This window comes from Hyperoodon ampullatus (genome assembly GCF_949752795.1).
Source record: "Hyperoodon ampullatus genome assembly, chromosome: 4".
Classification (NCBI taxonomy): domain Eukaryota; kingdom Metazoa; phylum Chordata; class Mammalia; order Artiodactyla; family Ziphiidae; genus Hyperoodon; species Hyperoodon ampullatus.
In genome coordinates this window covers 54,891,097-56,044,529 of record NC_136917.1, presented here as the reverse complement: position 1 = coordinate 56,044,529, position 1,153,433 = coordinate 54,891,097, and the positions used below count along the sequence as shown (strand labels likewise).

Genomic DNA, 1,153,433 nt, shown 5'->3' with positions numbered 1-1,153,433 from the left:
ACCTTGAATGGAATAATGCACATAAAGCCCTTGGAACAGCGTCTAGGTGCTGAATACACGTTTCGATGATTATTCAGCATACCCAGCCATTTTGATGAATGGGAATAAGTTAGAATTTTAAGAGAAGCCTATTTATCTGTGTGCGTCAAAACTTCAGAAAGTGAAAACCACTCTCAAATGCAAACAAAGTTTTCTTTATCGAGAAATATTTCGAACAGTCATACTGTGCTGTCATTGATGCTTTAACTAGTACAGTTTTTGCAGGACAAAAGTTATATTTTTAACGGTGTGGCTGGGTATCTTAAATAGTTCACCAAAGAGTTGATTTTAGATGCTTGGATTTCAGTGGTAGCAGATAGTGTGATATAAAGCTGGGAATGATGATTCTCTTGTATCAGTATTGGGAGGGGCAGTTGTTAAACACTTGGTGACATAATTCTTAATCTCTTCAGATCTCTATTGTAAAAAGGGGGATAGTCATAGTATCTGCTTCAGGGGATTATCATGAGCCCTAAAGGGTAAGATATTTTTCAAGTAATCTAACTCAGAGCCAAGTGCACAGCTAGCTTTGATTTCCCTCTAATTGCTCTGTGTAATAGGGAAATTTTGAAGATTTTAGTTTGGTTACAATAATACAGGTCACTAGCTTCCTCTTCCCCATTCTTCCTCCAAGACGCTTGGTTTTTGCTCTTTGCTGAACAGGGCCGTGGATGGTTATGCAAAAGAAGCTTTCCTGGGCTTCTCTGGTGGCGCAGTGGTTGAGAGTGCGCCTGCCAATGCAGGGGACACGGGTTCGTGCCCTGGTCCGGGAAGATCCCACATGCCGCGGAGCAGCTGGGCCCGTGAGCCATGGCCGCTGAGCCTGTGCGTCTGGAGCCTGTGCTCCGCAACGGGAGAGGCCACGACAGTGAGAGGCCCGCATACCGCAAAAAAAAAAAAAAAAAAAAAAAAGAAGCTTTCCTGAAGACCTCACATAGTCCAGAGTGGTTTCCTCATGCGTGTGACTATAAAGTCAGATTTGCATTGTTTCAGTTTTGGCTACTGAATCAAGATTTTTATGAATGTCTTTAAATGGCACAGTTCAAATTTGCACTAGTTCACATAAAATGAAGCACACTGCTCCTTTCAGATGTGGGAGCTAAATCCAGAGCAACCACTGAGAGCAGTAGGAAGAGAAGACGGAGAAAAAAATAAAAGATCAAGAGGAGCTCTTTTGGTCCTTGCTTGCAAATCACAGAAATTCCCTGGTAATCTTGAAAACTCAGCTGATGCAGCGATTGGTGAGCTATGACTTTGGGAATGGACATATTTAGACTTTACCCAAAGACTGCCACTTAATTGTTGATGGATCTCAGGTGAGTTACTGATCCTTTAGATTCTCGATTTTACATATTTAATGGGCATGATAATTCTACTCCATAGGGTGGTTCAGTAAACACCTCATAAGTGTCTGTGTCCTTCATACAATAGAACGGGGACCCTGAGAGAAGCACAGGGATAAGGAAGGGATATGTGGACTCTGGAGGGGTCAGCAATTTTCCGGAGGCTGAACTTGGCTTTCACGTTCCATGAGAGGGATGGGGGTTGCGTGCTTCTTTCTGACTTGACTTGTGATTTGGGCCACCCTTTCTCCCCTGGCCTCCATTCATGCCATTTCATTTGGTCAGTCAGTCATTGGCTGATCAGCCAATATTTAAGCAGCTTCTAGGTACTAGGCACCATCCCAGGCCCTGAGGGTACAACAGTGAACAAGTTATAGGAATCTCCTGCTCTCATATACCTTAGTCCAATGAGGGAAGCAAATAATAAAAAGTAAACACCCAAATAATAACATAAACTCAGATGTTGGTCAAATCCATGAAGGGGATAATAAAGGGAGGTGACAGTGATTGGGGAATGATCTTTAGGGAGGTCAGGAAGAGCCTCTCTAGGAAGTCTGAAGGCTGAGGAACGGGAACCTTGCAAATGTCCATGAAGGAGGCCACAGTGAGTGCAAAGAGCAGGGCAGGTGTGACCTGGTGTGTTCCAGGACCACTGACACCTTGGGCCTGAGGCTGGAGAGGCTCATCTCTGCTCGAGGACATTCAGGCCTCCTCCAGCTGACTTGCACTACACCAGGGCTGGCTGGACTCCGGACTCCGGGGTACACGACCCACGTGCACCAACCTCAGGCCCTGGGGAAGAATTTACAACCATCCTGGGCCTGTTTACCACCTGCCAAAGAGCCCTTGGAAGGCACAGGCTCTTTCTCATAACTAGTTTTTTCAGAGCCACGTATAATACGAAGCAATTCAGCTGGGTAGGATTTATTTTTTTCTTAAGTAATCCTTTCATTGAAGTATAACATTTTAGTTTGGCCATGTGAAGTTGCTAATATGCAGTGACTTTTCATGGACAAAGTGGCATTTCACATGATTCAACATAAATATATTGTTTTACAACATAAAAGTGTACAAATTAGAAGTGTATAACTGAATGAATTTTCATGAACTGAACACAACTGTAGAACTAGTGTCCAGGTCAAGAAACCAAACATTACCCAATTCGGGAAGCCCCACTCATGCTCTTCCCATCCCAGACCACCACCATGCCCCACCTCCACCCACAAGGGTAGTCACTATTTTGACTTTTAGCAACATAGATTAACATAGTCTATTTTTAAAAATCTTTCTTTAAAGGGAATTATACAGTAGATACTTTTTCTTCGTGAGATTCAGCCATGTTGTTGCATGTAGTTGTACTTTCTTTTTTGTTGCTGTATAATATTCCATTTTATGACTATACTACAATGTGTTTATTTTTTAATTTTTTAAAATGTTTTGGCCGTGCCATCCAGCATGTGGGAATCTTAGTTCCCCAACCAGGGATCAAACCCACGCCCCCTGCATTGGAAGTGTGGAGTCTTGACCACTGGACCACCAGGGAAGTCCCTACAATGTGTTTATTCATTCTGCTCGATGGACATTTAGATTGTTCCAAGCATTTGGTTTTAAGAATGCTGCTTCTGGGCTTCCCTGGTGGCACAGTGGTTGAGAGTCCGCCTGCCAATGCAGGGGACATGGGTTCGTGCCCTGGTCCAGGAGGATCCCACATGCCGCAGAGCGGCTGGGCCCGTGAGCCATGGCCGCTGAGCCTGCGCGTCCGGAGCCTGTGCTCCGCAATGGGAGAGGCCACAACAGTGGGAGGCCCGCGTACCGCCAAAAAAAAAAAAAAGAATGCTGCTTCTGTGAACATTTTTGTACATGGCTTTTGGTTGAACACATATTAATATATCTGTGGATATAAACTGAGGACTGGGTCAGTGTTAGTATTTCGAAACGGTTATCCAAAGCGGTTGTACCAGTTCATACTCTCTGCACTGCTTTATTCAATGCCTCCCTGCTGCCTAGCTCTTGGGCCAGGTTCAATGTAAAGAATGAATATGGGGGGCTTCCCTGGTGGCACAGGGGTTAAGAGTCCACCTGCCAATGCAGAGGACACGGGTTCAAGCCCTGGTCCAGGAAGATCCCACACGCCGTGGAGCAACTAGGCCCGTGCGCCACAACTACTGAGCCTGCACTCTAGAACCCGCAAACCACAACTGCTGAGGCCAGCGTGCCACAACTACTGAAGCCCACGTGCCTAGAGCCCGTGTTCCGCAACAGGAGAGACCACTGCAATGAAAGGCCTGTGCACCGCAACGAAGAGTAGCCCCCGCTCGCCACAACTAGAGAAAGCCCGCGCGCAGCGTGGAAGGCCCAACACAGCCAAAAATAAATTAATTAAATAAAATTTCTTTTTTAAATTTAGCATTTCTTTGGAAAAAAATGAATGAATATGGGGGTAGTAGTGGGGAGGATACATGACAGGATTCATGGGATGAGTCTCAAGTTTGTGTAGTGATTAAGAGCACAAGTCCTGGAGCAGCTAGGCCTGGTTACGATTGTTACTCTTCTCCTCTATTTACCCTCTGCCTCTGTGACCTTGGGCATGTCACCCAATGTCACTAGACCTCAGGTCCTTCATCTACAAAATGGTGTAAGTATAGTAGCTCTTATTGCACAGGGTCTGTCACCCATTTTTTTTACTTGAGAAATGTTTGTGGAAAGCCTGAAGTGTACTGGGCTCTGTTCTGGGCACTGAGAATTCAAGAGTGAACAAGATAGATGGGACTTTGCTCTCATGGAATGTATGTTCTAGTTAGGGGAGACAGATAATAGTGGAGCTAACAAAAAATTAAGATAATTTCAGATAGCGATACATGCTATGGCAGCAGTAAAACAGGGTGCGGTGATGGAGCAATAGGGTGAAGGGGGATAGGGGAGTCAGGGAGGTAGTGACTGAGCTGAGACCCATGTGACCAGCAGGAGGCAGCCAGGCGTGGATCTGAGGGATGAGCACTTCAGGCAGAAGGCCTAGCTGGTACAAAGGCCATGAGGTAGGAACAAGCTTGGTGTCTGTGAGTTGCAGAAAGAAGGTTGATGCTGCTGGAGCTGACTGAGGGGAGAGGCCATTTTAGATAAGACAGCAGAAATCATATTCCTGTAGGGCCTTGACTGCGGAGGTAAGGAGTTTACATTTTATTTAAATATCAAGGGGAGTCATTGGAGAGTTTTAAGCAGGGGACCAACGTGAGCTAATTGACGTGAAGATTGAGATACTATATATATGTATGTGTATATGTATACAGAACTTAGCACAGAGTCGGGCATAGAGTGATGTTCAGTAAATGTTAGTTGCTGCTACTGCTATTATTATTTATTGATGCTCTTAAACAACCTAAAAACTTTCATCCTTATTGAGGATGAGGAAGCCAAGGCATAGACCCATTACCATCCACGTGTAAAGTCAATCAAATCAGGGAACAGGATGTAGATTTTAATGATCAAAGGAAATGCTTTTGGTCTCTTTCCCAAATGGGAATTTTGAGGCAGAGGATTTTTCGCTGTGGTTAGCAATTATCTGGAGCCAACCAAATGCAGCTCCTTCAGCTCCACTTTGCCAAAATGGCCAGAGTTCCATCACTTGGGTGCCATTGACTGTGGCCCTGGCCACCATTTAGGGCCCTGGGAAAGGCTCACGGTTGCTTGTTCAATCCATCTGCCTTTGCTCTGGGTCTGATGGGCCAAGAATGGGGAGGCATTCCCTGTTCTCCACCTGGAGTGCCCACCAGGTTTACTGAGATGCCATCCACTGCCCTGCCTTGGAGGCTCTCCCACCACGTTCTTGCCATATGTTCATAAAAGGCTTTTGAAGGAAGCTGCCCTTTGTTATCTCTGACACAGAGAAATGGCAAGTAAATAATCTGTGAATGAATGAATGCAAATTGTGTAACGAAACTGGGCAAAGCTTCTTAGGGTATATAATACTCGTTTCTGGGCAAAGTGTCCTTCTCTTAGTAAGGATGTATTCATTCCTTCATTCATCAGTATGTATTCAGCTTTTGCTAGATGCCAGGTGCCAGGCAGTGTACAGTAGTGAGCAAAAAGGATACCATTCTTGCCCTCATAGAGCTTCCAGTCTAGTGGGACACACCTTCATCAAATAATTGTACAAATATGAATAGAGAATGACAATAGTGATAAGCGCTCTGCAGGAGACGTATTAATGTCCTGAAGGTATATAATGAAGGGGGGGCTTTGGGAAAGTTCCTCCAGTAAGTGACACTTGAGCTCAGCCCACAAAGATGAGTGGGGATCAGAGGGTTTAGAGGGTAGAGTGAGACGTATTCTAGCCAGAGAACAGCATATGCCAAGGTCCTGAGGTGGGAAGGAACATGCATGGTGAATCCAAGAATACAAGAGAAGGCCACAGTGACTAAAAGGCTGAAAATGAGGTGAACTCTGGTCCCAGTAAAAGCTGGTGATAGGGCAGAGAAGACAGGTCACAAAAGTCTTTGGAGGCTATGTTAAGGCACTTTTAGCCATCTCAAGGACTATGGGATGCTCTTAAAAAACTTGAAGCTGTAGATGTGTATGAGTGAATGTGTGTGTTAGGGAGTGTGTCATTCTAGCCACAGTGTGGAAAATGGATTGGAAGGAGCCAGAATGGGTTCTCGTAACTGCCCGGCCCTCCTTGGCCTTTCAGTGCTAGAGGTGGTAACAGAGGCCCGTTTTTCCCAGTTCCAGGGTGTTGTGCTTTCCCTGTGGTTTCCTTACACTCTGCCCACATGTTTGCAAATAGTTCCTTTATCAAACTCTCGTCACATGACCAAATTTGTTCTGGTTGACTTTATGGAAGAGTCACATATGGACAAAGCAGGAGAAAACTTTAGCAGCTCCCTAACCTAGCTCTTTTACTTTACTTGTAATAAGCCCCTATTACTGGATTTTGTTTCCTAGCCATTCTGACAAGCTTTTTCTTTTCAATGCAGAGCAAAACATTTCAGTTAGAATGTATTTACATAAGAGCTAGAAATTACTGAATTAGCCAGATTTCTCTTTATCTAATTTGTGCTGTTTGTCCTGAGTGTGTTTTTTCGTTTGTTTGTTTTTAAGACGTAATTTTTTTAGAGCAGTTTTAGATTTATAACAAAATGGAAAGGAAGGTACAGAGAGTTCCCATGTACCCCCTGCACCTACACATAACTTCCCCTATGTCCTGGTTTATTTTTATTTTTTCCTTCCACTTTATCTTCTTATGGATTGAATTTTTTAATCACCCCATTTTTTCCCCATTGATTGCCTTGAAAGTTACAGTCTCTCTGTCTATTTATTCTTTTAATGGGTCCTCTAGATATTAAAAATTTAATCACAGGGACTTCCCTGGTGGTCCAGTAGCTAAGACTCTGCATTCCCAATGCAGGGGGCCCGGGTTCGATCCCTGATCAGGGAACTAGATCCCACGTGTTGCAACTAAAAAAGATCCCGCATGCCGCAAGGAAGATCCTGTGTGCTGCTACTAAGACCTGGCACAGCCAAATAAATAAATTAATATTTTTTTTAAAATAAGTAAAATTTAATCACAATTTTTACCCTCTTAAACAAAACAATAAGTGACCTTAAACTACTTTAACTTAAACTCCCCCCATCATTTATTTCCTGTTGTAGTCCAGTTTTTTCACTCTTTTTTTTTTTTCAGGACAGATGAGACATCATTGTTTCTTTACACAATCAAATGTTGTTCATTGGTGGCTTACAGAATTACCAATCTCTTTGTTCACGGTTCCTTTTTATAAGAATATCCATCTGAGATTGGCTTCCCTCTGCCTGAAATTCATCCTGTATTTCCTTCAGCGAGAGTCTGTTGGTAGTAAATTCTCTTGGTTTTTGTGAGTTTAAAAATGACTTTCTTTCACTATCATATTTAAATTCTTGGATGAAATTCTCGATTGCCAGTTATTTTATCTCAGGACATTGAAGATACCGTTCTGACTTCCACTGTGGCTACTGAGAAGTCTGTGGTCTGTCTAATTGTAGTTTCTTTGTTATAGATTTGTATTTGTCCCAGGCCCTCTGCAGTTTCACTTTGATGTAAGTACACATGAATATATTTTTCTTTATTCTTCTTGGGATTTCTGAATCCAGAGTTTGGTGTCTTACAACAATTTGGAAAAATTCTCATCAGGGCCAGCAGTAGTGTATAGCCAGTGAGGGTATCAGATTTAAAAAGATGCTCATTCTTGAGTTTGTGCAAATGCAGGATTGGCTCTGAGAGTGATTGTCTAAAATAAATTTTAGGCCCTAGGCCCCTCACTCACCTCACACTAGTCCTGGTGTTGACTCTACAAGTACCTCTTCTTCCTTATTCTTTCTTCTTCTTTTCTTCTGTAAAGACAATTAAATATATATTAGACCATCTTATTCTCTCCTCCAATGTCACATATGTAGTTCTTTTATTCTTTATCTTTTTGTATCCCTGGTCACTTTCTAGATTTCTTTAGGTCCATCTTCCAGTAAATGAATTCTGCTTTTAACAGTATCTAATCTGCTATGTAATCCATTCTAGTTCCTCCCTGCACACCCCCACACCCCCACCCAAATTGGCTTCATTACTTTTTATAGTCTTTTAGTCTTTTGTTCCTGGCTCATATATTTAAGGCTCACATTTATTGTACTCGATAATTTCTATATCTCAAATTTTAGTGAGTCTAATTAGTTGTTTTTTGTTTCTGCTGGTTTTCTTTATGGTACCTTGTATCCTTGTATGTTTTGTGAGTTTTAACTTTTGGCACAATTTATTAGAACTTCATGGGCATTCTTTGAGGCATGAGTTGAAATTGTAGTCCTTCAGAGAGGATTTGTATTTGCTCTTACCTGTTACTAGGATTCAGTTCCCACCTGAAAGCTCCTTAAATTAAATTTTATGCTTGACATTTTTCAGATTATATAGGGCAGCAGTCTTCAACCTTTTTGGCACCAGGGACCGGTTTCATGGAAGACAATTTTTCCACGGACCTGAAGGTGGGAATGGTTCAGGTGGTAATGCAAGCGATGGGGAGCGGCAGGCTGCATTCCAGGACCTTGGCCTTAAGCTCATTCTTTTTATTTGGCTGGGTCTTGTGGTCAAGCCAGGGAGAATAGGACATCTTTTCTCCTAGGAATAGAGGGAGAGAAAGAAGTGAGAATGGAGTGATGTGAGGTTGGAGAGACCTTGGGAGTCACTTGCAATTTTCTTATCTGCCCATCAGAAATGAAGAGGTTATTCATTCATTGATTGAAAAAAAAATGTCTTAATTAATCACCTGCTCTGGACTGGGCACTGTGCTAGGCAAGGGGGACAAGTATCAGTGAAGCAAGTATCAGAGATTGATTGACTGCTTATGTAATGCCAGGCCCTGTGTTAAGTGCTTGGTGCTCTCAAGGGCGGTATAAGACAGGGACTGTTGATGTTGCTTTGGCTTTTTTTACAGGTAGGGGAATGTCCTAACTGAAGCTTAGGATGGTTTGGTAACCCACTGTGGGTCACAGACATATAAGTAAGCAACTTAGACCCATCCCAGGGGCACTTTTTCCAGCCCTAACTTCTCCCAGGCCCCTGGGGCTTCTATCGGGGTACAGTAAGTGGCTGGCTTAGGGTCCTGCATGAATCAGGCCAAGCTGGGGATAAGCAGTCCCAGTTCCTGCCGTTCTATCCTGTCCTTGGCCTGAGAAAGGAGGTGGCGGAAAGGGACGGATGCGGGCTAGGATAATAATGCCGAGTCACTGATGATGAAAGCCCTGTGTATTCCCCTCCTCCCAGCCACCACCTAAAGCCCGGCTCAGCCACTGTCTTTGTTGTCACACTCACATCCCTCCCGGCCCCACTGACAACAGCTGGGATTGTGTCTCACGAACCAAAAACGTGTTTCCTTCCTTCTCTGGAACTTCCTCAGAGCTACCAGAGGACACAGCCAGATTCTGAAATCCTATTCCCCATTGCCAGGGATTTCCCCTATGGTCCCAGAGAGAGGGAGAAACGGGTTCTGTGACTCGTATTGCGTGAGATCCTGAGGAAACAGTCCAATGACCTCTTTCTTCTATTCTGAGGTGAGGAGGAAGGTGGTCCTGCTGCAGTGAGTCGGTGGGTCTCGGGATTGAATGCTAGGTGTGAGCGGAGAACTCAGGAGGTAGGACTAAAGGTGAAGAATCACCCCCAGTCTGCTCTAATCTGGCAATCAGAGGCCTTAAAGACTTAAGGAGTTCACAGATTTTATATATATATATATATATATGTATAAAATACATATACATATGTATGTGTAGATATATAATTTATATACTTATGTATTTATATATACACACACACACACACACACATATATATTCATCACAATGTTTTAGTAGTAGCAACCTACCGGCCCATCTGTAGAGGACTCATGAAATCAATGAAGGTTGCTCTCTACAAAATAAATCTAAGTTGCCATAAAATAGTGTGTGCTGTACCTATCAAGTGTGGCTATAGACTGTTAAGTGAGTAAAGCAAGCCACAGAATGGTGTATGTGTGTGTATATGTTTCAGTAGCCATGGATGATTTCTAGAAATACTCGTGAGAAACTGCCAATTGGTTAATTCCGAAGAGTAAGAATGGAGATTTGGATGGGAGGCAAGACATTTGCTCTTCACTTTACACTCTTATATACTTTAAAAAGATTTTTTTTATAATGAGCATGTATTGCTTTTATAATACAATGAAAATGAGAAAGAAAGAGTAGAATAAAGAAAGGCATAAGAAGGTTCACAAGCCAAAGACACCTAAAAAATTTCAGCGCTGAATCCAGGAGTGCTGAGGGCAGGAAGAAAAACAAAGTGGGGCCTGAGATGACCTTGCATGATGGAACTTGCCCCTAGCCACCGTTTGTAGAGATATGCTTTGACCAGCCAAGGGTGGATACAGAGGTAGGGACTGTCAGGAAATCCCTGTTTGCAAGGCTGACTCAGTGACAGAACGTCTAAAATAAAATCAAGGCCAAAGTTCAACTTCAAGAACAGGGATTGGAGTCTCTTATAACCCTGGCTAACATATATTGAGTATTTACCATGTTTCAAAGCAATGTACAAATTGCTTTACTTAGTATTATCTAATATATCTTCCTAACAACGCTATGAGTTAGCACTGTTATTATCCCAGTTTTACAGATGAGGATACTGAGGCTCAGAGGGTCCAAATTACTTGCCCAAATACACACAGTCAGTAATTGGTTAGGCTGGGATTAACCCAGGTCTGTCTGTTGCAGAGGGCACCTCTCTTATCACCTCCTGAATACTACTATGTGTTGAACTCTAAGGGGCCCTTGGGTACAAGAACAGGACATCCTTACATCTTTGCCATCAAGGAGCAGCTGGGCTAGGTGGAGAAGGCCGCACTAACCTATGTAGACTGTATAGTGGTTTATTTATTTATTTATATAAATTTATTTATTTATTCATTTTTATTTTTGGCTGCATTGGATCTTCGTTGCTGCATGTGGGCTTTGTCTAGTTGCGGTGAGCGGGGGCTACTCTTCATTGCGGTGTGGGGGCTTCTCATTGCGGTGGGTTCTCTTGTTGCAGAGCACGGGCTCTAGGTGCGCAGGCTTCAGCGGTTGTGGGACGCTGGCTCAGTAGTTGTGGCTTGCAGGCTCTAGAGCGCAGGCTCAGTAGTTGTGGCGCATGGGCTTAGTTGCTCTGCGGCATGTGGAATCTTCCCAGACCAGGGCTCGAACCCATGTCCCCTGCATTGGCAGGTGGATTCTTAACCACTGTTCCACCAGGGAAGCCCTGTGTAGTGATTTATATAAGGCATCCATCCAGATTTAATTGTGCTGCAAAGATAATAAGCACTATTTGGATTTTAAAGTTGGAGAGATTAGCGAGACCTGAAGTTGTCGATGAAGGCATCTTGGAGGAGGAAAGATGTACATCAGGTCTGGAAGGATGGATGGAATTAAGAGAGGGGCAAGGAGAACATTCCAGAGAAGAGAATGTGCAAATTGTGCAGAAGCCTGCTCTGTTGTTTCTGAGACAGTGAAGCACCTTGCCTAATCAGAGTGAAAGTTGTATACGTGTGATAAGCGAGCTGGTGTGTGTAGAGAGGGAAAACAGAGCATTAGAAGTCATTCTGAAGGTTGAAAACTGGGAGAGGAGTCATGACTTAATGTGGAAAGAAATTAAGAGCCTCCGAAGGCGTTTTAGACAGTGAAGAGACACTATGAAAAGTGATGCTTCAGAGAGGTTAATCCCATAGAGATGTCAAAGTGACAGAGTGAAAGAGGGGACCATGTGAAAACCTAGCTGTGGGGTGATGGGGACCTTGAGGGGGGTACCAGCAAGAGGAATGAAACAGGAGGGCTGGTGTGAAAGCTGCTTGTAAAGGGAGAGGAGGCAACAGGACTTGATGATTGAAAAGAAACAGACTATGAAGGAGCAAGTCTGAGCCTAAGAATTCCAGGGCTTCAAATACAGATGTCCAAGGAAGGGAACACCTATATCTGGAAAAAGGAATTGGGAGAGGGTTTTGGTTTGCTATTGGAGGTGTGATGGGAGGAGATGATGAATTGTGTTTTCATTCCAAACCTCTTTTTTTTCCCCAAGACTGTAAGACAGCTTAGGGACTTTTTTTCGCTTCATTTTCTTGGTGGTATAATGCATAGGACTTCCTTTGTCTGGACTAGTTCATTCATTCAACAGCTATTTATTAAGCTGTCTTATGATTTGGTTGTTGGGAACACAGCAGTGAGCAGGGCAGACCTGGTCCCTGTCCTCATGGAAGATAGATATTGAACAAGAAATAATAAGGGTTCTTTCTGTGCTCCTAATACCAAGGTGGCATTTCTTCCCCCAGACCTATTCTGTTCTATACCCACAAAATCTGGAGGATGCATCAACTGGTAAGGGCATTTGTTAAACACTTTATTATAGATTGTATCTCATAATAAAGAAGAAACATTGCAACCATTCGTTTATTCCTTTGCTCTACAAATATTGAGTGGCACTGTGGCTCTGTATTTTTAGCCTTTATGCTCACAAACTAGTGGAGGACATAAACAGGTAAACAGGTAATGATAATATGGTGTAATAAGTGTAGTGAGGGGGTAAACACCAGGTGTTGTGGGAGCACCTAGGAGAGGGATTTATCTGGCCTTGGGGTGGGGGCAGCTGGCTGGGCAGGGAATTTTCCCCGACAAGAATAATGAGATGTTAGCTACACAAGGGAATGGGGTGAGGTGAGGGTATGTGTTCCATGCAAAAGTAACGTCTAGTTCAAAGACCTGGACACTGGAGAGGCCTAGACTTGGTGGGGAATGATTTACAACCTAGAATTTTATACCTACCAAAACTACCAATCAAAATGTGAAGAAAAGATGAAAGGAAAGGCATGTTCGGATGTGTAAGGTGTCAAAAAATTTATCTCCCGTGTGTCTTTTCCCAGGAAGCTAGAGGAGGACCTGCACCAACAAAACCAAGGCGTAAATCAAGAGAGTAGACACCATGGAAATAACTGCATGGAGCTCAGGTAGGCAGAGACTGGATAAAAAGGGTTCTATAGGCATAGTGAGGAGTTTGGACTTCATTATAATGACAAAATTACTTAAAGTAAGAATAGAATGAGGGACTTCCCTGGCAGTCCAGTGGTTAAGACTCTGCACTTCCACTGCAGGGGGCGTGGGTTCAATCCCTGGTCAGGGAACTAAGATCCTGTTTGCCACGTGGTCTGGCCAAAAACTAAAAATTAAAAGAAAAAAAAAATAGAATGATATTCTAAAATAGTGCTTTTTTCCCCCCAAACTTTGAATTCTAGGGGCCATTTTAAGCAACATTGTGATTGACTTCAACCAGGAACCATAGTTTTAATCTGTTTTTCATATTTTGTGTTCCTTTGAAAAGAATGCTGCTGAGTTTTAAAGAATTTGGAAGTTATTGTACTAGGAAAACCTAAACATGTATGTAATTACTTCTTAAGCAGTCTTAGGCAATTTGGCGTGGCCCCCAGAAACTCCCAGGGTTAAGAGGTTGTAGAAATTTTATTTTATTTTATTTTTATTTATTTATTTTTTATAAATTTATTTATTTTTGGCTGCGTTGGGTCTTCATTGCTGCGCATGGGCTTTCTCTAGTTGCAGCGAGCAGGGGCTACTCTTCGTTGTGGTGCGCAGGCTTCTCATTGGGTGGCTTCTCTTGTTGCGGAGTGCGGGCTCATTAGTTGTGGCTTGCGGGCTCTAGAGGCAGGCTCAGTAGTTGTGGTGCATGGGCTTAGTTGCTCTGCAGCATGTGGGATGTGGGATCTTCCCGGACCAGGGCTCGAACCCGTGTCCCCTGCATTGGCAGGTGGACTCTTAACCGCTGTGCCACCAGGGAAGCCCCAAGAGGTTGTAGAAATTTTAAGGCCTATGTAGGTGGCCATAGGGCTATGAAAGTTCCTGGAGCAGTGCATTGTGGGAGAGGGGAGAGTGGTATAGGGAGGTGATAAGGGCCAGCTTCCAAATTCCAACAGGACTCTTCACTGGTCAGCCTTCCGCAGCAGAGGAGATCCCTAGAAGAACATTTCTACTAGAACAGATCTGCTTACAAATTCAGTGCTGAAACTGCCTTCCCTAGTGACTTTCAGACTGCCAAGAAATAAAATTAAAAAATGCAAACACGGGGTAGGGGAAACACTGTATGACCAAAGCTCCTTTCCTGCTGAACTTTGCCACAGCTGGATTAAGGCAGGGTATGGTTGAGAGACAGAGAGAGAGAGAGAATGCATGTGTGTCTGCCGGCTCAGAAGAAATTTATGGCTGTGTTATATTTTAGCAAATCATGGTCAAAGCCAGAGCAGGGATCCAGGTGTTCTCTAAATCTGAAGCCAAGGAGAACATTTTATTTATGGATTCAGCAGACAGACGTTTGTTTTCTTTCTCATATCCGCATTTCAAGTTTGGATGATAAAAGATTAGTGCAGAAACCAAGCAGCATGCTATGGTGTTTGCTGGTTTTACTGGCCATAACAAAGGGTGTTTCCCAGTTCCCCATCAGCTGGGAGAAATCCTTTCCCACCGTCTCCTGGTCAACCTCTCTCCCTCCCCCTAAGCAAGTGAATTTTAAACACCACTCTAAAGTTGTTGGCTGGTGACCAGGAAAATTCCTTTTGCTTTGTTCTGCTGTTAATGGCCCATCAGTTTAAACCTCCTACCCCCAGAAACTTCTTTCTCATAACTAGACTGAGGAAGGAGGAAGCAGAATTAAGAAGGATGGAAGGAATGAAAGGAGGAAAGGATGAAAGAAGGAAAAGAATCCCTACTTTTAAGGGCTTTGGGAGGATTCAGAGATGGCCTGGCCCAGATGAATGGAAGGAAGGAATTTCATTTGTCTTGACCTATCTGTACAGCAGCCAACACAAGGGCATACGTAAGTAGGGCCTTACTGAATGACTTTGGATGAAGGTGATAATTTTTTAATTCAGCAATAGCTCAATCATGTGGGATTTTAGTGGACACAGGTCTTCTGGAAGACTTCTAATTCTGGGGGCCAAGATTTGGACTTATATTTGAGCTGTGTAAGCTAGTAAATGTGTGAACATCATTGAGCCACTAAGGTCACTCACCTTCCTTATTCTCATTGTATCATATTTAAAGATACAGTTAATAACTGCCTTGGATCTTGTTACTGTTAGTTATAAAACCAATAATTATCATTGACTGTGTGTGCCAGGTATAGGGCTCAGGACACTTCCTGTATTATCTAATTTAATTCTCGCTGAATAACGCTATGAGGTAAGTACTATTATTATTTCCATTTTAAAGAAGAGGAGGGCTTCCCTGGTGGCGCAGTGGTTGAGAGTCCACCTGCTGATGCAGGGGACGTGGGTTCGTGCCCCGGTCTGGGAAGATCCCACATGCCGCGGAGCGGCTGGGCCCGTGAGCCATGGCCGCTGAGCCTGCGCGTCTGGGGCCTGTGCTCCGCAACGGGAGAGGCCACAACGGTGAGAGGCCCGCGTACCGCAAAAAAAAAAAAAAGAAAAAAGAAGAGGAAACTGAGGCTTAGTGAGAGTGGTAGAGCTGAGACTCCCACCTGGATTCTCTGTCTTTCTAGCTCATGCTCTTAACCTCGACATTTTTCTGTTTATAAAGTACAAAGGTCTAACAAAACATAAATAAGAAGAAGCATCGAGTGGCCATACAGTTCCTCCCTAGAGCATGACAGTTGGTCACCTAGGTCTTGAATTTGCTGAGTTATCACTGGAGGGGACAGTTCTGCATATAATGTTATAAGTGGATCCCTGTCCCTGGCCTTTCAGATTTCTGGAATAAGGTTCTGACCACAAATCTTTCTCAGGTCTTGGTCTGTCAGATTCCATTTCTCAGCTTCCAAAACAACACATAGACACACAGAGAAATCAGAGCCTTTGAACACCAGTGCCACTCCCTTCCCCTACCTCCACTGCCAAGTAGCACCTGTGGTAATTTTTCCCTCTCAAATGAGCTTTGTCATCTCTTATATCACTTGGAGCTGGCAGCTCTCAAATCCATCTTCTGTAACCCAGAAATGCTGTGGGACCCTCCCTGACTGGAGGGGAGGCAGCTGACCAGGTGAGAGACTGCTACTGACATGACACACTGAGGACAAAGCAACTGTGGAAGAGCAATGGGATCATTAACACCAGCTGGAAAGCTCTGCAAAGATGGCATTGCTGGGGGTGTACCCTGGATGGAATTCCCAAGGCCCAGGGTGGGCTTTTACTCTCCCCCTTTAATATTTGTCTTTATTATATGTAAACAGAAGTATCTTTATCTTTGAAAAATCAATACATGATTGTTGTCAACAATTTAAATAACGTGGAGATTAATACAGAGAAAGTACAAGTATACCATTAACAGGACACACTCCCCCACTGCCCTCCCCTGACCCCGCCCCCCACTCCGCCATGCATCTGCCCTGGTATCACTAATGACAGTTTGATGTCTGTTCTTCCAGAAGGTTCTGCTGGTTTCCTCTGTGTGGTGTTTACATAATTATCAGTGAGAAGATCCTATTCTGTACCTTGTACATCACAGGCGTATTTCTAGTCTATCCATACAGCTCTCTTCTCCTTTTTGACGGCAGCACAGTATTCCACTGTAAGAATGGATCAACTTCCTTTTTTTTTCTCATCTCTGCTCTAACAGCTCTTTGACTCTCCTGGGAACCTGTCTCAGCTCCCACCTACCATGCCCTCATCTGGCTTCTGCCTCAGGAAACTGCACCGATGGGAAGGTGGTCAAGAGGTGAAAGGGGCAGTGGTGGGCCCCATATGGGAGACTGTAGGATGAGTGTAGTCTATCCTCGCCCTGCTGGGGTACACAGGAAGTTCTTCTCTCTTCCTTGCCCTGCCAAATGGTTGTTCTGTCTGGCTAAGACAAAGCTGCACGTTTTATGGGAATCATCTTTGAAACGATCAAGAGGATCATTTCAGAGAAACATAAAAGACTGTCTTCTTAGACTGTCACACTCTATCATTTGGGACCCCCACTCTGGGCATGCACACCTTGGGGCTGTCAAGATGACCAGAGAGCATCCAGGCCAGTCTCCTGCCTCTGTCCAAGATGGATGAGCAGCCCCTTGATTAAAGCTTTCTCTTGGTAGCTACTTTGTGTGATTAACAACTCCATTAGTTAGAAATGCGCTGCTCCTTTTCCCTGTTAAGTCACTCTAGCTTAAACGATTCAGGTGAGACCACTTATTAGCTCCGTGCTCTTGATCAAATTTCATATTTTCCTGTATCTCAGTTTCCTCACCTGTGGAATGGGGATATCTAATTTGGTACAGCTTTTTTTTTTTGGTAACTTAAATTAAATATTGATATATACATAGCATATTTGGTGTGTTATATAATAGATGCTAAGCACTCAGTGATGGGAGTGATTATGCCCTGAGTCCGAATAGTTCTCACTGTGCTTTAAACCCAGACTTTAGAGATTATCTAGATCACTGGTTCCTAACCCTGGCTGCACACTAAATTTACCTGGGGAGCTTTAAAAAAAAAGCCAGTGCCCAGGCTGGTCTGAGGTGGGATCAGGGAGAGGGGTCAGTGTTTTTGAAAATCTCCCTGGGGAATTCTAATTTGTACCACGGTTGAGAACTACTGAGTCTAGTCCAGTGATCTCATTTTCCAGATGAGGAAACGGTGAGGCCTAGAGTGGGGAAGGACTTGCCCTGGTTATAGAGCCCCGACCAGAAGGACCCAGGTCTCTCTTATCCTGGATGCCAACCTCCAAGACTTGTCCTTATGCAGGAAACCTGTCCTCTGGGTGTCCTTCAGGTGCTGCGCCATCTTTCAGTCTCTTTCTTGAGAATACTGTATGGATCCCTCAACTAATTCTTCCCAGGAATGGTGCTTTTTCACCCTCTGGTCCCAGTCTGATGGTCACCTGTTCAAAGAGTTCTCTGGATTAAAAGCTGCTGTTCAAGAATATGACCCTTTAATCATAGCACTTAGAGCGTGTGAAATAATCCTGTTCAGTCATTTGTTCGTTCGTTCGTTCATTCATTCATTCAAAAATCTAAGCCCCCTGGGGGCAGGGGCTGATTCTGCCTTGTTCCTGCTGAACAGAGCCTAGAAAGGTGACCAGCGCTTAGTGAAAAATAGTCATTAAATGACTGAACGAAAGAAATCCCAGGAGGGCAGTTGAGTATTTTATTTTTCTAGTCCTAGCCATCTGATTCTCATTACTCCTACAGCTTGGGAAGCCTCTCTGTGCTTTGGCGTTTTATAAACCTCGTGTGTGTACGTCGAAATTTTAACCATAAATCCAGAGTGTAGGGGTGGAAAAATCTGAGACCAGGGGATTGGAGGAGGTGGGTAAAAACTACCCGGAGGTCTGAAGCAGGGGCGGCGCTGCCCCAGGGTTGGAGGGGAAGAGGGGAACCGTCGGGCGGGCGCCCCTCCGCCCCCTCTGTGTCGCCTCGGCGGGTGTCCCCGGGCTGCGACATCTATCAGAGGGGTGCGCAGCTGCAAACTTCTCCTACAGTCCCGGGATGGCGTGGGAAGGGGGAGAACGCCGCCGCCGCGGGGGAGGGTATGTGGCCCGGGGGCTGCTCGGGCAACAGCCCCCGCATTCCGGCCGAGCGCGCGCCCCGGGAGGTGGCGCCTTGGGGAGGCTGTAATTTTTTTTTTTTTGGAGCCGCAGGGGAGCGGTGGGTGGGAGGGAGGGGGGCCAGTGTGTGTCCCTTTAAGAGCCCGAGCGCTGCCCCCGCCTCGCAGGCGCCCGGAGCCTCACAAAAGAACAGGATGTTGTTGATTTGTCACCAAACCACAGAGAGGAAATGATTGTAAATTTCCTTTAAACATCCCCACCGCGCTCCGGCCGCCCCCGCTTCCGCCTCCGCCGCCCCCGCCCGGCCGCGCGCAGCGGGGCCTCGGCGCTCCAGCGGGGCACCCGCGCCCCAGCCTCCCGGCCTCCCAGGCCAGGCCACAGGCCCGGGCCGGCTCCGGGGCGCCTGCGGGAGGAGCCCCCGCCCCCCCGCGCCCCCCGCTCGCGTTCCAGTTGCTTTCTTCTGATTATTTTTTCACCAGCTGCCGCAGAGAAAGGGCCTCAGCTCGTGTGCAGCCGCGCGCGCCGCCCTTCCCTCCTCCGCATTTTCCTTCTTGAACGGAGGAGACCCGCGCTGTCGCCCCGGGCCCTGCCCAGGAAGGGCCTGAGCGCTCCCCCGCCCCGTTGAGCCTCACGACTCCTTGCACAGGCAGTGGTCATTAGCTCCCCAGGATCGGGAGGCGGGGTGGAACTAAGGCCCGGGGAAGTTAAGTGATAGCTGAAAGTCACCAGCTCCTGGAACCCCCTGGGGACTCTTGGGACACCCTACCTAGGTTTGGGACACCCCAAGCTTCTGTTTGTAACCCCGCAGCCACACAGCCACCGGAACATCCCAGAAGTCCCAAGCCATCAAAGGTAGCAGTTTCCAGTGGGAGGTCCAATATAACAGTTACATCAGACCAGGTTATTTCATGAGGCGCATCCCATCATTTACAGCCGGACACCGGTTGCAGGAGCTGCTTGGGCCTCAGTTACACCCGTGACTTTCTGCACCCTTACCTGTCCCGCTCCCCTCATTGCTTGGTAAGATTTCTAGAAGCCTCTGGTGGAGTTCAAGTTTGCTCCCAACCTGCGGGCCATGGTGGAGTGGTGGCGTCTGGTCTGTGGTCTAGGGAAGGGCTGCCTTTGCTGTACAGAGTGTTTTTCGGGAGCAATTAATGCTTGTGACTCCGGCACTGGCTGCACTGGGCTTCTTGGCTTGAATGTTCAAAGCACCAGCTAATGTGTGGTGGTTAGTGCGTTCTCTCATTCCATCCTTACAATAGTCTTATGAGGTTGGTATTGCTATTCTGTTTATACAGATGAGGAAATTGAGATTCAGAGAGGTGAGGAACCTGACCAGCTCACACAGTAAGTTGCCAGCGATGGGACTCATTCAGTCACCACTCTCTGGTTACTGGTGGTGTCCCTCTTTGGTACTTTAAATCTGATTATTTGCTTAGGGGGACTGGTAGTAGACTACCAGGGAATTTTCGTTGGGTGTTTTGTCACCCCACCCTCCAGGGAGCTCTGGGCCAGATCCCACTTTCTGGGAAAAAAGAACCTGAGCGGCTGTTACCCTCAGGCTGGAATCTTCCCTTTTGGGGCTGTATGAGGTCCTGAGTGGCTTGGAGGAAGAGGGGCACCTGGTGCAGAGTCTAAGTTCTTTCCACTCTACTTGAATGGGAAAATAGGATCCTTGAAAAAGATTGACCTGGTGCTGTATTCCTAAGGCCAAATAGCCCCCTTCATTTCAAGACCCTGGATTCTAAGCTCAGAGCTGGTGAGGTGGATGGGGGTGGGGAGGGGTTGTGTTTGCCTCTGGCTAGCATCAGCATCCTGTAGAACAGTCAGTGGCATCGCATGCCTGCTGTGTGCCCTGCACTGTGCCATGTGCTGTATCTGGGCTTTCTCATTTGATCCTAAGAAGGATCCTAAGAGATGAAAAGTTGGTTTCCAGGGAGGCTGTGCCCCTAGGAATGGTGGAGTGGGGGTTTCCATCCTTCCCTACAGGGTCCCCGTGTCTGTGTAAGAGGGAGCCATCCAGGCACCCCAGAAACAGCGCTGCAGTGCTTCCCTTCAGTCGGTGCGGAAAGCCAAGAGGGTCCTCGATGCTGGTGAATTTTGAGAGAGGAGTGCAGTGGCCTTTGGCTCCTTTGTGCTGCAGCTGTCTGCAGTTCCTCAGCACTGAGCACATTTGTTGATGGATTTCCAGAGCGGCTGCGGTATCTCCACCTGTCCTTTTTGCTTTTATAGATTGCGAGTCACTGAGGCATCCGGGTCCGGAGCACTTGGGAGGGAAAGCCATCTGCTTAATTGTTTCCAGTCCTCAGATGAGGAGCACTGGGTACCAATATGCTGAGTTGTTGGTCTGAGCCGGCTGCCTTGAGGCAGGGCAAGACACCAGGAGTCAGGGTCCCCAGCCTCCACGGCCATGCAGTTCTAGGCAAGCAGGAACCAGAGGCAGGTCATCTAATGTCTCTCGGCTTCAGTTTCCTAGCCTGTGAAGAACTCTGGCCTCTGTGGTCTCTGATGGCCCTTCTAGTCATCGTCATCAGAAAAATAGCTTCTGTTTATTCATTCAGCTAATATTTATTAAATACCCACTCTATGCCAGGCGCCTCTGTTGTAGGTGCTGGAGATACAGCAGTCAACAAAACAAAAGCTCTGCCTTCTTGGAGTTTATCTTTTAGGTGAAGGAAATAAAAAATACATATATGTTTATTTATATATGTAAATTTAAAAAATATATACGTTTGACCCTTTACCCAGGGGTTAGGATCTCCGACCCCCGTTCAGTTGAAAATCCACGTACCACTATCTCTGCCTCAAAAACAAAGGATTCGATAAATGACTCATCCAAGGGCAGGAAGCTGAAAGAGTTTGGATAGAATCGAGACTCACACGCTCAACATGTTCTTTGAATTCCATATATTGTGACCTCTAATAGAACACATACTTTTCCCCACAGTTAATTTAAAGATCTGTAAAACGAAAATACATGTGCTATATTTACTGAAAATATTCGCATATAAATGGATCTGCATAGTTCAAACCTATGTTGTTCAAACTGTATGTGTGTGTGTATGTGTGTTTGTGTAATATGTCAGGTAGTATTTTGTGCTGTGGACTAAATTGAAGGGGGGATGCAGGGTGTGTGTATGAGAGAGGGGAGTAGTTTTTTATTTTATTTAAGGTGGTAAGGGAAGGCTCCCTGATAAGGTGACATTTGAGGTTTGAGATGGAGGGGAAGGACTGAGCCATGCAGCTTTCTGGAAGTTTGCTTTAGCAGTTGGAATGGCAGCACTGAGGGCCATAGATGGGAGCAGTTTGCATAGCACTTAGAGTGTGTTAGGTACTGTGCTAAGTGCTTTATGTCATACATTTAATCCTGTTATCGATGTATTTTATTTGAAGAAGCCAGAGTTTCAGAGAGGTTGAGTGATTTGCCCAAGGCCACGCAGCTAGTAGGTAGTGGAGGTGAAATTCAAATGCTTATCTTAAACCATCATGTTGCTTCCCACTCAGGGACTCTCCTTATGGAGCTGGTGTTTAATTCATGACGTGTTTTTTGTTTTGTTTTGTTTTTGCCATGCTGCTCGGTTTGTGGAATCTTAATTCCTGGACAAGGGACTGAACCCGGGCCATGGCAGTGAAAGCGCAGAGTCCTACCCACTGGACCGCCAGGGAACTCCCCATGACCTGGTTCTTATGATTTCTTGGGGAGTAAGTGTCAACAGTGGCCAAGGTGACTCCTGGCCCCTGAGTTGCATGGTTTGCGGGGGAGAGCTCAGGGCCCGGAGTTCCTTTTTATGAGTGGAAGAAGGTAATCTGTTTGATGCTGGAAAACCCCGTATTGTGTTTATGGCCGAGAGAAAAACACCTTCAGATTAGTGTAAACAGGAGAAATGGGAGAACGAGGTAGCCTGAATCCCTCCGCCCTCCTCTTTGGTTTTAATTTCCCCATGATGGGCCCCACACAGCATGTTGTATGATACAGCGATAATGAAAACACTTGGATTAGTGAACTGAGATTTATAGGGCAAACAGGAGCCAGAGGAGAAGATGGCAGTCATCTCTCTTATTTGCAGGCAGATATCCAAATTGCCACTTGCTTGCTTTTTCTTCCTGACACTATCACCTACTCTGCTTAATTAGATCCTTCTTCCCCGTATCATTTCCAATGCCTGCTCAGCCGGCTGCTCGGCAGAGTTTGTGAAGCTGCACGCAGAACGCTTTCCCAGAGCCCAGGGAAGATGAGTCAGAAACACAGCACATGAAAGCCAGGGACGGGACCTGTGCATCACACTGTGAGCCCGCCTGTCCATTGACCTCGTGGAGCAGGACGAGGAGGGCTGGACCCAGGGCCACAGAGAGGAAGCTCCACGCGTTTCCCAGCTCTCCTCAGTTTCCCCCTGAGCACCCTCTTTGTTGTGGGCAGCAGAGACAGTGAATTCCCCAGACAGCAGACCACCGCCAGCGCACGTTCCAAAACCACATCGAAAGAGTTCAGTCCTGCCCCAGAGTATTTATGGAATATTTTACTGTGTTCAAAATATCGTTCTAGGGCTTCCCTGGTGGCGCAGTGGTTGAGAGTCCGCCTGCCGATGCAGGGGACGCGGGTTCGTGCCCCGGTCCGGGAAGATCCCACATGCCGCGGAGCGGCTGGGCCCGTGAGCCATGGCCGCTGAGCCTGCGCGTCCGGAGCCTGTGCTCCGCAGTGGGAGAGGCCACAACAGTGAGAGGCCCGCGTACCGCAAAAAAAATAAAAATAAAAAATATCGTTCTAGACTCCGAGAGGGATGAGAGGTAGCCGGGGACTGAGATGAACAAAACACTGCCAAAACCTACAGTAGAGTAGAAAGGACAGTCAAAAATAGCTCATGAGGATTTTTGGCCAAATTCATTTCTTTAATAAATGTTTATTGAGTACCTACTATGTATCAGGCATTGTTCCAGGCACTGAGGGGACCCAGCAGTGGCAAGACATGCAAAACAGTCCCTGCCCACATGGATTTACAGTCTACCCGAATGGGGGAGGGGCAGGGCAGTAAGTTCATTACTAAAGAGCCTAAGAACTATGGAGAAAAACCAAGTGGGGCGGGTGGTGAGAGAGCCCTCGGGCTTAGAATTTTAAAAGGAAGTAAGTGAAGGCAGGGTAGTGTGGTGGAGACTGACAGATCTGATCTGGGACCTGGGCTCTGACGTCTACTAGCTGTGTGATCAACTGGTCTGAACCTTATTTCTCATCTGTAAAGTGGGGCTAGTCATAGACACTCCTAAAGGGATTAAGTGAGGAAAAAAATATATAAAATACATACTTAATTAGGGGTCTGTGACTGTTAGTTCTCAGTATTGTGTGTGCTTATAATAGGGTGATGGGGAACTGAAGTAGTGGCTAATTACGTTTGGAAATAAAGGGATTATTACCCGTGTCACCTTTCCTTTCTTCTAGGAATCAGTTTGAACTCTGGAAGCTAGAATTCAGATTGGAGGGGATTTAGATAAGGGTTTGGTATGTGGGATGTAGTTGGAAGTTGGATGATTGTCGGTATTTTGCATTCTCTTTTTAAATTGATTTTCCGCATGCTTTGTGTTCACCCCAATATTCCAATAACAAGCCTGGCAGGGAGGCCGGGGCTGCCCATTAGACAAATGGGAAAACAGGCACAGGATGTGAGTGCCCGGCCAAGGTCACCTCCAGTCTCCAGAGGAGATCTCCTGCCGGCCTCGAGATGAGTCATCCTGGAGTGTTGCTCCGGGGTGAAATCACAAAGGAAGGAAGGCTTGGATTTATTGCAGGCAGTCCAGGAAGTTTCCTGTTCTTGAGAAATCTCAGAAACAGTGACCCTCCACCCGAGGGGCCTTATTCTTTGGAGGTCTGCCTCCTGCGTAGTCCCAAACCCCCAGAAGCTATGGGATCTGACTTGGGGTGAGGGAGATGGTCTTAGAAGCCTTTGGCATAAACAGAGGAGAAAGAAAGGAGGTGAAGAGAGGGAGAGGGTGCAGTGGTTGAGAGCTTGGGATCTGAGTTTGGTGGTTCTGCCACTTACCAGCTTGGACAAGTCCTAGAACCTTCTCCAAGCTTCATTTCCTCATTTGTAAGATGGGATAGTAACGGCCCCTAACTCCCAGGTTGTTGGTAAAGTGACATGCAATGGTGAGTGCCAAGGGTTTAGCACAGCGCCCGGCGGGAGGAGGCCCTTAGTAACGTGAGCTGTTATCACTGGAGAGGAAAATGGGGCCGCGCTGGGTAAAGGAGTGAGGGTGAGAGGGCCCCCAGGTTACTGCATCCCTCCTGATGCTGAGCCATTTAGATGAGGTCTTGATGAAGCTCTTTCCACCTGGGGCACTTAGAGTCAATCACACAGTAGATGCGATCTTGGCCCTCAAGGACTTTGTGCTGGGACCAGCAGAGCAGGAACAGACAAGCATCCCATGTCCTCTGGTCCTTGCTCACCCTCACTGGCATCGTGACTCAGAGGGCACGGCGGGCCTGCCTGGGAGGATTCCCCCTCAGTTACCTCTCTCCCCTTCACCTTAACCTTTGCTTCTCCGGCTCAGACCTATTATTCATCCTGTGTCTCTTGGCTCCATAGAATGAAAATAATGAGCCCGTCACTACTGATAACTGTCTACAAACAAATCACGTCCCACCCCAGTCATCTGCCTCTGGTTAAATACCCTCTGCCTGCTGCAAACCGTCCTGCTGGAGCCTGGTTCCCAAACCCAGGCAGTGGGAACCCACAGGCTAGATGCCCTTTCGAAGGTGGTGACACCCTACTGGGCAGCCTTGTGGTTTGCTGAGGGTGCCTAAGGGTTCTGCAACCAAAGTGGAAAGCTCGAAGAGTTTTTTTTTATGAATCTGCCTTTCATCCTCCAGCCTTACTTCCTCACCACTCCCTGTCCCCCTTGGATGTAGATTTCCTTAAGAAAGCTGATTCCAGCTGATTCCAGCCCATTCCAGTTGAGCTGAAGTGTTGCATGGGCTTGGAGTGGGAAAGCTCCAGAGGCTCCAGGTTTTTCTGTCTTTCATAGAAATTGTCCCAAGAGCAGACCTCTTGGGAATAGTACCCCCTAGCGTGAGTGAGAAGGGCAGGGGTTTTGGTCAGAAGAATCTTATTTAATTGTATTATTCTAGTCCAAAGGAGTCTAGTCCTATTGATGTTTGTGTATTTTGTTAAGATATAGCAATCTTAAGTGGGAAAAAGAACCCCAAAGCACCATGTGTCTTCTGCTCTTTAATGGACCCTGCCCTTTTGCCTGGGATCCGTTCTCATCTTTATTCTCCCACATATGCACATAATGTGAAGTCTCTCACCAGGAGCCTGGATTGTGCTAAACCTTTTACATATATTCCACCAAATCTCGCAATAACTCTAGAAGGAAGGAATTATCATCCCTATTCCTTTGATGAAAGGACCGAGGCTCTGAGAGGTCATGTCGTCACGGTTGGCAAAACTGGGATTCAAACCCAGGTCTGACTCCATCCAAAGCCTGAAAACTTAGCAATAGGTATGATTTCTGTGACTGTGTTTTTCATTCAGCATTATAGTATAGACCTTTCCCCCGTGTGCCTCTATAGCCTTCCTAATTACTGTTTAAAATGGGAACGTAAGAGTCCCTGAACCATCATTGTGTAACCAGTTTATCCTTTTGGGCGTTTGTGGGCAAGGTCATTGGCTAAGGGCTGCTGAGCAGTGGTGGCAGTACAGGGACACAGCATGGGAAGGGGGAAAGTTTGGGCTGTTGGAAGCAGGAGCACACTGCAGCTGAGAGGAACACACGGAAGGCACACCCCCTCGCTCGTTTTTACATTAGGAACTTGAGTTGGCAACTCTGCACTACCTGGTCATTATTTCAGCCATGTGAATTGGTGTGGGGCTGGGTCACGATGGCAGCAGTTCTCAGCTCTAGTGAGGGAGGTAGGGAAGGACCCATCCTCTTGAAGTAGACAGGAGAGGAGTTTTTAAGCTCCATTTTACTGATAAGGAATCTGATCTCGGGGATGGCAGGCGACTTGCCAAAGCATAGGTCTGAAGTGGCGAGCTGAAGAATAGAGCATTGGCGTTCGGACTCCTGGTGCCCTTCTCCTCCGTTGACCTAGCGTTTGTTTCTCCTCCTCTGGTCATCTCATCCAGGCCTCTTTTCTTCCTGATACATGGGGATGCTTCCCAGGTAAACCTTAGATGTACAAATGCAAATTAGATACAGATGTTACATGGTAATTCCCTGGCGGTCCAGTGGTTAGGACTTCATGCTCTCACTGCCAAGGGCCGGGGTTCAATCCCTGGCTTGGGAACTAAGATCCCACAAGCCACATGGCGTGGCCAAAAAAAAAAAAAAAAAAAAAAGATACAGATGTTACAGAAGGGCTAGCCCCATGTGGATAAGCTGTTTCTAGAGAAGGGCCCAGTGGTTAGCAGAGAAAATCAGAACTTGTTTCCTATAAACTTCCAGGTAGAGGCGGGTTTTTGTCTTGTTGGCCCAGGGTGGAGATGGTAGCTCAGTTTCCTCCTTTAAATCTTTAAGATTTAAAGAGGCCTCTCAGCCTCTGCCTGGAGCAGTACTATAAACATCTTTTTCGAGTCCAAGCAGTGGTCACTGAACATTTTTCTTTCACAGTAGAAAGACTGGAGTCCTTTATAGGGGCGTTTGCAAACAGCATCAAGTTTATAGAATGACAAGCCAGATTTAAATGAAAAAAAAAATGTTGTTTATGTCAGCTCTGCAGCTTATCAATATAAAATGAAGATTAAAATTCATTTATATGAATAGACTATTTTGGGGAGGGGTGTTAAAAATTCATATGCCTTTGCTAATGGAACCATTTCCACATTTACAATGGGGAAAGAAAAAAAACAAAACAAAAAAACCAAGGTTCATAAAAGCTTCCCTGGAACAACCAGAAAAAGGAGTGAGTTCCTGAAAATATAAATTGGTGGTATTATCTTTGCATATTAGCAAAATTCTTTAACCTTTCAAATAGTGTGTTGTGGACCTGGTCTGCTGTTTCGTGAATTTAGCATCTTCTTTTAATTCAGACTTTCTCTAGACTGTGTTTCTCTGCACTCACTCTGAGCCAGCCTGTGCTAGCCCATTTTGTACTCACCATGGCCTTGCATCCTTACAACTCACCTTTCAGACAGTCAGGAATCCTGTGTGCCTCGCTCCATGAACACAGTTTAAGAATAGCTCCCTCTAGAGTTTTACGACCTGGGACCCTGGAGGTGTAGTTATGAGTGATGATCAAATTCTGAAAGGTTTCTAATGGGAAGTGAGTGGCAGAGCGGAATTTGAATCCAGGTCTGAATAGCCCATAACACATACTGTTTGGCATTACCGAATTTTGCCTTGAAATGGGCAAGTCTGTGCTGAGCCTCTTCTTTGGAGTAAGACACCCTGTCAGGAAGGTACCTCAAAGGAAATGCCAAGGTGAGTTAGACTGTTCCCTCTCTTCAAGGTACCTTCAATCTAGCCTGTGTTGGAGGGTCATCCTTTATTGTAGAGAAACATTTATTACTTTGTAATCTTCCTTTTACGGATAAGGAAACAGTGAATCAAAGAGGGCAAGCGACTTGCTCAAGGTCACATAGCTACCATGAGAGAGCCGAGACTTTTATTAGGTAGGTGCCTGTTGCTGTTAAGTGCTCAGCGGTCCGAGACACTTGCGTGGACCACCTCATTCCTAGGTGCAGGGCCCGTGAAGCCCTTACAGGTCACACAGAGGCCGAGGTGCCAAGTGCTTGAGGGGTCCGTGCTCAGCGCTCCTGAATTGAGTGGAGAGTCTAAGACAGATTTATCCCCAAGGACGCCTCTAGGCTCCTGGGTCCATGGCTGTACGTGCAACAGAACTCAGGGCTCACCCACCTCTCTCTCCCTGTGGGGAAGTGTCCCTGCTTTGGCAAGCCGACTCAGGAGACCTCCCGTCCCCAGAGCTTCCCTAGCAGGACAGAGGCCACTGAGGCCTGCTGAGCTGAGCTGTGCAGTGTAGAAATATTTGCTTTGGGTTGTACACGCTGAGGAAAGCCTGGAGGGATGCCCTTTGCTGTCAGAGAGCTGCGAGCTCCGGGACCTAGGTTTTCCAGGCCCCACCACCTAGGAGCTTCGAGAACTCTCGCAGCCCACCTGCTCCGCTCAGAAGTGGGCATCAGGATAACACGGACTCCCTTGCAGAGTTGGGTGGACAGGTGAGAAATGGCTGACTCTGTCGGACACAGGAGTTGATACTTCACTCATGTTTCTTTCCCTCCTCTTTCCTTCTTGCCTCCCTTCCCTCTTAATCTCTAGCTGGTTAATAAGCCCTGTAGGGCTTTCTTGCTGCCTTCACATCTGCAGTGACAGCACTTTCCTGTTCTATACTCTAGGCCCCCCAGAAGCTGTCCTGCTGTATATGAAGCTTGTTGGAGCGGCACAGAAGAAGAATGAAAAAAATGCTGGGGTCCCCACGTAACATACCAGGAGGGGGTCCAGTGAGTCCATATTTTAGAGGCATCCAGCCTGCGTGTTCATCCTAGCCTCTGCCACGTTGGCTGTGTGATCTGGGGTATGTTATTTAACCTCTCTGTGCCTCTGTTTCCAAATTTGCAAAATGGGAATGAGAACAGTACTTAGAGATGCAGGGAGTATTAAATGCAATAGTGCATTAGAGCCGCTGGCACAGGTGAGTGCTAGGAACTGTTATGTAAAACAGACACCAAATCCAGCTGGAAGGGACTTTAGACAGCAGGGCCTACCTCTCTATTTTAAAAAATTAGTTTATGTATGTAATCAACAATAACAAGAACTAACAGCAAAAGCTAACGTTTACTGAGCACTTACCATGGGCCAGGCACTGTGCCAAGTACTTCTCATTAACTTGTTTAAAAATGTGAAGGTACGGGGCTTCCCTAGTGGCACGGTGGTTAAGAATCCACCTGCCAATGCAGGGGACACAGGTTCGATCCCTGGTCCGGGAAGATCCCATGTGCCGCGGAGCAGCTAAGCCCGTGCACCACAACTACTGAGCCTGCGCTCTAGAGCTCGCGAGCCACAACTACTGAGCCTCTGTGCTGCAATTACTGAAGCCCATGTGCCTAGAGCCTGTGCTCCGCCACAAGAGAAGCCACCGCAAAGAGAACCCGTGCACCGCAACGAAGAGTAGCCGCCCCCTGCTCGCCACAAGTAGAGAAAGCCCGCACGCAGAAATGAAGACCCAGCGCAGCCAAAAAAAAAAAAAAAAAAGTGAAGGTACAAGTGGGGTGTGTCTCCTTCCCACCCCCAGTTGCCCTCCACAGAGGCAGTCACTGTTACCAATACTCTGTGTATCTTTACTGATGTCCTCTGTGGACGTACAAAGATTTAAATCTCTTTTTACCCCTTCAACTTTAAATAGAGGAAACTTGGGCTCAGGGAGGAAACAGCAATTTGTTGTAATAGTTCCTATTCTGTGTAGGGCCGCTGCTCCCTGTGCTGTGTGATTTTGAATCCTTCCTGCAAACCTGCAGAAAAAGCTGTATTGTGTAGAATAAATGCTCCAAGCCTTAGTCTACCTCAGTGCATTGATCGAGGATTAAATTAGATAATCCGTGTAGAGGGATTTATCAGCGTTCCTGGCACATCAGAACTGCTCAGGAGATGGTGGCTGCAGAGGAGGATCAAGGTTTTATAGGGGACGGAAGCTTGTACAATTTGAGAGCTGTCTTTAAGAGAAATAATACAAAATTATGAATCCAATATTAAGAATATTTATTTAGAGTGAGAAAAGAGCTCCAACAGTTTACATATTTTAAAAGCCATCAGATACCTCCAGCACTATAAAATCCATAAGAATAAATAACAGAACATTTTTGTTAATTAACTGCCTGACATGCCTCTATTACACTTTTCATTCCTACATTTTCTGGCTTCATAGTCATTGTGATCACTTCTTCGTTTGATAACAATTTTCTAAAATAATTTTCTGAAGAGAGAATAAAAGATAATTCAGCCTTTTCTCTGGCCTGGTTGATCAAACTTTGCTTTTTGTTATTGACAATTTATTTTATTTTTAAAATTTTTATGGAAGTATAGCTGACTTACAATGTTGTATTAGTTTCAGGTGAACAGCAAAGTGATTCAGTTATACATATATCTATATATATCTATTCTTTTTTGGATTCTTTTCCATTATTGGTTATTATAAGATACTGAGTATAGTTCCCTGTGCTATACAGCAGGTCCTTGTTTATCTATTTTATATATAGTAGAGTGTATGTGTTAATTCCAAATTCCTAATTTATCCCTCCCTCCCCCCTTCCCACTTTGGTAACCATAAGTTTGTTTTCTATGTCTGTGAGCTTATTTGTTTTGTAAATAAGTTCATTTGTATAATTTTTTTTAGATTCCACATACGATTGATATCTTTCTCTGCCTGACTTACTTCACTTATTATAATAATCTCAAAGGTCCATCCCTGTTGCTGCGAATGGCAATATTTCATTCTTTCTTTGTGGCTGAGTAGTATTCCATTGTATATACGTATCACATCTTCTTTAGCCATTCCTCTGTTGATGGACACTTAGGTTGCTTCCATGTCTTAGCTATTGTGAATAGTGCTGCTGTGAACATAGGTGTTGTTGTTGACAGTTTAGATGTGGAAAATGAGTAAATTCATACAGATACACTCACTGTTTGTAGTATTACTACCCGTTTGTGTCTCATAAACAGAGGAATTTTGGTGAATTCTGTTTTGTACAATTCTTATCAAAAATGAAAAAGAAGCTCTGGTATGTTATAATTGAACGCATGGAGGATGTTTCTGACAGAAGAGAACTTCCCTTAAATGGGGGAACCGAATCCTCTACTTAGGATTTTACAGGTCTAGGAATTGTTAGCATTTCTCATAGGCTGGCGTCTGATGCTATACACTTTAAACCTTCCTCCTTCTTCCTTACCACACACGTCCATGTTGGGCTCTGTTGAACACGTTCATGTGGTGATTCCACCACTGATGTGGCATCAGGAAGTGGCTGGTAGGCCCTGGGTGCAGAGGCAGACTCCTGGGAGCTGGGCCTCCACTGGACGTTAGCAGTAATTCAGCACATGTGGAGGTGATGGCGCACCGCATAAACATAGCCCACTAAATTCAAACTCAGTGTCCGCCCCCCCGCCCCGCCCCCCGGCTTTGACTCCTGCGTTGGGAGTCCCTGAACGCCCAAGGCCGCTGGAACATTACACAGCACGAGGGCAGGAGTGACAGAGGGAAACTGGAGTGAGGAGAGACAGTGCTCTTTCCCGTCATGGTTAAGACTTGACTTTGGCAAAGCTTAGAGAAACCCAAGATCACGTGAACATGTTTCTTTCCAGGCCCCCTCCCAGGACCTTGGAAGGGGCTGTTATAAGCAAGGGCTCTGAAGCTTCAGGTCTTTGAGCTCCGCCAAGCACCTGGTTAGTTTTTATCGTGTTCTGGTTAAGAGCAGTGTCGTCTGAGAGAGAGCGGTGCAGCCCGCTTGGGAGCTGTGTGATCTTGGCTTACTGATTCCCTCCATGAACCTGCTTCCTCAGGAGTAAGCCTGACACTCTTCCTAGTATTTACCTCTCTGGGAATGTGAACTCCATGAGGGCAGGCACTGGTCTGTTTGTTGCCGTGTCCACAGTGTCCAGGACACATAGTCCACACCCAAACATCTGTTTTGTGGTGTTAATGAAGTGCAGGATGTTTGGGTGTTGAGCCCCAGGCTCTCAGAGAAAAGGAATCCAAGGCACAGTGAGCTTAATTCCCTTTCCTGTACTACACGCTGCCCTCTAGTCAGACCTAAGACAGACCCTGGGTCTCTGGGCCTCCTTTCCTTCCCGCTCACCCTCCCACATGAGCTGAATAGGAAGGGGAAGCTTAACTCACTTCCGAGAGCCTGAGATAATCATCTGAGTTATTCCCTCTGTTATGGACATGAGCCAGGGTCCCTGGGTCACATCCCTGGAATTTGCTCTGATCCATGGAATCTGCTGTTCCAGAGACTCGCCTGCCTTCTCCCCTTCCCTGACCTGCCCTGCCCTGAGTCCTGAGGGATGGTGGGAAGCAAGGGAGAGTTGGGAGAACCAAGGTGAATGGTTTTGAGCCATGAAATAGCCTGAAAATCAAGTCTGGAAGATGAATGGCTCTGGGACTTGCAGGGCTTAGCAGGGGCAACACTGGCAATTATTGACATTCCTGCCTGAGGACTCCGGGAGGCCCCTACTTCACAGCTCCCCTGGATTCTGAGAGGTCCTTGAGCACAGCTGGAAGTCACTCTGTGCGCCAGAACCTTGGAGATGAGGCCGGAAGGGCCACCTCAGTGAGTAGTCACCTTGTCACTGACGGGAGCTATGATCTAAAGAGCCAGGTGGCTGCAGGTGGGCACTCGGCCAGCCGTGCAGAGCAGGCAACAAAACTCCAGTCTGGGCCCTGCAGATGGAGCTCACCTGTTTGCCCTACTTCCCCTCTGCCTGGCATAGATTTCCAGCCAAGCCCTGTACCAGCTTCCACCTCTGTTTTACGATAAGCTGTTCTGATGGGGAGGGCCTGTGCTAGGATGCTTCCCTTTTGACGTGGAGCTCAGAGAAAGGATGGGGGTACTCACCAAACCCTGCCCAAACCCTGCCCCATGAGTAAGACAACTGGGATGTTGCAGCCTCTGCTTCCAGCCTGATTTGATTCTCTCTCCAGCCCTTGGATAATATTTATATACAAATGCTGGCTCTGATCTCCACCCAGGAAAACACCAGCTGCTATGGAACTCTTATTACACGTTATAGAGAGCAGAGCCTCACGTGGGCCCCCGTGAGCTTCTCTGGAGAATGTTCTATTTGTGTTTTACAAACTTGTCCCAGGGCTGTGTCCAGACAACTGAAGTTCTGTCAGAGCCGAGAAAACATCTGATTCCTTTTAGAAAAGACAAAGGGATTAGGTGTCCCTGGGACTTTGACAAATGCATTGCTAGTGGTTTTGATTGAGCTTTCGTTTAGGGAAGGTTGAGTGCAGAAGTGAGAACGCCAAAGACCCAGACTGTCAGTGCTGAGAAGATGAAGATGCCTGGAGATGGGCACAGATACACCATTCGTTGGTACGGATGTAAAGTAAAGCAGCCTTTTGGAGGGATATTTGGCACCATCTTTCAAATAAAATGAGAATGACCTTTGATGCAGTCATTCCATGCCTTGGAACCTACCCTAGAGTGTGCTTGCCCATGTACACAAAGACCTATGTTCACAAATGCTCACTGCAGCAAAAGTAGGAAATCACCTGTGTTTCTCAGCGGGGAGCTGGCTCAATGAATTTCAGTTCATCCTAATAATGGAATACAGTTGTCCATTAAAGAAGAAGAACAGGGTAAATCACAACAATGGCCAACACATAGAGGACTTACTCTATCCACTATTCTAAGTGCTTTATGTATTTTACAGTATTTACAATGTTAACTCATTTAATCTTCACAGCAATCCTTTGATTACTATTGTTAGAATATTTTTATAGATGAGAATAGAGGTGTTAATTAACTTGTCCAGGGTCACACAGCTAGTAAGTTGGGGAGCTGGGCTTCAAGCCTGCTGGCCCCAGGGTCTGTAACTACCTCACAAACCCCTGCATGTCCAAATATGGAAAGATGCCTCTGACTTATTAGTAAGTGAAAAATTCAAGTAGCAGAGATATAGAGTGTGATTTTATTTATGTAAAAAATGTGTGTGTGTGTGTATGTGCACATGTGAACACATCACATATATTTTTAAAGGTAAAGTAAAAGTAAAAGTTCTGGAAGTTTACATATCCAATCATCGGTTCCCTTCAGGGAGGGATATAATAAGTAAAAAGAATTTTTTTTTAAACTTTTAACTGAATATAGTTTAAAAAAGTTTTTTTAAATTGAGGTATAGTTGATGTACAATATTATATAAGTTTCAGGTGTACTGCATAGTGATTCACAATTTTTAAAGGTTATACTCCATTTATAGTTACTATAAAATATTGACTGTATTCCCTGTGCTGTACAATATGTCCTTGTAGCTTATTTATTTTATACATGGTTAACTAGATACAGTTTTATATTTTCTTGAACAAGTGCCTTTGGAATTTTAGAAAAAGTAAGCTTGAGCCCACCGTCAAGGTAATCATAATAAAATAATAATCATTTGGTTTCTACTTCTCAATAGCCCCTTAGAAAGGAGAGGCTTCCTATAAACATGGGCTCAGTGTAACCCTTAATGATTAACTCCAAAGTATAAGACGTAGAAGGAAGCCTAATAGACCTTGCCATAAATTAGATGAAGGTAGTCCAAGGAATTGTTCTTCTGATTGGCTGAAACGCATTTGAGATAATTACCCTCTTTTTTATTACCCTCAGAAATCTCACCTCCTCCTGGAAGCCTTGGGCCAGACAGTGGAAGAATAATGGTGATTTTCTTGGCATACAACCCCTCCCCACTCCATCTTCACTCCCCCGCCCCCTGCATTAAATGAGTTCACTTAGTGCATTATTGCATCTCAGGTAAACACTCCAAGTACTTCGGCTTTGTTTAATCACTGTCCCTTCAGGGTCATCCTGTAAAAATGGACTCATGATGCATTACATTTTTAGGTGCTTTACAGTTTGTAAATCTTGTCTTCATTCATGATGTCAGTGAACTGAGGCTGGTGCCTTGTCACTGTAAAGCCCTATGTACAATATCTCTTTCAGAGTTAAACCAAGCAGGGGCCTAGGAGAGGGGCTGATGAGGAAAATGCGGGCTATCAAAAATTTAATCCCCATTTTACACCAAGGGGGAAAGGGGTGGGGTGGGAGGAATTGGGAGACTGGGGTTGACACATATACATTATTGATACTATGTATAAAATAGACAACTGATGGGAACATACTGTATAGCACAGGGAACTCTACCTAATTAATGCACTGTGGTGACCTAAATGGGAGGGAAGTCTAAAAGGGAGAGGATATCTGTATGTGTATGGCTGATTCATTTTGTCGTGCAGTGGAGGCTAACACAACATTGTAAAGCAACCATACTCCAATAAAAATTAATTAAAAAAAATTTAATCCCCATTTTAAAGTCCCCAGTATTTAAATGTTGATTTGTGAAATGTGACCCAACAGAAAGAATATAGAAAAATAGCTCTACTTACTGTGTCAGGTCATAAAGTACCCCATGTTTCCATGTGCTTTCTTATTTTAATTCTCAAAGCAAGTTTAAGGGATAATTATTTCCATAAGGAAGCTGAGGCCCAGGGAGTTTACATAAAGTCCTCAGAGTTATACATGTGGACAGTGAGAGATGGATTTCTCACCCAGGCCTGTCTGTCTGCAAAATCCTAGTTGCTGATCCTCTCAACAGAGGAAATAATAGAGAAAAAAGTATCACTCAAATACCACCTCCCTAACATACTGTTAGCAATTTAGGTTTATTTCCTTTGTTTATCTATCTAAACAAAACTAAATTAAAAAAACACCACCTTGGTAATCAGAAGTAGTCATATCAACTGTTTATATCCTGTTTTCTTTTTTTCGCTATCTTTCTTATTGCTTCGTGACGTCATTTTAAAATGATTGCATACTTCTTCCAACTCAATAGTTAAAAAAACTAATAACCTGGGACTTCCCTGGCGGTCCAGTGGTTAAGACTCTGTACTTCCACTGCAGGCGGCACAGGTTCCATCACTGGTCAGGGAACTAAGATCCCACATGCTGCAGGGAGCAGCCAAAAAAAACCCCCCCAAACAAAAACTAATAGCCTGATTAAGAGATGGTTTAAGAACTTGAACAGACATTTCTCCAAAGAGGGCATAGAAATGACCAACTGGTATGTGAAAAAAAGGATCAACATTACCAATCATCAGGGAAATGCAAATCAAACCACAATGAGATATAACCTTATATCTGTCAGGATGTCTATTATCAAAAAACAAAACACCATTGAGCGCCTCAAAAAGTTGAGTGAAAATTATATTGGAAAACATTAAAGCCCTGTTTTGTGAGTGCTGTGAGTCTAAGCTACTCCAGTCGTTGACACCTGAGTCCTAAGGACAGTTGAAGTAAATCTTCTTTCCTTGTGGCCAATTTCTTCCATCAACTCTGGAGCATTTATTCTACTCGATAGAGGAAAGCCATGTACCAATTTGTGCTGTTTGTCAATCGCTTGCTTTTTCGTAAATGTAATTGCTACTCTGATGAAATGTTCAGGTTTCCTTGGAAAAGAATAAATAGCTGTAAACACTTTAAAACAAACAAAAGAAAAGCATTGGCAAGGATGTGGAGAAATTGGAACCTTTGGACACTGTTGGTGGGAATGCAAAATGGTGGAGCTGCTAATGGAAAACAGTATGGTGGTTCCTCAAAACATTCAAAATAGAATTACCATATGATCCAGCAATCTCACTTGTGGGAATTACCCAAAAGAATTGAAATCAGAGTCTTGGAGCCATATTAGTACTCCTATGTTCATAGCAGCATTATTCACAATAGCCAAGATGTGGAACCAACCTAAATATACATCGACAGATGACTGGATACAGAAACTGTGGTGTATGCACAAAATGGAATACTATTCACAAAATGAAATACTATTTCATTCCTTAAAAGGAATGAAATTCTGCAATGTGACAACATGGATGAACCTTGAGGAGATAATACTAAATGAAATAAGCCAACCACAGAAAGACAGATATTACATGATTCCACTTGACATGAGGTTTCTAAAGTAGTCAAATTCATAGAATCAAAGAGTGGGACAGTGGTTGACAGGGGCTGGGGGGAGGAGGAAGAGGGGAGTTACTAATCAGTGGGCATAAAATTTCAGTCAAACATGATGAACAAGCTCTAGAGACCTTCTGTACAACACTGTCTAGAGTCAGCTATGAAGTACTATATGTTTAAAAATTTGTTAACAGGGTAAATCTCATTTTGTGTTCTTACCACACACACACACACACAAAAAAAGATTACATACTATTCCAGGAGAGTGATGTTCTTTGGAGGGGTTCCTAGACATGGAATTGGTAGGTCCAAGAGTATGAATGTTTTTATGGGTTTAAAAAAATTTTTTTTAATGAAAAAAAATTGAGATATAATTGACATATAACATTGTATAAGCTTAAGGTATACAAAATATTTTTATGGTTTTGGATACACATTGCTAAATTGCTTTTCAAGAGGGCTGTATTAATTTGCACTTCAACTAACAACTTTGTCATTTTTATCACATTCTTGTAGGCATTAGTTATTGTTAAAAAATGAAAACACACAAACAAAAGTCTGACGTGTTTGCTTAATACATACCAAATTGTTCGCAGTGGCTAGTTTGGAGAGTGGGTTGGGGCTGGTGGTGGTCGTGGGAGCGGTGAAGGGGGTGTCCCTTTTCCACTTTATGTCATGTGGTGCTATTACAGACATTTTACTATAGGCATATGTTACTTGTGTAATATATTTTAAACTTTTGAAATAATTTGTCTTACAGACAAGTTGCAAAAAGAATACAATGAATTCCCTGTATTCCCTTTGTTTTTAAAAGATGAAATTATTAAGAAATGTGCCCTGAATATCAGATTTCAGACCTTCTACCACCAAGACTCTGTAAGTCAGTTTCTTTTATTTATTTATTTATTTATGGTTGCGTTGGGTCTTGGTTGCTGCACGCAGGCTTTCTCTAGTTGTGGTGAGCAGGGGCTACTCTTGGTTGCAGTGCGCGGGCTTCTCACTGCGTTGGCTTCTCTTGTTGCAGAGCACGGGTTCTAGGCGTGCGGGCTTCAGTAGCTGTGGCTCGCGGGCTCTAGAGCGCAGGCTCAGTAGTTGTGGCGCACGGGCTTAGTTGCTCTGCGGCATGTGGGATATTACCGGACCAGAGCTTGAACCTACGTCCCCTGCATTGGCAGGCGGATTCTCAACCACTATGCCATCAGGGAAGTCCCCAGAGTTTCTTATTAGGTAGAGTAGAGCCTAACAGCAACTTGGGGAAATGCTCATTAAAATGCAGACTACTAGGCTTTAGCAGGATGTATGAAATCAGAATGTTTGGGGGCGAGCCTGAAAATCTGCATTTTAAACAGGCCCCCCTCATCCATACTCCTCTGTGCTTCTGAGGCCCCTCAAGGACTGAGAACTACTGTTAAAAAGGTTCCTCCTTTTGATTTTATTTCCTCTAGTAATATTGTGGCTTCCTTACTTGGAAAGCCCTCCAACGAGCAGGGCTGAAGAGAAAAGTGAGTGAAATCTGAGCATCTTTTTTGCAACTTTTCACACTTTGTGCTGCTACTGCTTAGCTGCAGCCAAGCTGTCTGTAATTTGTTTCCTCAAAAGCCTGCTGTCTCCCTCAAACTAGAAAAGACCGTTCCAGGGGAGGCCCGGTCCAAAAAGCCATGTGTTGTGGATGGTGGTGATCCTTCTCCCCATCAGCCCTCTCATCCTGGATGTTCCAGGGAGTGGCAGCCAGAGGCTTCTGGTCTCTTGCCTTGCAAGTGCAGCCAGGAGGCCCTGAAATGGGGAGGAAGCCCAGATTACAGCCCCAGGTAATTCTGCTCTTTCGTTTGTCTGATGCTGATGCTGATGCTTTTCCGTGCACAGTTTGTCTCCCTTGGCCACCCTGCACATGGCCTTTCCCCATGTGTGTTACCTGTATGTTACATGTGTGTTACATTGCCAGGTCAGCTTCACAGGGGGGCCACCCTGCTCAGTTCCTCACCTGCCCCCACCTTCTGCACCCCCTGCCTCTACCATCCCACCTTCGTCTCCACCCCCAGAGCTGTTCTTTCCAGCTCATGGATCTGACCATGTCACCTAATAACTTATCTTGGGGACTGAACGACTAGTGACCAGAAGGATAGCAGAAAGCCAAACCGTGGAGAATTGAATTCAAGATGAAAGAGAATTGTTGTCGTTTGGTCATAAGTTTATTTTTTTCTACATTAAAAAAGTAATACGACCCACCAGGTGTTACATGCCTGTATGACCTTCGAAGTGGAAGGAGAAAGTTAAGAAAAAAATGTACTAATGGTTAATATAGACAATTTGGAAAACAAAAAAATAGAAAGTAGAGGGGCAACAAGTTGCCAGCCGTTCCACTAGCCAAATCCACTAGCCAAATCAAGCTACTGTCTGCTTTTGGGTGTGGTATAGCTTGGAGGATAAGGGCACAGGCTCTGAATCAGGCAAATCTTGAGTTCAGATCCCTTCTCTCCCTCGTCAGCTGTGGGCAACCATTGGGCAGCTTCATTATCCTCTTGTAGCTTCAGTTTTCTCCTTGGTTAAGTGAGGATAAAAATAGTTCCCATCTTGCCGTGAAGATTGAATGAGATAAGAAGGTAAAGCAGTTAGCAGGATGCTTGGTGTTAGTTCCTTTTCATCTTGTTCACTTCCTTTCAGTCCTTTCACTGTAAGTAGTGTTTTTGTTTTCACATAGTTGTGATCACACTGTCTGTATAATTTTATTTCCTGCAGGTATTTCTTAACATGACAGCCCAAGCGTTTTCCATGCTGTTTTCAACTCCTCATAAACATACATTTTAGTGGTTGTGTAATATCCAATTGAACGGATATATCAGATACATCATAGTTTCGTTAACCGTTTCTTTATTGTTAGTCATGGGCATTATTCCAGGTTCGTTGTTCGACATAACCTTATGTATGAACACCTTTACGTGTAAAATGTCACCCTCCTTCTTCCAATCACTACCAGTTACAACCATTTCCTTGAGGAAAATTCTTACAAGGGAGATTATAAGGTCAAGCAGCATGAACACTTAAGTTTTTTGACCTATCCTGCCAAATTGGTTCCTGTAAAGTTGGCCTCCACTTATATTTTCAAGGCAATGGATGAGACTCAGGCTGAGGGTCCTAGATTTTGTTATGCAGGGAAGCTGTTGGGGGTGTCAGGGTTGGACACAATCAGTTGGAGTTTTAATGGATGCATCTAGCAGCCATTGGGAGGGTGGACGGCGGTAGGGCCAACATTAGGGGTTACCTGGTGAGACTCTGCACCAGGGCAGTGGTGCCATAACTGTCTGTGAACCTGGCCCTCTCCTCATGGCAACTATTGGTCCCATCTATATGAGAACCTGTGGTCACAGTCTCATAATCCTGCTTTCTTTCTTTTTTGTAGGTTCCATACAATTTGTTTGTTTATTTTTTCCCTTAAAAAAAATTGAAGTATAGTTGATGTACAATATTATATGTTACAGGTGTATAATAAAGTGATTCACAATTTTTAAAGGTTGTAATCCATTTATAGTTATTATAAAATATTGGCTCTATTTCCCATGTTGTACAATATATCCTTATAGCTTATTTTATACATGACAGTTGTCTCTCCCAGTCCCCTACCCCTATATTGGCCCTCCCCCTCCCCCCTCCCCACTGGCAACCACTAGTTTATTCTCTATATCTATGAGTCTGCTTCTTTTCTATTATATTCACTAGTTTGTTGTATATTTTAGATTCCACGTATAAGTGATAGCATATAATTTTTGTCCTCTGTCTGACTTATTTTACTTAGGGTAATACCCTCCAAGTCCAACCATGTTGCTGCAAATGGCAAAATTTCATTCCTTTTTATGGCTGAGTAATATTCCACTGTGTGTAATATATATATGTGTGTGTATATATATATACACACATACACTATGTACATATAGTGTGTGATATATATATATCACATCTTTTTTATCCATTCATCTGTTGATGAACACAGGTTGTCTCCATATCTTGGCAATTGTAAATAATGCTGCTATGAACATTGGGGTGCATGTATCTTTTCTAATTTGTATTTTTGTTTTTTTCAGATACATATCCAGAATGGAATTGCTTGGTCATATGGTAGTTCTATTTTTAGTTTTTGAGACATCTCCATACTGTTTTCCACGGTGGCTGCACCAGTTTACATTCCCACCAACAGTGTATGAAGGTTCCCTTTTCTCTCACAATCCTGTTTTCTTCGTGTGTTGCTCCACATATGTGAATTTATGCCCTTTCAGTCTCGCATAAGTAGCTTCACGTTGTTTTCATCCTCTGTGATCAAAATGACAAGGATTCTTCATCTTTAGGGATCACAGATTAATATAGTGTATTAGTCTGTGAGCCCTGGTGTCACTGCCTGCATTGGAATGTCAATCCTACCACTTATTATCTGTGATCCTGAGCCTCAGTTTCCCAGTCTGGGAAATGGTACCAACCTCATAGGATTAATTGAACAAGGTATTGTATGTTCAGCAAAGTGCTGTGTGTCTGGTATTATTCTTATCTATTTTCCTTTTTCTAAGTTAAAAGACTCTGGTAGAAGGAAACTAATTCAACCTCTAGATTTACCACTTTCCTTTCCTCTAAACCCAGCAAGGGCATCAGGATTAGGGAGCAATACCAGGAAGCCCACCTTGCCAAAATATGTGCCCTTGTGAAACTGTGGGGATGGGAGGGGAGAAGGTTGGGGAGGCCACAGTGATAGGTGACCAACCATCCTGGGATGCAGTACTTTCAGTGCTAAAACCCGGACAGTCCCTGGCAACCTGGGTTGTTGGTCACCCTAGCATGATGGTAGTAGGTGACAGCATCTGGTAAAGTTGTCCAAGGGAGAGAGAACCAGATTCTGGAGTATTTGAGAAGGGTTTGCTATTCCTTTAATTGCTGTTGGGCAAACCCATTTGGAAACTCATTTCACCTGGAAGTGAACTGGCTGCCAGAAATGAGGCCCACCTGGGGTATGGGGTGGGGGAGGGGAGATAATTGCCCTGCCCCCAGGAAGCCGGGCCAGGGCAATTCAATATCGTCTAGATTTGAAGGGTGTGCGTGGAGTGAGCGTGCCTTGGCGTGAAGGCTGCGTGCAGTCCTTGCTTTCCAATCCCGGCCGGTTTTCTGCTCTCATGAAGACTTCTTTCTTGGCAGAAAGAGGGGTCAGTGGCCCTTAGTGGACGACTGAGTGGACGAGGGTTCGCTCCCGCTTCTGCCCAGGTACCTTCCGATTCTCTGGGTCTCTGTATGAACAGTACCCCCAAGACAGAGGCCGAGGGTGGGGAAAGTGGCCACGCTTAGGCTGCAGGCCAGTGCAGGGGGTGGTCAGTAGTTGGTATTTCCTCTTCCAGCCCTTTCAAAGCATTTTAAAATCGGATTAGCTTTTTGACAAACACTTGAAGGTTTGCTCTCCTCTGAGAGGCTCAAAGGCCTGAGGAAGAGCCTTCATCTGTTTACTTTTCCTTTATGTGGAAACTTACTTGGGCTGTTTCTATAACCAGCTTCCCCTCCCCCCAGACTCCCTCCCCGAAGCTTTGGAGCTGGTGGGAACTCACCAGCCACTAGGGCCCTGGCCCTCCCTCCGTGGTTTTCGGGCCTAATGAACTCTCATGCCTTCCAGGATTGCAGCTTTGAGCAGTAGGACTCGGGCGGCTCACTCTCCCCGGCATTGGCCTTGTAAGTTTGCTGGGAGTGGAGAAGTGAGCTGCGAAGGGCTGGCCTGTGGACTCTATTGCTCTCCTGCAGGGCAGCCAACAGAAGTGGCATCTTTCCTCCCGGGGGTGGAGAAAGCCAGGAAGACGGGGGTGGGTAGCGGCGGGGGGCGGGATGGGGGGAGCAAAGCTGGGCCTGGTTTCAGAGAGCAGAGAGCTGGCCCCATCAGGGCTCCTCTTCCTCTCCCTTTGTTTTTTGCGGTTCGCGGGCCTCTCACCGTTGTGGCCTCTCCCATTGCGGAGCACAGGCTCCGGACGTGCAGGCTCAGCGGCCATGGCTCACGGGCCCAGCCGCTCCGCAGCATGTGAGGTCTTCCCGGACTGGGGCACGAACCCGTGTCCCCTGCATCGGCAGGCGGACTCTCAACCACTGCGCCACCAGGGAAGCCCTCTCCCTTTTTAATTAGCCCCCTGCTAGGGGGTCAGGCAATGTGTGTGTTGGGAAGAGCAGGGAGAGGAGGCAGTGATCGGGTGTGTGCATGGATGTACATAACAGAGAATTCAGGCTGGAGGTGGGTGCTGGAGCTGTGGAAGGGAAGGAGGGCAGGTGGTCAAGATAGACTTCTGTGTTTCATTTTGTTAGTATGTTATATAACAAGTTAAAAGTGCATGTTAAGCCAGAGAAGTATCCCCTGTGACCAGTCTGATCACGGCTAGACGAAATATAGGGTCAGGAAGATTCAGGAATGGTTTCCCAGAGGAGGTGGCAGGTAAACTGAGACCAAGAGACAAGTGGGGGTCGCTAGATTTGTACATTGAGTGAAGATTTGGGGAGTGTCTGCTGCGTGTCACATATTGCTCTAGAAGCTAGAGAGCTGGAGGAGAGCAAAACACGTAGAGACCCTGCCCTCATGGAACTTATAGTTTATAGCCCAGTGGAGGGAGACAGATGAACAGAAAGACCCTATGATGTTGAGTGGTGTTAAAGAAACAGTCCTCTGACACCTGTTGAAGTGGTCGGGAAGCCTTGATTGAAGGCGAGTGCAATAGGGAAAAGATTGAGTTCAACTCTGAGCATGGCAAAGACAGATGGGGTTTAGAACCAATCAACAGACTGAGGAGGTCAGTGGATGAGGTAGACATCAAGGGGAGGCGATTCTCGCTAAACCAACTTAACAGGATTCTTGCAGAAGGCAGGCCAAGGACTTAGACATCAAAGATGGGTGATGAGGAACTTGATCGGATCTCAAGGGTAGGGGAAGACTTAGCAGGATTCTTTGCTGAAGGCAGGCCAAGGGCAGGACCTCATTGAGAAGAGGGCTCAGAGGAGCCTGATAAAGTGTGGTCAAGGAGAGAGCCTTTGTGGGGAAAGGTGCTGTGAATGAAAATAAAGCAGGTGTGGGATACAGTGAGGAGAGAGTGATGGGGGTGCTTTTTAGGAGGAAGGCCCCTCTAGGGAGGTAATTTTCAGGCAGAAATTTGTATCTCGTGAGGGAGCCAGAATTTCAAACACCCCAGGAGAAGGTGCTCTGGGTAGAGGAAACAGCAAGTGCAAAGGCCCTGAGGTATGTCTGAGGACTAGCAAGGAGGAGGTAGTTTGTAAGGTCAGAAGAGGGGGTGGGTGAGAGTAGAGAACAAGGGCCTTGGAGGCTGTGATGAGAAGGGGTGAGAGGGCAGGAAGGAAGGAGAATTTGGAGCCAGAGTAAGAGGAAGCCTGCAAGGGGCTCTGGGTTGCACCAGCATAAAAGAGGAGTATGTGCCAAGGAGCACGCTTGGGGGTGGGGGAGGGAAGGCAGCAAGGAGCGTTTCTGAAATCCTAGGTGTACAATGTGGGAAAAACAAAGGAGGTGGCGGGGTGTGGGGTCGGGGCGGGCCTGGTGCAGAGGAGAGGAAGGTGAGGCGCCAAACGGGGAGGGGCAGATCAGGGGGGTCATTTGCCATCTTCTCAGTCAGGGTTTCTCAGTCATTTAAATGAGAGCCTCTGTCCTTGCGTAAAAATCGGGCAATTCAGGGAGGAAGGCCTCTTTAATTTCAAGGAGAACTATAGAAGCCGGAAAGAAGGGTCGGTTGAACTAAAGTTGGAACTCGTCTAGTCCCTCCGGCTGCGCTTCTTGTAAATAGCGCCCTCCCAGTGTTGGAAAGGCATCAGTTAGGGACGTTGCAGCTGCTGGGTAACGTCCTTCCTGTTGAGATGCGCAGGACTTGGCTGCGCGTGTGCATCCGTGTGCCGTGCCTGGAAGCAGGGCGTGAGAGCGCAGGTCAAGGAGTTCAGGCCCCCGAGCCCACTCATTTTACCCTCGGGGGCGGCCCCACTTCCTCTGGGGGCCCTGGCTTCCCTCTGGCGGGTCTTCAGCTAAGAAGTCTGCAGAAGTCATTGGCCAGGCTTAGAACAGATCCTTTGTGCCAAAGGGGTTGGTGGTGTGGTGTGGAGGGGTGGGAGCTCCTTGGCTGAACCAGGATGCCCTTCACGAGCGGTGAGCCCTGCTGAGCACCGGGATTTTGGGGGGAGAGGGAGAAATGGGATTGGGCGGCCAGGGTAGTTTGGCCACATGTGAGTTAAAAAGCAGATGAAAACCCACAGCGTAACCAGACATTCTTCTCTTTGCATGCAAGATCCTGCCGAATGCTGGAAGAGGAAGGAGTATTTTTCTTGCTTTTTAGACATTACATCCTGTGAGGGGAAGATTTGGAACAGATGGGGGCCAGGGGGCCCCATTGTATTTGCTTATTTCCCCCTCCCCTCCTCCCACAACCAGAACTGTGTGTGTGTGTGTGTGTGTGTGTGTGTGTGTTTAAACCTTGAGAAGTTAACTCGGGAAAAAAAAGTCCTGTAGAGTGGGAAAGTAAGATTATCAGGGGTCAGGGAGAAAAATCCACAAGGTTCCAGAAAGAATTTACTTTACCTTGCAAAGCCTTCTTCTAAGTCCAAAGACAGATAATTAACTCAAAATTTCGTTTTAGGTTTAATGGCTCTTCCAGCGACATCTGCATTTATGAGGGGGGAAAGAAAAAGGATCCCTAACAGATGGAGAAAGAGGCCCTCTGGGTAGAGAAAGGTAAGGAGTGTTTCTGAAATCTTAGGCGCACAATGTGGGAAAAACAAAGTGGGTAATGTCTTGTGAGAGCTGCTCAAGTGTTGGCGTGAGTTCCACCCCCACTTGTGTTCTGCTGGATGGGCTGCCTTAGAGAAGAGGAGAGGTGATGTAAAGTGGTCTGTGATGTATTTGATTGGCTGCGTGGGGTCCCTGGTAGAGTGATGTCCCTGGCATGGCTGTGGGCAGCTGGATGGCTGGTAGGATGTTTTCCCCCAAACCACAGGTGGTCCTTTATGCTGATGAATGTCCAGAGCAGGATTCTCCTTGGGAAGCCGGAAGGGGGCTCTGCCCGTGGGGTCAGATGGCAGTAACTAGTCGGGGTGGACCAGCTGAACTGCCCACTGCTGTTTTATCTGACACCCCCCCACACACACCCGCTGCAGGGAATGTGGGCTGACTGCATGTGAAAAGAGAGAGGGCAGGACCCAGAGAGCAGCCTTTGTGTTTTCCTTCTAACTGTCCTTCCTTTCTGGCTCATTGGAGCCTGTGTTGGGCTGGTTTCTTCCTTCTAGGGAGGGGATTGTGTGCTCCAGGGTCTGGTCGAAGAGACAGATTACCAGCTCAGGTTCCCAGTTGCTATGGAGAGCCATGTCTGGGGGTGGAAGGGGCTAGGAAGTTGGGTTCCTCCTCATCCGGTGAGATACATGCAAGTTTCTGCAAGAAAGACACAGCCTAAAAATCACATGACAAGAGAGAAATAAGGCCTAGTGCCTAGGTAGGATGGGATCTCCTGTCTTGATTCTCAGTCTTAACTTCTAGCAGTAGACATTATAACTAGATACAGTGCAGCGGGAGCGCTAGGCTCTCCCTCTCTCTGTTGTTAAAATCCCCATAGGCGTTACCTGGTTCTTGGAAAAGATGCTAGAAGCACAGCAGACATTACTTGAGTACTGTTACCTACTGGGCACTGCATTTTGGACTTCAGGGGACATGTCAGTGAATGCAATAAAGGTCCCACTCCCACAGAGCCCAAATGCAAATGTAAGAGCATTTCACTCTGTAGTGACATCACCAGGGTCAGACAAGCATACACACGAGAGACCAAATGAGTTCATTTAGCTGCAGGAATTGAGCACCTGCTCTTTGGGAGACCCTGTGGATGCCCACAGTGGAGGACAGGACACATCCAGACCCCACCTCCTTGGAGCTGCGGTCTGGTTGGGTATATGGACTCGTAAGAGGTTCTTGAGCTACAGGCTGTGAGCAGTGCTGCAGCAGAGAACCTAAAGGGTGCTGTGGGCCCTTCATGCAGATTTGGGGAATTGGGAACACCTTCCTGGAGAAGTGAATTTCAAGTTAATGCACGAGTAAGAAGAGGTAACTATAGTGTTGACTCTTAGTTGGCCCGGAAGGTCTTCTGGTTCTGACATCATTTGGTTTTTTTAAAAAATAAATTTATTTTATTTTTATTTATTTTTGGCTGTGTTGGTTCTTTGTGGGCTGTGCGTGGGCTTTCTCTAGCTGCGGAGAGCGGGGGCTACTCTTGGTTGCAGTACGCGGGCTTCTCATTGCAGTGCCTTCTCTCACTGCGGAGCACCGGCTCTAGAGTGTAGGCCCAGTGGTTGTAGCCCATGGGCTTAGTTGCTCCGCGGCATGTGGGATCTTCCTAGACCTGGGCTCGCACCCATGTCCCCTGCATTGGCAGGTGGATTCTTAACCACTGCGCCACCAGGGAAGCCCCTGACATCATTTTTTATGTACCCTCTTTTTTAAAAAATTAATTTTATTTATTTATTTATTTATTTATTTTAGCTGCGTTGGGTCTCCGTTGTTGCACGCAGGCTTTCTCTAGTTGCGGTGAGTGGGGGCTCCTCTTCATTGTGGTGTGCAGGCTTCTCATCACGGTCCCTTCTCTTGTTGTGAAGCATGGGCTCTAGGTGCACAGGCTTCAGTAGTTGTGGCACGTGGGCTCAGTAGTTCTGGCTCGTGGGCTCTAGAGCGCAGGCTCAGTAGTTGTGGCGCATGGGCTTAGTTGCTCCGCAGCCTGTGGGATCTTCCCGGACCAGGGATCGAACCCGTGTCCCCTGCATTGGCAGGCAGATTCTTAACCACTGCGCCATCAGGGAAGTCCTAATGTACCCTCTTTTACTCTGAAAAGTGCTTAATTAAGGTGGTGAATTGCATGGCACCCTACTGTGTGCCGAGCAGTGCTGCAAGAGCTCCATGATTAGAATCGTGCTGGCTCATAGTTAAGTACTCAAAACTGAGCTTTTTGCTGGTCACTTACCTCAAGTTAAAGACTAACAGTGGCGAGGTGGTGGGTGTGGAGACTGAGTTTGCCGTGGCTCTAACTTGGGAGATAGTCTCCAGCAGGACCCAGCCCCCTGAATGTCAGTGTGGAGAAGGCAGATAGCGTGGGAGGTCTGGATTAGACTGTTTGCCATCTCACTTGGGTGAAACCCAAAGGCATCATAACCTTGGTCTGTTTGAGGCCCTGCCCTTCTCCCACCTCATCCCCAGCCTCTCCCACCCTTGCTGTGCTCCCTGCATCCTTGGGGCAGCTTGCTGTTCCTCAGACACTCCAAGCTTATTTAGATTTCCGGCCTCTCCTCCGGTAGTTCCTTCTGCCCGGAATGCTCCTCCTCAAGGTAATTGCAAGGTGTATGGGCCTTGCTTGCGGTGAGTCCCTCAGAGGCTTGCCCGGATCCCTTTTTCACAACGGCACCACCCCCTCTGCCTGCCAGGCTGCTCTGTTTTGATTCACGTCATTTCTCACCACCTGATATATTATGTATATTTATCCAATTTTTGTTTCTTCCCATTAAAATGAAAGCACCACCAGAATAAAGATATCTTGCTCTTGGACATAACCCCTGTTCCTAGGTATGTAGAGGAAACTTAAGTATTCGGTGAACTGTTAAATAAAATAATGAGAAATATAGGATACCTTATGAATATCTTAGATCTTACTTTTATAGGTGAATTTTAAAAATCCCTCTGTAAAAAAAAAATTCTGTGTGTGTGTGTGTGTGTGTGTGTATGTATGTATCAATGATCAGCAATAAAACGAGTGAACTACTTGGTACATGCACCAACATAGATGAATCTCGAGTGCATTCTAAGTGAAAGAAGCCAGACTCAAAAGGCTACGCACTGAAGAACTTCATGATATTCTGGAAATATAACTTCATGATACTCAGTTATAAGGCCATAAAGCAAATCAGTGGTTGCCAGGGGCTGGGAATGGGGGGCGGGGTTGGTACAGAGGAATTTTGAGGGGTATGGAAATGTTCTGTATCTTGATTATGGTGGTGATCGCACAGCTGCGTGCACTCACTAACATTGGTAGAACTCTACTAAAAAGGGTGAATCTTACTGTAGGTAAGTCATACCTCAGTAAATGTGAGTAAAAAAACCACTTTCTCACCTAGATTTTGATTGTAGTATTCGGGCATTTCTTGTGACTGTTGGCTAAAATTCATTTTGACTGGGTGGCAAAGTAACCCCAGCTCGATGGTGTCATCCATGCTTACCGCTGCCAGTGAATACCTGTGCCAAGAAACTAACTTGTTCTTAAAGTAGAAGAGATTTGTTAAGGTGGAACTCTGTTGGTTTCCTTTCCAGCATCTCCCACTTCCTTCTAGGAAGAGAACACCTTTTCCTGTGTGGCTAGAAGGGACTGACCTTTGCCCTGTGTCCCTAGGACTGGGCTATTGAATGTAGCCAGTTGAGTCCTTCCTGGCACTTCTCTGCCAGAGCTCTTGAGGAAGATGATGTACTTTTGCTGGAATTGGTAGGATGTAAATGTGAGCCTGTTGGTGAATCTTCTTTTTTTTTTTTAAAGATTTCTTCCACTGAAGGCAATTTATTGATTCTGTTGGTGAATATCTTGCTTGCTGAATGGAGAAAGAAAGACAAATAGAGCCCTGATGTTTGAGCACCTAGATCCCGCCGTGCCTGAAGCCGGATGTGCACTCCGGACAACCCAGTCACATGACCTAATGAATTCCACTCTTCTCCACTTAAGCCATGTCGACTTTGGTGGCTTCTATCAATCATAGCTGAGTTCTGACTCATACGTTGAAAATGAGAAGTTCTTGATCTATGAGGTGAGAGGATAGTAAAAGATTAGACAGTTAACTAAATTAATGAGTTGTGAGAGGAGGTTCTTCTAATTTCTCCGAGCCTTTTTGTTATGGAAGCAGGAGCAGGGACAGAGGCTTGAGATGGGGATGAATGAGGGAGATTGAAGGGTCAGCGGACAGGTATACCCCTGGCCAAATGGGGCTGGGGATGCCAGGGCCCCATGCCCTACCAGCTGGGGGTCCCTGGCTGGCTGAAGAGGGTCTGGAGTCAGTGGGATTGGAGAGAGCTGGACTTTAAGCCAGCTCTGGGCTCCTGCCCTCAATTCCTGAGCCTTGCTTTCCTTCTCATAAACCCGGAGTGCTGCCTGCCTGCCTGCCTGCCTGCTTGCCTTCCTGCTTGCCTTCCTCAGGCTTTGTGAGAGAGGCTCCAAGGAGTTGACAGTCTCTGAAACAATCATGAAAACCATTGACACTCTGTGGCTTCATTTGGTTAAAGGTAGGAGGCTGGATGAGACAAGGACTAGACAGACCCTTGGTGTCTGAGGGACTTGGGCTGTGATCTACCTTCTTTGCGTGAATTGTGGATGACAGATCTTTGGTGAAAGGAGGGCGAGAGGAAGCATGAAAGTAGGGCCCAGGGACTGAGATTTCCTTAGGGGTCAGCGATGTGCTTGAGGAAGGAGTTTTCTGAAGGGTATGCTGGGCAAGGGGCCTGTGGCAGTTTTCTGGCTGGAGTTGTTTAATGCCTTTTACGTATTAGAAAGAAGGAAAGACGTCTTTTATCCTTTCTGTCTTTTAAAAAATGATGTAGAGTTTTTCCAAATACAAAAGAATCGCTTATTTGTTTAAGGATTTTGAAAATATAGAAAAGTAAACATGAGGAAATAATACCTCCTATGATCATGCTACTTCCAGAGATAACACTGGTAATACTTTCTAAAAAAAAATAAATTTATTTATTTATTTTTGGCTGCATTGGGTCTTGCTGCCCACGGGCTTTTCTCTAGTTGCGGCAAGTGGGGGGCTACTCTTCATTGGGGAGCCGTGGCTTCTCTTTGTTGCGGAGCACGGGCTCTAGGTGTATGGGCTTCAGTAGTTGTGGCATGTGGGCTTAGTAGTTGTGGCTCGTGGGCTCTAGAGCGCAGGCTCAGTAGTTGTGGCGCATGGGCTTCAGTTGCTCCGTGGCTTGTGGGATCTTCCCGGACCAGGGCTTGAACCTGTATCCCCTGCATTGGCAGGTAGATTCTTATCCACTGCGCCACCAGGGAAGTCCCCAACCCTGGTAATACTTTTGTATTTCCTTCCAGTATTTATTTGTGTGCCTACGTGTATTAGCGATGGCTTATATGTAAATTTTGATTCTCCTGTCTATATAGCTTTAGAATTTGTTTTTCACTTAATAGGTAACATAAACATTTTCGTATATCTTTGTGTTTTTGTAGCCTGATTTTTTAGTTTAGTTGTATTTCACCATATAGATGTGTCTCTTTTATTGGACAGAAGGTCATTTCCCATTTTTTAGGATGATAAAATATTGTGGTTAAATCTTTAGATGTATTTTTTGGTACACATCCTTGAATAATTTTGTAAGACAGAGCTTTAGAAGTGGAATTATTAGGTCACATGGGCTGTCCACTTAAGAATTTTTGTCCCCATCTGGCCAGGTTTCCCCTGGTTAAGTCAGGCCACCTTGCCGTCTACTGATGCACCAGGTTTCAGATTTCTCTGATCCCTGGCCCTTGCTGGGTGTTACTGGGTTTTTAGGAACTTGCTAATTGATATGTGGGAAAAGCTTTCTTGTTTTTATTTTAATTATGCCCTTTTCTGGTTACCAGTAAGGCTGCACATTTTTTTTTCCCCATAGAATTAAGTTATTTGTATGTTTTTGTGAATTGCTCTTCACGCCCTTCATTCATTTTCCAGTTGCGGTGCTTGTATTTTTCTTACTGATTTATAATGACTCTGCTTACAGTGAGAATGTTAGCCCTTTGTGGGGATTGATACATTTTTAAGAGTGCAACGAAGTATCTTAATAATGGATCTTTTATCAAGGTCAAGGCAGAAGTCTTGATTCTGGCGGTGGTGATGGTGGAATCTGATGATGTCCACCCGCTTCCCTGCACACAAATCCAGAAACAGAGTATCTTATAATGTCTTAGAGTGCAGCCGGGCTGTTACCTTTATTTCACAGACTGTTAACCTTAGCCTGGAAAGGGGTAACTGGCCCAACCCCATAGAGCCGGCTACAGGCAGAGCCGGGGCTCTGCCCTTGTGCTCAGATGACCGCTTTGCATCGCCTGGGAGGTCTCCATCTCTTCTCCCAGGCTTCCAGACCCTCCTCCTTGGAGGCTTTGGGGCCTAGATGATGCGTATTTTTATACTAGCCACTCTACTAGAAAACAAAATCTGTTCAAAGCCGTGTTACAGGTTTTTCCAGAACTTCTAGCTTTTCAGAATCCACCTGCTTCCCTTGCCCCCAGCACTTACCATTTGAATTTCCCAATCTGCAGCTTCCTTTGTAACCACGCGTTCACTGGGTCCAAAGGGACCTTTCCCCCAGGGATTTGGTTTCCTGGGTCGGGGCTGGGCAGGTGGAGCCCTTCCGCTGACTTGGGGCAGCCCCTCCCAAGAGGGCTCCCCCTCCTCAGGCATTTCTGCAGGTCTGAGACGGATGTGGACTCTCTTTCCTTCTCTCTCAAAGGTTTTTTCATTTAAATATGTGCATACATTTTTCTCCTGCCGCTCCCCCCCACAAAGAATGAAGTTAGAGGCTTCGTTTGCTAAATTTAGCTCCTGCTGACGCACCATCCCTCATGCTAGCAGTCTCCTCCTGTCTCAGTGTTTCTCTCAGCCTCGCTTGGGGTAGATGAACACCATCACATCCTACATAATGTTTAGCTCTGAGGCATTTCCAGATGGGAAATAACGTTTCTGTATTTTCGTGTTCTCTGCGTGAATAGATGGTTGGGAAGTGGGGGGCTGGCAGCCAGCCTGTTAGAGGCAAAGATCCACAGGGCGGTGGCAGGAGAACCAGTGCAGTGGTTGTTAGAGGTTTGCTCGTGCTGGGCAGGGGAGAGAGGTGGCTCTCAGGAGATCTGGGATGGGATTTGACTGGGACGTGACTGGAGAATTTTCAGGGAGGGGAGGCCCTCCTACTTGAAGCAAGCCTTAGGGCGGTTAAAGAAAAAATTATTCTGACACTCGTTAAAATGATAAGGAAGATTCTATTCAGGGCTATTGCAATAGGAGTACTGCAGTAGTGGGGAGAGATGGGGTCAACTCTGAATACAAAGACAGGTGGGGATTTACCCCCAAGGAACAGGGTGAAGGCCTCAGTGGATGGAAAATTACTAAGACGTGACATCAAGGGTAGGGGATTCTTGCTAAACTGATCTAACAAGATTCTTGCTAAAGGCAGGCCAAGGACTTGAGACATCAAAGGTAGGGGATTCTCTCTAAACTGACTTAGCAGGATTCTTGCTAAGACTGGGCTATGCAGGCCTGGCAAGGAAGGCCAAGGTCAAGGCCTCACTGAGAAGAGGGCTTGGGGCTCAGAGAAGCCTAAGGACAGTTTGGTCAAGGAGAGAGTCTTTGTCAGTCTGTCCTCTTGTTCAAGGATAGAGGAGACATTCTCCTTTTGAACAATGTAAGTTCATTTCACATTCAGTCACCTTTTGTTCAATAAGGACCAGCTGAACCATCTGTTGGGCTTGGCAGTGGAGGATGTTTGCTGGATGGTGTGAACTATCAGGCATTTAAATGAGGGTGTTCATGATCTGTTGTGGTGATGAGTCTTTTGAAGTTTTTATCACATTGTAGTCTGGCTTCAGCTTGCAAGGTTTCTTTAGATCTTGGCTGGAAAGGTCAGTCATGACCAGCCTGTACTTCCAATAAGGAACTGGGCAGTCAGGTTGTAGTGCTCAGTGAATCCATGGCAGGAGGGTGGGAGAAAATGGGAAACTAGAAGAATGGAGAATTTGGTAAGGACAGAAAATGTGCAAGATGGCAGGATCCAATACAATTTACAGGGAGGTAACAAAGTAAAAGGTAAAATGTAATTTACCAAGAGGTGAAAAACAGCTCAAAGACAATGAACAGGTCCAGAATTGGATACCCATAAGGGTGTGCTCTGGTTTTTTACTGAAACATAACATTTCTCTCTCCAGTGTCCAATGTTGGTCACTGAGTGGGTGTGTTAATGTCCACATGGAAGTGGCCTGGGGTCAGGCAGGCTGGGGTCAGATCCCTGAACCAGCTGTGAGATGTCGAGCAAATTGGTTGCCTTCCTAGTGTCTGTTTCCTGGGTTAGGAAATAGGATACAATCATGAGCTAACATTTATTGAGTGTTTCTCATGGGTCAGGTGCTGCTATAAGCATTTGACATTCTTCACCTCTTTGAATAATTATTGGGTGCAGGTGAATGATCATCTCTTCTACAGAAAAGTAAACCAAGGCTTTAGTAAATCACGTTAACTTGTCCACAGATGATGCTGACGTGCAAGGAGAGATTGGTGCTCGTGTATGTAAAGTGAATTGGGCACTTACTAGGTGCTGGCAGAGCCCCTGTCTTCTGCCTTCTGGGGGCGGCTCTCCTGTGAAGGACAGAGAGGCTCCGACCCAGCCCTTGGTGGCCACCGGGCAGGACCCAGCTGGGGGAAGTGGCAGGGCAGCTGCAGCCACTAGAGGCTTGCCCAGAGCCGTTTCTCGCTGGCTGTGCGGGCCTGGCTGTGTACCTGCGGGCCTGTATCTCCATTGCTCTTCGTACCTCTGAGGTGGGCGTCTCCCACCCTACCGTGCAGATGAAATCAAGATTCTCAGAGGGTGACTACCTGCCCAAACACACAAGAAGTGGCAAGGCAGGGATTTGAGCCCAGGTCCGTCTGGCCCAGAGCCCTTGCTCTCTGCTCTGCTGTGCACCATCAGTGACCAAGGAGGCTGACCCAGGCTAGGGGAGAACCCGTATGGGCAGTGTGGAGGCACTGGGGAAATAGTGGGTAATGGCATGGCCTTTGAAATCAGACAGACTGGGGTTCAGAGTCCTAGCTCTGCGACTTCTTAGCTGTGTGAGCATGAAAAGTGAGTTAAGCTCTCTGACACTTGGTTCCCCTTCTAAAATGAGATGGTCATAACTACGCAGGAGAGTGTGGGGAGGACATGAGAGAAAGTCTGTACATAAGTATCCAATAAATGGTGGCTGCTGTGTTATGTGGGGCTTGCTGAGCCCTTTTTGATCCTTAGGGAGGGCAGACTCTGGAAGGCAAGCCTCTCAGATGTAGGAGAGGCCTTGGGCTTTACTTACTTGTCTTGGGATGTGTCCCTGGGAGCCATTTATCAGAAATATAGCCACTAAAGTTTGGAACGATAATGGGGGAGACTGGGGCTGGGTACGGTACCGCCAGATCTGTCCAACTCCACTCTTCCTGGCGATGGTCCAATAGGAGAGGCCTGTAGGATATGGTGAGGATTAAATGGTCACGTACATGACACTCTTAGCCTCGTGCTTCACATGTGGGGAGTCCCCCAACTTCTAAATGTGGCTCATTAATTTGTTGATTCCAGCAGTGTTTTAGATTCAGAGGTCACAGTGATGAACAAAACAAAGTCCCCACCCTCACGGAGGTCACATTCTAGCGGAGAAGATGGATAATAAACACGTAGGCAAATAGATTTGAATGCAGTATTGGGGAGTGCAGAACAATACAGCAGTGTAAGGGGACAGAAGTCTTTTGGGGTGACCAGGAAGGTGACATGTGAGCAGAGACCCTAATGAAGCGAGGGCACCAATCATGAGAATGCTGGGGGGCTCATCCCAGGCAGAGGCCCCGAGGTGGGGCTGAACCTGTTACAGAGCGAAGGCCCATAGGAGTGTGGGTGGGGGAGGGGTAGGTGGGAAATGAGGCCAGGGTGGAAGCTACCAGATGTCATCAGGCCTTAAATGATTTTAATATGTTTTAAACAATCATTATTTCCAGATTTCCCCAGGCAGGTTTAGCTCTCCTTCCCCGTCTGCATTGTGTGTGTGCACAGCCATTGCAGCAGTGGTCACACGGGGTTGGCTGTTTGACCCCCACCCTATGAGCCCTTGAGACCAGGGACCATTGTCTGTTTTTTTTTTTTTTTTTTTTTTTTTTTTTGTGGTACGCGGGCCTCTCACTGTTGTGGCCTCTCCCGTTGCGGAGCACAGGCTCCGGATGCGCAGGCTCAGCAGCCATGGCTCACAGGCCCAGCCGCTCCGCGGCATATGGGATCCTCCCAGACCGGGGCACGAACCCGTATCCCCTGCATCGGCAGGCGGACTCTCAACCACTGCGCCACCAGGGAGGCCCCCATTGTCTGTTTTGCTTATACCTAGCACGAAGTACGTGCTTCACACATTTAAAAATGAATTTGAGTGATAATGGGTCCTGTCTTTCAGGGGGTTTCTGTGTGCCAGTCATGATGGTAAGAACTTACATATTTCATCATCCCATTAAGTCTTTCCAGTAGCCTCTCCCCAGGGTGTTGTCCCCATTTTATTTTATTTTTTTAAATTTACTTTTTTTAATTGCCTTCTTTTTAAAAATTAATTCATTTATTTTTGGCTGCGCTGGGTCTTCGTTGCTGTGCGCCTGCTTTCTCTAGTTGCGGCGAGCAGGAGCCACTCTTCATTGCGGTGCGCGGGCTTCTTATTGCGGTGGCTTCTCTTGTTGCAGAGCACGAGCTCTAGGTGCGTGGGCTCAGTAATTGTGGCCTGCAGGCCCTAGAGCACGCAGGCGTCAGTAGTTGTGGCTCACGGGCTCAGTAGCTGTGGCTTGTGGGCTCAGTAGTTGTGGTGAACGGGCTTAGTTGCTCTGCGGCATGTGGGATCATCCTGGACTGGGGATCGAACCTGTGTCCCCTGCATTGGCAGGCGGATTCTTAACCCCTGGACCACCAGGGAAGTCCCATGTCCCCATTTTATAGGTAAGGAAATAAGCTCCAAGGCTGGCCTGTGTCCCAAGGAAACACACCTAGTAATCTGCGGAGCTGGGATTTGAAGCCAGGACTGTGTTGAAGCAGCCATGCTTTCAGCTATGACAAAGCCAGGAGCAGTTGTGGTTTCTGCCCTTACCAGGGTTGTGGTGTGCATCCCTCAGTGTTCTCGGTCCCTAAGGGGTGACTTTGCATCCCTGTGTGCCTGTGGCATCCTGTGGGGCCGTCCCTCAGCCCTTCTTGCTGCTTCATAATCCACAAATGGAAAAGTGGCACTTAGAGCAAATTTATTCAGGTGGGAGCTGTGTAAGATGTGAAAATAAGGCTTTTGAGCTGCTGCATGTAAACTGGAGTGTAAGTGAAAAGCTTTTTATTTGGTTTCGGAGCCAGACTTCGAGCAGCCAGTGGGGCCGTGCGGTCTGGAAGCGTGCATTACAGGCAGTGGGTCGGAACGAGGGCACTTTGATGGCGAGTAGGGCGAATGGCTCTGGTGCAGCTGGACCAGCCAAGAGGCCAGGATGTCAATAAACGGGACACAGAAAGTCTTTTCCGAAAAGATGGAAGGCGTGGAGGAGAGGAAAGACCGTGCCTCGCTCCTGGCGTATTTGAGAAGGAACATGCTTGAGGTAACACATGTTGGCAGCTTTTATAGCTTCCTCCCACTAATGTGCTGGGCAGGCCCAGAACAGGCCGGTGTTTTATTTTCATGTAACGAAACCCGGTGTATCAGAGGCAGCTCTCCAGCAGCGGCTCGCCTGGGGCCCTGCCCGTGGAGGGAGGCGGGGCGCCTGGGTCCAGGGCAGTGAGACGACCCCGCCCCCCCCACGCCCCACCACTGCCTGCTGCCCCGTGCGGGCCTCAGGCAGGTGGGGGCGGGATGCGGGGCGGGATGCCCGGCCGCCTCTGGATGCTGGCTTGGCTTGTCGTGGTCCTTCAGTGTGGTCCCCTATGGCCAGTACTGGTGAGGGAGGTGGTGGCGTTGTGAGAAGGTAGCCGTTCTGGAAGGCAGGCAAGCGCTGGTCGACGCTGAGTGTTGAGGGTTAGGACCTGCGTAGGAACCGAAGCGCCGGGAACCTACAGAATGTTCTTTGTGCCTCTGGTTGCTGCTTGCCAAGGCGATTTCCATGACTAGATGTAACTTGCATTTATGATCTCCTCTCTTTGGTAATATGTACATATGTGTGTGAGGTATATTTGGACATGGGATAACATGTGTGGGTAAAAATACATCTCCATTATGTTTTTGATCCACATGGGTGTGTTCTGCAACATTTTTGAGAGCCGTGGGCTCGGGGACACTCCCGACTAGCTACTTTGAGACACTAACAAAACTCAGACTTCCCTTGGATGAGGGTAGGATCTGCTGTTTTGTTTTTGTTACAGACTCTTTCTCCCAGTTTTTTGTAAAGCATTTTTTATCCTAAGAACTTTAGATTGATTGATTGATTGATTGATTTTTTTTGCGGTACGCGGGCCTCTCACTGTTGTGGCCTCTCCCGTTGCGGAGCACAGGCTCCGGACGTGCAGGCTCAGCGGCCATGGCTCACGGGCCCAGCCGCTCCGTGGCATGTGGGATCTTCCCGGACCAGGGCACGAACCCGCGTCCCCTGCATCGGCAGGCGGACTCTCAACCACTGCACCACCAGGGAAGCCCTAGATTTATTTTTAACCTGTATTAATTGTGGGAAAATGAGAATATCAGCAAAAATAAGCTAAAAGTCTTATCATTCAGTGTTATGTATAAAATAACTAAAGAACAAGGACCTACTGTATAGCACAGGGAAATATCAATATATTAAATATCTTGTAATAACCTATAATGGAAACGAATCTGAGAAAGAATAGATAGATATATGTATAACTGAATCACTTGGCTGTATACCTGAAACACTGTAAATCAACTATACTTCCATTTTTAAAAAAATCCTATTATTCAGGATGATGGCTGCTGCCACTTTTGGTGTTTGTATGTGCTTCCAGATGCTTTCCTAATGACTATAAATTAATGTGAAATAAAATCTAATTGATGATGGTTAACACTTGAACGTTATTATTTGCCAGCACTTTACATGTGTGCACTGATTTAATCACTCAACTATCCAATGGTTGGTTTTATGATTAAACCTATTGTACAGATGAAAAAGCTGCGGCCCAGAATGGTTAAATACCTTGCTTAAGATACTAAGCTGAGATTTGAACCCAAGCAACCTGGTTCCACAGCCTATGCTTTTAGCTACTCACTACACTATCTTTAAAAAGAACAGGGTAAAACTATCCATACTGACCTGTAACCTGCTTTTTTTCACTTAACATATTATGAACCCATTTTTGTGTCAGTAGTCTTACATCTAGAGCATTATTCAAAATGGCTGTGGTGTGATCTATACATGCTGCAAATGAAATTCTGATTTCCTCTGTGGCCATCTTGGGTAATAATTATTACTGCATTAAAAAATAGCAAACATTGAGGCTCTGAGCCTGGCGCTATGCTAAGAGCTGTATACATATTATCTAATTTAATCTTCATAGTAACTAGGGCTTCTGGCAGAAGAACAAGTTAGGGAGGATTGGGGTAGACTTTCCAGGGTATCTTATTTACATAAAACCTCAAATTTAGATTTTTGACTTTATTTGACTTTATTCAAATAACATTATAGATGCAGTAATATTTTTGTGTTTGTTAATTTTTAAAACAACTTGTTATCTTGAAATAGTTTGACTCAGAGGAGGTTGCAGAATAGTACAGAGAATTGCTGTGTACCCTTCTCCTTGCTTCCCCCAATAATACCTTCTGTAACCATAGTAGACTGTCAAAACCAGAAAATTGACTTTCCTATTAGGTCAGGTTCTATATTTGTTACTAATGTTAAATTTTTTTAAAAAAAATAAATACTTAAAATGCATCATACCTGATAACCTAGTTCAGTACTTTTTGTTAAATATAGAATCTCCAAGTGGAGAGGCTTGAGCTTCTCTCCTGCCTCAGAAAGGTGAACACTGTTACTAGCTCGACTCAACAGGTAAGGGGTGGAAGTCGAGAGGTTCAGCCAGCTTGCATGAGGTCACACAGCTATAGTGAGCTTCAGAGCTGGGACTTAAGCCCTCCGATTCTAAGATCTACACTGAGCCCCCATACTCCCCAGCATCTCTCCTGGTTTGTTGCTGTTCAGGGCGAGGCTCTGAGTATAAGTAGGTGTGTGTTTATATGCATCCATGCGCGTGTGTGCACACACACGGGTACACACCACGGACGTTGCCCCACACTCCAGAGCTGGAGCTGGAGAGGACCTGGAGTGGGGCGTTTAGCCTCACTCCTCACTTAACAGAGCAGTAAGGCTGGCATAGGGGCGCATCTGCTGTGTCCTGTGTTGGCCCATCCCCTAGGGTTACAGGCCGAATTCTCCCATAAACCCTCTCATTTTCTAGGTTACCTTTTGCAGCTCTCCTCGGTTTGCTGGTTTCCGCGTTTGCTGGCTTCCAGCCACCTGGCTCTCCGTGGGCTCCACTCCCTTCTGGAGGTGCCAGGGGAGCCTGGGCGGTCAGGGGCTGAGCCTCCTGGGTTTCTCCACCCTGCCGTTGGTTCTCCCATCCGCCCACCCCGTGCCTCTCAGCCAGCGGCTGGGACTGCAGCAAAGAGAAAAAGCCGTTTGTGTAGGGAAGATCTGGGAAATCACATTTTGCTAAAGTCCTGTCAGTAGGAAGAGATGGTCACCCACACCCCCGTCAGGCCCTCTCTTTTACTGCCTTCTCTTCCACCTGCATTCAGAGCTTTAGCTGCCTTTTAGGTGACTTTTGTCACACCCAGAACAGACAAAATCCACCCCCTTCCCCTGGCTTCCCAGCCACAGTCATGGCCTGTCAGCAAAAGCAAGGCTGACGTGTGGGATTGAACACCTGTGTTTCTTGGAGAAATCAGGGTGCCCTCTAGTTGACCTCTGAAACAGCTCTGCCCAGACTGTTAGTGGATTTTGCGCATGGAGCCGTGGGAGTGCAGAGCAGGGTTGTTCCAGACTCTCCCCCCACCCCACTTCAGGAATCCCAGATGTGCCTGCCACTCTCAGTTGGCCTGTCCATTGTGTGTGCGTGTAGGTGTGGAAGAGCGTCTGGTGGCCTGCGTGGACCTCCTGAGCGGCTGGGACCAAACCCTTGCTTGCCGAAGCTTCTGGCCACTCTTGGTGGAAGAGGAATCCCAGTCCAGGGGCTGCACCTGGCAGGGCCAGGGCGGAGGGTGGTAACTTAGAGGAGCGCCGTCTGAGACAGCGGTGAGAGCTGGTCTGCCAGTTAAGCGAGGGTTGCTAAAAGGCATCGCCACCCTAACCGCATTCTGTGCTGAGTCCCGTCCCTTGCCATCCTCTGAGGCACGCAGAGAGGTGGGATTTCCTCACCCGAAGCCTCTCCAGGCTGAGAGGACGGAAGGGAGAGGGGATTAACTTGCTCTCCCCTTGGACCTGCATTTCCTTAGCTCCACAGAGCCCAGTCTGCGGTTGAGACCTCTGGTATGCAGGGGTGAACAGCTGCCTTCCCTAAACCTAGGGGCGAGCTACCGGGAGAACATTCCAGGCCAACAGGTGACAGGTGCCTGCCAAAGAGGTTTCTTTCTGAAGAGCAGCTAAATGAGGGAAATAGCAGGAGTTCAGCTGCCCTAGTTTTTAAAGTAGTTTGCAGCATTTTAGTATTCACTCATTCTTCCAACCTTGGACCATGCAATATATAATACAAACATGAGTAAGACTCGGTCTCTGCCCTCAGGGATGGGCCATGGTCCAGTAGCATCAGCAGCCCCAGGGAACCTGATAGAAACAGGTTCATCCCAAGTCTCATCCCAACTTGACTGTATTAGTTTGCTTTATCACAAGCTTATATTGTCCCAGGAGCCCCCTGTGTGTCACATGCCCATTCGAGCCCACATGTTCTGCTCCTGCCTTATTCCTTCACCTGTGACAGACAGCAATCGTCTGTTGAAGAATTTTTTCACTACTTACATATTTGAGTTGGCACAGGTGGTAAAGTCTCTTTGTCATCCCTGTTGAAAAAGGAGAGAATTCACTAAAAAATAATTAGAATGCAGTGTGATAATTGCACTAAGTGAGGTACAGGCTGCGGGCAGCTAGAGGAAGGTCCAGCCCTTTCTGTGGGGAGTTAGGTATTACATTATGCCCCCCCCAAAAGATCAGGGAGTCTTAACTCCCAGTACCTCAGAATGTGACCTCACTTGGAAGTAGAGTCATCGCAAATGTAACTGGTTAAGGTGGGGTCATTCTATAAAGTAGACAGCTAATAAGGACCTACTGTAGAGCACAGGGAACTGTACTCCATACTCTGTAGTGGCCTATATGGGAAAAGAAGCTAAAAAAGAGTGGATATATGTATATATATAACTGATTCACCTTGCTGTACACCTGAAACTAACACAACATTGTAGATCAACTATACCCCCCAAAAAAACTAAAAAAGAGAAAAAAAAGATGAGGTCATATTGGAGTAGGGTGGGCCCCTAATCCCGTGTGACTAGTGTCCTTGGAAGAAGAGGAAATGGAGAGGCAGTAAGAAGGCCACGTGAAGATGGGGGCAGAGATAGCAGTTATCTAGCTGCAAGCTAAGACATGTCAAGGGTTGTTGGCAGACACCAGAAGCAGGGAGAAAGACATGGGACAGTTTCTTCCCTAGATCCTTCAGGGAGCATATGGCTCTATTGACACCTTGACTTGGACTTCTAGCCTCCAGAACTGTGGGAATATATTTGTTGTTTTAAGCCCCCCAGTTGGCAGTACTTGGTTATGGCAGCCCTAGGAAACTAACACAGGGGGCATGGAAGGCTCGACAAAGAAGGGCAGTTGAGTGGTTTAGCTGGGCACACCCAAGGGAAAGTCGTCTCTGTAGAAACAAGGGAGGCCGAGACAGGGAGGGGAGAGGGAGCAGGGGCTTGTACACATAGTCAGGGGGTGGGTGCTTGGATTTTAAATAGGGAAGGGACAGATTTTGCTGTTTGGAGAGAGGAGCTGGGGCTGAGACCAGCCTTGCTGCTAGTAGCAAAGCAGTGAGGTTGTGTAGAGCTGCTTCAGTATAAACATACAAATACCTTAAATCCTAAAGTCGAAAAAAAATTAAAGGGCAGGAATCCTCATCTGTAGGACAGACAGGTAGTAGCACTTCCACAAAGCTTTTTCATTCTCTGGATGAACATTGGTTGCGCATTGTGCCTGGTGCTGTGATAGCAGAGGGGTGTAGTCAGACAGGGTTCCTGCCTGGAGGAGCTTAAATTGCACGTGGAGGGCAGATGATAAGCAGGAAAGAAACATGCAAACAAGATAACTATGGATGGTGATAAAATTCTTTGAAGGGAATAACCAGGGTGATAGGAGAGAGTGATCTCACATAGGGCAGTCAGGGAGTTGAGGATTAAATGAGGTAACTCCCTACAGCACGTGATAGGCACTGGTTAAGGTTATTATCCTTGCTTCAAGGGTGAACATTTACTCTTTTCAGGTTTTTTTTTTTTTTAAAGAAGGATATTAATTTATTTATTTTTGCCGTGTTGGGTCTTCGTTTCTGTGCGAGGGCTTTCTCTAGTTGTGGCAAGCGGGGGCCACTCTTCATCGCGGTGCGCGGGCCTCTCATTGCAGTGGCTTCTCTTGTTGCAGAGCACAGGCTCCAGATGCGCAGGCTCAGTAGTTGGGGCTCACGGGCCTAGTTGCTCCACAGCACGTGGGATCCTCCCAGACTAGGGCTCGAACCCGTGTCCCCTGCATTAGTAGGCAGATTCTCAACCACTGCCCCTTTTCAGGGGTTTTTAATTTGCAGCAGTAGATGATGAATTTCCACCCCCAAACAAAACCTCTCTTTCCTTGATATGTTTGGGGCAGCCTAACATTTGTCTTACTGCCATGATGGCCAAATGGGCTTCCCAACCTCTGATCGCAGAATTCACCTATGCTGTCTTCTCTGTCAAAATCAAGAGTCTAAACTGTGTAGAGAGGATTTCAGAGCCTTCTGCTGTTTCCTCCAGTCATGGTAGTCAGCTCTCTTAGCGTGGTCTCTGATGCCTGACCCAGTCCAGCTCTGCATTTTGGAGGAAGGCTTTTTCTATTCTTACACTGCCTTCTCCTGTCTTCCCTTGGAAGCCAGATCCCATTCCCCCTTCTGAGTTGGATGCACGTCTCACCTCAGTGCTTTTACGGCTCTGCCTGATCACACTAGTGCCTGTTAAGTCTCCCCTTCCCTGGTCTCCTACTTGTTTGTTGAGTGCTTGTTCTGTGCCAGGCCCTGCGTAAGTTGTAGTCTGTTGAGTGAAGGGGCACAGTCCCTATCCCTGGAGTGCAGGCGTGTAGACTAAGACACTTCTCACACTGTCAAACACACCAAAGGAAAATCCCTCGGGACCCATGCTGGCAATTAGATGGGTGCCTGCTACCATGAGAGTCTACAGTGGGGCATCTAGCCTGGTTGGGAGAGCTTCCCTGGGGAACTGAGATCAAGGGCACAGCATGTGCAGAGACGAGGTGGTGAGAGAGAAGCCGGGGAGGGAAGGGTGGAAGCTTCCTGGGGGCAGCGAGAGAGCTCTGCCTACCTTGTCTGTGCCATACAGCTCCCCAAATAGCCTGGCTGCCCACCCTTCTAGCATCTGTTGTCCAATCCAACAGTCACTTCTCCAACATTGTCATTAGACCTGTGAGGACTTCCTTGGTGGCGCAGTGGTTAAGAATCCGCCTGCCAATGCGGGGGACACGGGTTCGAGCCCTGGTCTGGGAAGATCCCACATGCTGCGGAGCAACTAAGCCTGTGCACCACAACTCCTTAGCCTGAGCTCTAGAGCCTGTGAGCCACAACTACTGAGCCCGTGTACCTAGAGCCTGCACGCCTAGAGCCCGTGCTCTGCAACAAGAGAAGCCACTGCAATGAGAAGCCCGTGCACCGCAACGAAGAGTAGCCCCCGCTCGCTGCAACTAGAGAAAGCCTGCGTGCAGCAACGAAGACCCAACACAGCCAAAAATAAATGAATTAATATTTGACCTGTGAGCAGTGTTGGGCATGATTGATCATTTCCTTCTCTTTGAAACAGTTTTTCCACGTGGCTCCCAGGACACCACACACTGCCGGTGTTCTCTTGCCACCGAGCAACTCCTTCTCAGACTGCCTCCTTGATCCTCTTCTTCCTTCAGGCCTCACCTGTTGAGCTGTCCCAGGGTTTTGTCTTGGACCTCTTCTACCTACCCTCACTCTCTTGGTGACCTTCAACGCTGGCTTTAAATACCTTCTCTCAGTGGACCCTCTCCAGCTCTGACCTGACTCCTCAGTGTCAGACTCATATTATCCAACTACCCACTTAGCATCCTCACTCAGATACCAATAGGCATCTTGAAGTTAACAAGAAGCAGTTTTGTCTGCTCCTCCCTACAATTTTGTTCTTCCTACAGTCTTCCCCGGCCCTGGGAAGTAATTATTCCACAGTGTACTCAAGCCACAACCCTTAGAGTCAACCTTGACCCCTCTCCCCGCCTCCACTGACACTGAGTGCTTCAGCAGACCCTGTCCACTCTGCCTTCAGTTTATCTGGAGGCATTTCAGTGCTTTGCACCTCCATCACCACGCTGGCTCTAAGCCACCGCTGCCTCTTGCCTAGAATACTGTGATCAGCTCTTAACTGTGCTTCTGTACCCGACCCTACCATTCTCAACATGCAGCCAGAAGGATCCTTCTGAAGTATAATCAGGTCATGGTCATGCCACTCTGCTCAAAATCCTTCAATGGCTGCACATGTCACCCGGAATAAAAGCCAAAGTCTGTTAAAATGACAGTGGCCTACAAAGCCCTACCGGAACTGGCCATCTGCTCTTTCTCTGATCTCATCTACTATTACCCTCCCCCTGCTCTCTCTGCCCTCCTTGTTGTTCTCAGAACATTCTAGGCTTGTCCCCATCTTAAAGAATTTTTGTTATTTCCTCTGCCTAGAGTACTTTTCCCGCTAGGCATTGATAAGCCTCCCTTCCACACTTTTATCAGGTCTTTAAGATGGCTCCACCCCATCTGAGTTTTCAGTTCCTTTCTCCCGGGTCATTCCTTACCCCCTTCCCCTGCATTGTTTTCCTCCCTAGCACTTATCACCATATGAAGTACATATTTTGTTTATTTTGTCTTTCCTGATTAAAATGTAAGCCCTGTGGGGCAGGGATTTTTTTTATCTTCCTCACTGCTATGTCTTTGGCATTTAGAACAGTGTCTAGGACGTAGGCGATGTTAAAACATTCAAATGAATTAATAAATCCATACAGATGAATTATTTATAGATTCAGCTTAAAAATAGTGAGTCTTCAAATCTGTGAACATGATAGACCTCTCTGTTAAATTTGGTCTTTTTTTCTCCCTTTTTTCTCTCTCCTGTTGGAACAGTGGTTTGTAGTTTTCAGTGTACACGCCATGCCTGTCTTTTGTTACATTTATCTGTAAGCATTTTAAGTTTTTAAAATGCTGTTGTAAATGGCATTATTTTTCTGGCTTTATTGCCCTGGCTCGGATTCTAGGACAGTGTTGAATAGAAGTGCTGAGTGGACATTTTGGCCTTATTCCTGTATGTGGACAAGTTTCTTTCCTCTCTGCCTCTCTCCCTGCCCATATCTTTATCTCTTTAGCAGTTTACAGTCCCCTCTATACTGCCTCTGAGGACCCTCACACCAGAATCAGGTGTCATGTTAGTGGTTTGGGACCCTGCCCTTTGTGGTGACGCTGGAACGGTGCAGGAACAATGCTCGGCTCTCCTGTGCCGGCCATGAGGCCATCTGCATCTTTCATCTTCTTGGGTGTGTAACTATAAATCAGCCTTAGGGTAGGCAGGGGCCCTGGACAACTTAATATTTTAAAATGTTATTTTGTTTTTTGGCTGGTCCTCAGGGGCAGGACACTGAACGAAGTGTACCTCTCCGTGTATGGCACAGCCTTGTCATCGTCTGTGCAAGGCGCCTGCCTCTCCTTCGATGCTGTTGTTTCCCATTCCTCCTCCTGCCCTGCTTCCGTTTCCTGCTTTCCTTAGGCCACTGTGTGTATAAGGTGTAGCCTTTTCTATGCATTTTTGGAAAATTTGTATAGTTAATTTATGGGCAAGTTTCTAAAACCTTTAATTATCTAATTGTGATATTTTAACATCTAAGTGGTATTGCTGCAGCTGTCATTCTGATTCTTCACTCAGTTCGGTGTCTTTAATCTCTTTATGTTGCTAATGTATGATAACATTACCAGCTACACACACAAGATAAAAGAGTAATGCCATAATTGAATTAAAAAGGAGAAATGAAAGAAATTAGTTTATAATAAAATACATAATTTGATATACAAATGCACAGGCACAAATGTACTAGAAGACATGATGAAATGGCTGCTTTTAAGGAAAAACTTTAGATTTAAGAGAAGGAAAGATTTGACTATGATTTTTGAAACTTTCCTTAAAGTTTTTAGTACTTTGAAATAAGAGCTAAATAGATATCCATGTGACTATAAGCAGTTGGTCCACATGAATGTCTGGCAGGACATTTGAAAGTCCTGTGGGGCATGGTGTGTATGTTTCCTGTGCATTGTAAGACCTCGAGCATCCCTGCCCACCAATTGCTGGTTGAACCGCTCCCTCCAGTCACTATGACAAATAACAATACCCCCACAGGTGTTCAGATTGCCCCCCTGGAGATGGACCGTAAGCCTAAATCTAAAACCTAAACTATAGTACTTCTAGAAGAAAACATAGGAGAAAAATCTTTGTGATCTTTGCTTAGGCAAAAATTTCTTAGCTGTGACACTAAAAGCATGACCCATCAAACAAAAAATGGATAAATTGGACTACATCAAAACTGAAAACTTTTGTTCTTCAAAAGATACTGTTAAGGGCTTCCCTGGTGGTGCAGTGGTTGAGAGTCCACCTGCCGATGCAGGGGACGCGGGTTCGTGCCCTGGTCTGGGAAGATCCCACATGCCGCAGAGCGGCTGGGCCCGTGAGCAATGGCCGCTGAGCCTGCGCGTCCGGAGCCTGTGCTCCGCAACGGGAGAGGCCACAGCAGTGAGAGGCCCGCGTACTGCAAAAAAAAAAAAAAAAAAAAAAAAAAAGATACTGTTAAGAGAATGAAAAGATAAGCCACAGACTGGGAGAAAATATTTGCAAAGCATTTTTCTGATAAGGGGTTTATATCTAGGATTTATATAAAGAACTCTTAAAACTAAGTAATAAAACAACTCGATTAAAAAAAATGAGGAAACGATGTGAAAAGACACTTCATCAAAGAAGGTATATGGATAACAAACAGATGAAAAGATGTTCAGCATCATTAGTCATTAGGGAAATGCAAGTTAAAACCACAAAGAGATAGCATTAGTACCTATTAAAATGGCTAAAATTGGGAAGACTGACCATACTAAGTGTTGGCAAGGATGTGAGTACTGGAACTCTGCTACACTGCTGGTGGGAATGTAAAATAGTATGGCCACTTTGGAAAACAGTTTGGCTATTTCTTAAAAAGTTAAGCACACACCTCCTTTGTGATCTAGCCATTCCACTCCTAGCTATTTACCCAAGAGAAAAGAAGCAAGATGACTGATGTGTGAATATTCATAGCACCTTTATTTGTAATAGTCAAAACCCACAAACAACACAAGTCCATTTACAGATGAATGCGTAAACAAATTGTGGTAGATCCAGAATGCTCCTGGAGTGGTATTTCCCCTCTGACAACCTCAGATCCAAATTTCTAAACTTCATAGGCAAGGCCCTTCAACCTCAATTTCCATTTCTCTTTCCATCCTTCTCTCCTGGCATTTCCCTTCTAGAAGCTCTCTATGTTGAATGCTCTGAGTTCTCTGAACACACTGGGTGCTTTTACAAGATCTTGTAAAATAAGGTTGCCCTGTCCTTTATTCTGGCTTTCTTTTCCCAGCAAACTCCTGCTGAAGGCACTTCTTAGCTGTTTCTTCTCAGGCACCTCCATCTCCTCCAGAGTTAGATGCTCCTTTACTTTAACCTAGAAGAGCTCTTAAACTTGATGTAGAATGCACTGATGAGTATGTCTGTGCATTGAATTCTTAGTTCCTCAAGGGCAGGAAGTGAGGCTTGGTCTTTTGTTTAACCTTTTGGGCTTAACATAGAGCTTGGTAGACCACAAGTACTGAATGTATAATTGAATGAATGAATGATTTGGTGTTCAGTTATATGTTTTACTGTTGAAAAGCTAGTAATCTCAGCAGCTGGGATAGTTTTATTTATGAGTTGGATCTTTTATTCAACTGAAGGTATGCTCCATTTTAGGAACAATACCAAACATCGTAACCCTAATCAGCTGATGGGTCACTGGGACACATACTGTCAACTAAAGGTTCTTAAGATGTACATGACTTTTTTTTTTTTGCGGTACGCGGGCCCCTCACTGCTGTGGCCTCTCCCGCTGTGGAGTACAGGCTCTGGACGCGCAGGCCCAGCGGCCACGGCTCACGGGCCCAGCCGCTCCGCAACATGCGGGACCCTCCCGGACCGGAGCACGAACCCGCGTCCCCCTCATCGGCAGGCGGACTTTCAACCACTGCGCCACCAGGGAAGCCCCTACATGACTATTTTAACACCCAAAATAGTAATAACCCAAATGTTCTTCAAGTAACTGATTAAATTTCAGTTCTTGCACATAAGGCAGTTGTGTTGATTAAAAACACTGAGGTAAGGCAGCGAGCCGCACGTAGCAGCCTCTCACTCGTCTATGTCCTGCGCTGCCCATCATGTCCCTGAGGAGCAGCCTCTCGCTTCTTCTCTGTATGCAAGCACGCTCAGTGCCGAAGAAGTCCGTCCACTCCGTGGCTGTCATTGGAGCCCCATTTTCACGGGGACAGAAAAGAAAAGGAGTGGAATATGATCCCACTGCTGTAAGAGATGCTGGCTTGATGAAAAGGCTCTCCGATTTGGGCTGCCACCTTAAAGACTTCGGAGACTTGAGTTTTATCCCAGTTCCCAAAGATGATCTCTATAATAACTTGATAGTGAATCCTCGCTCAGTGGGCCTTGCCAACCAGGAACTAGCAGAGGTGGTTAGTAGAGCAGTGTCAGGTGGCTACAGCTGTGTCACCGTGGGAGGAGACCACAGCCTGGCAATTGGTACCATTAGTGGGCACTCCTGGCACTGCCCAGACCTTTGTGTGATCTGGGTTGATGCCCATGCTGACATCAATACACCCCTCACCACTTCATCTGGAATTCTCCACGGACAGCCAGTTTCATTTCTCCTCAGAGAACTATAGGACACGGTCCCACAACTCCCAGGATTTTCCTGAATCAAACCTTGTATCTCTTCCCCAAGTATTGTATACATTGGACTAAGAGATGTGGACCCTCCTGAACGTTTTATTTTAAAGAATTATGATATCCAGTACTTTTCCATGAGAGACATAGATCGACTTGGTATCCAGAAGGTCATGGAACAGACATTCGGTCTGCTGATTGGCAAAAGACAAAGGCCAATCCATCTGAGTTTCGATATTGATTAATTTGACCCTACGCTGGCTCCAGCCACAGGAACCCCTGTTGTAGGGGGACTGACCTATCGAGAAGGCATGTATATTACTGAGGAAGTACACAATACAGGGTTGCTCTCAGCACTGGATCTTGTGGAAGTCAGTCCTCGGTTGGCTGCGTAAGAGGAAGAGGCCAAGGTTACAGCCAGCCTGGCAGTGGATGTGATTGCTTCAAGTTTTGGGCAGACAAGGGAGGGAGGGCACATTGTCTATGACCAACTTCCTACTCCCAGTTCACCAGATGAATTGGAAAGTGAAGAACGTGTAAGAATTTAGGAAATACTGTGCACTGACACGTGTTTGTTGCAATGGGCATTCCAGAGTTGGGAGGCATTTGCGGTGACAGATACTAAATGATCGTCTGGGTCAATAACTGCCTTAATGAGAACATTTGTGTATTCTCACAATTGTAAAGTTTCCTTCCCCTTCATTTTGGCGACCGATAATACTACTGTAAATGTATTTGGTTTTTTGAAGCTCACAGGGTATTAATATGTTAGAGCACTATGTAAATTTAAAGAAGTCATAAACAGCATTTACTACCTTGGTAAAAACAAACAAACAAAACACAGGTATTTTGGTACAAACTGATATGGAGATATGTAAATAAATACAGTATTGAATAAAAACTTCAAAACTATAGAATATGATCCTGAGTTTGAAAAAGAAAACTGTATATGCACATAGATCTATATGTATACTATGTTAGTATGTTCTTGGAAAAATCTTGCAAGATACTCAAGAAGTTGGAACATGGTGGGGAAAAGTTCTTTTCTTTCTCACTTTGTCCCTTTATTAAAAAACTTTATGTGCTTCAGTATTATTTGAATTTGTTATGAGCATGTTTTTGCTTTAGTAATTAAAAAACCCAAACAGATTTAAAAACATATGCCTGACCAGTAAGACTTATTATTAAGAACTTATTTCAGGTACCTCCAAATAACATTAACATTTTAGGTTTATGTAGCATCTGCCTATAATGCAAGCCGCTTTTACCTTATGAACTGATTTTCTTTTTCTTTCTTTCTTCCTTCCTTCCTTCCTTCCTTCCTTCTTCCCTCCTTCCTTTCTTTCTTTTTGGCTGCGTTGGGTCTTTGTTGCTGTGCGCGGGCTTTCTTTAGCTGTGGTGAGCGGCGTTACTCCAGTTGTGGTGCCCGGGCTTCTCATTGTGGTGGCTTCTCTTGTTGCGGAGCACAGGCTCTAGGCACACAGGCTTCAGTAGTTGTGGCTCGCGGGCTCTAGAGCGCAGGCTCAGTAGTTGTGGTGCATGGGGCTTATTTGCTCCGCGGCATGTGGAATCTTCCCCGACCAGGGCTCGAACCCGTGTCCCCTGCATTGGCAGGTAGATTCTTAACGACTGCGCCACCAGGGAAGCCCTGAACTGATTTTCATCTTCAGATACCTTTTGGGAGAGGTGGAGTGGGGAGGTGAAGGCCTGGAAGGGTGGCTGCTATATCCAAGTTAGTGTCTGAGTGTAGAGTGTGTCTTTGTTCTCCTACTCCTAGGAAAGCTCAACTACCACGTGACTGAAACAGGATGATCTTCTTTCTTCTGGTGGGTAAGCGTATGGGCTTTGCAGTCGCAAACCTGTTTTTTGACCTCTTGCTTTACCACCTACTAGCTGCCTGACCTTGGCTAAGATTCTAATAGGCTGTGAGTTGGGTTTCCTCATCTGGAACATTAGGATCCTGGTGGTATCTGTGTCCTGGGGTTATTGTGATGCTTAGATGTGAGGGTCTGAAATGAGTGTGGTGCTTAGCAAATGTTAGCTTTTGTTGTTACTATTGTGAAGGAAAACCCAGCACGTGAAAGAGATGAGACTAGATTAAAGGAAATCAAAGGAAGAAAAGGACAATTTTTAATATGGGTTGAAGATACGACTTCAAATTACTATCTCCCCCCACTCCCCACCCCCCTCCTTTTTTTTTAAACTAAGCCTTCTGTTGTTAAGTGCTAGCAGACACATCACTGATAGCTCAGTAAGAATTGTAGGAAGGCCTGGAGAAAACACTTTTCAGTGTGAGGAGGAGTGAGAGAATTGCCTGGGCTGGTGAAAAACATTTATAGGCAAGGGGTTTGGAAAACCTCTTTGCAATACTGCAGTGATCCAGGAAGCCAGGACTGCAGATATGTGCCTGGTAGTCCCCAGGGTGATGATCCGTCATAAAAATATGGCGGAAGGACCAATGCACTAGCCTTGTGCTAAAAGCTCCATGAATTGCCAAGCAGGACCAAGCTTTCTAGTGGGCTTTGTGCCCAGAACGTCTCTGTGACTGAAGGTGCTGTCTGAGGAGGCATCCTCAGCTGTTCTGTCTGCCTAGCAGAGTGATCACCAGCCCCCTCTCACCCCTGGGGAGTGAGGGGACCAATACAGAGAGGTAACTGATGTGCATTAACGTGCAACGCCTAGCATCCTCCATGGGTCTAGCTGCATGGTGTCCCTGAGTCCCTGGGGATGGCTGGCAGGTGGAAGCAGAGAGCACCTTCTTACCAAACCTTCACATCTGTAGGAGGCTGAGGTCTGTGGCCCCATGAATGCATTAGGGGCTAATGTATCACAACTAAGGTCTCAAAGTGTTGGCCTATACAGGAACTTTTATTTATTTTTTTATTTATTTAGGCTGCGTTGGGTCTTCCTTGCTGCACGTGGGCTTTCTCTAGTTGCGGCGAGTGGGGGCTACTCTTTGTTGCGGTGCGTGGGCTTCTCACTGCGGTGGCTTCTCTTGTTGCAGAGCATGGGCTCTAGGCACGCGGGCTTCAGTAGTTGTGGCGCGCAGGCTCAGTACTTGCAGCTTGCAGGCTCAGTAGTTGTGGCTCACGGGCTTAGTTGCTCCAGGGCATATGGGATCCTCCCGGATCAGGGCTCGAACCCGTGTTTCCTGCATTGGCAGGTGGACTCTCAACCACTGTGCCACCAGGGAAGTCCCTACAGGAACTTCTTGAGAGAAGTTTCTTGTTTGTTCTACACGGTGTTTGCCAAAGTAATAGTGGTACTAGCTAAAACTTGTATGGTGTTTGCTATGGGCCAGGCTCTGTTCTAATCACATATATATTATATATTTATACATACATAAATTTATATATATAATCTACATATTTATATATCAAATTATGTATTAAAATTGATATAGAGCCTTTATTCCTCTCACTAGCCTTATGAAATAAGCACTGATACCTGTTTTTCAGGTGAGGAAAATGAGACACGAAGAGGTTAAGTAAGTTGTCCAAGGTCACATGCAGGTAAATGGCAGGACTGGGATTCAAAAACCCAGCTGATCTGGTTCTAGAGCCCAGGCTCCTAACAGTTGTATTACATTGTTTGCAGATTTGTTGAAGTCCGTTTTTTTTTAAAATTTAATTAATTAATTTTTTTATTGGAGTATAGTTGCTTTACACTGCTGTGTCAGTTTCTGCTGTACAGCAAAGTGAATCAGCCATATGTATACATATATCCCAGTTTTTGGATTTCCTTCCCATTTAGGTCACCACATGGAGTCAGTACTTTTTAATTAGGAGATTCCATATAAAAATCTAGAGCTGGCTTCTCTTGACAGATCAGAAGAACTAGGGACTCTGGGCTGCACCCCTTTGTGGGAACGGTTGCCTGGTGCCCAGTCAGGCCAGGCCCCTCAGTGGTCTCAGCTTCCCCCCCGACCCCCACTCATTCCTGACTCTGAGTCTCTGCTCACTTGACCCAGTTCCCATACCTATTTGTACCTGCAGACATTTCCATTTTCAACTCCTGGGTTAAAGTTAAATAATATTTGTGGATGGGAGCATTTATAAAAACGTCAGGCACTTTTCCTCCCGGTTGGGGAGTATCTTCAGCCCCGTTTTCCCTGTGAGGTTATCACGTAGAGTAACATAGACGTGAGCTTTGCCTTGGCTCTGTGCTTTGGTTACTGTATTATTCCTCCTCGTCTTGGGACCTGGGGGTTCTCCCGACCCTGTTAGAGATTCTATGGAAAGGCTGATATTAGAGCAGAAGAAATTGCGATATTGAAGGAACTGAGTGTGAAAAAGCCAACAGCCCATGTCTGTTTTTGTCTGTGCACAGAGTAGACAGTTACAGAGCATAGTCGGCTCTCTATATTGGTTGAGTGAAAAATAGACCAGAAAGAGTTATTCTTGAACAGAGGAGAGAAATCTGACAACATTTCAAAAAGTGAATCAGCACCTGGTATATAAGTTTTAAAATATTTTATTTACCGAACTTACCCCCCTTTATTACTAGATGAAACACCCTGCTTTTTCTAGCCAGTATCACCCAGGATCTTTGTTTCTTTGGAAGGCAAATACACTGTGGCCCATTTCTCAGGCAAGTTTATTTTAAAATCGCCAGAGTTCTCTTGAATCGGTTTGAGAGTTGGAGCACACGCTAACAAGAGCAGCTGAGAAAGGAGGTTTTGGCCTGGTTATTGTCTAACCAGGTGGGTTGGGGTCTTTGAACTTCAAGAAGCTTTTGTGTTTCCAGCTGTACCGGGGATTAGTGGCTTAGTCCTACCTCATGGGAGCAAGTTTTATTGTTACCTCTTTTAAAGCTGAAACCATAATGTTAGGGTTTTTTACACAACACCATGTGCTTCGGGAGCTCAATATGCTTAGTTAGTTTTCTCCCCGCTGTGACCCCCCTTCCAACTGTATCTGGAAGAGTGAATTCACTTTGAACGTAGCAACAGATGTGCTTGGTAATATGTAAAATTCAATCGGTTAGTTTTCCATCAGTTCCATGGTCGTTGACCATCTAACACAGGCAAGGCCGTGTGCCAGACTGCTGTGAAACAAAGCGGTTACCTTTGGAAACAAGGGTAACTAAGAGGCAGTCCCTGCCTTAAGGGACCCAGTTGGGGCATATATGGCAAAAGCATACAAGAGTATAGTAGCTATAGGAAATTAAAAATGTAATAAGTCAAAGGGAGAATGTGCAGCCCATGATGAATTTCCAAATGAAGGCTGCAGATGTTTAGTACTAGAGGAAGTCTGAGTTCTCTTTGATAAGGTTCCTCCTTGAGAAGCAGCAGAGTCCAAAGTGAATGTGCACAGCGCAATTAGAGGGACACTTTGAAGGGGAACAAAGCTGCTTGTGTGAGAGCGAGGGGGAATGCTAGTCTCTTCAGCATGGTCCGGAAATTCATTTTGTAACAAAGAACTGTAATTCCAAGTCAATGACACCTTCTAAATCCTCTCAGACTATGCCCAAAATTACAGAGAAGGAATGGCGAGTCAGTTCCTTTCAGCCAGAACTGGATAGTTGTGTACTTTGCTCAAATGCCTGGGATCTAATGGCGATGGGACAGCAGCCAGGAGATAAAGCAAGTCAATACAGGACTGGGAGGACTCTGATGCTGGAGCAGATAATGAGGAAGGGGCCAGGATTTGAAAGCGTGACCTCTAAGTCTTCCTGTGTAATGAACAGAATGTAATGGAGGGCTGAGATCTGAGACCTCGGTGCACCTGTGTCTGGAGCTGCCCAGCCAGCAGCCTGGCTACATCCCTGGATAACTTGCATGAGTTGTGTGGGAACTTGACAGCCTCTGGCTACCTTTACTGCTTATTGAAAAGAGCAGAAGATCAGAGATTTCCTCTAAAGGCGATAGGCATGTGGCTTCATGGTTCAGAACTCGAACTTAGGCATCAAGGCCCGGCTCTCCCGTTTACTGGCTGTGTGGCCTTGAGCAAGTCACTCACCCTTCCTGAGATTCAGATTCATTATCTGTAAAATGAAAGAAAAAAATGATAGTCACTACCTTACAGGGTTATTATGAAGACTAAGTAAGATAAGGGATTAAAAAACCAGGTAGCAGGGTTTATGGCCCATGTGAGTGCATGATAAATTTTATCTTTATTTTTAGTAAAGGAGATGATTATGAAGATAACTGTTTAAAATTGCTTTTTCATTCTTTAAGTTCTGGACCTGGATTAGAGACAAAGTGGGAATTATTCCATTCTTCCCCTTAGTTTTCCATCTGTAGCTTTTGAGATGATCAAGAAATAACTCAAGCAATGGGTTGAGGACGGGAAAAGGATTTAGGGAAGGGTCCCCACTTTATAGCCTCAAAACCCAAACTTACTTAAAATTAAAAGGGCGGATCTCTGGAGGCATAGGTGAATACTGATGCTGAGGGACCACAGTATTGTTATTTCTCTCTCCTTAGAGAATCTTAGATATCTTAGAGCAGTGCATCTTAAACACTGATGTGCCTAGAAGTCACCTGAGATTCTGCACTTCTAACAAGCTCCCAGGTGATGCTCCTGGTCCTCAGACCACGTTTTTCAGTAGCAAAGTCCTGAAAGGCCTTGACTCACTGAGTCCAGTGGCATGGTTGAACCTCTTTACTACCTCCCTGAAAATGCTCTTCTGGTTTTTGTTTGAATACCTCCAATGAAGATAAGCTCTCTACTTGCCAGACAGCCCTTTCTGTTTCCAGATGGCAGGCATGGTAGAAACCTGTCTTATTTCTCTGAACAGTAATTCTCAACGCAGACTGTGTGTATTTGCATGCTTGTATGTTTTTGTTTTTTATTGAAATACAGTTGATTTACAATGTTGCGTTAGTTTCTGGTATATAGCAAAGTGATTCAGTTATACATGTATACATATTCTTTTTCATACTCTTTTCCATTGTGGTTTAATACAGGATATTGAATATAGTTCCCTGTGCTATGTCGTAGGACCTTGTTGTTTGATCTGTTTCATATACAGTAGTGTGTATCTGCTCGTCCCAAACTTATTTGTCCCTCCTCTACCCCCTTTCCCCTTTGGTGACCATAAGTTTGTTTTCTGTGTCTGTGAGTCTGTTTCTGTTTTGTAAATAAGTTCATTTGTGTCATATTTTAGATTCCACATATGTGATATCATATGGTATTTGTCTTTTTCTGACTAACTTCACTTAGTATGATAATCTCAATGCCATCCGTAATGGCATGATTTCATTTTTTTATGGCTAAGTACTATTCCATTGTGTATATATGTACTACATCTTCTTTATCCATTCATCTGTTGATGGACATTTAGGTTGCTTCCACGTCTTGGCTATTGTAAGTAGTGCTGCAGTGAACATTGGGGTGCATGTATCTTTTTGAATTATGGTTTGCTCTGGATATATGGAGTGGGGTTGCTGGATCACGTGGCAACACGATTTCTAGTTTTTTAAGGAACCTCCATACTGTTTTCCGTAGCGGCTGCACCAGTTTACATTCCCACCAACAGTGTAGGAGGGGGAATGTGTGTCTTTTACTGAGCTGATGCTTGCCTCCTTATAATAGCATCCATTGCTTCTGGTTCATTACTGCGGCAGGGGTGGGTGTGGGGATATCACACAGGTATTGCCTAATCCTGATGAGGATTTAACCTGGTTTTGGTCTTCTATGGAGGAAGTCCATGGATGGGCTTCTATGGTAGTAATGGGGGTTGGGGGGGAAGCAATCCCCTGAAAATATTTGCAGAATTTTGTAGCATGTACATTTTCCTGGGGAGGGTTTCTGTAGCTTTCAACAGTTTTTCAAGAGTGTCTGTTCCCTCTAGAAGATTAAGGAGCATTGATTTCCTTTTTCATGGAATGCTGTGTCCCTCACAAATCTTCTATTTGGAAGGCTAGACCCTCCCAAGTCTCTGTATCTCTTGTCTGTCTGTCTCTCTTTTTAAAATTTCTTTTACGTAGTTCTTTGTGTAACATGGTTTTGAGGCACCCTGTTCATCCTGCTAAATTTTCCCAGTCTGTCTGTGTCCCTCTAAGGTTGGCCCCCCAGAACCATGCACAAGCTAAACTCCAAGAGTCATCTGACCAGCCGGAAGGGTGAGATCTCGCTCCTTGATTGGAGACTCTTCTTTCATTTCTTCTTCTTCTTTCTTCTTTCTTCCCTCCCCCCTCCCTCCCTCCCTTCCTTCCTTCCTTCCATTTTTGGCTGTGTTGGGTCTTCGTTGCTGCGCGCGGGCTTTCTCTAGCTGCGGCGAGTGGGGGCTACTGTTCGTTGCAGTGCACAGGCTTCTCTTTGCGGTGGGTTCTCGTTGCGGAGCATGGGCTCTAGGCATGCAGGCTTCAGTTGCTGTGGCACGCGGGCTCCGTAGTTGTGGCTCACGGGCTCTAGAGCGCAGGCTCAGTAGTTGTGGCGCATGGGCTTAGTTGCTCCGCGGCATGTGGGATCTTACTGGACCAGGGCTTGAACCCATGTCTCCTGCATTGGCAGGCGGATTCTTAACCACTGCACCACCAGGGAAGCCCCCATTTCTTCTTTAAAGTGTATCGCCTTTGGAAACCTTAGTTTACTTGACAGTATTATCCATTTGGAATGTTTATGTTGCAGATCAGAAAAAGAAAGAAAGAAAGAAAATTCAATATTTAAAGAGAATTTGTTGATAAATGTAACAGGGCCCTGGGCTGGGGGTTGGCCCTGCTTTCAGGTGAAGCTTGATCAAAAGGCTCAGACGGTTTCACCAAGGACCCAGCTTCTTGTCTTCCCTCTTCATAGTCAACAGAGTTCCCAGTCATTTATGCATGTACTACAGTGAGCCCCATCTTCCACCATCCTGAATGCTTTGTGTTGTTATTGGACCACGTATGCAGGACCTGATATTTATCCCTTTTAAGTGTCTTGTTAGCCCATAGTCCTGGTTTTACCATCTCTCCTATCAGCTTCCCTGTCCAGCTTAGGATCATCTTCCAATCTGATTGGCATGCCAACAAATTAATGATGTTGAACCAGACAGGGTCAAGAACAGAGCCATAGCTTACCCCCCAGACACTCCTGCCAGGGTTGATGTCATGTACCCTTTGGACATGAATGAACATTTCTCAGAGTGTATTCTGAAGGACACTAGATGGCAAGGTGGTTCTCAGAAATGGAACCCTATAATCAAATACATGGGGATAGGGCTATAGAGCATAATCCTTTCTTGAAGAGTCACGATGCTTATGAGTTTATTAAAAAATCGAATAACGGAAATTGTTAAACATAGTTTTCTAAAAATACTTGACTATTAAATTCTCCTCCCTTGCCTGTGGATGTCTCCCTCCTGGTTTTCTGCTCTAGCTGTTCTCACAAATCCCCTCCTTAGTCTCCATCTCTCGCTCGTCCCCTTGGCCTCTGCATGTCCCCAGGGGAAACCACTAACCTCGTGGCTCCTCGGTTCTCGGTCAGTGGCAAACTCCCAGCTGACATCCACAGCACTTGGAGGTGACCTAGTTTGAGTGAAGTGCTGGCTTTTCAGTTACATCTTCAATAGGCTGAATTGGCAGCTTGTCAGCAGGCTTATGTCACCTAAGGACTGTGTCAGTTCCCTCCTTGTCTGGCTTCCTGTTGGTAAGTATCCTCAGGATGCTCTTGGAACCCAGAAGGTGTGAGAGGCCTGGTAAGGGAGCCAAAAAGAAAGGGGGAGAAAAGCAGAGAAGGCCTGCCTTCCCTGCAAAAAAAAAAAAAAAAAAAAGAAAATTGTACACTAGGAGAAAAAAAAACACCTCAGAATGGAGGGAGGGAAGCTTGCTGAGAGCTGTCTCCCTGCAGAACAATTTTGCTCCCAGAAGGACATTTGGTTTTTTTTAATTTTTGTTTTTTAGACCCGCTCTGATCTCCTTTATCCCCCACCATGCCCTTCCTTCCTGTTTGGCACTTTTAAAAACGTATTACTTTTCTTCTACAATAGCGACCTGCTGGGAGTAATAGCAGAGACATTTCCTCTCCTGTGGCTCTCGCTGTCTTTTTAATAACGATCCTCTCCCCACCCACTTCCCCTCTGCTGCCCTTCATAAGCATGTTCCCAAGGGTGTGGGTGGAGAAGCTTCAGGTGTGTGCGTAGTGTACCCCTAAGCTTAGCTGAGTTTGAGGCTTGTTTTCCACCCTCTCCGGGGCTGCAGCGCCCCAAGCTTTGCACCCTGACCTCCCCTCTGCACGGGGAACTGCAGCCTTGCGTTTAGGTGGTATCGACTCAGAGGTTTGGCTCTCACATTTGAGGGTACTAGTAATTGCGTGAGCGCATTCCCAGAGGAGTTCCTCTAGGGATTCTAGGCCCTTCCAGCCGGTGTTCTTGGGGTAAAAGCTTCAGGCAGTGTTGAGGGTGCTTGCCTGTCCAGCCTTGCCCGGAGCCACACAGGGTCATCCTGGGCAGTTTCATGGTCCTCTCCAAGGGACTGCCCCTTTAGAGGGCAAAGTTCATGTTCGCACGAGTCAGAACAGATGAATGGGTTGGAGTTTTCTGTAGGTCACTTTCTCCGAAAGCATGTGTTCATAATCTTGAAGTCTAGTCTCAAATTTTTCACCGAAATACCATTACTCTTCGTGAACGCGTATCTCCCAGAGTTGAAAGCCTAAGGTAACCGTTCCTCCTTTCCTGCAGCTCTTCCTTCCTTTGATTAATGAGTTCATTAATTCATCCATCCGTTTGTTCGTTCATTTAGTAAACATTTGAGCGCTTCACTCCCTGGTGCCAGGTGAACAAAACAGAAAGGTTCCTGCCCTCGTGAGGTTTGCGGGGCAGTGGGGGAAACAGTGTCCAGATATAGAAGGTGACTGTGTGGCCACCTGCTGGGAACGATGCCATGCAGGGGATGGCAGGGGTGCTGGGCTGGAGAAGCGGGGGGAGACCTGGACAGGGTCATCAGGCAAGGCCTATCTGAGATGGTGACATCTGAGCCCAGACGTGAAGGACAAGGGGCCGGCTGGGTGGAGAACTGGCAGGGTCTGTGCAGCGTTCCCAGCAGAGGGTCACCACGTGTAAACATTCCTTGTCGGAAATGAACTTGGCACCTTCCAGAAACTGAGAAGAGGCCGGAGTGGAGAGAGGGAGGGGGGGAAAAGAGCTTGGAAGAGTTAGCAAGGCCTGGGTGTCGAAGTCCTGTATTTTATCTTAAAAACAAAAAAACCCACAAAGACCATGAGATGTGCAGCTAACTCCATAACATCACTCTCATTTTCTGTAAAGTGGTTTGAAGAAAGGCAGTGTAGTGTAATGGTTAACAGTGGACTCGAGCTACACGCCTGAGTCTGAACTCCACTGCTGCTGCTTGCTATCTGTATAACCTCAGACAGCTTATTTAACCTTCCTGGGCCTCGGTTTCTACATTGGAAAATGGGGGCAACTCATAGTACCCACCATGTGGGACCATTTTGAAGATTAAATGAACTGACACACATGCCTGGGACATAGCAAGTACCCAATAAATGTTACCTGTTGAAAAAATGCTTTAAAGTATTAGACTGACTGTCCAGGAGGGTGTCCTTTCTTTTTTTTTTTTTTTTTTTTTTTTTTTTTTTTTTTTGTGGTACGCGGGCCTCTCACTGTTGTGGCCTCTCCCGTTGCGGAGCACAGGCTCCGGATGCGCAGGCTCAGCAGCCATGGCTCACGGGCCCAGCCGCTCCGCGGCATATGGGATCCTCCCAGACCGGGGCACGAACCCGTATCCCCTGCATCGGCAGGCGGACTCTCAACCACTGCGCCACCAGGGAGGCCCAGGGTGTCCTTTCTTATCCTGTGGATTTGTGCATTCCTTAGCGTAAGCACATGCCCTCAGATGTGCAAATCCCACTTTGAGATGGGCAGTCCCAAGACTGGCGTGATTGGGACAGCTGCCCAGGCCTGAGGCAGCTTCTGAGTAATGCCAGTTCTCTCCTTAGGCAATACTTGGATGTCCTCCTGTTGCTCTGAACATCCAGGTCCCGGGTCTCCCAGGGCCGAGTGTGGGCTCCATCATTCTGGAAGCCGTCTGTTTCTTCCCTTCCTCAGACCTAGAGAGCTCTCCGTTGAACTGCCCATTGTGATTCTTTTTGGGAGTTGGAGGTTCATTTCAACTCAGCAAACATTTGTTTTGGTCATTGGCAGTGTTCAGGCACGGTGCTAGGTGCTGGGGAATGTATGGGATCCAGCCCACTCATTACCTGGAAGGAGGTAATACCTAGTTGGGGAGTCAGGCTCGTGGACCGGTAATTCCAGTTTAAACTAGTTAAACTGGAGACCGTGGGACCAGAGGAAGGGTCTTTGGCCCCAACTTTGGCTTTAGAGAGCAATCACATCCTAGAGGAAGTGCCCCAGTGAGTCATGAAGAGTGATAAGAGGTAGCCAAAGATGGGAAGGGCTTTCCGGGAGGTAGGAAGAGATAGCAAAGGCCCGGGGGTGGGTGGGATGGGGGGACAGCATGGAGGGGGAGGGGAAACTGAAAGCAGCTTGATAAGATGAAGGAGGCAAGGGCAGCGTGGAGGCTGAAGCTGCTGAATGAGGTGAGGCTTACATGCCTTCCCGGGGAATGTGGGCCCCTGGAGGATCCTAGGAAGGGGCTTCTGTGGTCTGAGCATTCTGATTGCAGAGTGGAGGGTGGATTGGGGGGGGCAGGGTGGGACAGCAGCATGTCGCAGCCAGGAAGACTGCGGGGAGGCTGTGGCTCTAGTCCAGGTGAGAGGTAATGAGGACAGAGGTGGGGCTGTGGTGGTTGGTGTGTGCGGGGTGGGTTAGAGGGAAAGGAGGAGAGACAGGCAGGCTTTGGTGGAGACACGGGGGACGGATCCACGGAAGGGGGCTTTCAGGGATGTTGGGACACAGGACAAAGATACTGCTCAGGGACCGACCTGGGCACTGATTCTGCTTCCTGCTCCCCACCCGCACCCCCCAGGGTGATGATGTGTCCTGAATGCTGAGTTCCGTTCAAGGACCAGAACATCCCCATGTGGGCGAACACTTCCCTAAACAGAAACACAATGAATTTTGGACTAAATTCTCAGTTGGTGATGTAATGCTTGTGTGTGTGTATAAAAGGTAAAAGACAGGGCTTCCCTGGTGGTGCAGTGGTTGAGTGTCCGCCTGCTGATGCAGGGGACAGAGGTTCGTGCCCTGGTCCGGGAAGATCCCACGTGCCGCGGAGCGGCTGGGCCCGTGAGCCATGGCCACTGAGCCTGCGCACCACAACGGGAGAAGCCACAACAGTGAGAGGCCCGCGTACCGCAAAAAAAAAAAAAAAAAGTAAAAGACAGTGATGTATAAAAATTGTCTTCTCAACCCTCATGGGACCCTTGGGGGAAGAGTGCACCATGTCAAGTATTTGGCTTGTGAAAATCTGGGGCCCAGGAGTAGGGCGTGGGGTAAGGAATGAGAAAAAGATATGCAGCATCTGTGCCTACTATGTGTATGGCCCCAGCAAGTTTTATAACCTTGACTGAGTACGTGCTGTCTCTTCTAATTGAGTCTGTAACCCCCTGGCAAGCCTGCTCTTTCATACTCTCCCAATTCCTGCAGATCATCTGTTCAAGGGAGCAGTTTTCCTGAATCCTGTCACAGTTGGAGAGTACTCTGTACAAGGTGTATCATTTACAACATGCTGGGTTATCTGATTATCTTCTTCATTTCTTCTCACAGTCCCACGAGGAAGGTGTTGACCACCATTCATGGCGATTGGAACTGTGTTTCCAAGAGGTTAAGTAACCCGCCCAGCTCACAGGCTATTGGAGGGAGGGAGCTGGGAATCAAATCTGCATTGTCGGACTGTTTTTCCACCACGTGGAGTTGCAGTTACCGTCATGGATACCAGGAGGGTAGAGTTTCTGTTTGGAGTCTTCCTTGGAAGGATTAGAACAAGTGAAAAACTGCCCCATAGTCAAATCCTCAGAATCCCCCAAATTTGCATCCTGCAAATCTGCCCCTCCTGCCACCCGTGAAGCCCATTCTGCTTGTCCCACCCTGGTGAGACTTTAAAGCTGATCCCTGAGCTGAAATGACCAGATGGAGTGAGCAGTATGTATTATTATTTAATAAAGCATGTGTTGTTCCCTACTTGGCAATGCAGCCAAGTCGCTGTTCTAGCAGGTGGTGGGTAACTGGACCCAAGCCCCCTGATCCTGGCTCAGGAACTCCCTGGTCCAGCCTTTGATAACAGAACAAGAGGAGAAAACAGTGACACAGGACACTTCCTGTCCCAAAGGGGATGTGATATAGGACACCTGAAACAACAGGCAGAAGAAAAGCTTCACTAGAGCTGCTTGGGGAGAGCTGGCCCCAGGCTGCCCTCCACGGGTCATCTAAGATCTCGTGAAGAGTGGGATTGGGCCAGCTCTTTCAGTGGAGTTCCGCTCAGTGGATTATCACTTGTGCTCTGTGGGCTAGGCACAGGCTCACCACTGACATCCCAGCTCCTGCCCTTGTGAAGGGTGTGTTCCAGTGATGGGGACCAACAAGCAACCAGGCAATAAAAATTAGAATGATGAGGTTTAATTTTTTTATACAGAAAGGAGGGGGCTTATGGGAGCCCAGATGAAGGGTTCCTAAATTATCCTGGAGAAATCAGGGAAGTCTTCCTGGAGGAAGGGGAATCTAGGTTGGGAGCCGAAGGGCAAGTAGGAGTTTGACCATGCACAGTTGCACAGGCTCCAAATGTCATAGGTGGAAAAGAAACAGGAAAGATTAAGCTGACTAATTTGAATAAAAATAGAAAATTAAAACTTCAGTGCTAGTTTTTCCCCTTCCACCAGTTCTGTAGCTCACTATCATTAGAGGTATAATCCACATACCATGTGGGGGCAGGCAGAACGGGCTTGGGCTTATGTTTGATTGATGGTCTCTGGCTAGATGTATGCAAATGAGAAGGCTTTTATTTTGTAAGGTAAAATGTCTGGAAGCAAGAGTCCCAGATTAAGATCACCCGACATCATTTTGATTTTTTTTAAGCTGGTGCATATCCAACCAGTAATTCAATTCAGGGCCCTAAAGTTACCTGTTTGAGACTGTCACGAGTCCAAGTGGGTTGTTTGATGCAGTGGAAATGGAAAAAGTCAGGGAATTTGGGTATTTCAGTCATAATCTCGACCCTGCCACAGGCTATTCATATAATCTTGGATAAATCACATCACTTCAACCAAAAATGAGAAGTAAAACTCTTATTTGTTTATTTATACATCTATTAGTTTATTCCCTCCCACCCCCCACAACTTTTTACTTTGAAAAATCTAAAACCTACAGAAAAATTGCAAGGATAGAACAAATGCAGTATGTGAGTGTGTGTAGACATAAAAAAATATATTTATTTTTGCTGAACTTTCAAAAGTAAGTTGCAGACATCATGGCACTTCCCTCCTAAGGTATTTCAGCCTGCATCGTGTATTTTTCTAGCTTAGAATGGTGGAATTATCAAACTCAGGAAATTTAACATTGATACAATACTCTTCTCTGATGTACAGTCTGTGTCACAAGTTCCCTTATGGTCTCAATCTTGTCTTTTATTATTGTAAATTTTATTTCTGATCCAGTCTGATCAAAGACAGATGGCATTCAGTTGTCATTCTCTGGTGCGCTCTGATCAAGAATGGTTCCCCAGCCTTGTTTCTTGGCTGAGTGGACATTTTGGAGGTGTCCGCAACAGTCGTTTTGCGGAGTCCACAGTGTATTCATTCGACAGTTGGCAGTGACTGGACAGCTCCTGTGTGCTGGGCACTGTGCTGGTGGTAGGAAAAGATCGCCATCAGGGCCAGTGAGGTCTTTTTCCTTTCGGAGCTCACAGTCTAGTGGGAGAGCGTAACGAGAAATACGCAAATTGTAGAAAAGTGAAAAATGCCGGGAGGGACTGGAGAGAATTCCTGGTTGGGGCACGCATCTGAAAAAGAAAGAAAATAGGCCTAAGATGAGGCTGAGTGGGAAGAATATTACTTCTGATGATGGGACTAAGGAAGGCCTCTGAGGCAGTGGTATTTAAGTTGAGATCCAAGAGATGAGAAAGTGCCAGCAGGAGGCAAGTGGTGATTTCATTCCTGGCTAGGGAACAGCACGTACAAAGGCCTGGAGGCTCGGGCATGTTTGGCCTGGTGGAGGAACTGAGCAAAAGGGCATTTTGACTGCAGAATGGTGAGCAGGGGGCAGGGGGGATGAGGTGAGCTTGATGCCTTGGGTAAGGACCAGATCATGGAGTGGCTTTTCGACTTCATGTTAGATGCAGTGGGAGCATCAACTTGGAGAGTTGATAACTGGGGCACCTCGTGAGCTGAGGCATGTTTTATAAAGATCACTGGCTGCTGTTTGAAGCGCGTCTGAGGGTGGTCGCCCGGTTGGAATGAAGTCTCTTACACAAATTGAAAATAGTTATACATTGAAGGTGTTGTTTGCAAGAACTTTGAGGTACCACAAAAGATGATTTTAAAAGTTGTCAGTTATTTTTGTATTTGAAATTAAGACCTGAGTAATATCTGATTTGGCCTTCCAGAGAGCTTGGTGGGGACATGTCTTATTTCCTCATCTTGTCTTTGCTTTGTCACTGATAGGAGCTGACATCCTCACAGCCTAGAAACAACCCAGTGGTCCTGTTGCCTCCCAGGCAGCTTTTAACTTGGTGGTGGGCTAGCGTCTCTGGGGAAACCTGCTTCCTCTGGCTGTGGGGCTCTTGCCTCCCACCTGCTCCTATGCCAACCCCTTCCCAGAGCCCACCCAGCTTGCTTCAGGTCCTTTAAGTGGACCACACGGGAATCAAACCAAAGCTTAAGAGGAAACAGGACAGCAGGCATGGTGAGGTACCAGCTTCCTTCTGGGCAACTGGCTGTTCCCTCTGCTGGAATGCTTTTCCTGCCCCACTCTCTTGCTACCCTGGGAAGCCTTCCTTCTCTGACCATACTCCTATGCCTGATCACCTTATTACATGCATGCACAGGGCTATCTCTTTCCTTCAGAGTACATGATTCTGGTTTTTTTTTAAATTATTTATTTGTTTATTTGGCTGTGCCGGGTCTTAGTTGTGGCAAGCGGGATCTTTAGTTGCGGCCTGTGAACTCTTAGTTGCGGCATGTGGGATCCAGTTTCCTTACCAGGGATCGAACTCTGGGCCCCCTGCATTGCGAGCACAGAGTCTTAGCCACTGGACCACCAGGCAAGTCCCCATGGTTCTGTTTTGAATAATGCATGCATGAATGTATGTGATCATTTGATTACCGTTTCTCTCTCCTACTTGGCTATAAACTCTGTGAGGGGCGGGAACATGTCTGCGGTTGCTCTTCATATCACCCTAGCGTACCCCGTGCTTAACACTTTGGCGGTCGGGTTCTGCAGAGAACTGCTAGGCACAGATCGAAGCATGGGAAGCCTGTGCGTGTGGGTGGCTCCTTAAGGCTGGAAGGCAAGGCTCTTTCTCCTGAGGGCCCGAGCTAGTCTGTTGTTGACAAATCCTCCGCAGACTTCAGAGAATCCAGTAAGATGGAAGTGAGAGAGGGCTGGAATGCTGAACATTAGAGGGTGTTTGGAGATACTGGGCAGTTCCTGTCCTTCTAAACAGCAGGAACCCAGGACACCTGAAGTAATAGCCACCCTTTTACCTTCAGGGCAGGCCACAGGGCACCTCCCTCTTCATTTCACTGATCTCACTCCCACCTCTCACCTTTTACATCTTGGCTCCTATTCCCCCTGTTGCGATTTTCTAGAGAGGAGCCGGGGTGTGTTTCGTTTTTCTGTTCTATGCCAAGTCTTGGTGAGGGAGAGGAAGCTCTGCAATCAGGAGTGTTTTCCCTCCTTGGCTCCTTTGTGAGGACACTGCTCTGAAAGAATGTCCCGTTTTATTGAAGACCTGAGCCAGCCTCAGCATGAGCCCTTATTTCACTTGGATTGTATTTATTCCCAAACGGTGCCGGGCAAACGCTTCTGTGTCCCCACTTCCCTGGGATGTCCTGCTGGACAGCCTTTTGAATGAAAGCTTAGAATCCACGTGGCAGTGGGTGAATAGCTCAGGAGCTGTGTGGAGATGGGGTGGTGACAGGATGGAGGGAGGGTCTCTTCTTGGGTGGTCCCAGACTGGGACGTGAGCATGAGTGCCCAAGTAGCCTCTCTCCTTGACCTCCCAATAAGAATAAAATAGCAACAGTCAGAGGTCAGAGTCTCAGATGTCTATGAAGACGAGGCAGGTGGAGCTCTCCTATAGTTGAAGGCTGTATTCTCTAGTTAGCCTCAGTCTCCACCACTCCCTTTTGCCCTGAAGATAAAAATGTTAGTTTTAGAGGAACAGCCTTCTTAGGTGGTCACACAGCTTAGTTTCTGTTTTGGTTGTTAGGTGTTTTGGGTGGGGACTATGGTGAACCAGAAAGCTTGTGGCTACTCAGGAGGGTAGCTGCCTCAACTCAAGACAGTTGTTGCCGAGTGAGAAGGTGGACCCAGTCTCACCAGATAAACTGGGTTCTCAAGAGAAGCTAGATATCTGGATTTGTATGTAAAATTTTCTAACTTTTAAATGTTGACAACAAACCCATGTTTTGGAAAATTCCGTGTGGGTCAAACAAAGCTTACCTGTGAGTTACCTTTGGACCAAGGGTTGGCAGTTCCCGGATCAACGCAGGGTGGGTCGTCAGGAAGTCTCCATTGCTTTGGATGGTAGAACCCGAGCAAATGGGTGTAGGTGAGAGAAGGATTTAAACCTAAAGAAGAGCTTCAGGGAAGCCACACAGGTAGTGGAGGGAGATGGGCTTTAGTCCAGGGAGGCCCCATCAGTCTACCTCACTGTGCCTCAGATTTCCAGTGTGTGAAATGGGACCAACAGCGTTTGTTTCTTAGAGCATTTCTGGGTTCTCTGTGCGGAGCTCAGTAGCTGTCACCCCAGCAGGCGTTCCTTCAATGTGCTCAAACCACACTTGGCATGGCCCCTGGGTCTTCCTGCTGGGTTTTTATTTTTATTTTTTTTTTGTGGTACGCAGGTCTCTCACTGCTGTGGCCTCTCCCGTTGCGGAGCACAGGCTCCGGACGCGCAGGCTCAGCGGCCATGGCTCACGGGCCCAGCCGCTCTGCGGCATGTGGGATCCTCCCGGACCGGGGCACGAACCCGTGTCCCCTGCATCGGCAGGCGGACTCTCAACCACTGTGCCACCAGGGAAGCCCGTTCCTGCTGGTTTTTAAACAGCCCCATGCTCCCAGTCCCCAGGTAGGGCTCGGCTTTCCCCCTTGATGCCTAGGCATCCTTACGGTCCTGTCCCTCCTCTCTCTGCTGACTCTTTGAATTCCTTCCCTCCTCTTTACTTCTCCTGACTCCATCTCCTCCAGGTACTTGCCACCTTTCCCCTGGTTTATGTTGTTTCTGTACCACCAGCCCTGCTTCCTCCCTCATCTCCTGACTCCTGTCTCCAGATGACTGACCTCGGAAGTGTAGCTCTGCTTGTGGCAATGTCTGCTTCCCCCAGACCTACTGATGGAGGGAGGTTCCTCAGCCTGGCCTGTGAGCTCCCTGCAACCTGGCCTCCCATCACTTTCTCCATCTTCTCTGCTGCTGAGCTCTCCAGACTCCTCTCCTGTTCCCTGCCTCCCTCACCTCACCCATGCACCCAAGTCTCTCCACTCTACATCATTTCCTCAAATTTGCCATGTTCCTTCCAGGGTCCTGATACTTGGCACGTTCACTCTTCACTCAGCTAACCCTTACAAGGGCCTGCCTCAGATTTCTCTAGTTGCCTCTCTTTGTCTACATGCATCACACCCTAAACTCCTCATCTCGTGTCCCAGCAGTCATGAATGTACACAGGTGATGTGCATAAACTTGTCCATCTCTGGCTTTCTTACTAGACTGAAGCTCCGGAAAGGTGGTACCAGGCCGGGCTGTTCTGTACATCTTCCATGTTCATTGAATGAATGTCGACGCCCCCTGTGTCTCTTTGTACACCTGCCGCTGCAGAGAAACGGAAGGACTTGCTGTTCCCCGCACACACTTCAGGTTCTTCTGTGCCTGGGCGCTGGCATCGTCTGCCTAGCTTTAAGTCCTCCTTCTACCCGCTATGGGCTGTACCACGTTGGACAGGTCACTTGACCTCTCCATGTCTTAATTTCTTCAACTGTGAAATGGAGCTGATGATAGTACCTACTTCGCAGCCTCCCTGCCCCACCTCCAGTTAGCTGTGTTCCCCTGGGCCGCTTTGCCTCCCTGAGCTTGGGTCTCCCCATGAGTGAGATGCAGATGGGGATGACAGTATCATCGTCCCCATGTTGGGAGGAGTAAACGAGGGAACACAAGGCAGTGCTGGCCTGCTGCCTGGCACGCGCCCCGCGCAATAAGTGATTTTTGCTGTTCTGATAGTCATTAATCTAGCGGTGGTTCTGGCACAGGTTAGAGAGACCTGTGTTTCTGCTAATGATTCAGGGCCATCTGTGGGAGGTGAATTCGATTCTCCTGGGTCCATCCTGCACTAACCTTTTCATGGTTTGGTGGTGGGGGAGGAGAGGATTAGATGGGAAAGACCCTCAGTCTAGTACTTCTCCTTTACCTTGTTCTCAAGCACTTATTCCTCGGACCTGTTCATTGCCTTGAAAATAAAGAATTAGCTAGATAGCCTTTATTTTGGTCACTTGGTGCAGTGTTGGGCCCCATATCCCCTTCCTCGGGGTGGCCTTCCCGGGCCACCCCACCTGAGGTCCTGTCCCTGGTCACTCTCCACCTCCTACATGGAAGGAAGTTTATTTCCTTCAGAGGACTTTTCCTGATTGATGACGTTATGGTCTATCATCTTCCTTCCTAGACTATAAGTTCCATGAGGTCAGACTGTATGGTTCACTGCGGGAAGGGAATTGCAAGGGACGGAAGAAAAGAAAACCCTATAGAGGTTCTTTTTTTTTTGCGGTACACGGGCCTCTCACTGTTGTGGCCTCTCCCGTTGCGGAGCACAGGCCCCAGACGCGCAGGCTCAGCGGCCATGGCTCACGGGCCCAGCCGCTCTGCGGCATGTGGGATCTTCCCGGACCGGGGCACGAACCTGTGTCCCCTGCATTGGCAGGTGGACTCTCAACCACTGCGCCACCAGGGAAGCCCCTTATAGAGGTTCTTAAATTTACTCTAAAGGTCTAGGATTTGGATCTGGTGTCAACTCTGGTCTGGGGGCTGGAAATGACAGGAAACAGGAAGGCAGCTCCCTCCGAGTCAGTGCACTGTGACCTGGCCACTGGTGGATTCTCTAAATTTCACACAGATCTTCCCTTCTATGTAGCCTGTCAATTTCCAAGGAGGACGCAAAGCCTCCTCACCCCGTTCCAGCCGAAGATGTTTTTCTCCTTTGTCAGTTCGTGCCTGTTTGGCGTCTGCTAGCCCAGCTGTCCCTGAGCCACCTCTGGATGACCTAGATCATGGTGCGAACAGAACAGGTAGTAGGAATAATAGCAACTAGCATTCACCTGTGGCACTTTTCCTTCATGCTCAGTAACTCAGTAAGGATTCTTACCGTCCCCATTTTATGGAGGAAGAAACTGAGGCTTAAAGAGCATAAGTTATTAGCCTAAAATCATAAAATTTATAAGTAACAGGACCAGCATTTAAACCATGTCATCTGTCTTAACAGCAACTGCTCAGCTGCTGTGCTGCCGAGCTGCGGCAGACTTCAAATCACTGAAGTTTGGCTGTGGGATATGTTGTGGGCAGGGAGAGACGGGGAGAAGGGGAATTCAATGTTGCAGATTTATCTTGCTAATGTTCCTTGGCTTCGGCTAATACTAAAATTGAGCACTCCACTGACAAAGGCGGAAGAGAGAACCCAGTTCGATATTAAATATTTGCAATGGAAAATTCACAAAGTCCTTTTGAGTGGAAGATATTTCCGAGTAATTCCCATGGGACCAATTCGGCCAGTTGTTGCTTCTGCTGCATGCTTCCTGTGGTTGCTTCACTGTTCTCAGAAATGAACATTCCTGACTTTGAAGTCCTGGGGTTACGCCGGGCTAGATGCTGAACTCTGCCTTGGTTTCCCCGGGCAATGCGTGAATAAAGGGGAGAGGGCTGTGTGGTGCACTTAGTTGCTGACCTTGTAATTCGGGGCCTTACAAAAACTACATTAAGCCAGGCACCTCCAGCCAGGGAAGTGGGATCTGTCACAGTCTTCATAGCCCCAGTAGCTGATGCTGAGCCCTGTGAAGGGTGCTCAGTGCTTTACATGCCCTAACTCTCCTAATTCTCACAACTACCCTGTGGTCAAGGTCCTAGTAACCCTTAACCCTCTTTTATAGACTAAGAAAGAGAGGCTCAGAGCGGGTAAAGCTCTGGGTCCAGTTGGCATGTGGCAGAGCTGGGATAAGAAGCCAGTTCTGTTTGACTCAAAAATCCCATGCCGCACAAATCTCTGTGCCAGAACCGTCTTCAGGACTTAGAACTGATTGATGGCAGGCCTGGAGATCATTCCAGACCCCTGGCCACAGTGGGCCAGAATTGCCAGCACAGGGGAATGGGTGCTCTCCTTGTCTGATTGGGTTGGCCTGTCCTCTGCTGCATTCCCACGGGTGATCTTGGTTTGGCGTCCATCCAAGCAGGGAAAAATGAGAGTAGCTGCTCACTTGAAGTCGGTGGCCCATGCTCTGAGCCCTTTGGATGAGAAAACCCTTGAGTGTATGAAGTAGCCCTGTCCGTTGCTTCATCACGGGCAGCCTGAATTACTGGTCACTCTGCTGGTGTCTGGTTTTCAACGAGGTAACATCTGGGAAGCAAACTGCAGGAGGACAGGGATTTTGTGAATTATGTTCACTGCCGTGTTCCTGGTACTGGGGTACAGCATCTGGCATGTCGTGAGGCTTTGTACACATTGGTTGAATCTTTACTCCTCGCAGGTCTTTTGCTAACTGTGGACCCCTCCAGTCTGTCTCCCCTTCGGCCAGACTTTCTCATATGCTGCTCGCTTTGCATAAAATGCTGTTCCCTCTTGCATAACGAACTGTTCCGTACTCTGTGCCTGCCTAACTCCCTCTCCCCTTCAGCTTCAATGACACCCCTTTAGATTGGGCCCTCCCAGATCTCCATGTAGCCTGGCCCCTGTGTCCAAATGGTGTCTCTCTGTTAAAATTCTCTCATAACACCCAATACTTGTTCTTCAAGGCACGTGCCCCAATTTATAATTATGCATATATGAGTGAGTGGAAGTGTTGAACGTCTGGCCTCTCAGTAAACCATTAGCTCCACGAGGGCAGAGATCTGTCTGTTTGGCTCACTCCTGTCCTGCCAGGGTTTGGTAGGCACTCACTAAACCCTCGAGAGTGAGTGGGGTCTTCTCCCTCCCCTCTGACACCACATGCTTGCCTGCAGAGTGATGGGTTCTAATGTATTGAATGTTTACAGCTGGATGAAGGCTTTTACCCCCCCCACCCCCACCCCAGCCACTTCATTAGCATGAATCAGACTCACTGCATCCTGGAAGGGAGTGGTTTCTTTTTCCTTTGGATCTGAGAACACTCAGGTTCGTGGAAGGCTCTCATCATGACACCCTCATCCTAGGTACCTATCCCTAGGCCAGGGGAGCCAGGGCTTCTGTTTTGAGGGCCACTGGCTATTTCCTGAGTATTTTAGCATTCTTTTTTTTTTTTTTTTTTTGCGGTACGCGGGCCTCTCACTGTTGTGGCCTCTCCCGTTGCGGAGCACAGGCTCCGGACGCGCAGGCTCAGCGGCCCAGCCGCTCCGCGGCATGTGGGATCTTCCTGGACCGGGGCACAAACCCTTGTCCCCTGCATCGGCAGGCGGACTCTCAACCACTGCGCCACCAGGGAAGCCCCTGTTTTAGCATTCTTAAGAGTCATGTGTAAAGAGTCTTAGTTCTCAGCCATTGAGTCAGTCGGCAAGGTGAAAGAAGGTGTGTATCTGCAGACCTGGCTGGCTACCCGCCACCCCTCTCTCTCTCTCCTTTCCCCACCTCATGGGGAAAGCTTTGAAATGAATGAAACTTGCACCAGAAGACAATGAAGAGGTTGGGAAAAGTCAAAGCCCATCATCCTTCTCATCAAGTGGGAGCTGGGTTCGTGCAGTGTGGGGTGAGCAGAGAGCTCTCCTGTGTGAGGCCAGAGCAGGAGGGAAGCATCGGAACAAAACCTTTAGCAGATGGGAGCTGTTGCTGGGCTCGGGTGTCCTTGACCTCTCTCAAAAGTGACCACTCTGAAGGGTAGGACCTGCAAGAGAGACCAGAAATCCTGCTCAGGCCTCTCCGACCTGGCTCTCTCCTGCCTTCCCCTGTCTTCTTCTTGACGAGCGCCACTCAGGCTCATCCTCGCTTGGCCGTTCCTCATCGGTATTGGCTTTCAGCCTGCCCGGCCGACATCCTGTGGACGCTGCAGTTCAGACAAACAGCAAGATCATCAAAGAGCGGAGCATGAATGAAAAACTGCTTTATGACATGCCTTCAAAGTGTCCTTTTAGGAGTTCAAAGGATGTGGAGAGGAGGCAGGGGAATCAAAGGAGACGGGAGAGCAATGAACTCTCCGAGGAATCATTGGGTTTTTCATTGTATATTTTCTATGACGCTTGTGATGTAAAAATCAAAAGTAATCCCAGCCCTCAAGGGTTCTCTGTGTGCAGATCTGACGCAAAGAAGGAAACGACTCACCTTGCTGGTTGGAGGGCTTTGACCCCTGCCTTCTAAGTCACCTGTTTGGCATCTGCGTTTCCTGTTTGGACCTCAGTTGAATATTTTGATCTGGGAAGACTGCGTCCACAGATGGAGATTGAATGCTGCTTATGTCGTTCGATGGAGGTGAATAATTTAGTCTGTGCAGAAATTCCCCATTACCTTTTGCATTTAAAGCCAGGCCAGAGTCCAGCTATAGCAATGGATATGCAGAGCTCAGAAAAGATCTGGCATAGATTGTAAGATTCCAGAGACTTCTGTTCTGACAGATAGAAGGAGAATTGAGACTACTTGAGGCCGGAGCTGGACCTAATTAATATACTTATGGGAACACCATTGATATTTTGAAGCTGAAATGCCTTATGCCCAGTCCACTTAGAATGTTTTGGCAACTAACATAGTGCCGTCCATGGAGGGTGCTTGAATGAAATGAATGAATGACCAAACAAATGGACAGCTCTGATTTGGTAACCCTAGAGTAAATTCTTTCATGGCAATGTTTTCTCTTCTTTTGGGGCCATTCAGGCTCAGAATACGAGGGTGCTCTTTCAGTCAAGTTGCCAAGGGATTTCACCTGCAAGGGACAGATACCCCAGCTCAAACTGGATTGAGGTAGAGGAGTTTTGTTGGTTAACATTATTAAAAACTCCAAAGAGAGATTTGATTTCTGGCTTGTCTGGTGCAATAGACTGAATGTTCGTGTCCCCGCAAAATTCGTGTGTTACAACACCTGTAACCCCCCAAGGTGATGGTATTAGGAGGTGAGGGCCTTTGGGAGGTGATTAGGTCATGAGGGTGGGGCCATCAGGAATGGGATTAGTACCCTTATAGAGAAACTCTGGAAAGCTCTTTCACTCCTTTCACCATGTGAGGACACAGTGAGATGACAGTCACCAGATACTGAGTCTGCCAGCGCCTTGATCTTGGACTTGCCAGCCTCTAGAGCTGTGAGAAGTTTATTGTTTATATGCTACCTAGTCTATGGCAGTCTTGTTATAGCAGCTGTATAGAGTAAGACAACTGGTTCAAGGCTCCCTGAGAATGTCCTCAGGACTCTGTTTTACCCTCTCCACTGCTCAGCTCTGTTTTTTGTGTGTTATCTCTCTGTTTTCTGCAGACCAAGGTGATGCCCTAGGGCACAGGAAGTACTGTTTCATGGTTAAGAACACAGTCTCGAGAATTCTGTGCTGGTCCAGTGGTAAGGACTCCAGGCTTCCATTGCATGGGGGCATGGGTTCAATCCCTGATTGGGGAACTAAGATCCCACAAGCCATGCAGCACGGCCAGAAGAACAAAACCAAACCAAAACCATGGTCTCTATAGCCAGAAGCAGTCTTGATTCAAATCCCCAGGCCATCACCTACTAGTTGCACAACCGTAGACATGTTTTTTAACATCTCTGTGCCTTAGTTTCCTTGTCTTTAAATGGGACATGATGATGATGGTGACAGTGATAGCTAGAATTTGTTGAGCACTTGCTGTTCTGCCTTGTGTTCTTTCAAGTACTCTATGTAAATAAATTCACTAATCTTCACAACCTATGAGGTAGGTGCTCTTAGTAGCCCCATATTATAGATGAGGAAACTGAGGCACAGAAAGTTTAAATAACTTGCCCGTTACACGACTAGTAAATGATGGAGCCAGAAGTTAAATCCAGGTAGTCTGTTTCCAGAGCCAGTACTATTGATCTCCAAACTATGCTGCCTTATATAATAGAACTTATAACTCATGGGGTTGATGTGGGAATTAAATGAGACAGTATACATAAAGACACTTAAGGCAGTTCTTGGCACATAAGGGTCATCTTAAAAAAGAAAAAAAGCTGCCAGTAACTTTTGGCCCATATTCTGTGCTCTCAGTAACCACAGCAGGGAATGATTTTCTCTTCTAAGAGTTCCACAAAACTCTCAGAACTGAGTCTTGTGGGCTCTTTTTTGAGTCATGTGTCCATTGTTGAACCAGTCGCTGTGGCCAGGAGATTGCAGTGTTCTGATGGGCCAGGCTGGTGCTAGGGGTGGAACTGACACCAGCTGAACTACATCAACTGAAAAGTGAAGGAGGGTTGTTTCATCAGAGTGAAGAAGCAGAGTTACTAGAGGTAGATAGGGAAATGAGAGAAGCCCTCTTATATCAAGTGTTCACACTGGCAGTAGAGGCTGTCTGGATTTCTCTGGGAAATCAGTTTGCAGCTGACAAACAAAAAGAGAAGGTGGTCAGAGGCCCTACCTCTAAGTCTACTGAATCCTCCAGTGGGGGGTAGTGAGGGAAGAGGGATGAGTAGGTTTGAAAAGAAGTACCATCTCTAAGGCTCAACTCACTGTACCACTCAGGGCAGCACGCAGAAGTTAAGTCAGGAGGTCAAGTGCTAGTTCATCTGGATCTGCAGGAAGGTAGGGAGGATGTAATTACTCAGATGGCGTGTGGGCAAGCCCCAAGGCCACCTTGTGAGAAGTGCTGGGCAAGCATTCGCAACCACTAATGATGCCCCTGACAGCCCTGGTGCTGCTCAGAGATGGCGCCACCGGCCCCAGAGTGCCCATTCCCATGGTCCGGGGTGAGTCAGGCCACACTGAAGCAGGGCCCCTGCCTGATTCACCAGTCCCACTTCCTCTGCTTCCTGGTGGTCCCCACCTACACAGCCACCGCGCCCAGCTTAGCATTGACCAGTGGGCCCAAAATTAGCATCTGAGGCCAAAGTGGGCATCGTGGCCCAAGGTCCTGTGGGTGGTGGATGAATTACAAAGGGGCCTAGAGGTACAGATATCAGTTTACCAGTTTCTACTTAAGTCCCTACCAACCTCCGCTTCCTGGGCACTTCCCATTGCTGGAGGAGGCGTGGAGGGACATTGCCTTCAGTGGCCAAGTCTAATAAGCAGCTGACTCCTGTCAACCATCTCAGGGTTACATCAGGAATGTGAGCGTGTGGTGGGTACCACTGCCGTAAAAAGCCTGATGATAGATCCTCAGCTGCTTTCTCACAACTGCTTATTTATATGTGGGTCCACATCTAGTCAGTTCTGCACATTATTGCCCATGCTGCTTGTTCTAAAGACTCCTCTCCTACCTTCTCTTCCCCTTTGCACTGAAGACCTTGCTTAATAATTCATTAAAGACAGCTTTCTCTCTCACAACGCTTTACTGAGGCCCCAGAACCATCTCCTTCTGCAGACCAGGTATTTCATCCGCAGCGTTTCCTTCTCTTCCCCCCGCCCCCCGACTTTATTAATGATCTGTCTTTTCTGACTCCTTCCTTTAAACCTACGTTAAAATGACCCATCCTACATGTAATCACCTTCCTTCAACTCTCCACTCTGCCTGTAGCTGTACCCTTTCTCTTCACCCAGTGTCTTGAAAGAGAAGTGTGCTTGTTGCCCTCACCTGTCAGTAGCTATAACAATCTGGTTTCCGCTTCTCTCACCCCAACCAATTTGGAGGTCTCCACGTGTTTTTCTTTTAATATCAACTTATTTATTTATTTATTGTTGCATTGGGTCTTCTTTGCCGCGCGCGGGCTTTCTCTAGCTGCGGCGAGCGGGGCTACTCTTCATTGCGGTGCGCGAGCTTCTCATTGTGGTGGCTTCTCTTGTTGTGGAGCACGGGCTCTAGGCACGCAGGTTTCAGTAGTTGTGGCTCGTGGGCTCTAGAGCGCAGGCTCAGTAGTTGTGGTGCATGGGCTTCGCTGCTCCGCGACGTGTGGGATCTTCCCGGACCAGGGCTCGAACCCGTGTCCCCTGTACTGGCAGACAGATTCTTAGCCCTGTGCCACCAGGGAAACCCTCTCCACATGTTTTAAATGGTTCATCCCTATCAGTGAAAAAATATGGAGGATGTGCCTCAATGAATGAATATTCATTTGTAAATTACAGTTGACCCTTGAACAACGTGGCTTTGAACTGTGCAGGTCTGCTTATACACAGATTTTTTTCAATAAGCATGAACCACAGTGCTACACGATCTACAATTGGTTGAATATATGGATACAGAGGGCCGACTGTAAAAGTATATGAGGATTTTCTACTGCATGGGAGTCAGCACCCCTAACCCCTGCCTTGTTCAAGGGTCAACTGTGTATACATATGCTAATGTACACATATATTGTCTATACTATAAAATAGAAACCAAAATCAGTATTTTAAAGGATGGTCTATAGAAGTTCGAATATTTTCCCTAGTGGATAGTCTCCTCCATGCTTGGGTCTAAATACTGGGTTCAGAGGTTTTTTTTTTTTCAGCTTTGAGATATAATTGAATACAATAAAACCAATTTTAAGTGTACAAGTTAATGAGTTTAGATAAGTATATAAAGTCTTGTAACCACTACTCTAATCATGGTATAAAACATTTCTATCACCCCAGAAAGATCTCTCATTCCTCTCTGCAGTTAATCCCTGACCTCTACCCCAGCCCCTGGAAACTACTGACTTGCTTTTAATTACTGTAATTTTGCCTTTTCTAGAATTTTATGTAAATTAAATCATATAGTGTGTAGTTTTTGTGTGTCTGGCTTCTTTCACTTACCACGATACTTTTCAGATTCATCCATGCTGCTGGTAGTTCATTCATTTTGATGAACTTGATACAGTCTTTTAAATTTTAGACATTCAAATGAGTGTGTAGTGGTAGCTATTGTGATTTGCCATCGATATCTGCTCTTTGAAATATCTCTTCTGCCCATTTTACTTTTATCAGGTTCTTTCTTCTTACTGTGTTGTAAGAGTTCTTCCTATATTCTGTATACATTTCTTTTATCAGATATATGTTTTGCAGGTATTTTTCCCAGTATGTAGCTTGCTTTTTTGTTTTCTTAAGTGTCCTTTGAAGAGCAAAAATGTTTAATTAAAAAAATTTTTTTAAATTAATTAATTAATTAATTTTGGGCTGTGTTGGGTCTTCATTGCTGCGCGCGGGCTTTCTCTAGTTGCAGCGAGCAGGGGCTACTCTTTGTTGTGGTGCGTGGGCTTCATTGCGGTGGCTTCTCTTGTTGCGGAGCACGGGCTCTAGGCACGCAGGCTTCAGTAGTTGCAGCACTTGGGCTCAGTAGTTGTGGCTCACGGGCTCTAGAGCACAGGCTCAGTAGTTGTGGCACACAGGCTTAGTTGCTCCGCGGCATGTGGGATCTTCCCAGACCAGGGCTCGAACCCATGTCCCCTGCATTGGCAGGCAGATTCTTAACCACTGCGCCACCAGGGAAGCCAAAAAATGTTTAATTTTGATGAAATACGATGTGTAAGTTTTTTTCCTTTATGGTTTATATCCTATTTTAAAAATCTTTGCCTAACCCAATTCACTTAGATTTTATCCTATGCTTTCCTCTAGAGGTTTAATAATTTTAGCTTTTACATTGAAGTCTTTGATTATTTTGAGTTAAACTTTTTGTGGTGTGAAGCAAGGTTTTTTATCTGTTTTTTGCTTGTTTATTTATTTATTATTTGCATAGGAGTATCCAGTGGCTTCAGTACCATTTGGTGAAGAGATGGTTTTTTTCCTCATTGAATTGCTTTGAGAAATTTAGTTGAAAATCAATTGACCATAAATACATGTATCTATGACTGGATTTTATTCTGTTTCATTTATTTGTATGGCTGTCTTTATGCCCGTCTTTATGCCCATAACAGACTGTCATGATTTCTGTAGCTTTATAATAATTCTTGAAATCAGGTAGAGTAATCCTTCAACTTTTTGCCAAAATTGTTTAGACCTCTCTACTTTTTAACGTGTTTTAAAATCTGTCATATTGCTATTTTGTTTTTTATTGGTCCCATCTGATTTTTGTTTTGTTTTTTCTTTCTGTGTTCTTTTGGATTAAGTGCTTTTAATTTTTCAGCAACTTTATTGAGGTATAATTTAAATACCATAAATTTACCCATTTTAGATATACAGCTCAGTGATTTTTAGTAAATTTACAGAGTTGTGCAACCATCACCACAGACTAGTTTTAGAATACTTCTAACACCCTAAAAAGATACCCTGTGCCAATTTGCAGTTGATATGATTCCATTTTATCTCCTTTATTGGTTTAATAATTTTTTAAAAAAATTAATTTGTTTATTTTTGGCTGTGTTTGGTCTTTGTTGTGGTGTGCGGGCTTCTCATCGGGGTGGCTTCTGTTTGTTGTGGATCGTGGGCTCTAGAGCTCAGGCTCAGTAGTTGTGGCACATGGGCTTAGTTGCTCTGCAGCATGTGGGATCTTCCCCGACCAGGGCTCGAACCTCTCTCCCCTACCTTGGCAGGTGGATTCTTAACTACTGTGCCACCAGGGAAGTTTTCCTTTATTGATTTAATTGACTGTACCTCTTTTTATTGTTTTTCAGAGGTTCCTATAGCTTTTACAGTGTACATCTTTAACTAACCACAGTCTTTTTTTTTTAACGTCTTTATTGGAGTATAATTGCTTTATAATGGTGTGTTAGTTTCTGCTTTTTAACAAAGTGAATCCACTATACATATACATCTATCCCCATATCTCCTCCCTCTTGCGTCTCCCTCCCACCCCGCTAGGTGGTCACAAAGCACCGAGCTGATCTCCCTGTGCTATGTGGCTGCTTCCCACTAGCTATCTATTTTACATTTGGTAGTGTATATAAGTCCATGCCACTCTCTCACTTCGTCCCAGCTTACCATTCCCCATCACCGTGTCCTCAAGTCCATTCTCTACGTCTGAGTCTTTATTCCTGTCCTGCCCCTAGGTTCTTCAGAACTTTTTTTTTTTTTTTTTTTTAGATTCCATATATATGTGTTAACATACGGTATTTGTTTTCCTCTTTCTGACTTACTTCACTCTGTATGACAGACTCTAGGTCCATCCACCTCACTACAAATAACTCAATTTCGTTTCTTTTTATGGCTGAGTAATATTCCATCGTATATATGTGCCACATCTTCTTTATCCATTCATCTGTCGATGGACACTTAGGTTGATTCCATGTCCTGGCTATTGTAAATAGTGCTGCAGTGAACATTGTGCTACATGACTCTTTTTGAATTATGGTTTTCTCAGGGTATATGCCCAGTAGTGGGATTGCTGGGTCGTATGGTAGTTCTATTTTTAGTTTTTTAAGGAACCTCCATACTGTTCTCCATAGTGGTTGTATCAATTTACATTCCCACCAACAGTGCAAGAGGGTTCCCTTTTCTCCACACCCTCTCCAGCATTTACTGTTTTAGACTTTTTGATGATGGCCATTCTGACTGGTGTGAGGTGATACCTCATTGTAGTTTTGATTTGCATTTCTCTAATGATTAGTGATGTTGGGCATCCTTTCGTGTATTTGTTGGCAATCTGTATATCTTCTTTGGAGAAATGTCTATTTAGGTCTTCTGCCTATTTTTGGATTGGGTTGTTTGTTTTTTTTTTGATATTGAGCTTGCATGAGCTGCTTGTAAATTTTGGAGATTAATCCTTTGTCAGTTGCTTCATTTGCAAATATTTTCTCCCATTCCTAGGGTTGTCTTTTCGTCTTGTTTATGGTTTCCTTTGCTGTGCAAAAGGTTTTAAGTTTCATTAGGTCCCCTTTGTTTATTTTTGTTTTTATTTCCATTTCTCTAGGAGGTGGGTCAAAAAGGATCTTGCTGTGATTTATGTCATAGAGTGTTCTGCCTATGTTTTCCTCTAAGAGTTCGATGGTGTCTGGACTTACACTTAGGTCTTTAATCCATTTTGGGTTTATTTTTGTGTATGGTGTTAGGGAGTGTTCTAATTTCATCCTTTTACATGTAGCTGTCCGGTTTTCCCAGCATCACTTATTGAAGAGGCTGTCTTTTCTCCATTGTATATTCTTGCCCCCTTTATCAAAAATAAGGTGACCGTATGTGTGCTAACCACAGTCTTTAACGGAACATCATACCACTTCAGGTTTAGTATAAGAATCTTAGAACAGTTCATTTCCACCTCTTCCCCCTTCCTCCTTTTGTGCCATTGTTATCATTCATTTTGTTTCTGCATGTGCTGTGAACCCCTCAAAGCATTGTTGTTGAATATATTTCCTTTAAACAGTTGCTTCTCTTGTAAGGAGATTTTTTAAAGTAAGAAAATAGTATTTTGTATTTCCCTACATATTTTTCATTTCTGGTGCTCGCCATTCCTTTGTGTAGACCCAAGTTTACATTCGCTGTCATTAACCCTCTGAAAGACTTTCTTTAACATTTCTTGTAGTGGTGGTCTGTTCATGATGAGTTCTTTCATTCTTTGTTCAAAAATGTCTTTATTTGACCTGTGTTTTTGAGAAGTAGTTTTGCTGGGTATAGAATTCTAGGTTAACCCTTGGTTTTCTTTCAGTACTTGAAAGATATTACTGTCTTCTGGACTGCGTTGTTTCTGAAGTGTGCTTTCGATCTTTAGTCCTCTTTGTCTTTTTTTTTTTTCCTTTTCTAGCCATTCAGAATTCTTTCTCGTTATTACTGGTTATAAACAATGTGATTATGATACATCTTGGTGTGGTCATCTTTATGTTTCTTATGTTTGAGATTTGTTGAGCTTACTGCATTTTATAGGTTTCATTAAGTTTGGAAATTTTCAAGCCATTATTTTTTCAAATACATTTTTATTCCCACACTCATGTCCTCTTTTCTTGGATTCCACTTATAATAGCCTACTTTATGTGTTCAGTAGCTCACTGATGACTCTCTTTTTTTTTTTTTCCTGTCATTGTTTCATTTTGGATGGTTTCTGTTGCTATGTCTTTAAATTCATTAATTTTGTGTTTTCCCCTGCAATATCTAATCTGCTGTTAACACCATCATGTTTATCTTACCTCTTGCATTGTATTTTTCATATATAGAAATCTGACTTAAAACTTTTTTTCTATCTTTCATGTCTCTCCTTAACATGCTCCTGCTTTCCTTTAACTTTTTTAAGCTTATACAGTATAGTTATAATACTGTCTTAATGTTTTTATGTACTATTTCTATCGTATGTGACATTTCTGGGTCTGTTTTTTTTTTTTTTTTAAATGTGTTTATTTATTTATTTATGGCTGTGTTGGGTCTTCGTCGCTGTGCGCGGGCTTTCTCTAGTTGTGGCAAGTGGGGGCCACTCTTCATCGCGGTGCGCGGGCCTCTCACTATCACGGCCTCTGTTGTTGCGGAGCACAGGCTGCAGATGCGCAGGCTCAGTAATTGTGGCTCACGGGCCTAGTCGCTCCGCGGCATGCGGGCTCCTCCCAGACCAGGGCTCGAACCCGTGTCCCCTGCATTGGCAGGCAGACTCTCAACCACGGCACCACCAGGGAAGCCCCGGTCTGTTGTTTTTCCTCCTTATTATGGGCTTTATTTTCGCTTCTTTGCATGAATTTTTGATTGGATTCCAGATATTGTAAATAATTTTGAGTGCTGGAATTTTTGGTACTCCTATAAATGTTGTTGGGCTTTGTTGTTCTGGGGTGCTATTAAGGTCTTTGGGGTTAGTGTGGTACTTTTGAGGCTTGCTTTTCAGCTTTGCTTGGGTGACTCCAGAACAAACTTTAGTGTAATCCAGAGGTTGGCAAACTGTGGCCCACAGGCCAGCTGCCTCTTTTGGGAAGTAAAATTGTTTTGGAACACAGCTACACCCATTTGATGACATATTATCTGTGGTATGTTTTATGTTGACATATTTTATGCTCCAACAGCAAAACTGGGTGATTGCAGCAGAGGCTGTATGGCCCACAGCCTAAAATACTTAGTATCTGATCCTTTAAGAAGTTTGCCAACATCTGGTTTAAGCTAATTGGGCCTCCGTATTGAAGCAACAACCTCCTGAGGACCTTCCTGATATTCCATGTATTAGGAATTCTTTCCATTCTTGTCAGTTGGAACGTGAACTACTCTTGGCCCCATATGAGCCTCTGGGGGTTGTTCTATCTGCTTCATTAGCCCTTCCTGCACTGCAGCTTGGAAATGCTCTTCAGGCAGTGAGCTGGGGCACCCTTAGGGTTTAATCTATTTGTTTCCCTTCTCTCAGGGGATCATTATCTTGTGCTTTCTGTCGTCCAGTGTTTTAAAACTGTTGTCTCATAAATCTTGTGTGTTTTTCTATTTGTTGAAGGTAGAGTCCGTCTCTGTTGCTCCATCATTGCTGGAAGTCAACACCCCTCAACTTTCTCATTTTAACTTTTTCTTGCCTGATTGGAAGAGTAGTGTGTTTATAACCTACTGATTTCTCTGCAACATTGGATCTGATTTGCCACTCCTGACTTCTGTAATTTTTCTACTTTCACAAACGTATCTCCCCCATCCGTGACCTGTTTCTCCTCTTCTTTGCTGGCTCTGCCTCTTCTTTCTGCCTTAAATATCAGGACAGCTGATGGTGCTAACCCTGGCCTGTCCCCCTTCCTTTATCCTCCTGTAACGTCAACCACCATCCGGATAGGGATGCAATAAATGCTTAGGGATTTAAAGTACAGCTTGGAGTTGTTCAGTCCTGGATTGAAATCTTGGTTCTACCGTTTGTTGTAATGTGGACCAACTCAAGTTCTCTGGGAGTTAATAAGAATAATGTCTATTTTTTTGTTTTTGGTGCCCTTACTATATACCTGGTGATGTACTAAGAATTTTGTTCATGTCATCTCTAACCCTTCACAACAGTTCTATGAGGGAGATACTTTTGTTATACCCATTTATAAATGGGAAAGCCAAAGTTCCAAGAAGTTAAGTCACTCTTCCCAGGTGCACAAGCCAGAATTTAGACCCATATCTGTCTGACCAGACTAGGTTGACCAGCTGCCCTGGTTTTGCTGAGATTTCCCTGGTGTTATAACTGAAAGTCCTCACTAGGAAACCCCTCAGTCAAGTGTGTTTGGCCACCCTAGTAAATTGCTCCGCTCTCCCTGGATCTCCTCTCTTCTCTATACCCACTTAATACTTTTCGTGTAGTTTAAACTCTGTCAATGCATGTGAACCACTTTATGTAGCGCCTGACATATAGTAAGGGCTTAAAAGTGGGAGCTGTTATTACTATTCGCATTTCTAACCTTTCTGAATCTCTTGCAGCAGGCATTTGTTATTCTGATTGGGTGCCCACTAGCTGAGCATCATTCTTCTGTACAGGGAATCTCCCGCCTTATGAGGCAGGACCCATTTCCAACTCCAGAGACTAACCCCCCCTCCCTGTCCCCAGCCTGGTAGCTAGAGCACAGGCAGGTGGCCCAGGCCGTACTTGTGAGATGCTTGTGACCCCAGTTCTGATCAGAAACAGGGCCCATGCAGAATCTGTCCTTTTGAGGATGGCAGTGGCGGCCACATTCAGAATTCAGCAGTGTCCTGGAAGCAGAGTCCTGAGTCAGAGCTGTGAGCTACAGTCTGTTTCCAGTGGTTTCAACAAGGGGTTCCTCACTGGACCAGATTAGGATGAATTTAATGCTTGCTCCTGGCTGCAGAGGTTCCAATCTCGGTTCCGTGGCCAGTCTGGAAATTCTGTAAATTGGCAGATCTCCTTTAGTAGTTTCCTTATCACTTGAATTAGCCACAGTTGCTTGCTTTTCTCTGCAGCTGAGAGCTCTGATTGATACCAGTACCGTCTGGATGTTGTGGGCGTTTCAAACTTAGTGGGTCCCAAACAGAACTCATTCCCTTCCCTCAGGGACCTACAGCATTTTACTCTGAATCTCGAGCACATTTCCTCAGTACATACTGGATTTATGGAATTAGAAACCATAGTCACCTTCAACGCCTCTTCCCTAACCCTAGCCCCCTCAGTGTTTACCAAGGGAGGGTCCACCTACCCTGGCTTTTCCTCAGTCTTCGCTGCCGCTGTCTTCACCCAGGCCTTGTGGCCTCTTGCCTTGATCATGGCACAGCCTCGGATCTGGTCTTCTTTCTCCCATTCTCAGGAAGCAGAGAACATCCAGCATGGCTTGCGAGGGTAGCAGATGAGGACAGAACGCCAAGAGAGAGCAAGGGGGATGAGGGTAGATTCAAACCCGAGAAATTCATGCCTGGAGTGGAAGAAAAAAAACCCTTTCTTTAAGGGTTTGAAAGGAGAAGGAGTAAAACAGTTGTTTCTTAATTATTCACAGATTCTGTAGTTGGAGTTTCACCTACTCACTAAAATTTGTGACCCCCCCAGTCAGTGCTGGTGATGCTTTTGTGGTCATTTGGGACGTGATCAGTGTGGAGAAAAATTTGAGTCCCCTGACGTGCACGTTCCCAGCGGAGGTGGAACAAGGTGACACTTTGCCTTCTTTTCAGCTCATGTACAGTAAATGTGTCCTTTTTACATTCTGTTCTGTGTCACATTTTTGGTGATTACACTGTGTAAAATAGACCCCCAGCAGAGAGTGGAAGTGCCGGCTAGTGTTGCTAAGCACAAGAAGGCTGTGATGTGCCTTATGGAGAAGATAGGTGTGTCAGATAAGCTTCCTTCAGGCGTGCGTTACGGTGCTGCTGACGCTGAGTTTAATGTTAATCAATCATACATATTAAACAAGGTCTTAAATGGAAGCACACATAAAAACAAAGAACGTATTGATCAGTTGATGAAATGTGACGAGACGCTCATAGGAACCTAACCATCTATTTCCCTTAGGAACCGTGGTTCACTTTCATTAATTCAGTGTTCACAGTGACTGTATGGCACAGAACTCCTGTGAATAAAAAGAACCAACTGCATTCTGGTGCTCACATTCAGCCCCTTGATCCTTAACAGTGCTCGATATGGAAAATGGGAAGTGGCTCATTGCATCCCCAAGTTTACTCTCTGGGAAATGATGGTATCAGTCAGGATTCAACCAGAGAAGCATAAACCAGTAGGAGATATCGATTCTAATAGATGTATTACAAGACTTCTGTAATTGTGCAGGTTGGTTAAGTGAGCCCCAAATCCATAGGGCAAGCCATCAGGAAGGGAAGATGACAAGCCAACTAGAACCCCATGGGCATGGCAGAAGCTGTTGTCCATAGCAGTCAGAAAGGGAAAATCCAGCAAAGCAGTTGCAGATCCAGTTGCTGTTGAAGTCTCTTTCTCTACGAAAAGCTCAGTCTCTTTTAAAGGCTCACCTGGTTAGGTTGGACCCATTGAGGATAATCATCCCTCCTTGTTGTCAACGGAATAGAGCCTTTGATCACATCTGTAAAATCTCTTCACAGAAGTACCCACATTAGTGTCTCAATCACTGGGAGAAGGCGTGTGCACACCACAAGCTGGCCTCTGCCCTCTTCTGTCCGTGTCACTGCGTCTAGCCAAGTTAACACCTCTAAAGATCCTCACCGTGATGCATCAAATATACGTTCTGATGCAGCTTATTTCTCAGAGTTGGGATGATGGGTTCTGTGTGGGTGAAGTCACGTGACTTCACTTGGCTATCTTCAAATCAGTCCGAGTTCTATTCAACCTCCACCTCTCTCCTAGGACCAGGCACTATTCTAAGTGTTTTCCATAGAGAAAGGTACTTGGACAACATCCTTGTTTTGTGCGTGGGGACACTTAGGCACAGAAGTTAGCTGACTCCGTTAAGTGACGGAGCCGGGACTCAATCCCAGGCAGTCCAGAGCCAGCGCCTGTGCGCTGCCCCTTTATGCTGTGCTGGATCTCAACATGGCTTTGCGACAAGTCATTTCCATTCTGGACTCCGACTTGTTTTGGGAGGGCAGGGTCTGTACAGGACCATAGGGGAACTTGTGGGCTTTGGTGGTCTGGTGGCAGAGGGGGAATGCTCTCTTGTTGGGGACATTAGTGTCCCTTGTAAGGGTTGGGCTGTTAGACTCTACTTGAAGAACTCTGGTCACTCTGGCTTTTCTCCTGGGGCATGTGCCACCCAGAGTCCCTTGAATCATCTCAACCTCTGTTTTACAGATTCTCCATTTACCCCACACTCAGGCCTTATTCCACAGACACTGTCCCACATGTTTCCTGAAGCTTCAACTGAATCTCCTGGCCAGGGTTAGACCCTCCCCGGAACTTCCCTATAGGGCTCTGGCCATTCATGCACTCAAGCAACCAGTGTGGAGGCATTTACTGTGTGCCAGGCACCTTGCTAGATTCTGGGGATACAGATGTTCATAGGACAGACAAGCCCTCGATGCCTTCAAAGCCATTACATCCCCAGGTCCCAGAGAAAAGGCCTGGGGAGTGGGAATGCCTGTCAAACAGCAAAGCTGGACCCACTAAGCCTTGCATACTGCCTTTCTTCCTCATTCAGCAGTTATTTGCAAGCTTGTGTGTTTCTCTTTTCATAGGTGAACACATTAAAACAATTTTACATCGTTAAGAGCTCTTCTTCTTCATCTTCCTTGCCCCTTTTCTCCCCTGCCACCCCAAAGGTGACCCTTATCCATTTAATGCCTATCTTTCCAGATCTTTCTTTCATGTGTTTATAAACAGATATGAATATATTGTATTTGAAAATGTTTATAATGGCACACAATAGTTATTCCATAAATGCTTATTGGTGAATGAATGGATGAGTTTCCACATGTGTTTCTCCCAATTTCCTTGCTGCCCTCCCTGATTTCTGTACCCTCTCCGGGCACAGTGGCCACACAGATGAGGAGAGTAAGAGCTCTGGATTCCTGGTTTTCCTTGTGAACCGTGTTGTCTGGATGTGGACAAAAGAGCTTGCTGTCAGTGTTAATTAGCTCAGGCTGCCATAACGAAATATCACAGACTGGGTGGCTTAAACAACAGAAGCTTATTTCCCACATCTCTGAATGCTAAGAAGTCCAAGATCAAGGTGCCAGCATGGTTGGTTTCCAGTGAGAACTCTTCTTGGCTTGTAGACGGCTGCCATCTGGTTGTGTCCTCACATTGTTGGGGGAGATAGAGAGATTGAGAGATCTCTCCCTCTTCTTAGAAGGCCACAGTCCTATTGGATTAGGGCCCTACGCTATGGTTTCATTTAACCTTCATTACCTCCTAAGGACCCTTTCTCCAGATACCGTCGCATTGGGGTTTAAGGTTTCAACATAAGGATTTTGGGGGGCCACAGTCAGTCCATAGCACTGTCTATGATGTCTGCATATGCCTCAGGGCCAGCACATACAGAGCTGGGCTGCTCCAGTGCCCTGGTTCAGACTCTGCTACCAGCGGGCATGCTCTAGGATGTTTGTTGATGCATGCATTTCTTAGAGTAGAACTACTTTACCAGGGACCTGGGGGAAGCTGAGGCCCTCCCAGTGGCCCCCATCCCTAGCATTCCTTGTGAATTAGTGGAAATTTCAGCCACCACTTTGTGAATGGTTCCAGATGGGCACGCTTGGGGAGAGTGAGATGGCTGGAAAGCCAAGCTTGAATTAAAAGTTCAATTAAGCTTAGGATGGTAGATAGCTACTATCTCCTAAGGATCCAAGAAGGGGGAACAGGAGTATCATGAGATACCTCAGGCCTTTTGAAAATGGGGGCTAGCTCTATGCCCTGATGAAACAAGTGGCATGCGAAAGCAGAATAATTAACTTTGTCCTTGGCTTAGATCTTGGTCGGTTTTAAAGGCTCAGAAGGACAGAGAGGCAAGAGAAGGAAATAGAGTCCACAGAGTTTCTGAGAAGGGAGAAGAGTTCACTGGGAGATTGAGGGCTAATTAGTTTTCGGAAGGTGGTTTCAAAGGAGAAACTGTCGGGTGTCCACGGAGATTCTGTCGTGGGGACTGTGAGTCACTGGGGGTGGCTCTGAGACACATTCATGTAGTGGTTTGTATGCTAGGGTGAAAGAGGGTGATGCAGGGTTTTAGGGGGATGGAGTGGATGACATTTGTGGAAGAATGTTGGGGGGAAAGGAGCTGCTGGCTCGATGTGGCAAGAATGCTTACAAGGCAAGCCAAACACGAAGACTGTGTGTTATCCAGAAATGAAATGTCTGCTTGATGTGGCCCAAACGTATGGCAAATGGGACTGAAAGTTAGATCAGGAAAAACCAAAGGGTTGATGGAGTAACAGGAGGACTGTGAAGCTGGTAACCTGCTGTCTGGGTGCGTCGACTTACAGCAGCTGTGAACTTGGACTTGGGGACAGTTGTTCAGTGTGGGACATCCACTCCAGGTACCTGCAGTGGGTACAGTCACCGTGTATCATCAGGTAGTGTAGAAAGAATGTACCGGGATGGTTAAGATCAGACAAACTCCAGCACTTTCTGTGGGCAAGTTATAATCTCTACAAGCCTCGGTTTCCTCACTGGTAAAGGTGGATAAAAATAGTACCTACCTATTAGGGCTGTTGAGAGGACTAAACTAGGAAACGCCTGGTAAATGCATGGTAAATGCTTAACAAATGTTAGCTGTAATTTCACAGTTAAGCAATACATTTTGTGTCCTTGTGATAAGGAAGGACATTTTTACTTCACTTTCTTTTTTTTTTTTTTTTTTTTTTTTTTTTTTGCGGTTAGGCGGGCCTCTCACTGTTGTGGCCTCTCCCCCTGCGGAGCACAGGCTCCGGAGCACAGGCTCAGTGGCCATGGCTCACGGGCCCAGCCGCTCCGCGGCATGTGGGATCCTCCCAGACCGGGGCACGAACCCGTGTCCCCCGCATCGGCAGGCGGACTCTCAACCACTGCGCCACCAGGGAAGCCCAACTTCACTTTCTTAACTCACAAAGAATAGGCACGTGGAGAAGGAAATAAACAGAACACAGGTGCAATCAAATGGATTTTAGCCAGAGTCGGGCCAAAGAGAGCAGAGGAGAGGGCTCAAGCTGTGGTAGAGTGTTTGTCAGTTAGAAGAGGGAATTGAGTAACACAGGAATGGGAGGATCGAAAGGGAGAGAAAGGAGAAAAAGGAGGGAATTTTATCATTCGGTTACTCTGGCTGTTAGCAGCTTGGGGAGAGCACCCACTCTGTACAGCGTGCCCCGTTAGATAGGGGGTTACATGGGGATAGATGGACCGGCCCTGTCACATGGTCCTCACGGCCCACCTTGTCATGATTGGCAGAGTGAGTATAGCAATGACGGAAGAATTAAATCCTGAACACGGGCAGGAGCACTAGCCCAGCAGAGGCCTGACACTGCCTGACTGAAAGCCCATGCCCTCAGGGACTCTCTGTGTATCCAGGACAGAATTGGAGTGCCCACTTCTGTACTGCAGTGTGCCAGGTGCTCTGTGAAGCATGCAGCCTGATCTCTGATTTTAGTCCAAGTTCAGAAGAAAGTATGTTCAGGAGGCTCTGATGAAATTCCAGGAGAAAGGAGATGAACCCCAAACAGGGGCCAGTGGGATTGAAAAAGAGAGGACAGATGCAGGAGCCAGGGACACAGTGTTGGCAGATATCAGCCGGACTCAGCGAGAATGTGGGAGAAAGGGCAAGAAGCCCAGTGGTCCTCATATTTGAGGGTGTTTGAGTCACCTGTAGGGCTTAATGCTACAGATTCCTAGCACCCCTCCCAGACCTACTGAGTCTGAATTTCTGCACTGGGCCCAGAATCAGCCTTTTTTAGCGGGTACCCCAGAGGCTTCTGATGTAGGTGGTCTGCAAGTCATGCCTTGAGAAATGCTGGATTAGAGAAGATAAACATCTCAGCCTGGCCCTGCTGAGAGCAGAGTCTGAGGCAAGGGCTAAGGCACTTAAGTTTTGTCAGGGAGGTGAAATCCCAGGAGTGGGAGGGGAAGCGGAGAAGATGCAGTAGGACACGTGGAATTTTTGTGCTGGCCACCATTTCAGAATAAGCCGTGAAGGATCAGGCGGCTGACTTGGCATGGGGGCTGCTGCAGGCAGTTTGCAGGAGGAATCGCGCCTCAGCGTAGTTGCGGGGTGATGGATATAGGGGAGTCTGGTTTTCTCCCCGTCCCGCCTGACCCCTGTTTCCCATGGGTGAAAGTCACTGCACCGGAGCTCACTCCCCTGCCTTTCAGAATTGTGTCAACTGTCCCCTTGGTGACTTCTCAGGAAGCCAGGTCCCATACCCCTGGCAGTAGAGGGGCAACCAGGGTGGGCAGGGTGCTGGCCTAGAGAGAAAGGAAGAAGGAAGCAGTGAGAAGGGGCCCAGCTTTGTCTCCCAGTAGAGGAGGGAAGTCAGGCTGGGAAAGGTGGATGGCCAGTTCCCGTAATGAATTAGAGTTTTGAAGCTGGAGAGTAAGAAGAAAGATTTCTAGGGAAATGATCTAAATGGAATTACATTAACAATGGCAATAAGAAAGGAAGAATTTATATCCATAGTAAATGTCTTTAAATTCTTCTTTGTTTGTATGTCTTGCCCCAGAAAAACTTCCATTAAAAGAGGACACCAGTGGTCAAATGACACGTGTGAGCGGTGGCGAGTTTTGGCAGAAAGGAGGCGGCAGAAATTCAAGGTATCACCTGTATATTTTTTATCCTGAATTCAGTTTCTCCCTCCCTTCTCAGCCCAAAGTTCTAGTAAACGGTTCCACTTGGATTAAAGAGCAAATGAGTTTGTGAATCTCATTCAAAATCCCACATTGTTTTTCCTCTGAAGACCTATAAGTTCCTAAGATGCTCTGAAAGGAATTTAAAACTAATAATTGTAATTCTCAAGGGCTACCAGTGGCCTATGGGATTCCAGAGAGTAATAACCTCATTTAACACTTACGTGAAGCTTTCTGTCTGTGTGTTACCAGAACTTGGTTAACATTACACACTGGCAAATGCATTAATCTGTCATAGAAGTAGGGGGAATTTAGTCACAGGAAGTTTAAATAACCGATCGTTTCGTGTAAGGAGCCAACAAAGAATAGATGCTTAGATTTATTTTCTGCTGTCATCATGAACAGAAGTATTTTATCATCCTGAATAAAAGTATTTCAGATGGCTATGAGATCAGATCCTAGGAAGAAGATCAGATCAGACCTCTTGACAGTCATAAAGATGTTGATAACTCAGTGGTGACAAGTTGACTTTAGTTTGTATGTGTGTGATGTCTGGGGGCAGGGGGTAAAAATTTGCAGCTGTTGTTTATTTATTTATCTATTCATTTATCTATCTAACTGAAGTATAGTTGATTTACAATGTTGGGTTAATTTCTGTGGTATAGCAAAGTGATTCCATGTATGTGTATATACTCTCTTTTTCATATTCTTTTCCATTACAGTCTGTTACAGGATATTGAATGTAATTCCCTGTGCTATACAGTAGGACCTTGTTGTTTATCTAGTCTCTATATAATAGTTTGCACCTGCTAATCCCAAACTCCCAATCCATCCCACCCCGCCGCCCCTCCTTCTTGACAACCACAAGTCTGTTCTCTGTCTGTAAGTCTTTTTTGTAGATAGGTTCGTTTGTGTCATATTCTAGGTTCCACATATAAGTGATATCATATGGTATTTGTCTTTCTCTTTCTGACTTCACTTAGTATGATAATTCTAGGTCCATCCATGTTGCTGCAAATGGCATTATTTCATTCTTTTTTATGGCTGGGTAATATTCCATTGTATATATGAACCACATCTTTATTCATTCATCTGTGGATGGACATTTAGGTTGTTTCCATGTCTTGGCAATTGTGAATAGTGCTTGCAGCTGTTTTTAATACAATCACGGTGCTTGTGAGTAGAGGTAAAGGATGGGTGAGGATGGGTAGAAAACTTAGGATTTGAGGTAGAAGTTAAAGGACAGACAAATGAATAAAGTGTGGATTATTAAGTGCCTGTAGTCAATGTCATTTGAATTAAGAAGTAAAGAAAAGGTTTTGAGCAACTGAAAGGGCAAAATGGGGAATAAGAAGAAATGCCACGCTAGCGTCATGTAAAGAAAAGGGCGAAGAGAGAGAGAGAGATTATTGTAGGAAGTAAACGTAGTCCATTAAGGAATTTATTGCAAGAGATATTGGCCATACAGAAAGAAGAGTCATGAACTGCATGTTTTAGAGAGAGTGATTATTGGGGACTGGATCTATAATGCTCATGTAACAAAGTTTTACTGAGCAACAGATACATACACGGCACACAGCACTGAGACAGCAATGAGAAGAGTTTGTGCCTTGCTTCCTTGGTCACGTCTTTCCTCTCTGGACCATCAGGTACTACATACCTGTTTAGAAAAAGAAAGACAGAAAATATCGTTAAAAAGGATGCTTTGTCCACAAGGTCTCTTCTAGCTCTAGAATTCTGTGATTCTGGGCCAAGATCCCTAGAGCTCCACAGAGGCTGTAGCAAGTATATTCTTTTCAGGCTGGATCCCTATAGGGTTGGATGGTGGTTGTTGTGATTGTTTTAACGTCCTGCCTCCCAATCTTATTTCCGCCAGATAGGTTCATGTATTTTTTTGCAAATTGATGGAAAGCCTAGCCGAAGCCAGCTTAAGCATGAAAGTAATTTATGGGCTCCCAGTACTGTAAAGTCATGAGTGGATTTATTCAGGAGTGGCTGGATCCAGGACCTTAAGTGCTCTCACAGTATTCTGAGTTCCCTCGTTCTCTCTCTTGGTTCTGCTTCCCTTGGGTTGTTTCCATTTTCAGATCTGCTCTTCCTTGTGGCAGCAAGATGACTGCCACAGCTTCAGACTCATCACCTATACACCTCCAGCTTGGATAGGGAACATATCTACCCAAGCAGGAGCTCCCACACACATCCTGTAAGTCATGCTGATTGTACTGGTTTGGGTCAGATGCCCGTCCTGGAATCAAGATGCTGTGGCCGGAGGGATGCAATTGTGCTGATGGGTCAGAACGGGGCCAGTGCTCCTCCCGGCCAGCGCCTTGTGGACCGGGAAGCTTGGGACAGCGTAACCAGGAGACGAGGAAATGGATTCTGGTGAGGCAAAAATTAATACTCTGCCACCCCCGCTCGGTGAAACCTAGGGAGAGACCTGAGGTTCTGATCCCCAAACCAAGAAGAGGTCAGAGGGGCAAGAAAGACTTCCAATCCAGAAATGGCTCCGGGATGGAATGATGTGTCCCGGGTGGCAGCCCACTGCCCACGCAGCATGCCGTTTGTTCCACGGGCTGACCAGGGATTCTGTGTAACCCTGGTACATAGCTCCTTTCAGGAGATCACGGGGTGGTGTGTGTGGAGGGGGAATCCTCCACTTCCTGTTTAGGATTACACTCTTCACCCTCCCCTCCCACGCAAGGCCATATGTTCATTCTAAGCCTCAGCATCCAGCCAGAAAAACCCTTTGTGTTTTCTTGGCAAAACTAGGGCCCAGTAATTGAAGTCCATATGCAAAGCTGCTTCCCCCAGCCCACACCGAGGGATTTTAATTAGTATGTAATTGGTCAGAGAGGTACTATCAAATAGCTCCCAGTCTGGCCGGCTGGAAATGCGGTATTTGAAAAGTCCCAGACCAGAGAGGGATAATAAATGCTTTCAGTTCCATCTGTTGGAATGATTTGTTTAAGGTAGACATTTCTGTTCTGTTACTATTTTTAACGATTCTGCTCATAGTGTTTCTTCAAATCATGTAACAGCTACCAGAGTATTCACAGGAGGTGGGACTGTAAGTGAACTAGAAGAAGGCTTAGCAAATCCATGTTTCTCCCTTCAAAGAAATTCATAAAATTCGGTGGGGATGGGGATGGAAGGAGGTGAGCTGGGCATTTGGTTTGAGTAGCTGGGCAGGAACTTCGGCTGATGTCCATTCATGACAACAGCCATCAGGGAAATCAGCCCGTTGGCAATTTGTGATCTTTGAAATGAAGAGTGCCTGTGTCCTTTAGCGTTGCCTCCAGAGCACCATGTGAGTGCGTCTGTCTCCATGGGAGGAAGGACTTGGAATTCACCTTGGTGGACAAGGGTCATCAACAGAGGAGAAGCAATGGGGGCAGGAAGCAGGGAGGCAGGGATCTCATTGCCCTGTGGAAGCATGCAGGCTAGAGGGAAACTGCAGTGATGAGGATGAGGATGATGATAAGTATTATTGTCATAGGAGTGATGCTCTCATCACCATCATCATCAGGGCAGCCAGCATGTTCTCTGTGTTCACTGCAGACCCGGCACCATGCTCAGCATCTTCTGTGAATCGTGATGTTCACACTGTCTGTGACGTGGCTCCAATCGCTGCCCTGCTGCATAGATGAGGAACTGAAGACTCCTGTGGCTTGGCTGGCTTGCTTGAGGTTACCAGCTAGTCAGTGGCCGAGCCAGGGTTTGAACCCCAGTGGTCTAACTCCAGAGTCTGGGCTCTCAACCACCAGGCTTGCTTCCTTCTCCCAGGCATCACCAAGTGCCTTGGTTTTGCTTGAAGAACATGTCCTGGAAAAAGGAAAGTAGAATGAGGTCTGTCTCAGCTCCTGTGCTTTCCTACCCAGCTCTCAAGTATGGAAGTGAGGTGTTGATACCTGCCAGGGCCACACCCAGAGGAGGGGTTGAGAACGTGTGTGGAAGGGATGGGGGCAGAGTATGGAGCGTCCAGGCCCCTAGAAGGCCCACCTAACCTTGCATGGGCCTGTCTGTCCCTTCATGTGGCCGGAACCCTGAGGGTCCAGGCAGTGTTCCCTGCAAGGGACTTTCTCTCCTGTCTTCTCACTCTGCTCCTTAGGGGCTACAAGATGGGCCCTGCTCCTGCCCTGTTTGCCCTTCTAGGTGGAAGTGGTCTTTGAAGAGGTGCTTGTGCTCAGTCATGTGGCTTGAGGCTTGTGGCCACTGGGAGAAGGCCTGGCTTGTCTTTTTCCATCCTCTTCTTGTTCTCATGTCTGTCTGTCTGTCCGTTCATCCGTTCATCCAACCCTGGTCCTTCTCTCCAGTGCACTCATTTTCTCTCCCTTGGCTGGAGAAGGTCTGGGAAGGTGGCCTGGGTTTACTCCGCTCTGGGCATGGAGTCCATCAGCCCATTTCCCCTGCTTGCTGTTCTCCCTCGTGTGTCACAGTGGTGGCTGGCTCTTTGTTGGAGGCTCAGAACTGGGCCTGGGAGTGAACGTTCTGGATCTTCCCTCATGGTCAGCTCGCTCTAGTAGGGAGTCCACAGCCCAGCCGGTCTCGCTGGAGTTTTGCTCAGAGCCCAAGGCCAACGCCCACCAATAATAGAGTGTCGTTTGGCCTTGCTTTGTTCTCTGTGTGCCCTTTTCCCCCAGGGGCCTTGTGGGGACAGGGGCTGGTTTGTGGCAGGACTTGGGGTTTTCTGTGTCCCGGCCAATCGCATCATGATGCCGTGTTGCTCTCACTGTGCACATACCCTGTACGTGCCCGCGTGCGCTAGGCAGACTGTTGCCAACCAAGATGGGTCCATCTGGGTGAATGGGGTATAGATTGAAGGAGGGGGAAGAATTTGTGCTTGTGTCATGGTGCCCTGAACAGAATTCAGGAGATGAAAGCGTTTGTGGAAAGCAGCACAGAACCAGGAAATGGGGAAAAGGAAGGAAGGAAGGAAGGAAGGAAGGGGGTAAAGGGGGAGGGGCAGTTGTTGGAAATGACAAGAAAGGAAAGTCAGGAAGTCTGGCTTCTAGGTGGAAGTCCTTTTGAAGAGAAAACTAGTGATTGTTTAAAATGCTGTATTTAACATAACTTAGAGGGGATGAAGGCTAGAATCTGGAGTAGAAGTTATTTGTCTCACACTTAAATCCTTGCTTCTAGAATGCTTTCTCTTTGCAAAATGACAGTATTCTGGGTTTGGGTCGTGATGCTGTATGAATAGATGTTGGTTTAGAAGAATAATTTTACTAGCTGCCCTATGAGAGCTACTTATAGTATCTTTCCTTTCTGTAACATCTAAAACAAAGGTTGGCTTAAAAAAAATCTTTGTAGCATTCCTGGTAAAACTAAAGGCCTTGCCTGACACTGCATATGGTTTGGTTTATAATCTAGGGATGGTTCCAGCATGCAGAGATTCAAAGTGGGTTTCTTTGTGGCTTGTCTGCACCTGCCAGAGATCTGGTGCAGCGATTAAAGTTACAAGGCAGCTATTAGCCACCAACTGACACCAAGATTATAGGTTAAAGTCTGAATTGGTTTAAACGGTGTCATGTGTCCAGCAAGGCAGAGAGTGAGGTGGGGGACATGTGTTTGGCAAATGCTAAGAAGCCACTCCAGTCTGGGGAAGGAAGTCTTCTTATTAACAGTTACACACCAAGAGAAGTGGGGTCGGGGTAGGTTTGTTGGAAAAGCGTTGAATCTGGAGTCAGGCAGACCTAAGTTCTGAGTCCTGATGGTATGACCCCGGTGAGCCTCAGTTTGTCATCTTAAAAATGGGAATGATAATCCCTGATTTATAAAAAGAATTCAGTGAATTGGAAATCCCATCATTCTTGCTGGCATTAATGCAACAAAGTTACATTGAGTTGCATTAATAGAAAATGAGCAGCGGGACTTCCCTGGTGGTCCAGTGGTTAAGACCCCACACTTCCAGCACTTCCACTGCAGGGGCGCGGGTTTGTTCCCTGGTCGGAGAACTAAGATCCTGCATGCCATGCGGCATGGCCAAAAAATTAATAAAAAAAAAAAAAGAAAAAGAAAAAGAAAATGAGCAGCGGCAGCATTGGAAGGAGGAGAATGTTGTAGAAGCATCGAGCCTGCTGGATTGGGGTACAGTGTGATGGAGAGAAAGGAGTCCCCCAGCCCTGGATTCAAGTCCTGGCTCCAGAACTTACTAGCTACTTGACCTTGGGCAACCTCTCTGAGCCACGGTGTCCTCATCCGGACACTAGGGACAACACTGACAGCGACCTCACAGGGCTGTTGTGAGGAGTAGGTGATTCGCTCCAGGTCAGTGCTGGGCTCACGGGCTCCGGAAATGCTCGCAAATATTAGTCACTTTCGCTGTTAGTCACCTTGCGCTGTCAAACAACACTTCTCCCTCCGGCATCACCACTATTTATTCTAAACTGGGATTTCTCTTTCTTCCTATAAGTATCCTCAGAGGCTTCCTACAAGCATTCCTCAGACTTCAGTAATTGGAGGCCCCCTGCCCACTTTTTGCCACCTATGCATGCCTCCTCTCTTGTTATTTATTATTGTTTTCTTCAAGTCAACTTTTTAATCCTTAAATGCATTTAAAGGAAACTTCACATCACAATGGTAAGTGAAAATCTGTGTGGCTCTTAAAATAGAATGTTTATGACTCACCTGAAATTTCTGTATGCACTGCCAGACACATACGTATTATACTTGTTGTAATATTGGTCTAATCCTTTGCTAGTCGAAGTGTGGTCCCTGGACCAGCAACATCAGTATCCCCTGAGAGCTTGTTAGAAATGCAGAATCTCAGGCCTCACCCCAGACCTCCTGACACAGAATCTGCAAGTTAAGAAGATCCTCAGTGATTGGTATACTTGGGGAGTGGGGGGAACACTTATTCATTTTCTTATTGAGGTGAAATTCACATATATACTTTTAAGGTTTGAGAAGCAGTGGTCTAGGGGATCTTCAAAGTTCCTTCCAACTCTGAGAACTAATGCCCAATATTGATATTTCTCCCTCTTTCTGAGATCCAAGTCCCTATTTCCAACCTAGGTATTCTACTCTCGGCCTAAACCCCACCTCTGGCCTCTCCCACGAGCTCCCATTCCCCCAGATGCACCTTGAAGCCATCTTTAACTCCTTCCTCCTCCACCCGCACTTCAGTTCCTGCCAAGCAGACCCAACTCGATCTCCATCAAGACGTTCTCCTTGGACTTGCCTGGCGGTCCGGTGGTTAAGACGCCGCACTTCCACTGTGGGGGGCACAGGTTCAGTCCCTGGTCAGGGAACTAGGATCCCGCGTGCCGTGCGGCATGGCCAAAAAAAAAAAAAAAAAAAAAGGATCTCCTCGATTCCTGTAGCTCCCCCTGCACTGCAGGCCCCTCATCTGAGGGCTGGCTGTTGCCCTCTCCCTGTATTCTTTTTCCTCCAGGGGATCCTTGCTAGCTCCGTGTTCTCGAGGCACAAGTGTGGTCATATCATCCACTCTTCAGTTACCTTGTGTGATTCCCTATTACCTACCATGGAGCGACCAGACTCCTCAGTCTGTCCTTTAAGGCTCTCCATTATTTTACTGATATCAGGCTCCCACCTACATATACCCTGAGCTGTAGACAAGTCGTACAAGGCATTGTTTTATACAAAGCTTTCCCTGCCTCCGCGTCTTTGCTTATGCTTTCCCATTTCTGAAATGCGTTTCTCCCCAGCCTCATGATTTCACGTCTGCATCTCTCAAAACTCTTCCAGTCTAAGACCTCTGCTCACGTTTCACCTCCTTCCTGAAGCCTTCCAAGGCTCCCCAGCTCCATAGCTCTCCTTAATTTCCACCGCCCATGGTGACCTCTGCCTTTTAGCGTGGTTGTATTAGCACTAATCTTAACTTTTTTTTTTTTTTTTTTTTTTTGAGGTATGCGGGCCTCTCACTGTTGTGGCCTCTCCCATTGAGGAGCACAGGCTACGGACGCGCAGGCTCAGCGGCCATGGCTCACGGGCCTAGTGGCTCCGCGGCATGTGGGATCTTCCCGGACCGGGGCGCGAACCCGTGTCCCCTGCATCGGCAGGCGGACTCTCAACCGCTGTGCCAGCAGGAAAGCCCTAATCTTTAACTCTTCAAGCCTGTACAGCAAGTATGACTCTTAGTGCCACCATGTCAATTTAACTCCCTTTAACTCAGTTTCTATTCTGAGCTCCCCATCTGCTTGCAAATATACCATCCCATTCTCCATTACACTCTCTTTGGCCCCAGGCCGCATTCTCAGCGCTAGAGGATTGGGGCCAAGGCACCTGCGAGGTGGTATATCGCGTCGTCAGATGCCATCTGTCCAGCTGGCATCTACTGGAATGTACATCATTCTGTTAAGCCTTCAGTCACTGGACATGTAGGTCGCTGCTGCCTTATCTCATGTTTTTCTTTGCAAGGCCTCTTTAGGTCCTACAGCTGTACTCTCTTTACTGCACTGGTGTCTCTCTTGGATGCACAGGGCCCTTTTCTGCCCTGTGCCATGCTGGAGCCATGCAACTCTGCACAGCTGCCTGACATTTTAGTGTATCACGTAGCTCTACCACCTAGCTGAGGTCTGGGTGCTTCCCCAGGCATGGGTCAGCTCTGTGCTCAGAGCTTCCAAACCTATCTGGAATTTTTGTTGTTTCCTTCTTCCTTAGAGGTCACCCAGTTGGAAAGGCTGGAGTCAGGAAGCCTTACATGATCATGTATTTTCCCTCAAAGTGTTAATTACCAGAATCTGCTCCATTCCCAACAGGGTGTAAACTTTGAAGCTTAAAAGGAATTTTTTCTCTCTGCTTTCTCATCCCCGGACTAGCCTGTCAGACTGCTTAGGGCAAGGGCCATGGATACAAAGAAACCTGGGGAAAATCCACCATTAATATTATCAGCTATTATCCTGCTACATGATTTGTAAACTGCTTGGGGACAGGGAACTCTGTTTAATTCATCCTAATATGTCCCTACAGTAACTGAAATAGTGCGTGCACAGAGAAGGCACTAAACACACGGTTATTAGGCAAGAATATAAATGATAGGTTACTTTTTTAAAAATATTATTTAATTTATTGATTTTTGGCTGTGTTGGGTCTTTGTTGCTGTGTGCGGGCCTTCTCTAGCTGTGGCGAGCGGGGGCTACTCTTCGCTGTGGTGCGCGGGTTTCTCATTGCAGTGACTTCTCTTGTTGTGGAACCCGGGCTCTAGGTGCGCGGGCTTCAGTAGTTGTAGCACGCAGGCTCAGTAATTGTGGCTCGTGGGCTCTAGAGCGCAGGCTCAGTAGTTGTGGCGCACGGGCTTAGTTGCTCCGCAGCATGTGGGATCTTCCCGGACCAGGGCTTGAACCCGTGTCCCCTGCTTTGGCAAGTGGATTTTTAACCACTGTGCCACCAGGGAAGCCCTAGGTTACTTTTTTTGATTCTGTATTATTAGTGTCATATTCATAGTTTTTCATCTCACTGATGCTAACAGATATCCATCTCTCTATATATGATGATAAAATAGGAAAAGAGAAAAAAAAACCTGGTGATTGGGCTGACTGGATGAAATCTACTAAATAAATGTGACTAATGATATCTGACAGTCATTTATTCATTCAGCCTATTGAATGAGGACTTTCTCTGCGCCGTACACTATTGTGGGGGGCATTGGGAGATATTTGTGGATGAGACATTCAAGGCCCCTGGTGCGTTTGTGAGGAAACAAATAATTATTTGACACATGCTTAAATAAACAGGGTAACTTCAGAAATAGACCAGTGCTGTGGAGATGATCACACACGTAAATGTACAATTAAGCAGAAGGTAAGTTAGGCACACAGAAAGACCTGGCAGGGATGCTTGTGCCAAGATCTGAAAAAGGGGTGGGAGTAACCAGCCAATGGAGACAGTGAAGGTGAGGGAGAGGAGGAGGGGCAGGGCATTTCAAGCAGAAGGAAGAGCATGTGCAATGGCCCTGTGGCAGGGAGAAGCATCATATATATACTTAGTATATAAAGAACGAGGGGTGTGTGAACATGAGGAAGGAGGTGAGCAGAGGCAAGTTCTTTCCTTTCATCTTCTCATCCAGTGGGCAGGTATTTGTTGAATGCCCACTATGTGCCAGGCACAAACTGAGGCACAGTGGTGGACAAATGGACATGGTCCTTGCCCTCGTGGCACTCATGGCCAATCAGTAGAGAGAATGCTCTTTACGCTATTATGGCAAGCTAATGGCTTGTTTAATTGCTGCCTTTTATTTATTTAGGCACTCTTATCTTGCTAAATGTAATTTCTTCCTCTTAAAGGAAATGACAGCATGTTCTTAGTGCATGCTGTTTTGGAATAGCATATTCCTGATGAAAACATCACTTTTCAGCTAGGTAAGTCATGAGGTTGAGACCGAAAAGGCCAACATGGGTGTTGATTGTAGTTAGTCTGCTGATTGACTTTACTTACAACCTTTGATAAGGTCTTATGAAAACTCAGCATTTGCAGATGCCAAAGTGAGGCTGTCTGGAGGAGATGGGTAAGATCTGAGCTGTGTATTAGTTCATGGAGCACCAGCTGCCGTGAACAGATACACACCAACATTTCAGTGGCTCATTATGTACAGGTTTATTTCTCACCAGATGTCTCTGGTCAGCAGATGGATCTCCTCTAGCTGTGCTTCAGGCTCCCAGGTTCCTTCCATCTCGTGGCTCCACCCTCTTCAACTTGTAGCTTCCAAGGTCACACAGAAGGGGAAAGAACATGGCAAATTACCCGTGGGAGGTTTTAATGGGCCAGGCCTGAAATGGCATCTGTCACTTCTGCCCGTGCCACTGGCCAGAACTCAGTGACATGGTCACGCTGACTGCAAGGGAGGTTGGGAAATGTAGTCTAGCTGCGGGCCCCAGAAGAAATGGAAACTGTTTTAATGAATAATGAACCGGTCTCTGTACCATCTGCAATTTAATTAATCCTGGTGCCTTTTGTACTTGGGTTCACATTATTCTGTGGCCTTTGTCTATTCCTTTAAAAAAGAAAAGGCCCAAGTTGGAAATATTTGAATTTTTCTTTGTTGATATATGGTTTAAATAATGACACTCCTAAAAGAGTTTCATTACTTTCACTTCCTTTTTTCTTCTTGCCCCCCTTCCCTTCCTTCCTTCTTTTCCTCCCTCCCTTCCTCCCTGTGTTGAGAGTTAGGAATTTCCATTAATTCTGATTTAGAATTCACAGGTGTGAATATAGCCAGCTTGCCTTTCATATATTTGTCCGTCTAAAAAATGTCAATGGACAATTAGTAAAAATTTAGAAACCACTTATCTCCATTTGGAGGGGGAGTTAGAGGGGTATAGTTAGCTTTGAGAGCAGAAGATCATTTGGTTTTTGGGGCCACCTTATCTGACCACAGGAAAGGAGGGGAAGGAATTCAGGCTCTTCATGACCTAAACCCTCAGTATCTGTTTCCATCCTTAATAACAAATGGGAAGGGGAGCAGTAACGGGGGCCTGTTTCTGAGAGCTGTTCGTTTTCTCCCTGATCATACAGGGCTATGAAATGTGAAAAGCATCAGGGACTCTGAGCACGGTTCCCCTAAATGCCCCGTTGCCCACAGGGAACCAGCCAAAGGCTCGGGTTGGCTTCAGATGGCTGGACAGGTGGCCTTGTAATTAAAACCTTTCCCTTCTAACTGCAGGCCTTGTTTTGCCAGGAATCTGAGGTGAAGAAAATGTTCTAGTTAGATTCCTATACCAGCTGCTTTGAAAGCTTCCTCACAGTTGTCCCCAGACCACAGCAGACAACCACATCTCTGCTTTCAGAATCTTGGGGACTTAGTGTTATTTGAGATGGGTCAAGCGGGCGTAGAGATGAGGGAAGATTTCTTCCTGATCTCAGAAGTTCGGAGCCTTTTGGAAGACTGGAACAGCACAAAAGAAAGTCTGGAATGTGTACGTTTCCTCTTTATATCGACTTTGTGAGATAGGGGCCATTATTAGTCCTTATGTTGTGGATGAGAACACTGAGGCACACAGGATTTAAGTAGCTTGATTGTGGTCAAGAGGTTATAAGCATCAGTCAGGATTCACATCCAAGTAGTGTTGACTCCAGGTTCAGGCATTGGTAACCTCTACTCTTAAGCAGGTCCAAAATTTAATTCCTGAGCATCCTCCCCATATAGTCTCCATCTTCACTCTTCTTCCATCCTAGTTCACGGGCCCTCCACCCTCCCAGTTCCTCAGGCCAAAAACCTGGGACTCATCCTTGACTTCTCCTAATCTCATCCCCCCAGTAGAATTTACCAGGAAATTCAGTTGCTTGTGTTTACAATCTACATCCAGAATCTGGGTACATCTCACCATTTCCAGTGCTGCCAATACCTTAGTCAAAGCTGTATCTATTCTGTCCTCTAGTCTACAATAGCCTTGACACTGATCTCTCTGTTTCTAGTCTTGCTGTCCTCTGGTCTCTTCCTGTGAAGAGCTCTCCACAAGATCGTCATGGACCTGAGCCGCCTCTTCTCTCATTTACCTTCCCTAGGTGGCTGTGTTCAACTTTGTGGTCAGAGCTGCCTCAGCTCCTTGTCTCCCAGAAAGGGAATTAGAGAGGAAATCCTGACAAACCAGTTTCCTTTTAAACAAATGATGCACAATTTGTACACATCATTTCCACTCACATTTCACTGGCGAGTAAAGAGTCACGCGGCCAACTTAGCTGCAGGGGCGTCTAGGAAATGTGGTCTTGGAATGGATTGTCATATTCCCAACTCCTCAGGAAGAGGAGACTGGATTTGGACATAACTAGCCGTGTGCCAGAGTCCAAGAGGGGAAGCAGGTAGACCTGTCAGGAGGCTGTTCAGGACCCTTAGGTAAGTGTTGACCGTAGCTTGACCTAGAGAAGAGGCAGTGGGGATGGAGAGAGAGGGACAGATTTGCAATGTATTTTGGAGGTAGAATTGGGGGGTGGGGGGTGTAGGGTTGAGGAAAAAGTGGGGATCAAGGATGACTCCCAGATATTTCTGTCTTGAGAGACACAGTGAGGCCATTTTCTGGGCCGTGGAAGCAGTCTGGAGTGGCCACCTGGGGATAGTGTGTGAGGCCTGTCGCTTAGAGGGCCCATCTTACGTCATAGCCGAAGCAGCCATACCAGGTTGGAATGGCTTCGGGGGAGAGTCTGAGGGGTGGTCTGCCCTGTGGATCAAATGCGTTTTACCTTAAAATGCTTCAAAGGAAGGAGGAGGACAGCCTATTTTTGGTGCATTGGTAGGCCAAGTTGCTGGCAAGGTAGAGGTTGATTCAAGAAGCCGGGTGCCATGGAGCCCAAATGGCATGTAAGGTTGCAGCCCTGGGTTAGGCCAGCAGAACTGCTTTCAGTTTGGGGGAAGGGAGGAGCTCGGTAGCAGCACTTATTTTCCAGCACCTGGGCCAGAAAAGGTCATGCTCCCAGCACCTTGATGCCCCTTGACATTGAGGGCTCCTAAGTGTTTTTCTGTCTCCTGTTTGCCTGAGTTGGAGCGTGGTGTAAGGACATGTGTTTGCAATTAGAGTAGTTAAGAGAGGAGGGTCTGGAAGGATGACTGACTCACCCAGCTGGGCGGTTATAAGGCCTGCTCTGGCCATTTTGAGAGGCAGTGTGGACGGGGGTGGGGGGTGGAAGGCTCGGGGGCCAGACCCAACTTGAGGCTGATCAATTCTGAAAGAACCTACTACTACAAAGCCAAGTTGCTCAGCCTGAGATGAGCCCAGCTGGTTCTGCCACCTCTGAGAGTGTGCCTGGGCCAGTGCTAGTTTTTATAAATGTTAGCTATTTAAAAACATTGTTTAGTATTAATTTCTAAATCACTCAGTATTGTGCCATGTGAGGTTCTTTTCACCTTTATTTTTGGCTGCGTTGGGTCTTCGTTCCTGCACGCGGGCTTTCTCTAGTTGCAGCGAGCGGGGGCTACTCTTCGTTGCAGTGCGTGGGCTTCTTATTGCGGTGGCTTCTTTTGTTGCAGAGCACAGGCTCTAGGCACACGGGCTTCAGTAGTTGTGGGTTCTGGGCTCTAGAGTGCAGGCTCAGTAGTTGTGGCTCGTGGGCTCTAGAGCACAGGCTCAGTAGTTGTGGCTCACGGGCTTAGTTGCTCCACAGCATGTGGGATCTTCCTGGACCAGGGATCGAACCCATGTCCCCTGCATTGGCAGGCGGATTCTTAACCACTGTGCCACCAGGGAAGTCCCTTTTTCACCTTTCTGTTTCACCACTGTGAGAGTTGAAGTTCAGTCTCTAGTACAGAGTACCATGGTAAGGGTTTGAAACATTGCTTGTGAATACACTGGTGTTCAGCTCACAAACTGGCTCTTTCGGCATCCACAGGGTTAAGTGTCATCAGGGCCAGGGTAGGTCATGGCCCCCATGGTCCTGCAGTTCAGGAAAAGGGCATGAGGTCACAGGCCTGGGTTTGAGGCCAGCTCCCCCTTCTCTAGCTCTGGGACCCTGGGCCTTGAGTAACTTGTGTGGCCTCCTGGGGTCTGTTGCCTTTTCTTTAAAATGGGGAGTAACCATTTCCCTGCCTACCTTGAGGGCATTGTTGGGAGGATGCCATGAGATGGCCCATGAAGGCACTTGGAAATCAGTAAATCGCAGCCCAGCACAAGGTGTCTCTGTGATCTCAAAGAAGTGATCAGAATACGGACATGAGGGCTACAGTGCTTTTAATTTCTGCCTGTAGTTACCATTGATGAGGAGGGAAAGGTGGTTTGATGTTGGGAAACCCAACTTGCGTTTATGGTAGAAGGAAAAAATACCTTTAGATCAATGTTAATAAGAGAAGTGGGGAAAAGCCTTCATTTCCCTGTGATGACTGATGTGTTATTTAGTGATAACTGAGATTCTTGGATCAGTGAATTTTTTGTTATAGCCATACTCTCACCCAAGGGTGAGAACCTGTGGGACAGAGGAGTGGTCATGATCCCATCCAATAGAGGTGGTGAAGGCAGACCTGGACCCACTGCTGCCATGCAGCATCTGAGCCCAGGGCTCACTCTGACCTACCACCTGGGGAACCCGTGTTAAATTCACCCGGGACTGAGCAGGCTTGGAGCTCCCGTACCAGCAGCAGAGCCTGACTCGTAAGCCCGAGTGCTAACTTAGCACTGTAGCTGGGAGGAGAAAACCTGCGATATGCTTCTGGGAATTGCATTCTCAGTATCAAGGAACTGGATTGGTCTTAGTAAGCATGAAATCAAAGCAAAGGAGTTAATGAGACTTGGTGGGCTATTTTATCTAACCTCTTCTGGATGAAGACCTTTTGAGCTTTATATTTGTCACTGACCTTTCAGCCGAGCAAAATTCTCCAGCCCACCATAGGCAGGACCTCCTGAGTAAACTCTGACCCTGCTCAGCCTTTCCTTGGAGTCACCAAAAACTTCCGGCATCACGGCTCTGCCTCCCCTAATCATACGACCGTTCCTGAGGGCTGACCTTCTCTGCCGCTTGCTGCATTGAAATCAGTGTCTTCCTTTTGAGTTACGCAGCCTAGGAGCCTTTAGAAGTCAGACACTTAGACGTCTCATTTCTTAGGTAGGTAAATTTCTGGGGGAAAAAGTGCACATTCAGCTAACCTCCTATCTTTGATGTTGGGTCTTTTTAGCTTCCGTACAAGAATGAGGCATCTTTTAACCTGCTCTCCATATTCTAGGTTACACCGTCTTTGACCTTGCCCCCTCCTCTGCCCTGAATATATTTGACTCCATCCGGTGACTGTTTGTCAGGGGCCTCCCATGTACGAGAATAATGCTTTAGTTAAAAGGCACAGGCTTTTGGATCAGACCTGGGTTCATATCCCAGCTCCACTGCTGCTGGCTGAGTCACCGTGAGCAAGCTTTTCTAACTTCAGTTTCACCCCCTGTAAAATGCAGTGAAGAGTACCCACCTGAATAAGGTTTTCATGAGGATTAAATGCCATAGTGTGTATAAAGTGCTTAGTTCAGTGGTTGTACATAAGTGCATAATAAAAATAAACAAAAATTTGAAAATGTGTATAATGCTCTATGCATTTATTCATATGTTTCTAAACAAATTTGTATGGAGTGCCCTGCATATGCCAGACCGGCTCTAGGCTCTAAGGAGCAGCAGTGGTGAAAGCAAAGTCCACGTCCTCATAGAGCTCATTTCTAGTTGAGGTGTAGGCAGTAAGCAGATAGACTCATAAATGTGATGACAAAGAGCAAAAAATGCCTTGAAGAAAAATAAAACAGGGAAAGGGGACAGAATGACAAGCGTGGGGTAGAGGTTTCGTCCCTCAGACTTGCCCCTTGATGTAGGACCTTTGCATTGGCTGTGCCCTCTGCTGGGACGTCCCCCATGCCATCCCCCATCCTCCAGGATTGTTCTTATTTCTTTCAGGTGTCTGCCTAAGCATCACCTCTTATCTAAAGAATGAGAGCCACCTCTTATCTAAAAAATGATACACACACAAAAAATACGTAAAGAGATGCCATTCCTTGCTTTGAAGTTTATAGTCCTATAAAACTGACAAGTAGACAAATGACTGTCCTTCTAGATGAGGGTAGTGTCCTTAACAGAAGTACAAATAACATTCAGTTAAGGGAGTCAGGAAAGGCTATATTCAAGAATAGTACTTGAGATGTTGCTTGGCATAAAAAGAACAGGGACTTTGGAATTGGAGTAAGCTACCCTGGTGACCTGGGGCATCGCTCAGAGCATGAAGATAAGGACACCTACCTCCGAGAGCTGTTGTGTTCATTGAGAAACAAGTGAAATCCCAAGCGCCCACGGTAGTACGGGAGGTCGGCTCTCAGTGGTGCCCTCTTCCCACGAATAGATAATTAATAGTGGTGTTTGGGGTATGTTCCGATCAGCATTCACCTCTCATAATGTGCTATTGTCTTGTGATTGCTTATCTGGGCACCCGGCTCTAACAGGAGGAGGCGAGCTTCTTACGGACCTGCACGGCTGTGTCCTTGGCTTGGGTGGCACCATGCGTGTCATGCGGGGGCAGTTGATCAAGGACAACGAGTGCATCATCTTGCAGAGGCAGAAGTGTTCTGCCCAGGCAGGGACCTCAAGGGATGGTCTGTTCTCTTCTTCATCTCTGTACCTCAGTACCCCCAAATTGTTTCTGACAGATGGGCGTTTAGCGTGTTCTTGAAAGAAGACTCCACTTCCTCTCTAGGGAAATGCATGCTGGGTTTAACCACGTAATTCAAAGCAAGTGAAATGATGCCAGCATGCCTCCCTCTTAGAGCCTTGATTCTATTTTAATGCCCCTGGTTTTTAGAAGGAATTAAAGAATATTGATTTCTCCAGTGCAAGGGCTGTAAACAGATTATCGTTATTTTTAAGATCAGAGATAGTCTTTAAGACGTGGAGGTTTTCAATATCAGTGAAATCTTAGTTATCCTGGAGATACTGAATATCAAGATAGTGGCCTTTCCAGGCTTATTTCTCTTCCTGTATTGTTTTTTTTTTTTTAAAAAGAGCTTTCTGTTTGTTTTTGTCTCATAGCAACTCCACCATAAAATAAACAAGACACAGAAGAGAAACAATCCGAATAATTAGGCTTAGGCCATTTCATTAAAATGTGGGAAAAAGGAGAGTGGATGCTGTAGTCTGCTGGCGGGCTTGGGGGTTCCTCATTGATGGTACTCGGTCACCTTTCACCTCTGTCCTCAACCAACATAGTTTAAGGTGAAAGTCACTGAGAATTTGCAAGTCACATCTGGAGCTGGACGTCCAGGGGCTCGTGTGTGTTGTTGTGGGAAACTCTCCTTGCTGCTCAGAGCTTCCACCGCGATTGTGGAATGTGGACCACAGAGGCTGGTCTGGAGCTGAGGGCCTCGGGCAGCCCTGTAAGTGCTGCAGCCCCAAACCAGGAGGGGATTCGTTTGTCACAATGAAAGCCTTGACCCTAACCGTGGGCTGCCAGGGGAACCATTGCCTTAGAATCTGCCTGATTCCCCAGGATAGAAAGTTGCCTCAGAAAAATGCCATGGGGTGCCTTCTTCCTTCCTGCCTGCCTCCCTCCCTTTCAAAAAATTTATTTATTTATTTGGTTGCACTGGCTCCTTAGTTGCGGCTTGCGGGCTCCTTAGCTGTGGCACGTGGGCTCGTTTTAGTTGCTGCAGGCGGGCTCCTTAGTTGTGGTGTGCATGTGGGATCTAGTTCCCTGGCCAGGGATCGAACTCAGGCTCCCTACGTTGGGAGCGTGGAGTTTTAACCACTGCGCCACCAGGGAAGTCCCATGAAGTGCTTTCTAATCATCAAAAATTGCTTTGGCCAACATCTCCTCTAAAGGAAGCCCAAAGGCCTTGGGTAAAAGTGGCACCAGCAGTTACTGGGCTTCAGAGTTGAGTGCAACATCAGGCCAACACACATTCGCTTTCTTCAGATAGATTGATGTACTCATGGGGGAGGGGTGAGTAGAGTTAGGTTTACTGTTGCCTTGGTTATGGCAGTTGCTTTTGAGGAGAGTTCAGCATAGGGGAGGGAGCAAGACATTCATCCGAACCAGGGTGCGCACCAGAGAGGACCCAGCGACTGTGTTGTGGCCAGCTCTCAAGCGGTGCGTGGTGCTGTGAGCCTTCCCCTCCACCCGCAGAGCTGCTGCATCCCCCTCCCACAGAGACTCATCATCCAGGTCATCCAGTGTGCGCTTCCTTCCCTCTGCCCCAGGGCTTGAAAGCCAGCTCTGCCCTCCACCACTGCTGCCTGTAGTTCAGGGCATGTGGTGCTCCGCGTCCCCAGGCTCCCCACCCTGGCCTTCGTACCTAATGGGAAAGGATGGACACCTGGGAGCATCCCTTTGAAAGGTTACTAAGCCCCCACCTTGTGAAGGTCCGTTACTAGCTCTCCCATTTCTGAGCATCCTCGTCTGCTGACAGGTTTATCTTCACCTCCAATCCCCCAGCCTCAGAGTCATTCTTGTGGTGAATCCGGGCATCTGTGCCTGACCATGGCGTCTCCCTGCTCCCACTCCCTCGTCTTGGACTCGGTTCTGTTGTTCATCCCTCTAGCTTAATTTCTGTAGCCTCCTCTCACCACTAGCTTCTTTCTTCCCTTTAGAATGTCCAAGTCTCTCTGATCCTACAGAGGGCCCATGTCTTGACCCCATAACCTCTCCAGCTTCTGTTCATCCTTTCTCCTCCCTTTCTCACCTGAGCCATTTATGTGCCCTGTGTCCACTTATCTCTCATCCTCCATCCAGCCCTTTGCCATCTGCCTTTTCCCTCGCCATGCCACCAAGGCGGCTCCCAGGGCACCCACGACTCATCTCCCCAGCGCCGTGTTTCCTTTGGACCCTCCTCTCCCTGGACCTCCTGTTGCATCTGGCACAGGTGAGCACTGCCTCCACCTCCAGACTCTTAGTTCCTGAGACTTCAGTCTCACTTGCTCCATTCCAGTTTCTCTCTCCTACATGAATTTCTCTTTCTCCATTTCTAAAAAAGTGATGGCTCCAGGGTGTCCTCCTTGACCCACTTCTCCTTCCACTTTGTCTTTGTGTGATGGCCTCCACAGCCAGGGCTTTGACCACCATCTAAATGCTAGTGACGACCAGATGTCTGTCTGCAGCTCTGACCTCTTCCCCCTCTCCTGCAGCCCGCCGTTCTGAGCAGGGCATCAGATGGAAATGCCTTCAGGGGCCGGGTGGAAAAAGTTAGTGAATGAAATGGATTGAGTGTGGCAGGCCAGAGAACCCCTTGTTCTAGCTGAAGGGAAAGGCTGCCCCTGGTTTCCACCCAACTGTTGATATGTAGGAATTCAGGACCCGTGTTGCCAGATTTTCCAGTTTTCCTTGAGAAGCCAGAAATACATAATCCTGTTTGGACTCTCTCAGTGATTAAATGTTGGTTCAAAAATGTCTGTATGGGGCCTCCCTGGTGGCGCAGTGGTTGAGAGTCCGCCTGCCGATGCAGGGGATACGGGTTCGTGCCCCGGTCTGGGAGGATCCCATATGCCGCGGAGCGGCTGGGCCCGTGGGCCATGGCTGCTGGGCCTGCGCGTCCGGAGCCTGTGCTCCGCAACGGGAGAGGCCACAACAGTGAGAGGCCCGCGTACCACAAAAAAAAAAAAAAAAAAAAAAAAAAAATGTCTGTATGGACCAAAGCCTATCTGAGAACCATGTCTGAGTATGGACCACCTGTCTGGGATCATGGTTTGACTCATATACTCCACTGACGGCCCAACACAATTATTTCAATGCCCACAGACCCTTCACATTGAACGTGCCCCAAACCAACTTTTCCCCAAACCCTCCCCTCCTTCTCTTGGATTCTTTTGCTCAGTTAGTGGCACTTGCTTCTACCCACTCACCCAAGCTGGAAATATGGAGGGGAGGGTGTCCTTTCTTCCTTCGTTTCCCTCCTCTTCCACATTCAATCCACAACCAAGTGCTACCGACATAACTTCCTAAAGAAATCTTGAAACCGTTATCATCTCCCCATCTTTTTACCACCGTTATCATAGTTTAGGCTTCTAGCATCCATTGCCTGGACCAGTAGCCTCCCAAGTGTTTCAGGTGATGATTCAGAGTAGTTGATTCCTCCTGTGTATAAATTATTATTCTAAGCCAAATATGTCATCTTATTTCCTTGATAGTGGTTGGTTTTGGAATGGGTTTGTGACCCAATCTGGGACAGTGGGATGGGGAGGGAAGGTTTGCTGGGAAGCTTCTGGAAAAGTTTTCCTTGCTAAGAAGGAGACCAAAGAAGAGATGGCTCCCTTCTGTCTGTGGTCTTTGCTGTGTCCATATGTCACTCGAGGAGCTGCTGCTGCCTCATCTTCTTCTGAAGATGAGGAAAGGTAGTCCGCCCGCAGAACCAACCACAGAAAATGCTAGAGTGGGGAGAGATGGCACCTGGGCCCATGGTGACGTTGCTGAGCCACTGAATCAACCACCTGTGCTGTCTGTCATCTCAAAGCTTGCAGCTGTGTTGGATAATGAGTCTCTTGATGAATTCAGCTGGTGAGAGCCAGGGCTTTGTGCAAAGGCAGCAAAGGCATCCTGACTGGTGCCCTTGTTTCCTGCCTCCAGGTCTGTGCTCCATCACTTCACATGCTACCTGACTGCCAGGGTGGTCCCTCTGGATGCTAATCTGACACATCACCTCCTGCTGTGGCTCCCATTTGCCCACAGGATAAAGTCTCAGGACTTCAGCAGAATATACAAAGGCTTCTGCCACAGGCGCCCTGCCTCCACGGCCCAGTCAGCTGGCACTCCTTAACACAGACTCTGTGCGTCCTTTAGTCTGATCTGCTTGCAGTTCCCTGCATAGTGGTGCTGTTTAACTCCTTCATTCATCTGACAGATTTATACAAGCGCCAATTCTGGGCCAGGAGCAGTTCGATACATACCAGCTACTACCCACAAATCCTCCGCTCCAGCCACCTCCTCTCCCTGGAGTGCCTCCCTTCTGTCTTTATCTGACTCCCACTTTCCTTTTCCCGGTCCAGTGTTCAGCCCTTGTAATATTTATTTACACACAAACACACACACACACACACACACACACATCCATGTGTATATGTATATTTTAAGCTGTTTATCCAGTGGTTTTTGAAAATTTTTAAACATAGAGTAAATTAAAAGAATAGTACAATGAACGTTCGTATACCTAGATTCACCAACACTTTGCAGTATTTGTTCTCTCTTCTCCCACCCCCTGTATGTGCATATGTTATACATACACAGATAGGTCCTTCTCTGAACCATGTGAACGTAATTTATAGATCTCATGATTCCTCGCTCGTAAATAGTTCAGCTTGTATCTCCTAAGAACAAGGAGATTCTCTTATGTAACTGCAAGGCTGTTAACACATCTAAGAAATGTAACATCAGTACAGTAACTTTATCTGATATGTAGTCCACATTCATATTTCCTCAATTGTCCCAAAAGTTTATGGCTTTATTTTTTCATCCAGAATCTTCTAGGCTAAATTCTCACCGTCTTCGGGAGCCTTCCTTGAACCCCTTCTGTTCCTCCATGCTCTCCAAAGCCTTGTGCAGATTGCCGTCAGGGGGTCGACCGCTCTGTTTCTCTGTGCTCCCTCCTCTTCACATGGCGTCCCATTTCATTCTCATCTTCATATTCTCCATGCCTAGTGCAGTGTGTGGCACATAGTAGGTGCTTGGCATTTGTTGGCTGAGTGGGTGATTAAGTGGCAGAATTGGAGATAAAGCTGTTTTTTTCTTCCTTCTGTATTTAACTGCTTTTTGCAGACAGTGGTGTTAATAACGTAAGAGCAGAAAGACCCACCTGCCAAACAGTGAGGAGAGAGTTAATCCAGATAGAAAATTGTGAACAATGGAAAGAGCCAGCAATTAATGATGGCCAAGGCCGCGCTCATATGGAAGCATGTCCCAGAGAACTGAGAGTATCAGTGGAGAAAAACACCAGCCTTCTAGCAGTTGTTGCAAAGCCCTCATTGTATTTGCAGGTCCATCTTATAAGCAGAAACCAGGACCCCTTCCAAGTGAGATTACTGCAAAACCCCACATGTACCCAGAGCTGTCCTTTCTCCCAGAATGCATTTGTCAGCCATCAGGATGGGTCTGATCACACCAGGCAAGGGAAGTGTCTCTTAGCTCTGATGGCAGTGTTTCTTTCCTCTCAGTTTGACATTTATTTTTGAAGTCAGGTCTGAAAAGTTATATAAGTTTATAACAGCTGATACCATAATGAATATTTGGATCCAGAGACTCTAAGTATGAACCCAAAGAACATTTCATTCTGCTGCTGCCACTTCTTCAGCCAAGAAGAATGTGGAGTCAGGATTGGGACCGGCGAGGTCGCTAAGAAAGCTTCTGGCCGTTTGCGAGGAAGTGACCACTTGCTGTCTTCCTTGGAAGGCTCATATTTCTTTCCTAACTAACCACAGTGTTTTTTTGCTTGGCCTCTTAAGACCCCCCTGCATTCCCTGGGAGGGTTCACTGATGAATTAAAAAATAAATTCTTCATAAGCCACTCAAATACATAGGGAGATGGTCTTCCCGGCTACCATAGGGACTGATCCAAAGACAGGGCTATCCAACTGCCTTGCTCTCCTGCTGGACGACAGCTCTGGGCATCTACAAAGGGCCAGGCATTGTGGGTACAAAGGTAAATAAGCAGCTGCCTTCAGGAGCGCATCGTCTACTGGGATGAGGAGACACACAGAGTCTACACGTTTATGGGGAGCGTAATGGGGGGCTGTGTAGGCCACCAACTCAGCTTGGGGATGGCGAGGCAAGAAAGGGCCGGTAGGTGGAGGCAGGTATAGGATAGGTAGGAATCAGGTAGGCAGGTTGGGGGCGTTCAAGGCCAAGGGCAGGGGGCAATTAGGAAGACTTTGATCACCATGGTGAACACAGGGACAAAGCAGGCATTGCCTCTGTGTGCAGGTGATGCCCGAAGTGTGCCATTTTTGATAATGTAAGTTGTCAGCACCAAATCTAAAGGCTGCCTCTGAGCCGACTCGCGAAGACTTTGCCTCCTTGGCTCTGGGTGACCCTTTAATGTTACTCCCACTAAGGGTTAAAGGTAGGAGACCCATCCCCCCCCCTCCAAAATAAAAAAAGTCAGTGAAGGTAATTACACCACCATCTATTTAGCTGCTGAAGAATTTACCATTCAAGGAGATAGGACCCTGCCTCACCAGAGGCGTTTAACAGTCCAACACTATCACATTACCCAGATTGTATAAAGAGTATGAATGATTTCCGCTCACAGACCTCTAATGGAGGTATCTCTTTACAAAGCCCCTACTTCAGCCCAGCTGAATGCCTCAGCAGTGCCTCCGAAATCCCGCAGCCCTAATCCCTTTAGCAACAAAGATCTGTTTCTTTGCTTAGCATGAAGTAGGCCTCAGAGGTCTGTGTGTGTCTTCGCCTGTAGACCAGAAGCCTCCTGTTTACAATTTCCCTATTCCTGTTTTTAATGTTGTTCTGAGAGCAGCCACAAAGGGCTAGTTTTGTCCAACAGGAACAAGGGAGCTATTAGAGAGAGACGGAGGAAGGAAGGAAGGGCGATCGCAGGGAGGACTCCTCGAGGGATTAGCAGACACAGCTGTTCCCGAAGGGAGAGGACCTTTAGGCTGTTTATAATTTCCGTCACATTTACATTTTTAAATATTTTATTTCCTTAAAATTTTTTTTTTTTTCTGATCAGTTTCCCATCCACCATTTAAAGCAAGCATCTTGCTGCCATATTGATCGACTTAGGGAAGTGTTTTAATATATCTAGTTGAGATTTGGCTCTTTACTTCAGTGCTGTGTGGCTCTGGTGTGGTGGTCTCTGCTTCCTGTGAGGTCACAGACCCCAGACCACCAGGTGCCTGAGGAAATTGCTGGAGGGGACCGGTTTCACTTCTTGTCCCATTTGTGCAAACTGTTGGAATTCTTCAGGCTGTATCTGATTCATTTGGATCCCGTATACCTCCCTGTCCTCACCCACTTTTCAAATGCACCTCATTTTTGTCCTAATGTTACATTTCTAGCTCGCGTGTTATAAAGCATGGTAAGTGCAGGTAGAGACTGTTTCATATTGCATATTGCTAAAATGCACTGACTTTAAGAAAAGTATTCATGGTTTCATCCCCAAAGCAAATAAGTTTCCATTTTTTGTCACCTTCTAGTTCTAGTCTTTGTGCATATTCAATTTTTGCACATTTGTATTAAAACCATAGAATTTTAGTTTTAATTTTCCATACTGTTAGACTGTGTATATTTTTTCTATCCAATGACAATCAGTCTGTCTTTCTCTTTTTTTTTTTTTTTTTTATAATAGTGTTTATTTTTACTTGTTGACAGTTTGCTTTATCTATTTATTTATTTTTGGCTGTGTTGGGTCTTCGTTTCTGTGCGAGGGCTTTCTCTAGTTGTGGAGAGCGGGGGCCACTCTTCATCGCGGTGCGCGGGCCTCTCACTATCGCGGCCTCTCTTGTTGCGGAGCACAGGCTCCAGACGCGCAGGCTCAGTAATTTTGGCTCACGGGCCCAGTTGCTCCGCGGCATGTGGGATCTTCCCAGACCGGGGCACGAACCCGTGTCCCCTGCATCGGCAGGCAGACTCTCAACCACTGCGCCACCAGGGAAGCCCTGTCTTTCTCTTTTTTAAAAAACTCTTTTTCCCTCCTTTCTCTTACTCTCTTCCCTGTTACGAAGACTGGCATCTTGTATATCTTTTCACACCTAGTTCGGTGCTCAAACAATCATATGGAAAGAAACATTTTTATCCTGGATTGGGAGGATTACTGTTGATTTTATTAAAATGGGGTTATGTATTTCCCTACATCTTGCCTTCCTCTCTAAACAGCATACAGAGGAAATCGCATTTAATATATTTTTAACCTAGCATGGTCTGTGCAGGATCATTTTGCCTAAGACGACTCTGGCTCAAGTGGAGATTCCCATTTATGTGGCAATTTAATTTTCACTCTGTTTTTGTTAATTTTGACTTTTTCTTGGTGAGCTTTAGTCAAGAAGCGAGTGATTTTCTCAAATGTCCACTCAGCCCACTGCTGACCCTTTGGGCACTTGCTGCCTCAGGGTACGTTTCCAGACTCGGGTGTCTTTTAGATCCGGCTGACTTGCTACTACTGTTACAGAAGTATTCCTGACGATTGTCTCAAAAGTTAAGTGTATGCGGTTTCCTTTTGCAGAGGCCAGGGATGTGAGCTAATCTTTAAGTCCAGGAGAGAAGGGACAGTGATTAACATTCTCCCAACTCACTCAGGGACAGCTGTTCCAAACCCTTCCTTCCTGCTCAAAGTAGTAACTAGTTTTTAAGAGGAACTTAAATTTTTTTTTTCTTTAAAGAAGAATATGGAGTTCTTCCAGGATTGCTCCATTTTTTTCTTTCTCTAAAGTAAAATAGTACAAACCATGTGCCAATCCAAATGCGCTGTCTGAATTCGGCTTCACTGGAAATGTGGACCATTAGGTAAGATGCATGGCCTCTGGGATATTGTTTTCCAGCACTGGCCAGGAAAAAGCCACAATTTCAGTTGCTTTGATTCCCCCCCCACGTCTTAGAGAGGAACGCTAAGGATATTTGAGGGAACACGAGCTTCCGCAGTCCCCTGTCATCTGCTGCTGCCCCTGTTGTACAGGCTCCTTTGGCAGGATTACAGATGTGAGATGGTGATTATTGTTTTGGTGATAATATGCATTTTGGGGGATCACGTTCTGATGAAAAAAGTTTTTAAGATGTCTTCCCATTCCAAGTATAAATGAAAGACCCTGTGATTTTTAATAAATGCTTTTATAGAATTACCTAATATACATATCCTGTAGGTTATGAGTGTTTTGATTTTAGTAGCCTGTGCCAAAGACATGCCCTGGGAAGATGGACCTGCCTTGAAGGAGGATCTGTCTTTCTTCTTCTGGGAATGTGGTTTCTTTTTTCTCTTAATTAATTTTTAAAAATTGGAGTATAGTTGATTTACAATGTTGTGTTAGTTTCTTCTGTACAGCAAAGCGAGTCAGTTATACATACACAATGTATCCACTCTTTTTTAGATTCTGTTCCCATATAGGTCATTACAGAGTATTCAGAGAGTTCCCTGTGCTATTCAGTAGGTCCTTATTAGTTACCTATCCTATATATAGTAGTATGTATATGTCAATCTGAATCTCCCAATTTATCCCTCCCTCTGGGAATGTGGTTTCTTTGATAAGAGGTAGTGGGAGATACATCCGTAGGATCCTGATGGTGGGGGAGGATTTCTTTCTAGCCATCTAAAGAAACAGAATCAACCCTGACCATCAGTGGGTGACAGACATCACAGTGCAAGCATCTTACATTCATAAAGACTATGTAAATGAAAATGTATAGGAGATAATGCACAGGACCCTTTTATAACTATATAGTGTACATCACCTTGAATAATTCCATAGACATGTGTAGTAGTTGGGTCACATTATAGGTGAAGGAAAAGGAAGAAGGACTTTATTGCTTTTTTTCATTTGCTGATATGCAAACAATTGAAAAGAAGTATTAACCAAAAGACAAAAAGGAAACTTGGTAAGATATTACTTTTCTTCAAGAGATATTTTCTAAAAGGTAAAAACTGCTTTGGGGGAGGTAAATAATAAAAAAGCAAATGGCACAGAATCCAGCAAAGTAAAAACAAAAATCCACGTGCCCAAATTACACTCCCCAGTAATTTCTATTGATGTGAGCTGTTAAAATTCATTGAGGAGACATCAGTTCATGCTCCTGTGGCCAAAATAAGGACTAGCTCTAAATGGTGCCAACTCACTTCATTGAAAAATGAAAAAACTGGGACTTTCCCGGTGGTTCAGTGGTTAAGGATCCACCTGCCAATGCCGGGGACACGGGTTTGAGCCCTGGTCTGGGAAGATCCCACATGCTGCGGAGCAGCTAAGCCCGTGTGCTACAACTACTGAGCCTGTGTCCTAGAGCCCACGAGCCACGACTGCTGAGCCTGCGCACCACAGCTACTGAAGCCCGCGTGCCTAGAGCCGGTGCTCCGCAACAAGAGAAGCCACCTCAATGAGAAGCCCGCGCACCGCAACAAAGAGTAGCCCCTGCTCGCCGCAACTAGAGAGAGCCCACACGCAGCAACGAAGGCCCAACGCAGCCAAAAATAAATAAATATATTTTTAAAAAATGAAAAAACTCATTCTGAAACTATTTTTTTCATGTATTTGTTTATCCAGACAGTCAGTAGCGGACAAAGAAGATTATTGGGTGGGGAGTAGGGGGAGAGGGCTGAGCTTCTAGAACCACTGCTTTACTAGAGCAATTTCTCTTTTATCCATTTTATATATTCATCTTCTGCCCAAGACACTGTGTGTGTTTTTATGGCGGCGGCGGCGGAGGGGGGCGGTGGCAGAAGGGGAGGTGGAAGGGGAAGCATTCTGTTGTTGTGAGAAATTACTTGAAAATGAGTTTTATCTAGAGGATAGCTCTTTTTGTTTTTCAGTTTTAAAAATTGTCGCACTGTTGCACTAGTTTTAATGCTGCATCGATTAATAGTATTTTATTTGGGTCTCATGGGGCAAAGTCACAGTTATGGCTACGAATGGAGTTTTGAAAAGGTGCATACTTTAGAATAGTTCAGATTTTGAATCTTTTAGGGGTTGGAGGTGATTGGGAAATATTTTTCCATGTTGAATATCAAGAGAAAAAACAAACTCCAAATGCCCTAACATCTATCTATATTGCAAACCTCCCAGACCTATGAGAATATTTTTCTGTAGGAAAAAATTCATGGTGGCCATCCACATAAAATGTTAACTTTGAGTTGTTGACAAACGCTGCTAGACCACAGTCATGGTCCAACAAATTAAGTTTGTGGAGTGAAGGAATCAGAGGTCTTCCTTCCTATTTTTGATGGTTCGCCTTTTCTCATTCTGATAAAATATTCTTTCCTTGGGACTTAACCAGTGACAGCATACAGAATTAGATCCACATGTGCCTGCTGATTTTTCCATTCTCTTTATTTCCAGTTATTTTTTCTTAAATAAGTCTGAAGGAAAGGGGACAGAACATCAACCCTGGATCGCATACATCAGCTCTGTTAGAGCGTCCTTTATGTAACAAATACTTTATTCTTCGGGAGTGCTGAAGTTATACTAAAATATCCATTATAATCCTCGTTTTCCTTTGCTTCTCACTTTCCAATAAGGTATCCTTTTGGGCTGAAACTTTCCATGCTTAGTTTCAGCTCAAAGGTGAATTTATTTTGGAAAGTTCACACTAATCTAATTCAGGGACTTGGAAGGGAATGTGAGAGTAAAAATATACCTTCTTCGATTCTACAAATAAATGTTAAGACTTCGGTCATAGATAACTCCAGAGCAGCCAAGTAGTGGAACAATAAACAGGTCTTGGAAAATCTCTGTTAAAGTAAAGCAGGTTGAAGTGATTAATCACAAATTTCCTGCATACACTGAACAGCCTGGGCTTCCTTGAGGCTCCATGGTCCCTTCTGAAGGATGATGGCCACAACGGGGAATTTGGGGGTCTATTTGGAAGAGATGAAAGATTTAGTTTGGATCAGAGCAAGCTATTTTATGGTCTGTGAAGTTTTTTGTTTTGTTTTGTTTTTAATTTTATTTATTTTTTGCTGCATTGGGTCTTTGTTACCGTGTGCGGGCTTTCTCTAGTTGCAGTGAGCAGGGGCTAATCTTCGTTGCTGTGTGCGGGCTTCTCATTGCGGTGGCTTCTCTTGTTGCAGAGCATTGGCCCTAGAGCGTGCGGGCCTCAGTAGTTGCGGTGTGTGGGCTCAGCAGTTGCAGCACACGGGCTCAGTAGTTGTGGCACGCAGGCTCTAGAGCACAGGCTCAGTAGTTGTGGCACACGGACTTAGTTGCTCCGTGGCATGTGGGATCTTCCTGGACCAGGGCTCAAACCCCTGTCCCCTGCATTGGCAGGTGGATTCTTAACCACTGCACCACCAGGGAACTCCCTACAAGTTTTAAAACACACTGATTATTGTGGAAGGCTCTTCTTTGGTCAAAGGGGCTAATTGAAATGCCGCAGGAACTAAATTACCCAAGCCTGTGACGTGATGTCTGTGAGTATAGGTCTAGGACCCCTAGATGTTGAAATGTAATGGTCTAGAACAGGGTTTCTCAACCTTGGCACTCTTGACACTTTGGGCCGGACGCTGCTTTGTTGGGGGAGGGGAGCTGTTCCGTGCATAGGATGTGTAGCTGTGTCCCTGGCCTCTACCTATTAAATGGCAGCGGTAACCTGTCCCCCACCCCCACTCCCCATCCCACTCCGCCTAAGATGTAGCTATCAAAAATGGCTCCGGATGTTGTCAGATGTCTTTGGGGATGGGAAAGTAGCCCCCAGTTGAGAACAACTGGTAAAACTTTGAGTTTAGATCCATTTGAGCAAGACATTTACAAGAGAGGAGAATCCATGCAGTGGGAAACCGGGCATTGCTAATGAAGGCTTCCTACAAAGTAGGGCTGGTGTTGCAAAGGAGTAGCCCTCCGGTCCAAAGCTCCCTTCCCTGATTTGTGCCTTTTATCCCCTCTCTTCTGCTACTTTTGGGAAATAGGTCTATTGCAGGAAAGGGGACCCCTTCCAGGGACCAAGAGTGGGCTCTTGTCTAACACTCGGAAATGAATTGTCCGAGGAGACACATGTGCTGACAAAGCAAGAGACTTCATTGGGAAGGGGCACCCGGGCAGAGAGTAGCAGGGTCAGGGAACCCAGGAGAACTGCTCTGTCACATGGCTTGCAGTCTCGCGTTTTATGGTAATGAGGGTAGTTTCCGGGTTGTCTCTGGCCAATCATTTCTGACTCAGGATTCTTCCTGCCGGTGCACGCATCGCTCAGCCAAGATGGATTCCGGCGAGAAGGATTCTGGGAGGTTGGTAGGACATATGGACTGGCGTCTCCTCTCTCCTTTTGACCTTTCCTGAATTCTTCCGGTTGGTGGTAGCTTGTAAGTTCCGTGTTCCTTACCAGGACCTCCTGTTGTAAGATAACTCATTCAAGTGGTCTCGGTCGGGCCTGGCCAGGGCGGGAGGGTTCTGTCAATGGTTCCCCTAACAGGCCCCTCAGTTGTACTTAAGTTTTTTTGCATCTTGAATTCTTCCTTCTCCAGTGAAGCCTTTCCCTCAACCCTCAACCATGTTTCAGAATCTCCATCTTAGAAAAAAATCAGCTGCTCTCATTATTAGAATTTTTAACGTAAAGAAGAGCATTGGGGCTTCCCTGGTGGCGCAGTGGTTGAGAGTCCACCTGCCGATGCAGGGGACACGGGTTCGTGCCCCGGTCTGGGAAGATCCCACATGCCGCGGAGCGGCTGGGCCCGTGAGCCATGGCCGCTGAGCCTGCGCATCCGGAGCCTGCGCTCCGCAACGGGAGAGGCCACAACAGTGAGAGGCCCGCGTACCGCAAAAAAAAAAAAAAAAAAAAAAAAAAAGAGCATTGACTCACCCTGTCAGCAAAAGGTAGCACTAACCACAGCTAGCATGTGTGCCTTTTCCACCTTGACAGTGTTACTCTGTGGTGGGTACTGTCCTATCCTCGTCTTCTAGGTAAGGAGCTAAGGCACAAGGAAGTGAATTAAGGGGTTCAAAATCACACAGATCCCCACATCTCTACAAGGCCTCCTTACTGTCATTTCAAGGCAAAGTTTTAAATATGCCTTTAAGAATCCAACAAATATTAAGTAAGACAAAGACTTCATCCTGTACATTGGGTAATGCAATGATGAACATAGTGTCATCCCTGCTCACGATGGCCAATAGTCAGAAGACTTAAACAGACGTGAACCTCAGAGAACATTGCAAAATGTGAACTGTTACTATAATAAAAGTACAGGCCAAGGACTATTGGAGTAGAGGCTGTAGAGGCTGTTTAACCTGGAATGGAAGAAAAGCAAGCATGCAGATCCCCTTGGGGTACAACACTGTAGTGCCTCCTATGAGACCCACCGTATGGCAAGGACCGTACTAGGTGTGAGGGATGGTGCTTACAATACATTGGGGTCTAGCAGATGTGAATCAGATGATCACATGCATTTAGGTGAGAGATTCTAGATTTGAAAGAGACATGGTACCATGAGAGTATCTGAGAGATTGGACGAACTTTAGATGGGGCAGGGGTCAGGGAAAGTTTTCCTGAGGAAATGGTGACTAACATGAGAGCTGAAGGATGAGGAGGCATTGGCCAGCTGAGAGGAGTGTGTATATGCGTGCGTGTGTGTGTGTGTGTGTCTGTGTGTGTACAGGTGTATGTATATATGCACGTTGTGGGGGTGGAGGATGAGCATTTTTTTAATTAGTTTCTGCTTTATAACAAAGTGAATCAGTTATACATATACATCTGTTCCCATATCCCTTTCCTCTTGCGTTTCCCTCCCTCCCACCCTCCCTATTCCTCCCCTCTGGGTGGTTACAAAGCACTGAGCTGATCTCCCTGTGCTATGTGGCTGCTTCCCACTAGCTATCTACCTTACCATGTTTGAGGCAAAGAACCAGCATGTGCAAAGGTCCTGGGGTTAAAGAGAACACAGGGAGCACAAGGCACTAGAGGAAGCCATTGAGACTGGAGGGCAGAGAGTGAGGGGGAGCAGGGGCCAGAGTCTGCAGAGGCTTGTGGGCCTTGATAAGGATTTTACTCTTTATTGGAAGAGCAGTGAACATCATTAAGGGATTTGAGGAAGATGGGTGACATTATCTGATGTGAGTTTTCGAAAGGTCCCTTGGGCTGCAGTGTAGAGAATGGATTGAAAGGAGCCAGGATAGATTTGGAGTCATTGTGGTAGTTCAGGTGGAAGACCACCACGGTGCACAAAGGCCCATAAGTATATTTGCTTTTGTTCTCTTTCGTTGAAAGATTTTGCTCATTTAAAAGACAAAAAAAAAAAAAAAAAAAAAAATCCAGTAGGGTTCCATTCCTAGTCAGCTGGTTCCATGCCTCTCTCCTAGATTTGGTGATTGCTGACAATTTTTGGCATTCCTTGACTTGTAGATACATCACTCCATTCTCTGCTTCTGTCTTCCCGTAGCATTCTTCTCTGTGTGTTTGTGTCTCTGTGTCTCTCCTCTGCAAGGAAACCGGGCATTGGATTTAGGGTCCACCCTAATCCAGTATGCCCTCATCTTTATTTAACTAATCACATCTGCAAAGACCCTATTTCTTAATGAAGTCACATTCTGAGGTTCCAGGTAGACATGAATTTAGGGGGACATGGTTCAGCCCGCGACACAGACTATCCTGACAGTGTGTCAGGATATTGTGTATGAACTTACTTTGAATCAGAAGAGATCTGCAAAAAACTCTTCCAGAAAAGCGTTCTGAAGTTACAGCTATTGAGGTGAGAGTAGCTTCTCTCTTTCTACAGGCAGGGTCCCTTCTGTTTGTCACTAGCCTGCTTTGGTCATTTATATTATCTGGCTGGCTCCCAGAGATGTGTGAGTCTGCAATCCCTGATTTAGAGTAAAAAGTGAACAAAATCGTGATGCAGAGAGCAAGGGAGGCTGCTGGGTAGTGTGTAACAAGGGGACCCAATACCATAAACATCACTGAATAAATGAACGGCTCTGTTGGAAGAATGCAGCGGGGCTGTTCTGGCGACTTCGTCTCTGAAAGACCACAGATGATGTCTGTTATGTCCCCACGCGGCAGCCATTACCTTGGAAACAGGCCGTTCTGACAGCGTGTCAAGGAAGTTGTTACAGGGAATTTTTTCAGCCAGAAGAGATCTCTGCAAAGCAATCTGTTCCAGCCTACTGTGTCATGGAGTGGTCCCCATGTCCCCGACTTTTTGCTGGAATTGCAGCAGCAACCAGCATGAAGCCTACACCTGTCATGAGCTAATGTGCGATTCCTGCCAAGGTTTGCACTTGGGCTCCATTAACGGGGGAGAAGAGACCTTCCAGGGAAGTGTGCTAATGTTTAACCCTTTACCCACAAATTCTCTCTCCCTGAGAAGGCTGCCACTTGCCAAACCACCCCCAGGCCTTTTGGGAGTTTGCTTTTTAACATTTTTTGGTTTGGGAGGTAGACTGGAGAAAGGCAAGTTAATAGAAACTGACCTTCAAGTGCAAGGTCCATAGGCCTTTTTAAAAAATCAAGGAAGGAAGAATGAAGCTGAGCCTTGGCCCGGAGAGTGTTCCTTGGCAGAAATGATTTAAAGCTGAGATGAGAACCAAATCTCATTAGTGTCGGATGTCTCCTTTCTCTCCAGCTGCAGCCAGAGCAGAACCTGGATGTCTGGGAAGGAGGTCAGCAGATCCCAAACTTCAAAATAACAATCTGCTGTTTCTGTGTGTAGCAGGGGGTGGGGGCAGTTTTCAGATGGGATCTGTGTTTCACTGTGGGTTTTTTTCTACCATGAGACTTGGGTGGGGAGAGATTGGTGGGGAATATCTCTCCCCATTCCTAACCTTTGTAGACTTGGGAACGCTCCCCATCAGGTCAAGGGTGGAGTAAATGTAGTTACGTGGTACAGAGGTTAATAATTACGTTAATATTTGTGGAGGAAGAGCTGAGTGCCTGGAAGTTCAGTTCCTGGGATGGCTGAGGCTCAGGGTCAGAGTTTGGAAACCAGAGCTCAGGAGTTTGGGGGCCCCCAGGGGAAAAGGGCTTGGCCTTAGGAGGTATGCTGTGGGGAGTATTAGGGAGTGAAGAAACTTGAGAGAGGGAGGCTCTGTGCTGAAGGAAGAGACTAGTTTACAGAACACGGCTCTGCACATAGTAGGCCCTCAGGAAACATTTGTTAAGAGGGAGAAATCAAACGGGTAGTCTCCTGGGGTGGAGGAGAGGTACTTAATTTTGTTTCTTTTAGGTGTCTTTAGGGGGAGGGGCCCCATTGCTAGAAAAGACCTATCTGATTTATTAAAACATTTTAATATAATTTCTAATTATGTAAGTAATGCACAAATACATTGTTCTTATAAACAAAGTCAGAAAATTTCAGGGTAAGACTGAAGTCTCCTTTAACCACTAGTCCAAATCCCAGGGCCCTTTCCCTATATTCTTTAGAGGACCTAAGGTTTTTCAAGTTGGTCTGTAGCCTTGCAGATCTTGATATGCCTATACGTGTGTGTGTGTGTGTGTGTGTGTGTGTGTGTGTGACTATATAAAACATGAATTTATGGTGACTAATGATGACATGTAAATCATATGGTAGGTATTATTCTGCCAGTTGCTTTTGTCACTCAACGAAATACCCTAGAGCTTCTCCATGTTAGTCTATGTAGATCTACCTCGTTCTTTCTACCTGCAGCGCTGTGTTCCTTGGATTGACTATATCATAGTTTATTGATCCACTCCCCCTAGGTAGTATCCAGCTTTATGCTGTGACCAACAGTGCTATGAATAAATATCCCCATACACGCCTCCTTGTCAAGTATGTGGATTTAACCTAATTAATTACCCATTTGGAGTATGGCTGGCATCCTGAGATGGTTGGCATCCCGTAGTAAAATAGTTTGTAAACTTTGACAATTGACTGTGTGCTCTACCATAAATGGATTTTATAGGGAAGGGACGAGACATGATAACTGATAAGAAAAAGATGGATACCCCTAAGCTAGAGCCTTTGGAGACAAATAATTTACCCCAGGCAGTGTCAGCAGAAAGTTCCTAGAGTCTGGGGGAACCATGTGTCATTGCAGGAACCCTTGAGGGGTCTGGAACATAGACTCACTGTGAACAAACCACAGAAGAAACTCTGTGGACTTGAGAGGCACAGTTCTCTATGCCTACTACTTTGGGGCAGGCTGCCTTCCAGCCCCAATCTGGCCCTTCATCCACCATGGAAAACCATTGTTCTCTGGATGACACATGCAATGTATGTTTGCTGGCATGTGCTTAAGGGTATCTATACTTGGTAGTGTGTATGTGTGAGTATGTATATGTCACCCTGCAAACCCAGATCTGCCTGTTTGTGGTCACTGCATACGTTTGGGGGTGTCCCGTCTGTAGGTGGGGAAAATCCCTGATGGCATTTGCGTCTGTCATGTGTTGTGGGGTTGGTTGTCCCTTCCATCTGAGCTGAGGCTGGAGCCTCCATCAATGAGATTTAACCCCCCTACTCTATTGAGCAACAAAGACTGTATATATTTTAGACACAGAAGGAGTCAGGTCTCTTTGGTGATCTCTTGTCAGACTGAAGCATTCTCTGTACTGTCCACCAGATTGCCTTAACCTCTTCGGTGCCTTATACTGCCCATTGTTCGGTCTGCAAATCATTTGTGGACCAAGTTAATAATCCCATCACTAACATCCTCATAATCTTCAGAGCAGTCTGAAACATATGTCATCTCTGTAGATAACAAATAGGGATATCATAATTTCTTACCATTTTTGTGTATGCCAGGCTGCATACTCCTGATCCAGGGGCTTGGTGCTAAAGAGACAGGGTAAAGAGGTTATTGGCAACGGGAATATTTTTCTTGCACTGGATCTTTCAAAAGACAAGGATAAATAAATGCAGGTTTGATTTTCTTTTCTTTCTTTTTTTTTTTTTTTGACTATTAATGAAAACTCTTCTCTGATCACTTCTAACAATACTACTTATAGATTCTTAAAAGTCCTCAAAGATGACACCAAAGGGCATGTTCTTATCAGTTTTCCTGTCGTCTTTAGTCACCTTTGACAGACTTCTCTTAGGCAACTCAGTTTACTGAAAGAGAACTTAGACTTCCAGGGAAATCCTTTAACATGCCTCTCATATTTTAATTTGCCTTTCATATTCCTGGCCAGACCCAGGAACCTTCAAAGGGAAAGCTTCCCAGAATTATGTCCCTAAAGGAATCAATGGTTTTCTACCCTTTTTTTTTGATTCAAGAAATCTATTTACTCATAAATTTCTCGCCTGGTATACTGAAATCTCCTCAAATTGTAATAATAATTTTTGTACCACTGCATCTGGTTTGGCTTAGCTATAAATGAAAGTCAAGTCTTCAAACTTTTCTCTATTTCTTTTTTTTTTCTGTCTTACTTCAGCCTGACCTTTACTGGGTGAATTGAGGTAACACCTGCTTTCTCTCTGTGCTGCTTCAGTGCACAGGTTTTGTAGTGACTTTGAATCCTGGCTCCATCATTTGCCAGCTGTGACCTAGGTTGTCATTTAAAAATTTTGTGCCGTGGATTTATCACCTGGAAATGCTGATAATGATGGTCTACATTGCAAGTGTATTGTGAGAGTTAATGAGGCAATGTGTATAAAACATAATGCCAGGCACACAGTAAAGGCTCAAAAATGAGGATTGATGATGATGAAGGTGCCATTATTGAGTATTTTGGAGAAATCACCAGTCCAGAAGCTGAAAGAGGAGATCGGGGGCTGGGGGCTGCAGGCAATATGGGTGGAAAACAATAGCTACTTTTCCCCTTCCCCAGTTTTGCATAACTATGCTCTCTTTACATGTGGACAAGTGATGAGCCACACAATCTTGTCCTTCTGATGCTTTTAGGTGGCTTTCTAGAAAGTTTCAAGGCCAAGACCTATAATAAACAAGATTTTCTAAAAACTGAGAATTCCCTTTTTTTTTTTTTTTTTTTGCAGTACGCGGGCCTCTCACTGTTGTGGCCTCTCCCGTTGCAGAGCACAGGCTCCGGACGCACAGGTTCAGCGGCCATGGCTCACGGGCCCAGCCGCTCCGCGGCATGTGGGATCTTCCCGGACCAGGGCACGAACCTATGTCCCCTGCATTGGCAGGCGGACTCTCAACCACTGCGCCACCAGGGAAGCCCGAGAATTCCCATTATTAATTGGAGAGAATACACGTCAAACCCCTAACCCTCCCCTTGTTCTTGCTGAGAAACTTCCTGTCCTGTTGTTGTTGTTTTTTAATTAATTTATTTTATTTTATTTACTTATTTATTATTTTTTGGCTGTGTTGGGTCTTCGTTGCTGCACGTGGGCTTTACTCTGGTTGCGGCAAGCAGGAGCCACTCTTCATTGCGGTGCTCGGGCTTCTCATTGCGGTGGCTTGTCTTGTTGTGGAGCATGGGCTCTAGGTGCGCGGGCTTCCGTAGTTGTGGTTTGCAGGCTCTAGAGCGCAGGCTCAGTAGCTGTGGTGCACGGGCTTAATTGCGCCGCGGCATGTGGGATCTTCCCGGACCAGGGCTCGAACCCGTGTCTCTTGCATTGGCAGGCGGATTCTTAACCATTGCGCCACCGGGGAAGCCCCGCCTGTCCTGTTTTTAAGGGAGCTTCCTGGATCTGCTCCGATAAGACAGATTCAAGAGTCCACCCACTGGCTGTTCACTGAAGGTTGATGTTGACAACAGGTCACAGAGACAGCCAGCTAAGGCAGTGAAAAGTGATGATAGAACTCAAGACCTTCGAAGTCTCTAATTCAGCCTGAGATGCTAAAAATGCAGAGTCTCAGTCTTCGGAGGGTTTTCTTATTAGGTGTATCAGCTGCTGAGAGTTTTCTGAGAAATCGCTTATTATAAATCAAGAAAAGAGAAAGAGGGTGAAAAATGTCTCCCTGAAAAAGTCATTTCTCTAGCCCACCCCATGCTGGTCCAAATACCTGGCGACTGCCAGAGTCAACATAATCTCTTGCTAGATTTCAGGCCACATCTCCGATGTGGTCGATAGCGGTATTGAGGTTGAGTGATTTCCTCTTTTTTTTCCATTTTTGTCTTGGCCCGAGCACCTGAAAACCCATGGAAACTATTGTGCTAGGCTAGTGGTTTTCAAGCTTTTTGAATTTTTTGTTTGTTTGTTATGTTTCTTGATCTGACACACTGATCTATACAGTCAGGCCCTGGAGGTGGTGGGACAGACACATGGGGAGCACAAGTGTAGAACAGAGTTTGAAAACCAGTGTGGTAGGTAGCCTTGTCCAAAATCCAAATGGGCAGAAATACAATAGCGTTTGACTGTATGACCAATGGATTCTTTCCCAAGGCAGATTTGCTCTACGCCTCAACTGATGGCATGCCCGGCATCCCACCTCACAGGAAATAAGTTGTTTCTTACCAAGCAATGGAATTTTTAATAGTTATCAGACAGGGTTTCCTTCTGGTCCATTTCTCTCTTGTTTAAGTTGGATCAGCAGAGCTGAAACCACATTGCTGCCATCTCCGGAACCTTCCATGGTATGCACTGTGTGCTGGTGTTTTCTTTGAGAGGAAACCAGTGTTCCTCACAAGCCTGTTTTATGGTTGACATGGAATTCTTGGAGAATTTTTCCCCTGTTTATTTGTAGAACTAAAATTCATGCAAAACTTGGGCAAGAAGTTTGTTCCATCCTCATTTGAATGCTTCTGGTGGTTGAAAAGATGCAGGGGAGGAGGGCGGTGAAGGGCACTGTTGTGGAAAAGAGAAATGGAGACCGTGAACCTGGAAAGGACAGTGACAGAATCTTGCGAACTCATGCAAAGTTAGAGGGAGACGGGGGAGGGCCACTGGAGGCCGATGGAGATGTCACAGAAAGATGGAAATCCACTGGGAATCTCAGGAATGAGTTCCTTTTCAGAGACGGAAATTGCTTCTCAGCTCACCAGGGCACTGATAAAGTGTATCAGCATCTGTTCCCAAAACAGCAGAATATCTAGTCGGTGTTCCCTGAAGCAAGGTATTGGGATCTCACTTTGGGCTAGAATGTAATTCACAGCTACTGTGTTTCCTTTCTCATGGACCATGTTGATATAATGAGAAGAGAGGATGCACAGAACGGTCTCATGACCATCTGCAAAGTCCATTCCCTGCAGCTATCTCTGCCACTCTCTTCTTGTCACCTTGGAGTGAAGAATGCAGGCTCAGAAAAACTCCTGCCCGTGTGTGAGAAATCCCTGGTCTCTGCAAGGGTCTCTCCAACCAGCAGTGGACTTACGGCCTTGGCACAGACCTAAGCGGATTGATTTCTTCCTCACATGGCGTGGAGGGGGCTATGCTCTGTGTGTCCCAATCAAAAAACTACATAAGGGCAATGTAGGGAGCTAAGAATTATTGGCAAATTTGATAAACGTGTTTTTGTTTATACATTTTTTCCCACAGTAGATTGCCCAGAAAAGTGACAGGGTCTTGCTTGTGATTGTTACTGTTTTCGTTTTCTCAAATATATTAATATTTTAGAAGCCCTGTGTTTCACACAAGGGAGCCAAACTCATCTTCTTCTGGACCTGTAGGAGCTTTTAGAGTCGAGTTATAGGACCATGTGTACACTGGTGAGTGTTTCCTTGCTGCAGCCGTTTTCAGTGGGAGCTCCAGGTTTTAGATCCCTTTAGCATTAAATGCAGCAACTCATGGGAAGGCTGTTATGGATGGAGACAGGGAGGAAAGATGGAAGGGTGGATGAGACAGAGGCAGGGCAAGCAGGAAGGCTTCCATAGACAGCATGTGACAGAAGAGTGGTTCTTCAAACATGGGAGTGGGAAAGAATCCCCAGCAGAGCTATTTTGTCAGTGCAGATTCTGGAGCCTGGTTCCCAAGAACTTCCAGTTCGGCCATCTATGTTCTCGACAAGCCCCCCTGGTGATCTTGCTGCAGGTAGGCCACTGGCCTCACGCTGAGTAAGGTTGTTATAGAAACTGCGAATGTGACTAATCAGTTTTACCTTGTAGAGCATGACAGTGGGTGGATCAGCCGCTAGAAATGTTTCCCAGAGCTGCAGTCCTGACAGTGGTTGGAGAAGGAGAGTTGTTTATAGAGTTTTGCAGCGTGCTGGTGAGGGGACAGGCTGATTTACCATTTCTACTTTCAGAGGGATGTAAGGATGTAGTAGTCACTGAAAGGTCAGCGTCTTTTAATCCCACAGGTAAACTTACCACTGCACACCTAGCAATTCCCTTTTCCTGGGACTCTTTGCTTTCCTTGAGATTCAAGCCAGCTGTGTCACGTGACTTTTATTCAGGGAATGAGAATGTGTAGTGTACCGTAAGTTTAAACTTTGTGGAAGTCCCCACAGCTGGAGTTGGTGTGGCTGCTTCCTCGAGATGGAGATGTTATATAACCGAGCCTCTGCTGTTTGCCCTGTGCCCCAGCTCTTCTCTGGAACTCGTATTTCTTGCAAAGTGGAACCTGCCACTGACTAACAGGATTCTTTTCCAGACGTTTTGATCCCTCGTCTGACCTCTCTCTGCCCTCACCTCCCCATGTCAAATTGTACGGGGACCGCTATTGTGTACCGATATCCTGCCAGCCTGTGTGCTAGATGAGGTGGTATTTACTTGGTGCTGCATCAACCTTTGGAAGGGTTTTCTGTGAAAATAAAGAATTCTCCATCAGTTAAGTCACTTGTGTGCTGAACTGCCTTCCAGGGACTGGCCTTTGGCAGACACAAAAGATCTTTCACCCCGCGCCATCCTCGGCTTCTGGACTGAAGCAGACGTCTGTTGCTTTTGGCTTTTACGTTTGTTGCTGGTAGAGAAGGCACAGAAGGTTCCACATAAGCCCTGTCATTGGTACAAATAGGAAACCAAAGCGACTCCTGGGCAGTTGCATTTGGAGGCCTCTTCTGCTTTTGTGACCCTGCGATCAGTGGCAGTGTCGTAGCGGTCTCTGATTTGGGAAGATTTCATTCAGGATGCCGGCTGTGGGATGTGGCCGGAGGAAGTCTGTGCTGCTTATCTTATTGGAAAGGCCAGATGGCAGCGAGCTCTAGAGTTCTCAGTCCCACTTTGCTCCAAGGTGCCTGAGGAATCGCAGCCCTCTGACAGCTTGAAGTATGGCGTGCTGGGTAATTGGCTTCCTCATTTAGTAATTTGTCTGCTTTCTTTCCTCTTCCTCTGCTTCCTCTCTTCTTGTAAACTGATAGCCTCCTGCCTCTTCAGTAGACTGAGAGAGAGTCCTCTGAGCAGCGGCGGAAGGGGTGGGGGTGGCCAGAGCCCCAGGTGGAGGGTCATTTGGAAACTGACACTGAAAATCACCATCTTTCTTCCTTACCTTTCCTCTGGCTACCCATCTTGATTCTGTCTCTCTTTCGTTTTCTCCTTATCTTCCTCTGTCACTGTCCCCTCTTGCCACTTCACCCTCATATTTTTCTTTCCCTTTTATGGAAGGATTTCCTGTTTTGTCCCCCTCTTCTTACTTTTTCTGTCCTTCCCTTTTTCTTCCTTTCTTTGATTCCCCTCATTCTTTGCCTTCTCTGCTTTTGCAGTTGATCTAGTTAAAGTCAATTCAAAAAAGGAAATTGCACCACATTTATACAGGCTAACCTACCTTTTTCTTTCATTTTTTTTTTTTCCTCCAAGGAAGAAAAAAAATTTGGAAACATATTTCCGGCCCTTTCTGGCACCTTCATCCTCTCCAGTGTGTTTGTCTTTAGGTGTCGGAAGTCCCAGAGCACAACATCTCTGCTTCATTGAAAGTACGGATGCACTGCTTTGAGCTTTTACCCCTGGACCTGGGGAATGATATCTGGTTTCACTTAATAAGTTGTTTTGTTCTCCAGGTGGAATTCAGATTATTTCGTTGCAAACTTAGGAGCAGACCTGACCCTGGTGCTGGGAGACTTAAGTCAAATGTCTTTGCCCCTCTTGATTGCAAGCAGGCTATGTTGAGGTTAACCACCTCTTCAAGGTGTTTTCCCCAGAGGTTGGGCCATCCTGCTGGCAGAGATAGAAAAGGGTTACCATCTCTGCCTCATGGTAGACCAGTTGGCTCCACCATCACAAGGCAGCCTGAGTCAACCCTATGGACAGGGACTCTGCTCAGAGGTAAAGGGGACAGCTACCGCAGTTTGCCACACTTCCCCATTTTTTGTCTTTATTTATAGTTTACAGACGGCCTAGGTCAGTGGCTCCCATTCTGTTTTATTTATTTAGTTTTAAAAAACTTATTTATTTTATTTATTTTATTTTTGGCTGTGTTGGGTCTTTGTTGTTGCGCGCGGGCTTTTTCTAGTTGCAGCAAGTGGGGACTACTCTTCGTTGCAGTGCCGTGGGCTTCTCATTGCTGTGGCTTCTCTTGTTGTGGAGCACGGGCTCTAGGCATGCAGGCTTCAGTAGTTGTGGCTCGCGGGCTCTAGAGCTCAAGCTCAGTAGTTGTGGCGCTCGGGCTTAGTTGCTCCGCGGCATGTGGGATTTTCCCGGACCAGGGCTCGAACCTGTGTCCCCTGCATTGGCAGGCGGATTCTTAAGCACTGTGCCACCCAGCCCCCTTTCTATTTTAGAGAGTAGAGGGCAGGCTCTGGAGTCAGGATGCTTGAGTTCGCATTTCAATTCCACCAGCTCTGTGACCTTAGGCAAATAATTTGTCCTCTCAGAATCTCAGTTCCCACATAAGCTTCATGGGGAACTTTGTCTCTCTCTTTTTTTAAGAGCTGTATCCCCAGCATCTAATACACACAACACATAGTAGATGTTCAGGAAATGAATTTCAGGCATGAATGTAATGCTTAAGAGCAAGGACTGTATGCCAGACTCTCTGGGTTCAAATTCCAGTTCTGCCACTTACTGACTTTGTAAAGAATAGGATTTATGTTAGTTTCCTAGGACTGCCATAACAGTCCTAGTTTACCATAGACTTGGTGGCTTCAAACAACAGGAATTTATTCTTTCACAGTTCTGGAGGCCAGAAGTCCAAAATCAAGGTGTCTAAGGGCTGCACTTCCTCCAAAGGCTCTAGGGGAGAATCCTTCCTTGCCTCTTCCAGCTTCTGGTGGCTCCAGCTGTTCTTAGCTTGTGGCTGCATCTCTTCAGTCTCTGCCTCTGTCTTCACTTGTCTTCCGCTCTTCCCTATGTCTTCTCTTCTGTCTTCTAAGGACACTTGGCATTGGATTTAGGACCCGCCTGGATAATCCAAGAGGATTTCATCTCGAGATTTTTAACTTAATCAAATCTGCAAAGACCCTTTTTCCAAAACGAGTTTATGTCCGTAGTTTCTGGGGGTTAGACCATCGACATACCTTTTTAGGGCCACTCTTCAACTCACTCCAGGGTGTCCTGAGGATCAGTTGAGTTGCCACATGTAAAGTGCTTAGGTTAGTGCCTTGCAGGTGGTGAGAGTGAAATAAGTGATTTTTTCGACTTCAGTCATCCTCCAACAAAAGCTGAGACAAGTGTGTATAAAGTAGTACAGTGTGTGGCACACAGTAAGAGGCCAGTGAATGGTATTAATTTAGTAAGTTGGTATCAGAGGCCTACTGTGTGCCAGGTGCCCTAAGTATCAGGAATGCAGTGATAATAAATCATATATAATAAGTAAATAATAATAAAGGGTAAAGAACACAGGAAAGGCTTTTCCCTTGACTGTGCTTATATTCCAGTAGTTTTCATCAGGACTGTCTCCATCACCACCACCATCATGGACGCAAGTCTTGTAATACCGAACCACTCTAACGAGATGCTGAAGAATCAGTTTCCTAGGTGGGAAGAGGTCAAAGCCCACAGCAGGAGCCAAATTTCAGCTTGTGATTCCAGAGGCATGAAAGATCAATTTTAGTTTTAGCAAAACTGAGTTCAAAGGTTTGGGGTTTGGTTTTCTAGGGAGGTTTTGTTTGTTTGTTTTTGCTTTTGTTTTAATTTGTTGGGATCTGGTAGATGAACAAAAGGCATCAATCTTGTCTGAAAACTACAGCCGGCTCTTGGTCTGGCAGTGGTGGCAGGCTGCTGGGGGGCAGGGCACTGCCGCATCCTGGCTCAGGGCAGGCAGGATTGTTGGAGAGGAGGCTGAGGCCTGCGGGCAGTGGGCCACAGGGTGCATTAACCTCAGAGAGCAGCCTTGCTGGTCCTCGTTGCCGTGACAACAGTGGGCTGTGCCAGCAGCCCCAAAGAATGAATTAAATGGAAGGAAATTGCTGGTGCCCTCAGAAGCAAAAAGAAATTAAAGCAGGCTTCTCAGGAATCCGTGGATGTCTCTTTGACCTCCATACTCATGTTAAACATGTCAGCAAGAGATGCTCTCGGGGGTGTGGGTTGGAGGGACCTGCCCTGTCCACAGCATGTCCTTCAGAGAAGAAAGGCAGATGGCACAGCTCACAGATGCTGGCCCCGGAACAAGAACCCCACTCAGCGGTGGCAGCCTGGGCTCAGCATTGGTGGTGATGGCCTGTTTTATCTCCCAGCTCATCCCACATCTGTTGAATTTGCCCTGATGGGATGCGGTGACCTGGAAACTCACACAGAGCTCTGTTTCGGAATAGACTATAGAAAATAAACATGTGGGATAAATAAAGCACAGGGCAGGAAGTAATGGTTTGAAAAAGTTACCAGGAAAACCACGGGTGAGGTCAGGTTCAGAAACCGAATGGCTTTCGGAGGCCCTTGGTCCTGACATCACTCGGATTGCTCAGTAGAGACCTCCAAGTGGAGCGGTTGCTTTTGGAGTTTGCCCAGCGCTCAGTGTGCTAGCAGGCAGAAGAGCCCTGACCTACTTTCTTTTCTTTCTTTCGTTCTTTATTTTTAAAGAAAGTTTCACTGCTTGTTGTGAGATCTCCAACAGGGCAGTGAACTTGAAGAAGTGGGGTTTTTTTTTGGGGGGCGGGACTATTTAATATGTCAGGTTCCACATCTCCTTCGTGAAGAGGAGCCAGCCTCCCAAGTGGGCTGTGTGGGGATCGGACCAAAATGAGAGCCTCGGCCTAGTGAAATCCCTCCCTCTGGCCGCCTCAGCTCAGGCTGCATCCCAGGGCACTGCGGTCCGTGTTTAGGGCTCTGCCTCGCTGAGAAAGAGATAAAATGGCCTTTTTGAGCAGTCAGACCAGAGGACAGGCTGCAGTGAAACCTAGTAATTGGATCATGGGTTGTCATGCCCTCCTGCACATGCACCAGTGGCTTCCCTCTGCACTTAGGATAACATCCAGGCTCCTTGCCGTGGTCTTCAAGGCCCTCCCTGACCTGGTTCCTGCAAACAGCTTCGACTTCAACCTCTGCCTCTCTCGCATGCCTCTCCAGCTACTCACATGTTCTTTCTGCTCCCGATGCACCCCATGCTCATTTCCTCCCCAGGTCTTTGCACGTGGTCCTCACCTCTGCTTGAGAAGTTGTCCCCAGATCCCCATGTGCTGGCTCCTTCGCTGATTGGCATGCAGATGTCACTTCCTCAGCAAGACCTGTGCCAGCACCTTGTCCAGAATGGTCCTGCGCCTCACCAGTCACTCGCCATCCCAGCACTATGCTGCCTTTCCTGCATGGCCCTGTTTCTCTCTGATGTCATCTGTTTACTTCTTTGTTGACTCATTTATCGTTGTTGCCCCTCACGCTCGAATGTCAGCTCCATGAAAACAGTGACTGCATCATTCTTAGTTGCCACTATAATTCCCCACTTCTAAAAGAGTACCTGGCTTACTGTTGGTACTCACACTTTTGCTGAGTGCCTGAAGGCTTTCCAAAATTGTGGGCTTTCTAAAATGCTACACAGGAGAAGAGAGATTGGAAATCCTCAAGTGGCAAATGTCTCGTGGCCCAACTGACCCCTATTTTAAAAGATGTGGACAGTCTTCACAGAGATGCTTTTGGCCAAGAGCTCACGTAAGGGAATCTGGAAATCACAGTTTGGGGTTGGAGGTAACTGTTGGGATAGTTGCTGCTACAAGAAACAGAAAACCCACTTAAAAGCAACTTAAATATTTAGGGCATTTTCTAGCTCATTTAACAAGCAGTCCTAGGGTAGGGTTGTTGCAGGGTTGGTTAGTGGTAGTGTCAGGTCCTTACCTTCCCTCTGTCTTCCATTCTGCCATTCTCCATGTATGGCTTTTCCGCTTAGATTTGTCCCCATGTCACAGGATGGCTGCAGTCACTAAGGGTATCATCTCATATAGTCAACTAGAAAAGTAGGAAAAGGGAATGGTCCTGTCTTGTGACCTTCTTAGGGGCAAAATGAGTAACTGAGCACACTTTCCTCCTATCTCTTGGCCAGAATGGCAATCATGCTCATTCCTAAAATAGTCACTGGCAAGAGGAATCCTACTATGTTTGGCTTTGACTAATAAAAATTCATCACCTGGTACAGGGGAGGGGCCAGCATCCCCTGGTGCACTTGGCTTTTATATCCCTGTGTCGGATAGGGGCTGCTGCTGGGTTGACATCAACAAGTTCCTTTACCAAGTGAAAGGCCTTTTTAAAGCATACATCGCTCCATCAGCAAGTGACAGTCCTGGAGACATCCTTAAAAACCGGAGTAAATAACTCTTGGGGCCAAGCTGACAAAAGCGTAAGTAGAGGAAAACAGGAAAGTGGAGCAAAAGGAGGTAAAAGCAGAAGTAAAAGGGGAAAGAGAAAAGTAGAAAGTTTACATGGTCCATGAGGATGGAATTTTACCGAGAGACGTATCCCTTACCTTTGTCTAGTTGCCTCCATTGTCCTCTATTTATGGAGGCAGTTCTACAAGTTGATCAAGTGCTCACCAGGCATCTGTGATACACTAGATTCTGATCTGGAATTCCTTTTTTCCCCAAGCAGTATGTCACTCAATCATGACCCTTGTGTCTTCTCAAAGATTTCCAGAAAAGGAGATGCTTAAACTAACCTACTAGCCCTTTGGCTGTGACTTCAAGGGAAACTTTTTGCCTAGGGTGCACCTAGGAGAAGAGCAAGCCCTCTGGGTCTTGGAATATGGTTTGTTTGGAGACCAACCTCTTCCAGTCTATGACCAAATGTATTTTTTCAGGATATCACAAAGGATACCTTCGTTTTCCGGATTTCACACTAACTAGGCCTCCTCATTTCTTTGGGTTCTTTGGTGCTATTTTTATGACAGATTTATTTAGTAAGAAAAAGTGTAACCACATTATCTCCTGTCTGCTAAAAACACTTGGTTTCAAGGCAGCATTTCACATGTGCAGTTATCAGCATCTCCTTTGCTCTGTCCATGAGTAAATACTACTTCTCCAATTTTGCTTTAACCAAATCCTGTAGGAGTTAGCCCTTGCAAAAATCTTTTCGTTTCTGCTTCCCACCAGGCTTCTTTGAAAAAACTGGTGACCTAGACTCCCACCCACCTGGCTCCTTCCATGTATTATGGGACTATAACGGACTGTATCAGTCTTACACAACCTGCTAACATCTTTGTGGTTGATTTTTGTTTTTATATTTAAATTTTTTTCTTGTCATTATGAAACATTTCAGCCTACACAAAATACAACAGGCATCCATTTACTCACCACTCAGATGAACATGTTAACATTTTGTCATATTTGCTTCAGATCAGTTTTTTAATACGTGAAACGTGATAGCTAGTCCTTCCCCAGAAGAAACCATTAACTGAACATTGATGTGCATCATTTGCATGCATGCTTCATACTGTTCATTATATCTAATGGTTCACCTAACAGTATATCCTATTTGTATGTTAAGGATTTATTTAAATGGTATTCTGTGCATAGCCTTTTGGAATATGCTTTTCTTTTGCCATTGTGTTCTGCAGATTTATCCCTGTTACTTCAGTAGACCTACTTCATCTTAATTGCTGGTGATCCACTATATGGATATAGCACAGTTTGTTTATTCACTGCCCTGTTGATGGGTATTTTGGCTTTTAAGGAAAACATTCCCCTGATTTTCCTTTTTTCTTAATGTATAATCGTAAACAGTGCCAAAATGAACATTCTTATACACATTTCCTTGTGCACATATAGGAAATTTTCTTCACTGTTTAGAAGTAGAATTGATGGGTCACAAAGTAATGTACATTTTACAATTAAGTAGAGATTAAGAAATTGCTCTCCAGACTGATTCAATGAATTTGTAATACCGTTAGCAATGTACAAGAGCTGTCATTTCTTAAGATTCTTGCAAACACTTAATATCTTCAGATTTAAAATATTTTTTCCAGTCTGATGGGTATGAAAATAGTATATAATTTTTTAAATGTTTGCATTTTCTGGAGTGTCAGTGAGATTAAGCATTGTTTTTCATTTGCTTGTTGGATATTTCATTTGTTTATTTGTATATTGTGAATTGTCTGTATCCTTTGTCCATTTCTATATTGGGTTTTCTATTTCCCACTGATTTGTAGAAATTCTTTATTAAGTATGACTAGTAGCCTTCTGTCAGCTCTGAGTGTTCCAAATATCTTCTCCTGGTTGGTTGCTTATCTTTTATATTTCAAATCTTATATATAAAGAATTTTTAAAATTTTATGTAGCCAAATTGATAAATCATTCCTTTATAATTTGTTCTTTTTGCAACTTGTTCAAAAAAATCTTTCCCTATCACAAAATGAAAAAAACAAATTCTCCTTTTGTTCCTTGTAAAGGGAAAGAATTGCTGATTTTTATTTTTGTAAATTTACCTAGAATTAATTTTGTGTATGGTGTGAGGCAGGAGTCACTTTTATTTTTTCACATGGGTGGCCAGTTGTCCTGACTCCGTATTTTGAACAGTCTGACCTTTATTATGTATGCAGTAACCTTGGCCTGTTTGAAAGTAGGGATGCAGGAAATCTGTTTTCTTCCACGAGGCTCAGCCCTCTAATAGTTCTTCCCATACCCTGTGCTAGTGATTCTCAAACTCTAGGGCACCTGAGAATCACTAGGGGTGTGCGTCGGGAATGCAGAGTCCTAGGACCCACCTCTGATCACTAAATGAGAATCTGTGAGGGCGGGAGCCCAGGAATCTGTATTTTAAACAGATGCCACAGGTGGGTTTGATGCGGGTGGCCTGTAGAGCACAGTGAAAAATCCTGCCCTTAATTTAATACCAGGAAGTACAGTTTTCCCTCTCCAAACTGTACATCTTCCAGGGGACACAGCTGAAAATATTATGCTTTCTCTTTTATGCACACATACTCTTAACACTCATCAATTAAAGGGCCCCAACCAACCCCTTTGATGAAAATGGAAAGGATTCCTATCTTCAATCTTCTGTGATTGCTGTAGTCATGTTAATTCTCCTAAGGAAGCCAGGTAATATTTGTTAGGCTGGTAAAAATGAAATGCTAGGAGTCCAGAGAGACTAGAGATCCACAGCACAGGCCGATTTCCTGTTCAGTTTGACCACCATGCATATTCTATACTATTAATTCCTCTCTCCATAATTTTGCTGTTTCCTGCAGAATCTGTGCTGTTCACTCTGGCTGGACCTGGAAGGAGTTTTACAATTTAAAATCATAATAATTCACCCACAAGCCTCCACCTTTGGTGGTGGTTTCCACTGCTGCTGTCATCAGGGCTTTCCCAGGGGAGGGACTGTGTAGCCTACGATCTAAGCCCTTTCTTGGGATACCTAGACTCCTCGGCACCATGGGGCCGAGGCAGCCTTTCATGCTTTAGAAGCAAGAAGATTGAGTTTCTCAGACTGGTGTGTATGTGTGTGGAAGGGGCAATGTGGATGAGTTGCTGGTGGTAACAGAGGCTTGTCTGCTCATTTCAAATGTTAAAGAGGCCAGGGAAGGAACATTTCTTAATGCAAGAGTACAGGAGCTCCATTTGCTGGGACAGTATGTAAAACTAGATGAACGCTCAAAAGCCTTCCCCAAAATATTTTTTTTTTTTTACTTGTAAACGAGTTGCTATTTTCTCTCTTTCATTCTTAAGTGTACTATTAGTTTGATACTATAATGGTTTTGGCCGTCAGGGTAGCATAGCAAGTATATGCAAATCATTAGGAAACATCTATTCTTCCTGTCGCTTCATTTTCAGGAAAATTCCAGACCCTAAAATGAGAACAATGGGAAATCTAATCTTTGAATAAATGACTCTCAATATAATTTCTAGTGGTAACCACACATTACCACTCTCAGATCTTTTCCTTTGACTTTAGATGGGAAATCTGATCCTTTCCATTGATGTGGAGAGTGCCCTGTCTTTTAATAGGTTTCATGGGGAAGTATTACTTTTGTCTTTGTTCTGAGTATTACTAATTCAGACAGAGGGGAAAAGAGTGACTTATGTGGACAAATATGACCAGTTGTTGGAAAACCAGTAGGAAATCCCAGGAAAAGCATAATCTTTGTAACAGGTGCAGTTCTCTCTGACTTATCTCTCTGGATCTCTCTTGGGAAATGCTTTGTTGTGTGTTCGCCTGGTGTTGACAACACTGAGTCCACCTCCCTAGCCACAGATAAAATAAGTTGTTCATGATTAACCTCTTGGACTTTGCACGGACACCTGCTTATGTAATTTAGTGATCCCTGGTGGCCGGAAGCTCTTGGGGGTGTGGACTATCTCACATCCGCAGTGCAAATACTGAGTGCAGGGATCAGGTCACCTACACTCACAGGTTCCCAGTGCTGAGGTAAATTTTAAAGTGGTTGCAGGACATATCAACTACAGTTATATGTACAGGGCAATCATTGAGTACAAGAATGGAAAGTCAGATATAGAAGTGAGGTCTAGGAGACACACAAATAGTTGGCTAGTGATCTGTGTTTATTGTTTTAAAAATAGCGCATTAGGAAGAGGCAGAACCAGAACTTGAACTTAAATCTGAGTGATACCAAAGTCTGTATTCTCATCACTAACCTGTATTGCTCCTCTAGGGATTGTAGGAAAGGCCCATGTAACTCATCATTAAGAGGATTGACTGACCACATCACCCAGAGAAAAATTCTCTTATTATACAAAGATTTTCATACATATGTAGTCAACATTTTACAAAGAGTGTTAAATGTAGAGCTGTTAGAATCATTGACCACAAGGTCCCTGTTGATAATTAGATGGCAGTGGGATTCTGTATCCATTGATACTGCATAGTGAAATGTACACTTTTTCCCCTCTTTGGGGACATGTGGAGTAGGAAAAGGGAAGCCAAGAACATACAGGCTGCATCTGAATCCAGCTATGGCACACAGTAAAGGCAAGTGGATTTTCCCTATCAGTATACAGACATGTTCTCGTAACTCCAGAATTAAACTGAAAAAAGCTTTCTTTGACCCACATCCCCATTCAGCCACTGGCCAATTTCTTTCCCATTCACAGTGTAACTTCTACAAATATTCTCCGTAATCACTGATATGACGTGCCCCTTCCCTCCAGTTTTCTCCTCAAGGATGACCCACATGGGCTTCAGACCCTCACTCACGGATGCCTTCCCACACAAAATCTAAATGTTGTTCCCTGTCTTCATTTTCCTCAAATTCAGAGCAGCGTTCAATTCATGATTCCTTCTTTTTTTAAAATAGAGTCCTAATTGACATAGCATTACACATTAGTTTCAAGTGTACAACATAATGATTTGATGTTTGTATATATTGTGAAATGATCACACAAGTCTAGTTGACATCCGTTACCTTACATAGTTACACAATTTATTTTTCTTGTGATGAGGACTTCGAAGATCTACTCTCTTGGCAACTTTCAGATATGCAATACCTTACTATTAGCTATAGTCACAATGCTGTACATTACATCCCTGTGATGGACTTATTTTATAACTGGAAGTTTATACCTTTTGACCCTCTTCACCCATTTTGCCCACCCCCACCCCCTGCTCTGGAAACCACTCATCTGTTCTCTGTGTCTGTGAGCTTGGCATGTAGGGTTTTTGTTCGTTTGTTTAGATTCCACATACAAGTGAGATCATACTGTATTTGTTTTTCTTGGTCTGACGGACTTTATTTAGCATAATGCCTTCAAGGTCCATCCATGTTGTCACAATAGGCAGGATTTCATTCTTTTTTATGCCTGAATAATATTACCTTATAAATATATACACCATATCTTCTCTATTCATTCATCCATTGATGGAGACTTAGGTTATTTCCATATCTTGGCTATTGTGAATAAAGCTGCAGTAAACATGGGGGTGTATATATATTTTTGAGCTAGTGTTTTCATTTTCTTTGGATAAATACCCAGAAGTGGAATTACTGGATCATGAAGTAGGTCTATTTAACAATTTTTGAGGAACCTCCATACTGTTTTCCATAGTGGCTGCACTAGTTTACGTTCCCATCAACAGTGCACAAGGGATGCCTTTTTTCCACATCCTCACCAATACTTGGTATTTCTTTTTGATAATAGTCATTATGTCTTTTTGATAATAGTCATTCTAACAGGTGTGTCAGCATCTCTTCTTAAAGCTTTTTTTTTTTTTCTCTCTAGGATTTTTCTCCTAGCTTACTAGATACCTCTTTGATTTCTCTTCTGCTGGCCTCCTCTCCTCTGCTGAACCTCTAAATTTCGATGAGTCTGAGGGCTTGTTTCTGCAACCACCTCTCTTCACCTCCTCTTTCCTCAATCCCATTGTGTTACATACCTTACATAAACTGAAGACGTCAAATCTATACCTTTAGCTCTCACCTCTGCTTTGAACTCCAGTGTCCTATATCCAGCCACCTACCTGACACTTCTTCTTACATATCTTATAAGCACCTCAGACTTGATATGTCTTAATATGCCCCACCCCACCTACTTCTTCCTGAGTCTTCTCTATCTCATGAAAAGACACCATTATCTACCCAAGAGCTCAGGCTGTAAACCCACCAATTATCCAAGTGTTTTCTCTGTCTCACCCACCACATCTAATCCTTTAGCAAATCCTGTTGACTTTACATTTGCACATAAATCTGTCTGCTTGTCTCCGTTTCTTCTGTTCCCACCGTGGTGTAAGCCACCCCAACTCTTTCCTGGACCATTAAAGTGGCCTCATAATAGGTTTCCTTGCTTCCACTATTGATTCCTGCTACAATTCATCCCCCCATGTAGCAGCCAAAATTATTTCTTTAAGAAGTAAATAAAAGCAGAAACTAGCACACCATTGTGAAGCAATTATACTCCAATAAAGATGTTAAAAAAAAAGTAAATAAGTTCTTGTCACTGTCTCATTTAAAAATTTACAATGGACTACTGCCAGTAATACCTAACTAACTCCTATCAGACCAGCTCTCACACAGATAACAACTATAAACTCAGGAAAGAATAGACAAACAACTATGTGGAGGGACTGATGAGCCATCAAAAGCAGATACAATTGGGAAAGAGTCTGTGCTTGAAAAGTGGGATAGAGCAAGGAAGAGTTGCCCAGAGGCCTGGCTGATCTTTGAATTATGCTTGCGTGGGGTAGACTCCCAACAGCCCAGAATAAGGCTTATAGAACTCAGCAGAGATATCAGCTGTCACCCATGGCAGGGGAAGCAGAACTTAGAGTTTCAAGTTAGTCAAGTCAATTGGCCTGCTAAAAGTGAACAAGATAATAATAATAACACTACTTGGAGAAATATAACAGAGTCCAGAGGTTCTATAGCATTTCATTCTCTCTGGTCAGGAAATAATACAAAATTACTAGACATGGAGAAACAGAATAACATGACTTACACTCAAGCAAAGACAATCTTTGGATACCCACCACTAGATGACCTATTTGTTGTATTTAGCAGACAAAGATTTTACAGCAGCTATTATAACTGTATTCAAGTACCTATAGGAAAATATTCTCACAGTGAATGAACAAACAGAAATCTCAGCAGAAAAAGAAACTACAAAAAGAACCAAATCAACATTCTGGAACTGAAAAATACAGTGTCTGGAAAAATTCACTGGATGAGATTAATGGAAGATTGGAGATAACAAAAAAGAGAGTTCATAAGCTTGGAAGTAGATCAGTAGAAATCGTCCAAGCTGAGGAATAGACAGGAAAAAGATTTTAGAACCTCATGACCTGTGAACAATATAAAAAGGTCTAACATGCATTTGATTGGAGTCCCAGAAGTAGAGGAAAGAGAATGGAACAGAAAAATATTTGAAGACATAATGGCTGAAAATGTCCTATATTTAAAGTCATACATTTTAATAGTTTATGAAACCAAATAAGCCCCAAGTGGAATAAGTAAAAAGAAAACTATACCTAAGACAAAACATCATACATCTGAAGAAAACTAAAGATGAAGAGTAAATCTTGAAAGCAACCAGAGAGATGGAATATGAATGACTGGGGGCTTTGTTCCACTGTTTTCAGGCATCTAGAGGTTACAATAATTTTAAAATGCTGAAAGAAACAAAAACCAACCTAGAATTCTATATGCAGCAAAAATACCCTGTAAGAAGGAAGGGGGCACAGAGGAGACATTTTCAGATAAATAAAGTTAAGAGAATTAATTGCCAGTTGACTGCACTACAAGACATGCTACAGGGAGTTCTCCAGGTTGAAGGGAAATGATACCAGCAGGAAATCTATAATATCAGGAAGGGATGAAGAGCACTGGATATGGTAAATATGGAGATAAATAGGAAAGGCCATTTTTTCTTCTAATTCCTTTAAAGTACATATGACTGTTTAAAAGAAAAATTATAACGTGTTTTGGGATTTATTAATGGCTCACATCTATAAAAACTACAGTATAAAGAATGGGAATGGAGAAAATGGGTATATACTGTTGTAAGGTCCTTAAACTCATGTGAAATGGTATCATATTAACTCTAAGTAGACTGTGAAATGTTAAGGATATATATTGTAACCTCTGGAGCAACTGCTGAGTTAAAATAAAACAAAAAGGCAAAGAGGGTACCTAAAACGCTAATAGATAAAGTGGAATTCTAAAAAAAAAATGTTTGATTAACTCAAAAGAAGGTAGACAAAGAAGAACAAAAACAGAGAGGACAGGCAGAAAACAAAATAGTAAAATGTTAGACCTAAATCCAACCATATAAATAATCATTAAATGTAAATAGAATAAGCACTCCATTTAAAAGCAGAGATTGACAAACTGCACGAAAATACAAGAACCAACTAATATATGCTGTCTCTAGCCATTTTAAGTATCAAGACACAAACAGATTGAAAGTAAATGGATAGATTAAGTTATAACATGCAAATAACATAAAATGGCTGGATTGGCTATATTAGTATCAGGTAAAGTAGACTTTAAGATAACAAGTTCAAGAGAGACATATCATAATGACAAAATGGTCAGTTCATAACTGATCAATCATAGGTATGCATGCTCCTAGTAACAGCTCCAAGATACATGAACAAAAGTTGACAGCATTAAAGGGAGAAATAGACATATCCACAGTCATTATTAGAAAATTAACACTACTCTCTCAGCATTAATAGAACTACTAGACAAAAAGATAAGTAAAATCATAGAAGATATGAGTAGGTCTATCAGCTGTTTTGATCTAATGGATATGTATGCAACAGTGTGTAACAACTGCAGAGTACACATTTTTTTCAAGTGCACATGGTACATTCATAAGATAGAACACATCCTGGGCCATAAAACATGTCTCAATAAATTTACAAGGATTAAAGTTATATGGACAATATTTTCTGACTACAGTAGAATTGCATTAGAAGTTTAAAACAGTGAACAGTCTAGGAAAACTCCCAATATTTGAAAGACAACACACTTCTGATCAGCTCCTTTTTCTCACTTGAGCCTCACCTTAAAATTTATCTCCTTTATGAGGCCTTCTCTGACTGCCAATTTAGGGTAATCTCCCCAGTGAAGTTTTACTATATGGCTCTGCTTTCCTTTCACCATAGCACTATTCGCGTTCCCAGATATTTTCTTCTTTGGCCGTTGGTTTAACTGTTTCCCCCCACTGGTATGTAAGTTCTAAGGAGGTAGGGATCTTTCTTTATTGCTCACTGCTAGAATGGTGATGAAACACAGTAAATGCTCAATAGGAATTGCTGAATGTATGAACAGTAAATACGGGTCCTCCACAATCCATCATAAGCCCATCTAGATGCTGATAATGAGAATCATGATAACATCACCACTGATAATAATAAATAGCATTCTACTGGTATTAGTATTGCTCAGGCACTTTAACTGCTGTAATCCTCACAGCTGCCTGTGCAGTAGTACTTCTGTTATCCCCATTTTACAGAGGGAGGGACTGAGCTACAAAGTATTGTAATCAGTGTCACTTGGATAGTGAAGAGGGAGCTAGAAAATGTGGGTTTTCTGATTCCATAGTGCTTGTTCTGAGCCATCAGTAGTTTGTGATGGGAGAGAGGAAGGCCAGTGGTTGTGCATGCACCTTGGTAAAGGAGGCAGCACAAGCTCTGTCAAGTCTTAGAAACAAGGCCTTGGTCCTCTGCCTCAAAGCCACAGTCTACTTTCAACTAAAGATGTAGAAGAGTCTTTTTAATATTAACGTCAGTTTCATGTTTCTGTGGACCAGTCCTGATAATGACAGTATTTTAAACCAGTGGAGAAAGGATAGGTTAGTCAGTAAATGGTGTTGAAACAACTGACTAATATTTGGAAACAAAATTAGATTACTGCTTTATGGAATAAATCTAAACAATTCTAAAAGAATTAAAAATTTAAAATTAAAATATGAAATCATACTCAAGGATGTTAGGGACAAAATGTAGGTGAATATTTAAGCTTGGATGAAGTGGCCTTTCTAAATGTGGTAGTATGCCCTAGTTGAGCCTGAACTGGGATTCAGATTTAGTGACTTTTAGTGATCCAGTGGGCCAGCACAGAAGGTGCAGCATATATCTGAGGATTGGGAAGGAATCCCTTCACCTGTCTTTTAACAGCTTTTAACAGCTGTTCCAGCCTTCCTCTGCCTCAGGAGATGACTCATCTCCCACTATGCAGAGGAAAAAGAGACTTAGGGGTTTTAAAGTATAAAGTGATAAACTCATTCATCCTTACCTTCTTGTCATGGGTTTCAGAGGAAGTGGTGTCCATCTTCTTGACCTAAGCCACTCCTTCTACAAATACTTTAAAATTTGTTACTTTACAACAAGAAATTGTCAAGCACATAGGTGCCATCCTAAAATGTGTGAGATGATATCTCATTGTGGTTTTGATTTGTGTTTCCCTAATGATTAGTGATGTTGAGTACCTACCTTTCCATGTACCTGTTGGCTATCTGTATGTCTTCTTTGGAAAAATGTCTCTTTAGATCCTCTGCCCTTTTAAAAATTGGATTGTTTGGGTTTTTGCTATTGAGTTGTATGAGTTCTTTATATATTTTGGATATTAATTCCTTATCAGATACATGATTTGTAAATATTTTCTCCTGTTCAATAGGTTGCCTTTTAATTTTGTTGATGATTTCGTTTCTTGTGTGGAAGCTTTTTAGTTTGGTGTAAACTAGTTTATTTTTGCTTTTGTTGCCTTTGCTTTTGGTGACAAATCCAAAAAAAAAAAAAAATCATGAAGAGTGTTGTCAGGGAGCTTACCACCTGTGTTTTCTTCTAGGAGTTGTATGACTTCAGGTCTTACATTTTGAGTCAATTTTTGTGTCTAGTGTAAGATAGTGATCCAGCTTCATTCTTTTGCATGTAGCTGCACCATTTGTTGGAGAGATGTCCTTTCCCCATTGTATACTCTTGACTCCTTTGTCATAAATTAATTGACTATATATGCGTATGTTTGTTTTGGGGTTGTCTCTTCTGTTCCACTGATCTATGTGATTTTATGCCAGTACCATACTTTTTTGATTACTATAGCTTTGTGATATAGTTTGAAGTCAGGGAGCATGATGCCTCCAGCTTTGTTCTGCTTTCTCAAGAATGCTTTAGCTATTTGGGGTCTTTCATGGTTTCATACAAATTTTAAGATTGTTTTTTCTGTTTCTGTGAAAAATACTGTTGGAATTTTGATAGGGATTGTATTGAATCTGTAGATTGCATTGGCAGTATGGTCATTTTAATAATATTAATTCTTTCAATCTATGAGCACCGCGTATTTTTCCATTTATTTATGTCTTCTTCAATTTCTTTCATCAGTGTCTGAAAACTTTCAGTTTTTGGTACAAATCTTTCCCCTCCTTGATAAAATTTATTCCTAGGTATTTATTATTATTTTTTTTCCTAGGTATTTATTATTTTTGATGCAAATGTAAATGGGATTTTCTTAATTTCTTTCCTGGTAGTTTGTTATTAGTATATAGGAATGGGCAGATTTTTGTATATTGATTTTGTATCCTGCAACTTTACTGAATTTGCTTATTACTTATAACAGTTCTTTGGTGGAGTCTTTAGGCTTTAAAGTATATATAGTTATCATGTTATCTGCAAGTAGTGACATTTATATTTCCTCCATTCTGATTTGGATGCCTTTTATTTCATTTTCCTGAATAATTGCTCTGGCTAGGACTTCCAATACTATGTTGAATAAAAATGGTGAGAGTGAGTATCCTTGTCTTGTTCCTGATCTTAGAGGAAATGCTTTTAGCTTTTCGCCATTGAGTATGAGGCTAGCTGTGGGCTTGTCAGATATGGCCTTTATTATGTTGAGGTATGTTCCCTCTATACCCCATTTTTTGAGAGTTTTTATCATCAGTGGATTTTGAATTTTGTCAAATGCTCTTTCTGCATCTATTGAGATGATCTTATGATTTTTATCCTTCATTTTGTTAATATGGTGTATCATATTGATTGATCTGCAAATGCTGAAACATCCTTGCATCCCTGGGAGAAATCCCACTTGATCATGGTGTGTGATCCATTTAATATAGTGTTGAATTTACTTTGCTAATATTTTGTTGAGGATTTTTACATCTATATTAGTCAGGAAATGTAAATGTAAATTTTAAATTTAAATGTAAATTTTCTTGTGGTATCCTTATTTTGTTTTGATATCAGGGTAATGCTAGCCTCATAAAATAAGTCTGGATGTATTCCTTTCTTTTCTGATTTTTTTGGAAGAGTTTGACAGGATTGGTATTAATTCTTCTTTAAATATTTGGTAGAATCACCAGTGAATCTGTCTGGTCCTGGACTTTTGTTTGTTGGGGGGTGAGAATGTCTTATTCATCTTTATATTCCCAACCTCTAGGACAGTGCCTGGCTCATAGTGGATTGTGGTAAATATTTAAGGGTAAGTTAATAATATCAGCTAACATTTATTTAATATTTACTATTTTTTGAGCACATGCGAAACACTATAGATGCACTATCTCATTTATTCTTCACAAGAACCCTGTAAGATGTGGTCTGTTATTTTCTTCATTTAGCAAATGAGGAGACCAAGAAAACTGGCTCAGAGACTACAAGGCTAGATTGAGATCACACAGTTGGGAAGTAGCAGAGCCAGGATCTGACTTCTGAGCTGGTGATCTTTACACTAGGTGGCAGTTACTGTGTGACCTTGGGCAAGTCACTTTCCTTCTCTAGTACTCCACTTCCTCATTGAAACTGATGGGGCAATCTAGACTGTCTCTAAAGCCCCTTCCAGTTTTGCTACTCTATTACTCCACTAGAAGTAGAAGACAAATTTATAACAAATTCCACGAAAATGAAAATCTCCTTAATAGAAAGACTTCCAAGTCCCAGTTAGTGCTCCATCTCTCTACAAACAGTAATCATTACATTGACCTTTCCATTGAATCAAAGAACTTCGATGGTTTCTCGGAATTCATTGCCTTCATATTTGGCCAACCCAGTGGGCAGGGACCTTGAGCAGGTTCTTTGTCACCAGCCCCAGAACCCTAGTTGAAGCAGAAATGGAAATTTATTGAAGGATATTACGTGGTTCACAGGTTCTTCAGAGGGCTAAGCAGTATCAAACTGTGGCCAGGGACGAGGGCCAAGCCACACGGACACACTGTCCTGGAAAAGCTCTGGGTTTGCCATAGCGAGGTGCAGAGTGCAGTGCACACCATGATACTGGACCCTGGGTGCCTAAGATTCCCCTGGGCTGCCCCCCAAGCACCAGATGCTTGGACCCCTGGCCTCCCTACAAAATGGATTCTGCATGTTACTCTTGAGAAGAGAAGGCTCTCTGGCTCTGATTAGAGAACACCAGTCCCACACCTGCACTCCATCTTTAAGGGAAGCCAGGAATGTGGGTAGGCACCTTCTACCTTCAGGAAGCAGGACTTAGGATGTGGGCCACTCCCTAAACTGGAAAACACCCAGGGGGTGCTGGATGATCACACACACTGGCACAGTTGACCACTCTATAGATTTATTACACTGCTCTAGGAAGGCAGCTGGACCTCATGATATAAGTATGTGTCTTAAAACTGAGAACCTCTTTGAATTCGGACATTGAAATAATAGCGGCTAATATGCACTCTTGGTCAGGCCTTGTGTTAAGCTATGTACACACATTTTCCACTTAGGCCTCGCAACGCTCCTGTGAGGAATACACTATTGTCCTCAGTATGGATTACCTTCCTCATCTGACAGTTGAGGATACTGAGGCCCAGAGAGGAAGTACTGCGTCCTCTATCACTCAGCTAGTAAGTGGTGGAGCATGGACTTGAACTGGGTGAGCCCCTGCATCGTTTTGCCTCAGGCAAAGAGATTTGTTGGGTTGACGAACAAACCCTGGTGCTGGGTCACATCTAGCTCTGGCCATCCTCAGGTCTGAATCTGGGGCGTGCCCAAACCAAAGAGAATTTCCCGAGAAAATTAGGTTGACCAGATTTGTAAGAATCGTTATGCATCTTCCTCTTAATGTTTTCTTAATGTCAGTGAGTTTCAGACGGTAAGATGCTCTTACTTCTAGTTAAAATTGAAGCTTTGAAAATGCTTGGGATCTTTGTCTTTCACCCTAATGTTCTGGGAACTGGGTCCTGATGGAAAACTATCGCATAAACTCAGTTTCCTGGGGTCCCCACTTAGTCCTATGCTGCTGCCTCAAGTTCACAGTTGCTGTAAAGTTCTGGAAACCTGGTCTAGGGGAGGAAAAGTATTTTTCTTGACCCTCTTAGTGTCCCTGGCTGGGTCCGAAAATTAACCTGACGAAGACAACTTAACGGGAGAAAAGAATACAAATTTAATATAAGTTTTACATGACACAGGAGCCTTCAAAAGGAAGTGAAGACCTGAAGAAACAGTTAAACCTGAGTGTTTTTTTTTTTGTTTTTTTTTTTTTGTTTTTTTTTTTTTGTGGTATGCGGGCCTCTCACTGTTGTGGCCTCTCCCGTTGCGGAGCACAGGCTCCGGACGCGCAGGCTCAGCAGCCATGGCTCACGGGCCCAGCCGCTCCGCGGCATATGGGATCCCCCCAGACCGGGGCACGAACCCGTATCCCCTGCATCGGCAGGCGGACTCTCAACCACTGCGCCACCAGGGAGGCCCTAAACCTGAGTGTTTTTATGCTGGGTTTGATGGAGAGCGGGCAGCCATGTAGAAATATGGTAGAACAAAGAGTATGAGGAAGTAAGTATAGTAAACTGGGGGAAACTTAGTCCTGTTTGTTTGGTTTCTTTTCCATGTTTCTCTGACTTGAAGATAAAGATGCTTCTTTCCTCCAGATATCGAGAAAGTATCTCTTACAAGAGGGTCTAGACCTGCTTCAGGGAAGAAGGGGAAGAGGAAGGTCAGAGAGACCTTCCTGCTTCTGCCATTTTTTCAAACTCCTTCAGCTTAAAATAGTCAGTATGCCAAGGTGCTGTGCGCTGCGGTAGTATGTCCTGAATGCCATCACTTGATAGAAGTGGTTCCTGTTCTTACCCCTTCACATGTATTCTTGCAGCTTTTCCAGACAGAGTCAGCAGCCACTTTGGAGAAACAAATATTTAAAACAAAATAACCCTGCCTTCCACCTTGCCATAAATATACGAGCATAAACTCTGGTTGTGAAATTCAATGCTTATTTGGCCTGAGGCAAAACCGTAAAGGAGTTTTACGGGCCCCATTCAGGATAGAGATAAATGCACCAGTGAAAATACACATAACTTGGGGAACACATGCAATTAATGATGACCCGAGGGAAGCACCCTCCCTCCCCAGGCAGACAGCTCTCCTGCATGGTACTGGTTAGAGAGACTTGGCAGGAGGCAGGAAGAGAGGATGCTGCTGCTTCAGCTCGAGATGACAAGTGAAGCCAGAAGGGGAAGGAAGTGGGAGGAGAGGCCAGAGCAGAGGGCCATAATTTCATTATGAATTCCTGCCTATTCAGAGCAGATTGTCCCCAAATTTGTCATTAAAAGTGCAATTTCCTCTATGAAAACTTTCCAAGGACCCCAGGAAAGATTCTGAGAACAGGAAGTGGGGCATCCAGTTATTCATGTGGGTAATGAACTTTATTCTGTATTAATTATTTATGAATTCTGTGTTCTATCCAACCTTTGTTTAGTAATAAAGTTAGTATTACTTTCTGTTCCGTCATTTGTGCGTTTGTCCAACAGACATTTATTGACTTTCCGCTGTGTTGGGACACTGGGCAATACTGAAGAGGTCCTGGTTACTTACTGTTCTCTGATGCTTACTCTCTATCAGGAGAGGCAGACATTAAGCATCTAATTACACACCGACGTTAAATAGTTATCAGGTTGTTATGTGCTATGACGAATCAAAGGATGTGATGAGAGCAGGTAACTGGAGAGGCTGACTGTGTCAAAGGGTCAGGAAAAGTGACATTTGAGCCTGAGGAAGAAAAAGCAGTCAGATGCAAGAAATGGGTGTGAAAAGATGTAAAAGTGGTTTTCTAAGCATGGGTTTATCATCTCTTTTTCTTATCGTCTTTAATTACATGAGAGTTTTTCTAAGTGTGATCTTCGAGCTACCTGCATCAGAATCACTTGGAAGCGTGTTAAAAATTCAGATTCCCGGGCCCCACATGTGGCCACTAAATCAGTATCTCTAGGAGCAGGGCCTGGCAAGCTGCACTTTAAATATAGCACACTCCCCACCCTGCCAACCTCCCTGAGATGATTCTTACCCTCACTGTTTGATTTGAAAGCCACTTCCTTATAGTAGAGGAAGCTTTATAATTCTTGCAAAGGTTTCTGCTTATGGCACTCTCTGATCCCCACTGCAACCTTATATAGTACACAAGCTAAGTATCATTATTCCACGTTTACAGGTGATGTATCTGAGACCTGGAAAAGAGAAGGGTTTACCCCCTCATCAGTGAGCCTTGTGCCCTTCTCCTTATACCACAGTGGATTACAGTGGCCATACCTGCTTTACAAATGTGATGTAATACACCCAGGAGTAGATTGCAAGCTTGAAGACATACTTATATTTCCTTCACAGTGATTGTTATTGGCATAGTATCACCTAGTAGTTCAGCAGGTCTAAAGTCAGACAGACCTGGAGTCTCGTCCCAGCTCTGCCACTTAATAGCTGTGTGACCTTCACTCTCTACTTCAGTTATCTCATTTGTTAAATAAGGATAAATAATAACACCTACATCATTGAGTTGTTTAAAAGATTAAGTGAAGTACTGTGTGTGAAACACCAAGTGTAAAGCTTTTGAGTACTTAGTAAGTACTACAAAGATGACAGCTGTTGTACCTATAATATTTAGGATCCACTGAATGTGCAATAGTGTTACCTACTAACTGAAACCCAGATAAAAATCACAAGAGATGTTACACATGGAAGGTTTAAGTAACTGTTATGAGTCATTCAGGCAAAAACATCTGAGACAACTCAGTAACAATGAGCACATCCAGCACCCAAATCTTGGTTTCTAAATACCATTATTCACTAAAGAAACCAGGTCTTCTTGAAGAAATGCTGCTTTAAGTTCTGGAGAAGGGAAAATATGAGGTGATCTGGAACATTTTATTGTGTCACAAAGTATTGAAGTGCTTAAAGACTGATGGGGACATGTCAAAAAGGGATGAGCTAGCCCAAATTGGCTCCCTCTTCTCAAATTTGGAACAGTTTGAACATCAGGAAAAAAATGACAGTGTTGTTGACTATAACACATTGAGAAAAAAAATTTGTGAGTTGACAATGGTGGTTAAAAAGGCAGAATAGAGCCAGGAAAGCTTTTTTTTTTTTTTTTAAACAAAATTCCAGCAACTGTATGTGGAAGGAATGAACAGAGTTAGAAAAGTCACAAAATTTCTGTTTTGTAACATGTATAATAATCGGATTCAGGCAAGGATCATCATTGGAGGCTAAAATCTTTTGTTAAAGGTTGTTGGGAAAACATATGCACAGTCTTAAAGATTACTTACAACAATATTATTTATTTTACTATTATACAAAGAGAAAAGTATATCTTTGCTATGGGGAGATCTGGTAAATACCAAATAATCAAATGATCAAATTTAGCATCACAAATTATGAGACAAACTGACATTATATTCCTTCTGATGTGATGCAACAGGAAATATACAACCTCACCTATGTGGCATTATTGCCAAAATTGTCTAACCCGAATCAAATTGTAGGAAACAATCAGACAAATCCACAAGGATATTCTACAAGACAACCAATCTCTACTCTTCAAAAAATATACTGTTGTAAAAGATAAAAAGAAAAAAAAAGGGAAGAATGTTCTAGAATCCAGACTCATGTTCTAGAATTAATGACGTAGAATGATAAGTGATTTAGATTAAAGGAAACTAAAGACCTGGCAATTAAATGCAGTGTGTAGTCCTTGATTGGATCCTGGCTTTTAAAAAGCTATAAAACAACCCAAATGTTCATCACCTAACAAAGGGATAAACAAAATTTGGTATTTCTGTACAATGTGATATTTTTCAACCAGGAAAGGAATGAAATAATACATGCTACAACATGAATGAACTTCAAAAACATTATGCTAAGGGAACGAAGCCAGATATAAAAGGCCACATATTTTATGATTTTATTTCCTTGAAATTTCCAGAATAGGCAAATCCATAGAGACAGAAAGTAGATTAGTGGTTGTCAAGGGCTGCGGGGGAGGGGAGAATGGGAAGTGACTGATAATTAGTTACTGGATTTCTGTCTGGGATGATGAAGATGTTCTGGAATTAGATACGGATGATGGTTACACAACCTTGTGAATATATTAAAACTCTGAATTGAATGCTTGGAAAGAGTGAATTTTGTGATACGTGGATTATATCTCGGTTAAAGTTATAAGGACATTGATTGGGACAGTTGGGGAGATTTGAATACAAGTTGTCAGATGATATTTTTTCAATTTTAAATTTCCGGGATGTGATAATGGTATTGTGGCTGTATAAGAGTATGTCCTACCTCATAGGAAATATTTAGGGATGTATTTAAATATGAAGTACTGAGGGATAAAATTGTCATGATATATATATATATTTTTTTTGCGGTACGCGGGCCCCTCACCGCTGCGGCCTCTCCCATTGCGGAGCACAGGCTCCGGACGCGCAGGCCCAGTGGCCATGGCTCACGGGCCCAGCCACTCCGCGGCATGTGGAATCCTCCCAGACCGGGGCACGAACCCATGCCCCCCGCATCAGCAGGTGGACTCCCCACCACTGTGCCACCAGGGAAGCCTGTCATGATATTTTTACTTTACTTTGAAAGGAATCAGAAAAAAAGTATTGGGAGAAAGCAAATCTGGTAATATTTGAACAATTGGTGATCTAGGTAAAAGATATACAGGAGTTCATTGAAGTATTCCTTTAACTTTTTTGTAGCTTGACGTTTTTCAAAATAAGACGATTTGAAGGGGGGGCCCACTTTTGGGTGTATATTACACCCCCAGACAGGCGATGAAGACCCCTGCGGATATTGACAAGGAAATTAGGAATGTGAAGGCACAGCCCTCCCTCCTTAGCGAATCCTCGAAGGAGAGTGAACTGTATGCCTCCCTTCAAAGCTTCTCTTGGTCCCACTGGCATCAGAGACAGATGGTCAGGCTGTGTTCCAGAAAGTCACTCTGTGCTTTGGGCTTCTTAGGTAGAATGGGCTCCCTGACCATGTTGTCTGACTCGATAGCACTGTCTAGGGGTGTTGAGATCTTCCAGTGATAAAGCGTTAACTGTATCAGTGAAATCGAAAGGGCGGTGAGATGCAAGTAGGTTGGGGGTGAAGGCCTAAGGACAGGACGGAAGAAGGAGGCGGCATGAGCGCCTGTTTAGAGGGAAGGCAAATGGTCCCGGCCAGCAACCAAGGCTTGGCCATTGTTTGAGTAACAAGCAGGAAGGGAGGTGAGCCAATGCCCCAGCCCCATTTGCAGACTCTGAGTAATAAAACTGATCCTCGGGTGCTTCTCTGTCCGGGTCCCAGCTGCTCCTGGCTGGTGGTTAGAAAAGTCCCTCATTGTCCCACCTACTCATGTTACCCCTTTTAACCAAGGAATCATTGTCATCTGGGGCCTCTTTTTTAAGCCTTTGTTCTATTATTTTTCCCTCAAGGATGCTAGGAGAGAGTCTGCTAGAGTTGAACTAACTGGTGTTTACTCTTGGACCAAGATGGTCTGGGAAGGGTCTCAACTTGGAAGAGGGGTCGGAGATGTGGAAATGGCTGGTCACCAGCAATGTAAGGAAAGTTTTGTGAGGCCTACCGGGGAGGGTAGGGAGGACTGGATTTCTGGTCCATCCCGGGCACTCAGGCCTTCTGTTTTTAAAACAGACGTGCTTCATCCTTCCCAAAGCTGGGGCCAACGATGGGAACTCAAAATGCAAAGTCGCAGCCAGGGAAAGATATTGACTGTTTCTTTTTTTAAGCTAATATTCCAAATTTCTTATGAAAGTCAACTTAGACATCCAGGACACAGGAAACAAGGCAAGAGGCCGCAGCCAGCTGCCTCAGAGGACCCGGGACACTTTCTTAATAACATCCAGATGGTTCCAGAGAAATTGTTAACATCTTGAAAAAAGAAAAAAAATCAACTGCAAGAGAAATGAGATTCAAGTGGTTTAGGAAGGACAGCCTGGAGGAGAGTCCCAAGGGATGAGAGTGGGTCTGAAACAGAAACCTCTGTGGTGGGATTACTGCTTCCTATGGCGAGGCTAGAGGGGAGTGGGTGTAAAAGTCCAGGGTTTTAGTAGAGCCTTTGGGTTGGAAGGGAGCCCCAACAGAACTGAACTGAACTTCTGGTCATGTTTATCCATTTGCTACCCTGGGTTTGCAATAACTTTTCACATTAATATTTTTTTGTTTGTTTTTGAGAGGATTATTTAACTCCAAAATATATCTGTTACGCTCGATAGGCCCAGGACTTAGAGCCCATGAGATTTTAAGGGCCTCAGGCAATATTTAACCCTGAAAAAATGCTATATAGAGAGAGTATTTTTGTAATATATATATATGTATGTATGTATATATATATATATGAGATAGCATAATATAAATGTATTTTTCAACATATGAAAAGAAACCCAGGGACTTCCCTGGTGGTCCAGTGGGTAAGATTCCGTGCTCCCAATGCAGGGGGCCCAGGTTCGATCCCTGGTTGGGGAACTAGATCATGTATGAGGCAACTAAGAAGGCTGCGTGCCACAACAAAGATCCCGTGTGCCACAACTAAGACCCAGAGCAGCCTAAATAAATAAATATTGAAAAGAAAAGAAGCCCTCAAAATTTAGATCAGTAAATGTGTAATTTTAATGCCTGCAATAGCTAGCATCATGGCAACTGAATCAGCTTAAATTGTGTCCATTAGATACTTTCATTGGAAAATAATTTGTATGTTACATTTTTGCATTTCCCACGCATTGTTCAGACATTAGTTCCCTAGACCCAAATAATTTTTTTTAAATTTATTTATTTTTGCTGTGTTGGGTCTTCGTTTCTGTGTGAGGGCCTTCTCCAGCTGTGGCAAGCGGGGGCCACTCCTCCTCGTGGTGCGCGGGCCTCTCACTGTTGTGGCCTCTCCTGTTGCGGAGCACAGGCTCCAGACGCGCAGGCTCAGCAGTTGTGGCTCACGGGCCCAGTCGTTCCGCGGCATGTGGGATCCTCCCAGACCAGGGCTCGAACCCGTGTCCCCTGCATTAGCAGGCAGACTCCCAACCACTGCGCCACCAGGGAAGCCCCCCCAAATAATTTTTAAAGTGAAATTTTAAAGTCCTTCCATAATTTTACCAGGGAAGAAACACACGTCTTTAAGAGGGGATATAAGTGTTGTGTAATGTGTTTACATCAAGTGGGGAGGAGAGTGGAGCGCTCAAATGAGGAGCCCAAGGGCGTAGGAAGGCCTTAACGCGATCCCCCTTTTTCTAAAGAGGTGTGTTTCTTCTGCCCTCTCCTCTCAGTTGCCTTCGCCCAAGGAAGAGGAAATGGCTTGTTCGTGGAGTGTAACCATTTGCACGCAAATCACTTACTTACTTGGAAACAGAAGTCTGGGAGAAGGAAGTGGGGACCACAGATTCAGTGCTCAGTCGGCATTCAGCAAGCTGCCCCACGTCAGACGCCTCTCACCCGGGCCACTCAAAGCCCATTAGAGGCACCTCCTGCCTCCCACCCTGTTTGAGTGTCCCCCGCTCCGTAATAGGATTGGCTTCTCTGTCTGACTGAGATAATAGGAGATAGAGCTGGAGCGACTGGTGAGGGCAGGTTGACTGGCCTTCCTTGCAATTCCCATATCCTAAATAGCATGTAGGAGTGGGGAATGAACAGTAAGAATATACACATCTTGGTACTGTTGGTCTGAAATGCCTAGGGTACTTAGTATGAAAAATCTGTGTATAATTGCAAAAACAACAAAACCAAACCAAACCCCAGAACACCTAGTACAGGAATCGGAATTTTCTACACCAAGCAACATTACCAAAGAAAGACCAGCAAAGAGAGCCCAGAACTGGATTATGGAGCACTAACCAGGTAAACTCATTAGATGGAGGCATCTCTTTCCTTTGGGAGAACATTGACATTGAAACTTTGGCTTCTTGGGATTCGGCTGGAGGACTCTTTGGTGGAATGCAGTGACTCCTTCCTTCCTCCCCAAACTGAAATCCGGGCTATTACAATTCCAAATGGACACAGAGTCCTGCCAAGTTTATAGGAAATTGGAATGACAGTGTAGGTTCCCACCGCTGGGGATACCAGAAGCTGAAGGCTCTGAGAATAAGTAACATTTCCCTTGTGATTCCCAAATGAGTCTATTTTTATTTTAAGGGGCTCTGTGTTTTCATTCAGTTTTGTGAACTGAGGAATCCATATGGAATTTTCACCAGCTCTACTAAAATAAAAGCATGCAGCTTCTCAGCAGTGTACTGAAATAGCTGCTATGATAGGTCAGAGAGAATTGCAGAATTCACTTCTCAAGATCTGTGAGAAATCATCAACTGATTTTCAATGGGTGCCTTCTAAGCACATGGCAGAGTACGTACAGTATCAACTGCTAAATTCATACACAAGAGATATTGTCTTTGACATGGTATAGTTCATCATTTAAAAGAAGTCATAAAGTAGCTGCTCTGAGATGGACAGCTTGTATTAATTTAATATGTATGAAATACAAGTATATATATACTTACATTTTAAGTGCGGGATTTTTTGTGGGGCGAAGGGGTCGAAAGAGACTCATAAGTAAGTCCCCATGTATAAAACAGATATATTTTTATTGGTAATTTTTAGAAAGATTTCTTAAAAATATGCATTATTAATAATTATTTAACAATCTTGTTTGCTTCTTGATGGTATTCTTTCCAGCTTCTTCAACTTGAACCTCTGCCTCCCTGTTCCCTCTGTAGCATAAACTCCACAAAACAAGGAGCTTTCCTATCTGGACTCTATACTCCAGAACCAGAATAGTGCCTGAGACATAATAGGTGCTCAGTAAATGGTTTTCCCCCTCATTCAGTCAACAAATAGAAACTTTCCTTCGCTTTTTAATGGGTTTGTTATGGAAGAAATGAAAAGGTTAGTGGTGAAAAAAGGCATTATGCATTTTCATATAGATGACTGGGTTTTCTGTTGTCCTTGGGGCCGTTTGTTTGGTCTTATGCCGCCTGTGAGCTGAGCAGTGTGCGACATCGTTTGTTTTTCAAGTATTCACTCTGTACCAAGCACTGTTCTAGGGAGAAAATATCCTGTATCCGTGGAACTTGTTTCAGTGGGGAGAGATGGACAGTAACCAATAAATACATATTCTGTCAAGTGGGGATAAATACTACGAAGAAAAGTAAAGTAGGGTAAAGGGGTAGTTGGGGAAGGTTTCTGATCAGGGGGGCATGCGAGAGCACCTTGCTGGGAGTGTAGGAGCAGACTTGGCTGACGGCTGGAGGGGGAGCAATGTGGGCAGTAGTGGGTGCTTGCCTGGCTTGTGGCGGGGGGAGGGGGCTGGAGCACAGCCAGGGAAAGGTGCGGCGGTGACGTGGGAGAGGAAGGCTTGGAGGCTGGTATGGATGTGGACTTTTACTCCTCATGAAATGTGGAGGCCACCAGAGGGTCTAGAACCAAGGGGTGCCCTGACTCGGCTTAGGATTTCCAAGGTGAAGAGAATGGGTGAAGGGGGTTGGTGAGAGGAGAGCGGCGAGTTAGGAGGCTTTATAGTAACTCAGGTGAGAGGGAGAGTCTCCTAGACTAGTGGGAGTGGTGAGAAGTGGTCAGGTTCCAGATAGGCTTTGAAGGCAGGGCCAACTGGATTGGCTGATGGTTTGGAGATGGGGTGTGAGAGAGGGAGCATTCAGACTGAGCACTTGGCAGAAAACCCTGGTCGTTTGGTGAGATGGAGAAGACTGGGAGATGCAGGTTTGGGAAGAACTCAGGAGTCGATTTGGGGTCGTGTCTTAGGTTTCAGCACCTAAATAGAACCTGTAGGGCACAGACCCAGTAGGCAGTGAGTGGAGTCCTAGCTCGACACATTTGCTGGCATGATGACCACTGAGTCCCAACTAGCCAAGGGCCTATAAGAACATGGGCCAAACGTGGGGCCAGTGTCCAGCTACACAGATGCTGAAACGGAGTGGTCTCAAATCTGCAAGTCTGGAGCAATGCTCCTCCATTGTTAGCAGAAAAAGGAGTCTCTGATTCCCACCTCTCTGAGTGATCCTCAGGGGGCTGGTTTAGTCTGTTGCCTTCATGTCACTGTTCTCTTCCTTTGTCTCTATACTCTTACGCCATTTCTTATTTATTTATTTATTTATTTATTTTTTTGGTACGCGAGCCTTTCACTGTTGTGGCCTCTCCCGTTGTGGAGCACAGGCTCTGGACGCGCAGGCTCAGCGGCCATGGCTCACGGGCCCAGCCGCTCCGCGGCATGTGGGATCTTCCCGGACCGGGGCACGAACCCGCGTCCCCTGTATCGGCAGGCGGACTCTCAACCACTGCACCATCAGGGAAGCCCCTCTTATGCTATTTCTTGATCAAGGAACCATAAAGTTACTTGTTTTTAACAAGACAGAAGGCCACAACATGGAGGTTCACTTTTGGGTCTAAACATTTGGCTTTTTACTGCTAACTGGTGGCCTGTAGGCTGGGACACACAAAAGCACCCTCATTGTAATTCCTAGTGAAGAGCTGTCCCGTGCGTGTCTGGGAACCTGCTGTAAGTGACAGGTACAACAGGGGCAGGGACGCTTCAGGTCCCTCATGGCAGAGACTCCCTGAACCACCAGTCTTTGGTGTCTCTGAAGATGGGTGTCCAATAGGAATGCCCGGAGAGCTGCCACTATCTTCTCTGCAAGAGGAATTAGTCCTTCTTAACCTTGGGCATCTCTGAAGTCCCAAGTCCTTTATGACTGTTAACACTACTATCTGTGGTCCCCAGGATCCTGATGAAGCAGCTGATGAATTCCTCTTTCCTTGATTCTAAATCTGATGCCCCACGGGCTTTTCCCATAGTATAAATAGTATTCTATTCCAGTGCGTATCATCTTATTCACAGGAAATAGTCTCTGAATTACATCACCAACCAGTTCTCCTATATTCTGTGGACGTTTATTGTGGAAGTTTTGTGGGAGTGACATCGTTTCTGTCCCCAAGAGTTAGTATATCCCATTCATGTTCAAGATTATAGAGCTGGGTTCAGAGATGGGAGAAACAGGTGAGTGAAACTCCAGCACATTTTGCTGTCCTTTCATTCTTAAAATATTAGCAAAACATTTTTTCTAAGCTTATAAAGGTAGGTATATGGCAAAGCACGGTACTTTTCCTTACCTATGCCATTCGGTGAGATGATATTTATCTTTGAAAAGTAGGTTAGGGGGCAAGGGAAAGTAGGTTAGATCGGTGTTGGAGAAACCACTAACCATCTCCCAGGATCTACTCTTCCCTTCTTCTGTGGTAATAACATAGACACCCCAGTTTTAAGATGTGTGTATAGCTACTTGGCATTAAGATGACATTTCCCAGCTTCCCTTGCAGCTAGGTAGGCCATAGGATTGAGTTCTGGCCAATGTGAGTAGGTAAAAGTGCCTGGTGGCAGCTTCCAGAAATCCCACTTAGGAGGCATTATGTGTACATACTTTGCCCCTTCTTGTTCACGTCTTCCTCCATCCTGCTCCCTGAAATGTAGAAGCTGCCATCTTGCCCCATGAGGTTGAAGCCATGCACGATAAAGCAGCAAGAGAAAAGGCGTAGCCCACTCTGCCCTGTCTTTGAGGCCTTTGTTTCCATTTTAAAATTTTAATTAATTAATTAAGCAAGCAAGCCCCTGCGTGGCTTGTGGGATCTCAGTTCCCCGATCAGGGATTGAACCTGGGCCACAGCAGTGAAAGCTCTGCAGTGAAAGCCCAGAATCCTAACCATTAGGCTGCCAGGAAACTCCCCTGAGGCCTTTTATATGAGGGAAAAGAAGGACTTTTATCATATTTAAGGTGCTGTTACTTGAGATTTTCTGGTCCTCACAGCTGAGCCTAATCCCAACTCATACAACCATATCTCATCTTTCCTTGAACTAGAGGGCTCAGGGCACAATGTCATTCTCAGCTGAGGAGAACAATGTACCCGTTCCTGCTAAGTCACCAATCTTCAGTCTCCCCAAGATACTGCATTATATCATTAAGATCATTCTTCATAAGAACCTCATGTAGTGTGCATCACTTACTACCCGAGAACCAAAAAGTGAAAATAATGGTGTCATACCTAATGCAGTTTGAACTCATGTCCCGTCAGCCACAGGAACTTGTCCATCCCACACCATTGTCCTCCACTTTTGTGTTTCTGTCACTTGGACTCTAGATATAGATGAATAAAGCCAACAGAGTTTCTAAAGGCAGGTGAGAGGGGTGCCCACCACTCCTGGAGACTTTTTTATGATCACAGAAGTAACACACCAAAAAAGTCAAGGGCTTCCCTGGTGGCGCAGTGGTTGAGAGTCCGCCTGCCGATGCAGGGGACACGGGTTTGTGCCCTGGTCCGGAAAGATCCCACATTGCCGTGGAGCGACTGGGCCCGTGAGCCATGGCCGCTGAGCCTGCACGTCTGGAGCCTGTGCTCCGCAACGGGAGAGGCCACAACAGTGAGAGGCCCGTGTACTGCAAAAACAAACAAACAAACAAAAAAAGTCAAAACCATCTATGAGAAAATGTGCCCCACACCCCCAGCCCCACTACCTCAAAGTCACAAAAGCTTTGGGGACACCCTTATAGAACTTTTCCATATGTGTAGAGCCCTTCTTTTTTTAAAAAAAAAAAAAGTGAATATATACGTAAATGTATATATGTATAACATAAGTGGGAACATATTACATACACCGTAGTATACTTTGTTTTTTAAATTAAATAATAATTATAAACATCCTTCCAAATCAGCATCTACACATTGACTTCTGTCTGATGCATAGTATCCCATTGTACAGTAGGTGTCCCACAATTAATTTAAGCAGTCTCCTGTTAATGGCCATTTCTTCCAGAGTTTTGTCATGATAAACATTGGTGAACAGTTTCACTTGTATGTATATCTTTGTGAATATGGACCAATATATCTGTAGGAGTAAATCATAGACTTGGAGTTGCTAGGTGAATTGGTATGTTAAATATGTAAGCAGTACCCTCTGCATTTATACTCCCACCAACAGGATCAAGCTTTTTAAACTCAGGTTCCCCACAGGAGCCACAACTTAACATTCAGTTTATTTCCTATTCACTCACTACTTTTTTAATTGGGGTTTCTGTTCGAGGCAGACATCTGCCTTGTCAAAAGACAGATGGGAAGCAGGTGAGTGGTCTGCTTCAGTTCAGTACTGTGTATTGTTTAAAGGGGATTATGAGCAAAAATCCCACCTTATTGCTGAGAATATGCTAGCAGTGTTTCCTTTTTAAGGTTTGGGCCTAGTGAGCTGAAGGGCTTTGGGGAGAAAGGGTCAGGGGTGCAACTAGGAATATAGAGGCCAGCCTTCTGGATCCCAGACCCCAGAGAAGTTATTCCACCACAAAGACAAAAGGGACTTTGAATATCGTTGGAAATAGAAAGATACCTTATATAAGGGCTGGGAGAAGGTCCAAATTTAGGGTTTATTCAATATCCCATGATCTCTAACCACCTACCCCTACATTTAACACTTCCCTTCTTTTCTCAGGACCTTTTATTTATTTTATTAAAAAATTTTTTTTTAATTAAATAAGTTTTTGGCTGCATTGGGTCTTCGTTGCTGTGTGCGGGCTTTCTCTAGTTGCGGCGAGCGGGGGCTACTCTTCGTTGCGGTGTGTGGGCTTCTCATTGCGGTGGCTTCTCTCATTGCTGAGCACAGGCTCTAGGCATGCGGGCTTCAGTAGTTGCAGCATGCAGGCCCTAGAGCACACGGGTTTCAGTAGTTGTGGCACACAGGCTCAGTAGTTATGATGCATGGGCTTAGTTGCTCCACGGCATGTGGGATCTTCCCAGATCAGGGCTTGAACCCGTGTCCCCTGCATTGGCAGGAGGATTCTTAACCACTGCGCCACCAGGAAAGTCCCTCTCAGGGCCTTTTAAAAAAACCCCTTAGAGTATGTATTGTATTGGTGGTAGAGTGGTGATGGGTTTTTTAAAAACGTTATCCAGAGCCCAGTAAGCTGCTTGGATAAATGCTTGGAACAAAAGGAGAAGCTTTGCGACTGTTTTGCTGATATGTTCATGCTCCCTAGACTCTTAGCTGTCGTCCAATTTAGAAGAAGAGGTCCTTGTATCAGAGGAGGACACGGGGAGTCAGAGCATCCCCCACCCCCCCGCCACCGGCCCCGCCGCCCTGGTAAAAGGGCTGCTCAGAAGCCCAAACCCCAGCCTCACTTCAGGGGACAGGCCCTGCCCAGCATTCTTGGCGAGATTGTCTTAGAAGTAGGTAGCACCCTCTCCTGGGCTAAATCCAAATGTTTTCCATTTGTCCTGAAGTCATCTAGGATAATAACCGGCATCTCCCTTTCTCTGGTAAGCTCTGCCCCATCACTGCCCCCTCCTGGCCCCTTCTGGTTTTTATTTGAGTGGTACTCTGGACTGTTTGCAAACCAGTCAACATTGGACATTAGAGATTCCAGGTAAGATTTGTCAGGGAGTAAGAACTTATTTGCATACTTATTATGGGCAGGACACCAGGGCAGGGGTGCGAATGAAAATAAATAAAAGCTTATAGTTACTATAGATAAGGAATATGAAGAATGAATAATTAAATGCACACAAAATACTATTTTAAACAATTATAAGACAACAAAAGCACTGAAGGGACTCTACTTATGGCAGAAATTTTGGAGTGGTGAGGGAATATTTGTTACCTAGCAGTCTCTTTATGAAATGGCAGATGCTAGGGAAGGAGCTGCCCAGAGAAAGGGGATAAATCCTCACCCCTAAGAAGTAGTCTCTGGAAATAGTTGCATTGGAAGTTCCTTTCACTGAACCAGTTATCATACAACTGCAAATTTTAAGCCTCTGGGAGCCCTTTACCACCTACCACCATTTTCTACCTTCTTTTTTCTTCACTAGACATTAGTATCTCAATGAAATTTACAGAAAACAAAGAGATTTTCATGGTGCCTTCTCAGTTCTGTGTTCTAGTTGCTACTTCATCCAGACATTTATTGTAACTGGCATGTAGGTTCTGCTTTCTCTAACTACGTCTATGTGCTAAAGACCATGAGCACTGTTCATTTTATCTCATAAGTCACGACTGTTTTGCATGTTCAGTTTTCAGTGTGGCAACACCAACAAACACGGCTGTCACTTAGTGGGTCCTTACCTGAAGCCAGGCACGAATGACGCTACATTCTTTCATTTGATGCTCACAGTTACCCGATGGGATAAGAATGATCTCTATTATCCCTGTTTTTACAGATGAGGGGTTTAAGGTTCAAAGACGTTCAGTAACTTGCCCAAGTGGCAGGGATGGGATCTGACCCTGGAAGTCTAGCTCTCGAGGCCTTGTTTATTTACCTACGGTGCATATTGTCCGCCTTAGCATTTGCAAGTAATGAATAAGTGTGCGACTGAGGAAATAATCATGTGACCAGGTATAGTTCATTTCATAAAGATGCGATTTGGGCATGGTGCAGTTGAGCTAGGGAGGGAGTAAAGCATTTCTGTTGGCCTTTTTGACTGTTTTATAATAGAGGAGGCTGTGGGAGCAGGACTAGCTGATTCCAGCACACCCAGCACACACCCTCAGGGTCATAGCCAAGACTCAGCGAACTCACGTCCTGGGAAGCACTCCCGCTCAAACCCAGCATGTTGTTTCATTTAATCCTCATGACAGTCTCACTTTACAGGACAGGCTCAGAAAGGTGAAGCACCTTGCCCAGGGTCACACAGCTAGTGATTGGTGGAGTCAGGACACTTGACCGCTGCTCCGCTGAACTCCTCTTAGGTGCCGTGAAGGAGCTTCTAAGAGCCGCACTTTCTCAGCCCATGAGGGAAAGGTCAGATTGTCCACCCCGCGCCCCTGGCCCCTGAACAAATGTCCTGCCACCTCCCAGAGCATCCCCTCTGAAATGGGGGTGGTGGGCAAGAGGCCGGAATCTGCCAGGACTCTGTCAAATGTGTGCGCTGGGAAAAGTTCCTGGTCCTGAGCCTTTGAAGGAATGTGTCTGCTCCAGGCAAACCCAGGATGGACCTAGAAGTATCATATTGAGGCCCAGGAGGAGACTGCAAATATATTTGGACTCTTAAGTCTGTAAAATGTGTCTTCTCATTGTCTTCAGAAGCAGGAGTGCGTCTTGTACCTAACTCTGCTGGTCGGTCATACCATTGGTACTTAAAAGATATAAGGAAGGAAGAAAGAAAGGAATGAATAGATGGATGGATGGATGAATGAATGAATGATGGACAAGGAGAAGGCAGCACCTGTGGGGTTTTTTTTTTTTTTTTTTTTTTGCGGTACGTGGGCCTTTCACTGTTGTGGCCTCTCCCGTTGCGGAGCACAGGCTCCAGACGCGCAGGCTCAGCGGCCATGGCTCACAGGCCCAGCCGCTCCGCGGCATGTGGGATCCTCCCGGACCGGGGCACGAACCTGTGTCCCCTGCATTGCCAGGCGGACCCCCAACCACTGCGCCACCAGGGAAGCCCAGCACCTGTGTTTGGGTAGATGTCTGCTTAGGAATCTCTTTCTACCAGTGGTTCCTGATGCTCTTATGAAAAATACCTGTAACATATGTTTTCAACTGGATTTTGAGTGTGAGTCTCTGGAGGCAGAATACTGGGGTTCAGATCCTTGCTCTGCCACCCCTAGCTAGTTATCTGTGGCAGGTCACGGAACCTCTCTGGGTCTCAGTATCCCCTGGAGGGTTGTCGTGTGAGTTAATATAGGTGATGCGCCTGGCTCCAGTGAGCATTTGGTAAGTGCCAGGAATGGTCATCGCAGTCCCAGCATGCCAGGCCAGCTGGAGTCAGTGTGGCCACCGTGCTTGACAAGGGCGTCAGGGACTTGCGTCCTTCAGCATGTGAGTGTAACTGCTCAGTGCCAGGTTGAACCTGAACGTAGAGCAACAAACACCTGGCCCCAAATATAATTTCCTCTTGCAGCTCACTGCAGCCGTGAGGGAATCGCAGGGGGAGGGCCGGGGAGTGTGGCGCGGTAACCCCATAATTTTCAGAGCCCTTCTCCTAGACTGACACATAATTGTCAGATTGTTTTATGAGAGCAGCTTCCTGCCCCCTTCCTGCCTCGCTTCCAAATGCGCTCATTCCCGAGGAAGCCTCACTTCTCCCTCTCGCCCTTAATCGCTCCTTTCCTGCCCGCCCCGGGGGCTGGGCCGATTTCCTAAATCACTCAGAATTGGCTTCCAGTGCTGGCGCCCAGGGTGGGCTGCAGGAGAGGGTGCGTTTGTTCTAAGTGGCTTGTGACCCGGAGGTCAGAGATGCTTCCATTCTGTTTGATGTCTTTCCCAGGGGGCCTTCCTTCACCCACCCCTTCTCCTTCCCTCCGGAGCTGACTTTAATTCTAAGGTCAGGAAGAGATTAAGGAACCAAGTCCTGCTGCTTTTCCTAACCAGTGTGGCACTGGAGACCCAAGTGGCTGAGGGGCCGGTGGGTTGGGGGGTAATCGGTGCTGGAGGGCAGGATCTCTGCCTCAGTTCCTCAGCCCTTTTGCCCCTTCCTCACCCACACTCAGGGGGTTTCATAATATTCCATTTCAAATTGAGCTCTGAAAGATTCATCCAAGAGATTCCTCTCCTTCTGGGCATTTCCCTCTCTCTCCAAATGCCCACACTTAGGAGGAAGTGAGAAGTCCTAATATTTTTAGCTTATTTTTTCCCATTTGAGGAATTTCAGAGGAAGCAACATGGGGCGTTTTGTATTTTCACTGTATTTTTTTTTATTGCTAAAGCAATACACAATCACGGTAGTAATTTCAAAAGAATCATTTCCAGACGTAACCACAGTTCACAGCATTTTGTATATCCTTCCAGAAACGTTCTCGGCACATACGAGCATACAAATCTATATGTATTTTTAACACAAATGAGAGCAAATTGGACATCTTGTTCTACAACTTGCTATTTTTCACTTAGCATGTTTTGGCTGTTTTTCATTTCAATAAATTCAGATTTACTCATTAAAAAAATGCTATAGAGCGTTCCATTGAGTGAATGTACTAACATATTTAACAGCTTCCTGTTAATGAATATTTAGGTTGTTTTGCTTTATTACAAACAATGCTACCTATATCCATATTCAAGTTAGAGTAACTTCCACTTAGAGGTGTATTTTTTGGATTAAAGGGTCTGGGAAGTTAACATTTTGACAGATGTCAAATTGTCCTTCAGAAGGTCATACCAGTTTAAAGTCCAGAATTAATGATTGAGAATGCCTGATTACCTACACCGTCACAAATACCTGTAAAATCAAACATTTTAACGCTGTCAACCTTAAAATAAGTGTATTTTATTATTACTTAAATTAATATTTCCTTCAGAGTAGGCATCCAGCCTTACTCCCAGATAAATGACCATTGTTTGGTGAACTTCCTGCTCATGTAAATTTGACCATTTTCCTATTATATTACTTATCTGCGTCTTAATGAGTTGAGAATCTCATTATATATAAAGGAAAATAAACCTTTTCTGTCCCAAGTATTTATCAGTAGTTCCCCTTTGTATCAATTGCCATTTGGTTTTGTTTGTTATTTTTTTCCAGCTAATATGTGAAAAATTATTTTAATGGCAAACTTGTCAATTCTCTCTCTCTCTCTCTCTTTTTTTCTTCTGGACATGCTCAGAGACTCTAACATAAACTATGATTTTTTAAAAAATCACTCATGTTTTCTATTTGTTACATTTAAATCTTTAATCCTGCTAAAATTTGGGGGGGGAGAATAAATGATACAATAGAGGGCAAATTTATTTCTCACTCACATAACCAGTTGTTTCATACTATTCATTAACTAAATGCATCTTTTCTTAGCACTTTAAAAAATGAAACTTCTTAACATAAGAACACTTACCATTCCGTAATGATGGCTTTCCCAATATGTGAAGCTCTTTCGAGAAGAAAATAATTTGATCCTTGACTAACTTTAAGGACACTGAGACCCATCTTCACAAAAGAAGCACAAATTAATTGCTAGTATTGGCTAGGTCTTTGTGAAACAAATGAATCCTAAGATGGATTTCCAGAGGCTGTGTTTTCCATTCATTGAGTCCAGGAGCCCTCTGTTGCCACTTTGTGTAGTGGCCTATGGGATCAGTATTTGCCCTCAGGAAGTTTATAATCTAATAGGGAAGTAGTGGGTCTTTCATTTTGTGGAGTGTGCCTGCATTCATATGTTTACAACTCATTGAGGGGCCTTCAGTTCCTGGGGCCTTGAAAATGTAAGAAAAGGAGATTTACATTTGTTGAATCCATTCTTCCAGGAAATGAGCTATTGAGTAAGTGAAAGTTGGAACAGAACAGAAAATATTGTAAGTTAGCTGCATTTTAGGAATAGGTACTCTGTGTGTTTTCATTTGCTGTAGAAACAAAGTCCTTTCTGAGGAGAGCCCCCTCAGATTTAGAATTTCAGAGTTGAGAGGTCAAAAGGAGAATAACTATAAATTATTATATCCATTTTACTGAACTGAAGCTCTGTTTCTTACTCATGGTCATTGCTCAGTAGCACAGGTTGTAATCCAGCTCTTTCTACTCGAGTTGTGATAAATAATATTGTTAGTTGCCTACCCAGTAGCTACCACCACAACCCTTTATGCCTTCATGTGCTGGGAACACTGGTTTTGTATGGGGTGAGAGTGCCAGCCTAAGACAGTCATGCTGTCCCATTTCCTTTCCTAAGTCTCCGTTTTAGAGACCTTTTGCAGCTAGGGGACTGTGTTAGTTCATTCGGGCTGCCATAAAAAACACCACAGACCGGGTGGCTTAAACAACAGAAATTTATTTCTTCCAGCCTGGAGACTAGAAGGCCATGCTCAAGGTGCTGGCAGGATCACTTCCTCCTGAGGCCACTCCCTGGGCTTGCAGATGGCTGCCTTCTTGCTGTGTCCTTCCTTGTCTTTCCTCTGCATGCAGCATCCTTGATACACCTCAGTGTACCAATTCCCCTTGTCTTATGAGAGCACCAGTCAGACTGGATCGGGGCCTACCCTAATGGCCTTATTTTAACTTAATCACCTCTTTAAAGGCCATGTCTGGAGTACAGCCCCATTCTGAGATACTGGGGTTAGGGCTTCAACATATGAATTGGGGGTGGGGGCTGGGGGGTGCTGTCTTCAGCCCATAAAAGGGACCAAACCTAGTTGGGCCATTGAGACCTAAAGAGAAATCTACTGGGTGCTACTAGGTTGGATTTTCTTCCCAGATCAGTGGACCCTTGTGAAGAGAAAGCATGGGATGGTGATGCCTGGAGCAGTGGCAGCTATCTTGACATCATGAATTGAAAGATGTAAACACAAAAAGCCTCTCTCCACGCTGGGTATGATTAAGCAGAAGGCTGGAAAGACCTGCAACCTTCCCAAAATTGTTGAGTTGCTGAATGAACCCTGAGATCATCAATTTCCAGACTTCTTGTAAGTGAAGAATAAATGTCCCAACAGGGGTAATGCCATTATTAGGTTTTCTGTTATTTGCAGCTGAAAAGATTCCTAACTAATATGTAACTTCATTATTTCTTCAGTGAACTTTACTGACTCCCAGGGGGAGCATGGCTCAGCTCTCTCATGATAATTTTGAAACATGGGGATGCTGCTTCTCTCAACAGCCTGCAAGGGCTCATCAGCCAAGAATTCATCTTAAACCCTCCGGAGAGCTTTTACCTTTTCTGTTCATGCCAACTCCCCAGAGGGAGAGTTTTAGGAGTTCACTTTATGCTAAATCTGGCTTTTGTTTATTTATAAAATTACTCCTATAAAGTTCTCAGGGCTACCAGGGTTCTGATATTCAAGGATTTGGTGAACAAATCTGTATTCTCTCTGTGCATGAACTCTTGTTTTTTTTTAATTTTTTTTTATTTTGCCGTACACGGGCCTCTCACTGTTGTGGCCTCTCCCGTTGCGGAGCACAGGCTCCAGACGCGCAGGCTCAGCAGCCATGGCTCATGGGCCCAGCCGCTCTGTGGCATATGGGATCTTCCCAGACCGGGGCACGAACCCGTGTCCCCTGCATCGGCAAGCGGACTCTCAACCACTGCGCCACCAGGGAAGCCCTGAACTCTTGTTTTGATGGACCTTAAACATACCCCTTCTTATGCTGATGATTAGAACTAGAGGTTGGGTGTTCAGGGAGGGTTTTGATTTCTATTTTAGATCCTTCTTTATAGCTTTACCGTGTTTAAATAATAACGTGTTCACCATGTTATTATTTAACGCATGAATATAAATTGTGGTAACTTGGAAGGGGGCAGGAAGGAAACAGAGCCCATCTCTTAATCTTCCTCTTTGTAATGAGAGCCCTAATATTTTTGTGCCTTTATTATATACTATTTTATCTCTTTGAGTTACCATTCAAGTGTTTCCCCATCTTGTGAAGGAAAGAGATGAAATGGGAGGTGCTGTGGCAATGGCAAGTAAGAAACAGTCTTTGGAGTTATCCTGTCTAGGTCTGAATTGTGCCTCTGCCCCCTACCAGTTTTGTGACCTTAGCTTCATTACCTGACCTCTCTAAGCTTCAGTTCCCTCATTTAGGAACAGGGGAGGAAGTTAGGGTTCATGTCATAGAGTTGTGGAGAGGGTTCAGTATGAACTCTCAGTCAAGGGCATGGCTCAGTGCCCAGCATATCATAAACACTTGTGAGGCGTCTGCTATTGCTCTTGCTACAAGGTTTCTATGCTGTGCCATCATCATGGATTTTACTTTCTCAGAATTTCATTTTTAAAACTTTTTATATTTTGCTATAATTTTAGGTTTAAAGAAAAGTTGCGAAGAGGTACAGAAGGTTTTCATATACCCCTCACCCAGTTTCCCCCATGTTTAACATCTTATATTGCCATGGTGCATTTGTCAAAACTGAGAAACTAGGAACATGGGTACATTACTATCAACTCAACTCCAGAATCCAATCCACATTGCATTCAGTTGTCCTGTCTCCCCAGGCTCCTCTGGTCTTCCAGTTGCTCAGTCTTTCCTTGCTTTTCATGACCTTAACAGTCTCGAGGAGTGAGTCCTGGACATTTGAGCAAAAGTAGGAAAACCCATGCTACTTCCCCCAGCCTGTACCTTTTCTGTTCCAGAGTCTTCTGAGCCCACAGACAAGAGTAGAGGGCACTGATCAAAGGAGGTGAACTGGGGCTTCCCTGGTGGCGCAGTGGTTGAGAGTCCGCCTGCTGATGCAGGGGACGCGGGTTCGTGCCCTGGTCCGGGAAGATCCCACATGCCGCGGAGCGGCTGGGCCCGTGAGCCATGGCCGCTGAGCCTGCGAGTCCGGAGCCTGTGCTCCGCGGCGGGAGAGGCCAGAGCAGTGAGAGGCCCGCGTACTGCAAAAAAAAAAAAAAAAAAAAAAAAAGGAGGTGAACTGCATCCTTCTGTTCTGAGGGTGTATGTACATCTGCTTTTGGAGGAGACCCTTTTGGAAGACTCCACCTGCAACAGGGTTCTGTATATTGATGGATGGCAGAGTACAGTGTCCCAGGGGAAAGCTTTGATATATTTGTGGTCAGCTTGGTAACTGGTAAGTCTTGCTTCTCATTTCTTTTTTTTTTTTTTTTTTTGGCTATGCCACACAGCCTGTGGGATCTTAGTTCCCTGACCAGGGATTGAACCTGGGCCCTCAGCAGTGAGAGTACAGAGTCCTAACCACTGGACCACCAGGGAACTCCCATGTGTTGCTTCCCATTTCTTTTGAGAACTGGGTGATATCAGAAGCTCTCTCTCTCTCCCCTCATCCTCATCCCTCTCCCTTGGCCCCATTGGATAGCCCTACAGCTACCCCTTCAAGCTTTAGGTGTCCAAGGGACAAAATTCATCTGTAAAGGAAAGAGAAAGTCTCCAGTTGAGCAGATCCACAGCGGTGCACACTAATACCTTCTGGGGCTTAGTAATTTTCCATTCATGGTCATGTCAGACAATCCCGAGGGTCATCTGAGGCTGATTAAGTCCAGATTTACGTTCTTCTCCAGCAAATGGCCGTGCTTCAGAAAGTTTGTTTGTTTAACATAAAATGCAATTGAAAAAAAGTTTTAGGCCCTAGAGTACAGGAGTTCATGTGACTTCATGCCCCTTTTTCTCAGCTAGAATAAACAAAACAGGAGAATGGCAAAGTCTATAGGGTTTTTCCTCTGTCCTCATGGATGGCTAGTTTTTTGTTTATAATACTGTGGGGCAAAACTCCTATTTTGGAAGAAAAAAGAAAGGTTGTTTTCTCTTGAATGGAGTTGTTTGTATTCATATTCCTAGAAGCTGATTACTTTTGGAAAACCTAACTGCTTATCATTTTTTAGTTAACTTTATTCTTTCTACTTCAACTTGGGAAATTAATCTCATTGCCCCTGTGTGTTCGATATCTTGGGAGGGAGGTTGGACTTGGTGGAATTGAATTATTTAAAACTGTTCCTTATGCAGATGTGTGTGTCTGTGTGCTTGCGTGTGGCTCAGCGGTCCTCCATAGGGGTGTGTCATAGCCTGTGGGCTTGATAGGTACCAGCAAAGCTTTTCAGCTAACCAAACCCAGAACCCAGAGTGAGGGGATATCCCTGGGATCAGGCAGTCCTTCCCAAAGTGAATTTCAGAGATCCTAAAATTAAAAAAGATTTTTTAACAGCTTTATTGAGGTATAATTTACATACTGTAAATTCAATTTTTAAAATATTGAGGTTTAATTGACATATTAGTTTCAGGTATATGACATAAATACTCGATATTTGTATACATCGAGTAATGGTCACCACAAGATGTCTAGTGAACATCCGCTACCCAGAGATCTTTTAAAGAGTCTTTGAGCCAAGAGATGCCACTTCGAGATGGAGCAGGTATCAAGATAGAGGGCACAGGGAAGGCAGGCTTGGGGAGATCAGAGTCAGAGGAACAGAGAGATAACATGTAAATGACAAATGGTCATAATGGTATTTGAGAGAGACGTAGGTCTTGATATGAAACATCTCAAAGCTCTATACAATTGTCAGTCATTGGGAATAATTTGTAGAAAAAGTTAATATTTGACTAAAGAGTTTTTCTCTTCAGCGTATTAATACATTCAACCTGAAAAAACTCCAAGGGATTATCAGACTCTTGGGTTGTCTTGGAGTTACATGGTATTAAATATTGCTAGAAATAAATGGGTCTTAGGGGGAGTTTGGAATTATTTTTTGTTGTAGTTATATTCACTGTAATGAGATTTGGTCTACCTGGAACCAAAAGTTCCTGCTAATACAGCTTTGTTAAAACTCCCACATCTATCACAGGTTTTAAGTGGCACTTAGAGTTGTTTTTTGGAATGCTATGAAAAATTGTCAGGTTCTCCTTTCAGAGGTGAGGGACACAGATTGAGAGGCTGGGCATGAAGTCATACAGCACATGGTTGATAGGCACGACTCCTGGCCGCAGGCCTTTTCATGGGCTCTGGGAATCTGTGTGCTGAGCTGCTTTCCTGTCCTGCAAGCTGCTGCCCTTCACAAATAGCACTAGGAGTGGGACTGAGGACTCCGGGGTCCTGGAGGATGAGCCAGTTTGCTCTTGGGATAAATAGTCCCTGGGGCAGGCGAGGTACGCAGAGGTGAGGCCAGGTCCTTGTGGAAAAGTGGTCATCCTGGAGGTGAGCCTGATGCTGACCATTGTTACCCCTCCCTGCACACGTGCTCCACCCCAAGGTGCCAGGCAAGCGTGTACAAGAGGCCCCACCCTTTAACTTCCTTCCCTTTGAGACTGTGTCTTATTTTCATGCTGTTTTCTCCAGTCTTTCATCATGATCCTAACGCCCATCCTGTCAACATGCTATCTTTGGGAGTCGCCAAAAAGGCTCCACTTTTGGGGAACGTGCCAAAGGAAAGCGAGGGTAGCTCTCCATCCTGCCCCTGTCCCCGTGGTTCCTTTCCCTCAATGAGCCTGCTTAATGAGTCAAGGATATTCCATTAACCAAATGGGTGCAGCTGCCAACAGGAGTGCTCCAAAGAAAATAAATGAAAACTTGTCTGCTTTGCACTGTTTTGATGGGCAGTCTCTTTTTTCAGTCATGGTGCCTGGGCTGTTTCTTCTCAGGTTGTAGCAGAGTAGAACAAACTCACACTGAAAGGCCTGGCAGTGTTTTCATGCGGTGATAATTCACAGCTCCAAATTTACAGGACTCTGCACTGCTCTCTCCTCACTACCTAAGGCACTGCCTGGTAAGAAACTAAACATTGAAGGAGGCACGTTAAGTCTTTGGAGCCATTGGCTTGCTGATCCAAACTCTGAATGCAGTTATAACAACAACAAAGCAATAACAACAGTTACTGTTATTTTATAACGTAATCTATGAGCAGTTCAACAACAACAAAGCAATAACAACAATTACTGTTATTTTAAAACATAATCTATGAGCAAACCTAATTATGAATGCCCTTATATCTCTTCAAATGATAAGTCATTGTCAACTGAGTTTGAAGGAGTGAAGAGAACTCCCATCAAATGACCAATGCCATCTTTCTCCACTTTGGAAAATATGGAGTTCTCTTGGTAGATACTGAAGACTCCAAAGCTGGATTTTTTTTTTTTTTTTTTTTTTTTTGTGGTACGCGGGCCTCTCACTGTTGTGGCTTCTCCCGTTGCGGAGCACAGGCTCCGGACGCGCAGGCTCAGCAGCCATGGCTCACGGGCCCAGCCGCTCTGCAGCATGTGGGACCCTCCCGGACCGGGGCACGAACCCGTGTCCCCTGCATCGGCAGGTGGACTCTCAACCACTGCGCCACCAGGGAAGCCCCAAAGCTGGAATTTTGAAAGAGCTAATAATGCACATCCTCAAGCTCCAAATTCTCCTGCTTGTTATTATCCCCACTTTTCAGATGAACCTGCTTGTCTTTAGTTAACTACTCAAGAGAAGCTACGTAGTAAAGTGGGTAAGAGTCTGACCTTGTCTCAGACAGGTTTGAGTTCAAGCCCCAGCTCTACCACTCATAGCCTGAGTGATCTTGGGTATGTTCCCTAAGCTCTCTCAGCCTGTACTTCACCTACTCCAAGTCCATCTATATTATTGCAAATGGCAAAATTTCATTCTCTTTTATGGCTGAGTAGTATTCCATTGTATGTATACTCCACATCTTCTTTTATCTGTCACCTGTTGATGGACACTTAGGTTGCTTCCATGGCTTGGCAATTGTAAATAATGCTGCTATGAACATTGGGATGCATGTCTCTTTTCAAATTAGTGTTTTTTTTTTTGGGGGGGGATATATATCCAGGAGTGGAATTGCTGGGTCATATGGTAGTTCTATTTTTAGTTTTTGAGAATCCTCCATACTGTTTTCCACAGTGGCTGCACCAATTTACATTCCCATCAACAGGGTACAAGGGTTCCCTTTTCCCCACATCCTTGCCAGTATTTGTTATGTGTGTTCTCTTTGTTGATAGCCATTCTGACCAGTGCAAGGTGATATTTCATTGTGGTTTTAATTTGCATTTTAAGCATAGTTATTTATTTATTTATTGGCCACGTGGTGTGGCATGTGGAATCTTAGTTCCCCGACCAGGGATCAAACCCATGCCCCCTACAGTGGTTACAGAGTCTTAACCTCCAGGGAGGTCCCCAAGCACAGTTATTTTAAAGTACTTATCAGCTAGCTCTGAAATTGGAATCATCTGTGAATCTGATTCTCTTGTCTGCCTATGATTTTTATCCTTCATTTTATTATTGTGGTGTATCACATTTATTGATTTGCATATGTTGAACCATACTTGCGTCCTGGGAATAAATCCCACTCTATCTTGGTGTATGATCATTTTAAGGTACTGTTGAATTCAATTTGCTAATATTTTGTTGAGAATTTTTGCATTAATGTCCATCAGGGTTGTTGGCCTGTAATTTTCTTTTCTTGTCATGTCCTGATATGGCTTTGGTATTTAGATAATACTGGCCTTGTAAAATGAATTTGAAAGTATTCCCTCCACTTCATTGTTTGGCAAGAGTTTGAGAAAGACTGGTATTAATTAATCTTTAAATGTTTTGTAGAATTCACCAGAGAAAGCCATCTGGTCCTGGACTTTTCTTTGTTGGGAGTTTTTTTTTTAAATTACTGATTCAGTCTCCTTACTGATAATTGTTCTGTTCATATTTTCTGTTTCTTCTTGATTCAGTCTTGGTAGGTTGTGTATTTCTAGGAACTTACCCATTTCTTCTAGGTTATCTAATTTGTTGGTATATAATTGTTCATAGTAGTTTTTTATGATCATTAGTATTTCTGTGTTATCAGTTATGATGTCTCCTTTTATTTCTGATTTTATTTATTTGAATCTTTTCTCTTTTTTTTTTTCTTAGTCTAGGTAAAGTTTTTTCAATTTTGTTTATCTTTTCAAAAAAACAGCTCTTAGTTTCATTGATCTTTTCTATTGTCTTTCTAGTCTCTATTTCATTTATTTCTGTTATGATCTTTGTTATTTCCTTCCTTTACTAACTTTGGGCTTCATTCATTCTTTTTCTACTGCCATGAGGGGTAAAGTTAGATTGTTAATTTGGGATCTTTTTGGTTTCTTAGTGTAGGTGTTTTTGCTGTAAACTTCCCTCTTAGAACTGCTTTTGCTGCAGCTCTTAAGTTTTGGTATGTCATGTTACCACTTTCATTTGTCTCAAGTTGTTTTTTAATTTCACTTTTCATTTCTTCTTTGACGCATTGGTTGTTCAGAAACATGTTGTTTAGTCATGTTTCTGTGAATTTTCCAGTTTTCCTCTTGTAATTGATTTGTAGTTATATAATATTGTGGTCAGAAAATGTGCTTGATATGATTTCAGTCTTCTTAAATTTGTCCAGACAAATGCCTAACAAATGATCTGTCCTGGAGAACGTTCCGTGCATACTTGAGAAGGATGTGTATTCTGCTGCTGTTGGATGGAATGTTCTATATATGTCTTTACTAGGTCCCTCTGGTCTAACATGTAAGTTCCCTCTGGTCTAACATGTAAGTTAAGTCCAATATTTCCTTATTGATACTCTGTCTGTCGTGATTTATTCATTGTTGAAAGCGGGGTATTGAAGTCCCCTGTTATTATTGTATTGCTGTCTATTTTTCCCTTCAGATATGTTGATATTTGTTTAATATATTTAGGTGCTCTGGTATTGGATACATAAATATTCACAATTATTGTATCCCCTTGATGAATTGACCCCTTTATCAATATAATGACCTTCTGTTACATTTTTTTGGCTTAAAGTCTATTTTTCCCAGTGTAGGTATGGTTACCCCTACATTCTTTTGGTTTCCATTTGCATTAAATATCTCTTTCCATCCCTTCACTTTCAGTCTATGTGTGTCCTTAAAGATAAAGTGAGTCTCTCATAGGTAGCATACAGTTGGGGTTGTTGTTTTATCCAGCCAGGTGCTCTATGTCTTTTTATTGGAGAATTTAATCAATTTACATTTAAAGTAATTATTGGTAGGCGTGGATTTACTATTACCATTTTGTTCATTATTTTCTGGCTGTTTTGTATTTCCTTTGTTTCTTTCCTCCTCTTTGGCTTTTTTCCTTTGTGATCTCATAATATTCTATGTTGGTATGCTTTTATTCCTTTCTTTTTATCTTCTGTGTATTTACTGTAGTTTTAAAAATTTTGTAGTCACCATGAGGCTTACATTAAAACATCCTGTAACAGTCTATTTTAAGCTGATAACATCCATCACATACAAAAGCTCTACATTTTTACACTCCCTACCACATTTTATGTTTCTGATGTCACAATTTATATCTTTTTATATTGTGCATCCATTAAAAAATTAATTTAGTTACAGTTATTTTAAGTACTTTAGTCTTTTAACCTTTATACTAGAGTTATAAGTTATTTATCTAGCACCATTACAATTTAGAGTATTCTGAATTTATATATTTACCTTTACCAGTTTGTTTTATACTTTCATATGTTTTCATGTTACTAATTACTGTCCTTTTCTTTCAGCTTGAAGACCTCTCTGTAACATTTCTTGTCCAGCCAGTCTAGTGGTGATGAACTCCTTCAGTTTTTGTTTGTCCAGGGAACTCTCTCTCCTTCAATTCTGAAGGACAGCTTTGCTGGGTAGAGTATTCTTTTTTTTTTTTTTTCTGGCTGTGCTGGGTCTTCGTTGCTCTGCACGGGCTTTCTTTAGTTGCAGTGAACGGGGTCTACTCTTTGTTGTGGTGCATGGGCTTCTCATTGCAGTGGCTTCTCTTGTTGTGGAGCATGGGCTCTAGGTGTGCGGGCTTCAGTAGTTGTGGCACACGGGCTCAGTAGTTGTGGCGTGCAGGCTCAGTAGTTGTGGTGCACGGGTTTAGTTTCTCTGCAGCATGTGGGATCTTCCCAGGCCAGGGATCGATCCCATGTCCCCTGCATTGGCAGGTGGATTCTTAACCACTGTGCCGCCAGGGAAGTCCCGGGTAGAGTATTCTTGATTGGCAGGTTTTTTTCTTTCATCAGTTTGAATACATCGTCCACTCCCTTCTGGCCTGAAATGTTTCTCTGCAAAATATGCTGAACAAGGGTTCCCTTGTACATAACAAGTAGCCTTTTTCAAGCTGCTTTTAAGATTCTCTGTCTTTAACATTTGACAATTTGATTATAACGTGTCCTATTGTGAATCTCTTTGGATTCTTTTTAAGTATGTTTTGGGCTGCCTGAATCTGGATGTCTGTTTCTTTCTCCAGGTTAAGGAAGTTTTCAGTCGTTATTTCTTTGGATAATCTTTCTGCTGCTCTCTCTCTCTTCTCTTTCTCAGACATCTGTATTATTTATATGCATTCACTTAATAGTACGTCATAAGTCTTTTGAGCTACCTTCACTCTTTTTATTCTTTCTTCTTTTTGTTCTTTTGATAGGGTAGTGGAAATCACCAAATCTTCAAGTTTACTAATCTTTTCTTTTGCTTTAGCTAGTCAGTTGTTGAACCCCTCTATTGAATTTTTCAGTTTAGATATTGTATTCTTTATCTCTGATTTCTCTTTGGCACTTTTTTATATTTTTAATTTTTTTTTGTTGAAATTCTCACTTTATGCATTGCTCTCCTGACCTTAGTGACCATTTTATGACAAGTAGGTGGAACTATCAGATAAATCACTTATCTCCATTTCATTAAGATTGTTTCTAGAGATTTATCTTATTCTTTTGTTTGGAACATATTCCCTTATTTCTTTATTTTCCTTGACTGTCTGTGTTGGTTTCTACACATTAGATAAAACAACCATCTCTCTCAGCCTTGACAGAGTGGACTTGTGTAGGAGATGAGCCTAGTCAAGTAGCCCACCTTGAGCTCCTAGTTGCCTCTCAGACCTTTGTGATTGTCCAAGCCATACGACTACATATATATATATTTTTCAGATTCTTTTCAATCATAGGTTATTACAAGATACAAATGCTATGCTGTATAGTAGGTCTCATTGTTTATCTATTTTATATATAATAATGTGTATTTGTTAATCCCAGATTCCTAATTTATCCCTTACTCCTCCTTTCCCCTTTGGTAACCGTAAGTTTGTTTTCTATGTGAGTCTGTTTCTGTTTTATAAACAAGTTCATTTGTATCTTTTTTTTAGATTCCACATATAAGTAATCTTTCTCTGTCTGACTGACTTCACTTAGGATGATAGTCTCTGGGTCCATCCATGTTGCTGCAAATGGCATTATTTCATTCTTTTTATAGCTGAGTAATATTCCATTATATATATATATATATATGTCACATCGTCTATATCCGTTCCTCTGTTGATGGAGACTTAGGTTGCTTCCGTGTCTTGGCTATTGTAAATAGTGCCTCTATGAGCATGGGGGTGCATGTATCTTTTTGAATTAGAGTTTTCATCTTTTTTGAATGTATGCCCAGGAGTGGGATTGCTGGATCATATGGTAGCTCTGTTTTTAGTTTTTTTTAAGGAACCTCCAAACTGTTCTCCATAGTCAAGCCACCATCTTTGTTCTTAGTGGTTCCCAGTAGATGAGGATGTGCCGAGATCTGTCAGTGTATGAAAGACATGGGAAATGCCACGTGCCTGTTCAGGTTCCCAGAGGACTGCTCATTGCTTCCCCTTTCAGCCCCCTATGCAGGCTAATTGGAAGCCTGACATTCAGGCAGCAGCTGGGAAAATCAGGACATTATATGTATAGTCTAGCACCTACCAGGAAGAAACTGGGATCTGGGTATTTTTGTTTACTCCCTCTGTGCTGAGCCAGAGAGAATATTTGGGCACACAAGCACTCCCACAGACCAGAACCACCTCTTTGTTTCATGTGGTCCTGGGGGGCTCATGAATGCTGAGCCCCATCAGTTCCCAGAGCTAGGTAATTTGGGAGCCTGTCCCTTGGGTAGTAGCCATAATAGTTGGGGTGCTAGAAGTATGGACAAGTCCTTCCAGGGAAAAGCTGGTGACTTGGTTTTAGTATTGGAGTGAGCTGTGGGGAGACAGTAGAGGATGTGCCCACCAGCTCTTTTGGGCTTCCAAGAGGATCCCTGTCAGCTCCCACATGCAGGCTGGTTAGAAGCCAGAACCTCAGAAAGCAGCTGGAGAAGTTTGCAGTCAGATCACTTCCAGGGAGAAACTGAGGGATGGACATTTTTGTCTGATCTCTCTGAGCAGAGTTGGGAGTTGGGGGACTGGTAATAGCCATGGAGAGTCCTCATGTACCCATTTAACAACTGCTTATTTATTTGCTATAGTTTTGTGGGATTTATGAATGCAAGCCCCATTGGCTCTCAGAGCTAGGTGATTTGGGGACCTGTACCTCAGGTGGCAGCCTTAAGAGTTGAGGCACTAGATTTGTGATCCAGATTCTTTGTTCCCCTGGGCAAAGCTTGGAGTTAAGGGTTCCCTCCGAATTGTAAAGTGCTATGCCAGGGGCTGAGTTTATGGGGAGAGTTTCTCAGCCTTTCCTTCCCATCTTGATGTGGTTTTTTTCTCAGTCACCAGTGTGTAGGAGTTACTCAACTAGTTTTTGGATTTCTCTGAGAGAAAATTGATTCACCTGTTCCTGTATACTCAGTGCATCCATGGGAGGGGGAGTCAGGAGCCTCTTATGTCACCGTTGTTTAATGGGTACAGAGTTTTAGTTTGTGCCCAACAATGTGAATGTACTTAATGCCCCTTCAAAAAATGGTTAAAAAGACAAATTTCATGTATATTTTACCATGACAAAATTTTTTAAAAACCACAATGAACAAAATTGCCCTTTCACATTACTAATAGTGTCTTTGGATGAACAAAGCAATTAATTTTGTATTAATAACAGAAGTGTTAATTTGTAGATCAATATAATCCAGTTGCTCAGTTTTTCCTGTCTGTGGTAGAATGCTTGTGTCCTATATAAGAAATCTTGGCCTTTCTCCAAATCATGAAGATTTTCCACTTAGTTTTCTACTAAAAGCTATATTGTCTTGTTTTTCACATTTAGATCTTCAGTCTGTCTAAAATTTACTGATGTGTGGTATGAAGTAGGGGGTCAAGGTTCTTTTTTTTCTATATGAATATCCAATCAACTCAGACCATTTTATTGAAAAGACTATCTTTTCTCATAATAGTACACACTCAGGTGTGGGTCTGTTTCATTAGTCAGTTTGTCCATTTTTGCATGAATTAGTATAGCCAATGAATGCCTTAATTAATGTAGCTTGATATTTGGTAGTTTTAAGTCCCTCAATTTTGTTCTCAGTTCAAGTTTGTCTATTTTATTCTAGCTCTTTGTTTTTCCATATGAACTTTAGAATCAGCTGGTCAATTTCCAGGAAAAAGAAGAAACAACTATGCTGAGATTTTGTTTGTACTTGCATAGCATCCGTAGTTAAGTGTGGGGAAACTTGAAATAATTGAATATTGAACTTTCCTGTCTATGAACATATTGTATCTCTTCCTTTTTTAGGTGTTATTTTTCTCAGTAGTGCTTTGTAGTTTTCAGTGCAGAGGTCTTACAAATCTTTAATTTATTTCCAGGTGTTTCATGCTTTTTGATCCTATTGTAAATGGCATCATTTTAATTTTCCTATTTGTTGCTTGCATATAGAAAAAAAGTTTTTAATGTCAACCTTAAACCAGTGACCTTGTTAAATTTGCTTATTTAAACCTAGTAGATTCTTCTATATTATTCACATATACATAATCATGTCATCTCCAAATAGTGACATTTTTATTTTTTCCTTTCCAATCCTAAGCCTTTTTATTTATAGCTGTTACCTCTACTTCTTCTTCTTCTTTTATTATTATTATTATTATTATTATTATTCTGAGAAGGGCCTCTGATAAAATGTCAAAGTCAGGTGTTTTGGTCTTACTCTGTCTCTCAAGCAGAAGGCTTTCAATATTTTACTAATATTTCAGTTAGCCTTTGCTGGGACAAGGCACTCCAAAACACAGTGGCCTAATATAATAATGATTTATTCTTTCTCACCATTCTGTGAACTGGTTGGGTAGTTCTTCTGCTGGTTTCAGGCAGGTTCACTCATGTGGCTGCGTGGCTGTTTGCATCTAGGCTGCAAGATCCAAGATGGCCTCACTCACATGTCTTGCAGTTGATGAGGGCTGCTGGCTTGGGCATCTCCTTTGTCCTCCAGGAGGCTTTTCATCCTCCAGTAGCTAAGACTGGCTTCCTTAAAGGTGTGCTAACGGCAGTGTTGTCTTTTTAACAAACCATGATTGACAATTGCAATTAGACATGGCAGCTAGAAAGAAGGAGAAAGCAAAACTAAAGACCTGGAACTTCTATAGATAATTAGCTTATAAATAATCTAGTGTAAGAATCCTTAAAAAAATTAAATGTCTTGGTGCTTTGGAAATAATCCTAGGTGTGAAGAAGTGGATGGAAATGTAGGAAATATGAAAAGGCACTTCACTTTTGTACAGTGGAATTATCATCTGGAATTAGGGAAGAATAGAAACTTCCCAGCCACTAACCTTTTGAAAATATTTCTCCTAGAGAAGACTAAAAATACATCCCTGCCCCAGGCAAGCCCCTGACACAGTAATCAGTGGGCCATCCTGGCACCATTTCCATTATTTCAGAAAGTTGGATATAAAATAAAAAAATTTTAAAGACCCTTTTAACTAATGCATTATAAAATCAAATAGTTTTAAAGGTAGCTTTTGGATTGGTATAAACCCAAGGAGCCACGTGTCAGTCTCACCTCTGCCTGGGTGTTACGCTACTCTAATGTCAGGTTTCTAAGCAAAATATTTTATTCAAAACTTTTTAAGGGGAGGGCTTCCCTGGTGGTGCAGTGGTTGAGAGTCCGCCCCCCGATGCAAGGGACACGGGTTCGTGTCCTGGTCTGGGAAGATCCCACGTGCCGCGGAGCGGCTGGGCCCGTGAGCCATGGCCGCTGAGCCTGCGCGTCCAGAGCCTGTGCTCCGCAACGGGAGAAGCCACAACAGTGAGAGGCCCGCGTACCGCAAAAAAAAAAAAAAAAAAAAAAAAAAAAAAAAAACTTTTTAAGGGGAAAAAAAGCGTATTTAGTAAGTTGCCACTGCTTAGTGAAGAATCAAGGGAGAGTATCTTACAGATTTCTAATAAACCATTTTGATTATACCTGGAAACTCCCATCTTTAAAAATGAAAGTCTTGCTTAACCTTGAGACTTTCTTGTGTACTTATAAGGTTGATGTACTGAAAGTTGTGTGTCTGGGTTTTAAGAATAGTTTTGAAATCACAGCTAATTCTGTATGTAGAGTAAAATGTTAGTATGTAGAGTAAAATGTTAAATATCCTTTTCTTCAGAAATCAAAGAAAGTCTCTTAGCAAAGTTCACCTCTGTACTGTAATGAAAACCTCAAGTCTTTTGATACAAACAGAAGGTCTACTGTAAAGATGTCATCTCTTTTATATGAAATTTCACTTCTTGGAATTATTCATGTAAACCAAAGGGGAAATTGAAAGTTTAATGTTAGGGATATAGACCAATAGATAGACATATTTTAAGTTACTTTTATCATGAAATGTGAACAAAAAGAAAGACATTAGAATTGTGAGATGGATTCTCTCTTCTCTTTGGTTTTTTAGTCTAATAAAATCTATAGTGGGACTTTCGTGGTGGTCCACTGGTTAAGACTTCGCCTTCCAATGCCGGGGGTGTGAATTGGATCCCTGGCTGGGGAGCTAAGATCCCATGTGCCTCTCAGCCAAAAACCAAAAGATAAAACAGAAGCAGTATTGTAACAAATTCAATAAAGACTTAAAAATAAAATCTATAGAATTCCTATATATGGTTATTATTGTTCTAACATGTGTTAAGTTTTCAATTGGTGCCATAACAAATTACCACAAACTTAGAGGTTTCAAATAGTACAAATTTATTATCTCACAGTTTTGTAGGTCAGAAATCTGAATGAGCTTGATCCTTTGTTCTTGGTCTCACAGACCGAAATCAAGGTGTGGACAGGGCTGAGTTCCTCTTAGGAGGTTTGGGGGGAAGAATCCACTTCCAAGCTCATACAGGTTGTTGGCAGAATTCAGTTGCTTGTGGTTTCAGGACTGAGGTTCCCATTTCTTGATGGCTGTCATCTGGCGCTGCCCTTAGCTCCTAAACGCCTCTCATGAGAAAGCCTTGCCAAAACAACAACAAAAAAGGCTTTTAGGACCTGAAGGAAGGGTCTTAACCCCTTGCGAGCCTTGCAGCCTGAGCTCTCAGGGACTGTCAAGGGACATCAAGCCCATGGCTTTTTAGATGCAATGTCTCTTCTAGTTAGTTATTGAGTATTCAAGGGATTTTAGGGTTGGGGTTGCCTATTTTATGTTGTTTCCATGGTCACCACCTTTCCCGAGACTACCGTGGTATCACTTCTAGGGAATCCTTGGTGCTGAAAGTCAGCGGTCCCCAACCTTTTTGGCACCAGGGACCGGTTTCGTGGAAGACAATTTTTCCACGGACAAGGGGTGGGAGATGGTTCAGGTGGTAACGCGAGCGATGGGGAGTGATGGGGAGCTATGGGGAGCGGTAGATGAAGCTTTGCTTGCTTGCCTGCTGCTCACCTCCTGCTGTGCGGCCTGGTTCCTAACAGGCAGCGGACTGATACCGGTCTGCAGCCCGGGGGTTGGGGACCCCTGCTGTAAGTGATTATAGTTCTTTTGGCCAACCCTTACCAAATGTTGTGGTCTTTCAAAAATTAGACCCTCTATTAGACAAGCTTGCTTTCTCGAATTTTTTTTTTTGTGGTATGCGGGCCTCTCACTGTTGTGGCCTCTCCCATTGCAGAGTACAGGCTCCGGACGCCCAGGCTCAGCAGCCATGGCTCACGGGCTCAGCCGCTCCGCGGCATGTGGGATCTTCCCGGACTGGGGCATGAACCCGTGTCCCCTGCATTGGCAGGCAGACTCTCAACCACTGCGCCACCAGGGAAGCCCTCAAATGTTTTAAAAGTGAAATTTATTGAACTGTATTTTACATAAAATAAAAAGCACCCATCTTAAGTGTATATCTTTTGTTTTGTTTTGTTTTGTTTTGTTTTCGGCAGTACGCGGGCCTTTCCCGTTGCGGAGCACAGGCTCCGGACGCGCAGGCTCAGTGGCCATGGCTCACGGGCCTAGCCGCTCCGCGGCATGTGGGATCTTCCCGGACTGGGGCATGAACCCGTGTCCCCTGTATCGGCAGGCGGACTCTCAACCACTGCGCCACCAGGGAAGCCCTTAAGCGTACATCTTGATAAAGGTTTGAGAGAGAGTTATACATCCATAACAGTTACCAGAGTCATGATATACAGCATTTCCTTCAACCCAAAAGATTTCCTTGTGCCCATTCCAGTAAATCCTCACCCCTCACCCCTCATCCTCCCTACCCTACCACACCCGAGGCAGCCACTGATCTGTTTTTTGTCACCATACAATTGATTCATCTTCTCTAGAGTTTTATACACACACACACACACACACACACACGATATATACATACACACTTTGGCTTCTTTTGCTTTGTGTAGTATTTTTGAGATTCATCCATGTTGTCGTGCATATCAGTAGTTTCTTCCTCTTTATTGTTGAGTAGTTTTCTGTTGTATAGATACACCCCAGTTATCCTTTTCTGTATCACTAGATTAAATCTGCTAATATTTTGTTAAGCATTTTTGTATTTATATTCATGAGGGATATTGGTCTGTCGTTCTCTCTTCTTATAATCTCTTTGTCTGGTTTTGGTATCAGAGTAATGTTGGCCTCATAAATTGATTTGGGAAGTATTGGAGACATCTACTGCTATTTCCAGGTGGCTTTTCCTGGCCGTCTGTTGGGCATTACTTCTCCAAGAGGCCCAGAGATATCCTTCAAAGAGCTCCTTTTACAGGCCCGGGGAAGACACAGAAGCCCCTGGCACTGCCCTCAGATTTTGTTGCTTAGCAGCAATCCCCATTCCTGTTCAGGGTGTGGTACCTCAGCAGAGTACAGATGTTCAAGTACTATATACAGCAGCTCCCAAACCCTGAACTTCCAAAGAATTTCAGCCACCCTCTTGAGTACGGCTGCTTTTGCTGCTTTGGTGCGAAGCAGAGGCCACACTCCTTCCCTCTGGGATGATCTAGTGTAATCCCCTAAATCAAAAATGCAGTTTTCTTCTAAGAGTAGAAGTGAGGGAGAGGGAAGAGGGGAAGAAGGGATGGTGAGACAGGTAGGGTGCTCAGGCCTTGCTTGAGCATGGAATGGGAAAAGGAGGCACTTTATTGTTCCCTTGTAAGTACCCAGAAACAAAAGTTCAAGAAAAAAGTTAGCATTCCCCCAACACACTCTCTAAAAGGCAAACCAAGGAATCTAACACATCATATAATGTCCATCCTCAACCATTTATCTTTTACAAATGTGGAGACTGTCTCTCATCTCTATCTGTCAGAGATAGCCAAATGTTTGAAAACTATTATCTTATAAGGTTTTGGGGACCTGAAGCAAATATGATTGCTGCTGACCTAGGCTGATTCCTCAGATATCCTGAGTTGGCATGCAGATCAGGCTCTTAGAGTTATGGCTAGCAAAATCAGGATACGGAACACATTATGATGACTCCCAGCTCAGGACTGAGTTTACTGCATCATGCTATATAAAATCTCATGTTCTTCAAGTGCCTTTTTGTTGATATTTTGGGCTAAATGTCACAGCAAGAATAATCGTCCTCTGGCTTCCCTGGTGGTGCAGTGGTTGAGAGTCCGCCTGCCGATGCAGGGGACACAGGTTCGTGCCTCGGTCCAGGAAGATCCCACATGCTGTGGAGCAGCTGGGCCCGTGAGCCATGGCCGCTGAGCCTGCGCGTCCGGAGCCTGTGCTCCGCAACGGGAGAGGCCACAACAGTGAGAGGCCCGTGTACCACAAAAAAAAAAATAATAATAATCATCCTCAATACATTTGTTATAATTCTTATTGTATGAGTGTGTGTGTATACACGTATATATACAAGTGCAGTTATTATAGTTATGATTAAGGCATTAATATATTGAAGATGTAATACATAACATTTGAGAGTCTGTTTCCCTGTGCTGTTTGGGAGACTCACTGTAGACTCCTAAATGGGCTGGAACAAGTTACCTGAACCACGGCCACTCACAGAGACTCAAGGATGTCAATCTCCATTCCCAGGTAACTACATTGTAAACCAGACTTGTTGCTTGGATGGGGAACCAGGACTGAGTGGAAGGTTTATAAGAAAAAAGGGTTGTTTTGTTGGAGTGGTTGGAGTTTGACCTTGACTATAGAAAGATACTTGGGTGAACCAGTTGTCATGAGTGAAGGAACCAAGATGGTTCGGGGAAGCCACGTAGTAGAGGCAAGGAGGAGCGAACCTCAAGGGGGAGGAGGGAATCAAGACCTGTTTTAAAGAGTAGTGTCGTAAGAGAATGAAAAGGACATAAGATGGAGAGGCAAGTCCCCAAATGCAGGTTCTGCCTCTACCCACTGTAGTTTTGTGGCCTTGGGCCCTTCACTTACTCTCTTTGGGCCTTAGTTTCTGCATTTATAAAAAGAAAGTTAAAGAGTTTGGTGATTAAATATGTCTAGATTTCAAATTCTAAAACTGTGAGGACATAAGGGTTCCTTATTTATGTTTTCTTGTTTGTTTTATAATACTGTTGGTAAAGTCATCAGCTGATCTGAGACATTATAAATGGAAACAAAGAAAGCTTATTTTGTCTCTGCTTCAACTAGAGGCAGTGGTCAGGCACAGTAGAAGAACCTCAAGGAGGGGGCAGGAATCAGAGACTGCTCAACATTCATTCCTTCTAGAAGATTTTTCTCTCATTCTTTCAACGATTTTATGTTACTTAAGCACATGGTGACTTTGCTAAAGGAAGCTATAAAAGTCCTGATATCCCAAGATGTAAGCAAACCCCACAGAAATCTTGTAATTTTCCTTACTTATGAACAACAAGGTAGGTCCTCTAAATGATTATACTGAGCCTAAATATGGAAAGCTCTTGGAGTTGGCAGTGGATTGTTTGACCAGCCTCTCCAACTTTCAAGGAACCACTTCTGTCTCCTGGGAACTGCTCCCCATGCATCCCCCCCATACCTCCCCACACCCATCCACCCATCCATCTAGCCTGCCCAGGGTGGACAGGTGTGTCTGTGTAACTTGGTCACCTCCTGGCTGCCTTCTCTTTGCTGGAACTCTGTTGATTTTGAGACTAAAAAAGCATCATGAGAATCACTTTGGAGTAATTTTTGCTTTGGAATTCTGAATTGTCATGGGTTAATGAGGAGGAATAGATTCGGGACTGAGCAGGGCAGAACTAAAGACTTTCAAGGATTTTGCTGATCACCCAGCTGGCAATGTCCGGTGGGTCGTTGAACATACAGACCCACAGCTCCCCAAAGAAGGGCAGACATGGGGTGGGGGGCGTTGGGGAAGAGGCTCTCTTTGAAGATGGAGGAACAGCTGTAGTCACCCAAGGAGAGTGGAAGAGGCCAAGAACAGACCCTTATGCAAAAAAAAAAGAGGAAAAAAAGGCAACCAAAAGAGATGGTGAAAGATGGTTAGGGCTGTGGGCCAGGCATGTGTCACTGTCCTTTGCTCTCAGAGCTCCGAGAGAGCCAGTGGCTCATTCATGTGTCCTCTGTTCTACAAATCACCAGTTTTCGATATTTTGTGCCTAGGATGTCAACATTTCCAGAATATATTAGTGTTCCAGCTTGTCTAGCAATCTGTCCCCATGCACCATTAATTCCTAAGTAGGAGAGATAAAATATCTGGCCTTGCTGTGTCTGCCACATTTCCCATCCCTTCCATTCTGTTCAGATTGACGAAGGTACCCATTAGATGTTTTGGAGGGGATCCAAGAGGCTGGACAGCAGTGTCACAGCCCTGGTGACTTGCTCTAGGCTAAAGAAGATAGGTAAGTGTTAGAATTCATCTTCTGGCCTCTTGATTTCTTCTTCTTCTTTTCTTTTTTTCTGGTGGTGGTGGGGGGAATGGGCTCTGTAACTTTCCTCTTATAGGGGACCAAGAAAGGAAGGGCTTCTGGATCTTGTGGGCAAGCGAGAATTCCCAAGATTCAGATAAGACTTAGAGTTTTAGATTCTTCCCTTGGGTTTCTCCCTAAGTCTCACCAAATTCTCACCAGTAATGAGATGGAGTTGGATGCTTTTGCTCCAGTAGAGCCTAGTAGCTTCCTCCCGTGTCCATGATACCGGACAGAGAAATATTTGTTTGGTTGAGTGATTTTATCTGTTTCAGAAAATAAATGGACATAGTTTCAGTTTGAACTACATTCCTAGACTTTATTTATGTATTTAAAACCTAAGTTTAGGGCTTCCCTGGTGGCACAGTGGTTAAGAATCTGCCTGCCAACGTAGGGGATACGGGTTCGAGCCCTGGTCTGGGAAGATCCCACATGCCATGGAGCAACTAAGCCCGTGTGCCACAACTACTGAGCCCATGTGCCACAGCTACTGAAGCCCGTGTGCCTACAGCCCGTGCTCTGCAACAAGAGAAGCCACCGCAGTGAGAAGCACACGCACCGCAACAAAGAGTAGCTCCTGATCGCCACAACTAGAGAAAGCCTGCGCGTAGACAAAATAAATAAATTAAACAGACAAACAAAAAAACCCCCTAAGTTTAGTTTTGCCATTGAGAGGAAAAAAAAAAAAAGAAATACTTGGGCTCAGTTCAAAATTCACAAAACATGCAGCTTTTTGGTACACGGTATGGTTCAAATCCCTGTCTATTTCTTCTCAGCTGTCTCCTTCAGAGAGAAGTGGGGTAACATCTTCCCCTTCACTAGGAAGGCCTATGAAAAATTGGTTATTATTTATTATTCCTCCTCTATTTCTCTCTGGATAAAGATGAATATTCCTAAATTTAGTGAAGTCTGGGTAGATCTTCTTCTCCTTGTCACGTCCTTCCTGTTTTATTTGTGATCTGGCACAACTCTTGTGGTCATATGGGGGGGTTCTTTTTCAGGCAAAGTGTTGCTGTTTCTTTTTCTGCTTGAGTGTTCAGGACGGAACCTCTGTAGTAATTCCCGAGGTTCTTGCCCTCGACAGAAGAACAGTGACGAGGTTAATGAGGTGTCGGAAGATGGCAAAACCAGCTCCAGAGTTACGCTTTCCAACTTTTAAATTAGGAACCTGATGAATGGCTTGCTTGTAAAGTATTCTTTCACTGGGTGACACCCCCGCCCAGCGGGGAGAGGTGAGGGAGAACATGATGAGATCAAGCAGGCCAGGCCCTCTCTGTCTGCTTTCTCCCATCTGCCCAGCTCCCACCCAGAGCCTGTAGCTGTCTGTAGCCTCCATAAATAATGCCCCAGGGGCTTCCAGAGGCTTCCGAAGACCAGGGCTTCCAGTGTAGCATGAATTGCCACAGAAACATGAGCTAGCTGGGAGCTTTCTCTTCCCGTTTTTCTCCTGCAGACCATTGGTTTGGATCCAGAGTTTCCCACAGCTTTTTGGTGTGTTTGTTAGATGGAGCATTAGATGTGGGTTCTTGTGGGACTGGATCCTTACAGGCACTCATAGTCCTGAAACCAGAAGGTTTGGGATGGGGGGACTGTCCTTGTTAAACAATCTAGGAAGCTCCACTGCGAGAACACAAATTTGCCAAGTTTGGACCTCAGAGGAAGCACTCTGAGCGTTCCCCTCATTGTGTCGTGGTAGATGTGTGCTCTGATACTCTGCAGGACTCTGTGGACGGTAGCACTTGGACACAGCCACACTTCTTTTACCAAGTGAATCAGGTTTTGTCCAGGAAAGGTATCAAGGCTAGGAAGACAAACAGTGTGATTATATGTGGATGCATGAGGTGCAGGGAAAATAACTCCTTCTAGGAATAGCAATGTGGACCCTTCATTATAATTTTACAAAGCATGTTTTCCAGACTGTGATCTTTGGGTATTTTAAGAGGTAGAGAAATCCATGGGAAATACAGGGAGGTGCAAGAGAGGAGGCGGTGGTCAGAGGTTACAAAGAGCAGTGATAGCAATGAGTGGCTATTTCTCCTTTTACCCCACTGTTTTTTTAAACTTCACTTTAAAAAACTTTTGATGAGTAGTTCTGAATTTTAACATATGCTTAGATTCATGTGACTACCACCACAATCAGGTACAGAACTGCTCCATCACCCCCCAAAAAACCCACTGTGCTATCTCTTTTTTTTTTTTTTTTTTTTTTTGCGGTATGCGGGCCTCTCACTGTTGTGGCCTCTCCCATTGCTGAGCACAGGCTCCGGACGTGCAGGCTTAGTGGCCATGGCTCACGGGCCCAGCCACTCCGTGGCATGTGGGATCTTCCTGGACTGGGGCACGAACCCGTGTCCCCTGCATCGGCAGGTGGACTCTCAACCACTGCGTCACCAGGGAAGCGCCTGTGCTATCTCTTTATGAGCACACACTTCCCTTCATCCCCAACCCTTGGCAACCACTGGTCTGTCCTCCATCGCGCGAATTTTTCTTTTTGAGAATGTAATTAAATGGAATCTTATAGTGTGTCACCTTTGGAAACTGGCTACTTTCACTCAGCATAATGCCCTTGGGATTAATCCCAGTTGTTGTGTGTATCGATAGTTTGTTCAATTTTATTACAATTTATGCATGTACCACAGTTTGTTGATCCAGGCACCTGCTGAAGGACATTAGGGTTGTTTTCAGTGACTTGATTCTCTCATTTTTAAAAATCGTGGTAGGGCTTCCCTGGTGGCGCAGTGGTTGAGAGTCCGCCTGCCGATGCAGGGGACGCGGGTTCGTGCCCCGGTCCGGGAATATCCCACGTGCCGTAGAGCGGCTGGGCCCGTGAGCCATGGCCGCTGGGCCTGCGCGTCCGTGAGCCTGTGCTCCGCAACAAGAGAGGCCACAACAGTGAGAGGCCCGCATACCGCAAAAAAAAAAAAACAAAACAAAAAAAAAAAAAATAAAAAAAAAAAATAAAAATCGTGGTAAAAAAATATACATATAACACAAAACTTGCCACTTTAACCATTTTTAAGTGCATAGTTTTATGGTATTAATTACATTCACAGTGTCGTGCAACCATCACTACTATTTGTTTCCAAAACGTTTTCATCACTCCACACAGAAACTCTGTAAGCATTAAGCAGTAACTCTCCATTCCCTCCAGCCCCTACTAACCTCTTGCCTACTTTCTGTCTCTGTAAATTTGCCTATTCTAGATATCACAAATAAGTAGAATCATACAATATTTTTCCTTTTGTGTCGGGCTTGTTTCATTTAGTACAATATTTTCAAGATTCATCTCTGTTGTGGCATGTATCAGCACTTTGTTCCTTTTTATAGCTGAATAGTATTTCCTTATATGTACCACATTTTGTTTATCCGTTCATCTGTTGATGGACACTTGGGTGGCTTCCACCTTTTGGCAATTGTGAATAGTGCAGTTGTGAACATGGGTGTACAAGTATCTGTTTGAGTCCTTGCTTTTAATTTTTTGGCCACTCCCATATTTTAGTTTAAATTGGCAACTGGCGCCATGGCGGGTATATGTGAGAATTCTGTTTTCTAAGAATCTGGTGTTTGATCTAAGTCTAGTCACTGTTCTTTGTACTTAGTGTTCTTAAAGGATTTGAGGAATTCCACCAATTTTTTGTTCCTTAGCTGCCTCAGGATTCTCGGAGGAGGAGGAAGGCAGTCACAGTTTGGATACAGGGAAAGTGGAATCCAGGTGATGGGCTGGAGCCCACCAGTGGAGCCAGCCTCTGTGTGCAACTTTCTCAGGTGTAATGGCTTGTTTGGGTCAAAGTGGTCTTTGTTAAGCATTTCATGTGATCTACTTTATGTGGTCTTTTCTACATTTCACCAGCGTTTGCCATGCCAGTAGGAGAGCACTTAAAGATAGAGGCAGAAAGTGCCAAGTGAGAAATAAGTTTCTCAGAAGAATCTGCTTTTATTTGTAAGATATGTCTGGACCTACCTAGACTCAGATAACTCAGCTAATTCCTTATCCGTTTAGAATAATTGGCAGTAGGGCCAACCTAAACTAAAAGTATGGGGAATAGATTTTGATTACCTTCAAGGATGTACCTTTGGGAGCAAGAGCTTGATAGACTTTCCTTAATTAAGAGATAGCTATAATTTAAGTCACTGCATTTGTATATGATAGGAGCTAAAGTCATTTTAAAAAAATGGTTGTATTTTTAAGTAGTGAAGAGTTTCTTCTCCAGTGTTGCTAGTTTGCTTATTAAATTTCCCTTGACAAACATTGTAGAGGTGGTTCAGCCCAGCCTTTCTTCTCATAAATTGCCATCCCATAAAGACTAAAATGATAAGATTTTGTTCTGTACGGTTGGACTTGCCCTCTTGGTAGACTGAGTTGGTTGTTGTTTGTATGTTTTTTGTTTGTTTGTTTTTTGTTTTTAACGTGTAAGCATTCTTTGCCCCTAAAGGATGACAAACCCTCCCTTTTCCGGCCTCCTGCTACAGCCTGTCACCGGGTCTAGGATTCTCACCCCTGGAGGGACTCCCTTGGCTTAAATCTCTTCATTTCCAGGAAGCTGTTAAATCTGAGAGTGGTGATGGTGGTAGTGTGTGTGTGTCTTTCTGTTTCTGGGAAGATATTTAAAAAGGACTGTAAACCTATTTTGGGTCACCTGGATGATTACCCTGTGACTCAGTCTGGCCATATTCTTTCAGTTCCCAGGTTTGCATGGGAGTTTAAGCTCACAGTGAGACCAAAGGAAGGCCATTGACATCCTGTCACAGGGTAGACTGAAGAGAAAATAGGGTGTGTGAACTGAGTACTCAGGTGGCTCCTACTAACAGAGGATTTCCAATCTCAAAAGCCTGGTATAGTTGGTACCTTTTTCATTACAGGCAAAGATGCAGCAAAGAGCCAACTTTGTAAGTCCTACGTTCATTAGGATTTTTGTCCTTGTTTTTTTTTTTTTGCGGGACGCGGGCCTCTCACTGCTGTGGCCTCTCCCGTTGCGGAGCACAGGCTCCGGACGTGCAAGCTCAGCAGCCATGGCTCACGGGCCCAGCCGCTCCGCGGCATGTGGGACCCTCCCGGACCGGGGCACGAACCCGCGTCCCCTGCATCGGCAGACGGACTCTCAACCACTGCGCCACCAGGGAAGCCCCAGGATTTTTGTCCTTGAATGGAATTTTTTTGGTTTTGTATTTTAGGGTACCACATTAAATTGATTACCCTTTCAAAATAATGGAATAGAAGATATAATGGGTTTATTATCAAAATGGAACAAATTACAACAACAACAATAATAATTTATAAACCCCTTTTTGTGGACTAAGTACTTTGCTTGTGTTGTTGCATTTAATCCTCACAGCATCCCTCTGAGTAGGTACTCATCATCTTCATTTTACAGGGGAGGGGGTGGGGCTTAAAGAGATTAAGTCACTTGCCCCGTATCACACGGTGGGAGTTCAGCCCAGGCAGCCTGACTCCAGACCCATCACACTGAACCTCCTCTGGTAAAAGAGAAGACACACAACTATATCTTTCTGCCATTAAACACAATTTCAGTTCTTTAATCTCAGCAAAATCGTATCTATCACATTTATGTCTGTATTTTGGATTTTATTGGCATTGCAATTTTAAAAAATTTCTTTAAAAATAAGTCACATATGCTTATTTATAATTTTGGTTTAATAGTCGTGTAAGAACTATAAGCATAAGAGTTTATACCCAGTTTTATATATTTGTGTGTATTTAAGTAATTTTATAATAAAAATGGCTTAAGTCAACACAGGCACGCCACAGTATTAAATCATTAACACCCTCAGTGCATTAACACTGTTTACTTTAAATAAAATCCCTTAATAGCCTAAGAGACTGGACATATTTTGATGGACTGGGAGTGAAGAGGTAACAAGAAAGCTCACAGCAGAAGGTGCTGTTCAGAAATGACTCTAGCTGGTTACGAGGTATCAGCAGGGAGTGGGTTATTTATTTTTTCACAGCATTTTGAAGACCAGATTCTACTCTTTCTTGGCCACTATTGCGCTGAAGAGTCTGCTGCCAGTATAAATGCCACTTTATAGGTAATCACTCTTTCCTCTAGCTGTTTTTGAGATATTCTCTATGGCATTCTCCATAATCACAGCTGTGGTTCTAGATGTGGATATAGTTTTATTTATACTGCATAGGACTTCTTAGGTGTCCTAAACCTTAGGATTCATGTCTTTCATCAAAACTGGAAAATTCTCAGTGAAAATCACTCCAAATACCATCAGTCCACATTTCCACTCATCTCTCATACCACAGCTCTTCCTTTCATTCTATTTTCCTTGTCTCTTGACCTCTCATTGATCTCATGGTGTTCTGGTTAATTTCTTCAGATTTATTTTTCTGTTTACCCATATTCTCTCTTTAGATGTGTCCATAGTATTTAACCCATCTGTAAGGATTTTTTTAGTGGACAGGAGAGGTATATTTCATCATTTACATTTTTGAACTTTATTGAGATACAGTGTATGTACAGTAAAGCACATCTGTTTAAATTGTACAATTAGATGAGTGCTGGTAAAGGTATGCACACATGGAACTACCACCACAGTCAAAACACAGAACATTTCCATCACCCCTAAGAGTTTCCTTGTGCCCATTTGGGAAGTTTTCAACAATTATTTCTTCATATATTTTTCTCTGGCTCTTTGTCTTCCTCCTCATCCTTTGGAATTCCAATTTCATATGTATTCAATGCACATTTGGACATTGTACCCTCAGATCTCTGGGATTCTCCTTAATTTTCTCCAGTCTTTATTCTTTCTGTTGTTTGGGCACTTCTATTTTTCTGTCTTCAAGTTCTCTGATTCTTTGTTCTGCCACCCCCAAATGTGGTTGAGCTCATCTAGTAAACTTTTAAAATTTCAATTTTTTACTTTTCACCTCTAGAATTTCCATTTGTTTTGTTTTGCTTTAGTTTCCATTTCTCTATTGAGAATTCCTAGCTGTTCATTTGATATTATACCCCAATTTCCTTTAATTCTTTGAACATATTTGTAATAACTGCTTGTCTGTGTTTACTAAACCCAACATCTGGAACCTTTCAGAGTCAGTTTCTATTGGCTGCCCTTTCCTCTGAGTATAGAGCATACTTTTTTTTTTTTTTTTTTTTTTGCGGTATGCGGCCCTCTCACTGTTGTGGCCTCTCCCGTTGTGGAGCACAGGCTCCGGATGCGCAGGCTCAGCGGCCATGGCTCATGGGCCTAGCCGCTCCGCAGCATGTGGGATCTTCCCGGACCGGGGCACGAACCCGTGTCCCCTGCATCAGCAGGCGGACTCTCAGCCACTGCGCCACCAGGGAAGCCCTAGAGCACACTTTAATGTTTCTTTGCATGTGTAGTAACTTCTGGTTGAAAATTGGGCCTTGTAGATAGTACATTATGGCAACTGTAGATTCTGTTGTATTCATCTTATATATATATCAGATATATATATATATAGATAGATAGATAGATAGATACAGATATATAATTGGTTCTAGTAGGCAATTAACTTGTCTGGACTCCAACTGCAAACTTTGTCACCCTTCTGATATGCAGCAGCTAATATCTGTATTCTTATGGCTTTCCATTGCTACTTTTTTTCCTGGTCCTTTGTGATTTTTCTTGTTTCTCTATGATTTGCTGGTTAGTCAAAGATTTCAACAGAGATGGAGGTCATTCTTTTTTGATTTTCTTCTAGTGGTTCGCTTCTGCCTAATTTCTAGCTATTTGGATGGTTTGGGGCTCTGTCCCTTATATTTCAAGACTTATAAGATCCAACTTTCTGGCACCTGACTTGTGCATGGTTGGAAAGTTTATACTCAGTTAAAAAAAAAAAAAAAAAGGCAGCAGACTCACAGATAGGGCTGCACATAGCTCTGTTATTCAGGAGCAGATTTGTCTCTGGCTCCTGCCCACTTTTTCACCAGGCCGCTTAGGGCCTCCTCCTACACATGCATAGTTTAGCTCTTGGCCAGGGATTTGGGCAGAGTTTATACTCAGAGTTGTATACTCCTTCTGTGGTTTTTTTTTGCTGCCAGTATTTTTCCTGTAGACTTCTAGCTACATTTTCAGCCTTGGACTCTGATCTCTGGCACCTTAGCTGGTAAGGCTGTGGTTTTCCACTGCTGTTTTTCTTTTTACAGCTATAGCTGTAAGAGTTGGGCATTACCTCAGGCCAGGAAGACATAAACTCTCAATTCTTACCCTTTACTGTGACAATTTTTTGAGAGTAAACTCTCATTCTTCTTCCTCTTTCAGACTCTCTCCAGGGTTGCGCTTTAAAAAAAACTTCTTTAAAATCATGTTTTTATCATTATTATCTGTGTGAGCATTTCACGATCACTTCAGTCACCTGGAAGTAGTCCACCCACTTGGTTGTTAATTTCAATATCTCTATTTTTCATTTGAACTTCTATTTTATTCCTTTCTGAATTAAATCTGCCTAGGGCCCATGATAGTCTTCTTTTTTTAAAAATTAATTAATTAATTAATATTTATTTTTGGCTGTGTTGGGTCTTCTTTGTTGCTCATGGGCTTTCTCTAGTTGTGGTGAGCAGAGGCTACTCTTTGTTGCGGTGCACGGACTTCTCATTGCAGTGCCGTCTCTTGTTGTGGAGCATGGGCTCTAGGTGCATGGGCTCAGTAGTTGTGGCATGCGGGCTTCAGTAGTTGCGGCATGTGGACTCAGTAGTTGTGGCTCGCAGGCTCTAGAGCACAGGCTCAGTAGTTGTGGCACACGGGCTTAGTTGCTCCACAGCATGTGGGATCTTCCCAGACCAGGGCTTGAACCCATGTCCCCTGCATTGGCAGGCAGATTCCTAACCACTGCGCTACCAGGGAAGTCCAATAGTCTTTTTGTTTCTCACATTATAAGTCCCTTTTGAAAAATGTTTTTAACTATGCTTATTTTATGGTCTATATCCAATTAATATCTAGTATTTCCAGCACCTGAAGTTCTTGGGTGTTCAGCAGTGCTGCTGAACAAGTTATTGTGTCTGCTGTCTCTGTCTCATTCAGCTTTTTTAAAAATTAATTTTTATTGGAGTATAGTTACTTTACAGTGTTGTGTTAGTTTCTGCTGTATAGCAAAGTGAATCAGTTACACGTATACCTATATTCCCTCTTTTTTAGATTTCCTTCCCATTTAGGTCACCATAGAGCATTGAGTAGAGTTCCCTGTGCTACAGTACACAGTAGGTTCTCATTAGTTATCTATTTTATACATAGTAGCATATATATGTCAATCCTAAATCTCCCAATTCAAAAAGTGTGGAACACTTCACGAATTTGTATATCATCCTTGCGCAGGGGCCATGCTAATCTTCTCTGTATCATTCCACTTTTAGTATATGTACTGCTGAAGTGAGCACTCTCTCATTCAGCTTTTTATAAGTAGTTTTTGGATTATGAACCAGTGATTGGGAGCGCATTAAACATGGAAAAATAGTACATCCTGATTTGGGGGTTTGAATCTGCAGAGAGGTTTTTGTTTGCTTTTCCTGGCATCCAGGGAATATCATGGACCATCGTCTTATTTTAATTTCTAAGGCCAGGGGCTCTTAGGCCAGGCATGTAGTATAAATTTGTAGCCCAAATCTACTTGAGCACAGGCTCATGATTATAAATTCTTAGAGGGAAACTCTTCTTTCTCATAGTACAGAGCTGAGGACACCCATATCTGTAGGCCAATGGATACACGTGTTTTTCTTGGTCTATCCCTTCACTGACAGTATAGCTCTCGAAACTCCTGGTGAGCAGTAGTCTTGATAGTAGTTCTTGCCTACCTCCTGCTCAAGAGTCTCCTGTGTACCCCACTTCTCTACAGAAGCTTTTAAAACTTCATCTACTTGATTACCAGAGGCATCAGATGAATCCCCAACAGTGCCAATTCCTACTTACTGCTCTGATTTTTCATTTTCTTATTTGATTTGACTTTCTATCCTGGGAAGTTTTGAACAGAAAAGTAAAAAGAATATAATAAAGACCCATACACTCATCACATGTATTTAGTAGTTAACATTTTGCCGTATTTGCTTTACCTGTGTGCATGTGTTTGCTGAACCATTGTAAAGTAAATTATACACATCATGACATTTTACCCCTAGATACTTCAGCATGCATCTCCAAAAATTAGGCTTTTCTTTACAAAATCGTATTACTATTTTCATGCTTAACAAATTGTATTAATTAGGGGTCTCCAGAGAGATAGAACTGCGAGAGGTGGGGGCGGGGTGGGGGGGAGAGTGTGTGTGTGTGTGTGTGTGTGTGTGTGTGTGTGTGAGAGAGAGAGAGAGAGAGAGAGAAAGAACTGAGTAAATGGGAAGAAGAAAATTAAGAAGTTTTACCAGAAAATTCCTTAGCTCAAAAGGTCATGCATTTCTAGATTAAAAGGGTCCAGTGCACACCCAACACAATGAATAAAAAGATCCGCACCAAGGTACATTATTATAACCTTTCAAACACTGCAGGTGTTTGAAAGAGGATATTGAAAACTTCCAGAGAGGAAAAGAGGTGATATTCAATTGATCAGGAATCAGAACAGCATCACACTTCTTCACATCAGCACTGTAAGCTTGGGGGACAGAAGAGCAAAGCCTTCATGTTTCTGAGTGAGAATAATTTCCAGTTAAGACTTTCATACTCAGCTAGACTGTCAGCCAAGTGTAAGGTTAGCATGAAGACATTTTCAGGCACAAAGTTCTTTTAACATAACTTTTCACGTGACCAGTTGTAAAAAAGCTTCTGGAGGCAATATTTGAAACTGGGGGACTAAATAAAAAAGAAGACTGTGTGAGATCCTGGAGCAGCAGAGCTAAAACAGGAGAGAGGCACAAGAAATCCCAGGAAAATAGTGGAGGAAATCACAGGGAGATTGTCCCACAGGAGGCCCTGAGGGCAGCCTCACAGATTGGAGGGCTCCAGGAGGGACATCTCAGTGGAAACTGAACTGATAAATAATGTGGTTGATTGTATTGAGAGGCTTATTAGAGCTTTTGTCAGAAATTTTGGGGCTGAATTAATGATGAGAAAGTTGAAAATGAAGGAAATGAAAAACATAGTTGTATAAGAAAAAACATGCAATCATCCTTGTGGCTTATCTGTAACAGATGGTTACATAGTTTTAGTAATGTAAACATTGAATCTTGTACTGACCAGTAATGTCATGTGAATATATAGGGAGGATGGGAAGGTCACTGGGATGGGATGGAGGCTATAATATAGCTAGCTGGGGGCTAGGGTAAAAAGCTAAATCCTTATCTTCCATAGAATGAAACCAATAGATACTATTTAATATTGAAGAAAAATCAAGAAATGAAATACCAACCTGTTGTTTAGAAAAACAAAGGTAAGTATCAGGAGAAATGTTTAGAAGGAATGAAAGTGGTTGCCTCTGGGGAGCAAGAACCAGGAGTACGATAGGAAGGGGGACAACTGTTTTTTGTTAAAAACCTGTAGTACCATATGACTTTTAAAACAATATACCTACGTTGGTTTGATTTTTTAAAATATTGTTTAAATACAAAAATAAAAAATTTATTAATTTCAGAATTTTAAATACTCTTTGTAACTAATTAACTGTGACACATTTCATGATGCATTGTAACATTGCCATGTTGGTAAAGGTCTAAGTTATCCTCACTTTCTTCAAGGGCAGGGTGTTCCAAATCTTTACTTCGCATTGTCCAATGGAGTGGCCAGTAGCCATGCATGGCTATTTAAATTAAAATGAGTTAAATAAAATGCAAGCTTCAATTCTTCAGTTGCACTGATCACATTTCCAAGTGCCCAGTAGCCACATATGGCTAGTGGCTACCGTATTGGACAGCACTGTCCTAAACCACTCTCAGATTCATCCCTTCGTCCAAGCTCATTGCCATTTCTCTCTGAGGCAGTATACAATGGTGATTGAAGGTGTGGGCTTTGGAGTCAGACTACATCAGCTCAAGCATGGGCCTCATCACTTACTAGCTGTGTGACTTTGAACATATCACATAACCTCTTGGTGCTTCAGTTTCCCCCATCTATAAGATGGGGATACTAATAGCATCATCATGTTCTAGGGATTGTAAGAAAGACTGTGATATAATGCCTTTAAATGAAGAGCTTAGCACCATGCCCAGCCCACAGTAAGCACTCACAAGGTTACCTGCTGTAGCTAGTACCATCATCATCATCATCATTATTATCACGCCCTGCTGCATATCTCTTCAGCCACTTCTGAGCTCGCATGCAGTCCTGGTGGACAGTCCCCATACAGACTGACAGCTTCTTATTTCAAGGGCCTGCCTCCCTCTTTTTCTCTGCCCGAGGACTTCCTTGGGTGTTACATGATTTTGCTCAGTTGGGAGGCAGAGAAGCCCAGAAATGCCGGGACTGCGCATCCAGTGGAAGCTCACAACCAGAGAAGGATGGCATCAATGGTTAGTACCCACTTTCCTTGTTGGGGCAATTCTGAGGTGTCTTCTCCACTATCTCTAAGAGGCTCCCAGGGGAACTGAGCCCGCCCCCCCCCACCAGTCCACAGCAGTGACCTGATCGGCGATGCACCTTCGTTGGTCCTTCTGCCATCCCTGTCTTACTTTCCCTGCCTCACTTGTGCTTCTTGGGGTCTGCTCCCAACCTGTACCCATGTCATGGTCTCAGGCTCTGTTTTGGTGGAACCCGCACTAAGACAATCATCACCACCACCGTCATCATCATCATCAGTTCAGGTTCTCATTATCTTAAGGCCATGCTCCTACAGTAGCTTCCTGGCTTGTTTTCCCATCTTCTCTTCCATACTACAACCAGACCTATCTCAGTTTAATATATAAATGTGGAGTTATGACTTACCTGCTTGAAGTCTCCATTGCTTCCTTCTTGCCCAGAGGCAGAGACTGAACTTAGTCCTGCAATAAAGAACTTTTACAAGTTCCCCAGAGCCTACCTTACTAGCCTCACCTCTTGCTATTTATGCTGCATACCATCCTTTAAACACACCATCCTCCTTTGCACTTCTAGGTCCTAACACACGCTGTCTCCTCTGATTGGAGTAATAATAATTGCAGTGAATGGTTATTGACTACCTACCCTGTACCAAGCAGAGTTCTATGCAGTCTGCACGGATTAGTTCATGTAATCATTAACTTTATGAAGAAGGTTTTAATATTCTCCCTGTATTAGAGATGGAGAAACCCAGGCTTAGGGAAGTCATATACTTAATAGCAGAGTTGGATAATTCCAAGCCGATGCCCTATATTTGGCAGGAAAGTGACATCACACACACGTAGGTAACTTAGAAGAAACCAACTTTACTCACCCAGGAGGGAGAGACGGGGGAATAAAGAGAGAAAGAGAGAGAGAAAAAAGGAGAAAGATAAATAGCGTGGATGATCTGCCTGCCAGTCTACTCCATGCATATGTGCTTGCAGGGGAGAGAGGGCAAGGCAGGACTCTGCTGTTACCCACGTTTTCTGGGCCCCTTGTACTGGGAGCGCTTTGCTGGCTCAGTGTGATTACAGTGCTTACTTATGTACAACGTTCATATGACATAGCTGCCCAAACACATGCCAGAGACTTCCTGGGAGATGGTGCATCCATCTCCCTGCAGGTTTTCAGGGGTGCCTTTGACTGTGTATAACTCACCTGTTACAATCTAACTCTCCAGTGCCTGATCCATGAACGAGGTGAGACTCCGTGGTCCTGCTTCCTTTTCCCACTTTCCCACCTGGCAGACACCTGCTCATCTTTTCCAACACAGGTCACACACCACCTCTGGGAAGCTTTCCCCACCTCCCTTGGAAAGAGCCTTTCCTCCCACCTGGGCTCCTGCTGCCCCCTGTACACGTTTGTTTCAGTGCTCTCCCCTGTTGCCTTCTAATGATCTGTTCATATATCGTGTTCCCCAGCTGGGGAGCGGATTCCTCATTAGAGCCCTTTTCTCCCTTCTTTCTCCAGTATCTGCTACAATCCCTTCTCTGTAGCAGCAGGAACTTTCTTCTTTGTTTGGTTGTCAGGAAGGCAGGTCTCTGTGCCTTCTAGAAAAAGGAGTGAGATAAATTCTGAATGGCTATTTTAATCAGTCATGTTCTTACAGAATCTGGAGACAGAAAATAATCTATTATGTCTATATTCTCTTTCTATCTCTTTCGTTTCTTTGTTCTTTTCTATGGGGTTGCTATTTGATCATAGGTCTTTTAGAAGCCAGTTACTGCAAGGGTAATGTGGTCCGTCGAGTTTTCCTCATTAGATCTGTGTAAACATTTTTAAAAAATCTATTTTCATACCCAGATTAAGACGTCTCCATAAGGCAGCCAAATCCCCCCCCACCAAAACCCTGAAACTGGCACCATGCCTGAAGAGTTTCCAAGTTATCCTTCTGTTTTTCTATCTTGTGAAGGATGTGGTTTTTGGTTGTGTGATTCTTTTTAAGCTGCTTCATTTGTTTTTGGACTGATTAATAGCATAGCTACCCAAACTTGGACATAAACGTTAAATTCAGAATCTCTGGAAGCAACAGCACGAAGACACTAATTAGTTTATGTTTTCCATATGAATGAAACTCAAACACACAATCACTGCTTTCTTGTTTTCTCTCTCACCCTTGACTATGCTGGCAAACCTTGCTTTCCTTTTGGATGTAAGGGGATTTGTTGGGAACAAAAAACCTTTTCCTGTACTTCACCTGCTGAATGGAATGAATAAAAGCCTCAGGGGAAGATCTAAATATTTAACAAATATAACCTCAACCCCCAAAGTTAAGTCTGGAATACATTTTACAGTCCACATTTGAACCCAGGCCAGAAACATGCATGCTGATACTGATTATTTGTGTTCTTTGGCAGAGTGTATAGAGAAGTGATATAAATTCAGTTGTGTGGGGAAGGAAAGGGGGAGAGAGAATGATCGTGTGGATATATTTAGCTTCCACTTGGTTATCTACACGTGCTGGCGAGTGGAGTCCACCTATCTTCCCTCTTCCATCGCTGGCCTCTACCTTGCTGGCTGGCTCAGTTCACCCCATGCTTTCCACTCTTGAGCCTCACTGGCATTGTGCTCCCTCCTGCCACAGGGCCTTAGCACATGCTGGTGCCTCTATCTGGAATGTTCTTCACAGCACACACTCCACCTCTTTACCTAGTCAACTCTTACTCTTCTTGCAGATATCATCTCACTTCCTCAGGGAAGGCCGCGAAGTTAAATTCCCCCATTATATATTCTGAGGGCACTGAATACTTCTCTTTTGTAAACACCTGTCACACTTGCAAGTTTACATTCCCCTGTATGATCCTTTGTGTGAATAGTTTCCTAGGGTGTGGCATATGTATATGGGAAAGATGATATGCAGGTGTTCATTTTTTTCTTTTAAAGTTCTATGTTTAATAAATACTAAAAAAAACAAATCTATGTAGTAGTAGCTTATCCCTTTGTGAATATTTCTGCTTACAGTAGGCCTAAAGTAGATAAAACTGTGAATCCACCTTTCATAAGCCATATGAATAAGAAGTACCGTGATCAGGCAATGGGCATATAGGCAAAAATTTTGGAAGCAGTATGCAAATGACTGAAATTTGGGAAATAGTATGTTCACATGTTTCCCGTCACTAGAACGTAAGCTCCAAAAGAGAGCCTCTTGGTGCACTGTTGTACCCACCAGGCCTGGTGCATATTTGGGCCGTCATAAATATTTGTTGAAAGGCTGGACAAGTGATTGAATGAACAATTTAATGACTCAACAGGTGCCCCTCCCAGTGACATCAGGCCAGCCACAGGTCAGATAATTAGAAAGAAGGCCGAGATTTCTCTTGAGGATCATCCATATGGATGCACGCAATAGAGACAGGTTGGAACTTTGTAGACTTAGAACATTCAGCTTTGGATACCCAAAGACTGTGTAGGGTCACGGGGCTGTGGGGGACCTTTGCAGTTACCCTGCTCAGAGCAGCGCCTCTAGCATCCTGGATAAGTGTTGTCACAGGCAAGCTTCTCTGATAGCAGACTCTGTGATGAAGGTTAGCATGCCAGAAGTTTATTAGGGATCTTAGGATCAACACCTGTAGGAAGCGGGGAAGGACAGGGCAGAAGGAGAAGTTGAGGCAGTCTCAATGTAGAGGCCTCAGCTGACTTGACGAGAAGGTCTGAAGCTGGAATGATCCTTCAGGGCTGCCCGAAGTTGGCCAGGCAGTTATGTACATATGCAGGCCACCTCAGAGGGGCGTGCTCTTGGGCAAGACAGCTCTCCTCACCAAGGCCATCCATTTGCAGGTAATACTGTCAGCAGCTGGGAGGGTCATTTCTGAAGGGAGACCTGGATGATGCCTCACAGAGTCAACCATAGGTGCCCATCTAGGCTTCGAGGCAGGAGTGTCAAATGTCAATCACTGTCTGTGGATGTGCTTCAACCATGGTTGGAATGGCTGCAGTTGTTAGGAATGTTTTTTGCTTTATACTGAACCAAAAATCACTTCCTCGTCAAGTTCCAAATACCTGTATTCATTTTGGCTATGAGCAAGGAAAACAAAATGACCCTTGAATGATCTGAAGAGAGCCATAATATCTCATTTTAAATCTTCCCTTGACTGAACTCACCTCATTTCTTCCACTGTTTTTTTGGCATATGCTTTTCTGGCCCCTTAACTCTTCGTCTTTTAGCCTCCACATAACATTTTTTTAAATTTGCGAAACTTAATATGCAGCATCTAAAATGAGATGCAGTAGCCCAGATGTGGCCTAACCAGCTCAAACTACAGTAGGACAATTACATAACATAATCTGCGCCTTACAGAAGTAAGCTTGGAGGCAATTAAGATTCTTGTGTCTTTTTCAAATGAATTGCTGTGAAGCAACCTCTCTTCAAATGTAAGTTCATGAAAACAATCACTGGGAACCTAAATGGAGACTCTAAAAGATCATTTTAAGCCCTATCATATTACATAGTGTGTATAATCATATTTTAGTAAAAATAATAGCAAATGGTTATTCAGTCCTTATCATATGCCAGATATCGTGTTAAAAATTCTTGCATGCCTCCATCTCATTGGAACCTCCCAACAAGCCTGTGAGGTTGGTGCTATGTGTATCCTCATTTTACAGAGGACAGAGGATTAAGTAACCTGCCCCAAGTTACCAAGTCAGTAGATGGAAGAGCCAGGACTCCAACTCAGCCAGTCTGACCCCAGAGTTACCTTCTTCTGTATGTGGGTAGTACATTGGTTTGGGTGATTTAAATTAGTGACTGACTTAGCAATAGCTAAAGGAAATACCTTGAACATACAGAGAAGCTTCGAGGGCTTTAGAAAGATGGCATTTTTTAAAGGGGACAAAGCTGAAAAAACTTGATGCTTTCATGTAGGGACTTTCTTCACTGCTGTCACAAGGTTTTTGAGGCCGAGGACCGCATTTGTTCATCTTCTCATTGTGTCCAGCACGGTATTTAAATCATGTTTTGATACTGGAGCTCTGGATCCTGTAATCATTTCTCCTTTGCCAGCAACCAACTTAAGGTTTGTCAGTAGAGGGCGCTGGAGGGCCACTGCGAGAGGAAGGGGCTTTTACCTGCGGTTCTTGTGCTTTTCTTCTTGCTCCTCTGGCCCAGTGGCCACTGTGCAGCTTCCTGCTGGAGACCTAAGGTACACGACCTCCAGTGAGTGTCACTGGCACCCCAGCAAGTTGCTTCCGGAGTTTCACCAGTGTTCCAGCGGGAAGCTCCCTGAAGCACCGTAGTGAGATACTCCATCCCCTGGGGGCCATAGCCCATGAAGTCTGAATCTCATTCTCCAGAGAAGGGCCCCTCGCAAATTTGTTCCTTCCTTGAATACTTTCCTCAGCCTTGGGGATAGTAACGGCTCCTTACATCTGCTCTTCCACTTATCTTCAGAGATCGCTTTACCCCTTTGTAGTCAATCCCTTTTTACTAGTTAAAAATTCTTTCCATTAACATTTTCCTGTTTAAATTATTGCCATGGTTTCTGCCTCCTGATCAGACCCCGACTAACCCAGTGCTAGACGCTCACTAAGCGGTGGGTGAATTAGTGAGGAACTGAGGAAAGATGCTTCCTTTTTAATTTATTGCTTCTGTTTATCTTGCGGACTGGACTGGATGGACTAGGCTTCTGCCGTATCGAACTCTCCCCGGATGTTTAAGCTGCTTGGGAGTTACATATTTTCAAGCAATCTGTAAAACCATCTCTCTTCTTCACTCCAATTAAATATTATGTGACATGTTCCAGTAACACCAGGGATAAAGAAACCAGTTTCTCTCTCATTTGTCCCCTCTGCACAACCACCCTGGATTGGGTTTTTATCCTGTATTTAATCAGAAATAATCTGGCCAGTTCTAAAACAAACACCATTTCCCAGGTCAGATTCAGGGATCCTAATGCAGGTGTTCCTATTTTGAGAATGCCACAGATTTTACCGTTCATTTCTATAGGAATTGACTGAACTCTGAATGCAGTTGACATTCCCAGGCTATGAGCAGTCCTGCTTCTACAATTTACACAAAACATGTTAATACAGAATAACATTCCTATAACTTATTGTGGAGAAAATGTTTGGGGCTAAGGCAAATCAGTAAAATAATCTGACATCTTGCTCTTATGTATCTCTAGGTCAGACAAAAAGATTTTCTTCTAAGGCAGGAAAACACGAAATATGAAAGTCACAATGACATGTGTTTTTGTGAGGATTTGCACAAATTGCCTGCCTACAGCTACATCCCAAAAGCTGCAGCCAAGTGCACCAAATCCTGAAACTGAACACAGTTCCAAAGAGGGAATGCCCAACCCTTCATTAAGGCTGATAGAAAAGCACATCAAGGACATGGTGAGGTTTTGCTTGTTTATATAATAAAATAGACACCAGTGTTTAGCTGCTGAAGTGTATAAATTTAGCCTGTGTGACAGTGGGAAGCCAAGAAGGAAGGAAGCAGTTTGGGAAGTACGCCCTCCCCACATCACAGACATTCTCAGACCCCTCAGAAGACCCCAAAACACCAAAACAAGGTCCTACAATATATGCGTTTTTTAAAGCAAATCCACTCTCTAGCTTCAGGCTGTGTGTGACCTGGTTTCTCTCTTTAATTTTATAGCTATTGGTGGAAAGCTAACAGTGTAGTATGTCATGGTCAATATGTCAGCCTCAAAGTGGGTACCATGTTACAGAAAGATCCCAAGAGTCACTTAGTATATTTCCCTTGTAACCTGAGAGGATATTAGATGAATCCTTGGGATCTGGAGCATCCGATATCAGATCCCCACGTCTCAGGTGCTAAGTTGTCTGCCTAGATTTTAGAGTAAATTTTATGTATGGTGGCAAAGAGAGTCTTTCTGGGGGAGAAGAGCAGGTTTAGGGAGCCAAGTAGGAAGGAGGGGCGGTGTGCCACTTTTTATGAGCTATCATTTCAACTTTTAACGCTTGTCAAACAAATCCTTAGTAATTTTGAAATGGAAAGCATACACGTCCCACTGCCTACCTGGGCTTCTTAACTTTGCACTACTGCTCCTGAAAAGCATTTTTTTAATTTGTGAAAGTCGAGTTAAGGGCGCATCTTTGTTTAGTGTGTCACTTTTACCATGCTTATTAATATGCTAACAACCCAAAAGCGATTAAGGGTTTGGGATTCCCCTCCCCCCTCTGCCACAGGGCAGACAGGACATCACTCAGAGAAATATGAAAGGTGACTTCATTTATATTTTTCTCTTTGCAGTCCAGTTCACCCATAAGAAGCCAATTCTCAGCCACCCTAACCCCCTCAAACATTTAGGGCATAGGGTTACACTTTTTGGTTGGTTCAGCAAAGATGGGAATTTTTGAATCTCTGAATAAGATATAGTCTGGTAGCAATGATGTTTATCTTGTGACTGAGTCATGAATGGTATACTCTTTTTTTTTTTAGGTAGATAAGAGCGTCATTTCCAAAAAGTGATGGGGGCTGGGGAGGATACTCAGAGGCCCTGGGTTTCTAGCCTTTTCCTGGCTCAGTCCACTTTTCATGTATTGTTTAGAAATGGTTATGAAATAGGAATTGTCGGGGCTAGAGAGAGGAATGAAGTGAAGACTGTGGGAGTTAAGGAGGGAATGACCTCAAGCCCCAAAGTGATGAGAATTCCGTAGCAGGGGAGAGGGTCAAAGTCTCCGGGGCTCTGAGAGCAGAAATCTGCTAAGACCAGCATTGGAGGCAGCAGTGGCTGCCCGTGGGGTCTGCATCATTGCATTCATATTGCATTAGTAGCAAACCAGCTAAAAGAATTCACGATGCCCTCAAAACAGATGGTTCGTGGGTAACAGGATGTCCCCTTGTATTGTTTATTCAAGAACAAACCGTGCCTTTGAAAACACTAAAGTCATAATACAGGATCCTGGTAGGGTCTGGTCATCTTTGGGAAGAAGAATGGTTGCATTAAGCCAGTGTTTCTCAAACTGTGGTTGTGACTCTGAATGTCATGACCCCATTTAATTGATCTTTGACCAGCCTCTTTTAGGGGAGTGTAATAGAAAAATCTCAGAGCATTTCATATATACAATTTTGTGACATTTTTTGGTTTCAGTTGTGTGTATGTTAAAGGTAATATATGTGCTGGGTTAGAAAATGGGATAGAAAAAATGCAGTTCTTACAGTTGCTCAAGCTCCAAAAAGTAGAAAAATACTGCCTTAGGCAACTTTAAAAAGAAAAGGAGAGGGCTTCCCTGGTGGCGCAGTGGTTGAGAGTCCGCCTGCCGATGCAGGGGACACGGGTTCGTGCCCCGGTCCGGGAAGATCCCACATGCCGCGGAGTGGCTGGGCCCGTGAGCCATGGCCACTGAGCCTGCGCGTCCGGAGCCTGTGCTCCGCAACGGGAGAGGCCACAACAGTGAGAGGCCCGCGTATCACAAAAAAAAAAAAAAAAGAAAAGGAGGGATTGATGGTGATATGTAATTTGTTGAGTGAGCAAGCACCGCCCAACTGTTTTTTATAGATGCATGTGCATATGTGAGCATGCATGCATATGTAAGTGTGTGCATACGTCTGCACGTGTGCGAGTGTGCATGTGTGTGATCTGATTTTGCCACAATGTCTAGGCAACAGTGTACTTCCTCCTAAGAATAAGAAGTCATAAGATTCAGGAGTTTATTTGAGGAGATGTTTTTTAATGTGATAATAATTTCAGAAAATCTGATGGGCAAACCTCTAGCCCCACATCAAGGTTCTGGAGATGCAAGAGATGCACCTCTTGCCATTGACTTAAAATTGTAAATAAGTCCTTAAAATTTTTTTCAGGTTACTGTGTTTTTGCTGAAGCGCAAGCTGGTCAGCTTTACAATAGTAGCATAATTTCATATGCTATGGATGAAGAAATAGTGTCAGCTAAGTTAGTTATGGTCCTTGGCTCTTCAGAGGGCAAACTTCCTGAATATATTTCCCTAGTGGGTCCCTAGAAAAGCACCATGATTGCCTTTAGGTTTCTAACCAAATGAAAAATATTCTCCCTATCAGCCTTCAAAGTTTCATATCTGGTAACAAGCTAAGTGTAGAGAACCAAGCAGCCACACCTCAGGGATGCTGGCTGAGTCCTTCGATAGGAAGATCAGACATGATGATGCTCAAAAAGTCAGAGAGACATTATCCCCTATAAGTGGAACATTTATTAATATTTTTAAGGTGCAAAAAAAAAAAAGAGAGAGTGATGTAAAATGACAGGCATCTTCTTCTTCAGAGGTCTGCTTTGTAGCCCAGGAACTTGGTTGATTTGAACAGCATGTTCTACAAGGCTGAGGGCCTGGGCTCTGTCTCTAACACAAAGCAAGGACCCTGATCTTCAGTAACATGTGATGCTCCAGTCAGTTTTTTGTAAGTCCACACTGTTGGCCATGGGAGGCTTTAATTATCACCCCTTCCAGGGAAACGGATCTCCACCACCTCCACCACCACATTGAAAACAATCCAAAAGCATATACATTCCTGATGCTTTGTACAGAATGTCAGGCAATTCATAACAGTTGGCCTGAAAATGAATCCACACGAGAGGCATCTGATGGGCAGATGGCTCCAGGACTTTCTCAAGGGAGAGAGAGAGCAACAGGAATGCTCCATGTTTGAGGAACGAGAACATGTTCAAAATGGAGCAGGCAACTGCCACTGACTCCCTTCTTACACGATCGGGCAGCCTTTTTTTCCTGATTTGAAAGTGGTCCCCCTGAACTGAAACAGTTCTGCAGTTGAAGTGTTAGGTTTACCTTGCCATGTCCTCTGACGCTTCCATAGAGGTTTATCTTACACTGGGGGTTGCTAATTCTTCCAAAACCTTGGTTTCTGGGACTTGTTGTTTAATTCAGCAGGAACCTACAAAGTCTCTGTTTTTACTTGACTGAAAGAAATGAATCCTCAGCATCTTGCATCATAAATATAATGCCCTGGGAGAGAATACAGCAGCAAACCAGACAGACAAGGTTCCCAGGAGCCCCAGGACCCAGTAAAACGCCTGGCACACCGTTGGCACTTACATATTCATTGAACAAATACACGAATAGCAACTGGGCTGAGGTTGTCAAGGTCACAGTAGTATTTCCTCTCAATGCCTTGGGTCTCTGCAACCACAGACTTCCATCTCATCTGTTAGCCACAGCTTTCATTTTTTTTGGCCAATGTTATACTTGAATTTGATTCATACACTAAAAATTATGGACCATTATAAATATCTTGGATTTCCTCTGTGGGTACCTTTTTCTGGCCAAATCTTCGTAGTCAAGAGATGTCAAGCCACACTGCACTATTCCCAACTTGCCTGCAAAGATTTACTAAAATAAAATCAAATTGTCTTATCCAAGTTACAAAAACAAAAAAAGTTATGAAACGTTTTGCTGTACAAATGCGGAATGATATAACTGTAGCGTTAACTTGTTTCAGTTCCTCAATTGTAGTATCACACTGAACTTCCACAAATTGTCATTTTTCTTCCATTCAAAATAGTTCAGTTACTAAGGAATTACCTTTCAATTAATAATTACTGCAATTCATTATAAAACATGAGCTAGCGTTCTCATCAGTTTTTATGCACAATTATATCATTGCTTAAGAATCCCCACTTGCAAAGGAAAATTTATAACAGCACAGTGGAAAACAAAGAAAAATCTCATTTTCTAAGGTAAATGTAGTCTAAGTAGTAGATAATTGAGGAGCTTATATATCATATCCTATTATTATCATTCTCAGTGGCTGAGTGCTAATCAGTTTAACTGCCTTTGAGCTATATATTTTTAAATGTGACTAAAAGGTATAGTCTCACAGTAAATTTAAATGGCTTATTAAAGGCCTTTACATGGCAACAATATCATGTCAGAGATGAATGGTGTTTCTAATTTGCTAGCCACTTGGGTCAAGTTTACTTTAAGCAGGAAGCGTATTTATATAAGTAACCGTCACACAAATGGCGTCTTGGGAAAAGCTGTTTGTGAGGGTTTAACATTTTTGAAGTATGCTTTTGTATATCTTCTAAATGGGCATTTTACAGGCATTGGGCCAAAGTGCCTTAAACCCCGACTCCTTCACTCAGGCATAACTGCTGATGCTGCCTGATTGCGGGAAGATCCATGGGACATGCGTTTTTAAGGGTGTGGCCGGGGAGGGTCGGGGTTTGAGCCCCCTTCATTTAAATAACGCTTTTAGGGACTTTGCTACTTAAAGTACGGGGTGTGGGGAGAGGCAGCAGCATCTACAGCACCTGGGAGCTTGTAAGAAATGGGAAAACTCTACCGCAGACCTACCGAACCAGAACCTGCAGTCCAACAAGATGCCCATATGATTTGTAAGCACTGCCCCAGGACCCCAAAGCCTCTGCTTTCTGGTGGCCGAGCACAGGTCATGGCGTCCCTTTCTCTTTCCTTCTCACTTCTAGAATCATCCTCTTTGGAGGATAATGTCCCCTCGGCCCATGTTTCCCTTTCTCATCACTCCCGCACCCACTCCCCAGACCCAAATGAATTTCCCAATACCCAGAGTCCTGGCTTTTATCAAGAACCTAGTTCTCTTCTCCACCTGACATCATCCAGGGGCTTCCTGCTGCGGAATAACCTTGGGGAAGTCAAGGCGTTGTAACAACTGCCAAGGCTGTGCCTTCATTCTGCTCTCCTGTGCCTGAGCCTCTCAGCCTTCATTCATTGCGCATTGAGATCCCATCCTTGTAAGCTGTCCACTAGAATCCAGTCAGTCTCCCCTTGCCATTTGAATCCCTCTGAGAGGGGATTTATTCATCCCTGCTTCCACTCATGGAAAGCTGCCTTCCTCTAACGTAGCCATAGATTCTCTACTAATAATCGTGGGGGATTGAAAGGATGAAAGGGAGTCATGCCAGATATTCAGGGGACTTGCGGGCAGGGTTTACTCTGTAGAGGGAATTGCATGCAGTTACAACCCACTTGGCAGCCCTCTGCTCACACTTCATTTGGCTCTACCCGTGCATTAAGAGGCTCAGCCTGCAGCAGATGCCCAGAGGCAACTGGACTTCCAAACCAGACCCAGACTGGCCAGCCAGTTGGCCCCTAAAAGCCATTTGGTCCCTCGGTTCCAAACTGTGCCAGGGTGAAGGGCTTTACAAAAAAAGTGAACTGGGCGTTTAGAAGCACGTTACAAGTTTAGGCTCTGTGGGCCAGGGGTTAGCGCGGCCAATGGTCAAGGGTACAATTTGGGGTCAACCGGGTGAGGACCCCTTCGGGCTCCTCTGGAGTGATCAGCACCCAGAACAGATTTTTTTAATCAGAGGAGACTGGCAGGGGAAGAAACAAGATTGCTTTCTGGCCGTAGTGAGTCCGAGGACCGCGTTTGCAGCTTCCGTTCTTCTTGAGACCAACGAACCAATTCTTTTCTGCATGCTTCTTGGATGCGTAGGTGTTGTAATGGTTTTCCTCCAGCCTTTCCAGGAACAAACATTCCTCATTGGGTGTCTGCTAAAAAAAATAAAACCAGGAAAGAGTAGAATAATTAGTGAGTGGTTTTAGATCGGGTTCCTCTGTTTACTGGCTGTGTGACCTTGGGCAAATTAGTGAGGCTCTCTGTGCTTCGGTTTCTTCTTCAGTGACATTGGGAAAATAACGGAACCTATCTCTGAGGATAGAAATGACGACTTGGAACAGGACCCAGTACATAATGAGCCTTCAATGTACATCTGCTATTATGTAAGCTCCCCTCACATCTGTTCTGCTCAGGACCCTAGAGTCTCCCACTTGGGAAATCCTGAATGACTTTAAGTACCTTAAGGGCAGAGCTGGGTCTTTTGTCTCTGCGGAGGCCTGGCACCTAGGTTTGACCATGAAAAGCATCCAAAATGGGTAAAACCAGACTGTGAAGCAGTGGGGCATTCTTAAGTTTGGTCTTGAAGAATATATGAAAACCTACCAATTATACTTTACAACCTGGTGATTTTCACCAACAGTATCAGGGTTTTACTTTAGTGTTGTTATGAACATAAATGCTTGCATAAAACATGTCCTGGAACTTAAAGGATTTTTTTTCCAGTGAGAATAGCTTTTTTTTTTTTTTTTCCTACTTATCAAAATAATGGTACTTATAAAAAAAAAATCACAACTTTACTTTAAAAAAAGAAAGAAAAAAGAAAAAATCACCCCAAAGTGCACCCACCCAGATATAGGCACCTGTTAACAGTTGATGAACATCCTTCTGTACCTCTTTATGTATGAGCACACAGAGAGACATAGATAGGGCCATATCGATAGAAACTTAGGGTATTATCAAAATGGCATACTATGTCTGCTGTTTTAAAAGTGGGTGATAAACCTATGAAAACATATTTAATCTCACTAGCAAGAAGATGCAAATTCAAAAATGATTTAACATGTTGGCTATAATATCTGCAAAGAGCAAAAAGATTTACAAGTCTTAGTATGGGAGAGAGTGTGGGAAATAGTCACTGTCAGACACTGTTGGTGAGATAAGTTGGTGGAAACTTTGTGAGGGGACTTTGGCAATATATATCAAAATTTAAAATATGCATTATCCTTGACTCAGGGATTTCACTCCTAGGAACTGACGCTTATGAGATAGTGGTATTTTCAAGGTTGTTCTTTGAAGTATTGGCTATAATGGTGACATATTGGAAACAACATAAATACCCATGGAAAGGTGATTGGTTAAGTGGATAGCGGTACATCCATACAGTGGGATCCAATGCAACTGTAAATTTATTAAGTTGGATAGATAGTTAAAACATATTAAATAGTTCAATTACATTGAAAATATCTACCAACAGTTACTTTTTTACTAAAATTCATCTGTTAGAGTGGGAGGAATCCCAGTTCTTTGCCCTTTCTGTTTGTCAAGATTTTAGAATACATTTATTATATTTGGATATAAACAGGAGTATTAAAATACATATGCTGTGTATGGACTTTGCTCCAATTCCAAGTCATGTGATCTCTATATTACCTCTTCACCCACAGTGGTTGGTGAGTCCCTTTCTGGTGGTTTCCAGTCCTATTGTTTATTCGCTATTTGTGGCATGTTTGTCTGTTAGACTGTCAGTCCTACTGAGGGAAGAGATGGAATCTTGTCAGCCTTGTGTCTCCCCCCAAGACAAAGAATTTTGCAAATAATAGGTACACACCAGCTAGGTGATGAATGTAATCTGATTCTTGAGTTCCTGTAAAGTATTCAAAATTACCTTTGTTTAGTAAGGAACTACGTAACAGGAAGTATTCTGCCCCTTTTTCATCTGTAGTCTAGTGCGGTGACAACTGGGTGAGACACTTCAGATCATTTTGGAACAAGATGGGACATAGATGTAATATTTAATTAGGTGACTCTGTTGCCTCTAGAGGAACTCATCCAGACATTATTGTTTGATGCATGTTGTCAAGGGTGGGAGGAGGTAGGCAGTTTTGGACCTGGGTGGGTTTCCCACTCTCCTGCAGGGAGGACTCACCCCATGACACCACTCAGTGGGCGTCAGGCCTGTGTTCTGTGACGAAGCTCGGGGTGGCCACGTCCCCCACCTGATGTGTCTGTTACACTAGAGCAGTTGACACACAGAATGGCTGAGTCACAGGCTGAGTCAGCAGGCCAAATTGGAGATGCTCTATCTGTGCCTCAACCAGGATTTGTCAGTGCTTACTGTGCACTTCGTGCAATGCCACGGGCCTGGGGATTAACCGTTGATTCATGCCTATTGTTTTAATTAATTTCTTTTTTATATTTAGCATGCTTTTTCCCAATTACATAGGTGACAGATACCAACTGTAAAAAATTTGGAAAATACAGAAAGGTATTCATGTATTATAAAGTCAGCCATTTACCACTCCCAAAGATAAATATATTAATGTTTTAGAGCCTTTAAAACTTATTTTTTTTTAATAAATATGTCCTTTCCACACACACGAATTTGTATCAGGATGGATGAATACCTAAAATCGGTTAAGAGCATGAGGCAGAGCCCTGAGACGTTTTAGAACTTATCTTTATCAATGGGGGAATATAAAAATCCTTAGGCATAAGATATTAATATCACCCTGTGAATATTTCAGGTGAATCAGTGATGTCCAGGATTATGGTGGGAGAAGGGGGTGTCTGGAGCCTAGATGTGTCTGGATTTAGGGGAGTCTTTATCAAATTTTTATACAAGTAAGAGAAGGTTATAATAAACATCGGAATTGATTTAAAGGAGGAAAAGCCATAAAATTGTAACACATAATGCAAGAAATAATGAGGGTGAGGGATTTGTAAACCAGCTGCCTCATAGCTGCCATTGCTACACCAGTGGGTGGGTTCTGTGCGTTGTCTCTCTGACTCTTCTTAAGTATGTAAGTATGCGGTAATTATCCATTACTGTCCTCGTTTCACATAAGGTTCAGCGTAGGTGAGTAACTTGCCAAAGTGGCAGAGGCATGAGATTCATTTATGAGTCTGAGATTGAATGATTGATGGGCCTGTTGATTTTATTGCTGATTGGAAGGCCTGCCTGAAAAAAACAAGTCTACTCCCTATGTACCAGTCACTGCCTAGCTCCAAGCCCTTTCAAGTTGTCCAAATCAATCCATATTTCAGCAAACAGCCTACAGGAACTACCTGTTCCTCTGATGGTCTCATTTCCTGAGCCCTAGTGGGCAGCATGAAAAAAAATGAACTTGTGTTCACATCCCAAACCCTGGCTGAGATTACAGCTTCAAGAGAGGGTTTCCTGTGCCCATTGCCACTTGGCAATTTGATGTAAGTTAAAGGGAGCCCCAAACAAAAATCCCACCTACTGGCTGCCTTTTGGTAGACATCTTCATAAAAGGGAAGAAGGGGGTTTGGTGAAGCCTTAATGTTCAGTTGTTAGGCTACAGAGAAAGGATCATTGAAATCCAGAAATAGTTTCAAAACCTGCAGCCATTGGCTTCAGCTCTCTTTCCATTCAAATCGTTTACCAGAGATACCAATAGGGACAAAATCAGATTGCCCCTATTCTCTTCTTTTCTCACAAAGATCAATATGTACCGAGTCAAACATATATAAAGCATTAACTAGGAGAGAGATGGAGCAGGAGATGCAGCATGATTTTAGCTACTGAATAAACTCTTGGACTTTGCTTCTCCAGGGCAAGGATGTGGCTTATTCATCTTTGCACCTGCTCAGTACCCAACTGTACTTGGACAACAGGAGGCGTTTGCTCAGTGTTTGTTGAATTAAGTTATTACACTTTTTTTTTTGTGGTACGCGGGCCTCTCACTGCTGTGGCCTCTCCCGTTGTGGAGCACAGGCCCCAGCCGCACAGGCTCAGCGGCCATGGCTCACGGGCCCAGCCGCTCTGCGGCATGTGGGATCCACCCGGACCGGGGCACGAACCCGTGTCCCCTGCATCGGCAGGCGGACTCCCAACCACTGCGCCACCAGGGAAGCCCATGTTATTAAACTTTTTATCCTTTTAAGTGACCCTTCCAGAATAAAAGGGCTATTTTCAAAGTTTTATGCATGAAATATCAACTGCTAGAGTCTGGGCTCTGCAATTTTTGTAAAAAGCCTTAAGAGACACACCTATATAGCCCATGGTAGATGCTCAAGAAACATTTTTGGAATGAAATAATGAAGTGGGATTGAGTATTCTGGAGTGAGTGATTGGATGAGTTACTAAAATTTCAATCAATGTTTTTTCTCTTTGTCTATGTGATAATACGTTGGAGTATTTTGAGAGAATCCCACAAGAAACTCTTTTATGTTTGTGCCTAAAATAAGGCAGGGTGGAGGGTGGGAATCCTGCTGGAAAAAATAACAAACAGAGACTAATTGACGCTTTATAGTTTGCATCACTCCATGTAACAAGATTTCTGGAAACCTCAAACCTTGGCCGAGTCTGGAAGCATGTCAGCCTCATACTTACTGAGCCGTACAAAAGCCCGTTGGTGTCCATGGCCAAGTACTGGCCAGTCTCCGTACTCTTTATATACACCTCCCCCACGCTTTCCGCACTGAGCTGCAGCTGAACTGAAATAAAAATAACACGAGCAAAAGTAAATAAACACTAAGCTTTTGCCGATAGGGCCTGGCGGCCAAGACAGTTAGCCATGGAAAATTTTGCTCATTCATCTCAAAGAGCCCTCAAGGATGAGCCTCAAATTAATCAAAACATAGAAATACAGTTCCTTTTTCTTTGCCCTCCAAAGAAAGCTGTCCATTGGGAATCATGTTCTCAAGGGAAGGAGAGATGATGGCGGGCTCGCCCACCCATCTGCCTTGTTCGTTACATCATGACCCTATGTGCACTTTACAGGGCATGGTCACAGGAGGAAACAGCATTCACTTCCCTGGTTCCATCATCCCAGTGATCTTGGGGGTATCATAGAGTCAGCAACCGGCCAGCCTGAGGGTGTTCAGCTTCAGTTACCTACCTGCTTTGGCAGTGGTACCTTTTTATGGCCTGGGCCTTCCTGGTGTGGGAGCTTCTCGTGGACAGATTGTTATCTTTCAAAATCTGATAGTGTTATTTTCCCAGATAGAAGAGGTTCCCAGGAAGTTAGATTGCTTGGCACATAAGAAACTCAGGGAACTCACCCACAATGAAGTTCAGTCAACCCCCAACCTCTGTGGCAACCCCACTGGGATACAGGCAGAGGGGAAACCCTGGCGTTTGAAAGGGAGAATGAAGCAGCCACCTGGGATGGGAATGGTCCTTCTTACCTGGGGATGATTTTGTTCTAGAGGGGACAGTTAGCCATGTCTGGAGACATTTTTGGTTTTCCCAGCTGGAGTGGGATGGTGCTACTGGCATCTAGTGAGTAGAAGCGAGGGATGGTGCTAAATAAACATCCTACAGCGCCCAGGCAAGCCCTTCACGTCAAGGAATTATTCAGCTCAAAAAGTCAATAATGCCGAGGTTGAGAAACATTGAAGTTGAGGGCGAGGACTGAGATACCCTGAGTTGCCCTCTTTCCATTTATACTGACTGATGCTCCCATGGTGCCTTGCTCACTGCTGGATACCTCACTGGAGTCCCACTTGATATTATTCATTTGTTAATCCTCTCCGGAGTGACTCTGGAGAGAGGTGCTTTGATGGTTCCCATTTGGGAATTGAAATTAATTCTGGATTCTTCTGGAAAATTTCTTTGGTCATAGCCATTGTTATGATAAGGAGTGAAATCTAGACTGGGGACCAGTGAGCACCCAGTAGTTCTCTTGGAGTCAGACCCCTCTAAGGGTTGACTTTGTCAAAGTTTGAGGCGCAAGGGGTGCTAGAAGGAATACAGGGCTTCGGTTGGCACCTCTAGACCCCTTATTGCTTTTCCTTGTTTTCATTTAATTTCTTAGAATCAGAAATATATTCCCATGTTTCAGACTTGGAAACATAGAAGAGGAGATGGTGAATGTCTTCTCCCAGTCCTTCCAGCCTCCCGCTCCCAACTGATGGGGATACAGGACAGACAGGATCCTTGCCCTTCCTCTGGGGCACGTTCTCCTGGGGAGACAGAGACAAACAAGTAAACTCCTCTGAGACATTTTTTTTTTTTTTTTTTTTTGCGGTATGCGGGCCTCTCACTGCTTTGGCCTCTCCCGCTGTGGAGCACAGGCTCCGGACACGCAGGCTCAGCGGCCATGGCTCACGGGCCCAGCCGCTCCATGGCATGTGGGATCTTCCCGGACCGGGGCACGAACCTGTGTCCCCTGCATTGGCAGGCGGACTCTCAACCACTGTGCCACCAGGGAAGCCCCCTGAGACATATTTTGAGTATATCCTTCTAGAGAGTTGTTATCCCTCCTGCCTTTTTTTTTTTTTTCTACGCAAATAGTGAGATACCATACAGTTCTACACTTTGTGTTTTTCACTTAACAACTGACTGGAAATCTTTCCACTTCAGTAGTGAAGGAGTTACCTTCTTTTTGCCAGTTGAATTGTGTTGTATTATGTGGCTGTACCATAATCATTTCACCACTTCCTTATTAATATGTCTGTATTTTCTCATTTCCCTCTGTTTTCCTTATCTTCTGATTCATCCTAAGGGTGACACATAGTTACATCACCCTTATTGAAGATGCAGTTCTCTTGTCCTTGGAAGTCTTAGCCACAGAAACTCAGGGCCTCCTCTGGCAAGTGGCGTTTATTTAATTCACGGGAAGGAAAGCGGAAGCCACAGTCTCCTTTCCCACCGGTCTTCCTAACTCCACTTAGCTCTGAGAGGTAGTCATGAGAGCGCAGACCAGAGGCCTCCCCTCTCCAGCCTCGCGTCACACCACTTGCTCCCTGAGTCATTGTCCCACCCTGAGCTCCCTCCTGCCTAAGGCTCTTGGCGCACGCTCTGCCCTCTGTCTGGTACCTCCTCTCCCCTAATATTCACAAAGATGGTCCTTTTCCTTCTGGCCTCAGCCTAAAACTCCCTCCTCAGAGAGGCCTTCCCCACCCAAGTGCCCCTCCACACTCTGCACAACAAGTCCTTTCAGCCAGGACCCCTGCCACCCTAGTCCCTGCATCATTGTCTTTCTCGGTCCCTGTTTGTTTCCTTCATGGCATTTTGTACAGTGTGCACTTATTTTTATAGTTTAGGGCTTTACTCATTAATTTCTACCTCCCCAGGGGACTGCACACTTGGGAGAAAGGGCAGGAATCTTATCTATTCTGTTCCTCCTTCAGTCTCCAGTGCCTCCCATAGCGCCCTGTGCTCTGGCTACAGACATTATGCATTTGCTGAATGAATGATGTTAGGCTAATTGTTGCAGAGATGATTCTGTTGGCCCATCATCAGTAAGCTGTGCATTTTGAATTGTGTTTCCAATAATGCTTTGTGGAGTGAAGTAAGATGGGGCCAAGTTGAGAGTTGTAAGGGTCAAGGCTGGGCTCTACCACTGACCAGCAGGGTGACCTTGGCTAGGCTGTTTAACCTTCAGGCTACAGTCTCCTTGTTAGTAAAATGGGAGTGGTTTGGATTCAGTCTCTAGAGTTTTTTCAGCTCTAACAGTCTAGGAATCATGTAAATACATTTAATAACAATGCTGTATACAATAGAGTATTATTTGGCCATGAAAAGCAACAAAGTACTGATGCATGCTGCAACATGTCTGAAACTTGAAAACATGCTAAGTGAAGAAGCCACTCACAAAAACATGGCTGACCCTTGAAAACATGCTAAGTGAAGAAGCCACTCACAAAGGACCACATATTGTATGATTCCATTTAAAAGAAATGTCCAGAATAGGCAAACCCATAGAGACAGGAAGCAGGTTAGTGGTAGCCAGGGGCTGAGGAGGGGCTTGGAGAGAGAAGGGGAAACTGTGGTTAAGAGGTATAGGGTTTCTTTTTGGGATGATGAAAGTTGATTATAGAGATGGTTGCACAAATCTCTGAATGTAAAAAAAAAACACTGAATTGCATACTTTAAATGGGTGAATTGTAAGGTATGTGAATTTATCTCAATAAATTGTTTTTTTAATGCTCTGTATTTTCATTGGACTTCATGGTTTTCAGAGAACTTTCAAATGTATTTTGTATCAGTTTCCCATCATAATCCTGTATATTTAAGAGACACCAAAGGAAGGGAATAATCGTTTACTGATTACCTACAATGCGCCAGGCATCATGCTAGTTTCTATCTTGGTATAAAGAGTAAACAAAAGAGTTTGGACTCCAGAAGCAAACTGCATGAATTCAGATTTTGGCTTGGCTATGTATTAGCTGTGTGATGATTGGGCATGGTATTTACCTCTATTTCCTTATCTATAATGATAGTATCTGCTTCATGGAATTGTGGGGTTGAATGATCTGATGCCTGGAAGTGTCCAGTACAATTATTGCCATTTTTACTGTGTTTAGGTGACCTCATCACTCTTCACAGCATCCCTGGAGGAAGGTGGCACTGGCTCTGTCCTACAGGTAAGGAAACTGAAGTTTGGTAAGAGCATGTTTTACCAAACATTATACTTATAATCAGGGGCAAAACCAGGACCAGAACCCAGGCTCACCTATTTCAGGTATCCTACTTTTTCCTCTCTTTCATACAATACCTTGAGCTCCAGTTATCCGGGAGATTGGTCCAAATCAAGCCATATTCACTTCCCTCCTTGGTCCCCCTTGTGTTCAAGGTCAGACATGTACCAGATGGCAGATGACCATCCAGGATCCCATTTCATAGCCGTAGAATTGAGTGATGTTAGTTGCCTGGGACTTTTTTTCCACCTACCATCCATATAAGTAGGTATTTAGTCAGACGCATTATAGGTGCAACAGCAGTCCCAAAGGGCAAGTCCTTTTGGATAATCCAGGAAAATCTTCTTTTTTTTTTTTTTTTTTGCTGTACGCGGGCCTCTCACCGTTGTGGCCTCTCCCGTTGCGGAGCACAGGCTCCGGACGCGCAGGCTCAGCGGCCATGGCTCACGGGCCCAGCCACTCTGCGCCATGTGGGATCTTCCCAGTCCGGGGCACAAACCCGTGTCCCCTGCATTGGCAGGCGGACTCTCAACCACTGCACCACCAGGGAAGCCCCAGGAAAATCTTCTTAAACGGACGTTATTTTGTAGAGCAGTTTTGGGTTCACAGCAAAAATAAGGGGCAGGTGTAGAAATGCACCATATGCCCTCTCCCCTGCATGGGCATAGCCTCCCCATTACCATCATCCCCGACCAGAGTGATACAGTTGTTATAACTGATGAACCTACACTGACACATCACTATCATCAAGGAAGAGTTCTTTTTTTAAAGCTTTTCATTCTCTAGTCCATTTCTGTCCTATGCCTTAAATAGTGCCCGTTTGTCTCTCTGTGGGGCTAAGTAGAGTTGACTTTGCTGTCTGAGGAGTCCCGTCTTGGCTGTGTAAACGCCCCACGGAGGTAAACATGAAGCAGAGCTGCCTGGCACACGACTCAGTCCTCGGCCCTGAGCCCCAACACCAGGGCTGTGGCACTGGTGAGAGTTCGTCTCAAGAGTTTCCTCTGTAAATATTATTTCTCCAGGATGTCCAAGTTTCCTAGCTCATTTTCACTGGATTTCTTTCTGGCTGAGTTTCTTAAGCATATATCCTTCTGCAAGCAGAGCTGGCAGGAAGGAGTAACACCCAGCGTGTTGCTCGTGTAACTGACTAGGCGTCCAACTCCCTAGTGTGACTTCATTCCAGTTTTCCAAACCTACATCCTCCCGCGGCTGCTGCTGGGGGGTGGGAAGGAGAGCGAGTGAGAGGGGGGCTAGAAAGAGAGGGAGGGCCTGGCCAACAGCCTGGGTGGAAGCAGCAGCTCCTCTCTCCTGGAGCAAGCAGGGGGCTCAGGGAAAGCCACCCAGTCACCACGTTTTCATGCACTGGCCATTGTGTGCTGGGCGCTGTGCTCAGTGCCGGCAAGGTCCCTGCCTTCAGGGGCTGACACCCAATTAGGGGTACAGACGACCCAGAGTGATCAAGCAGCACAGTAGCAAAAACCCCACTTGTTTTTTAGCTAAAAGCAAACAAAAGTGCAACTACAACAAAAACTCTCTTTTCTCTCTCTCTCTATAATTGTTTTCCCTTGCAAAGAAAAGCAGAAAATAACGTGCAGTGAAAGAAAGCAAATTGCAAAAGAATGTTAATGGTAAATCCTTGATGAAATTTTTGTAAAAAACATAAAACAATGCGCATAGCTCATGAATAGATAGGGAGTAAAAGATAAAAATGTGCACTCGATTCAGACCAAATACATAGCAGTGGCTACTCTGGGGAGGATGAGAAGGATTGAGGTTGGGGAGGGGAGTGGAAGGGACTTTCCCTTCATCCCAGCTCTTCATTTCTTTAAAAACACAGTTCTGAGGTAAGAACAGCCAGGTGATAACAGTGGTTAACTTTGGATGATGGGGCTGCTGATGTTTTCGTACTTTTGGGGGGTGGGGGGTGGGTAGTTGATGTGTAAAGCCTGGTTCTTGGTTGGTGGGCAGACACTCAGCTTCTTGCTGCCTCTGCCCCTGCGGTGCTCTATGACCCAGTGCAGGCTTGACCTCAGGTACCATCTAGACCTGAGCATAGGTATCTGCAAAAGGTGCGTCTTCTTAAGGGCAGACAAGGAACCAGGAAAGCTGGTGAAGGGCCACTAAAGCCACACCTGCTCTGTTCATTTTCTTCTTCCAGCACCTTCCACCAGGTTAGCACCCAGTGCACAGAGGGGGAGCACCTCTTCCCTCCCATACGGGGAATTTAGGACTTGCTGTCTATGAGCGGGAAGGTCAGTGGCTCTGTAGCATCCCAAGGATGAAGGAGCGAGTACTTTTTGAAAAACGAGACAGATCATTTAGCTCTATGGGAACTCAGTGTTCCCTAGTTCTGAAATGCGGACGGTGACTTTTGACTTAGCAGAAGAAATGGAAAGCAATTTTTAAAAAGGTACTCTAGTGATAGATACAAGTTTCTTAGAGAAATTCATATTTATAAAGCATTGCAGGAAGGCGGGAGGCGTTTGCCTGGTGGATTTGTAACCATAGTGTCCCCAGTGGAATCCAGTCCTGCTCCGTTTCTAGGAATGCATTAGGGTGTGCTGGTTTGGAAGTAGCTGATGTAGCAAAAGTAAATGTCAAATAACTGAAATGTACCAAATCGCCTTTGCAGACCCTGCTCCGGCTTCATCCTTTGGACCCTCATCCTTTGGATGCCTCCATGCGTCTTTACTTAGGGGAACCTATGTAAGGAGGAATCCAGGGCTTTGAGTGGATATGCTGGTCCCCGACTAGATGTTCTTCCTTTTTTTCCTGAGGAACTATAAGCCGGTATCCCTGGCTTTCTCTTCTGCTCCTCAGACCCTTCCATTAGCTATTAATAGTAGTTTATTCACAGTAAGACACATGATCGCTTACTTTCCAAGGATAGAAAGAAGGAACAGGAGTTAGGAGCCTGCCAGAGGCAAGAGACATGAGCCTTGGGCACCATCCTAGTATCTTCCTGTCCTGCGGTAGGAATTTTTAAAGATAAGATTACAGCTGGTGCATTCAGCAGGATGAACGCCTGCAGGCGGGGGTTCTGCTTCTGCAGCACGTTCCTCCGTGGCCTTTAAAAGAGGCCTGCTTTCCACCTCTGCTCTCCAAAGAGAGGCCAAGAGAGATTACGTGCCTGGTTTATTCTGGGTTGGAGACTTCCCGTCCTTTGCCGTGTTTACCCAAAATGAGGTCAGCTTCATTCAGAACTCCGTGAGGTTGTTTTATGTCAGTGGCATTTATAATTAAAATGTAGCCACAAGCCGGGCGCCGTAAAACATTAGAGAAAGACAGAGAAGAAATAAAATGGAGTTTGTGGAAAAAAAAAGTTCCAGTGGTTTGGAATAGGCACACACACACATATACACACACACACACACACACACACGAAAAAGACTTTTCTTAGAATGTGTGAAGGTGTCTGCTTCCCCTTTAGGGTCTGAAAAAGGTGCCTGGGAAATTTTGATATAGTCCATGGACTGTGTGATAGTTTAAAAAGTGTTTATCTGGAAAAACCCCTTCTGTATAAGCAGATAAGGGAGCAGTGGGGAGGAGAGGGAGGGAGGCCTTCGGCGTGGCATCCCCGCTGGGGAGAGCGTTCCTGCCTGAAGACCAGCCCCTCTTTCTGATGCCTGGCAGCCTGGCCCAGCTCTGCCCACCATGGTCCTCTGAAAAGCTGGTTTTAACTTTTGGCCTAAGCTGATGGGGAGCACAGTGCCTTCACCATGGGGTGCCGAGTGGTAGCAGAACGTGGGTCCGGACTGCCCCCAGAACTAGGGGCAGGAGGGATTCACTGAAGGGAAGGAGCCTGCCCTTTCTAAAGGGCCGCAGAGCAGGGTTCTTGGGGCCAGTGAACTCCTCTACTGCCTTTAGGATGTGGTTTGATTTATAAATATTTGATTGGCACACACTTTGCTCAGGAACATTTCCATTTGTGTGGTGAGCGGTGCCGGTAATCCCGCTCTCCGTGCAACCTCCTACGTGCCTGGCGAGGCGAGGGGGTGCACGCCGCAGGAGGGGCTGCAGGTTTGGGATGCTCGTGAGCATTTTCCTATCCTTCAGTTACTGTTCCAGTTATGAATCCCGTCCAGGAATAAGTCACGGCCCTCTTAGGCAGAGAGGGAACTCCAGCAGGAAGAGCAGAATCAGGCATGGAGCTCCTCCTTGCTTTGCCCAAGACAGCTTGCCGTGCGGAGAGGTCAGACAGGGCAGGGCTTGTGGGGCTGGTGCCTGGGCATGAGGTACCTACATGCCAGGCCTTCAGAGCTCCAAGCCTGGACAGTCTCGGAGACGCTGAGATGGAGGGAGCTAGTGTAGCGTTTGCTTAACTCAGCAGACTCCCAAGATCATATGGTTAGATAAGGAAGGCCGAGCAAGCCTCAGGATGATGATGAGAAGGAGGATGATAAATACCATGTTCCAAGCACTTATCATGTGCCTGGCAGGGTGTTAAACACTTTCACAAACTACCACAGTTAGAATTGCTACTTTTCTATGAGGGTGGGTACTGTGGCCATCCTTGTTTTTAGAATGAGGAAGCTGAGGCACGTGGAGGAAAAGTAACTTCCCCGAGGTGACAGGAAACCAGTAAACAGCAGTGATGGGCCCTGCACCTACACCCATCTGACCCACACAGTGGACTGTGTGAATTCAGCAGGTTTATTTGATCAGTGTGTGGGATGCACGGCTGTGCTGTTGGTGTCGGGGATGGTAGTGGGCTATGGAGAGAGTCCTGGAAGATGCAGCTGTGGGTCGGTGCCAGGTTTCCCAGTTGCTGGCTGGTGCCAGGCCCTGTGTTCACAGGGTTAGTTCACAGGGCAGTTAGTTTTGAATGATAATTAATAACCTCACAGGATCGTGGCTAAGAGGAAATGAAAGAGTCTAGTGCAGTGCTTGGCATATATCAGGTGCTCGATAGATATTTATGGAATATATGGTTGAATTTGAATTTACCTGCCACTAACACAGTTCATTAACTCATCAAATTAATATTTCTTGAGCATGATCCCAGCTGCCAGGCAATGTGCTAGACACACAAATTGTAGTGTTGAGCTGTAAGAGACAAAGTCCCCATTCTCAGGGAGCCCACTGAGGGAGAGAACCATTAAATAATTGCACAAGTAAATGTGAAGTGATAACCCCAAGGAGGGCTGCCTGGTCCACGAGGCGCTCCTCAAACGCCCTGTGTCTGAGATGGAACAGGTCCTCTTTCCCTGGCCCTGTTCCTCCTCCAGGAGCCTCCCTCTCCTGGTGACACGACCATTTACTAGCCTCCCCAAGTCAAGCCCTAGGAGTCAGCATGAAGCTTCTCACACCCTGCCCCCAATGCCCCTTCTCGCAGTCTGCAGCTCTCCTCTGTCATCCTGCCTGGCCTTCCTGGTATGGCGAAGTGACAAACGTCCACAGTCTGCATTGCTAATTTCCTACAGCAGTGATTTGAGCCATCGTAAAGGGATGAACCAAAAACATCTTCTCTGCAGGCCAGAAATTCCCACCAGTGGAGACCTTTGACTCAGATCTACATTACAGCAGCCTATACACAGTCATCCATCGTAGTTTATACCACTCCAAGCAAGGCCTTGTGTTAGGTTCTAGGAAACTGATTCTCTTGGAGGTAGGAAGAGGACACATTTTTGAAAACTTCCCTATCTTGCCCAGGGCAGATCAACTGGCTGGGGACAAAGAAAAGCTGTGGGTAGGACCTTCAAGATGGTGGAGGAATAAGATGTGGAGATCACCTTCCTCCCCACAAATACATCAAAAATACATCTACATGTGGAACAACTCCTACAGAACACCTACTAAACGCTGGCAGAAGAACACAGACTCGTAAAAGAAGAAGTAAAACTGGGACTTCCCCTGGTGGTGCAGTGGTTAAGAATCTGCCTGTCAATGCGGGGGACACGGGTTCGATCCCTGGTCTGGGAAGATCCCACATGCCGTGGAGCAACTAAGCCCGTGTGCCACAGCTACTGAGCCTGCGCTCTAGATCCCGTGTGCCACAACTACTGAAGCCCACGCGCCTAGAGCCCATGCTTCACAACAACAGAAGCCACCACACTGAGAAGCCCGTGCACCGCAATGAAGCGTAGCCCCTGCTTGCTGCAACTAGAGAAAGCCCACAGGCAGCAATGAAGACCCAACGTAGCCAAAAAAAAAAAAAAAAAAAAGTAAAACTGTCACTGTTTGCAGGTGACATGATACTATACATAGAGAATCCTAAACATGCTACCAGAAAACTACTAGAGCTAATCAATGAATTTGGTAGAGTAGCAGGATACAAAATTAATGCACAGCAATCTGTTGCATTCCTATACACTAACAATGAAAAATCTGAAAGAGAAATTAAGGAAACACTCCCATTTACCATTGCAACAAAAAAGAGTAAAATACCTAGGAATAAACCTATGTAAGGAGACCAAAGACCTGTATGCAGAAAATTATAAGACACTGATGAAAGAAATTAAAGGTGATACAGACAGGTATAGAGATATGCCATGTTCTTGAATTGGAAGAATCAACATTGTGAAAATGACTGTACTACCCAAAGCAATCCACAGATTCACTGCATTCCCTATCAAACTACCAGTGGCATTTTTCACAGAAGTAAAACAAAAAATTGCACAATTTGTATGGAAACACAAAAGATCCCGAATAGCCAAAGCAATCTTGGGAAAGAAAAACGGAGCTGAAGGAGTCAGGCTCCCGGACTTCAGACTATACTACAAAGCTACAGTAATCAAGACAGTATGGTACTGGCACAAAAACAGAAATATAGATCAATGGAACGCGATAGAAAGCCCAGAGATAAACCCATGCACATATGGTCACCTTATCTTTGACAAAGAAGGCAAAAGTATACAGTGGAGAAAAGACAGCCTCTTCAGTAAGTGGTACTGGGAAAACTGGACAGCTACATCTAAAAGAAGGAAATTAGAGTACTCCCTAACACCATACACAAAAATAAACTCAAAATGGATTAAAGACCTAAATGTAAGGCCAGACACTATAAAACTCTTAGAGGAAAACATAGGCAGAACACTCTATGACATAAATCACAGCAAGATCCTTTTTGACCCACCTCCTAGGGAAATGGAAATAACAAAAATAAATACATGGGACATAATGAAACTTCAAAGCTTTTGCACAGCAAAGGAAACCATAAGCAAGATGAAAAGACAACCCTCAGAATGGGAGAAAATATTTGCAAATGAAGCAACTGACAAAGGATTAATCTCCAAAATATACAAGCAGCTTATGCAGCTCAATATCAAAAGAACAACCCAATCCAAAAATGGGCAGAAGACCTAAATAGACATTTCTCCAAAGAAGATATACAGATTGCCAACAAACACATGAAAGGACGCTCAACATCACTAATCATTAGAGAAATGCAAATCAAAACTACAATGAGGTATCACCTCAAACCAGTCAGAATGGCCATCATCAAAAAATCTACAAACAATAAATGCTGGAGAGGGTGTGGAGAAAAGGGAAACCTCTTGCACTGTTGGTGGGAATGTAAATTGATACAGCTACTATGGAGAACAGTATGGAGGTTCCTTAAAAAACTAGAAATAGAACTACCATATGACCCAGCAATCCCACTACTGGGCATATACCCTAAGAAAACCATAATTTAAAAAGAGTCATGTACCACAATGTTCATTGCAGCTCTATTTACAATAGCCAGGACATGGAAGCAACCTAAGTGTCCATCAACAGATGAATGGATAAAGAAGATGTGGCACATATATACAATGGAATATTACTCAGCCCTTAAAAGAAATGAAGCTGAGTTATTTGTAGTGAGGTGGATGGACCTAGAGTCTGTCATACAGAGTGAAGTAAGTCAGAAAGAGAAAAACAAATACTGTATGCTAACACATATATATGGAATCTAAAAAAAAAAAAGGTTCTGAAGAACCTAGGGGCAGGACAGGAATAAAGATGCAGACATAGAGAATGGACTTGAGGACACAGTGAGGGGGAAGGGTAAGCTGGGACTAAGTGAGAGAGTGGCATGGACATATATACACTACCAAATGTAAAATAGATAGCTAGTGGGAAGCAGCCGCATAGCACAGGGAGATCAGCTCGGTGCTTTGTGACCACCTAGAGGGGTGGGATAGGGAGGGTGGGAGGGAGATGCAAGAGGGAGGAGATACGGGGATGTGTGTATACGTATAGCTGATTCACTTTGTTATAAAGCAGAAACTAACACACCATTGTAAAGCAGTTATACACCAATAAAGATGTTAAAAAAATAAAATTTAAAAAAAGGGCGCTTCCCTGGTGGCGCAGTGGTTGAGAGTCCGCCTGCCGATGCAGGGGACGCAGGTTCGTGCCCTGGTCCGGGAAGATCCCACATGCGGCGGAGCAGCTGGGCCCGTGAGCCATGGCCGCTGAGCCTGCACGTCTGGAGCCTGTGCTCCGCAACGGGAGAGGCCACAACAGTGAGAGGCCCGCGTACCGCAAAAAAAAAAAAAAAAGAAAACAAAGGAATACCTGTGAAAGTAGGTTTTTTGTTTTTTTTGTGTTTTTGCCTTGTAGAGCTGGAAGGTGTACAGTTCTACCTTGCATAATTATGTAGATTTACCTAAATATTTGATTGGCTTTTAGAAATATTCTTCCTGAAGGAAGTCTTAGAGTGTGGCTCTCTACTTGTCACCATGGCCTCCAGTCATGCTCAAACTAATGATCAAAGAATAGAAACCATTCCCTCGCCAGGCTGTGCCAACCACTCAGGGATCATCCACTCCATGCCTGCCTGGGTTGATTCTGTTTCTGAAGAAACTTGAAATTCAGAAGGATTGTGGCAGTACCATCACTGGGCAGAAGAGGGCAACAGAACCACATTTACAGGGCACATCCATGGTAGGAAGGGAGTCCTCTTGGCTGCAGGATCTCATAAGAGTTTTCAGCTTTGTCAGGCACACAAGGCAGTGCTGCTCTTCCTGTTGCACAGGTGAGGTAACTGAGCCTCAGTATTTTCCCCCAAGATGAGATAGCTGGGAACACTGGAGACTTTTACATTGCTAGACAAGAGAGAATGATCGGAAGGGTCTTGGGGATGGGGGATGGGAAGCTGCTTTGGCAGAGCACTTTATGCAAAATGGAGAGAATGGGAATTGTCTAGCGCTGCTCCAGTTAGAAAGTGGAAACATAGGAATATGAACTCAGGGTTTCTGTCTCTAAGTCTAGGGCCCCTGACTCTGCAGGGTCTATGTGGCTTATCCAGTTCTCCTGGCATTGACTGGTACGGGGGTGTATTTCTGCTCACTCACCCGACTTTGATTTCTGACCTCCTTGGCCCTTGTTCTTAGTTCTAGACTAAGTAAATAGGCCAACGCAACGACTCTGAATGTTGCCAGAGAGGCCTTGAATCAAAACCTGAATCTAGACCCTTGGCCTTCATGGAGGGCTGTGTTATTGAAGAGAAGAGACTAGGCAAGGTCCTTAAGTGTTGTGCTGTATCTCCATGTGCCGCGTTAACTACATGGAAGTCGTGGTGGTGGCGGTGGTGGTGGTGACAGTGGTGCCAAGAATAGCCACACGTGCTGAGTTGTTGCTCTGGGTCAGGGGACTGTGTCAAGAACTTTCACTGCGTTATCTCATGGAACCCTCCCAAGGAGCCTGTGAGGCAAGTAATATCATTCTTATTTTACACGTGAGAAAAGTGAGGCCAAAACAGTTAAGTAACTAGCCCAAGTTCACTTGGAAAGTAATTAATCCAGCATCACTTGTATGCAGACCTCCTCACACACACTCCTACGCTACCGTATGCTGCCCTCCAGGGCTCCTGACATCTGAGGTTGGGCAGCTGAATTCGCAGCGCTATGCAGAAGTTGTCCCAAAGTTCCATACCCAGAGTGCAGTCTATAATGTTAACAGTGAAGTCATCTACCATTTGTACAGAAATTCCAGTACTTGTAATTGTAGCTTCTTGTTACCCCAGAATTTAAGGTTTCCCAGAAGAGCCAGCTTAACGCCATGGAACACATCACCAAGGTTGTTTTTTCTCCTGGGACTCTAAGGACCAGAGAGCATTCCCGTTGGTTCAGAAAGCTAAGACTTATTAGAAATGTTGAAAACCTTTGAGAAATTACAGCTTGTTCCCTTTGTGTTGTATGAGGCAGATCACATGAATTGTGTAGCTTGTCTGACACAACACAACAGACTGCAGTCTGAGTCCATTTATTTGCAGTAAACATTGCTTCTGTATGTGTTTGACCTACTCAGCAGTCTTTTTTTTTGCTTCACTCTGGTACCTGTTTTGCATCGGGTATAAGGCATTCAACAGGCCCATCTGAAGACAAGCCATCAAAACCAAGCTGAAAAAATCTAACCCTGCAGCGTCCAGCCCCAACCTCAGTCTTCCTGCTTCTCATCTCAAGGGTCTGCTTGGTGGGTGGGAAGGACAGGACAGTGCCGCCTGGTTTGGTAAGCGCTGGCTTCCGTCCCCACCACCTGTGCATCTGAGGATGGAGAGTGAGTGCCACTGGGGTGGCCGTTTGTGCTTAGTGCCTGCAACCTTTGGTGCACATCTGTGAATAAGAAAGACTACCTGATATATAAACGATCACATCAAAGCCAGTGTTCTGCATTTCATTTTAAAGCCATCCTGCAGCAACCTTAATTTCCACCCGTGCTATTCTGTGTCTCCTGATTTCATCCATACGTTCCTTCTCTTGGTGTGTGACATGTCTGACCCTTCAGACCCTCTTATCAGGGACCAGATCTGACTTCTGGCTCCTCTCCAGCATCTAATGCCTTGGTGGTGCTCAGGGAATCCCTGAGCACATCACGGTAGGACCCAGACACCTAACATCAAACATAACACACCACCGCCAGAAGTACTAAAGCAGAACGAAGAAATTTTTTTTCTTAGATAGTCGAGGAGATTCTTTTCTCCAAGGTCATACCTCCATTTATCAACACCATCTGGGAGCTGGGCTGGCAGGAAAGCCCGGAAGAGATAGTCGGCCTTTGGCTGGAATCGCTCTTGCCCTTTGGTTTCTATAAGGTCTGGAGAATGACTTCACTCCTCCCGGTTACCCCCAAACACATCTGCACGATATGCAGAGTGAGAGCGGCACAATTTATGATGTGTGAGACTACGATTATGAACTAGGATTTCACAAATCAAGCCCAGTAGGAAGATAACCTGGAGAGTCAGTTAACTTGAAATTGAGCCCATGTCTTTGTGGGGGGTTTACCAGCCCTGCCCCATGTGGCCCTTCCTGTCATGGAGCGAGCAGGGCCCTGGGGACCAGACCTCTCGCTAGTTACAGAAATCTGGAACAACTGAACATTGGTAGCCAGTCTGATCTCACAGCAGTTGTGTTAGGTCAACAGAGAGTCCTCTTCAACACTTGAAATAGGACCTCTTTAGGCAGGCTGTAGCCTTACACAACTCTCCCTTTTCCACACCTAGACCCTTTACACCTTGTTCCCCCTGCCTCTGAGTGTGTCATGCCTGAATAGAGCCTTGGGGAAGAGGGTACAGCCCTTCTTTAGCTATCCTCCCTTCTTCCGTCCTTGACTAAGGGAAGGCACCAGAAAGGTGAGGTGGGTGCTTACTGTGCTGGTCACTCCTGTCCCTTGTCCCATCCACTGTGCCATCTGGAAGGATCCTCAGGAAGTGGCCCCCGTTGCTACAGTAGAGGAGTTTGGGCTGCTTGTAATTCCCTGGAGGCAGATTAAACTTCTCGGTCAGGGCTGTGAAGGTTGTGATTTCCCCTTCAGCCATGGCTGAGCAGCTCCTGGTTATGGCGCTTTCAAGGCTGTAAGAAATTAAACAACCCTGTAGAATGTTCTTCCAGCGAAGGTGCAGCATGCACTTTCAAGAAGGGAAGGAGAGCCTCAGGGCACAGGCTCCTGGGCGGGTGGTAACCACAGACTGCCCAGGTGCTGTCCACAGTAAACAGGCCTGTGCCATGGCCAGTGGTTAAGGAAGGATGGTCCCTGGTAGGGGAGGGATTTTCAGGCATGTCTCACTTCCCAATTGGACACAGCTCTGGACCAGGCTGTGTGTTTTTTAGAACATCAAATTTGATCATTTGGCGGAGAGGAAAAAAAATAATGTTTTGGTCCCTCCTTCTGATCCACACACATCCTCAAATTAAATGCCGAAGTTGCACTAAAATAACACTCAGGGTCTGGCTGAAACCCACAAATGCCTAGAGGCCAGCACTGAGGTTGTGCCCTCCACCCTCCCACTGTTTTGGCCAGGTGCTGAGGCCCTTGTATGGAGATAGCCCCGGGAGCTTGGGCATGGGAGACCCATGGGGAAGGCGGGGGCGGGGTAGGTGGCGGTGAGGGGCATTTCCGAGACAGCCAACAGTTAATTTGTAAAGGGCAGTTCTGGGTTTACTGGTGGGAACAGAACCAGAGCTGGAGCAGAAGGCATGTGGAGGTGTTCAGTGGGGTTATTAAAGGGCAGTCACTGCCAAAGGACATTTTATGGGGCGGAGCATTTTGAAGGTTCTGCTAGCAATTGCCTGCGTCCACAGCTTCCTGTATATCGTCAGATCACACAGGGAAGACGGTAGTCTGTTCCTAGGACTAAGGCCATCTTCCTCCTAATTATTTTCTAATGAGACATACTTACTGTTGACACAGAAACCACCATACTGCCTATTATAATCCTCTAATGTTGTATATACCCACTATATACAAATTTATATTTTTAGTGTAAAAATGCATCAGTGACACCGCTGAGGACTAAAAAGCAAAGCCAATAAACTTTAGTATTTTAAAATACCTACTTACCCCACCATTTAGGAGAATGAATTGGTGCTGACTACAAGGACTGTACAAGAAAGAGGTGAAGAAGAGACTGGAAAACCAACATGAGAACTTCATCTTACAAGAGTGAGTAGGTGCTAATTGTACATGTTGATTATCAAGTGACCTTATCATAATAATGATCATCATCATCATTAACATATTGTGGGCTGCAAGTTAACTCATGTCCTCCTCACCATAATTCTTTGAGGCAGATACTAATGTTATCCTCATTTTTTTTTATAAAGTGAAACCAAAGCTTACAGCTGCTCAGTGGCCTGTCCAAGGTCAACAGCTAGTAAGTGAGCCTCAAAAGGGGTCTGTTGAAAGAAAGCCCTAACTTGCCTTTAATCGCCATGACAAGGTTACGTGACTTCACTGGTACTGCAGTAGTATTTTTAGAAGTGGGGATTTTACCCATTGCCTGGCATGTACATCTGCCCCCATGACCTGATCATTCATTAAGTTACTCATTTGTGACCCAGGTATTGGCTGTCACCACCAACAGCCTCTCCTTTTGCCCCCATGCATCTCTTCATTTCCCAGAGAACCCAAGTCACCAGGTGTTAGGAGCCCTGTGAACTTGACGGAAGGCCAGCCAGCCTCCTGCATTTCTCACATTCCCCATCCACGCATCCTTGGAGCGGCCTCATGGAGCTGCTTGCATAGAAGGTAATTCCATCAGAAACCAAGGGAGCAATTTGGGTGATTTGTCCTGGTGACTTTGGAATTAGGGTTCATGTTGGAAGCCTCCATGTGTTTCCTCTGCTCTAGGCATTTTAATGTGTCTAGTACATCTCTCCCAGTCTACAGCCACAAGGGCTGTGGTTTGAAGTCCCTCCAAGGCCCCCCAAAGAGAGTTTTGCATACACCATATAAACTATCTTTAAAGTCAGACCACTCCAAATATCCCCTTCACATATGGTGAAACTCTGTCCGGCCCTTTTCACATAGTCCAATAACAGATGGAAAATTAATTTCATATACATCAGTTTCATAGGGCAGACTGCGGAGTTCACCTTGCACAGCGCTTTGCATTTCTTTCCCAAACACTCACTCTCTCTTCCAAAGCCCTCTCTTTATCCACAAGCCTCTGAGTCTCTGTGCCCACCTCTGTCTCTCTCACTCTCTGTCATTGTCTCTGTACTCAGTCCTTTTCCGTCCCAGCCTTTCAGTCTTCCTCTCCCTCCACTTCCTCCTCCGCTCCATTCTGGATCCCCTCAATGTAAAGCAATTTAGTGCTTCCAAACATGGGCATCTTCACCCATCACCTCTCATTAGCATACAACAATGATCCTTCTTCCTTAAATTACAGCTAAGAGATAATCCATATTTTTTGTGCCATCAGTTTTTTGTTTTTTCAAGCACTTATTGAGTACTTAATTTGGTATAGGAGAAAATAATCATATACTGGTGGTGACCATTTCACTGTACAAAGAGCCATTTGTGTTGTCCATCTTAGATGGGCAGAATTTTGTTTCTTGCTGTCCCTGGATTTTCTCAAATGGAGGTCCCCATTAGCCCTGGTTGTGCAGCAATTGCGTGGTGAGGACAGCCTCCCTTCTAGATCCAGCACCCGTGGGGAGTCTCCATTAAGTTGGTTTCTACGTGTTGTACATGGATTTGGCTCTGCCCATTTACATTCTTTCTTCCATCCCACTGGGATGAAGGGAACAGATGCACCAAAAGACTGGCCGAGGTTGGAGGCATGAATTCTGGCCAAGAATTATACTGATGCTCACATTCATGTGTGTGCAAACCATGAAGCTAAAGGCCTTCTGTCAGAGGCCGGCAGGCATCCCCTCCCCCTTGATTGCATTGCAACCTGGGGTTATACAAGCCCATGCCTCTGTTCTCTGCCTGCTCCCCCCAGTAAGAGGGACAGTGATGGTGTGGCTGCACTGACTTCAGATTTCTTCCGTCGCCCTTAAGTTCAGATCCATACCTGAAACCTGAAAGTGACTTGCTGATGCCTGAAAATAAGCCTTGTGTCAATGTGAATTCGATAGACTGTATCAGTGGGATTATGAATCAGCCAAAACATACAAAAAAAAGAAATCTCTTTTTGTTGGTGAAGGGAACTGCAGAGGCACAAAATTTCCCTCCCCCCGTTTAGCTTTATTTACAATTTACCTATATTTTTAGCAGTGGTTGGTCCAGAGTTCCTTGCCAATCTAGTATTGTTAAAGGATACGAATGAAGGAAGTATATGACATGATAACGTGATAAAACCATTAGGCAGCAGCCTTACCGGACCCTTGGGGATTTTCACAAATTGCTCTAACAAATGAATCCATTAACTATGTGAAATCAGGCATTGAGCATAATTTATAAGCCCTGCTTGTGGTTATTAGTATTATCTTTTTGTTGGCTGTCAGGGGAAGGGGTTATCTGTGTGTGTGTTGGGAGATGGAAAAGACCAAGCCCAATGGACTCCATGTCATCGTTGTGTGCTAAGCCCAGCCCTCTGAGATTTGGGGCCCTGGGGAGATTTTTCTGGACTTACCAGTGACACTAAAGTGAGGGGAACACCAAGCCTATTGGAACGTCCATGTTAAGCCTGATATTTTGTTAGCTGTAGCCTCTGGAAGAGATCCTGAACTCTGACACATGGACAGGATGTTAAGTATACGCTCTCATGCAGGAATACAAGAGTCACTTTTCAGTGTGGGAGAGTGAGCAACACTATACAGCCCCAGCTGCACACAAATTGGCTCTGGGAGCCTGGGCAAGTCATTTGTTCCTTCCGAGATGTTTCCTCTAATAATCCCCACCCTGCCTACCTCAGAATTCTCTGAAGGATTAACTGGGCACAGTATTCATAACACTACTTGGAAAGTTTACAACTGTGACCTGACCTCTAGGAGATACGAGTAAGTGGTTTTGTTGAACTAGTTGAATCCTGATGTGGTCTAGGTCAGCTGCGATTGAATGCTTAATTTAAAATAATTTTTTCAGTTGGTATGGAAATAGAGTTTTTCCTTCCCTCTCATATTTGGCAGAAATTAGCTAAGCCCCTCCTCCCTTGTCATTTAAGCCACAAACATAGTAGAGAAGATGGAGGAGGCAAAGGTAAGCCATCATTATGTAAGAGAGAATCCAGGTCACTGTTTCAGACTCAGTTCTCAGCTTATCGACAGTTATCGAAGGAATGTTTGTGAAGCTTGCTGTTTCTAGGACACGTTAGTGTTCAGTTTGGCCTTGGTGGCTAGGTCAGAAGGGAAGACGTGGTTCTAAGAATCAAAGGAAGGCAAACAGTGATGTTTATTTTTTTAATTTTGTTTTTAACTCCTGTCACTGCTTAAGCAATGCAGAATACCCATGAAGGAGGATATTTTGCAAAGTATATTAAGCCACTGAAGGTAGATGTGTAGGCATCCGTTAAGGTGATAATTGGGTATGTGTCCTCAAACCCAGCATATGTAAAACAGATCTCACCTTTGGTCTCAAATATGCCCTAAGTCCTTGATCCTGTATCTTTGAATGGAATCACCCAAAAGCCTTAACTCTGCCTTAGAGATATTAATTAAACTTAGAATTTGATAAGTCAAATATGCATGTTTAAACGTTAAGGGTAACTACTAAAAGAAAAGAAATAAAATGTATTAATTCCAGTTAGCAACTGGTAGGGATAAGGGAAAAGAGGTGAAATAAATAAAATTGTACTTATCCAAAGGAATCTAGAAAAAAGAGAAGAATAATAGAAATGTTTTTAAAAATTGCTCATAATTACGTGGCAGAAATAAATTCAAATACATTGATAATCACAATAAATGTAAATGGGCTAAATTTACTAGCTACTGGATTTTTTAAAAATCCATCTACACTCTGATTATAAGAGACACATTTAAAACATGAGGACACAGAAAGGTTAAAAGCAAAAGAATGAAAAACAGACACACACACACACACACAAATAGACACCAGATGTTAACAAAAAACTAAAAGTTGGTATGGCAATATTAATATATAAAGTAGGTCTAAGACAAAAAGAATGATCAGGAATAAAAGGGATCACTGCATAATGGTAAGTGGATCAGTTCAACAGAAAGATATAAAAATTCTAAACGTGTATACTTAATGACATAGCTTCAAAATATATAAAGTGAAAATTGACAAATACATAAAGAGAAGTTGTTGACCAATTCACAATGATGGTGGGGGGTTTTAACACATTTCTGTCATAAATGATAGAGCAAACAGGCAAGAAAATATTAAGGATGTGGAAGATCGAAATACGCAATTAACATGTTTAATGGAATGAACCATGTAAGAGAACCCTGCACCCCACAATTAGTCAACACCGTTCTTCCCAAAGACACATGGAGCATTTACAAAAATTGACCATGTACAAGGTCATAAGGCAAGACTCAGCACAAATAGAATTCATTTTGTTGAGACTATGCTTTGATTAGAGTAGAAATCACTCCCACCCATCTCACTGGTGACAAAGCCCTTTCATCTGTCCCTCTTTAATGTCTCCTAGCATCACCCTCCCTACTCCATTCTCACTGTGCTGCCTGAGTGCAGGTGCTACACCTTCTCTCACCTGGGCTGCTGAGGCAGGCAGCAGCGGCCTCTTCTCCAGCACTGCTCTCTTCCAGTCCACTTTCCACCCTGCTGCCAGGGACCCTTCTAACATGTGAAAATGAGTATCCCTCTCCTGCTGAAGATCTTTGACTGTGTCAGTGGGTTTCCTGCTGCCGTCAAGATAAAACCCAGACCCCACCATGACCTGTAAGGCTTTCCTCATCTGGTCTCCACCTAATCTTGTTGCCTTTTCTCTTATTGGCCTGCTCTTCTTGGAGTCCCCCCATACCCTCACACTCACCCAGCCACGTTCTCTCTCTCCCCCTTCCTCCACCCTTCCACCATTGCCTTTCTAAGTCATACTCATCCTTCAGAAATTCGTCTCAGATATTTCCTCCTCCAGAAAGCCTGCTTGGACACATCCCCAGCCCTGACATCCCTACTCTTCCTCCGTTCCACACGCACCAGTTCAGATTAGTTGATCCCCTAATGCTCCCATAGCAGCATTCCATTTACTCTGTCACAGCACTGGGTGTAATGGCTGTGCATATTCCCTACTTAAAGCCTTCATTGTTTTCCTGTTGCTCTGGGATAAAGACTAAGGCCAGAACAAGGCCTGCGGGGCTCTGGGAGGACCAGCCCTGGCCTCTTCTCTGCCTCATTACTCATCTCTCCAAACTAGCCTTCCACTTCCTTGAAACCATGCATTCCCGCCTACCTGCGGACCTTTACCTACACTGTTCCCTCTCTCTGGAGCACTGTTCCTCTCCTCCTCCTCTTTACCCCACTCACCTGGTTAACTCCTACTTTTTCTTCAAGTCTTAGTTCAGTTGTCAGTTCCTCAAGGAAGCCTTGCCTGACTTCCCTTAATTGGATCAGGTTCCTCTAGTTCTCACCGGACCATTTAACATTTCCTCAGAGCTCTTATTTCAGTTTCTAATTACACCTTCGTTCTTGTGATTATTTAATTCATGTCTCTCTTCATGACTGAGCTATCAGCTCCATGACAGTACAGACCAATCTGCCTTACTCACCATGGTCTCCTAGTATCTGGTAAAATGCCTGGCACTGAATGGGCATTTGATAGATATCTGTTGGAAGCGTGAATAAATATAGTTTAACTATATTTGCTTGACTGTCTCCTTCATTAGTCTCTGAGGCCCTGAACAGACACTGTGCCTTTTCTTTCTAGACCCAGCCCTTAGCAGGTGGCTGCACGTCATCAGTGTCTTGTGTACATTTGTTGATCGAATACCAGGCCAATCCCTTCTCGGGAGACTCTCCTGGAAACATATTATCAGGACACCTAATTAGAAGATGATGTCCTACAGGTATTAACAGAGTAGCTAAGCCAAGAGCACACATGTATTTTAATTGGGTTCAAATTAGGGCTGGAATATCCTACCCTGCTGGGTTAAAAGCAGGGCCAAACCTAGTTCCCATCTTGTAGAAGATACTTCCTTACTTCTTCAAAGGAAATATTAAGGAAATAAAGAATCTAAAGGAAGGGGTCAGACCCTTTGGTCTCAAGTCTGACCTCCTTATCTGACCAAGAGAAAGTTGGTAGGGTCTGGAAAAAAGTTCCAGGTGTTGTTATTTCTGCCAGGGAGTATCAGGTTGGCAGGGACCCACTTCATTCCTCTGGTGAGGAAAGGGAGTGTGTTCTTCGTTCTTTTCTTCCTGCTCCACCCTTGGTGATCTGCACCGGGTCTGAGGAAGGAATGGAGTCATGGCTGACTGGCTTGGGCTATCACTTCCGCATGCTCCTCCTAAGGCAGTTCTGTTCCATGAGCTGAAATCTCATCTTCCAAAGTTAGCAGTAAACTATGGACATGGCCGTGGGGTGGACTTGACAGTGGTGTGTAGGAGGTGGCTCCTACAAGTTTGTGAAAGCCAATTATTAAATATTCATGAATTTTGTGAGCCAGTTGTTGAACCATTAGTAGCTTGAAATTGGCCCCAGTGAGAGTATTTATACCACAGAGAGTGGCAAATGCTTTAAGTCAAGGCTTTTTGTTTTCTTTCTCTCTCTATTCTTCCTTTTCTCTGCCTCCCTCCTTCCCTCCCTCCCTTCCTTCCTTCTTTTGTTCCTCTGACTGCTAAACTCAGGTTGGAGTCCTGGCTGGACACTCACTAGCAAATTACTCAGAGCCTCAGTTTCCTCATCTCCAGAATGGGGCCCCATAACTGTAGCTATTGCACAGAGTTCTATAAGTCTTAAAAGATAATGCATGCAAAGTGCTGAGCCCAGCACTTGAAAACTTGTAAGCATTCAATAGACGTTAGCTTGATTATCAGCCTCTGTATATCTTATTGTTTAGTTTTGCCAGTCATCCGTGCTATTGACTTAGGACTGAACAAACTTGATTTTTAACATTTAGTGATATTTTAGCAATATTTGAAAATATCATTTTCTAAGTGATAGGGTAGAATTTTTCCTTATCACTGATGTACAGTGAAGCTCTCTTCTTATTTGCTTAGGTGCTATGATATACTAGTGACCAATTCTCAGTATATTTCTTGGGTTTGTGTGTGTTACTGTCCAGGATGACAGAGAACCTATGGGGTCAGTAGTCTTCGTTTCCTGTTCTTTAATTTAGGATCCTTCTAATCCTTAAGAATCCCAAAGTCACTGAGAATAAACTGTCCCCTGGCTTCCAGAATCAGGTATTATATCAGGGAGATCAAGATGTCATACTCGGGCTTCCCTGATGGCACAGTGGTTAAGAATCCGCCTGCCAATGCAGGGGACACGGGTTTGAGCCCTGGTCTGGGAAGATCCCACATGCTGAGGAGCAACTAAGCCTGTGCGCCACAACTACTGAGCCTGTGCTCTAGAGCCTATGAGCCACAACTGCTGAGCGTGTGTGCCACAGCTACTGAAACATGTGCGCCTAGAGCCCGTGCTCCGCAACAAGAGAAGCCACCGCAGTGAGAATCCTGTGCACTGCAATGAAGAGTAACCCCTGCTTGCCGCAACTAGAGAAAGCCCGTGCGCAGCAACGAAGACCCAAGGCAGCCAATAAATAAATAAATAAATTTATATAAAAAAAAAAAAGATGTTATACTCTGGTTGACAACTTCTACTTAGGGCCTGCCAGATGTCCTGGAAATTTACAAAAGAAAAGAAGGGGGAGGAAAGGAAAAGAAAAAGAAAGGCCCGAAATCCCTAATCTGTAATTCTGAAATGCAAAAGGCTCTGAATACCAGAAGTCCTTTCATAACTCACATGTGGCAAAACCTGACCCAGACTGTCCTGAGACTATTTAAAGTCTTTATTTATTCTACTTCGTGTTAATATTTATATAATCTGGTGCAGAGGTACTGACATGCTTGATTATAGGCTACTAGATCAGCGTCTACTGGAGTTGTTCTATAATATACAGTATACATACCATACTACCTTTCTAAAATCCCCCAAATTCTGGATTCTGAAACATAGCTAGCCCCAAGTCTTTTCAAATAAGGAATTCTGGACCTGTAATAGAAATCACAGTGTCTGCCTTTAAGGAGTTTATAGTTTGGCCCATACCAGACTCATCAAGCTGTGCTTCGGATAAGAGGGGCATAGATGCTTAGACAGAGTGTAGCTGACAGGAAGTAGGGCATGTTCATCTAATTGGGCTGTGTCACCCAACTGCTCAATCCCAGCCTTAGTTGTCATACTCCTCAATGAAGAGTAGAAAATATGAGCAGACATATACATTCTGAAGACTCTCCTCCAATATCCTTCATTCCTTCCCTTGATTATGGGTCTTTAATTCTCTGCAGTCTGGCTTATCCACCCCTAGAACACTTCCCCCATAGAGCCTCATTTAGTTGGAGGTCAGGAATTCTTTTAAGTGCTTAGAGAAAACAGCCTCCATTCCAGAGGAAAAACAGAGCGCTCCCTGGTGCAGCGGTGTGCTCTGCGGGCCCCAGTTCTGTTTGAACTTTAATGGTACACCCCGGGCCAGAGCATCCTGCAGGCACTTAGTCATCCTGAAGACCTGCACACATCTTCAACGGAAATACCCTTCCTGCAGACTGACGCTTTAAAGCCCTGGGGCTTCGAGCCAAATGCAAAGTGATTCTGCAGGGGCTCTGGCAGGCCTCGCCCCCTTAGTCTAGCCTTCTCTTACTGGTGTGTCTCCAAAAATCTTTTGAATCTGTTGTGCAAGTTACAGTCTCCAGAGCCAGCCCAGCAAGGACATTCCTTTCTTGAAATCAGCAGACCTTCCAGCTCATAGAAAGAGAGTCTGTTTGCTGAGTCTTTTTTTTTCTTCTCTCCTGACCTAGAAAATTTGACTTCTCCAAACTCAGTCTTTTGAAGCATGTGTTTGTTATCTCTTTGGAAATACTGAGGGCTTGCCCTACCATATGTTTCCCAATAGCCTCCTATGGACATACCCATAAATAATAAAATGTGTCCATAAATAATAAAATAGTGACCTTTTCTCGAGCATTTACTGTGTACCAGGTACTGTCTTAAGTGCTTTACATACATTATTTTTCTTTTTTTAATTTAATAACTTTACTGGAGTATAATTGCTTTACAATGTTGTGTTAGTTTCTGCTGTATGACGAAGTGAATCAGCTATATGTATACATATATCCCCATATCCCCTCCCTCTTGCGCCTCCCTCCCTCCCACCCTCCCTATCCCACTCCTCTAGGTGGTCACAAAGCATTGAGCTGATCTCTCTGTGTTACATACATTATTTTAATTAATCTCAAAGAAATTCTGTTAGGCAGGCACTGCTATTTTTCCTTCTTTGTTTTTATAGGCTGGGAGGTAAATGAATAGAGTAATATTTTCTTTTTTTTTTTTAGAGTAATATTTTCTATGCAGTGATCTACCCTAGCCAGTTTGATGTCCCAGAGTTTAATTAACAGAACAGGGGAGCTGCCCTGACCTGAACTCAAGGTATTGCTTTTGTATTCCGCATTTTGCAGTTGAGGACACCAAGGCTCAGAGAGCTGCAGATAATTTGTCTAAGGTCACACAGCTACATAAATGTGAAAGCTGAGAGCTGAAGGGAGGCTTTTCTGACTCCAGAGTCTGTGATTTGAATTGCCAAAGAAATGTGGGAAAGAGAATAAAATGCCCCTTGGACTGAGTGTTCCTTAGCTTTTGTACTCGTTTTACTCCACCAGCCTCCATAGGTCACAAAGCCCCATGGCCTGGGTTCTGCAGGAGGTACTTCTTTTCCTTGAATGAAGTCTTTGCAAGTTTCTGCCTTGACACATGACTGTCATCTTCCACAGCGGTACAGTGGCCCCCATCAGCACTTTCCTGATTGTCACTGTGATGCTTCCCCAAAATGACCCAGTGTTGGCCAAGACTGTCTTGGCTTTTGTCACGGCAGGGTCATTTGCCTTTGCTTTTAAAGGGGCTGGGGTGAGGCCAGAGGCCACTGGGTAAACTGAGTGAAAGATCTTCCTTCTTGACTGGGTTGGAAAGGCCATGAAAAAGGGAAGTTCTCATAGACACGGCTTTTGGTTTCTCCTGTGTCTTTAACTACTTGCATGACCAGGCAAGTCGTTTAATCTCTGTGATCCTCATCTGTAAAAGGAAGCCGTTACGAGGACCGATCCATCATGGGGCCATGAGGAAGGAATAGAGTGAGGCCTGGGAAGGGCCTTGCAATGTAGTGAGTGCTTTGGAAATAGAAGGTATCATGAATGTTATTAATAAGAGCCTATGTTTTAGCATGTTGATTATTTACATTTTTATAACACTTGGGGTTTCACAAAGCATTTTATATGAGTAAACATCTTGGGGTGTCTGTTGTATAGACTCTACGTTAGGTACTTGATAATCATTTCGTATTTGCTCTTTCTGCTGTTATACCGCATGGATGAACGGCTCTCCTTTTTCTTTAGCCAAGAGAACCGGGGCGCCCAGAGGCTGACGGCTTATCAAAGCAAATCTGTGACTTAGCCAAGAATAAAACCCTCAGTCCCAAGACATCAGTTTATCCTGCTGCCTCTCCATGGGGCAGCCTCGTTTCCAAGGGCCCCATGCTCACTCAAAACTTTCAAAAATAAAAAAGACAAAACTCCCATTTCTGCCAGAGAAAGATATCCAAGCATCTCTGGAAAAAGAGTTAGCAGTCCTGGCGTGCGGTTTTGTGTTGTAAGGTGCTTGGATACGAAAGAGGAACTGTAAACCCCATGGAACTCATTTCACATGTCAGAGTCTATTCTGGATCTTGAAAGCGGGCCACGGAGGCCCCAGCTGTGCCTCAAGAGCTACATTCCTGCAGAGGCGTCCAGCACCATGCAGGAAGTGGGCGGGGGAGGGGAGCCCAGGATTCCCAAAGGGACCCAGTGGGTGTCACAGCCGAAGGGCAGGAAGAAAAGAATCCCCCACGCCAGCCTTCCAGGGCCTAGTGTTTGCAGAGCCTGCATCAGGACATACAAAACTTGTTTCCTTCTGCATTATTTCTTTTTAAGGACTTTGGCTATTTTTAGAGGTTCCTTTCACTTGCCAATTCTCTTTGATCCCACATGAAAAGTCCAAAAGGGACCAGTCTTCAGTTTGCACTGTTTGCCCTGTTTCAGCACATCTGATAGCTCTCGGGTCCTGTGACCAGGTCACTGTCACTGGTATTCCACACACAGGTCCACACGCAGTTCGGCTATTGGCAGGAACCAGGTGGGCTTTATGGGAAGGAGATGGAGCAAGAGAGCATCACCACTGAAGGCCCCGGGAAACGACTGGTGTTTGATAAGGGGTGAAAGAGCTTGGAAGTGAGTTGAAATCTTCTATCCAAGAAGCTCAGCTAAGAGATCAATCTGCCCCTGGTATCTAGCATCTCCAGGGATGTGCACATTGCAGTCAAGATGCCATTTATCAGAAAAATCACAATGATAGCCCGGGACCAATAATGAGGACGGTACACTCATATGTCAAACATGGCCTCACGGGAGTTGTCTTTAATTTTGGCAGGTAGCTGGAAGCATGGTTTGCCCTTATCCCTTCTGCTCTTCATGGTTTCTCTCCTTGTTTATTTCTTTTCTTCTAACTGACCTTTCAAAGCCATTAATATCCTCCACCACCCACTGCTCCTCTCTCATGTTTTAGAGATCAAAGCACCATTAGGTTGGGTGGAGTGGTTTGAGAAATGGAGCACTTCTACATTATTGGCCTTTGAAAGCAGATTAGGCAACAAGGAGTAAGGAGAAATGTCAGAGACTTCTTACTTCCCTGGGCTGCCATCTTCTTGCACATAATTCCTCTTGGCTTTCAAGGAGCCTACCTTCCTTGGCTCCCTGACACTGTCATGTTCAAGGGGTTCCTCTGGAATTCCATAAATCTAGACATTGAGGTGGGCCCATGGGGTGGGGCGGTCAGAAGGCAGAACACTTCCTAATGTTTTCATGATACTGTATTCCTAAACCCTTGATGGTGTGAATAACTTTTCTATGGATTTGTTTGTACAGAAAATAGATAAATAAACGGGTGTTGCTTTTCAAAACTGTTCTGCATAGGAGCAGGTCATTAGGTTGTCAAGTCTCACATTCTGTAAGGAGCTTGGTTGATCTGATTTGCAAAAATTCTTAACAGCATATCTGGCAGCGTGACTGTTGGGAGCCTCCCTGAGTCTACTTAGGTTGAGCCCACCCTGTCTAGGGGAGATCCCATCCCTTCCCTATGTGTTTGACCCAAATGTGTTTATTGTGTAACATTTATGATAATTTATGATTTTATTTATGTGTTTGCTTACTTGTTACTGTCTGTCTCACACACATTGTCTCTCTGTATCTCTGTCTCTCTCTCTCTAATGGAAGCCTCAGGAGGGCCCAGATCAGGTTCCTTTGGCTCACTTGGTATTGTCAGCACCTAGATCTGTGCCTGATGCATAGTAATTGCTCAATAAATATATGGGAATGAATGAATTCAAGAAACATGTTCTGAGAAAAGCTGTTGGGAAAAGGTGTAAAAAAAACCCCAACTTATCAAAAATATTCCCGAAATATGTTCTGAGAAAAGCTGTTGGGAAAAGGTGTAAAAAACCCCCAACTTATCAAAAATATTCCCTGTGGAAGAAGATGATATTTAAGGTTAGCTTCTTGCTCTACCAATCCTTTTAAGCAAGATGAATAGCACTTTTTAGAGAATAGTGTTTGCCAGACTTGGAATCACTAGTTATTCCTATAGGACTTTGAAGAAATAGTGGAAGGCCCATCACTTTTTCTTTCTCTTATTTTCCTTTCTATCTATTCATCCTTCCTTTCTTCCTGTATTTATTAAATGCCTATCAAGTATATGCCAGGCATGGTAAAACAGGGGTAATAATATACTTACCTCAGAATTGTTGTGAGAATTAAATGAGATAATTGTACTTAACAGTTTTTGGCAAAGTATCTAACATGTTAAGAGCCTGATAAATTTTAGCCATTAACACTACCATCAGAAATATTTATGAAGTAACTATTTTGCACCTTCTGTCTGAATCTCCAGAGTAAGGAGAAAAGGGATACTGTCTAAACCATCGGGGAGCTTGTGATGATTTATGTCATTAGTTTTCTTTCCATAGTATCTACTTCAGAGCAGAGGGTTACATGGTGGCTTCTTGTGTTACAGGTGGGGACGGTCAGCTAGACAGGACAAGAATGAGGAAATGAACAAAATGTCAAACTTTTACATAAAGACAGGATCAGTTACTGATTTTTCCCTTTTGCCTCAGCTTCCTTATATGGCTTAGCACCGCACTGTTACTGATCCTTTTTTTTTTTTTTAAGAAATTTGATATTTTGTTCATCATGCACTTTTCTGCATTAAATTTGATTTTTTTAAAACCTTGCATTAAAATAGTATTTCTCTTGATTTCTGAGTAAATTTTGCTCCTGAAGCAAGTGCCTCCCTCTTCCCACCCTGGTCCCAGCCCTGTTAGCTAGTCAACCTCTCTAAGCTCTCATGATCAAGCCCTTTGACTCTAGTTAAGGGCTATTGAATTTATGTTCTTATCATCCGCTGTCAATACCCAGTCCAGTGCACCACCAGCTCCTGTCTTAACTTCTAAAGTAGTCCCCTCTTTTGTTCTTGGCCCCCTCCAGTCATTTCTATACATAGAATCAGATCTTTTAAAACCTATATCAGATGATCACTCCCTGGCTTAAAACCTTCTGTGGCTTTCTATTTCCATGAAGTAAAACCCAAACTCTTACCATGGCCTGAGACCCTATGACCTGGCCTCACCTCCCATTCCTCCCTCCCTTTGCCCGTTATGTTCCATCCACTCCTGTCTTCTCTTAGATCCTTGAGTCCATGATGGTCTTCTCCACATGGCTGCCTTTGTACACATGGTTCTCTCTCCAGCAATGCCCTTCCCACCTTGCAGATGGTGGCTGAAGTGCCACCTCCTCAGAGGTCTTCCCTGACCTCCTGGTCTAAGTTCTGTCCCCCTCTGCCTCTCTTATTCTCTTCTGTTGCCTCTTGTTCTTTCCCTTTTCAACACTTCCCATCATTTGTAACTTCATTGTATGTTCATCCATGTGTTTACTTGTTGGATGTCTTTCTCCCCCACTCGCCTGTAAGCTTCTGGAGGACAGAGTCATGCTTTTTCACCACCTTCTCCCCAGCCTCTAAACCATGCCTGGCACAGAGGAGTCGCTCAACCCTTTCTTGAGCAAATGAGGGAGGGAAGGGAATGAGTGAGTATATCAGTCTTCAGCTTGCAAAATCTTGACCTAAAGACTCTGCCACACACTAAGGAACAATGGGACACTTTTATGTCGCATTCTCTCAGTTGTCATGAACTTTGCTCTTCTAAAGCAAGTGTTTTTCCTCTGGATTATTTTTATAGAAAAAGAGAAGCAAATATAGAGATAATTATTGATTCTCACCCATCAAGTCCCTGTTCCCTATCACCAGCATCCTCCTGAGAGCCTGCTGCAGAATTCCTGGGAACCACAGGAAATAAGTCCACTAACCACTTGAAACGCTCTTATAAAAATAGACCGGACTTGACCTTCTTCCTGTGGAAGGGCCTCTTTCCTCAGGGCAAACATTACAGAGAAATTCTATCTGCTCTTAGGAGCCTCCTTCTTCCATCAGTCTTCCAGCAGGACTTATCTGGACAAGCTTGGAATCCTGTTCTGAAGTTGTCCCCCATCTGCCTGGGTCACCATCTGAGCAAATTCCTCGTTTATTATTTCCATGCTATTGTTCTTATATTGAAATGATAAGATAAACAGACAAAAATCAAAACCTGGGGGAGCTATTGAGATATTCTGCTGTGCACTGATATTCCATTGGGGTGGTTTTACCCTCACCAGAGGTTACCACCACTGTCCTTGGGCTTCAATACAGGGGTGCACCTACATCACTCTGATCATTATCCCCTTACCAAATTCCTTACTTTAAAATTTTATTACTGAAGTGCAGTTTTACTTAAATTCAGCTTCTTTATTTAAAGGAAGCTTTATCTCTCTAGTATAATTGCAAAAACATCCCATAAATAGAAGGCAGTCATAAAGACAAATACAGTCAAAGGACAGCAGTCACTGGCTTCTGCTTAGGTGCTGTTTCCTGCCTGCTCAGCTCTTTTGGTTACACAGAGAGAACAACAGTTCTTCTAGGGGGGTTGAAAGCAAAACTGTACCAAGCTAAAGCCTCCTCCTTGAATAGTGAGAATGATTGAAGGAGGCTTCAAAGGGGGCACCCTTTCTCTCAGCAGTGGTCCTGAAAGGTGTCTTAGTACCACTCAGAATTTCTGCTGTATCAGTAGGGGCACATGCCTCATACTTTGGGAAATGAAGGGTTAATACTTGGGCTTTACTGTTATATCAGTTCAACAAATAAGCAGAGGATGCCAGTCAGTCCCCTTAGAAATCCTGAAATAGGAAGAAGTGATAGAAAAATTAGAAAATACAGATAAACAGCAAGAAAAAGTTTTAAAAGATTGTCCATGATCCTATCAGCCAGAGATAATTTCTGTTAACATTTCCATTCATGGAGATGTAAGCATTTTACAAAGTGGAATTATATATGTGGTTAGATGTGGGTTTAGGCCAGATGTGGTGTCTGTTCTTCACAGCTGCCCGGCCAGTAGCCTTGGTTACACAGGCCCAGTAGCCTTCTCTGAGAAGGCTGGCAGCATCCAGCCAGCGCATGGTACCAGGAGATGAGCTAAAGTCGGATTGAAAAATCTTACCACCAGATATACCCGGAAATATAATTTCCACAGGAGAAGGTGCTGCTGGGAGAATGTGGGCTCATTGATATTCAGGACCAGATTGGGAAGCGAGGCACCTTGGTGTCTCAGTAGGTGACACAGAATGCAGGGGAGCCAGAGGGACCTTGCTACCTGACCTGCCGGCTGGGCATTGAGGACTCTTGTTCTTGCTCTTTTCCATCCTGCCCTGACTCACCAGATGACTGGACAGATCGTCTGTCCCTTGGCTGTATGTGTATGACTTCAAGAAATGAATTTCCGAGTCATGCTGCTACTAACTTTATAAAATCTACAAGATGGTGTCATCTCTGGCAGGTCTGAGGGCAGGTCAGACAGCCTGGAGGGGACAAAGTGGACCAGCTGGCTCTCTGGATGCCTCTTGGTCTTATGATTCTGTGGGGCTTGGTGACACCAGAGGAGATGGCTGAGGTCACCTTCAGGGCACTTCACTTGTTCACTCAGGAAATGGTTGTTAAGAGTCTACTATGTTGCTGGGCCCACCCTCAGACGGTGAATGAAGCGGCAGAGTCCTGCCTCTGTGGAGCTTACATTGCAGTCGTTTCCTGAGGTGTAACTGGTGACCCACACTGCCTCCAAGCTTTCCTGGTCTTGGTATTGAGTAAGAAAGCCCAAAAGTTCCTGGCCTCGAATCCCTCGGTGGCCTCTAACAAGGGTAAATGTCTTTAGTTCCAAGCTTGCTGTCACCTCTGGGCCTTTGAACTTGCTTCGCCTTGGCCTGCACCTCTCTTTGCCAGCATTCCCCACTGCCCACTCTCACCCAGGGTGTTCCTACTTCTCCCTTAGAATTCCACACAGGTGTTCCTCAGACAAGCCACCCCTGACCACTGGCCGCAGGTCCAGGCCCAGCCCCCCAGCGGGTGCCCTTGTCCCTCTGTATTTCACTGCAGCTGCTTACTGACAGTTCCTCCCCCTCGACTTTGCTCCATCAGGGCAGAGCCCTCGATTGTGTTGCTCAGCTTTTTATCTCTAGTATCTTGCACCGTCTGGCACATAATACATGCATAGTAGTGTTTGTTGAAAGAAAGGAGGGTGGAGGGCGGGGATGATGGTCCCGGTGTGCTGTGTATTGTATCAGTTTTCCTGAAAAGTCACGTGCTACGCTTAGAAGTCCCCTCGTGAACCAAAGCCTGAGAAACTATACTGATTTGCCAGTTGCCATGCTGAACCCAAATATGAGTACTTTCAATAGATGAAATCAATGTGAAATTCATCCTATATGTTTTCTAAAACCATTGATCCCACACCACAAAAACTAACAAACTAACCAGGGAGATGAAGAGACTGCAGGAGGAGATGAGGCTGAATCAGTCTATTATTATTCATTAATTCATTCAACTAAATGCTGTGATTTATCGGGCACTAAGGACACATAGGCAAACAAAACAAGCAAAGTCCCTGCATTCATTGTCTGTTTTTATTCCTATGGGGGAGATATTAAGTTTTTATCCATTGCACCACTGACCTCCCTGCAATATTAAGTTTTAAAAAAGTGAACAGGGACTTCCCTGGTAGTGCAATGGTTAATAAGAATCTGCCTGCCAATGCAGGGGACAAGGGTTCGAGCCCTGGTCTGGGAAGATCCCACATGCCGTGGAACAAATAAGCCCGTGTGCCACAACTACTGAGCCTGCACTCTAGAGCCCACGAGCCACAACTACTGAGCCCACGTGCTGCAACGACTGAAGCCCGCGCGCCTAGAGCCCATGCTCTGCAACAAGAGAAGACACCGCAGTGAGAATCCCTCGCACTGCAATGAAGAGTAGCCCCTGCTCGCCACAACTAGAGAAAGCCCGCGTGCAGCAACGAACACCTAACGCAGCCAAAAATAAATAGAAAAAAAAATGAAAAAAAAAGAAGTGAACAGCTGAATGAGAACATCTCATTACAGTGCCAGTGCGTGTATCTCCCTGTTGAAATGAGATAGCCGTGACTGGAGGCGGAGAGGGTACCAGTAGATAAAGAGTGGTCGGGATGTCTCCGAGGAAGTGACATTGAGCTGAGACCTTGGAGGGTGGGCAGGAGTTCAGTGGGTGGGCCCAGGCATGTATGCATGGCTGCATGTGTCCTAATCTGTTTCACCAACTGGAGGGGACTGCATAATCCTCCTGGGTAAGGAGCTGACACGTTTCAGGAAAGAAACGTTAGGATGCTAAACCTTCTTGTGGTAGTTAGCCCAGCATAGGCAAGGGACTCAAGATAACCCACCAATTGGGGGGCCACAGGAGTTCATATAATCTTTCAAAGGACAGATGCGTCTCCGGGGGGCCAGCGCTGCCTCGTGACTGAACCTGTCCTGAGCCTCACTAAGCCGAAATTCATTGTTTCCTCCTGCGGCATCCTGCAGCTTGTTGGCTGGAGCTGTTTGTGGCAGTTACTACATTCTACCCTGCAATTATAGTTATTTGCATCCTCCAGTTGGCCTCCCTAGTGAATTTTCACCTCCTCGAGGGCGGGGACTGGATCTCATGCACTCCATTCCCCCATAGGCACGCACTCTTGGCTTGTACCTAATAGATGCTCGGTGCATATTTGTTGGCATTTATTAAACGGAATAACTAAAATTTGTGGCTAATGCTTTGGAAACATACCTATTTTAAAGAGAGTTTGATTTGGGAGATGGGGATGATCATTTTGGAGCATGGAACTCTTGCGGGAGACACACCTGGATGGTTCTAGTGGAGACCATTGAATGCCTCAAGGCTTTGTGGGGGGAGGGGGGTGCCAGGATAAGAAAAGAAAGCTGTGGGGAGCACAAAAAAGGGCTGGGGGCCAATGAGGACTAACTGGCTGTTTTGGTCTTGATGGTGGTAAAAAGCCATTGAAAATCATCTTGCATTGCTTCGTCCAACACTATGCCACGCTTGTCTGTGTTTGCTGTGAGATTGTGCCGCCTGATTGGCTAGCTGGTTGATTTGGGGTTTGATTGGGGTTTCATGTCTTCTTGTGTTCTCTTTGTCATTTCTTTTTTTGAGGGGGTTTATTTTCTATATATACAGAATGTATGGTCCAGAGTAATCTAGATATACGCAGCTACAATTTTGTTTTTTGTGTTTTTGTTATAATTAGTATTTTTGAAGTTGAATCAGTGTTCAATCCAGAATTCATGTCAAATGGAAACTTAGTATCACTACTGAAAATGTAAAACCAGTATCACTTGCCACAGGAGGTAATTATAAGAGTAAATATGATCAAAATAATCCCCGTTAAGAAATTTTAAAGATCAAAAGTATGTAACTAAATCTAAGGTATTTTTACTGTCTTATTAAGTATTTCATAGATATCATCTCATGATTTCGTGTAGGAGCTGAAGTAGCATAAACATTGTTGTTCTTGTTTTCACAGAGGAAAAATATGAGATTTTGAGAAATTAAGTGGCTCCCAGAGTTAGGAGGTGTTTTAATCTGAATTAGTGTTTAGTTTTTTGTTTTGTTTGCAAATGAGATATTGCAGCTGAAAGGTAGAATAGAGGTGGGCCTGGAGGTGATTAATTTTTTAAATGGATACTGAAGTGTTGTTTAACTGTTTACTTTTGTAACTAAAAATAAAATCTAATGAAGCATGGGAAAACAAAGCAAAAAGCAAGAGTAGAAAAGAGCTCTGTACTAGGATGGGTGAGGTAGAGCATCTCATCCACTGTTGTCAGGGGAGCCAGCTGACCCTTGGCCTGCTGGGCCACCACGTGGATATCCTTGGCAGTGACATTGCCTCAGTTCAGGATGAGGAATGGTGGTACAGGAAGAAAAGGGAAGGAACCAGGTGCTTTGCTTCCCTCTTGGCTGTTACTTATTAACTAAAACTCCAGTCCATTTTCTTTGTCCTCTTGGACTGGTGGCAAAGTCTGATGGAGGCCTGAGGGGATAGTTCTGTGGGGCCTTTTCAGGGTCAGAAAACTCACATGCAGGCAGCTTTGTTTACATCAGCAAATCCAGCTGCATCGTGCAAGCACTTGACCGGCCAATGACTCCCAACACAAAACAGATGCCTGGGCTGCGCAGAGGGAGCGTGCAGGGCTCCTCAGCTGGTAGGACTTTGTCTTGATGAATTGGGAAAAAGACAGGAGACGGCTGGCACGGGGTGTGCCAGGAGTTGACAATAGCAGCGACAGAATAGACCTGGCTTTGTGCTGGCTTGAGCCACGTGGGCTCCGGAAGGAGATGCTCAGCAGGGGCTGTGAAGGCCAAACCGCATTCTTGCCTGAGAAGGCCACATCGCTGTGTGTGCTGGACTGTGGAGGTTTGAACTGCCTGTGACCAGGATGTGGGAAGGGATGGGGTCCCCTAGGCCAGAGGAGGGGAAGTGGGATCAGAACCAAGATTCCATTTGGTGCTCAGTTCTTCAGTTCTAAAAGCTACTCTTCTGATTTTTTATCCACATGGCATTGTTCAGTGTCATCCGCATGGTAGATTGTGCAATAAATCTCTCCTAATGAATAAGTGATTACCTGATTAGGTTAATCATTACGTTAAATGTTTTTCAGGTAATGCTTACCAACTAGAAATATTAATAAATAATGAAAAAGCAAATCCTCCTGAAAGAACCAGGCACACACACTAGATCCGGCGTACCCCAGGAGGCCCCCATGTCTTCTGCCCACTCATTTGAACAAAGGACCTTGCATTCCATATCACGCTCCACTCTGTCTACTGATACTCGTTTAGTAGGTTTGCCAGTTTGAATACTCCAATACAATTCTCCCTTGAGGAAAAAGGTGAAATTGAGGCAATAGCAATTATTTAAGATATTAAGAACTATGATTTTAAAACACAATACCTGTATATATGCATTGGAGAGAGAGGCTACAGATTACACACACACACATACATACATACATACATACACAGAGACCCCAAAGTGTGACCATAGCCATTATTAGGTGGCAAGGTTACAGGTGATTTTTGTTTTCTTTTCCATAGTTCCCCAATTTTTTTTTACAAGTAGCATGTATTGTTTGTATAGAGACATTTTTATTTTAACAATTCATTAAAAATACTATATATACCTCTTGCTGCAATCTACAGGTTAACACCCTGAGTTACTGCTAAAAGTACCTCACTAAAGTATAAAATTTGAAAATTTCTAAATAGGGAGCAATAACTGACCTTAAGATTCAAAATGGTACCCATGAGAGAGGTAATAGCTAAGGAATGAGGCTTCCAATCTCGTAGCATAGAAACAAAAAATGTTTTCTTCTATGACCACTTTTCTTCATCTGATGCTCACTTCTTTGTGTCTTCTGTCAACAGACTATCAGTTTAGTAAAGTAAATCTACATTTGCATCCCAGCTCCACAATTTGCTAACAGTGGGACCTCGGCCAAGCCATTTATAATCTTTGTGCCTCCGTCTGTTGGTCTGCAAACTAATAGGCTTATAATGAGGATTAGATGAAATAATGCACGTAAGCGCATGATAGCACAAGCAATAAAGGCCAGTTATTATCATTATCCCATTGGCTGGTCCAAACCATCTTTTCTAACTGTTTTGCAGAGAATATTTTTCAGATTTAGCTGGGCTCTGTAATCTCAAGCATGTACTCAGAACTGTGACCTTCCAGAATGGCCCCAGGAACACCAAAAAAGAAAAAAAAAAAAAAAAAAAAGGAACGCTCAAAACATAGTTCCTACTTACCTGCTGGCAATAGGCTTTTTTCCCCACAGAGCCTTGAAGTCTTTGGTTGAGCAGCAAACTTCACTCATTAAGGAAGTGCCTGAGAGCCTGGCTGCGGCCTCAGTGCCTGCTCACCTCAGTTAAGTCAGTGCTTCTTTAAGCTGTTCCTTTTGGCTTTTCTGACTCAGTATCTTAGGTCATTCTGAGACAGCCTTCTGCTCCCCATCTTCCCCACTTCTACCTGTTGTCCTGGACATTTGTCATCCTTTTTGACTGCCCAGCGTCTAAAGCCCCATCCTGTATTTGAGGGATACCCCCCCAGACACACACACAGGTCTTGGTCTGGCTGGACCCTTCTTGCAGTGTGATTCAGGCCTACCACAACTTCCCAGGAATTCTGTGGGCAACCCCAGCTTCTCCAAATTCTCTTTCTGTTTATTATCAGTCAAAGTCATGTTTGGTTGCTTACAATTAAGGAACTTAGCCAGCTCCTGCTTCTCCTACGTTGACATAAATTCTTCAGCTGTTAGTTCCCCAAACTCTCTGAGCTTCCCATGTCATATTATTTATTACATTCTCCTGGTTATGACATTTTATTGGAATCACCTGCTTATTCTCCCCTAGACTTAGCTCTCTGAAGACAAGAACTAAAGCCATGTAGATGACTGCAGTAGCTCTATCGTGGAACAGAGTGCCTGGCACATAGTAGGCCTTCCACAAATGCCAAATGCATAAACAAGCAGCCACCCAGGAGGGGACCAGAACCACCACAGTAGTTCCACTTGGAGAACCAGTTCACTTGCCAACTTTCTGATAACCTGGCACCATTCCTAGCCTGATTCCAGGAGAAACCAGATTTCCTTTAGGCTTTGGCAAGGAAGAGGATATTCCAGCAGCATCCTGAGTGGGAGGGTGAGATGTTGGCTGCATCCTACAGTGGGTGAGTAATCCCCCAGGCAGTGCTTAGCTTTCAACCCTGGCTTATAATACGGTCATCTCCTGAAGCTCCCAGCTTAAAGTGGAAAGTGGCGTTACTCATGGTGTAGAGCAGACAATAAAAAAACATTGAGGTGGGGCCTGACACAATGCAGTGAGTATTCCCTGATGACGATGAGAGCATCTCTGCTCCGACGGCTCACGCACCCGACAGACAGCTCAGTCATGGCAGGGCTTTTGAAGTACACCTCCCAATTAGCTCACCACCCAGCACCTCATTCTCTGGGATGTTGGAAGACATTGCGTTTCTTAGCCTACATACACTAAGCATGGTGAGAGGAAATGCCCCTGAATCAATATCAGAAGGTGATAGAGAGCAGCAGTTATGAACTGAGGCTTTGACATCCAACAGAGCTGGGCCTGAGTCCTAGCTCTTCTAGTTGCTAGCTCTGTGACCCCAAGTGAATTTCTTAACCTCTCTGATTTTTACGTTCCTCATCTGTAAAATGGGTTAAATGATAGTACCTACTACAAGGTCATGAGAAAAGTAAGTCAGACAATCTGTATATAACCCTTATCACAGTGCCTGGCTTGTAACCAACACTCAATAGGTGATGGCTGCTGGCGTTGAGAATGTTGTTCTTTTACCACCTTCCTCCAGCAGTTCCGTTACTTCCCCATCCTTTATGTTCTGTTTTTTTTTTTTGCGGTACGCGGGCCTCTCGCTGTCGCGGCCTCTCCCGTTGCGGAGCACAGGCTCCAGACGCTCAGGCTCAGCGGCCATGGCTCACGGGCCTAGCCGCTCTGCGGCATGTGGGATCTTCCTGGACCGGGGCACGAACCCGTGTCCCCTGCATCGGCAGGTGGACTCTCAACCACTGTGCCACCAGGGAAGCCCCCCATCCTTTATGTTTTTATTCTCTTTTCATCTCACTCGACCTCCATACCCTTGCTCCTTCAGGAGTCCTCCTTTACCTCTCACACCCTTCTGAGCTGAGGCCACTGCCCAGCCTCCCTCCATGGTCACTCCTCTCCATTTCTAGCTTGTCTTTCTCACTTTCTCAGTGTCTGTCAGCTTGTGTGCCAAGATCCAATGTCTGACCTGTTATGGTCTCTTCCCCACTTCAGAATCCATGACCTGGCACACGGTGAAGCAAAAGGCACTGGAATAAATCAATCTGATTTTAGTGACACCTCATGGACACACTGGGCCTAAGGTCATAAAATGGTCAGGGCTCAACACCCGTTTCCAGTGCCCAAGCATGATGAACATGTATCCACAGAAAGCAGAGTGGACCAAAGTCCAGTCTTATCACAGCTGGGCATGGAGCAGCAGTGCTGATGATTACAAATGCAGTATTTTTCTTAGGAAAGACCATACCACCAGCTTTTCTAATAATAGGCTTCTTTAGTGAGTTCATAAATTAGATTCAGATTTTTTTAAGGCGTACACTCTTGGCCTAAGCAGGTTACATGCATTACTGTTGAGAGATAAACAATGATGTACATGTGCCAAGACTCTTAGCATTGTACTAGGTAGTTCTATACCAATAATCTGGGGAGTCGGCAAACATCAATTCCTTCAGGGTTAAGAAAACCTCCCACCTTTGATCTCCAGTGACTAGATTAACCACAGGCTATCATCCCAGGGCATGTCCTAATCATTTATTTATCCAGCACATTTAATGAACAGCCTTTTATGTGCTGGGCACGGCAGATAGGGTAAAAGAGTAGGATGCAAGCCCCACCCTCCAGGAACTTACGCCCAGCATGGGAGGTAAATATACACAAATAGGGGGAGAAAGTGACGAATGCTACAAACGAGGTATCACGTTTTAATGAGAGTTCCCGGGAGACACAAATCACACGAATGACAGAGATATTAGGAAGGAGATATATATATATTCTTTTTCAGATTCTTTTCCATTACAGGTTATTACAGGATATTGTATATAGTTCCCTGTGCTATACAGTAGGACCTTGCTGTTTGTCTGTTTTCTGTATAGTAGTGTGTATCTGTTAATCCCGAACTCCTGATCTATCCTCCCCCCACCCTCGCCTTTCCCCCTTTGATAACCACAGGTTTGTTTTCTATGTCTGTGTCTGGGAAACAGTACACTTTGAATTAAGGATGGCTCATATATAATGAGTTCATGGGGAAGGGGTAAGGCTGGAAAGGTAATTTATAGCCAGATCTTATAATCCACTTCCTGCTCAGCATCTCTACTTGGATGTCCAATAATTATCTTAAACTTAAGATGGTCTAGACAGAACTGTTGGTTCTCCCCACCCAGTTCCCCAGCTTTTTTCCCTCAGGTATTTAAAAGTCTTCCTAAGTGTCCCTAAAAAGGAGCAGTCATTGTTTCTCTGTCCTTCGTCTAGCCCCATTCAGTTCATCAGCAAGCTCTATCTCCAAAATATATCCTCAGTCCAGCCTCTTCTGTCGTCTCCACTATGTTCCAATCCACCATCATTTCTTACCTGCTTCCTTGTTTCATTTCTTACCCTCATATAGCAGCTTGCTTAAGTCAGATCATATCCCCTTGCTTGCTGAAAACCTCCTAGCATCGGCTTCCCATTGCTTTATCCATGGGAAGACTGTGTCCTCCAGGCTCATGATGAGGCTCCAGCCTCTTCCCAGCCTCACCCTCTCCTCTCCTCCCTTGCTTGTCCTGCTCCATTCACACGACTGGCTTTTGTTGTCTTCCTTGAGCTCACCAAGCATGGACCTGCCATAGCGTCTTTGCATTTACTGATCCCTCTGTCTGAAACACTGTTCCCTCAGCCTGAAGTGCTCCTCTTTTCTTAGACCTTTGCTTGTCCACCTTCTCATGGCTCATATCTCAGCTCAGATGTCACCTCTGCAGGTCACCCCTGACCATCCTAACTAAAGTAGCTCCTTCTCAGTTTTCCTCTACCTCAGAACTCCATTTTTTCCTTTATGGCACTCACCCGAAATGCTCTCCAGTATTTGTTTTTCTCTTTTATCACCATCACTTCTACTAACTTGTAAGCTCCATAGGACTTTGTCTTATTTACCACTGTCTCTTTAGTCCTTAGCACAGTCCCAAGCACGTGCTCAGTAGTCATTTACAAATGCAGGTGCCTACGCCAGACACCCAGAACTTCTGATTCATTTGTCTGGGTTGGGGCCAGGCAAAAGAGGAGTTAAGTTGCTTGAGTTTTTTTTATCATATGCATAATTTTAACTGTGTTATACCTAGTACAATTCCCAGGTGGTTCTGATTTTTTTTTTTTTTTTTTTTGCGGTACGCAGGCCCCTCACTACTGTGGCCTCTCCCGTTGCGGAGCACAGGCTCCGGACGCACAGGCTCAGCGGCCATGGCTCACGGGCCCAGCCGCTCCGCGGCATGTGGGATCCTCCCAGACCGGGGCACGAACCCGTATCCCCTGCATCGGCAGGCGGACTCTCAACCACTGCGCCACCAGGGAAGCCCGGTTCTGATTTTTAGACAGAGTTAAGAACCCCTGACCTAGAGAACGGAAATCTCTGTAGCATCTTGCTACTCAAAATGGGGTCCTTGGATCAGTATCACCCAGGTACTTGTTAGAAATGCAGATTGTCAGGCTTTACCCCAGCCTTAGAGAATCAGAATCTGCAGTTTAACAAGATGCCCCAGCTGACTTGTATGCCTATTAAATTTGAGAAGCACCCACCTAGCAGAAATACAGAATTCCTGAGGAGTAAGTGCTTTGAATTTGGCAGGTCGAATTTGCTCTATCTGCAGGACAGTGAGATGGGTGTATCCTTCAGACAGTTGGAAATGTGGTTCTGAGGTCACAGAAAGCAAACCCAAAAGGAAGTAAGCATCCTCACTAAAATGCTTTTTGAGGGTCAGAGTGTGGGGTGTGGTGAGGTCATGAGTGGAAAGAAGAGAAGACGGAAGCATTGGTGGACCGTGGGGACAGCCCTGGTATGGGTGTGAGAGAAGGGGAGCCGAGATGAGGAAGTGGGGAAAGAAAGAGACGGATGGAGAATGATGGCACAGGTCAGGGCAGGAGGCGAGGTCAGGAGTGGGGTGACCCAAAGCATCAGATTCTGCAGAAAAGTCAAGAGACATAGAGACCAAGAAGTGGCCATGGAGTTCTCTTCCCACAGATGGATGGATGGAGGAACCAAGTGAGGGGAGGAGAGGCTTGAGTCAATGGTGAGTGGTTGGAAGCAGTGAGTCCACACCACCCGCCCAGGAAGGACTGTGGTCACACCAAGAGGAGAATTGTGCCTTGAAGGAGTAGGAATGGAGAGAAGCTTTCCTCAAATGAGAGACCTGGGAATGTTTGTCAAGAAGAGATGTTCAGGGAAAGGGATTGAATAGATTGGAGATTAAAAGAGAATTTAATTGATGAGACTGGGTCCTGGAGGGGGTAGGAGAGAATCACATTAGACTGGTATGCTTGTTAACACATAGACTGACCTAGACGGGTACAAAATAAACATGCGGCTGCCTTCAGGGAAGGACACTGGGTGACTAGGGAGGCAGGGTAGCTTTCTTTTTTATTTAAGAAAAACAAACAAACAAAAATAATTTTAAAAACACCTGTGTGTGCTCTACCCAGATTTAACAAGTGTTAACATTTTCTCAGATTTACTTTAGATTTTTTTTTGTATATGAAGGAAATAATTGCAGGAGAATGTAGTTACTAGTTCAAAAATAAAAGATAATTTTTGATACCCACTGGGAAAAAAAAGAAACCATTAGAGAGAAAGTTGAAGTTCCTCGTTTCCCTTTTTCTAAACATTTTTGTCCTCTGAGGCAGCCACTATTATGAATTGTGTGTGTGTGTGCGTGCGTGCGTGTGTGTGTGAGAGACAGAGAGAGAGTCTAATGCCTGTAAACGGTGCACTTCGTATAGTTCTACGATTTGCATTTGCATTTGCATTTGCATTTATTCACGCAACATTATATCTGAGCTCTCCCTTGCACATGGAGAGATGTACTTATAACCAGCTACTCTTTTAAGCTTTCTAAATTTTTTTAACCACATGCATTTTTAAGTAGTGTTGCAAATAAGAAAAATTGATTTTCTTAAAAAATTTCTCAGTATGATCCAGAGAGCACCCAAATCAGAATTACATGGCCCTTTTGTTATAAAATGAAAATTCCTGGGTCCCACATAAGACCTACTGGATCCACATTATAATGAAGAAATGTTCAAGTGATTCTTAGGCATCCTCTAGTTTGGGAAGCACCCAGTAGACAGCTGTTCCTCTGAGAGGAGATGGGGGTGGGGGAGGGCAGGGGCAGATAGATGGTGGAGGGGAGGGATGGAGAGTAACATCGATCCACAGCTCCCCTGTGCCAGGCTATGTGCTAGGGCTTGACATTTAAAATAGGAGGGAGATAAATCCATGGGGATTTATCAAGATGAAATGTCCAAAAGGTTCAAGAGGCCAGGAAATGTGAGTATTGCAGTTAAATAAATACAGTCCGTGGAGTCCACTACTTACTTAGTGGCTGTGTGCCCTTGGGAAGTCACTTGACCTCTCTGAGCTTCAGTTGCTCCATCTGCAAAATGACAGTAGTAGTACTACATGCCTAAAAGGAGAAGGTCAAATGACATAAGGCACATAACCTGCTTAGAACTTGACACTTCTTACATGGCTAATAAATGATGACAGTGGTGGCAAGAAGTATGCGTATGACTGTGCTTGTTCAATCCCCTTTATAGTCAATACGTATATTTTATAGTTTGTCTCGTAACCTCATTATTTGAAACTCTAACGGTGGTTGATAGTAGCTGGGTATTGCTTTAATATCTCATTATGGACAGAGATCTTAAATATATAGCCCTCCTCCACTCTGTTATTCTCATGGAAGAATATGATCAACACCTATAATCGGCTACAAGGTGCAGGTTCTAGAAATGTATTACCGTGGAGAATGGGGAGTTCTTGTGTTGTTGGAGGTGAGGGCCTGAGTCGGAGGGGAAACATCTCAAACTGTAAGTATAGATATGTCGCTTACACACACGCTCATTCCAGCATGCAGACACCCAAATATATCCCCCCAGGAGCTGAGTGTGTGTTAACAAGGGGAGGTGGTAACTCAGCCGCGTCCATGCCTCCATCCTGTGAACCTTTCGGGCAGGGCCACTGGCTCAGAGAGGCAAGCGTTGGGGATCCCCCCGTAGACCAAGGAACACATAGAGATAACACAGAGGTGCCCGCTGTCCTTCCTCCTGAGCCTCAGCCCGCTTCCTCCCTGTGCCCTGCTTCAGCCCAGCAGAGCTCGAATCTACCACCACAGCCAAGAAAAGCGGGCGAGACCCCCGGCTCTGAGCCTCAGCTCTGCCTCCCGAGAGCTCTGTCACTTAACCTTTTTTTCTTTTAATGAATAGACTTTTTTTTTTTAAGAGCAGTTTTAGGTTTATAGCAAAATTAAGAGGAAGGTGCAGAGATGTCCCATGTGTCCCCTCTAGCACACAAGCAAGCCTCCTCCACCGTCAGCATCCTCACCAGACAGGTACATCTGTTACAATTGATTGACGTACCCTGACGTATTAGAGTCACCCCAAACCCACAGTCTACATTAGAAGTCACTCTCGGGAGTGTACATTCTGTGAGTTGGGACAAATGTATAATGACACGCATCCACCATCATAGTATCAGAATAATTTCACGCTCCTAAAAATTCTCTGTGTTCCACCTGTTCATCCCTACCTTCCTCCCCCTGAAACCTTGGCAGCCACTGATCTTTTTACTGCCTCCGTAGTTTTGGCTTTTCCAGAATGTCGTGTAGTTGGGATCATACAGGATGTAGCCTTTTTTCACATTGGCTTCTTTCTCAGTAATATACATTAAGGTTCCTCCATGTCTTCTCATGGCTTGATGGCTCGTTTCTTTTTAGCTCTGATTAATACTTCATCGTGTGGACACACAACCCTTTTTCAGCCTCAGTTTCCTGGGCTGTCATAAGGGGTCATGGGTAGCATAGACCAAGGGAATTCATAATGATGATAAGCATGAAGGTTTAAGTGCTCAGTTCCAGGCTCGCTGCGCTACCTCATCAACTCCTTCCTGAACCCTATGACATAGGTATTATGAACACTCCTGTTTTACAGATGAAGAAACTAAAGCCCAGGGAGGTTAAGTCACTGCTCAAGGCCACAGATCCAGGAAAGCATTGGTCTATTATTCGAACCCAGACATTCTGATTTCAGGTGTTAGTATTGGTGCTGTGACCTCCCTGGAAAGCTCTTAACAGCGTTTGACATGTAGTGAAAACATGCTAATGTTACCTCTTATTATTGTAAATATTTCTGAAGCAGAGCCACTTAAATGGTCAGGTTGCAATTCTTTTTTTTTTTTTTAATAAATTTATTTATTTATTTGTTTTTGGCTGTGTTGGGTCTTTGTTGCTGCGCAGGGGCTTTCTCTAGTTGTGGTGAGCAGGGGCTACTCTTTGTTGCGGTGCGCAGGCTTCTCATTGCGGTGGCTTCTCTTGTTGTGGAGCACGGGCTCTAGGCACATGGGCTTCAGTAGTTGCAGCACATGGGCTCAGTAGTTGTGGCTCGCGGGCTCCAGAGCACAGGCTCATTAGTTGTGGTGCGTGGGTTTAGTTGCTCTGCGGTATGTGGGATCTTCCCGGACCAGGGCTCAAACCCTTGTCCCCTGCATCGGGAGGCGGATTCTTAACCACTGCGCCACCAGAGAAGTACCTGCAGTTCTTTTCTAATGAGACATACAAAGCACTGAGATGTTCGGAAATTCCCTAGTGCCATGCTGCCAAGGGGTTACAGAACTGGGATGAAAAGCCGTGGGTACTGGAGGCTCCAGGTTGCTCTGAAGAGAGTGCTAATTGGTTTGTTAGCGGATGTTTACTGAGAGCACTTACCGGATAGGTTATCCCATTCCACGCTACAACAGCCCATTTTAGGAAACAGAGGTGCCCAGGAGCCCAGCCCTGCTCTCCCTATGCCTCTGAAGCTCCTTCCATGTTTCCCATCGCGCCCTACATCGCTTCTCCCCATCTCAGCCCGGGGGCCAACATCTGCAGCCCGGGCACGTGTCAGAGCGCAGAAGCAGCCTGGGAGCGCTGGGGTCTGTCCCTAGGTGTGGGCGCCTTGGCAGCCAGCACAGCCCCTCGTCATCACTCTGGTCACAGTACATGCCGGTCCGCAGGCAGGCAGCCTCGGCCTGGGCACACCTGCTCACTCCCTGTCCCCTCCACTTCCTTCTGCCCTGCATTTCCAGACAGAGTCAAAAATGGGTTCACATCAAGTGCGATTTGTCTTCTTTCAGTGTAATTTTCTATTTATAGACAGCCTTCTCTCGGGAGGCACTGTCCTCCTTCCTCTGTCTCGGTTTTTTTCTGGGTAGTTGGGGATAAACTCTTGGTGGTTGTTTTTGAGCCCTGTGGTCAGCAGTCCAGCTGGCCATTCATTCAGAATGTTTCCAGAAAGCCAGCGGTTACCCTTATAGGAGTCTTTGCTGATTTCTGTGGCCTCTGAGACCTCTATGGAACTGTGCCCATGTAGCTAGTGTGAAGTGTTAAAAAGAAATATCTGACCTGGGCCAGCAGGGTCCTCATCCACAGGCTCATCCTGGTGAGATGATGAGGATGATAATTACAACATTATAACAGCAGCTGATACTCACAGTCATTCCTCGAAGTGCTAAAAGGGATTCCCTCATTCCTTCGAGGTATATGCTGCTCTGATCCCCTTTACACAGACGAGGAGATAAGCACACAGAAGTGAAGGCCATGGCTGACCAGGGGATGCTTGGGATCCAGCCCTGCAGGCCTCTCTGGCCCAGCCACCCTACCATCCCCCTCCAGCCCTGTGTTCTAGCCACACCAGCTTTGGTTTGGTCCCTTGGATACATTATGTGATCTCCTGCCACGGGTCCTTTGCACATGCTTTCCCACACAGGACCACCGTTCCCTCCACTCTACAGCTAATTTACCCTGAACCATCTTTCACATCTCAATTGCGACTTCTTCAAGGATGTCCGACTCAACTTTGCCTGACCACATGTCCCATTAAAGCTCCGATGGTGCCGCCTGCCTCTCCCCGATGGCGCTGGTCAAAGTTTAAACTCTACTTTTAATTGTGCAATTTTCCAATTAATGTCTGGCTCTCCCCCCAGACCATAACTCCATGAGAGGCTTAAAAGTGCCGCCTTGTACTGAATTCTATCATTGCACCTACCATGCTGGACTGAAATGATTTGTTTATTCATCTGTCTCATCCCTTGGTCTGTGACTTTCCTGAGGGCAGCGTTCAGGTCTTTTTCTAACACAGTGCTCGGCTCAATAAATATTTGGTGAGTTGAATTGAATGGACTGGGTTTAATTAAACAGTGTAACTTGGGAAAGGGCACCTGAAAGTTCAGAACTTTGGATGGAGCAAGCCCACAAAATACAGTCGTTCAGAATCACCCCTTGGAAATCTGGAGCAATTTTAGAGAGAAGGTTAGCTGTTTTAAAAAGCCAAGTTCACTTGTCATTTGGATAGCAGACTAGAAGGATCCATGACTTTCCTAAAGAAGCATCGTATTGCGGTTACAAATCTAAGAGAAGTGAGGACAAAAGGATGTCTCCCTCTCCGAGGTTCATCTGAAGTTTAGTAAAAGTCAGAGCATAAATAACTAGTGGAATCTCATTGGAAGTTGTTGTGGGATTTGGTGCCTTAAGCCCTCGGCCTTGCGTCATTGCCTTATCTCTCCTGGATGACCTTGCTGGCTCACTCCCCTGTGCTGTTACTGCTGTCTTTGACTCTGTAAACGTTGTGGTCTGGTGACAAGGGAGCATTCCCCTCTTTGGGGCTGGTCCTTTCCAGGACCTGATGCCGCTCAGTCTGGCAAATGGGCCCCAGGTCTTCCTTGAAGGAGAAAGAGAAAGGGGGCTTCTCTTCTGCCCAGAGGATGAGCGGGGCAGGGGGCAAGTCACTGGTTAGAGGCTGGTGCTGACCCAGCAGCGTTCATGAAGAAAGTGCCAGGTAACTGTGGGCTCCCACATCCAAACGGGGGCCGGCCTCAGCTCTGGCCACCCTGGCTCCAAGGAAAACAGGCAGTTAGTTTTTCAGAAGAGCTGTTTCCTTTCATCCTAGCCCCTCCTTCCTGTCATAACAGATTATGAGCGTGTTCTTTGGTGGATTGAATAGCCCCTTTAAAGAAGCTAGAAGCCATTTCTGAGTTGAGAGGATTAACCTAGTTAAATTTAATAGCTGCAGCACATGACAGATTAAAAGGTAATTTGAAAGAACTTTATTGAGGCTCCAGTAACCCATTATGATGCTCATAGATTTTTCAACTGTTTTGCAGTAAAAACATGTGAGGGATTAAAGTGACACTATCCTCCTCTTGTCCCCCATTGTGAACACCCATGGCACATAGTAGGTGCTTGGCAATATTTGTTAAAGGAATAGAGGAAATATGAGGCTGACCTAAGGTTCTGACCACTTTCTGGAATGAGACAAAAACCCACAGTCTTAAACAGACTTTGCTCAAATGCATTGGGTAATGACACATACAACTGTTTGACGTTCTCCGGGGGTTTCTAGACCTAGTTCCCACTTATCCAAAATTACGAATTTATTCCCGACAGTTAACAAATGTACGAGGAATCCCAGTGGCTTAACTCAGATCTAAGGAGGGTATTTTTTTAAAAAAAAAAAGAGTCACCAAGGAATCATTCTTAAGAGGAGGCAGAGTCCTGTGTAACCTGAAAATGTAGCACAAATATTGAAAAAGAACATCTCGGGGTTTCAGTGGCTAAGGCAGAAGAAACTCAAAGATGTGTTGAAGCTAGAATTGGAGCCGCTTTCCAAACTGAAAATCAGACTTGTCCTGCCTTTAGTGGGCTGGGCCCAGGCTGGTGCAGTGGAGCCCAGGTCCACAAGAGGGCGCTCTGAGCTACGTGTGCCGACCGCAGCCGGGAAATCAGGGTCCCTGAAAGAGGCTGTTTATGCTTCACCTTGTTTGTCCTGCCTGTTTTTGTGTTCTCTGTAGGAATGAGAGAGGTTTTTCCCTCCTGTGTGCCAAAGAATGATCTTCTGCAAATATAATTAAACTGATGATTTCACAGGTCAAATACCAAATCCTAGGCGTTTAATTTTGTTAAAAAATTTTTTTAATAGCCTTCAACCTTTGATCTCCCTGAAATAAGTGATCAAATTTCCCACATTGTGGCTCTTTTAACGTATTTCAGTGGGCCCTCGGGAATCAGTATCTTCTTCAAATATTGACTCTAGTCCTAGAAGATGGATGTTCAAACCAAGAAGAGTAGAGTGTTATTTTCTCTGAAAGTTATTTGTATTTGTCCCGTCTTTATCAGGTTAATGAAGGCGTTACCTGTGAATAAGTACCACCCTACTCACAGCATCCTGATTAAAAAGAAAGCTGTGGGCTTCCCTGGTGGCGCAGTGGTTGAGAGTCCGCCTGCCGACGCAGGGGACACGGGTTTGTGCCCCGGTCTGGGAAGATCCCACATGCCGCGGAGCGGTTGGGCCCGTGAGCCATGGCCGTTGAGCCTGCGCGTCCGGAGCCTGTGCTCCGCAATGGGAGAGGCCACAACAGTGAGAGGCCCACGTACAGCAAAAAAAAAAAAAAAAAAAAAAAAAAGAAAGCTGTATAGTCATCAGATTGGGATACATTAAAGCCTTGTTTTCAATTGTATAAGCTTCCTTGGAAACAAACCTTCTTCCCTGCATTTTTTTATACCCAGGCCCTGAGGAAGAAGCAGACAAATTGAACAAGTCCTCTGAGAAAGCCGTACACTGTGTGCGGACTCTGTGACCAGTGAGTCCAATATTAAGAGTTTGTCATATGGAGGGACTCACTCCAGGGCCCAGAGATCAATGTATGAGGTTCACAGCCGCACTGTTTGCCACAGAAAGAGCTTGGAAACCATGTTGCATGAGTAGTGAAATGATAAATTATACAGCCAAGCAAATCCCAGGCAGGTGGGAAAAAAAAAGAGAGAGCTGGACATACAATATATGAACCTAGATAAGTGGGGAAGAGAAAGCTCTAGAACAATATGTGTGGAATTATCCCATAACTGATTTTTAAAATTATATGTGTCTGTGTAGATACATAGATAGAAACCTGAAAAAATGATTACCTCTGGGGAGTGGGATGGAGTCGGTGAAAATACATCGCAGGTATTTTTCTAATATAAAGAGAAAACAATAACACTTGTAAAGCCCTCTGAAAAGAGGGCAAGAATGCTGTGCTCTCAGCCTCTCCTTTCAGCCCCAAACTTGCTAAATGTCTTCCACTAAAGGCTCCTTCCCCCCGTCCCTGGGGCCTTTCTGCTCCCTCCTCACTATCAGCTTTCCCCACGGCCGAGCTTCCCCCCAAAATGTCACTGCCTCCACCCCTTCTCAGTCATCCCCAGCCCTCTGGAGTCCTCCTTCCACCAAAACTGCCCTTGGAAAAGCTTGCCCATGAGGTCCTCCAAAACTGGGGTTGCAAACTGGTGACACATGAGCCAGAGGTGGCCTGAGGCTGTGTGGTTTGCTGGAGCCGCACTTTGGTTGTAGTTGCTCTTAATCGATTCAACATGTACCAGTTGGGAGATTTCACTTGGACCCAGCGCTGTCTGCCCTTGCTTTAACCATCAGGAGATCTGACCCATTGCACCCACCTTCAGGCTAAGGGGCAGCCTGACCCAGGGTCTCCACTGTTTCCTCTTATGCACTCTCCTACCCCCATGGGCAGTAGCGTTTTCAATCCCGTTCCAGACCATTCTCCTCTGTCTGGTTTTGACAGTTGCGCTGGCTTCCAGGTCCCCCTCTTTAACTGCACTTGCTCAGCATCTTGTCCTGGCTTCTTGTCCGTTAGCCCCCCTTTGACGTCCAGCATCCCTCAGGGGTCTGTCCCAGCTGTCCTCTCTCAGCCATGTGCGTGCTGTCCTCCTCTCCCTGCATGTCCTTGTCTGCCTCAGCTTCCACCTGTGTCTCCAAAATCCCACACCGCCTCTGCCTTAATGAATGACAGTACAGTGGTTACAGAGTAACCCGAACTCTACAGACCTTGGTCATATCCCCTTTCCCTCGCTACCCACAGGCATCTCCTAATGATTTGACCTAAATATTCCTTACATGTTCGTTCCTTTCCTTCACTACCATCAGTGTCTTGGGTCGGGCCAGCAAAATCTTAACTCCTATCCAAGGCAATTGCTTCTAATTTTTCTCTCCATAGCTTATTCCTCTTACCTCACCCAAAACACCTCCAGCCTTGTCCTCCCAAACCACAGATCTGATCATGCTTCATCCTCACTCAAATACCCTTTGCTCATTCTTCACTGCCTGCAGGCCAAAGCCCAAACTTCTTAGCTTGGCATTCAAGGCCTTTTATGATCTGGTTCCAACCTTTATTCATTCAGGCAACAAACCAAGCACCAAGCAACAAACCAAGTATGTCAGGCCTTGGAGATACTTGTGTGAAAAAGGGAAATCATTGTCCCTGTCCTTATGGGACCACATTGTACCAGGGACTTCACAGATAATACACATACCCACACATATGAATTAAAGGGCGAAGAAAGAAAAATTCAGTCTCAAGGAACCAAGACAGAGAGTAAAGGGTAAATCCAACTCTGGAATCGTCAGGCAAGACTCCTTGAGGAGGTAGCATTTAAGCTGAGACCTGAAGGAGGAGAAGGTGCAGAGATCTGGGGGTAGCTCACCAGGCAAAGCCCCTCCTTCTCATGCCTGCCTCTCTTCACTCCCCTTTTTTTTTTTTAAATCTGTCCTGTACTCCATGCCTGCTGAACCACCATCTGCACCTGTATACACGGTACTCTGGGGGTGCTTCTGCCCCAACTGTGAACTTCTCAAAGGAAGGAACTTCCTTGTTCATTCGGGTCCCTGGTGCTTTGTACATACTAGGCTCAATAATTGTGAGATGAAAAAGTGGATGGATCAGTGGATAGGTGGGTGGGTGGGTGGATGGATGGGTGGATGGACAGATGGGTGGAAACACACATGCTTTGAGATGAGCTGGGTGTAGTGTCTTTTGGGTATAGTTACATAACCAGCAAAGCTGAGGCCTTGAGTTTGCTGGAGTTGCCTTGTGCTGGGGGAAGAGTCGCTGAAAAGAATTCTCACTCAGTTTGGCTACTTGTCATTTTTCTATTTAACCATCCTTATTGTTGTGAAATGGGCAAGTATTTTTTTTTTTACAAACATGAAACAATAACATTAAATTTTTTTTTTTTAATAAACAGCTCTTGCTTCAATTCTAAGGGGAATTTTTAGATAGAAAAATAAGAGGCCGTATACCCGGTGCTCCAGTCCCCGGCCTCTGCAGCCAGATCACTGTGTTCAAATACTGATCCAAACACTTACACACAGAAGATCCTGGGAAACCTCGCCAAGCCCCCAGTTTCTTTACCTATAAAGCATAACTAATAATAGTCCCTACTTTGACAGTGTTGCTGGGAGGATTCAGTGACATGTGTAAGTGTTAGCACGGCACCTGAAACAAAGGAAGGGCTCAAAAAATGGGAGGAACCACAGTTAGAGGAGTGATGTTTTCTCAGCCTGGCCCATCCACATGCCTCCAAAAGCTTCTCAAAGAATCCTAGGTAAACATGTGAAAGGACATGCACTTGGAGCTGTTTTTCTGGTTCTGGTGGAGAGTTGCCCAGACGGTCCTTGACTCCAGAAGGGACCACTGGAAGTGGCCACAGACACAGCCACAAGCAGACTTAGGTTGGATTCCAACCACGTCCTGTGCCCACTGTCCATGTGGGCCTGGCTCACTGCTGAGTGAATCAGCTCACCAGTTTTGTCACCAGTTTTGTCACACAGCGTGACTGGAGCTGCTCTTCATTTGTCTGTAGCCTGGGCTTCCTCCCAAGACCTCACCTGTTAGGTAGCTGAAGAGCGACATCAGTCTCATCCAGTACAAGAATCTAAAAGGTCCTGTGGGTGATGCTCCACCCCTAGAGTGTCCCCCATCTTTGGCCACCCTCCCTGCTCTTCTCGGAAACATCGTCTAGCTGTAAGGGGAGCAGAGGTCACTCAGCCTCTCACTGGAAGAGTCGAGACCCTCACTCAGGGGCCTCTGGGGCCCAAGGTCTAGGTGTGGAGCCCTCTTCCTGCTCTGTTACTGCCCACCTGCGGCCTTCACGGCTCAAGTTGAGGCCCTGGTCTCTCTTGGCTTGGTCAGGGCCCAGGGCGGCTCCCTGGCTGACTAGCTCTTACCGGCCAATGGGCCCCTCTGGGTCTCTGCCTCCCAGCCCAGGAGGTCTGTCCCTAGCCCTGCTACAGGTCACCACACAATGGCCTCTGGCCCTCATCTGAGTATCTGTATCACACAGGAACAGCAGGACATCTGGAGTACAGACTACGCCCACTTGCCATGGGCCCAGGCCTGTCCACTCTCTCAGTTCTCCAGGCCTCCCCATGTTGCAGGGCCAGGGTTACCCCAAGCTCACTGCGATGTTGCCAAAGACACAGCCACCTCCACCCCCTACACACACACAGTCATATCATCTTCAAGGCTGACCCCCCTGTGGCAGATGGGCATCCCCTTACAGGGTGGTAGAAGCTCCACAGTCTGTCTGCCAGGCCCAGCCCTTGCTGTGTTAAAAGGGAGCTCGAGCAATTTCTCAAATCTTCTCTCTACAAATCTTGGCAGTTGAGCCGACTGCCCTGTTTATTTGGCGTTCCCATTTCCTTCCCTGGCTCCAGGTGACAGGGCTCCTGACCTAGCCTCCGGGAAGGGAGGCTCCAAATGGAACATGATTTAAAGGCAGCAGGATGGGGTGAAGGGGATCAAAATACATTGCTTCACTTTTGCAAAATATTCTCCCTCATCCAAGGCTTCTTCCAGGCCTGCTGTAGCTCATGGAGCCGGTGTCCTTCAAGGCACTTTTCTGTGCTCCATTCTTAGTTATGTTCATTCAGCAACGTTATTGAGCACCTGTGACATGCACACACTGTGCTGGGAATCAAATCAGTGGCTGCCTCGCAGACATAATACAGATATTCTCATCTCCATGTGAAAAGACGCGGACCAAAACCACAATGAGATACCGTTCACGTCTACTAGGGTGGCTATAATCAAAAGATGGATAATAACAAGTGTTGACAGGGATGTGGGGAAATTGGAGCCCCTGTACGTTGCTGGTGGGAATGTAAAACTGGTGAGCCGCTTTGGAAAACAGTTCGACAGTTCCTCAAATGATTATCCATAGGGTTACCATATGACCCAACAATCCCACTCCCAAGGATATACCCAAGATAAATGAAAACATATGTTTGTACAAAAACATATGTATTAATGTTCAGAGTAGCATTGTTTATAATAGCCAAAAAGTGGAAATAACCCAGATGTCCATCAAATCGTGAATGAATGGATAAACAAAATGTGGTATATCCAATACAGTGGAGTGTATTATTTGGCTATAAAAAGGAGTGAAGTACTGATAAAATGCTATAACATAGATGAACCTTGAAAACAATATGCTAGTGAAAGAAGCTGGTCACAAACACTGTATATTATATAATTCATTTATGTGAAATGCACAGAATCGGCAAATCTATAGAAACAGAAAGTGGATTTGTGGTTGCCAGGGGCTGGGAGAGGAGGGACTGGGGAGTGATGGCTTAATGGGTGCGCGGGTTTTAGCCAATGAAAATGCCCTGAAATTAGATAGTGGCAGTATTTACACAACTCTGTCAGTAAAATGCATTGAATTGTACACTTTAAATGGGTGAATTGTATGGTATCTAAAGCTGTTAAAAAATGTCCTCATCTCTTTCTCTAACTGACTCTCCCTTTCCCAGTTTCTTAGCTCTCCCAGGGCGAGCATGAAGTCAACTTGCGGTCGTTTCAAGACTTTCTCCAACACACTTATTAGAGTCCAGTATTTGGTGGCTTGGCTCCAATTGAATGATTTTTAAACCATCCTTTTCCATTAGAAGTGAAGCTTTAAGAGAGCAGGGACTCTTGTTCATGCTTAATACTGGGCCTGGCACGTGGTAGGGTACCACAGAGATGTGTCAAATGAACAGATGCTTCATGGCACTCACATCCTAAATGGATGTAGAAGCCCAGCAGTGGCTGTGAGTCATTCATTCCCTCAGCACATATTTACTGTGTCCTCCTGATGCATGGATGGAGTGAATGTATGAAGCAGACAGGTCTCTGCCCTGGGGGAACTCAGAGCAAAGGAAACCTGTACTGAGCAGGGTTAGCACTTTGATCAAACATGAAAACAAATAATACTGAACCTTCAGTAAAAGTTTACATAGATGGAAAGTGGAAATTTTGTTGAACTGGGGCTTTGTGGGACGTTAGGCTGAGTTGAGACAGTCCTGCAGAAAAGAAGAGAGATTCTGAAGGACAGAGGCTGAGTGAGAAGAAGCTTAATCAGGAAAAAAAAGAACATGGGCATTTCCCAATAGAATGATTTTGCCATTAGGAGACGTGTCCAAGTTGTGATTTTAATTTCTCGTTGGAGTGGGGAGCAATATTGAGAAAGGGGAAAGTGCCAAGTACCCTCCTTCATTTCCATTGTCGGGAAAGCTCTGAGAAGAGATGTGCAGGGAAAGAGTGACTCATTGGCCTGGAGGGGAGGGAAGAAGGGTGTTTCAAAGAGATGGAGAAGATTTCTTGAAAGCACAATTGCCTCCTTCACTATGGAAAATCATGGGAAGGACAGCCAAGAGGTCACAACAGTGGGCAAGCAGATATATGATGATACATAGCTGGGAAGAGGCCTGATGAAGAAGATGGCTACAAGAGGCCATCTTGTAGCTACACAGCCCACAGTGGGTGATGGAGGTCTTGGCATCAAAAATTAAAACAAGGACTACCTCCTCATTCCACATCTCTTTTCCCCATGTGTTCATTTTGACACGCAGGGATTCCAGAAAGCCTTAAATGAGAAGGAGGTATGAAACAGGGCTAGGAAGTGATTAAGATGTGAATAAGGCTCTTGAACAAGGCAGGGTCAGGCCAAAGAGTTAGGACACTTGGAGAGATGGGAGGAGACAAGGAAGATGTGGGAAGAATAAAGTTCAGGGTCAAGGATGATGTTGCAAAATCTGGCACAAATCACCAACTGGAGTTTGGGAAAAAGGAGAGATGGGTCAGAGAAAGACCCGGGACTGAAGAGGCTTATGAACTAGGCAAAGTAAGGGCTAGAGCTGCAAGATCTTCTTAAATGGGTCACCTGACCTGGCAACCAGAGGATGGCACATCCCCAGAGTTCAGGGGGAGCTTGAGACTTGAAGTAAATCCAGGCATAGATGAGCCTGTGAAGATGAACGAGACAAGGTTTTCTTTTCTCTAGAAGTCAGTGCCTCTGTTGTGTTTTTGGTTTGCTTAGCTGGCTGCCCACCAGAAGGAACAAATGACAAAGATGGCCCATCTCCTTCAGAGGCAGTGTCGCCTGATGGTTAGGGACAGGGATTGGGGGCACAGGAGGTTGCCAAGGACACATCCAGGCTCTCCAGCTCCATAGTGCCGTGTCACTGACCATGACACAGCCTCTGCTGTGTTCTCCTCTCTAGCAGCAGGGGTGAGAAGAAAGGGCTATTTGTTGGCTTGAAGTAAGATAGCAGAGGCAAGGCTTTTAGCACATCATGGCACTTAGAACATTTTCCCAAGCCTCAGATGCAGTTTTCTTTTGGTATTTTAACATCTCTAATATTAGGATATGCATTGATTTCTTAGTGGTACCTAAAATGATGGCGTATCTTACAATTTACGGTGCCTTAGGTTTGATACAGAAGGAGCCATCCAGTAAGTGACAGTGGAGGTGTTTTGTGGCTGTTCTACCCGGGCTAGATTTGTGGCTGTGTCCACATCCTGGGTTTCCTTCTCTCTGGGCTGATTGAGCCTTTTCCCTGGGGGACAGGAACCTGGGCCCTGGAGTTAGCCCTGCAGAAGGCAAGCCTTGTCTTGGCTACTGCTGGACGTGAGACCGAAGCTCGACAGTGTCACCTCTCTGAACCCCAGTTTCCTCTGCTCTACAAGGGGGATAACAATATCACCTACACTCAAAGGGATATTGTGAGGATAAGATGAGATAAGGGTATGTAAAGTGCTTTCTTAGCACAGTGCTGCACTGTATCAATGTTAGAGGATGATACAAATAAATAATGTTACCTTATATAACAAGATTACATCTTGTTAGAAGCATCGATATTGTTGTTATTTTTCCTGAGTTACCCCAGGAGCCCCACCACAAGCATCCATCTCAGACTCTCAGTGGGAAGAGATCTCAGAACCCAAGTCAGGCCTCATGCTCTGTCACTGTGGCTGGGACTGTAGCCTCCCACCGTCTCACCTTAAACCCCTCCCCCTGCCCTGTTCTCCCCCTTCCCTCTGCCTCCCTCAGGACTCTGAACACATGACTTCAGGAACCGTTTCTCTTGGGAAGAGGGCTGGCTCACTCCCCCTTGGAAGAGGCCACCCCAAACCCTGGCTGGGGTTTTCTCAAGCAATTCATGACCCAGGACCTCCCCCAACAAGGCTCTTCTCTGTCGCTTCATCTTCCCGTCTCCTCTTGTGCCCCTGCTCGCTTCACCGAGCTATCTGCCTCTGTCCTTGCTGGCATCCTGTGCCCGACATGTAAATGGCATGTTTTTCTCCAAGCTTCTTACCTCTACCTAATGAGTCTTATGTATCAGAATCAATCAGGCTTTACATTTTTAACATTAGTAACTCACACACCCAGAGCCTCCCCATGTCTTCAGATCCCCCCTTGGTCTCGCCCATCCAGAGCTCTCCGTGGTCCTGAGAGCATCACACAGCCTTCCTCTTCAGGTGCCACAAATGAGCGTTTCCTCAGGGGACGCTGCAGAGCCTCACGGGTAGACAGACTTGGCTAATCCCTTTCTTTAAAAAAAAAAAAATTTAACTAATTAGTTAATATTTGGCTGCCTTGGGTCTTTGTTGCTGCGCACGGGCTTTCTCTAGTTGCGGCAAGCAGGGGCTACTCTTCAGTGCAGTGTGCGGGTTTCTCATTGTGGTGGCTTCTCTTGTTGCGGAGCACAGGCTCTAGGCGCGTGGGCTGCAGTAGTTGTGGCTCGCGGGCTCTAGAGCGCAGGCTCAGTAGTTGTGGCGCACAGGCTTAGTTGCTCCGCGGCATGTGGGATCTTCCCGGACCAGGGCTTGAACCCGTGTCTCCTGCATTGGCAGGTGAATTCTTAACCACTGCTCCACCAGGGAAGCCTGACTAATCCCTTTCTTGAGCCCTAATCTTTCTCATCATTTCGTGAGCACAGAAGATGGAGCTAACGCCTTTTCCCCAGGTTGGCTCTCTGGCAAGCCTTTCTCTTTTGAGATGAGACACACTCCCCACCCCCCCACCACCCCACCCCGCCAACCCCTGCCCTGCAATCTGCCTTGTTCTGCCTTTTATAATTGGCCTGCCTTGCTGCACCTTGGCTGGGGGGATTCCGTGTAACACAAGCCGCTCTAGTGCGGCATGGCATCTGATAAAAGTCTCAGGCTTTGCCAGTGAAACAGCCACTGCCTCCCTGTCAAGGTCATTTTCAGGGGACTGAATCTGGAGCAGCATCGTGGGCCTGCCCCTCAGGGGAGCTTGGTATTAGGAGTCTTCACTGCATTTGTAACAGAATGACTCTCGTGGTCTAAAGAGTGTGTTCAAAAGGTCCCAGCTCCTCAAAGCTTGTTTCTGCTCACTTAAAAATCTTCAGGATGGGGGGGTAATGTGCTGGAGGGTGTGGGATGGAAGATTTCACAAAATGCAGCAGCAGCAACATGGCATGGTTGAGTCAGAAAGTAGAAAGCACGGCATGTTAGACAAGATTCCCCACATTTACTTATTTACTAGTCTGTCTGCCTGTCTGTACATGCTCTGACACGTTCAGAGAAGGACATGTGGCATTTAAGCCAAGATATGGAGCCCAAAGTGGTGTATTAAGATGTCTACAGGTTAGTAAGACGAGCAGACTTAAGGCTAGTGAAGATGTACAGCGAGAGAAGGCTCCCTGGAGCCCCTCCCAGGCCCTTGCGGGGAGAGGCAGTAGGAAGCCAGGAGTGATGCTTTCCCACTACTGAGTGTCCCACGCTGCAAATGTTTTCTTCTGGTGGGGGGGCCTCTGAAAGGTCAAAATGCCTGATGCTCTCAGGCTTTGGAGCCTGGGGCTCTATTCCTGCAGGCTCTCGGGGGCGAGCTCCTGCCTCATTTATCACAGAAACGAATGGAGGGGTCACCCGGACGGCCTGGTGGCGGCTGCGTGTTCAGCCCTCTGGGAAAGCAGCCCTATTCCTTTCCCAGCCTTCCTGTCCCAGCTCTCCCCTCTGGCCCCGCTCCCAGGACGTGGGATGCCAAGCAGTGCCTGCCTGCCTGCCTGCCTGCCTGCCCACCCTGCTCACAAAGGCAGGTCTGTCTGGAGCTGAGCAGGGCAGGCCCACGGAGAGGACTGGCGCTCCACACCATGCCCCGTCCTTAAGGAAATGGACAGATCTAGTCCAGTGTTGGGGAGAGGGTATTCCCCTCAGGAAATACCTCCTCTCAGACTCAGTAGAGAGGCCGCGGATATGTGAAAGGAAAGGGCTTTGGATGCCTGGTCCAACAAGGGCTGTGAATGCAGCCTGTGGCCACCCTAATCCAACCAGATTAAATCCTCCTGGATTCAGTAAGCCTCCTTCTAATCCTTTGCCCCTGAATCAGTCAAAAATGTTTAGCTTTGCTTTGAAAACTGGCTCCATTTCCTAGTTAACACATGTAAGAGGAGACGCGGCCACTAAACATCCTGCATTTCCCCAGAGATTGTGATTTGCCATATGACCTTGCGGAGACTGCTCTTGGCTTCAATGTCCCCATTCACTTAATTGAGCCATACCTACTAAGGGCCTATTAAGCACAGGGACCTGACAAGACACACAAGGGAATAAAGGTGGAGTTGAGGTCAAAGGCATGAGCTCTGAAGTCTGGCTTCCTGGGTTTAAATCCAGAGAGTCAGCTCACCTCTCTGAGCATCAGTTACTTGACCTGTAAAGTGAGTCCAGTGATAGCACCCACCCCACATGTTCATCATGAGGGTGCAAGGAGGTAATGCAGGTAAAAGCACTTAGCACAGCGCCCAGCACATCTAAAGCATCTCATAGTTTTAGCTATTATTTTGTTGTTCGATTGTTCAAGATGAATAAGACAAGTTCCCTGTCCTTGATGGAGGATGAGAAGCTGAATCGTAAGCAAGACAGACTGTGATAAATGCTGTGATGAAGGTGCCAAAGGCTGGAGGGAGAAGCGGTCCAGGAGGATTTAGTGGAACCTGTGGCAGAGGAACGGGATAGCTTGAACAAAGGCCTGGGCATGGGCAGGTAGAGGTGGTCTGGTCTCAGCCTGAGTGACTGGTGCTGAGTGGGGGCAGGGGGGTGCATGCAGGATGCGCAGGACCGTGCACCTAGTTTGGAGTCACACCACCGAGGACCCCCTAATGATGCCGTCCCAAAGAGTGTAGACTTTTATCTGCAAGCAGTGGGGAACCAGTGGAGATTTTTGAGAAGGGAATTGGGAAGATGCTTCTGGTAACATTTTATAGGAAAATCTTGGTGGGGGTGGGGGAGGGCTGGGCAGAGGCAGAGCAGAGGCTGAGGGGCACTTGCTGTGTGTTTCCATCTCGAAAAATTCATCAGTCTTCAAGTTCTTGCTTAATCTTCATCTTCTTTACTTGACTGCAAGCTTGCGTAGGACAGGGGCCTTGTGCTTCCTTCACACAGCTATACCCCTAGCAGAATCCCCAGTGCTTCATAAATAGTTGTTGAATTGAAATAGACAAAAGATGTGAAACTAGAGTTGTGAGAGTAGAAGGGAGGGAATGGGTCTAATGTCACATGGGGAGATTGGTTCAAGATGGAGGAGTAGAAGGACATGCGCTCACTCCCTCTTGCGAGAGCACTGGAATCACAACTAACTGCTGAACAATCATCAACGGGAAGACACTGGAACTCACCAAAAAAGATACTCCACATCCAAAGACAAAGGAGAAGCCGCTATGAGACCGTAGGAGGAGCGCAATCACAATAAAATTAAATCCCATAACTGCTGGGTGGGTGACTCACAAACTGGAGAACACTTAAACCACAGAAGTCCACCCACGGGAGTGAAGGTTCTGAGCCCCACGTCAGGCTTCCCAACCTGGGGGTCCGGCAGCGGGAGGAGGAATTCCTAGAGAATCAGACTTTGAAGGCTAGCGGGATTTGATTGCAGGACTTCGACAGGACTGAGGGAAACAGAGACTGCACTCATGGAGGGGACAGACAAAGTAGTGTGTACATCAGGACCCAGGGGAAGGAGCAGTGACCACATAGGAGACTGAACCAGACCTACCTGCTAGTGTTGGAGGGTCTCCTGCAGAGGTGGGGGGTGGCTGTGTCTCACTCTGAGGACAAAGATACTGGCAACAGAAGTTCTGGGAAGTACTCCTTGGCGTGAGCCCTCACAGAGTCTGCCATCAGCCCCACCAAAGAGCCGGGTAGGCTCCAGTGTTGTGTCACCTCAGGCCAAACAACCAACAGGGAGAGAACCCCACCCCACCCGTCAGCAGACAATCGGATTATAGTTTCACTGAGCTCTGCCTGCCAGAGCAACACCCAGCTCTACCCACCACCGGTCCCTCCCATGAGGAAATGTGCACAAGCCTCTTAGATAGCCTCATCCACCAGAGGGCAGACAGCAGAAGCAAGAAGAACTACAGTCCTGCAGCCTGTGGAACAAAAACCACATTCACAGAAAGGTAGACAAGATGAAAAGGCAGAGGGCTATGTATCAGATGAAGGAACAAGATAAAACCCCAGAAAAACAACTAAATGAAGTGGAGATAGGCAACTTTCCAGAAAAAGAATTTAGAATAATGCTAGTGAAGATGATCCAGGGGCAAGGAAAAAGAATGGAGGCAAAGATCGAGAAGATGCAAGAAATGTTTAAGAAAGACCTAGAAGAATTAAAGGACAAACAGCTAGATGAACTATACAATTAAATGAAAAATACACTGGAAGGAATCAATAGCAGAATAACTGAGGCAGAAGAATGGATAAGTGACCTGCAAGACAGAATGGTGGAATTCACTGCTGTGGAACAGAATAAAGAAAAAAGAATGAAAAGAAATGAAGACAGCCTAAGAGACCTCTGGGACAACATTAAATGCAACAACATTCACATTATAGGGGTCCCAGAAGGAGAAGAGAGAGGGAAAGGACCCGAGAAAATATTTGAAGAGATTATAGTTGAAAACTTCCCTAACATGTGAAAGGAAACAGCCACCCAAGTCCAGGAAGCGCAGAGAGTCCCAGGCAGGATAAACCCAAGGAGAAACATGCCAAGACTCATAGTAATCAAATTGATAAAAATTAAAGACAAAGAAAAATTATTGAAAGCAACAAGGGAAAAATGACAAATAACATACAAGGGAACGCCCATAAGGTTAACAGCTGATTTCTTAGCATAAACTCTACAAGCCAGAAGGGAGTGGTATGATATATTTAAAGTGATGAAAGGGAAGAACCTACAACCAAGATTACTCTACCCAGCAAGGATCTCATTCAGATTCAATGGAGAAATCAAAAGCTTTACAGACAAGCAAAAGATTAAAAAATTCAGCACCATCAAACCAGCTCCACAACAAATGCTAAAGGAACTTCTCTAAGTGGGAAACACAGGACAAAAAAAGGACCTACAAAAACAAACCCATAACAATTAAGAAAATGGTCACAGGAACATACATATCGATAATTACCTTAAACGTGAATGGATAAATGCTCCAACCAAAAAACACAGGCTCGCTGAATGGAGACAAAAACAAGACCCATATATATGCTGTCTACAAGAGACCCACTTCAGACCTAGGGACACATAGAGACTGAAAGCGAGGGGATGGAAAAAGATACTCCATGCAAATGGAAATCAAAAGAAAGCTGGAGTAGCAATACTCATATCAGATAAAGTAGACTTTAAATTAAGCATGTTATAAGAGGCAAGGAAGGACACTACGTAGTGATGAAGGGATCAATCCAAGAAGAAGATATAACAATTATAAATATATATGCACCCAACATAGGAGCACCTCAAAACATAAGGCAGGGCCTCCCTGGTGGCGCAGTGGTTGAGAGTCCGCCTGCCGATGCAGGGGATACGGGTTCGTGCCCCGGTCTGGGAGGATCCCATATGCCGCGGAGCGGCTGGGCCTGTGAGCCATGGCTGCTGAGCCTGCGCATCCGGAGCCTGTGCTCCGCAACGGGAGAGGCCACAACAGTGAGAGGCCCGCGTACCACAAAAAAAAAAAAAAAAAAAAAAAAAAAAAAAAAAAAACATAAGGCAACTGCTAACAGCTGTGAAAGAGGAAATCGACAGTAACACAATAATAGTGGGGGACTTTAACACCTCACATACACCAATGGACAGATGATCCAAATAGAAAATTAATAAGGAAACACAAGCTTTAAATGACATAATAGACCAGATAGATTTAATTGATATTTATAGGGCATTCCATCCAAAAACAGCAGATTACATTTTCTTCTCAAGTGCACATAGAACATTCTCCAGGTTAGATAACATCTTGGGTCACAAATCAAGCCTTGGTAAATTTAAGAAAATTGAAATCATATCAAGCATCTTTTCTGACCACAACACTATGAGATTAGAAATCAATTACAGGGAAAAAAACGTAAAAAACACAAACACGTGGAGGCTAAACAATACGTTATTAAATAACCAAGAGATTACTGAAGAAATCAAAGAGGAAATCAAAAAATACCTAGAGACAAATTACAATGAAAACACGACGATCCAAAACCTATGGAATGCAGCAAAAGCAGTTCTAAGAGAGAAGTTCATAGCAATACTAACCTACCTCAAGAAACAAGAAAAATCTCAAATAAAGAATCTAACCTTACACCTAAAGGAACTAGAGAAAGAAGAACAAACAAAACCAAAAGTTAGTGGAAGGAAAGAAATCATAAAGATCAGCAGAAATAAATGAAATAGAAACAAAGAAAACAATAGCAAAGATCAATAAAACTAAAAGCTGGTTCTTTGAGAAGATAAACAGAATAGATAAACCACTTGCCAGACTCATCAAGAAAAAGAGAGAGAGGACTCAAATCAATAAAATTAGAAATGAAAAAGGAGAAGTTACAACAGACACCACAGATAAACAGAGCATCCTAAGAGACTACTACAGGCAACTCTATGCCAATAAAATGGACAACCTGGAAGAAATGGACAAATTCTTAGAAGGTATCACCTTCCAAGACTGAACCAGGAAGAAATAGAAAATATGAACAGACCAATCACAAGCACTGAAATTGAAACTGTGATTTAAAATCTTCCAACAAACAAAAGTCCAGGACCAGATGGCTTCACAGGTGAATTCTATCAAACATTTAGCAAAGAGCTAACACCCATCCTTCTCAAACTCTTCCAAAAAATTGCAGAGGAAGGAACACTCCCAAACTCATTCTGTGAGGCCACCATCACCCTGATACCAAAACCAGACAAAGATACTACAAAAAGAGAAAATTATAGACCAATATTACTGATGAATAATGATGCAAAAATCCTCAGCAAAATACTAGCAGACAGAATCCAACAACATATTAAAAGGATCATGCACCATGATCAAGTGGGATTTATCCCAGAGATTCAAGGATTCTTCAATATACGCAAATCAATCAATGTGATACACCATATTAACAAATTGAAGAATAAAAACCATATGATCATCTCAGTAGATGCAGAAAAAGCTTTTGACAAAATTCAACACCCATTTATGATAAAAACTCTCCAGAAAGTGGGCATGGGAGGGAACCTACCTCAACATAATAAAGGCCGTATACGACAGACCCACAGCAAACATCATTCTCAATGGTGAAAAACTGAAAGTATTTTCTCTAAGATCAGGAACAAGACAAGGATGTCCACTCTTGCCATTATTACTCAACATAGTTTTGGAAGTCCTAGCCACGGCAATCAGAGAAGAAAAAGAAATAAAAGGAATACAAATTGGAAAAGAAGAAGTAAGTAAAACTGTCACTGTTTGCAGATGACATGACACTATACATGGAGAATCCTAAAGATGCCACCAGAAAACTACTAGAGCTAATCAATGAATTTGGTAAAGTAGCAGGATATAAAATTAATGCACAGAAATCTCTTGCATTCCTATACACTAATGATGAAAAATCTGAAAGAGGAATAAAGGAAACCCTCCCATTTACCATTGCAACAGAAAGAATAAAATACCTAGGAATAAACCTACCTAAGGAGACAAAAGACCTGTATGCAGAAAACTATAAGACACTGATGAAAGAAATTAAAAACGATACTAACAGATGGAGAGATATACCATGTTCTTGGATTGGAATAATCAATATTGTGAAAATGACTATACTACCCAAAACAATTTACAGATTCAGTGCAATCCCTATCAAATTACCAATGGCATTTTTTACAGAACTAGAACAAAAAGTCTTAAAATTTGTATGGAGACACAAAAGACCCCGAATAGCCAAAACAATCTTGAGAAAGAAAAACGGAGCTGGAGGAATCAGGCTCCTGGACTTCAGACTATACTACAAAGCTACAGTAATCAAGACAGTATGGTACTGGCACAAAAACAGAAATATAGATCAATGGAATAGGATAGAAAGCCCAGAGATAAACCCACACACATATGGTCAACTTATCTTTGATAAAGGAGGCAAGGATATGCAATGGAGAAAAGACAGCCTCTTCAATAAGTGGTGCTGGGAAAACTGGACAGCTACATGTAAAAGAATGAAATTAGAACACTCCCTAACACCATACACAAAAATAAACTCAATGGATTAAAGACCTAAATGTCAGGCCAGACACTATAAAACTTTTAGAGGAAAACATAAGAAGAGCACTCCATGTCATAAATCACAGCAAGATCTTTTTTGACCCACCTCCTAGAGAAATGGAAATACAAACAAAAATAAACAAATGGGACCTAATGAAACTTAAAAGCTTTTGCACAGCAAAGGAAACCATAAACAAGATGAAAAGACAACCTTCAGAATGGGAGAAAATATTTGCAAATGAGGCAACTGACAAAGGGTTAATCTCCAAAATTTACAAACAGCGCATGCAGCTCAATATCAAAAAAACAAACAACCCAATCAAAAAATGGGCAGAAGACCTAAATAGACATTTCTCCAAAGAAGACATACAGATGGCCAAGAAGCACATGAAAAGCTGCTCAGCATCACTAATTATTAGAGAAATGCAAATCAAAACTACAGTGAGGTATTGTATTCACACCAGTTAGAATGGGCATCATCAGAAAATCTACAAACAACAAATGCTGGAGAGGGTGTGGAGAAAAGGGAACCCTCTTGCACTGTTGGTGGGAATGTAAATTGATGTAGCCACTATGGAGAACAGGATGGTGGTTCCTTAAAAAACTAAAAATAGAATTACCATATGACCCAGCAATCCCACTACTGGGCATATACCCAGAGAAAACCATAATTCAAAAAGACACATGCACCCCAATATTCATTGCAGCACTGTTTACAATAGCCAGGTCATGGAAGCAACCTAAATGCCCATTGACAGATGAATGGATAAAGAAGATGTGGTACATATGTACAATGGAATGTTACTCAGCCGTAAAAAGGAACGAACTTGGGTCATTTGTAGAGACATGGATGGATCTAGAGACTGTCATACAGAGTGAAGTAATTCAGAAAGAGAAAAACAAATATCATATATTAATGCATATATGTGGAACCTAGAAAAATGGTACAGATGAACCGGTTTGCCTGGCAGAAATAAAGACACAGATGTGGACACCAAGGGGGTAAAGTGGCGGGGGGTGGTGGCGGTGTGATGAATTGGGAGATTGGGATTGACATGTATACACTGATGTGTATAAAATGGATAACTAATAAGAACCGGCTGTATAAAAAACTAAATAAAATAAAAATTTTAAAAACACCATACAAAATAACTTCAGCTATTTAAAAATGCATAGGAGAGATTATATTAAGAAAATATACAGGGCTTCCCTGGTGGCCCAGTGGTTAAGAATCTGCCTGCCAACGCAGGGGACATGGGTTCGAGCCCTCGTTTGGGAAGATTCCACATGCTGCCGAGCAGCTAAGCTTGTGTGCCACAACTACTGAGCCTGTGCTCTAGAACCCACGAGCCACAACTACTGAAGCCTGTGCACCTAGAGCCTGTGCTCTGCAACAAGAGAAGCCACTGCAATGAGAAGCCCACGCACTGCAGCAAAGAGTAGCCCCCACTCACCACAGCTAGAGAAAGCCTGCGCGCAACAACGAAGACCCAACACAGCTAAAAATTAAAAAAAAATAATAAATTAATTAAAAAAATATATAGGGACACGGGTTCGTGCCCCAGTCCGGGAAGATTCCACATGCCGTGGAGCGGCTAGGCCCGTTAGCCATGGCCCCTGAGCCTGCGCGTCCAGAGCCTGCGCTCTGCAGTGGGAGAGGCCACAACAGTGAGAGGCTCGCGTACCGCAAAAAAAAAAAATAAATAAAAATAAAAAAATATATATATATATACACACACACACCAATTGCTAATGATGATCTTCATTAGGATTCTGGATGAGTTCTTTTTCTTCATTTAAATTTTCTGTATATCACAATATTGCGGTAATAAGTATGCATTACCCTATAGTCAAATTATATTACTTAAAACTTAATTCATGCAGTTTTGTTCATGCAAGAAGTTGAAACTATATAAAACCAGCAGGAAGTCTGGAAGTACACCAAAATATTATCTATACTTTTTTGTATTTTTAGTTTTCTAGCAATATATGGAACATGTATTTCTTCTATAGTAGCTGCCACAGCAGTTTCAATAAATGTCTATGAATGACTAAAAAAATAAAAAAATAAATAAAGTCACTTGGGGAGGAGCATGAAGAGGATTTGGCAAATGCTAGGAACTCAACAAAGGAATAGTCAGAGATAGCTCAGGGCGCGGGTGGGGAGGATGGAGGAATGGATGGGAGAATGGACAGAACCAGAAGCCCGATCAGCAGGGCAGGTGCCGAGCGCACTGTGGAGTGGGCTGCATCCCAGGTGAGAGGCACCATCCGTACAGAGCAGAGTGTGAAGCGGGACCTGAAAATGGGACTCTGGAGAGAAGCCAGAGTTGGAAGCAGATGCGGGAGGGTCGGGGCCAAGGGGAGAGAGGGGATATTCAAGGGAGAACGACCTGAAGAGAGAGGCGGACAGAGGCAGCCGCCCTGGGGGACACCCCACATTCTTAGAGACCCCCATGCAGCCGGTGATCTCAAAGGAGAAGTCACAGGAGACTAGAGGCCCCAAGGTATAGGATCACAGAATTCAGAGGGGACGCTGGCTCTGGGCCATGCTGCCCAAAGCTGCTAAGAGGCTAACCAGAAAAGGAAAACGGAAGCCGTAGCCTTGAGATTGGTCTCGCAGCATTGCTGTTCTAATCACTTCTCCACACGGCCACCCAGTCCCTCTTCTAAAGGAAGACGTGCGCTCTTCCATTATCAGAAACCTTCCATTGCTTTCCACTTCCCAGACGTTAAGGCCCTAAGTCCTTGGCAGAGGATTTCCATGACCCCATATCTTGTCTGAAAACCTTACCTTCCACCCTGTCCTTCCCCATCTCAGCCACGTGGGACCCTCCCCTCCTTGTTGCTTGTCCAGGGCTTCATGAGTTGGTTCATGCTGTTCCCTCAGCCTGGAAGGCCCTTCCCTTCCAATCTCTATCAGCTAAAATTCTTCTTATCCTTCAAGGCCTACATCACATTTTACATCCACTGCAAAGCCTTCCCTCATCGCTCCAGTAAGAAAGGTCCTTCCTTCCTTCCTTCGAGGACCCACGGTACGGTGCTTTGCCTAGCAATACTTTGATTCCTTCTAAGATTCCATCCAGTTGTTGGTTTGTCTCTCCCCTCCACTGGCTTATGACATCATGAGAGCAGAAGACATATCTTGTCTTTGAATCTCCCCTAGCGTGATCTCCACCGACACCCTCAAAGCATAGGAAGAAACGAATACCTAAGGGCAGTAGATGCTGGTAGTTCTACCACTTCCAGTGATTTACTTGGAAATTACAGGGTCTCAGAGTTATTTGACTTTAGGGCTTCGACTGCAATTAAAATCTTGGCCCAACATTGGGTTACCTTACAATCAGACGTGTTATCTGTGATCTCCAGAGCCATTTTGGTATTGAGGATACACTATTACACATACACTAAGATTTTTCCGAACATTTCCCATATTTAGACAAAAATGGAAAAACTTGGCCTGGTCATCAGAAGTGCTTTATCACATGTGCTCCCCTGATGGAGGTGTAGGAAATCCCTACACAATTCCACCAGGATCATAAACATATTTCAAGAGCCATGAATTAGGAGGAGAAAGTTTCCCAACACTCAATTTACAAACTCAGAAAGCATCTGTTCGTTCAATCATCTATCATCTTCTTCAGCCCCTCCGAATAGGCTCTGACAGTATTTAGATGAAATGAATATACTGATTTATTTTGCGACAGCTTGCTGTTTGTAAGGAAAACATATATTCAATAAATATATTCAGCAGGGTTCAGTGAGCACCTACTATGTGCCAGTAGCGTGTCTTTGTTAAACAGTGTACGATAGATGAGTCAGGTTAATTCCTTCTGTGGTCTGTGTTTTAGGGGTTAGATATTCTCTGTTTTGTTATATAAAACTGAGAGCAATTTAGAACTGTTGTAGATAGTCCTGCTTCTTTTTGGTTTGCTTTGTTTTTATTTTAGGATAGACGGTTATAAAACACAGCTGGCAAAATGGAAAGAAAAGGTACATTCCTTATGCAGCTGTGAACAACAGAATTTAAATATATCTCTAATCTAACAGACCTGCTTCTTGGCAAGGAAGGGAAAATGAGTTCATTGTTTTTTTTTAACATTTTAGACTTCACACTCACACACATGTGTGCACGTGCATACACAAAGGGTAAAAGGGCAATATAGCCAGAGGGTATGTTGAGTGATTTTTAAATTCATTTTCCTCAGATCCTGCAGTGTAGGTTGGGAGGGAGTTTCCCAAAGCACTGAACTTGTGAGGAAACTCTTCCTCTGCCTTCATAATAATAGAAATCACCATCTCCTGAGCATTTGTTCCATGCTGGACAGATGCTAGAAGAGCTTTACCTGTTTTACCTCATTACATCCTCTGAGGTATGTGCCATTTACACACAGAAACTGAGGCTCAGAACAGTGAACCAGCTGAAGGTCACATAGCTGGTTAGGGATAGGACTGGAATTTAAATCTAGTTGTCTAACTTCAGGGCCCACATTTTAGCCACAACTGGGATTTTCCTTAACCCACCTCCATTGTGGCAGAATTGCAACAAAAACATACTTGAGAGGTGACAAGTGACCAGGCCTGGGAAAATGTGGAACATTCCAGATGACATCTCCACATCTTTAAGTGACTCTGAAGGACAGATGCGAGAAATGTGGTTGGCCTACCCAAATGAGCCCTAAAAATAGATGTCTTTCTCTCTTTTCTATTTCAATATATAATGTTCTTTCCTCTTTAATAGTAATAGAGCTATGTTTAAATGTTTTTTATGGCATTATTAATAATGGTGACAATGAACTGAATATCCAGTAATAGAGGACTCATTAGATTATAGAGGAATACACTGCCACCATTAAAAATTCTGTTTTAGAAGAATATTAATTGGAATGGAGAATGCCCATGATATGTTGCTAAATGAAAAAGTAAAAGTCTGTAAAGACAGTATGATCCCATTTTTGTTTCTTACGCACACAGGCAGGTAAGGAGACAGACACACAAATACAGATATACATAAACACAGGAAAAGAACTGGAGGGTACCAATATTATCAATATTTTAACTGTGATTATCTCTGGATGATGGGTAAATTTTAATTTTCTTAAATTGTATTTTCTAGTATGACTTAAATTTCCTATAATGAAATAAATTACTTATCTAAAAATAAATTTTTAAGTAATGCATACTCATTAGCTCAACAACTTCATGATACAAAGTTTTTGAGAATCCACTATGTACCAGACTCTGTGAATTCAAAACATTAAAAGAAAAACCAAAAAACAGAAAAAGAAAACAAAATTACTCATATCCCTGTTCTACTGGCATTTTGGATGATATCCTTGAGGTCGTTTTCTGTGCTGCTTTTAAACACAGTGGTGACCAAAGCAGACAGCCACCAAGCCCAGGGACCAAGTCAGGAGTCCTGCCAATGGAGGCTGACCAGCCTCTGGGCCGTGACTCGGCTGCTTCTCCCACCAAACATAATTTCCCTTCCCTCTAAGCCTCAGCTCCATCATCAGTAAAAAGGATTAAGAGTGTTACCTACCTCAACAGCCTTTTGGAGGATTAAATGAGTTACAAGTAAAGTGCCTTGAAGTACACAACAGATAGTAACTATTATTACTGTTATTCTATGTAGAATGGCTACATTGCTGTTCTGTTTTGTTTTCCATCTCCTTTCTTCCAAAGAGTATAACATAGCTGTATTTCTCTTGGAGAGCAGGGACCACTGTTTAGGTCATTCAGGCATATAAAGTCACCTTTGAGTTTTGCATGTAGATCAGATCACTCAGTCAAAGCCATTCGACCTCATATCCCAGGCAGAGTTGTAATGGATAGAGAGAGCTGACGTGGTTTAAAGAGAAACCAGAATATTTCTACACCTTTCAGAAACTCTCGGGAGCCAACGTTGGACAAAGATCTTACTTAATTCTGTTTGGAAACCTAACAAACGTGATTAAGTATAGGCATTAGGATAGGTAAACTCTGTTGCTCATTCTGACAAAGTCCATGACTTTGGGGCTTGGTGTTCTGTTTTGTCTTATTAGCTCTGTTCTTTGATCTCTTTGGAAGGAAGATGCTTAGCAGCCAGCTAATTCCTGGAAGAGACAGCCTGTTTCTAGTTGTGGCCCTGCCTCACTCTAGCCTCTGCCCCCATCATCTCCTTTCTGCATGACTCCCAGGCCTCCTAACTCAGACCCTTGCCTTCCCTCCACCCCTCTTAGAGTTAAATCTCCACTCAGGATCAAATGAGGGTCTTAAAATGTCCACTGCTGCATGCCGCCTCTAATTCTAATTCCCCAGTGGCTTTCAGTGCATTCACAATAAAGCCCCAACTCTCTGCATGACTCCAGGCTGTGCATGATCTTGTCCTTGCATGCCTCTCCAGCCTCATCTTTTTTTTTTTTCCCAGCCTCATCTTTCCTCCACTGTCTACTCTACTTGACGTACCCTGGCCTCTGCTGGAGTCTAGAACACACAAGCTCTTGCCCACCTCGGGGCCTTATCGCATGCTCTTCCTTCCACAAAGGATAGTCTTCACCTCTTCTCTTTGCATACCTGGAGCCCCTTAATACTTCTGGCCTTTGCTTCTATGTCACCTTCAAGAGGCTCTTCCTTTCTACCCAATTTGTAACAGCTTCTCTTGTTCCAGGACCTTGTTTGTTTCCTTTGTAGATCTTATCACAGTTTCTACTTATTTCATTTCTTTATTTGTTGGCTTACTTGGGGGGTGTGTGTGTGTGTGTGCGCGTGCGTGCGTGTGTGTGTGCATGTTTGTGTATACTCTGTCCCCCACTCCCCTGCCTCATTAGAACGTAAGCTCCTCAAGGGTGGAGACCATGTCTCTCTCTTCATTGTTGTATCCTTGGGGCAGGACCCCTCATGGAGAAGGTATCCAATACATATGGAAGGGAGGGAGGGAAGGAGTCTCCGAAAAGGGGGATGCTTTTCCAGTCAGCCCAGTTTCCCGTGAATGTGGGCAGTGTGTCCTGCTCAGCCCTAACATTAACCGTTCAAGGTTAAAAATAAAACCCCTGGGTGGAGTGAGAAGCCTTTAAAGAGGATGGGGGAGAGATAATGAGAAACAGGAGCTGGCCAGCACAGGCCCAGCAGGATGTGGGACTGGCCAGGAAGAAAAAGGGACCTTGACTTCAAGAAAATAACTGCAAGAGTCTGATGAAGGCAGGACTCCTCATTAGTCACCAGAGGTCTTCCTCTTGGTCTGCAGCAGATGAAAAGACTTTAAAGTCACCAATTCAGGATATGCTTCCATCCTAGAGCAAGACATGTTTAGAGTTTTTTTTTTTTTAAGAGCTATTCTTTATAGTTCCTAAAACAGAGGCCTCCACACCCCACATCTGACTGCCATGCTGTCAGCAGAAGAGGGAAAGGCGGGAGGTTACAGGGAGGCGATGAAGCCTGCTTTGGCTCACCCTCCCCCTGACCTTCCCCAGGGCCCATTCCAGCGTGGGATCCGAACCTCCCACCACAGTAGGGTCCCAGCCAGACATCCCAAGGTGTAGCCGCCCTCCACAATCTTGGCTCAGTTCTGGGGCAGTGCAAGGCGGGGAGGGTCAGGTCAGTGGGTTGCTAGAAACAACTTGGACATCGCCTTGGAAACGCTCTCCCCCAACTTGCGCTGTGTGCATTTGGACCCATCCTGAACCAGCTGTGTGTTAAATCCTCCGGCTGCAGTGGGAGGTAGGGAAGCATCTGCGGAAGGTCAGAGTGTGTCAGGAAGGGGTCCACCTCCATGATGGGAGACCATCGATCTTCAGGCCTTAGTGAAAGGTCTGATGACCCAGGAGAGCCACGGGCTGAAAATCCATACTCTGGGCCTGGTCTCCGTGGTGCAAGAATGGGCTGGACTGAGGGTTAGGGCTGCCAGCATCCCCTCCTCCAGGCTATGACCTGGACCCCTTCCCGTAATCCATCTCTCTGTGCCGCTCCAAAAGCCAAGTGATGTGCTCATGGTCACCTAGTGCAAGGGAATATTTGCAAACCTCTACAACATTGATCACCACTGGGTTTTTCCATATTCCCCACTATGTGATGGTCAGGAGACCCACAAAGGAATGGGAAGGAAATTAGCAAGTATGGAGAGAGACAGCTGGAGCTGTCCACGTCCCCTTAATAACCTCCACAACCCCCTCTCAAGAGGAACTCTTGCAGAGAAGGAAAACAAAGCACAGAGAGGATAAGTTCCTTACCCACAGTCACTCAGGAGGGCGAGGCAGCGCATCTGGCAGCCTGAATGTAGAATAACTGTGCAGTTCACAGCCTACAGCAGGCCATCAAGTTCACCCTGCAGTCAGGCTTCAAATAATTTAAACTCAAAGCCCAGGGTCAGGGGACAGGGAGCAAAAGTTTGAAGGAATCCATGCCCTGAGGAATCACATGCCCCCTGGAGGGGTGGGAATCCCAAAGCCTTTTAAGGAATTGTGCTAAAGGAGCCTTGCTGTAGTCAAGCCTTCTTTAATTGTTTGTTGCAAACGCCTGCAGCTTAAAACTGCTGAACAGGGAGGCTTGTCTGCTCTATGCTTGAACTCTTTAAGGGGGCTGTTGCTTTCTTGGCTAGTTCTAGGTTCCTGACATGTGGATTTTAAGCGCTGAAAGAGCGTAGGGTGATAATTGTCCCTTGGAACAAAAAAGACTGACGGGAACAGCAGGGCAGCAGGTGACCTTCATGTTCCAAGATCATTTTAAAAAAAAATTTTCTAATAGGAATTTTAATAATAATGATTTTTGTAAAAAACAAAGAACAAAGTGATAACACAGAGTGCACACATGAGCACCACAAAAGCCTAACACAAGATCATTTTTTCAGTTCAAATACATTCTTAGGAAAGCTTCCAAAAAACCTTAGCCAGACTGCGAAGATTGTCAGTAGCAATAATAATTAATTATTTATTTATTTAGGCTGTGTTGGGTCTTCATAGCTGTGTGCAGGCTTTCTCTGGTTGCGCCGAGCGGGGCGGGGCCGGGGGGGCTACTCTTTGTTGCGGAGCACGGGCTCTAGCCGCGCGGGCTTCAGTAGTTGTGGCACGAGGGCTCAGTAGTTGTGGCTTGCGGGCTCTAGAGCGCAGGCTCAGTAGTGAGCGCAGGCTCACTGGCTTAGTTGCTCCACTGCACGTGGGATCTTCCCAGACTAGGGCTTGAACCCATGTCACCTGCATTGGCAGGCGGATTCTTAACCACTGTGCCACCAGGGAAGCCCAATAATTAATATTTTATTGAGCAAATACTGTGTGCTATGCATTATGTAGTAAAACATTTCTGTCTCACTGAAGTCTTAAGTCAGCCCTATGAGGGAGTAACGGCTAATGCTGATAATACAACACTTACACTTTCTCAGACTTCACCTGTATGAATTCACATAGTACCGTCAACAACCTTAGGGTATGGGCGCCGTTATTATGTCTCTTTTACAGAAGTGGAGAGGTTACGGAACTTGGCCAGGGCTGTTCAGCTGTTGTGTGTCAGAGCCAGAATTCAAACCCAAGCCGTCCTGCCTCAACCATTATACTCCCTAGCATCACGCCCCGCAGACTGTCACTCTGAAATAAGAAAAGGATGCTGAGAGAGACAGGACAGAAGTGGAGCCATCAGGAGAATTCTTGGTCTCCCGTGTCAGCTGTCTTTCCAAGGAACTTAGAACACTGCCTCCTGAGCCCTCAGCAGAGATCCCAGGACTGACCTGGGAGAACAGCAGCAAGTTCTATGAGGCCAAGGGAATGGGGATTTTATCCTTGTGAAGAAACCATCCTGAAGCCGACCTGAATCTCTGCCCCTAGAAACATCCCCATTAGCATTTCAAACACGAAAAACCAGTGGAGGCTTAAGGAGGAACATTTTGCTCCTTTAACGTAAACACCACCCTAGCACTAAAGGCCAAGAAGCCGGGGGGCCGAGCCAGCCTGGGACCCTGAACCAGGGACACGCTCTCCCAGGGCTGCAGCTTGCCGTGTAGACTCCAAGGAGGGACGCCGAAGCGTTCATTCTCCGCTGTCCTCCAGGTGCCATTTCTAAATTCTGACGAAGATTCTGAGGAAGGACAAGCGCAGCCTGGTTTTGTAGCAGCTCTTTGTGTCCCGGAGGTACTGGGGCAGCACTGCGCATGCACTGATTTATCAGTGCAGATGCCGCTTCCGCTCCCATGGGACCTGGTGGCAAAGGCAAGGTTGAGCGGCTCCACCCACCTCCCTGGGTGTGAGGTTTGGAACGCGCTGGATCCATGTCTCCTTTCTGGGTGCCTGACGTCACTTGTTTGCCTTTGATGCCCATCAGCCAAAAGAAGGCATTCATCTTTGAGCATGAATAATACAACTAGGCTGGATCTTTCCAGGCTCCCAAAGCGAGTTCTCTGAAGAGCTGAGATTGAGCACACTAAGCCAGAGCAGCTGACGCAAAGTATGGGGTCCTGGGCACTGTCAGGGGCCTGCTCACTCGAGTCGGGGTCGGGGACCCCGGTGCGCACTTGTCGGTGCTGCTTTCAGACGTAACGTGCCCCTTTCTAGAGCTGTGAGGAGCAACAGAGGCTGGGGGGTCCCACTGCTGTCCTTGGTCTTGGCTTTCCCACTCCCAAGATTGAACCGGTCACTCATGCATTCATTCATTGGACCAACATTTACTGAGCACCTACTATGTGCCTAGGCTCTGTCCTAGGCCCTGGGGATAGAGCAGGGAACCAGACAGATGAGGTCCTGCCCTCCTGAGGCTTACGTTCTAGGGGGGAGAATGAATCACAGCAAACTTAAAAAATTGACAAGATGACTACAGACTGGCGTAAGTGCCATGAAGGAAACAGAGGTAGGATAGGGAATAACAGGAGAGAAAGCCTCTTCAAGGAGCTGACGAGAGGTCTGCTATGTGAAGAACTGTGGGGAAAGCACTCCAGGCAGATGGAACAGCAATTGCAAAGTCCCAGAGGCAGGAAAGGGCGTGGAACAGCAGAGGAACGGAAGAGAGGCTGGTGGGGCTAGAGCCAGTGGGGGATGTGAGAGAAGTGGGAGGATCTTGCTCCCCACGAGGCCCCCTGGCTGCTCTCACCTTCCTGAAAGTCCCTTCTCTTCTCCAAAATGTGTTCCACTTGCCCCAAGGACTCATCCTTGCCAAGCCAAGTCCAGTCCCTCTGCTGGAAGGAAAAGGAAGGGAATTCTTTTTGTGGCCGGCAGGGCATATGGCAAAGACGTGGCGTTCAGTTTGACGTCAGGACTCACTCGTGGATTATGCCAACAGCCGCTGGCGTCGATGAGGAGTTTCCCAGTGATGGGAATGGGGTGTGCATCTCTGGTGGCAGGGGCACAGGAGAGGGCTGCAAACCCCAAGCTGGAATTCCCACAGCTGCGGGCCCACCTTGCCGCTGCTTGTGTGAAATCATGAATAAGGCAAATTTTGGCGTCAAGTTCTTTGCCCTCCTCCTTTATACTCTCTGCCTCTTTTCAGACCTGTCTCTGCCCACGTTCACCCCTGGTGCCTCAGGGAGTCTGCCTGGGCTTCTTGCCCCTGCCTCGTTCCCCTTCACAACTTGAATCTCGACCCTTGTCCACGGGCATTGCTGAATAATTGGCCTGCTGACTGCTGGCCCTCTCCCATAGCTTCAGGCAAAGTTCAGCAGGCGAAGGAGAGGTTATATTCACAAGGCCTCTCTGTGTCCTTCAAATGATACCAAAGAAGGGGCCACCTGGTCGACCCCAGTCTGAACCTGGCCTGGCTGCCAAGCTCACAAATTAACCTCATCAGCAGGAGACAGCTGTCCCTCTTTAAACCCTTTCCAGTGGGGCCATGACCAACACCTAGAACATGCTCAGCTGAGGGGGACTGCGCTAGAACACTATTTGGGAAGTGGCCTGGAACTTTATTCCCAAATCATGATGCAGCCAACCCTAGATTTTTTTTTTGCGGTACGTGGGCCTCTCACTGTTGTGGCCTCTCCCGTTGTGGAGCACAGGCTCCAGACGCGCAGGCTCAGCGGCCATGGCTCACAGGCCCAGCCGCTCTGCGGCATGTGGGATCTTCCCGGACCGGGGCACGAACCCATGTCCCCTGCATCAGCAGGCGGACTCTCAACCACTGCGCCACCAGGGAAGCCCGCCAACCCTAGATTTGTGAGCTCAGGGAGCCTGCTGTCTTGCTTCAGGGCTGGCCCGCTGCTGAACCACACCAGCAACTTCTTTGTCCTTTGTTGAAATCAGAGTTTACCCTACAGAGGTTCTCCTCCTTCTCTGGCTTTCTGTGGCTCTCAGCAAAGGACCAAAATGCTCAGTGTGGCCACTGTGGTCCAGCCCACATCTGCCTCTTTGACGCCAACTTGCCCCCCTGCTTCCCTGCCTTCCAGCTGCACTGGCCTCCCCTCCGCTCCTTGGTGAAGCCACACTTTTCACACCATGTGACCTTCGCTCATGCTCTCCCTCCACCTGAAACATTCAGCCCTCGCCCATCCGACCCCTGCTCATCCTCCAGATCGCAGCCCAAGCATGACCTCCCCGCCGAAGCTTTTCCAGAGCCCCTGACTGGGTCCAGCACTCTGCCCTGTGCCTGCAGGGGGAGTTCCTGCACGATGGATGTTGGTGGACCCACCTAGCCTCTAACTCTCATGCAAGTAGGGACTGGTGGTCCCAGGCCCAGTGGCCTGCTCCTGGCACACAGGAGGGGCCCCATGAATGAGCTGCATGACCCGAACTGGTCAGGGATGGCCTCCAGTGTGCCCATCCTGGTCTCCACTGTCTCTTTCTCTTTCTGCTCCTGCCTCCTTTTTTCTTTGCTTTCCCTTCCCTCCTTCCTCTTCATCCTTTCTATTCATTCCTTCTTCCTTCCTGGGCCTTGGGCCTACCTGTGGCTCCCAAGAACACTATTTAAGCCAACAGAAAAGCACTCAGAATTAAAGAAAAAGTTGCCACAGCTTGGCAGAATGTGTTGGCCTTCACCTAGATCAGCCCAGATCCAGGCCTAGAGGGGAAATCTGATTCCTACTGTAGCTGTTTCCTAAGGCTGCTGTAACAAGTGCCACAGACTGGGTGGCTTACACGACAGAAATTTCTTGTCTCACAGTTCTGGAGGCCAGAAGTTCAAAATCACGGCATCTGCAGGGTTGGTTTCTCCTGAGGGCTTTGAGGGAAGGATCTGGCCCAGGTCTTTCTCCTTGACTTGTAGATGGCCGTCTTCTCCCTGTCTCTTGTCACATCATCTTCCCTCTGTATATGTCACTGTGTCTCAATTTCCCCTTTTTAAAAGGTCACCAGTCATACTGGATTAGGACCCACCCTAATGATCTCATTTAAACTTGATAACCAGGCGTCCCTGATGGCACAGTGGTTAAGAATTGGCCTGCCCCATCATCAAAAAATCTAGAAACAATTAATGCTGGAGAGGGTGTGGAGGAAAGGGAACACTCTTGCACTGCTGGTGGGAATGTGAATTGATACAGCCACTATGGAGAACAGTATGGAGGTTCCTTAAAGAGCTACAAATAGAACTACCATATGACCCAGCAATCCCACCACTGGGCATATACCCTGAGAAAACCATAATTCAAAAAGAGTCATGTACCAAAATGTTCATTGCAGCTCTGTTTACAGTATCCCAGAGATGGAAACAACCTAAGTGTCCACTGACATATGAATGGATAAAGAAGATGTGGCACATATATACCATGGAATATTACTCAGCCATAAAAAGAGATGAAATTGAGCTATTTGTAATGAGGTGGATGGACCTAGAGTCTGTCATACAGAGTGAAGTAAGTCAGAAAGAGAAAGACAAATAACCGTATGCTAACACATATATATGGAATTTAAGAAAAAAAATGTCATGAAGAACCTAGGGGTAAGACAGGAATAAAGACACAGACCTACTAGAGAATGGACTTGAGGATATAGGAAGGGTTGGAAGGGTAAGCTGTGACAAAGGGAGAGAGTGGCATGGACATATATACACTACCAAACGTAAAATAGATAGCTAGTGGGAAGCAGCCGCATAGCACAGGGAGATCAGCTTGATGCTTTGTGACCACCTAGAGGGGTGGGATAGGGAGGGTGGGAGGGAGGGAGATGCAAGAGGGAAGAGATATGGGAACATATGTATATGTATAACTGATTCACTTTGTTATAAAGCAGAAACTAACACACCATTGTAAAGCAATTATACACCAATAAAGAAGTTTAAAAAAAAAAAAATCGGCCTGCCAATGCAGGGGACACGGGTTCGATCCCTGGTCCAGGAAGATCCCACATGCTGTGGAGCAACTAAGCCTGTGCGCCACAACTACTGAAGCCCGCGTGCCTAGAGCCTGTGCTCCGCAGCAAGAGAAGCCACTGCAATGAGAAGCCCGCGCATCGCAACGAAGAGTAACCCCTACTCGCTGCAACTAGAGAAAGCCCGCAGGCAGCGACGAAGACCCAACGCAGCCAAAAATAAACAAATAAATAAATAAATTTATAAACAAAGCTTGATGACCTCTGTTAGGACACTATCTCCAAATAAGGTCACATTCTGAAATACTGGAGGTTAAGAGTTCCACATATGAATTTGAGGGGGGAACACAACTTAACCCATAACAACTACCTTCTACCCACCCTTTGACCACACCCTTTTTGACTTATTGAATGAGATAAAAATAGGGAACGACAGGGACACATCATCTTCTGAAGAAATTATATGGGAGTCTCGGGATGGGGGAGGACAAGATAGGACTGTGAAGGGGAGAAAGACACCCAAGAGTGAGAAAGGAGGGTTGAACTGACAGCGAAAACTATGTTTATAGCCTCGCCCGGGGGTTCCGTGGCTGTGCTCTGGGGATCTGCAGGGCCTGGGTTCATAGCTCAAACCTGCCACATACTGGCAGTGGGGCCTTTCCCCTCACTTGTCAAATGTGATAATAATGGCACCTAACTTACGGGATGGTTGTGAAGGGCTTAGTACTGTGCCCGGCATATGCAGTAGGCGGGCTGTCGCTGTTATTACCAGCAGCGGAGGTCTAGCCTAAGTAAAATGGTGGTCCAGGAAGAAGCTGTGACAGAGAAGAGGCTAATTGCCACTGATTCAGGCCCCATGACTGTGTTCTCATGAACAGCAATGAAGACAAGGGAACGAGAGCAAGGGTCAGCCCGAGGCTTCTTCAGCTGTAGCCTGTGGACCAAAGGCATCAGATCCAGCTGAGCCCCAGCCAGGAACTGCAGAATCCTGGGCTCCTCATGAACCCAGCTGCGTCAGGACTTGTGTGGGTAGGTCCCAGGAAACTGAAGTTTAAAAAATCTTTTTAATTAACTTATTTTTTGAAGTATAGTTGATTTATAATGTGTTAATTTCTGCTGTACAGCAAAGTGATTCAGTCATACATATACATACATTTTTAAAATATTCTTTTCCGTTATAGTTTATCACAGGGTATTGAATATAGTTTCCTGTGCTATATAGTAGGACCTTGTTGTTTATCCATTTTATATGTAATAGTTTGCATCTGCTAATGCCAAACTCCCACTCTGTCCCTCCCCTCGTCTTCCCCTTGGCAACCACAAGTCTGTTATCTATGAACCTGATGTTTTAAATAAGCTCCCATGTGATTCACATGCACATTAAAGTTTGAAAACACCTGGGCCAGACCACAGGTTCTGGAGTGGCAAAGATGAGTCTTGTTCATCAGTAACCCCCAGATCTACACAGCCCTGGTGTGAGGTAGGCACACTCTCACACCTGTTCCTATTGCCAGCATTTCCTTCCTTGGGTGAAGTCAGAGAGGTGGGCTTGAACAATTATGCATAAAACAAATCTCTGTGTGTCATGTTTTAAGCATTCAATTTAGAGAAATTGCATTGGCAAATCAAGCCTTTTACATCACTATAAACTTCACTGAGCCCAGATACTACTTTCTGGATTGCCCATTCCTCCTCTCTCCACGGCTGGAGTCACCTAGTCTTGACCTCGGGCTTAGCTCAAGATGACCTCTGACCTTAGGCTAGAGGGCTGTCAGGTTATCTGGCCCAGCACCCTTGCTGTGTCCGTCTCTGTACCATTTCCTCTCTTCTTGGGCACCATCCACTGCCTGCTGCAGGAAAGCCTGAGGCCCACCTTGTCCCCCAGTGCCTGCGTTCATGTCTTGTTCCCAAACACCGAACCCCAAAGGTCATGGGTCCTCAAGGCTGAGATTCTGTCCCCAGGCCAATTTAGGGTTCTGCCGTCTCTTGGCAAAGCTTCCAAATTCTGGTCTACTTTCTAGGGCCTTCAGATCTCATCTGTTGCTGAAGTCCATCTGTCACCAAACTCCACCTGCCTCTCAGGACACCTCCAGTGATCCCCCAAATCATAGATGGCATACTGGTTAGCAGCACAGCCTGGGTGTAAGCTTGGCTCTGCCACTTGGTAACTGTGTGACTGTAGGCAAATGGCCCAGCCCACCGAGCTCAATTCCTGCAGCCATGACAGCCCTACTTCACAGGGTTGTTACGAGAATCCGGCGAGATCACACACGTAGAGTTAGGCACGGTGCCTGGCTCATATAAGGGCTCAAGAAACGCTGGCCACCAGCACAGAAGTTCCTTTATTCTGAAAGCTTGGAAATGCAAGCAAAACTCCACACCAAGCAAAAGCACTTCCAGCTGCCCAGAAGGTGGCACTGATGGTCACTCAGAGAGTCACTTAGGACCTTGGGACAAATGGACTTGTGAGCAACCTTTTCAGAAGTCACCTTTCAATGATAATAGTAATAACAATAACAACAAGAAATACTTAGATTTTACTCATTATAAACCAGGCACTGAGCTAAGACTATTACTCATTTGATCCTTTCAGTAATAAGGCTGGTACTTTATTACCCCATTTTACAGATTAGGAGACTGAGGCACAAGGTCACAGGACTAGTAAGTGTCAGAGTCCGAACTGAACCCCAGCTTCTTCCTGGCTGCAGAATCTATGTACTTAACCACTGTTCTGCTGCCTCTCTCTCTCTTTTTTTTTATTTTTACTTTTTTTGCGGTATGCGGGCCTCTCACTGTTGTGGCCTCTCCCATTGCGGAGCACAGGCTCCAGACACGCAGGCTCAGCAGCCATGGCTCACGGGCCCAGCTGCTCCGTGGCATGTGGGATCCTCCCGGACCGGGGCACGAACCCGTGTCCCCTGCATCGGCAGGCGGACTCTCAACCACTGTGCCACCAGGGAAGCCCTCTGCTGCTTCTCTTAAGTAGTAACATTTAGGAATCAAAATAATTACTATTGGGCTTCCCTGGTGGCTCAGTGGCTAATCCGCCTGCCAACGCAGGGGACCCAGTTTGAGCCCTGGTCCGGGAAGATCCCACATGCTGCGGAGCAGCTAAGCCTGTGCGCCACAACTACTGAGCCTGCACTCTAGAGCCCACAAGCCACAACTACTGAAGCCAGTGCGCCTAGAGCCCGTGCTCCATAACAAGAGAAGCCATACCAACAATGAGAAGCCCGCACACCGCAACGAAGAGTAGCCTCCACTCACCGCAACTAGAGAAAGCCCGTGCACAGCAACAAAGACCCAACGCAGCAAAAAAAAAAAAAAGACTGTGCTCCCAATGCAGGGGGCCTGGGTTCGATCCCTGTTCAGGGAACTAGATCCCACATGCATGCCACAGCTAAGAGTTTGCATGCCACAACTAAAGAGCCCGGGAGCCACAACTAAGACCCCGGGGAACCAAAAAATATATATATAATAATAATAATAATAATAATTACTATTCCCTCCCTCCCTCTTCTCTTGCTATAGGCCACTGGCCTAGATGCTTGTCCTTGTTCCTCTACCTTGGACTCCTTTACCTCCCAGCTGAGTTGGACATCCTGTCAGCCCAGGTTCATTCTCTGTTACCTGCCCCCCCAGGTAAGTCCCCACCTTTCTCATGGCTGAATGGGCTGGATCCAGTCCCATCTTTAGGTGGGACACCTTGACAGTATTTGATGAACTTGACGAGTGAATCCTTTCTTAAGGAAAAACAGTCATTCACTTACAATTTATGTGTCCTGGATAGTTGTTAGATTGACCTAAAACAGGGTATGTCTGTAGCACGACTGATTGCAGATTATTTTTTCAGTAGCTTAAATCAAGGAGTATTGCATTAGCCAAGTAATGCCTATTTGATGAGGTGGAAGGGATGTGTCTTCCCCTCTGTATGGTCTCTGACTACTGGAAGCTGGCACAGTGGGGCCAGCGGCTCCATGACCTGTAATAGTTTATTCAGGGTCCACATAATGCACGTCAGCAGAGTGAGCGAGCACATCTCAGTCCTGGCATCAGACATCCCTTTGCTAGGTGTAGATAGAACGCATGGGTGTCTGTCCACTGTCACCGTGGAAATATCATCATCAGAGTTGGTGCTACCTACCTGTGTAATCAAACCATTTAATGAACTGGATACTGCTTCCTTAAATCCTTTTTGGAACCTGGCAAGTCATATATGTGTATGTGCACACCAGATTTGGGAGGAAGTTTACAAGTAACTCAATGTCTCGTCCCTTAATTTTTCGTGTATTAACTTTGCTTTTGATGAAGTACTGCATTTACAAATCCATTTCCTCATGCTAAAAAGGTAGAATCAACAGAAGACAGTCAGGTACATGATCTCAAAAGGGGAATTTCCTCGGAAGCCCTCAATGACCAACACAAAGAAAACAAAGGGAGTTTGCGACTGTGAATCACAGTCTCCACCAAAATCCACATTCATTCACCCAGACAGCCCTGGGAGGCAGCTGGCCAGCCCTTTGCTAGACACCACTTGGCAAAGCTGATTTCTCTCCAACCCTTTGCCACCATTGGGCTGGCTCGCCCTCACTCAGAGCCCAGTTCACCCTCTGCCCGGATGCTTGCATCCGCCCACTGGTGTTCATGGAGCTAAATCATAAACGATTGCATCCCTATAGCGAATGAAAGGGAAAGTGCCAGTCACCAAAGCAGGAAAGTGGGGGTGGATTTAAACAGGGGGAGAGAGCGCAGAGCATTTGTGTCTGCTGAGGCACAGAGTGAGCTCTTGCACCTGAGAGGCGAGATAAGTGGGTACCCTCTTGGGTCTCTGAAAAATGGGTCCGTGATTAAACGCCTGAAATTCCCACCCCAGCACCTGGAGATCTGAAGTTTTCGAGCGCTCCGTCTAGAAGCCTTACATACTTTGGGCATATAATAGTGACGTAGGTGTGGATAGCGTCAGTGCCAGAGAATGTGCCCAGTGGCTAGCCATTCCCATTCCCTCTCTGCTGGTGCCTATCTGGAGGGGCACTGAAATGAGGATGTGATTTTCAAAGAAGATCAGAAGGACAGTAAGAAGTAATCCAGGTGACCAGCAGGGCCATCAGAATCCCACCCTCTCAAACACACTCAGATAATCCTATGTTTTAGCCCAACTTTTATATCAAAAGGTTGACCAAATCTAAGGTGCCTACCCAGTGGACAGGATTTCTAGGTGCCTGAATTTCCAGGCTACCTAAGAGGGTAAGTGTGGCAAGCAGGATGATGCCAGGCAGGCTCACGAAGGCCACAGTGTCCTGCTGAACCACAAAGGCCTTAATGAATGAGAACCTTCCGCCCCCTCCAGTCCTCATGGCCCGGCAGTGCGGGGATGAACATCAGGGGGGCAGCGGGTGCATGATTATTCTCACAGTCTCTGCACTCCAGGTGCTATTTTTACATGTCTGTGCGATTAGCCAGCCCTTCTTTTTTTTCCAAGCAGCCTTATACTTGCACTCGGACACACACGCACACACGCGCGCACACACACACACACACACACATTCTCTCTCTCTCTCTCTCTCTCCCTCCCTCCCTCCCTCCCTCCACCTCAGCTCTGGATATACTATAACCTGCTCAGAACAGAAACCCTGATTCTTACCTGAACAGCTTGCAGGCTGAGGGCTGCTCCTCTCTCCGGTCGAAGGGAAAGGGGATCCACTTGGTCTGTCCGCTCTGTGGTGTCACTGTCACCGCGCTGCAGCTGCTTCTCCTGCAGCCCCAAGCCGACTCTCTGAACCTCCCGGTGGCTGCGGCTCTATGTGGGGAGAGGAGACGGGCCGTGGCACGTACATCAGGTTGCTGGTCCGCCTGCAGACACCGTGCCACGGAGCTGGCTCCCAGTCCCGCAGGGCTGTGTGGGAAGCAGGGAGGCAGGCGGGGGGCTGATAATGCAGCCTCTAGGTCTCTCTCTGGCCTCGTTGATCCGCAGAGGGGACCTGCCTTAGCGATCCCGCCCACAGGGATGCACACAGAGCTCTAAGGGCCCCCAACCCTGGGCAGCCAGCGGCAGGCCCAGGGGCACAGAGCTGGTGGCCAGCAGGGAAGGGAGGCAGAGACAGCAGACGGCAGTGGCAGCTCTCCTGGGTGTTATTTTAGCGTGGTTTGTCTTGGGGCAAATGGCTGAGCCGAATGGACTAGTAGCCTGTCTGAATCTGTCTGAGCAGATTCATGTTTATTTTGAGGCCTCAGTTGGCAGGGAAACAGCGGGTCACGGCTCAGAGACACTCCTCTGCAATCAGAAGGCTGCTGGATGAAAGGGAATCCTTTTCGGCTCTGGCATCTGGCATCCCTGCACAGGGTGTAGATGTCTGTGTGTGGCAGTGTGTGTGTGTCTGTCTGTGCTGTTCCCATTTTGCAAAGCTGCTCGAGGCAGTGGCCATGCAGTTTAGGGCTGGGGAGGGGCTGCAGAGAGAATATTTCTGCCCTTCCTCACCAGTGGTCAAGCGTGTCCATGCTGAACTAGGCGAATCATCAGGTGGGGATTTCTTCAATGGACCATGGGCGGCATCTTTGTGCCCCTGGCCAGGATGGGGTAACGAAGAGAGGAAGCTGCCTGTACAAATAACTCTTTGGCCACAAGGTGAGGAATGAAACTGGACTGAAAGGATACAGTTCAGGAGGTGTCTTTGAAGAGACCAAATGGAAACATGATTAATAGTTTCTTGTAATGGATGAAGAGTCCTACCTGCTTATGCAGGCATCTGAGCCTGGGAGGTGTCACAGAGTGTGTGTGCAAGCCTGCCCACCTGGTGATTCAGATAGGAGGTGCAGATTGACCTGTTGGAATTAGAAATATGCTCACTGGTCTCTCCCTCCTCTGGGAAGGTGGGGGTGGAAAACTGTTCTCCAGACTCATCAGGGAGCAGCCAGGGAGGCTTCATGTGCCTCTGAAGGGACGGGCTCAGAGAAGCTCACCTCCTGTGGCAGAACTAGAGGCACAGACATCACACAGCTCCGAAAATGGATGAGCCACAGCTCTCCTAAAAGGGACTTGAGAGGTACAGAAAGAGTTGATTTCTCCAAACTTTATTAACAGGAACCTCCATGAATTGCCACTTCCACATATTCAAAGGTCCTAATAATTTGCTTTTTTAAAAATAGTAATTTTCTCGAGCATCTGCACGATTCCAAAGGACCTCTGGATCACAGATGAAAACATTTCGGACAGTCATCTTCTCCATATTGGAGAATTGCTTTGCTGCATGCAGGGGGCAGATGAACTGTTTTTAACCACATGGAATGATAGATTGTAAAGTTAGGAAACACCCTAAAAACACCGAGGACAGAGATACAGCTCAGCGTCTCACCCAGGTTGCCCCCGTGGTTACTAAGTCCTCACCGGGTCTGAAAGCCGGTCTCTCACCTCAGGCTAGCACCCTTGAACCTGCCCACACAGGGCTGTTGACCATTTCTGGGCTGCTCAGCATCTCAGGGCTCTGACTCCCTCCTTCCTGAAGGGGAGTCATGAGGCTTTCCGAGCCACGTCTTTCCTGCAAGCCAACATGATTATGGTGACAATCAAATGTGCCCAAGCGTGTGACAGCACCTTGAACACCGGTAATGCAAATGTAAGTCATTATTTTAGTGTTACTTCTCCATTACATCTAGTTGTGAAATGCTGTTAAAAAAAAAAAAAAGCCAAAAAACCACACAGCTCTCAGGCAAATACAACCCCTAGCTACTAATATAAACCAATTTCTTTATTACATATCAGGTGTTGTTTGGCAATGTTCCTGTCCAAATACTGGGAACTGATTCCTCAGTCCCTTAAAGTACTTACTGTAATATAATTCTCCTCAATATTGAATTTTTTAATGTTTTGGTTTAACTTCCCTCAAGTTCCATATTTATTTCAAGTTCCATGTTGAAATGGAAGTGTCTAGATTTATCTTTTTTAAAAAATTTATTTTATTGAAATACAGGTGATTTACAATGTTGTGTTAATTTCTGCTGTACAGCAAGGTGATTCAGTTATACGTATATATATTCTTTTTCATATTCCTTTCCATTGTGGTTTATTACAGGATATTGAATATAGTTCCCTGTGCTGTACAGTGGGACCTTGTTGTTTACCCATTCTCTATATAATAGTTTGCATCTGCTAATCCCAAACTCCCACTCCATCCCTCTTCCACCTCCCCTCCCCCATAGCAACCACAAGTCCATTCTCTATGTCTGTGAGTTTGTTTCTGTTTCATAGATAGGTTCATTTGTGTCATATTTTAGATTCCACATATAAGTGATATCATGTAGTATTTGTCTTTCTCTTTCTGACTTATTTCACTTAGTATGATAATCTCTAGGTCCATCCATGTTGCTGCAAATGGCATTATTTCATTCTTTTTTATGGCTGAGTAGTACTCCTGTGTGTGTGTGTGTGTGTGTGTGTGTGTGTGTGTATACCACATCTAGATTTATCATTTAAATAATATATGTTCAGATGCTTGGAGTCATGAGACATGATACTGTTAATACTTCCTGGCCCCTCTGTTATTTAGCATGGGAAGGGACAGGACGTTTCCTAGTTTAAAAGTCTGGCCTCAGAATAGCCTTCCAGCTCTGGGCTAGGAAATAGTCCATGGAAATAATAGCTGTCGAAGCCACTTATTAAGCATTCACAAGATGCTAGGTCCTATAGAGAGTGTGTAACAGAAACCATATCTTCCCTCAAAACGTTTAGACCACTTTTTTTTTTTTTTTTTTGGCTCTACGCGGGCCTCTCACTGTCGTGGCCTCTCCCGTTGCGGAGCACAGGCTCCGGACGCGCAGGCTCAGCGGCCATGGCTCACGGGCCCAGCCGCTCCGCGGCATGTGGGATCCTCCCGGACCGGGGCACGAACCCGTGTCCCCCGCATCAGCAGGCAGACTCTCAACCACTGCGCCACCAGGGAAGCCCGAGACCACTTTTAAAGCCATTAAAACTATTTGAGGTGTTTAAGTGATTAAAACTTTATATGCGTGCTTACTAGCACTGCAGAGGGTGGATCTGAGAAAGGAAGAAAATGACAGATTTGGAGGACCAACAAAAATCCTAGTAGAAGCCGGATAGGTTTATCCACAGAGTTGTAGCCTTGGCCGGAGTCAGCCACGTCTAGAATGTTCTGGCCGGTGCTGGAGGTGAGATTTTCCCTTCCGTGTCCTAAGAGATTGACTCACTACCAAGCACTTCAGTGGCAGCTATTACAGAAAGTGGTTCTAAACCTCTTATAAGAGCTTTAGAAGGACGAGAAAGGTAGAATGGGGCGTTTCTTTGGTTTTTTCTTATTCTGTGCTCAGTGCCTCTGAAAATCAGACGTAAAACTGTCACTTTTTAACTGCACCAACATGAAAAAGGAATCAGAGCGTGATAGATTTAGCAGGATTCCAAATGTCTCAGAAAATAAATTTTCTTTCTCTCCCGGCATAACACATAAGCCCTGACTTCTTGTTCTTGAACCTTGAGGCTGACATTCAGTATTTGCTTTAAAATTTCCCCTTCGTACATCCTGTTTACATAAATGGTACAGTTATGTGAAATGCATACCAGACACACTGCATTTTCTTTCTAATCTCATTTGACCTTGTTCGGACTCAACAAATCCTAATCAGCTGACAAGAGAAATCAGATACTGCCTGCAGCTTTCTCCCCGCAGTAAAGTATTTCCTTCTGTTTATGCCCAATCATGCAATTAAATGAAGGGCATGCTGGCCTCCTGGCGAACCAGCTGCCAAGATGACGGAGGGGAGCAATTTGACAAATAGGGCACAGGGAAATACAGCAGACATTCACAGGAAATTGTATTCGTTGCCCAAGGAGACCCAACAGACACAAACATCACCAGAGCTACAGGACAGAAATAGGGTCTAGAGGTCCTCAGGTGAGAAGGTGCCTCACTCTGCTCCCACTGTAACCCAAGAACAGGAACTTGTCCCAGTTTGTCAGCCTGGCTCTCAGTGGCTTCAGGGGAGGATGCCTAATTAGAGAGGGTCACACCCATGAGAAGTAGGCTTCCTCTTTCTGATATTGGTCACCCATTGCCTATTGTATGTTTTCCTCGATCTCAGCTTTTCAATTTTTATTTTAAAATATTTTATCTTTAAATAAAAGTAATGCCTTGTGCACATGTTAAAAATGCACAATGGGGCTTCCCTGGTGGCGCAGTGGTTGAGAGTCTGCCTGCTGATGCAGGGGACGTGGGTTCGTGCCCCGGCCTGGGAAGATCCCACATGCCGCAGAGAGGCTGAGCCATGGCCGCTGAGCCTGCGCGTCCGGAGCCTGTGCTCCGCAGCAGGAGAGGCCACAGCAGTGAGAGGCCCGCGTACCGCAAAAAAAAAAAAAAAAAAAAAAAAAAAAAGCACAATGTACAGAGAGGTATAAAATGACCCTCACTAACCCCCTTCTTCCCAAGATAAGCACTATTCACTTTTTTTTCTGGATCCTTTGAGGGGCAGAAATATCTTTATGCACCTGAATGTGTGTATGCTTAAAAGCGATTTACTAGGCACAGTCCTGCATTGTTTGTTTTTCACTTAATAATAGATCTTTGCGCATTGGTCTGGCACATCCAAGTGCCAATCTTCCTTGCCTGCATTATTGCAAAACCTCCTCGCCGACTTGCCTGCTTCTACCCTTACCCCCTACAGTTCATTCCAGAGGGATCCTGCTAAAAGGTAAATCAGATCATGTTTCTATTTGGTCAAAACTGCCCAGTGCCTTTCTCTGGCACTAAGAGCAGAAGCTAAGCTTGCTGTCACCACCTGCCTCTCCACATCCATCCCCGAGGCATTCCTCCTTCTCACTGTGCTCCGGCCTCACTGTTCCTCGTACGGGCCAAGTGTGGTCCTGCCTCAGGACCTTTGTACTTACTGTTCCCCTTGCCTGAAGTGCATGCATTTCTTTTCTGCCCCTTGATTCTTTACATGGCTGGCCCTTCCTTCCCATTCTGGTCTCATTTCTGGTCTCTCAAGACGCTCCTCCCTGACCACCTGTTCTAAATCAGCCCCTCATAGATCTTGCTTTTTCTTCATAGATCTTTTTACTAGCTGAGAATTATCATGTTCAGTTATTTGTTTACTTGTATGTTGTCTGTCTTCTCCTACCACACACACTGGAATGTAAAGTCCATGAGGAGAGCAGGGATTTTATCTGTCTTTTCACCCTTATATTCCCAGCACTTGGACCAATGGTTCTCAAACTTGAATGTGCATCAGAATCGCAGATGACTGTAACCCAGCTCCAGAGTTTCTCATTCAGTAGGTCTGGAGCGGGCCTGGGAATTTGCATGTCTAACAAGTTCCCAGGTGATACTGATGCTGCTGGTCCACGGACCAGACTTTGAGAACCACCAGTCTAGACAGTGCCTGGCACACAGTGGGTGTTGCTTATACGTTTATTACGTGAACGCACGAGTCTGCATGGAAGGATCTGCTATTTTCTTTGGAATGGCAGTTTTATTTTCATTATATCATTTATTTATATTTATTGGACAGGAAACCTCCTCCAATTCTTTGTGACAGGAGGACCCCAAGTTCTGTCAGCTAAAATGATGTATCAGCTCCATTGGTTTGTCAGCAAATGATCAAAAACCTAAAGTGTTATAGGCCCAGGGGAGCCAGTGAGAGGCACCCCTCGTTCTCTGCCTCAGTAACACGTCAAAGCCAAAGGGGGTGGGATTCTCCCTTCATATATGACAGAGAACTTTCCCTATGGGTAATCACTCAGGCCTCCCCTGTAATTGTTTAACAGCTGTCCTGTTGACTTGGATTGGGCCTTGGTGCATTGGAATGTATACAACACACACACACACACACACACACACACTTTTTCATACTGAGTTTCAGGAAGTTACAAGATGCCCCAAGTCCATTTTAATCTCAAATTTTAAAACTCCTGATCTAATCATTGGCTATCTATTTGGTAAAACAAACAAAAACAACCTGGATCCCCAGTTTATTATTTAAATTCCCAATTAAATAAGAGGTTTAAATGTAATAAGACAAACCTTAGAGGACAACATTAGAGAAGAGCATTAGAGGAAAGCATTAGGTAGTGAGATTTACCATCTTAGGATGGGGAGTGCTTTTTTGAAGCATGATTTGAAACCCAGAAACAAAAATAGAATAGTGAGATTGATACCATAAAATTTGAAATGATCTGTACAAGAAAGAAGAAAAAAGATCCTCCAGTTTAGACTCTGGGGAGAAATCTATGGAGCCTATCTTTTCCGTCTATATTCTTTCCACTTGAATTGTCTGGGTGGCCTGGGGCCAAGCGTGGTGGGATGAGACATAAGCTTATCAGAGCAGACGGGCTAAGACCACATCCTTCAGCAAGGCCCTGTCACTGGGTTCATTATTTCATTAGCCATGGTTTGGGGGTTTTCTGAGCAATTTTATTGAGATGTAATTCACATACCATTGGAGTTCACCCATTTCAGTATACAATTAAGTGGTTTTAGTATGTTCACAAAGTTGTGCAACCATCACCACTGTCTAATTTAGAACTTTTTTTGTCATCCCCAGAAGAAACCCCATACCCATTAGCAATCATTCCTCATCCCTGCCCTCCCGCCAGGCCTACACAACCACCGGTCTACTTTCTGTCTCTGTAGATTCGCCTGTTCTGGCCATTTCATATAAGTGGGATCATACAGTGTGGGTTTCTTTTCCTTATAAAGCATAATATCGTTAAGGTTCATCCACATTGTAGGTTTTTTTTTTTTTCCCCGGTACGCGGGCCTCTCACCGCTGTGGCCTCTCCCACTGTGGAGCACAGGCTCCGGACGCGCAGGCTCAGCAGCCATGGCTCACGGGCCCAGCCGCTCCACGGCATGTGGGATACTCCCGGACCGGGGCATGAGCCCATGTCCCCTGCATCGGCAGGCAGACTCTGAACCACTGCGGCACCAGGGAAGCCCCCACATTGTAGTTCGATCCATATTTATCAGAACGTCATTCCTTTTAATTGCTGAATAATAGTTCACTGTATGGATATGCCATATTTTATTTGTTCATCAATTAATGGACATTTGGCTTATTTCCTCTGTTTAGATATCATGAGTAATGGTGCTGGAACATTTGTGTTGTATACAAGTTTTGTGTGAATATTTGATTTTATTTCTCTTGGATCTAGCGGTGGTTTTTCTCTTAAATATTTACCCAAAGCATATTACTTAGCCAATTTAATTCTTTTGGTTTTAGTTTTGTTCTATCATGACTGCCTGGGGAAGCAAGCAGGCTTGGATCCTAAAGACCTCAGAGGCCCGCTTCCCAGAGTCCGGGCCCCTCCCTGCTTCTGTGTAATTGGGGATGTGCTTTCATCTCACTGTGCCTCACTGGTGGGGATGCCAGCTCTCTGAGCCTCTCAGGGAAACTGCGGATTAATGGCATAAACCCAATAGGATCTGCTCTTGAGAAGGTGCTAACCCACAAGAGCAGGTTCCTGTGCATCAGAGAAACAAGATACCCTCAGACCAAGGGCTCCCAGCACCACAGGTGACGGCATCAACCAAGAGGCCAGTGCCTGGATGCAGAGGCACAGACGTTATAAAAAAAAAATACCGTTTACTCAAGATTTGGGTTTCCTTTGAGATCTGAATTTGCTGAATTTGGTTGCCTTCCAAATCCTACAAGCTGCCCTCTGAGGGAGGCCTCTGGCCTGGTCACCCTGTTTAGGGGGCAGGAGAAAGGACAAGGCCATGCCTAGTGATGGGCAGCCAGACGGGCAGACAAATTCTAAAGCCCACCCTCCAGCTAACGTTTCCCCAAAGACCATTCTAATCTAAGAACTCATTTAATCAAAAAGCACCTCGCTCTCTGCAGAGCCCCAGAGGTACCTCCTTTTGTGAAATTCCCCTGCCCCTGACCTTCTTGTTGGCTCTGAGGTAGGGATGTGACCCCTTATCCCTGGGCGAACCCCCTGTAGAGGCACTGGGAGCCCCAGAGGCAGAAGAGGGGCCTAAAATATCTGAACTTCCTCCTGCTCTCTGACCAATCACCTGTGCCCCTCGCTCTTTCAAATCAGGCAGCAGAAAGTACCACTGATAAACATGTAACTGAGGAATCTAATAGGAAAGGAGATGGTAGGCTTGCCTGGGTTCTAACTCCCAGGCTGCCACTTACTAGCTCTCTGATCTAGGATAAGTGACTCAGTTCTCTGAGGCTCAGTTTCCCCATCTGTTAAATGGGGATAATAGTGGTATTTACCTCGTAGGGTGACTGTGAGGATTACCTGAGATGATGCCTGTCAGGGGCTCCAGTATACATTCAGAGCTCCATCGGTGTTTGTCATAGTTATTATATTACTTATACAATCAGAATTAAGGATCTCAAGTAATCTAGCCATCCTCTCTAAGCTATTTAGGGAGGCTGTTTTTATTTTTATTGGTTGGAAGCACCTAATGTGTGTTAGACACCACAGGGAGGGCTGGGGATGAAACTTAGTTTTCCCCAGGAATGTAAAATTCAAGCGGGGAGAGAAACTAAGATACATGCAGTTCTTAAAGAACAGGTAAACAGTGGACTGCAGTGCCGAGGGGCAACGCTGTCCCAATTTGGAGAGGGAGAGAACAGAAAAGGCTGGGTGGGCCAGATGCGGCCTCGGAGGGGAGGCCGCACGGAGTCTGGCCCTTGAAAGGCAAGATGGGTTCACATCAGCAGAGCAGAGGGAGGAAGAAGCGGGCAAGGGTGGGTGAAGGGAAGGGGAGACCTGTGGGAGCACAGCAGGTTGGGGGCCCAGTGGGTCTGGGTATGGTGGGTAGTCTGGAGACTGAGCCAGAGACAAGCCTTCTGGTGTCTTTCCCACTCTCGGGTCTCTAGGGATGACATACCATGGGGTCTTTTAGTCACCTGTTCTACTAATAATTATCCTTTCTATGAGACTTTCTGTCATGCATACATTTTTGTGGACTATAAGAGGGAGGAAGGAGGAGGGGTTATGTTGGAGGAGCTTTGGCTCTTAATCTAGACGATCACAAAAAAAGCAGTACAAAGTGACAACCAATGACCTTGGCCATCCTGCATGCAGCCCCCTTGATGGTCTTTGGGGACCCAGCCTTTCATTGCTTTCAGGCCATGTGGTTTTGGGTGGGGATGACTACACCCCCATGGCAGGGATGGCACAATATCCACATTGGTTCAGTGAAATGTGACCCTGAGACTCTAGCTAGAAATGTTGGGAAAGGAAAACACCTATTCTTGTAGGATGGCTGGGCCAGTAGGACGTCAGCCCCCAGCTGCTGGCAGCCATCTTATCGCCAGGGTGAGTGAGTCTTCCTGGGAGTAGAATGACACAGGGATGCAAAGCAAGAAATGGAGAGAGACAGATTCACGATAACATCATCTGGGCACCTGGATCCCACCATATCAAAACCCTGGCTGTTTCAGTTACATGAGGAAAACATTTTTCCCTTTTTTTGTTTTTTTTTTGTTTAAGTCTCTTCAAACTGGATTTCAGTCCATTATCACTAGAAGAATCTTGACTTATTCAAGGAGTTTTCTTGTCCCCAGCAGTGTTCTGTTGGCTTACTCTTAGCATAGATATTTGTGGTCCTGAGCTGAGGGGTGGTGTGTGTCAAGGAATAATGGTATGCGTGTGCAAGTGATGGAGACACCTGTCCATACCCTCAATAGGCACAGGTACATGTCATGTGCTCAGGTGGCGGAGATGTTAGAAGGAGAACCCAAAACTCTGCAAAATGTCGCTCTTCTTTGCCCCTTGACTCTGCTTACAGAGCAGTTCTCCCCAGACCCTTGATGTTATTCCTCTTGTTCTCAACCAAAGAAGAGAGTTCTTGGATCTGTTAAGTATATTTTGCAGGGTTCTAAAGTTGTCAGGAAGAGATGGGGAAGGGGGGTGAGGGGAAAGGAAGCTCTGCAGATGCCATTTGTGTTTTCTCCCTTTTGCCCAATTATAGGGCATCAGCTGGCATCCTTTTATTTATTTCCTATTCGATGCAGAGCTTTTAAAAAACTAAGCATTAGCATTACTGCAATGGGATTTGTCTAATGATTTTCTGGGAAATGTCTTCTTGGATCTCAGCAAAGATAATTCACTTTGTAGAAACCCTTTCCTGCTTCCCTGCTAAGAATTTGACTCAGCCAGTTCTTTCTGGAAGCAAGCTGGCCTCCGAATGAGAGAAGGGAGTACAGGAATGCTTTAGTCTAGCATCCATCACACAGCCTCAAGCCTGCCACCAACTCAGATCAGGGAGAAGGGGTCGGGGCGGGGAGAGCATTCATGCAGAGCACAAGCCTGAAGCCAAGCGGAAAGTCCACAGCAATCGGAGCCCCTTGGAGAAGCGGATGCACTCACCTCTGTACTTTAGTTCTGGGGCACTTTCTTTCTGGGGTGATGGCAGCTGCGCAGCCTACGGCATCCACACTGTCCTACCAGGACCGCTGCAGGCAGGCCACCGCGGGAGGAAGGGCGTGGCCTTCACCAAAGGAGGCAATGCCCTTATTCCCCTGGAGTCCAGGCTGTTGGAGCTGCTTGTTCTCTCTCTCCTGCTCCCTCTCTGATGTGTATAGAGCTCAGGGAGCCCCCAGAGAAGGGCTGTGTGCACACTACACACCACACCCGCCCTGATCCAGATGGTCTCCCCAGCCTTGGGGAGCCTGGGGCGTGCGTTGTCAGGCCACCCTCATGGGTCCCTACCAGTGCGGCTGGTGTACCCACAGAAAGCCCAAGGACAAGCACTTGTGTATTTATTTCTCCCCCTCTCATGTGATCTTATTTTTGGACCAAACACAAAAGCTATTTGGGGGCTGGACAGCTGCCAGGTGAAAGGGCAGTTATCTCATCCAAGTTGCCTCTCTCTGAACTAGTCCGTGTTACCTTCCTGTGTATAAGGCAGAAGGGGAGAGGGAGGCTTGCTCTGAACCTTACTTTTAATATATCTGAGCTATTAGTCCAGATTACTAACTTTATTTTAACCAGTTCATCCCCACCCTTTGAGGTTTCACAGAAGATCAATCTAATGAACAAAGTCACTGCTTTTATATCTGAGGCTGGTGGGCATGTCCTACAGTCAACACGCATCTGGCCATCATCTACACACTGCTGTAGACACAGAGACCCTCTTACCAGCGCTGGGTGGGACCCCACGTGGGACCCCACCCCTGGGAGGCACTTGTAAGCAATGTGGAGGAGTGAGGCTCTTACACTGAATCACACTGATTCTGGCTGTTTCCCCTGGCTGTTTCTGCTTCTAATTCCTAGGCTTGTAAAACTTAAAATATTTAAAAAGATTGGGTTTTCGCCTCTGGTTCTTCCTCTTCAGACCTGAATGGGAAGCTTTGAAACCCTCATGCCTGACAAAATGCCAATTCTATATCATCATCTTCGCCATCACCACTGTTATTTCTTGAGCCCTTGCTAAATGCCGTTTTCAGGCTGAGCTCTTTTCTCGCGTTTGTCTCATTTATCCTCGCAACAGCTCTGTGGGGAAGGTAATCCTGTTCCAGTCTGACAGCCAGAGAGGCAGAGGCTGGGGAAGGTGAACTTGCCAAGGAGAGAGGTCCCAGCCCCCATCATCTGACTGAAGAGCAGGAACTTTCGGTCACTTTGCTCCCTGTCTCCTGAAGCTATAAATTATTGAGATTTCACTGTTGTTTTCATTTTATAAGAAGAATAACAAAACCTCACATTTGATTCAGATCCATGACTTCAATCCTCAGTTTCTTTCCCCAACCTCAGTTCTTGAATGGGAAAAAGAATAAGGTTTTCATCTGTTTACAGTCCCAGGCCCTGATTCTAGGTACAGAATGGAGAGTCTCAGGCCTCCATTCTCCGTGGAGCCAGTTTCCTGTGAATAATTCACTGTGCAAACACACACACACCAGAAAGGACTGTGTGGGGCCACCCAGGCTGTGGTCCCCACTGCATCGTGAATTGCCCTTTCTGTCGGCTACCTTGAGGGAGAGCCAGGGAGATGGAGCCCAATAGCTTGTCCAACACTGCCCTCTGCTGGCCACTAGCATGCATTACCCCTAGGATGGTGGTCTTCAAGACTTTCCAATGGGCACACCAGGGATTATTTTTAGAGAACCAATTTCCAGGTTCCCAGTTTCTTTAGGTACCTTTTCCTAAAACTGATTTGCCTGAGAACATGTCTGTGTGCATAATAATCCTACCTTTACTGGAAAGCATACCCCTCACTCTTCAAAAATCTTACTAAGGAGCCATATCCCAAAATGTAAAAATTTCCAGATCCAGGTTCTCAAACTGGAAGCTTCCTTTAAAAATTTAATTCAACTTCCCTTAATAACTAATTAAGGCAGTTTTAAATTTAACAACTTTGTCTCTTCCATCCCTTGAATTTGAGGGAGAGTACCGTGAAAGTTGTAGAGAATATTAGAAATAAAAACAGATTAAGAGGTACATTTAAAGAATGTTGTCACAGCTTAATTTTTTAATTCCAATATTTACAATATGCTGGAAGTTATTATCTTGAATCCATATGAACTTAGTGGTGAACCTTTAACGTCAATTTTTAAATGTGAGTATAAGTAACATTATTTTTCAAAATTGTTTTAGAAGGCATAAGGGCAAAAATGGGTGAATCAGTCAGCCCTTGTTGACTGATAATAGGCTCTTATCCATCCATCCATCCATCCATCCATCCATCCATCCATCTTCCCACCCATCCAGCCAACACCCATTGAGCATCTACTATCTGTCAGGCATTGTTTTGGGCACTAGATATAAAAATGGTGAGCAAAAACTGACCTGTGACATGCCAAATTCTTACTTATGAGTCGCTCTAGGGAATTGAGTGAGGGGAAACATTAATTTAGTACTTTCTCAAATAAATGTAAGAATTCACATTTGATAAGTACTTCCAAAGAGGGGTATTCAGTGATGAGAGAACGTATAAAGAGGATTGTATGTTACGAAGATTGACCTAACTCATGGTGGAGATGTTAGGAATAAGGTCTGAAGCCAGGAAAAGGTATTCAGCAATCTCTATGAAAGGACTGTGAAAAGCCAGGAAAATGTATTCAGCAATCTCTATGAAAGGACTGTGAAAACCCAGGAAGAAAGGCCATTTTAATGTGGAAGGATTGGTGAATAAGATCAACCTTTGCAGAGTCAGTTGTTTTTAGAAAGGGCCTTTGCCCTTACACAAATACAGTCCATATTTAAAAATCACTGGGACCAAATTTTCCCCAGGGAACATTTGGCAATTTCTGGAGACATTTTTGGTTGCTGCAACTGGGGTTGTGCTCACGGCATCTAGTGGGGTAGAGGCAAGGGATGCTGCTAAACATGCTGCAGTGTTCAGGATAGTGCCCTCCACAACGAAGTATCCAGGCTAGCCCTAAAGTCAATAGTGTTGGAGTTGAAAAAGCCTGTTATAGATGGGGGCAGGGCAGGCCTTGTCCAAGTGTCTACAGTGGATGTGGACCTATTCATCCATTCATTCATTGAACAGGTGCTTATTGAGTACCCACTATGTTCAAGACACCATTCTGGGCATAATCGAGGCATACCAGGCGCCCCCTAACCAAAACTGTCATCTCAAATGGCCTACCTGGGTGTGTTCCTGTTACCCAGCCTAAACTTTTCACCATTAAAATGGTGGCAAAACCGGTCTTGCTGTCTGTAGAAAAAGAGACAAAAATCTATGGATATGATTCACAATATGGCTGCTGCAACATTGCAAGAGTGAAAACAGCCTAAATGTCTGTCAACAGGGGAATAGCTACATCATTTGGTACATCCATACAATGGTATACTGAGCAGCCAATAAAAAAAGAAAGAGGCAAATTTCTTTGAGATGACACAGAAAATAACCATGAAGATATTAACTGGAAAAAAATTTCAGAACAGCAGGTTAAATGAGATTGATCTGAGTTGTGTGTTTTTTTTTTTTTTTTCCTGTGGTACACGGGCTTCTCACTGTTGTGGCTTCTCTCGTTGCGGAGCACAGGCTCCGGACGCGCAAGTTCAGCGGCCATGGCTCACGGGCCCAGCGGCTCCGCGGCATGTGGGATCTTCCCGAACCGGGGCACGAACCCGTGTTCCCTGCATCGGCAGGCGGACTCTCAACCACTGCGCCACCAGGGAAGCCCTGATTTGTGTTTTAAAAATTGGTTTTTTGTGTGTGTTTGCTTGTGCATGCAATTGCTGGGGAAAGTCTCACCAAATTCTTTAAAATGGCTACCTCTAGGAAGTGGGGAAAAATGTGTAACATGTTCATTGGGAAAAGTTCCCCACCTAATTCCCTCCTTTCACACCAGTTAGATTCTCCCCAGTTCATCCTCTCAGTTACTACCAATATTCAGCCAGTCACCAACTTCTGGAGAACATTCAAAAAACTTCCAGGATAGTATCCATTCCTTATTATTAACCCAGGGTCCTTCAAAACTTGCCTCCAGCCAGTCTTTATGGGCTCTTCTTGGGAGCCGCTCTTCCTGCAACAGCCCTGTTCCCACCCCACCTCCCCAGAGCTTAAGTCATAGTGAACTCACCAGGACTTGTCACACCATACTCTTTCAAGACAGGCTCACCTCTGTGCCTGAAAAGTAGTCCTTTTCTTTTTCTGCTTGTATTATTCAGGATAGACCAGGTTATACTACATTTATAAATAATCTCCAAATTTTAGTGACTTAAAGTCACAAAGGTCTGTTTCTCATACATCAACATTGACATGTCCATGTGTAGGTTGGATGGGCAGGTCTGCTCCGTGTCATCCTCAGTTGAGGGCCCAGACTGAGGGAGGTCCAGCCCTCTGCTTACAGGAAGGAAAGGGGAGAGATGTTTACTGTTACACTAGCACCTGGCAGTTACTCCTACTCACATTTCATTGGTCAAAATGAGTCTTATGGCCACACCTAACATAAAATGAGGTGGAGAATTTTAGTCCTATTATTTGCTTGGAAGGTGAGGAGGTGAGAGTCATAAATATTTGGGGAACCTGAATTCTATAATTGCTGGGGGGGCTTCCCTGGTGGCGCAGTGGTTGAGAGTCCACCTGCCGATGCAGGGGACACGGGTTCGTGCCCCGGTCCGGGAAGATCCCACATGCCGCGGAGCGGCTGGGCCCGTGAGCCATGGCCGCTGAGCCTGCGCGTCCGGAGCCTATGCTCCGCAACGGGAGAGGCCACAGCAGTGAGAGGCCCGCGTACCACACACACACACACACACACACACACACACACACAAAATATATATATATATAAAATATATATGTATATATCTCCACGAAGTCAAGTTTACTGATCATGTTCAATCAATCTATATCCTTACTTATTTATCTGGTCATTTCTTGTGATTTTTGTCCATCTTAGCTTCATATGTTTTGAAGCCACATCATAAAATGTATACAAATTTTATAATCATTCTATTTTCCTTGTGAATTGAAATTTTTATCATTATGATATATCCTTGTTTAGCTGTAGTAATGCTTTTGGCCTGAAAATATGTTTTGTCTGATATTAATATATACTATAAATATTAATATGATTTTGCTTAATATTTATGTTTTGTCTACCCTTAACTTTCAACATTTTAAAACTAATATTTTAGATGTGTTTCTTATAAACAGTATATAGATTTTTAAAATCCAGCTCAATACTCTGACTTCTAATTGACGTAGTTTGTTCATTTACATTTAATGAAATTACTGATATATCTGGATTCAAATCTACCATCTTATTAAATGTTTCCATTTGTCACATGCTCTATGTTCTTTTTATCCTCCTTTCTGTTTTTGCTTTTGGAGTGGCTAAATATTCTGTTTTACCCTCTCTTACGTTGCAAGTTATATACTTTTTTTACTATTCTTTTAGAAGTTACCCTAGAGATCACAATATGTATCTTTGATTTATCAAAGTCTAATGTTAACTAACATTTTTATCTTCTTCCATAGTAATACAAGGACCTTAGAACATCTTAGTTCCATTTACCCTTCCCTCCTTACTTACGTGTACTTGTTATATATTTTAACTTTTTAAATCCCCAGTGGACATTGCCATGTTATTTTGTACAGTCTACTTCATTTGGATTTCCACAAATTAATCTCTGCATTGTTCTTCATTTTTTCCTGCACCTGTAATCTATCATATTAAATCATTTTCTTTTCCCTTAAAGAACATGTTTTAGTATCTGCTGCTCGTAAAGAATCCTGAAAATGTCTTAAGTTAACCTTTGTTATTAGGGGCTCTTTTCACTGGGCGTGGAATTCTAGGTTGGCACTTCTTTTCTTTCAGCATTTGAAAGATATTTAAATTCTACTAATTTCTAGCTTCCATTGTTTCTGTCAAGAAGTAAGCTAACAGTCTGTTCCTTTTTTCAAGTAATGATAGCTGCTTTTAAGATTTTTTTCTTCTCTTTGTCTTTGGTTTTCATATATTTTACTATGACGTACCTAGGTGTAATTTTTATTTATCCTGCTTGGGGTTCTGGAATCTGTGGCTTGTTTTTAGTCAATTTTGGCAATTTCTCAAATATTTTCTCTTCAAATTATTGCTACTGCCCTATTCTCTCTCTTGTCTCCTTCTAGAACTTCAATCTTCACTTTATCTTCCATATCTCTTATTCCCTCCACTGTATTTTCCATCCTTGTGTCTCTCCATGTTTCATCCTGATGTTTTCTTCTAACCAACTTCCCAGTTCATCACTTCTCCCTTTGACTGTGTCTAATCCGCTTTAAACCCATCCACTCAGCTCTTTACTTTTGTTATTATATTTTCAACTCTAAATTACTATTTGATTATTTTTCAAATCATTATTGTCCCTTTTTAAAAAAAATTTCCAGTTCTCTGCCATATTTTTAAATCTCATCTTTTATCTCCTTTGCACAAAGTCTGTGTCCAGTAACTCCAAAAGTGGAATTCTCTGGAATTGTTTCCATTGTAGTTGTTTCTGTTGGATCTCATTCACGTTGTCTTGTTTCCTCATGTGTCTGGGTACCTTCAGACCGAATTGTACGTGAAAAATTGTTAGTAGAAGTAAAGTGAGACGTTATGGTGTTATCTTCCTCCAGAGAGTACGCTAAGTCCCCTACATACGAACAGGTTCCGTTCTGAGAGTGCGTTCATAAGTCCAGTTTGTTTGTTAGTGCAACAAAGTTAGCCTAGGTACCCAACTAACACAATCGGCTATATAGTACTGTATTGTAATAGGTTTATAATACTTTTCACACAAATAATACATAACAAACAAACAAAAAATAAACATTTTTAATCTTACCGTACAGTACCTTGAAAAGTACAGTAGTACAGTACAACAGCTGGCATACAGGGGCTGGCATCAACCGAATAGGCAAGAAGAGTTACTGACTGGAGGAGGGAGAGGAGGTGGGAGATGGCAGAGCTGAAGGATCATCAGCGATAGGAGATGGAGGGCAGCTGCAATTTCACTCACACCTGATGTTGATGGCACAGGTTCTGGTTCCTTGCTGGATTCAATTCTATCTACCCTCTTGAAAAAATCGATCCAGTGGTGTCTGGGTAGTAGCTCTTTTTTTTTTGTCACTGTAGATGACACAGTAGCACTGGATTGCATTCTGAACGACTGCTGCAACCCTTGTGTACCGTTCTATGTTCAGGTGTGCCTCCTCAAACAGAACTAACTTAGGTGATTGGACACTCGAACGCACGTTCGCATCTTTGAAAATTTGCAACTTGAAGGTTTGTGTGTAGAGGACTTACTGTACTTAACGTTTGCTTCTGCTAGGCACCCGGGGATACTAGCAATCTGGTCTGGCCAATCTGGCCTTAATCCAGTTTGAAGAATTAAGCTCATTGGAAGCTGGGTTGGGACTCTGCAAAATCTGGTTATTTTCAGTTCACCTAGTCTTAAGGAGCAATTTCAGGGTCTTTGTCTAAAGTGGGGTGTTACAGTACCCCAGCTCCTTTGGTGGGCACTGGATCCCACCTTGTGTCCCCTTAGACGTGCAGAGCTGCCTAGGTGCTGCTTAACTTCTCAGCTTCTTAGTTGTTTCTTCCTGAGGCAGCAAATATCCCAAGGGGGAAAGGGCCCCCAGTTGTTGGGCTTGTCTCCCTGAATGGCCATCTTTTCCCAGAACTTGGTTTGGCAATTCTTCATGATCTTATTAAGCTTTTGGTGCCTTCAGGCTGATTTTATTCTTATTTTGTCCAGCCTTTCTAATGGTCCCCAGCAGGAAAGCAGACCCCAATGATCTAGTCTGCCATTATCAGATGGTGAGAAATATAAATGTAGGAAGTTGTCCAGGTGTTTGTGCACATGCACACCTTATGTGAGTGGTGGGCACTGGGGTCAACCAGAGAGCATGTGCTTATTTTTGCCTTAGGGGGATGAAAGTCTCAAGTTGCCAGATTTTCCAATTTTTTCAAGAGAAGTAGGAAATGTGGGCTTTTTAAATGTGAAATCCCAATTTTCAGTGGTGGTTAAAAAAAATTAACTCTCAATGAGCCAAACAAGATCCATCTGGGGTCCAAACCGAGCCCACTGGAGACCAGTTTGAAATAGCTGGACTACAGTCTGTGTTGATGGGAGAAGTGGGGTGAAGGGTGGCTCTCCTTTACCAGGAAACGCTAGCCTCCAGCGGTCCAGGCTGCCTTGAATAAACACCAGGCCCTCATACAAAAAATAACTTTAAAACCACTTTATGTCTCTACGGAAATCTCTTAAAAATGCCAAGGGGGAGGATGGATTCCAATCATAACACCAAGAACATTTCTGAAAGCCTTCTCGCATCTCTCTCCCATATCCTCCTCATGGCAGTTCAGCAGCTACTCCAGTCCCCCAGAATTCATCTCTTTAATTCCCCCCAGTTCAGCCCATCCCTGGCTCTTATCTCTCTTGTCCCCCTTCTCACCTTCTGATCTGTTCTGCTTTTTCCATTAGGTGATTCTCCACCTTTGCTTCGGTGAACCCATCAAGGCATCTGAGTTACAGCACCACACAGTTCAGAATCCCTTCCCATAGTTTCCTACCTTCTGCACAAGAAAGGCTCCAAAACTTAGTGGGCCAAAGCTAAATCCTCCTTCACAGGAAGTGGGGGCAGGGAGAAACGATGCTGTAAATACTCTAAAATATGTGTGTTTTCCTGTCCCATCAGCTATGCCATCTGGGATGGGGTGAAGCCAGGACAAGACATCATTCTGCAAAGGAGGCAGAGCCCGTATCAGGATGCTTTGGCACCAGGGTGAGTTTTCAGATGGCTGCCATCTCCTTGTCACTTACCTTCTATTGAAAGGATAGGGTCCCACCCAAACCACCACCCCTCCCACAAATGGGGAGGGAGAAGCCAGAAGGAAGAGAAATCAAACGTGGACTTTTTCTGATGTGTCTAAAAACAGAAAGTTGGCAAAGCCTGTCATAGAATACAAAGTATTTGATAAATATAGCATCTGTTGAGCTTGGAACTCAAGCTAGAGATGCATGGAAATGAAATTTATTCCTTCCTTTAGTGTTTCCATATCAGTGTAACAATTCTGTCTCTCTCATTGATGAGGGTTCAGATGCTGCTTTCTGTGGCCAAGTGGCTTCCTTTCCCAGGGTCTGATGGTGGAGGAGGTGCTGGCCAAATTAAAGAAAGCACTAGACTGAGAGGATCATGGGTCATGGGTGTGGGTCCACCACTCTCACACCCACCCTTGACTTTGACTCGCAGTGTCAGGGCTCACTTACGCCAGCTGTGAGTTTTCTAAATAAGCCAGTGGTGCTGACTCACAGAAGCCTGGATAGTAATAATAACTGTGTAGTAGTATTACTCCCCCAGAGGGAGGCCACTTGCCATTTGGCAAGTGCACAGAGGCTGCTGTCTCCCTTCCCTGCCCCCCAAGCAGCTCCCCAAGGTGTGTGGGGCTCACATTCTCCTCCTGCTACTGAGGACCCCACAGGGCTGTCCCTCTCAGGTCAGGACGGGACTCAAGACCTGCCCTTTCTCAAAGCACATCCCATAGCCCAGGGAATTGCTAGCCACAGGGACTGTTGCCTCTCATCAGCTCTCCCAGATCCCAGCTCCTCAGATGTCCTGCTCTCTGCTGAGTTTCCTTTACTGAGAAGCAAAGCTGAGCCAGTCTAATAATAAATGAGAACAAGGGATCAAGTGGCCCCTTTTAAATGAGCTAGGTTTTTAAATTAGTTTTGTTTTTTGTTTTTTTTGCGGTACGCGGGCCTCTCACTGTTGTGGCCTCTCCCATTGCGGAGCACAGGCTCCGGACGCACAGGCTCAGCGGCCATGGCTCATGGGCCCAGCCGCTCCGTGGCATGTGGGATCTTCCCGGACCGGGGCACGAACCCGTGTCCCCTGCATCGGCAGGCAGACCCTCAACCACTGCGCCACCAGGGAAGCCCCTAAATTAGTTCTTTTAATTGTGGTAAGATACACATGACATAAAGCTACCATCTTAACAATTTTTAAGTATACAGTTCAGTGGCTCTAAGTACATTCACATTGTTGTGCAGCCATCACTGCCATCCATCTCCAGAACTCTTTTCATCTTCCCCAAATAAACTCCTTACCCAGCAGACAGCAACTCCACATTCCCCCCTCCCCCCAGCCCCTGGCAACCACCATTCTACTTTGTCTCTATGGATTTGACTACTCTAGATAGCGCATGTGGATGGAATCATACTGTATTTATTGTTTTGTGACTGGCTTATTTCACAGAGTATAACGTCCTCAAGGGGCTTCCCTGGTGGCGCAGTGGTTGAGAGTCTGCCTGCCGATGCAGGGGACACGGGTTCGTGCCCCAGTCCGGGAGGATCCCACATGCCGTGGAGCGGCTGGGCCCGTGAGCCATGGCCGCTGAGCCTGCGCGTCCGGAGCCTGTGCTCCGCAACGGGAGAGGCCACAGCAGTGAGAGGCCTGCGTACTGCAAAAAAAAAAAAAAAGAATAAAAATAATTTAATGTCCTCAAGGCTCATCCATTTTGTGGCATGTATCAGAATGTCCTTCCTTTTTAAAAAGGGCTGAATACTATTCCATTGTATGAACATACATACCACCTTTTGTTTATCCATTAATCCATTGATGGACACTTGGGTTGCTTCTACCTTTCGGCCATTGTGAATTATGCTGCAGTGAATGTGGGTGCTCTTTTCCTGCTTGTTTTGACCCATTTGTATTTTAACAGGATTTTTAAGGAAGGTAATCCAAATGGTGCAATATCTCAGGGATCTGAGGCTGACCCCTTGCGAGCTGTTTTAGGTGGAGACAGATTTGGTGCTCTTGTATCAAACTATGTCATGTGCACATGGGCCACCTGGGGATATGTGTTCTGGTATCGTGTGTTGTGTGCTTTCCTCACTGACAGGGATAGGAACTTATGTCCAGTGGAAGGAAAATGTTTCTGACTATAAACACTTAAGCTACTCGGCCATGGGAATCTTGACAGTGGTTGATTGGCAGACAGTGGTTGATTGGCGGTGGGAAGTGATGGGGTGATGCAGATGCAAGAAGGCTTTGGTATCAAACCGGCAAACATGTGTCCCCCACATGGGCTTCAAACACCTGCCTTGTCCTGATTCTTTAGGGTCCTTGCTGATTCACATCCACCCCCTCCCCAAGATCTCCTGTATCTTTTTTTTTTTTTTTTTTTTTTTTGCGGTACAACGGGCTTCTCACTGTTGTGGCCTCTCCCGTTGCGGAGCACAGGCTCTGGACGCGCAGGCTCAGCGGCCATGGCTCACGGGCCCAGCCGCTCCGCGGCATGTGGGATCTTCCCGGACCGGGGCACGAACCCGTGTCCCCTGCATCGGCAGGCGGACTCTCAACCACTGCGCCACCAGGGAAGCCCCTCCTGTATCTTTAACTCTTAATTTTCTCCCCATCAGCATTGCAACATGCTCAAGTGTAATGAAACAAAACTGCAAAGCAAATCATAACCTTCCTCCCCCCACCCCCCGAGCCCTATCACACTTCTTCTCCCACCCTCTCTCCCTCTCTTCCCCCTGGAGACCTGTCTTCCCTCCTCACTTCCACATCCCCACCCCCACTCACTCCTAAACCCGTCACACTCTGGCACCCATGCTCTCCTGGCTCTGGTTCCGATATGACCTTGCTGAGCCTCCTGATTTGACCTCCTGACGGACCCGAGTCTCAGCCCCCTGTTCAAGGCAAGAGCCCTGCATCCTGGGTGGTCCTGGCATCTGGCTTCAGAGGCAGTCCCTAGAACACCAAGAATTTTATATTTTATTAGTTTTTTAATTTTACACAGTTTTTAAAGGTTACACTTCATTTACAGTTATTACAAAATATTGGTTGTATTCCCTGTGTTGTACAATACATCCTTGAGCCTGTCTTACTTCTCCACCCCTACAGTGCCCCTCCCCACCCTTTCCACTGGTAGCCAGTAGTTCTCTGTATCTGTGAGTCTGCTTCTTTCTTGTTATACTCACTAGTTTGTCGTATTTTTTAGGTTCTACATATAAGTGGTATCATACAGTATTTGTCTTTTTCTGTCTGACTTATTTCACTTAGCATAATGCCCTCCAATTTTTTGTAGCTTAGTCGTATTAACTTGTATATATAAACCACATCTTCTTTATCTGTTCATCTGTTGATGGACACTTAGGTTGCTTCCATATCTTGGCCATTGTCAACATTGCTGATATTATTTATTTATTTATTTATTTATCTTCCCTATCAAGAGAAGGAGATGTAATCTAGACCCACACCCTTACAAACTCAGGAATAAAAGCAATATTTGCAAATCACTTTTCAGACAGTGGAGTGTAGAGATGAGGCAATCACCTCTATCATTAAACAGATTTTGATACAACTCCCGGTTCTGCTAGTTGCTAGCTGGGAGACCTTGGGCAAGTTGCTTAAACGCTGTGCCTCCTCTCCTCACCTTGACATGCAATTTTAGTTGCACCTACCTGGTAGGACTATTAGGAAAAATAAATAAGAAAATGTGTGTCGATGGAGCAACTAAGCCTGTGAGCCACAGCTATTGAGCCCGCATGCCACAACTACTGAAGCCTGCGTGGCTAGAGCCCATGCTCTGCAACAAGTGAAGCCACCACAATGAGAAGCCTGTGCACTGCAACGAAGAGTAGCCCCCGCTCACCGCAACTAGAGAAAGCCGGTGTGCAACAACAAAGACCCAATGCAGCCAAAAATAAATAAATTAATTAATTTTAAAAAGAAAATGTGCTGAGTGCTGAGCACAGCACATGGCTTATAGAAAGCATTTCATAAGGATGAGCTCTTCTTATTGCTCCTTTTTAATTGGTGTAAGTTGACCTTCGTACTTAAGTCTGTCTTGCTTTTCATACATGTAAAATTTGAATGAACAAATGTGCTAAGACTAAGGGGTTTATTGCAAAATTCTCTAGAGAATAAATGGTTTCCTAAGAGATGAGAAACGTTTACTAAAGACTGCATGAGAACTGCAGGGAGAAACATCGTCTAGAGGCTGCTGAAAGGCAGAGTCCCTGAATGAGGGTGAACATTCCTAGATGTTGGGAGATAAACCAAAAGACTCGGGAGTTAGATTAAACGTGTGCCTCGGTGATTAGCGTCAGATAAGATGAATGATCTCTATGATGCAAGTACAAACACAGACTGTGGGAAAACAGCCACTGGAAAAGCTATTGGAACTAAAATTAGATGATAGTCAACAGTCTGGCCACCAGATGAGGAATCTACTGTTTGATAAATTTCACAAAACTGTAGCCCTCATTTTAAAATAAGTAGAGATATTCCAAGAACAGATTGCAGGGTCCATGAATAGGTATAGGGATCTGATAAAATAGCTGAATTGTAGGCAGAAATTGAAGGACATTGAGGTGACATTGACACATGCTGCTCCACACATGGAGGCTGGAGGGTGGCTAGACTGAGGTGGAGAGTCTAGTCCTGGGTGATGCTGTGTGGCAGCTGGGAGCATGTGTGGCTCTCCAGTACCTGACCTGTGGCTGGTGGACACTGAGAGGTGCTGTGAGTGTAAAAGACACACAGCTTTCAAAGGCTGAGTAAAAAAAAAAAAAAAGTGAAATATATCAACAATGTAAAAAATATTAGTTGCATGTTAAAATAACAGTTTAGATGTAAATGTTGGGTGAAATAGAAGATATGAAAATCAATTTGACTGTTTATACTATTTTAATGTGGCTTCTAGAAAATGTAAAATTACACACGTGGCTTGTATTTGTGACTTGCTTTATATTTTTACTGGACTCTGCTGGTTGGTTCAGCTCCACACTCCCCTTGTACCACCCAGATCCAGCTGGTATTAACCATGACCGTGGACAAGTTATTTAACCCTTGGAAGCTTCAGTTTCCTAATCAGTAAAAGAGTGGTTGTAGGAATTACAGGGGGTAATTAAAAAGCATTAACAGTGTGCCTTGCCCAGAGTAGGTAGTCAACAAATGTAAGCTATTTTTTTTCTGTTAGTTAAACTCATAGAGCTGGAAGTTTCCTATAGGTCAGTAGCATTACGTATTTAAGGCAATACTAGAGGATGCCATCACAGTCTACCAAATGAGAGAGGAAAATCTGCCCACCTTTTAGAGCAGCGGTTCTCAACTGGGGATGTCACGTCTGGTGATGCCTGAGAGGGCTGCTACTGGCCGTCTAGTGGGTAGAGGCCAGGGATGCTGCTAAACATCCTACAATGTACAGAATAACCCCCACCCCAAAAAAACGCACACACACCAAATTATCACGTCAAAATATCAGTAGTGCCCAAGGTGAGAAACCCTGAATTAGAGGCTCTTGGTCATTTGCGACTAACACTGATTAATGGTCAAGGTCTAGAACATGTGTGACATAAAGAGAAACTACAAATGCCATCCAGGTGCATGCCCCCCAACCAGCAGCATCAGTATCACCCAGGGAGTTATTAGAAGTGCAAATTCTCAGGCTCCATCCCAGTCCCACCGAATCAGAATCTCTGGAGGTGGAGCCCAAAAATCTATGGTTTAACAAGCCCTCCAGCTGATTCTCATGTACTGTGAAGTCTGAGAAGCCTGCTCAGCTGACAGTTTCCTGGTTACACCCCAGTTTCCTGCACATCCAGGCCCGAGCAGCAGGTGGCAGCAAAGCCTATAAGGATGTTGTAACGCCTGCGAGAAGCTGCGTGCTTGCGATGAATCAGTTGGTAACCGAGCTGGGTGCCAGAGTGTTTTTACACTAGATCACAGTTAATAATGCCAGCTTTCTAATTTCAGGAAAGTCAGAGGGGAAATTGTTCATAATCATCCTAAGGTTCCTTCTTAGTCATATAATGTTCCCAGGGCTTTGAAATTGTTCAGTTCTAATGTCTGTTACAAAGGCGTTTTCTCCAACAGAGAATTTAGTGAGTAATCCGGTTTGGTCTATTCTCCTAAAATACTTCTCACCCAAAGCCATGAGAATAAATCATTTCTGCTGTCCCCAGGCAACTTTGGGCCAAGTATTCGACCCATCACCCGCCTTAATGGACCCTTGGCCCCTCCTCTACACATGGACCAGATCTAGTGAATGATGAACATCTCACGTTTCCCAGGATCTTTTGTCCAGCAGGTAAAACTAAATTTGTTCAGTAATCTTTATTAAGGGTAAGAGCGAGCAGGTTACAGTTCAGGTAATTTTCCATTTGTGCCACATGGGGGCGCCCTCCACACTGCCATGGGCATCCATGGTCCAGGTGAAGGCATTGAAGCAGAAGGTTGAGTGACCTTTTAGGCAGTGAAGGGCGGGGGAGGGAATGGTTACTTTTCTTCTATAAAGTAGCTGAGTGATGTGGCTTCACTTAGACCTCAGCCCTGCACTCTAGAGCTGGGTTTCTCAGAGGGTGATCCCCGGTCCAGCAGCATCAGCATCACCTGGGAAGTAGTTAGAAAAGCAAATTCTTGGCCCCATCCCAGACCAGCTGCATCAGACGCTCAGGAGGCGGGGCAGTGATCTCTTTTGATAAGTGGCTCCACCCCCTCCCTCCAGGTGATTGCGCTGCAGGCTCTAGCTTGAGCACCACTGTTCTCTAGTCTGGAGCATCTCCCTAGTTCTGGGACACAAAACCACGTTGCTATCTGATCTCATCAGACTTCTGCCAGGAGCTGAAATCTAGGAGCCCGCCTTCTTGATGTCCAACGTCTTCTTCAGGTCACTTACCTGAGAACACCTGAGGATACTGAGGTCAGTCACTCTGCATGAACCTGTGGAATCCCTGGGCTCTGAGGGATATAAAAGAGCGTTCAGTAGGGTTTCCGCCCTCACGGAGCTTCCACTCTCCTGTAGGAGATGGGATTGCCACTGGGAACCAAAGACCGAGAGGGGCCCTAAGGCTGTATTTCTGGCTACAGGGGGAGGCAGCGTGGAAGCACACACCTGCCAAGTTCCCTTCTCTGTCCTTGGCCTTCCATTCTCTCCCGCTGCTGCTGCAGCCCGCCCTCTCCTTCCTGCTCAACCGCCTGCCCTAGGGTTGCCCTGTTTTTCTCTTCCTTTTCCCCCAACCTCACACATCTCTTGTCCTATTTCTCCCACTCCATTCTGGTTTTGTTTTAAATCACAAAAGTCCAGGGATAGGTCCATCAGGGACGGGGACCCCAAGGGGCAGGGGGAAAGGAGAGAACCGAGTGGACAAGGGCAGATTTCCATGTGGGGTAAATCCCGAGAACCCCTGACTGCACTGGGATCGTGGTTGCTCTTGCCCCAAGCGCTGTGCAAGCCTGGGGGAGGGAGAGCACTCCAGGATGCAGAGTATGGGGGAAGCTTGGGGCGGCGTGTGGCTGGACCTGAGCTTAGCTTTGGCAGGGTCTTCGGGTGAGCAGAAGGGAGGGAGGGCCCGTGCCAGCCCAGTACTAGGAGGATCTGGGGTGTGATGGGGAGTCCTGGGAAGTGAGGCTGGATGAGTCCCCAGATTGGGGAGGTGACCGTTAAAGTTTGAGTTTGATGATGGAAGTACTAGGGAGATATACTAGATTCCTGAGCAAAGGAGAACCGTGCATAAGAATAAATTGTTATTGAGAAGGCATCAGCTGTGACAGGGGTCACAAACTCAAATGCCTATTTTGTGAAGCGGGCCAGGTAAGAAGCAGTAGGGCGTGGGCAGGGGGGGTGCTGGGGGAGCTAGAGAGCTGGTGTTTGCTCTTAATAAATGAGCAGTTATTACACACATCCGGACAGTTATCACCATGGGGAAGTAGAAGCCCAGAGCTGCCAACTCTTCCTGCTTCTCAAGAGAAGTCAGAACTCTGGATTTTTTGCTTAACGTGAAGTTTCCTAATTTTTAGATATGGCGGCTAATTACAAACTTGAAAGTCTGGGCCTCTGGTTGGCCAATTCTCACCTGTATTTTTTTTCTAACTTGGGGGTTTGTACCATAGTCTCAAAATACTATCTCATTTCTTCCTAGTTTCCGCCCTCACTCTTACTATCAAATCCATATATTATGAACAAAAAACAAATATAACATTCACCAAACATTAACAATGTGCTCCTTTAAATGCTTCACATGGATTATCTCATTTAATCCTCCCACAACCCTGTAAGATGTTAGTCCCATGTACAGATGGAACACAGTGTCAGAGAGGTGAAATCAGTGGTTCCAGGTCACATAGTTACCAAGTGGAGGAGCTGGGACTCAAACCCAGGTGCTCAGATTCCTGAGTCATGTATTTAACCTGTGTGCCTTTCCTGTGTAGTTCTGTTACCATATTTCTGTCCTGTTTTTCTCTCTTCTGAGCATGAGTGATATTCGTGAGGTTACGCCTACCTTCTTGTGTTAAAATATCAGGCCTGCTTTTTTTTTATTGCCTATACCCTGATGCATAAGGCACGTGAGTCAGTTCTGGTCAGTTTGACAGACATTTATTGGGAACCCATCATGTGCTGTGTACGGGGATGGGCACCAGTACAACATCACGAAGCCATTTTATTTTATTTATTTATTTATTTATTTTTATTAGTTTCTGCTTTATAACAAAGTGAATCAGTTATACCTATACATCTGTTCCCATATCCCTTCCCTCTTGCGTCTCCCTCCCTCCCACCCTCCCTATCCCACCCCTCCAGGCGGTCACAAAGCACCGAGCTGATCATGAAGCCATTTTAATAGGGGATTCTGACAAATAGAAATGCCACCTGTCATAATATGGGATATCACATTGGAATAAAGGCATCTTCAGGATGCAATGAGGTCACACTGTGGAGTCGTGAATGTGGGGAGGGGGGTGGGTCAGGGGTGTCTTCCTGGGAGAAAGGTTGTGGAGCTGAGTGTCAGAGAACTCTGAGCGGCACCAGGGCTCGAGAGGCCAACCAGTGGGCGAGCCACAGGTGGAGGGAAGATGAAGAGAGTGGTGACAAGGCGTCAGGAGGAGCCAGGAGAATCTACCTAGGAGGGCTGATAGATAGGAAGAAGGGCCAGTGCCAGAGGGGGCAGGGTGGATAGGCTGAGGGGCAGAATGCATAGCAAGAATAAAGGTTTGATTGTAGAGTGAAGAGATCAGTGAATCCACCGAAAGGCAGGAAGAGGACATTGCCTCAGCTCAGCCTGGCACACAGGAAGGGCTGACCGTCCGGCGGCCTGCTGTATCTCTTATTGGTTGTGGCACCTTAGGCAACCTGCTTCGCCTCTTTGATCCCCAGTGTCCTCATCTGTAAAGTGGAGTCCCTCGCTCATATAGTTTGGTGAGAATTGTTTAAGACGCCCATGCCAGCTCTAGCCCAGTGCCTGGTCCAGGGCAATCACCTAGACAATGTGAGTTAGATGATCATTGTAGGCACTTGGTAAATGTTTGTTGAATGAATGAGAGAGAGCAGTGGCTTAAGCATCCCCAGTGATACCCACTGGAGGTGGGAGATCAGGACAGGAGCTTAAGCTTAAGAAGGACCCGTGATTCCACTTGCCTTTGACTGGGAAATGAGGGTTACATTCATTTGAATGATACTTCAGCTTTTATCATAAACTCCAAATGAAGCCGTCTGGTCCCCTTGAGAAGCATCCCATCTAACAGGCAAGTCTGACCACAGATTCTGCAGTTGAATCAGCCGTAATTCAGTGCTGAGGCTGCTGACTTTCCCCAGTGGACTCGTCTGCATGCAGGCGAATCTGGCATTCCTGCAGGTTACATCGTTCCCACCAGGTGCAGTTAGCCCCTCTGACAGAGCACGCTCTCCAGGGCAGTTGCAGCAACCTGGCACCTGACGCCACAGAGCCAGCCCATCAGGTGCTGCTGTGCAGCTGTTCAGGACGAGCGCCAGCCTCGCTGACTCTGCGTGATGGACAGATACAGCTACCACCACTGCCTCCCTTGCTCCTGAATCATGGAGTGGCCGGTCTCCCAGCCAGGTGGGTGGCTCCAGGTGGCCACTTTCACTGTGGGAATTCCACAAGACCCAGGAAAAGAGAGAAAAGCTCTGTAAAATGATCACAATCATACTTTGCATTTCTGTAGTCATTTTTGTTAAGGATCTCAACTGCTGGGGCACATGGGACTTCTCCAGGGTTTCTGTGCCGACAGCTGTCATACCTTGATTTTCAGCGGGTGATGGGTGCCCCTGGACGAAGAGACCTCAAAAATGAAAGTCTGGCTGCTTTTTTTCTGAATGAAATGCTTTCTGTAGTAGTGGAGCCCCAGCTGTGTGCTGGGTTCCTCTGTGGAGAAGGACACACATAGAGCTGCAAGTTCTGAATCGGTAGGTGGGTGGCCGCACCCAGACACCGGGATCGTTAACGAGCTCCTTAGGAGGTATTTCTCACAGTGTGGTCCGCAGGCTGCCTGCATCCAGTTTCCTGGGCACTTGTTCAAAAATGCAGGGTCCTTGGTCCCACCCCAGACTCACTTAAATAGACAGGGTTCGGATGGCTTCATGTTTAACAGGTGACTTTAACCACAGGTCCTTCAGCAATTTGAACACACTTAGGTTTGAGAACTGCTGCATAAGTGATGCTGATGTACCAGGACACTTGGAAAGCCACTGCTCTACAACAATGAAGCTTGAATTTCTGTCCCACAGACCCTAGATTTTTTTTTCCTTATTCAACTAGACTTCCCTCAGCAGCTTAGGCAAGTGTTGGCCAACAGAACACAAAGAAGCAAAGAAAGTAGGAAAGTGATGTAATCTGAGGCCATGTTAAGTCTGAGGCCAAGAAATTGTGATGGAAAAATACCAGGGCTCCTCACCTGGCCTGTGACAGAGCCTTGGTGGGCGAAGCGGAGTGTGTGAGAACTTTCAGAAAATGGTCCACACCACCCTGTTCTTTTTTTTTTTCTGGAAGGAAGGAGTCTTGTATTTTATTTATTTATTTTTTAAAATTTTAATTTTATTGAAGTATAGTTGACCTACAGTGTTGTGTTAGTTTCAGGTGTACAGCAAAGTGATTCAGTTATACATATACATATATTCATTCTTTTTAAGATTCTTTTCTCATATAGGTTATCACAGAATATTGAGTAGAGTTCCCTGTGCTATACAGTAGGTCCTTGTTGATTATCTGTCCTATATATAGCAGTGTGTCTATGTTCATTCCAAGCTCCTGATTTATCCCTCCCCCACCCCCCGTTTCCCCTTTGGTAACCATAAGTTTGTTTTCGATATCTGTAAGTCTGTTTCTGTTTTGTAAATAAGTTCATTTGTATCACTTTTTAAAATCAGATGCCACATATGAGTGATGTCATATATTTGTCTTTGTCTGACCTACTTCACTTAGTATGATAATCTCTAAGTCCATCCATGTTGCTGCAAATGGCATTATTTCATTCTTTTTTATGGCTAAGTGATATTCCATTGTATATATGTACCACATCTTTGTTTTTAATTATCTTTATTATTTTTTACATCTTTATTGGATTATAATTGCTTTCCAACGTTATGTTAGTTTCTGCTATACAACAAAGTGAATCAGGTATATGTATACATATATCCCCTCCCTCTTGAGCCTCTCTCCCACCCTCCCCATCCCACCCCTTTAGGTCATCACAAAGCACCGAGCTGATCTCCCTGTGCTATGCAGCAGCTTCCCACTAGCTATCTGTTTTACACATGGTAGTGTATATATGTCAATGCTACTGTCTCACTTCTTCCCAGCCTCTCCTTCCCCACCATGTCCTCAAGTCCATTTTCTACGTCTGCATCTCTATTCCTGCCCTGCCACTAGGTTTATCAGTACCATTTTTCTAGATTCCATATATATGTGTTAACATATGGTATTTGTTTTTCTATTTCTGACTTACTTCACTCTGTATGACAGACTCTGGGTCCAGCCACCTCACTACAAATGACTCAATTTCATTCCTTTTTATGGGTGAGTAATATTCCATTGTATATATGTACCACATCTTCTTTATCCATTCATCTGTCGGTGGACATTTAGGTTGCTTCCATGTCTTGGCTCTCGTAAATAGTGCTGCTGTGAACACTGGGGTGTATGTATCTTTTCAGATTATGGTTTTCTTCAGATACATGCCCAGGAGTGGGATTGCTGGATGATATGGTACCTCTATTTTTAGTTTTTTAAGGACCCTCCATACTGTCCTCCATAGTGGTTGTACCAATTTACATTCCCACCAGCAGTGTAGGAGGGCTCCCTTTTCTTCACACCCTCTCCAGCATTTATCATTTTTGGCTTACTGACATATCATTATTCTTTCTCAGTTGTATGTTTTTTTTCTTTTTTATAACAGCTTTATTGAGAGCTAATTCATATACCATAAAATTCACCCTTCTAAAGTCAACAGTTTGGTAGATTTTAGTATATTCACATGATTGTGCAAACATCACCACTATCTAATTTCAGAACATTTTCATCATCCCAAAAGAAACCCCATACCCATTAGCAGTCACTGCCCAGTACTGTGTCCCCTCAAGCCCTTGGCAATCAGTAATCTACTTCCTCTCTATATAGATTTGCCTATTCTGGACATTTCATAAAAATGAAATCATCTAACTTATGGCCTTTTGTGTCTGGCTTCTTTCACTGAGCATGATGTTTTCAAGGTCCATCCATCAGTATCAGGATTTCATTATTATGACTGAATAACATTCCATTGTATGGATATGCCGTAATTTGTTTATCCCTTTATCAGTTGATGGATAATTGGGTTGTTTCCGCTTTTTAGCTATTATGAATAATGCTGCTGTGAACATTCATGTACATGTTTTTGTGTGAACATATGTTTTAGTTCTCTTGAGTATATACTTTGGAGTGGAATCCTAGGTCATAGGGTAACTCTATGTTTAATTTTTTGAGGAACTTTAAAGCTGTTTTCTAAAGCAGCTGTACCAATTTAAATTCTCACCAGCAATGTATGAGGATTCCAATTTCTCCAGATACTCAATAACACTTGTTGTTGTCTGTCTTTTTGATTATAGCCATCCTAGTGGGCATGAAGTGGTACCTCATTGAGTTTTGATTTGCAGTTCCCAGAAGACTAATGATGTTGAGCATATTTTCATGTGCTTATCGGTCACTTGTGTATCATTTTTAGAAAAATACCTATTCAAATTCTTTGCCCATTTTAAAAAGCTTTTTATCTTATATTGGAGTATAACTGATTAACAATGTTGTGATGGTTGCAGATGCACAGCAAAGCACCTTGGCCACACATGTACATGTATCCATTCTCCCCGAGACTCCCCTCCCATCCAGGCTGCCACATAACATTGAGCAGAGTTCCCTGTGCTATACAGTAGGCCCTTGTTGGTTATCCTTTTTAAATATAGCAGTGTGTACATGTCAATCCCAGACTCCCTAACTGTCCCTTCCCTCCACCCTTCCCCCCACCCCCCGCCCAGCCCCGGTAACCGTAAGTTCATTCTCTAAGTCTGTGAGTCTGTTTCTGTTTTGTAAATACGTTCATTTGTATCATTTCTTTTTAGATTCTACATATAAGCGATAACGTACAATATTTCTTTTTCTCTATTTGACTTATTTCACTCAGTATGACAATCTCTAGGTCCATCCATGTTGCTGCAAGTGGCATTATTTCATTTTTTTTTATTCTTTGCCCATTTTTAATTGGATTATTTGTCCTTTTATTTTTGGGTTCTAAGAGTTCCTTGTGTATTCTGGATACAAGTCTCTCTCTGAAATATGATTTACAAATTTTATTCTCTATTCTGTGGGTAGTCTTTTCCTTTCTTGATTATGATCTTTGAAGGACAAAGTTTTTAATTTTGATGAACTGACATATAAATTTGGGAGCCATCGGCATACAGGTGTACTTTAAGTCACAAGACTCCATGACATCCTCTAAGACGTTAGTTTAATAAGGAATTAAAGGAATGGAAGAATCCAAGCACTTGCCCATCATTCACAGGTCCAAGATGTGAGAAGACACCAGCAAGGGAGAGTAAGAAGGACCCCACTCCCACTTACTGTCTTCTGTCAGTTTTGGAGTGTTCATCTCTTTCCAAGGTGGCAACAGAAGATTCAGATTTCTTGTTCATTTGTTAGGCAGTGTCTCAATTCTCTCCTTTCAGGCCAGGGGCACTCCAGGAGCCTCTCCCATTCCAATAAGGAGCCCTTTTTCTTCCATGATGCTGATCAGATGACCTGATGGTTTCAGCCCATAAATCTCTATATATTCTCCCCTCAGATTACTTTTGCTTTCCCACAAAATGGGTGAGCACATGCATCACTTGCAGCTGTACCTACTGAGAAGATTTTCTCTCTTCTTCTCATCCATTCAAGACCACCCTTGAATATGGCTATATTGCAGCCACCATCCTTTTTTTTTTTTTTTTTTTTTTTTTTTTTTTTTGCAGTACGCGGGCCTCTCACTGTTGTGGCCTCTCCCGTTGCGGAGCACAGGCTCCGGACGCGCAGGCTCAACGGCCATGGCTCACGGGCCCAGCCGCTCTGCGGCATGTGGGATCTTCCTGGACCGGGGCACAAACCTGTGTCTCCTGCATCGGCAGGCAGACTCTCAACCACTGCGCCACCAGGGAAGCCCCCGCCATCCTTTTTTGCCTTGTAGCTGGCAACCAGGCCAACTCATCTATAAAGCCAGCTAGGCCTTCTTCCTCTGCCTGCAGCTGATCTTAAGGACACCCAATATAGCATAAGTGTAAGCTGGAGAAGGGATGCTTGTGCAGCTGTGATAGGTGACCTGGGAGTCTGGATCCATGCAACTTGGTCCCAAATACACTATTTCCAACTTACATTGTACTGCTGCTGGGCCCACCCAACTCTGTGACTTGGTGGATCTGTGACTTGGTGGATCTGACAGACCCCAGCTCATAATAGGCAGTTGTAGACTGTCCCAACTGGGACCCAGCAACACAGCACGAGTTGTTTCTCCAAAGGTGTATGCTTGTCTGCTGTGGATTGCTTGGCCCTGCCTTAGAATCCTGGAACAGCATCGTGATTCTCCCACTGGGTCTGTCAGCAGTTTGTCTTTTACTTTAGAGGGGATGTTCTGATACATCTCTGACCATTGGACCCCTAAAAACTTCACAGTGGCTGTGGCTGTGGCTGGTCCCTGGATCTTCACAGCGTTCGTATCCTGCTCTTTGTGACGCACTTGTCTTCCTAAGTCTTCCAGTGTCTTGCTCATCCTGTTCTTGCTCTTCCTGTCCTATCAGTCTGATGCCATCAATGTAATGAATCAGTGTAATATTAGTTGCGTGGGATGTCCAGGTGGTCCAGATCTCTTTGGACTGTATTATTACAGGAGGTGAGAGAGTTAAAAGAGCATGGAAGCAAAACTAAATAAGTGTCAGTTTTATGATAATGTGAACTGTTTCTGATCTTCTTTTCTAACAAAAATAGAAAATGCATTTACCAAATCAAGAGCTGCCTACCATGTACTTTAGGCCTTATTAATCTTCTAGAATAAAAATACCACTTCCAGCAGAGTAGCTGCAATCAGGGCTACTAATTGGTTGAGTTGCAATAATCTACAGTCATTTTCCAGATCCATCTCGTCTCTGCAGGGCTCTAACTGGCAAATTAAGTGAAGATACAAGAGGGACCACCATCCCTGTATCCTTTAAGTTTTTAATGGTGATATTAATCTTTTCCATCCATCCAGGATGTATTGATAGTATTTTTTATTTACATTCTTGGCCAGGAAGGAGGGGGCACCTTCAGAGGTTTCCAATTGACCTTCTTCACTATGATAGCTCCTATGCCAAAGGCCAAGGACCCAATATAGGTACCACACCAACTGCTGAACTTATCAATCCCAATTTTACACTCGGGGATGGGGGAAATAATCACTGGGTGGTTTCACAGACCCAGTGGACCTACCATGAGCCAGACGTTATACCATGATTCCATTTATAACCTGATCCCTACAAGCCACTACTCTATAGGGGGACCATGATAATGCTTTGTGTCTCTGGCTATCATTGTCACTTCAGATCTGCCCAAGGGTCTCTTAAATATCTGGATATTCCCATTTTCTTAGTGTATAATAACCTGAGTAAATGTTCTAGTGTATACTTGCCATGGTGTTGCTGGGTCCTTTCTGTTAAGGACCCGTCTACCTCTTCAATCAGCAGGTTCTGGATCTGAAAATTGACTTGATCCGGAAACTGAGTGAGGGACCAAGACTCTTTATTGGGCCAGTTGCCCCCCATCTCCTGCTCCTCCACTCTTGCTTTGTTGTTGTTTTTATAAATGGTGTCACTCTGAGATGCCCACCTATTCTGCATCTAGGAATGCCTTGCTCTGTCAGCAATCTCCACAACCCCCTGTAGGTCCATCTCCCTTGGCTGCCCTTCCAAACTTGCCAGTGGTTACGATGAAAGCCAGCAGAGCTAGCTTCTGATGATTGATATCTGGCTTCTGTCACTTGAGAATGAGGGGTCATCCCCATGGATATTAACAAGCCCAGCTCTGTGACTGCCCCTCTGGCCTGCAGAGGAAAGCCACCACTAAACTTCATAGTGACACTGAGTTAATAAGGTCCTGATGGTCTTAGTTAATGGTGTGTCATCTGGACCTTCCCATGGAACAGTATCCTGTGATCCGCTGGCCTCACATAATGGATCCACTCCAGCATTCAGCTTCTTTATTCCTCCCTCTCCTATCTTTTAGAGCAAATCAGGCATTTCCACTTTGTTCAGCGTGGCTCACTTACTCTCTCCAGCCTCCTAAGAGCTATTGGATTTGTTGTCTCTTGCTATGGAACAAATCCCCTAAAACTTGGTGGCTTCAAACGACAAATACACATTATTTCACAGTTGTTACGGGTCACGTCGGAAGTGGCTTAGCTTAATGGTTCTGGCTCAGGGACACTCATGAGGTTGCAGTCAAGGTGTCAGCCGGGGCTGCATCGTCTGAAGCCTTGGTTGGCGGTGGAGGGGCTGCTCCCAAGAAGGCTCACTCCCGTGGCTGGCAGTTGGTGCTGGCTGGGATGTCATGGTTCTCTTCCACATGACCTCTCATCCTCCAGGACCTCCCTTCTCCATGTGGCTTCTCCTGCAAGACAGTCTGGACATCTTTACATGGTGGCTGGACTCTGTGAGAGAAAGAAAAAGTGTGTGTTCAGGAAGAAAGAAAGAGCACCAAAAGGAGAAAGAGAGCCGGAAGGAGAGAGAGAGAAAGGCTAAGACTTAAGCCAACCTAATCATGGAAGTGCCATCCCATCACTTCTGCCATAGTCTACTTGGTAGAATGAGTCATAAGTCCAGCCTATAGTCCAGCCTATAGGGAAGGGATTACACAGGGGCATGAGTACCAGGAGGCAGGGGGCACGGGGGCCCTTTTGGAGGCTGCCTACTATAGCTACCCTAGCAGTAAGTTTGCCTTGACCCCTGGGGTACTGGACAGGAAGTATTAGCTCCCATGTACCAAGAAAGTACCTCCAAGTCAAAGTATTTAGAGTCCCATGTTCTTACCCTTTGGTCAGGAACCCTCCAATCGAATCCCTGAGGTCTCCAGCTCTTGCTGGCACATGCTAGCTAAGTCTTACAGCTCTCATTGTACAGCCTCTTTCCTCCCTTATCAGGCCCAGCACATCCTGGAATTTAATCCTTATTAGCAAAAGGTGAGCGCAGCTCCCGAGAGGCTTTGTGAGGAGAAGCCTCTGCAAGACCATCCAGCACAGGGAAGTGCGAACTCGTACTAGAAAGAGGTGAGCTACCTCTGCAGAGGCACCTCCTGGAGCATCTGTCCAGATGTCCCCATCGCACCATTTCAGGGGCCAGATTTTCCAGCCAGGGTTGAACCTTAGCACAACAGCTAGTCTAAGGCTGAACTTTTGAATGCCTCTGGAACTCTGAAACTCAGACAATCACGTCCTGCTTCAGTTCCTCGGCTCTGTTAGCTTTTCCACTGCAGGAAATAAGGGCCTCTTTGTAAACTACCAAATAAACCCTCTGGCTCTCACACTTAGCCTTTAACTGTTTGTTTAACTGTTTGTTAAGGACCCTGGGTTTCTCTTTGGTGGCTGCACTTCAAGACAACTTAGCAATAACCATCTAACTCTGCCCTTCTTGTAGATACTCACCCTCCCCCCAGTATCATTCAGATTCCTCTACCTGTCAGGCTGTTCCCTTCCACCAGGACACCTCCCCAGGCCACCACCAGTGAAACTCAGCCACTAGGCTGCCACCTTGTGCCAGTGATTCTGTGCCCCCTATTCTACTCAGGATGATGTCCTCAGCCTTCCTGGTGGTGAGTGAGGCAGGCCCCAAGCCCCATCTTTCTGCCTGCCTTCTCAACCATTCCTGTGCTAGTTTGGGTTCTCTGAGAAGCAGATGGCCAAGATGTGATGAAGTGCAAGAGATTATTTGTGGAAAAGGGAGGGGAGCAGGATTGGGCAGGGAGTGTCTTCAGCCTGTTCTGCAGGTCTGATAGCTGTTTAAGGAGACCTGGGGAAGGATGATTGTTAGGAATGAGACTCAGACCACAGTGTGGTTCTAAGAGCTTCAGCCAGGCCAGTGGAGGGTCCTTCAGCCAGAGTCAGAGTCGTGGGCTAGGACCCCACCATGCTCAGTCATTGCTGGGAGTGGCTCTGGAAAGTTTCTGGGCACCACCCCTGGGGAGGATTCAGAGGGGCTGTCAGTCAACTCCACACCCGACCCCTCCCCAGCTTCTGGAAGCAGCAACAGGACTGAGCAGCCTTTTTTTTTTTTGCAGTACGCGGGCCTCTCACTGCTGTGGCCTCTCCCGTTGCAGAGCACAGGCTCTGGACGCGCAGGCTCAGCGGCCATGGCTCACGAGCCCAGCCGCTCCGCGGCATGTGGGATCTTCCCGGACCGGGGCACGAACCCGTGTCCCCTCCATTGGCAGGCAGACTCTCAACCACTGTGCCACCAGGGAAGCCCCTGAGCAGCCTTTTTAAAAAAAAATTTTACTGGGGTATAGTTGATTTATAATGTGTTAATTTCAGGTGTACAGCAGGGAATCAGTTATACATATACATATATCCACTTTTTTTTTTGATTCGTTTCCCATATAGGCCATTACAGGGTATTGAGTAGAGTTCCCTGTGCTATACAGTAGGATACTGAGCAGCCTTTTGATGGCCCCCAGTCCACAAGTGCCCCGACTATCAAGAACTCCATTGACTAAGCCTGTTAACTGAGCCTGGTGAGAATATGTAATTACCCTGAACCGCCAAGTGTCTGACATTGAGGCCACTTCTGCCCTAGAAGCTCAGCCTGTCCTGGGCTGCCTCCACCCCTCCTCACTGGCCCTGGACGCAGGCCTAGTTTCACGAATAAAAACTGGTAGCACGTGGGATTGTGGAGAGGCGGCCAGAGACAGAGTGGGGGCACATATGGCATCCCTGGAGAGTCTTCTCTAGGATTTACTGGTCAGGCCCAAAAAAAGCTGGGATGGGGAAGCTCCCTCAACAGCCAAGCAGATTCCTCAGGCCCCAGCCAGAGACTTGCATTGTGATGGGGTCCCAGCTATTTCCTGCCCTGCCTTTGTGTCTGAACTTCCATCACTGGAGTCATTCCTTTGTCCAAAACATAATCTTCTCTAGGCTCCTCTTTTTAAATGCTATTCCTCACCCTCATCCCCAACCTGCCCTCACTTCCCAAGAAGGAAGTGATTAAATCTCAATTGCTCCCTTATGAGCTCATTTTCCTGGATCTTTCCTCCATCCACGAAAAACCCTGGGCAGTAGGGCTGCACTGGAGGTGCAGTGAGGAGTGTGGTTAGGGCAGCAGATGGGAAGCCCCAATGATTAAAAAAACAAAAAAAAAGATACACTGCATAATAGACTACTATTCCTTGCTAGAAAGGTGCAAGTGATCATATTTTTTTCTTTGTGGTATTTGCCCACTTCACCTGCCTCCAGGTATTCTAGGAAGAGATCTTTGTGTCTTTGAGGCAAGAAAACAACCTTTAATATCATGCAGTGGGTAGGGAGGAACTGCTAAGATCAGGCAGTGTTTCTGTCACCTTTGGTGCCTCCAGCAGGTGCTGGGGGAGGGGAGGACTCGGGCCAGCTCACTCCACCTCAGTGCTTTCGTGTTGTAACCTCTTCAGGGTGAAAATTATCCTAGCCCAAACCTCTAGAGGAAAGAAATCCCCCACCCCCTTCCCTTGCCCTGCAGCCGTGCAGGACTGAATACCTTGTTCCACTGGGAGAGCAGACTCGGGGATTGTTCTCATCCACAGACAGGCAGGCAGCCCGCTCTTGCTTGTTTCCAGAAGCAAGACAAAGAACTGATGCAGAAAGCCCTAGCCAGGGGATTGGCTTTTGATCAGGAGTTCACAAACCTCGCAGGCGGAGGGGGTAAGGGCAGGGGTGCAGGTCTCAAGGGGACTGACCTCAAAGTGGAGCCGCCTCTGGGTAATGAGGGGCAGGGAGCCCCATACTCTGCCACGTACCCCAGAGGGACCTGGAGCTGGCTGCCAAGCATCTCTGGACCTCGGCTTCTAAATCTGTTAGTAGATGGATGGATAGATAGATAGATAGATAGATAGATAGACAGATGATAGATTAAATAGATAATAGAAAATGATAGGTAGTAATGATAAATAATAATGATAGCTATTAATAGATAGTGACAACTAGATAATGATGGTAGATAGATAGATAATAGATAATAATAGCACCTCCCTCATAGCCTTGTTTTGTGGTTTAAGGGGAGTAAGGGGCAAAAAGTGCCCAGGCCAGGCCTGGCATTCTAAAGTCTTAGTAAATGAAGGTTGCTGTAAGTGTGGGTATTTCTTTAGTAGGTATTGGAGCAGCAAGTGGAGTGTTTCCAGAAATCACATGCATCTGAAATGTCCGATCGCTTCCTAATTTTTAAAAAACCAAATGAAATCCAACTCTAAGCCCCCATTCTGTCAGACTTTCAGGAGACTCAGTGTCAGTTATTATTCTGGGTTTCACAGGGTGCCCGGATGTGAGGGAGATGCCAATAGGGGACACAAGGACTGACGCATGCGTCTTGTCCAGGTTCAGGTGAGCATTTGACGTCTGCGGACCCTGCACTTCCATGCCTCTAGGGCACAGGGCCAGCCTTCACACCTGTCTCCGTGAGCCTACCATGAAGCTCTCCCCCCACCCCATCCTGCAACTCCCAGGTCTCCAGGTGACCCCAGGGAATGTCTCCAGGGCCTCATCACTCACCAACCTGCAGTCCTGCTCCTCCTCTCCCTATCAAAGCCAGGCCCCTCACCCTTCCAGCTCCCTGAGTCCCCTACCATCTGCTCTTCAACGTGGTAAGATCTTCATAAAAGAGAAGGACAGCCTGGCTTCAGGCAGCTTCTGCTTATAGCTCCACATCACAGATTCCCCCATGGTGGGCAGGTGGGGAGAGCGGAGGGTTTAAGAGACTGAAATGCACATTTATTTACTTATTTATTCAAGAAATCTTGTCTGTGTGCCAGGTGCCACTGTAGTCCCTGAGATTCATTCGGGAACAAGTTTCCTCTCTCCAGAAGCTCAATCCTGGTGCAGGGAGGATGAGTCAGATGATAAGTGTATAAACACACATAGATGGTGATTTTGCCCAGTGGTACCGTGCTAGAAAGTGATAGAATAGAGAATGGGACGGGAGGATGAACAGTTCGTTGGGTGGTTGAGGAAGGCCTCTCCAGGAAGGTGAGGTCTGAGTAGAACCTCACATGCTAGGAAGCCAGCCAGGCACAGATGCGGGCAGGGGCAGTCCAGGTGGACGGAACAGCCCTGCAGCAAGATGATGGTGCAAAAGGGGGCCGGAGAAGCAACAGGAGGCCAGATCGTGACCTTTCAGGCCATGGCTGGGAGAGTGGATTTGACTTGAATTCCAGCGGGAAGTGCTAAGAGAAGATATGAAGCAGAGCAGTAACATAATCTGATTTATAGTTTTAAAAGATAACTTTGGGGCTTCCCTGGTGGCACAATGGTTGAGAGTCTGCCTGCCAATGCAGGGGACACGGGTTCGTGCCCTGGGCCGGGAAGATCCCACATGCCGTGGAGCAGCTGGGCCCGTGAGCCATGGCCGCTGAGCCTGCACATCCGGAGCCTGTGCTCTGCAACGGGAGAGGCCACAACAGTGAGAGGCCCGCGTATCGCAAAAAAAAAAAAAAAAAAGATAACTTTGGCTGCTGGGTGGAGGACAGTTTGTATGGGGGCCTAAGTGGGAGCAGAAAATCATGAAGGAGCTGTCTCCGTGGTACCGGGGAGACCAGGGCTCCTGCAATAAAGCAGTGTTCTCTGGCCACATGGCTGCCTCAGTGCTTTGATACTACAGCAGCATGGCTTTCTGTCCCCCTTCCAGTAGACGTTTTATTTTATTTTATTTTTTTATTTTTATTTTTTTTGGTACGTGGGCCTCTCACTGTTGTGGCCTCTCCCGTTGCGGAGCACAGGCTCCGGACGCGCAGGCTCAGCGGCCATGGCTCACGGGCCTAGCAACTCCACGGCATGTGGGATCTTCCCGGACCGGGGCACTAACCCGCATCCCCCTGCATCGGCAGGCGGACTCTCAACCACTGCGCCACCAGGGAAGCCCTCCAGTAGACATTTTAATTCTCCTCTTTTTATTTAGGAATAAACACATGAAGTTTCCTGCCAAGTTATTTTAAATGTTATCCTCTGTCACAGTCAAATGAATTTGTGCTTATGGGTAGACGTGTATTCTTACGCTGGGCTGTCTCTCTCCTCCATCTTCCATTCCTGTTTGGTGTTTCAGAGCCTTACTCATTCATCCTCCTCTTCTCTCTTCCTTTATCTCCTTATGAGGTATGGATTTGGTCAAATCTTGCCCCATTTCTGTGTCAGTTCCTCTTTGTACTGCTAAAATATAAATAGAGCCATATTAAAATTTTTGAGAGTTTATTTGAGCAAAAATCATTTCATATCAGGCAGGGCCCATCCAGAAGTGGTTAGGAGCGCTCCTCCGACAGGGGCTGGGGAGAGACTTACGGAGAGAAAATGTGGAAGCAAAGAAAAGAAGTTCTTTGATTGGCTGTAGTTTAAAGCCTAGTTGGCTGTTTGTGATTGGTTGTCCTTAGGTGTTGATTTCGTAAGCTTGAGGTACTTCCAGGCTTAGATTTTGGTTTGCTTACATAGGCAGTCACATCATGGCATTAGAACCATCTCAGTCTAATGGCCTCCTTGTTTAATTAATTTAATAGTATCCTTTGATGTTCTGCAGTGGGGAAGGACATCAAAGGTAGAATGAAGATTGCTACAATAAAAATCAGTCATACTTAGTTGTGATCATGCATTTCTTAAGCATTTACTGTGAGTCAGGCACCGAGATAAAAATTTGCTTCATTTAATTTCTCATGGCAACCTATGAAGTAGGTATTAGTTTTGTCCCCGTTTTACAGAAGAAGAAAAGCTCTGGAAAAGTAAGCACATTTCCCCCAGGGCTCATACTAGAGTGAGTGACGGGGCCAGCATTCAGAGCCAGGCTATCTGATTCCAATGTGCCCTCTTGATTAAACTTCTCACTCCTTCCTGCCCAGTCGTGGGTTGTTTTAGGCTTGGCTAATGAACCCAGTTTGAAATTAGAAGGATGTGGGGCTATGTGAGCATAGACTGCAGTTCCCTTCTCTGAACCTAAGTAAAATAAACAACATGCAAATTCAAGTTTGAATGCAAATAAGCACCTATTTGTTTTCCGAGTCAACCATTCAAGCATTTTCTGTAGCAAGTCTGTGGCTTTCTGGGTCAGACTAGGACTTGATTGAATGTGATGTTGCTGTCAGTCCAGATTTGTGCCTACACATGTGTGATGGTCCCCGGAGGCTACACAACACTTAGATGTAGCCCAGCAAAGGCTCTTGCCCACTGTACCTTCCCCCCAAGAGTACAGAGCTGGTGCAGCTGCCTAGCCCGTCCTAGCCTAATGACTTTCTTCATTTTCCTGCCTTTTGTTAATGATATTTGGCCATCACACACACAAATACACACACTAAATAGAATTAGGATGTACTGGAAAATGTGACTTCTGTATAGGAAGTTAAAAATCCAAAAATTGCCATCTGGATTTTATGTCTTCTTACACAGTAAGGCTGCCTCTCAAGGCGGCACATTTTGGGGGCTGCTTGGCAGCGTCCTTGCAGCTAGCTTCCTCTCCATCCTTCCAGCTCCCAGCTGCTGAGTCCAGCTCTGTAGCTTGTGGGGTAGGAAATAGGTCAGTGGATACAGAATCCAAGGCTGTGCCTTCTTGTTCTCTGACTGCAACCGCTGATGGGCTAGGATGCTTCTTTCTGTCTTTGCTCAGGCTACCATGAAGGCTTCTTTTCTCTTCTTTGAAATCTTAATGAGGGACTTCCCTGGTGGGGACTTCCCTGGTGGTACAGTGGTTAAGGATCTGCCTGCCAATGCAGGGGCCATGGGTTTGAGCCCTGGTCCAGGAAGATCCCACATGGTGCGGAGCAACTAAGCCCGTGTGCCACAACTACTGAGCCTGCGTGCTGCAGCTACTGAAGCCTGCTTGCCTAGAGCCCATGCTGTGCAACAAGAGAAGCCACTGTAATGAGAAGCCTGCATACCGCAACTAAGAGTAGCCCCCGCTCGCCACAACTAGAGAAAGCCCGGGCGCAGCAGCAAAGACCCAGTGCAGCCAAAAAAAAAAACTTAATGAAACCATCCTCTAGCAAAACCTGGCCCTCATTCTCTGCATAGACAGCCCTTAATTGTTTCACGTATTTTATGAAAGCTGATACAGCTTCCCAGAGGAAGGCAAGCAAGGAGAGGGTAAGCATAAGCTCTCACTAAATGCTAATCATTACTACTACCACCGCTACCACTGGTAAACTCCTTGATGCAGGGTCTATGCCTTGTAAGTCTCTTATATTCTAGAAGAGTGCTGGGTACACAATAGACATTTATTAAACACTTAGTGGCCTAGCTGTATGCTTCTGTGTCACTACCTGTAAAATACTCATCGGTGTTTCCCAAACTTCAGTCATTTCCTCATTACCTTTGCGTATTGGTATACCATCTGTATAATTGTTTTTTTTTTCACTATTCTTCTTTAAATCCATGGATCACTTTGGTTTTCCTTGATTTCTTTTACAATTTATTTATTACATCACTTTCACAAATGGAAAAGCAACATCTTAAGCATTAAGTAAAAGGAAACTTTAAACCTAATTTGTAACTATTAAAAAAATGTTTGTCCATGTGCCATCCAAAGACTTCTCCTATATCACCTACGAAATAGGATATTGATGTCTGAGCTTTACTTGAAGGACGCTGTAGCAGAGGTTCATTGCCCTTTAGACCTTACTTCTTCCTTGTGCTCTAGACCTTTCTAACTGCCAGGATCTGCACCTGTGTGCTTGAGGGCTTTGTCCAGGACCATAGAAGGCCACCCATGCCTCTGCCCTGCTCTGTGGGCTGTCAGGGAATTCACATCCCTGAGAGTAGCCTCAACCAATGATGATGGAAATTGGTATAAAAGTACCGTAGCTCCCTCACCCCTCTGGTGGGCTACTTCTGAGGTATGGCTTTTATACTGTTTCTCAGAGCTTCTCTGTAGGGTTAAGTTGCAGTCACTTGCTGTAGTTGCTGACTAACCAGCACACCCCTTGTTGGCTGCTTTCCTTCCCTCTATCACCTTTACCTCCCACATCAACTAGTTGCTCTCAAATCCAGGTCTGCTTCTGGGGGAACCCAAACTCAGTCAGGGGTTGCTTGCAAACCAGGAGTTGATGGTCAAGTTTACACTCCCCAGCTGAGGTTTGCATGTGTGCTCTGCATGACTGTGCACTGTCTATGCAAATTTATTAAATCCTGAGTGGGAAGAAGTGCAACCACACTTTGACAAATATTTATCCAGGTAACATGTTTCTACCAAAGCAACACTTTGACAAATATTTATCCAGGTAACATGTTTCTACCAAAGCAACAATTTGAAAATATTTTCCAGGAAAAATGAAATTGAACGAAGTCTAAACAGTTTCTAGTAGTAATGGCTCTTTCCAACACACACAAGTAAACATGAGACAACAGTTTTATTTGGATAATGTCCTCCCATAGAGGAAAGTCAATATGCTAAAAGCCTGGGCATTATTAAGCAGAGAAATTGGTTATAAATGCAAATAATTACTTTGAGAGAATAGTTGAAGGAGATGTTCACCAAATAGTAGTATCATCACAATAGTGACCATTGTTAATAATTCCAAAATTCTCACAGCTTTATCGTTTGTGCTGTCATTTAACTGAACCCTCTGTATAAAAGCTGTGCCATTGTCTCCTGCAAAAACTTAGTCCAGGCGATGAAATAACAAGACAGCTTGGGTTAAAAGGGCAAGTTTATTCTGCTTTGTTGTTGATCTAGATGCTCGGCTTATTTTCTACTTTGTCTCTTCAGAGATTCCAACATTAGTGCAGTTCCTTTGAAGAACTTCTGTGTGCTTTCTTGACATTCAGACTGTTTTTTCAGTCATTGGTGGGGCCGATTAGCAATGGAATTCAGTGGTCACCCCCAAAATCTAGTCCAGATTTCTAGGTGCTGGGAATATAACAGCGAGCAAAGGAGAATGAGTCCCAGACTTCCTGGAGCTTACAGACTATTAATCAAACAAATAATTATAAAGCTGAAGTTCTGTGAAGGAAAAGGACAGTATGTTTGAGAGAGAAATCAAGAAAGTACTTATCTACCCGTGTGAGGATTATCAGTGGAGGTTTTATTCAGCTAGGAGTAACAGAAATCCAATGAACAGTAGCTTAAACAATTTAGGGGCCGCAGAGCAGCTGGGCCCGTGAGCCATAGCCGCTGAGCCTGCGCGTCCGGAGCCTGTGCTCCGCAACGGGCGAGGCCACAACAGTGAGAGGCCCGCATACCACAAAAAAAAAAAAAAAAAAAAAAAAAAAATTTAGGGTTTGTTTCTTCCCATAGCGGGGATGAGAAGTCTGAAAGTAAATAGACCAGGGTTGGTATGGCAGCTCTTCAGTGTCATCAGAGTGTTAGGTTCCTTCTAACTTTCTGCCATCATCAGAGTCCTTGACCTCATGCTGAGTAGAAGGCTGCTGGAGTGCTGTTCATCATGACAGAGGTCCAGGAGCAGCAAGGGTCAAATGCAAACAGGGCTAGCTTGCTTGCTGGTTGAATTGACCTCCCTTTTAGGGAAATTTTCCAGAAGTACAATCTTAACAGCTTCTCTTCACACCTCATTGGCTTAAAATGTGTCACATGGCTACCCCCTGTTGCAAGGGAGGCTGGGAAACATAGTGTTTTACTGGGAACTTCACCACCAACAAAATCAGAAGGATGCACCTAACAAGGAAGAAGGGAGAATGAATCCTGGAAAGGCAACTAGCAATCTCTGCTACAGAATAAAGGTTGGAGAAAGCTCCTTTGAGGAAGTAACATCTAAGCTAATATCTAAAAATGAAGAAGGGCTTCCCTGGTGGCGCAGTGGTTGAGAGTACGCCTGCCGATGCAGGGGACATGGGTTCGTGCCCTGGTCCGGGAGGATCCCACATGCCGCGGAGCGGCTGGGCCCGTGAGCCATGGCCGTTGAGCCTGCGCGTCCGGAGCCTGTGCTCTGCAACGGGAGAGGCCACAACAGTGAGAGGCCCGCGTACTGCAAAAAAAAAAAATAAAAATAATAGAAATGAAGAAGAGTATCCTGTAGTAACAGCAGTGGGAGAGGCATTGCAGGAAGAGAGACCAGCAATATAGGAGACAGAGAAAGAAGGAGAGTAGGAAAGAGCCTAGCTTTCCAGGTTGAGCATCCCATCATGAGCAAGGTGAGAGGATTCTAGCCCTTATCTGGCTTCCAATGAAAGGCACGGGGACTGTAGTCAAACAATAAAAGTATGCTGAGTAGGAATATTAAATGACTGTTCTCAGAAAGAGAATATTATGTATCATCACTCTTCCATGACTCATGCCTTCCCAAATATCTTCAATTTTGAGCACTTGTACTTTTTCCACCAGAAGTATGAAATGGTGGTCCCTGTTCCTGCCAAACTTCACGTCAGCTTTGTTCTGGGCGTAGGAAAAAAAGAAATCCTGTTTCCTGTCCTTTGTTTCCTGGCTGCAGCCTCTGGTTCCGCCCCCCTTCTTGGTCCCACAGTGTCTGTTTCCGCCTGAGGCTCTCAAACAAGCCCACAGATCCCTTTTCTCTTCCACAGTTACTAGTTAGTCACACAGAATTATCAAAGTGGAAAATAACTTCTCTCCCTTTGTGAGGTTTTTTTTTTCCCCTTGGATCTTTTTGTTCTGCTTTATTCTTAGGTTAGTTTCCCAGACTCTTCTTTGCAAAGCCAGGAAGAAACTAAGCAGGTGTGGAGAGCCTGCTTCTCCTAGGGAATATACTGGAGCAACGTTGGTTCAAGACCAGAAATGATATAATCAGGTCACTGGCAACAAAACGAAGACAAGGAAAAACTCCAGGGTTTTCTCTCTTGGGTGTGGGAATTGAGATCTAACACTATGGCCAGGACCGGGAGTAAAGGGTACCTTGTCTAAGAGAACAGCTTCTGGGTTTGTATAAGTTCTCCCATTTCTAGGCTGGCCGACTTTCGACAAGTTATTTGACTGTTCTAAAGTTTGTTGTTTGCATTTGTAGACGAGGAGATAATAGTTCCTACCTAATCGTGAGATTTAGATCAGGTGCTTTTTTTTTTTTTTTTTTTTTTTGTGGTACGCGGGCCTCTCACTGTTGTGGCCTCTCCCGTTGCGGAGCACAGGCTCCAGACGCGCAGGCTCAGCGGCCATGGCTCACGGGCCCAGCCGCTCCGCGGCATGTGGGATCTTCCCGGACCAGGGCACGAACCCGCGTCTCCTGCATCAGCAGGTGGACTCTCAACCACTGCACCACCAGGGAAGCCCTCGGGTGCATTTTTAATTAAAATAATAATGTTATTGATTCCAGCAATAAGAAGAAAATATATGGAAGATTACTGATTGCTTCATGGAGAGGCTGGCTTGGGAATCGAGGACATGTACGAGATTGGTATCACCCTGAGCCCTTTCTCTATTATAAACTCCTTAGAGTGAGGGTTACTTAGCCTGGATGATATTATCCAAATGTGTTCTCAGTTTGAGGTCAGTCCCAGCTATCCAACTCCCCTGGGCAGTGCCAGAGGATGAGGGAGAGACAGCCTGCTCTGGGTTCTCTCTAGGATGTCAGTGGACTAGTCTATAGATAAATGAGAATTCCAGATTTAGGAATTGTGTTTCTCACGATGGCAGAGAAATCTCTTTGATCTCTTTTGGAAAGGTCTCTTTGAATCTTTCCGCTGGTCTGTTAAAACTATTCGGACATTGACTGTGATTCAGAGCTTCATTTCTCCATCCCACCAAACCACTAGCTTCTGGAAATTAATTGTTGACCAAGATGAGAGGATTTAAGCATGGCACCATGAGTATGCCTGTTTTCCATGTCACATGCATTTAGATCTTTGCTGTGTCAGTTGGGATAAGCTAGGTTATGCTGTAGAATCCAGTGGTCGTAAAAGTTCTGTGGCTTCAAACAACAAAAGGTTATTTTGCTCACACTACACATCCAGATCAATCTCAACTGACCCTGGCAGGGAGAAGGGGGCCATATAAAATCATGTTCTGATTCTTTTTTTTTTTTTTTTTTTTTTTTTTGGCATTACGTGGGCTTCTCACTGCTGTGGCCTCTCCCGTTGTGGAGCACAGGCTCTGGACGCGCAGGCCCAGCAGCCATGGCTCACGGGCCTAGCCGCTCCGCGGCATGTGGGATCTTCCCGGACCGGGGCACGAACCCGTGTCCCCTGCATCGGCAGGCGGACTCTCAACCACTGCGCCACCAGGGAAGCCCCATGTTCTGATTCTTAAAGAATACTGCCCACATTTCAGCAGCTCAAGTAGGTCCTGGTAGCCACACCTAACTTTAGAAAAGAGTTCTCTCGTCCCTGTGTTAGGATTTTTCTCATTCAAATGGGCCTACCTGTAGCCAGTGTGATCTAGTGGGTTTTTTGAACCTTTGAACTCATCTGGCTTGAAATTGTCAAGGACTGACTAGTGATCTAATGAAAATGAGGGAGGATAGGGGTTTTGAAATGCCCGTTAAGAGTCCCTTTTGAGAAAGCAGTAATGTGTCGTCTTTGCACTGTGTTCAAAATCAAACCTGTTCCATGCCTCACATTTGAGCCTTGAAATAGAAAGTTTGGGCCATAAAACAGTCAAGGTTTGTGCAATACCAATGGTTATTTTCCTTGAGAAATGATCAAAGCAATCTTTGTAAGGGTAATAGATTTAGTTTATTGAAACTTTTCCAAGGGAGAGTTCAGGGCAGAAGTGTTAGGATAAATATGTCCATGTAGCTTCATTGCCTTATTCCCAATTAATTCTGCTCATAACTTAGAAGTTGAGAAAATAATCTACATGGTTGAAGGATGACTTCAGATCACACCTGCCACTTAAAACACCAAGAACACACTGGAGTTTTGGACTGTTTTGAATGAAATGTGTAAGTGGAGCCAGCAGAGATATCACTACTTCCTAAGTCACAGTTTATTGCCTGCCTATCACGTGCCTTGCACTGGGCGAATCGTTCTGTACACATTATCACATTATCATTCTCCCAACAACAGGCAAGACTGCTGAAGCTTTGGGAGCTTACAGTGTTCTGCCCAAGGTCACTCGGCTGGTACAGGGCCCAGCCAAAGGCCTGAATCCAAAGGCCAAACTCTGAATTAATAGCAGGGAATGAACAAGACTGTACTGAGGGAACCGTATACACTTGGTGGGAAATTTTGGTTGGTTGTTTATGTCCTTATTTGGCTGTTTTCCACATTTGAGGAACTGAGGCACAAAAGGATATAAATGGGTCTTGTATCTACCAAAGATTAGCTCTAGTTCTGAAAGTAATAAAATAACATTATGCTCCCAGTCCTCAACGGAGAGCATGATAGCTGGATTTGAGCATTTTGTGAGCTAACCAGCCCTGGAAAAAGTATGACTGATACTTCAGCCTTTAGCTTATACTTCCCCTTTCAGATTTTTAGAAACTTCCACTCCTCATAAACTCAAGCCAAAGCATGACTGTGCCTAAAAGATGGAAGAGAAAGAGCTTCCAAGGGTCCCAAGTTCAGAATCATCTGATGCTGTTTAAAGGCTTAACCAAACTTTTACATTGGCTGAATTTCCTAGGGGTACCTGAATTTTCTATTTCCTGGGAAGGGGCTTCTTGACACTAACCCTTCTTTCTCCAACCCTGTGCTGGTCCCTAGGTCTAAAGACCCTACAAAATAGTTGTTGGTTCCACAATAATTTGTTGAGCACTTCCTCCATGCTAGACATGTGTGGTGAAACCGTGATGGACAAAACATAGTTCCTATCTTCCAGTACTTTATAGTCAGGAAACAGAACATGACACGAACAGTGAGTTCAATTGCCATTGTATTTGAGATGCAGTGCCTCATTTAATACTCTTTCCAATGATGCTTTGGACTAAGCAGGCACCTTCCATTTAAGGCAATAGGGCACGGTGGAAGGAAGGCTTGGGGACAGATAGGGACACACAGATAATAAATGATTAAGTGATTCTACTGCCCACTACCCCTATTGTTTAACCTTACTGAATTCAGTTTTCCCCTCTGTAAAATGGGAATAATAATATGACTATGAAGGGCCGTTACAAGGATTAAATGAGGTAATGCATGTAAAACATCCAGCATCGTGCCTGGTTCACAGGAAGTGCTCAATAACTGTTAGCTAGAATCGTAATAATGAAGACATCAACAAAGGCAAGAGATAGTAATAACTGTAACAATGAGATGGGGTAGAAATAAAATAGAGGCTGCTGAGAGGAAAGGGTTCAACCACTAAACCACTGAAGCTGTTTCCTCTGTGGTAGTTATGCCTTAAAATGCATATTTGGATGCAATTTCCAACCTTCTTTTAAGTACTTAAAGTGTAGGCCTTTTCTTAAATTTGTGTGTAAAGGTTGAGATGCAGCTGAAGGAGAGATGGTTTAAATGGAAACCAAACTCTTTTCCTTTTTCTCTTTTCTTTTCTTTCCCTGGGGTTCAGAACAATGAACCTCGTTTAGATAAAGAATATTTACCCAAAGCCTGTTTCCATTTAAGATATTTCAGCAGGACAGTGAATAATCTCTTACCTATTGAGGAGGTTTCACTGTCATTACTGGAACAAAGACATCATTATTAAAATAAACTCGACTTCCCATAGAATGGTCACTTTAGTTAAAAGAGCATTATTCATAATGGCTTTATAAGAATGGAAGCTATGATATCATTATCATATAGAGCACTATCAAAGAACTCGATGCTAAGAAACAGGATTCCTTGGTGGCAAGCAACAGACCCAACTGTGGCTCATGTAACCAAAAAAAAAAAAAAGAATTTATTAGAAGGGTATGAGGTTGCTCATAGATGCCAAGGAAAAGCTGGCGAACCAGATTTCTGAAAGCACAGGAACCAGAATAGCTCAGGGAGCAGGGTCCCTGGTCACCCCTACCAGATGAATCAACTCCATTTATTTTCAGTCTCTGCTTCATTTGTCCCAAGATTTATTTTCCTGGGAGAGAAAGTCTGGTTGGCCAAACTTAGGTCTTGGGCCTACAGGTCAGCCAGGGGGCATAGGAGCACCTTGATTGATATTCCTGCCAAGCCTACCTGCAGTGGGAGAGGGGTTGTTAGTCCCAGGAGAAACAGGTGCTGCCACCACAAGGGGGACTAGATTTTGGGAAGGCAACAAGAGTTTTACGACACAGAGAGCCTCTGGGGAAGAGGTGTTATGGAGGGATCATCACCACATGACTTAATGGGGAAACTGAGGCCCTGAATGAAAGTAGTTTGCCTGAGGGGTCACAGGTAACAACAGAAATGAAACGTTCTGACTCCTGCCAGCCATATGGGAATTGCTTCCTTATTCTGTCCAGCTTGCTAAAGCAGTGGTTCAGAGACCTGGCAGTGTCTCAGGGTTACCTGTGGAACTTGTTAAAAATAGAGGAGCTGGGTTTGGCATGGGGCTGGTGCCTCTGTATTTTTAATAAGCTTCTCATCTGATTCTGTTTACAACCAACTTGGAGGCCCACTATGCCAAGTCCCCACAGGCTCCAATATAGAAGAGGAACATTGTAGAACTAAAAATGGAAGAAAGTGATTTTAGGGAAAAGATTCAGGTTTGTTGATAAAAATGTTTGAGGTCCAATTAGTGTTAGCTATCTTCATGGTTTGTGGTTTGGGGAATGTGAGGACAGGGAGGATTCTTCCTTGTTTATGACGAGCCTAGGCCAACTGGATCAGGAAGTTAGGCTGTTGTCCCAGGAAGCACTTGCAATCAAGCACCAGAGAGAGAGGGCTGGGGCCCCTCTGGGGCTGTCCTGACCATCTGTGGTGCTGCAGGAGAAGGGTCAGATTATGTGGGTAGATTACCCAAGTGCTAAGATCTGGAGCACAGAAAAGGGTTGGGAAAAAGGCCTGAGCTGGCACAGACAGGAAAGGGATCTGTTACCTTTATCTTTTTGTCTCATCACAACTGATGACAGGCCAGCCTAAGTCTCTTAACCAACTTAGAACATGGAGAAGGAGGAACGCTAGTCTTCTGCTGGGAATCTGCATTCCTCCACTTCTCACCTGGCTACTCATATCCATCCTCCAGATCCTTGCTTAAAGATCGTCCTCCTTCCTAGTCCCCCTAATCTAACTAGGCCCCCCGCTGTTCTCTCTTGTGGACACCTGTTCTTTTTCGGGGCCAGTTTCTTGGCCATGCAACCTGGGCAATCATACAGGGCCCTGTACTTAGAAGTACTCCGTGCTTAGTTTAATGCTCTGCTGTTGCCATCTTGAAATTCTTAATAATTTTTCAACAAGGGGCTCTCCATTTTCATTTTGACTGAGTTTTGCTGATTATGTAGCTGGCCCTGTTCTTTCCTTTCCTTAAACTTAGCACCATTTAATTGCAGTAGCTCTAACATCTAGCTCTATGCCTACCACTATAGTGTAGGTTTGCTAAATATAAACTTTAACCATTTGAAATTATTGTTATTTATGTTTGACTTATTAAAAAAACATTCATATGGTTCAACCTAAAATACTCTGGATGGATGAATAAATGAATGATAGGAAGAAGAAGGATACCTTGAACACAGTGGGTTGCTGACCCACTATCCACTTCCTTTCTTCCTACCTTTCTTCCACCAGTTTTGATCAAGTGTCCATCCTTTCCCTAGTGACTCAGAGGAGGAGACTCCTTCCCTAATTCCAGGGTAAATCCTGATCAGTCTGCATATTCTTTCTCCTAAGAACAATCTTTCTTCTTCCTCTAGACATTGTCAGGTTTGAAGGAGACTCCAGGAACTGCTGCAGCCATCTGCCAGTCTAACAAGGAGACCAACTCAAAGCAGAGAGCAGAGGCCAAGGAATTTCAGAAAAGCAGAACCAGGATATGTTGTGGATGGACCCTAATCTACCCCTGAACTTCTTATTACGTGAGGTAAAATTTCTGTATTGTTTGTTTTGGTCATCTGTTGCTGTGAAACAATTATCCCAAAATGGAGTGGCTTACAACAGCATCCATTTTATTACAGTTCACAATTTTGTGGGCCAGGAAGCCAAGCAGGTGATTCTTCTGTTCCATGTAGCATCAACTGAGGTCACTCAGTGGTATTCAGCTGGCCGACGGCCTATCTGAAGAGTCTAGGATGGCTTCCCTCATATTTGGCATCTTGGTGGTGATGGCTCGAAGTTTGGGTTCAACTGGAACCTTCAACCAGAGCACGTCCACGTGGACTTTCCTGCGTGGCCATCCAAGGTGGTCAGACTTCTTGCACGAGATGCAGGGCTCCAAAAGTGTTGTAAGAGGCAGAAAGTGGAAGATGCCAGGCTCTTCAGGCCCACGCCTGGACTGGCACAGGATCATTTCTATCATGTACTGTGGGTCAGAGCAGGCACAAAGCCCACCCAGCTTCAAAAAGAGATGGCATAGCTTCTACCTCTTGATGGGAAAAGTACCAAAGAGTTTATGGCTATCGCTAATCCTACATGTTACATAAGTCAACTGGAAACAGGTTTTCTCTTATTTACAGTCAAAAGGATCAGAAATCATTAAAGAAATTCAAGGTTCTCTCAAGCCTGGGAAGGTATTTCTTCCTGTTCCTCTAATATAACGGTCTGTAAACTTTTTCGCAAAGAGCCAGATAGTAAATGTTTTAAGTTTTACAGGGCATACCTCTGTTGCAACTACTTGGCTTTGCCAATGACGTATGAAACCAGCCATGGAAAATATATAAATGAATGAGATGTGTTCCAAAAAATTTTTAATTTTGATCACTGAAATTCAAATTTTGTATAATTTTCATGCGTCATGAAATATTTTTTTCCCAACCATTTAAAAATGTAAAAGCCATTCTTAGCTTTTGAGCTATACAAATAAAGAAGGCAGGCCGAATTTGGTCCCTGGACCATATTTTATCTCCCCCTACCGTAATGCAGCAAGCTTGCTGCAAGCTCAGGGCCTTCACGTGTGCTGACCTTCTGTCTGGAGTACTCCTCTCCGGGGTCTTCATGTGGTTTGTACCTTCTCTTCACTTGGGTTTTAACTCAGATATTACCTCCTCAGAACAGCCTTCTCTGATCACTCTATCTAAAATAGTTCCCTAACTCTGAAACGTATTATCCCCTTATATTTTCTTTTATTTTTAATGTCTTTTTATTGTGGTAAAAGTCACATAATATAAAACATACTATTTTAACCATATTTAACTGTACAGTTCAGCGGCTCGAAGTACATTCATTGTTGTGCAACTCTCATCATCATCCATCTCCCGAATTTTTCACCTTCCTAAACTGAAACTCTGTCCCCTTCAAACACTAACTCCCCATTCCCCTCCTCCACACCCCCCTTCACCCCCAGGCCCCTGGCATCTACCAGTGTACTTTCTGACTCTATGAATTTGACTATTCTAGGTACCTCGTATAAGTGGAATCAAACAGTATTTGTCTGTACTTAACGTATATTGGAATGCATTTTTAAAATTAATACATATCCTGCAAACAGATTGTACCTGTTTTTTTTCCCTCTGTGCAATACAGTAGGTACTCACCAGCCAACTACTTCATACATAGTAGCGTACATACATCAATCCCAATCTCCCAATCCATCCCACCCCTCCTTTCCCCTTGGTGTCCATACCCCTTACATTTTCTTGGTAGCACGTCTCACTGTCTGACGTTTTGTTCATTTATTTGTTACATTTATGTGCTATCTCTCTTTAACCTTCACTGGAGTAGGACCTAGAAGCGGGCCTCTTGCCTGTCCTATTCTCTTCTGTACACCCCTTACCTAGCACAGTGCCTGGCATGTAATAGATGCTCAATTAAATATTTGTTGAATTTGAGTTGAATGGTTACAACGCAGTGCTTGGGCTTGACAAGAACATGGAAGGCTACTGAATTTATACTTATTGAATGAGAGAAAGATAATTAAAGCAGAAGAAGGAGATCACCTTGTCATCTGCACTCAGAGAAGCATTGGTCCCTTTGTTATTTCCCTGTTATTTCAGGAAAAAGCCAAAGGAATAATTCTTATCCTCTTATATAATTCTGAAGAAAGTTACTTTCCATTCTTGGCAGATGTCTCCAAACAGGTACCTTGCCTGTTTGGAGGCAGGAAAAGGGAATACAACCTTATCTGAGGAGAGAGAGTGTCATCTTGGTAGTTGTGAAATAGTGTTTGGAAGCTAGATTCTTCTGGACCACTAAGGTATGATTTCCCAGAAATTCCCAAGATTCCTGAGGGAAAATGTCAAAGGTCCTGGGTGTCATGGCAACAGTAGAGATGACAGAGTTGGGAATCACATCAGGCTAAACTTGTCATCAGGAGAGAGGGAAAAAAAGCAGCAGGTATGACATTTGGGACAAGAAGACTTGAGCTCAAACAGAGTGTACCGAGTGGTGTTGGGTGGTGGCCAGAACCCAACCATTTGGCAATGGGCTTTCCAAGCCTGGGCACAGAAGTGGCTTCCATCCAATCCTGCCTCTACTTATTAAAACAAACAATTGGCAGGGTAGAAAGAGCCTGCTGTAGGTGAATACAATAAACAGGAAGAGTCTGTGGGAAGCAGTGAGGGCCACAGCAGTGGATCTTAGAACTTAGGGCTTTGTAAGTTCAGTGAGTTCAGGTGATGAATAGAGCTCCGGGACACAAAGTAGAAATGGAGAGGGAGGCTGATGCAGGAGGTGACGAGAGGCTGACCTGAAAATGCCAAGTGTAGTGTGGATTGCATTCATAGGATGGCTGGCCGAAGGAAGTGACTTTGACTTGAGACAGTTGATTCCCAGTTGGTGGCTGAAGCAGAAAGAAGAGAGGTGGTATTGTGTCTCTCATGTGGACATTTTGGTTGCAAGTGGTGGAAAAGCTAACAAAATGTTGCCAAAGTTTAAAAAGGGAATTTTTTAGTTCACGTAATTGAGAAGTGTAGCTTCAGGTGTGGCCAGATCTGGGCTTTCCAAGAATGCCTGTAGTACTTAGTCTCTCTCTCTTTCTTCATCTCTCAGCAGTTCTTTCCTCTGTATTAGCTTCATTCTCAGACAGGCTCTCCCCGTGGTGAAGTGGTTCCCATTAGCTCCTGGTGTATACCCATCCAGCTTTAAGTTCAGTAAAGAATATCTTTGGCCTGGTTTCTCTAGCAAGTCCAAGAATACTATCTCATTGCCTGATTGGTCATGTGCCCATTCTTTAGCCAGTCACTGAACCCAGGGGGTGGCAGTGTTTTATTGACCAACTCTGGGTCACATGCCCTCTCCTTGAAGCCCAGTGCAGTCAGCTCCACCCACATGACCTGGACTAGAAATGGGGAAGAAATGGTTCCCCAAGAAAAACTCAGGTGCTGTTACCATAAAAGTGGGTATGGATGCTGGGTAGGCAAAAAACAAAACAAAATAAAAAACCAGATGATCAGATGTCTACAACCAGTAATCACCACACTCACATAGAATTGACCAGAAGCCACCATCTCTATCACCAGCACATGAAAATAATACTAACTGAATGCTATCGTCAGGTCTTAGACATTCAGCTGTTCTCATACTGACAAAGTTATATCCTCTGGTTTAAATCAGCATTAGGGAGTTAATGCCAGGAACAGAAACTAATCATCATAAATGGAAAAAAAGCAGTTATCCAAAGTGATTTAAAGCAAAAGCACAGAATAGCACAAACTTGGTAATGAAATTTGGTAACTAGAAATTCAACTATTGCCCAGTAGCCCTTGGATTTCAAGGTTCCAAAACTCTCATTTTTATCTAGATTTTTCTAGAGACCTATTTCACCTTCAACTTAGAAATAACTCATGAAGCCTTTCTAATACCTGATAATGTGTGTGTACTTGGGTCCTATGTGTACCTCACTTTATTTCCATGACACCACACCCTTCCAGTCCTCCACATTTCGGACTACTCCATTTCTGTGTCCTTTGCCCAACCCTGAACCATTGATGTTTTCTAGAGCTTCATCGTTGATTCCCAGCTCTTCTCTTCCTACAAACTCTCACAGGGTAGCTCTTCATTCATTCTTTTCAACAGGTACCCAAGGAGAGCATCCTTTGTGCCAGGTACTGTGCCCACCATCCTTGAAGGTTAACTCCTGATCATCCCATGTGCTAATGACACCCAACTCTCTGAAGTCCAGACCCCTCTCCCTTCAGGTTCACACTTGGACATTCACAAGGTAGGCACTTTATAAATAGTTCTTGAATGAATGGATAAATGAATGAATGCTTTTCCCTTAATGTTTCAAGTTCAACATACCTAACAATGAAATCATCTTCCTGCCTGATCCTATTACTACTTGTACTTGGTAATACCCTCAAGGATAGAAACCTTGGTATTATCCTTAACCTCCTCCTCCTTGTCTGCTTCACATCAAGTTCCACTAATTTTAACTCAATATTTCTTAAGTCTGTCTCCTGCTCCCCCATCTCCCCAGCTCCTGCCCTAATTCAGACCTGCAGCACCTTCTATCTGGACGCTGCCATAGCCTCCCTGCTGGTCTGCCTGCCTCTAAGCGTGTTTGCGTAGCAGTCACACTCTCCTGCTTCAGTGGCTCTCTGTTGCCTATGAACAAAGATCATACTTCTTATTTATTTATTTATTTATTTATGTTTGTATGTACGTATGTATGTCTGTGTTGGGTCTTCGTTTCTGTGCGAGGGCTTTCTCTAGTTGCGGCAAGTGGGGGCCACTCCTCATCGCGGTGCGCGGGCCTCTCACTATCGCGGCCTCTCTTGTTGCAGAGCACAAGCTCCAGACGCGCAGGCTCAGTAATTGTGGCTCATGGGGCTAGTTGCTCCGCAGCATGTGGGATCTTCCCAGACCAGGGCTCGAACCCGTGTCCCCTGCATTGTCAGGCAGATTCTCAACCACTGCACCACCAGGGAAGCCCCAGATTATACTTCTTAAAATGCTAAATAAAGTTCCCTGTGTCCTGCTCTCTGTCTTCCTTTCCAGTCTCACCTTAAGAGCAGTTTTCCTCGAACGTTTGTGGTTTCCTACACACAGCACACAGATTCATGGCTTTGCTCATGCTGTACCTCCTGTTTGGAATATGACCTACCCTATACCCCCATTTCTGCACATAATTTAAGCTTCAGCTGAGGTGCCATATCCTCTAGGAGGCCTTGTCAGTCCTCTTCAGGCTGAGCTGGGTGTCCTCTGGTCAGCTTTCATAGCACACTGGGCATCCCTCTGTCATTGCACTATTAAGATCAGGTCCTCTTGCTGCCACTTGGATTCTCTTGTGGGTTCCTTGAAGACATGGGCATGTCTCATTCATCCTTGATTCCCCAATGCCTAGCCAGTACCTGAAACACAGTAGGATTTCAATAAATGTCTGTTGAAAGTCTATGTTTCCTCTTAAGTAGAGCAGGTGTTTTAGCCTTGGTACTTTTATAGTGTGAAAAAGGCACCCCCTAAAATACTGAAAGCTAAAGGGTATGTTATTCAAGACCAAGATCAAGATCATCAAGGGTTATCAGTAGAAACTTGGAGGTAATCTAATTTGCATTTTCTGGCCCAAAAGCTTAACTCCAGGCAAATGTTAAAGACCCTAAAATATTTATGCTGATCTGATACCATGGGATCAGAGAATGACTAATTTAAAAAATCAGGCATTTCTCCAGCGTAAACAGTTTATTTACTTATAGTCAGATCTTTTAAGCCTTTTCCCAAGTTTTCAGACTAATATTTTCTAAATTAATTTGAAATCATATGGATTGTCAACCAGTTGGAGCAGAGTGAGTTGGGGGTAAAGATGGAAATGAGATGAGAAGAGGTATCCTGGGTCAGATCATGTTTTTCCTTTACTTTGGAAAGATGGAAAACCATTGGAGGGTTTTGCTCAGAGGAGATTATTGATGCAATTTAATGTTCTGAAAGGATCACTCTGGCTGCTTGGAGGAGACCTAACTACAGGTAGCACGGGCAGAAGTAGAGAGACTAGTTTGGAGGCTGCCGTAATAATCTAGGCAAAGAGGATGGTGGCTTGGACCAGCATGGTAGCCAGGAGGTAGAAAAGTAGTCAGATTATAGGTGTATATTGAAGACTCAGTCAAGAGAATTTGCCAGTGATTAGATGTGGATTGTAGAGAGGGAAGAAGAGGACAGCTCTAAGGGCTTTGGCTTGAACAACTGCAAGGATGGATTTGCCATTGGGAAGAGCAGGTTTGGGGAGAAAATCAAGAGTTCAGTTCTGGTCTCTTTTTAAGTTTGAGATGTCTATTTAGATATATAATACAAGGAGAGTATTGAGCATTCAAGTTGTGTGTACCTGTCTGGAGTTCAGAGGAGAGGTCAAAGTGAGGATAGATATTTGGAGGTTGTTAGTGTGCAGATGGTATTTGCAGCCATGAGGCAGGTTGGGGTCATCTAGGGGATGTGTATGGAGTGGAGGTTTGAGGAACAACCTGGAATGATCCAGTGTTCAGAAGTTGGGAAAATGAGGAGGAATCAGCAAAGGAAACCAAGGAGGAGGGACCAGTGAGAAAGGAGACCCAAGAGGCAGTGAGTGGCTGGTGACCCAGAGGCCAAGTAAAGAAAGATTATTGTGCCTGAAATAAGAAACAACCTACCGAGTTCTAATTTACCCCAAGTCTCACTGGATAATGTATTTCTGTATGCATGCACACATGCGTGTGTGTGTGTATAATTTTTTTGGCCTGGGGTCGCCCAGCTACCATATATTTCCTTTGTTCCCTCCCCCTAGAAATTGTGAGTCCTTGTGGTCCCCGACTTCATTACTGGGTCTGGGTGGTCGTGAATTTTACTAGTTCTGTTTTCCTCTTGTGGCCACTACAAGATCAGTTCACCTTCGTTTCTACACTTCTAAGGAAAGCCTGAAGCACTGAGCACCTGCCAGGGCTGCCCATTCATAAAATCATTTATTTATTCATTCGTTCATTTTTTCACTAGATAGTTACTGGGAATTTACAATACACAGACACTGTCCTAGGCCCTGAGGTTACAGCCATGAACCACATTGTCCCAGCACCATCTTTGCCAACAGGGAGCTTACATTCTAGCAGAGTGGGGAGGAGTGGGAGAGAGGGAGACGATGTGTGTAGGGGGTCAACAAATAAACAAAATAACTTCAAATTGTTATGTCTACACTGAAGAAAACAATCAGGGGTCTAAGATTTAGAATAACAATGAAGACTAAGACGGGGGACTAGTTTCCAGTAGGAGGGCAGGGAAGCTTCTCTGAAGACTAAGATCCTGATGTCTCCAAAGTAGTCAGCAAATCTTCTTCTTTTAGGTCCTGAAATGAACCTGGGGCTCTTATAGAACAAGGGTGGAAACCTACCTCCGGTTCCACCTTTACGTGAGCACCTGCCCTCGACAACTTATGGGATTATGCTGAAAAATCAATCTTTTACAATTTCACCTAACATCTGCCGGAGGAAACAAAAGATTATTAAAAGGGGACTTATCAAAGTTCATCTTCCAACAAAGTGGTTAGTTACCATTTAATTTAGCTAAAATTTTTTGGGGAACACTTACTGCAGTGCAGACACTGGTCTAAGTAAGCTTTTTCTATTCATCCTATCATTCAATCTTCACAAAATTCCTGTGAGGTAGGTACTGTTATTATCCCCATCTTACACTTAAAAATCTCGAGGCTTAGATGGATTAACTCCAAGGTCACACGGCTAGCAAATGGCAGGGCTCTGGTTAAAACCCATGTCTGTCTGACGTTCAAGATTTTGCTTTTGGCATTCCTTAGAAAAAGATGATTTGAGGACATTCTTAACTAGGTTTTAAGTACTACATTCCTTATCTTCACAAAATTTTGTCAGGTAAGAAACAAAAATACAAATTTAGAGGTGCTAGAATTTCTCTGTAGTTGAATAATCTTTGGGGTATTTCAGTGACAAACTTGTTTTAAGTGGTGTCAAGCAAATCCCTTCCTAAAGTGAAAGTATGTTGGTGATTTCAAGTTTGAAAACAGCCTTACGTTGTCTTCCAGGAATGCTATAAACAGAAATTCAAGGAAGTATTTCAACTAATAAAGATAAAAATATTTTTGGTAGAGCATCAAATATTTAGGTCTTATTTCTTAGCTCAGTTTAAAAACCACAAATTTAATATTTTTTTAGCAGATATGGTAAATTATGAGATTTTAAAAGTTCATATAATAGAAATTCAAGTTATAATTTATTGAGCATTTATTGTGTGCCTGACAATGTACTGTGTATATTATTTTACTTGTTCTTAACTATAATTCTATGAGATATTAATTATCATTCCTGTTTTGAAGATGAAGACACTGAGACTCAGTTAAGTAAACTGAGATTCAAAACCATGTGTCAAATCCAGTGTTTAAATCTAGGAATGGAAACCCTATGTTCCTTTCATCATAAGAATGAAATTTCTGATTATTTATTTCTAATTCAGGCTTCAGAAGGTATCTTTTCTTTTTTTTTTTTTTTTTTTTTTTTTTTGCGGTACGGTACGCGGGCCTCTCACTGTTGCGGCCTCTCCCATTGCGGAGCACAGGCTCCGGAAGCGCAGGCCCAGCAGCCATGGCTCACGGGCCCAGCCACTCCGCGGCATGTGGGATCCTCCCGGACTGGGCACGAACCCGTGTCCCCTGCATCGGCAGGCAGACTCTCAACCACTGAGCCATCAGGGAAGCCCGGTATCTTTTCTTATTAGACTATTTTCATTCTCTAAATAAGTGACCTTGGGGAAGTATCTTCCCTAGTATTCAGTTTCCTTGCCTTTAAAACAATGTGATTGCACTGGATGTTTCCCATAATCTCTTTTTGTTCTTCTTTTTATTATTATTTATTTATTTATTTCTTTTTGGCTGTGCCAGGTCTTAGCTGCAGCATGCAGGATCTTTTTTTTTTTTTTAATTGCGACATATGGACTTCATGTGGACTCTTAGTTGCGGCATGCGGACTTCTTAGTTGTGGCATGCAGACTCGTAGTTGCAGCATGCGTGTGGGGTCTACTTCCTGAAACAGGTGTCGAACCCAGGCCCCCTGCATTGAAAGCACGAAGTCTTACCCACTCTACCACCAGGGAAGCCCCTCTTTTTATTCTGAAGCTCCACAGTTCTGTGATTCCATAAATAGTTCAGTTCAAAGATAATTCATAGGCGTTCAGTGGGACTCCTGCTTTTATCATTTTTTTAAATTGAAAACAGTAGGAAATTAAATCTTTTAAATCAATTTAGTAGATCTATCTACTGTCAATATTTTCTCTTTTATATTCACGGATATATTATTTGATGCTTCTTAGTTGCAAAATGTTTCCCCACTGTCATTTATAATACTTATCAGTAACAATAGCTCTAAGAAATAGATCTGAATTGCTTTTGCTAACTTAGAGCTGGGAAAACAGGTTATTCCAGTGCTTTAATTTGGTCATGGTTACTCAGTGCCAAGGAAGGATTGGGACCTACATCTCTGGAATTTCTAGCCTTGCTCTGTGTTTGGTCACTCATTCTTTTATTTGGTTAGCCCAGGGGTCAGTATCCTATGGTCTGTGGGCCAAATCTAGCCCACTGCTTGTTTCTATATGGTCTACAAACGAAGAATAGGTATTACATCTTTAAATGGGAAAAATAATAAAAAGAAGAATATTTTGTGACACATGCAAATCATGTGAAATTCAAATTTCACTGTCCATAAGTAAAGCTCTTTGGGACACCACCACCACACTCCTTCATTGGTGTAGTCTATGGCTGGTTTCCTGTCACAACGGCAGAGTCAGGTAGGTGCAGCAGACCCTGTGGGTCCCTTTATCGAAAAGTCTGCCAACCTCTGGTTAGTCTGTGTTAAAGAAGTTAAACAAGGAGGCCATCAAACTGAGGTGGCTCTAATGCCTTGGTGGCCTATGTAACCAAAACCTAAACCAAGCCAGTCAGTGCACTGGAATCTGAGAAAATGAAACTTAAGAACAACCAATCACAAACAGCCAACGAGGCTTTCCCAAATAAGGCAACCACTTAAGCTATAGCCAATCAAATAGTTTCTTTGCTTTGCTTCCGAGTCATCGCTCCTAGCTCCTGTGGGTGGAGTGCTCTTAACCACTCCCAGTTTCATGCTGCCCAATTCTAATTGATGTTTGCTCAAATAAACTCTTGAAGATTTTAATGTGCCTCAAACTTTTAACATCTGTCAAACTGTGTTGATAGTCTACTATTGCTAGGCTCTCTGCAGGTCACAGGGAACACAGCAGCCAACAAGACACACAGGTTCCCTTGGCCCAAGGCACTTTTTCTTAACCATCAAATAAAAGATAAAACAAACAATAAACAAAGTTGGAGGGACAGAGGACTTCCAAGTTTTAATTTGCCGAAGGATATTTAAAAAGACTACAGCTACTATCTTCACTCATCATCTTAAAAAAAAAAAAAGGAGTATGTTAATGCCAAAAAATGAGTACACCAGTACCAAATATGTAGGAAGGACATATCTCAAAAAGCACTCATTTAAGTGGAATACATGTAGCATCATAAAAAACTCATTATACAGTCACTGGTTGTTTTTGTTTGTTTGTTTTTGTTTTTTTTTTCATTTCATGACAGATCAGAGAAAACTTCTTTCTGGGCAGGCCCAGGTCATCAGACCAGTTTTGGGAAGCATAGGGGTGGTTCACACTGTTACTTTTTAGACAACGCAACCTTTAAAATATGTCTAGTTTTTTTTTTTTTTTTTTTTTTGTGGTACGCGGGCCTCTCACTGTCGCGGCCTCTCCCGTTGCGGAGCACAGGCTCCGGACGCGCAGGCCCAGCGGCCACGGCTCACGGGCCCAGCCGCTCCGCGGCACACGGGATCCTCCCAGACCGGGGCACGAACCCGCATCCCCCGCATCGGCAGGCGGACTCCCAACCACTGCGCCACCAGGGAGGCCCTGTCTAGTTTTTAAATTGGAAAATTTTAGTATTTTAGTTTGAAAGTATTACAGCCATGAGTTTTGTAATAAAATTTTTTTATAGATGAGTTTTGGGTAATAAAAATATAATGATGGGGAATTCTGGAAAAGAAATACAAAGGGAAGTAGGGAAGAAAATAAAAGAAATCTGGGACTTCCCTGGTGGTCCAGTGGTTAAGAATCCACCTTCCAATGCAAGGGATGCGGGTTCAATCCCTGGTTGGGGAACTAAGATCCCACATGCTGCAGGGCAACTAAGCCCACAGATTGCAACTACTGAGCCCACACTCTCTGGAACCTGTGCAACGCAACTAGAGAAGCCTGTGCGCTGCAATGAAGAGCCCGTGCAATGCAACAAAAGATCCCACGTGCCGCAATTAAGATCCAGTGTGCTGCAACTAAGACCCAACACAGCCAAATAAATAAATAATAAAATAAATTAAAAAAAAAAAAAACTGCCATCACCCACTGTTGTAGATACAGCAGATATTATATCCTCTTTGCCCAGTGTTTAGATGAAGGTAACCCATTTTAGTATTGATTTTTCATACTGGCTTCTCCCTAGAAGAAAGTGATGGAATAATTTCTCTTTTGAAATATTGCCCTCCTCTGCCCCCAACAGTGCCACCTTCAGTAGACCCAGGCACCCACTAAAAACCACAGCATCACCTCAAAACCAGAGCCATCTAACAGAATATGAATTCCCATGGAAGAAAAGTTCATCCATTAATAAGTATTTGAAGTTGGATATGATAGTTTTCTAGTTGCTTTAGAAAGTTTATTAATTCCCCATGACAAAATTTCTATTTTGCAACCACTGAAATGTCAACCAAAAGATTAACAATTAACCCTTTCTCCTTATGTCCCTATTCCTGTTGTCTGTGATATTGTTCATTTCCTGAATGTGTTTCCTAGAGCACTATGTGGAATGTAACACTGGAGGAAAAACAGGATTCTATGTTCCAAGAAATATGAGAAATACTGGGTTAAGCAAAATCTCACAGGATTATTTACTACAGGACTTCTCAGGACCTCTTATATGCTAATGTACATTTAAAGTATGCACATGTATGAGAAGATCCAGAGGCAAGAAAGAGAGCAAGGTGTACGGGCCTACTTTAGTTTAGGTTTTTTTGTGTAAGTAAGCTGATTCATTTGGTCATTTCAGCAGCAACAATGGTAAGAAATAGGCCAGTTACTTTTATTGATCCAAGTGACCCTGAGGCTGTATTGAAATTGTCTTTTGACAATTTTCTGGTTTCATCTCAGCTTTTGAATAAGTTTATGTTTATTAATGGTTTATTGTTTTTCTTAAATATCTTTCCTCATTTAATACACATTCCTGCCCTGTAATTCAGATATTGTCTTTACTTTAAATGTTTAAGAAAACTTTCTTATAAACTTGACCAAGGAGGTGAAAGACTTATATTCTGAGAACTATAAAACACTGATAAAGGATACTGAAGATGATTCAAAGAAATGGAAAGATATCCCATGCTCTTGGATTAGAAGAACTAACATTGTTAAAATGGTCATGGTCATATTACCCAAAGCAATCTACAGATTTAATGTGATCCCTATCAAATTACCCATGACATTTTTTCACAGAACTAGAACAAAGAATCTTAAAATTTATATGGAACCATAAAAGACCCAGAATGGCCAAAGCAATCCTGAGGAAAAAGAACAAAACTGGAGCATCACGCTCCCAGACTTCAGACAATACTACAAAGCTACAGTAATGAAAACAGTTTGGTATTGGCACAAAAACAGACATATGGATCAATGGAACAGAATAGAGAGCACAGAAATAAACCCACACACCTACGGTCAATTAACCTTCAACAAAGGAGGCAAGGATGTACAACGGGAAAAGCACAGTCTCTTCAGCAAGTGGTGTTGGGAAAGCTGGACAGCTGCATGTAAATCAGTGAAGTTAGAACATATCCTCATACCATACACAAAAATTAACTCAAAATGGCTTAAAGACTTAAATATGTGACACCATAAAACTCCTAGAAGAGAACATAGGCAAAACGTTCCCTCAAATTGTACCAGTGTTTTCTTAAGTCTCTCAAGGCAGTAGAAATAAAAGCAAAAATAAACAAGTGAAATCTAATCAAACTTATAAGCTTTTGCACAGCAAAGGAAACCATAAACAAAATGAAAAGACAACCTATGGACTGGGAGAAAATATTTGCAAACTGTGCAACCGACAAGGGCTTAATCCCCAAAATATACAAACAGCTCACACAACTCAATAACTGCCACCACCACCACAACAACAACTCAATCAAAAAATGGGCAGGAGACCTAAATAGGCATTTCTCCAAAGAAGACATACAGATGGCCAACAGGCACATGAAAAGATGCTCAACATTGCTAATTATTAGAGAAATGCAAACAAAACTACAATGAGGTACCACTTCACAGTGGTCAGAATGGCCATCATTAAAAAGTCTACAAATAAAAAATGCTGGGGGCTTCCCTGGTGGCGCAGTGGTTGAAAGTCCACCTGCCGATGCAGGGGACGCGGGTTCGTGCCCCGGGCCGGGAAGATCCCACATGCCGCGGAGCGGCTGGGCCCGTGAGCCATGGCCGCTGAGCCTGCGCGTCCGGAGCCTGTGCTCTGCAACGGGAGAGGCCACAATAGTGAGAGGCCCGCATACCGCAAAAAAAAAAAAAAAAAAAATGCTGGAGAGGGTATGGAGAAAAGGGAACCCTCCTACACTGTTGGTGGAAATATTTATAAATTGGTGCAGCCACTATGAAAAACAGTATGGAGCTTCCTTAAAAAACTAAAAATAGAGTTGCCAGATGATCCAGCAATCCCACTCCAGGGCATATATCCAGGGAAAACTCCAATTCGAAAAGATACATGGACCCCAGTGTTCATAGCAGCACTATTAACAATAGCCAAGACATGGAAGCAACCTAAATGTCTATTGACAGGTGAATGGATAAAGAAGATATTGCATATATACATAATGAAATACTACTCGGCCATAAAAAAGAATGAAATAATGCCATTTGCAGCAACATGGAGGGACCTAGAGTTTATCATACTAAGTGAAGTAAGTCAGAAAGAGAAAAACAAATACCATATGATATCACTTATATGTGGAATCATTTGTATGACACAAATGAACTTATTTACAAAACAGAAACAGACTCACAGACATAGAAAACAGAAACAGACTCACAGACATAGAAAACAAACTTACAGTTACCAAAGGGGAAAGGGGGTGTGGGGGCAATAAATGGGGAGTTTGGGGTTAGCAGATACAAACCACTTACATAAAATAGATAAACAATAAGGTCCTAATGTATAACAAAGGGAACTATATTCAATATTCTGTAATAAAGCATAATGGAAAAGAAAAAAAATCCTTAAAACTAATAATTTTCCATTTTGGAAGCTACCTAAGAACCACGTATTAATGCAGATGACCAAATTTCAGGAGGAGGTAAAACAGTAGGTTTTGTGATTAGTGCATTTTATCAGTTAAGGTTTGTTTGGCTTTGAGTAGCAGCAGACCCCATTAATGGAGCTTAAAGAGGTTATGTTTTTTCCCCTTTATGTGATGAGTAGTTGAGAGGTAGGCACTTTGGGGATAAGCTTTGTGGCTCACGGATGTCACTAAGGCATCTGGCTCCCATTGTCTTCCTCCATCAGTCCTTAGCATGTGGCATTCCTTCTCATGATTGCCAGATAGCTGCTGTTCCTCCATGCACTGTACCCACATTCTAGGCAAAAAGAAGAGGGAAGGAAGGCGGGCAAAAGGCATGTGTTAGTTGTCTCCTTATGAAAAAAAAAACCCTACCCAGTAGATTTCCAATCATATCTCAATGGCCAGTAAAGTGGCCCATGGCCACGAGCAGCTGTGTGAAATCCGGAGGAATTGAAATCTTTAACTGGGTACTTGAGGTTCTGCTAGTAACATAGACTAAGTCTGGAGCTACACTACCAGTTAGAATCTCAGCTCTGTTGCTCAGTGGTTATGTGACTATAGGTGATTCATTTTCATTTTCCTCCCCTATAAAATGGAGATAAGATAAGAAGAGTGTTGTTATGAGATTAAGTTTTATAAAGTGTTTAGAAGAGTATCTGGAACATAGTAAATGTTATATAAGTACTTCCTCAGTAAATGAGTAAAGAAGATGGGAGAATGGACATCGGGTAGAAAAGCAGCAGGCATAGAATAAATAAATTATTAAAAAATGGAGGGCTTCCCTGGTGGCGCAGTGGTTGAGAGTCCGCCTGCCGATGCAGGGGACACGGGTTTGTGCCCCGGTCCGGGAAGATCCCACATGCCGTGGAGCGGCTGGGCCCGTGAGCCATGGCCGCTGAGCCTGCGCGTCCGGAGCCTGTGCTCCGCAACGGGAGAGGCCACAACAGTGAGAGGCCCACATACCGGAAAAAAAAAAAAAAATTGCTAACATATAAAACAGATTTGTGTAGTGGAAGTAATATGTTTCATTGATATCTTGAGCCAAAGAATGTTAATTAAGGGCTGTTACCTCCCTTAAAGAATGCAAGCCAGTGGCTTTATAAGGATAGATTACTCTTTTCTTTGGAGGAAAATGAGAATATCATGTCTGCTTCAGTCAGTTGCTACTACACGAATTGTAGGGCCTGGGATTTAAAGCCAAAACAAATTAGAGGCTAGTATAATGATTGATGTACTGGGGACATACTAGCAAAAGGTCCTGGAAAAACACATACAATTCTCCTCCTCTCTCATTCATGTGTGATTTTATTCCATTTTTAGGTATTTGGCTATTATTAATTTTTTAACGTGTAAAATGTCTTTCTGATAGACACCTTGTATGGAGATAGTTATTGAAGGCAGATAGATTTGAGTAATAAGCCTAGTTCCACCACTAACTATGTGACCTTAGGCATCTTACGTCTCGAAGCCTTAGCTGCCTTATCTATTGGGTGGGCCAAAAATTTCTTTCGGTTTTTTCCGTAAGATGGCTCTGGTAGCACTTAGTTATCTTTAACTTCATTTGAAACAATTTTGTTAGATTGTATGTGACAGCTGTCATACCAGCGTGCATTTAAAAATAGACTTAACAAAATTGGTGAATTTTTGTCTAGCCATTTTAATATTGAAGATGGAAGAAAAAAACCAGCATTTCGGCATATTATGCTTTATTATTTCAAGAAAGGTAAAAATGCAAATGAAACGCACAAAAAGATTTGTGCAGCGTATGGAGAAGGTGCTGTGACTGATCGAACGTGTCAAAAGTGGTTTGCAAAGTCTCGTGCTGGAGATTTCTTGCTGGATGATGCTCCATCGTTGGGTTGACCAGTTGAAGTTGATAGTGATCAAATCGAAACAATAATTGAGAACAATCAACGTTGTACCGTACAAGAGATAGCCAACATACTCAAAATATCCAAATCAAGCTTTGAAAATCATCTGCACCAGCTTGGTTATGTGAATCGCTTTGATGTGTGGGTTCCACATAAGTTAAGTGGAAAAAACCTTCTTGACCATACTTCCACATGCGATTCTCTACTGAAACATAATGAAAACGTTCCGTATTTAAAATAAATTGTGATGGGCGATGAAAACTGGATACTGTACAACAGTGTGGAATGGAAGAGATCGTGGGGCAAGCGAAATGAACCACCACCAACCACACCAAAGGCCGGTCTTCATCCAGAGAAGGTGATGTTGTGTATATGGTGGGATTAGAAGGGAGTCCTCTATTATGAGCTCTTTCTGGAAAACCAAATGTTAGTTCCAACAAGTACTGCTCCCAGGTAGATCAACTGAAAGCAGCACTCGATGAAAAGCGTCCAGAATTAGTCAACAGAAAAACGCATAATCTTCCATCAGGATAATGCAAGACTGCATGTTTCTTTGATGACCAGGCAAAAACTGTTACAGCTTGGCTGGGAAGTTCTGATTCATCCGTCATATTCACTGGACATGCCACCTTCGGATTTCCAGTTATTTCGATCTTTACAAAATTCTCTTAATGGAAAAAATTTCAATTCCCTGGAAGACTGTAAAAGGTACCTGGAACAGTTCTTTGCTCAAAACGATAAAAAATTTTGGGAAGATGGAATTATGAAGTTGCCTGAAAAATGGCAGAAGGTAGTAGAACAAAACAGTGAATACGTTGTTCAATAAAGTTCTTGGTGAAAATGAAAAATGTGTCTTTTATTTTTACTTAAAAAACCAAAGGCACTTTATGGCCCACCCAATATGAAGGGTATCAGTACCTACTTCCCAGGATTCTACTAAAGGTTAAGTGAGGAAATACAATAAAGTGCTTAGCATGAATCCTACTACACAGCAAAAGCTTAATAAATATCGTTAACATCACCACCATCATCATTTTTTAAAACCAACTTTATTGAGGTGCAGTTTATATACAATAAAATGCAGCCATGAATTTTGACAAATGTTGATGCCTATGTACCACAATCGAGATATAGATTTTCCATTACCCCCAAATCAGTATTTTAAAATAGGAAAATTGATGTCTTATCCAGTAAAAACACAAAGGTGAAGTCATGTGTAGAGAGACATGGTATCAACTATACAAAAGAATGAATAAATGCTAACTAGAACTACAAAACCAGGAGAATGTAGCAGAAGGAACACTCATTTTGAGGGGGGTTGGGGGACCGGTCAGGTGTACTGCATATTATTGCTTCTGCCTGTTCAGCAGCAATTAATTCTCTCTTCTTCTGTTAACAGCACTTTGCTTGTCCTTTGTGGGAAAAACTCCTCCCAACGCTTTATGTGTTAGGAGTGGGGCTGTTTCACCTCTGGTTTCAGTCTTGTAATTTCTGCTAGACTTCTTGGAAAGAAAACTCTCTTACTGCAAATAGTGCTTGATGTAAGTTTGGAGAAGCAGAAAGAGCCACTGAAAATGAAGGCATCACAGAGGACGGTCAGCTGGAGTGATGGAGAGAGAGACCTTATACTGATGTCATCATCTAAACTGCCAGAAGCTGCCCTGAAGCTACACTATCCCTGGTCCTCAGTTACGTGAGGACTGATGAACTTTCATCATAGACCAGCTCCATTCTCTAGCTTGTGTTCAGGAATCATGAGCCAGTGACCCTTGCCCACCTCTGATTGTGTGGGCTTGGAGATAACATATGTGAGAGTGCTTTCCTGTTTTCTACAAATGGGAGGTAAATTGTATGGTAGATATAAAGTTAATTGGAGGGACTTCCCTGGTGGCGCAGTGGTTAAGAATCCACCTGCCAATGCAGGGGACACGGGTTCAAGCCCTGGTCTGGGAAGATCCCACATGCCGTGGAGCAACTAAGCCTATGCGCCACAACTACTGAGCCTGTGCTCTAGAGCCTGTGAGCCACAACTACTGAAGCCTGCGCCCCTAGAGCCCATGCTCCTCAACAAGAGAAGCGACCGCAATGAGAAGCCCGTGCATCACAACGAAGAGTAGCCCCTGCTCGTCACAACTAGAGAAAACCCGTGCACAGCAACGAAGACCCAATGCAGACAAAAAAAAAAAAAAAAAAGTTAATTGGACAATTGAAGGCAGAAATAATAATACATTGATATCAAAACTAGAAGTATTTGAACTAACTGGTTAATTTGAAGGAATTCAGATATTCATCCAAAGAAATTCAGCCAAATCATTTTGCCTAAATAATTTCTATATTTCATATGACAGTGATTTCTGGGCCTTAACTGTTCTGTTTGCATTCATGGCCACAACCTATGTTGTTACATAAGTCATTGTTTCTTCCTTATTAAACAGGTGCCCCTCCCGTTGGCATTGTGCATTTTTGAAGTGCCCTTTGCTGTCGTAGGTGCTGGGGCTGTATAGTGAACACAGAATCTCTATCTCATGGAGCTTATTTTCAAGGGAGAGAGAGACAGCTGCACCTTCCAGGGGCCAGTTTCTGTACTCAGTACTACTACATTCTGATTCTCTTCTGATAATATTGCAGAAAGTGTGGGAGGTCTTTGTGGAAATTCTGGATTAAATTCAGAAGTTACACACTTGTAAACAGGCATATTAAGGTATATGTTTGTGTATGTGTATGTGCCACACACTCTTCTTAGCTAGGTAACCTGGTTCAAGTTACAACTCTGGGCCTCAATTTCTCATCTGAAAAATGGGAATTATCCTAGTACCAGTCTTCCCTTGTAGGGACTAAATGCATGTACATAATATAGCATAGTGTCTGGCACAAACTAAGAGCTTAACAAATGATGGGTAATATTTATCATTATTATTCTTACTAATACATATATATTTATGCACATTTGCTCAATATTCCTCAGTAGAATAAAAATAAATAATTGTGGACCTCATTTTGTTACATTCATTTAACATTTATTGAATACTTTGCCTTGTGCTAGGCCCGCAGTGGCAGATTGGTTTTTTTCAGAGATGGCTGCATTAATATCTCCCTTTCTTGTTACTTCCCCATCTGGAGGTACAGTCTAATTACTCTCTCCTTAAATCTGGGCTTGTGACTTGCTTGTACCCAATGAAGGTGGAAGAAGTGTTTGTCTTCCAAGGCTAGGTCATAAAAGGTGATTCAGCTTTCCTCTTGTGAGCTGGAAAGTTCACACTGGGGCGCTGAGGCTGCCATGCAGTGAGGAAACTCAACTAGACCACATTGAGAGACCACACAGTGAAGTCCTGAGCCCACCGAAGAGAGGGAGATGCTCCTGTTACCATATGACTGTAAACATATGTGAGACCCCAAGCCAGAATCACCCAGCCAAGCTCTCTCCCAAATTCCTGACCCACAGAGATAATGAGAGAAAATAAAGAGATCATAGTTGTTTTAATCCATTAAGTTTTGGTGTGATTTGTTATGTATCACTTAAGAGCCAGAACACCTACTTTTAAGTGCTCAAGATACTGCATTAAACAGATTTAGTTTCATGGGATTTCCATTCCACATCTTTCTCATTCTTGGCAGGTGAGGAACAACTATTTTCAGTGTTTTAATTATCCATCTGATAGCTGTTTGGGCCTGCTATCAAGTCTGAATTTGTAGCTGCAACTGGCAAATAGATCACATTCATTCATTTATGCATTTAATAAATCAGTACCTCGACATCGATGCCTTCTCTGGCTCCCTGAGTTAGCAATCCCTTCTCCATGTTCTCGAGCACCCAGGCCTTCTATCCTAACTTACCATGCAGCATTGCTATTGCTTGTCGCTTGTCTCTCCCACTAACCAGTAGCAGTCAGGTTCATTCTGTGTTATTCATCTTTGCATCTCTAGCATCTAGCCTAGTGCCTGAACATAGCAGACCTATGTGAAAAACAACAGCAACAACCCCCCCCCCAACACACAAAACCACCTAACTGGAGGGCTGCTAGTTCCTAGACATACAAATGATTTATTCCAAGACAGTCCCTATCTTCTAGGAGTTCACAGTTCAGCACTAGACACTGTGGGGTCCAGCCTGGCAAGTGCAGTGCGTGAGCTGCTTGGATTGATTCTTGTGGTGGAACCAAAGGGCTACAGGGCAACGCATTGGGGGTGGGGTGGGGTAGGAGGTGGAGAGGGACACGGGAAAGGATCCATTCATTTATTCCACAAATATTTATCAATCGCCATAGCACACGTAGCACACGGTAAGCGCTCAGTATCTGTTAGTAGATGCCGGCCACTGTTCTAGGTGTTAGGGATGCCGCAGCGCACAAGAAAACTGCGGTGGCTCGTGTTCTTGAAGCTCACGGTGCAGCAAAGGACGACAGGCAGTGGACGTAATTATGTAAAATTGTGTTAGGTGCCCAGCAGTGAAACAACAGGCGGCTGAAATTTTCGTAAGGATGTTAGATCCTTCGGCTGAGAGCAGCCGTGGGCGGGTTTTGAGTAGGAGTGACCGTGAGGGGGCCGGACTGTAGGGGGCGGGAAGACTGCAGGCAAGAAGGGCTGGTAATTTTAAGATGAAAATATTTTCTCCTCGACTGGAAGGAGCTTGTTCCTAGGAGCGATGTGGTCGCTTGGTGCGCTCGGGGTTCGTCTGGGGCAGGGGGCTGCATTTTGAGTGCAAGCTCGATTGCCTGAAGTGTGAGGGGGACTGCAGCCCTAAATTCCCAGATTTTTCATCTTCGGCACATCTAGGCTCTTCCGCTCCCCAGACCTTCAGACGCACCATCTCGGATGCGGGCCGGCAAGGTACGGGGCATGCCGCAGCGCTCACCTTCGGGTCTCCGGATCTGCAACACCGCGCGGGCGGGTGCGGGCGGAGCTTGTGCTGCGGACCTAGGCAGTGGCGTGGGCCCCGCCCCCTGGCCCAGACCCCGCCTCCGGGCCCCGCTGATTGGGTCATGGCCGCGGAAGGGCCGGGCGTACCCGGGAGGCCCGGGGGTCTGATTGGCTCGGCTGGGATTAGGTCATTGCTAGCAGGTTAGTGCGGCCCGAACGCCGGCGGAGCGGCCCAGGCTGCTGTGAGAGGGCGCTTGAGGCTGCTGGAGAGCGAACTGGTGAAGGAGGCGGGGAGGAGGCGGCTGCACTCGCTCGACTTCTCGTTCCCTTCCCGGCGCCGCTGCGGGTCCGCCGCTGCGCTTCCTGCTCCCCGGCCGCTCGGTTGCACGCCGCCGGAGCAGCCACCCTTCGTTCGGGTCCCGGCTTGGTTTGGAAGTCGTGCGCGCCCGCGGACACCGCGCTCAGGGCTAACCGGCGCCACACCTGTGGAGCCGGCGGCCGTCGCGGGTGCCGGCCGTGGTCCCGCCGCGTGCGTGCTCGGGGCTGCGGGCCGCCGGAGCCCCGGGGGAGGCGTACCCCCCGGCTGGGCGCCGCAGACACCATGGGGCTGCCCGCGCTCGAATTCAGCGACTGCTGCCTCGACAGCCCGCACTTCCGAGAGACGCTCAAGTCACACGAAGCGGAGCTGGACAAGACCAACAAATTCATCAAGGAGCTCATCAAGGACGGGAAGTCACTCGTCAGCGCGCTCAAGAGTGAGTGCCCCTGAGCCTGGCGGGGACGGAGTTCCGGGGCGGGAGGGGCCGTCGGGAGGCGCTCAGCCCTGGGGGTCGCGTGTCCGTCTGGTTTTCTGCCCCCGGGCACTGAGGGACGGGTGTAGATGCTTGTAGTGGGGCGGGAAGGATACGTAATAATGGGCGAACTAGCAACAAGACGGTGAGGGAAAAGATCCGTCGCCCGGCAGTTTGCATTCCGGGGTGGCTGGGAGGAGACCGAGCGCGAGTGGCGCTCTGGGGCGCCGCGGCGGGTGTGCGCGGCACACAGGTGTCCTGGGAGTGGGACTGGGGTGCCTGGTGCGCCGCAGCTTGCTGGGAAACCCCTTCGCGTCCACGACTCCCGCTCCTTTGGGGAAGAGTTGCTCACCCCTGGGTGCCCAGCCTTGGGAATGGAGTGGGCCCCGCCAAGGGGGCGCTGCCTCCCCTCGGAAAAAGGCGGGTTGTGCCTGCTTCGCTCCCTGGGCGCAGCGCCAGCCTGCTCAGGGCCGCCGGGTTCTCCGAAAGGCACAGCTGCTGCCCAGAGAAGGGCTGGGTGGGATGGTCGGTCAGCTCGCGATTCTCTGGATTACTGGCAGCCTGTACCCCCCAGATCTAGAATCAGGGTCACGTACGTGTGCAGGTTCTGATTCTTGTGTTTAGCAGAAGGTAATAGGGGTGGGAGTACAGAATCAGAGTGTTCCTTTACTCTAAACTGTGGGCGAGGGTTTAAAAATAGAATGAACATATTCTCTCCCTCTCCCGCTCCCTCGCTCCCCTTTTACCTCTCCCAATATCCTTGAAAACTCAAAAGTCTGAGAAGGAATGTCCTCGGTCCTCACTCAGAAAGGAGAAGTTTAAACTCATCTTTATAGATCCTCAAACCTTTTGTAAAACAATTTTTGCAAATTTCCCTTTGGCAGGGGAGAAATGAGTTTTGCATTCTGTGTATGATTTGCCTTGTCTTCTGCAGAGCTAGGGAATGTCTCCTTCTGGCCAAACAGGAGCGCTCTAGGGAAGAGCGCCTTGGATTGTTGAGATCTTTTTTTGGGTGCCTTTTCAGTCTACCCATTTAAAAATAGTTTGGTCCATCTTTTAGTTTTGAGAATCAGGAAAAAAGGCAGACAGTGGAATTGTCTTTGACTTTTCCTTTCTCTGTGATGGATTTCTTAATAGGTGGTATTTTTCAGCTAAGAAAGCTTGCATTGGCAGAGTGGGGCCCTAGCTGTGAGAATTGTCCCCAAACCTCTGTAAAGGAGACGTGAAGTCAAGTGCCTGAGGTGTCATTTTGTGAGCCTGTTGCTTCTAAAAATGAAGAGGGAGACAGTGGAGCCCCAGGGCAGCAAGTGCCAGTGTTTTGGGGTGAAATAAACATGGAACTTTGATGTGTAATAAGGCTCCTCAGAGGCAGGGTCTCTGCTGGAGGCTGTGACCTGAAGCATATGAACAGACTCTTCTTTTGTGAATGACCAGGACCATCGTTGGTTCAGGGAATATGTGACCCTGGTTTGGAGTAAGTTAGGGGCCCACTTATAGGTTGGGCCCATGAATTTTTTTTTTTTTTTTTTTTTTTTTTTTTTTTTTTTTTTTTTTTTTGCGGTACGCGGGCCTCTCACTGTTGTGGCCTCTCCCGTTGTGGAGCACAGGCTCCGGACGCGCGGGCTCAGCGGCCATGGCTCACGGGCCCAGCCTCTCCGTGGCATGTGGGATCTTCCCGGACCAGGGCACGAACCCGTGTGCCCTGCATTGGCAGGCGGACTCTCAACCACTGCGCCACCAGGGAAGCCCTGGGCCCATGAATTTTGAGTGACTCTCAGACTGGCTTTAATTGGACCTCTTCTTTATTCAGCAAACATTTAGAGTGCTTGCTGTGTGTTAGATATTGCCCCAGGCACTGAAGTAGTCGTGACAGTTCTGCTGCCTCTGAGGTTGTAAAGACTTACTCCATGCCAGGCACTGCTTCACGCACAAATTATCTCATGTACTGTTACTGCTTTTACAAATGAGAAAACAGACTTGCAGAAATCACTAGCCCAGAGCCACACTGCTCTAACGGCAGGGTGGTTTTTGAGCCTCCACATGGTCTGAACCAGAGCTGGAGTTCCTGCTGATGCTGAGCTCTTAATTCCGCCCCATCCCTCTTGCCCAGAAGGGACCCCCTGGACCAAGCCTGTTGGAATTTGGACTTGCATTTTGTATCTCAGCCATGAGTCTGAGGAGGATGCATTTGTGTGACTGGCAGTTTATTTGCCTGCTACGATTTTTTGGGGGGTGGGGAGGGCATGTAAGAATTCTTTGGGTAGGAGGAAACAGTGCAGTGATAAAATTAAAGAGTTATTCAAATTGTCTAGTGGAATGGACCAGCTCTGTAACTTGGGGGAGAACTAGGTGTTCTAATCTCTTAATATCCAGCTCTATTTCTAACTATACTCTTCTATTCTTACTACTGCTTGAACAGGTCATGTGACCTCTTAAAAAGGGTAGAAGTGATTACTATTTACCAGACTTCGGGCATTGTGTTGTCATTAGGTGCTTCTTGCATTGTATACTACTATATTAGTATTTGTGTATTCATTTTCTTTGGATCATCTTTATCACTACTGTAAATGTAAAGCCAGTGTTTTAAAAAATACATACGTAAAAATAAATACATAATTGTGTAAGTAACACTGGTTTAGATGATTTATAGGCTTTTCCAGCTCTAAAATTTTATGGTTTTATTTTGTAATTAATTTTCACAGATCTTTGGGTTAAGGTTTTCATTGTGTGTTAATCTGAGACGATAAAACTGGGATTGCTGAAGTTCAGCTAGATCATTATTCTTGCTACTTCCACTTTATGAATGAGGAAACTGCAGCTCAGAGAGATTAGTAACCTGCCCAAGGCATCACAGCAATTAAGTTGTCTGATTCCAGAGCCTGTGCACTTAACTCTGAAGCAAAACTGTAGTATAGGTCTGTTGTCTCTTGATTCCCCTTGATAACCTGATAAACAAAGGAACTCCTTGAAGTCTTTCCCTGGAGTTCAAACCTCTGGGCTGGACACATGGAAGATAAGCAATAAAATAATTTGGGACCTACATTTCAAAAAATCTTGCTTTTGGAGAAAGTTCTTGTTTGATGTGATGACTCCGAGTCACTTTTTTCTGTGCTGATTTGTCCAGGCCTTTTCTGTGGGCACTCTTTCCTTGACCTGATTAATCTGTGTCTCAGTCAAGAGGATTCTGTGTGTTTTAGTCCTTTTTTCTTTCTGTAGAGATGATAGAGGCAGGCGATGAAGTTCAGACTTGTAGAATTCAGAGTTTTAGGATGTTCTGTGTTCCATTCTTGACACCATCACCTACTGATTGACTCTGGGTGAGTCACTAAGCCTGAGCTCCTCCTGTGTAAAATGGGAGTAGCCACTCTGACCTCCTAGGGTTGCTGTGAGTGCAAAATGAAACAGTGCATGTAAAGAAAGCACTTAGCTTGAAGCCTGGTGCATAGCATTGCTCAATTAATGGTAGCTGTTATTATCTTCCAGCATTCAGGGTTGTCAAGACTCGGAGCAAGAGTCACTAAGAGCAGAATTGTCCATCCAAATGAACAGTTTTTTGATTTGGGTGCAAGGAGTTAGGCCCATGCCTTCTTCATGCCAGTTGTTGGTAACTTACACAGTTGTGTATGTATTAACTACTGGTGGGAAGAAGCCTGGTAATCCTATTTGTATAAAGTCATGGTTATGACAAAAAAGCCCCACAAGTTAAAGAGAAAAAAAAAAAGTCTCTCAACATCTCTGTTGTTCCTAATAACATTCTGGTAGCTTAAATTTTCCATCTTCTTGCTAGATTAACCCTTCTACACCCTCCCACCCCCCATCCCCCATCCAGTGGCTGAGCTGGCTGCCTCTCTTTGCCTCGCAGGAAAAGCTTGCAGAATGCACTGGACTTCATGTCTGGCTGTCTCATGGACTCGATGGCAAACCAAATGTGGTTTCACAGAACTGAAAGTGAATTAGGCTGTTGGTTTTGAGAGGTGATGTGGGTTTTCAGGAACTGTGTTTCTTTCCACCTTCAGAGTTGGTTTATGGACTTGCTGCTGGGGATATACCCCTTTAAGTTAGACTTCTTTCTGAGATAGAGTGAGTTCTCTTATTTTGATAGTCTTAGGTGGGAGGAGTGGGGTAGAATATCTTTATTGAGATATAATTTGCTTTAGTATACTGTTCACTCACTTAAAGCATCCAGTTCAATGGTTTTTAGTACATTCGCAGAGCCGTACAGCTATCACCACAATCAGTCTTAGAACATTTTCATTGCCCCCCAAAGAAATCCTGTTCCCATAAGCAGTCAGTCCCCACCATTTGCTCCCAACTCCTCCCTCCCCATCCTCCCGCCCTCCAGCCCTAGTCGACCACTAATGTATTTTCTGTCTCTATGGATTTGCCTCTTCTGGATATCAGAAGTGTAATTTTAATAGTTTTCTCTTAGATGGTGGTGGGCATCTTGAGGCACAGTTTTCTTGATTGGAATTTCAGGTGGGAAACTTTGAACCCATAAGCTGCTCTCCTTCAGTGGGGTTTAAGTAGAGGTGGAGTCGCAAAGACTGAACCATGTCCTAGGGAAAACCCAGGTGTCTCATGATGGGGAACTGATGGATTCATTCTAGTTCACGGTACTTTGAAGGACGCAGGGGAGCCTACCAAAACAAGACCAAGGATCCAACCCCTTCTGTCAGTGAGCTTTTCAGTCAAGTTGGGGCGGGGTGTGTGATACTGAAAAAAACCTTACTCTGCTGTTGGTAGCCTGCCAGGAGACACTTTTTTTTTTTTACAAAAAGACTATGAGACCATAGTTTTCATGAGACTTTTTGGGGATGACATGCCTTTTTCATTGTATTCACAGAGGTTAGTAATTCTGACCTGCATCACATCTCCAAGGCAACCACAGAGAATTTTAACAGAAATAAGTAGTTTTATAAGAATGCCAGCAAAAACCACAACAATAAATTTTAGCTGCTATTTGTCTGTCAATAATCAAATCTTAAATTCAACGGACATTTATCTTTTAACAGAAATAGGGTTGTATAAATCTGTAGTCATAACTATATATACAAAGCAAAATTCTGTGTTTTGGAACTTGAACCCTAGGCGGAGAGACAGATAAAAAGTCTGATGTACTTAAGTGAGATCACACTTACAAGATTTTTTGCTAAGGCATGAAGAAAGAACATTTAGGTAGTATATTACTTAAGGGAAAAAAAAGAATGAGATCTAAATAGTTTTAATAATATCTGCTAGAGGGCATTCATGAGGCTCAATAGGGACCCTAAACTCACATTACAGGAAAAAAAAAGTAAAAATTATATCTACATTCTTCTATAGTACAAGCCGTCATTAATTGCCATAATCTAAATGCCCAGTCTGACAGATGTGTTCCAGAAAAAGCATGTCTGTCTTAAATGTTTCAGAAATCTCTGGTCCTGGGTTGATAACCACTCATCTCCATGGATAATGCCACATTTCAGAGTGGGTCTGGATTCTGGACATTAGTAATCCTAGTGGGCATTGATATAACATTCTCTTTATAGCAGTCCTTCCACAAGATGCCTTCCAGGAATGCATTTATATATGGCTCCAGCCCTTTTATGTAGATAGGGAACACATCAGTATTGAGTTCATTTAAGAAGTGGACTTGGAGGAGTTAACTTGGAGCCCGTAATATGCAACCTGAGGAGACCCAGGTCTGGGGAGCAGAGTGCAATGCAAGGAGCCAGGCCTCTGTTATCAGGCAGACCTGATGTCTAGTCCAAGCTCTACCACATATATGCTGTAAGACCTTGGGGGCACTGTCAGTTTCCTCAGCAAACAAACAAGCAAACAGAAAACCTGAAACCTTGCCAGCAGCTCTTGTTTATTGAACACTCACCAAGGGCCCGGCCCTATGCTAAGTGCACACATTGTCTCGTGAGTGTTTGTACCACTGTCCGGTGGGATGAATACTCTTATTTGTGTGCATGTTACAGTTTGGGTAACTTGTCTAAGGTCACACAGCTAGGAAGTTGTGCAACCAAGTTTTGAAGCTGACCACGGACTGCAGGGCCTTCTCTTGAACATGACCCTTCAGTGCTTCAGTAGGCACCCTGGCAGTGAAGATGCAAATTGTTCGGAGATCTAGACACTAGAAAGAAGAAACATGCAGCAGGTGCTAGATTAAGTGAGAATATTGTCCCTGTTGTTTTTCAGGCTCTGAGTCCTGAGTAGCAAAGAATAGTTAAGATTCTGTATTGTGCTCTGAAGTTTTGTGTTTCTCTCTTCATCATATGATTAAAGAGCCATTGTAAGCTAGTGAGACAAATGAGGGCGTCTGATTATCTGTTGGCTTTTTGAAGCAGTAGAGTTGCTCTTTGCGGGTAGCACTGATTACCAATGAGTCTCTCTCTTTTTTAATATTTTTTAGAAAATGCATACTTTCCTAGCATTCATTTATTTTTTTAATTAAAAAAATTTTAAATTGAGATATAATTGACACAGAACATTTTTTAGTGTTAGGTGTACAACATAATGATTCGCTATTTGTATATAGTATGAAATGATTGCTGCAGTATGTCTAGTTAACATGTCACCATACATAATTATGAATTCTTTTTCTTGTGATGAGAACTTTTAAGATCTACTCTCTTAGCAGCTTTCAAATATACAATTATAGTACTATTAACTATAGTCACCATGCTGTACATCACATCCCATGACTTATTTATTTTATAACTGAAAGTTATTCTCTTTTAACTGGGTACTAAAGCATTGAACATGGAGGCCAAAAACTTGTTCTTGAGTCTCATTTGTTAAGATAAATAGTTCCTCCTCTTTGCTCATTAAAACAAGAGTAAAAAAAAATCAACATCAAGAGTTGTGTGCTTAGAGCATGTCACCCTTTTATATTTCTTTAGGACTTGGTGTAGGCTTTTTACAGTAGTGAGGTGAGTCCTTCATTAATGGTATAAATTCCCAAAGGCTGTTCAGTGCCAACCTGCTTTGTTTAGGAGTAATTACATTATTCACAAAATCCTAATGGAACAAATGCTTATGGAGTTAGGTAGCAAAAAGTTTTTTCTCAGCTCCTTTGCTTTGCTTTAGCACCTTTAAAATAAAAGAAAAAAAAAGGCATTTCCTAATTATTTGTAAATGGTGGTAATTTGCAGTACTGACATTTGGAGTATTTCTCATACAAATATAAACAACAGCAAATTATATCCAAACAAGATTTTGTAGTTTTTATATAACACTGGCTTTAAAAAAAGTCCTTCCACTTTAATCCAATTATTCTGTTCTCAACTGGATTGAATAAATTGCATCTAATCTGTTGCGCTCAGCCCACTGATTGGGGCTTAAGTTCTCCCCTCCCTCCTTTTTAAAAAAATATAATTAATAGACTTTATTTATTTATTTTGTGGTATGCGGGCCTCTCACTGCCGTGGCCTCTCCCGTTGCGGAGCACAGGCTCCGGACGCGCAGGCTCAGCGGCCATGGCTCATGGGCCCAGCCGCTCCGCAGCATGTGGGATCTTCCCGGACCGGGGCACGAACCCGTGTCCCCTGCATCGGCAGGCGGACTCTCAACCACTGCGCCAGGGAAGCCCATTATGTTTCATTTTTTAAAAAACCTGCCGAAAGGTTTTCTGCAGCAGAGGCATCTTTTTAAATTCTCACCAGGATCGTCTGAGGGTTTCAGTTTTTCTACATCATCACCAGTACTTGTTACTGTCTGTCTTTTTGATTGTAGCCATCCTAGTGAGTGTGAAGTGATATCTCTTGGTTTTAATTTGCGTTTCCACGATGACTAACGATGATGAGCATCTTTTCATATGATTAAGGGCCATTGGTGCATTTTCTTTGCTGACATATCTATTCAGATCTTTTTGTTGGGCACTATTTTATACCTTGGATTTTTTTTTTTTTATCCTTTTACTTTGTCCCATACAACTTTTTTTTTTTTTTTTTTTGTCCCATAAAACTTTTGATGATTAAGTGAACACCACTCCCCTAGGTAGATTTTCTCTATTTGCCCTCATTTGAGGACTTTCTGCTTCCATTTGCTTCAACCTCAGATGCACTTGACTGATCAGTTTCACATTCCAGGGCTTGGAAGGTGATTCTGACACGGCTGTGGTTCAGATCTCTGTTCCAGCTAGGCCAGCCAGCATCCCTCTGGGCGGAGGCCTCAGGCTAAACTTCCTAGTGCTGGCCAGTGTAAGCTAATGATCACAAACCCCAGGAATTGACAACATGAGAATGGGTCAGGGAGGAACCATTATCACCACCAAGCTATTGGGGAAAGCAATTCATGAAGGTGATTTTGCTACCCTGTTTAGGCCATTGCCTTTTTAAAAGGTTGCCAAAGGAGGGATGCCGGTATGAAGCTAACAAAGTGGATTTTCTAGATTAAATTTCTGACTGACCCTAGTTTCAATGTTTAAAATTATAACCTATTATGTTCCAAATTATATATCTTAGGCCACCAGAGGAAGGCTTTCATTTCAGATATGGAGCTTTGCTCCACTCTTACTGTGTCTTCCAAGCCCTAGCCTAGAGTAAGGGCTTTTAAGGTGGTGGTAACAGGTGCAGAATTCGTGAGGCCGGAGAGATCATGGGGTGTCTGAGGACTAGCAGGGAGGCCAGCATAGCTGGAGCAGAGTGATGGCAAATGAACAGGGAGAGAGGTCTGGGGGCCAGGTCCTAGAGGTCTTGAGTCCCAGAAAGGACTTTGGGTTTCATTCTAAGTGTAAGGAGGAGGTTGTGACATCATCCTGCTTGTGTTTTTAAGAGATTATGGAGGCCACGTGTGGAGGATAATTTAGTGGGGCAAGAATGGAGGCAAGGAGAGCAGTTAGAAGGCTGTTATAATAGGTGAAGTAAGAGGCAATGGCACCTTGGGCTAGGGTGGCAGCACTGGAGATGGTGGTCAGATTCTGGGTGTTTTTGGAAGTAGATCCCACAGATTTGCTATTTGATTGGATTTGGGCTTTGAGAATAAAAGTCAAGAATGATTAGGGACTTCCCTGGCAGTCTAGTGGTTAATACTTCGCCTTCCAATGCAGGGGGTGTGGGTTCGATCCTTGGTTGGGGAGCTAAGATCTCACATGCCTCAGGGCCAAAACACCAAAACATAAAACAGCAGCAGTATTGTAACAAATTCAATAAAGACTTTAAAAATGGTCCACATCAAAAAATCTTAAAAAAAAAAAGAATGATTCAAATGTTTTTAACTGGAGCAATTATGTGAATGATGACACTATTTTCTGAAATAAAGATGACTTGGGAAGGATTAGTTTTGGGGGTCAAATTAACAGTATGAATGGATGACCTAATCTTACAGTGCAAAGACAAAAAAATTCATATACGCAGTTCACGAATACGTTCTCATAAAAGAATCACAGAGTGTGGAACTATACAGAGTAAAGCACCCGCTTGCCTGAGTTAACCACTGGTGTGCTTTTTTTCTTGTCCTTTTTCTGTGCATATTTTTTTTTCTTAGGTGGGGTTATAGAATATGAATTATTCTGTGTTTCGCTTTTCTGGTTGAGACTCTCTTTTAGAGATCTTCCATGTCAGTACACATACACAGTGTATTCTTTTTAATGCCTGCAGAGAGCTCTGCTATGTGGAGATACCATGGCTTATTTACCCCGTCTCCTGTTGAGGAATATTTGGATTGCCTCAGCATAGAAGGTGCTGCAGTGATTATTTGCACACCCACCTTTGTGTGTGGGTCCCAGGAGTTCCATGGGATAGATTCCTCAAGGTGAAGTTGTTGCCAGCCTCCATTTTTTAAAGCTCTTTCACATCGACTGTTTAGGTCCTTGCATCCCTGAACAAGCCCTTCTGTGAGGCACTGACACGGATTCTAAAGGAACGAGGGCAGGGTTGGGGGGGAGAGAGAGAGAGAGAGGGAGGGAGGGGGAGAGAGAGAGAGAGAGAGAGAGAGAGAGAGAGAGAGAGAGGGAGAGAGATTACAGTTAATTGGCTGTGTCCTAATTAGCCTCGGACCTGTCCGAAATCCTTTCTGAGCTGCAAGTTCTTACAGATAAAATGGGAGATGGGATGTGGCTTTGCCCATATATAATAGGCTATTCTGACCTCAAATTTCAGGGAAATTACATTTGGTAGGGTGAGGAAAACAGCCTTAGTGGCCAGAGGAATATTTACAAATTATAGTCACTGAGGTTTACACATTTTTGTAGAAACCTAGAGTGGAGAAAGAGAGGAAATAGTAAGGAAAACAGCTTGGCAGTGTGGGCCAGAAGCTGTCACGGTGTGTTTATATCTGGCTCATTTCACCTCTGTTGGAAGGCACAGAATGCTACAGAGGGTGAGCTTGGAGACTGGGCAGTGCTTACTATATTTAGAAAGAGGAGATTCCTGGGGCTGGGGGGTGTCTGTGTGTGTGTGTGTGTTTTCTTTGCCAGATGGACAAAGGGTTGAGGGGCTTGGGAATTCTGGATCAAACCTTGTTAACTGGCTGGCTTCTCTGGGCCAAGCCAGTAGCTAAGGTTTGACTCCTGCTGCTGCCACACAGGAAAAGCCAAAATAAACCCCATTTTACATGGTTTGTAAAAACACCACAGGTAGGTTTCAAAGCTCATCTGATCTTGCTATCAAATGTGCTTTTAAGTTTATTCCAGGCTGATTTGAACACTTTGAAAATATGAACTGGCTTCTCCCGTGAGACTTTAGATAGATTTCCAGGCAGATTGAGTTGAACTTGAGGCTGTTTCTGTGCCACAGAGACTGTCAAGCAGATAGGACCCAAACCGTAACAGATTCCTGACTGCCTATCTCACTATTACACTTGTGGGTCAGGTGTAGAAGATGATTATCAGTTGAGCAAATGAAATAAAATTAAAAAGCATTTTTATTTTAATTCATACCTATGTTTCTTTTTCGAAAGTTTATGTCAGTAAGTAATACCTGTAAATAGTACACAATTTAGAGGGGACAAGAAGGAATGTGAGCATCCTCAAATTCCTCCTGTCTCCAAATCCTTAGTTGTTCTACTGCAGGCAACATTTTACCCATTCTTGAATATTTTTCAGATATAATTTATGCATGTGCCAGCAAATACAGATTTATATATTTCTCCAGTAGCATACCATATGCACTGTTTTGCATATTTTTGCATTTTGCATGATTTTAATGTATTTTGAATATTATTCAATATTGGTACGTATAGAGCAAATTCATTTTTAGCATCGCATTGTATTGCACTATATGGACGTAACATAGTTTATTTAATCAGTCCCCAAATAATAGACATTTAGATGATTTCCACCCTTTTACCATTATAAGCAATGCCGCTGTGAACCTCCTGGTACCTGTCATGGGCGCATGAGTGAGTAGGTCTGTAGGATGCATTCTAGAAATGGAACTGCTGGGCCAGAGGGTATGTACATTTTTCATTTCAATGAATATCTCATAGGAGTGTTTCTGAAAAGCTCTGAGTGAACTGAATTTTATAAATCACATTTTAGAGTAGAAAGGAAACTCACTATTTGGTTTATTATAGGGTGGTGTCTGTAATGAAACAACACTTAGAATTTTCTCCATTTCCTACTCCCCAGTTTGTGTGTACTGTTCATTCTGGGATCAGAAGTCACCACAAAGTCATTCCCTAAAATGAGACAGAGCTGGACTGGGGATCACTTGCATGCGGGGCGCCAGAGAGCTTGTTTGTGGTTCTAGTGAGGGTGCTGTTGAGTTTTTATCTTTGTGCAGTGTGCGCATTATTTCGGAAGTTTGGCAGGTGTAAAGGAGGGCAGTCTCCCACCTTTGGTGACTGGAGACCGTGACTTTGGGCCAGTAGGCACACCTTGTCTGTCTGCGAAGCTTCTCTGGGGAGTGGTGAGGGAGCTGGGCGCTTTTGTCCTTCTCTCTTCTGGCTGCCTCTTCGGCAGAGCTTAGCACTTCCCCTGGTGGAAGGCACGTGTTGGCTGTGGTCTCTCTTCCAGTGCCTGGGACTGCTCATGTTGGGGTGGAAGGCTCCTGGTAGTGGAGTTCTGGGACAGGGCGGGCATAGTCCCTGCTCTTCAGGAGGCCAGGGAAGAACAGACAGTCCACAGTGCAATGATTCCTATCGGTTTAAAAGGGTTTCTGGGGGAGGGAGCAGAGAACTTGGGGAGAGGCAAGTGAAGACATCAAGTCCAAGGAAACAGTGTTCCTAACCATCAGTCTATTTTTTTTTTTTTTTTTTTGCGGTACATAGGCCTCTCACTGTTGTGGCCTCTCCCGTTGCGGAGCACAGGCTCCGGACGAGCAGGCTCAGCGGCCATGGCTCACGGGCCCAGCCGCTCCGCAGCATGTGGGATCTTCCCGGACCGGGGCATAAACCCGTGTCCCCTGCATCGGCAGGCGGACTCTCAATCACTGCGCCACCAGGGAAGCCCCCATCAGTCTTTTAAAACCCCCTAGGTTATTTCTGCCCCACCGTTACCACATGTATTTATTTTGAAAAAGTCTACTCATTAAAAATTATGTTTATTTCAAAAGGGAACTTTATAGCATTCTGAAATCATAGGTTTGATGTGGTTAGCAATATATTTTTTTCTAGAATATCTTTAAATAGTCATTGAATCATAATCATTAAATTGAACAATATTTGTCATTGTATCATCTAAAATAGTCCTATATTTCACCAGTGATTTGAGCTCCACTCTGCTTTGCACTGTCCTGAAGCAGAAGTGTGTGAGAGAATGGACATCATGTGGCCATCATGCCGTGAGGGGAGAGGAGGGAAGGGCAAAGATGTGCTTCTCAGACTAAGGTACAGGTGTCAGGGTAGGTGGCACTGTGCCAGGGAGTATGCAGAGCAAGTGGCAGGGACTACATTTGCTGAAAATCTGTTTTACTCAATGGAATCGTTATTTGAATATTCAAACAAACGCCCATAAATTATAGAGGAGAAATCAAGATTCCCTGGCACTTTTCATGGGAGACCTGCTGGTGTGGCTGAAGAGGAGAACGTAGTCAACAGTGGACAGAGGAGGGAGGAGCAGGGGTGTCCCCAGGGTTTCTGTCTTAGGGCTTGGGGCACTGGCTGAACTGTGCACCCCAGGAGAAGAACCTGGGGTGATGGGGGATACAGGGTTAAGTGTCCTTGCTGAGTTGTTTCCATGGGACCTACAGGCGGAGACACCTACCAGGTGGTGGGGAGCACAGGTCAGGTGCTCTAGAGAGAGATGGGGGTACTGCTGTAGGTTTGCGTTTCACCAGATGCTATTAGAGGTCCAGGCAGTGGTTCTCCACCTTAGCTGTCCATTGAATTCCCCTCCAGGTAGATGAGTCTGGGACTCATCCCCGGAGATTCTGATGTAATTTTGTCTGGGCTGCAGCCTGGGCCTGGGGAATTTTAAAGGTTCTCCAGGTACTGCTAATGTGCAGCATAGGTAGAGAACCACTGGCACGGAGTGAGAGGAGAGAGTGGGGGCTGAAATTGTGGGGAATATCCACATTCCGCAGAATAGGTGGGTAGAATAGGGAAGGAGAGATTTGTTCTGATTCAGTACGAGGTGTGTCCTTCTGGCAGTTTGGGTGAGGGCTTGCTCGAAGGTCTTTGGATTTGCCCTTTGGAGGTGAAACTAGAGAAAGCAGTTTAAGTGCGAGGGTGATAAATATTCACCTTCCAATATTATTCTGAGGAATAAATGAGATTCTTGTAGGTATTGTGAGTAGCAGGGTAAGCAGGCCCATGGTAAGTGCCCTGTAATCGAATGTCATTACTGTCATTTCTAGATTGTCCTTGTTATAAGGTAGTGGTTCTTAAATGTGAATGTGTGTAAGAATTTCCTTAATTTCAGATTCCTGGATTCCCCCCAAGGAGACTACGGTGCACAGGCTCTGGGGTGAGGTCCGGAAATCTGCATTCCTTGCAGGGACCTCCGCAGGTGGTTTGCATGGAGGGGTCCTCGGACCACACATTAAGTCGAATAGGCCTGAGGAGATTCTACGTAAGCCTGTCTCAGATCCTTTGTCCCCTTCTTGCAGTGCGCAGCTGTGCCAGCCAGCCTCAGGTATCTGGAAGGGGACGTTACGGCAGGTCAAGGAATGATGGGGGATTGGCTCCAAAGGGTGCGAGTTCTCCCGACTTCAGAATATCTCAGCATGGGGCTCCATGCCTGGGATGCAGTTGTCCCGTGAGTTTGGCCTGTGAGCCAGGACCCTTCTGTGGCGTTGGGGGTCGGAGAAGCTCCTGAAGGGAAACTTCATGCTCACGGGCAGTCACAGGGCATACATTTTCCCACAGTGAGTCCTGTCAGGGTTAAAGTCATTTGGGGTCAGAGCTTGTAATTACGTTGCACATTTTTTTCCTCTAAAAACCTTGAGGAAGCATAATGAGCTGTCTGAGCTGTTGCACAGCTAGGGGGGACTCTTGTCTTGGGGAGAGCAGTAGAGGGACTGGCGGATGGTCCTGGAGGGTGAGGTGCCCCAAACCCAGAGAAGGCTTACCTTTACCTGCTGCCTCAGAGCTGCCCTTGGGCAACTCATTTCTGGCAACAGCTCCTCCTTATCTCTGTTCTGATCTCAGCTGGTTTTCAGCCTCTGTGGGAGGGCTGGGTGACAAAGCTGACCACAGCCACTGCTGGTGGGACCTCAGGGTGTTGGGCCCTGCAGCTTTCCTGCCGCCTGTTGTATCTGACTAGTGCCTTGAGATGTTTGACACAAATCCTGCCCTGGGTCGGTACCCAGCAGAGCATCAGTCTCACAACTCTGGCTGTGGGAGGTATGGAGGCCAGGCAAGCCCTGGGGATGGATGCCTCACCCAGTCCTGGCTGCGCCCGAGGCATCTGGTCCTCTGATCAGGCCTTGGAGACTACAGATGGCTTTGCTTGCTGCCGTCTCCTGGCCCTCTGATCGAAGCCGCCCTGAGCTCAGTGTGCAAGGTCAGCAAGCTACCACTGTTGCCAGCTCTGTGTAGAGCTACAAGATGGTTCTGTCTCCGGAAAGAAATCCCATTTCCTCTTTCCAGAGCCAGCATGCTTGGAATCAGTTTCCCAGCAGGGAAGCTCTGCTCCATTGCATAGAAAATTGGAGTGGAACTGAGAGCTTTTGGCCCCCGTGTCTTTTGGGATCTGTCTTTGGCTTGCTTCCTTCTCCCCCACCTCTTCCGGCTGGCATGAGTTCACACCATACTGCAATGAAAAGACAACCCAACAGGGCTTGGGGTTTTTTTTTTGAGGCACAGAGTTCAAGCGTAAAGATGGTCATCAACTGACGAGAACCCCAAATTGGCTTGTTTTCACAAGTTTCAGTTCTGAATGTTGGGGTCTCATCTTCCCCCTCCCCTCAAATCTGGAGAACTGAGTCTCTTTAAGAAAGAAGATTGAAATGCTTTTGGTGGTTATCTTAAATGAAAGACTTGTGAAATGTTACAGAGGAGAAAGATGATGACTCATGTCTCTTACTGTGACACCTCAAGCAGCCAGATACTGAGCTCCTCAAATGTGCCAGCATGGGGTTAGGCAGTGGTGGGCAGAGACCTTGGAGGGCCTGCCTCAGGATTTTTCAAAGCAGCTTAATGAGGTATATAATTCGCATACCACACAGTTCACTCATTTACAGTGTACAGTTCATGGCTCTTAGTATGTTAACAGAATTTTTATTCCATCTCCACAAGTAGTTATAGAATATGTTTGGTCATCATCCCTAAAAGAAACCCTGCACTCCTTAGCCATCATCCCCATCCTTCCCATTCCCCCCAGCCCTAGGCAACCACTTCCTCAGGATTTTAACCCATGGTCCAAAGTGTGGTGCTCTCCTGTCTGCTTTGTCCTTAGATCGTGTTAAGCTACATATCCTTTTCCTTCAGTGCATTCAAACAATTTGCGCTTCTCCAGAATGCTGCAGTTTCAGTGCCAGGGTGTTTGGATCTGGAACTCACTTCTTCTCTATTCTGTTCACCCCCCTGACAAATGTGCTAGTGTGGCAGGACTAATTCACACTCATTCCTGAGTGCATGTAGGTCTCTGGTTAGGACTTCTTTTATCCTGTCTTTCTCTGGGTTTTGATCTTTGGAGAGAGTAATCTCCTGGTGTTAAGTGGGAAGGAACACCCAATATCCAGTAGGTAGATGCCTTTGTTTTGAGCGGAAGAGAGTAACATCATTTATTTCTACAGAGGAAAATATTTCAGTGATACATTGATTTGGATAGTCATATTTGGAGGGTTTTAGCTTTATTTTAGGAACTGTTGGTAAAGAAGTAAGTTTCATATGTGCTGAAATGGCAGTGGTTTGGGGCTGTCTAAGGTCTTAACATGAAAGCCCTTCTTCCCTACAAAAGAGCTTGTATTGTTCTAGGAAATGCCAGCCCAGATGTAGCTAACACATTCTCTGCCATCTGTTTATTTTCTCTTTCTCTCAGTTGCTTCTGTCCCTTCTTTTTCTTTCCCTTCTTTTTTCCTCTCATTCTTTCACTGTGCCCTCCCCCCACTCCATTTTGCCTTGCTAAAGGGCCAAAAAAGTGACTGATCTCTAACCTCTTGATTTTGGGAAAAACAAAGACTTTTGTGAAGGGAATGACCTGAAACCAATTTCCGGAGTTTTAGGGCTGTAGTTAAAAAGACTTCTAGATTTGAGGTAACTGTGAATCTGTAGAACCAGGAAGAAATGTGGGCTGTCAGTGGTCCCATCTTGTAGAAAACACTGTGTGGGGTCCCCTTTCCTGTTACACTTCCTGTGTTAGGTTCCAGAGGTGAAAGGATGCTCAGAACCAGAGAGGGTATAGAACGGCTGGCCAGCTGGTTAGCTGCTCTGATGGGGACCTTATATTTTTCTTCTCTAATGGGACCTGGTGGCAAGCCTCATTTTTTATCATTGAGGTGGGGGTGCTGTTAAGATTGTCTTCAACAAAAGTGGGTCAGTGATTTATATTTCACGAAGATAAATTTGGGGACACTGAATGAGAGCATGGTATTTGGGTTAGTTGAATAGGTTCAGATATAATTATGTATATTTATAATGCCAATTAGGGACCTAGAAACCTATTTAGGATAGGTCAGGAAAGTGGGTATGAAATCTGAGTCTTTACCAGTAGAATCTCTGGAAATAATTTATTTTGGATATATGTAAATGAGACCTGGATCAGATAGCTTACATCTCTCTCCCTCCAGCTGACAACCCTGTGGTTCACAAAGTCGCTAACATGAAAATAGCAGGATGCACCTTCTACCTTCTTCTGAGGTGTATATCCCTGGCCTTTTTCATCATGTAGGCTAATCATTAAAACAAAACAAAACAAAACAAGCATTCCAAAAACAAACTTGTAATTTTTTTTTCTGATTATGCCAGTAATGCATGTTGATTAGAGATAACTTAGAAATTACAGATGAATAAAAGAAGAAAATGCAAATCATACCAATAGTACTGATTAGAGATACTCACTTTGGTTTTATCATCTTTTCTACTCAGGTTATGATCATCTTTCCATATCATTACCCACTCTCTGAGATTGTTTTTAGTGGCTGTGTAATATTCCATGTGTGCTGTTTCAAGACTTACTAATGACCTACTTTTGGACAGTTAGGTTGTTTCTCTCTTTTTTCCATGATCATTGACCAATCTATAATGAACTTCCTTTTAGCTATGCCATCATTAGCTCCTTAAGCAAATTTATATAGGCTGTCCCATTTCTTTCCATATCTTTAAGATTCAGCTCCCATCTCTCTACTTGTTCCCTTTTTTTCCTGCTGGTTGAGCAGAACCTTGGAGACAAAGAGAAGATGTCTTTTTAGAGTTCCACAGAATGAAGAGTCCCATATATTGAATGCATGTGGTTACATTCATTTGAACCATAATAATAGTAGTAGCATGTTTACCACCATGTAACTGTTTATTATATGTCAGAACCTTTTGTTACATGTTTTACAAACTTTATTTCATTGCACCTTCACAACAGTATTATATGGTATGTACTGATACCCCAATTTATAGACTGGAAAACTTGAGACACAGAAAGCAAAAGTAACTCATCCAGGTAAAAAGTATTGGACTCAGGATTGGAACCTCTATCCACTGTGAACACTTGTGCTCTCAACCAGTGCTATGCTTCTGACTATAATCTTAGCCCATTCCCTTAAATCTTCTGTTTCTTCATTTATAAAGTGGGAATAATAGTGCTTGCTTGAGAACATTGTAAGGGTTTTTTGTTTTTTTTTTGTGGTACGTGGGCCTCTCACTGTTGTGGCCTCTCCCGTTGCGGAGCACAGGCTTGGGATGCGCAGGCTCAGCGGCCATGGCTCACGGACCCAGCCGCTCCGCGGCATGTGGGATCTTCCTGGACCGGGGCACGAACCCTCGTTCTCTGCATTGGCAGGCGGACTCTCAACCACTGCGCCACCAGGGAAGCCCCATTGTAAGGGTTAAATGAGCTAGCTGTGAACAGCATCTGGGCCCAAGTCACTGCAGCTACTCTAATGACTGATTATTTCACCTTTTGTAAGGTAGGAATAATATAGATATTTAAAAAATTGTCTTTGTGCAGTGTCTACATCTGAGTCTCTGGCTTTCTCACTGGAGATAAACCCATGTATTAGGGATTATCTCTAGAAATTAGACCAGGCTTCATACTCTGGCCATTATTATATTGATATCTTTGTTTTACACACATCCACTCACAAGATTCTGCAGCTTCTTCAGGACTGTTTGGGATGCTGACTTGTCAGAAGCCATTCTAAAAGTAACACATCCCATGGGTGCCTGTTCCACCCCACCCCTAGCCTCACTACCCAGAGGTGAACACCTTCACTTTCTTGAGCAGGCAGCTGACTTCTAACAGGGAGTTCTATCCTTAAGTCTAACCTAAGTATCTGTTGCAGGAATGGACAAAAAGTTGCCTTTTAGATAAGTGTTGGTGTTAAGTGGATGTTGGTGATCTCCATCCTCTGGTCATGAGTTATTCCTGTTTCGAACTCCAGTCCTTTTATTCACCCCCCGCCCACCACCTCCCCATCACTCTTGTCTCTCAGCAGACTTGAACACTCAGGCGGTTCTGAGGAAAACAACAGCACACGACATTCTGAGAACATATCTAGGCTGGCTTCTCCGGGGATTCAGGCCAGGGCACTTTCTAGCCATAGGACCTTTCCATTGCTTGGAACACCTTTGCTACAGCTCTTCATGGGGTCGGCTTCTTCTCGTCCTTCAGGTTTCAGCCAAAGGTCCCCTTAAAGAGTCCTCCCCTGACCACGTGACCCCCTCCTCTATGCTGTTACCCCATTTTATAGGTAATGTACCTGTTCCACCCTTTAAACTCCCCAGTGCATGTTGAATGAATGATATCAAGTGTCCCTTCAAAGAGCCCGACCACTTGACTGTGTGTTCTGAAAGCAACTCTAAGTGTTCATGGCCTCAAGCATCTCTTGGTTCTCTTTAGATTTTATTTTGTTTAAAGAGTCCTTCTTGGACAGATCAGGTGTGACTGCTCTGATTGGATGACAATCCAGTCTACCTTTGGGGTAGCACAGGAAATGATGATGAGTTAGAAAAAGCAAGAATCAGAACAAAGAGTTGATTGATGCTTCACCCGCCTCCTCCTTGCTGCCCATCCCTCTGTCTGTGCTGGCTCTATTTCTCTCTTAGATCTTTCTTTACCTCTTTATCTTTATGTTTATGAGGCAGAAGAAAGGAAAGAGAAATCTAACGTTTTAAAATCTGTGTCATAAGTAGCACCAAGCAAGAGGCCTAGGTCCCCTTGGCTGGGCCAGTTAACCTTCTGTGAGGTGATTCTTTTCATAATCTTCACACCTAGAAGAAAGGGACTTACAGCTGATCCTTAAATCAACAAGGCTGTTTGTTCATGTCTTTTTCTTTAAAAAGAGAGATTTTGAAAATTAGGGTAGTCTCTGTACCCTTTCATTTAAAGGTGTTAAGTTTTAATAATCATTTTAGTTAAAGTAGCACAAATGGGAAGGCATCCTTTATAAGCCTGATAATCAATTTTAAAAGACTTGTTTTTCATTTTCCTCTAAAAAGATTAAAAAAACATTTCTTTTGTTCATGTTGCAGGCTGTATGTTGTTTGCTGACAGCGTTTCCAGCTGGAACCACATTGTTCTCCCAGGGTATTACTCCCACCCAGGCATACTGTCTGTAGAAAATTTTCCTGAAACCTTGCAGTGACTTTTTTACAAGATTTAATATCACTTCATTTGGATAGTTTTATGTGGACAAATGGGTCTTAACAGGCATCAGCCAACAAAAGACAGTGCTTCCCGTACAGTCCTTTACTTTCTAGGACTGCTGTCTTGCTAAATAGAATTTAAGCACGAGCATCAGTTTCTTGTCCCTGTCTTTCTTGGGCTCTGTCTCTGTTTTGTGTGGAAAGCCACCGTTCTTAGATATTTAATTTAGGAGTGGGCAGGGAGAGAGAAGAAACAGCATCACGTCTCTCTGTGTGCACACATATGCCCTGCTTGGCGACATCTGAGCACTAGAGACTCACTGACCCACATTTTTTCCCTCCCTCCCTTGCAGTGTACTGACTGTGCAGGGCTCTGGTGCCACAGTTACTTCTAAAATATGTTGCCAAATGCAGAAATCTCTTCATGCAGAAGTCAGTCCCCACTGACTTCTCCGTTGTTGGAAATGAGCTCATGACCTAGAGTCACAGAGCATTGTGGCAGTGCTTTCAGCATCCAAATCCTTGGAGGTGGCCAGGGAATGCACAGGGTCATGGAGGATTCCAGAAAGTCCTGAACCTGAAACACCAGCTGGCCCGTGTTTTCCTGACTGTGCACCATGCCCTCCGCTCCCTGTTGATTTCTACTATCTTCATAAATAATAACAGAGTTCTTTCCGTGTCAGAACCTTTTCTCTGTTTTGCTAACAAGCTGTTTTTGAAAGTATTTTTAATCTGTTTTGGGGGCACATCCACATCCACAGCGTACGTTCATTGAAGGGGAAAGTTCGAGGCCAGTGTGAGAGAGCCCCTGAAGACAGCAGGTGCTCTGTGGGCTGGATTTGGCCAGTTTTGTAGAACAGCACGAACCCACCCCTGCCCTGGAGTCTCGGGGCATAAACAGGACATGCTGCGTGACCTGGAGGTCTGACATTCGTTCCTTTGCTCTTCCACAGGAATGACAAGGCTGAGGCCGGTTGCCGAGCAACCTTGGACATAATAGAAGCAAGAGAACTCACCCACTGACTGTTAAATTCCCTTTGCCTTTTTTCTCTGCCTTCCCTTGGAGGCTTGAGGGATACTAGTTTTCGGTGGGAGGAGATCAAGTGTACTAACTTGAAAGACTGACTGTGAGAGTCTTACTGTTTTAGCCTCACTGGTCTCAGCTCTAATCAGATAACTCAGCCTTAAATGAGAAGGACAGCTCTCAGGGAGCCCCACATTCCAGGAGCAGTTGGGAGAAGAGAGGCGAGCTTCCCCTGCTGTCAGCATGAAAGTGGAGTGTTGGTGACTGTGAAGGCAGCTTTTGTTATCACCATCCTTGCAGTCGGTTTTCATAAAGCACATTGTAGACATGACGATTCCATTGCACTCTGACCGTGCCAGACAGGCCACTTTCTATCTTGAGGGAGGGAGGACCCAGTCCAGGCTGCTTACGCAGGAAGAGAATTGATTGTAGTCTGGAGCTGGAAAGCCCAGGGATGTTCTGACTTCCGACCAGCCCGGGTCCCGTGGCTCACACAGTGTCTGCAAGCCCCAGTCTCTCTGCATCTCTCCATGCTGTTTTCCTATAGGTTGATGCCATTCTCAACCTCTTCCCTCATGTTGGCAAGAGGACCTGTGGCCAAGAGTTCGAACCGAAGCCCTGAGCGTGGTTCTCATTGGCTTTTTGTTGAATCACGTGCACATCTTTGAGATAATCCTTGAAGCTCCCCTGGCCTGAGCCCAGAGTGGAGTCAACAGCATATGAGATACATGTTCCAAGTGTCAGGAATGGATGGTTTCCCAGAGGAATATTAGGGTGCTGTAAATACAGAAGAAGAGGGGATAGCTGCTGGGCTGCCAGGGCAACAAAATTCCTCCACCCTGGCCTGCATAGATTGAACAGGGTCTTCCAGGGAAGAGAAAGGGCTCTGCTTCCCAAATATCTCATGGTTCTTGGCCATGTTTGGATAAGTTAATTTGGGCTATCAGGCTATTTTTAAGTAAAGTAACCCTGGAAATTCAGATTTGGAGGGCAAGAAATGAGACAGTTAGGAAGCCCTGGGGACCACCAGGATTGGGCAGACCATGGGCAGCCTGAGAATAGTGTTTGGGAGCCACCTGCCTAGGGAGCAGGGGATGGGGTGTCCGGTGGATAGGAGGGTGAGAGGGGACTGCCCCTGCTGGGACAAACTGTAAAAAACACAAAACTCTGTATGAGAACTATTAAGTAATGTAGCAGATCCATAATGTCCCAGGCAACAATTGATTATCTTACAGTCCAGCCAGTATGCGAAAATAGTTCTCCATTTTCCAGAGCCTGTTTCCCCTTGTGATACTTATGATTTGGGAAGCAGAATATATCCTGTAGCGCTTGTTTTGAATCTGCTGATGGCTAGTTTAGTGGATTAGACGACAAGGATCAGCGAACTTTAAAAAGCCAGATAGTAAACGTTTTAGGCTTTGTGGGCAACATACAGTCTCTGTCGCATAGTCTTCTTTTATGCCTTTTTTTTTTCTTTTACAACCATTTAATAAGGTAAAAACCATCGTGGCTTAAGGGCCACAGTTTGCTGAGCCCCAGTATGGATTGTGGAGTCAGACCTGGGTTCCATTCCTATCCATGTTGCTTGTGAACCGTGTGGGCATTTTAACCTCTCAGAGACTCAGTTGTCTGAGTTTTCTCATCTGTAGAGTAAGTCTGATAGAGGTGCCCACCCCATTGGGTTATTGTGAGGATGGCTCAGAAGGTACTGGCTCCTTGGAATCATGATGGTGACCCTTTGCCACTACACAGCATACTCTGGGGGGAAGATGGGGCTGAGCTCTAAGAGTTTTTGTAATTTCCATTGTTCTTCCTCTTTTGATGCCTGCTTTTTCTCTGTTCTGGACAACTCATCATCAGGTTTTGAGAACTTGGTGCCAATCTCAGTTTCATTTCTGGTCTGTTCAGGAAGCGACCCACATTTTAATCCATATTTGGCAGTAACCGAAATAAATTGTCTTGGTTCATTATCAAAATGCAGAATATATACTTGTTTTGCTTCCAGCCTGAAATTCCCTCCTTATCCACTTTTTCACTACATTCCAGTTCATCAGCCTGTCAAGGCCTCTTATTAAAGCTGGAAGGAGAATTCTTTTTTTTTCTGTATATCAGAGAGAATGTTAGTATTGTGGATTTTTGTTTGTTGAACTTGGTGGTTGGATGTCAACCTATTACCTGCACTTCGTACAGGCAAATTATGATGGAATGGATAGAAACCACATGATCTTTCAAATCCTCAGTATCCTGCAAGCTCCCACCTTCTTTAAGTCTTTTCTCAATTGATACTTTTTCGGTGAGGTCTAACCTGGCAGCCCCTCCCATCCTACTTCTCCATTCTACTTTTTCCTGTAGTATGTTTCTCATTCTAACATACTATATAATTTATTTATTATGGTTTCTTTTTTGTCTGTCTCTCCCTACTAGAATGAAAACTGTATAAGGTCAAGGATATTTATCTTTGTTCACTTCTGTATTCCCCGTGCTTTGAATAGCATCTGGTACATAAATAAATATTTGTTGAATGAATGAATGAATGCTTTGATTCCTATATCAGAATGTTTACTGCATCCTGTTCTCCCTTGCCTAGAAATCCATGAGACTTGGGTTTGAATATTGACTCTGCCACAAATTGCCTCTGTCTTTGAGCAAATCATTTAATCTCTGGGGACTGTAGTTTTCTTATCTTTAAAATAAGGATTTAGAGTAAATGATTGCTAAATTTCCTATTTGGTCTGTAGTTCTGTGATTATAACCTCTGGTTAAAAGAGACGATGTACTACTATTAAAATTGCCACAAATATTTCCTAAAAACAGTTTGAATTTCATTGGTGGGCACAGTGGGTTGAAAGAGATTCATAAGATGTTTTTAGAGGTACCTTCTGCCTTCCCTAAAACAGTTCTCAAGTATTATAGTCTGGTTGCTTTCAAGAACCTTTTCACTAGCCCTTTCAGGATAAGATGCAGATGTCTTGATAGTACTTTCTGAGCCCTGTGTCCTCTGGCCCCTGCCTGCTCCTCCAGCTTCACACTGTCTTCATGTCTGTGCTCTGTGTTCCAGTCCTCCTAAATTTATTTTGGTTTCTCCAATGGATGATGGGTTCAGCCCATTGAATATTTCTGTTCTTTCTGCCTGGTATCCCTGGTGCCTTCCCCATCCCCTTTGGCCAACGCCTACACATACCTTGGATCTCAATACACAGTGGGTATAGACTTAGGAAGGATTGGCAATAGGGTTCCTAGTAGTAGTGAGATTCTACTAGGAATCTCACTAGTTAAAGCAGAGACTGAAAAGGCCTGAGTTTGCTCAGGAACAATAACCAGTCTGGGTTGGCTGGAGCATCTATGCAATAAGCATGCCAGGGTTTTGGGGATTAGACTATAGAAGACTTGGGTGCCACAGTGAAGAGACTGTCTTCATTTAGTGGATACTGGGAAGCCAGTGTAAGTGTTTTGAGTAGCACAGTGACATAATCAAAGCTATATGAACTAAATAGCACAGATGTACATCTAAGAGCATTGAAAACATCATTTCCCTAATCCCTAAAGCATACTTGGGGGCATAAATGCTAGGGTTCCTGTTTTGCAGTTGGGGAAAAGCTGGGACACATAATGATTAAGGGACTTATTTTAGACGTCACAGAAAAGCAGTGATTGAGCCAACAAGTATCTTTATATAGATAGCATTGTAATCTGCAAGATTGATGAATGTTGCAAGTGGCTTCGTTCATTTTTCAAGTGGGTAGCAAGGTGAATAGTTGTGTGAGTGTCTCTCAAAGGTGACTGACTCATAGGTGTTTCTGGAAGCTTTGGCAGAGGCTTGGATTCTGTTCAGTTGATAACCGGATCCTCTGAGGGTGGATAAAGGATGCTTCATTGTGTCATAGCTGTTGTCGCCCTACGTGGTTGCTATATGTGTAGATTTAGCAAAGTCAAGGAGCAGATAGATGCCAATTTCCTCTCCTGGCTAGTTTAGGAAGAGTTCTTTCACAGCAAGCCTTGTCTGTGATTCCAGTTTACTTAAGCTTTAAGGGAGGTATTGGGTTTTGCAGCTTCGTTACAGACTGTGTTTAAAGCTGGGTTTAAAAATACAAGACATCAGTGGTATAATTGATGATCTCCAAAGACTAATTCCCAGCCTGTGTTGGAACAGTGCTTCTCAACCTTCAATGCTCATCCAAGTCGCCTGGGGACCTTGTTAAAATCAGGTTCTGATATAGGGCTTGGAACTCTATTTCTCACAAGCCCCCAGTTGATGCTGATGCTGTCAAGTTGCAAGGGAAAGACCTGGATCTCCCTTCACCTGAACTTTCTTCCTTTCCTCTCTTCCCCAGCCTTCCTCCTTCTTGGTGTCTCAGACACCTGTCTCCATTTTGTGGCTGCTAGTATTTGCCACCAAGACTCATTGTTTAGCTTGTGACTACCTCGGTAGCCAGAACGGTCTTTGCAAAGTAAAAATCTGATCATGTCACCTTACTGTTTAAATCCCTTTAGCGGCCCCCAGTGCACCCCCGTATCCTGGTCTGGCCCATTTGCCTTTCCAGTTTCATCTCGTACCATCTTTGCATTTTCCAGCTGCGAGGCGCCTTTTCTGACCCCTTTGATGCTCACGTGCCTCCCATCACAGGGCCTTCGCACACACAGTTCCCTCTGATGCTGCCCTCCTCTGCCTCCTTTCCCCTAACTACTACTCCTTCAAATCTCAGCTCAAGTGCTACTTCCTCTGGAAGCTGCCCCAGGCTTCCCTGTTCAGTGACCTTCTGCCTTGGCCTCTTAGGCCATTGCCAGGCCCGTTTGGTCTCTACCTGGGGTCAGCAGCCAGGAAGCTGGGGGTTTGGCTGGGGTCTAGCTGGATATTATGTTCCAATAGTCCACTCAGTTCAAGCATCGTGCATCATTTGAGGAAGTTGTAGATTGCCCAAGAGCTGCCTTTCAAAAACACTCTGCCTGGAAGGGTGGTGATGGCGAAAGTGTTCTTCGTAGTGTGAAGGAGGAAGAGGAAGAGCACAGAGTTTCCACTAGAAACCAAATCATGTCATCTTAAGCTGGCTTTCAGGGCTGTTGTTTGTGTGCATGCACTCAGTGAAATGGTCCTGTGTCCCCCTCTCTGCTCCCATGCTTCTCCCTTTCCTGTTGTTCTTGCAGTTTTATAATTGCAGAAACTATATCCCAAAGAAAGCAATTGCCTAGCCCAGGGCTGTAGGACATAAGGCTGAGCTGAGAGAAGAATCCAGATGGGATTGCTCCTGGGCCTCTTCACCTGCTGGGCTGTGCTGCTCTGCATGGCGGGGGGAGGGTCTCCTTAAAGCCCAGCAGCCCTTTGGCAGCTTCCTGGGCATGCACACAGCCCTGCTGAGGTGAGGCTCTTCCTTCCCAGCTGGAATGCCTTGAAGGGGTACCCAGAATGTGTTCTGCAGCAAACCTTCCAAACCTCAGGTAATGTCACCTTTCCTGCTGTGTCACAATTCTAACAAAAGTGAATACTATCATGAGTAACAACTGTGGGGTTTTTTTTTTGAGGTAAGATCTATCATTTATTATCCCATTAAAAATTTTTTTAATTTGTGTACAATTTTTAAAGGTTACTTTCCATTTACAGTTATGGTAAAAGTTTGGCTATATTCCCTGTGTTGTATGATACATCCTTGAGCCTATCTTACATCCAGTAGTTTGTAACTCCTACTCCCCCGCCCCCCCCATATTGCCACCCCTCACTGGTAGCCACTGGTTTGTTCTCTATATCTGTGAATCTGCTTCTTTTTTGTTATATGCACTAGTTGTATTTTTTAGATTCCACATGTAAGTGATATCATTCAGTATTTATCTTTCTCTGTCTGACTTATTTCACTTAGGCTAACGCCCTCCAACTTCTTCCATGTTGCTGCAAATGGCAAAATTTCGTTCTTTTTTATGGCTGAGTAGTATTTCATTGTATGTGTGTACCACATCTTCTTTATCCATTCATCTGTTGATGGACAGCAACTATGGGTTTTTTTTTAAAAATTAATTTTATTTATTTATTTATTTATTTATTTATTTATTTATTTAATTAATTTATGGCTGCGTTGGGTCTTCATTGCTGTGCACAGGCTTTCTCTAGTTGCGGCGAGTGGGGGCTGCTCTTCTTTGCAGTGCGCGGGCTTCATTGTGGTGGCTACTCTTGTTGGGGAGCACGGGCTCTAGGCGTGCAGGCTTCAGTAGTTGTGACACACAGGCTTCAGTAGTTGTGGCACACAGGCTCAGTGGTTGTGGCACATAGAGTTGTTGCTCCACAGCCTGTGGGATCTTCCCAGACCAGGGCTTGAGCCTGTGTCCCCTGCATTGGCAGGCAGATTCTTAACCACCGTGCCACCAGGGAAGCCCACTATGCGTTTTTTTAGAGGCATATTTTAATGTGTTCCCCCATCCCCTTTGGAGATTTGTCCTCTGTATTTTGGATCCTTCTCGTAACTTTTTATGACTTAGACTGAAGGGTGCACTTAGATTCTAAGCCCCATGAGGACAGGGTCTGGGGCTGTATCCTCAGTTGTCTGCACAGTGACTGGCACATAATAGCTGCTCCACAAAGGGTCATAAGGAGAAACTTATTAATTTGCAATATGGTGAGACTCCCAACCTCATCCGTCCCCCACTGACCTGATCTTTCAGCAGCCCTACCAGTGATGCTTTGAGGCTGAGAGTATTCATACCTGTGAATTCCTGCACAGGCTTTGTTGTGCCAGCTGTAGGGAATGACATGAGCCACAGGAGCATCGTTGTAATTGGCTTCACGGCTGCTTATTGTCCTGCTTGACTCACTGGCCTGGGACGCACAGTATTAAATGAAATGGCTGATCCATTGGGGCAAATCTACAGGTGGTACCTTGTTATCTTCCTCCTATCCTTGAATGCGAGCTCTGAGAGGAGCCGTGCTTATCTTGCCTTTGTCTGGCATGGTGAACCAGAGAGCACTGGCTGCAGAATAAATAACTATAAAAAACCCAGGCTAAGTGGATGAATGATGAATACATTTTTCCTAACTTAAATGTTGGGGTGCAGAGCTGGGGAGGACCATAGAGACACACAGCTTACTCATGTCTGTTCTTTATGACTCATCGGACTACCCCCGCTCCCCGGCCCTTTATTTTGGGCTTCTCTTCCACTGAACTACCTTCAGAAGGCCAAGCTCTTTTTCTCTTTTCTTGTCTAATCCCATTATTTGTGCTTCATTAATAGACCTGCTTGTGGTGGTAGTGCAGTGATTTCCTGACTTTCTGCAGTTCTTCTTGGGAACCCAGCAGCGTGTTTCCAGTGCTCACGTGTGCTTGGAACCTCCTAGTCGTGTGGTGTCTGTCTGCTGGAAGGTCTTGGCATCAGGGTGAGAGGAAAGCAAGGGGTCGAGATGATGAGCCAGGCTTATTTCTTGTTCCAGTCTAAGCAGGTGTCTAGGGAGTTCCCTGGTGGTCCAGTGGTTAGGATTTGGCACTTTCACTGTGGGGGCCTGGGTTCAATCCATGGTTGGGAAACTGAGATCCCACAAGCCGTGTGGCGTGGCCAAAATGAAATTAAAAAAAATAAAGTAAAAAAAAAAGCAAGTGTCCAAACCTCCCCATCCTATGAGGAACATCAGGGCACAGACAGGCTCCGGGTGGAATGTGTGTGTTTGTATGTATGATTCAGTCATCAGCTCACTGTAGGTGCTGTTTCCTGTGCTTGAGGCACCTTTAATTGTGTGGTTGTTGGTTGGGGCCCAGGGCTGATTGCTCTTTCTTTGTTTTTAAAATTGTTTTGACATGGCTTTAATTCACTTCTTTGGTCTTGAGCTGGGGAATTTCCGCAGGAACCTTTGAATCGTGTCTTACACACCATACAGTTCTACCTCCTGTCATCTCTAAGTTAACATCCATGCTCCTAGTGCTGTGCTGCGGAATAGTGACAGTCCTAACTAATATGTATCTATGATACCCTGCGTGGCAGACTTCTGTAAATCCTGTACACGCTCTCAGTGAATCCTCAAAACGACCTTAGAAGGTAGTGATGCTATCACCCTTGCCACCGTCTCCATTTCATAGGTGAGGAAAGCCATGAGATCCACATGGAAAGATATTAGATGCCCTTTTTTGATAAAAACAAACAAAACAAAACAAACTAAGCATCCTTTTGAGAAAAAGGAATGGGTATCTTGCCTGAATCACAGGCATATTTTCTAGGCTGCCTGCTAAGGTGTAAGATTTAGTAGAGGCTTTTTTTTTTTCCCCTTTTTCTTTTTTAGAATAGTTACCAAGGAGATATATTGCCTCCGAAAGGCAAATATGATGAAGAAATCCCCCCCGCTTTTGTCTACTCCCGTGTTTGAAGAATTTCACCATACCCAACTGTTTTCCTTATAGGGAATAAGGATGAAAAGGCCTTGTCCTGAACTCTGGTGGTTAGAGTATAGCCCACACGTCTCAGGGAAACACTGCATTCTTTAAAAATGATTTAAATCCATGCCATTCATGCTCATCTGTAATGCCAGCCATTGGTTAGAGTATCCATATAAGCAGTAGCCTTCAGTCTGGTGAGATTAGAGTGGGCGTGGGTCAGATTCAGTAACCTTGGAGAAAGTGGATAAAAACTGGACTGAAAAGAAGAACGTCAAAGAGGATCTGTTCCCTCTTAAACCCCTGGCAGCTCTAGAGACTGTGAGCCTTGGGATGAGAAAAACTGTTCTGTGGTACCTTCTGTAAGAATGAGGCATTTGTTTACAATGAATGTCCAGGGAATTTTCTTTTTCTTTTTAAAAAAATGTTATTTATTTATTTATTTATTTATGGCTGCTACTCTTCGTTGCAGTGCGTGGGCTTCTCATTGAGGTGGCTTCTGTTGTTGCGGAGCATGAGCTCTAGGCATGCGGGCTCAGTAGTTGTGGCTCGCGTGCTCAGTAGTTGTGGCTCGCGTGCTCAGTAGTTGTGGCACACGGGCTTAGTTGCTCCGTGGCATGTGGGATCTTCCCGGACCAGGGCTCGAACCCGTGTCCCCTGCATCGGCAGGCAGATTCTCAACTGCTGTGCCACCAGGGAAGTCCCCAGGGAATTTTCTTTTTTACAGTAATGGCTACAATTTTCTCAATTGTAGCCCAGCCCCATGATCACTGGTGATGATGGAGATAAATGGATGTGTTGAGTTGACATTTTTCAAATTTCATTTTGATTCTAGTCTTATTTTCAGAGCATCCTTTAACAGAGCTGTATCCAGTCAGAAGGATTTAACTCATTTAAGGTTTGGTCACCTTTTTGTTTTTTCTGTCCTTAATTTTAGCGGAAAGGCTCATTAGAAGTGAAATTGCTGAGATCTGGCGGTAGAATGGCAGAGAGGAAAAGCAATTATAATCATCAGCTGAAGTGGCTCTAGAGTGTTTTGTGGATTGAAGTTTCTCAGTTTTATTGATAGAGAAGTAGATATTGGATAAACATTTTTTAACAGCTTTTATTGAGATATAATTCACTTACCAGAGCATTGGAAATGTGGAATTAGCTCAGGGACACCTGATAGATTGTAGGCTGAGTCTGGGACTCTGGTGAGAGGCCTTGAGACTTAATAATTTTTAGGTTCAAATTGAGAGGCCCAAACTGGTTTTCTTTTTTTTTAAATCTTTATTGGAGTATAATTGCTTTACAGTGGTATGTTAGTTTCTGCTTTATAACAAAGTGAATCAGTTATACATATACATATGTTCCCATATCTCTTCCCTTTTGCGTCTCCCTCCGTCCCACCCTCCCTATCCCACCCCTCTAGGTGGTCACAAAGCACCGAGCTGATCTCCCTGTGCTATGCGCCTGTTTCCCACTAGCTATCTACCTTACGTTTGGTAGTGTATATATGTCCATGCCTCTCTCTCGCTTTGTCACAGCTTACCCTTCCCCCTCCCCATATCCTCAAGTCCATTCTCTAGTAGGTCTGTGTCTTTATTCCTGTCTTACCCCTAGGTTCTTCATGACATTTTTTTTTCTTAAATTCCATACATATGTGTTAGCATACGGCCAAACTGGGGTTTGATTCTATCTCCCCTAAGCCTCAGTTTCCTCACCTGTAAGATAGAGATAATAGTACATAGGGCTAATTTGAGGATTCAGTGAGCTAATAGTGCATATAAAGTGCTTAGCAAAGTGCTGGTTACAACCTCAGTAAATGGTGGCTTGTATAGACCCCTTAATCTAGCTTCATACAGACTCTCACTAAATTTGGGAACCTTATCTTTCTGGCCTGCATAGTTTTTCTGTGGTTAAAGAACAATTAATTGCATTGAAGATGCATTCTCCTGTGTCAGAGAAATAAAGTAGTTCTATGGTACCAATTTAATCTAGAGTTACCAGATGAAATACAGGATACCCAGTTAAACTGGAATTTCAGATAAACAATGAAAATTTTGTAATGTAATATTTGCTGTTTACCTTAAATTTAACTGGTTGGGGCTTCCCTGGTGGCGCAGTGGTTGAGAGTCCGCCTGCCGGTGCCGGGGGACACAGGTTCATGCCCCGGTCCGGGAGGATCCCACATGCCGCGGAGCGGCTGGGCCCGTGGGCCATGGCCGCTGGACCTGCGCGTCTGGAGCCTATGCTCCGCAGCGGGAGAGGCCACAACAGTGAGAGGCCTGCGTACTGCAAAAAAAAAAAAAAAAAATTTAACTGGTTGTCTTGTATTTTTATTTGCGAAATCTGGCAACCCTAATTTAATCCCACTGTTTCCCCTGTTTGGAATCATTGTCTAACTTTATGACTACTACAAATGAGTTGAGGAATTTTGAATAGGATGTAGGGATAGAATTTTATTTGCTTCTCCCCTGCAGCCACCATCCTTTGTTGTTGCCAGTAGAAACCCATCCTTTTCCGAATAGCCCCATCATCCACTAAAACGCTCGTTGCATAGCAGCCGGACGTCTTTATTGAGAAATAAGCCAGAAGGAAATCTCTCTGATGGCATTTCCTCTACTGCATGGTATTGCTGAGCTTGTGGTGAGGAGGATGTTGGGAATGGAATCGCAAGAGTCCTGCAGCGATGTTTGCGGTTCACCTTGGAGGAGTTGGGGGTCCACAGGCAGGGACTCTGGTGGCATCCAGGGAGCTGTGTTCTCAGGCTTCAGGAACCATTTGGAAGCTTTCCCTGGGCAGGATCCAGCAATGAGCATCCTTTGTCTGCAGGTTTAGGGAACACACGAATACAAAAAAATCCCAGTCCTTGATAACTGAGGGATATATAGTTTCATAGAGAGATAGGATCAGCACGTACCAATAATTGCTGTAATTTACTGAGCACTTCCTTGGTGACTTTGCCTCCACACTGGTAGGTACTTTCCATGCATTGGCCCAGTAATCCTCACAGCATCCCTAGGAGCAAGGTCCTATGATTATCCCCATTTCTCTGCCAGAGGAAATTGAAACTTCGAAAATGGGATGGAACCTGGAGCCACACAGAGGTTGGTCTGACTTAAATGCCTCTGTTCTCTCTTGTCTCCTACATCAAAAATTGCATGTATAGGTTGAATTACATGAAATTACCAATATTCTACCAACCATTTTTGACCTACAAAAAATGACAATTTCATATAGTTCAACCTAATCCAAAGATTTAGATGATATAGGTACACACATATACATACACACATACGCACACATATATGTAACACAATTCATTGTTATATAACTATTACACATAACTTGCTGAGGCTGACAGGAGTGAATGAAGTATGTGGACCTGGTTCAGGTTACTAGGGAGGGCTTCTGGGAAATTAGTTTTCATTTGTTCACTCATTCACTCACCCACTCACTCAGTGGCTCCTTCAGCAAATAGAAACTTACTGAATTCTGCCAAACATCATATTAAGCATAGAATTGAGCAGGGACTTTTTTTTTTATTATTATGAAAAATGTCACTCTTGCCCATTTGTAGTCAATCCCGCTGTCATTTGTAGGCAACCACTGATCTGTTTTCTTTATGCTGGTCTTTTCTGGACATTTCATAGAAATGGAGTCATATATATACAATATGCGGTCTTTGTGTCTGGTTTCTTTCACCTACCACACAGTTTTTAGGTTCATCCGTGTTGTAGCATGTATCACTAGTTCATTCCATTGTACAGATGGACACAGTTTGTTTTTCCATTCACCAGTTCATAGATATTTGGATCATTTCTGTTGTTTGGCTATTATGTATGTTGGTACTATGAACAGTCTCTACTTTGTGTGGCTTTGTTTTCACTTCTCTTAGGTAGGTAACTAGGAATGGAATTGCTGGGTCATATAGTACGTTTCTCCTTGAGCAGATTTTTGAGGAAGGAGAGTAAAAAATGGGTTTACACGAAGGCTCAAAAGTGGAAATGAGGTTTGGATTAGCCAGCAAGGCAATGATGACTTGGAGTAAAATGCCAGAACCCAGAAAGGTGAGCTGGACAGATTTTAAATTAGGACAGTTAGGAAGGACAGCTGGAGTTAGCCAGAAAGATCCTGATGTCCACGGAGGCTAATGCTGCTTCTCTTTTCATATTTGGCGGAGTGGGCAAAAGGCTTCTCTTTCCATTGCTGTTTTTGGACACAGGTATTGGAATACATTTTATAGTCTTCCCACAGTGATAGTCCTTTACAGGAAAGTAGCAATGTCTCCTTCTGGACTGTCAGTTCTCAAATGCCGAGTCCCACAGTTTTTGCTGAGAAAAATGCAGACAATATAACGGGTTTTTCACAAAGCTAAATTTATATAATGTGTCTTATTCTGAGAATGCATCTCTCCTATTATTTTGGAATAGTTAAGACTGTTCTTTTTATATTCAGTGATAGTGATAAAAATTTTTTTTTAATGGTTGTGCTTGGAATAGTAAAACTGGCACCCAAATGCACGCGTGTGTGTGCGTGCACGTGCACGTGCGCTTCGGTATTTAGTTTAAGTTGGTTGTTGAATCTGGGAACAACTTTTCCAAAGAAGGTTTTGGCAAAGAGGTTGTTGGCATCCATGGTGGCCCTTGTGTTTTGCCTCCTTCCTGATTTTCTTATATAATTGTGGATTGTGGGCATCTGGAGTGATGCCTGGGTGAGACCAAAATAGAAGATTAGTGAAACCAAGAAAGGACTCTCCCAAGCACGTCACCCCCTTCCTTCCTTAGCCGTCTGACTCTGTAAATATATGCAGTGGATGGGCTCATGCCGTCTTCAGTCTCTTTGGTAGTGTGAGGAAGCCAGGCTAAGCTCAGGATGGATTTCTCAGGCATGTTTGGGGCTACCCGACAGTTGATTCTCTTCAGGGTAGGCAGTTGTTTTCTTTGCATCTTCTGCTGAGGCTGGAGGCTCTGTAGAAGCAGAACTGTGGTGAGAGCTGTGGGACAGAATAGCAGCCCTGGGTCCCGAGGGGGAGGGGCACCCCCAGTCTTGCTCTCCAGTACCTACACTCTAGCCTGGGGTCAGGGAGTAGGATTTTTCTGTAACATGATCCTTAAGTACACATAGCCATTTTTTCCAATTAATCACAAAAGTGCCTGTTCGACGCATGAAATTAACAAGAATGCAATGCTCGGAGCCCAGCACAGTGCTAATAAGTGCGCTCAGGCATGGTGTAATTTGACCCTAGCAACAATTGTGTTAGAGAGGTTTTTTGTGTTATTCCTTTTTTGTGTGAAGCAACTTCCGGTCAGGAATGCTTAGTAACTTGTTCATTTAACTTGCCACCGCATGAGAGGTGAAGAGCCAGGATTCAAACCCAGCCTGTTCTCTTAAAAACCCAGGCCCCTCAGTTCAGCCATTTCTACCTCAAATCTCATTCCCAGAGGCCCAGCACTTTGGTCTCCCTTCACTGCGGAGGTCTCGTGTGTGAAAAGTTTGCTGAGGTTGGCTGCCGTGGGCCGTGCTTAGCAAGTTCTCCCTGCAGCAGCCCACACAGCTCCGGTGTGTCTGACATACTCTGTTTGCTGCCCCTCTGTCTACAGATGGCTCTATTGATTCAGTCTTGGGAAGTCTTTGCCCTGGCTGCCCTCCTCACCCCTTTTGTTGATACATCCCCAGAACGTTCAAGTTCACACCCGAGGTGCAACCCTGGCTCCTGGGGCTGAGGATAGGATGTGAGCGCCTGCCCTGGTGCTCATGGGTGTCTGCGGGACAGAGGGTTCTGCTGGGCCATGTGCAAGTGGCTCCCCCCTTGCCTGCCCTTGGGAAACGGGGGCTTCTTATCCGCTGTCTTCATGCAGTTCTTAGAGGCCACAGTTTAAATGCTTTGCCATTTCCTGTGGCTAGAAAATGAGAAATTGCAAAGTTCTATCCATTTCTCTTCTAGCTTTAAGTTTAAGAATTCTGGATTTTAGGTAAACACTGGACTGAACAACAGTGTTGAATCTCTTTTCTGCTTGTTACACTTCAGCCATAGTGAGGTGGTGGAATCCCATCTATCTAACTGGTATCAAATTTTGCTTAGTGGTTCTTAAATAATTTCTCCCTTCCCTTCCCTTTCTTCCCCCTCCCAATTTAACATTTGCCTTGGTTTTTATGCTCAACAGCCTGTGAGATATGGCTGATGTTACTAACTTTTGGTAAAACGGAGTGACCAAGGCATGCAGTCGTTGAGTTGTGCAGGGTCTGGCTAGAACTGGACCTCGAAATTAGGTCTTTTGATGACTAGACCAGCTGCTTTCCTTGTCACCACTTTGTGGAACAGACTGGCCATTGACAATGAGGTCCGAGGACGGCAGAAATGGAGGCCCTTCTTAGCCGGTGGTTACGAGCTGCTTAGAGCATGGTCCATCGGTTTGGGACCAGGGTTGGGCCCCAAAATGGACCAACCAGCCCCACGAAGAAAGGAAAGCTCTTCTATCGCTGCAGAGGGTACCCTGGCCCCTATTGGCTTCTGGAGGTTTCTGCCCCAGGAAAGGGTTGCTGCACAGCTTTTCTTACCATGGATGAATTAGAACATATGTTTTAACCATATATGGCACATTACTTATTAAGCTTGTGTCCTTGTACTTCTCTAATTCTCTGGCACTTTGCCCAGCAGTTAGTTGCCCCTTCTATAAGATAAGTGCCTGTATGACCGGGTGTTCTGATTTTAAGTCATGAGCTTTGACTTTTATCAGAAATTTACAATTTGCTTTTCAAGGGACTTAGTTGAGTGCGATTGCATGACATGGCAGTGTTAAATTTTGTAATGTAGAAATGTTCCAGTGAAACTCTATAAAATATGCACTTTCAGTGTCCTTTTTGAATGGTCTTATTTGTGTGTTTCATCAGTCTGTGTTAGACATTTTTATAACTCAAGTAATCTATGTTCATTGTAAAATGATTAGAAAATGCAGATAAGCAAAGAGAGAAAGAGGAAAAGGAAAGGAAAAAAATTATATTCTCTAAATAAAAGTCCCTTGAGAGAAGCCAGGATGTGAAGGACTTTGAACTTTTCAGAAGGAAGAGTCAAGTCTGTTGGTGCAAATCATTATCATTCTCAGAATTGCTCTTCTCTTCCTTGGTCCAGAGATCAAGACGCAAGTTGGGAGTGTCTGAGCATGTCCTGGAGAAAGTCAAAGTTGCATTCGGTTTGCTGCGTTCTGCTATAAGCCCAGTTGGTTCAGGGGTCAAAGGTCCTGCTGTTAATCCACCACCTGCTGGGGGTGGCTGTGAAAAGGGAAAAGTAGCCCTTTGGGGTCTCCTGTTTATACAGTTGCTAGTTCTCAAGCAGAAAGGGAGAAAATAATCTTACAGTCATACTTCTTCACTTACTCCTTCCAGCACTGCTGGGGCCATCCATCCATCCATCTGTTCACTCACTCATTCACTCCTTGACTGATTGATTCATAATACGTGTTTACCGTGCACCTCCTGAGCACCAGTCACTGATTACGTTTGACTTTGGAGTCAGACAAGCCCCTGCTCTTGTGGAGCTCATGTTGGATTAGAGCAGGTGGTGGTACCATTGCTTCCCTTTCAGCTTTTCCTTACATGGCCTTGAAGGCATTCTTCTCTCCCAGGAACTGGCCCGACTCCCAGGTTCCGTCCTGGAGCTCAGCTTGTCCTCCCACCCACAGCCGACCTGAAACTTGATTATCCCCAACAGGGAAGGTGAGGAGGAGAAGGCCGCATGTGGCTGGCAGAATTCTTCTCAAAATGGGACTTTACTTTTGTCTGGGAGGAGCAGGGGGGCAGATCACAGAGGGAGGGGCTCCTGGCTTTATCAGAGAGAGAAGGCCTCATTGTGTGTTGTTGTTGGAACAGGTCCCAGAGACCTCAGTACGAGTCTTTGGACAGGGCTGAGCTCAGCTACCATGCAATAAAATAATAGCCGAAAGAATCGGTGTGGAATTCAGGATAGTATCAAAAGGAGCTCTGTGTTACAGCTCTCCCCAAGCAGAGGGCAGGGCTTTAGCCCCGGGTCAAGCCCTGTTGTTAACTTCATAATATCTTAATGAACATGCCTTTTGTGTTTGTGTCTGTGCTCTCTCTCTCTCTCTTTTTCTGTCTTTGTCTCTCTCAATCTCTCTGTCGCTGTCTGTGTCTCTCATGTGTAGTCATTTATTAAGAAATTTTGAAGGAAATTCAAAAATTTAGTCTCTGGAAATTCTCTTCCTTTTGAGCTGTGGCATGTCTGGGTGGATGCGTGCGTGAGGTGCAGGGATGGGAACATTTGACACAGAGAACTTAGAAAGTTCCAGGAAACCGCAGTTCCCAAACTTCAGTCACTCACGTACTTCCATGATAATTTTCTGTCACATAACACAACACCTATTGTTTACCTCATGTGTTTACATAAATGGGAGTACTGTTCTTTTTGAAAGGCCTCTCTTTGTTTGAAAAGGGTATTTTATAATTTGGCCATAAATAAAGTACCAGTATACTTTGGTCAATATAGAAAGTAACCTCAGAGATCAATATATCAGCTCTAATGTGTATTTATGTGCCATGTAAGGTGATTTTTTTTTTTTTTTTTTTTTTTTTTGCGGTACGCGGGCCTCTCACTGTTGTGGCCTCTCCTGTTGCGGAGCACAGGCTCCAGACGCGCAGGCTCAGCGGCCATGGCTCATGGGCCCAGCCGCTCTGCGGCATGTGGGATCTTTCCGGACCGGGGCACGAACCCGTGTCCCCTGCATCGGCAGGCGGACTCTCAACCACTGCGCCACCAGGGAAGCCCCATGTAAGATGATATTGTACACCGCGAAGTTGGATGCTCACCGTACTTTAGGAAGTTCTGTCGTAGATTGTACCCGCTCTGTTGAACATATTCCTGGTGAGTCAGATGAATCAATCTCTCTCCTTCCAGTCACTTTCCCTCCAGCTCCCCGTTCCACACTCAGGTGAGTTACTGGATATGACGCAAGTTGGTATGTGAGGCCTCAGGGAGTGTCACAGGTTTGAGGGAAGGGCACGTTCTTGGCTGCCCCTTTTTCTGATCATCTATGGGCCCTGGCCCCTTGGTTGACTTTGCTGTGTACTCTGGGTGCAGAGTGCCATTGCCTGTGCTAAGGAGCAGAAGGTGTAGACGCTGAAAAGTGCAGTGGACCAAGCTGTCTTCACACCAGGTGATTTCCCCAGCTCTTTAGCGAGCTTTCTCCGTCCTGTGTGGCAGAGCAGAAGCTGAGAGCGTGGGATCTGGCACCGACAGCATGGGTTCAAATCCCGGGCCTGCTCCTTCTGTGACATTGACCTGTAACCTCTGTTTTCATTGATTCACCTAATAAATACTGTGTGCCTGCTATGACCCAGCCACTGTTCTAGGCGCTAGGAATATACTAGTGAACAAAATAGAGAAAAAACTCAGGCTTTCGCAGAGGTTATATTCTGGTCTTATTTTCATGGGTTGAATGGGGGGTAATGATAGTTCTCCCTCCTATGGTTGTTGTGAGGTTTCAGTGAGCCAGTGTGGGAAGTGTGCTTACACAGTGCCTGGCTCAGCGGTTGCCTTGTAAATGCCAGCTGTTTTGTTATGATACTTAAGTGCCCAGCATCGTACCAGGCTTTGAGCCCATTGAGCCCACTCCTGCCTGCCTTTGCTTCCGCAGCGCCCAACGGAAATACTCTCTCCTTATTTCTTGGCCTTTAAGTAATTCTCGAAGCCCCAGAGCCTCTGGGAAACTTGCATGGCTTGGAGCCTCCTAACCTAATCATAGGACTCTGAGAACTCCTGGCACCCCCTGAAATAAACTTACTCATCACCTCACTGCCGTGAAGAGTTGACGTTCTCGTTCCCTGGATGACGTCTTTTGCCCTTTTGTTAAGGCTCCCTCTCTCCTGCTTTTCCCCCAGAGCCGCCTCCTCTCTTCCTGTAGTAGGAGGGTTGTTTGGGCAGAAATCCTCCCCCTGCAATGTGCTGTAAGGAACTGTTTCACACAATTCTTTATTACTGCATATGGGAAAAACTCACCATAGCATGGTTGGGCTAAAACCGAGGTATTGGAGCTGGGCCTTGGCACCTGTCCGTGGAGGGGTATGACTGCATTTGAATTCCATTCATTTCCAGAAGGAAAAATTCTACTTATCACCTTTGTAATTAACTATGCAAACATAAATAGTTTTGTCCTGGGCTCCCAGTCCCAATGACAAAAGTCTCTATGGACTCAAGCACTCAGTACCTGTCTGATCATGACTTTTGTACCCAGATGCCCTGCTGTATGTGCCCAGTGTCTGACTACTTCAGAGGGGAAACCAGTCTGCCTGTGCCCTGCCAAGAGTGGGTGATGGGGAGTGACTTGGAGTTTGGAGCGACTCGAAGAGTGTGCATATATAGTTTGCTGGGGATGCCATAACCCAGTACCACAGACTGGGTGGTTTAAACCACAGAAATTAATTTTCTCACAGTTCCAGAGGTTCAGTGCCTGAGATCAAGGTCGGCAGGGTCGGTTTCTTCTGAGGCCTCTTTCCTTGGCTTGTAGATGGCCGTCTTTTCTCTGTGTCTTCACATGGTCTGCCCTCTGTCATTGTCTAAATCCTAGTATCTTCTTATAAGGAAACAGTCGTATTGGATTAGGGCCACCCATATGACCTCATTTTACCTGTATCACCTCTTTAAAGGCCCTCTCTCCAAATATAGTCACACCTTGAGATCCTCGGGGTTAGGACTTCAACATATGGATTTTGAGGGGGGTGGGGGACACACTTCAGCCCATAACAGTGTGGTTCAGGAATGCAGGTCTAAAATACACTCCTATCACCTAGGCCTTGACGTGCTCAGATGGGTCTTTGAGGGTGTTAGGGAGGATCGTAAAGCCAGCCAGCTTCAGGCTTGGACGTTGGCTCTTTGGGGGCCACCATTACTGATTTAATGAGATCTTGCTGGTGTCTTACTTAGGCCACCACCACCCTCCTCAGGAGGGTCAGCCAGGCCTCAAGTAGGTGGACAGTTTTACCCACAACAGGTAGGTAAACTTTGATCATTTACCCTGTGTCCTGGCTACTTCAGACAGGACTTGAGAGAGAGGAGTAGAAATAGATTGGGGAAGGATTTGTTGACAGGGAAAGCATGATATTGTCCTTCATAGACAAGACTCAGAACTTGTCAAGAGTTGGGAAAACCATGGCAAGAGCTTTCCAGTAATCTGAAACCCCGTCTCCTTCTGGTTAGATGTACTGTAAACAGCGACTGCCTACGAGAGGGGTTTGGAGTCTGTTGACTTTGGCTGAGATGTGGCCTGAGAAGATTCATCGGTTTCCAATTCCTGTTCTCTCAGGATATTAAGTATTGCAATGAACTGGAAAACTTTTCCTTATTAAAATTGGAGGAAGAGTTGGGGTGTTTTGAGGGAGACCTAGAACAGGAAGGGAGCTGACACTAGAAGTTTCATTGCATTCCTTCAGAAATTATTTCATCTTGTTTGCAATGTCCGTGTTTAGTAGCTTAAATATGGGGGGAGGTAAAAAAATAAATACAATTCCAGGGCTTCCCTGGTGGCGCAGTGGTTGAGAGTCCGCCTGCCAATGCAGGGGACACGGGTTCGTGCCCCAGTCTGGGAAGATCACACGTGCAGCGGAGCGGCTAGGCCCGTAAGCCATGGCCGTTGAGCCTGCGCGTCCGGAGCCTGTGCTCCGCAACGGGAGAGGCCACAACAGTGAGAGGCCTGCGTACCGCAAAAAAAATAAATAAATAAAATAAATACAATTCCAGAAGTGCTGACATTATAGCTGGCTTGTGAGGCAGTGTAGTATGATGGTTAAGGGTAAAGCTCTGGCATCCCACTGATCCTGGCTCTACCGTTCATCGCCTTTGTGACCTTGGACCAGTTATAAATCTCTCTGAACTTCAGTTTCCTTCTCTGTAAAATGGAAGTGACATTAGTACCTGCTTCATGGGATGTTGTGAAGTCAAATGAGAGAATGCAGGTAACACTCTTAGTTAATGCTCAACAGTTGTTAGCCAGTGGTTAGCCTCTGTTCTTATTATTGATGCAGGATGACTCACAGGCCGTTTATTTTCCCAGTCCGGTGGCCAGCTTCATTCTATTACTTACGGAGTTATATGATTTTTATCAGGTTTCAGTCTTGCTTGCTTTTCCATTCCTAGCTAGGAGAACTTTCTTTAATCTTTTTCTGGGAACAGCGCTCACGCTTAAGGAGGAAATTTTTTTAAAATGGGAAAGAAGCATATATATATATTTCTTTAGTGTTCTGCTATAGAGCTAAGGTTGGTTGGTTTTACTGACAAAAAAGGTATGCTGTAGTATGAGTGTGTTTCATATTTGGTAATTGCAATCATTGTTGCTTTTGTTGTGGTCTTCCATTTACAATGCTTGGTGTCAGTTTATTTATCTCTTGTAAAAATAAAATACAGTGTGTGTGTGTGGAAAAAAAGTATGCTAATTAGGTGTAGGTCATGTATTCATATTCACTCCACGCATTTACTGAGATGCCCCAGTCACAGTGCATCCTTCTCCTGTTTCCTTCACATTGTCCAATTGCAGTGGCCTGCCGTTCTTACCCACCACAGGACCTTTGCATACGCCACCACCGAAACCTGGAGCACTTTTGCCACTTCCCCTTCTCACCACTCCTCCTTCAGACTCATCCCAGCCTCACTCCCCTGGCTGGCCTTCCTGGCTCCCTGTGCTTCTGTAGGACCCTGGTTCTTGCCTACTGCAGCACAGAGCCATGCTGACTGCACACTCATCTGGGTAAGCACTGGTTAAAGTTTGTCTTTTCACTAATTGGGAAGCCTGTGAGGGTGGGAACCATGTCTTTTTTGGTTCACCATCATATACCGAGCAACCTGTAACAACTTGGGACATAGTAGATACTGGGTAGATACATGTTGAATGAATGAATGGATATTGTTTTGGTGAAAAGAGCTGTGTTAGGTATGGTGGGGACTGCAGAGATAATCCTGTTCAGTCCCTGCTCCTAAGGCACGTCCAGTCTCATAGAGGAGAAGGCAATTCAGTAGTGCCATCGGAGGAGTACACGAGGGACTCCCAAGTTCACAGGAGGACACGGTCATTCTCCACAGGGGAATAAGCAAATGCATCTTCCAGGAGGTGCCATGCCTGCACCAGGCCGAGGAGAAAGAGGAGGTGAGTCTGAAGAAGTGGGAGAAAAAGGCACACTGGATGGAGGGAACTGTGTGCCCAGGCTTGGAAAGCACAGCCTGGCTTCAGGGACAGTAGTCACATGGTTTGGCTGGAGCCCAGCAGGCTGGCGGGGAAGCAGTGAGCAGCAGTATGTTGGAAGGTATGTGAGAGCCAGTTTGTGGCAGGCCTCCAGGGCCAGGCAAGGCACTTGGGGTTGGCATGGAGGCAAAGGGGAGGTGCCGTAGAAGGTCCTGGTGACATGGGTGCTGTGCTTTAAGAAGATGGTGTCTAGTACGGTGTGCCTGCAGGCAAGACTGTGGTGGGGAGGCCGAGTGGGAGACACTCGGAGTGTCCTTTTTTTTTTTTTTCCCATGGGGATATGTAAGTGTTTTACTGTACCAGGATTTCCCAAATCTGTGGGCAGCACACACCAGTGAGGATTGCACGTCATTGGGGAGGGCAGGTGGGGTGGTGCTCAGGACCTGGACAGAGACAGGGACAGAGCCCTTGGACTCACTGTTCACACAGCTTCACATTGGGAAGGGTCAGGGGAGAAGGAACAGGCGGGGTCGGGTGTAGCCCAGCTGTGGGTTTTGGAGAAAGATTGCATAAACTGTGTCCTTTTTTTTTTTTCACTTTGCCTGGGGCAACCAGGGTGCCTGCCCAGCACTTGGACAGTGAGATGAGAGAGAATGCTGACGGGGCAGATCACTGATTAGCCACAGAGACAGAGGCCATGGTGGGAGGCTGTAATGATTCTTTTAGCTGTAGGAGCGTGGAGAACACCCAGCACGGTGCCTGGCAAGTGCTGGAAGTTCAGTAAATGCTAGTTCTCTTCCCTGTGCCAGAAATAAGGAACTCAGGCAGAGAAACAGGTATGAGGGGAGGGAGCAAGATGGAGGTGCCAGCACAGCGCTCAGGTGACGAAGCTCAGCAGGTGGCTGGAAAAGCAGGAGTGGAGTTGGCCAGGGAGAGAGGTGTGTGCCACCTTCGCAGAGTTATTGCTGCAGCCAAGGGAGGGAGAAGGGGTGTCTTAGTGCGTCTGGGCTTCTATGACAAAGCATCACAGACTGGGTGGCTCATAAACAACAGAGGTTGATCTCTCATAGTTTTGGAGGCTGGAAGTCCAAGATGAGAGTGCCGGCATGGTCTGGTTCTCGGGAGGGCCCTCTTCTGGGCTGCAGACTGTTGACTTCCCATTGTATCCTTACCTGGCAGAGAGCAGAGGGAGGGAGCAAGTGCTCTTGTGACTCTTTAGGGCACTAATCCCATCATGGGGCTCCACCCTCATGACCTCATCTAATCCTAATTACCTCCTGAAGGCCCCACCTCCTAAAACCATCACGTTGGGGAATAGGGTTTCAATGTGTGAATTTTGGCAAGGACGCAAACATTCAGTCTATAGTAAGGGGTTTGGGCAGCACTTGGGGGACCATCTCCCTCTGAGGGTAAGAGAAGGAAGCGGGGAGCCGAGTGAGGAAAACCCAGAGATACAACAGGTGGGACCCTGAGGGGATGGTGCCCTGGAAGCCTTGGTTTATAAGATGGGTTTTCCTGTTGTCTACATGAAGACTAAGAGAACCTTAGGCGGTCTATGGGTGGCATTGGATCTTGGGTCGGCCGCTATTTCAGCCAGCATCTTTGTTACTCAGGTTCCCTGACCATAGACTGCAACCCCAAATCCCTGCAGCCATCCAGTAAGTGCCCAGCTCTTGTAAGCTGGTGAGGACAGCTTGGTGGGACTTTAGTCTTTGGCTCAGTGCCTTGCCCAGAACAGTCATATCATCCAGCCTTGTCAAATTGCACTCTTCATTCCTCCCGCAAAGATGGTGAGAAGTGGATGTGTCAGCACTGTTTTCATAGGAAAACTTGCTGCACAAACATTGAAAAGTTCAGGTGCCTTATTTAAAATTCCTGACCACACTTGAGATCTACTTGGAGTTTGGGGAACCTGTCACCTGAACTGTGACAGGTTAGCTGTCCGCTCTGGGTTTCAGGTTTCAGGAATGCGATATGAATAACAGGGGTATCAGAGCAGGCTCTGGGGTCATGATTGAGGTTCTACTTTCCCTCCCTTAGCATGTCATCCAGTCCCAAGCCCGGGAATATGATTTCTGTCCCAGTATTTGTTAGGAGCTCTGATACCATGGCTCTTGGACAGGTTTGCTTAGATCTGCCTGACCTGGGAGTGTATCTTCCCTTCCACCCCATGTGGGACCACAGAGGAGATGCCAGGCACCAGTTACTGTTTTAAAAAAAAAAAAATCACTCTACTTTAACCCTGTGTCTGTGATCTGGACCCAAGCCAGGCTCTACTGGGCCTTGTTTGGGCCGGCCAAACCACACCCCAGCCAGGTGACACCCCTCTCCCGGCTTCTTACCTTTGCACACCCTTATGTTCTTGGTGCTGTGCCCACAGGTGTGGTACTGCTGGCTGGGGTCGGGGACTGGCACAGCCGGCAGGGCTGCTGGAGGAAAGACCCTTTGGTGGCTGCACCTTCTGCTGTCACTCAGACACGAGCTCTGCATGGGGTCTCTGTGCTGTCCTTTAATATTGTTTCATAAAGCAACGTAGCGTGATGGGTAAGAGCTCAGACTCTGGAGCTTTATCACCTTGGCAAGCACTCAACTTTTCTGAGTCTGTTTCCTCATGTATGAAGTTGGGAACATAACATTACCACCTTCCTTGGGCTCTCGGGAAGAATAAATGAGATCATAATTGTAAAGAGCCCAGCTCATATGCCAACACTCAGTAAATGTCAGCTGTGTTTGTCATCTTTCTTATGCTTTGCCCACCTTCAGCTTGTGAACCTCTCACTGGAATGATGTGGAGGGGACCCCCACAAGAATCCCCCTTCCGTGTCCCTATGATAGGGTTCCAGCCTCACCCTTTCTCTGGGTGTGTCTGGAAGGGTGCCCGCCCTGGCTCCAGCTCCTGGCTGTTGGCCCCTGGCCTTTCTTCCCCTCCACCTGGTCATCTGAGCCAGGGCTGTGCAGCACAAGCAGTCTTAGTGTAGTGGTAATTGGGTTGCAAGGAGCAGCTGCCTGCTCAAACCAACTGAAGCCAAGAGGAGAAATTTATTGCTGGCATGCCGGCATGTCCCATGGACCCTGAGGGCAGGAAGTGCAGCTGGCCGGGAACCAGGAATTGGGAAGTCTGGAGCCGGGTTGCGTGTACTTTCTCTCTGGGGCTGCTGCCGTCTCTTCTTACTTGCCTCCACAGACCAGCTTTCTCCTCTCAGTGTGTGCACGAGGGAGAAAGAGGCCGCCCCAGCCCAGTTCTGAAACACTCCCCAGTTTGAATGCTCAGCATCAATGAACAGGCTCCTCTGTGCCCTAATTACAGATTCCCCAAACAGAAGCAGGTTGGCCCTGCTAGCTCAGATGCCCACCTCTGTCCCTGCAGTGAGGAGGCAGGGCTGGGGATGGTATGGGCGTGTCTCACCTCATTGATAGGGGCAGGCCAGTCACAGAAAGGGCATGTGGACAGGTCAGTGTGTCCTATCTCCTGGCCTTCTGGCAGGAAGGAAAGCCCTCTCTCCCAGAGCCGGCTGTGCCGGGCATACGCAGACTGAGGCTGTGAGGTCGTCTGGGATTTGCCAGGATAGACAGCCCCTCACACCACAAGCCACGAGTGCCTCATAAAATCCCTCAGTGGGTCCGTATCTCTGGATGACACTAAAGTGTCTCCCAAAGAGGGGTCGAACTTATGTCACTTAGGTAACGTGGGAGATGGTTTTAGGATATGCAGTGACAATTTTTTTGGTATTGATAACTATATATTTTACTTGGAAAACTTACAGCTAAGGATCAAACCCACAATTTCACAGCTATTACACATAAAATTTCCTTTCAGAATACATATAAGTAAAAATGAGTTTATTTAAAAATTTTAAACAGTATGGATTTGGAAAAAGAAAGTGAAGGTAGTATGTGAATGACTATTGTTGGGAAACAGTGATTGGTGATGTACAGACAAGGAGTTTTTACCTGTGAGGCCAAGGGAAGACTTCAGAAGGTCTGTGAATCCCTTGAAGTTGTAGGCAAAATTTTGGGTGTATTTATTTGTCTGCCTTTTTTCCTGGAGGGTAGGTCTTAGCTTGGTTTAAAATTTTAGTGTGAGTTGGAACTTTCTGGGGGTGATTTATTAAAAATTGGAGTTTCCTTCCCCAGAAATTTTGATGTTGCAGTTGTAGTGGAACCCAGGAATGTGTATTTTCATAACCATTTAGGTGACTAAAGCTGGTGATTCTTGGACCTTGCACTGAGGAACACTGGAGCTTAAAGAGCTCCAGGAGACCCCAAAGTTGAGTACCCAATTCTTACCCACCCCAGTGTCCTTAGGATTGTTGTGCAAACTAGTAAAACTTTCTTGTTAAGAGTTTCTGAGGTCTGTGGACAAAAGGTTGCTGGATAAATTAACATCACAAATTATTAAGGTTTTCTTACCATTGTGGCTCTTTTTTTTTTTTTTTCTGAACAGCCATTTCGTGTTTGGGTTTGGCCTGGTTAGTTCAAGATGCTAATAAAAGCTAAGGCTCGTATTGAACGATGCCAGCCTGGAGCTGGAGGCTTTGGATATGATCTTGATTCCGGTGGTAGAGAGACACAATGCCTGGCCACAGTGGTTGTTAAAAGACAATCACAGTGTATTTTACCACAATAAAAAAAAGAAACAGAAAAGACAGCCACAGGGTTTGTGAGTGGCAGCAGCCACCACCAGCATGGTTCTCTGATGGCTGTGTGAATCTGTGCAGTGGCAGGACAGTGGGAGCTGGCCTTTGCCCCCCAAGGTGCAGCATAGCATTTAAGTTCTTCCATTTAGAAAAGAAAGAACTCTTTCCTTGGGAATGGGTCTTGATCTCTGCAAGTTCATAAAGGGCGTAATAATCAAAATATAATAATAAGGAAACATTTTTAAAGCACTTGCAGTGTGCCAGGCATATCCTGTATGCACTTTCTTATTTTTCCCCAGAATGCTATGAAATGGCATCTGTTCTTAACTGCATTTTACAGGTGAGGAAACTGAGACTTCAAGAGTAAGTAGGCTTTGTTATAAAGCAGAAACTAACACACCATTGTAGAGCAATTATACTCCAATAAAGACGTTAAAAAAAAAAAAAAGAAAGAGTAAGTAGGAGGAGAGTCTTCTACTCCTAGGTCTAGACTAGAAACCTAATCATCTGGGAAGGCAGTGCCACATAATGATGGGATTCAGACAGCCTCTGCTCTGCTTAGGACAGACAATGCCAGAAGGGAAGGCTCCTTGAGGTGGAACTCAGGCTCAAGGTGAGTCAGCCATATCTTGGAGACAGATTATGGAGCTTCCTGATATTCTTTCTTTATTTCTCATTTATTATGCATCATCTTTATGGCGTCTTAACTGTGATACCTTCGACCAAGGGAAGAGCGCGTGAATTGCTCACACATGGGCCAAAGTGGTCAAGGGGATGCATCCCTCTACCCCACACCCAGCTTATCTGGTGTTGGCAACAGTAACCGGCAGGTTCCAAAGGCAGAGGTTCTTATCTTGGGTTCCATGGACCACCTCACAGAGGTGGGGAGGCTCCTTCAGTGGCTCCTTCAGTTTTGCGTGTATGTGCCCATGGCTGCAAGTGCACACGTGCATTTTTCTAGGTAGTGGAGTCCTTGGCTTCCACTATACTCTCTGAGCCATCTATAACCCTGAACAGATGCCTCACTGCAAGGGGGATGTTCATTGCTGGATCATGGCTGGCTGGTCTGGGTCCTTGCCTCTCCAGGTATGGCTTGTGGGCCAGTAGCTTCTGTATCATCTGGGAATTTGTTTACAAATGCAGAATCTTGAGCCCCACCTGGTACCTACAGAATTGGAATTGACAGTTTAACAAGATACTCAGGTGATTTATATGAACATTAAAATTTGAGAAGCACTAGTCTGGGTAACTCTCTCCATATGGTGAGTGAATCAGTTTCCAATGTCAACTCTGTGCTAGGAGGAATGTTTGTTAAAAAGCCATATTTGCTTAAAATCTTTTTTTAGGAAATAGGGTTCCTTGATGTGTAATATTTCTCATCTTTGTCCTTTGCTCATTGGTGCTCAGCTGATTATAAATTGAGTTAGATCTAGATAAAGGGATCTTTTACCTGCTTTGGTTAATTCATGTGAACTTTTATGTTGGCCATAAAGTGGCATCTGACCCAACCCTTTGAGGCAAATAAATTGGAGGTGATGAACTATTGATCTGCTGAACAAACTCCATTCCCCATAAGGAATTTCTTCAAAGAGTTATCACCTTGGGCTTTGAAGAAATAATTGAATTGACTTCTCAGCTGGTCATCATTAGCTTGAGGTGGTCTTTGCTCGTTCATTTTCTTCTAGAGTTGGCTCACTCTTCACCTTTCTGTTGCACTAACTTTTGGATGACTTGTCCGTTTAGACTTACATTTGCCTAGAGAGTTGCCTGATGACTCATACTCACACTTAATAAATGCAGCCAGCTGGATGTCTATGAGTCTTTAGTCTCGTGATTGTGCGTTGTCTGGTGACATATACCCTGGACTCTGTTCATCTCTGAAGGGGGAGGCTATCTTCATTTTGGTGTATATTGATCTGGCAGCTCGTCCAGTTCGGGCTGAACTTTAGCCCACTGTTGAACATTAACTCTCTGTGGGTATGTTGGCAAAAGCAGTGCACGGTTGAATCTTAGTATAATTCCTGTGTAAGGAACAAATATCATATGGTACCTGATATGTATATTTTTGACCCATGACACAAATAAAATTCATTCTAAATTATGAAAAGGCATTTGTACTGTTTCATTGTGTGGGTGTTTTTTGTTTTAATCTGGAACCTTGGCCACCATATTGGTTATGTGCATATCTCCCCAGCAGACTGGAGTTGCTGAAGTTTGAGCCGCACGCTACTCACTGTTGTATCTCTGACCTCTAGCATGGTGCCTGGCACTTGCTGGAGCAGTCAGTAAATACTTGCTAAATGACTGAGTGGATTAACGACCTTTGCCCCTCTGATTCACAGGTGAGCCTCCGTTTATAGAAATACTGATGAAGTTGCCAAAAGCAGCTGTCATTTATGGAGTGTTCTTGCTGAGACAGGCCCTGTGCTAAGCACTTCCAGTACATTCTGTCATGTAATTCTCTCAACAATCTTACAAGGCAGGTGGTATCACTATGTCCCTTTTACAGCTGTGGAAACTTATAAAGTAACTTGGCTAGCATCACGTGGCTGGTAAAGATAGAGTGGGGATGGGACCCCGAGCCATCTGACTTTGAAGCTCGTGCTGAGTACACGAGCATTTAACTCTGTTCAGGTAAGGACACTGACCTGCAGAGAACGATGGGGTATGTGGGGCTGTGGCTTCTGCTTGGCTCCTTTGAAATGTAAACAGATACAGATAGAAAGTGTTGGCTACCTAGGTGCTTGGTGGAAGTCCCCACTCGGCACGCTACTCCCCTTCCTCTCTGCAGAAGTAAAGCCACAGACTGGTAAGTGCGGCCCCAGTTCCCCCAGTGTCCACCCTGAAGCCTGGTTGGAGGGCCTCTGTGACCTTAGACACTGCTGTCTTTGTTTTTGGAATACATCGTGTCACCCTGCCGTTATCTAGTGTTAGTGGCAAACGAATCTCAAAGCACTGGTCAGAAGCAAGTATCGTGATTTAAAAAAAAAAGAAGCCCGTTTTCTTTCTCAAGACATAGGATTAAGAGTCTGGTTTGGAACATTTTTTTAGATTAACCTAAAAATCTGTGCTCTGCTGTCTTTAATGTGAATGTCATAATGTGTGTGTTGGCAAGTATTTGACAGCTGTAATTGCTTGTGACAGCTTGCTAATGGTTATTTAAAGGCAGTCTCTCCTTAGGTTAACTTCCCCCTACCACTGCAGTGAGCAAAACAATTTGTCCTTTTGTAAGGTCTGTCGTGGCAGAATTGTCACTTTTTAAAAGTGGGCATCTTATTTGTCACCCTGAAAAGATCTTTTCTTTCAGTGGTTTATAGGTAAATGGCAAACACAATAAGTAGGTATTGTAAATAGTTTGAGAACCATTTCACTTATTTTCCTGTGGTCCTGGGCTGGGTGTGACTCATACATTTTGGAACAAGCTCTGCAATTAGTTTCACATCACACATTTTGGTTGTTTGGTTGTAGAACTCTATTTAGGTTTCAAAATGTTTGTGGTGGATGTCGCTGCAGTTTGCTTTCCTCTCACTGTGTCTTACAGGTGTGTGCTGGGATGTTCCTGCCATCCAGGTTTCTGGGAGTATGTGTTGTTACTTCTTGAGGAGAGCTCTGTCTGTTAGTCGTGCGTTTGGCTAAATAGGAGTATTTAAAAATCCCCAAGGAGCTAGGTATGGAGTAGGAGGTATAGACTCTGAGGGTCACCTCTTATCAAACACCTCACCTGGATGTTCTTTGGCAGGACAGAGCTGGAAAGTGTGTGGGCCCCGAGACCCTGGTACCTGCCATCCCGCAGGACTGCAACCCTAGCATCAGCAGCTGTATAAGCTCCAGGGTGGGTGTCCTGGCAGGAGAACCAGACAGGTGATTTGTTAAATTATTACCCATGTGCAGCTTCTGACCTCTGGTGCCAGGCAGCACGGAGCTTGGCAGGATTAAAAGCAGGCTGATGATGCATCCAGCAAAGGTGGGAGGTGAGACTGCCGGCTGCCACCATGCTTAACTGTCAAGACGCCCACAGAAAGTGGTCCCAGCAGCTGTGTCTCTGTGGGACTTCAGAGCATGTAAGAAATGAGGGATCCAAGCGCAAAGCATTGACTAGAAAAGGATTTCCCAGGAGGCCTTACTAATGGAACACGGCATCAAGAGTAGCACCGTAAGGTCTAGGCTTTCAGCAAAATGTCCAGCAACTGTTTTTTAGGAGTTAGGGGAGAATCTGGCTTATGTTAAACAAATACTTATTGAGGGTCTTCTGCCCTCTGCTACTCCAGGCAAAGAAGGGAAGAAGTGGGTTGATACCTTTTCCTGGGATAACTAGTATGAACACAGGCTAAGTACTCTTTTTATTCATTTATATTTATTCATTGCCTCCTGTATGTGAGATCTGTGTTCTGCCTTCCTTCCAACAAGAAAAAGAGGCTTCTTCCTGTCTCCTTCAAGCTTGGGAAGTGGGCTTGAGTGAAGAGTATGGTTCCCTAGTTGTGTGATCTTAGGTATAATAACATGGCCTCCTTCATAGGCTAGTTGTGAGAATTTAAATCAGCTAATATATTTAAAGTGCTTGCAACAATGTATTACACACAATGCTAACACACAGTGAATACTCTGTATTAGTAATAATAATTCTGTTATCAGAATTATTAATATTATAATATCTTCAGCATTTTTTTTTTTTGCGGTACGCGGGCCTCTCACTGTTGCGGCCTCTCCCGCTGTGGAGCACAGGCTCCGGACGCGCAGGCTCAGCGGCCATGGCTCACGGGCCCAGCCACTCTGCGGCATGTGGGATCCTCCCGGACCGGGGCACGAACCCGTGTCCCCTGCATCGGCAGGCGGACTCTCAACCACTGCGCCACCAGGGAAGCCCCATCAGCATTATTGAGCGAGGAGGAGTAATTCGGGAGGAAGAGGGTGGTTAGATGCTTCCACCCACTGCCAAACGGTCTGGGGTGGGGGTGGGGTGTCTCACTTCTTGTCCCGCCTGCTGGAAGTGGACATGAGGATGGGGATATGGAGTCTGAGAGGGAGGACCCCGAAGCCTGGTCCCTCCCCATCGCCCAGCCCAGGAGGGGGCCCAGGTCAGCAGCCTCTTCCTGGAGACACCCCCCCACACACACACACACACCACAGCCTGCAGCAGTGTCTTTGGCTCCTTTGATTTAATCTCTTCCCTGCCCCCAGGCCACCAAAAGTTCAAAGGGTTTTTATTTTTCTATTGTAATTCTTTAGAGGGATGATAAATTCCTCCTGGGACATTCAGGACATTTTTTTCTTTTTTTGAAAAGCAAAATTGGCAACACTGACTGAAGGATAAAGCAAGAAGCACTTAGGAGCCAATATTCTAAGAAGGCCTTTCTGTCTAGCAGAGATTCTAGATCAGAGAGGAGGAAACTTTTCTTGAGCCAGAAAGTATCATTTATAGGTGTCCTTGATGGAATCAGTGCTCAGAACACGTTTTAAAATCTGCTTGTGACTTTAAGTGTTGCTTTTCCTCCTGTAGTTGGTCAGTCCGGCCTGGGATTTGTAGAATTCTGCACAGGATGCCTGTGGGTATTCAGTTTCCAGTGGCTGAGCAGAGATGATGAGGAGGAAGCAGAGTCAGAAGGTCTAGATTTTGTTACCGACTTGCTAGTTAGCCCAGGGAAACTTACAGCTGTGCCCCGTGTCTTCATTTGTAAATTTTAGAACATCTTTCTAGCTCACAAGGGTATTAATGACCAGTGAGACAGTATTGAATTTGGGGATTATTTTTCGAGGAAGGGTGTAGATATTTACTCAAACTGCAGTTCATATATTTGACAGGCTGGGGCACTTGTGCTTCCTCTGTCCATTATCATAGGGGAATGGGGGCTGCTTCATAGTTCAGATTTCCAGGTAGCTGAAGATGAGCTGTACAGTACAGTACGGCTCCTATGCAAGCTTTTACAGAATTAACTCGTTTAATCCTTACAATTCCATAATGTAGGAATTGTCATATCTACTTTGCAGTGCAGGAAAATGAAGTTCAGAAACAGTGAAGGAATTTATTCAAGGTTGCATGGTTTCATTCAGTCATTGAATAATCATTTACTGGATTTCCTCTGTGTGCCAGGCGCCAGGGTCATCATCGTGAGCAAACCAGACACGAGTGGCCAGTGGGGTAGTTTAGGACTCATCCTAGGATTGCCTGGCTCCAAAGCACATGACTTGTCACTGTACCGTGTTCTTTCTCACAGAGTTCTAGCGGTGGAAGGGAGAGGGAGGCCCACCCCCTTGCTGAGGCCCCTGAGGTGCAGTGATTTCCCTGGGTCCCTGGCCACAGAGCTGGGCGTGCTGCAGCTCTCAGCACTGCAGCCCAGGGCAGTCCACTGCCCTCTATGCCTGTTTCCACCAAACCCCTCTGCCTCTTACTATTTCAAATGCCAAGACTTGAAAAATTTGAAATACTTGATCAAAACCTGGTTTAAATGTTAGGCATTTGCCTGCTTTTGAAAACAGGATGCTTAAGCAGAGGCCAATTTTTTCTTGGTGACTCAGGCCTGTTATTATGTGTTTCATTCATGTACCATGTAATTTTGTGTTTTCATTTTCAGTTTTTCATTTTCTTCCCCTTTCTCTGTCATTTGTCACCTCACCTGCAGTCACTGAGATTGTCACTAACTGCCTCTCACTCCCTTTGGGTTGATTGTGTCTAACCTGCTGTGAATGAGGACACTGAGCTTCTGGGCTTTTTATTCTATTTTGTGTGTGTGTGTAATAAAAAGCAGGAAGCTGCTGGGTGAGACTTGAAGAATACGAGCCAGTGACTGTGACAGCCAACTCTGGAGTTGGCCTCCTGGCCTCTGTGGTTGTTTGTATTCAGGTCCCCTGGCCTGTGGTCATGGTGTTGCTACAGCCCTGGTGTCTGCTGCAGGGATTGAGAGCTCAGCCTTTGGAGTCCAAGGGACCCAGCTCAAATCTGGGCTCCCGTACATATTTGAGATCTGAGTCACCTTAATGTCTCTAAGCCAAAGTTTTCTTATCCTGGCACGGCAAGCCTTCCATAAATGATGGCCTCTGTTATTATTGGTGATAGTGGAATTTGTCCTATTGGTGGAGAATGGGGCAGCATGACCAGTGATAGCATTCAGGTAACTGTGTAGAGTGTGGGTTAAGAGCATGGCCTTTAGGGCTAGGAAGACCTGGGGTCCAGTCCTTGCCTCCCCTTCTGCCAGCTGGGTGACCAATAGTAGGAGGGTATATATAATGTAGAGGTCAACAGTGTGGGTACTTGAGTTAACGTGGGGGCCCATTTCTAGCTCTGCTGACCGAAATCTAGAGGTTGCTTCTGGGTTTTCACCTCCAAAATGAGGATGGTAGAAGAACCTGCCTCTCAGGATTGTTGGGGGATGAGCTTAGTGCATATAAGTGCTTCACTTAGTGCCTGGCACATGTCAGAGCTCAATAAATGTCAGTTATTACCAGCTATGACTGCCCCTGGCATCCAGGAAGTGTTGATATGCTTTTTATTGCTTAAATGTTGTGGTTTATGTCCTCTTTTCCAGCGCTGTAATCAATTTCAAGATCACTCTTCCTGGTCTTTGTTCCCTTGACTTTGTTCGGTCTAGCAAGGATTGAAGTAGGACTAGTAGATGGTTTGTTCTGGGAACAGTTGCACACCCTCTTCTGCGGTAATAGACGTTTTGCTTTGGGAAGTTCCTTCACGGGTAGGAATTATCTCCGTATTGGGGTCCTCAGCCTGGAACTGCCTGGGAAGCTCTGGCAGGTTGTATGAAATGCTGGAGATACTCAGGAGATAAGTATCTGTTAAAAATGGAAAGTGTTGTCCTCTTTGACATCTCTGCTTGTTCTTACGGAAAAAAATTGGAGTGCATTTTAATGGAAGAATTATTCCTGCACCTTGTGCTATTCCACTTGTACCGATTTAATTTTTCTTGTCACAGACTTTTCTTGGGCTTACAGAGTATGCATCATAAAACAAGTCATTATGAATTAAGATTATTTTATTCCCTTTTTGTTTCTTTTAAGCCCAACACATAAACCAAGGTCCTTCCTGGACAATTCTAAAATGGTTGTGAAATTGAAAATTAAAAAAATATATTATTCTTTTACCCAAAGGCTTTTGTTTTGACACAAATTTGCTTTCCTTTTCCTGATAATTAGTAACTAAAATACTATGTCTTTGGGTTAGTTTAAGAAGAAAGGCTTTCCTCTCCTGTGCAGGGGACTGGTGATTGACAGCTGCTGTGAGGCTGGGGATGGTCTGATTTTACAAGGATTTGTCGTGTGGGTGATTCTCTGTATTTCAGGGGATTGGCAGCACTCCAGCACTCTCAGGGAGAGCTGCCACGTGGCTCTTATGTGGTGTTGCCCAAATCTGGTTTTTGCCTCCCCTACCAAGACTCGGACTGTTGTGCTAGTGATTGTGACAAACAGAAGGTGCTTCTCGTTCCTCCGTCAGCCTGACCTTGTCCTTAGCCCAAACCAGCTAGTCTGACTGCATTTCTGCTTGACCTGCCTAGGTGCTTCTGTGCTCAGGGTCCTCACTATTGCTGTTATTGGAAATTGGCCACTGTGTTCAAGGGAAAGGCACGGTTTGATGATGTAGGTTAGTAAGTGCTGGTTAGGCGTGTGCTTTTGTGGAGTCAGGGAAAGGCTGGTCCTGAAAGGGAGGAGAGGAGGCTTTGAGGTTACTGTAACTTTGTGACCTCTGGATTTCCTTGATTGAAACCTGGTAGAAGGGAGAGAGAAGGCTGTATACCCACTTCCTCCCTGCCGAGGACCCAGCCAGGATGGACTGTATGTCCTGGGTCACAGCTGCTATCTCAGAATGATTATTAATAGTGCCCCTTTTCTCAAAATTGCCCTGGTTTGGATATGGTCACCCAGTGTATGGATCACATCAGGTTCCTTTGAAACCTTGGTCAGTAGGAATGAGCATCAGCTTCCAGTGGGGTTTTTCCCCAGTAGATGATGATAAGAGTGAGGCTGCCTCCTTGGCCTCCAACCAAGTCAGCAAGAAAGAATGGTTCTGGGAATGGTTGTTACAAGTTCCACCCTTATTAACTTGAAAAAGCTACAGATCTGCAGAGCAGTGAGCACTTGAGATCCTCATTTTGGGAGAGAGGAAGGGACGACGTGATGGGATTGGGGTCTCTGGATTGAAAAAGCAAAACTTCAAGGCTAATTGGCTAAAATCAGATATGATAATTGGGAAGAGTATGAAACCTAAAGGAAATGAATGATGAGCTTACTCAGTATCACCCAGCCTAGTAGGTAAGGGTGAACCCAGAGTGGGTGCCCAGAGTGTCTGGCTTTCTCTGCTGCTCCTTTATGTCTGCCATATTGGCCTAGCGTCTTCAGTTCATGGCTCTGATATTCCCATCATGCAGGGGATGAAACTGATTCAGACCCTGAGCCACTGTTCCAGCTGGGAAGTGGCAGAGGCAACATTCAAACTCAGAGCTTTATACTGTTGTTGCCTTGGAGAGGTACAAATGATGGATGTTTTTGGCCTGATGAGAACAGTAGGAAGGGGTGATTAGTGTTAGGATATATTGGTCCATGGTACACCTTTTTTGAGCCTATCTGTGTGCGTTAAGTCTTTCCCTAGAATGCTGGGCAAGCCTCAGGAACACAGCATGTGGGGATGTTATTCATGTTCAATAAATGTCAAACAGCATCCACAGATTTTTGGGTTTCTAAATCCAAAGAAGCTGCTATTACTCGGGCTTCTTGCAAGCCCTGAATTGCTAGCATTTTTAAAAAAACAATTCTAACAGAACAGCTCATTACTTTCAAGTACAGTTTAAGTATCTGGCTGAGAAAAGCAAGGTGATTTTTGTATCTTTTAATTAGCGCAATTGAGGACAACTATGGTGATAATAAAAAATTATTTTCTGGTAATAATGAGTTATGGTAGAGGGTAGGAGGAAGAAGTGAAGGATTTCTAAAACCCCCAATTTTCCCATTTGTGTAAAATTTCCACAGGTTGGAAATATTTCTGAGAGTGTGTTATACTCTGTTTTTCTATAATTTTCTACTATATTTTTTCGTAGTTGTGATGACCTATGAGTCATCACATTGATTTTTTTCAATGAATGGTCTGCTGAACTCAGACTTTTTAATTAGTATAGCTGTGAAGGTGGATAAGAAAAATCAGCCTTCAAAAATTGTTACTAATAGTACAAGTTTGCACTGGGGCTAACTGACCACATCAGCATGGTTCTGTACGTTTTTCTCCCAAGCAGTTCCTGTGGGAGACAGAGAGACAGACAGACACACACACATGCACACACACACGGAAGCCACTGGGAGTTAAATCCATTTGCCATACAAACATTTTGACGGTTGTGCTTAGTCCAGCCAGACCACTCCGTACTCCGCCCCCTCTCAGTTTGTATCATTTTCTTTGATAATCTGTTTCCACCTACATGCCTGCTCTCAAGTCTCCATAGCTACATCAAAATATGTATGAGGTTTTTTTTTTCGGACAGGCAAATGTGACGTTGTAGATATGCTCCTTTTATTAAGTTTTACACAAAATGCTCTGAATCCAAATTATAATAGCGCCTACTTTTGAGGGATGTTTGTGAGGATTAAAGATGATAATCCATACACAATTCCTATCGCGATGCCTGGCACACCGATAGGTACTCAGCCTGTTAGCAGCTGCCTCTTTCTCGCTTTCTGGGGCTCCCTGCTCTGCTCTCCCCACCGTTTTTTTTTTTTTGTTTTTTTGCGGTACGCGGGCCTCTCACTGCTGTGGCCTCTCCCGTTGCAGAGCACAGGCTCCGGACGCGCAGGCTCAGCGGCCATGGCTCACGGGCCCAGCCGCTCCGCGGCATGTGGGATCCTCCTGGACCGGGGCACGAACCCGCGTCTCCTGCATCGGCAGGCGGACTCTCAACCACTGCGCCAGCAGGGAAGCCCCCCACCGTTTTGAAACAACTTGTCCAAGGGTCCCACTGATCACGTGGAAGCCAGATCCAAATGCTCCATCTCAGCCATTCGATGTCTCTGTGGTCTGGCTGGTTCTGAGCACTCCACCCAGCCTGGAGACATTGCTTTTCTGGTTCGTGGCACTGCGTCACGCTGATTCTCCTGCCTCTGACTTTTCCTTGTTTCCTTTCCGTGGTTCTTTGGCCTCTTTTTCTGTTGTTTGAAGATGATGGTCTCTGAGTTTCTGTGCTCAGTTCACTTAAGTTTCCTTAGCTATCTTACTCACTTCTGTGGATGATGTTCAGGTATCCACCTCTGGCCTGACGTCTCGGGTTCATTGCATCCATTTCCAGCTGACTGACTAGCATCTCTACCTGGATTTCGCCTGGCAGCTCAGATTCAGCATGCCTCACATGCAAACCACCCTCCCATTCCTTCTGCAAAGCATATCCTCCTCCTCCCATCCCTTGATGTTTGGATGGTCAGCTCTCCCCCCACCAGCCCTGACATCCTCCCTTCCCCTTATAACTATCGTTGCCGCTTTTCCTTCTCTGTGTCTCTCATCCAGTTGGTAACAATTTCCTGTGGATCTGACCTGGGTGATACCCCTTGCATCTACTCTCTCCCCTCTCTACCTGCTACTAGCACCATAGATATTCCTACTGTCAGCACCACAGCACTCAGTTGACTCCTGAAATGGCTTCTAACGGTAGTTCTCACCTCCTGTGTTTCACATCTGGATCCAGACTTGCTGCTCCCTCATTAATTGTTCTAAAGCACAGGCTTGGATATATCACATACAGGTTCAAATTCGTCCTTTCTTTAAAAATTAAAAAAAAAATTTTATACACTTTTTAAAAATATTTATTTATTTATTTATTTAGGTTGTGCCAGGTCTTAGTTGCGGCACACAGGATCTTTAGTTGTGGCACACAGGATCTTTAGTTGTGGCACGAGGACTTCTTAGTTGTGGCATGTGAACTCGTAGTTGCAGCATGCAGGTGGGATCTATTTCCTTGACCAGGGAACAACCCGGGCCCCCTGCATTGGGAGCGTGGAGTCTTGCCCACTGGACCACCAGGGAAGTCCCTTTCTTATATACTTTTTAAAGGTTACTTTACATTTACAGTTATTGCAAAATACTGGCTATATTCCCTGTGTTGTAAATACATCCTTGAGCCTATCTTACAACCAGTAGTTTGTATCTCCCACTCCTCCACCCTTGTACTGCCCCTCCCCCCAGCTCACTGGTAACCACTAGTTTGTTCTCTATATGTGTGTCTGCTTCTTTTTTCTTATGTTCACTAGTTTGTTGTATTTTTTAGATTCCACATACAAGTGGTATCATACAGTATTTGTCTTTCTATGTCTGACTTATTTCATTTAGCATAGTGCCCTCCAAGTCCATCCACATTGCTGCAAATGGCAAAATTTTGTTCTTTTTTATGGCTGAGTAGTATTCCACTGTATATATAAACCACATCTTCTATATCCATTCATCTGTTGATGGACACTTAGGCTGCTTTCATATATTGGCAACTGTAAATATTGCGGCTGTGAACACTGGAGTGCGTTTGTCTTTTTGAATTAGTGTTTTTGTTTTCTTTTGGATATATACCCAGGAGTGGGATTGCTGGGTCATATGGTAGTTCTATTTTTAGTTTTTGAGAAACCTCCATACTGTTTTCCACAGTGTCTGCACCAATTTACATTCCCAGCAACAGTGTACGAGGGTTCCCTTTTCTCTACATCCTCGCCAACATTTGTTATTTGTGTTCTTTTTGATGACAGCCATTCTGACTGGTGTGAGATGATATCTCATTGTGGTCTTGATTTGCATTTCCCTGATGATTAGTGATGTCGAGCGTCTTTTCATGTGCCTGTTGGCCATCTACATTTCCTCTTTGGAAAAATGTCTATTTGGTGGTTCTTCCCGTTTTTTAATCAGGTTGTTTGTTTTTCTGATGTTGAGTAGTATGAGCTGTTTACATATGTTGGATATTAATCCTTTATTGGTAATATCATTTGCAGATATTTTCTCCCATTTGATAGGTTGTGTTTATACTTTGTTGATGGTTTCCTTTGCTGTGCAAAAGCTTTTAAGTTTAATTCGGTCCCATTTGTGTGTTTTTTTTTAACATCTTTATTGGAGTATAATTACTTTACAGTGGTGTGTCAGTTGCTTTATAACAAAGTGAATCAGCTATACATATACATATATCTCCATATCTCTTCCCTCTTGCATCTCCCTCCCTCCCACCCTCCCTATTCCACTCCTCTATGTGGTCACAAAGCACCGAGCTGATCTCCCTGTGCTATGCGGCTGCTTCCCACTAGCTATCGGTTTTACATTTGGTAGTGTATATATGTCCATGCCACTCTCTCATTTTGTCCCAGCTTACCCTTCCCCTTCCCTGTGTCCTCAAGTCCATTCTCTAGTAGGTCTGCGTCTTTATTCCTGTTCTGCCTCTAGGTTCTTCATGACCTGTTTTTTCTTTTGTTTTTTTGTTTTTTTTAGATTCCATATGTATGTGTTAGCATAAGGTATTTGTATTTCTCTTTCTGACTTACTTCACTCTGTATGACAGACTCTAGGTCCATCCACCTCACTACAAATAACTCAATTTCGTTTCTTTTTATGGCTGAGTAATATTCCATTGTATATATGTGCCACATCTTCTTTATCCATTCATCTCTCAGTGGACACATAGGTTGCTTCCATGTCCTGGCTATTGTAAATAGAGCTGTAATGAACACTGTGGTACATGACTCTTTGAATTACGGTTTTCTCAGGATATATGCCTAGTAGTGGGATTGCTGAGTCGTATGGTAGTTCTGTTTTTAGTTTTTTAAGAAACCTCCATATTGTTCTCCGTAGTGGCTGTATCAATTTACATTCCCACCAACAGTGCAAGAGGGTTCCCTTTTCTCCACACCCTCTCCAGCATTTATTGTTTGTAGATCTTTTGATGATGGCCATTCTGACCAGTGTGAGGTGATACCTCATTGTAGTTTTGATTTGCATTTCTCTAATGATTAATGATGTTGGGCATTCTTTCATGTGTTTGTTGTCAATCTTTGTATCTTCTTTGGAGAAATGTCTGTTTAGGTCTTCTGCCCATTTTTGGATTGGGTTGTTTGATTTTTTGATATTAAGCTGCATGAGCTGCTTGTAAATTTTGGAGATCAATTCTTTGTCAGTTGCTTTGTGTGCAAATATTTTCTGCCATTCTGAGGGTTGTCTTTTTGTCTTGTTTATGATTTCCTTTGCTGTGGAAAAGCTTTTAAATTTCATTAGGTCCCATTTGTTTATTTTGTTTTTATTTCCATTTCTCTAGGAGGTGGGCAAAAAGGATCTTGTTGTGATTTATGTCATAGAGTGTTCCACCTATGTTTTCCTCTAGGAGTTTTATAGTATCCAGTCTTACATTTAGGTCTTTAATCCATTTTGAGTTTATTTTTGAATGTGGTGTTAGGGAGTGTTCTAATTTCTTTCTTTGACATGTTAGCTGTCCAGTTTCCCCAGCATCACTTGTTGAAGAATCTGTCTTTTCTCCATTGTATATTCTTGCCTCCTTTGTTGTAGATTAATTGACCATAAGTGCGTGGGTATATTCCTTCACTCTCTGTCCTGTTCCATTGATATATATTTCTGTTTTTGTGCCGGTACCATACCTTTTTTTTTTGGCTGCGTCAGGTGGAATATGGGATCTTAGTTTCCCAACCAGGGATTGAACCTGTGCCCCCTGCATTGGAAGTGTGGAGTCTTAACCACTGGATTGCCAGGGAAATCCAGTACCTACTCTTTGATCACTGTAGCTTTGTAGTATAATCTGAAGTCAGGGAGCATGATTCCTCCAGTGCTGTTCTTCTTTCTCAAGATTGTTTTGGCTATTTGGGGTCTTTTGTGTTTCCCCATATTCTTTCTTGACTTGCTGTTGTGCATGAAATTATGAAGACATACCAAATCTTATACCTGTCTTTGGTGCACCTTATCAGAAGACACATAGGATGAAGTTTTTCAGTCCTTGTTTTGGTCACAGGTAATAGTCTATTTTTGGTGTCACCTTAATGGTCCACCGGTGAGTTGATATGTCAGTTTTCATTTAATAATGATATAGACTGAATTGTGCCCCCCCTCACTTATATATTGAAGCTTTTATACCCAATGTGACTGTATTTGATAGGGTCTATAAGGAGGTAATTAAATTAAATGAGATCATAAGGGTGGGATTGGATAGGATTAGTGTCCTTATAAGAAGAGACATGCGTGTGCACGTGTGCTCGCTTCTCTCCTCTCTTTCTCTCTTCCTCCCTCTCTCCCCTTCCCTCCCTCCTTCCTTCCCTCCCTCCCTCTCTCTCTCTCTCCCTCTCCCTCCTCCTTCCCCCCGCCCCCTCCATGCATATGCATGCAGAAGAAGTTATGTGAGCCCACAGCAAGGAGGTGACTCCCTGCAAGGCAGGAAGAGAGTCCTCCCCAGAACCCAACCATGCTGGCAGCCTGATCTCAGACTTCCAGTCTTCAGAACTGTGAGAAATAAATATCCGTTGTTTAAGCCACCCAGTCTGTGGTATTTTGTTACGGCAGCTTAAGCTAAGACGAATAACAAATACTAATTTTGGATCTTTTGTGTGCCCGGCATGGGACATATAGGAAAACATGGCCACTGCTGCCATGAAGTTTAGGTAAATCTTGTTGTTACCCTGACATCCGGCAACTTTCAGTCAAAATATATTGAGTGCCCATTAAGAGCAAAACACTATGTTGAGCATTGGGTTTACAAAGAAAATGAAGAGCTCAGAGCCTAGAGGGAAAGAAAGATAGATAAATATATTATTGTGATTCAGTGGGAGTTGATTCTGGTAAAATGTTCAAGATTTGTAAACAGCTGAAGTGATGATTCCAGGCAAGGAATGTAAGTAATGGATGAATCATAAAGAGATACTAAAATCATAAAGAGATACTAAAAGAGAAATAGATTATAATGTTAATCACCTTTATTTCAACACATTTTTCTACATTTTTACTTTCTTTTATCTTTTAAGTGAAAAGTGAAGAATACTTGTACTTTGTAGAAAATTTGAGAACTACAGAAAGTTTTAAAGAAGTAGGAAGAAAGACACTCATAATCCTACCACAAAGAGAGAACCTGTTTTCTCTCACTCTTTTTTTTTTGGGTGGGGGGCCATGCCTTGTGGCTTGCGGGATCTTAGTTCTTAGATCTTAGAACAGGGATTTAACTGGGGCCGTGGCAGTGAAAGCACCAAGTCCTAACTACTGGACCACCAGGGAATTCCCTCTTTTCTCTTTTTAAATGTCATTTTTAAATGTCATTTTTAAATGTCATTTTAAATGTCTGTGCATTTCTACTTTATGGATATAATATAATATCCTTATCTAATCTCCTAACTTTAAACATTTAGAGTATTTCCATTCTTATTTTTTCGCTGTATTAAAGAACTTGATAGTTTCATACATAAATCTTTGTCCCCATTTAATAAAATCATTTCCTTTGAATAGAGTCCTTGAAGAGGAATTATACTTAGTCAAGGGATATAAACATTGTTAAGGGCTTTGGGGATGTCCTACCAACCACAGACGTTTGTTGAGTTCTTTCTGTGTGAACAAGTGACTCTGCTTGGCTTTGGCATGAGAGTGCTGGGACTGGGGGACAGAGAGATGAGAAAGAGATGTGGCCTTATGGAGTTTGTGTGATCTCTTGCAGAATGTTTGGTCCATGCCAAAAAGTCCTTGAAATTTGGTCCTGTCCAAAACTTTCATTGAGATATTTGGTCCATGATTCGTTAAATGATACAAACATTTACTTAGTTAAAATTTCATTTACATTATTTTTATTGTAATTCATGATGAATTTTGGGTTTCACATTTATTCTTATTCATCCTCATCATGCAGTTTGTGAGGGTTACTCTTAAGTCATTGAGCAATCTTTCAGGTAGATATTGACCTGATTACTGGTTATTATATATGTGTAAACAATTTCAGTAATACGAATTTGACTTTGTTGGTATTGTGTAGTTGGTGGCTGTATTTGAGTGTGACTACCAAGAGCCTGGGTGCTAACTTGTTGATTGCTTTGCTGTTCACCTTTTAGTATGTCAGTAAATCTCCAGATTGAGGTATGGTGCACTACCATCAGCTCTTGAAATTTGCTCTGTCAGCACAGCATTGTTCGTCCTGTGATCGCCATTCAGTACTGACATATATGTAGTCCGAATTTCTGGTGGAAATCTTGGAGCTTCTGGTCATCTTCTGCCATGCCTTCCATGGGCGTACACTTTCTCAACATAAACCATTAGGTCACCTAACTTTTCTTTTGCATCCCTCACAGTGCTTAAAAGTTTCATTTACATCTTCCAAAGGCACAAATGGAAGTCCAAACAACACGGATGACACTTATGGGTGTTACTTTCCATTGTTGTATGCTCGCGTGTTAGACCCAAAGAAGATATTTTTTTGTCACAGTGATTGTGAAAAGTGAAACAAGCATCCTCTCACTTGTGCATTGGTTAGGAGTAGTCTAATCCCATTTATATTTGCAATTCTGAAATCCATCATGCGCAGTGAAGGGTTAATGTTGAGATTTCTTTCCCTTGCAAATGCAAGTACCTTCTCATATGTAAACCTGTGTCTTCTCACCTTTTCATTGTTAGTGCATGAATCAATGGCATAGTCTAACCCAGTGCTACACTGTGCACAGTAAATAACTGAGTGAACTGTGTTGGTGCCCCCTTGAAGGTGCCATTATGGATAATGTGGGACTGGCACTTAAATATTGAATATTGTCATAAGTTTTGTAAATAGGAATTCTGTCGTCATCTTGAGCACAGGGATCATGCGTAAGAAATGGTTTTCTGTGTCTGGTCACTTTATTATATTCCTCTGGAGTTTGAATTCCATGCATTGGGTTTGGGTTTGAAGTTGGGTTTAAAGGTTAAAGTCTGCTTTCAATTCTATTTACTTGCCTCTTTAATGAGTTTCTTTCTCATAACATTAATAGGACCTCATCAACATGAATATCATGAAGAGTTCTTAGAAGTACCTGTGATAGTGTTGCATTTGGTTCCTCTTCTGTGTGTCCTTTTAACCTATTCAGGGTTTTCCTTCCTTCCCTTTAGCACCAATGTTGTGCTGCTGTTTTCCTGTCCCATCTTGACTGATTGTAATGTTATCCGAATCCTGACTAGTTAGTTGTACATCAAGCGTTGCAGGTTCTCCTCTCCAAAGTGCCAGTGCCTTTTAGTCTTATCTCTTTTAAGGAAATGGAAATGGTAACAAAAACCATTATAATGCAGCATGGGCTTTTCTATTGTGAGTATACTATTTCTGCCATATTCTGGTGGAATTTTCAAATAAAGATGTTGCATTGCCAAGCAGCAGAAGAAGGGTTATTATTATTATTATTTTTTCTTTTGCAGCTGTCTGACCAATGGTCAGTGGTTTACTGGTAGGGGAAACCTTACTAATGTCTTATGGATTCGACACCTGATTTGGTCAGGCTGAGTCAGCCAGTAGGTAGGCACAAGCTGAGGGTGTGGTGGTCCCCACCAATTGACTGATAAGTGTGGGAGTCACACCCACTAAAACCTCTCTAAATGGTGTCAGACATTTTTGTGGGTACTGTGATCGTACCTCCATAGGGCACTGATTCAAGGGAAGTATTGCCTCTTAACCCTGGGTGATGGGGTAGTTGTATGGAAGTTAATGAAATGCCTGTTATCCCCCTCATGGTGACTCTCACACCCAGACCTCTATGTGGTAGGAGACAAGCAAGGTACTTTGTAAAGTGTTTACATTACACTTGCCTCCCATTTTACATAGCAGCTTGACCAAGCTCCTCTTTTCAAACTCAGCTCTTATTGACTGACCCAGCCATATCCAGCCAAATGCCCAGTAACAACATATTAATGCACCATACATCACGAGATTCCATCCTCAACTTGTCAGTCATCCTCTGTTCATTTCTCTAACGGTAGGACTCTTCCTGGCTATGCATAGTTAATATAAATCCTGCTCTTTTGCAGGATTTGAACCCTGACCCATCTACCTAACCCCATGTGGCATTGCCAGCTAAACTACTGAGGCAAGAAGGGTTATCATTGGCAATACAGCCTCAATACAATTATTGGACCAATAAGACATGGTAGTATTTTTTTATGTATTAATCCTGTAAACCAAAAGTGTAAGTAAATGTTTCGGGCTGTTTGAACCCAGGGATATTTTCCAGGCATGGGTGTTTTTGGCCGGGCCAAACATCAAGGACCATGTAGCATGGACCAAATATACTCATGGATTCTGTTTTTTTTAAAAATAAAATTTGTTTATTTATTTATTTTTGGCTGTGTTGGGTCTTTGTTGCTGCGTGTGGGATTTCTCTAGTTGTGGTGAGCGGGGGCTACTCTCATTGCGGTGGCTTCTCTTGTTGAGGAGCACAGGCTCTAGGCGCAAGGGCTTCAGTAGTTATGGCACACGGGCTCAGTAGTTGTGGCTCGTGGGCTCTAGAGCGCAGGCTCAGTAGTTGTGGCTCATGGGCTTAGTTGCTCCGCAACATGTGGGATCTTCCTGGACCAGGGCTCGAATGCCCCCTGCATTGGCAGGTGGATTCTTAACCACTGTGCCACCAGGGAAGTCTAACTCATGGATATTTTTGATAGGACCAAATTTCAAGGAACTTTTGGTGTGGACCAAACATCTTAGTGGATATTTTGGACAGGAGCAAATGTCCACTAATCATGTGACCTACCGAGGGAGACATACCTGTGAGTGCAGAAGCTCTGAGGACCTTTTACTTTGGAAATGATTTATACAATCTTTCTGAAATGACATGAAAATTTCAGCAATTGAATATCTTGACCTAGGCATTACAGAGTTTCCTGGGGTTTCAGGGATGTCTTTAGATTCATAAATGGGTCATGTTTTTGGCAAGGAAGAAACATGCTCATATTTAACACGTGAGGTTCAGTTTTTAAAACTGGACTTGTGTGTGTTATATGCTTCTCTGAGGAAATTTTGATCAACAGATAAGAAATTGTGAGCATGATCATTTATTTCCTTTAGCTACATACCTTTGCTTCTCAAAGAGACTTTGCCAAGACAGGCTTATTTTAAACTTAAAAATGGAAGTTTAGTACATATCCAAAAAAGTCCACAGCTTCAGGATTGCACAGTTTGATTATCACAAAGTGAATGCACCCGTGTAATCACTGCTCAGGCCAAGAAATAAAATTATCAGCATCCCATAAAGCTCCCATCCCATCTCTGCTCTCTTAAGGTAACCACTATTGCTAAGTTCCAGCAACCTAGCTTTTGCCTGTTCTTGAGTTTGAGAAGTATGAGATAATTTTTGAAATGAGTTTCCAAAACAAAGTAAACTCCAGTTAGTGTATCTGTATCCCTTATCTCTTGCTGTACGACCAATCATCCCAAACCTTTGAGACTGAGGGTGACAATGATGTCTACTCTGGCAACTCAGTAGATTGGCTGGGTGCTTCTCTTAGCCTCTCCTGGGCTCACTCATGTAAGTGTGTTCGGCTGGGACACAAGGCCTCTCCCATGTGGTCTTTCTTCCTGGGCTTCTCCATGGAATGGCAGTCTCAGGACAGTGTTCCAAGAGGGCAAAGGTGGAAGCTTCAGGTCCTCTTGAAGCCTAGGCTCTGGAATTCACGCAGCATCAGTTCCGCCACGTTCTGCTGGCTAAAAGCAAGTCACAGGGCCAGCCCAGATTCAAGGGAGTGGAGAAATGGACTCCACTTCTTTTTTTTTTTTTTTTTTTTTGCGGTACGCGGGCCTCTCACTGTTGTGGCCTCTCCCGTTGCGGAGCACAGGCTCTGGACGTGCAGGCACAGCGGCCACGGCTCACGGGCCTAGCCGCTCCGCGGCATGTGGGATCTTCCCGGACCAGGGCACGAACCTGTGTCCCCTGCATCGGCAGGCAGACTCTCAACCACTGCGCCACCAGGGAAGCCCTGGACTCCACTTCTGTATAAGAGGAATGGCAAATTTTTTTTTTTTTTGCGGTACGCGGGCCTCTCACTGTTGTGGCCTCTCCCGCTGCGGAGCACAGGCTCCGGACGCGCAGGCCCAGCGGCCATGGCTCATGGGCCCAGCTGCTCCGCGGCACGCAGGATCCTCCCGGACCGGGGCACGAACCCATGTCCCCTGCATTGGCAGGCGGACCCCCAACCACTGCGCCACCAGGGAAGCCCATGGAATGGCAAATTCACATTGCAGAGAAGCTTGCGTTAAAGATCTGTGGCCATTTAACAATGTGCCATACTCCTGAAGAGTGCTATTCCTACTGTGTAGACCAAGATTATTGTTAGTAACAGAACTTTACTTACAGCATTGAGGCTCTGGTCCACCTGGTCCACAGGTGAACACTGTCACTTGTTAGAGCAAAGTAGCCTGGGGCAGGTGGGGCGTCAATTTTATCCTCCTCTGATAGAAAAGGATTGGATCAGAAGTAGAAAGAAGTGCTTTTAGGGATTGACTTTTTTTATTTTTTGAACCAAGTTTGAGCTTTATCGCATCTTTTCTTTATCTTTTCTTGGTAATTCTTTCATGGTTGAGGTGGTCTCTGCCTAGCTCATGAAGTGATATAAAGCTAATGCTTTACCACCACACAAGCTTTTCTGGAGTTTAAATAGGTGTTCTCAAAGCGCATGGCATTTTGAACCATCAGAGGTAAGATTTGTGGTATAGAGACCCCTTCTCTTCTCTTCTGGCCATAGACTCCCAGTGTAAGAGAGTATCAAGGAGGCCTTATTCATTTAACTCCTGGGTCCTGGAATCTGAATAAAAATGAAATATTCAAGGTAATATCAAGGCTTGATACAATGAGAGGCTCTGACTCATAAAAATACCCAATTTATATGTTACCCAATAGACGCTAATGGGTGATTTTCTTTGAATTGTTTTTACCCAGGTGTCTTTTTAGAACTGAGTGAAGGGGTGTTTTGGGCTTGATTGGGTGATGACAGTAGCAAGAGTGAGCTCCCTTTGTTGAGCCTTTTCTGTGTTCAGGCAGAGCATTGAGCTCAGTGCTTTACTTTCATTGACTCATGGAGCTTTGGGGGACTAAAGGAAGCAACCTATGGTTAGCACATGGTACAGAAGAAAAGCCCAATAAGGGCTGGCTAATAACACAGTGAGGTAGGCAGTAATAGCTTTCATTTAATTGAGCACTTGCTGTGATCAAGGCTCTTTATTTGTATTCACTCATACAGTCCTCACAAAACTCTTTAAGATAGATTCTCTTATTATACCCATTTTGCAGTTGAGGAAATCCAGGCACAGAGAGTTGAATCACAGAGCTAGTTAATGGCAGAGCCAGGATTTAAGCCCATGCTGAGTCCAGAGCCTTGGTAGCCATTCATGCTTCTCTGAGGAATGGAACCCTTGCATACCTTGACATGTTGTCTGAATTGTTAGAGAGCAAAGGCAGGATAGCTGACCCTGTTGCCAGACCCCAGCCTCCTCTGTTGTTGAATTCCAGGGCCAGGCACCCTAGGCGGTGGTTAAGTCACAAGGTCCTGAACTGACATGCCAAGTCACTGCCTGACTCGGTTAATGATCTCTCTGGGGTTTGGCTTCTCCCTGAATCTAGGGTTCATTCTTAGCCCCTGGAGAGAGGTGCTGGCTTCCTGAAAGCCCGACAGCCTTCTCCTCTGTGATGAATGAGTCCTATAGGTCATTTACAACGTTAAAGAAGTTTTCCTTCCTCCCAGTACTGGAATTCAATACAACACCTGTAAAGCAAGAGCTATATGCCCTTACCTGGGTGTGTTTATTAGGCCACCTTTTCTCTTTGCTCTGTTTTGGGCTTCAGATGATACTGAATCTCTTATGCACCCAGTCTGAAGTAATCACCATGGTTTTCATTGGCATCAATGGGTGTTTTGATACATCTCAAAGGCATTTGTTTTCACAGGAGTTGTCCCTGGGTTACTTCAGAAGAGTGAAGATGGGAAGAGAATTGCAGGGTGCCCCCATCTTTAGTCTCCCTGCAGAGTAGTTTGAAGATGTCTGCAACTGAACAAATATAAAGAAGACTTTATGGCTCATTTTTTGCTTACCTCTTTCCCAATTTAGAAAAACTTTGGGTCAGATACCATGTTAGGCATCTCACATACCTTAGTCCATCTGTTCTTTAAGACAGGTCTATGATGTTGGTGTTATTGTGCCCATTTTACAGATGTGGAATCTGAAGGAAGATGATGTAACTTGACCCAGGTCAGATAGGATGTATCCCATGTAGTGCTGGGATCCGAACTTGGGGTTTTCTGGTTTCAAGTCCTGTGCTTTTTCCTTGTGACTTACCCAAGGCTGCCTGTCCTTCAGATACCCCTTTAAATCTCTCACAGAACAAATTTGGAAACCCAGTGTTTGTATAAACCCATCCTCTGGAACTTGCCATAGTGAATACTCTTTCTCCTCCTCTGTACCAGTTTTCCGTTTTCCTTCTGAGTCCCCGGGATGAAGTTAATGAGGTTTGGAGGCGAGATGCCTGGGATTAGGTTCCCTTTAAGTTACTTGGCAAGAGAAAACAAAAGAGTGGACATAATGAGAAACTTTCCCATTGTATCTCTAAGCACGGTAGAGGATACTCTGTCGGAAAGTCCTGTTCTTCCCGTAAGAGGAATTAAGAAAGGGAGGGAAGATCTTGGTGAAACACTATTTGTTCACCCTCTCCCGCCGACCAACCTCAGTGCTTGTGTTCACTTCTTTGCTCTCCTCTTTTCCCACCTCCCTTGCAGTTCCTCCTACTAAAGACATCATTCTGACGTGGTATCTTGTTTTTTGAGCTTCATTTGAGCTCTTTTGGGATGATAAGAAGACCCACTTTTTCTGCTGTGGTTCCCTGCTGGCCCACTTTCTCTCCTCCTCTGTCCTGTTTTTGTCCTTTGGTTCTTTGCAGAGCTGAGGAGTATAGGCATTTACCTTTAATTCTCAATGGAATAAAACAAAACAAAACAAAAAGAAATGCAAAGAAATGAATTTTGCAGTGAGACGGCCAAAGGCATAATGGTGTAAGAACACAGGTGTTGGGTCAGGTAAACCTGGGATAGAATCAAGGCTCTGCCACTTACTGGCTGTGTCACCTCAGGCAGTTATTGAACCTTTGACAGTTGTGAACATTAAAAATAATTAAATGAATGAAGCATCCCAGGCAGTGGTCTTGCACACAGTGGGGCTTAATAAATTAGAGCTCTTAGTTCATTTGCTACAAATGCACAAAACAAGGGGGTATCTGAGGGACTTGGTTCTAGTGGTCGGCTTGTGGGATCAATTTTGAGAAGGAGGCACCTTTGGGATTACCTAGTCTGAAGCCTGCATTTTGTTGAGACCCGGAGAAGTTAAGGGACTGTGTCCCAGCTGTAGAACTAGTTAGAGGCAAAGCTGAGACTAGAAGCTGGAACTTCTGACTCTGAGCTTATGCTCTTTCTGTGGCATCATGACTGATTTACTCCAGAATTTACACCAGCATCTCTAGGGTAGGGTTTGTTGGAATCGCCTGTGGGGGTGTTAAGAAAGCAACTTCCAGGGGCTTCCCAGGTGGCCCAGTGGTAAAGAATCCGCCTTACAATGCAGGGGACTCGGGTTCGAGCCCTGGTCAGGGAACTAAGATCCCACATGCCACGGGGCAACTAAGCCTGCGTGCCATAACTGCTGACTGAGCTCTTGTGCCTCAACTAGAGCCCACGTGCCACAAACTACGGAGCCCATGCCCTTTGGAACACTCGTGCCACAACTACGGAGCCCGCACACCCTGGAGCCTGCACACCAGAGCTAGAGAAGAGGAAGCTCGCACGCCACAACTCGAGAGCCACAACTCGAGAGAAGCCTGAACACCACAACGAAGAGCCTGCACACCGCAATGAAAGATCCCACATGCCTCAACGAAGATCCTGCGTGCCTCAACTAAGACCCAATGCAGACAAAAATAAATTAAAAAGAAGAAATAATAATAATAATAATTAAAAAAAAGCAACTTCCTGGACTCCATCCCAGACTATTAAATCAAAATCTCAGGAGGTGTAGCTAGGGATCTTCGTTTTAACAGACACCTCTGATGATCCTTATACATCTTATGAGTTTACAGTTTTTTTTTTGTTTGTTTTTGTTTTTGCGGTATGTGGGCCTCTCACTGTTGCGGAGCACAGGCTCCGGACACGCAGGCTCAACGGCCATGGCTCATGGGCCAAGCCGCTCCGCGGCATGTGGGATCCTCCCAGACCGGGGCACGAACCCGTGTCCCCTGCATCGGCAGGCGGACTCTCAACCACTGCGCCACCGGACTCTCAACCACTGCGCCACCAGGGAAGCCCAAGTTTACAGTTTTATGAGTTGACTATAAATTTGAGCCTCATGGTTCTTGTGCTGTAATAAGAGTTGATACTTACAGAGTTATCCCAAAGCATTATGGCTTCAGTCATAGGAAAAAATCGTCATCTACTGATGTTAACGTTGGTAATAATGATGCTCATGGCAGCCACTGCTTATGGAGTACCCACCTGGGCCAGGTATGGTCTGAGTGCCTTTGGGCACTTAGAACAGTGTCTGGCATACGGTAAGCACTTTATAAGTGTTAGCTATACTAACTCACCCCTTTGAGGGTTATTATTATCTCCATCACAGGTACAAGAAACTGATGTACAGAGAAGTTAAATAACTTGCCCGAGGTCACACAGCTGCTAATTGGTCGAGCTGGTATTTGAACTCATGTATGTCTGATGCTGACACCCATGTGGGATCATAGACAGATGCATGTGAAATGTTCTTTCAATAAATAGTGAAATTTAAAGGATTTTCCTCATTAGAAGAATATCCTTCCAAGTTTGGTTGATTTAAGTCTGCCAAAACAGATCTAAGAGAGCTCTCACACAGGTAAATAATCCCTATTCTGGCTTATTCAAAACAAAAAAGTTCTGGAGCAAGGCTTTTCTGGGAGTGAACAAGCTGGTAAAAAGAGCTTGTTCAAAAGGGTAATGTTTTCACTTTCCATTCTGTTCATGCGAATGAAAATGAACAGTGAAGGGGGAAAATGGCAGCTGGCCGAAGAGCCAGACTCAGCTTCTTTGAGTCCAAAGAGCTCAGAGACCGGAGAACTTGGAAAAGCTTTGTGTGCTGTGCAGTTCTGTATTTTTTCTGCTTCTTGTTTTATGACTTTCCTTGACCCAGAGATTTTGGGATTGTATATTTGTATGTAAATATACACTGCATGTGGACTGAAGTGTTGGCGGTGAGAACTACAGATGAGGGACTGTTATTACTGATTTGGTATGTTGTTCCAGCTATGGTGGCTGAAAAACAAACTACCTCAAAACTTGATGGTTTTAAAGCAACAAGGTTTATTTTACTCATGGATCTGCAGTGTGGGCAGGGCTCTTTAGGGACACCTTGTTTCAGCTCTCCCCAGCGTCAGCCAGGGTGACCTGAGGGCTGGGGCTGGAATCACCTGACTCATTGGCCCACTCACGTGTCTGGCACCTGGGCTGGGAGGACCAGAACAGCTGGGGGTGGGAGCAACTGGTCATCCTTTTATGTGGTCTCTCTGTATGGTCTCTCCAGCTCCACAAGGTGGCTGTGGGCTCCCAAGTCATGTGTCAAGGCCAGGAGGGAGTGCACACCGGACAGATGCCATCTTGGCTCTTGATCTCGCCTCTGAAGTTGTGCAGTATCGCTTCCGCCATGTTCTTTTGGTTGAGGCTGTTGCAGTGGCCCATTTGGTTCAAGGGGAGGGGAATGTAGTCCCACTGCTTGATGGATGAGTGTTGTGTCTCACTCATCGTAAGAATAACATGTGGGTTGGGCTGTGTTGGTGTGGCCATCTTTGGAGAATATAATCTGCCACGTATATGTTGACTCTACTCTTGCTAAATAGACTCATTCAGGGCCTGGGTAGTTTATTGAGTCCCTGTATCATGATGGTTAGTGTGATTTATGAATTTGCAGTTGTTACAAAGGCTAAGCTTACACAGTTTTTGGGTGGAACCTGAACTGAGTTTACCCACAGCCATGTGAATATATGATGGGGAGGGGCTGGCAGAGCTTTACCTCATCATGGAGGAATAATCCATAGATTACTTTTTTCTTTCAGGAAGGAACAAGCCCATCATCTTTGTTCAGAAGCCTAGGCAACCTCAAAGCACGTAGTTACTGTTAAGTTCCTTTGACAATTGTTTAATGGGGCCAAAAATGTTCTACATGCTTGTGAACAAGGCAGACAAAGCTCTACTCTTATGAAACTCAGATTCACGTGGAAAAGACAGACGGTAAACAAGTAAATGGATAGAAATTTCAGATAGTTACAAGGTTCCTAGGTAAACAGATGGGAGAGCCTGGGGTAAGTGGTAGTTGCCATGATGTTATTTCAGCCTCGTTAGTTGGCCAACAGAGTCAGCAGAAAAGATATCTGTGGAGTTTCACATAGCCTTCTTCTTGGGCTCCCCGTATACATACTCCATTCATAAGCTGGGAGAAAATTTTCAAGGAATGGCTAGGGTAAGTGTGGGCTTGTTCACAAAATCCTAGAATAATAGTTGGATTAGCCACCCCTTTAACATCTATCCTGCAAGTTTTTTCCCTTCTGTTCCCCCTCTAAGAAAAGGTTCAACAGAGGTAATTTAGGAACATAAAAAGAAATGTTCCTTTCACACGGTAGATAGCAAACACATGTAATTCATTTATTTTCCCTGAGACTGAAAGTGTGAAAAGTCGTAAGAACAGATTTTATAAACGTATGAAAACTGGATCCGTAACAGGTTATTTCGGGAGGTTAGTAACATTAGGATGTATCTTTTACCGCATGAGGATCTGCAAGGGCTTCTGTGTGGTTTTCCTCTCACCATCTTATCCCACCCATACAGTAAATATTAGTTACGTGCCTTCTTTGTGCCAGTCTCTGGGGACTGAGGATAAAACAGTAAGCAGGGGCCTTGTGTTCATGGAGGCAAACAAAAAGGAGAGCAACCAGGCAAAATAACTGTAAGTCACACAAATTTCCAGGAAAGAAACAAATCATGGTTGATAGAGAGGGACCAACTTTAGGTGAGGCGTCAAGGAAGGGCTCTAAGGAGGTGGTGAGTGGTGTCAGTTGTGGTGCTAAGCCAGCTGCCTAGGCTGGAAGATGTATTGGGCCAAATCTGAGACCTCACTGGTGCTGTGCTTACACTGTAACTGAGGATGGATTGGATGAGCACTGTGGGTGCTGTGGTTCCTGCAGTGTATTGAGTCCTTGAAGTTTAATAAGAACCCTTTGCCCTGACCTGGGAGGTCCAGGGTGACTCTTCAGTGACACCGAGTGAGGCCACCTCTGCAGAGCTACTCTCACTCTGAGCCCAGGTCTGATGGAAACTATGGATTTCTTGGCTCTGCTTGAAGCTTGTCCCATGAGGGCACGGGAGCAAGAGCTGTCAAAAGTCTGACCTCATCTTGGCTTCCTAGTTTTGGTTTCCCAGTTTTCCTTAGTATTTTGTTGGAGAGTAGTTGCTAAGTGACAGATCCCTCTGGCTGGAGCAAAGGAGATGGCCAATTGAAGAGGGTGTGAGCCCTGTTGAAGGATGACCTAGGAACAGAAATCCAGAGAGAGAGAGTTTCATTTCCAGAGGGCGGTACTGTTGCAGAATTTCCCATGTTCATTGTGTCTACCTCTCCCCACTGCCCTTGTGATCTCTGCTCTCGGTTTTGGGGTTCATAGACTTTTGCTGGCTTGGTCAGAGCCAAGCAAACCTCAAGTCTGGTGGTAATTACTGGAGTGAGGTGGCCTGGTGTACGAGAGTGCATTTACCCTGGTAGAACATTGTAGAACTCTTCAAGGGGGAAAGGGCCTTTAAATGGAAACATTTGGTTCAGATTATTTTGATTTGTGTTAATGGGTGGGTTCCAAAGTCATGACTTGCTTTGGGAAATCTAATGGAGAACACTTGCGTGGTATTATGTGTGCGCTTTTTTTTCCAAGTGATATTTCCTCTCCATTCTTCTTTGGTCACCTTTCCTTATTCTAGAGACACTCTACTAACATTTTGGAGTTTTGTTCTCTTGGGAGAAGGCATCTTTTCTTGAAATTGGTCTTGAGAAGAGAGGAGTGTGGAATGTTCTGGGTATGTCGGTCTGTGCGACAGAAGGTTCATGGTCACATCCTTCTTTCCCTCATCTGTTAATATCCTCACCTCACATATACTGTGTATTATTTAAGCCCCTGTCTTGTGTGCTTCTGAGCATAACTGATGCTTGGCTTAGTGGAGTTTATCTTGGGTTCAGTACCTAGCATAAAAAGTATTTTGGATTAGGTTAGAGCGGAATAAGTAAGTTTCTCACTTTCTGGAAGGACTAGGAGAAGTAGATGTCTAGAGGCGCCATGGGTAGAACCCAATATTTTATCTGAAAACACATAGTAGTAAGAGCAATCTCTTTTGTCACCTACTAGCCCTATGACTTTGGACAGGCTACTTCAACTTTCCAAAGCTAATTTCCCATCTGTAAAACAGGGATGGGAATTCTCTCAAAATTCCATGCATTTTGAGGCTTAGATGAGATAATATATGTAAAGGACAGTGCAGAGTATAATTATTTAATAAATGCAGCTGTTATTGTTAATAGTTGTTTTATGTGTGGAGACATCATCGATGGTGCTAGAGTTGGTATATTCTGGCTGTGAAGAGTGGGTCCAACTCATGAAAATTATCTTCCTTGAAGAATCACATCAGTTAGATGTGTTTCTTGTAGGGATGAAGGGGCTGTGAGTCATAGGTCTCCCAAACCTTTGTTCTCCCAAGCCCTTGTCCACCAAAATCCTGGCTTTTTCACCTGTTGGCATATCTGGCTCAGAGGGGGACCTGCCCCACCTTGGAGAACTTCTTATACTGATTTTCTGTTTTTCTTTTCAGTATCTGGAGAAGCCTGCCATGAATATTCCCTGCCTCCTGTAATCACCCTGGAGGTTTCCAAGACCTCTCTGCACCTCAGATGATGTCGGAGAGTTGGCTCTGGGACCCAGGCTTGCTCCCAAGTCTTGCTGGCTGCCGCAGCTGGCTTCCCTAGCAGGCAGCTGGAGGGGAGAGTGTGATCAGTGCTGGGAGCCAAAGTGAGGACTCTCTTTCAGCAGCATTTGAGCAGAGTTCAGGGATACAGGGAGGTGGGCTCATTGAAGCAAACAGTGTGGGGTTCATTGACATAAAGATGGCACCTTCGATCACTAGGACATGCGATTTCAAAACCAGATTTTAATAATTGCAATGATGCCCTACCATTCATGAATGCTTACTGCATCCCAGATGTGCATGGAGTAGTCATTTAAAATCCCCATTTTTCCAGCAAGGAAATTGAGGCTTTTGGTACTGATGTAACACACCCAGCTTTCTGTATACTTCCTTACGACTTCTTGTTTCTTTCCTGACATCTAGAAAATTTCTCAGTGTCAGTGTGTGAAGACAGGAAGGATGGGTGTAGTGGAAAGACTGTTGAACTGTAAGTCAGGTTCTAACCCCCACCCACCCCTCCCTTCCCTTCTGCGCTTCCTTGCACCCTTCCTTCTAGTTTGTAAGATCTGGGGCTTGGCCTGGAGAAGGTGACACTATGATGTGGTGACGAGGATCCTGAGCCCTGGCCTCAGACACTCTCGGGGTTGCATCCTGGTTCTGCCATTTGCTCATCCAGGGGCCTTGGGAAGTGGTATCCTCTTCTAAGCCTCAGTTTCCTCATCTGGGGATGGTGACTGTCATCTTCCCCTGTCGTGGGGACTGAGTGACATGACACATGGTAAAGCACCTGGTAAGTATCGTTACACGTGAACTAAAAATTAGAGATCATTGTATGTTGTTCTCTTTTTCTCAGACATTCTTGTTTTCCCTTAATGAGTTGGTGGTTTTAAAGCCTTTTTTTGAGGGGAGTATCACAGACTTTGTTGAGAGTCTGATGGATGTTCTGGACTGTCTCCCAGGAAAGTACATGTTCACCCCAAATCTTATTCAATGTCAGAGGATTCAGGCAGGACCTTCTAAAGCTCCTTGTCTGTGAGCTCCAGAAGGAAACGCTCTCAGACGATTGTGGCCTCCTTTCCGGAGGGACCCTGCCTTATCTTCCCTCTGCCCCCTGGCCCTTAGCTGAGGCCGGGGTGCATGGAGCAGCCCTCTCTGAGGACTGGGGGATGGGCTTTCTTTTTCTCCTCCACTCCATCTGCTAACAAGCAGCCTCCTGCTTGCTTGGCCCTGGAGTTGCTGCCCCAGAACACACACCAGCAATGGCCTTCAGGAGTGAGCTGCCCAGGGAGCAGGGAAAATCAGTCTTTGTCTTCCTGGCTGGCTTATTTCAGGGATAAGAGAGGGATGAAGGGAGAGGCAGACCCTGGGATTCCAGGAATGACTAAGCTCCTGTGTATTGATGGCCTGCTGTATGCCAGGAACTGTCCTAGGTGCTTTGCAGCCTTTTTTTAAATAAATTTATTTATTTTATTTATTTTTGGCTGTGTTGGGTCTTCGTTGCTGCCTGCGGGCTTACTCTAGTTGCGGCGAGTGGGGGCTACTCTTCGTTGCAGTGCGCGGCCTTCTCATTGCGGTGGCATGTCTTGTTGTGGAGCATGGGCTCTAGGCGCGCGGGCTTCAGTAGTTGTGGCACGCGGGCTCAGTAGTTGTGGCTCGCGGGCTCTAGAGCGCAGGCTCAGTAGTTGTGGCGCACGGGCTTAGTTGCTCCGTGGCATGTGGGATCTTCCCGGACCAGGGCTCGAACCCATGCCCCCTGTGTTGGCAGGCAGATTCTTATCCACTGTGCCACCAGGGAAGTCCCTTTGCAGTCATTTCTGATCCTCACAAGAACCCTACCAGGTGTATGCGGCTCTCACTCTCACTTTACAGATGAGGAAACTGAGGCTGAGAGAAGTTAACTGAGCAGGACAGGTGGCAGAGGTGGGAGTTAGGTCCAGTCTGTCGCAGTCGCGGAGTACCTCTGGGCCATGCTGTTCCCCGAGACAGAGCCATCCTCCGGGGTGAAGGGTAACTTCACACCCTTTGCTGTTGATAAAGGAAATGCTTTTCCTCCTGGGGCCCGGACATCTGCAGATGCCGGCTTTGTTATGGGCTCTAGATGGCCTTCTCAGTGCTGAACTGCAGATGTGTATTTTTAGAAAAGGAAGAGACTTCTGTGTCTGCTGTTTATGTACAGAGGCATATCAGTTTCTGAAGACTAAAACCAGCTAAAGCAGCCAAGTTGTCTGCCCTGGTTGATGTCCAAATGCTGGTGGCCGATCTCCCAGTTGGCTGATATTGCTGTGATGGCTTGAGGGGCAGGACTGACACTCGGGTCTCTTTTCTTGATAGACTGAGTGCTGAGTCCCCGAAGGGATCTGTGTCTGCTTTCTCCTGAGTCTGGGCTTGCCACCAGCACAGCTCTTGGCATATCGGCAGCTGGTTAGGCGACATCCTTCTCTTCCCTTTCCCTGTTTGCATTTTCCCCTTTCTATCCCCACCCACTGGTCTTTACCCCTCTGTAAGACCAGCTGCATTTTAAGCTCTTGTTATTGTCAAAGAGGTATAGTTCATGTGCCACACTGAGATTGGCCACGTAATTCCTGTAAAGAACCATGCACTGGTTGCTTGGAGTGCAGGGGGCCAAGCTGCCATTCCTGGAAGCAAGGGCAGTGCAGGGCGATGTTGGGGTCCCTCTGTGTCCCCATTGTCTGCCTACGTTTATAGCTGACAGACACCAAGTGCTCCTTGTGTGCCAGGCAATGGCTCCATGGATTATCTGTTCACTCCTCCCATCAGCACTCTGAGGGTAGTTCTGGGATTATCTGGATTTTCCAGATGAGAAGAATGAGGCTTGGATAGGCCCATGACCTGCCCAAGGTCACATGCTGGGATAGTGCCTGCACTCAGGTGGGAGCTGAGGTGCATGCATGTGTGAGGCCAGGATGAGTCAGCTCAGAGAAGGAGGAGGGTGGGGTGTGCCACCCTGAGGCACGTTGTCTTGCTCCCGGGAGGCTGTCCTTTGGTGTGGCACAGGTGAACCAGAATTCCAGGTCCTCTGGAGGATTAGTCTTGTTGACCTTCTCTGCCCTGACAAAGAGGATTTGGATGGGATTTCCCTCCAGTGGGGGTTTTGTCTTAGGGAGGGCTGCAGAACTGGGCCTGCTGCTCCTGGGAGGTGCTGTGTCATTCCTGCTCGCCCCGCTGCTGTCACCTCTCACACCGTTCCCCCTTATAACAATGCATCGGAAAGACATTGTGAAGAAAGAGGCGGGCTTCCTTGGTGGCGCAGTGGTTGAGAGTCCGCCTGCCGATGCAGGGGACACGGGTTCGTGCCCCGGTCCGGGAAGATCCCACATGCTGTGGAGCGGCTGGGCCCGTGAGCCATGGCTGCTGAGCCTGTGCATCCGGAGCCTGTGCTCCGCAACGGCAGAGGCCACAACAGTGAGAGGCCCGCATACCGCAAAAAAAAAAAAAAAAAAAAGAAAGAGGCTACATTTTGTGCTGCCCTGTGAGGGTCTATATATAGAATGTTAAGTAACCACTTGTAAGACTCTTCCTTCTCTTATTTTGCTAGCTCAGCTGATGCCCTTCATTCTTTTCATTTCATGCATTCATTTATTCATTAAAGCACACACATATGCCAATAGCTCTCCCTTAAACGATGCTACCTTTCTGGGGACAGAAAGACCAGGAACCAGTCAGTGTCAAAAGGCCTTTTCCTGTATTATCTCAGAACAGCCCTGTGAGGTAGGTAGGAAACTGAAGAAAAGAAGGGCAGTAGAGCCTAGTGATTAAGAGAGGGCCCGGGTGGAGGGTTGCCAGAGTGGGAACCTCTGCTCTGCTGCTTGCTGTCTGTGGACTTGGGCAAATCACTCAGCGTTTCTGATCTTCTGTTTTCTCATCTGTGAAAGGAGGATGACAGTGCCTGCCTCATAGGATTTTGAGGATCAAATGAGACAATGTTTGTAAATTTCACAACATTTCTCTGGTACATGGTAAGAACTCCCTAAAAGGTGGCTATTTTTCCTTTTATTATTTTTAGGTATTCTTAGCTCCTTGTTTTTTTTTTGTTTTTTTTTGCGGTATGTGGGCCTCTCACTGCTGTGGCCTCTTCCGTTGCGGAGCACAGGCTCCAGACGCACAGGCCCAGCGGCCATGGCTCACGGGCCCAGCCGCTCCGCGGCATGCGGGATCCTCCCAGACCGGGGCACGAACCCGTCTCCCCTGCATCGGCAGGCGGACTCCCAACCACTGGGCCACCAGGGAAGCCCAGCTCCTTGTTTTAAAGATACAGAAACTGAGCCTTGGGGAGGCTGTCCCAGCCCAGCCCAAACCCAGGTCACAGTGAATACTGCAATGGACAGTAACATATTAATTGCCATTACATGCACAAGTAGAGTGCCATGAAGAAGTTCAAGGGAGGGGAGTGACACCTGCTTTGTGTGGGTGGAGGGAGAAGCTACAGTTGGGCTGGTGTGGCATTGGGGTGGACTTCATGGAGGAGATGGTATTGGATGGATTGGTCCATCTGGACGAGAGGAAACGGGGAAGTTAAACATTGTTGGTGGATGGAACAGCAAGGGCAAATGCTCAGCCAGGAGGGTTGGGTGGTGTGTGTGTTTGGGGACCCTTGGATCCCTCTGATTCAGAAGAGAGCAGGGCTGTGTAAGCCCCAGGAGGATGGGGCCTGGGCTGGGTTTGTTCTGACCTAAAATAGTGCCTGCACCTGGGAGGGGCTCCATATAGAGTTGTTCAGCCCAGCTGAATGGCTGTGTCTGGAGGGGGTGGAGTTTTAGTTGGTGAAGGGGAGTGACTTGGGAGAAAGGAATTTTGAACTTCAGTTGGAGAAGTTGATTTCTGCCCACAGTGTGACCTGGGACTGTTTATTTCTGCTGTAGAATGCCACCCCTCTCAGCCGCCTTACTTAAACTGTAAGTCACTCTAGACACTAGTTTTGATTTTGCCTGGACTGTGAACAGGTGGTACTCCCTGAGCTTTTGGTCAGCATTGTGATGGCGATAGAACATTACAGGACTAGGTGGCCACCTCTCTTCCTGGGGTCATTTAAATTTGAGACCATAAGACCTTGACCCAAGTAAAAACTTGTTTGAAGTAAATGTCGTGGGTGGCCCTGTGGATTTCCCAGTCATGTTTCCCTCCTTCACTCTCTTCCAGTTTTTCCTTATTTTTTATGGTCAAGTTCTCACCATAGGTAGTTCTCAAGCCTTAGCTCATCAGCCAAGGTGAATGCTCCTCGCTTCATGTAGCATGGGGTTAGAGAAAGGTCTGTTGTGTATGTGGTGTGGTTGCTGCCTAGGTGAGCACTTCGTGAAAGAATCTTGCCTACAGTGATTTCTTTGGGAGGCAAAGAATTACTTTAGGTTTTTTTTGTTTATTTGTTTTTTTAACATCTTCATTGATGTATAACTGCTTTACAATGGGGTGTTAGTTTCTGCTGTAAACAAAGTGAATCAGCTATACATATACATACATCCCCATATCTCCTCCCTCTTGCATCTCCCTCCCTCCCACCCTCCCTATCCCACCGCTCTAGGTGGTCACAAAGCACTGAGCTGATCTCCCTGTGCTATGCGGCTGCTTCCCACTAGCTATCTGTTTTACATTTGGTAGTGTATATAAGTCCATGCCACCCTCTCACTTCATCCCAGCTTACCCTTCCCCCTCCCTGTGTCCTCAAGTCCATTCTCTACATCTGTGTCTTTATTCCTGTCCTGCCCCTAGGTTCTTCATAACCATTTTTTTTTTTTAGATTCCATATATATGTGTTAGCATACGGTATTTGTTTTTCTCTTTCTGACTTTCTTCACTCTGTGTGACAGACTAGGTCCATCCACCTCACTACAAAAAACTCAATTTTGTTTCTTTTTTATGGCTGAGTAATATTCCATTGTATATATGTGCCACATCTTCTTTATCCATTCATCTGTCGATGGACACTTAGGTTGCTTCCATGTCCTGGCTATTGTAACTAGAGCTGCAAAGAACATTGTGGTACATGACTCTTTTTGAATTATGGTTTTTTCAGGGTATATGCCCAGTAATGGGATTGCTGGGTCGTATGGTAGTTCTATTTTTAGTTTTTTAAGGAACCTCCATACTGTTCTCCATAGTGACTGTATCAATTTACATTCCCACCAACGGTACAAGAGGGTTCCCTCTTCTCCACATCCCCTCCAGCATTTATTGTTTGTAGATTTTTTGATGATGGCCATTCTGACCCGTGTGAGGTGATACCTCATTGTAGTTTTGATTTGCATTTCTCTAATGATTAGTGATGTTGAGCATTCATTCATGTGTTTGTTGGCAATCTGTATATCTTCTTTGGAGAAATGTCTATTTAGGTCTTCTGCCCATTTTTGGATTGGGTTGTTTGTTTTTTTGATATTGAGCTTGCATGAGCTGCTTGTAAATTTTGGAGATTAATCCTTTGTCAGTTGCTTTGTTTGCAAATATTTTCTCCCATTCGGATGGTTGTCTTTTCGTCTTGTTTATAGTTTCCTTTGCTGTGCAAAAGCTTTTAAGTTTCATTAGGTCCCATTTGTTTATTTTTGTTTTTATTTCCCTTTCTCTAGGAGGTGGGTCAAAAAGGATCTTGTTGTGATTTATGTCATAGAGTGTTCTGCCTTTGTTTTCCTCTAAGAGTTTGATAGTGTCTGACCTTACATTTAGGTCTTTAATCCATTTTGAGTTTATTTTTGTGTATGGTGTTAGGGAGTGTTCTAATTTCCTTCTTTTACATGTAGCTGTCCAGTTTCCCAGCACCACTTGTTGAAGAGGCTGTCTTTTCTCCATTGTATATTCTCGCCTCCTTTATCAAAAATAAGGTGACCATATGTGCGTGGGTTTATCTCTGGGCTTTCTGTCCTGTCCCATTGATCTATATTTCTGTTTTTGTGCCAGTACCATACTGTCTTGATTACTGTAGCTTTGTAGTATAGTCTGAAGTCCGGGAGCCTGATTCCTCCAGCTCTGTTTTTCTTTCTCAAGATTGCTTTGGCTATTCTGGGTCTTTTGTGTTTCCATACAAATTGTGAAATATTTTGTTCTGGTTCTGTGAAAAATGCCATTGGTAGTTTGGTAGGGCTTGCACTGAATCTGTAGATTGCTTTGGATTGTATACATTTTCACAATGTTGATTCTTCCAATCCAAGAACATGGTATATCTCTCCATCTGTTTGTATCATCTTTAATTTCTTCCATCAGTGTCTTGTAGTTTTTTGCATACAGGTCTTTTGTCTCCTTAGGCAGGTTTATTCCTAGGTATTTTATTCTTTTTGTTGCAGTGGTAAATGGGAGTGTTTCCTTAATTTCTCTTTCAGATTTTTCATCATTAGTGTATAGGGATGCTAGAGATTTCTGTGCATTAATTTTGTATCCTGCTACTTTACCAAATTCATTGATTAGCTCTAGTAGTTTTCTGGTAGCATCTTTAGGATTCTCTATGTATAGTATCATGTCATCTGCAAACGGTGACAGCTTTACTTCTTCTTTTCCAATTTCGATTCCTTTTATTTCTTTTTCTTCTCTGATTGCTGTGGCTAAAACTTCCAAAACTATGTTGAATAGTAGTGGTGAGAGTGGGCAACCTTGTCTTGTTCCTGATCTTAGTGGAAATGGTTTCAGTTTTTCACCATTGAGAATGATGTTGGCTCTGGGTTTGTCATATGTGGCCTTTATTATGTTGAGATAAGTTCCCTCTGTGCCTACTTTCTGGAGGGTTATTACTTTAGTTTTGAACATCTGTGCCCTAACATATGATTCTTTGGGAAATTTTCATCATTGGGTTTTCCAAGAGCAAGATTGGAAGCTCTTTAAAACAGGGATCTGCTCCCTCACTGTATGTGGTCCAGCCATGGCTTGTGGGAATTAACCAGTGGATTTTTCATCTCTGGGCCAAGCAGTCCTTTCTTCCCTCCTGTTTGGTTTCTTGACCTTATTAAGAAGTGACTGTCAGAGGATAAATATTGGTGTGTTATAGATCCCAGGAGCAATTAGTTATCTTTGCACTAAATTGATTTTAAACTGGAGGTAATGCTCCAGATCATCTTTTACTGACTGTTTCTGCTGTGATATTTATCCCTTCCATACTGATTCCATTCCCAGCTCCAACTTGATTTAAAAAGAATGGTTTTATCGGGACTTCCCTGGTGGTGCAGTGGTTAGGACTCTGTGCTCCCAATGCAGGGGGCCTGGGTTCCATCCCTGGTCAAGGAGCTATATCCCACACACATGCCACAACTAAGGAGCCCGCCTTCTGCAACTAAGACCCCACGCAACCAAAGAAAGAAATAAATATTTTTTAAAAAAAGGTTCTATCACCATCTTCTCTGAACCACAAACAGCACTTTAAAGGGAGGCAAAGGATGGGAATGAAGAACTGCAGTTTTAAATAATGTTATGAAAGATTGAAACCATTAAGAAGACAGGATAACTTTCATCTTAGTGGAAGCAATTCAAGTAGGTTTTCATGGTGAGTAGGAGTGGACTCTCTCCACTCTGTAGTTTCCTCATCCTTGAGTGAGACAGGTTCTCATACAAAACAAGAACAAAACCAACAACAAACACAATAACCAGAAATCACAAGACTTCAGAGCAGGTGAAGCAACTGCAGCCACATCTTTTCTCTTCCGTCCCAAAGCACTCATGTTTGTGTTGGCTTGTCTTCCAGAAAGATGAATGGTGCTCAGGAAGGAACGTGTGTTCATTTTCAAATATTACTGCCATGTGGTTTCTGAATAGCATATGCTCTATGGTTGGAGACACAGTTAATCAATAGAGAAGATGGTCACCCTCCTCTCCAGGGAAAACCTACTGGTGCTCTTAAAGCTCTCCCTGTTTCTTGCAATCCTCCTCCCTCTCTGGACACTTGCTCTGTTCCTGTAGCACTCAGTGCATCCTCCTTCCCCCCACCGTGCATCATTAGACTCTCCTCCTTTTCCAGTGGCATATTTTCCTAAAGTTATGATAAGCACTTGTTCTAGAGGGTTCTGCAGGTTTTCTGTGCAGAGGCAGGTAATGCTGGGTTGAGAAATATTAATGAGGAACAAAGGGGTCTTGTGAGTGAGGTAAGCAGTAGGGCTAAGTTTTAGAGGACACTTTACCAGGTAGGGGCTCTGAGCAGCAGGAGGTAGTTTGGAAGGGGCACGTCTCAGATGGGAGGCACTTAGCCTTTGAGGCATTGTGGGATGTTCACAGGTGTTAGTGGGTATTGTCGAGGGGACCCCATTGTCCTTTGGAGACATGGGACCAGCCCTTTGCACACTCATTGCCGGACTCCTCTTGATCAATGTGTCTGCTGGCCAAGGTAAAAGGCCTTCTTAGAAAAGAAAGTGTGGCAGGATCTAGATTCTTAAACCCATCCTTGTATCTCTCATGACATTCAGAGAGTTTGGTTTCTTCATGGAGGCTGTCTTAGAGCAGATTTATTTTATTTTTCCCTGAATGACTCTAATGATAGGAGTTGTGCTATTAATACAGATGCCTATGACTTGTCGTCACAGGGGTTTTTATCGTTTCACACATGCATTCTCACACGTTGATGCATTTTTGGCTCCCTGCTGCATGTGTACTGCCAGCAGTGGATTGATTTTACATGATCTGGTTGAGCCCCTGGGTGAGGGCTGATGGAAAGTTTCTTTGATCCAGAGGAGGTCTGTGTTCTGTGTTCCTCTGGACTCTCTGTCATCGTTATAACTATGATCTCTCCCAGTAAGTTTGTGTCTTGCCTGTGCCTTTTTTTTTTTTTTTTTTTTTTTGCGGTACGCGGGCCTCTCACTGTTGTGGCCTTTCCCGTTGCGGAGCACAGGCTCCGGACGCACAGGCTCAGTGGCCATGGCGCACGGGCCCAGCCACTCCGCGGCATGTGGAATCCTCCCGGACCGGGGCACGAACCCATGTGCCCTGCATTGGCAAGCAGATTCTTAACCACTGCTCCACCAGGGAAGCCCTTTTTTTTTTTTTTGATACTTAACTTATTTATTTGGTTGCACCGGGTCTTAGTTGTGGCATGCATGTGGGATCTAGTTCCCTGACTAGGGATCGAACCCGGGCCCCCCTGCCTTGGGAGCGCGGAGTCTTATCCACTGTGCCACCAGGAAAGTCCCTTACTTCTGTCTTAAAAGACCAACAACAGAAAAGTTTACCAGCCAGAAGCCTTGGGTATCACTCTGCCTGTAGCCAGGGAATTGAACTGTTGTCTTTCCATGCAACATTGAGCCCTTCTTTTGGCACAGAGAGATGTGAGAGTCAATCTCTCTCTTGAAGACTCTTGCTGCTCTGAAACCTGTGACCTCCCTCACTTCTCAAAATTGCCTTTGTCAAGCTCCAGAGGTGGTGGAAGTACTAATGGGGGAGTGTCAGAGAATCTGCTCAGCAGAATTTGGACTGGAAGAATCGCTTAGACTATAAAGTGGCTTTCTGGGGCAGTTGATGGGCAACTTATCCTTTTGCTGCTATAGCTTAGATTTTAAAATTGTGGGATCTAGAGCCTGACTCGGTTTATATCTTGGTTCTGCCAATTAACTGGCAATTTTCCCATTTGTAAAATGGATTTAAACAATAATACTTATTTTAAAGGGATTGGGGGAGAACTAAATGACATAATACCTTTAAAGCACTTAGGGGCTGGGCACATAGTAAGCTTACAATAAGTTGTTGTCTTTCATGATGTTGAAAATTCTTCAGAGTAGCCTTAACTCCGTGTTCTGAGAATCTTGCAAGTCCTTCTCAGTATGTAGACAGCATTCTGCTTGGGTGTACATTTGTAGGAAGCTACGAGCTCCAGGAGAGCTGGGTTGTATATGCTTTTGTTCGTCATATAATGGAGAACACAGGGGACAGTATCTGACCTGTAGTAGGTGTTTAATAAATCCTTGTGGAATGAATGAATGAAGCTGTGAGCAGATCAAGAACAGGAATATGGCTGGGTGGGATGTTTGGGGTAGCTAAGTCATTTTTATTAGTTTGTAGCTACAGGAACCTTCATCATCCTGGAGATCATGAGAGGTAGGTAGCAAATTTGGGAGGAGGGGCGGAAATTCTTTTTTTTTTTTTTTCTTTTCTTTTAAACAACTTAATTGGCATACAGAAAACTGCACATGTTAAGTTGTACAATTTGATAAATTCTGACATCTGTATACACCTGTGAAGCCATCACCACATGTTAGGGGAATTCTTAATGCCTGTCTCAAAAGTCTTTTGTTTCTGGGTAGCTGATCAGCCACTTCCCCCTCTGCCTTGCATGTGGCTCTCTGCCTCATGGGGAGGGAGGGGGAGTCTCCTTTTCTCCTCTTTACATCATTCCTTCCCAGCTGCCATCTGCATTTTTACATTCTTGCCAGTGAACTTTTAGATGATTATAGTGTGTGTGTGTTTGTGTGTGTGTGTGTGTGTCTGTTGAGTGTCTATCCCCACCGGGTTGCAGCTTGGGGAGCACAAGGACTATTATCAGTTTTGTTCAGTGTTTTATTCTCATTGCCTCCCACGGTCCCTGGCACATGGGAGGCACTCAGTGGAGAGGTAAAGCATGAGTGAATGAACTGTTGCTCTGGAAGATACATGTTGCTGTTGGGCCTGAATTGGGAGCAAAGGAAACAGTTGTTCTGAGACTCAAAAGTTATTCTTACCTTCAGCAGAGGGAAATCAAAGGGAAGAAAGGCCTCCTTGGGTCTGAATGACTTTAACTTCATTACTGACGGAGACCAATGAGAGCCTGGAAATGCAGGGAATCTAACCTGATACAAGCCAGACCCAAAGATGAGGTGCGTGGGGATCTCCTCTGTTGTTCTGGGACTCAGCTGTTCGGTGCAAGGGTAAACATTTATGTTGGGGCTCTGTTAGTTGTGTTTTGTTTGTTTGTTTGTCTTACTGCAAACAGTTTCTCTACTACAGGCTGCCATAGAAGGGGGCTTTAACCTGACATGCTGTCAGAGGGACACCCCCCACCCTATCCTTTTTCTCTCCAGCTTGTGGTATTTCTACCTGCGTCCCACAGCCCCCCTCACCCAGGTGTAAATGGTAGTAAATTTTCAGAGCCAGCTCTGATTCCCTCAGAGAAAAGTCTCTCTTAGGTACTTAAAGGAAGAATCACAAAAATAATAATTAAGAATGACACAACCAGGTAAGTGGTCTGTGGTGTGCATTTTGGCAAGAATCAACATTTTAGAGCAGTAAATACTCACCGTGGTGGAGAATAATGAACAAAATAGGCTTTTAAAACCCCCATTACAGAAAGAAAGGGGAGGGGTGGGCAGCAAGAGAGAACATATTTGTGCTGGTGAAGCTGATTTTCTACTAAATATTTACAGAAGAGGTGGATACCAGATTCATTTAGAATTATTATTTCTTTCAGATGCTAGGAGGCAGCTGGTTGGTTTGGGATGAAATGAAGTGGTTCCACAGGTACCACTTAAGAAGGTTCTGGAACTTTTTTGCACGATGAGGTTGTATTTTGTACAGGTTTCATCCCAGGTGCTTTGTTCCCTAGATATCCATCCATCCATCCTTCCATCTGTCCATCATTATTGACTGCCTGTTATGTATGAGGCTTATCCATACACTAATCTGTCCATCCATCCATTTGTGTATCCATCTATCCTATTATTGACTGCCTGTTACATACCAGGCACCGTCCCCACCTGTCCTTCCATCCATCTATCCATTCTCAACCTATTCGTCCTCCAGCCATTCAGAATTATTGATTGCCTGTTATGTGCCAGGTACTGTTCTAGGCCTTAGGAACCCAGAGCAGGAAATAATTTAGCAGAGGAAACAGGCTCATGAACAAGATTGGTTTATTGTTTTTCAGCTTTGATGTGAGGTTATTAATGACTGCCTGACACCTCATCATCACCATTTGTAATGCTGTAAAGTCACAGGCTGTGTCTGCTTTTTGCTTACATTTGTCTCTCCAGACTAGTGTATCAGGCACACAGATGCTCACAACATAGGTTTTTGAATGAATAACAGGATAAATGAATGATCTATATAGTGTGGGACATGCTGTAGCAGGAGTATAATCACAGCTGTGAGAAGTCACACAGAAGGCAGAATTACTGACACCCATCCCATTTCTGGGCCTAGTAATGAAGAACGAAGGCTGGACCTGCATGCCATTGAGTTTGCTGTTTGTGCATTGGCTCATGCACTTGCTGACATTTTTGAGCCGCTCCTCTGTAGTGACCTGTGGTGGGCAGCGGGCTGTGATTGAGTACAGGACTAGCAAGGTCTCTGACTTCTTGGAGCTGCCACACTGAGCAAGTGTGAAAGGTGCTCAGAGGGAGAAATCTGGGTGCCCTGGGCACACACGGGGGCCAGCCTGGGCCGGTGCAGGATGGCGGGGCAAAGTGTGTGCAGCTGTCAGGGATGGCAGGTGCCGGTAGTGTCGGGCGGGGTGGAAGAGGGCCTGGGAGTGCGCTGATCTGGGAGGGAAGCCGGGACTACCTGAGTGTGGAGAGCTGCTCTCAGTGAGGCCAGGGCCAGGCCGGCTAGGGTATCTGAAGAGCAAGCATTCATTTTTGTGTTGTTGCAGAAGCCCTAGATTTTGACCACAATGTGACTTGAAGGCTTAGGCTTCCTAAGAAAGGAGATGTATTAGCGTCCTGGGGCTGCCATAACAAATTACCACAAACTGGGTGGCCCAGAACAACAGAATTTATTCTCTCATGGTTCTGGAGGCTAGAAGTCTGAAATCAGGGTGTTGACAGGACTGTGCTCCCTCTGAAGGCTCTGTGGAAGGATCTTTTCTTGCTTCTTCCTAGCTTCAGTGGCTCCTGGCAATCCTTGGTGCTGCTTGGCTTGTAACTGCATCCAGTCTCGGCCCCCTCGTTCCCAGTGGGTCTGTGTCCTCTGCTCTGTTTATGAGGACTCCAGTCCTTGGATTTAGGTCCCATTCTAGTCCAGTATGACCTTCTCTTAGCTAATTACATCTGCAAAGACGCTGTTTCCAGATAAAGTCACGTTCTGAGGTTCCAGGTGAACATGAACTTGGGGGACATTATTCAGCCCACTGCAGGAGGGGATTTTGAAGTTGGTGGAGGCGTGCTGAGAGGCTTCCTGTCTACCTTCTCATTCCTCAGGGCTTCTGGGTTGACAAGAGGCAGGAGACAGGTGGTGGGGAGGGTGGACCAGCAGTGGCTGGAATTCCAGTCTCTGGGGAGGGCTCCTGGCTATAGGACCCTCCTCAGCCTAAAGGAAGCTGTGAGACCGCAAGAGGTGGCCCTGCTGGTGCATTCCCTGGCTCACGTTCACCCTGTCCTTCCTGAAGCGAGGGAGACAGATGTCAGGGTTCCTTACTGGCTGTCCCCGGAGCACCTTGAAAGAGGAGGAAGTGTCCACAAGAATAAAATGGCCAGAATAATTAACAACCCTAGCCGACAATGACCTAGGGTTTTTCCAGGCTCCTTTTCTTCTCTGGGAACAGTTTCCTGCTTCTTTCTTGGAGGCTTGTTGCCAGGGACTTTCTGGGTCCAGGACGGGACATCGCTTTCCTTTTCTTTCTTGTGTCCCTGCTTTCTCAGGTTCAGTGTCAGTAGTTTCCTCCAGTCCCCTTGCATTTAAACAAATGACTCAACAATGTCTTCCTATAACAGCGGTTCTTAAAGTTACTATGATTTCCAAATTTGATTGCCAATCTGGAAATTTGATTTTCAGATCTGATTTCCAGATTTGATTCCCAGAATTTCTGATTCATAAAGTCTGGGGCGATCTGTTTCAGGTGACCTTCCAAAGCCAAATCAAGAAACATTGCCCCCTAAGGTATGTTTCTGTGTGTGTGTGTTTTCCCTCAAGTGGTACCTGGTGTATTAGAAAGGATGGCTTCTGCATTTGCAAGATGTAATTTGTCACCAGATTATGTATTTAAAGTTCTGATATACCTAGATATGCTGTCTAGGTATACAAATGCAAATTCTTTGCCTATCATTTGCCTATAGGCAAAGTGATTTTAAGATAGAAATAGTGGTACCTTGAAAACATTGTAGGCATTCTGTTGGATGAGGAAGAAAGTGAGTGGGGAAAGTGTGTCTTGTGGCTTCAAGGCTAAACCTAGGAAATGGGGTTCCCATTGTTTGATTTAGTGAGTGTAATGGAGTGAATAAAGGGATGGCTGGTCTTCATTTCAGTGATCCAGCTTTCCCTTTATGTAAAAAGAGGGTTGCAGGGTTTGTCACTCTCCTGACTCAACTCTTAAAAAGAGTCACTTGAATTAAGTTATTTATTTAAAAAAGTTATTGGGGGCTTACTTACTACATACTAGGATTGTGATAACTGTGCATTTATGAACAAAACACATTGGCTACTGCCTGCTTGGTGTTTCTTATGTCATTGGTGGTACACATTAAACAGCCACGAAAATCAAAGGAAATCACCTATCGTGTAAAGGGGTGGGAAGGGAAGTTCTAGGAGGCGGGAGAGCTTACCATTGAGAGTGGGTGGGGGATGAGAGGAGGCCACTTCCCCGAGGAAGTGACCCTCTGAGCGGAATCTGAAGGGTGACAGCAACAAGGTGGAGAAGGTTGGGGGAGTGCTGTGGGCAGAGGGAACATGCTGGGCTTTGTGGCTGGAGGGGTCCTGGCACATTAGAGGATCTGAGCTGGCCAGAGGGCCGAGGGAGGGCGAGGCCAGTGGCATGTGCCCTTGAGGCGAGTTTCCCCCACCCACAAACTCTACTCAGATTTGTAGTTATTTTGAGCTGAAAGGGAAGAGTTATAGTTGGGAAGCGTTTGGAAGGGGCCGTGACAAGATCAGATCTGCTTTTTGAAAAGGTCATCCTGGGCAGCTGAGTGACACATGGTCTGGAGGGGAGCGGGAGGGGGTGGGCAGACCAGTGAGGAGTGCAGGCCAGAGACGGTGCCGGCCTGGGCCCCGTGATGCAGCAGCAGTGGAGCTCTTCCTCATGGTGCCAGCTGGAGGAAAGGAGAAAGTTACTGCAGGTGGGAAAGCAGTCTCGGGCATGCTTGTGCCCAGGGCTGGCTACCTCATCTGTGGGGCCCCTTGTTCGTAAAGCCCGAATGAGTGCTGGTAAAGGTATTAAAATGTAAGGCCTTTTCTTTTATGGTCTCTCTCATAGTGTGTGTTTGTTTGTTTTCTAATTTGTTATTTAATGCTATTTTAAAGAAAGAACAATCGAAAATTTAAACTATTAGTATGAATTTTACTGTTCATCTTGATATTGTGCAATGCCAGTTTTAAATGTAAATGTGAGATCAGCTGACTTGTATGTAGAATCACTGAAATTATACAATTCGTATTGCATAGCTCATATGCATATTAATATTGCTCTGATCAGAACACTGCACAAAATGACTCAACTGGTTTTTTTTTGTAAATAGTTTTTCTATTGAGATATAATTGACATATGACATATTAGTTTCAAGTGTACATTGTAATGATTCAATAGTTGTATGTATTGCAAAATGATCATCACAATAAATCTAGTTAAAATCTGTCACCATATGTAGTTACAAACTTTCTTTTCCCTTGTGTTGAGAACTTTTAAGATGTACTCTCTTAAAAACGAAATTCAAGTATGCAATGCAGTATTTTTAAGTATAGTAACCATGCTGTACGTTACATCCCCATGACTTTATTTTATAATGGGACGTTTGTGCCTTTTGACCACCTTCACCCATTTTGCCTGTCTGCCACCCCCTGCCTCTGGTAACCACCAGTCTGTTCTCTGTATCTATGAGGTAGTGTTTTTTTTTTTTCCCCCTAAGATTCCACATACAAGTGAAATCCCACATCATTTGTCTTTCTGTGACTTATTTCACTTAGTATAATGTTCTCAGGGTCCATCCAGGTTGCCACAAATAGCAAGATTCCATTCTTTTTTATGGATGAATAATATTCCAGCACACGCGCGTGTGCGCACACACACCCACACACACCCACACACCCACATTACATTTTCTTTATTTATCCATTAATGGACACGTAGGTTGTTTCCATGTCTAGGGTATTGTTAATAATGCTGCACAGAACATGGGGTTCATATATCTTTTTGCATTGCAGATCTTCCTTGACTTATGATGGGGTTATGTCCTGATAAACCCATTGTAAGTTGAAAATGTAAGTAAAAAATGCATTTAATACATCTTACCTACTGAATATCATAGCTTAGCCTAGCCTACCTTAAGTATGCTCAGAACACTTACATTAGCCTACAGTTGGGCAAAATTATCTAATGCAAAGCCTATTTTGTAAGTGTTGAATATCTCATGTAATTTATTGAATATTGTACTGAAAGTGAAAAACAAAATTGTTGTCAGTGTATCAGTTGTTTACTCTTGTGATTGTGTGGCTGACTGGGAGCTGTGGCTTCCTGCCACTTCCCAGCATCATGAGAGAGGCTCATATTGCATACTGCTAGCCTGAAAAAAAATCAGAATTCAAAATTTGAAGTATGGTTCCCACTGAGAGTGTTTTGCTTTTGCACCATTGTAAGTTGAACCATTGTAAGTCAGAGATTATCTGTAGTGTTTTTGTTTTCTTAAGATACATATCCAGAAGGGGAATTGCTAGATCATTTGGTAGTTCTGTTTTTAATTTTTTGAGGACCCTTCATACTGTTTGCATAGCGGCTACGCCAGTTTACATTCCCACCAATAATGCACAAGTGCTCCTTTTTTTCCATATCCTTGCCAAAACTTGTTTATTGTTGTTTTGATAAACAGCTGTTTTAACAGATGTGAGATAACATCGTATTGTGGTTTTGATTTGCATTTCCCTGATGGTCAGTGATGTTGAGCTTCTTTTTATGTACCTGTTGGCTATCTGTTTGTCTTCTTTGGAAAATTGTCTATTCAGATCCTCTGCCCATTTTTAAATTCGATTGTTTGGATTTTTGCTGTTGAGTTGTATGCATTCTTTATATATTTTGGATATTAGCCCCTCATCGGATATATGATTTGCAGATATTTTCTCCCATTCAGTAGGTTGCCATTTCATTTTGTTGATGGTTTCCTTTGCTGTGCAGAAGCTTTTTAGTTTGATGTGGTCCCACTTGTTTATTTTTACTTTTATTGCCTTTACTTTTGGTGTCAAATTCAAAAAATCACCTCCAAGACTGATGTCATGGGATTTACCATGTATGATTTGTTCTAGGAGTTTTATGGTGTGGGGTCTTATAGTCAAGTCTTCAATCCATTTTGAGTTAATTTTTGTGTATGGTGTAAGACAGTGGTCCAGTTTCATTCTTTTGCATGTGGCTGTCCAGTTTTCCCAACACCATTTACTGAAGAAGCTGTCCTTTCCCCATTGTATATTCTTAGCTCATTTCTAGTAGATTTATTGACCGTATATTGTTGGTTTACTTCTAGGCTCTCTATTCTGTTTCAGTGATCTGAGTGTCTTTTTAAATTTCAATACCACATTGTTTTGATTACTAGAGCTTTGTAATATAGTTTGAAACCAGGGCACATGATACCTCCATCTTTGTTCTTTCTAAAGATTGCTTTGGCTATTTGGGGTCTTCTGTGTTCCATACAAATTTTAGGATTGTTCAATTTCTGTGAAAAGTGCCCTAACGGAACTGTTTTTATTTCACTTCCTGATACTTGCACATTCTACCAACACTTTCTCCCTTTGGCTTACTGATGAATAAACAAGGACTGAAAGGAAATGGGACTGTGTTGCTACATCCTTCTCTGCCCTATTATACTGACCATGACTGCCCTGTCATGGACAGTATAATAGTTCACTTATCCAGGGAAATACTGTGAGTAAGGCAGGCCATGGCAGGGTTCCTCAGTCATTCATGTTTCTTAGGATGCTCTTGCCACCTTTTTGCATTTCACGAGTTCTGGTTTGAAAGGAAAGCGTGGCTTCTCAGGGCTGTCAGTGTTCCTGCTTATTCAGTTGTAGACATCACACACTTACCTTGTGCTCGCTCTTAGTCTGGCTCAACTCCCACACATTGTGGGTCCACCAAAGTCCTTTATTCAAGGGGCATCACACCCTATGCACATGGAGCCAAAAGGAACCCTGGCAGACATGCATGACACTCATGTTGTAGCTCTTGCCTCAGCTCATATACATGCTCTACCATCACACCAGACTTCACTTAAAAAACTCAAGTTCAAAGATAAAAATTAAAGAATCTCAAGATGATGACAGGATAGCATTAAACCAAGCAGGCCCTTCCAAGTGTGGGTCCCTGAATGAGGTTGCACACCCCGGAAGCGACTCAGGTACTCCTATCTCTCAGGCCCTGTGGACCTGTATCCTGGATTCAGTGCAGTCTGTGTCAGGTTTACTATTAGCAGGCTCAGAGAAGATTAAACGGGCAGAACCTGTATTGGCAGCCCCAGCCCAGGCCTGGTCCAGGAGCACTTGGCTCCCCAGGCGCTGAAGGTAGCTGCCACTTCTTTGGGAAGCCTGATTTCTGGATAGGTTTCTAGCCAGTCAGGGCCATTCTTCAGCTCCAAGTGCCGTGAGCCTGGTCTGTACAAATCAAGTCCTAAATAGAGTGGCTTTCCTAGTTAGTTGTTTGGGCTTCACAGTAGGAGATGTGATTGAGAACATTCTTGGGAAAAGGCTCAGGGTTTGGAATCTGTGATTTTTAAATTGAAGTATGGTTTTCCCTCCTCCCACCTCTACTGTCACTTTGGGAACATTTGTAAGCCTTCTGCCAGGAGTCAGAAGTTCCGGCTTGCTCTTTGCAGAGGAGCTCCTTCATGATCTGGCGAGGTTCCATTATTGGTACGAGTACGAGATATTCTGAGGGTTCAGGTGGTAGCAGTTTTCAAACTTCAGCATGTATGAAAACTTCTGGGGAGTCCAGATTCCTGGGCCCTAGCCCCAGAAGTTGAATCCAGGTAGCTGGCCTGGGCTCCCTAGGAGAGGCTGTCACAAGTGATGCTTCACTATATTTTGAGAAACACTACTCTTTGGTCCCTCAAATTCTGTGATGGTGTGGGGTGAGGGGGTACTCTGAGAACTAGATGAAGCCTGATTTCTTATGTGGACTGGGGGACAGCGCTGGAGAGGGGACAGTTGGGGAAGGAGGCAGTACAGCGGGGAAATAGGGTTTCCTGTGGAACCTGCGAGGAGGGTGGAATGGTGCCCACCTGGACTTCCCTGCTTGGTCCGGGGGCACAGCCTCCCCTAAGGGGGCAAGCAGGGAAGTGGCTCATTAAACAGGGGATAAAAGAAAGTGAAACTAACTTTCGAGAACGTTATCAGGTGTGATTGTGTTCAGAATTGCTAGGTACTTTCTTTTTTCCCCTCAGGAAACATGAATTTAATCCAGGGGCAAAAGGCAGATTTTCCTTTTTTAATTGAACTTTTCTGGTGCTGAGGCGTGGTATTAGTGAGGAGGAGAGTCTGAGCTGTGCCCAGGGATTAGGTGGATTCTTTTTAGATCATAGGAATGGTGTGAGGTCAGCCTGGTGGTGGACGTAAAGGTGGGTGGAAGGAGGCCGAGTGGCTTGGCGGTCCTCTCATCTTTACCCAGAAATAAGTCAGCCTGACATTTGATTATGTTATTGCGTAAAACTCTATACTACAAATACCTATCATTTATTGCCTGCTGGCTTAGCCAGGCCTGGTGCTAAGCACTTCTGAGCATCATTTCTTTCTTCACAGAAATCCTCAGAGGCAGCTTTCCTTTCTTCTCCATTTCATACAGGTGTACAGAGACCATGTAGGGGGCTGAGGTGGGCTTTTGAACCTTGCGAGTTTGTTCCCAAAGCCACAGCCCATACCCACTATTCTAGGCTTATGTGGCTGGTGGAAAGCCTCGCTTTACTCACCGCGCCTTGTCTTGCCTTGACTACCCTTAAATTATCATAGCTGTTGATGAGAAACACCAGTGATATAGCTGATTTTGTGTTTCAGCTCCAGGTTTTGCTGCCCTGGACTTTCTGAGTTAATAACAGTTGAATGGAAGTTGAGCCCTGATTCTTTTGGTTTGTCTGTTGTTTTCTTTTTGTCCTTTGCTGGAAAGGGTTTGGGGGTTACAGGGAGGTGATGGACCTTGGCTTCCCTTTTCCTGCTTTTCAAGTGAGGTTCTTGCTTGCCTGAATTTGTTCAGAGTGAACGTGATTTCACAGACCCAGGAAGAGGCAGGCCTGAGGGTGTGTAAAGACGGTAAATTATGGAACTTACAGATGCTGCATTTTCTTTTCCCAATTCCAACTCCCATCTAAAGACCTTGGAGCAGGAAGATCTGCATCCCAGGATGAGTTGTACCATCCCTAATTTACTATTTTGCAATCGTCCTCTTTTTTATTTAAAAGCTTTACAGTTCTTTTGCTAAATCTCTTTGAAGCCTTTTCTGAGGGAGCAGTATTGGTGTCCTTTCATTATATGCATGAAGGAGGCATGGAGAGAGCACAGTTCCTTGCTAACTCCCTGGTACAAGTGATGGCACTGAGATCTGCAGCTGTTTAACCAAGTTCTGGATACACATCTGGGTGATGGGCTGTGTCTGTGTGAATCTAGGATAGGCAGGGCAGCCCTGCTCCAGTTCCTCATCAACTCAGGTTTTCTGGCTCCCCGTCCCGTCTTTGTTTTATTGGCAAGGCCTCTTTTTTACTTACAAACCTCTTCCAAGAAGGTCTGGCTTTCACTGTAAATTTACGACGATAAATTTTGAGATGGTACACGTCACCCTGTTAATCTAATTGAGCCAGCACATCATTGTGAAGACATCTTTTTATTTGGGGGGTATTAGTTGCTATGGTTATTTGCCGAGACCAACAGAATCTGTGTTCTCTCAATTGGATTTTTGGAAACTGCTGTCTGAGAATGACAGAGGTGTGCCTCGCTGGAGGAATATCTAGTATATATCCTCACCATTAAAATGGTTTTTAAAAAAAGACACAGAAAAAAATATTTTGGGTGGAGTTTTAGAGCTAGAAGGCCTTAAAGATCAAGTGGTTCATCCTTCTGGTTTTCAAATGACTTTCCTAAGGCCGAGCACGTTAAGTAACTCTCCCTAGGTTCACACGCATGGTTGGTGGATAAGCAAGGATGCAGCCCATTTCTGGTTCTTGTTTTAGATTCTATTCTGTCCTTTCTGCTACAGTTTAACTCCTCTCAAGGAATCCATTCTTCCCATATATATATTGAAGTCCTGTATGCCCTAAGCACTGTCCTGGAAGGATAAAGACACTGTGATCTTTGCTCTCAGGGTCTCGGGTGGGAATCCCAACCCTTGGAGAGTGTGGTGCTTGGACCAGCAGCACTGGCATCACCTGGAAACTTGTTAGAAATGCAGTCTCAGATTCCCAGGCATACTGAATCAGAATCAACATTTTGACAAGATCCCCGGGTGACTGGGTGCATCTTAAAGTTTGAGAAGCTCTGCTCTAAGAAGGGAGGACATTCTAGAAGCAAAAGCTGAGTCTTGAGGCCCAAGCTGGGCTTAGTTGTCCCTCCCCCAATCTGTTCCTCTGCTCAGTCTTGAGCATAATGCAGTGATGTTGACCTAGAGGACACTCACCCTTCTCAGCCTGCACTCTAGCTCCGCCCCCCTGGCCCCTCCTGGTCTTCCCAGTACTCGTCTGACTCACTCTCCCTGCCGGTTCCTTTGGTCTGACTTATGTGGTCTCTTCTTCATGTCCCCCTCCCACCGTTTTCTAAAACATGCCTGTTTTAGGGGCAAAGCACAAATTCCAGCTTCTCAGGAAGCTAGGCACTTCAGGCCTGTGAACCCTGAAAATCCCGTTTAGCTTGATGTCATGTGAGCGCTCACTCTTTTATCTGTTTCATCTGGGTCTGGCCTCCTTCCCCAGGCAATTGACATAAAGGGTTTGATGATACCACTCTTTCCCCAGTACATTTAAAAGGTACCACTTGAGTTTAATAAACTTCTCAAGAAGAAACACATACTGCTTTGAATTATAGGTCAGTTAAAAAACAGTGTTATTTAGTTCAGGATTTTTGCCTTTGCTTTCATCTGCAATGTGTGAAAGGAAAATTTTAATTTTTAGATGCATTAGGGTTTTCTAAGCATGTGAGGAAAACCCTTAAGGACTCAAATGTGTTTTTCATAGTTCACTAGAATGGGGTTCTTTGATTAGTTTGGTGAATCAGTGAGGCAAAAATTTCTTAACTCTTACTCTTAATTAAGATTCCTTTTGTCGATTCTGTTATCTCTGACCTGCAAGTAAACTTGAACTCAGCCTGTGCTGTGAGCATCTAAGCTACCAGCATCTAAGGGCTTCCCTGTGCTTTGCTCTTTCATAATATATTTTCTCTTTCTTTCTCTCTTTCTTTCTTCCTTTCTTCCTTCGCTCTCTCTCCCCTCTGTCTGTCTCTCCTTCCTCCCTTCCTCCCTCCCTTGCTTCCTTCCCACGACAACCCTGTGAGGTACATATTATCCTCATAGTTATCTGAACGTTTGGGAAGGTTGAGTAATTTGCCCAAAGTCAGACATCTAGTAATTGGCAGATCCAAGGTTTGAACCCCTGTTCATGGCGTCCATGCACTTCACACTCTTCTGAATTGCCCTTGACTTTGCTCTGTGTGTGTGTGTGCGTGCACGCGCACATGTGTACTTGAATGTCCTGGAAATACCCTTTTTTATTCCTTTCACTTGATTAGTCCCTCACAAAATGGATTTCTTTGTTTTAACTAAGCAAACCATCACTCTCTTCCTTCAGGGAGTTTTTCCTGTGCTGACCTGCTGTCTTATAAGGTCTCGGGGCATTATGTAAATGTAATTGTTCTGAATCCTGTACCTCAGTGTTCTGTGTTCTTGTTCTGCTTTGTGTCAGGGCTGAGCAATTCACATTTAAGGCTGGAGTCTTTAGAGGTTGAGTTTTCATCTGTTGACTTAAAACAAATAGACTGCCAGTTATTTTTCCAGCAAAAATGGGTTTATTCAGGATCAACAAAGAATTGCAATTTGGGTTCTGCAACCATGGTGAGCCACATGTGAGTCCCTGCCCAGCAAGGAGAGGTGAGCTCTTTTAAAGAGGGGAAAAGGAATTTGGAAGGGCTATAGTAAACAAAGAGTCCATTGGAGGAATTGAGTGTTTAAAATATAGTGCCTTTTCATCGGCTGAGTTTTGACAGTGTCTCATAGGATGAGCTCTCGCCAACAAGAAGAGGAAGTCTTTCTACTTCCTTTTGGGCTCTGCTATCACTGTTGGGTGTGAGAGCTCCCCTTTCTGGCCTCCCAACTCTATTTTAATTGAGGTTTTTGTTTATCAATTTTTTCATTTCCCCCTTTTGATCAAGATCCTTCTCTGAAAGCATCACTGGTCAAGAGTTTGATTTTCTGGTTTTAGCAGCTTTTTGTCCCTCAGTGTAAGGAAGGACCTTTTCTGAGTGTAGTGTTCCACAGCAGAGGGAAAGTGCACAGAAACCTACTGAGGTCACATCCAAGTAATAAGGAGGGGTAGGAGAGGGAACTCTCAGGCACTTTTATCTAAAGTCCATGTGTTATCAAGATCATAGTCATTGGAGACCATCTGAAATATTGTGTCATCATCAAAGGTTTGGCAGACAAACTTTCTGCAGGCCTGGTCCAGATATCTTGGAAAAGCTGTCTCATCAGATATTGTCTGCTTCAATTCTGGGGAATCTTTACATTCAGGTCACCAGATGATGTGCAGATCCAGTTTGGTTTGCTGCTTTCTTTAGGTGTGTTATGTAAATACAAGAGTCTGTTCCCTGGATTTTGGCTGCACAAAGGTTGGTTAGTAGTACCTGATAGGGTCCTTTCCAGTGAAATTGAAGAGAGTCTTTCTGGAGGTGTCTTTTCCAGTAAATGAAACATCCAGGTTGCAAGGTGTGATACTTAAGGTATTCACCTCCCGAGAGTGCACTGTGAAAAGATTGCTCTACCATAATTTTTTTTTAATTTTATTTATTTTTTTATACAGCAGGTTCTTATTAGTTATCCAAAAATGGTTATTTTTAATAGAAGCAATTAGGCCTTTGCAGTATTGGAGTAGCTCTCCTTTTACCATTTGTGAGTTAAAAGAAGCATGAGCCAAGTGCATTGGGCATCTTGCGACTGTCTCAAAGGGTGAAAGTTTGAGTTTCAGAAGGGGTGGATCCCAGATTTAGAAATGTCAACAGCAATGCTTTTTGCAAAGGTATTTGGAGGGCCGCTTCAAATTTTTCCAGTTGAGTCTTCATAACGCCATTAGTGCATTCGACTAAAACAGAGAATTGAGGGTGATAAGCTCAGTGAAAGTGTTATAACACCAGCCAAACAGTGCAGACTTGTTGAAGTACTTGATCAGTAAAGTGGGTTCCATGATCATTATGAAGGTTGAGAGGAGTTCCCCAGGTAGGCACAATCTTTTCCAAAAGAACTTTAGCCGCAGAAGAGGCAGTAAACTGTCTGTAGGGGGAGGCTTCATTCAGTCCAGTATGAAAACATACAATGACTAAAATATATTTATATCAACAGGAGGGAGGAAGCTGTATGAAATCTATTTGCCAGACTTGAATGATCTATTAGGCAGTTTAAAATGTCAGAGAGCAGGGCTTCCCTGGTGGTGCAGTGGTTGAGAGTCTGCCTGCCGTTGCAGGGGACACGGGTTCGTGCCCCGGTCCGGGAGGATCCCACATGCTGTGGAGCGGCTGGGCCCGTAAGCCATGGCTGCTGAGCCTGTGCGTCTGGAGCCTGTGCTCCGCAACGGGAGAGGCCACAACAGTGAGAGGCCTGTGTACTGCAAAAAAAAATAATAATAATAAAATGTTGGAGAGCAGTACCCAGGCTTCCCTAGGTTGTACTTTGGACAAGTGTGACAAGTGAGGTAGGCACTTTTTGCAGCCTTGTTAATGTTTCCCACCAATGTTGATTCACAAATGCCATCATTTTGTCAGTAGACCAATGGCTGAATGGATGTGCAGTGGTGAGGAGCGGGAATTTTAGAGTGTCCAGTAGGACTGGTTGTTATTTGGTATGAACCAGTGCTTTCTCTTTTTATCAAACCAACGACTGTTTAATTTTCAACCTTGTTTTTCCTTTTTAAAGGCCAATTGTTAGGCTTCTCTAGCCAGCTTTTCTAAGTTACCATTTGGGGAACTATTTATTTGGACTATGACAGAGGTTTGGCTACTCTTGGTTTCTTTAAGGGCAGCATTCCTTGCAGAAATGTCAGCAGGTGATTTCCCATAGCTTCCAGAGAATCAAGTTTAGAATGCCCTGGAATCTTAATAATAACTAAAGTGGTGGGTTAAAGTATCACAATTGATAATGCCTGAACATAGGGGCCATTTAAAATTTTATTTCTCCTGGAAGTAAGGAAGCCATGTTGCTTCCACAACATTCCAAAATCGTGAACTATTCTGAAAGCATATCTACTATCAGTATAAATACTGGCAGTTTTGCCCTTGCCGAACGTATCGGTCTGTGTAAGAGCGTATAATTCAGCCTGTTGGGCTGAGGTAGCCATAGGTAAAGACGTTGCCTCAACAATAACAAAAGGAGTTGAAATAGCACACCCAGCACAACGTTCGCATTGTCATCTTTTAAATAAGAAGCATCAGTGAACCATGAGAAGTTAACCTTACCCAAAGGAATTTACTACAGGTCATCACAAAGAGTCAGGAGGTGATCTATCAGCATTGAACAGTTGTGAGGGACTTTTTCGGTGACATAGGGGAGAAGAGTAGCTAGGTGAAGTGTATTATAATGTAATAAGTGAGGAGCAGTTAACACAAGGACTTCATAGGAGGTGAGGTGGCTGACAGAAATGTTGAGTGTGATGAAAATTCAGGAGGGCTTCTACTGCATGAGGTACAAAAATGGTTAAAGGGGATCCCACAATGAATTTCTTGTTGGCCTTAACCAAAAGGGCAATGACAGTAATGGGTCCAAGACAAAAGGGTTTTCTGTGTGCCGTAGCGCCCAGTTGCTGGCTGTAGTGCTATCTGGTCAATGGTGGTCCCCATGTTTTTGGGTGAGTACCCCAAGGATGTTCCCTTCCGTTCATTTCCCTATACAAAAAGGAAAAAGGGAATCTGATAAATGGGATGCCCAAGGGCAGTGGGTTCACTGAATTCTCCTTTAAGCCTTTAAAAGGCTGTGTTGTCTGGTTCTTCCCATAAAATTAGGTCAGGGTGGTGGTTCTTCAGTAAAACACACAGAAGTTTGGCCATAAGAGAGAAATTTGGAATCCAGTTTCAGTAATAACCAACTAGCCTGAGAAAACCTCACAGTTGGTTGTTTAGTTTTGGGTTTTGGGAAACTTAAGACACCATGAAGGCTATCTGGATCTAGGTATAGCCTTTGTTCTGATATCAGATACCTTAAATATTGAACCTGGGTTTTGGCAAACTGCAGTTTTTTCTTGATGACCTTATGTCCCTTTAAGGCTAAAAGCTTTAGCAAGTGTATGTTATCTTCCAGTGAGGAGGCTTGAGAAGAAGAACAAAGAAGTAAATCATCAACATATAGCAACAAAGTAGAACTTCCAGAGAACTTTTTATCATCCAAATCAGCCTTCAGGATTTGTGAGAAATAAATTTCTGAGGCATTACTGTTCAGGTGAATTGTTTTTTCTTCCCAAGTGAAGGCAAAGAGGTGCTGGCAAACTTCAACTGGAATACTAAAGAATGCCCTGCATTCATCAATTACAGTAAAGAATTTGCTTTCGTGGGAATGGATGTTAGTAATGTATGAGGGTTAAGAACAGCAGGGTGTCGAGGGATCATGTTGTTTCTTGCTCAGGGGTCCTGGACAAACCTCTACCCTTGGCCCTTAGATCTTCTTACCATAAAAATAAGAGTATTACAGGAAATAGTGCCTAGTGCAAGGGATAATGAGGCCTTGAGACTTGTAGTCTTTTATGGGCTTTGTACCTTGAAGGGCTTCTTATAGGGTATTGATTAATTCTGAGGAGAGGTTTTGAGGGATCTCTTTGAATCTTGATGCGAGGTGTGCTATGAATTTTGCCAATATCAGTTGGAGATTTTGCCCCTAAGAAGGTTGGTAGCTGATTCAATAGGGACAAATGATCAGTGTTTCCAGAATCAGCTCTAGTATCATCAGAAATGGACCAAATATAAGATGTCAAAGGGTCGTTTAATTCACTTGGTTGGCTGCTTTGATAACTACTGTCAACTTCTAGAGTTATTTTCCCCTTTTAGGAGAAAGACATTTCAGCGTGATACTTTTCTAAGAAGTCTAAGCCTAATAAATGGATGGGGCAGAGGAACTACAGAGGAAAGGGGGTTATCTCTCCAAGAGCCTACACAAAAGGGAGTAGGTTCAGAGCAGGAACCTTTTGAGGTTCATTAGAGATCCTCACTATTTGAACTCATTTAGTATCCTGAGGCTGGGGCTGTTTTGTCATAGTGGGGTTGAGCACGGAGAGTGTAGCTCCAATGTCAGGACTGGAAGAGATTCATCCATAATCTGGAGAAATATTTCTCCTTGCCGATTAAGAAGGAGGCTTGGGAAGAGCCTTTATAGTTCGTTGCAGCCCCACCATTGAGAATTGGGAGGACGTTGGAAAGGTTGGTTAGAGAGCAGAAGGTACCTGAAGTGCTTAAATTTGTAGTCATCTCTTTTCCAATGTCCTGGCTCTTTACAGTAATAGCAGAAACTAGGAGGGTTTTGGTTTCATTTTGGGGCCTTCATTTGCTGTAGTTGAAGATTAAGAATTATAGCAGTTTTCCTTTTAGGTGACTCGTCCACAGTGTGAGAGAGCTGGTTTGCCAGATTAACTAAATCTGGAGTGGACATAGTTTCCCATTCCATCCTGGTCCTTTTTACTAGAAGGGAAAGGCCCCAGTTTAGCCCATTAATAAACATAGAGTTAAGAGCTGTGTGAATGGAATCAATATCTGAAGGAAGACCAGAATTTCTTTTAAAAATAATCTGAAGTCAGTTGTAATACTTATGAACAGGTTCATCAGATTTTTGTTTGAATGCCTGAATTTTGTTTTGATCAATAGACTTTGGAAAAGCCCTAGGAATTGCCTGATGAAGTTGCCTAGTGATTGCCTGAGCCTGTTAATACAGTAAGTCAGTGAGTGGGCTGGTTTCCCAGTTGTAATTCTAGGGACCTTCAGGAGTTTCCCTATTAGCAGTTTTCATCCAATGCTGGGCCTGGCCTTCACCTACAAGCATATGACTAGCAGATATAAGTCAGAGCAATAAGGTTGATAAATTTGAATGGCTATATTAAATTCCCCAGCAAATCTGTGAGGATTTTTGGTTACTTTGGGAAAATCTTTGACTGTGGTTTGCAGTTCAACTTTGGGAATATAAGAAATTAAGTGTTTGGCCTCTGGATCCTCAGAAAACTTAATTAGAGGATCAGGTTCTGATAGGTTTAGAGGAAAAGGGGGTGGGAGGAGTTTCAGGAGTAAAGGGAAGTTCGACCAGAGACTTATTAATATGGGGGAATTGAGGGTATAGACGTGTAGGTGGCAGAGAAGGAAAGGAAGAAGATGGCACCAGAGGCAGAGCCTGGGACAAAGGAACCCGGGAAGAGGAGCTGGAGGCTTCAGAAGCCACTTTATCTTTCTTTAATCATTTGTTTGTCTCAGTTAATCTTAAGATCTTATTTTTCAGAAAGACAATTTTAGGCTTCTGATAATGTTTAGAAGCCTCAAAATACCAATCAAAATAGGCATTTCATTCAGTTTTGGAAATTTTTGAGCTGTGGTTGTCCAATTCAGTTTTAAGAAAAGTTTGGGGATTTCAAAAGTTCCCCATAATGGCTTTGATATTCTAAATTGCCTTTGGTTAGGTAGGTCCATTTAGTTAGAAATGCACCTGAGGAAGGATTGTGGTATTTAAACAAAATTGGCTGGAATCCCGATGTGGGGAGTGCCCTCAAAATAGTCACATAACTGGGCTCCCATCTCTCAGAGGTTTTTCTCTTAAGCAGAGAGTAATTTTCAAACAGCCTAAACAGCTCAAATAGACTGCAGGCTGATTACCAGCCAGTGCTAAGGGAACAATCTGGTCATGAAAGAGTTGGGCTGAAGGCTGCTCAGCACAGCTCTAATGACACAGCCTAATTCTGAAGGAGTCAGGCCAAAGATATAACAGCACAGTTCCACTAGAGCAGTTCAGTCCCCAAGGAGTTAGGCCAAAGGCTTAACAGCACAGTTCCAGTAGAACAGCCCCAGCCCCTACTTCAAAAGGAATCAGGCCCAAGGCTGAAGTGGCACAGTTCCAATGAAACAGCCCCTATTCCAAAAGGAATGGACTGAAGGCTAGCACAGTTTGAATTGGAACAGCCTGACTTCAAAAATCAGGCTGAAGTGCCAGGTGAGTGCTTGAATATAGAACAAGGCCTTAACCAGAAAGGACAAAGTCTTAAAAATATATACCAAATAAGATCTGCAGAGGTTCAAAACGCAGAGAGGGCAGAAGCTTGGATTTGGAGAGAGGGAGAATAACTTACCCTCAAACCCCAGGGTTGGTGAGAAAAGCAGTGAGCAATAATGGGCTTGAAGTGGGTGTCACACCTGTTTGCTCACCAGCCTTGGAGTCATTGGGGGTCTTCTCTGGATCCCCATTCAGGCCACCAAAATCTTGACCTCGAACAAATAGACAGCCAGTTATTTCTCTAGTACAAAGTGGGTTTATTTGGAATCAACAAAGATTTTCCCTTTGGGGTCTACAATCATGGTGAGCCACATGCGAGTCCCTGCCCAGCAGGGAGAGGAGAACCCTTTCAAAGAGGGGAGAAGGAAGCTGGGAGGGCTATAGTAAATCCATTGGAAGAATTGAGAGTTCAAAGTATAGTGGCTTTTCATTGGCTGACTTGTGACAGTCTCTCATTGGCTAAGTTCTTGCCAGGCAAGAAGAGGAAGTCTTTCTTTTTCCTCCTGAGCACTAACTTTGTAGGACATGAGAGCTTGCCCTTCTGGCCCCCTGACACTATTTTAATTAGAGTTTATTAATTTTTATTAATTTTTATACATTGTAGGTCTGATGCTGACTCACTTAACATAATGATCATTGATTAGCAAATGTTCATTAAGCACTTACTATGTGACATGCAGTGTCATTCAGCTAGTCCTTGATTTCCTTATCTATAGAAGATCAAATGTAATCACTTAAACTCTCAATATTCTTATGAGGAAAAGCTAATATAGCACTTGGGAAATACAAATGTCTTTGTATACATTATTTGTATATACAGTTGACCCTTAAACAACGTGGGTTTGAGCTGGGTGGGTCCACTTATATGTGGATATTTTTCCGTTGTAAATACTACAGTACTACGTGGTCTGTGGTTGGTTGAATCTGCAGATGTGGAAGAACTGTGAATACGGAGGGCCAACTATAAGTTATATGATTGACCCCTGTGTTGTTCAAGGGTCAGCTGTAATTATGTATATACAGTGATGATGCTAATGATCACTCGTAACTGGACCTGAACTTGGAGTTTTTAGTAGGGAGCAGAGTTTCTTTGAATCCCTCATGCTCTCCTTATCTCCAGGCTGAGTGGTGGGCACCATTGTCCAGGTTGAGAGGTGTCATCCCACAAGGAGAAAGCCCCTTGACTGTGGTTGTGTGTTCTTGGCTGAAGTGGGATGGAAAGTCAGAGTAGAAGTTCCCAAACTAAGTTCTGGGCTAGCTCCTTAGTGAAAGGCTTAATCAGTGTTTAAGTTGATCTAGTCTCTCTTCTGTATAAAAATCTGGTTTCCATTTCCTTGGGGATGAAGTTCAAATTCGCTAGCTTGGCATTCAATTCCTTTTAACTTCTCTTCCCAGTCTTATCTGCTATCCATCAAGCTGGGCTTCCTGCTATTTCTGGGTAGGTCCTCTCCTTTTGCATTTCTTTGCTTCCCATTCCTGCTTCTAGAATACCTTCCCATCCCTGCCTCCCTGCCCTGCACCTCCTCCCATTTCTAGATATCCAAATACTACTGAACTTTTAAGGTGCACTTCAAATGCCACTTCCTATTCTTTTTTTTTTTTTTTTTTCTTTTTCTGGGAAGCCTCCTTCAATGGCCCCAGCTGAAATAGTATCCCTCTTACACTTCTGTGGCTATTTTTTTTTTCTTTTAACTCTCAGATTGCCTTAGCATGCATTGCTTTAATTTATGTTTGTATACACAGATTGACCCTTCTAAATTGTATTCTCCTCCAGGGTATGGAATGTGTACATGTCATCTTTTTATTCCTTTAAGCACACTGATATTAGATTCTAAAATATTTGAGTAAATTAGACAATATGGTATAATAGTTAAGAGTTTGGCGATCGGTGAGACCAGGTTTCTTAAACTACCGGTTATTAACTGTGTGGCTGGGACAGGTTATTTAACCTCTCTGAGTCTGTTTACCGTCTGCAAAATGGGAGTAATAATACGTGCTCAGTACAATGGTTGTAGGGACAAAATGATTTAAATTGCTTAGTAGGTACATATTACACAGTAAGTATCCAATAAACTAATGCATAATATATTTAAAGTTATTTTGATATAGATTAAGGTGGGTTTGGTCTCCCATATTCTTGAAGGATGTTTTCATGCAAATAGAATCAGAAACCTCCTCTGGAAAAGGATGACACACCTTTCTTTGTTCTCTATTTGATTTCATTTTAAAAATCAACTCTGAAAATTTAATTACCCTTAGTGCTCTGGTTGAAAAAACAGATTCTCTGGAGTCAGTGCTGGCTATGGCCTCATTTAGGAAATGAAGTTCTAGGGGAAATGGCCTTAGGGAAAGCATGCAGATGTGTAATCAGAATGCACATTATGTGACATGCCGTGGCTGTTGTGGTTGGTGGGTATATCACCCTTTAGAGAGATGAGAGGTTTTCCGAGTCTTCTCCAGCCAGATTTGAAAGAATGCGAGAGACACCTCGGTGGTGACTTCATCCCTCCAGCCCTTCTCCTCCATGTCTCAGGCTTGAGTGGATAAGATCAACACAGCTTCTTGGAATGTATTAGGACACTTCTCCCCACCGTGGAGGCCAGGGCCCCTCCCTCCATTGCTGATTGACAAATGTCCCCTGGACATTTGCTTCGCTGGTGGGTGTCTTCATCAGTGGGACAGGTTGAAGGTTGGCCCTGTTGTTTCTCCTTGAGTCTTGGCACACCTTCTCTGATACAGCTGCTCGCCATCTAGAGGCCACAGGCAAGGCTGCACATCACAGAAACTAGACAAATGTTAGTATTGTAAGATTTGAACATGGTCTGTTTCTTTTTGCTTATATAATGTAGCGTTCAGGCGTTTAACAAGGGGACGTCGCTTGCTTTTCTTACAGTTACTCAGTTTAAAATGCCACATGCAGACCTGGGGAAATGCCTCTCTCCAAGCACAGGTTTTGGTAGGATGTGTTCTCAGCTTGCCCAGATACAGGGAAAGAGAGAAGAGTCAACTGGGAATGCTTCTTTCATCTGTTTTAGCTCCAGGCTTGGGGACGTGCTGGGGCTGAAAGGGGACACCTAGCTGTGACCAACAGTTGGCGTGTTCGTAGCTCATTTTCCCTGGTCACTTGGTGTAGAGAAGGTTTTACTTTACGTGCATGCTGCCAGCTCTTTCTTCAGCTCCGTGGGAATCTTCCTCAATGGACAGCATCAGGGCAGGTGGTTGTATGTTAACAGTAAGCACATTCTTACATGTGTAAGCTCCAACCAGACTTACATAAGTTGGAAAGTTTCACCTAATGCACCTAATCTGCTTTTTTTCCACTCATCAAGCATAAAATCGGGAATTTCACCTTTGAGTGTGATGAACTAGTGGAGTGCCTGACTTCCTTTCTCCCTTTGTTCTTTCTGTGACACCCGCTCTCAGTCAGGCACTGTGCTAGGTTCTGAGGATACATGATCTGAGGATACAGTGGTGAGCATGAAGGGACACAGTCCTCACCCTTACGGAACTTACAAGTCAGGGAGATACTAATCAAATAATTACCTGAGTGATATAAAATTGCTGTGAAGAAGAGGTACATAGGATTCTGGGAGGGAAATTGGGGCGGGGTTTGGTCTGATTAGATGAGTCAGGGAAGGCTTCCTGGAGGAAGGAATTGTTGAGCTGAGGGCTGCAGGCAGGAGTTGGGCCCGTTCCAGGAACTGGCAGAGGCCAGGGTTTCCAGAGCCCACTGGGAGGTGGTGGCCCAGACCCTGCAGGACCTCTCAGGCCTTGGAAGGGACTTTGGTCTTTGTTCTTAGAGCTCTGGGAAACCGTCGCAGGGTTCACTGCTGGAGCCGACACGATTGGGTGGAGAACTGCCGGAGGGACAATAGTGGATGTGGGGAGACCAGGGAGGGACAGCTGCAGTTATCCAGGCAATGGGGGTATTTGGTTTAGGGGTTGCTGGTAGTGATGGAGAGTGCAGAACCGAGATACTTAGGAGGCAAAATGGCCAGACTTGGGAAGGACACCGTTGCCGTCAAGGATGACACATGGGTGTCTGACTCTGACTTGTGTGGCAGGATGAATGATGGTGCCCTTTGCCCAATGAGGGACATAGGAAGGGGCCCTTGGTTGGCTCTCTGGGGAGCCGGTAGGAGGGGAGAGAGAATTTCATTTTGAGTGTGTTAAGTTTTACCTGGGAATGGGGCTTGTGGGGAAAAGCTGTAACCTCTCGGGCTCACGTCCACCTCTCAGCTCTCATCGTGGGTCCTCTCATCTGGGGAATCTCAGACACTCCAGACAAGCCAAGTTGTGTTGCTGTGGCCAATCAGATGGATGCAACAGGCTTTGAGGGCTACCTTGTTCAGCCCTGTCCTAGGCACTCATTGTGCATTGTGATACAAAACCACTCATGAATAGTTCCAGAGTCATTCTAAATGCAGGATGATGGGGCACAGAGTGTAAGTGTAATTGGCTTTCAGAGAAGGGAGAGATTAACAAGGCCTGGGGACTTTGGTGTTCTTGGGTTTTAAGCAGCCAGGGGGCCAATCCTGTTGCAAGTGCTTCTTTCGGCAGTTGGTCTTTATTAACTGTAATCAGTTTCTAAGTCCAGGAACATGTGACAGAGTAGCAAAACGTTTTAAGGGTAGTTATATCCAATCTTGGTAACTTTGGAGGTCAGATGCACTGAAAATAAATATAATTGTAAGGTTACCTTGAGTCCTTCATTATGTGTGTGTTCACGAGCCTGTGTATTTGTGCACATGTGTGTTAAGTTTTACCAAAGGAAAAAAAGGAAGTGGCTTGACTTGTGCTATTACTGGTAAAGCTTGTGTAAATCAAGGTATATTCTAACTTAAAAAATTAGGATAAACCAGCTGTTTTGGTGAAAGAAAGGTTTATGCTTGGCTTACTCTCTTAAACTCTGCAGAATTAGTGTCTGCTGTGGCAGAGCATGGCATCTCCAGGAAGAGAAGGGCAATTTTCTCTGGTCCCCGAGTGAGCAGGCAGCTTTAGGAGCAGCCCGTCAGGGCCCAGACTTCCAGCTGCTTCCATATCCCTACCCGCCTGGTCTCCTCACTCAGCGGCAGAGCCTACTTACTCTGTAAAACAGATCCTTGTCCTCCCCAGAGGCTGCCAGTCACGCCTTCTCTCCACTCTGGCCAGCATTCTGCCTTTCTAGCAACAGATGTTTCTGCAAAGTAAATATTATTGCCTCTGCTTGGCTGCTCGCTATGTCTTGCACTGCCTGAACATGAAACAGTGGGGTTATATGAGCAGGGGGCCACGGAGCTTGGCATGCACCCAGCGCCAGCCTCCCTGCCTTCTCCTCTCCTCTTACTGGAATGTGCATGTGAGATTCCTGTGAGCATCAGAGTGAAAGGCTCCAGAAAGAAGTCTCTGTGCAGCTGCATATCCCACATGATCACCTACATAAGATGCCAGCACTCTTACTGGGTGGCAGTAGCCAAGAGGCAGTGGCTTTTAGGTGTTCTTTTTTTTTTTTTTTTTTGCGGTACGCGGGCCTCTCACTGTTGTGGCCTCTCCCGTTGCGGAGCACTGGCTCTGGACGCGCAGGCTCAGCGGCCATGGCTCACGGGCCCAGCCGCTCCGCAGCATGTGGGATCTTCCCAGACCGGGGCATGAACCCGTGTTCCCTGAATCGGCAGGCGGACTCTCCACCACTGCGCCACCAGGGAAGCCTGGGTGTTCTCTTTTTGATGTCCTCTCTGTTGTCCCAAGTAATGGAGAGGAGTTGATCTGAAGGGGGTGAGGCAGCATGGTGTGCCCACAAGGACCTCAGTTCAGGGGACTCGCTCGAGTTGCAGATCCACTTCTTAGAGGCTGTGTGCTCTTATGTCAGTCCTTTAAGTTCTCTGAGCTCTCAGTACGGGTAATCATGCTTCCCTTCCCTGGGTCCTGTTACTGCAGGACTAATGTATTAAGGCAGAGTAGCCCAGCCTTGCCTAGAGCTGAAGCTGACAGCGTACAGTGCTTCCCCTGTGTGTCTCGCTGGCTCTCCCGACAGCCCCGCAGCTTCAGTAGGTCTCCTCACTCAGAGGATGACAACTTCTGTGAGGTGAGTTGACAGAGACTTTATGACTAACCCAGGATTAGCTACATAGCTGGTAAATGGTGGAGCTGCAACTCGAACCCAGGGGCCAGTGGAGGTTGGGGTGAGGGCAGGGAACTGGGGAAGGGGTTGACCAGTGTAGAAGCAGGACCCCATGTAACGCAGGTGGAGAAGGGAGGTTCTCCAAAGCAAGCTGGAGATGATATTCCTAAAGTTGGGGAGTAGATGCTGAACAAGGAAACAGCAGGCGTCCACTGTACCTTTACCCAGAGAGTGCTATGTCTGGCATGTGTCATTCAAGCCCATGGTGAGTTCCTTTTCAGATTCCAGTAACTGGGCTTCTCACTCTACCCAGCTGTCCTCCTGGGCCCACAGCCCAGTACTGACTCCATACCAGGACTCGTTACCTAATCTCCCATCCAGGGCACCGGCCTCCTTATCGGCTTTGTGGGGCCCACAGCGCTTCTCGGGTGTGCTGTGTGCCACCGCACAGGGAAATCAGGTTACCTCCTGGTTGTAAGCTAACAGGCCTGCTCCTGGTTCAGTGGGTCTCCTGTGGAAGGCCCCACAGAGGCCCCGTCGTGCATTATTAGCCACTCCTTGATCCTTCCTGGCAGCTGCCCCTGGCAGCATGGCCTTTCAGGTGTGTGCTGGGAGCTTTCCCAAGCCTGGCTGACTTTTCTCTCTTTTTCCACTTTGTTGAGAAGATGGTCCAGCTTGAGTCCTGCTTGCCCTATTGGGGAGGCACAGGGGGGTTGCTGAATGGATAGAGAAACAGTCCTGTTCTTACTCTTTGCTCAGGCCTTTCTCTGTGAGTTCTGATCAGGGAAACATTCCAGCAAAGCCAAGACTGAGGACCACCTGCCCACATTCCATGCACCCCACACGTGGGGCCTCTCGGAGGGCTTTGTCTTTGTCTGGGAAAGATTATTCTCCCTCCTTTTCTCCCTGCCTGCCTGTGGCCGCCCCTGTCCTTCCTCCCCACAACGTTCTGACTTTCAGATGCATCTGTTTCTTTTTTGACTTGCCAGGGACTGATGTGTGTTCTCAGGGATCTCCTCAGCCTGGGTTGGCAAGTCTTAAGAGATGCCTGATTTCCCTGTTGGCATCTTTGGACTTCTGGCCAAGAACCATTCCATTAAATTGACCGAACCAGGGAGAGACCAGAGACTGCTGGCCGTTGGCTCCTGTGTTCTCCTCCACTCCAAGTGCCTTCCCCTTCTGGTGTCGAGCGAGCGGAGGGCCTTGCACAAGCCACGGCTAGCTCGGGACCCACGTCATCCGAGCTCAGGTTGGGAGGGTGGTCCTGGAGCAGGAGCCCCTGGTATCCATACGGTGGTCGGAGCCTCAGACCTGAGTACAGCAGGACGGCCCTGCTTGGCTCTTCCACTGGCACCGTTGCTTGGGATGAACACTGGGATCGGTGAACTCAACACTGGCAGCTGGATTTGTGTACAGTCCCCCAGCCCCCTCCTCCATACACGCGCGTTATTCATCATGTACTGAGCCAGGGTGCAGTGCCAGGTACCTGGAGAGGAAACAAACAAACGAGTAGATGGAAAAAACGTGACCCCTAACCTCGAGGGACAAATCTAAGAGCTAAAGAGAAGGGCTGAGGCTCATGGATGCTTATATTCCAAGAGGCTCTGTTGATCTGTGAAGCCAGAATCCCCGCCCTCCACTCCCCCCAGTACCTTATTAAAGCCAGACCTCGTTGCCAGTTATGCCTCATATTTCTCTCCTCTGGGAATTTGAACATAATGCCATTTCCCCTTCAATGAGGGAAACATGTCCGAGGGTAATTTGAATGATTAGCCTAATCTGCAGGAAGGCTGCACGTGGAATTAAGTTAAGCATGTTTGTGCCGAGCAGCCTTGTCTGTCAGGCCACTTAAAGGTGCCTCGGTGGTTTATACCCTTAACAGAAGCTGAGGGTTCAGGAAGGATCATTGGCTTTTATTACTGTCTTAAATGAAAGCTTATTTTTTAAATTTGACAAGGGCCTCCAAGAGGTTTCTTTGTAGATACCATGTGTGGGGTGTGTTTTTACCCCAACTCAGAACATTGCCAGGGCTTTGTTCTCGGGGCAGCGGTGGAACGAGGTGACCCAGGTGACCCAGGAAACTGGTTCAGGTGGAGATTCGTCAGGTTGGCGGCTGCTCTGCTTTGAGTGGAGCCCAGAGGGTTCTGAGAACTCGGGCCTCCCGCATCCTTGAGTCGGAAGGGGAGGTCCGGGTGCGCCTGTGAAGTTCCAAGCCCTTTGTGCCAGCTCCCTTGTGCGTTGCACTGGGGTGGGGGGTATTGTTGAGTCTCATGTGAGGACAGCTTCAGTGACCCCCACTGGCGTCAGGTGGAGGTGGCAGGACTCGATGCGTAGCCTGAGGAATTAGAGAGTGAGGACCAGACTTGTGAAAGCAAATGTAGCAAAAATATTAACTTCTGAATTATTTCATGTTATAAACAAGTATTCACTCTTTTGAATTTACATTCTTTTGTGCTCTGAGATGGACTCAGGAACAGATCTGCTAGCTGCTGTATTAGTAAAAGGACTAAAAGGTGCAGGAAACATGAAAACAGGTTTATTTCAGTAATTCATATTTTTTACTCTCTCTCTTTTTTTTTTTTTGCTAGATTTGTCTTCAGCGAAGCGGAAATTTGCAGATTCCTTAAATGAATTTAAGTTTCAGTGCATAGGAGATGCAGAAACAGATGATGAAATGTGCATAGGTAAGTCATAACCACATGCAAGAGTTTAAAAAGTTCACTGTGTGCCACAGCTTTCAATGTCCTCCCTGAGTCTTTCCCCTGGAATAGGGAGTATGTAAGTGTTGTAAATTAAGAAGTCAGTATTAAGAGTGGAGCGGGCAGGGTTGAGTGAAGGTTAGGGCCCGGGGCTCTCCAGGGCTTCTCCTCAGAGCCCTGGGATTGCAGTGGCTCTCACCCTGCGGCCTGCAGGAGAAAGCGGGAAGGTTCGCTGTGGGGCTCCTATCTCCGCCCTCTGTTAGCGTTCTGCTTCTGGCTGGCTCTGCAACGTTCTTCCCCCAACCACAGTACTTTAGAATTAGAGCAAAAGCAGAACATGGGTAGATGGGAGAAGAGTTAGATCAGAGGTTGCAGGTGATGGCTCATGGGCTGAGGTCCTAATGCAGCCATGTTTTCTTGGGCACTCATTTTTTAAAATTGAATTACCATGTAAGTTGAATTTATGTAAAGTTCCAGTTTTCTAGCTTCTTTGAAAATTGGGGAGCCTGAGCAGCCGGCCCCTCATTCTGTCCTGGCAACAGTTGGCTAGAGCTATGTAGCTGTCGCTGCCTTCGGATGGGGAGAGGAGCTCCGTATCTGGGTCATGGCCCCACCTCTCCCATGCAATTTTCCTTAACAAGAGGCTGAGAGCGGAGGTTACCATTTGTTAGCTTGCTGCGCCGTGTCGCTCTTCACCATCCCCTGTCCATCTTCTGAGGGCAACACTGAGCACAGAGGATTTGCAATGTCAAGACACCTGTCTTTGTCAGGGCCTAGTCATTGCACCTTATTCTTCCATTGGGCATCTTGGTGGACTCCATTAAGTGAGCAAGAGTTGAGCAAGTTACATTGAATTAAGTCACCAAATGCTTATGGATTCCCTGTTAGCATGCAGAAAATCAGGATCTGGGGATGAGCAGAGGGAATTGGGAGACAGCTGAGAGCAGTGAAAATGTATCTTTGTTGTAACTCCTGAATATACAGATGTTTTCCCCAGCATTACATGAATGTCTGGAATATCCTTAGGGCTATTGTATGCAGTGCTTATTGCCTTTGGAATAATCCCTGCGAAAGAGACTGTCCACATCTGACTGCTGTGCTGCCAGCTGTGTTGCAATAATAAGGGGCTTGAGGACTCAGAGAGGAGGAACCCAAGGAAAAGCCAGAGATGTGGCTTCCAATGCCAGCAGTGTTGTTTGTTTAGCTCTGGTGCAAAGAAAAGGTTGGGTTCTGACGCAACCCCACAACAAAGGTTGAGGAGGTCAAATCCTGGGCAGGAAATCCTTGAACTCCAAAGAGGAACTCTGCCCGGTCCAGCCTGGAGCCTGGGAGCTGGCCAGCATCCCATCAGTCCTGGGTTCTCTCAGGAACAGGCAGGTCTTTTCCTTGAAGGAAACCCTTCCCTAGCTAGAGTGCCCAGTGGATTATCCTGCATTTCTGGGTCATCCTTAATGGTTACTGATGAAAAGACAAGGGGAGCCTTGGGAAGAGTTGTCTTTAGGTCTCTGCGTATGCCAAGGGATTTCAGTCCATAACACAATAGCTGTATCTGGAAGGGTTCCCAAAGGCCTGTCACTCTACTTCCACCTCATGGCCCCTTTCTCTTTTTCAGCAAGGTCTTTGCAGGAGTTTGCCACTGTCCTCAGGAATCTTGAAGATGAACGGATACGGATGGTGAGTATGGCTGGGCTGCCCTTGGTCCTGGACAGTGCGGTCACATCGAGGGAACACAGGATTTGTTGTCAGAAGAACAGGGTTTGAGTCCAGGCTCTGCCACTTGAGTGCTCTGGGCTCATGAGCAAGCCTCATCTTCTCATCCTTGCTGGGTTTGAAACCTTTTGTAAATATTTAAAGGATTACCCTGGATAACTTAGAACCACATTGTTGTCCTACTAAAGATTCACTATAAGGTGTATATATAAAGTATATGACTTAAGGTGGATCTTTTGAATTATTTAACTTTTGGGAGCTTGAGATTCCTTACTGGCAGAATGGGAATGAAGGTGCCCTACCCTGCTCCCCTCCTTCTCACCTTATTAAACCCATCCAAGAGCTCTCCTTCACTTTCAGTTCCAGGGTACCTAACACAGTGCCTGCCATGTTGGTAGGCATCCAATCAAGGGGTACTTAGTAAATGATGGGAACCATAAGAAGTTCTTCAAAGAGAGGCAGTGTGCAAATTCAAGAACCAAACACTGATCTCCAGGTTCTTAAGAGAGATCTTCTGTACAAGGCTTTATTCTGATGTGGTCCAGCATTCACAGATGAGGGATTTTGGCTCCACAGGAAGCTCTTTTCGGCTTCCCTCTTATTCCTAAGACATCAGGAATGAAGCTGCATGCTGATGTGTCGCCAGGTGGGCTTGTCTCTAGGCAGCAGTGCTCCAGAGGCCCAGGGAAGAGTCATCAATGAGGATTTTTTTTCTCTTCCCATACTAACAGCCAGTGGTTTCAGGACTAAGTCTACTGTGTTAGTCTGCTCGGGTTGCCGTAACAAAATTCCATAGACTGGGTGGCTTAAACAACAAACATTTATTTTTCACAGTTGTGGAGACTGAGTAGTCCAAAATCAAGTTGCTGGCTGATTTGGTTCCTGGTGAGGGCCCTCTTCCTGGCTTGCAGACAGCCACCTCTTTGCTGTTTTCTCCCAGGGCAGAGAAAGTGTTGAGGAAACTGTCCTGTCTCTTACAAGGTCACTAATCCCATCATGAGGATTCTCTCCTCATGACCTATAATTATCTCCAAAGGCTCCATCTCCAAATATCAATACTATCACATTGAGGGTGTTAAAAGATAAACTGAGGCATGTTTAATTTTTAAGTGTATTTAAACAAAAATTGATTCAACTTGGGCAGAACCAACCCGGAAGTGGTTAGGAGCACTCCATCAACAGGAGGTAGGGCAAAGACTTTTATATAGCAGATGTGGAAACAAAGCAAGGAAATTATTTGATTGGCTCTAGCTTAAGCGGTTGCCTTATTTGGGAAAGTCTAGTTGTTTGTGATTGGTTTCAGTTTCTTAGATTTCAGTTTCTTAACCTTGAGGTTTTGGTTTGCTTATGTAGGCTGCTAAGCCATTAGAGTCACCTCAATCTAATGGCCTCCTTCTTTAATTTAACAGGGGTTAGGGCTTCAATATTTGAATTTTGGAGGGGATGCAGTTCAGTTCACAGCCTCTACCAAGACATGTAGCCATGCATTTTCTACTTTAACCCTCATGATGACTCTGTGAAGTGGGACCTTTATCATCACCGTTGTCCAGATGAAGATACCAAGGTTTACAGCTGTTAAGTAACATGCCCAAGATCACACAGTTTAATAAGTACCACAGCCTGGATTCAAACCCAAGTGCGTGTGATACCAAAGAAGCTGGCATTTCTTTAAAACTCTAACGAGAGCAGAAGCCTCTCACTTTATGCTCTGCAGAGAGAGACACTATTTGCCTTGATTGCTCACTGCTGAGTGCTTGAACCAGAATTAGGAGGGCGGCGGCGGCAGCAGCAGCAGCAGGGATGGTAGTGGGTGGAGGCAGAGGAAGGCTTGTGTGTTTGTGCACGTGCTAGTGCCTTAGAAAGGGAAGTGATTCTTTTGAGTCTGATTCTTGGCAGAGTTATTATTTGGGGGTGGAGAGTATGGTGAGCAAATCACGATGAATACCCTGCACGTTGCTAAGGTCTGGGGTAAGGGAACAATGACTGGATTATACTTTCCAGCTTGCCTCTGCAATTTTATTATTAATGTCAGTGAATCTAGTTTCTGCTGTCTGCGTCTGAGTATCTGGCCATCGCAAGCCCCTTCCTTACCTCCTCACCCTGTGACAGCTTCATCATCAATTCAGCTTAGCCTAGCAAAGCTGTACCTTCTTTGGGAAGCCTTCCCTGACTCCCCAAATGGAATATTTGGCCATCCTTTGTGTTTTCTGAATGTCTAGTTCATGCCTCTGATTCTGCATGTACCACACTGTGTCCTGATAGTCACTGCACGTGTTTGTGTCCCATAGGAAATATGAGTTCTTGAAGGGCAGAGAATGGACTGCTGTGCCTTGAATATCAGCACAGTGCTTGGAACTGAGTGGAAATTACATAGTCATAGAATCTTAGACCCAGACAGACCTTATTCCTCACCGTGTGCAGTCCCTCATTTGACAGCTAAGAAAAGTGAGGTCTCCTGAAGGCTGATAGCGTGCTGTAGCAGGACTGGGACAAGGACTTGGGTGTCCTGATTCCCAGGTGGGAAGTTAGGGCTTTTGTATATTTAGCATCTAGTTAGGGCTGGATCCTCACCCATGGGTGTCCACTGGAACAACTTGGGGAGTTTAAAAAACACTGATGCCTGGATCGAAGTACAGAGATTCTGATTTATTGGTCTGGAGTGTGGCCTGGACATCGGGAATTTTAAAAGCTCCCCAGGTGAGCCTAACCTTCGGCTAATGTTGAGAACCAATGGGCCTCAACCTCAAAGTGGCCTCAAAGTGGCTCAGAGCTCCATTGTGAGTTTCAGAGACTTACACTTGATTTGTGGGAAAGACTGAAATAAGTGAGCCAATAAAGCAACATCAAATGACAATAAAAATCAAACAAGTTAAATAGCATTGCAACACTCTAGAGTTACAATGCTCTCTTTTAAAATAAGTGCTCTCAAAATGGAAGAAAAGGCAAGTGGCAATAAATTTGGAGACCTGCCACCTTCTACCCCTCACATTGTCTAGTTAGTTCTTTGCTGTTTCCATCTATGGCTTCTGGCATTTACTCTGTTGGTTTCATTGCAATGGACAGGCATGTGATTTAGAAAAATAATGCTTTGTTGCGATGAGATTCCTGAAATAATTAGTTGAGTGACGAGTGAGCAATGAATGACTTAAAAGGAAAGATTGTAAAATATTGTGCTGTCTTAGAAAAGACCATAGAATCTTAGAGCTGGAACAATCCACCCCACTCATTTTGCAGATGAGGAAATTAGAGCCCAGAGAGGTTAAATGTTTTGCCTGTGGTCACACAGTTGGCAGCCAATCAAGAAATCATTCTTTCATTTAGTCATTGAAAAATGTTTGAGTGCTCCTTTGTTTCAGCACTCTTCTGTGTTTTGGGGATGGTGGCGGACAAGTGAACATTTACAAGAGAGTGGCGTGTGTGTGTGTGCCTGTGTGTGCACGCATGTGCATGTCTTGTAATGCTGAACCAGAAAACTTCAGCTGGCTTACATCTTCTGAAGAAAACACTTGGTGGGGTAGTGGGAAGTTTCTCTGGATTGCATTGGTGGTCAGAGAAGGCCTCTCTAAAGAGGTGACCTTTAAGCTGAAACCTGAATTACAATAAGTAATGAGTTGTGCACACAACTATTTGGGGACAAAGCATCTGAGGGAACAGCCAAATGCAAAGGCTCAGAAGTGGGGCAGGTTTGGCCCATTTGAGGTGCGTTCGGGTGACCGTTTAGTTGAGGGCAGGACCTGAGGGGGTGAGCGCAGTGAGATGAAGTTGAAAAGCAGCCAGTGGCCAGGAGGCACAAGCGTCCTGATCCCCCTCCAGAACTGGTAGGGCTACAAAGAATCAGGCTTGGGTGGTTTTCATGCCACCAAAAGTGGAGGTTTTTTTGGGGGGAGGGTTAACCTAGACTCAGTGTTGACCTACTTTAAATATATCTACTTAAATATAACTTGGCTGAATGAGCATTTACAAGAAGATGTCACCTGAAGCTTGAAATTTAGACCCTACTCTGCCACCAGTTCCACTCTGCCGTCAGTGTGGTTGCTTACGTTTTTAGAGGTCCTCATTTTTATTTTTAAATAATCTATCTTACTCATGTACAGGAAGAATGTGTTTTGAACTGATGACTAGATTTTGATTTGGCATGCTGTTGGGTCAGGTGTAAGGAAGAGGTGACACGTGCACCATTGTGCTTACTGAGATCTTATACTGAAGCATGGGGAGGCCTTTTGTGCCAGGACTGCTGTGGTTCTTTACTGACCCTGCTTCTCTGTCCCCCTCCCCGACCCCTCTGCTTTTCCTCTCCAGATTGAGAATGCCAGTGAAGTGCTCATCACTCCCTTGGAGAAATTTCGGAAGGAGCAGATTGGGGCTGCCAAGGTGAGAATTTCGCAAGCCTTGTTCTTGGATTTTAGGGCAGGAGGTCTGGAAAACACACCACCTTCTTCAGAAGATCTAAGCCCACCATTTTCAGGGAATCCTGGGCGAATAAGCTTAAAGCCCAGCTCATCTGTTCTTCACAAGTGTCTGAAGTAAGACTGAGAGGTCAACCCCAGAGCTGTCATTCTAGTGTTTTGACATCTAATCGTGTTGTGCTAGTTCATAAATCATCCAAAGGAAGAAACCACACCTCCTTTGTGTGAGTAGATACCTGTGTGTTTGGACACCATGGAATTGTATTGTTTGTGGAGGTCCAGGACTGGAGCCTAGGACAGGGGTTGCAGATAGGCCCCTGTGGGCATGGGGACCCTCTTCTTAGCCCACTTTAGCTGTGTATGAAAAGGAGCCCTCTGTCATTAGACCTTTACATTTTTTTCAAGAGAAACTGAAAACTTAAAGGGTTTTATATGAAATTTCCTGGCTTTCAAAAAATGTTGGCAAATAACTTAAAAATATATATTACACATTGTGCAAATCAAAAAGCGGGACTGCTTCAACCCAGAGGTCACCATTTGTTATAGCTGACCTGGAGGGACTATAGCTGAAAGTTGGCTGACTCTAACCTGTTACTGAAAGATTGAGAAGGGAATTTTATTCTTTTTTTAAAGGTGGATTCTCTGGGGTCCCCTGCCCTGTGATAAATCACTAGGCAACCCTAGCGAGATTGACCTTCAGTAGAGTGTTAGAGACCACCTGCAGGCAAGATGTTTTCATTGGAATCAATGAAAGCAAAAAGATTTTCAAGATTTTCTTCCAGTTTTTTTTTTTTTTTTTTTTTTTTTCTGGAGCTGTGAGTCATTTGGCCGCAGTCCCTTGTGCCACCTGCAGGGGGTTTTGGGCAACATCACCCTCTTACTTGTGGAGAAGGTGTGGATTTTACTCAGTTGTGAAATGGCCTTGAGAGATACCATCCTGTAAGTGGGAAAAACATAGCTGAAGTGTAACAAAGTGGGCTCTCCCCTCAGCCCCCAACTAAGTGCATGTGCTTTCTAAAAATGAATATGATTAGGATGTGACAGAGATGTTCGGTTCAGTCAGGGTTATTCAGAGGGAGGAATGGCCCTAGTTTGAAGGAGGGACCATGGCCAAGATTCTTCTTCCACTGTTACAGCACTTCCCTACCAATTTTACAGTTTTCATTTATGAAGATATTGGAGCTCATTGGTCTTCTATCAGAGGTTAAGGGATGTATAATTTAAAGGAAGTCTTATTCCACTAAGATTTTGTCTGAGACTTGGAAACAAGCCCAGGGATGGATGGGAAAATGCCGAGTGCCCCTCCCTGAGTCCTCAGACCCAAGGAGCACCGTCTCTTTCGTGGCCTTGGGGCCTGTGCTTTCCCCTCCCGCAAACACACAGTGGCTCTGGAGGTTCCGAAGAGCTTGGAGGCAGAGGCAGAGCAGACCCATTCACTGAGTTATCTTTCCAGAAGTCACTTCTCCAGTAGGCGTCTCCTGACGCCTCTCACTCCAGCCTCTTCCTTGGGCGGCGTGGGGGTTACCATAGTTACCACGGAGGAAGAGCAGAAGGCTCAGTGGGTTCCTTTGGGGTTAGTATCAGTGATCCGAGTGACAGGAGCAGGTACTTTGCTGGGGGCTGTAGATGGTGAGAAACACGAGAATTAAAAAATTTATATGAAATAGTCACTCACCAAAACATGTTTCCCCTCACACACATTGTCTTCTCTCATTCCTGTTGAAGAATGAGGTGATGACGTTGGGGATGATTTCTCATCCCTCCCCCTTCGTTATTTTTTTTTTTTTTTTCAGTCTACCTGTTCCTCTTCCCCACCCCCCATCCTCGTACATGTATATCACAGTATTACGTGTGCTTAAGAGAACACAGAGAAACAACCCCTCTACTAGGCCATCTAGGGAGCAGACTCAGGAATACCTCAAAGACCTTACTTCTGAAGTCTGCCCGTGTGATGCTAAAATTACCCTTCCTCCTCCTCCCAGGTCTGGTGTGCTTCGGTTGCTATAACAACCTGTTGCTACTTGCAGGAAGCAGAAGTTAGAGTTCTGGGGGTGAAGGCTGCATGTGAGGAGCATTCTTGTGCTAACGTGGCTGCTCTGGGGTAGGGCGGACCCTGGGGCTTGGCTTAGCTGTGGCCCTGCTTTTAGATTTCTGAGTTTGGGGGAGTTTATTTTTCCTGCAGCTGAAGCTGGGCTCTCCAGTGAAAGTAGAATAGACATCAGAGAGAGTGGCTAAAAGTGGGACTGCTTGAGTCCAAATCCCACTTGTGCCGCTTGCATGTAAACATGGAGAGGTTACTGACCTTCTCCACACGTTTCCTGAGCTGAGAAATGGGGATACTGAGAGTGCTTACCTTACAGAGTTATTATGAGGAAGAAATGAGTGAACTCCTATAAAGTGCCGCTCAGAACACTGTCATAAAATCTATTAACTATTCTATTCGATACACACAGTTCATTCACAAAAAACAGGGGAGAGCCTGCTGTGTGCCCGGCACCATGCTCCACACTGCTGTTCGATGCAGGTAAATGCAGATGTGGTCACCATGCTCATGGTGTGCAGGGAGAAAGGCACTGGACAGAATGATATGAATAAGCGTGTGACTGCAAGTTGTGGTGGGTGCTGTGACGGGTTGCCTTCATGGACATGGAACTTGGAAAGCAAGTGGTGTCCTCATGAGGAGGTGGGGTTAGATGATGGACTACATCATTGCCGCCACCAGCATGACTGCCACTAGCATCATCAGCACTGAATTCTATCGAGCACTTTCCATGTGCCAGGCACTCTACCAAGCACTGGATATGGTTTATCTCATTTAGTCCTGACAGTCCTGCGATGGGATGAGTGTTCCTATGCTTTTTTTTTTTTTTTGCGGTATGCGGGCCTCTCACTGCTGTGGCCTCTCCCGTTGCGGAGCACAGGCTCCAGACGCGCAGGCTCAGTGGCCATGGCTCACGGGCCTAGCCGCTCCGTGGCATGTGGGATCCTCCCGGACCGGGGCACGAACCCATGTCCCCTGCATCGGCAGGCGGACTCTCAACCACTGCGCCACCCCAGGGAAGCCCCTTATGCTTTTTTTGTTAGACAGTCTCTGAGCTGAAAGGGGAGACTTGGACCATTATTTCATCTAGTCATCCTCAGTTTATAGATGAGGGAACTGAGTCCCAGAGGGGCAGTGGTTTGTATGGAGTTGGGAATAATTTCCAGGATCCTAACTCTGTGCTGGATCCATTTCACCATCCACCGTGGACTCCCTGGAAGGGGAACACCATCTCCGTACCTGAGTGACTGAGTCTTACCACCCTCCTGTCTTAAGAACATGATCTCAATCCTAGAGGAGTTATTCCCCCAAAGGTCGAGTTGCCAGAAAGTCACAGAATGCCAGTGACTCATGTTGCTGAGCCCTTTCTCACCTCTGGCCCTCTGGACTGTGCTGGCGCAGGGTTCTCTTTTGGGGGTTGTCGACGAGGCTGGTGGAGTGCCTGTGCGAGCATCAGTCAGAGTTGGAACCCCAGCTCAAAGTCGCTGACTTCCATGAAGGAAAAGCGTTGCTTGAGTCAAGTGTCTTGCCTGTACCTCTCCTTGTTTGTAGGAGTAATATCTCCTCCAGCTTTGTCTTCACATGCTACTGCATGTTGGTTTGTGTATGTAAAACTTTCAAGCAAAATTCAGATTTGTAGAAATGGATACATACCAGCTCAAATGGGTATATGATGATTCTGCCCACTCTGTGAGGCTTAGAGTCTTGCCGTTGACCAGATAAATGGTGCTGTTCAGAGCTTCCGGTGACGGCTTCTTGGTAATGCCTCCATGCTTAGGCCCAGTGTGTTCTTCCCAGAGCATCTGCACTTACCAGTCTGGAAGGCTCCACTCTGCCCCTCACGAGGTGAGCAGGTCTTGGATCATACCTCCCCTCTGCAGTGAGGCCTCTCTGGAGCACTTCTCTGCAAGAATCTCTGCGACTGAACCCTGTTTGTTTCCTTTGTGGCACCTGCAGCGGTCTGGAATCAGGCTGTTTGTTTACTGGTTAATTGTGTTTCTCCTTCTGCTGGAACAGTCCCACCACGAGGGTGGGGCCGTTTCTGCCTTGTCTTGTATTATATTTCCAGTGCCTGAAGGATCCTAACACAGAGTGCTTGCTTGTTATTATCGTCATTAAATGAAGAGGTGTATCTGAGCTTCCTTATCTGGCCGCAAATTTTTTTCTCCTCTTGTAAGCCTTGGAGTTGCAGAAAAATATCTGCTGTGGGCTCCACGTGAGTCAAAAGCCAGAATGATGCACCCAGTTAGTACATTTGATCCTGTTTACCAGGCCATGGTAGACCTTCTTTCAGGCCCCTTGCCCGCCATCCCCACTGAAATGTGGAGGGAAGAGAGACCGCCTATGACAGTGTTTCCAGGTGTGGCTGAGAATGTGGACTTGGAGGCAGCTTGTCCTGGGCTCTGACTCCAGCTCTGTCACTCTCTGTGACTTTTTACAGAAGTTAACATCCTGCATCTAAGTTTTCTTATCTGTAAATTAGGGAATAGAAATAGAACTTCAGTGACTTTGGGGGAGCAGGGATTATTCTGTGTAACACGATATATATATTACTTTGAAAGCAGTAATATAGGATAATAAACATTTCCCAAATGGAGGGAAAAAAAAATCACCCATTATCCCATTTTCTTAACTCAAGTATTTTCACTGAAGTATCTTCCCATCTAATGTTTGTCTGCAGGTAGACACATTCTCTGTAGGATGCACCGTGTTTGTATCATGCTAGCCTTCCTAGTTATGTTTATTGGATGCCCCATACTTTAATTATCTCAAATTCTATTCCTGGGCAGCAGTGTTGCTATTGCTTTTTTTTTTTCTTTTTGCTATTATAAATGGTGCCACAGTGAACATATTTGGGAAGATAATGTCTTCTTTGTTTTGAATTATTCCTCAGCTTAAAGACCCATATGTGATATTATTGCATCAAGGAATATTTAGGTCTACAAATTAAGACATACTTCGTGAACACAGTTAAAGCTGGATCTACTCTTAGTCTAGACTTGTCCCATTTAAGGTGTAAGTAGATCTTCCTGTTTGGGGATTAGCTTCACAGGTAACTTCCCTTCTTCCTTTGGCTTTGAACGTCCTTGTGAGTTAGAAACTAGAGATTTCTGTTTTACAACTGAAATTTCTAGAAGGTGGAATCCTGGCTCTGCCACTCTGAAATACTGGTATTTACCTCATTTCTGGCATAGTAGTGAGGGTCTGTGATAGACCCTCAAAACGGTTGGGCTGTTTGTTGATGGGTGGTTGCTTGCTTTCATGGCATTATTGGAAGAGTAGGAGCTGGGTGGTCTGCCACTGTTCTGGGTCTGAGGGAATGATGAAGCCATGAAGATGAGCAAGGAAGAGTTTGACCCAGGTTGCTTTCCTTCCTGCAACATTTTACTCTTTTTCTCCTTTCCTCTTTTTTTTTTTTTTTTTTGCCAGGAAGCCAAAAAGAAGTATGACAAGGAGACAGAGAAGTATTGTGGCATCTTAGAAAAACACTTGAATTTGTCTTCCAAAAAGAAAGAATCTCAGCTTCAGGAGGTAAGAAACTTTACTAGTGTCTGAATAAAGTGTTAAAATCTTTCCATGGTGCTGTGGATATGTTCTGGTTACTCTCTGCTGGAGCTTCATTCTGATCCCGCATTCCACGCTTGCTGCCCACATGCCTTTGTCCCTTCCTGATGCAGCCACGCTGTACGGCTGTCCCGCCTGTCCACAGCAAGAAACATGCAGCTGGTCAAGATCACCCTAATCACTAGACTGTGCTTCTTCCTTTCAAACTGAGATCTGTTTTCCTGTTTCTCTCACCCTTGACCTTGATTCTGTACTCTCTTACCCTGCCTTTTGACCTCCTCCTTAAATCACTGATTTGAAATGTTAGCATCTGAAACACTTTGGTCATCCTTCCTTAATGTGAAATGAAAAAAAAATTATTCCAACCAGTACTTGACATTAGTCTTTTTTTTTTTTTTTTTTAAGCAGTATTTTATTGTCTCATGTATTTTGTGCTTAGGTATCTTTGTTTCAAAAAAGTAAATTCTCTGGTCTGCCCCTGTTTTTTTTGGATTTGCATGGGGTCTTTTTTAAGAGTAGTTCTCTTTGAAAGAAAAGTCAGATTTGTGGTCTTGGAGCTGTGACCATTTTTATTTAGTTCATGGAGATTTGCGTGGCGAGGGGGTTTATGTTTTGGGGAGACAGGACAGTTTGCTAGTGGAACTCCAAACTTGGCTACATGAATATCATCTTATTTAGCTCTTAACAATTTGCTTGAACTGTCTCAGGTGTGTGCTAAAGCGAGGCTATGGCTTCCAAGCTAGCACTCATTCTTCAGTTTCCTTTCTTTTTGAGCAAATTCCTTGCCAGTACTTCTGTTCATATGAAGATGGTAGGGTCAAAGGTTGAAAGATGAGGATTACTCAGGAGATGGTGGAGTCTAGGATTTGTTACACACCCTCAGTTAGGAAGTGTTGTGCTCAGAACTCTTTCTTTGAAATGAGTGTTTGAATCAGTTGTTTGAGTGATGGATACAGACTTAGCAACAGGAAGTGTTTGTAGTGGGCTTTGCAGATCAGTTCTTGGCCAACCAACCAGCAGCAATTGTATTTGGGGTGAGCTGTAGGAAGTAAGAAACTGCTGACCTTTCCTTGAAGATCTTTTGCTTGAGTTAGGGAGAAAGAAGCCAACGCGGAGGAAGAGATTCTTGAAGTAGCAAAGCTGCTCGGGTAAATCTTGTCAAATGTGATTGAGAAGGTTAAGGAAATGCTGATTTTCATTGGATGATACATAAAAGGCTATTCCCAACTCTACATGGGTCTATGGGCACTACGAGATACCCAAGGATATGTGAATTGTCCGTGATAAATACGTAATTCTATTTAGGATCTGTCCTGATCGGTTATCATTCTTCTAACATCATTTGGCGTTTAGGGTTTGGAAACGATAGGGAAAGGCATTTTGGCTGGAGCTCACAATCACCAGATCTGGCTAACTCTGTAGTTCCTAAGCAGTTAGGTGACCATGCACCATGAGTGCAAGCATTCACAGCTGAGAGAATATGTGATTGTTCTAGCACCTACTGGTACTGGGAGGCCCGCAGTAGTTATCCTACCTGCATGGCTTCCCCAGAGTGAGGCTGCTTCTCCTCCCGGTCTGCTTTCTCCATGCCTGGCTCCTGGTGAGTTGATCTGGAATGAGTCCCACATTTTCTTTTAGGGTTGTGCCAATAGCATCTCCCCCTGAGATAGCAATATGGGGACCAGAACACTAGACTGGCAGAGATACCTTCTTTTCAAGGCTTGCTCTGCTATGTAGTTGACTGTGTGACCTGGGACAAGTACTTGGTCTCTCTGCGCTCTAGTTCCTTTGTCAAATACTCATAAAATACCTGTCCTGCCTACTTCATGTATGAGAAGGTAAATTACAGCTGCTACACAAATATAAAGTATTATCCCCATAACTGGCCTGTTCCTCACCCTCCCCTGCTCCCAAATTGGATGGCATTCTTACTGGCTGCCTTAGTCTGTTCAGGCTGCTATAAGAGAATACCCTAGACTGGGTGGCTTATAAACAACAGAAATTTGTTTCTGACAGTTCTGGATATTGGGAAGTCCAGGATCAAGGCACTGGCATATTTGGTATCTGGTGAGGCCTGCTTCCCAGTTCGTAGATGGCTGTCTTCTAGCTGTCTCCTCACATGGCAGAAAGGGTGAGGGAGCCCCCTTGGCCTCTTTTTTAAGGACTCTATCCTCATGACCTAATCACCTCCCAAGGGCCCCACCCAAATGCTGCTGTCACACTGGGGATTAGGTTTCATCATACGAATGTAAGGGTGAGGTGGGCAAACATTCTGTCTGCAGCACTGTCAGTATTTATCTTAGTGGAAACTTTTTCATTATGCTTTTTTGTTACAATCCTTGTCTTTTACCCATTCACACTTCCTAAATACTTTGAAGGCAAGGAGTGGGCTGCAGGTCTTTCTTGCAAGTCCTGGTCTGTTCTTAAGCATTGCTTTTTATACCTAAGCTGAATTAAATTGAATAAAAAATCTCATAATAATAACAATAATAATGATAATATTTTTACTAACAACAACAACAATAATAGCTGCCAGTGTTTATTGAATGCATATTTATGTACCAGGCACCATGTTAAGCACTTTATGTGGAATCTGCTCAAATCCTCCTAACCACCCTATGAAGTACAGATGGATTCCCTCTCTTTTACATAGGAGGAGACTGAGGCTCAAAGATGTTTAAATAGCCTGCCTATAGCTAGTCAGCAAGGATTTGAACCTTGGCTCCTGACTCTGGAGCCGTTTCCCTTAACCCAGTAAGCTCTTCTCTGGCCATCTTGTGGGGAAGGATGTTGCTGGGCTGCCTGCCAGCCATTGTTATTCAACGCCAGTGTCAAGCTAAGGGAATTGGAGAGAGGGAGGGAACTTGGTGTTTCTCTGGTTAAACCTCTTAGAATTTCATATGCAGGACCTGAGTTCCTTGCAGAGGTCACGTGATTTACTCAAGGTCTTTCAGCTATTTAGTGATGATTTTCCTTACATTTATTAAAAGATCAACTTTTAACAATATTATGAATCACCTACTACACATTTAACGAAAGCTACTTCCTTTGATGGTCCAGAATTATTCCCTGATTGCAGGCCTGAATGAATACTTGTAAATTCTAGCCCATCCTGGACCTCTGGCGGCTGAAATGACTGGGCAGCGATGTGGAGTGACACTGCCATCTAGTGGATGACTTTTTAAAAGTCAGTGTTTTCTTCAGTGGCTCAGAAGCTGGCTTCAAAGATAATAAGTCATTCCTTGGACAAATTATTTCTTGGACACTTCTGTGAAAGTCCGTTCAGGAGTTGGGTGTGTTGTGGGGAGTGAAATGAATGATCGGAACCTACAGTCTAGGAGAATTTTTCTTTTCCAAGAAGCACGGAATGGTTGGTGTGTCTTGGACAAGCTGGTAGATTGACAGCTTCTTAAGTAACAGGGCAGGGGAACTGCCTGCCCTGGGGTTGGAATCCGGCTTCTGATTCCATCACAAGAGGAGCTAGGATGTGGTGAATTCTATGGCCCAGATGAGAGGGGCATTGGCAGGAGCAACCTACCATTCCACTTGGGATTTCATCTTCCTTTTCCTTTGGAAATGCATTCTGTTATGCTTTTCTTCTCAGTGCTGGGCCACATAGAGATCAATTCATTTATTCCTCAAGCATCAGTTGCATGTTTGCTGTGGGCCAGGCCCTGTTCCGGGATCTGGAATGGAAAAGTGAGGCAAGGCCTTTACTGTTATCGACTTTATATTCTAATAGGCAATACATGAAAAGAGAGAGAAATAAGTAAGAATTTCATGTATTGATAAGGAAATAAATTGGGAGATGGGATAGAGACTCCCCGGGGTAACATACCTAAAATAATGTCATTGCAGGCTTCTCTAAAGAGGTGACATTTGAATTGAGACCAGAAGGAAGAGAAAGAGCAAGCTGGGTGAAAAGCTAGGACAATGTTCTTTAAATTGTGAGTGTGTCATAAGATCTGAGTTACTGGGTCATGACATAGAGTAGGCTAGAATAGAGTGAAAAATATGAAAGTGTGTTGCACCTAATTATAAGTGTTTGTTTATTGGGTCATAATGTAAAAGGTATTTCTTACTGTGCATTAAAGTTTAAAAAATTGAATATTTATCTAGGGGAAGAGGTTTTCAGGCAGAAGGAACAGCAAGTGCAAAGATTGCATGGCAAGAAAGAGTTTGGAGTGTCGGAGGATAGCTAGGAGCCCCAGCTGGAGCTCAGTGGGAGAGGCGGAGGGAAGGAGGGCTGGGCCGGTTCCTCAGGGTCTTCAGACCATGGGAGAGGCCAGGGGGAGGTGTTGAAGGAGTTGTGAGAACAGCTGATGGAGATTTTAGGAGAGGTATTCTGGCTGCTGGGTGGAGGCTGGATTGTGGGAGCAGAGAAAGAAAGCAGGGAGGCCAGTGAGGAGAGGGTTGGAACCGCCCAGAGAAGATGTGGCTGGCTTAGGGTAGGAGCAGGGATTACAGCCCATCTGCTCAGATGTCCCTGGTGATAACCCCCAGTGTGCACAGAACACTTCCTGGTTTTCAAATGTCCACATCTTTTAGCTCATTTTGTCTTTGAAACAGCTCTACTCAGAGCAAGGGCAGATCATAGCATCTCCAGCCTTCAGGTGTGGGGAAGAGACCCGGAGAGGATAAGTGACTGGAGCGGGTCCCACCGGCTAGAAAATGATAGAACTGCAACTCCCACCCAGGTTGTTGCTCTTCTGGCTCTCTCACTGATGCTGGGCTCTGCTCTTCTTCTCAGAGGACTTTGCTCCTGGCTCCTCCAGCCCTGCCTAACTTGCAGCTTTTCCGAATGACTTTTATTTCTGTTGTGTCTCACTTGGCAAGCCCAAGCAGGGAGGATGTATCAGGGGTGTGGGGGAGGTCTGGGAAATAGATGCGTCCCTAGGTGTAAGTGTGTTGGATTTGCACTATGAGAAATGAAGGACTACAGGGACTTACGGGCCTTAGCCGGCAGGAGCCCAGGTGGAAGGTGTGTCAGGCACTGGTCCACTGGCTGCACCTGGCAGGGGGCGTGGTGCAAGCACTTTCTGAAACCCGGTCTCCAAATAAAGCTCTGTCAGTGCTCAGACATCAGCTCTACTGCTTGGAGGCTTAGGTGATGCCCCCAGGCGTAGCCCTTCATTTTGGTTTTGTGCAGCTGTTACTTAGGGGACTGCCTTCTGCATATTAGTATGGACGTTGCCCCGCGAGGAAGTTGCTTGCAGGAGATTTGAATGGAGTCTTTTGGATTGTTTCATGGCACCTTGTGCTTTTCCAGAGTTTGTCATTTTCTTTTTATTTACATGATTATTTAATTATCTCTTTTCCTCATTATGCTGTAAACTCCATGAATGAATGAATGATTTGCCAACTCCTTAATATGTCAGGTTAACAATACCATATTTGGTATAATGAAGTAAAAGGTCTGTCCCAGGGCTTCCCTGGTGGCGCAGTGGTTGGGAGTCTGCCTGCCGATGCGGGGGGCGCGGGTTCGTGCCCCAGTCCGGGAGGATCCTGCGTGCCGTGGAGCGGCTGGGCCCGTGGGCCGTGGCTGCTGGGCCTGCGCATCCGGAGCCTGTGCTCCGCAACGGGAGAGGCCACAGCGGTGAGAGGCCCGCGTACCACAAAAAAAAAAAAAAAAAAAAAGGTCTGTCCCAGTTTTGTTCTGCAGGAATCTTGACAAAGGAACACCGAAAGAAATACTCCTTTGGGGGCTTTGTCTTTGTAAAGTATGTTATCGAATGACATACTTCATTTCTAAAGAAAATAGTGGAAAGGGTAAGAGCTTTATAGTGATAGTTGAGGTACTTCCTAGCATAGCATCTTGCTACTCCACACATGCTCATTTTTTCCCCTGGGTTCTGGATCCTAGATCAGCGGCTTAATTGTAGCCAGGTGTGGGCCTTTACAGCCCACACACCTGCACAGAGAAGGAGGTGAGGTTCCGAGGCAGCAATGTAATTACTCTTCTAGGGGTAAACTAATAGTTCATCCTTGTCCAAAGAAGGTATGTACGACGTGTGAAAATGTTCTTTTCTGAGGTCCCCTGCCCCCTGTCGGCTTGTTTTGTTCATTTAGAAGGATGGGAGGAGGATGGCCCTGCATGTTTTCTTTTTCTCTTTAAAAATCTGTCTTCCACGGAACCTAGGTCGGCCCTAGGGTGTGGAGAGGTGGTAGAGTCTAATGGTTTAGGAATGTGCAGGGGTGTTGGAGGCAGATCAGCCAGGACAGAAATCCCAGCTCTGCCTTGTACCAACTATGTCAGGTTCCTTAATGTTAGCAGATTTCATTTACTTCCTGTAAATTAGGGGTAAGGATATCTTTTTTTTTTTTTTTGATTTTTTTTTTTTTTTTTTTTTTGCGGTATGCGGGCCTCTCACTGTTGTGGCATCTCCCATTGCGGAGCACAGGCTCCAGACGCGCAGGCTCAGCGGCCATGGCTCACGGACCCAGCCGCTCTGTGGCATGTGGGATCCTCCTGGGGCACGAATCCGTGTCCCCTGCATCGGCAGGCGGACTCTCAACTACTGCGCCACCAGGGAAGCCCCAGTTAAGGTTTTTTTTTTGTTTTTTTTTTTTGCGGTACGCGGCCCTCTCACTGCCGTGACCTCTCCCATTGCGGAGCACAGACTCCGGAAGCGCAGGCTCAGCGGCCATGGCTCACGGGCCCAGCCGCTCCGCGGCATGTGGAATCTTCCCAGACCGGGGCACGAACCCGCGTCTCCTGCAGGAGGACTCTCAACTACTGTGCCACCAGGGAAGCCCCTAAAGATATTTTCTTTTTAGGAACTTAATGAGAGTTAAATAACTGAAAGTATAATGAGGATTGAATAAAATAATGATGTACAGCTTTATGGGCATGGTTCCTGGCACAAAATTAGCGCTAGGGTAACCATGATCATTGTTCTTAGTTCTGCTTCATGCTACTGGATTTGTTTTTAAAAACCATCTCCAGAGATTTTTTTGCCTGCTTGCTGAATCCTCTCCTCAGATAGTGACCTGATTTTTCTCTGAAATTCCATCTTGTTTGTAGGCAGACAGCCAAGTGGACCTGGTCCGGCAGCATTTCTATGAAGTATCCCTGGAGTATGTCTTCAAGGTGCAAGAAGTCCAAGAGAGAAAGATGTTTGAGTTCGTGGAGCCTGTAAGTAGATGCTCAAGGTTTCATTGTGTACCCAGACTTTCGCCCCCCCCCGCCATTCCAACTACCTAGATGATGAAATGCTCTAAGTTGTTAATGAAGAGATGGACCAGCCCTGATGCTGTGCCTTCTGCTAGTAACAGTGCTTGGTCAACTGGCTACCCTGGGTTCTTCCCAGTACAACCACAGACATGGGTGTAGAGCATTCAGCAATGGTTCCGTCCTCTAGCTACCTTGCATTGTGCTGGTTGGTTTCCAAGTCAAAGTAGGGGAGGGGAGGAGTTTCCATCTTGCCAAACAATAGTGATGACACCTTAACTTTCCTCCTTCCTCCTCCGCTTCTTCTCTCCCTCAAATAACGCAAATGTAGCAGTAACCCAAGGAAACCATTCTCTTTTTGCCTCCTAAGTTCAAAGCCCCTCCTTATCCCAGTCATGTATTAAAAGATGCGATATAAAGCAATTTCTCACTCTAAGTTTTTTATAACCAAGCAGCGTGGGGATTGTTGTGAGTGAATCGTGATGGGATTTGGACTTGGACAGAATGTTCCAGTGGGCAAGAAGGGTTGCAATGTGGGGACACGTCTGGCTGTAGCTTAGGCCACCCCAGTGTGGTTGTGGTTTTGTGCAGATGTGGTATTGCTCTACCCCTCTGTGGCACTAGTGTTCAGAATCCATGGAAACACCAAATGAGCATGTGGGCCTCAATTGAAAACTCTTGCAGATCTTGAATTTTTCACCTGAATGCAACCTTTGATCTAGACCCAAGCCTGAGGTCTCTATACAAATGAGATTACCTACCTAGATTTAAGAAAGTGATTTTCTTAAGCAAATAACAAAACTATAAGAAACTGAAAGAAAATGACCACTCTTTTTGGTCAAGAATGTCTGTGCTCTGTTTCTAATTTATAAACTTTGGGGATGCTTTTTAGGCACGTAGACTTGCTGGTAGTTTCAAGACTCCATTTGGCCTTGGAATTTGTTGTGTCCATCTTTTACTTTGCTGGAGCTATTTTGATCTTGAGAGTCTACTTCCAGCCATGTCATCTGGCAGATTCTTCAAAGCTATTAATTACCTCAGTCTTATCTGAATAATGGAAACTTTAGAGCCAGCTTCCTTTCCAGCAATGATCTCTGCCAAGATCTCAGGTCAAAATCCACATCTTTCTGCAGGGTCTGTGAGATGGGGAAAGCTATCTGTCAGAGAAAGCAAGCTTGTTGATTTCCCTGCTTGGGGCCGAGAGGTGTTAAAACCAGCCATTCAATCACAGGTTGACTAAAAAAAAGTCTCATCTCTCTCGTGGCTGGAGCAGGAATTCAAACACTGTCATGAAGAATTAGCCTTTGGCCTTTTTACTTTTACTAGAATTTCTAGAGGAAAAAAAAACAGTGTGATTCTCATAATCTTTACATATACTTTGGTCGATATTATTCTATAAATACCTGATTTTGATGAGTTGCATTTTAATTGACCCACCCTATTTTTGAGTTGTTTTTTTGTGTGTCCATTTTGATATCTCCATATAGTGAATCAGATATTGAATCTGTTAGCTTTTGCTGGCTAACAAATAACCATAAAACCTTATACAACAATAGACGTTTATTTCTTACGCATCTGTGGGGTTCATCCAGCCTAGGCTGGGCTCAGCTGTTGGACTCTGCTCATCTAGGTGGGCTTTCCTCTCCTCCTCCCCCACCGTCTCCTCCTCCTCCCTTTCTTCCTCCTCTTTTTTTTTTTTTTTTTTAAAGAAATCTCTAAGGATTTATCCTACTGTTTCCTGGCATGCTATTGTAGTATATCAGTGTCTTAGGTTTTTTGAGAGGCAGTGTAGCATCATCGTCAAGGGCTCTAGAACCAGACTGCCTGCATTTAAATCCCAGCTCAGCCATTTTCCAGCTACGCATTCTGGGGGAAGTTATTTTTTGAGCCTTAGTTTTCTCCTCTGTGAAATAGGTATAATAATACCACTTATCTTATAAAGATGTTAGGAGGATTACCTGAGTTTATCCAGGTAAGATGCTTAGAATAGAGCTAACCTAAGTAACACCCAGTTATTATATAATTGCTTATTAGGACCCAGTTAGCAATTATTTTTTATTCTGAAGTAGAGGAATATATCAATTTTGGCCACCCATGGTCTCCTCAAGTGAGCAAATGAGTCAAGTGCCAGTATTAACAGGGCCTACTTGGTTTAATATAGTCTTGGTAAATCTAAAAGCATTTATTTTCTGAATAACATAGGAAATGCTGATGACCCAGCTGCTCTGTCTGAGGAGCTCACAGTCTCCCTGGGGAAGCAGTGTCTATGGTAAAGAGCTAGCCAAGGTAGCAAGCAGTTCAGTGCCAGCATGCATAGGATGGATGTACCAGAGGGATTTAAAAAGTAGAGAACCATTGTGGTTTGCAGATGTTTTTGAAGTCATAAAGTGAGGCACCTAAAGAGCTAATGAAAAAAAAGGTCTGGTCTCATGTTAGAGTGAAGAGAAAGTGGTAGGGGCTTGTCCTGAGTTAAGTTAAATGAGTTGGCGGAGAGGTTGGATGTAGATATGTGACCTTCACTTTTCTATAGAAGTTCTTGTTTCTGAGCAAACCTGTCGATAGGCAGGTGAGTGGCTGGAGCTGTGGGTAGGGAGAAGAGAGTCACACAATGAAAAAGCTACTGACCAGATCACTGGTTCTCAAAGTCATAGAAATACAAATTCTCAGGCTCTACCCCACACCTGAAATTTGCAGGTAGGGCCCAGTCATCTATTTTTTTGTAAGCCTTCCAGGCGATTCTGCTGCACATTAAAGTTTAAGCTGCTGGCCTAGACTGTACAAAAGAAGAACGTGAAATAACAGTCGATGATATCAGCTGAAACTGTCATGTTCTGTGTGAGTAATAAGTGCTTTACCACATTATGTCATTCAATCCTTATATCATCTCTGAGGGTAGGTACTGTTTTTGTTTTCAGATAAAGAAATGGAAGCACATTTATTTACTTCTGCAAGGTCACACCTAGTAAATAGCAGAGCTGTAGTGGTCTGACTCTTAATCTCTATGAAACAGCATTTGACTACTTAAGGGCGGAAAGGAAACAAGCAAAAAAATCAATTGAACTAAATTGTTGGGGTGCCTGGTGTGGATATTCATGTGTTGAGTTGATTGCAGTCAAGGGAGTCTTCCAGCCATTCAAGGAACCTCCATGTACATCGACTATGTTCATCTGTTTCTTAGAAAGTAACTTCAAGTGCCAGAAGTTATTGACCTTCAGAAAAAGAAACAAAATTTTAGTATGCTAAGGAAGAAAAATCAGATTTCTGGGATCTAAACCGTATATTTTTGTGTGCCCTGGAAACCTTAATTTTCTTGTTGAGGTACTAAATGTTCTGGAGATGGGGATCGCAGATAATGACATAACTGACTTCTTGAAGGTGAAGCCATATTCCGTCTTTTCCCTGAGTTTTCATAATTGAAGGTTACCTACTGCCGCAGAGAGCTCACTCTCTACATTCGTCACGCTCCACAGCCTCTGAATTTCGCCTCCAGAGTATTTCTTGGTGCTATGCCTTCCTGTCCTTTCTCACGGCTTCCGCCCCATTGCAGGTTGTCATTCTTTCGCTTTGGTCAGTGGCATCGCCTGTCCTGACCCTGTCAGCACAGTGCCTCTTCTGACACATCGGTCTGATTCTGTCCTTCTTGCTGAGCAGCCCCTGCCAGCACGCCTGTGCTAATTAATAATTAAGCCCATCACATAGATGATCTCAATCTCTACCATAATCCACTGCAGTAATAGGTTAAAGACAAGTTAAAGGGAGTTACCTGGCTTACCCAGCCCAGCTTTTCATCCCTTTACTGGCTGACCTTCTCTTCATCAGTGTGAATGAATGGTTCTTGGTAGCTGTATTCTTCTGCTAGGGATGCTGTAACAAAGTACCACAAACTGGGTGCCTCAGAACAACAGAAATGTATTGTCTCATAGTTCTAGAGGCTAAAGGTCTGAGATCAAGGTCAGCATGGCCCTGCTGCCCCTGAAATCTGTAAGGAAAAATCCTTCCTTTCCTCTTCCTAGCTTCTGGTGGTTTCCTGGCAGTATCTGGCATTCCTTGTTTTATAGATGCATCACTTCAGTTCCTCATCTTCACAGGACTATCTTCTCTCTGTGTTTGTTACTGTGGCCAAATTTTCCCCCTTTCTAAGGACACCAGTCATTTTTGATTAGGGCCTAATGGATTCATTTTAACTTGATTATCTCTGTACAGACCCTATTTCCACATAAAATCACATTCTGAAATACCGGGGTTTAGGACTTCATATCTTTTGGGTTTGGGGGAAAAAATTCAACCCCAAACAGTAGCTCTATTCTATAAATGGAAAAAACTTAAATTTATCATGTAGTCCAGAATAATGTAACTATCACTAATAACACAGTTACATTTTTGTTTATTATTTTTTTAAAAATCCGTTATCAGCTAGGAAATAGGAATAAATTTTTCTTACAGTTATTCTCAGAGGAAAACAAGGAAGGGGAAGAAGGCAAAGGAGGCTTGGGAAGGTCTTCCTCTGGCACGTCCTTTGTCATGCTGTGATTGCGTGTCTGGCTGTCCAGGGAGGGGCCTGGGTGGACGTGCTGGCTTCTCTTACCTGATAACCAGGTGAGGCTACAGCAGGAGCTTCCTCTGTGTGTGTGAGTAGAACCATTTCTTTGAGGCAGACATATCCTTCCATCTCGGGGGTCCTTCTGTGGGCCTTGCCCAGCTCCCCGAGCAGTGGACTTTCATTTCCCTTGGGGTCATAGGTTCAAAGATTCATACAGTGTGTGGGAGGTAGGGGAGGGGACGAAAGATGCTGTGAGGGGAGAAGGAAGGAAGTGGCCCAAAGATAACAATACCTAAGGCATCATTTCCTTTAGAAAAAATGGACAATCAGCCATGATACCAGAGGAAGTGAAAACCAAAATAAACATTGGCAGCTCTCTGCCTTTGGAGTGTTTGTGTGTATACCCAGGTGGCATCTTAGCAAGCTGTTTGAGATAGTTAATTACCCTGAATAAGAGAGGCCCTGTTGACTTTAAGTGAAGCATAAATCAGCGTTAATAGAAGGAATGACTCGAGAATCAGCTGCTTATCTTCTGCGTTATTCTCCAATAGAGGGTGACTTAGTGGTCTGGAAAAGTGATGGGGCACAGCCTTCAAGGACAACAGGGAGGGAAGAGATGAGAAAGGACTGTTGTCCTTGTGAATACTGGCACTAGGTTTGGCATAAGAGCTCCTTCTCCATTACTGGAGCCATTTAGAAGGAAAAGTGTGGGCCACGCTCTCAAAAATGTATTTTACATAGAGGACTTTGCAAAGACTTTGGTCATCTTTGAAGAAAAGAGTTCATTGTTAGTCTTTGGTGATTCTCTGTGGCTTACCACCGATTCCTTAATTTAGGTGAAGGATGTATATATGGTGCCTCTAGATGTTTTTATAGCCAGAGGACCCAGCAGTGCCTGTTCCCTCTCCTCCTGTAAGGATCTAAGGGAACAGATGCTCCAGGGACAAAGGCAGCAGGAAATCAAGGGATCATATTGTTATAAGCTGGGGTTTTGCCTGACTTTCCAGTGCAGAGCTCTTTGATAAAGTGGGCTGGGCATGTGGCTTTGTCTGAAGACAGGTCAGTATCTACCTTGGTGCTTACCATTCCTGCCACAAGCAAAGTGTGAGAGTTTCCTTTACTCTCATTATTAGGGCTGCTTCTCAAAAAAGGAGAATAGGTGAAACAAAGTGAGATTGTGTCTAATAAGTAAAGGTATGTTCATTTAGGGACTAGAAGATTAAACACAACAATATAAAGTGATGCAGCTGTGTCTTGGTGTAACACGTATTTGAGGCAGGTCAGAGGGGACAACTCAGACGGTGTGAGTTGGCATTGAGAAGTTCAAGTTAGAATGGGGCTGGTCTCCAAATGTAGTCGAACTGAGCTTGTGATGGAGGTGAGGTTCTGGTTCTTCTGAACCTTGTTCAGGCTTTAACTATAATCCTGTCTTCAGGTTGAGATTTGGGACTGAGGCAGGATATGTAGAGCTTGGGAAGGGGCCAGGGAAGCATAACAGCAGTGAAGTTTACATATGGGCAGTGAGAGGAGAGAGGGCAGGAACGTTTATTTAGCTTGGAGAAGTGGAGGCTGGCAGGGGCTAGGGTAGGGACATGAATGGTTTTTAAGTATACGAAGGCATGTTGTGAGAATTGTCGTGAACAGATGTTTTCACTCTTCACTAAAGACAAGACTAAACAAGGAATGGGCTTACCTTTTAGGCTGTGACACTTTTTTTGTTGTTGTTGTTATGCGGGCCTCTCACTGTTGTGGCCTCTCCCATTGCGGAGCACAGGCTCTGGACGCACAGGCTCAGCGGCCATGGCTCACGGGCCCAGCCGCTCCGCGGCATGTGGGATCTTCCCGGACCGGGGCACGAACTCGTGTCCCCTGCATCAGCAGGTGGACTCTCAACCACTGCGCCACCAGGGAAGCCCTGTGACACTTTTAAGTGAGAATTTAGGGAAACCACCTAAATGAAAATGTGGGAACATGAGATTATTTTAATAAAGGAATCCAGAGCATTTACTTCTGGAGAGCTTCTGGAAAGTACAGAAACACACTTGAGTTGAAATCTGATCTGGATGATTTTCTTTGATTTGACTTTGCCTTTTAGACTGCAGACTCAGGACACACCGGCTTCCTTTTCTCCCTTCCTTGTTGGTTATCAATATAACCACACCCTTCTGCATGATAACCTGATATTATGAATATACTAGAAGGAGACTGAGTGGGAGCCCTGGTCTTCAGCTTCTGAAGAAGCGATTTTCTTAGGAGGTGATGAGGCTCCCAGGGGAAGAGCTTGGCTGTTGGTGCCAGGAGACCTGGTTTCAAATCCTGGCTGCCACTTACTGTGTGTTTTGGGGCAAGTTAGTTAACCTCTTTGAATCTGCTTCCTTACTAATAAGTTGGAGATGATAGCAGTATTCATTTCATAGGTTGTTATGAATATTTAGTGAGACAGGGCATATGAAGTTACAGTGCCTGGCATATAAGAAGTGCTCAGTAAACGATAGCCATTATTATTACCTTATTCTAGACTTTCAAACCGGGGCTGGGAACTCAGATACAGCTCCATAATACCTTTTGAACCTGCTTATGTGAAGTTTGCCCTTCTGCCTTCATTACAGCTACTGGCATTCCTACAAGGACTCTTTACTTTCTATCACCATGGTTATGAACTGGCCAAGGACTTCAACGACTTCAAGACGCAGTTGACTATCAGCATACAGAACGTGAGTAGGCGCGGGGACAGGCTTCCTTTCCCTTGCTAAGGGAAGGAAAAACAAAATATGGGTCTGGTTGCATACAGATCACTTAAATGGACTAAGATGCAGGTGGGGAGGATGGGTCTTGCTTGGGTTCAAAGGGCAGTGGGGGTCAGGCATTTCTAGGGTGCTTGATGGTCCCAGGTTAGAGCATCATCCTCTCCCCCATTATTTCAAAGCACTATTTATGTTCTCGGAAGTGCTGCTGCCGATTATGTTTTAAATCTGTAACGCCAGAATCAGGATTTCCTTTGGCAGTGGAAGTCCCAGCCCCACCCAGCCCAGCCTCCCTCTGTGCATCTAGCTGCCTGGTCCCATAAAACCACAGAGTGTGTGTGTTCAGGGGATGGGGATGGGGTACACATGCTGGCCTTGGGCTCAAAGGATGTGCTGTTGTTCAACTCTCAGTGAGGCTGCCAGGAAATCCAAGTAGGTGCGCCCTACTCCCAGTCTCCTTTCCCACATTGTAAGCAGCAGGACCTTTGGGTGCACAGAATCCTGCTTAGGACTCTGGTTAGCGGTCACTGGGGCTCAAACCCCCTTCTTCCCTGTGTGATGGGGCCACTTTAATCTGCATGTTGTCTTTGTCTCTGGATGATCCTGTGTCCAAATAAACCCAAGTATGTCCGTGCGGGTTGGACTGCACGCTTTCAGAAGCCTGAGCTTGCCCCCTCATGGTTCTCTGCAGTGCCTCAGAGAACAGGAATTTGCAGGGTCTTGGATGAGCTGTCACAAAGCATGGCTTCCCTTGGGCCGGGTCCCTCAGAAGGCAGACTCTGAAGTGGAGATTTATACAGAGCAGGTCCCCCGGAGGCAGTGTTGGCAGAAGCACCTGTGACAGAGTGAGGGCAGCAGGCCCTGCCGGAGGAGAAGCTGAGTGGTGAGGACTCAGCCGATGCCCTGGGCCCCCTGGAGCTGGGATGGTCCCTTGACCCTCCCCCTGTGGCCCCTGGCTTCGCCTAGTTGCTGGGTGCAGGGTGCCCTGGGGGAGGGGTAACCTTAAGTGAAGCAGCTCCATTTGAGGAGGGAGCCATCAGCAAACAGCTGGAGAAAGAGCATCTCTGTCCTGGAGGGAGGTGGAGGGCGTACCCTGCTGTGGACCATCTGAGTCAGAGTGGCCTGGGATGCTTGTTAAAAATGCGCATGTCTGGGTTGAGAGGCGCTAAACTTATCTTTCTGGGTGAGAACTGGTCATTTGCATTTCCTGCTGGTTCCCCAGGTGATTTTGATGGTCCCTAGAGTTTGAGAGTCATTCTGACATAGGGCTTTAAGGCCAAAGTATATTTCTTAAAAGGCAACTTTTTTGCCTGATTCCTAGATTGCTGAATGTTCCTTACCTGGTTTTAGATCTAAGAATTCTGTAGGTTGATGTTCTGAAGTGCTAGAGATGGGAACAGGGTTTCATTTCTTTGATTTGAATAAAATTCTTTTCACCCTAGACAAGAAATCGCTTTGAAGGCACCAGGTCAGAAGTGGAATCCCTGATGAAGAAGATGAAGGAGAATCCCCTCGACCACAAGACCATCAGTCCCTACACCATGGAAGGGTACCTCTACGTCCAGGAGAAACGTGAGTGCTGGGTCGGCCAGCAGTGTGGGTGTACTCATGCCTTTTTCCCAGGAGCTGGGGGGTGTATCCAGTAGTGCCTGGACTGGAGTACGTATTTCGATGAAGGAGAGTGATTTTATAGTTAGGTTTCCTAGGGGAGAGATGCTGTCCACAAGGTCTTGTCTACCTCCCAGTGATGTGTTATGTTTCCTTTGTAACTGGGAATTTCCTTGCAACATGGAATTCATTGAGGCTCTGCGGTGCCACTTCTCTCCCTGGTGTTACTCTACTCTTGAGGTCCCTGTACCTTCAATATAGCTTTATATACCATACCCTTGGTGTAGAGGCCTTGGAAAGGTCTGGCTGGCTGGGCCTTATTGTCATATCCTTCAGTAGACTTAATAGTTGGTGATGTTGTTTTCATTTGAGACTTGTTTCAGCAAGGCCCAAACAATCATGACTTAGGCCCTTTCTCTCTTCTCCTCAACCCCTGTCGTTCCAACACTTAAATTTTAGGAAAAGTAGAAACAAAAGCTCACTTCAAGAGCCAGGAAGAAGAGCCATTGACTTGCCCATATGACGTCAAGAAAAGAAATGCCAGGTGCTGCTAACCCAGTGTTTTCAACGATGACTCAGATTCGTGCACTGGGCTATTGCACTCCCAGACTTAATTCACGCGTGCGGTGCTAGAGATTAAAGAAAGTGCATTGTTTTTCTTTAATGGGTAGCTCTTCTTGTAGTCTCCCACCTGTGCTTTCTGGCTGGGCACTGTTGATTTAGGATTAGTTAAATATCTTCACTCCTATCTGCTTCCTAATGGAACAAAACACTCAGTTTCAGTGATTATTCTATTTAGTGATTACTCAAAAATTTCCTTGGACTTAAAATTGTTCCCTGGTGACAAAGGTGTAGTAATGGGGTTGGAGGTTGGAGCATCGGTTGTGATGAGAGTTTTGTGTCCCTTATTCTTGCAGGTATGAGCTTGCTAAGGCTTGTAAAAAACAGAAGCTACTTTAATTGTGTGTTATACCTGAATATATGGTTTTATCTTCTTTGGCCAATGAGAAGACCACCCCCAAAAGTTTTAAGTCAACTTGAAAATAAAAATTTTTAGGACTATAAAAATACAGTTCAGTGTCCACTTATAACACGTAATTTATTAATATTGGTCACTTACGTGTAAAGTCAGTATAAGCACTCACATGACATTGTACAATTTTATTCAAACACTTCATGTGTTTTTTCAACATTAATGTCTTGATTATCTTTAGAACCATATTTTGATTCTCCAACACAGTGGTCCAGAGCATATCATTAGAATACAGCTTTTTTTTTTAAATTTGGAAGTTTTTGTAACTTATTATTTTGAAGTAGTTTCAAACTTACAGAAAGTTGCAAGAATAGTATAAAGAACGACCATATGACCTTTACCCAGATTCACGAATTTTTACCATTTTTCCAGTCAGATCATTCTTTCTCTCTCTGTATGGGTGTGTGTGCATATCACAGTCACACACACACACACACACATTATAATTTTTTCTGAACCATTTGAGAACAGGTTGCATATACCATGCTTCTTGACTTCAGTGTGTATTTTCTCAAAACGTTCATTTATGTAACCACAGTTACATATCCAGGAAATTTAACATTGATAAGATATTTCATCTAAACAATATTTCATATTCCCATTTTGTCAGTTGTCCCAGTGATGCCCTTATAGAGCATTTTGTTTTCCTCCAGTACAGGAGCTTGTACAGCATTTAGTTGTCGTATGACGACTTTAGTCTCCTTTACCCTAGAACAGTTCCTCTGATGACATAGATGTTTTTGAAGAATATCGGCCAGTTCTTGTATAGAATTTTGTTCATTGAGGGTGTGTCTGATGTTTCCTCATGATGAGACTCAGGTCATGCATCCCTGGTCAAATCCTACATAAGTAATGCTGTGTTTTTCCTGGGTACCACATCCGGAGCAAAGGATGTTCCTCTGCCCTCCGTGGTCTTGTTGATTTTGATCACCCAGTCAAGGTACTTTCTGCTTTCCCCACTGTGCTGTCACTGTCTCCCTTGTAACTGATAAGCGGTCTGTGGGACGGACACCTTAAGACCGTGCCCTTCCCTCATCAGACTTCGCCTCCCATAGAGTTAGCATCCATTGACAATCCTGGCCTGGACTGACCTTTACTGTGATGGTTGCAAAATGGTGATTTTGCAGCTCTGCCACTCCCTCCACATTTATTAGTTGCCTTTCGGTGTGCTATAAGGAAGCGTCCTCCCCCTTTCTACCTCCCTCCTTCTCTCCTTTCCTTCCTTCCTTCTTCCTTACTCCCTCTCTCCCTTCCTTTCTTTCTTTCTCTCTTTCTTTCTCTCTCTCTCTCTCTTTCTTTCTTTCGTCTGTCTATCCATCCATCTTTCTACTGTCAGTATGGACTTCAGAGTTCCCATTTTGTTCATTAGGCTAAATCCATTACTGTCCTTCTTTATTATGATGCTCAAAGTGTCCAAGATACAGCACTTTTGAAATCTTTGTGTCGTGCTGTCACTGGAATTTATTGTCTAAGCCACAGAACCACAGTTGAATGGTTGGTGTCTTCATTTGTCCTTGATGCTCCAATGTAGACACTCTGTTGCTTTTTAAGTATACTAAGTGACATCCAACACTTGCAATGGGCGTTCATACCCTGAAAAATAATTGTTAAATGTCTGCTAAATCTGTTTTCATGTTGTCATTATTGTTTTTTAATCATATCTGCTATGTGATCTCTATAAGCATCCTGAACTCATATTGATTGAGGTCCTTGCAGGCTAATAATGCCAATCATACCTTCTTTCTCTAACAGTACTTTGTTGTTTGAAATAAGGTAATTGGCCAGGCACCTGATAAAATCAGATACTGTCAGGATTTGTCTGTAGGGCATCTACCTCTTTCCTGAGGGATAATTTTGAGGGACAAACTCCTTAGATTACATTTGAGCATTTACAGTTACTTCTGTTCCACATGTCTGGTGTCTCTGGGTTTTCCTTGTCTGCTTTTCAGATCTTCTTGAGTTCTGCTAAAGTAAAAATTAGGGGTTTGGAAGTAGGTCAGAACCCCTGTACGTGGGTGCACATGGTCGCAGAACAGCTGTGTGGGAAGCATGAAGCCATTACACCAGATGGGAACGGTGACAAGCACTTTGAGGGGCTTTTCTGTGTTCCTTCTCAGTCATCTTACTCCTGTCAGGGGAGAGAAAGGAAACTTCAGTTGGAGATTGATAATATGGGAAAGTGAATTAATTTCCCCAGGGAACCTCTACTTCCCTTATATTTTAAGACCCATCGGATGCAGCATTTAGTGGCAAACAGTCTTCCTTGGTCCTTGGGGAAAGCCCTGGGTCGGTTCCATTTCCACCTTGTGGAATCAGATTTCTGCCTGTTCACGTCTAGCTGGTGTGGAGAGTATATCGCTCCTAGAAACAGTTTAAGGATAGGTGAGCACTGTGAGTTACTGGTTGTGTGTTTTTCCAGCATGCAGTGGACGTGTAGAGATGTTTTATGGGGAATATTACCTTGCAGGTCATTTTGGAACTTCCTGGGTGAAGCACTACTGTACATATCAACGGGATTCCAAACAAATCACCATGGTACCATTTGACCAAAAGTCAGGAGGAAAGGGGGTGAGTTCACTTTTAAATTTCATGCTTGATGTGCTTGGTTAACATATGATGAGTATAATGCATGTTTGAAGTAACACCTCCAATTTTCACTGTAATTTTCTTAATTTTTATACAGTAGTTCCAGGAGGCATGGCACCTGAAAAAGTAAATAAAACAAGATGATTATTTTGAGCACTAAGTTACATTGGCAGCTGCAATTAAGAAAGCTTTTTGTATTTCACATATATACAGTGTTAAGTGTGTATAATGTGTTTAGATGCTAGAAATTCTTGGATGACCTCATCCTGTGAAACTGATTCTTGTCACTCTCACCCAATACCCAGAGGGCTGCCAGTTGGCAGCTTAGATGTCCCAATTATCTGTTGCTGTGTAACAGGTCACCCAAAAATGTAGCAACTTTGAAAACAACACCAGTCATTTTAGTATTTCCTACAGTTTCTGTGGGTAAGGTCTTTGCGGAGCATTTGGATAGATGGTTTGGGCTAAGGGTTTCTTATGCTGTTTCAATCAGATAATGACTGGAGCTGGATCATAAGGGTCTGAAGCAGCTCTGGGCTGGTCAGATATAGCTCTCTTCCTTTCTCCTGACCTCCTCTCCCATTCTCTTCCTTCTTTCCCTCTTGCTCTGCATAGTCTCAGGGCCTGTCCTCTGGCCTCTCTACGTGGGCTATTCTGGGTTTCCTCACAGCATGGCAGCCTCAGGGCAGCTAAAGGATTCAAGAGTGAATATTCCAGCAACAAAAGCAGACCCTGCAAAACCTTTTAATGACCGAGGCTTAGAAGTCATATTGCCTTAGGTTGGCCCCATGTGTTGGTTGAAACAGTCATAAAAAAGCCCACCCAGTTTCAGTGTGAGAGGACATAGGCCCTGCCTCTTGATGAAGGGAGTATCAAAGTCACATTGCATTGAAGAGCATGTGGGATGGAAGATATTCTCGTGGCCGTCCTTGGAGGAGATAGTCAGGCTGCATCTGTGGGGTCCCCACTGCTGGGAGCTCCTTGCTGTACCCCAGTGGTTCTCCTTTCCTCTGGGAGCACTCTGTCTGTCTGTGTTTTCTTTTTAGGTGATCTGTCTTTTCTCTCTGGCTCCTCATAATATCTTCTTTTTTTTTCTTTTGGTATTCTACATTTCATTATGATAATCCTTTCTGTGAATTTTTTTCTTTTTTTCCCCAATCTGTTGTGCTTAGGCATTTTGGCCTTTCTGGATTTGAGGATTGGTGTCTTTCAGTAACTTTGGAAAATTCTCACCAATTATCATTTTGAATTTTGCCCCCCTCCCCATTCTTTCTGTTATTTAGTATCTCCTTCTGGAGATATTTAAATATTTTTTAACAAAAGTATTTATATGTTGCATTTCTTTGAATCTCTGGACTCCGTTCTGGATAATTTCTTTTGTTCTATCTTTAGTTTAAATAATATTTCGGCTGTGTCTAATCTGTTGATAAAGTAGTCCTCTGTAAGTATTCCAACCCTGGCCCTTTTCTCTGTGGCAAATTTTTGTGCATCCTGTTGGGTTTGCATATGTGCGGGCATTACAGTGTAGAGGCTAAGAGCACTGGCCCTGAGATTGGACTGCCCGGGTCAGTGATGTGACGCTGTTGTCATTACTGTTAGCTACTCCCCCATGCTGTCCCCTTGCTCTCTGCCACTTCCAGTTTTTCTTCCTGGCTTTCTTTCTCTTAGACCACAACGCAGGAGTTGATCAGCATCTCTGTCCTTCCCTGTATCAAGGCAAAAAAAGCCAAGGCTCTTTTTTTTTTTTTTTTTTTTTGCGGTACGCGGGCCTCTCACTGTTGTGGCCTCTCCCGTTGCGGAGCACAGGCTCCGGATGCACAGGCTCAGTGGCCATGGCTCATGGGCCCAGCCGCTCTGCGGCATGTGGGATCTTCCCAGACCAGGGCACGAACCCGCATCTCCTGCATCGGCAGGCAGACTCTCAACCACTGTGCCACCAGGGAAGCCCTAGCCAAGGCTCTTTTTATGTGTCTTGTTAGTGGTAGAGTTGACTTATAAATAATCTCAGGGAAGCAGATATGTGAAAATATCAAAACATAGAGAAATTACAGAGTTAGAAGGAGTATTAAAAATCTCCGTTAATAGGAGTTCCTTATTATTCATGAAATGGAAATAGAGTTAGGTCTGCCTTTCTTGGGTCAAGTCATAGTCCTTTTCTAACTCCTAGTCCTTCTGGAAATCAGATTCACTGAGTTATTCTCTCACACAGTCTTTATTTTGGGACCATTTATCTTGTGCTTTCCTAAACCTGGAGTGAAGAACTCTGTTGTATTTTCTCTACTCCTTTCTTACCACGCTGAAAGTGAAGGGCAGACGAATTATGGTGTGTGTTTGGGACTCCTTAGACTTTAGTGGGATAATAGGAAATGCCTCACTGAGTTGTTAAGAGGCTTATATGCATTGGTGTATGTAAACTTCTTGGGACTGAGCCTGACACATAATAGAGGCTGCCATATTAGGAGCTTGATATTATATGAAATAATTTTTCTAGTAATAATTACTTATATTTAGATTTTGTTTTATATTTTTCTAAAATATTGTCCTTTATCATCCTGTTTTATCCATTTTTCTTACTTTACAAAAGAGGAGATTGTGGGTCGGAGAGAGAGAATGATTTCTAAGGATGTATGTTGAAAGAGTTACTTTGAACCAGTGCTCAAACCCTGATTCTGGAGCCTACATCTCCTGATTCTGAGGTTCATCATCATAATAAAAGAATAATACTGTATATGTGTAAAATAATAGTTTTCCATGACGCCATTCTGTTTCCTCATCCTCAGGGTGAGGAAATGTGAAGACTGGCTGTCCAGAGGTGATGTCTTCTCTATTTATACAGGAGAATCATGTGATGTCATTGTATGTGTGCTTGTACAAAGCTCTCCTAGGAGCTGGTGGCAGATTTAATGTAGAATATAGGGTGTTTTCTTTTCCTAACACGCTCTTTGTCCACCCTGTCTCTCCTTCCCTGTCCCTTTCATTTGGATTATTTTCCTTTGAAAGTACCTGCTTTTCTCTTAGCTTCAGTCCAGGAGATGTGAGCGGATTTTCTGCATCCTCTTGGAGACAAGGCCTGTGTGTGGTGAAAGACAGTTCCCCGCGTTCTATCCTGTGAGATGAGGGTGCTCTCTGTGGGAGCCCTGGAGCAGCCCAGAGCTGACCCCGTCCCTTTCCTGGCTTGAAACCCTTCATATGTTCCCACTGCTCACAGTATACAGACCACAGTCTGCATGATCTGGTCCCTGCTTCCCTCAAGCCCTTTCTCAGCCCAGTTTCCCTCTTGCACAGGGATTCCAGACACACTGGCTTCCCTTCAGTTCCTCCAGGGCTCCATAGACCCCCACTACAGGGCCTTTCCACCTGCTGTTCTCCACCCCTGATCTGTGCTCCTGGTTTTATCTCCTGTGGATCTTCGGGTCTCAGCCCAAGAAAGCCTTTGCCGACCTTCCTGCCGAGGTCACATCCCCTTAATGTAGGCATTTGTAGCACAGCTTGCCTCTTTTATTGTAGTGTTTGTTATGGTTGTAACTCTTCATTTATTTGTTTAAGTGATTGTTATCTCCATCCCTTGTTTTTTTAACCACGAGTACTTGAACAGATCTTTATAGATTTTTTCTTGATATGGAATGGTCTTCTTGGGAACAGCGTCTTATCTTCTTCTTATTTCTGCTTATATTTGACAATCTTTTATAGTTCCCCTGTTTTCTCCTATTTCTCAGGGATACCTCCCCCTAAGCTTTCAGAGTGAGAGGTAGTCCAACGCCATTAAATCAGAAATAGAGTTAGACATTAACATGGTCAGAAGTCCATATGTTTGGGCATTTCCAGTCATACATTTACGTGTTGCAGAAGGAGCAATTCTCAATCTGAGAAATTAATCTTAGCCATTCAGTAAAAGACAATAGATGTAAGACTTGTGAATATAAACTGTCTCTTCCTAGGTCTGCTGTGTTTTGTGTGCTATTCTGATATTAGTGGGTGGTTAAGTTTTACCATACGTAGTCACATTTCCTATTATTCAACAAACTAGGCAAGTTTGCTAATTTCCCCCCTAGTTTAGGAAGAAAGATTGGCAGATATAGGAGAAAAAGGAACCCTAAAAAATTCCTACGTGACAGGAAGAGAAGAAATCAGGGGCAGAAACCTCTGTGTTTTTAGACAATAAATTAGTGTTGTGTGATAAAACTGTTGCATTCCATTTGTACAATGGAATACTACCCAGCAATAAAAAGAAATAAGCTCTTTTTTTTTGTACCATGGATTTTAAAAATTGCCTTTTTTGTTTTAATGTTTAATTTTTATTTTTTTTATTGACGTATAGTTGATTTACAATATTACCTAAGTTTCAGGTGTAAAACATAGTGATTCACAATTTTAAAAAATTATACTCCATTTATAGTTATTATAAAATATTGGCTATGTTCCCTGTGCTGTACAATATATCCTTGTAGTTTATTTTATACATAGTAGTTTGTACCTCTTAATCCCTATCCCTATCTTGCCCCTCCCTCCTTCTCTATCCCCACTGATAACCACTAGTTTGTTTTCTGTGTCCATGAGTCTATTTCTTTTTTGTTCTATTCACATTTGTTTTATTTTTTAGATTCTACAGATAAGTGATATTATACAGTATTTGTTTTTCTCTTTCTGACTTATTTCACTGAGCACAATACCCTCCAAGTCCATCCATGTTGTTGCAAATGGCAAAGTTTCTTTTTTAATGGCTGGGTAGCATTCCAGTGTGTGTGTGTGTGTGTGTGTGTGTGTGTGTGTGTGTGTGTGTGTGTGTGTGTGTGTACACCACTACTTTTTTTTTTTTAACATCTTTATTGGAGTATAATTGCTTTACAATGGTGTGTTAGTTTGTGCTGTATAACAAAGTGAATCAGCTATACATATACATATATCCCCATATCCCCTCCCTCTTGTGTCTTCCTCCCACCCTCCCTATCCCACCCCTCTAGGTGGTCACAAAGCACTGAGCTGATCTCCCTGTGCTATGTGGCTGCTTCCCTCTAGCTATCTGTTTTACATTTGGTAGTGTATACATGTCCATGCCCCTCTCTCACTTTGTCCCAGCTTACCCTTCCCCCTCCCCGTGTCCTCAAGTCCATTCTCTACATGTGTCTTTATTCCTATCCTGCCCCTAGGTTCTTCAGAACCTTTTTTTTTTTAGATTCCATATATATGTGTTAGCATACGGTATTTGTTTTTCTCTTTCTGACTTACTTCACTCTGTATGACAGACTCTAGGTCCATCCACCTCACTACAAATAACTCAATTTCGTTTCTTTTTATGGCTGAGTAATATTCCATTGTATATATGTGCCAAATCTTCTTTATCCATTCATCTGTCAGTGGACACTTAGGTTGCTTCCATGTCCTGGCTCTTGTAAACAGAGCTGCAGTGAACATTGTACACCACTACTTCTTTATCCATTCATCTGTTGATGGACACTTAGCTTGCTTTCATATCTTGGCAATTGTAAATAATGCTATGAACATTGGGGTTCATATATCTTTTTGAATTAATGTTTCATTTTCTTTGGATATATACTTAGGGGTGTAATTGCTGGATCATATGATAGTTCTATTTTTAGTTTTTTGAGGAACCTCCTTACAGTTTTATGCAGTGGCTGCACCAATTTACATTCCCACCAACAGTGTACAAGGGTTCCCTTTTCTCTACATCCTCACTAACATTTGTTATTTGTGGTCTTTTTGATCATAGCCTTTCTGACAGGAGTGGGGTGATATCTCACTGTGGTTTTGATTTGTGTTTCTCTGATGTTGAGTGATGTTGAGCGTCTTTTCATGTGCCTGTTGGCCATCTGCGTTTCCTCTTTGGAAAAATGTCTATTCAGGTCATCTGTCCATTTTTTAATTGGGGTGTTTGCTTTTTTGTTGTTGAGTGCATGAGCTGTTTTTATATTTTGAATATTAACCCCTTATTGGTCATATCATTTGCAAAAAGAAATAAACTTGATTTGTACAACATGGGTGAATCGCAAATGAATTATGCTGAGTGAAAAAAGTCAGACGTAAAAGAGCATTCCATTTGTATAAAGTTACAGAATATGCAAACTAATTTGTGATGACAGAGAACAGATTCAGTGTTTGCCTGGGAATGGACTGGGTGGAGGGATGATGGATTACAAAGGGACTTACCAGGAAACTTTGGGGCTGATGGAAATGTTCACTACCTTGATTGTGGTGATGATTTCACAGATGTATACAGATGTCAAGACTCATAAGTTGTATGCTTGAATATGTGCAATATATTATACATTTAAAAATTATACTTCAATAAAGCTGTTAAAACATATTTATTGCACACCTACTCTGTTCCAGGGCCTGTTTGGTCTCTGGGGACACAAGGGTAAGCAAAAACAGACACAGTACAGTATGCCCTCAAGGAGCTTAGAGCCTAATGAGGAGAGAGACATTATTTGAATCATCACTTACAGCAACAGCAAATCTTACCTGTGATCAGTGCTGTGAGGGAAGGAGGGGTACATGGTGCTATGTGAACATGTCTGGGGGTGTTTGACCCAGTCCAGAAATGTTTCCCTGAGAAGTGACCATTGAACCAAGGTCATAGAAGTCCAGAGTTGGAAGGAGACCTCAAGGTAATCTTGTTTCAACTCTTATCAAATCTATAAATTCAACCTATTTAAGCCAATATCAACAAGAATTTAACCTAGCATGGGTTGATGCTGTACCATCATGATCTATTAGTACTCAAGACATTGGGCTCTAAGTATTAAACATGGCTTACAGATTTTATTTGCATGAGGCTGTGGTCTGAGAAGGTTTATGACCAACCTTCCACCTCCTGTGGTCTTGAACACTCAGGTTTGAGAAGATGAAATGTTCGCTTCTGTTTATGTGGCACGTTTGTCCTGGAGAGGAGCATGGCCCGAGTTCTGGCCTCATCTTGATAGTCTGTGTGTTCCCAACAGGGAGAAGATGAATCAGTCACCCTCAAATCCTGCACACGGCGGAAAACAGACTCTATTGAGAAGCGGTTTTGCTTTGACGTGGAAGCAGTAGACAGGTGAGTAGTTGTCACACTTTTTCTCAGGAACAAACATTGCCGAATTTGGGTTTCTTTTCCATTCATTCAAAACTTTCTGTTTTTTCCCCCCTCTTTCCCTTCTCCATATAGACCTCAGGCCAGTTACTGATTTGCAAGAATCAGTATAGCCTCCCCATCCTATAGATTCAGCCCTGAGCCCCTGATTGGTTGGTTTAATTTTAATGTCAGGGCTTCCCTTCTTGAGAATGTGTGTTATGTCTCAGGAGGATGAATATATGTTTAAAGAAAACTGTTTAGCATGATTGTTTCAGCTCTTTAAGATTTTTTTTTTTTTTTTTGCGGTACACGGGCCTCTCACTGTTGTGGCCTCTCCCGTTGCGGAGCACAGGCTCCGGACGCGCAGGCTTAGCGGCCATGGCTCACAGGCCCAGCCGCTCCGCGGCATGTGGGATCTTCCTGGACCGGGGCACGAACCTGTGTCCCCTGCATTGGCAGGCGGACTCCCAACCACTGCGCCACCAGGGAAGCCCTCTTTAAGATTTTTTACTTAAAAATTTTTATGTAATGATTCAAAAGGAGTTAGATAAAGGGAAAAGTGGAAGAAGTTCTATCAATTAAAGAAAAAGCTTTTATGAGAGAGTAGCACTGACATCTATATACTACCAAATGTAAAATACATAGCTAGTGGGAAGCAGCCGCATAGCACAGGGAGATCAGCTCGGTGCTTTGTGACCACCTAGAGTGGTGGGATGGGGAGGGTGGGAGGGAGGGAGGGAGGGAGATGCAAGAGGGAGGGGTTATGGGGATATATGTATACATATAGCTGATTCACTTTGTTATACAGCAAAAACTAACACAGCATTGTAAAGCAATTATACTCCAATAAAGATGTTCAAAAACAAAATTTTTTTTTAGTTACAGTATTTCGCCTACCACTGTGTGTGTGCATCCAGGAAAGAAAGCAAACCGCTTTCGACATCAGTTTTAGGAGAGGGAGCTCTGTGTTGTGTTCCTCAAGATTTACAGTCTCATTAAGTTGTACCATTTCATGGTGTTAAGCTAGTTTGACAGCATTCCAGTTCTTTGAGACACTTTACTTGGCAACAGGTTAATTCTTTGAATGAAAGCCATGAGTTAAGCTTATTTGAGCTGTCTATTCAAGATCAGCAATGCTAGCACAAAGATCCTTAAATCTCAGCATGATTGTCCTATAATGCTGTTCATTTATCCCCTTTATTTTATTTTATTTATTTTTTAAAAAGCTACACCACTTTGTCAAGCCAGTATCTACCCTCTCTGGGATGTTTACCTGTGGCCACTTTACAGCAGCTCTAGAGGATCTGGAGCGCGAGTACCACCTGGCCTGTGCTGCTCCATGTGCTGCCAGTTTGAAATGCCTTCTTGTGGCATGGTGTGTCCCTGTGTTGTGGCCCCTGAGGCTGCTAGAGCACCCGTGGAGAGAGCATGCCTGTTTAGCCTAAATCAGACGTTTATGGAAGCTAACCATGTCTCATTAGTAGTCTAGTTATTACAGCTTTGGCTCTCAAGTCAGGCAACCCAGATCTAAATTTTGGCTTTGGTGCTTAGTGGCTGTGTGACTTTGGGCAAGTCACTTAATCTTGCAGGGCCTTGATTTCATTCTCTGGAAAATGAAGATGGTTATAGTACCTGGTTCCTAGCATTGTCAGGATTCAAGAAGAGAAGGCATATAAAACACTTGGCAGACTGGCAAATAATAAAAGCTCAACAGTTAGCCTTTATTATTTGTTAATTAGCATGTCCTGCATGTTTACCTGACTTGATATTTCAAAAGCTAGACTCTAAATGCAGAATTTAGTCAATATCATTTGTAAAGAAAAGAGAGTACCCCAGTCGTTCACCATGTGTGGGTTGTGAGAGGGGAAGGGAGTGGAGAAGGGCTGTATGGTGGGGTAGGTTGGATTGGGGTAGCAAAGGAGGATTGCAAAAAGTGTGCCTCAAACTAAGATGATGCTTGACTTTAAACCAATCCTGAGTCAGGATGCTTTAAGCCCTTGTAGGCATCTCTTCTATTCTAAGCATGGAATTTACTGGAGTTCATATTGTTGGAATCCATGAAAGATGGATTAGCAGATGTACTTGTGTGGAAATGGAGCCAGTTGTTTGATGCTGGTCAGCTGAATAGTTCCCAGAGATGATCGTCTGTTTGCAGGACTGCCTGGGTGAGGGCAGTGCCCTGCGTTGCAGCTCTTGTTAGATTTGGAAATGAGGTCAATGATTCTTTCTGAAGCTGAATTGTTTTCTTCTTCAGAAGTTTCCCAGAAGTTGCCGAGAGTTGCTTTTTAGGCAATTAAAACTCACCATGGTTCCTCCATCTCATTTCCACCCTTACCAACACTTCCTACCACCTTCCCCCTGTATTATGCCCGGAAAAGCTTTGCACATCCCAATTATAAGCTGAGAGCAAATGTGTCACATTCAGCATACTGAGTGGGTTTGGGAAGTCGATTGCTTCTAGGTCATCATCTCTGGTTCCCTTGGCATGACGTGGAGGGGCTGCAGTTGTGGTGCAGAATGAGGCTGCTAAATCTCCTCTTAATAAGCAGGAGGGGAGTAGATAGTACTGTTGTATTATTTGTAGTTTTTTTGTTTGTTTGTTTGTTTTTTGCCATACGCGGGCCTCTCACTGTTGTGGCCTCTCCCATTGCGGAGCACAGGCTCCGGATGCACAGGCTCAGCGACCATGGCTCATGGGCCCAGCCGCTCCGCGGCACGTGGGATCCTCCTGGACCGGGGCACGAACCTGTGTCCCCTGCATCAGCAGGCGGACTCTCAACCACTGCGCCACCAGGGAAGCCCTTATTTGTAGTTTTGATGTTCTGCGTATTGTGATGCTTTCTGCCTGGGGAGAACCTGCCCCTTTCGGGGCCGACCAGTTCTTAGAGTCAGCCAAGGGCTCAGCGTGGTGAGCGCCATTGATGTGTGGACTTCTGGTCCAGAGCCACAGCACCTCTACTGGCTCCAACAGCCCAGGAGGCAATATTCCTCTACCAGACACATAGGGACCACTCCCACAGCCTATTAGCACCTGTGAAATTATTCAAACCAACCACTCCTAAACGATTTACCTATCCCTCCCTTGCCTTTGCTGCAGAAACTCTTAACAAAGGTCGTGGTCTAGGCTCTCCCCTCTGACCACTTCTGCCTCCTGGATGATGCTGGTGCTTTCCCATGTGGCCCTGTGTGGTGTGCCAAGTGTCCTGTTTCTAACACCTGTGAATATAAGAAACTTGGTTTGCCTGAGCCCCTTCTTTGTCTCCTTTTGTGGTCACACCTGACTGGCCATCACCCGAAATAACACAGAACATCAATGAAACCCCTTCTCTCCATTTTCTGTATAGGTTGTCGTCTTTGGTCTCAAAGATTAGGTTACTGTTGGCAGTATTTTCTTTAGTGTTTTTCTGCATTTTCCCCCCACATCCAGGAAGGGACTGAGGTGAGAGGGAAAAGGCATTTCCACACACTCAGGGGAGGCATTCCTGGGAACTCTGCCCGGAGTCCCGTTCTCTGGAAGACTCCTACACCTTGCTTTTTCACTAGCGTACTTTAGCAAGGAGGGGATGTGCTGCTAGCTGTTCTGCTGTCTTTTCAACCTTCCACAGACTTCTCAGCTTCTACCTGCTGAGCTGGATAGGCAGAGGGGCAAAATGCAAAGTTTAGCACCTAGGATATGTGAAAGTAAAAGAGGGAATGGTTATATTTAACAGCATGAGGTTTTAGAATGTCCCCAGATTATGTTAACTGTAGCATGGATAAGCATTATGTAGTATCTGTTAATGTTTTGTTCTATCAAAATATTAATACATGCTAAAGCGTGGATTATTTGACTTAGAATATGTGATGATGTGTGGTTTTAAGGTTGAATACTTTTATCCTTCAGGCTCAGTGATGATGTTTCACGTTGCTCTGTAGCAGAAGCTGTAGCCTTTAGGAAGTGATGTTCTAGGAGGTCAGTGTTGCAAGCTGATGACATCAGTGTCTCTTACTGTGTGGTGAGAACCACTCACTCTCAGCATCCACAGCGGTGCTTGTTAGAACTACAGCTATAGGCCCCAGACGTATATAATCTGACTTTCTGCAAGAGAGACCTTGAAATCCACTTTTTGAATAAGCTCTTCTGTTATCCTCTATTCTTAGTCAGAATTGGTACATTAAACAGCAGGCATATTGCAGTACAGTTTTCTCAGAGCACATGAAAGCATTTTCCTTATTAGAAACATAACAAGCAACAGTAAAACAAAACAAAAATAAAAAACCCTCAGGCTTCTTTACTAAGGAGCTTAATTCTTAGCCTTGTGGAGGAGAATATAGCTAGTAGTAAAGGTGATCACCAGCCTCTGTTACAGGTTACCAGGAAAAAAAGCAACAACGATAACCGCAATAAAACCCACTTTTTTAGTTAACTATGGAGGTGGGGTGAGGGGACCAGCAGTAAGGGAGCACTTTCTGGAAGCTGAACACTGTTCATGTATTTCATGTAATTCACATGTAATCCTCACTACAGCCCAGGGTAGCTTGTGCTCCAAGTATCTCATGGTATTGAGGAGGAATCTACAGTTTAGAGGGTGAGTCTTACCCAAGTTTCAGGTGGGATTTGAACTGAGGGTCGTAGGACCTCATTGTAGGGCACTTTGCTGCCTCAAAACTCAGGATTTTTAGAAACATTTCGAGTGATAAGCCCAGTGCTATCTGTACTTGAATTTCAGGGCCACCACTGACAGTCACCTTGCTGACTGTGAAATCTGAGGAGGGCTTTCTCACTCTAATCATTGGCATTTGGTGCGTAAACTAATGGTGGGTGAACTAAAGCAGCACACTTGCTTCTGTTCCCATATTTCCTGCCCTGTACCCTTCAGAGAGCCCTTGCGTGACTAACAGTTTAAAGAGGCACTGCAGAGAGAGCACAGACCAAGCACAGGGCACATAGTTTCATAAATGCTATGTATTTTTTTTTTTTTTGCGGGCCTCTCACTGCTGTGGCCTCTCCCGTTGCGGAGTACAGGCTCCGGACGCGCAGGCTCAGTGGCCATGGCTCACGGGCCCAGCCGCTCCGCGGCATGTGGGATCTTCCCGGACCAGGGCACGAACCCGTGTCCTCTGCATCGGCAGGCGGACTCTGAACCACTGCGCCACCAGGGAAGCCCAAATGCTATGTATTTTTTGTACACCTCTTCTTTTACCTTTTACCTTTTATTCTTAAGATGACCCTCATTTCTGCTTATCTCAGGAGACTAGCATAAGTAAGAAATCAAAGCAATAGTGCCATTTATCAGGTGATTGTTTTCATTGTATCCCAACGCATTGCCGTCAATTTGTTAATCCTCAAATCCTGCTGGAAAGTGGTTAATCCCTGACATTTCCGTCCTCTAGGAAGAACTGATGTGACTCTGACCCATGAATGAGCTAGAAATCAAATTAAGGGTTAATCCAGAGCTTAGGGATTTAGATTTATAGTTCTTGAACTTCTTGTGTCAAAGATCCTCTTTAATACCGTGAATACATTTCAGAACGTTACTTTTAATTCTTACATCTAAGTTCTCTTACAACTTTGACATCACAAAACTAGACCTGTACTCCCTTCTCTGTATCCTCCATCCTTCTATATTGACTTCCACATAATTGTATAACTCTACGTAATTACATCTCGTCTATCCCTTTTCTCTAGTGTCTGCCTGTTTTTTTGCCTTTTTCACAGTACTAGTTTTGGGGGGAGGTTCAGACCTAAGAAGATGCTGAAGACCCCTGGACTTCTCTGAGCAAATGTTGCACAAGCTCATTTTAGCTCTTCATGCCTTTGGCTTTCTTTGAAGAGAATTTTGTTGTTTGCAACATTGAAAAGTGAAACTTAGTAGAAATTCTTGTGACTTCAGTTCCAAACTGAAAAATTGCTTAGACCGAGGTATCATGTCCATCAAATCAATGTGATGCTTCTTTGAATTTCCCTTCTGGTTTTGTTTTTCAATTCATTTTCAGGACTCTAGCATTTAGAATATTACATAGCTTTAAATGAACATGTGTGGGTTGTAGTAGTTGTGGGTGTTGCTACAGCATTCTCCAAAGAAGAATATTTTCTTATTTTCCTAGAAGATACTTGTTATGGGTTGAGTCGTGTACCTCCCAAATTCGTATGTGGAAATTCTAATCTTCACTATCTGACAATGAAAATGATTTGGAGATAGGGTCTTTGCAGAGGTAGTTAAGTTAGAATGAGGTGATTAGGGTGGGCCCTAATCTGGTATGACTAGTGTCCTTATAAAATGGGGTAATTCAGACCCAGTGCCAGACAGGTACACAGGGAGAATGCCATGTGACCATGAAGGCAGAGATCAGGGTGATGTGTCTTCAAGCCAAAGAATGCCAGAGATTGCTGGCTGACCACCAGAAGCTAGGAGAAAGGGATGGAAAAGATTCTCCTTTCCATACTTCAAAAGGAACCCATCTGCTGACACCTTGAGCAGGAACTTCTAGCCTCTAGACCTGTGAGATGATACACTTCTGTTGTTTATGCCGCTCAGTTTGTGGGTCTTTTTACAGCAGCCCTAGCAAACCAATACAGTATTGAATAAGAGGGCCTTTCTCACTGAAACAGCCATAAAAGGGGCCCCCGACAGCCTTTTAGATGGATGGCCCAACACACTCCTTAAACAATCCAATTGACAAGGAGCCCCACTTCACAAAGCAGCCCTCTCACGTAAATTATCTTCCGTATTCTGGATACTCTTTACTGCAGCCTAAGCTTTCATTAGCTTTTTAAAAAGTCATCCTTTCTTATCCCTTAATAAAGAAGCATTCTTTGGTGCCTTTGTATTACCTTACCATAGAACCAAACATTTGAAAGTTTATATGTTATATTGGTTAAGGGACTAAAGAATAGATTTATCATTTTTTCTTTAAAGTGTGTTAACTCTTTTTGAGGGAGCTTAGTGTAAAATTCCTGGGTAAAAATGGGACTTCATCTAAAAGCAGCCATTAGGGGTAGTGGCGTGTGATGCTTGCCAATGTCTGTCTTCAGTCACTTTGAACAATTAACTCCACCGTGCAGTAACTTATGGAAATGAATGAGCAAATGTAGGGGAAATATTTGTTTAAGCTAAAGAATCATGGTGGTAGTCATCTCCCAGCATCTCTGCATTTGTTTATCTTTAAGAGATGTCTCACAGATGTATGTGCACATGTGTATTTTCTCCCAAATGTCTTCCAGGAGGGACCACTAAACCATATGGAAAATAATAGAAACAAAAGGCTTCTTTTTGATGCACTGAATCAATGTAGTCTCTTGAGGGGTGGTGCTTATACTTGGGGAAAGGAAATAATTAGAATGCTTTATGTTTTCCAGGACTAGCTGACCCCAACAGAAGTCCATACATTTGAAGACGTTATGTAGAGTGTTGAGTGCCCCATTCCCACCCTTGGTACTCTCCAGAGGTGGGCAGCAAAGGACAACTTATTAGGATGACAGGGGTACTGGGTGCTAGTGGTGTCACAGGGACCAAGACAAGCATAGTCCTTGCCTTCATGGATCTTACCCTTGACTGTAGAATGGGCAGACACATACACATACATTCCTGCAACTGAAGGTATAAATACTAGTATGTTGAGTGTTCCAGCAAACTTGGAGGACCAGAATGCTGTAGGGAAGATGTAACACACAGAAGGACTTCACCCTTCTACTCTTACAGAGAATGACGGCATGACTAGAATGCCCTGAATTTTCATTCCCTCTCCCCTCCCCTCCCTTCCTCATTTATTAACCATAACTACATACTGGAGACTCTGCTGACCGTGGAGGTATAAAGTTTAATGAAGCATTATGAATCTAATGGACTTTCCTTCTTAAAAGTGATCTGATTTTTCTTGCAAACCAAATCCAAAGTCCTCCTTCTGTGAGCTTTCCACGAATAGGTAAAGAGAGACAGCTTTCTTCTGAACCAGTCCCAGCCCGGCATGTCATACCCACTGTCAACTCTATCCTCGCGTCCCACCGTGTACTGTGTATTTGCACAGTGTACGAGCTTTTCTTTGTATTGGTTGGCTGGTTGTTTAATTAGGTATGTTTTATATAACTGTTCCATTCTAAATATCTGTCTCAGGTAATTGGCTCCCAGAGGCAGAATAACGTCATTTTATCCAGCTTTTAATCCAGTACTGTGTGCATGTGGTTGTTCAATTTTGTTTTTTATGGTAATGCAATTTTTGAGTTAGATTATTTTGTTCTTTCCTTCGGGACTTTGGTGAAGTACTGTGTAAGAGACTACAGGAGCTGAATCATGTTAGTTGATATTTAAACTAAAATTTGAGCAAGTACACACACAATCTGCATTTCTGTATAGGTAGGACAAAAAAACAAACAAACAGGAAAATGGGAGATTGGTAAGAATAGTGGCGGCTAGAAAGATTAATGGAAAATCTGAATAATCTACCGCAACCCTCCAATGAGTCACCACTCTTATTTCAAGTCCATTTTTATAGAAGGCTGCATGATGCTGGTAAAAGATCGAGGCAGCCCTAAGTTTGAATTTGAGATCTGCTTCTTTACTAGCTGTGTGAGTCTGGGCTGGTGGTTTAACCACATCTGTAAGGTGGGGCTAATCATACCTAACCTTGCAGGATTACTTTGAAGGTGGAATGCTGTAATATTCTTCCCTGATGGTAGTTCTCTGTCGGAAGAGGTTGTTCCTTTGAAGTTTTTCACTCTACCCTAAAACCCGGGACTTCCTTGTTCTTAATGGTGAACCATAGCTTTGGAGGGTATTTCTTTGAGCCCGTTTGTTTCATTTTGATGGCATGCCTTTTTCCTATAGTGCCATGACTCTTCAAGTCATCTATAAGCTGAGGGTGAATACAGGTGCTTTAAGTGTATATCTGCAAAGGGGCTGCCAGGGGAAGAATCTGTTTTCAAACTATATATGCGATAACCCATTATTTATCTACATTTCCTATACAAGATAAAAGGTTTAAGCCCCTCCTTCCAATTTATGGTCTCAAAAGGAAACCGTACTAATTTTAAGTTAAAATAATACTCTTAGTTTGGTATGTGGTGTGTGTGCATGTACTTGTTGGTGTGTCTTCGTGAGATTGTGTGAGTGTTAAGACTGTGTGTTTTCCAAAAAGAATCATCTTATGTAACAGACTTTGTTTCAGTGCTCAGCCTCTAGATGGCAGTTTTGTATATGTATTAGTAACTATTAGCTGGTCCCGTTGAAAATTAGCTGTCCTTTATACATTGACATTTAGTAGTCAGTGGTGCGTGTGTGTGTGTGTGTGTGTGTGTGTTTCTGTGGAAGAAATCATCATGTGAATATTACCTCTTAAAGGAAGGATATTCTAAGTGACTCATTCTTTCTCTAGAAATTCCTTCCTCCCACCCTTTTGTGATAGATCATTTCATACCCAGTTTCCTGCAGAAGTAAGCATGGTCAGTTAATGTAACTTCTGTTTAAACATTACATATAACCTTGCTTTCCGAGCTCAAGTGTCGGGCTCTTTGCTTCAGGGACAGCTTATTTGAGGATGATGAAAACAGATGAGTGATTGGGACGTTCCAGTGTGTGTGCTGAGAACCAGCCAGTCCTGCTTTTCCCTCTTGGTGTGGCCTGTCTTTATCTTTTGCAACAGATGAATCCATTTTTCCTGGTTTCAAACTTCCCCTCCCCTCCCCTTCTCACCCCTTGTTTGAAATAATATTTGATTTTGCCTTCCTGCTGGTTGGTTAGAGTGCTGGTCTCAGTGCCATTGACATTTTGGAGAGGAAATGGCTTTTTCCTTCCTCAGAGGGTGTTCTCCTGCTCTGACTTCCATGATTTGGGTGGGTGGGGGGGAATATTGTACTTTCTGAATTGCTCCTTGGCTGTTCTGTAAAATGAGCTAGCTAAGAAGTTCTTAGAATCTTTAGAATTCATGTATTTTTTTAATTACTGGGTTTTTTCCCTTTTAAAAAATTAAATGAGAAAGTATTCGCTGTTTGATTCTGGTTTAAGTAAGAGCGGGATGTGTTCATTAATGGACTGTGGTGTGAAGTAAGGCAACCTTATTTATATTACTTCTGTTACTTATTTCTATTCTTATTACTGTTTCTATTCTTTAGCCTGCATAGTGAAATTTGGAGTTTTATTGATTGAGTATACCAGTTTGTTTGCCAATTTCTAAATATAAAATGAGTTTATTTTTAAAAAATCGAAACCAAAATTTTGCTGTTACATAAGTCCAAAGAAAGGAGATGGTTCAACCAGCAAACTCCACTTACCTGCATGTCTGATCATCATGAGATAGAATACTAACAAAGAAAAATTGATAAATGACCTAGAAGATTTCTTGAATTAGAGTATTTTTCATAGTTTGTTATCAAAATAACAAGTGTTTGCATTCCCCCTGAGTGTTACCCATCTGGCAATTAATAATCTTTCTCCTGGTGCTGGGCGTTGAAATCTGCTTACTCCTGTGTCCTCGGTGCCCATGGCATGCGCATCACTGGCACTGAATATGTTTCATTTAAGACCGTGTAACTTAATGTGCCAAAGATGTTTCTGTCTGGGCTTCCTGATGTTTCATGACTTCAGTCTCCTTTAAAATAAAAGTATAGGAAATTATCTGATGTGATTGACCATATTACTCTTCAGACTATTATCATTGCTATGGTCCTAATTATTTTAGGACCTTTCCTCCCAGGACGTCACTGCTTTAGGTTATAATAGGTTATGGTTCATTCATTCATTAGGATCAGATCCTTTCTAAATAATTGATTAGAAGCCTGCTTCTGAAAACTTCTTAAGGGGTGTGTGTGTGTGTGTGTGTGAGAGTGTGTGTGTGTATGTATGTGTGTTTGGGGTGGGGGGCGGGGGAGAGGAAGTCCCTTCCTCCCTCTCCCCTTTCCTTCCTCCAGAGAGAGAGAGAATGAAAGAGAGAAGTGCCTTCTTCCCCCTCCCTCCCTCCCTCCTTCCTCCCCCTCCCTCCCTCCCTCCTTCCTCCTAAGGAACTGGTCACCCTGGATCCCCAGGGCACAGACTCTGCCTGCACAAGGGGGCAGTACAGTGTTGTGCTTAAAGTTGGGCCTTGCTTTAGAGTCAGGCAGACTGGGTTCAAGTTGAGGCTTTCCTGCTACCTAGCAGTGCAAGATTGTGCAAGTCATTTCTGAGTCTCAATTTTTAAAAGAAGTATAATGATAGTACTACTTCATTGCAAGGAACAAATGATAATGCAAGCAAAGTCCTTAGCCTGGTGCTTGGCCCATAATAAACACTCAGTAAACCTTAGTTGCAGTTGGTGGGCCACTGGTTTGCAACGTCTGGTTTCCCCGTCACGTTCTTTTTCTCTCACCTGTACCCCACCCAGGTTACCATGCCATATGTATTATTCTCATGTGCAAGGATATGTAATGCACAAGGATCATCAATGGTTGATTATCTCAGAGCATGCAGAGTTCTGCAGATTCATAAGTTTTTGTCTCCAGATAGTAGATGAATATTGCCCTCCTGTGATGACACTGGGTCCGCAGTATTGGAAAAAATGGGGAAGTATCCCAGGTTCCCCCTTCATTGATGAACTGGAAAGGCTTCTGCTGAGTTGGACTGTGAGGTGCATCAAGAATACAGACATGCATCATTGTTGGTCCCGGTGCATGAGATGACATTATAACATGTGGTGTTGGCCTGGGGTGGAGCTCAGGTGGGAGAGGCAGAGAAGGACAAACACAGACCCCAGAAATCGCAGGCTGATGGTCCACAGACATGTTTGGTCTGGCTTGAGTTGTTTAAGGCAACATTTTAAAATGGGAAAAATCTGTAAATGTTGGTCGTGACTTCCCATGTGCCAGCTATTTATACGGCTGAATGGCGGATGCCTCCTTTGGGTGGGGTGTGTGCTCTTCACTTTGCTGCAGTCTCCACCATGCCCTGTGGTCCCCCATCATGATGACAGGGGACAGCTGCTACTTTGCCTTGCATTTGCACTGTTGTTTTTCTCATAGAGGGGGAACCCCTTTGTTCCTATGACTCTATCAGAAAGCAAAAGTGTAGAAGAATAACAGGCTGCATGTTTTAAGGAAAATGAGACCAAGCCTATTTTCCTTGGGGCAGGGAAGAATCTTATCCAGTTTCACTCATTTTGCTTACTTGCCTGGTCACTATAGATGTTTGACTCTGTAATTTCATACACGCACGGAAGAGATGTCATTCTCCAGGATTATTCTGCATTGGCCATACCTTTGTGTAAATGAAGATCTACTGAAACCTTGAACACTTAAAATTGCCAAGGAACGGCTAGGGACCCGTTTTCCAAGTAGCACTTTAAAAGCAAAGGACCACTTCCTTTGGCGCTTGCGTATCTCTTTTCACCTGTGGATGGCAGTCCATTCTCCAGACCTTCATTGTTTCCCTCTGACTTCCTATCTAAACGTAGTAAGGTAGGTTTCATGTACAGGCTGTTAGTACATGTGTTTCTATGGATGCCACAGTCCTTCTTTTACTCTGAACTTGACCCTTAAATGTGCCATAGTGTGGATAGAAGCTGGGGAATGAACTCTTGCCAGCAGAAGATTTATAGTCTTATGAATGAGTAAACGCAAGATCTTTGGAGGTCGATTTAGAAAGAATGGTACTGTTAGATTCTGAGTGTGTTTGTTTCGGTGGGGTGGAGTGAGTTAGTAATAGCATTTCCTGGTCCAATAGGAAGTGGGTGAATTGCGAAGCCACTGAGATCACCCCTGTTGACTCAGATTCAGGAATAAGATTAGAGTAGGGAGGTTGTCGAGTAAGCCTGGAATCAGGGCTGGTTGTGATTCTGCTTGCTCCTGGCTGATGAGAAGGCTGTGAGCTGACATCAGTAGTCCCAGGTTCCTGGATGTGCGGATAAACTATGTACTGCTTTATGAGGGCCCTTTGTGGAGGCCAGAGTTGGAAGGAGATAGGGCGGTGGGTAGCAGTTTGCCCTGTGATAGGTGAATAACTGTTTTCTGCATTGCCTATGTAGTGTGAGAGGTGAGGTGCTTAGAGAAAGTTACAGATCCTTGTTCATGCTTCTCAAGCTGATCCGGATATAGCACTAACCAAGGACATATTCAGAGTGAACAGGAGGTACTGTATTTGATGTAGAATTTTAGGATTGAGCCACAGAAAGGATTGTAAGTCATTTGTTCCTTCTCTCATCTGGTGGGTAGTGGGAACACCCTGGCAGATTTTCTAGAATTTGCTGAAGGCCCCTTCTTTGTCCTTATCAATTATTGGACATTAATTCCAAAAGGGGAAAGTAGGCCACTGTGATGCTTTATTCAGGAGGAAAAAGGAAATGGCTGTGATGTCAGAACCTGTATGTCAGTCTTTGGCCTGGCTTGCTTTCTGGTAGAGGTGTGATTTTTCAGTGCTGTGTGACAGTGTTTTGGAGGTGGGGTCATGTGTATCAGAAGCATCGTGGCTCATTTCTTTTCCTTTTTAACCTGCTCTTCTCCCTCCATAATTTTTTTTTTTTTTTTTTGCGGTACGCGGGCCTCTCACTGTTGTGGCCTCTCCCGTTGCGGAGCACAGGCTCTGGACGCGCAGGCTCAACGGCCATGGCTCACGGGCCCAGCTGCTCTGCGGCATGTGGGATCTTCCCGGACCGGGGCACGAACCCGTGTCCCCTGCATCAGCAGGCGGACTCTCAACCACTGCGCCACCAGGGAAGCCCGTCCATCCGTAATTTTGACTGTAGTGACATTTGCCGTCCATTCCTTCCACTGACCTGCCGCTCATTTGCCCCTGTGATAACAACTAATTTTTGGAGCATTTACTGTGTGTCTGACACTTTGAAATGCCTTATACATATTTCACTTAACCTTCACAACAACCCCATGAGGTAGGCACTCATTATCTGCCTTTTAAAGAATAGCATAGAGTAGTTCAATTACTTGTCTGCTAGGAGGCACTGGAGTCAGGATAACTACTGAGCTTAGATGAGAAGTAGTATATCTTAGGTTTTTTAAAACTTTTATTTTTTAATTGAGGTGTAATCAGAGTGAAATGCATAAATCTTAAGTCTATGTCTTAATGTCATTACACACACAGACACACACACAGACACACACACACCTGTGTGACCACCCAGGTCAAGTTATAGAACATTTCTGTTATCCTAGAAGGTCTCCTTGGGCTGCTTCCCACTCACTGCCCCTACTCCTTCCCCAAGACAAAATCACTGTTCTGACTTCAGTCACCACAGATGACTTTTGTGAGTATTTGAACATCATATAAATGGAATCACATCGTTGGTAGTCTTTTGTGTCTGGCTTCTTTCCCTCATTATTAAGTCTATGAGATTCATTTATGATGTTGCAGTAGTTGGTTCTTTTTGTTGTTGTCTGTTGTTCCATTGTTTAAATATACAACAGTTTATTCTCTTATGAATGGGTATTTGGCTTTTTGTTGTTGCAAAATTTGGCCATTATGAATAAAACTGAGTATTCTCGAATGTGTCTTTTGGTGGACGTATGTGCTCATTTCTCTAGGGGATACATCTAGAGGTAGAATTGCTAGATCAGAAGGCAGGTGTCCATTTAGTTTTAGTAGATATTTCCAACGTGGTTTTATCACTGTATTCTCTCACTAGCAATGTATGAGAGTTCCAACAACTCTGCATTCTTGCCAGTACTTGTTATTGGTGGTCTTTTGAATGCTCTCCATTCAGAAGGGTGTTGGTTTTATTTCATCGTGGTTTTAATTGTATTTTCCTGATGAGTCATCATCTTCACCCTGTTTCTTATGCTTGTGACCACTGGTGTGTCCTCTTTTATGAAATGCCTATACAAGTCTTTTATCCATTTTATTAATTGGGTTGTTCATTTTTTTTCCTATTTATTTGTTGGCATTCTTTGCATATTCTGGATATTCATCTCATTGGAGATAAAAATCACAAATATCTTCTCTTACTCTCTTAATAGTACCTTTTTTTTTTTTTTTTTTTTTTTTGTGGTACGTGGGCCTCTCACTGTTGTGGCCTCTCCCGTTGCGGAGCACAGGCTCCGGACGCGCAGGCTCAGCAGCCATGGCTCACGGGCCCAGCCGCTCTGCGGCATGTGGGATCTTCCTGGACCGGGGCACAAACCCATGTCCCCTGCATCGGCAGGCGGACTCTCAACCACTGCACCACCAGGGAAGCCCAATAGTACCTTTTGATGACTGGAAGTTCTTTATTTTGGTGAAGTCCAATTTATCCTTATTTTTTGTGATTAGAGCTTTTTGTGTTCTTTTACAAAACTCATTGCCTTTCCATCTCTTGGGTATTTAGAGGCAGAAAAAAATGTGGAGAACCACTGCTGTAGAAAGTAAGCCACAGTCACACTGGCCATTATTGTATTCCTGTTTTTGGATTGGCTGTTTGCCTACAGTGGTGTTCTGAGCCCTCATATTTATGAAGCACTTTAGGTTTCACAGAGCTCTTTATCATTCACCCTCATTTGATCCCAGGCAGGAGCTCACTAAAGGCCTTGCAGGAGCGTCTAGTCCCTTTTGATGGCAAGGGACATGGGTGGTCAACACGAGCTCTCTGGGGGCCGCAGTATCTCCACGTTTCCCGTGGCTTTGTGCTTGAGGGCAAAGCATTAGACTGCTTGGTTCAGATCCTGGCTCTGTAACTGTGGACAAGGTACTTAACCTGTTTGAGCCTTGATCTTCTCATCTGCTAAATGGGATAATGAGAGTATACCTCCCTCATGATGTAGTTGTGAAGATGAAATGAATTAATTAATAGATAATGCTTAGCATACTATCTGGCACACAGTGCTGGGTTATTATTATTGTAGTTGTTCTTTTATTATATATTTGATAGGGTCACAATTGTTTTTTTTTAAATTGAAGTATAGTTGATTTAAAATATTAGTTTCAGGTGTACAACATAGTGATTTGATGTTTTTATAGACTACACACCATACAAAGTTATTATAAAATATTGACTGTATTCCCTGTGCTGTACGTTACATCCCTATGACTTATTTCGTGGTTTGTACCTCTTAATCCCCTTCACCTATTTTGTCCCCCCCTCACTCTTCTCGCCTCTGGTACCCACTAGTTTGTTCTCTGTATCTGAGGGTCACAATTCTTTGCAGAGCTGGAAAGAGCTCTGATCATTTACTCCATTTCTCTTTTATTGTGTCATATTTTCCTTTTCTCATTCCACACTCCCACCTCGTGAGTTCTGTCTCTTTCCCTCTCTTTTTCTTTCCACTTAAGTTATGAAAAGCCAGGTGCATTTCAGAAATGAACTAAATTGATACCTGAATGAAAGCATACTGTCTTACAGGGACTGACATGGAACGTGTAGGGCCATTGAGAGTTTTGCTTGTCTTCTTTTGTTTTGAGGGATGGTGGTTAGTAAGGGCATAGGGATGGTAAATATGGAAAGGAAGTTAACTGCTTGATTCCAAAATAAAGTTGACCCATTTACCTTGGTTCTAGGAATTACACACATAAGAGATTTATGTAATAGTGTTTTAAGTTGTAACAAAGGAAAAGAAATTTGAAGCTGAGTGAGTGTTTTCTAGATGCCTAGAAAGGATAGTACATACAGATCCAGATGTACATACACCTGGCTAAGAGAAAGTTTTCTGAACCTGGGGTGATAAGATTAGAATCAGGTGTGTTAGATCTACTTTATTCAGCTCTCTACCACCCCCTCACACAATAAAAAAGGAGAACAAAACCACATGTGGAAAAGAATGTATATTTTGATATTTCTTCTTGAAATGAAAACAAATCCTGTTGACTTTCCTGGTTACTAAGGCCAAGTGGCCCACCCTTCACAGCCTCTGAGTTTGTCTGAACTTCCTCTTTATGGCTCTGGGTAGAAATTTCACACTGTGTGCCATGAAGTTGATGTGACATCTGCGAGGTCCCTGAGACCTTGGTCTGCTAGGCGGCTATTGTGGTCTCACTGTTTGCTGGTGAACACCTAGCAGGAAATGAACTGGAGACACGTTGGCATGTAGAGAGTAGTTCTACCCCAGCGGGGAGAGGAAGGTGTCTTTGCTCTCCAGTGTGGGGGAAACAGGAAGGAAAAAGGGGGCCGTCTGGGTGGGCAGAGGGGCCTCAGACCTAACTGTGCCTCAGGATCACCTGGGGAGATGGTTAAAATGCAAGTTCGCAGGCCCAGCCCCAAAGTTCAGGTTCAGTGAGGCGGGGCTGGGCTGGGCACCTCTATGCTAAGGGCATGCATGATTCTGAAGCCAGGGGTCCAGGCACAGCAACGTTTAGAGCAACACACAGAGGTCCAGGCCCAGGGACTAGAGAGTTCCACAGTGGACTGCAGCTTTGTAGACTTTTAATCTCAAAGCCGTTAAAGCTTTGTGTGTGGCTTTAAGGTGGAAATGTAGAATCAGTCCACCCAGCCCCCGGCCATAGGTCTGTGGCTGCAAGCAGTCTGCATATACCCAGCGGGTCAGGCACACTGGATGTGCCGATAGTGGTGGGAAATGGGCACTTGGGTCTGAGGATGAGAATTTCTGAGAAGAAGAGGGAGTGTCCTGGCCGGTGCAGGGAGTCACTGTGTCTTCTGAGTCACTCTGTCTGGGTGCCAGCACCCAGTGTGGCCTTTACGGGAGTGAATGCCCTCTCGGGAGTCAGCGTCCATCCCATCACCTGCCTCTCATCCACCCTCTTACCCACCCTCCCACCCCCCACTGCTCCTCCCTCTCTGTCTTTCTGTCCCCCGACCCCCACCCCCCGCCTTGTTCACCACCTCACGCACTCACACCCGCACCCCAGTGCCCCTCATCCCCGGCCCGTCTCTACTTACATGTTCACATCTTTGAAAACTTTTTTTCTTCAGGGATGTTGAGGGATGATGACTGAAAAGAAACAAATGTGATATTTAAAATACATTCAACGTAAGTATTAATAGATCTATAGCCTATTCATTGGAACTATGGAAATAAGCCAGGAACAGTGACTGTAGCTGGGTTGAATGAACAGGCTTTGGCGCTTGTGGGCCCAGGCTTGTGCTGCGCAGGGCATCGCGGAGCTCGTTTCTGTGTGTGTGTGTGTGTGTGTGCGTGCGTGTGCGTGTGTGTGCACACTCTTCTGTGATCCTGAGCAGTGCTGCAGTCTTAATTCTTGCTCAGTGGAATTCAGCCTTCCTTTTAGGCTTTCTCAAACTTTAAAGATGAGGATTTGAGTCACTAATTCTTAACTATTTGTGGGTTGCAGTTTGAATTGTTTGTCCAGAAAAATACATACACATTTGGTGGGGGAGGGTGGCTTGTAGACTCTCTGGGACCCATCTGTGGACCCTAAGTCAAGAACTCCTGCATTAATGAGCATAGAGGGCTTGTAGCCCCTTCTCCCAAGTTCATGTTTGTGGCACACACCTCTTCTTGTGTGACATCTGTAAGGGGTATGCAACAAACACCATTTGATATGGTGTGCATGCTTTCTGAAGGGTTTGTGCTCAGTTTGAAAGAACAAGCAGATTTCAAGGAGAGAGTGAAAAGTGCTAATGCATGTAAAGACCTTAGCATCTGCCATGGTAAAGATTCACTTAAAAATGCTGTGTAGGGCTTCCCTGGTGGCACAGTGGTTGAGAGTCCGCCTGCCGATGCAGGGGACACGGGTTCGTGCCCCGGTCCGGGAAGATCCCACATGCCGCGGAGCGGCTGGGCCCGTGAGCCATGTCTGCTGAGCCTGCATGTCCGCAGCCTGTGCTCCGCAACGGGAGAGGCCACAACAGTGAGAGGCCTGCATACCGCAAAAAAAAAAAAAAAGTGCTGTATACATTTAGTATAATCATATTTATAACACCCATTACCCCCATAAGACTTTTTCATGTCAAAAGCAGTTTAGAATCATTGGACTAGATATTAGACCAGGATCCCTCCAGCGTGGATGTTCCCCCCTCTTTTTATTGAGTCCAGTAATTCTCTTCACTTAAGAACGTGTTTATTGTACTCCTACTGGGAGTAAAGTACCCTAGTAAGCATTTTGGAGAAGAGGAATGAATATGATCTCAAACGCCGAAGGGAATCACTTGACTCCTCTGTGTCCCTTACCTGTACGTAAAGTCCCGTCTTCTGTGTTTCCTCCCACCTCCCTGAGGGAGGTGGGCTTATTGAGAGGGATTTGGGGGTGATAGCTTTGCTTTCTGAGGCTGGAAGATGGCTCTGAAGAGCTGAGGGGTGCTCTCTCTCTCTGTGCCGTTAACCCCAGCAGGCTCTCACTTGGTCGCTTAGATGTTTCTTTAAGGCTCACCTTCATCAGGATCTCTCTACCTGTGGCGCTGGGTTCACATCCGTGTCCTCATTTCTCCGCAGGCCCGGAGTTATCACCATGCAGGCATTGTCTGAAGAGGACCGGAGGCTCTGGATGGAAGCCATGGATGGAAGGGAACCTGTAAGTAACAATTCAGGGAAGTAGAGCAAGAATAAAGGTCCCGAGTTGTTTGTTGTTTCCTTAGTGCAGTGATTTTTGCCGTTGCTCTAAATAAAGCCTTGGGCTCTTGAGACCAATGTACCAGCAGGACTTTTTTTTATTCCTGGACTGATGTTTGTGGATATTGACACTGCTTCTGTGTAGATGCAACTCCTGAGCTTTGACCTCTCAGTCTAAGGCATGGGTCCTGCACGATGCCACACCAGAGACCCCTCCTTCACCGAGGCAATTATAGTGCTCTGAGGACTCTTAGAGGAAGCACAGTCCAGTCTGGCTTACTGAATACCTATCGATGCCTCCACAAAGTGCAGCGCAAAGCGTTACCTCAGATCCATTTTAACAGGTTAGATGATGGTAAAAGTGTATACAGATGGTGTAGAACCTTTACTCATTGCCCTCTGGTTCAGCCTCCCATTGCCGTAGTTGGCTCACATCCCATTATAAGCAGTGGGATTACCCAGGCCCACGAAAGGAGTTAAGTCTAGTAATGTGATCCATGCTCCCATTTCAGAGATGCTGGTCTTTGCTGGGTGATGTAATCTTGTGGTTTTTCTCCATCTTGTGACATGAGAAACCCATGGAGAAACCTTGGGGGAAGTCCCTAGAGTCACAGTAGTCATCTTACTTTGCGGCCAAGGCTCTCAACCCCAGTATTCAGCAAATCTCAAGGTTACAGAAGTCGTAAGAGTACGGTCTAACCATGTCGTACCAGTAAAAGATAAAAAGAATCCACATTGTCAGAGGGCCAATAATTGGACCAATAATGATCACTTATGAAGGCACTGTCAAAAGGGGGAAATATGTGCAAGGGACATGAGGCATGCATAGCCTCCATTGACTGTAGAACTCTGTGCATCAAGTGAGGTGTCTAGTATAGATGATTCCAGTTCATTTGTGTGTCTCTTTCTTAGCCTACCCTGGTTAGGTGGTCTGTATCGATTCATGTTATTTTCTACTCAGGTATTTTGTATCCAAACATGGAACTCAATACAGGCAACTAAGCATAAGCAAATAACTAGTGTTTGTATAACATTTAATAATACAGAGCAAGATTTAAAGAACTATTTAAAGATTTAGGTGCAGTTTGCTAAACAGTAGTTAATTAAACATTATTTAATCTTCTTCTGCTGGGCTATAATACAGGATACCCCTGATTTTCCCTGAATACTTTGTTACTGATAACTTTTTTTTTTTGCGGTACACGGGCCTCTCACTGTTGTGGCCTCTCCCGTTGCGGAGCACAGGCTCCGGACACGCAGGCTCAGCGGCCATGGCTCACAGGCCCAGCCGCTCCGCGGCATGTGGGATCTTCCCGGACCGGGGCACGAACCCATGTCCCCTGCGTTGGCAGGCGGACTCTCAACCACTGCACCACCAGGGAAGCCCCTGATAACTTTTGATAGCTCTCTCAAAAGCAGATATACATTTCTACCTTCGGGGCTTTGTGGGCACAATAGCTGCTTGATGTCATAGGCCTTTGGAAGCAGTTTCCTAAGTAGTCCTTCACATCTTTGCTGTTGTCACCTACCGTTAGTTGTGTGTAAGGCACAGATTTGGCACATGATGTCTCTTAACCCATTTATTCCTCTTAGTGCCTTACAAAGTAAATGTTATGATTCCATTTCACGGATGAGGAAACCGAAACTTCGAAGAGGTTAAATAACTTGCCCCAAGTTACACAGATTGTAAGTGGCTATATTACTAGGGTACAGGCTAGGTCGCTGTAACAGAGAGACTTCAAAGTGCAGTGGCTTAAATAAGATAGAGGTTTATTTCTGTCTCAGAGTTCAGAAGTGAGCAGTCTGTGCCTAACAGGGTCATTGTTCTGAGACAGGCTGGGACCTGGGGCCCTTTGCTGCAGTGCTTGCACCTGGACACACCTCTTCTCGAGCAACAAAATACAAAGAAACTATAAGGGACTGAAAATAACTGGGTGCATGCGCAGTTGGGGCAAATTCTGGACAAAAGATAAAAAGAGGCCAGAAACCTCACAGCCACTTTTGAAGAACCCAGAGCAAAAGCAGGGGGTCGGGAGCAAAAACCCGGTACTGTGCATACCCCCTGCACACAACACCACCTAAGGGGTGGGCAGACCACCTAAGCTACCCCTCCAGCCTGACCCCTGGACACACCCCTACCCTCACCCCATATAAGGAGCAATCTTGACCCCCCTCAGGGACCTGTTACTTGTTCTTGCTCCCTCTCACCTGCTGCAGCAGTGGACCCAATAAAGCCTTGCCTGAATTTCTTGTCTGGCCTCTAGTCAATTTCTGTTGATTGGGGAAGGCCAAGAACCCTGGTCGGTATCAGTGCCATCCTCAACCCATGGCTTTCCATGTTCCATTCATTTCCATTTTCCAGGCAGATAATGGAGATGAGAGCATCTGGGAGCCAGAAGATGCACATCTCACTTCTGTTGGCCCCCAAATAATTACGTGGCCACATATATCTACCAAGGAGGATGAGAAAAGTAGGCTGAACATAGGCAGCCATGGGCCCAGCTGGTGCCCAGGGGATCTTATCACTTCAAGGAGGAAGAACAGAAACTGGGGTGGCTCACAGTTTCCACCACAGTGGCAAAGCTAGAATTAGAACCCATATCTAGCCCTAAATGTCTTTGGTTTTCATCTTTAATAGAGGTAAAATGTCAAATTGCCTTCCAAGAGTCCTCACTCAGTACATTTTGTTGTTGTTGTTGTTTTTGTTTTTGTGGTACGCGGGCCTCTCACCGTTGTGGCCTCTCCCGTTGTGGAGCACAGGCTCCGGACGCACAGGCTCAGCGGCCATGGCTCACAGGCCCAGCCACTCCGTGGCATGTGGGATCTTCCCAGACCAGGGCACGAACCTGTGTCCCCTGCACCGGCAGGCAGACTCTCAACCACTGCGCCACCAGGGAAGCCCACTCAGTACATTTTTACAGTACTTTCTCTGACTCTCCTGAATGTTTCTTCAACTCATAGGGGAGGAAATACCCAGGAAGAAAAATCCTGTCAGGGCATACTATTCTTCGTATGAGTGAAAAACCCACGTGTGTGTGTGTGTGTGTGTGTGTGTGTGTGTGTGTGTGTGTGTGTGTGTGTGTGTGTGTGTGTGTGTGTGTGTGTGTGTGTGTGTGTGTGTGTGTGTGTGTGTGTGTGTGTGTGTGTGTGTGTGTGTGTGTGTGTGTGTGCGCGCGCGTGCCCTCCGATAAGCTGGAGTTCTAAAATTGCTCCACTCACTGCATTTTAAGCCTCCCCACCTCCCTCTCCCACCGCTTGATATTTGCTCTCTGTCTGCATATGCTTGGTTTTCTTACTAACCACCTTAGTTTTCCCGTAGATTAACATCTGGCCTCTGCAGATGGAAAGTGTGCTGTTGAGAGAGACATCTCCTTGCTCCAGGATGTGCACATTAAAACAAGTTTAAGCACAAATAATTGTTTTCTAAACATAATATAAATTTACTTCCTCTCAGCAACATAGAGTTTGCATTGAAAACCACACCTCCGAGTGCTTTTAAGTTTCCTAAAGAGAGAGAGAAATACAGAGATGTGATGACAGTATAATTGGCAGGAATATTAGGCCTAATTTTGTCTCCCATTGCTGAGAGCCTCTAGGGAGCATTACCGGAGATATATACCCAGTAGACAATTAGCAGCTCCGGCTTTAATCACCATCTCCCTAATTAGTTAAAGCTGTCCCCTTGGGAGTTTTGGCTTTGGTAAGGGGGCAGAAACCTCTTTCTCTAGCTGATCTTAGAGTATTTCCCTTACTTCAGGGAGATGTTAATGGCAGCACCTATCTTTTGTTTTTATACTTACAGCTCGGTTGTTCTGTGATTGATTATTCAGTGTTGGATATTTTATTTTATTTATTTTTTTTGGAGCCGTTGGTAATCGTGGTTTCCACCCTTTTTGTTCTTGCATTGTTCAATAACACCTCAGGATGGTTGGTTGGAAAAAAAACTGTAAATGAACCCCGAATCAGTTGATTTTACAATGTTTTAGTTAATTGTTAAATAAATTACAGTTTTTAGCACCCAGTGACATTCTAGTCTAAAGAAAAGTCAAATGTCTTTATGTTATTGATGGATATATAATGGAGGAAGAAATTAGAGTTGTGTTTCTATAATGAGCATTATGGTTTTGATCCATGTGATGAATTCGAATTCAAATGAAGGAAACCCAATTCAAATTTGTCTGAGAAAAAGCTGGAATTATTGGCTTACATAACTGAAAAATATTGGGGTATAGTAGTTCTGGCCCATCTGAATCCAGGGGCTTCCATAATATTTGGAGTTGGTTTCTTCTTTTGTATTGACTTCATTTCCAAGAGGTTCTTTCTGTGTAGTGGTGATATGCTTCCTAACTGTTCCAGGCTTACATCTTATTATCAAGAACAGGAGCCAGGAAACTTTTTCTGTAACGGGCCAGAGAGTAAGTAGTTTAAGATTTGGGGGCTGCATAGTCACTATGGCAGCTATTCAGCTTTGCTCTTGTAGCTTAAAAGCAACCATAGGGCTTCCCTGGTGGCACAGTGGTTGAGAGTCCACTTGCCGATGCAGGGGACACGGGTTTGTGCCCCGGTACGGGAAGATCCCACATGCCGCGGAGTGGCTGGGCCCGTGAGCCATGGCTGCTGAGCCTGCGTGTCCGGAGCCTGTGCTCCGCAACGGGAGAGGCCACAACAGTGAGAGGCCCGCGTACCGCAAAAAAAAAAAAAGCAACCATAGACAATATGTAAATGAATGAGTGTGGCTGCATTTCAATAAAACTTTATTTATAAAAACCTGTAGAAGGCCAAATTTCAGTCATGGCCTGATATCCCTGGTCTCTAAGTATAGTAGAAAGAGAGCTTTGCCTAATAATTCCAAAGAAGTCCCATATTTGAATTTTAGTGGACTAAATACTTGGACTAGAGGATGGGATAGGTGAACTGACCAGATGTGACTCACCTGCCCACTGCACTAGAACTGTATAAACCGTGGAGGAAGGTTGGCTTCCCCTGAGGAGAAATCAAAGCATTGTTATTATGTGAGGAAGGGCAGTAGACATGAGGTAGACAAAAATGACACAGTTTCTCCCAACTCTGATATCTGTACTCCATTAAATTTTCAGTTCAGAGAGGGTGTTCTTTGATACTTGTCCAGGAGTGAAAACCTCAAGTTTACCCTGAACATCATACTTCATGGTGAAAGACTAGATGCTTTCTCCCTAAGAATGGGAACCAGGCAAAGATGTCCACTCTTACCACTCTTATTCAGCCTGGTACTTGAAGTCCTAGCTAGTGCAGTAGGGTAAGAAAAGAAAAAAGGCCTACAGATATTGAAATGATTCTGCTTGATTTTCTTCACTTTCTACTAAATCTGGGTTGACAAGCTATAGAGTCACCATTCCAGCCACATAAGCTTTCATTTTAATATTCTGTGGCCACTGTCTCAGGCTTGAGAATAGACTTTCCATATTAAATGGGACACAGAACCTTAGTTCAAGCTGCATAAATACTGCAACCAGGAGAAATTTTAGAGACAGCAAATTTCCTTTCTCTTGGCTCCTTATAACTGAAGTTCTCTCCTTTTCTCTTTGTATATTGCTCATAAGCATGTTCACTAAATTAAACAAGCAGATTAGAATCAGTACCAGTCTACCGTCATTACCAACACATATATACACCCAACCTGATGTATTTATTATTCTCTCTCCCCTATATGGAAAGATGACTCAGCATGTCAGTGGGACTAATAGGGTAACCTGGAGTCTCAGAACCTGGACCACTCTAATCTTTAAACTGTGTTCCCATATATTCCCGCAGCTGTGATTAGTGGTGTGTGTCTGGAACTGCTTCTCTTACCTCCTTATTTTAGAGGTATTAGTCTTCCTTCATACCCAAAGATTCTTTAGTAAAATTAAATATTTCTCCACTTTGAGCCAGTTCTTGAATCTCTCTTTTTTTTTTTTTTTTGCGGTATGCGGACCTCTCACTGTTGTGGCCTCTCCCGCTGCGGAGCACAGGCTCCGGACGCGCAGGTTCAGTGGCCATGGCTCACGGGCCCAGCCGCTCCGCGGCATGTGGGATCTTCCCGGACCGGGGCACGAACCCATGTCCCCTGCATCGGCAGGCGGACTCTCTACCACTGTGCCACCAGGGAAGCCCCTTGAATCTCTTTTGACATCCAGAAAGTTAGAAAGGTGGCAGATGCCAGAATTATGTGGAATTAAATTAAGCGGGAAGAAACAGGTGGTGTAGCATCACATATATTCGTTTGAAGCTATGAAGTTGCCACTTTTGTAAGTCAAAAATGGCCAGATATTTGCGAATTCATATGGCTCAACCTCCTAACTGTGCAGCAGAATGAAGCCCACAGCCAGGCCAGTATCACGCCCTTATTTATATAAGCGGGAACACTACCTAAAAAGACCAGTCAGTGGTTGATCTTGGGTCAGTTATCCAGGTCTCCTAGCTTCCAGCTCTGTGCTCTTTTTACTACAACCCATGCACTGCTGAATTATTAGGAAGTCATAGTTGAATGGCATCTACCCATCCTTTTTAAGTGGAGCTCCTCTGTTGTGGCTGCTGCTATGGAAGAAGGGAAAAACGGGGAGACTAAGGAAAAACCACTCCTCTAGCAAGTGGATAAGACAGCATGGCTTCCTTCTGCTCACCTCCATTTTAAAGAAATCTTCCATTTTAGTCCTTGTGGACTTTGAGACTGAACAAAGTGTGCTCTTCTCTCAACCTTTCTCTGCTAAGCCCAAGTTCCAGTCCGTCAGTTCTTAAAGAACTCATAGGATAAATGGTCAGTTGCATTGCATCTTACAGTCTGCACCTGATATCCAAAAGAGTGAGCTGTTTTTTAAAGGAAGAAATAAGATTGATGACTGTTCAGGTGAGATCCCATGGTCAGAGGCAGAATGTCATGGTGGTTAAGAATGTGGGCTCAGAGGCAGCCTGGCTTTAAATCCGTATTCACCACTCATAGCTCTCTAACACTGGAAAATGACCTAGTCCCTCTGAGCATGTTTCTTTGCCTACAAAATGGTGATAATAATAGTATCTTTCTATAAGATTGTTTTGTAAGGACCAACATATAGGTAAAGTGCTTAGCACAAGGCCTCTACATGATGAAGTGCTCTTTAAAAGTTAGTTCTTACTATTATCTTTTTGGAGAACAGGGGCAGGGATACCTGGATTCTCCTTCTAGCTTCGTTTCTAAATTACTTGGCTCATTTAAGCACAGAGTTTACTTACTCACCTTGCCCAGGCTCGCCAAAGTGCAGGGCAGGAACTGCTTTCACTAGTACGGAAAATGTGATTTCATTTAGCAGTCAGTCTGAACTTTCAGGCTATGAGTTGGACAAGCATGAAATAATCTTTAGCCTCATTTGCTACGATGCGGCCCAGGCCTGGTAATTTGTAATCCCAGTTGTATGCCAGGCTCAGCTCATCTCTCTACCGCTGATGCTTACATTTTCCTTTCTTAGTAAAATAAGCAATCAAAGGAGTATGGATGGTTAGGAAGGTGTGGGTGGAATTGCTAAGCTCCTGTGTGATGATGCAGGTCTCACTTCTTTCTGAGTAGAAGGGTGGTTTGGAAGGATACTTCCGCCCATTTTGTGAAAGCTCTCTTTGTAATGTCACATAGAGTGAACTGATGAAGCGTGTGAAAGCAAGGTTCCTAATTTACTTTCCATTTTCCCACCTCCCACCCCCACTCAGCCCCAGGCTGCTGGGAAATTGGATTATACCTCCATGTTACTTGTTTGTGTTTCTTTTTCTCTTACTGAGTTAAGAAGCTGGTCACAAGCTTCATCTTTGAATCATGTGAGTCTTTTTATATAGGTAGAATTCATAACAGTACATATACTATCACACCAGTGTGCTCAAGTCTTAAAAGAAATTTAGTAATATTCACATCTTTCCTTGTTCCCTTTGGTTAGATGTCCTTTAGAAGAACAGTTTCTCATGAAAATCATAGAATAGTTAATTGAGGAGCCCGAGCTACAAGTTGGGAGAAAAGAGGAGGAGGTTAGGTGAAATTGTTTTGTGATGGAGAGTTGATGAAACTCTTCTAAGAAATGGAAATGTTGATGGCCAGAAGATTTTGGCTTGAACCTTACAGTTTAATAACACACTGGTGGTGCTTACTCAGGTCCTAAGCATTCTTCGTTTAGCATTTAGCAAACATTTATAGATTGTCCACCAATTACCTTGGTGAACAATGAGGATACCAAGATGAGGAAGGGCCACATTAATAGAAATTTCATTTGTTTGCTGCAGTTTCCCCATTGCCGAGCACAGCAGCTGGCCCAGCGTAAGCACTCAGCAAATACTTGTTGAAAAACTAGAGTCAAAACTAAGGGGAGGGGTTGAGGATGACTGAGGTTATTTTTCTTCGTGAACCATGTTGCTTCCATTACTTGAGACTGTTTGGGTAGATTTGAAGTTATTTGAATTCCTTGATTGTATAGTTCATTTAGATACATATCTACTTACTTGTACCAGAATTTAGCTGAGTGACCATTAATCTTTTTTTTGTGCCATGGATGCATATGGAAATTAGGTAAAGCCTCTAGATCCTTTCTCAGAGTAATTTTTTAAATGTATAAAATATATGGCTTACAAAGGAAAAAATATAGAAATATAGTTATCAAAATATTAAAACCATTTGTGATAAAATAAATATATACCTCTTTATTACCACAGTAAATAATAAGATATGAGGGCAGTCTGACAACTTCTATAAATGATATTTCAAGTTACCTGCAGCAACAGTAACAGTATGAGATATCTGTGATTTCTACTGGTGACAAAGTTGCAGATACTGCTGACACTAATGTGGTTGTTGCCCACGTTCATATTTGAAGGAAATGCTAAATTTCAGTTAGAGGCTAATGTAAATAAAGGTTTATTTTCTTCCCCCTGCCATTGAAGTTCATGGACCCTTGTATGCTGTCTATGGACCCCATTTCTCCATTTCTTTGCAAAGATGTTTTGAGAGACTTTCTTCCTGACTTCCAAGCCCTTGTCCCAGCTTATAATTGTACATCGATTAGTGTGATTATTTGATTAATATCGGTCCTCTTGCTTGGATAGCCATCTTCCAGAGGACAAGACCATTGTCACTTTTTTTTAAAGGTTTTTGTATCTTTTATATATAGTGTCTGTCACAGAGTAAGAGTTTAGTATCCACTTGTCAGATAATCAGATGAATGAACCTAAGGCAAATGAAAGTATTGGTTTGGTGTGATGTGTTCTAAACTGAAGCTGTTTCTTGGTGATTCCCCACCTACCTTTATAGACCTGCACAGATCCACTGTTTAATATTCTCACTTCTTTGCTCATTTTTTGGGTCTACATAGAACATAAAGGCCCTTTTGCTTGTCTTCAGCATTTTCTGCAAGCCTCAGGTCACTGTCGGCTTCATCTCCACACTGCTGCCTTTCTAGGCTTGAGCCCCTGTTATAACGTGTCCTCCTTTACTCTCCTGTCATTATTTTTGTCTTTGTTATTTTAGTTTAACCTTAGAGGGTGTAGGATTCATTGTGAGAAGGACTTCTGAATTGTTTGAATTTTTCACAGTCAGCATGTGCTAATTTTGTTATTAAACAAAAGTAATAATGGAGAAGGTCCCTGTGAGTCACGTTTATTCTTTCAGTCATCTCTCATTCTTCCTTTGTCACTGGCATTAGTTACTTGGGTTGTGGAACCTTTCATTCCTAGCCACATTTAACTCTAGAAAAGTCCCTCTCTAGAGTTAAACGTGTAGTGTGTGTCCCTCTAGAATTTTCTCTGAGTATTTATTCCTGTACTTGTACATCTAGAAATAAATTCTTCTATTTTGTAGAATTTTTGGGTTAGTATAGATTTAATATGGATTAGTAGACAGTCTTTGACATTTAGGTTGTTTTCAGCTTTTCATTACAAACAATGGTGTAATGAAATCCTCGTTATGTACTTTACTGTCTACCTATTGGAGCATTTTTCTAGGATACTTACCAAATGGAATTGCTGGTTGAATGGTATATGCACATTTAATGTTTTAATAGTTATTGACAAATTACTCTCTCCACAGAAAAGTCCTAAATTATGCTCCATCTTATGAGGGTACCCATTTTTTCCACACCTTTGCCAGTACTGTATTATTGTGGGTCTCTGTGTGTATGTACATGTATGTCAATCTGATGGTGGAGAATTGTCTCATTTGCATTTCTCAAAATTACTAATGGGATTGAAAATCTTTTCTCATGTTTCCCAGCCGTACATATTTCTCCTTTCTTATACAGTAATGTATGTAAAGTACATAGAACAGTGGCACATGATTCATGCTATATATAGTAGTAGTAGTATTTCTTTTTCAAATTTCTGGCCTTGGGATCACACCCATCATTTCTCTTAGTTCTGTTTTCTAAAGCCCATGGTAGAAACCTAACTTTTTCAGGTGTCCCTCCTTGGTTGATAGGACTTTTTCACTTCATTCTTGTTGGCAACCAACCCCTGCTGCTCAGGTTCAGAGTGGTGAATATAAAGGGCACTTCTTAGGCCCACCTGAGCTGCTGCTCTCCAGGTCCACGAGGCTGCATGATCTGAATGGGGACCTCAGGATGCCTGCACCTCTGTACTCCAGCAGCGGTCAGCAACCTGTCAGACGCCCCCAGGTGCTAACAAGGCCCGTCTAACTCCCAGGTTGAAAATCTTCCTTGCCTTCTCAAGGAGCCATGGGAGCTGCAGTCTCTAACAGCTACAAGGGCTCTTAGCCAAGAGCCCAGAGATAGTGTGCCCCTCCACCTGGCTAGTGTGTGAGTCCCTTTCAGCCCTTTTGCCTGTGGGTCCATCTCTGAGAAGAGATAGAAGATGCGTGCCACTCTGTATTCTAGAGGGCAGTCACTATTCTGCCTTCTCCCTATTTTGTTAATGCTACACATAATTTCATATTTTCTGGAAGTTCTTTCCTCCATTTTTTTTTTTTTGCGGTACGCGGGCCTCTCACTGTTGTGACCTCTCCAGTTGCGGAGCACAGGCTCCGGACACGCAGGCTCAGCGGCCATGGCTCATGGGCCTAGCTGCTCCATGGCATGTGGGATCTTCCCGGACCCGGGCACGAACGCATGTCCCCTGCATCGGCAGGCGGACTCTCAACCACTGCACCACCAGGGAAGCCCCTTTCCTCCATTTTTGTGGCCTAGGTTAACTACTGCTTGACCTTCTCTGAAGAGGTTGGCATAGGCGAGGCTGTAACTCTGAAGGTTTCTGTCACCAGTTAGATTTTCATTTGTGTCAGAATTAAGGCCAAATTAAAAGTTCCCTATTTTGTTTCCTCCATCTGCAAGGTGATGTTTTTGCAAGTCAGGAATTTATCAGAGGCTGTACGTGTGTGTGTGTGTGTGTGTGTGTGTGTGTGTGTGTGTGTGTGTGTGTGTGTGTGTGTATTAGCTTGTTTTTTTTAACTTTTCATTTTAACATTGTTTCAGACTTATAAAAATGTCACAGAAATAGTACAAAGAATTCCAGAGTACCCTTTACACAGGTATCCCAAATGTTACATCTTTCATAACCACAGTATCAAACCAGGAAATTAACATTGATGCAATATTATTATCTGTTTTACAGATCTCAAATTTTGCCAGTTGTCCCACTAAAATATTTTTTTCTAATCCAGGTTTCCACCATGTCACATCTCCTTAGTTTCGTTTAAACTGGAACAGTTTAGAGGTTTGGCTTTTTAAAGGAACATTACCATCAGCAGACGTCCAGAGGTATGGTCTTAATAGACATTCCGTAGCGGGACCCCCTGCATCTCACAGCAGCACCAATTACTGTTGGCCTTCTTTCAGATATCATGGCAGGGATTCATGGGAGTGGACATTATGGCTGGAGTAGTTTCAGTTTTTTTTTTCTTCTGCAGGAAAGGCAGTCGATAAAAGAGAGGTCTTTTCTGAATGACTTTGTTCATTTGAAGAATGATTGAACTGTTCTTAGGTCTATTTCTGCAGCCTTCTCTTATACCCTAAAAGCCAGAAAGTGGTCATATTTCCTAGTGATTTAAGTCAAGGGTGGTATTTTTTAGAAATGTATGGACAGAAGAAGGATTTGGAGGCATTTTGAATATTAGGAGGTCTGTGAGTTAGGTTGTGGTGAGGTGTGGAACAAGATAAGCATTTTTTGTGAGATTATCTTTGGGTTTGCTGAATCGGGCTCCAGTATGGTCAAGTGAGGAAGGCTCATGATACCATTGTGACTGCATTCTTTTTAGGTGTGTTCCCCAAAATCCTGGCCCACCATCCTGGAAGAAAACACCAGAACAAGTAAACAAATCCAAAAAGCAAAGCCATTTTTCTAATATGCTTTTAAAAATCTTTCCTTTTGGTCATTGGGAAAATAGCACAGACGTGTGGTCTAGTGGTTACAGCCAAAGGCCGAGCAGAAGGAGAGTGGCCCCGGCCAGGCCCCAGCCAGCTGCCATGGCTCCCGCGTGCTGTGTGGTCTTGACCCAAAGCCCAGAAAAGCAAGCTTCCCCCCATCTTTACCTCTGTTTTTAAAGGCAAGAAGAGAAGGGGGTGAGGGGAACCAGAAGCTGAGCTAAGATTCCTCAGATTAGAAACATGCCCTCTTATAATTAATCATTGCTAATTAGTTTTGCTTTTACCATAAATCTTAAGGGAGCTTTACTTCCGCCAGACTAAGGAAGTCATCAACATTCTTGGGGTAAACGGACGTGGATTTTTTGGTTTTGTCTTTTTATTTGTGGGGAGGGAATGCATAGTGTTGAAATATGTTGGAGTACTTTTTAACTTTCCCTCTTGGAACTACTTTGCAGAAATGAATGCCATATTTCTCCTAGTGGTTGTTGGCTCTGCCAGACATCTGGATGGATTATGATACCTGGCTTTGGCAGTTTCTCCACCTAGTTCACACCTCTGTGTGTTGTCATCTCAGGAGGATGTTGACTTACTTATGGCAGAGAGCGATTATATTCTTTCTGTCTTTAATATTATTTACCTATAGTGCTTAGTGGTTGGAGTGCATCATAAGCACTCATGACTCATTGAATTAACTCGGGGGCAGTGAGTTGAGTTGGGTTCTGTTATGTACTCTACAGTTGAATTCATTTGTTGAATGTCTTGCGTTCTGGTCACTATTGGGCCACTCTAAATAGAAATCCGTGAAGGCAAGGATCTTGGTGTTCTTGTTCTTCCCTGTATCTCTAGTACTAGAATAGCCCCAGGCCAAATATCACTGAGCATATTGATTGAGAACCATGTTAAATAAATACTTTTTGAATGAATGAATGAATGAAGAAAAGAATACCCAGGAGTGTGTTCCTCTTTTTAGCCACAGGCTTTGAATTTAACTACATTTACTTCCATGCTGCTCAGGAGTTCTTCTCCATTTCTTAGTGATTTTTGGTATGTGGCAGAAGTCAGTGTCCTGAATCAGAGAAAGTCTCAGGTTAGAAGGCTTATTAGAGACCAAAGATCTAGAATTGGTTGAGAAGTTTGTAATATTCTAACTGTTGTATACTGTCTGTAGCACTAACAATAAAGTTAGGATTCATATGTGTATCTATCTATCTATCTATAGATAGATAGATACACACACATATGTATATATAATATTAGTATATCCATGTACTTGTGTATGTATTTGTGTGTGTGTGTGTGTGTATCTTCTTGCTGCTGGCTTTCCTTTAATTTATGCAAAATGCATAATTAGGCTCAGAGCTATGTTTTTTAGTGGTCAGGTTGCCATGCTGTAGGAGAACCTGTGACCACTAGCATCCTTGTGACCATGCTGAAGAAGCTAAGAGTGATAGGTTAGGGCTGACCTTAGCCTTCCATTTCCTGAGATGATTTCTTTACTTTGGCCCTTTATTTATAACGTAAAAAATATATACCCTAGGGCTTCCCTGGTGGCGCAGTGGTTGAGAGTCCGCCTGCCGATGCAGGGGACACGGGTTTGTGCCCCGGTCCGGGAAGATCCCACATGCTGTGGAACGGCTGGGCCCATGAGCCATGGCCACTGACCCTGCGTGTCTGAAGCCAGTGCTCCACAACGGGAGAGGCCACAACAGTGAGAGGCCCGAGTACAGGGAAAAAAAAAAAAAAAATATATATATATATATATATATATACCCTAAGAAAAAGTGTGTGCATGTGTGTGTATATACACATGCACATGCGTGCATGCACACACATACCTGCAATGATAAGGTACAATAGAGAAGTTGACAATAGTCATTTATTGTAATTCCACAAATGGGTTTCACTATGTATGCAAGTGGATTCCTATTGTCCTTGTTCACTTTACTGGTAGGAGGAAAAGTGTTAAATGCATGGGTTTTGGAGTCAGCCAATCTGAATTTGAATCCTGAGTCTACCATGGACCCTTGAACAACTTACCTAACATCTCTGAACCTTAGTTTACCCAGCTGTAAACTGGGGAGAGTAATAGTACTTATGAGACTCGAGGAGATAACACACTGTTTCACATCAATTCTATAAAAATTAGCTGTCCACTTAAAAGTGAATTCTAGAGACTTTTAGATTTTATGTATGCCTGCACATAGATTACGTCATTGTCTAGAGACTTGCAAGGTCTATCCCGACTCTAGACTGACTGCCTTTTGGGTTAGTTATAGTCAGTGGAACTATAATGATTTATAAAATCCTAAGTATGATGTGCTTATTTTTATTTATTTTTTGGAGCAGAGTTTGGAATAGGATAGAAAGCAAGAAAGCAAAAATAGTAATACTAAAAAGCAAACAAACAAACAAAAAACCTTGGGGCTAAAAATTGGAGGAAAATGTGATTCTCAAACTGTCAGGCCAGTTTTGTTCATTTATGTCAACATGGCAACAATACATTAAGCAAGCACGGAAATGTCCTGAGGTTTAATTTCCAGATACCATTAAAGTATCTTGGCAGACAGAATGATGGGGCTACTTAGAGTGTACTACTGTCCAGTCTTTTTTGCAAAGGGCTCAGAGGCCTAGTGATTAATACTTTCCTCCGTGTGAGCAGGCTCAGGACCAGAGCCGTTATCACTCTCACCATAAATGGAATGTGTGCTATTTCTTTGGGTAGGTGTATTAGTCAGTATTCTTACTGGGTTGAAGACTGTTCAGTAGATTGTTCTAAACTCCATCCACCATGTAGTTGACTTGGTCTGTGTACTCATCACAATCCACAGAGGATTGGTACAAGCAGAGGAATTAGACACAGAAGGCAAGTTTGAAGTGTGAGGAGGTAGCTAGAACTTGAGTCACTTCCACTGATGCGGTGAACAGTGATGCTAACTCTGGGATCTGAGGATGGACTAGAGGAGGGGTGTAACAGTAATGTCTGTGAAACCTCTGAAGTGGCATGCAAGATGCCTGTATGTGGGGTGCTGAGGAAAAACGCTCATAGCGTTTCTTAGTTTGTCAGGGGGCACTGTGGTCCACTGCCACCTGGTCATTTCATGTGGACCTGGTTGTTTCATGAGGATAAATATTTGGGGGAGGGCTCTCTCTCTCTCTTTTTAACTTTTTTCTTTTTGTTGCTGTTTTTTTGGCTGCACCACACGGCTTGTGGGATCTTAGTTCCTTGACCAGGGATTGAACCTGGGCCCATGGCAGTGCAAGTGCTGAGTGTTAACCACTGGACCGCCAGGGAAGTCCCAGCTCTCTCTTCTTAATACCCAGTGAAGGAATGGCATATTGTTTGGTCTGGGTCCATGAAGGAGACTTTGGAAGGCTACTGCTAAGTGCATTTGTCTACTGTCTGCTTGCGTTTTGAGCTTGCCCAGAGATAAAATATAACCACATTTCTATTATAGATGAGTTATACAAAGGGCAAACTTTGAAGAGTGAGTGAGTGTGTGTTTGTGTGTGAGAGAAACAAAGGGGGAGAGAGGGTGACAGGCAGAGAACCGGAGGCAGAGGGAGAGAGGGTACACACATGCATTGGGGGGTGGTTTTCAGTCACTCCATTGGGCTTCTGTGTTAGGTTGATACTGATATTTACCTCAGTTTGGTTAGTGCTTGTATTTTCCTTTTTGTGGCTGCCACAATTCACAATTATACTCAGGCTAGTGGTGTGGTTTTTTTTTTTTTTTTTAATTTTTGAATAGCTTTAAAAAGCTTTGCTTGCAAGAAAAGTAGAATCACCATTGCATTTTCTTTTTCCTGAACAACTCTATTCCTTTCAGTTTCTATTCCCAGTTCAAACAAGAAATGCTTAAGGTGATTCTTTCTTTTCTCCATGTTATTTCTTGTTTGGTTGCATTGTTCTTATCAAAGTGTTGTGTTTCTGGCATTGACAGCCAGTCTGAGTTATTGACCAAGGAAGTCAACTTCATGATTGTAAGGTCTGCGAATCTGCCCTTGTTTTAGTTCAACTTATCCTAGGCCTAGTTATGATAGAGATCCCATTCATTGGCACTTGGCAGTTACTGTACTTGCTTGTGTGTTTTTATTAAGATGGTAGCAGCCAGATGGCACAGAGAGGAGGATGTAGCTTTTAACACCTTGCCCCAGCCAGTGCACTGAAGTTGTGCTGTGGTGTAACTTGATAAACTGAGCACCCCGTACCACCCAGGATGTCCCTTCCCACTGTCACTCTCCTTCATTGACACATGAGAGGATATAAACTGCTCTTCAACATTTTGAGCTTCTGGAGTTCACGTCAGTGAACATGTATTGGGTATAAAGTATGTACAGCCACTATGTAGGCATTGAGAGAATTAATTAACAAGCCAATAGATGAGACACCTGCCCTCGTAGACACCTGCCATAAATAGTTCCCTTTTCCATCTCTTGTCATACCTTTTTCCAGTCCTGTGCATTACAGTGGCTAATTGTTTTCAACTTAACAACTTTTTTTGTTTTTAAAACCTCCACGCAGGAGAGTCTCTGTGCACCAAATGTTTATGGATGTGGTGTTTCATAGCTTCAGAGCCTCATTTCCCATAAGTTGGGAGCTTTTGCCAGCCTATTTCAAGCACCTGCTGGTTTCACCACCTCCATCCTCTTTAACTGGCTGGCCCTTCAAGTCCTGACCCTGGGGGACACTGTCTGTGTCCTGCTAGTTCAGTATTTCAGGACTTGCCAAAATTGAGGCAGCCTGTCTTATATGAACAAGACTGTCCTTTAATTCTTTTTATTTTTTGTGAGGTAGGACTTACGATGGAGTACCAGTTGACAAGAGACCAGCCAAAAGAGTTTTGCTGTAAGATGCTGTGACTAGGTATTCCCTCTGCCTGAAGGTGAGCTTCAACTGTCCACCTGGGATGGGGCTGCAGAGCTGTCTCAGTTTGGTACAAGAGATTCCTGCAGAACCTTTGGACCACTGAGGGGCATGTTTCCACCTATCCTTTTACAGATGGTACAAGGCCAGCAAGTGTCCAAACAAAGGGGCTTTTTACAAGGGATTTGCGAACACTACATGTTCTAGTTCTGCAGCCCATCTCTGGGAAAGGCCATCTAGGCTTTGGGGTGGTTATTACAGACTACCAGACAGTAGTCAAGATCTGTTAATTGCACTCTTCCTAGGAAGTAGAAGAATGTTACGCCCCATAAATGGGATTTTTTTCTGAGGACTTATTATAACGTTCACCAATTTAGAGCTCAGATCAGGCTATGCTTTTTTTCCTCTGCTCCTGATGTCAGAGTCCCTACATCCACCTTCTTGGCTTCTGGTAGAGTCTCTTTGTTCTTATAATTGAAAATTCACAAGGATACCTCTCCTCTGTGTTATAATATGGTTTCTAACAAGTTGATGAATTACCCTCTATGCAACCTCAGCCCTTCTGGAGTCATTCATTTGGGCCTGTTTTCTCTCCAGGTCTCTTTTCTTTCTGTCCCCAAAACACTCAGCTTCCTTGTTAGCTCCGCCTGCCAGCTTCCCTTTGGGATCTCTGTATCCTCCCTCTTAGGAACTTGTCAGGTCTTCCTGCCTAGATCAGTAACTTTTTCCAATAGTACAGTATCTGGGACGTAGTCCACTCAGGATACATTGAGAAAGTGCTTGAAACTTGACTAGTATCCAGTGGTGATAGGACATCAGCTCAGTTGTGTTTCAGGTGTTTTGATGCCCACCCTGTGTCCTCATGGGGACACTGAAGTATCCGTCTTAGGCTTTTTGGTTTTTTATTGTTTGTTTAGGAACATGCAGTTTGTTTATTTACTGATATATTTGATACAGGGCAATATTCCTATATAGCTTAAATGACATCAATTCAGAGGCACACTATCAGTTTAATAATCACTTTCGGCGAGCAAGGAGGAAGCATTTTATTAAATATAAACAAGGATTATGAGATGCATTCCAATTTCAGGAAAAAAGTGTCTAGAATTGAGGAAATATGGTCTATATATAAACTCCTAGTGATGTACTGGGATTGGCCTGGAGGAAAATTATGTAGACAGGAGGTATTGGAACAGGGGAGGGAGATGAGAGACTGTTTTTTTTTTTTTTTTGCGGTACGCGGGCCTCTCACTGTTGTGGCCTCTCCCGTTGCGGAGCACAGGCTCCGGACGCGCAGGCTCAGCAGCCATGGCTCACGGGCCCAGCCGCTCCGCAGCATGTGGGATCTTCCTGGACCGGGGCACGAACCCGTGTCCCCTGCATCGGCAGGCGGACTCTCAACCACTGCGCCACCAGGGAAGCCTGAGAGACCGTTTTAAAAATCCAATGGATACTGTGGACTATGTGAAAAACGAAAATATCCAAATAAGAAGTTTTGGCATAATATTAACGGGCTTTTATGGGTCCTCTGCAAACGCCCAGCTTCAAATCTCCAGCATCACACACTGTAGAGTAGCATGTCCTCGTTTGACCCCGTTGGGGAAGCTGTCCAAGGAATGACTGAAGAGGACATCTTGCAATGTTTTGTGTCAGGAACCTTGTTTAGGTTAGTAATGCTAAACACTCTGTAGGCCTCTAAAAGGGAGAGTGGAAGTAGACGATGACCGGGTCCAGATGTTAGTGTCCTCGAAGCCTGTCTCTCTGGCCAGGACATGGCTCAGGCTGTCCCCGTGCACCATGTAGCATACTCAGAGTGAATCCTTGTAAAGCTTGCTGTGTCCTTGGCTTGGCTCACTCGGAATGCCCGAATCCTGGCTTTGGCAAGGAGTGGAATCCAGCCAGCCCAGTTATTTCTTTAGAACAGTCTCTGGAGGGCTTCTTGTACTTATTACTTTAGAAGACAACTGAGGATTAGTTGGGAATGCTTAAATCCACACTACGTAATGAAGCTAGTCATGGCTTTAGGCATAATTATGCGGGTAGGAGTATTTGTCTATGTTTTCATTATGTGAGTCCCTGAAGTTAGGAGCTCACCTATGGAAGCAGAGGTTACGATTCATTGAAAACATTAACTGATGACAGACCAGTAATAAAATTAGTCACAGCTTAACCCATTGTCCTCCTCCCTTCATACTTTTGTTTGTTGTGAGACATCTTGTCTGTGTCCTGGTCTCACTCTGAATGGCAGATAGATATTCAAAAGCAGGGCACAGGGAAATTGTAAATCTCACAAAAGCTGCAGGATTTTATGAAGTCCACGGAAGTGGTATTGAGTCACATTGAGTGGTATTGAGACCTTTTTGAGCCTTGTGCCTGGTCATAGACAAAGGAGGACCTGGGGATGTTAGGCCAGTTAGCAGCTGATGAGGAGAAAACACCTGAGGATGGCAACTTGACAGACACTTGAAATGAGAATGATTTGAATCAAAGGATTAAGAATGGAACTTGGGAAAATTGATGAGGCTCTTAAATGCAATGATGACCATCTTTTTGATTGTGCAGTTAAAGTTGAACTTAAAGACTATCTTACGGCATTATCATAGCATCTTGTCCGAAAAATTTTACTTCTCATCAACAGTTACTTAAGATTTCGTGCACAGGTGAAATAAGTTAAATCTTGGCGCTTCCCTGGTGGTGCAGTGATTAAGAATCCGCCTGCTAATGCAGGGGACATGGGTTCAAACCCTGGTCTGGGAAGATCCCACATGCCGCGGAGCAACTAAGCCCGTGAGCCACAACTACTGAGCCTGTGTGCCACAACTACTGAGGCCCATGTGTCTAGAGCCTGTGCTCCGCGACAAGAGAAGCCACTGCAATGAGAGGCCCACGCACCATAGCGAAGAGTAGCCCCTGCTTGTCGCAACTAGAGAAAGCCCACGCACAGCAACGAAGACCCAATGCAGCCAAAAATAAAATAAATAAAAAGTAAAAAAATAAAATACAACTTTGTCATGAATGTAAAAGCTAATAAGTCTGGGATTTTCTAAAAACTTCTTTTAAAAAAAGTTAAATCTTATACAAAGGAAGCTTTTTTTTTTTTTTTTTTTTTTTTTGGCGGTACGCGGGCCTCTCACTGTTGTGGCCTCTCCCATTGCGGAGCACAGGCTCCGGATGCGCAGGCCCAGTGGCCATGGCTCACGGGCCCAGCCGCTCCGCGGCACGTGGGATCCTCCCAGAACAGGGCACGAACCCGTGTCCCCTGCATCGGCAGGCGGACTCTCAACCACTGCGCCACCAGGGAAGCCCTAAAGGAAGCTTAGTTTGATTATTTGTTATTTCATTTTTCTAGATAAAGTCCTGATCAACCCCCTCACCCCCACCTAAGACCCCCATTTGATCATAAAATGTTGGTCCCCATGTTAGAGATATTCACCTTGTGGCTTTGATTTTGTACCAATTATCCTGTGAAAACGAGGCCCTCCTTCTGATACATGCACACAATGCATGCAGACAGGCAGGTCCTCCTCACTAAGAAGGGTCTCTTTTCTGGTTTGATCTAGATTTCTGTGCTGCCCTGTTCTTATTCCCTGATGCCCTGTATTGGGAAGTATCTTCTTTTATTGCAGCGCACCCTGCTTTTTATAGGAAGTCCTCCAGCACTCTTACGTGACAACTCAGAGTTCAGCTTGAAGTGCAGAGAATTTAGCAATTGAACTGCTTAGGAGACTTGTGCTTATCTAAACACAGCAAAACCCTCTCTCTCTCTCTCTCTTCTCCCCACAATAATTCCTCCCACTTTCACACATTATCTTTTCATTCGCACATGCTCAGGTTTCCAATGTGGAAAAGTACTTGAACTGCGACATAAGCTCCACACAGCTTTTCTAGAGAGATTTTTATTTCATAGTGTTTCAGTTCAGAATGACTTGCAACTTTAACATGGCATGAGCACATTTGAAATAAGAGGGGAATATATGTAAGGGCCCTTCTCTCTCTGTTTGTTTTAAAATATGAATCAGTAGTGATAAATTCAAAGGATAGATACGAGAATTTGAACAGAGGCCCCCAAACATGTACGGTCATTTTTCATTCAGGGAACATTTTTTAGGCTTTAAGTTGTGTATTTAGATATCTATCTTCCCTCCCCCCAACCCCTAATCTGACATCCAGATTGTGTTTTAAATAAGTTTTAGGATTGTGTTGACTCAGCTTTTACACAAAGATGAGCTGTGTAGACTGCCTAAATATATAGTTAACTATGAGATTGAAAAGCCTCTGAGGTGCTCTTACAACCAGTGCTAAAAATAAATGCAGCAATCATATGTTGAATATATTTACAACAAGAAGTATTGAAGATTTTTGTTCTGCAACCGTCTTTAAATATTGTGACCCGAAACACAGGTACACTAGTATGCAGGAAAAGATGAGTATCATTTGAAAGTAAAATATATAGAGAAAAATGTGCACGTTTGTTTTTAGTTCACTTTTCACTTTTCTCGTGTAATAAGGAATGATTCATCTCACAGAATGTCAGAGCTGGAGGAGACCCTAACAGTCAGCGTGAACATTTCCCTTGTTTGTAGAAGAAAGGCCAAGAAGGAGAATGAATTCCATGCTGAATCCTGCAAGTACTTAGTGGCAGAGCCAGGACTAGACCCCAGGGCTGCTGGCTCCTAATTTTATGTGCTTTTCATTATGCTGTGCTCTTACATGGACATTTGTAGGAATGGTATAGTGAGAGCTCATCTATTTATTCATTTTATCATTATTTGGCAGACTGGATACCTGCTTCACCCAGTATATTAATTTTCTGTTGCTTTGTAACAAATCACCACAAACTGGGCTTAAAACAACTCCCATTTATCGGCTCATAGTTCTGAAGCCCAGAAATCCAGCATGGTGTGTCTGGGTTCTCTGCTCCAGCTGAAATCAAAGTGACGGCTGGCTGTGTTCTCCTCTGGATTCAGGGTCCTCTTCCAAACTCAACCCTGGGATGGGCGGAATTCAGTTTCTTGTGTTTGTAGGACTTGAGTCCACAATCGCCACATTGCCATCAGCCGGGGCCCACTCTAGCATCCAGAGGCAGCCCCCCACTCCTCATCACGTGGCCTCTTCCATTTTAAAGACATCAGCAGCATGTGGAATCCTTCCTATACTTTGACTCTCTCTTTTTCTTTTGCTACCAGCCTGAGAATACTCTCTGGTTTTAAGGGACTCGTGATTAGATTAAGCCCATCCAGATCATCTCTGTGTCTTAAGTTCAGCTGACTTGGGACTTTAATTGTGAAAACTCTGTCACAGTTGTATCTAGACTAGTGTTTGAAGAACCACAGGACCAGTCTTAGGGGAGCCGTCTTTAGAATTCTGCCTACCATATCCGCTTGATCTGGTGGCCCCACTTTGGACAAGCCCTGGCATCTGTGACACTTTTATGAACCTTGAAATAGAGGCAACTATATGGGGTTGATCTATCTTTGTATTCCAAGGGCCTAGTGATGGAAATAGCCTTTAGGCAGCAATAACTGTCACAAAATCTGTGCATTTGATTGCATAGAAGAGGCAGTGTAATGCATGGCCCAACGGTCATAGCTGAAGTTGTTTCCAGTAAGGCAGCTGGGACAACCTGATGGAGTGAGAGTGACTTTTGGTAGCAGAGGAAGAAGAAAGAAGTTGGATTATAAAAGCCCAGTGATCTTGGGTCAAACGCCTCTGTTCTCCCTGTGGATGACAGCACTGAAGAGTAATGGATACTGAGCCCAAGTCAACAAGAAAAAGTTAAGCTCCGCATCCTCAGTTTCAGAAAAGAAAATCTGTGATCTAATGTGAAAGAAATTCCTGTCAAAAAATGGTTTAACATTTTGGTACCTAAAAAGGCTAAGCTTAATGAGAAAAGTAGTCCACTTTTCGTGGCACCCCGGTAGCTTCCTGCTCACTTAAAATAAAACCCAAACTCCTGGTATGGCCAGAAAGGCCAGCTTCATTGGTCATCTTTCTGTTCCCAAGCACACCAGTCTCTTTCCCTCCTCAGGACCTTTACGCAAACCATTCTGCCAATCAGCTTTCACGTTTTTGTTTTTGTTTTTTTACATAGCTCACTCTTTCATCATATCTCAGCCTAAATTGCACGTTCGTAGTTTCCTAATTGCCCTATTTGTAGCATTACCATCTTGCCTCTTCCTAACCTCTGGTACTACACCCTGTGTATCTTTGGTACACTCTACTCCATTTGCTTGTTTATGATTTGTTTCCCACCTTTAGGATGACACTCCTTGAATTAGACCTTCTCTCACTCACCTTTGTCTCCCCAGTGTCTAGATCACAGCCCAGCACGTGGTTGACACTCAGTCACTATTTGTTGAATGTTAAAGACGTCCCGAGACATTAAATGTTCCTTTGTCATAAAGGGAAATCATGGCGTAACAGGAGTAGCACTGTTAATTTTAGGCAATTTCAGCCTGTCACTGGACCTATTGGTATTCCTGATGAGCAGATTGGCAATAGGGGTAAGAATGGCTTGATGACTAGCCTGAGGTCATACAGTTAATCAGAGGAAGCGCTAAGATTAACCTCCCCAATGCTTGATATTTTCCATCCTCCCACAAGGAACTGGTCTGTGTTGAAAATATTCAACTTTTAGAGGTCTTGCCCTTCTTGAAATTCCATTACTGATAGTCTTCTAATGTCCGGTTTGAACTGTTTCAGTTCACCCTCCTTACTCTGTTCATAGTTTTTCTGCTTGTAGGTTCTCTTCCAGATTTGTTGTTTTCATTTTCAATGTCTATTAAACAAAAATGATGACAGATTCACCTCCCAGTGGAAATTACACATCTTTTGAGCTCTGGCCAATGTTCCTAACTCTCAGCACTCCTGACTTTGTTAAAAAAATCATTTACCCTTTAAGATACCTTTGTGGCTGGTATCGAGACTGACTTAATGAGTAACTTCAAATGTTCAAGCAAAGCAGGAGAGATGCGGGTGGCGGAAGAGTACGTGGAAATTATTTCCCAAATAAAACTTTCCTTTGCTTATCTTCTACAGATGATGCCAGATATTTCTTTCTCTACTGAGGCTTCTTTCATTTAGGCACCTCCACATGAAGTTTACCCTGACAAACCTGAAACTGCTTTCAGTTTTTTGTTTGTTTTGCTTTTTTGCATTCTTTAACCCCCCCTCACCTCTCCCCTCCGGAGTTTTCTTGAGTAAACAGGAATGTACTATTTGGGTGGGGTTGCTTTTGGCTCTTGCCTATGTAGAAGAATAGGGGGGGAAAATAATAGGAAAAGCCAAGACCCTTTTTGCCAAGTTTCCAGATCATCTGCATTGTTGGGCAGTGATATGATGGCTTATATTTGGTATCTTTATAGTCTTAATATATTCCCAGTTTAGGGGCTGCCAGCCAGAAGATCTGCAAGAATTTTCCTTTTTTGACTAACAAGACTGAATGGTGACAGTCTTGCTTCCTCTTTCTTTTCTTTTTTTTAAATCTCCGGTTGATAAATATCGCTATTTATGTGTGAAGCATTGCTTCTACTTGAGTGGTAAGAGAAGCTGCATGAACCCTAAAACAAGCAAGCCAGATGACCTGAGGGTAGAATAGAGTGGGCACAACCTTTTACATAACTACAGAGAATGCTTAATTAACCTTTAATGTCTGAATATCTTGGAAATATAAATTAGGGGCAAAATAACTTAAATGTCAAAAGGATTCCACATAGTCATACATTATAAAGGGATCACCTGTCTATTTTACTAGAATGTCTACAATATCCATTACAGATGATCAAATAATTAACAAGGGGGAAACCTGAAAGCTGAAGGGTTCCAAGCCCTTAATGAGCAAAAAGCAATCAGAAGTCAAGATAAACAAAGTTAAATTATAATGATTTTTTAAATGGACAAAAAGATCAATGAGAAATCAAGATAAAACAAATCTGAAGTTACAGTGTTTTCACTGGACTCACTATGTCTAGTTTTAATTTTTTGTTTTAACTGACAGAAATTAGAAATGCTAGATGATTTGCTTCTATATAGGTTTCCTAGCAGTTGAAGTAAGACATGATATTAAAATATAACCCTTTCCACTTAAGGATATAACAGTTATGCTGAAGAGATGAAGACATACAAAAGGTGACAAGTATAAAATGTAAATAGGCCTAATGAAGTTTTCCAAACTTCAGTTTTTCTCTACATCCTTCTTCATTTTTGTCACATTCCCATAACCCTTGTCCTATTGTCTTTGATTCGTTTCACCTTCTTTACATAACAAAACTTCCTTTTAAAAAAGAAACAGGACTTCCTTGGTGGTGCAGTGGTTAAGAATCCGCCTGCCAATGCAGGAGACACGGGTTCGAGCCCTGGTCCGGGAAGATCCCACATGCCGCGGAGCAACTAAGCCCGTGTGCCACAACTACTGAGCCTGTGCTCTAGAGCCCGAGAGCCACAACTACTGAGCCTGCATGCCACAACTACTGAAGCCCGCGTGCCTAGAGCCCGGGCTCCACAACAAGAGAAGCTACCACAAGGAGAAGCCCGTGCACCGCAATAAAGTGTAGCCCCAGCTCGCCACAACTAGAGAAAGCACAGCAACGAAGACCCAACGCAGCCAAAAATAAATAAATTTATTTTAAAAATATATATATATATATTTCTCACTAGGTGAACTAGTATCACTTCCTGTATAAGGGAACCCTAAAAATAAATAAAATGGAGACAAACCTATATTGTTAAATTTTAACTAGATACATTTACTTGCTAAAACCTCTTAGTTTATGCCCAGCTTTTCTCTCTGTTTAAAAAAAAAAAAAAGAGTGTTAGCAACTGTTAAATGTTAAAGACATGCCAGTACCAGGTGGAGACTTCTTTTAGATGTACACAAAGCTTAAGAAAGAATAACAAGGGAATATCTTTCTTACGTTGTAACACAAGTGTTTTTCAAGGATGCACCCCGGGCCAAATGAAATCATGTCTTGCACAGGAGCATAGGTGCCACATGTGGGGATGCAGGCTGAGTGTAGGGTACTGCTGAGATCCAGCCATGGTGATTTCGTCGGTTTTATGTGTACTTTGGAGTAGAGGCGAGCTTTTGAAAAGCATCCAATGTAAATAGGAGGAGCATGGTGATTTAAAGGGCTTGTAAAAATTTGTAGTTTAGTTTAATCTTTAGTAGACAGTTTTAATATAAGACTTTTATTTTATTTTATCTTATTTTCTCTCCCAGTCCTTTTCCCCTTACATTTTAGACAGTTTGGTTTCTGTTTTTAGTGATTTGCTTTGCAGCATACAGAATGGCAATGATTCTGTATGGCTGGGCTGGTGTAGAAAAAAATCCAGAAGGGAGTCAAATATTGACACACACTTGCCTTTTACTCTTGGAGGACTCAGAACCAAGTGGAGTCACAAATAGGAAAGCTATTCCAATGGCATTCACAGCATACCATAGCAGAGGGCGTGCGTACATACGTACAGAGGCAGCTCTCAGGTATCTGTGTGTAGATGACTTCTGGCCTTCTTAGAATTCTGGGACTGATGTCCCCTTGCTCCCCAGCAGCATTCAAATTTGTATTGGTCTTTTAATATTTCAGAGTACTTTTGACATACCTGATCTCTTTTTATCTGCATGCCTTCTGTTGGCATGTGAAGTGTAATTAAGAAGATAAATAATCTGTAAAAGTATGGGTAAATATTTGACCTCCCAATTGTAAATAGAAATAACTTGGATTATCTTCAACTCTGCTTCCTTCTATTAGTGTAGATAATAGTGTTGATTGTAGGCACGTTTACTTGTTAAAACTCTTTAGTTTAATAGCCATATGGCTATTAAAAGCCTTAATTTTATTTTTTTTTCATAGCCTCGATCTGATAATCCCAGGGCTGGAAATATTTATTCCAAGTCCATAATTGAAAAGAACAAAAAGCATATACACAGGAAGTTAACCCGTCAATGAGTTGTCTTTTAAAATGGAAGTCATCTATGCTTTCATCAGTAGGGCAATAAATATGTAAACTGTGGTATGACAACTCTTTGAATGTTTATACTGCTTTTAAAACCATAAATAATGAATGCAGAAAAGTGTTTACTCAATAAGTAGAAAACTAATATGAGAGTTTGTGTGTTATGATTACAACTGTGTAAATTGACACACACACACACACACACGTACAAAAACACAGAGAAGATATGAGAAAATAAAACAGCTGCTGTCAGGGTGGTGGCTTTTTAAAAAAATTATTCTTCTTGGGACTTCCCTGGTGGCACAGTGGTTAAGAATCCACTTGCCAATGAAGGGAACACAGTTCGAGCCCTGGTCCGGGAAGATCCCACGTGCCATGGAGCAACTAAGCCCGTGCACCACAGCTACTGAGCCTGTGCTCTAGAGCCTGCGAGCCACAACTACTGAGCCCGTGTGTCACAACTACTGAAGTCTGCACACCTAGAGCCCATGCTCCGCAACAAGAGAAGCCACCGCAATGAGAAGCACGCGCACCACAACAAAGAGTAGCCCCCGCTCGCTGCAACTAGAGAAGGCCTACACACAGCAACGAAGACCCAACGCAGCCAAAAATAAACTAAAAAAATTAAAACAAAAACAAACAAACAAAAATTCTTCTTCTTCTTTTTTTTTTTTGTTAAGATGTTGGGGGTAGGAGTTTATTAATTAATTTATTTATTTTTGCTGTGTTGGGTCTTCGTTTCTGTGCGAGGGCTTTCTCTAGTTGTGGTAAGCGGGGGCCACTCTTCATCATGGTGCGCGGGCCTCTCACTATCGTGGCCTTCTTGTTGTGGAGCGCAGGCTCAGTAGTTGTGGCTCACGGGTCTAGTTGCTCCGTGGCATGTGGGGTCCTCCCAGACCAGGGCTCAAACCCGTGTCCCCTGCATTAGCAGGCAGATTCTCAACCACTGCACCACCAGGGAAGCCCCAAAATTTATTCTTCTTAATGTTCTTTTAGTGCTATAATATTTTGTCTGGAATAAAATTCAGGAGAAGAAAAAAAGATACAACTTGACCACATATGTATTAAAACAAGTGACACTAAGACAAAGTCTAAGACAAAGTCAACTCCAGTTGTATAGGGTAGTCAAGTAATTGGACTCTTAATAGAGCCATTAAACTACATGGTTGTGAGAAGTTGTGTGCAGTATCAATTTAACTTTTGATTGTGTGGTGGTACTTCCCAGTCTCAGTTGCCCACCCTGGCTTAGCACCCAGCACAATGCTTGTCTTACTATTGTTAATCACTAAAGGGTGGGTAGGTGAATGGCTGGATGGCTGGATGGATGGGAAGATTGGAGTTTAAGGTTGAAGTGGAGGTGAAGAAGAATAATATGCCTCAAACATCAATATATTTAAAGACCCATCTAGGCACTAAAATATGTAGAGTGGGAAGGGATGGAAAGGAAAGGAAAGGGAAGGAAAATAAAACAGTAATTAGAACTAAGAGGACCTACTTGGGTAAGGCATAATGCACACCACAAAGACAAGGGAAGAGCCCAGTTTGTTGGAGAACAGAGGAATTTCAAGGCTGGAGAAGTAACATACTTGTAGCTATGGAGGTAGGAGAAGGTAGTGCATGGATGTGGATTATACTGGCTGGTAGGGAGGTAAACTGATGGGGCTAATGATGAGCAGGAGTTTTCTAGAAGCTCCTGATACCCTTGGAGATGTGGACCTTGCTGCTACGAGAGGAATGAATCAAAGAAAGGCCGGAAGGGCTTGAGTCAGGCTTGTACTTAGAAATGTTTCAAACAGGGCTCCTTGTTCATGTCTGAGGCAGCTTGACCTCCTTCTTCTCCAACAGCATCATCATCACCTCTTCCCCCTTTGTTATTAATTCATCTAATCCTCATAGCAACTCTATGAGGTAGGTCTTCTTACTAGCCTCAGTTTACAGTTTGGGGATCTGAGGCACAGCGAGATTAATTTACCTAAAATCACATAGCTCATAAGTGACAAAGGTAAAATTTGAGCCCAGATCATCTGGTATGACAGCCCGTTCTCTTATATATTGTTATATGGGACCATAGCCCCTGGGGTGAGCAATTATTATTCAGTTATTAAAAATAAAGACCTACAACTTCTCCTTGGCTTCTCTTTTCTCAAAAAAAAATCACATTAGATCTCCAGCTTGGGTTTTTTGTGATACGTTTCAAAAAATTTTTTAACATGCAAATATTATACGCTCACTCTTAAAAATCCCGATAATATGGTGGAAGTAATATGAAGAAGATAATAGTTACCGAAATTTCCACCTTCTAGAGATGACCGCAAGTAACATTTTAGTGACTATCATTTCAGTCCTCTCTAAATACAGTTATACTTACTAATGGAATTGCACTTATCCACTATTTTGTACATGTATCTTTACATGCATGTGATTGTGTGTGTGTTTGTGTGTATTAATTAATGGGATTGTGTTTTGTGTGCTCTTTTGGTTTGTGTGCTCTTTAAATGGCTGTCACAGAGATTTTACCATGTTAATGAATTTAGATGTAGAGCTTTTAGATTGCAGTTGTGTCTCTACTTCCCAGCAGAGTGCTGGCACATAATAGATGTTCAGTAAATCTTTGTTTAATGAATCATGTTGATTGCACTGTCTTACGCTATAATGTTTAAATGACCTTCTTTCTTATGAACATTTAGTTTGTTTCCTATTTTCCACTATAATAAATGACACCATTCCCTCATTTCATGTAGGCTGGCCATTTTGTGAAGAAACCTTTATAAGTTAGCAGGCTGGGCAGGGTGAGGATGAAGCTTTTTTCCAATTCCATCCAGCTGGACATTTGCAGGCTGCCACTGATCATTCCATTAGAGACAATTACTCTTGAGAAATTATTCCCTCTTCCACCAGAGGCCAGATTTAAACAAACACATAAGTAAAGCTTGATTTTATGTTGCCTCTTCTGTGGAGACTCTTTATCTTTTGTGGGTAAAAGAGCTCCAGTTGAATTATTTCTTGTCTTTATTTCCTGTCTTTTTCCCTGAGTTACGGTCATTTTCACCTAACTGAATTAGCAAGGGAATATAAACAAAATGCCATAAATGCCATTTGTATCCTTTAGAGCAGTGGTTCTCCACCTTTGTGGCATCTCAGACCCCAGTAAAAATGTAACCCAGTTGTGGATCATCTCCACAGAAGATTGCAGACGTGTTCAGAGCGGCGCTCCCCTGAGGGTGAGGCTTACAGGTTGAGAAGTGGGGCACCCAACCAAGGTGTTCCCTCTGCTTTCATTGCCTTCCTGCTGTGGTCGCTCTGCTCTTCTCATGTGATGGTGTTTCAGTGACACTGCTTTGGAAACTTTGTGGCTTTTGTTGTTGTTGTTGATAGTTTGAGGTTGGGATGTATATAGAGAGTTAATAAATGATGGCTCTTTTGTAGCAAAAGGGAAGAATGCAGCATTTTGTTTTCCATCAGTGTGTATAAACAGCCCCTAATCAGATCCCTTTTGTGCATTCTGTTAGTCACATTAAGCTAATGAACCCGGTGCATATGAAGCTTTTCTTGAATAGAATAGTTGGTTGTTGGAAAATCCCCTCTGAGCACAGTGCTGCCACACATATTGAGCCAGGCCTTCTGCTAATTATGGGCAGAGAAAGGCAGTAAAACATAGTTTCTGCCCTTCATGGGCTCGCGATCTTGTGGAGGGAGATGGGCATGTGAAGAAATCAGTGGAGCCAAGCTGTATTTGTGAGCATGTTTGCTTCCAAATACCAGCAACTGGCCCAAGGCAGAAAAGAGAAGTTTTGGGCATATGTACTGAAAATTCCAGGGGTAGACTTTGTCTATTTCCATTTTCCTCTCTATTGGTTTCATCTATAGGTTGCACCTCTGCATGTGTGAACTAACAGCCATCCACTCCTGGTGGCTCCAGTCTTGCCTCATCATCATCACCAGCAACCCTAGTGAGAAGACCTTATTTCCCCCATCTCCCCTGGAGTTCCAACAGAAGTCTTGAATTTGCATTCCATGCTCAGCCCTGTCTGTGACCACAGACAGGAAGGACAGAATATGTTGATTGGCCAGATCTGGGTCATGTGGGTAGGAAGGTCGGGAACCATCTACATGACAGTTGAGGACATTGAGGTGCCATTACGAGAAGGGGGAGTGATGTGGGGCAAGTCAGAACAAGGACCACAACAGTAATCTACTGTGAATGTTACTGTAAGTTATGGGTGGGCAAGGGAGGAAAGGCTTTCTGGGGAAGGTGGTGCCTAACTAAGTCTGGAATGAATGAATGAGTCAAAGACTAAATTAGCCAATTTTCAGGATAAGAATACTCTTATCTGAAACTTTGTGTGATTCTCTTTGTTTAAATTCAGATTTCAGTCCCACGTTGGTGAAATCCAAGATTCTATAAGTTCTTTAGGTGACATTGGAGATTTGAGTTTGAATGAATTTGAGGACTGAAGTATAGACTTAAAAGTCATTTTTGTCAGAGATGTGCATTATAATGACACTTGGTATGGTGTTATGTGTGTTTGATACATGTTCTAGGTAGAAGAAAGAAAGTTATAGGTGTTTCTCTTTAGCACCTCACATTTGCAAGGGACTGTGTTAGAAACTTTACTGTAAGCTCTTGATTACTTAGCAGGGCAGAATTACCAGGGTTAAATAAAATAAAATAAAAATAACATTTTTGTGAAGAAACCGAAATGGCAGAGGAAGGAAAGCATCTAAAAGGTTCCAATTGCCTGGAACTTGGCCGTAGTCAGTAAGTGTCACCCACTATCTTTTGCACCATGGAGACACCCCGCCACACACCCCTTTTCTAGTCAGCTGTGTCCTTGCCTCATTGCAGCCCTGGATTAGCTGCTATCTCCTGGGCTGAGGAGGCCCCAGCATATAACTAATTAGCCGTACTGCAGGAAGCTTGAGCAGGTTTAATCATATCTCTAAGCAAAAATCTATTTCTTCTGGTAGTCAGAGCCAGTGCACTCTTTTCTGTGCCTGCTCGTTTTTCAAAACTGAGACTGATGATGTCAAAAGTTGCCGACACCTTTTGAGCCCTTATTGTGTACCATTCTTTCCACCCAGAGTGTCACATGTGTTATCTCATGGTCCTGTGGGGTCAGTACGGTTATTGTCCCCGTGTCGCATTTGAGAAATTGAAGCCTAGAGAAGCCATATCCTGAAATGTTTCAGTTCAGCACCAGGCTGATCTGGGGGAAGTTGCGGGGGGGGGGCCTCTCTGATGAGTGACATCTGAGACAAACAGATGTCTGTGTCATGTCTGGGAGAAAGACATTTGAGGGAACTGGCATTAAGCAGGTTAACTTAATTTCCTATAACTATGTGATACCTGAGGTTTAGGATACTAAGCAGCGATACATGGTGCTGAGGTCACTTGATGGAGAAGAAGAGCAAGTGAGAAGCAGTGAGGGGCACTGGCTGGCTCACCTTCAGTCACTGGAAGGCCTGCTCCCTCTCAGCCTCTGATGCCAGATTGTTTCAAGAGAGTGGTTTGCTCAGAGACCAGCTGCAGCCCCTAGACTCCCTTCTAACACTGGAGGAAAAGAAAACTCATCTGAATAGGGGACTTAGAGACAACAGGGACTGCCTTAAAAGATTGTTACCGCCTTGGATCTTTTTTTAAAAAGACAAAAGCTTGTTCCCAAATCTTTATATTGTATTGTTTTTATTTTTTTCTATGATGTTTTAAAAGTGGTAAATATTTCTATATATTGGATATCAGATTATCCAAGTAAGTTTTCATTTATTCCATTTTACACCATAGTTCAGTAAGTTTTCACTGGTGTTAAGGATTGATTTTTGGGTTGTTTTAGAGAAGTATTTCCCGACCTTTTTAGTGCAGTTAGTTAACTGAGAGTTAACTGCAGGATGAAAACAGAACCTTACAGCTCAGAGTGGCTTAGAGTGAATGCTAGGGATGCAGATAAGGATGTTCATTGCAGCTTGTTTGAAAAAGCTAATAAATATAGTAGGTGGATGGATGGATGGATGGATAGATACATAGATAGGCAGACAGATACATAGACAGATAGACAGATGGACAAAAAAGGAATTGCTCACATGCCTTATTAGCATGGGACTGGTTTATTCTGTTACAGTGCGTCGATACAGCGGATTACTGTGCAGTGCTTTTGACCTGATGCTGGCCTGCCTGTACTGATGGGAAAAGCAGTGTGACAATGGTGACATCCAAAACTTTTTGAGTAATATGATCTCCTTTGAGTAAATAAAACGATGTTTATGAGTATGCGCACGTGCCCTTCCTAGTATATAAATAATTCCTTTTCCAGGGATGATACTAAAAAATTTAAAGGTTACATCTTTTGTGAGAGAGTCTAGAGGACTTTAACTTTTCATTTTTTATTTTTCTGTATAGTTTGATTTTAACCCATGTATCAGTATTACTTTTATGGAAAAAAATAACAGTATTGAAAATAATACCCGTTGGTTATGGCTGAGTAAAAGGGAGGTTTAAATAATAAAATAAGCCCCTTTGAACTCCTTAATGAAAACCATGAGTGTGTTTTGAAGGAGTGAGTTCTGTCACTTACCCTAAGACACAGGACATTTCTCTTCTTTTCTCTCCCTCCTCCCAGGCTTTATGAAACTATGCTTATTTATACCATGGATATTCAAAAGTGGGTCAGCAACAAAACCAAAAAAGACTCTCCTTTGGCTTTTGGGTGGTGGTGGGGAGAGTGCTGGCAGAGGATGTGAAATTTGCTTCCTTGACCTTCCTTGGCTTTTTGTGTTTATTGCTGGCTTCTAATCCCTTCCCTCTCCTTTTCCACCTACATTTTGAAGAGATTATTGTAGAGAAGGCAATTCCCTAACACTTTTAACTTTTCCCTTCTGTATCCTTATGGCATGTTTAGAGTCCATTTGTTGTCTTATTTCCTATTTGATTAATTACATTATTTTATATATAGTGTTTTATTCTTACCCTGATTGCTTCTGGTATATTTAGGGGGCGGGTCTGATTTTGGTACTCCCCTGGCTATCTTCTTTGTCTGTACTTCAGTGGTTGCTTTTTGAATATCTGGGTAGTTCAGTGTCTCTGACCCAAATAACCAGTGGAGCTTTTCTTGGCTTGCCTCGTTGCAATATCTGAAACGGTGTAACCAAGAACCCTCGGGCGGGCGGCCGGGCGGGCCTCTGGTTCTCTGTGTCTCGTTCTCCTGACTTCGGAATCTTGGCAGGCTGATGCCTACAAACGCCTTGTTAATGTTGGAGAATTGGAGGCAAGAGCCCTTTTGACATTGGCTTTTCATTGGAATGGATTAATTCACATGCAATGATTGCTTACTGTTCTGTTCTTAAATGCAGTAACTTTGTATACTGGTTTAACATTTGCAAAGTATTTTTCTAAACATTAGCTCATTTAATTTGTTGGTAGTTATAATCACACTCATCCTCTGTGGATGAGTTAGCAGAGCCTCCTCCTGCATCCAGGCCTTGTGATGCAGGCCCCAGGCCTGTGCTTTTCCCTCCAGACACACACTGTCTCCCCGTGAGGACTATTGAATGTGTTCGGCAGGCGTGTCTTCAGGGAACCTGGTACGTCTTTTTGGAGATAGGTTTTCCTGAGCTATTTAGCATCCCTAACGTGTTCTCCTTCCGCTCCTTTCTCCTTCTCTCCCCTCCTGCTTTAGGTTCTGTCCCTTTCCAAGACCTTCCATTCAGTTCACTTGCCACCCTTCTCCCAGACACACATCTCCACTCTCACACTCTGCGTTTCACCTGAATGGCTTTTTCCATTAGTTCAGTTCTGACTTACTTTATAAGATCTAGCACCAAACAAAGTCTTGCCTCACCTGGTACAGCTGACCTTAGTCTTTCCAAATCTCCATTAGCCTTTTGCACACAGTTTTGAAATATCACATCTTATGGATGGGGTGGGGGGTAGTGGAGGGGGCCGATTTGTCATGGATATGGTGGCACACTGAGTCAGGAAAGTCAGTGTCTTGCCCAGTGATGCATTAACTGCATGGCCTTGGAAAAGTTGCTTACCCTCCCTAGGCCTGCAATAATGAAAGGTGGGGAGAATAATCTCTAGATCGGTAGTTTTGTTTTTTTTTTTTTTTTTTTTTTTTTTTTTGCGGTACACGGGTCTCTCACTGTTGTGGCCTCTCCCGTTGCGGAGCACAGGCTCCGGACGCGCATGCTCAGCGGCCATGGCTCACGGGCCCAGCGGCTCCGCAGCATGTGGGATCTTCCCGGACCGGGGCACGAACCCGTGTCCCCTGCATCGGCAGGCGGACTCTCAACCACTGCGCCACCAGGGAAGCCCTAGATTGGTAGTTTTTCAAAGTATGTTTCAGGAATCTCTGGGATTCTATGGTTGTTGAGGTGAAAAGAAGGTTTTCTCCCAGCTTCTGCCAGAGCTGCCTCGCTTTCATCTTTTTAGTGTATGGAAGTTTCACATTCGATTGAGCCAATGTATTGGTAGATTTTTGATAAAAAGAATTCTGTACTAATAGGTTGAAAACCACCAGATTAGATGGTCCTGATATGACCCCTGTCTCTTACACACAATTAATTACTGGTCACAAAGTATTTTTAATTTGCCTTGGCTTTGTTCCTTAGTTGTTTCCCATGTACACAGCCCCCCGCCCCTCTACAGTGTATAACTTCATTATCCCGGGTACCTAAGATTGCTTAATAAAGGACTATATAGGGTGAAGGCAACTCCAGTCTTTGTGTTGTGGGTGACGTGGATAGTGTTAAGTGAAAGCATAATGAAATTAGTTGAGGTACATGCATTTATCTTAAGTGAATTCAACTGTAAGCATCCTGCAAGCAACACCACTTCATTGTGGCCTCTGAACACAAGCAACTGCTTTGACAGGTGCTCAGCGGAGGGAGCCACCAAGTGGGGGAAAGCCTCTGTGGGACTGACTGATGGGCAGTACAGTACAGTTTAAACAAAGCAGAGTGCATCACGCTATGTGCGCAGCTTAAGGGCTTTGCAAGAGAAATTCTCACTCTATCTGGGTTTTGCCTTAAACATTAGCTTTCGAACCTTATACCCAAGTTAAGATTTGATATCACCATATTCTATTTCACTTCACTGACAGTCCTTTCCCATGAAGGATTCTGCAGATTTTTATTGCATGGTGATAATTCCATAATACTGCTTTACTCCTTACAAGCATTTTTGAAAATCTGCCTGAAATACGAATGTGAAACATTTAAAAAGCACCTCCTTTAAGGAAATCATAAGTTTATAAAGGAAATAAGTGAACTGATGTCATACTAGCAGTCTGTGCAGAGCAGCTCCTGTTTCTTAGGGGCAGGGGCTTTTGACTGAGGAAAGGACAGATCCTCTTGGTTTGTGCTTTTGCTGACCCTGAAAGTAACCCAAGGATATGGTGTCTGTCACGCCAGGACAGTCATCATTACTGTATTTTTGTATTGTCTCCATGAAGTCTTTAACATCCATATGTAATAAATATATCCATTCAACATAAATTCAGCCAAGGAATAAAAAGCACACCCAATAAGACTGTGTATTGAAAAATGCAGGGTTCATAAGATATCCTGACAGGGAAAGATATTTTTGACATGCCAAAAATATAAATTGAGAACTTACTCAACTAGATTGGAAAGACAGTTCTGTACAGACATCTGGTTCCCTGTAGGTGGAATTTCAGCTCTTAAAAACAAGCTTATCAACTTAAGTAGTGTGTGAACTACAGAGGATTTAGAGTCTGAACCTGTCAGCTCCTGCTTTTCTTGGCTTGGCGTTGTGCTCAGGTAGGTGCTTCTCACTGTGTCACACACACAGAGGCCCCTGTACACCAGCAGCTCCTGGTTTACACTCTACCCACGTAGCACGCTCAGCACAGAAGAGATGGAGTTCCAGCAGAAGTCCCGGGGCTGACCATTTCATTGGCTTGGACCAGGTCTGTTCCCTGAAGTGGTCACTGTGACTGTTGGGCCAGACCTGAGTCCTGTGCCAGCCCAAGGGTTGGCTCCACCCGACCACATAGAGATGAGCGAAGGGATGGTTCCCCAAAGGGAAACTGAGGAGTGTTAACAGTAGAAAGGGGACTAGATCCTGGGCAGGCTGAGGGACAGATAGATGGGCCCTTCAATGAGCAACTGAAAAGGGTCATATAGATGTGCTTCATAGGGGGCTATGGGTGGTGATGGGTTAAGAAAGCTGTATAAAAGTTACACATAAGCCCTGGGTTCGTCCTTGAGACTCTGGCTTTGCTTGGTTCATGATCTGTGCCATTTGTTTTGTGGCATCGCTCAGCCAATAAAGGGAACTTAAAACAGATGCACAACACTTCGTTACTGGTGCACAGTCATCAATTAACCTGATGCTGCAAAGACAGGAGGCAAAGGAAGAATCCTCTTTACATTTCTTGGTTTGTTTCAAAGGCACATAGAAGGTTGGCAAATTGTTTGTTGAATTGACTGTACTGGAGGTCACAGGGCTGCCACAGGTCAGCCCAGGTGCGTTTTTTTCCCCCTGTATGATGCTGATCTTTGGATATTAGCCTCAGGTCTTTGTGCTGAATTCTGCGGTTTCCTGGGTTAGGAACTGACATTTGTGAGCTTGACTTTCTCCACTTGGCAGGGTCCATTGCAGCTGCCTCCAGAAGCCCTAGCCATCTCCTGGCTGGGGAAGAAGATGGAAGGTGGTAGGGAAAAGAAGCAGAAACAGTTCACACTTGGTCCCCTCAGAGACAGATCTGCTCTCCTCCCCTGACCACAGAAATTCACTGAGGAAGTCAGTGAGTCAGAGATGCCCCAGGCTGGACATCGTTAGCACAGTTCAGTGAGCCTCTGGTATCTTGTGTTTTTCTGTTTTTACCGTTACTGCTTTCCTTCCAGGGTAAATTCACCAGCACGAAAACACATGAGTGTTACCTTGAAAGGTTTCCTCAGGCGCTTGGCCAAGTGGTTGATGGATCACCTGCAGAGGCATGGGAAGGTGATCCGGTTCCTCTTGACCACTCTGACTTTATTTTCAATGACTCTGACATTTTGACAACATTTTCCATTTCATCCCTAGGCTCTTGCAGACCTTCCCATGAATGAGCACATTTGAGTCTTAAAATTTTCCTTTCTGCGTTAATTGCAGTGGGGTCAGGTTTTTGTCTCATCAGGTCTTAGCTGTATTCAGAGGGGCTATATGGCATGCCTGAGGTTCAAGGTCATCAGTGGGTGTACCTCAGTGGATGCGGTTTCCCTCAATAGCAGTACTGCCCCAAATGTGTTTTCCCATTTCTTTGCCTCTCTTTCTCTCCAGTGATGAGGAGGTATGAGATAATGTCTGAGAAATCCTTGGTTCCCTTTGGAGAAAGGCATGCTCTCCATTTACTTGTATCCCTGTCTACTGTCCAGGGTTAGCCAGTAGCCCCTGCCAACCTTGATCTAGGCTATTCAAACTCAAAATTGAAACACCAGTAGAGAATGATGATGAAGTGTGTGGTCTGGTTTTAGACAACCTGAAGTTGAATTCGGGCCTCATCACGTATTATTTGAATTATCTTGTGTCCCAGTCTCTTAACCTGTTAAGTGGGGATAATTATAACACTAACCTCATAGAGTTCTTTGTACAGTTAGATGAGATAATCCATCAAAATTCCCTGGCACAGTACTTGCCACTAGTGCACACCCTATAAACGTTATGATCTTATTGTTGGAGCTTTATGTCAAGAAGAGAGTATTGCCCTTCTTGTAAGGGTTGAAATTGGGAAGAAAATACAAAGAGGCATAATGGGTGGTATGATAGCTAACCTGTCTGACCAGTCGGCTTTCTCAAATCAAAACCTTTACCAATGGAGTTCCCTGGTGGCCTACTGGTTACGATTCCGGGCTTTCACTACTGTGGCCAGGATTCGGTACCTGGTTGGGGAACTGAGTTTCGGCAAGCCACGTGGTATAGCAAAAACAAACAAACAAAAAACACTGAAAAAACAAAAGTTTACCAAATTTCTTTTGGATTTTTTTTTAAAGAATTAAAACATTTTAGATTAAAGTCCTCCAGTGCAGCAACACTATAGTAAAGGAAAAGGGAGGGGAGACTGTTGAAAACAAAAATGACTTTTGTCACCTAACCAAATGCAATGTGTGGACCAGGGTTGGACCCTGGTTTGAACAAAACAGTTACAAAAAGAGTTTTTGGAGGCAGTTGTGGAAACTTCAGTGTGGACTATCAGATGATATTAAGGAATTATCATTAATCTTGTTAAGTATCATAATAGATGGTTGTTATTTGTAAAAAAATAAAATTATTGTAAGTTGGGGGGCATTTATAAGAAGTTTTTCTTAATATTTCCTCTATTTTTCTCTCCTTAATAACATGTCACCTTGGCAGTTTCCACTAGAAACTCTTTATCTCTTCTCTCCCTCTCGTCTCTTTTTTTTAAAAACATATTTATTGGAGTACTATTGCTTTACAATGGTGTGTTAGTCTCTGCCGTATAACACAGTGAATCAGCTATATGTATACATATATCCCCATATCCCCTCCCTCTTGCATCTCCCTCCCACCCTTCCTATCCCACCCCTCGAGGTCGTCACAAAGCACGGAGCTAATCTCCCTGTGCGATGCATCCCACTAGCTATCTATTTTATTTTATTTATTATTATTTTTTTGAAATCATGGTAATCTCTTTATTTGAAACTTAAGACTCACAAAGAAATTGAACATTAACTGACAAAAACAATTTTTTAAAGGAATATAGGCCTATGTGAAGAGAGATACTTTTTTTTTAATTTCTTTTTTCTTTTTTTAACATCTTTATTGTAGTATAATTGCTTTACAATGGTGTGTTAGTTTCTGCTTCATAACAAAGTTAATCAGCTATACATATACATATATCCCCATATCTCCTCCCTCTTGTGTCTCCCTCCCACCCTCCCTGTCCCACCCCTCTAGGTGGTCACAGAGCACCTAGCTGATCTCCCTGTGCTATGCAGCTGCTTCCCACTAGCTAGCTATTTTATGTTTGGTAGTGTATATATGTCCATGCCACTCTCTCTCTTCGTCCCAGCTTACCCCTCCCCCTCCCCATGTCCTCAGGTCCATTCTCTACGTCAGCGTCTTTATTCCTATCCTGCCCCTAGGTTCCTCAGAACCTTTTTTTTTTTTAGATTCCCTACATATGTGTTAGAATATGGTATTTGTTTTTCTCTTTCTGACTTACTTCACTCTGTATGACAGACTCTAGGTCCATCCACCTCACTACACATAACTCAATTTCGTTTCTTTTTATGGCTGAGTAATATTCCCTTGTATATATGTGCCACATCTTCTTTATCCATTCATCTGTTGATGGGCATTTAGGGGGCTTCCATGTCCTGGCTATTGTAAAGAGTGCTGCAATGAACATTGTGGTACATGACTCTTTTTGAATTATGATTTTCACAGGGTATATGCCCAGTAGTGGGATTGCTGGGTCATATGGTAATTCTATTTTTAGTTTTTTAAAGAACCACCATACCATTCTCCATAGTGGCTGTATCAATTTACATTCCCACCAACAGTGCAAGAGGGTTCCCTCTTCTTCACACCCTCTCCAGCATTTATTGTTTGTAGATTTTTTTTTTTTTTTTTGCAGTATGCGGGCCTCTCACTGTTGTGGCCTCTCCCACTGTGGAGCACAGGCTCCGGACGCGCAGGTCCAGCGGCCATGGCCCACGGGCCCAGCCGCTCCGCGGCATGTGGGATCCTCCCGGACCGGGGCGCGAACCCGTGTCCCCTGCATCGGCAGGCGGACTCTCAACCACTGCGCCACCAGGGAAGCCCTGTTTGTAGATTTTTTGACGATGGCCATTCTGACCGGTGTGAGGTGATACCTCATTGTAGTTTTGATTTGCATTTCTCTAGTGATTAGTGATGTTGAGCATCCTTTCATATGTTTGTTGGCAATCTGTATATCTTCTTTGGAGAAATGTCTATTTAGGTCTTCTGTCCATTTTTGGATTGGGTTGCTTGTTTTTTTGATATTGAGCTGCATGAGCTTTTTCTATATTTTGGAGATTAATCCTTTGTCAGTTGCTTCGTTTGCAAATATTTTCTCCCATTCGGAGGGTTGTCTTTTCGTCTTGTTTATAGTTTCCTTTACTGTGCAAAAGCTTTGAAGTTTCATTAGGTCCCATTTGTTTATTTTGTTTTTATTTCCATTTCTCTAGGAGGTGGGTCAAAAAGGATCTTGCTGTGATTTATGTCATAGAGTGTTCTGCCTATGTTTTCCTCTAAGAGTTTTATAGTGTCTGACCTTACATTTAGGTCTTTAATCCATTTTGAGTTTATTTTTGTGTATGGTGTTAGGGAGTGTTCTAATCTTATTCTTTTACATGTAGCTGTCCAGTTTTCCCAGCACCACTTATTGAAGAGGCTGTCTTTTCTCCATTGTATATTCTTGCCTCCTTTATCAAAAATAAGGTGACCAGGGGCTTCCCTGCTGGCGCAGTGGTTGAGAGTCCGCCTGTCGATGCAGGGGACACGGGTTCGTGCCCCGGTCCGGGAGGATCCCACATGCCACGGAGCGGCTGGGCCTATGAGCCATGGCCGCTGGGCCTGCATGTCCGGAGCCTGTGCTCCGCAACGGGAGAGGCCACAACAGTGAGAGGCCCATGTACCGCAAAAAGAAAAAAAAAAAAAAGGTGACCATATATGTGTGGGTTTATCTCTGGGCTTTCTATCCTGTTTCATTGATCTATATTTCTGGTTTTGTGCCAGTACCACACTGTGTTGATTACTGTACCTTTTTAGTATACACAGAAGTCAGGGAGCCTGATTCCTCCAGCTCTGTTTTTCTTTCTCAAGATTGCTTTGACTGTTCGGCGTCTTTTGTGTTCCCATACAAATTGTGAAATTTTTGTTCTCGTTCTATGAAAAGTGCCATTGGTAGTTTGATAGGGATTGCAATGAATCTGTAGTTTGCTTTGGGTAGTATAGTCATTTTCACAATGTTGATTCTTCCGATCCAAGAACATGGTATATCCCTCCATCTGTTGGTATCATCTTTAATTTCTTTCATCAGTATCTTATAGTTTTCTGCATACAGGTCTTTTGTCTGCTTAGGTAGGTTTATTCCTAGGTATTTTATTCATTTTGTTGCAATGGTAGATGGGAGTGTTTCCTTAATTTCTCTTTCAGATTTTTCATCATTAGTGTATAGGAATGCAAGAGATTTCTGTGCTAATTTTGTATCCTGCTACTTTACCAAATTCACTGATTAGCTCTAGTAGGTTTCTGGTAGCATCTTTAGGATTCTCTATGTATAGTATCATGTCATCTGTGAACAGTGACAGCATTACTTCTTCTTTTCCAATTTCGATTCCTTTTATTTCTTTTTCTTCTCTGATTGCTGTGGCTAGAACTTCCAAAACTACGTTGAGTAATAGTGGTGAGAGTGGGCATCCTTGTCTTGTTCCTGATCTTAGAGGAAATGGTTTCAGTTTTTCACCATTGAGAACGATGTTGGCTGTGGGTTTGTCGTATATGGCCTTTATTATGTTGAGGTAGGTTCCCTCTGTGCCTACTTTCTGGAGAGTTTTTATCATAAATGGGTGTTGCATTTTGTTGAAAGCTTTTTCTGCATCTATTGCATTTATCATATGGTTTTTATCCTTCAATTTGTTAATATGGTGTATCACATTGATTGATTTGCATATATTGAAGAATCCTTGCATTCCTGGAATAAACCCCACTTGATCATGGTGTATGATCCTTTTAATGTGCTGTTGGATTCTGTTTGCTAGTATTTTGCTGAGGATTTTTGCATCCATGTTCATCAGTGATATTGGCCTGTAGTTTTCTTTTTTTGTGACATCTTTGTCTGGTTTTGGTATCAGGGTGGTGGTGGCCTCGTAGAATGACTTTGGGAGTGTTCCTCCCTCTGCTATATTTTGGAAGAGTTTGAGAAGGATAGGTGTTATCTGTTCTGTAAATGTTTGATAAAATTCACCTGTGAAGCCATCTGGTCCTGGGCTTTTGTTTGTTGGAGGATTTTTAATCACAGTTTCAATTTCAGTGCTTGTGATTGGTCTGTTTATATTTTCTATTTCTTCCTGGTTCAGTCTTGGATGGTTTTGCTTTTCTAAGAATTTGTCCATTTCTTCCAGGTTGTCCATTTTACTGGCATATAGCTGCTTGTAGTAATCCCTCATGATTCTTTGTATTTCTGCAGGGTCAGTTGTTACTTCTCCTTTTTCAGTTCTAATTCTGTTGATTTGAGTCTTCTCCCTTTTTTTCTTGATGAGTCTGGCTAGTGGTTTATCAATTTCGTTTATCTTCTCCAAGAACCAGCTTTTAGTTTATTGATCTTTGCTATTATTTCCTTCATTTCTTTTTCATTTATTTCTGATCTGATGTTTATGATTTCTTTCCTTCTGCTAACTTTGGGGGTTTTTTTCTTCTTCTTTCTCTAATTGCTTTAGATGTAAGGTTAGGTTGTTTATTTGAGATTTTTCTTGTTTCTTGAGGTAGGATTGTATTGCTATAAACTTCCCTCTTAGAACTCCTTTTGCTGCATCCTTGCGTCATAGTGTTTTCCTTGTCATTTGTTTCTAGGTATTTTTTGATTTCCTCTTTGATTTCTTCAGTGATCTCTTGGTTATTTAGTAGCATATTGTTTAGCCTCTGTGTGTTTGTATCTTTTATAGGTTTTTTCCCATAATTGATATCTAGTCTCATAGTGTTGTGGTCAGAAAAGATACTTGATACGATTTCAATTTTCTTAAATTTACCAAGGCTTGATATGTGGCCCACGATATGATCTATCCTGGAGAACGTTCCATGAGCACTTGAGAAGAAAGTGTATTCTGTTGTTTTTGGATGGAATGTCCTATAAATATCAATTAAGTCCATCATGTTTAATGTGTCATTTAAAGCTGTGTTTCCTTATTTATTTTCATTTTGGATGATCTGTCCATTGGTGAAAGTGGGTTTTAAAGTCCCCTACTATTATTGTGTTACTATCAATTTCCCCTTTTACAGCTGTTAGCATTTGCCTTATGTATTGTGGTGCTCCTATGTTGGGTGCATAAATATTTGCAATTGTTATAACTTCTTCTTGGACTGATCCCTTGATCATTATGTAGTGTCCTTCTTTGTCTCTTGTAATAGTCTTTATTTTAAAGTCTATTTTATCTGATCTGAGTATCACTACTCCAGCTTTCTTTTGATTTCCATTTGCGTGGAATATCTTTTTCCATCCCCTCACTTTCAGTCTGTATGTGTCCCTAGGTCTGAAGTTGGTCTCTCATAGACAGTATATATATATGGGTCTTGTTTTTGTATCCATTCAGCCAGTCTGTGTCTTTTGGTGGGAGCATTTAATCCATTTACATTTAAGGTAATATTGATATGTATGTTCCTATTACCATTTTCCTAATTGTTTTGTGCCTGTTTTTGTAGGTCTTTTCCTTCTCATGTGTTTCCTGCTTAGAGAAGTTCCTTTAGCATTTGTTGTAAAGCTGGTTTGATGGTGCTGAATTCTCTTAACTTTTGCTTGTCTGTAAAGGTTTTCGTTTCTCCACTGAATCTGAATGAGATCCTTGCTTGGTAGAGTAATCTTGGTTGTAGGTTTTTCCCTTTCATTACTTTAAATATGTCCTGCCACTCCCTTCTGGCTTGCAGAGTTCTTGCTGAAAGATCAGCTGTTAACCTTATGGGAATTCCCTTGTATGTTATTTGTTGCTTTTCCCTGCTGCTTTTAATATTTTTTCTTTGTATTTAATTTTTGATAGTTTGATTAATATGTGTCTTGGTGTGTTTCTCCTTGGATTTATCCTGTATGGGACTCTCTGCGCTTTCTGGACTTGATTGACCATTTCCTTTTCCATGTTAGGGAAGTTTTCAACTATAATCTCTTCAAATATTTTCTCAGACCACTTTCTTTTTCTCTTCTTCTTCTGGGAACCCTATAATTTGAATGTTGGTGCGTTTAATGTTGTCCCAGAGGTCTCTGAGACTCCTCAATTCTTTCATCCTTTTTTCTTTATTCTGCCCTGTGGTAGTTATTTCCACTGTTTTATCTTCCAGGTATTTATCTGTTGTTCTGCCTCAGTTATTCTGCTATTGATTCCTTCTAGAGAATTTTTAATTTCATTTATTGTGTTGTTCATCATTGTTTCTTTGCTCTTTAGCTCTTCTAGGTCCTTGTTAAACGCTTCTTGTACTTTCTCCATTCTATTTCCAAGATTTTGGACCATCTTTACTATCATTATTCTGAATTCTTTTTCACGTAGACTGCCTATTTCCTCTTCATTTGTTTGGTGCGGTGGGTTTTCACCTTGCTCCTTCATCTGCTGTGTATTTCTCTGTCTTCCCATTTTGTTTAACTTACTGTGTTTGGGGTTTCCTTTTCACAGGCTGCAGGTTCGTAGTTCCCATTGTTACTGGTGTCTGCCCCCAGTGAGGGTGAGGTTGGTTCAGTGGCTTGTGTAGGCTTCCTGGTGGAGGGGACTGGTGCCTGTGTTCTGGTGGGTGGGCCTGGACCTTGTCTTTCTGGTGGGCAGGGCCATGTCCGGTGATGTGTTTTGGGGTGTCTGCGAACTTAGTATGATTTTAGGCAGCCTCTCTGCTAATGGGTGGGGTTGTGTTCCTGTCTTGCTAGTTGTTTGGCATGGGGTGTCCAGCACTGGAGCTTGCTGGCTGTTGGGTAGGCTGGGTCTTAGTGTTGAGATGGAGATCTCTGGGAGAGCTCTCACCGATTGATATTATGTGGGGCCGGGAGGTCTCTGGTGATCCAGTATCCTGGACTCAGTCCTCCCACCTTGGAGGCTCAGGCCTGATACCAGGCCAGAGCACCAAGACCCTGTCAGTTATATGGCTCAGAAGAAAAGGGAGAAAAAAAGAAAGAAAAAATAAATTTAAAAAAATTATTAAAATAAAAAAAATTTAAAATAATAATAGTAAAAAAAAAAAAAGAGAGAGAGAGAGATAGCGAGCAAGCAAACCAATAAACTCCCCCTCCTCTCTTAAGTCTAGTAAATCCTGAGGTCCCAGCTGGTGTCTGGGTTTTGTTCCACTCCAGTTTTATCTGTGTCTCCAGCTGGAGTGAGTCTGCCCAGAAAGCAAATTCTTTCCTGCAGGGAACTGAGGTGCATCCAGCAGGTACTGCAGTCTTCCTTTTGACTCAGTGTTTTCACTTAGGATTTAACCCACACAGATGTGCCTCTTGAGGACTAAGAATGCCACTGATGGACTGCCCTGTCAAGCCCCGGAGAAGAAAATGGCAGGAGCAGACTTACAGCTTTTCAAAGATATAAACATTTCTTCCATACACCATCAAAAGGAAAAGAAAAATTCAGGGACAAAGTACCCAGATTTGATTCTGGCTACATTATTTATATGGGGGGCAAAGAGGGTATTTGTGTAAGAATTAAGGGAAACTGCCCCACTGTGAGCCCACTCCCAGGTGCTAATCCTGCAGTCCCTGTGTTAGACATGTAGGAGGGGAGGGAAGAGAAGGGAGTGGGAGGTTGGCAGAGTCCTGTTTGCCTGACCAGTATCTAGAAACTCCAGAATAAGGTCTTCTGGAGAGAAATATCAACTCAAGGGGTCATGCTTTACTGTCACTTTCAAGCCAAACTTATAAATATATATTCACCACCCAGATCAAGATATGAAATATGTCCACCAGCCCAGAAGGCTCCCTAGTGCACCCAGTCAGTACCTCCCTTCATCCCCTGCCCTCTAGGGAACCACTGTTTTACATTGATTAGTTTCCCTATTGAGCTTCCTGTAAGCGGAATCATGTGGCATATACTCTCTTTTGTGGCCTCTTTCCCTCAATGTATGTCTGTGAAGTTCACCCATGCTTGCATGTAGTACTAGTTTGTTCTTTTTGTTGATATAAAGCATTTCATCATGGGCAATATATCACAAGTTTTTAATTCTTTTGTTGATGACCATTGGGTTGTTTCTAAATTTGAGCTTTTACGAGTAAAGCTTCTAGGAGTATTCTTGTACATGTCTTTTGTTGGCCATAAGCACTCATTTTTCTTAAGTATATCCCTAGGAATGGGATTGCTGGATCACAGGATAGACCTATGTTTACCTTGGTAGATATTGCCAAATAGTCTTGCAAAGGATTGAACCCATTTCCCTGTCCACCATCAGTGCATGAAGGTTCTAATTGTTCCACATCCTCACCTACACTTGGAACTGACCATCTTTCTAATTGTAGCCAATCTGGTGTGTATATAGTAGTATCTCATTAGCTGTGTACTTGCATTTCCTTGATGAGTAATGATGTAGAGACCATTTGGATATCTTCTTTTGTGAAATGCCCATACAGTCTTTTGGCCATTTTTTTCCCAGTGCAAACTTGTCTTTTCTGTAAAGGCAAGCAGTCACCAGGAGGAGAAAAATTCAGATAGAGAGGCTGCATGTGGAGGCAGTGTCACCTGGTTAGTTATAAAAGACGTGGATGTTGGTGTTTGACACCACCAATTCCAGTCCCAGCCTCACTGACCTGCGAGTTGGGTGGTTAAGTAACTTTCTAAGCCTATTTCCTCACTTTAGAATGCGGATAATAACAGTACCTGTCTAAGCAGTGTGTTGGGGGGATTAAATGAGATATGTGTCACTTAAGGTGTGATGCCTGGCACATAGTAAGTGATCAATAAATATTATACGTGAGTAGCCATGCCAGTGGTGATGAGGGGGAGGCAGGGGAGGCTCCTTTGGGAGCTCAGGGTATTATAAGTGTGTGAGCATTCAATCATTTTTAGCCCCAGTGGTCAAGCAACTCCTTTCTCCCACTCTATCTGTCTGGTCGAGATCGAATTGTCCTGCTGTCCATTCTTACCCTGGCCTGTCCCAGCCATTTATCGGCAGGGCTTTGGGCCATCACCCTGATTCTGTGGACAGTTCAGCTCCTGAACTTCTCATTCTAGCTCTGGCCCAACCATTTTATTTTTCTTCCATTTTGAGTAAGGTGGATAATGCATTTATTAAGTACCTACTTCTTAGACACTGTGCTAGAGTATTTCTAGGGAATCATAACCATAAAGTCCTGATTCCAGCTCTTAGGAAACTTACCCTCCAGTGAAGTAGTAATAATAAGTAGTTACTCCATCGTTTCAGCGTTTATCATATGCCAGACACATCTAGATGTGTTCATGTATTACCACATTTAATTGTAACAGTATTCTGCAGAGGTATGTACTATCTCTGTTATCAATATTGGGGAATATTACCCAAGGTCACATAGATAGTAAGTGTCAGAACTAACAGCTGAACTTAGATGCAAACCCATTCCCTTATTGCTATACTGACTCTCTTAAAACATCTCTTCCTGGGACTTCCCTGGTGGCGCAGTGGTTGAGAGTCCGCCTGCCGATGCAGGGGATACGGGTTCGTGCCCCGGTCTGGGAAGATCCCACATGCCGCAGAGCAGCTGGGCCTGTGAGCCATGGCTGCTGAGCCTGCGCGTCCGGAGCCTGTGCTCCACAACAGGAGAGGCCACAACAGTGAGAGGCCCGTGTACCGCAAAAAACAACAACAACAACAAAAAAATCTCTCCCTGTAGCAGCAACTTGGGCCAAATTGACAAAGCATTAACAACCCCAAACCACAAATACAGTCTAAATGTTCTACTGGTCTTTCTCTACTGGTGCATGCATATCCCAGAAGTGGAGAAGCCATGGGCTCCCCTCAGGATGAGATTTCCTAAAGTCTGTTTTATTATGTAGGGTACACGTTAATGTTTGGCAAGTTCTTTGAAGGGCTGAGTGTGCTCCTGGTAATCATTATAAGCAGCGGGTTGGCTACTCTTCTCCAGGGCAGAATTATCTTCAATCACGTGATCTTTCTATATACTTTCTATTTAAAAGGACTAATTGCTTCTTCCTCCTCCAGAGCTGCGGGCCAGAATCAAACTGGAGTTGCCTTTGTCCCTGGTTGGGGAGAAGGTACTTGAGTCACATATGGTGTCAGCACACCCCAACCTGGCTTAGAGCTAATTCAGCACTTCCCCCTCCCTTTTTTTTTTTTTTTTTTTTTTGCAGTACGCTGGCCTCTCACTGTTGTGGCCTCTCCCGTTGCAGAGCACAGGCTCTGGACGCACAGGCTCAGCGGCCATGGCTCACGGGCCCAGCAGCTCCGCGGCATGTGGGATCTTCCCAGACCGGGGCACGAACCCGTGTCCCCTGCATCAGCAGGCGGACTCCCAACCACTGCGCCACCAGGGAAGCCCACTTCCCCCTCCTTTTTAAACTTCACAAGTTATTGACTAAGGGAAAGATTCCCATTTTCCTATCGTCTGTTACAGTTATGCACCTGCCTGTATTTTACTCTGTAGCCTGTTGACATAGAAAAGGGACTCTTGGAGGCTCTCATTGTATTAGCCCACTCAGAAGCCTTTTCTCCAGTCCATTTGACCTGAGACTCCTTTTTTTTGCTGTTGCTGCATGTAAGCTAGTTCGATCCAGTTCACTTTATGTTGCTTTCAAAGGCTAAAAATGCCCTGTGACCAAATGTTTAGCAGGCTGTTCAGACATGATGGACTGACAGCTCCATCTAAGTCCGTTTCCTGCCTTTCACACTCCTCCTCATCCCCCAAGCCAAAGGTGGAAACCCAGCAAGTTACATAAGCTGTTGGAGCAGTGCAGATGGCTGGCTGCTGGCCCAGGCAAACTCAGCTTTGGAGCACTTGGGAATGCTTGCACTGGCAATAAGACATGGGCTCGTTTTTAATGAGAACAGTCATTTCATTTAGCTGTGTAAATTAGAGTAGTAGAGCAGAATCAGGGCAGTGATCCCCTAAACATGGCTGCCGGCTACCCTCTGGGGCAGGAGAGGGGATGTCTCTTGGTGGGATGGGTTTGTCACTACTTTTCAGACTTTACAGGGAAACTCTGCTGTTTAAACAGGGAAGAGTGGGAAGGACAGCAGGACAGGAGTAATGAGGTTATACAGCCTGGCAGACCCGTGGAGTCTCTTGGGGAATAGAAGGAAGGAATCTGAATTCATCTGAAAGGGAGATAATTGTGTTTGTCCTTGATGTCTGAGGCTGATCCTCCATGCTACTCCATGGTGAATCAGGCTCAAAGATGCTAATCCTTTGTTTCTGTTGTTTTAAAAATGGTCAAATGTGTAAAATGACCAAAAGCATAAGGAGGAAAATGAGTATCACTCATCTCACTCACAGGGAATAGGGGCTACTTTTTGACGTTTGTGTTTTCAACGTTTTTTTCTATCGGAAACAAAATGGATCACTTTACACATATTGTACTGTAAGTAGGATTTTCATTTAATTTACTATATTTTTCTCATATGTACTAGTTTAGCCATGAGTTTTGCTGTCAACAACTGAAAATCCACCAATGAAATGGGGGATATTTAGGCTTTAAGACATAAGATAGGCAGTCTGGGACAGATGGGTGGCTCTGTGAAGCCTTCAGGGACCCAGATTCTTTCCATCTTTCTGCTTCTCCATCCTTAGGCTGTAAGCTTTTGTCTTCCTTGTCACCTCATGATTGCAAGATGGTTGCTGCACCTCCTTGCCTTGTGTCTGGGGTTCAAGCAGGGAGAAGGATGGAAGAAAGAAGAGTTGATGTGTGTGTCAGAGGAACAGAAGTTTTCCAGAAATCCGTAGCTTGCATCTGCTTGTGTCTCGTTGGCTGGACCTGACTCACATTCTTACCTAAGAGAATTGTAGTGTTTTCAGCTGAGTGACGTTTTGCGTCTACATAATCAGGGGTCCATTCTTAAGGAAGAAGGGAAGAATGGACATTTTATAGACAGCTAGCAGTGTCCATCACACCTTGTTTCTAAAGATTATTCCACAACCAGAAGTTCTCGGGTGACTTACAAACTCCTTTGATGATATTAAGAAAATTGTGTGCACTCTCCTCAGAAAAATGTATAAACACATAACACTTTACATATAATATCAGGGAGGTTTCTGTACTCACTAAAATTCCTTTGTGGGCTTCTGTCTATGATTCTCTCCTTAGCATAAATTCATAGAAGTGTCGTACTTGGTGAACACATGGATCCATTTTTGAAGCTTGTTCTTCAGTGAAGACTGTCAATTTATACTTCTGTAAGTCACACACGGGAATGTCTGTTTCCCTGAGCCCACATCTATACTGTTACCATTTTTTAAAAATCTTTTAATTTTTTCAAAAACTAAAAAATAATATCATTGTTATAATTTCAGTTTGTTTTCTGTCTAATTTGAATATTCTCCATGTTTATTGAATACTTGTCCCCCTTTTGCAAATAGTTTATCCTTTGTTCCATTTGTTTTTCTATTTACCTTTCTCTTACTGATTATAAGAGCTCTTTATATATTAAGGCTATGAGCCACTTTAAGTATTTTATCTTTGCTTGAATGCATCTCCATTCTAAGGTAAATATTCACCTGAGATTTGTTTTGGCATCAAAACAGTGTAAGGTGGAGACCTACCTTGATTTTTTTCTCTCCAGATGATTATTATTATCACAAAGCCTTTATTTCTGAACTGATTTGAAGTGCTCCAAGATGATTTAAGAAGGGTAGCAGTGATTTTAAAAAAATATTTATTTATTTGGCTGTGCCAGGTCTTAGTTGCGGCACAGGATCTTCGTTGCTGCATGCAGAATCTTTCAGTTGCAGCATGTGGGATCTTTAGTTGCCGCATGCAGACTCTTAGTTGTGGCATGTGGGATCTAGTTCCCTGATCAGGGATCAAACCCAGGCCCCCTGCATTGGGAGTGTGGAGTCTTAGCCACTGAACCACCAGGGAAATCCCGGTAGCAGTGATTTTTAAGCACATGGAGTATATAAAGTTTAGCTGCCATAGAAGAAACCGCGTGAGCTGCCACACGACTTTAAGCGACCCTGTTTTTTTCCGTGGCTGACACACTTCTGGGAGTGAGGAAATTAGGTTCTGTGCCTTGCCCTGATGCTGACTGCTTAACTTTCTTGGTGTGAGCAAAACTATAAGTGAGCAATTTGATACTTAAAATGCTGATACAGACGCAATTTGCTCTTCCCAGATTTGAAGGGTTCTCTAAGTCCTAGATTCATTTTTAATATCGTAACTTGTTTGGGTGATTGGATTGGCACTTTTTAACTTAATGTAAACTGAGTCTAGGATGGGCATTGACAGAACTTTAAATGACTTTGGTTCATCATGTCATTCATCAGATGTTTATTGAATGCCAGCTGTGCACAAGGGCCTCTGGGATCTACAGGGATAAATCTGTCGCCTTGCCTTTATTTCAGAGTGGAAGTGATGCATGTGAGGTGTGAACACAGTGTTTTGAAAAAGAAGAGATGATTTTAGACAAGGGAGTTGAGTTGAGGACAGCTTAGGAGAAGAGGCACATATAAGTAGGGCTTTGAAGGCCCTGCATAGGCAGGGATGAATAGAAGGGCTTTCTTGGCCAGAAATACAGGAACAAGGATTCTTAGACAGAGCAGCCTGGGGCAGATGTAGGAAATAGCCAGTTGTTGTGTGTAGCTGGGGCATGAGGTTGGGGAAGAGAAAGTAGGAAGTAAGATAGAAATGTTGGGGCCAGCCTGCCAGAGGCCTCACATAGAAATTTGGACATTATACTGTCAGGGGTGATCTGACCATAAAGGTTTTGGAGCAGAAGTGATTTCAGAGCTTTGGCTACATGAAGGATGTGTTGGCAGGGGGAGGGCAAAAGTCAAACCAGTTTGAAGACATTCCAAGGGGTACTAACTCCCCAAAAGTAGTCTTGGGACTAAAAAGGAAGGAATGGATATGGTCATCACTTTGAAAACAAAATATAGTTGTCACTTGATTAGATGTGGGACTAAAAAGACAGAATTTTCAGCTTTTAGGTCCAAGTTACTGAGATTAAAGTGATGCCATTAACCAAGACAATGATTATTAACTACTGAGCATTTTACTAAACATGTACTCTGTGCTGGGCACTATGCCAGCAGCTTTTCTGCTGATGTCTTATCCTTCGGTTTGGGTGGAATAATCCCTATTTAATAGGTGGGGCAGTGAGGCACAGAGAGGTGTCACAACTAGAAAGGAGCAGAGTTGCTGTGTGAAAATAGGTTTGTGTATTCTTCTTCCTGTTAAATGGCCTTGTATCAGCCAACTGAAAATGAGTGCTAATTTAGCTGCTTGTTCACAAGTTTTAAGGTGTACTCCTCCCATTGTCTCAAGAAACCCTTCTTGGCGGTGAGAGGAGGAACAGATGCTGGGTTTGAGGTTCAGGGAAATTCCGAGATGGAGATGACCAGCAAGTAGTGAGAAATGGAGGTGTGCTCCTCAGAAAGCCAGGGCGAGGTTGGGGTTACATGTTTAGAGATGGGGAGCCATCTGCATAGAGGCATTTGTTAAAGCTGTGGAAATGGATGAAATTTCCAGGTGTTGTGTATGGAAAGAGATTGGAATAAGTAAAGAGAGCCAAGGAAGGAGCTTTGGGAATTTTTAGAGTAAGCCAAGGTACTCTCAAAGTATGCTGCTGGTGGAGTATAAATTGGAAAATCCATCCAAAACTTAGTAAGGTTGAACATGCACATACCCTACGATGATCTGTGTTGGAACGACTCGGCCCTGCTGTCGTAGCACAAAAGCAGCCACAGACAATCTGTGATTGAGCATAGCTGTTTTCAAAAAATCTTTACTTACAAAACACAGGGCTGACTGGATGTGACCCTCGGACTGTAGTTTGCTGACTCTTGCCAAGAAACTCACACATGAGTACAAAAGGAGACATGGAAAAAGGTTGTTTACTGCAGCATGGTTTGTAATAGTGAAAAACTGAGAATAACCTATATTGTTATGGATAAATATACGATGCCTTATTAATGGCACACTTTACAGTGGATAAAATGAACAAACTTGATCTGCATGTATCAATGTGGATAAATCTTAAGAACATAATAGTAAGTGAAAAAGCAAGTTGCAAGATCAGATACATGTATGGTATAAGCTATTTATGTACATTTTAAAAACATAAAAATAATGTCTGTGGACATGTGCACATGTAGTAGAAGTATTGAAACACTTGTAGGAATGGTACATACCATCTTTGGGGTAGGGGAAGAAAGGGACAGAGACAGGTTAAAGGGGTATGATACTCAGTTTCTTTAAGGTCTCAATTAGAAACAAATTTAGAAAACTGCTAATATCTGTTAAATCTGTATCATGAGTCTCTGGGTGACTTTAGTCATTTTGTAGTTTCATCATGTATGCTCAAGATATTTCATGTATATGTGTGTGTATGTACATAACAGTTAATCCCTGTTATTCACAGATTCCGTATTTGTGAATTCACCTACTTTCTAAAACTTCCTTGTACCCCAAAGTCAATGCTTGTGGTGCTTTCACAGTCATTTGCAGATATGTGCAGAGCAAAGAAAAACTTCAGTTGCTTAACCCACATGTTCCCAGCTGAGGGTGGACAAGGTGACCCTCTGGCTTCTTGTTTTGGCCCTCATACTGTAAATACGTGTTCTTTTCGCTATTTAGTACAACATATTTTGTGTTTTTGTGCTTTTTTGCTGGTGATTTCACTGTTTAAAATGGCCCCCTGCACAGTGCGAAAGGTGCCAACTACTGTTCCTAAGCAGAAGAAGACAGTGATATGCCTTACGGAGCAAACACGTGTTAGATGAGCTTCGTTCAGGCCTCAGTTACAGTGCTGTAGCCATGAGTGCAATGGTGATGAATCAATGGTATATATTAGATAAGGTGTCTTGAAACAGAAACACACATAAAACAGGGTTCTGTATTGATCAGTTGATGAAAATATTGTGACCAGAGGCTCATAGGAACCTAACTCATGTCCCCTAGGAGCAGTGGTTCAGGTTTGCTAATTGTAGTGACTTTAAAGAACATAATTACTGTGAATAATGAGAATGAACTGTGTGTGTAAATATATATGTATATTTTATATTTATAATTATTTTATGTTTATGATGACTGCATTTGTGATGATTTTATATTCATATATAATATTTGTGTACAAATCCCTTTTTATCCAAGTTAAGAAAGATTAGCTCAGGACAGAGGAACCCACAGAGTTGCCTGGGGAGCTGGGCCCGAAAGGTTCAGGCGAAGTGAACATTTAAAGGACACAGGCTATCGAGTGTATATCAACCATATCAAGAGCTGCAGGAAAGGGCCCAGAAGCGGCTTTTGATTTGCGTGTTCACCTGCCATGCTCTCAAATTCAGGTCAGAAGTAAGGCATGTCCTAATCTCTTACGTCCGCCACCCTAGGGAGGGGATCCCAGCGGGCTTACCCTCCCAGTTGACTTTGGTGGCTGGCTGAGCTTGTAACTGAGCTTGGTGGCCCTGTGTATGGCATGCTTTGGCTCTCTCTGCAGAAGAAGCAAGAGAGGCTTGGGTTGGGCACTTTGTGCTTTTGATGTGAACACTGATAACAACCCCTTTCTTCCTGGTCAGCTTTAAACCATATTGTTCAGTAAGCTGAGCTGGCCTTTGATCAGCAGCCTTCCAACCCTGCCTCCTTTTCCTTTTCAGTCCTTACTCCCTGTTCCTCTAAACTTACAGGACCTCATTCTTAATGGTCAGCAAATTCCAATTTAACAGTTTGCTGATAAGATATAAGGTGCTACACTTCCATTGTGATGGGAAACGCTTAAAGTGAATGGTGTCTTGACATGAGCCCTTCAGGCCCAGAGAAGTTTATTTTTGATGGTGGGATAGTAAAAAGGTTAGGAAGTAAGGGAGTCTGGAATTTTTAAGCAGATCTATTTCCAGCCTCTCTTTTGGTGGATTAGGAAAATAAGATTCAGGAAGAGGGAGAGGCTTGATCAGGGTCACACAAGAAGTCAGTGGCTGGTCGAGTCCACTCTACTTGTTGGCTCCCAGGTTCCCTGCCTATTCAGATCATAGTTTACAGGTAGCCATGTAGTTAGCCGTGTCCCTGAATATTAGCCTTGAGCTTATATATAGGTCTTTACAAAGTTCAGCATATACTTGTCCTGAGCTGAGTGGGTAGGGAGCACATATCAGTTAATAGTGTGCAGACCCCCGGAGGTGATATGGATCAATTCCATGTGACAACTTTCCAGGGGGTGGGAGAAGGGGAGCAAGGCTGGTTAGGGCTACTTGGTCCTAAATTTGTATTTTAAGCCAGTGAGTTCCAAATCCGGGCTGTGACTCAGAAGCAGCTGTAAATTATGTTTACAAACTAGGGGAACTAGGGAAATTAATTCAAGATGAATCATAAACTTAAACATAAAAGCTAAAACTATAAAGCTTCCAGGAGAAAACACAGGACAAAATCTTTGCAATCTGGGGTTAACATTGGTTTCTTAATAGGGATACAGAAAGGAATAGGCCTACCAAAAAATGAAAAATTTGACTTTATTAAAATTACAAACGTGCTTATCAAAAGGCACCATTGAGAATGTCAATTGGCAAGACACAGAAGGGGAGAAAATATTGCAAAACATACATCTGACAAAGGACTTATGTCCAGAATATAGAGAGAGCTCATAGAACTCAGTAATAAAAGGAACAACTCAATTAAAAGATGGGCAGGGCCTCCCTGGTGGCGCAGTGGTTGAGAGTCCGCCTGCCGATGCAGGGGATACGGGTTCGTGCCCCGGTCTGGGAGGATCCCATATGCCGCGGAGCGGCTGGGCCCGTGAGCCATGGCTGCTGAGCCTGCGCATCCGGAGCCTGTGCTCCGCAACGGGAGAGGCCACAACAGTGAGAGGCCCGCATACCACAAAAAAAAAAAAAAAAAAAAAAAAAAAGATGGGCAAAAGGCTTAAAGAGACACCTCATGAAAGAAGATTAAGAATGTCCAGTAAGCACAAGAAAAAGTACTCAACACCACTGGTCATCAGGAAAATGCATCTTAAAACCATAATGAGATACTACTACACACCCACCAGAATGGCTAAAATTAAAACACTGATAATACCACGTGTTGGTGAGTATGTGGAGTGCTCAGAACTCTCATACATTATTGGTGATGGTGTAAAACGAGCATTTGGGAAGAGCTTGGCAGCTTCTTATTTAATAAGAAATTTTAAAAGCCTGCCCCATAATACAGCAATTCCAGTCCTAGATATTTACATGAGAGAAAATAAAAACATAGGGGTCCTCAAAAAGATTTACACAAAGACATTCAGAGCAGCTTTATTTATGATAGCCAAAGAGGGGGAACAGCCTAGGTGTCCATGAACAGGAGAATCAATAAACAGTGATATATTCAAATAATAAAATATTACTCAGCAATTAAAAAGCCCAAAAGTATTAATTTAGGGCACAACATGGATGAATCTCAAAAATTTTATGTTGAGTGAAATAAAGCAGCCATAGAGAGTACATTCAGTATTATGCCATTTGTACAATGTTCTAGAACAGGCAAAACTAATGGTGGGAGCAAATGAAAATGCAACAGAACAATGGTTGTGCATGCATGTGTGTGTTTGTGTGTGTGTATGGGGGTAAGATGAAAAGAGGCCTGAGAGAACTGGCCGAAGTGATGGAAAAGTCTCTACTTTTATAGGGGTTCAGGGCACGTGCACATATGGCTTTGTCACCACTCCCTTAAGAATTGTGCATTTCGTTGTAGGTAACTTTTGCCTTACAAAGACTGATAAATGTTGAACCTTAGTAAATGATAAGCTTACTGAAGTGTTTAGATGAGAAGTCCTGATGTCTGCAACTTACTTTAAAATTTGTCGAAAAATAAGATGGATCGGTGGATGAGAGAGAGATGGCCAGATATGTGATAAGGCAAATCTAACAGTATGTTAACACCTGTAGAATGGAGGTCATTTTCCAAGGTCCCAACATGACCGTTTACCCCCATCACTGTGTGGGAAGCCCTGTGGAATCTTGATAAACCTCCTCCCTTTCACACTGTGTGGAGATGAGGAAGGGCTCAGCCTAGTAACTTCTAACCTAGTAACTTCCTCCCTTTCACACTGTGTGGAGATGAGGAAGGGCTCAGCCTAGTAACTTCTAACCTCTGTAAAACCAGAAAGAATTCTAGAATCTGCTCTTCTACTTTGCAAACCCCACTCTGTTCCTTGGAGATGGTAGGAAAATACAGAGATTCCTCATGTCGTAGAGCTAGGGATCCCCTTTCTACGAGCTTCAGAGCAAGGAAATCAGAGTGACTATTCCCAGAAACCTTGCTGCGTATGCATGGGTTGGCATCAGGATTATTCCTAGATTTAGGATAGGACCTGCATCTGAGGGAGCTCAGCTTTGAGTCATCTATCTAGAAATGCAGTACTCTGACCTTGCAGTTGTCTGAGGCAAGGAAAGTAGTCACCTGTGTCTGTGTCGAATAAATTCACCACCTGCTTCACAAAGGGACATTGTGAGGATTAATGAGATCAGTGTAAAAGACACTTGCCTTAAGTCCTCTGGAGGACAGAGGGACTGGAAGTCGAAAGGAGTGGATTTTGTGCAGTGACTCACCCTCTGGCTGTCCTTCCTCCTGGGCAGGTCCCTGCTCCGGCAGCAGGACCTCACATGCTCCTACTTTGGGATCATGTATACTGGACCAAGGAGTTTCTCATCTGCAGTTTTCCAAAGCACAAAAGAACAAGGTTCCTTCTTCTGTTGATGGCGCTGTGTCACTATTTCCACAGACACACAGAGAGAGACAGAGAGAGAGGGAGGAGCTGGGGGAGAGAGGAACACAGAAAGACATCCTCTGTTTAAGATTGCAGTCTTTGTCTGGGGGATGGGGAGGTGATCCCTCCTCTCCGCATGGAGACACCATGCTGATGGGCTAGTGGGTTCACACCCTTTTTAATGTTACATGAGCATGAAGCCAGGAAATGTTAAAGCCAGAAGACGCCCCCCATTATGAGCCAGCTACATTCCACATACATGTCAGCTCACACGCTGTCTATTTAACTGTCATGCATTTGATATCGAGTGAGCTTGTGTCCTTTCTGTTGCCTTTAAAATTTGCCTGCAATATTTTTCTGTACATTACTTTTTTCCTCTTTTGTGTCCAGTTTTTGTTTACACTGGCTGTGTCTCCGATTTGGGGTTGAAAGTTAGGCAAGTTGCTTATAGGGGTTTTCAGGATTTCTGAATATGAAATGCAAGGAAATTGCATAATGTTGCAGAGTTTCCTCTTCTTGTTGCTTGCTTGTTACCCAAAATACAGTAGTTCCTTCTAGAATCTTGAAGGAATTTGGCAGGTCTCACCCGCTGATGATCTGTTGTGGTCTCAAGAGTCAGTGTTATCCTGATTTGAGGTTGATTTTTTTCTTGAGGTCAAACAGTAAAGCTTCCTGAATTATAACTATGGCAACAGTGTTTGTATAGCTTGCAAATTGAAGTCCTGTGGGGGAGGAGGAGCACTCACCCACAACATTCGGTGTTAGTAACCCCAGAAACGTTTTGCTCGTGCTTAATTTACCAGGCCTGGAAATAGGTTAAAATAATTAGCCTACCCCTTCACTGGATATCTGGGTGGACCCTACCACCTGCATGCTCCAGGAGGAGCTGTTTCACCTTTTCCCTTGGAATTCTATCAGCTTCATTCGAGATTTCTCATAGTAAGTGCCAGCAACACTCAAAGTAGAAAGCTATAAGGATAATTTGCTTATCAAGGTCATAATGACTGGCTTCTGACCCACTGAGGAAGACTCAGACAAAAGAACATGCATCCTGGGTCTTAAGCTCCTGTCCCTGCCCTCAGTCAGGAGCGATTTCTTGGACTGAATATATGCCCAGCCCTGTCTGTGTTAGATGCTGGGTGGACCCCCATAGAAGTGTAAGACAGAACTGGCCACTGGGGATTTATTTGGAGATGAAAAATAATGGGAAATGAAAAGCTGTGTTCTGAAGCATTAAATTCTATAGAATTTAATGGCCTGTTAGAGCAGTGAGAGGTCAGAGAGAGGAGATGGCAGGGAGGTCTGCAGCCAGTAGGAACCCTTTGTGGAGGCAGAGGAAAGGGAGATGCCATTTTTGAGCACTTTCAGGCACTGTGAAACTATTTTTAATTCTCCCAATACTCCCACAAAGTATTATTACTTAGCTCTCCTTCACCATAAGAAAACAGACTCAGAAATGTTAAATAACCATCAAAAGGCACACAGCTAAAAAGGCCCATGGAACCAGGCCTGCATGCCAAGTCTCCAGGGCCCTCAGCACACTCTGTCTACCTACTTTGCCTCAACCAACTCCATTTCCCCTTGTTCTGGAATCCATCCAAGTCTTGTACAGGTGAAAGGACAGGCTAACAATAATGAAACCTCAAATGAAGCTGAATGTGTCAGCCCAGGAATGCCTAGGGCTGCCTTCTGGAGGAAATGGGGCTTAGCCCTTTGTGTGGGAATGACATTCAGTCAGTCTGCTTGCTTTAGTAGACCAGGAAGAGCTCTTAACTGTCGGTTATTTTCATCCAGCTGAAATCTGCCTTCCTGGGACTCCACCCTGACTTTCATCTCCATTCAGAGCAGTAAGTCTTCCCCTTCTTGGACATGACAGCCCTTCAAGTATTTGAAGACCAGTATTGTGATGTCTTGAAGGCTTCTCTTCTCCAGCCGGAGCTGTAGTTTAGGGCAGCACATCTCATGGGAGCTATGTGTCTGATAGATTAGAGCAGAGACAAGAGAGAGGGACCAGCGAGAACCGGGAGAAGGCCAATGTCGAGATCCAGATGAGAAGACAAAACCTGACCTCAGGCAGTAGGAAAAGAAATGGGGATGAGGGATAGATTCAGGATACATGACAGTGAGAAATCTTGTTACTGGACAGATATGTGAGGTAGGAGGAAGGGGGGAACTCAACGATGAATGAATTTACTTTCTTTCCTCCTCTACTTTGTTGCTTATTTTTCTTTGTTCTTCATTCTAGAGTTCCCTGTGAAGCTTAACTAGGCTTTTCTCTCGTGAGCTTTTTTGGTATTTGCCACGGCTCTTGGCTGCAAGCAGTAGAAACACAACTTAAAGAAAAAAAAGATGTTTTGGTTCACTCATGGAAAGAGCAGGGATGACACTGAGCTGCATTCTGAGGCTCAGACAATGCCGTCAGAATCTGGTCTCCCTTCCTATCACAGCTCCACTTTCCTTTGGCCTGTTTTACTCAGGCTTTGCCTCTGGTGGCAAGGGTTGGCCACAAAAGCTCCAGGCATGTATCCTATTCTCCTAGCAACATGACAAGACCTCGTTCCCTACAGTTGTGATAAAAAGCATTAAAAACAAGTCCTGTTCACTGCATTTGGCCTGGGGCGAATCACATGCACACTAGGATGCCAGGTCTGGATCCCCTGGCCAAACCTGAAGATGAAGTTGGACTCGGCCCCAGCCCCCGCCAATAGTGTGGTGGGGTGGCTCCCAAGGAAAATGAGGGTGGAATCCCTGGAAATAGAGGAACATGGTTGCTGAGCAGAGGGAGCTGGGAGCACGTATTCTGAGCACTTTGCTTCCCCGCACTGTTACTGAGGAATTGTACAGGAGGTAAGCCCTTTATAGTCCTAGGTGCAAAGCAGCAGGCAATGCTTGAACTAATAGAACAGAAAGTGTGTTTTTCTATGCATCGTCATTGTCATAATCGTGAACAGCAAGTGGTCATTTTTACTCACTGGCTTGCTGGTGTGTTGGTGAGCAAGTCTTCAGGGGCCATCAAGAGACTATCCAGCTGGCTTTGGGGGCACAGCCACTTGTGCTGGGCCATTTTCCAAGAGACTGCCTTTGTCCTAAGGCGCCTCTGTTGCATGGGTGAGGGATCCTCGGTACCTTGAGCTACAGTGACCCCTTCCTGGTGACCCCATGGACTATTAGTAGCATTTGCTGTCAGTTGTTGGGTGTAGAGCTAGCATTCAGCGGTGTCCCATAGAAAATAAATGGCTGTATGAGGGATTCTGACAGCCTTGAGTCGAGCCAAATAAGATAAATGTACTTTATCTTGTCTCGTAATAAGACCTGAATTGTGTATTTCCCTTTCTCTCTAAGGTAGAGATTCCTAGAGAATTTGCAAGGTGTTTAGAAGAATGAGATATACCCACCTGGAAATGATAGATCTGGCTTACTTTTTCTGTCTGGTTGATGCATCAATACATTGTCCTCCTCGCTTCAACATGAGGATTTTTTTTTTTTTAATTTCCATCTCTCTTTTATTCCCCTACCCACAAACTGTTCATCCAATCAGTACTTACTGAGTGGTCTGCTATATTCCAGTTACTAAACCTCTTTGCATGTAATTCTGCAGGGCAAGAGCAAGGTCTTCAGGTTTGTTCAGGGACAGGTCATTGGGAAGAGCCATCAGATATATTTTTATTGGTTTCTCTTTCAAAAGAGCCTCCCTAAGACAGCAAATGCAATACCGGTAGCCGTGGAAAAGGCAAGCCAGAGGAAGCGTTGCCAGGTGAGAATTAGCAAAGCAGCAGCAGCCATTTTACTTCCTTCTCTGGAGCACTTTCTGTCACTCGGGCTATGGTGACAAGAGGCCTCTTTCTAATGGGAGAAGGAGAAACCAATACCCAGCTCCCCAGCTCTGGACCTTCGAGTTGAGACATATCCTCATTTACTCTGAGCTCTTCAAACTGGTTTTATCCCCACAGGCTGAAGATTCAAACAATTAAATTTTTTTCCATTATGGTTTATTACAGGATATTGAATATAGCTCCCTGTGCTACACAGTAGGACCTTGTTGTTTATCTGTTTTATATACAATAGTTTGTATCTGCTCATCACAAACTCCCAACTTATCCCCCACACCCCCTTTCCCCTTTGGTAACTATAACTTTGTTCTCTATGTCTGTGAGTCTATTTCTGTTTCATCAGTAACTTCATTTGTTTCATATGTTAGGTTCCACATGTATGTGATAGCACATGGTATTTGTTTCTGACTTACTTAACTTAGAATGATAACCTCTGGGTCCATCCGTGTTGCTACAAATGGCATTATTTCATTCTTTTTTATGACTGAGTAATATACCATTGTATATATGTACCACATCTTCTTATCCATTCATCTGTCGATGGACATTAGGTTGCTTCCATGTCTTGGCTATTGTAAATAATGCTGCTATGAACCTTGGGGTGCAAGTATCTTTTCAAATTATAGTTTTGTCTGGATATATGCCCGGGAGTGGGAATGCTGTATTATATGACAATTCTATTCTTAGTTTTTGAAGGAACTTGCATACTGTTTTCCATAGTGGCTACACCAATTTACATTCCCACCAACATGTCAGGAGGATTCCCCTTTCTCCACACCTTCCCCAGCATTTGTTATTTGTGGGTTTTTTAATGATGGCCATTCTGATTGGTGTGAGTTGGTACCTCATTGTAGTTTTGATTTACATTTCTCTAATAATTAGTTATGTTAAGCACCTTTTCATGTGCCTATTGGCCATCTGTATGTCTTCTTTGGAGAAATGTCTGTTTAGGTCTTCTGCCTATTTTTTGATTGGGTTGTTTGTTTTTTGTTATTGAGTTTGTATGAGCTGTTTGTATATTTTGGAAATTAAGCCCTTGTTGGTCACAAATATTTTCTTTCAGTCCGTAGGTTGTCTTTTTGTTTTGTTGATGGTTTCCTTTGATGTGCAAAAGCTTATAAGTTTGAGTAGATCCCATTTGTTTATTTTTGCTTTTATTTCTATTGCCTTGGGAGACGACCTAAGAAAACATTGGTACAATTTATGTCGGAGAATGTTTTCCCTATGTTCTCTTCTAGTAGTTTTATGGTGTCATGTCTTGTATTTGAAACAGTTCATTCTTGAAAGCTTTTCTAACTGTGGCCTGTGGACCACCATGAGAAGAGAGGGCCTCCTTGATCCAAAAATTCATGTCCGTTATTGGTTGGTGTTACACAGGCCAAGGGTGTCTTACTGGTAACTTCTGGTGGGTGTTACTAAAAGTTCCTACATTAATCCTGTTTAATAGAGTTTGCTTAGTATTCGAATGTGGTGCTCTACTCAGAACTCTGCCTACCACACAGTCCTGAGCAAAGCTGTCAGTTCTCTCTGTCTGTGCTCTTAGCTTTTTTTTTTTTTAAATTTTATTTATTTTTTTATACAGCAGGTTCTTATTAGCTATCCAGTCTCTACATATTAGTATATATATGTCAATCCCAATCTCCCAGTTCATCACACCACCAACACCCCTGCCACTTTCCCACCTTGGTGTCCATATGTTTGTTCTTTACATCTGTGTCTCAATTTCTGCCCTGCAAACTGGTTCATCTGTACCATTTTTCTAGGTTCCACATATATGTGTTACTATACGATATCTGTTTTTCTCTTTCTGATTTACTTCACTCTGTATGACAATCTCTAGATCCATCTACGTCTCTACAAATGACCCAATTTCGTTACTTTTTATGGCTGAGTAATATTCCATTGTATATATGCACCACTTCTTCTTTATCCATTCATCTGTTGATGAGCATTTAGGTTGCTTCCATGACCTGGCTAGTGCAAATAGTGCTGCAATGAACATTGGGGTGCATGTGTCTTTTTGAATTATGGTTTTCTTTGGGTATATCCCCAGTAGTGGGATTGCTGGGTCACATGGTAATTCTATTTTTAGTTTTTTTTTGTTTTGTTTTTTTCTTTTTTTTTTTTTTACTGAGTCATTTTTTTAATTAGTTTCTGCTTTATAACAAAGTGAATCAGTCATACATATACATCTGTTCCCATATCCCTTCCCTCTTGCATCTCCCTCCCTCCCACCCTCCCTATCCCACCCCTCCAGGCAGTCACAAAGCACCGAGCTGATCTCCCTGTGCTATGCGGCTGCTTCCCACTATCTATCTACCTTACGTTTGGTAGTGTATATGTGTCCATGCCTCTCTCTCGCTTTGTCACAGCTTACCCTTCCCCCTCCCTATATCCTCAAGTCCATTCTCAAGTAGGTCTGTGTCTTTATTCCTGTTTTACCCCCAGGTTCCTCATGACATTTTTTTCCCCTAAATTCCATATACATGTGTTAGCATACGGTATTTGTCTTTCTCTTTCTGACTTACTTCACTCTGTATGACAGACTCTAGGTCCATCCACCTCATTACAAATAGCTCAATTTCATTTCTTTTTATGGCTGAGTAATATTCCATTGTATATATGTGCCACATCTTCTTTTTTTTTTTTTTTTTTTAATTTTTTTTATTTTTTTTATTTTTTGCTTTATCACAAATTTAATCAGTTATATGTATACATATGTTCCCATATCCCCTCCCTTTTGCGTCTCCCTCCCACCCTCCCTATCCCACCCCTCCAGGCGGTCACAAAGCACCGAGCTGATCTCCCTGTGCTATGCGGCTGCTTCCCACTAGCTATCTACCTTACGTTTGGTAGTGTATATATGTCCATGCCGCTCTTTCACTTTGTCACAGCTTACCCTTCCCCCTCCCCATATCCTCAAGTCCATTCTCTAGTAGGTCTGTGTCTTTATTCCTGTCTTACCCCTATGTTCTTCATGACCTTTTTTTTTCTTAAATTCCATATATATGTGTCAGCATACAGTATTTGTCTTTCTCTTTCTGACTTACTTCACTCTGTATGACAGACTCTAGGTCCATCCACCTCATTACAAATAGTTCAATTTCATTTCTTTTTATGGCTGAGTAATATTCCATTGTATGTATGTGCCACATCTTCTTTATCCATTCATCCGATGATGGACACTTAGGTTGTTTCCATCTCTGGGCTATTGTGAATAGAGCTGCAATGAACGTTTTGGTACATGTCTCTTTTTGAATTATGGTTTTCTCAGGGTATATGCCTAGTAGTGGGATTGCTGGGTCATATGGTAGTTCTATTTGTAGTTTTTTAAGGAACCTCCATACTGTTCTCCATAGTGGCTGTACCAATTCACATTCCCACCAGCAGTGCAAGAGTGTTCCCTTTTCTCCACACCCTCTCCAGCATTTATTGTTTCTAGATTTTTTGATGATGGCCATTCTTACTGGTGTGAGATGATATCTCGTAGTTCTGATTTGCATTTCTCTAATGATTAATGATGTTGAGCATTCTTTCATGTGTTTGTTGGCAGTCTGTATATCTTCTGTGGAGAAATGTCTATTTAGGTCTTCTGCCCATTTTTGGATTGGGTTGTTTGTTTTTTTGCTATTGAGCTGCATGAGCTGCTTATAAATTTTGGAGATTAATCCTTTGTCAGTTGTTTCATTTGCAAATATTTTCTCCCATCTGAGGGTTGTCTTTTGGTCTTGTTTATGGTTTCCTTTGCTGTGCAAAAGCTTTGAAGTTTCATTAGGTCCCATTTGTTTATTTTTGTTTTTATTTCCATTTCTCTAGGATCCAAAAGGATCTTGCTGTGATTTATGTCATAGAGTGTTCTGCCTATGTTTTCCTCTAAGAGTTTGATAGTGTCTGGCCTTACATTTAGGTCTTTAATCCATTTTTAGCTTATTTTTGTGTATGGTGTTAGGGAGTGTTCTAATTTCATTCTTTTACATGTACCTGTCCAGTTTTCCCAGCACCACTTATTGAAGAGACTGTCTTTTCTCCATTGTATATTCTTGCCTCCTTTGGCATAGATTAGTTGACTGTAGGTGTGTGGGTTTATCTCTGGGCTTTCAATCCTGTTTCATTGATCTGTATTTCTGTTTTTGTGCCAGTACCATATTGTCTTGATTACTGTAGCTTTGTAGTATAGTCTGAAGTCAGGGAGTCTGATTCCTCCAGCTCTGTTTTTTTCCCTCAAGATTGCTTTGGCTGTTCAGGGTCTTTTGTGTCCCCATACACATTTTAAGATTTTTTCTTCTAGTTCTGTAAAAAATGCCACTGGTAATTTGATAGGGATTGCATTGAATCTGTAGATTGCTTTGGGTAGTAGAGTCATTTTCACAGTATTGATTGTTCCAATCAATTGTTCCAATTCTTCTTGGATTGATCCCTTGATCATTATGTAGTGTCCTTCCTTGTCTCTTGTAACATTCTTTATTTTAAAGTCTTTTTTATCTGGTATGAGTATTGCTACTCCAGCTTTCTTTTGATTTCCATTTGCATGGAATATCTTTTTCCGTCCCCTCACTTTCAGTCTCTGTGTGTCCCTAGGTCTGAAGTGGTTCTGTTGTAGACAGCATATATATGGGTCTTATTTTTGTCTCCATTCAGTGAGCCTGTGTCTTTTGGTTGGAGCATTTAATCCATTCACGTTTAAGGTAATTATCAATATGTCTTTTCCTATTACCATTTTCTTAATTGTTATGGGTTTGTTTTTGTAGGTTCTTTTCTTCTCTTGTGTTTCCCACTTAGAGAAGTTCCTTTAGCATTTGTTGTAGAGCTGGTTTGGTGGTGCTGAATTCTCTTAGCTTTTGCTTGTCTGTAAAGCTTTTGATTTCTCCATCATATTTGAATGAGATCCTTGCTGGGTAGAGTAATTATGGTTGTAGGTTCTTCCCCTTCATCACGTTAAATATGTCTTGCCACTCCCTTCTGGCTTGTAGAGTTTCTGTTGAGAAATCAGCTGTTAACCTTATGGGCGTTCCCTTGTATGTTATTTGTCATTTTTCACTTGTTGCTTTCAGTAATTTTTCTTTGTCTTTATTTTTTGTCAATTTGATTACTGTGTGTCTCAGTGTGTTTCTCCTTAGGTTTATCCTCTTGGGACTCTCTGCACTTCCTGGACTTGGGTGGCTCTTTCCTTTCCCATGTTAGGGAAGTTTTCGACTATAATCTCTTCACATATTTTCTCGGGTCCTTTCTCTCTCTCTTCTCCTTCTGGGACCCCTATAATGCAAATGTTGTTGCATTTAATGTTGTCCCAGAGGTCTCTTAGGCTGTCTTCATTTCTTTTCATTCTGTTTTCTTTATTCTGTTCTGCGTCAGTGGATTCCACCATTCTGTCTTCCAGGTCACTTATCCATTTTTCTGCCTCAGTTATTCTATTGATCTGTTCTAGTTTATTTTTCATTTCAGTTATTGTATAGTTCACTCTGTTTGTTCTTTAATTCTTCTAGGTGTTTGTTCTTTAATTTTTCTAGGTCTTTGTTAAGCATTTCTTGCATCTTCTCAATCTTTGCCTCCATTCTTTTTCCGAGGTCCTGGATCATCTTTACTACCATTATTCTGAAGTCTTTTTCTGGAAGGTTGCCTGTCTCCACTTCATTTAGTTGTTTTTCCTGGGTTTTATCTTGTTCCTTCATCTGGTAGATAGTCCTCTGCCTTTTCATTTTATCTGTTTTTCTGTGAATGTGGTTTCTGTTCCACAGGCTGCAGGATTGTAGTTCTTGCTTCTGCTGTCTGCCCTCTGTGTGCTCTTAGCTTTTTGAGAGATGTTTTTTGGGTATCCCAAAGTGTCTCAAGCTGGTTGTGGTTTTCAGTTACTGCTCTACTTGTATTAATGGAAGTTTGTAGAATTACTGTTAAGTTTAAATTGGGTGGAAATTCTGTTCTTACATAATGGTTGTGTTGTTGCGATTTTAATTACTGCTTAGCTGCTTTTTTTTTTTTTTTTGCGGTACGTGGGCCTCTCACTGTTGTGGCCTCTCCCATTGCGGAGCACAGGCTCTGGACGCGCAGGCTCAGTGGCCATGGCTCATGGGCCCAGCCGCTCCACGGCATGTGGGATCTTCCCGGACCGGGGCACGAGCCCGTGTCCCCTGCATCGGCAGGTGGACTGTCAACCACTGCACCACCAGGGAAGCCCTGCTTAGCTTCTTTTGAGTTCTTTGTTGGTCACCAAGCTTTTTTTTCCTTTGGAAAGTGGGACTGGGTGGGGAAGTCGTGTGAAGTTGTGGTTGAATACAGATCTAGTCTAGAAGACTCCGCCACTTGTTGCCTTTGTAACCTTTGGAAAGTTATTTAGCCTACAAGATTGTGTGAAGTGGAAGCAGTGGTAGTACCCCATCAGCTCGAGTATGATATAAAATAATTCATGTAAATGCTGAGTATGATGCCTGGCACATAATCGGTGGTGGAAAAGTGATTGTGGTGAGTAGTTACTTTTATATTTATCTGCCATTTAAGAAAACATTGACAACTCTTGCTAAAGTTGACTTTAGATTTTATGCTTTCTGTTAATCCTTTAATTATTTTTATTTGGTTAAATTTCAATGCTAATGAGGCCAATGTCACTGTATCCCTCAAACCACATACCCATCCTTAGCCATTTGTCCCGTAGGGGATAAGTATTGATATGAAGAGAAGGAAAGAGGAGGATTTAGTGATGTCACGTATGGCACTCGGTAAGTGCTGGGTAAACAAAGCCATTCCCACTTAGTGCTATTCCTATGCCAACATCTGGCCTGGTGATGGTGATGAAGGGTCATCTTTACAGAATGCTCTGTGGGCCACAGAATTTGTATTCTACTCTCTGTGTTAAATGTTTTCTATTTATTGTCTTATTTAATTTTCACAGTGACCCTAAGAGATAGGGAACATTAATGTCCCTATTTTACACTAGCAAAGACTGAGGTTTAGAATTATGAAATGATTGGACTGTGTAGCCAGTAACTGGTAGATCTGGACTTTGAACCTAAGCAGCAGATAAGCACAAACCTGTTACCCCTGACAAACAGTTTAAAAGAGCAAGTCCTAGTGATGGTGGATCCATTGTGTCACACAGAGAGGAGGGACAAAAATTATATCTGATGGTGTAGAACCAGCTTGAGCAGTGTTTTGGGGTGTGGGCACGTAGCTCTGTTTTGTGTGTCCCCACACGTGCGCATCCAAGGAACAAGCCGATGGGAGGGGTTTAGATGTTCCAGGCTACTTGGAAGAGACCTCTGGGAATGACAAAGCTTAGGTGTGAATTCAAGTGCAGTTGAAAAATGAGCAACAGATTTTAGTGAATTTGCCCATGAATCTGTTTCTCCAACACTTTCATTTTGTGCTGATTTTGATCCAAAGTGTGATGTAGCCAAGTGCTAATGCAGCTGTGTGTCAGAGGGAAAAGTGAGATTGCTTTGTCTAATTATTGCTCTATTTATGCCTTTAATTTATAAGTTTAAAAAAATTTCCTTTCTGTGCTTTCTTGGTAAGGCCTGGATAATGGTAATAAAGGACACCCGTGGAAAAATTCTGGGAACCCAAATGACTCTGTATTCTCTCTTAATTCTCTAGGGACACGTAAATTGAATTGGCTCAGCAGTGAACACAATTGATTGCAAAATCACGCCTTAGTGCAGAGGGAGCATATGAAAGCTTTCTTCACCCTCCTTTGATTTAATTAAATTGTACTCCCATCATAGCTTCTGGGTGAGGACTCATAGAATTGCAGTGCCCTGTGATTTGTATCAAAGACCTACTTTCCTGCCCTGGTGTTTATCTTCAGAATCGAGCCCTGTGGTTCAAAGAATATGAAGTGTTACTTCTGTGTTAGGTGCCAGCTGGTCACGTGGGTTAATGGTGAATGCTTCAGGCTGGAATCAAAGGCCATCCCCAGTTTCATTTTCTCTCCGACTCGTGGCAAATTCTTTCTTCCAGTGACTCACCTTCCCTAGCTGTGCACGACATCTCATCACCTTTAGTGTCGTCGTCGTCATCATCATCATCATCATCATCATCATCATCATCGTCCTGTCTTATGTATCACGTGGTTAGTGGTTAAGAGCTTGGGCTTTGGAGACAGACTCTAGGAGTTTCTGTCTGGATTCTGCCCAATTCCAGCTGCCTGACCTTGGGCAAGTGACCTAACCTCTCTAATGCCTCAGTTTTCTCATCTATATGTCAGGAATAATTAGGTTGGTGTGAGGACTAAACAAGATAAATGCATATAGAGTGCTCAGAGTGGTGTCTGACACATAATAAGGCTTTTGTCACCATCGTTTGTATTAATCTGTTATTGCTGTTGTAATTATTTTGTAATGAATCTCAGACGGACCCTGATAACACAAAGTAAACATATGTAATTTGTATTCTCTGGAAACATGCACTTGAAAACAAGTGTTCATTGGTGTGGATATTTAAATTCTCATGCACAGTGTTCAGCAGAAACGAGTGCATCCCTGAATGAAAGTACTACAGAAAGCCAGAGGGCTCAGAGACTTGGATGTGGCCAGGTCTTAGAGTACTCTGGCTAAGCAGGATGGTTAGACTTTAGCTTAAGTTGGGTTGTTGAAACTGTGTATTAACTGATTGAGTCTTCCTAGGAGCCATAATTGAGGAATTGTTGAGTGGCTCATGTCCCCTTGAATTGATCCTGGAGATTTGAGTTCTATCCTTTTTAGACAAAGGCTCTTGAGAGGTTTACTTGAAGGCATACAAACCTAAGATAACTCTACTAATCAATCCTAAGACAGAAGCCACTGCCAAAGAGACCTTTTATTTTAGGAAATTGCCCTTGTCTCTGAACCTCAGTCTGACATTAGCGGGCAACTATGAGATCTAAAGAAGGTTTCCCCAGAACAGACTGAGCATTTCTAAAGGGCACATCGCATGCCCTCTGCTTCTGCCAGAATGGAAGGTATTTACAAACCATAGACTACTGGTATGGCTTGGTAGTTGTGTGCATTTGCCACTGCCTGGAAAAGTAAATGACAGTTGGAACATCCGTACAACGGCAAGATAGACTAGTACACCACCTTCCAGCTTTGTGTCCTTGGACAAATTATGTAACCTCTCTGGGCCTCAGGTTCCACACCTGTAAAATGGGAATAACACTAGTACCTAACCCAGGTTGTTAAAAAGATTTGATGATGTCACGTATGGCACTTGGTAAGTGCTGGGTAAACAAAGCCATTGCCCCTTAGTGCTGTTTCCATGCCAGCATCTGGCCTGTGTGATGGTGAGGCTGCTCCCCCACCCCGGGCCTTCCTTGTTGGGCCATGTAGTCACGCAGTCCTGGCGGGCATGGTTTGTTAGCTTCATTTCAAACTCATCCTCCTTGGCTCATTTACCCAAACCAGAGAGAGATGAATGGCCTGGCCTCGGAGGATCGGGCGGCAGGCACATGTTCCTGATGCCTTTGGCTCATTGATATCGCCTCTCTGATTTGGGGAATGCCTGGGTGTTCCAGGACTGGGCCTCCTGAGCCCCAGGAAACATTAAAAGAAAGTAATTTGCTGCAAATTCACCTCCTAGTTAAGGAGGGCTGAAAGCCCTGTATTTTGTTGTTCCTTCTGGATTTTGCCATTTAGAAACAGGAGCAGGTTTCTCTGGGACAGGATGTTTGAACTTAATGGGAGACATGAAGTGAGCAGGAATGGCTGGAAAAAATACTTGCCCAGATATTGTCTCTTCCCCTGTGTTTCCCTCACCTACCTGTCCAATTTTAGTGCATGCCATTGACCGTGAATGGCTGGTCCTCACTATTACGAGGTTACTCACTTTGCTCTGCAGGATTGTGCCACATCCTCATCTCCTGCCCTTCTCTGTTGTGCACTAGTTGCCAAGCGCACTGGCCTTCCTCCCTCCAAAAGGCCATACCAGGGCTTCCCTGGTGGCGCAGTGGTTGAGAGTCCGCCTGCCAATGCAGGGGACACGGGTTCGTGCCCCGGTCCGGGAGGATCCCACATGCCGCAGAGCGGCTGGGCCCGTGAGCCATGGCCGCTGAGCCTGCGCGTCCGGAGCCTGTGCTCCGCAATGGGAGAGGCCACAACAGTGACAGGCCCGCGTACCGAAAAAAAAATTTAAAAAGGCCATACCAGGCTCACAGTCTTTTGACTCCTTTTATGCATATAAACTGATGCCTTTTCATTCATCAGACAATAATGCTTGAAGTACAGAAACCCCTTTATTCTCATCTTTCTGACCTTCAGTAAGTGCCTGTGTGTCTTTGTAGTCTTCTTCAGGAAATGAATAATGATCATAAAATGGAGTGGTTTGTTAAATTATCTGTTTGATAATTCAAAAACCTTCTTGGCTGACTCCTTCAGTTTATAGACGGGGCAGTAGAGACCCACAGAGGGTGAGAGACTTACCCAGTGACACAAGGCAATCGGGGGGCCGTGTTGGAACTATTGCTCAGCTCTTGACCAGCATCTCACCCATATTTCCTAGCAGGTAAAAAGTCCCCTTAGGGTGTCATGGCTCTTTTTTCAGAGATGCTTGGCTCTGTTCCTCAAAGGGTTAAATATGTGGCTCTCAACCAACAGTGGCCATCACAATCATTTGGAATATCCTTTTTTTTTTTTTTAAAGTTATGACCAGTTTCATACTATGCCTTTTCATACCTATAGAATCATAAGCACCAAAGAAAGATTTGGGCACTATGATTTTTTTTCTAAAGCAGAGGCTTTATTATCTTATTTAATAATGTCAGCATATCAAGGATTCGCAAACTATGGCCCACAGGCCAAATCCAGCTCACCACCTATTTTTGTGTGGCCCATGAGCTCAACATGGTATTTACAGATGAACATTTGCAATTGACTTGATGATGAGAAACATTTTGAACTCTATTTAAGCTAAATGTTATCCTTCCTTTATAAAAAATTCTGTTCTTCTGATTAGTCAATCTGTATTTCAAAAAATTGTACTCCTTGGAAAAGATACTCCAAGTGGTTGTACTGACCACTCTTGCCTCAGAACCAGTTCTTTAACCCCTGGATGAACCAAGCCAAGCATCTCTGAAAAGAGCCATGAAGCCCTAAGATTGATTTTCACCTGCTAGGAAAATTATACCTGTATCTCGAAAACTCACTATATTTTGAATTTTCTCAAGAAAAAATTGTGGAAATTTGTCTTCTCTCTTGTTTTACAAGTACCTGTATAATATCATTGATTTGACTTTTGCCTCCTGGCCTGCAAAACCTAAAATATTTACCAACCTGTCCTTTAGAAGAAAAAGCTTGCTGACTCTTTCAGTGTGTCATTGTTTTTTATTGGGGTACATTCCCTTTTATGAATTCTATAAATCATTAAAGGGTTTTCTATTGTAAAAGTAATATATTCTCCTTATAACATTCAAATTCATGGAAGTATATGAAATAAAAAATGATTGGTCTCATTCCCCAGTGTTAGCACTTAAGAGTTTGTAATGTATCTCTGTCCAGACTTTGCCACGTACTAGCCATGAGACCTTAGTTAACCTCTCTAAGCCTCTCACATTCTCCATCTGTAAAACAGTGATAATAACCGTTCCTACCCAACAGAATTGTTGCATAGATAATTTGAGATAATTCATGTGAATTGCTTAGCACGTTGCCTGGTGTGCAGTTAATGCTTAATGATTTGTAACTAATTACATTTTTTTCTTCCTTTTTAGTTTATATACAAACATAAGTTTGGGTTTTTTTTAAAGAAGGAATATGATTTTTTTTTTTTTTTTTTACAATAAAGGTCCAGAGGTGATTCTGATGTGTACACACTTAAGAGCTGAAGTAAATACTGGGAAGTAGGTAATTATAGAAGGGATTTCTATTTGGGGGCCAGAATTGCCTTCCATTGTCTAGCACAAACCAGGGAAAAGGAGAAGGTAATGGTTTTCTTCAGCAAACCTGTAGGGTAGTATAAAATTCACACAGGTAAATGTTATTTCTGTTTTCCAGGTCTACAACTCGAACAAAGACAGCCAGAGCGAAGGGAGTAAGTATGTTGCTTGGATACTTTTCTACAGGTAGGGGTGGGCCTGGGCCTGGAGCAGTTGCTCTTCTGGGGAAGAACCACCAGGAGGTGCTGTGGGCATGTTGGGTCGCCCCATTCCCCCAGTGCAGTCGAGCTACTTCTGCTCCAGCTTACGGCGGCGTCAGTGACTCCAGGACAGTCAAGTGAGCCTGACTGGCAAGGCCGTGATGACATCTTGCACTGTATAGTCCTTCACACTGTACAAAGAATTTTTATGTACATTATCTCAGTTAATCCTTTGTTGTCTTAAGAATGTAGCTCCAGTCACCACTTAAAAGTCACTTAATCCAATAACACCCAGCTCCCCCAGCGCCCTGTCCTGTGGGAAGCCAGAATTGACTTTGCCTCCCTCACAGTCTCGCTCCAAGGACTGGAGAGCTAGAACCATCTTAGTGATCGCTTAGTAACTAACTCTGTGTTCCTTGTTGCCACTTTAGGGAGTTAAGAGTGGAGACGAAGAACCCTGTAATAATATTCCTCTTTCCTGGGAGTGACCCTGGGCGGCCTCTGTAGAATATACAGCACATTTCCCCTGCTACTGGCTCTGAGCACTCTGGTTAATCATGATTTCCAAGGGCACCTGTAACCTTGTCAAGATGATGGGATTAAAATGAAACCGCTATTGCTAGAGTGTTTGGGCTGATTATCTCCTTGGTGCACAGGGGAAAAACAAATTCCTGCCACGTTGCTACCAGAGTACAAAGGAAATTCTGTCCCCTTGCCTCAGATTTGCTTTGTAAACTGCACTTGGAGAAAAAATTCCAAGATAGCCCTACCGTGAATTCCAGTAGTGTCAGTAAAACAGTACCTCTTCATGTGGACAAAAGGATGAGCTGTTTTTAGTGTGTGTGAAATCCATTATAGGACAGAGATTGTCTTTCTTTCATTCCTTCCAAAATACAGATTCTACCAGAAGTTTTAAATAAAATATTAAGTAATTTGGAATGGATGCTATTGGTAGGTTAAGAGGCCTTTAGGAGAGGAAAAAAAATGTTTCTTTTTTTTCCTTCAGGAATTGAACAAGGGGAAATTTTTTTCAAGTAAATATTCAAGGAAACAAGTCATCCCCCCCACCCCCACCCCGTGTCAGGTGGGATTGTTTTAGAGTATCTGAAATCAACTCTGGTTAACTTGGCCTAAAGTAACAGTACAAAGAAAAATAATAATAATAAAGGAATACAGAAGGCTTCAGTGTAACTCACAGTAAGGTAGGAAGACCTGAAGAACCAAGGCTTGAAAACAGACCAGTTCTGGAGACCCAGGGACCAATGAGAAAGGGTCTTCTGGATAATATTTGCAGGATGATAAAGCCCATAAACTGTTTTTTAGTCCTTGCCTCACTCTTCTGAAGGTCCAGATTCCCAGGAAAGATAGCATCAAGGTGGTCTAGCTGTGGCCTACCCAGGGGAAGACAACACACCTTGATTGATGGTTTCAACAGTATTCATAAAATGGGAGCAGGGTAGTTTACCAAAGGGAGATAGGGGAAGCCACCGGGACAAGAGAGGATAGATGCCAAGCAGGCTGAAATAACAGATGCCCACACCATGCCCTAACCTGGGAGACACTTCTATCATGAAGGACCCAGGAACTGTGGGGGACTAGATGCATATGAATGGAGAACCAGCGCCCCCGTCACCCCACACCAGAAGTTTGCCTGTAACTTTTGACCTTACCAACCTACTTCTCTCTCCTTGAGCTAAGTGCCACTAGATTTGAAAGACGACCATGACTCTGCTGGTGGGCGTGGCAGCTGGTTGTACTGTTTTGTAAGGCCTTTGGGGCATATGTATCGGAAGCCTTTAAAATGCAAATATCCTTTGACCCAGCGATTTGTCCTAAAGAATAGGCTGGAGTGCAAAGATGTTTCTGCAAAAAAGTTCACTGGAGCATCGGTAATAATAGTGAAGAATTGGAGACCATCTAAATGTTCAATAGGAAGTCCATTAAAAATATCATAAAGTACTATGTAGCCTTCAGAACAAGAGAGATCTTGGTATATTTGCAGAAATGGTATCCACAGTATACTCACTGAGTTTTTTAAAATTCAGGTTGTAGAACCATGCATTTATTAAAATAAATTAGTTGACTCGTCTAGATACATTGATAGAAAAAATGTCTGGAAATACATTTATCATTAAACTCTTACTCAGGATAGAGGGCAGATTATTACGAGACACTGACCTGGGCAGATTATTACGAGACACTGACCTTCTACTTTAAATATTCTGTGTACTTTGCATTGTCGACAAAGAGTATGTATTTTACAATAATGGCGATTAATAGGTAGCATTTATTGACTGCTTACTGTGTTTCAGTGTGTTTTATCCACATTAGCTCATTTAAAGCTCACAGCACTGACTGAGGTAGGTGCTTTTGACCTACTTTGTATATTAGGAAATTGAGGTCGGTGAACTCAGGAGATACGATTTAATCTGAGTTCTGTCTGATTGTAACGTCTTTGCTGTTAACCATGAGAATATGCTACCTCCCTAGGAAAAGAACAATACAGAAAGTTCTATCTTGGGAAACACAGACACTTGCAACATTTTGCTTTTGGCATCCCGTTATCCACAGGGTGCCGAGAGTTGGCTGCCTTGAGTCTCTGATGATTCTTCAATGGCTTATTACCCTTTCATTTAGGAAGTGGGAAAGAAAAATATGTGTTAAACATATTGCCCACTTTTCCAGGAGTACTTTTGATAGAAACAGTTTTTCTAGGGTATTGCTATTCTTTTTTTTTTTTTTTAATTTATTTATCTTTGGCTGTGTTGGGTCTTTGTTGCTGCGTGTGGGCTTTCTTTAGTTTCGGCAAGCTGGGGCTACTCTTCATTGCAGTGCATGGGCTTCTCATTGCGGTGGCTTCTCTGTTGCGGAGCATGGGCTCTAGCTGCATGAGCTTCAGTAGTTGTGGCACACGGGCTTAGTTGCTCTGCGGCATGTGGGATCTTCCCAGACCAGGGCTCGAACCCATGTCCCCTGCATTGGCAGGTGGATTCTTAACCACTGTGCCACCAGGGAAGTCCCGGGTATTGCAATTCTAAAAGATGTTCTGTTAACTGATTTCCAAGCTCGCAAAACCAGAGGACTGTTCTGGGTTGGTGCTTCCTCCCGTCCTTTGGCAGTAGGAACCCCTCTTCACATCACACAAGCCTTAGCTTTGCTTCCCCTCCCCTCCAGAGCGCTTGTCCCTTTCATATTCCTCATGGCAGTGATTTGCAGTTTCACTGTGCTCATCGCCACAGGTGGCGCTATTGCCCAGGGTCTGATTGTTCTGCAACTCTGTTTATATGACAGTCAAAACTTTTTTAAAAGTAAGAAGTCAATCTGATAGGAATTTAAGAGCGAGACATCGCACTTTTCACCTTTAATAGCCATTTCCAAATGTCTAGCATTTTCCTTTCTAGAAAATATTTTGGTGGGAATTTGAATGCCAACATTTTATCACAGAACCAGAATGTTTTCAAGAGACAGGTAGCAAAAGGGGATTCCTTTGGGGACACTTCTGAATTTGTTGCTTTTCTCTTGAAGTTTCTCTCAGGCCGTACAGTGCCTGTGGGGTATAAGACAGGGCTGTAAATAATGTCTGGCACCTGTTGGTATTTTCCAAATGGCCCCGTTGCCAGGAGAGGATGGCAGCAGATAAATACATGCACATTTCTTTGCAGAGACTTTTTCCCCTCCTTTTTCTTCTCTGTTTGGATCTCAGGTACAGTGAGTGAATTAATCATAATCCCCGGTTTGTGGCACATGATCATCACAGGCCCCTCCCTTTCGCCCTTCATTCATTCATTTATTCATTCACTCACTCCCTCCCTTTTAGTTCTTTTCCCACCTCCTATTCCTGTCTTCCCCTTCACCGTTCTAATGTGTACCTTTAAAGTGTATTCTTGGACAATGAGTATCTTTTATATCCCTGTGTTTTTTTTTTGTTTTTTGGTTTTTTTTTTTTGCGGTACGCAGGCCTCTCCCGCTGCGGAGCACAGGCACCGGATGCGCAGGCTCAGCGGCCATGGCTCACAGGCCCAGCCGCTCCGCGGCATGTGGGATCTTCCTGGACCGGGGCGCAAACCCGCGTCCCCTGCATCGGCAGGCGGACTCTCAACCACTGCGCCACCAGGGAAGCCCTCCCTGTGTTTTTAAGTTACATAAATGTTTGTCTTGTTCTGTTTCCTACTGTGCCCCCTCAGCATTGTGTTAGGAACCGTCCATATTCCCCTGTCTACCTCCAGACTGTGGCTTCCATCTGCTGCACACTCCATGGTGTGTAACACTGTGCAGAGATGCACTCCACTCCGCGTGCCTCCCAGTCCTCATCACCACTAACAATACCACGAGGAACGTCTTTGTACATGTCCACCTGTGTGAGAATCTCTTTGGGGTTTACCCTCAAGGAGAGTTGCTGGTTAGCCAGAGGGTGTGTGTGTACTTTGTTTGAGGGAAGGCTGTCACCTTGTGATCTAGACTGGCCTTTCCCCAGTCCTCCCAGCCCGACAAGAGTATTTCCCCATTCCTGCCAACTCTTCTCATTATATTCAGCTTTCTAATTTTTTGCCAGTCTAATAGATATAAAATGGTAGCTCATTGTTGTCTTAATTTGTATTTCTCTAATAATTAGTGTGTTTGAGTATCTCTTCATATGCCTGCTTACTGGGTGTCCTCTTCTGCTTTTTGCCTGTTTGTGTCCTTTGCCCATTTTTCTATTGCAGTTACCATTTTTTTTTACTGCTGATTTGTAAAGTTCCTTCTGTATTCTAGATATTAGTTCCTTGTTAATTGTAGATTTTATTTATTTATTTATTTATTTATTTATGGCTGTGTTGGGTCTTTGTTGCTGCGCGTGGGCTTTCTCTAGTTGCGGCAAGCAAGGGCTACTCTTCCTTGTGGTGTGCGGGCTTCTCACTGCAGTGGCTTCTCTTGTTGTAGAGCACAGGCTCTAGATGCACAGGCTTCAGTAGTTGTGGCACTTGGGCTCAGTAGTTGTGGCTCACGAGCTCTAGAGCGCAGGCTCAGTAGTTGTGGTGCATGGGCTTAGTTGCTCTGCAGCATGTGGGATCTTCCCAGACCAGGGCTAGAACCCATGTTCCCTGCATTGGCAGGCAGACTCTCAACCACTGAGCCACCAGGGAAGCCCAATTGTAGGTATTTTAAATATATCTTCCCATTTTGCTATCTGACAATTAATATTATGTGTGATATCCTTCCTTGAGTATAAAGTCTTTTTATATATTCAAAAAATTTTTTGCCTTCTGGTTTACGATTTTCAAGTTGTGTTTTGAAAAAGGCCTTTCTGACCCATGTCACTAAGATATGCACCTACATTTTCTTTTATTGGCTTCATGATTTTGTCTTTCACACTTTGGTTTCTAATCCAACTGATATCTACCACTGTATATGGTGTTTCATGAAGATTCAGTTTTGTTTTTATCCACATGAAAAGCCAGTTTTCCCAACAACATCTACCAAGCTATCCATTCTCACCCTCTTTGACTTGTGATACCAGCTTTATTGTGTATTAAGTTTGCACATCTGAGCTCTGTCTCTGAGCTCTTTATTTCCTTGGTCTGTCTGTTCTTGTGCTCATACCTCTCCAGTTTTAATATGATGACTTTGAGGCAGGTCTTAATATCTAGTAGTTTAAGTCTCCTCTCTTTACTCTCCTTTTTAAGGGTTGACATAGCTGACTGTGGACCTTTATCCTTCTATATAAATTCTAGCTTAAGTTTGATAAGTTCCTCAAAAATTTAAAATTTTCATTTTGGATTGCATTGAAATGTACAGGTTAATTTGTGGAAAAATGACACTTTAAAAATATCAGTAATGGTTTAATCATTGAATGTTGTTTCTCACAGTATGCTTTACAAGTAACATTTTTTAAAATGAAAAAAATTTTATTGAAGTATAGTTGATTTACAGTATTGTGTTAGTTTCAGGTGTACAGCAAATTGATTCAGTTATATATATATATTCTTTTTCAGATTCTTTTCCATTATAGGTTATTACTACGTACTGGATATAGTTCCCTGTGCTATATAGTAAATCCTTGTTGCTTATCTATTTTATATATAGAAGTATCTGTTAATCACATACTCCTAATTTATCCCTCCCCCACCTTTGCCCTTTGGTGACCATAATTTTGTTTTCTGTGTCTGTGAGTCTGTTTCTGTTTTGTAAATAAGTTCATTTGTATTACTTTTTAGATTCCACATATAAGTGATATAATATTTGTCTTTCTCTGTCTGATTTACTTCACTTAGTATGAGTCTGATAGTCTCTAGGTCCTTTCATGTTGCTGCAAATGGCAATATTTTTTATGGCTGAGTAATATTCTATAGTGTATATATACTCCTTCTTTATCCATTCATCTGTCTGTTGACATTCAGGTTGCTTCCATGTCTTGGCTATTGTAAATAGTGCTGCTGTGAACATTGGGGTGCATGTATCTTTTCAAATTAGAGTTTTTGTCTTTTCCAGATATATGCCCAGGAGCGAGATTCCTGGATCATACGATAACTCTATTTTTAGTTTTTTAAGGAGGCTCCATATTGTTCTCCATAGTGGCTACACCGATTTAAATTCCCACCAGTAGTGTAGGAGGGTTCCCTTTTCTCCACACTCTCTCCAGCATTTATTTTTTGTAGACTTTTCGATGATGGTCATTCTGACTGGTGTGAGGTGATGCGTCATTGTAGTTTTATTTGTATTTTCTCTAATAGTTAATGATGTGGAGCATCTTTTCATATGCCTGTTGGCTGTCTGTATGTCTTTTTTTAATTTTTTATTATTTATTTATTTTTATTTTTGGTTGCGTTGAGCCTTCGTTGCTGCACTCTTTGTTGCGATGTGCAGGCTTCTCATTGCGGTGGCTTCTCTTGTTGCGGAGCACGGGCTCTAGGCGCACAGGCTTCAGTAGTTGCGGCTTGCGGGCTCTAGAGTATAGGCTCAGTAGCTGTGGCGCATGGGCTTAGTTGCTCCGTGGCATGTGGGATCTTCCCGGACCAGGGATCAAACCTGTGTCCCCTGCATTGGCAGGCAGATTCTTAACCGCTGCGCCACCAGAGAAGTCCCTATCTGTATGTCTTGTCTGGAGAAATGTCTATTTAGAAATGTTCTAACTTCATTGGTTTACATACAGCTGGGAAAATTGACGCTTTTATAATACTAAGTCACCTCTTCCAAGAGCTTTGAATGTCTTTCCATTTATTCAGACCTTTACTTTTCTGCCTAGAAGTCTTCTGTTTTCTTGGTAGGTTAATGCTTACATACTAAATTCAAAAACCAATCTGCTAATTTTGGCAGTCGTATGAGACACTCAACCGTGGATCCGACTGCCATCAGGAACCTTCCCTGGGTTTGTTCCTGGAATGTCAGGAATATACATCAGTGACACTGAGTTTTCTCTAGTTGGTCAAATTCTTACCCAGTAGTGGAGGGAAGGGAAAAGGTGGGAGTAAGAATAGATAGAGAAGAAGGAAATCTGGTTTGTTGCTTCCTAAGCTTCTTTACTGAGAAGGTGATCACACCAGTGTCAATCATTCTAAACGGCAAAAGACTGTCATTGATTTTCCCCTTTATTATTACAAAGAACAGGACTCTGCCCTGGGTAGGGACCCCTCCTCTTCCCATCTTACCCTTTGCCACCTTAATGTGTATGTCCTGAGTCTACATGTCCTGTTTCTTGCTTTACGTTGGCTGCAGTTGTGAGATTTACTCCCCAAAGGCTTTATGAGAATTGGTTCATTCTCCTTTGAAATGAGCCCAGGTCAGAAGCAGAAGGGGGACCTAGGAAGGGACCTATTCTCGGCCCCGCTGCTGTTGTCCTGTAGTCCCACCTGAGAGACAGCTGGGAAGCCGAGAACTTGTCAGAAAGGGTAGACAGTCTGGTGCATGAGAGCAAGGGAAAGGCAGGCTTTTCTAGTGTGAGTTCGTCTTTACCAAGTTTGAAGTTTTAAATAATAAGTGTCACCTCCAACTTAGCTCTGAAAAGATTAGCTTGTTTACAGAAATGCTGCTCTTCTGCTGCTTTGCCAGCTGTTTGGAGACTGACAGACTGAGACAGAGAGGGATGTCTCCTAATCTTGGCTTCTAGTGCCACTTCCCTTACTGTGAGTATGAACTCGAATTCCATGGGTCAGTTGGGTCATTTAAAAGGAATATGCCCGAGTTGCCCTAGGTGTGCCTTGTCACACACTGTTGGCCCCAGCGGGCTTTTCAGAAGAATATTGCAGCCATTTTCTCTCCTTCCCACTCTTGTCGAACATGTTCTTTGCATCGACCTGAACCTCTCACTAGACTTAACTGTAGGGGTCCAGGCTTCATTCAACTAATACCTCTTGGAATTCTTAAGGGCCGTGGCCCTGGGTGACATGAGTACTGAGGGGTGAGGACACCAACCAGCCGTACAGTTGCCTCTACCTTTAAGGAGTATATGGTCTGATGATGAAGTTAAGACCCCTGGGAGATGATAGACTGATGGCCCATCACACATTTATGGGTGTGTAGTACCCGTGCTCTCTGCAGATGCACTCATGTGCAGACAGGTGCACACAGCCAATTGGAATGGGCTTCCATCTAGGCTAGAGAGGCTTAAAAAGTGCCCTCCCTTCTCTCCAGAAGAAGGAAATATAATTCTTCCTCTTTGCTTCCCAGTCTTAATTCCTTCATTCCTTCCAGTTTGTTTTTTATTTATTTTTTTATACAGCAGGTTCTTATTAGTTATCCATTTTGTACATATTTATTTTATTTTTAGCTGTGTTGGGTCTTTGTTGCTGTGCTTGGGCTTTCTCTAGCTGCGGTGAGTGGGGGCCACTCTTCGTTGGGGTGCATGGGCTTCTCATTGCGGTGGCTTCTCTTGTTGCGAAGCACAGGCTCTAGGTGCACAGGCTTCAGTAGTCGTGGCTCGCAGGCTCTAGAGCACAGGCTCAGTAGTTGTGGCACACGAGCTTAGTTGCTCCGCGGCATGTGGGATATTCCCGAACCAGGGCTCGAACACATGTCCCCTGCATTGGCAGGCGGATTCTTAACCACTGTGCCACCAGGGAAGCCCAGTATATTTTCTTAATATAATCTCCCCTATGCATTTTAAAATAGCTGAGATTATTTTGTATGGTTTTCTTTTTAATTTTTTAATTTAATTTAATTTATCTTTTATGCAGCATGTTCTCATTAGTCATCCATTTTATACACATCAGTGTACACCGGTCAATCCCAATCTCCCAATTCATCACACCACCACTACCACCCACCACTTTCTTCCTGTGGTGTCGGTACATTTGTTCTCTACATCTGTGTCTCAATTTCTGCCCTGCATACCGGTTCATCTGTACCATTTTTCTAGGTTCCACATATATGTGTTAATATACGATATTTGTTTTTCTCTTTCTGACTTACTTCACACTGTATGATAGTCTCTAGATCCATCCACGTCTCTACAAATGACCCAATTTCGTTACTCTTTATGGCTGAGTAATATTCCATTGTATATATGTACCACATCTTCTTTATCCATTCATCTGTCTGTGGGCATTTAGGTGGCTTCCATGACCTGGCTGTTGTAAATAGTGCTGCGATGAACATTGGGGTGCATGTGTCTTTTTGAATTATGGTTTTCTCTGGGTATATGCCCAGTAGTGGAATTGCTGGGTCATATGGTAACTCTATTTTTAGTTTTTTAAGGAACCTCCATACTGTTCTCCATAGTGGCTGTATCAATTTACATTCCCACCAACAGTGCAAGAGGGTTCCCTTTTCTCCACACCCTCTCCAGTATTTGTTGTTTGTAGATTTTCTGATGATGCCCATTCTAACTGGTGTGAGGTGGTACCTCATTGTAGTTTTGATTTGCATTTCTCTAATAATTAATGATGTTGACCAGCTTTTCATGTGCTTCTTGGCCATCTGTTTGTCTTCTTTGGAGAAATGTCTATTTAAGTCTTCTGGCCATTTTTTGATTGGGTTGTTTGCTTTTTTAATATTGAGCTGCATGAGCTGTGTATATATTTTGGAGATTAATCCTTTGTCCGTTGATTTGTCTGCAGATATTTTCTGCCATTCTGAGGGTTGTCTTTTCATCTTGTTTGTAGTTTCCTTTGCTTTGAAAAAGGTTTTAAGATTCACTAGGTCCCCTTTGTTTATTTTTGTTTTTATTTCCATTTCTCTAGGAAGTGGATCAAAAAAGATCTTGCTGTGATTTATGTCAAAGATTCTTCTTCCTATGTTTTCCTCTAAGAGTTTTATAGTGTCCAGTCTTACATTTAGGTCTCTAATCCATTATGAGTTTATTTTTGTGTATGGTGTTAGGGAGTGTTCTAATTTCATTCTTTTACATGTAGCTGTCCAGTTTTCCCAGCACCACTTATTGAAGAGACTGTCTTTTCTCCATTGTATATCCTTGCCTCCTTTGTCATAGATTAGTTGACCATAGGTGCGTGGGTTTATCTCTGGGCTTTCTATCCTGTTCCATTGATCTATATTTCTGTTTTTGTGCCAGTACTATATTGTCTTGATTACTGTAGCTTTGTAGTATAGTCTGAAGTCAGGGAGTCTGATTCCTCCAGCTCTGTTTCTTTCCCTCAAGACTGTTTTGGATATTCGGGGTCTTTTGTGTCTCCATACACATTTTAAGATTTTTTATTCTAGTTCTGTAAAAAATGCCATTAGTATTTGATAGGGATTGCATTGAATCTGTAGATTGCTTTGGGTAGTAGAGTCATTTTCACAATATTGATTCTTCCAATCCAAGAACATGGTATATCTCTCCATCTGTTGGTTACATCTTTAATTTCTTTCAGCAGTGCCTTATAGTTTTCTGCATACAGGTCTTTTGTCTCCCTAGGTAGCTTTATTCCTAGGTATTTTATTCTTTTTGTTGCAATGGTAAATGGGAGTGTTTCCTTAATTTCTCTTTCAGATTTTTCATCATTAGTGTATAGGAATGCAAGAGATTTCTGTGCATTAATTTTGTATCCTGCAACTTTACCAAATTCATTGATTAGCTCTAGTAGTTTTCTGGTGGCATATTTAGGATTCTCTATGTATAGTATCATGTCATCTGCAAACAGTGATGGTTTTACTTCTTCTTTTCCGATTTGTATTCCTTTTATTTCTCTTTCTTCTGTGATTGCTGTGGCTAAGACTTCCAAAACTATGTTGAATAATAGTGGCAAGAGTGGACGTCCTTGTCTTCTTCCTGATCTTAGAGGAAATGCCTTCAGTTTTTCACCATTGAGAATGATATTTGCTGTGGGTTTCTCGTATATGGCCTTTATTATTATATCGAGGTAGGTTCCCTCTATGCCCAGTGTCTGGAGGGTTTTTATCATAAATGGGTGTTGAATCTTGTCAAAAGCTTTTTCTGCATCTATTGAGACGATCATATGGTTTTTATTCTTCAGTTTGTTAATATGGTGTATCACGTTGATTGATTTGCATATATTGAAGAATCCTTGCATCTTTGGGATAAATCCCACTTGATCATGGTGTATGATCCTTTTAATGTGTTGTTGGAATCTGTTTGCTAGTATTTTGTTGAGGATTTTTGCATCTATATTCATCAGTGATATTGGTCTATAATTTTCTTTTTTTGTGATACCTTTGTCTGGTTTTGGTATCAGGGTCATGGTGGCCTCATAGAATGAGTTTGAGAGTGTTCCTTCCTCCATAATTTTTTGGAAGAGTTTGAGAGGGATGGGTGTTAGCTCTTCTCTAAATGTTTGATAGAATTCACCTGTGAAGCCATCTGATCCTGGACTTTTGTTCGTTGGAAGATTTTTAATCACAGTTTCAATTTCATTACTTGTGATTGGTCTGTTCATATTTTCTATTTCTTCCTGGTTCAGCCTTGGAAGCTTATACCTTTCTAAGAATTTGTCCATTTCTTCCAGGTTGTCCATTTTATTGGCATAGAGTTGCTTGTAGTCGTCTCTTAGGATGCTTTGTATTTCTGCTGTGTCTGTTGTAACTTCTTTTTCATTTCTAATTTTATTGATTTGAGTTCTCTCCCTCTTTTTCTTGATGGGTCTGGCTAATGGTTTATCAATTTTGTTTATCTTCTCAAAGAATGAGCTTTTAGTTTTATTGATCCTTGCTATTGTTTTCTTTGTTTCTATTTCATTTATTTCTGCTCTGATCTTTATGATTTCTTTCCTTCTGCTAACTTTGGATTTTGTTCATTCTTCTTCCTCTAGTTCCTTTAGGTGTAAGTTTAGATTGTTTATTTGAGATTTTTCTTGTTTCTTGAGATAGGCTTGTATTGCTACAAACTTCTCTCTTGGAACTGCTTTTGCTGCATCCCACAGGTTTTGGATCATCGTGTTTTCATTGTCATTTGTCTCTAGGTAATTTTTGATTTCCTCTTTGATTTCTTCAGTGATCTCTTGGTTATTTAGTAACATATTGTTTAGCCTCCATGTGTTTCTATTTTTTACAGGTTTTTTCCTGTAATTGATATCTGCGCTTACAATGTGGTCTGAAAAGATACTTGATATGATTTGAATTTTCTTATATTTACCAAGGCTTGATTTGTGACCCAAGCTATGATCTCTCCTGGAGAATGTTCCATGAGCACTTGAGAAGAAGGTGTATTCTGTTGTTTTGGGATGGAATGTCCTATAAATATCAATTAAGTCCGTCTTTTTCAATGTATCAGTTAAACCTTGTGTTTCCTTATTTTCATTTTGGCTGATCTGTCTACTGGTGTAAGTGAGATGTTAAAGTCCCCCACTATTATTGTGTTACTGTCGATTTCCTTTTTTATAGCTGTTAGCAGTTGCCTTATGTATTGAGGTGCTCTTATGTTGGGTGCATATATGTTTATAATTGTTATATCTTCCTCTTGGATTGATCCCTTGATCATTATGTAGTGTCCTTCCTTGTCTCTTGTAACTCTTTATTTTAAAGTCTATTTTATCTGATATGAGTATTGCTACTCCAGCTTTCTTGTTGATTTCCATTTGCATGGAATATCTTTTTCCGTCCCCTCACTTTCAGTCTGTATGTGTCTCTAGGTCTGAAGTGCTTCTGTTGTAGACAGCATATATATGGGTCTTGATTTTGTCTCCATTCAGTGAGCCTGTGTCTTTTGGTTGGAGCACTTAATCCATTCACGTTTAAGGTAATTATCAATATGTCTTTTCCTAGTACCATTTTCTTAATTGTTATGGGTTTGTTTTTGTAGGTTCTTTTCTTCTCTTGTGTTTCCCACTTAAAGAAGTTCCTTTAGCATTTGTTGTAGAGCTGGTTTGGTGGTGCTGAATTTTCTTAGCTTTTGCTTGTCTGTAAAGCTTTTGATTTCTCCATCAAGTTTGAATGAGATCCTTGCTGGGTAGAGTAATTATGGTTGTAGGTTCTTCCCCTTCATCACTTTAAATATGTCTTGCCACTCCCTTCTGGCTTGTAGAGTTTCTGCTGAGAAATCAGCTGTTAACCTTATGGGAGTTCCCTTGTATTTTATTTGTCATTTTTCCCTTGTTGCTTTCAATAATTTTTCTTTGTCTTTAATTTTTGTCAGTTTGATTACAGTGTGTCTCGGTATGTTTCTCCTTAGGTTTATCCTCCTGGGACTCTCTGCACTTCCTGGACTTGGGTGGCTCTTTCCTTTCCCATGTTAGGGAAGTTTTCGACTATAATCTCTTCAAATATTTTCTTGGGTCCTTTCTCTCTCTCTCCTCTTTCTGGGACCCCTATAATGCCAATGTTGTTGTGTTTAATGTTATCCCAGAGGTCTCTTAGGCTGTCTTCATTTCTTTTCATTCTGTTTTCTTTATTCTGTTCTGCAGCAGTGAATTCCACCATTCTGTCTTCCAGGTCACTTATCCATTCTTCTGCCTCAGTTATTCTGCTGTTGATTTCTTCTAGTTTATTTTTCATTTCAGTTATTGTATTGTTCATGTCTGTTTGTTTGTTCTTTAATTCTTCTAGATCTTTCTTAAACATTTCTTGCACCTTCTCCATCTTTGCCTCCATTCTTTTTCTGAGGTCCTGGATCATCTTCACTATCATTCTGAATTCTTTTTGTGGAAAGTTGCCTATCTCCACTTCATTTAGTTGTTTTTCTGGGGTTTTATCTTGTTCCTTCATCTGGTATATAGCCCTCTGCCTTTTCATCTTGTCTATCTTTCTGTGAATGTGGTTTTTGTTCCACAGGCTGCAGGATTGTAGTTTTTCTTGCTTCTGCTGTCTGCCCTCTGGTGGATGAGGCTATCTAAGAGTCTTGCCCCTTCCAGTTTGTTTTTAACCTAGTACTTTGGCAGAAATCCTTTGTATTTGCATAATGCTCAAGAACCCACTGCAGTTTGCCAACTTGTCATTCACAGTGGCAGTGAGGGGAAGAGCAGTGATAGGTGAAAGTTTGCAAAGTTGGAAGAAGGATCTAGTTATCTGTAGGGTGCAGACATTGAATCTCTGAACCTCATTCCTAAGGGGGTTGACAATGTTGTATTTTTGCTTCTTATAAAAATATTATGAACTCAATGTGGAATATTAAGGAAATTGTAAGGATTTTCAAAACTTCAATAAAACTCATCTATAATATCATCCCCAGAGATACTTCTTTTCCTCCTTGCCTTTTTTTTTCATGTCTTATATTTATTTTGTGAATGTCAATATGTATTTTGACTTAATTGGCATTATACTGAATATGCTGTTGTGATTCTGCTTTTAAAAATTCTCAAGCATTTTCCCAGTTGATGAAAGCTGTTTATAAGTATTATTTGTAATGGTTGTTGAATGCTCTGTCATAATTTTACATCCTAATTTTTTGAACCATTTCCTGTCAGTGGTCTTCAATGTCCTTTGCAGAGTTTTTCTTTTACAAATGACATCAGGGTGAGCATCCTTGTGCATCAGGCTTTGTACATATTTCAGGTTATTTCCTGTGGGAATGTCCTGCTGGGTGGACTGGGAAAGCTTTTGTTTCCGTGAAGGGTACTGTTTGAATGGTGCAGATTATCGTGCAGGCCCACTGGCCATGGAACTGCAGGTCAGTGCTGGGCCTCTCTAAGCTTCTGTTTCATCGTCTGTGAATGGGGATAAATCACAACCCCTACCTCCTAGCCTTGCTGTGAGGATAACAGCTCAGCACATTATCTGGCATATTAGCGAATAAGTGCCTAATTACTGTCGTTGTTATCCTTATTGTTATCTGGTCATGCCTCTCCCATATGAGGAGGAAAGAGCACACTGGATTGGCTGAACTGCTTCTGAGGGGAGCAGGGGAGGAGAACAAAGGGCAGCAGCCAACACCCGTGCTGATTCGGGCTCGATGCCTTATGTTAATTCACTGAATCCTCACGACTGCATTTTTCAAAGTGGGGTATGTGCACTGCTGGTGATACCCAAGATCATTTTGGACAGGACAGGACAAACATTTTCAGTTGCCATTTAAATTTATATATTTATTTAATGTGTATTGGTGGCGAGGGACACAAGTAAACATACCCCCGCCCTCCGCCCCAGTTTTCTAAATGTTACTGCTTAGCACAGGGGTCGGCTTTTTCAGGAAAGGGCCAGATTTTCAGATTTGCGGTACGGTTTAACTCTGCTATGGTGGTGTGAATGCAGTCGTAGACAATACGGAAACGAAGGGGGTGGCTCTATTTACAAAACAGGCAGTGGTGAAGTTGGCCCATGGGCTATAAGTCTGTTAACCCTTAGTGTAATACAAAAATAGGTTTTTAAATATTAGTCTATTCAAGACAGCATGAGGTTATGGCAGGGAGCGTGAGTGTGGTACATGGATGGGTACCGTTTGCAGAAATGCTTTTCACAAGTGAGTTGCAAGTGAGCAAACAAGCTTAAAGAAGTCAAGGTACCAGAGTTGAGAAGTAGTGGAGCTGGTGTTCAAACCAGAGTCTGCCTGATTGCCAACATCATTTCCCCCACTATTCTTGATGTGCATGAGATCTTTGTTCTGCCATGCCATCTGTCATTGTGTGGCCAACCCCTTGGGGCTGGAAGGAGTTTCATCATCAGCCTCCAATATCTAACCCACCTGGCTCTTTGCCACTGAGGGGCCATCCCATGTTCCTTCTTAGTGAGCCTCCTCTTGAGAGCCATCTGTTGCTCCTCACATGTCACGCATGATGCTGGGAGAGCCAGAGTCACATGTTTCAGTGACTCGAGCTTCCCAGGTACAGAACTGTAACATGACCCACTACTCTCCCATGGGCCTTTGGCAGCACAACCAAAGCTGCTTTATATGTTGTTTCCGTTACACATGCTCGTTCTTTCGGCCGTTATTCAGGTCAGACTCTCTGATGGTGCTGGGTCAAGGCTTTTCTTGTTTCGTGAGGACAAGATTGAGCCCTGGGGGAAGAGATGGGGAGGGCCTCATTACCTTTGCTCTGCTTGCCCATTGCCCTGCCTGTGGTCTCTGCATTCCCTTCATCTCTCTGCCTCAGCTTCCCTTGATCTGTAAAACAGAAAAAGAGATTGAGTCTTGAAGCTCACATGGGAAGGCTTGACGGGATCACATGGGTCACTCTTTTTAAAATGTTCTAAAGCCTTCAGCCATCACTAAAAGTCCAGCAGTCTCATGAAAGCAACGAAGGGCAGGAAAGAGGCTTTTCTTTTGCCTTTTGCTTCCAGTTGCCTTCAGCCTTTTGCTGTGAGAACACCCACAGTTGAGAGGCCGGGGAAGGCAGCCTCGGGTAACCAGGATCCCTATGGGATCAGAGCCATCCAGCGGCTGCCAGGTCTCCACTGCTCGGTGCCTTATAAATAGAACATTTCCCCTCTTAAACCTGGGAAGGATAGACGGCATTAGTGGGCATGGCAGCCTGACCTCCTGTGCGCTGGCCCACGGGGCAGTCAGCTGAGGGCACCTTCCCCTCCAGGTTTTTTTCCGCGCCTGCCAGGCCAGGCCAATAGAAGACAGGTGCTCACTCCTTCCCTGGCCTGTGTTCCCTTCCCACTGCCCCCAGCCCCTCTTGGTCCTTCTTTCTCCTTTCCCCTCCATGGCAGGTTTCCGTCACCACCACTTTCGTCTCCTGAGCCACAGTCAGGGGAGATGGCTTTATTCTATCTCCCCAAGTGCTGACCCCCTGCACCCTGCTTTCCTTATGAGTTGTGTGCACGGCACAGCTGGTTGCTGTGGCTCTTGTGGTGTGGCAACACCCCAGCTTGAGTGTGCTGGGGTCTAGCAAGAGAGGAAGGAGAAGGAATGGGTTGTTGTCTCAGAGATACTATTCTTTGGGTTCCCGGCCCTTTTGTTGGGTGACACCCCATCCCCCAAGGACATGGCTGGCTGTGCTGCTCCTCAGACTTACCTGGACAGTCAGGAGCCTTTTTGCTTGTCCTAGAGGACACCTCACAAATCCATCCTCTCCTCAGCCAACTTTAGACTGACAGATGCAGCCAGTGTGTGACTTTGCTGTGGCCTAACATCCCCTTCCGCTCAGTGGTGTGGGCTCTGGACAGATAGCAGGCTGCCGCCTGGCAGGTGCCAGCTGCCCCTTGGCATCCCAGTTTGGGCTTCAGCCAAGCAACAGTGAGCAGGTCCCTGGTGGCATCTTTAACTCTTAAAGCCCAGTGTAAGGGCTGTTGAGACAGAGACTGAAAGATTTTCCCCACTGCCACCAAGTGCAGGCTCTTGATTAATGATATAATTAATGGTAAACATTATCATTAGCACATACTATGTAGGCGGCAATGTGCTCAGTGTCTGACCTACATTATATTATTTGATCTTTGTAAGAACCCTATGAGACAGATGGTAGTATTGACCCCATTTTCAGATGAGAAAACTGAGGCTTCATCCTAAGTGCAAACTTATGGTTACTCAAGATCATTCCTTCCGACCCTAATCAGTGTTCAGAGTGTGAAACTCCCATTCAACATGTAGGATTTAGCGGAGGCTATCATGTACTGTTGCCCAGCCCACAACAGAGGGGTGGGGGGCAACAGTGAGTAATGGTTGGGAACCTTGGCTCTAGAATATTATTACACGCATGGGTTGGAATCCCAGCCTCGTGGCCTGTTGAGTGTGTGGCCTTGGGAAATTAATTTCTCCAGGCCTCGGTTTCTTTATCTGTAAAATGAGGATCATTTTACCGCCTACATCATTGGTTTGTTGAGAGGATCCAATGGGATTAGAATGGAAATTCTTAAATCAGTGGTGCCTGGTATTCTAAGCAGTCATTAAATGTTGCCCTCTGCTGTTATTATCAATAACATCATCATTATCCGAAACCAGAGGCTATTTTTACAAAAGCCTGACACTGGACAGTTTCTTTTAGAGTTCCTCAGAGTGCCTTCACAGACATCGCTTTATTTGATTTCTACCACGCCTGATCTTCGAGATGAGGAAAAGGGTCAGAGAGGTGATGTATGCCCACATCATACAACTTCATGGTGACTCCAGGTGCAATTCTTAGGCCTCAGATTCTGAATGGCATCTCTTTTCCTGCCTTTTATTGCCTCAGAGTTTGTTGTGATCAAAAAAATAGCTAGACTGTTCCTAGGGCAGATAAGATGGGAGGACGGTTAGGTAGAGGCCGGAAAGGGGTCTAGCTGGACAGAGGCAATTGGTTTTCCACTTGAAACACTTCCACCTTCAGAAAGCTGGCGGTGATCTCTATTGGTTGAGAAATCAGTGCACAGCCACCCAGGCCTCAAGGCAGAAAGGAATTGAGGCCACTGAACTGTAATTCATTCTCAGGATGTCCAGAGTCCCAGGTAGGCGACAAATGGTCCTGATTAAGATGGTTCTCATTACCCAGGCTTGTGTGAAGCTGTGCTCCTTCGCTGCTATCCTGATTAGGAATTTTAAGGGGGACTAGGAGATTGCAGATGTAAAAGCCCACAAGGAAACAGCCCTCCCTACCCCACCCCTCCAAGCTGATCTGCAGGCCTCAGCCTGTACTGTGCAAGAGCCCAGACGCAGCCACTTTGGCTGCCTGTGTCTGGCTGAGAACTAGAACAATTTGCAGCTGTCTTCGAGCCTCCGTTGACTCAGACTGAGAGCTGGCAGGTTTATTCCAGGCCAGGCAGGGATTTCATCTCTTCTCCTGCTACCTATTTTACTTGCTTTACTCTCAGTCCCTCTCAGCTTATTTTTTCTTTATGTGTGTCCCCAGAAACCATGAAAAAGAAGATAGGTTCCTGTGTATGTGGTTAGCTAGGGAAGAAAATTCTGATTGGTGGCATTCATGCATAGAGGCCGGGGGATGAATGAGATCCCTGTCAGTCCTGTTGGTCTTGTGCTTCCCCCTGCAGAGCCCCTGAACTGTAGAAGGTACCAGTGTTCAACCAGCGGCTCCCCATTGATGTTCCTAGAGTGCGAGGACTTCTTTACCTATTGATTTCTGGTGTCTCTGCTGGTGAAAATGTGGGTTGTATTTGTTGCTTCATTCAGGAAATGTGTACCGAAGCTACAGTAAAGCTGTCAGGCAGGGACTTTATCTGCCTTGTTGAGAGAAGCAGACAGCAAACAGTAAGCAAGCAAACAAAGGGAGTCTTCCTGGTGGAGAGAAGGGCCATGAAGAAGTAAGAGCAAAGGGATAGAGAGTAACAAGGGAAGGTGGCTATTTTATTTTATTTTTAATTTATTTTTAATTGAAGTATACTTGATTTACAGTGTTGTGTTAATTTCTGCTGTACAGCAAAGTGGCTCAGTTATACATATATATATACATTATTTTTTTAATCTTTTCCACTATGGTTTATCCCAGGATATTGAGCATCGTTCCCTGTGCTATACAGTAGGACCTTGTTGTTTATCCATTCCATATGTAATAGTTTGTATCTACTCATCCCAAACTCCCAGTCCATCCCTCCCCTGAAGGGTGGCTATTTTAGATACCAGGAGCAGAGGAGGCCTCCCCCAAGAGGTGACATTTGAGGAGAAGCCTGAACAAACAGAGGGAGGGTGGCCTGTCAGGAGCTGGCAGAGGAACCAGCATGTACAAAGGCCCCTGCGGCAGAGGGGATGAACTAGCGGTGTTCAAGGAGTATCAGGAAGGACCCTTGTGATGGGATTGGCAAAGGCCAGAGGGAGAGTGGTCAGGTAGGCTGGACCATGTGAGGCTGTGGTCAGGAGATGGGATTGTGTTGTAAGTGTCATGAGAAGTCCCTGGAGAGTTTTGATCAGGCGAGTGACATGAGCCAATGTATATTTTTAAAAGATGATTCTGGCTGCCAGCAGAGAATCAACTGTAGGGGGCAAAAGGAGAAACAGTTGAGAGGCCATTGGAGCAGTCCAGGCAAAAGATGATGTGGCTTGGACCAAGGTATTAGCAATGGAGATGGTGAGAAGTAGTTGGATGCTAGGTGTAAGTTATTACTGATGGGACTGGCTAACAGATTGGATATGGGGTGTGAAAGACAGCAAGGAATCAAGGATGACTATTGAAATAGGACAGCTTGCTGGTAGAATGTGGTACCCTCCCGTCTTGTCCTTTCAGCTAAGTTGAAGGTGGTGTGTGGTACAAGTTAGGACAGTAGTTCCCAAATGTGTTGTTTGTCACCTTCATTATTTTTTTTAACATATACATATGCCACCTGTAGTATTATTTACTTAACTGTTTTTTAAAATCAATTCACTCTTTTTAGACTACATTTATTTATTTATTTATTTATTCATTATTTTTAGACTACATTTATTTAAAAAACATATCGTGCTTTGTGTGATAAACCATACATTTATAATGCTTATTAAAATAAGTGTATAACTATCGCAAATATTTATTTATGAACTACTTAGAATCATTTCATATACCCCAATGGCACAAGCCAGCATTACATTTTGAGGTACATAGCACTGGTGAATCATTATTATCAGATGGGGACTGTGGAATAGATATTACCCATTAATTAATAGTCAGTAATCATTTGTATCTGTCTTTAGTGATAATAGTTTTAATTGCTTGGTGTACAGTACAGTGTTATCCCGTGTGATTCTCACACCTACTGAAGCATAGCCTCTGGGAGGGCACCCAGAATCTGCATTGCAGCAAGCATGCCCCTGGGTCTGTGGTCCACTAGATTTGGGAACTGCTACTGGAGTAGAAAGGGCAGAATCCAGAAAATGTGACCCCAGCCTCAGTCCTTTTCTGACTAATTATGTGAACTTCAGCAGAAGAGCAGGGAATAGAAGAGGATGAGCCCTGGAGTCAGCCCGAGTTAGAATCCTGGTTCCACCACTCACTAACGCCATAATCACATAGAAGCTCCTTAGCCTTGTTTGAACCAAGGTTTCCTGCCTGCAAAATAGGGATGGTGATGATGATGATATGATGCAATTAAGTGCTCAGTCCAGAGCAACGCTGTGTGCTCAGTAAGTGTTACTACTGCCATCACCATTGTTGGTACCACTTAACATCATGAGCCTGGCTTTTCTCATCATAAAAACTTAACAGATAGGGCCTCCCTGGTGGCGCAGTGGTTGGGGGTCCGCCTGCCGATGCAGGGGATACGGGTTCGTGCCCCGGTCTGGGAGGATCCCATATGCCGCGGAGCGGCTGGGCCCGTGAGCCATGGCTGCTGAGCCTGCGCATCCGGAGCCTGTGCTCCGCGGCGGGAGAGGCCACAGCAGTGAGAGGCCCGCGTACCGCAAAAAAAAAAAAAAAAAAAAAAAAAACTTAACAGATATACTGGAAAAATCAAGTAAGCTATAATTTATTAACTTATTCCATAAATGGTAATGTATTGTCCTTCATCATACTTACTTGTGTGGAAACACAGCAAGAAGTTATCAGTAAGAATAGTAATAATAAGTACCCCATGGGATTATTGTAAGGTTAACATGAACTTGGGTATGAAGAGTTTTTCATCAGGGGTTTCCCTGGTGGCGCAGTGGTTGAGAGTCCGCCTGCCGATGCAGGGGACATGGGCTTGTGCCCCGGTCCGGGAGGATCCCACATGCCACGGAGCGGCTGGGCCCGTGAGCCATGGCCGCTGGGCCTGCGCGTCTGGAGCCTGTGCTCCGCAACGGGAGAGGCCACAACAGTGAGAAGCCCGCGTACCGCAAAAAAAATAAATTAAAAAAAAAAAAAAAGTTTTTCATCAACTGGAAAGTTTGATTCAAATATTATGATGTACTGTAGTTACTACATCCTAATATTGTAGTACTGGTAATGACCATTTTTGAATATCAAGTAAGTCTCAGTTGCTGTGCATTTCATTTGACCTTTGCAACACCTAGGTGAGTTATCCCGACCACACAGGTGAGGAAGGTGAAGCTTCTCACCTAAGGTGGCAGAGACCGGATTCTAAGCCAGGTTTGTCTGGCTTTAAAGCTCATTGTTCTTTTTCCAGTACATACCACTTCTGTCTGTATGACTTCAATCAATATTAAAGTTCATTCGTATTCCCTGAGTACCTAGCTGGGGAACAGAGTATAGGGCAGTTGGCAGTGGAGTGGGATGGCACACAGGATTGGGGAGCTGATCTGGGATTAAAAACTGGCTCTGGCACAGTGTTTGAGAGTCCGCCTGCCGATGCTGGGGACGCGGGTTCGTGCCCTGGTCCGGGAAGATCCCACATGCCGCGGAGAGGCTGGGCCCGTGAGCCATGGCCACTGAGCCTGTGCGTCCGGAGCCTGTGCTCCTCAACGGGAGAGGCCACAACAGTGAGAGGCCTGCGTACCGCAAAAAAAAAAAAAAAAGAACTTGCTCTGGGTAATTGCCAAAGTAAAGAACTCACACCTTTTTTGGGCCCACTGGAAGCTTCATGAGGATGGTTTTCCAGGGGCCACAGCCAGGGAGCCCTGGCAACTATGGGGCTTCACATGCTGAGGAGAAAGGGTGTGAGCTCCTCTGAGTGTGTGAGCCAATTGGAAATCTCTTTTCCAGATGGGATTTTGTATTCAATTCAATGTGGGTGTTTTTCTTCATGGCTTTTAATGATGCTGAAATGGATTAAATTCAGAATGAGCGAGGCAGGCCGAGCTTTAAAGAGCAAATCACAGAGCAAATTACATAGGGAAATTGAGTAAATTTCTGTGGTGAGAACATGCCCTGGGAACTGTCCATAAAATGGTGGGCCGCTCTCAGAAACTCCAGACAACCTCCTGTATCCATCCACATTAAAAGCGCAGCAGTGACTTCCTTTATGTCTCAGTTCTCTTGTTTTTATTTCTAGAAAATTCCATTTCTCCCATAAAAAACACTTGAAAGGTGGTTTTTTGATCAAAGGAAAGTTGAATAAATTTCCTAGGGAAGTTTTTCAGACTAGGAAAAACTTGTCGAATACCAGCTTTAGCAAAGTGGTAATTCCATCTAATTCATGCTGAGCCTAATTCAGGTAGGTCAGCTCCTCTCCTTTTGAGAAGGAGAGGTTTGAGGTCTGTTAGAATTCCTGGGATGCACATATGGGGTAACTTTGGGCATATCCCAAAGCATCGTTTTTTTCAGACTATATGTCCGTCAGTCAACCTATGATATGGAAAGGTCCCTTCTATTCAGAATTGGTGATTTGGCCACTTGTTGCCTAGTTTCTGGGTGTTGTGAATACTGATGATTTGGAGATAGGCAACAGCAGGTCAGTAATTTTTAGCAGAGGGGCTCCTGGACCTGAAGAGTGAGTAGCACAAAATTCTAGGGGGGAATGCTCTTGTCTTCTAGAGCTTTCTCAATGCTCAGGCCTGTCTGACTGTTTAGATGGCTCAGTTAGTATGACGTGAAAAGAAGTAGGCAGCCTAGTTTCATACCACATGCAGCACAGTGATAGTGATGCCTCAGTGGGCAAGCAAAAGATTTCTAAAAGTGTCCAGGAAACCTAAACTTGGTTTTGTCTCTTCTGTTCCATGTCTTGGCTTGCACAGGTTTCATTTTTCCCTTTTCTAGGACTGATTCTTGGGGCTGTACTGTTTGGTGGTAATACCTCTTTGTACTGATACAGGAAGGAAGGAAGTGGTTAGATTAAGCCATTCATTTCTTTATTTAACCTCTATATCCTCTCAAAAGATGGAATAGCTGAGGACCAGAAGCTTACTTAACTCATCTACTTTCATAGGGTTTACATCAGTTGAAGTTTGAAGGGTAATTTTGACTCTAAGACACTGCCCCTCAGCAACTCTTCCTGCCATTCAGTCACCAATTTACCTATCCTTGCATCCAAAGTGAAAAATTACACCAAATGAAAAGTTACAGGCTTCCACTTCATTTCTAGCACTATAGGGGACAGTGAAAGACAGATATAGTAGTGAATAAAATAAATAAGTAAAGTTATACATGGACCATTGCCTTTATGAACGTGCATATCTAGTTTGATAGACAGACATTTTTTGCAGGATCATATCATTTATTCATTCATTCGTTCGTTCATTCATGCCATACCATGCAGCTTGTGGGATCTTAGTTCCCCAACCAGGGATTGAACCTGGGCCCTTGGCAGTGAAAGCGCGGAGTTCTAACCACTGGACTGCCAGGGAATTCCCTGCATTATACTAATAAAGGTAAACCTGTAATTGTGCTGCATACTCTGAAGGAGAGGTTGATGGCATTATATCCAAGTGCATGATGGAGGCATTAATCTAGGTGGAGGGGTCAGAGAGGCTTTTTTGAGGAGATGATACTTGATGGGGGAGACCTGAGAATTCTGAGTTATTTGGGCCAAGGGGCTCCCAGGTGAAATCCACAGCTTGTGCAAAGGCTGAGGAGAAAGCGTGGTCAGTTGGATACTCGGAGAGGAAGCCAGTGTGGTTGGGATGCTGAGACATAGGGGAGGGACTGAGATGAGGCTGGGGCCAGACCATGCAGGGCTGTGTGGGCCATGTTAAGGGCTGGGGTTATCATCCCAAGAGCAGTGGGGTGTCACTGAGTGTTTAAGCAGAGGGGTAATGTGGTCTGGTTTTGTCAAGGTCATGGGTGCTGCGGGGTGGAGGGCAGCTTGGAGGGAGCCAGAGGAGGTGTGAAGAGACCAGGTAGGAGGGGCTTGGAACCATCCTGGTAGCAGATGACCAGGACCTGGTCCAGGACCAGGGTGGGTGTGGTGAAGGCAGAGAGAACTAGATAAAATTGAGACTCAATAGGAGGTAAAATTGAGGTGATAATTTGCATATGGGGGGTAAGAAAGAAGGGGAGTGCTGAGGGTTAGGCTCATGATTTTTTTTTGTTTTTTTTTTTGTTTGTTTTTTGCGATATGCGGGCCTCTCACTGCCGTGGTCTCTCCCGTTGCGGAGCACAGGCTCTGGACGCACAGGCCCAGCGGCCACGGCCCACGGGCCCAGCCGCTCCGCGGCACGTGGGATCCTCCCAGACCAGGGCACGAACCCGCGTCCCCTGCATCGGCAGGCGGACTCCCAACCACTGCGCCACCAGGGAAGACCCCTAGGCTCATGATTTTATTGGAGTTCTCACCCTCTACCATCACCTACATGCCTCTTTTGGGGTTTTTTGCTTGTTTTGTTTTGTTTTTAAAGGCCAGGCAGTGTCAGATGAGGTAGTGTGAGGTACTAGAAGCTACAGAACAGGGCATTGAAGGTTATGCTAAAATCCTGCCTGTACCTGGCCCACCAGCCTCCTTCTTTTAAACAATTTGACTGAACCTTACAGTATGTTGTTGTTTTAAGCCCTTTGCAGTAAAACAGTCAGTTCCTGAATTTAACCTGCCTCCTTACTCTCAGAGTTCGTACCCTGGGCATGATAAGCATAAGCCCCAAAGGTCTGCCAGGCATCCTCCTCCCACTTCAGCCCTAATATTCTCCAGGTTGGCTGAGAGTCAAACCACCTGTCTCATGTCCTCCTGTTCTCCAGAGAGCTTTGAGAAAATAGGTTTGTGTGACCCTGGCCCTTTCCTTTCTCTAAAAGCAGACAAATAATGCTTCAAAAGTTGACATGACAGTTAAGGGGATGACCCTTTTCTAACTTGGTGCGTCAACCTGGGTGTTCGATGCGAGCTCTGTGAACATTCATTATATGACAACTGTTTGGCCTGCCCTGTGCGTAAACCTGGGCAGAGGTGAACTCGAGGTTGAGTCAGGAAGGTAAGCTGGTCCAAGCCTTAACTGCCAGACGGTGGGTGTCAGGCCTGGAAGCCACTGGCCCTGCAGCAATTCATCACCAGTCAAATTAAGGGAATAATGCAAGTAGATATTTAATGAGAGATTATTTCTGGAGATTATAAGGATACAGCAATTGCAAATAAATCCCTGACCTTTTCTGAGCCTGGGCTCAGTAAAAGAGCTGAATCACCTGCTTGAAGGGATTAAGGACAGCCGCTTCCATCTGGCGGGCTGCTCAGACTTTTTCTGTCATTAGCAAACTCTGCTCGGTGGTGATGGTGTTCTAAACCTTTTAGTGGAAACTGGATTTTTCAAGTAGGAGAGCTCAATTAACTTAGATTATGTACCTGCTGGGCAGAGATCAGGACTAATGATCTGGTTATGGATGCACCATGGTCCGTATCACATCGGTGGTACTCGGTACATGTTAAATAAGAAAGCAGTTGTTCATCATTAGTAACCTAATCATAACATCAGCAGGAAGCTCAGGTTGATGAGAGTAGCAGTCAAACCTGTGTATGTGCGTGTGCGTGCGTGTGTATGTGTGTGTGTGTGGTGGGGGTGGTACCAGAGACAGAGAGATACAGGGAAGTGCCAGTGCAGGGAGCAGTGTAATAATTTATACCAGTTCCAGTTCAGAGATTTGGAATAACAATAGGTAAACTATATTTCATGAGTTCCTTATTGGGAACTGTTGTTTGATATGAATTCTATTTCTGAACCCAGGTTTGTTTATAAAACTGCAATAATTATCAGTACGCGACTTGAACACATTAGAGGCTAATAGAGAGTTACCTTGCGCTCTTAGCATTTGACTTTGCAGTATGTGAATTTGTTATATGTATTTGGACTTAGACAACTAATATATACTAATAAATACTGTTACACGTGTAATGTGGAAGGCCTTTATGTGTAGCATCTGTGTAAGATTTATTTCAAGAAAAGGGGTTTGCTGGTATAAAACAAAATGGAGAACTTCTAATGTTGGGAAAACCAAAGAAGGAACATTTATTCAGAGATTTGTGGGGGGGGGCGCGGGGGGTTGCTTTGCCATTTTCCAAAATAAATAATTGTAGTTAATGTAGGTTAGTGGAATTTAGTTTTTTTCTGGATATACTTGGGAGGTTCCATTGTGTTCTCTTCCATTAACCATTACTTACCTAGAAAAGGATCCAGCTTCCCACAGTTCCATGAGAAAAGGTCAAGGACTGATTTGTCTCTACAGGGTTATATCTAGCTTTGTCCGTATTTCTTCTGCTAGTTGGGCTGGTGGCTTTATGAGCACATATCTTCTGGCCACTGGGGTCATCACTGTCAGCTGCCAGGTTATTTCCAGTTTTTCAAAACTTTTATCCATGTTCACAGGTTAAGGAAGCAAAATACTCTTTGTCCAGAACAGAACTTCATCAATGCCTAAAACAAGACCATGTTCACAAACCTACTCTTAAAATTTCCAAATTTGCAATCTGTCTCAGCAGCTCCCCAGAGCACTGTCCACAACTGCAGTTCTTAATCTCCCAAACTTCTTTGACTATCATTCGTATGCAAGGATCCTCTTAAGCACATCTCAAAAGAAGAACCAAAAGGCTTCAACTGACTATTGAATCACATTATGGACATTTGGGAAACCTCCTTAAGTATAGAAAGTAATTTCCCCTCTAACAAATACTTGCCAGTAGGCTCTGTTCTGACTATTGTATAAAGGAATGAAAATTCTCCCCTACACATGAAAAGGTGCCCAACATCATTAGTCATTAGGGAAATGCAAGTCAGAACCACAATGAGCTACCATTTCACATGCACCAGAACGGCAGTAATAAAAAAGACAATAACAGATGTTGGCAGGGATGTGGAGAAATTGGAACCTTCATATGTTGCTGGTGGGAATGTAAAATGGTCCAGTGCTTTAGAAAGTGGTTTGGCATTTCCTCAAAAAGTTAAGCATAGAGTTACCATATAACCTAGCACTTCCACTCCTGGGTACATACTGAAGAGAAATGAAAATATACGTCCACACAAAGATTTGTACGCGGGTGTTCCTAGTAGCATTATTCATAATAGGCAAAAAGTAGAAACCAACAGCTGATGAATGGGTAAATGGAATGGGGTATATCCAGACAATGGAATATTATTTAGTCATAAAAAGGAATGAAGTGTATTAATGCTACAACATAGAGGAACCTGGAAAACATTATACTAAGTGAAAGAAACTAGATACAAAAGACAGTGTATCATATGGTTGCAGTTATATGAAATGTCCAGAATAGGCGAGTCTATAGAGACAGAAGGTAGATTTGTGGTTTCTAGGAGCTGAGGGAGTGGGGGAAATAGGGAGTTACTGCTAATATGTATGAGGTTTTTCATGGGGGATGATGAAAATGTTATGTAGAGGGTGATGATCTATATATTTGTAAATATACTAGAAATTAATGAACTGTAAGCTTTAAATATGTGAATTATATCTCAGTAAGGTCGTTATTTAAAAAAAATCTTGCCTAGATTCCAACAGATATTTAGGCTGTGTATTACAGTTTGTTATAAAATTTGGGAAAAGTCTGTGGTATGAGTTGAGTTTCATTTGGAAGAGTGATCTCGATCTGAATCAGAAAGCTTGATACAACACAATTTGCAGAGTAAATACTTGGTTCATACTAGAAGAAGCAAGGGATTGAGTTAGTAGGCTCCTTATAGTTTTAAGGGTATAAGAACAATGGTTTGTATAGCAGGTGGTCTCCAGGAAGAAGAACATTGTTTTCCTCCTTTTCTGGTACTTTACTTACTATCCTAGAGGCCAAGTATATTTATTAATAAGTACCACCAAGTGATAAGTACACATGTAAGAGCAAGAGCTGATTCTTTTTGGGGAGAGAAGTTTGGGGAAATTAGAATTCCTTTTTAATTTGATTTGGGGAATTTTCAGTTATTTTTTTAAAGGATTTTTTTCTTCATTGGACCTACATTCACCCATATATATTAAGAATTGGAGAGATTCCATTTGGGTTAGATCCAAGCTGAGTTCAAGTTCAGTTCAGTTCTCATATTTTACAAGTTTATTTCTTGCCCTGGGATGATGACAAGTGTTTATAAATACGCACCTTCCTCCTTTCTGCCATTCCCTTTTCCACTCGGAACACTGGTTTGTAGAATGTCTTGTCCTGATGTCCTAAGGAGGTCAAAGATGAACCCATTCTTTTTTTTTTTTTTTAATTATTTATTTATTTATTATTTTTGGCTGTGTTGGGTCTTCATTTCTGCGCGAGGGCTCTCTCCAGTTGCGGCGAGCGGGGGCCACTCCTCATCGTGGTGCGCGGGCCTCTCACTGTTGTGGCCTCTCTTGTTGCGGAGCACAGGCTCCAGACGCGCAGGCTCAGTAGTTGTGGCTCTCGGGCCCAGTTGCTCCGCGGCATGTGGGATCCTCCCGGACCGGGGCACGAACCCGTGTCCCCTGCATTGGCAGGCAGATTCTCAACCACTGCACCACCAGGGAAGCCCTGAACCCATTCTTATAGATTGCCACCCACGTCTAATCATTGGGTAACCAAAGCATGGGGATGAATTTTGGTGGGTTTCCAGCCCTGTTGCCAGGTTGGCAGTTGGTTCTATGCTGTGGAAGAAGTTGCTGCTATTTGCCATTTATTTTCTGAGTGACATTAGGGGGTTTTGGAGCAGATGGAGAACCTGTCACCACCTGCTGATTTACCACACAGAGGAGGGCTCTTCTGCCTTATTGCTTTTTCCTTAGATAGCTTCTTTGTCCTTGGCTATTTTAATTGTCCTCCTGGTCACTTTTCCTTTTTTCTAGTCATCTGAGCAGAATTTTATTCCCCTCTTTAACTCAGAGTCACTTTTTTTTTTAATGTTTACTTTTATTTTATTTTTCAGTCACTTTTAAGGCATTTAAAGTTGTACAGGCTCTGGAGCGAGTCTCCCACATATTAACTCTGCAACTTTGGTCAAGATATTTAGCTTTGCCAAATCTCAGTTTCTTCATGTGTAATTTGGGACTCATGATAGTACCAACCTAGAGGACTTGCTAGGATTAAACAAGGTGAGCTCTGTGGAGCACTTACCTGACATTTATCGAGCATTTACTTTATGCTTTTTGAAGGAGACCAACAAGCAGTTAGTCCTACAGCTCCTGATACTAACAAAACAATTTAAAGTTTGCTTAGTTACTCCTTCAGTAAAGTGCTCATCACTCTGTGCTGCAGTTTCATCAGCTGTAAATAGAGGATAACCTTGCAGAGAGTTACCATGAAAATTAAATGAGATAGTATGTGCAAAATGGTACTTAGCACTGTACCTGGCATATGGTAAGCTCCTCATGAATGCCAGCAATTTTACATTTTGAATCATTCCTGTACTTTCAGTGGAAAAAATAAAAAGGCTACATGGCCGCGCCATGGGACTGAGTCATTCTGGGTTGGTCAAGCACTGTTCCGAGGTTGGTGTGCACGGCTAGCAACTTGACTGCCCCTTTCTTCCTCTTTCAGCTGCACAGTTGGACAGCATTGGCTTCAGCATCATCAGGAAATGCATCCACGCTGTGGAAACCAGAGGTAAAGTAGTTCAACAGATGGCATTGTTCTCAGTGAAGGTTACGCATCTGGTGAGGTGGCAGACCTGCTACCTGCTGATTCCCAATTTCAAGTGACTCTTTAACTCTCCAAATGCCATTGGCGGTGTGTTCCCACAAGGCCTGTTGCTCTGAAGTGGAGGGGCTCTCAACTGATTTAGTCGTCAACCTCTTTGGCTGATCAGAAGATTGTTTTAAATGCATGCATATCAAATACATGGGATTATAAGGAATCCAGTTACTGAAATTCAGTTAAAATACTAAAACCATGGTTGTGGTATAATAATATATATGTTTCTTTGTTAACACTTTCAGTTACAGTGGTGGGTCTGATAACTAGCATAATTCAGAAATAGTGATAGTTCAGGGTGTCTGTAACAGCTGTAATATGTTCGGAAAATATCTGTGGTTTCTGACCAAGTTGCAGGTACTGCTAATGCTGTGATTTGTTGCTTATATTGCAGTGGAAGGAAATGTTTAATTTCATTTATAGGTTAGTGGAAATAAAGGTGTGGTTGTTTTCCTATGGAAGTTGATAGACACTCTGAATTCTCTAGTGGGCCTCTTGGGCTCTGTAGACCCCAGATTAGGAACCCTGCCCTGGGCACTATCTGGGTAGGGAGAAGGGGTCAGTCCCCTGTTTTCCTGCCGTGGTGCTGCGGTCAGGCCCTGCCTGTCAAACACTGACCTTTCCTGGGTCCGTAGGAACAGCGCTTTGAGGTCAGGGAAGCTGGTTCATTCCCGTGATCTCCGTCCCCTCTGCAAAGATCGCCGCAGAGGGGATTCCTCAATTCCGGCAGTTTCGAGCTTTGAATGCACTGTCTGTTGTACGCAGAGAAAAGCTGATCACTGTCTTTCCACTGGATTTGATTTGAACCATTGTCAAAGATGGGAATCTTATTTATTCTACAGCCTCTCAACCCTCCAGCCCTTTTTATTTGTTTGAGGAAGTTCTGTCTTTTAAAACAGAAATATGCCAGTTCAGAAATATAAGCATGTTTATAAAGGCTATGAAGCACTGAGTAGAGGGGAAGAAAAAAAAATACCCTTATAAGTTCTATTCCTAGGTGCCTAGTCAAAAAGTATTCTTTCCAAGGTAATTATTTTAATGTGTGCTAACATTCTTATAGATGTTTCCTTATTTCTGCTGTACCTTCCTTCAATGAAGAGTTAAGGTAGCTTGCAAAGATATGTAAAATATAGGCAGAGAATGTAAAGTAGTAGACGAGATTTCTGGGGACTGATCTTGAGGAAATAAGGTCATGGGCCAACTTGAGCCACAGAGATGTTTATACTATGCTGTTAAGGCAAAAAAATCAGAAACTGGCCAAACGTCTCAAAAATTGGTTAAATCAGCAGTGTGCTACATGCATGCAGTGAAACAGTGAATCACTAAAAATGCAGTGGAAATATATTTATTGAAATCCAAGATTTTCATTATTATATATTAAGTGAAAAATGCAAGTTACGAACCAGCCTGCCCACTCTGAACTGGTTCTGGGGATAGTGGGGAGGGGAGAGATCATACCTGCACAGGTTGTCAGTGGGTGTCTCTGCTGTTTTTCACTATCTTCCATGGATTTGTCTATTTTCCATAACTGCAGTTTCTACTTTTTTAAAAGTGTGTATTACTAAGGTAATTTTTCACCAGCCATTTGATTTTTGCTCATCATTTTAAAAGGAAAGAATGAGAAATCAGAGGTACAGGGTTAACAAAGGTTAAGGTGTAAAAATGGAGCCCAAAATGAGTTCAAAACAGAAGTCCCCTCCCCTCTACGATGAAGTTCATGTACATGCCGGAGGTGGGCCGACCACTTTGTCTCTCAGTTTTCAGCCGCCAAAACCAAGAGGGCCACCTAATCATTTAAAATCCTTCACAGAATCTGTGTGATAAATGCAAACCCATAGCTCAGGAGGATGACTTTTTCTGATATAAAACCAGAAAATATGTGCAATAAGCAGTAGAGGAAGAAGAGGGTCACCAGTTGGTCTGGTCTCTTAGCCTCTGCCTCCTCGTCCCCTCCCCCTCTAAACTGAGGATGAACATGATGTATTTTAACAGCTTGAGAAGTTTTCATTTAGCACAAAGAGGAGTCAAGGACGGTGTGTGTTAAATGCCATTTTTGCATAAATGCTTGGAAGGGAGTGGGTTGTCTCCCTACTGCAGTACGTGTATGTACACACATATTGGTGGTGACCAAAGGTGAACAGACTTCCCGTACTCTCTGAGGTCCATTAATCATCCAGCAGGAGCTGGGAGTGTGTCAAGCTCCAGGAAAGCACAAGGACAAAAGAAGTAGAGATGTTTCAGAAAGGATAAGCCCTTCAAGCCACCACATGACTGAATAATGGTTCTGCTACTTAGTAACTTGGGGCCCGTCCCTTAGGAGACCCGGGGTCTCCTAGCCGGTGAAGCAGGCAGGATGATGTACATGCTTTTTTTTTAGCTGCGTCGGGTCTTGGTTGCAGCACGCAGGCTTCTCTCTAGTTGCAGCGCGTGGGCTTCTCTCTAGTTGTGCCGCGTGGGCTTCTCTCTAGTTGTGGTGCCCAGTCTCCAGGGTGCATGGGCTCTGTAGTTTGTGGCACGTGGGCTCTCTTGTTGAGGTGCACGAGCTCAGTAGTTGTGGCGCGAGGGCTTAGTTGCCCCGCCACATGCGGGATCGAACCCACGTCCCCTGCATTGGAAGGCAGATTCTTTACCACTGGACCACCAGGGAAGTCCTGATGTACGTGCTTTTACAATCCATTTGAGCTGTAAAATCCTCTCATTCCAGACCACTTCCTTTTGTTTATCAGTTCCACTTTTGTAGAAGTCTTGTTGAAGACACTGCAGAGTCAGGCTTTTCCCAAGTTTATTCCAGGAAATTTTGTTTTGGGCCCAAACTGATGAATGTTTTATTCATTCTGTCCTATATTGTAGACTGATCTAGGTGCTGGGGATATAATGGTAAAGAAGACAGAATCACTGTACTTAAAGTTTACTTGGTAGTTGTGGGGGAAGACAAACAAGAAACCAAATAGGAAAGATGATTTCAGATACCGTTAACTACTATAAAGAAAAGAAAACTGGGTAAGGCAGTGGCCAATAGTGTTGGTCATTGGGATACTTTCTATTGAAGAGGTTGCATGTAAGCTGAGACCTGAATGATGAAAAGATCTGGGAGAAGAGTGTTACAGGTAGAGGGAATCTTGTTCAGAGGCTGAGGTTTGGAGGCATGAGCTTTGTATATTGGAGTAACAGGAAGGCCATTGGTGCTGGAGCATCATGAAGGTGGTTGATAAAGCAATCAGAGGTGGGCCTGTGCTCAACCATGTAGGGCCTTACAGTTTTAATTGTGATCCAGATGCAATGGGAAGCCATTGGAAGGTTTTTAAGAAAAGAGATGGTTTGAGCTGATTGACACTTTGAGCAGCTCATTTTGGGTACTGGGTGGAGAATGGACATCAGGGGAATGAGAGGCAGCAAGAGACCAGTTAGTTGAGAGGTGTCAGATATGATGGGCTTAGGACCAGCAGGAGAAAAGTCATTTCATATCACTTGGTCTGAATGTAAATGATACAGTGATAATCTAATCCTTGCAGTTAAATGAACAAAGTACTGAGGCGGGTTAGTTTTGTTTCTTTGTTTGGGTGTTTGAAGGTAAACCCCTTTTAGTCTATTTGAATGTTTTCTTGGGTTCAAGAAAGGTGACCCTCTTTTTTCTTTTTTTTCTTTCTTTTGGCGGTACGCGGGCCTCTCACTGTTGTGGCCTCTCCCGTTGCGGAGCACAGGCTCTGGACGCACAGGCTCAGCGGCCATGGCTCACGGGCCCAGCCGCTCCGCGGCATGTGGGATCTTCCCGGACCGGGGCACGAACCCGCGTCCCCTGCATTGGCAGGCTGACTCTCAACCACTGCGCCACCAGGGAAGCCCCTCTTTTTTCTTTATGAAGAATATTTGTACCACAAATAAATGGATTTTCTAATTTCTCAGTTTTGGCTAATAATATTATCAAAAATTAAAAATGCCCCAACACCTCAATATTCGCCTTCTCTATGTGAAAGTAATTTGTAAAGTGTTCATCCTTTTCTGTAGTATGAAATTTTTTTTATCATTTCATTTTTGTCTTTTTAAATTAAAAAACTGGTTAAATATGACATGTTTAAAATTATATATTTCACATCTTTCAAAACTCTTCAGATGCTGCCTTGGCAAGAGAAGAGGAGGTTTCCTGCCCCTCTGATGACTGAACTAATACGAGGGCTGAAGTGTGCAGCACATCCATGAAATCCTAGACAGTTGTACCAAATCCCACTCCTTTGCTAAGAGCAGAGCTGAGTGACAGGGGACTTTAATTAGAGCAGCTTTTAGAAGGCCCGAGAAAATAAAAAAAAGTGCATTTGGCTGGGTTGGCCTGACTTGTGTTCTGATGTGCCTCTAATTAAATCATCACTGTTTCTCTTCTCAGGGATCAATGAGCAAGGGCTCTACCGAATCGTGGGGGTCAATTCCAGAGTGCAGAAGCTGCTGAGTATCCTGATGGGTGAGTGCAGTGGCTCTGCCAGGCAGTTCCCAATGGTTGAAGGGGGAGCCTCTTGAGAAGGAATCTGGGTGTCCAAGAGGTAAATCCCAGAAATCAACTGACCCACTCACCAGTGGTCATGGCCACAGGCATTACTGGAAGAGACATTAAATGGAATTGGACAAAACAAAAAATGGCCAGTCCAAGGCTCCACACCGTCTCTGTGGACTTGGTTACCACCAGTCCAAGTAGCGCTCCACCACTCATGTGACCGCCACACCCTACTCTGTCTTTAATAGCTCATGACTCCCTCTGTCCTCTTTGGAGACCGGCATTTCATGGGGCACACCCATTGCCCAAGGAAGCTCAATCCTTGTAGCCTGCAGAAGACCTCAGATCTCATGTTCCACGTGACTGAGGAGGTGTCATCCCATGACTCCCAGATAAAATGTGTAGAAGCAGTTAAGTCTTCTGATCCTCTTTGCTTCTAGATTTCCACCTAGTCTCTGTCATTTGAGCAGCAGAAGCTCCTTTGCAGCTGGCTGGTATAAATATAAAACCACTATCTCTAAATGTGCAGCATTTGAATCAAAAACCCATGAGCCAATGAGCCAAATTTGCCTTGGCTGCAGATTTCCTGTATTTTTAGATATGAATGCAGGCAGCCTCGGTGAGTCACGTGGATCTAAATGGCAAACAGATCAGATTTCACAGATCCGTGGCTGTTACTCATCCCCATGGAAGCCTAGCCATGCACTGTTAGAGATAGACTGTCGCTCAGGGTCCCCGCTCAGTGTTTTGGGCAGGGACACTTCTCTTTGTTAGTATTTGTCATTTTTTTTTTTTTTGCCATCCCAGTTTCTGAAAATAATTTTCATATGTATAGAAATCTCGTCTCTCATGTTGATCAGAAAAACTCTCTTTTCGAGAGAGCTACTCGCCTCTTGTAAGCAAAGTCTCATGTATGGTAGTTGCAGTGAGATCAGTTTGTTTAGCCATTCACCCTATGAAGGACAGCTGGGCTATTTCTAGTCTGGGGGTGAATAATGCTGCTGTAAACACTGTGTACAGCTTTTTGTATGAAGATTAATTTGTTTCTGTGGGATAAATGCCCAAGAGTGCAGTTGCTGCGTTGTACGGTGATATGGTTAATTTTTGAAAAGTTCTAATGTAAGAAAGAATGAAGAGTCTAACAGGTATCAATCCTCAGTCTTTCATTTCCAATCAGAGCTGCAAACATTTGTGGAGTGTCTGCTCTCAGACGCAGATTGTCAGGTGCTAGAGATGAAACTTTAGAAAGAGTCATTCTTTGTCTGCAGAGTATCCAGGTAGGGGGAGTTATGCATGTATGTGAAAACTGTAATGTAAAATATGATGCTGGCACCCAGTGGGAGCTGGATCTAGAAGATGGAGTAGTGAAGGAGAGAACAGAAGAATAATTCAGATTCAGGACATGTTATAAACCAAGAGTATTGATTTCACTAGTAGTAGTATTATTATTTTAATATTTGAAAGTACTTGAGGCTGGAACAGGAGAGTGAAAGCTGAAAAGCTGAAATGACCCCTTTGGTTGAGGAACTTGAATATTGTGCTAAGGAGTTTGGGGTTTTTTTTTCTCTGTAGGAAGTAAGATGCTATTAAAATTTCAGAGTAGTGGAGTTACATGTGTTAGTACTCTTTTTATACAAAAGTGTCAAGAAGACAATTCAGAATAGCCATTTATTTGTTCACATTACTGGTGAGTCCAAGATGGCAGAAGCAGGGCAGGGTCTGGTGACTCCACATCTGTTGGAGGCTTTCCCACTCCTTTCTTCTGGCTTCTCATTATTTGTAAGCTCTACTTGTCTTCGTATTGACTATATTCTCTGTGGGAAGGTCCCAGATAATCCAGCCTCAGTGGTCCTTGAAGCTTGTATCACTGAAAGGAGAGTGTCTTTCTTGACGGTTTTAACAGAAGGTCCCAGGGTGGACTTTGATTGGTCCATATGGGGGCCATTCACATGATTCATTTCACAGTCTCAGGCCAGTCACATGACATACAGAAGATTGATCCCCATGGCCTGGATCCTGTGCCTGTCTCTGGTGATCCCATGCCACCTCTAGGAGGTTGGTGGTGGTGGGGCAAGTAGGGTGTGTGAGGGGTTAGTCCATAGAACCCTGGGAACTGAGCAGGATTATTAATAGAATGATGGAGGAGTGCTTTTCTGAAATAATGCTACTGGGTGATTTTTTTAAAAAAAGTATGTCCAACATAGGTGTAACTCTATCAGATGCTAGTTTTAGGAGGATAATGCTAGCAGCAATGTGGAGCACACATCTGATTATGGAATCACATGGAGGAAGAAGACAGTTGGGGTAGATTAGGCAGAGGATACCTGATCAATGGCTGAACGAGATAGCTGCTCTGAGGTCAGGAAAAAAGGACAGGCTCAAAATGACTGGAGAAAGAGAATCAGCGGGACTTTGTAACCAACTAGATACAGGGGAGTCGAAGGGGCAGAGAGATTTCAGAGGCAGCAGATGATTATGTAAGGTGACACTAATGAAAAGAAATACAACATTTTAGACGGGTTTGCTAATTTAAAAAAGGACCATCTTAGCTCATTTGTGCTAAGCAAAGAGTGGTATGAGAAGATCTTGTTTTTATCACTTCCCTTAGTGACCTTTGAACAAGATATTTGTCCTGTTCTCTTCCTCAGTTTTCCTAGGGACAGACAAAATAATCATGAACATCTCAAAAATGTCATGAGAAATAAAAACCAGCAGCTGAAAAGTCACAAGGCCAGCTGTCTCTGCCAGGAGGCATTACAGATAGACTGGATCCCAAACTGAGGTTCAACCAGAGTTGAGAGATGGCCACAGTGCAAGATCTAATCAAAAGTGTTGAAAATGGTATCTGGGATTCTTACTATCAATTAAGTTAAGCATGAGATAGTTAAACATGAGATCTTGGAATTGAGGGATCAATTAAGTTAAACGTGAGATCTTGGAATTGAGGGGTCACCCATTAGGCCAGAGAAACTCCAGACCTGAAGGCAGAGCCCTGTCTCCCTTCCCCTTTGTGAACATGCTCTCATCTTCATCAGTTCTTGGTACTTGTACTATACTGGGTTAGCCAAGAGTGTAAAAAAATATGGCTCCTATACTCCAAAGCCTCTCCCTGACATGGCTGGGTTGAGTGTGAACCATTCATTCCCTATTCTGGGATCTGTATTCACTGGATGCCCTATTATGTACCAGGTACTAAGATTTGGATTATTGGTCAGTCTCTCAGAAATGGAATAGTGCATTTTTATTACTGAAAATATGAGTTAGAATTAAGTAAAACCAGAGGCTTCCTTTGATCACTTGGAGTTGGCTTTGTGTACTCTTGATACATTGGGGGACTTTAGGTAGGAGGAAGAATAGAAGAACCAGACTATGAGAACATCGTATTTTGCTGATTAGGATTCCTTAAGAAAGCTTGCCAGAATTTCTCATAGCATATGCGGTGTGGCCTCCTGCTAGTGTCATACCAAGTGCTGCCCCTCATCCCTTCCTCCTGGCAACAGAGGTCATTAGTCTTTGAAGAGTGAAGAGGAGGAAGACTTGTAGATTCCTAGAAATAGAGTGGCTTCCATGTGTGTACTGTTTGTTTACTTTTTCTCCCCCCTTATGTTAAGTAAAGATAAATCTTTCTAAAGTTTAGCTCAACATTTAAAAAATATAGACAGCTCTGTCTATGCATGTTCAGTACATGTCTGTCTCTCCCTGTATAGTTTTTTATGAGATTTTTTTTTTAAATCAATTTATTTATTTTTGGCTACATTGGGTCTTCGTTGCTGTGCGGGCTTTCTCTAGTTACGGCAAGTGGGAGCCTCTCTTCTTTGCGGTGGCTTTTCTTGTTGGGGAGCACAGGCTCTAGGCACGCGGACTTCAGTAGTTGTGGCACATGGGCTCAGTAGTTGTGGCTCGTGGGCTCTAGAGCGCAGGCTCAGTAGTTGTGGTGCATGGGCTTAGTTGCTCCGCGGCATGTGGGATCTTCCTGGACCAGGGCTCGAATCCATGTCCCCTGCATTGGCAGGCGGATTCTTAACCACTGTGCCACCAGGGAAGTCCCCTGTATAGATTTTAAATACCTTTTTCTGATTAAAAGTTATTAGTGGTCATAGTAGCAAATTTGGAGAAATAGAAAAAGTAGAAAGAAGAAAAATAAAAGTCGGGCAGACCAGAGACAATCTTTACTGACCATTTCATCATATGACTGTCACCTTTTAAATATAATATTCTATCATATAACATAAAAAATACAAATTGGAATCACACTGTGCATATATAATGCTTTTAGCAGTCTTCTTTCACATAACAATACAGTGTCTATTTTATGTTACTCAAGTTCCTCTAAAGTGTGACTTTTTTGGGTCACGTATTTTGTAGGTCAGCCCCCTATTCCCAGATCCATAGACTGCATGTATTGTGTAGGTCAGCCCCCTATTCCCAGATCCATAGACAGATTTCAGTTCTTCATCATTCTAGAAAGCACTCAGGTGAACATCCCTATGGGACAGGTTAGCAGAGGTTTAGAGTGTACATTTTGGAGTTAAGCAAGTTATAATTAAACTGCTTGTCCATTTGACTTTACACAAATTATTTAAGCCCATCTAGTCTTCTATCTCATTATCTGTAATAGTAGCCTCTGCCTCTGTAATAATGGGAGGATTAAATGAAAAGATGCATGTGGGTTGCTGAGTCCAGAGCCTCCACACGTTAGTCACTAAATATTAGCTGTTGTTATTTTTAATTTTTTAAATTTATTTATTTATTTATTTATTTATTTTTTTGGCTGCATTGTGTCTTCGTTGCCGTGCAGGGGCTACTCTTTGTTGCAGTGCGCAGGCTCCTCTTTGAGGTGGCTTCTCTTGTTGCGGAGCACGGGCTGTAGGCGCATGGGCTTCAGCAGTTGTGGCGTGTGGGCTCAGTAGTTGTGGCGCATGGCTTAGTTGCTCCGCGGCATGTGGGATCTTCCCAGACCAGGGCTTGAACCCATGTCCCCTGCATTGGCAGGTGGATTCTTAACCACTGTGCCACTAGGGAAGTCCCTATTTTTAATTTTTATATACATATTTAATTATTTCCTTAGGGTTTATTTATTTATTTATTTTTGCAGTACGCGGGCCTCTCACTGTTGTGGCCTCTCCCGTTGCGGAGCACAGGCTCTGGACATGCAGGCCCAGTGGCCATGGCTCACGAGCCCAGCCACTCCGCGGCATGTGGGATCTTCCCGGACCAGGGCACGAACCTGTGTCCCCTGCATCGGCAGGCGGACTCTCAACCACTGTGCCACCAGGAAAGCCCTAGGGTTTATTTTAAGATGTTGAATTGCTGGGTCAAGGAATGTACATGTTTTCAAGGCCTTTAATTGATATTCCCAAATTTGCTGTCAGCAAAGTCTGAGGTGAGTGTCCTTTACCACACACATCCTTGCCATACTCTATTACTTTTTTGCACTTAAATTATAAGTATTTTTTAAAAATAATTCTGGTGGAAGCTGGCCATTTTTCCTATGTTTCTTGCCTATTTTTATTCTTTCATGAATTGCCTGTTTGTGTTCTTTCCCTATTTTTCTATTAATGTATTCATCTTTTGAATTTAAGACCTTTTTAGGTATGGAGGCTATGTTACCAATATTTTTTTTCAGATTATTATCTTGAACTTTATTTATGGTACTTTTGTTTTTGTTTTGTCTTATGAATATTTAAAATTTTAATGAAGTCAAATCTTTTATGAAGTCAGTCTTTTTCGTATATGGATTATGCCCTAAAAGACCTTACCCATTTCAGGACTACAAAAACTTTTTATTTTCCTTAAAATCCATCTGGAATATATTCATGCAAAAAGGAAACTAACTCTCCTTTTCCTCAAATACTTATCTGATTGACAAATAACCATGTAAGGAGAAAATTTCTCCTTTTCCACTACTTTAAATATCACCATATAGTCATTCTTTTATACATGTTGGGGTCCAGTGAAGGAGTTTTCACACGTATTTTTCTAAAGGAAAACAAATTCTTTTTCTGTTTGTTATCTGTAATTCTCAGTCTTTAAAAAAATAAATCGTCTCCTTTTTTCATCTTTTAATGTTTGTTTTTCTCTTGATTCTTTGCATTATAGCAAAATTCTAAAACTTGCACCCTATATCCATGCCATTTATTTAAATTTCTTTTGGGCTGATTTTTTTTTGCTGCTTATAATGCAAATTTTAATTTCGTAATTGAATTTTCAGTGTTTTTACTAACTTATTTAGCTCTTTTCATTTCTGCCTTTCAGCTATCACCTTTATTATTTCAGTCTGTTTCTTTTTTTGCTTTGATTTCTTATTTCACAACATCCATATTTTTCTGAATTTATTTATAATACAGAACAGATGCTTTCTGAAGTGTTTTTAGAGTGCTTTGGTTTCTGTGTTTCATGAAAACAAGTATTTTATCAGCTTTTTAATCTTCTTTTTCATTAAACCTAAACACAGAGACGTTTATAAATCTTTGCAGTTAACTTCACTGTGGGTAGATTCTCCTTGCTCTGCTGCAGTTTTCCTGAGTCCTGTTAGAACCATCCTCTCACATGATATTAGAGCACTGTTGTGCATGGTTCCATCCAACTTTCTGGTGCTCTTAAATCTTGCATTTAGTGTGGACCTACCTGTACTCATGAAAAGATTTCTTCTGGTTCTGCTATTTGGTCATGGTTCTGGGAGAAATGGAGTTACTTCCTGGTTAATCTGAAGTGTGCTGTGGTTCTTCACTTGTCACTCTCATATTTCTTCTAGGACTTTCCCCTTCTGAATTCACTTCCCTTTATATAAGCAGACACCCCTCCACTTCTGTCCCAGTTTCATTTCACTGCCCGGATTGTAATCTCAGGATACTGAGCTGTGCTCTGGCTGGGTAGGAGCAGTGCAGCATGGCACCCCTCCCTTGGGGTGGCTTCGGCTATACTTTAGGGTGGGCGGAAGGCCGTCGTCTATCACATTGTTCCCCCAGGTGGGTCTTCCTCCGGGCTTCACCTGAGCTTTGCCTGGTGGATATTCCTCTGGGGACAGGCAGAACGTTCACTGTGAGCCTCATTTTCTGTGCTGTTGAAACTTTCTGTCCCTTTGTGTGTGTGTGTGTGTGTGTGTGTGTGTGTCTTTATTAGTTTCTCACAGTGGTGGTGAAGGAATGCAAGTTTAGTGTTGCTATTTTTTCTCTTCTTATCCTGTAACGTTTTCCGGTTTTGTTTTGATTTTGTTTTTTGTTTGTTTGTTTGTTTGTTTTACTAATGTTTAAAGTAAGGTTGGTGCTATAGAGAACACATGGAAGGTATTAAATTGTGATGCTTTAAAGCACCAAGTTACAGTAGCATGCCTTACCCACTGATATCTGATCCAGCCATGAACCATCCTTCTGACTCCTCTGGGACCTTCATTTCTCACACCCTTTCACAGCGCAGCATAAATAAAAGCAAGCAAGAGCTTCTTCCCTAAGAAACCCTAAAGTAATAGATATTTTTCATGACAACTTCTAAGACCTAAAGGCTTGCAGAAACAGCCCCAAGGTTTGAAGACTAGCCTCATGCAAGCAGCAGAGTCATGCACGTTGTATACTTCCAATTTTAGCCACCAGTAAAGGGGAGCAGACAAATGATGACCAGGACTGGGAGAGAGTAGACTGCTTGGATGAAGGATTGATCCTTCTGGGAACTAGTAAGGTCACTATTAACCACAATCTGGACTTGCCAGAGAATGGAGACCACAGATGGATGCTCATCTTCTGTCTGCTCTTCCCACTGTCATCTTTGCTTATAGGGATGCTTCAGGCAGGTTCTCCTAAGACAGGGACTTGAGACAGCAGTAGCTTTTGGATCTCAGAACAGAAGTGGCTGTAAGTACTCTGGATTCTTAGGCACTAGATATGGAAGGTGTTTAAAGTTTTTAAGAGGTACAACTTTTGTAATCAGAAAAAATTTGATAAGCAGATTGGCTTATCAAATTGCCAAGTATTAAATCTAGCCTTGCAAGAATTGCCTGTAGGATAAATAAAAAGAAGTCTTAATTTACACAGAGGATAGTATACTTACATGAACAACTTCCTCAAAGATGTAATGGAGATGGAGGATGTGAAAGGCTCAAGAAGATTTTAGAAAAAGACAAACAAAATACAACTAATGTTTAAGTGCAGGAAAGCAAGACGATATTTTCTTTGGAATGACATATAGATCAGTGGAACAGACAGGAGAATCTAGAAATAGGACCCTCTCAAATATGGTCAATTGATCTGTGATAAAGGTGTCAGAGTAATTCAATAGGGAAAGGACATTTGTTTCAACAAATGGTACTAGTACAACTGGACATCCATATGAGAAAAAAATAAATTCAACCCTTGTCTTAAACTATATACAAAAACTAACTCAAAATAGATTATAGGGCTTCCCTGGTGGCTCAGTGGTTGCGAGTCCGCCTGCCGATGCAGGGGACACGGGTTCGTGCCCCGGTCTGGGAAGATCCCACATGCCGCAGAGCGGCTGGGCCCGTGAGCCATGGCCACTGAGCCTGCGCATCCGGAGCCTGTGCTCCGCAATGGGAGAGGCCACAACAGTGAGAGGCCCGCGTACCGCAAAAAAAAAAAATAATAATAAATAAAATAGATTATAGTCCTAAACCTAAGAGATAAAACTATTAAACTTCAAGAAGAAAACACACAAAGCAGGAACCATAAAAGAAAAATCTGATAAACTGAACTGTACCCAAATAAAAAAAAGCTTCTGCTCCTAAAAATATATTAAGAAAGAGGAAAGACAAGCTACAAGAGAAAATATTTGCAAAATATGTATCTGATAAATGATTTGTATCCAGAATGTATTAAAAATAACTCTTGCAATTCAGTAGTCAGAATGTAACCACCCCAGTTTTTAAAATGGACACAAGATTTGAACAAACAGTTCACCAGAGAAAATACACAGATGGCCAAAAAGTGCATGAAAAGATGACCAACATCAGTAGTCATTAAGGAAAAGCAAATTTTAACAATGAGTTATTTCTACACACCTACTAGAATAGCTAAAATTTCAAAATTAAACACATGACCATATCATGTGTTGATGAAGATGTGAAGCAACTAGAGTTCTCCTATTGGCTGGTGGGAATGCAAAATGGCCCAACTGTTTTGGAAAACCATTTGGAAGTTTTGATAAAGTTAAACATATTTATCATATGACCCACTTCTACATATTTATACCCAGTTCCACTCCTAGGTATTTACCCAAGAGATGAAAATGTAGTCCATAAGACCTGAATGCAAATATTTACAGCTGCTTTATTTGTACCAGCCAGAAACTGGAAACAACCCAAAGTCTACCAACTAGCCAATGGATATGTCCATAAAATTGAATAGTACTCAGTAATAAAAGTATCAAACTACTGGCCTATGCAACAACAGGGATGGATTTCACAAGTATTATGCTATGGAAAGTGGTTGCCAGGGGCTAGAGATGGAGGGAGAGGGGATTGACTATGGAGAAAGAAGCACAGGAGAATTTTTGCGGGGGGGTGTTGACAATGACCTACATCTTGATTCTGGTGGTGGTTACCCTATGACTATATATATATTTGTCAAAAATCATGGAAGTGTATACTTTAAAAGGTTGAGTATATCTCAGTAAGCTTGACTTTAAAACACACACATAGGACAGGATTCTAAATTTTCCTCCTCAGTAAAAAATGCAAATTAAAGCAGATGACTTTTTTTTTTTTAACCTATCAGATTGAATAAGATCAAAGTGTTTGATTACACATTGTTGTCAAGGATTTGAGGAAGGAGTCACACTCATGCTTAAATGTAATGGTACAAACTTTGAGAGGTTAGTTGAGCAGTATCTTTCCAAATTAAAAATGCACATACTTTTTGACTCAGAAATTCCACTTATAGGAATTTTTTCTCTAGGTAAGACATATACAAGGGAACAGTGGTTTATATCGTTGTTTACCATAGCAACAACCAGTGAACAACCTTCATCTCCATGAATGGGGGCATTAACCATGGTACAGTGAAGTACTGTAAGGTGGTGTACTTATATGGAACAGTTTCTTAAGATACTGTTAAATGAAAATAGCAGTGCACAGAACGACATCTATAATGTGCTTCCATTTGTGTTTTTAGAAAGCTGTACATATTCATAAAACTGCTTGTTTATGTACATACTGTTAGAGATTGCATACATGCACAAAACCAGTATTGAGTCATCTCTAGCACAGGAAAGCGTTACCTTTTGATGTTTATCTATTTGTTTTGCTTGAATTTTTTTTGTTTTGGCCCGGTTCATATATTACCTTCTCAGTTGAAGAGAAAAAAATTTTTTTTAAATTTTTGAATTATATTTTATTTTATTATACAGCACATTCTTACTAGTCATCAGTTTTATACACATCAGTGTATACATGTCAATCCCAATCACCCAATTCAGCACACCACCACCACCACCACCCCGCCGCTTTCCACCCTTGGTGTCCATACCTTTGTTCTCTACATCTGTGTCTCAATTTCTGCCCTGCAAACCAGTTCATCTGTACCATTTCTCTAGGTTCCACATATATGTGTTAATATACGATATTTGTTTTTCTCTTTCTTAGTTCACTCTGTAGGACAGTCTACAGATCCATCCGCGTCTCAACACATGACCCAATTTCGTTCCTTTTTATCGCTGAGTAATATTCCATTGTATATATTTACCACATCTTCTTTATCCATTCATCTGTCGATGGGCATTAAGGTGGCTTCCATGACCTGGCTGTTGTAAATAGTGCTGCGATGAATATTGGGGTGCATGTGTCATTTTGAATTATGGTTTTCTCTGGGTATATGCCCAGTAGTGGGATTGCCGTGTCATATGGTAATTTTATTTTTAGCTTTTTAAGGAACCTCCATACTGTTCTCCATAGTGGCTGTATTAATTTACATTTCCATAACAGTGCAAGAGGGTTCCCTTTTCTCCACAACCTCTCCAGCATTTGTTGTTTGTAGATTTTCTGATGAAGCCCATTCTAACTGGTGTGAGGTGATACCTCATTGTAGTTTTGATTTGCATTTCTCTAATAATTAGTGATGTTGAGCATCTTTTCATGTGCTTCTTGGCCATCTGTTTGTCTTCTTTGGAGAAATGTCTATTTAGGTCTTCTGCCATTTTTGGATTGGGTTGTTTGTCTTTTTAATATTGAGCTGCATGAGCTGTGTATATATTTTGGAGATTAATCCTTTGTCTGTTGATTCGTTTGCAAATATTTTCTCCCATTCTCAGGGTTGTCTTTTTGTCTTGTTTATGGTTTCCTTTGCTGTGCAAAAGCTTTGAAGTTTCATTACATCCCATTTGTTTATTTTTGGTTTTATTTCCATTACTATAGGAGGTGGATCAAAAAAGATCTTGCTGTAATTTATGTCAAAGATTGTTCTTCCTGTGTTTTCCTCTAAGAGTTTTATACTGTCCAGTCTTACATTTAGGTCTCTAATCTATTTTGAGTGTATTTTTGTGTATGGTGTTAGGGAGTGTTCTAATTTCATTCTTTTACATGTAGCAGTCCAGTTTTCCCAGCACCACTTATTAAAGAGACTGTCTTTTCTCAATTGCATATCGTTGCCTCTTTTGTCATAGATTAGTTGACCATATGTGCGTGGGTTTATCTCTGGGCTTTCTATCTTGTTCCATTGATCTATGTTTCTGTTTTTGTGCCAGTACCATATTGTCTTGATTATTGTAGCTTTGTAGTATAGTCTGAAGTCAGGGAGTCTGATTCCTCCAGCTCTGTTTCTTTCCCTCAAGACTGCTTTGGTTATTCGGGGTCTTTTGTGTCTCCATACACATTTTAAGATATTTTATTCTAGTTCTGTAAAAAATGCCATTGGTAGTTTGATAGGGATTGCATTGAATCTGTAGATTGCTTTGGGTAGTATATTCATTTACACATTATTGATTGTTCCAATCTGAGAACATGGTATATCTCTCCATCTGTTGGTGTCATCTTTAATTTCTTTCATCAGTATCTTATAGTTTTCTGCATACAGGTCTTTTGTCTCCCTAGGTAGGTTTATTCCTAGGTATTTTATTCTTTTTGTTGCAATGGTAAATGGGAGTGTTTCCTTAATTTCTCTTTCAGGTTTTTGATCATTAGTGTATAAAATGCAAGAGATTTCTGTGCATTAATTTTGCATCCTGCAACTTTACCAAATTCATTGATTAGCTCTAGTAGTTTTCTGGTGGCATCTTTAGGATTCTCTATGTATAGTACCATGTCATCTGCAAACAGTGACAGTTTTACTTCTTTTCCAATTTGTATTCCTTTTATTTCTTTTTCTTCTCTGACTGCCGTGGCTAGGGCTTCCAAAACTATGTTGAATAATAGTGGTGAGAGTGGACATCCTTGTGTTGTTCCTGATCTTAGAGGAAATGCTTTCAGTTTTTCACCATTGAGAATGATGTTTGCTGTGGGTTTGTCGTATATGGCCTTTATTATGTTGAGGTAGGTTCCCTCTATGCCCACTTTCTGGAGAGTTTTTATCATAAATGGGTGTTGAATTTTGTAAAAAGCTTTTTCTGTATCTATTGAGGTAATTGAATGGTTTTTATTCTTCATTTTCTTAATATGGTGTATCACATTGATTAATTTGCATATATTGAAGAATCCTTGAATCCCTGGGATAAATCCCACTAGATCATAGTGTATGATCCTTTTAATGTGCTGTTGGATTCTGTTTGCTAGTATTTTGTTGAGGATTTTTGCACCTATATTCATCAGTGATATTGGTCTGTAATTTTCTTTTTTTGTAGTATCTTTGTCTGGTTTTGGTATCAGGGTGATGGTGGCCTCATAGAATGAGTTTGGGAGTGTTCCTTCCTCTGCAATTTTTTGGAAGAGTTTGAGAAGGACGGGTGTTAGCTCTTCTCTAAATGTTTGATAGAATTCACCTGTGAAGCCATCTGCTCCTAGAGTTTTGTTTGTTGGAAGAATTTTAATCACAGTTTCAATTTCATTACTTGTGATTGGTCTGTTCATATTTTCTATTTCTTCCTGGTTCAGTCTTGGAAGGTTATACCTTTCCAAGAATTTGTCCATCTCTTCCAGGTTGTCCATTTTATTGGCATAGAGTTGCTTGTAGTAGTCTCTTAGGATGCTTTGTATTTCTGCGGTGTCTGTTGTAACTTCTCCTTTTTCATTTCTAATTTTATTGATTTGAGTCCTCTCCCTCTTTTTCTTGATGAGTCTGGCTAGTGGTTTATCAATTCTGTTTATCTTCTCCAAGAACCAGCTTTTAGTTTTATTGATCTTTGCTATTGTTTTCTTTGTTTCTATTTCATTTATTTCTGCTCTGATCTTTATGATTTCTTTCCTTCTACTAACTTTGGGATTTGTTTGTTCTTCTTTCTCAAATCCTTTAGGTGTAAGGTTAGATTGTTTATTTGAGATTTTTCTTGTTTCTTGAGGTAGGCTGGTATAGCTATAAACTTCCCTCTTAGAACTGCTTTTGTTGCATCCCATAGCTTTTGGATCGTTGTGTTTTCACTGTAATTTGTCTCTAGGTATTTTTTGATTTCTTCAGTGATCTCTTGGTTATTTAGTAACATATTGTTTAGCCTGTATGTGTTTCTGTTTTTTACAGGTTTTTTCCTGTAATTGATATCTACTGTTATAGTGTTGTGGTCAGAAAAGATGCTTGATATGATTTCAATTTTCTTAAATTTACTGGGGCTTGATTTGTGACCCAAGATGTCATCTATCCTGGATAATGTTCCATGCACACTTGAGAAGAAAGTGTAATCTGCTGTTTTTGGATGGATTGTCCTATAAATATCATTTAAATCTATCTCGTCTATTGTGTCATTTAAAGCAGCTGTTTCCTTATTTATTTTCATTTTGGATGATCTGTCCATTGGTGTAAGTGAGGTGTTAAAGTCTCCCACTATTATTGTGTTACTGTCGGTTTCCTCTTTTATAGCTGTTAGCAGTTGCCTTATGTATTGAGGTGCTCCTATTTTGCGTGCATATATATTTATAATTGTTATATCTTCTTCTTGCATTGATCCCTTGATCATTATGTAGTGTCCTTCCTTGTCTCTTGTAACATTCTTTGTTTTAAAGTCTATTTTATCTGATATGAGTATTGCTACTCCAGCTTTCTTTTGATTTTCATTTGCATGGAATATCTTTTTCCATCCCCTCACTTTCAGTCTCTATGTGTTCCTAGGTCTGAAGTCGTTCTGTTGTAGATAGCATATATGGGGGTCTTGTTTTTGTCTCCATTCAGCAAGCCTGTGTCTTTTGGTTGGAGCATTTAATCCATTCACGTTTAAGGTAATTATCGATATGTATGTTCCTATGACCGTTTTCTTAATTGTCTTGGGTTTGTTTTTGTAGGTCCTTTTCTTCTCTTGTGTTTCTCACTTAGAGAAGTTCCTTTAGCATTTGTTGTAGAGCTGGTTTGGTGGTGCTGAATTCTCTTAGCTTTTGCTTTTCTGTAAAGCTTTTGATTTCTCCATCGAGTCTGAATGAGATCCTTGCTGGGTAGAGTAATCTTGGTTTTAGTTTCTTCCCTTTCATCACTTTAAGTATATCATGCCACTCCCTTCTGGCTTGTAGAGTTTCTGCTGAGAAATCAGCTGTTAACTTTATGGGAGGAGTTCCCTTGTATGTTATTTGTCATTTTTCCCTGGCTGCTTTCAATAACTTTTCTTTGTGTTTAATTTTTCCAGTTTGATTACTATGTGTCTCGATGTGTTTCTCCTTAGGTTTATCCTGTATGGGACTCACTGCACTTCCTGGACTAGGGTGGTATTTCCTTCCCCATGTTAGGGAAGTTTTCGACTATCATCTCTTCAAATATTTTCTCAGGTCCTTTCTCTCTCTCTTCTCCTTCTGGGTCCCCTATAATGCGAATGTTGTTGTGTTTAATGTTGTCCCAGAGGTCTCTTAAGCTGTCTTCATTTCTTTTCATTCTTTTTTCTTTATTCTGTTCTGCAGCAGTGAATTCCACCATTCTGTCTTCCAGGTCACTTCTCCGTTTTTCTGCCTCAGTTATTCTGCTATTGATTCCTTCTAGTGTAGTTTTCATTTCAGTTATTGTATTGTTCATGTCTGTTTGTTTCTTCTTTAATTCTTCTAGGTCTTTCTTAAACATTTGCATCTTCTCAATCTTTGCCTCCATTCTTTTTCTGAGGTCCTGGATCATTTTCACTATCATTATTCTGAATTCTTTTTCTGGAAAGTTGCCTATCTCCACTTCATTTAGTTGTTTTTCCTGGGTTTTGTTTTTTGTTTTGGGGTTTTTTTTTTGCAGTACACGGGCCTCTCACTGTTGTGGCCTCTCCCGTTGCGGAGCACAGGCTCTGGACACGCAGGCTCAGTGGCCATGGCTCACGGGCCTAGCCGCTCCGCAGCATGTGGGATCTTCCTGGACCTGGGCGCGAACCCGTGTCCCCTGCATCGGCAGGTGGACTCTCAACCACTGCACCATGAGGGAAGACCTTTCCTGGGTTTTATCTTGTTCCTTCATCTGGTAGATAGCCCTGTGCCTTTTCATCTTGTCTGTCTTTCTGTGACTGTGGTTTTCGTTCCACAGGGTGCAGGATTGTAGTTCTTCTTGCTTCTGCTGTCTGCCTTCTGGTGGATGTGGCTACCTAAGAGGCTTGTGCAAGTTTCCTGATGGTAGCGATTGGTAGTGGGTAGAGCTGGGTGTTGCTCTGGTGGGCAGAGCTCAGTTAAACTTCAATCCGCTTGACTTCCGATGTGTGGGGCTGGGTTCCCTCCCTGTTGGTTGTTTGGCGCAAGGCAACCCAACACTGGAGCCTACCTGCGCTCTTCGGTGGGGCTAATGGCGGACTCTGGGAGGGCTCACACCAAGGAGTACTTCCCAGAAATTCTGCTGCCAGTGTCCTAGTCCCTATGGTGAGCTGCAGCCACCCACTGCCTCTGCAGGAGACCCTCTAGCACTAGCAGATAGGTCTGGTTCAGTCTCCCTTGGGGTCACTGCTCATTCCTCTGTGTCCCAATGCACACACTACTTTGTGTGTGCCCTCCAAGAGTTGAGTCTCTGTTTCCCCCAGTCCTGTCAAAGTCCTGCAATCAAATCCCACTAGCCTTCAAAGTCTGATTCTCTAGGAATTCCTCCTCCCATTGCCAGACCCGCAGGTTGGGAATCCTGAAGTGGGGCTCAGAACCTTCACTCCAGTGGGTGGCCTTTTGTGGCATAAGTGTTCTCCAGTCTGTTGGTCACCCACCCAGCAGTTATGGGATTTGATTTTACTGTGATTGCGCCCCTCCTACCATCCTTTGTCTTTGGATGTGGGGTTTCTTTTTTGGTGAGTTCCAGTGTCCTCCTGTCAGTGATTGTCCAGCAGCTAGTTGTGATTCTGGTGTTCTCACAAGAGGGAGTGAGAGCACGTCCTTCTACTCTGCCATCTTGGTTCAGGGCACATCAACTTTAATTTTGATACGTTATAGTGTGTCATTAGGAGAGTAGGAGTACACAGGCAACTTTCCTAATCCCTTCCTCCAGAAGGTCCTTAGTGTCTCTGTCAGGAGTACAACAGTGGACCTGGGTCTTGTCTGATCCAGTGTGACATTTCTAAGACTACTTTCCCTTGTAACCACCACTTCCAGTCCACATCTCCTGTTTTTCTGAATTCACGTGGGAATAGCTCACAGAGGAAATGCACTCATTTCACTGTATCCGCATGATACCTTTGTGTACATTGGACTGCTCCTCTAGCTCTGGTCAGTGTTACTAAGTCCACAATGGTCAAGTGACCTGGTTAGGAGATATGTGCTGTGTTCTGAAGAAAATTGTCAAATATGTCTCTGCATCATATGCCAGGAAGCTTCTGTAAGTGAAGGGAGCATCGATAGGGAGGGATGGCAATTGGCAACAGTTTCTGAAAAAGGGGTAGCTTGGGAGGCTGTATTCAATTTAGTTTGGACATTAAATTAATTAAAATGGACGTGTTTAAGTTATGAACCTTGCCTCATCAGTGCTATAAAAACCCCTTTAGCCGGGCTGTAATTTGACTCTCCTCTCTGTAATGTTGTACAGTATTTCTATGGTTACAGAGCCTGAATAAGTGGAAGCTAAGCATTAGTTTGCTAAATGTGGTTCATGGAACAGTTCACAACTCCCAAACCTGCCAACTCCTGCTTGTTTAGTGTCCTGTTCACTCTTCTTGGGTAGCAGTTGGTTTGTTCCACAGAAAAATGTACAGTAACATTTGTCTCGTGTCCAGGAACCACAAACTATGGCAGCTCTCCATGCTTCTTGGAGATGCAGAGGGGAAAAGGTCACACTAAGCAAAGTTTTTTGGTACATACACTTCCACAGGAAGAAACCATTAAAGGAGTGGGAGATGGCAAAGCAAGAAAAGAATTAAAGCTGGAGAGGTTTTGGATATTTGGAAAACCATACTTTGTTACTTTTCAGAAATTTGCTGTGATTGAACTCTGGAGTTTACAATTCTATGGCCCTAGAAATAAAATCATGCTCTTTAGGTTCTTTATTGTTTGTTTCATATGACAAGACAGGCTTCATTATTGCCCAGGATCACCTGCAAACAAACAGCCATGCTGCCATTAGGAGCCAAACACTTATTGAACCAGGGCCCTATCCTCTCATCTTGCATTGTGTGTTAGGGGAACACACTGAGAGCAGTAGGTACCAGCTGGATTTGTGTCCTTACTTGGGGATTAGGGCCTAAACCCTTAAGCCATTCATGATTATTTGGCCTCTTCCTACTAGGATGAAAGTGGGTTCTTTCCCAGTTAATAGAAAATGTATTGTGCCCACCTGTGACTCACTCCCCTTCCCAGCTGAAAGGCTGTGGGCCCTGCAGAAGGAACCTCTTTCTTCTCAGAGACTCTCCAGAAAGAGACAGTCTGGTGGCTGTCTCTACTATATCATTTAGACCTCTGAATTATAAAAAACAGAAAACCTGACCTCAACTAGCTTAAGGAAAAAGGGAATTTATTGGCTTACGTGACTAAAAAGGCATGGCAAGACGCAAGGGCTCAAACCATGTCACCCAGACCTGCTCTCTCTGCCTCTCTCACCTTGGCTGTGTCTGTCAGGCTCTCCTCTCACGCTTCACGCTGTGGCACCTAGAGCAGCAGTATAACCTCCCAGTGTAAGCACAGCAGGAGACAGTAGGTGTCTTTTCCCCTGTCCTGGAAAAGTCCTGGATTTCATGCTGCCCAGTCTTGGACCACCCTGAACCAGTCCCGGGGTCCAGAGACATCTCATTCCCCACCCCTGGAAGGGTGGGGCCTCCTCTGAGTAGGTGTGAGAAAAGGGTAGCAGCCCAGCTGAAAAGAGGAACGGGAGCTGGGAGGCACATCGCCAGAAGCTGGATTCCCCCTTCAATGCCCTGGGAGACTCTACTTCCAACCACCTGGCCAGCCAGAAGACGGAGGCCTGCTGGTTTGTGAAACAGTTTCAGCCTCTGCCTCGTACTCTTGCCTGCCTGTGTGCCGCTCAGAAAGACTGCAAGGATTATTTCTTCCTTTACATTACACATTTATCTGAAATACACACATTTGTTTGGAAGTCCCCACAAGAGGAAACAAAGGAAGAAATGATCAGGAGTTGATATCATTATGGTGGTTTTGTTGCACGTCTTGGTTTAGGGAAATTTAAAATAGTAAGTAATGGAATCAAGTCATAGTTTAGAAAATATAAAAACCACAATTCTACCACTCTAACCTCACCACTCTTTTCATTGTAGAGTATTTCCTTTCAGCCTTTGTTCAATTGCGTTTCTCACAAACTTTTAAATCTTTTTTAAATTTTTTTTGCTTGACATTACATGATAATTCAGGCATTTTCCATTTTGCTATATAGTTATCATTATCATGTAAATGCAACATGATATTCCATCAGGAATATACCATGATGAACTTAATCATTCTATCATGGGCTGTTTAGGTTGTTCTTTTAAAATTTGTTCTGCTCAAAAAAACACAAAAAATGGTTCTGCTGTTATCAAGAGCAGTGTATGTTGAACATTTGGGGTGTGTGTAACTTTCTCATGCCTTATCTTATTTCCTGAGGATGGGTTGTGAGAAGTGGGATTACTGCTTCAAAGTGTATAAACCTTTTTAGGACTTGATACATATTGCCAAATTGCTTTTCAAATCTGTTGCATTTATCTCATCTGCCTCCAGCAGTTTCTTAGAGGATCAGTTTCATTGCATTTTTGCCAGCAGTAGATATTTGGATTTTTAAACATTTTTCTAATTTAATGAGGAAAAAATAGGTGTCCTTTTTTTACTTTGGATTTCTTTGTTTAGTAGGGAGGTTGAATGGTTTTATGTATGCTTGTTTTTTAGCTGTATTTTCTGCTCTGTTTTACCCATTGTCTTTTCTTCATTTTAGACCCCAAAACAGCTTCTGAAACAGAAACGGATATCTGTGCCGAGTGGGAGATAAAGACCATCACTAGTGCTTTGAAAACCTACCTAAGGTAGGGACTTTGCATTTGCGGGGCATGGTGCCAGCTTGTTATCATGCAATCAGGAAGAAAGTTTTATTTTCAGCCTCCAGAGAGCTGTTGGGTGGGTGTTTGAGATGTGGAAACAGCTTATGTGTGGCTGCAATTAGCTCAGCTGGTCAAACCGATTATAAATCATCCCTAGTTGATGGGTTGCCATTGTGCAGTGGTGCCATGAGTGATTTAGGAAGCTTTGCTCTTTCTGAGAAGCCACTATGACGATTAGCCTTTAACAGAACCTCAAATGTGGAATTCCTTGCAGTCCCTGAATAATCTGCTAAAAAAACAAGGAATTGCATATCCTATTCTGTTGAGAATGCGTGATGACATACCCTACGTATTTGGGGAGCTCTGCGCCTTGCACAGATAGAGTATACTGCTGACATTCCTCCTCAAAAATGAGAACTTAATGGTGCTCCATTTTGACTCCTTCTGCTTAGATTGGAGAATATGACTTCATTGGAGAGGAGACTGCTTTCCTTGTAATAATACGTGTAATATTCCTGCTACCTCCCACCCCTCCCTTGGTTATTAAGGGAGTGGGTGATTGACCAGCTGCTCACATCTCAGTTTCCCGAGTAGACTGAAAGCCATGCTGGACGTGAAGTATAGGAGTATGATAGTTCTCCACTGTAGTTCTTCTCACGCAGGAGAGTGGGGGTCTAGTCTTAAACAAAGAGGAGAACTATAATCAAGAATTGCATAAGCATTTGTACAGGTCTGTCAAGATTTAGTTGGCTTGAAAGCCACAGAAAAGGAATTGGTGATGCAGGTTTTATTGGCTGTTGGGGAATTGCTGGAAGGCTCTTGGAGTCAAGAGTGAGATGTCATGCAAGTGATGACTAAGAGTTGAATCAGGGGATCCGATGAGAATAAAATAAAATCTGAACCAAGAATCATGGATCGTCTGTTGAGAAGCTTATCATTTAGACTATCAGTAAAAAAACCCCTCAAGTTTACAGTTAAACATATTCATAAAACATATTCATATCCCAAATACTACCATTGTAGTTTACACAAAACCAAATGGTAGAGGTTTGTATTTGGTACTTATTTGTGCATGTTGATATTGATTAGCTAATGGACAATAAGTATAAAATATAAATATATTTTAAATAGCAGATAAAATTTGATTGTATCATGCCTAATATTAAGGGTTCTAGCCCTTTGGCATTCTGGAGCAACACTCCATAGTGAATTTGCCACAAAAACACCTACAAAAGTCTTGCATAGTGTATCCAGATGAAGTGACTAAGATGCCAGGAAGAGAAGAGTATGAGAGCAGGCGATAGCAAATGCTGGGTTAGTTGCCTGTTTCTCAGACACATCTTAAAATGCTCTTGTGGAGGGCGAGTCACTGACTGAAAAGGAAATCTCTCAGTTTATGCTAGACTTTTGCATTAGCACTTTTCTGGTTGTGACTCTATGAGACATAAGTTGTATCCATTCCCTTAAAAAGTAGAAAGAATGAACATTTCAGGTGAAATCTCAGGACCCTTTCAGAAGGGAAACTAAGTTGGCTAAACTGAGTTGCTGTTGTTTGCCTGTGATCTTTGTCTTTGAGAAATGTAATACAGTCTGGCCGCCTCTAGGCTGCTAGGTAGCGAGAATAGGATTGTTTTCATTAAGCTGACTAGTGTGTATCCTTTTATTTCAGAATGCTTCCAGGACCACTCATGATGTACCAGTTTCAAAGAAGTTTCATCAAAGCAGCAAGTAAGTTTTCTTTTCACCACAGTTTTAAGGGGAAAGGAATAGATTTTTCTATTTCAGAGAACAGTCAGTGTCCCAAAATAAGTATTACCTAATCCCTCGTATTCTGCGTGTAAACTACCCACATAAACACTCATGAGACTGTCACAGAATAAAAGCGAAACCAAGTCAGATTGCTGAGGGCCTTGTTAGCACGTTGAATTTACAGTTGAGGGGAGAAACTTCAGAAGTGAGTTTGGGGGTGACGGAGAGTTGAGAAAAGCAAGCTTGCCTTTCTAATTTTGATTATTGGAGTTCTAACTCCTTGGATTTTTTCCAGCCCTGGAGTAGCATTTTTCGGAATGAATCAGACTCTGCCCATTACCTAAATTGAGCATTGGACGTATTTCCCTGAATCTGGCACCATTTATATAATTTCCCAGTCCTCTTTCCATCATGGCTTGCATTTATAGCTTCTGATCATTCTTCAGCTATATCATCTAAGCCCTGAGCATCATATTACTGGTATTAAAATACATAGGGTTTAGGTGCAAGCCACCCTAAGTATACTGGACTCTGTCTATGTGGGGCAGGCCACCTGTAAGGGGCAGTAAGATTCTCTATCAGATTTAAGTCTGGCATGAATCCCCACCGTGCTATTATGTCCATAGCCTGTGCCTCTCCCTGTTTCCTTTAAGCCGTCAGAGTTTGTTTACCCTGGTAGCTACTACTGGCCTAATTTAGGAGTACCTCTGTTCTGGTGGCCTTATCCACACATAGCTGTCCCCGTAAAGCAGGAGAAAGACCTGGGAGAAAGCTGGAAGTGAAGATGCTGTTTATGTGACTTCTTTCTCTGAGAAATTCCAAACCCATAGCAACCATTCTCTAATTAAACCTCACCTCAGTCCTATAAATAGGTGTGATGAGTGCCATCAATGTATTTCCCAGAGAAACGGAGCCACGTACCCAAGTTCAACCAAGAGAACGTGACAGTCCATGATTTTGGTTATAGGTTGGCAGAAACATTTCCTCATTTTATCTGCCATTCCTTTCTTCTCCCAGGCTGGTTGTCACACATGACTTGAGAATAACTGGATATTTCCCTTTAAGTCTTTGATGCTGTCTCGAGGTGTTATTTTGATATTTGAGACCCTTGCAAGGCTGTTCATGTACAATTTGTTTATCCCTTGACGAGTGCATAAAGTTCCTTCCTTCCTTGAAACGAAGCTGCCACTCTGTATAGCCAGCTGCTCCCGAGTTTGTTCCTGCTCCAAGTGTGCAGTTGACTGGCTCCATTTCATCACATTATCATTTTGGCATGAACTTTTTTTTTTTTTTTTTTTTTTTTTTTTTGCGGTACGCGGGCCTCTCACTGTTGTGGCCTCTCCCGTTGCGGAGCACAGGCTCCAGATGCGCAGGCTCAGCGGCCATGGCTCACGGGCCCAGCCACTCCGCGGCATGTGGGATCCTCCTGGACTGGGGCACGAACCCGTGTCCCCTGCATCGGCAGGCAGACTCTCAACCACTGCGCCACCAGAGAAGCCCGGCATGAACTTTTTGACGGTCATTTTTTTTTCATAGCTGCTCGTTCACATGTTTATTTAACAAACATTTATTGGGCACCAGCCACATACCTATCACCGTGTTAAGCACTGGCTAGAAGGGAAAATGGAGGCCCAGAAGTGTTAACTGACTTGCTAGAAGTCCCTTGCTGAGAACCTCAACTTTTTGATGCCTGTTGGTCTCAGAAGGTAATTTCTGATTTTTTAAAGTGAGATCAGTCATGTTTCTTAATGAACTCTGTTACGGAAAGCAGCATTAAAAGCACTTTTAGATCTAGTCAGCCTAGTCACAGGTACACAGAACAGGATCTTATACCTCTGAGAAATCCTCAGTCTCTTGTTCCCAACATTTGGTTTCCTCTTATTTTTGTCTTATAAACTGATTTAACTGTGGCCCTGATCCAGTATCGCCTCCCTCCTTCCTTCACAGAGCTGGAGAACCAGGAGTCACGGGTCTCTGAAATCCACAGCCTTGTTCATCGGCTCCCAGAGAAAAACAGGCAGATGTTACAGCTGCTCATGAACCACTTGGCAAAGTAGGTTTAAGACTGATTGCTGGCCTTTCTCTCAGCCCTAGAAAGTTCTTATCTTAGCACTAAAGCTGGTCTCAGTTCTGCTTATGTTTCCTTCTCCCACTGTTGCATCAGGTATGCTGGAGGCTCAGGAAAGAAATGTGGGAAATATTAACTGCAGTGGGTAACAGCAGCACATGGCAGATGGGCTTTGCAGCGGAGGCTGGGGAGGTGCCCATGCCACCAGGCCACCAGGCCGAGTTTGCAGGGGGGTTTGTGTTCTTGTGATGATCAAGGCCAGTAGGAGTGTGTCCTCCATGATACCAGATCACCAAACAGATTTTTCAGGAGTTACATGTTCTTGTGATGATTAAGAGCAAACAGGAATATGTTACAAGTTTACAGACCTTGGATTTGGAATAAAGAGGCCTGGCTTCTGGAGTTGATTCTGTTCTTAACAAGCCACTTAACTAGCCCTGGACAAGCCACTGACCCCTCGATTCCTTAGTTTCTTCATCTGTCAGATATGGGTAGTAGGCTCCCCCTTCTCTATAATGTCATTGATTTTAAATGTTACGTGTATTAAAGCCTTTGAAGAAGTATAAAGAATAGAGGAGAATCAAAGAAAGTCAGTGGGGGCCTGATTTTCCTGCTAGGGATATTTATACTCTTGGAATGGTTTGGATTTTTTGTGTATTTACTGTTGCCTGAGCTGCTTTGGATTGGCCTTGCTGATACCCCTTGCTGTATCAGGCACTACATGTGTGTATGTTCTAACTTTCTCTTAACTTTGATGGATGTTCTTTATTGGAGACTAGCGCATAAGAAAAGACAGACTATAACAGTTAACCTAAATTGTTAAACTCTACATGCTGTGGAACTGGCGTGTTATAATTTCAGCTCTTACCCACACTTTGTTCTGGCATTAAGTCATGTCTTTGGGATTATTTGATACTCTGCCGAGGGAGATTATGATTTGTTTTCATGTTTCTGCCAATCACTTGATATTTTGGATAGAGAGTATAGATGTTACCATAAAGATTTCCATAGGTCTTAATGATGAAGGAACAAGAGTTTTGCATGCTGGTGAGAAGCAGTTAGGCTGAGTAAAGGGTTGCTGCATTCCAGGTCACATATTTTTTCTTGCCATGCCATCTCTGAACTGCATGTTTAGAAACAATTAAGTGTAGCTGAGAACATGCAAATTTTCAAGGAGTATATGCACCTCCCCCCCAAATGTCAAAGAATCCTGATGAGTGTGTTTAAAATAATGGGAACTGGGCTTTAAAAAGTAACTCCAGATGCTCTGACATGACGGTGTGGTGCCTATTCCACACAAACCCAGTCAGGCATTTGTGAAACAGGAAAGCTGGCTTAGATCTTAGTTGCACTCTTGAAGGGCCTGCACCAAAACAGAGGAAGTTCCAGGTACATCTTCCAGCCAAGCATGTGTGGCGATACTCCTGACTGTTTAATGGCCACTGGGTCTTAGTGAGGCCTCCATGGCTTCTGGGAGCAGCTAGAGAAGGAATAGGAAGCAGCTGAGGGCAGTCGGGCTGTTCAGGCTGTGCAGTGTGATGAGAGCTTAATTGGACTGAGAGAGAACAAGAGTCATTGGTGATCCAGTAAAGCCTGAACTGAATCTTCCCATTTTAAAAATGCCCTGAGGATTGTTAGGAATCCTAAAGAAAAAGAAATAGAAATAAAAAATCCAAAACCCTTAAGGTGGGTATTGGACCAATGAACCTGTTCATCTCCTGGTGGATGCTTCACTTTCTCCCTCTGGTTCCACCCTCTTCTCTCCCAACCCCATGAAGTTCAGTCTTTGTCCCTAAGCCAAGGAGAAGTACAGCTGGAATGTGCATGTTAAAGCTGTGGCCTTGACTTTTTGCCTTCTAAAGAATTTAAACCAATTTTGTTGCTGGAGTATTTATTTTATAGCATTTCTGGAGCATTGTGTGTTATCTTTGATACTTACCAGTGATTTTCTTTGGTTCTGTGAGGTTAAGTGACATTTCTTTGTTCATGTGATCATTAAGAAGTCTACATATAGACAAGCTCTCATGGCTGTAATGTGACTTGGTTGTGATGGTAGAACACACAGACTCCTGTTATCAGCGTGCTGTGTTCTTGGTCTCTGGAGCCTCTAGATTTAAAATGTCCTGGAGGAGATGAGTATAAATGAGCACTGCTGAATCCAGTAAGGAGTATTTACTTCAGTTTGAAAAAATGTTTTGGCACCCAGAGGAGTTCTGAGATTCTACGTAAACTCTCTATTCTCATTTACGGCACTGTCCTATTTTAAAATCGAACAGGAAGGGAAAGTTAACTTGGGACAAGGAGTTTGTCTGTTTCATTCCTGTTTTCTCAGGTTCAGACTTACCCAAGGATATGCCTGAGCTATTGTTCCTCTGGTCTACTTACTTAATGGTCAGCTTCCTTCCTAAGTTTTGGTTTCAGGGTTGGTTCTGCTGGAAAACCTGGTGTTTACTTCTCTCATTACTTACTGTGTTTGCCCTGTACATCCCAGGCATCTGGTTCAAAGGGAAGATATTTTGTGTATTTTTTAAAGTACTCTTTTGAAACACTTTACAAAATTGATTTCCTTTAGCTGTGGAGGAAGAGTTAAGACATTTTATATCTAATCCCAAGTAGAAATGCATTCAGAGGGGAAAGAATAAAAACTCCAGACCTCCACGCAAATGATTACCAGGGTACATCCAAATCACAGAGCTCTTGGATTTGTTTCAGACCTCAGAGGGAACATAAAAATTATAGGCAACTCTGCACATATTTTTGTTGTCCCAGCTTAAATCTACTATGAAAATTAGTTGTTTTCTATTTGGAACCTGGAATCTAGTATACAGTCTGGAGTCATGTGCCTCAAAGGATGGTTACACTCACCTGGGGTGCTTGTTTGCATTGACATTTACATTGCTGGGCCCCCGCCTTGATCTGCTGAATTGGACTCTGCCTGGGACTCTGCATTTTTAATTTACTTCCCAGGCAAACAGTCTTTTGAGAACCACTGGCCTAGAGAATGGGCCATATGCAGGGATTCTCTAGGAGGGAGAAATGGTATTGAGAGGAATGGATTGGAATTTAGGAGGTTATTAGAAATAGGGAAGAAGAAACTCAAAGCAGTGAGTTCAAAAAAGGAGATTTTATTTGCAAAATTTAATTACTTTAAAAAATCTCTTGTGATTTCCCATGTCTCTACAATTATTCGCCTTTCATTAAATTGAGTGTTCAGCAAATGACTTTGTTTTAAAATCACACACAAAGCATTTTTAATAATAAAGAAAATTGCCCCCAGCTGGCTTTGGGACCTTGTGGGAATCATTCAACATCTCTGAACCTGGTTTTGTGGCTTCCCTTCCAATCACGTGAGTCTGTGTTATCATCAGATAGAAAGGGGGCAAAAAAAGCAAAAAATTCCCAATCTTATAATTGTAGAAGGAAATAAGAGTAGATGAGTAATAAAGACTAATTTCGTGGTAGCTCCCCAATGTTTGCATACTATTATGACTCCAAGTACGTTGTATATCCCCACACATACCATTCACAGTGGCTCATTGGAACTTTATTACAGTGTTTATGCTGCATGGGAGGATTTCAAAGAGCTCTTCACACATCCGGAATGGCTATTAACAATACCTTTTCACAGCTGGTTTTCCCGAAACACTTACTGAGAAATAAATCTTAGTCTCTTTTCTTTTTTGAAGCAACTACTCCTTTGTTGCCTGGTGTTGTCAGGAAGCCAGAGCCCTTTTCTTGCTTCTCCAAAGAAGAATTGTATCATTTTAGAAGCTCTGGGCTGCAAGAAACAGAAAATCCAATTCATAGTGGCTTAAACAATAAGGGAATCTGTTGTGTCATTACACAAAATCAGTCTTGAGGGTTGGTTAATTTCTTGGCTCATGAAGTACTTGTGTTATTTCCACGGTCCTGCTCACAGCCAGCTTCACTGTGTTGCCTAACTCCTTTCAGGATCATAAGATGTTGTGTTGCATATCTGCACATGAGCGGTTGTCCAGGGCAGAAAGGTATTACAGTTGATCCCTAAGCAGCATGGGTTTGCACTGTGGGTGTCCACTTATACATGGTGGTTTTGTTTCACTAAATATGCACTGTTTATGTGCATAATGCAATATGGTTGAATCCATGGATGCAGAACCACGGATATGAAGGGCCAACTGTAAAGTTATATTAGGATTTGCAACTGTGTAGAAGTATGGTTCAGGTGTAACTGTATTTCTTCTCTGAGTCTCTTTTTAAGAGATGTGATGATACTTTTCCCAGAAGTTCTCCAATAGACTTCCTATCACATCTCATTGGTTTGAAGCATTCACTAGCAAAGGGAATGGGACCACTGTGATTTTTTACCCCAAACAGGATTTACCTGGGTCATTTGTGGGAGGCATGGATACCCATATAAAGCAGGGCTCTGAGTAGGCAACCCATAGTGCCTACTGCAAGTAATCCAGGTAAAATAACATTTAACAAAGAGTATTAAGTCTCTTGAATGATCTTTGCATGGTGTGCTAACTCGATCAGGACATGTGGGACAAGAAGGCCAATTTGGGAGGGGAGATGAATACACCTGCCATGTGGGCACATATACCCTGAAATACCAAGACTTGTGGGGATGGAGGGTGAGAGAAATGAAGAGGGCAAAATCAACTTTAGTCCCATTGCCACTTGCTGATTCTCTATTGTTCTTTTCATTACCCAATTGCTTAATGTTTATTTGGATCATCTGTTACGTGTGACTTTCCCAAAAGGACAAAATTCTATAGATTGCAAGGATCAGGAAGAAATATTGTGGGGCAAATGCTTGGCATACAAGTGAGACCTTATCAAAATAATATGTAGACTCCATTGCTGTAAGTTATCCATGGTTGAACATCCAATGGCTTGGCTGTTTTCTCCTTCCTGTGACTGGAGTTTGAGTACTTCCAGGCATCCCTGCAAGTCAGGAAGGACGTATTCACATTTCCTTAATGATCTAGATGCAGAGTGAATTGGGTTCATGTAAAGATGCCTGTGGTTATTAAAAAAAAAAAAATCATTGCTAGGCTTTGGCACCAAGGGGGATGGGCCCTGGTAGTTAACCAGCATCCCTTAAAGTTCTCAAGAAAGGGTCAAAATAAAAGGAAGTGACTACTTGGCATTAGCATATATCTTATAGATACTCTACTATTCCTTCTTCCTCCATCCCAAGTCTAGACGATAAGATTTAGCTTACTGGAGAGCTGTTGAACATACGAGAAGCGCTCCTTATTTCCTTGCCATCAAGAGTAGTCCAAACAAAATAGCCATGGAATTTTACAAAGCACATTTAAAAGAAAACAGTACTTTTGAGATGATGTCTTTCTAAGATGGAAAGCTCCGGTGAACTTCTCTGGCAGCTCTCCCTCGGCCATACACCCTGGCTTCGGAACCTTTCTTTTCTCTTGTAACCACTAGACACCCACGGCTGCCGGCACAGAATTGCTTGGCTGCCAGGCCATGGGTGTTGTGGCCTGATAGCCCCCCAGAGCCACGTTGACCACATTCTCCAGGTCCATTTGGCTTCTACCTCACTGACTCCTACCCTGGACCGATAGTTCTGGTGATTTTAACCCCTCACTATCTTTTGAATCTGTCCACTTTCCTCCATGTCCATCACTACGTCCCTAGTCTGAGCTGTCATCATTTCTTCCCCAGACTGTTTGCAAAGGCCTCTTGCTGGCTTGCTCTAGCTGGTGGAGCTCTGGCTCCCTGCCAGGCCGCAGAATGCATGCTCTGTAGTTGGGGAACTTGGAACACTGCGGATCCCAACTTGTGATTCCCCTGCTTAAAAAAACGTCGAAGGCAGCTTTCCCCTTGCTCTTAAGACAGAACTCTGGATATGGCCTCCAGGACCTTCTCCGGACTGGACCCTTTCAGACTTTGCAGCCTCGTCTGTGTCCCTCAAGATCACACTGCATCCCTACTGCATGGTGCACAGTGGACGCGCATGAGTATTTGTTGGGTAGAAGCATGAAGCATCTCTTAACCATCTCTCAACTATCCTCTTCCCCGCTCCCTCTCTCTTTTTTTCCCCTCTGTTTGGAATGGCCCCTCCCCACCTTCTGCCTGCCAAAGTCTACTTCATTCTTCAGCCTCAGCTCCAATGCCACTGCCTACAAGAATCCTTTCTGCCTCAGGTGCCCTCTTGCTTTCCTCAACTCCCATAGCCTTTGCCTATTCCTGTCTTTCAACGTGTGTCATATTCCACCTGTGGGACAGTTTACAAGGTATGTATCTTCTCACTCCTACTAGATCATAAGCTCCCAGAGGACAGGCAGTCTGTCTTCCTTTATCTTTGTGTCTTACCTAAAGGTTGCAAACAAGGGCCTCTAGCCAGAGCAGCCCACACACGTACTCGATTTGGTATTGTTGTCCCCCACATTGCTGTTTCAAAAATTTGGACAGGTTTCCAACATTTTTAACAGGGGTCATTTTACTTGGAAAAATTCAGATCTCCTTGCTAGCAATTGGCTGGAAGTAAGTGAGGGCTACACCGTATCCCCCTGGGCATGCCTTCTTCAGTTTGCCTAGTTCCTAGTAGTCCCTGTTGTGCCTGGCCATGGGGTAGACATTAGGGTGTTCAGCCCTTGACCTATCTGTCTGCTGATCCCAAAAAAGGGACTTGATATTTGGTGATTACATAATGAACAAACAGAAATGGGCTGGGAGAATTATTTCCCTGACCAGCTCTGTTTTCTTCCTGAAAGATTTATTATTTTTGATAGATTGGAGATCCCTGGAAGAAGTGAGAGGTACTGCTTCCAGGCCTGTTTATGTGTATGGGGCAGGGAGAAGAGTGTATTTTTTTAAGACTAAGAATGGGATTCTCAAAGGACCTTCTCTAGCTATTGTTGGCAGAGTCAAAGGAAAATCTATTTAAAGGGACACTGCAAAGAGGACAAGCACATATTTTAAAGCAAACAGGCAACTTAGCACTTTAAATTAATGGAAATGCAGAAGAAATCAGAGCTCAACCCTTATTCAGCCTACTTGCCAGACTTTCACTTACTTTCAACCCAGGAATTTCTCTCTTTTGTGGCCTTCAGGGTTAGGAGAAGGAAAGACACAAGTTCAGTTGAAATTTTTGCTTTAAAAAAAATCAACAAAATTCCTGAATTCAAGGAACTAAATCTTTCACATCATAAGAAATGCCCATCGTGAAAGGGGAAATGCTCGGCTTCAAGCTGTGAACACTCAGCAGTCTTAGAGCCCCTTTGATTTGGGTCTCTTGTTTGTTTTCATTTGTTCTGCTTCTGTTTGGGTGAATTTTTTCAGTGACTTTCCTGGTTTTTGATACACCTTTGATACTTCCTTTTCTGAACCCATGGAGTCACCTATAGAGTTCCCTTTCAAATTCAGGGAGGAGCAAAGGAGAGGATGCTATGTTTTCCTCTCTTAGTGGCTGCCCCCTTTTACTTCAGGGTCTTATATACGTGCGAGTACTAACAAGCATGGACACAACTTTGTTTCTTCTTTGCCAACCCTTATCAGAGCCAGATTTCTTTCCGTCCCTCCTTCCCTCCCCTGCTCCTTCCCTCCCCCCTTCCCTCCCTCCTTCCCTCCCTCTCTTCCCTTTCTGATTTTGAGTCCTCTCTCTTTTTTTCTTGGTGAGTCTAGCTAAAGGTTTGTCTGTTCTGTTTATCTTTTTAAAAACCAGTTCTTAGTTTCATTGATCTTTTCTCTGTCTTTTTTAGTCTCTCTTTCATTTATTTCCACTCTTATGAGCCAGATTTCTTATGTGTTGGCCATGGGGGTGGTTTCATTAAATGTCTCTCTTTGGTGGAGCGTCAGTGACTAACTGATTCACTTGCACTGTTTTGAGCACTGAAGCCCTCTCTTGCCGTATCCTCTTTGCATTTTCATGGTGAGCATTACTTATGATATTTATTTCCTTACACTGACTGGTTTTCCAACCAACTCACAACTATTGTAGCTCAAGTGTGGCAGCTGCAGCGAGGCAGCTGGCAGACTTCAGGGTAATTGCAGTTCATCTGTAGGTGCTTGAGAGCTCAGTGATAGAACATTCTGGAGCCAGACTGCCTAGTTTTGCTCGTCTCTTCTGAAACCTGTGTGAAGTACTTCAGTTCTTCATGCCTGAGTTTCCTCATCTGAATAAGGAGATATAATAATTGTATTAGAAACATTTAAATTAGCACATGAGATTCTCTTGGCTTCTCCTGTGCGTATTTCAGCCACCACTGTGGTGACCAGTTGTGTAGCCTCCAATTCATTTCACGCAGGTGCAGCCTGATAGCTGGTAGCCTCATGCCCTTACCATGTGCCTCCTGCCTCTTACCTCCCACCCAAGGGAGACATGACACAAAGTGCCGTCCACACGTGTACAGCCTGGAAGCAAAGGAGTATTAAAAAAAGCAAAGGAGTATTAAAAAAATAAAACTTTGACTAATGGGAGGTGAGAGCTGGGCCTACTGAATAGCAGTCATTAGGTAGCCTCTCGGAAGATGGTCCCAAGAGATGGAGCAGGTATTGGTGCTTGAAGCAGGTAGGGGTTAGCTTCTCTGCCTCATTCCTCCTGAGAACCCCCTAGTAGAATAGAATAGTGTCATATAAGCCTTCACCTCAGACTCTTCTTTCTGGGAAACCTAAAGACAACAATAGCACCTACCCTCTTAGAGTCATTGTGAGGATTAAGCTAATTCATCCACCTAAATCTCTTAGGAGAGCATCTGGCAAGTAGTATAATGTAGGCTTTCAGAGAAATCAGGGGATGGAGGAAGGAGGGTCATGGAGCTGTACCTGAAGGTGAGGGAAGATGGAGAAATTGTTCTAATGATAAACCAAAACAAGTCATTCTTACTGAAGGGATGGGCTTTCTTCACAGTTCTGTTCTTGGCAAGCAAAACCCTTAGGGCTGAATGCCGAAAACATAGCACACATGGCTCTTACCCACTTGGGAGATTTGCATGTGTGCATATGTTTACTTTTGCTTTGCTTTTGTTTTCTTGGCAGTTTGTGTGTGTTTGGGCCAAAGGGCTGAGCATCTATCTCAGTCTTTTTAGCAAAGGGTGAGCCAGCATTGGGTCAGCTGGGAGAAAGCCATTGATATCTGCTTTCAGGTCACACCTTACACCAAGCCTTACAGTTCCCTGTGAGTATTCGGAGCTTTTCCTGAGTCACATGCCCTGTGGAGTGGTGCACCTGTTTGAAACAAGCTGTGTGGCGCTGATTTCCACGGGAGGTCAGCAGCTTCTCACCCTCACCCTCCTGCTTCTTGGTGTCACAAGGCTGATTTCATCTCAAAAGCAGCTGTCTTTGCTGCAACTTAATAACTCTTAATTTCCTGGAGAGGGACTGACACGTTTTTATCATGAAGAGTCATCTTAGTCTGCACGGTCTGGAAATTTCCACTCATCTTTGTGATCTTTGAAATGTTTCTCTTTGTGGAAGAGTCTGACTTATCTTCTTTCTTACTCAGTGTGACTGCCTTTCAGATGCCATTCCCAGATTAAAGAGTCTCATCCAGTGTGAGAACAGTTCTCTTTGCCTCCGGTTTACCCCTTAGTGTAGTCTTCACATGGGTCTCCGTCCCTGAGTCACTGAAATCTGTAATGAAGGATTAATCTACGCTCTAAGAACAGTTGTACATGTATTTGTCTTCATTCTGTCTTGGTGGACACTTCGGCAGGAGGTTTGAAGAAATGTTAAGGCGATTTGAATTTTGGTGTCTATCTTTTCTGCTTTCTCACATGTATTGAAATGCTTTTCTTTAAGCAGATTAGCATGCTGATTTAGTGTTTCCACTTTGGTATTGTAAGTATAAATCATTATTTCTTGGTTCTGTGCAAGGTGGTAGAGGAACCCAACACGTCTGGCTTGTTGGTCTACTGCAGGACTCTTCCTGTTCACTTCGAGGTGCATAGGATTTGATAGAACAGAATCACTGTTTCATTAAAGTCAGGATTTCAGTGAGAAAATGGAGTAATCCTAAGGCCCCAAGGAAGAATTGGTGTATTAGGTTTTTGGTTGTAAGAAACAGACGTCAACTGTGGCTAATTTTCATAAAAAGGGAATTTACTGACAGTCTTCTTGGAGTAATTGAAAGCAGAGTTGAACCATCAGACATTGGAACACAACCTCAAGGGCCCTTACATGCCTCACATCCTACTCCATGTCCCTACACCATTCACTCTTCTCTTCTAGATGATTGTCTCAGATCTTGCTTCCTGTTTCACTGAGAAAATAGATGCAACAGGAGAACGTCCACAAGCCACCACCCCTGCGCCCATGTTCCTGTCTTCTCTCCATGGGTGACAGAAGAACACTCAGTGCTTCTACCTAAAGGCGGTCCCATCACTGGGGCACTAGAGCTGATCCCCGATTGCATCCGGAAGGATTTGGCTCCAGTAGTTTTCCCCTCTATCTCCTTACATCATTGACTTTGTAGTTTCTGCTGAATCTTTCTCATCAGCACTTATAATTTCTGTGATCCTTTACAAATGGAGAACAAAAAAAACAAAACAAAAAACCTTTCTAGATCTTGCATCCCTTTCTAGATACCATTCCTTTCCTCTGTGCTCTCCTCAGCAGAATGTCTTAAATAGTTGTCTGTGTCACCATGTCCAAATCCTCTCTTGAACCTACACCATTTGGGCTATTTTTTTATTTATTTTTTTATTTTTGTCTGCGCTGGGTCTTTGTTGCTGCGCGTGGGCTTTCTCTAGTTGCGGCAAGCGGGGGCCGCTCTTTGCTGCGGTACATGGGCCTCTCATTGTGGTGGATTCTCTTGTTACGAAGCACAGGCTCCAGGCACATGGGCTTAGTAGTTGTGGCTCATGGGGTCTAGAGCGCAGGCTCAGCAGTTGTGGCGCATGGGCCCAGTTGCTTCGTGGCATGTGGGATCTTCCCAGACCAGGGATCGAACCCATGTCCCCTGCATTGGCAGGTGGATCCTTAACCACTGCGCCACCAGGGAAGTCCCACCACTCGGGCTTTTACACCTACTGCTCCACTGAAATGCCTCCTATTGGTGTTGCTAAGTCAGTTTCAACTTACCTTCCCTGATGGTTCTGAAGGATTTAACACAGTTTCGCACTCTGTCCTCCTTGAAATGCGTTCTTCACTTGGTTTCCAGGTCATCATACTCTCCTGTTTTTTTCCCCTACCTCTTTGGCTGCTCCTTTTCAGTCTCATTTTCTGTGCCCCAGGATTTATTCGGTCCTTTGATCCTTAGACCCGCTCTGCCCACTTTCCCTCCTCTCTCTCCCCAGTGAGGTCTTATTCTAGGATTACAACCTCCAGCCCCAGTGCTCCCTACCCACAAGCACTGTTTAATATTTTTCCATAACATGTGTCACTATCTAATATACTGTATATTTGACTTACATATTTATTGTTTTCTTCTCACTGAAATGCAAGCTCTGTGAGGATGAAAATTTGTCTGTCTGTACACTGCCTGCAACAAAGCTTTGCACGTAGCAGGAGGTGCTCTCCATAAATATTTGTTGAATAATGAATGAAATAAAGGGTGGAAAATATCCGGGGAACTAATCGGTGGCCCTGGAGCACTATTTTTTTTTTTTATGGTACACGGGCCTCTCACTGCCGTGGCCTCTCCCGCCGCGGAGCACAGGCTCTGGACGCACAGGCTCAACGGCTATGGCTCACGGGCCCAGCCGCTTCGCGGCATGTGGGATCTTCCTGGACCAGGGCACGTACCCATGTCCCCTGCATCGGCAGGCGGACTCTCAACCACTGCGCCACCAGGGAAGCCCAGAAGTGTAATAGAAAGTCTTTTTTTTTTTTTTTTTGCGGTACGCGGGCCTCTCACTGCCGTGGCCTCTCCCACCGCGGAGCACAGGCTCCGGACGCACAGGCTCAGCGGCCATGGCTCATGGGCCCAACAGCTCCGCGGCATGTGGGATCTTCCCGGACCAGGGCACGAACCCGTGTCCCCTGCATCGGCAGGCAGACTCTCAACAACTGCGCCACCGGGGAAACCCTAGCACTACCTTTTGAATGTCTCAACTCTGAACACCTCTGTCTTCTTATGATTCCACTACAGGTTAATGTTACTAGTGAAGAGAGCATAATGGCCTCCCTTGGGTAATGCACTCACTTCTGTGGCGAGGCGGTAGTGGGGTACTCAGCTGACATTCTTGGTAGGAACACATCTAATGGGAGAGGGGCAATCCAAGGAAAAATTGGAGTATTTGTCTTTCTCTGTCTGACTTATTTCACTTAGCGTAATACCCTCTAGGTCCATCCATATTGTCACAAATGGGAAAGATTTCATTATTTTGTATGGTTGAGTAAAAATTCCAGTGTGTGTGTATGTATCATATCTTCTTTATCCATTCATCCATCACTGAGCACTTAGTTTACTTCCATATCTTGTCTATTGTAAATAACGCTGCAATGAACATTGAGATGCATGTATCTTTTCAAATTAGTGTTTTTGTTGTCTTCGGCTAAATACCCAGAAGTAGAATTACTGGATCATATGGTAGTTCTGTTATCTGAGGAACGTTCATACTATTTTCTGTAGCGGTTGTACCAATTTACATTCCCTACAACAGTTCACAAGGATTCCCTTTTCACTCCATCATCACCAACACTTGTTTCTTATCTTTTTTTCTTTTTGTCTGTGCTGGGTCTTCGTTTCTCTGTGAGGGCTTTCTCTCGTTGTGGCAAGCGGGGGCCACTCTTCATTGCAGTGTGCGGGCCTCTCACTATCCTGGCCTCTCCTGTTGCGGAGCACAGGCTCCAGACATGTAGGCTCAGTAGTTGTGGCTCACGGGCCTAGTTGCTCTGCGGCATGTGGAATCCTCCCAGACCAGGGCACGAACCCGTGTCCCCTGCATTGGCAGGCAGATTCTCAACCACTGCACCACCAGGTAAGCCCCCTGGCAGGAGTTCTTTAGACCCAACCAAGTTGTCAATTACTTGCCATGCAGTCTTAATTTGGATGTTTGGTGGTCGTCTGGGTGGATCTTTTCAAGTCCAAAGAGATAGAGCAATAGGAGAAGGAGAACGACTGAGGGGGAAAAGCCTTGGCCTCAGTTCGCTTCTTCACGGCCAGAGAACTGGTCTCTGCCAGATCCTGCAGGCGATGTCAGCTGCCACTTAACGGGCTACTTGAATCTACATGGCTCAGGATAAGTCCCAGCCACCCTTCAGAGGGGAGCCATAGCCCAATAGGTGGATCGAGATTATGGCCTTTGAGGCCCCGCATTGGGTGCCAGAAAAGATGTTGCAGGAAAGAGAGTGGGGTGCGAGAGGATGGTCACATCCCAAGTCATGTCTGAGTCCCTGGAATGGCCGCCAAGTGTGGGTTCTTGGCTTTGTGCAGGAAAGGATTCAAGAGCAAGACATAGTAAAGTGAAAGAAGGTTTATTCAGGGAGATACACACTCCATAGACAGAGTGTGGGCCATCTTGGAAGGCCTTGTTTCTTATCTTTTTGATAATAGCCATTCTCATAGGTGTGAGGTGATATATCATTGTGGTTTTGATTTGCATTTCCCTGGTGATTAGTGATGTTGAGCATCTTTTCATGTGCCTGTTGGCTATCTGTATGTCTTCTTTGGAAATGTCTGTTCAGGTCCTCTGCCCATATTTTAATCAGATTTTTTGGTTTTTGATATTGAGTTGTATGAATTCTTTATATATTTTAGATATTAATCCCTTATCAGACATATCGTTTGCAAATATCTTCTGCTGTTTAGTAGGTTGCCTTTTCATTTTGTTGAAGGTTTTCTTTGCTGTGCAAAAGCTTTTTAGTTTTTCTTTGCTGTGCAAAAACATTTGTTTAGTTTTGTTTTTGTTACCCTTACCCGAAGATACATACCTGAAAAAGTATTGCTAAGACCAATGTCAGAGAACTTATTGCCTATGTTTTCTTCTAGGAGTTTTATGGTTTCAGGTCTTGCATTTAAGTCTTTAATCCGTTTTGAGGTTTTTTTGTTTTTGTTTTTTGTTTTGTTTTTGTATATGGTCTAAGAAAGTGGACTAGTTTTATTCTTTCGCATGTAGCTGTCCAGTTTTCCTAGCAACATTCAGTGAAGAGACTGTCTTTCCCCCATTGTGTATTCTTGCCTCTTTTGTTGTAAATTAATTGGCCATGTAAGCATGGGTTTATTTCTGGGCTTTCTATTCTGTTCCATTGAGCTATGTGTCTGCTTTTGTTCCAGTACCATACTGTTTTGATTACTATAGCTTTGTAGTATAGTTTGGAATCAGGGAGTGTAATACCTCCAGCTTTCTTCTTTCTCAAGATTGCTTTGGCTATTTGGGGTCTTTTGTGGTTCCATACAAATTTTAGGATTATATGTTCTAGTTCTGTGAAAAATGCCATGAGTATTTTGATAGGGATTGAATAGGTAAGTTTTTTGGGTATGGACACTTTAACAGTTTTAATTCTTCCAATCCATGAGCGTGGAATATCTTTCCATTTATTTGCATCATCTTCAATTTCTTTCATCAGTGTCTTACACTTTACAGAGTACAGGTCTTTCACCTCCTTGGTTAAATTTCTTCCTCAGTATTTTATTCTTTTCGATGCAGTTGTAAATGGAATTTCTCTTTCTGATAGATCATTATTAGTATATAGCAACACTGTAGATTTCTGTAATATTGTATCCTGCAACTTTACTAAATTCATTTACTAATTCTAAAAGTTTTTGGTGGAGTCTAGGGTTTTTTATATATAGTATCTTGTCATCTGCAAACAGTGACTATTTTACTTCTTCCTTTCTAATTTGGGTGTCTTCTTTTTTTTTCTAATTTGGGTGTCTTCTTCTTTTTTTTTTTTTTCTTGTCTGATTGCTGTGGCTAGGACTTCCAATACTACATTGACTAAAAGTGAGAAGAGTGGGCATCCTTGTCTTATTCCTGATCTTAGAGGAAAAGCTTTCAGCTTTTCACTGTTGAGTATGATGTTAGCTGTGGGTTTGTCATATATGACCTTTATTATGTTGAGGTACATTCCATCTATACCCACTTTGTTGAGAGTTTTTATCAAAAATGCATGTTGGATTTTGTCAGATACCTTTTCTGAATCTACTGAGATGATCATATGATTTTTGTCCTTCATCTTGTTAATGTCATGTATCACGTTGATTGATTTGTGGTTGTTAAATCATCCTTGCGTGCTTGGGTTAAATCCAACTTGGTCATGATGTATGATGTTTTTAATGTATTGTTGAATTCAGTTTGCTAGTATTTTGTTGAGGATTTTTGCATCTATGTGCATCAGGGATATTGGCTTGTAATTCTTCGTTTTTGTAGTATCTTTGTCTGGTTTTAGTATCATGGTAATGCTGACCTTGTAGAATGTGTTCAGAAGCATTCCTTTCTCATCAATTGTTTGGAATAGTTTGAGAAGAATAGATATTAACTCTTCTAAATGTCTGGTAGAGTTTACCTGTGAAGCTGTCTGGTCCTGGACTTTTGTTTCATGAGTATTTTTTGATGACTGATTGCTAGTGATTGGTCTGTTCAGATTTTCTGTTTCTTCCTGATTCAATCTTGGGAGATAGAATGTTTCTAGGAATTTATCCATTTCTTCTAGTTGTCTGATTTGTTGGCATATAGTTGTTTTAGTAAGGTTATTATTCTTTGGTATCAGTTTTAAGTTCTCTTTGATTTCTGATTTTATTTATTTGGTTCTCCCCCTTACCCCCCCACCCCATGAGTCTGGCTAACAGTTTGTCATTTTTAAAAAATCTATTAAAAAACCAGCTCTTACTTTTATTGACCTTTTCTATTGGTTTCTTAGTTTTTATTTCATTTATTTCTGCTTTCATCTTTATTATTTCCTTCCTTCTGATAACTTTGGGTTTTGTTTGTTCTTTTATAGTTCTTTTAGGTGTAAAGTTAGGTTATTTGAGATTTTTCTTGTTTCTTGAGGTAGGCCTGGATCACTATGAACTTCTCTCTTAGAACTGCTTTTGTTGTCCCATAGATTTTTTTTTAATTAGTTTCTGCTTTATAACAAAGTGAATCAGTCATACATATACATCTGTTCCCACATCCCTTCCCTCATGCATCTCCCTCCCTCCCACCCTCCCCATCCCACCCCTCCAGGCGGTCACAAAGCACCAAGCTGATCTCCCTGTGCTATGCGGCTGCTTCCCACTATCTATCTACCTTACGTTTGGTAGTGTATATGTGTCCATGCCTCTCTCTCGCTTTGTCACAGCTTACCCTTCCCCCTCCCCATATCCTCAGGTCCATTCTCAAGTAGGTCTGTGTCTTTATTCCCGTTTTACGCCTAGGTTCTTCATGACATTTTTTTTTTAATTCCATATATATGTGTTAGCATACGGTATTAGTCTTTCTCTTTCTGACTTACTTCACTGTGTATGACAGACTCTAGGTCTATCCACCTCATTACAAATAGCTCAGTTTCGTTTCTTTTTATGGCTGAGTAATATTCCATTGTATATATGTGCCACATCTTCTTTATCCATTCATCCGATGATGGACACTTAGGTTGTTTCCAGCTCCGGGCTATTGTGATTAGAGCTGCAATGAACATTTTGGTACATGTCTCTTTTTGAATTATGGTTTTCTCAGGGTATATGCCTAGTAGTGGGATTGCTGGATCATATGGTAGTTCTATTTTTAGTTTTTTAAGGAACCTCCATACTGTTCTCCATAGTGGCTGTACCAATTCACATTCCCACCAGCAGTGCAAGAGTGTTCCCTTTTCTCCACACCCTCTCCAGCATTTATTGTTTCTAGATTTCTTGATGATGGCCATTCTGACTGGTGTGAGATGATATCTCATTGTAGTTTTGATTTGCATTTCTCTAATGATTAATGATGTTGAGTATTCTTTCATGTGTTTGTTGGCAGTCTGTATATCTTCTTTGGAGAAATGCCTGTTTAAGTCTTCTGCCCATTTTTGGATTGGGTTGTTTGTTTTTTTGCTATTGAGCTGCATGAGCTGTTTATAAATTTTGGAGATTAATCCTTTGTCAGTTGCTTCATTTGCAAATATTTTTTCCCATTCTGAGGGTTGTCTTTTGGTCTTCTTTATGGTTTCCTTTGCTGTGCAAAAGCTTTGAAGTTTCATTAGGTCCCTTTTGTTTATCTTTGTTTTTATTTCCATTTCTCTAGGAGGTGGGTCCAAAAGGATCTTGCTGTGATTTATGTCATAGAGTGTTCTGCCTATGTTTTCCTCTAAGAGTTTGATAGTGTCTGGCCTTACATTTAGGTCTTTAATCCATTTTGAGCTTATTTTTGTGTATGGTGTTAGGGAATGATCTAATCTCATACTTTTACATGTCCCTGTCCAGTTTTCCCAGCACCACTTATTGAAGAGGCTGTCCTTTCTCCACTGTACATTCCTGCCTCCTTTATCAAAGATAAGGTGACCATATGTGCGTGGGTTTATCTCTGGGCTTTCTATCCTGTTCCATTGATCTATCTTTCTGTTTTTGTGCCAGTACCACACTGTCTTGATTACTGTAGCTTTGTAGTATAGTCTGAAGTCAGGGAGCCTGATTCCTCCAGCTCCGTTTTTCATTCTCAAGATTGCTTTGGCTATTCGGGGTCTTTTGTTTCTCCAAACAAATTTTGAAATTTTTTGTTCTAGTTCTGTGAAAAATGCCAGTGGTAGTTTGATAGGGATTGCATTGAATCTGTAGATTGCTTTGGGTAGTAGAGTCATTTTCACAATATTGATTCTTCCAATCCAGAAGCATGGTATATCTCTCCATCTATTTGTATCATCTTTAATTTCTTTCATCAGTGTCTTATAATTTTCTGCATACAGGTCTTTTGTCTCCTTAGATAGGTTTATTCCTAGATATTTTATTCTTTTTGTTGCAATGGTAAATGGGAGTGTTTTCTTGATTTCATTTTCAGATTTTTCATCATTAGTGTACAGGAATGCCAGAGATTTCTGTGCATTAATTTTGTATCCTGCTACTTTACCAAATTGATTGATTAGCTCTAGTATTTTTCTGGTAGCATCTTTAGGATTCTCTATGTATAGTATCATGTCATCTGCAAACAGTGACAGCTTTACTTCTTCTTTTCCGATTTGGATTCCTTTTATTTCCTTTTCTTCTCTGATTGCTGTGGCTAAAACTTCCAAAACTAAGTTGAATAAGAGTGGTGAGAGTGGGCAACCTTGTCTTGTTCCTGATCTTAGTGGAAATGGTTTCAGTTTTTCACCATTGAGGACAATGTTGGCTGTGGGTTTGTCATATATGGCCTTTATTATGTTGAGGAAAGTTCCCTCTATGCCTACTTTCTGCAGGGTTTTTATCATAAATGGGTGTTGAATTTTGTCGAAAGCTTTCTCTGCATCTATTGAGATGATCATATGGTTTTTCTCCTTCAACTTGTTAATATGGTGTATCACATTGATTGATTTGCATATATTGAAGAATCCTTGCATTCCTGGAATAAACCCCACTTGATCATGGTGTATGATCCTTTTAATGTGCTGTTGGATTCTGTTTGCTAGTATTTTGTTGAGGATTTTTGCATCTATGTTCATCAGTGATATTGGCCTGTAGTTTTCTTTCTTTGTGACATCCTTGCCTGGTTTTGGTATCAAGGTGATGGTGGCCTCGTAGAATGAGTTTGGGAGTGTTCCTTCCTCTGAAATTGTTTGGAAGAGTTTGAGAAGGATGGGTGTTAGCTCTTCTCTAAATGTTTGATAGAATTCCCCTGTGAAGCCATCTGGTCCTGGGCTTTTGTTTGTTGGAAGATTTTTAATCACAGTTTCAATTTCAGTGCTTGTGATTGGTCTATTCATATTTTCTATTTCTTCCTGATTCAGTCTTGGCAGGTTGTGCATTTCTAAGAATTTGTCCATTTCTTCCAGGTTGTCCATTTTATTGGCATAGAGTTGCTTGTAGTAATCTCTCATGATCTTTTGTATTTCTGCAGTGTCAGTTGTTACTTCTCCTTTTTCATTTCTAATTCTATTGATTTGAGTCTTCTCCCTTCTTTTCTTGATGAGTCTGGCTAATGGTTTGTCTATTTTGTTTATCTTCTCAAAGAACCAGCTTTTAGTTTTATTGATCTTGGCTATCATTTCCTTCATTTCTTTTTCATTTATTTCTGATCTGATCTTTATGATTTCTTTCCTTCTGCTAGCTTTAGGGGTTTTTTGTTCTTCTTTCTCTAATTGCTTTAGGTGCAGGGTCAGGTTGTTTGCTCGAGATGTTTCCTGTTTCTTAAGGTGGGATTGTATTGCTATAAACTTCCCCCTTAGAACTGCTTTTGCTGCGTCCCATAGGTTTTGGGTCGTCGTGTCTCCATTGTCATTTGTTTCTAGGTATTTTTAAATTTCCTCTTTGATTTCTTCAGTGATCACTTCGTTATTGAGTAGTGTATTGTTTAGCCTCCATGTGTTTGTATTTTTTACAGATCTTTTCCTGTAATTGATGTCTAGTCTCATAGCATTGTGGTCTGAAAAGATACTTGATACAATTTGAATTTTCTTAAATTTACCAAGGCTTGATTTGTGACCCAAGATATGATCTATCCTGGAGAATGTTCCATGAGCACTTGAGAAAAATGTGTATTCTGTTGTTTTTGGATGGAATGTCCTATAAATATCAATTAAGTCCATCTTGTTTAATGTATCATTTAAAGCTTGTGTTTCCTTATTTATTTTCATTTTGGATGATCTGTCCATTGGTGAAAGTGGGGTGTTAAAGTCCCCTACTATGATTGTGTTACTGTTGATTTCCCCTTTTATGGCTGTTAGTATTTGCCTTATGTATTGAGGTGCTCCTATGTTGGGTGCATAAATATTTACAATTGTTATATCTTCTTCTTGGATCGATCCCTTTATCATTATGTAGTGTCCTTCTTTGTCTCTTCTAATAGTCTTTATTTTAAAGTCTATTTTGTCTGATATAAGAATTGCTACTCCAGCTTTCTTTTGATTTCCATTTGCATGGAATATCTTTTTCCATCCCCTTACTTTCAATCTGTATATGTCTCTAGGTCTGAAGTGGGTCTCTTGTAGACAGCATATATATGGGTCTTGTTTTTGTATCCATTCAGCCACTCTGTCTTTTGGGGGAAGCATTTAGTCCATTTACATTTAAGGTGATTATTGATATGTATGTTCCTATTCCCATTTCCTTAATTGCTTTGGGTTCGTTATTGTAGGTATATTCCTTCTGTTGTGTTTCTTGCCTAGAGAAGTTCCTTTAGCATTTGTTGTAAAGCTGGTTTGGTGGTGCTGAACTCTTTCAGCTTTTGCTTGTCTGTAAAGGTTTTAATTTCTCCATCAAATCTGAATGAGATCCTTGCTGGGTAGAGTAATCTTGGTCGCAGGTTTCTCTCCTTCATCACTTTAATTATGTCCTGCCACTCCCTTCTGGCTTGTAGAGTTTCTGCTGAGAGATCAGCTGTTAACCTGATGGGGATTCCCTTGTGTGTTGTTTTTTTTTCCCTTGCTGCTTTTAATATGATTTCTTTGTGTTTAATTTTTGACAGTTTGATTAATATGTGTCTTGGCGTATTTCTCCTTGGATTTATTCTGTATGGGACTCTCTGTGCCTTCTGGACTTGATTAACTATTTCCTTTCCCATATTAGGGAAGTTTTCAACTATAATCTCTTCAAATATTTTCTCAGTCCCTTTCTTTTTCTCTTCTTCTTCTGGGATCCCTATAATTCGAATGTTGGTGCGTTTAATGTTGTCCCAGAGGTCTCTGAGACTGTCCTCTGTTCTTTTCATTCTCTTTTCTTTATTTTGCTCTGCATCAGTTATTTCCACTATTTTATCTTCCACCTCACTTATCCGTTCTTCTGCCTCAGTTATTCTGCTATTGATCCCATCTAGAGTATTTTTCATTTCATTTATTGTGTTTTTAATCGATGCTTGATTCATCTTTAGTTCTTCTAGGTCCTTGTTAACTGTTTCTTGCATTTTGTCTATTCTATTTCCAAGATTTTGGATCTTGGAAATAGAATCTTGGATCATCTTTACTATCATTATTCTGAATTCTTTTTCAGGCAGACTGCCTATTACCTCTTCATTTGTTAGGTCTGGAAGGTTTTTATCTTGCTCCTTCACCTGCTGTGTGTTTTTCTGTCTTCTCATTTTGCTTATGTTACTGTGTTTGGGGTCTCCTTTTTGCAGGCTGCAGATTCGTAGTTCCTGTTGTTTTTGGTGTCTTTCCCCAGTGGCCAAGGTTGTTTCAGTAGGTTGTGTAGGCTTCCTGGTGGGGGGGACTAGAGCCTGTGTTCTGGTGGTTGAGGCTCGATCTTGTCTTTCTGGTGGACAGGTCCACGTCTGGTGGTGTGTTTTGGGGTGCCTGTGGCCTTATTATGTTTTTAGGCAGCCTCTCTGTTAATGGGTGGGGTTGTGTTCCTGCCTTTCTAGTTGCTTGGCATAGGGTGACCAGCACTGTAGTTTGCTGGTCGTTGACTGAAGCTGGGTGCTGGTGTTGAGATGGAGATCTCTGGGAGATTTTCGCTGCTTGATATTATGTGGAGCTGGGAGGTCTCTTGTGGACCCGTGTCCTGAAGTTGGCTCTCCCACTTCAGAGGCACAGCACTGACTCCTGGCTACAGCACCAAGAGCCTTTCATCTACCCGGCTCAGAATAAAAGGGAGAAAAAGTAGAAAGAAAGAATTAGTAGAAGAAAGAAAGAGAGAGAGAAAGAAAGGAAGAAGGAAAGAAAGGAAGGAAGGAAGAAAGGAGGGAGGGAGGGAGGAAGGATGGAAAGAAAGAAAGGAAGGAAGGAGAGAGGGAGGAATGAAAGAAAAAGGAAGAGTGAATGGAAGAAGTGAGGGAGGGAGGAAGGAAAGAAAGAAAGACAGGAGGGAGGGAGGGAGGAAGGAAAGAAAAAGAAAGTGAAAGGAAGAGGTATGGGAGGGAGGGAGGAAGGATGGAAAGAAAGAAAGAAAGGAAGGAGAGAGGGAGGAATGAAAGAAAAAGGAAGAGTGAATGGAAGAAGCGAGGGAGGGAGGAAGGAAAGAAAGAAAGACAGGAGGGAGGGAGGGAGGAAGGAAAGAAAAAGAAAGTGAAAGGAAGAGGTATGGGAGGGAGGGAGGAAGGAAAGAAAGACAGGAGGGAGGGAGGGAGGAAGGAAAGAGAAAGAGTGAAAGGAAGCAGGGGGGAGGGAGGGAGGAAGGAAGGAAAAAGAAAGTGAAAGGAAGAGGGGTGGGAGGGAGGGAGGAAGGAAAGAAAAAGAAAGTGAAAGGAAGAGGGGTGGGAGGGAGGGAGGAAGGAAAGAAAGGAGGGAGGGAGGGAGGAAGGAAAGAAAGAGAGAAAGAAGGAAAGGAGGGGCGGAGGGAGGAAGGGAAGGTAGGAAAAAAAGAAAGAGCAGGTAAAGTAAAATAGAATAAAGTATGAAATATAGTAGCGTTATTAAAATTTAAAAGTAATTATTGAAAAAAAAAAACGGACCGATAGAACCCTGGGACATATGGTGGAAGCAAAGCTATACAGAGAGAATCTTACACAGAAGAATACACATACACATTCACAAAAAGAGAGCAGGGGGAAAAATCAAAAATCTTGCTCTCCAAGTCCACCTCCTCAATTTGGGTTACTTCGTTGTAAAAAGAGGAAAAGAGCGAGAAGTCTGAAATCTTGCTAAGTCCGCCTCCTTAATTTGGGATAATTCGTTGTAAAAAGAGGAAAAGGGGGGAAAGTCTTAAATCTTGTCCTCAAAGTCCACCTCCTCAATTTGGGATGATTCGCTGTCCATTCATGCACTCCACAGACGCAGGGCACATCAAGTGGACCGTGGAGCTTTAATCTGCTGCCTCCGAGGCTGCACAGAGAGATTTCCCTGTCTCTTCTCTGCTCTCACAGCTCCCGGGTCTCAGCCTTGGACCAGCCCCGCCTCTGCGCGTAGGTCGCCGGAGGGCGTCCGTTCTTCGCTCAGACAGGACGGGTTTAAAGGAGCCGCTGATGTGGGGGCTCTGGCTCACTCAGGCAGAGGGGAGGGAGGGGCGCGCAGAGTGGGGCGGGCCTGCGGCGGCAGAGGCTGGCGTGACGTTGCACCAGACCGAGGCGCTCCGTGTGCTTTCCCGGGAAAGCCGTCCCCGGGTTCCGGGACCCCGGCAGTGGCAGGGTGCACAGGCCCCCCCGGAAGGCGGGGCGGACAGTGACTCGCGCTCGCACACAGGCCCCGCGGCGGCGGTGGCAGCAGCAGCAGCAGCAGCAGCAGCAGCCCCAGCGTCCCACGCCCGTCTCCGGGGTCCGCGCCTTTAGCCGCGGCTCGCGCCCGTCTCCAGCGCTTCCCAAAGCAGCCCTCTTAATGCCCTCTCCTCGCGCACCAGGAAACAAAAGGGAAGAAAAAGCCTCTTGCCTCTTCGGCAGCTCCAGACCCTTTCCCCGGACTCCCTCCGGGCTAGCCGTGGTGCACTAACCCCCTCAGGCTCTCTTCCTGCCGCCAGCCCCAGTCCTCTCCCTGCGCTCCGACTGAAAGCCGATACCCGAGCCTCAGCTCCCAGCCCCGCCCGCCCCGGCCGAGCAGACAAGCCTCTTGGGCTGGTGTGTGCCTGAGGGCACCGATCCTCTGTGCCCGAATCTCTCCGCTTTGCCCTCCACACCCCTGTTGCTGTGCTCTCCTCCGCTACTCCGAAGCTTTCCCCCTCCGCCACCTGCAGTCTCCGCCCGCGAAGGGGCTTGTAGTGTGTGGAAACCTTTCCTCCTTCACGGCTCCCTCCCACTGGTGCAGGTCCCGTCCCTATCCTTTTGTCTCTGTTTATTCTTTTTTTCTTTTGCCCTACCCAGGTATGTGGGGAGTTTCTTGCCTTTTGGGGGGTCTGAGGTCTTCTGTCAGCGTTCAGTAGGTGTTCTGTAGGAGTTGTTCCACGTGTAGATGAATTTCTGATGTATCTGTGGGGAGGAAGGTGATCTCCGCGTCTTACTCTTCCGCCATCTTCCCAGGGTCCTCGTCCCATAGATTTTGAAAGTTGTTTCCATTTTCATTTGTCTCCAGGGATTTTTAAATTTTCTCTTCGATTTCTTTGTTGACCTATTGGTTGTCTAGCACCATGTTGTTTAGTCTCCATGTGTTAGTTTTCTTCTTGTAATGGATTTCTTGTTTCATACCACTGTGGTTGAGAAGATGCTTGATATGATTTCAGTTTTCTTAAATTTACTGAGATTTGTTCTGTGGCCTAACATGTGATCTATCCTGGAGAATGTTCCATGTGCACTTGAAAAAAATGTGTATTCTGCTCTTTTGGAGTGGAATATTCTGTATATATCTGTGAAGTCAATTTGGATTAATGTGTCATTCAAAGCCAATGTTTCCTTATCAATTTTCTGTCTAAATGATCTATCCACTGATGTAAATGGAGTATTAAAGCCTCCTACTATTATTGTGTTACTGTCAGTTTCTTCCTCTGTTTCTGTTAATATTTGCTTTATGTATTTAGGTGCTCTTATGTTGAGTGCATAAATATTTATGAATGTTATATCATCTTCTTGGGTTGACCCCTTTATCATTATGTAATGCCCTTATCTTTTGTTGTATACTGTCTTTTAAAGTCTGTTTTATCTGATATGAGTGTTGCTACCTTAGTCTTTTCTGTTTGTTTCCATTTGCATGGAATATGTTTTTCCATCCCTTAACTTTCAGTCTGTCTTTAGATCTGAAGTGAGTCTCTTGTAGGCAGCATATAGATGGGTCTTCATTCAGCCACCCTATGTCTTTTGATTGGAGCATTTAGTCTTTTGATTTTTAAAGTGATTATTGATAAGTATATACTTATTGCCAGTTTGTTAATTGTTTTCTGGTTGTTTCTGTAGTTCTTCTGTGTTCATTTCTTTTCTTAGTCTCTTCCCCTGTGGTTTGATCATTTTCTTTTGCATTATATTTAGGATCTGTTCTCTTTATTTTTTGTGTAGCTCTTGTAGGTTTTTGGTCTGTAGTCACAATGAAGTTCATATATATCGACCTATATAGATGTAACAGTTTATTTGAAGCTAAGAGTTGCTTAAGTTTGAACACATTCTAAAAGCAGTAAATATTTCCTCCCCTCTCCATGTTTTGTTTTTTATGTCATATTTTAATTTTGTGTATTCCTCAACTACTTATCGTATTTACAGTTGACTTTACTGCTTTTGTCTTTTAACATTCATACTTGCTTTTTAAGTGCCTGATCCACTGCATTTACTATATATTTGCCTTTACCAGTGAGATTCTTTTTCTTTCATTTTTTAAAAATTTCTAGTTATGACCTTTTCTTTGCCACTTAGAGAAGACCCTTCAACATTTCTTGTGAAACCAGTTTAGTAGTGGTAAACTCCTTTAGTTTTTATTTGTCTAGGAAACTCTTTATCTCTCCTCAATTCTGAATGATATCCTTGCTGTGTAGAGTATTCTTGGTTGTAAATTTTCTCCTTTTAGCACTCCCTTCTGGCTTGTAAATTTTCTGCTGAGAAATCAGCTGATAGCCTTATTGGGGGGGGTTCCCTTGTATGTGACTAATTGTTTTTCTTTTGCTGCTTTTAAAAATTCAGTTTTTAACTTTTACCATTTAAATTATGATATGTCTTGGTGTGGATCTTTTTTGGTTTATCTTGTTTGGGACTCTCTGGACCTGGACCTGGATACCTATTTCTTTCCCCCAGGTTAAGGAAGTTTTTAGCCATTATTTCTTGAAATACGTTTTCTGATTCTTTCTCTCTCTTTTCTCTTTCTGGGACCCCTATAACGTAAATGTTAATACACTTGATGTTCTCACTGATGTCCCTTAAACAATCCTCATTTTTCAAAATTCTTTTTTCTTTTTGTCATTCTGATTGGGTGATTTCCACTATTCTGTCTTCCAGATTGCTGATCTGTTCTTCTGTATCATCTAATCTGCTGATTCATTTCAGTTATTGTATTCTTCAGCTGTGATTTGTTCTATCTTATATTTTCTAATTCTTTCTTGAAGTTCTGTCTTCTTCCATTCTTCTCCTGCATTCAGTGAGCATTTTAATAACCATTACTTTGAACTCTTTATCTGGTAAATTACTTATCTCCATTTAATTAAGTTTTTTTTTCCTCCTGGGGTTTTATCTTGTTCTTTCATTTGGAACATATCCTTCTGCTTCTAGTTTCTTTCTTTTTTCTTTCTTTCTGTGTTTGTTTCTAAGAGTTAGGCAAAACAGCTACCTCTCCCAGTCTTAAAGGCATGGCCTTGTGTAGGAGTGTTTCCTTTGCAGACTGCATGTGCTGGGTGGGTTTGGCAGGCTGGTTGGCACTGGAGTGGGCATGGACTGGGATGGGATCCCAGGGCACATGGGCCACCCTGGCAGAACATCTAGACCTGGAGTATGTAAGGTGTTATGATTCTTGACATGAATAGACCTATCAGAAATTGTTTTATTCATAGTTAAGTCTGATCTTACTCAGTTGAAATGTAAGGCAAACCTAATGCAAATGTCATGAGGCTTTCTGTTCTTTGTAATGTCCCCCTTATGACATGTGGAGAATCCAGAAATGAATGCTGGATAAACTAACCTACAAAAGACCCAGAATTGTGCCTCATTTTAAAGTAAAACCAAAAGAATATTCCAAAGTGAAGCACTTTCAGTAGCAAAGATTCTAAGCTCTATGTCAGTTCCTATTAAAGGAGGCTGTCCTTGTATCCCTGTGCTCTTTGGGATTTGGCAGCGTGTTAAAAACTGTGTTCTCTGGTGTTACTGATCATTAGCAGCTTCTTTGATGAAGCCGGCTTGGACAGAGCTTAGCCGAGATAAACAGGACAGCCCAGTTGGCATCATTCATGCCACCATGTATTAATTTATTGAGCACCTGTGCTAACAAGGCACTAACTTATCCAAGATGCTGATGATTTATTTCTATTAGGAGGTGGTATGAGAAAGCATTGGCCCAACAGGTAAAAGGTACAGATCTTGAGTTTTTACAAACTCATTTTATTCATGATCTTGAGCAAGTATACCAGGGCTCAGGTTTCTCCATCTACAAAATAAAGAGGATTATTTTTGCATTAAAAAAAAAAAAGCACGCACACACACACACACACATACATACACACAGTGCAGTTAAGGAAAACAGAGTCTAGAAGGATAGCCAGCAATATCTTAACTGTTGTTATCTGTAAGTGCTTATGTTTTCTTCTCTCGCCTTCTTTATTTTTGAATTTTTATAAAATGACTGTGTGCTATTTACAAAGTTATAATTATTTTATTTTATTTTTTTTGATAAACAATTTTTTTGTTTTTTTGCGGTATGTGGGCCTCTCACTGTTGTGGCCTCTCCGGCTGTGGAGCACAGGCTTCGGACGTGCAGGCTCAGCGGCCAAGGCTTATGGGCCCAGCCACTCTGCGGCATGTGGGATCTTCCCGGACTGGGGCACGAACCCACGTCCCCTGCATCGGCAGGCGGACTCTCAACCACTGCGCCACCAGGGAAGCCAAAGTTATAAATATTTTTAATGAATGGAACAGATTCTTTGATTCTGAGCCTCTTTTAACTTTGAAGACATCTATGATTTTATGCACAAGACTTGGTAAAACAGGACAGGACAGTCAATGCTTGGGCGTTCTGAGACAGAATCCCTTTTGTCTGCTTTTGCTCCCCATCTTTTGTCCACTTCCCTGCTCATTTGCATTTCTACCTGAAAGTGGGCATCAGAGAGAAAGGAGAATATATCTTAGTAATGCTTGAGATAGGGGTAAAAAGCTTTTGTTTTTTTCCCAGCTAGTCTTACTAGTGACTTTTAACTATACCAATTTTTTTTCTGACTTTCTTAGCCATTAGTTCATTGAATGTGAGCTTTACTGTTATGGTAGAACTGGTTTAAAATAAAAGAACAGCAGCAAAAAACTGCATTTTTTTTGTTTCTGTATTGTATCTTTTTGTCCCATTTTTAGGTACTGTGAGGGTCCACTGGCTTTTCATTCAACATAGACCCCTTTCTTCTCTTCTTAGACTCAGTCTATTCCAGCCTATCTGGTATCTTGAGCTTCTTCCTCCTACCTATATGCCCCGATCTGCTAGACCTGGGGTTGGAAAACCCTGCTGCTGGTTTTTGTACGTCCCACAAGCTCAGAATGGTTGTGTACAGTTTTCAGTAGTTGGAAATAATCAAAAAAAGAAAAACAGTTCAGGACACATGAAAATTATATGAGATTCAAATTTCAGTGTTCACAAAGTTGTATTGGAACAGGGGCACATTTCTTTATTTATGTATTATCTCTGGCATCCTCCGAGTTACACTGGCTGGTTGAGAAGTTGCAAGAGAAACCATATGGCCCTCAAAGCCCGGAATATTTACTGTCTGTCTGGTTCTTTAGAGAACAGGTCTTCCAACTCTGTCCTGGAGCCTCCTTTTTCATTGGATGTCTTCAAGTCTAAGACCTGTTCAGACGTGCTAACTCATTCAAGAGCTATTTGTTGAGTGCCTACAGCTTGCCAGGCACTATGCTAGACACTGTAGCAAAGAGAGCATGATGCCTTCCCTGTTAGGAGGAACTTACAACCTAGAGAGGAGCATGGATATGACCACAGGTAAACTACAGCATAGTTCTGTGTGGTAGTGCTAGGTGTGAGATAAGGGCTATGGGAACCCTGAGGGAGTGCCCTAACTCTGCTTGGGAAAGCAGGAAGAGAGGAGATAATGGATAACAGAGTCTTGATAGCTTAAAGCTGTGTTGTTCTACATTGGTGACTTTTATTTAGTTTTTTTATTTTATTTTTATTTTATATTGGAGGATATTGATTAACAATGTTATGTTAGTTTCAGGTGTACACAGTGATTCAGTTATACACATACATGTATCTTACTGGGGGGGGGCTGCTCCAGGTCTTAGTTGCAGCACGTGGGATTTTTTTTTTTTTTTAGTTGTGGCATGTGGGATCTTTAGTTTCAGCATGTGGGATCTTTTAGTTTTGGCATGTAGGATCTAGTTCCCTGACCAGGGATCAAACCTGGGCCCCCTGCATTGGGAGTGAGGAATCTTAGCCACTGGACCACCAGGGAAGGCCCACATGTATGTATTCTTTTTCAAATTCTTTAATGAAAACACTGGAATTGTTCCACTAAAGTTAATTGTTACCTAGAACAAGAGTTTTCATAATTTTAACGAGTGTGCCTTTAACATTTCAATTGTACATTGTACAATGTAATTATTTTCCTGTTACAGGATCAACATTTTATAGAGCTATGTAAATAAACATTGTATAGAATGACTTTAGGTTATCGTCATCAAAATATAAAATTTTCTTTTAAGAGCCACTATTAGCTCTCTACTTATGGGCAAAGGGGAATAGGCTTTTACATTAAAATTGCAGTTTTCATTTACTTTAAGCTTATTTTTAAATGTTTCTCAGTACTAAAAGGCTTTACAGTACTAAGGATATATATTTTTTTCTTAATGAAAAGGAGATTACTGGGCTCCATTCATGATTTCCTGATTCATAATGTTGGGGGCTGGGGTAGGGAGGTTATGGACTTCTATTTTTAATAATCTCCCAAGTGATTTCCATCTACACTAAAGTCTGGGAACTACTACTAAGGATAGTATTGATTAAAGATGCATTTATAAAAGTTATTTTTAACTTCATTTTTTAAAACTCTTTTCTCTTTCCGATCACCTTCTATCAGCCTTTGACATACACAGAGCTTTTTCAAGTTCCCTAAGACAAGTGAAGGAATCCTTCTGATTTCCTAAAGCATGCCCTCTGTCCCTCTTCTCTTCCTTTTTTTTTTTTGAAAAAAAGTAGAGCAAAATGTATATATTTGGAATATATATTTGGTATGTTTTGCTGTAATTTTTCATGTGTATATTTAGACATGTATATGTATTGATGTGACAGTTAACATTTTTCTTATTTGTTCTCTCTCATGTTAACACTGAAATCCTCTTTAGGGTCCTCCCCAGTTTCATTCCCTTTGCCCTCCAGTGGAAAGTTAACATGAATTTTAATGTGTATCCTTTTGAACTCTGTTTTCATACTTAAAATTGATTTTTTGTGTACACCTATAACCATCTGGTATGTGTGTGTTTGTGTGTATGTATCATACTGTCCGTAAATGGTATCAGACTGTACTCTAATTTTTCATGTGTTTTTCACTCAGTTTTATCTTTTTGAGATAAATGCTAGTTCAGTCCTATAAATGCTGTGTAAAAATGACACATTTATTTATCTCTTTCCCCTATTGATAGACACTTAGAATTGTTTCTCATTTTTTACCGTTGTAAGCAGTGCTGCAGTGAACATCTTTGCAGAAATCCTTTTGCACATGTGTGATATATACCTAGCACTGGAAGTGAAGGCATATATGCAGCTTTGCTTTTTTTAGATATTGCCAAATCATTCTCCACAGTGACTGAATCGGTTTATCTGCCTGACATAGTTTTCATTTGGAGCAGTAGGTTCGTATAGATACAGAATACTGCACGTGGCATGTCTTGTGTCCCAGGCAGCGCTCTCAGTTCTTTGAATGCATTCAGTGTGTGGGAGCCAGTATGTTACCATCTAACCTGAACTGTTAAAGATTTAAGCAGAAGTTAGTAGGCTATGGAGGTTGGAGTGGAGGTGGTGAAATGGAGGCCTAGAGTATCAGGGAAGAGAAAAGAACCAAAGGGGTGAATCTCTTCACAGGCTTATGGACCAGCTGATGTTGAACCACCCAGAGATCTGACATAGAGATACCCCAGCACCTGCCCTTCTCATTGTCCTCACTGCAGCCTTGGCAGGTCCTGTTTATTCTACAATAATGAACTACAGAAATGATCCCTGGAAGTATAGTCTTAGGTCCTGTTTATTCTAAAATGTGAAGGCTTTTAACCTGTGCCACAGCCTCCATAAAATAGCCCTAGCACCCCTGAGACCAAGAAGCTACAAGTCATAAAGGCCTCACTGCAGGTGAGTGGGCTCCAGGGGTTCCTGGCTTAAACTGGTCTCCATGGCTGTGGGGAGCCATCTTTTCTGCTTGCAAAGATGATAAGGCCCTGCCAACTTCTTTGTGGAAGTCGCTTTTGAGGATGAGTCCAAAATTTCTAACTGGTATGAGGAATTTGTAACAGCAAACTGTGTAGATTTTGGGTCTGCTTAGCCATCTGGACCGCCCAGAGGGGTCTAAGGCCAGGCCCACCCTGCATGCCTGTAAGCACCTCCACTTGCCGCCCTTCACTTTAGCCTTTGTTTTTCGGCCTTTGCACTTAGCCTGAGAGTAAGGCATATGGGGAGATCACCCAGGAAGCTCTGTTTGCCATTTCAGAGTTAACTGTGCTGTGCAGCTAATTTGATTATCACATTTAACTGAAAACACCTGCAGGGGCTGTCAGAGTACAGCCAGCCTGGTAGTGTGGGCCCCATACAAACCCTTCTCACTGTCAGACTGAATTAAATGAACGTGTTTTTAAGCGTATGTGCCTTGGTTGGGCCTTGGAGCAAGTCCTTGCATCGTTTTGGTGGCTCCTTGGGGTAGAGCTAGGATGCCCAGAGAGCCTGTCTTACTTTTGGACTCATGTCCTTATAGCCTTATCAAGGTAGTGTTTGTGGGAACTGACCCAATGGTGCAACCTGTCTGGGGAAAATAAGCTTGTTCGATGCAGGCTTTGCAGGGCCTGGGCAGGATCTAGAGATACGGGGTAAGATGCAGAATTCTCTTGGTGCCCAAAACCTGGGCTCTTATTGCTGTCTTCTCCCCTTTTGAATAACCAAGCTAGCTGTCACTCAGCTTCAGGACATCTGGATGGGGAAGTTCTAATGTGAAGCCCCAGGATTGGGACCTAGCTGTAGAGAACAGGGCATTTTGAACTACTCCATCATGAGTTCAGATGGCCATTCCAGTAAGGGAGTGCCTGTTAGGTGCACCTACTCACTATTATGTCCTGTGAACACAGCAGTGAGGTTTTTTTTTTAAATATGGTATAAAAATACAGACTAAATCTATTATAAAGATAATTTTAGAAAGTGTTAAGTGCTCTCAGGGAAGGGAATGCAGTTAGAATGATGGGAGTGGGCAAGGAACTGTTAGATCAGATGGTCAGAGTGTGACATTTAAGTCACTACCTGAATGAAGTGGGAGAGCAAAGTCATGTGAAGAATTAGAGGGAGATTCTTCAAGGCAGAGGGAACGGTAAGTGCAAATTCCCTGAGAAAGGAACCTGCTTGACCTGGAAACATATGTGGCTTGTTGAAGGAATAATGTCAGTGTGTCACAAGCTGAATTTGGACAGCTAAGCAGGGGCCAGACCAGGTAGGGTTTGGGGAGCCATGGGAAGAAGTTTGAATTCCATTCCATTAGGAAGCCACTGGACGGTTCTCAGGAGTGAGTGACGTGATCTGTTTTTGTTGTTGTTGTTTTCTCCAGTGTTGGTCTGTTGATCTCTAGAGAATGAGCTGAATTGGGGCAAGAGCGGAGTCAGGGAGACCAATTGGGAGGCTGTTGCAGTAGTCCAGGCAGAAGATGCTGGAGGCCTGAACTGCGATGTTGTTGGTGGAAGTGGTGAGAAGTAGTCAAATTGGGATCTACTTGGAAGATAGAGCCAATAGGATTGACTTAAGGGCTGGATGTGACATGTGAGAGGAATCAGGGATGACTCCTGGAGTTTTGGCCTTCTACAGGAAGGAAAGGGGGGTCTAGTTTTGCTGTATGGGTGCGGTGGGGCAGGCAGAGATCAGGGATGAACATAGCCAAGGTTCTGTTGAGAGCTGTCAGCATTCAGATGCTTTTTCTTACATATATATCAACGTGGAACTGATGACATCACTGAGGACATCTGTAGAGGTAGAGGACAGGTCCCAGGACAGAGTCCCAGGCACTGTAGCATTTAGAAGTGGGGAGAGAAAGATCTAGCAACAAAAACTGGAAGGAGCAGCCTACGATCAGAACAGAAGCTCCTGGATGTGTCCTAGTTAGGACTCACACCTTATAGAATGAACCAAAATTGAACTCACAAAGACTAAGCCTGTCTTTTGGGGAGTCGATTACTTGGTTTATTTAAGGTAATGACCGTGTAATTGGTTTACCACTGATGTATTTGGAAATGGCATGTCGTTTAAGAGTGAAGCCCTGGAGTCAGACAGACCTGAGTTCAAATTCCACTTACATCACTTACAGCTGGGGGCCTCCTACAATTATCTGACATCTGGGCCTCTGTGTCCTCATTTATAAAATGGGGGGGACAATAGGACCTACCTCAGAGTCATGCTGTGAAGATTGAGTTGATGCATGGAAAGTGCATCATGAAAGTTGATGCTTGCAAAGTGCCTGTCTGGCATGGAGTCAGCGCTCAAAAATGGCAAATTTTACCTCATTAACTGTTGTCAGGGTCTTTTGCTGGGAATGTTTTAATACTTTATGGAATACTGTATTTTCTACTTTGCATTTTTGGGTCTTCATGTGCCGTTTATAATGGCTGTTTGGTATCTGTTGCTGGTTCTCAGCTTGTGTTAATGCCCCAGTTGCTTCAGCCTGGACACTTGCCCTGACCCCCGAGAGACAATAATGACATCACCCTGGAAGGGTTTGGAGAAATTCCTTCAGGGTGACTGAGCTGAGTGTTCTCTCTGGGCTGTCATAGGAATATGGAGCTGTGTTTGTTGACTCTTCCCATCTAGGGAGAAAAGCTCCTATCACTATTTGTTCCCACTTAAAAGTCAAGAGGGATCAGAATTCATGCTTAAGAATTTATGAACGTAAAGAGTTGAATAGTAGAATTGCTTTGCATTTGTTGAAGATCTGCCATGTGTCAGCTGCTTTTACTATTCAGTATCTGCTATCATTGCAAAAGTCCTAAAAAGCAGATACTGGGATTTTTAGTTTACAGAAGAGAACATTGAAATTCAAAGAGTCACACATCTTGCCCGAAGCTACACTGCTACCAAGTTTCAAAGTCAGGATTTGTATCCATGATCCTATCTGAGTTCCAAGCCGTGTTTTATTCCTCACTACGTTCCACCTCCACATAAGTGTTAATTACAGATCTGAAACCGAGATGATGGGAATTGATATATAGCTCACTTTAAGCAGACCTTTCCTTCTAATGTATTTTATTTCCTTTTGAATTTCACAAAACAAGATTATTCCTTTTCAAACCAAAGAAGTCTTAGGTGATTTAGTTTTCCCCATGGTGGCTATTTAAATGATCTTTTTCTACAGAACTTCACGAGTTTTGATGGGTGTGAGAAATGGAGGGAAAAGGTTGATGTTGCTTATCTTTATTTGGGTATTCATAGCTAAATATTTTATTGCATTCCTTAAGATAAAAGGTCATCACTGTTGAGCATATATTTTTCTGGACCACACCAATAGGTTATAGTCATGAAGAATCTCAGCAGAGTATGTTTACCAGTTGAGGGCAATCATTAATGCACCTTGAGTTTTTTTCTTTTTCCCCTAGTCCCAGGCTGCATTGTTTCCTAGATGTGGTCTAGTTTACATTATTAATGATCTAAGCCATGGGCAGTACTCACCTTCCTGAGGAAGCTGGTCTACCATTTAGAAATACATCTAAAATTCTGGCTTCGTTTTCACCCCAAGTGTACACTGTAATAGCTGGTCCAATGGTCAGTTTTACTGTAGCCAAATTTACCTTTGTCTCCCTTTCTCCCCTTCGTTCCACTTGGATGTTTCTTCTGGGTTGGGAGATCAAGTCTTATTTGCCTGACTATCCCCAGCATCTAGTCTGTTGGCCACATTGTAGGTGCTCAGTAAAAATTTTTTGAATTGAGAAGAATCTCACCTTATGTCCTCTTCTTAACTTCTTACTTCGTTACTTCTTAACTCAGATTCAGTATGTCTTTATCCCATCTTGTATCTTGGGGCTTATCTCTCTCATGAGAAGTCCTTGAGATACTTCATTTGCAGAGGACCAATTTTAAGTCATTACACATGATAAAAATTATAGCATGATTTTAGAGCAAATAAAGTTCTCCAAGATAAGACACTGTAGCTCTGTCCACGTTCAATTTATTGAAGGTATCTCGGCAGGATCCATCCATCCATGTTGTTGACATTTGTATCATGCCACCAGCCCAGTCCATCCAGATGCATTCAAAGTATCGTGAAAACTATAATTCAGAGGGAATTTATCAGTCTGAAGAAGATTTTACTTTTAATGATATGAGTGTAGGGGATTGATTAATTTCCAAGGAGATTTGGGATTACAACCATGGTCACAGTATTCCTGTTGCTTAATCCCATGTTAAAAAATTTTAAAAAGTTTCTTTATCGTAAGTTTAAAATAGAAAAAGAAAAGAAAATGAAATTGAAGCAGATTGGGCTGTCTGTGCCCCGCCGTGGGCTCTGGATTCTCAGCTCCCTGCGCTGATTGATTTGTGATGGCTCACACAAGTGAATTTGGATTGCAGGGAAAGGCTGCTCACTCCTTTTTGCTCCCTTGAGCGAAGTGCATGGAGTGCTGCTGGGAAACCTGGCAGGAGAGCAGGGGAAGGAATACGGCCTGAGTTTCCACAGATTTGGAGGGAGACATGTCTGTAAGCAAAAGGGAACCCTGCCCTTTTCACTGCCCTACTTAAAGCCACAGTCTGCACTCTCCAGCGTGGCATATGAAGGCAGGCTTCATCTGGAAACCGTTTCCCCTTTAGCTTCACTCCTGTCCGCTCCATGCCAAAGGCCTGACGCTCTGGGAACCATCAGCCGCTTGCAGTGCCTGCAGACTTGTGCACCTCTCTACCTTTGCTTATGCCTTTATCTCCATCAAACCCTTTCTGCGCAGGTAAAATTTGCTGTCCCCCACCTCGACCCTGTGCATTGTGCACGCTGTGGTCACAGCCTCTGAAACACTTAATTCACCAGTTTTTCTTCCTGTCTGTTATAGGACAAGCTCCTTGATGACAGACCCAGTGTCTACCTCATCATTGGTCCCACTCTGCCTGGCCTGCTCTAGATGCTTCACAGAGCATCCTCTGGTGGGAGGGAGTGGGGGAGGCCTTCACCAGCTAGTCCCATATACACACGTAATGACAAACTGCGGCATAGTTCACTCCCTTAGTGATAGGGAGTTGGGTGGCTTTGGGGTTGAGCTAAGAGCCAAAGGATTAGTAGAAGTTAGTTGGGTAAAGAAAAAGGACATGAGGGAAGAGGCTCCCAGATAATGGCATGTGAGCTGTGTAGTTGGAGCACAGAAGGGAAGAGCCAAGGTGGATATTAGCTTAGGAGAAGTAGGCAGGGGCAATAAGTGTGTATAACGAATAATTTCTAAATGAAGTCATTAGTTTTGAGCTTTATAACTAGACAGGCAGCACTGAAAGCCAGATCCTGTTCAGGCAGTCCTAGACTTCGAGGTAGGTGATGGCATATGCAGAGTGCTCCAAAGCATTTGTTCAGCTAAACCAAGTGTTGATCCCTTCCAGGTGGATTTGAGTGAGCGCCAAAAGTTAGCTGAGGAGCCCCAGCCCTGAGTCGCTGGTGAGGACAAGGAAGGAAGCAGACCTTTTAACCAAAAGAACGCCCTGAAATTCAAGTCCGGTGGAAATTGTCTTGGTTGTTGAGACTGTCTCTTAACTTTTTTTTATTATAATGTTTGTAATATTTAAATAATTTTGGCTGCATTGATCCCTTTTATGCAAGGGAACTTTCAGCCTCTTAGGGCTGATAGATTGTTCATCAGTGATTTTCACAAAGAAGCAAGAGAAAACTCTTGTTTTCATCCCAGTCTTTGATTGTCAGAGCTGGCTATTTGAGGTTCCAGACAGTGGCTGCTAATGCAGCTTCCACTGACTGTACGTCAGGAAGTTGATCTTTGTTGGAAGAATCCTTTTCTCTCCAGAGTATCTGGAAAAAGAATTGTAAAGCTGGAGATAGCCATTCAATGAACTAGAAAACTTCCAGCCCCCTCTGGCATTGCTAAAGTGACACAGACCCGTTGTCTGTCATTTATTTAGAATTTCAACTATGGAGGAAATGAACCTGGGCCTCCATCTTTCTTTTTTATCATACAGGCAACTTTTGCCAATACACCTAAATCCCCAACGTGATGAGAAAGTAAGAAGTTACCTCAAAGAGCCGTAAATTCTAACCTTGGGTTCTTTTCACCTTGGACTTTGCTTTAGGGTTTATTAGCTGGAGATTGAGCCAATCTTCCTTGTTTAAATCAAGATATTTCCTGCCCTTCCTAGCTCTTCAGGGTGCTGCTGAGATGCTTCCAGTGTAAATTCTCTCCTGCAGCCTAACTCCACATCGTGATGCTTCCCTCTCCCAGGGGTATCTTTATACCCAGGGATTGACTTTGTTTTAGTCAATACAGAGGGTACTGCTGGGCATAATTGGTTTCTTCCATGCTCAGACATCCATGAACACCTGGAGCTACAAAGCTGTGGATCCCGTTCTCTCTCTCTCTCTGTCTGTCTCTCTCTGTCTCTGTCTCTCTCTCTCTCAAATATTTATTGATCTCATCTCTTTGGTGCAGCTCCTGCAGAGCAGTCTCTGGAGTTTGGCAGGCTTGCTGGGTCATGTTCCGTTCAGTTTCCCAAGCACTAGATACAGTGTTCACCATGGTCAGTGGCATTGTGACCCACATTTATTATCAGGGGGCTCAAATACACCGAGCCTAAAGATGTATGCAGAATCCAGAGTACAGTCACTCCCTCTTGAGAGTTCAGACCTTCCTGGTAATGAGGGCCCTCCAGGGCATCAAGAAGTTAATAAGATCTCTTACACACATTCAAATTAAGGCTTTGTAAAGCTGCCCTGTTGTTTCACTGTGGGGAACCAGAGCTGTTGCCACTTGTGCTATGAGAACTTGGTTCTTTCATTGGAATTAAAGGAATTTGCCCTTCAGCAACTATAAAAGGATGAGTATCTAACTGTTGGGTTTGTTGTTTTGAAAGCAGTTTAGTGCCAGGAAGGCCTGCCTGATACAGTTCAGGAGACTACAGTCCCTTCTAACACCTCTGTTTACTCATGCCCAGATTTAGTGTCTGCCAGCCCCTGAGAGCCCCTGTACCGTCCCCCCAGGCTCTTGCTGTTCTGGCTACTATAGCTTTCTTCAGACATGCCCTCCTCTCTCTCTGTCTGACCATAGGGCCTGGGTCTGTTACCTCTGCCAGAATACTCCTTCATTGAATGAACCCCTATCCATTCTTTAGAACAGTGAGTGCTTCTTAAAGGGGAATCACCTGGGAAGCTTGTTAAAATGCAGATTCTCCTTCAGTAGCTCTTGGAAGGGTCTGGGATCTGGCTTTTCTGACAAGCTCCTGGGTGAAGCTGGGGCAACTGGTCCTCTGGGACTCCTCCTTCCTTCTGCAGTTTAGTCAAGTCTTCTATTTTACATGCTTCTGACGTTGTATGCCTTTCCTTCATAGAGGACTCTTGACTACTGTATCGTTTCTCTAATGTGGGCCGTTGTCTGATGAATGTTTTTCATCTACTAAAGTATGAGCCCTACAAGAGTGCAGAGTGCAGGGACCACCTGTGGTTTTTGCTCACCCCTTTGTTCCCAGCATCTATCACAATATGGCGTACAGGGTGCATTGTGTCCTTAGGATGGGCAGATAAATAGTTGACTATCTTACTGGCTTTTGACAGAATGGTTAAATTTATTGGTCTGAGATGCATGGGATTATAAAACCCAGGAGTTTGGGCCAAGTTGTAAAAACTCAGTCATGGTCTTCATTATTTTCAAGGAAAAGACCCCCTGGAATATTTAAATTTCATGTCAAGCAGAAAGAGCCTAAGGTGATTTCAGACTGAGGTAATCTCATGGTGGATAGTAAATGGCCCTTAGTATTCATTCTGTGAAAGGGGTTGTGCCAGACCAGCTGGACTCTTGTGGTTCCAAAGTACTATATTCTTTATTTTTTAACATTCTTTTTTATTGAGGTAAAATTCATATAATATAAATATAACCATTTTAAAACATAGAATTGGGCCTCCCTGGTGGCGCAGTGGTTGAGAGTCCGCCTGCCGATGCAGGGGATATGGGTTCGTGCCCCGGTCCGGGAGGATCCCATATGCCGCGGGGCGGCTGGGCCCGTGGGCCATGGCTGCTGAGCCTGCGCGTCCGGAGCCTGTGCTCCGCAACGGGAGAGGCCACAACAGTGAGAGGCCCACATACTGCAAAAAATAAATAAATAAATAAAAATTTAAAACATAGAATTCAGTGGCATTTAGTACATTGACCGTGTTATATAACCATCAACTTTATTTCCAAAGCATTTTCATCACCCCAAAGGAATACCCGACCCAAGGTATTATCTTCTTAGCTCAGCATTTCTAAAATTTTGTGGTCTCAGCACCCCTTTACACTCGTAAAAATTACTAAGGGCTCCAGCAGCCTTAGTTTTATATGGATTATATCTATCTGTATTTACAGTATTTGAAGTTAAAACTGAAAAAAAATTAAAGATTTATTTATAAATTCATTAAATGACATCTTACATTTTTGTAAATCTTGTTAATGTCTGACTTAGTAGAAGTTAACTAGATGATAACATCTTCTTTATCCAACCTATTGCTGTACATTTTGTCGTTAAAGGATTTGGGGGGAAAATCACACCACACACATATACATAGTTTGAAAAGGAAGAAATATTTTTAAAAACCTTTTCGGGTGATACTGGATATTGTTTTTTGTTACTACACCAAAACTCAGCAAGTGGTAATTAAAGGTTTGTTGAAGTGTGGAAAATGAAATCCATCAGTGAGCTTTTTACTCACAATTGCACTAAAACCTAGTGGCCTGCCTTGCACTTTGAATAGATCTTTTACCCATGCATGATTTTTTTTTTAACATCTTTATTGGAGTACAATTACCCCACAATGGTGTGCCAGCATCCGCCCCACAACAAAGTGAATCAGCCACACATACACATACGTTCCCATATCTCCCCCCTCCCCCCCAGCGTCTCCCTCCCTCCCACCCTCCCCGTCCCACCCCCCTAGGCTGTCACAAAGCACCGAGCTGATCTCCCTATGCTATGCTGCTGTTCCCACTAGCTATCTTTTTTACATTTGGTAGTGTATATATGTCCATGCCACTCTCTCACTTTGTCACAGCTTACCCTTCCCCCTCCCCATATCCTCAAGTCCATTCTGTAGTAGGTCTGTGTCTTTATTCCCGTCTTACCCCTAGGTTCTTCATGACATTTTTTTCTTAGATTCCATATATACGTGTTAGCATATGGTATTTGTCTTTCTCTTTCTGACTTACTTCACTCTGACAGACTCTAACTCCATCCACCTCACCACAAATAACTCAATTTCGTTTCCTTTTATGGCTGAGTAATATTCCATTGTATATATGTGCCACATCTTCTTTATCCATTCATCCGATGATGGACACTTAGGTTGCTTCCATCTCCTGGCTATTGTAAATAGAGCTTCAATGAACATTTTGATACATGACTCTTTTTGAATTATGGTTCTCTCAGGGTATATGCGCAGTAGTGGGATTGCTGGGTCATATGGTAGTTCTATTTGTAGTTTTTTAAGGAACCTCCATCGTGTTCTCCATAGTGGCTGTACCAATTCACATTCCCACCAGCAGTGCAAGAGGGTTCCCTTTTCTCCACACCCTCTCCAGCATTTATTGTTTGTAGATTTTTTGATGATGGCCATTCTGACTGGTGTGAGATGATATCTCATTGTAGTTTTGATTTGCATTTCTCTAATGATTAATGATGTTGAGCATTCTTTCATGTGTTTGTTGGCAATCTGTATATCTTCTTTGGCGAAATGTCTCTTAAGGTCTTCTGCCCATTTTTGGATTGGGGTGTTTGTTTTTTTGTTATTTAGCTGTATGAGCTGCTTGTAAATCTTGGAGATTAATCCTTTCTCAGTTGCTTCACTTCCAAATATTTTCTCCCATTCTGAGGGTTGTCTTTTGGTCCTGTTTATGGTTTCCTTTGCTGTGCAAAAGCTTTGAAGTTTCATTAGGTCCCATTTGTTTATTTTTGTTTTTATTTCCATTTCTCTAGGAGGTGGGTCCAAAAGGATCTTGCTGTGATTTATGTCATAGAGTGCTCTGCCTATGTTTTCCTCTAAGAGTTGGATAGTTTCTGGCCTTACATTTAGGTCTTTAATCTATTTTGAGCTTATTTTTGTGTATGGTGTTAGGGAGTGTTCTAATCTCATACTTTTACATGTACCTGTCCAGTTTTCCCAGCCCCACTTATTGAAGAGGCTGTCCTTTCTCCACTATACATTCCTGCCTCCTTTATCAAAGATAAGGTGACCATATGTGCGTGGGTTTATCTCTGGGCATTCTATCCTGTTCCATTGATCTATCTTTCTGTTTTTGTGCCAGTACCATACTGTCTTGATTACTGTAGCTTTGTAGTATAGTTGAAGCCAGGGAGCCTGATTCCTCCAGCTCCGTTTTTCATTCTCAAGATTGCTTTGGCTATTAGGGTCTTTTGTGTTTCCATACAAATTGTGAAATTTTTTGTTCTAGTTCTGTGAAAAATGCCAGTGGTAGTTTGGTAGAGATTGCATTGAATCTGTAGATTGCTTTGGGTAGTAGAGTCATTTTCACAATATTGATTCTTCCAATCCAAGAGCATGGTATATCTCTCCATCTATTTGTATCATCCTTAATTTCTTTCATTAGTGTCTTATAATTTTCTGCATACAGGTCTTTTGTCTCCTTAGGTAGGTTTATTCCTAGATATTTTATTCTTTTTGTTGCAATGGTAAATGGGAGTGTTTTCTTAATTTCACTTTCAGATTTTTCATCCTTAGTGTATAGGAATGCAAGAGATTTCTGTGCATTAATTTTGTGTCCTGCTACTTTACCAAATTGATTGATTAGCTCTAGTATTTTTCTGGTAGCATCTTTAGGATTCTCTATGTATAGTATCATGTCATCTGCAGACAGTGACAGCTTTACTTCTTCTTTTCCGATTTGGATTCGTTTTATTTCCTTTTCTTCTCTGATTGCTGTGGCTAAAACTTCCAAAACTATGTTGAATAAGAGTGGTGAGAGTGGGCAGCCTTGTCTTGTTCCTGATCTTAGTGGAAATGGTTTCAGTTTTTTACCATTGAGGACTATGTTGGTTGTGGTTTTGTCATATATGGCCTTTATTATGTTGAGGAAAGTTCCCTCTATGCCTACTTTCTGCAGGGTTTTTATCATAAATGGGTGTTGAATTTTGTCAAAAGCTTTCTCTGCATCTATTGAGATGATCATATGGTTTTCTCCTTCGGTTTGTTAATATGGTGTATCACGTTGATATATTTGCATATATTGAAGAATCCTTGCATGCTTGGAATAAACCCCACTTGATTATGGTGTATGATCCTTTTAATGTGCTGTTGGATTCTGTTTGCTAGTATTTTGTTGAGGATTTTTGCATCTATGTTCATCAGTGATATTGGCCTGTAGTTTTCTTTCTTTGTGGCATCTTTGTCTGGTTTTGGTATCAGGGTGATGGTGGCCTCGTAGAATGAGTTTGGGAGTGTTCCTCCCTCTGCTCTATTTTGGAAGAGTTTGAGAAGGATAGGTGTTAGCTCTTCTCTAAATGCTTGACAGAATTCGCCTGTGAAGCCATCTGGTCCTGGGCTTTTGTTTGTTGGAAGATTTTTAATCACAGTTTCAATATCAGTGCTTGTGATTGGTCTGTTTGTATTTTCTATTTCTTCCTGATTCAGTCTTGACAGGTTGTGCATTTCTAAGAATTTGTTCATTTCTTCCTGGTTGTCCATTTTATTGGCATAGAGTTGCTTATAGTAATCTCTCATGATCTTTTGTATTTCTGCAGTGTCAATTGTTACTTCTTTTTCATTTCTAATTCTATTGATTTGAGTCTTCTCCCTCTTTTTCTTGATGAGTCTGGCTAATGGTTTATCAATTTTGTTTATATTCTCAAAGAACCAGATTTTAGTTTTATTGATCTTTGCTATTGTTTCCTTCATTTCTTTTTCATTTATTTCTGATCTGATCTTTATGATTTGTTTCCTTCTACTAAGTTTGGTTTTTTTTTTCTTCTTTCTCTTATTGCTTTATGTGCAAGGTTAGGTTGTTTATTCAAGATGTTTCCTGTTTCTTAAGGTAGGATTGTATTGCTGTAAACTTCCCTCTTAGAACTACTTTTGCTGCAACCCATATGTTTTGGGTTGTCGTGTCTCCATTGTCATTTGTTTCTAGGTATTTTTTGATATCCTCTTTGTTTTCTTCAGTGATCACTTCGTTTTAAGTAGTGTACTGTTTAACCTCCGTGTGTTTGTATTTTTTACAGATCTTTTCCTGTAATTGATATCTAGTCTCATAGCGTTGTGGTTGGAAAAGATACTTGATACAATTTCAATTTTCTTAAATTTACCAAGGCTTGATTTGTGACCCAAGATATGATCTATCCTGGAGAACGTTCCATGAGCACTTGAGAAGAAAGTGTATTCTGTTGTTTTTGGATGGAATGTCTTATAAATATCAATTAATTCCATCTTGTTTAATGTATCATTTAAAGCTTGTGTTTCCTTATTTATTTTCATTTTGGATGATCTGTCCATTGGTGAAAGTGGGGTGTTAAAGTCCCCTACTATGAATGTGTTACTGTCGATTTCCCCTTTTATGGCTGTTAGTACTTGCCTTATGTATTGAGGTGCTCCTATGTTGGGTGCATAAATATTTACAATTGTTGTATCTTCTTCTTGGATCGATCCCTTTATCATTATGTAGTGTCCTTCTTTGTCTCTTATAATAGTCTTTATTTTAAAGTCTGTGTTGTCTGATATGAGAATTGCTACTCCAGATTTCTTTTGATTTCCATTTGCATGGAATATCTTTTTCCATCCCCTCACTTTCAGTCTGTATGTGTCCCTAGGTCTGAAGTGGCTCTCCTGTAGACAGCATATATATGGGTCTTGTTTTTGTATCCATTCAGCCAGTCTGTGTCTTTTGGTGGGAGCATTTAATCCATGTACATTTAAGGTAATTATTGATATGTATGTTCCTATTCCCATTTTCTTAATTGTTTTGGGTTTGTTATTGTAGGTCTTTTCCTTCTCTTGTGTTTCTTGCCTAGAGAAGTTCCTTTAGCATTTGTTGTAAAGCTGGTTTGGTGGTGCTGAACTCTCTCAGCTTTTCCGTGTTCTGTAAAGGTTTTAATTTCTCCATCAAATCTGAATGAGATCCTTGCTGGGTAGAGTATTCTTGGTTGTAGGTTTTTCTGCTTCATCAGTTTAAATATGTCCTGCCACTCCCTTCTGGTTTGCAGAGTTTCTGCTGAAAGATCAGCTGTTAACCTTATGGGGATTCCCTTGTGTGTTTTTTGTTGTTTTTCCCTTGCTGCTTTTAATATGTTTTCTTTGTATTTAATTTTTTTTTTTTTTTTTTTTTGCGGTATGCGGGCCTCTCACTGTTGTGGCCTCTCCTGTTGCGGAGCACAGGTTCTGGATGGGCAGGCCCAGCGGCCATGGCTCACGGGCCCAGCGGCTCCATGGCATGTCGGATCCTCCCGGACCGGGGCGCGAACCCGCGTCCCCGCATCGGCAGGCGGACTCTCAACCACTGCGCCACCAGGGAAGCCCCTGTATTTAATTTTTGATAGTTTGATTAATATGTGTCTTGGTGTGTTTCTCCTTGGATTTATCCTGTATGGAACTCTCTGTGCTTCCTGGACTTGATTAACTATTTCCTTTCCCATATTAGGGAAGTTTTCAACTATAATCTCTTCAAATGTTTTCTCAGTCCCTTTCTTTTTCTCTTCTTTTTCTGGGATCCCTATAATCCGAATGTTGGTGCGTTTAATGTTGTCCCAGAGGTCTCTGAGACTGTCCTCTGTTCTTTTCATTCTCTTTTCTTTATTTTGCTCTGCAGCAGTTATTTCCACTATTTTATCTTCCACCTCACTTATCCGTTCTTCTGGCTCAGTTATTCTGCTATTGATCCCATCTAGAGTATTTTTTATTTCATTTATTGTGTTTTTAATCGATGCTTGATTCATCTTTAGTTCTTCTAGGTCCTTGTTAACTGTTTCTTGCATTGTGTCTATTCTATTTCCAAGATTTTGGATCTGGGAAATAGAATCTTGGATCATCTTTACCATCATTATTCTGAATTCTTTTTCAGGTAGACTGCCTATTACCTCTTCATTTGTTAGGTCTGGTGGGTTTTTATCTTGCTCCTTCTCCTGCTGTGTGTTTTTCTGTCTTCTCATTTTGCTTATGTTACTGTGTTTGGGGTCTCCTTTTTGCAGGCTGCAGGTTCGTAGTTCCCGTTGTTTTTGGTGTCTGTCCCCAGTGGCTAAGGTTGGTTTAGTGGGTTGTGTAGGCTTCCTGGTGGAGGGGACTAGTGCCTGTGTTCTGGTGGATGAGGCTGGATCTTGTCTTTCTGGTGGGCAGGTCCACGTCTGGTGGTGTGTTTTGGGGTGTCTGCGGACTTTTTATGATTTTAGGCCACCTCTCTGCTAATGGGTGGCGTTGTGTTCCTGTCTTGCTAGTTGTTTGGCATAGGGTGTCCAGCACTGTAGCTTGCTGGTCATTGAGTGAAGCTGGGTGCTGGTGTTGAGATGGAGATCTCTGGAAGATTTTCGCCGTTTGATATGATGTGGAGCTGGGAGGTCTCTTGTGGACCAGTGTCCTGAAGTTGGCTCTCCCACCTCAGAGGCACAGCACTGACTCCTGGCTCCTCAATGTGGGATGATTTGTTGTCTATTCATGTATTCCACAGATGCAGGGTACATCAAGTTGATTGTGGAGCTTTAATCCGCTGCTTCTGAGGCTGCTGGGAGAGGTTTCCCTTTCTCTTCTGAGCTCCCGGGTCTCAGCTTTGGATTTGGCCCCGCCTCTGCGTGTAGGTCGCCGGAGGGTGTCTGTTCTTCGCTCAGACAGGACGGGGTTAAAGGAGCCGCTGATTCAGGGTCTCTGGCTCACTCAGGCCAGGGGGAGGGAGGCGCACGGAGTGCGGGGTGAGCCTGCGGCTGCAGAGTCCAGCATGACGTTGCACCAGCCTGAGGCGCGCAGTTCGTGCGTTCTCCCAGGGAAGTTGTCCCTGGATGACGGGACCCTGGCAGTGGCGGGCTGCACAGGCTCCCGGGTGGGGAGGTGTGGATGGTGAGCTGTGGTCGCACACAGGCTTCTTGGTGGCGGCAGCAGCGGCCTTAGCGTCTCATGCCCGTCTCTGGGGTCCGTGCTGATAACCGCTGCTTGCGCCCGTCTCTGGAGCTCCTTTAAGCAGCGCTCTTAATTCCCTCTCCTCGTGCACCAGGAAACAAAGAGGGAAGAAAAAGTCTCTTGCCTCTTTGGCAGGTCCAGACTTTTTCCTGGACTCCCTCCCGGCTAGCCGTGGTACACTAACCCCTTCAGGCTGGCTGCCGGTCCTCTCCCTGCGCTCCAATGGAAGCCGGAGCCTCAGCTCCCAGCCCCGCCCGCCCCGGCGGGTGAGCACACAAGCCTCTCAGGCTGGTGAGTGCTGGTGGGCACCCATCCACTGTGCAGGAATCTCTCCGCTTTGCCCTCCGCACGTAGTTGCTGCGCTCTCCTCCGCGGCTCCGAAGCTTCCCCCCTCCGCCACCCGGAGTCTCTGCCCGCGAAGGGGCTTCCTAGTGTATGGAAACCTTTCCTCCTTCACCCATGCATGATTTTTTAAATGCACATTGGTCGTTTGGAAAATATTGATTCACATCTTCCAATGTGGACATATTTCATCATATAATATTTTTTAAAAATCATATTATTAGTATCACCACTAATCTCATTTTTTAAAGGTCATTAAGTATTGGGAAGCCGTCAAACTCATGGTGGCAAATCCAAGTTTTCTAAAATTATACTTACTGCTTGAAAGAATGAATTTTATCATTACACCAAATACTGTTAGTTGTTTTCCTTGAAGTAACAAGACTCACTTGGTTCGTTTTTGAGAAAATGTCTGTCAGATACCAAAGTCTGAATAACCACAGTTTCTCAGTTGTTGTTTGAAGCTAAAATGGTGTTTTATAAAAAAAAAAAAAAGGTTTGGTTGCAGCTCAAATAATTGCACAACTGCTTTTCCTCAAGTCAGTTTTGGTATGCAGCAGAAGTGCTTTGTGCCGATTTCCTATTTCATTACAATATAAAAAAAGGTGTGTGCTAAAAGGTCAAGATTTAATCAGATTAGTAATTTTTACTACTTCAGGGTATTTTAAAGTAAAATTGTGTTTTTGTTTTTGTTTTTTTTTAACACGTGGGTTTGTGAAGAATACAGTGACTGTTGGTGCAGCTTGGTGCCGCTGCTAGATTAGTGCTTGAGGCATCAGGAGTTTTACCTGTACTGTTTTTGCATCTCATAGAACCCTTGAAGAGGTCTTGGAGATCTCTCAGGAGTCCATGGACCACACTTTGAGAACCACTGTCCTAGCTAAAATAAAAATCACAAAATAGCCTTCCATTAAATCTGATTATTTCAGCCACTTCTTTACAGGAGTACAAGGTAAGAATTAGAAGAAATTTCCCTGTATGTTAAAGCAAATTTACTTAATTCTATAAAAAGTAGTACCCTGAGAATTTGACAAATTCTATCATTGCAGAACTAACCTGAAAATTCCCCTATGTTGCCTATTAATATCTAATATTTTTGATTCAGATATATTCAGTATATTTTGTTTGATGACAGTTTCAGTGGGACATATTTTTTATAGAGTACAGAAATCTGGAGATTCTCGAAAATTGATTTTTGTAGAATTTCAATTTTTAAAAAGTAGCTCAAACTTGGATTCCTAACTTCTCAGAATTCTATACATTTTTTTTACTGTTGAGAAGAGCTAGTCCTTTACAGCTCTTTCTTGTTTTTTTGTTTTTTGTTTTTTTAATGTAAGAACCTGTCTAATTAAATAACTTAGACTTCAAAGTTTAGAATTCTCATTTTAAGTTTCCTTTAAACTCTTCTTGTTATAGAAATGTGCTTGGTATATTTGACTGTGAGGTATAATGTTAGAGTACCAACCATGTAGTCTTCCTTCATCTTTGCGTTAGATAGCATACCTGTTGTGACTTTTTTAAACTGTCAGTTTCTTCCAAGCATAAAATTTCCAGTCTGATTTTAACAATATCGTAAGATATGCTTTTATATTTTAATTTTGTTACTGTTTTAATAATTATGTTACTTTTAGTGTGAGTTCAAGTTTAACATAAAATCAGTTCATGGGAATAATCAATAGGAGGTTTAGTTGAGTATAAGGTAAATGTGAAACAAGAGATTGAATTATCTACCTTCAAAGGCTAGTGTGGGGCTTCCCTGGTCGTGCAGCGGTTGAGAGTCCGCCTGCCGATGCAGGGGACGCGGGTTCGTACCCCAGTCCGGGAGGATCCCACATGCCGCGGAGCGGCTGGGCCCATGGGCCGTGGCCGCTGGGCCTGCGCGTTGGAGCCTGTGCTCCGCAACGGGAGAGGCCACAGCGCTGAGAGGCCTGCGTACCGCAAAAAAAAAAAAAAAAAAGGCTAGTGTGATTTTACCACTGTAAGCAATTATACTCCAATAAAGATGTTAAAAAAAAAAAAAGGTACAAGGCTAAAGGCCATAAGGAAAGCAATTTGGCAAAATTTAGTAAGAAAGTAGAGAAAAGAGGCTTAAGTATATGGTAATCATTGTAAATAACCGAATATTTAATATCAAAAGAAATAAATGGGGGCTTCCCTGGTGGCGCAGTGGTTGAGAGTCTGCCTGCCAATGCAGGGGACACGGGTTCGTGCCCCGGTCCGGGAAGATCCCACATGCCACGGAGCGGCTGGGCCCGTGAGCCATGGTCCCTGAGCCTACGCATCCAGAGCCTGTGCTCCGCAACGGGAGAGGCCACAACAGTGAGAGGCCCGCATACCGCAAAAAAACAAAAAAACAAACAAAAAAAGAAATAAATGTATGTAAGTTGTGGGCTTTTGTAGACACACATGTCAAGAGCTGATATGTTAGACAGTCTTATTACCTTAGTGACTTGATAAATGTCCTCTATTTAAAATTTGAATAAACTTGTAATTGCTTAATTAATAAATAAATAAATAAATAAAAGGCTAGCGTGATTTTAATCTACATTAGCTGGAACATTTTGTCTTTAAGAGGGAAGGAACAACTCGCAGTATTAACAACAATGGGTAGGAAAATAATATTCAGTTCATTATATTATGAAGAGAAAAGAACATGAGCATTGGATTTGAATGTTCCTTCTTGGCTCAGTTCCTTCTTGGCTAGGTAACCTTGAACAGGTTACTCAGTTTCTCTGGGCCTCAGTTTCCTCATCTGTCAAAGTGGAATAATCACCCCTCCCTCTCGGGAATTGAATTTAATAATATAGCATATATAAAAAAGTTAACACATTGCCTTATACTTGATAGATTTTCAATAGAATTAATGTATAACTTTCAAAAAAACTTTAAATATGACTTTTTAAAAAGTGTAGAATGAACACATACCAAAAATCTATGAGGCTACCAGTAGAAATATAAAGCTGACTCAAAAGAGGATAGGAGAAACTTATTTACATAGTTGATGAAAGAAAGAACACTGAAAATAAAATGTAAGTTAGATTCAAAACTGGTAACTGGTTAATGTTCAGTAGGGCAATAAAACCTTAACTGTTGAGATTATCCTGTCTCCTGGACAGAAATTATTTACATCTCTATCAGACAAAAATATTTACAAACGTCAATTTTAACTCACGTTGAAATCTATCTTTCCAGAGACTGAGTCTTCATCAGTAGTAAACAGTAAGTCAAGCAAAAGTTATATTTCCCTAGAAAATTAATTAATAAGGGCCTGCTGACATTGCAGCTGTCCTAGGAAGGTAGAGGTAGGGGTTGGGAGGTAGAGAAATGTCAGGTAATCAGTGTCAGTTACGTTGGGTTTTAAAATCATCTGGGGATGGAGGTGAGACCTGGGGGCCACTTGAGGGTGGAAGGAGTTAGAAATGAGACCTCAGCATTAATCAGGGATTCTGGACAGGCTTCACCCTCTTTGAAAATGTGGACTTTACTTTTCTGTCTCAACCCTGGGATCTGTAAGGAAACTTGTGACCACATTCAAATTTATTCTACTAATAGCACTCAGTGATACTCCTTGAGTACTGGCTAAAGAGTGCCTGCTCGACCTGAAGTACCTAGGATTTCCATAACTAAAACTCCTCTGCAGATAAGTTCAGAATCATAAAGACACAAGGAAATAATCCGTTATCAGCTAGAGTCAGTGGGAGTAATGTATCGAAGTGCGAGTATCGAAATTCACGAACTTCAAATAATGAAACAATAATAGAAAAATCCCACAGAGACCATAAAATAAAGGTGTTTAATTAAAAACAAAGAAGGGATTAAACCCAATAGAACAGGCAGCATTGGAAGAACCAAAAAGAACTTATAGAAATAAATTTTAAAAATCATTAAAATTAAAACCTCCAAATAAATACCAGATTAAACAAAGCTCATGAGAGACTTAATGAACAGGAATATAGACCTTAGAAGATTGCCAGAATGCAATCCAGAGAGAGAATGAAATAGAAAATATTTGAAGAGCCCTGGAAGATAGAATGAGAATGTCTATAGGATGTGCTAGAAGGTGGGATATTTGAAGAGATTACGGCTGAGAATTTTCTTAACTTGCGAGACCTGAAACATCAGATTCAGTAATCACACCAACTTCCAAAAGGAGGAATAAAACTTAAGTCTACACAAATATGCATCCCAGTGAAGCTGCAGAACACTCTAGACAAAGAGAAAATCTGTAAAGAATTCTTGAACAATAAAGAAGGGCCAAACAGCCATGGCACACATGGCATTAGGAAGTAGTGAATGAACTTCCTGTCACTAACCTTGCCTTTGGCACCTTAAGTCCTGGTACAACTAAGTTCAGTGATGCTGGCTTTCTTCTCTTTGAACTTTCTGTTGTGAAAATGGTTTTTGACTGCTATCCATTAGGCATGCCATTTTATAGCTGAACATTGTTTGTTCTGTACTTACTGTCACCTCTAATTTTAGGCTTAATCACCTCCAGTGGTCTAAGTTTGGGGGGTTAACCTTCTTTCTTTCAGCTTTAGGTATTCTGGGCATCAAACCAGAATAGTTGCTGCTTGTCAGTTGCCTTGGGGACTCCCCTGGCTTTGTGAAGAGGAAAGGAAATCTCTATGTCTTTGGTGTGGGCTTGACTTTCCTAAGCTTCTCCTTTGCTTCCTATTTCTGCATGTGAATCAATATACCTATCTCCATTTTCTGGACTTAATAGAGGTCTGAAGCTTTCCCTCACTTGGGAAGCATCCTCGGGAGGGAGTCACATGCCAGGACGGCTCACTCATGGACAATAACAACAGAGTTAGGAGAGAATGAGAATGAGAATGAATACTAGTTGGAGGGATGCCTTTTTAGAGATAAGGACAATATAGAAAGTTGCTTCAATCATGGTATAACAGTCCTTATTTCTTTCTCATTATTTTTCATTTTGCATTCCATGCTGGGTACCAACAAGTCCCATAATATAGGGTTGTGACTGCTACATCACCCTTGATTTCTCTCCAGGGGACTAGTCCTTAAATGTGTCTTTGGCTGGGCTTCCAGACAGCTCTTACTCTTTCCTTTGGCTTCTGTTAACAAAAGGAGATTGTTTTCTCAGCCCTCTGGGGGACTCTTTCTCATCAGCCATTACCATTACTGGCTTTTCTCCCTCTCTTTTCCTCAACATCCGACCAGACAGTGGTTTGGTGTCTCTCAGGTCTAATATTCTTCAGAGAATGTCTTTCTTTAATTACTTTTCATTCTGTTTCTTTTTTTTTTTTTCCTCTTCCTAACCCAAACACACACACACACACTGTTGCTTTGAACAGTTATTTCGTACAGTCCCTCTTTGTGGAGATGGGATTATTAATTTTTCTGTCACTGCTGTAATTGAAATGCCCACATTTCAATTTCTGTTATGAGCACTACTCAGAATTTAACTGGACAAGACAGAGAGAGAAGCTGGAGGGGAGGTGAAACATACAAGCTTTTTATTTTCATAATGGCTTGGAGTGTGCCCTTCCTGAGAGTGGGGAAAGCAGCTGCCATGGCAACAGGTTCTAGTTTCCAGGAGGGCTCTAGTGGCTCTGGTAGTACAGGAGTCTGGAGGGTGTGGAACAGAAATCAGTAGCAGCGGTAGCCTTTCTAACAGGAGCTTGAAGTAGCAGGCTTCCTTCTAGTGATTACTGCCACGTTTCATAATTGAGTCTGTATGTTATATATACACGGCCAGGTTGTTAGTGGTTCTGCTTCTGAGCTGCATAGGGAGCTGGGAACAGCAGAACCAGGAATCAAGGGCACGGGCCTTTAAGCCCCTCTCTGTCCCCATCTTGTAGGTGCCTGGGTGGAGAGACTGCTGTGCTCTTGGAGCAGGCCTGATCCCTTCCAGCCCATGCAAACCACCACCGCCTCTTCCTGCATCTCAGGCGTGGGGCTCCTGCCTGGTAAACTCCAATCTGCTTGATCAGGAATTACCAGAGTGTGGATCTTTCCTGTCAGCTCTTCCTAGAAATGCCACCTCAGTTGTTTTCAGAGGTTCACCTTCACCAAAGCCTGCTATGCTGGCCCCCGAACATGCAGAAACTGTGTGCTTTTTTTTCTTTCTTCCTTTTTTTTCTTTTTTTTTTTGACTCTTTCCTAGAGTAAGTTCTTATCATAGGGAATTTTTTTCTCTCCCAAGTCAGAATGCTGATCCTCATAAAACTTGCACGACAATGCTTAGTTCTGCTAATTGCTAACTTCCTGCTGGACCTTAAATTGAAAGATCTGAAACATCAGATTCACTAGTCACAGCAAATTCCAAAAGGAGAAACAAAGCTAAATCCACACACATACACATCCTAGAGAAGCTGCAGAGCATTCTAGACGGAAAGAAAACTCTATGAAGAAGAACCCTTGAATAATCAGTAAGAGCCCACCAGCCATGGCCCACAATTAAAAGTTGGTTTTCAGGACTTGGTGGCCTGGTTACCCTCCCTGCCTCTTGTATCAATCACCCTCCCAGGCTTCAGGGAGACAGGCTATGTCCGTGCACAGCTTACAGAATACCAGAGAAGAAAGCCTCGTTTCGTACCAAGGCCTGCTTCACTATAACAGTGTCTGCGTGTGCTCATCAGTCCTGTCTTTGAGTCTTCGTTTAAACTTGTTCTCTGCCTTCTCCCCGCCCCTCCTCCTCATCCCACTTTGCACAGCACCAAATAGTTTTCAGAACCCTTTTCACCTCTCTTGCTTTGTCCTTACAACCTCACTGTGAAGTAGATCAGAGAGGTATGATGATCCTTTTCTGGCCTCTTTGGCATCCACAAACGTTTATATGCTGCCTTCCAAGTGCCTTGGTACACATTGGCATGGGTGGGATATGTTGAAATCAGCGGGGCTGATATTCTGAACCTCAGGCCATCAGCCTGCGGGTAGCCCACAAATATCTATTAAGCACATGTCCTGCCAGGTACTGGGCATACATTGATGAGCAAGGCAGATCACTACCCTCCTGTAGATACAGTTGTTCTCCTGCGCCAAATGCTGAGGCAGGGAAATTCACTCTTGCCTGGCTTCATAGAGAAGAATTTGATCTCAGGTTTTTTTTTTTTCTTTTTTTCTTGCCCATTAAATTTCATGAAAAATAGATGAATTATAATTACAAGAATACTTTAATAGATGTAGAACTGTGTTTAGTTTTAAAAACAGAGAAATAAGGTTCCATCCTTGCCAGATACTTTTGGTCTTCTTTGTAGGAGACTAGTTGTTATGTCTGGACCCTCAATAAAGTCATTGGGTCTATAAACATTTGGAAAAAATTTCATATCCTAATTGATCAAAGAAATGCAACTTAATGAGGTGGATGGACCTAGAGACTGTCATACAGAGTGACGTAAGTCAGAAAGAGAAAAACAAATACCATATGCTAACACATATATATGGAATCTAAAAAAAAAAAGGTTCTGAAGAAACTAGGGGTAGGACAGGAATAAAGACGCAGATGTAGAGAATGGACTTGAGGACACGGGGAGGGGGAAGGGTAAGCTGGGACGAAGTGAGAGAGTGCCATGGACATATATACACTACCAAATGTAAAACAGATAGCTAGTGGGACACCGCCGCATCACACAGGGAGATCAGCTCAGTGCTTTGTGACCACCTGGAGGAATGGGATATGGAGGATGGGGGGGAGACGCAAGAGGGAGAAGATATGGGGATATATGTATACATGTAGGTGATTCACTTTGTTATACAGCAGAAACTAACACACCATTGTAAAGCAATTATACTCCAATAAAGATGTTAAAAATATATATATAAAGTAAAATTCATAGAAAAAAATGGGATAGGTACAATATTGTTTACTACTTATTAAAAATTTCAAAATGGTATTGCCTTAGGGCTCAGAGAAATAGGCATGCTAAAGCTTTCTAGGTGAGAGTGTAAATTGATAGAAGTCTCCTAGGTGACAGTTTGGTAATGTGTATTAAAAGTGTTTATGCCCTTTCATCTAGAAATTCCGTATCTGTGAATTTACTCTAGAGAAAGAAAGATGTGCCAGTACTGAAAACAATTGGATTGTCCAATAAAAGGGGATTTCTTAAATAAATTATGGAATATCCATACAGTAGAATACTGTAAACCTTAAGTATGTAGAACAGCAGAATGAATGATACGTTAAAAATTAATAGTAGAGCAGTAAAAACAGGTTATAAAACTGTGTACATACAGTATGATTCCAGGTTGTTTTAAGATATGTGTGTCCATGTATGTGTGTGTGCCTAGGAAAAGCATAGGACATAACATGTAAACCTTAAAAACTAACTGGATAACATTTAGTTATTTCTGATTGGTAGAATTATGAGTGAGTTTTATTTTCTTTGTGTTTTTCTGTCTTTTTCGATTGTACCACAATGGATGCTTTTCACTTACAATACAAAAAAGCAGGGGGAGGGGCATAAGTCTTAGTTTTTTTTCCCTGATGATAACACCAAGAGAAAGAATAAAGGATAGCTATTTTTAAATGGCTACTACACCTTAAAGACCAAACTGACATCTAATGACATTTACTGATTCTGTCTTAAGGGAGATAGAAGCATTTTATTTCATAAATAACACACTCTGTGTCTGTACTGAGAGTGGGGGAGTCATACATGGGGGTGTATATGTTTAAGGGAGTATGCATCCAAGTAGGGGTGTGTATGTGTGTGTGTGTAGCCAGGTGTCAGACCCTCACAAGGCCGTGGTCCTTATGGGAGTCGCAGAGATCTGCATATCCAAAGATACTGCCTGTGCTGAGCTGATATTGTGGTTCACGCCCCTGACTCATGGCCATGTGCTCTCTCGTTTGATGCCCAAGGTGCACCTGCAGGCATCCTGACTTCAGTGGGTCAGGAGTCTAAAAAACTGTCAGCTGCACTGAGGCTTCGTGAGACAGTCAAGTCTAGAACTGATGCACTCATTTCTTGAAGCCATTTGCTGTTTGTTTTTTTAAGCACCAATACCAATGCCAATTCATAGAGAAGACTTGTTTTTGTAAGTTCAAGTGATTTTTTTGACATTTATATAGTGAACTCTCTGAATCCTACCTTCCATAGAGTACCAGGGCTTCCTGAACCCTGCTACTTTCTCCCCTCAAATTTTCCAGACACACTTCATCTTTCTAAAGGGTTCCTCTTTTGTTTGTTTCCCACTCTTGTTTAATGATTATTTAGCTTTTCACATAGCCCAACCACATGCTGGCATCTATCACCAAGATTGCACTGTGGTTCTCTCCTTCATGTAAATTCCTGGAAGGTGGCCTTCTGTTTGCAAGACTGAGCAGTAGGTCTACTAGTGACACGTTTTCAGGAAGAGCTGCTTCCGAACTGGGTTGGGGCCGCAGAGGTGGATGGGGTGGGGTGAGCTGCTGAAAGCCGCGGGACGTTCTCATCATTGTGTGGGAAACCATAGGGGTGGCAAGGATCCCAGGGCTTCAACTTGTGCTAAAGAGCTGTTGACACAGACTTTGGAATTCCTGTGGAAAAGGAAGCAAACTCCTCTAGCATATAACTTTTAAAGAGGTTTCAGGCAGGCTCTGGTGTTTGTGGTTGAAGATAGGACTTCTTACTTGACTGTGTGTTTGCATGTGCACTTTGTATTCTCCTCATCTGTAGACTTCCAGACTGCACTCTGATGAATGGGCTCAGCTCACACATCTCCCCCTTAGAGGCCTTCCCCAGCCTGCCTAAGTTGGTTCTCCTCACTGCTTTTTTTTTTTTAAACTTTTGTTTTATTTATTTATTTTTTTAACATCTTTATTGGGGTATAATTGCTTTACAATGGTGTGTTAGTTTCTGTTTTATAACAAAGTGAATCAACTATACATATACATATATCCCCATATCTCTTCCCTCTTGCATCTCCCTCCCTCCCACCCTGCCTATCCCACCCCTCTAGGTGGTCACAAAGCACCAAGCTAATCTCCCTGTGCTATGCGACTACTTCCCACTAGCTATCTATTTTACATTTGGTAGTGTATATATACACTATACACAGAGTCCATGCCACTCTCTCACTTTGTCCCAGCTTACCCTTCCCCCTCCCCGTGTCCTCAAGTCCATTCTCTAGTAGGTCTGTGATTTATTTCTGTCCTGCCCCTAGGTTCTTCATGACCATTTTTTTTTTAGATTCCATATATATGTGTTAGCATACCGTATTTGCTTTTCTCTTTCTGACTTACTTTGCTCTGTATGACAGACTCTAGGTCCATCCACCTCACTACAAATAACTCAGTTTCATTTCTTTTTATGGCTGAGTAATATTCCATTGTATATATGTGCCACATCTTCTTTATCCATTCATCTGTCGATGGACACTTACGTTGCTTCCATGTCCTGGCTATTGTAAATAGAGCTGCAATGAACATTGTGGTACATGACTCTTTTTGAATTATGGTTTTCTCAGGGTATATGCCCAGTAGTGGGATTGCTGGGTCATATGGTAGTTCTATTTGTAGTTTTTTAAGGAACCTCCATACTGTTCTCCATAGTAGCTGTATCAATTTACATTCCCACCAAGAGTGCAAGAGTGTTCCCTCTTCTCCACACCCTCTCTAGCATTTATTGTTTGTAGATTTTTTGATGATGGCCATTCTGACCGGTTTGAGATGATATCTCATTGTAGTTTTGATTTGCATTTCTCTAATGATGAATGATGTTGAGCATTCTTGCATGTGTTTGTTGGCAATCTGTATATCTTCCTTGGAGAAATGTCTCTTAAGGTCTTCTGCCCATTTTTGGATTGGGTTGTTTGGTTTTTTTTGTTGTTGGTTTTTTTTTTTTTTTTTTTTTGCGGTACAAGGGCCTCTCACTGCTGTGGCCTCTCCTGTTGCGGAGCACAGGCTCCGGACATGCAGGCTCAGCGGCCATGGCTCACGGGCCCAGCTGCTCCATGGCACATGGGATCTTCCCGGACCGGGGCACGAACCCGTGTCCCCTGCATCGGCAGGCAGACTCTCAACCACTGCGCCACCAGGGAAGCCCTGTTTGTTTTTTTGATATTGACCTTGCATGAGCTGCTTGTAAATTTTGGATATTAATCCTTTGTCATTTGCTTCATTTGAAAATATTTTCTCCCATTCTGAGGGTTGTCTTTTGGTCTTGTTTATGGTTTCCTTTGCTGTGCAAAAGCTTTTAAGTTCATTAGGTCCCATTTGTTTATTTTTGTTTTTATTTCCATTTCTCTAGGATGTGGGTCCAAAAGGATCTTGCTGTGATTTATGTCATAGAGTGTTCTGCCTATGTTTTCCTCTAAGAGTTTGATAGTTTCTGGCCTTACATTTAGGTCTTTGTAATCCATTTTGAGTTTATTTTTGTGTATGGTGTTAGGGAGTGTTCTAATTTCATTCTTTTACATGTAGTTGTCCAGTTTTCCCAGCACCACTTATTGAAGAGGCTGTCTTTTCTCCATTGTATATTCTTGCCTCCTTTATCAAAAATACGGTGACCATATGTGCGTGGGTTTATCTCTGGGCTTTCAATCTTGTTCCATTGATCTATATTTCTGTTTTTGTGCCAGTACCATACTGTCTTGATTACCGTAGCATTGTAGTATAGTCTGAAGTCTGGGAGCCCGATTCCTCCAGCTCCGTTTGTCTTTCTCAAGAATGCTTTGGCTATTTGGGGTCTTTTGTGTTTCCATACAAATTGTGAAATTTTTTGTTCCAGTTCTGTGGAAAATGCCATTGGTAGATTGATAGGGATTGCACTGAATCTGTAGATTGCTTTGGGTAGTATAGTCATTTTCACAATGTTGATTCTTCGAATCCAAGATCATGGTAAATCTCTCCATCTATTTGTATCATCTTTAATTTCTTTCATCAGTGTCTTATAATTCTCTGCATACAGGTCTTTTGTCTCCTTAGATAGGTTTATTCCTAGGTATTTTATTCTTTTTGTTGCAATGGTAAATGGGAGTGTTTTCTTAATTTCACTTTCAGATTTTTCATCATTAGTGTATAGGAATGCAAAAGATTTCTGTGCATTAATTTTGTATCCTGCAACTTTACCAAATTGATTGATTAGCTCTAGTATTTTTCTGGTAGCATCTTTAGGATTCTCTATGTATAGTATCATGTCATCTGCAAACAGTGACAACTTTACTTCTTCTTTTCCGATTTGGATTCCTTTTATTTCTTCTTCTTCTCTGATTTCTGTGGCTAAAACTTCCAAAGCTATGTTGAATAATAGCACTCCTCACTGCTTTTTATCACATGCTCCTGTTCATTTCTTCCGGCCACTTTCACAGTCAGATATTCTTACTGATGTATTTGTGTACTGTCTTCCCAATTGGAGTATAATGCAAACATATTGAAAGCAGGGATCTTGCCTTTCTGTTTCCCTGCTGCAATGCCTAGAAGGGGGTGTGGGATCTCATGGGTGTTCTGTCATAGTTGGATATGAGCAGACGTGGTATGTGTAGGGGCCTGAAGAAGGCCAGGGAAGTTGGACCTTGAGAGTGAGGGCAGAACAACATGACAAGAGATTGGAGAGATAGGCAGGGTCTAATCACATGGGCCACAGTGAGGGGTTTGGAGTTACCTGAGAACCTGATGTTCATTAAGTTATTTCGTCTCTGTGGGTTGACACATACCCAGATTGGTCTGCTAAAGTCACTCCTTGATGGCATTTCTCCTGGGCTTTGTGCACCACTGGGTCCTCAAAGTGTTTCTTCAGCCCGTGCTGCATTCTCTCCCCCGTCTCCACTGCCAGCAGCTTAGTATTCTTCACCCACCTTTCTGAAGAGCCCAGCAGAGCAAGATGACAAGAGCTAAGGTGTCGGGGTTTGATCTCTGCACAATTGGAAGCATTCCGGAAGCTGGTCATTAAAAACCTTGACTCCCCCATTGAAAAGTATTGGGTTTGAGCTTTGCAGATGATACTCACCAAGAGCCTGAATGACGGGAGATCGGGGCCCAGATCTCAACTGCACTGTTTGAATCATTTGTGTCTCTGTTTCTAGACATTATATGCTGTTTTCTGCCTAATGATATGTTGGTTTTCACACATTGGATCTGTAATTCCTATTTGTCGACACTGTACTTTGTTTTATAATTTGCTCCCAAAGTAGCAGAATTCAGTGAGTTTCCAGTTTTGTGCGCCTATGAGGAGGATAAATCAGATTTTGCCTGGCACGCATTGAAAAAAGAACTCTCTTGGCATAATTCCCTGATGAATCTATTTTTGTGATTAAGGCAATAAATGTAACAGAAGGGTTTGTTTCTTCACTCTTATTCTAACATGTACCACTATATATAAACACAATTATTTTATATGTATAGATAAATAAGATGAGCTGCTGTTTCACTTAGGCTTGGACTACATTAAAATTTGGGGAGATAACAATTTAGGTGCAGCAAGGAGCTAGGAGATGTTGTATAGAACTTCAGGAATGGGGAGACGTAGTAAGATGTCATTCACTCAGATTTTTATTCTAATATTTATGGGTTGTGAAATATATGTTGTTGGGTTTTTTTTAAAGAATTCTATTCTTTAGCATCAGACATGTAAACCTATATAAAAATGTTGATGTTCTACCCACATAATTCTTCATGGATGTTAGAGATCTGGGGTGTCGTCTTTCATGGTTAGTACTAATTGATCTCCGGAACTTTTCGAAGGAGTATCAGCTCTTGTACATGAACACCCATGAACTTTTCAGGACACCTTGAAATAATTGTTTTCTCTATTAATTGCCTATCCACATGTAATTCAGAAGTTCACTGATAGTACATATAGATTTATAAATTAGAGTCATTTTGGTACATTGGCCCTTGATATAAAGCCAGCTTTTTCAACCTAAGCCTCTTGATTTGTTTCAGACTCATGGCAAGGAATGTAATTTTCTGTCTCTGTTTCCTTTTTGAGGTGAAGGTACACTCCTTTTCAAAACTATGCCAGTCAGATAGGTTATTTCCCTTATTTGAGATCTTCATGAAAGGGAATAGATTACCCAGGGCATATGTGTGTGTCCGTGCTTGCATGTATGGATGCGTGTTTTTCTCTCTCTCTCTCTCTCTCTCAAACTGTCAATTTCTCCCTCAGTAACATTTCCCATAATCCCATCAGTGGATTTGGAATCTTGATTCTACCTCCTGAAAGGATTATCATCATTTCATAGAAGCAGCAAGGAGGTTAGCATTTCATGGAAAGTGAGAACCCCTGACTGCTCAGTCTTAGAGCCATTATTCTTACTGGAGCTAAGTCACATGATAAGGGGCCAATCCCTTAAACTTTGATGTAGCTCCTTTTGTCCCTGACCTTTCATCTGTAAAATGGGTCTAGTAATATGGATCTGTTCTTGTAATTAATTAAACGTTGTTAAGATGGTTCAGTTCGATGGGCTTTATAAATGTTTACATAACACGTTTAATATTGGTGTTCTTTGTGGGTGACTATTAGCTAGGTAGCAGGTAACTAGCACCTAGAGGCTGTTACTTAGACTCTAGGCCTCCAGTTCATTGGCTAAACATTCTGTTTTTTTACAACCTCCCGGTGGGGAAGTCAGGGGAAGACTTAGCACAATGACAAGGGGAAAAATGTGGAACAACTTCAGAGACCTACCACGTTAACACAGACATAGATGCAAAGGCACGGTGCCTTACACATTTCAGTTACTCAAATAAATATGAAAAGTAGCATATTCTGGGTTTCGAGTGTCTTGAATTCTCTCACGGGGCCTTATGCTAGTTTGTGAAGTTCTTATATCTCTTGTGCCCGTGGAATTGGGGCATTTAAGTCTTAGTAGGTGAGACCTTTCTGAGTCTGCAGAGAGGCATAGCTAATTATGTTATCCCTCTGATCAGAATTTTCTCATGGCTTTTCATCTTGTTGAGTGGAGAGGGAAGCTCCTACAGTGACCTTCAAGGATTTCCCGCCTCTGAGTCTGTGACCTGACTGCTCCTGATACCTTCCCCTTTGATGGCTCTGCGGCAGGTACGCTGGCTTTCACTGGTGCTGCCAGCGTGCCCCACAGGTTGCTCCCTGAGGCATCTGCATCTGCTCTTTGCTCCCCTGGAGCTCTCTTCACAGAGATCCACGTGGCTTGCTTCCTTCCCTCCTTCAGGTTGCTAGTACATACCTCCCTCTCAGTGACCCCTTCCCTCACCACTGTGCCTAGAACTGCAGACAGTCCCCCAGTGCTTCCTTTCCACCCTAGATTTTATTTGTTTATTGTCTGTCCAAACCCAAAAGAACGTAAGCTTTTAAAGCAGGGAATTTGGGGGGGGGGTGTGTGTGTGTGACTGTTTTGCTCATGGCTGTATCCTCAGCACTTAAAGAAGTCCCTGGCACATAATAGGCAGTAGAAAGTCCTAAGGCAATTTCTCCATGGCCTGCCTTTTTGGACAGTGCTCGCCTAAAGGTGAGAGGCTGAGCCATTGAAGGAAGTGTCACCACCAGCAGGAACTGTTATATTTGCAGTGCTCCGTGACATCAGGTTGGCATGCACCGGTGCAAGTACTATGCCTCCTCTGTGCTCCAGCATCTCTCTATAGACTGGAGAACATAAGTCTCAAAATCAATCAGTCAATGATCACGTGAAAGGACTTTAAGAACTGTAAAATGCTTTGGAAATGACATTTACACTGGACTTTATAATGGGTTGTTATGTAATTTGAAATAGTTAAGTAATTTTCCAGGAAGCAGGGTTCCCTGGACCAGTGCTGTGCTTCCCCATCTGGGCCTGTGGACTGGGTCCAAGAATACAGCTACAGGCCAGAGCCTGAACCAGCCAGGACCAGAGCGGGGAAGTCCATCCAGAAACCCCTAGACTGAAGGGATGTGTCTTCCATGTGCACAAAACTATTCAAATACCGAGTAGCTGAGACCATATAGGGCAAATAGAATTCAGGTTGGCCTGTTGTTAGTCTCTAAACAACTGTGACTAATTTAGAAAAATTAGGCAGCTTAGCAGCAAAAGTATAATTCTTATTATTAATGAAACCTGGCCTATTCCGGAGGAGGCCAGTAATTCCCATGACCCAGATTAGTTTTCTCCCAGTAGAAAAGCTTAGGGGTTTTATACTGTTGATGGGCAGAGATGAACCTAATATCCTTGTTTGCTTTCAAATCATTCTTTAAAAAAATAATCCGGTTCTCCTTTTACCCATGTTCTCTTTAAGGCTAGGCTATGTAGAAAAGAAGAGAGGCAAGTGAGATAAAAATGGCAGATGATATACTGTATATATTATATCTCACACATGTTTACACACACACACACACACACATATGCACTGCATTGTACCAGAGAGCATCTAGGAGCAGTAAGTAGGTCTGGACTGCAGACTGCCTGGCATCAAATTCCAGCCCTATCACTTGTTCAGTATGTGACCTGGGACAAATTTCTGGGTTTTCTGAGCCTTAGCTTCTTCATGTGGGATAGTATTGGAACTTAACCTCATAGAGTTATTGTAAAGATCAAATGGGGTAATCACTGCAGTGCTTAATGCTTGTCTCACGGGAAGTGCTCGCTCGGTCAGTATCAGTTGCTGTTATTGTTGGTGACGATGTTAATAATCTAAGGCAGGCAGAAAATAAAGGGATTTCAGAAAGGGATAAGAAAAGGAAAAGCGAGATGCAGGAGACACTATCCTAGAAGGTTTAAGTATATTGGAAAGAGACTGGTATAATATGGTAAGCTTATGCTGTATTTTATAATGCTTATTAGATCACTCATGTGATAATGATAATTATACCCTATGAGTATTTTATGGCCTTCGTACCTTCCAGATTAGCACTGTGGCCAATGAGAGCTGCCTGGTTTATTCCACGCTGTCGGTGTCAGGGTGAACTGCTCTGGCCACTCCCCTGACCACTGTCCCACTTAGCAAAGGTGCTGAGACACCAGTAGATTACGTGGAAGTTTAAACCAGGCATTCAGTGCAGCTGAGCCTTGGGAACCTCAGAGGAAGGTGGCCTCCCAAAGCGTGCACGTGTTCTCTTTTTTCCCCAACACCTGATAAGGGCAAACTCTGTGCTAGGCCCTGGCGATGGGACAGTAAGGGAGGATAATGCCATCCCAGTTTTCTTGGAACTTCTAGTAAGTGGAGGAGACAGACAATGACAATTCCGTGAATAATGACATAATTACCAAGTGCTAGGAAGGAGAATTGAGGAATTAGTTTTGTAATGAGGTATCTGACCTGGTATGGGGCATCCAGAAAGACCTCTTTGGGAAGTGAGAGTGATAAGTTAGGAGAGAGCCAGATCAAGAGGGACTGCAGGGCTTCCCCGTCAGGGAGCATCAGCATTAGGAAGGAAGGCACCCAGGCCTAACGAGAGTTTTAGCCCAGTTTTAGCCAAGGGGGGCATGGTGGAGAAGGGTCTAGATCATGTGGGATCTTGCAGGCCAAGGATTTTTAACCTGTGATTAAAAACAATCAGAAGCCTTTGGTGGGTTTTAAACAGGTAGTGGTATTGGATTGGAGGAGACCAGAGGGGAAATAGAGCTGGCTGCACGCTCAGATTTTAGAACAATCTCCACTTTAGACTGCAAGCTATATGCCAAGAGGTACCTTGACGTTGCTGCATTTACCCAAATCCTTTTTCCTTTTCTCTGAAGAATTTTCAGTACCAAGTGGGCTTCTGTAAGCGGGCGTGAAAGTCGATGTATATGATACTTGTCAGTACTTAACATCTTAGCGGTGATGTTTATCCGTCTGAAATATAGTTTACACATTTCACCAGAAACAGAGAAGACATTGGTAGTTGCTCACAGAGTTTTGAGACCCTTGGATGAAAGCAGAGCGGCCTGCAGGGATGCACATATGGCCATAAGTGTCCTTTTGAGGGGGCCTCTCAAAGTCATCCATTTGGCCCGTCCTCCTTTCTTCCTTTTAATCCATTCTTCTCTCTCAGTCTTAAAGTGTTCACTCTTTCATTATTGCAGCTCTCTGACTCTGCCAGCCAACTACAAATGGAATGCTGTCATATTTGAGGGATATTTCATCATTTTCATGTTTTTGTCAAGCATGAAGCCACTTCAGGAAGGGAGTAGAAATGATATTTAGTCCCATATCACTCTCATAGGCATACATGCTTTTTCTTCCTCTCTCTTGCTTTTTCTTTCCTTCTTCCAGTTTAGTAATTTGGGTGGTGAATGAGGGAGCAGCTCTTTTTTTTTTTTCTCTTATAACCACTACTTGTTCTCCCACGTGCCCAAGCATATAACTACTCCATATATTCATTTGTGGTTAGATTTTCTGAGGAAACAAAATGCCTCTTTTAGCCTAGCTGAACTGACCCTTAGTTGTGTGGGAGCGGCAGAGCGCTAAGGTGAAGATTATGGGCTCTGCAGCCACCCTGAGTTCCTTTCCTGGCTCTGCCCTTCATTAGCTGTGTGACCTCAGGCAAATTACTTAACTTCTCAGTGCTTCAGTTTTCTCATCTGTAAAATGGCAGTGATAGTCTTACCTACTTGTCTCAAGGAGCTCTCTTGAAGATTATACTGGGTAAAAGTATCCATCATAAGCAGCACTCAGTTATTCAAAGCTTCAAATCTGGCTGCTCACTGGATAACCATTCCCAGAAAGATGTTAAATATGGTTGGTGAGCATGACCCCAGTAAGTACACGGAAAAGTTTATTTTAAACTCTCATTCTGGTGCCAACCATCAGGACAGCCCAGCAAAGCTGTATTTATGGCTCTGATGGATTTCCTTGGCAGAAGCCTCCTCAGCACCATCCAGGCTGGTCCCGTCTCACCGAGTTCAGGTGGTATCCAGGCAACACACACACACAGTCTGACTCAGTAGATAACTCGTAGCCAGTGGTGGTGAGGATTCCCCCCACCATTTCCCCACTCTACACTAAGGATGAAGTTGAAGTTGGTGGAAGGAGCCACACTGACAACGCTTGAAACTAAACTTGCCTTGGGTAGCCACAAAAAAAGTATAGTTCCAGCAGCTTCATTTCCAGCTAATCCTTCTTGGCCCCGGAGCTCGGAGCTTCTCTATCCCTGAGAGGGTAGTAGAGAGATAAGTGATATTTACTGCAGCTTAGGTGCCCACCCACTCAACTACTTTCCAAATTGGTAACCTGGGGCCTACCCAGTGCCTGCCTGTGTGCTGCAGGGGATGCACTCCAAGATCTGGATCCAGCCCCCAGTCCTGAGACACTCATGAGAAGGGAAGCAGTCAGGGTAGAAATGCCCCACGGGATTGATTGTGAAAATAATCACTTAGAGCTCTGTGTGGCCTCCCGTCAGGGAGGTATCTAGAACTGGGCTTTGCAGGCAGGTGGGCGGTTAGGGGAGGACTTGCCAGGCAGGCCAGGGGCAAGTTGGTGCCCTTGAAGGCAAAGTGAGTGTGGTGGGTTTGCTGTAGCTTCCTATGAGGCTCTCAGCCTGTCATGTGAGGTGCTTATAGGGTAATGATAGAAAATAAGTAATAATATATTTTGAATTTTTCTATGGATTTGAAGTATTTCATAATTTTTAAAAAAGAAGAAATGGAAAAAAAAGGATAACCAGAAGAGAAAGACAGCCCTTGAAATACAGGTGGAAGAGACAGGGTTCCTTGCGCCAGGCAGAAGCAGGACACCAGGTGACACCACCAATTTACAGTGTGACTTAAATTGGCACTTGCTTCTACTTTCACCACTGTCATCACCACTACCTTGACCACCACCATGAACAATACTAGCTGTCATTTAGTGAGCCATTATTTCAGGCCAAGAGATTGACTCACCTAGTCTTATTAGTCATCCTTAAATTTTATGAGGTAGGTACTGTTGCTTGTGTTTTATAGGTGAAGAAAGGGGTTTAGAGAAGCCAAGTGACCTGCCTCCTGTCATCCAGCTGGGAATCTCTGTATGATTCCACTCCCTGTGCTATCCTGTCTCCCTTAGCCTTTTTTTCCCCATATTTATAAATTGGAAATAATATTTGTACTCCATACCTATAGAATGGCGTTTTTCAAATTTTAAGTCATGACGCATTAGTGGATTGTAAAATTGATTTAGTAGCAGAAAAATGACCAGAATAGAATAAAAAATAACAGAATTTATCACACTTACTGTTTCTGAAACTTGTGCTTCTAGTAACTCATGTTTCTGATATGCAAGGATGTATGTGTGTGTACCTCTCTCTAGGTGTGTATATATGTATGTATGTACTAGTGAAGTGTTATATGGGAAAATATGTTTCCTACCATGGGTTATTGTCAGAAAGTTAGAGAGCTACCATTCTAGACTTATATGAAGTTCAAACAAACATTAAAAAGTGTTGCGGAGCTCCTGTAAACTCTAAAACACCTTACAAGTCTAAGTTATCATTACTTAACACTGGAAGCTGAAACAAACAAATAAAGGATGGCAGATAAAAGTGTTGCTGTGCTGTCACCTCCACCCATCTGGTTCATCGCAGATAGTGCTAATTTGTCACCACATTGTGTCCAGTGGAGCCAGGATGCAACTTTGACACTCCTCGACATAGCACTGCAGGCCTCAAGATGAAACCTATTTGCAGACCTAGCAACAGGCTTAGGTACTGTTGTTACATCAGGACCAGTCTGTGGTTATAAAGTACTGCTCAGCCCTTCCAGAGCTCTGACTCTCATTTAAATGCTAGGAAGACAGATGTGATCCCCAGAACAGCATGGGCACCTCTGCATTACAGGCCCCAAAAGAGTTGCCTCCACTCTCCTCCCCTCATAGTACTCCCCCACCACCATCTTCATCTGGAAGTAATTTACCTCCTTCTGCTTCTCAAAGGGTATCAGGCCAATCCAGAGTCCCCATTCATTTTCCCTTGAAGCAAAGGTGGCAAGAGGCCCTTCTGCCATGGCCATTTTCCATGGAACATGCTCTTTCCTCATTAACCATAATTCATGAGGAAACCACAGGGAACATGGGGTGCCGATTCCCCACCAACTCTCCTGAAGGCATGCCCCTCAGGAGATGCCCTGCTTCTCAGCTGATGTGGCAAACTCTTAACAGTCACAGAAGGAACCGGGCTTTCCCTTAAAATCGCATGTGGAGTTCTCTGCCGCCTGCAAAGGAAGCCTGTAGAATTGGCAGTTGTCTTAGAATTCTCCACAGAAGAGTCCACGTGGACCTAGGGAAGGCCTGTCAAAGACTCCCTCAGTGGAATATGCAATAATGCATAAGAGACTCTTGTGTGTGGATTTTAAGTCAAGACTCAACATGACATTCTGGGCTGTGTGGGGAAGAGCTCAAGCAGCTCAGTTACCAACCCGGAAAGCAAGTTCTCTGTGTTTTATAGACCTCACTAATGAATGAGCCCCGTGGCCTTGGCTAGACCAGGCTTCCCAGTGCTCTGCCAGCCCTCCTCCCACACATGGGTAAATGCATCAAGTTATAATGGATGGCTGGTGCCAGCAGAGACTGAGGTCTGTGCCTTTCTCTCTGGGATACATAGCAATCTCCAGCCATTAATAATTCATTCTGGAGTAATGAACATAGCTGTACCAAGTTATGAGCAGTAATAATCAAGTGATAGATCAATTTGTTACCTCAGCGTGTCAAAAGATAATGGTAGCTAGTCATGAAAGGTGTAGCCTTTTTCCCCAAAAGTTTCATAAGACTTAGATCAGTGTGTTTTTTTAAGTTCTAACGTAAAATGGATCATTAAAAAGGAAATGAGTTATGTTGGGTAGCCTCAAGCGTATTTATATTCAGAGATGCTTATCCACAATTACCATAGCTTTTTCCCAAATGCCTTTGGTCATTTGGGCCAGTAAATCGGAGTAATTATTGCTCATTAATTAAATCGAAGAAATGGAACACAGTTCCAGACTTTGAAAAGAGAGGTTGGGAGAGTTGAGATACATTCTCAAAAAATCATCAATAATAATTTGAGGTTTTCTGAGTAAGTAGCTGGGTTGAGAATTGTTTAATGTCTACTCAGAAACCCCCGTCGTCTTTTAACACCTCACTGAACATGTGTTGTGTTTCTCCTGGGCCGGGCACTGCTCTCACCGCTGGTGCTACCAACTAAAATAAGCACAGTCTCTATCCTAAGGCAGTAGTCGAGACCTTAATAACATGTAGTAAATCCAGGGGGCCAACACTCCTGCCTTCATTGAGGGGTGGAGGGCTGGGGAGAGACTAGACAGAGACTTCAGAAGGGAAGGGAGCCATTGGCACGGTGCTTTGAAGACCAACAGTTTGCCAAGCAAAGAAAGAAGGGTAAGAGAACGTTCTAGGGAGAGGATTGACAAAGGCAGATAGATGTGAAAGTGGAAAGAGGATGGGTCATGAATGATTATAATAATCACTGCATTTCCCACACGGTAACACATTTAACTGATACAACAACCTCATGAAGTAGATGTATTATTCACCTCACCCCCTTTTTTAAAAGATGAGGAACCCAAAGCTTAAACGTTGAGTCCCTTACTCAGGGACCCAGAGCTGGGAGGTTACAGAGGGCTTAGAGGTGAGTTGGAAAAGCTGTGCTAGGTCATAGGAGTTTGACATTAAAAACAATGGAGCCCACCAATGGTTTATGGTCACCATTATCAGAACATTCCAGCTGTGCAAGCGTTGCTGAACACTGCACATACACTGTGTCACTGTGTTCTCTCTTAGTGACCCAGTGAGGTGTGAGGCCATTGTAGTTTTCAACAGAGGACTGCCTTGAGTGGAGCTAAGTTGTAGACAGGAGCTGGTGGTGGCAGGCAGGGTGCAGCCAAACCCAGAGAGTCTAGTCAGAGAGCCTCATTAAGAGGCTGTTGCTTTAGTCAGATTGTGTTGAGAAGCGTGATGGTGAAATTGATCATCATCCAAACCCTATATTTTTATATTGGTCTACAATTTAAAAGTGCTTTCCTACATAAACAGCTTGTTGATTCATTTACACAGGGACTTTTGTGACAAGAGGGTAAGTCTACTGACTTGGCTCATTAGGGAGGGGAAGTATAAAGCCATGGAATTCACTTCCTGCACAAAGGAACTGATGTTGAAAGTAGTGGTGTTACAAGCAGCTTGTAAATATGCAGACTTGCTGATTGACTGAGGCCCAGAACCAAAGCCTTTCCCCTTCGCCAGCCTTTCCCCTTGCTTTAACGCTTTCAGGCTAGAAACCTGATACAGTTTTGGGTAGAATGGAAAACTATAAGTAACATCAGGAGATTCAGCTAGAACTCAGAAAATGTTTGTAAAATATTATTACATGGACCAGAAACAGGCCAAGGAATCAGTGGCAACATCTCCTTGCTGCAGGTATTGTTTAGCAGTCAGAAAGCAAGTTCCCTTCCTGACTGGGCTATTCCACAGTTCACGTTTCATAGACTTAACCATCCCTTTCAGAGGAGGAGCTTTTTATGAAATTAGACTTTTAGCCCTAGAAAATGAAAGAAAAATACACATCTGCTGATAAAATTGGTTAATGTAGTGTTCAGTAAAGGCTCAGTTTCAAAACCAGCACTTAAAGCAGTAGAACCTCTTTTTCCTCCTACAAAATAGAAGTATCTAAGAGAAACAGTGCAAACATTTATAGAATTGTGTGAAAAACAAATACTCAGTATAAATAACACTAAATGCTAGGGAGGTATGTCTGTGAAAACTGCCATCTCTGCCCAATTTCTCTCTAGTTTCTAGTAATGAATAGTTTCCTTCTTCTAACAGGTGGAAATATTAGGTGGAAGCCCCTAATATATATATTTTTTAATTAATTTATTTATTTATGGCTGTGTTGGGTCTTCGTTTCTGTGCGAGGGCTCTCTCCAGTTGTGGCAAGCGGGGGCCACTCCCCATCGAGGCCTCTCCTGTTGCGGAACACAGGCTCCAGACGCGCAGGCTCAGTAACTGTGGCTCACGGTCCCAGCCACTCCGCGGCATGTGCGATCCTCCCAGACCAGGGCCCAAACCCGTGTCCCCTGCATTGGCAGGCAGAGTCTCAACCACTGTGCCACCAGGGAAGCCCGCCCCTAATATTTTCTTAACAATACTAAATGGCCTTAACTTTTAACTTATTTGTTGTCAATAGATAATTTGTATATTTTTGTACATGGGGCCAGCGAATGAGCAATGAAATTTTATGGCTAGGTCATGGTGCCCTGGGTGTGGAGTTCAGATATATGTTTTGAGTATTTGTTTATCCAGAAATTTGCATATGTGTTTAGCAGTTTACTCAGCCCAATACTCCTGACCCTGTGTGTTCCTTGGACTTTGAGAGTAAGTGACAATATAAACACAGCCATATACATGGATGTACAGTAGTGCATTTTTATTTCTGTTTATGCAGAAATGTTTGGCTTAATGTAAGCCACGTGTCTAATATGATGGGGCTTTAATACTTTGAGCCTAAAGTGCTGTCCTGACTGAGATCTACCCATTTAAAAAAATTAGGTCTCTTTTGGGCCTATATTTGCAAATGTATTAAAGCCCTCAGGAGTTTTTAATATTTGCGCTAGAGAAAATGCTAATGATCACAGCGGTTTAAGCAGCAGCCAAGTATAAAAGTTGTAACTAAGAGGGATTAGCAGTTACCTGGATTTGCAGAATAGGGATTCAAATGTGCAAAGGTTCACATTTTGGAAGGCAAGCTGCTTTGGTTGGTTGGTTGGTTGGTTGTTTTAGGCAAAATGGAAATTGTAAGGAGTGTCGTATCCTGAAATAGCAAAACAGCCCAAACGCTGGAGATTTCTGAACCTTTGGTAGACGAAAATAGGAGTAGAAAAGTCTCTCTTTGGACTCCAGAGGCATCCAAACATGTCCCCAGATCTGGCTCCTACCAGATGAGGCGTCTGAAGATGAGAAGGGTACAGGAGGTCAGCTGTCCATTCATACACTATTTCTCTCATTTGTGCCATTTCTTTTCCTTCCTACCAGCGTTGCTAACAACCACAAGCAGAATTTGATGACGGTGGCAAACCTTGGCGTGGTGTTCGGACCCACCCTGCTGCGTCCTCAGGAAGAAACGGTAGCAGCCATCATGGATATCAAGTTTCAGAACATTGTCATTGAGATCCTAATAGAAAATCATGAAAAGGTAATATATCATTGGTCACCACAAGTGGAGAATTTACTTGGGGGGGAGCTGAGTTAAAACTGGCCTACAGGGCTTCCCTGGTGGCGCAGTGGTTGGGAGTCCGCCTGCCGATGCAGGGGACACGGGTTCGTGCCCCGGTCCAGGAGGATCCCACATGCCGCGGAGCGGCTGGGCCCGTGAGCCATGGCCGCTGAGCCTGCGCATCCGGAGCCTGTGCTCCGCAACGGGAGAGGCCACAACAGGGAGAGGCCCTCATACCGCAAATTAAAAAAAAAAAAAAAAAAAAAAAACTGGCCTACAGGGTTGACTCAGGTTCACATCGGTGGTGGCTTTTACACTGTGGTGATGATGACTGAGTTGCTGGTGGTGATGATGGTGGTGGTGGTGGTGGCGGTGATGGTCATCTTGGGATTGCAGCAGTGGCAACAGTGGCGGTTGTGGTGACGGTAGTGGTGGACAACATATTAGGCACTTCTTTTGTAACAGGAACTGTGTGCTAAGCACTTTATATATGCTGTCCTTTTAACCTCATAACAATGCAGTGAAGGAGGTGCTACTAGGAGGCTCATTTTGAAAATGTCCTTTACCCATTTTTTTTTTAACTTGGTTGTCTTCTGATGAATTTTTGAGTTTTTTTAAAACATTAGAATAGTAAAATATTTTCATGTGTGTTTCAAATATTTTTCCTAACCTATTGTTTCCTTATAGTTTTATAAATGGTGTATTGTTTCATACCGTGCGTGTATGGGGGGCGTGTTTGTCTTTTCTTTTAGGGCATTGGAGTTTCTGGTCTGTCTTAAGAAGGTTGCCCTCACCCCACATAATGAAGTATGTCAACACAGCTGCCCTTAAAAACTGGGGTAGGGGGACATGAAACTCCACCCATCTGTCCTACCTCAGTTCCTGGTAGCACATCCCTCTGAAGCTTCTCAGAACCTGCAGGGCACCATTTGACAGCCCAAGGTGCTGGGATATAATAAAAATGCTGTTCCTCCTAAATAAAACGTTTACCTAGAAAGGTGAATGAATTGCACTAGGTCACCTGCCAAATAAATCTAGCATCTGACCACTAACCACCTGCACTGATGACACACCAAAATAAGCCATCATCAGCTCTTGTCTGGATTTTTACAGGAGCCTCCTGATTTGTTTCCCTGTTCCCACCCTTGGGCTGTCTATTCCGATGTCAGCCACCAGAATGAGATTTTTTTTAGTGTTAGATCGAAGAGTATCAGTTGTCTGCTAAGAACCGTCCAGTGGCTTCGCATTTCACAGAGTGAAAGTCAGAGCTCTCCCAGGAGCCTGAAATGCCCTACAGGGTCTCTGCTTTCCCCTCTGTTACTTGCCTCGTCTCACCTCCTACAGCCCTCTCCTTGAATTCCCTCCTACGGCCACCTCGACTGCCTTGCTGGTCCTTGCACACGGCACACACTCCCACCTCAAGGGCTTTGCAGTTGCCGTTTGCAGTGCCTGGAACACTCTTCCTCCTGGCATACTTCTTCACCTCCTTCAAGCCTAAGTGAGGCCCACCGACATCTCTCTATTTTAAATTGCGAACAGTCTCAACCCCAGCATTCCCCCTCCCCTTGATCATGCTGTCTCTCTCCGTAGCACTTACCACTTTCTGGCATACTATATAATTTGCTTATTGATTATACCTGTTGCCTTTCTGGCCTCTTGTAGAATGTGTGTATCATGAAAGCAGGGACTTTAGTCTGTTTTTTTCTGTGCTTTGTCCCCAGTTCCTCAGTATGCGCTCAGTGCATATGTGTTGGATGAATGGGTGGGTTCCTGTGGTAGCTAACCTCCAAAGTGGCTCCCGGTAACCCCTGTCTCCTAGTAGTCACTCCCTTGTGTATCCTCTTCCAACTGTGAATAAGCAACCGGCACTGATCCCAATGTGATCAGTAGGAATTAATCAATAGGAAATTGCAAAAATAATGGTCTGTGAGCAGTCCTAAGACCTCGTCGCATTTGCCTTGGTTTCTGGACTTGCTCACTCTGGGGCAAGCAAGCCACCATGTTGTGATGGTGGTCACACAGCCCAGTGGAGAGAAAGTGAGGCTGCCTACCAACAACCAGACCAAGTTGCCAGCCATGTGTGAGTCATCCACTTTGGAAGTGAATGGTCATGCCTTCAGATGATATAGCCCCAACCGACACCTTGAGTGCAACCACATAAGAGACCACTGAGCTAAGCTTCTCCTGAATACCTGAGTCACAGAAAGTGGGAGGGATATTAAATGTTTTAAACCACTAAGTTTGAGGGATAAGTTGTTATAGAGCATTAGTAATTACTAAAGAATCTCTGAATATAAACTTTCACAGAGTAACAGAGGTCTCCTGCAAAATTGTGTAAACAACATAGCCTTTTTCTTACATGGTTAATAAAGAGATATGAAATCAGATAATTTATTTGAAGAAATTATCTTCTCTTTCTCTCAAACTTTGGACTCTGTCCAGCCACTTCCCACAAATATAGTAAATCAGGTATAAAAGAAGATTATGTTATGTATGATGAAAATTAACTTGGAAAAAAGAAATATAATCAAATAGCAGTTAATAACATTTTTTCTACAAACAAACCACTCGGATTTAAATCTGTTACCTCTTAATAGCTGTGTGACCATGAGCAGATTACTCAGCCTCTCTATGCTCATAAAAGTACTTTCAGTACAGTGTAACTGCTGTGACAAATAACCCCAAAATATCAGTGACTCAGGACAATAGAAGTTTATCTCTTGCTCACATACCAGTTTACTGTGGGTATTCTGGGAGTGGGATACTGCACCGTGATTCAGCAACCCAGGTTCCTTCCATCTTGTAGCTCTACCTTCTGCTCTGCAGAGCTCTACAATCGACTAGTTGGTGGGGGAAATGAGAGAGCAAGGAGGATTGAGTAAGATTATATGGGCCAAGCCTAGAAGATGCTTTCCTTATTTTCTCCACCGTTCCATTGGCAGAACTCAGTCATGTGACCCCATCCAACTGCAAGGGAGGCTGGGAAAGCACCCAACTGTGCAGAGCAAAGGGAAGCAAGTTTGATGACCAGCTAGCCAGTGAGCCACCTCCCTTCATCTGCTTTGTTGTGAGGATTAGATAAGGTGATTTACGTAAAAGACTTAGCCAAGAATCCAGCAAGGAGTAAGTGTCAATAACTGTAAATCATTGTTTTTAGCAATCTCGACAGAATTCTCTGAAAATAGAACATAATTCTATCTCTGAGTGTCACATATGCCCCTTTCTCAAAATGATAATTTTTAAACTTAGTCTTTTGTTAAATAAAATAATCTTAAATGTTGAGACAGATTTCTAAGGAGTTTGATTATGCTTCATGTCCCTAAGGGGCATGTACGAGCTTATAGCAGGCAACATCTAATGATTTTTGAACCTTAACTGTTTTTTGGTGTCCTTGGGCCTTTAAAGCCAGAAAACATTCAAAAGTAGTGTGATAGAAAAAAGACCGGATACTGCTAATAACAATATTGAAACTTGTGTAAACAAGCAGCCATCCCGCCTTGAGCACAAAATATAGAAATAGAAATGAAATATGAAATGCATGGCCAGGCCTGCAAGTATATGGGCAGGAACTGGTGAAAATACTCATCTGATTTGGTGGATTATAAATTATGTTCCTCTATGCTGTGTATCTGGTGAGGTACATATTAAAAGAGTACTACAGTGCTTCATTATATGTTCTTCTTCATTAGTCTCTGTGAGAGAGTGGGATGATTCACAGCGAGATTTATGTTCCTGTGGAAGCCAGTGCAGGAGTGTCAGTGGAAACATTCCTCGGATGAAGGCTGCAGCAGAGTGTATGTCTCCAGTCCTGAGGGAGCTAGTGTACTAGCATGATAGAGGTTTTTAACCTGGGATCCATGATGGGCCAAAGTTATATGCAAGACCTGCGTATGTACATGATTCTGGGAAGAAAGTCATTAATATTCATCAGGTTTGCCTTTCTGGTAAAAACAACTTAGAATAAGGCAGTTTGACTCCTTTTCAAATGTCGTTTCAGGCCTGATCTGGTATAAAGTCAGCAGATGCTGCCTTAGCCTCCTTTGGAAACCTGTGATGTTCACCTCACAGGAACCCAAAGCATACATGGCCACGCCCTGAGAGCCCCTGGCTTTCTGGAGATAGTGCTTTGGAGGAATTTCCTGCCAAGGGAATTTAACATTATCCATCAAAAGAGCATGTTTTTGTCCTCAGGTGAATATTGTCATCTTCCTTTAAAATCCACAGTATGAAGATGTTAGTTAACAGTATTTAATGAGCATTCCCTTAGGCTTGGCTGTAATTTTCTAGAGACATAATGCACACAAAAATGTCATAAGTGACTACTTCTCTAACTTTACTGTCGGAAGTTGGACAAAATCCTGAAACCTCACTTGAAGAAATGCTTTCCAACAGCATCATTTCATCCTGGCCCCCAACAAGCATTTGATAGCAAATGCCCGCCCCTTGCTTGAACAAGCCCTAATACAGGTCTTAACTGTATGTCTCCCACAGTTAGTGGTATAATACTCTCTCTCGTGTTGTTAAGAATATTTTACATAAGATGTGTACTTTGTGCCTTGGAATAAAATTGGGAGGGACCCAGGAATAAGTAGAAGACAGCACAGAAGGAGGGTATAGAAACCCAGGCATGTAGCCTTTGGAGCCACTCAGAGAGAGAGAAAGAGAGAGAGACAGAGAGAGAGAGAGAGAGAGAGAGAGAACCATAAGGTGTCTGTTCCAGTTGTCTGTTTCAGTTATCTGTTGCTTCATAACAGATCATCTGCAAACCTAGTGACGTAAAACAGCAATGACTTTTTTTGCTCACAAATCTGTGGACCAGAAATCTGGGGAGGGCTCATGTGTGTTCCAAGCTGCAGTGGTTTTACTGCAACTGGTAGATCCAAGATGACCTTACTCCACATGTCTGGGACCTTGGTACTAGCTGTTGGCTGGGTCACCTTGGTCCTCCTCCACATGCCTTATCTCTCCATGGGATCTCTCATCATTTAGTAGTCTAGGCCAAACTCATGAGGGCAAACATAGAAGCTGCAAGACCTCTGAAATCCTAGGCCTAGAATAGACAAAGTGTCACTTCAGCTACATTCTGTTGGTCAAAGCAAGTCACAAGTCCAGCCAGTTTGAAGGGGCAGGAAATAGACCCCACCTCTGGATGGGAGGAGCAGTGTGCATGCACAGGCGTGGGAGGAATTGTGGGCTGCCGGTTTTGCAGATGATCGCCAAGAATGCCTCACTCCCCATCACTGGCAGGTTTGCATGTAGTTCCCACTGGAGAGGCTTCCCTTTCTTATTAGTGGCTGCAACTGCTCAGCGTTTCTTTTTTTTTTTTTTTTTTTTAACATGTGAACATACTCCCTCCCCTCCCTTTTCTTATTGGAGTATAATTGCTTTACAATGTTGTGTTAGTTTCTGCTGTACAAGCGAAGTGAATCAGCTATATGTATACATATATCCCCTCCCTCTTGGACCTCCCTCCCAGCCCCCACCATCCCACCCATCTAGGTCATCACAGAGCGTAGAGCTGAGCTCCCTGCGCTATACAGCAGGTTCCCACTACCTATCTATTTTACACATGGTAGTATATTTATGTCAAACCTAATCTCCCAATTCATCCCACCCTCCCCTTCCCCGCTGTATCCACACGTCCATTCTCTACGTCTGTGTTTCTGTTCCTGCCCTGCAAATAGGTTCATCTGTACCATTGTTCTAGATTCCACATATATGCGTTAATATATGATATTTGCTTTTCTCTTTCTGACTTACTTCACTTTGTATGACAGACTCTAGGTCCATCCACATCTCCACAAATGATCCAATTTCATTGCTTTTGATGGCTGAATAATATTACATTGTATGTATGTACCACATCTTCTTTATCCATTCATCTGTTGATAGATATTTAGGTTGCTTCCATGCCCTAGCTATTGTAAATAGTGCTACAGTGAATATTGGAGTGCATGTGTCTTTTTGAATTACAGTTTTCTCAGGGTAAAGGCCCAGTAGTAGGATTGCTGAGTCATATGGTAGTTCTGTGGTTAGTTTTTTAAGGAACCTCCATACTGTTCTCCATACTGTCTGTATCAATTTACATTCCCAACAACAGTGCAAGAGGGTTCCCTTTTATCCACACCCTCTCCAGCATTTATTGTTTGTAGATTTTTTGATGATGACCATTCTGACCAGTGTGAGATGATATGTCATTGTAGTTTTGATTTGCATTTCTCTAGTAGTGATGTTGAGCATCTTTTCATGTGCCTCTTGGCCATCTGTGTGTCTTCTTTGGAGAAATGTCTATTTAGGTCTTCTGCCCATTTTTTGATTGGGGTGTTTGACTTTTTTGATATTGAGCTTGCATGAGCTGCTTGTAAATTTTGGAGATTAATCCTTTGTCAGTTGCTTTGTTTGCAAATATTTTCTCCCATTCTGAGGGTTGTCTTTTTGCCTTGTTTATGGTTTCCTTTGCTGTGCAAAAGCTTTTAAATTTAATTAGGTCCCATTTGTTTATTTTTATTTCTATTTCTTTAAGAGGTGGATCCAAAAAGATATTGCTGTGATTTATGTCAAAGAATGTTTTTCCTATGTTTTCCTCTAAGAGTTTTATAGTGTCTGGTCTTACATTTAGGTCTTTAATCCATTTTGAGTTGATTTTCGTGTATGGTGTTAGGTAATGTTCTAATTTCATTCTTTTACATGTAGCTGTCCAGTTTTTCCAGCACCACTTATTGAAGAGATTGTCTTTTCTCCATTATATATTCTTGCCTGCTTCATCATAGATTACTTGACCATAGGTGATTGGGTTTATCCCTGGGCTTTCTATCCTGTTCCATTGATCTATTTTTCTGTTTTTGTGCCAGTACCATATTGTCTTGATTACTGTAGCATTGTAGTATAGTCTGAAGTCAGGGAGTCTGATTCCTCCAGCTCCATTTTTTTTTCCTCAAGATAGCTTTCGCTATTTGGGGTCTCTTGTGTCTCCATACACATTTTAAGATTTTTTTGTTCTAGTTCTGTGAAAAATGCCACTGGTAATTTGATAGGGATTGCATTGAATCTGTAGATTGCTTTGGGTAATATAGTCATTTTCACAATATTGATTCTTCCAATCCATGAACATGGTATATCTCTCCATCTGTTTGTGTCTTCTTCGACACAGACAGGTCTTTTACCTCCTTAGGTAGGTTTATTCCTAGGTATTTTATTCTTTTTGTTGCAGTCGTAAATGGGATTGTTTCCTTAATTTTCTCTTTCTGATCTTTCGTTTTCACTGTATCGGAATGCAAGAGATATCTGTGCATTAATTTTGTATCCTGAAACTTTACCAAATTCATTGATTAGCTCTAGTAGTTTTCTGGTGGCATCTTTAGGATTTTCTATGTATAGCATCATGTCATCTGCAAACAGTGACCGTTTTACTTCTTCTTTTCCAATTTGTATTTCTTTTATTTCTTTTTCTTCTCTGACTGCCGTTGCTAGGACTTCCAAAACTATGTTGAATAATAGTGGTGAGAGTGGATATCCTTGTCTTGTTCCTCATCTTAGAGGAAATGCTTCCAGTTTTTCACCATTGAGAATGATGTTTGCTGTGGATTTGTCGTATATGGCCTTTATGATGTTGAGGTAGGTTCCCTCTTTGCCCACTTTCTGGAGAGTTTTTATCATAAATTGGTATTGACTTTTGTCAAAAGCTTTTTCTGCATCTATTGAGATGATCATATGGTTTTTCTCCTTCAACTTCTTAATATGGTGTATCACATTGATTGATTTGCATATATTGAAGAATCCTTGCATCCCTGGGAGAAATCCCACTTGATCATGGTGTATGATCCTTTTAATGTGTTGTTGGATTCTGTTTGCTAGTATTTTGTTGAGGATTTTTGCATCTAGGTTCATCAGTGATATTGGTCTATAATTTTCTTTTTTTGTGATATCTTTATCTGGTTTTGGTATCAGGGTGATGGTGGCCTTATAGAACGAGTTTGGGAGTGTTCCTCCCTCTGCAATTTTTTGGAAGAGTTTGAGAAGGATGGGTGTTAGCTCTTCTCTAAATGTTTGATAGAATTCGCCTATGAAGCCATTTGGTCCTGGACTTCTGTTTGTTGGAAGATTTTTAATTACAGTTTCAATTTCATTACTTGTGATTGGTCTGTTTATGTTTTCTAAATCTTCTTGGTTCTGTCAATGGTCTTCTGTTTCTCCTCAGAGCTGCCATTTTTTACATAACCAGGGGGCATGCAACATTTGGTGATAGTGACAAGTTCAGTCCTCACATACCCTTTGTAAGCCTCAGTATGGAGAGCTAACTCATCAGTGTCTAAAACAGGGAAAACATCTTTGTTTTTAAAATTGACATTTAGAAGAGAGTGAGTTTCTTCCTGGTGAGAAAATTCAGTTTCTCTTTCCTCATAAAACATCTTTTTTGAAGAGAAGGAAAAAGGTTTCTGTGTTTTAACTGGCTAAAACATATGGCCTTTCCTCTCCACCCCTCCCCTTTCTCCTCCTCCCCCTCCTCCCTCTCCCTCATTGTTTACTGGGGATTAACACTAGACATTCAGACAAAGGGTTAAAAATGAAGATAACTCCTGAACTGCTTTATGTTGTCCCTGGCACATCCACACACCCTCAAGACAGCACCTGTTTAGAAGCGAGAAGAGCCTGAACCAAGATGGCAGAGTAGAAGGACATGCTCTCACTCCCTCTTGTGAGAACACCAGAGTCACAACTAACTGCTGAACAATCATCGACAGGAAGACACTAGAACTCACCAAAAAAGAAATCCCACATCCAAAGACAAAGGAGACGCAACAAAGAGATGGTAGGAGGGGTGCAATCACAATAAAATCAAATCCCATAACTGTTGGGTGGGTGACTCTCAAACTGGAGAACACTTATACCACAGAAGGCCACCCACCGGAGTGAAGGTTCTGAGCCCCACGTCAGGATTCCCAACCTAGGGGTCTGGCAACAGGAAGAGGAATTCCTAGAGAATTAGACTTTGAAGGCTAGCGGGATTTGATTACAGGACTCTGACAGGACTGAGGGAAACAGTGACTCTACTCTTGGAGGGCACACACAGAGTAGAGTGTGCATTGGGACCCAGGGGAAGGAGCAGTGACCCCAGGGGAGACTGAACCAGACCTACATGCTAGTGTTGGAGGGTCTCCTGCAGAGGCAGTGGGTGGCTGTGGCTCACTCTGAGGACAAGGATACTGGCAACAGAAGTTCTGGGAAGGACTCCTTGGCATGAGTCCTCCCAGAGTCCGCCATTAGCCCCACCAAAGAGCCTGCACGCTCCAGTGTTGGGTCACCTCAGGCCAAACAACCGACAGGGAGGGAACCCAGCCCCACCCATCAGCAGTCAAGTGGATTAAAGTTTTACTGAGCTCTGCCTACCAGAGCAACAGCCAGCTCTACCCACCACCAGTCCCTCCCATCAGGAAACTTGCACAAGCCTCTTAGAAAGCCTCATCCACCAGAGGGCAGACAGCAGAAGTAAGAAGAACTACAGTGCTGCAGCCTGTGGAACAAAAACCACATTCACAAAAAGACAGACAAGATGAAAAGGCAGAGGGCTATGTACCAGATGAAGGAACAAGATAAAACCCCAGAAAAACAACTAGATGAAGTGGAGATAGGCAAACTTCCAGAAAAAGAATTCAGAATAATGATAGTGAAAATGATCCAGGACCTCGGAAAAAGAATGGAGGCAAAGATCGAGAAGATGCAAATGTTTAAGAAAGACCTAGAAGAATTAAAGAACAAACAAACAGATGAAGAATACAGTAATTGAAATGAAAACTACACTAGAAGGAATCAATAGCAGAATAACTGAGGCAGAAGAACGGATAAGTGACCTGGAAGACAGAATGGTGGAATTTACTGCTGCAGAACAGAATAAAGAAAAAAGAATGAAAAGGAATGAAGACAGCCAAAGAGACCTCTGGGACAACATTAAACACAGCCACATTCGCATTACAGGGGTCCCAGAAGGAGAAGAGAGAGAGAAATGATCCGAGAAAATATTTGAAGAGATTATAGTCGAAAACTTCCCTAACATGGGAAAGGAAATAGCCACCCTAGTCCAGGAAGCGCAGAGAAGAAGATATAACAATTATAAATATATATGCACCCAACATAGGAGCACCTCAATACATAAGGCAACTCCTAACAGCTATAAAAGAGGAAACCAACAGTAACACAATAATAGTGGGGGACTTTAACACCTCACTTACACCAATGGACAGATCATCCAAAATGAAAATAAATAAGGAAACACAAGCTCTAAATGACACAACAGACCAGATAGATTTAATTGATATTTATAGGACATTCCATCCAAAAACAGCAGATTACACTTTCTTCTCAAGTGTGCACGGAACATTATCCAGGATAGATGACATCTTGGGTCACAAATCAAGCCCCAGTAAATTTAAGAAAATTGAAATCATATCAAGCATCTTTTCTGACCACATGCTATAAGAGTAGATATCAATTACAGGAAAAAAAAACCTGTAAAAAATAGAAACACATAGAGGCTAAACAATACGTTACTAAATAACCAAGACATCACTGAAGAAATCAAAGAGGAAATCAAAAAATACCTAGAGACAAATGACAATGGAAACACGATGATCCAAAACCTATGGGATGCAGCAAAAGCAGTTCTAAGAGGGAAGTTTATAGCTATACAACCCTACCTCAAGAAACAAGAAAAATCTCAAATAAACAATCTAACCTTACACCTAAAGGAACTAGAGGAAGAAGAATGAACAAAACTCAAAGTTAGCAGAAGGAAAGAAATCATAAAGATCAGAGCAGAAATAAATGAAATAAAAACAAAGAAAACAATAGAAAGGATCAGTAAAACTAAAAGCTTGTACTTTGAGAAAATAAACAAAATTGATAAACCATTAGCCAGACTCATCAAGAAAAAGAGGGAGAGAACTCAAATCAATAAAATTAGAAATGGAAAAGAAGTTACAACAGACACAGCAGAAATACAAAGCATCCTAAGAGACGACTACAAGCAACTCTATGCCAATAAAATGGACAACTTGGAAGAAATGGACAAATTCTTAGAAAGGTATAACCTTCCAAGACGGAACCAGGAAGAAATAGAACATATGAACAGCCCAATCACAAGTAATGAAATTGAAACTGTGGTTAAAAATTTCCAACAAACAAAAGTCCAGGATCAGATGGCTTCACAGGTGAATTCTTTCAAACATTTAGAGAAGAGCTAACACCCTTCCTTCTCAAACTCTTCTGAAAAGTTGCAGAGGAAGGAACACTCCCAAGCTCATTCTGTGAGGCCACCATCACCCTGATACCAAAACCAGACAAAGATACTACAAAAAAAAAAATTACAGACCAATATCACTGATGAATATAGATGCAAAAATCCTCAACAAAATACTAGCAAACAGAATCCAACAACACATTAAAAGGATCATACACCATGATCAAGTGGGATTTCTCCCAGGGATTCAAGGATTCTTCAATATACGCAAATTAATCAATGTGATACACCATATTAACAAATGGAAGAATAAAAACCATATGATCATCTGAATAAATGCAGAAAATGCTTTTGACAAAATTCAACACCCATTTATGTTAAAAACTCTCCAGAAAGTGGGCATAGAGGACACCTACTTCAACACAATAAAGGCCATATATGACAAACCCACAGCAAACATCATTCTCAATGGTGAAAAACTGAAACCATTTCCTCTGAGATTAGGAACAAGACAAGGATATCCACTCTCACCACTATTATTCAACATAGTCTTGGAAGTCCTAGCCATGGCAATCAGAGAAGAAAAAGAAATAAAAGGAATACAGATTGGAAAAGAAGAAGTAAAACTGTCACTGTTTGCAGGTGACATGGTACTATGCATAGAGAATCCTAAAGATGCCACCAGAAAACTACTAGAGCTAATCAATGAATTTGGTTAAGTTTCAGGATACAAAATTGATGCACAGAAATCTCTTGCATTCCTATATACTAATGATGAAAAATCTGAAAGAGAAATTAAGGAAATTAAGGAAACGCTCCCATTTACCATTGCAACAAAAAGAATAAAATACCTAGGAATAAACCTACCTAGGGAGATAAAAGACCTGTATGCAGAAAACTACAAGACACTGATGAAAGAAATTAAATATGATACCAGCAGATGGAGAGACATACCATGTTCTTGGATTGGAAGAATCAGTAATGTGAAAATGACTATACTGCCCATAGCAATCTACAGATTCAATGCAATCCCTTTCAAATTACCAATGACATTTTTTACAGAGCTAGAACAAAAAATCTTAAAATGTGTATGGAGACACAAAAGACCCTGAATAGCCAAAGCAATCTTGAGGGAAAAAAGCAGAGCTGGAGGAATCAGACTCCCTGACTTCAGACTATACTACAAAGCTACAGTAATCAAGACAATATGGTACTGGCACAAAAACAGAAATATAGATCAATGGAACAAGATTGAAAGCCCAGAGATAAACCCACGTACCTATGGTCAGCTAATCTATGACCAAGGAGGCAAGGATATACAATGGAGAAAAGACAGTTTCTTCAATAAGTGGTGCTGGGAAAACTGGACAGCTACATGTAAAATGAAATTACAATGAATGAAATTAGAACACTCCCTAACACCATACACAAAAAATTAACTCAAAATGGATTAGACCTAAATGTAAGACTGGACACTATATAGTGGAAAACATAGGAAGAACACTCTTTGATATAAATCACAGAAAGATATTTTTTGATTCACCTCCTAGAGTAATGGAAATAAAAGCAAAAATAAAAAAATGGGACCTAATGAAACTTCAAAGCTTTTGCACAGCAAAGGAAACCATAAACAAGACAAAAAGACAACCTTCAGAATGGGAGAAAATATTTGCAAACGAATCAATGGACAAAGGATTAATCTCCACAATATATAAACAGCTCATGCAGCTCACTATTAAAAAAACAAACAACCCAATCCAAAAATGGGCAGAAGACCTAAATAGGTCTTCTCCACAGAAGACATAAGGATGGCCAAGAAGCACATGAAAAGCTGCTCAACATCACTAATTATTAGAGAAATGCAAATCAAAACTACAATGAGGTATCACCTCACACCAGTTAGAATGGGCGTTATCAGAAAATCTACAAACAAAAAATGCTGGAGAGGTTGTGGAGAAAAGGGAACCCTCTTGCACTGTTGGTGGGAATGTAAATTGATGTAGCCGCTATGGAGAACAGTATGGAGGATCCTTAAAGAACTAAAAATAGAATTACCATACGACCCAGCAATCCCACTACTGGGCATATACCCAGAGAAAACCATAATTCAAAAAGACACATGCACCCCAGTGTTCATTGCAGCACTATTTACAATAGCCAGGTCATGGAAGCAACCTAAATGCCCATCGACAGATGAATGGATAAAGAAGATGTGGTACATATATACTATGGAATATTAGCCATAAAAATGAACGAACTTGGGTCATTTGTAGAGACGTGGATGCATCTAGAGACTGTTATACAGAGTGAAGTAATTCAGAAAGAGAAAAACAAATATCGTATATTAATGCATATATGTGGAACCTAGAAAAATGGTACAGCTGCAGCGGTTTGCAGGGCAGAAATTGAGACAGATGTAGAGAACAAACGTATGGACACCAAGGGGGGAAAGCGGCCGGGGGGTGGTGGTGGTGGTGTGATGAATTGGGTGATTGGGATTGACATGTATACACTGATGTGTATAAAATTGATGACTAATGAGAACCTGCTGTATAAGAAAATAAATAAAAGAAAATTCAAAAAAAGGAGACAGAAGCTTTGTTTAGAAAAAGAAGAAAAAAGACAGCACCTGTTTGTGTAGAAACATCCCCTGCTGATCTTCTCTTGTCACAGAGAACCCACCTGTTTCTCATTCGTGGGAGCCTTAGTGATGTGTTTCTCAAAGACATTCAGTTTGGTCAAATTAAGTACGCTAACCACATACTTAACCTGTTGTGATGCTTCAGAAACTTGGTCCTTCACCTCCTGCACAGCCCTGCGGAGGGGAGCAATGTTTGGACCAATTTGTACAAAATATATATCCCAAAGTAAGTGAAGGCAGAGAGGAAAAAGCCAGAAGATATGGATTATTCATGTTTTATAATTTTTTATAAATTGTTCGTTTTCCATGTTGGTAATACATACTGATTTATTTACTCAGTTGAAGGTAATGTGTCTTTTTAATGTACATAGTCTAGCAGTAGTAATAATAATGATAGTAATAGTTAACTTTTACTTACAGCTTATTGTCCGCAAGGCATTGTGCTAAGCAGCCTTATATTCATCATATCATTTATTTTTCACAGCAACACTATAAGGTCAGTATTTTTAGCTCTATTTTACAAATTTTGAACCTAGAGTCCAGAGAGTTGAAAAAACAGCTTGTTAGGAGAGGAACAAGGGTTGAACTTAGGACTCCTTTCAATAACCCAAGCTATTAAATCTATTCTTGTTAATCTCTAGTGACTGCATTTATTGAGCACCTACTCTTGACCTAAGATAAATGAGGCAGGACCTTTTTTTCCAAGGCCCTCCTGTTTTCTCAGGGTATAACTAACCATAATATAGTATACTAAGTGACATCCAGTAAGATGAATAAAGTGTGTGGTACCACTGAGGAGAAATAATTTAATTCTGCTTGTGCCTGGCTCTGACAGATAAATAGACAATTTCTAGGCAGAGCAAGAGTAGAGATGGGGGGACAGCCTTCCAGAGGAACATTAATCAGTTAATCAACATGAATCAACCCGTGTGTATTAAAACGAAATGGTTGTGAAAGAACTTTGGGTTATGTTAGCAAGTGGTCAGAGATGATGCCAGAGGTTGGGTTGAGCCTATCTATCAAGGGTCTTGAAAGCTATGGGAAAAGGTTGGCACTTACTTCTGAAAAATGGGAGCTCTCAGGGGATTCCAAGTAGAGAGGTAAAATGATTGTATCAGCACTTGAGAAGGACATCCCTGGAAGGTGAACCAGATTGTACTCTGGTTGCTGATATCAGAATCACTCATTAAATAAAAACAAAACCATAGAGTTTACCACACTGTAGTAAACTTGTGGCTATATATTTTAAAAGTCTTGCTCAGTGTAACCTTTGACATACAGCCTTTACTTATTATAGGGTAGAGTAGGATCCTAATGGCTTTTATCTGGGTCTTTTTGCCAGACTTCCTAAAGGGAAATAGTAGCTCATGGCATCATTTCCCATCAACAGCTCCATACCCTGGACTCGACTTGGATTATCTGAAAGCTAAAGAACAGATTTGAGAGTCTGGCTCTTTTTATCTGTAGTCAAATTTCAGAGTTAAAAGTTCAGAGGGCAAAGACTTTGGCTCTTTCTCTGTTTGTTTTAAGGTAATAATTATTTTAAGTAACCATTTCTATATGCACAGAATCTTTACCCAGCTCACACCTTGTCACCCTGAGCCTTAAAACATCAATTAGCCCAATACTTGGGGTTATAGTGGAAGTTATCAATATTTATATGCATCTAGTTAAGATTTCAAGATACTGAACGCTGTCATTGTTCAATATACCAAAAAGCCCAGAAATTCTGCAATTTCTTACAAGGTTTTCCTTTTATTTCTCTTTTTAAAGGTTAGCTTGCCAATGACTTTGAAAAATTTAAATGTGTAGGAAAAACAATCCTGTCAAGAATCAAACTGCCACCTTTTCATAGATTTGGTTAAACATGAAATCTCAGATTATGTGTATGTCTTAACATCTTCCTGTTAAGTTCCAACATGTAATAGTAGGATTGTTTTGAACAGTCCACGATGTTTCTTTTGGCTGTGGCATTCAGAAGGGTTTCTGCACATGAAGCAGGACGTGGGTGTGCACATGTGCCCATGCACCATGTGCTTTTATCAGTATTGTTCCTTTTAGTGGCTGTTGATGTTTTACAAAATAAGTTATTATGATTCTTTTTCCAGTCCATCAGTAGGCTTTGGAAGAGGTAGGAGTGGTGATCTTTGAGTTGTTAATTCTTAGAAATACCCAAAGATCAGTGCCCCCCCTTTTTTTTTGCCCCTTTTTAATACATGTTAACTTTTAATCTTATATGTCAAGGAGAAGAGCGAGCAACCATGGATGTCCTTGCTTAACAGCTAGTGTAAGCAGCAAGTCCTAAGCAAACTTGCGTTCCTGTTAAAATGGTAGTGTCTTTCAAGGTTGTCTTGATTTGAGTTGATTTGGGCCCACCAAAGTGCCTTGATCTGCTTTTACCAAGATGTTGGTGGCTTTGGAATCCATTGTATCAGTGTTGGGGTTTGTACACAAAATGTGCATCAATTAATAGAATGCAATTGATTTGAACAGTTTCTGGCAACTGACAAAGTGTTGGGCAGTTGTATTTCATTTCCTTGTTATTTCAAGCGGCTGTTGATATGCAAAATTGATGATGATGCTGATGGTGATGATAATGATGATGATGATGACGAAGAAGAAGAATGCCTGCACACTTTACTCCTGTTACTGTGGCCTGCTTGGGAAGCTAATCTTGTGCCTCATGACCATGGCTTTTTTCATCTGTTCATTGATTTATTGTTGTTGTTGTTACCTTTCCTTACATTGGTTTCTGAGTATATTCTTTCTGGTCCTGTCCATTTAGGTTTAGAAATAAGCTAGATTTACTTGTATGCTCAGCTGGAACGCTTCTGTCACAGGCTTTTCTTCTATTTGCTGTGTCAAGTGCCGTGCAAACAGTTCTTTGTTAGTGTCATAAGGTTGTGGATCTGAACATCTATATTCTGCAGCCCCCCCACCCCCAGCCAATAAAGCCCCAGATAAACTAATCATTGTTTGAGCTCCTTTAATGGTTCTCAAATAAGGGTGGAGTTTTGTTTTAATCCATTCCTCTCTGTCAGCAAAGATAACAGGAAATAGAATCTTTCTGGAGATAAGGAAAATCACAGCATCCCATGGATTACCCAGGTTGACTATATATACTGCCAGTTACTAAATGGAATTGTTTCCTTTTGAGGGACTTTTAATAAAACTACTCAAACTACTTTCCAAATTGCTGTTCCCTGGGCCAAAATCTGATACCAACAGGACATCGGACTTTCAACTCTCCTTAAAAAAAACCTCTCTGTGGCTGTAGCCTCTGAATTTGGCTTCTTAACTGGTATATTAAATGAGCCCTGCTAAGACTTGCCAGGCTTTCCAGCAGAAAGGTGCTGGGTTTATGGCTTCTCGTGCCCTGAGCAGCTCTATTCTACAGCCTGTGGATAGAAAGAGTGGGCAGTGTGTGAGCCATGCTCCATAGGCCTAGTCCTCCACCTCCAAAGCAGATACTCCTCAGACTAACCAAGCCCATAACTCATTATTTTTTGCTACTTGAAACCCTGATACATTTATGTTTTAGGAAAATGCTTAGTCTCTTCTCTTATAGAAGCCTTTCTCTTTTGCCTTGTAATCCTAGGCCTCTGTCATTGATTTATTGTGTCAGAGCTACTTGGCAGTTACAGACCAGGAACTCTTCATCACGACCTAATTTTCCTCCCATAAAAATCACAGCACGTAATAAAGAGTACACCACACACGTTACTGGAAGGCTTCTAATCCTTGTAAATTGCAGGAGCATGTTACAGATGGGATTGGAAAAGGTATAAAAATGTGTATGTGACATGGCTAAGAATAAATTCCACAAGTGTCAATGGTCTCCAATGTCAAGATGGGCCCGAGGGGGGCCAGTGAAATTTGAATTTTGTAGACAATGCAAGGGGAAAAGAACAGCAAATTCTAATGTTGTAAAGCAGTTGAGATCGATGTTATACAAAGAGCAGTAATTAAATTTGCACTTATAAATTAAATCTTCATGTCCTGACTGCAGATAATTCATTGTTGAGTCTCCAATTATTTCCCTTCTTATACTTTTTTATTGAATGCTATCATGTCTTTTGAACACTGAGTGTCAAACAGTGTTAGGTGCTTCAGTCCTCGCCTCAGTCCCGGGAGTTTTTACAGATGTGGCAGCTAAAGGTCAGAGTTATATAACTTGCTCAAAGTCACAGAAGCTAGTGAGTGACTAAAATCAGATCCATCAGCCTCCAGAACTTATGATCTTTGCATTTTGTCCTCTGTCTCTCAAATTACTGACACGTATAAAGGCCACAGGTGGTTAAGACCCAGACAGTCCAGCTAAGCTGTCTTAAGTCCCAGTCCAGCTGTACTCATTTATGTGACCTTGAACAAATCAGTTAGTCTCAGTGAGTCTCAGTTTCCTCACCTACAAGATGACAAGAATAATAGTAGAGTAAAATCCTGAGATAATCCATGTAAATAACAGCATGATAAACACTCAATAAACTTTGGATATTTTTACTGTCACTTATACCACTACTACCTCCTGCCCACTCTGTCAGGTTCTGTGCTCAGCATTTAATATGCATTAGCTTTTCAGTATCCCTGCAAGACAGGTGTTAGATCCCCATTTACACAAGGGAAACAGTCTCAGAGGGGTTAAGGCTCTTGCCCCAGTTGAACCCAAGTCTGTATAGCTCCAACACCTATTTGCTTTCTACCCATATAATGACTGTAAATTCCTTTCCTATATATATATATATTTTTTTTTTTTTTGGATGGTGTTTAGGTTTATTTTTTAATTAATTTTTATTGGAGTATAGTTGATTTACAATGTTGTGTTAGTTTCTGCTGTACAGCAAAATGAATCAGTTATACATATATTAGATTCTTTTCCCATATAGTTTATTACAAAGTATTGAGCAGAGTTCCCTGTGCTATAAGGTAGGTTCTTATTAGTTATCTATTTTTTTTTTTTTTTTTTTTTTGCATTACGTGGGCTTCTCACTGCTGTGGCCTCTCCCGTTGCGGAGCACAGGCTCTGGACGCGCAGGCCCAGTAGCCATGGCTCACGGGCCCAGCCGCTCCGCGGCATGTGGGATCCTCCCAGACCGGGGCACGAACCCGCGTCCCCTGCATCGGCAGGCGGACCCTCAACCACTGCGCCACCAGAGAAGCCCTTAGTTATCTATTTTATATATAGTAGTGCATCTATGTCAATCCCAATCTCCCAATTTATCCCTCCTCCCTTTCCCCCTTGGTAACCATAGGTTTGTTTTCTACATCTGTGACTCTATTTCTGTTTTATAAATAAGTTCATTTGTACCTTTTTTTTAGATTCCACATATAGGTGACATCCGTGACATGGCAATGATGCCAATGTCTCTGACGGTGAAGTCAGTGTAGCTGTAGGTCCTGCCCACTGAGCAGCTGGATCAGGACTCAGCCCAGTTCTATGTGACGGCAGAGGCCAAGCCACCCCTGACCACTCTGCCACACAGCTTAAGGAGAAACAGCAGCTTGGTATTTACAGGTCTACTAATTCCACTTATAGGAAGCTTGAAATTGGGATACTTGGGAGCGTTATCCAGAATCTTTTTTTTTTTTTTTTTTTTTTGCGGTACGCGGGCCTCTCACTGCTGTGGCCTCTCCCGTTGCGTAGCACAGGCTCCAGACGCGCAGGCTCAGCGGCCATGGCTCACGGGCCCAGCCGCTCCGCGGCATGTGGGATCTTCCTGGACCGGGGCACGAACCTGTGTCCCCTGCATCGGCAGGCGGACTCTCAACCACTGTGCCACCAGGGAAGCCCCAGAATCATATTTTTATTTTACAGTCTTACTCCCCAGTAGCTTCCAGAAGGCTTACAGCCTTCCTTGTAACTTTTATTTCTAAGGCATTCCTGACTAAGTCAGAATTCGTTTGTAAGTTTGAACAGAATTAATGGGGCACTTGGGGCACAGAATAAATCCCCCCCTTTTGTGTTAAGTTGGAAAGTGTCTGTGAAATGAGATTATTCCAGCCACATGGTAGAGCTCCATAAATCCATTGCTCAGAGATTACATGAGCTCATGCTTCCATCGTTCAGCAGAGGCATTTGTACAGTGATTCTTCTTAACAGAATGAAGGAAACTTCATGAGATTCTCTTGAAGTCATCCCTTCCAAACAAAATAGGATTGGAACAACCAGCAAAACTGTGAATCATTCGGATTCTCATCAGAATTCAACTCAAGCTTTTTTCACAGACACATCTTTTGGCCTGGCTGAGAAGGTGGCCAGGCAGTGAGCAGCCTTTTAACAACTTGCATGTATTCAAGTTTCAGAGTTAAAGGAACAAAAGTAATTTGGGGAATGATTGCTCAGACTCCTTAGTGAAAGTCTGTGTCTTCTGTTCTGACTTGGTCTGATTTGTAGAGGTGCCCTTGTGCCTGGGAAAACCATGTATAATAATAGTGGTGATAGTCCCTTGTCTGGCACTCCACATTTCACAGCAGGCCCCACTTGCACATTAGTGCATTTGATCTCAAGAATAGCCCTTCAGGGTTCTTCAAAAGCCTGGGCCTGGCTCACACTGAGACCCAGAGAGCTGGCCTTCAGGACTATAGCTCTGGCCCATGGTGAAAATCTCCATCTCCTAGAACTGATTCTAGTATGCTCCAGTAGCTTTCCTTTTAGAGAAAACAGCCAATGAGCAGAATGTACTTCTCATGTGTTCCCGTGTCTCCTCCTGTTTTGCCTGTGTATAAACACTGTTTTGGAAGCAGTTTTCCACGCATCTGTCTAAATCCATGGTCCTTCCTCACGACTCACTCTTCTTTGTTTCTCCAGCATCTACTACAGTTTTTAGGAAAGAAGAAATGCTCACATTTCTGGTGACAGTTGAAATGAAAATGCATATGCATTATCTTTCTTCACATTGTGGTTGAGTGAGGATCTCATTCTCAGTAGCTCTTTAGGAAAGGAGACAAACTAACACAACATTGTAAAGAAACTATATTCCAATAAAAAGTATTAAAAAATAAGAGAAAAGAAATGAAAAAGAAAAAAAAAAGGAAAAGAGAGACAAAATTTGGAGGCCAGACATAAGGAGGTGGGGACCTATGTGTGTCTGAATTCATTTTTAGATGTTTTTTAGCTCGGATTGCTGAACATGCTGTACTTAAGGCCAGAGGCAGAAGGATGCTAAGGGATATCATTATTTGTTGAAATCTGTACTTGTGGGTTTGGGCACCAGCTTCTGTAGTGTAGATTAGCCAGAGAAGATGAGCTGAATGCTGAGGACTGCTGCAGAGGTGGGGAGTGGAGATGTTAGAAACTGCAGCCCTAGGGTCCCATCCCAGCCCCTCTCTTGTTAAGCCGTGTGGCATTAGGAAATCTCTTCCTGTGGAATGGTCATCCTGCTTAGTACCTTTGACTTAGAGATAAGTCATGTAAAGTACCTTGCACAGTGGCTGGCAGGGGCAAACACTCCTATATAAGAGCAAGTGCCAGTGGTAATGGTGCATGGGGTGTCACTTAGGAGCAGCCCTGGCTCAGCATTGCTGGAGGACAGAACAAAGGGGGAGAGGGCTTCTGAGAAGCTTAGTGGTCCTTGAGCTCAACAACAACCATAATTTCTCTTTTCTTCCCTTGAAGATGCTCAGAAGGAGCCTGGCGACATGTGTAACACTGGTACTGATTTTTAGGGGTTCCAACTCCTCTGGAAGCCAGAAGGATTTTTTTTTTTTTTTTGCGGTATGCGGGCCTCTCACTGTTGTGGCCTCTCCCATTGCGGAGCACAGGCTCCGGACGTGCAGGCTCAGCGGCCATGGCTCACGGGCCCAGCCGCTCCGCGGCATGTGGGATCTTCCCGGACTGGGGCACGAACCCGTATCCCCTGCATCGGCAGGCGGACTCTCAACCACTACGCCATCTGGGAAGCCCAGCCAGAAGGTTTTTGTTGTTTTTGTTTTAGGTCCCCTTCTCTCCTTACCTCCTCTCCCCAGTTGAACTCAGCTATGTAGTGATTCAATTTATTTTGTTGAAAGTTCAGTCCCCTAGGGAAAGTATGATAATGCTGTTTTCAGACAGCTGTGTTTGGGAGCAAGACTGACTGAACCAGCTGGCTGGCATCATTGGAGCCCAAGGACCTGCCAACTCATGGAGAGCAGCTGTTTTGGCTGAAATTCTTATCATTCTTATGACTTTGCTTCCTATATCTCAGTTTCTGAGTTCTGCTTTTAAATGCGTGCACAAAGGAGGGAAAGCTATGAGAAAGACTCTGATGTGTCTAGGGCCACCCATAGGTGAGGGGAGTGGAGGTGCCACCACTGTGCTCTCATTACTCGTGATTGTTGGGAAAGAGAAAATCCAGAAGGAGGCCAGCTCCAGAGAGTAAGAGATGATAATGAGTGGATCAATAAATATTGATATCTTAATACAGTGGGTGTGTTATGCAACCAGGAAGAATCAGGTGTGAAGATTTTCTTCATGAAGGGAGAAATGTTACAATATAATGTTAGAGAAAACGTATAGGATACAAAACTGTATAAAGAATAGAATTCCAATTATGGAGAAGTGTGTTTTAACATTAAATGAGATAACTCATACAAAGCACTTGACGTGGTAGATACTCAGTAAATCACAGCTACTAGATGCAAATTCTCTAACCACAGGAGACGTGTTGGCCTCAAGCACTGTTGTACCCAGTGTGCCTGGTATAAAGGAGATGCTGAAAAGATCCTTGTAGATTGAATGAATTAGTGTTGTTGTTATTATATGCATTTTAAAAGGAATTGAGAAAATCTAGGGACATAGGTTTCTATGTTATCATCTGTAAGTGTATCTATAATTGTGGCAGCTTAACCTCTCTGCCTCAGTCCTTCATTATAAATGGTGAGGACAGTACTTGAAGTTCAAGGTCACTCAGAACTGAGTGAGCTACATGAAAATACATGCAGCGACTGGTCCCTAGGGAGCCGACCTTGCATGGCAGTGACTGTAATCATGGTAAGCGCCATGTAAGTGGTAGCTATTATAATAATTCTGTTGTACTTGGATCTGTAGGAAAAAAAAGATGAGCATTGTCATGATTTTTATCTGTCATTTGCTTCTCAGTTTTTACCATGGACTTTTTTTTTTTTTTTTTTTGCAATGAAAGCTTAGAAGAAAAAACCTCATATGAAAATAAAACTCAAATGCTAACAGTGGTTACCTCTAAATAGTGGAATTGGGATAATTTTTCTATTTCCTTCTTGATGCTTTTCTACATTTTCCAAACTGTTTGTAGTATGTATGTTACTTCTATCATCAAGATTTGGGGGAAACAACCTTCTTTCCCTTTTTTAAATAAGAAAAAGAATGCTCAGCATCAAAGATAACACAAAGCTGCTGAACTAGGTGCTCCATCTGGGGATGATTGAGGACTAGAAGATGCTGCCCTGTTCTGGGCTTCTTTTGGGGGATGTTATTTAAATGCATGTTTCACAGCCTCAGAAAGTTGTGAAGCAGTTGTTAAGAACTGGGAAACAGAACCAATGAGGAAAAGTAAAGTAGTTTTAGTTCATCCGTTCTGGACAAAGGTGGTCAAAAAACTTTAAGCCCTCTTCGCAGACAATGGCTTATATTTAGCACAGCAGCTTTCCATTGGCTTCGGAGAGAGAACAAGCAAAAAGCAGATCTTTGGAAATGATAGCAGAAGGGGTGAGAAGTGGAAGTGAATGGTTCCCAAACCTTGGGATGCGCTTCCAAAGGAGGATGTTTCGTGCCAATTCCTAGAGATGTTTAAAATAGAGTCCTGAGCAAATCCTGGTGGTCTTTTTCAGTCTTTTTCTTGCTGATTCTTAGACTCCATCAAGCTTTTCCGTCATACTTGTCTGGACCTGAGCTATCTCCCCAGTTCACAGTAGCGTGTAACCTTTTTATGAAACTATTTTGCAGATATTTAACACGGTGCCTGACACACCCCTCACCAATGCCCAGCTGCACCTGTCTCGGAAGAAGAGCAGTGACTCCAAGCCCCCATCCTGCAGCGAGAGGCCCCTGACGCTCTTCCACACCATGCAGTCAACAGAGAAACGTGAGTGCCACTACTCAGGGCCAACATGGTCCCCAGGGGATATCCAGGCCTCCTCCCAGCTGCCCGGGGTGCTCACCTCCAGCCTCTGTGTGCGTTGCTGCCTTTTGTGTCCTTGAGGACACTGTATCGGCCATTGTACCCTGCCGGGTTCCGTGGCTGAGTAACCTCAACAGGACAGGAAGCAGGGGTGCTGAGGATGAAAGGGAGGGCCACGCTGCCCAGGATCCTCTTTCTGTCCCCTGTGGGCAGACAGCTGAGCCCCTTTTCCTCCAGCTGCACGATCAGATCTAAGCTCAGGCGTCACTTCTTCGGCCTGTCTTTTGTTAGCGGCTCCCCTAGAACCAGTTTCCCTTCCTTTTCTCGGGTTGTAACTCAGTGCTTATTCGTGCGAGTCACACGCCCCACTGGAATGGGGCTCTCTCTGCACAGGGACCTTGTTTGGCTTGCTCGTCCTTCCCCTCCACCTCTCCTGGGCCTGACACACAGTGGATGCTTAGTAAATGTGTGGGATTAATTCACGGATTAATAGGAGAGCATTGCCCTCTTTGTTCCAGGTAGCAGAGTGTTCTCACCACAACTGTATTGAATCTTGTTTTCACCTCTGGATTTCTGAGTTCTTTGCAGCAATTGGGTTACTAGGCCCTCAAATCTCCAGTCTGGTTTCAGCCTTTGTAATGAGGGAGTCCAGTGGTGGAGGGTGGGAGTCGAGGGTCCCAGCTGTGCCCAAAGGCAGGCAGCCCTGGGTCCCTGTGCCAGCGACAGCATTCAGGCAAGTCTCCTGCCTTCTCTCAGCCTCAGTTTACTTGTCTGTAAAGTAGGGATAATAGGGCCTACCTCATAGGGAAGTGGTGTGGATTCAATGAACTTATGCAGCTAGGCAGCTGGCACAGGCCTAGACATGGCAAGGCCATCGACTGAGAGCTGCTGCTACTATTATTAATTCCTGTTTAATCACACACAGACACCAAGGAGTATAAAAACGTGACCTCGTCTGTAAGGAGCTCACATTTGAATAAAGGAAGTAGACAAGTGAATAGGTAATGGTAAGTCGGCAGGATAACTGCTCTCAGATGTGTGCATTCAGGGAGCCAGGAGAACACGGTGGTTGAAAGCACTCATGGGCACCAGGCACCTGGGTGAGAGTCCTCCTCGGCTGCTCTCTGGCTGTGTGACGTGGGCCAGTTATCTGCCATTGCATGGCCTCAGTCTCCTCTTCTGGAAAACAGGGATAACAGCTTCCTTATAGGCTTGTTGTGAGGAATAAAGCACTTCAAATGGTTCTCAGTAAATGCTGGGAGGTGTGACGGTGGTATTATTATTATATACTTATTATATTTTTTATGTATTTATATGTTTATATAAATATGATATTTATTGTATATATTATATATATATATATATAATATTCTCTATGAGTTACAGTAAAGGCGCAATTCAGAAAAATGACCCACATTGCTTTGAAGAGGAAAGAGACCCCATATCTGGATTGGCATCTCTCTCTTTGTTACAGAAAATGTTTTTTATCCCTTTGTCATTCAGAAGTAATGGCCTTCCTTATCATTACTCCTGAACACAAATCTTCCCCACCCCCGGAGGATCACTGTTTTTAAAGAGGTCGTCATATCCCATAATATGGCTGCACATTGGTGCAACCACTGAGGTTGTTTCAGATATGTTGCTTTTATGAGTAAAGCCACTATAATCATCCTCATAGCTAAATCTGTTCATATTCATGATTATTTCCTTATGATCAATTCCTGGAAGAATTTCTGGGACAGCAGATATGCACAGTTTTAGGGCTTTGACCCGTACTGGGATTGGCTTCCCATCGAACAATAGCCTGTGTTCCCCTTAAGTATCTGGCTGGGGTCGTTCTTGCTGTGGTCTGTAACAGAGAACACTTGGAACAGGCCTGGCCTCACCCACATCTGCCACAAACACAGCATCGAGCTGTGGGGTGAGATGCTTCTCATGTTTCCACGACAGCCATGGTCACCTAAGGTTTTGTACTAAGCAATGTACAGTGCAGATCAGGACAGATCAGACGATATTGGTAAATTCCTCTAAGCTTGAAATAGTGCCGAGTTTATGGTTAGATGGAAACAGAGGCAGCTCTGGATCAGGTCTTAAAGCATATTCTGGGAGCATGTAAGAAAGAAGATGGTGATTAGGAGAAAATCAATTAGATCCTTGCCCAAGGTTAATTTTATCACACGAGGCAGCAGGTGAAAGTTAAGGATGTGTGAAAGCAGACGTGCCTAAGCTGCAGATCAAGCCGTCCCTGTCTGCACACAGGGGACAGGAGGATGGGAGACGGGAAGACAGTGAAGCACTACATCTTCTCTCTGAACACGAGGAGACGCTCCCTGGAAACGGGGCTGGAATCTCCATATGCGCAGATATTTGTGGGGTGCTCAACTTTCCTCCCTTTCTCTGGAGAAACATTTTCATTGAAAAGCACATAGGGGTGCGTGTATACATATACTTTTTAGAGTTGATTTTAGAAACCCTTATTTTCCTGGGAAATTAGAGTAATGTCCAGGCTGGCCTGGAAAGGCACCATAGGAGCAGGAGCTGGAAGGTTCTGCCAGCTCTCGCCCCTCCTAGGTTGCAGTGCAGCCACTCACCACTGTTAGATGAGCAGGTCACAGTGTACTGTTTTCACACACGAACCCTCCCCTTTGTCTGGTCTATGGACAAAAATAGAGGACTATCAAAGCACTTCACTGAGTTTACTCTTTGGAGTTAAAATGCTGGGGAAGACTCTGCAGGTAATTTGTGGGGGAAAAAAAATGCTGTATTTCCATACAGTGATGTTTTTCAGATTAAGGCCTCTTTCCATACCTAGCTCTGTACTTCCCAAACTTGAATCATTTACATAGGCCTTCATTCACTCTTTGGGCTACAACCACATAACTTTTGCACTGTTGTTTGTTTAATATATTTATATAAATCAATTTGAAAGCAGCTCACTTCTTTACACGGCCTCGTCCTACTCAGTAAAATTTCTACAACGTGAATTTTATTATCTTACTGTATTACTCTCTAATATACATGAAAATAAATATGAAACTGTTCAACTAAAAAATGTTCATGCACATTTGACCTTAGAATTGTTGTGTGTCCACCTGTGGAATACGTACTACAGTTTGGAGTCCACAGAGCTTGCTCTAAATTTCTGACTGGCTCAGATCCTCCTTCTTAACCTAAACACACAAACTCAAGATTCCTTTGTCTGCTCAACTGGAACTGGGTTCAGATGTTGTCCGTTAGCTGTTTATATCACTGTGAACACTCGCCATTCATCTGTCGATTTCACGTTGTGCACTCTGGGTTCGTTGTGACCCCCTCCAGGTTTCACATGACCTTACCTTTCTTCAGGTTTTTGCCACAGAGTAGATACGTTGTTACAGGGATCGCACCTATGAGAACACACACACACACACACACAAACACGTACACCTACACAATATCTCCATGTACCTCTCTTCTACCTTCAGACTTCATATGATACTGTCAGAACCTCATTTCCTATTATGTCTCTGTACCTACTCTCTTTTGAGTTCACTTATGTTTTTCCTCATTGGCATACTTGCAGTTTAATATTTGTTCTGTGATCCATGGGTCAGCCCTCTCTTCAGCCCCTAGTTGACATGCTTGATGAGCCCAGAACTCCCAGAGTAGTTCCCTTGGGTGCTTCCCACTAGCACACGTTTGCCCTTCACCTCGCTGCAGTGCCCCTGCCCTGTGCAGAAGTTGGAGCCCATTCTTATTTCTTAGAAGTGAATCTGTGCCAACACTCTGGCCTCAGATTGTCATGGAAGTATCTGGCATGTTAGTTGATGCTCACTGATACGTGTTTTATTTTCCAGAAGGAGTTTTTCATTCTGTGTGGGTAGACCAGTTGTGTGCCCAGGCACCTCTGTACGACTCGTCCACTTTAATCTGAGAGTGGTAGTGGAGTCGTCTCCAGGTGGCTTTTTCCTTTTCCCAGTGTTATCTCATCTCATCCTTATAATTGGTAATCACCCCATGAGGTAGGTTCTCATCATCCACATTTTACAAACAAGTAAACCAGGGCTCGAAGGGTTAAGCAGTCACACGGCTAGCGAACGGCAGAGAAGGGATTTGTACCCAAGTCATGCCCCTTCCCCATGCCATGTTGTCAGTTCTTGAGCTGCTGAAGTGAAAACCTTGCTAGACTGAGTTAAGGAAGCAATAAAAACCACCTGTCCCAGAGTCCAGCGTTGCCACGGAGGCAGCTGAACCATATTGAATGGGTTCCTCAATACGTGTGGTGGCAAGCAGCAGCCACACGACGACCCCCCCCACCACGTCACCCCAGCTCTGTGGCGAGCAGTGTGCATTCAACAGTCACTTAATATGCTGGGCCAAGGCAGTCATCTCGTTTGTGATCACTTTAGAACAGATGGAAGGAGGTTTTTTAACTGTGCTGCCAGATGAATGGTAGCAAAGGAGATTACTGTTTAATCTCCAAGTTAACACGCAGATACATCATGCAGCAGAGATTGGACTGGTATGTCTAGGTGAAAGCTATACTTCTTCCAGGCAACTGCAGAAGGTAGAGCCAGAGGATTAGAGGGAACCAAGCACCCAGGTCTTGTACTTCTTAAGATTTCTTCCAAAAGGTTGCAAGGTGACACTTATCACTTATTTTGTCCTGAATTTTTAATACTTAACACAGGCATACCTCTTTTTATTGCACTTTGCTTTATTGCACTTCGCAGATACTGCGCTTTCCTCAAATTGAAGGTTTGTGGCAACACTGCGATGTCAGGTGATTGGTTAGCTTTTTTTGTCAATAAAGTTTTTTGTAATTAAAGTGTGTATATTGTTGTTTTAGACATAGTGCTATCACATACTTTAAATAGACAACAGTGTAGGGTGAACTTTTATACGCACTGGGAAACCCAAAAATTCATGTGACTTGCCTTGTTGCAATATTTGCTTTATTGCAGTGGTCTGGAACCAAACCCAAAATATCTCCAAAGTATACCTGTCCCAAGGTGTTAAAATATGTTTCTTGGAAGTGTGGTTCTTAGACTTGGGTGTGCATTAGAATCATGTAAGGAGCTTGTTGAAAGATACAGATGCCTGGTCTCCTCCCCAGTACATTCTGAATCAGGTCATGCCTGGAGCTCAGGCCTCTGTAATTTTTTTTTTTTTTTTTGCGGTACGCGGGTCTCTCACTGTTGTGGCCTCTCCCGTTGCAGAGCACAGGCTCCGGACGCGCAGGCTCAGCGGCCATGGCTCACAGGCCTAGCCGCTCTGCGGCATGTGGGATCTTCCCGGACCGGGCACGAACCCGCGTCTCCTGCATCGGCAGGCGGACTCTCAACCACTGCGCCACCAGGGAAGCCCCAGACCTCTGTAATTTTAAAAGCAGCCTGGTGATGCTGATGCTAGCTAAAGTTAGAGAAACACTGGCTTGGGGGAGGGAGGGATGGTCAAGGTTGCTTGTCTTCTGTCATTAGCGGAGTGTCTCTTAGACTCTCTGTTGGGGTTTGGGGCAGCCTGATGGTGGTTGGAAGCAGAGGCTCTGTAGTTCCAATGCTTTTTTTCAATGCCATCTCTATCACCTACCAGCTCTGAGACCTAGAGTCCATTACTTTTCATTTCTGAACCTCCATTTGTTCATCTGTAAAATCAATCACTAATACTAGCTTCCTTGGAGGGAAATTACCGTGATTAAGTGAGCCAGTGCATGTAAAGTACTTGACAGTGGGCCTAGAACATACTCAGCACCTAATAAATGTTAGCTCAGATTACGATGATTATCATCAGGCTATAGTCTTACTTTATGTTTGACTAAGAAAATATTCCCCCTCTGGAGCCTGCAGAGTCCAAAGGAGAGGCCCATATGTGAGGGTAATGCAGTCTCCCTGGCCCCAGAGGGAGTCCATTTGATGCTGGAGTGCCAGTACTTCAGCAGCCTGGGATGAGTTGTACAGCCTTGGTGGGGTGGGAATGGATTCTTGGGCTTTATTTTACATGGATCTTGTTAACTGGCAGCTGGGATTATCGCTCTGATTAATTCTTTTAGTTCAGTTAATTCATCCTGGACCCTCTCCCAGACAGGCCCAGGGAGAGGTTGAGAATTCAGCTCATGTACTTAACATGTGTGTCTTCCTTGCTGAAAAATAACTGGGAATCCATACTGTTCAGAGCTTTATATAATACCTCTCTCGGAGCCATCAAAGCTGCAGCATGTGTCTTTTCTCAGGTTGCCTCTGCAGATCCTGGGCGCTCTGGACACACCTGTTTGTTTTGGCAGATGACATGTTTATCCACAGGGATTCCTGTTGTCACACAGACTGTAAGGTGTAATGTGGTTCTTATCTTAATTATGTATGGTTGCCATGTGTGAGTGAGAACCGCATAGTTGATGTGGCCCTGAAAAAATGATGCCGTGGAAAGCTCATGGCAGGAAAAAAGTTCAAGGTAGATGATTAAATAAAAAAGAGCATATTCCAGCCTCTCATCTCTGGCATTATCACTATGTGAAACACGTATTATAGCATTAGGCATTATGTAATCCCACCTTGTTAAAAGAAAAAATATGTGTCTGTTTCTACATATAGAAAAACAACTGGCCTTCTACACACCAGAATATATCTAGGATATTTGTATGCTATTCTGTACTTTTCAGTTGGAGAGGAACGCATAGTTATTATGTATTGCCTAATTTTTACATGATAAAAACAAAACTCTCCAACCATACACTTCATTTACTATCTCAAACCCATTTTGCAATGAGTCATGGCATAAAAATAAGTAAATATATCATTTTCTTCTTCCTCATGAGCAGTGGTGTAAGCAGTCTGTATGTGGGCTTCCTCAGATACCGGGGAACCATAGACTAAAGGGAGAGTGTCCCTCCTGAAAAGTAAGTTCTCAGGGAAGAAAGAGGGCTATGTTGTGAGTAGCAGAGTGTCTGCTTAACTGTGACCATTCAGTTCCCTGTCCAGCCGTTAATTAGAGGTGCGTTCCTATGCCGTGGTTTTTGAAATGCTGTTTCAGGAGAGGCTCCCCACTATACCTCCATGTCTCATCCCTGTGAATCCCTTCCGTCCTGGGCCAGCCACAATGACTTCCCCATTCTCTCTTGCACTCCATTTTCATTGGCATTCTTTCCCTTTGCAAAGCAGAGGGTTATTATGGGCACCATGGGGAGAGAATGTCAGTCAATCCACAGGGGACCAAAATCAGTGGTGGTTTTGCTGAAGACAACCTGCCAGAAGTTGTGATATCATGTCCTGCATCTAGGGTCCAAACAACATTGACCACATTTTTCACTTATCACCTCCCTGTTTAGTCCATCATTGCCCCGACTACATTTTAAGATTATTTTTTAAAACATTGCCCAACCTATTTTCAAATATGCTGCCCAAACTACTTGTTAAGATTATTTTTATCGTAGGGACTGAGGCTGGGTCAGCATGAAATCAGACCAGCTCAGATTTTAGTGGGGCTTGGCACGCCACTCTTATCAGGAGCAAAAGCTACAGAGGAGAAAAATTGCTTTAGAAAGTCTGATTCCAAGCTTCCTGTGTACTTGGGTGTTTCCCAGAGATGGTAAACTCAGAAATTGCTGTGCACTCATTTTTTATTGCAAAATTCATTAAGCTGCTATGCTATTATCATTGTCTTGTCAAGATGATACATTACAGGCTTCATTGCAAAACTTTAAACAAGCAGGAGAAAGTACACCTCTCGCTCCACCATAGCCCGGGAAAGCCTCTGGGCGTTTTGCTTTTGCAAAACGTTTTGCTTTTAATATTTTTGGTGTAACGCCCTGAGTCTCTGCAGAATCTCCATCTGTCTTGCGATTCCCTTTTCTTCCTGTTTGATCATGTGGAGAGTGAGTTCCATCCTTTGGGCTCTGTGAGGCGTCAGGAGCTGCTGTTAAAGATCAGTCGCCTTCCCTCTTTCTGACAGCTAGTCTGAGACCTCATGGAAAGCTGAGATATCAGCCTCTATGATGACAGACTTCTGTGCGTGGTGAGAAACCTCCCTCAAAGTGGCGACGAAGGTCTGTGTTTCCTATTTACCCTCCAGCTCTGAGTATTCAGTGGGCCAGACGTGTTCAGGCCTGCTGAGCCAGGCGGATTTGGCTGGGCTCTGCATGTGCATTCCTGGCCTCGCCTCTGAATTCTGTGATCAAGAGACCCTGCGTCTTGTATGTGGCACGCTTGTCATCAGAGCGAGCGGGAATCACTTGGTAAATATGGAAAATGAAGGAGCTTAGCTCCCAGATTTCCATGGCAACCCTCAGAACAAGTACAATATCACCAAAATTATTCTGTGGTTGCTTTTTTTAGTTGCAGTGATTTGGTTGCATACTCATGTTTTTCCGCTCCTGATTTGTACAAAAAACACAAACTCTGCCCACTGTAACTAGTACTTTGGTTTCAAGGACATTAGTGGTCCCTGCCTGAAGCACCTGAAAAATTCAATCACACAAAACTGCCTCCTGTGTGCTAACGGAATACATTCTGATGGTTTGTGTTGCCTTATTTATGCTTATTATGTATGCCATGACTGTTGTGGACCTTTAATCTCTACTGTGCATGGCCTGGGCACCAGGAATGTATGAGCTGACACTAACTCACCAGTCATCGTCATGGATGCTTGATGTAGTCTGTGAGGGCACACGTGGCCCTGCCCTTCAGTAGTGTGCGTTTTTAAGGACCAAGTCCACATCCAGTTTGTCACTCCTTGGAGAGCACATGTTCATGAAAACATCCAACATGTTACCCATGCATGTTTACAATTGTTTGGGCTTTTATTTTATCATTTCTTTGTTTCTGGGCTCTTGTTTTCTGTGACTAATATGAAGAGAGATTCTTGTGGACAAACATGCCTGAGGAAAGCAAGCATTCTCACTGCCTTCAACCAGTTCCAGAAGACTCTTGCATTGGGGGCATTCTTTCTGTTTTGGCCATTTGATCTTGTCGATTTGACTCATAGCTGGTTGTTGTTTTCCTTTTTCAGCCCACTAGCTCGTAATTTTTTTTTCCTCAGCAATGTAATTGCCATCGGTCCTTCTTATACCTTCTGATGCAGATGCCAGAGCTGGTTTGAATCATCAGTGACTCAGAGAAGTCCAGCTCTGTATTTGAATGATTTGGTTCATTAAAAAAAAAAGAATCTTTTAGGCTGCCTGTTCTCATTCTATTTTTCTGTCAGGAGCAAGTATTCATTTGCCCACCTGACAGAAGTCCTCCTGTTTTGAGTGACATTACTGAATCATTTTCTCTTTATTTCTTAATTGATTGCAGATGCTTTAGAATTTGTTGTAGTATAGTTTGCCTTAACCACTAAACATTTGATTTGCTATTGATTTTACTCCCCACTCCTTCTCTGGAATAATCACCTTCCTGCTCACCATCAGGAAGGATCGTCAGCATTTCAGCTTAGACATCTGTCTGCTTAGAAGCTCTCAGTCTCATTATGTGAGGTCTCCTGTCAAAGAAAACTGTAGTGATCTTGTAGTCAGAGAGTGCCAGGTTTCCAGATTTCCTTATCATATGGCCCATTGAGGGAGATCAGTAAAGAGTGTGCATCTTAGGATGCATATTTGGCTATCTTGTCTGCAAAACTATGAAATATTATGATTAATTTTTTGGCATTTTCTCTTTGGACAAAAAACTCCTTTCCCTGATATTTTGTTTTTGTTGTTGTTTTGTTGTAGGTTACACTATATGTGACAGGTCCTAGATATCTAAATATAAGTCAAAATATAATCTCAAAAAGAATTTATTTTTTTAAAAAAGAATTCTGTGTCCTCCAGTAAATGAATACCAGAAATCCTCAGGCTCAGTTTGGGTGTAGCCATCTGTTTTATTCTATTGACTTTGCCAGTCCAGGGAGAGTCGAGTCCTCATTATCCACCCATATCCTCGTTCTGTTGTGGGTTTACGGGAGTTTGGGATTAACACACACTACTATACATAAAATAGATAATCGACAGGGGCCCACTGTATAGCACAGGGAACTCTACTTAATATTCTGTAATAACCTACATGGGAAAAGAATCTGAAAAAGAATAGATATAGGTATATGTATAACTGACTCACTTTGCTGTGCACCCGAAACTAACACAACATTGTAAATCAACTATACCCCAATATAAAATTTTTAAAAAGTAAACAAGAAAAGAAAAGAAACAAACAAATATCATGTTCCACATGCTACAGCCTTCCTCATTAGCTCATGGAGAGACCCAGTCTATAATACTGTAACGGGAGATATGTTCTTAAAACTTTTACCTAAGTCCATTTTTTAGAATCAGATCTTTTTATGAGCATTAGGATTCTGATAAAATATTTTATAAAGCAAAGCATCTTTATATAACGTTTTTTTAATTGTGATTTCAAAGTGTTGTCTGTCACATGCCCAATCTTAGGTTGCTTATAGTCTACTGAGAAAGGTAGACATATGAACAAGTGAATATGTGCAAGTTAATCAATACTCTAGTATACATCTGATTAAAATACCAACGAATTAGTGTCAGAGTCTGCTGTCTGGGGGCAGGGTTTGGTACCCAGGAGGAGCTCAATAAATATTTATTGAAAAAATGAAAATCGAAGAAGGTTTCATTTCAGATACTCTGTTTTTCTAATGCATAGTAAGGCAGAAAAAAAAAAAGTCCTGATAATATTTTAGAAAAGCTAATATTCTTTTAGTATGACATTATTTTTAATTCATAGAATTATAACCCTCTTATGGACAAGTAAATGTAATCACAGAGAAATATGAGCTTTAGTTATACTCTTCTATTTCCTATGAATTCAGATTATTATGTCCTGCAAACTTGGCCTCAAACCAGAGTTAATAAAACTCTTCTTCATCTCTCCTCCCATATGAAGCAGAATACGTCTCCACTGAGCCCAAAAGAAGTGTCATCTTTACTCCCCTTGGAATGAAGGTAGTCTTGGGCTCCTCACACTTTTTCAGGAGTCTTGATAATGAGTATTTTGTGCAAAGGAAAATTTTACTTATACTGATTCATACTGATAAATGGCATGTCCATTCCCTCAGTGATCCTCTAATTATGTAATTTAGAGATTTTTTTTTCCTGGTAGCAAGTACCCATTTGCAGGCCCTGTTAGTCCTTCTACATCTTGGCTCAATGTAACTCTTTTGATTTCTCTTTCTTTGTTGTTTCTCTTTGGAACTCAAGCTTTTGAAATATGAATAGTTCTAAACCTCAGGAATCAATAATCTACTTTTTTCAAAATCTAATTAGAGTTCAGGAATCTCCCATAAGCCTCACGGGGTTTTTAAGTGTTCTGTAGGGCTTCAAACATGGCATTGAGAATTTGCCAAGATACTAGGTGGTATTGGTGTATACATGTGTGTTTGTGTGTTTCTGTATGTGTGTACCTAATGTGAAGATTACTCTAACATCATTTCATAAGCATATTTTTACATACATGAGTAGTGCAAGGGAAGAGTATTTTTTATCATGACCTCACCCCTTTTATTGCCTTAAGAGAGCTGAGTTCACTTGTTGACCTCTAAACTACCATATCAGCGAGCCTAGTCTTCTTCTTAGAGATATGGTATACCTCTGGCTCATTTCAGAAAGGTCCAGTGAGGATTAACCCAGACATGACATTTCTTGATACAGAAACTTATTGCCCAAAACATCAGTTGATTCCAACATGGTGTATCTGTAAGGAATGTGGAACAAGAATGACATTGTATGTCTCTAATGTTTCGCTGCAGCAGCGGTACCCATGCCATTTGGCTAAATCATCCCCAAAGTGTTTTCTTCAGTGCATGGTTCCAAGTTTTTAAAGATGTGAAGAAACAGAAAGTTCTTTTCTTTGAGCAAGGTTCTGAAGTTTACAAAACGCATTCTTGCATGTGATCCCACTTGATCCTCATGACAGCTCCCCGAGCTGTGTAAGGCCTTTCTCATGCTCCCCATTTTATAGCTGCATTAACCAAGAGACAGAGAGTCAAGGAATATTCCCTGACTCCATACAGCCAGTCAGGGGTAGGAACTCAGGTTTTCTCCCTTCTGACTTGGTAATATTCTCCAAGCACTAATGTGACGGCTTGGAACATGGACTCAGTTTTGTATATGCAGACTACTCTGTAGTCCTTACAGATCTATTGATCAAAGAACTAACTGGAAGCTCCACATCAAATACTTGGAGCTAGAAGCAACCCAGAAGAGTCTGTCTGGGGAGTGGTCAGGGGTTTAGACTGCAGAGCCATAAGGAAGTGGATGTCCAAAGAGTAGATATTTTATGGCATGGTACTATAGGGTCAAAGGTAGGACATGGCTTAGGCAAGTGAGACCATGCTGGGGGCAGGAGTTTTAGAATAAAGAGTGAATGTAACCAAACCAAGAGGATATGATTGATTTCAAGGGGGCTTTGAAGGCTCTCTCTGTTCTGACCATCTGCCAGTCCAAAGAAGACACAATTCATGGTGCAGTGGTGGGGCCACTCTTAGGAAAAGACTGGTCGTATGAAAGGGGAGATGTGTCCTGTCTGTCAAGGGAGATGTGTCCTGTCAAGCAGAGGACGGAGTTTTGCCCTAAAGTTTCAAGTCACCTGTTACTCTTGGGCTCTTCCTTTCCCACTTGTAATTCTTATCCTTTCCTATGTCCTTTTCGTAGCTTCATTGGCACCAGAGAGCTCCATCTAATCTCTTTATTTGTAAACTTTTGTATAGGTAGGAGCAGACTCTCCCTATGGAATAATATTAATATGGAGTTTGTGGCTTTTCCTTCCCCCAGAGGAACAGAGAAACAGCCTCATCGACTCCAGTTTGGAATCTGTCGTCTCATCAAACGCAAACAGCATCCTTAATTCTAGCAGCAGCTTACAGCCCAACATGAACTCCAGTGACCCAGACCTGGATGTGCTCAAACCCACCCGGCCCAACTCACTGTAAGTATGACGTCTGGCTGCTGGCCACAGGGCGCCCTTGGTCAGCCATTCTGCCCAGAATGTGCTGTCTGGCCCCATCTGACTTTGAGTATTGTCCCATGAACCTGATTTAAACCTTCTCCCTTGACTTGGAAGCTTGGCTAAGTTTGTTTTGGATTTTTTAAGCATCATCATCTCAAAGGGGAATCATTATTCTTAACATACTGCTTCTTGGCCTTGGTGATGTTTGATTTACCATCCTGCTGAGATGGCTTTGGTGATGACTCATTGCCTGTGCTGGCTGCTGGGCATGAAAAGCAATTTCTTTTAGTTTTACAAACATCCGGGCACTGTAGTAGCTCAGTAGATTTGTAGCTAAGTCTGCTTCACTCATTTGTGTTGTCACAGTTTCCCTTCTCCCTGACTATGTTGAGTATGTTCCGTGCTATCTCTGTGTCCACTTCCAGAGAAAATAGCTCCCAGGTGCTCTTTGAGTCTTCAACTCCTCAAACCTTAGCATGACCGTGATCACAGAGCAAATTCTCTAAAGGAGAAGAACCTCTGTTGCTTCATTCTTGGGTGTTGAGCACCCTACAGCTGAGACAGGCAGTTTTGAGGCTGGTTGTCCAACCCTCCATGGAAACTAGATCTACTCTGCTTGGGCCAGAAAGTTCTCTTTTGTGGTTACATCCCACATTACTTAGCCTGCTTCTTCAGACCACCCCATAAATCTTCTCCACTAGAGCCTTTGCATAAAGAATATGAGGGCATGACAAAACAGCTGGACTCTCCAGCCACAGTTGTATAAGACTCAGGAAGAACAGAGTTGACTTTGCCTTTCTCTGGTGAAAATAGTTTGAGGTTCAGCCACAAATTGCCTTCAGGACAGTTGTTTCTCTTGGTGAGGCCCCAGGATGTCCGAACCTTTTCCTGCCCCTCTCCTTGCTGTGGTTGCATGATCGCGCTCCGCCATTCTATCTTGCTAACATAGTTACAGATCTGCAAAATGGGTCTAACAATTTTTGCCTTAGAAGGGACTAAGGGATATTAAGGTTTGGAAGGAAAAATGACTCTAAAATGGATATGAGGCACTTAGAAAATGCAGCAACAGTGTAAGATGGAATTGTACATTGAGAAAATCAGGTCTCTTTTTAATTGTTGGCAGCTTTAAGTCCTACCTTGATATTCAAAAAATGTAATTACCTGTTATCAGGTAGATGATGTATTTTTTTTTTTTTTTTACCAAGAACTAGCCTCAAATGCTCAAAATAATTTAACTTGTTCAGCTTGTGGGCAGTGAGTCCTTTCTGGTTCTCCACGGCCAGACTTGCCTGTGGAGCCTCCCTTCCTTGATGGATGGCTCTCTCGGGTACTCCTAGAGCCGTTTTCCTTGCAGTTGCTGAAGTTATTTGTTGCTCAGAATGAGCAAGGTTGAATTTCTAGCCCAGGTTGCTTAACACTCCCTGATTTTAGCCGGCGGCATGAACTAGTGGTCTTTAATCTTTGTTTTCAGCTGCTGGGGGCTGGGAGCCCCCCAAGTCACCACTGAGTACGGTGTGTCCAAAGAGGCTGCTTTGGCAGCTATGTGGAAATGGGGGGTTAGGTCTTTTAAACAGGTCATGGAGGAGGGGGCTTGGGATTTTTTTTTTTTTCAGTTATCTAGATGTGATTTGTTTTACATGAAACACTGGGGGTCACTTTGCCTGCTTCACGCCATCCATCAGACACATCCCTACCTCGTGTATGTTGTGGGGGGGCTTTCCCAAGGAAGGGAGGATGAGGCCAGGAACAGTCCACTTGTTTGCCTCTGGTGGAGGATGGGAGGTAGGAATGTGGGTGTGTTTCTCGCAAGACTGTTGTCTTCCAAGCCGAGTGAATAGCTAACTGATACCTGGAAGTCTTGAGCTCCAGGAGGGCTGCTCTTGAGGTGGAAGCAGTGCTGACACCAGCGTTTGCCACGGACCTGATGAGGGCCGTGCCAGCAGCCCTACACACTCTGCAGCTGGTTCTCCACCCATTTCTGAAACCCAGGGCCAGGAGATGTTGTTGCCCAGTTTGTGCCTGCCAGATTTTTTCTGCCTGGTATTGGCCTGGCCTGGGATTGGACCACCGACAGATGGATGAGAGGTCATCCCGGCAAATGGAAGCCACAATACTTCCCTGAGTCAGTGAATTCTGAGGCACCCTCTGCCATGGTGCTTGGACTCAGTTGCAACCAGCCGAGACCACTTGGGTCTCAGCCTCGGTCCTGGACCCTTTCATTCCTTCCGTCACTGTTCACTTGGAGGTGCACAGAGCTCCTTGAATGGGGACACTTAATGACGCAGATGAAAACACAAGACCGAGTCGAGGGGTGGGGGATTACCGTTACCTTGACTGTAAATTAGGCACAACGTGGGGAAACCAGTCACCAGAAAACTGTCCGTTCTTTTTATTTCATTCATTTGTTTTTCATTGTTTTCATAATGACTGGAATGATCCTTCTGACCACATAACAATCATAATGAAAGAAACTTGTTTGTGACTCAGCATCCCTTGGTCCTTTGGAGGCCACATTTTGCTGTCTCCTTTGTAAATCATTTCTAATTCTCCAAGGAGATGAGGATCCTCTTGTTTATGTGGACATAATGCTAAATCAGGCATCAGAATCAGAGATGCCACCATTTCAGGCTTGCCAGGGCAAGGCTGCAGGGATCCTATTTTTGGCAGGTCCTCAGCTGGACCTCTTGAGGTAGCTGTCTCTCCTAAAGATCAAAGGACACTTGGTGAGCCGAGACCAAAGTTTAGCTCATCTAAAATGATCAGCAAATATTGCTGACCTGGTTTATGCTCAGACCTCTGCTGAGCTACCTGGGGTAAAGGAGAAAAAGAGGATTCCTGGCCTCCCCGGGAGTTTACACTCTGGCTGAGGAGGAAAGATGGTGGTAAATGGCAGTGCTAAATGGGGCTTAGAGCTCATAAGTGCATTTAGAGTTCAACAACTCTTAACTGGGTATCTGTTAGGTACACAAACCAGTCGGTGTCGGGAAAAGTGGTGTAGATGAAATGTGAGGTGGGCACCAGGTAAGATGATATGGGTGGATGAAGAGCATTTCAGGTAAGGGGATGAGAGAGGCAGAGATAATCCAGGATGGAGAAAAACAGTCTACAGACGTGTGTGTTGGGGGAGGGGGAACTTAATTCTTCCCCCACCACAACCACCAAACAAACAAACAAAAAAAGATTGAACCAACCATTAAGATCAGGTCACTTCACACAAAAGTCCAGATTTCATGCTGGAAGCACTAGACATACACACACAGACACACACACACACACACACACAATAATGAATTTAGACACGACCTTACAGCATTCACAAAAATTAACTCAAGATGGACCATAGACCTAAATGTAAAATGCAAAACTATAAAATTTCTAGAAGACAACATAGGAGAAAATCTAGGTGTCTTTGGGTTTGGCAATGACTGTTTAAGGACAACACCAAAAGCACAATCCATGAAATAAAAAATTGGTAAGTTGGACTTCATTTAGGCTAAAAGCTTCTGCTCTGGGAACGACATTATTAAGAGAATGAAAAGCCAAGCCACAGACTAGGAGAAAGTATTTGCAAAACACGTATCTGACAAAGGACCAGTATACTAAATATATAAAGAACTCTTAAAATTCAACAGTAAGTAAACAACCACCCGGTTAAAAGCTGAGCAAAGGGGCTTCCCTGGTGGCGCAGTGGTTGGGAGTCAGCCTGCCAATGCAGGGGACACGGGTTCGTGCCCCGGTCTGGGTGGATCCCACATGCCGCGGAGCGGCTGGGCCCGTGAGCCATGGCCGCTGAGCCTGCGCGTCCGGAGCCTGTGCTCCGCAACGGGAGAGGCCACAACAGTGAGAGGCCTGCGTACCGCAAAAACAAACAAACAAACAAAAAAACAATCAAGTGATCACACTCTTAGGTGTTTATCCAAATGAGTTGAAAGCTTAGGCCCACAAAATCCTGCCCACAAATGTACATAGCAGCTTTATTCATAATTGCCAAAAGTTGGAAGCAACCAAGTTGTTCTTCAGCAAGTGAATGGATAATCAAACTGTGGCACGTCCAGACGATGGAATATTATTTGGTGATATAAGGAAATGAGCTATCAAGTCATGAAAAGACATGGATGAACCATAAATGCATACTGCTAAGAGAAAAAAGCCACTCTGAAAAGACTACAGTATGGTATGATACCAACTATATGACATTCTGGAAAAGGCAAAACTATAGAATCAGTAGAAAGATTACTGGGCAGGAAGGACACAGAGCATTTTTAGGACAGTGATACTCTTCTGTATGATATCCTAATATAGATATTACTAAATGCATAATACAAGACATTATGCATTTGTCAAAACCCATAAAACTCATAGAAAAGAAAGAGTGAATCCTAATGTAAACTGTGGACTTTAGTTAATAATAATAGCAATAATAATAATGTATCAGTATCATCAGTGGCAATAAACGTACCACACTAATGAAAGGTGTTAATAATAGGGGAAACTTAGGGAAAGGGGAGAGTTATATGAAAACTCTAAGTTATTTTGAGCCATTTTTCTGTAAACCTAAAACTGCTCTAAAAAGTAGTCTACTAGTAATTTTTTTTAAAATCTAGATTTCCAGCTTCTTCTGAAAAGTTAAAAGATTTGGCCACACTAAATTCATATGTTGCTTGGTAACAGATGATACTCTTTAGTCACTCTCTTCTTACGAGCCCACTTCACTCTTTTCTGTCTCCAAGGCCTGTGATAAATTAAATACGGCCAAAGAATCTTTGCAGCCCCTCCCATTAAGAGGTGGAGTCCTTGAATCTAGGCCGGCCTTTACCCTCTGACTTGATTTGATCATTATATGACTTCTAAGCCCAGGCCGCAAGGCCTTGCAGCCTCCCATCTCCTCTTGGAACCCAGCCACCACGTAAAAAGTACAGCCTAGCCTCCTTGAGGATGAAGCACTGTTAGAGAGAGGAAGCCCGCTGTCCCAGCCAAGCCCAGTGCCCAGGCCACCAGTCAGCTAATGCAGCCACATGAGTGAGTCCAGGAAAGACCAACAGAAAAGCTGCCCAATTACCCCCACAGATTCATGAAAAATAATACATTGTGGTTGTTTTAAGCCACTGAATTTAGGCCAGTTTTTTCAGCAATAGTTAACACAAGTCAGAGTCATGGGCAACTTCCTTGGGATGGCACTGGGCTGCCTGGGTCAGGTATGGAAGACTCTCACTGTAGCATAGTGGCACGTGGAGATTAGCCTTTCCATTTTCAGAATCTTCTTTGAAAGAAAATGACTCATAAATGAGATTCTAAGAAGTTCAGAAACAAAACAAAACCCATAGCTGATGGCTGAGGCATGGAAAGCAGGAAGCCCTAGGTTTTAATCCTGGCACCAACATCGACTGGCTGGTGCTCTTCCTTGGCCCTGAACATGCCCCTGAACGTGCCCAGTGCCCGCTCCCGGTGGTGGAAGGAGTGGGGCTGACCTGTCTCTAAGAACAGAGGTCATTCACTGGGTGCTTACAAAGGACTGCAGAAATAAGTCACTCTCTCCTCTCCCAGTGACCAACAGAGATGGCCTCCTGCCACCGCTTTTCTGGGAGATAGTGATTTTTAAGGAGGAAGTAAACAAATGCTGAGAACGAAGTCAGGGAACATCCCACTAGGGACTTAAGATACTGCAGTAATTCTCCCAAATTAAAACCGACTAGGGGAATGCTTTTTTCAAACCGCTGGGGTAGGGATGGAGGGGCTTGTTAGGATTGAAAGAAGGCCAGGAGAGCAGGGGATGATTCCAGCAATGGAGGAACCCAGCCTTGGAGTTCTCTCTGCCTAAGTGGTCCCCACCCCTAAAAAATAACTCACTGCCCAGTAGCCCCATCAATAAAGCTAATTTTCCTCATCCTTTCCACTTAACACACACACACATGCATTTCCAAGTTATTTCTGGTTACCTAAAAGATGTGTGCATGCCAGACGCCTTCAAATTCTGCCAGAGTCAACCATCCTCTCTGGTTTTAGTGGCCAGTGAGAGGCGGCAAGAGAACAGTGCCTGGAATTCAGAGGATAAACAAGGCCTGCTTCCAGGCAGAGTTGTTTCTCTGAAGCCCTGTTGGCTCCTGCTGCATTTGATTCAGCGGCTCTCATCTGAAACCTGGGGAAAGCTTGCCTGGAGAGAGATCTCTAAAATTTTACTTCTGTTTTGCTTATTCAGTCAAAATTCACTCAACAAATATTGTTGAACACTGACTGTGGGCCAGGTGTTATTCTGAGTGCTGAAGATAGAGTGATAGAAAGATTAGAGTTTCTGTTCTCATTGATTTTATATTCTAGGAAGGTAACATCAGTATCTCAAATATCAAATGTTGAGAAGTTCTGTGGAGAAAACCAACATAGAATGAAGGAGGTACAGATTTGGAGGCGAAGGAGGCAAGTTACTTTAGGACTTTGTGCCTCTGTTTCTTCATCTGTAAAATGGGTCATCATACCCTCCACAAAAATGTGTTGTGACAGTTAAATGAGATCACCTTTTGTCATATCATTTACATGTACAGCACTGTGAATGGCAGTTACCGGTAATGACTCAGAGGCCCTCTTCCACACCATCTTTTCTCTCCCTCTATTCCGTCAACCCTGGTGTGTATTTTTTGGGTGCAGAGAGATGTCCCAGGCTGTTCTGCTCATCTCTCTGCACAGGCTTCCTATCTTGGTAGCCTGGAGCTCTCTGTCAGGTCAGTCTTTGAGTATCAGTGAAAAGGAGGGGACTTCTACTGTAGAGTCAGGTGCTGCCCCACCTTAAACCTAGACTAGCTGGGGTAGGCAAGCCTGTTCCTGAGACATGTGAGAACCTCCACATCCCATGGGGTACCTGATAAGCTGCATGCCTAGCTGTTATTTATTGGGACCAAATGAATCACAAAAGGAATAAGAGGCATTAGACAGCTGATAACTAATGGCATATTTTTTTAAGTAATTTTACCATCTAAGTGCTATTTTATGCCAAAAGAGTTACACCCAAACAGGCAGCTATGATTTTGCTCCAGTGATCTTTATTTTGTCATTCTTTGGGATGCAGGGATTTGAAAGAGGACATTTTCCTCTGTGGTTGAGTCAGTTTGCTGTGGGAAGAGGATCTTTCCTGTTAGATTGAGGATACTGTTTCTCACCTACCTCCAAGCAGAAAAGGTCTCTTCAGACAGTTTTGCCTGAAAATTCGGTGGCATTCCCCACCTTGAAAAATAGCTCAAAAGCATAATGATTTTCACAAGGAGTCATTTGCCTTTTCTTATTACTCCTCACCACCCCCACGGTGGCTCCAGCCTGCTTGGTCGTGGTTGTCTCTTGGACAAGCCCAGAACCTTCCCTCTTACGTCTCAGGCTCCTGGGGCCACCATGGCCACAGCTCTTCCAAGTACCAGGCCAGCTTCCCTTGACATTTTCAGAGATTCGTCACTGACATGACCCACATTCTTGTTTCCTGAGAGGCCTCCTGTCAGCTTTTCCCATTCCCCAGCCAAGATATTCTGGGCCAGTCAGGAGCCCAGCTGGCTTCCCTTGGTTGAGGGTGGAGATTCCTGCCTGGTGACCCATCCGATTTTTATTGGATAAATGTGTTTGGTTATTAGCGGTTCTTCTTTTTTCCACAGAAAAATCGATCGAGGCAGGCCTCACACTTCATGACCCAGCAGGATTTCTTTCCCAAGCACCAGGGCTGTCCGTGGGCTTGGATCTCTCCAGCCTGTCAGCAGAGGGGGTATGGGAGGAGGCGGGGACTGGACATCATTCCAGTGCTCAGCCAGCATCCCCGTTTTCCAGCAGAGTGGAAGTCACAAATGGAACAATGTTTTCCTTCACACAGATTGTTTTCTTCTCTCCTTTATGAGCTAAAATCATATAAAGGGTCTGCATTTTCTTCTGTAAACTAATTAATCTTACCAAATAATCTTCAACAGTTCCCCCCATTTGCCATGACATGGAATAGATGCTGAAGCCTTGGGGTTTAATTAAACATATGAACGAACGAATTTCATTCTGGATTTAGCTGCATTTTATATGTGTAAGTAGGTGTTAGGCATTTTAAATGTCCAGTTTTTGGTAGTGTCTTTAGGGAAGGAAATAGGCTTAAGATTTTGCATGGTTTTCAGCACTATTATGCCTGTAAGTGGACTTGGAAGGAACTCTGAAAGGCCGTTTTTCTCCCTTTGGGTTAGATCTGGGATTGTTTGTCTCCCTCCCTCCCTGTGTATATAATTTGGAGGAATCTTATTGGTTGATCCAGATCCTAAATTGGGTAAATTAAAATCATATTAGAGTTCAAGTACTACTTTTTAAACCTTTTTAGTCAGTCTGGAAAGCAGATGCTTCCTTAGCTAGGAACACAATTCTAGTTGGAAACAGCCTTGGGGTCTTATTTTTAATGCCTTCTCTGCATTAAGAATATAGAAAACCATGTACTGTAGTCTGTTTTGGTCTCTGCATGCTGCTCTTTCAGGGCAGAGTGTTAGCTCAGCACAGTGTTTGCCAGAGTGTGGCCCTGTGACCAGCATCATTGGTGTCACCTGGGAGCTTGTTAGAAATGCATGTTCTCAGGCCCCACCCAGACTTATTGGGTAAACAACTCTGGAGGAGGAGCCCAGCAATCTGTGTTTTAACACGCCCTGCAGGTCATTCTGACACATGATCAAGTCTGAGAACCGTGGTGTGTCATCGCTGGCACTTTGATTGTCCCTGCAGTGATAACAGTACTGGAGCTTAAGAGCACCCTGCCCTTGGCCCTCAGGGGAACCCAATTAGCTCACCAGTGCTATACTTGTACAGCTCACCAAGGAAGCCAACCAGCTGCTTTACAAATGCTTGCCTTTTGGTCATAAATCAAGAGAGGGTGAGTACATCAATTAATCAAGCCAATAGATATTTTTATTGAGCACGTACTATGTGTGTAACATGAGAAAGTCAAGACCCTTGCATTGACAGAAGAAGAGATCTCAGGGTATGTGATACTGAAAGTGGTGGGTCAGCATCAGCATATACAAAAGACGTGAGACTTCTGGGTCAGCATTCCCCAAACTGAGGCAGGAATGGGAGACAGGTGGAAAGAATGGAGTTGGACAAAGTTCAACCGATTCTTGACAAGAGGACTTCTGTGCCTTTAATATGTCCGTTGTGAATCTCCCAAGGGGCATGTCTTATGCTGCATTTCCTAAATGTATTTGACCACAGAAGATGGTTTTACAGTGCTTCTCTTCAGCCTCTTAACACAGGATCCCACAGTTTAGGAACTGCTATTCTAAAATACTCTATTTTTGAGGGGGAAAATGCATTTCTTATAATGGATGGTATTATTATGGCAGAGATCCTTCAAAAGAATAGCGATTTCGTTCATAATAGATATATGGCCACAAATAGCTATCTGAAGACTGGAATGGGCTATGTCATAACATAATGGGTTATATCACGTACAAAGCATCAGTGAGCCTTGGGGTCCGGTGTAGGGAAAAACCCATGTGGCCTGGGCAGTGAAACCTTAGCTCTGCTATATCCTGTGTAAACTTGGGCAAGTTATTTGCCCTCTCTGAGTTAAACCTCTTCTTTGAAATGGTAATAATAATAATACCTACCTTCAAGGTTTTTGTGAGGATCAGGTGAACTATCCCTGCATAACACTTAGTAAATGGCTTAGTACATAGTAAGTGGTCAATAAAAATTGGTTGCTACTATAATTCTTTTTATTACCTTATCATCATTGGCTCTTAGACTGCCCCCACCATGACCAGTGAACAAGCCCCTAGTGTTGATTCCTTTCAGTTGTAGCAGTAGATAGACAGTCAGTGTTTATTTTTGTTTATTTATTTGGTCCTGGTGTGACACAAAGCAACCAGATTAAAAACATTGAGGTAATAATTTTAAAATAAAAGAACTAATACTAAATCAATGACAAATAATCAAATACACGGAAATCAGTAGAAGCACTCCTTTTACAAGTCAGGCTTCAAGCTCTTTGCTCAGAGTCATCAGGTTTAGGTGTTTACTCTCGAGAGTCTTGTCAAGCATCTACCCTATTGTTTCTCCATTGGGTGGAGCCAGTTGGAACTATACTAATTAGACTGTAACGTAATTACAATCCTGAGTTCTCACTGAGGGATAATTTAGCCTCAGGAATTGCTTTCCAGCCTGCGACTCTATATAAATGTGACTGGCATTATGGCAAAAAGTCATTTCTGGAAAAAAAATCATCCTGAAATGCTGCATCTTAGTCATCCACTGCCTTTGTTCTAGCTGGTTCTCTTCCAGTGCCTATCAGCTTCCTTCTGAAGGAAGCGGTGAGGTTCTCCCTAAGCCATTGCTTCAGTATTTCTTCCAGTACTCCTAACACACTGAAGAGGTGATGGGGCTGTTCCTTGGCTGTTGTCAAAAATGCTCAGAAAAAGGGATAAAATAGCTGCTTTAAGGTAACCTTATTACCGCTTGTTGCCCTTTTTGAAGAAGCCATGTTCTCAGAGGGAACCAAGACAGTATTGTCCACAAAGAAATAAAGGCAAAATACCCATCCAAGGTTGACATATTAGAATCCTAAGAGGAAACATCAGTACAATGAAAATAGCATAACTCAAGGAGAATTTATTTACAAAGAGGTGGGAGCAAGAGAATCACAAGACTTAGAACACTACCAGGGCTAGTAGCTGCCAACTAATTATGATCCTTAGGCCAAAGGGACGTGAGTAGAAAGTGGTTACCAGAACCCAGAAGGGGAGAGAGTTCTATCAAGTGGGCACCTGGAAAGGACCTTTGGTCAAGGGACTCAGCCAAGTGGAGGTGACCTCTCAGAAAGGGAGACAAGGGAATAAATACCTTGGCTCTCTCCTTCCTCCTGCTCATCTCCTGCCAGAGCTCCCCATTGGTGAACCCAACAGGAAACCCTGTTGATGAAATCCATGCTGGTTAGCTCCCAGAGAGGAGGGTGGATGGAGAGTGGATGCTGTCCAGCACAGAGGTATAGTGTGGTGCCATGTATAAAAGCCAAAGAGTGGGGCCAGAATGGATAACCATCAGTAAAGGGCTGCCTAAATAAATCGTAATGTAGACTGCTACCCAGTACAGCAGAGGAATGAGGTCATTCTGTATGTGCAGGTATGGAGCGTGAAGGGAAAGAGCACGGTGTAGGGTAGTGTGCAGCTGTGGTTCTCAGCCCAAGCTGCACATTAGCAGCACCCAGGGAGCCTAAAATGAGAAATTCCAACGTGCAGGCCCCTTCCCTGGAGCCTCAGAGTTCATCGATCTGGGGTGGGATCTGAGGTTTGGTATGTTTCTTAAACTTCCTAGGTAATTTGATATGCAGCTACTTTTCAAAACCGTTAGTGTGCATTGTGTGATCCTACTTACATATAAGAATCCAGGAGTATATACACAGACAGATGTGTGTACCTGTTTGTAATATTTCTGGAAAGATACAGGAGAATGAATCAGTGTGGCTTTCTCTAATGAAGGCAGATCAGACACTGGCTTGTGCTGGAAGGGATACTGATTTTTCAATACTACCCTTTTATTGTTTTGCAATTTTTTTTTACAAGCACATGCATGGATTTTTCCGTTTTGAAAACTCAGTTAAAATAAATTTACTCATTTTTGAAATTGCCGTTCTTTTATTTATTCTCTTAAATGTGTGGAGTACATCTTTGTGAGAAACAATTCTCTTTTTTAACCTTTAACATTTGTTGTATCCTCAGTAACTAATGATCTGAGTGAGATGCCTGCTATTTGATTGAAGAATAAGGGTCCTACAGAAAGGTGATGCTTTTGGTATGTTTTAAATGAAATTAATGCTATTTGAATCATCCATTCAGTGGCCAGGTGACTCCTCCACTCCAAGCTGGTCTGTCCAGGACTCCAGGTCAGTTTAGCAAATGGTAACTCTTGTAGGACAGCAGAGGAAATTTGTCTCAGGGAGCTAAGTAGAGTGGATCCAGTTAGACCTCTACGTCTGGACTGATTTCAGATTTCTTATTAAATTAGGAAGCCCTAACTTAGGAAACAAGAAAGTCAGCTAGCTACTCATGAACTCCTCTCCCATCCTCTCAGCCAACATTGTGAAATTTAAGTAGTTCAATTTTCTTGAGCTATATATAGTTCTTTCACCTGATCTTCATCTGTCATTCTCCATCTGCCATCTACCCAATTTCCTTTAAAAGCCCCATTTTAAAGCAGAATATATAATGGAAAAACCTTAACTCCTGACCTTTATGGAGGTATGCTAGAGTTACTCCATAATAATTAGCAGTTGCTCTGGTAACCTCAGACACATGGCCTAAATCACCTGTGTTTGTCACTGTCCATTCCCTACTTTCTGGATAGTAAGATCACATGCTTCCTGCTAATGAAAAAGGAACAATGTAGTAATTTTATCATTCTTTTAAGCTTCTATTATAAGAGTAGAGGAAGCGATACTGTTTGTGATTAGACACACCAAAAATAGGTGTTTTGTTTGGTTTTTTGGTGACTAAAGCAGTGACATAGGAGAGAAATCATCTTGGGTTTTGACCAAGTTGGAAAGCCCTGTTCAGTCTATTTTGTTCACCACTGTACTCAAAGCCTTAGACGATTTAAACAGGTAAAATAGGCAGATGAGAATTTAAGGATAGCGGCACCCAGGAAGGAATGGGAGAAGGAAATTGCCAAGGCTGTCATCGTATCAAGTCAGACAGCACTGAGAGGGATGATTAAAGCCCACTAACTTCAGCATTTAGACTTGAAGAATACTGCTTGCAAGTTGGGAAATCCAAAGCTGAAGCACAGGAGAGACTTCTGATCTTCCAATAAGTGTGTTGGCTTCAACTCTGTCTTGGAAGAAGCCTACACCCTCACCTCCCCTAGTTTCCATACACCGTACCTTACAGCACAGACGTGGTAGTAGGAGCGCCATGTAGCTCCCTGCTTCCTCTGGGGGAGAAACAGCCCCCCACCCCCTCACACACACACATCCTCTTTCCCATTCTTCTCTTGACCCTTTGTGTGAAAGTGGAATTAGAGGAAATATGCCCTGAGTCATCCTGTGGGGGTACTTATGATGTGCAATTGTCACAGTGAAAATAAACTGGCAGAAGATCAAGAATTAAGAAGTGGAATCATAGGACTCCCGGACACACTAATCCAGTAGAGACAAGGTCCACGTGTTAGTGACCGACAGAGCCAAGGTGATCATCACAGACAGCAGTTAGACCCAGCACTGTCCCAAGTGAAGGCTGCAATTTAAATAATTATTAGCAGAGGAACACCACTGACTGCTTTTGCTCGAGCTTCTACCCTTTCTTAAATCTCAGGGACAGAGACTTCACTCTGCTTTATGTGTCCTCTTGGAGTATGGCACCATCAGTTGAATATTTGCCAGTGTAGCCTACCTGCGCCTGGAGACCCCACCAACATCAGCCTCCAGAATCAGCCAGATCTGATGGACAGTCCCTTCCTAGGCAGCCAGCAAACACATAATAAATACCTTCTGTTTAAGGCACCGTTCCAGGCACTAGGAAAGAGACTGAACAATACTTTCCCCTCAAATCTCTGATAGTCCACATGGGGGAAATCAGATCTATGGACATGAGGGGAACATTGCTGCCAATGAGAGACAGATTTTAAGTTGTGAGTGGTCTGGTCATTCATTCAAAAATATTTATGGTTGAATGAAGTGCCTTTGCAATTTACGTTGTATAGGCAGGGTTTCCAATAATCTCTTCTAGATCTGCTTTAAGTTTGTAACTTCCTTGTCTGCCTTGGTCCAGTTTACTGAGAGCAGGGGAGGAGGAGTTCTGGTTTTGTGACCCAACCTTTTTATTCTGTTACCTGGGAGACTTTCTACCTCTCAGACTCTGCCTATTTTCAAGCATTGGGCTTATGAAAGAAAATGGTATCGTTCCCAATTGTTTTGTTTTGTTTTTTTCCACTATGGATCTAACATTTTAGATGCCTCAGAATTTAAAATTTGGAGCATAAGAATGATGTAGAGAGAAAAAAAATATTGAAAGAAATGAAAAGTCGGAATTTGATCATTTGAATCTGTTACACTTTAAAATTTTTTTCCACACCTAACAAGAGGATTTCTCATTACGACAATTGTACTTTTCTTCTTTCCCCAAAACTAACAGTTTACTAATACTTGTTCAAAAACCTGTAACAATTTCTTGTGTAAAGCCCTACACCAAATATACTGTTAAATTGAAATTTAATTCATACTTTGAAGGATTGTTTTCTGATCTTATATGGAAAAGGAAAGTTCTTGAGAATTAGTAGTTCTTTAAACTCTGAATCAGAGTAGCCAGGAAAAATAAGTAAAAAGAGACTATGCCTTGCTGTGGGTCAAGAGAAGTTTTGCTAGTAAAGTTTCATGCAACACCTAAATCTCTATAGAGGGGTGAGGGCTCTTTTTTCTGGTTCTTTGTCTAAAAGGAAATTCTACGTTAAATTCCCTCTGCCTCACAAGCCAGTTATTAATTCTGCCTTTAATTTCAGCGTGAGTCAATTAGGTGATATGTCCACAAGCAAGCACCCTGGTTCATCATTGCAAAGAAAGAAACTCTTCTTGCAGTATTTTCCTTTGCAGAGTCAGCTGATTTTTCCAGGCTTTTCTTCCACTTCCACAAATGTCAACTCCTGGAGTTTATCCTTTTCAAGGTGTGGTTCAGTAACCAATTCCAGTGGTGATACAAAGGGAGGCTTAACAGAACCTGAGCTGAGTTGATACTTTGAATACAGCTTGCTCTGAATCAGGCCATCGAGAGCTCTGTCAGCAGTGACCTGAATGCTCCTGGCAAAACACAGTCCGAGCCGGCTTCCCTCCTTATTCCTCACTTTTGGTGCACCTAGTACAAGCAAGTTCACCGTGTAACCCACTGAACTTGGCACCGCTTGGGAAGAATTGGGTCTCTGTGTTCAAAATGTTCAGCAGAAACCCAAGACCCTCCTCTAGAATATGAATATGTAATCAGTATGCAGGGCCCCCAAAACAGCAGAGCATTGCGATTTCCAGCAGAACCCTGGATGTGTCCTGCTGCAGCCTCAGGCTTAGCTTTACTCCAGGTTCATCGAGAAATACAAGAATTTGTAGTAAAGGGGACTTCCCTGGTGGTCCAGTGGTAAAGAATCCGCCATGCAATACAGGGGACGCTAGTTCGATCCCCGGTCGGGGAACTAAGGTCCCACATGCCACGGGGCAACTAAACCCGCACTCCACAACTACTGAGCTCGTGCGCCTCAACTAGAGAGCCCACGTGCCCTGGAGCCTGTGTGCCACAACTAGAGAAGAGAAAAACCGCACGCCACAACTAAAGAGAAGTCCATGTGCCGCAACAAAGAGCCCACATGCCTCAACAAAGATCCCGCGTGCCGCAGCTAAGACCCGACGCAGCCTAATAAAGAAATAATAAATAAATCTTTTTTAAAAAAAGGATTTGTAGTAAAGAAGAGAAAGAAGATGTTGTCTCTGCTCAGATGAGTTGCCCTGTGTTTCACCACCTCTAAAGACATTCCCTTTTCTATGGAGAGAATGTGGTCCTTTCCGGACTGCATTCCCGTGCTTCACCTCGGGGCTCCCTTTGCTCCATGTGGTAGCTGAGAGACTGGAGTGTGAGTCTTTGCAAATCTGGAAGTGGGGTCAGGACTCCTCAGGGCAGGCTTTGGCTTTGTTGAGCAGGGCGTCCAGGTTGAGAGTTTTGGAGGCTGGGGAGAGACGAGAGAAGAGAGATGAGGGCGTTGTCAGTTGGGTGGGGAGCTTTGGGGGAACAGAACTATCTCAAAGGAAATGTTGGGAGTTTCTCGTAAGTGGTGTGTGATGTGACCCCTCTTCCATGTCATCTCACTAAGTGCTCGGTACAAGTCAGGTTTTCATTATTCAGGCTGTCACAGTGTTAAGAGCATAGGCTCTGGGACAGGCTTGAGTTCATGTCCTGACTTTACTGCCTATGAGCTGTGTTGCCATGAAGAAGTTACTTGACATCTGTAAGCCTCGTCTGTTTGATAGGAATAATAATAGTGTCTACCTCATACGGTTGTTCTGAGAATTAAATGAAATATTTCACATAAAGCACTAAGTGTGGCTTTTAGCACGTAATAAGTGCTCAGTAAAAGTTACCTGCCCTAATGAATGTCATAGTTGTCATTTTAACAATAGTTGAGGACATGAAGTGTCTTTGGGTGGTTGTACTGAGGTGCTGCGTCTTGCTTCCTGGTGGGCACGGGGTGAGAAGGGATCCAGCATATCTGAGTTACAGAGTATCACAACCCCTCCCCCTCTAGACCAGTCCCAGTGCACACCTGGCAGCAAGCACCAGAGCACTCTGAATAGCTGGAAGAGCCCACACCTTCACCTGGTTTCTAGCCTGATTGGATACCCTTGGGTCACTTGAGGGGACTAAGGGAGTATGATGGGCAGAAACACAGGTCAGGAACCCAGGCAAAGCTGGAAAGAGCTGGGGCTACAGGGAGGTAGAGCCACTTGGAGGAAGGCCGGGACCAAAACGAAGTTGGGTGGCTGTTTTTGCTCCACATCACCACCCTTCAGCTACCAGGTGTGTTGGCCCTTGTGGCGTCCAACTGCTTCTGCTTGATGCTCACACCTGGCTTATTCTGTGTGTGCATCTTTTTCCCCCTCATGGCTTCTGCGTCCATAGCTTTGGATTTCTGTGGCTCCGGTGGTACCCCATAGCTTCACTCTTCACAGAATTTCACCTTCTGCTTCTACCTAATGCTCTGATTCCCAGCCCGATTTCCTGAGAGTGAGACTGGCTGACTGAGTCCAGCTTTCTGCCGGTCCCTGTCCTTGGCTGGTGACCAGCCTCTGGAGCGGAGACCCTGAGGCAGCTAGCTGCTTCTACAGTTTAGTCATCTGTGGCCACAGGGGCTGGGTTACAGAACTTTTCAGCAGGAACAGAGGGGAGAGCAGGGTCTAAGGTTGCCCTGTCCAACATATATACCTTATTTTGCACACAGTTGTAACAAACTTGGCTCCAATATTTCCCATTCTCCAGTATTTTGGAATATAACACTTCACTCTCTTCATTCACAGAACAAAAATTAATAATTACTGATGAGGCAAGGTACAGAGAACTTAGGAGAAAAAAAATACCTAAAGATGGTAATAATACAGAGGTCTGGATAAAGAGCAGGTCACCCTTCATACCCAACAGTCCCTTGGGTCACAGCTATATGACAGCACAAGACAGTAGTTGACATTTATAATCCTGATTCCTCAATAAAGTAAACTCCACTTGATATATTCTGGTTTTGAAAGAAGAAAATATGTGTGCTATATCTTAGAAAGATGTCCACTGGTTATAATAAAAACATGGGTGCTTAAATAATTAAATTTGATCTCTTGGTAGAGTTACTTGGTGGGAAACCTCGTTCCTCACTGATAGAGATTTTGCACCACAATTCTGGTAATAGTGTGGGGAAATGGGGGGTAGGGGTACATGACCAAGCCAGGCTAACCCTAATATTTTCATGGGGATTATTTTAACTGGAACTGGGTTAAGAATCTATTTTACCCCCTAGAATGGTGAGCAGCCGTGTTCCCCCACAAGGAGAAAGTCCAGTTGCTGTCATTCCAATGTGCATAGAGAAACAAAAGATAGAGAGGTGGCTTCCTGTGCCCCTTTTTCCTTCCTCTAGTTCACGGTGTTTCAGTCTTCTGCAACCAGAGTATTCCTCAGTCATTCAATGGTATTTACTGAATGTCCTCAATATGTAAGCACATTATGTTAAAGATGAGCTAGATGGGGATAGTGCCCTTAAAATGAGAGATCCCAGAAATATATAACATATATAAATATATATTAATTTATTTTATATATATATATAAAATGGGTGAATGGGGTCAAAAGGTACAAACTTCCACTTATAAATTAAATCCTAGGGATATAAAGGACAGCTTGGTGACTTCAAAGATGTTAAAAGAAAAAAAAGAATATATAGTCATTCTATATAATCATATATATTATTGATATATAAAATATACAATTACATAAAACAAGACTCAAATGGTCTAGATGCTACAGGATGAAGTGCCGCTGGAATTCCCCAACAGGAGAGCTGACTTTGAGCTAGGACGATCAAGGAAGCATTTGTGATCAGATTGGCACTTGAACCTGGGTCTTGAAAGATGGGTTGGATTTAGACAGAAGGGACCAGGGGTGTTCTGGGCAAGGGGAACAGTAGGGAAAGGCTCAGAGGCAGGAACATACCAGGCATGTGTGGGGAGCTGCTTGTGATTGACTCTGTCTGAACATACGCTTTTCATCTATAATATTACAGTTGTTTTGTTTCTTAACGTCAATATGGTTCTTTACTTCTTTAGGTGCTACAGCTGGGAAAGCCTAGTAGTGTTGTCTTCCCATTCCAGAACTCTATGCTAGCTGGATCCCAGTGGAACATCTTCTATCGATTTATCTTGTGTAATTGACTTGCCTGAGATGTTCCCTGCTTTCATCCCACTTTTGCTTCACAGTCAAATAGACCTCACCATCTGGAACTCTTCTTTATTTTTTTTAGGCCAAATTTTTTTCCACAAAAGGCTTGTTTTCATTTCTAAATGTCACACAAGACCCTACAGCATTCTGCTGCTGCTTTTTTGCTTTGAGTTTTCTGTTGTAAAAAGTGAACAAAACACGTCTGAAAATAAGCTGTATTTTTCTTGTCTGTGTTATAGTCCAGCACCAAACACATCAGACAAATTCTGACACCTTTAGCTTTCAGCAAGGGCTGCTTACCTTGGAGTTAGGCGATAGCTCAAAGAGAGTAGCTCTGAGCTCAGAATGTGGAAGGCAGCTCGGAGAGAATTGGGGCAGGCCAGAGTCTTAGTGGGCTTAATAAGGAGAGAATATAAATAGGGATCACATAGCCTTACAGAAAATTCCTGCTTATTTTTACTCCTTAGACAGAGTTGCTATGTTTAGCCTTCAGTTACTGTGCTAAACCTACTAAAGTGAGCCTGGTATTTATTTTCATTCGGATCAGTAACATCCATTCTCTTTCTCAAATTATAAGTGAATGATGGAAACTGCATCCCCGCTGTTCAACTCTAGCTGACACACTGTCACAAAGCACCATGCACTGTAGAAGTTACTGTCTGGCCTTTGCTTTTGGAGTGTTTGCATTTCTCGCAATCCAGTGCCTTTCTGAGCTCTCCTAAGAGCTGACTATTCCTCCTCACATGTTTCTGGAAATTGAGCACTAGTATAAACTTCCCTAGTAGGACATCTTTTCAGTGAATAGGCAGTCATTATATTCAAGACCGTATGTATGTGTCAGCTTGAGCAAATTTACCAATCAGGATTCTTGATACAAGTAACAGAAAACTCAGCCCAGCTACCTTAGGCTGAAATGCAACTTATTGGTTCACCTACATAATTGATAAGCACAGGAAAATCTGCTTCAGGAATGCATGGATCCAGGCACTCAGGTCTTGCCATCTCTCAGCTCAGTTTTCCTCTATGTTGACTCTTCTCTTAGGTAAGCACTTTCCTTTTGATTGTAAGATGATTGCCACCAGCTGGACTGACTTCCTTAAAACTCCAGCTCCAGGAGAAAAGAACAGTTTGAACAGTCTTCCCTAAAAGTTTGAACAGTCCTTTGGGCCTGATTCTTCCCTAAAAGTTTGAACAGTCCTTTGCACCTGATTCTTCCCTAAAAGTTTGAGCAGTCCTTTGGGCCTGATTCTTCTCGGTCCAAACTGAATCACCTCTCTAATCCCTTACCCAGTGTCTGTGGCCAGAGGGTGTGATGCTCTGCTGGGCTAGGCCTGCGTTGCCTGTTCCTCCTTGTCTGGGTGGAAGGAGGTGGATGGACACTCAGAGCACATGGACTGTGAGAATGGAGAAGGGGTGGTGCCCAGAGGAGAGGCAGCCCAGACCACAAATGTCTACTCTGCAGGTCTTTCTGACATGGATTTAGTGAAGGATCTGGTGCCTTTACATGCCAGGAGGCAAATCTGTACTGCTTTTTATTGTTCCCAATAGCTCCTCATATGTTCTCTGAAAATGTCCCTTTTTTGAGTCCAAATGGTTGTTGCAGAATTTCTTATTTTAGTCCTAGTTAACTGGCTCCTTCCAGAATAGCATAGTTTATGGTTTGAAAAAATGAAGAAAATGTCATCTTTATTACTTAGCTCTGGACAAAGTTGATTCACTTAAAAAACAAATTTCTGGGAAAAGGTTTCATTATCAGTGCCCATTACAGATCATTAGAGGACGCGTGGCAGACACTGGTGTGCCAGGGCCCGGCCTCCATTAGTGTTAATGACAGTGTGCGGAGGAGTGCATCTAGCATGTGATTAACCGGAGGAAAGGGAACCTCAAAGCACTGGCCCCTGCTCTTCTGTGAGAGCCGTGAACACACGGGGACAGTGTATCCCCGGGCTCAGCGGCTCTGGGAGCTCCTCAGGCCACTGGGTGGTGGCATCTTCTGGTGGCCTGCCAGAAACGGCAGGGCAGCCAACAGCCGACTCACTGAGCTATGCGCCAGTCTCCAACTTGTGGTGATGTTGTCCAAAGCCTACGAGAGTGGATAAGAGCCGACTCTTCTGCCAGGATCACATAGAGCTGCTGGAAAATTCCACCTTAGTTTGATCCTCCAGGGCCTGATTCGTATTCCTGAGCACAAATTTTGCTCTCAAGGGTTGAAAATGTTATGAGGGGAGGTGAAGTCTCCATAAAATATAGGATGATGGTGGTGACAATGATGGTAGCTAACATTCAGTAAGCACGGGTGTACCAGGTACTTGACATGTGTTTATTTATAGCATCATCATAATGCATGAGGGATTATCACCCCAATTTACATGTGAGGAAAGAGGACAGAAAGGTTACCTAACTTACCTGAGGGTATAAGTGGGATTTGAACCCGGGTAGTCGGATTCCGGTGTTCCCCACCCCCAACTAACCTCTATGCTTGATTGCTGTATTAGAGGTGGTTGGATGAAGACAGACTTCTAAGGCTGGGCTAGAAAAGAGATAGACTGCAGCAGCCCCATCACTGGTTCTCCCTTTCTCACCCTCCGTTCCCTATATCACTGAAGTTCAGGTGCTGGGCAAGTTAGGGGAGCTAAGAAGTATGTAGGAGAATAAGTAGCAGTGGATGAGTGCCTGAAAAAAGAGGTCAGGCCAAAGTTTAAGAGAAGGAGGGAGGGAGAGGAGAACGGGAAGGAGGTGGGATAAGCTATAACAAAGGACAGAGAATATAAAGGATGAAAATGGGGGATTCCAGGGAGGAAAAAGGGTGAATGTTTAATGGCGGTCTACTGTTGCCAGACACTAGTCTCAGGATTTTACATGCATTATCTAATCTTCCTTACAACCCAGCGAGGTAAACAAACACCACCAACATCCCCGTTTTACAGATGGGGAAACTGGGTTTCAGGTAAATGAAGTGACTTCCCGAAGATCACAGAGCTGGGAGGAAGCAGAACCAGAATGTGAACAGAGGCCTGTATAAGCCCCCAGGCCAACAAGTCTTCCATTGTCTTGAGGACCAGTCCTTCATTCCTGCCCCTGGTTTGTAGCCTGGACATGAGCCACACTTGAGATCTGGAGCTTTGACAGATACTCAGAGATAAGACTGATACAGCCCATCCTTAGCTGGAAGGCAGTGGCCGTTTTCTCCCATCACAAGGAAGGAAGGGGAAGGGAATGCAGTTTTAGAGCACGCATCCTTCTAAAGTTTCCAACTTTCTACAGCCAACTCTTTAGACTGCAAGTATGTTGGCAGAGGTGCTAATCTCTCCTTAAGCATTCCATAACCCTCTAATGTCAGGTAAGCAGTGTTTTTTCATACTCACGAGATTTCCTTTCATTTGTTCGTTTTCTGCCATTAAAAACAAAACTAAAAACTTTCCCTCAAAAGCTGACCATCTGTTTGTCACCTACACTGCCCTCCAAAATGAAGAGGGGGCAGCAGGATGTTTGCAAGCCCAGCCTTCATCTCTGGTGTCGGCACAATCCCGGAACATACTGCCTGCAGTTCCAGTTTGCTCTTAGGTTTGCGATTTGGGGATTGAACTTCCTCTTCGTTTTTTCCCTTTCCTTCCTTTTATTGCTTGGAAGGTACAACTGTGCCCCTAAGGGCTGGAGTGATTTCAGTACACTTATCAAAGGAGGGCTTTACAGCTTGGGCATCGTATCCATTTCAAAAATCTGTGCAGCAACCGTTACATACACAGTTGGTTCCTGTTGCCAGCTAAAACTAGGACAGCTTTTCACGACTCGTAAGCCTTTACCAAGTGCAGGCATTTGTTTTTTACTTCAAGTCTTTGTGTGCCAACAAGTTCTGTATGGTGTTTGTGCGTTTAGAGCACAGTTGGGTGACAGTGCAGGCAAATGTGTTCCATGTGCCAGGTATCTGGTGACACCTGCCCTCCAAGCATTGTTGATAACCAAACAAAAACGTAAGGCTCATTACTCTTTCTCAAAATACAGACGCAGTAGAGTAAACTGAGAATAAAGAATAGCAGCTTAACAAAGGCTCAGAGAAGAAGGGGGTTATTCACCATCAAAGGGCCCTGAGCTACCTAGCAGCTATGATGAAGAAGGGAAAAATATGACGGAATGTATAATTCAGTTTTCTCTTCAAGCAGAACATGACCGTTCAGCAAGAGTTGCAAGTTCTGATATTAATTTGTCATATGAGTCTCTGCATTAATGACTTTGAATAGGGCAATAGATCACATCTTTCCTAGCAGTTTTATGCAAAAAATAACTCAGGCTCTCTAGATACAGCTGTTTCGCCTATTGGTTCTGACTAGTTGTAGAGTAAAATGCTAAACTGAAGTATTGAAAGGTCGTTTTTACCATGCTGCAGGGAGGAGAACAATCTCAACAAAATGTTTGGTTTTCTGGTCACTTGCCTGGTTACGGGGATGGCAGGTAGAAGGCAGGAGCTCTCTTAGAGGAAGGCTGTCCTCTGTCACCTCAGCCCTGCTTTTGACAGGTGACTCTAAATTGAGGTTTTTAAGAGTATAGACACCTGAAGTGCAGATACCTGTGTTGTTGATTGAAAGAATATACCGAAAGCATAGATTATGTTTTATTGAGGAAATGAAGCAGGCTGACGGGAATCCTTGTCACCATGGGGTTCGTTTGAATTCAGCAAGCAGTTACCAGGTAGCTATGGCGTGCTAACATTGAGCTGGGTGCCGGGAATTTAGGGTTCAGTTCCTACAAAGACCTGCTCCCAGGTCCCTTCTAGACGGCTTGACAGTGCTGTGAGGGAGGTGGGCTCAGGACGCAGTGGGATCCAGAGGAGGGACACTTAGCCTCACGCTGTGGGCTGTGTCTTGGGAAGTGAGTAAAAGCTACCCGTGTGAAGATGGGAGACTTTGTAGGCAATTGGAAATGCTTGAACACAAACAAGGAGGCAAAGATACTGTGTGCTCAAGGAATGGCAAGCCATTCTGCAGGGTGTGTAAGAAACATGGGGCCTGGAGAGAGAGGAGTCAGGAGACCAGAGCATCACCCCAAGGCCAAAATTCACCACAGATCTATTTTTAAGGCGGGGTCAAAATGTTTCTCAGAAAAAAAAGAAGTGGCTTTGGATTGTTTTATTAATAGTAGTTAACATTTTCTTGAGCCCTTATGAAGTTCAGGCACTTTGCTTAGCAATTTACCTATGCATTATTTTATTTAATCCTCGCAATTACCCTCTGAGGTAGGTATTACTTTCCCATTTTACAGAGAGTAAACTGAGCCTTGGAAAAGTTAAGTAACTTGCCCAAAGTCCAGGCAGTCCAGCTCCAGAGACTTTTTCACCACCTTGCTGTTTAGGGATTTTTTTTGTCCAAGGCCTGTGTAAGTACTAAATTAGAGCCCCACCAGGATGAGAGTCCTGCATGATGCTATGTGGAAAGGAGGGGCGACTGTGACCTAGATTCCACACTAGGCTCCCTAACCTAAGAGGTTTACCTTACAGAGAATTTTTGTTTGATGGAGGCTGCCTGGGTGCCCAGGCTGGTCTGCCCAACAGGATGAACTGGGTTCTGGCAAAGCCAGTAGCTCCTCTTACCAGGATTCAGCTGCTGCTCAAGGGCAACACCAAAACTTCCTCAGCTTTGGAAACCAGTTGTTAGCTCTAGAAGAGAGGAGAGGGTTTATATTTCTGTGTGTAGCAGCAGGAAGGCTGACATCCATTTCTTCCAAATAGTCTCTCCATGTTGTTTAGATATCAGTGTGTTTTAAAAGAAGGAGGGTAGTAAGTAGGGCAAAACGTCAGTATTTATACAGTGCCCCTTCTGTCCCATTCCAGCTCAGAGATTCTGTCTGATTAGAAGGCAAAAGATAGGAAACAACCTGCGTGTTCATTGGTAAAGATCTAGTTGAATAAGATCCACCTCTGCAATGGTATATGATGTAGCCATTAAAAAGAACAAGGGGGCAACTCGTCATGGGCTGATGGAGCGAGTAGTCTGCAGGATATATTGTTAAGGAAAACAAGCAGTGTTCAGAACAATGTAAAAACTTGCTACTATTTGTTCTTAAAAAGAAGGGGGACTGGGAATTCATCACCTTTCCCAGGTGGTGCATCCTTTTGTAGCTAGATGAGAATTATGGGGTCCTGATTCCTCTATACATATTCCCTGGGAAATTTCCCATCCCTGGGAAATGTTCCCTGAAAACCTTCAAGTCCCCTAAGGAGACCACTGACATTGCCAAGTTGAAAAATCCCATAGGCTGTTATTCTGCAACCTTGCTGGACTCTCAGTCTCTGAGCAGTGATGGGTTCAGTGTTAAATGTGATAAATACTGTATCTTGTATCGTTTAAATTGCATCTCCCACACACATAATGTGAAAATGGTCCAGAAGGAGGCAGCTTTCTATATGCAGTGTGCTTTTTTTTTTTTTTTTAACAAGTAACAACTCCTTTTGAGAAACAACAATTTCTACTTTGAAGTCATATCAATGAAAAGATGTATATGCACTTATAATTTTCCTAATAAAGACAGGTACTCAAATATATTAAAAAAAAAAAAAAGAAGGGGGAATCGCACACAGGTGCCCATACAGGCACATCCACACACATACATACACACATAAGCTAGTATGTTCATGTAATATCTCCAGAAGGAAGTACAAGAAACTCATAATGATGGTTACTTCTGAAGGGGGCTTAGTGGGAAGGGACACTTATTTTTCCCTGTCTACCTTTGATACTGATACCCTTTTATAATGTTTGGAAATGTTATCAACTGAGGTAATATCCATTCAAAGCCATCGATTAATGTAAAAATTAAAGAGAGAAACCTCCCCATTCTCCAAACCAGTTGAAGGGTATTCATATATTTTATTTATAGATATAGAGATAGACCTCTAGCCCATGGCTGTGAATTATCCATCATAAGAGTATTTTAAAGCTGTAGTTTATAACCAGGCAACCCTGGAGCAATATAGGATTACCTAGGATCATAGGTAATTGGAGCCCTTATCCAAATACTGGCTGATACACTACATCTGAGCTTCTAAACAAGTGAGCAATGAAGTACTATGTTGAACTCCTAAGCCTCATGCCTGTCAGGGACTGATAAGTGCCCATGGGCAAGTTCTTTGATATGTGTCCAAGTCCATTACCAGAGATAAGCAAGCTTAAGTGTAAACCTGTGATTTAACGACATTTCAAATTTGATATGGAGCTACAGGAAGAATGCCAGAGAACCCACGTGCTCAGAATACATCTGCTACTCCAGCTCTTTAAAAAGATTTTCCTTTCCTTTGTAAAAGGAGCCACAAAGTCTCTCTCCTGTTTATGGCTGTTTAGGTAACATAAGGGCTAACTCTTACTAGTGCTTCACAAGTGACCTCAGTGGTTGTATTATTTTAACCAGGAAAAGTTCAGGCATCTAGGGTTGTGCTTGCAGCTGGCAGAATTTATAAACAACGGGATTGATAAACATCATGAAAGGCAACTCATGGGACACATTAAGCAAAATGCCTAGGGACTGTGGTACTCTGGTGACACTAACGGAAAATCTGTTTGATATCATCTTGTCATGAAGAAAGGAAGTCTTCCATTCCGCAGCTTGGCATGATGTTTTTCTTTTGCAAGTATGTGGTTTCAGAAACGTTTTAGAATAGCTTTTGTTTTTTTAACCAAATTTTTAGTGTTTATTAGAAAAGGCTGAAAAAAATTATACACTTCCTGTTATGAAGGATTATGGATACCAAAATGTAGAAGATTCCTAATATATACCTGGTCCAGAAATTTTATACTGTCTAGTATACTTGATGGGGGGAAGGAGTGAGGGTTTTTTTGTAAAAACAGGCTTGTGTTTCTTTCTGATTCTTTTTTTAGGTTTGGGAGAGAACTGACATAAGGAATTTTTAACCAACTTTGACTTTTTTTCCTCTTCACTTTTTGAGTTTCTCATCTGAAATATGACATGTGAAATGAGATAGAATCATCTTTATGAGATATATGTCTTCTCTGAGCCAAAGATTGGCCAAGCATTTGTCCCTTAAGAAAGATGGAAAGTCATGTCACCTGTGTAGTGAGACGTCTGCTGCTTTGTAGACTGCAGATAATCTGATATCAGCATATCAGGCCACCAAGTCTAGTTGCATGTTTATGAACAGAAGCTCACTTCTTAGATAGTGGGCTTTAATCCAAAGGGACTTTTCTTTGAAAGTGAATTTCACGTGGGAAATTACCTGCAGGCCTGGCAGGGGAGCCCTTTAGGCAGGAGAGTGACTTCTAAACCCCATAACATATGGATGTCTCCAGCATATGTTTAGTCCTTCCTCTAGTTCATCTTTCTGGGAGTATCACCTCCACGCTCACATGCATTAAAGTAGAAGCCCTTTTACCACTGGATATAGAAAACGAGTCTAAAATGAGAAATTAACTTGGCTTAGCCCTAGGGTAGCTTGGAGAAAGCTTTAACATGTTAATATTAAAAAGCACTTAGAAAGTTCATTTTGGAGCCTGAGGAGGAAATACCTTGAGATGGGGGTTTAACATAAACGTAAGTGGCAAGTCATCAGGCAAAAGGATAGAAATGGCATGGAAACTTAAATTTCAATACTATAATGTAAATTTCTGCCATTAAAAAAAAGGCTCAAGTATCTGATTATCATCCTTATGCAATTTTCAGCTCATAATCTTGAAATCCAAATGCCTTTAGGGTCCAATATGAAAAAAATATATATAGATATATATTGCAAGGAAGCATGAAAAGAGGTAACTAGTTTCCTGGAAAGCAAAAACGTGAGTTACATCGAATCAGGCTACAGTATTAATATACTTTGGTTCTGGGACTTCCCTGGTGGTCCAGTGGTTAAGACTCCGTGCTTCCACTGCAGGGGGCACAGGTTCGATACCTGGTCGGGGAACTAGGACCCCGCATGCCAGGTGGTGTGGCCAAAAAATATATATATATTGATTCTGACATTTATCTGCCATTACTTTGAGTGAAAAATTGGACCCCTATATTCTATCTAGGGACCATATAGCTCAATTTATGGTTACAGCCCAGGTATAAATTTAGCAGTGTCCCCCCTCTTTCACGGTCCTGGTTTGAGTGATAGATGATATCCCTCGAGTTGGATACAGCATAGCATTAATTATAACACCTCTTCACCTTAGTGTCCAGTGTCTTTTTAACTAAACTGATCCTCTTTGAACCAGGAGCCATCTTGTTTGTCTTTGTACCCTCCGCCTCTCAGGACCTCTCTTAGCTGATGTACCACAAAGTGCATGTTGAATAAAGGGATCGGCATATCAGACTGCATCACAAGCCTTTAGGGTTTGGATCCATGAAATGTATGTGATATCACCAACCATAATGCTACCCAGGGTGGGCAGGCCTTATCGAATGCCAAGGTGCTCTGTCACAGTTGATTACCAGACCACAGAGAACCTGGCAGCATATATAGAGCGGACATATACACGTATTTGATGTACACATTGACCCGTAGCTGCCTTGGAAACAAGATGCCATCAGCAGACTGCAAGTTTGGAAAACTTCCTGGGAGATTTAGAATCTGGCTAGCAGTATTAGAATAATACTACAGAATATACTGATAAGGCTTCCTGCTTTTCAGAGCCACTTCATATAGAGTATTTCATTTGATGTTTGCACTTAACGCCAATCACAGCACTTTGCACACTGTATTCTAGTTGCCCGTTTACTCCTCTGGCTCGTGCACTAAGCTGTACCATACCTCATAGGCATGCCTGTCCCTGGTGCATGATTGTGTCCCCTGCACTCGACAGTGTTGTTTGTAGGTGTTCGATAAATAGGGACTGGCTGACGGAGGAGTGAGGGCAGCTAGCGCCTACCTTTTGTGAATGAGAGGAACTGAGGCTGAGAGGGCTTGGGTGGTGTGTTCTCGTGGGTGTGGCAATCTTAAGCTGGGAGGCTGCCCTCCAAACCTGGACCTTCTGATGCCAAGTCCTGTGCTCTTGCTGTGGAATCAGCACCAGAAAAAAAACAGCATCGTATTCCTTGTGTGGGGTTAACAACTTTGCAAGAGACGTAGAAAGACAGGAGATTGCACTTCCCCATGCCTGGTGTCCCCCACCCCACCCGCACTTGCTGACGTCTGCCAGCCCTCCCAAGACCCACTGTGAGCACCGCTGGGGAACCTTCCCTGACCCCCTTGTCCTTGACTGCACGGGGGCTTTTCCAAGTTGTCACAATAGCCAGGGCCGATTTTTGTCATTAGTACAACAGCTGCCGCCATCTGTCCAGGGCTCCCGTGGTGCCAGACAGTGTGAGCTGAGATCTTCACGTTTACTCACCATCACCCAGGAGGCAGCCTGCTATGACCTCATTTTTCGGATGGGAAACCGACACTCAGAAAGATCATTTCCCTTGCATAAGGTCACACAGCTTGCACAGGGCAGACAGAGAAATCCATCCTATGACTCCAGGCCACTGAGCCCACCACGCTCCCCTTAACTAACTGCAGAACATTCTTCTGTGTAGATACCGGGTTCCCCCACTGGACTGGATCTCACTGCTCTTCGGTGTCCAGTACTTCTCCCGGCATCAAGGTGGTGTTTAGAAAATAGTTGTTGGATAGACAAGCAGGAGAGGCAGCGAGGAGAGAGCTTTGGGACCCCAAGTATAATCAGTAACCGTGTCAGCTTTTTGGACCAGCCCATGACCACCTGTGGTGCCTTTCATGACCATGACTTTCTCTTCTGCTGGCGGTGCTCTCCTCCCCTGCATGCTGCCCTTGCTGCTCAGAACAGACAGTAAGCTGCAGTTGAAGTCTGGTTCCCTGGCATCACCTCCCCTATACCTGGGGCAAAGCTCATCGGGAGGGACGCAGCGTCCTTAGCTCCAGGCTGTTGGGTGGCCACCCCACAAGGCATTTGAAGGGAGACATCTTGAGAGGGTTTCTTCAGCTTTTCTTGCCTCAGGCAGTTTCCTCTGAAATGACCCTTTTATTTCCCTTTTTTTATATCTGGAGTTATTTCCAATGTTTGGAAAATCCACATTTGATTTGTTAATGTGGGGAAAGTTCTGTGCTGAATTTGTTTCATCCCTATTTTTGAGACTAAATATAGGCATCCCCCCTGTCTCCACTTCCTCCCCCCACTCCACCCTCCCCGCTCAGCCTGGGCTTTGTCCCTAGCTACCCTGCTGACTCAGCTCGAGTCACCAGTGTCTTTCCTGTCACACCTCACGGACCCTTCTCAGCCCCCATCTTGCTGCTTTTCTCGCAGTATTGGACATGGTCAACGGCCCCCTCTGTTTAAAGCCCTCTCTTGGCTTGTCTTGGGTGGCACCACACACTCTGGTTTTCTTGTTCTCTCTCTCCTTGTCTCCTCTGAAGGCTCTTAAAAGTTGTTATTTCTTCTTCTTAACTCCTCAACGGATCGCACCACTTTCTGTGGTTCTGGTTGCCAGCAACATGCCAAAGACTGTCCGTATCCCGGATCTTCTGCCTGTTCTTTAGACCCGTGTGTCCAACTGTCTGCCGAGCCCCCATGCCAGCTGACTTCATGCACGAAGGCTTTCTCTCACAACCCTGCGCCCATCCCTCTTCTTCACCCTGTGCTTCCTGTTTCCATGCATTTTCCCAGTCTCCATCTGGTGCCTGGAAACCTGGCCAGCTTTCTTTACGGTCCTTTTTATTGATCACTGACTTCTCATCAGTTATCTGGACATGTCAATTCGACCCCTCTCACACCAGCCCACTTGTCTCCATCCCTGCTGCCTCCACCCCTGCCCAAGCCTTGCCCTTCTGGTCTTCTTGACCCTTGACTGGTCTCTCCAGCTCATTCTCTCTACCGTAACCCTTGGGATGTGCAAACCTGAACTCCCCTGCTTTAAAGTCTTGATGCTCCTCCCCCACCATTGATACCATAAGCTCCAGAATCCTTATTAACTGAGAGGCCTTGGGTGATACACCCTTGCTTGACTCTGTGTAAACGCTCCGCTTGGACCCTACCGAACTTGTTTCACTTCCTCAACCTTGCCCTGTGTTTTCTTACCTCCAGGGAAGCTGTGTTATTCAACATCACTTCTTTCAGAAAGCCTTTCCTAATTCTCACCACTCGCCCCTACCCTCCCTCCTAGACTGGGTAGGGGAACCCCTGCATATTAGGGAAGCACGTATCCCCTGATAGTGTGTTATCACAGCAAGTTGTCATCGCCTGGTTATTTATCTCACAGTCTCCGTGGGCCAATGATGTCTTCTCCATTGTATCTCCTTAGCAACCCAGCACAGTGCCTGGAACTTAGTAATACAAATTTGTTTTTTACAGGAATAAGTAGACAGATAAAATACATTGAAAAAGATTTCTGGACAATCAGTTTTGCAAAAAGTAGAATTTGGGCTCCCCACTTAGGAAATGGTACTCACCTTTGAGATTTTCGGGGGCGGGTGGTTTTGTTTTGTTTTGTTTTTTAATTCTATAAATACATCAAATGTTTATTAACGCTTCAGATTCAGGAAATTGTTTAGAACTCTCCAGTGTCTTCTAGTTGCACACAGAATAAAATCTCAACTCTGTATCCTGGCCTACGTGACCTGGCCCTTGCTGATTACCTTACCTGACCTCTCCGGTCTCACTTCACATGGCTGTCTCCTTGCTTGCCATGCTCCTGTGCTTACTCCGTTCCTTGTAAAAGTCCAGTTCATTTGTGCCACATGACCTTAGCAACAGCTGTTCCTGCTGCCTTAGAAGGTTCTTCCATGATCCTCATATGCCCTGGCCTGCCCTGACCCTTCTGACCCCCACCCATCACTGTCTACCCCATCTCCCTGTTTTATTTTCTTTATAGCGCTTTCCCTCTGAAATCTTATCTTGCCTCATAACTCACTCACTTACTTGTCCATCTCTCCTCAAGATGCTCTAAACCCCATGAGAGTAGGGAGGCATCGTACTGTCTTATATATCATAGGATCCCCAGCACCCAGGATAAGGCCTGGCTCAGAGTAGATGCTTCATAACTGTTTGTTAAATAAATCCATTTTCGTTTTGAAAAAAATAAAACTTGTTTGTTCATGAGCTAAGAATTCCTTTATCCAGAGCTTGTCGTTAACACAGAAGATGTACAAGATACTTTCTCACCTGCCTGAAGTACTTGGCCTAGAAATTAGCCACATAGCAACTGAGTTTTATATACTTGTCACCTGATGTGTCAGGCCAGAATGTCCTGAAGTTTCCTAGAAATAGAGACAAATCTTTTGCTCTCACTGGATGGTGGCCTGGCCATGCCAGTTCTTAAGTAAATAGTCTCTCTATCTTTAGCCACTCCATTCTCAAATTCAAATCCTTTGTAAGTAGTTGTTTCCATAAATCATGTCAAGGAAACTATTTTTGCATGGTATGGCCCTCGGTTAATCACAGTGCACCTGATCCTTTAGAACACAGGTCCTTTGGAAAGCTGATGCTGCCACATGCTGAGAGCCCAGACGGGCATGCTCATCTAGTTGTGTTGACTCCATCTGAACCCAACACATCGGCATCAGGATGACTAGTTTGGTTTTAGAGTTATTCTCCTATACCCCGTGCAATTTAAAAGTGGCACATGAGCCTGTTTCTTTTCCTGGATAGGGCCTATAGGGGAATTTGGGCTGTTTCTTGTGGCAATGTAACCTCTCAAAATATGTAAACACAACACTTGGCCGAGTACTTCCGGAGATGAGGGCAGGAGGTGGGTTGGGGTAGACCCAGAGCAAAAAAAACGTCCTGGAAGATTTTCTGTGATTTTCCAGAACACCAAATTCATATATCCAGGCTCCTCATCTGCTGGGTTTGTGGCAGGGAATTGAGGAGATAATGAGAACAGAGCCCTCTGTGATCTACCTTGAAATGAGCCCTGTGTAAATATTAACTATTACTACTCTTCACTCATCTCAGCTAGTATTCTGGAAGGACACAAGGCCCTGGGCTTTGGCACTAACCCACTGGGAGTTTGCCCCCCACCCTGAGCAGTTGCAAAACACACCGACAGTCCGTCATCTGTTGGGGAGCAGCTTACAGAATGAGTTGGCTCCAGGCAACTCATTTCTTTTTTGCGGTACGCAGGCCTCTCACTGTTGTGGCCTCTCCCGTTGCGGAGCACAGGCTCCGAATGCGCAGGCTCAGCGGCCATGGCTCACAGGCCCAGCCGCTCCGCGGCATGTGGTATCTTCCAGGACCGGGGCGCGAACCCGTGTCCCGTGCATCGGCAGGTGGACTCTCAACCACTGTGCCACCAGAGAAGCCCAGGCAACTCATTTCTTGAGCTCTTCCCTGCCTACACATACCGTGCTTTACCCAGAAAGCAGCAGCTGCCCCCCCAGTGAAAATTCCCCCGGACCACTCACTGCCTCTGGTTATGGGCAAAGGCGCACCAGGGGAATGGCTTCCCTCACCCGAGCCTAGGTGTCCAGCACGGGCCCCCAGATACCAGTGCAAGCCCTGAGGCTCCACGGCAGTGACCCGGCTCCTCGCAGACATCAAAACAAGCCTCGCTCTGTGGTCCTTGTAAGCAGGCAGAGATTCTGATGGGGGAGATGGTAGAAGGCACTTGCGGAAGGACTCCGTTTTCTTAGTTTCAGTAGAATTTTGGATAACCTGTAGTTCTTGAACACTGTTTGTTCTGTCTCTTCCTCTTCCCTGGTAGCCACATCATTTGAAGTTCCCTTTGCCCCTGGTCAGAAACTCTGACTGTCCACTAAGTGGGTAAAGCATTCAGACTCTGAAAGTTTCACGGAGGCAAAGGGGTTAAGGGAAAACAGCATATGTGTGCGCACGCTGATGGTCTGAATATTACATTATCTATGTCAACAAATAAACCTTAGACCAGATCAGTCTATGAGATACAGAGACAACATTGATCTTTCAGGAGGAATTTGCCAACTCCAAAATGCCAGCTGTCCCTTCTTGACCATCGGGAGTTGGAGAAATGCCTCTTTTTAACTAGCTGAAATACTCATTATGAATATTTGAGTCTTCAGCCCAGATTAATTTTTTATCACATATCCTTTTGTCTCCCCTTTAAAAAAAAATGCATGAGGAACATTCCCCCTTGAGTCCATGAGGGTTATGAAAGGACATTTTACCTGCCGGAGTGTCTCCAGGGTCACGTGTTTGTGCTCAGCATGTGTGTACCTACTATATATAAGCTCATTCATTCCCTTGCTGTAGTTCAGTGTTCAGACACGGCTTGCTGATTGATGGACTGGAGGAAGCCAGTAATTCTCAATTCAGGAGAAGAGGCTGAGGCAGAACAAACCTCCCCTCCCTTCTCTCACCACCCCCTTGTTCTGAAACACTGCAGTGGTTCAGAGCAGTCTCCTCTTAGAGCTCACATTTATTTTGGAGGAATAATTTGAACCTAGATTAGATCAGCCCCATTTTTGTCTCAGTGGTTTGTTGGGCTCGTTTGACAGAAGCAACAAAATCCATATACCCAAGAGACCGAAGAAGGGGAGGTCCATTTGTGAGACCAAATTGACCCGCTGTGGGTGGGATTCTGAAACAGCATGACCTTTCTTGAAAATAGTATGGAAACGGGTCAGATGGCTTCAGGTGGGCTAACCCGTTGACTCAGTAAGTATTTATCGTAAGGAAATAATCACATGTATTTGCAAAGGTGGATGGACTTTCATCGCAGTATTATTTATAATAACAACAAAAAAAAGAATTTCAGTGTCCAACAATGGCGATGACTTGGTAATTATCACACAGCCATGGACTACAGTGCAACCATTAAAAATTATGTTGCTGATCAGTTTTATTGGCATGGAAATACTTTTATAATAAACGACTTCGTTGAAAAAAGCAGAATAAAAGAGTATGTAAGCTATGGTGCCATTTTAATGGGCAAAACAAATACGCATGAATGCATATGTATACATGTAAAGGTTCTAAAACAGTCAGCATGTGGTACATGTGGGCGGAAATGTTGATAGTTGGTTTTGTTTAGTTTTTTGTTTTATTGCGGTCTAATTGATCTGTAACATTATATTAATTTCAAGTGTACAACATAATGATTTGATATTTGTATATATTACAAAATGATCACCACAGTAAATCTAGTTAACATCCATCACCATACATAGTTACATAATTTTTTTTCTTGTGTTGAGAACTTTGAAGATCTACTCTCTTAGTAATTTTCAAATATGCAAAAAGTATTATTAACTGTAGTTACCATGCTGTATATTACATCCCATGACTTATTTATTGTATAGCTGGAAATTTGTACCTTTTGACCCCCTTCCTCCATTTCCCTCACCCCTCACCTCTTTGCCTCTGGCAACCACCAATCTGTTCTCTTTATCTATGAGCTCACTTGATTTTTTTGGTTTTGGTTTTGTTTTTAGATTTTGTATATAAATGAGATTATATGGTATTTGTCTTTCTCTGTCTGACTTATTTCACTTAACATAATGCCCTCAGCTTCCATCCACGTTGTCACAAATGGCACCATTTCTTTCTCTTTTATGGCCAAATAATATTCTATTGTATATATGTACCACAACTTCTTTACCCATTCATTCATTGACGGGCACTTAACGTTGTTGCCATATCTTGGCTATTATAAATAATGGTGCAATAAACATGGGGGTGCAGATATCTTTTCAAGTTAGTGTTTTCGTTTTCTTCAAAGTGGAATTGCTGGATCATTTGGTAGTTTTATTTTTAATTTGGGGGGTTTTATTTAGTTTTATTTTGCCTTTCATTGTTTCTTTGATTTCTACATTGAGCACAAATTGCTTTTATAGCCAGAAACAGGAACAATAGGTTTTCTTTCTGTATTTAAAAAAATAAATATTTATGTATTAAAAAATATATATATTGGGACTTGCCCCCTTTTTGTTTTTGTTTTTGTTTTTTACCAAAAACTATGGGGTGAGAAGGAGGAGAGAAAGTAAGCTGGCCTTGGATATGTGAATTAAGCAAAGCCCTGGCATCCTTCTTCCTGGTTAGTTTTACTTTGGAAAGGCAGATATAACTGCCCAGAACCTAAGGTTATTTATCCCTTTCCTTAATTCTGCTAGTTTGTAAGCTCAGGAAGTTATCAATGCTTGCTATTATGTCGGGGGCACTTTCTAGTGCCGGATGTGGCACCCGGCCCTTTATGGATATAGATTCATGCAGTCTTCACTGAGGCCCTTTGGGGTAACATTTTCCCTGGTTTTCAAAGGAGAGCGAGATGAAGTCGGAAGGATTCCCGCCCTCGCTCCACCTGCTCCTAGAGCCCTTAACTCTTCCCACTCAACCTTGCATTCCCTGTGGGAAGTTTCTCAGTGAGTCTTCCCTACGCCTTTCTTCCTATTTAAAGAACCAGTATTTAGCCTGTTGGCAGAGGGGTGAGGACAGGGATGGGGAAGTTAGATGTTGAGAAACCTGTGGCTTAGAAGGCAAAGAAGGAAGGGAAGCTGCTGCAGTGGCCTGCCCACCACCCCAAGAAACTAAGCCATTCATTGAGCCCTAATGTCCGAGGGTCTGGCTCAGCCTACCTTGTCCACTTAATGATGGCGACCCTGGCTGCTCACCTTGCAGAATATTATAAGAATGAGCAGCACCATCTCCAGCAGCTTTTGTGTGAAACCTGTGCAGTGCTGCTTTTAAGAGTATGTAATCATCCTTGGGGGAAGGCCCACGCCAAGAAGGAAGTGTTATCCTATTACTCTGTCTCTTCACCCACCCTCTCCACGTGGGCTTCTCAGGCGGCTGTCACAAGTGCACCCGGGAATTCAGATCCTCTCCCTAGACACGCCCAGAATGAGAGTAGGCTGGTGGGCAACGCCTGTCCGCCCACCTTCCCAGGCCACTTTCTGTAACACCACCAGCTTTTCTGTGAGAGCTGATGGAAAAACAGACACCTCCCGTCGGCCTGCCCTGAAAAAGAGGCTGGGGCTTAATTAAGGTCCCTAGATGAGCCACAGCTCAGTATTGACACCTCCAATTGAACATGAACTTCTGGGCTTTGGGCGTAGGTTATTTGATCCCGGTGGACTGATCTGCCCTGGTAACACAACCCGAGCGCCTCTGAACTTGCCTCTGTGTGTTTTCCACTGGGGGCTTTGCTGTGCAGACACAAGTGACAGGGCTATGCTAAGAGGGGAAATGATCCTGGGATGAAAGCCCTAGAACTGGAGGCAAATTACTTTTTCTCTCCTTTTGGTGCAGGTACTGGTGCAGTTTCATCTTCATTTTCACTTCTGTTTGAATCAGTGCCTTCGGATTTATAGATGGTACAAGTACTGCGTCCTTAAGTCCACGTTTCATTTTAAAATAAAATAATCACTTTTTCAGGACAAGTCAAGCATATCCTAATCATCATAGCTACCATTTAGTGAATGCTTACGGCGCACCAAGCTTCAGTATGCTAAGTGTATTATGTGTATGATCCCCTTTAATTCTCACCAATCCTCTGAGGTAGAGTTATTATTGATTATCCCCATTTTAAGCAGGGGAGGAAAATGAGGGGCACAGTTGCCCATGGTCACACTGCTAATAAGTGGCAGAACCAGGATTCAAAGCAGTATTGGAGCTCTGTCTGACCCCAGACTCTTGCACTTAACTGTTAATTCACTATTGTGAAGAATAGTGTTTTCATCTAGAAGTCTGTTTATCAAATACGGCAGGTATTCTCTGAAGACAGACAACCAGTGAAAGTGTTCAGAGGCCCCCAAACCGTTTTTCTTTTATTTTCTATGTAATGTTATTTGTAACATTTGATCTTGGAACTGGGATTTACCTGCTTTAACAGATTCTAGGGCGCTTCAAGCAAATTCCCTTTAAGTGGGCTCACTGTGTTTGCATCAGCCATCTCCAGGTACTTCTGTGTGCCCAGCCTGTGGAGTATGCATGCCCAGGACTCTGTGAGGGACCAGGGGGAGGCTGGAGGGGCGCGGCAGGCACAGGCGTCCAGAAGAGGCTGTACTGGAGTCAGGCTGCCTCACTTCAGTCTCAGCACCACCGCTTTCTGGCTCTTAGAAAACGACTCAACCTCTCCAAACTTCCTCTTACCCCTCTGCAAAGTCAGGGCAGCCCTCTTGGGTTATTGGGACGAGGCAGAGACCAAAAGTGCTCGGCCCAGAGCCTGGAGGGTTGTAAGCAGTCTACACCAGTGGAAGTTGTTATTTTCAAAGCAAGCCTGTGTATATGCTGTTGCCACGTCTTGTTTCAGCAGAGAGCGGGGGGCTCATTTTGCCCTTGACACTGATTCTCCTTTCCCAGCTGCAAGGCTGACCACAGCCCCCTTAATCTGAAACCCCAAAATGGAAAATGGGAACATTCCAACTCAAGGGAAACTTTCCCAAACTCCTCCAGCTTAAACTGATCCGTCTCCTCAGAACTCCTTCAGTTCTTTTGACCAAATCACAGATAAACACTGACACTTTATTAATACACTGGCGAAGAAGTTTACACATACTTGCTGTGTCAAAAATAATAACAAGATCCATGTGAATAAATCAAAAATTTTATAGGAACAAAATAATCACCAAGGTGCATGCTACTAAGTCCCTGGTGTGTTCCCATTTCCCAGTAATCTCCAAAGCTGACTTGGAACTCTGTAGAAGCCAAGGATCAGTGGTTCCCATCTCTGCTTGCATATCAGAACCACAGGGCTGGGGTTGGAGTTGTGGGCAGTGAGGAGAACATTTTTTAAATACAGATTTTTAGGCTCCAACCCAGCTGGACTCATTCAACTACTCGATGGTGCAAGAACTTCTTATTTTGGAAAATACATTTTATTTGCTTTCATTTTTATATTTTCCTAAATTGTATGATTTGCAATATTCTTCCCTCGGGGAGATTCTCCTTTCCTTTCCATAGTTTCCTGGGAGGATGAGAGAAAGGTTAAGTATATGCAGGGTACCATTTTGTCCCTATAAGCCTGGGTGATGATGAGGAGAGGAGCTGGCAGAGACATGGTGTGGGCCTTGGAGGATGACATTGTAGAAGGCTTACCACAAATACCCTTCTAGGCGAATTAACATGCATATAGTGACAAAAAGTGAGTAGAACTTCAGAAATGTTACATACCTCAGGTAGTGAAAGAGTGATCCAGAAAACCGAGGTGTAATATCTAGGGTGTCTAACCTCATGCTTGGTTCTGTAGGGACCCGGAGATGTGGCAGTTCACACAAGGGAAGAGGCGTCTGCAGGCTGTTTATCAGTTGGTTTGGGATTTATGTAATTCCTTTCTTCCGAAAAGAAGCAAGCAACATACTTATTTTAGGGCACATAGAGACTTCATTTAAAAGGCACACACTTATTTCCCCCAAAGGAATGACTTTTTAGCTTTACCAGGAAACAGTTTCTTGCAGAAAAACTATGTTTGGCTGTTACCAGCCACTACTGGGAATTCTGCTACAGCCAGGCCAGCCTTTACTACTGATCTTCTTTCAATAGTTCTTCCCTTCAAAATGGGACCCTTTCCATTAAGTTCGCACAGTGTTCCGGGAAAAGGCTCTATGATTAAGCAAAGAGACTGTGAGGGTGCTTAGAAGGAAATGGGGCTTGGTTTTTGTTTTAATCCGAAGTGGTTAAAATTAAAAGATGCCCTGGTGTTTAAGAGAAGGAGTCTTGAGCACTCTCCTGCGTGGACCTCTCAGCTGAGATGTTACTCCTGAAAGAAGCAGCCCCATCCATGGAATCCAAATCACCCCACCCACCCTTTCCCACTTGGCAGTCTCTTCACACTGCTTTTTAAATTTTCTTCGTAGCTTTTAGTAGCATCTAAAGTGATGTGCTGTTTACTTGTTTGTCTCTTAACACACACACACAAGAATAGTGTTTCCTAAACAATTTTAATCACTAAAATGATCAAAATACTATCAGAAAAAAATATTTGGGGCAGGTACCTCTAATACGTGTCTGTTGTTTTTATATACCTATTTATAAAGTATTTACCTATCCTACTCATCGTTTTTTACACATCAGAAAGCATCTATAAAATACAGATCTTGTAAGGATCAGATGAGGAATGCAAATAGACGTTTTGATATTTTTCCTCCACCCAGCCTGTGCTCATACCCTGCCTTGAAGTTCACTGTAAGTGAACATAAGCTGCTTGAGAGCAGAAGCCTCTCTCCACCTGTTTTCTGCTGTGTTCCCAGTGCCTGCAAAGCACCTGCCATGTAGTTAAGTGTGCAGGAAATATTTGTTTAGTAAATATTTATCATTGAGTAACAAACAAGATTAAGGCACAATTTACTCTGCCAGGCTTTGAAGAGCTGAGGTTTTATTGCATCTGTGCAGGGCAAGAGGATAAAAACCCTGGGTTTTAGGGTCAGAATGCCTTCCTAATACAATATGTGCTGAATAAGGGATTTACTGTAATGATTCAAATCCTTCACCAAAGAGGTAATTACAACTTCCTTGATAAGAGCAGAGCTCAGGCAGACAGACAGGTGGTTTCTAGTTTCCCTTGTAACAGATGGCACAAATGGACCAGCTTGAGGCTTTTGGAGGAAATTTGCTCATAAACAGCCTTAAATATATTACTTTTTATGTCTTCCAATGCATGCTTTCTAAATAAAGTGAAAAGGCTGCAGTAGACGGAGGGCAAGAGCATATACAATGAAGGGTACTGCGAGGAACAGGCCGCTTCCGGTTCGCCTGAGTGGCTGGAGCAGCGAGCCTGGAAGGTGCGGGGGAGGGGTGGGAGGGGGGTAGCTGTCTGTGCCCCGTGGAGGCTCGCTGTGCTGAGCAGGTGCTGGAGTGCCCGCTGTGGTGAACCTTCCCTTCCAGGCACCCTTAAAGGCTTTTTCCCTAGCACCGTGAACTGTATATTGCTTTCTCCTGTGAGTTGAAAAGTTTTTGTTAGTTTGGGTTTTTTTTTTTTTTTTTTTTTTTTGCGTTACGCGGGCCTCTCACTGCTGTGGCCTCTCCCCTTGCGGAGCGCAGGCTCCGGACGCACAGGCTCAGCGGCCATGGCTCACGGGCCTAGCAGCTCCGCGGCATGTGGGATCCTCCCGGACCGGGGCACGAACCCGTGTCCCCTGCATCGGCAGGCGGACTCTCAACCACTGCGCCACCAGGGAAGCCCCTGGGTTATTTTTGTTGTTTTTTTTTTTTAAAGGAAAATCTCAGTTGGTTTCATCTTGAGACTTTTTTTTTTAAACACCAGGCAGATAGCATAGTGGCTAAGAGTTAGGGCTAGTTTCAAATCCCAGCTCATCCACTAATTAGACAATTGACTTTAAGCAAAGATCCTTAAACTTTATGAGCTTCTGTTTTGTCATCTGAAAAATGAGAATAATAGTACCTATTCCTGAGGTTGTTTGGAAAAATTAAATAAGGTAATGCCTCCCAAAGCTTGCCTGCCTTTTGAAAGCTGTTGGCCCACTATAAACATCTGCAGGTGAAATAAGCCAGACAAAAAAGATCACACATTGTATGACTCCATTATGGTGAAATGTTGGAAAAGGCAAATCTCTAGAGATAGAAAGTAGATCAGTTGTTGCCTGTGGCTGGTTACAGGAGCAGGGCTTGGCTGCAAATGGCAGAAGGGACCTTTTGGGGCTGATAGAAGCATTATAAAACTGGATTATGGGTGATGATTACACAACTCTCTCAATGTTGTACACTTAAAATAGGGAGTCAACTTCATAGTATTATCCCTCAATAAAACTACCTTTAAAAATTCTGCTCTCCCAGGAATGCAAAACACAGTAAATAAATGTTGACATGATGATGATGATAGTATAGACAAATGATATCAAAGTTAAGAGGGGAAAAATATTAAATGACTGTCAGCACCTTGCCTGAAATGGACATACACATTTTTTATTAACTAATTTCACTCTTTGGGGTAACTAAATAGATCTTGGGAAAATAGATGCTATGTTTCTGCAAGAGGAAATAAAAAGATTGGTAACTGAGAACAGAAATGTCCACAATGTGAGCCTTGTGGCACTGAGGTACTTGAAAGTTGTTTTTTGTTGTTGTTGTTGTTGTTGTTGTTGTTTTTGCGGTACGTGGGCCTCTCACTGTTGTGGCCTCTTCCGTTGCGGAGCACAGGCTCCGGACGCGCAGGCTCAGCGGCCATGGCTCACGGGCCCAGCCGCTCCGTGGCATGTGGGATCTTCCCGGACCGGGGCATGAACCCGTGTCCCCTGCATTGGCAGGCAGACTCTCAACCACTGCGCCACAAGGGAAGCCCTGTACTTGAAAGTTTTAAATGGTGCCTGGGCGAATTTTTCTTCTTCATTTTAATAATAGTGAGGTTTTATTGTTTAGAATGGACTAACGTAGATGCTTCTGTTTTATTAAGAAGATCAATTTAGGGCTTCCCTGGTGGCGCAGTGGTTGAGAGTCTGCCTGCCGATGCAGGGGACACGGGTTCGTGCCCTGGTCCAGGAGGATCCCACATGCCGTGGAGCGGCTGGGCCCGTGAGCCATGGCCGCTGAGCCTGCGCGTCCGGAGCCTGTGCTCCGCAATGGGAGAGGCCACAACAGTGAGAGGCCCGCGTACCGCAAAAAAAAAAAAAAAAAAAAAAGATCAATTTAGAGAAAAATATTAAAATGTTATATATTAATATTATATACTATATGTTACAGTATCTGTTGTTATATTAAAACACATACAATGGTTAGAAGATTGGAGGCTGAGGCCCAGATTACTGAGTTTGAGCAACACTATGCAGTAGTCAGAAGGGACCGCTGACTGCTCACACGAGTGAGCAGACTGAGTCACAGGAGTCCATCAGAGCCTAGACCAACGTGCCTGTCTGCCGCCCCACCAGGAACAAAATGTCCGAAATGCCCCTTCTGTCGTACTTGTTGGGCATAACCACCCTAGACAAGCAAACAAGTGGCTGTACTACAGCTGTCATGGCAACGCCGGAGTGAGAGCTGTTCTGTTTTATGATGTCAGATAATTCTGATTCAGAAATGTCTGGGTTCTTTTGTTTCTTGGGTTTTTTTTTTGTTTGTTTTTTCAGTGTAGCCTTTAGATATTGTCAATTCCAGAGAAACTGACTAAGCATTCACAGTGTGCAAGAGCTGCAATAGGATTAGGATAATTACAATGCAAGGTAGGGTCAAGACCAGAATTCAGGAGGATTCAGGGCAGAAAGACCTCACTTTGTTGTGGTATCAGAGAAGCCTCAGGTGGGAGTTCACATTTAGATGGGCTTTGAGTGGTGGATGGGTAGTAGTTAGTGGCAAGGGAAGAGACATTCCAGGGGAGAAAAACATCACCAGCAAGAACATTGCAGTGAAAGGCTTACAGCATGCTCATGGCTCGTGTAAACCAGTTTGACTACAAGAGGGGTTGGAAAACAATGGCCCATGGTCCAAATCCAGCCTGTCACCTTGGTTTTGTTTGTTTGTTTGTTTTTATTTTTACTTTACAGCTCATAAAATAAGAATGGCTTTTACATTGTCAAACTGTTACATTTTAAATGTTTATGTAAGTAGCTATGTAATACCCTTAATTTTTGCGTCTTGTTCCACAGTCTAAAATATTTACTAAATGGCCCTTAAGAAAGTTTGCTGACTTGGAGGCAAGTAATGACTGCAAAGAAGAACATTGAGGGCGTCTTGTGAAAGACTTTCAAATGACAGAAACCCAAGTAGCTTAGGGAAAAAGTGGAAGTTATAAGCTTACAATTTTGGGAAATCTCAGGGTGAATCTAACCTCGAGCACAATTGAATCCAGGAGCCCAAATTATTATTTTGCTTGGCTCTTCTTCCCTCTTTTAAAAAACAAAACAAAACAAAACTTCATTTGCAGACAGATGTTTGCCATGTTATAGGAAAAAAGGATCTCTGGTTACCCTCAGCCAATACATTTAGATTTTGCATCCATGAAGAAGAGCATTCATATATTAGACCCCATGGATGAACTGTGATGAGTTACCTGTCCATCACTGACCCACTGTGGCCAGGAGGAAGGGGGTCCTCTCACTGGCCAGCCTGGATCACATGCCTGCCAATGTGGTGACATCGGTGGGACACTGGACCCCCCTGTATTGCTTGGGGTCTAGAAGAACTTCTCCAAATGAACCAGAAGAACGGGAGTTGGAAAACTGGTGGGCACGAGTAAATTGTAACTACATATCCCACTCTACTAGGGCAAGCAATTTATTCTACATGCAATAGGTATTGGTGAGCTTATGAGTGGGAAAATGCTGTTTGTTGAACAACATTCAACAAGTAGTTATTAAGCTATATGCTTAGGAGGTTCATGTAGTTATGATGTGCAGTAGGATGGATTCAAGTGGTAAAAGGTAAAGAAACCAGGCTAGCGATTCTTAGAGTAGTCAAGATTGGAAGGCCTTGGTCTTCACCCTAGAAACAATGGGGAATCATTGAGTGAGTATTTTATGCAAAGACATGACATGATCAGATTTGCATTTTGAAATCATCACCACGAATGGTTCTTTTAGGTTAAGCAATCTGTATTGAAAAATCTTGTTGAGATTGTAAATTGGCTTAGTCACTCATAGATTGTTCATAGTAAATTTGGATCTACCTCAGATCTGAAAAAAATAGAAAATTTAATTTTGTGAGATTAGAATTAATGGTACTTTGCTGTGTCTGTTTTCATTGAATTCTTAGTGGGTGTTTGGCTTTGGAGTACAAGAACTAGAGAATATATAAATCATTTGCCTTCAGTTTGTTTTTGTTCACAGATGTTAAAACTCTTTTTTTCCACTGGAAAGGGTGACTTTGCTGGAAAATCATTTAAAGTTTTTTCCAGTCCAGTCAATAAGCTCCCCAGAACCAAATGAACAAGGGGTGAAAATCACTGTGAAGCCCAGTGCGATTGCATTTCTTCGCTGCAGCCTGAGCCAGCCATTGTGGAGGGCGTGCATGGTAGTAGGGAGAAAGTGGGGTTTGGGTATGGTCACACCAAAGGAGCAAGGCCAGGGATAGATGATACAAATGGAGTGGGGAAGACATTTGAGGAGGTTAAAATCAAATCAGAAACAATTTTCCACATGTTTAGACTAAAGAATAAACAGTAGAATTTGAGAGAAGCCAGCTATTTGCTTGCAGGGAGAAAAGTCCAATGGCCTTAGCATCAAAGTTCATGTCTCCTTATCTCTTTGCCTCATACGCCTTTCATGGTATCCGGACCAAGCTTTGTGTGTTGTAGGAGTTTAATTTAATTGTCCTGGATATTACCTTTAGCAGAAGTGCTTTTTCTATTGCTGAGAGTAGTGAACATAGTGAAATATTTTAGGTTCCTTTTTCAAGGAATCCTCTTTGCCTAGGGTTACTATTAGGCCACCCAAGTATCTTGGGCCACCACTTCTAATTTTAGATACTCCTTTGTTTTCATCAGTGGACATTTAGATTCTTATTAAATCCTTTTCCCTCCTTTTCCTCTCCCTAGTCCAAACAGGAAATACTCCCTGAAAGCAGACCATATAGAAAGGGATGCCAGATGGCCAAGGACTTTCAGCCAGTGTTGTTAACTTGTCAGCAGACTCAGAATGTGACATCAGAGATGTCCTCCTCGACTTCCCCATGTGCGGGGGAAAGGAAAACACCATTGATTTACTATAATAACTTTACCAATAAAAAAGCCTCTAGAGGAGTCAACATAATTCCTCAGTGAGGACAGAAGGATGGGAAATTTAGTTCTTGCATATGAAAGGCACTCAGTAAATATTTGTTGATTGTATTTGACTAAAAAAGAAGAAAAACAGTAAAAACAGTTGGGAACTGCCAACTGTGTCGTGCAACCTAAACCACAGATTGGTGCAACAAAGACGGAATTGTCATTTTGCCCCTATTAAAACATCCTTCCTTTAGAGAATAAAAGTAGCCATTTGTATGATTAGGGAGAGTATTTCTTCTATTAACATGTATTAATTTTTTTGGTTTTAAATGTAACATATTAATTGTAGAAAATATGGAAAATATTTTAAAAGCACAAAGAATAAAGATTACATTTACTCTCATCACCCAGAGAATGCTGTTAATACACTGATATACTTACTGTCCCTAAGTGTTTTAAGGTGGGTTTGCACGTATTTTTTATTATATAGAAAACTACATGAGATGTATTATACAACTTCACAAATTACTGTTTAGCAACTGCCCCCCAGGTCAAAAATACAACCTTGCCAGGACCCCAGAAGCACCCACATCTGTCACTTTCTCTTCCCCTATCACAGTCCTCTCCTTCCCCACAGGGGTAACCACTAATCTGATGTTTACAGTAATCAATTCCTTGTTTTTATTTATATTTTTAGCTCTTCGATACAGGTTCTTGTTATTTGCAATAGTAACAGTCCATGAAGTAACCACAGACACTGAATTAGTGAATATCATACCATTGCTCCTGTAGGAAATACAGGGTTAGGTTCCTACAAGCCTCTGGTTACAACTTTTTTGTCAACCCATCAGTACATAACCTTGTTTTACATGGGTTTCTATTTAAAGACACCTTACTTAATATTACTATTGATTCATTAACATTAAACTCAGGACAAACAGGGCTATAAGTCATGCCTGAATGAAACTTACTAAGCACATGTTTTCTTTGTAAGGCATGTCACAGCCTTCTTGCACATAGGGACACTACAGAGCTGGAACAGAAGGCAGAGCATCCCTTTGCTTGACCTCAGCTGGGAATGTGCATGTTGGGTGACTCAGGGTGACTTAAGTTTTTCATCACTCTGTGTGTGTCCGCAAATGACTATGAAAGCACCTTGAGTATTGATTCTGGACTTACAAATAAATTTAACAAATAGGTGAATTCACGACTGCAGAATCTGCAAATAATGATTGACTTGGTGCACCCCTAAAATGTAATATTTTGCCTTATTATTTTGAGTCTGGCTTCTTTTGCTCAACAGTTTTAAAAGTCATTCGTGTAGCTGTAGTTCATTTATTTATTTTCATTGTAGCAGAATGCATAATTGCATTAATATACTAAAATTATTTCTCCATTCTACTTTTGCTCAACTTCTAGCTTGTTTCCAGTTTTTGTTTTTACAGATAAATTGCTCTACACATTCTCATATATGTCTTCTCATATATACACACTGTGCTCTAGGACAGTGGTCCCCAACCTTTTTGGCAGCAGGGACCAGTTTTATGGAAGACAGTTTTTCCATGGACTGGGGGGTGGGGGCAGGGGGACGGTTCAGGTGGTAATGTGAGCAATGGGGAGCAATGGGGAGCAGCAGATGAAGCTTCACTCTCACTCCTCCGCCACTCACCCCCTGCTGTGCGGCCCGGTTCCTAACAGGCCGCATGCAGTCCCAGGTTGGGCACCCCTGCTTTAGGGTATACATCTGGGAATGAACTGCGGGGTCATGGAGAATGATAACTTCATTTTCGCTAGATAATGCCAAAGTGTTTTCCAGAGTGGGTGGAGGAGTTTACACTCCTCCTCCAGCAAAGTATAAGAATTCCAGTTGTTCCATGTTTTGTAAACACTTGGTATTTTCAGCATTTTTATATTAGCTATTTTAGTCGTTCTGGTAGGTGAGCAGGATCATCTCACTGTGGTTTTAATCTACACTTTCTGCAGTACAGAAAGGGTGAGCCCCCTTCTTCTGCATTTTCTCTTCTAAGTCCCTGCTCAAATTTCTTGCCCATTTCCCACTTGGTTGTCTACCTTTTTCTTACTGATCTGTAGGAGTTCTGTGTATAGTCTTGTATGTGCCCTTATGTATTTATATGTTGTAGGCTGTCTTTTTACTCTCTTTTAAGGTTGTCTTTTGGTACATAAAATTTCTTTTTTTTTTTTTTTTTTTTTTGCGGTATGCGGGCCTCTCACTGTTGTGGCCTCTCCCTGTTGTGGCCTCTCCCATTGCGGAGCACAGGCTCCGGACGCACAGGCTCAGCGGCCATGGCTTACGGGCCCAGCCGCTCCGCGGCATGTGGGATCTTCCCAGACCGGGGCACGAACCCGTGTCTCCTGCATCGGCAGGCGGACTCTCAACCACTGCGCCACCAGGGAAGCCCCAAAATTTCTTATTTTAATGTAGTTGCGTATATCAGTATTTTCCTTTATGCTTAGTGCTTTTTATGCCCTGTTGGATAAATCCCAACCCCAAGTTCTCAGAGGCATTCCCTCATTTATTGTTTGCCTTTGGCAATTAGATCTGTAATCCACCAGGAAATCATTTGTTAGGTATATGAGGTAGAGGTTGTGTCACTTTTTCCATATAGATATCCAGTTATCCTAGCGCCGATTATAGAAGAGTGCTTTCCACTATTATTATAAAATAATATAGGCTTATGATTTAAAAACTCAAACAGTATAAACAAATGTAAAATATAAAGTGAATGTCCAGTCTGTGCCTGTGTACCCAGTCCCCATTCTCAATCCCCTGAGGCAGTTACAGTTTCTTGCTTGTAGATTTTAAGAATAGTTTAAACACACCCAGCATTAGAATGGTGGCTTTAGAGCAAACCTAAGTTTTGCCTCAGGATAGGAGAGGATGGAATCTAGTGCCACTATTGCTTCTCTGTTTCTGTTACAGTGAATACATTTGTTTTTGCAATATCTTCATTATATAGAGAATGACAGTTGTACTGCACTCAGTATAGTAAGGAGATGCTGGGATTTCTCGGCAACCATTCCAATCTTTTGAAATAGCAAACGTCACCTTATAGACCCTTCGAAGTGCTCCCAAAACGCTTCCGCGTTTCCTTAAAAATAACTTCATAAATTGTGAGGTTATTTAGTTGAAAGAAAGTAAATACATTTTATTTTAAGAACCAGTTCTGATGTAGCTGAAATGTGATTTTGAAAAAGATTGAGGGGCTATCCTCAGGTTTAATTAAGAGGAAAGAATACTCCCCTCCATTAGTATTGTGCAGCGCAGAGCACAATAGAGGCATCTGTTCCATTTACCCTGCTGGTCCTTTCTTTCCCTTGAGGGTTTTTCCCCTGCAGTGAGCAGTTGAACTGAGACCACTGTCCAGGCATCTCTACTTCCAATCCAGAGTTGTTCCCTCTACTTTGTATTTCTTTGTTATTCTGCATGAGAGGGTTCGATTTATTGACTTGGAGGAACCTTAAGGATAACAGATTCTCTATTCTAAGATTTTGGATTTTATTTAGTCGCAGAATTGTATGCCTTTTCCAACATACTCCATCTGAGTTTGAAACTTATTTGGAACTTAAACTTCAGAAAATTTTTTAAAAGCTGGAAAAACAGAACCACTGCCCTGTAGACTTGTCAAGCTATTTTAAAAGCAAATTATTTAAAAACTATTTTAAAAGCAATTGCATATAATTGCTAAGGCCTTAAGGGGATTTCACCAGCTAGTCTCATTAAAATAAGAATCAGGACTCTGTTATTATCTGAATAAAAATGTGTATTAAATTATATTAGATGTAGGGAAAGAATCTGTAAATACTGTGCATACTTGTAAGAGTCAGAAAAGAATACAGAGCAGTGCAACTTGGGGGCATGTGGACTTTTCCTCTTGTGAAGTCGTGAAGCACATACTGAAAATTCAGGACATAGATAGGATTTCTGTGTTGTAAAAGCTTCAGCAGACACGTAAAGAATATGTTCAAATTTTCAACAAGTAGAAATTGGTTTTTGTATCATTTACTCTGATTCACCACTATCCAGCTTACTAGTACTCCTTTTGACCCTGTTTTCCCAACTGGAGTTTGATTTTCCCTCTCTTTTTATGGCACTTTAACGCAAGACATAAAGGGATATTTTCCAAGGAAGAAGAAGTCACTAATTCAGGACTAGATAAGATGGGACTTTACAGGTTTTCATGGAATTTTCTATCCTCTCTCATTATAGGGAGAAAGAAAAAAATACAGGCAGTCCCCCTTGAACTTAATAGCACCATCCCCGTTCTAGGCCTGATGGGGAAAGGGGACTGAGGGAGTGAGCATTCAGGTCAAGCCTGAGATCCATGACCGGGAACCCAGCCTGTAGGTTTCAGACCACTGCCTGGCAGAGAGATGTCAATGCCAGTTTTGTGACCTCTCCACAGTACGCAGCTGGCGAGACACTCTTTGGCTCCCCATGTGTACCTCATCCCCGCTACCTAGCCCTGTCTTTGAGAGTCCTAGACTAAGCCAACCACCCACCAGTCCCCGTTTCTGTTGGATCAGCCACGCCACATGGCCAGGGGTTCAGCACCCCACAGGCTGCGGTTGTCTGTCTCTCTATCCATCTGCCTGTCTCCTTCCCCACACTACCTTCTTGGCAGAATGCCCTTTAGAAAATTAAACATTGCTTGCAGATGGAAACAACACGGGAGAAAAGTTGTATTTGTTTTTACCATGGAAATGCTAGGAAAGAGAAGAGTCCAAGGTAACCTTTGTGGGCTGGGGGAAAAAAAGTCCATCTGATTTTTTTAATTGCTCATTTTCTGTGCTGGTGGGGCCGTGGTGAGCGGGAAGGGGCAGCCCCCATATGCTGTTGGTGGGAATACAATTCAGTCAAACCTTTCTGCAAGGCTATTTGCTAGGATGTATCAGGACCCTTAAAAAAGGCTCCCAGGCTTTGACCCACTAATTTGATTTCCAGGAATTTATGCTAAGGAAACAATTGGAGACACAGGCAGTGATCCTCTACAAGAATGTGAGTTGCAGTACTATGGCCGAAGAGGGATAATCTGAATGTACACAATAAGAGAAGGTGTACATAAATCAGGGTTTACCATACAGTAGAATATCCTGTAGGTCTGAGAATACTCTGGGGTTTGTAGAGAGGTCTTCAGGGGGTCATCTGCCAAGATTGTACTTTAAAAATTATTTTCTCTGAACTAATGTCAGATGTTTGTTATTTTTAGCCTCATTAGTGGGAAAAGAGTTTTATGATTTTTAAAATATATCAAAGGCTACTTAATGACATCAGAAAATACTTAAGTGAAAAAAATACGCTACTATGTATGTAGTATTATCTGCAACACCACCCCACCCAAGACAAGTGAAGAAATTTGGCAAGCTGTTAACAGTGATTATCAGCAGTATAAATTATGTGTGATTTTACTGCTTTTCTTGTGATATTTTCCAGTTTCCTACATAGCCATCTGTAATTTTGCATATCAGAATTAAAGAAGATCAGCTTTCTGATTAATGGCCTGCCGACTGCTTATCTTATACCAGCTCAGGTTTTTCACTCCCATGGTGTGGAGCCATGAGAGGGTCTCCCACATCCATGGTCAGATTGGGAGCCTGCTGGGACAGCCCTGTCCACGGCCTGGTAGTCATGCCCTGGCTGGTACTCCAGATGCCCCATCAGTCAAGTGAGTCACCACAGAAGGGTGTCAAGCTGACGATATTGCCACACACTGTACTTGCACGCTCAGCCACATCCCAGCATGCTGCCAGGCCTTTGAGCCTTATCTTCCCAAACCATTATTTCTTCCCTGTCCAGTGAATGTCAAAGGGACTGACTGGGGCTGTGTGACTCCTTTTGAGGACACCGTGGACTAGCAAACTAAACCCGATGCAAGCCTTCCACCTGAACCCAAACCAGACCAGCAAATGTTCCTTAAAGTTTAAGCTGCTGTTGCTATAGTTGGGCCCTGATGTGGGGGGCCTGGCAGGACCCCAAGAATATTTAGGGTGAAAAATGTGCTAGGGCATTCAGCTGGACTCTGAGGTTGTAGAGAAGCCTTCGGGGACCATCTGCTAAGATTGTAGTTATAAAATTATTTTCTCCTATCCTAACACCAATCATTTGTTATCCTTGTCCTCATTAATGGGAAGAGAGTTTGAGAATTCGATATGGGAGGTTTCAGAGTCAATACCAAAGCTGGCCATTTTTAGTTTGTTTTGTCTTGGATTTTTTTAGGAGTGCTGTTGTCACTTTAAGTAACCTATAGCCAGACACTTCTGTGGTCAGAGTATAAGATTATACAAATAGCCTTGGGCCATTATCATCACCCCTGTGCATCTTATTTTCCACCTGTGTGTTCTCTAAGTTGCATCAAAACTGATACCTAATGTGCTCTCTGTTTCTTTGAGGAACATTTATATGTTTACAGTCATTCTGTTGCTACAGGCATCAGTCATTGTGGTGTATAACAGTGTTCAGTAGTATTGTTGACGTTGAGTTTTGTTGATGTGCCTCTGGAGTACAAATTAACAAAGAGTATAATTCCAATCAGTAGTTTAAAAAATCATAGAAGTACTGTGGAGTATGCATTTTACTGTTACACTGAAACATAGTGGCAATAAGTTTTAGATTGTGGTTATTTTATAGCAAATAAATGTTATTGCTATGACCAAGACACAAGCAAACAAATGAAATTATATTAGTTCTTAAAAATCACAGTTAATACTGTGGCAATGGACATGGAGATTGAAGAGTAACTTCTTATAATCATTATGAATGTCCTGCATTCCAACCGCACCCCCAGATAATTTCAGCCATGTACTAAGTGGCCAAGAACCACTTAGATATCCAGGGATGTGAAAAAACATTCAGAACCCACATTGTGTTCATAGAATATGTTTCCAACTATGCCTTTAGCCAAAGGCATGATTCTTGGTACACTTGAGGTAGGAAGCTGGAGGTGTTTCCTACTTATAAAAGCCACTAAAAAGAAAACTCAAAAAAAAAAAAAAAAAGGTCTTGAGGACTTTTTGATTGTCCTGTGTTGGCCACTGACCAAAGGAACAGATTAGTTCAGGCCTCTGGGCCCGGGCTGCTCTCATAAACCTCCAGATTGTCCCTGGTCAGAATTTGGGTTCCCAGGCTGGGCTTCAGTTGGAATAGCCAGGCCTTGCCCACTGGGTCACTATCTAGGGGGGCAGTTGTGGGGAGGGGACTGAGAAAGCGAGGCCCTTCTCACCAGCTGCAGTTATGGATTAACCGAGGACTGACTGCCCAGTAGAAATAAGGCAGCACTTCCTTCTGGGACCCAAGACAGAATCAAGTGTGGGGGCAGGTATTAAGCTAATCATAGGGTAACTGATCCCTTAGCTGATGAAGCTTACTTACTGTCTTATATTACAGTTGTTTTTTAATCTGTCCCATCTTGTCAAATACACTGTAAGCTCATCAAGTCAGGGACCTTGGTAAATGCTAAGTTGTATTGCACTTACTGTCTTGATCTCACAATGTTTTCAATAAGTAGTTATTGCTGGAATAATTGAGAAGAAGAGAAAAAAGCCATACTCTTTGAATTCTGTCTCTTCTGTTATATGAATTCCATCTGCTATATGAATCTACCACACACAAGACTGGAGGCAGAATTGGGGATTTTGTTGGAATTTACAATGTGTTGAGTCTTGCTGGGATTGTCTGTTGCTGCATTCCCGTTTTCCCTTGCAAATGTGGTAGGCATCTAAAGGAAACTCATAAATCAGTGGTTAAGGTTTCTAGTGCTCTGGCTGGGTCTGTAAAGAAGCTTGGTACGGCCTAGAGGATCAGAGCAAGTCCTGCTACCCCAGAGGTGGTACACTGCGGCGGCAACAGCCCTGGGCTTGGAGCCAGGGGATTGGGGTCTGAACCTCGGCCCTGACAATTACAGCCTGGATATCTTCAAGCAAGCCTCAAATTGGCCCAAGTTCCCATATCTATGAAATGGGAATTATAATAGTGCCTCTTGGCTAGATGGCTGGGTTAAATGAGATTCATTAATTTATTCAATATTTATTGAAATCCTACTGGGCACTATTTTAGGCATTGGAGATACAACAGTAAACAAAAAAACAAAAATCCCTGCTTATGAAATTTATATTCTAGAAATATAATGCATATAGTGACATTTAATAAATGTTTCTTTCAATTAGTTCAAGGTTATCTGATGAACTCACACAATGGGTTTTTACTGTATATTTCCGTAGGAATTTATGTTATAGCTGTAGATAATTAAGGCCATTATTGATTGAGTCTCTCATCTGAATTGAAGATGTCTCATTCAGTAGGACATTTATGTGTTCTTGCTAAATCCCAGTATGTTTAGAAAGTCTGTTCCCCTGGAATTGGATTGCTGTCATTTTCACCTCTGTACAGTGCTTGGGCCACATAATCCAGCCACTGTCTGGGGCTCAGGGCTGCAGGTGGTGTTGTGGCTGGGTGGTTTCCGGGTTGTTTTCTCAGTCATTGGTGTTTGTTTGCACTATCTGGAACTTAATGCAATTTTACAGAGTTACTAAGATGTTTATTTGTGTAATTTGTGGAAATAAGTCAAAGGGCTAGCGTGACTAGTTAAGATCCACAAACCATATTTTAGTGAGTAGTTTCAACCTGTCCTCTCCAAACTTTTGATCAGCCACCCATCAAAGAACAAAACGACAAATTTCAGCTTTCAGTTCCTCATTTTTTCATTGCCTTCCATCTGAGACTTTTTCTTTGAGCGTCAAAATGCCCAAAATCCATGAAAAAAGAAAGAATAAGCCTGGAAAGCAAACCTCAGAGGGACAACTATGCCCTGCCCATAGCTGTATGCCCTCTCCTGAGAGGTGCGTGTCCAGCCCTGTCCTCCATCCGTTATCACTTTTCTAATGCAGTCCTTCTCAGGGTCTCCAATGGCACACGGCCCATTTCGTTAAAAAATGTAAACAGGAAGTTGTTTTCTGGCAGAATGGCCTGTGTGGCCCAGAAGAATGGTCATTTTTGCTGAGACACGACTTTAAAAACACTCACACGGTGGAAGCTGAAGGCTGGTTGTGAGCTAGCCCTGCCCCAGATGGAGGTCGGTGATAGGATGTGGGTGTGGGAACCCATGGACATGGGTTCAGGGCCTTTTTCACCCATGGCCAAAGGCACAATGGACACAATTGAGGAAGCTCCTACCACCTAGAAAGCAGTTGTTCTTCAGGGCAAAGAGACATGTTAACACTCCGAGGAGTTCCAGAGCAGGCATTACTTGGAAGACACGGAGTTTGGCCTGGAGAGATGTGACTTGGCACTGAGAACAGTTTCAGTGCTCCTCCAGTCTCCAGCTCCCTGTCATTTGGCCTCCCCTGAACCTCCTGTGCTCCCGTTGTGGTTTCCCTGTGTGCTGACGAGTTTTCTGGTGGTTATGTCTTGCAGCCCCCCGAATCCAAGCCCAACTTCACCCCTCTCGCCATCTTGGCCCATGTTTTCGGCGCCATCCAGCCCTATGCCCACCTCATCCACGTCCAGCGACTCATCCCCCATCAGGTCTGTTGCAGGGTTTGTTTGCTTTTCTGTTGCTGCTGTTGTTCTCTCATTGGCTTGGTCCTCTCTTCATGCAGTGTTCAGCCTCCTCGTCAACTTTGTTCCCTGCCATCCAAACCTGCACTTGCTTTTTGACAGGCCAGAAGAAGCAGTTCATGAAGACTCCAGGTAAAATCACGGATGATGACCAATCCGTTCCTGCTTATCCAAAGCTGATCAGGGATTCCAGCCTCAGAGACCAAAGCTGGGAGGGACTATTTGCATGAACCAGCATGGCATTTTCCACACCCTTCTGAGCCCTTCCTCTGGTTACTGAATTTATCCGTGATGCCTAGAGTTTGGGGAGAGAGTGCCTCTTGAATGGGCTCCTGTTTGCATCACTCTCTGGATCATGGGGCTCTCTGTGCTTTAGCATAAGATAATATCAAAGGGAGCAGTGCTGAGACACGTACCAGCCTTTTCTTCCCTCATTTTTATCAGATAGTATCAGGCAACATTTATTTGTGGGGTTGGGCTTTCAGCCTTGTGTACTGACACCTAGTTGATGAGACCCAGACCAGTTGGGAGAGAGATGAATATAACACAGAATAAAGGCTTGGGATATGAAGCAGTTTCTCTTTAAATTGTTCGTGGCTGCCTCCTCACCTCCCATGTAGTCCCAAGAATGCTCGGTGCTCCCAGCCTGCATCTGTCTCCACGTGTCGTGAACCCTTAGCTCTCACGGGAACAGGCAACACCTCATTCTGAGGGTTGACCTAGTTCCTCCCCCCAGGGGCCAAGCTATAGTTTTTCCCTGCTTTGATGACACTTAATTCTTCACATTTGAGTTTTTTGGAGAAAAGAAGCTGTTTAAATCCAGGAAAAAGAATCCCTCTGCTATGTAGGTCCTGAGCATGGGTGTCTCTCGAATTTAATCTCTGCTTTCAGACAACCAAAACGCAGAGCCCAGTTGAAGCATCATAAGTATTTTGGGCCTTGGCAGTACTTTTTCATCCATCTTTTCTCATAGCTGGTTTTTTCCTAAGGGGTGGGCCCAGCATAGGGGCTTAAATAATTTATAAAGCTGAGTCTCACTTTTAAAAAAAGAAACCCCATGCTATTTATACATACATGTATATATATATATATATATATATATATATATATATATATATACACACACACACACACACACACACATATGTAGATATGTGTGTGTGTACATAAGTGTGTGTGTGTGTGTGTGTGTATAAACTTAATTCTCCTCCAGGCACTTCCATATCTATCATTTCATTCTATCTTCATGTGAGAATGAGAAGAAATGGCCTGAACCCTATTACAGAGAAGGAAAACTAAGGCACAGAGAAGTGACTTGTGCATGGTCACATGACTCATGAGATCCAATCCAGAATTCAGGACTTCTTGCCCTCAACCAGCATTCTTTCCTCCAAACACATGGGTGGCCCCAAATTTAAGTTTCCATGTTTCCCGGCCCCAGAGCCTGGCCTGCTCCTCTAGGTTTTCTGTTTAGCTTTTCCCTTGAAGATGGAAAACATAGCTTTTCACTATATTCTTTTATCTTCGCCCTGGGAATAAGGTAAAAGTTCAGATTATACTTTTTCTGACACTCAAGTTATTTCCTAATTATTTCTTAGGTATATTCTGGGCACTTTGGGAGATGTTAACTTTCTAGGACACCAGATATGGTTTGGGTTGTTCTGGTTAGATCATTGATTGCCCCATGAGACCTGAACCAGAGCCAAAATGTGGCCCCTTCAATTTGTTCAAAAGGAAATAAAATCTTCAGAATATTGGCCCTTGGACAGAATGGGTTGGGGGACTCAGGACAGTAGAATCATTCAGCTAAAAAAGTGAAGTGTACTCTGCTTGGACGGTATTCACGTTTTTTATATCTCTAAGCTTTGGGGCCCTATTGCCTCTCCAGTATCTCCACCTCACCACTCCCATCTTCCAGGATATTTCCAGGTTTTACTTCTTTAGCTACACTTTTCCCAGAGTATTGATATTTCCAGATTGGCAGTGGACAGTGGCAATAGAATCTGCTCACCCCATGTGTTTGGGTTCATGGTTACACAGTACTGTTCACTCTGGCCATCATCATAATGGCACCATTTGGATAATGCTGTTCCACAGCCCTGTAGGAAGCTGCCTTTTTGAAATAGGCAAGGCAGAGTAGGGCTTGCAGTTGGCTATCACTGAGCTGACCATGTGTGCCAAGCTGAGCACGGATGGGGACACAGCTGGGGAGCTAGCCAACAGAGAGGGCAAAAGTCCCCTGATTGCTGTTGCAGTATGCAGCCAAGAGGTGGGGGCATACACCCATTATTCAGGTCCAACAAAACATTCCCCCAAATCCACTTCCAGAACATGAAGCTTCAGATTTCCTTCCCTGGGCAGAGCTTTTAAAAATAAAAACTTAATTAGACCTAATTAATGGGCCCATGAACTTCTATATAACATCTCCTCTGGAAGTGGCTTGGTCTCCCCTCCCCAAAGCATTGTTAGTGCTTGTTAGTTCCAGCTCAGGAATGGAGATGCCTTTCACAGCACAGCAGAGAAAGGGGACTCTGGAGGAGCAGTTCCCCTTCCTTTCACTTGTACCCCTAGAAAAGCTCCCAGCCCCGAACTCATAACTGGGATTCACACAGGGGCTCCTGGAAATTATGCCTAAATGATCAAGCTGTTGCATCCTGCCAGTCTAGCTGAGCCCAACTCCCTGTACAGTGCAGAGTGGGTTGTCATTTTGCAGGGTTTGCAAGGGCAATTGAGGGAAACTCCTCTGAGTGCTTTTCCTGGCCCTGTGCCATGCTCAGAGGCGAAAATTAACAATGAACAAGCAGAAGGTTCCAAGCTTGTTCATGCCCTTGAAGGCCCTGCTGAGGTCTGAAGGGCGCTGTCACAGAAGAGTCACAGGCACCTCAGGCTCTCTGTGTGCAATGTGGAGATGCTTTGCAGAGAACAGGGAGCTAGGGAGCCCAAGAACTAAAGATGCTTAGGGGGGAATTTTTTTTTTCTTTAATCAGAGCCAAAGCCTACAAACGAAACCTCTGTGCCAGCAGGATCTGTTTTGGTAGAAACCCTACCTAACACAAACCACTCAGGGCTTTTGACAGGGAGAGAGTATGGCATGGGACACAGGACTCGGGCTGAGAAACTTTTACAAAGAGAAGTCTTTCCCCTGAGTAGGGCTGCCAGATTTAGCAAATAAAATGAAAATACAGAATACCCAGTTACATTTGAATTGTAAACAAATGATTTTTTAAGTATAAGTATATCCCATGCAATATTTGGGACATACTCATACTAAAATAGTATTCCTCATGGATCTGAAGTTCAAATTTAACTAGATGCCTTGTATCTTATTTGGCAACCCTAGTCCTGGGGAACAGGAATAGCTCCTTTTAAAAGCACCCCTCTATCATCCCTCCCATTCCTGTGCACATCCCAAGGGGGCAGGAGGACGTCTTGGAGGAAAAGACCTCCTTGTAGACTGTCTGTCACCTCTCAATTTGAGAGAAAGGCAAGAAAAAAAAAAGAAAACAAAAGCTCTTTCCTGACCTTTGTTTTCATTTTTAATGTACTGTTTTATTGAATGTTATCATTATTAAATTCCTAAAACCGGATATTAGTGGAAAATTACTTCTCTTGAATGATAATCTTGGGCACTTGAGCCATTCCATCTGCTTACTTCCTGCCAGATACCCCAGTTGGTTTCCCTGGCTTGTCCCTGTTTTGTCCCATTCCCTTTATTTGAGGAGGTTAATAAGTAACCTCTGTGAAAATCCAGCCAGAGGAGCCTTGCCTCAGATGATTTTCACCTCACCTTTTATCTCCCTGTCCCTGGTCCCTGCGCTCTCTCCCCATCCTCAAGGGACAATGACCCTGGCTCATGGCTACTGGATTCTCCTTCCACCTTCCATGTCATCGCAGGCTCCACTTGCCTGTCCGTATGGAGTTCTGGCTGTTTTAACACGTTTCACAGCCAGATGACTCCTCCTCTCTGTTCCCTACTCTCTCCAAAAACAAAAACAAAATTTTAGCAGCGCATTGGCTGTTTGGCCCTTGCTGGCCAACACACAGACTTGGTTTAGTTAGATCACAGAATGTGCCCCTTGTCCTGAACTTGATTGTGACATTAATGATAATTACACAGGAGGAGCTGGTTTCTAGTTGGAGCTGTTACATCCTAAAGGCTCTTTTTCCCTTCACTACCAGCGAACCTACTTCGTGTTCTCCCACTTTCCCAGTTTTCTCCCACCCAGTTATCATTTCCTGGCTACTAGAAGACCAGAGAGAACAGCAGTAAACTGTACCCTGGCAACAAATTCTGGATAACCATTTATCTGTACAACAGACCCTTTAAGTCATCTTTCCTTCAATTTTCATGGAACCAAGACTAAAAGTTTTAGATTTCTGGCCCTGGTGTAGGTTTCCAAACATCCATGGCTCCTCTTTCCCAGAGGGAAGCTGGACTTGGTGACTCCAAGAGCAACAGTTCCATAAGGATCCAAAGTGCCCTGCCTCTTCTGATCCTCTCTGGATTTACCTGAGACCAACCATGCCTCAGCTAAAACTCATTCAGCCACTAGAAATAAATGCGCCATGAAGGTTTAGCGTCCCTGAGTCGTTGAGGCTCTCCATTAGCCAAATAAAGAGAAAGCAAATAATATATATCCCTTGAATAATTGTCTAACCCAGAGGACCTCCTTGCTCTTTTGTTACTCTGCCCTAGAGCCCCTAAATATGCTGGCTTTGAGGGAGAGAGAGATTGCTTTCAGTAAATAAAGAGCCAACTTTTGACTGCTAAATGTCATTTTTCTTGTGACCCTTGAGAAGTCCATAGCTCATTTGGGACTGGTTGGATATCAAAGCAAAAGTTGATTTACCAGTACTTGCGACTTGCACTCTAGAATGTGGGTTAGCAATCTGCAGCCATTAGGTCAAATCCAGCCTGCCCCCTGTGTTTTGTAAGTAAAGTTTTGGTGGAATGCAGCCACACTCCTTCATTTACATGTTGCCTGTGGCTGCTTTCGTGCTACAATGCAGAGTTGAGTAAATGCAACAGAGACCATACGGCCCATGAAGCCTAAAATATTTACTGTCTGGCCCTTTACAGAAGGAGTTTGCCAACCCCTGCTCTGGAAGGATGGTTCTCAGCCCTGGTTGCTCATGAGAGTCACTTGGAGAGCTTTATAAAAATACTGATATCTTTGGGCTTCCCTGGTGGCGCAGTGGTTGAGAGTCCACCTGCCGATGCAGGGGACATGGGTTCGTGCCCCGGTCTGGGAAGATCCCACATGCCACAGAGCGGCTGGGCCCGTGAGCCATGGCCGCTGAGCCTGCGCATCCGGAGCCTGTGCTCTGCAACGGGAGAGGCCACAACAGTGAGGGGCCCGCGTACCACAAAAAAAAAAAAAAAAAAAAAAAATACTGATATCTGCAAGTCAGGGTAGAACCCAGACATCTGCGTTTTTTAAAGTGATTCTGATTCGCAGTGAGCGTGGCTGTCAGCACTCCTGGGATGAGAAAGACACAAAAAAATTGCATCATGCCCCCTCTCCCTTCTTCCTCCCCACACGAGTGCACACATATGCTCATACGCACACGTGTATAACTGCTCACACCCACACCTTGTCTGCTCCCTGCCCTACCCTGGGGTTCCAGGAGTTGCAGCTCTGGAATCCTGCCCCACCAGCCCAATGAGAAATAAGGAACATGTGGGAGAGCCAACGTCAGCCCGGGGCCTGGAGCTGAAACCTGGCTTTGCTAGAATTTCTCCTTTTGACTCACTGAGCATTGGCCACTTTCAGCAGGGTCTGCTGTGAGTGTTCTCCAGAGCAAGTTAGGGGTTCTTTCCTGCCTCCACTGTGCCCCCCCCCAGCTAGTCCTGCTCCAGAAATGGGGTCCAGCCTGCCCTCCCACTGTTCAGCTCTTAAAAGTCAAGTTTAAATTTGGCACGAGGTGAGCCCACGAGAAGTGTGGTTTTTCCAGGCTTATGGCTGTTCTCTGCATATTTCTCGTTTCTGCTCTGGTGACCTTTGCAACTTTTCCACCTCGTGTTTTGCCATCTGACTGCCTTGTCAGGCTCTTCCTGTGAGAGAAGGCTCGGTGGCTTGCAGGGAAGGGGGAGGAAGAGAGATTAAATATCTTTCAGAGGGTTTTTAAAAAATACTAAATAAACTGCTTTCCCCCAGCACACCGTTCCGGAAGGCAAAAGCCTTATATGCCTGCAAAGCGGAACACGACTCAGAGCTCTCGTTCACAGCAGGGACGGTCTTCGATAATGGTGAGTTTCTCAAATAAATCACTGGAGTTGTCAAAGTTCCTTTCTACCTAAGGAAAATCTCAACAGAACAGGTAAGACTAAAAAGGAGCATGGGGTGGGATGGGGTGTCTTTTCCCAAAATAACAGAGCAGCGGCAGAGTTTAGGAACCACTATCAAAAGAGGACGGGTGGAATCACCTCCTCACTGTGACAGAGCCAGTGTCATCGAGGTGTCGTGGGCATTAAATGGGATGGTACCTGCACAGGCTTTGAGCGTCTGGGGCTGGACGGACGGAGGAGACGAAGGAGTGGAGAACGGGGATCCTGTAAGTGGTCAGAAGCTCAGGGAGGGGGCTAAAGCCGCAGGGTCTATGCCCATCCTTGGGTTCAGTGGGATTCACTGTCCATGGCAGGAGAGGCCTGTTTCTGAGATGGTGGGGCGTTGGGTGAGCTCCGGGCAGATAAGCTGCGCTGCATTCCTGCTCGTCCTCCCCCAGCTGCCAGGAGCGGGTAGATGACCCCACAGTGAAACCAGCCCTGCCAAGCACCAGCTGGCCTGCACAGGCATCCTGGTGGGAAAATGGATTCGGAGCACTTGCCCCATGGGCCTGGACTTGCTTGATGCACCATTTCCTTGTTTCATTTGTTTGTTTTCCTTCCTTAAAAAAAAAAAAGAGAATATTTTTCAAAATGCAAATTGATGGAATTGTTGTTATAATTTGTCATAACTTATTATCTGCCTACAAGAAAAATCAGGATTCTGGGGAAAGGCCCAAGTTTCTGTTACAGTTGAGATTTCCTCCAGATGTAGTTCTCCTTTGGGGTTAATCCTTCTGGATCCCTGGGTGAAAGGGTCTGTTTGTTTTGCTCAAAGGAGGAAGCAAAAACCAGCTGTCTGGTTTCAGGAACTGGACATTTTCTGGGCCTCCCTTCTTGACCTCAGGTGGGGTGGGGCAGGGTTCCCTGGCAGGGGTGAGTGCTCACTACCCAGTGTTCCTTTCCCATCATGGCTGCGCGGTCCCACCCAGGTCGGGACCATGGCCTCCTACCACCCGCCTGAGACCCAGAAATGCAGGGCAGCCAAGGCTCCCATGTAGCACCGGAGAGCCTGAACTCTAGATTCAGGCCACTGTAGCGCAGGCCCTGGCTTGACCACTTGATTCTGTGTGACCTCAAGCAGTGACTTAACCTCTCTGTGCCTCAGTCCTCTCCTCTGTCATAGAAAGATACCAGATAGTTTTGAGAGAAAATTGAGATAGTGTGCATCACACGTTTAAAATAGTACTCAACACATATTAAGCTTTCAGTATGTTGTGATTGTTACGACGATGATCATCATTTCGTTACGTCCATCTCAGAAAAAGACCCTGATGCTCTGATCATTCACAATGACAGTTTTTCCTTTTTAGCTGCTACAGCCCAGCTGGGCAGTAGGTACTGCACCTAGACACCCTGGGTCCTGATTATTTGTAAGGGCCCTGAGGTCCCAGCCGGAGCAGAGATGGGCTCCTGGGGGACAGCCTTGACTGCATCCATATGCAAAAGGACTGCCCCGCTGTGTGGCCAGCCCCTGCATCAGCATGGCAGAGACAGTAATCAGGTATGGGTAGACAGAATGGGAAAGAGGTCACAGAGCACCTGGGGGATTCCCAGGTCACACTCGGCAGACCTCGATCTTCTGAGCCAGCAGGGCTGGGGATGAGCCTACAACTGCATGTGGCCTTCTGGGACTGCATCCTCACTTAGGGTTCTCAAAGCCTCTAAAGCACTGTCCTTAAACCTTTGTTCCACTAACTTTCATCTGGGTCCTTTAAAAATCAAAGCATACAAACGGCCAGCTCTACTGCTTCTCCTGTCAGCAGCTAGAGCTTTTAGATCCTGGCACACCTGTAGGAGTGGGTCCCCTGAAGGCTTTCCAAGGCCATGTCCTTGGAGAGTGTCCCCTGAACAGGCCCATGTGGGGGAGTCACAGCCCAGCCATAACATGACACAGTTTGCACGGCAGACGAATCAGAGTGGGTGCATGCACAGGCTCTGTGTCCTATGCTGTCGACAGGGGAGGGCCTTCTGCCTACCAGTGAGCAAGATTTGAGAGATGCCTACATCTACAGGTGAGTCCAGAGCTTAAAGGTCTGTCCTCTAAACCACAGTCCACTACTCCCATGGGCAAGGGACTGCCGTGTTCCTATCAGCTCTTCACTCTGACAACACAAAGGACCCCTGATCCCGGGGGAAGAGTTGGTTTAAGCTCTCAAAAGGTCTGTATGTGTGTGTGTGTGTGTGTGCCTTGTTTGGGACTCCTCTTCCTGAGCGCAGCCTTCTTCCATTTTTTAAAGAGCTTTATTGAGGTAGCCACATACCATACAAGTTACCCATTTAAAATGTACAGTTCAGTGGGTTTTAGTATATTTAAAGTTGTGCAACCATCATCACTATCTAATTCCACAATATCTTCATCACCGCCAAAGAAACCCTATTCCCTTTAGCAGTCATGCCCCATTTACCCCAACCCTACTCCATGTGCCACCTAGGCAACCACTAGTCTACTTTCTGTCACTGTAAATTTGCCCGCTCTGGGTGTTTCATGTGAGTGGAATTATACAGTACATGGTCTTTGTAACGGACTTATTTTGCTTTGCACTATATTCAATGTCATCCATGCTGTCGTAGGCCTCAGAACCTCATTCCTTTTTATTGATGAGTAATATTCCATTGCATGGATATACCACGTTTTGTCTATCCATTCATCGATTGATGGACATATTGATTCCACTTTTTGGCTGTTATAAGTAATGCTGCTATAGACACATGCATACAAGTTTTTGTGGGGACATAGGTTTTCCGTTCTCTTAGTGATACACCAAGGCATGGGCTTGCTGGGTCATATGGTAACTCTAGGTTTAACTGTTGGAGGAACTGCCCAACTGATTTCTAGAGGGGGTTGCACCATTTGGCATTCCCACCTGCTTCAGTTTTTAAGTCTCCTTTTTGAAGTAGTTTAACTAGCTAACCAAAAAAAGAAATTAAAAGACACTTGATTTTTAACTGCCACGTCCTTTCCTTCCCAGCAGGTTCTGTTACTACTCCCGCCCCTCCACTCAGTAATTGTCATAAATCCCACAAGGACAGATGAGAGCAGGAGAGAGTCAGAGGCCTTGCCCCGCCTTCCCGTGGTCTCCAGGGGCAGCGATCATTGACACTAGTTTCTTTTTAACTAGCAATGCCAGTGACCTTTCCAATTCCCTGAAGAGCAAAAGGCCAAATTAAGCCCCAAAGACAACACCTCACGGTGTTGACTGAGCTGCAGTCGAAGAAGGATCTGACAAAATGTTGATCCAGATTTTAGACTGGTTGGATGGTAATATTTTATGATGTCCAATTTTTAGAAAATGCTACCTCGACCCTACTTTCCCCATCCCTTCGTCTCTTTAGGAGTAATCGGGCATTAAAGGGGGAAAGCACTATTCACGTGTTAGATCTTTTTCCTTGTTCTGTGTCTTGGTAATTTGTTGCTGAAGATCCCAGGTAAGGACAATGTAAGTTGGATGCTCTGTAGCTGTCAGATTAAATCATCAGACCAATCAGAAGAAAGTTTCCTAATGACAGAGTTAGAGTGAGTGAGTGTGTGTGTGTGTGTGTGTCTGTGTCTGTGTCTGTGTCTGTCTGTCTGTCTGTCTTTTTTCAGGATCAAGAAGAAGAAAGGAGGAGGAGGAAGAGGGAGGGGCACCTTGAGGGGAAAGTCTGTTGTTTGTAATGATTAATCTCCAAGCCTCTGGATTCCAGGGGCCCACTGTGAATCTGGAGAGGCTGCTCTGTCAGCTCTTGGACTTTGTGCAGTGGGCAGTGGCTGTGCAATACTCAGAAATAACTCCAGTGTCAGCCCTTGCCAATATACTAGGAAACTGGCCATTTCACCAAGAGCACCTCATACAGTAATTGGAAAGAAAAATAACTCACGTTCTCAGGAACATTAGTCATCTAGAAGCAACATGATTAGTGATACCTGGAATATTCACATGGCGTTCACTAAAATTGGGTTCTTAGGATACTTTCATCAAGGTCTGGCATGGGCTGGATCCTTCATTGCTGGGGTACCGGGTGCAGTGTGAGTGCACAGCAGGGCTGCCCTGGGTTTCCTTTGCTGATAAAGGATATCTCAGGCAGTGGGGTTCCCAGAGAGTTCCTCGGTGGAATCTTTCAGCCTCCCCAGCCTCTCCATGTCTCCCCCAGGCGTTTCCACCAGCTGCTTCACTGGTCTTGCTGCGTCCACTCTTACCCCATTATCCAGGCTCTACACAGCAGCCAGATTGATCTTTGAAAAATGGAAGTCACATCATGTTATTTTGCCTCCTGTTGTTCTTAGAATTATTGACAAGGACCTGCAGGTCCCGCCCCTGCTGTCTGGCCCCCTCTCACCCTCCCTTGATACAAAGCAGCCTCCCAGGCCTTCTTTATGTTCTCGAATAAGGCTGGCAAACTATGACCAGCCAGTGAAATCCAGCCCGCTGCCTGCTTTTGTAGATAGAGCTTCATTGGACCACAGCCACTCATGCCTTTGTGTTTACATATTATCTATAGCAAGACAGTGGCAGAGTTGAGTAGTTACACATTGACGAGCTGGCTTTTTAAGAAAAACTTACACACCAGTGTTCTGAAATCACAACAAGCTTCTCCCCATCTTGGGGCCTTTACACTTGCATTACCCACTGCCTGGCTGGCTCCTGTGGATGATTTGGGTTTTAGCTTTTCGAACTCTTGGCCACCCACCCATTTCCCTATCCCAGTCTCTTTCCCTCCCCTCATCACTACCTACAATTACGTGCTTACTTACTATAGATGGTCCCTCCCCAAGAGCAGAATCTCATCTGCTTGTTCTATCCTACGTGCAGGGACCTAGCACAGTGTGTGGCTTGTGGTAGGTGCCGAATGAACGTTTGTTAAATGAGTCCATGCATTCAACTACACAGGGGTCTGCACCTGTTCCAGCCAGTGCTGCTTCCCTGTGGGGCAGCCAGCCGTTAGAGATCTTAGTCACACACTTGCTCCTTGTCTACCATGGGCGAAGGAGCGGGGAGAGCATGAGTTGCCTGTGCAGGGGTGTATGGAGTGTATATGGATTGAGCTGAGAGAGAGTAGTTGGCAGGAAGCACGCCCATGTCAGCAGCAGCTTATATTTATTATATGCCTGCTGGGCTGGAGAGCTGCCCAGGCAGCTCACTGCAACACCTTGTGTGTTTATATAGCACATGGGACACTGGTGCAATTCAGAAGGTGGGACATTGGTGCAATTCAACCCAACCAGTACTTATGATGAGCATCCTCGATGTCCAGAGCATTAGGCTAGGCCAAAGTGGTACTGCTTAAGACCACAGACCCTAGGGTCTGATGTCCTGAGTTCAGATCCACCTCCATCATCTACCAGCTGTGTAATTTGGGGCAAGATGCTTAACTTCTCTGAGCCTCAGTTTCTCATCAGTAAGATGAGGATAATAGAACCAACTCCATAGTCCTTCTGAAGATGGAAAGAGGTGATGCAGAGGAAGCACTTAGCAAAGGGCCCACTGCTTGGTGTGTGCTCACCATGAGCATCACCTTTCTTATCCTCAAGGATCACATTCTCTGGCTGGATAGAGGCATAAAGTAGTGGAAAAGGGCTCAGTCTCTGGTATCAAACAAGCTGGATTCAAATTCTGGTTCTACTGTTGGGAGCCTGAATAAATTAATTTACCTCTCTGAGCCTTAATTTTCTCATCTGTAAAATAGGGATAATAATAATACAAGCTAGGATCCTTAGGTCCAAATGAGTCAATAAATATTTAACTCTCTGAGTCCACGGCTGTTTCCCAGTCATCATTTGTAGCGTGTTCGCTTCTATTGTTATAATTCACCAGAGGGGAGTCAGTGAAGAATGTTGAGTGATAGAATACAAAATTAAATGCACTAAAAAACTCGTTAGGTGGCGCAGTGGTTGAGAGTCCGCCTGCCGATGCAGGGGACACGGGTTCGTGCCCCGGTCCGGGAAGATCCCACATGCCGCGGAGCAGCTAGGCCCGTGAGCCACAACTACTGAGCCTGCGCGTCTGGAGCCTGTGCTCCAAGAGAGCCTGTGCGACAAGAGAGGCCGCCATAGTGAGAGGCCCATGCACCGCCATGAAGAGTGGGCCCCGCTTGCCACAACTAGAGAAAGCCCTTGCACAGAAACGAAGACGCAACACAGCAAAAATAAATAAATTAATTAATAAACTCCTACCCCCAACATCTTCTTTTAAAAAAAAAAGGACCTATGAATAATATGTGGAATGTACTATGAGCATTCCAGGAGCCAGGGGAAGGGAGGGAGCAGGTAGATGGCGTTCCATGATGATATTTATGGAGGAGGTAGGGCTTCAGCTAAGCCTTCAAGTGTGAGGAAGGGAAACAAAAGAAAACAGAAAGCCAGAGGCATCTGGGGCTGCCTCTGTCCTCCATCAGTTAATTCTTATTATCACCCTCATTACAGAGGCATTTTGGCACAGAAGAGTTATAACTTAACTTTCTGTGAATGAGTTAAAATGCAGATCCCTGAGCCCCACTCCTAGAGATTCTACTGTAACTGATGTGTGCTGGGGCCTAGGGATCTGCAGTTTTAATAAGCATTCAGGTGGTTCTGTTGCGCCTGGTCTGGTACCATCCCTTACTAAAGCCTGACTTGCTGACTCCTCTGAGTCAGCAATCTGACCCAAAGGCTGCACTGTCCTCTGCCGTCTCCCATGACATATCTCTTGTTCTCTAGTTCGGAGGGCCTCCTTTGTCCCCTCTGATTCTCCCCTTATTCTGCAAATTCCATTTCTAATGTTTGCAGAGATTACCACCTCTGCACCTGAGCTGTGTTTGAACAGCTGGCCAGGAAGGGAGAAAGTCTGAAAGAGATGGACTCGGTGCATCCGGTAGAACAACTCAACTAGGAGCTTTGCTGTCAAATGGGGAAGGAGGGTTTGTCTTTTTTTGTTGTTTTTCATTTTGTGTGTTTGGTTGGTTTCTTCTTTCTAGGTCTTTTGTTTTGGGGAGTGAGTTTGATTTGTTTGGTTTTGGTTCTGAACATCTGAGATTTCCCCAAGTTTAGGTGGTTGTTGAGACCAGGTCCTTACTTGGTTTTTACCAGGAGGGTCCTGCTGACCATTCTGAATGACTGATCAAATGACACAGGGTCTCCTACTGACTCATCTGTACTGAGCATTTACTGTGCTTTCTCCATATTGGTTCCTGAACTCTCACAAGAACCCACTGAGGGGGAGAGAGTTTTATTATCACTTGATAGGTTGAAGAAACTGAAGTGATCTTGGCAGTATCAGCTGGATGGATGGGCAGAAGGCAGGGGTGTTTGGGTGCTAGCATTTTAGCAGTAGGCTGGGAGATCTTGGTCATTGGAGAGACCAGGTTGCTTTTAAGTTGTGTTGTGTTCTTTCTTCCATGGCACTTCTCCCCCAGACTCCTCCTTGTGTGGTGTCATGAATCCAAAGTACCCTCGCTACTTGGGTTTATTCCTGAGGCCTAGAGATATGAAATCAGGCAAACATGTTGGGGGCCACCTCATAGATGTTTGACCTTGTCTTTTCCTGAAGAAGCCTTCAAGATCTAGCCAAGGTTGACATTGATCTTCTATGAGCCTCAGTGTGGGTCCTTCTGTTGCTTCTCCATTTACTTTCTTTGGTTTCTGTTCTTTCTTATTTCCCTACAAACCGAAACTAGAGTTTTATAGTAGTGTTGGGGGCGGAAATGCTTTTCTAAAACAAGCTCAGGAAGTCATTTAATTGGCCTAGGAAGGGAATAGAGGAAAATTCATTCTCTCCAAACAATCTCGGAGAATTGGAGTTTTCCTAAAACAGTAAGAACAAATGTCCTGCCTCGCCCAAGAGTGATTTGTATATTCCCAGTTCGAAAAACATGAACACCCCTCCTCTCCAAGTCCAGGATTCCTTCTCTCTTCCTTCCTGCTGTTGGCTGCTTTGCAGACTAAGCTGGATGGTATATAATTTTTACAGTATCACAGTAGTTTCCATGGAGATGGCTTGTGACATCACAGAACATTGGGTATATATTCTTTGGATATGGAAAAATCAAAAGGGTAGAAATTTTTAAAATTGCAATAGAGAGAGGGGGAAGACAGCTTTCAGACTTGTGTATAGGAAGGAGGAAAACTCCAGAGAACAGGAAAGAAAACTAAAGAAGGGTATGGTTGGAACCACGAGAGGGCTGTTTGAAGACTATAAAGTACAAAAAAAAAAAAAAAATGCAGAGGGAATTTGCAAGGAAATTAGAAGCAGAGGGTATGGATTCGGAGGGAAGTAAAATGCATGATTAGGAGCTACATATCTTTAGGGACTAGTTCTTAACAGTCCTCCATAGGTACTTTATCTGGTACATAGTCAACACTGGGTAGGTAAATGAGTGCAGGGATGGATGGATGGATACCTAGGTAAATATATAGGTGGAATATCATAACTGTGACCTCTAACCTAAAATGCAGAAATCTGTTACTTCTTTATAGTTTAAACCAGGAACTTCAGAAAGTCCATGAAACTCCTAAAATTGTATGCAGAATTTTGAATGCCTGTGTCTCTTCCCCTTTTAATTATGGAGAAAGTTCAGAATGACCTTTACCAGGTCCCCCAGTGGGTTGAGAAACTCTGGTTTAAACAAATTTGAGAATTATGTAACTTAACGAGCGACTGCACCCAATCTCTAAACTTCCTTCACACATGCACAGTACGCATCCACCTCCTACCCTATCTGTAACGTCATTTCTTGTCGCTCTCTCCCCGCTTCCTATACAGTGCATCCATCTCAGGAGCCTGGCTGGTTGGAGGGGACTCTGAATGGAAAGACGGGCCTCATCCCCGAGAACTACGTGGAGTTCCTCTAACCATGGGCCCTGGCAGAACTGCTGAGCTTTTCACGGTGTCCATGACAACTGCTGATTCCATTGTTGTGGGCCATTGCTCTTCGCCGCTGAGAAGTGCAGGGTGACTGACTCTGCTGCTACCTGTCAACACGAATGTTTCTGTGAACTCTGGTGTCACCCATCCCCATGATCATCTCAGCTGACGTGCGGTGATACTGCAAGAAACAGAAGTAAATCAGCGGAGGAGGCCGTTTGATTTTGATAACAAGAAAGGCTTACAAAGCCATTTCTCTCATTTAGCACCCTACGTGGGGTGCTCATTTTGTTTCAGTAGTCATCCAAACCCCAACCTTCTGAAAAGGAAGTAAGTGAGATATAAGCAGTCCCCAGGAGCTTGTAGTATAGCTGGCTCTGACAGGGCTGGGCAGTGGCCTGAGATCCAGTCTGGATCCACAGCTGTTGTTTACAGTAGACACTCTCTCGACCCCACCTCTAAATACTTGAGACCTGCCGTGCTATAGGCGGCTGGGTCTGTTTGTTTGCATGCAGGATGGAGAAGGGTTATGGCGCTGTTTACATAAGATCCAGTCTCTCACCATCTCTCAAGCAGCCACTGGCCCAGCACCAGCAGAATTCTGTCCAGTCCTCTCATGCAGGGGAGTACACACCCCCCAAGGCCCCCCTCCCAAGCTAGGAACATAATATCCCAAGCTAGGAACTTCTCTGCCACCGAGGGCTGCCATTGCCTCGTAACCACGGCAACCCAACCTACTCTAAAACCAAACCAAAAAATAACACACTCTTTGCATGACGTATTTTTTTCTCCCTGCTTTTTGGCCGTTTTTTGAATGGTTTCCCAACAACCTGAGCCGAAGATCAAGGTCTACTTGGGGGCAGATAGAATAGCAGCTGGGAACTGCTCCCTTTCTGATGAATTTCAGCAGCACCAGGATATATTTGGAACAAACTCTAGTAACCTCTTGAGATTAAATTACATACAGGCTTAATATTTCTGTTCTTCCATGCAACTAGTGTCTGCTTTCTAGAGGGCAACATGCTGCCTCCCAAAGGGGAATACCCTCCCTCTGACTCATTCCCTCCCGTTCACCTGTCCCTTCCCCTGTCCTTGCCTGCCTGTAGCCCTTCACTGACTAGCCCCTGGCAGTGCCCTGGGCTGCTAAGCACTGGTGCCCTGGCAGTTTTCAGGCATGATTCCTGGACTAACCCCATGGCTTCTAGTTTAAAAGGACATACATGTTCACTGCCACTCAGAAAAAGGGAATTGTTTCTCAGGCTTTTGAGGCATGAGACTAATATAAGCCATTGTGATTTAGGAGGATGCCAGAAGGTTGGGGCGTGGAAGGTGGGACGGGTACCTTCTGAGAAAGAGAATTTCCTGGTCCAGAAGGGGCTGTGTCATGTGGAAGACTGCCTTGGGTGGGGAAGTTTGGCCTGGACATTTCAAATTCAGTTGGCTTTCCAAAGAAGAGAGTCCCAGTATTTCCACACTTGAATGTCCTTGCAAGAGTGATTCTGGGCAGACAAACTCCGAAGTGAGGGACTGTCAGGCTCTCCAGGACAGGAGCCCCTCGGGATGGTGGCGTTGTTCCAGAGTGTGTCCTGCTTCTGGAATTCCTCTTGAGGGAACTTTAAAGAGGAAAAGAAAAACTTGAATTGTGTTGAATTACTGTATCTTTTACATTTTTTTTTGAAAAGATAAACATGTAAATAGAGTGATTTGAAATACTATATGGCAAAGTTTTATATTTTATATTCTATAAGCTAGTTGCTTCACACATTTAAGCTTTGATTGCTGAACAGGTGTGTATACGAGGGAGAGAGGGGATACAAGGTCGAAGAGAGTGAAGGTCATCCCTTCTCTGGCCTTGAGGAAGGAGGAGATATTTCCACACACTCTGCTGGCTCTTGTTGGTGGGCATGACACGTTAATGGTGTTCAGTCTTCTTTATCCAGATGTGGTTTTTTGAGCATTTCTTGGGCTTTGGATTTGGAGATGGAAGGAGCATCTTCAGGCAATGAACTTTTCCAAGAACTCCTACCCAGTAGTAAGATGAAGCTCAGGATTTAAACAGGTGAGGCCAGGGGTTAGATTTTTTTTTTTTTCATTTTTCTTCTCAGGTGTATTTCTTGGTACCCCAAGGTACCAGGACAGAAGATGGGATAATTGCATGCTCCTTGTATCTTACTCTTCTGCGCATCTTCTAAGGCTTTATAAACGAGTCCAAGCTAGTTTGCAAATGTGTGTGTCTAAGTTCCAAGAAAAACTGGCTTCTTAGGCTCTTTAATTCTTGACATGCTGCTTCTTCCCCTTTCCCTATACATGTTTATTCATCTCAGTTTCCCTAAAGCTCCAAAATAAGACAAAGAAAAACCTCCAAAGAGGGCTTCCCTGGTGGCGCAGTGGTTGGGAGTCCGCCTGCCGATGCAGGGGACATGGGTTCGTGCCCCGGTCCGGGAGGATCCCACATGCCGCGGAGCCTGTGCGTCCGGAGCCTGTGCTCCGCAGCGAGAGAGGCCACAGCAGGGAGAGGCCCGCGTGCCACAAAAAAAAAAATAAAAACAAAAAACAAAAAAAAAAAAAAACCTCCAAAGAGGGGTGGAGATTGTGCTGTTATAGCTTTCTAGATGACTTTAAAGTTAATAGGAGTTTGTCATTGTGATTCATTCCATCAGCTCAAGGATGACACAGCTATTACCCAGGAGCTCACCCGGCAGTGAGCCAGACACCACCACTGAATCAGGGAACAAGAATTAAGACTGGAGAAGACCGAGATAGGACTCAGGAAAGCTATCATTGAAAACCTAAGAAGAAAGGGCACATATGAGCAGGCTATATGAGCAGGCTTTACCTACTCCCTGCGGACTTTGAACAGCTTGGGGACCTGTTCAGAGGGGCTAGAGGGACAAGCACACTCTATACCACTATGCTTTCCAAATAGAAAGAGTGCAACATAATGCTTTTAACACATTGGATGTTTGAAATCGCCACCTGCCCCATTGGAACCTTAACTAGAGCTAATGTGGGGACGGCCAGAAGTCCCAGGCCCCGGCTTTGGGAGTTTCTCTGAAGCTTACCTGCCAACACTTGGCCCCAGCTTGACCACTTGGAAGCATGTGCCTCCCTCCTCATTTGGCTCTGATCCAAAGCCGAGGGAAATGGAGCTACTGCCAAGGGGAATTTTAGGTAGACCCCTTCCCAGCTTCTCTGGCCGTGCTGGGCCCTGACAGATGGCTGCTCTGCTTCCTTTCCCTGGCCAGGCTCCCCTCCTCCCCATCATCTACAGAACTGTAGACACTGTTCAGAATATGAGCTGACAAATAAGAAGGAACTTGAAGGCTGAAAATGGGTTTTACCCTCCACTATCTTTGCTCCCCACCTCTAACTCTGTCTTCTGGAATAGGGAATCTTGGGGCACATTAGGAGAGTGAACTGGGTATCAGAGTGGAACACTATTGACCAAAATCCCTGAGCTTTCCCAGGAGCCTCGTGTTGCTTTTGGAAGGCCCTGGGATCAGGTAGGCAGACATAGCCTGAGTCTTTTGGGGGCATCAAGATCAGTCTCTCACGCCTCCTCCAGGTACTCAGCAGAGTTCTGTAGTTACAGAATGCCATGCCTTGAGAAGACAACTCGTTTCACATTCTTCCCCCGCCCCCCAGGCAAGTAAAGTCCTGACTTGCTCAAGACTGATGATATTCTCTTCTGTTTTCAAATCTGAACATAGAGGGATGGACCCTGTATAGCACTGCTGGCCTTTGTATCCTAGGATTGGAGCCAGTTTTTAGCTTAGTGTTTTAGTATTTCTACAGCCAATGTGTGTTTTCTTCTGTCACACCAAACTGGGGTTTGTTTGTTTTTTCAACGTAATTCCAGTTCATGTCCTCTTGCTGAGTGCTCTTTGGATAGAAAGGCAAAGAGAAAGAGAATAAATGAACAATCAGGTATTGGCCAACCGGCATTAGCAGCACAGAGTCATGCTAGTGACAAGGTGATTTCACTGTTTGCCAGGACTCTGCAGTTATGTGTGCCATACCTGTAGCTCAAAGGGAAGTCCTTCTACCATCAGAGTTTGTCTCTCTTGAAAACAGCAACCCCTGTCACACCAAAAGCTCTGTCTTAACTGTATAGACTCTAAAAACATCCATGATTCTGGAGTAGGGAGACAGAAATAATCGACTGAACATAACATGATCAACCACTCATGACTGTCTATTGGCACCTTTCATCCTCTGGCTTCTGTTTTCAAAAGAAGCAAGTCTGGACCACCCAGTTTTATAGACCCAGGACTCCCAGGTACAACAGTGGCCATCATGGCACTCACAGTTCGCCCTAGCATCGAATGTTTTATGAGCAACCGTGTTACCCAAGTAGGTAGCCAGCCCTGAAGAAACTAAACAGCCACTTAGCTACCTGACTTTAAAAGGAATGTCCTGGGTATACTGTCTAGGGAGTTAATCTGTCATAACTGGCAAACTTGACAGTAATCATTTACCTAGACAGCCCTGCCCCACATCACTTTTAAGTCAACTGGGTGTCCTCTCACACACCCTGTGCCGGCGTTTAAAAAATGTATCTTATCATGCTCAAATGTGTTTGGCAGCCAGGCTGGTGTGCTGGGTGCTGAACCACTTTTCTTTAAATGTAGCCTCCAAATGACAACAGCCATAGAATAATGGACCTTGCACAAACCTACAGCATGCCTGAGACCAGACTCCACCAGGTCATAATTAGCTTGTTTCCTTTCACTGTCTACAGTACTTGTCTAACTAAAGAGCTTCCCAAAGCACAGGGAGAGGCCATATAGAGAATTCAGACGTCATTCAGAGCCAGCCCTGGCTAAAATGTGACCTCCTAATGGAAGCACTTGTATTCTTAGGAGAAAAAGGATTGGGTATAAAGTAATGCTAAGAGCAGAAAGAGAAAGGCAAACCATACTGAAGAACTTTGGATTTTTTTAAAGAGGGATAAATATAGTTCTTAATAGGGGGGAAAATCTATCACATAAAAAGTTCACAGCTAATTTTTTTTACAGAAGTTTTACAGGACACTACAAGATGAAAACATGTTTCAAGGCAGAATGCCTCAGAGGGCAAAGGCTTAGCACAGTCCTGGACCCATGTAAGTATAGGAATTACTATTACATCAAAATTCTATTTAGTGTAGTCAGTGGGAACCAAGAGTACTGATAAAGTGTCAGAATTACCTGGAGAGGCCAAGACATTTGACGTCAATCATTTCTACATCAACCATTTCTACAGAATTGTCCAAACAGACCCTACACGCAGCTTCCTTGGGTATCCAGATGCCAGGGTCAACCTTGAACCTGTGAAAAGAGGTTCATCTGATGATTCTTAAGTGTATACGTATTAGTATGTGTTTGTGTATGTATGTGTACAGCTCACATTTACATATGTAAAGATACAGACTGTCTTCTAGAAACCCACATAAGCTGGCAGTTGCTGAGCCTTGACAGCCTTTAAGATTTGAAGTTTGAGAATCAGAGAAACAAGAGAGGCTATTGATTGACTATCAGAATGATCAAAGATGTAACTTAAGTGCCATTTGAAAACTTTGTTCATATTTATCATATGATTACTATCTATAGCTATATTCCTTATTAACTTATTAAGAGTCATGTTGAAAAAAAGATCAAACTCATAAACAATTAGTGGTTCATAGTAGGCTAATGTGCACAAGCACTCTAAAAGACATTTTGTCCATATTTTGGAGAAGAAAATTTGCATGTTTAATTCACAACTTAGGCTACCTTTGAGTATATTATAAAGTGCTGTGTGATATAATATCAATAAACTACTTAAAAATGGCACTTTAATGTTTTTTTTGAAAAACATAAATGCACTGTTTTAAACTTCGATTCAGTATTGAATATCGACTGGTGTTTAGAATCCTATTTCGTAATTAAAAAGTAACTTGTGGGCTTCCCTGGTGGCGCAGTGGTTGAGACTCTGCCTGCCGATGCAGGGGACACGGGTTCGTGCCCCGGTCCGGGAGGATCCCGCGTGCCGCGGAGCGGCTGGGCCCGTGAGCCATGGCTGCTGGGCCTGCATGTCCGGAGCCTGTGCTCCGCAGCGGGAGAGGCCACAGCAGTGAGAGGCCCGCGTACCACAAAAATAAATAAATAAATAAAAAAAAAAAAAAAAAAAAAAAAAAAAAAAAAAAAAAAGTAACTTGTGACTAGAATAGAACTTTTTCCCTGTTATTCATAAAACAGTGTTGCCATGTTCAGGCTTGAAAAGAAAAATAATGTGCTTTTGTGTCACTAAGCATATCTGTAAAGAAAATACAGTTTCTGTTGTTGGGTGGCCTCTGAAACTTGGCTTTCTTACTTTTGGTTGGTTTATGTGACAATCCCTGTGAAAATAGTGGAAGTATGATTTTTGAATTAAATGACTTTTCCATTTGGTGGTATGTTTGTTTCTTGAGTTTCTGATAAACTTTTGACATGATGCATATTTTAATATTTTTTTCAAATAAGCAAAGACCATGATCAAAGATCACTAGTCTGGGCTCCTGAGGTCACTGGTGACAACCACAGTGCTGATTTCTGATGTGCTCTCGGGAGCTCTGGTTTCCTTTAGGGAGAGGTCAACTGCTCGTGAACTTGAGGAGAAGCTGTCATACATGTTAGACAGTTAAGCCCCAAAGAGTCACATTCCAATGAATGTTTCTGACTTTATCTCCTACAATACACATTTTATTCTCCCTAAATTTGATTGTCAAATCAACCATTTTGTGGAACTTCATTAACACAGGATGGAATAATCAAAGAGCCAAAATACAGACAGTCCTACCACACAGCTGGGCGTGTCCCCCAGGGTTGTAAATCAGTCACTTGTAACATGCTGTCCCAGGCCAGCTCATGTTATTGAGTTGTCTCATTCATCATATCCCCTCCAGGTACATCCTGAGTTGCAGCCTGGGACCCAGGTTTACAATTCACTCCCAGCTTCTGCTGTGAGAACAGAGGAGCCAGAAGGAGAGGGCAGGGGAGCCTGGACTCTGGGGATGGAGGGCAAGGCTTCTGGCTCCAGAAGCTTGCCCTGGGCAAGCAGAAGGCGAGTGAGTATCCCCTGGTGTCTCGTTCTGAGGGATGACTATTTGAATATGTGGGTCACATGTGAACTGTTTATACTGTCCTCGTTTGCCACTTAATAAGGGCTGTTTACCCCTATGAACAGCACGGATTCACAGCACCTCTGCCTTCACCGAGCTTACACCCTGTGCTGGAAGATTGTCCCAGCATCTGAAGCATTATAGATGTGTGGGGTCATACGGTACCTAGGTGAGACCTCCTGAGTGGCACACGTGTATAACTGGTGCCCATCGTGTGGAGAATGAAATATATGTACGGATTTGTATCTTATCTATGTCCTTGCCCTTTCCACCAGACTCCCCATCACTCCCCCATCACTTCTACTCTTACGGTTTTTCTAATGGGAAAGGTTTTCATTTTCTTGTTGCTTTTAGCAGCCAGAGGAGAGCTCAAATTGTGTCACATCATGTGGTTGGTTTGGTGTTTTTCGCTTATTAGCTCCGGCCGCATGATTGGTCCTAAGAGCACCTTGGTTAGACATGGACTTGATTCACACTTGAAATCACGTAAATGAAAGATTTTCTCAGACCTCAAACACATTTGCTCTTTTGGGAATTAAATCAGGGTTTTCATTCTTCTCTTAATTCTTTCTCAACCTCTGCTCGGATACCACATGTCTCTCTTACCCAGATGTGACAGTGTCTTTGGCTCGCCCTGCTTTTAATAGCACTATGCTAAGCTGCAGCTAATTAACTGTGCTGGGCTAGTCAGGATTGCCTGAGTTCAGCCTGCACAGCAGCCAAGGGAGCCTCTAACCAACGTGGTTCCTGCTCGGGGTGGGTGAGGCTCAGCGCATGGGAGAGTCTGCAGCGGTACCCAGCCAGGCTGCATCCTTCACAACCACCACCCTGCGTTACCTAGCCGGTGTCAGCCAGTGGGGACCAAAGCAGGATGGTTTTTGTCTGAAATGATCAAAGCCTTGACTCATGTATCCCACAGCACTTGGCAACTCCTGTCACACTGTGTATTGTGACATTGACCCCAGGAGGCCTGCCCCAGGCTCTGTTTGCTAAAACCCAGGTAGCCGATATGCCTTCCCAAGACCAACCAGCAAATTTAGTCAAGACTTGAATTCATAGGTCCTTTCTCTAGGCACCAAATCACATTTGGTGACCTCTTGGTCTTGTGTGTACCCTAAAACTAAAAGGTTCCTCTTGACACAGTGGCCGTATGTCCTTTTTGCATTTGGGGGTGTGGATTATTGGAAAGACTTTTTTTTTAATTATTAAATGATTTTCTGCCTTTTCTGAACCTTTATCTGTGAAAGAGATGTGGGAGAGTAATGCTTGCCTTGCCTGTGTTAGATGGAGGAATGACAGTGAAGCGGAACCATCTTTCTTTTTCCACTTTTTCTCCTGATCACGCCACTCTGCCCTTTCATAGTGCTTTCTACCTATAATTAACTCATTATTTGTCATCAAATGTTTGACATTTTATGTTGCCCTCTTAATACCTCCATCAGGACAGGGCCTGGCATGTGGCAGGGGCCAGATGGCCCCTGGGGGGCTGACCATGTGACAGGAGGTGGGAGAGCACTGCTCTGGACTCCAGTTCTTCCTTCCTGTCTTCCTCTACACTTCCGGTTGAAAGAAAGAAATGGGATCATTAGACGTGGGTGCTTGAACACACAGTGACGACGTTGTGGTCCTTGGCAAGCTACTCTATTCACTCGCGTCCCGGGATTCAGGCTTGTGGGAGAGACTTCCCAGCCTCTGTTCAGGCACACACAGCCACGTTCTTGCCCAGCCTCCTTGCTAGCACTTGGTGCAAGAAACCATCTGGATGGCCAGCTGACCAAGAGCCCAGACCCTTCTCTGTCATCTAAATTACTTACAGGTGGTTTTATGAACTTCAAACCAGGCTGGAGACCTGCCTTCAAGCAAACCCACATCAGAATCACCCACAAAATAAGAAGTATTCCTTTTTCAAGACCCTTAAAGGAAATTCCACACTGTCCCATGGGAACTTGGTCTGGTATCTAACACTCTCACCAAGGGAATTCTTTGTGTCTAACTGAAGTTTCCCAGGATGCAGCTTCTGTGCATTTCCTTTCTGTTTTTTCTTAGAGTGGAGCCATCATCTTTTTAGAGCAGTCACCCTCTATTTTCATGCTTCCATTCAGCAAACACTTCGTGATGACCTCTTGTGTGCCAGGAGCTGTTTAAACCAGGAAGTATAAGACATGATCTCCGTCCCCACGGAACTCACAGTTGGCCTCAGTGATGGCAGGTCTACAAGAACCAGAGTTTACTATGTGCGATTTGCTACACTTTCTGTGTGTGGTGGGTAGTCCCGGGCTCCAGGGAAGAATGATCCTTTCTCTTTGGGAGGCAGGTACCAGAGAAAGCTTCACAAAGAAGTGACATTGGAGGTCTTGAAAGATGGAGAGAAAGCACCAGGACAGCAAGGCCTGAGGCATGAAGGGGAAAGAGAGAAAAAGAAAGAAAGAGAGGTGAGTTCACTATGATTGGAACATGAGGAGATAAGGTCTTTCTGAGAATTGTACCCCTACTCCCTTAGCCTTTAGCCTTCTGTCTTCTCTCAATAAATGACAATATCAGCTAACATTTATCACTATCTTACTAGGTACCAGACACTACTATACATGTCTTAACTCACTGAATCCTCAAAACATGTGAAGGAAATACTATAATTTCATAGATGAGGAAACTGAGGATCAGGGAGGTCACACAAGCTAAGAAGTGGTGAAACTGAAATTCCAACATAGGTCTGTCTGATTCTAGAGCCCATATGCTCTTACTTTTTTTTTTTAATTTTTCTTTATAGATATACACACGTGATTTTACATAAATGCGTAAACTTTTTTAATTGGGTGGAAGTTTTTCCTTCCATTTTTGACTTGGTTCTTCAATCCCCCACATCAGCCTCCTCCCTCCTTGGAACTATATCAACCACCTCCTTACAGCCTTTGCAGTAGTGAGCCCTTCAGAAACTACAATTTCTGACAAACAGCTTGGTTTTACAGTGGCTGGAGTAAGAACAGGCAGGTTTTTTTTTTGTTTTTTTTTGTTTTTTTGCGCGGTACGCGAGCCTCTCACTGTTGTGGCCTCTCCCGTTGCGGAGCACAGGCTCCGGACGCGCAGGCTCAGCGGCCATGGCTCACGGGCCCAGCTGCTCCGCGGCATGTGGGATCTTCCCAGACCGGGGCACGAACCCGTGTCCCCTGCATCAGCAGGCGGACCCTCAAGAACAGGCAGTTTTTGATTAAAAACTTTCTTTTCTCCAAGGAGCCCTTTGCTCCCTCATCTTGGGAGGAAAGCTCCCCACTTCTGGAGCTCTGTGCAGACACTGCTGGTTCTCTGGGCAGCCCCAGGGACTCCAGCTGCAATCTTTGGCCAGTCCCAGTATCCTTGAGGACACAGCAAGGAGGCAGTCCCTGCAGAGGGCTCAGCCATGTTTTTCTGGCTGGCAATATATAATGTGCAAATTTTTAAAAATTTAACAATTTGAAAATGGTCCCTTTCCCCACCCCAATCCAGCTGCCGACGACAGACCTTCAGGCTGTTATGAGACTGCCAGAGAAATCCCACAAGCATGTGTCTTCTTGTGGGAGAGCCAGGGTTTCTAGTGTGATCTATTAATGCTCCAAAATAGAGAATTTTGGCATTTTAACCCACCTCTTGAGCTTCATGAGATCTTAAAAATTCAGAGCTTGAGGAAAGAGCATGAGAACTCAAAGCAGACGGTGGGTGGGTGCTTTTAGGACACAGAAAACAACTGACTTCCACTAGGGTCTGCTTATAGAGTGAGGTTCTCACCCAGGTCTCCCCCAGGGAGTGGGGTTGAACTGTTGCATGTCAAGATGACAGTGACCTAGTCAGTTTCATTTATGGAGCACTTCCATTATACTAATTGCCTTACGTGCATCATCTCATTTAATCCTCAGATCAATCCTATGAAATAGGTACTGTTGGTACCCTATCCTGCAGAGGAGGAAGCCAAATATTAGGTTGGGTAACCTGTTCAAAGTCCCTGAGCTAATGAGTAACAGAGCAGAAATTCAACCCCAGTGGGCAGATGCTCTTAACTCCTACACTGTCCCAACTCTGGGTAAGGTTTCAGGAGCTCCAGCCCTCAAATGTCCTTCACTTCCCTCACCCTTTGGTGGGAGGAGGGAATCCTTGTTGTTTTTACCTGTTTGGCAGCCAGTACCCCTTCTTCTGCTAACAGCACCTCATTTTTTCTTTGGGGAGCCCCACCCTCAGGTTCCATGGGGTTGGGTGGGCTGGCATCCATCCTTGATTCAGTGGTGAACCTGTGACCCTGGTTGGGGCTGTGAGATCATCACATCCACCCAACAAAAGTGATTGGTTGGTTCATGAACAGGCCCGGGACCTAGTGAAATCCACAGTGCCAGGGCTTCATCCTGGGACAAGGTATCCAGGTCACAGCAGGTGAATTTGTCATATCAGGGAAGCATGGTAAGTGCCGTCCCCTCCCCCCCATCCTCAAATGACTTCTTAGCATGAACTCTGTCTGCTCCTTCTCTTTATTTGAGAGACCTCGTACTTTATGTTGAGTATTTATTTGTTGAGATTTTTAGTAGTGCACCTCTTAGAAAAGTTGCTTCAGAAAGCAAGCAGAAGATCTGAAATATTCATTGCAATATAAAATGGGCAAGCACTACTCTAGTGTGATCACTCCTGGAATGAGTTCAGCAAAAGAGGAGCCTTGATGCCTGAACTCAGCAAGCACAGCTTTTTTTTTTTTTTTTTTTTTTTAATAATTCTGACATTTGTTCTCCATTCTGGACCAGAAGAAGCCATGACTGCTCATAAGAATAGGGAGGAATCGTGTCGTTCAGAGCCCTCTACCCATACGCTTCCAACCCCAGTTGATACAAGTCGTCTCTTGACGACTTAGCTCATCCCGGGGATACATTAGTGTTGAGACATTTCATCCTGGAATTCTCGTCAAGGACCCCCAGTCAGTTGTGATAGAGAATGCCCATAAATCACGCCTAATCATGACATGGAATTGCATGGCACCAAGTGCTCCTTGGTTAAGAAAGATGTTCACACACCCTGAGGGCCACACCCAGACCTGTTCAACCATCCCACGAATGTGAGTCTGAGAAACTCCATTGTCTTGGAGTTCAGACCTTCACCTTCATCTGGGTGGGACTACATACTTGGAGGCCCTGAAAGGGTGCGGGTGTACCTAATCAGACTCGGATAGCCTGCTGCTACTCTTCCCCATGACGTGCTCACAGTTTCCTTGTATCAAGGACTTTCAGATAAAGGGATTCCAGATCTTACAGGAAAAGCTTCACAGGCAAGCAGGGCACTCCTGGCCCACAGAAGATAATGCTCTCACTTAGTATAGCACTTTAAAATTTTCAAGGTTTTTTTCCTCCTCCAAATTTTGACCATGGCACACCCCTGATCAAAAAACCTTCAGAAGCTCTCATGGCCTGAAAAAAAGCATGGCACACAGGGTGCTTCTCAGTATGGCTCCAGCATCTTTTCTCCAATGTTCCTTTATGTATCCTATGCCCCAGAGGCCCCCACTCTTCATTATTCTACAACAGTCTGAACCAACATTCATTCATTCATTTATCAATATTTATGGGGCACCTACTCTGTCCACACCCAAGTGCAAGGTGCTGTCTCCCACTTGTGCCCCCCAGGGTTCTCTCAGGCTCAAATGCTCTTCACCTTTTCCACCCCAAGGGGAATAGCTGTTGTTTTTTGCCTGTTTGGCAGCCATTACCCCTTCTTCTGCTAACAGCACCTCAGTTTTCCTCTGGGGAGGCACCCCTCCCTTACTCTCAGGTCACAGGATTTTGGGTAGACTGACACCAACCTACCCTGGATCCAGTGGTGAACCTGTGACCCTAGCCAGGCCTATGAGATCATCAAATCCACCCAGCCAAAGTAATGAGTTGATCCAGGAATGGGCCCAGGACCTAATGAAGTCTGAGAACCAACTTCTGAATTTCTTAGACTGTCGTGATGAGAGACTTTCTCTTTCTGGATTTGAAGCTGTGAGGACTGCTGGCGACCCTCTTGTCTCCTTGTTGGGGAAGTCTGCCTACAAATTGGAAAGCCTCGAAGTGGTGCCAAGAGAGACGATACCAGCACTCCCTGTTCACAGTAGCCAAGGCATGGAGACAACCTAAAGGTCCATGACAGATGAATGGATAAAGATGTGGTACATGTATACAGTGGAATACTACTCAGCCATAAAAAAGAATGAAATAATGCCATTTGCAGCAACATGGACGCAACTAGAGATTATCATACTAAGTGGAGTCAGAAAGAGAAAGACAAATACCATATGATATCACTTACATGTGAGATCTGAAATATGACACAAATGAACCTATCTATGAAACAGAAACAGACTCACAGGCATAGGGAACAGACTTGTGGTTGCCAAAGGGGAGGGGGGTTGGGAGAGGGATGGAGTGGGAGTTTGGGGTTAGCAGATGTAAGCTATTATATATAGAATGGGTAAACAACAAGGTCCTACTGCATAGCACAGGGAAATATATTCAATAGCCTATGATTAACCATGATGGAAAAGAATATTAAAAACAGAAAGAATGTGTATATATATATGTATAACAATCACTTTGCTGTACAGCAGAAATTAGCACAACACTGTAAATCAACTATACTTCAATCAAAAAATAAAAATAAAATAAAATAAAAAAGAACACCAGCACTCCGCGTCAAGTCCAGACGTACCTGAGCTCTTCTGTTACATAAGCCAATAAACTCTCATTTTGCTCCAAAGTTGGAATTGAATTCTTTCACTTACAGCTGAAGTCCTGAGCTCTAGACAAAGCTTCAGAGTGGTTTCTGTGCAGTCCTTTCTCCCCCTTGATTGTCTGATCCTTTCCCAGGAGGAAAGAGCACTGGATTTGGAGTCAGAAAACCTGACATGAAGTCTGGTACTGCCATTTCCAAACAGCTGGACCTTGAGGTAATCACTTATGTTCTCTGAGTATCAGTGTCCTCATCTGTAAAATGGACCTAAGAATGCTTCTAAGGTTGTTTCCATTAAATGAAATGACACTTACTAATGTACTTTATAAAATTTGCCATCCTCAAAAATCAATAATATAGTATTACAATATGGATTTCTTCTATACCTTGGAAAAAGTTGGTAGTTTCTAGATGTTTGTTGCATTGTTTCATATTCATTAGTGTGTCCAGTCTACCAGACTTGGGAAGCACCTAGGGCTGTGTGGGCTCTGCCCATTGCCCCCGTAAAGGACAGCCCTGCATATCATGTGTTTCTCCCCACTTTCGTCTCCAGTCATGGCCAAAATGAACACACCTGGGCAGACACCAAAGCCATAACTTGTCAGAATGCAGTGTCCTGTGACTCACATGGCTTGGCTTAAACACATGATGTAGGTCAATTCGATTTTCACTCCTGTAAATTTGACCTCCAAGGGAAGTTGCCCTTAGAAGATGAGAACTCTTGATGTTGATCAGAGTACTTGAGGGATGATGCATTCCCTCTGCTGCCTGCTTCCTGCAGGAGGGAGGAGATGGGAGCCCACCCCAGACTCATTCCCCAAGGGCAGTGAAACTGGCGAATTACCCTTCCCTTGATAACTGCTGTGGGCAAGAGGCAAGGCAGAGGTCAAGTAGCCTAAAGGCTGACTTTGCTGATATAAAGCCAGCATCATTGTGAGTACGCAGGAACAACGCTGCGTCAGGGGTCTCTGGGAAGCTTGCTAAAGCTGAAGAATTTTGATTCAATGGGTCTGGGACAAGGCTCCAGACTCTGTGTTTGTGTTGTTGTTGTTGTTGTTTTTATAATTTTATTGGAGTATAGCTGGTTTACAATGTTGTGTTAGTTTCAGTATACGGCAACGTGATTCAGTTACACATATATTCATTCTTTTTCAGATTCTTTTCCCATATAGGTTATTACAGAATATTGGGTAGAGTTTCCTGTGCTATACAGTAGTCCTTGTTGGTTATCTATCTTACATATAGCACTGTGTGTATGTCAATCCCAAGCTCCTAATTTATCCCTTCCCCCCATGTTTCCCCTTTGGTAACTGTAAGTTTGTTTTCAAAATCTGTAAGTCTGTTTCTGTTTTGTAAATAAGTTCAGTTATATCATTTTTAATTAGATTCCACATATGAGTGATATCATATGATATTTGTCTTTCTCTGTCTGACTTACTTCTCTTAGCATGGTAATCTCTAGGTCCATCCATGTTGCTGCAAATGGCACTATTTCATTCTTTTTTATGACTGATTAATATTCCATTGTATATATGTACCATATCTTCTTTATCCATTCCTCTGTCGATGGACATTTAGGTTCCTTCCATGTCTTGGCTATTGTAAATAATGCTGCAATGAACATTGGGGTGCATGTATCTTTTCGGATTATGGTTTCCTCCAGATATATGCCCAGGAGTGGGATTGCTGGATCATATATGGTAGTTCTATTTTTAGTTTTTAAAGGAACCTCCATACTGTTCTCCACAGAGGCTGTACCAATTTACATTTCTATGAACAGTGTAGGAGGGTTCCCTTTTCTCCACACCCTCTTGAGCATTTATTGTTTGTAGACATTTTGATGATGGCCATTGTGACTGGTGTGAGGTGATACCTCATGGTAGTTTTGATTTGCATTTCTCTGATAATTAGTGATGTGGAGCATCTTTTCATGTGCTTTTTGGCCATCTGTTTGTCATCTTTGGAGAAACATCTATTTAGATCTCCTGCCCATTTTTTGATTGGGGTGTTTGTTTTTTTGACATAGAGCTACATGAGCTGTTTATATATTTTGGAGATTAATCCCTTATCAGTCGCTTTGTTTGCAAGTAATTTTTCCTATTCTGTGGGCTTTATGGTTTCCTTTGCTGTGCAAAAGCTTTTAAGTTTAATTAGGTCCCATTTGAAAACAGAGCTGGAAGAATCAGGCTCCCTGACTTCAGACTACACTACAAAGCTACAGTAATCAAAACCCTTTAGTACTGGCACAAAAACAGAAATATAGATCAATGGAGCAGAATAGAATGCCCAGAAATAAACCCACGTACCTATGGTCAATTAATCTATGACAAGGGAGGTAAGAATATACAATGAAGAAAAGACAGTCTCTTCAACAAATGGCACTGGGAAAACTGGACAGCTACATGTAAAAGAATGAAATTAGAATATCCTCTAACACCATACACAGAAATAAACTCAAAATGGATCAAAGACCTAAGTGTAAAGCTGGACACTATAAAACTCTTAGAGGGGAACATAGGCAGAACACTCTTTGACATAAATTGCAGCAAGATCTTTTTCGATCCACCTCCTAGAGTAACAGACTCTGTGTTTGTAATGGGCATCTGGGGTGATTGTAAGTCTGGTGGTCCTCAAACCTCATTTTGAGGTCACCTGGGGTCAAAGCTGGACATGATTGATGCTTTAATACACGCATTTCCTTTTCAATTAAATATCAAAAATGTCTGGGTTCTCCTTAGGTAGCTATTAGCAACTCTCCTTGGCCTACAGATTCATGAATGAGAAGTTGCTTCACTGTGCTGTGATTAACACAAGCGTAGTAATGGAAAAATCCATATTTACATAGACAGTAAATCCAAGGGTGACCATATGATGAACGACCTTACCAAAGTCTTCCTTAAAAACTGGAATGAACACATTCACCTTGAGAGATTAAATTTTTTAGTAACTCAATTGCCATGAACTTCCAAGAACACCATGGATTCTGGCAAGATCTAAAACACCACAACTTCCTAGCTTTGGTGCTGATTAGAATCAGGGTAGCTTTTAGCCAAAGCAAAAATAGTTACAAATGCAGGCTATGAGTAAAAAAGCCACAGTTTTACCTCCTCTGTCCTGAGTAGAATTAAATAAGACTAGATGCTTACGGATCCTATCTGCAAAAGGAAAAACAGCTTAAAGGGGCAACGTGGTCTGCTGAAAAACAACATAGGATTTCAAACAGGCCTCCGAATTCTCATCACAGCTTTTGTGACTGATTACTTAACCTCTCTGAGCTTATTTTCCCATCTTAAAATAGGAGGGGAGGGGATAATTCCTGTATGGCAGGGACATCAGGAGGATTGGGGGGGAAATTCATATACCTGTATATGTACATATATATCAAGCATTTGGCATCAAAATTTGGAAACTCCACCAATTAAACATTACAGAAGTTAATCTCTCTGAGTTTCAACTTCTTTGTCTGCAAAATAGGGATAATCATAATCCCCACTACATAGAGTTGCTTTGAGAATTATATGAAATATCTTACATAAAGTACCTGGCGGACATCTGGGACAATTTGAGTGTCAAAATAAAAGATGGTAGTAAAGAATTATAACAAACTGAATAAAGTAAGAATTCACGAGTCCATGCCAATATAAATAAATAAGGCGAACAAGAAATCTCCTCCTTATACTTGAGAGCCAACTCATGATGGTAGAAGGAATGACTGAATTAAAATGCCACCATTTGGCAACCATAACAGTATTTGAGTCAGTCAAGAATCATCAATGGATGATTCATCACAGGATATTTGCCTAGTCTCAGAGTATCTCCTCACAAGAGACCCATTGATCACAAGGATAAAAGAGTGACTTTACAGGGCTTCCCTGGTGGCGCAGTGGTTGACAGTCCACCTGCCGATGCAGGGGACACGGGTACGTGCCCTGGTCCGGGAAGATACCACATGCCGCGGAGCGGCTGGGCCCGTGAGCCATGGCCGCTGAGCCTGCACGTCCGGAGCCTGTGCTCCGCAACGGGAGAGGCCACAACAGTGAGAGCAGCCCCCACACACACAAAAAAGAGTGACTTTACAGTGGAGAAAACCAGCGCAGAAAACCAGCAGACACTACCTTTTACTAGGACTAATTGACAGCATGTCTCTTCTGTGTGGCATTGAGAAGAACTCATCATGTCTTCAGTGGAATTCCTTAAAAAAGTACATAACCTGAATCTCACCATGAGGACAAACCAAATGGAGGTGTGTTCCTTTCAAAAATGTCAATGTCATGAAATAGAAGGATTCAGGAATTGTTCCAGCTGTCAAGACACGTGACAATGGGAATGCAACACCTAATCGTGGATTTTCTTGGGCTAAAAAGAACATTACAGGGACACTTGGCGACATCTGAGTGAGGTTCATTGGTTAGATAACTAACGTATTGCATCAGTGTTAATATGATTTAGATAATTGCATTGTGGTTTTGAGAGGCAGGATTTGTAGGCAGACTTTTTGGAAATGTACACAAGTACTGAGGGATAAAGGGCATCGGATCTACAACATCTTAAATGTTAAAAGAAAAATTTGATTGATAGATAAAGTAAATAGAGCAAATGCTAACATTTGAGGTGTGGGGGGGAAAGAGTGTCCAGGAATTCTTCACTATTTTAGCAACATTTTGTAAGTCTGAAATTATGTGGGTTGTTTTTTTTTTTTAAATATCCAGTGCACAAAGTAACTGACAGCTGTTTCTGTTGTTAATCAATTAACAACAATAATGAAACTCTGGGTGTAGTCTAAAGAGTTTAGAAGCCAAGAGGAAAATGAGTACAAAACCAACACGAGGATTTGCTAGAGAGTGCGTTTTGGGTTTGCAGTACAAAATGTGACTCTCCGTCTGCCTTCTGTGACTCACTTTGTTTCAGTTCCTCTTGGAAGCTGTGGTCCAAGGATTGGGGTCCCTGTGTGGTCTTATAGGAAATGCAGGTTTTATGAAGTGCATCCTGTATAAGGTGGAGGCCAGTGGGGTTGACTGATGCTATGTCTCAGGTTCGTATGCCTGGAAGGGACAGCAGTGTACCAAATCCTGGGTCTCCCTTCCAGCCCCAGTGAACTCCATAGAAAGCTGTTTCAGGTTAAAAGTTTAGTCCTGGCCCTGTCGCTGTCAGTTTGGAGGACATAAATATGTGGCAGTACTTTTAACAGCACAAAGTGCCATAAAATACATCAATTACACACATATGCTGGGGAGCCTGTGGCTTTGTGGTTAAGAGGGCACCTCTGGAGTCAGACAGACTGCTTCCAAAACTCAGATACACCACTTATCAGATAGACAATTTGGGGTAGGTCATTAAACCTCTATGCCTCCAATTTTCCTCATCCACAAAATGGGGGTAATAACTTTAATACAGAGCCAAACTCGCAGGGATGGTGTTTAGTAAGTGAGATAATGCAAATGACATAGCTTTTATGCTCATGCATCCTGACGTATCTTCAGGTATAAACTAATGTTATTATGATGTTATTCTGAAATTATCTAGAATCAGAGCCATTCCATTAAAATATGCTGGAACTTCTTTCCTTCTCCTTTACCTGCCCTGGCCAGCCCATCTTCTGATAACACCAATCACCAACTGCTTTTAGTGTTGATTTTCTTCTGACTTCAGTTCCTACTGGACTCCTGGGAATGGCGGGGGGCAGGTGGGGTGGGGGAGAGAACTTCTTCCTGCCTCTTCCTCTCCCATCTCAAGGTTCCAGTTTGCTAGCTGAGCCCTGGGGTTCTGGAGACTTCTGTGATTCTGCAAGAAATTCATCTTGTGTGAGAAGTTTACCTGGAAAACATGTGGCTGAAGATGGAGCTTCAGTGCTAGGCCCCTGGAACAGTGGAATATGTTTTCACTTCCACTCTCTGCCAGGCACACAAGCCTGTGCAAATTCTGGTCACCACACAGAGGTAGAGGAAGAAACCTGTCTCGCTCTTAGGACTGGGAGACTCTACAGTCAGGATCTCAGAATAGCACTCCCCCGACCAATCTGTCCACAGTGACCTTAGCCGAACCCCAGGAATGGAGGCTTAACAGGAATGTGTCATAAGAAAGATATTCCTCCGGACTCCTCTCTCCCGGGCTCCACACCCATATTTCTGCCTGCTTGCTGGACATCGCTAGATGACCCGCAGGCACCTCAGCCTCGGCATGTCCAAAATGACACCTCGCCCCCTTTCTCCTATGCCCTCTCTTTTGGGCGATGTCACAAGCCAAGTTGGAAATCTCAAAATCATCCTCCCCTGAGCTGTTCCTTTAGGAAGGTCCTGTCCATTCCAAATCCCAAACGGCCCAGACCTGACTCTCCCTCTTCATGTCACATGTTGACTTTCAGGTCTTTATGATCTCTCTCTCCCTTGGACTATTTCAGCAGCCTCCTACCTAGTTTCCCTTCTACCACGTCCCACAAGTCTGGTCCACTCTTCACATTAAGGGCAAAGTTACCTCTGGAGTAGGAAATGTGATGATTCTCCCACCATGGTGAAGCATGTGCTGGCTCCCCCAGCGACTCAAGGATGGAGTGTGGACTCTCGAGTGGGCATGCAAGGCTCAGCCCATCTCTCCAGCTTCATCTTTCCCCAAATCCCCACCCTCCAGCATACCAGGCTGCTTGCTGGTTCCCTGAGTCCTCCTTATTCATTCACTAGTGAGCCTTTGAACGAGGTCTTCCTTCTGTTTGGACTCTCCTTTCTCCTCCATTTTTTAACCCAGAAGATCCCTACTTACCTTTCAAACTCAGTTCAAAGTCACCTTCTCTGGAAAGGAAGTCTCCTTGTCTCTCCCTCTTCTCTGCTCCCAGAGCATGTTTTCCGTGCCTTTGTTAGTATAACCCGCGAGTCTGCCTTGTCGTTGGTTATTTCTATGTTTATACTGCATCCTCTTCATGATCAGGGATTCTGTGCTGTTGACTTCTGTACTCCCAGCGCTGAACTTGCCTGTCTTGGGGAAAAGCCATGTATAACATGCCTAGAGTACCACAGAGCACCACTGTGCCCTAGAAGCATCGCCCTTTTGCTGTAGCTTTATAATCTTGCCTAAGTACTAGAATGTTGGTTCTTATGCAAGGTAGAGTTCAAGGCTCCAAATTCACCTTTATCTCAACCTTCTTCCAGGTGAACTTGTATTCTTTCTTTACCTGTCTCCCTGATCTCCTGCCTTCTCAGCAGATCTCTGAGGGGATGTCTCTGGCCATTAAAAAAAAAAAATGTATCCTGGATTTGCTGGCTGGGGTAATTTACTTTCTATGGGATCAGAGAAAGAGCTGATCTTGTTAAAAGGCTTTAGCTATTATCCCTCAGAGATAGAATAATATGTAAACAGCATAAAATGCTGACATGTGAGGTGTCCATTTGCACACATGGTCATGTTTTCCTATGATATTTAGAAGCAGGGTTAGACTGACCCTGGCATTCACTTAACAGCCTCTGTTCTAATTTCTTCCACATTGAGTTTTGTTCCAACTTTCTGGTCATTTCTACTTTGGGAGGTGGCCAAGGTCCAGGCAGTACTTGCAGTCACGCCAAGGCTCTGCGCCCCTCCACGCCGGGGGCTTGGTCTGCCTCTTGGAGTGCATGCATTCTGGCAGATGCAGTACATGCAGGGGGCAGACCCCATAGTCTGAGGAGATGGGCGCCTCCTGCACGGGATCTCATTTTTCTCCATCTGTACAACCATTTGGGGCCTTGGGCTTTGTGATTCACACAATGACTATCCATCTGCCCATCTACTCCAGAAAGGAAGAAGGATTTCTTCACACACAGTTGGCCCAGATTCAGACATGAGCTGAGTCATCCTGTCACATATTCTGGAGCCACCTGTCTGACCCATACACTGTAGTAGATCTCCATAATAATAAGCCTTCCCATTACATGAAGATGAGTATTACTTGTGTACTACCCTCTACACTCCCAAACCAACCTGAAATTCCCAGCCTGGGCCAGTAATGGGATAGATCAGGGCTGGCCGATGTTGTAGCTCCCGCCCCTCAGTCCCTCCCTGCACCTGGCAGACATGCTAATTGATTGATGAATTCTCCTCCTCTGAGCCCAGCAGGGGCTTCGGCATCATTGTCAAGACAGCACTCCTAGAAACAAACCCTCACAATCGGTCGGACTTGGCACCAGAGATTAAAGCATATTGATACCTGAAGGTTAGATTGGGAAGATTTGGTTATTTTCTGGGTGAGGAGTGTAGTCTCCTGAAGGCTACTTTTATTTGCTTGTATATATAATGATTTATTGGGGGTTGGGGTGGGGAGCTTGGAGGAACTCGGAAGGTAATACATACACACACTGAGTCCAAAATTCAAAAGGTATAAAAGAAAAGTGAAAATTTTCTTTCCCACCTCTATTTCCCTCCATGGAGGCAATCCATATCATTGGGCTTTTTGTGTGTGTTTTTGTACACACACACACACACACACACACACACAGAGGCTGTATTAGCTTACCAAAGCTGCTGCAGGCTAGAAGTCTAAGAACAAGGTGTTTGTAGGGTTGGTTTCTTCTGAAGTCTGTGAAAGAGAGTATGTCCCATGCCTCTCTACTAGTTTCTGGTGTCTTGCTGGCAATCTTTGACATTCCTTGGCTTGTAGATGCATCACCCCAATCTCTGCCTTTGTGTTCACAAGGCGTTCTCACTCTGCACATGTGTGTCCAAATATCACCTTTTTATAGGGATACCAGTCATATTTAATTAGGGTCCAATCTCATGACCTTATTTTAATTAATTACCTCTGTAAAGACCTTATCTTCCAAGTAAGATCATATATGGAGGTACTGGGGGTTAGGTCCTCAACGTAAGAATTTGGGGATGACATAATTCAACACATGTAACACGCATTTAGGTATATGCTGATTTTTAAGTAAATGATAGCATGCTCTAAACACTCTTCTGCATCTTGCTTTCTTTAATATTCTTGGGAATATTTCTGTATCAATACATAGAGACCTTCCTTTTTAATGGCTACGTAGGGCTGCATCACATGGGGATGTAGTTATTTATTTATTCAACATCTCTTAGTGATGCACATTAAGCTCCTTTCAACCTTTTGCTATTACAACAAGTTTTTCCTGAATGTCCTTGAACATGTCCTTTCACACTTTGAATGCAAATGTAGCTGTAATAGAGATTCTTACACAGTTCAAAGGGTAGGTGCACTTTGATTTCAATATGCGTGTAAACTGCTCTTAATTGCCAAGAGAAAAGGCAGAGAAGAGGGGTTTATCTGATTAGCTAATTGCCACAGTGGATCCCTTTCGGGTTAAAATACAGGACTAGAAAGAGCCCACAGAAGGAGGGAGGAGGACCTTTCTAAAACTGGCACCTGTGAACCCCCAACTGGAAATGACATCCTTAGTCTGTGCCATGGACAGGCACTTCTCTGAGTCTGCAGTAAGACTATCTCCTCCCTCTGAGCCCAGAGACTGGAGCTGGGTCCAGGGACTCCTGTCTGCCTGAGCTTTCAGTCCAGGGCTCTGGGGGGAGGGGTGAGAGGCTTGGGGGACTGGAGGGTGGAGGGTAGAGCCCCAAACACAGAAGAAGATGCTTCAGCTGAAGACCAGGCCTAGTGTGGTCCAATCGCCTTTATTCTTTCTCCCTGGTACCCTTCCTGTTCAGCTGCTGTGGCATGCTAAACCTCTAGTTGCATTTTGGCCAGGAATCCCCATTCCGATGAGGTCTCTAACCTTGCTGAGGGTGTGAGGGCATCTGCAGTCAGTCATCCGACAACGGCATGGCACAGCTTTTGAACATAACTGCCAGCTGGAAACTTGTAAGCCCTCCCTCAGTTTTTGCTTATATGTGGGAGCCTGACTCATGGAGGTGAACTTGTCCGGGCTCTTTGTAGCCCTCTCCTCACAGAATCACAGGGTTTTTAATATTGTCAGGTAATCCAGAAGCTTGTCCTTTGTTGTTGGAGAAGCTGAAGCCCAAAGAAGTGACATGGGTAAGACCCACTCAACACCCACCCACTGGGGCCCAGGCACAATGCTAAATCCTGGAGTTGCAGGTATGATTAAGACAGACTTGACCCCTCCTCTCCTCACAGCCCTGTAGAGAAGACAGCCACGAACAAATGATTTGCATTAGTCAAATGTGCACAAATAAAGAAATGAACAAAAATGAAAGATGTGAGAGTTGTGAAGGAGACATTCCTGGTACCAGAAGGGTGTATGGGGTCAGGGACAGCTCCAAGCAGGAGGTAACATTTAAGCTGTGACTCAAAAAAGGCTCCATCTGTGAAGAACAGAGCTGCTGAAAGGGCCTTGTCCCATGGTCATCCTGTCGGGACCAGCAAAGTAGGACAGAAACCATTCCTCTCACGGGCCACTGCAGACTTCAACCATAAAGGAGAAAATTCCCTCTGAAGACAGTTGGCTGCTTCCACTGCAGAAGCCTTCTATAGGGAATTAGCTGGCCTAGGAAGAGTTTGGAAGATTCTTTCAGGATGGATAATGGATCGTTTGCTGCAGGATAGAGCACTCATGCCTCCCTTCTGGGAAGGGACTTAGAATACCTTGCCTCCACCTTATTGTTAAAAAAGAAAGCAACCAGGTTTGTGTGGAGGTGGGAGGCCACAGCCAGGCAAAACAGCTGCTAACTCTTCAGGCCCAGCTGATGCTTCCCACTTGACAGATGAGGGCCTGCTGGCCTCCGCCCCGGGGCAGGGTGGGAACAGCACTGGAGGGGAGTTTTTCTCTGCGCTCGTCAGCCTGACCTTCCTTGGGCCCTGTTTTGTTTTGTGCCAGCCATAATTACCTAATTTATGTATTTCTGGTAAATATGAGTGTAGCTCGGAGCCATTAAAGACATTAGTACAGGTCTGAGACCCAGGATGTCTGGAGTTGAGCTCGAGCAGGACCGCTGATGAGGTCAATGACCCAGCAAGTGCCCCACGGGCCTCTGTTGCTGGATTGTATGAGTGTGGAGATGTGGGAAAGGAACTTGGCAGGCAGTAATCTGACCTGGTAACTGTCATCCATGAACACTAAAGAGAGAACTTACTTGACTCCCTTTCACTTTAGCACCCTGTGAAGCTGGTACGATGGGCTCCGTTTTACAGATGAGAAGACTGAGGCACAGAATGATTCATCCAAGTTCACAAAGCCTGTAACTGCTGGAGCTGGTGTTTGAACCCAGATCTTCAGACACTGGACCTTGCTTATAAACAGTCGTCTAGGGCCAAATGCCCAACAGAAAATCAATCTAATAACAGTACTTTTGTCCTTCGCTACCCCTTCTTTCTCGTCAGGGTACTTGTTTCACTGCCCAGTAGGACCAAATTAAGGGTGTAGGCAGAAATGGAGAGAGCAGCCTTTCTGTTTTGTTTTACAACTAACCCAGGGTAAGAGTGACTAAAGGGAAAGATGTTTGGGGTGGGGGTGGGGGGATGGGAAATGCAGTGGGGATTTTGTTGTTTCCAGAACAGTCATCTAACTTTGATCAGGGAGGGGCGGGTCTAGGGTCTCAATCTTATCCCTCATCAACATATGTGAAACTATAACTGCTGGTGGACCCCTAATCCAGAGATGTCCATAAACTGTTTTAGGGACAGTTTCCTAGCTTTTCATCCACAAAAGCCCCTCCGAGAACTCCTGATCTTAAGATGGTGTGTGCCAGTGTGAGGAGGTACAAGGCATTTGGTGGGATCTCTGCTCTACCAACCCAGCTCTTCAGCTGTGTTTGAAACAAAGACGTGATCCAAGTGCCAGAATCTCTGCCTGGATAAAAATAGACTAGTCTTTTGAGCTGATGGCTGTGGCTGAATCCTTGAGCATGAAAGCAGTAGACTGAAAAAAACTCCCCACTCATACCCACACCCGGTGGATAGCAGAGGGCACGGGAACAGAAACGCCCCAAGCCCACGGAGGATTTTTATTTTATGTTGCTCATCTGTTTCATGGGTTACTCGGGCACTCTGCTGCCCCTTCTTAACGCTTCTCTGAACCAACGCAAGTCAGACCTTATTCGCTCTCCAAGTCTTAGTTCCTTATTGATAAATGGAGTGATTGAATTAGAGCCTTTCTGAGATCATACGCATTTCAAAATCTATGATTCCTCTTCATTGACTGTATGGGACCAGGGCAGAGATGGGGAGTGAGGATGGGGTGGGAGGGGACAGTGGGAGCAGTGTGCCTGGGGCCACCAATAAGGAGACACATTGTCTATAGAGAATTCAAACAGCTAAGAGCTGGTGTGCTTTTTTACTGAGCTGGCGATTCTAAACCAGGTCATGATAAAATATTCCTCCCTGCAAGGTGTTCTGTTCATACCACCCTCCTCTTGGTATGCCACTGAATGAGACTTTTTTTTTTAAGATGAACCGGTTTTCAAGGCAGAAATAGAGACACAGATGTAGAGAACAAACGTATGGACACCAAGGGGGGAAGTGGGGGGCGGGGGTGGTGGTGGTGTGGTGAATTGGGAGATTGGGATTGACATGTGTACACTGATGTGTATAAAATAGATAACTAATTTAAAAAACGATTTTTTTATGTGAACCATTTTTAAAGTCTTTATTGAATTTGTTACAATATTGCTTCTGTTTTATGTTTTTGGTTTTTTTTTTTTTGGCCAAGAGTCATGTGGGATCTTAGCTTCCTGACTAGGGATCAAACCCTCACCCCCTGAATTGGAAGGTGAACTCTTAACCACTGGACTGCCAGGGAAGTCCCTGAATGAGGCTCTTTTGGTTGGTAGTGATAGAAACCAAACTCAGAATGGCTTAAATAAGAAAGGATTTTGTTGGCCCACATAAGTGAAGAGACCAGGAGATGCAGTTGTATTCAGAAATGGTTGTATCCAGATGCTCAATGATGTCATCAGAGAGTTGCCCCCTCCGTCTCTTCCCTCAGCTTTATTTCATTTTCAGGCAGGCTTTCTCACAGTACCAACATAGCCACCAGGTGGGCATAGCTCCGGGTGGGCATTCTATCTGCTAAAGTACCTCGGAGAGTCCCTCTGTCCCCAAAATTTCAGCAAAACTTCTAGGTTTTACCCTGGACCACTTGGGTCCCATGACCACCTCTAATCTACTGGGATGGAATATGCTGACTTATCATACCTAGTAAGTGGTAGAGACAGGATTTGAACACAGGCCTGTCTCCAAATCCTGTGCTCTTAAGCCCAAGTTACACTCCACATATTGCCTGACTCGTACTACTTGATTGGTAATACTAATGGTGGTCTGCCTAATTGCTGATAGCTTTCCAATGAAGTCATTTCGGGTATACTCAGGTGACTGTAATTATATGGAACTCAAATCAAAAGCAGCACCGCCCCCCCCCCCCCACGTCCTTCCCTGGAAAAAAAATCCTTCAAAAAGAGCACATATTCCATTATATTATAGATTCAGCCATTCATTACTCCATCCATTCCTTCACCAAATATTCATTTACTGGGTGCTTTGTAAATAGACAGTGCGATTGACTCTGAAGCGTCCCTTCCACCCATTGATTAGGCTTTAAGTCAGTCATGATTAGTCAGCTCTCTCTTGCTACTGATTGGTTGAAGGGTAGGCAGGCCCAAGCCAGTTTGGGCCAATGAGAAGTGAGTACGGGCTCTTAAGGCCGTCTGGAAGGAAGCCCTGCCTCTCTGCCGCAGGCAAACCGGTGGTCGGCGCCATGTTGCAGCCCGAGGGAGAAACCCATCTCGGCCTGAGGCGGACGCGTGCAGAGGTGAGTGCTGCCAGAAGCCGATTTTGAGCTTCAACATCGTACTTTCTGAGGTACGGCTTTTTTTTCTGTAGTATTGCTTAAGCTGGTTTGAGTCGAGTTTCTAGCACTTGCGGCCCAGCTTTTGAAGTACCTGCCCAGGTGTGTAGGGTGTCTGCCTCACACTGGCTAGGCAGGCGTTCAGCCGCAGCCGGGCCTGCCCAGTGATAGGTCTGTATAGCCACTCAAGCTGCTCGTCTCCTGAGCCTGACTGTACGTTCCCCGAGGGCAAGGACACCCTAATTCTTTTTGGCATCCTGGATGCACGTGCTGGAAAACTGCCGTGGAAAACCTTTGTGGAGTGTGTGTGTGTGCCTGTGTTTACCTCTGATAGCAGTGACAAGTTCAGGGAGGGGATTTACGTTTTTGGGTATCTGCTCTCTGTGCCAGCTGTTTTACATATACAGAAGCTAATTTCTTCCTTGAGCAAATCCCAAGAGCCAGCTGCGGTGATGACTACGTGTTTTATCGATGAAGAGCCTAAAGCCTAGACGAGTTTTAAGCTCACGTAACTCGTAGGCGGTGGAGGTTAGAGCCTGCTGTCTGTTCACGCTACACAGTTATCACAGGATACTGTAGTGCTGCCTATAGAGCCTTCATTATCGGAAAGTGGGTGGTGGCCCCAAACCAGAGGAAACCCTTTTCACTACAGGTGTAATCTATTAACGAAACACCTAGGATTTGTCCTCTGCTCTCTCTCTTTTTGTGTTTGTACGGGAGGTCCATTGTAAACACGTGTGGCTAGCTTGTGCCTAGAACCTGAGAACAAATGACATCATTTTAATCCTTTATCATGGAGTCAAAAGAGAATAATCAGTCCCTTCCTGTGGGCAGCCTGGCTAATAAAGTATTTAACTTATCCGAGCTCATCCTTTGCCCCAGATGCAAAAATGATGGTAGACTTCTATTGTACAGTATTTCTTTGTACTTATTTAATTTGCTCTTGGAAGAGTGACTATAGTCAGTATGTGCTTTAAAAGGGAACTTGAAAAATCCCTCTAAAAGTTCTCTTCCTCTACTGCTTTCGTAAGTAGAGATATAAGAGGGATATGTTATATTTTTTTGAATTCCCATTTTACAGTGGCTTAAGGTCATTATTTTAGATTAGATTTCATCAAACATTAGTTTAAGAAATATTACTAATAAAATGCTAATCACTGTGCTAGGCTCTGGGGGTAGGTGATCAACACAAACGTAGGCCTTTGCTCTGAAGCACATGTAATCTGTGGTACTACAAGCTTGGTTTGAGTGTCTGTGTTGACTATAAGAGCCCCTGATAACATCCTACAATTTTGGCATAATCCTTTTTCTTTAAAAATGGAGTGCTAAAAGCTGTTGTCAGTGAATTCTAATGTTCTGGGTAATTGGCCCTTTATTGACCCTCATTATAATTGAAGGTCAACCTCTGCTGTAGTCAGCAGCTCTTTTCCAGGTTATTGAATATCATTGGTGATATTAATTACTTTACTTGGGACAAATTTCTTCCCATCTACCCATAACTGCTAGGGGAAATGGGTCCTTTTAGGATCATATTTATTACAGTGCCTTATTCCCATGTTGTAGACACAGAACACAGTTTCTTATAAAACACTTTACTCAGTCAGGAATTTAGTATATTCTGGAAACATTCGTATTCAAGGTAAAAATAATGCTGAGACTTTCTTCCTGTGGTTCTGAAGACCAAAAGACGGATCTGGCTAGAGCAAGAAGTGCTTGGGAAAAATATTTTCTCAGCTGTGTACTTAAATGTGTATTTATTGATGAATTCTTGGAACACATCAACCATAAAAGAGGTTTCAGCAAATCCAGTCTTTCAGCTGAATCTCTGGCAGCTTTGTACATGAGAGGTGGTGTCATATCAGCTTTTGGTTCATGTTTGTGATTTGACAGTGTCTGTCTTTGATTCTTGGCCACAAGAAGGTATGTAATTTGTGATATATTTAAGTGGGAAACAGCTAAACTGTTCATGGCCCCCAGGTCACAGAGATTATGCCTTGTTTAATCAGATGTATCACCCTGCTCTGATGCACTGTATCTTTCAAAGTGTACAATTCAGTGATTTTTAGTATATTCACAAAGTTCTGCAATCATTAGCACTAATTCCAGAACATTGTTATCACCTGAAAAAGAAACTTTATGCCCATTAGCAGTTATTTCCTCTCTCCCTGGTTCCCTTGCTCTGGTAACCGCTAATCTACTCTCTATCTCTATGGATTTGCCTACTCTGGATATCTCTTATAAATGGAATCATACAATATGTGGTCTTATGTGACTGGTTTCTTTTACTTAACATGTATTTAAGGTTTGTCCATGTTGTAGCATGTAACAGTACTTCGTTCTTTTTTTATGGCTGAATAATGCTACATTGTATGCATATACTACATTTTATTTATCCACTCGTCAGTTGATGGACGTTTGGGTGTTTACACCTTTTGGCTATTGTGAATAATGCTGCTGTGAACATTCGTGTACAAGTTTTTGTGTAAGAAAAACTATTTTTTTTTTTTTTTTTTTTTTGCGGTATGTGGGCCTCTCACTGTTGTGGCCTTTCCCGTTGCGGAGCACAGGCTCTGGACGCACAGGCCCAGCGGCCATGGCTCACGGGCCCAGCCGTTCCGCGGCATGTGGGATCTTCCCAGACTGGGGCACGAACCCGTTTCCCCTGCATCGGCAGGCGGACTCTCAACCACTGCGCCACCAGGGAAGCCCAGAAAAACTATTTTTTAAGAAAAAATATTCTCTTGAATATATACCTAGGAGTGGAATATCGGGGACTTATGGTAATTCTAGGTTTAACTATGTGAGGAAGTACCAAACTGTTTTACACAGTGGGTGCACCATTTTACATTCCCAACAGCAATGTATAGGGATACCAATTTCTCCACATCCTTGCCAACACTTTTTATTGTCTGTCTTTTTAATTGTAACAATCCTGGAAGATGCTGACACACTGTATTTTGATGGTAGAAAGTATATTTTCACATTTTTAGGATTAGAGGTCTATTCACTACAAAATCAACATTTTTATCTAAATCTTTGTTTTATTTTTGACCTCCTGAAGGCTGCAATTTGAATAATTCTGTTATTGTGTTATTTGCTTTCATGTACAGATTAATCTTTGAAAATTCTGAATTATAGCTTGAGATTTGCCAGCTCTCTTGTGGACTTTATTGAAAGTACCAGCTATATTTGAAAAAGCTCATAATTTAGATAAAAATTAAAAATTATTTTTAGTCTTTTGACTACATTCCTCTGCCCCAGTCTGTTTTTAATGCTTCAGACTGTTAAATAATCTTATTGAGACAACTGCTAAACACAGATTTTCAAAGGCATTACTAAACACATGCAGTAACAAAACTTTCTTCTTTGCTTTATAAGTCACCCTCACCATTGACTTTGAAGGTATTTCCAAATTATTTATTGACATTGTACATTAAGCTCTTTCTTCAAGGAGGGCTCTATGAGCCAGAAAAATAGTAAATTTTTCCTACCCTCATAACAAATTTTTAAGTGTACAATACAATATGGTTAACTAGGCACGGTGTTGTTCAGCAGATCTTCATCTTGCATAACTGAAATTTTATGCCTATTGACTAGCAACTTCCTGACCTTAACCTCCTCCCCCCAGCCCCTGGCAACCAACATTCCACTCTGTGATTCTATGAGTTTGACTATTTTAGATTCTCATGTAAGTGGTATCATGCATTATTTATTGTTCTATGACTAGCTTATTTCCCTTAGCATAATGTCCTCTGGGTTCATCTATGTTGTTGCACATTGCAGAATTTTCTTCTTTTTAATGCCTAAATAACTTTCCATTGTATATGTATACCACATTTTCTTTACCTCTTCATCCCCTGATGGACATTTACATTGTTTCCACATCTTGGCTGTTGTGAATAGTGGCTGCTGTGAACTTGGGGGTGCAGATATCTCTTCAAGATATCCATTCTTTTGGATATATACCCAGAAGTGAGATTGCTGGATCATATGGTACTTAAATTTTTAATTTTTTTGAGGAGGCTCCATGCTGTTTTCCATAGCAACTCCACCGTTTTGCATTCCTACCAACAGTATACAAGGGTTCCTGTTTACCCACATCCTCACCAACACTTGTTGTATTTTGACTTTTTGGTAATAGCCATCCTAACAGGTAGAAGCTTTGTGGTCTTAATTTGTGTTTCCCTAATGATGAGTGAAGCTGAGCCATCTTTTCATATTCATGTGGGCCATTTGTGTATCTTCTTTGGAGAAATGCCTATTTAAGTCTTCAGCCCATTTTTTTTTTAATTGGGGTATAGTTGTTTTACAATGTTGTGTGAGTTTCTACTGCACAGCAAAGTGGAGTTTCCTGTGCTATAGAGCAGATTCTCATTAGTTATCTAGTTTATACATATTAGTGTATATATTAATCCCAATCTCCCATTTCATCCCACCACCCCTTTACCTGCTTGGTGTCCATACGTTTGTTCTCTACATCTTTGTCTCTATTTCTGCTTTGAAAACCAGTTCATCTCTACCATTTTTTTAGATTCCACAAATATGCATTAATATACGATATTTGTTTTTCTCTTTCTGACTTAACTTCACTCTGTATGACAGTCTCTAGGTCCATCCACGTCTCTGCAAATGACCCAATTTCGTTCCTTTTTATGGCTGAGTAATATTGCATTGTATATATGTACCACATCTTCTTTATCCATTCGTCTGTCAGTGGACATTTAGGTTGCTCCCGTGACCCGGCTATTGTAAATAGTGCTGCAGTGAACATTGGGGTGCATGTGTCTTTTTGAATTACGGTTTTCTCTGGGTATATGCCCAGTCGTCGGATTGCTGGGTCATATGGTAATTCTATTTTTAGTTTTTTAACCATACTGTTCTCCATAGTGGCTGTATAAATTAACATTCCTACCAACAGTGCAAGAGGGTTCCCTTCTCTCCACACCCTCTGCAGCATTTATTGTTTGTAGATTGTCTAATGATGACCATTCTAACCAGTGTGAGGTCATACCTCATTGTAGTTCTGATTTGCATTTCTTTAATAATTAGTGATGTTGAGCATCTTTTCATGTGTTTGTTGGCCATCTGCATATCTTCTTTGGAGAAATGTTTATTAACTCTTCTGGCCATTTTTGGATTTGGTTGTTTGTTTTTTTAATATTGAGCTGCATGAGATGTTTATATGTTCTGGAAATTAATCCTTTGTCCGTTGATTCATTTGCAAATATTTTCTCCCATTCTGAGGGTTGTCTTTTCGTCTTGTTTATGGTTTCCTTTGCTGTGCAAAAGCTTTTAAGTTTCATTAGGTCCCATTTGTTTATTGTTGTTTTTATTTCCATTACTCTAGGAGGTGAGTCAAAAAAGATCTTGCTGTGACTTATGTTAGAGGGTGTTCTTCCTATGTTTTCCTCTGAGAGTTTTATAGTGTCCGGTCTTACATTTAGGTCTTTAAAACATTTTGAGTTTTTTTGTGTGTGTATGGTGTTAAGAAATCGTCTAATTTCATTTTTCTACATGTAGCTGTCCAGTTTCCCCAGCATTGTTTGTTGAAGAGACTGTCTTTCCACCAACTGTGTAGTGTTGCCTCCTTTGTCGTAGATTAATTGACCATAGGTGCGTGGGTTTATTGCTGGGCTTTCTATCCTGTTCCATTGATCTATATTTATTTTTGTGCCAGTACCATACTGTTTTGATGACTATGGCTTTGTAGTATAGTCTGAAGTCAGGGAGCCTGATTCCTCCAGCTCCATTTTTCTTTCTCAAGATTGCTTTTGCTATTGGGGGGTCTTTTGTGTCTCCATACAAATTTTAAGATTTTGAAAAATTCATTTTTCTGTGAAAAATGTCATTGGTAATTTCATAGGGATTGCATTTGAATTTGTAGAATGCCTTGGGTAGTATAATCATTTTGACAATATTGATTCTTCCAATCCACAAACATGGTATATCTTTCCATCTGTTTGTGTCTTCTTTGATTTCTTTCACTAGTGTCTTACAGTTTTCTGAGTACAGGTCTTTTACCTGCTTAGGTAAGATTACTCCTAGGTATTTTATTCTTTTTGTTACGGTGATGAATGGGATTGTTTCCTTAATTTCTCTTCCTGATCTTTTGTTGTTAGTGTATAGGGAATGCAAGAGATTTCTGTGCGTTCTTATTTCTGCAACCTTACCAAATCCATTGATTAATTCTAGTAGTTTTCTGGTGGCATGTTTAGGATTTTCTATGTATAGTATCATGTCACCTGCAAACATTGCCAGTTTTACTTCTTTTCCAATTTGTTTTCTTTTATTTCTTTTTCTTCTCTGATTTGGAAGCTAGGACTTCCAAAAACTATGTTGAATGAAAGTGGTGAGAGTGGACATCCTTGCCTTGTTCCTGATCTTAGAGGAAATGCTTTCAGCTTTTCACCATTGAGTATGATGTTACCTGTAGGTTTGTTGTACATGGACTTTATTGTGTTGAGGTATATTCCTTCTGTGCCCACTATCTGGAGAGTTTTGTATCATAAATGGGTGTTGAATTTTGTCAAAAGCTTTTTCTGCATCTATTGAGATGATCATATGGTTTTTATTCTTCAGTTTGTTGATGTGTATCACACTGATTGATTTGTGGATATTGAAACATCCTTGCATCCCTGGGATAAATGTCACTTGATTGTGGTGTATGATCCTTTTAATGTATCGTTGGATTCAGATTGCTAGTATTTTGTTGAGGATTTTTGCGTCTATGTTCATCAGTGATATTGACTTATAAATTTTTTTTGTGGTATTTTTGTCTGGTTTTGGTATCAGGGTGATGGTGGCCTCGTAGAATGAGTTTGGGATTTTTCCTTCCTCTGTGATTTTTTGAAACAGTTTCCGAAGGATAGGGGTAGCTCTTCTCTAAATGTTTGATAGAATTCACCTGTGAAGCCATCAGGTTCTGGACTTTTGTTTGTTGGGAGTTTTTAAACCAGTTTCAGTTTCAGTGCTTGTGATTAGTCTGTTCATATTTTCTATTTTTTCCTGATTCAGTCTTGGGAGTCTGCAACTTTCTAAGAATTTGTCCATTTCTTTCAGGTTGTCCATTTTATTGGCATACAGTTGCTTGTAGTAGTTGCTTATGATGCTTTGTATTTCTGTGATGTCAGTTGTAACTTCTCCTTTTTCATTTCTAATTTGATGGATTTGAGTCCTCTCCCTTTTTTTCTTGTTGAGTCTGGCTAAAGGTTTATCAATTTTGTTTATCAAGGAACCAGCTTTTAGTTTCATTGATCTTTGCTATTGTTTCCTTTGTTTCTATTTCCTTTATTTCTGCTCTGATGTTTACCATTTCTTTCCTTCTATTAACTTCAGGTTTTGTTTGTTCTTCTTCCTCTAGTTGCTTTAGATGTAAGGTTAGGTTATTTATTTGAGATTTTTCTTGTTTTCTGAGATAAGATTGTATTGCTATAAAGTTCCCTTTTAGAACTGCTTTTGCTGCATCCCATACGTTTTAGGTCATTGTGCTTTCATTTTCATTTGTTTCTAGGTATTTTTTGATTTCCTCTTTGCTTTCTTCTGTGATCCATTGGCTGTTTAGTAGCATATTGTTTAGTCTCCACGTGTTTGTGTTTTTTATAGTTTTTTTCTTGTAGTTTATTTCTAATCTCGTAGAGTTGTGATCAGAAAAGATGCTTGATATGATTTCCATTTTCTTAAATTTACCAAGGCTTGCCTTGTTGCCCAGCATGGAGTCAATCCTGGAGAATGTTCTGTGTGCACTTGAGAAGAATATGTATTCTGCTGCTTTTGGATGGAATGCTCTATAAATATCAATTAAGTCCTGTTTGATCTGTCCATTGATGAAAGTGGGGTATTAAAGTTCCCCACTATTATTGTGTTACTATCGATTTCTTCCTTTATGGTTGTTAGTATTTGCCTTATGTATTGAGGTGCTCCTCTGTTGGGTGCATATATATTTACAATTGTTATATCTTCTTGGAATGATCCCTTGATCGTTATGTAGTGTCCTTTGTCTCTTGTAACAGTCTTTATTTTAATGTCTCTTTTGTGTGTTATGAGTACTGCTGCTCCAGCTTGCTTTTGATTTCCATTTTCGTGGAATACCTTCTTCCATCCCCCACAATTTCTAATCTGAGAACCTTTATTTGAACTCTTTTTCAGTGCCTAATATTCTTTAAGAAATAAGGACATTTAAATCTATGTCTTATTTTTTTAAGAGCAGTTATATTAAGGGTTTTGCTTTTTGAACTTCAAATTTTTTGAGGCATAGTTTACATACAGTAACGTTCACCCTATTTAGTGTACAGTTCAGAGTTTTGATAGACATGTATGGTCATGTAAATATGTAACCACCACCACAATCAAGGTACTACTCCATAAAGTTCCCTCCTTTACCTTTGTGGTCATTTCCCTCCTCTTATCCCCATCCCCTGGCCACCATGATCTGATTTCTGTTCCTATGGATTTGCAGTTACAGAATGACATAAAAATGGAACCATGCTGTATGAATACTTTTGTTTGTGACTTTTTTCACTTAGTGCAATGGTTTTGAGATTCATCCATGTTAATGTACGTGTTAATTATTCATTCATTTTTATTTAGCATTCTCATAGGTGTGTAGTGTTATCTTACTGTGGTTTTATTTTGTATATTCCTAATGACTAATGATCATTTTTTATGTGTTTATTTTCTGTTCATATTTCTTCTTTGGTGAAGCATCTACTCAGATATTTTGCCCCCTACTTTTGTTTTTTATTGTTGAGCTCTGAGTGTTCTTTATATATTCTGGGTAACAGTTCTTTATCAGATTTATGCTTTGCAAAAATTTTTCTCTCAATTTGTGCTTCGTCTTTTCATATTCTTAAAAGTGTGTTTTGACGAGCAGACGTTTTAAAGTTTGGTGAAATCCAGTTTATCAATTTGTTTTTTAATAGAGTGTGCTTCTGGTGCACATCTAAGAAATCTTTGACTAACCCAAGGTCACATAGGTTTTCTCCTATGTTTATTTCACAAATTTTACAGTTTTAGATTATTTATGTCTGTGTTTCATTTTGAGTTAATTTTTGCATATGGTACAAGGTATGGATCCAAGTTATTTTTATTTTATTTTATTTATTTATTTTTTGTGGTACACGGGCCTCTCACTGTTGTGGCCTCTCCCATTGCGGAGCACAGGCTCCGGACGCACAGGCTCAGTGGCCATCGCTCACGGGCCCAGCTGCTCCACGGCATGTGGGATCTTCCCGGACCGGGGCACGAACCCGTGTCCCCTGCATCGGCCGGCGGACTCTCAACCACTGCACCACCAGGGAAGCCCCCAAGTTATTTTTAAAACATGCGTGGCCAATTATTCCAGCACATTTGTTGAAAAGCTTCTTTCTCTATTGCATTGCCTTTGCACCTTTGTTAAAAAAAAATCAGTGTCTATATAAATGTGAGTTTATATCTGGACTCTGTAGTCTGTTCCATTGATCTGTTTGTCTGTTTGTATGCCTATACCATGATGTTTTGATTACTATTGTTTTATAATATTCTTTGAAATCAGGTAGTTAGCTCTCCAACTTTGTTGTTTTATTTCAGATATTTGGTTATTCTAGGTCCTTTCATTTCCATATGAATTTTAGAAAGTGCTTGTAAATTTCTACAGAAATTCAAATTATAATTGGATTACATTGAAACTATGGATCAGTTTGAGAAATGACATCTTAATGATAATGTCCTTAATCACGTGAACAGATATATTACTCCATGTATATAGATCTGACTTTTCTCAGTGGTATTTTATAGCTTTCAGTGTATAGGTTTGTCACATATTTTTGTCAGGTTTGTCTCTAAGGTTTTCACAGTTTTTGAAGCTATTGTAAACAGTATTTTAAAAAGTCAATTTCTAGTTGTTTGTTGCTAGTGCATAGAAATACAGTTAATTTTTGTATGTTGATCTGGTATCCCAGGTGTCAGCAAACTTTTTTTGTAAAGGGCCAGATAGTAAATATTGTAGGCTTTGCAGGCCATATGTCTCTTACAGAATTACTCAGCTCTGCCTTTGCCATACGAAAGCAACATAGACAACCCATAAAATGCATGTCTCTGTTTCAGAAACTTTTTTTTTTTTTTTTAACAAAAATAGACAGTGGGCTGAGTTTGGCTATATGACATAGTTTGCTGACCCCTGTTGTATCCTGCAACCTTGCTAAACTCACTTATTAGTTCTAGTAGCTTTTTTTAAACTAGTAATTTATTGAGATGAAATTAATAAAACATAAAATTAACCATTTAATTCAGTGGCATTTAGTATATTCTCAGTGTTGTGCAACCACCATCTCTGTCTAGTTCCAAAATATTTTAATAACCCCAAGTAAAACCCTTACTCATAATTTCTCCCCATTATTCTCTTCCCCCAGAGCCTGCCAACCAACAGCCTTCTTTCTATATCAGTAGATTTGTCTATCCTAGGTATTTCATGTGAATGAAATTATACAGTGTGTCACCCTTTGTGTCTGGCTTTTTTCACTTAAAGTAATGTTTTGGAGGTTAATCCACATGGTAGCATGAATTTGTACTTCATTTCTTTTTATGGCCGAATACTATTCCATTGTTTATACATACTACAATTTATTTAACCATTCACCCATTGATGGTCATGTGTGCTATTTCCCTCTTTTGGCTGTGGTGGATAGTGCTGCTATTATGAACATGTGTAAATGTATTTGCTTGAGTACCTGTTTTCCATTCTTTTGGGTTTATACCTAGGAGTGGAATTACAGGGTCATGTGGTTAATTCTGTGTTTAACTTTTTTTTTTTTTTTTTTGCGGTACGCGGACCTCTCACTGCTCTCCCATTGTGGAGCACAGGCTCCGGACGCGCAGGCCCAGTGGCCATGGCTCACGGGCCCAGCCGCTCCACGGCATGTGGGATCTTCCTGGACCGGGGCACAAACCTGTGTCCCCTGCATCGGCAGGCGGACTGTCAACCACTGCGCCACCAGGGAAGCCACTGTGTTTAACTTTTTGAAGTCTAGTAGCTTTTTTGTAGATTTCCTAGATAGATGATCATATTGTCTATGAGTAAAGATAGTTTTACTTGTTCCTGCTAATCTCATTGCATCTTATTTCTTTCTTGCCTAATTGTATTTGCTAAAGCCTCCAGTACAGTGGTAAATGGAAGTTGTAAGAGTATATACATCCCTGTTTTTATTGTTTTTGTTTTTTTACTGAAATTAGGAGGAAAATATTCAGTATTTTCCCATTAAGTATGATACTAGCAGAAGGTGTTTTTTAAATACCCTTTATAAAGTTGAGGAAGTTTCCTTCTATTCCTAGTTTGCTAAGAGTTTGTTTTAAATTAAGAGTGTATGTTGGATTTTGTCAAATGCTTTGTCTGTATCTATTTGGATAATCATATGGATTTTTCATTTTCAGTTTTTCACTGTTGTGAATTGCATTGGTTGATTTTGAAATGTGAATCCAATCTTGTACTCCTGGTGTAACCCTTTGATCATGATGTGTCATCCTTGTAATTGATGGTTAAATACGATTTGGTAAAGTTTTGTGTAGAATTTTTCCATTTATGTTCACAGGGGATATTAGTCTGTAGTTTTCTTTTCTTGTAATTTTTGTCTTATTTTCGTATCAGCATAATGGATTAGAATGGATTGAGAAGTATTCCCTCCTGTGCAGTTTTGTTTTTGGAGGAGTTTCTGTAGAATTGGTATTATTTCTCCTTAAGTGTTTGGTAGAAATCACCAGTGAAACCATGTGGGCCTAGAGTTTTCTTTATGGAAAGGTTTTTAACTGTAAATGCAATTTACTAGATAAAGGGCTAACTAGGTTATCTATTTCTTTCCTTTTTTATTTTTTTATAAATTTATTTATTTATTTTTGGCTGCATTGGGTCTTCGTTGCTGTGTGTGGGCTTTCTCTAGCTGCAGTGAGCAGGGGCTGAGTGGGGACTACTCTTTGTTGTGGTGCATGGGCTTCTCATTGCAGTGGCTTCTCTTGTTCCGGAGCACAGGCTCTAGGCTCACGGGCTCAGTAGTTGTGGTGCACGGGCTTAGTTGCTCTGGGGCATGTGGGATCTTCCCGGACCAGGGCTCGAACCTGTGTCCGCTGCATTGGCAGGCGGATTCTTAACCACTGTGCCACCAGGGAAGTCCCTCTTTCCTCTTTTTTAAACATCTTTTTTGAGCTACAATTCAGATACCAAAAAACGTACCCGGTTAAAATGTACAATTCAAAGGCTTTTTGTATGCTCAGAGCTGTGCTATCATCAATACAAGTTTCTTTTAGAACATTTTCATTACCTTAAAGAGAAGGTTGGTACCCATTAAGCAGTCACTCTTTAATATCCCCTCCTCCTCCCCCAGCCCCTGGGAATCTCAAATCTACTTTCTGTCCATAATCCATTTACATTAAATGTCCAGATTTGTTTATTCTGGACATTTAATGTAAATGGGTTTATAAAATATGTGATCTTTTGTGACTGGCTTCTTTTACTTAGCATAGTATTTGCAAAGTTCATCCAAAAAATGTATGTATCAGTATTTCATTTCTTTTCATTGCTAAATAATATTTCATTGTATGAATATACCATGTTATTTGTCCATTTATCAGTTGATGGACATTTAGATTGTTTCCACTTTTTGGGCATTATGAATAATGGTGCTGTGAATATTTGTGTAGAAGTTTTTTGTGCAGATATGTTTTCTGTTCCCTGGGCTATGTAAAATTTACAATCTTGATTTTTAGCTCAGATTGTTCTCCCTCTCATTAGTAACAGTTAATGAAATTTAGTTCATATTTATATGTATCAGTTACAGTGATAGCTTTGGGAAACTCTCCATGTGGGGTAAACAGGCTGGTTCCCTTTCTTTGCCAGGCTTCTCATTGACCAAGAAAAATTCTGCACAGAAGACTTAGATCAAGTCTATAACTTCCCACTTCTCCTTTGATCTTATTGCCTTGGCACTGCTCTTCTCATGCTTTCAGATATGGGTTGGAAATGGAAGACCCTCTCTGAAGGAATGTTGAGTGCCTCTGGATGATACCTGCCAAGTTCTGGTAGTTGGGAATGTACAGGATAATGAAAATGCAGGCCAGTAACAGAACAGTGTGACTTTTATTAATTAGGATATGTGAGGTTGGAAATTTGTATGCAGTTCCAGTGTTCACATCACTCTTCATCTGATTCACCTTGACCCTTTATATATGTTTTTTGGGAGAGCATTAAAAACAAAATTCCCCTTTTCTTTTAGATTTCCTTAGATGTCTTAGATTTTTCTCTTATATTTCCTTGAAATCTAACATGTCTTGAGCACTTGCTATGTGGTAATAACTGAACTAAAGCAGCTTAAATATGTCGTATCTCATTTAATTCTCATTCCTTTAAGATGTTGGCATTAGTTCCATTTTTCAGATGTGGAAGTAGGCTTAAAGTGACTGTAGAACTTTCCAAGATCACAGATTTAGTGAAGGACAAAAGTAAGGCTTGAACCCACATTAGTCTCATTATGAAGTTGTAACTGCTAAGCTCTTAAATTATTAACAGTATTTGTGCCACATATTCTTTTGTATTTAAAATGAGCAGTCATGTGTATGCTATGAGTTTTTTATCTGTCACACTGGCAATCTATTTGTGCATGGTTGCTATCTCAGGGTGAGTACAACATATAAAAGACTGGGAGAGAAATCTATTAATATTAAATGAGTAAGTCCTTGTCTGTGCTGAACTTCAACTCTTCCTTTAGCACCCAGCACAACGAAAACACCTTTTCATAGGCTTTCCTCAAAAACAGCTGCACTATGTATTCAAAGTATTTTGTACCAGCCTCTGATACAGTGAATGGCAATTATACTTTGCTTGTCCACTCTTAGATATTTTATATATATCTATATCTATATATCTATATATAATTTACATACCATAAAATTTACTCACTTTAAATGTACATGTTAATGATTTTTATTAAATTTACTGAGTTGCAAAATCATCATTATAATGCAATTTTAGAACATTTCCATCTTCCCATACAGTTCCCTCATACCTATTTTCACTTAGGCCCTGATGCCATCCCCAGCCATAGGAAGCCATTGATCTGCTTTCTGACTCTATAGCTTTGCCTTCTCTGGACATCTCATATAAGTGAAATCAAGCAATATGTGGTCTTTTTTGTATGACTTCCTTTACTTAGCATAATGTTTTTGAGGTTCATCCATATTATAGCATTCATCATTATCTTTTTTTTATTGCTGTGTAGTATTTTATTGTACAGCTCTGCTACATTTTGTGTATGTGTTCATTCATTAATGTTGTGTTTATGTTAATGGACATTTGAGTTCTTTCCCCCTCTTGGCTATTATGAATAATGGTGCTCTGAATATCTGCATGCAAGTCATCGTGTGCCCGTGTTTTTTTCCTTTCGAATAGACACAGAACAATGGAATTGATGAGCCACGTGTCTCATCTTTGATTCCTTGAGGGCAGGAATATCACGCTGAAGTTTTAGTATTGGCTTAGTGGTCTTTTAATTGACTCCTCTAGGACGCCTGCCACATAGTTGGTAGGGAAACTGATCAAGAGGTATTTATGATATAGTTTCATGTTCTGTGAATCTTTGTTTGGTTTTTATGCACACTATCACCTATGACCGCCACTTGGAAAGTTTTATTTATTTATTTTATTTTTATTTTTATTTTTTTGCATCTTTATTGGAGTGTAATTGCTTTACAATGGTGTGTTAGTTTCTGCTTTATAACAAAGTGAATCAGTTATACATATACATATGTTCCCATATCTCCTCCTTCTTGCATCTCCCTCCCTCCCACCCTCCCTATCCCACCCATCCAGGTGGTCACAAAGCACTGAGCTGATCTCCCTGTGCTATGCGGCTGCTTCCCACTAGCTATCCATTTTACATTTGGTAGTGTATATATGTCCATGCCACTCTCTCGCTTCGTCCCAGCTTACCCTTCCCCCTCCCCACGTCCTCAAGTCCATTCTGTAGTAGGTCTGTGTCTTTATTCCTGTCTTACCCCTAGGTTCTTCATGACATCCATTTTTTTTCCTCTTAGATTCCATATATATGTGTTAGCACACGGTATTTGTCTTTCTCTTTCTGACTTACTTCACTCTGTATGACAGACTCTAGATCCATCCACCTCACTAAAAATAACTCAATTTCGTTTCTTTTTATGGCTGAGTAATATTCCATTGTATATATTTGCCACATCTTCTTTATCCATTCATCTGATGATGGACACTTAGGTTGTTTCCATCTCCAGGCTATTGTAAATAGAGCTGAAGTGAACATTTTGGTACATGACTCTTTTTGAATTATGGTTTTCTCAGGGTATATGCCCAGAAGTGGGATTGCTGGGTCATATGGTAGTTCTATTTGTAGTTTTTTAAGGAACCTCCATACCGTTCTCCATAGTAGCTGTAGCAATTCACATTCCCACCAGCAGTGCAAGAGTGTTCCCTTTTCTCCACACCCTCTCCAGCATTTATTCTTTCTAGATTTTTTGATGATGGCCATTCTGACCGGTGTGAGATGATATCTCATTGTAGTTTTGCATTTCTCTAATGATTAATGATGTTGAGCATTCTTTCATGTGTTTGTTGGCAGTCTGTGTATCTTCCTTGGAGAAATGTCTATTTAGGTCTTCTGCCCATTTTTGGATTGGGTTGTTTGTTTTTTTGTTATTGAGCTGCATGAGCTGCTTGTAAATTTTGGAGATTAACCCCTTGTCAGTTGCTTCATTTGCAAATATTTTCTCCCATTCTAAGGGTTGTCTTTTGGTCTTGTTTATGGTTTCCTTTGCTGTGCAAAAGTTTTGAAGTTTCATTAGGTCCCATTTGTTTATTTTTGTTTTTATTTCCATTTCTCTAGGAGGTGGGTCCAAAAGGATCTTGCTGTGATTTATGTCATAGAGTGTTCTGCCTATATTTTCCCCTAAGAGTTTGATAGTTCCTGGCCTTACATTTAGGTCTTTAATCCATTTTGAGCTTATTTTTGTGTATGGTGTTAGGGAGTGTTCTAATCTCATACTTTTACATGTCCCTGTCCAGTTTCCCAGCACCACTTATTGAAGAGGCTGTCCTTTCTCCACTGTACATTCCTGCCTCCTTTATCAAAGATAAGGTGGCTATATGTGCGTGGGTTTATCTCTGGGCTTTCTATCCTGTTCCATTGATCTATCTTTCTGTTTTTGTGCCAGTACCATACTGTCTTGATTACTGTAGCTTTCTAGTATAATCTGAAGTCAGGGAGCCTGATTCCTCCAGCTCCATTTTTCGTTCTCAAGATTGCTTTGGCTATTCGGGGTCTTTTGTGTTTCCATACAAATTGTGAAATTTTTTGTTCTAGTTCTGTGAAGAATGCCATTGGTAGTTTGATAGGGATTGCATTGAATCTGTAGATTGCTTTGGGTAGTAGAGTCGTTTTCACAATGTTGATTCTTCCAACCCAAGAACATGTTATATCTCTCCATCTATTTGTATCATCTTCAATTTCTTTCATCAGTGTCTTATAATTTTCTGCATACAGGTCTTTTGTCTCCTTAGGTAGGTTTATTCCTAGATATTTTATTCTTTTTGTTGCAATGGTAAATGGGGGTGTTTTCTTGATTTCACTTTCAGATTTTTCATCATTCGTGTATGGGAATACCAGAGATTTCTGTGCATTAATTTTGTATCCTGCTACGTTACCAAATTGATTGATTAGATCTAGTAGTTTTCTGGTAGCATCTTTAGGATTCTCTATGTATAGTATCATGTCATCTGCAAACAGTGACAGCTTTACTTCTTCTTTTCCAATTTGGATTCCTTTTATTTCCTTTTCTTCTGATTGCTGTGGCTAAAACTTCCAAAACTATGTTGAATAAGAGTGGTGAGAGTGGGCAACCTTGTCTTGTTCCTGATCTTGGTGGAAATGGTTTCAGTTTTTCACCATTGAGGACGATGCTGGCTGTGGGTTTGTCATATATGGCCTTTATTATGTTGAGGAAAGTTCCCTCTTTGCCTACTTTCTGCAGGGTTTTTATCATGAATGGGTGTTGAATTTTGTCGAAAGCTTTCTCTGTATCTGTTGAGATGATCATATGGTTTTTCTCCTTCAATTTGTTAATATGGTGTATCACATTGATTGATTTGCATATATTGAAGAATCCTTGCATTCCTGGAATAAACCGCACTAGATCATGGTGTGTGATCCTTTTAATGTGCTGTTGGATTCTGTTTGCTAGTATTTTGGTGAGGATTTTTGCATCTATGTTCATCAGTGATGTTGGCCTGTAGTTTTCTTTCTTTGTGACATCTTTGTCTGGTTTTGGTATCAGGGTGATGGTGGCCTCGTAGAATGAGTTTGGGAGTGTTCCTCCCTCTGCTCTATTTTGGAAGAGTTTGAGAAGGATAGGTGTTAGCTTTTCTCTAAATGTTTGATAGAATTCGCCTGTGAAGCCATCTAGTCCTGAGCTTTTGTTTGTTGGAAGATTTTTAATCACAGTTTCAATTTCAGTGCTTGTGATTGGTCTGTTCATATTTTCTATTTCTTCCTGATTCAGTCTTGGAAGGTTGTGCATTTCTAAGAATTTGTCCATTTCTTCCAGGTTGTCCATTTTATTGGCATAGAGTTGCTTGTAGTAATCTCTCATGATCTTTTGTATTTCTGCAGTGTCAGTTGTTGCTTCTCCTTTTTCATTTCTATTTCTATTGATTTGAGTCTTCTCCCTTTTTTTCTTGATGAGTCTGGCTAATGGTTTATCAATTTTGTTTATCTTCTCAAAGAACCAGCTTTTAGTTTTATTGACCTTTGCTATCGTTTCCTTCATTTCTTTTTCATTTATTTCTGATCTGATCTTTATGATTTCTTTCCTTCTGCTAACTTTGGGGTTTTTTTGTTCTTTCTCTAATTGCTTTAGGTGCACGGTTAGGTTGTTTATTCGAGATGTTTCCTGTTTCTTAAGGTAGGATTGTATTGCTGTAAACTTCCCTCTTAGAACTGCTTTTGTTGCATCCCATAGGTTTTGGGTCGTCGTGTCTCCATTGTCATTTGTTTCTAGGTATTTTTTAATTTCCTCTTTGATTTTTTCAGTGATCACTTTGTTATTAAGTAGTGTATTGTTTAGCCTCCATGTGTTTGTATTTTTTACAGATATTTTCCTGTAATTGATATCTAGTCTCATAGTGTTGTGGTCGGAAAAGATACTTGATACAATTTCAATTTTCTTAAATTTACCAAGGCTTGATTTGTGACCCAAGATATCATCTATTCTGGAGAATGTTCCATGAGCACTTGAGAAAAATGTGTATTCTGTTGTTTTTGGATGGAATGTCCTATAAATATCAATTAAGTCCATCTTGTTTAATGTATCATTTAAAGCTTGTGTTTCCTTATTTATTTTCATTTTGGATGATCTGTCCATTGGTGAAAGTGGGGTGTTAAAGTCCCCTACTATGATTGTGTTACTGTCGATTTCCCCTTTTATGGCTGTTAGTATTTGCCTTACGTATTGAGGTGCTCCTATGTTGGGTGCATAAATATTTACAATTGTTATATCTTCTTCTTGGATTGATCCCTTGATCATTATGTAGTGTCCTTCTTTGTCTCTTCTAATAGTCTTTATTTTAAAGTCTATGTTGTCTGATATGAGAATTGCTACTCCAGCCTTCTTTTGGTTTCCATTTGCATGGAATATCTTTTTCCATCCCCTTACTGTCAGTCTGTATGTGTCTCTAGGTCTGAAGTGGGTCTCTTGTAGACAGCATGTATATGGGTCTTGTTTTTGTATCCATTCAGCCATTCTGTGTCTTTTCGTGGGAGCATTTAATCCATTTACATTTAAGGTAATTATTGATATGTATGTTCCTATTTCCATTTTCTTAATTGTTTTGGGTTTGTTATTGTAGGTCTTTTCCTTCTCTTGTGTTTCTTGCTTAGATAAGTTCCTTTAGCATTTGTTGTAAAGCTAGTTTGGTGGTGCTGAACTCTCTCAGCTTTTGCTTGTCTGTAAAGGTTTTAATTTCTCCATCAAATCTGAATGAGATCTTTGCTGGGTAGAGTAATCTTGGTTGTAAGTTTGTTTTTTGTGTTTTTTTTGGTATGCGGGCCTCTCACTGTTGTGGCCTCTCCCGTTGCGGAGCACAGGCTCCAGACGCGCAGGCCCAACGGCCATGGCTTACGGGTCCAGCCGCTCCACGGCATGTGGGATCTTCCTGGACCGGGGCACGAACCCGCGTCCACTGCATTGGCAGGCGGACTCTCAACCACTGCACCACCAGGGAAGCCCGGTTGTAGGTTTTTTTCCTTCATCACTTTAAATATGTCCTGCCAGTCCCTTCTGGCTTGCAGAGTTTCTGCTGAAAGATCAGCCGTTAACCTTATGGGGATTCCCTTGTGTGTTATTTGTTGTTTTTCCCTTGCTGCTTTTAGTATGTTTTCTTTGTATTTAATTTCTGAGAGTTTGATTAATATGTGTCTTGGTGTGTTTCTCCTTGGATTTATCCTGTATGGGACTTTCTGTGCTTCCTGGACTTGATTAACTATTTCCCATATTAGGGAAGTTTTCAACTATAATCTCTTCAAATATTTGCTCAGTCCCTTTCTTTTTCTCTTCTTCTTCTGGAACCCCTATAATTCAAATGTTGGTGCATTTAATGTTGTCCCAGAGGTCTCTGAGAGTGTCCTCAGTTCTTTTCATTCTTTTCTCTTTATTCTGCTCTGCAGTAGTTATTTCCACTGTTTTATCTTCTAGGTCACTTATCTATTCTTCTGCCTCAGTTATTCTGCTATTGATCCCATCTAGAGTATTTTTAAATTTCATTTATTGTGTTGTTCATCATTGCTTGATTCATCTTTAGTTCTTTTAGGTCCTTGTTAACTGTTTCTTGCATTTTCTCTATTCTATTTCCAAGATTTGGGGTCATCTTTACTATCATTCTGAACTCTTCTTCAGGTAGACTGCCTATTTTCTCTTCATTTGTTAGGTCTGGTGGGTTTTTATCTTGCTCCTTTATCTCCTGTGTGTTTTTCTTTCTTCTCATTTTGCTTATCTTACTGTGTTTGGAGTCTCCTTTTTGCAGGCTGCAGATTCGTAGTTCCCGTTGCTTTTGGTGTCTGTCCCCAGTGGCTAAAGTTGGTTCTTTGGGTTGTATAGGCTTCCTGGTGGAGGGGACTAGTGCCTGTGTTCTGGTGGATGAGGCTGGATCTTGTCTTTCTGGTGGGCAGGCCCATGTCTGGTGGTGTGTTTTGGGGTGTTTGTGGACTTACTATGATTTTAGGCAGCCTCTCTGCTAATAGGTGGGGTTGTGTTCCTGTCTTGCTAGTTGTTTGGCATAGGGTGTCCAGCACTGTAGCTTGCTGTTCATTGAGTGAAGCTGGGTGGTGGTGTTGAAATGGAGATCTCTGGGAGATTTTTGCCATTTGATGTTATGTGGAGCTGGGAGGTCTCTTGTGGACCAGTGTCCTGAAGTTGGCTCTCCCACCTCAGAGGCACAGCACTGACTCCTGGCTTCAGCACCAAGAGCCTTTCATCCACATGGCTCAGAATAAAAGGGAGAAAAAGTAGAAAGAAAGAAAGAGGGTAAAATAAAATAGTTATTAAAATAAAAAATAATTATTAAGAAAAAAAGTTTTTTTTAAGCCAAAAAAAAAAAAAACAAAAACGGACGGACGAAACCCTAGGACAAATGGTGAAAGCAAAGCTATACAGACAAAATCTCACACAGAAGCATACACATACACACTCGCAAAAAGAGGGAGAGAGGAAAAAATAATGAATCTTGCTCTCAAAGTCCACCTCCTCAATTTGGGATGATTCGGTCTATTCATGTATTCCACAGATGCAGGGTACATCAAGTTGATTGTGGAGATTTAATCTGCTGCTTCTGAGGCTGCTGGGAGAGATTTCCCTTTCTCTTCTTTGTTCGCACAGCTCCTGGGGCTCAGCTTTGGATTTGGCCCCGCCTCTGTGTGTAGGTCACCGGAGGGCGTCTGTTCTTCGCTCAGACAGGACGGGGTTAAAGGAGCAGCTGACTCGGGGGCTCTGGCTCATTCAGGCCGAGGGGAGGGAGGGGTGCGGATGCGGGGCGAGCTCACGGCGGCAAAGGCTGGCGGGACGTTGTACCAGCCTGAGGCACACCATGCGTTCTCCCGGGGAAGTTGTCCCTGGATCCCGGGACCCTGGCAGTGGCGGGCTGCACAGGCTTCCCGGAAGGGAGGTGTGGATAGTGACCTGTGCTTGCACACAGGCTTCTTGGTGGCGGCAGCAGCAGTCTTAGTGTCTCATGCCCGTCTCTGGGGTCCGCGCTGTTAGCTGCGGCTTGCAGCTGTCTCTGGAGCTCATTTAAGCAGTGCTCTTAATCCCCTCTCCTTTTGGGAGGCCTGAGGTCTTTTGTCAGCATTCAGTAGGTGTTCTGTAGGAGTTGTTCCACGTGTAGATGTATTTCTGGTGTATCTGTGGGGAGGAAGGTGATCTCAGCGTCTTACTCTTCCACCATCTTCCCCCCTGCCAAGAATTTTATTTTTATCTCCATTCCCTGCAATGCTAGCAAACAACCCTAATGGTTTTGGATGACCTAGATTCTTATTTCCAGCATAATCCCGTGTATACTCAAAGACAGTTCTTTCCAAGACAATGCCACATTAATAGAAAAGCTATGGCTTATTTACATTGTGTACACATATTGACGATTTATGGTGAGGGTATAGAAGATGAACAGTATAAACTGTCTTTTATTCAAGTGGGTTGGATAGAGTTAGGAAAGTTTTTTGGGTTTCTGATGTGGTCTATAGCAGCGGTCCCCAACCTTTTTGGCACCAGGGACCGGTTTTGTGGAAGACAAGTTTTCCACAGACTTGAGAGGGGGAAAGGTTCAGGAGGTAGTGCGAGCGATGGGAAGCAATGGAGAGCAGCAGAAGCAGCTTCGCTTGCTCGCCCGCTGTCGCTCACCTCGCCTGCTGTCGCTCACCTCCTGCTGTCCGGTTCCTAACGCGGACTGTCAGTCTGCGGCCTGGGGGTTGGGGACCCCTGATCTGTATGAACTGTTCTAAGATTAGCATGTCTGTAACCGAATAAAGTAAAAAATGTTTCCCTAGCAAAATACTGTTTCATTTTAACTGGGAAACAGAAGCTTGATAAAAGAAAAGGAGAGTGCTATAGTTACTAATGCTCTTAAGAGCCACTTACTGCCAGTTAATAGAGATTAGCTGAAGGTCTAAAAAAATATTCAACTAGTGTAAATGCCTCTGTATTTTCAACACCCCAAATCAGGCTCTTACTTGCCAAACTAAATAAATTTTGCATCAATTTTCATTTATAAACAACTGTCTTCCTCACTTTGAGTGTAGCCTATGTGCCCTCTATAGCTTGAAGAAATAAGTTTGTTGATTTTCCTTTAGGTGTTAGTGAGACAGGTTCCGTGTATATTTGACAAACCAAAGGGTATTGTCATCTCTGGGCAGCTGTTTTTACCATCAACATCCCCAAGGGATAGGACACGTTTATTTAAAAATAAATTTATTTATTTATTTATGGCTGCGTTGGGTCTTTGTTGCTGCACACGGGCTTTCTCTAGTTGCGGCGAGCAGGCGCTCCTCTTTGTTGCGGTGCACAGGCTTCTCACTGCGGTGGCTTCTCTTTGTTGCGGAGCCCGGGCTCTAGGCGCGCATGCTTCAGTAGTTGTGGCTCACTGGCTCTAGAGCGCAGGCTTAGTAGTTGTGGCGCACAGGCTTAGTTGCCCTGTGGCATGTGGGATCTTCCCAGACCGGGGCTCAAACCTGTGTCCCCTGCATTGTCAGGCAGATTGTTAACCACTGTGCCACCAGGGAAGCCCAGGACACATGTTTTTAAGAGAAGGAATTATCATTGTTAAATGTCTAAGTCAAAATCGATATGGTAGTAAAAATGATTAGATTAAATGAGATAATGTCAAAAAGCTGATATAGAATGGTCAATATGTGTTCATTTAATCTAGTTAGGAGCTTTGTATTAATAATTTCTCAGTAGTGCTTAAGAACATGGACTTTTGAACCAGATGCCCAGTGTTTAAAAAAAAAAAAAAGTTGTACTTAACTGCTTCCAAGCTTTGTGACCTAGGCAAGTTAGTTGTTTAAGCCACAGTCTCCTCATATAAATACAATGAGGTTAATAGTACTACTTTATAGTAGCACTTTATAGGGTTGCTAAGTTTAAATGAGATAATATATTGAAACATGATGCCTGGCACAAAGTAAGTGCTCAGTAAATGTGAAACACTAGCTTAGTTTAACAGAAAAGCAACACCAGTTCCCTGGGAGCTTGTAGACTAGAGGCATGTTCTCTGACATGTGATAAATGTGGCCTCATTACAAAGATTTTTCATTCAAACTTCAATAAAATGGGAGTTAGTTAGCAGGTATGAATCAGTTTAAACTCTGAGCTTTTCCCCTTTTTTATAAAATAGAGTTAATATCTTCCTCAGAATTTGTTTTTATTTCATTCATTTATTGGGTAGGTGAGGATTAACTAGTATAATGTATGTGAAAGTGTTCTACAAATGTAAGGTTAATACTTGAAGTGAATTGTAAAGCAATAATGTGTATACATACTACTGCCATATCATCTGGCACTTCTGCATTGCACCTTAAGACACTGGGAAGGGAGGTTTGTTGTATACACTTCTGCAAGTGACTGAGGGTAGCAATAGTATTTTTCTTGTTCATATTCTAGCTTCAGTATTTATCATATAGTGGGTACATAGCAAATATGTGGTACACATATGATGGGTAAGGCAAACTTGGTTTTAAAATCATAATACCCTTAGGGATGGAGGTCACTTGTGGAGAGACGAGTATTGATAGGAAAGTTTGTTAGATCATCCAGTTCATGGATATGACCTGAACACAATATGCTGCTTTTGGAAATACTATATAGATTGTATAGAATAGCTGGCTTACCATTTTACCGCTTCTGCTTTTATTGTCTATAATGTGCAACATTGCTATATTTACTAAATGTTTATGTCCTTTTCTGGAGAAAGAGCTGATTTTAAATTAAGATAAGAATTTTGACTAGATAATACATTTATTTACATAAAATATCAATTTTCATGATAAAGACTGTTACAGTTGGAGAAGGCTTAGGAGTGAGTGAGTTCTTCCTTCCCTTAATAGCCTTTGCAGTAGTTGGTACATGACCATTTGAGGCATAGATGGGACAGTCTTTGGGTCTTTGAAGCCAGGGTTAAGCTCATTTTGAATTTCTGCCATATTAACATGTAACCATTGCCACATGGACATTTAAATGTCCACTTTAGCATCTTACGCCTTCCTGAAGTGGTAACTCCACCTTCAGTAGAAGAGGGAGGGAAAAAGCAGGAAAATTGGAACTGCATGAGTTCTACAAAAGCATGTTGGAGTCATATAATGAAAAAGCAGATTTTTTTATTATGTTTCTCCATATTTGGCATTGCTGTAAATGGCTAACTAACATTTACTGCCAATTCAGTACAAATGTGTGGTTTGGTAATACCAGAACAGCAAATTTAAATGAAAAATAAAAGTTAAACATTTCCACACAAGATTTTACAGTCTGACATTTCACTGCGTAGGTAAAAAGACACTTTTTTTTTTTAAACTACAGATTATTATTCAGCATGAATAAAAAACTACAACTTTTATTTTTAAACAGGAGTCACTGGTTTTAATTTTTACACATTTTAAAATTACTGTGATAAAAAATAATGAAAAAGCTTCTTAATAATGCCATACACAGTATAATATAGATTTGTCCCCATTATATAGCATTTGTTTAATATACAAAATAGAATATTGACACACTTGAATCTATGTGTAGTTAAGCAAGTTATTCGAAGAGGGTATTTTCATACAGCCTTTCATCAGAAAATAAAATCCTTCTTTCAGGCATTTTCTAGAGAGAAGGTAATCCTTTCCCAAAAACCTGGTAACTAATCCTTGGTGGACCAGGCTGACTGAAAACGATGAACTTCCATTCCAAGTGGTTAACATGTCCTCCTTACACTCTTATTTTCTCTTCCAATTCTCAAACCAGGCACAGAAAAACACTTTCTTCTACAGCTACAGTCTTTTGGGTGATCCACCAAGATCAAAATCTCACTGAGGGCTGCCACAGTTCTTGACTTCTATCAGATCAAAGTATAATAATATTGTTTATCTCATGGCGATGTAGTTTTAGGATATTTAACAGAGAACTAAAATGATAAGACTTAACGATAATAGGTTGTGTAGATAGATAAGTGAAATTGGAATTGCTCATTCTCCCATCCCCCAGTTCTGAAGTGAGGCTGGCTTTCCTTTATATGCATATCCAGAGCTCATCCTATGCTAAATATTAAGCTCTTCATAAACACTAATCATGCTAGTTTTCCTTTTTGGGTGTCTTTTTTTTTGTTTTTTCAGGAGAAGGAAGGTGCTCTTTTTAGGGTCCCCTCATAGTTTTAGACAGTTGGGTATACATATCCCAAAGCACTTGTATAGTATCCCATAGCAAGGCCTAAAAATACAGAGAGGGTCACTTTTTTCCACCAGTAATTAAAAATACTTTTCAGGATTTGTTGTGAGTCACCTAGGCACGTCACCTCTCGCTGAAATTACTACAAACGTCAGCAGTTTGGGATGGCAAGATACCACATACATAGAAGATGAAGCTGCTTTCAAATAGCACCATAGCTTTCTTCACTTAAATCCATAATTATACTCACATATAATTCAGGTAAATTTCTTCTTTCCCACATATCCTAAATTGTCACAGCTTCTTTTTCCATTTAATGTACAGCCTCCTATAGTTTTATGAGTGTCAGTCCATTTCCTTTTAACCACAAAGTGCACATATCTTTTATTCACTGAGCTCTATTTTTGGGGAGCCAAGGTCGTTGGGGCTAAAGTCCAGATTCCCGTGTGATGTGCATTCTGCAGCGTTCTATAAATGAGTAATAATTTATCTTTCAGAAGCTCTTTCTGAAACGTAACACTGTCGCTGATGATAATATTCAAGCGGTATTTCTTAGGCACCAAAAATTTCACATCCAGCTGGGTTACAAACCATTTTAAAATACTTTGAGATCAATTTAAACAATTACAAAGGAATAGCCCCTTTTAGAGAGCATTCAAAAAGCAAATGATTACATTTTTTATTAAATAATTTCTCTAAAATACCGAAAAATAAGAACATTCAAAAAGCATTCAAAGAAAACATAAACATGTCCTCATTTGGAAATGAACTCTTGTAGGAAAGAAAGGAATTAGTGTATTATTGGCAACCTATGAGATTCTGCACTATTTACATATTGCTGGTACCTCTATGCGTATTATTGCCAAACTTCTAAAGCCTCTGTTTTTATTAAACTGTTGGAGAGGCTGTACGTGATGGTGCCTGTAGGTGTGTAAGCACTGCCTTTCTGTCCCCTGATTACACACTTTAGTGAAAGGGGAGGTTCAGTAAACTAAACCTGCGCGGACAGACTCACTGTTGGAATGAGAAGGGTGGCCATTCTGGGAGGCAGAGGGTTACTTCCTCTCTGACCTCAATGGGACGGAGCCTCGAGAACCTTCACAGCACACAGGGCCAGTCTCCATTTCCCTCTTCCTCTAGAGCAGACCTGTTTGGTTTCTGAGCCCACTGCTGCCTGTATGAATGCTCGCACACATTATAAATCATAGAGGTTATCCGTCAACATTTCTTTGACCCCTACAAAAAATATATAACATGTCATGATAAAACAATCTCATCTAAAAATCATTCTTATTTTACACTATACAGGCTATTTTACAATCATTTTAATAAATTGCATGTAAAGCTGCAGTAGCCCTTCCCTTCCCAGATTAGTGAATACCAATATGATATATATCTGAAACTATAACTAAATATAAAAATATATTAGAAGTTTCATATTTTTAATATTAGATTTTCAGTTTTCTATTACACAAATAATTTGGCCACCTTGAATAGAAATCAGATTTCTTGTGGCTTAGTAAATACAAGTTTTGAGTTTACAGAAAGTTGGTAAGGTGCACACAGAAAGGGCTACTACAGCTTCTATCTTGTTTAAAATGATAATTTTCAACAGTGAGGAGGAGAAATTCACATGACTTTTGTTGAACTCCATGGCACACATAAGGATGTGAGGGATGTATAGTTTTACGAACACGGAAGTCTGACATATAGTCCTAAATCAGAAAAAATCAGTAGCTGAGCTTTCCTATACCCCCAGGAAAGAAAGACCAATTGGTGACAAATGGGAATGTGAAAATGGGTGTCTAGCCACTTTTGCCATATTACAGATTTTGGGGTGGGGGGGCGCGTAAAGTTTAGTGGGAGGAATTACTTGGACAGATTAAAATCTTCTCAGCTGTGTTTCAGCTGGTTATCTGGAATCATAACTTTTAAGAAGTTATACAAACTACAACAAAAGGTCCTGAAAGACAGTTTACCAACTTTCTTGCCATCTAACCATTGCAGAGATGGGGCATTAGGTACAAACAGGGCCTCTTGGTAGTTTTATTATTTTTATTTTTTATTTTTTTATTTTTTTTAGTTAGTCTTTTGTAATCCATGGTTTACCCAGCAGGTCACTGGACTAGGGGCTCTACACCAGTTAGGACGGTTAATTTGCACAATCTATATAATTCTCCACTGAAGCAGATATGTACAAAATATGAGCTTTTTTGACAAGAAAACTGGAGATTTGAGTCAATTTTTGTGGTCTTCTGATAGCTAAGTGCCATCAGGTTAGAAGCACCAACCCATTTTCACACAGAAGATTAATGTTTAGAGTTTATTTAGGAAAGCTATGAACTAGCTGCCCATCTTAAACAGCTGTACAATAACTTGAATACAAAAATTATGTAAGAAAAAATGAGCAAGCATAGTTCACTGAATATAAAGGAAATTGTTAAAACCAGACAGTAATAGCTATAAAAGGCACAACTTCCCTTTTCTGATATACACTTGTAAACTTTTTTCAGGTTTCCATGCATAAATCAAAAAATGCTATCCTAACTATACAGGGGAAAATACACCAACAAAAAGTCTAGAAAATTTTGTCCAGCCAACTGTGAAAAGTATGAGCAGAAAGTTCATCACGCAGACTTCAGGCACTGGTGGTTTAGGTGCCATCCTTCTCTGAAAGTGGAGCTTACCCCCATGTTATTGTTTCTAATTTCTGGGATCCACCAACTATCACTTTCTACTTTTCCCATCACTAAAAAGTGATGGCTCAACTGCTTCTGTTGCCAAGTCTTGGCCCTCTATAAACCACATGTAGTGCGTATTTAAAACAAAACAAAAACCAAAACCAGACAAAAACAAAAAAAAAGAAAAAACTGCTACAGGACAGATTGACAGTGTGTACAATAAAAGCTATAAATTCAACTTTCTTTAAGGCAACCTTTCTTATTAAGGCAGTCACTTTTGATGAAACAGAAGTTTTTTGATATTTCCACTTGAATATTTTGGTATCTGATTGGTGATGATTTCAGCTAACATCTCTGGGAATTCAATACTCATGGTCTTATCCAAAAATGTTTGGAAGCAATAGTTAAGGAGATTTTCAACCACCTGCAAGAGAATATATAGTAATGAACAGTCAAAAAATTAGCAGTAGGGATATCTCATGCTTGTTGTTGGCCTCTTTTTTTAAATTTCTGACTTAGAATATACCAATCTCTGCTGGAATTCCCCAGGTGAAAAAGAAGTTTACCTAAATAAAATGAGCACTCAGGTACCAAAAATCTTTGAATTTCTTTAATTGTATATAGAATTATATGGAATTAAGTATTTTGTGAAGAATTGCAGCACCATAGTATATGAAGGACACATTCGAACTTACTGGATAAATTCATACAAAAATAAGGAATTCTACCTTTTAAAAAAATAGTGCTGTTAAATTCTGTACTAGCATCATGATGTTAGATGCACATAACTAGATGAAACAGTATTTCATAATTGGTCTTAGGAGAAATGTGTGCCAAGCTGAACTTTACAGGTTGAAATCAAACCATCACAAAAATCCATAAATGGGAAAAAAAAAACCCAACAACTACTGGTATATAATTATATACACTAATCAGGACATACTTTATGTCTCAGAAAATTCTTTTGATATTTGGATTTTTGTTTGACACTTACATCATGCATGGAGTCCAAGAGTTTTGTCAATTGGTAAAACCGCTGCCAGTTCTGACTGGAGTTTCCTTCCCTCTTGACAATGGCTTTTCCTAGCTCTTTGATGTAGGTCATTCTAATTTCATCAAATAGCTCTTGACTCTTCAAACCTTCCTTAGGAACTAAAAGGTTAAGATGTAATCAATTAAAGAATTTTCTTGTGATAACTTTTCATTTATACAAGTAGGCTATTTATTAGTAGTAGCACATTTCATGATTTACATAGTCTATCTGTTCTTAATGCACTCCATTAAAACATAAGCATTTTTGAAGGATTATGAAACTACAGCCATGAGAGAATATAGGATAATAGAAAATTGGAGGACTTAACTTTGGGTTTATCACTTTGTTTCTCATCTATGAATGGAGCTGGTAAACACCTTCCTCCCTAGTTCACAAAGCTAATTTGAAGACCAAATAAATAATACATTGACTGTCATTCTGCCCTTCAGTTTAATTCTAGTACAGACATAGACGGTTTCAACAAAACAGTGTTTATTCTTCCAATTACATCTTGGAATGTCTGTGATATCACCAGTCAATTAGGACCTTAAAATCAGCATGCAGTACATTTTATTAATCAATGTGTTAACATACTGAGTTGGTATAATTCCAATCTAAAAAGAAATTTGATTTTTTATGTGGCTTATATATATGCCTTACTGGGGTGCAAATATCTGCCTTTCCTTATGTATAGAAATATAGAAAATACCTCATGGACCATAAAGTTGGTATAAAATCAGTTTTTTACACTATTCTTCAAAAAATGATGCCAGTAAGAAGGACTGTGAACAGAGTGTTAACCATGGTTTCACTTAGTCTTGCAGAGATTATGACTTATGTGGATGCTACATTTCTTAAAGTGTGCTCCAGTTCTGTGTTAATGATGATTAGGGAAAAAAGGATTTGATGGTCAGAATTTAGCAAAACTAAGTGTGTAATACAAAGTTAGGCAGATTTCTGGATTTCAGGACTGCTCAGAGCTATAATTACACACTCTCTAGGGAGGGGAACACATTGTTTCCCCAACTTAAACTTCATTGCTGCTGACATCTTAGAAAATGCTGGAACAGAGGAAAAGCAGTGGGTTCAGGAGAAGGAAGTCTTTTTCTTACTTCTTACTTGCCCTGTGGACTTGAGTATAACCTCCCTGAGCCCGTTTCCTACTCTTTCTCAGTGAATTAAAAAAATTTTTTTATTTAAAAAAATTTAGATATAATTAGTATATAACATTACATTAATTTCAGGTGTATAACACAATGATTCAATATTTGTATATACTGCAAAATGATCACCACAGTAAGTCTAGTTAACATCCATCACCATAAATTGTTACAAAACTTTTCTTGTGATCAACTTTTTAAGATTTTACCCTTAGCAATTTTCAAATATACAGTATCATATTATTAACTGTAGGCACCCTGCTGTACATCTCCATGAATTATTTATTTTATAGCTAGAAGTTTGTACTCTCTAAACCCTTCACCCATTTCTCCCATCCCCCAACACCACCACCCCCAACACACACACACAACTCTGGTATCCGCCAGTTTGTACTCTGTGTCCATGAGCTTTTGTTTTTAGATTCCACATACAAGTAAGATTATATGGTATTTGTCTTCTCTCACTTATCTCACTTAGCATAATGCCCTCAAGGTCCATCCACGTTGTTGCAAATGATGAGATTTCATTCTTTCTTATGGCTGAGTAATATTCCAGCGAATATATATACCACATTTTCTTTATGCAGTCATCCCTCAGCAGACACTTAGGCTGTTTCCATATCTTGGCTATCATAAATTATTCTGCAGTGAACGTGGGGGTGCACTTCTCTTTTCCATATCTTTTTTCCTATGGTTAAATACCCCAAAATGGAATTGCTGGATCATACAGTAGTTCTATTTTTAATTTGCTGAAAAACCTCCATACTGTTTTCTATAGTGGCTGCACCAATTTACATTACCTGAAGAGTGCACAAAGGTCCCCTTTTTCTCCACACCCTTGCCAACACTTGTTATTTTGGGGCTTTTTGGTAATAGTCATTCTAACAGATGTAAGGTGTGGTTTTGATTTGCACACATTTCTCTGATGACTAATGATGTTAAGCACCTTCTTAGTACTTGTGGACTGTTTGTATGTCTTTGTGAGATGTCTGTTCAGGTCCTTCGCCCATTTTAAAAACCAGGGTATTTGTTTTTTTGCTATTGAGTTGTATGAGTTCTTTATATGTTGTGGATATTAACCCCTAATCAGATATATGATTTGCAAATATTTCCTCTCATTTGGTAGGTTGCCTCTTCATTCTGTTGATGGTTCCCTTTGCTGTGTAGAAGCTCTTTAGTTTGATATAGCCTCATTTGTTTATTTTGCTTTTTGTTGCCTTGGCTTATGGTGTCCAATCCGAAAAATCAACCCCAAGACGGACATCAAGGAGCTTATGGCCTATGTTTTCTTCTAGAACTTTTATGATTTCAGGACTTATGTTCAAGTCTGATGTATTTTGAGTTAATTTTTGTGTATGGTGTAAGATAGTGGTCCAGTTTCATTCTTTTGCATGTAGGTGTCCAGTTTTCCCAACATCTTTACTGAAGAGACCGTCGTTTCCCCATTGTATACTGTTGGCTCCTTTGTCAGCATATGCACGGCTGTATTTCTTGGCTCTCAGTTATGTTCCATTGATCTATGTGAATGGTTTTATGCCAGTACCATACTGTTTAGTGACTACAGCTTTATAATATAGTTTGAAACCAGGGCGTGTGTTCAGCTTTGCTCTTCTTTCTCAAGATTGCTTTGGCTATTCTGGGTCTTTCATGCTTCCATACAAATTTTAGGATTGTTTGTTCTGTTTCTGTGACAAATGCCATAGGAATTTTGATAGGGATTGCACTGAATCCTTTGATTGCTTTGAACAGTATGGACATTTTAACAATATTAATTCTTCCAATACATAAGCACAGAATGTCCATTTATTTTTTATTTCCTTCAGTTTCTTTCACTGCAATGTCTTAGTTTTTCAGCGTACAAGTCTTTTACCTCTGTGGTTAAATTTATTCCTATGTTTTTTATTCTTTTTGATGCAACTGTAAATGGAATTATTTTCATAATTTTTTGTAAATTGAATTTGTATCCTGCAACTTCACTGAATTTATTCAAACAGTTTTTTTGATGGCATCTTTAGGGTTTTCTATATATAAGATCAGATAATCTGCAAATAGTGAGGGTTTTACCTCTTAAAAAAATTTTTTTTCAAATAGTTTTATTGATTACAATTAAACAGGCAGTAATAATTAGACCACCCAGGATGTGCAGACCCCAGTTAGAGTTTTACTTCTTCCTTTTTGATTTGGATGCCTTTTATTTCTTGCTTAACTGCTCTGGCTAGAACTTCCAGTACTAGGTTGACTAGAAGTGGCTAGAGTGGGCATCCTTGTCTCTCATTCCTTATTTCAGAGGAAAAGCTTTCAGCTTTTCACCACTGAGTATGACATTAGCTGTGGGCTTGTCGTATATGGCCTTTATTATGTTCGGGTACCCTATCTCTATACTGGGTTTGTTGAGAGTTTTTATCATAAATGGATGTTGAATTTTTTTTTAACATCTCTATTGGAGTATAATTGCTTTACAATGGTGTGTTAGTTTCTGCTGTGTTACAAAGCGAATCAGCTATACATATATCCCCATATCTCTTCCCTCTTGCGTCTCCCTCCCATGGATGTTGAATTTTGTCAAATGCTTTTTCTACATTTATTGAGATGATCATATGTTTTTATCCTTCATTTTTTTAATGTGGTATATCACTCTCATATGATTTTGGTTAGGATTAGACCAAAGAATACATATGAAAACGTCTTGATTCCATAAAGCAAAGTTGACACTTCTGAGATGTCAGTATTAGTGTGAAAATGAAGGCCACTTAATCAGGAGTGATACTCTTATCACTGCCATGTTTAAAGTGGGTTAATTTTTACACATTATTATATTATAAATAATCTAGTTATTGCTAATTTTTAAAATAATGACTGCTTATTTATAAATTTTTTTCCCTGCTGGTTGTCCTCTTCTAAAAATAATTAGGGGAGAAATCCTATTCAGTATTTATATTTAAAAGAATTTCATCCATTCCAAATTACCCCCAATAATCCTTGGGATTTTTGCTTTATGTAGTTCAGGGCCATATATTCAGAATTATTTTCCTGGTGAGTAGAATGCTTTATCTAACGAGTATCTTTAAATATAGAACTGTTTTGGGGGGCCTTAGAGTCTATTTTGATAATAATGTAGCTGCTTCAGCTTTCTTTTGGGTGAAGCAGTGGCCAGCAATGACCTACTACCTGCAGCCTGTTTTTGTAAATAAAGTTTTACTGAAACACAGCCATACCTGTTCTCCTTAAGTATTGTTGATGACTGTGGTCACTTCACAAGGGGCAGAGTTTGAGTACTACTGACAGAGACTGTATGCAAAGCTGAAAACATTTACCATCTGGCCTTTTACAGAAAGTTTGCCACCACTGGGTTACACTATGCATAGTGTATCAGCCACTCAACATCTTTATTTAGGTATATCTCTTATAAATAGCACAAAGTTGGACTGTTTTCTTAATCCAGTCTTGCACTTTCTATATCTTTTCATCTTGGAGCCTTGGAGCATTTAGTCCATCTATATTTAATGAAATTGCTGATATATTTGAATTTATTTGTACTATCTGTTACTTCCTCTTATCATGCCTTTGTTTATGCTTCCCCACCCACTGCCTCTTATTTCTTTTATTCTTTTGGATTGGTTTTTCTTACCATGTTCTCCCCCCAACCCCTCATGGTTTGGTATGTACTTTGTATACTCTGTACACTCTATTTCTTGTTGTCATCCTTGAAATTTAAACTCATTTTTAACTTATCAAACTTGCCTTTAAAAAAAAATAAATGTATTTATTTTATTTATTTATCTTTGGCTGCAGTGGCTCTTTGTTGCTACGTGCAGGCTTTCTGTAGTTGGGGCGAGTGGGGGCTGTCCTGTAGCAGTGCGTGGGCTTCTCTTGTTGCAGAGCAGGGGCTCTAGGTGCGTGGGCTTCAGTAGTTGTGGCACGTGGGCTTATTAGTTGTGGCTCGCAGGCTCTAGAGTGCAGGCTCAGTAGTTGTGGTGCACAGGCTTAGCTGCTCCACAGCATGTGGGATCTTCCCGGACCAGGGCTCGAACCCGTGTCTCTGCATTGGCAGGGGGATTCTTAACCACTGTGCCACCAGGGAAGCCCACCTTCTTGCCTTCTTGCATGTATGTAATTATTGTGTACTTTAGTTCTATTTTTTAACTCCCCAAAGACACTATTACTGTTATACAGTGTTAGTTTAAATGTATCTAAATATTTACCACTTTCTTTGTTCTTTTTTCTCTCTTTAAAGATGGGATTACTTTCCTTAGCCTAAGTATATCCTTTAATATTACTTTACTGAGGATCTGTGGTGGCACATTTTCTTTTGACCTTCATTTAAAAAAAAAAGGACTGGGCTTCCCTGGTGGCGCAGTGGTTGAGAGTCCGCCTGCCAATGCAGGGGACGTGGGTTCGTGCCCCGGTCCGGGAAGATCCCACATGCTGTGGAGCGGCTAGGCCCGTGAGCCATGGCCACTGAGCCTGCGCATCCAGAGCCTGTGCTCTGCAACGGGAGAGGCCACAACGGTGAGAGGCCTGCGTACCGCAAAAAAAAAAAAAAGAAAAGAAAAAAAGGACTATTGGTATACTTAGGCCTTTCAAATTTAAAGTGGTTGAGATATCTGGATTAATATCTACATGTCTGTGACTGTTTTCTACTCACTCTTCTTGTTATTTCCTTTTTTCTTCCTTTTCTAGTTTTTATTGTGTTTCATATGATTCTATTTTTCTCTCCTCTCAGTATATCATTACTTCTTTTTAAAATTGTGTTTAGTGGCTGCCCTAGAGTTTGCAATGTACATTTACAACTAATCTACATCTCCTTTCAAATAGCACTGTACTATTTTATAGGTAGTGCAGGTGTCCTTAAAACAGAGTATTCCCAATTCTTCACCCCCATCCTTTTAACATTGCTAACATTCATTTCACTTATCCATATTTATAATTATCCCATACACTGTTGCTATTATTACTTTAAACAGTTATTAGATCAATTAAGAAGAAAAATGAAATTTTATTTTCATCTATTCCTTCTCTAGAGCTCTTCCTTTAAGTAGATCTGTGTTTCTGAACTAAATTAATCTCCTTTCCTCAGCAGAAGTTATTTTAACATTTTATGCAAGGAAGGTCTTCTAGCGACTAATTCTCCCAGATTCTTTTCTGAGAAAGTCTTCCTTTTGCCTTCACTTATGAAGCGTACTTTCACTGGACACCAAATCTTACATGGGTGATCTTCTTCTTTCTTTCAACACTAAATAGTTCACTACCTTCTTGCTTGCATGGTTTCTAATGAGAATTCTAATGTAATTTTTATCCTTATTCCTTTATAAGGAACAAGTAAGCTGTTTCTTCCTCTGGCCTCTTTCAAGAGGCCAGTAACCAATAACTTTGGTTATTGTCTTTGGTTTTCTGTAATTTGAGTAAAATATGCCTAGGTGTAGATTTTTTGCTATTTATTTATCTTTCTGGGTATTTTCCGAGCTTCCTGGATCTGTGCTTTGGCGTCTGTCATTAGTTTTGGAAATTTATTGGCCTTTATTGCTTCAAATATTTCTTCTGTTCCTCCCTTTCTTTTACTTTTGATATTCCCATTACTTGTAGGTTACACCTTCTGTAATTGTCCTCACAGTTCTTGAATATTTTGTTGCATTTTTTTTTCATTTCTTTTTCTCTTTGCATTTGAGTCTGGGAAGTTTCTACTGAGGTATTTTCAAGCTCAGTGATTCTTTTCCTTGGCTGTGTCAAATCTGATGAGCCCAGCATTCTTCATGTTCATTACAGTATTTTTAATTTCTAGCATTTCGTTTTAATTCTTTCTTAGAGTTTCTACCTCTCTGCTTACAAAACCCATATATTCTTGTATGTTTACTTTTTCCATTAGAGCCCTTAATATATTAATTGTTGTTATTTTAAATTCCCTGTCTGATAATTATAACATCAGTGTCATGTCTGAGTCTGGTTTTGATGCTTTTCTCTCCAGATTGTAGTTTTAAATTTTTTGCTGAAAGCTGGATATGACATATCAGAACTGAGGTAATTAATTAGGCTTTTAATCTGGCTAGGAGCAGGTTGTGTTTAAGGCTTGCTGAAGCTACAGGCGTTAAGAGGTTTCAGTTTCCTCTAATTTCCTTGTTCTTATTTTTTTCCCCCTGTTGTCTTTGAGTTTCCCTAAGAACACCTTCTTAAACAGCTGTGTTCTGTAGCTCTCCCAGTTGTAATTCTGGATTATACTGGAACTCTGTTAATATGGTTGTAAGGTGCTGGGGATGTGGAGTGTTTTATAACTTTTATGGTTAAATCTCAGGTTTTTCTTTTTTCTTTTTTTTTAAATTAATTATAGTAGGCCTGAGTCCCTAGGCTCTGACCTTTAGATGTGCTTCTGAACCTTTTTTTCCTTCCTTCTCCTCCCTTACATGAGATACGAAGGTAAAGGGGGCTGGAATTATCTATTTGCCCTTTTCTCCAGGTCAGAAACATGAGGGAATCTTTCTCTGATCTTCACCTTGAAAACCTGGTGGGGCTTCTGGAGGTAAACCCCAGAAAACTGTGGGGGACACCCCCCTAAGACTGGGTCCCCAGAGTTTTTAACATGCCAGCTATTCCTCACTTGATCTCCAGAAATTCATCAAAAATACTGTAAGTGTTCCTATGTTACTGGCTCCAGTAGCTTCTGTTTCCAGAAAGCTGATCTTGGCTGAGCTTCTCTGTATTTGCCTGTTTCTCCAGATTTTCAGGTAGTGGTTTGCCCTGTGACCTTACTTCACTGATGGATCTAAAAAAAAAAAAAGTCATTGACTGTCAGTTTGCTCAGCTTTTAATTTTTTGTGAGGTTGGGAGTGATAACTGCCAAGCTGTTTAATTGTGAGAGCTGAAACTGGAAAGCCACTCTCATTTTTCAGTTTTTTTTCCATAGCTTTCTGAAAAAACTTACTCCACTTTCTTCAATTGCTGCTGTTCTGGAAAGTTTTCAGCCATTATATCTTTTCACCTTTCATTCTGGATCTCTGATGATTATAATAAGACCAGAGCTTTTTTCAACTGGTGTGCTATGAATGGGTTACGGATGTGTTGATAATGTCTGTTATGCTGGTCACCACTGGTTGCAGGTAGCCTTATTCATTTACCTCATTGTGCTATGTATGAATGCTATTTTTTATGTTCATTATGACACGAAAAGAGTTGTGAAGCACTGTTTTAGACCTCCCTCAATCATGCCTTATTGTTGTTCATTTACATACATACATAACACACATATAAATATGAATACATGCACATGTATACACACATATATATGCATCTTAAAAATTGTATTCTGGCTAATTTCTTCAGATATGTATTTCAGTTTAAAGTCTCTTCAAATGTGTCTAATCTGCCTTTAGAGCCATCATTGTTTTTTGTTTGTTTGTTTGTTTTTACAATTGCACTTGTCTTTAAACTTACTAAGTATACTAATTTACCAGGCGTTGCAAATATCCTCTAAGAGAAAGCTAGCTTCAGAATGCAGCTTACCTCTTTCAGTACCTGCCTGCACAAAGTTTTAGTCCAGCATTTTTAGCAGGAGGTAAGGATACCTATCAATCAGTGTTCTATCAGAGTAGAAGTCTAATTATATCTTAAGGTATGTATTTTCATTCTTCTGATTTGATTTTATTTTTAAAGAACCAGTGTTATATACTGGTTTAATTTACTTTTTCTTATCATCTACAATGAAAAAAAAAAATATAGCTCAGTGAGCCTGGAACGTATAAAACTTAAAGCATCATTTTTTACCAGTAAGGTTAGTCAGTATCTTAGCACTGACCTGTACCTGGATATTACCAATCAAAATGATTCATGATCAGAAATTTAATTGTTTCCTCAAACAACATCAAGCTCACTTCTTTAACAAGAGTACTGCTACAGGTAACCTTAAAAATTAGTATTTTTAATGGGTTGTGGAAATTTTTCTTACTTTGATTGAAATATTAATATTCCTTAAATCTAGTGACATTAAGCAACCTTTTGTAAAATGAAGATAGTATGAAAGCATTAATATTGATGTGTGCTTTGGAAAAGCTTAGATATAGTCATGTGCAGCATCCATAGCTTAGTTATTTAGCAACTTTGAAACCACAGTTACTAATGGAATGAAGCCTTCTTTTATTAGTTGTTGAAAATGCCACATTTTTACTAAGATAGAGAAGATACTTTGTATTTTTCAAAAGTTTTCTAGTATGCCTTTGCTAACTGAAAGTAGTCTCACTGAAGTTCATATACCAATAACTTCATCTAAACTTTCAAGATTGTTCTATACACTTTAGATAGAATACCTCTGTCCAGCAGTCCAGCTCCAGTGCTGCATTAACCAACCTTCTAATAGTAATCAAGCATACCTTTTGTAGGTTATATCTTTTTCTCCCATAATTTTTTTTTAAATTAATTTTTATTGGAGTATAGTTGATTCACAATGTTGTGTTACTTTCTGCTGTACAGCAAAGTGCATCAGTTATATTGTATATATACATATACCCACTCTTTTTAGATTCTTTTCCTCTATAGGCCATTACAGAGTATTGAGTAGAGTTCCCTATGCTATATGGTGGGTTCTTATTGGTTATCTGTTTTATATATAGTCGTGTGTATATGTCAATTCCAGTCTCCCAATTTATCCCTCCCCCCGCTTCCCCCTTGGCAACCATGAGTTTTTCTACATCTGTGACTCTATTTCTGTTTTGTGAATAAGTTCATTTGTATCATTTTTTTTTAAGATTTCACGTATAAGCAATATCATATGATATTTGTCTTTCTCTGTCTGACTTATTTCACTCAGTATGACAAATCTCTAGGTCCATCCATGTTGCTGCAAATGACATTATTTTGTTCTTTTTTATGGCTAATACTCTGTTGTGTATTACCACATCTTCTTTATCCATTCCTCTGTCGATGGACATTTAGGTGGCTTCCATGTCTTGGCTATTGTAAATAGTGCTGCAGAGAACATTGGGGTGCATGTATCTTTTCGAATTATGGTTTTCTACAGATATATGTCCTGGAGCAGGATTGCTGGATCATATGGTAGTTCTACTTTTAGTTTTTCAAGAAACTTTTTATACTGTCCTCCATAGTGGGTGTATCAATTTACATTCCCACCAACAGTGCAAGAGGGTTCCCTTTTCTTCACACCCTCTCCAGCATTTACTGTTTGTAGATTTTGTGGTGATAGCCATTCTGACTGGTGTGAGGTGATGTCTCATTGTAGTTTTGATTTGCATTTCTCTAATAATCAGTGATGTTGAGCAGCTTGGCCACTTCTTTGTCAGTATTTCTTTGGAGAAATGTCTGTTTAGATCTTCTGCCCATTTTTGATTGGGTTGTTTGTTTTTTTGATATTGAGTTGCATTAACTGTTTGTGTATTTTAGAGATTAATCCCTTGTTGGTCACTTTGTTTGGAAATATTTTCTCCCATTCTGTGGGTTCTTTTCATTTTGTTTATGGCTTCCTTTGCTGTGCAAAAGCTTTTAAGTTTTATTAGGTCTCATCTGTAATTTCTTATACACAGTAGTACTCATTGTATAACTAAAATTTTTCACCAAATAACAGTGTAGTAGAGAAACAAAAATCATTCTTGTTGGCATTCCTTCTCTGTGTCTTCTATAGTGGCATTGTCAAAGGTTGCAGGAAGGAAGAAGGCTGTAGATATTCCAGATCAGTAGAGGAGACCTCCTCCTCCCTGCCATGTGATTCTCATATACCTCTCCATTTCTCCATGATACCTATCTATCTTATTAATCTTGGTATCACTGGCTGTACCTTTCTAAAATTTTACATTTATGAAAATCTAAGGTACCTGACTAGCAGGAAATAGTAGACTTGGTATAATTATTAGTGCTTTGTTTACAAATAAACCTTTGTTTCTAGACTTCTATATTTTATGCTTTTGAATATTTAGGTGAATATTAGAAGAGAGTAGGTGTTCTACCAACCTGAAGAGAGAAGCAGTAAGGTTTTCATACAGAGATACTCTTCATAAGATACCTGAAGTCTGTTTAACTCAGAGGAAACATATAGCATATGTTTACATTGGTCATACATGCAGGGTAAAGCCATTCTCTGCCTGTGAAAGACAAATATCAGTGTTTGAGTTAGGAAGAAATAATTCTTGTTCCCCCAAAAAGTACTTTTTTGTTCTATTTTGCAAAGCCATGAACTCATCTAACTATTGCAATTAATGCTAATTCTCTCTGGATTAGAATTTTGGTAAACTTTCCTTAATATAGTGGAGAAATTATTGTTCTACATTTGTTTTATTTAAGTATTTTAGAATTTATTTCTACAGAATTTATTACCAGTTATTCATTTAAATAAAGGTTTTATGGTAGTATCTGAATATGTCCAGTTAGACAACACAGTTTTAAATCCTACCCATTTGAAAATCAAATGGTATTTTTTCTCACAGCATTCCATTCTAAAGACAACTAACTATATGTGATACTGTTTACAGTTACGTAGAGGGTCAGAATTAGAACTTGACTCTAGGCTTTCTGATACCCAAAATCTGCCTCTGACTATGAGGCATTATGAAACTGAATATTCTTCCAACTAAAGGTACCCCAAATGAATTCTCAATTAGGATTCTCAACAGTTAGTATCACATCTATGATTTTCAAATAGACTCTCAAACTTTTTAAATGACACTAAGAGCCTGAAACTGAGCCTCATTCATGCTTTTAAAAATACTTCAAGATCTGTTTTTTTTTAAATTTTCTGACAGAATGTGATCTTGGACTTAACAGAAAAAAAAAAAAGATGATTATCACAACAGCATAAGGATACAAGAATGGGAAATAAGAATGCCCACTTAAAGCTATTGTTTCTGTAACCCATTTATCCTCCAATAAAGTTGAACACAGAAAAAATTTCTGTTAACTCCTACTTTATGTAAGAAATACCAGGTTATGCTATAAGGTTATGCTATAACTGTTTAAGTCTAAATTTGAGTGCCCCCCAAATAAAAACTCTGAATTAGATTCATTTTATAAAAGAGGATATGTTGATGTTTCATATAAATCTGTTCACAGTTTTAATCCCAATTAAATGACTTCAAATTGCCTTTTAGAAAGTGACTATGAAGAGTAAATATAGTCAACGTGTTGTTTTGGTTTAAAGATTTTTTTTTTTTGACGTGGACCATTATTAAACTCTTTATTGAATTTGTTACAACATTGGTTATGTTTTGGATTTTTGGCTGCGAGGCATGTGGGATCTTAGCTCCCCAACCGGGGATCGAACCTACACCCCCTGCGTTGGAAGGCGAAGTCTTAACCACTGGACCGCCAGGGAAGCCCCTGTCAACATGTTTTTAACTTTTTAAGCAAGCATGGTCAGATTCTGAAATGAGGAGCAAGTACTAAGAAATTTCAAATGTCTTTGATCAAATTTAACTGATAAAAATATGTAGCTTATATGTATATTCAAACAGCTTAAAATCTTGTCAAATTGTGATGCAGTGGTTTGAGGAGTCTTTTTTTTTGGCAATAGATAGTCAAGGTGACTTCTTTCTTTAAAGTAGATACCTAAGAGTATGTGTGGAGATCTGGTCTGGTGAACCACATGGCAGTGCCTACCAACTGACGGCAGAGATATGGCCCCTTCTTGGAATACAAAGAGTCTGATTATAGTACGTATTTCACATGCCTCTTGTCATGTTTCTTCTCACTATGAAGACTGGTCTTCTCCTTCAGGTCTCACTCAGCTCAAATGAATGACACCTCCTCCAACAAGCTATTAGCCACCCTATCTGAAAAAGACCTCTCTCTAGTAAAAACTCCATCACAGTCTGAGATTATTTTATTTATTTGATGGTTATCTGTGTCTCCTCAACTAGAGTGTAAGCAATAAAGGTCAGGAACTTTGTTTTTCTTGTTCTCTGCTGTAGTTCTTTGCTAATACTGTACCAGGTGCAAATTAGGAGTGTGGTAAGTATTTGATGTTCCCCTGTAATCCACTTTCCATCATGTTTTCCTCTGTTTGAACCCCGCCCCCCCACGCACTGGCTTCTTCATGCTCCGAGAATAAAATCTAAACTCTATTTCATGGCCTACAAGATGCTGCTTGACTTGGTCCCTGTCCACTTCTCTAAACTCATAGAACATCCTCAGTGACTTTCTCTCAGTTCCTTACACATGCCAAGGTTGTTCCCAGCCTTTGCACTCATCTTTTCTGCCTGAGATGCCCTACCTTTCCTATAGACTTGTTCTTTTGTACTATTTAGCACTCAGCTATTTAGAGAGGCCTTCTATGGTCCCCAAATCTAAAGTAGCCTATACCCCTCTCCCTTCCCCTCCCCCCCACACTATTCTATCATGGCTCTCTGAAATAATTTTGGTCATTTATTTGATTTTCCTCATCAGTATGTTAGCAGGGGCCTCATCTACTATAGCTCAAGCTCTTAAATAGTGTCTGGCACTTGGTAAGTACTCAAATATGATTAAATGAATACTGTGCTGGAAAATAAGTATTACCAATAGAGCAACAACACCATGTTTAACTCAATAATTCAGCCTCTTTTAAAATATTTAGAGCTAGCATCATTCAGTCTCTACTAAAATAGATACAATAATTCGAGCTTATTACATAAGGCAAGCCCCCTCCCATTTCACACTCAGTTCAGCTCTAATAGATGCTCTTCTATAACTTCCACCTGTTATTTTTGTGCCTGGCATACCCAACAGATAAAACAATACGTTTGCTTTATCTTCACAGGATATCTTTTTAGGCTGTCCTCATTGTTCTCAAGTGTCCTTTTCTCCTTCCTCCATTCATCCTCTGTTCATCAGTTGATGTTAATTTCCAAACTCCTTGCCACTCTGGACATATTTACAATTATCAGTCACTGTTACTTTTAATATGGCATCCTGAACACAAACTACTAATGATGGGTTAACTCACATAGAGTCAATGAGACTATTATTCTAATAATGTGGTTTAAGATTTCATTAATTTTTTTGGAATCCTTAGTCAGTAGCACCCAGAGCTCACAATTTTAAAATCTCTTATCTTCCTTCACATGAACACAAATCTCCTTCAGTTTTCACTGTGCCCAGACCAATGGGTATGTATATGTGAGTGTGTGACTCTCCTGTTTGCATTCTAATAAAGGAAATAAGCTGTGAGTACGAAAAAGTAGTAATAAAAAGGTAGAAAGTGATAAGAGCTAGGGATGTACAGCAGAGAGGTTTTACATGGTGGTATGAACATTATGAGCTAGGGGTATGTTTGAAGAATAGATCACTCTGAGTGGGAACAGAGTATGTGAAGGAGAACAATGAGAGATAAAATGAGGCTGGATTCTGGAAAGCCAGAAACCATGCTGAGTATGCACTGAGTGCTTACTGAAGACACCTGTGTGTTGGGTGATACATTATATGATCAAACTGCGTTAGGAAGAAAAACTTAGAGGATAATGATGGAGGATAAATTGGAGGCAGAAAACTAGTTAGAAAACAACTGCAATGGGTAAGGGGGAATGGATATCTGAAGTATGTCACAGGCCTAGAGGACTAGAGAATAGCTGATTTATCAAATCTTAAAGTGTGGCTGGTTCCCTCCCAAATTTAAAAATAAAATCTTGTTCCCATGTTCTTTCCAAGTCACAGACATTGACTGAGTGAGCCTTGCCATGCAAAGAGATACCTCTTGTCTCTGGGTCCATACCTGTCATCCCCATCTGTAATTGTCCCTGCTGAAAGCAAGATCAGTATGAATTGCATCATGCAATGCAAACACTGCATCTGTTTCCTTTCTGAAATAGGGTTACATAATTAAAACAACGCCACAGTAAGATTCCTTTTTACTTGCTGTAGACTTTACTGACCCAAAGCGATGCTCACTATTTAAAAAAATATCCTTAAATTACAGTAATAATGCCACATGTAATTTGGTCTGCATTACACTTGGCCTGCCTTAAGCATTGATAAACTCTATTTCAAGTTTGCCCAGTTCCAAGATACCTGGTAGGATTGATTCAGTCCTGAAGGAATATGAATACAGGGAAAATGACTCACAAATGACTTACTCATTAATAATCAGATCAGGAGCAAAGCACAGCAAGTTTGAACTTGATTGTCTATACGATCTCCACCCCAGGGCGAATGACATGAGGAACATCCATGAATATTGCAGTAGGGTCATTTGGTCATCCAGATGTAAGTTCCTGAATCCTGAATTAAGAGGAATAAAGGTATGAGGAAACATTCTAGTTGCCAAAGAGAAGATCATCTCTCTGGGAACTGCCAAAGACAGTTTTGGAGGACTCTTAACAGACAGAGGAAATGAAGCACAAAGTGGGCATAGTTTTCCTTTGTCATCTGACATGTTAAGACCAAAGCCCTCAGTACTTTTTAATAGCATTCAATGTAAGAAAACTTAAGAGTTGCCAGTTTTTGTCACCTTTTGCCTATGTGAGTAAACATGGACTAAATAGTAAAATGCTATATACTAAATAGTAAAATAGAAAGCCAAGAGTCCTGTCCTGGGATGTTACTCATTCAGTGAATTTAAGTTAAAAAAAATTTCCCCTGCTATTTATACCTCTTTCCCCCTTGATGGAGTGGGGATGGCAGGAGGCCATGGGACCAGGGCGATAGAAAGCCCGAATGTTTTATTTAAGAGTCTAAGACTTGTGCCTTAGCTGCGTTATCTTTGCATCTTACCTGGTATTGCCTTCGCCCATTTCACCGCTGCGATCACCTGCCGCCCGCCTAACATGTTGAGTGTAGTCATGATCCGCCAAGTTGTATCTGGAATGGAGCTGTCGTAGCCCGCATATATCACCTCCGGCTCAATGACCTCCAGCAGTGACACCAGGGTAGGGGTGAGCTGTGGTAATGTTGCAGGGACTATTGTTTTGTTAGCAGAATTTTCAGAAGTTTCTTGTGAGACTCCTGTAGTGGCCTGCTGAATTCCCTTTATCTTTTTCTTTGTTTTTCGAGCTGTGGGTATATTAAAAAAAAAAAAAAAAAACAGAAATCAGCTGTAATGGGAAAATCTGGGCAGCACAGTTAATTAAAGAGGTATTTTAATTTCTGCAACTATTTAATTTGAAAGAGGAGAAATCTTTTATTTAGCAATTATGATAAGAAGAGAAAAACACATTTTTGCCTGAAAGCAAAGGATCAAGAGGAACCCGTTCATTTATCAATTTCCTCTACAGATAAGCCATTCTTCATTATAGTTATACCTTATATCAAATTGTCTTACACTATGTTAAAACAATATAAACAAATCACTCACCTAGATTCTTCCATAAAGTAATTTCTGTCTGTTTCACTCCAAAGTAAAAATTTTCACTAGTTATACAAGGCAAATTACTTTTATTATCAACTGAAAGAAAGAATCTCAGTTTGTAATCCCAGACTAGTAACTGTGGCTTACGGTTAATCTAACTATGGGTATATGTAATGAAGAGAGTGATACTGTTTATACGTTTGCACAAAGTCCCCTTCTTATCAAGATAGTAAGATTACATAGGAGATCACACACTAAAAATAGTATTAGTTCTAACAGCAGAAAAATCCACTTTTTACCTTTATATGATGGATACTATATGGGACTTAAAAACCTTTGTGGAGATGAAGAGAAAAACTTTAAATTTCCTTACATAAATTACCAGTGGGTAATTTCCTTTTTATAAGAGATTTATATTCATGACTCTATAAGCCTAAAGTATCCATTTTCATGTAATATATAAAGTAACTAAAACCATCTTTTATTTTTGACTTAGTTTGGAACAGTATAATCAAATTACAGCATGGATTCTATAGATTTTTTAGTATTCATACTCTTGAAGTTACTTGTTCTAGTGACAAATAGGCAAGAAAAGAATTTTAGTATTCCTAAAGAGAAAGTACTCAGAACTCCAAGGAAGGGCAAGGAATGTAATTTGTATGAAAGAAGAAATGTACCTGTCTCAGTTGTCAGGTATGCGAACCATTTTGCTAAGGGAAAAGTAAATGCTAATCACGTTTAAAAATAATTATTAGATCCTCTGTCCCTAAAATGCCAAAGTACCTAGTTTGTGGAGGACAGATGTGGTGGCGAGAACTATGTATCTCAATGTACAGTGTTAGAAAGGAAAAAAACCCTGTTGTTTACATTGAATAGAATGGTCCCATTTCTTATTGTGCTCTGTGCTGAGACATTTAAGAATTTTTAGTTAACATTTCAAAGCAGAGAAACAGGATCACTATAGATCTGTTCTAATTTATTTTACCAGGCTCTATTGAAGATACAGTATGCTGTAGTAGTAGAGAGAGCATAAATATGAAACCAGCATGTTTGAATATAATCCTGGCTCTGCCACTGAGTAGTTGGGTATCTGTGCAAGTTATTCCCTGGGCCTTAGTTTCCTCTTCTGGATAATATTAGTACCTACCTCATACTGTCTTGTTGATAATTAAGTCAGTTAAAATATATAAAACGCGTAAAACAGTTCTTGGCGCATATTAAGCACTATATAAGAATGATCATTGCCACAACTGGTGGTAAAATACAGTTGTACAATATTTTGAATTCACATAGTCCAAGTCTACAGAGGAGTGATGAAGTTTTAAAAAAGGAAGAGCTCCTACACGTAAGGAAACCCTTTAAACAACCAAAGGTTCTCACTGACACCCAGATCTCCAAATCGTGGAATGTACTTTGTTGACAAAATAAACAAGAACATGCATATCCCCAGTCAATACACTGAAACAGTACGGTAAAAACTTCAATTAACCATAACTTTAAATTTGTCTAGAATATGTGTTCCTACACTCCACATTAGAACAAAGAAGAAAGGACAATGACAAACTGGAGGATTTTAAAGTCTTCTCACCATAAAAACTCCTATAAGAGAACATAGGCAAAACATTCTGATATAAATCATACCAATGTTTTCTTAAGTCTGTCTCCCAAGGCAACAGAAATGAAAACCAAAATAAACAAATGAGACTTAATCAAACTTACAAGCTCTTGCACAGCAAAGGAAACCATAAAAAAAAAACAACGAAAAGACAATCTACAGACTGGGAGAAAATATTTGTAAATGATGTTACTGACAAGGGCTTAATTTCCAAAATATACAAACAGCTCATACAACTCGACAACAAGAAACAAACAACCCATTCGAAAAATAGGCAGAAGACCTAAATAGACATTTCTCCAAAGAAATACAGATGGCCAATAGGCACATGAAAAGATGCTCAACATTGCTAATTATCAGAGAAATGCAAATTAAAACTACAATGAGGTACCACCTCGTGCCAGTCAGAATGGCCATCATTAAGAAGTCTACAAATAACAAGTGCTGGAGAGGGTGTGGAGAAAAGGGAACCCTTCTGCACTGTTGGTGGGAATTTAAGTTGGTATAACCACTGTGGAAAACAGTATGGAGGTTCCTCAGAAAATTAAAAATAGAGTTACCATATGATCCAGCAATCCCACTCCTGGGCATATATCCACACAAAACTATAATTCAAAAAGATACATGCATCCCTATGTTCATAGCAGCACTGTTCACAATAACAACCTAAGTGTCCATCGACAGATGAATGGATAAAGAAGATGTGGTACATGTACACAGCGGAGTGCTACTCAGACATGAAAAACCCCCCAAATAATGCCATTTGCAGCAACATGGATGCAACTAGAGATTAGCATACTAAGTAAAGTAAGTCAGAAAGAGAAAGACAAATACCATATGATATCACTTATATGTGGAATCTGAAATAGGACACAAATGAACCTATCTACAGAACAGAAACAGACTCACGGACACAGAGAACAGACTGTTGGCTACCAAGGGAGAGTGTGGTGGGAGAGGGCTGGACTGGGAGTTTGGGATTAGCAGATGCGAACTGGTACATAAAGAATGGATACATAACAAGGCCCTAATTTATAGCACAGGGAACTATATTCAGTATCCTGTGATAAAGTATGACAGAAAAGAATATGAAAAGAATGCATATATATGTATAACTGAGTCACTCTGCTGTACAGCAGTAATTACCACAACATTGTAATTCAACTATACTTCAATAAAAAATAAATTTAAAACGTAAAAAAATAAAGATCCAAGGAAAAAAATTAAAAAATCATCTTCTATACTCAATATATAATCAGTTTAATTTCTTACTGCTTATCTATAGTCCTAAGAGAGAACTGATGCTTGTGAATAAAGCTCAGAAAGGCCTATTGAGCCCAACTGTGTTGTGCTGAATATGTACTGTTTTCACATAACTGTGGCAAAGAGTCGTTAATTGAATTAGTTAAGCAATCACTATCTTTAATCACAATTTAGTTAATAAGATTTTTCTCTAAGTAAAGTTCCTGACCCCTTGGAGCATACAGGAGATTAGCAGTACAGAAGTGTTCATGAGTCTGTGATAGCTCCATTTCATTCTTAAGTAAAGAAATCTTACTTAGCTTAAAAAACTTAGCTTAAAAATATTAGTTATGAAATCTGATACCATAAGCCTCCTTGCCTATAAGTTCCACTTGACCCTTATGACAAAAATAAAACTATAATTAGGAATGATTACAATACACCTTAAAATGAAAAAACATTTAGGATCACCATTAAAAAACTTACTGTACTCAAAGGCCAGGCACTTTAAGCAGTGAAGAAGGTTGCCTTAAAATAAATCTTGAGAGTCACGTGGTATGGAGCAACAGTATCAAAATACAGCACTTGCAGTACTAAATTACATTTATGGAGAGCACTGGGCTCTGAGAGAGTTGACTGCTTCTGCAAAATTACTCTGGGGCTATCGTGAAACTGCTTTGCTTACGGGAAACACTCCGATGAACAAGAGAACATTTTTAAAGATTGTTTAAAAAAAAAACCAGAAGAACAGTGTAGTTCAACCATGTGTTTCATGCTTAAGTACTAAGTAGTATTAAGTATTATTGCCCACCAAATACTTCTGGGACACACACATACCTACTCCAAATAGAAGTTTTTATATATACTGGAATAATTAAAAACGAAAGTGAGGCTTTCACACTAAAACCACATATACACAAACACTCTATTAGATTTTTTAAAGCCTTTCTTTAAATTTTTCTACGAGTTACATGATCAACTGCATGATATGTGCTACCTAATAGCTAATATATTATTAAATAACAAACTAGAACTGTGTAGTGTAAGTGGACATACGGTTAATCTTGGTCCTACTTGAAGGTGGTTTTAATATGAGGGTCCAAAATAACCTCTTTGAGTAGAAGAATGTATATCAAAGACTAGCATGTAGTAGCTCTTGACAAAGGCTAGTTTCCCCACTATTCTGATATTTTATATGACAACTTATAGAAGCATGCAGTGTGGTTGTTTTTTATTTCAGTGTTTTGAGAAATTGCAGCTTAGTTTAATTGTACGTTTAAATTTTACTCATTCAAAAAAGTTGACTTTTCAATGGAAGACCTGATTAGAAATGGCAGTGATGGTATATTTGATAATACAGAGAAAATGAGATGTCACTCGCTGCCTTGGTCTTCTGGTGAGGTAAAGGCAAAGGGCACTACAGCTGTTACTAAATTGTAAGAAGGAGGAGAAATGGGACAAACTTACTAACCTGGTCCATCAGAATCATTATTTTATAGGTGATACATCTTATTTCTTTTGAATAAAAAAATTCCCTTATACTTGGGATAGGGGAGGAATTGCTCAAAAGAACATTATATGCTTAAGCTCCAAAGATCAAAGTTAAGCTTGATGTGTATTTGGGAAAGCATCTAAAATGTTACTGGGTAAGCAACCACACTATATTAGTGATATGACAGAATTTTATTTGAGCTTGTCCTTTGAGTAAACTTACTTATTTCTAAATATAAAATAGCTGAGATGAAAACATGGGGATTAAAGGAAAGTAGTAAAACTGGGGCTGGAGAAAAAAATATATAAACCAAGCACTAAAACCTGACATGCGTTAATACATATTTATTTAAATGGTGAGAGAACATGAAACTAAAATATGCACAGAGATGTGATATGTAAGAAAGTCAGGAATAACTATCTGGGGTTTTTTTGTAACAAGAAGAAATTATCCTTGTGGTACTGAAAGTGAACTTCTACATGAATGTGTAATCAATCTTTGTAGCTTTTGTAACACCTACAAGAAGATGGGCATTTATCGTTTTCTTTTTTTTTTTTTTTTAAGTATTTTTGGGGTTTTGTTTTTTTGGTCGCACCATGCAGCATGTGGGATCTTAGTTCCCCAACCAGGGATTGAACACATGCCCCCTGCATTGGGAGCGCAGAGAACCGCTGGATCGCCAGGGAAGTCCCAGTTATCATTTTCTTTAAAGCAATGTTTAACATGTTGACACTCTATAATAAAGTGTTTGGTGTGTCATGAAGGTCTGTAAACATGGTGAAGAAAAGACTAATTTAATCTGTCTTTTTTGCTATCGAAGTAATATGAAGGAACTGAGAAGATAATGTTGTGTGTCTGGTTTGCGGAATTAGACTACAGTCACATCCATAAATCTACTTTATATTTAAAAACATATACACACAGTGTGTACTAGATAGCATCAACAGTCTCTCTTCTGTCGAAAGAACCACATGGTTTCCATTCTCCCTCTAATATCACCATATTAGACAAGATTAGTCTTTCCAAAATACAAGTCTGATCATGTCTCTGCCCTTATTTTCCACCTACTCCTACTCAACTTCTCTAGATTTAAAATTCAATGTTGCTTCTTCTAGGAAGCTTTCCCTGCCTTTTAGGACAGAATTAGGTGACCTTCCTCTTGCTCCTGTAGCTCTCTATTCCTTCTGTAGTGTGCTGTACCATTTTGTCATTGACTGTGCAACCTAACTAGACAGTAAAGTACTTGAATACAGGCACTATTTTACTGATGTTGAATGCAGACACAGTTTTATGTCTAGCGCTTGCCTTGGTGAGTACTTGCTGAATCAAAGTGCACAGGGGTTATTAGATCACCACTACCATCTTCATGGAACTTGCAGTTTCAACTAAGGCAAAATTCCAAACTTTTTTCCAGAGGAAAGATTTTGAATAATGAGATCAATTTTAATTATACAGCTTGTTATATAAACCAGGATATGAAACTTATAACTAGTTTCAGATTTCTTCTTTGCTTGAAAAACAAAACAAACAAAACCCATCCAATGCCTCCTTGAGGAGTTTTCCCCCCCTGCAGGTTTGTAACAAAAGATTTATATATATACATATGTGCCAAGTAAAAGGTAAATAACAGAATAATGGACATGTAACTATACCTGGTATAAAAACATTTCTAACCCTAGCAAATAGTTTTAAGGTTGAAAAAAGAAATACGAAAGATCAAAGTAATGTTTCTTCAAGTCTTATAAGTTTCATTATTACATAATTTTCTTTCTTAGCATATAGTCTGGCTACACCGAATTCAGTGTGTACAGTAAAAGTTGGTGAATAAACTTAAGCAGAATATGAAATACTCATTAAAAAATCCTTTTAATTATTACATCTGCTTATGTATATTTTAAAAAGTAAAACAATAAATTTTTATATGATGCAGAGAGTTCATTTTAGATATTTACATTACCTTCCAGGTTCATTCCTGCTTGAAGACATTTTCTATAGCGGCATGCTGGGCAGTTTTTTCTTCGAATTTTATCAATGATGCAATCATTTCTTCCAGCACAAAGATAATTGTGCTGTCCTATATGGAAAATAAAGGCACTATTAAAATTTCACAGGCCTTAAAGGATATTTTTATGGAGAGGCTCTTTGCTGTTGTTGTTGTTTTGGGGGGAACATAGCCAAGGACCAAAGGCATTGATTAAGGAACATATAGTGTACTTTCTTACATTCACTACAAAGTTGAGAGGTCAACTTAAAATAAAAAGCCTTTCGTATTCTGTTTGACAAACATAGTTCATTAAAAAAAACTTTACTGCAGTATACATATAGAAAAGCTCACAAATCCTAAGTGTACCACCTAACCTAATAAATTTTCATAAGCCAAACACTTCCATGTAATCAGCTCTCATATCAAGAAGCAGAACAGTTCCCCCACAAACCCTCTTGTCGCCCCCTTTCAGTCACTACCTACCAGGGGTAACCTCTTTCTTGATAAGCTGTTCTTTAAATTGTGTTTTAAACAGTTGTTTCTTCTAACAATTACAGAAGATCTCTGTATTTTATTTATTCTATTTATAGAAGATCTCACTATTTTATTATGACTTCTAACTTAATGCTAAGGAGGACTAGAGAAAGAGGAAACTGGTTTAAAAATACTGTGAGAGTCGCAAAGGGAAAATGACTTTAATTCAGCATTGCACCACCGTATGCAAATAAAGTGTGCTCCCCTTCCAAATTTTTAAATAAAGTGATAGGTAAACACTTAAATTATGTTAAGGTTGCCAGCAATTAGTTAGGTGTATCACAGACTTGGCAAACTAAGCTACTGTATATAGGACTTAGGGAGATTTGTTCATTATTTCACATGCTTTTTGACTCCAAATACTAAGGATCGTTACTGTCTAAAATCTTCTGCCACCCAGTATTAAATGTGCTAAGAGGTAGAAATGCAGTTTTCACCTGTCAAAAATTGGTGGCGCAGTGGTTAAGAATTCACCTGCCAAAGCAGGGGACACAGGTTCGAGCCCTGGTCCCGGAAGATCCCACATGCTGTGGAGCAACTAAGCCTGCGGACCATAGCTACTGAGCCTGCGCGCCTAGAGCCTGTGCTCCGCAGCAAGAGAAGCCACCACGATGAGACGCCCGCGCACCGCAACCCGCACACAGCAACAAAGACCCAATGCAGCCAAAAATTAATTAATTAAAAAAGGAGGGGGGGACAGACAGAAAGTCTTCGTACCCTCTCCCTCCCCTCAACTGTACCCTCTTTTGTTGAAGAAAACTATCTGAAGATTTGCTAGCCTGGCAAAAACTGAAAGGATCCTCCTACACAAGACCAGCATATCTAAATAGATACACTAGATAATTAAGAGTCAGTGTCTTTACACTTAGAGGGGATGGTCTTCAGAAGACTACAGGACATTTGTCTTCTCAAAAATAAATCATATTCAAAGAAAAAAGAAAAAATCATAATCATCAATTCATTATGATTTCTGGGAAAAGATACTTTATGCATAGCATAATCTACTTGACTTGGATGAAAACAAACTATATTCATTTCTTCCTAACATGTTAAATCACAGTGCTTGTTGAGCATTAGTTTGGGGTAGATGGTTAACTGTATCAGGTTCAATTCTTTGTGAGAAATAGGCCACAGAATTGACTAATGGTCTACAATTCAGCTTTGTTCCAGAGTTGTTCTCCAATGCCAAATGTGTGTACGAGCTGTTTCAATTCCTTTCTGTATTGTGTAAGTTTGCTACTTCTTTACTTGGACATGAAATGAAGGCACTAGTGCAATAATTCTATCCTCTATACAGTTTAAGTAGGAACAACAGATGCCATCATAATTGAAGCAGTTATAATACAAAGAAGTTCTACCCCATAAGAATATCCCTGAATCACTGTCCTGTAGTTAATTGAAAAAATTACTCATTGCTAAACACAGAAAAAGTTTCAGTGTGTTATTTATATCTAACCAAAAGATGAGAATGTGCATGTTATGCTAATAATGATTTCTTTATCCCAGGCATGTCTTGAGCACAATTAAGAATCTGAGCTACACGATCAGGGGGCATCGTACCTTCGTAAGTTCAAATCAGCTCTTTCTGGTTATTAGTATGAAGTTGGACAAGCCTTTGGGTGTCTTATCTATAAAAAGAGGAGTTTCGAATAGTGGTCACTGTTTACAAGGCATGGACATGTACCACTAATAGTCACTCCCTGTCAATCATTTTGATAAGACAATAAGACATCTTAGTTTGGAATTCCTGTGTCTTCTACCACTTGGTAAATTCCCTTTCTAAGTAAAAGAGAGAGTAGATGTCAGGAGAAGAGCCTTCTGGCCAGCTGGAATTTCTCAACATTGTTTTGTTTGCATTGTATTTATTTTTATGGTAAAAACCTATTTTTGGCAATTGATTCTATTTCTGGTAGGTGTGGTAGCCAGCCTCCAAGATGGCCCCCAGTGGTCTCTGTCTCCTGGTATTCACACTCTTAGATAGTCCCTTCCCAAACTATACCAGCACTGGTCTGTGTGACCAATAAAATACGGCACAAGTGACAAGTATGTCACATCTGAGATTAAGTTAAAAAGATATTATGTTCCCATATTCATCACAGCCTCTCTTGTGGATCACTTGTCCTAGGGGAGGCCTGCTGCTATGTTGAGAGCAGAACTAGAGGAGGTGCACATATTGAGGAACTGAAGCTTCCTGCGAAAAGCAATGTTAATGGGCTGAGAAGTGGATCCTCTAGCCCCACTCAAGCCTTCAGATAACTGCAGCTTCCACCAACAGTCTGAATGTAACTTCATGAGAGTCCCAAGACTACCCAGCTAATAAGCTGCTCCCAAATTCCTGACTCTCAGAAGCTGCGTGATAAAATAAACATCTCTTGTTTTAAGCTACTAATTTTGGGGGTAATTTGTTACACATCAATAGATAACTAATATAGTAGGGATAGTGAAGTTGTTTTAAAATGAAGTTATAAAGAAGAGTGATCCAAGAAAAATATTAGGTAGTAAATAGAACAGTGATGCTTGGACATGATCAAGATAATGAAAGTGGTATAGGAAATGGGCCACACAGCAAAGGGCATGTCCTAGGGTTTTCTGTAGTTTGTATACTCTATTGGAAGTATCCAAGTTTCAAATGTGAACTGTGACTGTCAGCTTGAGCATCTTTCTTTACTGCTCTCAAAAACAGTGTGGTATAGTGCAAAGTGCACTCGGCAAAGGGCCAGGAAGCCCTTGGTCTGATTTGCAGCTCTACTGCCTAGCTGTGTGATCTCAGTAATGTTTATGAACCTCTCTGAACCCCCTGTTTCTCCACCTGTAAAGTTGGAAAATTAGCACCTACCTTGCTGTGCTTCTGCAAGGGTTAAAGGCAGTTGTGTAGAAGGTTCTTAAAATAGTGCCTAGCACATTGTAAGCACTCAATAAACACTAGCTAGTAAATAATTCCCTTGTTATTGCTTTCATCTCAGTATTTAACTAGATTATAAATGGCCAGGAGATGTGATTTTTATCCTTGCAGGAAGTCAGTATAGCATTGAGATTAAGAGCCTGTTTGGAGACAGCTATGTTTGAATCCTAGCCCTGTCAAACTGTGTGAGCTTCAGTTTTCTAGTCTATCAAATATGGATCATAATAGCATCTAAGATCTCACAGAGCTGTTAATTAAGTGGTATGACATATAAAACATAGTGCTTAGTACATCTTAAGTTAAGGGTAGCTGATATCCATCTCCATTGTGACCCACCAACAAAGATTATATGCAATTTGTGCAAAGGGAACATAAGAAAAAGGGACTCAGCGAAAAAAAAGATCATTCAGCTAGTATGCATCTAAAGAAATGGAGCTACCCAAATTCTTCTCTGTATGCAAAAAAGCAACTCCCAGAATAATGAATTAAAAAATTCAAAGTATCAATCCTCGATCTGGGTTGTATGGATAATAAATAAGTAAAACTTTTGCAAATTTCTTAAAAATATTTAAATATTTGGGTATTTACAATACTTTGCCAGTTTGGTGGACAACCTATAATTTCTAGCAGGTGTTAAAAGTGGAATGAATGTAGTATAATGAAAATCATACAAGCTTCATCTTTGTAACTGTTCAAGAAAGTGCTCCAAAATATGTACCTGGACTTAAAAACAGATTTCCATCATGTCTAGAAAGGAAAAGTAGAATGGCCATGAGTTAGGTTAGCAAGTGATTACAGAATTTTAGAGCTGGAAGTGACCCTGGAGAAAATTTAAGTCCAAATAAAGGATTTACTTAACACAGTTCACATTTTAACCTTTTCTTATTAATCATGTAATCTAGCTATCATATTTAACTTAAATACTTATATGATATACATTTTGAAATAGTATAGCTAATATTCAATGAAAGTTTACCTTAAAACAAGTATAAGAATTTAATTCTAAAGCAGAGATTAAGCCCAGAGAGCATATGGCCTGCAGTGATGTCTTATTTGTAGTATGTTTAGCTTTTTTTTTTTTAAATTGCATTTGGATGCTTTTAGGTAGGGCATGCTTGCACTCTCTTAACATAAATAACTGCCCTTTTTGCCCAGTTGTATTATATTTGGCCAGAATGACCCACACTCAGTCCCTGTAGGCATTGGAATTGGAATTTGTAGCCCTGTTTTAAGGACTGATTTTAGTTAAAATGAGGACAAATGAAAAAAAAATTTTTTTTAATTCCTGTATTTCTCTTAAGGCTCCATTGTCTCATTCTGAATTTCACTTTCAGAATTGAAATTTGTCAAATTATTTTGATATACAGGAATACTGTAATACTGTTATCACTGCATTTATATATACCATGGAAAGAACTGAACAGTGAAGAAAGTGCTGAATAAAGTAAGGACAAGAAGAAGCTTCTGTCTGTGGTAAATAACATCTACTTTGTTAGAGACATTGCATTAATTAGGGGTGGGCTTTGCTTAATGACTCTACTCAGTAGTTGGATGATACCAAACTGGTTAAAGCCTGCATCTCTGTGCTCTCTGCGGGATAACGCAAGTAATTTTATAGTTTGTTAATATATTAAAAGCAATCCAAACAAAAGAAAATGACTCATCTAACTCTTAAGGACATGCAAACTCAACTGAAGCCAGATAATAATAATAATCTTTCTCGTACTGTGAATGAATATGTTAACTTTTTAAAAATATAATTATCTAATCAGAGCTTTAGGTAATCCATTCAGGCCACACTGCCTTCCAAATGCTTTACAAATAACTAAATTACAAAACAGTTTTTTCTAAGAGGATTCACTGGTAATATTAAAAAATTTTAGTGTGACTTCCAATAATTCGCTTATGGAATGAATTTTTCCTTCTTTAAGGAGCTGACGTGCAGGCTGAATCTGTAACAAGGGTAAAATTTATATGAATATAATATTTGTCAAGTGAAATCACCTTCTCTAAAACACCTTCTTTCCTGACCTCCTCAGGCAGTTTGTCACTTGCTCCTCTGTATTATAATCTCTGTACCTTGTAACTGTTAACTCATCTTTCACTTCCAAGTACACTGTGACCTCCCAGAGAGCAGGGATCAGGTCTTACACCACATTTATATCACAAAGCACGGCCCTGGCTTATTGGAAAACAAAACAAAACACTTTTCCCCCTCACAGTTCTCATTATCACTAATTTTTGCCAGTTGGTGGCTTTAAAACCAGCTAATTCATGGGAATTAAAGCCCATAATACTAGCACAGTGAGCACTAGTTACTGCTGAAACCTAACACCATCATTTCACATGATAGCACTTTCTTAGTTATCTTCTGTTCTCTGACCATACTCCCTCCCTTCAATTTATAGTTTTCTATTTTATTCGTCTGTTTTTTAAAGTATTTCTTCCCCACTAGAGCACTTAGGAGCTACCCACCTCTCCCTGCTTTTACTGACTTCTAGCCTTAATGGGCTTTGCATATAATAGAAATTTCAGAACCACTCTGAGAAATAGGAACCAAACAGAGGAATAATAAAACTCTTCAAAACACACACTACCTTCCACTGCTCTTTTGAAGAATACTTTACAGCTTCCACAAGTTAAGACCCCATAATGACATCCCGAAGCTTCATCAGAGCACACTAGGCAGAGTTTGGGAGGTGGTCCCGCTGCTGCTGAGGAGCTGGATGGAGGAGAGCTTACATCTGGTCTCATTCCAGGGCTAAAAAAGGAAGAAAGCAGTGTGACGATTTAACTGTCATGACTGTCACAGAAGTATCAAAATACAGTTCTCTTACCTTCTCACTCCACAGTGAGCATGTTCACACTGAACTCTGGCTTCAAGTACTAGCAAGCATTAAAATATCCTACCTAGATATAGTCAAATAATACTTTATTCTTCTATACAAAATTAAGAGTGAGGTAATTTCTTTTTAAGTATTCCCTGGGAGTTCCCTGGCAGTCTGGTGGTTAGGATTTGGTACTTTCACTGCCGTAGTCCAGGTTCAATCCTTGGTCGGGGAACTGAAATCCCAGAAGCCATGTGGCGTGGCAAAAAAAAAAAAAAGAAAAGTATCCCTTAAAAAGAATGGACTTAGATATTATAATTTTTAGTTGCTTGGGAGTTGTTTATAATCACCTTTACTAAAGTATCATTTACATACAATAACATTAACCATTTATAAGTCTACAATTGATGAGTTTTGTTAAATGGATAATTGTGTAACTACCACCATGATCAAGAGATATAGTATATATCCATCAACCACCAAAGATTCCTTAGGACATCATTTTTTTCCCTCTAATTTTAAGATATTGTACAGGGATCTTTCTAATTTCATTCAAGTCTCATTACAATTCTACCCATTCCTCTGCTTGAGTTAAAATTTCTTACAATATACACATAATTTGCTCTATTGTGCTTCACTTTATTGCACTTAACAGATGCTGCAAAATTGTCAGATGGTTAGTATTTTTTAGCAACAAAGTATTTTTTTTTGAATTTTATTTTATTTTTTATACAGCACATTCTTATTAGTTATCTATTTTATCCATATTAGTGTATACATGTCAATCCCAATCTCCCAGTTCATCACACCACCCCCACCACCACTTTCCCCCCTTGGTGCCCATAGGTTTGTTCTCTACATCTGTGTCTCTGTTTCAGCCCTGCAAACCGGTTCATCTGTACCATTTTTCTAGGTTCCACACATATGCATTAATATGATATTTTTCTCTTTCTGACTTACTTCACTCTGTATGACAGTCTCTAGATCCATCCACATCTCTACAAATGACCCAATTTTGTTCCTACTTATGGCTGAGTAATATTCCATTGTATATACGTACCACATCTTCTTTATCCATTCGTCTGTCAATGGGCATTTAGGTTGCTTCCGTGACCTGGCTATTGTAAATGGTGCTGCAGTGAACATTGGGGTGCATGTGTCTTTCTGAATTATGGTTTTCTCTGGGTATATGTCCAACAAAGTATTTTAAAATTAAGGTATGTACATTGTTTTTCAGACACACTACACACTTAACAGACTATAGTATAGTGTAAACGTAACTTTTACATGCACTGGAAAGTGACTTGCTTTATTGCAACATTTTCTTTCTTGCTGTGGTCTGGAACCAAACCAGCAGTATCTCTGAGGTATGACTGTATTAAAGTTTGGTCCAGCATCTCTCATTCCCAATGTCATCCTAGCTGAAATGACAGTTTTTTATGACTTAGAAGAGAATGATGCAGAAACATTACCTCCTATAACTTTCTAGTCTGGCTTGCAGCAAGTAAGACTTTTTTCCAGCACTGGGCTTTCAACAGTAAGGACTATGCTGCCCTCCCCACTCTGTGTACATATGCCCTGGAGAAAAAGATGGAAAATGGGAATCTGCTTCTCCTGCTAGGTCTTGTTTTCATTTTGTAGATTTCTCACCACAAAAGATATTCTTTTTCTAATTTGTGGTTTTGAGAATTTTCAAACACTCAAAAGTTGAAAGTATTGTGCAATGGATATATAGCCTTTACTTATACTCACCAATTCTCAACATTTTGCCACATTTGCTTATAAAGATATATTTTTATAAACCAACGAAACAGTGATCCCTTTAATGCTAGAGGAAAAATTAACTATAAAACTTTCATTATAGATGATACAGTGGTTTCCAGTGTTGTATATTTCTAAGGAATGTTCATCTTACATGCTAACTTTAGAACCAAAACTGTATTGTGTATTGTATAACTCAAAAGAGTTCCTAACCTTTCTAACCTTGTGTAACTAAAAAGAGTCCCTGAAAATAGTTTCTAGAGACTGCTAATTCCTTCTCTGGTTATGTGTTCTTCAAAAATATGGATGGTAGCAATCTGTTGATTTTGGAACTTTACACATTAAAGTGTATTGTTCATCACCTATATAAGAAATCTCTCTCTGAGATTTTCTTTATCTGCCTATTCTCTAAAAGAGATGGCATTTAGGGATAAATTATTCATAAATAATACATTATTATTAAATCTCAATTACAAATATGCTTAAACTAAATCACAGAGCAAACTGACTTAAGAAATTGTTTGGGTTATTAACATGGTTAGAAATTATATTTATTAAGTAACATCTTTTTGTTATTCTGTTTTTGGAATAAAAGTTAAAAGTTGGACTTCCCTGGTGGCATAGTGGTTAAGCATCTGCCTGCCAATGCAGGGGACACGGGTTTGAACCCTGGTCCAGGAAGATCCCACATGCCGTGGAGCAACTAAGCCCGTGCGCCACAACGACTGAGCCTGTGCTCTAGAGCCCGTGAGCCACAACTACTGAAGCCCGCGTGCCTAGAGCCCATGCCCTGCAACAAGAGAAGCCACCTCAATGAGAAGCCCGTGCACTGCAACGAAGACCCAACACAGCCAAAAATTTTAAATAAATAAATATAAAAAAAGTTAAAGTTAATTGTAGAATGACAATTTCTTTTGTAAATGTCACTTTAAATAATTACGTCGATAAACTCCAGAGCTCCCCCTGAATTCTGTCCTCAAACGAAGCTAGCCAACCCTATGTTTATCTAGAGGCTCAGCGATTGACAGCATTCCCACCACTCCAGTTCTGGGAATAGGCCCCAGGGTTTCATATTGTTCTCTGAACACTGTGTCAAGGAGAATTTCTGGATGCTTCCATATCATAAGGCATTGATCCCCTGCTAGATTTGGGAGAGTGTACTGAGTGCATATTGAAAGCCTACAATGGAAGAGAATAACCTGAAATGACTCTGCTGTAGGTCTGGCACGAACCATCCTTGATTAATGGAAACTTGTGACTAATGTAGCAGAGCTGCTCTGGGCCAGAGTTTTACAGAGAAGTAGGAAGGTCTTGGAGTGAGTGAACAGAGCAATGCGTTAGGGAAGCAAAAAATTCCTTGGCTCCTGTTCTGAAGATGCTCCTATTCCTGTTCAGCCAAACTCTGTCATCTGACATCTATTTTTAGGGACCAACCAGTTGTTTGTATATTTAGTTTATGGAAAATAAGTGCAATATTTATTGATTTGAAAGGTTAACTCTACAATGTTTCCTCAACTAATTTTATACACACACACACACACACACAAAGAAATACATATTAAAAAATTTTAAACAGTACTTTGGTAGTAGTTTATAGTTTTAAAACACTTTCATGAATAGAATCTCATCTGTCCTCTTAACAACCCTGTGAAAAGGATGCCATCACCTCTGGATGAGGTCACGTAGTTGTCGGAGGTTGATCAGGGAGCCTGCTTGTGGTCAAATTGACATGTTTCAGATCCCAGTTCTACCATTTCAAAGCTTATGTGACCTTGGATAGGTATCTACTACTTTGAACCTCTGTTTTCTCACAAGTAAACTGGAAGGACATCACCTGTGTGTGTGTTGTGAAAACAAGAGAACACACAGAAAGTCTAGCACATAGTTCCTCCCTCCAGCAGGCACCTGATAAATGTTCATTCTTTTCTCTTTCAGGAAAATGAGATTTTATGAGAAAGCCTGATATAAGTATTATGTAAGTAGTATTAAGTCTAAAATCTAGGACAGTATTCCCAAATTCTCAGTTATAATTAGACCACATGCAAAACACGTTCAGGCCACTCAACTGTGAGCTAGAGATAGCAAACAAAAGAGAAAGTTAAAAACTAAATGAACAGGGCTTCCCTGGTGGCACAGTGGTTGAGTCCTCCTGCCAATGCAGGGGACACAGGTTTGAGCCCTGGTCCGAGAAGATCTCACAAGCCGCGGAGCAACTAAGCCCACGCGCCACAACTGCTGAGCCTGCACTCTAGAGCCTGTGAGCCACAACTACTGAAGCCCATGCACCTAGAGCCCATGCTCTGCAACAAGAGAAGCCACCACAATGAGAAGCCTGTGCACTGCAATGAAGAGTAGCCCCTGCTCGCCTCAACTAGAGATAGCCCGCACGCAGCAATGAAGACCCAACGCAGACATAAAGAAAAAAAAAACTACATGAACAAATGGACTGATCAAACTGCAACCTTTTGACCCACCTCCTAGAGAAATGGAGATAAAAACAAAAATAAACACATGGGACCTAATGAAACTTCAAAGCTTTTGCACAGCAAAGGAAACCATAAACAAGACAAAAGGACAGACTTCAGAATGGGAGAAAATATTTGCAAATGAAGCAACTGACAAAGGATTAATCTCCAAAATTTATAAGCAGCTCATGCAGCTAAATAACAAAAAACCAAACAACCCAATCCAAAAATGGGCAGAAGACCTAAATAGACATTTCTCCAAAGAAGATACACAGACTGCCAACAAACACATGAAAGAATGCTCAACATCATTAATCATTAGAGAAATGCAAATCAAAACTACAATGAGATATCATCTCACACCAGTCAGAATGGCCATCATCAAAAAATCTAGAAACAATAAATGCTGGAGAGGGTGTGGAGAAAAGGGAACACTCTTGCACTGCTGGTGGGAATGTGAATTGCTACAGCCACTATGGAGAACAGTATGGAGGTTCCTTAAAAAACTACAAATAGAACTACCATATGACCCAGCAGTCCCACTACTGGGCATATACCCTGAGAAAACCATAATTCAAAAAGAGTCATGTACCAAAATGTTCATTGCAGTTCTATTTACAATAGCCCGGAGATGGAAACAACCTAAGTGTCCATCATCAGATGAATGGATAAAGAAGATGTGGCACATATATACAATGGAATATTACTCAGCCATAAAAAGAAACGAAATTGAACTATTTGTAATGAGGTGGATGGACCTAGAGTCTGTCATACAGAGTGAAGTAAGTCAGAAAGAGAAAGACAAATACCGTATGCTAACACATATATATGGAATTTAAGAAAAAAAAATGTCATGAAGAACCTAGGGGTAAGACAGGAATAAAGACACAGACCTACTAGAGAATGGACTTGAGGATATGGGGAGGGGGAAGGGTAAGCTGTGACAAAGCGAGAGAGTGGCATGGACATGTATACACTACCAAACGTAAAATAGATAGCTAGTGGGAAGCAGCCGCATAGCACAGGGAGATCAGCTCGGTGGTTTGTGACCACCTGGATGGGTGGGATAGGGAGGTGGGAGTGAGGGAGACGCAAGAGGGAGGAGATATGGGAACATATGTATATGTATAACTGATTCACTTTGTTATAAAGCAGAAACTAACACACCATTGTAAAGCAATTATACTCCAATAAAGATGTAAAAATAAATTTAAAAAAAAAGAAAAAAAGAATCTGGAACTTAAGTCAGGCCTTCAGCATCCCTTCTGGCAGTCAGTCTAGGCTACATCAGATAAAAACTAAATACGTGGAAAGCTGCTAAGTGTACCACTGACCAATGGAAAAAAATCAGTTTCTGTCACACAAATATGAGCACTATAATGGCCTATAGTGAACACCATTGGGAGAAATGAATGAACACAAAATGTTATTCAATTGCAAACGTGACCCTATGATACTGCTAAAAGGGCGGGGATTCAACAAAATGGTTAGAACTCAAAGGAGAACCATATGGAATCATCATCTTTTAATAAGGATACACGACAACAAGAAAGAAAAAGCACACCATAATAAGACTGCATATTACACCCCCCCTTTTTTTTTTTTTTTGCGGTACGCGGGCGTCCCACTGTTGTGGCCTCTCCCGTTGCGGAGCACAGGCTCCGGACGCGCAGGCTCAGCGGCCATGGCTCACGGGCCTAGCCGCTCCGCGGCATGTGGGATCTTCCCAGACTGGGGCACGAACACGTGTCCCCTGCATCGGCAGGCGGACTCTCAACCATTGCGCCACCAGGGAAGCCCTACACCCCCTTTTGAACAGAAAAGCTGAATTGTCCCGGTCTTTTGCTCAGTGTGTTTACAGCAGTGTCAAACAAACATTCTGAAGATGCTAAGAGGTTCTATTATGAACTGACTGTATCCAGAGTGCTTTCTTTTAAGTGAAGAGTGGAAATAACAAAATGTGTTGTTTCAGGTGAATACTTGAATGCTGTCTCCCACTCAAAATGGAAAGTGTGCTGGACATCAAGTTATTCCTGAGGCTACTGAGTTTACATTAGAGAGAGAAAAGACACGTATAAAGCAGGTTTTTCTATTTAATTTTCTTGCAAGAAAGGCAGTTGATGAAAGGAGGATCACGGATGGCTGGAAGTTACTCACCTTGAGAAACATGTAAAATGTGCAGGTAAATTACACCCTTTCAGCACATGATTCCTGGCATCTGAATGCCAGGCACTGTGAGGATACAGAGGTCATATCGTACATGAAAATGTGTTACTGAAATGATAGTGGACCTAGAAACTTTGATCTAGGTAGGAGTAGCAGAATATTTTTGGCTGCTTCAGTGTCATGGTAGTACTACTAGGAAGTGATTCAGCTATATATATAGACAAATCTGGACTTACATCCTAGCTCCAGTGCTTTAACAACTGTGTGACAGTGGCTAGCTGATAAACCCTTGACTCTTTTTCCTTATTAGTACCATTTTAGGACTTTCTGTGTAGATTATATATTTGAGTTACATAAAGTACTGGCACACACTTGGCGATCATCAAACAATATGTTTCTCCTTAACCCTCAGGCATTAACTTCTTTTTTCTCCCTCCCCCCAACTTCTCCTTCCTTTCTGGAGGATCCCAAGGAATGAGAAGTGCTTTGAAGAACCTTCTCTGTGAGCCAGGAGAGGTTAATGGTCCTCCAGAAAAGTTAAGTTCAGGTAATTGTAGATAGTCTTTCTTGATTCTGCACCAAAAATCGACAATTCAGTTTTGTAAAGGTTAGTGTTGCAATGAGGAATCTAAAACCATATCAGTGCACTTTTTGGTATCTATGTTACATTAAAATCCACTGGTCTGTCTTGTACTTTGAATGGATCTTTTACCCATGCATGATTTTGAACTATCATTCATTAGTCATTTGGAAAATACTGGTTCACTAAGTTATGCAGATCTTCCAAATGTTGACACAGTTCATTATACAATATAAGAGTTGTATTTGTCAAGCTCACAGTGGCAGATACAAGGTTTCCAAAATTCTGAATTTTGTTTGGAAAACTCTAATTTTTATTGATTGGCAACAAGTACTGTCAGTTGTCTTCCTTGAAGTGATAAGTTCACTTCAGTCATTTTTGAGAAAACATTTGCCAAATTCCCAAGGCTGAAAACCCATAGTTTATCCATTCTATACCATGAAAAAAGTAGTTTGTTCAACTCACAACTTAAAGAAAAGCACATGTAAGACTGTTTGAGACAACCATCAAATACTATATGCAGCATAAGTGCTTTACACAAAATGGATATTAAGAAGACACATATATTAAAGGGTGGAGATTTAAGTGAATTAGTATGTTGCTTCCTCAAAGGTATCTTTAAGTGGAACTGGCTTGCTTTCTTCTTTAACTGTGAGTATACTGCAGTTAAATACAATGACTACTGTACCCTAAGACACCAGCAGTTTTACTCATCATTGGTTTTGGTACCATCAGTGCAAATGTCAACAGAGTGAAAAATGCAAATAAAGACTATGTATTATCATGAAAATAGTTTTGAAAAGAACGGGGACTCCCAGGGGTCCATAGATCACATGTTGAGAACTGCTGTTAAAGAGGACAGTGAGGACTTTAAGTGAGACATGCTAGAATTCATAACCTAACTGCAGTGTAGTAGCCTGTAATGTCTCTAAATCTCAACTGCCTTATTTCTAAATGGGGACTGTAATGTACTTGGCAAAATGATACAGTATTGCTACTAAGTGAGAGGCTTTCCCCCACAGAGGAAGGAAGAGAGATGATAAACTACTATAAACCCAAATGGTGTGGTTGGCTTAGCCTTCAATTTAAGTGAATTTAATCAACAATTTTTCAATAAAATGCAAGAAATTCATTTTGGAAAAAAGGAAAACTGATATTATCTCAGAGAGCAAATATTAACATGGGAAAAACTCCTGGAAATAAAGCTGCTACAACTCGATTAATTTTTACCAACTACAAATGGAATAGGTATATTCTCACTGGCTTACTAGTTTTTGTCCTAATACCATAAAGCAGTGGTTCTCAATTGGGAGCAGTTTTACTCCACAGGGGACATCTGGCTACCTCTGGAGACATTTTTGGTTGTCACAACTCGGGAAATGCTACTGGTATCTAGTGAGAAGAGGCTAGGACGCTGTTAAACCTCCCACAATGCACAGCAGACAGTCTTCCACAGCAAATAATTATCCAGCTTCAATGTCAATAGTGCTGAGGTTAAGAAATCCTTGCTATAAATCTTTAAGCAACATAAAGTGGAAAAAAAAATTCAACAAGGACCAGAAACTTATTGTAAAACCTTCTAAACTATCTTTTAAAATGGAGCAACTGCCCTACTGAGGTAGCTGTAAATATTCTTTGATTCAAGACAAGTCCAAAAAGAGATTCAAAACAGAGCTGAGGCCAGGGACTATACAAGTTTAGTGATTAGCTTGAGTTAGTAATTTACTTTTATTTTTCCCTCTAGCACTAGCACTAAGAGGTGATTTTTACACATTAAAGTCACCTGCACTTTTCTTATCTTTGTTCATTAGGAAAAATGTAAATACTCAGCTGCACACACCAGGTGATTATATTTTCTGACTGCCCATTTATCCCTGCATTAGCTAAAGGATTACTGATTTGTTTGATAATAGGCTATGGAATAGTTTTCAAATCAAATAGAAAAATACTCTGGGGGAAGGCTTTCACAATATTTCTGTTAAATGGTTTTAGCAGAGTGCATTTTATCTTACTTAGCAAGCCAAAAAAAGAAAAAAGACTGATTAATCTCTTTGCTTTGCATTTGTTGAGAGAGGTTTCTATTGGTTTTAACTTTAGGTGCCTACTAAGACAGTTTCGTCAAACTATGCATCATTTATACTCACTCATCTTAGGGAGGAGGTTAGAGCAACAAAACCTGTACTGTAAACCTGTACTGTAGTGTCCAGGAACATTTTCAGTAAAGGATGACTGTTGGAGATGTCTTTTTTTAGATCTCTGAGACACCAATGGCCTGTCATTTAACATCTCCGCACTTAGTTTCCCTGTCTGTAAAATGAAGGTGTTGAATCAATAAACTCCAAAGAAGCTGTCACTATTTCCCAAGGGAGGGGTAGGAAGTAGGCAAGAATATACTTGGGTCTGTGAAAGACTTCTTTGGACCTGTATTTTTATTTATATGAAGAGAGAATATGGTCACCCTATCTATATGCTCCTTTCTTAGAAGTCTAATCTAACATGTTTTCCTCTGTTTTTCTTTCTCTCTGGAAGGGTCAGTCCTCAGTCTAGTGATGGTGCTGGGTAACTTAGTTCCTAAGAGATGAAATCTTGTTTCATGTTTTCAGTTCCATTTGCTCAGGCCTGCACTGAGGGACATGAGTTTCAATGAAAGGAGGAGTAATGATGTTCTAGTAACAGAACACTAAGACCAAGAGTAAGTAGCAAGCACAGTGAGGAAAAAACTTTTTTCATTACATGGTTATTTCTAGAATGAAGACCTGATTTCGTTCTATCTGATGCTTTCTTGCTTCTTAAGAGCACACAAGAATAACTATGGTTTAGTACATGCAGAATTATGAATGTGACATCTTCAAATAAAGCAAGAACAGGTTTGAGACAATGTTACACTTACTGCCTTCTTCTAATGTATATATTTATATATCTAGGGTTGATAGCTGTGGAGTTATATTTTTGAGCTTGAATCTCACTTGTGATTAATTTTTTAAAATGTCCTTTCATGACTTGTTTTTTCTCATATACCAGTGTATTTGTAGTTTTACTTGGGTTTTATTTTTAGGGAGTGGGGCGGTAATACCTTGTCTTCCTACAGTGCTATTCAGTAGGTAACTTAGGAGTCAAGTCCCATAGCTGAATGCTGTTGTTATTATAATTATTTGTAATTCCATTATAAGCTTTAATTGGGGCTTGTACCTGCATCTTTTGTATTTTGTACATTCAGTTATTTGGACTTTGGGAGTCCTCTTTGGTTTTAGTCATGTGTGTTACTTTGTAGATTTCACCAACTGTGGTCTATTTTGGGTTTGTACTTTAATTTAGAATAGTGTTAAGTTGGTGGTTTGTATTTTATTTCATTTTACATTAGTTTGAAGTAAATTATTTAATTTTCAGATTCTGGAATTTTGATCATTTACTGTAATTTTTAATATAACTGCTGTGAAATGCTTGACAAGAAAAAAACGCTGTGCATTTCCACCTCAACTACAACCACCACATATTTCTAAATATCTTACTCTGTTCTCAGAGACACCTGACTTCCTCTCACTATACTTAGTAACCCTTAGTACTTAGTTGCCAGTTCCAACCCTTTTCCACATCCTATTTATTATTCCCTATGATGTACCTTTCCCTTTCCATCCACTCTGCCTCCATCTTAATGCATGTTTTCCCTCACCTCTTGCCTTAACCACTGCAGTGGTTTATACTAACTAGTCCTCCTGGCTCTGGCTGCTTCTCTTTCCATTATGTCCCCTACAATGCTAAAACTCATTTTTCTCATCATAATTAAAAATCTCTGAGGCTCTTCCATGTAATAAGCAGTACAAGCCCAACATGGTCCACAATCTGGTTCACCTTTCTTTCTCCAATTATATGTCTTCCCACTCCTCTACACGAACCATTTGGTTTCTTTATCACCTTAGGGATCCTGTATTCTACAAATATTTATTTTTTATTTAATATTTATTTTATTTATTTATTTGGCTGTGCCAGGTCTTAGTTGTGGCACATGGGATCCTCATCATGTGCGGGATCTTTTTCAGTTGTGGCATGAGGGATCTAGTTCCCTGACCACAGATCAAACCCAGGGCCCCTGCGTTGGGAGCGCAGAGTCCCATCCACTGGACCACCAGGGAAGTCCCTCTACAAATATTTATGAAGTGACTACTATGTGCCTCATTTCCCTCGAAGCTTGTCCTAAGATCTCTTCTTCCAGCCTGGAGTGTCTGCCGTGGCCTTTCTGATCCAAGACAACCTCTAGACTCCCTTAAACACTGCCATGTAGCACTTTACACATGACACCTTTTGATTTATATTTCCATCAATAATTCCTTTTAGGTAGGGTCCACATCTTAGGCCTCTTATATCACCAGCATCTTGTTACAGTGTCCAGTATATGTTATTTTATTTAGCTTATTTATATGTTACATCTTTTTATATTCTGCAAAAGAATTTGAGGCAGCTAACATGTTAACTGTATTATGGGTACAATCTCATAAACATCTATCACCTCACTACTACTAGGAGCTACTCTGCAAGCTCTTTCTTTATATACATTATCCCCTTTAATCCTCTCCACAAACGTACGAGGTGGGTGCTGTTTTCAGTGTTTTACAGATGAGGAAGCAGATTTAGAGAAGCTGACTTGCCTACAGTGACACAGTAACTAGCAAAGTCAGGATTCAAATGCCTATCTATCTTTCTGACACCAAAATCAGCATTCTTAACCAGTATTCCACCTCCCTCACTACAATAAAGTGGCAAAACTGAGAAGACGAGGTAGATCTAGGTCTTCAAATTGAGGAATGAATTGCCTTCTACTTTGAGGGCTGTGGTTTGATGTCTCGGTGATGTACAGCAAAAGGAAGCAAATTCCCTGTGCCTGCTTCCAAACATGATCTGAAAAAGATTTTTGCCCAAATAAGGATTGCCAGAGCAGGTCAAATAGGTAAAAACAATTGCCTTATAACTGTGCGACAGTCTGTGTATCATTTGAAAATTTAGTCAAACTAATGTATATCTCATACTGTACAATTAGCACAATTCCTACTAAGATGTTTATAAAATCAAACAAAATGCAGAACAGCTGTGTCTACATTCATATTTATTTTAGTATAAAGGAAAGAACAAAACCCTCAAAACCAACCTGAACTTGGTCTAAAGCCACATATTCCCACCTTCAGTCAAAAGCCAAGACTTGATTCCTAAATTAGATTTGATTCTTAAATTAGTATGAGAATTTCCTTACTTATATACATTTTCCTCAGGTTTTGATGATGATGCTCTCACTTCACACCCTGATTCTTAGATACCCACTGAAACAATTTAAAGGAATAATTTAAAGTATTTATATACAGTGAGAACACTGGTGAACTTGTCCCTAGAAGAGGAAGGAAGAAAGGAATAAGAAATTAGTCTCTGGAATGATGTAAAAGTTACTTATTCCTTTCTTCCTTCCTCTTCTAGGAACGTTTGCAATGCAGGCAGTTAGATGAAAAATTTAAGACTAGGAAGGTTTTCAGGTAGGTGGAACAAAACACTCCCATCACAGTAATAATCATATTGGACACTAACTGGTTGACTTTTAGTTCTACAAACCAAGATCCATGGCTAAGTACTTTAATAAATGTATTATCTCAAATAATCCTTACCACTAGTCCATTTTACAAATGAGAATACAGAAATTAAGTCAGGTGTTTGGCCAAAGTCGCATTAGCACAATCTGGATTTGAATTCAGCACTGTCTGATTCCAAAATCCAGGCTCCTTACCCTCATCACTGTGTTATCTGGCAGGGACCCACAGGTTAATATCTGTTCAGCTTGACAGAGTTTTTAAAAGAGTGTGTGAGTCATCAAGTAGATAGTCCTGAGGTAAAGGTAAACATCAAAAATAATTTCTGTTTTTCCCTCTTCTGACTGTCCTTGTTATCACAATGAAGTAGAAATTATCTATAATTAAAAAGATACAAAAGTATCCTAGTCACTTCCATTTTTCCTTTAGATTCTTGTTTTACTGACTTAAATCTTAAATTAGCATATTCACATTCTACATTATTAAGACAATGTCACACAAGCCATTAAATACCGAGTTAATAACACGGAGACCTCGAATCAAAAATACAAAAATAGAAATAGGAGTGTTTTGCATATTCAAAACACCATTTTTGCCCTTAGAGGAGCTTTGAAGCAGTTATGCCTGACTACCATATTAGACCTTAGATTTTTTTTTTTTTTTTTTTTTGCGTACGCAGGCCTCTCACTGTTGTGGCCTCTCCCGTCGCGGAGCACAGGCTCTGGACGCGCAGGCTTAGCGGCCATGGCTCACGGGCCCAGCCGCTCTGCAGCATGTGGGATCTTCCCGGACCGGGGCACGAACCTGTGTCCCCCGCATCGGCAGGCAGACTCTCAACCACTGCGCCACCAGGGAAGCCCTAGACCTTAGAATTTTTTGAAATGCATTTAATTTTTATGAAATATACTGCTCCACCAAAGTATCCAGCTGGGGATATACAATGATGTGAATAATTTCTGTATTAGTTTGAAAAATTCATAACACTTAATAGGATACAGCCTTAACTAGAAAGGAGCTGTCTAGCCACACTACCAGTTTTATAGATGGAAGATTTACGTCTATTGACTAGAAGAAAATCATGGACATAAATTAACATGTCCACTGATGTCAAGAAGACTGATAGAGCCAAAAAAAAAACCCAAAACTGTAGTTATTTAATTTAAAAAAAGGTGCTAAGGTAGTAGAATTATATATTCAACTGGACTATATAATAACCGCTACCATTTAGCACTTCTTATGTCTTAGGCACCTGATATATTCTGTAATCCTCATTAATATCCTGAAAGCAGATGTTACTAATCCCATTGTATAGAAGCATAAATTGAAACTCAGAACTTAGAAATTAAAGCTCAACTAGTTAGAGAACTAGTCCCAGGACGCTTTATACAAAATCAATACACAGAAACACAGAAATCTGTTGCATTTCTATACACTAACAATGAAAGATCAGAAAGGGAAATTCAAGAAACTATCCCATTTACCATCACATCGAAAAGAATAAAATACCTAGGAATAAAACCTACCTAAGAAGGCAAAAGCCCCATACTTGGAAAACAATAAGACGCTGATGAAAGAGATCAAAGATGACACAGATGGAAAGATACACCATGGTCTTAACCTGGACGAATTAATATTGTCAAAATGACTATACTACCCAAGGCAATCTACAGATTCAGTACAATCCCTATCAAATTACCAATGGCCTTTTTCACAGAACTAGAACAAAAAAACCCTTAAAAATTTGTGTGGAGATATGAAAAACCCTAAATAGCCAAAGCAATCTAGAGAAAGAAAAACAGAGCTGGAGGAATCAGGCACCCTGACTTCAGACTATACTACAAAGTGACAGTCACCAAAACAGTATGGTACAGTCACAAAAACAGAAATATACATCAGTGGTACAAGATAGAAAGCCCAGAAATAAACCCACGCACCTATGGTCAATTGATCTATGACAAAGGAGGCAAGACTATACAATGGAGAAAAGACAGTCTCTTCAATAAGTGGTGCTGGGAAAACTGGACAGCTACATGTAAAAGAATGAAACTAGAACATTCTTTAACACCATATGCAAAAATAAACTCAAAATGGATTAAAGACCTAAATGTAAGACTGGATACTGTAAAACTCTTAGAGGGAAACATAGGCAGAACAGTCTGACATAAATTGCACCAAGATGTTTTTCGATCCATTTCCTAGAGTAATGGAAATAACAAAAAGAAACAAATGGTCCCTAATTAAAATCAAAAGCTTTTGCACAGCCATAAACAAAATGAAAAGACAACCCACAGAATGAGAGAAAATATTTGAAAATGACGTGACCGACAAGGGATTAATTTCCAAAATTTACAAACAGCTCATGAGGCTCAATATCAAAAAAAACAAACATTCCAATCGAAAAATGGGTAGAAGACCTAAATAGGCATTTCTCCAAAGAAGACATACAGATGGCCAAGAGGCACATGAAAAGATGCTCAACATCATTAATTATTAGAGAAATGCAAATCAAAACTACAATGAGGTTATCACCTCACAGCAGTCAAAATGGCTGTCATCAAAAAATCCACAAACAATAAATGCTGGAGAGGGTGTGGAGAGAAGGGATCCCTCCTACAATGTTGGTGGGAAAGTAAATTGGTGCAGCCACTATGGAGAACAGTGTGGAAGTTCCTTAAAAAACTAAAAATAGAGCTACCATATGACCCTGCAATCCCACTCAATGGACGGACCTAGAGATTATCATACTAAGTGAAGTAAGTCAGTCAGAGAAAGACAAATATGACATCACTTATATGTGGAATCTAAAAAAAAAAAAAAAGATGTAAATGAACTTATTTACAAAACAGAAACAGACTCACATACTTAGAGAACGAACTTATGGTTGGGGGCAGAGGGGATAGATTAGGAGTTTGGGATTGACATGTGCACACCGCTATATTTAAAACAGATTAACAACAAGGACCTACTGTATCGCACAGGGAACTCTGCTGAATACTCTGTAATAACCTAAATGGGAAAAGAGTTTGAAAAAGAATAGATACATGTATATATATATATAACTGAATCACTTTGCTGTACACCCAAAACTGACACAACATTGTTAATCAACTATACTCCAATATAAAATAAAAAATACTATTGAGAGGCAATGTCTAAATCTGAATCAAAATTCAAATTAAAAAAATTTATTTAGATGTATTTTTAGTTTATTTGAAAAGTCTACTGCTTTTTAAATTTTTAGCACATACAGTAATAGACTTCTGGCTAACTATATGGTAGATTAAATTAGTACAACATTATAGTGATAATAGGATGTTAAGAGCTCCTATTTCAGAGAAACTAAGGTCAAATGATACCCAAAGTAACAGTTACCATAGATCTAGAATTACTACTTTTCACCAATACTCACTTATTATCTATTTACTGTGCATTCTCCAGACATAGATAAAAAAGGCTGACTACATTTTGAAAACACATGTGAATTGTTCTAAAATTCCTTTGCTAAATTATATAATTAAATATCAGTCAAAACATACTGAAAATATAATGTACTATGACTTCAATGTTTGTCTATGTACAGATTTTCTCAATAAAATTTCATAAATAACAGTGATAAGCAACGTAAGCTATCATATAGTTTCACTTTGCTGAACTTAACAGTAAAGAACAAGCAAGCTTTAATTTTTCTGTAGATTACTGCAGTTCAATTTAGAATATTACACAAGTAACTTGTTTCTTCTAAAGTGGTGTCTGCTAACATTTCAGAAACCATATGGGAATGGAAAAGAAGCTTTGAAAGCAAGTGATGACATGATTTTTGCTTTAAAAAGTTTTGGGGATATTCCTAGGAGTATAAAAATTTCAAGGGCACGAGCAGCACTTTTTTGAGAACAGATAAATGGTAGCTACTGTTGCAGTGGGAAACTTGCAATCTGCAAGCTCTGAACTTGATATGCAATTATGATCAAATAATAGTAATTCTTTTTCTAAAATAATTTGCAGAAGATTTAAAAACAAAATGAACGCTGTATTCTCACAAATTTATCTTAAACACTTTATCAAAAGTATTACAAAAATTGTTTTTAACTAAACCACATCCCTTCCTTAAGAGAATAAGAACGTGAATAGCCATTGGAGAGTGTTCTAAAATTGAGTTCTTATGTAAGCAGTTAGTTCTGTATGCAGGAAACAGAACGTGCTGAATACCAGTGCAGATCTGACATCCCTGTTTGAAATTTCAATTTTTCTCATAGTCCCCAAAAAGAGTAATATAAAGGAAAATTTTTATTTTTGAAATGTAGTGTAAGCCTGAAAAGAATGAGAAACAGTTTTATGATAGAGAACATGAAAGGCTCACACTTTTCTTGCCACTGCAGTGGGTAGCTGAAATAACTCATTGACTCTATTTGTGGGCTTGAAGGTCTCATTTGGAATAGAAAATTGCTTTTCTCCCTGCAAGCATCATGTGCAGTAGAGTGTTACTTGCTAAGGCGGTTCTAGGTGTGGACTTGCCCCATTTTTCATTCATGTGGAAAAGGAAAACTGAATAAACTCAATACAACTATGATCGCCACACTGAGGAAAACTTGTTACTATGTCCATAAAAAGCCCAAACTATTTTTTCCTTGTTTATTTCTTTATATCTAATCCATAATCTACTCCAAGATTATTGCTTTACATTCATTTAGAAATATACAAGTAGATACATTAAAAAAGTAATTTGCCAAATAAAGCTAAACTGGAGGATACTTTTTAAAATTATAAAAATAATATTTAGTTAAGAAATTTGGAAAACACCAAAAGGTTTAAATTAGAAAAAATGTCATCTTACTTTTGTCAGAGAAAACCCAGCAAACACTTCTATACAAATACTTCATCTTATTTATTTTGGGGATAACACTATAGATGGCTCAGCATTTTATGTGAGACATGGTTCATTTGTTGTTCGTTACTTAGCATTTTGAGAAAACGTCCTATATGTCAATAGATAATCTTTTATTACATGATTCTCTGATGGTGGCAAAGTTTTAACTTAGCCAGTCCCTCATTATTGGTCATTCTTTGTTTTTGATTTTTTCACTATTAGAAATACCACTGCATAAACCTTTCCAAACATCTTTGATTATATACTTAAGTTAAATACCTAGAAGGGCAAGGAAAGCCAATGGACAATTTAGGGCTTTTCACACATGGTGTTAAACTGCCTACCCTCCCCTTGTTCCAGGAAAGCAGGCACATGCATGTCCCTACATCCATTCCAAATAGAAAACAAATCTGGTCAGCTGTCAAGTGATGATCACTGCCTATTTCTCTACTGGGGTATTTGTCTTCCCTTGATTTATAATAATGTTTTAGACATTAAGTATTTCAACACTTAGTCCATTGAGGATGTATCTATAAAGCCCTAACTTTAAATCAATTTAAAAATATTTCAAGTCTGATGGTACAGTCTATGATGATCAGAGCCTGTACTATTACTCACTTGATACTTCTTTTAGCCATATTATTCTTTGAAGTGTCTGTGAGCTTGAAAATAAAATGTCCAGCCATCTATAGTTCTGGTTAAAGATGATATTTTTAACGCAAGCTTTTATTTCAGCTCCCTCTGGAGCCCAGTAAAATGAGAGTAATGACATTTGTTTTAAAAGGCATAAACCTCTAAGAATAAAGATAAGAGAAGTGATTTTTTGGTCAATTATACCACAATAGCACTGGGGGGAAAAAGAGAAGAGACAATACCAGCAATATTTTATATTGGATTGGGTGTTCTGGGGTCTGTTAAGTTACCAGTGGGGAAAGCTAAGAAGCAACCTAATTAGTATGACAGAACTTCCAAAAAGCTCAGAAACTTGGGTTAAAAGTAGGGTCAAAATCAGGAAGATTGGTTCAAAGTCGGTTGAGCATTTACAGCTTTCTTTTTTAGAAATGGCAGGCCAGGTTATGGGGCCAACTTGCCTGACAAAAACAAAATGCTGGATAAAAAATTTTTTGAAAAATCACCTTAAAAGCACTAGTGAGCTGACAAAATGATACAGGATTTAGGCTAAAATCTAAGGAAAAGCACCTTAGCCACTTGTCCTCTGAGAATATTTACAAATTTAGGTTTCAACTAAAAGGACAGAAAACCTGCTAGAAAAAATGGACAAAAAATGTACACAGATACTTTATAAAATAGGAATTCCAAAATTTTATCAGCCTTGTTAGTAATCAGGGAAATGTAAATTAGAACCACTATGAAATACCATTATACACACACACCAGATTGCCAAAAATTAAACATTTAACAATAAGAAGGAACTGAGTTTAAATGGTACATTACTTTTAAAGGCAGTTTGGCATTACCCAGTAAAGATGAAGACAAGAATATCCTAAGATCCAGCAACTGCACCACCTGACATATACCAAGAAATTAATATTCATCAAGACATTAATGTGCATATACAGTAAAATGTATACCAATGCTGACAGCAGCATTTTTTGTAATAAACCAAAACTAGAAACTACTCAAATATTCATAATAATGGAATGGATATATAAACTGTGGTACAATTCTAAACAGCAGTGAACTACAGTTCAATATAGTAACATGGATGAATTATGTAATGTAGAGTGAAAGAAACTAGACACAAAATAATACATGTAATATTATTCTATTCATTAAAGTTCAAAAAGATGCAAACTAAGATATTGTTTAAGGGTGTATGTATAGGTAGTAAGGAAAGCAAGAAAATATAAGTGTCAGGATAGTGGTTACCTCTAGGGAGGGGGAGCAAAATGGGACTGTAATCTGGGAAGGTCACACTGCAGGCTTCCAGGGTACTGGCAATGTTCTTTTTCTTTTCCTGCATGATACTGACACAAGTGCTAGCTTTATAATTATTCAATAAATTGTATATACGTGTGTTTTGTTTATTCTTATGTATGCTTTGTTTTATAGTAAATTCTTTTTTAAACTCTAAATAAAATAAATAGGGAAAGGCACAAATAACTTAATTCCTATATTACATCTCCTATTCCAATCCCTGATGATTTCTTTCCTTTTGTTGTCTACATTTTCTTTTTCTGGAACTCTTTGGTCCTCTCATTTTCTCTCCTATTTTCCATTTCTTTGTCTCTTTGCTCTTATTTCTGGGTTAATATCCCTATCCTTCTACTGAGCTTTGCATCTATGCTGTCATCTTTTTAATTTCCAAGAGTTTGCTTTTATTCTCCAAAACGTCTTCCCTTTTTTAAAACCCCTTACTCTTATTTGATGAATGCAATATTTTTCTTATCTCTGAGCATATAGATGATAGGTTTTTGGAAAGTCCCTTCTCTCTGCACATTTTCTGTTTCCTCCAAGGTGGATTCCTCTGTTATTTTGATCCCAGTTTTTGAAACTAGAAGTTATCATCCTTCCTTTCACCCTATCTATCCCCTCCTAGACAGAAGATTGAAGGCCTTTCTCTGTAAAGAGCAAAATAAAAGGGCTCTGGAATGAAGGATTCCAGACAGAGCTGAGGGAAGAGGTACCTTACAAAAAACAGGAGGATTAAGTGAACTGTTACATACCCAATATCCATGGAATTTTCATATGGTCTGAAGAACAGAGAGGTAAAAAAGACTTGATGAAAAATTAATAGTACTTAAGGGACCTGAGAGACGATATCAAATGGCCTAACATACATGTAAATGAAGTCTCCGAAGTGGAAGACAGTGAGAACGAAGCAGAAAGATATTCAAAGAAATACTGGCTAAAAAGAAATTGGAATAAATCAATAAATTTAGTATGGTGACAGAGCACAATATATAAACATCAACCCTCTTTCTATATATTGCAACAAACAATTCAAAAATGAAATTTAAAATTAACGTCACTTATGATTACAGCAAAACAAATACATATATATACACACAAAACATAAAAATAAATGGGAAAAAAAGGTAAGAGCTCTAAGGGAAAATTAGAAAACATTGTTGAAAGAAACTAAAGAAAATCTAATTAAATGGAAGGATATAAAATGTTAGTTATGTGTGTTCTCACCATACTGATTTATAAATTGAATGCAATACCAATCATAATCTCAGCAGGCTTTTTGTGTGTGTGTAGAAACTGACAAGCCGACTCTCACAATTTACATGGAAATGCAAAAATTTAGAAGATCCAAACCTTGGTTCTGCCTTCTGGGAGGGTTAAATATTTTGAAAGATGGTATCATTCATTTACCAAATATTTTTGAGTGCCAGCCATTAAGTATACATATTGAAGGCAGCTCATCCATTAAAAATGAAACAATTTTTCAATCTGTGGGCGTATGCAAACTCTTCTTTCAGATGTTTTATAAGCTCTTGTAGTTTCAAAATATTAACCTATATTACTTGGTTTAGTCAAAAGCCTGAAATATATTAAACAAGTCATGGCTCCAAAGAAAAAAAAAATCAGCAAAAATTGACAGTGGAAAGTTAAAGGAAAGCAAATCAACTTAAAGGAAAGTTCCTTTTGCCAAAGGCTTGGTTGGATGTGTTGACTCCGAATTATAGTTGTTCTCTAATTTATGAGGTTCTCATTTGAGTACTTTAAAAAATTAAAGGTAAGTGCTCTGATGGCTTAGAGTAAAAGGAGGTGCTCTACTTAAGCAAAGTCATTAGAACAATAGTGAGTTTGAACAGAAGAACTGAAAACAGAAGTCAATCACTCAGCAACCAGAATGCCAATCTGTATAAAAGTACAAAGAACTACATCCACCATTGGTCTTTTCAGGGACATCTGTATATACTGTTCACAGCTGCCCTAAGGAACATGCCTTTTCAACGCCAGAAGACAAGTCTTCTAACTGCCAAAACTCTTTTAACAGGACATATGCTTCATATCCTTTAGTATTAATATAGTTATTTTGCTTTACAACCAGAAAGTTGAAAGTGAAATGACATTAAATACTTAATATAAACCTGCTCTTAAATATTCTTAGAGGATTATTATTCTTTCATTATTAAAGTAGAATCCTTGGGAAAGAAAAGACCTATTTGAAATAAATTATGACTGAATATAGCATTATTCAATTTACAACAGATAATATACACAAATGCCCTCAATTTTCATTATGAATTGAGCTGAAATGTTCTTACTATGGAACATTTGGGCTTGACATGACTAGAGTTTTGTGGCAAAGAAAACACAGAGAAGGAAGAGAGGAGAAATGAATGTCTTTCATCACATCATGTCCTGGCTCACACCCATTTGATGCTTGTCCAGGATGACGTGATTGATGAGTCATAAGCTCTTCTACTGATGCCACGTTCAAAATGACAAATTGGTCTCTCAGACTTTCAACAGGAATCCAGGACAGCCACAGTCAAAACAGTATGAATAACAAAGAGGTGCCTTGCAGGTGTTGCACAGAAAAAAAGGCTCTGAAACATGTTCTAACAGAATTTCTTTCCTTTTGGTTACCTCATTTAATCTGTTAATTTGCTAATTTAATCTACAATTAATTATTGTTAATTTTCACTTAATATGTGTTAGGCACTGTGCCAAATGCAGCACAGGAATTATCTTGATTATTTTCATCTTGGTGACATCTTTCGGAATGGGCTCTACTACTATCCTCACTTTAAGAATAAAGAAACAGGGCTTCCCTGGTTGCGCAGTGGTTAAGAATCCTCCTGCCAATGCAGGGGACACGGGTTCAAGCCCTGGTCCACGAAGATCCCACGTGCCATGGAGCAACTAAGCCCGTGCGCCACAACTACTAAGCCTGTGCTCTAGAGCCCGCGAGCCACAACTCCTGAGCTCACGTGCCACAACTACTGAAGCCTACACACCTAGAGCCCGTGCTCTGCAACAAGAGAAGCCACCACAATGAGAAGCCCTCGCACCGCAACAGAGCAGCCCCCACTTGCTGCAACTAGAGAAAGCCCGCACGCAGCAACCAAGACCCACCACAGCCCAAAAAAAAAAAAAAAAGAATAAAGAAACAGGCTCAGAGGGTCAATTGTCCAAGGCCACCAAGGTGGTAGCTCTTTGAGAACTGGAATCGAGATTCTCAGACCTCTTGCTGAGGAGTTTGTTTACTGAGTTCTGTGCTCCTCTGCATTTTGATGACAGATCAATAACATTTACTATGCATACACATTTGAAGAATCAATTTTTAGGAGAAGTTGGAAAAGCCATCAAAAGGCAGTAAGAGAAAAATGTTAGCAAAACCAAGAGAAAGACATGCCCCAAAATGTTTTGAGATGGAACCAGAAAGTCCTGAGCAAGGAAGGAAGGATGACCGAATTCTTAACCAGGAGCTATAGGAGATAGGAAACGTGCTATGTACTTAGGATTACAATGAGAAGTTAGACACAGATTCTGTTTTCATGAAGCTTCTATAGCCCACTATAAGAGACATGCAAGGAGATGGGCAGTTATAATATTCTATGATTCATGCTGCCATGGGAGAATATGGAAGGACCTTTAGGTAGAGAGAGGTGTCAGGGAAGTATTCGTGGAGGAGATGACATCAATGCTAAAATTTGTCTTACCACCTTACCACCCAGTGAGGTCAAGGGAGAAAAGACAGCATGTGCAGAGGTCTTTTGATACAGAGTATGGCTCTTTTGGGAACCTCAAAGTAAAGACAACAGAACAGGACCAAGAAAAATACTAAAGAACAGTAGAAAATACTGTCTAACCAAGGTCCCAAGAGATCTGGAAGCCATGAAGTACAAACGTTAGATAGCATCTAGGGAAAGGTGGTAAGACAAATTTTAGTAACAAATGGCCATAGTGCATTTTCATATTTAGAAAGGCACAGCATTTTAGTGCAAAGCAGATCCCTGTACCCCCCATTCCCAGAAATGGGCAACCAGAGAAATTCCAGATGTCTTACCACCAACTCACTGAGTGACCATCGATAACTCATTTAGCTTCCCTGGAATTTCAAGCTCCCTTTTCTGTGACTCACAGATAAAGCCACTTATCTTGCAGGTGGCAGGAGCTGGACCTGATACTTTTCTCAGGATTCTTTCAGTTCTAATATCCATGATTCTCTAACTCAGACATATAATGGCAAACAACCAGAGATGAACAACAACAATAACACTATCTTAGAACCAGTAATAGCAGGTGTGTATTAAGGACCAAGCAATGTGAGTGAACTCGACATTCCTTACCTTAATCAATCTTCACCACTGCCATATGAGGTAGGTACTATTACTATCCCCAAACAGACAAGGAAAATGCAAACTCAGAGAAGTTACCTGTCTAAGGTCATGTAACTAGCAATTAGTGGAGCCAGATTTCTCTTCTAGGCATTCCAGCTACACAGAGTCCATGCCCTTAACTAGCAGCATGTGCTCTATGCTGCCTCTCTTTTATGCACTGTTAGTAGCAATAGTCCCAGTACTGTCATCCTGTGTATACTGATAATACTTAACCTTTTCAAAGTATTTTCACATTAGAAATTGGTCTTATTTTCATAATATTCTTGGAAGGTAAACAGTATTATTATCCCTATTTAGAGATGAGGTAGCTGAAGCTCTGCAAGGTCCTGAGGGATTTAGTGATGGCACTAGGACTAAAATCCAGGTTTTATGACCTCCATTTCTGTGCTCTTCCAAATACAGCAAGTAATATAGATTTAAAAAGCTAACATTACAGAGAGATGAATTGCATATGTTCTCATTCAACTGTTTGTGGATAATTTATAAAAGGACAGTTAATAAAAAGTATTTACTTTTATAAATCAATTTTAGGCTAGCATTTTTTCTGAATTACAGTTTTATTAATTATGTTCCTGTAAGGTATAACATGGAGCAGTCTTTAAGTTACTTTACTCTGATACAGTACTTAGCATTTAAATATTATATATTACTATATCTAGTTTGGGGAATCCAGATTTTAAAAGGACTAGGATAAATTAGACACAAAAGAGAGAAAAATAGACTCCCAACAGTCTTCCACTACTTATCATCATTTTGTGTAAAAGTTTGCTTTTCTCTAACATGAAGTCAGTTCTTAAACTTTATTTCAGTGTATCCTGTTAGCACGCAAGTCAACCAAATAGAGCCATATCAAAATAATAGCAATGATAACAATTAATATTGAGTAATTACTATGTACTAAACACTGGTCTAAGTATTTTATAAATATTAGCTCTTTCTAACCCTTACAAAAACCTTACCTTATTCAATCCTCACTACAACCATATGAGGTAGATACTATTATTATCCCCAAATAGCCAAGGAAAATGCACTCAGAGAAGTTACCTGCCCAAGGTCATAACTGGCAATTAGTGGTGTCAAATTTCTCATCTTGCACATGCATTATTATTAGCCCCATGTTATGGATGAAGAAATTTCGGCTCAGAAAGGTTAGGTAATTTTCCCAAAGAAAGTGACACAACTAGAAAATATCTGTATCTGGATCCCAGATGAGGCAGACCACCCCAGATGCCACTCTCTTAACCACTATGCTAAACATACAGTGTTATACCTTTAATAAAGGGCAGATTATTAAGAGGCATGCATTGCATGCTGTCAGAATCCTAAATCTAGGTTATCAAAGTAAGTTACTGAAAAGCTAGAGACAACTGGCAAGCGACTGAGCTGATATCCACTTGGTTAAATGAGCAGTGGCTGTGGCCAGCCAAGGGGCTATGTCAGGGTCACTGTTCCACTGTTTCCTTTTTTCCCCCTTCCTCACCACAAACTTAAAATTTCGGGCATTTGCCATTTTAAGTATGGCACAGTCTCCTAATTTGTTCCCACCTAGGTCCCACCCACAGACCTCAAATCTTCAATTCATACAGAGTGGTCTCCCAAAGAAAAGATGAGACAGGATGGAAGAGGAAAATAGGTCTCTATCCAGCTACTTAAAAAGTCAGCATCAGTTTATGATTTTTCCATCTACTATGCCATCAATACATTAAAATAATTTGACAAAAGGCCTAGGGCCTTTAACAATATATAGGAAACTGGATTTTTGTGTTTCTAAAATAAAATTATAAATCTAGAAAATTAAAATTTCCCACATTTGGATACTCTCAGGATTACAAGGAAAAGACTGCCACCAAAATAACTTTCAGATCCCAGGAGTGGTTAAAATGAAACATTTACAAGATGTTAATAAAGTATAGCAGCAAAACTGAAATGACCAGAAACTTCAAAACTTAATCATACTTTTAAAAACTAAAAATGTAGCAAGCAGTTTTTAAATTTAGGGAGAAAAAATTAGAATCAGAAAATCAAATAAGATTCTTTTATAATTAAAGGTTGCTTGGCAGAAACACAGTACATGTTACAAAGGTTACTGAAAACTGGTTTCTAATGTTACCAAAGCAGCAGTAAGAGGGTGACCTTGTGTGTGCTCAGTGTCTTATGATTTACAATACAGGCTTCAGTAAGTAGCACTGTAAAAGACATCCCTTTTCAGAGGAGAAGCTCCTCTTAATAAGAAGTCCCCCCTCAATCTTTTCCTGATGCTTAGATGTAACAGTATATAAAATGTATATTTGATACAGAAAATGCCAAATATCACATATCCATAAATATAAAAATCTTTTGCAATTATCTTTAACTGCAGTTTATTCTAATTGTCTTTTATTAAAGTGGTAAGAAAGTAGAGACTAAAGTTCAAAATATTCTCATCTGTTACAAAAGGGAATAAAACCTGTAACATTTTTATAAATTGCAGTCACTACCATTTGTAAGAAATGAAACTGGAATTAGTACTGGCATTTCCCCCTTACTTCTATTAAAAAACAAACAGAAGGGCTTCCCTGGTGGCGCAGTGGTTGAGAGTCCACCTGCCGATGCAGGGGACACGGGTTCGTGCCCCGGTCCGGAAAGATCCCACATGCCATGGAGTGGCTGGGCCCGTAAGCCATGGCCGCTGAGCCTGCGCGTCTGGAGCCTGTGCTCCGCAACGGGAGAGGCCACAACAGTGAGAGGCCCGCGAACCACCCCCCCAAAAAAAACAAAGAGAAAAAAACTTGCACACGAAAACTTGCAACTTAAGCCAGTGCCACTACCTCTGTGCCCCAAATCTTATGTTAATTATTTTTACAGGGTTATCACACTGTTAAAGAATTAAAGGCCACCTTCTTCTCTTGTAAATTCCACTTAAATTACATGACATTTCTGATATCTGTCATAGACATGAGAGGGCATACACAATGACTTTTTGGGAAACCCATTTTACTATGCATAGAAATGGAGATTGCCAAGAGCTTAATTAGGTAGGAACTTTTGGTACCCACGAACTTCAGCTCAAAAAGGCCACCACCTCTCACTAGTCAAGAATGTGCAATCGCACTCCCATGGTAGAAACTTAGACCAAACTGTACACAGAGGAATATCATTTGGTGAAATGACATCGATACTTTCAGGCAGGTAAAAGCTCTATCAACTATATGTCACTAAAATGCAGCTTCTGGGGCTTCCCTGGTGGCACACTGGTTAAGAATCCGCCTGCCAAGGCAGGGGACATGGGTTCCAACCCTGATCCGGGAAGATCCCACATGCTGCGGAGCAATGAAGCCCGTGCACCACAACTACTGAGCCTGCGCTCTAGAGCCCACGAGCCACAACAACTGAGCCCACAAGCCACAACTACTGAAGCCCACGCGCCTAGAGCCCATGCTCTGCAACAAAGAGAAGCCACCGCAATGAGAAGCCTGTGCACCACAACAAAGAGTAGCCCCCGCTCACCGCAACTAGAGAAAGCCCGCGTGCAGCAACGAAGACCGAACGCAGCCAAAAATAAATAATTTTTTTAAAATGCAGCTTTTATGCAATCCCTCAAAAGATAATAGCTTTGCTTTGTAGAAGATAGAGGCCAAGTTTCTTCAGTTAGCAAGTACAGCTCTCCACTGCCTGTGCGCAGTCTGCCTTTCCAGGTTGAGCTCTTGCCCCTTTAAGTACACACTCCAGTGTCAGCTTTCAGACTCTGTCCTCTGACCACATTATCTGAATTCCTGTCCATTTGTGTCGTTTTGGTCTGAGGCCTAGACCCTCAAAATACAGGTAGCCTGATAGAGTTACCCTGCACACGATTCTTTAGTATTCATCTCAAATCTCAGGACCTCCATGAAGGTTTAAAATTTTTTCCAGCTCAAAGTTATGATGATAGATATCTGTTGATTTTGCCTCACATTCTCAACTTACCTTTCGTATAGCATACTTTGGGACTTCAATTATAAGATATGAAACGTGACTTCTGATAAAACTACTGAAAATGCCCACTGAAACTATAAGCTACAACATTGACTAAAAATCAGGGCAGGTTCTAAGGTACTGTAAAACTACTTTTAAAAACTGATTTAATGATCAGATAAACTGGTATAGGTGATTCTCAGTATTTGCAGCTTCCTTATTTGCAAGTTCGCCTACTTGCTGGAATTTATTTTTAACTCCAAAATCAACTGCTCACAGTGCTTTCCTGGCCTTTTGTGGATAAGCACAGAATGGTGAAAATTTTGAGTTAATGCACATGTTCCCAGCTGATGTCAAACAAAATGACACTATGAAACCCTATGTTTCAGATCTCATACTGTAAACAAGTGTCCTTTTTGTGGTATATTTAATGCCATGTTTTTGCATTTCTGTGTTTTTTGCTGGTGACTTCCCTGTTTAAAATGAACTGTTTAGTATTCCTAAGCACAAGAAGGTTGTGATGTACCTTAAGAGGAGTGATATAGTATCAGAAAGGCTTTGATCAGGCCTGATTTACAGTGCTATTGGCCATGAGTTCAATGTAAATGAATCAGTGATACTTACTAAATAAGGCATCTTTAAATAGGAACACACATGAAACAAGGTTACATATTGATAGGTTGGCAAAAACACTGTGAACAAAGGATCATAGAAACCTAACCCTGTATTTATCCTGGTAGTGTCTGGCTCTCAGTATTTGCTAATTCGATGTTCATTGAGAGTACTCTGGAACATAACTAGAGTGAATAATGAGAACAGACTATATATATCCATATGGTGAATATCATACAGCCACTGAAAAGAATGATTAGATGAAGGGTCAGCAATTTTTTTCTGTAAAGGACTAGACAGTAAATATTATACGCTCTGCGGACCGTGTGTCACGTACTCTTTGTTTACTTGTTTTTACAATCCTTTTAAATATGTAAAAACCATTCTTGGCTCATGGCTTTTGAAGGGCCAGGTTTGGCTTGTGGGCTGTAGGCCTGCCAACCCCTGATGTAGATCTAGATGCATTATCCATACCCATCCATTATCCTTATCATTATGCATATCCATCCATCTTTCCATAAATACGTTCATGCGTTTATCCACTGAATCACTCCTTCATTCAACACATTATTATATGAATATACTTTTTTGTCAGAATATTAATTGCTTTTCCTTTTTAAAAAAATCTAAGGGCTCAATTTAAAGTTTGTATATGAATATAGAAAGAGAATGGGTCTTACTATATTGTAAATATTTTTCCACAAATACTCCTTGGATTGGCAGAGGAAAACATCCAAATAATTACTTTTCTCTCCATGCATGCCATCCTAGTGAAATTTTATACAAATTCCTAATTATTGCTGAGTAACGTGTGGTAAAAACTGAAATAAGGAATGGGTGGAGGGTAGAAGCTTCTTACACTCAGAAGAATTCTTCTCTTCTTAGCCCTCCCAAGTCCCTGAGAAAGGAGGGAGAGTCAAAGATGATCATACTGTCTTTTTTTGGTGGTGGTGGTGGTTAAAAAATGTTAGCACAATCTTCCTTAGCTGCACTGCTTTACAAAACACCCAAGCTTCCCCGTTGACACCATTTTCCTTACGACACTGTCTGACCATGGCTACTCCTCCTCTCACAGCTTCAATCTGAGATAAAAGGCCAGGAAGAGGAATTAGAAATCTCTTCCTTCCCTCTACCACTGCTGTGACTCTCTTTACCATGACTCAGTAATCCCTTATGTGCCAGAGCTGTATGTGGAATAGGCTTATCTTTCCATCCCCTAATCCTCCTTGCTAGTATTTATCATTTTAGAGGACTTTACTCCTTCTTCTTTCTAGGTCTACTTTGGAGCTTGGATATCCTTCCATTCTGTCACCTACCACGACCCACTGTTTGATGATTCTGCCCACACCCAGGCCTCAGTTTTTTGCTTCAGTTACAGTGGTCTAAAACACAGTATTTCCTAAAACAAATTCAACTCTTCTACCTCTTATCCTGCTCCTTTCCTACATCTTTCATAGTCTTGTTTCCTTGCCTTCCAACTTCCTCTCTCTTCCTGCTCACTTTTTCACATTTATTTTTTGCATAAATACTTTGAATATTTATTTAATATTTATTGAGCACCCATCATGTACCGGGCACTGGGTACATCACAGTGAAAAAGACAGACACAGTCCTCTACCCTCACAGAACCTTTAGACTAATGGGAGACAGAGATAAGTAAACAGGTAGCTGTAATACAATGGGATAAATGCTAGGATAGAGAAAATGCCTGGTACTAAGGAGGGACATCTCACCCAGATGTGGGGGATCAGGAACGGGCTTGCTTGAGGATGTGAGTTTTAGCTGCCTTTGGCTACCCAGGAGGAGGAGCTGGCTAGCCAGGTGGAAAGGATATGGGGTTAGAGGTGGGGTGATGTACACACAACAGCATTATGCAAAGGCACAGAGGCAAGAAAGAGGGAAATAATAGCAGTTTGGAAAGGTTACACAATAAAAAGCTTATTGCCAGATCCTAAAAATCCTTGAAATCACGGTAAACTGTTAGACTGTCCTGAAGCAATGAAGACCTTAAGGCATTATAAACAGGGGAGTGATCTGATCATTATCTGTATGTTTGAATGCTCTAGCTGCAGGACAGAGTATAAGATCAAAAAAGGAAGCAAAAGGAAGCATGGCTTGGAATAAGTTGATGAATTATTTTGGACATGTTGAGCTTGAGAGGACTACAACTCATCCAAGAGAAGACAGTCAGTAGGTAGTTGGAAATAAGTGTCAGGAGGTCGAGAGAATGCATCTGAGCTGGAGATACAGAAAATACAGGTCCACTGCATATGGACAGGTTGTAGCCAAAGCAACAGAAGAGATAAGATTATTAAGGAAGAGGGAGAAAGTGAGATGAAGGCCTAGTTCAGAGCTCTGAGAAACTCTAAAAGGAAGAGGAACTTGCAAAGAGGAGGACAGAGAGGTAGAAGGAGGAAAACTAGAAAGAGTAACTATGTTACAAAAACCATAGGAAGAAGCCTTTACAAATAGGATCCTGGTATCTGGCATAGGGCTGGTACACAGTAGGTTCCTGGAAAGTGTCCACTAGATTTAAGAACAAGAAGGTAATTGGTAACTTTGGAAAGATGTCAATAGTGTAGACAAAAACCAGTGATTCTCCAAGGTCAATCGGTTGCCTCATCATATCTTCCAAGTGACTCTCACGTCTGTCCATGTATTTCCTTCTCCACTGCCACCACTCCAGTTCATGTTTTTACTACTACTTTCCTGACCTTTGTTAATGGCTCATATAACCACCTTTCTATATGGTCTCTCTTCTGCAGCTCTCCCTTCCTCAAATAAAACAAAGCAATAAATATATAACTAATCCTACAGGTGACTGCCAGAGTAATTTTTTTTAAGATACAGCTTAGAGCAAATCAATCCTGGGTCAAAAACATAATGGTTCTCTACTGCCTTCAGAATAAAATCCGAACTCCTTACAGTGACACTGAAAGACTTCCATTATTTTGTACCAATCTGTGTCCAGTCATTTTGCCCACACTCTTAACAGCCCACACTCCACACACTTGACTTTGTAAAAAATGATCTTAAAATTTTTTTTAACATTTTTAAAAAGTCAAGATTTTAATTATAAGCACGTAGGTGAGAGTAATTTTTTCTTTTATTAAAAAAAAGGGGGATGGATGGGTCTGGGGCTGTATTTACCCCACCACCATGAAAAAAAACATCTGACAGAGCAGAACTGTCATATAACTCAGATACTCCCTGTTGTGTTATGGCATGAAACATATAGCTTAAAGAGGGGCAATGGTGTTTTTTTTTTCATTATTTTATTTTATTTTTTGGAAATGGTGATTTAAACACTTAAAAATGAATTTTATAAATACTAAACTGTTTGTAGAAAATATTTCCACCCTCTTATCAGTTCACTCGTTCTACTACATTCTCAGCTAAGTAAAATGACAAGAAATAATGGCTTTCTTTTTAAAGGTTTCCCCCTACCAATCTTGCAGAAGCTGTCCAATGGTTTGTAATTGGAAGACAGTAGTTTGTACATACTGCACTAGACCAGCAAGTGTCATAGCTTCATAACTTTCCAGTTATACCACATGCTTATTAGGAAATAATTATATGGGTCAAAAACCATTTAAGACTTTCAGACCAATTTTACTCCAAACAGATCAGAGAGGCCTGGGACACATCTAAAAGAGATATTAAAGATGACCTAACAGGTCAGTGGGTTTTGTTATGTAATTTTAGGCATAGCTGAATCCCTCACAACATTCCCATTCCCTTAATTTTGGGGTTTTTTTTTGTGGCTTTCTAAGATTTTGCACAATGACACACGTGGGTAAACACACACTTGGTGCAGTGCAGTGATGATAAAAATGCTTAGCAAAATGTTGCCCTTTTATAATTTATGTTGCTTGCCTTGGTACTACATTACGTGGTGAATGAAATAAATGATACACAAATATAAATGCATATATAAGTTCACATATATATAGATATATAAATGAAATGATCCTAGGATCAATCAGAAGATTACTGTGAACTTTATAAATCCTATATCCCAAACAAATAATATTTATGAAAAACTTTTTCTTATTGAGATTGGTACAGCAAAAATTTATTATTATGAACTTAAAATTTCACTTACTAGCATGAATTGATTATCATGGACATATCTTCTTGGTTTATAGAGGAATGCCATGCAGTCTGTTCCCCTTCTGTAATTGTAATTTATCATGTTCTCAATTAGAGAAAAAACATTTTCATTCATTGCTGAAAATCTCAATATCTTCTATAACGTGTCCTTTTTTACATGCCGGGTTAATTTTTCAGTCACAAAATATTGTTAATACCTAATTATGACAGAATACTCCTATAATGGCCACTGCTATCATGTTACCAGCAATTCTCAGAAGAAATATCTGAAGCATTTAGAAGGCTTTATCAATATATAAATAACCAATCCTGAGCCCCCAAATTCAAATTTATTAAATCTGCTATTTTCTCAGCAGCCCGAGAACTTCCCACAGGATTCTAATTTGGTGATTAGCTACTTTTTACTCATCACAGTCTTTGCACCAGTTAGAAGTGATAGAACATATAATTTATATGTTACATTTTTGGGGCACACAATCAAAATAATTTGTTTGGTGCCTCTGTCATTGCTAATTTCTAGTTTAATTCAAATTAAGATAAATGTCCCGACTTCACGTTTTATTGGTAAATTGCCATGGATACTTTTTAGAGATAACGGCCAATTTCTTAGTACTGTTTACATCATCAAATATCCTAATTTTTAACCCATTATTACAATTCAAAATAAGTAAAGCATTATTGTACGAAATGGCAAATGCTAATCCCAGTTCTGACCTGCTTTCTTAGTTTTCAAGAGGAAAGGAGTTTCACATTATTTGAGTTCCATAAACTTTGGTAACAACAGAGATGTTCAAACCTAACCCTTCTAGATTTTATTCTTTCTGAAATGTTGACAGAACCATAGGGCTTATTTATTAACTTGAGTTTCATGAATGAGCTTTAGCTAGTTCCAAGAATTTCATCATTGGTAAAATGATAAAATATTGTATGTATCTGTGCCTCGTGAAGTTTTTCTTTGGGAGCAGGTCAGTTACTTTCATCAGATTCTCAAGAGGGTTTATGGCCCAAGAAAACTTAAAAATACTGATTCAGGGAGAACTGAAACATTCACTAAAGTACACTATATGCTCTAAAAAAATTATTTTGATATTTTAACAATGAAAGAAGGACAGGCTATCTAAAATCAAATGTCCTTCTGTTTACAGCTTGTAGTTATATTAGTTTTAAATGCATTGAAAAAACAGACAGGAATTTAAGTGATCTTAGAAAGGGAAACATATGCCACCTCAATAAATGTCTCTTCACCGAAAGAAAACTTACTGATTTGTTTTAATAATCAGGTATTACGCCACGCAGTTAAATCCTACCTGCAAAACTTTCAGGTATGAAAGAGGTTTTAAACTATTTAAGGGTGAAAGATACAAACGAATGTACTACTTTATTCTTAAGTGATAATATAAGATTTTACTGTCAAAAGACACATATTTTTCTTAGATTTTAATGCTCTAATTTTTTCTTAACATCTTTATTGGAATATAATTGCTTTACAATGTTGTGTTAGTTTCTGCAATATAACAAAGTGAATCAGCTACATGTATACATATATCCCCATATCCCCTCACTTTTGCATCTCCCTCCCAACCCTCCCTATCCTACCCCTCTAGGTGGTCACAAAGCACGGAGCTGATCTCCCTGTGCTATGTACCTGCTTCCCACTAGCTATCTGTTTTGCATCTGGTAGTGTAAATATGTCAGTGCCACTCTCCCACTTCGTCCCAGCTTACCCTTACCCCTGCGCATGTCCTCAAGTCCATTATCGAGGTCTGCGTCTTTATTCCTGTCCTGCCCCTAGGTTCATCAGAACCTTTTTTTTTTTTTAGATTCCATATATATGTGTTAGCATATGGTATTTGTTTTTCTGACTTACTTCACTCCGCATGACAGACTCTAGGTCCATCCACCTCACTACAAATAACTCAAGTTTCATTTCTTTTTATGGCTGAGTAACATTCCATTGTATATATGTGCCACATCTTTTTTATCCATTCATCTGTCAATGGACACCTAGGTTGCTTCCATGCCCTGGCTATTGTAAATAGTGCTGCAATAAACATTGTGGTAGATGACTCTTTTTGAATTATGGTTTTCTCAGGGTATATGCCCAGTAGTGGGATTGCTGGGTCATATGATAGTTCTATTTTTAGTTTTTTAAGGAACCCCCATACCGTTCACAGTGGCTGTATCAATTTACATTCCGAACAACAGTGCAAGAGGGCTCCCTTTTCTCCACACCCTCTCCAGCATTTACTGTTTGTAGACTTTTTGATGATGGCCATTTTGACTGGTGTGAGGTGATACCTCATTATAGTTTTGATTCGCATTTCTCTAATGATTAGTGATGTTGAGCATCCTTTTATGTGTTTGTTGACAATCTGTACATATTCTTGAGAGAAATGTCTATTTAGATCTTCTGCCCATTTTTGGATTGGGTTGTTTGTTTTTTTGCTATTGAGCTGCATGAGCTGCTTGTATATTTTGGAGAGTAATCCTTTGTCAGTTGCTTCGTTTGCAGATACTTTCTCCCATTCTGAGGGTTGTCTTTTGATCTTGTTTATGGTTTCCTTTGCTGTGCAAAAGCTTTGAAGTTTCATTAGGTCCCATTTGTTTATTGTTGTTTTTATTTCCATTTCTCTAGGATGTGGGTTAAAAAGGATCTTGCTGTGATTTATGTCAAAGAGTGTTCTGCCTATGTTTTCCTCTAAGAATTCTATGGTGTCTGGCCTTACGTTTAGGTCTTTAATCCATTTTGAGTTTATTTTTGTGTATGGTGTTAGGGAGTGTTCTAATTTCATTCTTTTACATGTAGCTGTCCGGTTTTCCCAACACCACTTCCTGAAGAGGCTGTCTTTTCTCCACTGTATATTCTTGCCTCCTTTATCAAAGATAAGGTGAACATATGTGCACGGGTTTACCTCTGGGCTTTCTATCCTGTTCCACTGATCTATATTTCTGTTTCTATGCCAGTACCATACTGTCTTGATTATTGTAGCTATGTACATCCCATTCCTGGGACAAACCCCACTTTATCATGGTGTATGATCCTTTTAATGCACTGCTGGATTCTGTTTGTTAGTATTTTGCTGAAGATTTTTGTATCTGTGTTCATCAGTGATATTGGTCGGTAGTTTTTTTTGTGACATCTTTGTCTGGTTTTGGTATCAGGGTGATGGTGGCCTCGTAGAATGAATTTGGGAGTGTTCCTCCCTCTGCTATATTATGGAAGAGTTTGAGAAGGATAGGTCTTAGCTCTTCTCTAGATGTTTCATAGACTTTGCCTGTGAAGCCATCTGGTCCTGGGCTTTTGTTTGTTGGAAGATTTTTAATCAGTTTCAATTTCAGTGCTTGTGACTGGTCCGTTTATATTTTCTATTTCTTCCTAGTTCAGTCTCGGAAGGTTGTGCTTTTCTAAGAATTTATGCATTTCTTCCAGGTTGTCCATTTTATTGGCATATAGTTGCTTGTAGTAATCCCTCATGATTCTTTGTATTTCTGCAGTGTCAGTTGTTACTTCTCCTTTTTCATTTCTAATTCTGTTGATTTGAGTCTTCTCCCTTTTTTTCTTGATGAGTCTGGCTAGTGGTTTATCAATTTTGTTTATCTTCTCAAAGAACCAGCTTTTAGTTTTATTGATCTTTGCTATTGTTTCCTTCATTTCTTTTTCATTTATTTCTGATCTGATCTTTATGATTTCTTTCCTTCTGCTAACTTTGGGGATTTTTTGCTTTAGGTGTAAGGTTAGGTTGTTTATTTGAGATTTTTCTTTTCTCTTGAGGTAGGACTGCATTGCTATAAACTTTCCTCTAAGAACTGCTTTTGCTGCATCCCATAGGTTTTGGGTTGTTGTCTTTTCATTGTCATTTGTCTCTAGGTATTTTTTGACTTCCTCTTTGATTTCTTCTGTGATCTCTTGGTTATTTAGTAGTGTATTGTTTGCCTCCCTATGTTTGTATTTTCTAGTTTTTTTTCTATAATTGATATCTAGTCTCATAGTGTTATGGTTGGAAAACATACTTGATACGATTTAAGTTTTCTTAAATTTACCAAGACTTGATCTGTGACCGAAGATATGATCTATCCTGGAGAATGTTCCATGAGCACTTGAGAAGAAAGTGTATTCTGTTGTTTTTGGATGGAATGTCCTATAAATATCAATGAAGTCCATCTTGTTTAATGTGTCATGTAAAGCTTGTGTTTCCTTATGTATTTTCATTTTGGATGATCTGTCCCTTGGTGAAGTGGGGTGTTAAAGTCCCCTACTATTATCGATTGGGTCGCTGTCGATTTCCCCTTTTATGGCTGTTAGCATTTGCCTTATGTATTGAGGCGCTCCTATGTTGGGTGCATAAATATTTACAATTGTTATAACTTCTTCTTGGATTGATCCCTTGATCATTATGTAGTGTCCTTCTTTGTCTCTTGTAATAGTTGTTATTTTAAAGTCTATTTTATCTGATATGAGAATTGCTGCTCCAGGTGTCTTTTGATTTCCATTTGCATGGAATATCTTTTTCCATGCTCTCACTTTCAGTCTGTATGTGTCCCTACGTCTGAAGTGGGTGTCTTGTAGACAGCATATATACAGGTCTTGTTTTCGTAACCATTCAGCCAGTCTATGTATTTTGGTTGGAGTGTTTAATCTGTTTACATTTAAGGTAATTATTGATATGTATGTTCCTATTACCATTTTCTTAATTGTTTTGGGTTTGTTTTGTAGGTCTTTTCCTTCGCTTGTTTTTCCCACCTAGAGAAGTTCCTTTAGCATTTGCTGTAAAGCTGGTTTGGTGATGCTGAATGCTCTTAACTTTTGCTTGTCTGTAAAGGTTTTAATTTCTCCGTGGAATATGAATGAGATCCTTGGTCGGTAGAGTGATCTTGGTTGTAGGTTTTTACCCTTTCATCACTTTAATACCTTTCATCACTTTAATATGTCCTGCCACTCCCTTCTGGCTTGCAGAGTTTCTGCTGAAAGATCAGCTGTTAACCTTATGGGGATCCCCTTTTATGTTATTTGTTGTTTTTCCCTTGCTGCTTTTAATATTTTTTCTTTGTATTTAATTTTTGATAGTTCGATTAATATGTGTCTTGGCATGTTTCTCCTTTGATTTATCCTGTATGGGACTCTCTGCACCTCCTGGACTTGATTGACTATTTCCTTTCCCATGTTAGGCAGATTTTCAACTATAATCTTTTCAAGTATTTTCTCAGACCCTTTCTCTCTTCTTCTTCTGGGACCCCTATAATTTGAGTGTTGGTGCATTCAATGTTGTCCCCAGGGTCTCTGAGACTGTCCTCAATTCATTTCATTCTTTTTTCTTTATTCTGCTCTGCATTAGTTATTTCCACTGTTTTATCTTCCAGGTCACTTATCCGTTCTTCTGCCTCACTTATACTGTTGTTGATTCCTTCTAGAGAATTTTTCATTTCATTTTTTGTGTTGTTCATCATTGTTTGTTTGCTCTTTAGTTCTTCTAGGTGCTTGTTAAACGTTTCTTGTATTTTCTCCATTCTATTTCCAAGATTTTGTATCATCTTTACTGTCATTACTCTGAATTCATTTTCAGATAGACTGCCTGTTTCCTCTTCATTTGTTTGGTCTGGTGGGTTTTCTCCTTGCGCCTTCATCTTCTGCGTATTTCTCTGTCTCCCCATTTTGTTTAACTTACTGTGTTTGGGGTTTCCTTTTCACAGGCTGCAGGTTCGTAGTTCCCATTGTTACTGGTGTCTGCCCCCAGTGGGTGAGGTTGGTTCAGTGGCTTGTGTAGGCTTCCTGGTGGAGGGGACTGGTGCCTATGATCTGGTGGGTGGGCCTGGACCTTGTCTTTCTGGTGGGCAGGGCCGTGTCCGGTGATGTGTTTTGGGGTGTCTTCGAACTTAGTATGATTTTATGCAGCCTCTCTGCTAATGGGTGGGGTTGTGTTCCTGTCTTGTTAGTTGTTTGGCATGGGGTGTCCAGCACTGGAGCTTGCTGGCTGTTGGGTGGAGCTGGGTCTTAGTGTTGAGATGGAGATCTCTGGTGGTCCAATGTCCTGAACTTGCCCTCCCACCTCAGAGGCTCAGGCCTGACACCAGGCCAGAGGACCAAGACACTGTCAGCCACATGGCTCAGAAGATAAGGGAGTAAAAAAGAAAGGAAAAAAAATTTTTAATAAAATTATTAAAATAAAAAAATTATTAAAATAAAAAAATTAAAATAATTAAAAAAGAGCAACCAAACCAATAAAGAAATCCACTAATGATAAGAAGTGCTAAAAACTATACTACGATAAACATAAAAATCAGAAACAAGTCAGTTGCAGAAAGCAAACCTCAAGTCTACAGTTGCTCCCAAAGTCCACCGCCTCAATTTTGGGTTGATTGTCTATTTAGGTATTCCACAGATGCAGGGTACCTCAAGTTGATTGTGGGGATTTAATCTGCTGCTCCTGAGGCTGCATGGAGAGATTTCCCTTTCTCTTCTGTGTTTGCACAGCTCCTGGGGTTAAATTTTGGTTTTGGCCCCACTTCTGCATGTAGGTGGCCCTCAGACTTCTGTTTCCACCCAGACAGGATGGCGTTAAAGCAGTGGCTGATTGGGAGGCTCTGGCTCACTCATGCCAGGGGGAGGGAGGGGTACGGTAGTTATAATTGGAATGCGGGGTGAGCCTGCGGTGGCAGAGGCCAACACGACATTGCAACAGCCTGAGGCGCGCCATGTGTTCTCCCAGAGAAGCTGTCCCTGGATCACACAACCCTGGCAGTGGCGGGCTGCAAAGGCTCCGGGGGCGGGTAGTGGATAGTGACCTGTGCTTGCACACAGGATTCTTGACGGCTGCAGCAGCAGCAATAGCGGTTCATGCCCATCTCTGGGGTCCGAAGTGATAGCCGCGGCTCACACCTGTTTCTGGAGCTTGTTAGGCGGTGCTCTGCCTTCTGTGGGCAGACAGGGAAGGAATCCCCTCTTCTCACGCACAATGGTCTCTTGCCTCTTAGGCAGGTTCAGAGTTTTTCCTGGACTCCCTCCCGGCTAGCTGTGGCGCACTAGCCCTCTTCAGGCTGTGTTCACGCAGCCAACCCCAGTTCTTTCCCTGGGATCTGACCTCCGAAGCCTGAGCCTCAGCTCCCAGCCCCCGCGTGCCCCAGCGGGTGAGCAGACAAGCCTCTCGGGCTGGTGAGTGCTGGTCAGCACTGATCCTCTGTGCAGGAATCTCTCTGCTTTGCCCTCTGCACCCCTGTTGCTATGCTCTCCTCCATGGCTCCGAAGCTTCCCCCCTCCACCACCCACAGTCTCTGCCCGTGAAGGGGCTTCCTAGTGTGTGGAAACTTTTCCTCCTTCACAGCTCCCTCCAGAGGTGCAGGTCCCGTCCCTATTCTTTTGTCTCTGTTTTTTCTTTCTTCTTTTGCCCTACCCAGGTACGTGGGGATTTTCTTGCCTTTTGGGGAGTCTGAGGTCTTCTGCCAGTGTTCAGTAGGCGTTATGTAGGAGCTGTTCCTCATGTAGATGTATTTTTGATGTATTTGTGGGGACGAAGGTGATCTCCACGTCTTGCTCCTCTGCCATCTTGAAGGTCCCCCCTAATGCTTTAATTTTTAAAGTAAATTTTAATTTAGACAAAATATCCTTCATCCAATTTCCAAGTAAATAAAGATCTACAAAAATCTTTCAGAAACCTTCAGATCAATAATTTGATTCCATAAAACTGTTCTAACCTTAATTAAAAAAAAAAAAACTGGGCTTCCCTGGTGGCGCAGTGGTTGAGAGTCCGCCTGCAGATGCAGGGGATGCGGGTTCGTCTCCCGGTCTGGGAGGATCCCGCGTGCCGCGGAGCGGCTGGGCCCGTGAGCCGTGGCTGCTGGGCCTGTGCGTCCGGAGCCTGTGCTCTGCAATGGGAGAGGCCACAGCAGTGAGAGGCCCGCATACCGCAAAAAAAAAAAAAAAAAAAAAAAAAAAAAAAAAAAAAAAAAAAAAAAACTAACCACAAGCATTTCGTGAATTGTGGATACAGTATAATAGAATATTCAAGAACACCATTAGGCCTTGGCTAGTTTTTCAATAAAAAATTGTACAGAGTTCAGGAGCCTCCACTTTTCATGCAGGGATGACTCTCAGTATAAAAATCTACAGAAATCTTTTAGAAACCTTCAAATTAATAATTTGATTCCACAAAACTGCTCTAACCTTAATAAAAAAAAAAAAAAACTAACCACAAGCATTTCTTGAATTGTGGATACACTATAATAGAACATTCAAGAAGACCATAGGCCTTGACTAGTTTTTCAATAAAAAATTGTACAGAATTCAGGAGCCTCCACTTTTCATGCAGGGATGACCCTCAGTTGGCTTAGGTGGTTAAATTATTCACCAGCTCCAAACAATTGCTTTGGGCATAATACATCTTTAGAGGAAAGGTTAAGTTCTTTCCCTCTTTCCAAGATATTTTTTGGGTTTATCTTATGTAAGTAAAAAAATAAAATGAAAAAAAACTCAGTTTTTTATACAACATTTTTTTCCCAAAATAGTGTTGGCCAGTAAATTAAATTCTTTGAAACTAGGTCAGAGAAGCTCCCAAATAGAATCCCAAATAGACAAGGTGAGGGCAAGCCAATTCGAAAAATTTCTTTTAATATTTAAAACTGCCTTCTAAAACTTATCATTGTTACGTAAGAGGTATTCAGATCCAGTGAAATAGTACTGATAAGTTCCATGGGATTCCTAAAGATCTTGTAAGCCTTGAAAGATCTTATGAGGTACTTAAATCAGTATAGTTGTGCCTTTTTTCCCTGTTTAAAAGAAGCGGAAATGAATAGGTTAAAAGGCATTTTCCTAACCCTAACTGCAAATCACAAGCTTGAGGCTGCTTGAAGCCAGCTGGCGTGGTGCCCATTTACAGTAAGTTGTTTACTCATTGTCGACCAATCATGCCACAAAGAATGAATGCCTACAGACAGAGTCAGACTGTCTTTTCAAGACAGAGCAATAGAGAGGTTTATAAGCTTTATTAAATTCTTAGAGGTATTACTTTTAATACTGCTCTAAAATATTATAATCCAGTTTCCATAACCTCAGCGTTTTAAAGTCAAATAATTGCCCCTCAATAGACAATCTTAAAATAATAGTTTATCAGTGGAATGAGTGGTGTCCTCTAATCATTTTAAGTACCTTTTAAGTATAACTTTTAAAGGCTACAATATCTATCTTAAAATGGATTGGAACTTAATTAGACAGAAACCTTTAAATACGCAGTGTTTAGCATGGAGATTGAGAATAGTAAAAGAAACAGAATGTCCAGAGGAGGAGTAAAAAACAGAAAAAATGAACTCTCATTAACAAGAGAGACGTGGGTAAGAATAACACGATGATTCAAACAAGTGATTCCTGGTCTGCCCTCAGAAATCATGTTTGCTACTTGGCACTTGGAGAGCCTCTTCCCACCCACACTGGCTAGTTTAGGGAAAACCAGGTAGTAATAATAAACCTTTTTCTTTTGGACCAAACTTGTCTACTATCGCTATTCCCTAAATGTCTCCCCAAGGTTATCTGCCATCATTGTTATCAGCTGCCATTGAAAAGTTCAGAACATATCTTTCACTCAGTGTGTTCAATGAATGTTAAAATGAGTGACAGACATAAAAAGGGAATGTCTCATCAAATAATCCTAGAATCAAGTCACCAACCATTTTGAACAAACCCCAGCTCAAAGGGCCCTAGGAACCAATAGTACTTTTTTTTTTTTTTTTTTTTTTTCGCTGCACGCGGGCCTCTCACTGCCGTGGCCTCTCCCGTTGCGGAGCACAGGCTCCGGACACACAGGCTCCGCGGCCATGGCCCGCGGGCCCAGCCGCTCCGCGGCATGTGGGATCCTCCGGGATCGGGGCACGAACCCGCGTCCCCTGCATCGGCAGGCAGACTCTCAACCACTGCGCCACCAGGGAAGCCCCCAATAGTACTTTTAAAGCTGCATATCTGGAGCAAAAAGATGACCAAACACAGAAATGATAGATACCTTCAACAGCCTCTGTGGAAAGAGGACGAAGCTAGTAAGACCACAGAAACATCCAAAGCTAACTACTGTAAAACAGAAAGCACTATTATGTATGACGTGGCTTCTCTGGCTTCTTCCTTATATGCTTCTTGAGTCAATTTTTCAGTAGGTTCTAGAGACTTACACCTTTTACTATTAGAGGACCCTAAACAAATCATTTCATGACAGACATTTTCTAGTTATCTCAGTAATTTTACCTAATTTCCAAGCCCAAATGGCAGAGTGAATCATTTTATTAAATGTAGGATTATGTAGGCCCTTGGAGCTAGTATGGGTTGTTTTTTGTCTGTTTGTTTCTCCATGTTCTAAGTCCGTTATGCCCAGTAAATTCGGAGTGTTAGTTACTGCAACCTTTGGTCCTATGATAATAATTCTTCTGCCACGTCTTTAACTTTTTTGTGTTTCTCAATTTCCATTTCTTTAAAAAAAATCATGTGCAAATTCTATCAAATAACTTACTAAATTATCCTATACTACTTTCTAAAAAAAATTAGGGGTGGGGGGTTTAGTGTTAATGATCATCATACTTAGGTTAAATTTCTCTTTTAGGAGCCCCAAAAGAGAGAGAACATACACAGAGTACTGGGACTAGTTACAGGTCAGAGTACATGTTATTTCTAAGATCTCACTAGGGTGTGAGGTTTGAATTAGACTTCACTAGGTAAATAAAATCAAATTCTATCTTTGTTACAATAGTTAATACCTGGAAAGGTGCCAGACTCATGGCCTTGGGAATTATATAGTTTATAAACAGGATTTCAAAATAATGATGAGGCAAAAGTGGTACTTCCTCACTTCCTCAGTCACTTCTAAACCCAAAGGGCTAATAACAATCATCAACTATTCATTAAATAGGTTGAAAGTTTTATTTTATATGGGTAATGTATTTCCTAGTACATTTTCTACAGGACAGCAAGTTGGTTTGTCAACACAATGATAAATAGCCTGGTAATAAGATTATGCATAGTATTGACAAAATTCAAATTTAATAGGTTGATAATTAAATATAATTCTTCTATAGATAGTTCCATTTTTCAGATAAATTTCTAACCTCACTTTCCCTTTCAATTTTAACCAATGAAAAAAAATAAACAAAAAAGTTTTGTTTAACAAAACTCTATTCCGCACAAAATTGAGCATCAAAGCATGAGAAAGCTGAAACTGAAGGAAATCAAAAGATGTACATTTTACCTATTAAGTGAAAAATAATTCTATAATTAAAAAAATTTTAATGAATTCTGTAATCCTCATTTTAGAGCTGAACGAAAGAAGGGCAATGTAGGCACTACAAATAGGGTAATGAACTACAAATAGGGTAATGCCATGGGCTTTTTTTCCTCCTTTTCTTCACCTCCCCCACTATTTTTTATATAAGTTTTTCAGAGTAGTACCTTCAAATTAGCATTTTTAACACTCGATAAAAAAGAAAATACTGTGGTAATATATTAGTTGTCCTCACTGAAAAATACATACCTTCATAATTGTAATTTAATTGTCTCTTATATTTAAGGTGGTATGTATTCCTGAGTATCATCTCATCTTCCCCCAAGCCTCACCTTCCCTTAGATAGTTGTTAGACATCCAGAACTAAAAGTAGTCCTGAAATTTTGGTTAATAGGTAACCAAAAAACCTGAGGTAAGCAAGAAAAAACTTTAGCAGATATTTTCTTGAATATCTTTTTAAGCCAAATGAACAGTTCTTTCATCTGAAAACAGCCGAGTTAAGATGCCTTGATCTTTAGGTTATTATGTGCTACTGAATAGGAAATTTATTTTCAGTAATGTCAGGATTTGGCTGAATGGGGCTGGGCTACAAGAAAATGAAAGTAGACATCTCTTCTCTTCGCATCCTCTCTTACCAGCAGCTCTTCCCATTCCCCACCCCAATAAACAAAACATTTATAGAATTGTTAAGTTTTGTTCTTTTTACTTCTTTATTCATCCTTTCAAATATTTTGCTGCCATTTTCCAAAAGACATTATTATTTAACATTCAGTATACAGAGAATTCTCCATCAGAGATGTTTTTTCTTAATCATATCCAGTGAGACCCATGTTAGTTCAGCAGTGGACAGGTCACAAGAGGACATTAGAAAGGAAGAAAGGCTCTGGGACACCTGCATTAACAGCAAGTATTCCACACAAGTAAATGATGTAATTTTGAAGAGAGATAGCCTTAATGTCATTTTGATCATGAGTCATGAATATCGTAGCATCCTCTGAACACTTTAGCCATTACAACCGTCTAATATCTGGTACCATTAAATATTTCTGAAAGGAATGCTACTGTGTAAATGTTACCAAAGGAGTCTGAACACAAGAACCTCGTAACTCTGCTCTTTGTAGTTTTACCTGCTTTAATCCGTTTCCCTAAAACAAGAGTTTTCAAGCCCTTAGCTGCAAAATGCTTCGTTTTAAAAAGTAACCCTTATGCTGAACCCCCAACACATAAAACAGGTAGAAGTGATATTATACTGATAAAGCATATTTTATACAAAATCATAATACTAATCTATATAGGAAGCAATCAGACCAGTGAAGCTGTTTTGCTGAAACCAGTAAAACTAAAATTGGAATGCCAGGCTTACCATCAAACTTGTATTTGTATTTAAACAGTTTGGAAACCACTGCCCTAAAACCTCACATTGTCTCCAGTATCAGCCCCAAGCCTCATTTCCAAACCTCTATCAAACCTTCTTTTCCTTATAAAAATAAAGCCAGAACTTTAACAAGGCCCACCAAAATCTGGACTGTAGCATATCTCTCACCAATTTCTTGCAGGAACTGTCTTCCAGTCGGTATGTTTTCTCAGTGTCCCTCAATATGCCAACTTAAATTCCTTCATTCATTTACTTAACGTATATGTTCTGAGTGCCTATAATGAATCTCTAGATTTTTGCTTATTCTGCCCCTTTTTGCCTTAGAATCTTCCTCAATGATCCTCAACAAAAGCTTTCTCCTCTTATTTCCCAAAGTACTCAGTGACTTCTGCCACTCATGAATTCTGAAGTGATTGCCTTTATTAATTAATGGGCCACATGGTGTATAGTCAATACTAATAGAGAAATGTACCAAAGTACACAATTGTTTCCTCGGTTTGGATTTTTAAAAATCAAGCTTTTATTTCTACTAAAGAAAATAAAACCACTTTTGAATTTCAAAATTACAGATTTGAGTTTCATATATTTTATAGGAAAAAGCATACATGAATGCATAGTTTAATTTAAGTGGTACGTGTGGTTTCAAGCTTACTCTGTTGAGTAATTAAAAATTTAAAAGCCACAGTGACACTGTGAAAAGCTTACTAGCTTGCAAAAGAAAAGCCACATTTTTCACATACGTGATTAAAGAATAATTATCCAAGGTATTTTTTATAGCACAATATTTGATCAAAATTTTGGAATATAAAAAATTTTTTGAAATATACTAAATGCATGAGTTCTAATCTCTGCCACTAGTTGCAAACTTAGTAAAACTACTTCTAGTATATTATATATGATTTGGTTTTGAAAGATGTTTAGATTTTTTTCTCTGCAATTTTATGTACTATCAAGCTATTTTTTAAAAAATTGGTAAAAGATGTCAGCCTTGTTTCAGAGAGGACTTGAATCACCTTTAAAAGATAGGTAAAATTCAAGGTGGTAATTTTAAAGAGGGTGAAGTTTTCAAGATCATCAATTACATTTCTATAGGAGTAGCTTACTAGATCACTGTTAAATTATTTAGAAACAAAATATTCAGGATACTCTCAGACTTTTTCTTTGCTGATTAATTTAAGACTAATCTAAAATTTACTACTGCCACATAAAACGTCAATATAAGAATAAAGAAATTTACCCATATTTAATCACATAGTTGCCAAAAGTGGTACTAGGCTTTGTCTTACCTGTAACATATAATGAAACATTAATGACATTGCTCCACCTACTGATGTTTCTTTGGTTTCTGTTATCTCATTAAGGGACCCCTGTAAAGCAACTGATAAATAGTAAGCAGAGTGACTTCCAAGTTAAGCACACAGCCTAGCTCTACTGTAAACTGTCTCCACTATAAACTGACAGCTACTGCTGTACAGCACCTAAAAAGTTTTGTCTAGAGTCTATCCAGTGAAAAATAAAAACAAAGCACACAGAAGTTACAACATACTGATTACAATTTAAAATAAGTTAAATACCCCACAGAAGAAGGAATGGGGATGAAGAAAAATAATCGTGTCGCAGAACAATTCTGGATGGACCATTTTCCTTTCAGCAACTGGAGAGTAGTGAATATTTATGTTGACAACAGATTAGAGCTGTTTATCTAAACTCAGTCAGTAGCTTTCTTTTTTGATTGTTAGATTAAGCTAGTTTTATTGACTATAAGTAGGAAGCACTGCTGAATGACAGAAGACAAACTAGGCAGCAGCGATACAGGAATTAATGTCACTGGATTAAAACCTTTGGATTATGGCATAATTAAAAATATTAAATTTTAATAGAATTAGAAAAGGAAATGAAAGATAAGTTAATTGGCAAAAGTCTTCTATCAGTTATTTCCCAGATGATGGAGAGTCTTTTTTTTTCACTGCCTCTTTGATCAGGTCTTTATTCAAAATCAGCTGTGCAAAATGATTTGACCTTTACAGAATAAACAAATTTAAGTTTATGCAGCAGCCTTCTTTTCCTCTCTGGTGGGTTTCTTTTCTGTGGGCTTCTTTTTAGTGGGCTTCTTTTCAGCTGCTGGTTTCTTGGTCACTGCAGCCTTTTTTTCCCACCAAAGCCTTCTTTGGTTTCTTCAGCTTCTTAACCCAAACAGTCTTCTTTCCTTTCTTTCCCACCACAAGCTTCTGGCCTGGAACCTCCTTCTCATCTGATTTGGCTTCTAGTGCTGCTGCTGCCCTATCCATCTGGATTTTGTGGTTCTTGGCCTGGCGAAGAATGGTGTTCCGGCTCATCGTCTTTGCATATGGGTTTAGCTTCAACATGATTCTCAGGTTTTTCAGTGGATTCTTCTTCAGGACTCTGCGATGAACTTTCTTGCATGGTGCCCAGAGGGCTCTTTGGATCTCTGGGCTTTTCAAGATTCTGCTAAGGTGTGTGTTGAGCATCTTGTGCATGGGGAGGTTGTAGCTACTCTTGAGGAGGCAGCTTTATGCCAAGTGCCATACAGCTCCTCTAACTTGGGGGAAGCACTTTCGGTCCAAATGCAGGAACGTCCCACACGCCCACTAGGAGCAAGTTTCAAAACGTTCAGTTTGCTTACATTAAGCAGAGTAATTCCAGGGATGTTTCTGAAGGCCTTGATGATACCATTGTCCTCATTATAGATGATGCAGGGTCCCCTGCGCTGGATACGGCGACGGTTTCTCATTTTGCCTTTGCCAGCTCTCATTCGCTGTGAGGCGTAGAACTTTTTGATATCATTCCAGCCCTTAAGTTCCTTCAGAAGCAAAACAGCCTCCTTGGTCTTCTTGCAGTCTTCAACTTTATCTTCAACCACCAAAGGAAGTTCTGCAGCTTCCTCTATACGATGACCTTTAGACAGGACCAGTGCTGGTGAAGCCGAGGCAGCCAACGCAGAGCAGATGGCATATCGCTTCTGCATTGTATTCACTCCGTGGTGCCAACGTCGCCAGGTCTTGGTTGGCCCAAACACGAGGCCCCCACGACACATATTTCCAAAAGCACCCTGGCCAGAACGGTGAGTGCTGTCACCTCGAACCCTGGGAATTCGAGCCACAGCTCTGCCAGTACCCCAAGACTCAGCACTGGTTTGATGACCTGCTAATTCACTGGCAGCATAGAGCTGTCTGTTGTTTTTGCGCAAGCTGATGAACAAAATTCACAATATCTGGTTGAACGGGAGCCTTGAACATAGCAGGCAAAGTGACATTTTTGCCAGATGACCCCCCCTTTTCAGAGTACACTGATATCAGTGGACGAGCACACGCCATGGTGGGGAGAGGAGAAGGCCACGCTCCCCTCAACCCGGCGGCTCCCTCAGGAAAAGCCGATGGAGAGTCTTGATTCGGTGATAAATCCAGCATTCCCTGTTTCTATACACAATGCTTTTTAAAAATCATTTGTGATAAGTGAAAAGACATGTTTTACAAGGGGGTGTGGGGATGAGGTGGGTAATGTCCTATTTCAAGAAAGCTGAAGTATACTACAGAATCCCTAGTTGTACTTCATTCTAAAGATACCATATTCAGTGATATATTTCTATACTTCACACATGTTCTCTGATTTTTCCCCCCTTTATTACTGAACAAAAAGTACACCTGATTAAGTGCAAGGAGCATGCAGGTAAAGCCAGAGATTGACTGTTTGGTGCACACTCACAATTTCTATCACTGTCCTAATTTTATTAAATATAGAAACCCAACATTTTAATCCCTAAATCAGCACCATAATTTTTTCTATTTTCAATTAATTTCACTAAAATTACATAAAAATATAATATAACAAATGGCATTTGAAATAAATTTTAAAACCCTAGAACTCTTTCTTCAAAGAAAAGCTTCAATGGAAATAAGGTATGTAATAAAACCTGGGTAGATTTCTCTGTGTTAGACCCCATCTCCTGGAGTTACCACTATAGTTCATGACAGTTCTTCAGAGTAATCTGAAAAACACTACTAAATCAATCAGTTGCTCAAATACCACCATACAGATAAAGATGACACTACTACTGAAACTTTCGGATGGTGGGCAGTACCACCATAGAGTGGCTTGAAATGTTTGCCAGCAGCTATAAGAATTTTCTAGGTTTCCCAAGAAAAGCAGTTTGGTGGAAAAGGCATAAATATGTACTTTTCAAACAACTGCAACTTCTTTACAAAAAAGCTCATTTGTTCCAAAGTTGAACTTGTGACAGTTCAGGACCACTTGTGTAGTAGCCAATATACAAGACGATAGATTGTAAAGTTAAGACCAACAGTAAAACAGTTTGCAAGAGCTCTAATGCTGGCTTTTGGCGAATATGGATTCATTTTCCAAACCAAAAGGCCATAATAGTATTTTCCATTATTCAGAATTGGAGAGACTTCAGAGAAAAAAACATTTGGGTTTTTTTTTTTTTTTTTTTGCGGTAGGCGGGCCTCTCACTGTTGTGGCCTCTCCCGCTGCGGAGCACAGGCTCAGCGGCCATGGCTCACGGGCCCAGCCGCTCCACGGCATGTGGGATCTTCCCGGACCGGGGCACGAACCCGTGTCCCCTGCATCGGAAGGCGGACTCTCAACCACTGCGCCACCAGGGAAGCCCCAACATTTGGGTTTTACAAAAAGCACTTTTAATATAAGAGAGTGAAATTAGCATTCTGTAATGACCTATATGGAAAAAGAATCTAAAAACGAGTGGATACATGTGTATGTATAACTGATTAACTTTGCTGTACAGCAGATACTAACACAACGTTGTAAATCAACTACACTCCAATAAAAATTTTAAAAAAGAGAGTGAAATTAGCAAAAATGGTGGAATAAGGAACTCCAGATTCCACTCCCCATAGGAGCAAAGAATAAGAAGGCACAAACGGTCAGAACCAATGTTTTTGGAACCCTCAAAGGCTTGCAGCAACCCAGACAATGCTTATTCCAACACCCACCCCACCCCCAGCCCCGCCACTGATTCTTGGTTAAGAATAGCAAACTTTGTGGTGTTTTTTAACTTACCCAGTCCCATCCCCTACTCTCCCGCTTAGCAGTAGTCATGAAAATAGCAGCCCACATTCCTAGTACCAGAGGTAGTAAAATGAACCTTATTTGCAAAGAATTCTAATTATTTGTTCTGACCATTCTGGTGGCTCCCTAGAAGACCACCTCAAAAAGAGTGTCTTTATTTTGCCTAACTCAGACCTGGCTCAGTGCTAAAGTGCTATATTTCAGCAGTAGGGGGCATGGTTGCAATGTGTGGCTGGGGGTGAGGGATTTGTTGGCAATGTTCATGCTAATGTCTTAGTTTGCTGTTGCTTGAGGTGATGGATAACAGTTGGGGGCAAACAATAAACTAACCAGAAAGCTTAGAAGGAAAGTCTGGAGCTTTGAAAAGGTCTGAGATATTCTGGAAATCTAGAAGGCCAAATGCATGGCCTCAGGAAAGATCTAAGAAGGCCCTAGGATTTCACCTTCTATTGACCTTGAAGCTCTATGGAAGCTGGAAGTAAAGGCTAAGGCAGAATTGTAAACTCCAGAGTTAAAGGCTCACCCTAACACACACACTGAGCCCCTGGGCAAAGATTGGAAAATTTTATTGTTTCCAGATATTTGAAAAAACCACTATTCAATCATTAATTGACACTAAGCAAATGGAACAGAGACTTCAGGGTCCACAATGGACAAAGAATACAACCTTTACAGAATTAGTTCAAACAGTCACTAGACAAACAACATCTACAATACACATCGAAAACAACAAACACTGCAAAGGGGGAAGAGGTGCCATATTGTAATATTTGAAATATCCAGTTTTCAAAAAAAATTACAAGGTATGCAAAGAAATAAGAAAGTATGGCACATGCACAAGAGAAAAGAATAGAAGCTGACTGAGGAAGCCTAGATGTTGATCTTTCTAGACAAAGCTATTTTAACTGTGTTCCATGACATAAAGTAAACTATCTCTAAAGAACTTAAAGGAAAGTTAAAAACAAAAATGTGTCATTAAATTGAGTAGATTAATAAAGAGATATTATAAAACTGAACCAAATGGAAATTTTGGAGCAGAAAAGTATAATAACTGAAATGAAAAATTCACTATTGGGGCTCAAAAGCAGATGTGAGCAGGCAGAAGAATCAGTAAAGTTGAAATGGAAAAACAAACAAACAAAAACACCAAACAGAGGCGCAGAGACCTGTGGGACACCATGAAATACACCAACATATGCATAATGGGAGTCACATAAGGAGGAGAAAAGGGGGCAGCAAGAATATTTAAACAAATAGTGGCCAAAAATATGCCAAATTTTATGAAAAATATCCAAGAAGCCCAACAAACTCCAAAAGAATAGATGCAAAAAGATCCACACATAGGCACATCATAAACTATCAAAAGCTAAAGACAGAATCTTGAAAGCAGCAAGAAAGATGCAACTCATTATGTTCACGTGATTCCTAATAAGACTAACAAGTGATTTCTCATCAGAAACTATGGAGGGGCAGGCCAGAAGACAGTAGGATGACATATTCCAAGTGCTATAAGAATTCAGAGTTACTCAAGAATTCTATGTCTGGCAATACAATCCTTCAAAAATGAAGGAGAAATTAATACATTCCCAAATAACAAAAACTGAAGCAGCTCATCATTAGCAAACCTGCCCTCCAACAAACGCTAATGGGAGTTCTTCAGGCTGAAATGAAAAGACACTACACAGTAACTCAAATACACATGAAGAAATAAAGTACACAAGGAAAGGTAACTACATAAGTAAATGCACAAGACAGTGTAAATGTATCTTTTGTTTATAACTCCTTTTCCCTTTCTTATTGAAAAGACAACTGCATCAACAGTAATTATAAATCTAGGGGGACAGGCACACAATATATAAAGATGAAATCTGTAACAATAACAGACAATCTAATATAGAGATATATAGAGACTATGTAATCTCCAGGGCAACCAGTAAGAAAATAACTCAAAAAATAGAGTAAAAGAAATGACAAGCGAATTAAAATTATCACACTAGAAAACTTTAATACAAAAGAAGATAGTAATGGAGGAACTAAGGAACAAAAAGAGTCCTCCTTGCCAGTAATTATATTAAATATCAACAGATTAAACTCTCAAAAGGCAGAGGATGGCAGAATGGATTTAAGAAAATGATCCAACTATATGCTGTCTATAGAGACTCAGATTTAAAGACAGATATAAACTGAAAATAAAGAGATGGAAAAAGATATTCCATTCAAACAGTACACACAAGAGTGGCTATACTAATATCAGATAAAAGAGACAACACAAAAATTGTCTCCAGAGACAAAGATGGACAGTGTATAATGATAAAAGTGAGTAACAAATATAAACATATATGCACCAAACAACAATATAAAGCAAAACCTAGCAAAAGAGAAATAACCCAGTAATACTAGCTGGACATTTTAATACCCCCACTTTCAATAATAGAACAACTAGAAAGAAATTTAGCAAGGAAACAGACACTTGAACACCACCCTATAACAATTAAATCTAAGAGACATCTGTAAAACACTCCAAAAGAAAAACACTACAAAAGAATAATATTAATTCTTGTCAAGTGCACAAGTAACATTCTCTAGGATAGATTATACATTAGGCCATAAAACAAATAAAATTTAAAAGGCTGAAATCATACAAATTATGTTCTCTGACCACAACAGAATGAAGTTAGAAATTAATAGAAGAAAATTCGGAAAATTCACAGATATATATAAATTAAACATTCCAAATAATTAGTGAGTTAAAGAAAAAAAATCACAAGGGAAATGAGAAAATACCTTGAGATAAATGAAAACAAAATATAAAATATACCAAAATTTATGGGATGCAGCAAAAGCAGTGCTAAGAGGGAAATTTATAGCTGTAAATGTTTACCTTATAAAGAAGAAAGAACTGAAATCAATAGCTGTATCTCCCACCTTAAGAAACTAGAAAACGAAGAAGCATAAATAAAGGAATAATAAAGACTAGAGTGGAAATAAATGAAGTAGAGAATAGAAAAACAATAGAAAAGATCAACAAAACCCAAAGTTGCTTCAGTGAAAAAATCAATAAAAACTTTAGCTAGATTGACCAAAAAAAAAAAAAAAAAAGGGAGAGAGAGAGAGAAGACTTAAATGACTAGAATCAGAAATGAAAGTGTGAACATTACTATTGACCTTAGAAAAATAAAAAGGATTATAAAGGAATACAATGAACAACTGTATACCAACCAATTAGATAACCTGGATGAAATGGACACATTTCTAGAAACTACCAAAACTGTCTCGAAAAGTAACAGAAAATATCATAAACCTATAATAAGTAAAGCGATTAAGTTAGTAATCAAAAAAATTCCAACAAAGCCCAGATGGCTTAGCTGGTGAATTTAACCAACTGTTTAAAGAAGAATTAGGAACAGGAGAGGAGGGAACACTTCCTAACAGTCTGAGGCCAGTATCATGATATCACAGCCGGACAGATATATTACAATGAAACTACAGAACAATATCCCTTATAAAGATAAGTGCAAAATCCTCAACAAAATACTGGCAAACTGAATCTAGATGCCTACAAAAACTATTATAAACCATAACCAAGTGAGTGTAATCCCAGGAACACAAGGTTCGTTCAGTGTATGAAATCAATTAATATAATAAACTATACAAGAGACTGAAAACAAAACCACATAATCTTCTCAATAGATGCAGAAAAAGTGTTTGACAAAATCCAACACCCTTTCATGATAAAAATACTTAACAAACTAGGAAAAGAGGGAACTTTTTCAATCTGATACAGGATATCTATGAAAAACCCACAGCTAACAACATACTGAAACTGAAAGTTTTCCCTCTGAGTTCAGGACCAATACAACATGCCCATTTTCACCATTGCTATTTAGCATTACACTGGAGGTTCTAGCTAGGGCAATTAAGCAGGAAACAGAAGTAAAAATCATCCAGATTGGAAAGGAAGAAACAAAACTATTTCTACTTGGAAATGACAGGATCTTATGTACAGCAAATCTTAAAGAATCTACCCAAAACACTTACTAGAGCTAATAAACAAATTCAGCAGTTGCAGGATACAAAATAACACAACATATCAGTTGTATAGCTATACTGTAGCAATAAACAATCTGAAAATGAAACTAAAAACAAACACAAAAAACAAATTTACAACTGCTTCAAAAAGAATAAAATACTTAAGAATACATTTAACCAAAGAAGCACAAGAGTTCTATACTGAAAACTACAGAACACTGTAAAGAAATTAAAGATCTACACAAATGGAAAGATATCATGTGTTCAAGCTGGAAGACTTTAATATTGTTAAGATGGCAACACACCCCAAAGTGATCTATAGGTTCAATGCAATCTCTATCAAAATTCCAACTGCCATTTTTTGGAAATGGACAAGCTGATCCTAAAATTCATGTGGATTTGCAAGAAACACAGAATAGCCAAAATAATTTTGAAAAAAGAACAAAGTTGGAGGGCTCATATTCCCAATTTCAAAACTTAGTGTGTAAAAATAGTTAATAAAAACTGTGTGGTACTGGCATAAAATCAGGCATGTAGACTGATGGAACAGAACTGACTGTCCAGAAATAAACCCATACATTTGTGGTTGGTCAGTTGATTTCAACCAGGGTATTGAAATCATTCAATGGAGACATTAGTCTTTTCAGCAAATAGTGGTGGGACAACTGGGTATCCATATGTAAAAGAATAAAGTTTGATCCCTACCTCATACTATATACAAAAATTAACTTAAAACAGATCAAAGAGTTAAATGTAAGTGCTGAAACTATAAAATTCTTAGAAGGCAACACAGGTGAAAAATCTGTGACCGTGGATTAGGCAACTTTTTTTTAAAGATATGACAACAAAAACACAAGCAAAGAAAAAATAAATTGGACTTCATTAAAATGAAAAACATCTGTGACTCAAATAACATGATCAAGAAAATGAAAGGACAACCCTCAGAATGGGAGAAAATATCTGCATATCATGTATCTGATAAGGGTCTAGTATTCAGAACATATAAACAACTCTTACAAACAACAATAAAAAGACAACCCAGGGCTTCCCTGGTGGCACAGTGGTTGAGAGTCCGCCTGCCGATGCAGGGGACAGAGGTTCGTGCCCCAGTCTGGGAGGATCCCACATGCCACGGAGTGGCTGGGCCCATGAGTCATGACTGCTGGGCCTGTGCGTCTGGAGCCTGTGCTCCATAGCGGGAGAGGCCACAGCAGTGAGAGGCCCGCGTACCGCAAAAGAAAAAAAAAAAAAAAGACAACCCAATTAAAAAACAGGCAAAGGATTTGAACAGACATTTCTCCAAAGATATACAAATGGCCAAGAAGCACTTGAAAATATGTTCAATTTCATTTGTCATTTGAGAAATGCAAATCAAAGCCCCAATGAGATACATACACCCACTCAGATGGCCCTTACAAAAAAGACAGAGAATAACAAGTATGGGCAAGGATGTGGAGAAATTAGAATTTTAATATGTTGTTTGTGGAACTGGAAAATGGTATAGCCACTGTGCAAAAGTTTGGCAGTTCCTCAAAAGGTTAAACACATATCTATTAACGCCCCTCCTAGGTATCTATGAAAGAGAAATAAAAAACATATGTCCACACAAAAACTTATACACGAATGTTCGTAACAACATTATTCACAATAGCCAGAAAGTGGAAACAGCCTAAATATCTATCAGCTGATGAGTGGATAAACAAAATGTGGTATAGTCATATAGTGAAATATTATTTAGTCATAAAAAGGAATGGAGTACTGTTAAAATGTGACAACACAGATGAACCTTGAAAACATTCTAATTGCAGGAAGGCAGACACAAAAGGCCACTTATTGCATACCATTGATGTGAAATTTCCAGAATAGGCAAATCCATAGAGACAAAAGGATTAATGATTGATCGCCAAGGATGTTGCTAAACAGCGTACAATGAACAGAACGTCCCCCAACAATAAAGAATTACCCAGCTCAAAATGTCAGTAGTGCTGAGGCTGAAAAATCCTGTTCTAATGTGAAGTTTAATCTGTTAAATAGGAAAAAATAATCCATCATGTAGAATTATATTATTTTGAGACAACTACTCCAAACTTACTAGAGCTCTAATTCCTCATACATTTTGACAATATAAAATCAGATGGTGAAGGTGTGTTCAAGTCTCAGTTTCAAGTTTAGAGTGTACCTTAAAGGTCACCTATTTTAAGACATCTTTAAGATTTTGCAATTCAGATAAGTTTCTCTTTCTGAGAAGAGTTCAACCATATTGGATATAAGGATTCTGGGAAATTTGAAAGCCATCACAGTGTTTTTAGAACTTGTTTTAAGGATGTTTCATCTGTAGAAATCTCCTACCTATTATACATTTACCTCTACTCATTGGAGAAGACGAGATTATGGGTTTTGAGGATGGGACCCAGGACTTCACATTTGGCTTGGTGATCAGGTCATCTGGGCATCGTGCTGAAGAGGCTCTACAGGATAATGTGTGTAACTGTAAGAAAGCTGTGAGCACACTGGTACCTGTGTATCTTCTCTAATCAGTTTCCCTGGAACTGGAATCTGACCAATCACTAGTCATTTATTCTTCTTTGAAAGATGAGATAAAAGATGTTCACAAAAGCTTTCAAAGGGAGCTCCTTATGGATGAAAAGTGTTTGAAAACCATGAATATGGGCAGAAACGCCTTAATTTACAAAATCAATGCACTTTTGAATGAAAAATATGAGAAGTAAATATTCATGTTTATAATTCTGTGAAGCAGAAAGCACTCAAGTATAGTGGGAAAAGGCACAGACTCAGAAGTAATGACCTAGTTTCAAATCGTGGCTCTGCTGAACTAACATCCAAGTCACTTAATCTCTCTGAACCTGTTTTCTTATTCAAAAGAATAGGAATAATTTTATATTTGCTCTAAGTACCTCACCAGATTATGAGGATCAAACAATAATACAATTTGTGAAAGGTGTTATAATAAATACTCACTTGCCTAATGAAGAATGTATTTCAATGGAGAGGTTTTTTTAAATGAACAAAGTTAAAAATTCATGGAAAAGGAGATTAAAATGGAATCTTGCTCTTTGGTACTAGTACAATGCTAAAGCAGCTCAATGGATCTTCATAATAGTATAGTCCCTCCAAACCCTTTTCCCCCAACCCTCAAAAAAGATGTTTTCTGATATCTATTCAAAAATAATAGCTCTGAAACACGTTGCAGATGCTATCGACTTAAGTTTACTCTCTTTGGCTGACTTGATGTCATCTTGGGCTGGCAGCTAGGAGCCAATGACAAAATGGTACCACTTGCACAAGTCTCCAGGCAGAGGAAGCCTATTGACTTTTTGTTTTTAAAAGACCTACAAAATGGTAACTCTGAAGTATAATGTGCATTATCATCATCCTTCTCAAAAAGCCACTAATTATAAATATGTCATTATTATTTAGCCAACTTTACTTAAAATGAGGGAATAAGTTAATTTTGAGATTCTCTCTTCTGGGGCAGAATGATAATGAATTTCTTAAGCTGCATATTTACAGAAGGAAGTCTTGAGACATGAAGCCAGTATATTAAGAACACTGGCTACAGATCTGTGTATTACAACACATTGGTCTTCCCAGGCTTTAGCAATGACTGGCCTTTAGCTGAGGTTATATTGGTCTGGCTTCAGGCTATTATCAGTTGTACCCCTACGCAAACACCTACTCGCCTCACAGTTTCATGACAGATGCAGAAGCCCCAAAGTTCTCACTTAGAAGTTTTTATTGACTCCCAGGAAATCAATAAAATGGCTTGAAGAAAAGAAAACTGAAGTTCTAATACAATGGAATTAGCTCTATATAAAAGCAAATTATCAGGAACTGTAAGTAGTTAGAAGCTTAGTATCTGAGATCATGAAGGCAAGCTGACACTAACGATATATCAATTCAGAAAAACTGTTAAAATTTGTTTTTTAAATGTCCATGAATTCTTTAGACCACAGCCAAATGAAAAATCAAATGAAAAGTATGGAGGGCTATTAATAAAAGTATAGAAATGTAGGAAACTAAATGTTTTCCATGAGTCTTACTCATAACTAAATGAGTCCTTAATTGACCAAAGACCCGAAAAGGAAAAAACTGTATTTTACACTTGGGTAGTAGTCTTTAAAAATGCTTTTGGTTTTTCATTATATGTACATCCATGTTACATTACGTGGCTACTTGAAGTTACCAGACAAATTAGTAATACCTTAAATACCAGAATGGAAGTGTTTTTCTTAAAAGAAAACTCAATTAGAATTTTGAAAATAACTTTAACTTTCAATTTCCACACTTTTATTCCATTCTGGAAAGTGCCCTTGATTTCTGATTTACAACTAGAGCAGATTTGTACTGCACAGTCTAGCATTTAATTAGAAACCATTTTGATCTCTTCTTGTTACATATCAGTCTTTTTCTTCATTCCATAAGACTGTAAGCTCCTGAGCAGGAATTCAGCTTTTTTCTTCTTAGTCCTTACCAGGACATCAGAGTGCTCAGAAAACAAGAGGAGCAGTGCTTGTTGACAGACATTACCCTCAGCAGAAACTGCAGCTGTGATGCTCAGGAGTAAGAAAAGTATGAAGCAAAAGAACTGTGAGCTTGAGAAGAAGAGCCCTGATGGGTGTCAACTTGTTTCACCTCTCTTACCTTTTGTCTCTTTATCAATAAAGCAGTAGTAAATGATACATTTCTCCTAGCATTGTCATTAAATGAGATCAAAAATGGGAATGTTCTGTATATTGTTAAGAATTCCAAGGGGCTTCCCTGGCGGCGCAGTGGTTGAGAGTCTGCCTGCCGATGCAGGGGACACGGGTTCGTGCCCCGGTCTGCGAAGATCCCACATGCCACAGAGCGGCTGGGCCCATGAGCCATGGCCGCTGAGCCTGCGCGTCCGGAGCCTGTGCTCCGCAACAGGAGAGGCCACAACAGTGAGAGACCCGCATACCGCAAAAAAAAAAAAAAAAAAAAAAAAAGAATTCCGTGTTACTATAACTTACAATTACGTATGCCGCTGTTGCTAGGGTAAAATACTAATCACGTTTTTCTTTCCTTTCCCAAAGAATTGTTTTGTCTACCCATAAACTGCTCAACTGATTCTCTCCAACCTTTTTTTCCCACCTCTCTTCCTTAGCCTTCATTTAACACTTGTAGTAAGTTTCAAAATTTTCTGCAGTAGGCTCCTATGTTCTAACACAGGTGGTCACCACCATTCTCATCTAACATGAGTCTTTAAAGCTTATTGGAACTTTTAGCAGCTATAAGTTGGGGAGGCCAAAAAGGACCCACAGCAAGTGTCCTTAGTACAGTCACTCAGAAACAGCTTACTATCATTCTGTTCCATAAGCACAATTATTGCTCTGACTTCTAAACCATACATGTGTAATTTAACATACTAGTTTTATTCAATGAGACAGAGTAGCTCCAGAATACCAAAAAGATTTCCTTTTAGGCACTTTTGTAAACAATGTTTATTCCAAGTCCTAATCTCAATTTCTGCATTAAAAGAAAACAGACAAAAAAAACCTGCCTTGATTTCTAAATATTTTTTAAAAATCTACTTATATGGTACCATGAAAAACCAAAATGTAAATATTTCACATACAACAAACTGGCACAGAAGACCAGCACTACCACATGTTGGTGAGCATGTGGGGCAAAAAGAATACTTATAACACTGCTTGGAAACAATCTGGAATTATCTATAAGCTGTGGATGTGTATACCTTCTCACTGAGTTGTTCCACTTCTAGATATAATTCCCTAGGAAAACACTCTTACAGTATGTACACTAAGAGACATTTTCACAGTGGCATTGTTCAAAATAGCAGAAAACTGGAAACAAACCCAAATGTTCATTAACTGGAGAACAGAAAAATGTACTATATTTATTCAAAGGCATAACATACATCTGTATTAATATACTTCAGATTATATGGATGAACCTTACAATATTGAATTTAAAAAAATATGTTGTAAAGACCACATTCAACCTGAGTCCATTACATGAAGTTAAAAAACATCTAAAACAAAATAATGTATCATTTGGGGATACATAAATAGGTAATAAAATCATAAAGCAAAAGAAAGCAAAAACACAAAGTTCAGTATTATAGTTACCAAAGGTTGGGCAGGAAGGTGATGTGACTGGGAAGGGGCATGCAGTGAGCTTCAAAGGTAACAGTAATGATCTCTTCCTTATGTTAGGGAGATGAGTACAAAGAAGTGTTTGCTTTATTATTCTGTAAATCATACATATGTTATATACTTCTTTTGATATGTATGAAATAATTCATTTAAAACAGTACCTATGGGAGCCTGAACCAAGATGGCGGAGTAGAAGGACGTGCTCTCACTCCCTCTTGCGAGAACAACAGAATCACAACTAGCTGCTGGACAGTCATCGACAGGAAGACACTGGAACTCACCAAAAAAGATACCCCACATCCAAAGACAAAGGAGAAACCACAATGAGACGGCAGGAGGGGCGCAATCACAGTAAAATCAAATCCCATAACTGCCGGGTAGGTGACTCACAAACTGGAAAACACTTATACCACAGAAGTCCACCCACTGGAGTGAAGGTTCTGAGTGAAGGTTCTGAGTCCCAACCTGGGGGTCTGGCAACAGGAGGAGGAATTCCTAGAGAATCAGACTTTGAAGGCTAGTGGGATTTGATTACAGGACTTTGACAGGACTGGGGAAACAGAGACTCCACTCTTGGAGGGCACACACAAAGTAGTGTGCGCATCAGGACCCAGGGGAAGGAGCAGTGACCCCAGGGGAGACTGAACAAGACCTACGTGCTAGTGTTGGAGGGTCTCCTCCAGAGGCGGGGGGTGGCTCTGTTTCACCGTGGGGACAAAGACACTGGCAGCAGAAGTTCTGGGAAGTACTCCTTGGTGTGAGCCCTCCCAGAATCTGCCATTAGACCCAGTAAAGAGCCCAGGTAGGCTCCAGTGTTGGGTTGCCTCAGGCCAAACAACCAACAGGGAGGGAACCCAGCCCCACCCATCAGCAGTCAAGCAGATTAAAGTTTTAATGAGCTCTGCCCACCAGAGCAACACCCAGCTCTACCCACCACCAGTCCCTCCCATCAGGAAACCAGCACAAGCCACTTAGATAGCCTCATCCACCAGAGGGCAGACAGCAGAAACAAGAAGAACTACAATCCTGCAGCCTGTGGAACAAAAACCACATTCACAGAAAGACAAGATGAAAAGGCAGAGGGCTATGTACCAGATAAAGGAACAAGATAAAACCCCAGAAAACCAACTAAATGAAGTGGAGATAGGCAACCTTCCAGAAAAAGAATTCAGAATAATGATAGTGAAGATGATCCAGGACCTCGGAAAAAGAATGGAGGCAAAGATCGAGAAGATGCAAGAAATGTTTAAGAAAGACCTAGAAGAATTAAAGAACAAACAAAGAGAGATGAACAATACAATAACTGAAATGAAAACTACACTAGAAGGAATCAATAGTAGAATAACTGAGGCAGAAAAACGGATAAGTGACCTGGAAGACAGAATGGTGGAATTCACTGCTGCAGAACAGAATAAAGAAAAACGACTAAAAAGAAACGAAGACAGCCTAAGAGACCTCTGGGACAACATTAAACGCACAACATTCGCATTATAGGGGTCCCAGAAGGAAAAGAGAGAGAGAAAAGACCCGAGAAAATATTTGAAGAGGTTAAAGTTGAAAACTTCCCTAACATGGGAAAGGAAATAGCCACCCAAATCCAGGAAGCGCAGCAAGTCCCATACAGGATAAACCCAAGGAGAAACATGCTGAGACATAGAGTAATCAACTTGGCAAAAATTAAAGACAAAAATTATTGAAAGCAGCAAGGGAAAAATAACAAATAACATACAAGGGAACTCCCATAAGGTTAACAGCTGATTTATCAGCAGAAACTCTACAAGTCAGAAAGGAGTGGCATGATATACTTAAAGTGATGAAAGGGAAAAACGTTCAACCAAGATTACTCCACCCAGCAAGGATCTCATTCGGATGGAGAAATCAAAAGCTTTACAGAGAAGCAAAAGCTAAGAGGATTCAGCACCACCAAACCAGCTCTACAACAAATGCTAAAGGAACTTCTCTAAGTGGGAAACACAAGAGAAGAAAAGGACCTACAAAAACAAAAAAATTAAGAAAATGGTCATAGGAACATACATATTGATAATTACCTTAAATGTGAATGGATTAAATGCTCCAACCAAAAGACACAGGCTGAATGGATACAAAAACAAGACCCATCTATATGCTGTCTACAAGAGACCCACTTCAGACCTAGGGACACATACAGACTGAAAGTGAGGGGATGGAAAAATATATTCCATGCAAATGGAAATCAAAAGAAAGCTGGAGTAGCAATACTCATATCAGATAAAATAGACATTAAAATAAAGAATGTTACAAGAGACAAGGAAGGACAGGACACTACATAATGATCAAGGGATCAATCCAAAAAGAAGATAGAACAATTATAAATATATATGCACCCAACATAGGAGCACCTCAATATATAAGGCAACTGCTAACAGCTGTAAAAGAGGAAATCGACAGTAACACAATAATAGTGAGGGATTTTAACACCTCACTGACACCAATGGACAGATCATCTGAAATGAAATTAATAAGGAAACAGAAGCTTTAAATGACACAATAGACCAGATAGATTTAACTAACATTCATAGGACATTCCATCCAAAAACAGCAGATTACGCTTTCTTCTCAAGTGCGCACAGAACATTCTCCAGGATAGATCACATCTTGGGTCACGAATCAAGTCTCAGTAAATTTAAGAAAATTGAAATCATATCAAGCATCTTTTCTGACCACAGCGCTATGAGATTAGAAATGAATTACAGGAGAAAAAAGGTAAAAAACACAAACACATGGAGGCTAAACACTACATTACTAAATAACCAAGAGATCCCTGAAGAAATCAAAGAGGAAATAAAAAATTACCTAGAGACAAATTACAATGAAAACACGACAATCCAAAACCTATGGGATGTAGCAAAAGCAGTTCTAAGAGGAAAGTTTATAGCTATACAAGCCTACCTCAAGAAACAAGAAAAATCTCAAGAAAATAATCTAACCTTACACCTTAAAGGATCTAGAGAAAGAAGAACAAACAAAACCCAAAGTTAGCAGAAGGAAAGAAATCATAAAGATCAGAGCAGAAATAAATGAAATAGAAACAAAGAAAACAATAGCAAAGATCAATAAAACTAAAAGCTGGTTCTTGGAGAAGATAAACAAAATTGATAAACCATTAGCCAGACTCGTCAAGAAAAAGAGGGGAGGACTCAAATCAATAAAATTAGAAATGAAAAAGGGGAAGTTACAACAGACACCACAGAAATACAAAGCATCCTAAGAGACTACTACAAGCAACTCCATGCCAATAGAATGGACAACCTGGAAGAAATGGACAAATTCTTAGAAAGGTATAACCTTCCAAGACTGAACCAGGAAGAAATAGAAAATATGCACAGACCAATCACAAGTAATGAAATTGAAACTGTGGTTAAAAATTTCCAACAAACGAAAGTCCAGGAGCAGATGGCTTCACAGGTGAATTCTATCAAACATTTAGAGAAGAGCTAACACCCATCCTTCTCAAACTCCTCTGAAAAGTTGCAGAGGAAGGAACACTCCCAAGCTCATTCTGTGAGGCCACCATCACCCTGATACCAAAACCAAACAAAGATACTACAAAAAAAGAAAATTACAGACCAATATCACTGATGAATATAGATGCAAAAATCCTCAACAAAATACTAGCAGACAGAATCCAGCAACACATTAAAAGGATCATACACCATGATCAAGAGGGATTTATCCCAGGGATGCAAGGATTCTTCAATATATGGAAATCAATCAGTGTGATACATCATATTAACAAATTGAAGAATAAAAACCATATGATCATCTCAATAGATGCAGAAAAAGCTTTTGACAAAATTCAACACCCATTTATGATAAAAAACTCTCCAGAAAGTGGGAATAGAGGGAACCTACCTCAACATAATAAAGGCCATATATGACAAACCCACAGCAAACATCATTCTCAATGGTGAAAAACTGAAAGCATTTCCTCTAAGATCAGGAAAAAGGCAAGGATGTCCACACTCACTGCTATTATTCAACATAGTTTTGGAACTCCTAGCCTTGGTAATCAGAGAAGAAAAAGAAATAAAAGGAATACAAATTGGAAAAGAAGAAGTAAAACTGTTTGCAGATGACATGATACTATATACATAGAGAATCCTAAAGATGCCACCAGAAAACTACTAGAGCTCATCAATGAACTTGGTAAAGTTGCAGGATACAAAATTAATGCACAGAAATCTCTTGTATTCCTATACACTAATGATGAAAAATCTGAAAGAGAAATTAAAGAAACACTCCCAACAAAAAGAATAAAATACCTAGGAATAAACCTACCTAGGGAGACAAAAGACCTGTATGCAGAAAACTCTAAGACACTGATGAAAGAAATTAAAGATGATACCAACAGATGGAGAGATATACCATGTTGTTGGACTGGAAGAATCAGTATTGTGAAAATGACTATACTACCCAAAGCAATCTAGAGATTGAATGCAATCCCTATAAAATTACCAATGGCATTTTTTTTTTTTTTTTTTTTTTTTTTGCGGTATGTCGGCCTCTCACTGTTGTGGCCTCTCCCGTTGCGGAGCACAGGCTCCAGACACGCAGGCTCAACGGCCATGGCTCACGGGCCCAGCCGCTCCGCGGCATGTGGGATCCTCCCGACCGGGACACGAACCCGTGTCCCCTGCATCGGCAGGCGGACTCTCAACCACTGCGCCACCAGGGAAGCCCACCAATGGCATTTTTTACGGAACTAGAACAAATCATCTTAAAATTTGTATGGAGACACAAAAGACCCCGAATAGCCAAAGCAGTCTTGAGGGAAGAAAACGGAGCTGGAGGAATCAAGACTCCCTGACTTCAGACTATACTACAAAGCTACAGTAATCTAGACAATATGGTACTGGCAAAAAAACAGAAACATAGATCAATGGAACAAGATAGAAAGCCCAGAGATAAACCCACGCACCTATGGTCAACTAATCTATGACAAAAGAGGCAAAGATATACAATGGAGAAAAGACAGTCTCTTCAACAAGTGGTGCTGGGAAAACTGGACAGCTACATGTAAAAGAATGAAATTAGAACACTCCCTAACACCATACACAAAAATAAACTCAGAATAGATTCGAGACCTAAATATAAGACCGGACACTATAAAACTCTTAGAGGAAAACATAGGAAGAACACTCTTTGACATAAATCACAGCAAGATCTTTTTTGATCCATCTCCTAGGGTAATGGAAATAAAAACAAAAACAAGTAAATGGGACCTAATGAAACTTAAAAGCTTTTGCACAGCAAAGGAAACCATAAACAAGACGAAAAGACAACCTTCAGAATGGGAGAAAATATTTGCAAATGAATCAACAGACAAAGGATTAATTTCCAGAATATATAAACAGCTCATGCAGCTCAATATTAAGAAAACAAACAACCAAATCCGAAAATGGGCAGAAGAGCTAAATAGACATTTCTCCAAAGAAGACATACAGATGGCCAAGAAGCACATGAAAAGCTGCTCAACATCACTCATTATTAGAGAAATGCAAATCAAAACTACAATGAGGTATCACCTCACACCAGTTAGAATGGGCATCATCAGAAAATCTACAAACAACAAATGCTGGAGAGAGAGTGGAGAAAAGGGAACCCTCTTGCACTGTTGGTGGGAATGTAAATTGACACAGGCACTATCGAGAACAGTATGTAGGTTCCTTACAAAAGTAAAAGAATTACCATATGATCCAGCAATCCCACTATTGGGCATATACCCAGAGAAAACCACAATTCAAAAAGACACATGCACCCCAATGTTCACTGCAGCACTATTTACAATAGCTAGGTCATGGAAGCAACCTACATGCTCATCAACAGACGAATGGATAAAGAAGTTATGGTACATATATACAGTGGAATATTACTCAGCCATGAAAAGGAACAAAATTGAGTCATTTGTTGAGACATGGATAGATCTAGAGACTGTCATACAGAGTGAAGTAAGTCAGAAAGAGAAAAACCAATATCGTATATTAATGCATATATGTGGAACCTAGAAAAACAGTACAGCTAAACCGGTCTGCAGGGCAAAAGTTGAGACACAGATGTAGAGAACAAACCTATGGACACCAAGGGGGGAAAACCACGGTGGGGTGGGGATGGTGGTGTGCTGAATTGGGCGATTGGGATTGACATGTATAACTGATGTGTATAAAACTGATGACTAATAAGAACCTGCAGTATAAAAAAACAAACAAAAACAACTAACACTGTACTTTCTTTGGGTTATTTGTATGGAAATCTATTAATATAAATGTTTCAGACATTACATGAAATTTCTAAAAATCTTATATGTTCTGGTATAATGTTATAAGTCATAATTCTAGTTATTACTTTAAAATGTATATCTCAGAAATAACTAAATTTCCTTGTCAATTGCATTATTATGAACTTTCATCAAATCTTTAACCGTGGTCATTTTAAAAGTCTTTTGTCATTTACAGACAGTTCTGGGTGTACTCTGATGCTTTTTCAAAAATGTTCCTATAAAAGGGTTTCATCTTCAAGGAATTCATGGAAAAGACTCTGACAAGTACAGGTTTCTGGTAACTGACTATACTGCTGAACTGAATGAATAAGCATTTTCAGAACTCTAACGGAAAACTGATGAATTCATAAAAGTGCTAACAAAAGATCAAGATAAAAAAATTAATTACATGGGACTGAGTGAACTGATGAGGATGATTATAACATTTGTGACTTTCTGTTTGAATAAAAAAAAATACCGTAAGGACTCAGAGGCAAAAAATATACAAATAAATTTTCACAGCAAAGTAAAGGAGCTGTTACAGTGGACGATTACTGGACTGAATGTCAATATTATATTATGGCATGGTATGAGTGTGTTTTGTGTTTGGTAATTGCAATCATTGTTGCTTTTGTTGTGGTCATCCATTTACAATGCTTGGTGTCAGTTTATTTATCTCTTGTAAAAATAAAATACAGTGTGTGTGTGTGTGTGTGTGTGTGTGTAAAAAAAGGGACTGGAAAGCAAATTATAATCATCATAAAACTCACTGAAACGGCTGTGAATTTAGGAGTATATGTAATAGGCCTGTAATATTAGAAAGGCATAATTGGGCAGGGGCGAGATGCTAAAAGTATTATAGGGTCTGGTCTGCTTAGGAGAATTAAGTCAAAACAAAATCAACTGGACCAAGTATATAATTAGGTAGGCTGCAGGATAACCCTATGATCTGGACTCAAAAGTCAGCAGAGCCTCCAAGGGCCTGAAGCTTTCCTAGAAATTTAAGAAGTGTAATCCCCCCTACCTCTGGGTTTTTCATACGTTTACATCTTTATCTAGAAGTCCAAAGGGTTTGTGAGATGTCTGGAGCTTCATGGGTTCTTTAGAGAGCTTCAGTAGAGTTGATGGCATTTGGAAGACCCCTGAAATTCCCTGGATGCTGGCCAACTTAGAAATGTAGACTAGGTATCTTCCATGCATGTTCACTGTGTACTAGAACAATGTTTTTCAAAGTGTGGACCTCAACCAACAGCAGCAGCAACATCTGGGAACTTAATAGAACTGGAGATTCTTAGGCCCCACCCCATGACTCCTAAAGCAGAAACTCTGGGGATGAGTCCCAGCATCTGTGTTTTAACAAACTCTCCAAGTAATTCTGATGCAACTGAAGTTTGAGAACCACTGATCCAGAGCAAAATGGAAATGAAGTTCACTAGCCAGACTCTTGAAACACCCTTTATGATGGTTCACATTATTGATCTGTCAGAAGATAATGGAGTTGCTTTGCAGAATAACTCCCAGAAGAGCTCTGGATAACTCCCAACTAAGTTCATGAAGAATTACCATGGCTTTAGTGTAGATTATACTGTTAGCTGGTCCTTTATTCCATAAATAAATAGACTCTGTAATTATATGGAAAAAAAATGGATTAGAGACCTAAATGTAAGACCAGACACTATAAAACTCTTAGCGGAAAACATGGGAAGAACACTCTTTGACATAAATCACAGCAAGATCTTTTTTGATCCATCTCCTAGAGTAATGGAAATAAAAACAAAAATAAACAAATGGGACCTAATGAAACTTAAAAGCTTTTGCACAGCAAAGGAAACCATAAACAAGACGAAAAGACAACCTTCAGAATGGGAGAAAATATTTGCAAATGAATCAACGGACAAAGGATTAATTTCCAGAATATATAAACAGCTCATGCAGCTCAATATTAAAAAAACAAACAAACAAATCCGAAAATGGGCAGAAGAGCTAAATAGACATTTCTCCAAAGAAGACATAAAGATGGCCAAGAAGCACATGAAAAGCTGCTCAACATCACTCATTATTAGAGAAATGCAAATCAAAACTATAATGAGGTATCACCTCACACCAGTTAGAATGGGCTTCATCAGAAAGTCTACAAATAACAAATGCTGGAGAGGCAGTGGAGAAAAGGGAACCCTCTTGCACTGTTGGTGGGAATGTAAATTGATACAGCCACTATGGAGAACAGTATAGAGGTTTCTTAAAAAACTAAAAATAGAATTACCATATGATCCAGCGATCCCACTACTGGGCATATACTCAGAGAAAACCACAATTCAAAAAGACACATGCACCCCAATGTTCATTGCAGCACTATTTACAATAGCCAGGTCATGGAAGCAACCTAAATACCCATCGACAGATGAATGGATAAAGAAGATGTGGCACATATATACAATGGAATATTACTCAGCCATGAAAAGGAACGAAACTGGGTCATTTGTTGAGATGTGGATGGATCTAGAGACTGTGATACAGAGTGAAGTCAGAAAGAGAAAAACAAATATCGTATATTAATGCATATATGTGGAACCTAGAAAAACGGTACAGCTGAACCAGTCTGCAGGGCAGAAGTTGAGACACAGATGTAGAGAACAAACGTATGGACATCAAGGGGGGAAAACCGCGGTGGGGTGGGGATGGTGGTGTGCTGACTTGGGCGATTGGGATTGACATGTATACACTGACGTGTATAAAATTGATGACTAATAAGAACCTGCTGTATAAAAAAAGAATAGAAAAAACCTATTAATTAGGTTTACAGATGTGTGCAATTAAAAAAAAAACCACTACTGTTACCTTGAGAAAAAAAAAGGTACCTATGGTAAAACAGAAAAATGTGTTTTCAAGATATCACATAGATTCATTTTTTTCTTTCCTGTCTTTCAGCTTCTACAACTGTCTTATTTAAGCCACTCTATTAATATATAAAATATGCCACTGCCTTTATTGTCTTTTCCCAACATTTGTTCACTCCTCAATATTTATGTTGTTTAACTTTCCAATATTCTAAATCATGCAGGGAGATGCTAGATTAAACACAGTACCTTGCCAGACTTCAGGCTGACATCAGGTCAGCAGCTATATTTGAACTTATCCAAAATCCTTCTCAGGCCCTCACTCTTTCAGCTAAGAAAGTCTAGTCATCCCACCTATTCTTTTTTCTTTTTTTTTTTTAAATTTAATTTATTTATTTTTGGCCGAGTTGGGTCTTTGTTGCTGTGTGTGGGCAAACCATAATCTGAAAAGATACATGCACCCAATGTTCATTGCAGCACTATTTACAATAGCCAGGACATAAGCAACCTAAATGTCCATCAACAGAGGAATGGATAGAGAAGTGGAGTAATTACAATGGAGTATTAGTCAGCCATGAAAAAGAATGAAATAATGCCATTTGCAGCAACATGGATGGACCTAGAGACTGTCATACTGAGTGAAGTAAGTCAGACAGAGAAAGACAAGTATCATATGATATTGCTTATATGTGGAATCGAAAAAGGGTACAAATGAACTTATCTACAAAACAGAAAAAGTTACAGATGTAGAAAACAAACTTACCAGGAGGTAAGAGTGGGGTGGAGGGATAAATTGGAAGATTGGGACTGACATGTATATACCACTATATATAAAATAGATAACTAATAAGGACCTACTATGTAGCACAGGGAACTCTACTCAATACTCTGTAATGGCCTATATGGGGAAAGAATGTAAAAAAGAGTGTGTGTGTGTGTGTGTGTGTGTATATCTGATTCACTTTGCTGTACACCTGAAACTAACACAACACTGTAAATCAACTACACTCCAATAAAAATTAAGAAGAAAGAAGATTTGTTTGACATAGAAGTCTGTGATACATTTTTAAGAGACAAAATTTTTATATATACACACATATTTTACAAATTAGGATGTTACTACAATTTTTAAAATATTTTAAAGAATTGAAGATCATGTACTTTCATTTACAAGCAAATTGTCAACTTCTGGAAAGCACAAAAAATATCAAAAGTAATCAAAAGATCAGCATCTATCATAATAGCACACCGCCACTTAATTTCTGTCAATCTACTTCTCTGAGAACTATCATTACTTGCCCAATTGATTAATGAAAGAGGAATTAAAGTGTAAAGTGCTTTTTTAAAAAACTAAGAAAAAAATCCTTATTTCAAAAAAATTCATGTTAATTTCTCAATGGTCTCTGGATGAATATTTGAGAGATGCAAAAACAGGGCAGGGTTTGGTATTTTGCAACTTTTCACTATTTTTCCCCTTTTAAAGGAGGCACAGTGCTCTATCACAGTTTTGGAAACCCTCAGTGTTATTCAGCTTTCAAGTGAGGCTTCCTGAAATTAGGTCTGTGCCAATTAGAATTTTTCTAAGGCACAATAGGTAAAGTCATTACCCAGTAGAAAGTTGAAAGGTGTAGAGGAAAAAGAGAGTAAACTTAGATGATTACAGGAAGCTGAAAAAGTTCTCATACTTGACGCACAAGGGAAGTGGGAGAAATAAACTGAAAAATTGAAAGGGTTAAGCACAGCCTTTCTATGTCTCACAAATGCAGTAGCAATTTGATTGCTAAGAGTGGTAAGGAACCTTAGATAAGTTCTCAGATAAGGACTTGGAGGCCCTAGAGATCTACGACATTAAGGGAGCCTCCTCTTCTACAGGATTCTTTCTATCTCACCTTCTCCGTCTTGCCCTGGAACACTCTTCAGCACCTGCTAGTTCATTGTTTCTTAATTACTTTATGGATCTACATCCTGTCTCCCCAGCTAGATGGAGGCTCCTTTGAGATCAGGAAGAATATGATTTCTCCACCTTCCCTGAAGCACAAGTGCAACACTGAACAGGTGGAAGGTCCTCAGTAATACACTTAGTGACCCACGTGATCAGCAGGTACTAGTGGGGAGAAACACTCTTCTACTGCCATCTCTTTATGACCATCCACTTCTGAGTACTGAACTTTACAAGCCTGACAAAATTTTCTTCTTTCCAAGTAACTGTCCTTCCAAACAAATCACCTGACTTGTGTTCACACCCTTAGCTAATGCCAGAGGTGGTTCAGTCTCAGTTTTCAGTTTTTGAGAACATGTACCCGGTACCCTCCTAGAAGAGGCAATAAGAACTCCAGCTAACATTTCTGATTGTCTGGATTCTGAAATACCTGGCTCTTTGTGTGAGTTGAGCTAATTTAATTTTACCATATGTATGTGTGTTTGTGTGTGTGTGACCTTTTCTATTTCCTACTAGTAGGATAGAGAGATTTGTGTCTAGTTGCTACCCAATACGACAACTATTTTCAACACAAGGAAAAGAATTCATGTGATTTTATTTCTAGGTGGCTCCTTTAATTTTTTAAAAGCAGTCTACTTAGAACTGTTAATGTGGGATGATACTGTTCTTTTCCCTATCTCATGTAATACCTGATTTAGGTATGACAGTTCCCCAATCTGATGTGAAGGCACCCAGTGTGTCTAAGACGGGCCAGAATTCTTTTTTTAAAATGTAGATTTGGATTGTGTCTAATGTTACAACTCTCACCCCACGACACAGTGAATCCTACCCAAAGAGACCTATGGATTTTTCTCTCTTAACTATGGGTCTCAGCCATTCTTTTCTTATAGGGAAATTCCCCAGTGAATGGTCACTTCATTTTGAGGCCACAATTAGTCAAATATTCCTCTTCCCTTCCCTAACACGCTTTCCTTCCTTTTTATTCCAAAGAAGTAACTGAGTCTTACACCTTGAGTAGAGTATGGGAGCCAGGAATAAAAGCAATTTTTATCTTGCATGAATAAAAGCAATTATTTAAGTACTTAGCAGATACCTAACCTAACCCTTTCTTTCTAATAAATTACACATAAAGAATATGAAATTCAGGGCTTCCCTGGTGGCGCAGTGGTTGAGGGTCCGCCTGCCGATGCAGGTGACACGGGTTCGTGCCCCGGTCCAGGAAGATCCCACATGCCGCGGAGCGGCTGGACCCGTGAGCCATGGCCGCTGAGCCTGCGCGTCCAGAGCCTGCGCTCCGCAATGGGAGAGGCCACAACAGTGAGAGGCCCGCGTACCACAAAAAAAAAAAAAAAAAAAGAATGAAATTCAGGTGAATCAACCATTACTGAGTGCCTACCAGGAAGGGTAAGTAAGTTGTGCAGGACTGCAGAAATAAGTGATAGAGCTGGAATTTGAACCTCAGTCTCTGAATTCCAGGCTTTTATCCTTTTGGTCACAATGACTCTGCCTTTCTACCCTGGGCAAGTTTCATAAGCAATTAGAATATCACCAACCGAAGGATCACAATTTCAAATCCACCCAATTCCATAACTATAGGGACACAACGCAAGAGAGGCCACTCCCTCTGTCATGCCCTTTGCAGTGTAACTTCGTGGCTCCTGTCCCTCCTGCCTGAATCTTGACCTGGACTTATAACTTGCTTTGACCAATAGAACCTTTGACAATAGGTAGAAATAAGTCTAGGCCTGAAGAAGCTTTGCATGCTTCTGCTGGTTCTTTTGGAGCCCTGCTGGTACACTCTGAATAAGCTCTGGAGAGCCTGCTGGATAATGAGACATGGCTGTCAGCCTTCATCACTACAGTCAACCAGCCAGCTGCCACAGACACACTGAGTGAGCCCAGCTGAAATCAGCTGAGCCTGGCCAGATCAGTAGAACTGCCCAGCTGACCTGAAGACTCATGAGGGGAAAAATATGGTTATTATTTTAAAGGCATTAAATTTGGGGATGGTTTGTTATAGAGCAAGTACTACCTGATACAGCTATCAAACAAATTCACTTTGAGAAAGCAGAGAAAGGGAAACAAAGTTGCTCCTGAAAGATGGCTCCAACACAGAAAAGCTTGTTGAAATATAATAAATTTAGATACCAACATGAACAATTAGGTATTTGGAAATCTACATCCAGAAAGTAAAAGTCCTTTTAATGGTGAGATTTAATTCATTTTGAATCATTAAAAAACTATTTTCTTAAAGTCCCTCTCTGAAGAGGTAGAAACTTTATACTGTAATATGACTTTTAGAGAGTTAATATCCTCTTTAAGAAGAAGCTAAAGATACATGAAGAGATCAGATGATAGAAGCAATGAACTTACTTATAAAACCGCAGAAGTTTGTCAAGACATGAGAGGATTGCTCTTCTTCAGACAATTATCCTGATTTACCTTAACGGAGTTCCTAAGAGGTTCAAGTAGTGGAAGAGTGACTCAGAGTGGAGGAGTGTGGTGGGGAGGGAGGACGCAGTGGAGAGGGAGCCAGAAGGGGAGGAAGCACTCTGCACTCATTTTAACAAAACATCCACCACATATGCATTTTTCAGTTCCTCTTCAAACTTATGGCCAAAAAATCTGATAATGGTACCAGAGGTGAAAGTCTCCATTATGTAACTATAATTACTTAGTTTGAAAGTTAAGATCATAATGAAGCTAGTTTAAGAATTACCTTAATTAAAGACAGCTTACGAATAGCAATGGTATGGCATAATGGACACAGTTCTCAAGCAGGAACCTTTGGCATTTAAGGAGCTGTCTAATCTTAGCCATGTCACTAAAATTAGCTAACAGTTCGCAAGTGCTTTACAATGGCCAGACGCTGTGCTATGAGGTTTATACCCATTATCTCATTGTGCCCATTTTAAAGGTGAGGGAACTGAGGGCTTATTACAGGGTTACAAACTTGCTCAAGGTCACACAACTGTTAAACAGTCATACCCAGAGAATTTGACTGCAGAGTCCTAATTCTTACCCACAGTACTGTACTAACTGTACTTGGCCTTCGTTTCCTCATATGAAAAGTGAGGACTGGACAGAAAGACTGGCTTCCGCTGAAGTGAATGACAGGAGCACACTCCTTGGTGGTTTGTGTTTTAGGTAGTGATGGGGATTGGCACCCTTCCTGAACAAGGAATGCCCCTAGAGTACATGCTAACATTAACTACTCTGTCTATTCCTTTGCTGCTATACACAGATACAGAAACGGTGAAGCTAGTTTGGGAAACAGGTCTATCACCAACAAGCAGTCACCCTGGTTAGTTTGCTGTCTCCCAGCAAAGGTCTGGCTGCCTTTGGTCTTTCTCTTCAGTGCCTGGCAGAATTGGCACTAAATGTTGAATGAATAGATAAATATTCCACAGCCTCTGCTGGAAAGAGCCTGAAATTGGACACCATTGTTTTAACATTTCCTACACATATTTTATCTTTTTTTTTTCTACCTACAAATATTTTAAATGTAACATCCATAAGACCATAAGCTTCACAAAGACAGAAACAACACTGGCCTTGCTCGCTGCTGTATCCTTTGCAGCTCGACTTGTGCCTTGCATATAGTAACTGCTGAACACAAATGTTGTACTGTTATTGCTGGTACTGGATTCTTACAGTTCCAATTTGCCCTAAAAGGGGTAAAATATATGACTAAAGGTAAAACCACATTATTTGCTCTTCTTCTCTGTGGTTCTGTTTAAAAAGCCAACCTAAATTGAGTATCTTAAGTGCTAAGTGCTGTAGCATTAGCTTTGCTTGTCTTAAAAGAATGGATCTAGTTGAAGAGATAAATAATAAATAAAGAAAACAGTATTAATCCAACAGATAGTTATTGGACACCTACTATGTGCTGTAGCACTGACTTAGGTATAAAAACCTGTATGGTCAGTAGTTGCCATTGGATACCATCAGATGAAGGAAGAGGTTGCTATGGGCTGGGCTACATAAAGGAAAGTGTACAAAGTGAGTGGGCATCAAACTGGTCTAGAAGGTTACACAATGTTAAAAGCAGAGAGGATGAGGCTGAATTCAGACTGCAGTAGTCCTCAGCTACATCATATGGCACGCTGGTATGTTGTGATCAATTTTAGGATTTGTGGCAAGGAATCTGTTATTAATAATGATTTATGTATTTTCATTATAAAGTAAAAACACTGCCAGCTTAGACTGATTTGCTGTAATCCTTGTGAAAAGTAATTTGGAAATACCTGTCAAAAATATAAGTGTATATACCCTTGACTCAGCAACCCTACTTTGGGGGAATCTATGTTTAGAAACAAAGTTGCTATTTGTAAGGATACATAGAAAAGGGTGTTTATTGCAGCCTTGTTTGTAGTGGCAAAAATCATGAAACAACCTGAATGGAACATTGTACAACTAATTAAAAAGAATGGGATCTACATCTGTTTATCTGGAAGGATGTTCAGAGTGTACTGTTAGAAAAGCAAACTGCAGAGAAACTGGCATATGATGATCCTATTCTTATTTAAAAACAAACAACCCAGAACCCTTTATATGTGCGTGTGTATGCTTACATGATTATACAGAAATGTGGAAGATAAGGGGAAACAGGAAAGGAAAGGAAGGAAGAAAGAGGAAAGGAGAGACAATGAAGAAAAGTTTATTAAATTTTCTTGGTATAATTTTGCTGAAGGGAATAAACACATTATTTTTGTAAATTTTGAAAAGGCATTTGTGAAAATAGTAATAAACAAAAACAATCTTTAAAAGAGCCAATTCACAGACTATCCTGTGATCTCAGTTACACTCAGATGTGCTTTCCTGGATATGATAGATCAGGATACAGCTGCATGAATTGTGCATAACCCACAGTCTCCAAGGGTTCTGGAGTATCCATGTGGCTGCTATTTGGCGTATGGGTTGTGGTGGAAAGAAGATGGAGAACCACAATGCTATAAGTAACAGAATCACAGACATTTTTTGATTAGGGGAATAATAGTGAAAGCAGTGTTGCAGTCAATTTGAACTAGGGTATGGCCAGTTTTTTTTGGTTTTTGTTTTTCTGTTGTGCTGGCTTCTCCGGGAACAGAAACTTAATTCCCTCCTGGTTTCCTGCCTTTGTCTTTTACTCCCAACCCAGTGTCAGGGTCTTTGTGGTCTCACAAGCATGTTTCTTATTATCCACTTCAATATTTTCATCTAAACTTGAAAGAATGATTAAGATCTCAAACTTAGGGTTTCTTCCTTTCTTTCTGAATTTAAATAACTAAATTAAATCTAGTTGTGTTGTTGTTCCATTTAGGATTTCACTGATTTCTCTTTGACTTTTGAGAATGTTTATATATTTTAAAGACTGGCTTCAACAACAGTCTCTCATATTTATGATATTCTGTTCTCTCTCTTCTACCCTAGTTGACTTGACAGCATATACTGCTCTCTTCTGCCCCAATTTAAAATTGTTGTCTCCTAATTCTCCAGCTATTCATTATCTTTTGTGGCTGCTCTCTTTGGATGCCTTCCAGAGCACTGTCCTTGGTCCTCCCCTCTTTTTTTCCTGAATACTAAAGCAGTTCATTCTTAAATGACCACATCTGATTTTCTGGCTTTAGCTAATACCTACTTACCTTACATTTTCTCTTTTCTGTGACCGTCTTTACCATATTAGGTTGAACTCTCCTACCACTCTTAGTAGAAGAGATAACTTATCTTACTAACTTTGAATTGCTGCTACATACCATAGATAGAAGAAGTCAAAACTATAGGTAGAGTAAGTCAAATCTAAATAAGCTGAAGAACGTTAATTTGGAAGTTCAAGCAAAAATAAGATACCTCCTCTCTTGGAGTATTCAGTCATTGTACACACAGTTATCTGAAAAATGGGCAAATTGATTTCTTGCCTGATTTGTCTAGATAAATCAACACAAATGTATACATTAGATGTCTGCAAGCATAACCTCAATTCTTAAATAAGTGAAAAACATAAAGATGAAAGCTACAAAAGGTTACTAGCTTAAGCAGGATAAATTTGAAGAAGCCAAACCTCAAACTCTTCATTTCAAACCTTTGGTTACCCTAATTTGTTCAATGGTAAATGTACCAGAGTTGTTGTAAGACACTGTGAAAAAGCAATTCATTTCAAAGTCTTAGAGCAAACTTAAAGGCTGACAACAATTAAAAATAAAATTCTTTATGTACACTTTGTCTCTGGATACATAAGCACTTATCCATCTTAAAACCTGTTTCCTATCTGGAGAAGATAACCTGGGCTATCATCTCTCTCAGTGATACTATCTGCTGACATTTCCTTTCTCTGGAAAGACAGGAGTGCAATCCATCCTTATACATCTTAGTTTATATGTCAAGTTTGTTTATTCATACATTCAACGTGTATTTTTTGAGGTCTTACTATGTGCTAGACACTCTTTGACTTGCTGGGATATAGGAATAAGCAAGGCAGACAATATCACTGCTCTTATGGAACTTAGATTTCAGCAGGTGAGCAGATAAGACACAAACAATTAGGTATATAATGTTGAGGGGAAGGGAAGAGTATGTGAAAGATGCTACTATTTCAGATAAAGCAGTCAGAGAGGTCTCTCTTAGGAGCTGATGTTTAAGTGGAGACCTAAATAAAGTGAGAGAAAGAGCCATGTAGATATCCGGGAGGAAAATGTTCCCAGGCATAAAATGCATCAGGGGACCTAAAAAGAGGATTATGCTTCTTCTAGAGAGTAAGGAGAAAATTCTTAAGTGACTAGAAGAAAAAGAAAGTCTTACACCAAGGGGGCATAACCTGAGGTTATGCACTAAGCATGCAAATCATGTTTTCTCCTTGTCTTATATCACATAACGTATAGGATGACAACACTGTACATATCAGTTTCCTCCACAGGTGACGAAGTCTCCTGCTGGCTCATTCCCAACTACTCATTCCTCATCTAATCAGCTCATTCTTTCCATCTGTCTCAGACTCCTTGTTACCGCCTTTTTATTCCAAATAACTGAATCAACTCCTGTTTCCCATGCATCCACACACTCTCCTCCTCTATGAAGTCTCAGTTATGCCTTCTGGGGTAAGTGGACATTTCAAAAAGCAAAATGGATGTGGAAAGTTGTGGGTGGGGTAGGGTGCAGTGGGAGGCAGGGTGGAACAAGTATGAAGATCTCGAGAAGATCTGTGAAGTCGCGGTTGGGGATATTTCTCTTCTTTATCTCCGGATGCCCAATGCCTAGCTCAGTAAGTGTTTGCTGCTGCCGAGGCAGTTAGAAGGACCTTTGAGATGTTGTAGTTAACCTCCCACTCCACCCATCTCAAGAATTCCCTTCCTAGGACAGGCCTTTGTGGCTCGTCCACCTATTAACACAGTGTAACTAGGCTGCTTATATATTTCCCAGTATTCATACAGAAGCACTTAGGCATTAGAAAAATCAGATTCAACCAGACACTGGAACTGGCATTTAGAACTTCCATTTTCTTCTTCCATGGATTTCTTAGTTCTAACTTTTTCTTCCAGATTCTCTGTTTTCTCTTTCAAATAATGTCTTTGGTACCCCCAAAGCACTGCACAGTCTTGTTAAGTGATTATTATCTTGTTAAGTGATTATTATCTTGTTAAATATTATCAATTAAAGGATCACTCATCCCTAATATATTGAATTAGAGATTATTTCACCTATTTTTCTTACCTTTCCTTTAAAAACATTTCTTCTTAGATTATATTCAAAACCTAGTACCCCGGACTTCCCTGGTGGCACAGTGGTTGAGAGTCCGCCTGCCGATACAGGGGACATGGGTTCGTGCCCCGGTCTGGGAAGGTCCCACATGCCGCAGAGCGGCTGGGCCCGTGAGCCATGGCCACTGAGCCTGCGCATCCGGAGCCTGTGCTCCGCAACGGAAGAGGCCACAGCAGTGAGAGGCCCGCATAAAAAAAAACAAAAAAACAAAGAAACCTAGTACCCATAAGACTGCACCGACACCAGCCCACTGTATGTGTTTAGTGATAAGAAACTGCCACTTGACGTGTTTCTGTACTTAGTTCTTTGTTATCTAAAGAGATTTATATCTTTGGTTTAATCCACTAAATTTTTCTGCAGTTTTTTTCAACCACTTTATCAAAAAGAAAAAAGTTAGTAAATAAAGTCAAATGAGCTTCATAATGCTCCCAAATTTATGAACTTAGGATAAATTTTGGTATTCATTATAGTCAATATAGTGTTTAAAAATTCATTGATGACAAATAAAAATTATTAAAGATCCAAGAGGGATTTCTAACACAATATCAAATATTTCCCTTCAGATCACTATTAAGTATTCCTACTTTTTTCTCTTTTTCTTTAAATGTCTCAGATTTCCCCACCTATAAAATTAAGGTAAATAACAGCTGCCTTCAATACTACAAAGCTATGGACAGAATCAGTAACAATATAGAAACTAGAATTAAAAATCTTCATAGGATTGTTAAGAGGTTTAAATGAGATGAATGCATACAAAGTCCTTAGCATAGTGGTGCCACAAAATTATATTCAAGATTTTTAATAATCTTTTTTCCTAAGATTTTTAAGGTTAAAAATATATAGGAAAGAATATGGATAATATAGTTAACATCAAAGTAACTTTCATAGAATACCTGCCTAATCTGTATTATGTTTCAGATCTCTACAACTAGAGACTAGATGTTGAGAGAAGCCTTCTGAGGAGCTTAGACTATTGAGAATTAGGTATTCAAAGTGTGATACCACTAACTAATTCTGTGATCTTTCTCTAGACACTTTCTATAGGTCTCATTTCCTCATCTCAGAAATGAGAGTGTGGGGAGTAGCTGGGCTCTCAACCCCCTTTAAGCTCTCATCTACAATCATTGTACCAAACATAGAGAGCAAGTTTTGAGAACCCAAGAGCCCCACCTCTCTGGCTCTACCAACAACAGTGTTTACATATTATTTTCTATGTACCATCAACTACATTATTTTAAGTTATTATTTCATAAAAATACCAAATCTGCGTTCATTCTTGTCTTGTACTTCTTGATAATGTACAAAGACCCAGTTTTAGTATATCATTCCCTACCCCAGTTGCCTCCTTCACTAAAACAATAGGTTAAGAAGATTGCAGAATTTTAGAAACAGAAGTACACACGTTTTGAAAATAATTCATATATAATTGTAAAGAAAATATTTTGACTCTAAAACACCTAATTACTCAAGGTCATAGATTGGTTCAGCTCAGCCTTAGAACTCAAGTCTTCTAATTTTTAGTCTAGTTCCTTCTGCTATTTCTACTATTGAATAACTAAATTAAATTGTTTGGAAGGGATTTGAAGATTAAAAAAAAAAACAACACCAAACTTGCAATTTATATCATCTTAAAATTAAGAAAACCCTTATCCTCAATAATTACAAAAGCACAAAAACATTAAAACAACAAAGTAAAAGTGTCCATAGCAAACCGGTAGAGCTTTAAAGTTCAACATGTGACAATCATAAGGTCATAAGTCATTGCATTGCCCCAACCAGCATGAAATAATAAAGCATGTACTAAGTTAGATGTCATTTCACAATAGCTTTAAAAAATTGGCTATCAAATATACTTTCATAATAGCCACAGCTAAATATTAAGAATAATTATGAAATCAACTAGAATAAAGGTTAATTTTATTATAAAAAGAAAAGTTAACATTTATTGCAATAGACTGTATGTCCTAAACACTGCATACTTAAGTTGAACTCTCAAATTGTTAAAAAAATAAAAATTCAATGTAAGATAATGTGCTAAACATTTACAACTAATCATATCATTAAACCTTTCTCTCCCCACAGATATTTTTGGAGCGCTAACAGCGTGAATGAAAAAAATTCTAAAATAAGAGGCTTTCACTAAATTTGTTGTATTATAGACATTTTTAATCTCGCTGAAACTTGCTCAAAAGAAAAAAAGTTTTAAAGCACTCAAAATTAATATTTGAGTTACTCTGGAAAAGTATGTTTAAGCATGCAGCTCTACTAAGATAAGTCATTAATATTTAAACTGGCCCAGAGATAAAATTAGGTGATGACACATTTCCATTCAAAATAATTGGCTTTAAGGACCATATTGCAGTATAAATAGTTTAAATGACCATCTGGCAATTGCAGAATCCCATAATTTATTATATATATGTAACATAAATAAGAACTTATTTCCTTAACATTCCAGCAGAAAAATATGCAACCCATGGAAATACATTACTAAAGAAGAGGGTTGTACTCCATAGTCAGATGACAGTGTATGTCAAAGTGCACTAGGAAATATAAAGTGGTTATATCAACATAACACATCATAATTGTTTCAACTACATGCCAGTAATTAAATTTTTATTGATTAAATAACAGCCTATAAACATGGGGAAAATATGAACTTGATCTTAGCTGAAATAATCTAAAAGGAATTAAAATTTCCATTCCATCTTTTATTTTTTTGGTAATAAAGTACAGCAAAAGACAACAACGTAATCCTATAAACATCAGGGTTATATTGCCACAATTAGCTTTAGATTTTTACCTCAAATAAAAGAAACTAAATTGTAATCCTGGTTAATGCAATCCTTTGCACATAAACACAGCCCTAAATTTTTCTTTTTTTAGTCCTCTGACTTCATGACAGCTGATCCAAATTGTTGGTTTTCGGAATTGCTCTTGATGTTTCTAAACTTATCTTCCACCTTTCCACATCTCCACTGCCCCTCCCTCTCTTGCCTCCCTTCCCCCAATACCCTTTAATTCACAAACTCCACTGGAAACCCGTATTCAAGGGACATTTGTGACGGTAGTGAGGAATAAAAAGGCATCCTGTCAAAATTAGGTGCTTGGGGGTTGAAATCACTCTCTACAACTAATTTTTGAACCACTATAAAATTGCTTACTTTCTAAAATATAACTTACTGGGTAAAATCAATACAAAAATTACCATTAAAACTCACACTCTAATCCAAGTTAACATAAAAATGATCATGCACAATTCAAAGAGAGAGGAACACTTAACAGATCTTTTCTTTTTTTTTTCCCCTAAATGGAAGTTCCCCATAAGAATATTTTTATTTACTTGAAAATACAAAACACGAGTAGAACAAGCCAGAAGGAAATGAGAGCAGTTGGCTCTCTGAAATTACAGAAATAAGGAGAGCATGGGCTTTTAAACACTTCTATAAAGGTCAATAAGTAGTTGATTTTTTTCAGTTATAGTTTACTTCAACAAAATATTTCTTGAAAATTCTTTTGCAACACGATTTACCAATATACATTTTCCTTGACTCAGAAATATGGAAGTAAGTGCCCATTAATTTGGCAAATACCTGTAAAAACGGCATTACACAATTACCAGGATTCCTCAGAAGGGTAAATGCTATTAGGCACAAACGTATTTTGTCTATTTAATTTGCTCAGATAAATAGTAGTACATAATGAGAACTTACTGCTCAGTAAAATTAGGTGTGATCTTAAAAGTAAGAAAAAGTGGGTTTTAAGAAATATGCCCCAGGCTTATTTTAAACCCAACGTAAATTAAGATTTCCTAACAACTAGCTTATTTCAATCACCTGCAGGTCAGAGTGGATTATGACTTATAATCAACCAATTAATACAGATGTTCTTTCACATTAGCCACTCATACTAAAATAAACCCTTTTGATCCAATCTCTCCTTCACTAAAATCTCAAAAAGCCCCTAAAGTGACTCTACACACATATGAATTTGACTACTATTACAATTTGCATTTAAGCTACATTTATGGAAGGTATGTTTCAGAATAGATCTTTCATGAAATTTATAAACAGTCAACATAATATTGAAAGTGGTCAGATTAACTAAAATATCTGTAACATCAATAGATAAAACCAAAACAGCATATAATACAAATGATTTTATCAGTTATAAAAATATAATGGAATAGCCAAAGAAACATCACAAGGAGTAATTTCAATAAAATCTGACCACACGCTAATCACACATTTCTGTACTGGAGTCATTCCACACTAAATTGACACACCTGAATACACAATGTGTTTTACCTTGTGGTTTTGTTTTTTTTGTTTTTTTGTTTTTTTACTAATAATATAGCCATAAAGAAGTACAGGGTTTTAAAAAAAGGAAAAGATTATCATAAAGCTAAAGATAAACAAAGAGCCAAAAGCAAATCTCCTTTAACATTCAGAAATCGTTTTATGAGTGAATATCAGAAACATTAAGGTTAAAAAAGACACTGATTGAAACACTCACTGCCAGAACCTTTGAAAGGAAGTAAAGAAAGTATCCATTAAAAAGGGGGAAAATCAATAAAAATCTCTTCTTTATGCCTCCCTTCTCTGAGAAAACATTCAACATGATGTTAATAAGAAAAATGAAAAAGGGACAGAATTTGCTTCACTCATCCTGTGCTTGTACAGGTCTTCATTTGCATTATGTTAATAAAATTAGACATAGGTGCAATTAATAATGAGATGTTAAAATCTACATAAAGTTTCATAGCTTCATTAAATGGCAACCAACAGAGCCCTAAACTCCACCTAAGACTGAATTTACAAATTCATCTTGCATCATTCTTTCTCTCCAATAATCATACCCTTCAGAAAACGATCAACTTTTTAATACTAAAGTTTCAACATAATCCCAATAAAAGCTCTAATTCCACCTGAAACCATTTACTTCTTTGCCTCTTTTCAACAGTTTCACCATTAATGCTCAAGTGAAACAATGCTGAAAATCACATCATGCAGAAATCTGCCTTCATCAATGTTACAAGTTTATGTTAAATTTACTGAATTTCAGAATTTAAAAAGCATATTAAGGTAGAATGGCTAGTTCGTTTTACTTAAAGAATGTATTTGAGTATCAATAAGGTTTCTCTTGTTTTACTATCAACGAACTTAAACCTTAAAAAAAATACTTTACTATACTCAATCATGACATTCATAATTTTACAATTTAACGTAGTAACTGGATGTTGTGCTATGTAGACACATCAGAAGGAACTGCCTTCCCTCCCAAAACAGAGTGTAAAGTGTCTTTTTTCAAGCATACTAAGAAAAAGCAATTTTAGGTGACATCTTAAAAAGTCAAATTACAATTTTTGCTTTAAAAAAACTTAAATAGAATGCAAGTTATTAGTGGATTTAATATTTCTATATTGAAATTCAGAAAGTCAGTATTCAGTATAGTTGTGGTCTCAACATGTTGATTTACCTGCTGATTACTCAGGGTCACTGGTCTTAATGTTTGGCTGTTACCAAAGTAACATATAGAGAAGAGAAAGCAACCAATTTTAGTTATATCAAGGCTATTGTTTGGAAACAACAGGCTAATTCAATGATGGTAAAAAAGAAACATTGTTTCAATTTATTTGGAAGAAGCTTTGTTCTGGGTAATCACAGCTCCCAATGTTAATCCCATAAGGTACAAAATTTTCAAACTTTCTCAAACTATCCTGTAAAGATATTATACCTTTTCATTAGGACACAAACTACTGATTATAATTCCAAATCACACACTGGCATAAAATAATCATTTCACTGGATATTAAAGAATCTTGAAAGAGCCACATTATCATTGCTTTGTCTACCATCATATGGCTGTTAAGAGGCTGACACACTTTAAATATTATAAACTACTAGAAAAAGTATTTAAATGTTCTTTAATGATTTAAGGATAAGTATATTCATCTAAGACTTATTCTCCAGATCCTAGATTCTATAGGGCTTAATGAAAGTTCACTGTGAATAGAAAATGATAAGTTCTTGTTCCATGCCTTTTTTATAGTAAGGAAAATGATAACATTACCATGCTGATTATCAGAACAAAAAGCATTAATAATCACCAAGCTTTTCCTAAGATATATGATTTTTCTTTGTACAATTACATGTTTTATAAATCAATGTAAGTTTCCTACAGAAAGCTTAGTCAAACCAACTGTACTTACTCTTTCAAGACAAACAAGCACATTCAATCATGAATTCCACTGCCAAAAATTTGAGATTGAAAAATTTAAAACACAGCATGTCTTTCAACATTTAAACACAACAGCTTATGCGATAACATCTCAAATCTCCTTACTGAAAACATTTTAAACCTTCAATTCAGAATGATAGCAATAAAAAGTTGAAGTGTTCTAAGTAAAAGATAATTATTATTTTAATAATAGATTAGTAGGTAGTTTACGTTAAGACACACAAGAACCAAGGATTTTTCTTTTGATAAGAAACATCTAAGCCTTTAAAAGGAACAGAACATAGCCTAAATCTAAGTCTAAATTTTTTCCCCAACAAGCAAAGCTTCCTACTTAAAGAGGAAAGAAAAGAGACACCTCAGTATTAGAATATACCTTTAATAGAAAAAGCATTTTTAAAGAGAGTTTTAAATAAAATCTTCAATGACTAGTTAATGTGAACAGTGACTATCACGAATATTTAAGAACTTACAGTACTTACATACAAAGAAGTCACTGTGTCTACTATGCCCTTCCTCCCCCCTCAAAAAAACCCACTGATTAATCAATCTTGTGTCTCTACAATAACATTTTTATATTTTCCTTCACACCTAAAATGTGATATACATTTATCTGAACTGGGGGTGGGGGTGCAGGATAGAGAACTTAACCCCTAGGAAGATACACCTACATTTAGAACTTTCTCCTGGTAATTACATTTTAACAGACCTTTTTGAGGTCAAACGGAAATGTCAATATACTTATAAATGATGGAGAAAAAAGGAGACAGAGAAACAAATCAAACATAGCTGAGACTGAAGCTCAACAATGTAGGCCATCAGCTATATACTTGAGAACTTGTAAGAACATTTGAAAGTAAAATCAAGCACCGTGTTGCCACCAATTCCTTTCTTAAAGGGACCAGTTAGCAGACACAACTTATCTGCTTTAGGTCAGGAACTCTGTGGGCAAGTCCCACGTCTAATACTCTCGTCAGGTACACTGTGCACTGACTGCACTGCTTTAGCAATCTCAGAACTCAGATTCTTCAAGGTTCAGTTTCAAGAAAAGGGTTCATTGTTAGTACTTCTAATTTTTAACCCTTTAATCTCCTCAGGCTAACACTTCACAAATGTACAAATACAGCACAACGTTTGATTACGTGAGGTATTACAGGTGTTTTTCATCATAGTGTAAGAGCATGTTCTAAAACAGCTTAAAAAATATGCACAATAAATATATATTTCTAAACATTATACCCCCTTGAATTTACATAGTTTTTACTAAAGACACCTGTTAATGAGCAGTATTCTTCCAAATTTTTACATAAAAATTTCAATTACTGGCCAATGGGATACTAAATACCATTATTTCAGGGGAAAAAAAAAAAAACTGGGAAGGGTTTTGTACAGACCAATCACTTAGGTTTTCTACCATGCCTACTTTCAAGAGCCCGCTTAAACTGATTCACATGAAAAAGCACTTGAATTGTTGTCGAACACATTCAAATAAATGAATATTTAAATCTATCGACTGATCTTAAATGTACCATTCTCAAGAAACAGAAAGCATTAATCTTACCTTGAATAGCCATTAGAAAAAACCGATCGACCGGAGAAGTTCAAAGTCCCTAAGGAAGTCAAGTTATCATCTCCAGATCCTTGGCATCTATTCCAATTTTCTGAACCAACAGGAATTGGTGGAATGACATTAAAAATAGGTTTCTGATCCTGCTGTTGAGAAAGGGATGCTGTATTCATGTCATAGTGGTACATCTGTCCCCCAGAGGTACTCACACCATGAACAGAAATGGCAGACATTTTATTACCAATTATATTTGCTCCAGAAAAGCTGGCCTGACAATAAACTGGGCCCAGTTTCTCCTGCTTAATTACTCCAGGGGTGCAGAGTTCGATAAAATCTTCTTTTTCTGTTTTCACTTGGGGCAGTGGCACACTGTTAGGGCTTGATAAGATCAGATCTCCATTATCCTTAATTTTAGGTTTAGTGTCTGGTAAAACAAGAGGCTTACAGTCCTCTTTTGAGTTTCCTTCCAGAAGGAATGGATCATCCTCTCCTGCCAAAGGAGAAAGCAAACAGTTTTCATCTATCAAGAGGTCTGAGCTCCAAGGACTCTCACTTGTCTCTTTACCTAGGGACCCAGAAGAAAACTCCAAATCCTGGAGTTTTTTCCTCCATATGTCAAAGGTGCTTTGGTCTGTGGTATGCAACTTCACATTACCCCCATTAGTGCCAGTCTGGCCCTTCAAATTTTGCTGTTCTGAAGATACATCAGAGTGAGTTTTTGGAAACTCCTTCTCTGTGGGGGCAGCAGAGGCAGCAGCTGATGCTGAATTCTTGGGGTTCTCTGGAACACTGGTCGACCTATTGAGGTTTGCGATGCTTTCTTCCAGAAGCCGAAAGTCTGTTTCCCCAGAGGAAAGGCTCATTTGGCCCTGCTGTGGGAATCCCAGGTCATTTCCCATTACTTTTGTCTCTGTCTCTCCCATATACAGTCCCATTGAGAGTGAAACTGCCTTGGACAGATCTGGCTGCTGCGCATTGCTTCCGGAGCCTTTTGGAAAATCAACCAAAAGTCTTTGCTGCTTGGAGTCTGCCTGAGAAGCAGCAGCCAGTGAGGGTGAAGATGCAGAAACCTTCACAGTAGCTCCTCCCCTTAGGGTTTTATAGAAGTCCATCACATTTCCCCTCTCTCGACCAAGCACACTGCTGGGTATTTCTTCTCTACTGGGGGGGCTTAATGATTCCTTGGGGTCCATCAGTGAATATCAGCTACAAAAAAAGAGGGGGACATAATAAGCTATAAAATCACATTATCTCTGTGATCCGATTAGTAAGAGCCTGTTAAATGAACCTTTTAGTTAATTGCGAATCTAATTCCTAATTCAGAAGAGTAGATTCTGTCTTCCATAATATAAAAGCCGTGTCTCCTGCTCACATTCAGTGCCACATTTAAAAGTACAACGCAGTCCATTTGCACAGCTGAGAACAAAACTGTATCAAACTAAGCTTGGCTATTCATACTGCCACTCACAAATTGGTAACTTTGTTAATCACAGACATTATAATTCATTACATCTGATTATTCTGAAGGTTCAAGTTGATGTCAAAGTATTTAATTAAAAAAAAGGAAGTATGATCATTGAAATTCCCACCTCTTTTCAACCAGTCAAGGCTGTTGGCTTTTCTGAGAACTAATAAACATAAAATCTGATAAACACTATGCTAGAATTCTCTATCTCTAATTACTCCCAATTCCTCCCCTACCGGCTGGTCACACATCCAAACCTTTTAGTACAACCTACTAGTGAACCATGCATTTTACTTGGAAGATAAACAATGATGGTCTGCTCATCTTCCAATAGGGTAGGAAAAGGCTCCTATTTTAAACCCGTATTTCTTACTGAATGTGCCTAATAGTGCCTGCTTTCAAATTTGGACATATGAAATGAAACACACTGTATACAGGCTAACTAAAATTTAGATTTACAAAAGAATGTGTAGTAGCTTCTCATTACAATTTTTTAAAATACGGTATAAGAAATATAGCTCTCTCAAACGCTTAGAACACAATAAAATCTAGATGAAGCTACATTTTCTTTTAAAACTGCTTAAGACCTTCAGTATGAAATACTATTATGTCTCTAAATTAAGATTTTTCCTTTCCAAATATCGAAGTATTGAAAAACAAAGGGAAAAAAAACCCCAGAACTGTAAAATCACATTCATATAAATCCAAGTAAAATAAAACATAATACAATGCTCAGAATAATCCTCCCTGCACTCTAAACCTTCACCTATCCTAATTCTGAGCCTACTCTCAAGAGGATTAGGTTGCTAGAAGATTGTCGACAATCAAGATGTTTTAAGAGGCGGGCAGAGACTTTGATAAGCATATTTGCGACAGTATAGTCAAATCCTGTCCAATGAAAGGAAACTTTTCCCGTACAGAGACTTTAAGAAGCATAAACTTCACTGGCCCTCGCTAAAAGTGGAGCGTGATGAAGGTAGACAGAGAGGTGGGGACGTGCCACTACAAATCTTGAGGGTAAACTGCTTATCTCCCCGCCCCTCCGCCGTGTTTAGCTGATAACGATCTCTAAACACAAGGTATCAAATGGAGCCTAATGAATTTCCACGCCACTTTGACAGCTGCCTTCAAACTCGAAACCAAAACAATACTTCATAAAACGAAACGATCCCTCAAACGATTTTATCCCCCCGTTTAAATTGCAAATAGCCGTGTCACAGTAATTGGCCTTAATGAACCATGCCAAGGGGTCTTAAGCGGCATTACAAGGCTGCAATTACCAAGTCTGCAACCTCAAAACGTCCGACTAGCGCTTGTCAAAAATCGCATCACGAAACTATTATGGTTAGGGAGGGTCTTCTAAAAGGGGCCACTTCAAAATGTCAGGAGCGAAGTGATGCCAAGCGCTAAAGAACAAACCCGCGCGGGGTGGGGGGGTGTAGAAAAAAGCGCGAGGTTAAAAGAGAAATGTGTCCAGACCTGTTGAGTTCTTTCTCCGACACGCCCACTTCCACCAGATAACACCAGCCCTGGCCGAAGTCTCCGAGTAGCAGGCTGTCAGCCCCCTGCGTGTGTACACGCGCGCACACATACACACTCACACACACCCCTGCGCGCCCGCCAGAAAGGAGACGCGCTGGAGCCTCGACACAAACCCTGCTCGCGCTCGGGCGCTCTAGGGTGGAGCGGACAGAGTCGGGCGAGCAGGATTCAGACGCGGCTCAGCGTTCACCAAAAAAATGGGTGTCTGGGAGGCCCCCTGGGAGGGAAAAGAAAAGGGACTTGGGGAAGAAGGAAAAAAAGAGAGAGAGAGAGAGAGAGACCAGGATTCCTCACCAGCGAACGAGAGCCTGGAAACCCGGACGGCTCGACGAGGCTCCACTCGCAGAGAGCTCGGGTTCCTCCCCCTCGGCCAGGGGACGGCGGTCCAGGGAGAGGAAGAGGCCAGCGCTGTCACCCGCGCGCTGCCCTGTCGTCACCGTCCCCCGGCCCTCGCCAGCCCCCACCCCCACTAGCCGAAGCTAATAAAACTTTGCAGGCTCCCGCGGCGCCCCCGAGCCGGCCTCCCGGCCCCGGCCCGCACCTCGGGGAGCGAGCGCCCGTGGGGGCCCAGCCCCCGGCCCTCCCCTCCCCTCCCCTTACCTCTGCCGGCGGCGCCAATCACCCCACACCGTCCGCCGCTCCCACCGCAGCCGAGATAAACAACTTAGCGTGTGAAAGCAGGAGGAGCGGGAGCGAGAGATTTTTTTTCTCTAAAAAAAGGAAGTAAACAGCCGCCCCCTTCTCCATGGGGGGAGGGGAGAGCCCCTATTTGAGAAAGTCTCCCATTTCCCGGCTGACAAGCCAGCTCCCCGCCCCGCGCCCGTCTTCGCGGGCCGGGGCTCTCGGGCGCGCGTCCTCCGTGCCGGCGCCCCGCCGCTCCCGCCGCTCCGGCTGCGGCGTCTCTTTCCACCCACTAGAATCCGTCCCCGACGGGCGGGTGGTGACTGGGGCTCCCGTCACAGACTCGAGCTCGCAAAATGGAGGAGGAGGAGGAGGGGAGGCAGCGCGGACACGCGAAAGGGCCGCCCGGCCGCTGCAAACGAGCGGGACCGAGCGGGGGGCGGGCGGAGGCGGCGCCGCGGCGCGCACACACTCGCACACACACGCGCTCCCACCCCACCCGCGGCCGCTCCCCGCCCGAGGGGCCGCGCGGCGGCGCGGGGAACGGTGCAACCTGTTGGCGACGCTAGGCAACTGCAGGGGCGGCCGCGGCCCCCGCCCCCACGCCCTCCGCGAGGGCCCCGCCACCCCGGCCGCGACGGCGCCTGCCCGCCCGCGGCCCCCCGGCACGGCCCCTGCCGAGGCTGCCTCCCGGGCGCGCGAGGCTTCTCCTCGCCCCCCACCCCTCACCCCCCAGGAAAAAGGAGAGGAGGCGGCGGCGGGGGCCGACCTGGTCTTTCTGGGGCGGGCTTCGGAGGGAAGCCGAGTTTCTCTAGTTTCTCTTCTCGCTGCTCCTTCCCGCCCCAGCCCAGCTCCGCGACTCCCGACCCACTCCTCCCGACTCGCCGGTCCCTCGGCGGCAACCGTCAGCGCCCCTGCGGGTGACAGCGGGCTGGCTGGGGGAGCCGGGGCGCGGCCCGCAGCAGAGCCGCGAGGGTGGTCCGCGCCGCCGCCCCCGGGCCGAGTTGAGCGAAGTGTGTCACTTCGCACGAGGCTACAGGGTTGCACGGAAACGGTGCAGCGGCGTCTCGGCCCCTCGTAGGGCCGGACGGCCAGACACGCCCTCTGGGGAGGCTTCAGGGAGGGGAGGGCAGGGAAGGGGGTCGGCGCATACATACTCTGGGCCGGGGGGGAGTCGCGTGCCGGCGGGTCCCCCACCCCCGCATCGTCTGGGCGGCCCAGTCTGCAGCCGCCGCCGCGTGCTCGCACCGGGAGAGAAGTTGCAAAGCAGAACCCACCCTCCCCTGCGCCCCCACTGTCCCCCACCCTCTTCTCCGAGCCTGCGAGGCGGCGGCGGCGGCAGCGGCGGCGGCAGAAGGAGGCACCGCCTGCCAAGTTCAACCCCCATCCCTCCCTCCCTCCTAGCGCGCTTACACTTGAAGGAAGTTGCACGCCAAATGCAAAACCTCCAGAGAAGTGGATTTCTTTGCATTTTAAAATTATTATTTCTAAAGAAAGCGGGAGGTGGCAGGCTTAAAAGCAAGTTGCAAGCGAAACAGTAAGTTGCTTGCACAGTACGCCCTCCTTCCCCCCACCCCAACTCCTGACCTCTCCTTCCACCCCCTTCGGGGCCCACGTCCAAGTTTCCCGCTGAGGCCCCTCCCCCGAATCTTGACATTTGCTGCACTCGCCTCAATGCGTCGCCCACCCCTTCGTGTTCGTGGGACCCCCATCCCTCCAAATAAAACAGAACACACGCAGCTTTAAAATGTCAGCATTAAACTCCTTCCAGCTCTTCCCGTTACGCGCCTCCCCCTCTGTCCGAGGGAAACACGTGGCCTGTCCCCAACGAGAGGGGAGTGGGGCGAGAGGAGTCCGCGCCGGAGGCCCCCGCCCCAGCCCCCTTCCCCAGCTCGCCGCGTCCGGAGGACTTGGGCGACGCCGGGATCGAGCCTCCTACCTTGGGCGGCACATATTATGATTTGTGTGACTCGGAGAAAGGTTGTGCTGTGTTGCTTTAGGGTTTGGGGAGGTAACTTTTGCGACCCCACAGGTGACAGCGCTTGCCAGCTGCAGCCGGGGGCGGAGGCTGCCGCAGCTCCACCTAGCCCTGCCCGGGCGCTCGGCCGCAGCCACTCTCTCCCCCGGCCGCGCTCAGACTGGCGGCGGCTGCTCTGCCCTGACATCTTGCAGAGGATTTGGGGGGAGTGCTTGCCGGAAGCCGCCTGCCGCCATCTTGGTAAAGGCAGCTGACACCGCCCGGCCGCGCGTCCACCATCTTGGCCAAGGTTCTCGCTACCGGGCGGCCTAGGTCGCCCTTTCTCGGTTCTGGGGGTGTAGGCGCTGCCCCGTGTGTCGTTCGAGATGACGGGAGAGAATTAGGCTATTAGCGAGCCGCCTGCCCAGAGGCGATCTGCGCGGGCCGCCTCCAGATGATGCCAGGGCCGCCATCTTGGCAAAGGAAGATACGCTCACAGCCTCGGAAGAGAGGGGAACCAAGACCTTTGCCAACCCTCAGCCAACCCTGGCTGGTAGAACCCTCAGCCAGGAGAATTTTTATGAAGGGCGCTGAGCAACCCAGTTGTTAACAAAACCCCTCTGGATACAGACGAGACGACTCCTCTTTTCTTTCCCTTGGTTTAAGTCAACTGGAGGGAGGCCCCTGTCTTGGGTGCTTATAGTGGATACAAAATGAGAATTGCCTCGAGAACGCTACTTTCCCTACTTGCCAGGTGTCCTACCTTCCGAGTCTCAAATACTAGAATCAGATGTCTTTACTGCATTGGGTCCCCAAACAACCAACAGCTTCATGAAAAAAAAAAATCAAACCTACAATACATAATATGCTACGCATGTTTTAAAAATGAGTTAACGTACTGAAATGATCATCCTTGTACATCTGCTTAGAAGTTATAGTAGGAACTATTTATATATGTAGTATATTATATATAATAATTTGTACATATATATGTAAAGGGACCATAACAGATACCTAATTAAGTACCTCTTCCCATACCATAAACCTATTTCATAGTTGAATCTGTGCTCTAAAAAAACCCACCTCATCTCTCTTACCTGTTCACATGTAGGTGGTGGATACCCTGCTTTTAAACATCTGCTTTTATAAGAGTTCCCAATTAACTTTCTCCCCACTCATTTTTTCCTGCAGGTCCAGTGGATCACTTTAAAATGGGAGAGGACACATCATTTCAAATTAAAAATCGCCCTTGAAAACACTCTCAGTGGAGCAAAAGTGTGGAATTTTCCTGATTTTTTCTTTTCAGTGGTCTAAATATGCCTGTTAATTTTTTAATTTGATAGAAAAAACTCTCATTCTTTAGTCTTGCATGTTCATTTGAAAGCATGCACAAACTGTAGATTAGCCCAGTGTTTGCTTTTCAGAGTTAGAATTGTGCTTTATGGCTAACATTTATTGATTAACCCAACACACACATACACACACGTCTGCTGCCCACTTCTGACAATAGCTGAATAGATAGGTATTACTCTAATTTTGCAACATGAGGAAACTGAGGCTTACAGAGCTTGAGGTGTATCCAAGTTCACACAGCTAAGCATGGAGGATAGAAATAGACAATATTAAAGAGATTTTTCTTCACTGATCTTGTAACTTCCATGAAAGAGTATGTAAATTCCATGATAGGCTTGCAATAAGTGTGTATGGAATTTAATTCAAGAAATGAAATCCAGTGTACCAGAAAAGACATGAGATTAAGCACTGTAATAATAACAGCAATTCTAACAGTAGTTAATATTTATTGAACTTCTACTATCTGCCAGGCACCATTGAAAGTGTTTTATATATACTATCTTAAATCTGTAGATATGAAAATAACTAATCTGTAACCCTGGGAAGTTATAATTACTACAGGAGAAGAAATAGGATGAATCCCAATCTGAGGGGGAATATATTTGATTGTCTCAGAAGCAAAGGTGAGAATGAAGGTAATATATCCAAACTCCATCAAGGCAAGAACCTTTTCTGTCTTGTTCATTGCTATATATCCCACTCCTACAACAGAGACCAGTACGTAGTTATAATAAAACATTCAGTCAACTAGTCATAATATTGCTTTTACTGAATTGTTGTGGAGGCCAAATGAGTTAATGAAATGTGTACAGGTAGTACTCAAGATCCTCATTTTAACTGTCTTATGTTTAAACACCTGAGTACTCCTTCCTAAAACAAACAAAGACCTATTACTGTTTGTTCCTATACTGTCCTGTACTTTACTTTGGTAGCACATTACAGTGATAGTTTGTTATTTCTGGATTCATTTGTTAAATTTCTGTGTCCTCCACTAGAATATAAAAGCCCTGTGGTGGCAGAGCCTGTGTCTGTCTTTTTCATCGCTATATCACTAGCACATAGTAGGTGCCCAGTGGATATTTGTTAAATGAATGAGTGAATGAAGGAAGGAAGGAAGGAATGGAAAGGGCCTGAGACTGTATCCTAAGGTCAATAAAACCTTAAACCTGAATAGTAACCAAACCACTTTTTACATTTATACAGCAGTTGATATATTATCCAAGTGAGTTCTCCCATTTTGTTCATCTCTTGTATCATTTCTATTAAAATAATCCAGGCCTCACTGTCAGATTACTCCTCCAAATCAATTAAATCCTGTCATGTTCCTGTTCAAGTATCTACAGTAAATCCCTATGCCAGTGTACACAGATCTCAACTCCCATTCTGGTATGTATTTAAGACCACCGTTTTCACTTGCCCCTTTGTAGAAGGCAAAACCTTCTCACTGATGGGATTGGACTGGTATTTAATTCAATTAAAAAGTCAGTTAAAAAAAAAAAAGTTAAAGCAAGGAAATCGTAAAAAAAAATTATACTTGGAAATTTTAAGCTTTAAAACCTACAACCTGTGATTGAACATTTATTTTCTAATCCTCTGATGAAGGTCTAAAGCTTTGGGGAGCCCACTGACTGGTGTTCCGTGTTTTCATTCATGTATAAACTGTACCCAGATGGCATCAGTACAGCATAGCTGTTAAGAGCCAGACTGGCTGGCTGGCCTCCACCACCTCTATGAAGAATGTAACCTTGGGCAACCGAACTCTCTGTGCCTCAGTTTTCATCATCTATAAAATGGGGATGATAATACTATTAATTCAAGTTATTATAAACAGTAAACAAGTTCGATATATGTGAAGAGCTTAGACTAATTCCTGGGGTATATTAAGTGTTCAATCATCGTTAGCAATTATTATTCATATGTAGTATTACTACTATTCCCCAGTTTTCTTTAAAGAGCAACAAATTAAAATACTTACAAAATGAGTGTAGATTTCTAAATTTTTATGGTTCATCCCCCTGCCCTTGCCACAATCTTTTAAAGTAGTCTTCCATCCACCTAGTTTGACAGCAATTATTTATAGGGCGTTTTTCCATTTAGATTTTATAGAACAACAACTATTTCTTCTATTACCCATATTTCATCATTTTACTTAATATTTAATTAAATCGAGTAATTACAAGAATGACACAAATGGAATAAACATTTTTTGGGGAAAAAAACTCCCAAAACACCAGGAAGTGTTAGTAAGCATAGAGCATAACTGGTGGGAACAGCAATGTGTGGAGTACAGGAAGTAATCTTGGCCCCAGTGTTCAGCCTGCCCTGCATCAATCAGTATGTTTTCCAGGGAGAATGGAGAACCTGGATTACTTGAGATAAATGCATTCAGTAGTTTCATTTAAGAGACAGCCTGATGAAGAAAGACCACAGCGTATACCACATTCATTCCCACCTTTACTGTTGTTTATCACACATATTTCCTTTGACATAAGGAGACCTTGTAACTTATTTTCCAATAGCCCATGATTCCTTGTCGTGGCTGTAGTTTCCATTTATTCTATCCTCCTATCCCTCCACCCCACTTTAGATCTATGATATTAAATGAAAATTGGAATCAAATAAATTTTTATCATTTTTGTATGTATTAATAATTTTGAATGATAGTTCATTGAATATGTTAATTTTATATTAAGCCAACACGAGCATCTTGTGTGGGTTGTCAGAACTTACTTAAAAAAAACTGTCCCTGGAATGTCTCTGTGTGTCTCATGGTTCTGTTCAGAATCAGCTGGGACCCCGTTTGACCAGGACATCTCATTGCCGTGTGGCTGACAGGGTCTTGGTGCTACAGCCAGGTGTCAGGCCTGTGCCTCTGAGGTGGGAGAGCCAACTTCAGGACATTGGTCCACCAGAGACCTCCCGGCTCCATGTAATATCAAATGGCAAAAGCTCTCCCAGAGATCTCCATCTCAATGCTAAGACCTAGCTCCACTCAATGACCAGTGAACTACAGTGCTGGACACCCTATGCCAAACAACTAGCAAGACAGGAACACAACCCTACCCATTAGCAGAAAGGCTGCCTAAAATTGTACTAAGTTCACAGACACCCCAAAACACACCACCAGACGTGGTCCTTCCCACCCAGCAGAAAGACAAGATCCAGGCACATCCACCAGAACACAGGCACTAGTCCCCTCCACCAGGAAGCCTACACAACACACCGAACCAACCTTAGCCACTGGGGGCAGACACCAAAAAAAATGGGAATTACGAACCTGCAGCCTGTGAAAAGGAGACCCCAAACACAGTAAGTTAAGCAAAATGAGAGGACAGAGAAACACACAGCAGATGAAGGAGCAAGGTTAAAAACCCACCAGACCAAACAAATGAAGAGGAAATAGGCAGTCTAGCTGAAACTGAATTCAGAGTAATGATAGTAAAGATGATCCAAAATCTTGGAAATAGAATGGAGAAAATACAAGAAACGTTTAACAAGGACCTAGAAGAACTAACGAGCAAACAAACAATGATGAACAACACAATAAATGATATTAAAAATTCTCTAGAAGGAATCAATAGCAGAATAACTAAGGCAGAAGAACACATAAGTGACCTGGAGATAAAAGAGTAGAAATAATTACCACAGAGCAGAATAAAGAAAAAAGAATGATAAGAATTGAGAACAATCTGAGAGATCTCTGGGACAACATTAAACACACCAACATTTGAATTATAGGGGTCCCAGAAGAAGAAGAGAAAAAGAAAGGGACTGAGAAAATATTTGAAGAGATTACAGTTGAAAACTTCCCCAATATGGGAAAGGAAACAGTCGAGCCCAGGAAGCACAGAGAGTCCCATACAGGATAAATCCAAGGAGGAACACACCAAGACACATATTAATCAAACTATCAAAAATTCAATACAAAGAAAAAATATTAAAAGCAGAAAGGGAAAAACAACAAATAACATACAAGGGAATCCCCGTAAGGTTAACAGCTGATCTTTCAGCAGAAACTCTGCAAGCCAGAAGGGAGTAGCAGGATATATTTAAAGTGATGAAAGGGAAAAACCTACAACCAAGATTACCCAGCAAGGATCTCATTCAGCTTCGACAGAGAAATTAAAACCTTAACAGACAAGCAAAAGCTAAGAGAATTCAGCACCACCAAGCCAGCTTTACAACAAATGCTAAAGGAACTTCTCTAGGCAGGAAACACAAGAGAAGGAAAAGACCTACAATAAGAAACCCAAAACAAGAAAATGGTAAGAGGAACATACATATCGATAATTACCTTAAATGTAAATGGATTAAATGCTCCCACCAAAAGACAAAGACTGGCTGAATAGATACAAAAAAAAAAAAACAACACCTGTATATATGCTGTCTACTAGAGACCCACTTCAGACCTAGGGACACATACAGACTGAAAGTGAGAGGATGGAAAAAGATATTCCATGCAAATGGAAATCAAAAGAAAGCTGGAGTAGCAATTCTCATATCAGACAAAATAAACTTTAAAATAAAGATTATTACAAGAGACAAGGAAGGACACTACATAATGATCAAGGGACCAATCCAAGAAGAAGTTATAACAATTGTAAATATTTATGCACCCAACATAGGAGCACCTCAATACATAAGGCAAATACTAACAGCCATAAAAGGGGAAATCAACAGTTACACAATCATAGTAGGGGACTTTAACACCCCACTTTCATCACTGGACAGATCATCCAAAATGAAAACAAATAAGGAAATACAAACTTTAAATAATACACTAAACAGGACAGACTTAATTGATATTTATAGGACATTCCATCCAAAAACAATAGAATACACTTTCTTCTCAAGTGCTCATGGAACATTCTCCAGGAAAGATCATAGCCTGCATCACAAAGCAAGCCTTGGTAAATATAAGAAAACTGAAATTGTATCAGGTATCTTTTCCAACCACAAGGCTACAAGAGTGGATATGAATTATAGGAAAAAAATCTGTAGAAAATAGAAACACATGGAGGCTAAACAATACATTATGAAATAACCAAGAGATCACTGAAGAAATCAAAGAGGAAATCAAGAAATACCTAGAAACAAATGACAAGGAAAACACAACGACCCAAACCCTATGGGATGCAGCAAAAGCAATTCTAAGAGGGAAGTTTACAGCAATACAATCCTACCTCAAGAAACAAGAAACATCTCAAACAACCTAACCTTACACCTAAAGCAATTAGAGAAAGAAGAACAAAAAAACCCCAAAGTTAGCAGAGGAAAAAAAATCATAAATCAGATCAGAAATAAATGAAATAAATGAAAAAGAAATGAAGGAAACAATAGCAAAGATCAATAAAACTAAAAGCTGGTTCTTTGAGAAGATAAACAAAATTGATAAACCATTAGCCAGACTCATCAAGAAAAATAGGGAGAAGACTCAAATCAATAGAAGTAGAAATGAAAAAGGAGAAGTAACAACTGACACTGCAGAAATACAAAGGATCATGAGAGATTACTACAAGCAACTCTATGCCAATGAAATGGACAACCTGGAAGAAATGGACAAATTCTTAGAAAAGCACAACCTTCCGAGACTGAACCAGGAAGAAATAGAATATATAAACAGACCAATCACAAGCACTGAAATTGAGACGGTGATTAAAAGTCTTCCAACAAACAAAAGCCCAGGACCAGATGGCTTCACAGGTGAATTCTATCAAACATTTAGAGAAGAGCTAAGACCTGTCCTTCTCAAACTTTTCCAAAATAGAGCAGAGGGAGGAACACTCCAAACTTACTCTAAGAGGCCACCATCACCCTGATACCAAAACCAGACAAAGATGTCACAATAAAAGAAAATTACAGACCAATATCACTGATGAACATGAATGCAAGAATCCTCAGCAAAATACTAGCAAACAGAGTCCAACAGCATGTTAAAAGGATCATGCACCATGATCAAGTGGGGTTTATCCCAGGAATGCAAGGATTCTTCAATATATGCAAATCAATCAATGTGATACACCATATTAACAAACTGAAGGATCAAAACCATATGATCATCTCAATAGATGTAGAAAAAGCTTTGACAAAATTCAACACCAATTTATGATAAAAACTTTCCAGAAAGTAGGCACAGAGGGAATCTACTTCAACATAAAAAAGGCCATATATGACAAACCCACAGCCAACATCATTCTCAATGGTAAAAAAATGAAACCATTTCCACTAAGATCAGGAACAAGACAAAGTTGTCCACTCCCACCATTATTACTCAACATAGATTTGGAAGTTTTAGCCACAGCAATCATAGAAGAAGAAGAAATGAATACAAATTGGAAAAGAAGAAGTAAAGCTGTCACTGTTTGCAGATGACATGACACTATACATAGAGAATTCTAAAGATGCTACCAGAAAACTACTAGAGCTAATCAATGAATTTGGTAAAATAGCAGGATACAAAATTAATGCACAGAAATTGCTTGCATTCTTATACACTAATGATGAAAAATCTGAAAGAGAAATTAAGGAAACACTCCCATTTACCATTGCAACAAAAAGAATAAAATATCTAGGAATAAACCTACCTAAAGAGACAAAAGACCTGTATGCAGAAAACTCTAAGACACTGATGAACGAAATTAAAGATGATACAAGCAGATGGAGAGATATACCATGTTCTTGGATTGGAAGAATCAACACTATAAAAATGACTATACTACTCAAAGCAATCTACAGATTCAATGCAATCCCTATCAAACTATCAATGGCATTTTTCACAGAACTAGAACAAAAAATTTCACAATTTGTATGGAAACACAGAAGACCCCGAATAGCCAAAGAAATCTTGAGAAAGAAACATGGAGCTGGAGGAATCAGGCTCCTGGACTTCAGACTATACTACAAAGCTATAGTAATTAAGACAGTATGGTACTGGCACAAAAACAGAAATGTAGATCAGTGGAACAGGATAGAAAGCCTAGAGATAAACCCACAGACATATGGTTACCTTATTTTTGATAAAGGAGGCAAGAATATACAATGGATAAAAGACAGCCTCTTCAATAAGTGGTGCTGGGAAAACTGGACAGCTACATGTAAAAGAATGAAATTGGAACACTCCCTAACACCATACACAAAAATAAACTCAAAATGGATTAAAGACCTGAATGTAAGGCCAGACACTATAAAACTCTTAGAGGAAAACATAGGCAGAACACTCTGACATAAATCACAGCAAGATCCTTTTTGACCCACCTCCTAGAGAAATGGAAATAAACACAAAAATAAACAAATGGGACCTAATGAAACTTCAAAGCTTTTGCACAGCAAAGGAAACCATAAACAAGACAAAAGGACAAACTTCAGAATGGGAGAAAATATTTGCAAATGAAGCAACTGACAAAGGATTAATCTCCAAAATTTACAAGCATCTAATGCAGCTGAATATAAAAAAAAAACCCAATCCAAAAATGGGCAGAAGACCTAAATAGACATTTCTCCAAGGAAGATATACAGACTGCCAACAAACACATGCAAGAATGCTCAACATCATTAATCATTAGAGAAATGCAAATGAAAACTACAATGAGTTATCACCTCACACCAGTCAGAATGGCCATTATCAAAAAAGCTAGAAACAATAAATGTTGGAGAGGGTGTGGAGAAAAGGGGACCCTCTTTCGCTGTTGGTGGGAATGTAAATTGATACAGCTACTATGGAGAACAGTACGGAGGTTCCTTAAAAAACTAAAAATAGAATTACTATTTGACCCAGCAATCCCACTACTGGGCATATACCCTGAGAAAACCATAATTCAAAAAGAGTCATGTACTAAAATGTTCATTGCAGCTCTATTTACAATAGCCAGGACATGGAAGCAACCTAAGTGTCCATCGACAGATGAATGGATAAAGAAGATGTGGCACATATATACTATGGAATAGTATCCAGCCATAAAAAGAAAAGAAATTATTTGTAGTGAGGTGGATGGACCTAGAGTCTGTCATACAGAGTGAAGTAAGTCAGAAAGAGAAAAATAAGTACTGTATCCTAACACATAGATATGGAATCTAAAAAAAAAAAAAAAGTTTCTGCAGAACCTAGGGGCAGGACAGGAATAAAGACGCAGATGTAGAGAATGGACTTAAGGACACAGGGAGGGGGAAGGGTAAGCTGGGACGATGTGCGAGAGTGGCATGGATTTATATATACTATCAAATGTAAAACAGCTAGTGGGAAGCAGCCACACAGCACAGGGAGATCAGCTCAGTGCTTTGTGACCACCTAGAGGGGTGGGATAGGGAGGGTGGGAGGGATATGCAAGAGGGAGGAGATATGGGGATATACGTAGAGGTGATTCACTTTGTTATAAAGCAGAAACTAACACACCATTGTAAAGCAATTATACACCAATAAAGATGTTATTAAAAAAAACACAAAAGTGTTCCTACAGCTATCATAGGTAGCAGATGTCTCTTTAAAATAGTATCTTGTCTTTGGGAAAAACTGCTGTTTTTGTTTAACTTTAGAAGGTAAGAGGTTCAAGGGAATCCAGCTGAGCTTCGAATGCCCCATTTCTCTCTGCTTCAATATTTGCATTTTACACCAGACATGGCTTTTATAAACAATTCACACATAGAACAGCAAGTTCTTAATCATAATGAATTCCACTTTGGTACTTCTTTTTGTAATTGGAATTAACATTCTCACATGAACTGGGAAATGTTAAATTGTTATCAGCATCCCTGGTGTTTTGCTGCTTCTCATGATGCCTTCAATGATTTCATCATAAGCTACCTAAAATATCACAATTTGTACTCATATGCATGATATGCTTCTGAGTGTCCTGTTAAGTCTATATGCTTTATGCCGGCAGAACTTAGTCTAAGCAGTACCTGATTCAAAGTTGAAGTAAATATCAGCAGATAAATGAGATAAATGTTGCAGTGAGCAGGAACGTAATGTTTTTAGTGTTTGGAGATATTAGAGCAAGCACACTGAATCATTGTAACAAGTATTATGTACTTTGTTTTTCATCTGTGGCATTTGTGGCTGGCCATTATGTCATTAGCTTTCTTCCTCTTCTGATTTAATCTCCTTTCATATCCCGTGTTCCTTTGGTAGAGATTGTCTCAATTGGCTCCATTTCTAGGTGGGACCTCAGCTCATTTCTGAAAACCTACATTTTCATTTTAGTGCTTACACCTTATTTATTAGGTCACCCTGGGCTTTTGTCTTGTTTTAAGCTAAGTTAGAAACAGTGGCATTAAAAGATCAAAACATCCTTGGCATGGGGGTGGGGTCCCTTAACAGGATATGAATGTACTTTATATCAGACTCCAAAGTGTTAAAAAGGACATTGGTTACAACTTTAAAATTTTTTTTTTTTTTCCGGTACGGGGGCCTCTCACTGTTGTGGCCTCTCCCGTTGCGGAGCACAGGCTCCGGACGCGCAGGCTCAGCGGCCATGGCTCACGGGCCCAGCCGCTCTGCGGCATATGGGATCTTCCCGGACCGGGGCACGAACCCGCGTCCCCTGCATCTGAAGGCAGACTCTCAACCACTGCACCATCAGGGAAGCCCTACAACTTTTAAATTTGATGTCAGTATTAGTCAGTTAAATTTTCTGTAGCCTCTTGTTTGTCAATATGAGACCTGAATTTGAAATCCAGTTCTGTCACTGGCTTAACTGAATCAGCTGGGGCCAGTCATTCACTTCTCAGTCTTGCTTTTCTATTTGTAAAAGAAGGATGATGATATCTACCCCTGCTACCTCACAGGAATCTGTAAGTCAAACAGGATGATGCATACAAAGGAGATTTTAAACACCAAGATTGGGAAAACAGGGAGGGATGTGTAGAACTTTTTCATTGTTAATTCATCACAACAAAAGTACTTATTAATTTTATTGAGAATTGTCATTGCCTCTCTTTACTCATTGCCCAGATAATCAGTGCAATGGGTAGCCTGAAAGTTTGAGCAGAGGAGTGACAATTCAGAAGAGTGCTGGAGCCAGCTGCACCAGCTTGGGGAGCTGATTGCTAAATTTTCAGGAATTCTGTAAGTCGGTTGTTCATCATGGCCAAGATTAAAAATGAAATTATTTAGAAACTTACAATTAAACAAAATACTTTAAAAAGAATGGTAATAAATGTTCAAAACTTCACTTCTTAATTATTTTACTATTATCTATGCTTTAAAGTTATTTCTGTCCGTCCTGCATAATGGATATCCTATATAATTGGTGTGATACAGCATCTCTTCCCAACTTTGCATTCAGAAATGTTATTTCAGTAGTTTGAAATCAATCATGGTGTAGTATTTACACTATGGACATTGGAAAGCACTGCCAGTCAGAGCTTGATTTATTGTGTTGATTGTCTAAACCTAAGAAAGTGATAGGAGAAAATTTCAACAGTAAAGATTGAACTTCAAAGTGTGTTCCTCTATGAATAACACAAAAAATTGAGGAAATATTTTTCCAGTACTTGAAAACTATTATCTGATCAGCAAAGAAGCACTCATATTGTTGACAAAGTGTAGTCTGAATGTACATCTTTGTTGTTTCACTTTCATCTCGCCCATTAATGTAAAGAAATAACCAACATTCATGTTTGAACTTTGGTGGCATGAGCACCTTCTTTGCTGAATTGAATATTAACCAAACATGATCTGCTTTTGCCAAACATAATTGAATTGCAGCTGTAGGTTGACTGTGGATACAAGAGTTTGGCAAAAATCACTGAAACCATTCTGGGAAAATCAATGGGTTATATATGGATAGAATTTACTGTAAAAAAGTGTTGTATATTTTATTACTTTTTGGTAAATTGTGTGATATGCATTCTTTATATCAGTAAAATGTATAATAGATACATTGATACTCTCTCCCAGCAGCTGTTAAACATTTATCAGCACACTGATTGTTGATGTAATCTAATTTACTACTTGAAAGCTTATTCCGCCTGTAACGTGGAGCCTGGGGTGCAGAAGCTAAGACAGGAAGCAGGCAGAGCAGCGAGGAGACAGGCACATTGGTCCAGGGTAAGACACAGGTTTGTACTGGGGTGGTGGCGGCAGAGGTGGGAAGATATGGTTGGACAGGGGAAGCATTTTGGAGGCCAAAGGAAGGCGAACCAGTCATTTAGCAGCTCCATGGAAGAGATGGACTTTCAGAAACTGCCCTTGCCGAAGGAAGACTGTCTGGCCAAGACTGAGAAGGCCCAGTGGTTGGAGGAAGTGAGTGCATAGAAAGCTGCACCTGAGAGAAGGAGTCGGGAGCAGCATGTGGAAGGAGGGAAGGAAACAGAGGCAGTGCTAGAGCTCAAGTCCAGATCTTTGAAGCACATGAAGAAAGTTAGGCTTGATTGCTCTGCAGTGGGAAAGGGGAGGGGAAACCCCAAATACCAGTAACATGTCATAACTGGAACTCAAGTACTCAGAAGTTTTCTTACTCATCTCGAAATTTTATCAAGATTTTTGCCCATATATCTGGAGAAAATCATAATTCGGAAAGACACATGCCCCACAGTGTTCACTGCAGCTCTATTTACAATAGCCAGGACATGGAAGCAACCTAGATGTCCATCAACAGAGGAATGGATAAAGATGATGTGGCACATATATACGATGGAATATTACTCAGCCATAAAAAAAAGAACGAAATAATGCCATTTGCAGCAACATGGATGGACCTAGAGATTATCATACTAGGTGAAGTAAGTCAGACAGAGAAAGGCAAATATCATATGTCATTGCTTATATGTGGAATCTAAAAAAAAGGGTACAAGTGAACTTATCTACAAAACAGAAATAGAGTTATAGATGTAGAAAACAAACTTAGGGTTACCAAGGGGAAAAGGGTGGGGGAGGGATAAATTGGGCGATTGGGATTGACATATACACACTATTATATATAAAGTAGATAGCTAATAAGGGCCTACTGTATAGCACAGGGAACTCTACTCAATACTCTGTAATGACTTATATGGGAATAGAATCTAAAAAAAGAGTGGATATATGTATATGTATATGTATAACTGATTCACTTTGCTGTACAGCCGAAGCTAACACAACATTGTAAATCAACTATACTCCAATAAAAATTAATTTAAAAAAGATATTTGCCCACATAGAGGGATTATTTTTTCATCCCAATGCCTTGATCCTATCCCAACCTGCAGTAGATTTTTTTTCTAGAGTTCGGCCATATTAATTGTAAAACTCGCTCTCACTCGATCACCCTGTGCTACACAGATAGTGCTGCCTCTTTTTACACTTCTCAGTATCGTGTTATTCTTTGCTTTGTCACAGAAGGCCCCTACTGTAAGCCACCCTACTGGATTGCCTTCTAGTTACCAGCAAGCTTCTGGCTACCACTGCTCTCCCTGCTTCCACCCTTACAACCTACAACGTATACTCTATGTTACAGGTTGTATGTTTCAGTCTTAGCATTTTGCGAGATGTTATTAAATTTTATGGAATTTAAAATATAGCCGATGTTTTGCACAACAAACAAGCAAACAAAAACAACCACCTCCTTCCCATTCACCTAGCTTCTCAATCCTAATGACCAGAGAAAAGACAATTTCTCAACTAAACAGCCACCAATGACTGACAGTTTGAGGATTCAGTTTGGATATATCAGTTTGGTGTACTTTGGTCTTCTGATACTAGTTATTTTATCCACAGTTCCCATTAATCATGGAATCTTTATTAATAGAAGGGACTTTTCCGACTATTTTTCTCTCCCATTCATTCATTTCTTCAGCAATATACAATTTCTTCAACAAAATAGCAGCTATTACATGTTAGGCCCCAGTGTAAGGCTGCAGGGATATAAAAATTATGAAGATACAATCTGTGTTCTGGAGGACATGGAGACAGACACAGTAACAAGTCATTATCAAATAAGGCAGACTGGTAGAAATGTGGTGATAGCTGCATCTGCACTACATATGCATCAAGTCACCTGGGTGTTTAAGGGTAGGGAGGAAGGTGTGGGTGTAGAGATGGTGGTCAGGGAGGGCTTCTAGGAGGTGAGCATGACTCGTTTGAATTATGAAAGGTCTCCAGTTTATTTGGTTATTTCTCATGGAAATAACACAAAGAAAACTTGCCATCAGTATTTTATCAGGACATTTTTGTGATGGATTTAAAAGAAACCCAACTGTTAAAGCAAAAAGAAAGTTTTTTGATTTACTTAAAAGTCAAAAGGAAGTTTAGTTTTAGGCATGGTTGGATACAGGGGCTCAAATGATATCAAAAGGACTTGAACTCTCTCTCTTAGCTTTACTTTCCTCTGTTTTGGCTTTATTCCTGGGAAAGTTATCTCCACCTGGTGGCCCACAGCACCTGGATTTAAAACACTCTACCAGCTTAGTAACTTCAGTGGAAAGAAAGTTCTCTTCCAAAAATCTTAGTGATGTCCTTGGGAGGAGCTTCATAGGTCTAGTTGGGTCATGTGCTCATCCCTGAAGCAATGACTATGACCAAGAGATGTAAGGGATGTATACTCTGATTGCCAAAGCCTAGGACAAGTGCCCACCACTGACATTTAAGAGTAGGGTACAGGGCTTCCCTGGTGGCGCAGTGGTTGAGAGTCCACCTGCCGATGCAGGGGACACAGGTTCGTGCCCCGGTCTGGGAAGATCCCACATGCCGCGGAGCGGCTGGGCCCGTGAGCCATGGCCGCTGAGCCTGCGCATCCGGAGCCTGTGCTCCGCAACGGGAGAGGCCACGACAGTGAGAGGCCCGCGTACCACAAAAAAAAACAAAAAAAAAGTAGGGTACAAATGGGAGAGAAGGAGAGAGAAGGAAAGGACAGAGAGAGAGAGGAGAGACGCTCCTCCCAGTAACTGGGCTTTTAAATTAAAGTAGGAGAAAAGGCCATGCAGAAAACAACAGATGTCCACTACAACAGCTATTTATCAAAATACTACCAGTGACACAAATATCATATTTTACATTTTAGGGGAATTAGTCATGACCTAAAATGTTTGTCAGCAAAGAATCCTGAAAATTACGTATAGTTGTTACAAGTCCTACTGATTCCTCTTCCCAACTTTAATAGAATAAGGATTTGTACTTTAAAAATTTCAGTGTACAAACGAACTGACTATTGCTTTGCAGAAATAATACCTCTAGTAACCGGCTCTTTTAAGTTGATGTAGTGATGTTTACAACTTTTAAGCTAGTTTTATAGTCTTTCACAGAAGGAAATTATCTCACTTGCTTGTGATTCCAGTGAACATGATGGGGTGTTAGAAGGCTGCTGTGAGCCTCTGCCTGCTTATTTTGCTCCTTCTGTCTTGACAAGCTGACTGTCGCGCAAATGTCTCCAGCCTGGGCACTGGGCAGGCAGGAAGCCAGAACCAGTAATAGAAGCAGGAGGCACTCCATGAATACTTGCTGATTAATTTTAGCTCCATAGGCCTGATGGGTTTTCCATCCCTATAATTACCAACAGCAAATAGTTATTGAATTATGTGCAGCATATTTTTATTCCTCTTTCCTTGGTCCTGATTTTCATTTCCTATTTTACCTCCCTGTGATTTCACATGTATTTCTGTTCATCAGACCAACAAATCTGTTTCTAATTGCTCAATTTCATTCCACATATGAGATATCTATCTATCCATCCATCCATCCATCCATCCATCCATCTATCTAAATTTAGTTTTATTATAAAGAGTTCAAGTAATCCCTGATATTAGTGAGGGGATAAATTGTGAGGGGGGAAAATAAATAAAAGGTTATTGAATGGCTATTCTGTTAGTACATTCCACATATGCCTTACAAGTCCATTTTTTTATTAGAAATAATGCCTAATAATGCTGTAAGTCTTGACTGGGTCATTCTGTAGAGAAAATGGAGAGTAGTGAGGAGTGAGGATATGAGTTATGAAAATGATAAGTGGAGAAAGATTTTACAGAGGGAAGATTGGGGGCTCCCAAGAAAAAATGACTATCTGCGTATGGATGGCATTAGAAGAATAAAACATAATTTTAATTTATTTTATTTTTGGCTGCACTGGGTCTTTGTTGCTGCACCCAGGCTTTCTCTAGTTGCGGCGAGTAGGGGCTACTCTTCATTGTGGTGCACTGGCTTCTCATTGCGGTGGCTTCTCTTGTTGTGGAGCGCCGGCTCTAGAGCGCAGGCTCAGTAGTTGTAGCACACGGACTTAGTTGTTCCGTGGCATGTGGGATCTTCCCAGACTAGGGCTTGAACCCGTGTCCCCTGCATTGGCAGGCGGATTCTTAACCACTGCACCACCAGGGAAGCCCAAAACATAATTTTAGATATTACTTCTGTCTTAAAAAGAACTTTAAAATATACATGCTAAAAAATACATACTTATTTTTGAAAATCCAAACATACAGAAGACAGAAATGCATAAATTAAAAAGTAAAAACTCTCCCCCATATGATCCCATCTTGCAGGTGTAACAGTTTTAACGAGTTGGTGTACATTCTTTCAGACCCTTCTTGTCTATGCATGCACACAGTTTCTTAAGAAAACAAAAATGGGATTTTACTATACATTTTTTCAACTTTATTCATCAAATAAGATGTTTCTGGACATCTTTCCATAAAACATTTTCAGGTAATACCAGCACAGCTTTCTACTGTTTGGCTATAATTTATTTAACCTTTCCCTTATTGACAGATATTTAACTTGTTCCCAATTTTTCACAATTGTCAGCCATGCTGCAATGAATATCTTTGTATCTGTATCTTTATGCACCATCGTGAAAGTATTTCTGTAGTATAGAATTGGAATTACTAAGGCAAATGTGATGCATAACAACCATTAAGCACCCAAATGTGCCACACTAATGGGCTTATTAAAAAATGGCTTGTCTATTACCAGCTCAATTTCTACTTTCATCTTCCTCTAGGCATTCTAGAAAAATTCAGTTAGAGCACTAGTCATGGATGGCTATGCAAAACAAGCTACCACCTGAAGATCCTTCATGTCTCGCTTATGGATCCAGTTTTGCTGGATGCATCCTTATGTTAACTTATTATAAATTCAAGAGGATTGGTTTACATATGAACTAAGAAGAGTCACCTGCATGGAATCATTTAGGGGCACCACAAGGCTTCTGATGCTCAATCTCCATCCTGTGAGGGTACCTGGTATGTCTTCTACAATAACCAGATGGGGTAGATACTGTTCATGCCTGCCACACATTCACTCTCCACATATGATACTAGGACCTCAATTTTCCTTTGGAAAACTATCCTCTTCCCAACTTGAGTCCATGTGTTTGTGGTGGGATTAACCCCATCCCAAACGCTATAGATGGGCTAGGACTGGCCTTAGGTCAGAGATGGGCATGTGACAGGCACAAATGAGCCTTCATTCTAAGGCCTTCAGGGACTTGCCCTTTTTCAACAGGAGTAGCTAAGCTGATAAGATTCCAGCTTGGAGCAGCTGTATTCTACTACTTAGAACCTCTGTCAGAAAGAGGTTTACAAAAAAATAAGAAAAAGGAAAGGGATCTGGAGATAGATTCTCAATTACATAATATGAATGTCTAGATCCTCAGGCTAGGGCCACCCCTAGACTTGACAATTACACACTCTGATAAATTCTTTTTTTTTTTTTCCCTTCTGCCAGTTGGTATTAGCTCTTTAACACTTGCATCTGAAAGGATCCTGACATAAGAAGTAAAGGTCTCAAACACAGGGTGCTGCTCCTTCTGGAAGAGAGAGGCAGGCTAAGGTTACTAGGCATCTAGGGTGACCCCAAAAGAGAAGCCAGAGAGAGAAGCCAGTTGAACGCCTGAAAATAAACTTTACCTGCTTCATGAGTTTGGCTAGAGTTTCCAGTTAATGATTAACTAGGTGAGATGGTCAATCTCCTTCTTTATTTAAAACACATGTCTATAAATGAGACCATCAACCTGCAGTTAATTCACTCATTCTGGCTACAGCTGCCTCAGATTTCCATTTTTTTAATTAATATAGAAATTGCTTCTCTATTTTAGGTTGTGCTTTAAAAGAAAAAATAAAGCCTGGTAATATTCCAAAAGAAATGTCTTATCTAGTTTCTCTTTAGGGAAGCCTAAATTATTACCTCTGCTTTCCATATTGATCCAGCCTTATATTTTACTGCTTTGTTTATAGTAGACTTGATAATATATTAACTTAAATACAGTATCTGTAAATACAGCTTAGTGAAGTATATATTAAAATATCTTTATATCTTCTTCTAATTTGTGTTTTTGAAACTCTAACTTGATAGCTGAAGGAAAACCTCCAATAATATGAAAAACCAATCCTCAGTTGAATTAAATCCACAATACTTATACAAATATTGCTATTGTTTTCCATATGCAAGCTTTATACTTTTCTCTCATCTGCAGCAAGGGAATGAGAAGCGGTGGTAGATAGGGATATCATTAACTGGATTCAGTAAACATTTATTTAGTTATTAATAGCTCCAGCTCTCTCTGAAATAAACTTGAGACTGTACCTCTTAGTAGACATGCATTTTTAGGCAAGTTAGCTAACCTCTCTGAGTCTTAGTTTCCTTATCTGAAAAATAAAGGTAATAATAGTATTTGCTTCATAAGTTTCTTATACAGCTTAAACAAGCTATTCTATGTTAAGCATTTAGCACAGTCTCTGACATTTCATAAGTACTGTTATGTTACATGATTATTGTTGTCACTAAGCCCTGTGCTAATGACTGGCAATGTAAGGAAACCAACAAATCAAAAGCCCTACAGAAACTGAGACGGACACATAGGCATACGCCAATCAGAAAGGACACACACACACACGCACGCACTGCACTAGCTTCCTTCAAATTGAACCACTTTCCTCCTTACATCATGGAATGTGAAGTGAGACTCATTGAGCACCTGCTGGGGATTGTGTAAAAGAAATTCAGCTGGAAAATTTCACTGTGTGATTTATCAGGCTCCCCAAAGCTTTGGGGTTCTGTAATTGTATAAACCACACAAGTTACAGATCACTGTGGGATTTTATCCTTCTAAAACCCGAGAGCCACAGATTTTCCCAATCCAGCTGAGCATGCTCAAATAGAGAAAGACATTTAAAAGCACAGAATTTGATCACATGCTCTTTAACCAGCAAAATTCCACAGCCAAAAGAAAGAAAAGCACAGAGAAATGGAATGATTTGACTGGAGTTTCACTGATTTGCCAAGGAACCAAAATGAACATGCAAGCCTTCCTAACTCCTGGTCCAGTTCTCTACACAGTAAACATAGTGACCTATAATCTTCAGATGTCAATATTTACCTTTTATGAATTTATTGTTGGCCACGTGTCAACCCACAAATTCATTTGTTTACTTTTATCAGTGCCATCAAAACCCCTTTCAGGGGCTTCCCTGTGGTGCAGTGGTTAAGAATCAGCCTGCCAATGCAGGGGACACGGGTTCGAGCCCTGGTCCAGGAATATCCCACATGCCGCAGAGCAACTAAGCCCATACGCCACAGCTACTGAAGCCCACGTGCCTAGAGCCCATGCTCCACGACAAGAGAAGCCACCGCAATGAGAAGCCCGTGCACCGCAACGAAGAGTAGCCCCCACTCATGACAAGTAGAGAAAGCCCACATGGTAGTGAAGACCCAATGCAGCCAAAAATAAACAAACTCACTTCACCATCAATGTTTGTATAACACAGTGGACAAAGCACTGAGCAGGGGGGACAGGGACTGGGTTTCGATTTTGGCTTTGGGGACCGCTTCTTGCCTCACCCTCAACTACATGATCTTGGGAACGTTTCTTTTCCTCTTTTCAACTGTCTTTCTCTGCTCTGGTCCCTGGACTTCTCCTCCCAAACTCTTTCAACCCATGCAGAAGTAATCCTGTTCCTAGCTGCAAAGTTTTTACTGGACAGCCCATATTTATTGGGCTCCTCCTGTATGCCTATATGTAAGGCACTGCAGATAGAGATAAATAAGGGAAGCTTCTGACCCTCAAAGCTCTCCCAGTGAAGAGGGGTCAGAAACACAAACAGATGACGTGACACAGTAAATGCAGTAATGAAGATGTGTACAGGGTGTGACAGGAACAGAGGAGGTCAGGGATCAGGGAAGGTTCTGGAGACTTAAAGGATGAGCAAGAGTTGGTGTCGAGCAGGGGCAGATATAGTGTGAGTCGCCCGAGAGACGACAAAGCTCATGACGTGAGGAAGAAACTGGCTTGGACTAGGGCAGAACCAGAAAGAACACAGGCTCTGATGCTTCTGATCTGATATGTGATCTTGACTTAGTTACCTCAGTTTCCCAGTCTATTAAATAGGCATAATGATTGGATTCCCTCTTAGGGCTGCTGTGAGGATTCAATGAGATTATTTATGCTCATTTGAGCACAGTACTTGATACTAATAACAGTAGTAGTAATAGTTAATAGTAATAATAATAGTAGTATTACCAATTTACTATCACCAAGAACATATGTGTCCCTCTTCCAAGGACACAAACATATTCATATCCTGCTATTAAATGTATTTTGTTTATAAATATTTTCAGGGATAACACCTGAGTATTTGAAGCACTGTGCTTGGAATGTGAACATTTCATGCAAAGCATGAAGAGATCATGGAGGAGCCATTAATTATAATGGTTTCCCCTAGATCAGTAGTTGTCAGCTGGGGGTAATTTTTGCCCAGTGAACAGTCGGCGATGCCTGTTTATCACAGCTGGAAGGGGGGGAATCTCACTGGCATCCGATGGGTAGATGCCAGGTATGCTATCAAACATCCCACGATGCACAGGACAGTCACCACGACAAAGAATTATCCAGCCTAAAATGCCGGTAGTGTGGAGCTTGACAATTCCTGCCCTAGATGTAACCCACTCACTGCTGGCTTTCAGTCACCATCAGGAAACACAGTAAAGCAATGTTTCTAAAGATCCTAAGGTCAACGCAAAAGTATATCCTCCAGACATTTTACATGTTTTAACATCTCCAGAGATAAAAGGGGCTCCTTCAGAGCTCCTGGTAGCATCATTCAAACTTTTCTTGCTACCAAAATAGTGGTAATTTTAAAAAGTCATTTTCCCCTACCTAGGTAACTCAGCACAAATACATTCTTTTCTTTTTCTTTTTTTTTTGGATGGTTGCGTTAATGAAATTTACCAAAAAGAGACTCAATTAACCCTAATTTGGGAGTCTTAGACACTTGGAACAGTCTTGGCTTGTCTCCACTACCACAGGAGTCCAAAGGACCAGCCACCCATGGTGGCCCCTGTAGTCTCTGGGAGGAGGGAGCCAAGTGCCCTTTGGGCTCCCATGATCTTCCTAACATTCCTGCCAGAGCTGGGCCAGCAACAGGGGGCCTCAGAAGGGTTTGTGTGTTCACTTCTCTCAAATGAAAATTTGCAACCAAGTCACTTTTTTTTTTTTTTTGGCCACACTGTGCACCATGTGGGATCTTAGCTCCCCAGCCAGGGATGGAACCTGTGCCCCCGGAATTGAGAGTGCAGAGTCTTAACCACTGGGCCTCCAGGGAAGTCCCTTCAAGTAGCTTTTCTAAATCGCAGCATTAATGGCCTCATCCTTCATTCCTTCTTTTTATCTTTTGTCTAGAAGCAGCCTGAGAGTGTGAGCTCTTGTGCAAAAGTTCCTGGGTTTGAATCTGGCTCTGCCATTTGTTACCATGTGACCTTGGCAAGCTTCTTAACCTCTGTGTACCTCAGATTCCTTACCTGTAAAACGAGGGAAGACAATAGTACCTGCCCCATAGGATTGTTATGAGAATTAAGTAAGTTCTTATACATAAAGCATCTAGAACATAGCCTGGCATATAATAAGAAGTAAATAAATGTTAGTTCTTTCTCTTACTATTCATTCTTATTTGCCCTTATGGTTCATTCATTTGCTCATAGGACGCACTGAAATCCTATTATTTTAGGTATGATGAGGGCTTGGTAGAAGGTACATGTCATTGCAGGATATGCCATACAGTCACAGCCAGGGCCAGCTGGGGGCCAAAGTAGGGGGTGGCTGACGTGTTCATTGCTTGGTCAGTTCTACTTCTTGTTTAGACCACCAGTAGCTTGTGTTTTTCTTTCCCCCTCGTCTTTACTAGTACCCAGTTTTCTCTTGCTTTTCCTGGCGTTTCCTCCCAAGTGTGACATCACAGCAAAATCCTCCTTGCTTTGACCCTCCATTGTGTTTTATTTGGCCATTCCTTACAGCATTGGTTTCCAACTGAGCGCTCCACCAAATCACTTGGGAATTTGTTTAAAGTACAGATATCTGGGCACCACCTCAAACCTACTGAACCAGTCTCTAAAGGGAGCCCAAGGATCTTTATTTTAGTCTTTATTTGAGAGGCAGCCTGGCATAGTATTGAAGACCATGACCAAGGAGCCAGACTGCCTAGGCTACTTGCTAGCTGTGTGACTTCAGGCAAATTGTTGAACTCTGTCACTCACGTTCTTTTTTTTAATTAATTAATTAATTTTTGGCTGCATTGGGTCTCTACTGCTGCACGGGCTTTCTCTAGTTGCGGCAAGTGGCGGCCACTCTTCATTGTGGCGCACAGGCTTCTCACTGCGGTGGCTTCTCTTGTTGCAGAGCATGGGCTCTAGGTGCGCGGGCTTCAGTAGTTGTGGCATGCTGGCTCAGTAGTTGTGGTGCATGGGCTTAGTTGCTCCACAGCATGTGGAATCTTCCCGGACCAGGGCTCGAACCTGTGTCCCCTGCATTGGTAGGCAGATTCTTTTTTTTTTCCTTTTCTTTTCTTTTTTTTTGCTGTACGTGGGACTCTCACTGTTGTGGCCTCTCCCGCCGCGGAGCACAGGCTCCGGATGCGCAGGCCCAGCGGCCATGGCTCATGGGCCCAGCCGCTCTGCGCGCGGCATGTGGGATCCTCCCAGGCCGGGGCACGAACCTGTGTCCCCTGCATCGGCAGGCGGACTCTCAACCACTGCGCCACCAGGGAAGCCCAGCAGGTGGATTCTTAACCACTGCACCACCAGGGAAGCCCCGTCACTCAGGTTCTCATCTGTAAAATGGGGATTATAAGAGTACTTATCTCATAGGGTTGCTGTGAGAATGCATAAGATAACGCCTCTTAAAACAATGCCTGGAACATTATAAACATTTAGTAAGTGCTAGCTGTTTCTTTTCTCTTTCTCTTTTACTTTGCTTCCCTTCTCAAGTATCCTCCCTTCTTTCATTATTGTCTTCTCTCTTTCCAACAAACACATATTGGCCCTCTACTCAGGACATGACTTTGGGATCCAGAGACAAATTAGACATGATTCTAGTCCTCTATGGGGTTATAGTCTAATGGGGGAAATAGACACATAAACAAATAAATATAATGAAGTGTTCCAGGTGCTGATAGATGTATGTACAGTGTATGAATGAAGAAGTTACTGGTTTTCTTAGAAAGGAGAAAGGGTTGAGGAAAGGCTCAAAGAAGAAGTGACTTTGGCATTCAGAATTAGATTAGAGATTAAATCAATCCAGTCTATGCAATAAACATTTCGAAAGTAGCATATACCAAGCACAGGTCACAGTGCCTGCTTGAAACTGTCTTTCTTTAGTGAGTTGCAGCTTCATTTTTAACTTGATGTTTTAAAAAGTTATTAACCCAGAATAGCAAAATAATCTTTTAAGAGGAGAGTAAAGTTGGAGGACTCATAATTCCTGACCTCAAAACTTCCTACAAGGTCATAGTAATCAAGATAGTGTAGAATGGCATAAGGATAGACATTTAGATCAATGGAATAGATCTGAGAGTCCAGGAACCTTTATGTCTATGGACAACTGATTTTTGCTGAGAATGTCAAGGCTATTCAATGAAGAAAGAATAATCTTTTCAACAAATGGTGCTGGGACAACTGGATAGCCATATGCAAAAGAATGAAGTTGGATCCTTACCTCATATCATATACAAAAATTAACTCCAAGTGGAACAAAGAATTAAATATAAGAGCTAAAACTATAAAACACTTAGAGAAAACACAGGTGTAAATCTCCATAACCTCGGATTAAGCAATGGTTTCTTGGATATGATACCAAAAGCACAAGCAAACAAGGAAAAAAATGGATAACCTGGACCACATCAAAATAAAAAACTTTTCTGCTTTGAAGAACACAATGAAGAAAATGAAAAGACAACCCACAAAATGGAAGACATATTTGAAAATCATGTATCTGGTAAGAGTCTAGATGCAGAATATATTAATAACTTGTACAACTCAATAATAAAAAGACAACTTTATGTTTTAAAAAATGGCCAAATGACTTTATAGACAGTTCTCTAAAGAAGACATACAAATGGTCAATAAACACATGAAAAGATGCTCTGCATCATTAGTCATTAGGGAAATGCAAATAAAAAACACATGAACTATCACTTCAAACCCACTAGGATAGCTAGAATTAAAAAATAAAAAAAGAAAATAATAAGTGCTGGTAAGGATGTGGAGAAACTGGAACTCCCAAACATTGCTGATGGGATTATAAAATGGTGCAGCCGCTGTGGCAGTTCCCTAAAAAGTTAAACATAGAGTTGCCATATGACCCAGAAATTGTACTCCTAGGTATCTACCTAGGAGAAATAAAGACATATATTCACACAAAAACTTATACATGGCAGTTCATAACAGCATTATTCATAATAGCCAAAAAGTGGAAACAACCTAAATGTCCATCAACTGATGAATGGATAAACAAAACGTGGTGAATCCATTCAACAGAATTTTATTCAGCCATAAGAGGGAATAAGTACTAATTGATATATACTATAACATGGATGAACCTTTAACACATTATGTTAAGTGAAACAAGACAGACACAAAAGGCCATATATTATATGATTCCATTTATATTAAATGTCTAGAATAGGCAGGTCCACAGAGAGAGAAAGTTGATTAGTGGTTGCCAGGGGGTTTCAGAAGAAGGGAATTGGGAGAGACTGCTAACAGGTGCAGGTTTTATTGTTGGGGTGATAGAAATGCTCTGGCATTAGATAGTGGGGATGGTTGTACAAAATTAAGACTATACTAAATCCCATTGAATTGCACTTTAAAAAGTGGTGAAGTTTATGTTATGTGAATTACGTCCATAGTAATAATAAAAAAGAAAAAACCAAAAACATATGCTTTCTATTTTTTTTGGAATGTTGCTACATTGATACAGATCAGCTAAAAGAATAAAGCACAAGAGTCATTCCATTAATATTTGTTTTGTAAGAATACATGTGTTCCATTCTAGGTGAGAAGTTAAGGTTCATTTAGATTATGATCAGGAGTAGTTTAGGGGGCAAGGGAGGGCCAAGTTTAAAGGACCTGATTGTTAAGAGTCAGTTGACTAATTTTTGAACTCCCACATGATAATTCATCTGCTCATTAAAGCAGCACTTTGAAAAAACAAAGTTTATTACAACTTTATGGTGCACTAATTCGTGGGTCAAACACTGTCCCAAAGTCACAAGTTCGTCCTTTTGAGAGATGTGCAGGCTCTGGAGGGCACTGAACAGCTGTGTATCTGGGGCTAGCCCATGGGGCCCCGTGATTACTGGCTCCCCCAACATGTTTCACAGTGAAGTACCTCGCTTGTTCTCTGGGTGGTGCATCCATGTTAGTAGGTGGAGGATTTGACTTGTTCATGGGGATGTAATTCATAAATCGTACGGACCCTGTTTTGTTTACCAAAGCAGACCTTTTCCTCCATTGCTGCTTTCTTTGAAGGAGTTCAAAAGGTGGATGCAGGGCTTCCCTGGTGGCGCAGTGGTTGAGAGTCTGCCTGCTGATGCAAGGGACACGGGTTCGTGCCCCGGTCCAGGAAGATCCCACGTGCCGTGGAGCGGCTAGGCCCGTGAGCCATGGCTGCTGAGCCTGTGCATCCGGAGCCTGTGCTCCGCAACGGGAGAGGCCACAACAGTGAGAGGCCCCCATACCGGGAAAAAAAAAAAAAAAAAATTGTATGCCCTGGACCACACTGTTAGAGATAAGGATTTTCATTATCTAGTGGGGCAAACTGTGTTCTTAAACATCCCACTTCAGATATGGCTGCTTTCTTTCCTTCTTTCCTTTTTTTTTTTTTTTTTTTAACAGGAGGATATAAATAAGGATTCTGAAGTACTTTGCATATTATTAGGTAAGGATGATTAATCATGTTTGGGGACTGCCCTGATGGTGGGGTGGGGTGGAAGGAATTACCCTCATAGTTTGACTATGAAATTCACTTAAAATAGATGCAAAGTCATCTAAAGGGGCAGAATGGCAGATAAGACCAGATGCAGAGGGAAAAGAGAGTTGGCAAAACAAAACTCAGAACTGCTTTCTTAGGCCCCATCTAGGAGATAACGGGATTTGGGAATTCCTGTTTTAGCAGGAAGGCCATGGCCAGGGTGGAAGTGGGTGGAAGGCTGTAACCAAAGGACTTTGTGAGGTGAGGACCCACTGGCAGCATCACTCTTCTGTGAAACGGTTGCACCTTAAAACTGGATTTTCTGCCTTCCTTTCCCTCATGGATTTAACGTCCCCTAGCAACCTTCTGAGCATATTTGCCTTCTTTGGGACACCATGTTGTAGAAGTTAAGAGCCCCGACTCTAGTTTGTACCATGTGGTTCAGTTCCTGGCTCTAGATTTGTCTTCTTACAAGTTATATAACCTCTGGCTTTCTCTGTAAAGGGGGCTTAACCACAGTTCCTACCTGATAGGCCTGTGGTGAAGATTACACAAGGTAATCAGGCTGAGTGCTTCATACCGTACTCAGCACATGTTAGTAGATGCCAACCATTATGATTATTGTTATGTTATTCCAATGTAGGTATGTCGATGGGGACAGCTCACTGGTGGCAACTATGGTTTTCACTGACAGTTACTAAGCTGGGCTTCTGACTTAACATGTTTATCATTTGAACTTAGTGTAAGTCTGACAGGAAGAAAGAGATGTGGGCTGACGGATTCGGGGTTCTGATACTGCCTTGGATTAATGCTAAAGCCGTGGCAAATTCACCAAGGTTATAAATGCTGCCTCATGAGGCGCCTTGGGGTCTGGCTGCTGATACCATCTCAGTCAGAAGCTTGCTCTGAGTTTCCATAGGAGGAGGCACTACAGAGGAAGTAATCAAGGGGGACCAGTGGTTCACATGGTGATTGAAAACTGAAATACTGGTCGACTGAGGGCTTATTCATACCAGATCATACTCCTTCCAAAACCCTATGAAGGCTTCCCTTCTGCTCTTCGGGTAAAAAGAAAACTTCATGCTGGGGTCCACAAGGTCTTTCCTATGGGGCAATTTTTGCATTTCCAGCCACGTGGTACAACTCTTCCTTGCTTGCTGTGCTCCAGTCCAGGGGCTGGCAAACTACAGCAAAGTTTCATAAGGTTGCATTGGGATATAGCGCACGCATTTGTCTGCATACTGCCTAGGGCTACTTTCATGCAGCAGTGGCAGAGGTGGGTGGCTGAGACCGAGACTACAAGGCCCACAATGTCACATGGTAACACCTAACTGCAGGGGACCCGGGACACGGGGTCCACTTGTTGGTCCAAGGAAAAATGGTTTTGTTCATCAGCTAATAATTTTTGCCATGAAAACAAAGCTATGTTCTTGGTGGGGGGGGTCTTGAAATTCCCATTGCCCTTACCATTCAATTTAGCACGACATTCCCTACCAGGTCCCTGGGGCACACTGCAGAAATGATAACTTCCAGGTGCACATTTTGAAAAACACTGACTTTACTAATTTGCTTGGGACTTTTGAATAAAGTTACCTCGGTATTCTGGTAACATTTGTAACTGCGTGATATAGACATACTCACACCACCAGTGCTTTAAGAACATCCAACGGGAAGCCAGTGACTTCCAAACAGCTTCACCCTGAGTCTAAATCCACTGCTTAATAGTAAGTTACAATGACAATAATAGTAACTAATGCATGCTACACGCTTTAAAAGCATGATCTTACCTAATCCTCACCTATGAGGTGCTTTTGTTACCCATTTGATAGATGAGGAAATGGAGGAAAAGAGAAGTAACTTGCCTAAGTTACATAATAATAAGTAATGAATGATGGATCCAGAAATCAGAATCAGCGGTCTGCGGCAGAGCACGGATGAACTCACTTAGCTCTATGAGCACATTATATGGTTAAACGAATGCCTCGTCTTGTGTAGGAGTTTATCGTTTACAAAACCGATGAGGTTATCCTTGTTTTCTAGATAAGGAAACTGAGGCAGGTAAGTTAAGTGATTTGACAAGGTAATGTAACCACTTTGAGATAGAAGAACTTTAGGAACTGGGTGTCTGGATTCCTCCCACCAGAAACAAAAGCTGAAGTTGAACCATGTGCTGCTGCCTGTTCTCCAGCCCAGTCACCCACCTAGAACCTGGTACCACATCACAACCGGCTGTTTGCATGGCATTATACCCACAAATGCCAAATATCTATCCCTTGAGAAAGAAGTTCTGCTCCTAAGTATATGTCCTACCTCACTAAGAATAAGAGAGGCACTGTGTGCTAATAAAAAACTAGAAAGCACCCTAATCTCAACCAGTGGGAGAACAGTTAAATAAATTATGTCGCATCCATAAGATGGAATGCTGCCATCATAAATCAAGATTTCCCCTTAAAGGAAAATGATATTTTTTCTTCTCAAGCTAGGACAGGTAATGAGAACTAACAAAGGGTCAAAGAGGATTTTTACATGTGAACGTGCAGGTTTTGGTTAACTCTGTATCTATTTAATACAAAGAATATGCTATACCTGAAACAGTGTGGTCTATTGTTATTTAATAAACAAACCTATCTAAAATAAACCCCATGATTTCCTAATTACCTGGGAAAATGCTTACAATAAAATAATAAGTATAGGTATACTTATTGTATTATACTTACTAGTAATACATATTTATATATACATATATATCGGTATGTATAAATTGTATGTGTATAAAACATGTATAATACTGTCTTTTAAAAATATATCTTTACTGGGACTTCCCTGGTGGCGCAGTGGTTAAGAATCTGCCTGCCAATGCAGGGGACACGGGTTCGAGCCCTGGTCCAGGAAGATCCCACATGCCGCAGAGCAACTAAGTCCGTGCGTCACAAGTACTGAGCCTGTGCTCTAGAGCCTGCGAGCCACAACTACTGAAGCCCGGGTGACCTAGAACCCGCGTGCCACAACTACTGAGCCCACGTGCCACAACTACTGAAGCCCACACTCCTAGAGCCCGTGCTCCGCAACAAGAGAAGCCACTGCAATGAGAAGCTCGTGCACCTCAAGGAAGAGTAGCCCCTGCTCACCACAACTAGAGAAAGCCCGAGCACAGCAACGAAGACCCAATGCAGCCAAAAATAAAAATAAATAAAACAAATGAATTTAAAAAAATCTTTATGTATTTCATGCCTTTATATTAGATTATGTTTTCTAAAATATATTAATTTATGCTAAATAATTTCAAAGGAAATGCATTAAAATATTAACCGTGGTTATCTCTCAGAAGTGGATGATAGTTGATTATTATTTCCTTCAGCATATTTTTCTGTAATTTTCTACTTTCTCCAATAAAGATGTATTACTTTTATGAGGAGAAAAGTTTCACAACGCATGTTATTTTAAGGAAAGATGTTGGTAGCCTATATTTCACAGCCTGTCTCCTCAACCAGGTTCCACCCTGTTTGGGAGTGTTGAGCATTTACATGCAAACACTAAAAACACATTCCCATTTTGAACTTGCAGATAATTCTGACTTCAACTTAGGAACTCACAGTTAACCATTAGTACCAGCTAAACAAGTCCTGAATTCAATCATCTACAATGTTCCTTGAGCAGAGATGTGGGGAAAAGAGAGGAGGTTTTAGTCTTTGTGGCTTCATGGGATGGACTGTTGGTTGTCCTTTCAGGGGAGAAGAGGGAAAAGGTTCAGACGTGGTTTAGGACAACAGAGTCCAGGAACTGGTGTAGACTGTGGCTCCGGAGCTTCTAGGAGGGAACTAGTCCACTCCCTTCCCCAATGCATTCATTTGTCTCTACTGATTTTCAATAGAAGGGCTTAGGAACCTCCCGAGAAAAGACTGAAGTCCTGCCCACCAAGGCACTGCAAACCAACATCTGCAAAACGAGGTGCTCCCAGGTGGAAGACATGTTGTAGAGGAACAGGAGCCTCCAGGGAAGAACGAAACTGGCACTGCAATTCCAGGAGTAAAGGCTGACAGTAGTGGAGAGTGGGAATTACAGGTAGTCTCTCAACTGATCCCAGAACTTGTCCAGATCCGAGCAGCCTGGGGCATGTTTGCAACCTTGGAGAAAGGCACAGTGGGTGTGACTTGGGAAAATGATAACCCTATAACGGTAGAAACACATTGGCACTCAAGCAACTTTGCAGCGGGCCCCCTAGCTGAGTGTACTACAGCAACGACATCCTCTGACTTTGAATCCCAGTTATCTTGGCTTGGGCACAGAGATGACTCTCCCTGAGGAGATGAGAGCAGCTGCAAAGGTGACAGCAGCAGAGTTTCAACCTTGGAGACGCAGTGCTCGGGGAGAACTGTCAGGGTATGGGCTGACAGTGCCCTGCTTGGCTCCCACACCTCCGTTGAGGAAGCCCTACCCCGAGCCACTGTGACCTCTGAGGTTGAGCAAATGTGCCGTGGGACTTTTGGCTGAATGTCACCCTGAGCGTTCTCCTCTTGCTTTGCTGAGCGGGGACGTGACAAGAGCTTCCAGTTTAGGGAACTGGCAGGTATTCCACATTCACCAGGAATGCAGGTGGTGGTCACTGTAACAGCCACGGGGATGGGCACAGACTTCTAGCCCCGAGGATCATCTCTGGGGAAGCGTCAGAGTCTCAGTCCATGGATTCCCGCCATGGTGGGGCCACTCAGCCAAATTATTTCTGATCACATGTCAGTATCCCTGGGCATTTCCAGAAATATTTAGGGGAAAAGAACTCTGTAAAAGGCTGAGGTAATGTAGGGACACTCATAATTAGAGAAGCGTGAGATGCCTGGGGGGAGTTTGTTTAAACAAAGCAAGCCAAAGGGGCTATTAAGGCATGCTATTCTCCACGAATTCAACATTTTTCTGAAACAGTTTGGTTTCCGCAGCTACTTGTTGCAATTATTTCAAGGAGGTGCCCTTCTAGGACTGCATTATTATTAGATGAGAGAGACTCTATGACGTGAGGCAAATCTGGATAATATTTCACAATAGACAGAATTTATTTTTGGAGGTTCTCCCTGAAAGGGATCTTCTCAATCTGTCCACAACGTACTCAGCAACTCCCCAGCTGTCGTATTCTCTGCCCCGTATTTATTCTTCCCTTCCTCCCATTCAAACTTAAGTCAGCTATAATGGCAGAAAGGCAATCTGATATGTAAATTCACCTAAAATGGCAAAGGACCGACAGTAGCTCGAGTTAGAGTTTCTGTTTTAAAGGAGTATGTCTGGGGTCCACCATGCCTGAACAGGGAAGAATCAGACAAAGTGTGAAATCCTTTCATCATGAGAGGCCATTAGAGGGAGACTTTTGGGCAGGGGAGCTTCCTGGAATCTATTAATGATACCCCAAAGTCAACTCAGCTGACTCATAAAGTTAACTCTGAAGGTGCTTATGACCTTAACTAATAATCATAATCCCTAAGTCTGAGCTGCCTACATTCTAGACTTTTGTTCAACATCTCCTTTTGAAGTAAGTGGAGAGGAAATGACCACCCCTCATTCTCAGCCAAGATACTGAGGACCTGAGAGGGCCCCTCACGTGCCGTAGTCTCTCACCTAGTGATGGGTGGAACCAGGACTAAACAGATAGTCATCTAGTCAGGCTGAAAGGCCGAGTGTCCAGGAGAAGGGTGGGTATTCCTTGGCCCGATGGGTATCCTGGAATACGAGGTTGTAAGGGATGGACAGCACAGCTAAGTTTTCTGATCTGCAAGCCTCTCTTTCTCTCACACCCCATCCCCATCCTTCAGCCAATCCTGCAGACTTCACGCGGAGAACCTGCGCGGAGACGACCACCTTCACCAGGCCCTCTGTTCCACCTCCACCCGAGGCTTCACCGTCTGTCATTTACAGGATCATTTTCAGCAATGGCTTCCTGACTGCCTCCCTGTTTCCTCTCACCTCGCTCCAGTCTGTGCACACACCAGCCAGAGGGATCTTGTTCAAACTAAGTCAGGTTATGGCAAGTCCTTGGCTTGAAACCCTTGATTGCTCCCTATCTCACTCAGTGTCAAAGCCAGAGTTGACCCCCTGGCCCCTGGCGGCCTTGCTGGCCGCGTCTCCCCACCACCCCAGGTTCTGTGCGCTCCGGCCACGCTGTTGCTCAAATTTGCCAAGCACCTTCCTTTCTAATTGCTGTTCCCCTGCCCTGAGTCCCCCAGATCCACATAACGAGCTCCTTCCCTTTATTCAGACTTCTGTTCAGACGTCATCTCCTCAGAGAAGCCTCCCACCCACTCCATCTAAAACAGCCCCCTCCCAGCATGCTTTATCCCCTATGTTTTCCTTTTCTTCATAGCACTTCCCACCTGATGCACCATATATATTTTTTAAAATGTCTTGTCTGGCTCTCTTATCTAGCATCATATGAGTTTTGTTATAGCCTCATTGCTAGAATAGCACCTGGCACCTACTTGCTGAGTAAATGAAACCGAGAAACTCAGAGCAACACATTTCTTTTTAGATAAGAATGTTTTCTTCCTTTTCATTTTAAACTACCCATCTACACGAAATCAGCCCTGTGATCAATTTTTTTTTTTTCTGAAGCTCTGACCTCTGGGTGACGTTTAGCAAGTAACATGACTTTGTTAGAACTCACTTTACCCAGCTGTAGAATGGGAATGAAAATACCACCTACCTCCCTTCCCTGACACTTGACTGAAGCAGCCTCTGACATGCCTTCTTTGTTCTTTGAGGGAAGGAGCCACACACAAGAAAATTCTCCTCATGAAGTTAGTTAAAAGCCCCAAGAGGGTAGGAGCTGTACTTTGTTTCTCTCCATTCTTACACAAAGTAGGCCTCCATTAAGTGCCTATCAAAGTTAGTATCTGCGGGACATAAATTGCACCTGCTTCTGCAGCCCTGCTCACAGAAGCTGGCCCCTTTCTGGGCTAACACTCAGAAATAGCAGAAGAACAAAATCTAGCTTAGTAGTGACGCAGATTCCTTTTTCCAGAGGAAGCCAACTGCACAGCCCTTGATGGACAAATGGTGACCATCAATGTGTTCTTTGCTTTGAACGTGGAGCAGGGAATTTCACAAGATGAGAAAAATTCAGATCAGAGGATTCTTCCTCTCGGCTATAACTTTTTTTTTGGAGTGACCCTAATTAATACCATGATTCTCTTAATTTGGGTGAATTTCCTTGTTCAGCTCAGAGGTACTGATTCAGCAGACATTCCCAGAGTCACACCCTAGTGGAAACTAACATGTGACGTGTGGTGCCAGGCACTCCCCCATGCTCAACAAGGATTTATAGATGAGTGTGTGGATATTCACACCACACTGTTTCTGTCTTCACCTCTTTGTCTTTCTTTCTTCTTCTCTTCCCCTTCTGACTCTTTTTTATTCCTTCCCCATTTATGCCCCAGTGCTCCTCTGAGACACGTGGGCATTTTATGGTTTTGTTGGTCTTGACAGATGACTGACCTTCCAAAGCCCAGTGGTTTGGTATCAGAAGATCTAAGTTTTTTCCTTTTCTCCACGTACTAAAGAAGCGTGTTGTAGTTTCCCCAGCAGAAGTGAAAGTGATTAGCGGGTGACTCAGATGTCTGCACAGGCACAAGAATGAGGGGGAGAAGGGGCAAGACAAGAGGAAGGGGGGACTTTTGGAGGGGCTGAGAGCAAATCCGCACACACGTTCTGACTACCCAGTGGAAAGAAATGAAATCCTGTGTTCCAGGGCAATATTGCCATTGATGATAATTCTCTGTCATCCAGCAGGTGCCAGGAAAAAACCCCTTCATTTTGATTTTTATACATTCATTTTAACAACTGGGAGTTCTTCATTTGCCTGAGGAGGAGGTATACAAGGGTGCACAATTTATAGTTAATTTGAAGATGAATAAAATATTAGCATATCTTTTGTTGCCCCTAAAAACACAATACCTAAATTAGCACAGTGCCCTGATTGCCATCCCGCACACGCATTTAGATTGTAAATGAGCTCCATTTCAAGCACATTGGTAACGGTTGAGAAAGTGAGGGACCAATTATGTGGCCATATTGATACTAATGATGGTGACGTCCAGAGAACTGTCCCAGCCTAAGAACACCCACAGTGCAACCAACAATCATGGCTTCAGTCCCAATCAGAAGGTTTTCATTCAGTCCTAATCATAGTGGAATCTGTCAAGTGGATTTGTTTCCAGAAAGCTTGCTCGACACAGGTCAAATGGCAGAAGTTGCAAAAATGTCACTGTTTTACATAAAATATCTGCAGAAATTACACCTAGAAACTGTTGCCCTTTTATCCCATTAACTGGCGTATACAAAGTAACAGCCATGTCAAATGGTTACCATGGTGGCAATGATCATTTTATGGTACAATTTGTAATTGTTCTAAAACCATTAATATGAAATAAAAGTTACCAGAATTAAGAGGTGATGTTTTGCTCAAGAAGGGGAAAAGATGAACAATTCATTAAGAGCCTAAGAAGAAACTGGTTCTAAGAAACATGTTATTGTATTTGTTGAAAGAATATTGTCAAGGTCTTTATCCATATTATGTGGCTCCACAGAATATAGCTTCTTTAGATTTTAGTCTTAGCTTCCACAATAGTGCTGGTTTATTTTAACCTTATAGAAACTGTAGGTTTTTATACATTATCATATTTTCTTCTTTGCTTTGGTTGGTAAGGAGCTCAAAACCAAACTTATAGACTATCCCTAATGACTCTGCAGAACTTCATGTTTGCATTTGTTTTTCTTTATTTTTCTGAGGGAGGTGAGTGGTTGTGTATTAATTTTATCCTTCACTTTATTTTCTTATCAATATTTTCTCTTCACTCTGTTTCCTTCACTTGTTTCTTTTCTGCTTTTCTATTATTTATATTCTTAAAAGCTATCATACAAGGATATGGAGCATGAATATATAAATAAATCTGGTCTCAAGGTGATAAATTTAACACATCCAAGTCATCATCCTGGTGCTACTATTTATCCTATCTTGCTATCTTTTTAGAACAATAAATTTAGAATGCTGTCCTCCTTCCTGAAGTTATAAAAACATTTTTCTGAATTAGAATATACTGAACTTAGGTTTTCCTCTTAGTCTTTTAAATTTTGTTCTCTCTATTTTTATCCTTTGCCTCAAAATAAATTAATGTGAACTATTACCTTAAGTTCTATTGGTCATCAGCTTGGGGACATACTGCTGCTACACTGGCTACACTTTTTTTTTTTAATTGTTCCAAGAGGGGTGATGAATCTATCCTGAGCCATCACATTCCTTTACTCTGTCTGTCTCCTTGCATTTACTTCTTTACTTTCCAACTCAACTTACCTATTTATTATTTGGCCATTTCATATTCTCTCTCTCCCTCTCCCTCTCTCTCTCCCTCTCTATCTCCCTCTCTCTCTCAACAAACCGCCCCCCAACCTTTGCCTAGCTTTTTCCCTTTAGCTCTCTTTTTTTTTAAATTGAAATATAGTTGAGTTACAATGTTGTGTTACTTTCAGGTGTACACCAAAGTGATTCAGTTATATATATATATATATATATTCTTTTTCAGATTCTTTTCACTTATAGATTATTACAAAATATTGAGTAGAGTTCCCTGCGCTATACAGTACGTCCTTGTTTGTTATCTATTTTGTATATAGTACTGTGTATATATTAATCCCAAACTCCTAATTTATCCCTCCCCCTGTTCCCCATAATCATAAGTTTGTTTTCTATGTCTGTGGGTCTATTTCTGGTTTGTATATAAGTTTATTTGTATCTTTTTTTTTTTTTTTAGATTCCACATATAAGCAATATCATGTGACATTTGTCTTTCTTTGTCTGGCTTACTTCACTTAGTATGATAATCTCTAGGTCCATCCATGTTGCTGTAAATGGCATTATTTCATTCTTTTTTATGGCTGAGTGATATTCCATTGTATATATGTACCACATCTTCTTGATCTATTCCTTTGTTTGCTTCCTTGTCCTGGCTACTGTAAACAGTGCTGCAATGAACATGGGGGTGCATGTATCTTTTCGAATTATGGTCATATGGTAGTTCTATTTCTAGTTTATTAAGGAACCTCCATACTTTTCTCCACAGTGGCTGTACCATCCCTTTATCTCTTTCCTCATCCATCCATCTATCCATCCATCCATCCATCCATCCATCTATCCATCCATCCATTCCCTCCTCCTTTCCTTCATCTCTCCCTCCCTCCCAAGTATGTTTCCCCAGTTTAAAAATAACAACAAAACTCATATACAATCAGGCCATGAAAACATAAATAAAATTCTAGAAACCGTAGGAAAGGAAGAAGAAACATGTACAACAAAAATCTAGTTACAATGACAGTCAAACTCAGTCTGGACTCTGTAAGCTCATATGAAGGGAAAATCAGAATAGATTCTGTAAGGCTTAACGGCAGACAACTTGTATTAACATATTGGCTGTAAATATAACTGGACCTGGGGTGGGTGGAGGTAGAGAAGAAGAGGGTTGTGATGGATGTTGAAGATTTATGTGACTATATAATGGAATGAAGGTAATGAGACCGTATTGAAATCATCCTGACTTCTCCCTTTCTTTCATACCTCACATGCAGTCCGTTAACAAATTCTCTTATTTCTAGTCTCAGTATATCAGAATCTGCCACAGGCTTCCTTCCCCAGTACTATCATGACACAAATCATCACCTCCTGCCTGGATTGGCATTGTCCCTTTTGGTGGGTCTGCCCCTGCCCTTGCCCTTCTTGCTGTTCTCGAGCCAGCAGCCACTGTGATAGTGTGAAAATGTGGGTCACAGCCCTCTGCTCAAGCATCCCCAGTGTCTTGTCTTTTCATCTCACTCACAGTTAGAGCCAAAGTCCTTCCAATGGCTACTCAGCCCTACAAGCTCTGGGCACCAACCTCTCTGAGCTCTCCCCCTCACTCACAGTGCCTCTGCCACTCAGCCCAAAGGTCTCTCCTCAGGCTTGTTCCCTTTTCCTGAAAGATGCCTCAGAAAAAGTCAGCCCTCAGTATCCGCAGGCTCCACATCAGTGGATTCAACCAACTGCCGATGGCAATTCGATCGCTTTACATAAGGGACTTGGGCATCCATGGATTTTGGTGTCCACCAGGGATACTAGAACCAAGGGACCGTATACTTGTGCCTCACTCCTTATCTCTTTCAGGTCTTTGCTCAAGTGTTTTCTCATCAGAGAGTCCATCTGCCTCGGCTCCGTATCATCTTACTGAAAATTAAGGCTCCTTTACTACCCCTGCCCTTTCTAGCCCCTTGTTTCATTTTCACCGTAGCACTTATTACTTCCTAACACACCATATGTGATCATACCAATTTATTTATGGTCTATCTCTGCCCACCCTCCCACCTGAGTGCCAATTCTGTGAGGGCAGAGTTTTTAATCTGTGATGTTTATGCTGTATGCCCAACACCTAAAACAGTACCCAGTGGGTACTTAGCTCAATACGTATTTGTTGAATGAATGGATGAAACTAAATACTCTGACAGCATTGGCACCAATTCTAAACAGCTAAGATAATATAGCAGAGTGCCATCCAAAATAAATTAATACAATGAAGCAAGTTCCCCATTGCCAAAGTAAAATAGAAAGTCAGAGCAATAACTGGGTCATTTGTAGAGACATGGATGGACCTAGAGACTGTCATACAGAGTGAAGTAAGTCAGAAAGGGAAAAACAAATATCATATATTAACGCATATATGTGGAATCTAGAAAAATGGTACAGATGAACTGGTTTGCAAGGCAGAAATAGACACGGATGTAGAGAACAAATGTATGGACACCAAGGGGGGAAAGCAGGGGGTAGGGGGAGGCGGGGAAAGCAGGGGGCAGGGGGAGGCGGGGTTGTGGTGGGATGAATTGGGAGATTGGGATTGATATATATACACTAATATGTATAAAACAGATAACTAATAAGAACCTGCTGAATTAAAAAAATAAAATTCAAAAAATAATAAAAACGGGCTTATAGAAAAAATAACTGGTTATTTAGGGCAAAGGGTTTTTTTTTTTTTTTTTTACTGTTAGAGGATCATAGAGAATCATAGGAGTGAAAGAAATCTGAGGTCTCACTCAGTCCTGCCTCCTGACAACAAGAATGAGGGGCACATTTACATCAAGTGAAAGGGGATCTTTTCTGTGTTTAAGGGCATTTGGAGAAATACTATGGTTTTCCAGTCATTCATAATTTTTCTTTTTGATGTTCAACCATTCACCATCCACTCCCCTTCTTAGGAAAGTCATATCTCGAACTTAAATCACACTCACTGAAATGAAAAGCCAACTGCAATTACATCCACCTCCCGCTTCGCTTTCTCTTTAACTATCTGTTCCTAAACAGCAATAGAAAAAAGCACAATGTTTCTCAGATATCTATGGCACAAAATCAAAATTCTACCAAATAGTAATGAAGACTTTGGTCTTTTCCTAAGTTAAGTCATTTCCTTTGAAATACATTTTTCTATTATAGGTTGCAAACAGCTTTCCCTTTTAATTTTTTTTTTTTTAAGTAGGAAGGAACTGCTAACTCATTTGTTTTTTTGGTGTTTACACATTGTAGGTTAAATTCTGTTATGACAATGTGTTACAATTTTAAAAAATCACATGGGGTAAGATTTTCTGGTCTAGCAAAAGGCCCAATTTTAGCTATAATATTATTTATGTTGGAAGTTGTTGGAAGTCAACTCAAACCAATAGCAAGTTTCCAGTGAAACAAAATGTGAGAGAAGGTATATTAGACTGGAAGTCAGGAGACTGGGCTGGAATCTGATTCTCATTCGGTTATGAACATGCTGTGTGAGCTTGAGGGAATTTACTCAACCTTACTGGGCTTCAGTTTTTCTTCCTGCAAAAGGAAAGCTTTAGATTTAAAGGAACTTTGTATTCCCTTTCATCCCTAGGATTTATGATTCTTTGTATAATTGAAATGAATTTAGCCTGAAGTTTTATATTTTGATTTCTCTTTCCTCCCTGCCTCCCCCGCTTCCTTCTTTTCCCTCCCATCTATCCATCCATTTACCCATCCATCCATCCATCCTCCATCTTTACTTATATTTTGATTCTCTTCTTTCTTTCCTTCTATTCTTTCTCCCTTTTTTACCTTTCAATTTTCTTTCAATAACTTTCTTTTCTACTTCTTTGTCTTTTTCTTTTCCTATTTCTTTCCTTTTCTTTTATTCTGTCCTTTCCTTTTCTCTGTTTATTTTCCCTCTCCCTCCTTTCCAGCTTTCTTTCATTCTTCTCTTTCTTAAATTCTTTCTCTCAGCAGCAAATCACTCAACATTTCAACAAATCCATAAATTAGCGGTATTTTTATGGGCTGGTGCTAACACCTATTCTGATCAACCAGGCATTGCAAACTGATGTGAGTGCTGATAGTGTGGCTTTCAGTGCTGATAGTGTGGCTCAGGCCTTGCATGGAAAGTAGCCAAATCAGCACATGGCTATTATTTAATGATGCCAGAGACTAATAGGAAGTCTTCTGCAAATTGCCTCACAAATTATACAGTGGTTCCCTGCCTTCTTGTTATTGGCACGAAATAAGATTGGTGAAACTAGGCTTAATATCCAAATTCTTTCTCTGTTATAGGAAGTATCAAAGCTACCTTTTTAAACATAAAAATGAAAAAATAAATTTTTACAGAAAATGCCATAAACAAAGAAAGTATAAATGACAAACTTGGGAAATACAGTATAATGACAGTCAAAAGGCCTAACTTCCTTGGGCTTCCCTGGTGGCACAGTGGTTGGGAGTCCGCCTGCCAATGCAGGGGACACAGGTTCGTGCCCCAGTCCGGGAAGATCCCATATGCCGTGCCGTGAGCCATGGCCGCTGAGCCTGCGCATCCGGAGCCTGTGCTCCGCAACAGGAGAGGCCACCAACAGTGAGAGGCCCGCGTACCGCCAAAAAAAAAAAAAAAGGTCTAATTTCCATAATATATAAAATGTTCTTGCAAATTATTTATATATACACACATATGTTTCAATAGAAAATGGCAAATTTTATGGATAATTCAGGCAGAAGGAAATAAAAATGGCCAACAGACATAGGACACTCAACCTCAAGAGTTAAAGAAATTCAGTTTGAAAGGTCATTTTTTCGAAAGAAAATTTATTATTATTATTATTTTTTTTTTTTTTGCGGTACACGGGCCTCTCACTGTTGTGGCCTCTCCCGTTGCGGAGCACAGGCTCCGGATGCGCAGGCTCAGCGGCCATGGCTCACGGGCCCAGCCGCTCCGCGGCATATGGGATCTTCCCGGACCGGGGCACGAACTCGTGTCCCCTGCATTGGCAGGCGGACTCTCAACCACTGCGCCACCAGGGAAGCCCAAAATTTATTATTTTTAACAAAGTGTAATGCTTTAAATTAGCCTGAAGAATAATTAGTATACATTTTGTTAACTTTTTTTTAAAAGGAATATAAAACTATTTATTGACCACTGTTCACCAGTATTTACAATACAGTAAACAATATATAGTTGAATAATATTCTGATTACTACAAAGTTATTGTTTTTCCTGGCTTCTGCTGAACCAGTAACCCAAAATACTGAGAAGATTGAGCCTACATGTAAGGAATGGGTTGGGGTAAAGTTTGAAAAAACATGAAGGTCAAGTTTAGATTAGAAAAGTTTGTTCACTCATTTATTCCTGCAGATCCTAAATTGCCAACATCTCTAACCATCTGATTAGGTTTCCATTAACAAGGCTGAGACATTCCATGTATCACAGTCTTTCAGTAAACACAGCATGGGGATTTCAACTTCTTATAAAAGAATGGTTTGCCAAAAGGAAGCTTTAAATGTCCATTTAACTAAGTCTTGCTTGGCTAATTAAAACATACCAGAATTTTTCTAGTTTTTTCATTTGGGTTGACAGAGATAAAATTTTCCTTTCAGGGGCTTTACATATAAAACTGCTTTTATATGATGGTAGATATGGATGCAGATTCTGATAGGGCTGCTTTAAAAAAATATCCAATTTAAATTGTTTACATTAATTTGTCTAATTAATTACAAAATTATTTAATTTGAAAGGTTAAGACTTAAATTTTCAATTTAAGTTGAAGTGATTTCGTATATTGCTCAAAATGACAATCCCAGAAACATGGGCTTATCCATGGTTGTGAAAGGCTGGTTTTGTTTTGGTAAATGTATTTAACCAATAACCAAAAAAAAACCCCAAACCATTTACATATGTGTTTCATGTATACACATACAAAAACCCCAGAATGGTCCTTAGGCATATATGAGTTAAATGCAAATTCTAAATTCTGATTAAGTAATGACTCTGGAGATTTCCCCCAACATTTAGAAAAGCTGTTCTCTAATGCAGAGGAAATAATATACTGTGGTATCAAATGTTCTTTTCTGCTAAAGGAAGCAACTACAGAAAGCTTTTATTTGTTCAAAGTAACCAGTGTTACAGATTCAAAAAAAAGCAAAAACAAAACCCCCCCAAAACCCCACAACTTCCCCAATACTACTTCAAAACGAACATATCAAACTTGATTTTCATTAGAATGTAGTTATTTCTTCACACTAATAAATCAAAAAACCAAGACCCAGATTTTATATATATATATAAATATATATATATAAATATATATATAAAGCAATGCAAACAATTATTGAGCCTCATCTTCTGGACAAGAATGTTAAATTAGTCTCTCTTCATAAAAAGCAATTACAGGGCTTCCCTGGTGGCGCAGTGGTTGGGGGTCCGCCTGCCGATGCGGGGGGCGCAGGTTCATGCCCTGGTCTGGGGGGATCCCACGTGCTGTGGAGCGGCTGGGCCTGTGGGCCATGGCCGCTGGGCCTGCGCGTCCGGAGCCTGTGCTCCGCAGTGGGAGAGGCCGCAGCGGTGAGAGGCCCACGTACCAAAAAAAAACAAAAAACAAAAAACAATTACAATTTGAGGACACTTCCTATTTGCCTCTTTTGCCAGCACCAAGTCCGCCTCATCTGAATCTTTCCATTTCATGAGAAACATGAATTCTCCACTGCTGTCACTGGCACCAGTTATTCACTCTGGGTCGAGACCTCTGGCTAAACCTCTTGGTTTGTCAGCAGCGTCTCTTTTTTTCTTTGATTTGCTATCATCAGATTCACTGTCAGATAAAGATTTTCTTTTTGTTCCATCTTTTTCTTTACCAGTTTTTTGAGAATTAAGAAATGCTTCAATTAACTCTGGACAACCAAAATTTTCTTCAGGTTCCCAAGTATTGTCTGCATCTGTAAATCCCTTCCACTTCAGGAAATACTCCACCTTCCCATTCACTACATGATGGTCCGGTACTTTTTCTACCACAAATTCTTCAGGTTCTGCCTCTTCGACTTTTTTACTCTTTCCATGTTGTTTCTTTCCCATTTTTTGCAATGTAGTTTTATTGGAGGCCATTTTTTATTGCAGACTTGAAGAACTATTATTCACCCCCTCCGAGCCGCTCTGGGTCCCGGGTCTGCCGTGTCTCCGGCCCTGCATGCCTCAAGCTCCAGCCACATCTGAGGGGGAGGGGGCTGGGGAGCTATTTTTCCTTAACTTTTTAAACCTTGCCATGCACACCTTTTTTAAAAAAAAATACATTTATTTATTTATATTTTTGGTTGCGTTGGGTCTTCGTTGCTGTGCACAGGCTTTCTTTAGTTGCGGCGAGTGGGGACTACTCTTCGTTGCAGTATGCAGGCTTCTCACTGCGGTGGCTTCTCTTGTTGCGGAGAACGGGCTCTAGGCGTGTGGGCTTCAGTAGCTGTGGCACATGGGCTTCAGTAGTTGTGGCACATGTACTTCAGTAGTTGTGGCTCGTGGGCTCAGTAGCTGTGGCTCACGGGCTTAGTTGCTCCGCAGCATGTGGGATCTTCCCGGACCAGGGCTCGGACCCGTGTCCCCTGCATTGGCAGGCGGATTCTTAACCACTGCGCTACCAGGGAAGTCCCTAGCCATGCATACCTTTAAATGTGACTTTAAAAAAATACTGTCTCTCAATAAACAATTTTGCCAAATCGTCTCCCCTTCCTGTTCTCTTAAAAATGTAGGTTATAAAGAAATGGGGGGAGTCCGGAGGAAGATGGCGGAAGAGTAAGACGCGGAGATCACCTTCCTCCCCACAGATACATCAGAAATTCATCTACACGTGGAACAACTCCTACAGAACACCTACTGAACGCTGACAGAAGACCTCAGACCCCCCAAAAGGCAAGAAACTCCCCACATACCTGGGTAGGGCAAAAGAAAAAAGAATAAACAGAGACAAAAGGATAGGGACGGGACCTGCACCAGAGGGAGGGAGCCGTGAAGGAGGAAAGGTTTCCACACACTAGAAGCCCCTTCGAGGGCGGAGACTGCGGGTGGCGGAGGGGGAAAGCTTCGGAGTAGCCGAGGAGAGCACAGCAACAGGGGTGTGGAGGGCAAAGCGGAGAGATTCCCGCACAGAGGATCGGTGCCCTCAGGCACACACCAGCCCGAGAGGCTTGTCTGCTCAGCCACCGGGGCGGGCGGGGCTGGGAGCTGAGGCTCGGGTATCGGGTTTCGGTCAGAGCGCAGGGAGAGGACTGGGGCTGGCGGCAGGAAGAGCCTGAAGGGGTTGGTGTGCCGCCGCGGCTAGCCCGGAGGGAGTCCAGGAAAAAGTCTGGAGCTGCCGAAGAGGCAAGAGACTTTTTCTTCCCTTTTGTTTCCTGGTGCGCGAGGAGAGGGCATTAAGAGCGCTACTTAAAGAAGCTCCAGAGACGGGCGCGAGCCGCGGCTGAAGGCGCGGACCCCGGAGACGGGTGTGGGACGCTGGGGCTGCTGCTGCCGCCGCCACAAGGCCTGTGTGCGAGCGCAGGTCACTGTCCACCCCCCCTTCCGGGGAGCCTGTACAGCCCGCCACTGCTGGGGTCCCGGGACCCAGGGACGGCTTCCCTGGGAAAGTGCACGGAGCGCCTCGGGCTGGTGCAACGTCACGCCGGCCTCTGCCACCGCAGGCCCGCCCCGCACTGCGTGCCCCTCCCTCCCCTCGGCCTGAGTGAGCCACAGCCCCCGAATCAGCGGCTCCTTTAAACCTGTCCTGTCTGAGTGAAGAACAGACGCCCTCCGGCGACCTACGCGCAGAGGCGGGGCCAGGTCCAAGGCTGAGACCCGGGAGCTGCGAGAGCAGAGAAGAGACAGGGAAATCTCTCTGTGCAGCCTCGGAGGCAGCGGATTAAAGCTCCACGGTCCGCTTGATGTGCCCTGCGTCGGTGGAGTGCATGAATGGACAGCGAATCATCCCAAATTGAGGAGGTGGACTTTGAGGACAAGATTTAAGATTTTTTCTCCTTTTCCTCTTTTTACAACGAATTATCCCAAATTAAGGAGGTGGACTTTGAGAGCAAGATTTCAGACTTTTTCCCCTTTTCCTCTTTTTACAACGAATTATCCCAAATTGAGGAGGTGGACTTTGAGAGCAAGATTTTCGATTTCTCCCCCCCCATTCTCTTTTTGTGAATGTGTATGTGTATGCTTCTGTGTGAGATTTTCTCTGTATAGCTTTGCTTCCACCATAGGTCCCAGGGTTCTATCCGTCCATTTTTTTTTCAATAATTACTTTTTTATTTTTAATAACGCTACTATATTTTATACTTTATTCTATTTTACTTTATCTTCCCTCTTTCTCTTTTTCCTACCTTCCCTTCCTCCCTCCACCCCTTTCTTTCTTTCTTTCCTCCCTCTCACCCTCCTGTCTGTCTTTCTTTCTTTCCTTCCTCCCTCCCTCCCTTCTTTCACTCTTTTTCTTTCCTTTCTCCCTCCCTCCTTCCTGTCTGTCTTTCTTTCCTTCCTTCCTCCCTCCCACCCTTCTTCCTTTCACTCTTTCTTTTTCTTTCCTTCCTCCCTCCCTCCCTCCACCCCTCCTTTCTTTCTTCCTTTCCTTCCTCCCTCCCTCCCTCCCTCCTTCCATTCACTATTTCTTTTTCTTTCCTTCCTCCCTCCCTCCCTCCTTTCTTCCATTCACTCTTTCTTTTTCTTTCCTTCCTCCCTCCCTCCCTTTCTTTCTTTCCGTCCTTCCTCCCTCCCTCCCTCCTTTCTTTCTTTCTTCCTTCCTTCCTTTCTTTCCTTCTTCTTTCTTTCTCTCTCTTTCTTTCTTCTACTAATTCTTTCTTTCTACTTTTTCTCCCTTTTATTCTGAGCTGGGTAGATGAAAGGCTCTTGGTGCTGCAGCCAGGAGTCAGTGCTGTGCCTCTGAAGTGGGAGAGCCAACTTCAGGACACGGGTCCACAAGAGACCTCCCAGCTCCACATAATATCAAGTGGTGAAAATCTCCCAGAGATCTCCATCTCAACACCAGCACCCAGCTTCAGTCAACGACCAGCAAGCTACAGTGCTGGTCACCCTATGCCAAGCAACTAGCAAGACAGGAACACAACCCCACCCATTAGCAGAGAGGCTGCCTAAAAACATAATAAGGCCACAGGCACCCCAAAACACACCACCAGACGTGGACTTGCCCACCAGAAAGACAAGATCGAGCCTCAACCACCAGAACACAGGCACTAGTCCCGTCCACCAGGAAGCCTACACAACCTACTGAAACAACCTTAGCCACTGGGGACAGACACCAAAAACAACGGGAACTACGAATCTGCAGCCTGCAAAAAGGAGACCCCAAACACAGTAACATAAGCAAAATGAGAAGACAGAAAAACACACAGCAGGTGAAGGAGCAAGATAAAAACCTTCCAGACCTAACAAATGAAGAGGTAATAGGCAGTCTGCCTGAAAAAGAATTCAGAATAATGATAATAAAGATGATCCAAGATTCTATTTCCAAGATCCAAAATCTTGGAAATAGAATAGACAAAATGCAAGAAACAGTTAACAAGGACCTAGAAGAACTAAAGATGAATCAAGCATCGATTAAAAACACAATAAATGAAATGAAAAATACTCTAGATGGGATCAATAGCAGAATAACTGAGGCAGAAGAATGGATAAGTGAGGTGGAAGATAAAATAGTGGAAATAACTGATGCAGAGCAAAATAAAGAAAAGAGAATGAAAAGAACAGAGGACAGTCTCAGAGACCTCTGGGACAACATTAAACACACCAACATTCGAATTATAGGGATCCCAGAAGAAGAAGAGAAAAAGAAAGGGACTGAGAAAATATTTGAAGAGATTATAGTTGAAAACTTCCCTAATATGGGAAAGGGAATAGTTAATCAAGTCCAGAAGGCACAGAGAGTCCCATACAGAATAAATCCAAGGAGAAATACGCCAAGACACATATTAATCAAACTGTCAAAAATTAAACACAAAGAAATCATATTAAAAGCAGCAAGGGAAAAAAAAACAACACACAAGGGAATCCCCATCAGGTTAACAGCTGATCTCTCAGCAGAAACTCTACAAGCCAGAAGGGAGTGGCAGGACATAATTAAAGTGATGAAGGAAAGAAACCTGCAACCAAGATTACTCTACCCAGCAAGGATCTCATTCAGATTTGATGGAGAAATTAAAACGTTTACAGACAAGCAAAAGCTGAGAGAGTTCAGCACCACCAAACCAGCTTTACAACAAATGCTAAAGGAACTTCTCTAGGCAAGAAACACAACAGAAGGAATATACCTACAATAACGAACCCAAAGCAATTAAGGAAATGGGAATAGGAACATACATATCAATAATTACCTTAAATGTAAATGGACTAAATGCTCCCACCAAAAGACACAGATTGGCTGAATGGATACAAAAACAAGACCCATATATATGCTGTCTACAAGAGACCTAGAGACACATACAGATTGAAAGTAAGGGGATGGAAAAAGATATTCCGTGCAAATGGAAATCAAAAGAAAGCTGGAGTAGCAATTCTTATATCAGACAAAATAGACTTTAAAATAAAGACTATTAGAAGAGACAAAGAAGGACACTACATAATGATAAAGGGATCGATCCAAGAAGAAGATATAACAATTGTAAATATTTATGCACCCAACATAGGAGCACCTCAATACGTAAGGCAAATACTAACAGCCATAAAAGGGGAAATCGACAGTAACACACTCATAGTAGGGGACTTCAACACCCCACTTTCACGAATGGACAGAACATCCAAAATGAAAATAAATAAGGAAACACAAGCTTTAAATGATACATTAAACAAGATGGACTTAATTGATATTTATAGGACATTCCATCCCAAAACAACAGAATACACATTTTTCTCAAGTGCTCATGGAACATTCTCCAGGATAGATCATATCTTGGGTCACAAATCAAGCCTTGGTAAATTTAAGAAAATTGAAATTGTATCAAGTATCTTTTCCGACCACAATGCTATGAGACTAGACATCAATTACAGGAAAAGATCTGTAAAAAATACAAAGACATGGAGGCTAAACAATACACTACTCAATAACGAAGTGATCACTGAAGAAATCAAAGAGGAAATTAAAAAATACCTAGAAACAAATGACAATGGAGACACGACGACCCAAAACCTATGGGACGCAGCAAAAGCAGTTCTAAGGGGGAAGTTTATAGCAATACAATCCCACCTTAAGAAACAGGAAACATCTCGAGTAAACAACCTGACCCTGCGCCTAAAGCAATTAGAGAAAGAAGAACAAAACCCCCCAAAATTAGCAGAAGGAAAGAAATCATAAAGATCAGATCAGAAATAAATGAAAAAGAAATGAAGGAAATGATAGCAAAGATCAATAAAACTAAAAGCTGGTTCTTTGAGAAGATAAACAAAATTGATAAACCATTAGCCAGACTCATCAAGAAAAAAAGGGAGAAGACTCAAATCAATAGAATTAGAAATGAAAAAGGAGAAGTAACAACTGACACTGCAGAAATACAAAAGATCATGAGAGATTACTACAAGCAACTCTATGCCAATAAAATGGACAACCTGGAAGAAATGGACAAATTCTTAGAAATGCACAACCTGCCAAGGCTGAATCAGGAAGAAATAGAAAATATGAATAGACCAATCACAAGCACTGAAATTGAAACTGTGATAAAAAATCTTCCAACAAACAAAAGCCCAGGACCAGATGGCTTCACAGGCGAATTCTATCAAACATTTAGAGAAGAGCTAACACCCATCCTTCACAAACTCTTCCAAACAATATCAGAGGAAGGAACACTCCCAAACTCATTCTACGAGGCCCCCATCACCTTGATACCAAAACCAGGCAAGGATGTCACAAAGAAAGAAAACTACAGGCCAATATCACTGATGAACATAGATGCAAAAATCCTCAACAAAATACTAGCAAACAGAATCCAACAGCACATTAAAAGGATCATACACCATGATCAAGTGGGGTTTATTCCAGGAATGCAAGGATTCTTCACTATACACAAGTCAATCAACGTGATACACCATATTAACAAATTGAAGGAGAAAAACCATATGATCATCTCAATACATGCAGAGAAAGCTTTCGACAAAATTCAACACCCATTTATGATAAAAACCCTGCAGAAAGTAGGCATAGAGGGAACTTTCCTCAACATAATAAAGGCCATATATGACAAACCCATAGCCAACATCATCCTCAGTGGTGAAAAACTGAAACCATTTCCACTGAGATCAGGAACAAGACAAGGTTGCCCACTCTCACCACTCTTATTCAACATAGTTTTGGAAGTTTTAGCCACAGCAATCAGAGAAGAAAAGGAAATAAAAGGAATCCAAATTGGAAAAGAAGAAGTAAAGGTGTCACTGTTTGCAGATGACATGATACTATACATAGAGAATCCTAAAGATGCTACCAGAAAACTACTAGAGCTAATCAATGAATTTGGTAAAGTAGCAGGATACAAAATTGATGCACAGAAATCTCTGGCATTCCTGTACACTAATGATGAAAAATCTGAAAGTGAAATCAAGAAAACACTCCCATTTACCATTGCAACAAAAAGAATAAATTATCTAGGAATAAACCTACCTAAGGAGACAAAAGACCTGTATGCAGAAAATTATAAGACACTGATGAAAGAAATTAAAGATGACACAAATAGATGGAGAGATATACCATGCTCCTGGATTGGAAGAATCAATATTCTGAAAATGACTCTACTACCCAAAGCAATCTACAGATTCAATGCAATCCCTATCAAACTACCACTGGCATTTTTCACAGAACTAGAACAAAAAATTTCAAAATTTGTTTGGAAAAACAAAAGACCCCGAATAGCCAAAGCAATCTTGAGAACGAAAAACGGAGCTGGAGGAATCAGGCTCCCTGACTTCAGACTATACTACAAAGCTACAGTAATCAAGACAGTGTGGTACTGGCACAGAAACAGAAAGATAGATCAATGGAACAGGATAGAAAGCCCAGAGATAAACCCACGCACATATGGTCAACTTATCTTTGATAAAGGAGGCAGGAATGTACAGTGGAGAAAGGACAGCCTCTTCAATAAGTGGTGCTGGGAAAACTGGACAGGGACATGTAAAAGTATGAGATTAGATCATTCCCTAACACCATACACAAATATAAGCTCAAAATGGATTAAAGACCTAAATGTAAGGCCAGAAACTATTAAACTCTTAGAGGACAACATAGGCAGAACACTCTATGACATAAATCACAGCAAGATCCTTTTGGACCCACCTCCTAGAGAAATGGAAATAAAAACAAAGATAAACAAGTGGGACCTAATGAAACTTCAAAGCTTTTGCACAGCAAAGGAAACCATAAACAAGACCAAAAGACAACCCTCAGAATGGGAGAAAATATTTGCAAATGAAGCAACTGACAAAGGATTAATCTCCAAAATTTATAAGCAGTTCATGCAGCTCAATAGCAAAAAAACAAACAACCCAATCCAAAAATGGGCAGAAGACTTAAATAGGCATTTCTCCAAAGAAGATATACAGACTGCCAACAAACACATGAAAGAATGCTCAACGTCATTAATCATTAGAGAAATGCAAATCAAAACTACAATGAGAGGGCTTCCCTGGTGGCGCAGTGGTTGAGAGTCCGCCTGCCGATGCAGGGGACGTGGGTTCGTGCCCCGATCTGGGAAGATCCCACATGCCGCGGAGTGGCTGGGCCCGTGAGCCATGGCCGCTGGGCCTGCGCGTCCGGAGCCTGTCCTCCGCAATGGGAGAGGCCACAACAGTGAGAGGCCCGCGTACCGCAAAAAAAAAAAAAAAAAAAAAAACTACAATGAAATATCATCTCACACCAGTCAGAATGGTCATCATCAAGAAATCTAGAAACAATAAATGCTGGAGAGGGTGTGGAGAAAAGGGAACACTCTTGCACTGCTGGTGGGAATGTGAATTGGTACAGCCGCTATGGAGAACAGTATGGAGGTTCCTTAAAAAACTAAAAATAGAACTACCATATGACCCAGCAATCCCACTACTAGGCATATACCCTGAGAAAACCATAATTCAAAAAGAGACATGTACCAAAATATTCATTGCAGCTCTATTCACAATAGCCCGGAGATGGAAACAACCTAAGTGTCCATCATCGGATGAATGGATAAAGAAGATGTGGCACATATATACAATGGAATATTACTCAGCCATAAAAAGAAACGAAACTGAGCTATTCATAATGAGGTGGATAGACCTAGAGTCTGTCATACAGAGTGAAGTAAGTCAGAAAGAGAAAGACAAATACCGTATGCTAACACATATATATGGAATTTAAGAAAAAAAAATGTCATGAAGAACCTAGGGGTAAAACAGGAATAAAGACACAGACCTACTGAGAATGGACTTGAGGATATGGGGAGGGGGATGGGTAAGCTGTGACAAAGCGAAAGAGAGGCATGGACATATATACACTACCAAACGTAAGGTAGATAGATAGTGGGAAGCAGCCGCATAGCACAGGGAGATCAGCTTGGTGCTTTGTGACTGCCTGGAGGGGTGGGATAGGGAGGGTGGGAGGGAGGGAGACGCAAGAGGGAAGGGATGTGGGAACAGATGTATATGTATGACTGATTCACTTTGTTATAAAGCAGAAACTAATAAAAAAAAAAAAGAGCCATGAAGATACAAAGGACTTACACTGTAATTTTTAATAAGTTAAAGGGGGAGGGCTTCCGCGGTGGTGCAGTGGTTAAGAATCTGCCTGCCAATGCAGGGGACATGGGTTTGATCCCTGGCCCGGGAAGATCCCACATGCCGCGGGGCAACTAAGCCATGCGCCACAACTACTGAGCCTGCGCTCTACAGCCTGTGAGCCACAACTACTGAAGCCCAAGCACCTAGAGCCCCTGTTCTGCAACAAGAGAAGTCATGACAATGAGAAGCCTGTGCACCATAACGAAGAGTAGCCCCTGCTCACTGCAACTAGAGAAAGCCCGTGCACAGCAACAAAGACCCAACACAGCCAAAAATAAAAGCAAATTAAAAAAAAAAGTTAAAGGGGGAAAGAAACATAGATTCAATTAAATGAGAAAGCCACCAATTGTCAAGACCTCTTTTGTGACCAGACATCTTAAAAATAGCATAAAGAATATATTTCTTACTTGCTGTCAATGAGCGCTTCAGATTGCCGATTATTCACTTGATTATCACTCTTGTGGTGAAACTGAAAATCAAAGTGTTGTGAAAAAACATATTAAATCATACTTTGTCAGCAAAAAAAAAAAAAAAAGAAATGGGGGATGTTTTTCTAAGTAATGTTTTACTTAAGCCCAATTCTTCAGACTGGGCTGCCAATTATTCTTCCCCATTTCCTATCCCTACTGAAATACTCAGAATATTAGGTATCACTGCCACTTTTCAAATATATGTTTTAAAACTTAATGAAACAGGAAGGAATTGGGTCACCTTTGAGATCCCCTTCATGTTTATCTCTTGCTTAGTCAGTACAAGGGCAAGGTAAGCTCACAGGATTTGGAGTCAAACCGAACCTGAGTTTAATCTTTGCTCTGGTATTTAGTTACCTGTATCTGATATCTGATAAAAGTTTCTTATTCTCTTGAACCTCAACTTTCTCATCTGTAGAATAGGACTAATACTGGCATGTGTTTCACTACTCTAAGTGATACAAGGCAAGTGGAGCATTTAGAGTAAACAGAGTAACAGAGGACCAGATAAATACACTGCTGAGACAATGATGGCGATAATGATGAAAGCTTAAGATGACGGGGGTGGGGATGATGGTAATGATGAAAGCTTAAGAACGCAAGAGAACTGATCAGAACTATGAGGGGAACTCCAGGTCGTATCTACTTAATTTAGAAGGAACAGATGAAATCTCACCTAAATGCTAAGAAAAGAACTTGGCAACTTATTCAAGGTTTGAATCTAAGTCCCTTGAAATCTCACTGAGTCAGTATAATACAGAATATCTCATTCTGGTAAAGAGCCAGGCTTTAAAGTCTTTCATCAATTTAAATACAGTAGAATGAGGGAAACAGATGAGAAAAGAGAGCGAGAGTAGTCAGAACAGTAGGGGAGGCAAACACACATCCAGGTCTATGTATAATTTTGACACAATATGGGTCAACATCTAATAATATTTCAAAGATGATGCAGGTAACCTTGACAACTCAGCTGATGCAGGCACTGAAAGAATAAGAGATTCACAGGGAGACCCAGGAGAAAATCTGGGCCATTTTCTTGGTTGACTGATGGCTCATAGCTTTTACTCTGTAGAAAATTTGTTATAACTTGTAAAGCAGTCTTTTTTTACTTAATCAACAAACATCTATTAAACGTTTGTAACATGCCAAGACACTGTGCTAGGTCTTGGGGATATAGAGACATTCCCTTGCCATGAGAAGCTTCTCAAGAAGGACATTCCCATTTACAGCCAGTTAGAATGCAACCCCGCACTTCAACCCCACCCAGGAACCCTGCAAGTCATGGCTTATTAGTGCCATTTTATCGACCAAGGTAACTGAAGTTCAGAGAAAATACAACTAGAAAGGGCCAAGGCTAACATTTCAACTGGGCTCAATTCTCAGAAGAGTGACCAAAATGAAGTGATTTATTTTGATTGGGATAATGCTAATAATGAGAATAAAAACAGGCTAGGTTTGGGGACTTCCCTGGTGGCGCAGTGGTTAAGAATCCGCCTGCCAATGCAGGGGACAAGGGTTTGAGCCCTGGTCCGGGAAGATCCCACATGCCGCAAAGCAACTAAGCCCGTGCACTGCAACTGCTGAGCCCGCATGCTGCAACTACTGAAGCTCACACACCTAGAGCCCGTGCTCTGCAACGAGAGAAACTACCCCAATGAGAAGCCCGTGCAACACAACGAAAAGAACCCCCCCTCACCGCAACTAGAGAAAAGCCCGAGCGCAGCACCAAAGACCCAACGCAGCCAAAAATAAAATAAATAAATAAATTTATATTAAAAAAACAAAAAACCAAAAAAACAGGCTAGATTTGTTGCAGCAGCAACAGCAGCAAAAAAAAAAAAAAAAAAAAAAAAAAGCCTCTTCACACCTCAGTAGCTCAACACAATTTCATCTCTCAATTATGCTCCATGTCCATGTAGGCTGGCAAGGGACTCTATGACATGGAGCCACTGAGCTCCACCATCTAGAACTGGCAACCTCCTCAGTTGCAGAGGCAGAGGCAAAGGGCATGGAGGATTATCCAGTACTGGCTCTGAGGGTCATGTCCAGGTGCAGCTCACTGGCCAGCCCTCGTCACATGGCTTTACTCAGGGTTAGGACAAGGCTGAGAGGAGTGAAGCCCTTAGTGTGACATCTAAGGAGGCATGGGCTCTTTGGGTCATGCAAACACAGGACTGGCACTGGTGTGACCCCAAAAGCCAGTAGCTCCTTGTATTTTTTACCTTAGGCAACTTACCGGTCTCACCCTAGTCCCAGCCATGGCCCCCACCTAACTGATAGGAGGCTGGGAAATGCAGTGTCTCTCATGTTTGGGAGGGAGAGATAAGGTGGATACTGGAGAGGACTAGGAATGTCTAGTAACCTGGGCTTGAAACCTCACCCTCATCTGTGACGCTGCCTTCTGCTCCTTTTCTCCCTACCTCTCTAATCCAGGCAGTTGCCAAGCTTTGGGATTTTAACCAAATATAACAAAAGCTGTATGTCAGATGCTTGCTGTGTGTCAGGTATTACACTATCCATGCTTATGCTCATCAATGCATTTATTCATTCCTCACAACAGCCCTCTGAAGAAGTTCCTATGGGTGGGATGGGAGGGAGGTCCAAGAGGGAGGGGATATGTATGGCTGATTCACTTTGTTGTATAGCAGAAACTAACCCACCATTATAAATCAACTATATCACAATTTTAAAAAAATTCAGTTTTTAAATGAGAAAACTGAGGCTTAGAGAAATTGAATAACTTGCCCAAGTCATTTCTATAAAGGGTAAAGCTGAGATTTGGACTCATATCTAACTAGAAAGACTTTTTTCCTCCTCTTTAACCCTATGCTACCCATCCTTGTGGGAGCTTACAATCGTGCTGTATTCCAAGTTTATTAAATGAGAGTGTGGCTACATCAGCCCAACCCATGAGATAGTTGGAGAGAAATATTGATTTGCCACTGGTAAGAAGTAGCTGTAGCATCATCATCAGTGATACTAAGCCTATGTCATTGATAAAAGGTGATGGGATTTTGTTGTTGTTGTTTTCTTTTGGTTTTCCACATGAAAATTCAGTGCCATCTGTTATTAGCAGATGTGGAATAGAGAATGAGGGTCAAGGTGTCTTTACCAATTAGATGTATGATTGGGGCAACTCCCTCTGTTTTGCCAGCTATCAAAAAAGGGGGCTGAATCAGATTTCCTAAGGTCACCTCCACTATTGACCTTACAAAATTCAGTGTTGATGGCAGAGATAGGTAAGCTCATAAGGGTGGAAAATATTTTATTATTATTTTTTTAATTTTAATTTTTTAAATAGATCTTTATTGGAGTATAATTGCTTCACAATACCGTGTTAGTTTCTGTTGCACAACAAAGTGAATCAGCCATATGCATACATACGTCCCCATATCCCCTCCCTCTTGAGCCTCCCTCCCATCCTCCCTATCCCACCCCTCTAGGCCATCACAAAGCACCGAGCTGATCTCCCTGTGCTATGCTGCTGCTTCCCACCAGCCAACTATTTTACATTCGGTAGTGTATATATGTCGATGCTACTCTCACTTTGCCCTAGCTTTGCTCTCCCACCCCAGGTCCTCAAGTCCATTCTCTATGTCTACCTCTTTATTCCTGCACTGTAACTAGGTTCATCAGTCAATTTTTTTTTTAGATTCCATATATATGGGTTAGCATACGGTATTTATTTCTTTTTGACTTACTTCACTCTGTATGACAAACTCTAGGTCCATCCACCTCACTACAAATAACTCAATTGCATTTCTTTATATGGCTGAGTAATATTCCATTGTATATATGTGCCACATCTATTTCTTCTTAAATTTTTTTATAATAACTTTTTTTTGACATCTTTATTGGAGTATAATTGCTTTACAATGGTGTTAGTTTCTGCTGTATAACAAAGTGAATCAGCTATACATATACATATATCCCCATATCTCTTCCCTCTTGTGTCTCCCTCCCTCCCATCCTCCCTATCCCACCCCTCTAGGCAGTCACAAAGCACCGAGCTGATCTCCCTGTGCTATGTGGCTGCTTCCCACTAGCTATCTATTTTACATTTGGTAGTGTATATATGTCCATGCCACTCTCTCACTTCGTCCCAGCTTACCCTTCCCCCTCCCTGAGTCCTCAGCCAATTCTCTACATCTGCATGTTTATTGCTGTCCTGCCCCTAGGTTCTTCAGAACAACTCTATTTTTTTAGATTCCATATAAATGTGTTGGCATACTTTTGTTTTTATTTCTGTTACTCTAGGAGGTGGGTCAAAAAAGACCTTGCTGTAGTTTATGTCAAAGAGTGTTTTTCCTATGTTTTCCTCTAAAAGTTTTATAGCGCCTGGTCTTACTTTTAAGTCTTTAATCCATTTGGAGTTTATTTTTGTGTATGGTGTTAGGGAGTGTTCTAATTTCATTCTTTTACATGTAGCTGTCCAGTTTTCCCAGCACCACTTATTGAAGAGGCTGTCTTTTCTCCATTGTATGATCTTGCCTCCTTTGTTGTAAATTAGGTGCCCATATATATGTGGGTTTATCTCTGGGCATTCTATCCTGTACCATTGAGCTATATTTCTGTTTTTGTGCCAGTACCATACTGTCTTGATTACTGGAGCTTTGTGGTATAGTTTGAAGTCAGGGAGACTGATTCCTCCAACTCCATTTTTCTTTCTCAAGATTGCTTTGGCTCTTCGGGGTCTTTTATGTTGCCATACGAACTGAATGATTATTTTGTTCTAATTCTGTGAAGAATGCCATTGGTAGTTTGATAGGGATTGCACTGAATCTGTAGATTGCTTTGGGTAGTATAGTCATTTTCACAATATTGATTCTTCCAATCCAAGAACATGGTATATTTCTCCATCTGTTTATGTCATTTTTGATTTCTTTCATCATTGTTTTATAGTTTTCTGAGTATAAGTCTTTCGCCTCCTTAGGCAGGTTTATTCCTAGGTATTTTATTCTTTTTGTTGCAATGGTAAATGGGACTGTTTCCTTGATTTCTCTTTCTGATTTTTTGTTGTTGCTGTATAGGAATGCCAGAGATTTCTGTGCATTAATTATGTACCCTGCAACCTTACCAAATTCATTGATTAGTTTTAGTAGTTTTCTGGTGGCATATTAAGGATTTTCTATGTACAGTATCATGTCATCGGCAAATAGTGACAGTCTAACTTCTTTTCCAATTTGTATTACTTTTCTTTTTCTTCTCTGATTGCTGTGGCTAGGACTTCCAAAATTATGTTGAATGAGAGTGGTGAGAGTGTCTTTTTCCTGATCCTAGTGGAAATGCTTTCAGTTTTTCACCATTGAGTATGATGCTTGCTGTGGGTTTGTAATATATGGCTTTTATTATGGTGAGGTAGGTTTCCTCTATGCCCATTTTCTGGAGAGTTTTTATCATAAAGGGGTGTTGAATTTTGTCAAGAGCTTTTTCTGCATCTATTGAGATTATCATATGGTTTTTATCCTTCACTGTGTTAATATGGTGTATCACATTGATTTGTGTGTATTGAAGAATCCTTCCATTCCTGGGATAAACCCCACTTGATCATGGTGTATGATCCTTTTAATGTGCTGCTGGATTCTGCTTGCTAGTATTTTGTTGAGGATTTTTGCATCTATGTCCATCAGTGATATTGGCCTGTAGTTTTCTTTTTTTGTGACATCTTTGTCTGGTTTTGGTATCAGGGTGATGATGGCTTCGTATAATGAATTTGGGAGTGTTTCTCCCTCCACAAGTTTTTGGAAGAGTTTGAGAAGGATCGGTGTTAGCTTTTCTCTAGATGTTTGATAGAATTCGCCTGTGAAGCCATCTGGTCCTGGGCTTTTGTTTGTTGGAAGATTTTTAATTATGGTTTCAATTACATTACTTGTGATAGGTCTGTTTATATTTTCTAATTCTTTCTGGTTCAGTCTTGGAAAATTGTATCTTTCCAAGAATTTGTCCATTTCTTCATGGTTGTCCATTTTATTGGCACATAGTTGTTTGTAGTAGTCTCTTATAATCCTTTGTATTTCTGCAGTGTCAGTTGTGATTTCTCCTTTTTCATTTCTAATTTTATTGATTTGCATCCTCTCCGTTTTTTTCTTGATTAGTCTGGCTAAGGGTTTATCCATTTTGTGTATCCTCTCAAAGAACCAGCTTTTAGTTTTGTTGATCTTTGCTATTGTTTTCTTTATTTCTATTTCATTTATTTCTGCTCTGATCTTTATGATTTCTTTCCTTCTACTGACTTTGGGTTTTCATTGTTCTTCTTTCTCTAGTTGTTTTCAGTGCAGGGTTAGACTGTTTATTTGAGATTTTTCTTGCTTATTGAGGTGAGAATGAATTGCTATAAACTTTCCTCTTAGAACTGCTTTTGCTGTGTCCCATAGGTTTTGGGTCTTCGTGTTTTCATTGTCATTTGTTTCTATGTATTTTTTATTTCTTCTTTGATTTCTTCAGTGAACTCTTGGTTATTTAGTAGTGCACTGTTTAGCCTCCGTGTATTTGTGTCTTTTACAGTATTTTCCCTGTAATTGATTTCCAATCTCATAGTGTTGTGGTCAGAAAAGATGCTTGATACGATTTCAATTTTCTTAAATTTTCCAAGGCTTGATGTGACCCAAGATGTGATCTATCCTGGAGAATGCTCTGTGTGCACTTGAGAAGAAAGTGTATTCCACCACTTTGGGGTGGAATGTTCTAAATATCAATTAGATCTATCTGGCCTATTGTGTCATTTAAAGCTTGTGTTTCCTTATTTATTTTCTGTTTGGATGATCTGTCCATTGGTGTAAGTGGGGTGTTAAAGTCCCCTACTATTATTGTGTTACTATCGATTTCTCCTTTCATGGTTGTTAGCATTTTCCTTATGTATTGAGGTGCTCCTATGTTGGGTGCATAAACATTTATAATTTTTATATCTTCTTCTTGGATTGATCCTTTGATCATAATGTAGTGTCCCTCCTTATCTTTTGTAACAGTCTTTATTTTAAAGTCTATTTTATCTGATATGAGTATTGCTACTCCAGCTTTCTTTTGATTTCCATTTGCATGGAATATCTTTTTCCATCCCCTCACTTTCAGTCTGTATGTTGTCCCTAGGTCTGAAGTGGTCTCTTGTAGACAGCATATATATGGGTCTTGTTTTTGTAACCATTCAGCCAGTCTGGGTTTTTTGGTTGGGGCATTTAATCCATTTACATTCAAGATTATTATCAACATGCATGTTTCTATTATCATTTTCTTAATTGTTTTGGGTTTATTTTTTTGGGTCTTTTTCTTCTCCTGTGCTTCCCGCTTAGAGAAGTTTCTTTAGCATTTGTTGTAAAGCTGGTTTGGTGGTGCTGAATTCTGTTAGCTTTTGCTTGTCTGAAAAGCTTTTCACTTCTCCATCGAATCTGAATGTGATCCTTGCTGGATAGAGTAATCTTGGTTGTAGGTTTTTCTCTTTCATCACTTTAAGTATATCCTGCCACTCCCTTCTGGCCTGCAGAGTTTCCACTAAAAAATCAGCTAGTAACCTTATGGGGATTCCTTTGCATGTTATTTTTTGTTTTTCCCTTGCTGATTTTAATATTTTTCTATCAATTTAATTTTTGTTAGTTTAATTAATATGTGTCTTGGTGTCTTTTTCCTAGGGTTTATCCTGGATGGGAGTCTCTGTGCTTCCTGGACTTGGGTGACTATTTCCTTTCCCATGTTAGGGAAGTTTTCCACTATAATCTCTTCAAATATTTTCTCAGACCCTTTCTTTTTCTCTTCCTCTTCTGGGATCCCTATATAATTCGAATGTTGGTGCATTTAGTGTTGTCCCAGAGGTCCCTGAGATTGTCTTCAATTATTTTCATTCTTTTTATTTCTTTTGCTCCTTGCCAGTTCTTTCCACCATTTTGTCTTCCAGCTCACTTATTTGTTCTTCTGTCTCAGTTATTCTATTATTGATTTCTTCTAGTGTATTTTTCATTTCAGTTATTGTACTGTTCATCTCTGTTTGTTTGTTCTTCTAGATGTTTGTTAAATATTTCTTGTCCTCAATCCATGCTTCCATTCTATTTCCAAGATTTTGAATCATCTTTACTATCATTTCTCTGAATTCTTTTTCATGTAGATTGCCTATTTCCTCTTCATTTATTTGGTCTTGTAGGTTTTTACCTTGCTCCTTCATCTGTGACATATTTTTTTGCCATCTCATTTTTTTTTGTTTTTTATGAGTGGGATTGTGTTCCTGTTTTACCGGTTGTTTAGCCTGAGGCTTCCTACACTGGGGTTTGTAGGCTATTGGGAATAGTTGGGTCTTGGTGCTGAGATGAGGCACTCTGTGAGACCTCACTATGATGAATATTCCCTGGGGTCTGAGGTTCTCTGTTAGTTAAGTGGTTCAGACTCGGAGCTCCCACCGCAGGAGCTTCCCCACAACTCTGGGCTTTCAAATCAAGATCTCGCACGCCATGTGGGGTGGCAAAAAAAAAAAGAGAACAATAACAAAGTAAAAAATAAAATTAGACTAGGAAATTAACAGATATGTTAGATAGAATGTAAAAATAAAAATATAAATGAATCAACAACTGGAAGGTACATCAGTACCACAATAGTAAAAAAGAGAATGAGGGAAAAGAAAAAAAAAGTGTGGGGGGGAAGGCCTTGGCTGTGGAGGGCGGGGCCTAAGCAAGGGCAAAGTTTGGGTGGTGGGCAGGTCCAATGCTCAGGCCCCACAGGGCTGGAAATGGTGCTGGGGGCTGTGGGGGATGGGGCTTAGGCTCAAGGAACAGAAGGGGCCCAGGCCTGCCCCCCAGCCGGGTCTCAAAGGGCAGGGGGCCTCACCTGGGAGCTAGCAGGCTTCCTGGGCTCAAGAGGGCAGGGCAAACGCCCTCCTCTCCTCTTCTGTTCCTCCAGTCTGGGGTCTGGGAGGACCCCTCCCACCTGCCTCCCCTGATCTCCTCAGCCTCCCTCCTATGCCCCCAAGGACCCATGTGGCCTGGAGGGCAGGGGATCGGCCTGGGAGCTCAGCAGGCTCCCCTGGCCCGAGTGGGTGGGGCAATTGCCCTCTGTTCCTCTCCCGCTCCTCCTGGATGGCCCCTCCCGCCTGCCACTCCTGATCTCCCCAGCCTCCCTCCTATGCCCCCAGAACACTGGATGGGGCTTTGGAGTGGGGGGAACCAGCTTGGGAGCTCAGCAGGCTCCCCTGCCCGAGTGGGCCAGGCGATCGCCCTCTGCTCCTCTCCTGCTCTTCCCGGAGAGTCCCTCCCACCTGCTTCTCCTGATCTCCCCCGCCTCAGGGGCACTGATCTTCTGGAAAATATTTTAGAATACATAGAAGTATTCTCTAGCAAAGCTGAAAACCTTGCTATCTGAAACAAAATAGAGCCTGACTGCTAATACGGATGCAAACTTATCATAATATTTCAACACAGAGTGTAGAATCATCCTTTAATCAGATAAAACTGTAAGGTTAACTGGAGAGAGAACAGCAATTTCGCAGGTTAATTGGCAGTGAGTGAGTTCTCATCGGTCAAAAAGCTAAAGTGTTTACTCTGGGTTTTAAAAATATAGGATGAGTGTGAGTGAAGCTGTTTGACCCCTCCTGAGGGCAAACGGGACAGTCACACATGGCTGAAATGCTGAGAGTTTGTGAAGATGGAGACAATAGATGTTCTCTACACAGGAACTGGAAGAGAACTAATTCACTTAATTAAGGAGGCGGAGCATTTTGAGGCAGTTATTAAGGATGAAGTCATATGCACCAATGCACACAAAATACTTTGCCTTACACATTTTTTTGGTGGAAACATCTGGCAAAAATATGTTGAGAAAAGAGAACTTTTGTGCAGCAGGATCTTTCTGTGAAGAGATGAAAACTTGGGCTAATTACAGGATGTCTGTAAAAAGAAAGGGCTAGCTTTATATTTCAGACCCATTTTTCTCCCTGTAGGGTAAACATCTAATGTCAAAGCAGTGGTATGCTGTGGGAAATAATATGGGGTGAGAAATAATGAATTGCATCTAATATATAATACTATACCATAAAGGTTATTAAAATAGCATTCAGTTTATACTTGTTTTTATAAGCGTACCAAGAGAAAACCAGACAAGTCTGAAACCTGTATGAGAAAGAACACAAAACTGCACAGTTTCTTTTTTTTTTTTTTTTTTTTTTTTTTTTGCTATATGCGGGCCTCTCAGTGTTGTGGCCTCTCCTGTTGTGGAGCACGGGCTCTGGACGCGCAGGCTCAGCGGCCATGGCTCACGGGCCCAGCCGCTCCACGGCATGTGGGATCTTCCCAGACCAGGGCACGAACCCGTGTCCCCTGCATCGGCAGGCGGACTCCCAACCACTGCGCCACCAGGGAAGCCCTGCACAGTTTCTTATATGTAGAATGTTGCAGACCTCTTAATTAAAAATGACCCAGCTAATGTCCTATTTAGAAGTAAATAATGCGCAGTTTGGAATTTTGCTTCATATTTATTTTAAAACTATGATGACCGCAAACTCTTTTGAAATCTCCTCCCTCAATGTCCTTTAGCTCCTTTTGCCTTTCCCTATAATCCTACCTTCATTCTGTTCCTTATCCAGAGTCCTGTGATGCTTCAGCCTAAAGACCAAAATTTTAGAAAAAGAAAAAGAAAAAATTTTTAAAAGTTGGGTGGTCCTAATCTCTCTTGGAGCACCCCATGGGGCTCTGTCAAGACTCTAATCATAGACATCTAGGAGATTAAGACCAACCCCAACCATTTAACAAGTCCTATAGACGTTAACCATTCTAAAAGCACTAAGATTTAATCTAGCAGAGGGATGCTTAATTCTATTGGCTTCTTCCCACAGGAAGAAGATACTTAAAATCACCTGGAGAGGAATTTTCTGACAGTTTTCTCAAGACGACTGAATGAAAAGTTTTTTTTTTCCTTCCCCATCTCTATAATTTGGGTGAATGTTAAAAAAGATCTCTATAAAGAGGTAGGCCAGTCATTATCGTCCTAGTTGTGCAACAGTGCCTACACTGTCAGGTACGTGGCTGAGCCTTGTGGGCTCAGGGACTCAGGGAATATGGCTCCTATAACCCAGTCTTCTGGAGTTCATACTATATCTTACCCATGGCCCTCGCAACTGCCTGCCACCCTCTGTCCATTATAAGCACCCCACTATCGAAAATCAGTTCTCTTCAGACTGATCTGAGCCAGAAATCTCAAAACCATTCGGAGACTGTGCCACCTTTACTGTTCAGTAGTAGCATTCTCCTCTCCAGCGAACCACACTTCTTACCATGCACTATTGTCTCTAAAACTGAGACTACAGTGTCTGCCATTTACTAGCATTTTTATAATCCTGTTTTTTTTTTAAAGTTGAGAATGATTTCTCTATAACTATGTGTCTACCATAAGTGGGAAAATTAAAGAGAGCAAAAAGATTGTGTGGCTCTTCTGACATCTGCCTGTTCCCTCTGAGTTTTTGATTTGCAGTCTTTGCAATAGGACTCTTGTCTTCATGAGGGCCATGACTGCACCTGTTTTTGCTCATCTTTGTTCCTTCTTCCAGACCCTAGAACTGTTTTTGGTACCCAGCAGATGCTTAGAAATTTAACCTGTCAAGTAGAGGATTGAATGCATCTACTTTGGCCATGCATTGTGCTAGGTGTTTTGAACATAGATGTGAATGAGACACAGTTCTCGCCATCAAAGCCTGACAAAGGACTAATCTTTCCAACATGACTTTCTGCACTGTTGGACGTAAGCAAAGCAATTTAAGTGGACATTCCCGTTAAAGCTCTGGTTTAGGGATCCTAAAGGAAACTCTGCTCCCAAATGTCTCTCCCATGAGCCAGACAGCACGTAATATTTTCTGCATTTATTAACAATGGTAACAGCCATGGCAAACATGACTTGTGGGTGCCTCTCCTATGTTGGACACTTGTACAATGTGCCTTGCATATATTCTGTAATTCTCACAGTCTCCCCTTTATAGTAGATGTTACGATCATTTCATTGATGAGGAAAGAGAGGCTAAGCGAGGTTATGTGTCCTAGTCGGTATACCAGCTACACAACTGGTAAGATGAGGTAGCTGCTTTCAGCCCTGGCTGGTCAGATTTCAAAGACCAGACCCATAACCACGCTCTGTTCTACCTCCCACTGAGAAAGTAATTTTCTCAGGAAAGGGCATTACATTGACAGGTATTCCTTGGTCTGACTCTGTCTGTCACTTGTGAAAAACAAAACTGGGTACCTTCTGATTCCATTCTTCCAACCATTCTTTGATATGGGGACCAAGCATTGTACCAGCACTTTGTATAGTTGAGGGACTTGGGAGTCCCCAGAGTCACATGGGGAACAAGTAGCAGACTGCTGGTCTGACTAGTTGCCTGTACAGTATTCTCTCCACTGTATAGGGAGGGGAGCCTCCAGGCATTTCAGAAAGACATTTTCTGTCCCATGTTTTCACCAAGGGATGGGACTCTATGAAGCATTTCAGCAGCCAGTCCAAAGTGGTTTAAGGAGACCAAATTGGTGATTGGAAAAATATATGACCAAAAAGGCCAATGATGGGTCTTGCCTCATCTAGGTCTACCTTTCTTGTTTTTTTTTTTTTTTTTTTTTGCGGTACGCGGGCCTCTCACTGTTGTGGCCTCTCCCGTTGCGGAGCACAGGCTCCGGACACGCAGGCTCAGCGGCCATGGCTCACGGGCCCAGCCGCTCCACGGCATGTGGGATCCCCCCGGACCGGGGCACGAACCCGCGTCCCCTGCATCGGCAGGCGGACTCCCAACCACTGCACCACCAGGGAAGCCCTAGGTCTACCTTTCTTGAAGGATGAAGAAACAGTCTCTGCCTGCTAGCCTCTCCCACCCTCTAAACCAACGGTTCTCAACAGTGATGATTTTGCTCGGAACATGTGGCAATGCCGGGAAACATTTTTGATTGTTATAACTCTAGCTGGGTGTATGCCACTGGAATCGAGTAGGAGAGGCTAAACGTCCTACAATGTACAGAACAGCCCCCCAAAACAAAGAATTGTCAGGTCCAAAAACCCTGCTTCAAAGTAATGTTCTACCTATCCCATAAAAAATCCTTATTCTTTCAAAAAGTATAGAAAACCCAGACAGTTCAACAGCCTGGATATCTAAATTAATCATATAAAATACGATGTGTAGGACCATTGAAGAGAAGGGAGATGTTTTACTTATTTATTTGAACGTGATGTTCTTAAAAAATATTTCTCTCACTCCCAAATAGGAAAGACATGTATAGTATCCTAAATTTTAAAAGAATCCAGTACTTTGAAAACAAATTATTATATAGGAACTAATAAGATATCAATTGGGGTCCTTTTTCTATTTAAATAACTGAGAACAAAACAGAATGTTGCAGCTATTTTTTTAAATACAGTCAGTGATGTAAACATCAAACAGATGCACATGGCAAATTAAAACAATTTCCTGTAAATGAAAAGAAAACTGAATTGAGGTTAATATAAACCTTTAATTCACTGACTCCTTTCTGAGGCTTTGAGAAGCATTATTTTTAGCAATAATTCTGCTTATGCGGCATGTAGTCTGTGCTTCGTTCCCTCTGGTATTTGTTTTGGGGACATATGTGGGTAACCAAGTATTCACCCTTAAGCATCCTGCGGCAGGAACTGGGACCCCAGAGGTGCCGTTGCTAGGGGCCCAGGGCTTCAAACCCAGAGGCTGGGTGGTATCTCTCCAGGGACAGCAACAGCAATCTGTTTTCTTCTTCTTCTTCTTTTTTTAAATTGAAGAATACTTTATAATCTTATATTACCTTCATATGTACAACATAGTAATTCAATACTTTAACAGATCATACTCTCTTTAAAGTTATTACAAAATAATGGTTACATTCCCTGTGCCTTGCAATGTAGTATTCTTGTTGCTTATCCATTTTATACATAGTAGTTTGTATCTTTTAATCCCATACGCCTAGTTTGCGCCTCCCCCCTTCCCTCTCTCCACTGGTAACCACTAGTTTGTCAACATCGCTGATCGTCAGGGAGATGCAAATCAAAACCACGAGATATCACCTCACACCTGTCAGAATGGCTATCATCAGAAAGACCGCAAATAGCAAGTGATGGGTAGGATGTGGAGAAAAGGGAACCCTCGTACCCTATTGGTGGGAATGTAAATTAGTGCAACAACCTGTCTTTTGAAGCCAGGCTCCTCATTTCAGTCTTCTCAAGGCTGTGTCCTCTGCAGAGTAAATGCTTCTTCTCATTAAATATTTCAAGAAACATTTATTTATTTTTTGATGCAAACCAGGCACTGTGTGAACACTGAGTATGTACAGCAAGAAAATGACGGACGTGACCCCTTCCTTCAGGGAGCTGATAGCCCAGTCAGGGAGAGAGAGAGGCAGCTGATAATCTCGTAAATGACTATTTACAAATGTGATTAATGTGATGGGCTAAATAACATAGGATTTGATGAGGGCATATACAGGGGACCCTGATCAAGTCTCCATATCTGGGGGTAGGAGTGGGGTAAGGGGGTGACGATAGGGTTGACTAGGGAGGCTTCTTCAGGGAGGTGACGATTAAACTGGAATCCGTCAGATTAATGAGCTGTGTGCGGAAAACGTGTACCAAGCACAACGAGCCCCTCACAGTTTGTGCTTGCTTATACTTCCGGCTCAAATATAAATTTATCTTGCACACAGGTCTTCCTGCCTTTTTAGCTGCTGCTACTTCTGCTTATAGCCTTACTATCAAATAGTTCTGCCTTCATTTCATAAGGGAAGCTGTTGAGGCTGGTTCATCTTTTCACCCTTGGCTTGTAGGACTTCTGAGTTATTCCTATTTCTGCAACTGGAGTCAAATTTCTTCTTGGGCAGAAGCCAGGGTCCTCAGATAACCCTGCTTTGCATACTCTGGAAATCTTCCTGGCCACACGACAATCCCTCTTTCATATGGGCAAAGAGGGAGTTTTGGACTGCATGGCAATGCAACACTTGGGCTAATCCAATGTCATGTGTAATTTCCCTTGTGACAATGAGAGGTGGAAAGGAGAGCATGAGATACTCTTCTACATCTTTATATCTTTCTCTGAATAAATCATTTTGGGCACAAAAGAGAGAGAGGCATGTCCTTCCCCTACATCTCCAACTGAGCTTGGCTACAGATGGACCTCTCTATCTGTGCTTCTGAAAATAGGGTATGATCTTGTTTGGATTTCTCAAACTATTCAAGATGCCTTATAGTTAGAACCTGAGAAACAGCATGGATAATATCTTATTATTACTTAATACTATCTTGAGTAGAAAATAAAGTCTTTATTGAAAAATGCTTTTGGATGATTCCCATCCTTGAGAGTTCACAATCTTTCACCCAATTACTTAATTTAGGGTTGACAAGGAGAAGGGGATCTCTTATGTCAGGCCATGAATTACCCTAAAACACACAAGGATGCCATCTAATACTTCTTTTGTATTCACGACAATGCACAGTAGGGGCTGAACAAAAGGTGATGCCTAAGAAGACTGCCCCATAAATATTCAGTTCAATGAACAAAAGAGGGAGAGCATGAAGTCTTAGCCCTGACTAACTCTTTGGAATCTCACTGACATCCTTTCCCAGAACATTTTCTCATTCTTCTGTTGTAGCACTTACATTACACAATCATCAGTATTATTATTATTGTCATCATCATTGCCAACACGAATTGTGAGTAGCCTACTAAGGGTTGTTACTAAGGGTGACCTCGGCATGATTGCAAAAGCTTGACTGTCTCGGTCATTCACCTTTCCGTCCGTCCGTCCATCCATCCAACCATCCATCCATCCATCCATCTAATCACCCAGCCCTTTAAATAAGAGCGTCTTGGTCCCTAAGTTATTTAAAGTCTGATAACACCATTTTGACCACAGACAACTACTTCTTAGTGGTTTGAGTCCTTAAGATACATACAATGGGAGAGTGAGGTAGAGTGGGGGACATGAGAGAATGTGTGTGTGTGTGTGTGTGTGTGTGTGTGTGTGTGTGTGTGCACGTGAATATGAGTACTCATAGTAGCAAGGACGTACAGATTCCCTTATCAGCTACTTTTGAATGAGACCAATAAATATGTAAAACTATTCTAGAGATTTACATGGCTTTCTCTGGGAAAACCCCAAGGTCTCGAACAAAGACCTTATGAGAAGCCACAAATAATGAAAGCCACCCGTTTAAAGAAAGCATGCACAAAGAGGAGAAACTAACTCAAGGGAAACGTTGAGAAACAGGGAAGCGTTGAGAAACAAGGAAGAACCTTAGTGAAGAGGAAGTGGGGTGGGAAGGGGATAAGCAAAACCCATTATGCTTAAAAAAATTAGTGTCACTATTTTACTTCTCTGCCAAAAATAGTCTCAGGCATTGAGGCAGAAAGTGGGACTCCAGGAGGAGAAAGGACCCTGACTCTGGCCCTAAAGAATTCCTTGCAGTTTCTCTAGACTCTGCACCTCACCCTGCCACTCAACACCACTAAGCCTGTTTTCTTAATCTTTGTGAAGCTGTCCTTGATTTTCCAAGTCAGTATAAGGCATAACCTCATTTCTGCAACCATAACTCCCACTCTGTTCATCTTCCTCCTAAGAATTAATTGTTTTATTACACTTTATGTACTTATCTGGACCCCCTCACCTGGCTGTGGACTTGTGGGCAGGAATTCTGCCCAGGTTGTCTTTTGATTTCTAGAGCGTAGCACAGAAAACCTGTTGATACTTAATAAACATTTGAGAAAGGGAGGAGATTTAAAGGAGAAGTTAGATGACTCTATTATAGTTACTAAATAAAAAGACACATTCAGTGAGACTTTAGACATTCATTCATTCATTCATTCACTTGTTCAAACAACCAACAAATATCAGTATTTACTAAACGCCAATCACTGGGATAAGACATGATTCTAGCCCTTGAGGGTTTACTCTCTATTAGGGGATTCATACTTATCAATAGGCAAGTAAAATGCAATGTGATACTAAGAGGTAGGTAGTAGTAATGGTTGCACACATTGTGAATATGATGAATGCCATGGAATTGTATACTAAGTGATGGTTAAAATGGCAAATTTTATATTAAAAAAGTATATATTTGTGTATAACTGAGTCACTTTGCTGTACAGCAGAAATTAGAACAATGTAAATCAACTATACTTCAATAAAAAATAAAAATTTTTTTAAATGGCAAAGTTTACTGGTGATTACATGGGTGTATACACTTGTCAAAACTCACCCAACTGAGCATTTAAGATCTGTGCTTTTAATTGTGTGTTACGTATTTCTCAGTTAAAAAGTAAGGTAAATTTTTAAAAAGGAGGTGAGGAGAGGCATTTATATGAGCAACAGGAAGGGCACCAAATCCCCCTAAGTGATGGGGGTCAGAGAAGGCTTCTTTAAGGACATCTAAGTATGTGCAACATCAGAGAGATGTTTACACATCTGAAGGAAGGGAAAAGAGACTCAGAGATGGGAAGTGATATGTTCAAGGTCACACCTGGCTGATGGCAGAGCTGGAAAGAAAACCCAGTGTTTTGATTCCTAACCAAGGGCTCATTCCCTAATCCTGTTGTTCTGGTTATTATCTAAGGTCTTTCAGCCCCAAGCTCACTGCCCCATGTTCTGCTCTGTGATACTGCATTTCCCAGACACCTGAGTTTCCAAGTTAGGTTCTGCCGGTGGGAAGCAGTGATGGAAATTTGGAAGGCAGGAGACAGGCAGGGAGAGGGCGCAGCGTGAAGCTCTAGTCCATTGTTTCTTGGTGTTCCAAGTACCAGTGACAAACATTCATTGGAGGTCTGAGCACCAGCCCTGCAGTTTTCCCACAGAGGTTCAAGTACTAGTCACCTAGTGATCCCACTGGGAGGTCCCAGTGCCAAGCCCCTAATCCCAGAGGTATGAGTTCAGGTCTGAACAATGAAATTAAAACCAAACTCATGATCTTTCCCCCCCAACCAAGTCTTCTTTTGTTGCTTCCAAGCTTATGGAATGACAGGTTATCCAAAGAGTTACTCTTGACACCTGCCTCTCCCTCACTTCCTCTGTCCAAAACCAACACCAAGTCCTGGTCATTCTACTTCCTAGAAGCCTCTTAGATATGTTCACTTCTTCTCCCTACTCTCACCCTAGGCTAGGCTACCATCATCTCTTGCCTGGACCTCCATAATCAATTCCTAACTGATATGGCCTTCACTCTGCCCCTCCTTGTTGACTTTCCATTCTCCCTTGATTTAATGCTGTTTTCAGCCACTGAATCAGGAGACTTGATGTCTAGTCACAGCTCTGTTGGTATCCAGTACAGTCTTGGGCAAGTCAGTTAATTTCCCTTATTTCTAGTTTCCCCAAATACAAAATATCAGGATCTATACATACACCAATGTTTTTATGAAAAAGGAAGGTTTTACAGAGGAAGTAGCACTGGACCAGGACATTGAAGGATGAGAGGCTTTTGACCTGTGTTTCAAGTGAAAACTATGGCCCAAAGAATGGGTAACGTGTCCTTGTGTGTTTGGAATAGCACAAAGATAGAAAATAGCTGACAACTGTATTACAAAGTTGATTTCCTGGGATATGTGATGAGATGGCCGAGAACAGTGCTCCTTCCCATCTTCCTCATCTTATTAAATGGCACCACCGTCTAGGAACTGCCCAAACCAAACCCTCAATCCAAAGCCATCATCTATAATTCCTCTATTTTTTCCCCACCAACCCACATTCAATCCATCAGTAAATCTTGTTGACACTGTGGCCAAACCCAGTCAAACTCCTTCCCACCTCCCACTTCTCTCCTCCGCTACCACTCAAGTCCATGCCACCACTGCAATTGGCTCTTAAGTGCGTTCTCTTTTTCCACATTCATCCACTTAAAATATGTACATAAAACAGCCAGACTACTCTTAAAGGTCAATCAGATCATTTTTCTTACTGTGTAAAACTCTCTTTTGGCATCCCCCTTCACTTGGAATAAAATTAAAATTCTTTACCATGACCTGAAAGGCTCAGAAGGATTTGCTCCTACTGTGTTTTGCTGCCCAGATTCCCTTCCAGGACAAAGGACTTCTCCTCCCAGCTGTTGGCAGTGCTGCCATCTGACAGTCCTCACCTATCAGCACTAGCTGGCAGAGAGCAGCCCAGGCCTACTGACTATTCAACATTGGGATATGAAGGCTGTCCCCCTTGTCCCAACACTGAAGGGCATCCCAGTTCAGAGCTCCCTGCAGAGTCAGCTGAAGTCTTCTTGTGACTGCACCATAGCCCAACTTCTCCGTCCACCTAATCTTACTCTTTCCTCTTCTCCTCCTAGTTGGTGATCCCAAGAGCCAGGGAACCCAACTGACAACAGCCCCTGTGTAGCTTGTATGCCATTTCCCTTCTCCAAGCCAATCACCTCACTCTTCTTCGCTTCCTATATGGCACCATGCTCCTTCTGGCCTTGGGGCCATTTCTCTTCTGGTTTTCCCCCTCTGTCTGGAAGTCTCTGTCCGCTTTTTGCCTGATTAGTTCCTACTCCATCAATACTCAGTTCCAAAGAGACTTCCTCAGGGAATTCATCCATGATCTGTCAAGACTAGGGCAGGGGTTCCTGTTACAAACTCTCACAACACCCTATAACTTTTCCTGGCACTTAGCTCTTATGACATGTTTAAGATCAACCTTTCATGCTAGAATATAAGCTTCAGGCAGGTAGTGACTTTGCCTGCTTTCCTCCATCATGTCTGCTTAGCGCTGAGCAGGCTGCCTTACATTTAATAGCTGTTTAATACATTCATTTGTTGGATGAGTAAATGCGTGAACGATTTAATTCCCTTGTTTTGGCCCATGGTGATAGGCAGAAAAAGGCAATGATAAGGGTCTCTGAGTAACTGTGGCTGACAACTGCTTGTTTTCCTGCTCATGAGAAAACAAAGCAAAACAAAGAAATGCAACAAAAGAAACAAAAGCGGCAACTTAGAAAAAGTGTCTGGACCACAGCCAGAGTGAGAAACATGAGTTCCCAGTTAGAGCTGCCATCATGTTTCAGCCAACGGGATAATCAAAGTAAAATGTCCCCAGGCAAGATTAGCAAGATTCCTTCTCTGTGTCTAATGTGGAGTTAAGTGGGTCCCCAAACATGCAAAATGTGTCAATTAAATTGGACTCAATTCAAGTCAAGAAGCATCTGTCTTTTCTTTTAATACTCCCGAGGTTTCCATTTTTACAGTGAAATCTTCCATCTTTTTGGATTGTTATCTGTTGTACAATGAAACAGCCAAATCAAAAAAATATATATGAAGGCCTTAATAACTATGACTCAAAATCTAGAAGCCATAAAATAAAAGATTAATAAATTAAAGTATGTAAAAATTAGAACCACTTTGCCTAGCAGAAACCACAAGAGCAGAGAATAAATTCAAAGGACACACCGAGAAATTGCAATTCATATTGAAAAGTATTCATCTCTCCGATATATAAGGAATGACTTGAAACTGAAAAGAAAAAGCCCAACAACTGTAAAGAAAAATGGGCAAGGGATAGGTATAGACAATTCACAAAGAAGGTAAAACAAATGGTATATAAGCATATAACAAGAGTCTCAGGTTCCTATAAGAGAAACTACATTGAGACACCATTTTCTACTTATGATTTTGGTAGAAATCCCAGTGTTTGATCACTCATTTATTGGCGAGGCTGTTGGGAAACAAGCAGTGTCATTCAACATTTGTGGATATATAAATTGGTAAGCTCCTAGGGAGGACAATTTGACAATATCAATTAATAATGCATAGATTCTATACCCCAGAAATTTCATTTTTAAGAATTTATACTACAGTTGTACTGGTACACGTGTGAAAGGCCTGTATAAAAAGTTTTTCACTATAGCATTTTTGTAACAGCAAAAGATCAGAAATAACCTATAGCACATTAATCAATAGGACATTTTATGATGGATTTCTATGAGTGATTTGCAAAGAGGTTCAAAATATATTGTTAGTTGAAACAAAACAAAATGCACAAGTGTTATGGTAGCTACCTTTTATGTAACGAAGAGGGAAAAATAAGAATATGTATCATATTTTCACAGAGAAATATGTGGAATAACAGGAGTTTTCTTTTTTTTTGGTGGTATTGGGGGCATGCGAACCAGAAAGAAGAGAGGTTGGGAAGAGACTCTTCACTGAATATTTTTTATTATTTAAAATTCTTGAACAATGTGAGATTTGTCACTGAATATTCTGCCTTAAAATTTTGTATTACCTATTCACAAATTAAATAATAACACAGAGAAGCAACTGTGGAATACTACCTGGGTACCTCCCGTACTCCCGGGGTGTGGAGATAGCAGAGAGAGTCCTGGTCTCAAGGAGCTTGCAGTCTACTGTGGGGATCACATTTAAACACAGGGAAAAGGAGGAGAGTGCTAGAGGGCTCTATCAAAATGTGAGGTGAAGAAATAAAGTACTGAGCAAGAGAAGGATCAAGAACAAAGTGGTGAGGGCTAGAGTTTAAGAGGGTGAGTTCACAGAAAAGATACAAGGACTAACTAGGTCTTCAAGACTGAGCCTATTTGGGAAGGTAGGAGATCAGGTCAGGCACTGTGCTAAGCCAGTTTCAGGGGCTACATTCTTTAATCTTCCCAACAAACATAATTAGATTGGTATTATCATCATCTCCATTTTTAGATGAGGAATGTAAGTTACGGAAGGGTAAGTAACTTGCTCAAGGTCACTTAGCTAGTAAGCGGTCAAGCCATGATTCCTAGGTACCTCTTCCTTCAGCAGCACCCTGTCTCCCCTTTAATAGAAAAGAGATCATTGTTTCTACTGAGGTAAATTTTACACATGGTGAAATGCAAAGATCCCAAATATTTGTTCAATTTGGTGAGCTTTGACAAACATATAGACTTTTGTAACCAATACTCCAATCAGGATAGAGAATGCTTTCATTACCTCATTATTATTTCATTACCTTATTATTACCTTAGAAAGCTCTCTCGTGCCTCCTTCCAATCAATCCTAATCTACTGCAGATAACCACTGCTCTGATTTCTATCACAATAGTTTTGTCTATGTTGTTGGACATATCAGTACTGCGTTCATTTTTATTGCTGAGTAGTATTCCATTATATGAACATATCACAGTTTGTTTATCCATTCTCTTGTGGATGGACATTTGCTGACAGGTTCTGGATGTTAAATAAAGTTGGTATGGATATTCTTGTATAGGGTTTGTGTAGACATATGTTTTTATTTCTCTTGAATAAATACCTCAGAGTAGAATTGCTGGGTTACAGAATAAGAGTATCTTTAACCTTATAAGGAATTGCCAAACAGATTTACAAAGTGGCTATCCCATTTTGCAATCCCACCAAAAACGTATGAGAATGCCAGCTGCTCTACATGCTTACCAAAATTTGGTATTGCTTTTTTTGATTTTAGCTACTCTAGTGGATATGAAATTGTATCTCATGGTTTTAATTAAAGGTATTGAGCACTTTCATGTGTTATTGGCCCCTCATACATCTTCTTTGTGAGGTATCCAAGTCTTTTTGCCCATCTTTACTGTTTTTTTAATTAATTTGCAATAGTTCTTTATATATCTGGATACAAACCCTTTGTACATAATCTATACATTATAAATATTTTATCCCTATCTTTTAATGAGCAGAAGTTTTAAATTTTTATGAAGTCTAATTTATCATTTATGATTTGTGCTTTTTGTATCATCTAAGAAATCTTCATTTATTCCAAGCTCATGAAGATACTATCCTAAGTTTTTTTTTTTTTTCCTTGAAGTTTCATGTTTAGGTCTAAAGTTCAAGCTTTTATGTTTAGCTCTAGGATCCATTTAGAATTAATTTCTGTATATGGTATAAAGTCCTTCCTTCCTCCCTCCCTCACTTCCTCCCTCCCTCCCTCTCTTCCTTCTTTCCTGCATATTTATCTAGTTTTTCCAGGACAAATCATTGAAAAGATTTTATTTTCTCCAGTAAATTGCCATGGGTTCTTTGCTGAAAATCAGTTGAAAAATATGTGTAGATCTACTTCTGGACTCTGTATTCAGGTTCATTGATTTATTTGTTTACCCTTATACCAAAGCACACTGTCATGATTCCTGTAGTTTCATAGAAAGTCTTAAAATAAGGTAGTGTGAGGCCCTCCAAATTTATTTTTCTGGGTCAAAATTGTTTTGGCTGTTTCAGGTTCTTTTCATTTCCATATACATTTTAGAATCATCATATCACTTTCCTCAAAAAGCCGACTTGACTTTTATTAGGATTACTTTGAATGCCTTTCAAGGAAAGACAAGTTATTTTTTAAGGAATTTGTCCAATTAATCTAAGTTGTCTAGTTTTATTGGTATAAAGATGTTTATAATATTTTCTTATTACCCTTTAATGTCTGTAGGACCTGTAATGACACACCTTCTTTCATTACTGACATTTGTAATCTGTATTCTCATCCTTTCTTCGTTAATCAGTCTCGCTACGGGTTTATCAATTTTATTAATATTTTCAAAAAATAGCCTTTTTGTTTTGTTAAATTTTTCTATGGTTTGTTTTTCATTTCATCTCATTGAATTTTGCTCTTATATTTATTATTTCTTTCTTTCTATTTATTTTGGTATTGATTTGCTCTTTTCTTTCTAATTTCTTAAGGTGTAAACATAAATCACTGATTTTTGCCCTTTTTCTTCTTTTCTAAATAAGCATTTAAATTTACAAATTTCCTTCTAAATGCTGGTTAACCAACATCCCACACATTTTGATATGCTGTATTGTCTTTAGCATTCATTTTGAAATATTTTCTAATTTCTTCTTTGGTCCACGTGTCATTTAAAAATGCATTGTTTAGTTCTAAAATACTTGGAGAGTTTTCAGATATTTTATTGGTATTAAGTTCTAACTTAATTTCGTTGTGGTCAGAGAATATGCTTTTATCTTAATCTTTTTAAAAGTTATTGAGACTTATTTTATATTTGAGGATATGGGGTGTTCTGGTGAGTATTCCACATGCACTTGGAAATAATGTATATTCTGCAGTGATTTCATATGATCTATAAATATCATTTAGGTCAAGGTGATTAATAGCATTTGGATAGTCTATATACATCACTTGCTCTATCAGTTACTGTCTACTTGTCTACTTGTTTTACTAATTACTGAAAGAGGGAGGTTAAGATCTCCAACTATAATTGTGACTTTATCTTAATTCTGCCTTTAGTTCTGTCAGCTTTTGCTTCATGTATTTTGAACCTCTGTTTCTAAGTTAATACACATTTATAAGTGCTATGTCTTCCTGATGAAATGACCCTTCTATCATTATGAAATGTTTGTCCTTTTCTCTGATGTTACTCCTAAGTCATCTTTGTTTCATATTATGTAGCCACATTAGCTTTCCTATGCTTACAGTTTGCATGATATATTTTCCCATCTTTTTGCTTTTAACCTTATTTGATATTTAAAGTGTGTATCTTACAGACAACAAATAGGTCTTGGTTTTGTTTCCCATTTAAAAGTCTCTGCCTCTTAATTGGTGGCTTAAGCTATTTATTCTTAATGTAATTATTGATAAGGTTGGGTTTAAGACTACTGTCTTATTGTTTGTCTTCTATCTGTCCATTCCTCTTCATTCCTCTATTTGTTCTTTCCTATTTCCTGTTAGGCTAATCAGGTATTTTTAAATATTCCATTTAATTCCTTTCTTGGTTTTTTAGTTTTTTCTCTAGGTATTTGAATAGGCATTATCTCCTAACGGCAGTCTATTTAGAATTAATATTGTACCACTTCCTACAAAATGCTTAGAAAAGTATTTTATTATCTCTATGTCCTCTGTGCTATCCTGGTTTTGCATCTTCCATCTGTCACACAGTAGGAACATGATAAACATGTATTGAATGAATTGATGGCAGGTAAGAGTAAAATATACAAGAGAAGAGAAATGTCTCATTATAACTTTGACCACAGTTAGTCTTGCTGTGTTTCCTAAGTCCAAGGTTAGTGGTATTCGTATGACTTCACTGTGATCATCATTTTCAATTAAATGCTTACTGAATATCTAGGGGGTGCAGTGGTGACAGAACAGAAAGAGGAGGAAACAGAGTCAGGACTCTTGTTTTGCAAGTTAAAGAAACCCATGTCAAACTGGTTAAGCTAAAAACAAAGGAGAAGGACAGGTACTGATCAGCTTTCATAAATGAGAAGTTTAGGAATGCTTTCTCCAGAGGCTCAAACAATGTCATTAAGCCTCTCTGTGTCTTTCTCTCTTTCCTCTCTCCCCACTGTCTCTGCTTCTCTTTGTTTGTTGGCTGGAGGTAGATTCTCCCTACCTAGCAGAAAAATATTTTCTGGAAACCCCAGGCATATATTTTTTCAGCTTGTCAGAGTTACAGATTTTGATTGGCTCTGCTTAAGTCACATGGTCTATTCTGATCCCATCACTGCTCACCAAGGAACTTGGTATTGTGATTGACCACCACTGAGTCATGGGCTCTCGTGCTCATTGGCCAGGGAATGACTGATACTCCCAACAGGGTCTCATGGAATGAGGAATGAGTTCCTCTAAGGAATCTGAAGAAAGCAAATGGGAAAGTCTGTTGGGCAAACAAAAACTGGCCACTGCAGGGTACTATAATTTCCTTTAAAGTCCTGTGTCCACTAGCTTCTCTACGACTTTAGCCAAATCACTTCCCTTCTCTAGCTCCATTTTCTCATCTGCACAATGATCTCTGATATTTATTATATCTGTACTTTGGAAGCAATATAAATGTCTCTCAAAAGTGGAATGAATAAATTATAAAATGCTCCTATAATGAAATACAACACAGTAATGAAAATGAATTAACTAAAATTACATATTCCAACACAGATAAATCTTAAAAACATAATGTTGACCAAAAATGTGATTTGAAAAAGGCTATGGACCACACTATACCACTTAAATAAAATTTTAGAACACAAGATAAAAATATAAAAGCATGATTAATACAAAATTTGGGACCGTAGCCACTGCTATGAAGGGAGGGATGGGAATGGGAGGTGGGAAGAGTACAGAGGGGGCTTCAACTCAGTAACACCTGGAATGTTTTGCTTCTTAAAAAAGATATGAAAAAATATGGCATAATATTATGATTTGATAAAGTTGAGTGGCTGGGGCGTGAGTATTTGTTACTTTCTATGCTAAACTTTTCTGTATGCTCAAAATATTTCAAAATGCCAATGCCAATAGCTATCAATACAATACTATTTATCATGTTCTAGGCATTCATGTAATGACTTTACATAAATCATCTCATTTAATCAAGGTACTAGCTGTCTATTGGACGGCACACAGCATGACTGGGAAACTCTGAGTGACTGTGCAAGCAGGTAGTGGGAGGCAGGTCTAGAACTACAGGGTGTAGTGTAGTGATGGAGGCCAAGAATACCAGCCCAAGGCCTAAGGAAGTCTAGAAAGATAGCAAGGCAGAGGGAGGCACCTCAGAGCTAGGCTTTAGGAAGGACAAGGGCAAACTGGGAGATTAGAGGGAGGAGCCTAAAGTATGGAACCAGCCATGAAGCTATCCAGCGAAGCGGGGGTAATGGAGGTGGTGGCTGACAGTTGGACAGGTGGAGATGGACCAAGAGTGTCCGAGAACTGAACTAAGTGTTTTACAGTTGCTATCTTGTTTAATCCTCACCAAAGCCCCATAGGGTAAGTACTATAACACCCATTTTGTTGATGAGGAAACTGAGTCCCTACTCTCTGAGACCTGGTTCCTGATGGCGAATCCCTCTGCTCTAGAAGGAAAAAAAAACTATGACATCTACCTTCTGTTAGCCCTTCCCAACTTGCAGTTTCTGACAACTTCCCTGCAATGACCTAAAAAAAAAAAAACTTCCTTGCTACTAAATATAGAGCAGTGAAATTACTCATTATTAGATTGTTCTTACCTTAAAAAAAAATCTACAGATAGTTTCCTGGAATGGTGGAATAGAGAAGAAAATAGCCTCATTTCTTTAAAAAGTAAATGGGACTGTTAGAAGTGGCTCATGCACTGGAGTTTCACAAGGAGAGTTAACCCCAGGTAAAACTGTGTGCGGCAGGAAGTTTGCTTTGGTAGTGCTGTGCCTCTCTGTCCAGGAACTTTTAGGAAGAGAGGTGGTGCTTCCTAGAAGTTTTTCCCAGCAGTGTCTATTACCAGCTTTAATGAAGACCCACTGCAGGCTAAGCCCTGTGTGTGGATGGGTGGTACAGGACCCTGCCCTCAAGCTGCTGCTGAAAGCTTAGCCACAGATAACAGCAGGGCACGGGGCACAGAGAACCTTCACAATTACGCTCATAAAATTAAGTTTGTCAGTTTGCCTGTCATCACATCCCAGGAAACAGCTGGATAGACTTTCATGATACCTGGAGGGTACGTTTGGGATAGTGTGACATAAAACGTCGGCTCTATGGAGTATTAACTTTGGATGCCAAGGAGGGCATTTCAAATAGATGGGCAATTATCCTCCAGGGCACCTGAAACTGGATAGAACAAGTCTGTGAGACCAACAATAGGGAAAAGTATGGCGTGGCATAATAATGCTATTAAGAAGAACTAATGTGTGTTGAGTGCTTACTTTGTGTTAAGATGAAGTGGACAGAGTACCAAAACAATGGCTTTATATATGAGCCTCAAGAGGAAAGTCACTGACAGCAGATGCTCGCCAACTGTCGACACTTGTTAGCAATGGTCTAGTTGCTCTCACCAAGGCAAATATATACAGTGTTTCAGGATGAGTAGCAGCAGGAATTTATTTATTTCACTATATTTATTAATTCTCCCGAGCAATGTCAAGGAGGCCCATTACTTCTTCTACTACCACCATTAATAATAGCTACCATTTGCCATGGGCTTTCTACGTGCCAGGAAATGAACTACGTGCTTTTACATTGGTTATCTTGTTTATTCCTCGCAACAACCAATGAGGCAGGTACTATAATGATGCCCATATTATAGAGAAAGAAACTGAGGCTGAGTAATGAACCACTAACATGTGCTAGGCCGCCACGATTAGGATAAAACCTTCTCAAACCCCAACCAGACCCATGGAACAACAAAATATCTCTGCGTGATTTATGTATTTATAAGAATTTTAACCAATGTATAAAAATTCACATACACTTATTCAATAATGAATCATTTCTATTGAAAATATTAAAATGATGTCAAGTTAACACTGTCCTTGGAGAGTCTGGGCTGGAGGGTTACTGGTTTGGGGTACAGAGAAGGAAATCATCCCTATCAGAGGGATGCCAATGCCACTTGATTCCTCCCTGTACCACCTCTGCCCTGTTTTGAGGATCTCTGCCAACACTTCTGTGTTTTCCATGACTCCAGCCTCCTTCCTTTGCCAGTCCTGAAATTCAGATCCAATTGCACTCCTCTTCTGCTAAGAAACCTTTAATGATCCATTATTTTCAGAATCAAATCCAAACTCTTTAACATATCTTCTGGGGCTCTTCATAGTCTTCTCGCAGCCTGCCTAATCAGTCTCTATGCAGCCTCACACCAAGAATAATTTTAAATATTTAAAAGTAATTTAATAATTTAAATTAAAATTTTTTTAAATAAAAATAATTTTACTGAAATAAAATCATACTTAAATCCCTTTCATATCTGTGGTGTGCAGCAGAGTTTAGAAAGTACACTCACATACATTAAGCCATTTGATATTCATAGCAACAATACCAGGCAGGCAAGCAGGTGAGCATCCCTATCTATCTATCTATCTATCTACCTATTCATTCATTCATTCATTCATTCCTGTGGTACGCGGGCCTCTCACTGCTGTGGCCTCTCCCGCTGCAGAGCACAGGCTCCGGACGCGCAGGCTCAGCGGCCATAGCTCATGGGCCCAGCTGCTCCACAGCATGTGGGATCTTCCCGGACCGGGGCACGAACCCGTGTCCCCTGCATTGGCAGGCATACTCTCAACCACTGCGCCACCAGGGAAGCCCTACATCCCTATTTTTTAAAATAAACTTTTCATTTTATAATCGATTTAGATTTACAGAAAAGTTTAAAGACAGTGCAGAAACTTCCTAATACCCCACAACCAGTTTCCACTATTATTTATATTTTGCATTAATGAGATACATTTGACACATTTATGAACCAGTATTGATCCATTACTATTAGCTGAAGTCTATACTTTCTCCAGATTTCCTTACTTTTTCCTCACTGTCCTTCTTGTGGTCCAAGATCCCATCCAGGAAACTACATTACATTTAGTTCTTATGTCTTAGGCTTCTCTTGGCTGTGACAGTTTTTCTGACTTTCCTTGTTTTTTATGACCTTTACAGTTTGAGGAGTACTGATCAGGTGTTTTGTAGAATGTCCCTCAATTGGGATTTTTCTAATTTTTTTCTCATGATTATTCTGAGGTGATGCATTTTTAGGAGGAAGACCCCAGAGAAGAGGCACTTTTCTCATCCCATCGTACTAAGGGTGCATACGTTCAAGATGTGGTACATATATACAATGGAATATTACTCAGCTTTAAAAAGGAATGAAATTTTGCCATTTGCAGCAACATGGATGGACCTAGAGATTGTCATACCAAGTGATGTAAGTCTAACAGAGAAAGACAAATATTCCATGATATCACTTATATGTGCAATCTAAAAAGTAATCCAGATGAATCTATTTACAAAACAGAAACAGACTCATAGACATATTAGAAAACAAACTTCTGGTTATGAAAGGGGAAAGGGAGAGATGAGGGATAAATTAGGAGTATGGGATTAACAGATACACACTACTATATATAAAATAGATAAGCAACAAGGATTTGCTATGTAGCCCAGGGAACTGTATTCAATATCTTGTAATAACCTATAATGGAAAATAAGCTGAAAAAAAAAACTGAATCACTTTGCTGTACACCTGAAATTAACACAATATTGTAAATCAACTATACTTCACTAAACAAAAGGATGACTTATCACTTTTGATGCGAGCTTTGGTCACCTAGCTCAGTCAGTGTTTGTCAGATTTCTCCCCTGTGAAGTGACACTTTTTCCTTCCTTTTCCACACTGCACTGTTTGGAGCGAAGTCGTTATGCACAGCCCACCTGGTGTTGGGGACTGATGCCCTCCTTCTTGAGAATATTTACGTAAGTTATTTGGAATTCTTCTGCATGGCAGATTAGTTCTTTGCCCCCATTTATTTATTCCATCCATCATTTATGTCAGTGTGGACTTATGAGTATTTATTTTTTACTTTGGGTTCTAATTCAATACTACTTTATTTCTTCCTCAAATTGCGCCACCTGGGGCCACTGGGAGCTCTTTCAGTGACTCCTATGCTCCTTTGACAGGCTCATCTTATACATTTCCTGCCCCAGTTCTAGGGTTTGTCATTTCTCCAAGCAGCCCTGGTTCCCTTCATTGGAGGATGGTATTAGAAACCGAGATCTAGGCATTGGGAGGTAGTTGCTCCCAGGCCTTCTCCGCTAAGGTAGCTATCACCCCTATTTTCTGCTGGAGAACAGTAAGGGTCCAGGATATTTTCATTATTTCTTGAAAGCACCAAAAAACGTCCTACAGTCTCACTGCCTTTGAACACCTCTGCCTCACTTTTCTGTGCAGTGAAGTAGCTTCTGGGGTGCACCTTGTGAGTTTCCTCCTCTGAAACGCCCTCTCCCACTGCACTTGTTAATAGCATCAGCATATGTTAGAATTAATTAACATCCGCCTGATCAGCTGCTCTGTGTTGCTCATCTAGCATACCTAGTAGGTGCTCAATAAACACTGAATGAACTGTGTTTACAAACACAGATACTATTTGAAAATAAAGAATAGGCAGAGGTGTGAAGAGGATGCCTTGCAGGAGGCCTGAAGTCCCCTGACCTCTGCCCTCCCCACTTCCCACTAAGAATTCTTCCATTTAGTTAAGATTTATGGCATCATATGTGGAAGACAGGGCCATAGCGTCCTTGTAGGTCATCCAGGTAAGGTTTTCTTGGTCTGAGTCCTATAGCAGCTATTCCTAAACATGACTACACATAAGAATCACCTGAGAGCTGTTAGTATACTGAGTCCTTCCCCCAACCTCCACTCCAGAAATGTGGTTTCCGAATGTCTGGAATGGGGACTGGAGAACTGTATTCAACACCCTCTCCCAAAGAAAGCAAGCCAGTAAAGCCAAAGCAGACTGTCTGCAATCGAATAATTTTGGAACGTCTGTGAAATACAGCCTCTCCAATCCAATCTGTAATATTTGAACAGTTAAAAAAACTGCTGCTGGAACCTACATCTCCTCCCATGGTAGACATACAGGGGAAGTAAAATATATCAGCTTAAGTGAGGAGGCTGCCTCAGAGGAGCCTGTTGAAGACTTTTCAGTATTATAACCGTAAAATTCTCTTTACAAGGTTAAACTGGGCCAAATCAAATTTGAAAGGGACAGCTCAGAGTTTGATAACTGGGCAGTCCATCTAGTCTCAATGGTCATGATTTATTTGAAGCTCCCTCATCCTGTGCTGTGGTTTTGAGAAATATTCTGCTGGGAACAAAGGACTGAGTTAACAGGGTAAAATCTGTCAGTCCTTACAGCTGTTCCAAAGTTGCTTAGGGATGTGGCCTTACTCATCTTCCACAAGCAAAGATGGTTTTACAGTAAACCTCTTTTCTAGTAAATATCTTCTTTACAAGTAAATTTATAAAAGACTTTTCTTTCCTCCTTTCCCTTTCCTCCTTCCTTCCTTCTATACTCACAAAACTCATTTGTTTGAATTCAGAATAGGGTAAAACCTGAGCTTTATAATATTTTTAAAAGAATTATAGTTTATAGCTTTCAACTATATTTAGTGACACAAATGAAGCTGGAAACATTGACAGAAATGTTGATACAATGAGATTTTTCAAAGCTAAGCATTATAGACGAGCACACTTGTAACTAGTTTGAATGCACCATTTCTGGGAAATTTTTTTTTGTAAAAATTGATGTTGCTGATGTCTTAACTTTTTTTTAATTATAGAAGCATACTCTTCCTCTCACAACCTTGCTTATTTTATGAGTTTTCTTAACAGGATGAATTTTTTTCAGAGTCCGTTAAAGGTAAACACTTCAGTCTGGTCCCAAATGACCACACATTTTACTAATTTTTGTGATGATGATGATGATGATTCTGATGATAATAATAAAAAGTCAATGATTCTGAGTGCTTGCCTTGTGCCAGGCACTTTACACGCATTGTTTTATCCAATCCTCATATCAACCCTACGAAGTGGATAGATATTATTATTATTCCCATTCTCAGAGAGGTTAAATAACCCGCCTAAAGTCAAACTGCTAATAAATGGAACACTTAGCTTGACTCTATAGTACAACAGACCCCACTTCGGACCATTACACTATAGCATCTCAATGACTCATACAGGAGCTAGGGCTGTACACATTGATATGAAGATGACAACAATGTTGATAGAAAAAAATTTATATACAAAATTTTAAAAGTCTTCTCAAGCTTTCACTGAAGAGTGACATCAGCAAAATGGTGGAATCAGAGTTTTCAGCTGTCATCCCACCCACAGAACATCAATTTTGACAACTTCCATGGATGAAAGTACCATTGTGGGAGTCTGAAAATCCAGCAGAGAATTTCCAGCA

The 1,153,433-nt window shown here is 42.9% G+C and overlaps 3 protein-coding genes and 3 pseudogenes across 10 annotated transcripts; 2 read left to right on the top strand and 4 right to left on the bottom strand.

The window, feature by feature from the left end:
• The first annotated feature begins 69,566 nt into the window (after positions 1-69,566).
• Positions 69,567-70,631, top strand: LOC307051828 (arginase-2, mitochondrial-like; annotated as a pseudogene). Its single transcript has one exon. The product of its transcript is annotated as an arginase-2, mitochondrial-like (transcript).
• A 167,881-nt stretch (positions 70,632-238,512) lies between these two features.
• FGF1 (fibroblast growth factor 1) lies at positions 238,513-258,962 on the bottom strand (the record flags this gene model as incomplete). Of its 2 annotated transcripts, none has more annotated exons than XM_079702432.1 (3): positions 238,513-238,761; positions 243,183-243,286; positions 258,794-258,962. In XM_079702432.1, the coding sequence occupies 3 exons, from the start codon at positions 258,960-258,962 to the stop codon at positions 238,567-238,569; spliced, it is 468 nt and encodes a 155-aa protein (XP_079558558.1). In that variant the 3' UTR covers positions 238,513-238,566. The 2 variants fall into 2 exon arrangements, with proteins under 2 accessions (XP_079558558.1, XP_079558559.1); XM_079702433.1 differs by having other exon boundaries at positions 238,513-238,758.
• A 146,682-nt stretch (positions 258,963-405,644) lies between these two features.
• On the top strand, positions 405,645-890,621 carry ARHGAP26 (Rho GTPase activating protein 26; the record flags this gene model as incomplete). 3 transcript variants are annotated; one of them, XM_079704013.1, is made up of 23 exons in its annotated part: positions 405,645-405,798; positions 521,968-522,063; positions 523,691-523,752; positions 528,088-528,159; positions 533,665-533,766; positions 540,824-540,934; positions 548,120-548,224; positions 549,697-549,826; positions 553,363-553,463; positions 560,441-560,535; positions 579,821-579,899; positions 654,421-654,457; positions 684,929-684,994; positions 689,460-689,534; positions 708,929-709,016; positions 710,701-710,759; positions 712,728-712,833; positions 783,951-784,110; positions 807,901-808,039; positions 820,818-820,971; positions 875,347-875,457; positions 881,649-881,740; positions 890,533-890,621. In XM_079704013.1, the coding sequence occupies 23 exons, from the start codon at positions 405,645-405,647 to the stop codon at positions 890,619-890,621; spliced, it is 2,283 nt and encodes a 760-aa protein (XP_079560139.1). The 3 variants fall into 3 exon arrangements, with proteins under 3 accessions (XP_079560139.1, XP_079560138.1, XP_079560140.1); XM_079704012.1 differs by having other exon boundaries at positions 875,347-875,622; XM_079704014.1 differs by lacking the exon at positions 875,347-875,457.
• A 54,556-nt stretch (positions 890,622-945,177) lies between these two features.
• On the bottom strand, positions 945,178-1,064,436 carry NR3C1 (nuclear receptor subfamily 3 group C member 1; the record flags this gene model as incomplete). 2 transcript variants are annotated; one of them, XM_079703428.1, is made up of 8 exons in its annotated part: positions 945,178-946,758; positions 947,329-947,486; positions 958,473-958,603; positions 962,564-962,708; positions 963,201-963,479; positions 970,081-970,197; positions 976,138-976,304; positions 1,063,225-1,064,436. In XM_079703428.1, 8 exons carry the CDS (start codon positions 1,064,421-1,064,423, stop codon positions 946,606-946,608), a joined length of 2,349 nt encoding a protein of 782 aa, XP_079559554.1. In that variant the 3' UTR covers positions 945,178-946,605. The 2 variants fall into 2 exon arrangements, with proteins under 2 accessions (XP_079559554.1, XP_079559555.1); XM_079703429.1 differs by having other exon boundaries at positions 970,081-970,192; positions 976,136-976,304; positions 1,063,225-1,064,423.
• On the bottom strand, positions 1,023,415-1,024,705 carry LOC307051732 (large ribosomal subunit protein uL4-like; annotated as a pseudogene). The gene has a single exon. The product of its transcript is annotated as a large ribosomal subunit protein uL4-like (transcript).
• Positions 1,064,437-1,110,949: 46,513 nt separating the features above from the next.
• Positions 1,110,950-1,111,792, bottom strand: LOC307051444 (chromobox protein homolog 3-like; annotated as a pseudogene). Its single transcript has 2 exons — positions 1,111,234-1,111,792; positions 1,110,950-1,111,012 (listed from the first exon to the last, which is right to left on the bottom strand). The product of its transcript is annotated as a chromobox protein homolog 3-like (transcript).
• Between the last annotated feature and the right edge of the window lie 41,641 nt (positions 1,111,793-1,153,433).